The following is a 1,153,433-nucleotide window of genomic DNA, read 5'->3' on the forward strand; positions in this document are numbered from 1 at the left end:
CTCCCCACAACTTTGACCATAGAGTCTATTAATGAAATTGGCCTGTAACAAAAAGGACTGCCCCTATCCCCCTTCTTGAAGACAGGGACAATTGTTGAAACTCCCCATGAAGGGGGACAGCCAATTTCAGCAGCAGCGTTAAAAACAGACTCTAAAATGGGAGCCCAAAAACTAGGTTCAGACTTATATAAGTCTGGTGGGATCCCGTCAGGGCCGGGAGCTTTCCTGGCTGTGAGTCCCTCTATGCCCTCCATAACCTCGCCTCTAGCAAACGTAATGATTCCACCACTGTTGCCAGGGAGCAAGTTGACATTTTCAGTCACCACACAACTATACAACTGTTTAAAGTGTGATTCCCATTCTTCCTTTTTTATGCAGCATTCTAGGCCATCACCCGGGTCCTGTACCAAAAATGTTTTTTTTTACTACCGCCCAGAATCTAGAGCTACATTTTAAAGTAGAGGGGTCAAGAATATCATCCCAGGCCTCCACTCTTAAAAACTCCTTGCGTGAAGCAATGGCAGACTTATATTCTTTGCGACACAACTTTACATTCATTTTTATTCTAGGGATGGCTGACAAGGCTATCCTTAGATTACGTGCTGCCATGGAACAAAGTTGATTGAACCATCTCGGTCCCTCATTCTCTGTGTTCTTTACTGGGACCATCATCAACTCTGACACCTTCTCCGTCAAGCTTTGAAAAGCACTAAGAACCTGATTCGGGTCTGCCCCTTCTTGAATGCAGTTCTTAATATCCTGCGTGCAGTTCTCCCTAATATTTTTATATAATAGGTCAGGAGTAATCATTGACCATCTAAGGCGCCGTCCCCCGTCGATTGTGCTCAACCTGCCATTGATGCATTTCCGATCTTCTTTAATTATCCAGAGACCCTTCAGATGAACAGTGAGTGGGTTATGATTGCTGAATTCACTTTGTTCGATAGTAAAAGAGTCCACAAATGACTGCATAGGCAAAGAGAGTAACACATAGTCAATTAAAGTACCCCTCCCATGACCTTTAAAAGTTGGGGTATCAAAACACTTTGTGGGATCCCTCAGTGCCATAGCCAAAGAAAGATCTAAACAGCTCAATAAGTCATTAAAAAGTTCCCCTTCCATCGTATGTTCCATATGCAAACCGCCGAGGCGGTCACACTGCAGATCCATTAAACATTTCGACAGGGGGTCACCGCAAGGGTGAACATTAAAATCTCCCATAATCATAAGGTTATGGAGGCATTCCCTCAGTGAAGAATTAATAAATTCATTTAGAGCAGATATTTGGTTAGAACCTGTGTTAACATTGACAGCATTATAAAAGTTAACCAAACCAGCCAGACAATTTTCTCCATTCAATACTAAGCCCATAAATCCAGAGTTTGCTGTTAAAATTCTACGAATTTTACAAGAGAGTGTAACGGAAATAAAAGTCACCAGTCCCCCCTTAGGCCTGCCTCTACTTGATGCTATTGCAGGCACATAAAAGGCCTTATACCCTTCGAGGAAAAAGTCACATTCCACTGACCATGTCTCCTGCAGGCAGATGATCATAAATTGCTTAATGTACATAATCCAATTGTCATCCGCCATCTTTGATGCCAGGCCTGCAATGTTCCAGGAAATAACATTATTACAACTAGCTTTAGCCTGTGTGATCTTGATGGGTGATATCTCAGCTGGTATTACATTACCCAGACCCACAGACGCCTCACGTCAGTCGCACGCCTCCAAGCCAGACAGAGCATCATATCTATTCTGTATATCCACGTTAAACCCATTATTGCAATGGCCAACAAAATTAAATCTATTCTGTGTTTCTACAGAGAGCCCACACCCACCTTGATTAACATTGTACACATATGGTGCATCCAAGGCAGGGGTCTGAGTTGGATTTGCTGGCCTAATTCTCTTTTGAGGACGCGGATCTTTATTCAAGTGTGCATAAAAATAGCCCAGTGGGCGAACACATATACTATTCATATTACACATTAATGAGGATGCCCTTAGTAAAATTGTTGCCACGTGTTGGGGATGCTTAAAATTAACAACAATACAGTCCCCACTGCTTGTTTTTCTAGACGGACCAACCCAGTTCACCCTTCTTACTGCTATTATTTGGTCCAAATATGCAACAGGAAAACCACAGTTTTTGCTAACCCATGCGACTGTTTTATTTTTTAATGAGGCGTGGGATTCCCCATATGGTAAAGCTAAGTGGTCATCACCGCCACATATGGTGCGCAATCAGGTGGGAGATTAAGATAGCGGCTTTTCCTCATATGCCTGGGATCATGTCTACCCTCCAGGGCCATTGTGGGATATGTGGACAGGGGAGGTATGGCTAGTGTCACAGGAGGAACAGGTACTGCTACAGCGACTTGCTGAGGAATCTGCTGTATATTCCCTATTGTAATTTCCTGCCCCTTTTCCACAACCTTAGCTCCAGCCGTAATAGCTGATGCCAAGTGTGTAGTTAACAGACCAATGAGTCTATCTACTTCCAATGCCAAAGTGTCAAGCTTAGCAGTCAAAGGTCTTAACATCTACTCTAGTTGAGCCTCTATCTTCACTTCCAAAGTGTTAATCAATAGAGTAAATTGCTCTAGATTTAAATTAACATCACCCTCACTATTTCTACTGAGTGGAGAGGATCTTGAGCCATTACAAACTTGCTGAATTAGGTCTAGTCTTTTTTTATTATGCTTACCAGCCCGTTTTATTTGTGCTTTCCTACAGGATCGCACCGGCCTTGGGGCTGATGGTACCTTCACTATTTCCTCAGTCGAGGTATCCATCGGGTCATCCTGTGGTTCTGCATGCACCTGGGCAACAACCGGTATCTCAGCCCTATCTCTAATGTCCAGGTTAGTGCCCCCATCTATGTCAGCCACTAGCAGGGGCATATCTTCCTGTACCACTAAAGTGCTCCCCAGTCCCAAGGAGGCCCTACGGTCGTTATTTATACGGTTTACTTTTTCACCAAGTAGTTATCCAAAGTCCCCAGCACAGGAGCAGTTTTATCAAATTTCGATTTAGACATTATAACAAATATGAATAGGTTAATAAACAAAACACTATACACTAATAGCAGATAAAACAAATAAAGTCTCACTTTGCGAATGAATTCCGGCACTAAAAAACCCAAATCTCAGGCCCAGTCCAGTCTCTTCAGGCCTCTGAGGGCCACAGAGGGCCCGCCCTTTGCCCGGGCTTAGCCCGCGCACGGTCCCGCGACGCGGGGATTGGCCTTCAGTTAAATGCGCCTCCGGGCGCGGAAACAACGTTCGCGGCTTTCATGCCACAGAGGAGCCTGGGATCTGTGGTCCCCACCTCCACTCCGCGGCCGCGCTTGCTGGACCTGCGGCGGCGGGAGGCGGGAACAGGCAGGCAAACAGGTGGCAGAAATGAGGAGGTCAGTGTCTCTGGAGCTTCGTATTCCCCCAAAGTGTTTTGCAAAGCGCCCGCTCTGCCGGGACTGGCCTTCAGTTAAATGCGCCTCGGGGCGCGGAAACAACGTTCGCGGCTTTCCTGCCACAGAGGAGCCTGGGATCTGTGGTGCCCACCTCCACTCCGCAGCCGCGCTTGCTGGAACTGCAGCGGTGGGAGGCGGGAACAGGCAGGCAAATGGGTGGCAGAAATGAGGAGGTCAGTGTCTCTGGAGCTTCGTATTCCCCCAAAGTGTTTTGCACTACTCTTCCCCAGACAGAGGGAAGGAACGCCTTGAGTGCAAGATGAATCGCCTGAAGCTCTAGATTTGGATGTGGAGCCCGGACTCGGCCGGAGACCAGAGGCCTCCGATCTCAGCCTCCCCATGTGGCCGCCCCATCCCAGGAGTGAACTCTGGTCGAGGATGGGAGAGGGATCTGCCTTCGACCCAATCCCGGTTCGTAAGCCACCACTGCAATTGGTGTTCAGTGCCCTCTGAGATCTGGACGCAATCGGACAGATTCCCTTGATGTTGGGCCCACTGGAACTTCAGGTCCCACTGCAAAGCCCGCATATGCCATCTGGCATGATCCACCAGCAGGATGCAGGAGGCCATCAGACCCAACAGACTGAGGGTCATGCTGACCGAAACCCGGGATAGGGGGTGAAAGATCGGAATCATAGCCAGAATATCGTGGACTCGCCGTTTGGGAGGATAAACACAAAACTGCGTTGTGTGCAGAACCGCTCCGCTGAAAAGGAGCTTCTGAGAGGGGTTCCGGTGTGACTTCGGCAAGTTGATGGAGAACCCCAGCGAATGCAGGAGGTCGGCCATAGTCTGGAGGTGGGAGACTACAGCCTGGGGGGAGCCCGCCTTCAACAGCAAGTCGTCGAGATAGGGGAAAACTGAAACCTCTGATCTGCGCAGATGAGCTGCGACCACCGCCATCACTTTCATGAACACCCAAGGGGTGCTGGTAAGGCCAAAGGGGAGTACGGTAAACTGAAAATGCTCGTGGCCTACCGTGAACCGTAGGTAACGCCTGAGGGCCGGCAGGACGGCGATGTGGACATAGGCGTCCTGCAAGTCCAACGCTACCATCCAGTCTCCTGGGTCTAGGGCAGACAAGACCTGAGCGGGGGTCAACATTTTGAACTTCTCCTTCCGGAGGAAGTGGTTGACGTTCCTGAGATCCAAGATAGGGCGCAGGTGTAGGAGAGTAGGATCTGCTTCACCTGGGTACCCCCACTTTTTGCTGGTGTTTCACTGTTTTTCGACCTTAGTCTGGCTGTGGCCCTGCTAATCAGGACCCCAGCCTAGCTGCTTCCTCTCTAAAATGGTTTCCATGTACATTAGGTACATCTCTAATTGGATTCTGGAGTGCCTTATCAGTCCCTAGTATATGGTATACTATGTACCCAAGGCATAGGTACCTCAGAGGCCAACCAGGGGATGCAGCATGTATTATGCCACCCCTGGGAAGCCACCCAAAGTGACACCACAGGTCTGCTAGTTCTGGCGGCGGGGGTAGCATTCCACCCTTCTAGAGGGAGAGACATGTTCACACTGGTTTACCCGGTAAAGACTTTCTAAAGCCCTGGCATCACAAAATGCATGCCACTGCCACAGACACGGGTCTGGCCTCCTGCTGCTGACCGAAACTCCGGCAGGGGAGGCCTGGACAATAGGTTTCCTGTCACAGGGAGGTGAAACCACCTCCCCCAGACAGGCAGATGTGTATTGGGGCTGGGCGGGAGGACTCTCTGGTGCTTTGAAGTCCCGCACTGGGGGTACACTTGGTGTCCCTGTGCATAGTCCAGTTCAAACCGGTTGCAGGGGCTACCTGCCCCTGCTCTGGTGTGAAACTGGACAAAGGAAATGGGTGTAACCACCCCTCTTTCCAAACCCTCCCATAGGTGGGTCCCCAGAGTATGTCCAACCCCCTATCTTAGTATAAGTATAGCAATACAGTCTTTGAGACTTTAGATTACCCTGGACGAAACTCTGCAACATATATCCTGGACCTTCGACTTTCTATTTCAACTAGAAGACGGAAGAAATCTCCCTTGGGGTCAAGGAGTGACTCCCCTGCTTGGCAGGCACCAAAGAAGCAACTGTCCGGTCTGCAACTCTGAAGCTCTCCCCGGACACCGAAGTCTTTGCATCACCGGAGGTGGATTTCCAGACTTCCCCGAGGCTACCCTGAGTCCACAGCAAAGCTGAGGCCCGTGGCTATCGTGGGTGACGTGGAACCGTGACGCCTGGACAGCGTGAACTTTTGTCGGGACATCATCTTCCTGGTCTTCCTCGAAGTTGTGCTTTGGGCTCCGAGTAGCCCCAGCCTTGAGCACCTACTGCACCGAAGATCTCTGATCTCCACTCCACGAGTGACCCGTGGGCCCGTTTCCAGTGCGACTGTTCGAGGCTACTTCGCGATCGCTAGCCCGTTGGCTAGTGGGTCCCCACGAAGGCAACTCCTCTTCTGATTGGACTTTCCTGGTTGCTCCAGACGTACCCTGACTTACCCTCACTGGGTGAGTCCCCCAGACCTTGCAGGTCTGCACCTACATCCTTCTTCTATTTCCACTTTACTTGCCGTTGCCAAGGCGTGTTGGGTCCATTCTGGTCGCCAACACCGCAGCACTCGACAGACTTCGTGGGACAGCTCGAATCCAGCTCCTGGTCATCGTCGACGCCTCCTGGACCTCGTGGCTGAAGAGTCAAGTCACCTGAAGCACCCCACATCTGTGGACATGGGACTATCGTGCCCCAGGTCACTGGTAGTGACCCAGACTCTGTCCCCTCTGCTTTCAGGTTCCTTCCAACCTCTATCCAGGCTTGGATCTCTTCGGACACTTCTCCTTTTCATGGCAGCAGCACTTCTTTGCCAGCTTCCATTGAAAACGATGCCGCGACCCGACACCAAAAGACACCTATGCACCCGGCTTCCCTGGGTGAGGTAACTCGAGTACTCCGGTGCTCCCGTGGGTGTTGGCCCTAGACACCTCTAAGTCCAAAAGGGTTTGCTTGTAGTCATCCTCTAAGTGTCCTTAACTTGTAATTTTCCAACCGCGACTTTCCCCATAGAAGTTAATGGCGATTCACGCCTGTGTTCTAACACTGCATGTGTCCCCCGTGGGTCCCCTACATCACTACCTTGGGTGGTTCCTTGGGGCCCAAGCACTTGTAAGGGCTCTGGGCATTGTGTCTAGTTCAGTCGTGGTTCTTATACCACTTTATTGGTATATGGTTTGGTACGCCCCTAGGGCCCAAACGTGTATTTGTGCTTTTCCTGTGGAATACTGACTTGTAACACAAGTACGTCGAACTCCAGCTTCATAAAGAGACTAGAGGGGTGTGTTTTATCTTAAATATATATATTTTGAATATATACCCGTGTGGTTGTCCTTTCCTTTGGTTATTCAAGAGATTATAGACTGGTAAAACAAGCTGCTTTACATTCCTTCAAGTCTTAGCCTGAAGGCTGCTCTCCATAGCTACCACTAGGATAGCTTTCAATAAAGGTTGTCTTTAACCTATCACTATAAGGGGTTGTTTGGACTGGTACAAGGTGCCACTTTAATTAGTGGACAGCATATACCAGGCAAACATCTCACAGCAGGCCTTTGTCCTTCTTGGGCACCAGAAAGTAGTGGGAATAGCAACCACGACCTACTTCTGGGGCATGAACGCGCTCAATGGCTCCCTTGGCCAAGAGTGCTGAAACTTCCTGTTAGAGAAGGGTCAGGTGATCCTCTGACTTGCGATGGTACTGAGGTGGCATGGATGGAGGGGTAGTCTCAAAGGGGAGGGAGAAGCCCCTTCAGACTATTTGCAAAACCCACCTGTCCGACATGATGGTGCACCAGTGGGGAAGGTGATGGCAGATCCTGCCACCCACTGGCGTTTGGTGGCCCTGAAAGATCGGACTAGGAGGGTTTGGAGGCTGCTGCAGAGGGGGCTGTGGTGGCCTTGCCCGCACGCTGGCCCCCAGAACCACGGTGGTGGGTCCCACATCCCCGACCGCGCTGGTGCTGAACAGCTTGCACCGGCCTGTGGCTCTGGGCGGGACGTAGCGGGGCACACCTTCCGTAGCCACAAAAGGGACGAAAGGCAGACTGTGCAGGGTGGGCCGTGGAGAGGCCCAAGGACCTGGGCATAGAGTTCTTAAAGCGCTCTAGCGCGTTGTCTGCCTTGTCGTTGAAAAGGCGATGGCCATCAAAGGGCATGTCCATAAGTGTGGATTAGACATCCCGGAAAAACTGTGGAACGCAACCAGGCGTAGCGTCGAAGGGCTACTGACGTGGAAATCTTCCTGCCAAGTGTGTCAGCGGTATCCAGCCCACAGCAGATGGTAAACTTCGCTGCTCTCTCCCTTCAGCAACTGCTCGAGAGAGCACGGCCCAGGCCACCTCCAGTCACTGCGCCAGCACCTTCTCAACTGTGTCCCACATGGAGTGGGTGTAACGACCCAATAGACATGCGGTGTTTACCGACCGCAGTCCCAAGCTGGAGGAAGAAAACATCTTCTTCCCAAGATGATCCAGCTTCTTGGATTCCCGGTCCGGGGGAGCAGTAGGGAATGCGCACTTAATGTAGAGGTTTGGACTACCAAGCTCTCAAGAGTGGGGTGTTGGGAGAGGAAAGTGGGGTCGCCTGGGGCCGGGCGGTGGCGTTGGGCAAACATCCTGTCCACAGGAGCCCCTAAGTTGGGCTTGGACCAGGTGCCCAAAAGGATGTCGGTCAGGGCTTCATTAAACGGCAGCAGGGGCTCCGAAGAGCTCGCTGCTGGTTGAAGCACCTCTCAGGTTAGTCCTGATTGCCACCGTAGGTAGCCTGAGGTGGAGAGCCTCGGCCGCCCTACGCAACACCACTGCTTATGATGCTCCCTCCTCGGTAGCCATGGTAGGAGACGGCAACATGCCAAGGTCTGGTGAGGTATCCAAACCACTGGCTTCCCCCAGTTCCTCTCTCCAGTCCTGCTCATACACTAGCTGGTCTGTTAAAGGGTCTCCAGACCCCTCCCAGTCCTCCTCACCCTCCCCTGGCTGCCAATCTGGTCTCAGAGAGCCAAGGAAGAACAGGGGCACAAAAGTACCCGTCGGTGTCGGATCCGGTGTCGGTCGACGCCGGCCCGACTGTGTCTACCTCGAGGTGGAGTCCGGAGTCTACATTGGTTGGGGACACGGCCGACGCCAGTGGCGGACGTGGTGCCGGTGGAATCAGTGCTAGAAGAGGCGTAACTAGGTCGACCAGCGCAGTTCTGGATCTTGGGGGACCCTGCGTTTCCGATGCCGCCAGCTCAGGGCCCCCAGCTGAGTCCGTGGGGCCCGAATGTGCGCCGGCAGAGTCGGGCTGCCCAAAGATGGCATGCATCTCTAAGTAGAAACTCCGACACTGGGCAGGGGTCGCACCAGGTCCCGGAAAGGGAGGGAAACCCGAAGTCGACCCAGCAAGCTACGCACGCGGAGCCGCACTACCCGCATCGGCCGACGGACGGGGAGAAGTCGAAGAGGGGCGATGATTTTTCGACTTCTTTTTGAAGGCATTGAAGCTGCATGGTGCTCCGGTACAATCTATCCTAACCCAATGGCGGGAAAAAAAATGAATCTAACAAAGGAGCTGTTGGACATTTGCATTCCCTCAAGGAGGTGGAGACTCGACGTCATGCTAGCAGTAAAAAGATTTCCTCCAGGAAATAAACTTGCAAAGTTCGAGCCCAACACTAGATGGCAAGAGTGTGCATAGAAAACATATACATATCTGCAGCCAACACATGCTACATATATACTGATTCCGCCCACATTTTTAATACTGTTGGCTGTAACTCAATGTTTTGAAAACGTGCAGAAAATGCTGTCAATACTAAACTTTGGTGCATGTTTTGAGGAAGATTGTTCTGGGGAGATCAAAATAATATTTTCTCAGTTCAGAGTTCTCATCCACCTGTCTAGGCTCATTGAAAATCTCCGGATGGTAAGAGCAAGACATTTTGGAGCTGTCAAACTTATTGAAAAGGGAACACGCAGGAATGGAGCTGATTGACATGCAGCACAACTCAGCTCTTTCAGCCTCTTTTTTGTGGTGGGAACCGGAATAATTCCAGGAAATTGTGCCCTCGGATACATTTCCCATTTTTACACTTGCCCATTTGCGTTTGGGTCAACATATGTATGTGAAAGATCTTTTTTCACAGTGGTGTGTTGAAAAAGAAACTCATAAATAAACTTACTCTTGCATCTTGTGATCCGCTCGCCCTCAATAGTTCTGCATTCATAGGATCTTGCACGTCACTTATATACCTGTCAAACCTCTGCTTCATTGGGCCCACATTTTGAATATCAAGATCTGCCTCGCGATACCTATTGAGACTGCTATTATGTTTCACAAAACTGTATTCTCAAAATATAAACAGAATTTGCTTTTACAGTGTACATATTTCTGGAATTTCCACCAATTATATTCACTTCTACTTCAGGATTTGTTTGAAAAGCTCTCCCTTGTAGTTAGGATTCCATTTAAATCTGATTTTGAAGAACAGCATTTTTCTACTAATGCTTTGGAAAGGCATGTTTTTTCCCCTCTTCATATAAATTGCCTCCACCCTATGGCACAATCTGGGCATCGACGCAGCCCTCGGTCACAAACCAGACAGTATTTTTGACACCAGATAAAATGTTTGCGAGTGCCCATGATTAGAGGTTGAGGCTCTCGATGTCAATGGTGGCAGTCCGGATAACTTCACATGACGTCTAGAGTGAGGAGTCAAAGGTGAACATGCTCACCTCCCCTCTTCTCAGAGGTTCTCCCTCTTGGGGACTTCTTACCAGAATGTGACTTTTTAGCAAGAGATGAGCAGTGGTCTTCTCCAGCCGTTTTCTCTTTTTCTTCTCCTGCTCAGCGTTCTGAAGTCTCCATCAAAGTCTCATGCCCGCTCTGCCCTTAAGTGTCCTGTAGGATATTTTCCAGCATATTCTACAGTTGTCAATAGTATAAGATGGAGGAAGGCATATCAGATACACCTTGTAAAGGTCTGAGGCGGCTTTCTTTCTACCAGAAGAAAAAGAGAAGGCATTTAGAGAAAATCCAAAATGTGTTAAAAATGTATCCCAATAGACAAAAGGTTTTAAAAAAAATGTGTGAAAATCAAAACCTTTCCAAAAAGACAAACGTATGAAGCACAAACAAGTTTAAAAAAAAAACATCTCAAATTCTTCTCATTGGAGCCAGAAAAAAGAACTGGGTGATGCAAACACAATGCAATATGGGTAGAGGAATCTCCTGGTATTCTTAAAGGGACAGGATTATGCACTCTGCTTCCCTTTCCACCTAAGAAGTTACCATGTCGATAGGAGAACCTGTTACCCCACAAAAAAAATCCACTTCTGATAGGACTGTTTGTAGGAAAGTGCCCCTTTTTGCATGGTTACCCGACCACTTTTTGCATGACATCTGATGCCATTTGACTTGATGTGCCCTGGGTCCCTACCAAACAGGTATCCAGGGCCTATGGTCTTTCCCAAAACTGTACCTCTGTACCCACAATTGGCACGTCTCTGGCCACATGTCAGTCCCTTGTAAAAGGTACCATGGGTTCCAAGGGCACTGTGGACAGAGAAGGCCTCTAAGGGCTGCAGCACTTATTGTGCCAACCTTAGAGGTCCTGTACCTTACACACACACTGCCACTGCGTGTTTTGATGCAGAGCAAAGTGAAAAGTCAACATGGTGCACATTCCTGTGTGCCATGCCTACAAACCACTGTCTGGAGCCTAGGTAAGTCATCCTTCTAGCAGGGTGCACTAACCCCCTAGTGAGGGTACAGTAGCATGAGCCTTGTACCCCTGCAGTGTCTAAGTCCATTCTTAGACATTGTAAGGTTAGTAAAGAGTATATGGTCTGGGAGTTGGTTATTATGAACTCCACAGCTCCATATTGGCTTTACTAAAAACTGGGAAGTTTGGTATCAAACTTCTCAACACGTTAAACCAACACTGATGCCAGTGTGGGATTTAATGTAAAATGCACTCAAAGGGCATCTTAGAGATGCCCCCCTGAAAAACGACCAGCCCTGGTGTGGTTCCTGAATATCTACCCGCCATTTGCCACCACCAGACAGGTCTCTGTATCCCTGGGTAGAGGGCCTCCGCTCTCTGGGTCCAAAAACACAGCCCATCCTGGGCAGGTGTCATTCCTCCTCCCCCAGGATGGGCTGGGTGCATAAAGGGGAGGCTTCAAAGGCCTGCCACCTTTGTAAGCTGTCCCTGGCTTTTGCTGCCCCCAGCAACTGGCTCCCATGGGTTCTGCCCCCACTTTAGGTGAGTGAATCTGTGGGAAAACCAAGCTCGGAGGAGAGGGTGCCCACCTTTGCAACCACACCTGTCAAGTGGGGGAGGCAAGGTGAAGCACACATTTCAGTCCCCTCCATCTTGAACATGAGGGGACCCAGCCAATTAGGAAGAGGCTCATGCCCCCGCCCCACTGGAGGGTGGATTAATAATAGGGGGTGTACCCACCGCAAGGAAGGGACCCGCTGGTCCCGACCTGCACATGCTCTTAATTTCCCTGGTTTTGGTATTAGAGGCGACCCTTACCTTTGCTGCCTCAGATTCGAGGAAGAAAGAAGGACCGAAGATCCGTGCTGATCCAGGAAGAAGAGAATGCCAACTGCTTTGGCCCCTACCGGCCTGTCCCAACTCCGACCTACCTACAGCAAAACCCCAGTGTGTCCAGCAGCCCCCCCAGAGCCTGGCGGACCTGGCCTGCAACCATCTTTAAGACCGGATTTGCTCACCAAGGACTCACACACAGGTAGCTCTGCGATTTTGCACCACTCTGCACCAGACGCCCACGGCCTGAGTTCGAGTGGCCCAACACCACGAGGAGGTTTCCCCGGCGATCCTGACTTGGGATCTGGTGAACCCCAACCTCCCTCAAGCTTCAAGCAGACGCCTGCAGCCTCAACCTGAAGGATCCCCCCCGACTGAAGCTGGTAGGAAGAACGCCACACCAAAAGACACCCATGCACCCGACGCCCCACGGCCTTTGGGGGCCCAACCAACGGTGTCCAGGCATCCCCCAAGAACCCAACACACCTCTCCTGCTGGTGGTCGCCTTCAGGAAGTCTCCCTGCCCGAGCCTGCAGCATCTTTTCCGAAGGTCTCCATTGGAATCCACAGGGTCCCCGACATCTGCTTGGCACCCTGCCACCACTGTGCTGCTGGTTGTGCAGCTCCTGTAGTGCAGAGCTTAACCCCAGGAGCTTTGCTCCCACACCCGGGGGGCCTGCTCATAAGCAGCCCCTGACTGAAGGCCCTCTCAGCCCCATTGGCTAATATTAGGCTCCTACACTCTGCAAACCTTAAATAGTCTTACTTAACTTGTACTGTGAGATCCCCGGTGTGGTATCTAGGCATACCACCCCCAGTACTCAAAGTATTCCAAAAGTAATTACTGTGTAATTTATCCTGCATTGAAACCCAATACAAACCTGTAACGAATGCAAATTCAACCACAACTGCATTTCCTTGTGAAGTCTTGCATTTGAGAGTACGTTTCACTTGCCAAGTCCTGCTTGATTCTAGATATAAAACATACGTATACCGTTTTTACCCCATTGGTCTAGATTCAGTCTCTGTGTGCGTGTGCATTCAGTCTTGATTGAGTGAATACAATAAATGCTTAACACACCCTCCGGATAAGCCTAACTGCTCGCCCACACTACCACAAAGAGAGCTGTTTGTACTTACCTAATTTAGCCTCTGCTATACCTCTGGGGACTCCCTGGACTCTGTACACACTATACCTCACTTTGGTATAGTATATACAGAGCCAGCTTCCTACACTGTTACAGAGTACTATTTATTCTAGAGACAAATGAACTTTGGCACCTGGTGCTAAATTTTATGTACAATACATGTATGGTAAAGTGCACCAGGTGCATGCAGACTGTGGGAAATAATTCATGCGTTTATGACGATAATTTAAGTTCATATGGCGCAGAACACAATTTTCTATAAACTAGATTTGAACACCTAAAGGTAAAGAGGCTCTGGCCCACAATACATGCCACGCCTACTTTCAGCTGGGATCATTGGATTCTGCAGATTCATCCTCCCCAGTGTTCCACGCTTTCTGAAGCAACGGTCTGGCGACTGAAGCTTGACTGCACGGGCCCGCGTTCGATCAATGGCTGCAGGGTGAAGGGTCTCCCGAGCGGCCGCAAAACGCAGTTTATCCATCTTCTGAACCCATGGTCCCTGTGTTTCAGTCACATACACGTTTCTCTTACTTTCCCACTTTGTTCCCTCTATCCTTTACACTTCACACCTTAAGAACATACAAAGTTAGCTAAGGATTGTTCTAGGTGCACTCTAAAGCAGTCTGCTTCTTCAGTATTAATAACTTGTTTTTATGAATGTGCGTCATAGCGCACTCCAGCCATTTCAAAGCACTGTGAATAATAAGTACGAACCAATCAAATGGCTGGGATTGACTGCCTTTGAGGGGGTTGGACCGAGTGACCTGCATTCCATATCAGATGCCAGAGACCCAATCAAAGGATAAACGAATACATGCTTGGCGCTCCTGTGAGGCCTGTCATAGATTCAAATAAAGCAGTGAATTTGTGTTGAGGCAGATCTATAGGATGTGGCGCTGATGGCAATATCGGAAGGTACAGAAATACCCTGTCACATAGCATTGAAGCAAGCCCCCCAGCACTGCCTGGCACGGCGGTGACAGGTACACGTATGGCAGCACTGCATGCACTGCACAGATGGCGGGCGGTCTCTTTGACATTCACTTTACAACTTTGTGGGATGGGAATATCCTGAGACGAAAGAGAATGTTGTGTGGGATGGAGGTCTCAAGGTTCCATGGTGAGACTTTGCAGCCAATAACGAATGGCACCACTGGAAATGTAATCTAAAGGCTCTTTAAATGGCGAACGGCACAGAGCGGGAACCCTGCACGCATAAATCCCTCACATCAAGGAAACGAGGGAGACAGCCAGCCCCTGCTCTTCTCAGCACCAGCGGTGTCCAGGACAGTGTTCAAAGGCGGCGGGCACTGCTGACCACAGGCGCTTCGCATGGACGTTTCCGCGGCAGATGCTAGACTTTAGGATTCGTTTTTGTCGCCGAGTGAATGGAGACAGTTTATGCGGTCCACAGCCGCACAGAGGTGCCGGGAAACGCCCGCGGGGCGCTGCCAGCGTCCCAGGGCTGGCATTGAGGGGTCTGTCTCTTAGATGTGCAGGCGAGGGAGGCCGATGACTGCGTCCTAAGGAGACCCCTTCAACAATACGGGGTTGAACCGTCGATAACCCACCCCCTCTCCCCCAATGGGTGGCGCTTCGCTGGCTCCCCCGAGGGGGTTGAAGGGAGACGGCGGAACTCTTAGGACAATGGACCAAAGACGCTCTCCCCGCGGCCGCACTGTCTTGCCTTGGGAGATTAAGGGGGGAGAGGGGGGCAAGCCGACACAAACTCCTTTATTGTGTGTGAAAAAGGCCGCTTTATTGAAACAGGTGCATATCACAATTTTAACTCCTTGGCCACTGCCTTACAAAACTACCGCCTCGCTATACAATAACCTCCTGACCCCTTGTGTTTTCCCCCACCCCTACGATCCCCACATCATTTCCCCCATCCCCCCAAAATACAACATAACCTTCCATAACCAACATATAACCCAATCCTACACCATGTAACCTTTCCCAACTCCCAAACTCCCCTGACCGTAACCCCTACCTGCCTTTAGTGCAACTGTAACTAACCAACCTCTAATCTAAACTTATCCAACCTGTCTATCCTTTACCTGTCCCTGGACCCACATTACCAAACCTTTAACAACAAACTCTAGCCAATCCCGGCCAACTGTCAACCACCCCGCCACCCAGGAAAAGGGGGGAAGTGTCGGCGACTGCGCCTCTTCCTCCGCTTTTTCTGCCCCCCCCACGCGCCGCGACCCCGCATGACCTAACGCCTATAAACTCCCAACAGACGCGCCAACACTTCTCTCAACTCCAAAAGATACAGATCCATTCCCATCCTGGACAAGTGCACCCCGTCATCCCTGAACATCTCCCGCGCATCGTATCGAATGTCCCCGTGAGCCACGCGGTCAATCCCCAAATGCCGACAAAACCTCACCATCTCCGTATTAAGTTTTCGCCGCGCCTTATCTACCGCACCTGGGTTCACCGCCCCCCTCCAACTCCTCCGGGGAACAAACTCCGTCCACACAATTGAACAACCCGCCCATCTCTCTTTAATCAAAGCCAGGTCCTTCTTCATCGCCCGCATTAGTGCCAAACCTGTCTCCCTTACCATATCGTTCTCCCCCAAGTGAAGAACCAATACATCTGGGCACCGACCTGCCCTTAAGATCCCGTTCAACACCGGCACCAGTTCCTTCCAACGCATCCCCCCCCTCCCCCTCCACCCCACAGAGAACACATCTTTATTGAAACCCAACTGTTCCCCAAAATAGCTCTCCTGCGCCTGCAATTGGGCCCTCCGCACGAACGAGTGCCCCACAATCCAGATAGACATTTCTCGGGCCAGGGGTCCCATAACCGAACCTGAAAAGAAAAACAAGAATGAAAACCTATCCACAACCTCTGACAAGCTCCGCTGTACTGTGTAAAGTCCCTCTTTTGACTGGTTTTTTTTTTTTTTTTTGTAACATAACGCTGGTATCAATTCGAAGACCACCTTCCCAACTTCATGATTTCTTCCCTGTCCCAACCCCTCGCATGCGCCTCCGACGCTGCCCCAATGCGAAACGAGTGCGTGCCAAAACCCTTTTCTTCGACCCCCAGAGTCCTAAGTGCCTTCCTCAGTACTGCCAGCAATTGTGAAGCTTTAACGCCTCGCCCATGCTGATGGGAGAAGACCAGTCCCCCCAGACCCCCAGCGCACGCCTTCCACCGCATACCCCAGCGGAACGGACAAACCCTCGGGGATCGCCCTTTCCTCAACGTAACCCACTTCCCCCGACTCTTCTGGTCTGTCTTTGCCTTTCGCAGCCAAATGCTCACTACCCGGTCCCCAAATGATACCTCCTCCCAGGTCAAACCCCGTTCCCCTTTCGACCCCAGTAACTCTGATACCCGAAACGCCCCAAAAAACATCCAAGACATGAGTGTGGCGAACAGCAAGGCCTCCCCACCGTCCCAGCACACCGCTGGCAGAACCCCCATCACTCGACCTAAGAGCTCCCAGGACAGAGGCCTCCGCACCCTGGCCACTCTCCCACATTCCCGCGCCCAGCCTTCCAAAATCCGCGCCCCCAGCTCCCCCGCGGATGGCGCATAACCCCACAACAGTTTGCCGATGAACGCAACCCCCGCCAACTTGCCCACTATAGTCACCCTTGTCAAACCCCTCTCCACCAAATCCAGAATAAATTGCACCACGTCTTCCCGTCTCTCTGCCTCGGAAGCCCGCCATCTCGCCCCTGCGCGAACAAACTCCTCCCATGCCGCCCTGTACGCTAGTTTCGTTGACCGCGCCAATGAACCTAGAACCAATTGTAGCATCCGGTATTGCCTACTTCCCAGAGTTGGTTCGGCATCCTGGTCGGGTTCACGTCCGCGTCCTTGGCGAGCCCACGGAATCTCCCCCACTGTGAACGAGACAAGGCATCCGCAATGTCATTGTCCACTCCTGGCACATGCACCGCGCGAAACGCAATATCATGCCTCAAACACCCCAGCACAAAAACCCTCAACAGCTTAAGCACCTGCGCATCCCGCGCCGACTGCCTGTTCACCACCTGGACCACTGCCATGTTGTCGATCCTGAACGTGACTTTTTTGTGGGCCAGCAAAACCCCCCACAGTGTGACTGCCACCACTAAGGGAAAGAATTCCAAAAACGCGATGCTCCTGCCTCCCTCTAACCAGTCCTCTGGCCAGGGCTCCGCACACCATCTCCCCTGCCAATACAGACCAAATCCCTTGCTCCCCGCTGCATCCGAGAAAATCTGTACGTCCCATACCATGTCCACTTCCCTCATCAAAGGCACCCCATTGAACTGGTGCAGGAAAAACTGCCACATGCGCAAGTCCTCTCTCACCCCTGCTGACAACCTCACATGATGGTGCGGAGGCCTCTGCCCCTCCAGTGCGCGCCCCAGTCGCCTACAGAAAGTCCGCCCTACTCTGACCACCCTACAAGCAAAATTGAGATGTCCCAGCAACACCTGTATGTCCCTGACCGTCACCTTCTGTCGTGCCAACACCCCTGTCAGCAAACTCAACATGTTTCGTTTCTTTTCCTCCGGGAGGCGCGCCTCCATGCGTACCGAATCCAATTCAATACCAAGGAAGGCCAGTGCCGTACTGGGGCCCTGCGTTTTTTCCGGGGCCAGCGGCACGCCCATGTCCCCCATGATCTCATGGAATCTGTCCAGACCCTGCTGGCAGTCCGCGGAGTCTGAGGTGCCGACAAAGAAAAAGTCATCCAAGTAATGTGTCACACCTTGGTGACCCGTTCGTTCCGTAAACAACCATTGTAGGAACGTGCTGAAACATTCGAAAAGTGCGCAGGACATGGAGCAGCCCATCGGCAATGCCTTGTCCACATACCAGTGACCGCCGAATTGTATGCCTAACAGATCCCAGTCATCTGGATGCACTGGCAGCAACCGGAAAGCTGACTTGATGTCGCACTTTGCCATCTGTGCCGTTGCGCCCGCGGACACCACCAGTGCCATGGCCACGTCAACCGATGAATAGGACACAGTGGCCGCGCTGTCCGCAATAAAATCATTGACCGACCCACCTTCTGGCCATGACAAATGCTGAATGAGGCGAAACTGGCCCACCTCCTTTTTAGGTACCACACCAATGGGTGACACAATCAGATAAGGCAAAGGCCACTCGCAAAATGGTCCCGCCATGCGGCCTTCCTGTACCTCCTTGTCTAGTTTTGCCTGTACCACTTGTGGGTGCTCCCTCGCTGATCGCAAATTGTCTGCCCATCTCCGGACCCTCGGCCCCTCGTACCCCAATCTGAACCCCTCTTGAAACCCCAATCTCAATGTTTCCGCCGCCGCCCTGTCCGGATAGGCCCCCAGCGCCCCCACCAGCTGCTCTACCCTAACCGGAGTACGAGCCCTTTGCCCCAGCACCCCTCGCCCCCCTCCCTCCTCCTCCCTGCTGTGACTGCTGTTGGGCTCCAGCCTTAGGGGCTCCCGACTGCCAATGCTGCCCGCTCTGGCCCGGACCTTGAGTCCCCCAACACTTGACCAGCGGATGTCGCTTGCCGCAGCTCGAGTATTCGTGCCGAAACTTACAATACTCCCTCGTGCATAGGCCTTTGTTAAAGTCCCAGCAAGCCCCTTTGTCTCCTGTTGTCCCTCTGCCGGCTCCCCCCACCCCCCCGCGGGTGGGACCCCCTCGAAAGGGCTGGTACACAAGCGGCAGCCCGCTGGCCGTAAATATCGTCTTCCCCGATCCCGCCAGGCCCATGGTATGCTGCCATAAATCCGTATCCAACTCTCCCCATTTTGCCTCCGCATCCCATGCCATGCGCGCCCGGAATTCCTCATCATACTGAGCCCAGGCATATCCACCTCCTGTAATCTGTGCCTTCCTAATGACGTCCATGTATTTAAACATGGCCACTGACCTCTCCGGAAACTTCTCGCAATACACGCTGGCAAATATCAGAAAAGCCGCTGTCCAGTTTTCTATCGTCAGCTGCACCTTAGGCCTTTTTGCGAGCTCAAATTCCTCTTCCTTAGAACCCTCTTTCGCCCTGACCTCTCTGTGCAGGAGTTTTAGTATCTCCACATACTCCCCCTTCCAGATCCGTTCCTTTGTTGCCAACATCAAGTGCGCCCCCAAGGGCTTTGTCACTCCCATATATGGTAACCGCTTTACTTTCAATTCCTTGCTTTCCAGTTTAGTCTCCTCTGCCTTTGCGTCCCCTGTCCCTTTCTCACTTGTCCCCTCCTTCTTGGTCTGCCCGCTGTCACCCTGCCCTACTCCGTCCGTGCCCACAGCCACATCAACCACATACGTACCTTTGCGCAATCTTTCCCCTACCCCTCCCTCCACCCCCGCCCCCCCCCACCCCTCTCGACACCATCCTTGGCCGCCCGAGCGAATGTGCATTACCTGGCGCCAGTGTCTCCATCCGTCGCTCCTCCCGACGTCCAGTCCTGGGAGCCGAGCTGCTTTCCCACCTTGATGTCCGACCCGTGGGCTGCGCCTGGCGTCGTGACACCTGTAAGAAACTAGCCACAACATTACTCGGCCCCCCGTCCCTACCGTCTCCCACCTCACGCAACTCTCCTTCCTCCATACTCTCCTCCTCATAGTCCAATTCCTCCTGTCCTGCACCCCCAGCGTTCCCCGCTGGACCTGCCACCTGCTGCTTAGGAAAACCAACAACATTCCTATCGGTGTTCCTCCGTCGCTGACCCCCGGGGCGCTGTAACCCCGTGGGTGTTGGGGCCGGCGAGCCCGTCTCGGGCCTACTTGTGCCAGCCGCGTCGGGATCCCTCGCAGGTACTGGGCACGCCGCCCGAGGCTCCACACTCCCTTCTCCTTGGCGTCGCCAGGCCGCTCCCAGCCCTGCCAAGTCCGGTACCCCGCGCTGTTCCCGCTGCCGCTCCGCTACCTGCAAAGGAAAGGAATGGTCTGGTGTGCTGGGCCTACCTAATTTCCTCCTGCCATCCCATCCCCGCCCGCCCGCCCCCGACGACTCCGCGACCCACGCCTTACCCACCGCGCTCAAATCCGCCCCTTCGTCGTCCTCCCCCTCGCCGTCGTCCCCGTCGCTCCACTCCCCCTGCCCGCTCCATCCTACCCCATGCCCGCTCGACCCCACTCCAACCGCGCCACCCCCCCCACACCCCTCCCCCCTCCCTTCCGTCTCCCCCGCCCGTACGCCCCCGACCCCCGACGCCCCCCCCAACCCCTCCGCCCAGGACTCGAATATATCCAGGCCTCCCCAGTCCCTCTCACTGCCCTCCGACTCAAATAGCACTGGGGATTCTCCCCCTGCTGCTTCCCCCCCCAGGGCCCCCCCTACCTGCCCCCACCCGTCGTCGTCGCGCCCCGCCACAACCCTGTCCCCTCCCCTCCTCTCCCAGGTGCCCGCGTCAAACCCCCCCCGCCCCTCCCCGGCTCCCCCCCAGCCGCCTGATGGCCCGACGCGATCGCCACCCCACTGAAGGCCGCGCTCCCCCCCCTCCCCTGACCCCCCATCGTCTGGCTAACCAGCCGATCCATGACTCCCATCTCCAGGCCCGAGCCGCCTGCCCCCCCCCCGCCCCCCCCCCACTCGCCACTGCTGAACCCTCTGACCATGGGGCCGCGCGCCTCCGCGCTGATCCGGCCCCCGATATCCCCTCAAACCGGGCGCTCCCCCCGGGCCCTTCCCCCTGCCCTTCGACCTCCTTCACATGCTCTCCCCGCCCCCGCGCGCTCCGCGATCCTCCCCGCGTCAGCGCCTGGCCCTCCGCCGAGCATCCCCTCGCCGTTGCCGTGGAGACGGACGCTCCCCGGCTTACGGAGCGGCCCGCGTAAGATTTAGGCCTCGCCTGGGAGGCGCCCGGAGCCTTCCCTCGTCGCGTCGCTCGTCCCCGCCCCCTCCCCGCCTCCATTCCCGTCTCGCTCCCCTCCGCTACGCACTCTGCTCCCGGGGCAGCGCTCCTGACATATGCGCTGCCCCTGTCACTCACCGCTCTCCCTGACGGACTCCCGGGTGGCGAACAAGCCGCGACGGCGGCCGCCACCCCCGCGGACGCGCGCCTCGCCGGGCGCTTCGTCCAATTGGCCTCCTGGACCAGCAAGTCCATCCTCCCCGCCTCGCTCAACAACCGGATAGCCTCCAGGACACGATAATCGCCGCAAGACATGCCTCCAGGTACTTTTAACCCTCCTACACTCACCTACTAATACACCCAAAAACTTTAATCTAGCGCACCCAGCCACCAGGTCACCAAGCCTAAAATGGTGGCTGGGATATCGCGCGTTTTGCTTATATATCCCTTGGGCTACTACCCCTGGATTTGGGCTACATTTGGGCTATCCCTCGAATGTAGCCCAATTATTTACAAAATGGCCGTTCGGCCACGCCCCCCTCTCCCCCCTCCCAACCTGCCCGGGCGGCAGACCTCGCGGTGCTCGGCTGCCCCCCAGGCTCCCATTTCGTGAGCGCGCGCACCGAGCTTCTCTCTGCGCCGCCGCGTGCTCCGCCCAGGGCTCTCGTTCCAAGAGCCCACATTTCAGGGATCGGGACCGTATTCTCAGGGCGGCTAGACGAGACGGAACCAGAAGATTCGTATATTTACGAACTGCACCCATCTGCATCAGCAACAGAGCGCATCTTTCCTCGGGGTTACACAAAAGTTGTGCGACATGAATCTCCAATACATGCTCCATGCAGACCGTACACGTGTTTTGACGACACCAGAGGCAGCTTAGGGCTGGTTAGAGATCTACGGCAACAGGAGGGTACTGCAAAGGCGACGAGTGACGGGCAGGCCCTCCATTAACCCACGGGAAACAGCCTTTACCACGAAGCATTTTCTACGCGTTACGTTTACAACGGTACACTTACCTCGTAAACGTCTTCACGACGCGTATTGCGTCAACGACCGTCTTTACCACGCAAGCAACGTCATCGCGGAACAACATCTTCCTCATCAGAAAAAAATGCGTCAGTCCTTTTTTAGTGTATGCGAAGACCTAAGAAAAAGGCAAAAAAAAGAAGAATGGGGATTTGGGGGGGTCTCCCCCCCAAAAAAGAAAAAGCAGGGTAAACGAAAAATCGAGGTAAAGGCAATGCGTAGAAAAAACATTCCGTTGTAACGCATGCGTGGTAAAGGCATGCGTTGCAACGGAATGCGTAGTAACGACATATATTCTTAACCCACAGAGTGGAAAAACTGTGTTCGGAAATCCAGTAAAGGCTCTAGATCAACAGTGGAGCCACGTGATGGGTCCTTGGCACTGGAGGGAGCCGATTCAGGTGGCGAAAGCAGGAGACCCCCTAGGATAGACAGGAAGACCAAGCGGGCTGAGCAGGACGCAGCCAGGGCACCGGTGGAGGTGGCAATGGCCACAGGATCAGACACTAGCATGGGTGACGTCACTGAAGATACCCCGCAGCTAACGGAGCCTGCATGAGTTTATACAAAGATGCTATAGCGGCGGACGGATGGACCTGGCAGAGGTATTCAAGACACACTGCGTATCTTACCCTTTTGTGGTACATTACTCTGGAACATGATGGTGCAGCCTTCTCTCACCTCTCCAGCGAGGAACCCGAATGGACACTGACGGAGCGGGTGGCCAACGCCTTTCACCCTCCCTACCTTCTTTCTTTTCCCTCTATATCTGTCTTTTTTTATGCTTTTTATCCCTTCCCTTGTTCTCACTTTTCCTCAATTTTCATCCTTTTCTCATTGTATTGAAATCACTGGGAAGTGGTATTATCTGATTGGCAGCAAGTTTGTTGATGTGAATGGGTGTGGATGGCAGTGGTATGCATGGGAGCGTGTGACGATTAGGCTAGCGTGGGCTCGGCTGATGGACACATCGGTAGTCCGAGCATAGTACAACCCCTGACCCGAAAATCGGATGCATCAATGGGTAGAGTTTGTGGTAGTATGAGTGATATGGTGTGCAAGAGGAGCGAGTGTGCATGATTGTTTTTGTTATTGATTCTTTTTGAACAGGTAGAAATTGTACTATTGTTAACATTGGTCAGGATAGGGGTGGGGGTTCTGAGTTTGGGGGCTCTATGGGGATGCACGATTGATTATTACAGTGTCTACCTGGGGGTTGGGCATTTTGAATGTTCAAGGTATGGGGTTGTTTGGCGGCAAAAGGCAGGTTGATAACATCAGTGTTAGGGCTGGTAATTACTGGTGATTATGGGACAGTATAAAATTATAACACGGAATGTGAGAGGGCTAAATTTGTTTGTGAGGCGTTATAGAATACAAACATCTGTGACAACAAGGTACTCATGTGGCCATATTGCAGGAGACAGACACAAAAACTCCAGAAAAAATGGAGAGGACAATTGTTCGCATCTACCTCTTCATTCTGGTGAATGTCTACGCCCCAAATACGGATGATGTTGATTTTTTTAATGATAAGGAGAACTTGCTTCTCCCAAACATTGGGATACCATTAGTATGGGCGGGTGATATTAACTGTATGTTAGACAGTGCATTGGATAGACATCCTCCGAAACACCACACTAAGCCGAATATGTCGGCGGCCCTGAGGGGAGTGATGGATAGGCTCCATCTGGGGTGAAATGCAGTCGGAAGAGCGGCTATAAACTTCCTACACACCAGCCCACGAGGTCTACAGAAGGCTTGATCGTTTTTTGCGCTCTCAAGAAGTTTGCCGCACCGTGGGGCGGGGGGGCGGAGGAGGGACTACTGTGCTGGGCATTTTTTTGTATCCGGTCATGTTCCTGTATTACTAGAATGGGGACCTAGGAGTAGGTCGAGAGACCCGATTTGGCTATTGCAACCGTCCGCACTGAGGAGCCAACAGATGTACTTTTACAGGCGAAACGTAAGGTTGGGGAGACTTGGGATACATTGGATTGCCTGACTCGCAAGGAATACCGGCAATTATTATATGAAGAGGGTGACAGGTTGGGGAGATTGCTGGCCTAGTTGCTAAAACGTGAGCGCCCACCCATGATGTTATGTTATGTTAAAATGAATTTGTAAAGCGCACATACACCGGGGATGTTTCATGGCGCTAATTTGATTGAGACCCAAGTCCTAGAGATTAGTTCAGAAGGCCTGTCGGAATAGCCAAGTTTTTAAGAGACTTCTGAAGCCAAGGAGATTGGTGCAGAAGCGAATTTCGGAAGGAAGGGAATTCCAGAACATAGGGGCCACAGTAGAAAACCTGGCACCCCCGGTGCGCTTTAGTCTAAAATGAGGGATAGATAATAGCTGTTTGTGAGCTGAACGAAGATTACGTGTGGGAGCATATTTGTTGATCCCGTTATTTACAAATTTCGGTCTCCTTCCAGTGAGTGACTTAAAAATGAGACATCCAATCTTAAAGGCACACCGCTGAACAACCGGAAGCCAGTGAAATTGCTTTAAGAGGGGAGTAATGTGGTGATGCCTTGGCTGGTGAACAATCGGACGCGCAGCCTGGTTTTGTACCATCTGTAAATGTCTGGATAAATAGAGGGGGATGCCAAAGTATTGTGAATTGGCATAATCAACATGGGACATGACCATGGCGATTATCACCTGAATCTGAGCTTCGTGGGTAAGAAATCTACAGATCTTTTTTATTTTCCGGAGTGGAAATCACCGACCCGATCTGAGGCTTCAAGGTGAGATCGTGACTAATAACAACCCCAAGGCTCTTGGCCGAGCTAGATGGGGATTGGCCCAGCTCCCTAGGCCAAAAATGGGGTCCCCATGAAATTTTAGCGATGCCACCTGTTAAGACCAACTCCGTCTTATCCGGATTAAGTTTTAGATGGTTCCTGTTCATCCACTGACTGATGAACAGCATGGTAGATTGAAAGGCATGAACCGACTCCGAGGAGTTACTGATGGAGAAGATGAGTTGGAAGTCATCTGCATAATTAAATGTACAGACTTTACGCTCCTTCAGGGCTCGAACAAGAGTGAGAAGGTAAAGATTAAACAGGGGAGAGAGGGATGAGCCTTGAGGGACTCCACAAGAAATTTAGACTCTAGGGGCAGTAAACTGGGCAGTACAGGCTGCCTGGGAGCGGTTTTCCAGAAAGGAGCTGATCCAGCTCAGGGCAGGTCCCGAGATTCCCGCATCCCTCACATGGTCGACCAAAAGGGTATGGTCGACCGTGTTGAAGGCCGCGGAAAGATCAAGCAGGACAAGGGCCTGCGAAGAGCCACTATCGAGCTCACTACGAAGAGAATCCAACACTGTGAGGATTACCGCCTCGGTAGAATGAGCTGGGCGGAAACCCGCTTGGTGGGGATCAAGAAATTCAGATTCCTCCAAGAAGTCTGTAAGGCAACGCGTGACACAAGCTTCCAAGATCTTAGCCAGGTAAGGAAGAAGGGAAATTGGACGATAGTTTGTCAAATTTAGCTGATCCAATCCCACCTTCTTTAAGAGAGGAACAACGATTGCCTCCTTAAAAGTTGCAGGGACAATGCCTTGGGACAAAGACTCATTTAAGAGATTAAGAGCAGGACTGGGAAGGGCAGTGAAGATTTTCTTCAAGATACTGGGAGGGCAACATTCAGTGGGAGAACCCGATTTGACTTTCGAAAGAAGATTTATGAAGGTGTGCTCACATATTGTGGTGAAATGCGTAAAATAACTGTGGTTTTGAATAGGATGAGGACTGGAATCCAGATTTTGACAGACCGGGATATTGGACTTGATTTTTTTGATTTGGTCAATAAAGAAAACATTGTGCATTACAAAAGGTTTGGGAAGGGGAGGGCTTGACTAAAATTCTGTCGGGGTTGGATAACTCATTCACAATATGAAAGATATCCTTCGAGCGGTTTGTTGCAGACAGGATTTTAGATGAAAAGTGCGCCGCTCTAGCAGTTAAAATAGATTTTTTATATGTTTTCAAGGAGTTCAAATAAGACTGTTTGTCTTCAGGTAGGTAGTTACATCACCACTTTATTTCCAATTGCCTTAAGGCTAATTTTTGATGTTTCAGCTCAGTGGAAAACCGTTTCTGGGCATCATGGTGGCGGGGGGCATGAATCTTCCTGGGGGGAGCAAACTTGTCGCTGGCAGCCAGTAACCAACTGGTTAACTGTGCATCAGCCAAGTTAATTGAAGAGTTGCCCAGGGGAGTCGAATTGGCGAGTGAGTCATGAAATAAGGGTTTCTCGATCTTGTTCCAATTTCTACGACCTAGACTTGGGTTTTTATTCATGAAATTGTCATGAACGGTGAATTTGATTATATGGTGCTCAGACCATTTACACGGTGAAACTGAGACGGGAGACAAAGTGATGTTGACAGTCCAGACCTGGTCAAGGATGTGCCCCTTAATATGTGTGGCCATGGATACCTGTTGTGTTAAATTTAATCCTGAAAGTAGCACGGCCAGTTCTGCTGATTGGGAGCTGCCAGAAATATCATTGGCCCAGTAATTGAGGTCACCAGTCAGCAGAACCTTCCCGTAGTTAGTTACCAGGTGAGCTATCTGTTCACCCAAAGAGTGAGAAAAGAGAGGCATCCTCTGAGGAGGTCTATAAAGCAGGACGCATACTAAAATGGCAGTGTCAGATTCAAATTTTATTACCAGGTTATCCACTGAAGGTAAGTCTAGCGGGGTTAAGGCCGTGTAACTACAATCATGACGTGTTATGACAGCTACTCCTCTGTTGAAAACTAAAACGGCGATATGATTAAGCATTTACTAAAGACATGAATTCTCTCTAGTTAAAGCATTGTTTCTTGTCTTATGTTGACTAATGTCTGGACTCCATCTTGTAATGTCATGCCTCCACGTGTTTTGCACGAGAAGAGTCCTTCCTTCTTGTTAGTTGCTCTTGTGATCTGCCTAGTAACAGTCTATAAATAGCTCCTTTGTTCGTCTGGCGCATGCCCAGACTTGACCACATCTGTTATCAGTTAGTCCTTGCTTGACCATGTTTTCGCGGGCTCAGGACATTGTCGTCTCCGCCCACATATTGATTCTGCATCGAAAATGTCCATAAAAGGTAAAGAACTTTGCCTCATGTTGTATCCACCCACTTATGAGCCCCTCTGGTGTGTATAAAAGGGGACCGCGTACGCAAGTTCTTTGTGCTACTCTGTGCAATACTGAAGAGTGTTGTATGGGTTGTAGGACCACCCTCAAGGGTTAATAAACTCTGTTTTTGTATTTGCAGTTTCCGTGCCAACTTCCTTCTAACTTTTGTTACAGGAGAGCGAACCCTTGTATTCTGCGGGCCTAGCTGGGGCCTGTATTCTTCAATTGGCGCCCGTCACGTGGGGCTCATCGGCGACTTGGATGCTCGAAGGACTGGTCGTGACGAAGGTGAGGAATTTGGCCGGGGATGTGATCACTGCCAGTGGCGTTTTTAGTCATGGCATCCCGAGGTTTCTTCCTTCCCTTCCGAACTGACCTTCTGGGTGGCGCCGGTCCTCGACTGAGACCTCTTCTGTCGGTTTTGCCGCGACAGCCGTTTGGGCGAATTTTGGAACTTGGCAGTTGGAATCTGGACACTCTTGATTGGTAAGAACCGTTGTACGGTACTTACTCCGAGTTTTGAAGCCTGGGTTGGCTATTTGAGTTTGATTTGTGATGACCGGTCATATTTTGTATTGATTACTGTGAGAATATATGCGTTGCAACACATATAGGCAAGTAATGTGGAGATATTTCTCCGGAGTTGTGTAAATTTGAACGGCACAAAGTTTAAGTGCCATTTTTGATAATACTGCATATTTTGCATTATTTTTGAGCATGCCTGCTTTCAGCGCACTCCGTAAGTGGTGCTGCTGTTTTGGAAACCGGTTAAATCTCGAGGAATCTGCTCCAGCCCGCCCAGAGGGGACTCCCAATAGGGATATGTATGTGAAGCATGGTCTTTCCTCTATAATGTACAGCACTGTGTGGAGGAAATACACCAAAAAGGATCCTGAGTTACGATGGCCTTTGTATGGATCGTTTGATATGCGTAAGATTGAGTATGTGGAACAGTGTATGTGTAAACGGCGTGCTCGGCAAGACATGTTTGAATGTGTACGGTTATGGGTAAAGGAAGTGCGTGAGCGAGAGAAACGTGAGAAAGCGCTGTTTGATAAAGAGCAACGGAAAAATGATCATGCGAGAGCGCAGGAAGCGAAGCGTCGGGAAGAAAGAGAACTGACGGAGAGACAAGAGAAAGAGCGTAGGTTGCAAGTCTCGGGTCAATATGCTGTCCGCCAGCCACTTTATCCTGTCCTTACTAATCTTGAAGATGATTTTTATTTATTAGATCGCTCTCCGCCCCCTTATGTTGGCGCGTCCGCCCCGAGATCACAGGATTCTGGATCGGTTTCGGATAAGGTAGACACGCGGTCCATGATATCAGTTGAGCGTATGGGTGAGCTTCGGAAAATTTCTTTGCGTGCGCTTAAAGGCAAGCTACCCCTTGCTGAATTGTTGGAATCTTTGGACAGTTGGCGGGATAGAGAGAAGCTGTATTTTGCGGCAACTTTTTCTGATGAAGTGATAAATGCCTTTCGGAAATATTCAGATGTTTTCGAGCCTGATGATGTAGTATCAGATTCTAAAGCATTACGTAACGGTGTTTTTTCTCCCTCTAAGGTACCCGATGCGGTCCGACGGCTGTTTGCATTGCGGGACGCGGCGTTTGAACTTAAAGAGAAAGCGCGTCTAAAGGCAGGGGAGAAGGAGCAATCGGATTCACGTACCGGCGGCGACCAGTCATCTACCTCCCAATCAGATAAGAACGAACTAGTGCATGCTAAACCAATGCGAGAGGCGGCACCTTTGTATGTTCCTCCTAAAGGAGCAGGAAATAGTTCAGATATATCTTCCCCCGATGCTAGGGGATATTTTGTGTATAATTGGGTTTATACTCCCTGGCATAGGGCTGATGTTATGGCATTAAAGAATGCATTGCCTGACCCCTGCAAGAATCCGGCGGCCTTTTACGAAGAGGTTGAAGGGGCCTTGAATTCCTGTACTATGACCTTAGCAGATATAGATTTGTTCTTTGGGCTTATTTTACCACCGGATATGTGGCGATCTGTGCGGAAGGTGGATGATCAAGCCGCTTTTAAGGCCAAATGGTCTGAGATTGAGGATGTGGATAGGGAGAGAAAACCCGCGCAAAAACCACCCCAGCTTATTTTAGATCTTCCCACTGCTATTTTGACTAAATTGAAAACAATTATCCCCCCTAAAAAGATTGATTGGAATATGTTAGCCTCGTGTAAACAGAAGGTTGATGAATCGGTTTCAGACTTCTTTACGCGCTTTGAGGAGACATTTCATGATTTCAGTGGTCAGTCACTTACGGATGATACGGGTCGACATCTTTTTGTTGATAAATACGTGGCGAATTTATTGCCAGGAATAGCAGCTCGTTTAAAAGCGAGTGAAAGTTCCTGGTCCACTTCGTCTCCGGCATCCCTCCTGACTATGGCTCAGTATTATGAGCGTCAGGAACAAGAAGCGAAGGGGCATGAGGAGAAGAAATCGAAAGATTTGAAAACTAAGGTGATGTTAGCACAAGTGTATGGTCTGCCTCGTCGGGGTGTCGACAGAGGTAGAGGAGGATCCTATGGTCCCCCTTCTGTTCGGTCAGATGTTAATAGAAATCAATGTGCATATTGTAAACAGTCGGGTCATTGGGCTAGAGATTGTCCGGTATTATATGCATCTCGTCAGGGACGTGGTCAGGGACCACCGAGAGGTAGAGGGGGCTTTTCGAATTTCAGAGGGAATTCCAATGATCGTGCTCGATTTGACTCTAACGTGCAGCAACGAGATAGACCTAATGTATTTGATCGGCAAAATCAGTATCAAATGTCTGGGAATGACCGCCCTGGGTACCATGATTCGCAGCATGCATAGGATTGCGTTGGATGGGGGTTGGAATCAGTTGAAGTACCGGTTGATCAGAAGGGTCCTTATGTTTCAGCAAGTGTTTTGGGTTCTACTGATCGGTTCCTAGTTGATACCGGAGCTACTCGCAGTGCACTGTCCAAACAATTGGTTCCGAGGGCTCCCCCATCTGGCTTAATGGTTACATCGGTAGGGTTTGATGGTACACTCTCTCGAAGCCCTCTTTCCCGACCCCTTGCCTTCCATGTTGACCACTTTTCTGCACCCTGTCCGTTTTTGCTCGCTCCGAACACACCCGACAACATTATGGGTCTTGATATGCTTAAGTACTTTAGAGCTACGATCCGCTGCTCCCCTACTGGAGTACGTGTGATATTAAACGATAATCACCCACTGACAGACCGGATGTGTGTGGTTGCGGAGGATACTGCATTGGCTTCCCTCCCTCATTCTTTGTGGGCCACTTCAGATACTGATGTGGGACAGATGGTGATTCCGCCTGTCCACATTAGTGTCCAGGAGGGTGCGGTGTTACCTCGCCTCCCTCAGCATCGTATTTCTCAGGAGGGGGAGGAGGCACTCACACAGATTGTGCAGGATTTGATTAAGGTGGGAGTGGTGGAGGAAGTTCCCTACAATGTCTGCAACAGCCCTATTTCACCCATTTTGAAGAAAGATACCGATACCAGGGTTTATCGTTTTATCATTGACTTAAGGGAAGTGAATAAGATAGTGATACCTCAGTATCCAGTGGTGTCTGATATCACGACGTTACTCACTTTGGTTCCGCCAACGGCGACCACGTTTTCAGTTATTGATTTAAAAAATGCTTTCTTTTCGATTCCTATTCATCCTGATAGCCGATAACTTTTCGGTTTTACTTTGAATAATAGGTCTTACAGATTTTGTAGAGTCCCTCAGGGTTATACAGAAAGCCCTAGTATTTATAGTCAAGCATTGAAAAGGCAATTGGATTCCTTTGTTCTGCCTGATGGTGTCGCCCTTATACAATATGTCGATGACATCTTGTTGGCGGCTGACACTCCTGAGCTGTGTGAGAAGACTACGTTATCTTTGCTTTCCTTTTTGGCATCTCACAATCACAAAGTGTCGAGGAAGAAATTGCAATTCTGTAGACCAAAGGTGACTTATTTGGGTCACCTTTTGTCTAAGGAGGGGCGTGCACTCACACCAGATCGTATTCAAGCAATTTTGGATACGCCAGTACCTTCCACACAGAAGGATGTGCGTGCATTCTTGGGCCTTGCTTCTTTCTGAAGGCAATGGATATTGGGGTTCTCACACATAGCTAAGCCATTGTTAGCACTTTTGACCAAAGACACTCCGATTCCTCTTCACTGGTCCAATGAGTGTGAAATTGCTTTCCAGCAATTACGACAAGCCCTTTGTTCAGCACCAGTGTTAGGCACCCCTGATTATACGAAGCCCTTTTCACTGTATGTACATGAGAAAGATGGATGTGCATTATCAGTTTTAGTGCAGATGCACGGTGACAAGCAGCGCCCTTGTGCATATTTTTCGGCTGTACTTGATCCTGTTGCCCGAGCATTACCAGGGTGTTTTCGCTCGGTCGCGGCGACAGCTGTGTCAATACGCCAAAGCGAGGGAATTGTGTTATCTCACAAGCTGTTGGTATTAGTTCCCCATGTTGTGGATGCCCTGCTTAATCAGACAAAGACGCAGCATTTGACCAGTGCTCGTTTAACGGGATATGAGTTGACGCTTTTGGCTCCTCATATTACGTTAAAGAGGTGTGCAACGTTAAATCCAGCCACATTGTTGCCGTTTCCGGAAACTCAGTCTGAACCATGAAAAACACATGACTGCATTCTTGTGACTGAGGAACAGACAAAGGGTCGTATTGATCTCCAGGATACGCCCTTTACAGACGTAGATGGAGAACTGTGGGTGGACGGATCATGCCTGAAGCTACCAGATGGTACGACTTCAGCAGCGTATGCAATTACCACATTACAAACAATAGTGGAGACAGCACGCATACCGCAGAAATCAGCTCAGGCAGCGGAACTGATAGCATTAACACGAGCATGTGAGCTCAGTACAGGATTGTGTGTGAATGTTTATACAGATAGCCGCTATGCCTTCAGAGTAGCGCACGATTTCGGCCTACTCTGGAAGGAGAGAGGGTTTCTAACGTCACATGGAACCCAGATAATGTATGGGCAGTTAGTTCACAACCTTTTGACTGCATTAACATATCCAAAGAAGATTGCTATAGTTAAATGTAGTGCCCATAAGAAGGTGGTTGATAAAGTTGGAGAAGGGAATGCTTTAGCAGACCGGGTGGCGCGAGAGACTGCGATGCAGCTTGGTGCTACTGCAATGTATGTTGTGAAATCACAGACAGAAAAATGGCACGATGCCAGGAGAGAAGTGTTGGAGATACAGAGGACCGCTTCCGATAAGGAACGGGAGCAATGGTCCAATGATGGAGAATTAGATGATGAAGGGTGTTGGAGAAGTAAGCAGATGGATGAATGGAAGTTACCCACAGCCTTTGTACAACCTGTGGTTCAGATGGCACATGGACTAGCGCATGTCGGAGCTTCCGCAATTGTCATATTACTCACACGAGTTTGGGAGCATCCGGAGATCGCTAGTACGGCAAAGAGGGTAGTGCAGACCTGCATGATTTGCCTGAGGTACAACCCAGGAAAGGGTACACGAACTCCAGCAGGAGGATTTGCAATACCTACTGCACTCTTTGAGGTTTTGCAGATGGATTACATTCAGCTTGAGCGCTGTAACAATCTGAAGTATGTTCTAGTAGTGGTTTGTGCCTTCAGTAAATGGGTTGAGGCATACCCTACGAAAGACAATACTGCAATGACTACAGCGAAGATGCTATTGAAGGAGTTTTTCCCTCGATATGGTGTTTGCAGATTGCTGTGGAGTGATAACGGACCTCATTTTATAGCAGATGTTATCAAGTATGTCCTGAAAGGCCTAGGCATTACACAGAAGTTCCATGCAGTGTTTCACCCTCAGTCTGCGGGATTGGTTGAGAAATATAACGGCACTCTGAAGCTTAAGATCGCTAAGATCCAAGCTTCAACTTCCTTGACTTGGCCAGATGCTTTACCGCTGGCATTATTGTCAATCAGATCGATACCGCATTCTCGGACCGGTCTCACACCCTACGAGATCGTGTTTGGACGCCCAATGAATATTTGGGGTCCACCAAAACCGCAGTTAGTGTATGATGTACCTTGTGTAATGATGAGTGATTATCTGGCACAGTTAACGGATAATTTGGTTTCTATTCATCAACAGGTTCGAGAAGCGCTCCCTGATCGGTCCACAGGTGAAGGTCATAACCTCCGACCTGGCGATCAGGTTATGATTAAGGTGTTCGAACGGACGAACAGTCTGGAACCGAGATGGGTTGGTCCTGAGCAAGTCTTGCTCGCAACGAGGACAGCTGTGCGAGTTTCCAATCGGAAGAACTGGATCCACTCTTTGCACTGTCGTAAAGTGCCGCCTGGATTGGTGGACCCTGCTGTGCTGACCGACCATCGAGAAATCCTGACTGCGGAGAAAGGCCGTGCTGTGGAACCGAACGACACTGAGGAGCTCTTCCCGGACCAAGCGATCCCTGGAGGAGGGAGATATCATCTTCGACCGAGGAAGTGATTTTTCTTTTTCTGTACCCAGATACGTTGTCAGAACGGCCCTTAGGTTAGTGAAACGGAGAGCCAATGAGGCAAGGGGGGGGGATCAGCCCTGCATTAGTGTAGTGACACCCGTCTTGGCCCGCTGGTGAAGAAATCAACGGCTGCCTAAGGGGAAGAGTTCCGACAACCTTTTAGTTTCAGGAAGATACTGACTCTTTACTACAACATGGAAAAGAAGAAGATTCTTTGTGCGACAAGCTTTATTATCATTGTAGCTATTGTTGGTATAACCACATGGTTTGTTGAGGATGTGACTCCTGCCCGTGAGTTGCTTGTTTTGACCACTCCAGTGCCTGAGGAGCACTACTTCTCTACCCTTCCGTATCAAGAATTGAAGCATCGTCAGTCTTATTTGAATAACACTTTTATCCAGATGTTACATCATACCCATGTTGCTACGAATGCTACGAACTGTTGGATATGTGTTATGATGCCAGCTCATCAGAAGAAAGGAGGGACACCATTCATACCTCTTCCTTTCTCTCATAATGGCTCTTGTAGAGCATGGTATACTTTGCTTTTTGCCACACGGAAACCTACAGTGGGACGATTACTTTTCAGACTTAATAGGGAATGTCATCAAGATAAAGATGGCTATCCACAAGCGAATGGGACAAAATGGGAGTGGGAAGAATATCGACCAGACAATGAATCGATCCCCTACATTTTCACGAACACCAGAGACACTGCAGGGAAAGAACGCTTTGTGATTCAAGTGGCACAAGCTCAAGCGGACCTGTGTGTCCAGAGTGTGAGTTATATTCCTGTTGGTGTTAGTGATTGTATTATTGTTCTGAATATAGATGGACAAAATAATATTACTTTCTTAGCCTCCCATAATACATACTTTGTATGTGGGAATAAGGGTTATTATCGCTTACCAGCCGGCTGGTCCGGAGTATGTTATGTAGCGTTTTTATTACCTCCTGTATTCTTAGCACCTGCATCCTATCATAAAGATTTGAAGTTGCTGAACAGTGTAACTGTAAATAGGTATAAACTTACTCTATCCATTGATGATGTTGATCAAACTGATACTAGCTTACAGCAGTATATTGATTTTAACTTAGGATTGTTTTTCTTTGTTGGAGCTGCCCTAAATAGTAGGAAGGTCCGTAGATTGACAAGAGTTGTAGAGGCTGTGACGAATCAAACCGCTGCTGCTCTTGGGAATCTTACGGAAGAACTACAAATTACTAGAATTGTTGCATTACAGAATCGTATGGTGTTAGATGTTATGTTAGCTGATAGAGGTGGAGAATGTAAAATTATCGGAAGTAGTTGCTGTGTGTTCATTCCTGATCATACGCCATCAGTTTACAACGCTATCAATAAATTGCATAAAATCGCAGCTGAGATTCATACAGAAAATAGCACTTGGACCTTTTCTGGATGGTTTTGGGCATTGATCACTACATGGGGATGGAAAGTTTTAACTGGTCTCTGCATTATTGTAGCAGTTCTGTTTTCCTGTTGCATCTGTGTCCAGTGTGGTCCTCTACTCTGTTCTTTATGTGTGTCATTTTGTATTCCTGATAAGAAAGCTATTGCCAATGTCACCCACCAGAAATATTTAACCAAAGAGGTGGAAGAGATGATGAAAATTGACATATATGATGATTATCCTAATAAGCCGAATGTCTTCAGTAAATGCTGAAAGGGTCGTCTGTTGAAAACTAAAACGGCGATATGATTAAGCATTTACTAAAGACATGAATTCTCTCTAGTTAAAGCATTGTTTCTTGTCTTATGTTGACTAATGTCTGGACTCCATCTTGTAATGTCATGCCTCCACGTGTTTTGCACGAGAAGAGTCCTTCCTTCTTGTTAGTTGCTCTTGTGATCTGCCTAGTAACAGTCTATAAATAGCTCCTTTGTTCGTCTGGCGCATGCCCAGACTTGACCACATCTGTTATCAGTTAGTCCTTGCTTGACCATGTTTTCGCGGGCTCAGGACATTGTCGTCTCCGCCCACATATTGATTCTGCATCGAAAATGTCCATAAAAGGTAAAGAACTTTGCCTCATGTTGTATCCACCCACTTATGAGCCCCTCTGTTGTGTATAAAAGGGGACCGCATACGCAAGTTCTTTGTACTACTCTGTGCAATACTGAAGAGTGTTGTATGGGTTGTAGGACCACCCTTAAGGGTTAATAAACTCTGTTTTTGTATTTGCAGTTTCCGTGCCAACTTCCTTCTAACTTTTGTTACAGGAGAGCGAACCCTTGTATTCTGCGGGCCTAGCTGGGGCCTGTATTCTTCACCTCCGCCCACTTTCCCCTGGGGACGGTTAGCCTGGATGATGTGATAATCTGAGGGTAATGCCGCAAGGATGTCTGGGGATGACTCCTGGGATAGCCAGGTTTCAGTAAGCAGGAGAAGATCTGGCTGCTCAAATGTGAGCAACAAAACACATATCCATCTGGTGTTTAACCAACGAACGGGTGTTCAGATATACAACAGAGAGCTTCCGTGCATTGTAAACGTGGCCATGTTGGGGCTGAGGTGGACCTACAGTATGAGCACCACAGATTTCAGGAAAAGCTGTTCTAGGTGCCAAAATCCCCTGTTCCACTAAGCTGGAGTAAGTAAGGGGATTGAGTTTGGCGGGGACTATATGAAGTGCTGTCAGCTCAAAGGCGGTGTAACTAATTTTCTGTGCATAAAAACAGGCCCCAGGTCCCGGAAGGGTGCGGAAGGGCACGGACGGGCGCAGACTGGCTTGCCTTCGGCGCGCCCACTGCGCACCCACACTGCGACCACCATAAAATAGCCGGCGGCAGCCTTAGCTCCACCACCCTTCGCGCTGATTGGCTACCGAGTGGGTGTGACAGCCAGCAGCAGCTGGGCTGGGAAGATGCGTGCGGGTGAGCGAGCGAATAACAGTTTTAAAATACACAGCAATTCTAAAAAATATAGCAGCAATGTTTTAAAAGCAGCAGGTTTCAAAAGCAAGCTCCGCGAGCATGGGTGTCAGGCCAAATTCACGCTCCCGCGCTGCAACCGGCGTGAAATAGCCGGTGGCAGCCTTAGCTCCACCCCTTCATGCTGAATGGCTACTGAGTGGGCATGACAGACAGCAGCAGCTGGGCGGGGAAGATGCGCGTGGGTGTGCGAATAACAGTTTTAAAATACACAGCAATTCTAAAAAATATAGCAGCAATGTTTTAAAAGCAGCAGGTTTCAAAAGCAAGCTCCGCGAGCTTGGATGTCAGGCCAAATTGTTGATGATATTAGCATTACGTTGCCTTGTGGGAGGTATGGACAACACGCAGGTCAGCGTTAACACAGTGCTATTTGCTCACTTGGCCAATATCTACCATGGGACTATTGGGAATAATGAGTTTGGTGGGGGTGACTTCTTTGGGGATGTCCCGCTCCTGCGACTTACGAATGAGCAGAGTGACGATCTGGAGACATCACTCCAACTGGAGGAACTGCAGGAAGCGTTAAAGGGTATGACCCGTTGCAAAACACCAGGCCTGGACGGAATTCCCGTTGAATTTTACCAGACGTACGCTGATATTCTCCTCCTGCGTTTATTAGACACCCTGCAGGGAGCCAAACAAACTGGATATCTTCTTCCATCCATGCGAGAGGCACAGATTGTCACGCTCTTTAAGCCAGATAGAGACCCTGAGGATTCGGCTGCATATAGACCCCTGTCCATGCTGGGAGTAGACGCTAAACTATTGGCCAAAGTCCTGGCCATAAGACTAAGTACTCAGTGAACTCGGAGAACCAGTGCGGTTTTATACCAGGGAGGGGAACGCACATGAACCTACTATTATCACATGTCCTACACTCTGGCAGACAGCGACCTCAGGGCGGCAGTTGTTGCCTTGGATATTGAAAAAGCCTTTGATACACTGCGGTGGGACTACCTTTGGGAAGTGCTGGGGAGAATGGGGTTTGGCAGTGAATACATAGCCTGGTTCAAATGACTATACTACCAACCGAGGGCTGAGTACGGGACGGAAGACAGGTATCGGAAGGTATAAAGATATAAAGGGGCCTAGACGGGGGTGCCCATTATCCCCATTGCTTTTCGCTCTCTGGCCATGGAACCCCTGGCAGGGCGATGGCGAAGAGATATGAAACCAAGGGATATAGTGGTGGATAGTCGTACACATGTGGTCTCCATGTATGCAGATGATGCACTTTTCTAAGTCAAGGAACCAGAAGGAGCGTTCCCGGCGAATTGGGAATTATTACTCATTTGGGTCGTGCTCCGGCCTGCGAATCAACTGCCAGCATTCAATACTGTTCCTGCTTGCGGCTTTGGTGCAGGGGACATCTCGAGATCTTCCTGCAGTTGGTATGGACTGGAGGTGTGATCGCTTTCATTACTTTGGTATACAGATTGCCCATCAACCGGAGTCTGTTTGAACTTAATATGAGGATAGTCCTCATAGGACTGCGGGCATCGATAACTTTCTGGAACAGGTTACCACTGTCGGTTATGGGGAGAGTGGCAATATCAAAAATCGTGCTCTTGTCCCACTGTCTCTATGTACTGCAGAACTCCTTTTGTAAAATCCCCAAGTCTATGTTAGACAACCCTGAATGGTCTCCAAGTCTCACTAGTATGGGCTGGTTGACTGAGCAAGGCCAAGTTGGAAACACTCAAATTGGACATGGATATGGGTGGCCTAGGATTGCCGGACCTCAGACTAGATTACATAGCAGGATTATTGCAATATACAGCACAATGGTGCATGGGGTAACGTACGGTCGAGATGGACTTGCTTGGGAGATTGAATGAGGTGACGCAACTACAGCGGTTCCTAATGATGGGTTCAAGGGTTCCTAGAGATTGCCCGCACATAATTCGACAGGTTACGGAGGTTTGGAAACAGACAGTGGTACTGGTTCCCCAAAGGGCTCAGTATGCTAGCACACTACCCCTCCAGTGGTTGAGGGGATTTCAAAATATTCAGGAGATGGACATTTCGAGGTGGTACAAGGGGGGGATGTGAGTCGGCTGGAGATCTATACCAGAATGGAACGTTTCTGACCTTTAACGAGGCACAGGACTGGTTCTAGGTGCCATATGGGCACTTTATGCAATATGCTAAAACATCACGTACAGTGCTCGAGATGTGGACTACATTCCCGGACGAGCCGAGGGAGTCCTGTACATTGATGATGATGCTGGACCGAGGCTCCAGCAGGGGTCTCATCTTGCGTATATACAAACCATTAAAGGAAGACCGTGGGTCCAACATTACCGTAATTAGAGCAAAGTGAGAGGAGGACCTACCTATCCCGCTGACTGATGGCAAGTGGTAGAGAGCTGGCACAGGTAGGCGATGCAACAAGTAACGGGTGGTTTAAACTTACTCAGTTTTATTATGTACACTGTACGTATCTGACCCCACAACGCCATGCACGGTTCACCCAGGGATTGTCCTCCTCCTGCCTGCTATGCGGCATGGACCCTGCCACATTCCTACATATGACCTGGAGCTGCTCGTGCCTATAGCAGTACTGGAATCAGGTGGTGCAATCTCTTCGCACAGCCACAGCGGTGCGAATTGAAACCTCCATAAAACAATGCATCCTGGGCGTACTCCTAACGTCAAAGCAGGGGACAAAGATAAGATACAAGTTTGCGTTGCTGGGGCCGGTCCTAGCGAAAAGACGAATAGCGATCCACTGGATCCGCCCTGCCCCCACTGGGTGGGATAGATGGAGGCATGACCTGCGTGAGTGGCCTGTACCGCTTTGTTCACCATAAGTTGGCAGGGTATGCTCAGACGTGAGTCCCTTGCTCACTTTGCCACTGGATTCAAGCAAGCCTGGCTGAAGACGGCTGAAATGCCAGAAACCGGTCCTAGGAAGCTTGTTTCCGGTCCAGGGAAGGCATGGCTTGGCAGTTCGGGCTGGACTGTTCCCATGAGGCACAGGGTCAGACTGATTTGCATATGGCCATGTCTAAACTGGGGTGGCAGAGTGGGCTAAAGAACGGTGATGGATCAAACCCAGATCTGTTGACTGGGTGTGAGTGTTTGATTGGTTCTGATGCTCCGTCCATCACCACCACCTTTTGTACCGCTTTGTTCGCCATAAGTTGGCAGGGTATACTCAGACGTGAGTCCCTTGCTCACTTTGCCACTGGATTCAAGCAAGCCTGGCTGAAGACGGCTGAAATGCCAGAAACCGGTCCTAGGAAGCTTGTTTCCGGTCCAGGGAAGGCATGGCTTGGCAGTTCAGGCTGGACTGTTCCCATGAGGCACAGGGTCAGACTGATTTGCATATGGCCATGTCTGAACTGGGGTGGCAGAGTGGGCTAAAGATGGATCAAACCCAGATCTGTTGACTGAATGTGAGTGTTTGATTGGTTCTGATGCTCCGTCCATCACCACCCCCTTTTGTACCGCTTATTAGGAATAGTGACAATTGCCGGTCGCTGCCGGGAAAGGGGGTACGAAAGGGGGTAATTACTTTTTTCGATTGTCGTTCTTTTGCTATCATCAGGTCTCGCCTAGGCAGCGCATGCGCGGTCTCGCCGAGAGATGAGGTATACGGTATAGCGGGGAAGCTCCGCCCACTTTCCAGCCTTATTTTTGATTGGCTTGAATCATAATTTCTGCATTCTGATTGGTGCTTGGCTTGTTAATCCCACCTCCTGACATCCATGTCGCCATTTTTATCCTCACGAAGATATCGGCCCCTTTACTAGAAAAACAGTTTTGTTCCCCTGCCTCTCCCCGTTCCCTCCTGCAGTCTGTATTTTTTTTTACCACAAACACCCCCCACCCCCTCCCATTCATGCCTTCTTTAATGCCCGCAATTCCATTTAAAATGCAATAGGGCTCGTGTAAATACGATTCCTATTGAATTTTCAATGCTTGTTTAGTTTGTGATAGGTGGTTGTATTTGCACTCTTTGTCTCGCATGCGTATGATGCCTTACATCGTAAGCATGTGTGAGAAAACAGTGGCATTTTTACAAATCACTGTGGGAGGCAGAGACAGCACAAGCACCAGTCGGCACTCCTTGTTTTTCTGCTTCTGATCTGCTGCTACTGGAAACCCGGCGAGTGCCGGGCCTCTGACGACAAAGCGGCCCCTCTTTCCCAGCTCCGGGCTTAGGTGTCCGGCGTAGAGGAGCTATTGAAGGAGTTCCGACAAAAGCTGCGGCAGGCGACAGCATCAGCTCAAATATGAAGCCTCACAGGGAGCCATTAAATAATCACAAAAGCAGTCAGTTGGTAATATGCAAATTTTCTGGGCGGAAGTTGTTTCTCATTTCTGCGGCGGATCTGAGGTGAGCTCCGAGGATGAAGGTGAGCAGCACACCCTGGCAGCTGAGACAAACACAGAATCAGGAAATGTGGTGCTCAGAGGGTTGTGTTGGTCTTCAGGGTGATATCAGAGGGCCTCTGGGGACTTACAGCGCAGTCCAAGGCACAGGCTGCAGACCGATCTTATGGCAGAAGCAGACGGTTCAACAGAAGGCCTCAGCATGGGACAGTAGAGCTAGGGGGCTTCCGATCGTGCGCTTACACATGAACATGAACACACAACAGGGCGCTTTTGTTTGCCACAACCTAAATATTGTCAACAATGGACTGATTGTGTCTGTCATCATGGCTGCAATGTGGGCAAGTGGCAGTTGAATGCCATGTGTTTTTAAGCTTCGGACCAGTATGCCGCCTTCATTTATTGCGATCCTCGTCAAAACGCAAGCTTTCTGCCTAGTGAGACATCTATTTTTCTGTGACAATTGTGACTGCAAGGTTTTGCGTTGGATTGAGCTGAAGCTGCATGGGATGGATTGGTGTGGACTGCGGGTAAGTGAGCATAATCAGTGCGTCTTTATTAATCTCTTTTGTGTGCATTAGCTCAGCATCTCCTTCCCAGCCACTGGCTGCCAGAAGCTCTTCGCAGTTCACGATGAGCGCAAACTCCGAACTTTCTATGAGAAGCGCATGGCCACCGAAGTTCCCGCTGATCCCTTGGGTGATGAGTGGAAGGTGAGGCGAAACTGTGTTTATGCGCTTTGTGACGTGTAGCAAATGACCATCAGAATGCATGGAAAAGTAACTTGGGGGGGTTGCAGTGGAATATGTGTAACTTAATTGTTTTGGAAATGCAAGTGTTAATCATTTTCATTTTAGTATCACACCTATTTCCTATACAGCATAAAAAGTAGTGAAGTGAAAACTTTGTATTAAGGTTCTCATCACTGCCTCGTGTGTTTGTAAAATTTGCTTGTGTTGTGCCTATTACACGTCACACATTTTGTTGCCTGCTTATTTAACTGCGTTGGTTTTGTATTTCACAAGTCTGCATTGTAATATGCTTAACTTGCTATTGTTAGCTGATATTTTTGGGACCACTCGCATAAATCACGTAGGTTACAAGTTAATTGCTGTTGCTTTTAAAATACACGTCCTTTGGGGTTAGTCATTATTTTACTACCGTCGAGGGTAAATAAAGCAGTAGATGACAGTACATTTTGAAGCGAGCTGTTATATGGGAATACTGCTGGGCCCTTCGCTCCTCTGACAGTTTTCAGAACGGTATGGAAATGCTAATGTTATGTTAATGTGTTACTAACACGTGCCTAAGCCCTATATTTTACGTGTCTAGGGTTATGTTGTCTGCATCAGCAGTGCAATATTTCTCTCCATGTGTTCCAATTCCTGGCATGTCACGCACTTTAATGGTTACTTTCCCTCCATGTTCAAGAACATTAGATGTTTCAGCACCCAGGCTAATGTGCTGCATAGCTCAATACATATAAGGTCCCAAAGGCGAGACCGACTGCATTGCAAATGCTTGTTTTTATGATTAAGATCACTATTCAATCCAAAATGCACTGTTCCATAAAGTAATTCGGCTCGCAGTCAGTGGGGGAGAAGCAAAAGTGGAGTAATGTAATTAACCCATTGCAACAAAAACAACTGTTGAGTAGTAAATGTATGAGCATGACGAATGTTACTGATATCCTTTGATGCTGTGGTTAATAAAATCAAGTTACAAAAAAAAAAAATTACTTTCAGGCGTCAGACTGGATCAGAAGAAATGTTTTCGTAGCAGTACCCCTACGTATGTCGTGGTCACCGTGATGACATTGCGGTGTCCATTTAGCGACGCCGGCAGTTCTGACGCTTTTCACGCCAGAAGCGCAGAGCCATGCAAGACACTGGTGCACAAAACTAGGGCCCTGTAAGGGAGTCCCTATCCATAGTAGTCAGTTCGCAGAATAGGGAGGATGGGTGGGACGGTAAGGAAACTTACAGATACATGGTTACCGAAGGTAAGTAACTTGTTCATCTGAAAGAGACCATTAGTTATAGATTCCATTCTTTAGAATGGATACCCCAGAAATACTAACCCCGGAGGTGGGTCTGCGTCTGCGAACTAAGGTCACACCAGAAAGTCCTGGAGAACTGAACGGCCAAAGAAGCGCTTAGTGAACGTGTGCAGAGATGCCCACGTAGCTGCCTGGCAGATGTCACTGAGGGGAACTCAACTTCCCAAAGCAATAGTGGCTGCCATCACCCTGGTGGAATGGGTGTGCAGCCCTACCGGAGGTTCCTTTTTCGGCAAGGAGTAGCAGATCTTAGTACAAAGGATGACCTGAGAGATGGTTCGTTTTTGCACAGCCCGGCCTTTCTTGGCGCACACATAGCCAACAAAGAGTTGATCGTCTGCCCAGAATTGTCTTGTGCAATCGAAATAAAAGGATAATGCAGATTTTGAATCCAGACGGTGGAGTGTCTCCTCCTCCTTGGAAGGGTGTGGGGGCAGGAGGAAAGTGGGCAAAGTGATGGTCTGTCCTAAGTTAAGACCAGATTAAAGTCCCATTGGGGCATTACGAAAGGAATAGGAGGAAAGAAGTGAGTAATGCCCTTAAGAAATCCATTTACAATAGGGACTTGAAAAGAGAAGGCTAATCAGGAAGGCGAAGAAAGGCTGAAATGGCCGAAAGATATCCTTTAATGGTGCCCAGAGAAGAGCCCTGCTGGCCCAAAGAAAGAATGAAGAGGAAAACCTCTGAAAGAGGGGCAAAAAGGGAGCCCAGAGCCTTTGCTGTGCACCATGCCACAAATTTGTTCCATCTACAGGCATATACAGTTTTAGTGAAAGGACACCTGGCTGACAAGATGACAGTAGAAGCTTCGTAAGGAAGGTCAAAAGCTGTCAACAGTTGCTGCTCAATCTCCACGCAAGAAGGTGGAGGCTGGACAGGTTCGGGTGGAGGACCATCCCCTGTTGCTGCGACAGAAGATCCTCCCGAAGTGGCGGTCTGATCGGAGGATCGATGGCCATGTTCAAGAGCTCAGGATACCCAATCCGGAGCCACAAGAATGACTTGGGCCTGGTCGTGCTTGATCTTCTTCTGCCCTCTGGGCAGAAGTGATATAGGCGGAAAGGCGTATAGAAGACCGCAATTCCACTAGCGCCGTAAAGCGTAGCCGAGCGAGTGCTGCCTTGGAAATTCCAATGCGCAGAACTGCTGACATTGTGCGTTCGACGGTGGCGAACAGATCTAACCAAGGCTCTCCCCACTGCTGAAAGTGACCTTGCACCACCTCCGATTGAAGATGCCATTAGTGATCCATCATGCATCGGTGGCTGACTTAGTCCGCCCTGGCGTTCAGGGAACCTGCCACTTGTTGAACAACCAGGGACATGCCCTGATGTGACAGCTACGTCCAGAGGCGGAGAGCCACTGACATGGGGTCCACAACTCCACCCCGCCCTGTTTTTTGCAGTATCACATGGAGGTGGTGTTGTCCGTGAACACCCGCACTACTCTTCCTTTGACAGAAGGAAGGAATGCTTTCAGTGCAAGACGGATCGCCCGGAGCTCCAGCAGATTGATGTGGAGCCCGGACTCTGCCGGAGACCAGAGGCCTCCGATCTCCGCCTCTCCCATGAGGCCGCCCCATCCCAGAAGTGGCGCATCTGTCACCAATGTCAAGTCTGGTGGGAGAAGGATCTGCCGCTGACGTAATCCTGTTCGTAAGCCACTACTGCAATTGGTGTGCAGTGCCCTCCAAGATCTGGATGACATTGGAAAGATTCCCCTGATGCTGCGCCCACTGAAACTTCAGGTCCTACTGCAGAGCCCGCATATGCCATCTGGCATGATCCACCAGCAGGAGGCCATGAGGGCCAGCAGCCTCAAGGTCATTCTCACCGAACCCCGGGATAAAGGCTGAAACATCTGTATCATAGCCCGAATATCCCGGACTCGCTGCTTGGGAGGATAAGCCCAAAACTGCGCTGTATCCAGAACTGCTCCGATGAAAAGGAGCTTCTGAGAGGGAATCAGGTGCGTCTTCAGCACGTTGATAGTGTACTCCAGCAAATGCAGGAGGTCTGCCGTAGTCTGGATGTGGGGGACAACAGCCTGGGGCGAGCCCGCCTTCAACAGCCAGTCATCTAGATAGGGGAAGACTGGAACCCCTGATCTGTGCAGATGAGCTGCAACCACTGCCATCACAGTGGCACTGGTAAGGCCAAAGGGGAGCACGGTAAACTGAAAATGCTAGTGACGTACCGTGAACCTTAGGTAACGCCTGTGGGCTGGCTGGAAAGGAATGTGGAAGTAAGCATCCTGCAAGTCCAATGCTACCATGCAGTCTCCATGGTCAAGGGCAGACAGGACTTGAGTCAATGTCAACATCTTGAACTTCTCCTTCTGGAGGAAGCGGTTGACGTCCCTGAGATACAAGATGGGACGCAGGCCTTTGTCCTTGGGCACCAGGAAGTAGTAGGAACAAGCACCATGCCCTACTTCTGGGACAGGGACTCGCTCAATATCTCCCTTAGCCAAGAGAGCTGTAACTTTCTGACGGAGAAGGGCCAAGTGATCCTCCGACAAGCGATGGAGTGTTGGTGGCATGGAGGGAGGGGTAGTCTCGAAGGGGAGGGAGTAGCCCCTTCAGACTATCTGCAAAACCCATCTGTCTGATGTGATGTGCCAAAGAAGGAGGTGATGGCGGATCCTGCCTCCCACTGGCAACTGCTGGCCCTGAAAGGTCGGACTAGGAAGGTTTGGAGGCTGCTGCAAAGGGGGCACTGGTGAACTGGCCTGCCCGCTGGCCCCCAGACCCACGTTGTTGGGTCCCACGTCCCCGGCCGCTCAGAGGCTGGGTAGCTTGAATGGGCCTGTGGCACTGGATGGAACGCGGTGGGGCACCCCTTCCGTAGACACGAAAGGGGTGAAAGGCAGACTGCACAGGACGAGAGGTGGCAGCGAGGCTCAAGGATCTGGCTGTAGCTCTAGAATCCTTGAGGTGCTCGAGCACACTGTCTGCCTTGTCGCCAAACAGGCGACGTCCATCGAAGGGCATGTCCAAAGGAGTCAATTGGACAACCCCAGAAAAGCCAGTGGATCTCAGCCAGGTGTAGCACCATAGGGCTACTGACTTAGAAATCGTTCTATCCAGCGAGTCGGCGGTATCCATCCCACATCGGATGGCGAACTTTGCTGCGTCCCTCCCATCCGCGACCGCAAGGTAGAGTGTGGCCCGGGCCTCTTCCGGGCCCTGTGGCAGCACTTACACAAACATGTCCCACACAGAGTGGGTGTAACGGCCCAAGAGACATACAGTGTTTACCGACCGCAGTCCTAAGTTGATGGAAGAATACATCCTCTTCCCAAGATGGTCCAGCTTCTTGGATTCCCTATCTGGGGGAGCAGAAGGGAACGCGCCTTTGAAAGTTGAGGCTTGGACCACCAAGCTCTCGGGGAAAGGGTGTTGGGAGAGAAAAATTGGGTCGCCTGGGGCTGGGTGGTGGCATCGGGCAATCATCCTATCCACAGGAGCCCTTGTGCTGGGCTTGGACCAAGTGCCCAGAAGGATGTCTCTGAGGGCCTGTTTGAACAGTAGGTGGGCTCCGAAGAGGCCGCTGCTGGCTGAAGCACATCGGTCAAGAGATTTGTCCTGACTGCCGCCTAGGAAGCTCAAGGCCCAAGCCTCAGCCACCCTACGAAACACCACAGCGTAGGAGGCTCATCCTTCCGTAGCCACGGTAGGGGGAGAATGCATGACAAGGTCTGGGGGTATCTAGACCACAGGCCTCACCTAACTCCTCTCCCCAGTCCAGCTCTACAAGCTGAAGCTGGTCTGCCAAAGGGTCAGCAGCCCCTCCCAGTCCTCCTCACCTTCCTCTGGCTGTCACTCAGAGCGATGGGACACGCCAGGGTAGAACAGTGGTACAAAGGTACTGGTCGGTGCCGGTCCGACTCCGTGTCAAAGTCGAGGGGGAGGCCGGAGTAGATGCCGGCCGGGGACACAACCAGCATCGGAAGTGGCAGAGGCGTCGTCAAAGGTATCAGTGCAAGAGGGGGCGTTGTGAGGTCGATCGGCATCGATCTGGATTCCTGGGGGACCTGCGGCACCAAGGCCAGAGCCGCCGGCATCTAAGGCCTAGCGCCCCTAGCCGAGTCTGCGGGCCCGAAGGCACGCTTGCAGAGTCGGGCTGCCCAAAGATGGAGCTGAGAGCTTCGTAAAATGCACGATGCTTGGCAAAGGACGCTCCGACTCCCAGGAAGAGAGGGAAGCATGGAGCTGTCCCAGCAGGCTCTGCGGGTGGAGCTGAAGGACGACTACCTTCTGAGTCCCGCCGGCTGATGGACAGGGAGAACGCGAAGAGGGACAGTGCTTTTGCGCCTTCTTCTTGTGCTTACCCGAAGAAGACTTCGATGAGGAGTGATGGTCGCGACTCTGCGACTGGTCCCGCGTCCTTCCTCTCGATCGGGAACTCGAGTGGCACAGAGGTGACTGCCGGGCCTCTAGAAGCTTTCGGGATAGCTCCCTTAAAGACTTTGGGTTCATGGCCCGACAGTCCGAGCAGGAATTTGGGTTGTGGTCGCGCTCCAGGCACCAAAGGCACACGAGGTGCGGGTCCGTGATTGACAACTTGTAACCAGAGTCACAAGGCTTGAAGCCAGTTTGACAATGAGACATCTCTATGTGCACCAGGAGTCGATCGACTCAGAAAAGACGTTGACAAAAGTTGAAAAATCATTAGTCATAAAATGACTAAGGGTACCGCTCTCTCCAGATCTGCGCTTTCTGGCACGGAAAAAGAAAAAACTGACATCAGCGTGCAGGGGCTTTTATTGGTTTCATTTGATTTAGCATGTAAGACAAGCCGATAAGAGTGCCAGTCCTCCCCAATTTGTTAGCAGTAGAGTTGTCGTTTAAGAATAATTTGCCGTTGCTAGTGGGCAATTTCTACAACTCCTTCATTAGATGTTCTGAGATAGAACACTTAGCGGCCCTAGAGGGTTTTCTTGAACATTATAGGGAGGAAACACTCCTATTATGAGACTATAATTCTAGGTGACTAACATTCACCAGTGCCACCTTAACTGTATTCCAACTAAGGATCGCGGGGATTTTTTTACCACGACCACACACTTTGAACATACAGAGTCAGGTATTCATACAGAAGGGTTTCTCTCAGCCAACAACTTGTGCTGTCAAGAGCAAACGGGAGAGAACACCCCTATTCCTACTTAAATAGGTAAGGGATGCTCTTGTAAAATCTATTTCATAATGCTCTCTGCACAATTAGTCCAGGCAGTTTATAAATTGAGCATTCTCTGGAGCTGTCACAGCGATCATAATCCCCTCATGCTCGAACTATTGTATTCTTCTGCTTTTCATGAAAAAGAGACGCAAAAACAACAGTTGATGGACAGAATGCAGAACAATGTCATACATTCACCCCAGTACAGAGATCTGGGCATAAATCCATCGTTTTTTTGCTCACCATGCCATTCCAGTTTGAACCCAGTCATATGCAAATCAGTCTTGACCCTGTGCCCAATGGGAACAGTCCAGACCAAACTGCCAATCCAAGTCCTCCCTGGACTGGAAACGAGCATCGTAAGACCGGTTTCAGGGTCTCACCCCTCTTCAGCCCGGATAGCTTGATTCCAGTGGCATGGAGAGCACGGGACCCACGTCTGGGCATACCCGTCCAGAATGCAGAACAATGTCATACATTCACCCCAGTACAGAGATCTGGGCCTCATTCCATCATGAAAAAGAGTAGGAGTATCCCTAGGAGTATCCCTTACTCTTATCAGTATTGAAGATCAATCACGTAGGCTGAAGTGGGAGAAGGTGATACCAGAAAGGTTTCTGGATAACCTGTATGCGGAGTGTGCAGTAGAGGTTTCAGCATGTATGGACATCAGCGTGCAGGACAGAGTTGTTCTAGATGCTTTTGGAAAGTTAACTAAACAGATAGCCACCAGCTGAACCGTCCTCCCGTGCAGGGGTAAGGGCCTCAAGGTCAAGAGGTGGTTTGACGGTACCTGCTCCATTGCTCATAAGAAGCTACCGTTGGCACTTAAACAAACCCCGAGAGATAAGAGCGAGGTTAGGACCTGTAGAAGGGCTTATAATTGCGCAATTCATGAGAAGAAGAAATCCATTAGGGAAAAGGCTTGGGAGGATCTTTGACAAGCAAGTAAACTCTCAGATAGTAATACGTTTTGGGCGGTGGTTAACAGCCTCTTTTTTTCCTGACATTGCAAATGCCAGCACAGATTGTACTATAGCCCCAGAATGATGGGTTCAGCACTTTGGGGCAATATACAGTGGTGATGATTTGGACGGGACTGAGATACAATGGGCACTAGTTTACTTATTGCACTACTTCATTTTAATGTAGATATGAAAGGTAGAAATGCCTTTTAGTAGAAATTTAGGGTTGGTCCAAAGAACCACTTTGTTTGGATGTATTTGTAAGAATGGTTCTTGTATGGTTAGTGCCTGAAGCTCGCCCACTCACCTCAGAGATGAGCTAGCTATGAGGAAAGCTACCTTCCAAGTGAGAAATTGTATTTCACATTTATGCAATGGTTCAAAGGGTGGGCCCATTAGCCTGGTGAGGATAATGTGGAGATTCCACACTGGAGCAGGTGGAAGTCTTGGAGGAATGATTCTTTTAAGTCCCTCCATAAATGCGTTGATGACAGGCACTCTAAAAAGAGACAGATGTTGTCTGTTCTGTAGGTGTGCAGCTATTGCAGCAAGATGTAAGCATATGGAAGAGTATGTTAAATCAGTGGCGGCTGGTGGATTTTGAAAGTGGTGAAGCAAAAAATTGTAAGCTAGTATAATGAGCGAGCGAAGTGAGCGAGTCCGAACTGCAAAAGGAGGGTGCGGGAGGGGCGGCAGAACTGCCCCTTATGTTGCTGCATTAAATATGTTGAACACTAACTGGAGCATTGTAGAAGCTAACAGGTTTTTTTTTTTAAACAATTCTGTATACTGCGCAGTGTGATGCTTTTGTGTCCTGGTTTTGTCTTTAAGGAGATTTGAGGAATAAAACAGACCCAGGAGGAATCAGTACGTAATGCAAATAAGTGAGGGAGCGCCATTGTGAAACATAAGGTAGAAGGTAAAGCAGCGCCTCGGTGGTGCCCCTTCCCCGTTCTCTTCCGGACTGGTTGAGTATCTAAAATTGTGTGGCTGAAGTCCGAAGGAGACAGCAGACGTTGAGATTATGGTTTTGCATTTTTATAGCGCGCAAACTTGGCCCAAGGGCGTTGTAGCATTTTACATGAGCACCAGATACATACATTACACAAGCCTGGCACTGACACATGGGCAGTCCCTTGAGGTGGCAGGTATGAGCACAGGTGCACAGGCTTCACGCGCAAGAACAGCAGCTGTCTTAGCTTATCAGCTCATTATTAGGGCTCAGATTTACACTCATATGAATGCGCGGCTGATTTGTAGACTGCTCCCTCAGATTTTAGAGACGGTGAACAGAATCTGATATTTGGTCTTCGGGGTCTAGAAGCCGAATGGCTGTGGGAAGGAAGGGCTTCCTGACTCAGTTTGGGGGCCTGATCCGATGACCCTGAAGGCAGGGTAAGGCCAGTAAGGCCAGTTGAAGGAGCCATTCATTTCTAACTATTATGTGATGAAGGTGGCAGTGTTCAACCGGCGTGCATTATTCACTTCGCTCTGGAAGCTGAAGGAAGAAATGAACCTGCACCACAACAGAACACAGTAAGACACATTGAAAACTGCTAATATTATTCATCACTCAGGCCCCACTGAAATGTATGGATGCTGTGAAATGGCCGCAACTCTGCGTGCCAAGTCCTAAGGTACAGGCGGCCTGGAACTGAGCCATCAGCACATAGTCACACATCCCTTCCTTTAATGAAACCATGGGAGAAGCAGTGCCGTGGCGCCCAAGCACCACTCTCTCGCGGCGCCCAAGCACCGCTCTCTCGCGGCGCCCAAGCACCACTCTCTCGCGGCGCCCAAGCACCACTCTCTCGCGGCGCCCAAGCACCTCTCTCTCGCGGCGCCCAAGCACCACTCTCTCGCGGCGCCCATGCACCACTCTCTCGCGGCACCCATGCACCACTCTCTCGCGGCGCCCATGCACCACTCTCTCGCGGCGCCCAAGCACCACTCTCTCGCGGCACCCAAGCACCACTCTCTCGCGGTGCCCAAGCACCACTCTCTCGCGGCGCCCAAGCACCACTCTCTCGCGGCGCCCAAGCACCTCTCTCTCGCGGCGCCCAAGCACCACTCTCTCGCGGCGCCCATGCACCACTCTCTCGCGGCACCCATGCACCACTCTCTCGTGGCGCCCATGCACCACTCTCTCGCGGCGCCCAAGCACCACTCTCTCGCGGCACCCAAGCACCACTCTCTCGCGGTGCCCAAGCACCACTCTCTCGCGGCGCCCAAGCACCACTCTCTCGCGGCCAGGTTAAGCATCGAAAAGAATGCATGGCAAAGGTGTTCAAAGAGGTGGCAGAATTTCAGATTCCCGTTTGCAGGTTTATATGGAGTGAACTCGGCTCAAGTTCATTGGAGCACTTTATATAAGCACCAGTTATGTATTAGGGCCAAAGATTCCAAGAACTTAATCTCTGACGTGCTAACAGGAACACAAACACGATCTCACAAAAAACACAGCGGAGCAGAACCACATGATGGCGGCTATGGCCTCAGCAGTGCAGTGCACTATACAAGTGTATTTACTCACTCGTGCTCACAACCACTGTGCTCTTTGTTGCACAGATTAATGCTTACACTATTTACATCTTACTCAAACAAACTTATCAACACTTTAAGGTAAGAAAAGGGCGAATTTTCACGACTTTAAGTGTAAATTAACAGGAGGAAGTCACCTGATTTACATGGTCGGCAAAGACAAGCTTGGAGACTCACACATGTAGACACGTCACACACACACACACACATCAATCTCCAGCCCCTACACACACATTCACACACTAGAAGCGCACACATCTCACGCTGGGATGTTTACCAATCACAGACGGAGTAGGCAAGAGCTAGGGATGTATGCACTTTCCTTGTGTGCCATACACTATTAGTGTCCCATTTGTTCTTTGCTTGTGTCCATTTCTTTCAATGAATACGGGCCTTCAACAACCAAAAGCAAATCTCGCACTTGTCGTTCACACCCCTCTTTCGCTTCTCAGCAGACTTCTCCTGCGCTTAGCCGCCACCACAGACATTACAGGCAGGGAGAGAAGTGGCAGCGATCCACAACTTCAGGGGAGTTTGTGTGGATAACCTGCGACAAGACCAAAGCCCGCGGCTGACCTCCTCGTTTATGGTCCAGTCGCCTATTCGCGCAGGTCATTGCCCCTGTAGTCATGTACAGCGGCGCGCTCCAGGCACCAATGACACGGAAGAATTAGACGAGGAATTTCATTCTGTGTGGACCTTGCGAAAATGTATGTACAATAAAAACTTTATTTACATCGCACATGCTACTCTGCGAGGCGGCATTCGCTTTCAGGGTCTGTCGGGTGTTGAAAATACTACTTTTCTCTGAAGATGTGGTTGGTGTCTCTAAGAGGAGGTCTGAACTGAATCCTCTACAGTAGCTATTTGGCTCCCTGGGACTCTCGCGCCGGCAGTCAGCCACGCCCTCAGCAGCTTCACAGAATGAAAACAACGGTGGTATGTAAACAGACCTAAAACCAAAGGAAATGATGGACGGAGTGTTGAACATTGCAAGCACTCACACCCAGCCAACTGATCTGGGTTTAATCCATCATCGTTCTTTAGCCCACTCTGCCACCCCAGTTCAGACATGGCCATATGCAAATCTTTCTTTCTATAATCTTTATTTCGACTACAATGAGTCATAAAAGATAACACAAAATAACATAAATTCCACAATTGTAACACAGAGTAACATAGAATTTCATACTTATTACAATCAAGAAAAAAGGGGTATATCCATCTTACACTTTATAGCTGGAAAAACTACTATTCAAGTTAGCAGACACAATTAGTATCATTTGTCAAGGATTCAACATAGCAGAAAAATGTAAAACTAGATAGTATCATGTTTACAGTACTTTCTCCTAGTTTTCCACATTGCGTCTAAAAATTTGCTGACAGCAAAAACGGTTAGTGGTGATAGATCCGTTTTTAGTATTCGATATGCCTCCATGTGTTTTCTAAAACCCCATTTTTTGCATAGGGGAATAATCCATTTTCTTCTAGATTCTGTATATAGCGGACAAAAGAAAATTACATGGAGATCATTTTCAGGCTGAGCAGTGCAAGAGGGACAATTAAGATCAGTGGAGGGGTGCCATCTATTCGTAAGAGCGCGGATGGGAAGGGAATTATATCTCCATTGGAGATAAATTTTTCTTAAAATTATGGGATAAATATCATCCAGGACCATCTCAAACCTATAATAATCTTTCATTAAAATAAATGATCTTGTCATGGAGCCCAGGTTATCAGAGGTCAACCAAACCGAGCGATTTCTTTCATAATACATTGTTACCAGAGCTTTACGTGATATGGCCTTGGATGCAGTTTCTGGAGAACTCCATAGGGAAGGGCAACCCAACCTATCACACTCTGTCTTGATATACCTTATCCAGGGAAGATTTTGTATAATTTGGAACTTCAGTACATCCAAAAGTTCTTGTCTGTAGGTGTTAAGTTCGGCGGTTGCCCATAAACGTCGCCAAAAGGTTAGAGGCTTTAAGGCTAATTCCTCCTTAATGGATCTAATTCCTAAGTCCAGCCTAAGGGGAAGAAGTGGAGTACTAGCTAGTAAAGATGATAATTGTCGAAGAAAATTATTTTCGACGACCATAAATGATTGGAGGCAATTATTGCCCCATAGTTCCGCCCCATAAATTGCTGCCGCTCTGGCCTGTACCTTGTAAATTTCTAAAGGCGGACCAATAGGTTTTATGTAGGAGTTTTTCCAAAGTTTGCCAATCGCCCCAATTTTCTGCGTTAGTTTTAATTGGGATTTGGTTTGGTGTTGAGTCCATATGAAGTTTTCATTTATAGTCACTCCCAGGTACTCAAACACCCGAACTCTCTCCAAACTAACTCCCTCAATGGTTGGATTTGGACGGGATTTTCTTGGGGGATTCAGAATCATAAATTTTGTTTTTGAAGTATTGATTTCCAAACCCCTGTCCTGGCAGAAAGAGACAAACCCATCCAATACCCGCTGGATACCCATAGGGGATTTGGCAAGTAGCAAGGTGTCATCAGCAAACATAATTGCCGAAATCCCCACTCCAGCGAGCTTTGGGGCGTCTCTATTAGGGACCATATTTAGATAGGGGTTAACTCCGTTTACATATAAGCAGAAAAGGGTGGGAGCCAGGACACAGCCCTGGCGCACACCCCTATTGACAGGGAAACTAGATGATAATTTTCCCTCTCTCCCACATCTAACCTTAGCGAAGTTTTCAGTATGTAATCGAATTATGATGTCAAGAAGGGAGGGTGGAATTTCTAATTCACGAAGAACAGCCCATAACTTGGTACGTGGGACCAAGTCAAAGGCTGATCGTAGGTCTACAAAGACTGTGTATAGGGATCCACCCTCAACCATGACAGTTTTCCAGTAAAGCATATTAAACCTAAAGATCTGGTCAATAGTAGATACAGATTTCCTGAAGCCAGCCTGATAATGGCTCAGGATCTCCTCCTCATCAATCCAGTCCAATAGGCGATTGATGATCAGTCTGGCAAACAGTTTTTGGGCTACATCAATGAGGCTGATAGGCCGATAATTGACTGGGAGGAGAGGCGATCCCTTCTTATAGATAGGGACCACCTCCGCACCCAGCCAAGTAAAAGGGATCTTCATGCCCCTTGCAATTCCGTTGTATACGATTAAAAGATAAGGAGCCCAGACTTCTGGTTCGTGTTTATAAAGGTCACCAGGGACCTTGTCAAGGCCAGGAGCCTTCCCCGCTGGGAGTGCAGCGATAGCAGTCAGGACTTCAGATATAGTAAAAGTGATTGGGTTAAAAGTAGAATCATCACTCAACGGTGATTCCGATAAAAGAGGAGCTGTGCTGGGGGCTGGATTGTTGTACAAAAGGGTAAAATGATCCTCCCAGACTTGCGGGGCAATATTCGGGCTAATAGCGGACACCATATCAGTGGAACCGGTAGTGACAATTTTCCAAAATCTAAAAGAGTCTCGTTCCGCCAAAGCAGATGTTAGATCGGCCCAATTCTGACTAGCCCACTCAAGTTTGGCATGGTGGGTCAAATAACGATACGTACGTCGTTTGTATTTGATAAGATCTCGCTCAGCATTTTCCTTTAATGCAATCATTAGTTCAGCTTTTGCAAGTCTACAAGCTCGATTATACCATGAGTGTTTCCTGGGTTGGTATTTCTTTGGGGGAGCTACAGGATTCAAGATATCTCCTAAACTTGCATAGAGTGCATCATTATGTACAGCAATCTCACTATTAATATCCGGAACTAGTTCAGACTCAATAAGGTCAGCAATTCGGTCCAAAGTTAAACTGACCTTCCCATAAACTTTGGACATGTCCTCCGGGTTGCTGACCAATTTCGACCATTTCACCCTCCGTCTATTGTTAGAAAGGGCAAGATTATCAGTTCTGTCTGGAGTCAACAAGGATTCAATGGGACCCAAACCTAACAAGGCATAATCCAGGATTAAAGGGTTGTGGTCACTTTCTCTCCTTGGAAGCACCAGAAAGTCCAAGACTCGATTCCATTCCTTGCACTTAACAAAGATGTAATCGAGATGGGCCTCTCTGCCCGATATATTAAAGGTCGGCTTTGGGGGATTATCGGATTTGGAGCGTCCGTTACAAGCTCTAATGGAGTGGGCCAATGATAGAGAGGTAATTTGGAGAGCCAATGGGGTCCATGATCTTACTGTAGGACCAGCTACTTGTGGAATATCCCAAGAGTCATCCTCTTCTTGGTTTATGGCATCTAATAATCCCTCTAAGGGTTCAAAGTGAGAGTTGCAATCCCCGCCCACCACAAGAGGAATACCCTCTGGTAGCTCCGCCAATACCGTTGATAAAACATCCACAGCCCTTGATTCTGCCGAAAAACTAGTCGGTCTGGAATAGATATTAACTAGGGCCATCTGTATCCTAGCCTGCCATTTCAATATTATAGTTTGAACATCATCAGATCCAGTACTAAGGGCGGTAACGGTACAACCCAAATGAGATGCCACCCAAATGGTGAGGCCACCAGACGGTCGGCCTCTACCTCCCCAAGTTGCCGGGAGAAAAAAGGAGGCAAATCCCGCTCGATGATAGTTAATCCTAGCCCATGTTTCCTGAAAACAACATATATCATGTTGATCTATAAAAAGGCCCCATTCGGGGCAATCAAGCTTATTGTGCAGACCCGCTATGTTCCAGGAAAGGATCTTAAATGATGAACGAGCACATGGAGGGTCAGCAGATATACCGACGTTATCTGAGATGGTCGTTGTTGATGATGTCAATTGGTGAAATCACCACAGTCTGTGATAATACTAAATCACACTCATCTACGATGGGAGTAGATCCAACCTGCAGTCAATCCACCTCTTCGAGTGGGCTAAACCTATTGTGACATGGAACATTATAAGCAATGGGCTGGTATAGCCAGGAATTATCACATTTACGAGAAACAGAGGAAAGAGGACTCACCCTTGTCCATCCTTCTACATTCTCAGCATATACACTTATTTGAAGGGGGATAAAAATAGGAGAGTGGTAAGGGTTGAATACAGGTCTCTCGCTGTTTTCCCCTCCAATTAAGGATATATGATACTATATTAGGGTCTCTGAAGTTCACCAGGACACAATCGCCCTTATAACGTTTAAGTGAATTACCCAACCAATTAATCCTCCTGACCATCAAAACAGCCGCGGTTACAGTAGGCGGGAGTGGCCTATGGGTATTTAACCAACTTGTGACTTTGTTTTTAAGAGAGTCGTAGGTTTCTGCCTCAGAATTGGTATACTTAGGAATTCCAGCCAGCACTAGTACATAGGGGGCCGCCTCGGGGGGTAAATTAACCACATCCTTCCTGCTTAGCTTGCCCTGAGCATTAGTGTTGGTTTCGATTGTGGCACTATGGGCATTTAATTCTTCAGCATTATCCATAGGCCTAGGTAGAGCAGATGAACAGTTCTGAATAGGGTGGGGGGGAACGACAGAAGTCTGTTGGAGATTCAAAGATTGGGCCAAAACCTGTGGGTCGGTAACCACCCCCACTCCTACCTGTTTGGGGGGAGCACCTAGACTATCCCCACTAAGGGACAAGGGCTCTGGGAATTGTTTTTGGGAGACATTATTCGTTTTAGAAATAGAACTGCCTTTATTTATCAAACAGTTAGTAATAATTCCTGTTGCTTTTTTTATTTCTATAAGCGTGTCATTAATAGAATCACATCTAGCCAAAAGAGGGTGAATTAAGACTTTTAGCGCATTCACTAGGGAGCTAGCAAGCAAATCAGTCTCACGCCCTGGTCCAGCAGCTCTACTGGGAGGGGAGGGGTGTTGAGAAGTTTGATTACAACTTGATGTGGGTGCTAGAGTGCCTGATAGATCAATAGGTGAAACATCAGTATCTAGCCTGGCCTTTTTCCCACCCTTTAGCTTCCTCACACTTTTCCTTTTAGGTATCGCCCCCTCCCGTGAACCATGAGCTACGATTAGAGGTATATCCTTCCCCAGGTCCGTAGGAACATCCGGTACCACAGTTAAGCTAGATCTTAGATCCTGAAGTACCGAATCAATCGTTTGGTCAATGCTATTCATTAGGGCAGTATGGGAGTTATCCAATCTCTCCGGGGTTCTTGCAGCTGCAAGTAAGCCAAGAGAGGATCTCCTGGCACTTTCGATACCTTCCGAGAGTCGTTGCTCTAACATTACCAATTCATTATTGACCACCGAATTAGCCCTAATAAGGAAATTGTCTAGTGTACCTGAAAGCATTGAGGTTGATGCCTGTGTTTTCGACCGTGTGGCCATGTTTTCTCTACGAAGGCGGGACAGGAAAGAGAAGGGGCCCGGTCCGGTCTTGACCGTGCTTGAACGGGCTTAAACGGGCCTGCCCTTTGCCCGGGCTTCGCCCCGGACTACGCCCCGCACGCGTCCTGCTCACGCGTGGACTGAAGACAATTAAGTAGCGGAAGGAGGTGTGTCCGGGAAGAGGATCAGGTGCGTTCAATGATTGTAGCCCAAGGCACCCTGGTCCTCGCAGTCCCTGCACAGTAGCAGCCTCCCGTGATGACCGCGCCTGTCAGTCTCGCCCCGCAGTTCCGACCAGCTCCTCGGTGATGGTGAAGGTAAAATGGTTTATTTAAAACAAAGTCCGCGCCTACGGACGGAGTGTTGAACATTGCAAGCACTCACCCCCAGTCAACTGATCTGGGTTTAATCCATCACCGCCCACTCTGCCACCCCAGTTCAGACATGGCCATATGCAAATCAGTCTGACCCTGTGCCTCATGGGAACAGTCCAGACCGAACTGCCAAGCCATGTCTTCCCTGGACCGGAAACAAGCTTCCTAGGACCGGTTTTCAACACTCCGTCCATCATTTCCTTTGGTTTTTGCTTTGTTCGCCGTAAGTTGGCAGGGTATGCTCAGACGGGAGTCCCTTGCTCACTTTGCCACTGGATTCAAGCAAGCCTGGCTGAAGACGGCTGAAATGCCAGCAACCGGTCCTAGGAAGCTTGTTTCCGGTCCAGGGAAGGCATGGCTTTGCAGTTCGGGCTGGACTGTTCCAATGAGGCACATGGTCAGACTGATTTGCATATGGCCATGTCTGAACTGGGGTGGCAGAGTTGCGGTGATGGATTAAACCCAGATCAGTTGACTGGGGGTGAGTGCTTGCAATGTTCAACACTCCGTCCATCATTTCCTTTGGTTTTTGCTTTGTTCGCCGTAAGTTGGCAGGGTATGCTCAGACGTGAGTCCCTTGCAGACGGCTGAAATGCCAGAAACCGGTCCAGAAACCGGTCCTAGGAAGCTTGTTTCCGGTCCAGGGAAGACATGGCTTGGCAGTTCGGGCTGGACTGTTCCAATGAGGCACAGGGTCAGACTGATTTGCATATGGCCATGTCTGAACTGGGGTGGCAGAGTGGGCTAAAGAACGGTGATGGATTAAACCCAGATCAGTTGACTGGGGGTGAGTGCTTGCAATGTTCAACACTCCGTCCATCATTTTCTTTGGTTTTTGCTTTGTTCGCCGTAAGTTGGCAGGGTATGCTCAGACGTGAGTCCCTTGCTCACTTTGCCACTGGATTCAAGCAAGCCTGGCTGAAGACGGCTGAAATGCCAGAAACCGGTCCTAGGAAGCTTGTTTCCGGTCCAGGGAAGACATGGCTTGGCAGTTGGGGCTGGACTGTTCCAATGAGGCATAGGGTCAGACTGATTTGCATATGGCCATGTCTGAACTGGGGTGGCAGGGTGGGCTAAAGAACGGTGATGGATTAAACCCAGATCAGTTGACTGGGGGTGAGTGCTTGCAATGTTCAACACTCCGTCCATCATTTCCTTTGGTTTTTGCTTTGTTCGCCGTAAGTTGGCAGGGTATGCTCAGACGTGAGTCCCTTGCTCACTTTGCCACTGGATTCAAGCAAGCCTGGCTGAAGACGGCTGAAATGCCAGAAACCGGTCCTAGGAAGCTTGTTTCCGGTCCAGGGAAGACATGGCTTGGCAGTTCGGGCTGGACTGTTCCAATGAGGCACAGGGTCAGACTGATGTGCATATGGCCATGTCTGAACTGGGGTGGCAGAGTGGGCTAAAGAACGGTGATGGATTAAACCCAGATCAGTTGACTGGGGGTGAGTGCTTGCAATGTTCAACACTCCATCCATCATTTCCTTTGGTTTTTGCTATGTAAACAGAGCTGTCATCTCCTCCAACCACTGGAAACACACAAACCCAGTTTCTTTAGATTTACACATTCATGCAATTTCCATCACCCACCTCCCATCCATCACCCCATCCACTCACATTTCCCCCCACCCGCTCTGCTTCCTCCTTCAGACTTGCCCATCCATGCAACCTCTTCGAACACACATGTAAAAGTGCACATCAATTAAAAAAACTCTTTCAATAATGGAAAGTCATACCTGTGGGCTTTGCTAAAGCTCGTTCTGTTCCTAATGTTGGTTGCACTGCGTGCCTGATGATACACTTCGATGGGAACCACAGAGTGCTGGTGTCTCCACTGCATCTGTGCAGGGTCCCCCCTGTGACCTGAAAAATCTAACCCGGACTTTGGAACTTAAACCTTTTGCTGCAGCAACAAAAAAAAAAAAAAACAAGAGCAGCCATCCCACAATCAATGTACAGGATTTGGGAAGCCCGGTTTCGGATGATTGAAGAGAGTAGCATACAGCAGCCTGCCCTTGAACAAAGGTTGGAAAGGCGAAACGCATTTCAAAGAGGGACTGCGTGCCACTGGAATATCAAAGTCTAATGCTCATGTGCCATACTGTTGCACTTCATTTCGGTATACATGATTAAGGTTAGCTTTGATATTTTAGTAACATGCATTTCAACTTACCGTCTTCTTTTTGAAAGGCCTGCCTGGAATTCGGCCCTCTCTACTTCACTGTGCATGATGTCTGTGTGTCCACTCGACTCGGAGTTAGGATTCTGACGTCAGGTCACATGCTCACTCCCATTCCCTTCAAGGGCTGCAAGCAACTCCCATTTCCAGCTCGTCACAAGGGGTGTTGCTTGCCGCCTTTGAAGTGATTGACAAACAGCCCTAGGAATACAGGGCTTAAACCCTGGACGCCCCGGACTGCCTGAAAATCTGACGCTGCTGCGCATCATAAATGGGAGGTCTCTTTAGGCCTCCGAAAATTGCAAGCCAGGGCAGGCACTAGGTGAGCCCTTAGCCTGTTTAGAAATCGAAAAAAGAAAAGAAATCCTCGCTGTGTGGTGCCCCTCTTGAGTGTGCCTGGCTTCCTGACTCATCTCCGCAAGGATGACAAGAGGCCTCCAGGCATTGAGGGCAACACCCAGCAAGGGCTTAAAGCCCTTATAGAATTAAAAAGCAATTTAACCATCCACATAGTTTGGAAATATAGGTGGGCGGCGCCCTGGCGCCCTCTACTGGCAGCCGCCACTGCGCTAAATTGAAACGCTGCAGATGTAGTACATAGCAAATGATGTTTTGAACTGAAGCGTTACGCGGATCTATTTGATTGTTATTGCAGTATATAACAAATCGCTTCCACTTTGCTGCATAGCATGCACTTGTGGTAGGACATCTAGCCTCTTTGATAATATCTATACAGTCTGGCGGAAGATTAAGGTAGCCAAACTCGAAGATTTCAGGTGCCAGATCGCAAGGTTGAGATGGCTGGGATCTGGAATCTCAATTCTCCATTGCTCTGAGCTAGCATAGTGGGAGTGAGGTGTAGTTTTTGGTGAGGAACTACTGAGAGCTCCCACAGGGCTGTGAACTATGGTTGTCGAGCCCATGTGGGAGAAACTAGGATTAATGTCAGGGACGCCTGTCTGAGCTTCCAAACAATTGATGGAATGAGTGGGAGAGGCGGAAAAGCGTAGGCAAATATCCCTGACCAATTCATCCATAGTGCATTACACTTGGACAATGGGTGTGGATGTCTGGATGTGCAGTTTGGGCATTTTGTGTTTAGGTTTGTGGCGAACCGATCTATGTCTGGAAAGCCCCACATTTGAAAGAATAGGAGGAGAACTTAAGGGTGGAGTTCCCATTCGTGGATCTGTTGTCTTTGACGACAGATCAGATCTGCAATCTGATTGTTTACTCCTGGAAGGTGTTCTGCCAGGAGAAACATTCTGTGATGTATGGCCCATCTCCAGGTGGTCTGTGCTAGTTGTGACAGCTGGAGAGTGTGCCCCCCCCCCCTTTTTTGTATGTAGTACATTGCTGTCATGTCGTCTGTACGGATCAGGACAGCTTTGCCTACTAGATTAACTTGAAACGCTTTCAGCGCTAGAAAAATTGCTAGCAGCTCTAGATGGTTTATGTGGAGCTGTTTTTGCTGCCCTGAATTGTATGTGTTTGGAGATGAGCTCGCCAACCAGTGAGTGATGCACCACCTGTTAGCACTATCTGAGGAACCGGGTCGATGAAGGGCCGCCCTTTTGAAAGGTTTTGTGTATTCCACCACTGCAGAGAGCGATTGGTGCGGCCGTCCAACAACACTAGATCCGATAACTGACCCTGAGCCTAGTTCCACTGATGTGCTAAGCACTCTTGAAGGGGACGCATGTGAAGTCTTGCATAAGGGACTATTAGTATGCACTATGCCACCATCCCTAGTAACTGCATGAACACTTGAGCTAGTAAGGAGTGATGAGGTAGAAACTGGGAGAGCAGAGCCTGCATGTTGAGGATTATAGCCGGATTGGGGTAGGCCAAAGCCTTTTGTGTATCTATCGTGGCTCCCAGATAGACCTGTGTGTTGGATGGCTGTAGATAAGACTTGGACAGATTTACTGTGTATTCAAGACAGTGGAACAACTGCACTGTTTTGTGAGTGTGACTTAGACAGCTTTTTTGTGAGCTGGCTTTTATAAGCCAGTCGTCCAGATATGGGAAGACGTGAATGTGTTGCCTTCGAAGGTGAGCTGCGACAACTGCTAAGCACTTGGTGGAAACACTGGGTACATTGGTTACGCCAAATGGGAGCACCTTGAACTGATAATGCTGTCCTGCTACCACAAACCTTAGGTATTTGCGATGAGCGGGATGTATTGGGATTTGGAAATAGGCGTCCTTCAAGTCCAGAGTGGACAGGAAGTCGCCTTCTTGAAGGAGTGGAAGTACTTGTTGTAGAGTGTCCATGTGAAAGTGGTCTGATTGAATGTATAGATTGAGTTCTCTGAGGTCCAGTATAGGCCTGAGAGATCCGTCCTTCTTGGGAATTAAGAAGTATAGGGAGTATACTCCGGTTCCTTGATGCTCCAATGGGACTGGCTCTATTGCTCCCTTTTCTAACCGAGATTGAACCTCTTTATTTAGAAGGATGAGATGTTCCTCTGACATTGCTTGTGATCTTCGAAGAATGTTTGAGGGAGTGTCTAAGTTCCAGGAAGTACCCATATTGGATAATTTGTAGAACCAATTTGTCTGAGGTGATGGTGTTCCAGAACGGGAGAAATTGAAGGAGACGTCCCCCGACAGGAGTGGAATGATCGGAGGGTAGTGGAAACAAGTCACTGTTTGTTATTAGCGGAGGAATTGCGTGTGGAGTTGCCTCTGCCTCTTCCCTTACCATTGTTTCCTCTAACACTGCCTCTAAAATATACTCTCGATGAGAACGATTGATCGTTTCCCTTGTAAGAGAAGGAAGGATTTTCTGTGGTAACAGTTTTGGACCCACCCCAGTAAAAGCAGCGGGGAAAGGAACCTCTACTAGCAGGTAATTGTAAAGCCCCCATGGACTTTGCGACCTCAGTGTCCTTTTTCATTTTCTCCAGCGAGGTGTCAACTGCTGGGCCAAATAGGTGTTCCTTGTAAAAAGGTTGATTAAGAATAGAGGCCTGTACCTCAGGTTTGAAACCGGATATTCTTAACCATGCGTGTCTGCGTAGCAACACGCTTGTGTTTACTGCACGTGCTGCTGTGTCTGCTACATCTAATGCACATTTGATGGAAGTAATGTGTGAGAAAGTGCCATCTTTCTTGCATGGTATGCCCCCACTTTTTGCTGAATTGCTGATGTACTTTGACTGAGTGTGGCCTGGGCTCCTGCCAATCAGGTGCCCAGGGCCTGTGTTCCTTCCCTAAAACTGTGTTGAAGCCTAAACCCAATTGGCATCACTGGCCACATATCAGCCCCTGGTAAATGGTACCCTAGGTACCCAGGGCCTTGTGACCAGAGAAGGCCCCTAAGGGCCGCAGCACTTAATGTGCCACCCTTAGAGGCCCTGTACCCTGACACACACACACTGCCTTTGCAGGCTGAGTGTCTTGGTGCAGAACTAAATAGAGTCAACATGGCACACATCCCTGTGTGCCATGCCCACAACACACACTGCCCTGGCATACATCAGTCACCCCTCTAGCTGGGTGCCCTATGCCAGTGGTGTGGGTACAGGTGCATGAGCCCTGTGCCCCTACAGTACCCAGGTCCATTCCTGGGCACTGTAAGTGCAGTGCTGCCATTTAAGAGTATATGGCGCTGGGAGATCGTCAACACGAACTCCACAGCACCATGTTGGCTCCACTGAAGACTGAGAAGTTTGGTATCAAACTTCTCAGCACATTAAACCCACACTGATGCCAGTGTGGGATTTAATGTAAGATGCACGACAGAGGGCAACTTAGAGTTGACCCCTAAACCTAACTTACAATCCACGTACTGTCTGAGGGGCTGCCTAGGCTGCCACACAGAAGACATGTTGCTGTACCCCTGGGTAGAGAGCCATCCGCTCTCCTGGGCCTGCAACAATGCACATCCTGGGCTAGATCTTCTCCCCCAGGATGGGCAGGGGAAGCTTCAAAGGCATGCCGCCTTCGTGAGCTTCTCCAGGCCACTTGCTGTACTCAGCAACTGGCCCCTACCGGTTCTGAACCCCACCCTTGCGGGAAGGCTGGCGGGAAACCCCAAGGAAGGAAAGGGAGTGTGCCAGCCTCTGCCAACCCCACCTCCCAGGTGGGGGAGGCGAGGTGAAGCACATCTCCGGGCTCTCGCCATCTTGAGAATGGGGAGCCCTGCCCAATCAGGACTAGGCTACTGCACCCCCCCCACATGAGAGTGGCAGGATAGGGGGTGTACCCACCCAATGGAATGGACCCATTGGTCCCTGCCCTTTACCTGGACAAAGACCACGAGGACATCCCCCCGGCGACTGTGACCCTGAATCCAGCACCCAAGGACCCACCTCGACGCTCCTGACGATGCCTGCAGCCTCAGAACCAGGGACCCCTCCAAGCGCGACCAGCTGAGGGTAAGATTTCCCGACGCGAAAAGACACCCCTGCACCCGGCGCCCTGCGGCCCCCTGTGCCCAGCTCCAGGGTGCCTACCTATCCTACAACTTCCCAACTTACCTCTCAAAGTGATGGTCGCACCTGAAGAATCTTCGTCCCCGAGCTTGCAGCCTTTGTCACTGAGCTTCTCCATTGAAATCCATTGAGCGCCCGACGGCTCAAAAACACCCTGCACCCAGCCGCCCGAGTGCCCCTGGCAGTGCAACCTCTACCCTAATCCACTTCCCCACTTGCCCTGAGTAAGTGACCAGGAGCCCAGCTCCCACAGCCGCGTGGCCTGCTTGCCAGCAGCCACCAAAGGTCCCCTGCCTCCCATAGGATAACATTGGGTCTAACCCTCTCTGCACCCAGCTGCCCCTGTGACGTTGAGGGTGTAACAACTGTACCTACCTGACCCTGGGAGATCCCTGAGTCAATGACCAGAACCTTAACTCTGCCAGTTGAGTACTTACCCAAAAGCCGATAACTCACTTTCCTTCCATAGGGTAACATTGACTGGTTTCACTTGGAAATTCTTCTAAGTGTCAAGTTTTGAAACTTTAAAATATTCACTAAAAATCAGCTGATCAACGAAAACGGATTTACTCACCTGCTATCAGGAGAGATCCCAGTGCTGGATCTTGGTGCCCAGCACTGACCTTGCAAAGTAATTACAACCGTACTTACCGCAAACTTGATTTTCCTCCATAGGATAACATTGCCTGGTTTTTGCCAGAAATTCTTCGGTCTTTTTTTTTTTTTATTAACATTGCTCAAACCATCAAACAATACAGGACATTTAGCACAATGCATGCGGTGAATTACCCGTCTGTAGGACAATGAAAGACCTTCAATGGCACAAGTGAGACAAATGACAGTAGATGTTAAAGTCCTAATCCTCTCCCCCGTCTGCCTGTACTTCCGCCATGGCCCCCATATCTTTCGCCATTTTTTGGTGCAACCTCTGCTTTTATAGATAGTTTCTTCGGCCCTTTGGCTCCAGTCTATGTCTCGTACTCATTGGGGTGGAGTCCGCGAGCCTCAGTCCCATGCGATATTCCTCTTTGCCACCCCCGCCGCCAGTGCCAGCCAGTGCCAGCCATATCTCCTTGTGTCTAGTCCAGTCAGAGTCACTCCTAATCATTAATAGTAGTCATCGGGGCTCCAGCGGGACCGCTGAGCCCCCCACAGTCGTCATTACGTTGACTACCTTAGTCCAGAAAGGGACTATCCGTGGGCACTCCCATAGGGTGTGATAGAAGGTGCCCTCCTCCCCACATCCCCGTGCACAAAGGGCCGATTGGCTCCTCCCCCAGGCGTACAGATGGGCGCGGGGATAATATACTTGGTGCAAATTCTTAAGCTGTACTAACCGGAACCTGCAACGGATTGCAATCTCCCGTGGGCTCTGTAGGGCGTCCTGCCAGTCTTCATCTTCCAGTTCTCCTATGTCCCCAAACCCATCACTCCCGCAATGTCACCAGGGGGTCCGTCATGTTTTTTATGAGTTTGCGGTACATTGTGGAGGGGGGCTTTTCCGCCATCGGGTCCAGGAGTGACCTATCCTCCATAGGGGAGTACTCTGGGACAGTTGTGCCGCGCATTATGCGAGTCCGCAAGGCGTGGGTGAGGCGTAGGTAGTGGTAATATTGGGAGTCATGTAAATCATACTCTTTTTTGAGGTAGGCAAAAGACAGCGGTGCATCTCCCTTCCAAACGTCCCCCAGGTATTCAATGCGTACGAGTTTCCAGCCCCGAAACCCTGTCAAACGAGTCACATCCGTCAGCTGGTCCCCGGGCCATAAGGGGGTTCTTCCCGTCAGGGAGCCCGACCACCCCAAAAATGTATTGGCCTCCCTCCAACATTGAATCACCACCCCGGTGTTTGACGGCCAATCCCTACCCTGTTTACGGGCATACAACAGGGGCTCGCAATTACCGCTCGGCATTACCCATCGATCTACTCTACAGGCCAGTTCCGACCGATCAGCGTAAAACCCAGTCGTTTACCACCTGCAACTGGGAGGCCCAGTAATACAGCTTGATGTCCAGAAGGGCCAGCCCCCCATCAAAGACCCCCCTAGTCAGCTTGGGCAACTATATCCTGGGGTTGCCACCATCCCAGAGCAAGACACGTAGATCTTGCGCTATCTTCTTGAACACCCCCGTTGGTATCGGGTATGGCGTGTTTTGCAGGATGTAGAGCAAGCGCGGCAATGCGAGCATTTTGAACATTGCCGCCCGACCCATAAGGGAGAGAGGCAACGACAGTGGTTCACATCAGTTTTATGACCCAATAGTTGGGGTTCCAGGTTCCTAGCGAAGAACTCCGCCCTGTCCCTTGTAATGTATAGTCCCAGATATTTAAATCCGTCTACAGCAATAGAAGCGGGACACCTCGTCGGGATTCTCGGTGGAGGGCCTGAGAGCGGGAAAATCACTGACTTTCCCCAATTGATCATATAGCCCGAATAGCTACCGAACAATTCAAAGAGGTGTGGAGCCTGTGCGATCGAATGGTAAGGCCTGGCCATGTATAACACAATGTCATTTGCGTGTAAAGAAATACGCTCCTCCCACTCATCGTTCTGTTGCTTTTTGAAACTTACAAATATTCCTTAAAATTCGCCTGTATAACAAAAACGCTTTCTTCCAACTGTTTACAGGAGATGCACCAGTGCTGGATCCAGGATCCAACACTGATTTAGAAAAAGTTACGATAACCCTACTTACCTGCTATGTGAATTTCCTCCTATAGGATAACACTGGTGATTCTATGTGAAAACTTTTTTTAAGTGTCAACTTTTAAAATACAATAATATTCCTTAAAAATCATTCCTGTAACCAAAACGTATTTACTTACCCGTTTCCAGGAACTGTCCCAGGACTGAATCTAGGTTCCAGTCCTGAGGTTAGAAAAGTAATCCTAAAAGTAGTCAATTGCATTTACTTAGAAATTCCCATTGAGCTCAATGTTATAATTGTGTTTGAATTGTGTTGCCCATTACAACTAACTATTGCATTCAAAAGTCTATTGCCTATTGAAAAGTTTTTAACTAAAGCCTCTCATTCTGAGAAAGTATATTTTGATACCTATTGTTGGTTCTAAAATAAAACAACTATATATTTTTATACAAAACCATTGGCCTAGAGTTCAGTTATTGAGTGTGTGAGACAATTTGCTGGCCGAGTGTGTGCAACAAATGCTTTACACTGTCCTCTGATACTGCCTTACTGCTCGACCAAGCTACCACTTTAGAGAGTAAGGTTATATCTAACTTTAGCCTCTGCCAAACCTCTGGGGACTGTGTACTCTGTGCACACTGTACCTATTTGGGAACACTATATACAGAGCCACTTTCTTACATATTGGTAATGAGTTTTCCTTCTTGTATGAGATCATATGCCTTAGCTTTATGCTCATCAGGCAGATTTTGGATAAGTTTTTCCAACTCATCATAATGAGCTCTATCATATCTGGCTAGCAAAGCCTGAGCATTGGCAACGCGCCAGTGATAAGCTGCCTGAGAAGCGACCCTTTTGCCAGAGGAATCAATTAATTTCGACTATTTATCAGGAAGAGGGGCCTCACCCGTTTGTGAATATGCTCTTTTACAAGCATTAGAGACCACCAAAGAGTCTAAGGGCAGTTGGCATTTGATGTAAGCAGGGTCAGTAGGTGCTAGTTTATATTTTTTCTCAACCCTGGGCATGATTATTTGACTGGAGCTTAATGTCTCGAATAAGTCTTCCTCCTCTAAAGCTTCTTTATGTAATTCCACCCCATGATAATGAACAGCCCTATTAAGAAGCTCAATATAATCTATATTCTCATTAGGAGGTGATGGCCTAGATGGATAGAAATCAGGGTCAGTGTCTGTATGTGGATCAGTATTATAATCCTCCCATAGATCAGCATCTTGTGGCCTGTTGTCATCCCCATCCCCCTCATCCTGTGGGTCAGATGATGGTGTTGGTGAATTAGTGGGGGTAATAAGTAGGTGAGGATTAGTAGGTGAAGGAGGTGAAATCTAAGGTTGTGATGGGTTTGTACCCATATTCCTTTTCTTTAGAGGTATATGATATTCATTCTGATGTGCCAATTTCCTTTTTTTCAGGTAATTTGGCATGAATATATCCAGTATCTGAGTTGATAACCAGTTATTTCTGTTTCGAATTCGGAGGTGGAATATCTGACCGAAAATCTTTTGTTAGAGTCTTTCTCTTTAGATGTAGTTTCTGATGTCGAGCGTTTCGGCTATGAACTCTTCGGCACCGGAGATTTAGGCTTGGACAAAGGTGGAGGATGGACATGCTTGGTTTTCGGCGCCGAGGATTTTGGTTCGGTGCCGCTAGGGGGCCGACTCGATCCCAAGCCGGAAGTCTTTTCTTTGTGTTTGGGCACCGGGCCCGCGGGCGGGGTGCTCAAAACATTCTTAATGACGACATACAGGACCAGAGCCTTCTTAGGATTGGGTTGTTGTACTCACGGAATGCTGACCCGGTGTAACTTGCTCCTCGTCCATGTCGGAGTCGGCTTCAGACAAGGAGACATGTTCTTCTTCCTCGGCTCCTTGAGCGTGTTCTTGGTCGGCCTATTCTCAGAAGATGTCCAGTACGGAGCCGCCTTGTTGTTGCATTTCGTGACATCGAGGCCGACGGTCACGGAGCATCTTCTTCCATCGAAATGCGTCGCAGTCTTTCTCGTAGTGTTCCGGGGACAAACAGATTGCACACTGCGTGCAGATCGGCGTGCGGATACCTGGTGCAACACCCGGGACAGAGCTTGAATGGAGTAGGTTACATAGACTTCAAGCTAGCCCGGCGCAGGGAGGCCCAATGGCCCCCCACGAGTTTTCCTATCGAAGATTCTTGGTTCGAAGCGGTACGCGGAGAATAGGAAACGCGATCAAGAAACAATACCGTCGAGGGTAGTTGATTGAGCATCGAAGGTAACCCGAGAAACGGTGCCGAACCGGAGCGCAGCAAGTCACATCCGAACCCGATAGCGGAAAAAATAATCTAATAATGAAGTCGATGCCCATGCGCACTATCACCGAAAGGAGGAGTCACCTACATCGTGACTGGAAAAGACTTCTTCTATCAAAAACATCCGGACCCAACACTAGATGGCGGGCTATGCACAGCAAGTGATCTACAGCTCACACGCCCCGAACAAGTTTCTTGGAAATCTGCTCTCGGTCGCGCAATCAACTTCCTCTTATACTGTCCATCAAGAACTAGGCATAGGCTTCGTTTCTGATTTGATAGGTTTGGCACCACTCATGAGCTGGTTATCGATCTGGATTAATCCAGAATTGGTGGTGAACCGTGAGATTGCCCGAGATTGTTTATCCCTGGACAGAGCTAGCAGTATCCCGTGGTTAGGGTTTGTAAAGAATTTAACAAAGAAACTTGGGCGCCCCGATATCTTTGAGTCTTCAGATAACCTTAGGAAAAGGATTTACCTTGGGTCAAAAAATTTTTTTTTAAACATGATGCATATCGAAAGAGAGGCAAAGGAGCTAGTGAAACTCAAGGTACGAGCCTAACTTCTGCTGAATATAGCCCCAACGACAGAACCTTATCTAAGTGTAGTTACAAAGCCCTTTTACTGCTTTCTTCTAATCGGATTCAGATTAAATCTTTTGCACTGCATATTGGCTAAACCGCAGGGATGGAGAAAAGTGAAAGATTTGGGCCCCTGTTCATGTGATAATTTTTCTACCCAAGACACTTTGCACTTTATTATGTTTTGCGACCACTTTCATGATATGCATACATGTTTTTTAGTGCCTAAGGAAAAAGGTTTTATTCAGGTAAGGTCTGCCCTAGTCTACTTTCAGATGCTGAACAATACTTGGGAGTTTTAATATTGCCAGTTTTTTTGTTGCGGCTGTTAGGGAAAGGAAAAGAAGGGCCACTGTGTCATGAAATGCTGTAGCTCTTTTACTACAACGATGGCTTGCGTTTTAAACTTGGTCTTTTTTTTATAGATTTGTATCTTTTTTACAACTGCTGTGATGAAATGTTTTTAGAACGACTGTCTTCTGTACCTTAGAATAGTTTTTCTCAATTAATTTTTGTATATGTTTATTCGAAAACAACAAAAAGGCAGAAGTATGTTCTCTTGTTAAAACTATTACGGTGTCTGACTATCTCGATATGTCTTTTGTATAGGATTTAATGTTGTTGTATAAGGTGTTGTAGTATATTTTTATGGTGTTTATTAACCGAATAAGGTGGATAGGACTGGCTGACTGGGTTCAAACTGGAATGGCATGTGGAACAAAAAAAAAAAAAACTATGAATTTAGGCCCAGATCTCTAAACTGGGTGAATGCATGCCATTGTTCTGCATTCTGTCCATCAATTGTTCTTTTTCCATTTTGCAGCATAACATTTTCCTGTGGTAGCTTTCCTTGCCTGCAAGTATTTCTTTTGTCCAAGGCAGAAGTTGTGGATGCCCAAATAAAGGTATTCAGGAGACAAGACGGTAGGCTGACTGTTGCTAGATCCGGAAGGTACAGTCTACCCTCCTGCATTGTCAGCAGATCCTGTTCTGCTTTGATTGAAACCATTTGCCCCCTGGACATCTCTAGTAGGTCTGAGTACCAGGTCTGTCTGGCCCAATGTGGGGCTACGAGGATCTATGTCCCTTGTTGTCCTGCTTTCTCCAGCACCTTCCGTATCAGTGGAATTGGAGAAAAAGCATATGCAAATCTCCCTTACCAGTTTGACAGGGCATTCCCTTCTGACTGGTGGTGTTGAAACCTGGAAGCAAAGTATTGGCATTTTGAGTTTTTTGCTGTTGCAAACAAGTCTATTGTTGGTCTCCCCCAGGCTTTGAAAATTTGATGGACTGTTTGCATTGTGATCTTCCTTGGTACTGTCAAATTCCCTATCTCTTGGGCTAGTTTGCACAGGATCTACAATTTTGTGCCTCCCTGTTTGTGGAAGTAATACATGGTTGTTGTATTGTCTGTTTGTAATTAGTATGGTTTGGCCTGTTAGGTGAGAAGGGCTAGGAAAACTGCCTTCATTTCCAGGTAATTGACGTGCTTCAGTGCATCTGTGCTGTTGCGCTGTCCCCGCACTTTGGGTTTGCCTGCGTGCGCTCCCCAACCATTCTGGGATGCATCTATTGTATGGTCACAATTGGAATTGATGTCTTGAATGGTCTCCCCAAGGTCCAGTTTTTTCATTTCCACCATTGTATCTCCTTTTGTACTTTTGCTTTGACAACCACTAGATCTTCCCAACTCACTGTGCGGCCATTTTTTGCAGATCCATTGCTGGAAAGGTCATATATGCAGTCTTTTATGCGTTATGAGTGATATGCATGAGGCCGTCATGCCCATAGGTTTCATGAAAGGGCTGCCCCACAGGGAACTGCCACTGTTAAGTGGTTTGGTGTGCTGTTTGACGAGAGCTGCTCTGTGGCTGCCGTTGCTGTTGACCCAACATGAAGGGTGCTCTGCCAGTGGTCCTTTGTGCATCCATTGCCTTTGCTGTCACGTTGTCTTTTTTAAGTTGTTGCAGGGACTCACCCACCGCCTGTCCGAACAGCGTGTCTCCTGTGAACAGCAGGCTAATTATAGATTTACTTGAAACTGGACAATCTGAGTCTGTCGTTACCTTGCACATCTGCCTGCTGGCAGGGTCTGTTGCATCTAAGAATGACTTCAGGCAGCTGTTTGCAATGTTTCTCTTCTCTTGCACACTGCCTTGCCCCTCTTCTTGTACTCCTCTGGGAGGTGTTGCATGAGAGAGCCCATCTTGTCCCATTGATGGTGTTCGCAACTGTTCAAAAGGGTGTTGGCAATCTGACACTAGGTTGCAGCCTCCCTCTTAATTTTCCTTCCCACCAGGTCCAGCTTCTTACTTTCCTTTTCAGGTGGTAGATCTGTGGATGTATGTGCATTGTTTTTCTTTCTGGCAGTTCCAACAATTACTAAAGCCGCAGGACCGTTTACCTGGATGTATTTAGGGTCTTGAGTAGATGGCTGATATTTTTACTCTATTCTGGGTGTCACAGCACTTGCAGTGGCTGGTTCACGGAATGCCTTCTACCCTTTGCCCAATATGTTGGGGAGCATGGGTGAATATAGGTTCCCCTTGTATGAGGGCATTATGGTCTCCAGGAGAATGCATGAGCCTCAAAATGGACCCCATAAGTCTCTACAGCCCTCTTTATGAGACTGTTGTAGCGGGATAGGCCATCTGGTGGAGATGGGCTCAAACAGTAGCTGTCCATGCCTTCTTCTGGGAATTCAGTGCTGAGATCCACGATTCTTCCCCGAACCCTGTTGAATCTTCGGCTTCCTCAAGTTCATCAAACTCTTCCTGCTCCACTTCGTGAGGTTTCGGAGATGCAGGGGCCTCCAAAGCAGACTGGTCATCTTTGGTCTCTGTTGAAGGCTTGATAGGTGTACAAAATTCCTTCAAGGAGTCATCAAACTCTTTATTCCTTAGCTGGAGTGTGGCCATTTTGGCCTCAAGCCTTCTCTTCTTGGGATCTATCTCAAGTGCTTTCTATTCAACGTAGATCGTCCCCCTCAACAGGTCTATCGTCTCTGATGCCTTGGTCTCGTCTCTCGCTGGTATCGTCTACGGTTTTGATGGTACCTTGGACTCAATCAGAATCCCTTGTTGAGCTCCGTGTGGCTCCTTGTGTTTTGGCTAACATTCGGTCGACGAGACCTTTGAAGCCGAGGCTGCCTTGTGGGACTTATTGTCCTGGGGCAGAGGATCAGAGCGTTTTGGCAGTTTCGTTACCTTAAGCTTCTTCTTTTCTGTGTCCTTCACCGCTTGTTTTTGCTCAGTGTTGTCTGCATAGGTCTTGACGTGCGACTCTTCTCCATGAGTAGTCTCGGCTTCCTCAATGTGGTCGTTGTCATCGTTGGATAGGTCGAGGTCCTTCAATGATACCTGTGTTCTCTGAGTGCTGGCCACGGTGGTGTAGTTCTCCAACCTCTGTCTTTGACGTACCTTTAGGGTCTTGGGTACAAATGCAGTGCAGGCCTGGTCTTGGTGATCTTTCAGGAGACAGATTGTAGACCTAATAGGGATCTCTCTGGGAAAACTTGTGGTGGCAGTTGGGGTAGAATTGAAAAGGGGTGTTTTCCATGACCCCCTACCTGCCTTCATTCTCGGACCACATGGCTGGTACCAAAGGGACTCCCTCTCCCTGTCAGAAGAAAAAGAGAAGGGTCCCATTCTCTAGTTCGTCCCTCTCGGGGTCTTCGGCGAATCAATCAATTTCTTCTAAAACTTAGATTTATAGAAAAACTTTCAAAGCTCTGCCCTTGCTCCCAGACCAGACAGCGGAAAAAAGAATCTGAAGATGGCGACTATGCACAACTTCCAGGGTGCCGTCTGACATACAGGGGATGGACATAACAAATAATGGTCGACGACTTCTACGGTAAGAAGGGGTGGGGGGGCATAGGGGGAATGAGTTACTGAAGCTAACGAAAAGGGGGTGATTAATTCACAGCATGTGAATCCATGCTGCTAAAGGAATATGCTACTTACCAGTATGCATCTGTTCTTGGCATGTAGAGCTGCAGATCTACACACTTGTGCATAGATCGCCATCTGGTGTTGGGCCCGGATGTTTGCAGTTGTTTTTCCTTTTGGAAAGTCTTTAGAAGTCACGAGGTCGGTGACTCCTCCTTTGGATCGTATTGCGCATGGGCTTCGGCTCCATCCTCAGATTGTTTTTCGCCAGCAGGGAAAGATGGCGCGTAGTAACAGTGAAGAGGCCCATGTGTGTAGTATCTAAATAAGATAAACTGGAACAGATAAAGGTAGCCGGGTGGGCGTGTGTAGATCTGCAGCTCTACATGCCAAGAACAGATGCATACTAGTAAGTAGCATATTCCGTTCGAGGCATATGAGCTGCAGATTACACACTTGTGCATAGATTATATAGCAGTACCCATCCTTAGCGGCGGCCACCCATATCTGTTGCAGTGGTTTGAAATAATGTTTTGAGTACAGCCTGGCCCACACTAGCCTGTTGCATAGTTTGCACAAATACACAATAGTGTTTAGTGAAAGTGTGCGGTGTTGACCATGTAGCTGCTTTGCAGATATCATCTAATGGGATGTTTCCTAGAAAAGTCATTGAAGCCCCTATTTTACGTGTAGAATGAGCTTTACGGGGAACGGATAGTGTTCGTTTTGCTTTGTGATAGCAAATCTGAATGCATTTGACAATCCACCTAGCTATTCCCGACTTGGAGATGGGGTTGTCCTTGTGTGGTGGAGAGAAAGAGACAAACAGTTGTTTGGTCTTACGGAAAGGTTGTGTTCTCTCGATGTAGTAGAGTAAAGCTCGTTTGACATCTAGTGTGTGGAGAGCTCTTTCTTCAACGGTCTGTGGTTGCGAGAAGAAGACTGGTAGTTCTACAGATTGGTTTAGGTGGAAGGGAGAAATGACTTTAGTGAGGAATTTTGGGTTGGTACGAAGAACAACTTTGTTATGGTGCATTTGTAGAAAAGGTTCATGAATGGTAAGTGCTTGTATCGCACTGACCCTTGTGAAGGAAGTGATGGCTACAAGAAAAGCGATTTTCCACGTTAAAAATTGGAGTTCACATTTGTGTAGTGGTTCGAAGGGAGGCACCATTAGTCTGGTGAGAACGATATTTAGGTTCCACACAGGTGAGGGTGGCAGTCTGGGGGGAATTATTCTTTAAAGGCCTTCCATGAAGGCTTTAATGGCAGGTAAAAAGTGAGAGATGTTGCCTGTTTTGTAGGCAAGCTGCTATGGCTGCGAGGTGCAGGCGAATGGACGTATAGGCTAGATTGCACCTTTGCAGGTGGAGTAAGTAGCCTATGATGTGTTGAATGGAGACATCTAAGGGATTGATGGTGTTGTTGTGACAATAGATAACAAAACGTTTCCACTTTGCGGCGTAGCACGCCCTAGTGGTGGGTCGCCTAGCTTCTTTGATGACGTTCATATAGTCAGGGGGAAGATTTAAATAACCGAATTCTAGGATTTCAGGAGCCAGATCGCAAGGTTGAGCTGCGCTGGGTCCGGGTGTCTGATCTCTCCATGGCTCTGGGTTAAGAGGTGTGGAGAGACGCGTAATTTTTGGTGCGGTACTACAGATAGTTCCAGCAGTGTGGTGTACCACGGTTGTCTGGCCCAAGTTGGAGCTACTAGGATTAGCGTGAGGGAGTGTTGCTGCAGTTTGCGCACCACTAGTGGAATGAGTGGGAGGCGGAAAAGCGTATGCAAATCTGCCTGACCAGTTCATCCATATCGCATTTCCTTTGGACAATGGGTGTGGATATCTGGCGGCGAAGCTTGGGCATTTGGTGTTTTCGTGGGTGGTGAAGAGGTCCATCTGTGGGTGCCCCCACATTTGAAAGTACGGGTGTAGAACTTGTGGGTGGAGTTCCCACTCGTGGATTTGTTGTGTTTGTCTGCTGAGCAGATCTACCATAGTGTTTTGGACTCCTGGGACATGCTGAGCTAGGAGAAAGATTTTGTGGGGTATGGCCCATCTCCATATGCTCTGTGCTAGCTGAGAGAGCTGTGGAGAGTGTGTGCCGCCTTGTTTTTGAATATAGTACATGGCTGTCATGTTGTCTGTGCGGATTAGGACTGCCTTGCCCGAAATCTGTATCTGAAAAGATTTTAGGGCTAAGAAGATCGCTAGTAACTCCAGATGGTTGATATGGAGTAACTTCTGTTGAGGTGTCCATGTGCCCTGCATGGTGAGATGTAATAGATGAGCTCCCCAGCCGGAGAGCGATGCGTCTGTTGTTAGTACTATCTGGGTAACCGGGTCCAGGAACAGTCGACCTTTGGGAAGGTTTGTGGTGGTCCACCACTGCAGGCATGTAGAGCTGCAGATCTACACACTTGTGCATAGATCGCCATCTGGTGTTGGGCCCGGATGTTTGCAGTTGTTTTTCCTTTTGGAAAGTCTTTAGAAGTCACGAGGTCGGTGACTCCTCCTTTGGATCGTATTGCGCATGGGCTTCGGCTCCATCCTCAGATTGTTTTTCGCCAGCAGGGAAAGATGGCGCGTAGTAACAGTGAAGAGGCCCATGTGTGTAGTATCTAAATAAGATAAACTGGAACAGATAAAGGTAGCCGGGTGGGCGTGTGTAGATCTGCAGCTCTACATGCCAAGAACAGATGCATACTAGTAAGTAGCATATTCCGTTCGAGGCATATGAGCTGCAGATTACACACTTGTGCATAGATTATATAGCAGTACCCATCCTTAGCGGCGGCCACCCATATCTGTTGCAGTGGTTTGAAATAATGTTTTGAGTACAGCCTGGCCCACACTAGCCTGTTGCTTAGTTTGCACAAATACACAATAGTGTTTAGTGAAAGTGTGCGGTGTTGACCATGTAGCTGCTTTGCAGATATCATCTAATGGGATGTTTCCTAGAAAAGTCATTGAAGCCCCTATTTTACGTGTAGAATGAGCTTTACGGGGAACGGATAGTGTTCGTTTTGCTTTGTGATAGCAAATCTGAATGCATTTGACAATCCACCTAGCTATTCCCGACTTGGAGATGGGGTTGTCCTTGTGTGGTGGAGAGAAAGAGACAAACAGTTGTTTGGTCTTACGGAAAGGTTGTGTTCTCTCGATGTAGTAGAGTAAAGCTCGTTTGACATCTAGTGTGTGGAGAGCTCTTTCTTCAACGGTCTGTGGTTGCGAGAAGAAGACTGGTAGTTCTACAGATTGGTTTAGGTGGAAGGGAGAAATGACTTTAGTGAGGAATTTTGGGTTGGTACGAAGAACAACTTTGTTATGGTGCATTTGTAGAAAAGGTTCATGAATGGTAAGTGCTTGTATCGCACTGACCCTTGTGAAGGAAGTGATGGCTACAAGAAAAGCGATTTTCCACGTTAAAAATTGGAGTTCACATTTGTGTAGTGGTTCGAAGGGAGGCACCATTAGTCTGGTGAGAACGATATTTAGGTTCCACACAGGTGAGGGTGGCAGTCTGGGGGGAATTATTCTTTAAAGGCCTTCCATGAAGGCTTTAATGGCAGGTAAAAAGTGAGAGATGTTGCCTGTTTTGTAGGCAAGCTGCTATGGCTGCGAGGTGCAGGCGAATGGACGTATAGGCTAGATTGCACCTTTGCAGGTGGAGTAAGTAGCCTATGATGTGTTGAATGGAGACATCTAAGGGATTGATGGTGTTGTTGTGACAATAGATAACAAAACGTTTCCACTTTGCGGCGTAGCACGCCCTAGTGGTGGGTCGCCTAGCTTCTTTGATGACGTTCATATAGTCAGGGGGAAGATTTAAATAACCGAATTCTAGGATTTCAGGAGCCAGATCGCAAGGTTGAGCTGCGCTGGGTCCGGGTGTCTGATCTCTCCATGGCTCTGGGTTAAGAGGTGTGGAGAGACGCGTAATTTTTGGTGCGGTACTACAGATAGTTCCAGCAGTGTGGTGTACCACGGTTGTCTGGCCCAAGTTGGAGCTACTAGGATTAGCGTGAGGGAGTGTTGCTGCAGTTTGCGCACCACTAGTGGAATGAGTGGGAGGCGGAAAAGCGTATGCAAATCTGCCTGACCAGTTCATCCATATCGCATTTCCTTTGGACAATGGGTGTGGATATCTGGCGGCGAAGCTTGGGCATTTGGTGTTTTCGTGGGTGGTGAAGAGGTCCATCTGTGGGTGCCCCCACATTTGAAAGTACGGGTGTAGAACTTGTGGGTGGAGTTCCCACTCGTGGATTTGTTGTGTTTGTCTGCTGAGCAGATCTACCATAGTGTTTTGGACTCCTGGGACATGCTGAGCTAGGAGAAAGATTTTGTGGGGTATGGCCCATCTCCATATGCTCTGTGCTAGCTGAGAGAGCTGTGGAGAGTGTGTGCCGCCTTGTTTTTGAATATAGTACATGGCTGTCATGTTGTCTGTGCGGATTAGGACTGCCTTGCCCGAAATCTGTATCTGAAAAGATTTTAGGGCTAAGAAGATCGCTAGTAACTCCAGATGGTTGATATGGAGTAACTTCTGTTGAGGTGTCCATGTGCCCTGCATGGTGAGATGTAATAGATGAGCTCCCCAGCCGGAGAGCGATGCGTCTGTTGTTAGTACTATCTGGGTAACCGGGTCCAGGAACAGTCGACCTTTGGGAAGGTTTGTGGTGGTCCACCACTGCAGAGAGCAATGGGTACGACCGTCTACCAACACCAGATCTGTTGACCCTGGGCCTGGTTCCATTGGCACGCTAAGCACTCTTGGAGAGGACGTATCTGGAGTCTTGCGTGAGGTACTATGAAGATGCAAGAGGCAATCATCCCTATTAGTTGCATAAACACTCAAGCTGGAAGGGAATGTTGTGCCATGAATTTTGCGCGTAGAGCCTGAATGCTTGTAATCCTGGCAGGATTGGGGTAGGCTAGCGCTTTTGAGGTGTCTATGGTGGCACCGAGGTATTGTTTGATGTAGGATGGTTGTAGATGGGACTTTGCATGGTTTACTGTGAAGCCCAGTTGGTGAAGTAGCTGGATAGTGGCATGCGTGTGTTGTACACACTGGCTGTATGAACTGGCTTTTATTAGGCAGTCGTCTAGATATGGGAAGACATGGATGTGTTGTCTCCTGAGGTGTGCTGCCACTACTGCTAGGCACTTTGTGAATACTCGAGGTGCCGTTGTGATTCCGAACGGGAGTACTTTGAATTGGTAGTGTTGGCCGTCCACTACAAATCTGAGGAACTTCCTGTGAGCGTTGTGCACTGGAATGTGGAAATAAGCGTCTTTTAGGTCTAAAGTGGTCAGGAAGTTGTTTTGGGAAAGCAGTGGAAGTACCTGCTGAAGCGTTACCATGTGAAAATGGTCTGAGTGTATGTATCTGTTGAAGGGCCGGAGGTCTAGGATGGGCCGCATAGTTTCGTCCCTTTTTGGTATGAGAAAATATAGGGAATAGACCCCCATATTTTGTTGGTTGGTAGGAACGTGTTCTATCGCCCTTTTATGTAGGAGGGATATTACCTCCTGCTTTAGTAGTGTTAGATGTTCTTGTGACATTGGGCGTTGTCTGGGTGGAATGTTTGGGGGGGGTAGATATTAGTTCTAGACAGTAGCCTGATCGAATTATTTGTGTTACCAATTTGTCTGAGATGATGGTAGCCCAGACAGGGAGGAAATTTTGGAGTCTGCCCCCGACCGGAGTGGGATGGTCTGGGGGGAGTGGAGGGAAGTCATTGGGTAGGTGCGGTGGCAGAGCGGGCGGTGTTTGTCTTGCCTCTGCCTTTGTTATTGTTGCCCCCGTAGGCGCCTCTTTGGTAGCCCCTTGTAAAGGTGGACTGGGTAAGGGCCTTATATGGGGTGGAAGCGGTGTCGGAGGAGTAGCCTCTGGATGTGCTCCGAAAGGAAGAGCGGCTAAAGGAGCGCCTGGGAGGGTGTGATTGTAAGGCTCCCATGGATTTTGCCATGCCTGTCCTTTTTCATCTTTTCTAGGGTCTCATCCACTTTTGGGCCAAACAGATGTTCCTGGTCAAAGAGATGGTTGAGGATGGAGGCTTGTACCGCCGGTTTAAAACCTGAGATCCTTAGCCAGGCATGGCGACGGAGGCCGACACTAGTTTGATGCTGCATCTAGGGCACAACGTATGGAGGAATTAGTAATGGTTTTGCCCTCCTGAATTAGCTCGTTGGCCCTAGGTTTGTATTTATCAGGGAGATGTTGCATTATGGCTTCTAATTCGTCATAATGGGCCCTGTCATACCTGGCTAGTAGCACTTGTGTATTAGCGATACGCCATATGTTGGCAGCTTGGGATGCAGTACGCTTGCCTGATGCGTCCAAGAGTTTATACTCTTTGTCAGGTGGTGGTGCTTCGCCTGAGGCTTGGGAGTTGACCCTTTAACGTGCTGTAGACACTACCAGAGAATCTAGTGGTGCTGGCCCTCTGATGTAGGAGGGATCTGTAGGGGTAGATTTATATTTCTTTTCAAAGCGCGGGTTAATGACCCTGGCTCGGACTGGGTCCTTAAAGACCTCTTGCTCATGTTTTATAACTCCCTTGAGCATAGGCAATATGGAGGTAGTCCTATGTGTGGTGTCAAACGTATCGAGGAGGAAATCCTCCTCCACGGGGTCTGTATGGAGGTGTACCCCGTGATAGTGTGCCATCCTTTGTAGTAGATGGCTGAACCCCAGTGAGTCTTCTGGTGGGGAAGGTCTGGAAGGGTAGAAATCATCCTGTGGGACGTTAGGGATATTATATTCGTCCCATGGGTCTGGAGAGCCTGTGGGAGTGGGGTCCCCTGTAGGTAAATCTTGGGGCACGTCTCCTATGTCATCATATGGATCCCCCTGATGATCATCATCCGGAGAGGTTGTTGGGGAATGATGAGGTGGGGGCGGAGAAGGTGAAGGCGGAGAAGGGGGAGGAGGGGAAGGTGGAGGGGGCGGTGGAGGTGGGGAAGGTATTCTGAAAGGGGAGGTAGCACAGTCCTCTTCCTCTTTGGAGGTGGAGCAGGGTTTTCCAGTTGTCTTTTTGATGAAGAGCATCAAATGTCTGGTCTTAGGATCCTTGGTTAGTGTTTTTTGTAATGGATCCGGTGTAAAGAGTTCTGGTGAGGTTGGTTGGTCCGTCGGCACCGAAGGCGTCAGGGCCGTTGGTTTTTTGGCTTTATCCGTGCTGGTTCGTTGTTTGGAACTATGCTTAGAAAGGTCTGATTGTTTGGTAGGCGCCGAGATGGATTTCGGCGTCGAAGTGTCGGTGGCCTTGTGTGCTTTTGTCGGTGCCGAAGATGGTGTCGGTACCGAGGAGCTGGCGCTGAGTTTCGACACAGAGTGTTTCGGTGTGGGGCTCGGTGTCGAAGCGGAGGCCATTTTCTTTTTCGGTGCCGAAGTGTGTTTATCGGCACAGTCGGTGGGCTGGCTTGAGCCAGAGCTGCCGGAAGGCTTAATCTGCTTCTTTATCGGTCCCGAAGGTGCGGTGTGGGAAGCAGTGTCTTTGGTCTTGCTTAGGCCCGGAGGCGAAGGTGTGACCGAAGCCTTTTCCGTTGCCGGTGAGGTAGTGGGAGTGGGGGGGGGGGGGGTGGAGGGGAGGGGGGTAGATTAGTACTCACGACCCTCTGTGCTGGAGTGATGTCCGCCACATCTGAATCGTCGGCTTCGGAGGTGCTGACGAGTCCCTCGTCGGTGTGGTGTTCTTCTGGAGCGTCGACGACTTCCCCGAAGATGTCGTCTGGAATAGTCGACGTGTGCCATGGTTCTTCTGGCCCTTCGGTCTCAAATGGTTTTCTTGGACCTGAAGGACTTACACGCCGGACAGTCTCGAGCCTCGTGTTCAGGGGAGAGGCAGAGATTACATACTTCGTGGAGATCGGTGTGGGGGAATTTGGACCCACATCAAGGGCACTTCTTGAAGGGAGTCCTTTCCATTAGTCAGGACCGGAGCTTGGTTAGGCCCGAAGGCCGTCGTCGACGACTGGAATCGAAGGTTCTTGCCTATGAGAGCCGCGTCGAGTGGGGAGATCGCGATCGAAAACAATACCGCGAATTGGGGTGAGGATTGCGCGTCGATCTGGAAGCTGTTCGGAACCGGAGCGCGAAGATCACATCCGAGCCCGATGACGAAAAAAACAATCTGAGGATGGAACCGAAGCCCATGTACAATACGATCCAAAGGAGGAGTCACCGACCTCGTGACTTCCAAAGACTTTCCAAAAGGAAAAACAACTGCAAACATCCGGGCCCAACACCAGATGGCGATCTATGCACAAGTGTGTAATCTGCAGCTCATATGCCTCGAACATCATATTTGGTTTTATTTTCTACTTTGCTAGAGTTCTAGAACAGCAGACTAGTACTTGTCTCAGATAGAGGGAAGAATTGCTAAGTATTATTAAGAGCAATCATGTTTGTTGCTTTCTGTTATTCACATTTATGGCAATTATTGCTGCTGCCATATCACCTTGTTGAGGTGGTGTTTTTTCATTTGTAACAACGTGGAATTAATCCAGTCTAAAGAGCAAACGCAAGCGGTTTTCTTTCCCCAGGACTCTTGAGATGATACAACTACCACCAAGTCGATTTAACTCTGTACCTACGTTCCCTTTAAGGCGCGTGCGCGCACCTTCCCCGACGTCACCGCGTACTCCCGGATGTGGAGCGCGCACGATTCCAGGACGTCCTGGCGGAGAGGCGCCGGCCGCGCCGCCGCTTTAAGAAGCGAGCGGCGCGAAAACCAGGCACTTTTTTTCTGTGGTGCCGGTGAGGAGACGTGGAGAGTGCAGGTAAGGGGGCTTGAGGGCTTCTGGCGGCTTGGGGGGGGGGGGCTTCTGGCGGCTAGTCGCGGCTTGGGGGGGGGGACGTGTGGCTGCAGAGCGCGGGGCTGATTGTGGCCTTTTGTTTATGTATTGATGGTAATCACAGCCCGTGAAGGGGCTCTGATTACCATCAATACTTAAACAAAAGGCCACAATCGTCCCCGCGCTTTACTAACAAAACAGTTGAGTCGGTTTAAAATCACAGCGTGTACCAAAGTACACGCTGTGTTTTTAAACTGGCTCTACTCTTTTGTTAGTAAAGCGTGGTGCGGGGACGATTGTGGCCTCTTGTTTAAGTATTGATGGTAATCGGAGCCCCTTCACGGGCAATTTACTAACAAAAGAGTAGAGCCAGTGGGAGCAACATAGAACTGGAGCGGATATTAATTATCCCTTTAGAACTCAAAACATCCGAGTACAGCCTCCTCCGTCCATTCTCGGCTATTAGTTGTTTCAATTTGGTAATTGATGATTCTATAGCCCCTTGTTTTGCTAACAAACCCTTCATGATGTTAGAGATTGACTTTATGACATTATCGTGCAAGGCTTTAAACGGGGTTCTAAAACCGATTTCAACTGAGTATCAGAAAAATTAGATCCTTCATGATTCGTGATGAGAGGAGCAGTCGTCAGGTCACTAATTAGGTCGCAGTCCTTACGTGAGACCCCTGGAGCCAAATTAAAAGTACTTCTAGTCTTTGGGCCTACTTTTTCTTTTTATATCCAAGCGGAGACTGACCAGATGTATGGGGTTTGGAACTACCTCCAGCCCGTAGTTGGTCTTGCTGGCTTTGTACCACCATCTATCGATATTCTTCGCTCCTCACTCCATGGTGGTGGATTCCAAATTAGGCTCCAGATGTCCATCCTTCCCCATACAACCAAAACTAAGGTTCACCCCTAGCACATTTTATTTCCTCCATTAGCACCCCGACTGCTGAGGTGTGATATGACATGATAGAGGCGCATTTACATAGTGCCTCACAACTATCCAGGTCAGGGTCAGTATTAGGGGAGAGTTTTACTTACCCACAGTTGGTTACGGAAGAGTAAATGAAGGAGGGGTGGCCCAGCCTCCTCCACTCTCTGACAGGCTTGGGACGGGCCTGCCCTTTACCCAGGCTTTGCCTGGGCAATGCCTGCACCATTGGATTCCTCTAAGCGCTTTTAACGTGCAGCATCGGAAAGCAGCTGTGGCAAGCTCCTTCTTGCTTTCGGGGACAGCAGGCTGGGTAATGTAGTCCTGCCCGAGACCCCAGCAAAGCAGTTCACAGAGTCCCACGCCGCAAGAGTACTCTAAGCGCTTTTAAAGCACTGCAGCAAGAGATGGCTGATGGCAAGTCCCTCCTTTCCTTCAGGGCACAGCACGCTGGGTGATGTAGTCCTTCGTGGGCCCCCAGCATAGCAGCTCACAGCATCATATGCATTACTCCAGCCCCTGACCGCATTTTGGAAAGTATTGAATTTCGGAGTGTTACAATTTACTATTTCAACTCCAAGTTTAACCACATTGGGGTTTGGGGTGCCAGATATAGCATTTCCACTCCAAATGTACCCACATTAGGAAAAGTGTTGATCTTTGGGTGGTCAAAATTGAGGAAAGTGATGGACTTTGAGGGGGGGCAGATTGACTATTCCCATTCCACCCTGAACTGAATTGTGGAAAGTGTTGAACTTTGGAGGATTCAACATTACTATTCCCATTCCTAACTTTACCACATAGGGGAAAGTGTTGGACTTTGATAAGGGTAGAGCCAGTTTAAAAACACAGCGTTTACTTTCAGAAAGTACACGCTGTATTTTGAAACTGGCTCTACTCTTTTTGTTAGTAAAGCGCGGTGTGAGGACTATTTCAGGCAGCAACTTTGGGGCCAGAGGCCAGAGTTCGAGCCTCGAGGTCGCGCCCACATCCTGTGATTGTGGGCGAATCACGTAATCTCCCTGTGCCTGAATATGTAATGTAATGTAAAGATGGTGTTTATTTAAAGCGCTCCAATACCTGCAAGATGTCGCACACAGGTACTCCTACCATGTACCAGTGTTTGCGTGTTGCTTTTTTACAGCTAGTTAGATGTTGCCTCCCGTGGCAGATTTCTTGGTAGACTCTGCTGTCTACCAATAAAACTGTTTGTTTGTTTTCCTGGCAGCTCTTGCCTGGTGTTAACTTGCATGTCCGGTGACTTTGTCTGTACACAGACCCATTTTCAGGTCACGCTCTGTGGCTGAAAAGCACTTTTTGCCATCTTTTGGGAGAGTGTGCCAGCCTGCTGCCAGCGCCATGTCTGTTCTAAAAAATGTACGTCTCATTGACGTGTCATGTTTTATACATGGGAGTCAACGAAGGGACAGCAGTGATGCAGCAGGAAAAAAAAAAGCAGTGGGACAGTAGTAAGTGGGGGCGGAGGGGTAGACGGACAAATGGGGAGGTATAGGGCAGGTTTCAATTATCTCATGTAGCACAGTGTTAATATACCTGCTGCAAAGAACGCATACCATGTATTTTATGTGCATAGTTCAGTTGGTTACTGCTTTTGTCACATAGATTCTTTTGTTTCTCTGCAGCTCATAAGAGACAACCATAATCTAGCACAGTGACCTAAAAACTGTCAAAGATCTGCATACACACTGCATGGTACAAATTAGTAATTTATGGTTTTCCCTGTCTTTCATTATCCTGATGCTGCTAAAGGGGGTGGTTTGGGTGGAAATACATATTTATTGTGAAAGTCAATGCTAACCACTGTGTTATGTTCCGAATCCTGAATTTGTGCTTTTCCAGACAATCAATCTTTAAAAATGCCTACCAGTATGAATGACATTTGTCAGTGGCAGCTTTGAGTCATCTCAGGAAGCCCAGATTGTTAATATGCCTGCTGCAAAAAAAATGTGTACCACGCATTTTGAAAAAAAAAACAGTATATTGTTTTGTGCATAGCTCAGTCAGTTCATACTTTTGCAACAGAGACTCTTTTGTTATTTTGCAGTTCACAAGTTCCAATCGCATAGCACAGTGAGCTATGAACTGAAATCAAAGAGCAGCAAGCAAACGTGTGGTGCAAGTTAGTAAGTTATGCTTTTTCACAGTCTTTCATTAACCCGATGCTGCTAAAAAGGTTTGTTTGGTTAGAAATAAATCCTTATTAGTAAACTCACTGCGAACCCCTGTGTTATGTTCTGAATCCTGAGTTTGTGCTCTCCAGACCAAGCACTCTTACAAAATGCCTACCAGTATGGATGACTTGTGAATCCTACACCTTGTAGTTCCCTTTGCCTCATGTAACATTTTCTAGTCACTGATTTACAGACGTATGATTCTGTCTCTCTGTATGTGTGTGATGTAAAGTCCAGCCTTGGCAGGAGCAGGAGCCCCAGGCTGTGAACTAAAACCAAACAATGGAAAGTTAGTCGCGAGATGCAGCACCAACCTTCCCATTAGGATTTTTCTATTTTTGAAAATATTTTAATATAAAAGTACTAAAATCTTTAGTAATTTAAGTCTAGTCTATGTTTGATGCACACACGTGTGGTTTTTTTTCTTCTTCGAATTAGTTTTAATGTTTGACATTTAAATCTTACAAATTGCCTGGGGGGCCCCGGCTGCCAGTAGTGACTCAATGGGGGTCCTCAGGAGTGAAAAGTTTGGGAACCACTGGTATGGGAGATGCTATAAAACAAATGAAATACATGTGACAGAGGAATGAGAGGCACCGTTGAAGGGTGACATTAAGGGAATCTTTGAGGAATACCAACAAAGATTCTTGTAGGCTGGTGCATTGTAAGATTGTCATTTACTATTCCTTAAAAGCTAATAAAAGTCAATGTTGGAAGGCGGACCTCGGGGGAGTCGGAGAGACCACCCAGAGGGGCCCCCACACTGCACGAAGTAGCCGAGCGCTGCTGTGAAGCCTCCTAGGAGAGGTCCTTCTCCTATAACGTACCAGCACAGTAACACCACCACACAGGACTCGAGGATGTTTATCAAGACGAGCAGTTCTTTATCAGCATCTAAGAAGTTACGGTTATCGATATGTACAAGGGGGATCGAGGGATCCACAAGAGTCTCAAAGTCTCGGGTAGGGACGGGGTAGCGGGACAGTCTTTAGTAGCAGCTTGGTACGAGAGTACCCTGGGCCCAGTTCTTGATCCTCAAGCTGGAGGGACTCCGGGTCTCGGAGTGGTCGAGCCGCGACGGCGTCAGCAGGGCTCTGGCGATCAGTTCGTGGAGTTCGAGCCGCGACCAGGTCAGCAGGGCTCTTAAGGTGTTTCAGTTCAGCTCGAGCCGCGACGACGTCAGCAGGGCTCCGAGGGAGGTTTCAGCGAGGTTGGGCCGCGACAGCATCAGCAGGGCCCCGATGTTCCTTGTCTCAATAAGGTGGAGCCGTGACGCAGTCAGCAGGGCTCGTGGTATAGTCTCAAGCAAGAGTTCTTCTCCGTAGGGTCAGCCGCGATTCCATCAGCAGGGCTCTTGACTCCGGGATAAAACTACTGTCCCATTGCGGGGTTGCCCCAGATATAAGTCTGGAGCCCTTTGATGTCCGGACCCTTGCGCTTGGGGGGGCGGAGAGGCCGGGCTGGGAGAGGCCAGACGCCCAGCGGGAGAGGCGCCAGGCCCGGGGAGGCCGGAGGACGATCGCACCTAGGTGTTGAGGGACGGTGGGGGGTCCCATCGAAACTCTCCTCCTCCGGGAGTGGTGAAGTGGCCATGCGGTGCCCTCTGGCCAGATCTTGGTGCCTCGATGTCTAGGCTTCGCTGGGGCCGAGGCCGGAGGGAGACGGGCTGCGTGGGCTGGTGCGTGGAGCAAGCATGAGGGGGGACCCCGAAGGGATGAGGGGTCCCTGTGCGGCCTGGAAAAGGGGGCCGCTGAGGCGGGTGTAGGAAAACGGGTACAATCCAAAGGGGGCCTCGAAGGGAGGAGGGGTCCCTGGCGGCCTGAAAGGGCGGCCCGTGTAGGCCGGTGCGGGGGACGAGCACAATCCAAGAGGGTTAAGACCACGCCACGAGGCCGGGTCCAACAGGCGTCCCCCCCAGCCGAAGGCAGGGAGAGTCACCCATTTCCTTGGGGGTTCTCCTCGTCGAGGCGGAAGAAGCGGGACAGGCCGTCGGCGTTGGCGTGGTCATTGCCGGGCCGGTGTTCAACAGAGAAGCCCATCCCTTGCAGCGAGATGGACCATCGCAGCAGCTTGGGGTTCTCGCCCCTCATTTGCATTAACCACCGCAAGGGCCGGTGGTCGGTCTGGACCCGGAAGTGGGTGCCGAAGAGATAGGGCCGGAGCTTTTTGAGGGCTCACACTACAGCGAAGGCCTCCCGCTCGATAGTGCTCCACCGCTGCTCCCGGGGCAGCAGCCATCGGCTGATGAAGGCCACGGGTCTGTCGAGTCCCTCCGAATCTACCTGGGACAGGACGGCCCCAATTCCATATTCGGAGGCGTCCGTCTGCACCACGAACTCCTTGCTGTAGTCAGGGGCTTGTAGCACGGTGGCAGTGCACATTGCCGTTTTGAGAGTCTCGAAGGCCGTCTGGCAGCGGGGGGTCCAGTGTACCTTCTTGGGCTGCTTTTTTGACAGGAGCTCTGTGAGGGGGCCGACAATGCTCTCATAGTCTCTGATGAATCGCCGGTAGTACCCGGTTAGGCCCAGGAAGGCCCGGACAGCTGTCTGGGTGGTGGGGGGTTCCCACGCCTGGATGGCATCAACTTTAGGTTGGAGGGGAGCCACCTGACCGCTCCCTACTTGATGGCCCAGATAGGTCACCGATCCTTGGCCTATCTGGCATTTGCTGGCCTTGATCGTGAGCCCGGCCCTTTGGAGGGTGGCCAGGAGTGCTTTGAGGTGCCCCAGGTGCTCAGCCCAGTGGCTGCTGTATACGGCAATGTCATCTAAATAAGTCGCGCTGAAGGCCTCTAGCCCGGCCAGGACCTTGTTCACTAGTCTCTGGAAGGTGGCCGGGGCGTTCTTCATGCCGAAGGGCATCACCCGAAAGTGGTAGTGCCCATCAGGGGTGGAGAAAGCGGATCTCTCTTGGGCACCGGGGGTGAGCTGGATCTGCCAGTACCCGGCGGTGAGGTCAAAAGTGCTTAGGTAGCGGGCAGCTCCTAAGCGGTCGATGAGCTCGTCGGCCCGGGGAAGAGGATGGGTATCGGTCTTGGTAACAGCGTTCAGGGCCCGGTAGTCCACACAAAATCGTAGCTCCGGGGGGGGTGCCTGGGGCGGCGGCCTTTGGCACCAGGACGACTGGACTGGCCCACGGGCTGTCGGAGGGCTCGATGACCCCGAGGGCCAGCATCTTCGCCACCTCAGCCTGGATGCAGGCCCGCACCCGGTCCGGTACTCGGTAGGCTCTGTGTCGCACGGGGGGACTGTTCCCAGTGTCGACGTCGTGGACACACCATGGAGTCACCCCCGGAGTGAGGGAGAAGAGGGCCGCAAAGGGCCGCAACAGTTGCTGACAGTCGTGGTGCTGTTCCGGGGTCAGGGAGGAGGCGAGTCGGACGGCTTCGATGGTCCCGTCGTGGTCGCTGGTCCGCAGGAGGTCGGGTAGGGGCTCGGAGTCGCCTTCGCCCCCGTCGTCGGTCGCTAGCAGTAGGCTTAGTTCGGTCCGGGCAAAGTGGGGTTTGAGCCGGTTAGCGTGTAGAACCCGGAGGGGGTTCCGGGGAGACTCCATGTCGATCAGGTAGGGGACAGGGCTCTTCTTCCCCACCACCTTGAAGGGCCCGGTCCATTTGTCCTGGAGGGCGCAGGGGTCCAGGGGCCCTACGATGTCTATTCCGACCCGTTCGAACGGGGTGTTGACTGCTGGGAAGGGCTGGAGAGGGGCTTTGACCCGTCCCCCCCGTCTGGCCGCTGGCTTGGCAGGTCTGGCAGGACCGGCAGTGGTTGTCCACGTCCCTCCGCATCCGGGGCCAGTAGAAGTGGGTCACCAGGCGGCTGTAGGTTTTGTCCTGCCCCAGGTGCCCGGCGAGGGGCACATCATGTGCCAGGTTGAGGAGGAACTCCCGGAATCGGAGGGGGACCATCAGCACGCGACTGGCCCCCAGTTCTGCAATCTTCTACAGTAGTCCTTCGGCCCAATAGACCCAGTGTGTTCCGGTCTGGTCACCGTTGGCCTGCGAGGCCGCTTGCTGCCGGACTCCTTCAAGGGAGGGGCAGGTCTTCTGTTCCTGCTGGAACTGTTCTCTGGTGGGGCCCCCGTCGTGGCGCCATTGGGCAAGCTCCGGGAGGGCGCTGAGAGAGGCGATCTCGCCCAAGGAGGGTTCCGTGGGCCTGGCATCGGTGCCCGCTTCTTCCTCGCTGGAGGCAGGTGGTGGCACGGGCCCCTCGGGCTTGACGGTGTCGGCTGTCATGGACGAGCGGGGAGCCTGGGCGGCCATGGACCGGGTGGTGGCGCAGGCCCATTCGGGTAGTCCCAACATTCGGAGATGCTCTCGCCGCTCCACTTGAGCCCAGGGGGAACTCTCTAGGGCGTTCCCCAGGAGGCAGTCCACTTGAGCGTCGTCGCGGACAGTCACCTTCAGCATGCCCGTCACCCCTCCCCATTCGAAGGGGATCTGGGCCATCTGGCACATGCTTTCGCAGTTGTCGGCCGTCCGGACGGGGCATAGCACATTTGGCAGGATCTGTTCGGGGGTCACCAGGTGGCAGCGGACAGCAGTGACACTGGCTCCGGTGTCACGGAGGGCTTCGGCCCGTCGTCCATTGATAGTGACCCACTGTTGGTACTTCTGGGTGTTGCTCGGGATGGGTGTTCGGGGCACCATTTCTCGGCTGCCCAGGCAGACCAGGGACATGGCCGCCGGCTCCCACTCAGTGGACCCCCCGTCGAGGGGTTCTTCCTCCCCTTCTCCCAGGGCGGCAGCCGCCAGTTGTCGGGGCGGGGGCCCGCTGGTCCCACCTCGTCGGTTCATGGGGCAGGCAGGGTCGCTGGCATAGTGTCCTGTTTGTTGGCAGCCGTAGCAGGTTATCGGGGGCCGGGGTCCGGTTTTGGCTGGCGTCGTCCCTCTTCGGGCTAGGCTCGGGGAGGGGTGTTGCTGAGGCGGCCCCCGAGGCGGACTCCGGGGCGGCCCGGCTGGGATGTCCAGATTCCGGTTCGACCCTCCTCCTCCGCGCTGGCGGGGGGGGGGCGTCCGGTGTGGTTTCGCTGGTACTCCCCCATCGGGTTCCGGGGGACTCGGGTGTTGACCCATCGATCGGCCTCGGCGGCGAGCTTCCGCGGCTCGGTCAGCTTGCTGTCGAGGAGGTGTTGTCTTAGCTCCACGAAGCAGTTGTTGGAGAGGTGTTCCCAAATAATGAGGTTGACCAGCTGCCCGTAGGTGGTGACCTTGCTACCCTTGATCCATCCTTCTAGGGCCCTGCTGAAGAAGTCAACATACTCTACCCACGTGGTACCGGGGATTTTCTTGCAGTCTCTGAAACGCTGGCGGTACATTTCCGCGGTACATTTCCGCGGTTAGTCCGTAGCGGGTGAGCAGGGCCTCCTTCTTATGGTCGTACGAGGTCATCACCTCTTCCGGGAGCTGGAGCAGGGTGTCTCGGCCCTCGCTAAGGAACCGACCCCATAGGCCGGCACCCCAATGCTTCCGGGGTACCCGATGGGAGGTCATGGCCACCTCGTACGCCTTGAATCACTGCTGGATGTCGTCGTTTTTATAGTACTCCTTGACGACATCCTTGGGAATATGGACCTTGGCTTCGGTGGGCGGCAGAGCGTCTCTATTGCTGGGGGTGCCGGTCTCCCCCTTCTGGGCCTTGAGTTCGAGTTCTTTGAGGCCCCGCTCGTATTCGAGGGTCAGCCTTTTCTCTTCTAGTTCTCGATGCCGTTTCTTTTCTTCGATTTCCTCCTGCAGCCGTTTCTCTTCTAGTTCTCGATGCCGTTTCTTCTCCTCTATCTCCTCTTGTAGCTGTAGCTGCTCCATGGCCCATTTCTTTTCGGCCAGCCGGAGTTCGCCGTCCAGCCGAAGTCGTGCGAGCTCTAGCTCATGGGTCCGGACCTTCTCCCGCTCTCGTATTTCTTCCGCGGAGAGGCGGTTTCCAGGCGGTTTCTCCCTTCGTTCACTGGGGTCGGTGCTGGTGGCGTGGCTGCATTCAGGGGCAGGGGACCTTCACCCTGGGAGGGACCCGCCTCGGACTCTATCCAGGTTCTCAGGGCTTTCTGCATCTCTTCCTTGGTACCTAGGCCGGTGGTCGTAATGCCCTTGCAGAACTGTTTTAACTCTTTGTGCGTGTACTCTTCCAATCGTTCTGGTTGGAACTCCATGGTCTCGGTTTGTCTGGATGGATAGCGAGTGGGTTACTTGCTTGTACGATCTGCATTCGGCTCGGATCCCGTCGCTGGCCACCAAATGTTGGAAGGCGGACCTCGGGGGAGTCGGAGAGACCACCCAGAGGGGCCCCCACACTGCACGAAGTAGCCGAGCGCTGCTGAGAAGCCTCCTAGTAGAGGTCCTTCTCCTATAACGTACCAGCACAGTAACACCACCACACAGGACTCGAGGATGTTTATCAAGTCGAGCAGTTCTTTATCAGCATCTAAGAAGTTACGGTTATCGATATGTACAAGGGGGATCGAGGGATCCACAAGAGTCTCAAAGTCTCGGGTAGGGACGGGATAGCGGGACAGTCTTTAGTAGCAGCTTGGTACGAGAGTACCCTGGGCCCAGTTCTTGATCCTCAAGCTGGAGGGACTCTGGGTCTCGGAGTGGTTGAGCCGCGACAGCGTCAGCAGGGCTCTGGCGATCAGTTCGTGGAGTTCGAGCCGCGACCAGGTCAGCAGGGCTCTTAAGGTGTTTCAGTTCAGCTCGAGCCGCGACGACGTCAGCAGGGCTCCGAGGGAGGTTTCAGCGAGGTTGGGCCGCGACAGCGTCAGCAGGGCCCCGATGTTCCGTGAGGTTCCTTGTCTCAATAAGGTGGAGCCGTGACGCAGTCAGCAGGGCTCGTGGTATAGTCTCAAGCAAGAGTTCTTCTCCGTAGGGTCAGCCGCGATTCCATCAGCAGGGCTCTTGACTCCGGGATACAACTACTGTCCCATTGCGGGGTTGCCCCAGATATAAGTCTGGAGCCCTTTGATGTCCGGACCCTTGCGCTTGGGGGGGCGGAGAGGCCGGGCTGGGAGAGGCCAGACGCCCAGCGGGAGAGGCGCCAGGCCCGGGGAGGCCGGAGGACGATCGCACCTAGGTGTTGAGGGACGGTGGGGGGTCCCATCGAAACTCTCCTCCTCCGGGAGTGGTGAAGTGGCCATGCGGTGCCCTCTGGCCAGATCTTGGTGCCTCGATGTCTAGGCTTCGCTGGGGCCGAGGCCGGAGGGAGACGGGCTGCGTGGGCTGGTGCGTGGAGCAAGCATGAGGGGGGACCCCGAAGGGATGAGGGGTCCCTGTGCGGCCTGGAAAAGGGGGCCGCTGAGGCGGGTGTAGGAAAACGGGTACAATCCAAAGGGGGCCTCGAAGGGAGGAGGGGTCCCTGGCGGCCTGAAAGGGCGGCCCGTGTAGGCCGGTGCGGGGGACGAGCACAATCCAAGAGGGTTAAGACCACGCCACGAGGCCGGGTCCAACAGTCAATATATAATGATACATGTGTTGTAGAAAGCACCATTGATTCCTAATTTTCTTGGGGGGGGAGAGGCCACTCACTGCACTTAGTGTGCACTGTATGGGGACTGGTCTGAAACCACTCTGGCCCTGGCAGGAGCCTTGTACTGTGAAAGAAAACTAACTATTTAAAAGTTAATCACCGAGATGCAGCACCAACCTTCCCATTACATGTTCCCGTTTTTGGCAAACTCTTCCAATATAAAATACTAAAATCATTAGTAATTAGAGTATTTGTTTTTGTGTGCCCATGTGTGTTTATTTTTTTTGAATTACTCTTTTAATGTTTGAAATTTACATCATGCTAATAATGAAACACATTGGCACACGCCTGTTTGTCCTAGACTGGAATCCTACGTAATTATTTGGTCATTTTTCCTATTGGGGTCTCTAGACCGGTCCTATTCATAGTTTGTGATTCTTCAAGCGTTTGCTGACTATCTTGTCTTCAGTTGCATGTTTCCAGTCTGTAAGGTATTTGGATAGGAGTGGTCAGGTGCGAGTAACCACAAAGACAAGGTAATTCTGTGTACGTTCCTCGTTGGGTTGGGGGTTGCTGGGTAAATAGAATCACAATCTGCACCCCTTTTCCTTTGCAGGTTTGGGAGACCGTACTACGAATACAATTGCAAAGGCAGACGGGAGTACAGGCAGAAGAAACAGGTAATTGTTTGCTAGAGTTAAAGTAGTGCATCTTCTGTTGCCGGTTTCACTGCCTGATCCCCACATATTTAAACTGGCGTACGTGAGTTCAAGCAGAAGAGGTAGTTGTTTGGTAGAGTTAAACTGTGGTGCATCTTGATCATTGTAGTATAATATACTTACCCATGTTTTCTTCTGTTGCAGGCTTCGCAGCCACAACCCCATTCATTCACACAGGTGTACGTGAGTTCAAGTAGAAGAGGCAATTGTTTGGTAGAGTTAAACTGTGGTGCATCTTGATCATTGTAGTATAAAGGATTGCATTCATGAGCTAGGCGTCAACGTAAGCCATGTTCCCTCATCTTGCAGGCTTTGTGGCACAGCAGGTTCAAACCGGCGGGCATGGAAATGTTCAAGCGCAAAGCTGTCACTTTGGGAGAGTGCAGTGCTTCACCACAAAGGAAGAAATGTTGCCTTGTATTCAAGAAAGAGTGGATGAAGGAAATTGTGGAGGCTGAGATGCAGAAATCACGAAGCAAGGTTCACGTGCAACTCGGGGAACTTTTCCAATACAGTCCAGACGTGGGCTTGATTTGCAAAGCATGTGCTGAAGCCAAAATTGTTGGGGACTTTTCCACAGGGAAGAAATGGAGTGATGGCTGGAACCTGGATTACATGAAACGCCATCTACTTAGCAAAGTACACGAGTCTGCCATGGTGATCTTGAGAAACAGAAGTGCTGCTGCCAGGTTTGGTTATGGAGTGCGGGCAATGCTGAGAGAAACTGCCACTGACAAAGCAAATAGAATGGAAGTAGTTGAACGCCAAAGATCTGTGCCTGAAGAGATAAAGATTCTCATCAACAACGTGTTGCTGGCAGTCAAGATGAATACTTCAACGTTATCTGTACAAGACATCCATGACCACCTAGCTTTGTATGTCAAGATACCAGACAGCTGGAGGAGCAAGAACTATGCCTTTGAGTTCCTTGAGGCCATCAATAGCGTGATACACTGTGAATCAATGGCAGAACTTCGTAACGCTTTGTATCACACATTGATAATTGATGAGAGCACTGATATTTCTGTTTCAAAAATGCTCATCCTGTACTTCAAGTTCCGACCAGTAACATCAACAGAGCACAAAACACAGTTTGGGGGCATAGTGAAGCTGACTAGTTGTAATGCTGAGGCTATCACTACTGCTGTGAAAGATTTCTACACTGCCAATGAACTGGACCTTATGAAAATGGTCATGTTCACATCTGATGGTGCGTCCGTGATGCTGGTTAAGAATAATGGTGTTGCTACTCGCCTTAAACAAACCATACCTCATCTAGTTGAGCAGCATTGTGTCGCCCATCGAGAAGATTTGGGAGTTGATGATGCCTGGAAAAGGGTTCCAATGGTTAAAGAGATGGAGACATTATTGAGGACTGTCTACACTGTGTTCTCCAGATCTCCTGCAAGGAAGTCCAAGCTGTATGAAACTGCATCGGTCACTGAATGTGAAGTGGTCTCTTTTCGACCACTGAATGAAGTCCGGTGGCTTTCAAGGCATTTTGCTGTTGGTGCACTAATTCGTAATTACGAGGCTGTTCTTAAGTACTTTGAGCATGAGAAAGTTGAGAAGAATGATCCAGTTGCTAAATATTGTTATAAAAAGCTATCAAACTCCAACTACCATATTTCACTTGCAGTACTTAATGACATTCTGGGTGAATTTGCATCTTTGTGCAAACTATTCCAAAAAAGTTCTCTGACTACTGTTGAAGCTGCACAGTATGCAAGAGCAAAGACTGACCAAGTTAAGCAACAGTATTTGGGGGACACTGTCTTTTGGAGCAGCAATGTAAGAGATCTGATGGTGTTGGACAAGGAAAGGCAAGAGTTTGACAGTGGGCCTATTTTGTCTTTTGTTTCCCTTCTTTGTGAGCACATGCAAAAAAGGTTCCCTGAAGATGAGCTGAAAGAATGGGCAAGTTTTGAAATCCAGGCAATGGCCGCACAATCACATTTTGATTTTGGGACTGAGAATATACAAAGACTTGTAGAAAAGTATGAAAATGTCTCGGTCCTGGGTGATTGCGAAACACCAGAAGATGTTGTTCGACAATACAGAGACTATAAATATGTGGTGGCAGAACATGTAAAGGGTGGGTTATTTACCACCTTTCAAGACATGGTGAATTTCACTGTACGCAATGCTGCTCAGTATAGTGTGGTGTCTCAGCTTGTTGATGTCTGCGCAACGTTTCAAGCATCTAGTGCAGATTGTGAACGAGGATTCAGCCTCATGAATACTATCAAGAGTAAATTGAGGAATAGACTAGAGCAGAAGCATTTGGATATGCTGATGAGGAGAAAGGCCTACCTCCTGAACGGGAAAGTTGACCTAGATCTAGTTTATTACCACTGGAAAAATGCCAAAGATCGCTGTGAGAAGCAACCCTGTCACCCCTCTAGTGATGCCACTTGACATGTCTCCCTTATTGTTTATGTGATATTGTATAGGCTCCCAACATTTCCCCACCCAATTAACAGTGCTCAAGTTAAGAATATTTATTAAAATCTTATGATGGTACCAACGTTTAAGTCTTGTGCTTTTCTAAACTTGAAGTGTACTTGCCTGTGTAACCAATTCATGTCATGGCGTGTTTATCCAATTTGGAAACTGCCTTTAAGACACTTATTGTGGCACTGTATGTGTGAAAATGCACCATCTTTTCACTTATTAAAGTAAACGTTCTGAGTGACATTTGGCGCCGCGCACACGCGCGGTGTGGTTCCTGGCGCACATAGCCATGGTTGCAGCGCACAGAGACCCTCCACTGCCGCACACAGAGGAAAGAAATTAGAGGGATCATTGCTCTGTACCCATTTAATAATCACCCAAAAGAAGGGGATGGACATTGTCTTACTTACCCCTGTAGGGAAATCACAATTATATTGTTCTTTGTTTTATGGTGTCTGATTTAATGTAATTGTTTTTTCCCCCTATTTTTGCTTTCAGAGATCAATTCAAAAGGGCTTGGGTAGGAATGTTTGCAGCTACAGAGGCAGGCTGAATATAATGAACACAAACAAATTGTAGGAGTGATTACAATTACTATGTCGAGTGAAAATTAACAGTTTTAGCATGCTCAATAGGTACTTCAATCCCTACAGTACTCCGTTTTTTAGTGTGGTATTGCCATATCTGTCCCCATTGTTACAATTTATGGCAGATACATTAGACTAGGGTTTCAGTTTTAAAATAAATATTTTAAATGCATCCCTTGTGTTCAAGTGTTTATAAGTGGTATTTCTTAATAAAAGTCCGGTTGGGGTTTCACTGGTTGTACCTGTAACTTCTCACACGATTGATCGCACCCTAAAACGTATCTCGTTCAGATACTGCTCAGTGGGTTGTGTAACAGTTGTAGCACAACTGGTTTTCTGCTTCGGGTATGTATCAGGAGAGATCTCAAGGGGTTAAAACGTCGTCCTGCTATTGTACCATTAGACCAGAGTTTCCCAAACTGTGGGTTGCGACACACTGTTTTTTGTGGGTTGCAAAAGTCTAAGCAATACAAAAAAATGCTTTTAAATTCTGTATTTATCTTGTAACATGCTGCGCTTCAAAGACAGAGGTCAAATGTCTGACAAATGACTGCTTATTTGTTTACTATGGAGACTGGTGTTTAGAAACTCCTCGCATTCTGCAGTCCGATAAAGGAAAGGGAATTATGTGACAGAGAGAGTGAAAGGAAAGGCTGAAGGAAGCCATTTTTAAATGAACTGTACACATTCAGGACTTAGGAAAGCAAAATGTTTTGCTTTCCTAATGTGTGATGGAGACAGATTTCAATAGGATCAAAACAAATCAAGGCACTTTACTAAGTGATGCACAAATGATAAATATTCACAGAAACCCAATTTCCAAACATTTTCATTTGTGTGCTATATAGTTTCATCATTAAACTATGTCTGAGCACATTTAGTGACCATTTCAATGTAAAAACTGCTGCCTGTAAATGATAGCGCTACCACATGATGCTTTATTACATTAAAAAAATTGCCTCCCTCATGTCTAGTAATGCTAGGTAGGTCGCAAAAGTTTGCCGTTCTAACCATTGGGTCGTGGTTCTAAAAAGTTGGGGAAACACTGCGCTGTATCACCGACGTAGCTGATACCCAGCTTGTTATAGGACTGGATGGTCCACTAAGCCCCACTAAGAATGTTTTGTGGCCTATTTGTGAACAAGAATGCATTTGAAACAAAACTCAGATACGACGTAGGCCCTTGTCTAAGGAAGATCTAACCAAGGATCAGATGTGTTGTTCGACGAGCAGAAAGTGAACCGCTTCACACTGCCACTTGTTAAAAGCACCAAATCCATGCGCTTCTACATTTGAAACCAACCTTAGCTTTAGGACTCACATTCTACACAAGAAAAAGTTTGCCTGGCATTAACTGCACCTGATCTGCCAGAGGATGACTGCAAAGCAGCCGCACAGGCACTGGACCCATATCATCTCGATAGGTGCAGCAGTGTACTGGTCGGTGTCCCATAGAACTATCTTCATAACAAGTTCTGCGGCAATTCAACAGGAAAATGAAACTCATGAAATTCTACTGGCTGCCTCAAGCCATCTGCAACACAGTCAAACATGATCTACTAGGCAGTACACAGGAGCAACCACCATGATTAACAACCACAATCAAGACATCTGGGACTGTTCACACTGCATGTGCTAGCCCAAGAGCCGGTCTGAAATGCAGTAAGTGCTGGAAGGAAAAAAAAGAAAGATGTGAGGTGGCGTTTCTGCTACTTTGCAATGGTGAAGCACTCCATCCAGCTGAGCCATGCCAGACACAAAACCCTTCTGACAAGTGCTGTATGACTTCTATTAAACATTTCAGCAAGGTGTCATTTGTCAGCTACTGAGGAGCCTCAAACACCACCCTCAAATCGCTTGCTTCTGCTTTACATCCTCCCTGGCCCGGCCCACCCACCTCTGTGCAACTAGCCCACCATGTGGCTTATCCACCTTAACTGGAGACGGCCTACCTATGTACTCCCCATGATGTGTGCCTACTCTCCAGTGCTTTCTCTATCCTCCATTATGAAGGGCATCACTCATCCTATGATACTCTGTAATGCGCGATGAGTACACACTACGTCTAAAGAGAATGCTGATCTCTACTTGGGCACAAGCGGATGACCAGGGCTGAAGATGCTGGGCACTTTACTAGGATAAGACATTAAGTGGGATTTGTTTTCGTCAGTCGTTCGGCTTTCAATAAACAACAACACACACTTGTCGCTGATCATCTCCCGCACATTTGCTCACTAGAAAATCAATACAGCAACAGAATAGTCTCTTTTTATACATATATATTTTTTCATTTTAATTTCTTTTGTTGGTTTAAAATGGATACTTATAATAAAAAATAACTCCCGTCCCATTTGCTGGAGATCGTTCACCTATACCACCACCTCTTAACTGTTATCTCTTCCTGGCGTTCTGTTATTTTTGGCATCTGGCAAGAAGCGTATTGCTGTTTGTTCCAGTTTAATACATACATTTACAGTCTGTTTTCATCGCTTTAAGCTTACATCAAGGGAGTGAAATATAGACTGGTCAGGGGACTTTTCTTATGGCCTTTTAAAGTTTTACGTGTCTGTGCATGGGGATAGCTCAGGCTGCTGCACGCACCTCATGCCCCTCTTTCAGAGTATCGTTTCCCCAGAGACAATGCTCACAGTACCTATGAGCAGATGTGGAAGGGAAGTTATTTCTGCCACAAAATGACAAACTGGTAGGAGGATTGTGCTCTTCATGAACAGCTTCCTACCAGACTCTACTTTCTGGACCCAGAACGGGGGTTAAGCTGGTGGAAACCAATACCCCCAAATGACCAGAAAGAGGTGACAAGACCCGACCAAAGGTTAAGTCTCATGCTGGGAACACTGGGCAAGGGAGTGTGTGATGTCCACTGACAGCAGTGCTATCCCACCATAAATACCCGAACAGGTAGAAGTGGCGATTATGGCAGGATGTACCCTCCCACCACATACTGGTAATTTTAGAGATAAAATAGATATGTACACACCTGAAATTAAGGAAAATGATGGGAAGGGGAGGGGAAGTCCGAACTCACAAAATATTAATAAAAATAATTAAAAAAATTGGTGGTGAGCAATGCTGCACAAAGTGGTTTGCTGTTTTTTCGTTCCCGTGGGAAAGCTTTTGTAGCCGGTAGAACCTAGCTGCTTAATAAGTCTGACTAGTCTCACTGTGACCAGAGAGCAGCTTTCCACTCCCTCCCTTGCAGACAAGTGCGCCCCACCGAAGGATTGTCTGCTTTGCTTAGCGACTGGTTACAAATGTACATGCAGGTGACCAATCTCCTGGCTTCTGACTGGTGGAGCGTGCTTCTCTTCCAATGCAGCCTGGGTCTCTGCACTGCTGTCACTTGAAGAAAGGTGGATCTCATACAGAAATCTCATATGTTGTTCCACCCACTCCGGAGACCTTCTTCACTCCGCCGCTGTTTCCACTGCTGCCACGAGTGGGGCTCAGGGGAGCCTGTCCAGGAGGAGGTGATGGGGAGGCAGCACGGCCAAGGTTCTTAGGCTGCCCGTTGGATTTGCTGTACGAGGCCTTCATCTGAATCTCATCCCTGAAGAGAGAGAAGGTACATGTCAGTAGTGGGACCAGCAAAGTCATTTGAGAAAGAATACTAAGCACTTTATGGGATATAAGGATAAGTTACTTACCTGTAATCCTAGTTCTCTTCCAGGGGTATCCTCTTCAAAGTCAGAAGCACTGAATATTCCCGCCCATGTGCGGGGACCCCGGAAATAATAATTATATATGGAAATCGTATGTATACAGCTCTATATATATATATCATTTTCTTCTCATACAATGCAGCTCCCAATAGGAGGCTAAACGATGTAATTACACACAGACTATATTTGCAAATATATAAAAACACAAGAGGGCAAGTAGCACTTGAACTCTGTTTTTTAATGAGTAAAGCACGCATAAAGAGCAAACTGCAAATAAAGTACACATTGTTAGCCTACAGACTGCATTGGAGACCAATAGCATAGAAAATTAAAGCATTTTCAACAAAAACTGGCACCGTGCCTTTAAGGCAGCCATGATCCCTAGCTTCCCATCATGCCTCAGGGGTGACAGTTAGGTCAGTTGTTCTTTGCATAACCCTGAAGGTCATGGCACAAAGATATCCTTTATACCTTCAGAAAAAAAATCTAATTTGCCTGGGGAGGTGGGTGGGTTGCTTATGACTTTGATGAGGATACCCCTGGAAGAGAACTAGGATTACAGGTAAGCAACTTATCCTTCTCTTCCAGGGGATACTCATCAATAGTCATAAGCACTGAATAGAATAGCAAGCCCACCTTCCACCTGCAGGCAAATGAGAAACAAAGTGACCCAAATAACAACCGAAAAATCAGCTGTTGGAACAGATTCCTCAAGGAGGTCTGACCTACTTGAGTGTCCGCTCTAATATCGGAGTCAAGACAGTAGTGTCTTGTAAATGTATGCACTGATCTCCAAGTGGCTGATGTACAGATCTCAGAGAGCGGTACATTATTGAGAAAAACAGTTGTAGCTGCTTTTCCTCTCGTGGAATGAGCTTTGGGAGCTGACAAAAGAGGCTTCTGTGCTAACTGGTAAGCCAATTTGATGCATGAGACTATCCATCTAGAGATGGACCGCTTTGATGCTGAGAAACCTGTCCTGACCGAACCATAATTAATAAAGAGACGGTCAGACTTTCTCAATGGCTTCGACCTGTCCAGATAAAACTTCAAGACCCTTTTAAGTTCCAAAGAATGTAGAGGCCTCTCAGCTGGAGTGAAGGGATTGGGGAAAAAGGTCGGAAGAGAAATGGTTTAATTTACATGAAAATCGGATACCACCTTCAGAAGGAAGGATGTGTTCTGAGGACTACCCTATTGAGATGGAAGACCAAGTAGGGCTCTTTTGAACAGAGAGCCTGTATCTCACTCACCCTACGAGCTGAGGTGATAGCCATCAAGAAAGCTACCTGCCACGTAAGGTGTTGCAAGGTTGCTTTGTGGATAGGCTCAAAGGGTGGACCCATCAATTTTGACAGTACCAAGTTCAGCTCCCAAGGAGGTGAAGGAGGTCGGACCGGAGGGTAGACCTTCTTAAGACCCTGCAGAAAATCCTTAACCACCTGCAACTGAAAGAACGAGGGTTGAGAAGGAGAACGCCTGTACGCCGTAATGGCAGCCAGGTGCACCTTAGTGGATGAGAATTTTAAACCTGCTCTGGCTAGGTAAAGCAAATAGGGCAAGACTACTTTCTCCTGCCCCTTGGTGAGACTACAATTATTTTGCACACACCATATGTAAAAACGCTTCCATTTACAAGCATAAGATGCAAGAAAAAAAGAGTTGATGCACACGCTATTGAAATAAATGCATAGTTCAAAACAATCAAATACAGCACAAAGCTTCCATTCTTCTTAATTTATTAGCGAAGTTCTTCCACTCCCCAACGCGTTTCGTCGTTTCGAGGGAATTATCCCATACGACTTCCTCAGGGCTCAATTATTTGATGAACTGCCAATCTGGTATAACTGGAAAATGATCCTATTTTCTAATACCAATTGTAAAAAAGCTGCTCAATCATAAGCTGGCCGTCCAAATAACCAGGTTTAAGTTGAATATACCCAAGGTGATATGCTAATATAGATATAACTGATATCCGATCGCCCAAAACGTGTAATCCAAAACCGTCTGCTTAACGTAATTAGTCACCAACTCATTCGGCTTCCAACATCCCGAGTACAGGAGAGAGGCCTCAACTCTTTTTTTCTTGCATCTTTATCAATCTTGTATTGAGCCTTGTGGGTTTTGGGTGTTGTTCCCACTGTTGTTTGCACCGCTGTCAATTTGACTTTCATATATTGGATTCTGTGCAATTTTTGTTGATAGCGCCATTTGCCTTTCACACCCTGCGAATTGTCTGTACAAGCATAAGAGTGCCTTGTCGAAGGTCTCCTTGCTTCTTTCAATATGAACATGCAGTCTTGAGGTAGGCCTAGATGTCCATACTGGAGGACCTCAGGAGCCATACTGCCAAGTTCAGTGATGGAAGGTTGGGGTGATGAATCCTCCCGTTCATCTTGGACAGCAGGTCCGGTCTGCACGGCTTCACGGACATATGTAGAAGGTCCGGGTACCACCACTGCCTCGGCCAGTCTGGAGCAATCAGTATCATCGTGGTGTCCGAGTGTGACAGCTTGTTCACCACATTCGGGATGAGAGGCAGGGGTGGAAAGGCGTACACAAATGCCCCTGACCAGCTGATCAAAAGGAGATTCCCTGTCGATCCTGGTTGGTAGTACCTTGTGGCTCAGACTCGCCATTTTGTGTTTTCTTCGTCCGCGAACAGGTCTATGCATGGACAGCCTCAAGCCTGGAAGACGTCGACCACTTCATCGTTGAGAACCCAGTCCTGCTGTTCTTCGAAGTGGCGACTGAGGGCATCCGCTTGAGAATTCTGCAGGTGAACTGCTGTGATGGATAGCTTCATCGCTAGTAGCCAGTGCCAAAGGGACTGCGCCTCCAATGACAGGGTCCTCGAGCGAGTTCCCCCCGCTTGTTCAGGTAGTACATTGTGGTGGTATTGTCTGTACTAGGATGGAACTCGTCTGAATCGAAGGGAGGAAAGCCTTGAGAGCAAGATGAACAGCCCTGAGCTCCAGCATGTTTATATGGTATAATTGTTCTTTTGAGGACCATAGACCTTGCGTCTGGAGAGAGCCCATGTGGGCTCCCCATCCTTGTAGTGAAGCGTCTGTGATCAGAGACTGAGAGGGAGGAGTTTGATGGAACGGAACTCCTACTTCCAGATTGTCCCTCTTCATCCACCACGGAATGGATGCTTTGGCTGCGTGTGATAGACAGATTTTGTCTTCCCAGCGAGAAGACCGTTGATCCTATTTGTCCTCCAGATCCTGCTGCAGGGGACGCATTTTTAATCTGGCATTGGGCACCAGAAAAATGCAGGACGTCATCGATCCTAGCAAAGAGGCGATCTGACGTACCGACGACAGGTATCTTTTTTAAATCTGTCTGCCTTTGTGAATGAGGGATAATTGTCTCTCCTCCGAAGGAAACCCTTTTCCTCACTCGGAGTCTATCAGCGTCCCCCAGGTAGTGGATTGTTCGAGTGGGTTGCTGTGTCGACTTCTGGTAGTTCACGTGTAGGCCCAGTTTTTGACAGAGCCCTAGACACTGCTGGAAATGTTCCTCACAGTCTGGGGAGAGGAGCCCTTCAGCAACCAATCGTCCAAATAAGAGTAGACGAAGATGCTTCTGAGCCGCAGAGCAGCTGCCACCACTGCCATGCACTTCGTGAATACCCGCGGAGCTGATTTCAGTCCTAAGTGCAGCACTTTGAATTGATAGTGGGATGTTCCTACCATGAATCGTAGATATTGCCGGTGATGCTGATTTATCGGTATATGAAAATAGGCATCTTGCAGATCCAGCGAACAAATCCAATCCCCTTTGCGGAGGTGAGGATATATTTCATGGATAGCCAGCATGTGAAATTTTTCTCGTTTGATGGACTTGCGTGCTCGCAGATCCAAAATGGGTCTGTATTCCGACTTCTGACCTTTTTTCTTTACCAGGAAGTATCTGGAATACACTCCCCGACCTCTTTGCAACTGTGGGACCTTCTCTATGACTGACTTTTGGAGAAGGATGCCTACTTCCCTCTGTAGCATGTTGATCTGGTAGCTTGATGTTACTGGAGGGATCGAGGCAGGACGACGTCGGAAACGTAGAGCGTACCCATTTTGCAGTGTAGCCAGCACCCACTGATATTTTGTGATGGCTCGCCACTCTTGAAGATGATTTGCAACACTTCCTCCTACTGGAGCGTTGCAAGGTACTGGAGGAAGCAGAAACTCATTGCTTGGATGGAGGTTTCATCGAGGTAGAGGACTGACGGTTCCTCCTCTTCCCCTGTTGGATCGCCGGATTTGGTACTGCGATTTCTGCTGGCCCAGCTGGTTTTGATTCTTTTGCCAATGAGGGGTTTGTAGCCTCTGTTGGAAAGATCGGCGATCAGTATTGCGGTAAAAACGACGAAATTCTTTTTTCTCCAGCCCTACCGTCTTCAGGGTATCTAGCTCGGTCTTCATCTGTGCCATCTCGTCATCGGTGTGCGAGCCAAACAACGATGTCCCGGAAAATGGCAGGTTGAGAATCCGGGACTGCGCCTCTGGCTTCAGAGTTGTAAGGCGAAGCCATGAAGATCTTCTGGCACAGATTCCGTGGGCGTAGGAGCGTGCTGAGAGTGTAGCTCTATCCGCTGCAGCACTAATGACTTGGTTCGCCACAAAGCTGCACTCCTGTAAAACTTCTTCGAAGTCCTTACGGTCTTCCTTGGGTAGCTTACCTGAAAAACGCTGTCGCGAGTTCCATAACGCTCTATCATAACGCTCCAATAGAGCTGAAGCACTGGAGACTTTAAGCATGGATGCGGAAGTGCCACATACTTTTCCCCCACATGAGTCTTGTGTTTTGCTGTCCTTGTCTGGTTCTACTGTAGACGAGGAGGCCAGTAAGTGGGTCTTTTTGGCGGCAGCCACAAAGAGTCCGATTTTGGATCCGAGTTCAAAAAGGAGGGATCCTCGTCCGACAGACGATACTTTTTTAGAATTCTCGCCGGTGCGATCTTGAGAGTGGCAGGCATAAGAAAATATGTCCATAACTGGCTTGAGTAGACCCGGTACCAGAGGCAGTAATGGACGAGAGGACACCTTCTGATTCAAAGTCTCAAAAATGACCGAAGAGGTAGTCTTCTGAACAGGCATGGGAATCTTGAAGGTATGTGTCTTGACGTTGACTGCTTCGACGGAGACCCGCATCTCGACATCGATCTGGATCTTCTGCTCTTCGACGGAGGGCTGTGCCTTGACGTCGAGTGCCGCCTCGACGGATATTCCTGTCTCGACGTCGATCGTGCTCGCTTCGACGGAGGGATGTGGCTCGACGTCGAGTGGCGCCTCGACGTCGATAGTCTTCTATTCGATGGAGGGCTGTGCCTCGACGTCGACAGTCTTCGCTGTGATGGAGGGCTGTGCCTCGATGTCGAGCACCTTTCCTTCAATGGAGGACTGTGTTTCGACGTCGGCTGTGAAACCGACGGAGACTGCTGTCTCGATGTCGAGTGTCTTGCTGACGCTGACGGGGAGCCCCTGCCTCAACGTAGACGATAGGACATCCGACGATCTCTGCTTCGACGGCGATCTGCGCTGAGACGTCGACTTTGGCCTCAACATCTCAGATGATGACTTACGTCTCGGCGTTGATATCTGTGTCTTGACGTCGATCGTCGCTGTAGAGTCGAAGGCGGAGGATCTTCTCTCGATGCCGGACGCTGTTCCAACACCGATAGAGACTTGGCTTTAGAAGTTGAAGAGCGGCGCTCCTGCGCCAAATCCCTCGCCGACGATCCCGCCACCAGTACCTTTGACGTTGAGCCCGACGCCGAAGGGGAACATATCGGGACCTTGCTCCTCAACGTCGAACGCGCCCTTTTCTTTGTCTTTACAGGAGATCTACCTCTTTCTAAGAGGTCATAAAGAGTGATTCTCTCCCTGTCCTCGATGGTCCTTTTATACAACTTCCTGCAGTGTTGACAGGCCGCTGGAGAGTGTGATTCACAATTGTGTGTGTCCGGCTTGGCCTTTTTGTCACAGGCAGGGCAAGGATCGAACAAAGAAGGCATTTTTGACAGAAAAAAAGGTCTTTCTGTAACAAAAAAATGGTTCAAATCTCACTCAATTATCAAAAGACGTTGAGTGAAGTCAAGAAAACCACAATAAAACAAGATAATTTAGACAGAAAAGTAAAAAAAGTAGAGAGCTGTGAATCCAGGGTCCTGAAAGAAGGAGCCAGAAAGAACAACTGACCTAACTGCCACCCCTGAGGCATGATGTGAAGCTAGGGGTCATGGCTGCCTTAAAGGCACGGTGCCAGTTTTTGTTGAAAATGCTTTAATTTTCTATGCTATTGGTTTACAATGCAGCCTGTAGGCTAACAATGTGTACTTTATTTGCAGTTTGCTCTTTATGAGTGCTTTACTCATTAAAAAACAGAGTTCAAGTGCTACTTGCCCTCTTGTGTTTTCATATATTGGCAAATATAGTCTTTATGTGTGTAATTACATTGTTTAGCCTCCTATTGGGAGCTGCATTGGTATGAGGAAAAAATTATATATATATATATATATATATATATATATATATATATATATATATATATATATATATATATATATGCCTTTGAGTCTTCCGTTAATGAAGTGCCTCCACCTAATCGAGAGTTGCTTCGTTGCAAGGAACCGCACGGAAGCCGGTTTCTGTCAATCAAACCAATTTTTCTCCTCTGAATACGGAAGAAAAACGAAGCCGTGTGTGGTCGAAAATTGCTTTTATTCCTCAGTCAGCCATCCGTCAAACGCGTTTCGAGTGCGCAGCACCCTTGTTCACTGACGCGAAGTAAAGTTTTTACAGCCATTTTAAACTTTGTGTTCTCCACGTGACCAAACAACTACAATGCAAGTGTATTGGAAGACAGACTCGTAGTTTTCAATATGAATTGCATACTATTACACGTGAATAGAAAATCAGCAAGATTTGGTACTGAAAAACAAATAAATACTCTGTCATCCGTAATAATAATGAATAAATAGTACATTTGCAATGTGCGTATTGCCCAAGTGGGCTTTTTGAGTAGTTGTTACATATATTTGTCACGAAGCCGATCATTTCATCACAATATAATTTCATTATAAACTAAAATAGTATCAACAGTGATGATATCTTCTCCAAAATCCATTTCATTAGTCCGTCAACCAAACCAATGAGTCAAATGAATCAAATCAATTGCACTACGTCACTAGTGCCCAAGTGGGCCTATGACCATATCCATATTGGATAACATTTTAAGGCTTTCTCTCAAACGAGCCATTATGCCTGTGTGATGCCTTGATACAGCTTTCGTGAATACTCCACGTGGAAAACTTTATATAACCGAAGTTTTTGGCTAGGAACATTAGTTCAAATTTCATTAACCTAGATGAGTGTACAAATCCTCTTCGACATTCAAACCATCTGGCTGCTTCGAATTCAATTTGATAATGTATCGTGACTCCAACCTCCTTAACTGTTTTTCCCTGTTACCTCCCCTGGGATTCTTCTCTACTGCGTCTATCACAAAATATGTGAGACCATCTGGTCGCTTATTGTGGAATTTCTCAAAATGTCGTGCGACAGGATATGATCTGTCGTCATTTTTGATTGCTCTTAGGTGTTATAACACTCTCTTGTGTACTTCCAGAATAGTGCTGCCAACGTACCTCAAGCCACAAGGGCATTGGAGCACGTAGACAGCATACTCGGTTTTGCATGAGAATTTTCCTCTTATTGTTTGCATTTGTTTGTTTAAGCCTGGTGCATACTTTTCAGTATTCACACCGTGCTTACATGCTTTGCACTTTGAACATTTTATAAATCCCTGCTTTTTTGTTAACCAAGTCGTTTTCGGTTTGGGTTTTCTTAAGGTACTTCTAACCAGGGTCTGTTTAAACGATTTCGCTCTGCGAAATGTAATCTGTGGTCTGTTTGGGAGAACTTTTCCTAGGATTGGGTCATTCTTAATTACATGCCAGTGTTTGCAAAAAATGCCTCTTAGTTTGGTATGCTGTGTGTTGTATGTTGTAATGAATCTACCTGGTGTGGTTAAAGACAGTTTCTTACTCTTCCCCTGTTCCTCCTCTTTTTTATCAAATAGGATATTTTCTCTTTTCCTTTTCTGCACTTTGTGGATTGCACTTTCTATCCACTCATCTGGGTATCCTCTATCCAGAAATCTTCCTTTTAGAACCGATAGTTCTTGTGCAATAATCTGTTCTGTGCTACAGTTCCGTTTGGTTCGTATACATTCACCATAAGGTATGCTCTTTTTAAGATTAGTGGGGTGAAAACTTTTTGCGTGTAAAATAGTATTACTGGAAGTAGGTTTTCGATACAACTTTGTCTCAATTTTTCCATCTTCAATATATACTGTCAGATCCAAAAAATTAATTTCAGTCTTGCTAATTTGACTAGTAAATTTTAAATTGAGATCATTAATTTGTAGGTTATTAATAAATGTCTCAGCCTCCTCTTCAGTCCCTTTCCATATGACGAACAAGTCGTCAATAAACCTACTCCAGTGCAAAATATTATTCTCCCACTGTTGTTGATACTGCGACCTGACCACCTGCTCCTCCCACCAGCCCATATGCAAATTAGCATAGCTGGGGGCGAAGCAGGTGCCCATCGCAGTACCGCATACTTGGTGGAACAGTTCATTGTGGAACAAAAAATAATTACTTGTGAGACACCTCTCAATCATTGACAGAAGCATTTGGGTGTGGGCCCACATAGATATCGGTCTTGAACCTAAAAAGTATTTAACAGCTTTTATCCCATCAGTGTGTCGTATACTCGTATAGAGTGTTGTTACATCTATCGTGATCAAAAGGTAATCATCTTCCCATGGTAGGTCATATATACCCCTCAGAAAGTCCCCTGTGTCCTGGATATAGGAAGGTAGAGTTTTTACTAAGGGGTTTATGAAAGAATCTACATATTTTGAAGTATTCTCCAGGGCACTACCAATAGCAGAAATGATTGGGCGCCCTGGAGGTACCTCAATGTCCTTGTGGACCTTGGGGATTAGATAAAAGACTGCTGTTACTGGATGGTCTATTTTTAGGAACTTGTATTCATCTTGTTTGAGTAATCCCTGGTCAAACCAAAATTTTAACTGTACATTGTACTCATCATTACTTGTCAACATGACTTTCTCATCGACTCTTACATAACATTTTTTGTTATTGAGTTGTTTATATGCTTCACTCAAGTATTTTTGTTTATCCCATAGGACAATGTTGCCCCCTTTGTCCGCATTCCGAACAATACAGTTCTCATTTTCAGTTAACTTCTTTATCAGGGCTTGGTATTCTGATTGCTTCCTGTTTTTTTCTCTAGTATTGATTTGACAACTCAATTTTTTAAGTTCATTGGTAACAAGTTCACAAAAAATGTCTATTCCATCTCTTGCTGACACCGGAATGAATCTTGAAGCGGGTTTGAAGCTTGTTGGTATCCCTTCTCCAATCGATATGCCCTCTTCTTCTGCAATTGTTTCCACATCCTCAAATGCGCTTGTTGTGTCCATTGATTTTAATTCCATCATTAAGTCAAAATCAGTGACTTGTAGCCCGCTTACTGTAGTTGTGGAGCTTACCACGGTAGATGTTTCCCCCATTGTGGGTATACTCTTCAACATGGGGTTAATAAGAAAATGTTTCTTTAATTTGAGTGTTCTTATGAATTTGAAGAGATCTATTCTCGTTTGTACATAATCCAGGTTAGATTCAGGGCAAAATGTAAGGCCTAACTGTAGGATTTCTTTTTCACGTTCAGTGAGGATTATGTTCGTTAGATTGATTATCGCCGCATTGTTCGTTACCCTCATTTGTTCATTTTCTTCTCTTGCTTTTGCTGCCCTCTTCCGACAGGCTGCCCCCTTCCTCCTCGCTGTCCTCTGCCTCTTCCTCTTGGAGGTCTTTGTGATCGTGTTTGTACCTGTTGTCTTGGTCGCAGGTTGAACCTGCGTTCTTCGCATAAAAAATCAAATTCTTCAATTACTGTTGGTACTGAGGTTTGTGGGGTTGCTGCCTCTTCTAAGTCGGTGTCAACTTCTGAACTCTGTATACTACTGTGTTCAGAGTGTTCTTCTGTGCTGGGTTTATTCATCTGGGCGAATTTGTTCCTTCTGATTGTATCGAACTTTTTTGCGAAGGTGTAGATCTGACCCCTGTCATAATCTTGTTTATCCCTGATGAATTTTTGCGCTTTCCTCTCTCTAATGGTGGTTTCATATTTTTTCATCCTTTCTTTCAATGATGATTTAAACTCTGAAATCAAGTTTTGATTTTCTTCTTTGCTCAAGTCACTGAGTAAACATTCCATTTCTGATAAAATTTTGTTTCTGTCAATATCGGCATACTTTATTAGAATCACCAACATCCTTCTTGAGGCGTCATTGTTATTTGCTGCCCACTCACGTAACATGTCTGGATTGGGTTCTTCATAGGTTGGAGTAACCATTATTCGTAGACCCCTAGGCACTCTTTCTACTTCCAGATACCTTTGTAACGATTTTGATTCCCACCATTTTGAGAGTTCCAAGCGCTGGAGCTTTTCTAAACGCTTTAATCGTGAATTTAGATCACTCACTGTTTTATCAGTTACCATTGTTCCCACAGTTCTCGGACTTGTATATTCATCATTGAAAATCTGCGAAGCTGCTTCTTCGCGTTCCTGCATCTCTGAGGCTGACATAACGAGGAAAACAATTATTTACTCGAGATGATCCCGTCATATATATTTATATATATATATAGAGCTAGAGCTGTATATATATGATTTCCATATATAATTTTTTTTAAATTTCCGGGGTCCCCGCACATGGGCAGGAATATTCAGTGCTTATGACTATTGATGAGGATCCCCTGGAAGAGAACTGAAAAAATCATTTATCTCATGATGGATGCTAGAAGTATGAAGTCATCTCATCTTAGGTCATGAGTGCTGTAAAGATGGTGTAATTGATATTTAGTACAATTATGACATCATGGCCACATCTGGATGAACTTTTAATTCAGTTAGAAATAGCCCAGTGAACACCCTGGTGCACAACTAACTGGAGTGACACAAACAACTGATCGGACTCATTAAAGCACGGTGATGGTGTTCAAAAACCACGTGAGCAGAGTGGAGTCTCCCTCTCCCCCAAACATTTCATTCGCGCACAATTTTGTTAAATCAAAGCACTGATCAATCAAACCTAGGCCTCCACAGGCTTTACTAGTAGCTCTCACTGGAAGCATCTCCATTCACAACACCCTCCCAATCCAAAATAAGACAAAAGAACACCTAAATTGGACAGGTCTTCGCTTGAGAAAAGCTGACCCACAAAATGTTGACAATGAATAAGACCCAAAATCAACAAGAGAAAAATCGTTCTATGTCAATGTTTAAAGATGCAGTAAAATTATTCTAGATTCAAACTATTTTGCCTGATTTTCTGATCATATTTTCCAGTATGAAAACGTTTCCTCCAAATCCAGAAGATGCCTCCTGACATTTAACTGAAGCACTTTGTATTCTCTCAAGTGTCAAACATATCTTACTGTGGATTACAAGAAACATGAAGAATGTGTTCTGTCACCTGCATACATTGCGCCCACTGACGGATTTACCCAAGGAATGTAAGTTAGAGGGGTAGCCCAGGGCAGCAGCGCTGGTTGTGCCAGCCTGGAGGTCCCCCACGTTAAACAAGTCCGCCGCTGCAGACTGGCAGAGAAGTCGTGGACTGCTAGCCTCACTTTGCCATTGCAAGCAGTGGCAAAGCCCCTACTTCCCCAGTACATCTGTGTAAGTCACCCCTCTGGCAGGCCTACTGAGTACCAAGGCAGGGTGCCACATATGATATGGCAGGACATGTATTTTACATGTTGTGACAGCTAACACGCACAACTACCATTTTTACTGTGGAAAGACTTGGTGGTCCAATTGGTGAGTACAGGATTACGCGTTGATCCATCAGCTGTGCTAACTCCTGAATGGTGCTACCAAAGTGGATACTTCAAGGTATCAAACAACTTGTTACCTTAAGCCCGACTTGTATCTCAGTCACAATTAATGTAACTTACTGCAGTGTGCAGCTATTACAAAGCTGCCACCTTGCTGCATTTAAACCTCCGGTGTCTTTCCAGTCACACATGGTACGAGACAGATTTATTCCCTCCTGGAGAGACATGCCTACAACTTTAAGAAGGGAAACCATGAGGGATTGCAGGCCAGGGATGTATTACCTCCCTCCTGCAAGAAGCCACTTGGGTGTTAGCCCCAAATGGCAGGCTTCAAATGAGAAGCTGTTTAAGGGCAGATGGGTCACACTAGGAAGGAGGGCTGTCCCATTGTTTAGGCAGACAGGCTGGCACGGGGAGCAGAGAGGGGCATCCAGTTGCCAAACCAGTTTCCATAGGGGCATGTAGCAATGAGGTAGCCACACCCCAGGGGTGGGCTAGTGAAGTCTGAACACCAAGAGCCAAGAGAGGGGTCTCACCATCTTGGAAGTGGCAGTATTGTGATTCCTGGGCTAGCCAGATGCCACAGGAAGTGGTCACCAGGTGGGTGGGAACCTGGTTGCCTATTGGCTACCAGCCACATCCTGCACAAGCATAAGAGGGGCACCCCCAGACCTCAGATACCTACCGACGGGAAGGAGGACCAAAGGAAGAGTGACCTGCTGCACCAAGTGACCAGCAAAGAGAAGCTGCACCAAAGAGGACTGTCCTGCAGCACCGAAGGATCAGCAAAGACAGCCTGCACCGAAGAGGACTACACCTGCTGGTTGGCGCAGGAAGGGACTGTGCTTTCCGTGTCCTGCTCAATTAGGAGCTTTGTCCAGAGCACGGCAAAGCCAAGAGACTCCATGGGCCATTCTACTGACTTCTGTTTGCAGCACAGGGAGACAACAGCTGAAGAAGCCTGCTGGAGCAATTTGGTAGCCCAGAGTCTTCAAGCCACTACCAACACCACCGGGCAGCACCAGGAACAAAGACTCGACGTACAGAGTTACACCCGAGTTTGCTGAGCCCGGGAGTGGCCGGAAGGCGAGTTATCAACCCAGGAAAGATCAGCCAGTGACAGCGACGCCGGGCGACTGGACTTTGGCCGGACCGGAGAGGACCTTGTGCGTCAATCCTGTAACCAGGCTCATCGCACCATCTTTGTGGACTGAGGAATGCTTGCAGGTAAGACCACCGTCGACCACATAGCATATACAGCATCTTTCATCCCTTGCATCAGGACCACTCCTCAGGAATCCACCGCAACAAGGATAAAGTACCTAGAACAGCTGGAGGATTGCTTCATCTGTGAAGGTAACTGTTTCTAAGGACTTTGCTGGTCCCCCTGACGGGCTCCCTGCCGGAGTTGTTCGCCCCAAGTACTTCTACCCGACCTCATTGAGACTTTTCCAAGTTATAAAAGTTTCTAAGTGTCAAATTAGAAAGATTTGCCACGGCTTGTTCGCGGTTGAATGAAAATGCTTTGATTTATTATTACTTGTAATATTCATATCTCTGGAACCCCCTTGTGGATCTTTTTCGTTTTAGTCTCTAAATTCGAATAAAAATACAGTCCATTTTTATAAACTGGTTTCAGATTTGAGTGTCGTGATTTCTCCTTCAATTGTTTTGGTACTTTTTTTTTTACAACAAATGTTATTGATTTTCAAGGTACCATATGGGCAAGGCCCAGCGAGCATCGCAGCATGTAAAGATACAAAATACACTAGCAAGGCACGGTATAACATCCCTAATGATATCTGCAGAACTGCAGACCCAAACCCCACGCACCATGTGTAACTTATACAACATTATACAAAAGTAGTGTGATCTTGCTTCTTCATCTCTGCACAACCCCATTAACCTATATTGGTGAATTGCTCACAACCAGCTTATCAATTGGATCTCAGGGAGCCACTGACTCCAGAAGTGACAAGTCTATGCCACGGTATGTGGCCCATCTGGCCCAAATCTTTGTGTTTTTGCGGACATCCCCGAGCCTGAAATACTGCCACTTCAGCAAACAGGCACCTATCCATGGCTTTCTTCCAGGGGCCTATACTGGGTGGGAGTGTCGCCTTCCAATGTCGAGCTTAGCTAGTGCAAGCCCTAGAAACAATAAATGACTTTTAGATCTGTCCCCCCCCCAATGCCCTCGGTACTGTATAGGAATATCTATTGAGGGTCTGCAGGAATGCGCCATGCCAGCACTTGCCCCAAGCAGGACCTTATGCCCGACCAGAAATGTTGCAGTGCCGCACAATTCCACACAGTGTGGAGGAACGACCCCTCATCCGAATCACATCGGAGACACATAGGGGACTGAATAGCCCCCATCCTGCATAGGCTCAGACGTGTAAAGTAAAATATCCTATGGAGATATTTGAACTGGATCAGTCGATATCGGGTGGAGACCACAGAGTACCGAGGGCTAGCCAGTGCCTCCGCCCAGTCATCATCTGTCAGTGTGGGCACATCTGCTTCCCACGCCACCCGGGTCCAGTGTATAGTGGTTGTGGAATGTGTGATCAGTGTTTGACGAATCTTGTGGGCACCCAGGTCCCCCATGAGCAACCAGCCCTCCAACGGGTGGGACACTGGGAGACCTGTGACGCCCCGTATCAGAGGGGATATATATAGCGTGTGAGCTGCAACTATCTGTGGAATTGCGTTTTATGGACGCTGAAATCAGCCTGTAGCTGCTGAAAGGATTTGAATGTAGACCCCTGCATTACGTCTCCCAACACAGAAATCCCAATGTCATCCCACCTACGGAAGCCCGTCAGAGCCGCGACTGGCCGAAGGTGTGTGCCGCGCCAAAGGGGAGTAGCACCGGTGAGTTTACCCTACCAACCCATCTGTCGGACCGCTCGCCTCCAGATCTGAATGGCCGTCCTACATGCCGGGGGGTAGTTCCGTCAAAAACAAGGAGGTATACAAAAAGTCGAGTAATGGGGTTTTGGCCATGAAGAGTCGTTTCACAGCGTAAGCTAGGTCCGATTGTGAGCAATACCACCAGTCATTTATCACCAAAAGATGCGATGCACAGTAATACGCCTGTACATCCGCCGCCGCTATCCCACAGCAATAGGTAGATTGGATACCGGTCGCAAGCGCCACCCGAACCGCTCTGCCCCCCAGAGAAATCTATGGAGTACTGCATTAATTTGACGAAACCAGGACGGGGGGGGGGGGGATTGGAAAGGGGCAATTTTGCAGCCTATAGAGCAAGCAATGCAAAGACACCATTTTAAAGATGGCTGATGTACCATATAACGAAAGAGGGAGCTGGGACCATACCGTCTCATCTCGAACTGTAGGCAGTAACGGCGCAATATTCCATGACCATGCTTCAGTTGGGCACCGTGTAATAACCACCCCAAGGTATCGGAAGCCTGACTCAGCAATCACCAACTGCGAGGCCCAAGCTTTGGACCGCTGGTCACCGTAGATCGGAAATAATATGGATTTGAATGGGTTAGCACAGAGACCAGAGGTCTCCCCGAAGACCCTCAGAATCTGCAGCACCGAGGGCCCAGAGACCCACAAATCCGACATAAAAAACAGGGCGTCATCAGCCTAAAGCGCAATCCTATCTGAGCATTCCAGAGACCAATCTAAACCCCGTAGGCGAGAGTCCAGACGGACCCACGCCGCCAGGGGCTCAATAGTCAGTGCGAACAGCAGTGGGGAGAGCGGACAACCCTGCCGTGTGTCCCTTCGAATGGGGAAGGGAGCCAAGCACCGGCCAGCCACTCAGACTGATGCGGTGAGGTTCGTATAAAGCAATTTCACGTAGGCCCGAAATTGGGGGCCCAAATTATACTGCCTCCAACAACTTAAAAAGGTACATCCAGCTTAATGAATCGAACGCCTTGTCGATATCAGCCAACAGGACTGCTGTGGGACGTCCCAGCCGGTGAGCCTCCGCCACCGCGTTGTGAGCTCATCTAATATGTCTGGTAGAAAGCTGTGGCATGAAGTCCAGATGTATCAGCTCGTCTATACAGGTATGGAGGCGGTCCGCCAGGATCTTTCCTAGTAGTTTGGGCTCGAAATTTAGTAATGAGATGGGGCGATAGGACCCCGGGTCGTCTGGTGGGCGGCCCGGTTTTAGAAACACCACGACCTCTGTGTGTCTCCAATCCAGAGGGAGAATATGCCGAGCAAATGAGGTCCCAGAGTCTCCAGATGAGGCCTCAGGAAGTCAGATGGGAACCCGTTCGGGCCCGGCGCAAAGCCAGGGTGGATGTTGGAGAGGGCCAACCTCAATTCCTCCAACAAAATAGACTCCTCCAGGGCATCACACCGCTCGTCCGATAGGCGGCGGGGAGGGATATCCACTAAAAAGGCATCTATGAGGGATTCGGAAATGACCACACGTATTTCATACACCGCCGTGTAAAATTCCGCGAAGGCCTGAACAACCGCCTCAGGGGGATGTACAGGCAACCCCCGCGGGGGACCGCAGAAGAGGTACCTGCTTCGGGGCTACCCTAGCCTGGCAGAGTCTATGTAGCATTTGACTAGACTTATCGCCCCACTGGTAAATCCTATGCTGGGTGGCCAGCCAGGCATCTTTGGCGCAGTCTATGTGTGCTTGATGGAGCATTTGTTGCACGTGCAGCAGATTCCGGCGGGCCGCGGGGTCTGAGCCTCCCACCATGAGGGATTGGAGTTCTTCCTGTCTGATCTCCAGGTCATGTACCTGAGCCAGGCGGCGACGCTTTTTCCTTGTGCGATAGCTTATATCTGCACCACGAAGTGTGGGCTTAAACGCTTCCCATAATATAACTGGGGACTGGCATGTGCCGGCATTGTATCTGAAGTAATCGGTGATTGCCTGACTAAGCATCTCCCTGTATGCCTCATCACGGAGCAGCCAGGGGGACATGCGCCACCTATAGGGGGCCCTGTTAGTTAGCAGTCGCAATTTAAGTTGGATTGGCGAGTGGTCCGATAGGCAACGGGGCAGAATGGATGCATGTGGCACCCTGTGCATATAGCTATGTGGAAGGAATAAATAATCAAGACGTGAGAGTGGGGTGAACCGATGATTCGTATGAGAATCCAGCGTTCGCTGGGTGTAAGGCCCGCCACGTGTCCATCCATCACAGAGTATGTGCGAGTAGATTCAATTTGGATGTAGTGAGGGGTGCATCTGGTTGACGGTCTCGCCACCTATCTAATGGACCCATAATATCATTCCATTCGCCCCACCCCCCCACACCATAAGGCCATCCGGAAGGCCCCCCCATAGCTGCGTTATTTTATCTATCTGTCTGACCAAGAGGCGGAGGGCATATACGCTACCCAGTGTGATGTGTTTACCGGCCAAGGTACCCGCGACCACCGTGTATCGACCATCTGGATCCAACCAATGCTGTGTAACCTGGAGGGGCACCCTACAGTGAACGAGTATGGCTGTACCTCGGGCCCCCCGTGAGAAGCCAGAGTGATATACTGTGGAGTAACCGTCACGGACAAGGCATGGGGCCTTCGTGCCCAAGAGATAGGTTTCCTGGAGCAATAGGACATCTGCTGCATACTGCAAGCCTCGCACATTCCAGGCAAGAACATTAAGCTCCCCCGGTGCGTTACCTGTAGTGTGAGCCATCCCTAGGTGTCCAACAAGGTAACTGCAACTGAGGCGTGCAAGGTGAAGCAATGTGACTTGTGCATGGTGCAGAAACATTCAATGAAGAAAAAAACAACTGAGAATCTGTCCCTCGTTCCCCCCCCTGCCCCCAACACCCATACTTCCTGCAACACGGAGTATCAGTCGCGGTAGAAACCCACCCCAGGCCCCCAACAGGATGACCCAAGCGGTCCCTCCAATGGATCCCCCCCAACATCACCCAAAACGTCCAGGGCGAGCTATGTTCAGATGCCTCCGGGCCTGTAGAAAGACCCCCATCGTTATGGCCCAATCAAATTAGTGTGTGGCCACCACCTGTAGGCAAAACCTGCCCCAGGAAGGGAGCATAGGGAAAACAAGCCAATGTGTCCCAATGCAGTTCAGTCTCCAGAGCCCGTCGGCTCTGGGGCACACCAATTGGAGCGGGATCGATGATGTCGCTCCTCCACCCTGTCGACCACTCCGATGCGAACCCTGAGAGGAATCGGAGTCCACCGGAGGCGGTGTGTGAGGTTTAAGAATACGTCTCTCGTCAGTCCACGCAAAGACTTCCTCCGGGGTATCGAAGAAAAAATTGTATGCATTGAACATCACCTTCATCCGGGTCAGAAACAGCAAGGCATAGGATAGATTTAGTTCATGTAGCCTTCTCTTGGCAGCCACAAAAGACTGATGCTGTTGCTGCACCAACTTGGTGTAATCAGGGAAAACCATGATGGGGTGCGAGTCGAAGACCATGTATTTCTTTATGGAGCCTGGCATATCGAAGTACTGCGTCCCGATCCGCATAATTAAGGAGTCAGGCAATCACTGGCCTCGGGTGTTCCCCGGGTGACGGTTTCTTAGCCAGAGCACGGTAGGCCCTCTCAACCACGAAACAGGAGGACATGGCTTCCTGGGGCAACAGTGTCTTTAGCTAGTCTGATATGAACTTGTCGATGGAAGCCCCCTCGCAGCCCTCCGGAAAGCCCACCAGGCGCAGATTGCTGCAGCGGTCCCACCCCTCCGCATCTTCGACCCGCGCTGCCAGATCCTGCGATTGCTTGGTCAATTTGTCCACTTTTTGCTGTAGTCCTGTGAAGGAGTCCTCGACAGTGGAAACCCTGGCCTCCGCTTCCATGATGCGGTCGACCGCTTTTCGCAGATCTTGGCGAAGGAAAGACACCTCTGCACCCACGGCCCCGATCTGGGTCTCGAGGGCTGTCCGCGATTGTGTGATAGCTTCCAGCAACTTCTCCGCATCTGATGATAATCCTTCCGCGGACTCCCCTTCGGAAGGGATAGCAGAGGTGGTAAAGCGGTCCATAGTATGCTGCTTGGGGGCCGCTGCACCTTGTTTATCCCTGCCCATGGCGACCGAGAACAGCCCGGCAGTCGATGTAGTAGGCAACTGCGAGAGGCAGCTGACACAAACAAGAGGCAGCCCGGGTCAGACTCCAACACAGGGCGGCGGCGCAGCTCAAAATGCCCACTGTAGACGGTCTCATAGGGGCTCACCAGCCGCAGCGCTTTCTATGTGGGGGATCCTTCGCAGGAGCAGCCAAGCACTATGTGGTAGTTCCAGATAAGGACGGAGACCTCCCCAATGTCACAGCCCAGTGCCACACCAGATCGCCAGGACCGGGCAGTTAAGTGAGCCGGTGCCACTCCTCAGATCAAAGCCGTGAAGAAGAAGAAAAGAAAAAAAATTGCCGGTTCCCGGGCACCCCTCACCTGAGTCAAGAGGGCACCGGGCTCCCCGTAGTGCCAGTGATGGGTTCTCCGGTGGTGCCGTACCGTCTTATCCACGCCTCCAATCGGGTAATCCCAGCAGATCTCTCCGGATGGGGTGTCACCAAGCTGGAGGTCTGCCACACTCCCGCGGACCCACGACAGCAGGACCCACTCGCACCCCATCCCGGGGTCGCAGGAGCCGCGCAAGGCCACACCAGACCGCAATGCAGGAAATGGGGGCTCCGGCGCCGCTGCGGGAACTCCTGGCTCTTCGAATCCTGCTGATCGTCCCGTGGGGCTGCACTGCCGCAATGACACCGCTCCGCTGCAGACTCCGATGGAGGCATGATTGGCAGCCGTCTCTCCGACCACAGGGCCCTGCAGAGCCACGGGTGTCACGCCTTCCACCTCAGGCACGGCGGCCGCCAGTCGGGAAGCCGCTCACAGTGAACAGGACCCACCGCTGCCGTCAAAACATTACTGCCGGGTCACGACAGGCACTGCAAACAGGGACCCTTCCATGTCAGGCTCGGGGTCGAGGATCTTGTCGGATTAAGGCTCTTAGAGGGAACGAACTGCGGAGCTCTACGGAGACTCGTCCGCCATGTTCGGCTCCTGTTTTGGTGCTTTTTAAATGCTTTACCCTTGTTTCTCTGTGTAAGCCTTGCTGCTCAGTGGCACAGTGTTAGACCTGTCAGCCCTTTGGCAGTTCCCTCCTCATATTTTTTTTTCCCTTTCCCTTCTCATTTTTTTTCTGTCCACTAATTACTTTTTAGATGTTGATGTAGAGGTTCTGGGCACCTTTTCCTTATTACTTGAGGGAGAGGCGCAAGGTGCTTCACTGTAGAAACGGGGAGAGGGAGGTTAGACTCACAAAATGGTGGTTCCAACTATCACCTCTGCACCTGGGCCATAGGCTGCCATGAGAGGCTCCGGAACCTTATGGGCCACTCTGGCCAGTCAGGCCCCAGGTGATAAATAGAGGTGGGGGCAGGGCGGCCATTTTAGGAGTGAGAGGTGCTGGGAGGCAGTCAGGAGTAAGGCACCTGTGTGAGGAGGTGGCTGCGCTGGATAGGGGAGTGACAGGTCTTTGGGTCTGCGCGTCTTCCAAAATCAGCTGATACCACCCCCAACCTTCTGACCGGTCCCTGAACACAGCCAAAGACTTTGGGGGTCATCGGTTCCCCGAGAGCCTCCAAGTAGTCAGATTGCCTGAAGGTCTGGACCCAGGGGAGAATCGCCATCTGGACCTACCTTTCTCTCACCCCTGTCGTGGCCTGGGATTTCCTAGTCGAATTGGCCCTAGCGACTGTCCACTGTCCCTGACTACAGGGGAGGGGCCCGGGCCCTATCGTGTAGAGGTTGGCTGGCTTAATCATCGGTCGCGAGGTGAGCCTTGCGGCCTTAATTTGTGCCCCCCCCGTCATGATTCCTTGCCTGGGGTACTCACCGCCGCAACCCCGAGGTTGAGAGACTGCCTGGGATTGCCGGGGTGTGGCCGGTGGTCATTGGGAGATCTGGAGAAGTGAAGGAATCTCTTAAGGAAGCGCTGACTGGCATCGCGTCAGCCAGCTGAGGAGAAAAACTCGCATCCAGGAAGTGCGGGGCGGATCTGGCCTTGAAGTCACTGCCCAGGGTCACGTGAGCGGGGCCGACGCCGAAGCGCCGCCCCGCTGTTGCCAGTGGAGAAGGTAGGCCGCGCCTCCGCAAGCCGCACTGCTACTGGCGGCTGCGGGAGCCCGAGACGGAGGACGCGGAAGTATTGGGTCATCCCCCTGGCCTGTGGAGATTGCTGAGGAGTGTCCAGGGGGCTGTGGAGAGTGAAGGAGCGAGGCTTCCACCAGCGGAGGAGCTCACCCGCAGGGCAGTCCTTGGGGGGGGGAGGCGGTTGGTGGTTGTGCCCTGTCCCCCGAGAAAGATAGTCCTGTCAGCGCGACGAACTCCGGGTGCCCCGTGGGGGTGAGCACTCGACTCCCGGTTCTGAGGAACGTCGTAGGAAGGACACTACGGAAACAGTAAGCGGGGCATAAACAGAGTGGGGGGAAGAGCCCAAGGGAGCCCGCATTCACACACAGAGGCGGTCCATTTAGCCCAGAGTGAACCCAGGTCCAGGTTGTGAATAACAATACACAGTCCCAATTCCACACGGGACAGAAGTCAAAGCGGTAGTAAGGATCCACATAATGCTGAAGGCAGCAGACCAAGTCCTAATACCAACGAGAGTTGATGTGTAAGGTCTTTCCAGAAGGGATTAAGCTTGGTAATAAAGAGCCTACGAATAAACTGCCTAGATAGCATTAAGTAACTGCCAGCAGCACGGTCCTTGACCAGTTAGTCTTTGAGTGTAATGAGTATATATCCGTGACCGTCTAAGAGTCCAAAAGTATAGCGGATAGAGAAACCAGCTATCAGGGGAACATCGTTCAGATTAGGGGAAAGCCATATATTGTGTCTAAATATTTGCTGTGCTGGGGTTATATCAAAAGAACTGTGTTGACAAGTGAAATGTTTACTCTGAAATTAAATGAAATGTTTATCCTGTAAGGTAATGAAATGTTGAACCTGAAATGTAAGGAAATGTTTTGTCCTGAAAGGGGAAATTGAGTATCCACGTTTGAGAAGACAAGATAAAGAGTTCAAGTAATCTTTAAATTTAATCGGTGTAGTGTCCTTTTTAAGTGGTGTTGCGTTAAATTGTGAGCTGGGTGTGATGCAAGCACGAGGCGCTATGAGGGGATAAAAGCCTGTTGGCCTGAGCCAAGCTACCTTTAGGACGTTAGGTCCAACACACAGTTACCCAGGGTTGAGCTGAGGGTTTGACAGACGAAACCTACTGGGCTTAAAGGGGTTGGTTAAGTGTGTTACATGGTCAAGTCGTACAACCATACTACATAATACACCCACTTTCCTCACATTCACTCCCACTGAGGCCACCATACATCAAATTTCCCACAGCACAAGTGTGTAAAGAGGAAACAAATTCCTCTGACTGGGGAGGAGGTAGGGTCGCATGTGAACCTAAGAAAGATACCAAGAATTGTAGTTACAGGGAAGCAACTTTTCTCCAGCCGTGGATCTTTCATAGATTCACATGCCTAATCAGAATGGCGAGCAATACCAATGACTAGTAGCATGTCATGGACCTATCCAAATGTCATGTGGTGATAACGAAACAACTGCAATTACTGCAGAGAAGCAGCTTCACTTGAACTAAAAACACATACTGGAGGACTGCATGGCTTACTGGCCGGTCTATAGAGGGTTCTGTAGCCAGGTAGTAATGTTTTACAAACTTGGCAGCTCTTCATTATCACTGTTGTGCAGGTGTCGGTTAAAGGAACTTCAGCATATAACGCTGCCGTAGCTGCCTCATTATTTCTGCAATGATCTAACACTAAGATGTGTAAGGGATGACTAGCTTTGAAATGTCAAAGTTATGGCAGACACAAACAAGTTACTCACTTTCAGGATCCCGCTTTCTTGGGCAAGCTCTACCTAAACAAATATTGCCTGCGTTTTCTATGGTGACGAATAGATTGAGCCAGGGCTCTCTCAATCTGTGGAAGATACCCCGTACCACCACAGTTTTTTTCATTCCAATCTGCAAAGTATTGCCAGCTAAGTTAGTCTGCTCTGACGTTTAAAGATCCTGCCAAATGTTGGGCGATTGGAGATATTCCCTGATCGCTCAGCCACTTCCAAAGATGAAGAGCTTCTAAGCAGCGATACCACTATCCTACTCCACCCTTGTCACAATACCACATAGCGGTCGTATTGTCTGTGAGTACCTGGACTCTATCCCGCTTGATCCTAGAAAGGAAAGCCGTCAAAAACCACATGGATCTCTCAAATCTCCAACAAATTTATATTAAGTTGATCTTCCGCTGAAAACCAGAGTTCTCTGAAATTCACCTCTCCCAGATGTCCTCACCAGACCAGTAACAACGGATCCGTTACGACGGTCAGTTGTGGGTGGGGTAGGAAGACAGGTCTGATGTTGGTCCAGTTGCTTTCGAGTATCCACCACAGCAGATCTTTTGCAGTCTCATCTGACAGCTGAATGAAATCTGATCGGTTTCCTAGGAACTGAGCCCACGAGACTTCAAATTCCACTGCAGAGCCAACATGTGCCACCCAGCATAGTCCAGGATGCAGTAGACCAAGAGAAATAGAAGTCTCACAGTCGCTCTCACTCAGGCCCAGGCAGAAACATCAGTATTATAGCCCAAATGTCCTGGACTTTGTGAGCCAGAGGAATAGCTCAAAACAACATGTCTAGGATAGCTCTAATGAAAGGGAGCATTTACGACTGAGTCAGATGCAACTTCAGCACATTGATGGCAAAACCAACAGGTCAGCTGGTCGTCTGGAGATGGTTGGCAACTACCCGAGGAGAATGCGCCTTATACAGCGAGTCCTTGATGAATGGGAAGACTGGTATTCCCAACCTCCGAAGGTGTACTGCAATCACCCCCATCAACTTTGTGAATACCTAAGTGCACTGGTCAGTTCAGTTCAAAGGGAAGGACTGAGAACTGAATATGTTCCTGTGACACTTCAAAATGCAGGGAACGTCTGTGAGATTGCAGGATGGGAATATGGAAATATGGATCCTGCAGATATAGCACTACTATCTAACCTACTAGATCTAGAGTAGAAAGAACTTGGGACAAATAAAGCACTGTGAACTTTTCTTTCCTCGAAAAGAAATTCAGGGGAAGAAGATCTAAATTTGTGCAAAGACCCTTTCCTTTTTCGGTATTAGAAAATAGGGGGGAGTAACAACCAGTCCCTATTCTAAAACTGGAAATCTCTCCATTGCCAAGAGAGCTTGAAATTCATATTGAAGAATGGACAGATGGTCCACCGACAGATATTGTGGTGGTGGATGAATGTGTGAAGGGAACTACTGAAAAGATGGGGAATATGCTTGTGTCACGATCTGGAGCACCCATTGATCTGAAGGTACGCTCCTCCAAGCCAAGAGGTAATAGGATATGTGTCTTCCAACTGACGATCGTGAGGTACCAAGATCAAGTTAGAGAGGCTTTGAGGTTCCTTCAAAAGGGGGATGAGGGGGGCGGATGGACTTTGTGCAGAACTTGGCACTTGGGTGGCTGCCCTTTGTCTGCCTGCTCCACGAACATGTCCTGGGTGGTCTGGTATACTAAAGGCATGTATCACTTCTACCTTTGAACTGACGAGCCACAGGTGCCAAGCCTAAAGAGCTGTCAGTAGCCCAACTCTCCTTAAATCTCCCAAATAACCGAGAACCATCTAATGGCATGTCTATTAAAGAATTTTGCACATCTGTGGAAAACCCAGTTGAGTAGGCCCAAGCATGCCGTCATATCACCGCACTGGTCCCCAAAACTCTACCATAAACAATATGTGGTATCCTGACCAGATTTCATTGCACATTTTGTAGCATTCTGTCCATCTGCAACCAAACTCTGAGAAACACAGAGATATACCTTCGGGTATGAGTTGTGTGCTATATCAAGTGGAAATAAACTATGCAAGATTTTAAGAGTATACTCAGGGACCACTGGTAAAACATCAGCCATTATCCCACAAAGCATGGGAATATCTCCCTAAAAGACTGACCCTAAAGCCAAACTGGCAGAAGAAAGGAAAATGCTACTTACCAGTATGCATCTGTTCTTGGCATGTAGAGCTGCAGATCTACACTTTTGCATAGATCGCCATCTGGTGTTGGGTCCGGATGTTTGCACTTGTTTTTGTCCTGGAAAGTCTTTGGAAGTCACGAGGTATGTGACTCTCCTTAGGATCATAGTGCGCATGGTCATCGGCTCCATCCTCAGATTGTTTTTCGCAAGAAGGGAAATGATGGAGCTTTGTAAGAAACAGGAAGATGCCTTTGTATAGTGTATCTAATTAAGATAATACTGGAACAGATAAAGGAAGCTGGGTGGGTGGGTGTAGATCTGCAGCTCTACATGCCAAGAACAGATGCATACTGGTAAGTAGCATACTCCGTTCGAGGCATATGTGCTGCAGATTACACACTTTTGCATAGATTGTATAGCAGTCCCACGTCTAGCGGCGGCCACCATTATCTGTTGCAGCAGTCTGAAATAGGGTTTTGAGTATAGCTTGGCCCACACTGGCTTGTTGTTTCGTTTAGACATCTACACAGTAGTGTTTAGTGAACGTATGTGGTGTAGACCATGTAGCTGCTTTGCAGATATCATCTAATGGAATGTTGCCTAAGAATGCCATAGAAGCCCCTATTTTTCTTGTAGAGTGGGCTCTAGGAGGAACAGTTAAAGTGCGTTTTGCTTTGTGGTAGCAAAGAACAAGTTACTTACCTTCGGTAACGATGTATCTGTAAGAAACATTAGTTAGTTAGATTCCTCACCTTAGAATATCCCCAGGCGTCAGACTGGATCCGGAAGATTTTTCGTCAGCAATACCCCTTGCGCGTCGCTAGGCGTCGTCTGCGGCTCCGCGTCCGTCGTCGGCGTCGTGATGACGTCGGAGTACTTAGACGCCGCCCTCGCGCGCTGACGTCAGTTCTTGTACATAGCCTTCCGCGCCAGGAACGCAGAGCCATGCAAAGACCGACACTGGTGCCAAAAATAAAATCTAGGGGCCTGAAAGGACAACCTTAATCCTAGATGTCAGTTCGCAGAACGGGGAGGATGGGTGGGTCGGTGAGGAATCTAACTAATGTTTCTTACAGATACATCGTTACCGAAGGTAAGTAACTTGTTCATCTGAAAGAAACACGTTAGATTCCTCACCTTAGAATAGATACCCAAGCAATACCATCCCCGGTGGTGGGTCTGCGAACCAAGATCACACCAGAAAGTCCTGGATGACAGAACGGCCAAAGAAGCCATCCCTCCGGACTTGGCTGTCAAGGCAATAATGCCTGGCAAACGTGTGTAGCGAAGCCCACGTCGCCGCCTGACAGATGTCCTGCAAAGGGACACCCCGTCCCAAAGCAGTAGTAGCCGCTGTGGCCCGAGTGGAGTGGGCGCGCAGCCCAACAGGAGGGTCCTTTTTAGCCAAAGAGTAACAAATTTTGATACACAAAACGACCCACCGAGAGATGGTCCGTTTGTGCACAGCTTTCCCCTTCTTAGCACCCACGTATCCAACGAAAAGTTGGTCGTCCACCCGGAACTGCTTAGTGCGGTCCAAATAAAAGGAGAGCGCACGTTTTGGGTCCAGACGGTGGAGCCTCTCTTACTCTTTGGAAGGATGCGGAGGCGGAAAGAAGGTGGGCAAGGTGACAGACTGCCCAAGATGAAATGGAGTCACCACTTTTGGAAGAAAGGAGGGACGAGGCCAAAGGACAACCTTGTCCGGATGAACAGACAGAAAAGGAGGCTTTGAAGATAAAGCCTGGAGCTCACTCACCCGTCTAGCCGAGGTGATGGCTACCAGAAAAGCAGTCTTAAGAGTCAGAAGACGAAGAGGACAATTGTGAAGAGGCTCGAAGGGAGCGCACATCAGGAATGTCAAGACAAGATTCAAGTCCCACTGAGGCATGACAAAAGGGACAGGAGGGAACGTGTGAGTAATGCCTTTTAGAAAGCGTGTAACTACAGGGGACTTGAAAAGAGAAGGCTGATCAGGAAGCCGTAAGAAGGCAGAGATGGCAGCAAGATAACCTTTCAGGGTGCCCAGGGCAGAGCCCTGCCGGGCCAAAGAAAGAAGAAAGAGGAGAACCTCAGAAAGAGGGGCGGAAAGGGGATCCACAGCCTTTGCTGTGCACCATGCCACAAATTTGTTCCACCGGCAGGCGTATACCGTCTTTGTGGAGGGACGCCTGGCTGCCAGAATGATATCACAGACTTCAGGAGGCAAGTCAAATGGCATCAACTGCCGCCGCACAATCTCCACGCATGGAGGTGGAGGCTGGACAGGTTCGGGTGGAGGACCGTCCCCTGCTGCTGCGACAGAAGATCCTCCCGAAGGGGCAGACGTATCGGAGGATTGGTCAACATACTGAGTAGCTCGGGATACCAGTACCTTCGTGCCCAATCCGGAGCCACCAAGATGACTTGGGCCCGGTCGTGCCTGATCTTCTTCAGCACTCTGGGCAGAAGTGGTATAGGCGGAAAGGCGTACAACAGACCGCAACTCCACTCGTGACGAAAAGCGTCGCCGAGCGAGTGCCGCCTTGGAAATTCCAACGCGCAGAACTGCTGACATTGCGCGTTCTCTTCGGTGGCGAATAGATCTAACCAAGGCTCTCCCCACTGCTGAAAGAGACCTTGCGCCACTTCGGAGTTCAGACGCCATTCGTGATCCATCATGCACCGGCGGCTGAGTTCGTCTGCTCTGGCGTTCAGAGAGCCCGCCAGATGTTGAACCACTAGGGTGACGCCCTGGTGTTCCAGCCACGTCCAGAGGCGCAGGGCCTCCTGACAAAGGGTCCACGACCCCACCCCGCCCTGTTTGTTGCAATACCACATGGCGGTGGTGTTGTCCGTGAACACCTGCACGACACTTCCCCTGACAGAGGGAAGGAAGGCTTTCAGTGCAAGCCGGATCGCTCTCAACTCCAACAGGTTGATGTGGAGGCGAGACTCCGCCGGAGACCAGAGGCCTCTGATCTCCGCCTCTCCCATATGGCCACCCCATCCCAGGAGGGACGCATCCGTCACTACGACATGCTCCGGTTGGGGAAGGGAGAGGCTTCTGCCCATGACCCAATCGCGGTCCGTGAGCCACCACTGCAACTGCTGTGCAGTGCCCTCCGAGATCAAGACATGGTCGGACAGGTTGCCGTGATGCTGGGCCCACTGAAACTTCAGGTCCCACTGCAGAGCCCGCATGCGCCGCCTGGCGTGATGCACTAGTAGGATGCAGGAGGCCATCAGCCCCAGAAGCCGCAACACTAGCCTGACCGAAACCCAGGATAGAGGCCGAAAGATGGGAATCAGGGCCTGTATATCCCGGACCCGCTGTTCCGGTGGATAGACCCGGAACTGCGCCGAATCGAGAACCGCTCAGATGAAAAGGAGCTTCTGAGAGGGACTCAGGTGTGACTTCGGCACGTTGATGGAAAACCCCAGCAAATGCAGGAGATCCGCCGTAGTCTGGAGGTGGGAGACGACTGCCTGGGGCGAGCCCGCCTTCAACAACCAGTCGTCGAGATAGGGGAAGACTGGAACCCCTGATCTGCGCAGATGAGCTGCGACCACCGCCATCACTTTCGTGAACACCCGAGGGGCACTGGTGAGGCCGAAGAGGAGCACGGTAAACTGAAAGTGCTCTTGGCCCACCGTGAACCACAGGTAACGCCGGTGGGCCGGCAGGACGGGGATGTGGAAATATGCGTCCTGCAAGTCCAACGCTACCATCCAGTCTCCGGGGTCTAGGGCAGCTAGAACCTGAGCCAAAGTCAACATCTTGAACCTTTCCTTCCGGAGGAAGGCATTGCCGTTCCGAAGGTCCAAGATAGGGCGTAGGCCCCCTTTGCCCTTCTTGGGAACCAGAAAGTAGGGGGAATAACAACCACGACCCACTTCTGGACTCGGAACGCGCTCGACAGCCCCCTTGGCCAAGAGGGCCGAAACTTCCTCGTGGAGAAGATTCAAATGATCCCCCGAGATACGGTGGTGCTGCGGTGGCATGGCTGGAGGGGTCGTCTCGAAGGGGAGGGAGTAGCCCCTTCGGACGATTTGCAGCACCCACCTGTCCGATGTGATGGACCGCCAGTGGAGCAGGTGATGGCAAACTCTGCCGCCCACTGGCGTGGAATGGGCCTGAAAGCTCGGACTAGGAAGGCTTTGAGGCGGATGCTGCCGGGGTGGATGTGGGCTGACCTCGTCGACCTCCAGAACCGCCTCGGCGGAAACCACGTCCGCGACCGCGCGCAGGTTGGTTCTGCGGCTGGTGGCTAGGCGCACGTGAGGAGTCACCCCTTCCTTGGCCACGAAAGGGGCGAAAAGCGGAAGATTGCGACCGCGGGCCGAGAGGCCCAAGGACTTGGCCGTAGCCCGGGAGTCCTTAAAGCGGTTCAGCGCACTGTCTGCTTTCTCGCCAAACAGGCGAGTGCCATCAAACGGCATGTCCATGAGAGTGCTCTGGACATCGCCCGAAAAGGACGTGGACCGCAGCCAGGCGTGACGTCTAAGCGCCACTGTGGTAGAAATGGCCCTACCCAGCGAGTCCGTGGTGTCAAGCCCACAACGTATAGCATGTCGCGCTGCATCCCTCCCATCGGCCAGAGCCTGGGTAAGTCGTGTCCGGACCTCCTCCAGACACAGGGGCAGCGCGTCCTCCACCGCATCCCACAGAGAGTGGGAATAACGGTCCAAGAGACAAGCGGTGTTCAAAGACCGCAGGCCCAAACTAAGGGAAGAGAACAGCTTCTTGCCAAACTGTTCTAGTCTCTTGGAATCCCGGTCCGGCGGGGCAGTCGGGAAAGAGGATTGGGAGGTGGAGGCCTGGATAACCAGGCTCTCAGGGGTAGGGTGTTGGGACAGGAAACCGGGGTCGCCTGGAGCAGGGCGGTGGCGCCTGGCGACGTTCCGGTCCACAGGAGGAACTGTGGAGGGCTTGGACCAGGTGCCCTGCAGAACGTCAATGAGGGCCTCATTGAATTGCAGCAGAGGCTCAGTGGAGCTTGCTGCAGACTGAAGCACCTCAGTAAGGACGTTAGTCCTCACAGCCACGGCAGGCAGCTCGAGCCCAAGGGCTGCGGCCGCCTTGCGCAGCACCACAGAGAAAGCAGCGCCCTCCTCCGAAGCCACAGTCGGAGGAGAGACAAATCCAGTGTCTGGAGAGGTATCCAGGCCACTGGCCTCCCCCAGTTCATCTGCCCAGTCCTGGGACAGTTGAGGTTGAACGGCCATAGGATCCTCAGATCCCTCCCAGTTGTCCCCATCATCCGACTCCTGGTATAGAGGAGAAAGTAACGGAGCCAGGCGGTAGACATAATGTGTCTCTAGCGGCGTCGATCTCGGCATCCATCGACGCCGGCCCGGCGCCGGGCCCGGAGTGGGACTGAACCGGGGCTCGACGTCGAGCGGAGTCGACGTCGGGGGTGGTACCGGTGTCGACGCCGGCGGAGGAGGCGTGACTAGGTCGACCGGCGTCGACGGGGACTCGAGAACGGGTCCCTCGGGCGCTTGCGGCGTCTAGGCCGGAGCCGTCAACGGCGCCGGGGCCGGAGCCACCGGCAGGCAAGGCAGCCCAGTCGGGTCCGCGGGGCCCGAAGGCGCACCAGCGGGCGCCGACGGCGGAGCCAGGTTCCTCATGGCCGAGAGGAAGGCACTGACTTCCGCCGGCGTCGCGTTCGTCCCAGGGACCGGAGGGTATGGGGACGGACGTGGCGCCGCCGGAGCCGCGGGGGTGGAACCACCCTGACCCTCGGCCGAGTCGCGCGACCGGCGTGGGGAGTCCGAAGAGCGATGACGCCTCTTGGACTTCTTGGAATGCTTCGACTTACCCGAAGACTTGGATCCTGACGACCGATGGTGACGTCGGCTGCGGCTCCGCGACCGATCCTTGGTCCTCCTCCTGGACCGGGATCGAGAGGCGAGCGGAGCCGAGTGGCGAATCTCGAGAAGCTTACGGGACCGCTCCCGTCTAGCCTTCGAGGTCAGGGCCTTACAGTCCGAGCACGACTCCGCGTCCTGGTCGAGGCCCAAGCAGTACAGGCACCGGCGGTGATGGTCCGTAACCGACATCAATCGGTTACAGTCCGTACAGGCTTTAAACCCAGGCATCCTACCGGCACCGGTGTCGATTGACAGGATCAAAAAGTTAGTCAAAAATTGACTAAAGGGGTAGCTCTCCCGGATCTGCGCTTACTGGCGCGGAAAAAAGAAGAACTGACGTCAGCGCGCGAGGGCGGCGTCTAAGTACTCCGACGACGTCATCCCGGCGCACGACGCCGACGCGGAGCCGCAGACGACGCCTAGCGACGCGCAAGGTGTATTGCTGACGAAAAATCTTCCGGATCCAGTCTGACGCCTGGGGATATTCTAAGGTGAGGAATCTAACTAACGTGTTTCTTTCAGATTTTGTATGCATTTAACAATCCATCTGGTTATCCCGGACTTAGATATGGGATTGCCTTTGTGTGGTGGTGAGAAAAACAAAAAGTTGTTTTCCGAAAAGGTTGTGTTCTTTCAGTGTAATGCTCTTTTAACGTCCAAAGTATGGAGAGTTCTTTCTGCGACTGTGTGGGGTTGCGAGAAGAAAACGGGCAACTCCACAAATTGATTAAGGTGGAAGGGGGAAATGACTTTAGGGAGGAATTTAGGATTAGTGCGGAGAACCACCTTATTATGATGCATTTGTAAGAATGGTTCCTGAATAGTTAGGGCTTGTAGTTCACTAACTCTTCTTAGAGAAGTTATGGCCACTAGGAAAGCAACTTTCCATGTTAAGAATTGTAGCTCACATTTATGTAGAGGTTTAAACGGAGTCCCCATTAGTCGTGTGAGCACGATATTTAAATTCCACACAGGTGAGGGTGGAACTCTGGGAGGAATTCTCCTTTTGTGGCCTTCCATAAAGGCTTTGATGGCGGGCACTCTAAATAGCGATAAATGTTGTCTATTTTGTAGGTATGCAGCTATAGCAGCAAGGTCTAGCCAAATAGACGTGTAGGCTAAGTTGCACCTTTGTAGGTGTAGTGGGTAGGTTTATGATGTGTTGGATAGACACATCTAGGGGATTGATGGTATTGTTGTGGCAATATATCACAAATCGTTTCCACTTGGCTGCATAGCAGGCTCTAGTGGTAGGGCGTCTAGCCTCCTTAATGACGTTCATACAGTCAGGAGGAAGGTTAAGGTAACCGAATTCTAAGATTTGAGGAGCAAGATCGCAAGGTTCACATGAGCTGGGTCTGGGTGTCTGATCTCTCCATGGTTCTGTGTTAAGAGGCGTGGTGAGAGGTGTAATCTTTGGTGCGGGACTATTGACAGTTCCAGCAATGTGGTGTACCACGGTTGTTTGGCCCAAGTTGGAGCAACTAGAATTAGAGTCAGTGAGTGTTGCTGTAGTTTGTGCACCACCAGTGGTATGAGTGGGAGAGGCGGAAGGGCGTACGCAAATCTGCCTGACCAATTCATCCATATCGCATTGCCTTTGGATAATGGGCGTGGGTATCTAGCGGCCCACTCGTGAATCTGTTGTGTTTGATGACTTAACAGATCTGCTATGGCGTTTTGGACTCCTGGGACGTGTTGGGCTAGGAGAAATATATTCTGAGGTATAGCCCACCTCCATATGTTTTGTGCTAGCTGGGAGAGCTGCAGAGAGTGTGTCCCGCCTTGTTTTTGGATGTAGTACATGGCTGTCATGTTGTCCGTGCGGACAACGACAGCCTTGCCCGATATTTGTTTTGGAATGCTTTTAAGGCTAGGAATATGGCCAGTAATTCCAGGTAACTGATGTGGAATAACTTTTGTTGAGGTGTCCACTTGCCTTGTATGGTGTGATGTAATAGGTGTGCTCCCCAGCCGGAGAGTGATGCGTCGGTTGTCATGACAATCTGAGGAACTGGCTCTAGGAACGGTCGCCCTTTGGAAAGGTTTTTGGTGTTCCACCACTGCAGAGAGCGGTGAGTGCGACCGTCTACCAACACCAGCTCTGTTAGCTGACCTTGAGCCTGGTGTCATTGTCGTGCTAAGCACTGGAGTCTTGCGTGAGGCACTATGAAAATGCAAGAGGCCATCATCCCTATGAGCTGCATGAACACTCGAGCTGGGAGAGAGTGATGCGGCTGAAATTTGGGTAGGAGAGCGAGAATGCTTGCTATCCTTGGTGGACTGGGATAGGCTAACGCTTCTGAGGCGTTTATTGTGGTGCCGACGTATTGTTCTGTGGGAGAGGGTTGCAGATGAGACTTGGTGTGGTTTACTGCGAACCCCAGGTCGTGGAGTAATTGGATAGTCGCTTGAGTGTGACGAACACACTGGTTGTACGAGCTGGCTTTTATGAGCCAGTCGTCGAGGTATGGGAAGATGTGAATGTATTGTCTTCTTAGATGGGCTGCGACTACTGCTAGGCACTTGGTGAATACCCTTGGTGCTGTTGTGATTCCAAAAAGGAGGACTTTGAATTGATAGTGCTGCCCATCCACTACAAACCTGAGATATTTTCTGTGAGCAGCGTGTATGGGGATATGGAAATAGGTGTCCTTGAGATCTAAGGTGGCCAGGAAGTCGCCTTGTGAAAGTAGAGGGAGGACTTGCTGAAGTGTGACCATGTGGAAGTGGTCTGATTGTATGTACCGGTTTAGTGGTCTGAGGTCTAGAATAGATCTCAGAGAGCCATCCTTTTTTGGCATGAGAAAATATAGGGAGTAAACTGCCGTGTTTTGTTGGTGCAGGGGAACTGGTTCTATTGCACTTTTTTGTAGTAAGGAAATCACCTCCTGTTTGAGGAGTGACAAATGGTCTGGTGACATTGGACACTATTTGGGTGGAATGTTGGGGGGTGGTAGAGGTAAGTTTGAGACAGTAACCTGATTGCACTATTTGTCGCACCCACCTGTCTGTGGTGATGTTGGTCCAGACATGAAGGAACTGCTGTAGTCTTCCCCCGACAGGCGTAGAATGGTCCGGGGGAAGCGGAGGGAAGTCATTGGGCAGGGGTAGAGGCAGAGCGGGTGTTGTTCGTCTTGCCTCTGCCTTTGTTATGGTTACCTCGGTATCCTCCTCTGTGGTAACCTCTGGTGAAGGTGGATTGGGTGGGAAACTTGTAGGAGGTGGATGGGGTGTCAGACGAATATCCCCTGGAGTTGCCCCTGTAGGATGAGCGACGAAAAGAACGTCTGGGAGCTTGCGATTGCAAGGCTCCCATTGATTTGGCTGTATCTGTGTCCTTTTTCATCTTCTCAAGGGACGCATCAACATTAGGGCCAAAGAGGTGTTGCTGGTCGAATGGTTGATTTAGTATAGAGCTTTGCACCTCAGGTTTAAACCTGGAAATGCGTAGCCATGCGTGCCTGCGAAGGACGCTTGTGTTCACTGCTCTGGATGCGGTATCTGCTACATCAAGAGCACACCAGAAAGAGGAGTTAGTGATAACTTTACCCTCTTGTATTAGGTTGTTGGCCTTATGTTTGTATTTGTCCGGGAGGTATTGGAGCAGGGACTCTAACTCATCATAGTGAGCCCTATTGTATCTGGCTAATAGGGCTTGAGTATTTGCAATGCGCCAAATATTGGCTGCCTGGGATGCTGTTCTTTTGCCAGAGGCGTCCAGGAGTTTAGACTCTGTCGGTGGAGGTGCATCACCTGTTGTCTGCAAATTAGCCAGTTTCCTAGCATTTTAGACGACCATGGAGTCCAATGCGACAGGGCCCCTAATGTAAGCTGGGTCTGTAGGGGCAGCTTTGTATTTCTTCTCAATTCTAGGATTGATGATTCTAGTCCTGACAGGGTCTTTAAATACTTCTGTAGCGTGTTTAATCACCCCTTTGAGCATGGGCAAAGCGGATGTGGACCTTTGGGTGGTATCGAAAGTGTCCATTAAAAAAAAATCATCTTCGACTGGATCTGTATGGAGGTCGACCCCATGGTACTGGGCAGCCTGGTGTATTAGTTGATTAAACCCAAAAGGTATCTTCTGGTGATGAAGGCCTAGAGGGATAGATGTCCTCTTGTGGTACATTAGGGACATCAGGTGTATTATAGTCATCCCATGGGTCAGGGGAGCCTGGAGGACTGGGGTCATCTATTGGCATGTTGTTGTCACCGTCCCCTGTGTCATCATATGTGTCATCGTCATCTACTGGTGGAGGGGATGGCGTAGGAGACCTAGGTGGGAGGGGTGGAGGAGGAGGAGATGGAGGCGGTGGTGGAGTTGGAGAGGGTACCCTAAGAAGTGATGTGGCTATATCCCTCTTTTTAGGTGGTGGAGCTGGTGCAGGCATGTCTAGTGCTCTTTTCCTGGAACTGAGAGTCAATTGACTGGTTTTAGGATCTTTAGTTAAAGTTTTTTGTTGAGGGTCTGGTTGAAAAAGCTCCACCAAAGAAGTTTGGGTGTTCGGTGTCGGCATCGAGGGCTTTTTGGGCGCTGGCTGTGGAGCTGTTTTGGGCTTGGAGCCATGCGATTTGTCGGATTCTGTGTGTTTTTTCGGTGTCGATGCCTTTTTCGGCTCTGAAGAGCGCGAGTCCGAACCTTTGGGGAGTGGCTTCTTCGCCGGCTCTGAGTGTTTTTTCGGTGCCGGGGAGTCACTAGTTGGAATCTTCGGTCCCGAAGGCTTAGGGGTTGAAATAGCAGTCGGCCCGAGGATGGGTGCGGCTTCTTTTTCAGTGCCGACGACTGGGTTTGGGCACCGGTAGCAGGCAGACTCGAGCCCGAGTCGCCGGAAGGCTTGGTAGGCTTCTGTGCCGGGCCCGAGGGCGGGGCATGGGAAGCAGTGTGTCTGTGTGCACCTGAGCTCGAAGGCGTGACCGAAGCCTTTGTTGTTGTAGGGAGTGGGTCGGGGTCGACGTCTGTATGTACGACCCGTTGAGCTGGAGTCACTTCTTTGACGGAGTCATCAGCTTCGGAGGCGCTGATGAGCTCTTCTTCGACCCGCTCCTCTGGCACAGACCCTCGTGGAAAATGTCGTCTGGGATCGAACTCGATGAGCGAGCCATGGTCCTTCGAGCTCGTCGATCCCGGATGGTTTTCGAGCGGAAGGAGGCACAAGCAGGACAGTCTCTGGCCTAGTGCTCGGGAGAGAGGCAGAGGTTACACACCTCATGCAGGTCGGTGTGGGGAAACTTCGACCCACATCGAGGACACTTTTTAAATGGCGTTCTTTCCATGAGCCAGATGCCAAGGTACGGGTCGGCCCGAAGGCCTGCTTTGGCGACCGGAATGGAAGATTGGTAGAGATGCGCACCGATTAGGGGTTGCGTTCGAGACAATACCGTCAAAAAGGTGAAGGATTGTGCGTCGAAACTGGAATCGGTAACGGTTCCGAACTGGAGCGCGAGAAACACATCCGAACCCGATGGCAGAAAAACACAATCTGAGGATGGAGCCGATGCCCATGCGCATTATGATCCTAAGGGGGAGTCACATACCTCCTGACTTCCAAAGACTTTCCAGGACAAAAACAAGTGCAAACATCCGGACGCAACATCAGATGGCGATCTATGCACAAGTGTGTAATCTGCAGCTCATATGCCTCGAACATACATTTTTGGTATGCCTCTATCTTTTTAGACTGCATATCAGGAGGAGTGGTAGGAAATGCATTATGATTAGTAAGACTAGTAGAAGCATGTAGTATTAGATTTTATGGGGTTGGATGTTGAATAAGAAAGGAAAATGCTATTTACCATTATGCATCTGTTCTTGGCATGTAGAGCTGTAGATTCGTATACTTGTGCATAGATCGCCAGCCATCTGGTGTTGGGCTCGAATGTTTGCACTTTGTTTTTGTTTAGGAAGAAGTCTTTTGTTGTCATGAGCTAAGTGGCTCCTCCTTAGGGCGAAAGTGCGCATGGGCATCAACTCCATCTCCAGATTGTTTGGCCATGGAGGGTCATGATAGAATTAGTAATAGAAAAGGATGTCAATTTGTAATGTATCCAAGTAAGATAGTACTGGAACAGATAGAGGTATCCAGGGAGACAGGTGGGCGTATACAAATCTACAGCTCTACATGCCAAGAACAAATGCATACTGGTAAGTAACATTTTCCGTTCGAGGCATCTGAGCTCTAGATCGTATACTTGTGAACAGACTATACAGCAGTTACCTGTATCTGTTGCAGTGGTTTGAAAAAGTGTTCTTAATACAGCCTGGCCCACACTAGCTTGTTGTTTTGCTTGCACGTCTACACAATAGTGTTTTGTGAACGTTTATGGTGTAGACCAAGTTGCTGCTTTGCAGATGTCATCTAGGGGAATGTCCCCTAAGAATGCCACAGATGCCCCTCGTTTACATGTGGAGTGAGCCCTAGGGGGAATGGTTGAGGTGCGTTTGGCTTTAGCATAGCATATTTGGATGCATTTAACAATCCACCTTGCAATCTCTGTTTTTGAGATAGGATTGCCTTTATGAGGTGAGGAGAAAGCCACAAAAAAAGTTGTTTAGTCTTTGTAAAGGATTTTGTTCTTTCAATGTAGTAAAGTATCGCTCTTTTTAGGTCTAGCGTGTGAAGAGCCCGTTCTGCTACTGAGTCTGGTAGAGGGAAAAACACTGGGAGTTCTACAGACTGGGTAAAGGTGGAAAGCAGAGACGACTTTAGGTAGAAATTTTGGGTTAATCCTCCGAACCACTTTGTTATGATGGATTTGTAGAAAGGGTGATCACAACCAGGAAAGCTACTTTCCAGGTGAGAAACTGTAATTCGCATTTAGGCATAGGTCCAAATAGGGGACCCATGAGCCTGGTAAGTACCACATTTAGGTTCCATGCTGGAAAGGGTGGAACTCTGGGTGGAATTATTCTTTTAAGTCCTTCCATACATGCCTTGGTAGCTGGTACCCTAAACAAAGACAAGTGTCTGTTTTAGAGATAGGATGCTATTGCCACTAGATGTAGTCTAATGGATGTATATGCTAGGTTACATTGTTATAGATGCAAAAGGTAACAGATGATGTGTTGAATAGAAGCATCTATTGGGTTGATTTTTTTATTTGTACAGTGAATTACAAATCTTTTCCACTTTGCGGCATAGCAAGCTCTAGTGGTAGGACGTCTTGCCTCTTTAATGATGTTCATGCAGTCTGGCGGGAGATTAAGGTAGCCAAACTCCAAGACTTCAGGTGCCAGATCGCAAGGTTGAGTTGACTGGGATCTGGATGCCTTATCGCTCCATGGTTCTGAGTGAGAAGCTTGGGAGAGAGGAGTAACTTTTGATGAGGAACTACTGATAGTTCCAAGAGTGTTGTGAAACATGGCTGTCGGGCCCATGTCAGAGCAACCAGGATCATGTGAGGGAATGCTGTTTGAGTTTCCGAACCACTAGCGGAATGAGTGGGAGAGGCGGAAAAGTGTAAGCAAATTTGCCTGACCAGTTCATCCATAGCGCATTGCCTTTGGACAATGGGTGTGGATACCTGGATGCGAAGCTTGGGCATTTTACGTTTTGGTGTGTGGCGAAGAGGACTATTTCTGGGTAGCACCACATTTAAAAGAATGGAAACAGAACTTGAGGATGAAGTTCCCATTCGTGGATCTGCTGTGTTTGAGAAGATCCGCAATTTGATTGTGTACTCCTGGGAGGGGTTCTGCAAGAAGATATATATTTTGAGGAATGGCCCATCTCCATATGCTTTGAGCTAGGTGTGAAAGCTGCAGCGAGTGTGTTCCCATTTTTTCAAGCAATACATTGCTGTCATGTTGTCTGTACGGACCAGGACAGCTTTGTTTACAAGATGGAGTTGAAAAGATTCCAACACTAGGAAGATAGCCAACAATTCCAGGTAATTTATGTGGAATTTTTTTTGTTGAGGGGTCCATATGCCCTGAATGGTATGGGTTTGAAGATGAGCTCCCCAGCCTGTGAGCGATGCGTCTGCTGTTAGCACTGGGGAACTGGGTCGAGGAACGGCCGCCCTTTGGAAAGGTTTTGTGTGTTCCACCACTGCAGAGAGTGAAGGGTGCGGTCGTCTACCAACATCAGATCTGTTAGCTGACCTTGAGCCTGCTTCCACTGACGTGCCAAACACTCCTGTAAGGGACGCATTTGGAGTCGTGCATACGGGACGATGAGAATGCAAGAGGCCATCATCCCGATTAGCTGCATGAACACTCGCGCTGGAAGGGAGTGTTGAGACTGAAATTTTGCTATTAGAGCTTGTATGGTGCTTATCTTGACTGGGTTGGGGTATGCTAGAGCTTTTAAAGTATCTATTGTAGCCCCTAGATACTGTTGGATGGTTGGAGATGGGTATTGGTGAGGTTTACCGTGAATCCCAAGTCGTGAAGCAGTTGGATTGTTTTGAGAGCGTGTTGCACACAGCTGCTTTGTGACTTAGCTTTTATGAGCCAGTCGTCCAGATAAGGGAAGACATGAAGTGCCGCTACTGCGAGGCACTTGGTGAAGACTCTGGGTGTTGTAGTCACCCCGAATGGGAGGACCTTGAATTGGTAGTGTTGACCATCTACCACAAGATTTTTCCCGTGAGCGGGGTGAATGGGACTATGAAAGTAGGCGTCCTTTAAATCCAGAGTGGAGAGAAAGTCGCCCTGTTGAAGTAGTGGGAGCACCTGTTGAAGAGTGACCATGTGGAAGTAGTCCGACTGAACGTAGCGGTTTAGCGGTCTGAGGTCCAGTATGGGCCTGAGAGAGCCGTCCTTCTTTGGTATTAGAAAATAGAGGGAGTAAACCCCTGTGCCTTGGTGAGGCAAGGGGACTGAGTCTATTGCATGTTTTTGTAATAGAGAGAGAACCTCTTGTTTGAGAAGTGTTAGATGTTCTGTGGACATTGGACGTTGTCTGGGAGGAATGTTTGGGAGGGGAGGGGGTAGAGGTGAGTTCCAGGCAGTAACCATACTGGATAATTTGTCTTACACACTGTTATGAGTGAATTCCAGACCGGTAGGATCTGTGATTGACGTGCCCAGACAAGAGTGGAATGATTGGGGGTAGTCGAGGGAAGTCACTGTTTGGTGGTAAGGGAAGTGTGGGTGGAGTGTACCCTGCCTCTTCCTCTATTGTTATTTCCTCTGTATCCTACCCAAAAATATCCTTTAGATGAGGAGGATTGATTAGGGCTTTTATAAGACGAGGCGGTGTTTTCTGATGCAGCCGTCTTTAAGCCACCCCTATAAAAGGGGCAACAAAAAGAACCTCTGTTAAAGGGTAGTTGTAATGCCCCCCTGGCTTTAGCAGTCTGTGTCTTTCTTCATTTTTTCCTAGGAAGAATCGATTGTGGGGCCAAAAAGGCGTTCTTCATCAAATGGCTGATTAAGAAGTGCTGACTGTACCTCTTGTTTGAATCCTGAGATTCGAAGCCAAGCGTGTCGGCGTAGCAAAACGCTGATATTAATGGCAGGCGAGGCTGTATCAGCTGCATCAAGGGCACATTTGATGGAAGTGTTTGGGATAAGTTTACCCTCTTGAATGAGGTCGTGAGCTTTAGCCTTGTAGTAGTCTGGTAAGTGTTGCATCAGTTTTTCTAGCTCGTCATAATGAGCTCTAGCATACCGCACCAGGAGAGCTTGTGCATTGGCAATGCGCCGATGCTTGGCAGTTTGAGATGCAATTCTTTTGCCTGATGCCTCTAAGTTTTCATTCTTTGTCAGGTGGAGGGGTGTCACCTGTTGTCTGAGAATTTGCCCTTTTTCGTGCATTTGAAACAACAAGCGAATCTAAAGGTACCTGACCCCTGATGTAAATTGGGTCTGTAGGAGCGGCTTTATATTTTTTGTCCACCCTTGGCATAAGTATTCTAGCTCTAACACGGTCTTTGAATACTTCATTGGCGTGTTTTATCATACCTTTGAGCATGGGCAGAGTGTTTGTGGTATTTTGTGAGGGAGCGAAAGTTTCCACTAAAAAATCCTCTTCCAAGGGGTCAGTGTGTAATTCCACCCCATGGTATTGAGCAGCTCTATTAATGAGCTGAGCGAAACCAATATGGTCATCAGGTGGTGATGGTCTGGAAGGATATAGATCGGGGTCATTAGTATAATCTGGGTCCTTATCATAATCATCCCAGGGGTCTGGGTCTTGTAGAATGTTGTCCTGATCATCATCCCCATCTCCATCCCCATCATTATCATTATCATCCTGTTGCCCAGGTGAAAAATATGGTGGTGGTGAGTTTGCTGGTGAAATTAGCAGATGTGGGATAAAAGATGGAGGAGAGGGAGGTATGTAAGGGTGAGAGGGGTTAGTACCCATGTCTTTTTTCTTAAGAGGTATGTGGTAGTCTGCAGGGAGGTCCAGCTTCCGTTTTTGGGAAGTGTTGCTCAAAGTTCCCCAGTGTCTGGGTCAATATGCACCTGTTTTTGCTTCAGATCCAGAGACTCTTGTGCAGGAAGTTCTTTGGATGGAGTTTGTTTAGGAGGGCTTCCATGTTTAGGGTCGATGCCCTTTGGTGCGGACTGTTTCGGCTCCGAAGACTTGGTTTTTCCCTGTTTCAGATCCGAAGGCCTTTCTTTTGGTTTCGGTTCTGAAATTTTTTTCTTTAAGTGGTTTCAGCTCTGAGGTTTTCTGTTTGTTCTGAAGCTTTCGGTCTCGGTGGTATCGGCTCAGAAGTCTTTGGTTTCTGTGAATCTTTCGGTGCCGACAGCGGAGCGTCAGACTTAGCCTCGTGTTTCGGTGCCGAAGATGTGGGTTCGACGCCTGCACGGGGTTGGCCCGATCCAGAGCCTGAGGGCTTGTCTTTATGTTTCATGTTCTTTATGCTTGAAGGCGGGGCGTCTGAAACAATATCACGGTGTCGACCTGAGCCCAAAGACAAAGGTGTAACCGGAGTCTTCGGTGTTTTTGTGGGCAGTTGGGGCTCGTTACTCACGGTTCGTTGAGCCGGAGTGATGTTCGAATCCTCTTCCATGTTGGAGTTGTCAGATCCAGACACGGAAATGTGTCCTTCGGCGCCGGGTTGGAATTCCGATTCTTCTCTGATGATATCTGGAACCGCACTAGTGCCCTGTCTCATCTCGTGAAGCCGAGCCCAGCGGTCACGAATCGTTTTCTTCCACCGGAATGATCGACAGGCTTCGCAGCTGGTTTCGTCGTGCTCCGGGAAGAGGCAGAGGTTACAGACCTCGTGCAAGTCCTTGTGTGGGAACTTAGCAATAAAAAAATTAAAAAAAAGGAAAAACCAAGAGTAATTGAGTGCACTGAGAAACTTTGATAACTTAGCACTACACCCAGGGTATTTCTTAAATGGAGTCCGTTCCATGGACTGCTGGCGTGGTCGGCGCAGGTAGGCCTCACGGTCCGCGTCAAGCGTTGATCGAAGTAGTTGGATTTTTACGATACGCGTCGAAAGGAAAACTACATTTGAAAACAATACCGTTGAGTGGTAAGGATTGTGCGTCAAAAAGGTTCGAAGACTATCCCGAACCGGAGCGGCGCAATACATATCCAAACCCGATGGCGAAAAAAAAATATCTGGAAATGGAGGTAATGCCCATGCGCACGATCGTCCGAAGGAAAGTCACCTAGCTGGTGACTACAAAAGACTTCTTCCAAGACAAAAACAAAGTGCAAACATCCGAGCCCAACACCAGGTGACGTTCTATGCACAAGTATACGATACACAGCTCATATGCCTCGAACATGCAGTTCTCTTGGGGCTGGACTTCTAGCGATCTTGAGATTTATAGAGGACAAGTACCTGGCTTAGCCGAGGTGCCCATTAAACCTTCACTCAAAGCCTCATTAAAAGACAAAGGCTCTTGAGAAGCATGAGCTGTGTCCCATATATCAGTCAATAAGGTAGTTTTAACCTCTTGCGTTGGTAAAGTGAAAAGTCACAGCTGCTCGACAAATAACTGACAAATGAAGCTGCCTCCTCAGTTGCTATATTCGGTGAAAGGGATGATAAACCTACATATGGTGAAGTGTCTAGTCCACGAGCATCTTGCAGGGGTGGGGGAATCATATCGCCCGAACCAAGTTGTTTATATTGACGGGCAAGAAGATTTATTGTCTATTTATGTCCGACGGACATGTAGACATTAATCACGTTTTAATCACGTTAATACAACAGGCTGTGGGCACTCTGGGGCTCACAGCCAATCCGAAGCTTGCAGTTAGCCTTTGGCGATATCTGATTGGCTAGCAGCCCATGACTGGGCTCTAGCCAGTGATTGGCTGGGGGAGTGAAACGTCACTCAGCCTCTGCAAGAAGTAGTCCGTGGCCGCCACGAGGCTTGCAATAAGCATTCAGGTAAAATAAGCAGTTTTGCCCGCTTGAATTGTGTGATATTGTGACGGAGGTGCTGCGATTTTCTTTTATTTATATTTTTAGCAACCGTGCGTGGGTAGATTAATTAGTACAAAAGCCTAGGCCTAGCCCGCCTCGGCGCCTCAGATGAGGACGTCAAAAAAGCGTATCGCAAGCAGGCGCGCTGCGCTACCACCGCTTCATGGGGGAAACACCCATTACAACGAATTCAGATTCACGCGCTGCCATCGCAACGCGGGTTTAACATCGCGGGTCCGGAGCCTTCATACCGCAGATGGAAACAGATCTGCAGATTAATGCTTTCAAAAGAGACATCCGTTGGTGACTTGCAATTTATAACTTAAAGTCCTAATATAGAATAGTGAGCTATTAACTTTCAGCCCAGAACTGCATAAACACACCAACAAATATACATTACACAATTGATTAATGTTGCAATGAATGATTAATGAAGCTTTCGGTCTCGGTGGTATCGGCTCAGAAGTCTTTGGTTTCTGTGAATCTTTCGGTGCCGACAGCGGAGCGTCAGACTTAGCCTCGTGTTTCGGTGCCGAAGATGTGGGTTCGACGCCTGCACGGGGTTGGCCCGATCCAGAGCCTGAGGGCTTGTCTTTATGTTTCATGTTCTTTATGCTTGAAGGCGGGGCGTCTGAAACAATATCACGGTGTCGACCTGAGCCCAAAGACAAAGGTGTAACCGGAGTCTTCGGTGTTTTTGTGGGCAGTTGGGGCTCGTTACTCACGGTTCGTTGAGCCGGAGTGATGTTCGAGTCCTCTTCCATGTTGGAGTTGTCAGATCCAGACACGGAAATGTGTCCTTCGGCGCCGGGTTGGAATTCCGATTCTTCTCAGATGATATCTGGAACCGCACTAGTGCCCTGTCTCATCTCGTGAAGCCGAGCCCAGCGGTCACGAATCGTTTTCTTCCACCGGAATGATCGACAGGCTTCGCAGCTGGTTTCGTCGTGCTCCGGGAAGAGGCAGAGGTTACAGACCTCGTGCAAGTCCTTGTGTGGGAACTTAGCAATAAAAAAATTTAAAAAAAGGAAAAACCAAGAGTAATTGAGTGCACTGAGAAACTTTGATAACTTAGCACTACACCCAGGGTATTTCTTAAATGGAGTCCGTTCCATGGACTGCTGGCGTGGTCGGCGCAGGTAGGCCTCACGGTCCGCGTCAAGCGTTGATCGAAGTAGTTGGATTTTTACGATACGCGTCGAAAGGAAAACTACATTTGAAAACAATACCGTTGAGTGGTAAGGATTGTGCGTCAAAAAGGTTCGAAGACTATCCCGAACCGGAGCGGCGCAATACATATCCAAACCCGATGGCGAAAAAAAAATATCTGGAAATGGAGGTAATGCCCATGCGCACGATCGTCCGAAGGAAAGTCACCTAGCTGGTGACTACAAAAGACTTCTTCCAAGACAAAAACAAAGTGCAAACATCCGAGCCCAACACCAGGTGACGTTCTATGCACAAGTATACGATACACAGCTCATATGCCTCGAACATTCAGTTCTCTTGGGGCTGGACTTCTAGCGATCTTGAGATTTATAGAGGACAAGTACCTGGCTTAGCCGAGGTGCCCATTAAACCTTCACTCAAAGCCTCATTAAAAGACAAAGGCTCTTGAGAAGCATGAGCTGTGTCCCATATATCAGTCAATAAGGTAGTTTTAACCTCTTGCGTTGGTAAAGTGAAAAGTCACAGCTGCTCGACAAATAACTGACAAATGAAGCTGCCTCCTCAGTTGCTATATTCGGTGAAAGGGATGATAAACCTACATATGGTGAAGTGTCTAGTCCACGAGCATCTTGCAGGGGTGGGGGAATCATATCGCCCGAACCAAGTTGTTTATATTGACGGGCAAGAAGATTTATTGTCTATTTATGTCCGACGGACATGTAGACATTAATCACGTTTTAATCACGTTAATACAACAGGCTGTGGGCACTCTGGGGCTCACAGCCAATCCGAAGCTTGCAGTTAGCCTTTGGCGATATCTGATTGGCTAGCAGCCCATGACTGGGCTCTAGCCAGTGATTGGCTGGGGGAGTGAAACGTCACTCAGCCTCTGCAAGAAGTAGTCCGTGGCCGCCACGAGGCTTGCAATAAGCATTCAGGTAAAATAAGCAGTTTTGCCCGCTTGAATTGTGTGATATTGTGACGGAGGTGCTGCGATTTTCTTTTATTTATATTTTTAGCAACCGTGCGTGGGTAGATTAATTAGTACAAAAGCCTAGGCCTAGCCCGCCTCGGCGCCTCAGATGAGGACGTCAAAAAAGCGTATCGCAAGCAGGCGCGCTGCGCTACCACCGCTTCATGGGGGAAACACCCATTACAACGAATTCAGATTCACGCGCTGCCATCGCAACGCGGGTTTAACATCGCGGGTCCGGAGCCTTCATACCGCAGATGGAAACAGATCTGCAGATTAATGCTTTCAAAAGAGACATCCGTTGGTGACTTGCAATTTATAACTTAAAGTCCTAATATAGAATAGTGAGCTATTAACTTTCAGCCCAGAACTGCATAAACACACCAACAAATATACATTACACAATTGATTAATGTTGCAATGAATGATTAATGAAGCTTTCGGTCTCGGTGGTATCGGCTCAGAAGTCTTTGGTTTCTGTGAATCTTTCGGTGCCGACAGCGGAGCGTCAGACTTAGCCTCGTGTTTCGGTGCCGAAGATGTGGGTTCGACGCCTGCACGGGGTTGGCCCGATCCAGAGCCTGAGGGCTTGTCTTTATGTTTCATGTTCTTTATGCTTGAAGGCGGGGCGTCTGAAACAATATCACGGTGTCGACCTGAGCCCAAAGACAAAGGTGTAACCGGAGTCTTCGGTGTTTTTGTGGGCAGTTGGGGCTCGTTACTCACGGTTCGTTGAGCCGGAGTGATGTTCGAGTCCTCTTCCATGTTGGAGTTGTCAGATCCAGACACGGAAATGTGTCCTTCGGCGCCGGGTTGGAATTCCGATTCTTCTCTGATGATATCTGGAACCGCACTAGTGCCCTGTCTCATCTCGTGAAGCCGAGCCCAGCGGTCACGAATCGTTTTCTTCCACCGGAATGATCGACAGGCTTCGCAGCTGGTTTCGTCGTGCTCCGGGAAGAGGCAGAGGTTACAGACCTCGTGCAAGTCCTTGTGTGGGAACTTAGCAATAAAAAAATTTAAAAAAAGGAAAAACCAAGAGTAATTGAGTGCACTGAGAAACTTTGATAACTTAGCACTACACCCAGGGTATTTCTTAAATGGAGTCCGTTCCATGGACTGCTGGCGTGGTCGGCGCAGGTAGGCCTCACGGTCCGCGTCAAGTGTTGATCGAAGTAGTTGGATTTTTACGATACGCGTCGAAAGGAAAACTACATTTGAAAACAATACCGTTGAGTGGTAAGGATTGTGCGTCAAAAAGGTTCGAAGACTATCCCGAACCGGAGCGGCGCAATACATATCCAAACCCGATGGCGAAAAAAAAATATCTGGAAATGGAGGTAATGCCCATGCGCACGATCGTCCGAAGGAAAGTCACCTAGCTGGTGACTACAAAAGACTTCTTCCAAGACAAAAACAAAGTGCAAACATCCGAGCCCAACACCAGGTGACGTTCTATGCACAAGTATACGATACACAGCTCATATGCCTCGAACATGCAGTTCTCTTGGGGCTGGACTTCTAGCGATCTTGAGATTTATAGAGGACAAGTACCTGGCTTAGCCGAGGTGCCCATTAAACCTTCACTCAAAGCCTCATTAAAAGACAAAGGCTCTTGAGAAGCATGAGCTGTGTCCCATATATCAGTCAATAAGGTAGTTTTAACCTCTTGCGTTGGTAAAGTGAAAAGTCACAGCTGCTCGACAAATAACTGACAAATGAAGCTGCCTCCTCAGTTGCTATATTCGGTGAAAGGGATGATAAACCTACATATGGTGAAGTGTCTAGTCCACGAGCATCTTGCAGGGGTGGGGGAATCATATCGCCCGAACCAAGTTGTTTATATTGACGGGCAAGAAGATTTATTGTCTATTTATGTCCGACGGACATGTAGACATTAATCACGTTTTAATCACGTTAATACAACAGGCTGTGGGCACTCTGGGGCTCACAGCCAATCCGAAGCTTGCAGTTAGCCTTTGGCGACATCTGATTGGCTAGCAGCCCATGACTGGGCTCTAGCCAGTGATTGGCTGGGGGAGTGAAACGTCACTCAGCCTCTGCAAGAAGTAGTCCGTGGCCGCCACGAGGCTTGCAATAAGCATTCAGGTAAAATAAGCAGTTTTGCCCGCTTGAATTGTGTGATATTGTGACGGAGGTGCTGCGATTTTCTTTTATTTATATTTTTAGCAACCGTGCGTGGGTAGATTAATTAGTACAAAAGCCTAGGCCTAGCCCGCCTCGGCGCCTCAGATGAGGACGTCAAAAAAGCGTATCGCAAGCAGGCGCGCTGCGCTACCACCGCTTCATGGGGGAAACACCCATTACAACGAATTCAGATTCACGCGCTGCCATCGCAACGCGGGTTTAACATCGCGGGTCCGGAGCCTTCATACCGCAGATGGAAACAGATCTGCAGATTAATGCTTTCAAAAGAGACATCCGTTGGTGACTTGCAATTTATAACTTAAAGTCCTAATATAGAATAGTGAGCTATTAACTTTCAGCCCAGAACTGCATAAACACACCGACAAATATACATTACACAATTGATTAATGTTGCAAAGAGGGTACATTTGGCGAAAAAACGATTATTAAAGGAAGCTCCCATCTTTGCCGTTTCTTTTTCGATACAACTTACCGATTCGCAAGGAACGTAGGGCTCACATCTGGCCCGCTGCAAAAGTGAGGGGGAAATGGCAGGAGGCACACTGGCTGACACCTTTTATATCCCACCCATACGTTTTTACAAGGGTGACGGGTAAATTAGTACATTACGTATGGTTTGAAATGTACGTATTTTGTGGGAATAAATACACAGCCAAAAAAAATGGAAAAAAAGGGGAATAGAAATAAAAGAATTGCCGTCAGGGTTAAGGGGAGGGGGCGCAGGGGGGCAGGGACGCGATAATATCGCTTGACAAGTTTTCCTTTAGCATTATTATTGCACAGCATTCAATGGTTTACTGATTTTAATAAAGCAAAAATATATTAATGTTTCTCTGTCAGCCGGAGCCCTTAGGTTTGATGTGGAACGGGGGTAGGTGTGACAAGTGGATTTTACAGGACATGTAGATCTCAGTGGCATTTTGTCCCTTGGACAACTAGATTATTTGGAAAATTCCACACCCCTGATCTTGTGAGTGTTGTAAAATATCACCTTGAGGATAATAAACATACCTAGTTAAATCTGTTTCAGTCGGACCATACACTAAATTAGATGGCATATTATAGCTTCAAAATCTGAAAGAACGATTGGATTTGAATCCGGCATAGTCTGTGGCCTCGTGGGAAACCGAAAAAAGATGTCAAGTCTCACACTTGACGGGTTTGTTGTTGTTGGCTTCCGAACCATATTAAGAGACACGGTGGGGTGGAAGATAGATCTGACAATGTCTGAGCTGCCGGATCCTTGGAACCCGAAGGCAAGCCGCGGGGATCCATCCGGTCCATCACCAAAGAGGGAGTCCATAACCTTCCCCTAGCTGTTGGAGTTGATCTGCCGTTGCTACCTTATCTGCTGGGAGCCGAAAAGGAAAAGATTTCGACAGAGGTTCCACCAGGGGGAAACAACTCTGTCTACAGTTTGCTAGAACCTCATGCGATGCCAAAAAATGGGAATTGTGCAAAGCAAGAGAGCAGTGCTTGGATTTCTCATGCTTTTATAGCTCTTCCAAGACTCACTTGACTTTGACGAAGTTCTGTCGTATGAATGACATTGGGAAGAAGAACGATACTGTCCTCAGGACCTCAACTGAGTCTTCGACTTTCTCCGCTCCTCAGGTTTTGTTTCCTGATTCCAAAACTGACTTTGAATTTTGGCCTGAACAAAGGAAGCATAAACTGACATGGTGTAGGTTTGTAACTGATGTCGGTTACAAGTCATACACTGCTTAAAACCTGATGGTTTCGGTGATATTCTGCACACAAAAAGCCAATTTCTATATATAAATATCTCCCCCAAAAACATTGAATGACAATTGAAGCTCCGGATTTACGACTGTTGAAGTGGGAAACGAAGCAGCACAAGAAACCCTGACACCGCACAACACCACTGGTCAATGCAGGAGGATATTGCCATACAAAAGTTTGCGGAACTCAGCCTGGCACCTCGAGGTATTCAAAAGGTGATGAACCTGTGGTTAGAAGTCTCTATCAAAGTTATCACAGTGGGGCTCCTGTGCGCTGCTACGTGGAGGTGTGCAGCTCTGGATTGGCCTTGTCCCGCCACAAAAGTGAAAGAGTGGAGCCGCATATAGGCGCAACCCCTGCACATTGTCAGTTTGTTGCTAGACTCTTTTTGCACCCTAGGATGCAGAGCACAAAACAATTGAAGGTACCACTGTGCACATCTCTAATTTAGGACTTTTTAGATAGTAAAATGGGACCATTCTAAAGAACGGGAAGGTGGGAGGAATCTGCAGTTATTACCATGTAAGCATATGTTTGTGGCATGTAGTGTTGTAAGTTCACATGCTGTGCATGCTCTCCTGCTATCTAGTGTTGGGTTCAGACTTGTACAACTTGTTTTTCTTCAAAGTCTTTCAAGTCAGGAGGTATAGTGACCACTACTTTTGAGTGGTAATGTGCATGGGCATAGCCTCCATTGTTAAGACTGTTTCCCCACATGGCAGGCGAGGATGGAAATGAAGCATAAAAGTGAAAGAAGATAGCCATGCTAGTATTTGTAGAAAGGAAAGGTTGTAGCAGTAAAGCATCTGCTTCAACCGAAAGCTTGCGGGGAGGAGGGTGGGTGCATGTGAATTTACAACACTACATGCCGCTAACATGTTTACAGTGTAAGTAACATTTTCCGTTTGTGGCATGTGTAGCTGTAGTTACACATGCTGTGTATAGACTGTAAAGCAGTTCTCTAAGTGGTGGTTAGCCCAAAAATGTTGCAGAATATTGAAAAAGTGCACGTAGTACAGTTTGGCCCACTTAAGCATGATGACATGCTAGCACACCATCACAGTACTGTTTGGTGAAGGTGTGTCGGGCGGACCAGATGGCTGCCTTACAGACGTCATCAACTGGGATGTTACCCAAAAAGACCAAGAAGGCTGCCTTCTTGCATGTAGAATGTGCCCTAGGTCGAGCTGAGATTTTTTTTGGAGTAGGTTTGAATGCACTTGACTAGCCACCGAGCTATCCCTGCCTTTGAAATTGCACTGCCTTTGTGTGGTTTGGAATAGGCGATAAACAGTTGTTGCATTTTACCAAAGAACTTTGTCCTATCAATGTAGAACATAATGGCCCTTTTTACATCTGTTGTGTGAAGAGCTCTCCCTGCCACTGAGTCCGGGAGTGAAAAGAACACTGGGAGCTCAACTGCCTGGTTGAGGTGGAAAGAAGATCAGCTGCCTGGTTGAGGTGGAAAGAAGACTACTTTTGGTAGAAACTTTAGGTAAGGTTTAAGGACTACTCTGCCAGCGTGAACCTAGAAAATAGGGAGCTCAAAGGGGGGGTCTCCATGAGTCTGGTGTGGACAACATTGATTCCAGACAAGGGTTGGGGGATAACCTGGTTGGGCGCGGGAGAATCCTCTTAAGCCACTCCATAAAGGCTTTAATCACTCAAATTCTGAATAACGAAGAGTGTGCTCTGTTCTGTAGGTTATGTTAAGTGATAATGATTTATGCAGTGCAAGGCTGCCCCTGTAGGAGCTCCCCAGTGCTACCTGCTTCTACTATGACCACCTTCACCACAAAACCCAGCTAGTCTGCAAACAGACAAGTCTTCAACTGTTTCCAAAACAAGCATTTGCAATGCAATAGGTCTAGCATTTGCGAGAGTTTAAGCTGTTGGCTTTGTAAATGACAATGCCTTTTATTTATCTGTTTTGCTAATTAACACAAATTAAAGGCATTGTCATTTACAATGCCAATAACTCAAACTCTTGTAATTTCGAGACCCATTCAAAGAAGCGGCCGCCATTGTCCCGGCAGCCCGGAAAGTGAAAGTTTTCATGGCGCGGTGAATGCTGCAGGAAAGTATGTCATGCCTGCAGTAGAAGAAACTCAGTAAAGAAAATAGTGCTTATAGACTAAAAAAAGACGTACCGTGTAATAACCGAAGTGAAAGGGCAGCCCCTCATGGGAGGTTACAAATGAAGACAAGGCGGTACAAAGGAGGGACTAACAAGCCTATTAAGGAATCACAAGCCAGCATTTACGAAGGACAATGACACAAGCCAATGACAAAAATGGGCGGAGTGGGCGGGGCTTCTATTCCATACTCCAAAACAGCATGCTGCAGAGCAGCGCGTGTGCTGCCAAGGCTCGACCTAACAAGGAAAGTGTGCCCAGAACAGACAATTCAATCCTAAAAGGATTTGAAGTTATATTTTTATTTGGGTGATCCATCTACTACTTTGAAATATAATGCAGGAATTATGGTGCGGTCACCATGAAAAAAGATATCTGAAGAACAGTTGAGTGCAAGTACAGCCTAGAAAGAACAAATTGGCCCATATAAATCTGAAGTCATAAAAAGCTACAGGGTGTGCATTCATAACTTTGTACAACGAAAACACTTAAGGGCAGTACAATAAACACAGAACTCAAAGTAAAACGCACATTAGCAACCTGCATCCAAAGTTCCTGAGCGCAAGACTCGCCTAGCCCGAATCACATAGATATGCACTGTATGAAAAGAATGTACAAATATAAGTAACACCAAAATTTGTATTTCGACGCAGCAACTGACCCCCCCCCCCCCCCCCAATTCCACTAAACATACATTCATGTATACAAGAATATATTCCTCGTAAATAAAGTGGAACCTAAATGACTAGTTTGAACGAAGTTTTAGATGATGGGCTGACCTTCTCTGTAAACAAAAACCGTGAAAATCACAACACATCAGCCTCAAAAAGAGACAAAGAAGAAATCAGTCAATTTAGATTATTTGCAGAGGTTATGCATTTAAAAAGATATGATATCGTATGCTTACAAACAAATCTGAAGCCCAAACACCTTCAACGACAGCTACTAAAACAGAGTGCTGTAATATGAATAGGTGGCAACAAATAATTGAGAAGACAGATTTGACAGTCCTCAAAAATCATTGTGCAATTTTTGACAGGGCCATTCTCGAAGTCAAAACCATCTGCAGGCAAAAACAATACATACTGGCTCACAACACTTCAAAGGAACTTTTTTCAACTCTTTTTAAGATTCAGTCAAACATCTCATCTGTATCCTCCTCAAACAAGCTGTGTAACCCGTTTTTAGCAAGAACGTCCATATTTTTAAGGAGTAGCACAATGGTAATCTCACTGCTATTTCAAACGTGTTATGATGAAAACGTACCACACTATTTTGAAGAATACTTGCCCGGTTAAGATAATCAGTAAAATCATGGAGAAGGCGATACTATACATGCTTGCACTCGGACCTCTATGGTATCCTGGACGGCAACTTGGCTTACCCCCACATTTTACCACTGAGAGCACCATTTTGACATACTGGATGACTTGCATGCTTCACAGATGGGGGTGGGGGGGGGGCACTATACTTGCTTGCAGAACCTTTCATCACATTCACCATGGACGGCTATGCTACTCTGTACAGTCAACTCAAACACACAGCCACAGAGTGGGTGAGAAGGCCTTCACTTGGGATTCATTCAATTATCAATCATACAACTTATTACATTAGGATTTGTAACAGCTCATAACATCACCACTGGCAAACAGAGCTTTTGAAAGTTCATGTTTTTCTGCTTTACTTGCTGCATACTTTTCTTTTTATAAACTGGTAATTATGTCAATGCTTTCAATGTCTGTGTACCCAATTGACTTCCATATTTCACAGCTAAAAAGAAAGCAAACATACGATTCGGAAGTATCCATGTCATCTTGTCATGGGCTCTATTATAAACCTAGGCTGGATTACACCAAAATGTTGTACTTAGTAAGCGCAAGGATATTCATCAGTATGGGTCAAATGTATGTAGGTTTTTTCCAGCCGCAAATGGGCCGATTCATTTTGGTAAGCTATTACCGAATCGCAAAATGGGTTAGAGATTCGGTATTAGGAAGGAGCGTGTTAAGAGTGTCCCATCCTAATAGCGACTCGCAATGCTATGTACGAATGTTTTGCGACCAAAATGTGGTCACAAAACATTCGCATTTTACTGCCTACTTCAAGTAGTTAGTAACCCATTTGCAAATGGGAAGGGATCCTCAGGGCACCACTTCCCCTATGTGAATGCATGCAAAAATGTTTTTTTCAGAGCAGGCAGCAGTACCACAGACCACTGTCTACGCTTAAAAAAATGAAACTGAATGTTTCAATCTTTTTGAAACGCATCACGTTTGAGAAAAACACTGCTTTATTTAAAAGCAAACACAGGCATGGTGGTCTGCTGTACACAGCAGGCCACCGTCTCTGTATTTATAGCGTTTTCCAATGGGCTTAAAAATTGCGACCGAACTCATGAATGTTAATGGAGGAAGGCCAATTGCTACTCCATTAGGAATCGTAAAATGTGTCAAAGACTCATTAGTACATAGCATTAGTACATTAGCAAATTCCTCCACAAAACCAGTCCACGACCTCGAACTAGTTTCCTCACGCCCCTTAATGACACCCGGCCTCTATGACTGACGTGTACACGAACGTGCTCCTACTGTTATATGCTTATTGCTGCTACCTACCTAACTTTGTAAGAACTGTGATACTAGATCTGTTCTGTTGGTTGTGTAAAATGTTGTATACCTGCGCTGCTTTCCTTGTAAAGCGCTCTGATACCCTACCCTGGGTCTTGTTTGCGCTATAGAAACCTCTATAAAATAAATAAACAAACATCGGGATGTGTGATTTCCTAATAGCTAATCGAAAAAATGTGCTATTACGAAATTGCAAAATGAAGCCTACAGACATGTGGCCCTAAATTCCCAGCGACTGGCATTTTGGGTCAAAGGGTCCAAGACTATGGAATACCCTGCTAGGTGCCCTTTGTCTAAAGTCAATCCATGATGGGTTCTGCTCAGAGCAAAAATCCATCTCATTGTTTAACACACACTGCTCGAATTTGTTGACTTCTTAGTCTAAATTGTTGTCATAATAGTACCTTCTGAGCAACAAGAAATAGACCTTACGAAACCTGGCGACATTTTTCATTAAGCAGGCTATATATTAAACAGTCTTTCAACTAAACTGCTGGTGAGGATAGAACTTGCCCATGGCCACAGCATACAGGAGCAACATGCAATGAATAGAAGCTTCACATAATGATTAGCATCAGCGATAAAATGCTTGCCCGACCTGTGGAAATGTGGATTTTCCTGATCAGTTATGTCCCCTATCTTGGACCCCAACGGTTCTATATACATGTTACAAGTACATGTATGTTCCCTCCAGTTCCAGTTTCTAAGACGCAAACATATGTGTGTCTACCGTCAACATGTTCTCTGTCAGATCCGCCATCAATGGGCTGGATATTCGGTTCCTAGGTATGAAAGGCCACCGACTTTATATGGCTAAGTTACTTCATTTTTACAGTTCAGGCAAGTAGGCCCGATTCTGTCCTCAAGCCTTTCCCTGCTTTCTGTCTTTGACAGCTTCAGCTTGAGCTCGCATCTGTATCCATGAACTTTGTCCTACTCCCTGTGCAGCTAACGGTGCCTGCCTCGGCCAGTTTTCGCCTGTCTGCCAAGAAGTTGTATTTCACCTTCGAATTATCTATTTTGCTCTCCAGCCGATGCATTCCTGTCCAGTGATTTAGGTAAACATTTCCTTTAGCTCACAAGCAGAGGACTCAGCCTTTCCGTCCTCCTGCAAGTGATTCATAGCCCTGTTGCCATGGAAAGTTTTCTGCCCCTCGCATCTCATATAGACACTTAGACGCTTGTACACGCACACAGTCAGTATAGAATAGATTCTGTCCGAGAGTCTCTTCCTTGTGGATAACATAGTTCTTTAAACATAGGATGTTAGATATGATTTGGGATTAGGTTGACTTGACCCCAGACTTCTCGTCTCCACATGTAGAGCTAAATGTCAAGTCCCCTTCACCCCCTAGTTGCACGTCAATTACACGTCATGCTGCCGCGCGCGCATCTATGCCAAGTATTATCTTATAGATCCACCTATGTCTGATAATTCTAACCAATCATGTTTCTTTTATTCCTTATTACGCCTAGTTTCGATTATGTCACTGTTTTGTCACTTTTCTTATCAAATGTTACGCCTTCTACATTCGTTTCATTGTAATGTACTTATTATAAAAATACATGTCTGTTAATAAATTATTGTACTTCACTTCCTGAACCTTCGTGGTGACGGAACCTGAGGGCCGCGACTCGAGTCGGCCATTTTGAATGGAATAAAGCCCATTAGAAAACCTCTTATACCACGGATTCTGCCTCTTGTTATTTTGAGCTATTTACTTTATTTTAAGATTCCGTATGAAATTCAGTCCGGTAATATTTATTTTATTTACCACATAATGGCGCCCGAACAGGGACACTTTCTCATCTCACGCGCCGGCGGTGCGTTGCAGGCCCGGTCTCCTGCCACAGCTGGACGGACCATAAACGCGTACCAGCAGGATTTCCTGTAAGCTCCCTCCGGTCAAGCGGGGGCGACTGAGGCTGCGATCAACCCAGACGAGGCGGTGAGAAGTGCGAAGTATCCCGACCAGAGCCTAGCTGAGAGAGCAAGATCCGAGGTATACAGAGGCCCACCAGGTTTTCCGAAATCCCGACGTCCAGAGGGTCCGATGTCCGCAGTTATCGAGTCCTGTCCATTCTCTGAGGCCTTCCGTTTCAAGGAGCTACTCGGTGAGTACCATCGCCGGGGAGGCGTGTTGACGCGCACATAGGTTGTGCCGGTCAAGACGGATTTGGGTACACAAATCCGGTCTGCACTGTTTAGCAGTGTATATGTACTGTTTAGCAGTATATCAAGTATTCCGAAGTATTCAGTTATTGTCAAGAATTCAGCATGGTGATTAGTTAGGCAGACTGTCATCATTGTCGATCATTATAATGTTTAATGTTTAATGTTTAAAGTATTCAGAAAATGTCTTGCATATTGTGGTATGAATGACTGTTCATTGTTCACTGTTCATTATTGTGTTTCTCGTATTAAGTAAGTTCAAGAGTAAGTATCAGGTCAGTTGTCAATATGCCGCTCTTCTCGAAGTTAAGACAGATTACTACCAGAAAAGGGGTGCTTGAAGAAGCAGTTCCTATTCCTCCTAGAGACACTCCAGGACATTTCATGTACCATAAACATGGCTTAGACGCCATATTGTTTCTTGATCTATGGGTAGATTATACCAAAGGATTACCGGAAAGTCAGAGGTGGCCCATAGCGGGAACCTGGGATGCAGAGTGCATCATGAAAGTGGAGGAAGAGTTATGGAAAAGAAAGGTCAGACAGTCACAGAAAGACGCTGTTGAGTTATGGCGTAAAGAATCTCATAGACGAACAGAAAAAGCACGTAGACAAGAAGAGAGGAGTAAAGAAAGTTCAAATAAAGTTCAAGAAAATCTATTAATTGAGGAAGGTATCCGAGTGAAATCAGAACAAGTGAATAGGCAAAGGAATGCTCTTATGAATGGTATGTATCCCCTTCTAGCCGAAGGACTACCTAAGGCTGTTACGGAGGTGCCAAAAGACTTGCCACCCCCGTTATTTCCAATTAAGGTACATCCAAAGGGGCATCCCAGAACCGCAGAAGATGTTTTTCTTTCCTCATATCTAGACGATGCAGCCCCCGAGTATGCTAACGCCACACCACATAGACCGTCTGGCGGAGGGGTTCAACGTCAGGATCAGGTATCTGTCCCCGTGCAACAGCAAGTCCCGATACAAGTTTCGGCAAGCACATCTGTTTCCGCATCTGTCTCCGCAGTCGACTCTACAGAGGTATCGACACCCATAGTTGCTGTGTCACGTTCAACGAATCCATTCACACCCGACGCCCCAGATGGGGCCACGGGAGGTGCTAGCAGTACTTTCACACCACCTAGAATAAATAAACTTGTTTTTCAAGAGTCAGCACATTCACGTACACCTAAGTTCGTAAATGAACGTACGCTCAAGGAACTCCTTGTAAATTGTAGATATGACCCCGTGGTTGGTAAAGCGGACGAAATGGTCCTGGCATCATTACGTATCAGACGAGCCGCAGAGTATTTAGCAAGGTTACCAGGAATGACTACGCATCTGGATAACATATATCATTTTGTTCAAACAGGACGAGATCCAGGATGTATTAACAGAGCTATGGAATTCCAGAAAGTAGAGATACAGGGGGAACTGTTACGTTTCCTCATAAACTGTGTAATCAGAAATCAAGATCGTCCGGGGGTAGACCCGGATGCAATGCTTATTCTTACAAGATGGAGTCAGAATATATCAGAAGGGAGACACGATAAGCAAAATTGTATAATAGCCATGTGCCGAAAAATCCGTAAAGAAATAGAGCGTATTCATGAAGAAAGATTGGGAACAGACGAGTTTGAGCAAGATGAAGTGTCCGAATCAGGGAATTCCGCAAGACAGTCAGAGACAATAGCCTATGTAGGCAGAGGAAGATCTTGTGAAAATACTAGATGTTTTTCTGATCCAATACACTCTGTATGTCCAAATAATAGCAGAACGTATCCGACGCCTGTAATAAATCTGAAATCTCCTGAACATTCGTTTCAAGCCGCAGATAAAATACTACGAGAACGAAGAGGTTACCACCTCCTCGATTCCATGGATGAGCAAGAATTAGCCAGATCAGCTGTTCACTGGATTGACAGTCCTGAAAAATACGGTGATGAGACCGTAGCACACACGTTTCTCAACCTCAGTACAGATGAACAACGTTTAGCTGGAATCTATATGATTCAGCAACTCCTCATATTATATAAGAGCCAACATACTGACCCTGGTCCTTTACCTGATATATTAACGGAACTACTCACGTACAGATGGAGAGGTTCTAGTAACAAGCTAATTAAAGAGATATTAGTGTCACGTAAGCAGTACGTCCTTTTTGTAAATCCAGATTCTCTCTCCTTGCCCCCCAGAGAAAGAGCACCATACTACATGGATAGACAAAATCCTTTACGGGAAGTGCACCCAATAAAAGGCGAAGACAATGAGTTTCACCGTGTATTTGTTTACACACCCATATCAAAAATGGAATTATTAGAAATGAAAAAAGTAGTACCTAGTCATGACAAAGACCCAGCGGGTTTCCACCGAGAAATTAAAGACATGTTACTGATGGGAGAGTACACCTTTCCTGATATTATGACGATATTAAAGGTGCTTTTGCCTGCTGGCATATATGAAAAACTGAAAGAAAAAGAGTGGGAAGTGGGAGACCAAAAGATAGACTGGACAGCATTAGCAGAGGAAGAAAGGGGCCGAGCTGCAGGTTCAGGGCTCGGGGATAAAGTTAAACTATTACCAGGTTTACTAGTACAGGTACTGCCACGTTTATTAACTACAAAAAAGGAAGATTGGGGTGCAATCACAGCCTGTAAACAAAAGCAAGATGAAGACACAAGCGATTATTATGCTCGATTTGAAAAATGTTTTGGTATAAATAGTGGTATAAAAGCAAGTAGTGACTCATATCCACATTTATTTGTGACAAAATTAGTGGAAAATGCATTGCCTCCAGTGAAGAATAGAATATTGAAATTCGAGAGTACCTGGCAAAGTAACACTCCGTCGCAAATGCTACAAATGTTACAGTATCATCACAATAGAATTAGGGATGAACAAGAACACGAGCATAGACGCATGAAGGATACAAAAATGAAAATGCTAGTTTCTCAGACAGTACCAGCAGATGGTCACAAAAAGGGTGTGACACATTCTGGTGATTCTGCAGTTCCTGTAAAAGGAACCTGCAATTACTGTAAACAACTAGGCCATTATGTACATGATTGTCAAGTCCTGAAACGTAATATAGCTACAGGTATTACAAAAGAGAGACCACGATTAGTTAGACAAGATCAGAATGAACAAGGAGCTATGCAGCATGGACAGTCCATGCCAGTTCAGCAACAGCCTATGCCAGCCTCACAGCAACCCATACAGTTTGTGCCAGCTGCACCACCGTTGCCTGCTACTGCCACACAAACCACAACACAACAAATGTATCAGACTGCACAGTATGAATACCCTGAGTATCAGCGTTACGCATGAACCAGCCTAGAGAGGGAAGTTGACTTACCGCTTATCGAGATTCCGGTAGATCAAGAAGGACCTTATGTACATAGTGAATTATTAGGTCAAGATAGAAAATTCTTACTCGATACAGGGGCAAGTCGAACAACCATAAAACGTAGTGAAGTTCCAGGGGCACCCCTCTCAGGCTCTCAAAATGTTTCCCTTGGTTTTTCAGGAAAACCTATTGTTAATGAAGTATCACAGCCTCTACCACTTACGATAGGACCTTTGACACGAACTACAGATTTATTGCTTACTAAATCATGCCCAGAAAATCTGTTAGGAATTAAAACTCTGAAAGCACTAGGAGCCATAATATGTTGTTCTCCGGAAGGAGTAAGGTTGTTTTTACGTGATTTTAAAGGTCACTATGTGTCTAGAGACATGGATCCCCGACTACAGACTTTACCAGTACATCTATGGGCACAAGGCCCTACGGATGTTGGCTGCATGAACATTACACCCTATCGAGTTACATTGAAAGCAGGAGTGGTACTACCACGAATGCGACAATACAAGTTACCGCATGATGCTGTAGTGGTTTTGTTGAAAATCATTGATGAGCTAATTGCCCAGGGAGTAGTTGTAGAAACAGACTCCAATGTATGTAATTCACCGATAATTCCGATTCTTAAACGAACTGATCCTACTGCTCCGCCAGTATACCGATTGGTTATTGATTTGCGTGAACTAAACAAGTGTATTGTACCACAATTCCCTGTGGTCCCTGATATATCATCATTGTTGACAGCAATTGATTCCGAAGCAACATTCTTTACTGTAATTGATCTCAAGAATGCCTTTTTTAGCGTCCCAATAGATCCGGAAAGCCAATACTTGTTCGGATTCAGTTTAAATGGGCGTAGCTTTAAATTCTCACGCGCTCCCCAAGGATTTACAGAAAGCCCCAGCATCTACAGCCAAGCATTGAAACGAGAACTTGACAGTATCCACATGCCAGTCAATACTGCACTGCTTCAATATGTCGATGATCTGCTGATCACCGCGAGAAGCGAGCCAGAATGTGAAAAAGCTTCTCTGACAGTTTTACATTTCCTAGCCAACAAGGGGCACAAGGTGTCCCCTTCTAAGCTGCAATTCTGTGTTCAGCGAGTTATTTATCTTGGTCACTCGCTGTCCAAGGAGGGAAGGCAGCTTACACCAGATCGCATCCAGTTAATTGCTAACATGTCAATACCCCAGACACAAAAGGAGGTGCGGGCTTTCATAGGCCTCACTTCATATTGTAGGCAGTGGATCCCTCAGTACGCATTTCTAGCAAAACCACTCATTCAGTTAACCACACAGGAGGCAGCCACATCGACTGTTCTCCCTTGGACTCAGGAACATACACAAGCTTTTGAAAGCCTAAAGGAAGCTTTATGTCAAGCACCTGTTTTAGCAACACCATGTTATAGCAAACCTTTTACACTCTTTGTTACAGAACGCGAAGGTACTGCCTTGTCAGTACTCACTCAGGATCAAGCAGGATCACGCAAGCCATGTGCTTATTTCTCCAGTACATTAGATCCCGTAGCTCAGGCTTTGCCTGCATGCCTGAAATCAGTGGCAGCGACAGCTTTAGCAATCAGACAAAGCGATGCCATAGTATTAGGACACCCATTGACAGTTCAAGTACCACATGCAGTAGAGGTTCTTGTGAACCGAACACAAACACAACACTTGACCATAGCAAGACTTACCGGTTATGAACTGACATTGTTTCAACCACACATAGAGATCCGACGGTGTAATACATTGAATCCTGCTACACTATTACCTGTAATTGGAATAGACCCACTAGCTCATGATTGTGTTGAAATCATTGAAATAAAGACGAAACCTAGACAAGACTTGACAGACGTTCCATTGTTAGATCCAGACCTGACGTTGTATGTAGACGGATCATGCATGAGAGCAAGTACAGGAGATTTAGTGGCCGCGTATGCAGTCACAACAGACACTGAAGTTATTGAGACACATTGTATAGATACTCTGTCAGCCCAAGCAGCAGAACTTATTGCTCTAACGCAAGCCTGTATTCAAGCCACAAATAAGAAAGTTAATGTATACACTGACTCACGTTATGCATTCGGAGTTGTACACGACTTCGGCGTGCTGTGGCGAGAGAGAGGTTATCTAACGTCCCATGGTGCCCACATTCAGCACGGGCCCCTCATTCATGCTTTGTTAGACGCAATACATCTACCCACTGCTATATCGATTATGAAATGTAAAGCACACACGAAGGTTACTGATACCATTTCTCAAGGCAATGATTTAGCTGACAGAACAGCTAAACAGACTGCTCAGAATCGCACATTAGACATGACAAAGCCAATAGTTCAGACACCAACACAGTGTATGACAATTAAGGATCCCGCACTTGACGTAATTGACATACAGACACATGCCACAGCAGAAGAAATAAAGAAGTGGACTGAACTAGGAGGGATCCAGACAGATCAAGGGTGGATGACGAAGGAGAAATCTGTATGGTTTCTCCCTGATTCCATGGTTCAAGCCATTATAGCTACAGTTCACAGTCCAGCACATTTAGGAGAGAAGGCTATGCTAGACAGCATTCAGCACATTTGGTTCAACAAACATTTACGAGCAGCAGCTAAACAAAAAGTTCGTACCTGTATGATATGTTGTCAGTTTAATCCAGGAAAGAGTGTTCCCGTAGAGCAGGGTGGATTTCAGCCTCCTGACCATCCTTTTGAAGTCCTCCAGATGGATTATATTCAGATGGAACGTTGTCGAGGATTCAAATATGTCCTCGTAGTTGTCTGCGCTCTCTCCCGTTGGACAGAGGCGTATCCCGTATCAGATTACACTGCCCCGACTACTGCCAAGCAGCTAGTTCGAGAATTCTTCCCACGGTACGGTTTACCACGTGTTGTATATTCAGATAATGGTCAGCCTTTCTCATCCGAATTAATGAAACATGTCTCACTCTTGTTGGGATATCAGTGGAAATTCCACTGTGTCCGACACCCTGAGGCAGCAGGTCTCGTAGAAAGACATAACCAGACACTGAAAATCAGACTGTCCAAAATATGTAGAGAGAAAGGTGTCGACTGGATAGTAGCATTACCAGTTGCACTCTTTTACATGAGAATGGTAGCACACTCTAGAACAGGGCTATCCCCGTATGAGGTGATCTTCGGTAGACCGCCGAATATGTGGGGGACGCCTATACCACGTAAAATAACTGATGTCGACTGTAATATGCTGACAGATTACTTGGCTTCCTTGATGTCTGCACTACAATCTTCTCGTTCACAGGTAGCTGCAGCCTTTCCCGACAACACTGAGGCGAAACCCCATGACGTTGTTCCGGGTAATCTTGTCTTTGTGAGAAACTTCGACAGGAAAAGTCAATTGGAGCCCAGGTGGAAAGCACCCAAGTTGGTCCTGTTGACCACAAGAACAGCCGTGAAGATCGAGGGACGAAAAGGGTGGATTCATTCGAGTCACGTCAAAAAATTTCATGGACTTCCTCCTGACACAGACAGTACTGCCCGTGTGTCTTCCCCCATTGACTCAAAGCTACCTTTGGCTGAGGCCAGTAGCACCGAACTCTATAAACAGAAACTCAGGTCCAGATCTAAACTGTCGGACGATTTGATTGTTTAAGTCCTCTCCAAGGTGAAGCGGTTGAATCTGTCCCGACATGTACCCCTTAGGTCTGAATCACGTAGAGTCCAGAATCATAATGAAACGACATGCTTATTGTAAATTACTGCGTAACCACTGTATTGTGACTTTATTAATTTTGTCTTCCTTGAGTTTTTTAATAGTTACTGCAAGTATATTGTTGCATATGTATTATCCTGTTTCTAAACGTGTTTTCAATATAACTGATGAACATTCTTTTAGTGACCTACCGCCACATGAATTATCTTATAGACTTGCGCTGCGCAATAACACATTCATTAGTATGTTACATCATTCCCATCAGACTAGTAATGCGACCAATTGTTGGGTGTGTGGCCGACTTCCTCCCTATCAGAATAACAAAGGAGTTCTGCCTTTCTTTCCACATCCGTTCACACACAATGGCTCCTGTGGAGCATGGTTTAGTTTATTAAATTCCATAGACCCAGACACAGCAGTTTATCAACAACATTGGATATGGGGAAATCTGAATCTAGTTTTATTCAAAGTCTGTTACCCTAATAAGGAGGGTCACCCCAGTAGAACAGGAACTGATTTAGAAAATGAAGTGTATAAATTAGGTAATTTTACGCCTAATCTTATGATTCTGAATGTCAAATCCGAAGTTGAACTAATTCTGCCCACTATGTCAGTATTTCCAGTAAAGGGTGAATTATGTGTAAGAAAAGTTGGTTCCATACATATGGGCCATAGCCAATGCGTTACTACAGTAGAATATAGTGATCAAGGTAAATCTTCATTTAGAGCTTCTCGCCATTCTTACTTCATATGTGGTCAGACGGCATATATGCGTCTGCCTCTAGATTGGGATGGTACCTGTTACATAGCATTCCTTTTGCCACCTGTTTTCCTAGCTCCCCCTGATTATTATCGAGATGTTCATTTAGTACACAATAGAGAGCGGAGAGATCTCCCAGTTGTCGATTATACTGAGACGGCATGGGACAAGTATGTAGATTTCAATAAAGGTATCTTTCCCTATATAGGTACAATATCAAATAGTAAGCTGATACGCAGACTCATCAAGACTCTTGAAGCTGTAGTAAACGAGACTATAGCCGCCCTAGGCAATCTGACAGAGGAACAATCAGTGATGAGAATTGTTGTTCTCCAGAATCGTCTTGTTCTTGACGTCATCCTGGCCGATAGGGGCGGAGCTTGCAGGGTCATCGGATCCAGCTGCTGTATATTCATACCAGAAAATTCGCCATCTGTATATAAAGCTATAACACGCCTTCATAAGATTGTAAGCCAGATACACGAGAATCCAGGCACTTGGACGTGGTCCGGGTGGTTTTGGAGTGTGATATCAGCCTGGGGATGGAGAGTTCTATCCTTCCTAGGTATTGGCCTTCTTATGCTCTTCAGTTGTTGTTTATGCCTGCAAGGTGGACCAGCGATTTGTGGTCTGTGTGCCACATCATGCATTCCACATCACAGGTCCCGTTCAAAATGCCGGAAGGAAGAAGAAATGATGCTCCATGAGCAAATCAATGGAATGATGAAGATTGATGTCTCGTGAAGGGCAAGAAGGGGACAAGGAGGGAATGTGGAAATGTGGATTTTCCTGATCAGTTATGTCCCCTATCTTGGACCCCAACGGTTCTATATACATGTTACAAGTACATGTATGTTCCCTCCAGTTCCAGTTTCTAAGACGCAAACATATGTGTGTCTACCGTCAACATGTTCTCTGTCAGATCCGCCATCAATGGGCTGGATATTCGGTTCCTAGGTATGAAAGGCCACCGACTTTATATGGCTAAGTTACTTCATTTTTACAGTTCAGGCAAGTAGGCCCGATTCTGTCCTCAAGCCTTTCCCTGCTTTCTGTCTTTGACAGCTTCAGCTTGAGCTCGCATCTGTATCCATGAACTTTGTCCTACTCCCTGTGCAGCTAACGGTGCCTGCCTCGGCCAGTTTTCGCCTGTCTGCCAAGAAGTTGTATTTCACCTTCGAATTATCTATTTTGCTCTCCAGCCGATGCATTCCTGTCCAGTGATTTAGGTAAACATTTCCTTTAGCTCACAAGCAGAGGACTCAGCCTTTCCGTCCTCCTGCAAGTGATTCATAGCCCTGTTGCCATGGAAAGTTTTCTGCCCCTCGCATCTCATATAGACACTTAGACGCTTGTACACGCACACAGTCAGTATAGAATAGATTCTGTCCGAGAGTCTCTTCCTTGTGGATAACATAGTTCTTTAAACATAGGATGTTAGATATGATTTGGGATTAGGTTGACTTGACCCCAGACTTCTCGTCTCCACATGTAGAGCTAAATGTCAAGTCCCCTTCACCCCCTAGTTGCACGTCAATTACACGTCATGCTGCCGCGCGCGCATCTATGCCAAGTATTATCTTATAGATCCACCTATGTCTGATAATTCTAACCAATCATGTTTCTTTTATTCCTTATTACGCCTAGTTTCGATTATGTCACTGTTTTGTCACTTTTCTTATCAAATGTTACGCCTTCTACATTCGTTTCATTGTAATGTACTTATTATAAAAATACATGTCTGTTAATAAATTATTGTACTTCACTTCCTGAACCTTCGTGGTGACGGAACCTGAGGGCCGCGACTCGAGTCGGCCATTTTGAATGGAATAAAGCCCATTAGAAAACCTCTTATACCACGGATTCTGCCTCTTGTTATTTTGAGCTATTTACTTTATTTTAAGATTCCGTATGAAATTCAGTCCGGTAATATTTATTTTATTTACCACAGACCCTCTAGAAAAAACACAACAGGTTACACGTGAACGGCTATCATAATTTTCATCAGCGTTGATGATGTAGTTGTTGAAGAGGCTTGAGAGAAATCATCTGCTACTGGTAAGACTGTGTCCAGGATGAATCTCAGATTCTTAACCACAGCCAACCCCTCTTCCCCCCGCCAAAAAATCAACAAAATAGTTTTTTCATAATGAGGACCAAAAAGACTCCAGTAGAGAGAAGGAATCTGTGTCTAACTAGAAGCACTAACTCCGATGAAAGAGGGAGCACGTCCAGACATAGCAAAGGAGAAACTGGCATGTTGTAGATTAATGGCTGCAGACAGCCTCCACCACTATTCCCCTCCCAAACTTCTGCTACACGAGGTACATCCTCCCAAAGGCAAATGCAGCAAATCACACTCCGAGGAAGCAAGGGACTGCCACTTATTACCCAAATGCCAAACCCGATCGGCCTTATTTACAGCATGACCAGAGCAACCATGCTTTTAAACGTCCATGTTTTACGATGCATTTAATTTCTGAGATGTGTAAAAGGCATGGGCTGAAAGCTTTAATAAACAAGCATTTGCAATGCAATAGGTCTCGCATTTACGCGAGTTTGAGCTTTTGCCATTGTAAATGGCAATCATGCAGCTCTATTGGCCTCTTTAGAAAGAGACATTGCTAATTTGCAGAAAGTATGCTCGAAATACTATGATATAATCTGGCTTGGGGATTTCAATGCTCACCCTTGTGACAAGATTAATACTTCAGAGTGTGGGTTGGTAGATGATGGGGAGTGCGTCCCTCATTTTAGACACAATGAATATGGTAGTGGCTTAAATAGACTTCTAACTATAAATAATCTTGTGTTTTTAGAAAACTGCTGAAATGGAAACTGGTCAGTTAGGATTCACTTATTGTAGTCGTTCCTCCTTTTCCACTCTTGATTATGTTTTGGTTTCTGATTCTATAGGTAAACGTTTCTCACAGTTTGAGATTAATTTTTATGCTTTTGGTAACCATGCTGCAAACACTTTCTCTATCCGCTCTTTAGTGAAAAGGGAATGTTCACTTAAATTGCATATAAATCCAGTAATAGCAAGAGAGAATGGAATTGTTCAATGGGAGCGAGTTGATGCAGTGAAGTTTTTGGATAATTTAGTCTCTAATTGAGTAGCAGAAATAATGGTATGCTTAGACCCTCTATCTGATGATGACATGGTCACAGCTTTCGAGCAGATTTTACTGGAAGTTAAGAAAAATTTAACTCGATCCATATGCAATGGCCACCATAAAAATCACTCAAAAATCTTCATGTGGCTTTAAAATCTAAACCTCGCAACTCATCCTTGGTTAAATTATTCCGACAGGCTTATAAAAAAGCAAGGGTATCAAGGCTGAAAGCCCTAGAGGAAGACCGGTGGGAAAATCTGCAAAAGGCTGCACTATTAAAGAGTTTGCAGGCTTTTTGGTCTGTGATTAATGCACCGTTCCTAAAAGATGAACGGTGTATGTCTATAGATAACCATGTTGAGCAGGAGGAATGGATCACGCATTTCGAAGGGCTATTTGGAACTGTTGAAAAGGCAACTATTCAATCTACCGCCATAAGCTTAGCTGGTTTAGGAGGCGGTGCCCAGTTGACGCTGGAAGAAATAAAAGATGCTCTAAATCAGTGCAAACGTGCAAAGGCACCAGGACCTGATGGCGTCCCAATCAAACTTTTTTTTTTTTTAGATAATCAGGAACTTTGGGCCCCGCTTTTAACTAATGTTTTTAATAAAATTGCCCAAATTGGTGTTGCTCCCTCATAGAGAACTACAGTAATTGTCCCTATCTACAAAAAGGGAGATAGCTCAATCTCTAAAAACTATAGGCCTATATCTCTGATAGACACAACTGCAAAATTAATAGGCCGGCTGCTTTTAAATAGGCTTCAGGAATGGGATCTGGAGAATAATATAATAATCCCATATCAGTTTGGGTTCAGAAAAGGAAAGGGCACTGTGGATCAGTGTCTGAACCTGAACTTGATAATTGCAAAGTATACGGCAGCAAAAAAAGGCCATTTATACCTTGCCTTCATGGATCTGTCCACAGCCTTTGGCTGCGTGGCGCAGCCTCGGCTGTGGCATTTCATGGAGGCAATGTGGGTGGATATACAGATCATTAATATCATTTGTGATTTGTATTCAGGTGCCTCAAGTCGTGTTCGCTATGGAAAAGGAGGTGAGTGTAGTAGGCACTTCAAAATTGCTAGAGGTGTGAGACAGGGGTGCGTTTTAGCGCCCTTTTTATTTGCACTTTAGACTAAAGTTGAATCAACTTTGTAGGGATCTACCAGAGATGTTCCTTACATGAATTCACTACAAATACTGATACTCAGATGCGGACGACGCAGTGATTTTAGCTCGTACTAGTAATGCGCTCTGCCGATTAGTGATGGATTATACTAACTTTATGAACCAGTTTGAAATTTATTATTCAAAGTCCTTTGTCTTAGTGACAGGGCCAAAGCAGCGGAATCAACCACAAATCTGTACTGAATGGGGCAAGTTGGGAGTTTTGGTTTCTTTTACTTATTTAGGGATTATGTTTGGTCGCCAAAACATCTGGCAAAGCATGGTCATAAATAGGGGGTTACAGATGGAGAAAAATATTAGGGCGCTTTTTAAATTTATGAAAAAAGTAGGGTCTAAACCTATTGAAGCAATTAAAAAAGTTTACGAAGCCAAAACAGTATCTGCTGCCACTTATGGAGCAGCTGCCTGGGGCATTAGAGACTGCCCAAAATTACAACTTATAGAAGATACCTTTTTGAAAAATCTGGTTTCACTGCCAAAATCATGCTCTAATCTTAATTGTCACATGGAATTGCGAGTACCTTATATATCGGATAGAATTTCTGTGGCGCCCATCTTAATGTGGTACTCGGTCTGGCGGAAGAAGATATTATAAATGATGTCTTGAAGCTTGATGGTGCAAATAATATCAGTTGGTTATGTTATGTTGAATCTACCCTTCAAGCAGTTGGGCTACATCATCTGTACACAGATTCCACAACTTGCTGGTCTATTTCTAAGAAATATTTAAAAAATCATTTGTTATCTAGATTAAAGGCAAGGAGGTAGGTCTCCAAATTTAAGATGCAACTGTTAGAGCATTCTTGGAGGTTCCAAGCCTAACGCAAATGGATATGAATGCAATCTATCTATCATTCGTCACTAATATACAACATAGATATATTTTGGTTCGATTTCGACTGAATTATATCCCCTTGAGGTTAGGTCTACCTCGTAATACCTATGTAACATCTGAATTGCCATGTTGCACATGTGATGATCGATCTACTCAGAATGATCTGCATTTCATGTTTTTTTGTAAATGTTATTGCGAGGAAAGGAAAAGGTTTATTGTCCCCATTATCCGTTAAATGAATTTTAGGCAGTGCCATGTGGCCCTATATTATCTGCATTTATTACCTGATCCTTTTACATGTTTTTCGTTGGCGTCATTTTTATCGGCTTTAAAAAAGAGGCGATCAATTCATCAATCTGATAATTAACTGAAGTATTAACTGAATTGTGTTAATTGTATGTATATATGAATTTTTTATTCTTTTTCTTTAATCTTTGTAATAAGAATAATGCTGTTTTTAATTTGGTTTTTTTGGTAAGATTGGAAATTCTTTTTTCTGTAGAATACTTTTTATGTCAACATTTTGTTGGCGAAATAAAGTTCTCTGTCTGACAATGCCTTTTATTTATGTTTTGGTTTTTAAAACATAAATAAAGGCATTGTCATTTACAATGCCAAAAGCTTAAACTCGGGTAAATGCAAGACCTATTGCATTGCAAATGCTTGTTCTATCTTGGGACCAATTAAAAGATTAGCATGTCAATTAAAAAATTGGCATGTCCACACCTCGTGTATTATGTGAGAAATGGCATAACATTCGTCTGTCTAAAACTGCAAAGTGCAACAATCCTACCCGATTTCCCTGGGTAATGATGACACAATAGAGAGAAGTAAGACAAATTAGGAACCAGTTTCGCAGATGAAGAGGGGGTGAAACGGGATTTTATTTTATTTAAAAAGTTTTATATAGCGTGGTGTTTTGAATGCTGTGGCTATGGTGCGGGGCTCCGGGGGTGGACAGGATTGCGGGAGATGTGGTGATTGTCATATAATGAGTCGGACCACTCAGACTCTTCCACTGAAACTATTCTGGCTCCTCCTTCATCCGATATACACACAACGATTTCCCTTCAGTGCTGATGGGGCCAAAAACACTCCAATAGTACGAGAACTTATTTGTCATGCAATGGTTAGGACGTGGCTTAAATAACGGAAGCTAAAAGTAGGTGCTTTGCATAGTGTGCCGCCCGATTTGGAATTTACTGTTTGTCATTGCATCAAGATATATGATGTTGCAAGGAACATTATACTTACAACGGGTTAGGTCTAGTAGCTTTGTCAATGGTTGTTAGTGGCATAAGAGATAGGAGAGGCAACTAGAGCTTGGACAAAGTAGAGGTGCTACAGAGGTTTCAGCGAGCGAGGTCAGCGGGTGGAGTGTAGGGAATTTGTGCGCAAATTTAGTTAAGTGGGTAATGTTTGGGGAGTCGCATGGGAGTATATGCGGGAACGTTGGGTGCAGGGGTGGTGCTTGAGCAGGGAGACTGTTGCCCGGACTGCTGAAGGCTTACTTTGGAGGTTGCGGATTGCAAAAAGGGGGATCAGGAGCACGGTGTCGGAAAGGCGGGCAATGGTGGGGAGCCTCAGTGTGGATATACAGCCAGTGGTCCTGGGGGGAGTCTTTAATCTCCTCCGCCTCTCATCGTTTTGTGGACTTTTGTGCCGTCGAACACGCATGCACCCACGTCAAACTTTTGGTGCATGCGTATGATCATCATGTAAGGTAGTGCGCGCATGTTGATGCGCACTATTTTAAACGAGAACGTAACAAGACTGTAGTTAGGCGGTGCTGCTTCCGGAATAACCGGAAGTTACGTGTCGGCACAAGAACCAATAATAAGCCCGCTAACAAAAAAAAATTCAAAAGTTAACTAATGGCATGCGTCAAGAAATTACTAAGTAATAGGAGGAGTTTCCCCACCCATATAGATCACTAGATGTCTCGGAGAGACAACGCATGCGCGCTGCCTAGGCGAGACCTAAAAATGGGACAAACATACTCCCTTCGAACTCGATAGTATCTGCACCATAACTCAATTGACAATTGGCCTGATGAAATTCCCTCAATGCCAACCTCCTTCTAAAACCACGTGTAATAGCCAAGCTGAAAGCATGAACGCAAACTACACCAGCATAAGAACAGCTCCCCTAACTCCCAGTCCACGTCTGGATAAACTTCAAAGTCTATTGCATTATGTTAATACTTAAATATCTATTTGGCATTGAACTAGCCGGCTTAGCTTTGCTAATAAACTCATTAACTCAGTGACGTGACCTGGTCTTACTTCCTTTAGTAGGTGTACAAAATACGCATCGGCTCCACAATGTAGCAGGACATTCTCTTTCATCTGAGCAAATTATGGAATTTACTCCCAATATCCATGCAATCAGGCAACAACCTCCTGTTTTTTAGAAACCGTATTTATGTTTGCAAGCGTTATGGCATTGGTTCCATTGCAGTGCCACAAAAACCGAGCAGGGATTTAATTGAGTGCAGCGCTATAAGTATGCAGTTCAAACAAATAATGGCAGATAATCACTAGGTTCTTTGTGGGTAGAGTGATGACATATGGATTGCCATGGCACCAAACTAGAGATCAGAAATGAATGATCGCATAAAAGTTAAAGGGTTTTTAAATACTCAATCACCCATATTGTTTAGCGTCTACTATAACACTGTTTACTAATAGGCCTTCAAGACAAAATTTTGTGGGGGAAAAAAATTACAGCACGTGAACTATTGAGGAGGATATGCTGCCATAGCAAATACCTAATAGGATAGTTTAGGATACAATGTTCATATTTTTCAAAGGGTGCGCATTCTTTCTACGTCAGGCAGTCCTCTGAGCGGAAGGACACACGCTCGCTAAACAAGCAGCCTCAGTTAAGGGTTAAAAATTAAATGGTGCTGGGACACGTAGTGTTCTCATTACAATGCTTCCATATGAAAAACACGACTTAGATAGCCAAGGCACAAAATGTCACGATAAGTCAGAAGGAAGTTTAGAAGAATGGTTTGTGAATGAATACACAAGTCATCGACTCAGTATGGCACTCTTACTATCGAAGCCTCGGTAGTCTTTCACTTGTTGAACCTGCGCCTTTGCCAAAGTCTCTCTTTCAAGAGATTAACACTGGTTGGGCTAATCCCGTCCGTCAATCGCTGCAGCTGATTAGAGGTCGCCGGAGGCAGAAAGGACAGTGCAAGTGGTTTGACAGCAGCGTGTGTGCTCAAGGGGCACGGACACAGGCTGCAAATCGTAAAATATGTCACTGAGATTTTAGAGAACCTTGTTATGTGAACATGATGTTAAACGCCGCTTCTACAATAGCTGAGCAGCACTCGATCCGATGTTGTCTGAGGAATGCAGTTAAGGGAGTGGTGCCAAGTCAGGACCCTTCTCCGACATGATCAGATAAAAAGTCAAGTCCTGGGTTTCATGTTAAGGAGAACAAGCATTTACAATGCAATAGGTTTCGCATTTACATGAGACCTATTGCATTGTAAATGGTAGGCATCATGACAACAGGGGAGAAGGCACAGACAACGGGCGGGGGAAGAATGCACGGGCAACAGGAGAGAGGGCGGGGGATAAAGAAGACATCAAAGCATGTCGTGCCTGAGGAGGAAACCCTCATTAAAGAAAATAGTGCTCAGTGCAAAATATCTTGTACCGTTTAACAACCGAAGTAAAGGGGCCAGTAGCCATGGGAGGTTACAAATGACATGGCCATACTAAGTAGGGACTAACAAGCCTCATAATGAATAAGAAGACAGAATTTACAAAGGACAAACACACGAGCCAATAAAAAATAAGGGCGGGGGAGTGGCCGTGGCTTCTCCCCGTACTGTACTACCACAGCTCTTCGCAGAGCAGCACTTGCGCGCTGGCTTACGCTCGACCTAAACAGGTGATTAGAAATTATCAGCAGATGTTTAGCCAAATTATTCCATAACGCTCAAAAGGAATGCCATTGTCTCCTCGCCAGCCTAAAGTGAGGGTACCACCGCCAGATTAGAGTCAGCTGATCCTAATGCCCTGGTCGACTTGTAGGGCAGCAGACTGGGCGACCCCTGCTGGTTGAAAATCCGATGCACCACACACACAGAGCTTTGAACTGGAAGTGCTTCTCTACGGAAAGCTGATGCAGTGTATAGAGTTGCTGATAGACTGAGCGAAATGTAGGCAGGTGATATAGAGCTACATTCTGGAGAATCTAAAGTTTGTTTTTTACCTGCCTGGTGGTAACTAATTACAGGATGTTCCAATAATCAAGGCGTGAGAGGATTGAAGACCGAATGGTCATCTACCAATAATATTGTTAAGGCTACTAAGGGAGCCAAAACAAGCAGAAGTCAGAGCTTTAACTTGTGGCTCAAAGGAAAAAGAGTCTTCTAACCAGACACCCAGATTTTAACAACAGATTTCAGCTTGGGTGGAGACCCTAGCACACTGTGCCCCAATAATCAACCCACATATGCAGGTGTTTCTATAGCAGGAAAATCTATGTGGAGAGATCACCTGGAAAGACCGATCTTTAAGAAAAGAGGGAAGCCAGGACCATGCATAGCCCTGGATTCTAATCTCATACAGTCGGTCTGGGAGCACCTCATGAGACACGGCGTCAAATGCAGAACTTAACTCTTAACAGAATAGGAGCTGCAGACCCTCCCTCATAGATGATTTGTCGAAGGGCCCTCTCACTTTACGAAGAAAGATTTGATGCTGTAAGCATGTCTAAAGCTGCTCTGCGAAGGATCTAGCAGCTGATGCTTTTCCAAGTAATCCACCAAAAGACAGTTGATGTATTTCTCTACCACTTTCCCCTGTTTAGGGAAGGAGAGAAATGGGTCGATAATTTTCAGGCAGGGAGCAGTCTAGAGTAGATTAAGTTATTAATTTTTTTAAGAAAAAGCGAGATGACGTTAACATGTTTCCATGCAGCAGGCACCACCGCAGTGGACAAAGAGGTTGGCTAAGCTTACAAACATGGAAATAAGACTCTCCTCAGCTTTATGCATCTGATCTGGTTTAATCAGATCATAAGGTGAGCCTGAATTACTTTAGACATAAGGGCTTTAAAAGACATTTGAAGCTCCACGGTTGGGTGGTATAGTAAGGTATTGGCCCTCCTAGGCACTACGCATAAAGTGTTAAAAAGTGCTAGAATATATAAGCAGTGCAAAAGGGGTAGGGATAACGACCCTTCTCCCTTAACTGTTGAAATCACTGACAAAACACCACAACAATCCCTTGTACATGCTATGAAGTATACACAAGTTAATAATGGTGTAAGAACAATATTGGTCCGTTGCTTGATCATGTAACACAAATCTTTATTCTTCTTGTGGTCAAACGTAAAAAAAGCATACGCCAACACGTGTTTCGTCGCGTTCTGCTGCTGTGAGCCGCAACTTCTTCAGGGCTAACATTTTCTTAGTGCAGTTCCTTAGTTTCGGTTGTAATTCCGTCCCGAAACGGGTTTAAAATAATAGGCGTCCCAATGTGCAGGGACCCTTCATGACGTTCCTAGTGCTTGTTATATGTCACTACTAGTTAACGTGTCTGTTTTATAGTAACCTATTCACCTTACTGGAAAAGGCTGAAGTGCAGTCAATGAGGCGAGAGTGGACAGAGTTCCAGTCCTTCAGAGTTAAACATTCCTGGCATTTTCTAATGCATGTCATGAGGAAGGGAGACTCTTTCCGAGCTTCTCTCAGAAACCCTTTTTTACACTCCAAAGAAGTTTTTCAACAGCTTCCAGTGCTTCCTTACATATTCTGGCGCACTTTCCCTTCTTATGGTTTCTGTTTCCTGAGATGGGTCCAATAGATGTCTAGTGTTGTCTTCATTATGGCAGAATCTAAGAAGGTCTTTGACCTTGCGGGTCGAGGGGTAAAAAGAGGCTTTACATAGATCCTCATTTTGACTGTATTTGCTATCTGTATTTTAGACAAAACTAAAGACTGCCACATTTTCTACACTTTCTACACAAACTGATCAACTTTGTAATCTGATCAAGGAGAGCATTTATTTTGAAGTTTGACTCCAGCATTGAGACAGCTGTCACAAAGCTGAACTCCTGGCTAGCATCTGCTTTGAGCCCCATGCATATGAAAAAGAAGCCTTCTGATGTGTCGTTTTATGTGCGGTAAGGTGTTTGAAAACACATGGCGAAAACCGGAAGGAGCCAGAATAAGCGGCTGCAGCATGGCCTCCTTGAGGAACTGATGTCAGCACGCAGGCATGATGCCCTTAGGCGAGTCTGTCACCTTGTCTCTAGGAACCACAACGGAGGTCAATGGCATCACGTGCTGGCACTCAGAAGCGAATAAAAGTTTAGAGATCAAGTTTGGTACCTGGTAAGATTTACAAGTTCAGAAATCTCTGGTAAGAAAGGTCCATCAGAATGCAGATTTTTTCTTCTTCCGCTAACATGTTGGCAGTTTTAAGGTTTAAATTAGACTAACAATTTTCTGGGACCTGCTTGTACACAGTGATGTATCTTGAGTAGATGCCGTCGCCTTTTCGATGTAGAACTATTTGGACCTTGTGCATGGGATTTTCACAGGTAGTGATTTCAAGTACAGAGTGTGGTTCCCCTCACATTACTCAACGCCATTTGTCTTTGGTTATTTCTTGTTACTTTTCTAGCTGGCAAGAGACACGTCCCTACCAGAGTGGCCGGTAGTGGAGATGCTATTTATCGGTCGAAGATGGTGGCTCCCCTGCCTGGAACGACAGTTTCTGGCATCACACTGTCCTCTGCTGTGGTATCTGATGTTGTATACAGTGCTCCCAGGAGGGCTCCAGACTGTGCCAGTGGTGATTTACTTAGAGATACTGAGTATGGATGCTCTACGCCATGGGATGATTACAGGTCAGCCTCAATAGCGCTCACACTGGAGTCCACCAAATCTTCCAAGGAGTACAGTGGAACTTGAAGCTTCCATAGTTGTGTCCTTTTAGTATGCATAGGTATTTGTATAGACCAAACCTGGATTGGAAGCAAAGCAGCGCTGTGCCTCGTTTACAGGTGTCATGGTCAAGAGTAATTTAGGATGATGTTTGTATGAGGTGCTGCTTTCACTCCACAGTCACAATGTACACAATGTATAATTACAAGTAACATTACACCTGGCCTAGTTGAAGGCAAGGCACTCTTAACTAGTGTACTAGCTTATGTAACAAATAGGCTTTTAACCCTCTTAAAAAACGTTACCTTACCCTGTACTAGTTAGCTCAGAGCTGCAATGGCAGATCTGAAGCTATGTTTTTAAAATCACTCAAGGGGATGCAGCCCACGTGACATGCACCTTTATGCCATTGGTGCATTTTCCTGCACCATAGTACTGTGGGACCATTAAAATGTCATGTGCCAATCTGAATTAACCACTGTTACCATGCTCAAGGACAGAGCACAAGAAATTGGATCTTGTTTCAGAGTCAAAAAACACCAGCAAATTCAGAAGTTAAAATCTACTGGGTGTGCTGGAGTGGGCACTCGCGAGATGCACTGTCCTACAACCTGGATGAAGCAAATCTTTTGGGATGACAGTCCCTTGCACACCTTAATAAAGCTGTGGCCCTGCCTTGTGACTGTGCTAAAGCACAGTGTTTCCTTCAGTGAGAGCAACAAGCAGGAAAACCCAATGGAGGTACTCCAGGTCATATTTGGTTGTGTCTACATTAGCTGTGCCACCTTCTTCTATCAAGACCTTTTCTAAACAACCTCTGCCAGTCAGATGCATGTCTAGCATAGAATACTGTACTTCCAACTTAAAGGATGTGCTACACAGACAGCCGTACCTTCGACACCATTCTGCTGGCTAACTGCATGAAGCTGATATTGACAAGTTACCCCAAGTTATGATGAGTTCGTCCTCTAAAAACAGACTGATTGGGCTCAGAGTTCCTCTGGGAAGTATTGATATGCTGTAACACAGTCAAACCTGGAAAGGACAGGCACAGCACTGGCCATCTCTGCTGAAATACCTGTGACTTCACTTACCTTTTAACACAAGACGTGTTTGTTTGGTCAAAATCAGGGGGAGTTTTGCACAGGAAAAGGGATTTAGAGTTAGCGGCTAAGCTGACAAATTTGGAACCTGGGTTTGTATCTTGGATCCAGCACTTTTACGGAGGTCTTCAGCATAATATGTAACCTTGTTATATATTCTGAGGGGGAATCCCTTTCTGGAGGGTCCCATTGGCCGCAAACAGAGGCTACATGTATGTCCCCTTTCATGAGGATTTTCTTTCTGATCTTTTCCTTCATGTATCTTCAGTTTCCCCTCTCTCCCTCCCTCTTCTTCCTGTTTTGAAGCAGACAGTTTTTACTGGACACATTTGGAGAAATTGCTTGATATAGAGCCGTCCCAGGCTTGAAAAAAAACAAAATAAAAATCAATCTCTGCCTATCTCTGTGGGCACAGAATCGCAAGAAGAAGAAAAAAAGCCCATCAGTAGGTTAATTAAAGAAACAAATAAAGTAATATAAAACATCAAAAAGAACAAGTTACTTACCTTAGGTAACGCTTTATCTGGTAGAGACAATATCTAGCCGCAGATTCCTTACCTTTAAATTTTCAATTACAAGAGTTGGGATGCACACCGTTTGTGTGTTTATCCATACATTATCCTTTGATCCAAGAGTGCGTGCAATCTGGCATGAGTGTCTTTGCCCAAACGACACCAGGTAAATGCAAACAGAGATGGGGCATCATCTACGCCCCTGCCAGTTGCACTGCTAAATATGCCATTGTGGCAATTTTGTTCACAATACTTTTTTCTCACTTAATCTTTATAAACCATTTTTTCAATATTTCTTTTTCAATTGCACGTTAAATTCAGCCGCACGCGGAATTATTTGCCATTTTCCAGACTTCTTATGCTCCAATCGTGACCATCCGGACCTCAAAAAGGAACACGACCAATGCAACAATTCATGCAAGGCAGTGCTTTTATTAACCGTAACCGGTCCCACAGTGTGTGGGAGTAGTGGCCCATAAGCATGCGGTATTCACCGACCGCAAAGCAAGACTGGTGGAAGAAAACACCTTCTTACCCAAGTTATCCAGCCTCTTGGATTTCCTGTCCAGGGATGCAGGAGGGAATGTAGAGGCTTGACCACCAAGCTCTCAGAGATGGGGTGTTGGGGAAGAAGGTCAGGTGCCCAAGTGTGAGGAAATGGCATCAGGCAATTTTCCTGTTTACAGGAGCCCCTGTACTGGACGATCTGATTCCCAGTAGGACATCTGTCAGTGCTTCATTACAAGAGAGCAAAGGTTCAGAAGCATAAGCGCCCGGCTGTACTACTTCAGTCAAGATGTTAGTCTTGACTGCCAATAAGGGCAACTCAAGATCCAGGATCTCAGCTGCCCTCTTAACCACCATAGAATATGATGCTCCCTCCTCCGTAGCCACGGTAGTTGGAAGAAAGCATACCAGTATATGGGGATGTGTCAAGACCACTGGCATCACCAAGATCCTCACACCAGTCCATACCTTCCTGGCTTTCTAACTGGTATTCTAAAGGGTTGAGCAACCACTCCCGTTATTACCCTAGGCCTAGCCCTTCATAATAAGGCTCAGGCATTGACCTATGACAAATGGGTAATGTTGGGGCTGGAATCGGCATCACTTGACTTTGGTCCGGCTCGGTTTTGGATTAGTGGATAGAAATGGGGCGGACGCCGCGGGGAGCCTGGGGAGGTCGCTGCGGCACAACCGACACAGGTACGGATACGTGAATGTATCCACAGGGCCAACTGGAGCTGAGGCCGAAGCAGAACCAGATGGAGTCCCCTCTGATCCCACAGGGCCCAAAGGCTCGCTGGAGAGGTCGGACCTCTCTAATGCACAGCGCATGGCCTAGTAAAATTCCTTTACCTGACCGGGGGGAGCTCTGGCTTCTGGAAAAGCTGGGAGGCTTGGAGTCGACCCTGGCAACGATTTTGTAGAACCGTGTCTCGAGCGTCTATACTCCTTTGTCCCGTCAGCCGAAGAAAGAGGAGAAGTCAAAGCAAGCTACGACATCTTCTGCTTCTTTCCCAAATGTATCGTGACCTGGAATGAGAGGAAGACGACTTGGGGTTCCTGGAGCGATTCCGCGACCTTCCTCTTGATCAGGAACGAGAACGTCGTGGCATGGCTTGTTGGGCTGCTAGCCGCTTGACGGACTCCTCCTTCGGGGCCATGGCCCGGCAGTCCGAGCAGGACATGAAGTCGGGGTCATGCTTGAGACACCACAGACACACTAAGTGTGGATCTGTAACCGGCATGGTACGATGACAGGCGCCACACGGTTTAAACGCTATCTTTCTCGAAGACATCCTCGACAACGCTAGGAGGAAGAATTTCTCAAAAAAGAACTCAACAAAACGTTTAAAGACTTTTGTCAAAAACAGACAGAGGGACAGCTCTTTCTCTGGATCAGAGCTAACTGGTGCGGGAAAGAAATGAACAGACGTCAGCGCGCCGAGGTGGCGTATATATTAGTGATACGGATGTCACTTCTGGCATGGACTACGCCGACGACGCCACACGGAGCCGAACGACGTCACCTACCGCCACCCAGGGGTACTTTTCAGGCAAAAAATCTTCTGGATCCAGTCTGGCACCTGGGAAATTTAAAGGTAAATAATCTGCGGCTAGATGTCTCTACCAGATACTGGTTGCAATGGACCTTGTATTCTGGGATCTGTCTCACAGAGGCGCAAAAACTGTGCTGCATACTGGAATTGTGGTGGTCCCAGGAATAATCTTAATGAGCCAGTGCAGTTTTCCTCTGTATAGCAGCATGGCTATAAGAACACTTTACTTTCATTTTCTCCATTGGGACTAAGACTTTAAGACCAGTATTTAATGTTAGAATGCATTTTTTTATACTGCATGGTTTAAAACAAATAATTGATGTTGAGTTTAGAAATTCCATACATATTTGTTTTCACTTTATTATGTATATTTTTTTTCCTAGATTTTTAGAGGTGTTGCTGGTTCTAACTATTGAGTGTCACTATATGCTTATGAATATTAATGAATAGGTCATTAAAGAGAATACAAAATTCAGGCTTTGCATCTGTGAGGAACAAAGTAATACTTACTTGGGGGTAAGCAGTGGCTGCAGGCTGAGCTCCTCGGTTTCTGGGGCACCAGACAAATGCGCTGGCCTCTGAGCACTGTATGAGAGGGACTTGCCCACGCTGGGATGGTACGGTGATGGCTGATGGTCTGGAGACCCTAGAGATCGCCCCCGCAAACTCTGGAAGGATGAGTCCATTGGTTTTCCATACCTAGGAGGAACTGGACGTGTTAATGGGTTCTTCACCAGTGGCGATCTTTTGGAATCGTCCGAGGAGGAACTGGTTCGAGGGGCATTGCTGGAGCCTGGGGTGGACTGAATGCCTGAGTCTACCATCCCCTGCTCCTCCTCTCTTGTGGGAGACTGCTGGAGAAGGCGTTCCCGTTCCTGTCGGGACGTCAAGATCTGCCGGGAGAGATTGTCATAGTGCACAGGTGAGTCCTCCCGGCATGCCTTGGGAGAACCAGAAAGTACAGGAATACGGTGCAAGTCAGCCTCCCGCTGCTGTGCAATCTTAGCAGAGAGGAAGGCTGAGGTGTAGCCCACTGGCTCAGGCCCAGTCTGGACAGACTCAAAGTCTGGGCTGTCGGAGGGTGTGAGGAGGCTATCATAGGAAAGGCTTCCATTTCTTGTCTGATTCACCAAACTCTTGTAGGACGTGGATGTAGTGCCCTCGGATCGGATGGATGGCAGCTGGCCCATCTCAAAGCTGGTTCCTTGTGCGGACTTCAGGCTAGAGGAGCGGGAGCCACTGGAAAGAGGATCGAAGTGAAAACTCTTCCCAAAAGTTGGAGAACGGAAGTTTTCAGGTTCCAGGCTTGGCTCTGAGCAGTAATTGTTTTGGCGGTTGCAATCTGCCATGGAATGGGCCTCCTTCAGGCTGTCTCCACGACTCAGCTATGGAAGGAAGATGGAGAAACCAGAGTAAGCTAACTTTCTTTTATTGGGGGCAGTTTGGGCAGGTCTAAAAACAGAGGGAGGCAAAGGCTGAGCAACAGAGATCCAGCACCCAGAAGGAGAATACGTTTAACAGAGACAGTACAGACAAATCCACAGAGAGAAATATCAATACAAAACAAAGGCAGCTCAAGCCTGTACATTGGCAGAGAATGGGAAAGGCAGGGACTGAAAGACTCAGACAGAGGTAGAGATGGGGGAAAGACCTTGACAGAGGTAGAGATAGGCAGAGCCAGACCAACAGGTTTAGGAGGTACAGTAATAGCAACACAATCAGACTAGATGATTTCTTAGCCAGACATCGAAATAGGTAGAGAGAAAAAACATTAACCGAGAAGGGGGCCACTGGTGCAAAACCAGAAGAACAAAGATTTACAGATCCAGATGTCAGCGTGCAGTAAAAATGCAGTGGTAATAAAGTTATGACACATAAAAATGATGTAAAAACAAAGCATGCTTCTCAATACGTTTACAAAAGATTGTTTAAAAAATAAAAAATAAAACTCATGCCTATTTTGATTTTTTTTTTTTACCACCATTGTTTTATTGAGTTTTAACACCAGCAAATATAATAAAGGATCGCTCAGTGAGGCAGATCATGTATCAGTGTTACCACTTCACAGTGAATCATTCTGTCAATAAGACCAAATTGAGAACATTCATAAACCAACATCCTGCATCGTCCCTTACCTTTCCCAACCCACTGCCCTCAGCTCCCTTCAAAATGGCGCAGGGCAGGAAAATGAAAACAAGAAATTCTAAGATCATCCACTCTCCTAAGAAATCCCACAGCGAAGATTAGGGCACTGTGTTCAGGCACTCAAAATCAACACGCACCTGCTCTACATCTCAAACCAGATCTAATGCTCTGAGCCGAGGTGTCAAAGCCAGGGCTCCATATGCGACCAGCATTCAATCTGCCAGGGGCTCTCTTCACATTACCTAAGAGCCTCTCCATAGCTACAACCTACCAAACTCTCACATACCATAGTGAAATAAGTGAACATCTTTCTTCCACCACAGAGCTTTTGTGTTTCACTGTCCCCAGACACTGTCAAATCACAGTGCAGTCCATCCTAAGGCCATTTCAGTCAACTTCTGTTTCTGCTGGTAGGAGTTAACGCAATATCTCATTCCAAAAGCGCATAAGTACGGGACATGCTCACATGATGCAGTTTCTGTTCTCTAGTCCATAGACGTGACTGTTAACAGTGTCTATGTACACTTATTAAACCGCTTACTTCAAATGATCTCGAAACAACTTTTCCGTGGTGACGAGGATCATCAAAAGCAGCCATGGTTGTTGTGCGGCAGAAGCGTGGCACCTCATTCAACATTCCCCATCATTTTCTTTATTACTCCACTGTTTTACCGTGCTTTTGTATTGTTCCTTCCTCTGTATTGCATTGCCCTATTTTACCTATGCAATACTCAAACGTTAAAAAAAAACTTTTATCCGCACTGCCTCCTTCCTTGCTTAGTCCTGAGTACTCTTCCAATTAACTGACATCAATGGTGTGAGGCATCGGAAGCGTTTCTGAACGCCACCAATTATGTGTTTACAGCTATAAAAAGAAAGCTCTTCTTGTGCACAATTTAACCCGGAAGCATATTAAAACCGTGCCCCGTAGTGGAAGTCCAAGGTTGCAGTGTGGAGGAAGATGAATATGCAAGCACTCTCGAGATTCTGGGAGAGAGCTATAATCCAAAAAAGAAAAAGTGAATTACCTCCGCTACCACTCTTCCTGGTGGCCCTCAGGCACCAGACTGTATCTGAAGTTTTCACAGCAGTGCTTTTAACAGGTAGACACTGTGTGGCTCAGAGGTGGTCTTGTGCCATCCCAGAAGTGACATAGAGAGGCCGCATATCAGCAGTACCCCTGCACACAGGCGTCAGTTTCTTGTTTGACTCTGTCCGTGCCACCTGATGAAAAGCACAAAACATTTTGGAGGTACCAATGAGAATATCTCTAATTTTGGACCTTTTTAGATGGTAAAAAGGGACCACTCCACAGAACAGGGAGGTAAGAGGCCAATAAGAAATCAGCAATTAGAGTAGCCACCAGAAAGAGTGTTCCCAAAGGTAAATAACGTATTCCTTATCTTAGGAATAAATACCAAAACAGTACCTCCCGAGGTGGAGAGGACTCTGACAAAAAGTTCAGCAGGACTGAACAGGTGAAACGCTCTACACCTGGCTCTCAAGGCAATGGTGCTTTCTGAACGTAACAGCCTGGCAGATGTCAAGAACAGGTACGCCCGACCAGTGGTGACAAATGCAAAAAGAACAGTTGATAGACAGAATGCATAACAATGTCATACATTCACCCCAGTAAACACATCTGGGCCTAATTTTATAGTTTTTTTGCTCACCATGCAATTCCAGTTTGGACCCAGCTATATGCAAATCAGTTGTGGCCCTTCCCTGCACCCAATGGGAACAGTCCAGACTGAACTGCCAGGCCAGGTCCTCCCTGGACTGGAAACAACCATCCTAGGACCGGTTTTGGGACTTCACCCCTCACCCGCAGGATAGCTTGACTCCAGTGGCATGGAGAGCAAGGGACCCACGTCTAGGCATACCCATCCCACTCAGTTACAAATGCAAAAAGAACAATTTATTTATTTATTTGAAGGTTTTATATAGAGCGAACAAGACCCTGGCGGGAATCAGAACGCTTTACATGGCAGATGTTGGAAACGGGTACAAGCATGTAAAAATAAAAATATAGGTGATTCCAATACAAGGTGATCACTAATACAGACTAGTAATTATATTACAGTAATCAGTAATTCAAGTGAATTTAGCCATGATAATCGCTTTCACTTCTTTTTTGAAGGAGGCAGAAGAAGGGTTCAGTCTTGTTTTTGAGGGCAAAGCATTCCAGATCCTGGGAGCCATTCCAGAGAAGGTCCGGTAGTAAGTTTCAGTAGAAGATTCCTGGAGCTCCTGGAGGCTCTATTACCAGAAGAGAGTACCAGTTTCTGAGCTAGATAGCTCGGAGTGTTGCGATGTAAGGCCTTGTGCGTCATACATGCGATTTTCAGATGAATTCTAGCTTCGAGCGGTAGCCAGTTGAGGGCTCTAAGGCCTGGAGAGATGATAGAGGCTCCTAGCGGGACTGTCGTCGATCTGGGGAGGCTGCATATTCCACTCTTGGGATTACTAGGGCTTGAACAGCTTGTTTGAAGTTGTTTGCTGGCAGGAAGGGTTTCAGTCTTCTCAGAGTGTTCATGTGGAAGTTTGCTCCTTTTGTAGAGGTGCTGATATGTTTTCGCATATTTAGGTTTCTGTCCAGCATCAATCCCAGCGATTTAACTGATTAGACAATGAGAGGTTGCCCTTTGAGTGCTGTTAGGTGCTTCAACCAGTCGAGGATGATGGATTTGTGGGAGTGGGGGCGATTAAGAGGAATTCCGTTTTGAGGAAGTTTAGTTTCAAATGGTTTTCTGCCAACCATGTTTGAGTTTTTTGTTGAGTTGAGAGATTTGAGGACCTCAAGTGAGTGGATCTTGATGTAGAGTTGGGTGTTGTCTGTGTACATGTAAAAATGGACATCGGTGAGTGGTTCCATGAAGCGGTTGAAGAGTGTGGGTGAAAGGGAAGATCCCTGCGGTACTCCTAGAGTGACTGGGATGGGTTTGGATAAGGATTGCTTAGCCTTAAATGTTTGTGATGTATTTTGGAGGAAAGAGGTAAACCAGGTAAGCACAGATCCAGATAATCCCATTCTGTGTTTCAGGAGCTCTAGCAGGTTGTCGTGTCGGACGGCGTCAAATTACGATGAAAGGTCGAGTAAGATTAAAAAGCAGGCTTCGTTTTGGTCAAGGATTTTTAGTGCGTTATCTATTATGTGGGTCATGGCTCATTCCGTACTGTGACCTACATGGAAGCCTGATCGGTATTGGTTGAGCAGGTTGAATAGTTCAATGAGGTTACTAAGCTGCATGTGAACACATTTTTCTAAGAGCTGGACTAGAGTGGGGATGTTGGATATCAGGCAATAGTTATTTAAGTCCAATGGGTCGGCTGTTGGTTCCTTTAGGATAGGGGATACCTGACCTGTTTTCAGGATTTCTGGGATGGTTCCTTGATGGACGGAGGTATTTATAATCTTGGTCCAGAGAGGTAGTAACAGTGGAATGAAGTCTTTTAAGTAGTTAGCAGGAAGCAGGTCTGTGAAGTGACGGAGTTAGCAGGAAGCAGGTCTGTGAAGTGACGGGAGGGATTCAAGGCTGTTAGCGTTTTTAGTATAGTATCTTCACTGATAGTGTTGCGTTGTTTTTAAGGTTTAATTTTGTGGAGCATTTGACTGGGGCAGGTCGATTTTTATGGTTTCTGACTTCATAATGAAAAAGGAGGCAAATTCCTCACAGTTGGGTAGGGTGTCGGGGGTAGCCTTAGGGTGGGTGGGTGGGTAAACTCTTGGTTTGGGCTTTGATTAGTTCAAATAGTTTTTTGGGACTGTTCTTGGCTTGGTCTAGAGTTGATTACTGAAGAAGTCGGTTTTAGATCGTCTGATCTTTCTAAAGTAGGAGTTTCTGGTGGTTCTTAGTAGCTTGAGGTGGTGAGAGGAAGGTGCAGATCTCCATCGCCGTTCAATTGATCTTACTGATCGCCTGTCATTTAGCCTATCATCATACCAGGGTTTTGAGTCTTTTGTGGTGATTCTTTTCCATTGTAAAGGAGCTATTTTGTCTAAAACTGTTCATGGAGTGGAAGTAGTGGTTGGTCAGACCTTGTACATCGGCTAGGTCTTCTGGGGGACGTAGGATGTTAGGATTTGAGGTTACGAGTGGGTCGGAACCAACGTTCTTTTAGATTCCTCTTCCAGATCTTTCTGCTCGGGGTTTGTGTGGGAAGTCGTTGTAGTTGTGTGGGAAGTGATTCCATGACTGTAAGAAAGTGGCTCTGTATGGAATATGCTACTTACCAGTATGCATCTGTTCTTGGCATGTAGAGCTGCAGATCTACACACTTGTGCATAGATCGCCATCTGGTGTTGGGCCCGGATGTTTGCAGTTTATTTTTCCTCTTGAAAAGTCTTTGGAAGTCACGAGGTCGGTGACTCCTCCTTTGGATCGTATTGAGCACGGGCTTTGGCTCCATCCTCAGATTGTTTTTCGCCAGCAGGGAAAGATGGAGCGTAGTAATAACAGTGAAGATGCCCATGTGTGTGCTATCTAAATAAGATAAACTGGGACAGATACAGGTAGCCGGGGAGGCGGGTGGGCGTGTGTAGATCTGCAGCTCTATATGCCAAGAACAGATGCATACTGGTAAGTAGCATATTCCGTTCGAGGCATATGAGCTGCAGATTACACACTTGTGCATAGATTATATAGCAGTACCCACCGTTAGCGGCGACCACCCGTATCTGTTGCAGTGGTTTGAAATAATGTTTTGAGTACCGCCTGGCCCACACTAGCCTGTTGCTTAGTTTGCACATCTACACAATAGTGTTTGGTGAAAGTGTGCGGTGTTGACCATGTAGCTGCTTTGCAGATATCATCTAATGGGATGTTCCCTAAGAATGCCATGGAAGCCCCTATTTTTCGTGTAGAATGGGCTTTAGGGGGAATGGATAGCATTCGCTTTGCTTTATGGTAACAGATTTGAATGCATTTTACAATCCACCTAGCTATCCCTGATTTTGAGATGGGGTTGCCTTTGTGTGGTGGAGAGGAAGAAAGAAACAGTTGTTTGGTCTTACGGAAAGGTTGTGTCCTTTGAATGAAGTAGAGTAAGGCTTGTTTGACATCCAGTGTGTGAAGAGCCCTTTCTGTAACGGTCTGTAGTTGTGAGAAAAATACTGGTAGTTCTACTGTTTGGTTTAGGTGAAAAGGAGAAATGACTTAAGGGAGGAACTTTGGGTTGGTATGGAGAACAACCTTGTTGTGGTGCATTTGGAGAAAAGGTTCTTGAATGGTAAGTGCTTGTATCTCACTGACCCTTCTAAGGGAAGTGATGGCTACAAGAAAAGCGGTTTTCCATGTTAGGAATTGTAGTTGGCATTTGTGCAGAGGTTCGAAGGGAGGCCCCATTAGCCTTGTGAGAACGATATTTAAGTCCCACACAGGTGAGGGTGGCAGTCTGGGGGGAATTATTCTTTAAAGGCCTTCCATGAAGGCTTTAATGGCAGGTAAAAAGTGTGAGATGTTGCCTGTTTTGTAGGTAAGCTGCAATAGCTGCGAGGTGTAGTCGAATGGACGTATCGGCTAGATTGCACCTTTGTAGGTGGAGTAAGTAGCCTATGATGTGTTGAATGGACACATCCAGTGGATTGATGGTGTTGTTATGGCAATAAACAACAAAACGTTTCCACTTGGCGGCGTACAACGCTCTAGTGGTAGGTCTTCTAGCTTCTCTGATGACGTTCATAGAGTCAGGGGGAAGATTTAGGTACCCGAATTCTAGGATTTCAGGAGCCAGATCGCAAGGTTGAGCTGCGCTGGGTCCGGGTGTTTGAACTCTCCATGGTTCTGGGTTAAGAGGTGTGGAGAGAGGTGTAGTTTTTGGTGCGGTACTACAGATAGTTCTAGCAGTGTGGTATACCACGGTTGTCTGGCCCACGTTGGAGCTACTAGGATTAGTGTGAGGGAGTGTTGTTGTAGTTTGCGCACCAATAGTGGAATGAGTGGGAGAGGCGGAAAAGCGTACGCAAATCTGCCTGACCAGTTCATCCATATCGCATTTCCTTTGGACAATGGGTGTGGGTATCTGGCGGCGAAGCTTGGGCATTTGGCGTTTGTGGGTGGCGAAGAGGTCTATCTGTGGATGCCCCCACATTTGAAAGTACGGGTGAAGAACTTGCAGGTGAAGCTCCCACTCGTGGATCTGTTGTGTCTGCCTGCTGAGCAGATCTGCCACTGTGCTTTGCACTCCTGGGACATGCTGAGCTAGGAGAAAGATTTTTGGGGGGTATTGCCCATCTCCATATGCTCTGTGCTAGATGAGAGCTGTGGAGAGTGTGTGCCGCCTTGTTTTTGAATATAATACATGGTTGTCATGTTGTCTGTGCGGATCAGGACTGCCTTGCCTGAAATTTGGGTTTGAAAAGATTTTAGGGCTAAGAAGTTTGCTAGTAACTCCAGATGGTTGATATGGAGTAACTTTTGTTGAGGTGTCCACTTGCCGTGTGTGGTGAGATGTAGTAGATGAGCTCCCCAGCCGGAGAGCGATGCGTCCGTTGTCAGTACTATTTGAGGAACCGGGTCCAGGAACGGTCGGAACGGTCGACCTTTGGAAAGGTTTGCGGTGTTCCACCACTGCAGAGAGCGATGGGTGCGACCGTCTACCAACACCAGATCTGTTAATTGACCCTGGGCCTGGTTCCATTGTTGCGCTAAGCACTCTTGGAGAAGACGCATCTGGAGTCTTGCGTGAGGTACTATGAAGATGCAAGAGGCCATCATCCCTATTAGTTGCATAAACACTCGAGCTGGAAGGGAGTGTTGTGCTATGAATTTTTTGCGTAGAGCTTGAATGCTTGCAATCCTGGCAGGATTGGGATAGGCTAGTGCTCTTGAGGTGTCTATGGTGGCACCGAGGTATTGTTTTATGTGGGATGGTTGTAGATGGGACTTCTGGTGGTTTACTGTGAAGCCCAGTTGGTGGAGTAGTTGAATCGTGGTGGACGTGTGTTGTACACACTGATTGTATGACCTGGCTTTTATCAGCCAGTCGTACAAGTATGGGAAGCCATGGATGTGTTGTCTTCGCAAATGTGCTGCCACCACTGCTAGCCACTTGGTGAATACCCTTGGTGCTGTTGTGACTCCGAAAGGGAGCACTTTGAATTGGTAGTGTTGTCCATCCACTACAAATCTGAGGTACTTCCGGTGAGCTTCGTGCACTGGAATGTGGAAATAAGCGTCTTTTAGGTCTAAAGTGGTCAAAAAGTTGTTTTTGTGTTTAGGGGCCGGAGATCTAGGATGGGTCGCAGAGTCTCTTCCCCCTTTTTTTTTATTTAAGTTTTTTATTGTTTTTTAAAACAGTTAAAACAATAGGACACTGAAACAGACCTTGCGTATAGATCCCTTGACAGATCCCTACCCAATTACATAATCCCTCAACCAACCCTAGCTCTACTGCATTGAGAAGGACTGTGGCTCCCCACCTCCCCACCAACCCGCAGGCCATCTTAACCATCCGAATCAGAGGAGTCCTCATCTGACAGAGGCGGCGGATCGCATATTCCTCCCCTGTACTTGTTCCATGCCCCCCAAACCTTGGCCCACTTGCGAGGACATCCCCGCCTAATAAATACAGACCGCTCTGCAAACATGGCTGCATCCATCTCTCTACGCCAAATGAACAGCAACGGTGCCCCACCCGCTCCCCATTTTTGGGCTATATTCCTTTTGGCCGTCATGATCCCCAGCGTCACCCAGCCCTGCGCCTGACGATCGAGATCATTGGGCTCCCACACATTTACCAGACAGCGCCTGGGCTCCGGCACCAACGATATCCCACACGCCTGTGACATTGTTCGCAGCACTCGCTTCCAAAAGTCTTGAATGATGGGGCATTCCCAGATAGTGTGGTAAAAGGTTCCCTCCTCCCCACAACCCCGCAAGCAGAAGGGGTGTGGCGCTCTGCCCATCCTATGTAGTAAGCACCTGGTGTAGTATGAGCGAGGCAAAATACGAAGCTGCACCAGTCGCAGCCTCGAAGGTATACCCGCCTCGCGAGGCCAGTGCCTCACGCCACTCTGGGTCATCAAAGTCGCCGACCTCGGCAGCCCACCTCTCCCGCAAGAGCCCCATAGGGTCTGGCAGATTGTTGATCAGCTTGAGGTACGTGAAGGACGTAGCCTTCTTTGGCATGTATTCAGTCAGCAGCCTGTCCTCCAACGGGGACGCCTCCGGAACCTGCGTGCCAGGAGCCAGTTGTGCCACCAGGGCATGTTTCATCTGGAGGTACCTGAACCATTCCGAAGGAGCCAGCTCATATTGCTGTTGCAAGCGCGCAAACCGGACGACCTCCCCCTTTTGCCACACATCGCCTATCACCGATATTCCGATGTTGTCCCAAGCGTCGAAGCCCTTGCTGTCCCTCAAACGTCCCAGCTTCTTGGCATCCCAGAGAGGTGTAAGCTGAGTCAAGACCCCTCGCCATCCCAACCTGGCCTGCGCCGCATGCCAGATAGATATAGTCTGCCTCAGAGGGCCGATCAGGTTCGAGGCCAGTCGGGCATCATACAGCGGGGACAACATACCCCTCTCACCCAGCACGTCCCTGTCCGCCTTAAATGCAGGGTCAGACTGAGGCGCGTGAAGCCACTGATTAATCACCTTCAGCTGCGCCGCCCAGTAATAAAGCTGGATATCCGGGAGCGCAATTCCTCCATCATACCACCCGCGAACCAGTTTAGATTGCGCAATGTACGCTGGCTTGTTGCCCCAGAGTAGGCTGGACATCTGCGCCGCTATCGCGCGGAAGTAGGCCGGAGGCACCTGGTACGGAGTATTCTCCAGCACGTATAGAAACCGCGGCAGAGCCATCATTTTGAAGAGCGCCGCTCTGATCCATTGTAATGTGCACCCCCAGATACTTGAACGACCCCTCCGCCACCTGAAGCGGGCAACCCGCCGGTAGCCACGGAGGGGGGCCCCGCAGCACCAGGAGGAACGACTTCGACCAGTTTATCGTATAGCCAGATGCCCGGCCGAAAATCTCGCAGATGTTAAGTAGTGTCAAGATGGAACGCCTCGGGGAGGACAAATAAAGCAGTATGTCATCCGCGTAGAGGGAGATGCGGTCCTCCCAGTCGGCAGACCACCGAAGGCCCCGCATCGTGGGCTCCCATCGTATCCAAGCCGCGAGCGGCTCGAGCACTAGGGCAAAAAGCAGAGGCGACAGAGGGCAGCCCTGCCGCGTGCCACGCGTCAGGGGGAAATCCTCCGACATGTGCCCGTTGGCCGCGACATGGGCTAGTGGTTTAGCATAGAGGAGTTGGATCCAGGCACAAAATTTCGGTCCGAACCCCAGATGTAGGAGCACCGCAAAGAGAAAGGGCCATTCCACCATGTCGAACGCCATTCGTGCGTCAAGGGAGAGAATGACTGCCGGCTCCCGCAACCGCTCCACTCGTGCCAGCACACCATGCAGTCGCCTCAGATTGTGAGACGTACCTCTGCCAGGCATAAAGCCCGACTGATCCGGGTGCACAATGTCGGATAAATGAGGTGTGAGCCGGGCGGCCAACAATTTCGCGAGGATCTTGGCCTCTGCGTTGATCAGCGAAATGGGACGATAGGAGGTACATTGATCCGCCGGCTTACCCGGCTTCGGTATTACCACAATGGTGGCCGTTCGTTGGTCCACAGGGAGTTCTCCCGCCTCCAGGCTGTGTGTAAACATATTTAGTAGGTGCGGGGCTAGCGTCTCGGAAAGCCGCTGATAAAGCTCGATTGGGATGCCGTTCGGTCCAAGCGCCTTACCAGGCTGCAGCGCGCCGATAGCCGCCTGGAGCTCCTCCACCGTGAGCTCGGCCTCAAGTGTCTCTCGAGCCTCAGGGGAAAGCTTGGGCATCCGCAGGTCTCGGATGCATGTCAGTGCCATCTCCACCGTCATGGACGAATTGGAGGAGTACACTCCTGGAAAGTGCTCTGCCAGAGTGCGCACTATTACTCGTGGGTCTGTCGCTGCCAACCCCTCGTCGGTGCCCCGCTGCGCAATCCACCTGGCGCCACTGTCGCGCCTGTCAAGCCACGCCAGCAGCCTACCGGTTTTATCGCCCACATCATAAACTGTGTGCCTCGAGGCCTCTAGGCGCTGTCTGATGCGCTCTGCGAGGTGCTCTTTATATTTCGTCTGAATCACATGCAGGTCGTGCGAGGCCGCACGGGAGGGAGCCTCGGCCTGGCGAGCCTCCGCCGCCCGGAGCTCAAGCGACTGTAACTCAGATACCTGTTCACGCTTGTATTCCGAAACGGCGGCCATCGCCTGGCCCCGCACCACCGTTTAGTACGCCTCCCAAAGAACCGTAGGGTAGTCGACCGAGGAGGCGTTTTCCTGGAAGTACAGTTTAGTCGCCTGCACTATAGATTTATTAATCTTCGGTAGGCGCATGTAGCTAGGGCGTAGCGGATAAATGCGGCGACGCATCAGGTGATAACTAGTGTACTGCAAGAGGATCGGGGAATGATCAGAGATGCCTCTGGGTCTAATGTCTATACTTTCAATATTGCGGCGACAACCGGGGGAACCCAGAAAGTAATCAATGCGGGTTAGACTATCGTGTACCCCGGAGTGATACGTGTATTGCTGCGCCGTCGGATGATGCAGCCGCCATAAATCTGTTAACCCGATCGCCGTCGTTAAGCTCGCAAGGCGGGACACCCCCCCACCCCTTCACTCGAGGCAGGGACCGGTCAGTGAGGTCGTTCATTACAGCATTAAAGTCGCCACCCAATAACACCTCCCCCTCCGGTAGTGTGAGCAGAAATTCACTGAGTGCCGGGAGCGCCGCAGCATGCAACCCCGGTGGGATATAGAAGTCTCGTCCCTTTTTGGTATGAGGAAATATAGGGAGTAGACGCCCATATTTTGTTGGTTGGTAGGAACGGGTTCTATTGCCTGTTTCTGTAGGAGGGAGATTACCTCCTTCTTTAGGAGTATTAGATGTTCTTGTGACATTGGGCGCTGCCTGGGTGGAATGTTTGGGGGGTAGATATTAGTTCTAGGCAGTAGCCTGACCGAATTATCTGTGTTACCCATTTGTCTGAGGTGATGGTAGCCCAGACAGGAAGGAAATGTTGGAGTCTGCCCCCGACCGGAGTGGAATGGTCTGGAGGGAGCGGGGGGAAGTCATTGTGTAGGCGGTGTGGCAGAGCGGGCGTTGTTTGTTTTGCCTCTGCCTTTATTATTGTTACCCCTATAGCCGCCTCTTTGATAACCCCCTCTTTGATAACCCCTTGTGAAGGTTGACTGAGTAGGGGATTTGTATGAAGTGGACGCGGTGTCTGAGGAGTGGCCTCTAGACGTACTTCGAAGGGTGTGACTGTAAGGTTCCCATGGATTTTGCCGTATCCGTATCCTTCATTTTTTCTAGGGCATCATCCACTTTTGGGCCAAATAGATGTTCCTGGTCAAAGGGATGGAGGCTTGTACCTCCGGTTTAAACCCGGATATTCTTAGCCAAGCATGGCGACGGAGGACGACGCTGGTATTGATGGCCCTGGAAGCTGTGTCTGCTGCATCTAGGGCACAACGTATAGAGGTGTTAGTAATAGTATTACCCTCCTGAATTAGTTTGTTGGCCCTCGCTTAATATTTTTCAGGGAGGTGGTGCATTATGCTTTCTAACTTGTCATAATGTGCCCTGTCATATCTGGCCAATAGCGCTCGAGTATTGGCGATACGCCACATATTGGCTGCTTGTGACGCAGTACGCTTTCCTGATGCGTCCAGTAGTTTTGACTCTTTGTCAGGTGGTGGTGCTTCGCCTGATGCCTGGGACTTTGCCCTTTTATGTGCAGTGGATACCACTAGAGAATCTAGTGGCTCTGGCCCTCTGATGTAGGAGGGATCTGTGGGGGCAGCTTTGTATTTTTTCTCTATGCACGGGTTAATGACCCTGGCCCTAAATGGGTCGTTAAAAACTTCTGGCGCATTCTTTACCACCCCTTTGAGCATAGGTAATATGGAGGTAGACCTATGTGTGGTGTCGAATGTGTCGAGGAGAAAATCTTCCTCCACGGGGTCGGTATGCAAGTCTACCCCGTCAGAGTGTGCTGCCCTTTGCAGTAGATGGTGGAACCCCAATGAGTATTTCTGTGGAGATGGTCTGGAGGGGTAAAGATCATCTTGTGGGACCTTGGGGATATCAGGGATATTGTAATCGTCCCATGGGTCTAGGCATCCTGTAGGGGTGGGTTCCCAAGTGGGTAGGTCCTGGGGCACATCCCCTATGTCATCATATGGGTCCCCGTGATCATCATCGTGTGGAGGAGGGGTGGGAGAAGGATGAGGTTGGGGTGGAGAAGGCGGAGGGGGTGGAGGTGGGGAAGGTATTCTGAACGGAGAGGTAGCAGAGTCCTTCCTCTTTGGAGGTGGAGGTGGAGCAGGCTTCTCCAAATGTCTCTTTTCGGTAGAGAGTGTCAAATGTCCAGTTTTTGGATCCTTGGTGAGTGTTTTTTGCAAAGGATCCGGTATAAATAGGTCTGGTGAGGCTGGTCGGTCCGTTGGCGCCGGAGGAGTCGGTCCTTTGGCGCCGGAGGCGTCGGGCCGTTGGCTTTTTAGGCTTTTCTGTGCCGGTTCGTTGTTTGGAACCCAGTTTGGGAACCTCCGGACGCTTGGTTGGCGTTGAGATGGGTTTCGGCCTCGAAGTGTCAGTGGCCTTGTGTGCTTTGGTTGGCACCGAAGGTGGTGTCGGTGCCGAAGAGCTGGCTTTCGACCCAGAGTGCTTCGGTGCGGGGATCGGTGTCGATATGGAGGTCGGCTTCTTTTTCGGTGCCGAAGAGTGTTTATCGGCACCGACGGTAGGCTGGCTCGAGCCCGAGCCGCCGGAAGGCTTGCTTGGCTTCTTTACCGGGCCCGAAGGTGCGGTCTTGGAAGCAGTGCCCTTGGTCTTGCCTAGGCCTGGAGGCGAAGGTGTGACCGGAGCCTTTTTCGGTGCCGGCAGGGGTGTGTGTGTGTGTGTGTGTATCAGTACTCACCACCCTCTGCGCCGGGGTGATGTCCTCCACATCTGAGTCGTCTGCTTCGGAAGCGCTGACGAGGCCCTCGTCGGTGTAACGCTCTGGAGCGTCGATGCCTTCACCGAAGATGTCGTCCGGAATAGTCAGAGGAGTGCGCCATAGATCTTCTGGCTCTTCGGTCCCGAATAGTCTTTTTGGACCGGAAGGACTTATACGCCAGACAGTCTCGAGCCTCGTATTCAGGGGAGAGGCAGAGATTGCATACCTCGTGGAGATTGGTGTGGGGAAATTTGGACCCACATCGAGGGCACTTTTTAAATGGAGTCCTTTCCATTAGCCAGGACCGGAGCTTGGAGGGGCTCGAAGGCCGCCGTCGACGACCGGAACCGAAGGTCTGTGCCGATGAGAAGGCGCGTCGAGTGGGGGAGATCGCGATCGAAACAATACCGCGGTTTGGGGTGAGGATTGCGCGTCAATCGTCGAACTGGAAGTTGTTCGGAACCGGAGCGCGAAGATTACATCAGAGCCCAATGGCGGAAAAGACAATCTGAGGATGGAGCCGAAGCCCATGTGCAATACGATCCAAAGGAGGAGTCACAGACCTTGTGACTTCCAAAGACTTTCCAAGAGGAAAAACAAACTGCAAACATCCGGGCCCAACACCAGATGGCGATCTATGCACAAGTGTGTAATCTGCAGCTCATATGCCTCGAACGGAATATGCTACTTACCAGTATGCATCTGTTCTTGGCATGTAGAGCTGCAGAGCCACACACTTAGGATAGATCGCCATCTGGTGTTGGGCTTGGATGCTTGCAGGTTGTTGTTGTCTTCGGAAGAAGTCTTTGGTCACGAGATAGGTGACTCCTCCCTTGGACTATAGTGCGCATGGGCATCCACTCCATCCTCAGATTGTTTTTCGCCATGATGGGAAATGATGGAGCTTGTAAAAATAAAGAAAGGATGTCCATGTGTAATGTCTAAGTAAGACGATGCTGGAACAGATACAGGTCCCGGGGAGGTGTGTGGCTCTGCAGCTCTACATGCCAAGAACAGATGCATACTGGTATGTAGCATATTCCGTTCGAGGCATATGAGCTGCAGATCACACACTTAGGATAGACTATATAGCAGTGTCTCCCCTAGCGGTGGTCACCTGTATCAGTTGCAGCAGTTTGGAATAAAGTTTTAAGGACAGCCTTGTAGGAAGGTGGATATCTGACTATGGTTACCCCCAACTTTTTGCCTAGTGTCTAGCTGGTTTTTCGACTTAGTTGGCCTGAGATCCTGCCATTCAGGGTCTCAGGCTGTCTGCTCTCTCCTTAAAATGGACTCCATGTACCCTAGGTACATACACAATTGGTAAGGATCACCTTATTGGACCCTGTACAGTGTACCCTAGGTACCCAGGGCATAGGTGTACCCTAGGCCTCCCAGGGGCTGCAGCATGTATTATGCCACCCCTGGTCTGGCCTTCCAATCAGACACAACTGGCTGATCACTCAGCTGGGGCAAGGTCGTGTAATCACCCCTTGCTTAGATATAGTATATCTATGTCTACCTTATATATAGACACATGTGTACCTATCAGCCACTCCTATGGCAGGCCTTAACAATCCTGGAGGCAGAGTGCTTGGTAACATGTGAGATGGTGCTCTAGCATGAGCTGAGCCTGTCTGCAGCTTTCGGAACCATGTCCTTATAGCTGTTCTATGATATAGCCTACCATAAACTCTTAAAGTGCCTTATAATCTTAAACGGTTATGGTAACTATGGTTTGGCTTTATCAAAACATGTCGTGTAAGGTGTCTAACACTTTGGAATAATACCCCCATACCATTTCTGGTGATGAGGATATTATTCCTCCCTTCTAGAGGGAGAGACATGTTAAAATCCTACTTTGCTGTTTAACTCTAACCAAAGCCTCAGCATCACAAAATGGATGCTGCTGCCACAGACACAAGTCTGACCTCCTGCTGCTGGGAGTGATCCCAGACAGGGAGGCCTGGACAATAGGTTTCCTGCTTGGGGAGGTGCTAGCACCTCCCCAGACAGCCTTTAGTGTATTGGGGCAGGGTGGGCTGAAAGGAATGAGACATGCCTGGGGCACACAAGGTGTTCCTTGCATAGTCCAGTTCAAACCGGCACTGGGGCACTCCAGCCCCAGCTCTGGCGCGAAACTGGACAAAGGGAAGTGGGTGTAACCACCCCCTCCCAGGTCCCACCCATAGGGCGTGACCTAGCAGGTATCCCAGCCCCCCAGATTAGTATAAGAGTGGGAGTTGGGCCTCAGGACATTAGATTATCCTGAACCTGCAATCTTGAACAGAAACTCTGGACCTTCGACGAAAGAAGAAGACTGAAGAATCTCCCTTGTGGCCAAGGAGTGGCTACCCTGTGCAAACGGGCACCATCAAGAGACTACCCTTTGCTTTGCCCAAGTTCTACGAGGAACCGACTGCAGAGCCCGACCAGAGCCTTGACTTCCAGACTTCTCCGACCCTGATCCACATCCACAGCAGAGCTGAGATCCGTGGGGGCGACGAGCGACGTGGGACCGGCTACCTGGGAAAAGTGGCTAGTATCTTCAAGCGCAGCTTCTGAGGCACCCTCGAAGTTGTGCACCGGGGATTGAGAAGCCCCACCCCCAAGCACCATCTGCACCGAAGATCAGCCCCCCACACTCCACGAGTCCTGCGTGGGGCCCTTCAGCATTTTCCTGCTTGCCGCGTCTGTCCGGTTGCTTGCCCGCTGGCTAGTGGCCTTTGTGACGACGCATCCTGTAATCTTCACCGCTGGTTTGGCTCCTCCAGACTGGCTCCTGCTTCTTTGAAAAAGAGAAGCACCGCAGACCTTCCTGGTCTGCACCAGAAGCAAGTCCTTCATTCTGCGTGGGTTCCGCTTGCCAAGGCTTGGTGAGTCCTAGTCCGACTTCGACGCCGCCGACAGCAAGAGCCTTCGTGGGACAGCTCGCCTCCTGGTCCTGGTCGTCCTCGACGCTTCCTGGTCCTCGTGGCTGCAGCGACAAGCTTCACCTTCACCTGCAATCTTCACGACATCGCCTGGTTCCTTCCTGGTTCCACGTGGTCACTGGCTAGTGACCTTGACTCTGTCCCTTCTGCTTGCAGGTCTCCTCTCTTCTTGATCCCAGCCTTGGGATCCACCGGACACTCTTCACTGACTGCCTGTCAGCATCTTTCTTCAGGCATCCATAGGAGTCGACGACGAAACCCGACGCAACTTCACCCCTATGCAACCGCAGCCTGTGGGCTAGGTAACTTGGGTACTCCGGTGCTCATCAGGATAGTGACTATCCTAGTGTCTAGTTTTCAAGTCTCGACTTCCTAGCTACTCCGGAAGTGTCCTAAATCTATTTAATTCTAAACTGTACTATTGCTATTGACTTTTACGCATTACGCGTGAGTGTTTCCACTCTGCACCTGAATCCCGTGGGCCTCCCACTTCCTAACCTTTGGTAGTATAGTGTAGCCCCAGCGATTCCCTAGGCCCAGGCCTATCCTATTTCCGTGACAGTGGTCCTTATACCACTTACTTAGTATATGGTTTGCATGGCCCCTAGGGCCTAACTGTATTACTTACCTGTGTGACTTAATGTATGCTTAAATAAGACTGTGTTGTACTTACCTCGAATCTCATAAAGAGTGCTGAGGGCTTGACTAGAATAAATACACTTTATGTTATATATATATCTGTTGTGGTGTCCTTTCATTTGGTATTCAAGGGATTATATATGGTATCACAGCTGGCTTCACATGCCATTCAGAGTTTAGCCTAAGACTGCTCTTGTCCATGCTACCACTAGGATAGCTGGTCTATAAGGTTGACTTTACAACCAATCACCATAAGGGTATTTGGACTGATATAAGGTGTACACTAGAACTAGTGACATCATACATCAGGCCAACTTCTCACAAGCCTGACCCACAGAAGCTTTTTGTTTGGCTTGCACGTCAACACAGTAGTGTTTAGTGAAGGTGTGTGTTGTAGACCACGTGGCTGCCTTACAAATATCTTCTAAGGGGATGTTTCCTAGGAATGCCATGGAAGCCCCTATTTTGCGTGTGGAATGCGCTCTAGGGGGAACTGTTAGAGTGCTTTTAGCTTTGTGGTAGCATATTTGGATACATTTAACTATCCACCTGGCTATTCCGGATTTGGGGTTGCCTTTATGTGGTGGAGAGAAAGCAACAAACAATTGTTTGGTTTTGCGGAATGGTTTGGTTCTGTCAATGTAGTAAAGTAGGGCTCTTTTAACGTCTAAGGTATGAAGAGCTCTTTCAGCTACAGAGTCTGGATTTGGGAGGAACACTGGCAGCTCGACTGATTGGTTAAGATGGAACGGGGAAATTACTTTGGGTAGGAATTTAGGATTTGTTCTAAGAACCACTTTGTTACGGTGTAGCTGTAGGAATGGTTCTTGTATGGTTAAAGCCTGGATCTCACTTACCCTTCTAAGGGATGTGATGGCAATAAGGAACGCTATTTTCCATGTAAGGAACTGTAGTTCGCATTTATGCAGAGGTTCAAATGGGGCACCCATGAGCCTTGTGAGAACAATATTTAGGTTCCACACTGGAGAGGGTGGTAATCTGGGAGGAATAATCCTTTTAAGACCTTCCATGAAGGCTTTGATCGCTGGTACTCTAAATAATGACAAGTGTTGTCGATTTTGTAAGTAGGCAGCTAATGCTGCTAGGTGAAGACGTATGGATGAATACGCTAAATTACATCTTTGCAAGTGTAGTAAGTAGCAAATGATGTTCTGGATGGATGCATTCAGTGGACGTATATCATTGTTAGTGCAGTAAATGGCAAATATTTTCCATTTTGCAGCGTAGCAGGCCCTAGTAGTAGGTCGTCTGGCCTCTTTTATAATATTCATGCAGTCTGGTGGTAGGTTGAGGTAACCGAACTCTAGGACTTCAGTAGCCAGATCGCTAGGTTCAGTTGATGTGGATCTGGGTGTCTGATTTCTCCATGGTTCTGGGTTAATAAGGACGGGGAGAGGCGCAGTTTGTGGTGTGGAACTAGAGAGTTCCAGCAGTGTTGTGAAGCAGGGTTGACGCGCCCATGTGGGAGCTATTAGTATCAGCTTGAGAGACTGTTGCCTGAGTTTGCGTACCACAAATGGAATGAGTGGGAGAGGCGGAAAAGCGTACGCAAATCTGCCTGACCAGTTCATCCATATTGCATTGCCCTTCGACTGTGGGTGGGGAAACCTGGCGGCGATGGTTGGGCATTTTGCGTTTGTGTGTGGCGAACAGGTCTATGTCTGGTTGGCCCCATTTTTGGAAGAATGGGAGTAGGACTTGTGGGTGTAGTTCCCATTCGTGGATCTGTTGGGTTTGTCGACTCAACAGGTCAGCAATCTGATTGTGAACTCCTGAAAGGTGTTCTGCTAGCAGGTATATGTTCTGGGGAATGGCCCATCTCCAAATGTTCTGTGCGGGCTGGGACAGCTGGAGAGAATGTGTGCCTCCTTGTTTTTGTATGTAATACACGGCTGTCGTGTTGTCCGTCCGGACGAGGACAGTTTTGTTCTGGAGATGTAATTGGAATGATTTCAGTGCCAGTGGCTCCAGGTAATAGCTATGGAGCCCTTTCTGTTGAATGGTCCATGTGCCCTGAGTGGTGTGTGTTAGGAGGTGGGCTCCCCATCCTGAGAGATGAGTCGGTTGTCAGCACTATTTGTGGAAGAGGCTCTAAGAACGTCCGGCCTTTGGACAGGTTTATGGTGTTCCACCATTTTAGCGAGCGATGTGAGCGGCTGTCCACTAACACCAGATCTGCCAGTTGTCCGTGAGCCTGATTCCACTGACGTGCTAGACATTCATGTAGGGGACGCATTTGAAGTCTTGCATAAAGCACAATGAAGATGCATGACCCAATCATGCCTATGAGTTGCATAAACACTCTTGCTGGAAGAGAGTGTTGGGTTTGAAATTTTACGATGAGAGCTTGTATTTTGGCTATCCTGGCTGGGCTGGGATATGCTAGTGCTTTTTAGTGCTAGAGGTATTTATGGTGGCTCCCAGATATTGATGGATGTGGGAGGTTTGGAGATGAGATTTGGGATAGTTTATTGTGAATCCCAAGTTGTGTAACATTTGAATAGTTTGGTGAGTGTGTAGGATGCACTTGTTGAATTAATTGGCTTTTATGAGCCAATCGTCTAGATATGGGAAGACCTGAATTTGTTGTCTCCTGAGATGCGCTGCTACCAATGCTAGGCTTTTGGTGAATACTCTGGGCGCAGTTGTTACCCCGAATGGAAGGACTGTAAACTGATAGTGTTGTCCGTCCACAATGAATCTTAGATACTTCCTGTGAGCAGGATGCATGGGGATGTGAAAATAGGCGTCCTTGAGGTCTAATGTGGCAAGGAAATCGCCTTGTTGTAGTACTGGGAGTACTTGTTGAAGAGTGATCATATGGAAATGATCTGAGTTTATGTGTACTGATTTAGGAGTCTGAGGTCCAGGATTGGTCTGAGCGTTTCGTCCTTGTTGGGGATTAGGAAGTACAGTGAGTATACCCCTGTACCCTGATGTTGTAAGGGAACTCGTTCTATAGCGTGTTTTTGCAGCAATGAAAGCACCTCTTGTTTGAGGAGCGTAAGATGGTCTGGTGACATATAGCGTTGCTTGGGTAGAATGTGTGGAGGGGTAGTGGTTAGTTCCAGGCAGTAACCATACTGGATAATTTGTCTTACCCACTTGTCTGTTGTGATGGAGTTCCAGACAGGTAGGAACTGTTTGAGTCTTCCCCCGACTGGAGTGGAATTGTCTGGGGGGAGTGGAGGAAAGTCACTGTTTTGTGGCGGGAGAGATGAGAGTGTTGGTACTGCCTCGACCTCGTCCCTTGGTGTTGTTTCCTCTATATCCTCCTCTAAAATATCCTCTACTGGGGGATGTTTGTGTAGAGGATTTGAATGTGGAGGAGGTGTCTGCTCCAGTGTTTTTGGAGGCTGCCCTGTAGAAGGAGCGTCAAAAGGAGCCACGTGGTTGTGGAGACTGCAATGCTCCCATGGATTTGGCAGTCTCGGTGTCTTTTTTCATTTTTTCAAGTGCAGTGTCTACTGCTGGTCCAAACAGTTGTTCCTGATTAAATGGTTGGCTAAGTATGGTTGTTTGTACCTCTGGCTTGAAGCCTGAAATGCGTAGCCATGCAGGGCGTCTAAGGAGTACACTTGTATTTATTGCCCTAGAGGCAGTGTCTGCGGCGTCAAGTGCACATTTAATTGAGGCATTTGAGATGAGTTTTCCCTCTTGTATAAGGTCATTTGCCTGGGCCTTGTATTGGTCTGGTAGGTGTTGTATCAGGTCTTCTAACTGATCATAGTGAGCCCTATCGTAGCGTGCCAATAGGGCTTGAGTGTTGGCGATACGCCAATGATTAGCGGCTTGTGCTGCTACTCTTTTGCCTGATGCCTCTAATAGTTTGGATTCCTTGTCGGGGGGCGGTGTATCTCCTGTAGTTTGGGAGTTGCCACGTTTCCTTGCATTGGAAACGACCAGGGAATCCAGAGGGAGCTGCCCTTTGATGTAACAAGGGTCTTCTGGGGGCAGGTCTATATTTTTTCTCAATTCTTGGGTTGAGTACCCTGGCCCGTACGGGGTCTTTAAACACCTCTGTGGCGTGTTTTATTACCCCTTTAATCATGGGTAAAATTTGAACTGACTTTTGAGACTGTTCAAAGGTGTCTAAGAGGAAGTCTTCCTCGGGTGCACTAGTTGTCCAAACCCCAGGTGGTCATCTGGAGGTGATGCTTTGGAGGGATATGGTGTAGGGTCAGGCATATCTGGGAGAGGGTATGCCCAGTCGTCCAATGGTACAGTATCTGGGTTTGTGAACGGATTATTAAGATAATCGGGATCACCTGGATCACCCCCGCCCCCTAGGTCATCATCATCATCATCCTGTGGGGGTGGTGTATGTAATGGAGATGGTAGAGGTAGTGGTGGTGTAGGCAGAGGGGGTGGGGTAGGAGGTGGAACAGGAGAGGAAGGAGGAATTGGGGATGTTGCAGAGTCCTTCTTCTTTATAGGACCTGGGGCAGGTGTTGTATCCGGTTTCAGTTTCCTACAAAGAACAGCAGTGACATGTCCAGTTTTTGGATTAATATATATCCTTTTTTGTGTTGGATCTGGGTGGAAAAGTTCTTGGTCTTGAGGAACAGACTTTGGCGCAGATTTTTTCGGTTCCGATCGAGGTTTTGGGTGATCGGTAGAGTCTTTGGCTTTAGGAGGTGTATTATAGTTCTTAGCAAATTGTTTCGGCGCCGATGAAGGTTTTGGTGCCGAAGTTGAGTCTTTGGGCTTGGGAGCTTTCGGTGCCAGCTTGTCTATGGGCCTCGGTGTTTTTGGTGCCGAAGGTGCCGGAGCCGGTTTCGGTGCCGAGAGGTCTTGTGTCTTCTGGTTTGCTCTGGCCCGAGCCAGTGGAAGGCTTGTGTTTCTTTGGAGCCGAGCCCGAAGGCGGGGCTTCTGAAGGGTGTTTTTGTTCACGACTGAGGCCAGCTGGCGAAGTCTTGACCAATGCCTTTGGTTTTGGAGCGGTTGGGGTAGGGGCAGTATTACTCACGCGTTGCCCGGAGTAATGGGGTCGTCTGCTACTGAGATGATTTGAAGTTCCTCGGAATCTGCTTCGGGGACATCAGGACCCTCATCGAAGATGTTCTCTGGTTCCGGGGCTTGTCTGTGTGCCATGATATGGCGTCGAGCACTTCGATCCCGAATGGTCTTTTTGGATCGAAATGCGGCGCAGGCTGGACAGCTGGACTCGTTGTGATCCGGCGAGAGGCACAGGTTGCAGACCTTATGATGGTCACTGTGTGGGAATTTTGCTCCACACTGGGGGCATTTTTTAAACTGCGTCCTTTCCATGAGCCGTAGGCCTTACGGCGCGGATAGGTCCAATCGCCCGCGTCGACGTCCGGTACCAGTCCGATGAATTAGATGTCGAGTGAAGGTGCCTCGATGTAGTTTTAGAAATGTTTTTCGCTTCGAAAGCTTGTTTAAGTTTTCTACTGGAGTGGAAAAGTTACATCCGAACCCGATGGCGGAAAAAAACAATCTGAGGATGCAGTGGATGCCCATGCGCACTGTAGTCCAAGGGAGGAGTCACCTATCTCGTGACCAACCAAGCAAGCATCCGAGCCCAACACCAGATGGCGATCTATCCTAAATGTGTGATCTGCAGCTCATATGTCTCGAACATACTGTTCCCAAATAGGTACAGTGTTCACAGAGTCCACAGTCCCCAGAGGTTTGGCAGAGGCTAAAGTTAGATATAACCTTACTCTCGAAAGTGGTAGCTTGGTCGAGCAGTAAGGCAGTATCAGAGGACAGTGTAAAGCATTTGTTGTACCCACTCAGTCAGCAAATGGTCTCACACACTCAAGAACTGAACTCTAGGCCAATGGTTTTGTATAAAAATATATGGTTGTTTTATTTTAGAACCAACAATAGGTATCAAAATATACTTTCTCAGAATGAGATGCTTTAGTTAAATACTTTAAATAAGCAATAGACTTTTGAATGTAATAGTTACAGTTGTTGCAATTGGCAACACAATTACAACATTGAGCTCAATGGGAATCTCTAAGTACATGCAATTAATTACTTTTAGGATTACTTTTAGAACCACAGGACTGGATCCGAGATTCAGTCCTGGGACATTTCCTGGAAACAGGCGAGTAAATACGTTTTGGTTACAGGTATGATTTTTAAGGAATATTATTGTATTTTAAAAGTTGACACTTAGAAACTTTTTCACATAGAATCAACAATGTTATCCTATGGGAGGAAATTCACTTAGCAGGTAAGTAGGGTTATTGTTACTTTCTCTTACTCAATGCTGGATCCTGGATTCAGCCCTGGTGCATCTTCTGTAAACAGTTGAAAGAAATCGTTTTTGTTACACGGGCGATTTTTAAGGAATATTTGTAAATTTAAAAAAATTGACACTTAGAAGAATTTCTGGCAAAAAACAGGCAATGTTATCCTATGGAGGAAAATCAAGTTATCGGTAAGCACGGTTGCAATTACTTTTCAGGGTCAGTGCTGGGCACCAGGATCCAGCACTGGGATCTCTCCTGATAGGCGAGTAATTTCGTTTTCGTTGATCGCCTGATTTTTTGTGAATATTATCAAGTTTCAAATCTCGACACTTAGAAGAATTTCCAAGTGAAACCAGTCAATGTTACCCTATGGAAGAAAAGTGAGTCATCAGCTTTTGGGTAAGTACTCGACTGGCAGAGTTAAGGTTCTGGGCATAGACTCAGAGGTCTCCCAGGGTCAGGTAGGTACAGTTGTTGCACCCACAGGGGCAGCCGGGTGCAGAGAGAGTTAGGCCCAATGTTATCCTGTGGCGGGCAGGGGGCCTTTGGTTGGTGGCTGCTGGCAAGCAGGCCATGTGGCTGTGGGAGCTGGGCTCCTGGTCACTTACACAGGGCAAGTGGGGAAGTAAAATAGAACAGATGCTGCACTTCCAGGGGCACTAGGGCGGCTGGGTGCAGGGTGCTTTTGAGCCGTTGGGCGCTCAATGTATTTCAATGGGAAAGCTGTAAGACGAACAAAGGCTGCAAGCTTGGGGGTACGGAGATTCTTCAGGTGCGACCACCACTTCGAGAGGTAAGTTGGGGAGCTGTAGGTTAGGTAGGCACCCACGAGTTGGGCACAGAGGGCCGCAGTGCGCTGGGTGCAGGAGTGTCTTTTGGTGTCGGGAAATCTTACCCTCTGCTGGTCGCGGTTGGAGGGTCCCCGGAGTTGAGGCTGGAGGCGTCGTCAGGAGCGTCGAGGAGGGTCCTTGGGTGCTGGATTCTTGGTCACAGTCGCCGGGGGGACGTCCTCGTGGTCTTTGTTCACTCAGGCACAGGCCGAACTCGGCGAGTGCAGTGTGTGCTGGATTTGCGGTTCCTGGCTTGGCACCAGGGGTTGTTGCTTGTTTGAGCAGAACCACTGCTTGTGGGAGTCCCAGTCTTTTAGAGGAGCAAGGCAGTCAGGTCCTCCGGGGTTTTTGAGGTTGCTGACCACTGGAGATGCCGGGGTTTAGCAGGCGCAGGTTCGAGGGTCGACAGGCCTGTAGGGCTGGGGCCAAGTCGGTTGGTGTTGTCCTCTTGTTAGCAGCTGCACGGCAGGTCTTCTTTCTCAAAGTCAGTTCGCAGAACGGGGAGGATGGGTGGGGCGGTGAGGAATCCATAACTAATCTAGGTCTCTTACAGACATATCATTACCAAAGGTAAGTAACTTGTTCATCTGAAAGAGACAATTAGTTATGGATTCATCACCTTAGAATAGATACCCAGCAATACCAACCCAGGTGGTGGGTCTGCGAACCAAGTTCACACTAGAAAGTCCTGGAGAACCGAACGGCCAAAGAAGCAGTCCATCCGGAATTGGCTGTCCAGGCAGTGTTTGGTAAACTTGTGCAGTGAAGCCCATGTAGCTGCCTGGCTGATGTCAAGAGGGGGGGGGGGGGGGGGGGGGGGGGGCGGGGGGATGGATTTGGGGACTCCACGTCCCAAAACAGTAGTGGCTGCCGTCGCACTGGTGGAATGGGCACACAAGCCAACAGGAGGTTCCTTTTTCGCTAAGGAATACCAGATTTTGATGTAAATTGGGAGATGGTCTGTTTTTGCACTCCCCGACGTTTCTTGGTGCCCACATAACCGACAAAGAGCTGGTTGGACAACCGGAATTGCTTTGTGCGATCCAGTTACAACGAAAGAGCACGTTTTGAATCCAGACGGTGGAGCCTCTATTCCTTTTTAGAAGGATGCGGAAAGAAGGTGGGCAAAGTGATGGTCCGTCCTGTATGGAAAGATGTAACCCAGAGGTCTTCAAACTTTTGGATGCCGAGACCCCCCTGTCAACATTTTGAGGCGTAAGGACCCCCTCCTGACAAAAATGTCTTGCTGTCCTCTCTCATTTTGGGTGCGGATGCAAGTTCAGAATGGGATGAATGAATGTATGATTACTGATGGGCTTGTTTGAGTGAGTTGCATATTGAGTAGTGAGGGGGACAGGTGAGTGAAGTGTCACATGAGTGCAGGATGAGTAGTGTACTCGTGTGACTGCAGGTTGAGGTATAGTGTGAGCAGGACAAGTGCATTTTGAGAGCAGAGTGATCACTGTGAGTGCAAGGTGAGCGGGTGAATGGTGCAAGTGCATGGTGATCAGTGTGAGTGCATTGTGATCGTTGTGAGTGCAGGGTGAGCGGGTGAATGGTGCAAGTGCATGGTGATCAGTGGGAGTGCATTGTGATCACTGAGTGCAAGGTGAGCGGGTGAATGGTGCAAGTGCATGGTGATCAGTGTGAGTGCATTGTGATCACTGTGAGTGCAAGGTGAGCGTGACAATAAAGGGCGAGAATGAGGAATGAGTTGTCTGAATGCAGGGTGCATTCCCAGACCCATGAAGTAACTCAGCATGTTATTGCCGGGGCGTAGACTTTAAGCTCTAAGTTAAACTATTGCGGCATTAATCGGGGATCGAGGGTGAAGGAAATAAATAATGTGCTGATCCTGCACCAAAACTTCCAGTCCTATGGTTAGGGTTACCAGCAGATTATTTTGATGGCCCAGTCGGTACAAAAAAAAGCAGTCACCTAAAGCGGTATTTTCAGCGCTTATCTGTGCATACTTCCCTGGGCCGGCTTTAGTGCTGGTGGTGCCCTGTGCGACAATGTTTGTTGGTGCCCCCCCAATAACCACCCCACCACGGATTCTCTCACTAGCACCCTTTAACAGTGACCAAGTCTCCATAACCCCACACTCTCAGATGCATTGAATTAGTTATATAGTGCCACTCATACCAGTGTAGGGTGTCCGAGCACTTTGCATCACACACACATTACACAGAGACAATCAATCATAAGTGTGTAAATCAGTGTATAGGAAATGTTACATAAGCCAAAGGACTAAAAGTATAGGAGTCACATGTCATCCATACTGGTAGGCAGCATAGTTCAAGGGTGCTTGGTGTGGAGAAGCACAAACTCAGAGTCGAAAAAGAAACAGCATAGTTGGGAGTTTCCTTTAATAATAAGAATTGATTTCTAGCCAAATTAACCCTTTTTGCAACATTAATCAATGGTCTAATAATGTACTCTTTGTAGTGTGCATGCTGTTCTAGGATGAAAGTTAATAGCTCACTATCCTATATTAGGACTTTAAGTTATAAATTGCAAGTAACAAAAGGATGTCTCTTTTGAAAGCAGTAACCTGCTGATCTGCACTCTGTAATCTACTTGGTACATGTTCTTTGCAGCAGGCACATTAACCCTCTGCACTAACTTCACCTAAGTCAAAACCTCAACTATACAAAACACTGATCTCTCTCCAGGAAGATAATTAATCACACGAGTTATCTTGACATTTATGTGAGGCCTGGTGATTGCCGGCGGAAAGAAACGCTGCAACAGGTGCCTCAAAAGCACAATAAACTTTCACACACGGCGCCCCCAGGAAGCCAACTTTGTATTCCTTTCCATGAAATGCATTCTCACACTACGGCAGTGAATGTAAAATCCAAATGTAAGGAATAGGCACAGTGGGGACCCAGGGGGTACTGGAACCAGCAAAACAACCTAAGCCTCTGTACCCAGTTTACAAAAGCACGTAAAAATGCAAATGGTCTTTAAAGACCTGTGAAAAAACACGGGGTGCCGGAGATAGGAATCCAGACACTGCCCAGCTGAGCCCCCAGCAGCTCAAGTTTCACTGCAGCAGCCCAGGCTGAGACACAGGAGGGGGGGGGGAAGTGTGGGGGGATGCTGAAGCCCTTGGGCCTGGGCAGAAGTGTGACTGGGAAGGCGCGACCCCCTTTGCATCACTCCACGGCCCCCCTGGGGGTCGCGCCCCACAGTTTGAAGACACCTGATGTAACCACTTTGGGAAGGAAAGAAGGCTTAGTGCGGAGGACAACTTTGTCCGGATGAACAGCCAGGAAAGGAGGCTTAGAAGAAAGGGCTTGTAGCTCACTCACCCTGCGAGCAGAGGTGAGGGCAACCAGAAAGGCAGTTTTAAGGGTTAAAAGTCTGAGAGGACAGTTGTGTAGTAGCTCGAAAGGAACAAACATCAGGTGTAAAAAAAAAAGAAAAAACATGTTCAAGTCCCACTGGGGCATCACGAAAGGAGTAGGTGGAAACAAATGAGTAATGCCCCCATGGAAGCGATTTACAATAGGGGTCTTGAAAAGAGAAGGCTGATCAGGCAGCCGAATGAAGGCCGAAATAGCCGAAAAATAGCCTTTGAGAGGGCCCAGAGCAGAGCCCTGCTTGGCCAAAGAAAGAATGAAAAGGAGAACTTCTGAAAGGGGGGCAGAAAGGGTATCCACAGACTAGCTGCACACTATGCCACAAATTTGTTCCGTCTACAGGCATATACCGTTTTAGTGGAGGGTCGCCTGGCTGCGAAGATAACATTACAGACTTCGGGGGGGAAAGGTCGAAAGCGGTCAACTGTCGCCGCTCAATCCCTATGCAAGGAGGTGGAGGCTGGACCGGTTTAGGTGTTGGACTGTCCCCTGCTGCTGCGACAGATGATACTCCCGAAGAGGCAGTCTGATCGGAGGATCGATGTCCATGTACAAGAGCTCGGGATACCATACTCTTCGTGCCCAGTCCGGAGCCACAAGAATGACTTGGGCCCAGTCGCGCTTGATCTTCTTCAGTACTCTGGGCTGAAGTAGTGGTATAGGCGGAAAGGCGTATATAAGACGGCACTCTGCTTGCGTCGAAAAGCTTCTCCGAGCAGGTGCCGCCTTGGAAATTCCAACATGCAGAACTGCTAACATTGCGCGTTCTCTTCGGTGGCAAATAGATCTAACCAAGTCTCTCCCCACTGATGAAAGAGACCTTGCACCACCTCCGAGTGAAGACACCATTCGTGATCCATCATGCATCTGTGCCTCAATTTGTCCGACCTGGTGTTCAGAGAACCTGCCAGGTGTTGAACCACCAGGGATATACCCAAAGGCGGAGCGCCTCTTGACAGTGTCCAGGACCCCACCCTGCCCTGTTGCAGTACCATATGGCAGTGGTGTTGTCCGTGAACACCTGCACTGCTCTTCCTCGGACAGAGGGAAGGAAGGCCTTCAGGGCAAGACGAATCTCCTGAAGCTCCAGAAGGTTGATGTAGAGCCCGGACTCTGCCAGAGGCCTCTGATCTCCGCCTCTCACATGTGGCTGCCCCACCCCAGCAGTGATGCATCCGTCACCACTGTGAACTCTGGTTGGGGAATGGAGAGGCATCTGCTGTCGACCCCAATCCTGGTTCGTTAGCCCCTACTGCAATTGGCGTACAGTGCCGGTCTGGACACAATCGGAAATATTCCCCTGATGCTGTGCCCACTGGAACTTCAGGTCCCACTGCAGAGCCCACATATGTCACCTGGCATAGTCCACCAGCCGGATACAGGAGGCCATGAGGCCTAGTAGCCTCAGGGTCACTCTGACCAAAACCCGGTATAGATTGAAAGATCGGAATCATAGCCCAAATATCCTGGACTCGCTGCTCAAGAGGATAAGCCCAAAACTGCACTGTGTTCAGAATCGCTCAGATGAAAAGGAGCTTCTGAGAGGGAATCAGGTGCGACTTCGGCACATTGATGGTGAACCCCAGCGAATGGAGGTCAGCCGTACACTGGAGGTGGGAGACAACAGCCTGGAGCGAACCCCCTTCAACAGCCAGTCGTTGAGATAGGGGAAGACTGGAACCGCTGATCTGCGCAGATGAGCTGCGACCACCGCCATCACTTTCGTGAACACCCGAGGGGCGCTGGTAAGGCCAAAGGGGAGCACGGTAAACTGAAAGTGCTCGTGGCCTACCGTGAACCGCAGGTAACGCCGGTGGGCCGGCAGGACGTAGATATGAAAATAAGCGCCCTGCAAGTCCAACGCTACCATCCAGTCTCCAGGGTCGAGAGCAGACAGGACGTGAGCCAGCGTCAACATCTTCAACTTCTCCTTCCGGAGGAAGCGGTTGACATTCCTGAGATTCAAGATAGGACGCAAGCCCTTGTCCTTCTTGGGAACCAGAAAGTAGTGGGAATAACAACCACTACCTAATTCTGGGGTATGAATGCGCTCGATGGCGCCCTAGGCCAAGAGAGCCGTAACTTTCTATTGGAGAAGGGCCAGTCTCAAAGGGAAGGGAGTAGTCCCTTCGGACTATTTGCAAAACACACCTGTCCGACGTGATGTTGAGCCAGTGGGGGAGGTGATGGCAAACCCTGGGCTCACTGGCGAATGATGGGCCTGAAAGGTCAGACTAGGAGGGTTTGGAGGCTGCTGCAGAGGGGGCACTGGTGGACTTGGATCCACGTCCCTGCCCAAGCAGAGGCTGGACAGCTTGCACAGGCCTGTGGCTCTGGGCGGAACGTGGCGGGGCACCCCTTCCATAGCCAGGAAAGGGGTGAAAAGCAGACTGGGTGGGAGGTGGAAGCGGGCCTAAGGATCTGGCTGTAGCCCTAGAACCCTTAAAGCGCTTGAGCGCATTGTCTGCCTTGTTTCTAAACAGGTGACAGCCATCAAATGGCATGTACAAAAGCATAGATTGGACATCCCCCGAAAAGCCAGTGGACCTCAACCAGGCGTAGTGTCTCAGTGCTACCGACGTGGAAATCGTTCTGCCCAGTGAGTCGGCGGTGTCCAGCCCACACTGGATGGTGAACTTCGCTGTCTCTCCCTTCCGCAACAGGACGGTAGAGCACGGCCCGGGCCTCCTTCCGACACTGTGGCAGCACCTGCGCAACCGTGTCCCACACCAAGTGGGAGTAACGGCTCAATAGACATGCAGTGTTCACTGACCGCAGTGCCAAGCTGGAGGAAGAAAACATCTTTCCAAGGTGGTCCAGCTGTTTGGATTCCCTATCAGGTCAGGGCTCGACAAATCTAAAAAAACTTACTTGACCTGCAGGTCGAGTGAGTAGACTTTTGTACTCGACCTAACATCAATACACTCGACCCACAAATTGATCGCATATGAATTTTTTTCAAAACATTTGCAGCGCCAACAACCCAAGAAAACATTGGCCAACCAAATTAACAGCAAATTTTATTAATTTATCACCCAGTACCTCCCTAAGATGTGTGTATCAAAGTGCCGTGGTGAACGTTTCTGCGAACATACATGGCAAAAAATACTCCATAAACATGTCACTGAAATAACATCCATGACAACATATCAGGCACTTACTTGTTAGAATGGAATCTTCTCCCCCTAAATTTTTTATCATGCAGGCTTATTCCATTTGACTCTTGAATAAATTCAGCACAGAATGCTGTACGCTTTTAACGCACTTCGGGTTTTGGGTTGAATAATATGAACACATGTATGTTTGAAGAAGTGAGATACAGGATGACCATATATATATCGTTCAAGGATTACGGTCATCGGATAATCAAAAGTGTTGATCTACTTTGTTATAAGGCACGAGGTCACAATTATGGCTGTTGAGACGCAGGAGCTGTTGGACCTCAGGTGAGGTAAGAGTCAGCTCATGTCCCACTTTTTTCTGGGAAACAACAAATAAAGGTGATACATTTTATTACCCTTTCTCGAATTTTATCTACATACTAAGTATGAGAGCATTTGTGCACCCGGGGAGGGAAAAGAGGGAGGGGGGGCGAATACGAGGTTCCCGGCGCAAGCGATATCTGAAATGTGTGGTTATAACTACACCTATTGTGATGCATGAGTTATGTGACTGCGGATGTGGTGGAGCCTAGCCATGGCCTGTTCTCATCGGGTATGGCACAAAATATGGGGGTAGTTATACACTTACTAATGCTCTTTAACCTGGTCAACATATGGATGATGGGGTAAAAGTCTGGCACGTGAAAATATGACAAATGAAGCTCAGACGAAATGGTGCACCCAAGAAATGGTCAATCCTTAATTACTTATATTTTCAAATTATTCATTGTTACGTTTCAATTTTTTTTTCATAAAAGCAGCCAAGACAACTGCCAATGTGTTTTGTTCAAGAACATTGAACTTCCCCACAGCTGTAAATAATAGACCACACAGACCAGTGACCGTTCCGGGGTGGGGTGGTGTGTGTTTTCCAGCTCTCAGGAATGCATGCAATCCACAAACCTGTATGGGATGGTTCTTCCACCTCTATTTGCTCTTCCGAGGTGCTGGGTTTCCAACATAGAATACACAAGCCTACATGTACTTTACCACAGCCAGGCACACATACATTACCGCAAACAGTACACAGAGCTAAACACAAACATGATGTAGGCCAAGGGTGAGTTAAGTACACAGCAGGAGAACTCGCCATTACTGGGCCTGTAGGTCCTACCCCAGTGAGACACGCAAGATAACAAAACAGCTTTTGATACACAAAATTGGAAGAATCTACATATAGAGACGAAAGATATACGAAAAGGAAATGAGTTTTGAAGCTGGACTGCACTGCTGTATGCCAACTCCACATCAATTACGGGGACTGGGAGAGCAATCTCAGTACCATACACAGAGGAACGAGGCAAGGACGACCCTTCCACGCTCCTCTTCGGAACAGCAATGGATCCATTTGCAATCAGACTACGGGCAAAGTAAACCAGATTAGAAAATAAATTCTTTGTATAACATAGCTAACAGGAAAAAGCAGCCTTATTTTGTTCAAAGAACCTTTACCAACATATAGTAGTATACTAAATGCTCGATGTGGGTGAGGATTCTAAGCTCAAAATAAGGATACTCTTTTCACTTTACACAATTTCTTTTCTAACATGTTTCACCTGCTTTGTGGTGATTTTGCATGTAATTTTGGGAGCTAGTATGGGTGAACCCTTATCCCTCTCACTCCCCCTTCTTGTGGTTTGATGTAAACCCAACTAAACATGAAAGAACATTCAAAGGGATCAGGGTGGGTAACACAAGCCACCATATGTCTATCCGCAGATGACAGTGATAGTTCTAGAAGCCCTACATGTCAAAGAAGAGAAGGCAATCTAAGTATTAGAGAGATTCGGCACCATGTCTGGTCTTAAAGTAAACAGGAGTAAGTCCTACATTTACTCAATACAAAACATGGATGCACAGTCCCTTCCTGAAATCGCAGCGATTGAAATGGAATATATTGCAATGAGAAAGCTGGTGGTACAAATAGGCTTTGCACAAAGTGATCTACTAAATGGCAATACAACGCCTGCACTGCAGTGAAAAGAAGTGGAAATAGCTTCCGGAATACGCTGCCACTCTCAACAAGAGGGAAACTATCCATTTCTAAGATGGAGGTGCTACGACACCTATTCTATTACTTTGCAACACCGTTGATATGCATTCCCAAATGAATGTTCAGGAAATTCGAAAAAACTCTTACAATTAATATGCTGGGAAATGAGACCGAGTAGCACTAGCCAAATTGAAATTGTCAGCAAAGTTATATTATATATATTATATTACGCAGCTGGGCAAATGTGTTGGCAACTAGATCTATAATTATTTAAACCAAGAAGAAGGTAGGACACAACTCAAGGCTATTAGAAACCCTCAACTACAGATGGAATCGTTGCAAAGGACAAAAACAAAACCCTCCTAAGCTTGTGCCATCCAACACAGGGATTGCAGTCACTCCAGCAGAGGAGACTAGAGCTGTGAGAAGAGAACAGGATCATTTAGATAGGTTGCTTTTATAAAGGAGGAATGCATAAAACTTTCAGCGCCCTAAGATCACCATAATCGTACATAATGGAAAAAACTGCGACTCACCTCTCCTAGACGGCAAGCCAAATCGCCCTGTACTCCAGACTCCACTGAAGAGAGCGCGTGGTGGTGTGCTGCGTCACTGCTGCACTTTAAGCAGCACAGCGCGGGGGCAGGCCAAAATGATGTCTTGGGCAGTCATTGGTAGCGCTTTTCGCACGCTACACGATTGATGGCATGGGACCCACAAAACGATAGGCAGCGCACCACACCACCACCACTATGTTAGGTGGTGCGTGCATCCTGCTGCCGCCTAGAGCCTTCACCGCACACCGCACCACCACTTGATTGGCGTCAAACCCTGCTGCCCCCTAGAGCCTTCACCGCACACCGCACCACCACCACTATGCTAGGTGGTGCGTGCTGCCCCCTAGAGCCTTTCACCTGCTACTGCAGTGGCGGCAGATAGCACTCACCAGGCCGGTCAAGTAGGCCTGAAAACTGGCTCGCCCTTCACAAAAATCACTTGCATTTGCGAGCGGTCGAGTACATTTTTCGAGCCCTGCAGGTGGTGCATTAGGGAATGTGCCTTTGGACGTTGAGACTTGGACTACCAAGCTCTCAGGGGTAGGATGGGAAAAGAGGGTTGGCTGGGGCCGGACGGTGGCGTTGGGCAATCATCCTGTCCACAGGGGCCCCTGTGTTGGGTTTGGCCCAAGTGCCCAAAAGGATGTCCGTAAGGGCCTCATTAAATGTCAGCAAGGGCTCCAAAGAGGCCGCTGCCGGTTGAAGCACCTCTGTCAGGAGGTTAGCCCTGACCGCCACCGTAGGAAGCTCGAGGTTTAGGGCCTTGGCTGCCCTACGCAACACCACTGCATAAGATGCATCCTCCTCCGTAGCCAAGGTAGGGGGAGATAGCATGTCAAGGTGACCACTGGCGTCACCAAACTCCTCTTTCCAGTCCGGTTACTCCAACTGGTCTGCAAGAGGGTCCACAGACCCCTCCCAGTCCTCCTCACCCTCTCCTGTGAGCCACTCCGAGAGGTAGGAGACATCAGGAGAGAACAGGGGTACAAAAATACCTGTCGGCGCAGGTCCTGACGTCGGAGGAAGTTGGTCCGGCTCCGTATCCTCATCAAGGGAGAGGCCGGCGTCGGGGGCGGCGGGGGTTTCGTCACTGGATTCGGCACTGGAGGTCGACTGGCGCAGATACGGATCCAGGCCTGGAACCTTGGGGGCCCTGCGGCGCCGGAGCCAAAGCCGCCATCGAAGGCCTAGAGCCCCCAACAGGGCCAAAGGACACGCCGGCAGAGTCGGGCTGCCCGAAGATGGAATGTAAAGCTTCGTAAAAGCTTTGAAGCTGGGCAGGGGTCGCTCTGGGTCCCGGAAAGGGAGGGAAGGCCCAACAGGTTTCGCAGGCAGAGCGGGACGACTACCTCCCATGTCACGTCGGCCGACGGACGGGGAGAACGCGAAGAGCAACGATGCTTCTACGCCTTCTTGTGCTCTGACTTACCCGAAGACAAAGACTTCGATGACAAGTGGTGGCTCCGTGACCGGTCCCGCAACCTCCTTCACGACCGGGACCTCGAATGGCGCGGAGCGGACTGCCGGGCAGTCGGAGCACAACTTCAGGTCGTGGTCATGCTCCAGGCAGCAAAGGTACACAAGGTGCGGATCCGTAACCAACATCAATTTGTGACAGGCGTCACAAACCTTGAAGCCAGCCTGACGTGACATCCATCTGTGCACTAGGAGTCAACCGACTCAAAAGGTGTCGACAAAAGTCGCAAAAAACAGACAAAAAGTGGCTCAAAGTACCGCTTGATGGACGGAATGCAGAACAACTCAAAACTTCACTCAAGTCAAGAGATCTGGGTTGAATCCATAATTCTTTTGCTCACCATGCCACCCCAGTTTAGACCTAGCCATATGCAAATCAGTCTTGACCCTGTGCCTCATGGGAACAGTCCAGCTCGAACTGCCAAGCCAGGTCCTCCCTGGACCAGAAACAAGCATCCCAAGACCGGTTTCGGGGTTTTACCCCTCATCAGTCAGGATAGCTTGAATCCAGGGGCACAGTGAGCCCAGGAACCACGTCTGGGCATACCCGGCGCACTTAGAGCGAGAAAGCAAAAGAGACACAGTTGATGGACGGAATGCAGAACAAATCAAAACATTCAGAAAAAGAAAGAACTGACGTCAGCGCGCGAGGGCGGCGTCTAAGCGGATACCACGACGTCATTCCGCCGACCACAACGCCAACGACGAACGCAGAGTCGACCGACACCAGCCATCGACGGGCAGAGGCACTGCTGACGAAAACATTTTCAGGATCCAGTCTGACGTTTGGGGGTAATTCTAAGGTGAGGAATCCAGAACTATCTTTCAGATATAGATTTATTAAGACAAGGTGTTTGATACTGAACACCATAGGTTTCAGTATCAGTAAAGCCATTATGTAGCTGGGGAACTCGTAATGAACAGTACCTAGTATATATACTTAAGATGGCTTCCCTGTTCACATCTAGTAATTGAACCAGACAGCACAGGGGCATATCTGCTCATGCAGATATGCCTTAACATGTAGAACAATGCACCCTGCCTTAGGTCTACAAGGTCTGCTGTAGGGGTAACTTACATGTATTACATGACTTTGGCATGGCACATAGTGAGTGTGCCATGTCATGTTTTTACTCATGGTTGTCACCATGACACGCAATCTGCAATGGTAGGCTGCATACAATTTGTGCGCGGGTCCCTTAGAGTTAAAAACCAGTATCTAGTAGTACAAAAAAAAAAAAGGGTGGGTTTGGGGGGGGTGCACAAAGCGGGGATACAACTGCAATAAAATTCCTGTTTCCTACAGTCTTCAAGGAGCCCGTCAAGTAGGTTTTGGTTCGCGAATTCCCGAGAGAGGGCTATTGATCTTTTGATATTTGCATCTTTCCACCACTAGAGCCAGACGTTATATTAAGTTAGACATATTAAAGCACATGTTCACCAAAAGGTTTCTTGGTAATAAGTAACTGAAGATATTAACGAGGTGAAATTGAAAAGACCAAACCTAACAGCAATATGCCTGTCTGAACAGCTATGTTTAATGTTTTTTCCGCAAATAACCAAAGGGTCAGTGCATGAACAGAAAAAGCTTCTATCACATATACATTTCTTCAGGTATCTTGAGGTCTCTAGGAGATTGGCACTGGATGATCTTAGCATACGAGAAGAGGTATATTTCCTAATTCTGTGTGACAGGAACGGAGGAGCCTGTCCTTTTGTGGCTATAAAGGACGTGCAACAGATGCTAAATTATATCCATTGCTTACCAGGAAGCCAATGCAGCTGTTTTAATGGAAGCCTTCTAGGCAGACTCAGAGGGCTTTCTAGCAGGGGCCATTTGCAGCTCTGCAAAACAACAAGCTTCAGTGTCTCTATCCATTTCGAGTTTCTTTGCCTTCACTGATGTGGCAGAAGTATCTCATTCAATTGACGCTTTGCCAGGGTATTTGACATTTGGTGACTATCATTGGAATTCTTGGTACTAAATGTCCAAAGAGTCAATTCATTTAGTGTAGCTTTATTGTGCCACACATGAACAAGGACCTTGAGAATACACACTTGATCACAATTATGAAGGAAAGAAATGAAGGGATCAGCCAGCAGTTACCTGAGGAAAGGAGCAAAGAAATGAAGGGATTAGCCAGCCGTCACCCGAAGAAAGCAGCAAACAATTGCTTCCCTTTGTGGAATCCCAATCAAAGCAGTTAGAGGTTTGTGCGGAAGAAAGAGCTGATCTCGCTAGATTCCCTATTTGCAGGAAACTGGCTCTGTATATTCTATACCAAAGTGAGGTATAGGGTGTACAGAGTCCAGTGGAACCCCAAAGGTAGGTAGAGGTAAAATTAGATAGACGGTTACTCTCAATTTGTGATAGTATGGTCGAGCAGTAAGGCAGTATCAGAGGATAGTGTTAAGCATTTGTTGTACACACAGCACAGCAAATGAATTCACACACTCAAGAACTGAACTCTAGGCCAATTGTTTTTGTATAAAAATATTGTTTAAGTTATTTTATTACCTTGAACCAAGAAAGCCTGGCACAGGTAAGCAATAAATACTTTGCAGTAGTAATGCATATTGTAAACAGTTTGAATTGAAATTGTATATGTACTTTGATTTGACTAACAGTGTTGTTTCAGAGAAATGCAATACTTTGTAAATACAGTACATAGACGTTAATGGGCTTTGCAGTAAAATTACAGGTAAGTTACTTTTGAGATTACTTTTCTTACTCAGAGTGGTATACCTGGATAATACTCTTGGACATTTCCTGCAAACAAGAAAGTAAAATAGTTTTTGTTAGTGCAATTTTAAAGAATTTATTTAGGTTTTCAAACCCCACACTTGGAACCTTTTCCAAGAAAAACAGTCAATGTTATCCTATGGAGGAAACTAGTGTTAGCAGTTTTGAGGTAAGTATTTGGTAGTGGGAGTTGAGGTTCTAGGGGTAGACTCAGGGGTCCCCAAGGGTCAAGGATGCACTCTTGTTACACCCTCAGTGGCACTAAAGAGGCCGGCTGCAGAGTGCCTGGGGCCCAATGGTATCCAATGGGGGACAGGGGGCCTCCAGTTGATGGCTGCTGACGAGCAGGCCACAAGGTTGTGGGAGCCAAGCTCCTGGTGTTAGGCTCAGGGCAAAAGGGGTATCCTGTTGAGCACAAAATGTGCACCCGCGGCAGCGGCGGCTGGGAGCAGGGTGCTGTTTTGGTGTCGGATGCCCTGTTTTAAATTGGGATTTTTGGTTTTGGTTATCAGCTGCAGGCTCGGACCAGGAAGACTTCCGGGAGGAACCAACAGCTGGGCAGGTAAGTTGGAGGGCTAAGGGACGTAGGTGCACCTCTAGTTATCTTCTCCAGGACGCAGGGCGCCTGGATGCAGGGGTGTATTTTGAGGTCAGATTTCCCCTTACCCGGCCAATGGAGGGTGTCCGTGTAGAGGATGCAGGCGACGTCAGGGAGTCCTGGAGGGGTCAAACAACGGTGGACTCGGGCTGTGGAGGGCTGAGGGACCTCACTGGGATCGGTGGGCCACTCGAACTCGGGCCGTAGGTGACTGGTGCTTTGGTGGTTCCAAGCGGCGGGTTACTTTTTCCTAAGCAGACTCAGAATCTTTCTTTGGTTTTTCTTTTGAACAGAGCTGCTGTTCACAGGAGATCCGGTCTTTGTTGAAGGCAATCAGTCCTCCCAGGGGCTTTTGAGGTTGCTGGCTGCAGGACAAGACGATAATTGGCACAGGATCTCTGGAAACTGCAGACGGGCCAGTAGGGATGGGGCCAAGTCAGTTGTTCTCTGCAGTCTCCTCTGCTGGCCGTCTTCTTTCGTCCTTTTTCTTCTTAGGTTGTTGTTTCAGGGCTGCCCCCTAAATACTGTATTTAGGGGTCTCAGGTCAGTAGTCAATGGGTTACTGACCTTAGGGTGACTACACCCTTGGTGTGCTCACCCAACGTGGGTGAGTGAGCACAATCCCTAATCCTGATTGGGGAGTGCCAGCCATCTGCAAGATGGCGAGCACTGAAGAGTGAGCTTCACCTCGCCGCCCCCACCTGAGGAGTGGAGTTGGCAGAGGCGGGTACACCTCCTGGGCTGGCTAGTTTTTTCCGACTGTCTTCCCCCCCGAAAAGGAGGGGAGACAGGAAGGGGGCTTGCTCCTGATAGCAGGAGAGGCTGGGGGTCGCATTCCAAAGGCTGCTAGGCCTTAGAAGCTCCCCTGCCACAGATGGCTCTTTCTGGCCTGGGGGAGGTGTAAACAACGTTGATTGTCTATATTTGAAATAATGCTCTGTTGTATAATGTCATCAACATGCTCATATTGTCAGTATGTGTAACATGCCATGTAAAGATGATGCATCGACTGTGTTTGGCGGTTTGCTGTGATTGAGTTATATGAGGCATTAGATTATGATAATTTTTTACTAACATCACTTTTTCTTTAAATGCACATTTTTATCATTTTTTCCAGACCACTTATTCTATGTTTAGCGGATTTTTTATTCATCAGGTTACGTCGGCCGCAAGTTTTTTTGGAGAGGCGAGTAACCACCAGGATTTTTGTCCGGTTGTCAGCTTTTGGTGTTAAGAACTTCACAGATCTAGAAAGTATTCACTTTTACTGGTACAGGATTGTTTCTAGTGTCGCATCAGTGTTTGATTAGATTGAAACTCTGCTCATTCTACACATACTATTCCGTTGTATATCACGTTAAGATGGCATCTGTAAACTAAGCGGCGTTTTTGTTTGGATTGAGTCAGTCGTCAATTTCATTGCTGGGTTGGTAGTTCTAAAATGTCACGTGCACGTTATGGTGTCAGCGCTCAAATCAGGCTGGAATACCGAACGGGGTGTCCACGTCGTAACTTTCGTCGGTAAGAGACAGATTTTGTTTTCTGGCAAGAGTTGTTATGGGGGAGGTTTGGATCTGAGAGGAAGTTAGTTTATTTGTTTTATTTTTGCAGAGGCTCCAGTTACTTCGCCATCAGTTACTATTGGCGGTTTATGGCACATGAAGATTAAAGCACACAGTTTTCCCAGTGGAGGTGGTGTCTTCTCCGGACGGCACGTTTACGTCTTCAGAAACGGTAAGGGATGAGCTTCAGCCTTCTCAATAGAGCAGTTATGTGCCAGCATGTTTGGCTATTTAAAGGTTAGTGACAACTTACTTTCTGTTTAGAAAACGCACGCTATAACAGTAACCGATGCTTGCCGGCATGGATCAACACTGCACCCTTACTTTGAGAGTTTGAGCGGCGGGAGCGTGCTTTTCAACTGTTTCCTTCCAGCTACCTTGAATAAGGGTAGGTAGCTTCATGTGTATTGCACAGGAATCACTCATGTTTTCACACCATTAGACCGCATACAGATGGTTCTATAATGTCGTAATTATATTTTTATGGTGTCCGTACTACTGCGTGGATCTGGTGTCTGAAGTAGTGTAGGAGAGTAGGGTCTGCTTTCTATGTTCACCCCCACTTTTGGCTTTTACTTCACTGGTTTTCGACTTAGATGTGGCTGTGGGCCTGCTAATCACACACACAGCCCAGCTGTTCTCTCTCTAAATTCACACTATGTACTTTAGGTACATAACCCAATTGGTAAGGATCACCTTCTAGGGCCCTGTACAGTGTACCTTAGGTACCCAGGGCACAGGTGTACCCTAGACCTACCAGGGGCTTCAGGATGTATTATGCCACCCCTGGCTGGCCTTCCATTATGACACAACTGGCTGATCACTCAGCTGGGGCAAGGTCGTGTAATCACTCCTTGCTTAGGTGTAGTATTCCTATACCTACCTTATATATAGAACCATGGGTAACCTATGGCAGGCCTTAACAATCCTGGAGGCAGAGTGCTTGGTAACATGTGAGATAGTGCTCTAGCATGAGCTGAGCCTGTCTGCAGCTTTCGGAACCATGTCCTTATAGCTGTTCTATGATATAGCCTACCATATACTCTTAAAGTACCTTATAATCTTAAACGGTTATGGTAACTATGGTTTGGCTTTATCGAAACATGTCGTGTAAGTTGTCTAACACTGTGGAATAATACCCCCATACCATTTCTGGACATGAGGATATTATTCCCCCCTTCTAGAGGGAGAAGACATGTTGAAACCGACTTACCCGGTTAAAGTTAACCAGAGCCCCAGCATCACAAAATGGATGCTGCTGCCACAGACACGAGTCTGACCCCATGCTGCTGGGAGTCCTTCCAGCGAGGGAGGCTTGGACAATAGGTTTCCTGCCTTGGGAGATGCTAGCACCACCCTAGACAGGCCTTAGTGTATTGGGGCAGGGAGGGATGAATGAAACGAGACACTGGCTGGGGCACACAAGGTGTCCCATGCATAGTCCAGTTCAAACCGGTGCTGGGGCACTCCAGCCCCAGTCCTGGCGCGAAACTGGACAAAGGGAAGGGGGTGTAACCACCCCCCTCCCTGGTCCCATCCATAGGAGGGACCTAGCAGGTAACCCAGCCCCCCAGATTAGTATAAGAGTGGGAGCTGAGTCCCTAGGACTTTGCATTATCCTGAAAACTGAAACTTGAACAGAAACTCTGGACCTTCGACATTCGACTACGGAAGAAGACTGAAGAATCTCCCTTGTGGCCAAGGAGTGGCCACCCTGTGCAAACAGGCACCATCAAGCGACCTGCTGTTTGCTTTGCCCGAAGTTCTACGAGGAACCGACTGCGGAGCCCGACCAGCGCCTTGAGTTCCAGACTTCTCCGACCCTGATCCACATCCACAGCAAAACTGAGATCCGTAAAGGCGACGAGAGACGTGGGACCGGCTACCTGGGAAAATTGGCTACTTGCTTCCAGCGCAGCTTCTGAGGCATCCTCGAAGTTGTGCTCTGGGGATTGAGAAGCCCCAACCCCGAGCACCATCTGCACCGAAGATCAGCCCTCCACGAGTTCTGCGTGGGGCCCTTCTGCATTTTCCTGCTCGACGCGTCTGTCCGGTTGCTTGCCCGTTGGCTAGTGACCTCTGCGACGACGAACCTTTGACTTTCCACCGCTGGTTTGGCTCCTTCAGACTGGCCCTTGCTGCCCTGTGAAAGAGAAGCACCTCAGGCCTTCCTGGTCTGCAACAGAAGCGAATCCTTCATTCTGCGTGGGTTGCGCTTGCCAAGGCTTGTTGTGTCCCAACTCGACATCGACGCCGCCGACAGCAAGAGCCCTCGTGGGACAGCTCGCCTCCTGGTTCAGGTCGTCCGACGCCTCCTGGTACCCGTGGCTGCTGCGACAAGCTTCACCTCTTCACCTGCATCTTTATGACATCACCTGGTTCCTTCCCGGCTCCTGGCTGGTGACCTAGACTCTGTCCCCTCTGCTTGCAGGTATCCTTCTTGATTCCATCCTTGGAATCCACCGGACACTCTTCACTGACTGCCTGTCAGCATCTTTTCTTCAGGCATCCATAGGAGTCCACGACGAAACCAGACGCAAGTTCACACCTATGCACCCGCAGCCCGTGGGCTAGGTAACTTGAGTACTCCGGTGCTCACAAGGGTATTGACTATCCAAGTGTCTAGTTTCCAAGTCTCTAACTCCTAGTTCCTTCCGAAGTGTCCTAAAACTCTTTAATTCTAAACATTACTATTTCTATCGACTTTAACGCATTACGCGCGAGTGTTTCCACTCTGCACCTGAATCCCGTGGGCCTAGCAACTGATAGGATAGTGTAGCCACAGCGATTCCCTAGGCCTAGGCCTAACCTGTGTTCGTGACTGTGGTTCTTATACCACTTACTTAGTATATGGTTTGCGTGGCCCTAGGGCCTTACTGTATTACTTACCTGTGTGACTTATGTATGCTTAAATAAGACTGTGTTGTACTTACCTCGAATCTCAAAGAGTGCTGAGGGTATTTTGACTAGAATAAATACATTCTATTTTTAGAATATATCTGTTGTGGTGTCCTTTCATTTGGTATTCAAGGGATTGCAAATGGTATAACAGCTGGCTTCACATGCTATACAGAGTTTAGCCTAAGCCTGCTCTTGTCCATGCTACCACTAGGATAGCTGGTCTAGAAGGTTGACTTTACAACCAATCACCATAAGGGTTGTTTGGACTGATACAAGGTGTACACTAGAACTAGTGACATCATATATCAGGGCAACTTCTCACAAGTAGAATCAATAAAAAGCGGTTTAAACGCTGGCGATGAGTGCTGACCTAGGTAACTAGCATAATAGGGGTGATTCTATGATTACCACCAAACAGGTTGCAGATCATTGCGTGCTGACAAGGAATATGCTACTTACCAGTATGCATCTGTTCTTGGCATGTAGAGCTGCAGAGTTGTACACTTTGCATAGATCGCCATCTGGTGTTGGGCCCGGATGTTTGCAGTTTGTTTTTGTTCTTTGGAAGTCACGAGTTCGGTGACTCCTCCTTCGGTCCGTACTGTGCATGGGCTTCGGCTCCATCCTCAGATTGTTTTTCGCCAGCAGGGAAATGATGGAGCATAGTGATAACAGTGAGAAACCCATGTGTGTTGTATCTAAAGAAGATGGACTGGAACGGATACAGGTAGCCGGGGAGGCGGGTGGGCGTGTACAACTCTGCAGCTCTACATGCCAAGAACAGATGCATACTGGTAAGTAGCATATTCCGTTCAAGGCATATGAGCTGCAGATTGTACACTTTGCATAGATTATATAGCAGTACCCAACCTTAGCGGCGACCACCGGTATCCGTTGCAGCGTTTGAAATAGTGTTTTTAGTACAGCCTGGCCCACACTAGCTTGTTGCTTGGAATGCACGTCTACACAGTAATGTTTTGTGAAGGTGTGCGGTGTTGACCATGTGGCTGCTTTGCAGATGTCATCTAAGGGTATGTTCCCTAGAAAAGCCATAGAAGCCCCTAACTTTCTAGTAGAGTGGGCTTTAGGTGGAACAGATAATGTTCTTTTTGCCTTTTGATAGCAAATTTGTATGCACTTTACAATCCACCTAGCTATCCCTGATTTAGAGATGGGGTTGCCTTTATGCAGTGGAGAGAAGGAGACAAACAATTGTTTAGTCTTCCTGAAAGGTTGAGTCCTCTGTATGTAGTACAGTAAAGCCCTCTGAACATCAAGTGTATGTAGAGCCCTTTCCGCAACAGATTGAGGTTGCGAGAAAAAAACGGGTAATTCCACCGATTGATTGAGATGGAAGGGGGAAATGACCTTGGGCAGAAACTTTGGATTTGTACGAAGTATCTCTTTGCTGTGATGTATTTGTAAGAAGGGTTCCTGTATAGTGAACGCTTGTATTTCACTAACCCTTCTAAGGGAAGTGATAGCCACTAGAAAAGCTGTTTTCCAGGTGAGGAACTGTAGCTCACATTTATGCAGTGGTTCGAAGGGCGGACCCATTAGCCTTGTAAGAACTACATTTAGATTCCATACAGGAGAAGGCGGTGCCCTGGGTGGAATTATGCGTTTAAGGCCTTCCATAAAGGCTTTAATAGCGGGCACCCTGAACAGTGATAAATGCTGTCTGTTCTGCAGGTAAGCAGCAATCGCTGCTAGGTGTAGGCGTATGGTTGAATATGCCAGGTTACACCTGTGAAGATGGAGCAGATAGCATATGATGTGCTGTATGGATGCATCTAAAGGGTTGATTGTATTGTTACGGCAGTAAACAACAAATCTCTTCCACTTTGCGGCATAGCATGCTCGAGTGGTAGGACGTCTGGCTTCCTTGATAATATTCATGCAGTCAGGGGGAAGGTTAAGGTATCCAAATTCTAAGATTTCAGGAGCCAGATCGCAAGGTTGAGCTGCGCTGGGTCCGGGTGTCTGATTTCTCCATGGTTCTGAGTTAGGAGGCATAGGGAGAGGTGCAGTTTTTTATGTGGTACCACTGATAGTTGTAATAGTGTGGTGTACCACGGCTGCCTGGACCATGTTGGGGCTACCAGAATGAGCGTGAGGGAGTGCTGTTGCAGTTTCCTGACCACTAATGGAATTAGTGGGAGAGGTGGAAAGGCGTATGCAAATCTGCCTGACCAGTTCATCCATATCGCATTGCCTTTGGACAATGGGTGTGGGTATCTGGCGGCGAAGCTTGGGCATTTTTTGTTTTCGTGGGTTGGCGAAGAGGTCTATTTGAGGATGCCCCCACTTGTGGAAGAATGGGTGAAGAACTTGTGGATGCAGTTCCCATTCGTGTATTTGTTGCGTTTGTCTGCTGAGCAGATCTGCCATGGTGTTTTGTATGCCTGGGACGTGCTGTGCCAGGAGAAAGATGTTTTGTGGAATTGCCCATCTCCATATGCTCTGGGCTAAGCGGGAGAGCTGGGGAGAGTGTGTCCCCCCCTGTTTTTGAATATAATACATTGCAGTCATATTGTCTGTGCGAATGAGGACTGCTTTGGCTGAAATCTGTTTTTGAAAGGATTTTAGGGCTAGAAAGATCGCCAAGAGCTCCAGATGGTTGATGTGGAGCGATTTTTGCTGTGGCGTCCATAGACCTTGCATTGTGAGGTGTAGGAGGTGCGCTCCCCAGCCGGAGAGCGATGCGTCTGCTGTTAGAATCACCTGAGGAACCGGGTCCAGGAACGGCCGCCCTTTGGAAAGGTTTGTGGTGTTCCACCACTGCAGAGAGTGATGGGTGCGGCCGTCCACCAACACCAGATCCGTCAGCTGTCCCTGGGCCTGGTTCCACTGTCGTGCTAGGCACTCTTGGAGTGGACGCATGTGGAGTCTTGCATGGGGCACTATGAAAATGCAAGATGCCATCATCCCTATTAGCTTCATGAACACTCTCGCTGGGAGAGAGTGCTGAGCAATGAACGTTTGGCGCAAGGCTTGTATGCTTGCGATCCTGGCTGAGTTGGGATAGGCTATACCTTTGGAGGTGTCTATAGTGGCCCCGAGATATTGCTTTGTGTGAGATGGTACGAGGTGGGACTTTTGGTAGTTCACCGTGAAGCCTAGCTGGTGGAGCAGTTGGATGGTGCTGTTTGTATGTTGCACACATTGGTCGTAGGACGCGGCTTTTTATCAGCCAGTCGTCTAAGTAAGGGAAGACGTGAATAGGTTTACGTCTGAGGTGTGCTGCTACTACAGCTAGGCATTTGGTAAACACCCGTGGTGCAGTGGTGACCCCGAAGGGGAGAACCGTGAATTGGTAATGCTGACCGTCCACCACAAACCTGAGGTACTTCCTGTGAGAAGGGTGTATTGGAATATGAAAGTATGCGTCTTTCAGATCCAAGGTAGTGAGAAAGTCTCCCTGACAGAGGAGTGGGAGGACTTGTTGTAGGGTGACCATGTGGAAATGGTCTGAATGTATGTATGCATTTAGAGGCCGGAGGTCAAGAATGGGCCTTAGGGTCCCGTCTTTCTTCGGTATTAGGAAATACAGAGAGTAGACCCCTAAATTTTGCTGATTGACGGGGACCTACTCTATAGCGTGTTTTTGGAGGAGGGAGATCACCTCCTGTTTGAGCAGTGTGGAATGTTCCTGTGACATTGGACGGTGCCTTGGTGGGATATTGGGTGGGTTAGATGTTAGCTCGAGACAGTACCCTGACCGAATAATTTGGGTCACCCATTTGTCCGATGTTATGGACTCCCAGGCGTGGATAAAGTGTCGCAGTCTGCCCCCGACCGGAGTGGGATGGTCTGGGGGGAGCGAGGGGAAGTCATTGTGCGGGCGGTGTGGCAGAACGGGTGGTGTTGGTTTTGCCCCTGCCCTTATTGTTGTTGCCCCTGTATCCACCCCTTTGGTAGCCCTTTGAGAAGGTATTTTGAGGAGGGGACTTGTAGGAGGTAGAGGCGCTATCGGTGGAGTAGCCTCTGCCTGTGCTACGAAAGGACGAACGCCGAAAGGAGCGTTTAGGGGTCTGGGATTGTAATGCCCCCATAGACTTTGCTGTGTCCGTGTCCTTTTTCATTTTTTCTAATGCTTCGTCCACCTTTGACCCAAAGAGGTGTTGTTGGTCAAAGGGGTGATTTAGTATGGATGCCTGGACTTCTGGCTTGAACCCTGAGATCCTGAGCCAGGCATGACGACGAAGCAGGACACTAGTATTTATGGCTCTAGAAGCAGTGTCCGCTGCATCGAGGGCACATTTAATGGAAGTGTTAGTAATGAGCTTTCCCTCCTGTATTAGGTCATGAGCTTTACGTTTGTGTTTCTCCGGGAGGTGCTGCATAAGAGCCTCAAGCTCATCGTAGTGTGCTCTGTCATAACGCGCAAGCAGCGCTTGTGTATTCGCAATGCGCCAGATGTTTGCGGCTTGCGAGGCAGTGCGTTTACCAGACGCATCTAAGAGTTTTGATTCCTTATCTGGCGGTGGAGCCTCACCAGAGGACTGTGAGTTAGACCGCTTTCTAGCCGTGGACACAACTAGGGAATCTAAAGGAGAAGGGCCCTTAATGTATGTAGGGTCTGTGGGTGCTGCTTTGTACTTCTTTTCTATTCTGGGGTTTAAGACCCTGGCCCTGACAGGGTCTTTGAATACCTCTGCAGCATGTTTGGTAACACCCTTAAGCATGGGCAAGATGGCTGTGGACTTATCCTGAATATCAAACGTATCCAGTAAGAAGTCGTCTTCCACTGGTTCGCTATGTAGTTCCACCCCATGATAGTGTGCTGCTCTCTGCACTAAGTGGTGAAACCCTAGTGAGTCCTCTGGGGGAGATGGCCTGGATGGGTAGAGGTCATCTTGAGGCACATCTGGTATGTCAGGGTTTTGGTAATCCTCCCATTGGTCTGGGGTCCCCGGTGGTGTGGGGTCCATTGGGGCGTCCGCTGGATCATAATCTGGATCCCCGTAATCCGGTTCTGGGGACGGGGTTGGGGAGTGATGAGGCAAGGGTGGCGGAGACCTGGGAGGGAGAGGAGGTGGAAGAGGAGGAGGTGGTGGGGAGGGCACTCTGAGAGGAGATGTGGCAGAGTCCTTCCGTTTGGGCGGTGGAGGAGGAGCTGGTGTGTCAAGACGTCGTTTCTTGACAGACAAAGTCAATAGCCCAGTCTTTGGATCCTTTGATAAGGTTTTTTGAGAAGGATCAGGTGTAAACAGGTCCATTGGCGCCGAATCGTCCGCTGGCGCCGATGTTTTCGTAGCCGAGGATTTGGGTGGTTTCTCGCAATGCCTTTTTGGAGCCTCCGGTTTTTTCGGCATCGAGGTAGGATTCGACGCCGGAGCGTCGGTGCCGAGGGATTTAGGTTTGTGTTTCGTCGGCACCAAGAGTCCAGGCCTCGGCACCGGTGGCTTCAGAGTCGAGCTGGGCGTCACTTTCTTCGGTGCCGAATGGTGTTTGTCGGCACCAGGAGTAGGCTGGATCGAGCCCGAGCTGCCGTGAGACTTGTGAGGCTTCGACACCGGGCCCGAAGGTGGGGTGATAGAAGCTGCGTGTTTGGTTTTCCCTAGGCCCGAAGGCGAAGGTGTAACCTGAGTCTCTTTGGATATGGGCGCGGGGGTGGGAGGGGGTAGAGTACTCACGACCCTCTGCGCCGGTGTGATGTCCTCCAGGTTGGAGTCGTCGGCCTCAGAAGCGCTGACGATGTCTTCCTCCTGCTCGGAGTGTTGTTGCCCCGAAGCTCCGGTGTCGTCTCCGAAGATGTCCGGTGGAGCCGCGGTCGATGAGTGTGCCATGGTGCGTCGAGCTCTTCGATCCCGGATGGTCTTTTCTGATCGAAAAGACTTGCAGGCGGGGCAGTCTCTAGCCTCGTGTTCTGGAGAGAGGCAAAGGTTACACACCTGATGGAGGTCGGTGTGGGGAAATTTAGACCCACATTTTGGGCACTTTTTGAACGGAGTCCTTTCCATCGGCCGGGACCGGAGTCGAGGAGGGCCCGAAGGCCGGTGCCGATGTGTGGAATCGAGAAAAGTGCCTCTACGAGAGATGAAGAAGATGAAGAAACTCGATGAACGAGGATTTTCCGTCGAGGCTGGAACCGTAAAAGTTCGAAGCCGGAGCACGAAGTATCACATCCGAGCCCGATGGCGGAAAAAAACAATCTGAGGATGGAGCCGAAGCCCATGCGCAGTACGGACCGAAGGAGGAGTCACCGAACTCGGGACTTCCAAAGACTGTCCAAAGAACAAAAACAAACTGCAAACATCCGGGCCCAACACCAGATGGCGATCTATGCAAAGTGTACAATCGGCAGCTCATATGCCTCGAACATACTTTTTGGTTCATGTTGCAGTAGTCATTTGGTATTTCTTTTGAGTTGGCTTCTAGCTGAGTTGACATTTTTTGCGAGTACTTTTGTCTACATTAACATAGAGAGATGCTGAGCTATTAGCATGTACATTTTTGAGGTTTTGTCTCACTGGTGAAGGTGTGTTTTCACTTTTTTGGTTATGATTCAATCACGACACAGTCAAATTGAGGGGTCATTTATTTTTACATGGCTTTTATCAAGAGGTATGTTCCTCCATCTGTGTACTTAATATTGTTAATTCCATTTCTTTACCCACAGTTCCCCTGACGATGGGATAGTTTATCCCGAAATGCATTGGGAAAGTCAACAGGAAGACTGTTGTCAAATGTTTAGTTTGTATTCATTTAATGTACATTTATTTTGAATTGCTGATTGTATATTGTGAGAAAGTGCCATCTTTCTTGCATGGTATGCTCCCACTTTTTGCTGAATTGCTGAATGTACTTTGACTGAGTGTGCCCTGGACTCCTGCCAATCAGGTGCCCCGGGCCTATGTTCCTTCCCTAAAACAAAACAAACCCAAATTGGCAAACCCTGGCCACATGTCAGCCCCTGGTAAATGGTACCCTAGGTACCCAGGGCCTTGTGACCAGGGAAGGCCTCTAAAGGCTGCAGCACTCCTTGTGCCACCCTTAGAGGCCCTGTACCCTTACACACACACACTGCCTTGGCAGGCTGAGTGTTTGGGTGCAATACAAAAACAAAGTCGACATGACACACATCCCTGTGTGCCATGCCCATCACCTACACTGCCATGGCATACATCAGCCACCCCTCTAGCTGAGTGCCTTATGACAATGGTGTGGGCACAGGAGCAGGAGCCCAGTGCCCAGGTCCATTCCTGAGCACTGTAAGTGCAGTGCTGCCATGTAAGAGTACATGGTGCTCAGAGCTCGTCAAACACGAGCTCCACAGCACCATAATGGCAACACTAAAGACTGAGAAGTTTGGTATCAAACTTCTCAGCACATTAAACCCATACTAATGCCAGTGTGGGATTTAATGTACCAAGCACCCCAGAGGGCATCTTAGAGGTGCCCCCTTAAACCTAACCTACAATCCACGTCCGCTCTGAGGCTGCCACCCAGCAGACATGTTGCTGGACCCCTGGGTAGGAGAGTCCCTGCTCTCCTGGGCCTGCAACAATGCACATCCTGGGCGAGGTGCTAAATCTCCTCCCCCAGGATGGGCAGGGGGAAGCTTCAAAGGCATGCCGCCTATGTGAGCTTCCCCAGGCTGCTGCAACCCCCCACTCTGGCGGGAAGCTTTGGCCGGAAACCCCAAATAAGGACAAGTGATGTGCCAGCCTGCCAACCCCACCCCTCAGGTGGGGGAGGCGAGGTGAAGCACATCTCCGGGCTCTCGCCATCTTGAAGATGGGGAGCCCTACCCTATCAGGACTAGGCTACTGCCCCCCTCCCACAGGAGAGGGGCAGGATAGGGGGTGTACCCACCCCAGGACAGGGACCCATTGGTCCCTGCCCTTCACCTACCTGTAACGCCCCTAAATCTAGTATTTAGGGGAACCCTGAACCTTCCTTCCCCAGATTCCAGATTCAAAAACTACAAAGAAGAGCAAGAAGAAAGAAGACCTGCCCTGCAGCTGCTAAAAAGAGGAAGACACCAACTGCTTTGGCCCCAGCCCTACCGGCCTGTCGACCCTCGAACCTGCTCTTGCTCCAACCCGGCATCTCTTGTGGCCAGCAACCTCACCAACCCCGGAGGACCTGGCTACCTTTTGGCTCTAAGCCCCTGGGACTCCCATGAGTAGAGGCTCTACTCAAAACCTACCTCTAATCCCTGGCAGCAGCCCGGAACCGCGAACCCAGCACACTCTGCACCAGCCAAGCCTGGCCAGTGGCAGAGCGAACAAAGACCACGAGGACGACCCCACGGCGACTGTGACCCCGAGTCCGGCACCCAAGGACCTCCCGCGACACTCCTAAAGAAGCCTGCAGCCTCAGAACAAGGTGCCCCCCCTACCGCGATCAACAGAGGGTAAGATTTCCCGACACCAAAAGGCACCACTGCACGCGGTGCCCCGCGGCCCCGTGTGCCCAATCCCGGGGTACCTACCTATCCTCCAACTACCCAACTTACATCTCGAAGTGGTGGTGGCACCTGAAGAGTCCTCGTCCCCGAGCTTGCAGTCTTTTTCTAAAGCGGAGATTTCCCATTGAAATCAATTGAGCGCCCGAAGGCTCAAAAGTACCCTGCACCCTGCCGCCCGAGTGGCCCCGGCAGTGAAAACTCTACATCTACCTACTTCCCCACTTGCCCTGAGTAAGTGACCAGGAGCCCAGCTCCCAAAGCCACGTGGCTTGCCAGTCAGCAGCCACCAACCAAGGCCCCCCCTATCCCTCATAGGATAACATTGGGCCTAACTCTCTCTGCACCCGGCCGCCCTAGAGTCGCTGGGGGTGAACCAACTGTACCTACCTGACACTGGGGGACCTCCGAGTCTATGCCTAGAACCTCAACTCTGCCAGTCGAGTACTTACCCTTAAACCGATAACTCTATTTTCCTCATAGGGTAACATTGACTGGCTTTTTCCTGAAATTTCTTCTAAGTGTGGACGTTTCAAATCTTAAAATATTCACCAAAAATCAGCCGAGTAACGAAAACGAAATTACTCACCTGCTCTTAGGTGAGCTTCCAGTGCTGGATCTTGGTGCCCAGCAATGACTCTGAAAAATACTTACAACTGTACCCCAATTTTCTTCCATAGGGAATAATTGACTGTTTTTCCGTGAAATTTCTTTTAAGTGTCAATTTCTGCAATCTTTAAATATTCTTAAAAAATCATCTAATATCTGAAAACGTAATTACTTACCTGTTTTGGATAAAGGTCCCAGTACTGAGCCTAGGCACCCAGTACTGGATTACAAAAGTAACGAGAACATACTGTACCTGCAACTTGAATTTTCTTCCATAGGAAATCCTTGACTGTTTTCTTTGAAATATTTTCTGTCAACTTTTAAAATAGCTAAATATTGTTTAAAAATCATTACAGTAATTAAGTCGACTTTCATCACTTGATTCGGAGTACTGACCCAGGACTGGATCTGGGATCCAGTCCTGGAATTCCAAAAGTAATCTAAAAAGTAATCTGTTGCAAATAACTTGAATTTTCCATTGAGCTCAATGCATTGTTGTGTTTAAAATAGAGTTGTCTATTGCAACCACTTTTAACTGTTTACAAAAGTCAATTGCATATTGCAAAAGTATTTATATGAAACATCTCATTCTGAGAAGGTATATTTTAAATCCAAGTGTTGGTTCTAAAATAAAACAAGCATATATTTTTTATATATAAACCATTGGCCTAGAGTTCAGTTATTGAGTGTGTGAGACCATTTGCTGACTGAGTGTGTACAACAAATGCTTTACACTGTTCTCTGATACTGCCTTACTGCTCGACCAAGCTACCACTTTAGAGAGTAAGGTTAGATCTAACTTTAGCCTCTGTCAAACCCTGGGGGACTGTGGACTCTGTACACCCTGTACCTATTAAGGATCAGTATATACAGAGCCACTTTCTCACATATATGCAAAATACATTCTAGTAACTGTTGAAATGAATATGTAACGGTTACAAGGTCTCATTTTTTATAAAGATTCCTGTTCTTGACTTAAAAGATCTGCCATGTGATTTTGAATTCCTGGGAGATGTTGGGCTAACAGGAAAATGTTCTGAGGAATGGCCCATCTCCATATGGTCTGCGCTAATTGAGAGAGCTGGAGAGAGTGTCCCCCACTGTTTTTGTAAATAGTACATTGCTGTCATATTGTCCATGTGGACTAAGACAGCTTTGCCTATTATGTGTTTCTGAAATGATTTTAGTGCTAGAAAAATTGCTAGCAACTCCAAGTGGTTGATGTGAAGTAGCTTTTGCTGAGGTGTCCATGTGCCCAGTATGGTGTGATGAAGTAGATGAGCTCCCCAGCCGGTGAGCGATGCGTCTGCTATTAGCACAATCTGTGGAACTGGCTCTATGAACAGTCGCCCTTTGGAAAGGTTTTTGGTGTTCCACCACTGCAGAGAGCGATGCGTGCGGCCGTCCACCAACACCAGATCTGTCAGCTGACCTTGAGCATGGTTCCTCTGACGTGCTAAGCATTCTTGTAAAGGGCGCATCTGGAGTCTTGTATGAGGTACTATGAATATGCAAGAGGCCATCATCCCTATTAGTTGCATGAACACTTGAGCTGGAAGTAAGTGTTGCAGTTGGAATCTTGCTATAAGAGCTTGCATGCTTGCTATCCTGGCTGGACGGGGATATGCAAGGCTTTTTGAGGTGTCTATTGTGGCACCCAGATATTGTTGGATGTGGGATGGTTGGAGGTGAGACTTTGCGAATTTTAAGGTAGACCGCAAGTCGTGAAGTAGTTGTATTGTGGCGTGTGTGTGATTTACACACTGGATATGTGACTTTGCTTTTATGAGCCAGTCGTCCAAATATGGGAAGACGTGAATCTGTCGTATTCTTAAGTGGGCTGCCACCACTGCCAAACATTTTGTGAAGACCCTGGATGCTGTGGTGACTCCGAACGGGAGGACCTTGAACTGGTAATGCTGGCCGTCTACCACAAGACAAAGGTATTTCCTGTGAGCAGGGTGAATGGGAATGTGGAAGTAGGCGTCCTTGAGATCTAATGTGGCAAGGAAGTCGCCCTGTTTGAGTAACGGGAGGACCTGCTGAAGAGTGACCATATGTTAATAGTCTGATTGTATGTAGAAGTTTAATGGTCTGAGGTCCAAGATGGGTCTCAGGGTTCCGTCCTTCTTTGGAATAAGGAAATACAGGGAGTAAACCCCTGTGTTTTGGTGATGAAGGGTAACTGGTTCTATGGCATGTTTTTGTAGGAGGGAAAGTACCTCCTGTTTTAGAAGCGTTAAGTGTTCTGCTGACATTGGACGCTGTCTGGGTGGAATGTGTGGGGGAGTTGAAGTGAGCTCCAGGGAATTACCAGATTGGATGATTTGTCTCACCCACCTGTCTGTGGTAATGTTGTTCCAGACAGGTAGGAAATGTAGCAATCTTCCCCCGACCAGAGTAGAGTGTTCCGGGGGGAGTGGAGGGAAGTCATTGTTTAGGGGTGGAGGCGGTACAAGTTTTGGTAGTTTTGCCTCTACCCTTATTGTTATTGCCCCTATATCCTCCTCTGTAATAGCCTCTTTTAGACGAGGTCTGTGTTGGACTCTTGTACGAAGTGGAGGGGTTTTCGGTGGAAAAACCTCTAGAGGCGCCTCTGTAAGAGGAGCGACGAAAAGAACTTCTGGGAGCTTGCAATTGCAAGGTTCCCATTAATTTGGCAGTCTCGGTGTCCTTTTTCATCTTTTCTAAAGATGAATTTACACTGGGTCCAAACAGGTGATCTTGAGGAAATGGTTGGTTTAATATAGTGGTTTGGACCTCTGGCTTGAAGCCGGAAATGCGTAGCCATGCATGTCTGGTCCCTGGTGTTAATAGCCCGGGATGCTGTGTCTGCATCATCGAGAGCACCACGAATGGAGGTATTTGTTATGACCTTGCCTTCCTGGGTGAGATCATTAGCTAGTGTCTTGTATTGGTCTGGAAGGTGTTGTATTAACGTCTCTAGCTCGTCGTAGTGTGTCCTATCATATCTTGCGAGCAAAGCCTGTGTGTTGGCAATCCTCCACATGTTAGCTGCTTGGGACGCTGTTCTTTTACCAGACGCGTCCAGCAGTTTTGATTCTTTATCAGGAGGTGGGGCATCTCCTGTGGTTTGCGAATTGGCCCTTTTCCTGGTGTTGGAGACCACTAAGGAATCTAAGGGTATTTGCCCTTTAATATAAACAGGGTCAGATGGGGCAGCTTTGTACTTTTTTTCTACTCTGGGGTTAATGACTCTGGCCCTTACAGGATCCTTAAACACTTCAGGAGCGTGTTTGATTACCCCTTTTAACATGGGGAGAATGGCACTGGACCTTTGGGACGGTTCGAAAGTGTCCATGGGGAAATCTTCGTCTATAGGGTCTGTATGTAGGTTTACCCCATGATATTCTGCTGCCCTGTGTATAAGTTGAGTGAACCCTATAGTGTTCTCTGGAGGGGATGGCCTAGATGGGTAGATGTCATCCTGAGGTGTGTCTGGGACATCTGGTGTGTCATAATCCTCCCATGGATCTTTTGGGGCATCAGGAGGACTGGGTTCCCCTAAAGGGTGATCATCCCCCATGTCGTCAGAGGTGTCATCATCTGGAGAAGATGGTGAGGGAGGTGAATATGGGATAGGAGAGTGGTGTGGAGGGGGAGGAGGAGAAGGAATCCTTAAGGGAGAAATAGCAATGTCTCTCGTTTTCAAAAGAAGTGGAGCTGGTACAGGTTTGTCCATTTTCCGTTTCTTTGAAGGGCTCAGTATGAGTTGACCTGTTTTAGGGTCTTTTTGAAGTGTTTTTTGGGTCAGATCCGGTCGAAAAAGCTCCTCCACTGACGTGTGTTCTTTCGGTGCTGACTTTTTGGGGTCCGATTGTGTGTGTGTCAGGGGATTTGGAGCAGTTTTGTGCTCCTTTGACCTGGAATCGGGGTTTTTCTTCAATTCAGATACTGGTTTTGATACCGACTGTTTCTTTGGTTCTGGTGGTCTTTACGGATCCATAGGTCTGTGCTCCGAAGGCTGAGAACCCGAGGTTTTTGAAGACAGGTGTTTGCTCGATCCCGAGTGGCCTGAAGGCTTTTGTATTGGCTTCTTTGCCGAGCCCGAAGGCGGGGTGAGAGAAGTTTTGTCCTGGTGTGCACCTAGGCCGGAAGGTGAAGGTGTGACCGAAGCCTTTTTGGGAAGGAGGGTGGGGAGGAGTCGACGTCCGTAATTACGACCCGCTGCCCCGAAGTGATGTCTTCGACGTTGGAGTCGTCGGCTTCGGAGGAGCTGATGGTGCTGTGTTGGATCTGCTCCGGTACATGGATACCTTCCTGGAAGATGTTGTCGGGAATGGATGTCGATGATCGAGCCATTGTTCTTCGAGCTCGACGGTCCCGGATCATCTTCTTGGAGCAGAAAGAGGCACAAGCTGGACAGTCTTTGGCCTCATGCTCGGGTGAAAGGCAGAGGTTACATACCTCATGAAGATCTGCGTGTGGAAACTTGGTTCTGTAGTAGGGGATCTCTGTGTATAGTCATAATCTAGTGAATAGTCCCGCCCATGTGCGCGGACCCCGGAGCAATAAAAATAATCTCTTAAATTGTCAAGTCATGCAGACCTGCATCCACACTTGAGAGAATTTCAAAGACAGATAATGCAGCCTATATCCACAGGCTACACTGTCCAGTACTTCAACTATTATTATTATTATTACCGAGTTTTATATAGCGCCTGGTTACCAATCGGCATCCCAGCGCTTGCCAGCACATGCGCTACCGCAGAAGAGAGGGGATTACAGAGCAAACAAAAAAGTTTTTAAAAGTTTACAGGACCGAAGGAGGCTGGTTTCCGAGCGCAACTATAGGGGCAATGAGTTCCATAAAGAGGCCACATTTATAGAAAATCTTCTGCCACCGGTTCTTGCCCTTTTCACTCTGCCAACCTGGAGGAGATGCTGATGATCAGAGCGGAGAGAACGAGGGGCCTTATAGGGCTGGACCAATTCCTCCAGAATCGGTGGGCCTACCCCATGCAGAACTTTGTGGGCGATACAAAGTGACTTAAATTTTACCCTGTCCCTCACTGGGAGCCAATGCAATGCCCTCAACGCCGGGCGGGCAGATTGACGTCTGGGGAGACCCGTCAAGAGCCTAGCAGCCGCGTTCTGCACTTGCTGGAGTTTGTTAAGAGTAGCCTCGGGAGCACCCAGGAAGAGCGCGTTACTGAAATCCAGTCGCGAGATGATAAGTCCCTGGATGAGAAGCCTACGAGTGGCTACTGGGAGCAAAGGCAGAATCTTCTGGGCTGAGCGGAGCAGGGCGAAGCACACGCCAGCAGTTTTTTTGGCATGGGTTTTAAACGACAAGTCCTGCTCCAGCCATACCCCCAGGCTCTTGATCTCCTGCTTGGGGGGGGGGTACCGGTCCGAGACAGTCAGGCCAGCTGCTGGGGGACAAAGATGGAGAAGAGTTCCCGAGCAGCATCAGTTCCGTCTTGGAACCATTTAACTTTAGGGCTGAGCTGCACATCCATGTATAGATATTGCCAAGACACGTGTGCAGCCGGTCGGGATGGTGCGCCGACTGGGAAAGGCCGACCACCAGCTGGGTATCATCAGCATAACTGATGATTTTAATACCCAGCGGCAGTACCACACTCTCCAGGGGGGCCATATAGACGTTAAATAAGGTGGGGCTCAATGAAGAGCCCTGTGGCACACCACACTGGAGAGGTGATGGAGATGATTTTTCCTGGCCTTCCCAGACCTCAAATGAGCGACCTTCCAAAAAGGAGGCGAACCACTTGAGGGCCAAGCCCGTAATCCCTACCCCCGAAAGCCGTTGGAGAAGCACCTGATGGTCCACGGTATCAAAAGCAGCGCTGAGATCCAGGAGGATCACTGCCACTGAGCCTCCTGAATCCAGCATGCTCCTAGCCTTCTCCACAACGGCCAGCAGGGCGGTGTCAGTCCCCTGGCCAGGGCGAAAACCCGTTTGGGAGTCGCCCAGAAGGGAGTTGGTTTCCAAGAAGTCCGAAAGGCGGCGGTTCACCAGCTTCTCAGCCACCTTACTGATACCCGGTAGTAAGGAGATAGGCCGGAAGTTGGCGAGGTCGGCGGGGTCAAGGTTAGGTTTTTTCAAAAGGGCCTTAACCACCGCCCCTTTCCAACTAGGGGGAACTACCCCCTGAACAAGGGACAAATTTATCAGGTCCGTCACAGGGCCACCTATTACAGATGACACCAGCTTAAGATATTTAATAGGTACCGGGTCTTTCGGAGAGCCACTCTTCATAGACCCCAAGGCCCTCAAGACTTCCTCCTCAGTGACCGGACCCAAGGAGGCCAACTCTGCCGTTTGCAGCCTAAGTTGGGAGGTAGAATTAGAATTATCCCCCGAGGATGCCACCTCATCTAGCCGGGGAAGAGAGGCCAGTATACTGTCAATTTTGCTTTTGAAAAACAAGGCCAGTTCTGTACATTTTTTACGAGGGTCCTCGTGAATGACCTGAGGGTCGGGGGCATTCAATAGCTCCTTAATGACCCTGAATGACTCTTTAGACGAGTTAGCCGCCGAGCCTATGCGCTCTTCAAAGAATCTTGATTTAGCCGCCCGAATAGCGGCTTTATAACTGCTCAGGGCCATACGGTATTCTGTACGACTTGCTTCACTCCAGTCTCTCCTCCAGGACCGCTCTAGCCTCTTGCATCCCTTCCTCAGGGTTCTGAGTTCTGGCGAATACCAGGGTGCAGAGCCCATTCGCTTCCCCTTCATAAGTTGTTTCTTTCTGGGTAGGAGAGTATCCAAAGATTCCATGAGCCAGGTATGAAAAATAGCATCAGCAGCTATTGGATCAACTCCCAATGGGGGCTGCGTGGCCTCCAAGTAAGCGGCCCAGGTATCGACTGGGAGCCTCGACCACGCTCTCTCTAGAGTGTACACCCGTGAGGTCACTGCGGTTGGGCTATTGAATTGCCATGACGCGGACACCAAAAAGTGGTCTGTCCAAGGCAAGGCAAGAGCCGGAGACGAAGTAAGGTGATCCAGATTGGAAAGTATGGGATCAAGCAAGTGGCCCTTCTCATGTGTAATGCCCAAATTGGCCAAATTAATTCCAAAGGATTTAAAATCATCGAGCAGATCCACTCCCGCGGCATAGGTGTGGTCCTCAAGATGCATATTGAAGTCCCCGAGGACAACAAAATTAGTAGTTGAGGAGGCAAGGAGTGCAGTCGTTTCGAGGAGAGAGTTGGAAAAGCTAGCCAGGGGTCCAGGAGGACGGTAAATCAGCAAACCCACCAGGGACACTGTCGGTGACAACTGAAGGGAGAACTGTAAGCTCTCACAATCAGCCACCCCTCCATTCTGAATCTTACAGGTAAAGGTGTCTCTGTAGAGAACTGCAATTCCTCCTCCCCTCCCCTTAGGTCTATCAAGATGCACGATATGAAAGCCCGGGGGGAGTGCTCTGACCATGTCTGGACCTGAGCTGGGGGAGAGCCAGGTCTCAGTAAGAAACAACACGTCCAACTCGTGGTCTAAGATCAGTGAATTAATTTCAATGGCGTGACTCGGCAGGGACCGGCAGTTTAGCAAAGCATAGGATAGGACAGATTTAACAGCCACTGGGATATGGCCGGAAGGGCAGGCTCTGCAAGGTAAGAACGGAATGATTCCCATCTGTGCAAAGCCGCACCTATTGGGGTGTGGTGGACGCAGCGACAGTAGCGTTTCTCTCCCGTAACGCAGCCTGAACATGGATAACGGCACAGAGTCGGACATGGTGACAGGCCCTAGGCCCGTCTGGGCCCGGACGGGCACAGACGGGCTTGACTCTGGCGAAACTCCGGCGATATTCCGGTGATGACGCTGCGTGATGACGCTGCGCGTCAGCATGGTTGGCTTTATGCTCGCCGAGCGCGGGCAGCTCGGAAGACTAGAGCGCTACCTGCGCCTCACGCAATGTCCCCCCTCCCAAGATGGCCACCGAACGAGACAGTGGGCAGGGACCCGCTAAAACGCGGTGTTTAACCAAGTTAGAATGCGAGTGAGGTGGCAGCGATGCAGGTATGCGGGTGGCTGACAATTAAAAACAGGGGAAAAGCGCAAACTAAACTAAATAATGAGTGACAAAACGGGGCGATTTAAAAATAGCAAGCGCAACAGCCAACAGCGGAGTAGCGAAGAGTGCGAGGCAATCCCTACACAAGTGGTCAGATGTTACAGAAAGCTCACCTGTGGTTTGCCTGGCTTTATGCTCGCCGAGCGCGGGCAGCTCGGAAGACTAGAGCGCTACCTGCGCCTCACGCAATGTCCCCCCTCCCAAGATGGCCACCGAACGAGACAGTGGGCAGGGACCCGCTAAAACGCGGTGTTTAACCAAGTTAGAATGCGAGTGAGGTGGCAGCGATGCAGGTATGCGGGTGGCTGACAATTAAAAACAGGGGAAAAGCGCAAACTAAACTAAATAATGAGTGACAAAACGGGGCGATTTAAAAATAGCAAGCGCAACAGCCAACAGCGGAGTAGCGAAGAGTGCGAGGCAATCCCTACACAAGTGGTCAGATGTTAGAAAGAAATCCACCAACAACCACTAACAGCACTGCCTGTCCAGCTTTTCCCATAGAGAAAGAAACCTGCCTCTTCCAGCAAAAGCCTCTGGAATGATAGAAAGGAAAGAATGGACAGACAAGCCCCATACGCTGCCATTATATGGCTCAGAACAGGATACTGTGCCTTTAAGAAAACTTTCCAGAACTTTACCAGTATCCCAGAATGCACAGCAGGTCCCTTTTACTTTCAGTTCTTTTTTCCGGCTCCTGCTAGCAGGACCCTGGAGCATTGAGCTCTCCCTTTTCAAGGGTTTATTGGTGTTATTGTTCTACAAGTGCCCAGAGTGCGACAGAAAGAAGGCTAAGTCAGATCCACACAAGGTGTGTATAGGCTGCCTTCCCCAGTCCCATGTGCCTGAATAGTGTGATATCTGCCACTCGTTCTCAGCCAGGACCCTGAGGGAAAGAATGAAGATCAGGCTCCAAGTCCTGGAGGACAGACGGCTGAAGGCACAAGGTGGGTCAGGAGGGGCTGATTCTGCCCATGCGGAGGCCTCTGGGGGGCTCCCCAGGGGCAGGAAGACCGGCAAACGCCCCCACTCGCCACCGGCGTCGATGACGTCGACTAAGGCGTCGAGAGGGATGACCACGGTGTGTTCACCGTCCCCCCAGGGCTCTGGGGAGAAGCGACGTCGAGGGAACTGATCGGACCGCCGTCGACGACTTCGGCATCATCGGCGTCGATGCAGTCAACGTCTCCGTCGAGGCTTCGACGTCGAGATCAGGCCCGATGTCGGCGCTCACCGTCGAGGGGAGGTCGCCGTTCGCCGTCGAGGCGTTCGCCGTCGACGTCACGGAGGCGATCGACGTCACGGAGGCGATCGACGTCACGGAGACGGTCGATGTCGAAGAAGGATTCATCGACGTCGAGGAGGCGCAGGGAGCGCCCGGACACCAGGAGTCCCTCGGGGTACTCAGTGGTATATACGCCGCCTCCTCCTCCGCCACCACCACCACCACCGCCACCGCCAACTCCTCCTCCTCCTCCTGCGATTCTGCCTCGCAGGCCTTCGGGCCCACCACCGGTTCCAACGCGATCGGTCTCATTGCCCAGGTATCCGCCGCCGCAGGGCACGCCTCAGCCGCGGCGCCAGGGTAGGCCACGGTCGCCGGGCCCGGCGGACAGACCGAAGCCAAGAAGATCGCGCTCCCGCTCCGGACGGAGAGCAAGATCGCGGAGCCGTGGGTGTTCGTCCTCCACATCGAGACGGCGCCACAGGAGGCGCAGATCCAGATAGCGCACTCGATCATCGGCCAGGGACTTCTCGCCGACACTGTCGGACTCACCCGGGACGAGGGTGTCGCCGGTTGACGATCTGGTCTCCTTCCAGGAGGTGCTGCTGAGGGGTGCAGCCAAGTTGGGAATCACGGTGACGGTACCGACACCTACGACGTCCGTGATATTCCGAGACGCTGCACAAGAAGCACCTGTCTCGCCCCCTGCTGCCGCTCGTGCCGGGACTGGTGGAGCCAGCTATGGAGTTGTTGCTCACTCCGGCAGTGACGAAATCCGCCCCCTCCCGGCTTATGAAGAAGTATCGGGCTCCGGACTCGGACCCGACCTTTTTGAGGACGGACCCTAAGCCGGATTCAGTCATTGTGACGGCGGCGAGGAAGCAGCATGCTACCACCCCCTCATCGACAGTTCCGCCCGACAAGGAAAGCCGCTGGCTGGATTCGGCGGGCAGGAAGGTCTGTGGTACGGCTGCCATCACCATGAAGGCGGCAAGTGCCGGGGCCCTGTTGGGGCGTTACGACCGGGCCCTGTGGGAGTCTCTCCAGCAGTATGCGGAGCTGCTGCCTCGTGACAAGAGGGAAGACTTCTTGGAGACTTTGCGCGAGGGGATGCTAGTCTCCAACCAGGTGATCAGTGCGGCAGCGGATGTGTCCCTGCTGGCGGCGCATGGGTACTGTCATGGAGTCCACCAACGGCGACACGCGTGGCTTCGCCTTACCTCGCTCAAGCCGGAGGCTCAGCAGAGAGTGGCCAATCTGCCCTTCTCGGGGGAAACCCTGTTCGGGCAGCATGCGGACGACGAGATGGCCCGCATGAAGACGGAGGCGGAGACCCTGATGGCTGTCGGCTTGGAGAAGCCAGAAAAGAAGAAACGCCCCTTCCAGAGACGGTTCGGGTCTGCGGGCAGAGGGCGTGGGCAGGCCTCGGCACAGCAGCAGCACCAGTTCCGTAAACCCTTCCAGAAGCGCCAGAAGGGTAGAGGGGGCCAGCAGTCCGCTTCGGCTACCAAGGGCCCGGCCGGGTCGCGGCCCTGAGCATTTACTTCCCCTGCAACCGTTACCCACTCCAGTGGGGGGAAGCATTCAATTTTTTCCGGCAGAGTGGAGAAAAATTACTCAGGACAAGTGGGTGCTGAATATTGTTTGCAATGGATACAGTCTTCGATTCATCAGGCCGCCTCCAGCGATTCCGCCGGTAAGCTCGCGGTATCAACTGCGAGAGCTCCAGGCGGAGGCAGACATCCTGTTAAGGAAAAAGGCGGTGGAAGACGTACCTCTGTCTCAAAGGGGAAGAGGTCTCTACTCTCGTTTCATCCTGGTTCGCAAGAAGGACAAGAACGAGTTCAGGCCCATTCTGGATTTGCGGCAAGCAAACAAATGGATTCGCAGAGAAAAGTTTTGCATGCTGTCGTTGCATCAGATTTACCCTCAGCTGCAACAGGGAGACTGGCTCTGTGCCATAGACCTACAAGATGCGTACTTCCATGTGCCCATTGCACGGAAACACAGGAAGTTACTGCGGTTCCAAGTCGGCGCCAATCATTATCAATACACAGTACTGCCATTCGGGCTAAAGTCTGCCCCAAGGACCTTCTCGAAGTGTATGGCAGTGGTAGCGGCACACCTACGAAGGAACAAGGCGTTTGTCTACCCGTACCTGGACGACTGGTTGATTAAGGCCTCATCTTTTTCGGAAACGCAGGCGCACTTCCGGAGGACGTGCGTTCTCTTGAACAAGCTGGGGTTACACGTCAACATGTCCAAATCTGTCCCGACTCCGGTCCAGTGCATACAGTACTTGGGGGCCTCCATCGATACACGGTCAGCAAGCGTGTCTCCTTCGGAGGAGAGACGGTTATCGCTCCTTCGGAAGGCTCAGGACCTCATGGGCGCTCCATCGGCGACACTGAGGAAGGTGTCTTCGCTGCTGGGGTCGATGGCCTCCTGTATCTTCCTCACGCCGCATGCACGGCTGCACATGCGACCACTGCAGGAGTGCTTGGAGGATCAATGGGATCAGAGAACAGGTTCTTGGGACGACAAGATCCGGCTGTCTCTACATGCTCTTCTGTCTCTGAAATGGTGGTGTTCGGCGGAGAATCTCCTCAGGGGGTTCCCTTCCACAAGGACATTCCCGAGACGACTATCGTGACGGATGCGTCTCTCCAAGGTTGGGGGGCGCACTCCGGAGACTTATAGATACAAGGAAAGTGGTCCCCGTTGGAGTCGACGTACCACATCAATTTCCTGGAACTCAGAGCCGTGTACCTGGCGTTGAAGGCCTTTCATCCGTCCTTCCAGACCACCTCGTTGCTGATACAGACGGACAATACAACCACGATGTATTACCTCAACAAGCAAGGGGGGTCGCGATCGCGCACTCTGTCGCAGGAGGCGCAGGCGATCTGGCGCTGGCTTCTGGCCCGCAGATTGATTATCACGGCCACGCATCTGCCAGGTGTGCAGAATGTTCAGGCGGACGCGCTGAGCAGGCTGCTTCAGGAGAACCACGAATGGGTCATAAACGACGAGGTACTAGGAGAAGTATTCGCAAGGTGGGGGACTCCAGACGTAGATCTGTTCGCCACCGCCAAAAACAGCAAATGCCGAGACTTCGCATCCAGGTACTACTAGAAGGGGACGCTGGGGAATGCGCTATGGATCGACTGGTCGAACAGCTTTCTGTACGCTTTTCCACCCATTCCCCTGATTCCGGCAGTGCTCATCAAGCTGTCCAAGTCCAGGGCGCGGATGATCCTGATTGACCCGGAATGGCCCAGGCAGTGGTGGTTCACGGATCTGCTTCACCGGTCTCTCCTTCCTCACATGCGGCTGCCGTGCAGGCCAGACCTCACGAAGTTCAGGGGACGGATGGTGCATCCCAACCTCTCATCTTTGAGTTTGGCGGCATGGCTCCTGAGATAGTGCGATATGGCCATTTGAATCTACCAGAAGATTGTATGGGCATACTGAAGGAGGCTAAACGTCCTTCCACTAGGACTTCCTATGCTTACAAGTGGAAGAGATTCTGCATCTGGTGCAAATCCAAAAACTTTGACCCGACAACATGTAATGAAGATGTCATCCTTCCATATCTTTTACATTTGGCACAGTCTGGCCTTAATTTCCACTCCATTAAGGTTCATCTCACTGCTTTGACTGCTTATAGGAAATGCCCTTCGCAGACTTCCTTCTTTCAGATCCCTGTGGTCAAGGATTTTTTGGAAGGCTTGAAGAAGGTGTTCCCTCCGGTCAGACTTCCCTCGCCTTCCTGGGAATTGAATGTGGTGCTGTCCAGATTGATGAAGGAGCCATTTGAACCTATTCACAAGGCTTCGTTGCAGCACCTGTCCTGGAAGGCAGCGTTCCTAGTGGCCATTACATCGGCCCGCAGGGTGAGTGAACTTCAGGCGTTGTGTTGCCGAGAACCTTATACTGCATTTCATGCTGCTAAGGTTGTTATGCGTACTCACCCTAAATTTCTTCCTAAGGTTATATCTGATTTTCATGTCAACCAGACCATAACTTTACCTACGTTTTTTCAGAATCCTTCTTCTCCAGCGGAAAGGTCTCTACATTCCCTGGACGTGAGGAGGGTGTTGAAGTTTTATCTTGATAAGACCAAAGATATTCGTAGGTCAGACCAATTGTTTATCAATTATGGATCAGTCAGGACCGGTCTTGCTACCTCCAAACAGTCCATCTCTCGGTGGATTGTGTCCTGTATACATTTGTGTTACCAAAAGGCTAATAAGACCTTAGGGGGTAAACCTAAGGCTCATTCCACCAGGGGCAAAGCTGCCACGACTGCTTTGCTGCGAAATGTTCCGATTGCAGAAATCTGCAAGGCGGCCACTTGGAAGTCGGTCCATACCTTTGCTGCGCATTACTGTCTGGACGCGGATGCCAGGGCAGATGCCCAGGTTGGGCAGGCTTCGCTGCGAAATTTGTTCGCACAGTAGTGGTATTATTGTGTAATCTTCTCCACCGCCGTTTGTGTGGGGATGGGCTTGCCATTCTATTCACTAGATTATGACTATACACAGAGATCCCCTACTACAGAAGGAGTAGTTTCTTTTCTGTAACTCCAGTTCTGTAGTAGGGGTATCTCTGTTATAGTCATAAGCGCCCGCCCTCCTCCCCGGTGGAGAGATGAATGTTAATATAAGGAATGCTACAGGTCTGGCGTGCTACGCCTTCAAAAAGAACTGAAAGTAAAAGGGACCTGCTGGGCATTCTGGGATACTGGAAAAGTTCTGGAAAGTTTTCTTAAAGGCACAGTATCCTGTTCTAAGCCACATAATGGCAGCCTATGGGGCTTGTCTGTCCATTCCTTCCTCTCTATCATTCCAGAGGCTTTTGCTGGAAGAGGCAGGTTTCTTTCTCTATGGGAAAAGCTGGACAGGCAGTGCTGTTAGTGGTTGTTGGTGGAATTCTTTCTAGTTGATGTACTGGACAGTGTAGCCTGTGGATATAGGCTGCATTATCTGTCTTTGAAATTCTCTCTTAAGTGTGGATGCAGGTCTGCATGACTTGACAACTTAAGAGATTATTTTTATTGCTCCGGGGTCCGCGCACATGGGCGGGACTATTCACTAGATTATGACTATAACAGAGATACCCCTACTACAGAACTGGAGTTACAGAAAAGAAACTACTCCATCCACATTTAGGACACTTTTTAAAGGGAGGCCTTTCCATGAGCCGAAGGCCCAATGGCGCAGGTAGGCCCGAAGGCCTGCGTCGAAGATTTGAAGGTCTGGAGAGATGTCGTCGAAGGGGAACGCGATCGAAACAATACCGAAATATGGGTGAGGATTTCGAGTCGAAAAGATGATCGGTAACTACACCGAACTGGAGCGCGATGAACACATCCGAGCCCAATGGCGGAAAAAAATAATCTGACGATGGAGTCGATGCTCATGCACACTATTGTCCAAAGGAGGAGCCTCCTATCCTGTGACTTCCAAAGACTTTCCAGGACAACAACAAAGTGCAAACATCCGGGCCCAACACTAGATGGCGATCTATGCACAGTGTGTGATCTACAGCTCATATGCCTCAAACACCCAGCTTCTCACAGTCCTTTGTTTTCTTTCACAAGTCACAATCCTTCAAAGAATGATAGAAATACAGACAAGCTACATACACACACACACACACACACGCACACACGCACACACGCGCACACAGTGAGTCTGAGGAAGCTTTCCTTCTGCCCCAAGAAGAGCACTTAAGAAAAAGGGAGGGCATTCTGATAGGGAAAAAAAAACAGAAGCAAGGAATGAAAAAGGGTTTGTGTTGTGAAAGCCGATAAAAGAACATTCTAAGAGAATTTCTCTGGAAAACAAGGTGTGAAAACAGCCAGAGTATTCCAGGATTCCTACTCATGTGAGCTTAAAAAGAAGAGCTGTGAGGGAACTGCCAGTATAAGGCACCATTGATAGTGGAAACTCTGGGGGTCTTAAAGGGACAGATGAACAAGTTAATTATCTTCGGTAACGATACATCTGTAAGAGACATATGTAGTTATAGATTCCCTACCTTTAGAAATGCCCCCAGGCGTTAGACTGAATCCGGAGATTTTTTCTTTAGCAGTACCCCTGCGTGTCGGTAGGTGGCGTTGGATGACTACGTGTCCGTCGTTGGCGTCCTGGTCGCCGGAATTATGTGGCGTCTAGTTAGACGTTGCCCCAGCATGCTGATGTCAGTTCTGACATGACTTTCCATACCAGAAGCGCAGAGCCATGCAAGACACTGACCACTGGTGCACATAAATAGGGCCCTGGAAGGGAGCCCCTATCCCTAGAAGTCAGTTTGCAGAACGGGAACGATGGGTCGGGCAGTAAGGAATCTATACCTACATATGTCTCTTACAGATACATGGTTACCGAAGGTAAGTAACTTGTTTATCTGAAAGAGACTGTAGTTCTAGATCCCTTACCTTTAGAATAGATACCCCAGCAATGCCAGCCCCGGAGGTGGGTCTGCACACCAAGTTCACACCAGAAAGTCCTGGAGAACAGGACGGGTTAAGTAGCCGTCTCTCCGGATTTAACTGTCCAGGCAATAATGTTTGGTGAACGTGTGCAGAGAAGCTCATGTGGCCACCTAAAAGATGTCAAGGAGTGGGACTCCATGCCCCAAGGCAGTGGAAGCTGCTGTCGCCCTAGTGGAGTGGGCACACAGTCCTACTGGGGCTTCCTTCTTTGCCAAGAGGTAGCAGATTTTAATGCATAGGACAACCCATCAAGAGATGGAGCGTTTTTGCACAGCCTGACCATTCTTGGCCCCCACATATCCAACAAAGAATCAATTGCCCACTGGGAAATCTTCTGTGCGGTCGAGATAGAAAGACAGCGCACGTTTTGGGTCCAGACGGTGGAGTCTCTCCTCCTCGGAAGGGTGTGGAGGTGTGAAGGTGGACAAATTGATGGTCTGTCCTATATAGAAAGAGGTAACCACTTTGGGAAGAAAAGAGGGCCTTGTGCAAATGACTACTTTGTCCGGATGAACAGCATGAAAAGGAGGTTTGGAAGCTCACTCACTCTGCGAGCAGAGGTGATGGCAACAAGGAAAGCTAGAGTGAGGAGCCTGAGAGGACAGTTGTGAAGAGGCTCGAAGGGAGCGCAAATAAGATAGGTAAAGACCAGGTTCAAGTCCCACTGGGGCATTATGAATGGAGGAGGAAAGAGGTGAGTAATGCCCTTTAGAAATCTATTTACAATAGGGGACTTGAAAAGAAAAGGCTGATCAGGAAGGCAAAGAAAGGCAGATATGGCCGAAAGATAGCCTTTAAGAGAGCCCAGAGCAGAGCCCTGCTAGGCCAAAGAAAGTATCTACAAGAGAACCTCCGAAGGAGGGGGAGAAAGGGGATCCACAGCCGTTACTGTGCACCATGCCACAAACTTGTTCCGGCTGCAGGCATATGCTGTCTTAGTGGAGGGACGCCTGGCTGCCAAGATGACATTACAGATTTCAGGAGGAAGGTCAAAAGCTGTCAACTGTCGCCATTCACACTCCACGCAAGGGGGTGGACAGGTTCGGGCGGAGGACCCTCCAACTGCAGCGACAGAAGATTCTCCCAAAGACGCAGTCTGATTAGAGGATCGATGGCCATGCTCAAGAGCTCTGGGTACAAGACTCTTCGTGCTCAGTCCGGAGCCACAAGAATGACTTGGGCCTGGTCGCGCTTGATCTTCTTTAGTACTCTGGGCAGAATTAGTACAGGCTGAAAGGCGTACAGGAGGCCGCAGTTCCACTTGCGGCGAAAAGCGTCGCCAAGCGAGTGCCGCCATGGAAATTCCAACACGCAGAATTGTTGACATTACGCTTTCTCTTCGGTGGTGCATAGATCTAACCAAGGCTCTACCCACTGTCAAAAGAGACCTTGCACCCACTCCGAGTGAAGACGCCATTAGTGATCCATCATGCACCTGCAGCTGAGTTAGTCCGCCCTGGTGTTCAGACAACCTGCCATGTGTTGAACCACCAGGGGCATGCTCTGCTGTTCCAGCCATGTCCAGAGATCAAGAACCTCTTAACATATGGTCCACGACCCCACCCCGCCCTACTTGTTTCAGTACCACATGGCGGTGGTGTAACACCTGCACCACCTTCCCTTTGAGAGAGGGAAGGAATGCCTTCATTGCCAGACGTATAGCCCGGAGCTCCAGCAGATTGATATGGAGCCCTCTCCCAGATGGCCGCCCCATCGCAGGAGTGACACATCTATCACCACTGTGAAGTCTGGTTGGGGAAGGGATCTGCCTCTGACCAAAGCTTGGTGCATTAGCCACCACTGCAGTTGACGCACAGTCCCCTATGAGATCTGGACGTAGTTGGAAAGTTCACCCTGATGCTGCGCCCACTGGAAATTAATGTCACACTGCAGAGCCCGCATATGCCATCTGGCATGATCCACCAGCAGGATGCAGGAGGCCATTCTCACCGAAATCCGGGATAGAGGCCGAAACATCGGTATCATAGCCCGAATATCCTGGACTCGCTGCTTGGGAGGATAAGCCCGAAACTGTGCTGCATCCGGAACTGCTCCGCTTAAAAGGAGCTTCTGAGAGAAGGTCAGGTGTGACTTTGGCATGTGGATAGTGAACCCCAGCGAGTTCAGGAGGCCTGGCTTAGTCTGGAGGTGGGAGACCACATCCTGGGGCGACTGCCTTCAACAGCCAGTCATCGGGATAGGGGAAGACTAGAACCCCTGATCTGCGCAGATGAGCTGCGACCACTTTTGTGAACACCCGAGGGGTGCTGATAAGGCCAAAGGGGAGCACGGTAAACTGAAAATGCTTGTGGCCTACAGTGAACCTTAGGTAACGCCTGTGGGCTGGCAGGACGGGGATATGGAAGTAAGCGTCCTGCAAGCCCAACGCTACCATCCAGTCTCCGGGGTCGATGGCAGACTGTACCTGAACCAACGTGAGCATCTTGAACTTCTCTTTCCTGAAAAAGCGTTTGGGGGGCCCCGAGGTCTAAGATAGGACGCAGACCTTTGATCTTCTTGGATACAAGTATGTAGTTGGAGAAGCAACAATGACCTACTTCTGGCACAGGGACTCTTGATAGCTCCCTTGGCCAACAGAGCTGCAACTTCTCGGTGGAGAAGGGCCAAGTGATACTCCAACATTCAATGGAAGGATGGGGGCATGAGGGAGGGTTAGCCTCGAAGGGGAGGGAGTAGCCACTTTGGATTATCTGCAAAACCCACCTGTCCGACATGATGTTTTGCCAGTGAGGGAGGTGATGGCGAATCCTGCCGCCGACTGCCCTTGGTGGCCCTGAAAGGTCAGACTAGGAGGGCTTAGAGGCTGCTGCAGGGGGGGTATGAGTGGACTGGCCCGCCCGTTGGTCCCCAGACGTACGCGGCCACGCACAAGCTGGGCAGCTGGCATGACCCAGTTGCTAGACTAGGTCGAACGTGGTGGGCAGCCCTCCCGTAGCCACTAAAGGGATGAAAAGCAGACTGCATAGGACGAGAGGTTATTGTGAGGCCCAAGGATCTTGCCTTATTACTAGAATCCTTGAAGTGCTCGAGTGCAGAGTCCGCCTTGTCACTGAAAATGTGACAGCCTTCAAAGAGCATGTCAAGTAAGGTGGATTGGACATCCCCAGAGAAACCAGACATCCTCAAACAGGTGTAGCGCCTCAAGGCTACTGATGTGGAAACTTCTGCCCAGAGAGTCAGCGGTATGCAGCCCACATCTGATGGTGAGCTTAGCTGTCTCTCTACCCTATGTTACTGCACGGGTGACAACCGCCCTGGTCTCCCCTGGGCACTGTGGCAGCGCTTGCGCAACCGTATGGGTATAACGGCCCAAGAGCCATGCGGTGTTCTTCGACCGCAGCGCTAAGCTGGCAGAAGAAAACATCTTCCCAGGGTTGTCTAGATTCTTGGATTCTTTATCTGGTGGATCAGTAGGGAATGCGCCCTTAGAGGATGAGGCTTGGACCACCAAGTTCTGGGGGGGTCGGGTGTTGGGAGAGGAAAGGTGGGTCCCCGGGGCAGGGCAGTGGTGTTAGGCAATCATCCTGTCCACAGGAGCCCCTGTGCTGGGCTTGGACCAAGTGCCCAGAAGGACGTCGGTGAGGGCTTCATTAAAGGCAGAAGGGGCTCCAAAGAGGCTGCTGCTAGTTGAAGCACCTCTGTCAGGAGGTTAGTCCTGACTGCCACCGTAGGAAGCTCCAGGCCCAAGGCCTCAGTCGCCCTTCGCAACACCACTGCGTATGACGCTCCCTCCTCCGTAGCCATGATAGGGAGGAGAGCATGTCAAGGTCTGGGGAGGTATCCAAACCACTGGCATCAAACAGTTTCTCTCTTCAAGCTGGTCAGCCAAAGGGTCCACAGACCCCTCCCAGTCCTCAACCTCCTCTGGTAGCCACTCAGGTCTGAAAGGAACACTAGGAATGAACAGAGGCACTAACGTACCTTTCGGCGCAAGTACAGATGTCGGTCTGGCGCCGTGATCAAGTCGGGGGTGAGGCTAGAGTCGAGGGCACAACCGACGCAGAGGTGTCGTCACTGGAATCCGCGCCAGTGAAGGTACAGCAAGGTCGACCGGTGTCTATCTGGATCCAGGACGAGTCGGCGGGGCCCGGAGGTGCGCCAGCAGAGTCAGGCTGCCCAAAGATGCCGTGAAGAGCTTCGTAGAAAGCTTGAAGTTGGACAGGGGAGGCTCTGGGAAAAGGAGGGAAGCGTGGAGACGTCCTAGGAGCAGGCTCCGAAGACAGAGCTGGAGACCAAAGACGCTCCAGGTCCTGCGTCACGTCAGCCGACTGAAGGTGCTTCTTCGCCTTCTTGTGCTTCGACTTACCCGAGGAGTGCGAAAACTTGGATAACAAATGGTGATGGTGGCTCGGCGACCGGTCCTCAGACCTTCCTCTCAACTTGGTCCTAGATCGACCTGGATCCAACTGCTCGGCCTCCAAGAGCTTTCGGGACTGCTCCTGCAAAGATTCATGGCTTGGAAGTCGGAGCATGACTTCGGGTCGTGGTCGCGCTCCAGGAACCAAAGGCACACGAGGTGGAGGTCCGTAACGGAAATCAGGCAGTTACAGGCCTAGCACAGTTTAATCCCGGACCAACGATGGGACATCCCTCAGACCAGGAGTCGACAGACTCAACAAAAAACAAGTCGACAAAAGTTGAGAAAAAGTCCAAAAGCGACTAAGGGGTAGCTCTGTCCAGATCTGCACTAGACTGGAGTGGAAAAAGAAAGAAGTGACGTCAGTGCGCAGGGGCGGCATCTAAGTAGACACCGTGACGTCACTCCGGGTACCACGACGCCAACGTCAGATGTGGAGTCGAACGACGCCCCCTACCGACGTGCAGGGGTCCTGCTAAAGAAAAGATCTCCTGCTCCAGTCTGACGCATGGTGGTGATTCTAAAAGGTAAGGAATATATAACTACAGTCTCATTCAGATTAATTTTTTTTCTTAATTCTTATAATGTATGCGTATCAGGCTGCACTGTTTCTTTTACTAAGATGTGTGAGGAGCGTTTTGGATATAGGTTCAGCAATTTACTGTTCAGAAGTGTTGTTTTGCAGTATTACTGGACTCTTCAATCTTTCTACTGATACATGAACATATATTTTGATATGCAGTATTCCAGGGTCCCTACGTGAAGCAGGGAACTATCGTAACATTTATGACTTCAATGACAATCCTACGGCGCAGTAACTGTGAGCTTCCTGTTATCAGTTTTTAGTGAAATAGAGTTTGTATCTTCCAGTGTTTTCATAAGTTCTAAAAATCAGTGTTTATATCTGTGTTTAAACAGTCCAGAGACTATTATACAGTGTCTTAAAAACGCATTCACAGGTGGTATTTATATTCTAGCAGATGAATCTGTTACACAAGGTGATTTACATAGGTCTACAGTTTGACAATACTTCAGTCAAGCAGGTTAACATTTTCCATACAAATGCATCTTAAAAAAGGCAATGCCCCAAGTGCGTTTCTCTGTCTCAATGCACAAGCCTGTGTGTTATCTACACTGTCCCCCTACTGCTCTTGCCACCTGTGCTTCCTTCAGTGAGTAGTGTGTGCTAAGTGGCCAGACATGTCCTCCACTTTGTGTGTATGGTGTGTTGTTTTCAGGTCATGGTGTGGCTGTGTATCTTTATTCGCCAAAGGTGCGTGTCCGGTTGTTTCTCTATGCCATACATGCGCAACAAACTGCCCTCAGAGTAGGACCTGTGGCATGGCATGCACCTTATTCATGCTAGAGTGCCAAACGTGACCAATGGGATTTGTTTGCGATGCAGCATGTGCCACATGTCCTTCACCCCTTTTTATTTCACTTCTGGGCTACAGATGGACAATGGGCATGATTCTGTGGCCCTGGCTGTATACCCCAGGTATTTGATAGAGACACGGATTATGCCTGTGAGTGGGCAGCAAGTCTGTGGATAAGTCAAGAGGATGCTGCTGAGCAGCAGGGAACGTTTGCATGCTCCTCCAGAATACAGAGATCTTGTAGCAGAGATGAACAAGTTACTTACCTTCGGTAACGCTTTTTCTGGTGGATACAGTATCTGCCTGTGGATTCCTCACTTTGTGAATATCCCCTGCGCCTGCAACATTCGGAAACTTTTGTAGATCTCCACGCCGACGAGGACGAGGTCACAGAAGCGCGGCTCCGCTGACGTCACTGGATCCATAAGAGGACCTTGTTGGCGTGATGACGTTAGTTCTGCCCTTTTTTCGGTGCCTTCGAGGCACACGGACGGACTGACTGCGATATATACACAGTACATAATACACAAAACACAGTGTGAAGATAATACAGGAAGGCAAAAGAAATACGCTTCCTTTGACAATAATACATTTTGAAACATCATCACTATTGTAGGTATACAAGGGTGGACAACGGGGAGGTGGGTGGGTCAGTGAGGAATCCACAGGCAGATACTGTATCAACCAGAAAAAGCGTTACCGAAGGAAAGTAACTTGTTCTTCGGATGGATACATCTGCCAGTGGATTCCTCACCTTGTGCAAAACATTCCCACAGCAGTCCCACTCCCGGAGGAGGGTGTCCACCCTTCTATACCAAAAAGTCCTGAAGGACAGAACGAGCAAAGTGTCCGTCCCTCCTCACCTCGGAATCCAAGCAGTAATGCTTCGCGAAAGTGTGGAGGGAGGCCCAAGTTGCCGCTCTACAAATGTCCTCCACAGGAACACCTCTAGACAAGGCAGATGTAGAAGACTTTGCCCTGGTAGAATGAGCCCTTATACCCTCTGGAGGTTCCTTACAGGCCAAAGAGTAACAAATCTTGATGCACAATATAATCCATCTGGAAAGGGTGCGCTTGTGCACCGCTCTGCCTTTCCTGCAGCCAATGAAGCCCACGAAGAGCTGGTCATCCACTCGAAAGTCTTTAGTCCTAGCGAGGTAAAAGCTCACCGTCCTCTTAGGGTCCAATCGGTGAAGCCGTTACTCCTCCTTGGAAGTGTGAGGGGGAGGATAGAAGGTAGGAAGGGTAATGGACTGCCCCAGATGGCAGAAAAGCAGCCCTGGTCCTGAGTACCATTCTTTCAGCATGAATGGTCAAGAAAGGGGGTTTTGAACTCAGAGCTTGAAGCTCACTTTCCCTCCTTGCCGAGGTAATAGCAATGAAAAAAAACGTTTTGAAAGACAACAGCCTTAAGGGACACCCACTTGTGCAAGAGCTCGAAAGGAGAACCCATCAGGTAAGTTAAGACAAGATTTAAGTCCCATTGAGGCACAATAAAAGGAGTAGGTGGAAACTTATTGGTAAGCCCTTAAGGAATCGTAATACAATAGGTGACTTAAACAAGGACGGCTGATCCGGCAAGCAAAGGAAAGCCGACAAAGCCGATAAATATCCCTTTACAGTAGCTACAGCAAATCCTTCCTGAGCAAGAGAAAGAGCAAACTGAAGGATGTTGGATAAACGAGCCCTCAAAGAGTCAATAGACTTCTCCCCCACAGCAATGGACAAATTTGGACCATCTATAGGAATAGATAGCCTTGGTGGAGTGACGCCTGGCAGACAGAGAAAAAGAATTCAGGTTGCCCCGTTCAATCTCCAGGCATGAAGGTGTAAGCTCTGGAGGTGGGGGTGTAGAACCTGCCCCTCTGACCGCGAGAGGAGGTCTTCCCTGAGAGGGAGATGGAGCGGAGGGCACGAGGAGAGGTGGAGAAGATCTGTATACCACACCCTTCTTGGCCAATCCGGGGCGATCAATATGACTTGGGCCCGGTCTTGGCGAATCTTCCTCAAAACCCGAGGAATCGAGGGTATGGGGGAAAACACATAAAGGAGATGTGAGTCCAATCAACTGAAACGCGTCCCCCCCCAAAGCTCCCTGCATCGGATATTGGAGACTGCAGAATGACGGGCAGTGAGCGTTCGTGAGTGGCAAACGGGTCCACCCGAGGAGTTCCCCACATCCGAAAGACGTGACAAACCACATCCGGATGGAGCCTCCACTCGTGGTCGGCAGAGAACTCTCGACAGACTGCACGCACGTTCAGAACTCCGGCCAGATGATTTGCCATCAGACAAATCTGATGATCCTGAACCTAGGACCAGAGACGCAGAGCCTCTCTGCAGAGACAAAGCGATCCCACTCCTCCCTGTTCGTTGACATACCACACCGCGGTAGTGTTGTCTGTCAGGACTTGAACCGACTGACCGCGAAGGGAAGGGAGGAAGGCCTTGAGTGCCAAACGTATCGCCTGCAACTCCAAAAGGTTGATGTGAAGCAACCTTTCCTCTGGAGACCAAATTCCCTTGATCTCCAGATTCTCCAGATGCGCACCCCACCCTAAAGTGGATGAATCCGTTATCACTGTGGCCACCGATGGAGGAAGATGGAAGGGCTTTCCTTGAGACCGATTGCCCTCCACTCTCCACCAAGACAGATCCTCTGCAGCTTCTCTGGAGATCCTCACAGACTCCGAGATCTCCGTTGTGCTGATACCACTGCCTGCGGAAGCACCACTGGAGCGCCCCACATGTGCCAGCGTGCATGGTTGACCAACAGAATGCAGGAAGCAAACAGACCGAGCAGACGAAGGACCTTCAGGACTGGAACGACCGCTCCATTGTAGAACAAGGGAATCATTTCCTGTATTTCGAGAACCCTTTGTGGAGGTGGGAATGCTCGACACACAGTAGTGTCCAGTGCTGCCCCATGAACAGGTTGTGCTGAGAGGGCACCAGGTGAGATTTGGGCACGTTTATTGAAAAACCCAATTTGTACAACAGCTGGGTTGTAACCTGCAGATGATGAAGCACCTTCTCTGGCGACTCCGCTTTGATCAGCCAGTCGTCCAGATAGGGAAAAACTGGAATCCCCGACCTTCTGAGATGGGCTGCCACCACTGCCATCACCTTGGTGAAGACTTGAGGTGCAGTACTAAGACCAAACGGAAGGACCGCAAATTGATAACGTTGCGACCCTACCGTAAAACGGAGATACTTCCTGTGCGACTTCAGGATGTGGAAATATGCATCCTGCAAGTCTATCGACACCATCTAGTCCTCCTGTTGCAGCGCTTGAAGAACCTGCGCAAGGGTGAGCATCTTGAACTTCTCTTGCTTCAGAAAAAGGTTCAAGATCCTGAGGTCCAGAATTGGACGTAGCCTGCCATCCTTTTTCGGAATCAAGAAATACCGGGAGTAGCATCCCTGACCCCTCTCCTGCTCTGGAACCACCTCTATCGCACCTTTTTTTAGTAACGTAATGACTTCCTCTTGCAGGAGAAGAAGGTGGTCCCCCGAGCAAGCACCTTGACAAGGAGGGAAATTCGGAGGGAATTCCAGAAAGGGAAGGGCGTACCCATTTTCTACAAGATCTAGAACCCAAAGGTCTGTAGTGACCGATTCCCAATCTTGTAGAAAATGGGCAAGCCGACCCCCCACAGGACCAACATAATCCAGAATGGTGGATCTAGGGCTGTTTTGCAGTGGTGGGAGGGAGGGAGGAGGAGGAGGAGGAGAGCTGCCAACCTCGAGCACGACCTCTGATCCTGCCCCTATAGCTCTTATACAGGGTGGTCTGTTGCTGCTGTTGCTGCTGCTGGGGCTGCTTGTAGGTCCGAAATGACTACCAAAGTCTTTGTATCTCCTAAAAGAACCTGTGTCTTCTGACCCCGAATTTTGGCCGTGGCTTTGCTTTCCTTAAATCTCTCTAATGCCGCATCAGCCTTTTTACCAAAAAGCTCAGAACCGTCAAAAGGCAGGTCCAGAAGCGTTGCCTGCACATCAGGGGAGAACTCAGATGATTTCAGCCACGCACTTCTTGTGGCGACCGAAGAGCCCATAATTCTGGCGACAGAGTCTGCAGTGTCCAGGCAACTCTGGATAACCTGACGCGCAGCCGCCTGAATGTCTGACAGCACCTCATTAACGTTCTGCCTGTCCTCCTCAGATAACTTAAGAGCCAGCTGTTTAGCAGAATCCATGAGAGTGTGGATATAACGGCCCAAGAGGCAGGTGGCATTTGTTGACTTTAAGGCCATACTAGCCTAGGAAAAAACTTTCTTGGCCGATCGGTCGAGCTTTTTAGCGTCCCTGTCACTAGGGACCTGTGGAAAGGCACCGGGAAGACCTCTTAGAGCAAGCAGCCTGAACCACCAGACTTTCCGGAGAAGGATGGTAAGTAAGAAAGTCTGGATCACCTGGAGCCGCCCTGTACCTTCTAGCCACAGTTTTAGAAACCGCAGGAGCTGAAAAGGGCTTTCGCCATACCTCCATGACTGGTTCAGTGATGGCCTCATTAAATGGTAGTAAAAGCTCTGTCACAGTGGAGGGAGAATGTAAAACCTCAGGAAGTATGTTAAGTTTGAATTCAGTAGTTGGCAGCTGTAAATCCAAAAGCTCCGCTGCTTTCCTAATGACCGTGTGGTAGAGAGCCACATCTTTAGATGGCATATCGGCTGGAGGAGTAATCTCCCACTATGGTGACAAATCCAGGCCACTAGCCTCCTTCAATTCTTCAAACATGTCATCAGACTCCATGAGCTCACCCTCTTCCATCTCTTCAACCTGGTACCTTTGCTCTTCCAGGACTCTGAGCGTCTCGCCTGGACCTAATCCTCAGGACCGGCGTCGGCGGAGCCGCTACAGACTACGACGGCGCCGGAGTAGAACACGGATCCGGAGGAGCTGCCGGAGTCGAACGAGGTCGAGCTGGAGCCAGTGAAGATGGAAGCGGCGTCGATGTCCTTGGCGCCGGGAAATGCCAAGACGGCATCGCCGGCAAATAAGGCATAAATGGAGCCTGAGTGTAGGCTTGAGGAACCCCGAGATTAAAAGCCATTGGACCCATGGGACCAGAAAGTGCTCCAGAGGGGTACATAGCTCTCGTGAAGACTCCATACAATGCATTCAAATAATGCGATGGGTCTTGTCCCGGGCCTGGAAAGAGGGGATATGGCTCAGATTGAGGCATAACCAGACTCGGGCCAATCGGCACCGACGGTGGAGCCAGCGGAGTCGAAGACTCATCAGGAGCAGGAGCTTCTTCAACTGCAGCCGGAGAATGTGTAGGCGTCTGAGATGGAGCCACAGAGTGTTCCAGTGAAGCCGCAGGCGAGGTCAGGCAAACAGGAGAAGCAGGATTTGAGACAGGAGAGGGAGAAATATAGTCCTTACGACGTCGAGTAGGCAAAGTCTATCTCGGAGCCGCTTCCTTATCCGAACGGTGTCAAGAACCATGCCTCTTCTTTTTATGCTTCCTGGACTTAGAAGCATGTCCAGACATCGACACCAACCTTGACCTCGATCATCCTTGATATAATCAACTTAGCTTCTCTTTCTTTTAAGGCCTTAGTACTCATCTTTCGGCAGCAAGAGCATCCCTAGACGTCGTGATCCGACGACAGGCACCAGACACAGTCCTCGTGCGAATCCGTGATGGACATGTGCTTACCGCACTCTCTACACGGCTTAAATCTGGACTTCTTAGTCGACATCTTTGAACCAGAAGCAAGAAGAAAGAGAAACACCCGCAGAAACGCAAAGTAACTAGCCAAAGCTACGGAGAACCGTTAGCGTCGACGGCACAGAAAAAAGGAAACTGACGTCATCACGCCGACGAGGTCTTCCTATGGATCCAATGATGTCAGCGGAGCCGCGAGCGAGGCCGTGCTTCTGTGAGGTTGTCCTTGTCGGAGTGGAGAGCTACAAAAGTTTCCGAATGTTGCTGGCACAGGGGATATTCACAAGGTGAGGAATCCACTGGCAGATGTATCCATCAGAAGTTGCAGGCACGCAAGTGCAGATTTAGATGAACACTACTCCTTCCACACTACAAGCCAGCCATATTTCTGTGTGCTGATTATGACAACAGTCTCTTCAACCCACCACCTTGCCTTAAGTACGGCACCAGTCTGGCTTCTTGCTGAAGCCTGCTGCTTTCAGAGTCTGAACTTCTGTATTTCAGCTCCTTCGATCTCCTGCACCTTCCAAATCCACCAATTTACCACACAGGTGATTAAGGAAGGTATAACTTTCAGCAAGTCTTTTCGACATGGTGTCGACGCAGCTGTTCACTGCCGTCACTGAGCAGTCCCTTCCAGGACAGTGCCTCTGGTGGTCCTTTTTCACAGTGAGCATGTGGAACAGTCAGAGGCTCAGGAGGAGTAAAGTGGTTTTCAACTGAATCAACTGAATCTTAAACACCAATTTCTAAATAAGTGGGTAAGAATCAAAACCAAAAAACTGAATTATAGACTAGTTTACAGGGAAGGCACTCCTTTAAAAAGCGAAGCCAACCAATAATGAAAAACACAAATATTTATCACTTGCTTTAACCCCTTCAGTGCCCATGACGAGCTGGACTCGTCATGGGCCGCGGTGGCGCTGTGCCCATGACGAGTCCAGCTCGTCATAGACCCCGCCCGCTAATGCAACGGCCGGCACTGGGCGGGGAAAGGGGCGGGCACTGAAGGGGTTAAAAGACATTGAGTAAAATCAGAAAAGACAACATATACAAATAATTTCTTATCAAAACGTATACAAATAGGCAACGCCTAGTGCTTAGAGATCCATTTTACAGGTTTAACAACTAGAACACAGCATGATGGGACAGTAGTGCTTTCCTAATAAGAGCATTGTCAGATTTAAATCTGTTGCTCCTAATTACTTTCATTTTTACTAAAGAATGGCACACAAAAGCATGGTGGTGATCCTTTAACATTCCACTTTCTTTAATTGGCTTCTTTTCAAATGAAGAAAACAATTCTGTCAGTGTAGCCTACAAACAGGCTTAAAGAATGTGTTTATAAAATGTTAATCAGGATCCCAGGAAGGTGGTTTACTATTACGGTAACATAATTAAAATCATAAACAATCCTCACAAGTAGCTTCAGGACAAAGGAAAGAAAAAGTGTTAAAGGCCATTTCTCTATCTGAACTAAAAAAACGAAATGATTTTAACTTAACTGGCGTGGACTTGTGTTCTAGGAACTAAGGACACCTGTCTGCCTTCAAGGGACAATGGTAAACCTCTCTCGTAAGGCTGCTACAGAACACGGCCAGCATTTACCCTCTAATCCTCTAAAGGGAAGAATTAAAACTGGGCTTGTCGCTCCAGTTACTTATTTATGGTTAGTTCTCAATCTAATATGAAACACTGAAAAGAACATCCAGAAAATGTTGCTTTTAGATAGGTATCGATTCAAACATACTTTTTGGTGAGACAAATATAGAATTTGTGAATATTAATAAAAAACTGTGGAATTAATTGCAGTCCAGTCCTGGGAGGTAGACAGACAAGAGGTTGGAGGATGTCCATAGCACTAGTGAACACGGCTAGGGTTCAGTGATAGACTGTGTTGCACTGTCACTGAGTGGCAGATGTCGCCGTTGGATGTAGACATGCAAACACACACAGTGAGTAAAAGGAGCTACGAACGACTCACCTTGGCACTGGCAGAATGTGGCATAGCTCCCGAAGCGCTGCTGTAGCCAGGTCTATACTTGTACATGCTAGGAGTTGGTGGGCTGTCCTTTGCAAGGACAACAGACTCTGAAAACAAGGAAATGGCGTAAACAAAGACGCATACTGTGTACCACCTTTGAGGCCCATCAACTTCCAATCATCGTGTGCGCTTCCACTGCATCAATCGCTCTGAACTTCACCATCTCCCAGTCAGCCATCACTCTCAGTGCACAATCTCCAAAAAAATTCTCTGGGCTTTACATATCCATCAATTATCACTGTGTGCACACCATCGCCTCCCCATCAGTCAAGGCGTTTCACCATTGTCCCATCAATTCCTGAGCTGCACAGCCTTCAAGAAAAAACTGTGCTGCATTCTATCCGCATCAACCACCCTGCACTTTACCACCTTTAAATCAACCCGACTTCGCTCCACCAGTTCCCACAACTACTCTGCAGCCTCAACTCCTCACATGTAATCACTGTGTAAATCTACAACTTCCATAATTGCTCTGCCTTTCACCATCACCATTCATCCTGCTGTGCTCCACCGCATCCCGACAACTACCTCTCTAACTCCACCATCTACCCATCGATCACTCAGCACTCAACCTCCCCACTAACTATTCTATTCTCCAACTCTCCACTGGCAGGCTCCGACATCTACAACTTGCAGGCTAATTAACAAGCTCCACTTACTCCATCACTGCACTTCACCCTTCCTAGCAATCAATCAGTCCGCGCTTCACCACGTCACCATCAACTACCGATTACCATCACCTCACTGTTAATATAATACTGCCACTCAAGTCAATGAAAAATCACAAACTGCCCAGCCGTCAATCACTGACCACTTCCACCAACCCATGGCTCATTACACCCATGACCACTGTATGTGATGATATCCTTACCATCTTTGGTAGCCAGGTGTAATTGATTTCGTAGGCCTACATAACGATTTAGGTCTGGCTTGGGTGGGGGTGGCGCCTCAGCATCTGCAGACTGGCTTTCCGTGATATCAAGGCTGCTCTTTGACTGTATGGGAGGTAGGCAGAGAAAAGATTGAATACAGGACTTAGCAGGTAGAAAGATACATAAAACAGTGAGAATTCTGCCAGACCTCAGTGGAGAGTCAAAACTCCCATTTGACCACTCTGAAGAGAAAGAGGAAGAAAGAAACAAAATAGGAGTCATTCTGCAACTTGAAGATTTTTCTGGATTCACATACTTCACATTATTTCACCATCTAGTGGTTGGGCCCAGAATTCTCCAGTATCGTAGTAGCCCTTCTCTTTTATTGTCTTTGGGAGTTGACGATCTCACAGTGCATGTTTGCCATCTTCAGACTCTCTCCCCCCCCGGACCCCCCCTTGTTTTTTTGATCTCCCATCTTCTAGGGGAGATGGGCGGGTCGCCTGTGGATCCAGAAAATTCTTCAGGTTGCAAAACAACTCCAACGAACAAGAAACTACTTTGTTTTGCAGCATGAATCTTTTCTGAATTCACACGCTGTGCATTGATTTTGTAGTGGTGTGCTAAACTTGTGGTGTCTGGGGTGAAGAGGAGCTTGGATTTGAAAATAGATGTTTTAATACTTTTTATTCCATTGGAGCTTCCTTATTCATTTGAATGTCTATGCAATAATGTTTCGTAAAAGTGTGCATTGATGACCAAGTAGCTGCCATGCAAATGTTTTGCAAAGGTATATTTGCTAGAGGCTATCGTTGCTCCTTTTTTGCATGTAGAGTGTGCCTTTCGTTTGGAATCAAACTGTATCCCTGCACTTGAGTGACACAATTAGATAGTTTGTGAAATCCATTTAGAGGCTGTACCCTTTGTCACTGGTTTGCCCATGTTGGTGTCTGCAAACGACACAAGTAACTGCGTTGTCTTCCTACTTGCCTTTGTCTTTTCCAAATAGCACATGATTGGCCTTCTTGCTTCTAGTGTGTGTAACGCATTTCCAGCTTCAGTTTTAGGCTCCTAGAAAAAGCTCGCTATTTGAATTTGACTGATTTATGTGGAAATGTTAAATGATTTTGGGTAGGAGTTGTGGATCTGACCTGATGACAATTCTGTCCTTAGGGATCTGCAGGTATGGCTCTTGGATTGTAAGTAAGGCTCCCTGTTTTCCATTTCTACTGATTTTTACAGATAAAATAGAGACAGAACACAATCTGTTTTGTGTCTGTGCTTATTTTTAAACGCGGAAAAATACAGAAAATTGTGCTTCTTGGGGGTGACTCTCCATGCTGTCTTTCGTGCTTTCCAGGACAACAGTTGAGTAGACAGACAGCAAGGGAAGTTCATAAACCGGTTCAGATTCCCCTAAATACAGGCATATGTTAACATGTGTGTATAATGATGATATTTACCTGTGGGTGTAGTATTTCACTGTATTTTGCTACTTAATTTGCTGAAATGCAACAAATAAAGTATATGTGCATGTTTATCAGTTAAATAAATGTGGAAATATACCATTTTACGACTCCATTTATCCTCAGAACACAAAATAAATAGGAATAACTACCAATAAGATGGTCAAAAAATAAATATAGATAAATACAGACAAATGCTCAAAAAGAAATACCATAAAAGCGGGAGCCTTCATTGTAAGTGCCTGTAGTTCACTCACCGAAGAGATATCACTGCAATAAGAAATGCTGTTTTCTGAGGGAGCAGCTTTCGGGAGGAAGTGTGTAAAATCTCAAAAGATTTCATTGCTAGTTGCATTAGTACCAGGTTTAAGTTCCATATAGGGGCAGGCACATGGCTAGGTGGTACTATCCTTTTTGCTCCCTCCAGGAATATTTTTTATTACAGGTGTTCTGAAGAAGCTCCTGTGAAAAAGTGCCATCTTTCTTGCATGGTTTGCCCCCACTTTTTGCTGAATTGCTGAATGTACTTTGAGTGTGCCCTGGACTCCTGCCAATCAGGTGCCCAGGGCCTATGTTCCTTCCCTAAAACAAACAAACAAACAAACAAACAAACAAACAAAAAAATAGGCAAACCCTGGCCACATGTCAGCCCCTGGTAAATGGTACCCTAGGTACCCAGGGCTTTGTGACCAGGGAAGGCCTCTAAGGGCTGCAGCACTCATTGTGCCACCCTTAGAGGCCCTGTACCCTCACACACACACTGCCCTTGCAGGCTGAGTGTTTGGGTGCAAGACAAAAACAAAAGTCGACATGACACATCCCTGTGTGCCATGCCCATCACCTACACTGCCATGGCATACATCAGCCACCCCTCTAGCTGGGTGCCTTATGCCAATGGTGTGGGCACAGGAGCAGGAGCCCTGTGCCCCTACAGTACTCAGGTCCATTCCTGAGCACTGTAAATGCAGTGCTGCCATTTAAGAGTACATGGTGCTGAGAGCTCGTCAAGCACCATAATGGCAACACTAAAGCCTGGGAAGTTTGGTATCAAACTTCTCAGCACATTAAACCCATACAGATTCCAGTGTAGGATTTAATGTACTAAGCACCCCAGAGGGCATCTTAGAGATGCCCCCTTACAGCTAACTTACAATCCACGTCTGCTCTGAGGCTGCCCAGGCTGCCACACAGCAGACACGTTGCTGGACCCCTGGGTGGGAGAGCCCCTGCTCTCCCGGGCCTTTAACAATGCACATCCTGGGTGGGAAGCTTGGCCGGAAACCCCATACAAGGACAGGGGATGTGCCAGCCTGCCCACCCTCAGGTGGGGGAGGCGAGGTGAAGCACATCTTCGGGCTCTCGCCATCTTGAAGATGGGAAGCCCTACCCTATCAGGACTAGGCTTCTGCCCCCCTCCCACAGGAGAGAGGCAGGATAGGGGGTGTACCCACCCCAGGACAGGGACCCATTGGTCCCTGCCCTTCACCTACCTGTAACGCCCCTAAATCTAGTATTTAGGGGCACCCTGAACCTTCCTTCCCCAGATTCCAGACTACAAAGAAGAGCAAGAAGAAAGAAGACCTGCCCTGAAGCTGCTAAGAAGAGGAAGACACCAACTGCTTTGGCCCCAGCCCTACCGGCCTCTAGACCCTCGAACCTGCTCCTGCTCCAACCCGGCATCTCTTGTGGCCAGCAACCTCACAAACCCCGGAGGACCTGGCTTCCTTTTGGCTCTAAGCCCCTGGGACTCCCATGAGTAGAGGCTCTACTCAAAACCTACCTCTAATCCCTGGCAGCAGCCCGGAACCGCGAACCCAGCACACACTGCACCAGCCAAGCCTGGCCATTGCCGGAGTGAACAAAGACCACGAGGACGACGCCACGGCGACTGTGACCCAGAGTCCGGCACCCAAGGACCTCCCTCGACACTCCTGAAGAAGCCTGCAGCCTCAGAACAAGGTGCCCCCCCTACCGCGATCAACAGAGGGTAAGATTTCCCGACACCAAAAGGCACCCCTGCACGCGGTGCCCCGCGGCCCCCTGTGCCCAATCCCGGGGTACCTACCTATCCTCCAACTACCCAACTTACCCCTCGTAGTGGTGGTGGTGGCACCTGAAGAATCCTCGTCCCCGAGCTTGCAGTCTTTTTCTAAACCGGAGATTTCCCATTGAAATCAATTGAGCGCCCGAAGGCTCAAAAGCACCCTGCACCCAGCCGCCAGAGTGGCCCTGGCAGTGAAACATCTACCTACTTCCCCACTTGCCCTGAGTAAGTGACCAGGAGCCCAGCTCCCACAGCCGCGTGGCTTGCCAGTCAGCAGCCACCAACCAAGGCCCCCCAATCCCTCATAGGATAACATTGGGCCTAACTCTCTCTGCACCCGGTCGCCCTAGAGTCGCTGAGGGTGAACCAACTGTACCTACCTGACCCTGGGGGACCCCTGAGTCTATGCCCAGAACCTCAACTCTGCCAGTCGAGTACTTACCCTTAAACCGATAACTCTATTTTCCTCATAGGGTAACATTGACTGGCTTTTTCCTGAAATTTCTTCTAAGTGTGGACTTTTCAAATCTTAAAATATTCACCAAAAATCAGCCGAGTAACGAAAACGAAATTACTCACCTGCTCTTAGGTGAGCTCCCAGTGCTGGATCTTGGTGCCCTGCACTGACTCTGAAAAATACTTACAACTGTACTTACCCGTAACCCAATTTTCTTCCATAGGAAATCATCGACTGTTTTTCTGTGAAATTTCTTCTAAGTGTCAATTTCTGTAAATATTCTTTAAAAATCGTATAATATCTGAAAACGTAATTACTTACCTGTTTTGGATAAAGGTCCCAGTACTGAGTCTAGGCACCCAGCACTGGATTACAAAAGTAACGAGAACATACTGTACCTGCAACTTGAATTTTCTTCCATAGGGAATCAGACTGTTTTCTCTGAAATATTTTTTAAGTGTCAACTTTTCAAATAGCTAAATTTTGTTTAAAAATCATCACAGTCATTAAGTCGACTTTCATCACTTGATTCTAAGTTCTGACCCAGGACCGAATCTAGGATCCAGTCCTGGAATTCCAAAAGTAATCCTAAAAGTAATCTGTTGCAAATAACTTGAAATATCCATTGAGCTTAATGCATTGTTGTGTTTAAAATAGAGGTGCCTATTGCAACCACTTGTAACTGTTTACAAAAGTCAATTGCATATTGCAAAAGTATTTATATAAAACATCTCATTCTGAGAAAGTATATTTTAAATCCAATTGTTGGTTCTAAAATAAAACAAGCATATATTTTTTATTATATAAATCATTGGCCTAGAGTTCAGTTATTGAGAGTGTGAGACCATTTGCTGACTGAGTATGTACAACAAATGCTTTACACTGTCGTCCGATACTGCCTTACTGCTCGACCAAGCTACCACTTGAGTGTAACGAATAGTTTCTTACCTGTCGGTGTAGTTTTGCAGCTTGAAGATCTTTCTGGATTCACTATGCTGTGCATTATTCCACGATCTGGTGGTTGGGTCCGGATTCGCAGTCTTTGTTTTTTGTGTAACCCAGGTGGGCGTCGACGTCCCACCATTTGGTGTACCTCTCGTGACGTCGGCGTGCTTCCTGCGGAAGTCCCACCTTTGGGGCGCCATCTTCGGGTTCTTTTTTAGCTTCCTTTCTCTCTTTTTTTTTTTAACCCTAGGCGTTAAGTAACTTCCTTATATATCCTTTCAGTTTTATCTTGTTATTTCAGTCTTTGTCCTTCCACCCTTTTTCCTCCTGCCTCATCTTCCTGGCGGAGGTGGGTGGGTTTGCTAGTGAATCCAGAAAGATCTTCAAGCTGCAAAACTACACCGACAGGTAAGAAACTATTCGTTTTGCAGCGTGAATCTTTCTGGATTCACTATGCTGTGCATAGATTTTGTAGCGGTTTGTTATCTCTGTGGCGGCTGGGTGGAAGATGAGCGTTGGTCGTTGAATATATGTTGAAGCACCTTCTGTCCTACTTGTGCTTCCCTGTTCATCTGTATATCCATGCAGTAGTGCTTGGTGAACGTGTGCACCGAAGCCCATGTTGCCGCCAGGCATATGTCTTGAATGGGTGTATTTGCCAGAAAGGCAATTGTTGCTCCCTTCTTCCTTGTGGAGTGGGCCCGTGGCCCCTCGGATAGTTCTTGCCCCACCTGTTTGTGGCAGAATTGTATTGTTAGTGCAATCCATCGTGCGATGGTGCTTTTTGTCACTGGTCTACCCAGGAAGCTCCTTGCGAAGGACACAAAAAACTGTTTGGTTTTCCTGTGTTCTTTTGTCCTCTCGATGTAGTGCATCACCGCCCTTCTAGCGTCTAGAGTGTACAGTGCCCTTTCTGCGCTTGTTGCTAGGTTCTGAAAGAAACCTGGTATTTGAATTGTTTGATTTAAATGGAATGCTGACACCACCTTTGGCATTAAGTGTGGGTCCGTTCTCATTATGACTCTGTCCTTGTGTATCTGGATGTAGGGCTCTTGCAGCGTTAGCGCTTGCAGCTCGCTTACTCTGCGCAGTGAGGTTATTGCCACCAGAAAGGCTGTCTTCATTGTTAGCATTTGGAGGGAGGCCTTGTGAATGGGCTCAAAGGGCGCCTTCATAAGTTCTGTCAGGACTATGTTGAGGTTCCATGCCGGAGGCGGCATCCTCTTTGGTGGCGCTATTCTTTTTGCCCCTTGCAGGAATCTCTTTACTACCCGTGACGTAAAGAAGCTTCCTCCTGTCTCACCTCGTGTGTAAGCTACGATCGCCGCTAGGTGGACCCTCAGCGACGATGAGCAAAGTTTCGCCTTTAGAAGGTGTGTGAGGTATCTAAGCACCGTTGATTCCTTTGTCATTTTATCTTGCAGTTTATTTTTGCTGCACCACATTGTGAACCTTTTCCACTTTTCCCCATAACATTTCCGTGTTGTTGGTCTCCTTGCCTCCCGCAGCACTCGCATAGTGCTTGGAGGTAGTTTAAGGTGTGCGAACTCCATGTCTTCAGGAGCAAAGCTGCCAGTCCGAGGCTCTCTGGCTCTGGGTGTAGAACCTCTCCGTTCTGCATGGAGAGCAAGTCCTTTCTTTTTGCGAATTTGTGTGGAGGTCCCTGTGCCATTTCCACTATTTGTGAGTACCATGTCTGTCTTGCCCACTGTGGTGCCACCAGGATCGTTGTCATGTTGCTGGTCTTGCACTTGTAGAGTACCCTGTGTTTCAGTGGTATTGGTAGAAAAGCGTATGCAAATGTCCTTGACCAACTTATCCATAGGGCATTCCCCTGGGATTGTTTTTCTGGTTGTCTGGATGCGAAGTTTCGGCATTTTGCATTCAGGCGTGTTGCAAACAGGTCTATTGTCGGTGTACCCCACCTTTTGAATAGCCTTTGCGTTTCCTGTCCATTGAGCTCCCACTCGTGGGATGCCGAGCTCTGCCTGCTGAGCCAATCGGCTTCCACATTGTCCTTCCCTGGTAGGTGTATGGCCAGCAGGTCTATTTTGAGTGGGATGGCCCATCTCCAAATCTCTTGTGCCAGAGTTGAAAGGGGGAACGATTGTGTTCCTCCCTGCTTGTTGATGTAGAACATTGTGGTAGTATTGCCCGTCTGTATCAACACTTTTTGGTTATATAGCTGCCTCTGGAAGGCCATTCCTGGAACGGTCTCATGTGAAGCCGTACATTGGGGACTAGGTGAATGCATGACGCCATCATGCCCATGATCTTGCTCGCTGTTCTCACTGTCAGAGCTCGCCCCTTCTGGTAGAGACGCGTCTCCTTCAGCAGGGCTATCGTTCTCCTGTCGCTGGGCATGACTGTTTTGTCTAAGGTGTTGATCTGCGCTCCCAGGAAGATCTTCACCTGTTCTGGTTCCATTGATGACTTCCCCCAGTGTATCGAGAACCCCAGGCTTGTTAGTGTTCTTGTCACCCGCTCTGCGTGCTCCTCGCACTTGTCGCGAGTACTTGCTTTGATTAGCCAGTCGTCTAGGTAAGGATACACATGAATCCCTTCCCTCCTTAGGTACGCTGCTACTGCTGCAAGGCATTTTGTGAAAACCCTTGGTGCGGACTTTAGACCGAATGCCAGGGTTGTGAATTGGTAATGATCCTGGTTGATGTTGAACCGTAACAGGTTTTTGTGGCGCCTGTTCATCATGATGTGCAGGTAGGCATCTTTGAGATCCACGGTGGACATGAAGTCTCCGCCTTGTATTTGAGGTAGCACTTCTTGTAGCAATGTCATTTAGATTTTTTGCGTCTTTATGAATTTGTTTAGGAATCGTAGATCCAGGATGGGTCTTAGTGTTTCGTCCACCTTTGGGACCAGGAAGTAGTTTGAGTACACTCCCTTGTTCCTTTCTCTGCATGGCACTGGTTCTATGGCCTCCTTTTGGAGTAGTTGTTGTCCCCGAGTTGAGCAAGCTCTTGACCAGAGCGTTGTCTTCTCTTTGGTTTCCTGTTTGGAGGCCTTTTCTCCAACTCTATGCAGTATCCGTGCTGTATGACGTTGAGTATCATTTGTCTGAGGTTATTTTTTGCCATTGTTGAAGGTAAAGCCCCAGTCTTCCGCCTACCGGTGTTTTATGCTCGTAGGCGCTTGTTTTGTGTACCCCCCTCACTGTGCTTATTTTGCGCTTCACCCCTTGGGGGTATGCTGGGGGTGAGCGTCTCCTTGCGTGCAAAGTCACTTAGATGAGGGTTGGTTTCCCCTCCCGCGAAAGGACTGGCCTCGAGGCGGGTACTGCCATTTCTGCTTCTGCTGTCCTTGTTGGCTGTGACTGTCACCCTGCTGTCCTTGCTGGAATGCTTGGTGTGACGTTCCCTGCTGGTTACCTCCCCTTCCGTAGGGTCTCCGAGCTGGGCTGCCTCTTCTCATCCCTCTGAATTGCAGGGCCTCCATGGACCTTGCCGTCTCATTTGCCTTCTTCAGTTGGGAGAGCTTCTCGTCCACCGGTGCCCCGAACAGCGTTTCACCGTTGAAAGGGGTGTTCAGTATGTTGTTCTGGACCTCTTGTTTGAATCCAGAAATTCTGAGCCAGGCCTGCCTCCTTTCAGTGATCCCTATGGCCATTAGTCTGCTCGAAGTCTCAGCCCCGTCCAATGCAGTCTTAATGCACGAGTTGGCGAAATTCTTCCCCTCCTCCACTAGATGGGAAGCCCTTTGTCGGTACTCTTCTGGGAGATGCTTGATTAGTTCCCCCATCTCATCCCAATGCTGGTACTGGTGCCTGTTCAGTAGCGCATTAGAGTTTGCCATGCGCCAGTGCATTGCGGCGTTTCTTTCTACCTTCCTTCCAGTGTGGTCCATCCTTCTGCTCTCCTCATCAGGAGGTGGTCCCGAGGTCGCCGGCACATTGGCTCTTTTCCTGGCCGTGGAAGCAATGATGGAGTCGGCAGTGACCGATCCCTTGATGTAAGGAGGATCCTGCGTGGAATGCTTGTACTTCTTTTCCGTTCTGGGCGTGATGGACCGGCATGTTGCTGGGTCCTTAAACGCCTCCTTCCCTTGGTTCATCACGCTTTGGAGCATGGGGAGGAACTGGCTCCTCGTCTGGATGGGGAGCAGAGTCTCAAGTAGGAAATCTGCTTTCGGCTTCTCCTCGTCCAATTTCACCCCAAAAGCTGCTGCAGCGCTCTTGACGACCATGTTGTATGCCCCGATGTCGTCTGGCAGCGAAGGCCTCGAAGCATAAGTCTCCACGGGCTCTTCGGGATTTTCGGTGTCGATGTCCTGCCATTCCAGCTCATGAGTCGTCGACGGCGCAGAGCCGTAGATCGACTGCTGATCCTCTTCTTCACATTCTCCCTCATAGTAGGGGCCTTCTTCCTCCTCTTCCGGATCCTTCGACAGCTCTTCGGCGTCGAATTCTTCCTGTTCCTCCGTCGACGGGATCGTTGGGATCTTGAATTTCTTCATTTTTTCGTCGAACTACTTCTTCCTCTGAAGGATGCTCTCCATCTCCGCCTCGAGCCTCCTCTTTTTCTTCTCCATTTCGGAGACGTGTTCGGCGTCGACCGCAGGTCTCTTCGACGGAGCACGCGTCGACGCGGCCTTGTCTTTCGTCGCCGAGCGCCCCACCTCATGGGCCTGCTTCGACGAACTCTGTCTTTCGGCGGCCTTCGGCACCGGCGCTCCTTTTGAGGACTTTGACTGTTTTTCGAGAGTCACTTTCAGATTTTCGGGGCCCTTTCGGGGGTTTCGTACTCGACGTGTCTCTTACCTAGTCAGGAGTTTTCTTATCGGTCTCTGCGACCGTGAAGACATCAGGTACTTTGGCGATGTTGTCCTCATCGTCGGTGGAGAGGCCCAGATCGTACAGCGACTGGGCCTTAACCTTGCCTTCCATGTTGAAGTTGGCTCTCCTCGGTCTTTCTCTCACCCGGAGTGTCTTCGGCATGAATGCGGAACAGGCGTTGCAGTCCTTGCTCTCGTGGTCGATCGGCAGGCAAAGGTTGCAGACCGGATATTGGTCCTTCTGCGCGTACTTGTGGTGGCAGTTAGGGCAGAATTTAAATGGTGTCTTGTCCATTGCGCTCAGAGTCCCTGAATGTGCATTTTCCTATGGGCGTCGAAGAATTTCGAGGATCCCCTCCTTCTTCGCCGTCCCGACTGCAATTCCTTCCTCTCTGTAGTCTTCTGTAAATTCTCCTTCGATGAAACTCGCATATTTTCCTTCTTTCTTCGTTTAAAACTCTGGAGCTTCTCAATGACGATCCAGAACCAACGGCGGAAAAAAGAATCTGAAGATGGCGCCCCAAAGGTGGGACTTCCGCAGGAAGCACGCCGACGTCATGAGAGGTACACCAAATGGTGGGAAGTCGACGCCCACCTGGGCTACACAAAAAATAAAAAAAGAAAAAAAGAAAGACTACGAATCCGGACCCAACCACCAGATCACGGAATAATGCACAGCATAGTGAATCCAGAAAGATTCACGCTGCAAAAAGGTTATATCTAACTTTAGCCTCTGTCAAACCCTGGGGGACTGTGGACTCTGTACACCATGTACCTATTAAGGAACAGTATATACAGAGCCACTTTCTCACAGCTCCTTCCTGTAGGACCTCTTGTGAAGGCCACAATTGCTGCTAAATGTACTTTTATTGAAGCATATGCTAGTTTGCAGTCTAGTTGGTGCGTGAGATAATTAAATGACCGTTGTGTCAGTGTTGTCCTGTAATACCCACTTGTCTTGGTAATCTCCGTATGTTTCCCTGCGCCATATTTATTAGGTCGGATTTACGAGTTTTTCTGGCCCATTGAGGGGCAATAAGTATTAGCGTCATATTAGAATGTTTGTATTTGTTGATTACCCTGTATATCAGTGTATCGGGGGAAAAGCATAAGCAACTATCCCTTAATTTATTGACCGAGGGATGGGTGGCGTGGTAGTCTGGACGGAAATGTATTAGCATTTTGTGTTTGCTGGTGTTGCAAATAGATCAATTCCCCCACTGTTTGAATATCTGTTTGAGTACTGCTTGATTGAGTTCCCACTCATAGGTGGATGATGCTTGCCTGCTTAGCGTGCCCGCTTCAACATTGTTTTTCCCTGGAAGATGAATTGCCGCTAAATCCATTTGTCTTGGATTGGCCCGCTTCCAGATTTCCTGAGCTAGTCTTGATAGAACAAGAGACTGATTTCCTCACTGCTTGTTGAAATAAAACATTATTGTTGTGTTGTCTGTGTGAACTAACAAAGATTGTACCCACATCTCATTCTGAAAGGTTTTTAAGACTAGGAACACTATCCTTAGCTCCAGAACATTGATATGCAGTACCACTTCCTCTTTCTACTCTGACTTAGAGTGTGCCCATATTCAAGGCGTCTCTAGTAATGGTTACTGGTGGAGTTGTTTGTTTAGATGGTCTTCCCGCTGTTAAATGTTAATCTATTCCACCACGCAATCTCCTCCTGTACTTTGTGTGACAACCACTAGATCTTCCCAGCTCCCCGTGATCTGTAATAGTTGGCTTTGTACCCTTTCTTGAATCAGTCTCATATGGTATGGGAGGGAAGCAGTAGGCTATCTTTCCCACTGTTCTCGCTGTCAAAGACTGGTGAGTTTCTTTAAGTATTGATGCGATCCTTTACTCGCAAGGACAAGCTTTTGCCTCTGTTGAGTTGATTTGTGCTCCTTGAAAGATTTTTTAATGTTCTGGTTTTTGGGATAACTTTTCTGTTCATAAATAAAACCCAGAGTGAAAAGTGGTGCTATTACCTTCTTTATGTCTGGCATTTGCTTAAAGAGTTTGCTCTTATTAGCCAGTTGTCTTATGTAAGGATATACATGTATCCCTTGTCTTCTTACATGCACTGCCACTGCTGCTAGGCACTTTGTAAACATCTTTGGTGCAGACTTTATCCAAAAGGACAGTACCTTTAATTGGCTTGTTTACTACAAAGCACAAATATCTCTTGTGTCTGTGAATCACTGGGATGTGCAAGTAAGCATCTTTTAGATCTATAGTTGCTATGTACTTTCCTTTTTGGGACTGTTTGATGACTTCTGGCTGTGTCGTCATCTTGGACTTTTGGGTCTTAATGAACTTTTTTATAAAAATGGAGGTCCAGTAACAGATGTAGAGTTCCGTCCTGTTTAGTGATAAGGAAATATGTTGAGTAATTTCCCCAATTGATCCCTTTCTTGGGCACCTCTTCTATTGCACTCTTTCCCAGCAATCCTTCTACGTCTTTGAGTAGACAGGATGTTTTCTCTTGTGAGTGGATCACTTTCTTTGGTTCCTTTACTGGCTGTGTCTTTATAATGTTCTATGCAGTGTCCAAACTTCACGATATTTATTATCCAACTGTCTGATGTCACCTTCGTCCACTCCTGTAGGAAGCTGTTTTTTCTGGCTCCCACCGGTGTGATGTGTGTTTCAATGTTTAGCCACAGAGTTTCCACACACTCCGACCCTTCAGAGCCCTGAACCATGCTCTTCATACCCATGGTACCAGGATTATCTTCATCGAGGAATAACTCTTATTCTTCTATTTCCTGTGGCCCTGGTATTATTGGAGGGGGGGGAGAGACGACAGTTCAACGTCTTTCTCCATTTGTTCTTTCGGCGTGGAAGTCATTTGAGGGATTCTGAAATCCCGAATGGATGAATCAAAATCCTTTTTCTTCTGAAGAACTGCAGCCATTTCTGGCTCAAGACGTTTTTTTATTTCGCTCGATTTCAGTGGATTGATCTTCGGGGTTGAGCATCGTCAAAGATTTTCTTTTAGACGTCAAGGTTTCCTTGACGGTGTATTGCTCATCACCTTTTTCAACGACTCCTGACTTCTTTCAACGTCAAAACCTCTCGACTTCGATTGTCTTTCGAAGTCCTTGTCATTTTGGGGGTTTGGCTGCCTGCAATGTTCTTGCTGTGAGACCTGAAGGGTTCTTTTTGTGTTTGCCTACCTTTGGTAAGCAATTTGTTTGGCCCAGAGGCAGCATTTAGTGTTTGAGTCTGGTGTTCTAGACTCTCCCCTGAATATTTTCTCGGTGTTACCTGGTTTCTGTTATCTTTTAGCATGCGATGTTCCCTCTCATCGAGTCTCATCTCAATGTCCAAGTCTTACTTCTGTCCCTTTGGTGATGTTACCCTAGCCGTCGTTCAACAAACCGAGGTCTTAAAGTGATGAAGTCTGCTTCTGGCCCATCATGGCATAGTGTGCCTGCCTAGGTTTGTCCCTTGCCATCAGCGTCTTCGGCTTGAAATCCGCACAGGCCTTGCAGTCAACGCTCTTGTGTTCGAGGGGTAGGCAAAGGTAACCCACCTGATGGTTTTCTCTCTGGGTGAATTTGTGGTGGCATTTCGGGCACAATTGGAAAGGTGTCCTCTCCATATCACACGGAACAGAGAATTTCTGTCCAGGCATTCTCCAGTATGGCAGTGACATATACGATCAAATTGATCTTCTCCGGTATCTTTCTACGTTGGACTTCTTCAGTGTTTTGTTGATGAATCTTTGTCCAAACATTTTTCTGCAGATTGGAGAGCCTGCAGCTATACTTCCAGACCCAGCAGTGGAAAAACAATTTGAAGATGGCGACCACACGTGGGAGCTTTCAGGGAGGGCGTATGACGTCAGGAGAAACTGGATAAAACACCAAATGGTGGGATTGTGGATGCCCAGGAAAAAAAAAAAAAAAAAAGATAAGGGCTACTTGTATACTGGAGAATTCCGGACCCAACCACTAGATGGCTGAATAATACACAGCATGTGAATACAGAAAAGGTTTACTTTGCAAAGTGGGCTTTGCTTGACGAAGAAACGAATGACCATGGCATGTTAATAAGGAATCTAATATTCAGACAAATGTCTGAGGTGACTTTGGTTCAGCCTCAGAAAGAACAATATTCACACAAAGACAAAATGAGAGAGATTTGGCAGTTAGAGATCCCTTAGTGAGGGGGGCAATATTCTAAGGAGACAGGAGTTCTGTCAAACAGTGGAGAGGCCTAGGCTTGGTATTCTAATAGGATAAGTATTCAGACATGCAGAACAGACTAAGAGAACCTTCTCCGACCAAGAAGCAAGTTCTTTGGATTCAGAGGAGAGTTGCAGAGGGACAGTAAACACACAAGTAAGAGACTGACGGCTCTATCAGAAAGAAAACAGAAGACGGTCTCTGCATTTCGGATTAGCAGAATTCACTAAAAGAGAAGAGACAAAGGGAGCTCAGGCAGGAGACTGACGCCTCAGCAGTTGTTAAAGGAGCTGTATTCACAAAAGATGAAATTGAGAGGGGTCAGGCAGACCTAGAAAAGGCAACTCAAAATTCGCTTTGATGTATTATTTTATATTTTAATTAATTTTCAACTAATCCTCCCCGTTTTCAAAGTCTCTTACTTACCCATTGAACGTATGCAGGGATTATATATACAAAAGGATGGGTGCTTCTCACTCACACAGAGTGATTGGCACTCTCCAATCTATGGGGTCAGACAGGTTTGCTGGTACTTTGACAGTACATGTCCTCTTAAATGCTGAAACAATATATGATTTAATGATTTTTCTTGAATTTTCCAGATACTGAAAAAATTATCTACACATAGGTCTCACAGGACCAAGAAATAAACTTGTGTCATTTTAGAACATGTAGGCTGTCTCATCTACATAGCACCCCAAAAGAATAAAATTTGAAATATATTAGGACTAGGGCAGGAAAGATTTAATAAATGAAAGGAACAGAAGAGACAGGTAAGCGGACAAAGTAGAACACAAGAGGGAAATGCAAAGAGTGGGGGAGGATACTCAAACACTGCTATTCCATACAAAACAGGCTTTGCAAATCTTCCCTACTAATATCCACATAATAAAAGCTAAGACAACCAAAGATCCTCGATAGCCAAGGCCTTGTGAAGTGCTTGCAATTTTAATCACTGGCATTTGCTAAAGGTGCTAAAATCAGGAAACAGTAGTGTACAGCTATCAGGTATTATAAAGGATGACTTATCACAGCTTCATTCTGCAGGATAGGGATCCAGAAATTAAGATCACCCAATAGCACTAGCACTCTACTAAACCCTCTGTCCTGCACTCTATTAACCAAGACACCTGCCTCACAATCTAGCGGCTTCCAAAGGGTGCAGAAAAATGACCTCTTCACGCCAGCCAGGAATCTCAAAACTTGGACCAGAGCTGATCTTCTCATGTTCTCCAGCACCTCTAGTTTCTACTTAAGAGTTAGTAATGCTCATGCACATTACTCCTGCATTGCAACCCGATAGTTGAAATCCATGGACATTTGTTTGTCTCTAGTTTCTACTCCCACCAAACTGTTCACCAGGGCTTCACCTGTCCTTCACAGGTCCCCATCCCCTCCAAATGGGCTTCTACCGCAAGCGATGACTCCCCCCCCCCCCCCCCCCCGACCCCCCAGTCTCCAGTTTCTTCCTAATTGTGTCTCGTGATTCCACCATCTCGTTCAGATCCCTTTACCAAAGGAACTCTTTATGAGCACCTGGGGTTTGAAGAGCGCCCCTCCCCCCAAAACAGAGATACCAAGGTTTGGGCAAAAGTTGTCTTACTATAACTCACAACCCAATAAATGTTTCATTGGCATAGACAAACTGTATTTGGGGCTGGTAATCACGCCCCTTCAGTCCCTACCTCTGCTCATTCTCGCCATCTTCGCCCGGTTTGGAATTCAGTCATGGGAAGGTAAGACAAGCAGATTCAGTGTTTCCTCCCTCTATGGAGTTTGGCCACCTAATTATTCCTATTTATATTTAGTGGTCCTTAGCTAACCACTGTGAAGTTTCGTCTGCTCTTCAGTTGTGGCAAGGAGCTGCAGTACGTGTTTGGCTCACTCTTTCCCTTCCCAAGAAACAGACTGGCTGTGTATGCTCTGGCATTCCAGTCAAGTCCACAGAATGCATCAGCAGAGGCCACCCCGGAGACTGTGCTAGCTCCAGCTGGCCGACAGCCCACTTACGGGCTCCAGGTGAGTTGGTGTGGTGGGTAAGGGGCGAATGGTAACGGAGCTGCCTTCAGGCACCCTTTTCTCCCAGCATGACCCCGTCTTTCTGCGGTGATGACAGTCCTCTCAGATGCAGTTCAAAGTCACACAGGTTGATAGGGCACTGCTCCTTATTGTCACGGGTGCAGTCCTTCCTCAACAAGATCAATGACATTAAGTCTGATGTGGAACTGGAACTCTGAAGAAGGCTGAAGAGGTTGTGAATACTCTTTCTGGAGGAGACTAACTGCAGATTGCACACATTTTGAATATTCCCCTAAGTGTCAGACTGGATCCAAACATTTTCAGCAGTACCTCTGTGAGCTGGTAGCTCTGTGTCAACGCCCGATGTGATTTGCAACAAAGCCCTCTGACATAAGCTGCTTTCAGACCATTATGCGCCCAGAGGCATGGCGCCAAAATCGGATCAATCGTGACCAGTGTGCAGATCTACAAGTTTAAATTGTAGTTGTATTTATATATCACTTACTACCAATGCTGAGGAGTCCAAGCCATTTTCAGCATGTACCACGATACTCCGGAACCCAAAAAAGGAATAGTGGTGGGTTAGTACGGGAAAACATATGTTAATTTGAGCAGTGGATATGCTATCTGTTAGTTGGATTGAGTAGGATAATGGACGGACAGAAGAGGGAAGTCTAGAAGGTGTTATTTGGGAGATCATAGATAAATGATCTCAGTGCAGAGAATGGCGAGGCAGGAGAGTTAGTGAGGAATCTATCAGAAAGAATGTTACCAAAGGTAAGTAACTTGATAGAGACTTCTAACCGCAAATTCCTCACCTTTTGAATAGATACCATAGAAGTATCTTCTAGGAGGTGACTCTGCAAACTGGCTCATACCAAAAGGCCCTTTAGCACAGGGAGGGCAAAGTGCCCTTCCTGGCAGACCTCGCTGTCTAGACAATAGTGCCTCACGAACACTTGGAGTGACATTCACATAGCAGCCTCACAAATATCTAGAACAGGTATACCATGCACCAAACCAGTGTTAACAGCCTGGGCTCTGGCAGAATTAGCTTGCAAACCTTCAGAGGTCTGCTTTTGGTCAAGAGAGTATACAACCTTCCTGCAGCACATGATCAAGGGCGAGAAGGCCATTTTATTCACAGCCTTACCTCTCTTTGTTCCAGAGAAGATGATAAAAAGCTGATCTTCCATCCGGCATTCTTTGGCACCGTTGTGGTTGAAGTTATGAGCCTTTTTCGAATCCTGTTGGTAAAGTCTCTCTGCCTCCTTAGAGGGGTGAGGCAGAGCAGATAACGCCGGAATAGTGATGCCTTGACGGACATGAAAGTGTCACGACCTTCCGTGGGCGTTTGCAGAACCAGCTTGTCTCGGTAGAAAGTGGTGTAGGGCGGGTTAACAGACAAGGCCTGTAACTCACCAGCCGCACCAAACTTTTGCTGACAACAAAGATCGTCTTGATGGTATGGAGCTGGAGAGAACAAGTGTGGAGAGGCTCAAAGGGTGCACACATGAGGAATGTGAGGACCAAATTTAAATCAAATTGGGCCATAACAAACAGAGAAGGGGAGAACATATATTGTAATCCCTTGAGGAAATGCATCACAACTGGTGATTTGAATAATAAGGGTTGATCTTGCAATCGTAAAAAGTCAGAAAGAACTGATAGGTATCCTTAACAGCATCAAAAGCAAGGACCTGCTGGGCTAGGACAACACAAAACTTCTGACAGCTTGGCATGGAGTGGGTTGATCTTTTCAAAGCGCACCATGCCAAAAAGGTATCTGAATGGCAGGGCTTATACAGATTTTGTTGAGGGACGCTTGACTGCCAAGATTACAACAACTTTGGAAGGAAGGGCGAAAGCACTCAACTGTCGCTGTTCAATGTCCAAGCATAAAGGTGTATGTTGAGCAAGTTTGGAAACAGAACCTTGCAGCGCCGCTTAGAAAAGAGAGACTTCTGTAGAGGCTACCTGATCGGAGGACAAATGCTCATGCCCAGGAGTTCGGGTGATCATACTTTTCATGCACATTCCGGTGCCACTAGCACGACTTGAGCCTGGTTATTACTGATCTTCTTTGAATCTCCATGCATTAGTCACCACTTCAAGCTCTGGGGGAGTAAGGAGGGGGGGCTGCTGCGGACTCAAACAGGGCCTGCAGCCACCACTTCAGATTTTATGCAGTTGACTCAGAAATTTGGACCAGATTAGAAAGATCCATCTGGTTCTGTATCCACTGACTGTAGATCCCAGTACGGAGCCCTCATGTGTCATCTGGAGCTCTTGACCAGCAGAATGCAGGAGGCCATCAGTCCCAGTATCATCCTCATTGAGATCCAGGACAGACTTCTGAAACATCGGGATCATAGCCCAAGTGTTCTGGACTCTACTCTGGGAGGTAGGCACGAAATTTTACTGTGTCCAGGAATGACTTTGGCACATTGACAGTGAACCCAAAGGTTGACTGAAGGTTGGTCGAGGTGGGTAATGACTGCTTGCCACATGGCAGCACCAAACATACACCACCACCGGACAGAGACAGCTGTGTGCTAAGACCGCGTCAGGCGCCCAATGCTTTTCAATCGAGAAACTCGTCAGGCACGCAGGCTGCAGGTATCGAACCCGAGACTGCTCGGAGGTCACCACCGACAGCAGAGGTAAGTGGAGATGCTGTGGTTCGTAGGGACACCATTGGTGTGAGAAAGTGCCCTCTTTCTGCATGGTTGCCCCCACTTTTTGCTGTATTGCTGATGTGCTTTGACTGAGCGAACCCTGGGCTTCTGCTAATCAGGTACCCAGGGCCTATGTTCTTTCCCTAAAACTGCACCCTTAGAGGTCCTTTACCCTTACACTCACACACTGCCTTTGCAGTCTGCATGTCTTTGTGCAGAACAAAGTGAAGAGACGACATGGCACAGTGTGCCATGCCTACAACAAACTGCCCTGGCATAGATCTATCACCCCTCTAGCTGGGTGCTGTTTACCAGTGGTGAGGGTACAGGTGCATGAGCCCTGTACCCCTACTGTGTAAGTCCATTCTTAGACATTGTAAGTGCAGTGCTGCCATTAAGAGTATCTGGCAACCACGACCAACTTCTGGCACTGATACCCTGTCACTGCAAGAAAGACCGTGTGATGGTCCTCGTCAGCCCGCTGGTGGAGCGCGGGAGGTGCGGTGGGGTTTCGAGCAATGGTAACACTACTGAACAATTTGCGGGATTCACTTGTCCAAAGTCATCTCATGACACTCTGAAAAGGTCAGATTAATCTTCTGACAGGGAGGCTATGTGCTGGCAAAAAGCATGCTAAAGAGGATTTGGGGTGCTGCGGGTGGAGTCTAGAAGACTGAGCTGTGCACTGTCCTTGATGCCCTCTGGTGTGGGCACCGCAGCAATGAAAAGACTGGGACAACTGCTCCACTGGTTGGCTCTGCTAAGGATACTGGAAGTCCCCAACATAGCCACTGCGGCAGGCATTATTGCTGATGCCGCTGGTTGGTAAGAGCAGAGAGGCCCAGGGTGCTCACTGTGGCCCAGCAATCTGAAGCGCTCCAGGGTAGATTCCACTTTATCCTCCCAAAGTCTGGAACTGGCAAACGCCAGGTCCATAGGACTGGCCTGGACTTCTTTTGAACAGCCAGTGAACAGCATCCAGGTGTGCCTAACAAGGGCCACACTGGTGCCATAGCCCTACCAAGCGAGTCAGTGTTATCCAGCACACAGTCGCATCATGGCTGTTACGTATGGCCTGAGAAAGGATGGCACTGGCTTCTTCCAGTACTATGAGCAATACCTAGGCCACTGCCTCCCTCTAGGCGTGAGAGTGCAGGGCTCGAAAAATCCGAAAAATGATACTAGTCCTGCAGGTCTAGTCCCTTGGAAAATCCCCTCAACCTCACTGCAACCTACTTGACCTCCGTCTCTGAAAACGGAGCAAAAGTGACAAGATAACAAGATTTAAAAGGCATCTTTATTGCTCATTGTGAGCAATAAAAATGCCTTTAAATCTTGTCACTTTTGCTCCGTTTTTAAAGACAGAGGACAAAAGTTAGTTTGTCTTCCTACTCGCCAGAAAGGGCGAGTAGGACCTAACAATAGCTCGTCCTCATCAATTCTCCCTCGCAAATGCGAGCGGGCGAGTGGATTTGTCGAGCCCTGGAGTGTGACCTATAGTGAGAGGCAGGTGGCATTCACACAGCGAAGGGCTAGACTCGTAGAGAAGACGATTCACTTAAAGATTTATCGCCCTGTGCGTAAGCTAATGCAGAGCTGGTATGACGGTGGCATTGCGCTGCCAAACATCAATCTATATTACTGGGCCTCCCAACTGATGGTGATCAATCAATGGCTGCACGCCCCCCAGGACGAACCGGCTTTACGTATGGATAGACACATGATGGCCACGGACGGAATAATGGGCACCCTATATGATAAATCAAAAACAAGCAAATTGATCGCCCTACGGCCCATACAGTGCAGGTTTGGTTTAGAGCACAGCGAGCACTGGGGTGGGAGGGGTGATAACCCACCATACACCACTGTGGGACTCCCCCCGCTTTGGTAAGCTACGTAAGAGCAAAGGTTTTAAACAGTGGGATCTGATAGGCATCTCCAGGGTGGGCGACTTGTGGAAAAAGGGGGAGGTGGTCGCGTTTGCGCAACTCCAATCAACGTATCAGAGGGCAGAGACAGAGCAATATAGGTACTTACAAATAAAGCATGCCCTTACAAGGGCCATACCTCCGGGAAGTGATCTGCCCGCGTCCTCACCTCTGGAGGACCATTTGCTAACTGATTCTCTGACTAAAAAAGCGATCTCATTAACATATCGCAAGCTGATTAACAATCAGAAAGACCCTACAGAGACCCTTAGGGAGAGATGGCAGGCGGAGATAGGCGAGATGGACGAGCAAGGTTGGCAGGAGGCACTTGCGTCCCCGCGAGAGGTTGCGACCCCCTCCAGACAAACTCGTGCAGTTGAAAATACTGCACAGAACGTACTTCACCAGATCGACACTTCACAAAATAGGGAAGGCAGACACGCCACTTTGCCTTAGAGGATGTGGATCTATAGGCACATTTTATCACACCATCTGGGACTGTCCCAGCATTCAACACTATTGGAGGGCAGTGGTGGCCACGGTGACCCAGGTCTGCGGAGTTGATGTCCCCCCTGAGCCGCGTAGATGTATACTTAATGTGTGGGAGCCAACAGATCTCTGCTGTGCGGTGCGGGAATGGGTGACACTGACCTTCGCATCGCACAACACTGGGGGGCGCAGGTGGCCCCCACCCATCAGCAATGGTGCCTAGACCTTGATAGCTCCATAGTGGCGGAAAAGGCAGTTTTTATTAATAGGGGATGCCCACGAAAATGGAAACGTGTATGGGGTAACTGGAATACCTTTCGGTGAAACATATGTGCCCCACCACCTGAAGACTCAGAACCAGACTTCAGTGACTAAATGTTGACGCTGTGCTACCCATGGGGGGTCTCTGTGAGGGGAGAATAGGTGGCGATATACGAATGGCATTGTAAGATTTGATTTAAATATATTTCAATGTATAATTTGGAATGTAAATGGATAGCGCACGGTATGTGCTGTTAACCAATAACTGTATTACTCATGATGATGTATGGCTCAATTTTGTTGTACTTATTAATGGCAATAAAGAAAAATGAATATTAAAAAAAAAAATTAAAAAAGATTTCTATCGCCTTTGATTCCCTGTCAGGAGGAGTAGTGGGGAACGAGTTTGGGACTACCTTCCTGGCTGAAGCCTGCACCGCAAGGCTCTGGGGCAGAGAGTGGTGGGTAAGAAAGTCTGGTTCGCCCGGAGCAGAGAGATGGCGCCTGGCGATCTGTTGATTAACAGGTGGGCCTGAGCAGGGCTTGGCCCAGGTCCCCAACCACATGTCGGCAACAGCCTCGTTAAATGGAGAGAGGGGCTGATAACTCGTTTGACCAGGCTGAAGCCCCTCAGTTAAGACGTTGTTCGTAACTTCCTGAGAAGACAAAGATCGAGAACCTCCTGCGCCCTACGCACAACCACAGCAAAGGAGGCGCAGTCTTCTGTGGGCATGCTAGAGGTGAAAACTGTAGAGTCTGGGGAGGAAACCAGACCACTGGCATCCAGAAGTTCCTCATACCAGATATTCTCCTAGTATGGTTGGGCAAATTCATCCCCAGCCTCATTGCCACCACTGTCAGATTTGTGCCAAACAATTTGTGGAGGATATGAGCTCTTCCGGTGAGCAAAGGCATTGTGCCAGTCAGAAGGGGTGCCGAATGGCTCGGTGTAAGGAACTGCCTATTTTCATATGGTCACCCCCAAGTTTTTGGACTGACACTGTTGGTGTTTTAACTCAGAGTGCATTGAGGCCATCAAACTAGACCTCAGTGCATGCGCTCTTACCCTTAAACTGATTTGTCGAATTGGCTCTACCTAACTGGCTGAGCAAGCTTACCTGTAAGTCTCTAGTAAATGGTAAGCAGGATAACCCAGGACATGCAAGCGAGAGGGTACCCCTAAGGATTGCAGCACTGGTTGTGCCAGCCTGGGTGAGAGAAAAATAAAATGAGACTCCCACCCGTCATTTGTAGGCTGGAAGAGCAGTGTAACTGTTGGCCCAACTTTGCCAATTAAAGCCATGCCAAAGCCAGACTTCATCCTTTTTGTGTAGTGTACCAAAATTAGATACACTACGTAGAAAGTCAAGACAATCCTTACTGGCTTACAGGGCTTAGATTAATAATTCCAAATGCTCTCCTTGGTGTTAGTGTGGGCGAACAGTTTAGACTTATCAGGGGGTAGTGTTAAGCATTTGTTGTAAACAGTCAATAAATAAGAGACACCCAAAAAAACTCTAGGCCAATGTAGAAAATGTAATTGTTATAGAATTTTACACACCAAGAACTTTGTAATCGAGTAAATACTTTAGATGTTATCAAATTTTACAGTAGAAATGATAGCTGTCATTTGAGGCATGAGCCTCAAATGCAGTTATGTTATCCTATGGGAGAGATATTCACTGTACAAGGCCACATGCAAATGACTTACAGGACTGTTCTTCTGAACTTGAGGTGAGCAGAGGCCAAGAAACCACCAGCAGTTCAATTTCTTTTGCCCTGGGGCTTTCAGGTGAAGAGGTGCTGGTTGCGGTGGTAGCCTCGAATGCTACACGTGTACGTCAATGGGAGAAAGTACCTGTAAGAGGCTGCAAGAGGCGATTGGGGGACCTGTCTGGCAGAACACAAAGAGGGGCTCGGCTCTTGAGGGTCTCTGGGGTAAGAGGGTACGTTCAGTTGGCTTAAACTTGGGCTGTAGGGCTCGTGTGCAGAGGTGTTTTGTCTGGCGAGTCACTTGCGTTTGGGAGGCTCTAACTTCTTGGGGTCGACCTGGTGAGGTGCTGGAAACAGGGCCACTCTCTATGAAGCCCTCGTGGATCCTGAAGTCTCTCGTCGGTAGGTTGGTGTCAGCCTTGGTGATGTCCGGACTGGACAAAACAAGCCTTGGTTCCTGCAAGGTGTCCTGCATCCCGGGTATTGGTGCAGGGTGGCTCTTGGGGATCCCGGCACCTCCAAACTTGGTAAGGAGACAAAGTTACCTTCCTAAAGCATGAACCTCCTCCTGGGCAGCTGCTGCATTGGTGGACCCAGTGGTCACCAGATTGGTGAACCGAACATTACGATCGGTGCCTGCAGACAGCAGGGAAGTGGCTCCTCCACCCCAAGGGAGATGCTAACTGGTTGTCAAAGTGCTGGGCAGTCCTCCAAGCGTTGGAGAGGATGCACAGCTTTTGGACTAGCCGGGTCTTTGCAACTGTCGAGGTTCCATTAGTTAGGCAGGGTTTTGCGCTAAGTTTGTGGTCAGTCCTCGGTTCGTATGGTGAACGCTCTTTTTTTGTCCTTTTCAGTTCCCAAAATGTCTAATCTGAATTCCTAGTGTGATAGGGCGACCTAAATACTCAATTTAGGGGTGTTAAGGGGAGTGTATGCTAGTAGCTAATGGGCTACCTACACCTGGGGTGACTACACCCCCTATATGACCACTTCCTGTGGGGAGTGGGCATAACCCTGACCCAGAGTTCCTAATTGTGAGAAAGTGGCTCTGTATATACTGTTCCCAACTAGGTACAGTGTGCAGAGAGTCCACAGTCCCCAGAGGTTTGGCAGAGGCTAAAGTTAGATATAACCTTACTCTCTAAAGTGGTAGCTTGGTCGAGCAGTAAGGAAGTATCAGAGGACAGTGTAAAGCATTTGTTGTACACACTCAGTCAGCAAATGGTCTCACACACTCAAGAACTGAACTCTAGACCAATGGTTTGTATATAAAAATATATGGTTTTATTTTGGAACCAACAAGAGATATCAAAATGTACTTTCTCAGAATGAGATGCTTTAGTTAAATACTTTGCAAGAGGCAATTGACTTGAAATGCAATGCTTACAGTTTGTTGCAATAGGCAACACAATTTCAAACAATAATATATTGAGCTCAATGGGAATTTTAAGTTATATGCAATTGATTACTTTAAGGATTACTTTTCTAACTCCAGGACTGGATCCTAGATTCAGTCCTGGGACAGTTCTTGGAAACAAGTAAACAAATACGTTTTAGTTACTGTTGTGATTTTTAAGCAATATTTTGATATTTTAAAAGTTGACACTTAGAAACTTTTTCTGATCAAATTACCAATGTTATCCTATGGAAGGAAATTCACTTAGCAGGTGTGAGAAGTTGGCCTGATATATGCTATCCACTAGTTAAGGTGGGCATCTGGTATCAGTCCAAACAACCCCTTATGGTGATAGGTTAAAGACAACCTTTATTGAAGGCTATCCTAGTGGTAGCTATGGAGAGCAGCCTTCACGCTAAGTCTTGAAGGAATGTAAAGTAGCTTGTTTTACCAATCTATAATCTCTTGAATGATCAAATGAAAGGACAACCACATCAGATATATATTTAAAATATATGTATTTAAGATAAAACACACCCCTATAGTTTCTTTATGAGACTGGAGTTCGAAGTACTTAATTTACAAGTTAGCAATCAACAGTAATAGCACAAATACACATTTGGGCTCTGGGGGCGTACCAAACCATATACCAAAAAAGTGGTACAAGAACCACAACTGAACTAGACACAAGGCCTAGAGCCTGTAGAATCGCTGGGACCCCAAGGAACCACCCAAGGTAGTGACACAGGGGACTCACGGGGCCGTGTGCAGTGTGTAAACTCAACAGCGGGTTCCCGTTAGCTTCTATGGGCAATGTCGCGGTTGGAAATTTAAACATTAGGGAGACTTAGAATCGAGTCAGGACCAAACCCTTTTGGACTTAGTAAGTTCTAGGGCTAGCACCCACTGGAGCACCGGAGTACTCGTGTCACCTCACCCAGGGAAGCCGGGTGCATAGGTGTCTTTTGGTGTTGGGTTGCATTGTCGATTTCAATGGCAGCTGGCGAAGAAGTGCTGCTGCCGTGAAGAGGAGAAGTGTCCGAAGAGATCCAAGCCTGGATCTAGGATGGAAGGAACCTGAAAGCAGAGGGGACAGAGTCTGGGTCACTTACCAGTGACCAAGAGCAGGATGGACCAATGCCCACAGATGTCGGGTGCTGCAGGTGAGTTGATAGGTGTCTTGACTCTTCAGCCACGAGGTCCAGGAGGCGTTGACGAAGTCCACTAGCCAGATTCGAGCTGTCCCACGAAGTCTGTCGAGTGCTGCAGTGTCGGCAACCAGAATGGATCCAACAAGCCTTGGCAATGGCAAGTCTCGTGGAAAGAGAAGGTGGTCAGTGCAGACCAGCAAGGTCAAGTCAAGTCAAGTCAGAGAATTTATATAGCGCACTACATACCCAGAGGGTCTCAAGGCGCTTAGGGAGGGGTGGGGGATTACTTGTCAAATATCCACGTTTTAAGTTGCTTTCTGAATGCTAGGTGGTTCTGGGTAAGGCGAAGGTAAGTGGGAAGTGAGTTCCAGGTTTTAGCTGCTAGGTAGGAGAAGGATCTACCTCCCATGGTGGTTTTGTTGATGCGAGGTAAAGTGGCGAGGGCTTGGTTGGAAGATCGTAGTTGCCGGGGGGGGTGTAGAAGGACAGTCGTGTGTTGAGGCATTCTGGTCCGATTTCGTAGAGTGCTTTGTGTGCGTGGGTTAGGAGCCGGAAAGTGATCCTCTTATTGACGGGAAGCCAGTGGAGGTTTTTCAGGTGACCAGAGATGTGTTCTTTACGCGGGATGTCTAATATGATCCTGGCTGAGGCGTTTTGGATTCGTTGGAGTTTTTTCTGGAGTTTAGCGGTAGTACCGGCGTAGAGGGTGTTTCCATAGTCCAGTCGGCTCGTGACCAGAGCGTGGGTGACCGTTTTCCTAGTTTCGATGGGGATCCAACGAAATGTTTTTTTGAGCATGCGCAGAATGTTGAAGCAGAATGAGGAGACGGCGTTGACTTGTCTGTTCATTGAAAGTGAGGAATCCAGGATGACGCCTAGGTTCCGTGCGTGGTCTGTCGGGATGGGAGCTTTTCCAAGGGCTTCTGGCCACCAAGAGTCGTCCCATGCGGAGGGGGATGTACCTAAAATGAGGACTTCTGTTTTATCTGAGTTCTGAGGGACTCACCCAGCGAGGGAAAGTCGGGGCACGTCTGGAGCAACCAGGAAAGCCCAAGCAGAAGAGGAGTTGCCTTTGTGGGGACCCACTAGTCAACGGGCTAGCGATTGCGAAGGAGCATCAAGCGGTCGCACTGGAACCCGGTCCACGGGTCACTGGGGGAGTGGAGGCCGGAGATCTTCGGTGCAGTCAGTAATCAAGGCTGGGGCTACTCGAACCCCCAAAGCAGAACTTCAAGGATAAACAGGAAGTCGATGTACCAGCAATAGTACACGATGCCCAGGGGTCACGGTTCCTCGTCACTCACGACAGCCACGGGCCTCAGCTTTGCTCTGGACTCAGGTTAGCCTCGGGGAAGTCAGGAAATCCACATCTGGTGATGCAGAGACTTCGGAGTCCAACGGGAGCTCCGGAATTGCAGACCGGACAGTTGCTTCTTTGGTGCCTGCCAAGCAGGGAAGTCACTCCTTGACTCCAAGGGAGATTTCTTTAGTCTTCTAGTCAGGATAGAACGTCGAAGGTCCAGAATATATGTTGCAGAGTTTCGTCCAGGGTAATCTAAAGTTGCAAGGACTGGGTTCCCATACTTGTACTAAGTTTGGGGGTTGGACATACTCTAGGGACCCACCTATCGGAGGGTTTGGAAAGAGGGGTGGTTACACCCATTTCCTTTGTCCAGTTTCGTGCCAGAGAAGGGGCAGGTAGCCCCTGCAACCGGTTTGAAGTGGACCCAGTGCAGGACTTCAAAGCACCAGAGAGTGCTCCCACCCAGCTCCAATACACATCTGCCTTTCTGGGGAGGTGGTTACACCTCTCTGCGACAGGAAACCTATTGTCCTGGCCTCCCCTGCCGGAGCTTCGGTCAGCAGCAGGAGGCCAGACCCATGTCTGTGGCAGAGGCATCCATTTTGTGATCCCATGGCTGTAGAAAGTCCTACCGGGTTAGACCAGTGTGAACATGTCTCTCCCTCTAGAAGGGTGGAATGCTACCCCCGCCGCCAGGACTGGTGGGGGGAGGAGGGGGGGGGGGGGGGGGTAGTATTCCAAAGCGTTGGACACCAAACACAACATGCTTCCGTGCAGCCATCCCAAAGTTAGCATTTACCACGAGATTATAATGCACTTAACAGTATATGGTCAGGCTGCACCACAAACAGCATCAGAGGAGGTACTCCGAACGCTGCAGAGGGGCTCTGCTCATGCAGGGGCACCCTCTCACATAAAAACCAAGCACTCTGCCTTCAGGATTGTTGAGGCCTGCCATAGGAGTGACTCAGGTTTTATATGTGTGTGCAAAGGTAGTGATATAGGTAGCCTATACCACTGAAAGGGGTGCAAACACACACTTACCCAGGCTGCAGTAGCTGACCTGTGGTGCCATTTTGGAGTGCGTCCAGGAGGTGGCATAATACATGCATCAGCCCCTGGTAGGCCTCTGAGGTACCTATTCCGTAGGTGCATAGTATACCATATACTAGGGGCTTACAAGGCACTCCAGAATCCAATTAGATATGTACCTAATGTACATGGAAACCATTTTAGAGAGGAAGCAGCTAGGCTGTGGTCCTGATTAGCAGGGCCACAGCCAGACTAAGGTGGAAAAACAGTGAAACACCAGCAAACAGTGGGGGTACCCATGTGAAGCAGATCCTACTCTCCTACAGCAGGTAAGTGGGGTTATGGTTACTTTTTCTAGGTCAATGTTGGAGACTGGATCCAGCACTAGTGTACCACCTGTAAGCAGTTGAGAAACTGCGTTTAAGTTATACAGGCGATTTTTAAGGAATATTTATAAGTTTGAAAAATCGTCACAAATTTCACAGAAAAACAGTCAATGGTTTCCTATGGAAGAAAATTTGAGTTACGGGTAAAGTATGTTAATGTTACTTTTTTAATCCAGTGCTGGTCTAAAACGGGCAAGTATTTTTAAAGAATATTTGTAAGTTTCAAAAATCGACACAGAAACTTTTTCAGCAAAAAGCAGGCAATGATATCCTATGGAAGGAAATTCAAGTTACTGGTAAGTACGGTTAAAATCACTTTTCAGGGTCAGTACTGAGCTACAAGATGCAGCACTGAGGTCTCTCCTGATAACAGGTGAGTAAATCGGAATTAGTTGTTCGGCTGATTTTAGATGAATATTTTAAATTTCCAAAACTCCACACTTAGAAGAATTTCCAAGTGAAACCAGTCAATGTTAGCCTATGGAAGAAAGGAATATGCTACTTACCAGTATGCATCTGTTCTTGGCATGTAGAGCTGCAGATCTACACACTTGTGCATAGATCGCCATCTGGTGTTGGGCACGGATGTTTGCAGTTTGTTTTTCCTCTTGGAAAGTCTTTGGAAGTTAGGAGTTCGGTGACTCCTCCCTTGGATCGTATTGCGCATGGGCTTTGGCTCCATCCTCAGATTGTTTTTCGCCAGCACGGAAAGATGGAGCGTAGTAATAACAGTGAAGATGCCCATGTGTGTGTTATCTAAATAAGATAAACTGGAACAGATAGAGGTAGCCGGGAAGGCGGGTGGGCGTGTGTAGATCTGCAGCTCTACATGCCAAGAACAGATGCATACTGGTAAGTAGCATATTCCGTTCAAGGCATATGAGCTGCAGATTACACACTTGTGCATAGATTATATAGCAGTACCCACCGTTAGCTGCGAACACCCGTATCTGTTGCAGTGGTTTGAAATAATGTTTTGAGTACAGCCTGGCCCACACTAGCCTGTTGCTTAGTTTGCACATCTACACAGTAGTGTTTAGTGAAAGTGTGCGGTGTTGACCATGTAGCTGCTCTGCAGATATCTAATGGGATGTTCCCTAAAAATGCCATTGAAGCCCCCATTTTACATGTAGAATGGGCTTTAGGGGGAACGGATAGCGTTCGTTTTGCTTTATGGTAGCAAATCTGAATGCATTTAACAATCCACCTAGCTATCCCCGACTTGGAGATGGGGTTGCCCCTGTGTGGTGGAGACAAAGAAACAAACAGTTGTTTGGTCTTACGGAAAGGTTGTGTTCTCTCGATGTAGTATAGTAAGGCTCGTTTGACATCTAGTGTGTGAAGAGCTCTTTCTGCAACAGTTTGTGGTTGCGAGAAGAATACTGGTAGTTCTACAGATTGGTTTAGGTAAAAAGGAGAAATGACTTTGGGGCGGAATTTTGGGTTGGTAAGGAGAACCACCTTATTATGGTGCATTTGTAGAAAAGGTTCTTGAATAGTAAATGCTTGTATCTCACTGACCCTTCTGAGGGAAGTGATGGCTACAAGAAAAGCGGTTTTCCATGTTAAGAATTGAAGTTCACATTTGTGTAGGGGTTCAAAAGGAGGTACCATTAGTCTGGTGAGAACGATATTTAGGTTCCACACAGGTGAGGGTGGTACTCTGGGGGGAATTATTCTTTTAAGGCCTTCCATGAAGGCTTTAATGGCAGGTACTCTAAAGAGTGTGAGATGTTGCCTGTTTTGTAGGTAAGCTGCTATGGCTGCGAGGTGTAGTCGAATGGACGTATAGGCTAGATTGCACCTTTGTAGGTGGAGTAAGTAGCCTATGATGTGTTGAATGGACACATCTAGGGGATCGATGGTGTTATGACAATAGATAACAAAACGTTTCCACTTGGTGGCGTAGCACGCTCTAGTGGTAGGGCGCCTAGCTTCTTTGATGACTTTCATACAGTCAGGGGGAAGATTTAGGTACCCGAATTCTAGGATTTCAGGAGCCAGATCGCCAGGTTGAGCTGAGCTGGGTCCGGGTGTCTGATCTCTCCTTGGTTCTGGGTTAAGAGGTGTGGAGAGAGGCGTACTTTTTGATGCGGTCCTACCGATAGTTCCAGCAGTGTGGTGTACCACGGTTGTCTGGCCCAAGTTGGCGCTACTAATATTAGTATGAGGGAGTGCTGTTGTAGTTTGCGCACTACTAGTGGAATGAGTGGGAGAGGCGGAAAAGCGTACGCAAATCTGCCTGACCAGTTCATCCACATCGCATTGCCTTTGGACAATGGGTGTGGGTACCTGGCGGCGAAGCTTGGGCATTTTTTGTTTTCGTGGGTGTCGAAAAGGTCTATCTGTGGATGCCCCCACATTTGAAAGTATGGGTGAAGAACTTGCGGGTGAAGTTCCCACTCGTGGAGTTGTTGTGTTTGTCTGCTGAGTAGATCTGCTATAGTGTTTTGTACTCCTGGGACATGTTGGGCTAGGAGAAAGATTTTCCGGGGTATGGCCCATCTCCATATGCTCTGTGCTAATTGAGAGAGTTGTGGAGAGTGTGTGTCGCCTTGTTTTTGAATATAATACATGGCTGTCATGTTGTCTATGCGGATTAGGACTGCTTTGCCCGAAATTTGTGTCTGAAAGGATTTTAGGGCTAGGAAGATTGCTAGTAACTCCAGATGGTTGATATGGAGTAGCTTCTGTTGAGGTGTCCATTTGCCTTGCATGGTGAGATGTAATAGATGAGCTCCCCAGCCGGAGAGTGATGCGTCTGTTAGTACTATCTGGGGAACCGGGTTCAGGAACGGTCGACCTTTGGAAAGGTTTGTGGTGGTCCACCACTGCAGAGAGCGATGGGTACGACCGTCTACCAACACCAGATCTGTTAATTGACCCTGGGCCTGGTTCCATTGGTGCGCTAAGCACTCTTGGAGAGGACGCATCTGGAGTCTTGCGTGAGGGTACTATGAAGATGCAAGAGGCCATCATCCCTATTAGTTGCATGAACACCCGAGCTGGAAGGGAGTGTTGTGCTATGAATTTTGCACGTAGAGCCTGAATGCTTGCAATCCTGGCAGGATTGGGGTAGGCGAGCGCTTTTTAGGTGTCTATAGTGGCACCTAGGCATTGTTTTATGTGGGATGGTTGGAGATGGGACTTTTCGTGGTTTACCGTGAAGCACAGCTGATGAAGTAGCTGGATGGTGGTGTGTGTGTGTGTTGTACACACTGATTGTATGAACTGGCTTTTATCAACCAGTCGTCTAGGTATGGGAAGACATGAATGTGTTGTCTTTGCAGATGTGATGCCACCACTGCTAGGCACTTGGTGAATACTCGTGGTGCGGTTGTGACTCCGTACGGAAGCACTTTGAATTGGTAGTGTTGGCCGTCCACTACAAATCTGAGGTACTTCCTGTGAGCATTGTGCACTGGAATGTGGAAGTAAGCGTCTTTTAGGTCCAAAGTCGTGATGAAGTCGTTTTGGGAAAGTAGCGGAAGTACCTGCTGAAGCGTCACCATATGAAAGTGGCCTGAGTGTATGTATTTGTTTAGGGGCCGAAGGTCTAGGATGGGCCGTAGAGTCTCGTACCTTTTTGGTGTGAGAAAATACAGGGAGTAGACCCCCATATTTTGTTGGTTGGTAGAAACGTGTTCTATTGCCTCTTTGTCTAGGAGGGAGATTACCTCCTGCTTGAGTAGCCACAGATGTTCTGGTGACATCGGGCGTTGCCTGGGTGGAATGTTTGGGGGGTAGATGTTAGTTCTAGGCAGTAGCCTGACCGAATTATTTGTGTTACCCATTTGTCTGAGGTGATGGTAGTCCAGACCGGAATGAAATGTTGGAGTCTGCCCTCGACCGGAGTGTGATGGTCTGGGGGAAGTGGAGGGAAGTCATTGGGTAGGCGCGGTGGGGAAGGTGAGATTGTAAGGCTCCCATGGATTTTGCCATGTCAGTGACCTTTTTCATTTTCTCTAGGGCGTCATCCACTTTGGGGCCAAACAGATGTTCCTGGCCAAAGGAATGGTTGAGGCTGGAGGCTTGTACCTCCGGTTTAAAACCTGATATCCTTAGTCAGGCATGGCGACAGAGGAGGACACTAGTATTGATAGCCCTAGAGGCTGTGTCTGCTGCATCTAAGGCACAACGTATGGAGGTATTGGTAATTGTTTTACCCTCCTGAATTAGCTCATTGGCCCTAGCTTTGTATTTATCAGGGAGATGGTGCATTATGGCTTCTAGCTCGTCATAATGGGCCCTGTCATACCTCGCTAGTAGTGCTTGTGTATTGGCGATACGCCATATATTGGCCGCTTGAGATGCAGTACGCTTGCCTGATGCGTCCAAGAGTTTAGACTCTTTGTCAGGTGGTGGTCACCTGAAGCCTGGGAGTTGGCCCTTTTCTGTGCTGTGGATACCACCAAGGAATCTAGTGGCGCTGGCCCTCCGATGTAGGAGGGATCTGTTGGGGCGGCTTTATATTTCTTCTCAATGCGCGGGTTAATGACCCTGGCCCTGACTGGGTCCTTAAAGACCTCCGGCGCATGTTTTATAACACCCTTTAGCATGGGCAATATGGAGGTGGTCCTATGTGGGGTGTCAAATGTATCTAGGAGGAAATCCTCCTCCACTGGGTCGGTATGTAAATCTACCCCGTGGTAGTGGGCCGCCCTTTGCAATAAATGGTTGAACCCCAAGGAGTCTTCTGGTGGAGAAGGTCTGGAAGGGTAAAGATCGTCTTGTGGGACGTTAGGGACATCAGGGATATTATAATCGTCCCATGGGTCTGGGGATCCTGTGGGAGTGGGGTCCCTTGTAGGTATATCTTGGGGTACATCCCCTATGTCGTCGTATGGATCCCCTTGATCATCATGATCCGGGGATGGGGTGGGGGAATGATGAGGTGGGGGTGGTGGAGGAGGTGGAGGTGGGGGTGGTGGAGGAGGTGGTGGGGAAGGTAGTCTGAAAGGGGAGGTAGCAGAGTCCTTCCTTTTTGGAGGTGGAGGCGGAGCAGGTTTGTCTGTCTCTTTTTGATAGAGAGCATTAAATGTCCAGTTTTGGGATCCTTAGCTAATGTTTTTTGTAAGGGATCCGGTGTGAATAGTTCTGGAGAGGTTGGTTGGTCCGTCAGGCGCTGAAGGCATTGGGGCCTTTGATTTTTTAGGCTTGTCGGTGCTGGTTCGTTGTTTGGAACCATGCTTGGAAAGCTCTGATTGTTTAGTAGGCGCCGAGATGGATTTCGGCTTCGAAGTGTCTGTGGTCTTGTGGACTTTTGTCGGTACCGAAGATGGGGTCGGTGCCGAGGAGCTTGTTCTCGACCCCGAGTGTTTCGGTGTGGGGCTCGGTGTCGAGATGGAGGCCGGTTTCTTTTTCGGTGCCGAAGAGTGTTTATCGGCTCCGACGGTGGGCTGGCTCGAGCCCGAGCCACCTGAAGGTTTAATTGGCTTCTTTACCGGTCCCGAAGGTGCGGTGTGGGAAGAAGTGTCTTTGGTCTTGCTTAGGTCCGAAGGCGTGACCGAAGCCTTTTTCGGTGCCGGCGAGGGGGGGGAGGGAATAGAGTAGTACTCACGACCCTCTGTGCCAGAGTGATGTCCTCCACATCTGAATCATCGGCTTCGGATGCGCTGACGAATCCCTCGTCCATGTGTTGTTCTGGAGCGTCGACGCCTTCTCCGAAGATGTCGTCCGGGATCGCCGAAGAGTGTGCCATGGTTCTTCTGGCTCTTCGGTCTCAAATCGTTTCCTTGGACCGGAAGGATTTACACGCCGGACAGTCTCGAGCCTCGTGTTCAGGGGAGAGGCAGAGGTTACATACTTCATGGAGAGCGGTGTGGGGGAATTTGGACCCACATCGAGGGCACTTCTTGAAGGGAGTCCTTTCCATTAGCCAGGACAGGAGCTTGGGTAGGCCCGAAGGCCGTCGTTGACGACCGGAACCGAAGGTCTGTGCCGATGAGAAGGCGCGTCGAGTGGGGGAGATCGCTATCGAAACAATACCGCGGTTTGGGGTGAGGATTGCGCGTCGATCGTCGAACTGGAAGCTGTTCGGAACCGGAGCGCGAAGATTACATCCGAGCCCGTAGGCGGAAAAAAACAATCTAAGGATGGAGCCGAAGCCCATGCGCAATACGATCCAAAGGAGGAGTCACCGACCTCGTGACTTACAAAGACTTGCCAAACGGAAAAACAAACTGTAAACATCCGGGCCCAACACCAGATGGCGATCTATGCACAAGTGTGTAATCTGCAGCTCATATGCCTCGAACATATATTTATAAGGCCCTTAATGAACCGCATAACTACAGGAGATTTGCATAAAGACGGCTGATCCGGCAAACAAATAAAAGCCGACAAATAACCTTTAACTGTAGCCACAGCACAACCCTGCTGGGTCAAGGAAAGGGAAAAACTTAACACATCCGACTAACGGGCCTTCAAAGGTTCAATGGACCTCTCTCCACACCATTTGACAAATTTGGACCACCTGAAAGAATACACAGATTTGGTGGAGTGCCTCCTGGATGATAAAATAAACACCACATCCGGAGGGAGAAAAAACTAACTCAGGTTGCCCTGTTCAACCTCCAGGTATGAAGGTGCAGACTCGGGGTGGGGGTGTAGAACCTGCCCCAGCGAGAGGAGGTCTGTCCTGAAAGGGAGACGGAGCGGAGGGTACGATGAGAGGTGAAGTAGATCTGTTTACCACACCCTTCTTGGCCAATCCGGAGCGATAAATATAACCTGGGCCCAGTCTTGGCAAATTTTCCTCAGAACTCGAGGAATCAAGGGTATGGGAGGAAACTCGTAAAGGAGTTGCGAACTCCAATCCAATTGAAACGTGTCCCCCAGCGCTCCCTACATTGGATACTGGAGACTTCAGAACAACGGGCAGTGTGCGTTCTTGTGAGTGGCAAACCGGTCCAACGAGGAGACCCCCACATCTTGAAGATGTCATGGACCACTTCCGGATGAAGCCGCCACTCATGATCGGCCGAATAATGCCGACTGAGACTGTCCGAACAAACATTCAACACACCGGCTAGATGATTTGCAAACACACAAATATGATGTCCCTGAGCCCAGGACCAGAGTCACAGAGCCTCCCGACAGACGATACGACCCTACACCTCCCTGTTTTTTGATGTACCACATCGCAGTAGTGTTGTTATCAGGACCTGAACTGACTGACCGCGAAGGGAAGGGAGGAAAGCCTTCAGTGCCAAATGTATTGCCAGCAATTCTAGAAGGTTGATGTGACGCAACCTTTCCTCAGGAGACCAAAGACCTCCAGATCCCCCAGATGAGCTCCCCACCCTAGAGTGGAGGCATCCGTGATCACTGTGGCCACTGGCGGAGGAGGCTGAAAGGGCTTTCCTTGAGATCGGTTGCCCTGCACACTCCACCAAGTCAGCTCCGCTGCAGCGTCTCTGGAGATTCTGACCTTCTCTCCGAGATCTCCGTTGTGTTGATACCACTGCCTGCGGAAGCACCACTGGAGTGCCCTCAAGTGCCAGTGCGCATGACTGACCAACAGTATGCAGGAAGTGAACAGACCGAGCAGATGTAGAACCTTCAGGACTGGAGCAACCGCTCCATCGTGAAACAAAAGAATCATCTCCTGAATATCGAAAATCCTCTGTGGAGGCAGGAATCCCCGACATACAGTAGTGTCCAGTATTGCCCCTATGAACAAGCTGCGATGAGAAGGCACCAGGTAAGATTTCGGGACATGTATCGAGAAACCCAAGTTAAACAACAGTTGCATTGTTGCTTGCAAGTGGCGCAACACCAACTCCGGAGACACTGCTTTCAACAGTAGGTCGTCCAGATAGGGGAAAACAGGAACCCCTGACCTTCTGAGCTGTGCCGCTACCACCGCCATCACCTTTATAAAGACTCGAGGTGCGGAAGTAAGACCGAACGGGAGGACTGCAAACTGGTAGTGTTGCGATCCTACCGTGAACCGGAGATACTTCTGATGCGACTTCAGGATGGGAAGATGAAAGTATGCATCCTGCAAATCGATGGACACCATTCAGTCTTTCTGTTGCAGCGCTTCAAGAACCTGAACCAAGGTCAACATTTTAAACTTTTCCTGTCTGAAGTAACGATTCAAAGTCCTGAGGTTCAGGATCGGTCTCAACCGACCGTCCTTTTTGAGTATCAGGAAATACCGGGAATAGCACCCCTGACCCCTTTTCTGCTCTGGAACCACCTCTATCGCACCATTCTGTTTCAAGGCAAGAACCTCCAGCTGCAAAAGCAGCAAGTGGTCCTCTGAACTCCAACATTGGCGAGGAGGGTAAGGAGGTGGAAACTCTAAAAAGGGAGGGTGTACCCATTCTCTACAAGATTTAAAATCCAACGGTCTGAAGTAATCGATTTCCAATCTTTTAGAAAGTGGGACACCCGACCACCTACAATACCAACATGCTCTAAGATTAGGGATCTAGAGCTGCTTTCCTGTGGCACCAACGGTGGAGGGAGGAGAAGAGGAGGAGGACTGCTGCAGAGCGGCTCCTTGAAGACTACCTCTATTTTTACCCGTGTACGATTTGAACAAAGGGTCTGCTGCTGTTGACTCTGCTGATGATGTTGGCGGCCATGAAAGGAAGCTGAGCTTCCAAATCCTCGATACCGCTTGTAGCCGTAACCTCTAGACTGAGTTTGAAGGCCCAGAGATCTTGCAGTCGCTCTGCTATCTTTAACGCGTTGTAAAGCAGAGTCCGCCTTAGTGCCAAACAGCCTCGTACCATCAAAGGGCAAATTCAACAGGGTTGCCCGAACATCAGGAGAAAATCCAGATCTTAGCCAAGCTTGTCTCCTTGTTGCCAAAGAAGATCCCAATACTCGGGCCACTGAGTCAGCCGCATCCAAACCGGACTGTATAACTTGACGGGCAGCAGCCTGAGAGTCAGAAAGTGCCTCAAGGAAATTAACCCGATCGTCCTCAGGTAGCTTTGGGGCTAGCTGTTTAACAGAGTCCATAAGAGCATGGATATAACTTCCAAGTAAGCAGGTAGCATTAGTAGATTTCAATGCCACTTTTTTAGCTGCCTGCACCATCTTTTTAGAACTAGATGACTGTTTAGAACAAGAAGCTTGGACCACCAATCTTTCAGGTGATGGGTGAGTAGACAGAAAAGCCGGATCCCCAGGAGCTGGCTTGCACCTCCTCACAATAGACCTGGAAACTGCCGGAGCAGTCAAGGGCCTTTGCCAAACTTCCAAAATAGGTTCTGTTAAAGCCTCATTGAAGGGTAGAAGAGGCTCAGTTACTGAAGAAGATGTATTGAGAACTCAGTCAAAATATTAGATTTAATTTCAGTTGAAGGTAATTTCAGGTCAAGCAACTCAGCGGCTTTCCTGAAGATTACATGATAAGGAGCAACATCCTGTGAAATCCCAGCCTTAGGTGAGGAGAGTTCCCATTCTGGGGAAGTATCCAACTCACTGGCCTCTTGTAGGCCTTCAAATTCGTCAACAGAGTTGACAATCTCTCCCTCCGCCTGTTCTTGCCTATATTCTTCCTCTTCAAGCAGTCTCTGCGCATCCCTCCTACAGCGCTGCTTCAGGATCGCCGTTGGGAGCGCCAGACGCAGCGCCAATGGCACCGGCGTCGAAGGAGGACCTTCAGGATCAAGCATCGGCGCTGATCGGACCCGAGGCGGCGCAGACTCAACAACAGATGGAGTCCGAGGATTTGGAGTGGAATACTTCGGCCAAGCCGGAGCTGTAGGCATGAAAGGCACGAAAAGCGCCTGGGCGTATTGATGTGGAACACCCAAATTAAAGGCCAATGGACCCATGGGGCCCGAAGGCGCATAGGTACGATGGGAGGCCCTGGCAAACATGCCAAACATCGCATTCAAAAAATGCGCCTATCCGTTCCAGGGCTTGGAAAAGGAGGATAAGAATCCGTACCTTTCTGAACAGGATCCACCCGAGGCTGAACTGGAGACAGCGGAGCCGATGGAGACGGTGCCCGCACAGGCGAAGCCACAGGAACAGGAGAAGAGTCCTTGGGCGTCGGAGACCTCCTGGGTGTCTCAGCATCTTTAGGCACCAAAGAACCCCTCAACGCCGGCGACCTCTGAGCCGGTGAGTTAATCGGAGTCACTTGAGGAGAAGAAGGTGGTGATGGAGAAACAAGGTCTTTACTCGGACGCCGCTGAGGTGGCGATCTTGAAGCCTTGCCCTTCGAAGACCAACGCAGAGAGCCATGCCTCTTCTTTGACTTCTTGGATTTTGAAGTGTACTAAGTCGCCAACTTCGAACGTCTTCGACCCTTCTTCTCCTTTTTAGCTTTTGCCATGAAGAGCTTCGCCTCACGTTCTTTTAGAGTCTTCGGATTCATTTTCCTATAGCACAAACACCCTTCGACGTCATGGTCGTAAGACAAACACCAAAGGCAATCATCGTGGGGATCAGTCATCGACATATTACCGCCACACTGAATCCAGACTTCTTGGAAGTAGCCATTTCTCCAAATACTCGAAGAAACAAAGTAATCACTAAGAAAATGGAGAGTCAAAGAAAAAAAACTTTACGAGTCGACAGCGCGGAAAAAAGGAACCGAACATCAGCACGCCGACGAGGTCTTCTTATGGCTCCGATGATGTCATACGGAGTCGCGAGCGAAGCCGCGCTATTATGACGTCCTCGTCGATGTGGGAGAGCTAGGAAAATAATTTCCGTGGAATGCTGGCGCAGGGGGTATTCAAAAGATGTGGAATCCATCAGAAATGCTAAATAACTGATTTGCAGATCGCTGGATCCAAACTGGAAAGGTGTGGTGAGCAAAATAACGATGGATTAAACACAGATCTGTAACTGGTTGTGAATGTTTGACTATGTTCAGCATTCCATCCATCATCATTTTGTGTAGCAATTTCACCCTAAGTGGGAAGAGTATGCCCAGACGTGGGTCTCGTGCTCGCAACGCCACCCATTTCAAGCTCGCCTGGCTGATAAGGGGTGATGCCCGAACACCGGTCCCAGGTTGCTTGCTTACCGGTCAAGGGAGGACTTGACCTGGCAGTTCAGGGAACAGGGTCATGGCTGATTTGCATATGGCTGGGTCCAAACTGGAAAGGTGTAGTGAGCAAAATAACAATGGATTTAACCTAGATCTGTAACTGGGGGTGAATGTTAGACAAATTTCAACTTTCCGTCCATCATCTTTTTATGTTGCATATGCTAAATCACTAGCTATCCTGCTGAAGGACGTGTGAAAATCCTACTCCGGCGCAGGCATTGATCCTGTCCTCAGAGCGAGGGATCTCTCCTCCAGGGGGTCAGAAACGCGTCTGTGGTGGCCGGCTGGACAATACCAGACAGCCAGCAAACTAGAAGACTGGTAGGTTTTCAGGGGACTTCTCTAAAGTGCCCTCTGGATGCATGTCATAATAAATCCAACACTGGCATCAGTGTGGATTTACTAAGACAAGGTGCTTGATACTAAACACCATAGTTTTCAATGATGCCATTATATAGCTGAGAAAATCGTAATAGGAGTGCCCAGTACATGCCTGAAGATAGGTTTTCTGTTCACTTGCAATATCAAGTAATAGAACTAGATATCTCAGGGGCATAACTGCTCATGAAGATATGTTCTCACCTGCAATATAATGCACTCTGCATTAGGGCTATAAGGCCTGCTGTAGGGGTGACCGAATATGCTACTTACCCGTATGCATCTGTTCTTGGCATGTAGGGCTGCTGACATTCATATCTGTGCATAGATCGCCTCCTAGTGTTGGGTCCGGATGATTGCACATTGTTGTCCTGGAAGAGTCTTCGAAGCATCACGAGATTGGTGGCTCGTCCCTTGGACTACAGTGCGCATGGGCATCCCCTCCATCCTTAGATTGTTTTTCGCCATTGTGGCATAGATGGAGTGTAATACAGTGAATGATGACCATGCTAACTAGTAATTACTGAATGCTACAGCTGCTACAGGCGCCGGGGAGGAGGGTGGGCGATATGAATGTCAGCAGCCCTACATGCCAAGAACAGATGCATACTGGTAAGTAGCATATTCGGTTCGAGGCATGTGGGCTGCTGAATTCATATCTGTGCATAGATTATATAGCAGTCCCTCCATTAGCGGCGGCTTCCCGTGCCAGCTGCAGCAGTCTGAAAAGGAGTTTTGAGAACAGCCTGTCCTACAGCTGCCTGCTGTCTTGAGTGTACATCTACACAGTAGTGCTTGGTAAATGTATGTATAGTGGACCATGTGGCTGCTCTACATATCTCCTGTAAAGGAATATTCCCTAGGAAAGCCATGGAGGCCCCTAACTTTCGTGTAGAGTGGGCTCTTGGAGGAATTGTTAGTGTGCGCTTAGCTTTTTCATAGCAAATCTGTATACACTTAACTATCCACCTAGCTATTCCTGCTTTGGAAATGGGGTTGCCTTTGTGCTGTGGAGAAAAGGCAACAAACAGTTGTTTTGTCTTCCTGAAAGTGTGTGTTCTGTCAATATAGTACAGGAGAGCCCTTTTGATATCAAGTGTGTGGAGCATTCTCTCTGCTACATTCTCAGGATTAGGATAAAACACGGGCAGTTCTATGGATTGGTTCATATGGAACTGCGAGATTACCTTGGGCATGAAAGTAGGGTTGGTGCGTAGCACTACCCTGTTTGCATGAACCTGTATAAATGGCTCTTGAATGGTTAGTGCCTGAAGTTCACTAACTCGTCTTAGGGAAGTAATGGCAACTAGGAAAGCTACTTTCCATGTTAGAAATTGAATCTCACAAGAGTGTAGAGGTTCAAAAGGTGGTCCCATCAGTCTGGTGAGGACCACATTTAGGTTCCAGACTGGTGAAGGAGGGTGTCGTGGAGGAATCACACGTCTGAGTCCCTCCAAGAAAGCTCTGATGGCAGGCACTTTGAACAGTGAGAGGTACTGCCTATTCTGAAGGTAAGCTGCCAGTGCGGTTAAATGTATACGGATGGAATTGTATGCCAGATTGCATCGGTATAAGTGTAATAGATAATAGATAATGTTTTGCGTTGATGCATCCAGCGGATTGATGTCATTTTTACAATAAATGACAAATCTTTTCCACTTAGCCGCGTAGCAGGCTCTGGTAGTGGGTCTCCGTACCTCCTTGATGATATTCATACATTCTGGAGGCAAGTTTAAGTAGCCAAATTCTAAGATCTCAGGAGCCAGATCGCCAGGTTCAGCTGTTGCGGATCTGGGTGCTGAATCTCGCCATGGCTCTGTGTTAAAAGTGTGGGTGTGAGCCGTAGCCTTTGATGCGGTACCACGGAGAGTTCCAGAAACATGGTGTACCATGGCTGACGTGCCCACGTTGGAGCAACCAGGATGAGCGTCATCGAGTGTTGCTTGAGTTTGCGTGCCACCAGCGGTATTAATGGTGCTGGGGGAAAAGCGTACGCAAATCTGCCGGACCAGTTCATCCATATTGCATTGCCCTGCGACTGTGGATGTGGGAACCTGGCGGCAAAGTTTTGGCACTTTGCGTTTTCCCTTGAGGCGAATAGGTCTATCTCTGGATGACCCCACTGCTGGAAGTACGGTTGGAGGACTGATGGATGTATCTCCCACTCGTGCATCTGGTGGCTGTGTCTGCTGAGCAGGTCTGCCATCTGGTTGTCTTTGCCCGGGAGGTGTTCCGCCATGAGGAAGATGTTCCTCTGAATGGCCCACTTCCACATGCTCTGAGCCAGATGAGACAACTGTGGCGAGTGTGTTCCTCCCTGCTTCTGTATGTAGTACATGGCAGTCATGTTGTCTGTTCGGATCAACACGACTTTGTTGCACAGGTGCATTTTGAATGCTTTCATGGCTAGGAAGATTGCCATCAGTTCCAGAAGGTTGATGTGCATCTTCTTTTGCTGTGTCGTCCATAGTCCCTGCACTGTGTGATTGAGTACATGAGCTCCCCATCCATGGAGAGACGCGTCCGCCGTCAGTATGATTTGTGGAACAGGCTCCTGGAACGGTCGGCCCTTGCAAAGGTTTTGTGGATTCCACCAATGCAGAGAGTTGTATGCCCGACCGCTCACCAACACTAGGTCTTTTAATTGTCCGTGGGCCTGATTCCACTGACGTGCCAAGCACTCCTGAAGCGGGCGCATATGTAATCTTGCGTGCGGGACTATGAAGATGCAGGAGGCCATCATGCCTATCAACTGCATAAACACTCTTGCTGGGAGTGAGTGTTGAGGTCTGAATTTCTTTATGAGCAACTGAATGCTGTTGATCCTGACTGAATTTGGTTGTGCCGTGGCCGTCAGAGTGTCTATGGTTGCGCCTAGGTACTGCTGTACGTGGTTGTGTTGAAGGTGGGACTTTGGATAATTCAGTGAGAAGCCCAGGCTGTGAAGAAGGTGAATGGTGTGGGACATGTGGCTGGGCCGACTTTCCCTGGACAAGCCAGTCGTCCAGATAAGGATAGACGTGTATGTGTCGTCTCCTTAAGTGTGCCGCCACTGTAGCCAGGCACTTGGTGAAAACTCTGGGTGCCGTAGTAACCCCGAAAGGGAGGACTTTGAACTGGTAATGCTGATTGAGAACAGTGAACCTGAGATACTTTCTGTATGAGGGGTGTATGGGTATATGGAAATACGCATCTTTGAGGTCTAATGTTGCGAGAAAGTCTCCCTGACTGAGCAACGGTAGCACTTGTTGCAGAGTGAGCATGTGAAAATGCTCTAACGGTTTAGAGGTCTTAGATCTAGTATGGGTCTGAGAGATCCATCCTTTTTGGGGATCAGAAAATACAGTGAGTACACCCCTGATCCTCATTCCTTTGCAGGCACGAGTTCTATGGCTCCTTTTTGGAGCATACTGAGAACTTCCTGTTGGAATAAGGGCAAGTGCTCTGCGGACATATGATGGTGTCTTGGTGGTATGTTGGGTGGAGTGGACGTGAACTCTAGACAATAACCGTACTGGATAATTTCTCTCACCCACCTGTCTGTAGTAATGGATTCCTAGACTGGCAGGAACTGTTGGAGTCTCCCCCCCGACAGGTGTTACGTGGTCGGGGGGCAGTGACAAGGCGTCACTGTTTGTTCGTGGTGGAGGACCTGGAGCTGTTGTTTCCACGGCCTCTGCCTTTGACGTTGTTTCCACGGTATCCACCTCTATTTTTATTATAGGTGGTCTGTGTACCTCCTTTAGTGTACTGCGACTGTTGGGAGTTTTGGCTTTTAGACGGTCCTCTGTTGCTGGAGCGACGAAAGGACCCACTCCGAAACTGCTGTGATTGCAGAGCCCCCATAGACTTTGCAGTCTCCGTATCCTTATTGAGTTTTTCTAGAGTGGTGTCAAATTCGGGGCCAAAGAGGGAGTTAGGGTTGACAGGTTGATTAAGTATAGTTGTTTGTATCTCTGGTTTGAATCCAGAGATTCTTAACCAAGCATGCCGTCTTAACATGACTCTGGTGTTAATAGCCCTAGCTGCCGTGTCAGCTGCGTCAAGAGCGCACTTAATGGAAGCGTTGCTGATAAGCTTCCCTTCTGTAATTAGGGATTCTGCTCCTTCTTTATACTGATCTGGGAGGTGCTGTAGCAGTGTCTCTGGGGTATCATAATGTGCCCTATCGTATCTACCCAGAAGTGCCTGAGCGTTGGCAATTCTCCAGATGTTAGCTGCCTGTGCAGCAACCCTCTTTCCTGATGTTTCCAAGACCTTAGACTCTTTGTCTGGGGGAGGAGCATCACCCGTTGTCTGTGAGTTGGCTCTCTTCCGAGCATTGGAAACCACCAATGAGTCTAAAGGCAACTGTCCTCTTATGTAGGCAGGGTCCACAGGAGCTGGCCTATATTTCTTTTCAATTCTAGGGTTAAGGACTCTCGCCCTTGTGGTCTCCTTAAAAATGTCAGTAGCCTGTTTGAGGACCCCCTTCAGCATGGGCAGAGTTTGAACAGATTCTGAGGTAGAGAAGGTATCCATTAGAAAGTCGTCCTCAATAGGATCAGTGTGGAGCTGTACGTCATGATTGTTGGTGGCTCTTTCAATTAAAGCATTGAAAGCAGCCGTATCCTCTGTAGGAGACGTTTTCACCACATATGCTTGTGTGTCTGGAGCAGTATGTGGGCCCCTGCATCAGTATTGTCCACCCAAGGCTGGTTTTGGTCTTCAGGGTCAGTGTCCATAGGATAAACGCCCTCCATATCATCAACATCTCCAGCATCCACATTAGAGTGTGTGGGTGAGAATGACTGAGGTTCTGTGGCACAATATTGAAGTTGTTCTACTAGAACTGGTGATGTGGGTCTTTTTTTCTTCAATGGAATTTTGTAGGGCTCCATTGGTGTCTCTGTTACGATTTTCCGTTTGTATATGGAAAGTCTACCAGAATTGGCGTCGATAAATTGCCTGGGATCCTCATCGTCGCGAGGTATTGCAACAGCTCTCTTTTCTGTGTGAATTCCTGTCGGCGCCTCGACATTTTTCTTCGGGTCGATAGGTTCTTGGGGGTCGAGACCCTTCTTGGCGTCGAACATCTTTGGTCGCACCGCTGGTGGGAGGCCAAACTTGATGTGCGTCGACGCGATGTGAACCGCGCTGACCGCTTTAAGCTGCGGGGCCGTGTTTGCGCCAATCATGGAAGCCTTGGTTTGGATGCGTAATAACGACTCCGACACCTTCTGCTTGACAAAGGGAGACGGTGCCGCGGATTGGACACGGTCCGTCGACGCCTTTTTGGTTGTGGCATCAAGCCCTGTACCAGACGTCGTTTTCGGGACACGAAGACTGGAATGGGGTGGCTCTTGAGGGCCGCTCTCCATATGTGTGTCGACGGTCCTTGGCGTCGATATTTTCGGGTCGGAAACCTTGACCTTGATTGTAGGTGCCCCCTTCGGCTCGACGTTCGTAAGACTCCTCTCGGCGTCGACAGCCTTCTTTTGTGTCTTCGGCTCCGAAGGCTTCGAGGCCTTGTTGCCGTGGAGAGACTCTTTCACTTTCGGTTTCGATTTCGGTGCTGTCGCCTTCAGTTTTGATTCTCGTCGATCGAGTGATGGCGCTTTCGATACCGACGGGTCTTTAGGATAGTTCGACGCCGGGCATTTAAGCGGGGCAGAAGAACAAGAAGAATGATCTTGGGTAAGGCCTTGTGGCGATCCCGCGACCTGAGCCTTATCGAGTGTGTCTTTGGGCCCTGAGTGGACCTGTGGGCGTAGCTCTTCTTCCGAGCTATCCTCCTCGGCCCCAAGGTCCTCTCCGTTGTCTCCTACCTGTTCGACGACTTCATCTTCCTCTTCATCTAAAATATGTTCGTCCTCGGCATCATAGTCGGATTCACGCTCCGACGCCGGATCCGATATCTCTCCTTGAACCTCAAGGTCCACGACCTCCTCATCTTCGGTCCCGAAGATGTTGTCCGGGTTTGGCGCTACCTTCTGCGCCTCGAGCCGAGCTGCTCGACGAATGCGAAGTGTTTTCTTCGATCGAAACCTGGAGCACGCCATACAGGTGGCTTCGTCGTGGTTTGGAGAGAGGCACTTGTTGCACACCGGCTGCACGTCGAAGTGAGCATATTTAGCGTTGCAAAGAGGGCAACGCTTGAAGGGGCTATTCGATGTCTTTGGTTCCATCGTCGATCCTGATCGGCGCTGACGTCGAAGGGCAAATGGCTAACTTCGATGAAGATACTCGGCGCCGAACGAAAACAATACCGACGAGTAATAGGCCTAAATACTCTAAGAGCTAAGATTAGGACATCCGAACCCAATGGCGGAAAAAACATTCTAAGGATGGAGGGGATGCCCATGCGCACTGTAGTCCAAGGGAGGAGCCACCTATCTCGTGATACTTCTTAGACTTCCAGGACAACAATGTGCAATCAACACTAGGCGGCGATCTATGCACAGATATGAATTCAGCAGCCCACATGCCTCGAACATACATATAGTACAAGCAGTGTTCTTCGGCATTGCTCACAGGGATTGGGCAATGCTGTGTTTTCAGAAGGACGTGCACCATTTCATGCATCCTGCAATGGCATTACGCATGTAGTTTTTGTGTGGGTCCCTTGGTGTGGCATAAGGCATGCTGCAACCCTTGGGTACTATCTTTAGGACCCATGCTCTAGGTACCAGGGGTACCATTTACTAGGGACTTGCAAGGGTGCCAAAGTTGTTGCTAACTGGGTTACTGCAGGAAGCTGGGTCTTTATACGATATACCAAAAAGAGGTATATCGTGCAAAGAGTCCAGGTATTCCCTTATAGTCAACAGGGGCTTGCTCTAGCAATCCCAAGGTGCTCTTCTAGGGTAAGTGTAGTCGAGAAGCCTTAGGCTTATCAGAGAGGAGTGTTAGACATCTACAAATAAACACACTAGTCAATAAAATCATACACACGACTCAATAAGGATATCCACGCCAATTTATAAAAATAACAAACAAGTTACTTACCTTCGGTAACGATATAGCTGTAAGAGACATACACTAGTTATGGATTCCTTACCTTAGAATTACCCCAGGCGTCGGACTGGATCCGGAGAATTTTTCCTCAGCAGTACACCTGCATGTTGGTAGGTGTCGTTGGTCGACTGAGTCAGTCGCCGGTGTTGTGATTGCCGGGATGATGTCACAGTACCTACTTAGACGCTGCCCCTGTGCGCTGACGTCAGTTTGGTTACACGACATTCCATGCCAGAACTGCAGAGCCATGCAAGACACTGACCACTGGTGCACAAAACTAGGGCCCTGAAAGGGAGTCCCTTACTCTAAAAGTCAGTTTGCAGAACGGGGAGGATGGGTGGGGTGGTAAGGAATCTATAACTAATATATGTCTCTTACAAATATATCGTTATCGAAGGTAAATAACTTGTTCATCTGAAAGAGACTAATAGTTATAGATTCCTTACCTTAGAATAGCTACCCCAGCAATACCAACGCCGGAGGTGGGTCTACGAACTAAGTTCACACCAGAAAGTCCTGGAAAACTGAACGGCCAAAAAAGCCAGCTCTCCGGACTTTACTATCCAGGCAGTAATGTTTAGTGAACGTGTGCAGAGATGCCCACGTAGCTGCCTGGCAGATGTCACTGAGGGGAACTCCACATCCCAAAGCAGTAGTGGGTGCCGTTCCCCTGGTGGAATGGGTACGCAGTCCTACTGGAGGCTCCTTCTTTGTCAAGGAATAATAAATCTTAATGCAAAGGACAACCCATCGAGAGAAGGTTAGTTTTTGCATGGCCTGACCTTTCCTGGTGCCCACATTGCCAACAAAGAGTTGATCGTGCACCCGGAATAGTTTTGTGCGATCCATATATAATGATAACGCACATTTTGGATCCAGACGGTTAAGTCTTTCCTCCTCAAAAGGGTACAGGGGCAGGAAGAAGGTGGGCAAAGTGATGGTCTGTCCTATGTGGAAAGAGGTAACCACTTTGGGTAGAAAAGAAGGCCTAGTTCGAAGGACAACCTTGTCCTGATGGACAGCAAGGAAAGGAGGTTTTGAAGATAGAACCTGAAGCTCACTCGCCCTGCGAACAGAGGTAATGGCAACCAGAAAAAAAGTTTTTAAAGTAAAAAGTCTGAGGGGACAATTATGTAGTGGCTCGAAAGGAACGCACATAAGATAAGTTAAGCCCAGATTCAAGTCCCAGTGGGGCACTACGAAAGGAATAGGAGGAAAGAGGTCAGTAAATCCCTTAAGAAACCTATTTACAATAGGGGACTTGATAAGAGAAGGCAGATCAGGAAGGCGAAGAAAGGGTGAAATGGCCGAAGGATAGCCTTTAAGGATACCTAGAGCAGAGCCCTGCTGGGCCAAATTATGAAGAAGAGAACCTCAGAAAGAGGGGCAGAAAGGGGATCCACAGCCTTTCCTGAGCACCATGCCACAAATTTGTTCCATCTACAGGCATATACTGTTTTAGTAGAGGGACGCCTGGCTGCTAAAGAGACATTACAGACTTCGGGAGAGATGTCGAAAGCGGTCAACTGTCGCTGCTCAATGCAAGGAGATGGAGGCTGGACAGGTTCAGGTGGAGGACCATCCCCTGCTGCTGCGACAGAAAATCCTCGCGAAGAGGCAGTCTGATCGGAGGATCAATGGCCATGTTCAAGAGCTTGGGATACCAGACTCTTCGTGCCCAGTCCAGATCCACAAGAATGACTTGGGCCCGGTCGCGCATGATCTTCTTCAGCACTCTGGGCAGCAGTGGTATAGGTGGAAAGGCGTATAGAAGACTGCAATTCCACTCGTGACGAAAAGCGTCGCCGAGCGAGTGCCGCCTTGGAAATTCCAACATACAGAACTGCTGACATAGCGCGTTCTCTTCGGTGGCAAACAGATCTAAATAAGGCCCTCCCCACTGCTGAAAGACCTTGCACCACCTCCGAGTGAAGGCGCCATTCGTGATCCATCATGCACTTGCGGCTGAGCTTGTCCGCCCTGGCGTTCAAGGAACCATCCAGGTGCTGAACCACCAGGGACATGCCCTGATGTTCCACCCACGTCCAAAGGCAAAGAGCCTCTTGACATAGGGTCCACGACCCCACTCTGTCGCAGTACCACATGGCGGTGGTGTTGTCCGTGAACACCTACACTACCCTTTCTCTGACAGAAAGAAGAAATGCCTTCAGTGCAAGCCTAACCACTCGGAGCTCCAGAAGGTTGATGCGGAGGCTGGACTCCGCCAGAGACCCGAGGCCTCTGATCTCTGCCTCTCCTGTGTGGCTACCCCATCCCAGGAGGAGTGACGCATCTGTCACCACTGTGAACCCTAGTTGGGGAAGGGAGAGGGATCTGCCGGTAGCCCAATCCTGGTCCGTTAGCTACCACTGCAATTGGTGTGCAGTGCCCTCCGAGATTTGGATGCAATCGGAAACAGTCCCCTGATGCTGCGCCCACTGGAGCTTCAGGTCCCACTGCACAGCCTGCATATGCCACCTGGCATGATCCACCAGCATGATACAGGAGGCCATGAGGCTCAGGAGCCTCAGGGTAATTCTCACCAAAATCCGAGACAGAGGCCGAAACAACATTATCGTAGCCTGAATATCCCGGATTCGCTGCTCGGGAGGATAAGCCTGAAACTGCACTGTAACCAGAACTGCTCTGATGAAAAGGAGCTTCTGAGAGGGAATCAAGTGTGACTTCGGCACGTTGATAGTGAACCCCAGCGAGTGGAGGAGGTCAGCCATAGTCTGGAGATGGGAGACAACAGCCTGGGGCGATCTTGCCTTCCAACAGCCAGTCGTCGAGATGGGGGAAGACTGGAACCCCTGATCTGCGCGGATGAGCTGAGACCACCGCCATAACTTGTGAACTCCCGAGGGGCGCTGGTAAGGCCAAAGGGGAGCACGGTAAACAGAAAATGCTCGTGGCCTACCGCAACGCCTGTGGGATGGCAGGACTGGGATGTGGAATTAAGCGTCCTGCAAGTCCAACGCTACCATCCAGAGTCGAGGGCAGACAGGACCTGAGCCAATGTCAACATTTTGAACTTCTCCTTCTGGAGGAAGCGGTTGACGTCCCAGAGATCGGAAGCAGGCCTTCGTTCTTCTTGGGTACCAGGAAGTAGTGGGAATAACAACCACGCCCTACTTCTGGCACACGGACTCGCTCGATCGCTCCCTTAGACAAGAGAGATGTAACTTCCTGGCAGGGAAGGGCCAAGTGATCCTCCGACATGCGATTGAGGGTTGGTGGCATGGAGGGAGGGGTAGTCTCGAAGGGGAGGGAGTAGCCCCTTCGAACTATCTGCAAAGCCCATCTGTCCGAAGCAATGTTGTGCCAGTGGGGGGAGGGGGGGAGGGGGGGGTTTTGGCGGATCCTGCTGCCCACTGGCAACTGGTATCCCTGAAAAGATAGACCAGGAAGGTTTGGAGGCAGCTGCAGAGGGGGCATTCGTGGACTGAACCGCCCTCTAGACCCTGGACCCACGACACTGGGTCCTACGTCCCCGGCGCACAGAGGCTGGGTGGATTGTGCGGCCCTGTGTCTCTGGGTGGAATGTTGTGGGGCACCCCTTCAGTGGCCACGAAAGTGGTGAAAGGCAGACTGCATGGGGCGAGAAGTTGCTGCAAGGCCCAAAGACCTGGCAGTAGCCCTAGGGTCCTTGAAGCGCTCGAGCGCGTTGTCTGTCTTAGCACCAAACAGGCGACGGCCATCAATCAAAAGACATGTTCAGAAGGGTAGATTGGACATCTCCAGAGAAGCCAGAGGTCCTCAGTCATGTGTAGCGCCTCAGGCCTACCGACGTGGAAATCTTCCTACCCAGCTGCGTCTCGACCCTCAGCTACAGCGGGGGTGAGCAAAGCCCGGGTCTTCTCTGAGAACTGTGGCAGCACATGTGCAACCGTGTCCAACATCGAATGCGTTTACCGACCGCAGTCCTAAGCTGGCAGACGAAAACATCTTCCCAATTATCCTATCCACAGGAGTAACTGTGTTGGGCTTGGACCAAGAGCCCAGAAGGGCGTCAGTGAGAGCCTCATTGAAAGGCAGCAAGGGCTCCGAAGAGGCTGCTGCCGGCTGTAGCACCTCAGCCAGGCGGTTAGTCCTAACCACCACCGTAGGAAGCTCAAGGCCCAAGGCCTCAGCCGCCCTACGCAACACCACAGCGTAGGAAGCTCTCTCCTCCGTAGCCACGATAGGGGGATAAAGCATACCAGGGTCTGGGGATGTATCCAGACCACTGGCATCACCTAGCTCCTCTCTCCAGTTGGCTGGTCTGCCAGAGGGTCAACAGACCCCTCCCAGTCCTCCTCATGCTCCTCTGGCTGCCACTCAGGGCAATAAGGAACACCAGGGAAGAACAGTGGTAAAAAAGTACCATGTGTGAGAAAGTGCCCTCTTTCTGCATGGTAGCCCCCACTTTTTGCTGAATTGCTGATGTACTTTGACTGAGTGTACCCTGGGCTCCTGCTAATCAGGTACCCAGGGCCTATGTTATTTCCCTGAAACTGCATTGAAGCCTAAACCCAATCGGCATCCCTGGCCACAGGTAGGCCCCTGGTAAATGGTACCACAGGTACCCAGGGCACTGTGACCAGAGAAGTCCTCTAACGGCTGCAGCACTTATTGTGCCACCCTTAGAGGTCTTGTACCCTGATACTCACACACTGCCTTTGTAGGCTACATGTCCTGGTGCAGAACAAAGTGAGGAGTCGACATGGCACACATCCCTGTGTGCCATGCCTACAACCCGCTGCTCTGGCATAGATCAGTCACCCCTCTAGCTGGGTGCACTATACCAGTGGTGAGGGTACAGGTGCATGAGCCCTGTACGCCCACAGTGTCTAAGTACACTCTTAGACATTGTAAGTGCAGTTCTGCCATTAAGTATATGGTGCTGGGAGTTTCTCATTATGAACTCCACAGCACCATAATGGCTACGCTAAAGTTTGGTATCAAACTTCTCAGCACAATAAACCCACACTGATGCCAGTGTGGGATTTAATGACAAATGCACACAGATGCCCCTTGAAAACCAACCTACCACTAGTGTCCAGGCTGAATGGCTGCTTTCAGCTGCCACCACCAGTCATGTTTCTGGACCCCGGGTCAAGAGCCTGCTGCTCTCTGGGGCCTGAAACAACGCACATCCTGGGACGAGGTGCAAAACCTCCTACCCCAGGATGGGCAGGGTTAACGAAGGGAAAGCTTCCAAGGCCTGCCGCCTTTGTGAGCTTCCCCAGGTCAATTGCTGCTTTCAGCAACTGGTCCCTACTGGTTCTGACCCACACTTTGGGCAGGAGAACCGGCGGGAAAAACAGTGAGGGAGAGGTGTACGCAACTCTGCCATCTCCACCCCTCAGGTGGGGGAGGCGAGGTGAAGCACAACTCTGTCTACGCCATCTTAAAGATGGGAGACTCAGCCAACCAGGGACAGGCACATGCCCCCCTCCCACTGGAGGTTGGCGTAATAGGGGTGTACCCACCCCAGGAAAGGGACCCATTGGTCCCTGCCTTTTACCTACTTTTAACGCCCATAAATCTAGTATTTAGGGGCACCCCTGAACCTTGCTACCCGAGATCCAGACAATTAACAAGAAGAAAAGAACGACAGAAGAACAAGTTACTTACCTTTGGTAACACTTTTTCTAGTGGATACAGTATCTGAATTCCTCACTTTGTGAATATCCCCTGCGCCAGCAACATTCGGAAATGTTTCATAGCTCTCCACGCCGATGACGTCACAATAGCATGGCTCCGCACGCAGCTCCGCTGATGTCACTGGAGCCATAAGAGAGCCTCGCCGGCGTGATGACGTCAGTTCCGCCCTTTTTTTCCGTGCCTTCGAGGCACACGGACGGACCGACAATATATATACAGTATACACAGTACATACTATTCAAACCAACACACACAGTGTGATGTCAATGCAGGAAAGCAAGATAAATAACACTTCCTTTGACAGTAACAGATAGATTTTATCACATTATCACTATTGTAGGTATACAAGGGTGGACAACGGGGAGGCGGGTGGGTCAGTGAGGAATCCACAGGCAGATACTGTATCCACCAGAAAAAGAGTTACCGAAGGTAGGTAACTTGTTCTTCTCATGGATACATCTGCCAGTGGATTCCTCACCTTGTGAATAGAGTCCCACAGCACTCCCCACTCCCGGAGGAGTGGGGACTGAAGGACGGAAAGTGCAAAGTGTCCGTCCCTACTCACCTCGGAATCTAAGCAGTAATGATACGCGGAAGTGTGGAGGGAGGCCCAAGTTGCCACTCTACAAATGTCCTCCACAGGAACACCTCTACATAAGGCAGATGTAGAAGACTTTGCCCTGGTAGAGTGAGCCCTTATACCCTCTGGAGGTTCCTTACCGGCCAAAGAGTAACAGATCTTGATGCACAAGATAATCCATCTGGAAAGGGTGCGCTTGTGCACCGCTCTGCCTTTCCTGCAGCCAATGAAGCCCACGAAGAGCTGGTCATCCATTCGAAAGTCTTTAGTTCTGTCGAGGTAAAAACTCACTGCCCTTTTAGGGTCCAAGCGGATAAGCCGCTCCTACTCCTTGGAAGGGTGAGGGGGAGGATAGAAGGTAGGAAGGGTAATGGACTGCCCCAGATGGAAAGGAGTTACCACCTTAGGCAGAAAAGCAGCTCTGGTCCTGAGTACCATTCTTTCAGCATGAATGGTCAAGAACGGGGGCTTCGAACTCAGAGCTTGAAGCTCACTTACCCTCCTTGCCGAGGTAATGGCAATGAGAAAAACTGTTTTAAAAGACAATAGCCTTAAGGGACACTTGTGCAAGTGTTCAAAGGGAGAACCCATCAAGTAAGTTAAGACAAGATTTAAGTCCCATTGAGGCACAATAAAAGGAGTGGGCGGAAATTTGTTGGTAAGGCCCTTAATGAAACGCAACACAATAGGTGATTTAAACAAGGACGGCTGATCCGGCAAGCAAAGGAATGTCGACAAAGCCGATAAATAAGCCTTCACAGTAGCTACAGCAAAACCTTGCTGAGCTAGAGAGAGAGCAAACTGAAGGATGTTGGATAAACGAGCCCTCAAACGGTCAATAGACTTCTCCCCACAACAATGGACAAATTTGGACCACCTATAGGAATAGATAGCCTTGGTGGAGTGACGCCTGGCAGACAAAATCACGTCCACCACATCAGGCGGGAGAGAAAAAGAATTCAGGTTGCCCTGTTCAATCTCCAGGCATGAAGGTGCAAGCTCTGGAGGTGGGGGTGTAGAACCTGCCCCTGCAACTGCGAGAGGAGGTCTGCCCTGAGAGGGAGACAGAGCGGAGGGCACGAGGAGAGGTGGAGAAGATCTGTAAACCATACCCTTCTTGGCCAATCCGGGGCGATCAATATGACTTGGGCCCGGTCTTGGCGAATCTTACTCAGAACGCGAGGAATCAAGGGTATGGGAGGAAACGCGTAAAGGAGATGCGAGTCCCATCTCAACTGAAACGCATCCCCCAAAGCTCCCTGCATCGGATACTGGAGACTGCAGAATGACGGGCAGTGAGCGTTCTCGTGAGTGGCAAACAGGTCCATCTGAGAAGTTCCCTACGTCCGAAAGACGTGCCAAACCACCTCCGGATGGAGCCTCCACTCGTGGTCTGCAGAGAACTGCCGACAGACTGTGCACGCACGTTCAGAACTCCGGCCAGATGATTTGCCATCAGACAAATCTGATTATCCTGAACCCAGGACCAGAGACGCAGAGCTTCTCTGCAGAGACAATGCAACCCCACTCCTCCCTGCTTGTTGACATACCACATCGCGGTAGTGTTGGCCGTCAGTACTTGAACCGACTGACCGCGAAGGGAAGGGAGGAAGGCCTTGAGTGCCAAATGTATCGCCCTTAACTCCAAAAGGTTGATGTGAAGCAATCTTTCCTCTGGAGACCAAAGACCGTTGATCTCCAGATCCCCCAGATGCGCACCCCACTCTAAAGTGGATGCATCCGCTTTCACTGTGGCCACCGATGGAGGTAGATGGAAGGGCTTTCCTTGAGACAGATTGCCCTCCGCGCTCCACCAAGACAGATCTGCTGCAACTTCTCTGGAGATCCTCACAGACTCCCTGAGATCTCCGTTGTGCTGATACCACTGCCTGCAGAGGCACCACTGGAGCGCCCTCATTTGCCAGCGTGCATGGATGACCAACAGAATGCAGGAAGCAAACAGACCGAGCAGACAAAGGACCTTCAGGACTGGAACGACCGCTCCTTTGTAAAACAAGGGAATCATTTCCTGTATGTCGAGAATCCTTTGTGGAGGTGGGAATGCTCGACACACAGTAGTGTCCAGTACCGCCCTTATGAACAGGTTGCGCTGAGAGGGCACCAGGTGAGATTTGGGCACGTTTATCGAGAAACCCAATTTGCACAAAGGCGGAGTGGTAACCTGCAGATGATGAAGGACCTTCTCTGGCGACTCCGCTTTTATCAGCCAGTCGTCCAGATATGGGAAAACTGGAATCCACGACCTTCTGAGATGGGCTGCCACCACTGCCATCACCTTGGTGAAGACTCGAGGTGCAGTAGTAAGACCAAACAGGAGAACCGCAAACTGATAATGTTGCGACCCAACCGTAAAACGGAAATACTTCCTGTGCGATTCCAGGATCGGAATATGAAAATGCGCGTCCTGCAAGTCGATCAACACCATCAAGTCCTCCTGTTGCAGCGCTTCAAGAACCTGTGCAAGGGTGAGCATCTTGAACTTCTCCTGCTTCAAATAAAGGTTCAAGTTCCTGAGATCCAGGATTGGACGTAGCCTGCCATCCTTCTTGGGTATCTGGAAATACCAGGAGTAGCATCCCTGACCCCTTTCCCGCTCTGGAACTACCTTTATCGCACCTTTTTTCAGTAATGTTAGGACTTCCTCCTGCAGGAGAAGAAGGTGGTCCTCCGAGCAAGCATCTTGGCAAGGAGGATAATTTGGAGGGAATTCCCAAAAGGGAAGGGCATACCCATTTTCCACAAGATTTAGAACCCAAAGGTCTGTAGTGACCGATTCCCAATCTTGCAGAAAATGGGTAAGCCCACCCCCCCACAGGACCAACATGATCCAGAATGGTGGATCTAGGGCTGCTTTGCTGTGGCAAGAGGGAGGGAAGTAGAGGAAGAGGAGGAGGAGGGCTGACGACCTCTGTTCTTGCCCCTGTTGGTCTTATACAGGGTATTTTTCTGCTGCTGAGGCTGCCTGTAGGTCCGAAAGGACGACCTCCAAATCCTCTGTACTGAATATGCTACTTACCAGTATGCATCTGTTCTTGGCATGTAGGGCTGCTGACATTCATATCTGTGCATAGATCGCCGCCTAGTGTTGGGTCCGGATGTTTGCACGTTGTTGTCCTGGAAGAGTCTTCGAAGTATCCTTGGATAGGTGACTCCTCCCCTGGACTACAGTGCGCATGGGCATCCTCTCCATCCTCAGATTGTTTTTCGCCATTGTGGCAGTGATGGAGTAGATACAGAAAGTGATGACCATGCTTGCAATAATTCTGAGAGCTGCAGCTGCGACAGGCGCCGGGGAGGAGGGAGGGCGATATGAATGTCAGAAGCCCTACATGCCAAGAACAGATGCATACTGGTAAGTAGCATATTCAGTTCGAGGCATGTGGGCTGCTGAATTCATATCTGTGCATAGAATTCATAGCAGTGCCCTCTATTGGCGGCGGCTACCCGTGCCAGCTGCAGCGGTCTGAAAAAGTGTTTTGAGAACAGCCTGTCCTACAGCTGCCTGCTGTTTTGACTGCACATCTACGCAATAGTGTTTTGTAAATGTGTGTGTAGTGGACCATGTGGCTGCTCTGCATATATCATGCAGGGGAATATTTCCTAGGAAGGCCATGGAAGCCCCCAACTTGCGTGTTGAGTGGGCTCGTGGTGGAATAGTTAATGTGCGTTTTGCCTTTTGATAACAGATTTGAATACACTTAACTATCCATCTGGCTATCCCTGCTTTGGAGATGGCGTTACCTTTGTGGTGTGGGGCAAAGGCAACGAACAGTTGTTTTGTCTTCCTGAAGGGTTTAGTCCTGTCGATGTAGTACATGAGGGCCCTCCGTACATCTAGTGTATGTAATGCCCTCTCTGCAACAGTTTGTGGGTTTTGGAAGAAAACGGGCAGTTCAATAGTCTGGTTCATGTGGAACTGCGATATTACCTTGGGCATGAATTTGGGGTTGGTACGTAGTACGACCCTGTTGGCGTGAACCTGAATAAATGGCTCTTGAACGGTTAGTGCCTGGAGTTCACTAACTCTTCTTAGGGAAGTGATCGCTACCAGGAAGGCTACTTTCCAGGTAAGGAATTGAATCTCGCATGAGTGTAGAGGTTCAAAGGGTGGACCCATCAGGCGTGTGAGGACCAAGTTGAGGTTCCACATTGGAGCCGGTGGGTGACTAGGTGGAATGACTCGTTTGAGTCCTTCCAAGAATGCTTTGATGGCAGGCACTCTGAAGAGAGAGAGGTGCTGCCTGGTTTGCAGATAGGCTGATATTGCGGTCAAATGGACACGTATAGAGGTGTACGCCAGATTGCATCGGTATAGGTGTAAGAGGTAACATATGATGTTGTGGATGGATGCGTCCAGCGGGTTAATGTCATTATTACCGCAATAAATGACGAACCGTTTCCATTTGGCTGCATAGCAAGCTCTTGTAGTGGGTCTCCTGGCCTCCTTGATGATGTCCATACAGTCAGGTGGCAGATTGAGATAGCCAAACTCTAGGACTTCAGGAGCCAGATCGCCAGGTTCAGCTGTTGCGGATCTGGGTGCTGAACCTCTCCATGGTTCTGCGTCAAATGCGCGGGTTTGATCCGCAGCCTTTGATGCGGTACCACGGAAAGTTCGAGGAAGGTGGTGTACCACGGCTGGCGTGCCCACGTGGGAGCAACTAGGACGAGTGTCAGGGAGTGTTGTCGGAGTTTGCGAGCCACCAGCGGTATCAACGGTGCTGGGGGAAAAGCGTACGCAAATCTGCCGGACCAGTTCATCCATATCGCATTGCCCTGCGACTGCGGGTGTGGGAATCTGGCGGCGAAGCTTTGGCATTTTGCGTTTTCGCTTGTCGCGAATAGGTCTATTTCTGGGTGACCCCACTGCTGGAAGTACGGTTGGAGTACCGATGGGTGTAACTCCCACTCGTGCATCTGGTGGCTGTGTCTGCTGAGCAGATCCGCCATCTGGTTGTCCTTGCCGGGGAGGTGTTCCGCCATGAGGAACATGTTCCTCTGAATGGCCCACTTCCACATGCTCTGAGCCAGATGAGACAACTGTGGAGAGTGTGTCCCTCCCTGCTTCTGTATGTAGTACATTGCGGTCATGTTGTCCGTCCGGATCAACACGACCTTGTTGCACAGATGTACTTTGAAAGCCTTCATGGCCAGGAAGATTGCCATCAGTTCCAGAAGGTTGATGTGCATCTTCTTCTGTTGTGTCGTCCATAGTCCCTGCACTGTGTAGTGGAGTACATGAGCTCCCCATCCCTGGAGAGACGCGTCCGCTGTCAGTACTATTTGTGGAACAGGCTCTTGGAACGGTCGGCCCTTGCAAAGGTTTTGTGGATTCCACCAATGCAGAGAGTTGTATGCCCGACCGCTCACCAACACTAGGTCTTTCAACTGTCCTTGAGCCTGATTCCACTGACGTGCTAGGCACTCCTGAAGTGGGCGCATATGTAATCTCGCGTGCGGGACTATGAAGATGCAGGAGGCCATCATGCCTATCAACTGCATAAACACTCGCGCTGGAAGCGAGTGGTTGGGTCTGAACTTGGAGATCAGCGCTTGTATGCCGTTGATCCTCACTAAATTTGGCTGAGCTGTGGCCGCCAGAGTGTCTATAGTCGCACCTAGGTACTGTTGTACGTGTGCGGGCTGGAGATGAGACTTTGGGTAATTTAGTGAGAATCCCAGACTGTGAAGAAGGTGAATGGTACGGGACACGTGGCTTGCACATTGCTGGGCTGATCTCGCTTGAACGAGCCAGTCGTCTAGGTAGGGGTAGACGTGTATGTGCTGTCTCCGTAAATGTGCCGCCACCGTAGCTAGGCACTTTGTGAAAACCCTGGGCGCTGTTGTCACGCCGAAGGGAAGGACTTTGAACTGATAGTGCTGCCCCTGAACAGTGAACCTGAGGTATTTTTTGTGTGAGGGGTGGATGGGTATGTGAAAATACGCATCCTTGAGGTCCAGTGATGCTAGGAAGTCTCCCTGCTGGAGAAGCGGATGGACTTGCTGTAGAGTGAGCATGTGAAAGTGCTCCGAAAGAATGTACTGGTTCAGGGGTCTCAGGTCTAATATAGGCCTGAGCGACCCGTCCTTTTTTGGAATTAAGAAGTAGAGGGAGTAAACTCCCGTGCCCCGCTCGTGGACGGGTACGACCTCGATAGCGCCTTTTAGAAGCATACTTTCTACCTCTTGCTGTAAGAGCGTCAAGTGCTCTGAGGACATAGGACGGTTTCTTGGTGGTATTGTGGGTGGAGTGGAGGTTAACTCCAGACAGTAACCGTATTTTATAATATCTTTGACCCACCTGTCCGTGGTGATGGAGTTCCACGTGGACAGGAACCGTTGTAGCCTTCCCCCGACAGGTGTTATGTGGTCGGGAGGAAGGGAGAGGGCGTCACTGCTTGTTCTTGGGGGAGGACCTGGTGTTGCCGTAGCCACGTCCTCTGCCCTTGGTACTGGAGCCACGATAGCCACCTCGGGTGTTCTTATCGTAGGTGGTCTGCGTATTACCCTTGTTATATGTTTGTTGTGACCCCTGTCCTCTGCCTGCTCCCTTGTTTCCGGGGCGACGAAAGGAGCCGCTCCGAAAGGACTGAGTTTGTAGGGCGCCCATGGACTTTGCAGTGTCCGTGTCCTTTTTTATCTTCTCGAGGGTGGCGTCAACCTCAGGCCCGAACAAAAAGTCGGGGTTGACGGGCTGATTAAGTATATTGTTTTGTACCTCAGGCTTGAATCCTGAGATACGTAGCCAGGCGTGACGTCGTAGGATGACGCTAGTGTTGATGGCCCTGGCAGCCGTGTCAGCAGCGTCTAGTGCACATTTGATGGCAGCATTTGTGAGTAGCTGTCCCTCTCTGATAAGGATTTCTGCACCTTCTTTGTAGGGGTCAGGGAGGTGTTGAAGGAGTTGCTCCATTGTGTCATAGTGCGCCCTATCGTAGCGAGCTAGGAGCGCTTGAGTGTTAGCTATGCGCCATATGCTTGCAGCTTGTGCGGCAACTCGCTTGCCGGAGGTCTCCAGCACCTTGGACTCCTTGTCCGGGGGAGGAGCGTCACCCGTTGTCTGCGAGTGTGCCCTCTTGCGGGCATTCGCCACAACGATGGAGTCGAGTGGTAATTGTCCTCTGATGTAAGTAGGATCCCCAGGTGCTGATCTGTATTTCTTATCGATCCTGGGGTTTATCACTCGTGCCCTGGTGGGTTCCCTGAAAATGTCAGTGGCTGGCTTAAGGACCCCCTTCAACATTGGCAGAGTCTTTACATGTCTTTCTGAGGATGCAAAGGTGTCCATTAGAAAGTCATCTTCGATGATATCAGAGTGAAGCTGTACATCATGGTTGTTCGCCGCCCGTTCAATCAGAGCGTTGAACGCCGCAGTATCCTCTGTGGGTGACGTTTTTGCCCCATATAGTTGTGGGTCCTGTGCATCAAGAGGTGCACTGGGGTCTGCAGGGTCGCCCCAAGTTTGGTCAGGGTCCTGCTGGTCATCAGGGTCCGTGTCCACATGGTAGGGGACTTGTTCACCCATGTAGTCCTCCAATGCATCCGTGTCGGAGCGTGTGGGGGAGGCCCGGTGTGGATCCTGGTAGGGTGTGTAGGAAGGTGGATATCTGACTATGGTTACCCCCAACTTTTTGCCTAGTGTCTAGCTGGTTTTTCGACTTAGTTGGCCTGAGATCCTGCCATTCAGGGTCTCAGGCTGTCTGCTCTCTCTGTAAAATGGACTCCATGTACCCTAGGTACATAACCAATTGGTAAGGGTCACCTTATTGGACCCTGTACAGTGTACCCTAGGTACCCAGGGCATAGGTGTACCCTAGGCCTCCCAGGGGCTGCAGCATGTATTATGCCACCCCTGGTCTGGCCTTCCAATCAGACACAACTGGCTGATCACTCAGCTGGGGCAAGGTCGTGTAATCACCCCTTGCTTAGATATAGTATGCCTATATCTACCCTTATATATAGACACATGTGTACCTATCAGTCACTCCTATGGCAGGCCTTAACAATCCTGGAGGCAGAGTGCTTGGTAACATGTGAGATGGTGCTCTAGCATGAGCTGAGCCTGTCTGCAGCTTTCGGAACCAAGTCCTTATAGCTGTTCTATGATATAGCCTACCATATACTCTTAAAGTGCCTTATAATCTTAAACGGTTATGGTAACTATGGTTGGGCTGTATCAAAACATGTCGTGTAAGGTGTCTAACACTTTGGAATAATACCCCCATACCATTTCTGGTGATGAGGATATTATTCCTCCCTTCTAGAGGGAGAGACATGTTAAAATCCTACTTTGCTGTTTATCTCTAACCAAAGCCTCAGCATCACAAAATGGATGCTGCTGCCACAGACACAAGTCTGACCTCCTGCTGCTGGGAGTGATCCCAGCCAGGGAGGCCTGGACAATAGGTTTCCTGCTTGGGGAGGTGCCAGCACCTCCCCAGACAGCCTTTAGTGTATTGGGGCAGGGTGGGCTGAAAGGAATGAGACATGCCTGGGGCACACAAGGTGTTCCTTGCATAGTCCAGTTCAAACCGGCGCTGGGGCACTCCAGCCCCAGCTCTGGCGCGAAACTGGACAAAGGGAAGTGGGTGTAACCACCCCCTCCCAGGTCCCACCCATAAGGCGTGACCTAGCAGGTATCCCAGCCCCCCAGATTAGTATAAGAGTGGGAGTTGGGCCTCAAGACGTTAGATTATCCTGAACCTGCAAAACTGAACAGAAACTCTGGACCTTCGACATTCGACGAAAGAAGAAGACTGAAGAATCTCCCTTGTAGCCAAGGAGTGGCTACCCTGTGCAAACAGGCACCATCAAGTGACTACCCTTTGCTTTGTGAAACGTTCGACGAGGAACCGACTGCAGAGCCCGACCAGAGCCTTGATTTCCAGACTTCTCCGACCCTCATCCACATCTGCAGCAGAGCTGAGATCCGTGGAGGCGACGAGCGACGTGGGACCGGCTACCTGGGAAAAGTGGCTAGTAACTTACAGCGCAGCTTCTGAGGTACCCTCGAAGTTGTGCACCGGGGATTGAGAAGCCCCAACCCCAAGCACCATCTGCACCGAAGACCAGCCCCCCACACTCCACGAGTCCTGCGTGGGGCCCTTCAGCATTTTCCTGCTTGCCGCGTCTGTCCGGTTGCTTGCCCGCTGGCTAGTGGCCTTTGTGACGACGCTCCCTAAAATCTTCTGCGCTGGTTTGGCTCCTCCAGACTGGCTCCCGCTTCTCTGCAAAGAAGAAGCACCCCAGACCTTCCTGGTCTGCACCAGAAGCAAGTCCCTTGTTCTTCGTGGGTTCCGCTTGCCAAGGCTTGGTGAGTCCTAGTCCAACTTCGACGCCGCCGACAGCAAGAGCCTTCGTGGGACAGCTCGCCTCCTGGTCCTGGTCGTCCTCGACGCTTCCTGGTCCTCCTGGCTCCAGCGACAAGCTTCACCTTCCCCTGCAACTCTTCACGACATCGCCTGGTTCCTTCCTGGTTCCACGTGGTCACTGGCTAGTGACCTTGACTCTGTCCCCTCTGCTTGCAGGTTTCTTCTCTTCTTGATCCCAGGCTTGGGATCCACCGGACACTCTCCCCTGACTGCCTGTCAGCATCTTTCTTCAGGCATCCATAGGAGTCGACGACGAAAACGACGCATCTTCACCCCTATGCACCCGCAGCCTGTGGGCTAGGTAACTTGGGTACTCCGGTGCTCATCAGGATAGTGACTATCCTAGTGTCTAGTTTTCAAGTCTCAACTTCCTAGCTACTCCGGAAGTGTCCTAAATCTATCTATTTCTAAACTGTAACATTGCTATTGACTTTTACGCATTACGCGTGAGTGTTTCCACTCTGCACACGAATCCCGTGGGCCTCCCACTCCCTAACTAACGCTAGTGTAGTGTAGCCCCAGCGATTCCCTAGGCCTAGGCCTATTCTATTTCCGTGACAGTGGTTCTTATACCACTTATTTAGTATATGGTTTGCGTGGCCCCTAGGGCCTAACTGTATTACTTACCTGTGTGACTTACTGTATGCATTAATAAGACTGTGTTGTACTTACCTCTAAACTCATAAAGAGTGCTGAGGGTTTGCTTAGAATAAATACACTTTATTTTATATATATATATCTGTTGTGGTGTCCTTTCATTTGGTATTCAAGGGATTATATATGGTATCACAGCTGGCTTCACATGCCATTCAGAGTTTAGCCTAAGACTGCTCTTGTCCATGCTACCACTAGGATAGCTGGTCTATAAGGTTGACTTTACAACCAATCACCATAAGGGTATTTGGACTGATATAAGGTGTACACTATAACTAGTGACATCATACATCAGGCCAACTTCTCACATTGGTGAGCAGCGGTGGGATCTGAGCTTGCTGTTGTAATACCATTGTAATCTTGAGATACTAAATTGAAAGATCACACAGATATTGTCTAGGTACATAGTACATAGTTTATAATACTTAAGTCCTACTGGACTTAGTGGTTGTAGGTTGAAGGGAGTAACACACCCTGACTACAACTACTAGAGAGGTTTAGTAGATACAACTAGTGTAGGTAGGTGCACACACCACACCCTCACTAGAATCATGCCCCTGGATGGAGATCACACTGATGCTCCCTCAGGAGAGGAGAATCCTAGACAGGTTCCCTCTAGGTATGATGCATTCACATTCCAGGAGATGAGACAATTGTGTACCTCCAGAGGAATAAAACAGGGTGCAAACCCTACCCTTAGACAGCTAGTGGAGCTTCTGGAGGCCTATGATGCTGAAAGAGCTGCCAGGGATGGTGCCATAGCTGTAGATAAGGGTCTACCCACCACAGATGAGTCAGATGGGACTTCAGAGGAAGAGGTAGACAGCCAGGGCCAAGTAGGAAGACTTAGCCAGGCTAACTTAAGTTTACATGGGAGTTTGCATGGGGTCCCCCCATACAGACCCACAAGTAGGCATTCACAGAGAAGCAGGAGGGACAGATCCCCTTCAAGGGAATCCATCCACTCCCATGTTTCTAGCATCTCTAATGCTTCCTCTCACAGAGGAATGACTTCACCTGAGAGAAAGGAGCATAAAGCCAGAATGAGGGAAGCTAATCTGAGGATTCAGAGGGAAGAAATTGCCCTTGCCAAAGAGAAGCTTGCTCTGGCTAGAGAGCAAAAATTGTGTGGGTCAGAACCCACTGGTGGCAGCAACATTCCTAGAGATAGGGATAGGTCTTATGACCATAGAAACCTAAGCAAGATAGTCCCCCCATATCAGAATGGGGATGACATCCACAAATGGATGACTGCTTTGGAGAGGGCCTGCAAAGTACAGCAGGTACCCCAAAGTCAGTGGGCAGCTATCTTGTGGCTCTCCTTTTCTGACAAAGGTAGAGACAAGCTCCTCACAGTCAGTGATGAGGATGCAAACAATTACAAAGTCCTGAAGAGTGCTCTGATAGATGGGTTTGGCTTAACCACTGAGCAATATAGGTTGTTGTTCAGAGACACCCAGAAGACACAGACACAGGACTGGTCTGATTTTGTGGATTGTGCCACTAAGGCTTTGGAAGGTTGGTTAAATGGCAGCAAGGTGCGGGACTATACAGGATTGTACAACTTGATTATGAGGGAGCAGATCCTTAGTAATTGTCAGAACCAGCTTCTCCATCAACACCTGGTAGACTCAGATTTGACCTCTCCCCAAGAATTGGGAAAGAGGGCAGATAAATGGGTCAGGACCAGGATTAGGCCTAAAAATCAGGGTGGTGACCAAAAGAAAGATACCACCAAGCCTCAAGAGAAGGGTGGGGATAAAGCAAAAGAGAAATCTTCCTCAGGGCCCCAAAACTCCACACAGGGTGGTGGGTCCCAAGCTCCCTCCTCTACCACAGTTAAAAAGCCTTACTGCCATGTGTGTAAAACACCTGGGCATTGGAAAACTGACAGCAGTTGTCCACAGGCTAAAAACAAAACTGTTCCTCCAACTACTCCTGTCACACCACCTATTACTGTCAGCAGTAATCCCCCAGGTGGTGGGAGTGCCCCCAAAAATTTGGTTGGGTTTTCTTGGGGAACACAGGGGGATCCTGGCTTAGCCAATTCCCCTACAGCAGCTACTCTTGTCTGTGATGGTGGCATGGGGTTTGCCAACTTCACTGCCTGTCCCAACACTTTGGGTAGGTACAGACAGGAACCCTACATCAATGGTAGAAAAGCTGAGGCCTACAGAGACACTGGAGCTAGCATCACTATGGTGGCCCATAGGCTAGTTCCCTCTGAGCAGCTTTTGCCTGGTTTCTCATACCAGGTAACTAACATTGATGGCAAACAGAACAGTCATCCCATGGCAGAGGTATGTCTCAGCTGGGGAGGTGTCACTGGCCCTAAAAGGGTGGCAGTGTCTCCAACCTTGCCTGTGGACTGCTTGCTGGGGAATGACTTAGAACTCTCAGCTTGGGCTGGAGTTGAACAAGACACCCATTCTAAAATGGTAGGCCTTTCCAAAAAGGGTAGTGGGGTTGTGCCAGTCACAACCCCTGTCCAAGTAGCTTTCCTCCCTGAAAAGGTTGGAAGGGCAGTGGTAGCCACAGCCCAGGCACAGACAGACTTCCCTGTAGAAATTGGCAGAGCTGTGACAGTCACAGCTCAAACACAAACTGAGTGCCTTCCTGAAAAGGTTGGCAAGGCTGTAATGGTCTCAGCCCACACTCAGACTGATATAGGTGTAGTGAAGCCTGAAACTATGGATCACTCCACACAAACAGAGAGTAGTGGGGAGGAAGAAAAGTCTCCCTCTCCCCAGACATTAGGAAGAGGTCAGCCTCCTCAGGGATCTGACCTCACCCCTTGTGAAGGAACTGCCCCAGAGGTAGCCAGGCCTGGCCTGGCAGAGCCTCTGATGTCAGTGGCCCCTTCCAAGGTGGGACCCAGTCTGGTGCAGGTAGCCTGCCTCTCTCTACCCTGCCTCAGTCAGCCCAGGGCTGCAGAGGTCAGGGAGGCCAGTGGACCCCAAGAGGGCCCCTGTCCACAAGAACCCCCCCTTCAAAAGAATGAGGATTGCCTGGTTAGTTGCCCTAGCCAGGTGATGGGTAAAAACATTCCTGAGGGATCCCCTTCACAGGTAGTTAGGGACCTCCCCCAGAGGGATTCTGTTGGGCACAGGCAAACATGGGACCTTAGGGCCCCAAACCTGACCTGTCCCTCCAGTAAGCCCACAAAAGGGACCCAGCCTCCAGCTTTAGGTAGCCAGAGGCTGACCCTGAGAGCACAGTGCAACTCAGTTAGAGAAAGAAAGGCATCCATGGTGGAGGATGATTGGAGGAAGCTGAGGCCTCACTTTGAGGACACTCACTTCAGTACTCCATCTCGACACCAGCCTTTTTCTTTGCAAAGACACACCAAAGGTAGGGATTCCCTATGGTGGAGACCCTATGATATCTTTAGGATGAGGGATTGCTTAGTGGACCATGAGACAGGGGGTAACCATGCCAGTGCTGGTTCTTCCTTATATGGCCACTCAGGCAATAGAGGCTTACCTTGTCAAGGCCAGCCTTATCTCCTTTCGTTTGGGGGGGGGTTGTGTAGGAAGGTGGATATCTGACTATGGTTACCCCCAACTTTTTGCCTAGTGTCTAGCTGGTTTTTCGACTTAGTTGGCCTGAGATCCTGCCATTCAGGGTCTCAGGCTGTCTGCTCTCTCTGTAAAATGGACTCCATGTACCCTAGGTACATAACCAATTGGTAAGGGTCACCTTATTGGACCCTGTACAGTGTACCCTAGGTACCCAGGGCATAGGTGTACCCTAGGCCTCCCAGGGGCTGCAGCATGTATTATGCCACCCCTGGTCTGGCCTTCCAATCAGACACAACTGGCTGATCACTCAGCTGGGGCAAGGTCGTGTAATCACCCCTTGCTTAGATATAGTATGCCTATATCTACCCTTATATATAGACACATGTGTACCTATCAGTCACTCCTATGGCAGGCCTTAACAATCCTGGAGGCAGAGTGCTTGGTAACATGTGAGATGGTGCTCTAGCATGAGCTGAGCCTGTCTGCAGCTTTCGGAACCAAGTCCTTATAGCTGTTCTATGATATAGCCTACCATATACTCTTAAAGTGCCTTATAATCTTAAACGGTTATGGTAACTATGGTTGGGCTGTATCAAAACATGTCGTGTAAGGTGTCTAACACTTTGGAATAATACCCCCATACCATTTCTGGTGATGAGGATATTATTCCTCCCTTCTAGAGGGAGAGACATGTTAAAATCCTACTTTGCTGTTTATCTCTAACCAAAGCCTCAGCATCACAAAATGGATGCTGCTGCCACAGACACAAGTCTGACCTCCTGCTGCTGGGAGTGATCCCAGCCAGGGAGGCCTGGACAATAGGTTTCCTGCTTGGGGAGGTGCCAGCACCTCCCCAGACAGCCTTTAGTGTATTGGGGCAGGGTGGGCTGAAAGGAATGAGACATGCCTGGGGCACACAAGGTGTTCCTTGCATAGTCCAGTTCAAACCGGCGCTGGGGCACTCCAGCCCCAGCTCTGGCGCGAAACTGGACAAAGGGAAGTGGGTGTAACCACCCCCTCCCAGGTCCCACCCATAAGGCGTGACCTAGCAGGTATCCCAGCCCCCCAGATTAGTATAAGAGTGGGAGTTGGGCCTCAAGACGTTAGATTATCCTGAACCTGCAAAACTGAACAGAAACTCTGGACCTTCGACATTCGACGAAAGAAGAAGACTGAAGAATCTCCCTTGTAGCCAAGGAGTGGCTACCCTGTGCAAACAGGCACCATCAAGTGACTACCCTTTGCTTTGTGAAACGTTCGACGAGGAACCGACTGCAGAGCCCGACCAGAGCCTTGATTTCCAGACTTCTCCGACCCTCATCCACATCTGCAGCAGAGCTGAGATCCGTGGAGGCGACGAGCGACGTGGGACCGGCTACCTGGGAAAAGTGGCTAGTAACTTACAGCGCAGCTTCTGAGGTACCCTCGAAGTTGTGCACCGGGGATTGAGAAGCCCCAACCCCAAGCACCATCTGCACCGAAGACCAGCCCCCCACACTCCACGAGTCCTGCGTGGGGCCCTTCAGCATTTTCCTGCTTGCCGCGTCTGTCCGGTTGCTTGCCCGCTGGCTAGTGGCCTTTGTGACGACGCTCCCTAAAATCTTCTGCGCTGGTTTGGCTCCTCCAGACTGGCTCCCGCTTCTCTGCAAAGAAGAAGCACCCCAGACCTTCCTGGTCTGCACCAGAAGCAAGTCCCTTGTTCTTCGTGGGTTCCGCTTGCCAAGGCTTGGTGAGTCCTAGTCCAACTTCGACGCCGCCGACAGCAAGAGCCTTCGTGGGACAGCTCGCCTCCTGGTCCTGGTCGTCCTCGACGCTTCCTGGTCCTCCTGGCTCCAGCGACAAGCTTCACCTTCCCCTGCAACTCTTCACGACATCGCCTGGTTCCTTCCTGGTTCCACGTGGTCACTGGCTAGTGACCTTGACTCTGTCCCCTCTGCTTGCAGGTTTCTTCTCTTCTTGATCCCAGGCTTGGGATCCACCGGACACTCTCCCCTGACTGCCTGTCAGCATCTTTCTTCAGGCATCCATAGGAGTCGACGACGAAAACGACGCATCTTCACCCCTATGCACCCGCAGCCTGTGGGCTAGGTAACTTGGGTACTCCGGTGCTCATCAGGATAGTGACTATCCTAGTGTCTAGTTTTCAAGTCTCAACTTCCTAGCTACTCCGGAAGTGTCCTAAATCTATCTATTTCTAAACTGTAACATTGCTATTGACTTTTACGCATTACGCGTGAGTGTTTCCACTCTGCACACGAATCCCGTGGGCCTCCCACTCCCTAACTAACGCTAGTGTAGTGTAGCCCCAGCGATTCCCTAGGCCTAGGCCTATTCTATTTCCGTGACAGTGGTTCTTATACCACTTATTTAGTATATGGTTTGCGTGGCCCCTAGGGCCTAACTGTATTACTTACCTGTGTGACTTACTGTATGCATTAATAAGACTGTGTTGTACTTACCTCTAAACTCATAAAGAGTGCTGAGGGTTTGCTTAGAATAAATACACTTTATTTTATATATATATATCTGTTGTGGTGTCCTTTCATTTGGTATTCAAGGGATTATATATGGTATCACAGCTGGCTTCACATGCCATTCAGAGTTTAGCCTAAGACTGCTCTTGTCCATGCTACCACTAGGATAGCTGGTCTATAAGGTTGACTTTACAACCAATCACCATAAGGGTATTTGGACTGATATAAGGTGTACACTATAACTAGTGACATCATACATCAGGCCAACTTCTCACAGGGTGAATGAAAGGGTTCATACAGGAGAGGTTCTGTGTCCACAGGCAGCTTCCTCTTTAGCGGGATCCTGAAAGGTTCCAATGGCGGTTCCGAAGTTATCCTTCGGTCGTGGAGAATCATCCTGCCAGTGTCGGCGTCGATGACGCGTGACGGAGACGGCTCGACAGGCGTAACCGCAGTTTTGGTGGCCTGTGTCCTGAGTTGAAACGCCTTCGGGATTGTGGATGGAGGCAAGCCGAAGGTAATGCTGGTCGGCACCGACGAAACCGCTGGATCGATCGAACCCGACTGGTCCTGGAGGGCAGCCTTGGTTTTGCAGCCTGGCATTGCGCCAGGCCGTACTCGGGGCGCCTTAGAGGTCGTGGCCCCCGCCAGGGTCGTCGAGGCGGCTGCAGATATCTTCTGCGCCCGTGGTGCATCGAGCCGAGGTGCGGAGATCACCGTCGACGTCTTCGACACGTGAGGTTTCGGTGTCGTCGAGGGAGTGCTGCGAGGCGTAGCAGGCGGGACGGCCCTCGGTGTCGGTGGCGTCGACGCCGGTAACCGAGCAGGTTTGTCGGCGCCGATGGCCTTCTTCCGTTTGTCGACTCCCATGTCGCCCGTCTCGAGTTCGGCACCGAAGTCCCCCTTGGTGCGGTCGGTGCCGACACGGTGCGCCGGCGTCGAAGGTGTTGAAGGCCTCGATCCGACTAGCGCCACTTTCAGTTTCGGTTTCGTAGGAACCTGAGCAGCTTTCGGTTTCGGTTTCGTGGAAGGGAAACCAGCTGGCTTAAGCGGTAATGGCTGCCGCTGAACGTCCGAGGCCGGGCCCGAGGGCGGGGCCGAAGGACTGCGTGATAGGTCTCGGGTAAGGCCCGAAGGCGATCCCTCGACCGGAGCCATAGTCTGTGGCACTGGGGAATTCTCGGTTTGAACAGGTAGGCCTTGTTCATCATCGGAGCTACTCTCTTCGGCCCCTAAGGCCTCCTCGTCGTCTCCTACCTCGGTGTCGTCTTCACCTCTGTGGAAGAGTGACTCGTCGGCCTCGTCCGATCCGGGTTCTTGGTCGGAAACGGGACTGGAGGGTAAGACTTCTACTTCTTCGACGTCGTCCGCGTCGTCGAAGATGTCAGCTGGGGCCGGTGCCGCGTGCTGCGCTTCGAGCCTCGCCGCTCGACGATTCCGCAGAGTCTTCTTTGAACGGAACCGGGCACAGGCCATACATGTCGACTCGTCGTGGTCCGGCGAAAGGCATTTGTTGCACACCGGATGGACGTCGATGTGTGGGTACTTCGCATTACATACCGGACACCTTTTGAATGGCGTCCTCGATTCCATCGTCGAAGTAGTTGATGGACAGGTAAATGCGAACAAAGTCGGTGCTGAAAGTTAGTAAACTAACAGAGAGTATCGAAAACCGATCGATAAACAGTACCGACGCGAACTAAAGGCCTTGTGGCCTCGACAAAATATTTTCCTAACTTGAGCTAAGATAGCACATCCGAACCCAATGGCGGAAAAAAACAATCTGAGGATGGAGAGGATGCCCATGCGCACTGTAGTCCAGGGGAGGAGTCACCTATCCAAGGATACTTCGAAGACTCTTCCAGGACAACAACGTGCAAACATCCGGACCCAACACTAGGCGGCGATCTATGCACAGATATGAATTCAGCAGCCCACATGCCTCGAACCTTCTGTAAGAGGAACCTCTGGCTGCACCTGCAGGCCCAGAGACTTAGCTGTGGCTTTGCTGTCCTTGAACCTTTCCAAGGCTGCATCTGCTTTTTTTCCAAACAGTCCAGAACCATCAAAGGGTAGGTCTAGAAGTGTTGCCTGCACATCCGGAGAGAATCCGACGACTTAAGCCAAGCACTTCTTGTGGCAACTGAGGAGCCCATGATCCTGGCAACAGAGTCCGCAGTGTCCAAACCACTCTGAATAACTTGACGTGCAGCTGCTTGAGTGTCCGACAAGACCTCATTAAAATTCTGCCTGTCCTCCTCAGACAATTTAGGAGTCAGGTGTTTTGCAGAGTCCATTAGGGCGTGGATGTAACGGCCCAAAAGACAGGTGGCATTTGTGGACTTCAAGGCCATACTTGCCGAGGAGAACACCTTCTTGGCTGACTGGTCAAGCTTTTTTTACTCTTTCACCAGGATACTGAGGAAATGCTCCAGAAGACTTCTTCGAACAGGCAGCTTGAACCACCAGGCTCTCTGGAGAAAGATGGGATGTTAGGAAGTCCGGATCTCCTGGAGCCGCCCTGTACCTCCTAGCAACAGATTTTGACACCGCTGGAGCCGAAAAGGGCTTACGCCAAACCTCCATAACTGGCTCAGTGATGGCATCATTGAAAGGAAGCAAAGGTTGGAGGGAGAAAAAAGAACCTCCGTCAAGATATTGGACTTGAATTCAGCCGTTGGGAGCTGCAAGTCTAAGAGCTCCGCTGCCTTCCTTATAACTGTGTGGTAAGGAACCACATCCTTAGAGGGAGCATCTAAAGGAGGAGAAATCTCCCATTCTGGGGACATATCAAGGCCACTTGCCTCCCTTAAGTCTTCAAATAAGTCATCTGACTCTTAAAGTTCACCTTCCTCCATTTCTTCTGCCCGATACCTCTGCTCTTCCAAAATCCTCTGCACCTCCCACCTGGATCTTATCCTCGGAACCGGCGTTGGCGGTGCCACACACGACTCCGACGGAGCCGGCGTCGAGCATGAACCCGGAGGCACAGCCTGAGCCGAACAGGGTCGAGCTGACTGAACCGGAGATGAAGTGAACGGCGTCGACGTCCTCTGCAACGGGAAATGCCAGGACGGCGCCGCTGGAAGGAATGGCATAAAGGGAGCCTGAGCATAGGCCTGAGGAACCCCCAAATTAAAGGCCATTGGACCCATGGGACCCGAAGGTGCTCCAGAGGGGTACATTGCTCTTGTAAAGACACCATACATGGCATTCAAGTAATGCTATGGGTCTTGACCCAGGCCAGGGAAAGGTGGGTAAGGGCCCGATAAAGGCTCAGGCTGAGGCATTACCAGACTCGGGCCAATCAGCGCCGACGGTGGAGCCAATGGAGTCAACTACTCATCAGGTACCGGAGCCTCTTCCACCGGAGCCGGAGAATGCGTCAGCGTCTGAGATGGAGCCGGAGAACGCTCCGGAGAAGCTGCAGGCGAAGCCTGGCGAACAGGTGAAGCCGGATTCGAAACCAAAGGAGAAGGAGAAACAGAGTCCTTTACGATACCAAGGAACTGGAGAAGTCTATTTCGGAGCCGTCTCCTTATCTGAACGGCGTCGAGAGCCGTGCCTCATCTTCTCATGCTTCTTTGATTTTAATGCATGACCAGACGTCGACTTCGAACCCGACCTTGACCTTGATCGCCTTCGACCTCTCTTCTCCTTCCTCATCTTCGCCATGAACAGCTTGGCCTCTCTCTCCTTTAAAGCCTTCGGGTTCATCTTATGGCAGCAAGGGCACCCCTCGACGTCGTGATCCGACGACAGGCACCAGACACAATCTTCGTGAGGATCCGTGATGGACATATGTCCTCCGTAATCTCTACAGGGCTTGAACCCTGACTTCCTCGACGACATCTTCAGGAAAGAAGCAAGATAAGACCAGAAACACAATCCAGAAATACTAAGTAACGAGACAAGTCCCAGAAAACAGTTAGCGTCGACGGCGCTGAAAAAAGGGAACGGACGTCATCACGCCGACGAGGCTCTCTTATGGCTCCAGTGACGTCAGCAGAGCTGCATGCGGAGCCATGCTATTGTGACGTCGTGTTAGTCAGCATGGAGACCTACGAAAAATTTCAAAATGTTGCTGGCGCAGGGGATATTCACAAGACGAGGAATCCACTGGCAAATGTATCCATCAGAACAGCCGTTCAGCAGCTAACAAGATGAAGACGCCCACTGACTTGGCCCCAGCCTTACTGGCCTGTCTCCCCTTCGAATCTACTCCTGCGGAATCCCGGTGTGTCCTGCAGCCAGCAACCTCAAAAACCCTGGAGAACCAACCTGCCTTCACTTCCAAAGACTGTTTCTAAAGACAATGGTCCCTAGCAGAAAATAAGTTATAACAAATAAATATAGTCTCAATTTAGTACTATATTATAGAAATCTGTCCAGCCGGACAGATATTGAATATGAAATCAATTCAATATTTACAGGAAGTAAACACGGAGCAGTTTAAATGGGACACAAGCCTGCATCCAACTTAGGCAAGAAAGACGTACAACAAAGTAAGGGGTTCAGGCAAGGGGAATGGTTTGTTTTCAACACATTTCTTATAGAAGAAACAGAATATACAAGAGACCATTACACAAAAATTAGAACATTTTCAAAAAGCGTATAGGGTGTACAAGGTGTCGACGGCGTATCGATGCCTTCTGAAAATGCTGGGATAATCTTCAGGACATTATAATAAGAATGCCTGTTCATTTAGAACTTTAATTGCCTGGGCCATTAGCCAGACTATTTAACTAATCAGCTGAGAAGACCTCCGGCGTGGGACCTTGAGTAATGATTGTCTCTGATGTGAGGGAGTTTGTGCCGGGCAGAAAACCGGTTAGGCAAGTATTCCAATGCGAGTTGACCCGGTTGTGCAGTCGTAGGCAGAGTTCTGGAGTCAATGCGTTGTAGGGAAGTTCCAAATTGAACGTATTCCAATGTTAAACGAGCCGCTTTTGCGGTCTCGAGACGAGATCCCAGTAAATGCATATCTGGTCTTCAGTCTGTTGCGACAGGTATGTTGTCGGGTGACCGCATTGAATCCAGAACTCTGCCTACGACTCCACAACCGGTTCAACTCGCACTGGTGCGGAACAATGTTGATGCAGTGCCGCTGGTGCCACCTGCTGGCACACGAGGATACTGCTGAAGAATTTCAGGGTCCAATCTGGCAGAACATTCAAAAGGTGAGGAAACTGCTGTTAGAAGTCTCTAGCAGATAAAATCCTCTGAGGGGAGCTTAGAGCAGCAGGGCGAGATGGGTCTTCATCCAAAGAAAAAGAGAAGGCAGGTGACTGACGATGGATCAGTACTCTTTTGCCTGAAGGGCATAAGGCATCCCAATTTCCACCCAGAATGGATTGGGAGTTTGAATTGGGGAGCCTGGGAGTCGAAATAGCCCCCCATGTTGATACAGAGATCTCCAAACCTTTTGGCATCAAATGTTTTGATATCTGTTCCTTGACATTGAGAGCCTCGACGATGAGTTTCTTTCCACGCACCTACAGATGTGGCACCATGAGAGGAAGAGAGGGTGGAATGGGGACTACTCCCATTTGAGGCAGAAGTGAACACAGCAGGTGACGTCCTGTGTCCCACTTCCTGTTTCTTAGACATAAGGCGAAACGCTTCCCTCTCCCTGAGCCTTCTGTATGACATTTTCTGACAAATTCCATGTATCTTGATGGAGTGGGAGTCAAGAAGACAAACCATAGACAGAGGTCATCATTTTCCCTTCATAATCTAGCCTTTTATCCAAAAGCATTGCTATAGTGGCTAAAAGCAACTGGTAGGTGAAACAACCAGGACATTTCAAGGGTTAAATAACTTTTCTGACAAAAAAGTTATAAAAATAAAGTTTTTAGATGCTTACGACAAGCTAAACCACCAAAAGAATTGATGCTAGTACCCAAAAGCTGCTTTTGGTAAAGTAGGATTTGGGGTCAGGATCTTTCTCACCCACTGAAAAATATAAACAAAACTGCCCGACACCCAGCTTGGCATGAGGGTTGCAGTGTCCTCCTCTTAGTTGCTTAAAAGAGCAAGGCCACACATTTTACTATGTGCAATGTCTTACATTGGAGCACCATTTCCTACCTTTATTTTACGAAAAGTATTAAGGTTTTCAGCCAAATATACTGTTCTCTTTGTATTTTGGACTATTGGTTAAAATATGTTAAATGCTGCCCTTTGGGGATATTTCCTACTTAATAGACTGAAAAACATGAACATTCTAACCCATCGTGTTCAGGTACCTCGTACACGTGCAGTATTCTACTTGTGCTGACTAGCAGAAAGAATATACGGGTAAACAATCCGAGCTGCCAAGAGTGGAGCACTGAAAAGCCAATCACCCGTACAGCAGGCTTGGTCAAGGAGCTCATAGGCACGGTGTCTTTCAGTGAAGGGGATGGTACATATACCCACTTTCGTACATTATTTCAGATGTAAAAAGGAGGACTGTAAAGTGCGAGTTACAAAGGCATAAATACAAAAACTATTTTTTCCTACACTGTTTAGTTTCAACCTCTCTAAAATTCAATTCTCCTCTAAACAACCTTACCACATACTGGGCTGCTACTCTGTCTCACCTTTGATCTTTTCAGCTCTGCTTGGATTCCATTGTCCATCAACTTGACAGTGATTTGACTATCAGAAATGTCTGGTCGTAGGAAAGGGGGCTGAACAACAACTGTCATTTCCTTCTTCCGCCTTCCCAGGTAGCTGCATAAAGAATAGTAGAAAACCAGTCAAATGCTACTGCAGACTCAGTCGGACCAGTTTCCACGACTGGGTGAGGCACACAGATTTCAGAATGCATGCATAAATAACCAGTAAAGAAGAAGTTACTTGTATATAACTAGAGCTCTCCAGAGGTGGCATCTTTACTAGATTTACATGCTTGAATCATTCCATGTCATTGAGCTAGGCAGTCCGGCAATAGCTTCAAAGCGGTCTAAGGGGTGTACACAGGGCACATTTAGTATTTACAAGCACCTCAGCTGAAAACTATCCAAATGCCAGAGTGTATTTCCTCTACGCACATTACTTCAAAACAAGGAATCTCCCAAAAATTACTGAACCAATGTTGTGATTCTTTAAACATGAAAGAAAACAAATCGCTGCTCATATTATAAAGTATCTCTTATACATTCTACCCCAATGGGTTTTCTAGCTCTGACTAGTCATGGCAATGACCAAAACCAAAAAATAAAGCCTAGCGCGGAGGTCTACCATGCAAATTCAGTAACATCCCAGAGGGCAAATGATAGTGTGTTGAAGTACATGTATCCTTGACCGATAAGGACAACACAAAGTTCATTCACGTCTAAATATTCTAATATCTGGCCATAAACAGCATCTACCGAAGAACACATTCATTAGACACGAATTGAACATTGTGCTTTCAAAATTAATGGGTCCTCACTTTAAACTATATGCAAGTCGATTCTGCAGTATTTATGATGGAACACATGTTTTCTGATAGCTGTTATTGCTAAGTGCAGTCAGTGAAACCCAGGCCTTATGTTCACACAAGCATAACACAGCTTTTTCATTAGAACAAAGTTGTAATGAGAACGCACCCTTCCTTTCTTTCAAAGGTAGTATCAAATTTTCATGTCAACTACACAATTTAGTTGCCAACCTTCTTACCAAAGCGTTCGACCCCAGCTGAAAGGGCTCTGCACCTGCTGGATGACAGAAGGGTGCTGAAATTCTATTTACACAAAACAAGAGAGATCAGACAAACGGACCCTCTATTCGTAAACTAAGGCCCGCTAAGGACTGCTCTTTTCACTTAAAAGTAGTTAATTTCTAAATGGATCATATGGTGAATGTCCTGGATGCTTCACTCCAGAGAAAATGCATGAAACCGTACTGCATCCAGAAGGGCTCAGACAGGAGCGTTTGAGAAGGAGTCAGGTCTGACTTCTGCACGTTTACAGTAAATTCCTATGAGGTCCACTGTCATCTGGAGGTGGATGACAACTCTCTAGGGTTAGCCTACCTTTAGCAGCCAGACGACGTACAAGAAGACTGGTAGGCCAAACTCCAAAGGTGTGCTGCAACCACCGCAATGACTGTTCAGAGAACCAGAGGAGCACTGACGAGGTCGAGGAAGCAGTGCGAAGTGAAAATGCAGCTTACTGTAAAGCACACGTAGAGCGTGTGGGACTGCATGACAGATGTGGAGATAAGTGTTCTGTGGTCCAGTCCACCATGCAGTCTCAAGGGCCACGGGCAAATGGAACATGGAATATCGTAAGCATCTTGAATTTGTCCTTTTCGGTTGCTGAGAGGGCAAAGATCTAAAACAGGACAAATGTTTCCGTCCTCCTTCAGCAAAAGCAAATAGCGAAATTAACACCCAGTTCCTAAGGGATCCTCGCAATAGCCCCTTCGGTCAAAAAGGCCAGCACTCCCGGACATACGATGGACAGATGACCCTCCATCAACCACTCAAAGCTGTGGAATATGTGGCTGCATAGCCCTGATAAACAAGGCCAGTATTAGGTGAAGTATCCAGGCCACTGGCATCCTGAAGCTCTTCATACCAGTTTTCATTGTCATACTGGAGAACATCTCAGTCATCATAGAAATTGTCGTTTGAATTGCTTGAATTTTTTTGCTGTTGTGGCTCTCCAGTGTGTGGGCTTCTGTATATAGTCAGGAATCTAAAATTCAGGATCTGGGGGTGCTACATAAATACTAGATTTAGGGGCGTTACAGGGGAGTGACAAGTGGGGATCAATGGGCCCCTTACCTGGGGTTTCTACACCCTCTATTATGCCACCCTCCTGTGGGAAGGATGGATAGGCCTAGCCCAGATTAGATAAGTCCACTTGAAGGTCTTGAAGGACGCGGAGGGTGTTGATCTGGAGGGTCATGGTGAGGGAGTCGTCTAGTATGATGCCGAGGTCAGTAGGGGCGGGGGGTTGCCGAGGGCAGTGGGCTACCAGGTGTTGTCCCAAACTGAGGGCGTGTGTCCAAGGACGAGGACTTCTGTCTTCTCCGTGCTTCACTTCACCTCCAGCACCTGAGAGGTGGAATTCGCCAAGGGGGCACACCTCCTATTTTCACTTTTCTCGTCGGTACTCCTGCCAAAAGTGGGGGTTTGAGACGGGGGTGCTATCTACTGCTAGCAGCAGAGGCTTGGATTGCATTACAAAGGTGGCAAGGCCTTTAAAGCTTCCCTCTCGCGCACTGAGCCTGCCTGGGGGAGGTGTGACATCTCCGCCAAGGATGGGCTTTGTTTCTGGCCTCAGAGAGTAAGGGCTCTCACCCCATGGGTCCACAAACATGTCTTGTGGTATCAGGCTGCCTAAAGCTAGTCAGAGACCACCACACCAGGGTTGGTAGGTTTTCAGGGGGCACCTTTGAGGAGTGGTTTGGTACCAAACACTCCTGGGTTTAGTGAAGTCAGCATGGTGGTGGGGAAGGAATATGCTATTTACCAGTATGCATCTGTTCTTGGCATGTAGAGCTGCAGAGTTGTACACTTAGCATAGATCGCCATCTGGTGTTGGGCCCGGATGTTTGCAGTTTGTTTTTGTTCTTTGGACAGTCTTTGGAAGTCACGAGTTCGGTGACTCCTCCTTCGGTCCGTACTGCGCATGGGCTTCGGCTCCATCCTCAGATTGTTTTTCGCCAACAGGGAAATGATGGAGCGTAGTAATAATAGTGAGAAACCCATGTGTGTTGTATCTAAATAAGATGGACTGGAACGGATACAGGTAGCCGGGGAGGCGGGTGGGCGTGTACAACTCTGCAGTTCTACATGCCAAGAACAGATGCATACTGGTAAGTAGCATATTCCGTTCAAAGCATATGAGCTGCAGATTGTACACTTAGCATAGATTATATAGCAGTACCCAACCTTAGCGGCGACCACCGATATCCGTTGCAGTGGTTTGAAAAAGTGTCTTTAGTACAGCCTGGCCCACACTAGCTTGTTGCTTGGAATGCACGTCTACACAGTAATGTTTTGTGAAGGTGTGCGGTGTTGACCATGTGGCTGCTTTGCAGATGTCATCCAAGGGTATGTTCCCTAGAAAAGCCATAGAAGCCCCTAACTTTCTAGTAGAGTGGGCTTTAGGTGGAACAGATAATGTTCTTTTTGCCTTTTGATAGCAAATTTGTATGCACTTTACAATCCACCTAGCTATCCCTGATTTAGAGATGGGGTTGCCTTTATGTGGTGGAGAGAAGGAAACAAACAATTGTTTAGTTTTCCTGAAAGGTTGTGTTCTCTGTATGTAGTACAGTAAAGCCCTCTTAACATCAAGTGTGTGTAGGGCCCTTTCCGCAACAGATTGAGGTTGCGAGACAAAGACAGGTAATTCCACCGATTGATTGAGATGGAAGGGGGAAATGACCTTGGGCAGAAACTTTGGATTTGTACGAAGTATCACTTTGCTGTGATGTATTTGTAAGAAGGGTTCCTGTATAGTGATCGCTTGTATTTCACCAACCCTTCTAAGGGAAGTGATAGCTACGAGGAAAGCTGTTTTCCAGGTGAGGAACTGTAGCTCACATTTATGCATTGGTTCGAAGGGCGGACCCATTAGCCTTGTAAGAACTACATTTAGATTCCATACAGGGGAAGGTGGTGCCCTGGGAGGAATTACTCGTTTTAAGGCCTTCCATAAAGGCTTTAATAGTGGGCACTCTGAACAGTGATAAATGCTGTCTGTTTTGTAGATAAGCAGCAATCGCTGCTAGGTGTAGGCGTATGGATGAATATGCCAGGTTACACCTGTGAAGATAGAGCAGATAGCATATGATGTGCTGTATGGATGCATCTAAAGGGTTGATTGTATTGTTACGGCAGTAAACCACAAATCTCTTCCACTTTGCGGCATAGCATGCTCGAGTGGTAGGACGTCTGGCTTCCTTGATAATGTTCATGCAATCAGGGGGAAGGTTAAGGTACCCAAATTCTAAGATTTCAGGAGCCAGATCGCAAGGTTGAGCTGAGCTGGGTCCGGGTGCCTGATTTCTCCATGGTTCTGAGTTAGGAGGCATGGGGACAGGTGCAGTTTTTGATGTGGTACCACCGAGAGCTCTAGTAGTGTGGTGTACCACGGCTGCCTGGCCCATGTTGGAGCTACCAGAATGAGTGTGAGGGAGTGCTGTTGTAGCTTCCTTACCACTAATTGAATTAGCGGGAGAGGTGGAAAGGCGTATGCAAATTTGCCTGACCAGTTCATCCATATCGCATTGCCTTTGGACAATGGGTGTGGGTATCTGGCGGCGAAGCTTGGGCATTTTTTGTTTTCGTGGGTGGCGAAGAGGTCTATCTGAGGATGCCCCCACTTTTGAAAGAATGGGCGAAGAACCTGTGGATGCAGTTCCCATTCGTGTAGTTGTTGCGTTTGTCTGCTGAGCAGATCTGCCATGGTGTTTTGTACGCCTGGAACATGCTGTGCCAGGAGAAAGATGTTTTGAGGAATTGCCCATCTCCATATGCTCTGGGCTAAGCGGGAGAGCTGGGGAGAGCGTGTCCCCCCCTGTTTTTGGATATAATACATTGCAGTCATATTGTCTGTGCGAATGAGGACTGCTTTGGCTGAAATCTGTTTTTGAAAGGATTTTAGGGCTAGAAAGATCGCCAAGAGCTCCAGATGGTTGATGTGGAGCGACTTTTGCTGTGGCGTCCATAGATCTTGCATTGTGAGGTGTAGGAGGTGCGCTCCCCAGCCGGAGAGCGATGCGTCCGCTGTTAGAATCACCTGAGGAACCGGGTCCAGGAACGGCCGCCCTTTGGAAAGGTTTGTGGTGTTCCACCATTGCAGAGAGTGTTGTGTGTATGGCCGTCCACCAACACCAGATCCGTCAGCTGTCCCTGGGCCTGGTTCCACTGTCGTGCTAGGCACTCTTGGAGTGGACGCATGTGGAGTCTTGCATGGGGCACTATGAAAATGCAAGATGCCATCATCCCTATGAGCTTCATAAACACTCTTGCTGGAAGAGAGTGTTGAGGAAGGAACGTTTGGCGCAAAGCTTGTATGCTTGCGATTCTGGCTGAGTTTGGATAGGCAATACCTTTGGAGGTGTTTATAGGAGGTGGGACTTTCGGTAGTTCACCGTGAAGCCTAGCTGGTGGAGCAGTTGAATGGTGCTGTTGGTATGTTGCACACATTGGTTGTAGGACGCGGCTTTTAAGAGCCAGTCGTCTCAGTAAGGGAAGACGTGAATATGTTGACGTCTGAGGTGTGCTGCTACAACTGCTAGGCATTTGGTAAACACCCGTGGTGCGGTGGTGACCCCGAAGGGGAGAACTGTGAACTGGTAATGTTGACCGTCCACCACAAACCTGAGGTACTTCCTGTGAGAAGGGTGTATTGGAATGTGAAGGTATGCGTCTTTCAGATCCAAGGTAGTGAAAAAGTCTCCCTGACAGAGGAGCGGGAGGACTTGTTGTAGGGTGACCATGTGGAAATGGTCTGAATGTATGTATGCATTTAGAGGCCGGAGGTCCAGAATGGGCCTTAGGGTCCCGTCTTTCTTCGGTATTAGGAAATACAGAGAGTAGACCCCTAGATTTTGCTGATTGACGGGGACCTGCTCTATAGCGTGTTTTTGGAGGAGGGAGAGCACCTCCTGTTTGAGCAGTGTGGAATGTTCTTGAGACATTGGACGGTGCCTTGGTGGGATATTGGGTGGGGTAGATGTTAGCTCGAGACAGTACACTGACCGAATAATTTGGGTCACCCATTTGTCCGATGTTATGGATTCCCATGCGTGGATAAAGTTTTGTAGTCTGCCCCCGACCGGAGTGGGATGGTCTGGGGGGAGCGGAGGGAAGTCATTGTGCGGGCGGGGTGGCAGAACGGGTGGTGTTAGTTTTGCCCCTGCCCTTATTGTTGTTGCCTCTGTAACCACCCCTTTGGTAGCCCTTTGAAAAGGTATTTTGAGGAGGGGACTTGTAGGAGGTAGAGGCGCTATCGGTGGAGTAGCCTCTGCCTGTGCTACGAAAGGATGAGCGTCGAAAGGAGCGTTTAGGGGTTTGTGATTGTAATGCCCCCATAGACTTTGCTGTGTCTGTGTCCTTTTTCATTTTTTCTAATGCTTCGTCTACCTTTGGCCCGAAGAGATTTTGTTGGTCAAAGGGGTGATTTAGTATGGATGCCTGGACTTCAGGCTTGAACCCTGAGATCCTGAGCCAGGCATGACGACGAAGCAGGACACTAGTATTTATGGCTCTAGAAGCAGTGTCGGCTGCATCGAGGGCACATTTAATGGAGGTGTTAGTAATTAGCTTACCCTCCTGTATCAGGTCATGAGCTTTGCGTTTGTGTTTTTCTGGGAGGTGCTGTATAAGAGCCTCAAGCTCATCGTAGTGTGCTCTGTCATAGCGCGCAAGCAGTGCTTGTGTATTTGCAATGCGCCAGATGTTTGCGGCTTGTGAGGCGGTGCGTTTGCCAGACGCGTCTAGAAGTTTGGATTCCTTATCTGGCGGTGGGGCCTCTCCTGAGGACTGGGAGTTAGACCGCTTTCTAGCTGTGGACACAACTAGGGAATCTAAGGGAGCAGGGCCCTTAATGTATGTAGGGTCTGTGGGTGCCGCCTTATACTTTTTTTCTATTCTAGGGTTTAAGACCCTGGCCCTGACAGGGTCTTTGAACACCTCTGCAGCATGCTTGGTGACACCCTTAAGCATGGGCAAGATAGCTGTGGACTTATCCTGAATATCAAATGTATCCAGTAAGAAGTCGTCTTCCACTGGTTCACTAAGCATTTCCACCCCATGGTAGTGTGCTGCTCTCTGCACTAAGTGGTGAAACCCTAATGAGTCCTCTGGGGGAGACGGCCTGGATGGGTATAGGTCGTCCTGAGGCACATCCGGTATGTCAGGGATTTGGTAATCTTCCCATGGGTCTGGGGTCCCCGGTGGAGTGGGGTCCATTGGGGCATCCGCCGGGTCATAATCTGGATCCCCGTAATCCGGATCTGGGGACGGGGTCGGGGAATGCTGAGGCAAGGGTGGCAGAGACCTGGGAGGGGGTGGAAGAGGTGGAGGAGGGGGAGGGGGAGGTAATGGGGAGGGCACTCTGAGAGGAGAAGTAGCAGAGTCCTTCCGCTTGGGCGGTGGAGGAGGAGCCGGTGTGTCAAGACGTCTTTTCTTGACAACTAAAGTCAATAGCCCAGTCTTTGGATCCTTAAATAAGGTCTTTTGTAAAGGATCTGGTGTAAAGAGGTCCAGTGGCACCGAATCGTCCGCTGGCGCCGATGTTTTCGGAGCCGAGGATTTTGATGGTTTCTCTGCGCCATGCCTTTTTGGAACCTCCGTTTTTTTCGGCGTCGAAGTAGTTTTCGGCGCCGGAGCGTCGGTGCCGAGGGATTTGTGTTTGTGTTTTGTCGGCACCGAGAGTCCAGGCTTCGGCACCGGTGGCTTCGGAGTCGAGCTGGGCGTTACTTTCTTCGGTGCCGGACGGTGTTTATCGGCACCAGGCGTCGGCTGGCTCGAGCCCGAGCTGCCGTGAGACTTGTGAGGCTTCGACACCGGGCCCGAAGGTGGGGTGATCGAAGCTGTGTGCTTGGTTTTACCCAGGCCTGCAGGCAAGGGTGTAACCTGAGTCTCTTTGGTTTTGGGCGCGGGGGTGGGAGGGGGTAGAGTACTCACGACCCTCTGCGCCGGTGTGATGTCCTCCACGTCGGAGTCGTCGGCCTCGGAAGCGCTGACGACGTCTTCCTCCTGCTCGGTGTGTTGTAGCCCCGAAGCTCCGGTGTCGTCTCCGAAGATGTCCGGTGGAGCCGCGGTCGATGAGTGCGCCATGGTGCGTCGAGCTCTTCGATCCCGGATGGTCTTTTTTGAGCGAAAAGACTTACAGGCGGGGCAGTCTCTAGCCTCGTGTTCTGGAGAGAGGCAAAGGTTACACACCTGATGGAGGTCGGTGTGGGGAAATTTAGACCCACATTTTGGGCACTTTTTGAACGGAGTCCTTTCCATCGGCCGGGACCGGAGTCGAGGAGGGCCCGAAGGCCGGTGCCGATGTGCGGAATGGAGAAAAGTGCCGCTTCGAGAGATGAAGATAGATGAAGAAACTCGAAGCACGAGGATTTTCCGTCGAGGCTGGAACCGTAGAAGTTCGAAGCCGGAGCACGAAGTATCACATCCGAGCCCGATGGCGGAAAAAAACAATCTGAGGATGGAGCCGAAGCCCATGCGCAGTACGGACCGAAGGAGGAGTCACCGAACTCGTGACTTCCAAAGACTGTCCAAAGAACAAAAACAAACTGCAAACATCCGGGCCCAACACCAGATGGCGATCTATGCTAAGTGTACTATCTGCAGCTCATATGCCTCGAACCTCAAGTTGTCGAGTTTGCAGTCCGTGTACTCTCGATGGCTTCCCTGGCATAAGATTAGACTTTAAAAAAGTGTAGAGATATATCTGCTCATGCAGATATGCCCACACCGGAGATATTGTGCACCCTGCCTTAGGGCTTCTAAGACCTGCGAGAGTGGTGACTTATCTATGCCTTAGGCAGTGCTGCTTGACATGGCACACAGGCAGCATGACAGGTCTACTTTGTCGTTTTTCTCTGCACCGAGGCATGCAGGCTGCAGTGGCAGTCTGCATGGCCTTGGTGTGGGGTCCCTAGGGGACCCTCTTAAGTACCAATTCCCTAGGTAACAGGGGTACCATTTACTAGGGACCTACGGGGTGGTTTGAAGTTCTGCCAATCGTGGTACAGTTTTAGGGAATGAGCATTTGGACGGGAGGTCTGGTTGGCAGGGACCCTGTGCACTTTCAATCAAAATGACATAATTTTCCAGGCAAATAGTGGGAAGGTAACCGTGTCAGAAGAGGCACTTTCTCAGAGTGACAGTGGAGGTAAAGCCTCCCCTCCACACCCCTAACCACTGAGTGGAGACAGCCCGCTGAAATAGAGCCAAGACTGTTTGCTAGAAACCAAGAGAAGTAATTAGAACTCTTCGAAGAGGGCCTAGGTTTTTTGCCTGAAACAACTTCTCTTGGGGTGGGGAACTGAGCTCAAAGAAGAGAAAGAAGCTGTAAGAGGATTCAAGTCAAATAAGTCACTTGCCAGGAAAAACGAAAGGCCATGGCTAGGTGGAAAAGACTGGAGTCTAGCAGTCAGAGAATTGCCCCTCAACTTGCCAGCTTTGCAGTGCTGAAGAAACTCTCCATTGAAAAGTTTTTCGATTTGCTCAGGAAAGTGTCGTTTTCCTAGGCCTCCGGTTTCAGGTGCAAAGCCTTAACCCATGCTCACCTGCACATAAAGCTCATGTTCTTGGCAATGGTTTAAATAAATTCTCGGGCCCAGCATAGCCTTGAAGTAGGAGGTACTATGGTCTATTGTGTGCTACAGACACTGCCTATAGCTCACCATGAAGACTTTGGCATTACCCTGTCTGAGACCTTCTTTCAGGTGACAAATTCTCTGCTCAGCCTATGAGTCCATTTAAACTGGACACTACCAGGAAACCGGGGTGCCCTGATAATTTTGCTTAGAAAGTACGGTTGGCTAAACAACAACAAAAAGTCTCTTTACTTCAACGCACCCATAACCATCTCGTTTTTTATTAGTCGGAAATGCCATTCATTTAATGCCCGATGCTTTTACATAGAGATGCACAATCAGCAAGTGTTTGCAGCGTTGGCCAAAACCAGAAATTCAGATTAGGAGCAATTCCTGTTTTTGATGCCTGTCACTATCCGAACTCTTCTCTGCATTGTATGAGCCCCTTATGCAGTTACTTAAAGCCAAGTGTCTGCTCATCGTAAGGGAAGAAGGCACCCAGGTTATTGGGTTGCATCACTAAACGTGATCAATTCTTGGCAATGGAGAAGCTGAGATGGTGAAGGATAGGACTCATTCATTCCCCTCCTGCTGTGCAAGGGTGGTAGTCTGCTCAAGTCCTCCCATTGGCAAATATAACAAGTGAGCATATTTAGTGCCATTAGTCCTGTTCCAGTGTCATTGTTACCAGTCAGTCTTTGTGTATGTTGGCGACACGAAAGCCTGAATGATTACAGAGAACACTTTGCATGCAAACAGAAGGCTATAGGAGACAACTGATGTAAAGTGATGAATAAAGTGACCTTTCATGTATGCTCACAAAAATAAAGAGTACATGTGCATAGAATCTGGAAAACTGAAGTGAAAAATTGGGTGAAAGTAAACACGAACCGCGGAGCAGGTGAACTGCAGATGACATGGCTAATGTTTCTCCAGCAGCCGTTGGTAAATGGATTCACACCACCTCTGAATTTACCGGTAACCTGTGTGGACAAGAAAAGAGAAAACCAAACAGTTATTAGTAAACCAAGGCAAGCTCCAAAGGCGTGAGACTAAACAATAAATATCGAGAGAGATGTGCACTAACTATGGGAATGCTTTTCTCTTGGACGTTATGCATGTCCATAACTATCCTGGGCAGTGGATTCCATTCCCTGTCGGAAACTAATCAGGGTTTAACTTATTCAAGAACTAGCCAACCCTAGTGACATTGACTAACTGTCCCAAACTGCATGGTCTATGCAGCCACGGTTTGTTAGTGCTCTTTGAGGCAATGTATCCTGGTCACTGCAGCATATATATGAACACAGAGAGCTTTCCTCAAGTTCCCATTCACTGCTTCACCAACCACATTAAGAGTGGGGTGATGGTGAGGATTCACAGGATTGCGCATTTGTCAATAAACATTTACATATGCTAGGCAAGCGGCTATACCAGAGGGATGGAGCACAGCGCTAACCATATGCAGATTCAACCAAGGTCTACTTGTCATCTGATGCAAAGCCGACTTGCACAGATGGTGTAGTAAAAGTGGCTCAAGTTAGAGAGGCAATTATTAAGGGATGGTTGTAGGAACTTATTTATAGGCAACAATGGGCAATACTCACTGCATATATAACATGAAAAGGTTTGGAACTGATTATAATATCTACTTGTCCGTAGGATAGGTTTTTTGTGTTTTTTTAAGCTTATAGTAGAAATGTTTATTCTACATGTCCTTGCGTTTATATGCATATAGTTATTCACCAGCGCTTTCACAGAACATTCCCTACTGTGAATACATTTTGATATGCTATTGGTACTATCCACCATCCACTACGGGTGGTTGTTTTAGATTACTGCTTGTTACTCTGTTTCAAGCTGCTCCCCGATGCTCCTCTTGATATTCTCTTTCTGACTGAAACTTGGCTAACTGAATCCTCCGGGCCAGCTATTGAATTAGCCATTCCCGCCGGTTTTAAAATCGCTCGTGCAGATAGGACAAAGGGGCGAGGAGGAGGTGTGGCAGTTGTTGTCAGAGAAGAATGGGAGTGCCGTTTCTCTGAACTTGTTGACTCCCCTGAAATTGAAGCCCTCGATTTCTGCATAAAAGTCTCCCCCCATTATTGTTTAGGTGGGATTGTATTCTATCGCCCTCCTGGCCCTTTAGGCTCTTTTCCCACGCTGCTGGACACATGGATTCTACCTCGAGCTGTGCGCTATTCTCACTTTCTGCTCCTTGGAGATTGTAATATCCATATGGATAACCCTGAGGGGAATGATACGCGTAACTTTCTTTCTCTATTGCATTCTGCCAAATTGGTCCAATATGTTTCCTCTCCCATCCATAGTGCTGGCCATACGCTTGATGTAGTCTGCTCTAGTTTGCCGGTGGTAGTGAATCCTCCGCTGCCTGTTACGTGGTCTGATCATTATTTGGTTCCATTTGCGTGGAATATCACCAAGGGTCTTCCTTCGTCTAGGCTTCGTGGTGCGACTCCCTACAGGGTTTCCCAGAACATTGACTCTGTATCTCTGTGCACCGCGTTAGCCGACAGTTTGCCACACCTTTCGGAAGATCTGAACCTGGCTTTGGGGCAGTTTAACGAGTGGATTGATAGGGCGGTTTGTGATCTCTCGCCTATGGTCAGACCTCGTCGCCCTAACATTCCATTGTCCAGCCCCTGGTTCACGCCTGTGCTTAAATCGCAGAAACAACAGTGCAAAAGGCTTGAAAGAAGATGGCGACAACATTACCATGTCACGGATAAGATGGAATTACAAAAAACCTCAAAAACTTTATTATGCGGCTATTACCGCGGCTAAAAGATGTTACTATTCGGACCGTATTGCTTTGTCTGGCAATAATGCCAAGGCATTGTTTAATATTGTAAAAAGTTTTGTCTCCCCTAAAGCTCTGACTAACGTGCACACACCCTCGTCTAGTTGTGAAGAGCTTTCGGATTTTTTTATGTCCAAAGTTAGATCTCTTCAACTGCTTTTTGACCTTCCAGCAGTTCAGACCTTGCATCCGTCTGTTGACTCCTAATCTCCCTCTTCATCTGAAATTTCTTTCGCCTTCTTTTCTGCTATATCTTGTGAGGAGTCTTTGGCTGCCTTGGCTACTCTAAAATCTGGTTCCCCGTTAGACCCTTGCCCTGCAAAAACTTTGGCTTGCACGGCCCATATCATTAATCCCCTGGTGAACCAGCTGATCAACACCTCTTTAGGGTCGGCCACGGTTCCTTCTTCATGGAAGCAGGCCATGCTGGTCCCTCTTATGAAAAAACCTACGCTTGATCCTCATACCCTTTCTAGCTACCGTCCCATTTCATTATTGCCTGGTGTTGCTAAAGTTTGTGAAAAACTTCTGAACAAACAACTCACGGCCTATATCGAACAACACGGCCTATTACACTCATCGCAATCGGGTTTTCGTGCCTCTTATAGCACTGAGTCTGCCTTAGTTGAAATCTCTGAGGCCATCCGGGAGTCATTAGATGCTGGGGGCAGGGCAATGTTGGTCCTTTTGGACCTCTCTGCCGCTTTGGATACCGTCCCCCATGCTCTCCTTCTGGCCCGACTTCACAAGCTCGGCATCATCGGCACCGCATGGAAGTGGTTTAAGTCCTTTCTCACCGGTAGAACTCAGCAAGTGTGTATCCCCCCTTTTACTTCTACTATCCAAGATGTTCTCACGGGGTCCCTCAGGGTTCCACACTAAGTCCGCTGTTGTTTAATCTTTACATGACCCCGCTTATTCAGCTTGCAGAGGACTTTGGTGCTAAAGTGGTAGCGTACGCTGATGACACCCAGCTTTTGTTTACTTTGAAAAAGCATGAGTCCTGTACTGACCACGTTAGATCTTGTTTGTCTGCGGTGCTCAACTGGTTCAATTCGGCCCAGTTGAAATGTAATGAAAATAAAACAGAGATATTGTTTTTCGGGGACTTCCCTCCTGGGTTCCTCCATACCTGTTGGCCAGTCGACGTTTCACCTCCTTTTCCATCAGGTCTCCCTGTGAAGAATCTGGGGATCTGGTTTGAAGAAAAACTTAGTTTTCATAATCAAATCAGTAAACTGACTGGTACTTGCTTTGGCATTTTAAAGATGCTCAAGAAATCTTTGCCCTTGCTGCCCCTTGCCACTAAAGAAACGGTAATCCGGGCCTTGGTCACCTCCCGCCTTGACTACGCCAATGCCTTATATGTTGGTCTCCCTGGTTATCTTATTGATAAATTGCAGGTGGTGCAGAATGCCGCAGCGCGGTTGCTGTTGGATTTACCCAAGCACACCAGCGTCAGACATCATCTTCGTAGGTTACATTGGCTGCCACTAAAAGCTAGAGTTCTTTTCAAGGCCTTGGTGACAGCCCATGCAGCACTCTACGAACACGGCCCTCAGTACCTGAGGAAACGTTTTTCGTTTTACGTTCCGGGCAGACACCTTCGATACTCGAATGTGTGTTTGATGTCTGTGCCCAAAATCCGTTTGACAAGAAAAGGTGGTAGCTCCTCATCTTATCTGGCGGCTAGGTCTTGGAACTCCCTTCCTTTGGAACTCTGCAGCCTTCAAAATCCCATCCTATTCAGTAAACAACTCAAAACCTTCTTATTCTATTAGTTTTTCTTTTTCCCCTCTTCATTTCTCTTGCTGGTACCGCGCCGGGACACTCCTCCGAGTAGCTGTGCGCGTTATAAATCCCTAATACAATACAATACAAGGGGGGTGGGGGGAGGAAGGCAAGGGGGGGGTGGGGGGAGGAAGGCAAGGGGGGGGAGGAAGGCATGGGGGGAGGGAGGGGGAGGAAGGCAAGGGGGAGGAGGAAGGCAAGGGGGGAGGAGGAGGAGGGGGAGGAAGGCACGGGAGGAGGAGGAGGGGGAGGAAGGCACGGGAGGAGGAGGGGGAGGAAGGCACGGGAGGAGGAGGGGGAGGAAGGCAAGGGAGGAGGAGGGGGAGGAAGGCAAGGGAGGAGGAGGGGGAGGAAGGCAAGGGAGGGGGAGGAAGGCAAGGGAGGAGGAGGGGGAGGAAGGCAAGGGAGGAGGAGGGGGAGGAAGGCAAGGGAGGAGGAGGGGGAGGAAGGCAAGGGAGGAGGAGGAAGGCAAGGGAGGAGGAGGAAGGCAAGGGAGGAGGAGGAAGGCAAGGGAGGAGGAGGAAGGCAAGGGAGGAGGAGGAAGGCAAGGGAGGAGGAGGAAGGCAAGGGAGGAGGAGGAGGAGGAAGGCAAGGGAGGAGGAGGAGGAGGAAGGCAAGGGAGGAGGAGGAAGAAGGGAGGAGGAGGAAGGCAAGGGAGGAGGAGGAGGAAGGGAGGAGGAGGAGGAAGGGAGGAGGAGGAGGAAGGCAAGGAAGGAGGAAGGGGAGGAAGAGGAGGAAGGAGAAGAGGAAGAGGAGAAAGGGAAAGGGAAGGGGGACTGCCGACTTCGAGCATGACCTCTGATTCTGCCCCTGTAGCTCTTATACAGGGTGTTCTGTTGCTGCTGTTGGGGCTGCCTGTAGTCCCGAAAGGACGACCTGCCAAATCCCCTGTACCTCATAAAAGAACCCCTAGGTTGTGACTGCAGACCCAGAGATTTGGCCGTGGCTTACTTTCTTTAAATCTCTCTAATGCAGCATCAGCCTTTTTACCAAAAAGCCCAGAACCGTCAAAAGGCAGGTCCAGAACAGTTGCCTGCACATCAGGGGAGAACTCAGATGATTTTAGCCACGCACTCCTCCTTGTGGCAACTGAAGAGCCCATAATTCTGGCGACAGAGTCCGCAGTATCCAGGCCACTATGTATAACCTGATGTGCAACCGCCCGAGTGTCTGATAGCACCTCATTAAAGTTCTGTCTGTCCTCCTCTGATAACTTAGGGGCCAGTTGTTTAGCGGAATCCATGAGAGCATGGATATAACGGCCCAAAAGACAGGTGGCATTCGTCGATTTTAAGGCCATACTGGCCGAGGAGAAGACTTTCTTGGCTGATTGGTCAAGTTTTTTAGCATCCCTGTCACTAGGGACCTGAGTAAAGGCACCTGAAGACCTCTTAGAACAAGCAGCCTGAAACACCAGACTTTCCGGAGAAGGATGGGAAGTAAGAGTCTGGATCTCCTGGAACCGCCCTGTACCTTCTAGCCACAGTTTTAGAGACCACAGGAGCTGAAAAGGGCTTTCGCCATACCTCTATGACTGGTTCAGTGATGGCCTCATTAAATGGGAGTAAGGGCTCTGACACAGTGGAGAGAGAATGTAAAACCTCAGTGAGGATGTTTGGCTTAAATTCAGCAGTTGGTAGCTGTAGATCCAAAAGCTCAGCTGCTTTTCTGATAACCGTGTGGTAAGGGGCCACATCTTTAGAGGGAGTATCTGCTGGAGGAGTAATCTCCCACTCTGATGATAAATCCAGGCCACTAGCCTCTTTCAACTCTTCAAACAAATCATCAGACTCCATAAGCTCACCCTCTTCCATCTCCTCAAACCGGTACCTTCCAGGACTCTTTGAGCATCTCTCCTGGACCTAATCCTCACAACCGGCGCCGGCGCCCGGAGCCGGCGTCGAACACGGATCCAGAGGAGCAACCGGAGTCAAACAAGGTCGAGCTGGAGCCAGTGAAGATGGACATCGACGCCGCTTCCTCGGCGCCAGGAAATGCCAAGACGGCGTCGCCGGGAAAAAAGGCATAAATGGAACCTGAGCGTAGGCTTGAGGAACCCCCAAATTGAAAGCCATTGGACCCATGGGACCCAAAGGTGCTCCAGAGGGGTACATCGCTCTAGTGAAGACTCCATACATCACATTCAAATAATGCGATGGATCTTGGCCTGGAAAGGGGGGATATGGCTCAGACTGAGGCATACGTAGAAATGGGTGGTGAGCGCACTCGTTTTTGAATAGTAGAGCTAAGTTTTAGCGATAAGCGTGCAACATTGCCATATGCTTGCGTGGCACGTGGTATGAATGAGGGGGGTGGCCTAGTGTGGAATTAACTAGGACTGCAATGTGCACTGCTGTGAGGTTGTTTCAATCATTTAATACATTTCACATCCAATTTACAGTGATCATATTCAATTTTTTCATATAAGTTTCTATGATTCCACAATATACATCATCCAATGTGTATACACTTGTACATAAATGTTAAACAAAAATAGCAAATCAAATAACATTACAAGCACCCAATGCATTTCGGGACATTTGTGGTCCCTTCGTCAGGGGTGAACTGTTGAAAAAGAAAGGAGAAGATATCAAAATCTGCACGTTGCGTGATCATTAAATGGTAATTTAAACTTAAGGTGAGGTATACGATACCTTTTAGAATTTGATTCGAAATTCGCTAGTATTACGTGTTCATTCTCTGAAGAAAAAAGTTGGAAATAAAAGTTGAGGAGAACTAATCTCTCTTATGATTTGTTATTCAGATCAAAATGCAAAAAAAAACAAATTCGTACCTGGTCTTTGTGTATGGTTCTATGTGTTTCATGTTGCGACCAAATTAGAGTCTGCGGAAATAAGAACTGAGTTTTAGCTGTGCTGTGTGGAAAGTAACAATGGTGAACGCTGTTGTTTAGAGCGAAGCTCACCTTGATTAAAAAAAGTTCAGATGGCGATGAAGCCGTTTGACGTAAGGAGAACCAGGACCGGAGTTAATGCGAACCAAGGATCGAGAAGAATCTGAAAATAAAAGGATGAGACCTTGTACTTCAGTTGAGTGTGAAGGTTGAAGCCCGTAATAAAAAGATAGAGACAGGTGGGGAGATTTGCTTACCGAATCGGGAAAGATTAGTAATGATGTAAGCTTCCACGAGCGCACTCGACCGCGGTTTGCTGCTCGTCAGTTTCAAAGAAGTTTATCGTCACGCCGTAGGCGTAAACACTAAAAAAAGACTGAAAGAAACTTTTTTTGAAGAAAGACTCGATTTCTGCCTGCAGTGGGGCGGAAATACGAAATCCTGATTGGTGTTTTTCAAAGTATGCACCATAAATAATTTCCGATTATGAGACTGGGTAAAATATTCGAAACGTGTGAATATTCCAGATGATTCCCGAAAATAAAAAAATAAAAAATATATAGGACACACCGAGCTAATCTAATGTGAGGAGGACCTTCTCAATAAAGTTATGGAAAAAACGAAGACAAAAACCCGAGGACATTTATGTACAAGTGTATACACATTGAATGATGTATATTGTGGAATCATAGAAACTTACATGAAAAAATTGAATATGATCACTGTAAATTGGATGTGAAATGTATTAAATGATTGAAACAACCTCACAGCAGTGCACATTGCAGTCCTAGTTAATTCCACACTAGGCCACCCCCCTCAGACTGAGGCATAACCAGACTCTGGCCAATCGGCGCAGACGGTGGAGCCAGCGGAGTCGAAGACTCATCAGGAGCCGGATCTTCTTCAACTGGAGCAGGAGAATGAGCCGGCGTCGGAGATGGAGCCGGAGCCGGAGAATGCTCCGGTGAAGCCGCAGGCGAGGTCAGCCCAACAGGAGAGGCAGGAATAAAGACAGGAGAAGGAGACACAAAGTCCTTACGACGTTGAGTAGGCGAAGTCGATTCTTTATCTGAACGGTGTCGAGAACCATGCCTCTTCTTTTTGTGCTTCTTGGACTTTGAAGCATGCCCCGACGTCGACTTCGACTCCGACCTTTACCTCGATCTGGATCGTCTTCGACCTCTCTTCTTTTTTCATTCAAGCAATAAACAACTTGGCTTCTTTTTCTTTTAAAGCTTTACTACTCATCTTTCGACAGCAAGAGCATCCCTCGACGTCGACGTCGTAATACGACGACAGGCACCAGACAGTCCTCGTGCGGATCCGTGACGCACTCCCTGCACGGCTTGAATCCGGACTTCTTTGTCAACATCTTTAACAGGAAGCAAGAAGAGAGACACCAGCAGCAAAAGAAAGTAACTAGCCAAGGTTACAGAGAGTCGCAGAAAACCGTTAGCGTCGACGGCACGGAAAAAAGGGAACCGACGTTATCACGCTGACGAGGTCTTCTTATGGATCCAGTGACGTCAGCGGAGCCGCACTTCTGTGACATCGTCCTCGTGGAGAGCTACAAAAGTTTCCGAATGTTGCTGGCGCAGGGGATATTCACAAGGTGAGGAATCCACTGGCAGATGTATCAATCAGAAAAGGCCCCCAAGGGCTGCAGTACTTATTGTGCCACCCTAGGAGGTCCTGTACCACTACACTCCCACACTGCATTTGCAGGCTGCGTGTTCTGGTGCAGAACAAAGTGAAGATTGGTTATGGCACACATCCCTGTGTGCCATGCCTACAACCCATTGCCCTGGCATAGATCAGTCACCCCTCTAGCTGGGTGCACTAGACCAGTGGTGAGGGTATAGGTGCATGAGCCCTGTATCCCTACAGTGCCCAAGTCCATTCCTGAGCCCTGTAAGTCCACTATTGCCATTAAGAGTATATGGTGCTGGGAGTTTGTCATTACGAACTCCACAGCACCATAATGGCTACACTGAAAACTGAGAAGTTTGGTATCAAACTTCTCAGCACATTAAACCCACACTGTGTGCATTTTAAATTAAATTCCATACTGGCATCAGAGGGCATCTTAGAGAGGCCCCCTGAAAACTAACCCACCTCTAGTGTCCTGGCTGAGTGGCTGCTGTGAGCTGCCACCACCAGGAATGTGTCTGGACCCCTGAGTCGAGAGCGTGCTGCTCTCTGGGGCCTGAAACAATTCACATCCTGGGACGAGGTGCCAAGCCTCCTCCCCAGGATGGGCAGGGTTCACAAAGGGGAAGCTTCAAAGGCTTGACGCCTTTGTGAGCTTCCCCAGGCCAATTGCTGCTTTCAGCAACTGGTCCCCACTGGTTCTGACCCCACTTTGGGCGGGAGAACCGGCGAGAAAAAGGAAGAGGCCCACCTCTGTCAACTCCACCCCTCAGGTGGGAGTGGTGAAGCACACCTCTCAGTCCGCGCCATCTTGACGATGGGGGGAACTCAGCCAACCACGGACAGGCACATGACCCCCCTCCCACTGAAGGGTGGCATAATAGGGGGTGTACCCACCCCAGGGAAGGGACCCATTGGTCCCTGCATTTTACCCACCTGTAACGCCCCTAAATCTGGTATTTAGGGGCACCCCTGAACATCGCTTTCTCAGATCCAGACAAGAAAACAAGAAAACGGACGGAACAGCCGTGCAGCAGCTAACAAGAGGAAGACGCCCACTGACTTGGTCCGAGCCCTACCAGCCTGTCTCCCCCTCATACCTGCTCCTACGAAATCCCGGTGTATCCTGCAGCCAGCAACCTCAAAAACCCCGGAGGACCTGCCTGCTTCATTTATTTATGTTATAGTTTTATAGAGTGCGAACCAGACCCGTGAGGGTATCAGAGCGCTTGACAGGATTGGGGGGGGGAGGGGGGGGGAGAAGGAGGAATAAGTATGGGAGGGATCAGATTGGGAGAGCTAGGGATACAGGAGGAGCATGCAGTTTAAAGTCCAAGCTACATGAGGGAGAAAATTAAAGCAAGCAGATAAAAAAACTACAAAAAAGTTTCCATATACACTAGGTGCTCCACATCCGAGGTCGAAGCTACATGTGGGATAAAAAATTAGAGCGGGTAGTTATAATATACAAGAGGACTGCTTCTCCTGTGAAAATAGGATTTGTTCAACTGCAACCTCTGGCAGCAGCCGGAAACCGCGAATCCGCCCCACTCTGCACCAGTCGTCCACGGCCTGAGCGGGCAAACACCACGAGGTGGTCACCCCGGCGATCCTGAACTGAGATCCGGCGACCCCTGACCTGCCTCAAGCCTCCAGCCAACACCTGCAGCCTAAATCCAGAAGGCCCCCCTAACCGTGACCAGGAACCGGTAAGAAGATCCGACCCCAAAAGGCACCCCTGCACCCGACACCCCACGGCCTTGTGTGCCCAAACCGATGGTGCCTAACCAACCCCTAACTTCCCAACTTACCTCTCGAAGTGGTGGTCGCACCCAGAAGAACAAGTTACTTACCTTCGGTAATAATATATCTGTAAGAAACATTAGTTAGTTAGATTCATTACCTTAAGAATATCCCCAGGCGTCAGCTTGGATCCGGAAAGATTTGTCAGCAATACCCTTGCGCGTCGCTAGGCGTCATCTGCGGGTTCGTCGTCGGCATCGTGAGTACTTCGAAGCCGTCCTCGCGCGCTGACGTCAGTTCTTGTACATAGCTTTCCGCGCCAGGAACGCAGAGCCATGCAAGAGACCGACACTGGTGCCATGAATCTAGGACCCTGAAAGGGATGACCTTAACCCTAGATGTCAGTTCGCAGATGTTTCTTACAGATCTATCGTTATCGAATGCAAGTAACTTGTTCATCTGAAAGAAACACGTTAGCTAGATTCCTTACCTTAGAATAGATACCCCAGCAATACCAACACCGGTGGAGGGTCTGCGAACCAAGATCACACCAGGAAGTCCTGGAAAACGCAACGGCCAAAGAAGCCCTCTCTCCGGACTTGGCTGTCCAGGCAATAATGCTTGGCAAACGTGTGCAGCGAGGCCCACGTTGCTGCCTGACAAATGTCCTGCAGAGGGATTCCCCGTCCCAGGGCAGTAGTAGCCGCTGTGGCCCGAGTGGAATGGGTCCTCAGCCCCACAGGAGGCTCCTTCTTAGCCAAGGAATAACAGGCCTTAATGCACAAAACGACCCACCGAGAGATGGTCAGAGAGATGGTCCGCTTGTGCACCGCCCGCCCTTTCTTAGCGCCCACGTAGGCCAACGAAGAGTTGGTCGTCCACCCGGAACGGTTTCGTATGGTCCAGATAGAAAGAAAGCATACATTTTAGGTCCAGACGGTGGAGCCTTTCTTTCTCCTTCGAAGGATGCGGAGGCGGAAAGAAGGTGGGCAAAGAAACAGACTGGCCGATGTGAAAGGCAGATATCACTTTAGGGAGAAAGGAAGGACGAGTCATGAGAACAACCTTGTCCGGATGGACAGAGAGGAAAGGAGGCTTAGAAGAAAGAGCCTGGAGCTCACTCACCCGTCTGGCCGAAATGATGGCAACCAGGAAAGCAGTCTTAAGAGTGAGAGGCCGCCAAGACCTGGAACTCCCTCCCGACCGACCTTCGCCTGACCCAAGACCACCTCTCCTTCAGGAAGAAGCTGAAGACCTGGCTGTTCGAGCAGTAGCGGCACCCCCCCCCCCCCCCCCCCCCCCCCCAGCGCCTTGAGACCCTACGGGTATGTAGCGCGCTTTATAAGTGTCAATGATTGATTGATAGAAGACTAAGGGGACAATTATGAAGTGGCTCAAACGGAGCACACATCAGAAAGGTCAATACTAGATTCAAATCCCACTGAGGCATTACGAAAGGGACAGGAGGAAACATGTGAGTAATGCCCTTAAAGAATCGAGAAACAACCGGGGATTTGAAAAGAGAAGGCTGATCAGGAAGCCGTAAGAAAGCAGAACCAGCTGAAAGATATCCCTTGAGGGTGCCCAGAGAAGAGCCCTGCTGGGCCAGGGAAAGAAGAAAAGGGAGAACTTCTGAAAGAGGGGCGGAGAGGGGATCCACAGCCTTTGCTGTGCACCATGCCACAAATTTGTTCCACCTGCAGGCGTACACAGTTTTAGTGGAGGGACGCCTGGCTGCCAGAATGACATCACAGACTTCAGGAGGCAAGTCAAATGGCATCAACTGTCACCGCTCAATCTCCACGCATGGAGGTGGAGGCTGGACAGGTTCGGGTGGAGGGCCGTCCCCTGCTGCTGCGACAGAAGGTCCTCCTGAAGAGGCAGTCGAATCGGGGGGGGAATCGATTGACAGACTGAGTAGCTTGGGATACCAGTATCTTCGTGCCTAATCTGGAGACACAAGGATGACTTGGGCCCGGTCGCGCCTGATCTTCAGCACTCTGGGCAGAAGTGGTATAGGCGTACAACAGACCGCAAACCCACTCGCGACAAAAAGCGTCGCCGAGCGAGTGCCGCCTTGGAAATTCCAACGCGCAGAACTGATGACATTGCGTGTTCTCTTCAGTGGCGAATAGATCTAACCAAGGCTCTCCCCACTGCCGAAAGAGGCGTTGCACCACGTCCGAGTTCAGACGCCATTCGTGATCCATCATGCACCGGCGGCTGAGTTCGTCCGCCCTGGCGTTCAGAGAACCTGCTAGGTGTTGAACCACCAGGGTGATGCCCCGATGTTCCAGCCATGTCCAGAGGCGCAGAGCCTCCTGACAAAGAGTCCATGACCCCACCCCACCCTGTTTGTTGCAATACCACATGGCGGTGGTGTTGTCCGTGAACACCTGCACTACACTTCCCCGAACAGAGGGAAGGAATGCCTTCAGTGCAAGCCGGATCGCCCGCAGCTCCAATAGGTTGATATGGAGCCGGGACTCCGCCAGAGACCAGAGGCCTCTGCTCTCCCATGTGGCCCCCCCATCCCAGGAGGTACGCATCCGTTACTACCACATGCTCCGGTTGGGGTAGGGAGAGGGATCTGCCACTGACCCAATCGCGGTCCGTGAGCCACCACTGCAACTGTCTTGCAGTGCCCTCCGAGATCCGGACGTGGTCGGACAGGTTGCCCTGATGTTGGGCCCACTGGAACTTCAGGTCCCACTGCAAAGCCAGCATCTGCCACCTGGCGTGATGAACCAGCAGGATGCAGGAGGCCATCAGCCCCAGCAACCGCAGCACCAACCTGACCAATACTCGGGATAAAGGCTGAAAAATCGGAATCAGAGCCTGAATATCCCGAACTCACTGTTCCGGAGGAAAGACCCGAAACTGCGCCGAGTCTGAACCTCTCCGATGAATAGGAGCTTCTGCGAGGGACTCAGATGCGACTTCGGCACGTTGATGGAGAATCCCAGTGTGAGAAATTGCCATCTTTCTTGCATGGTATGCCCCCACTTATTGCTGAATGTACTTTGACTGAGTGTGCCCTGGACTCCTGCCAACCAGGTGCCCAGGGCCTATGTTCCTTCCCTAAAACACAAAACGGCCAACCCTGGCCACATGTCAGCCCCTGGTAAATTGTACCCTAGGTACCCATGGCCTTGTGACCAGGGAAGGCCTCTAAGGGCTGCAGCACTCATTGTGCCACCCTTAGAGGAGATGTGTGTGTGTATGTATGTATGTATGTATGTATGTATGTATGTATGTATGTATGTATGTATGTATGTATGTATGTATGTATGTATGTATGTATGTATATATATGTATATATATGTATATATATGTATATATATGTATGTATATATATGTATATATATGTATATATATGTATATATATATATATATATATATATATATATATATATATATATATATATATATATATATATATATATATATATATATATATATATATATATATATATATATATACATATATATATACATATATATATACATATATATACACACACACACACAGCTCTTGCAGGCCGGGTGTCTGGGTACAAGACAAAACAAAGTCGACATGGCACACATCCCTGTGTGCCATGCCCACCACCTACACTGCCCTGGCATACATCAGCCACCCCTCTAGCTGGGTGCCCTATGCCAGTGGTGTGGGCAAAGGAGCCGGAGCCCTGTGCCCCTACAGTACCCAGGTCCATTCCTGGGCACTGTAAGTGCAGTACTGCCATTTAAGAGTACATGGTGCTGAGAGCTCGTCAAACACGAACTCCACAGCACCATAATGGCAACACTGAAGACTGAGAAGTTTGGTATCATACTTCTAAGCACATTAAACCCACACTGATGCCAGTGTGGGATTTAATGTACCAAGCACCCCAGAGGGCATCTTAGAGATGCCCCCAAAACCTAACCTACAATCAACGTCTGATCTGAGGCTGCCTAGGCTGCCACACAGCAGACATGTTGCTGGACCCCTGGGTAGGAGAGCCCCTGCTCTCCTGGGTCTGCAACAATGCACATCCTGGGCAAGGTGCTAAATCTCCTCCCCCAGGATGGGCAGGGGGAAGCTTCAAAGGCATGCTGCCTCTGTGAGATTCCCCAGGCCACTGCAACCACCCACTCTGGCGGGAAGCTTGGCCGGAAACCCCAAATAAGGACAGGGCATGTGCCAGCCTGCCAACCCCACCCCTCAGGTGGGGGAGGCGAGGTGAAGCACATCTCCGGGCTCTCGCCATCTTGAAGATGGGAAGCCCTGCCTAATCAGGACTAGGCTACTGCCCCCCTCCCACAGGAGAGAGGCAGGATAGGGGGTTTACCCACCCCAGGACAGGGACCCATTGGTCCCTGCCCTTCACCTACCTGTAACGCCCCTAAATCTAGTATTTAGGGGCACCCTGAACCTTCCTTCCCCAGATTTTAGATTCCGAAATCCGAAGAAGAGCTAGAAGAAAGAAGAGCTGCCCTGCAGCTGCTAAGAAGAGGAAGACACCAACTGCTTTGGCCCCAGCCCTACCGGCCTGTCGACCCTCGAACCTGCTCCAACCCGGCATCTCTTGTGGCCAGCAACCTCACAAACCCCGGAGGACCGGGCAACCGTTTGACTCTAAACCCCTGGGACTCCCATGAGTAGAGGCTCTACTCAAAATCGACTTCTAATCCCTGGCAGCAGCCCGGAACCGCAAACCCTTCACACTCTGCACCCGCCAAGCCTGGCCTGTGCCGGAGTGAACAAAGACGACAAGGACGACCACACGGCGACTGTGACCCAGAGTACGGCACCCAAGGACCTCCCTCGACACTCCTGAAGAAGCCTGCAGCCTCAGAACCAGGTGCCCCCCCCAACCGCGATCAACATAGGGTAAGATTTCCCGACACCAAAATGCACCCCTTCACCCGGCGCATCGCGGCCCCCTGTGCCCAATCCCAGGGTACCTACCTATCCTCCAACTACCCAACTTACCTCTCGAAGTGGTGGTGGCACCTGAAGAATCTTCGTCCCCGAGCTTGCAGTCTTTCTAAACCGGAGCTTGCCCATTGAAATCAATTGAGCGCCCGAAGGCTCAAAAGCGCCCTGCACCCAGCTGCCAGAGTGGCCCTGGCAGTGCAACCTCTACACCTATCTACTTCCGCACTTGCCCTGAGTAAGTGACCAGGAGCCCAGCTCCCACAGCCGAGTGGCCTGCTAGACAGCAGCCACCAACCAAGGCCCCCCTACCTCTCATAGGATAACATTGGGCCTAACTCGCTCTGCATCCGGCCGCCCCTGTGCCGCTGAGGGTGAACCAACTGTACCTACCTGACCCTGGGAAACCCCTGAGTCTATGCCCAGAACCTTAACTCTGCCAGTCGAGTACTTACCTTTAAACCGATAACTCAATTTTCTCCATAGGGTAACATTGACTGGCTTTTCCTGAAATTTCTTCTAAGTGTGGACTTTTTCAAATCTTAAAATATTCACCAAAAATCAGCCGAGTAACGAAAACGAAATTACACACCTGCTCTTAGGTGAGCTCCCAGTGCTGGATCTTGGTGCCCAGCACTGACTCTGAAAAATACTTACAACTGTACTTACCCGTAACCCAATTTTCTTCCATAGGTAATCATCGACTGTTTTTCTGTGAGATTTCTTCTAAGTGTCAATTTCTGCAATCTTTAAATATTCTTTAAAAATCATATAATATCTGAAAACGTAATTACTTACCTGTTTTGGATAAAGGTCCCAGTACTGAGTCTAGGCACCTAGCACTGGATTACAAAAGTAACGAGAACATACTGTACCTGCAACTTGAATTTTCTTCCATAGGGAATCACTGTTTTCTCTGAAATATTTTCTAAGTGTCAACTTTTCAAATAGCTAAGGAATATGCTACTTACCAGTATGCATCTGTTCTTGGCATGTAGAGCTGCAGAGTTGTACACTTAGCATAGATCGCCATCTGGTGTTGGGCCCGGATGTTTGCAGTTTGTTTTTGTTCTTTGGACAGTCTTTGGAAGTCACGAGTTCGGTGACTCCTCCTTCGGTCCGTACTGCGCATGGGCTTCGGCTCCATCGTCAGATTGTTTTTCGCCGACAGGGAAATGATGGAGCGTAGTAATAATAGTGAGAAACCCATGTGTGTTGTATCTAAATAAGATGGACTGGAACGGATACAGGTAGCCGGGGAGGCGGGTGGGCGTGTACAATTCTGCAGCTCTACATGCCAAGAACAGATGCATACTGGTAAGTAGCTTATTCCGTTCGAGGCATATGAGCTGCAGATTGTACACTTAGCATAGATTATATAGCAGTACCCAACCTTAGCGGCGACCACCGGTATCCGTTGCAGTGGTATGAAAAAGTGTCTTTAGTACAGCCTGGCCCACACTAGCTTGTTGCTTGGAATGCACGTCTACACAGTAATGTTTTGTGAAGGTGTGCAGTGTTGACCATGTGGCTGCTTTGCAGATGTCATCTAAGGGTATGTTCCCTTGAAAAGCCATAGAAGCCCCTAACTTTCTAGTAGAGTGGGCTTTAGGTGGAACAGATAATGTTCTTTTTGCCTTTTGATAGCAAATTTGTATGCACTTTACAATCCACCTAGCTATCCCTGATTTAGAGATGGGGTTGCCTTTATGTGGTGGAGAGAAGGAAACAAACAATTGTTTAGTTTTCCTGAAAGGTTGTGTTCTCTGTATGTAGTACAGTAAAGCCCTCTTAACATCAAGTGTGTGTAGGGCCCTTTCCGCAACAGATTGAGGTTGCGAGAAAAAGACAGGTAATTCCACCGATTGATTGAGATGGAAGGGGGAAATGACCTTGGGCAGAAACTTTGGATTTGTACGAAGTATCACTTTGCTGTGATGTATTTGTAAGAAGGGTTCCTGTATAGTGATCGCTTGTATTTCACCAACCCTTCTAAGGGAAGTGATAGCTACGAGGAAAGCTGTTTTCCAGGTGAGGAACTGTAGCTCACATTTATGCATTGGTTCGAAGGGCGGACCCATTAGCCTTGTAAGAACTACATTTAGATTCCATACAGGGGAAGGTGGTGCCCTGGGAGGAATTACTCGTTTAAGGCCTTCCATAAAGGCTTTAATAGCGGGCACTCTGAACAGTGATAAATGCTGTCTGTTTTGTAGATAAGCAGCAATCGCTGCTAGGTGTAGGCGTATGGATGAATATGCCAAGTTACACCTGTGAAGATGGAGCAGATAGCATATGATGTGCTGTATGGATGCATCTAAAGGGTTGATTGTATTGTTACGGTAGTAAACCACAAATCTCTTCCACTTTGCGGCATAGCATGCTCGAGTGGTAGGACGTCTGGCTTCCTTGATAATGTTCATGCAATCAGGGGGAAGGTTAAGGTACCCAAATTCTAAGATTTCAGGAGCCAGATCGCAAGGTTGAGCTGAGCTGGGTCCGGGTGCCTGATTTCTCCATGGTTCTGAGTTAGGTGGCATGGGGACAGGTGCAGTTTTTGATGTGGTACCACCGAGAGCTCTAGTAGTGTGGTGTACCACGGCTGCCTGGCCCATGTTGGAGCTACCAGAATGAGTGTGAGGGAGTGCTGTTGTAGCTTCCTTACCACTAATGGAATTAGCGGGCGAGGTGGAAAGGCGTATGCAAATTTGCATGACCAGTTCATCCATAACGCATTGCCTTTGGACAATGGGTGTGGGTATCTGGCGGCGAAGCTTGGGCATTTATTGTTTTCGTGGGTGGCGAAGAGGTCTATCTGAGGATGCCCCCACTTTTGAAAGAATGGGCGAAGAACCTGTGGATGCAGTTCCCATTCGTGTAGTTGTTGCGTTTGTCTGCTGAGCAGATCTGCCATGGTGTTTTGTACGCCTGGAACATGCTGTGCCAGGAGAAAGATGTTTTGAGGAATTGCCCACCTCCATATGCTCTGGGCTAAGCGGGAGAGCTGGGGAGAGTGTGTCCCCCCCCCCTATTTTTGGATATAATACATTGCAGTCATTGTCTGTGCGAATGAGGACTGCTTTGGCTGAAATCTGTTTTTGAAAGGATTTTAGGGCTAGAAAGATCGCCAAGAGCTCCAGATGGTTGATGTGGAGCGACTTTTGCTGTGGCGTCCATAGACCTTGCATTGTGAGGTGTAGGAGGTGCGCTCCCCAGCCGGAGAGCGATGCGTCCGCTGTTAGAATCACCTGAGGAACCGGGTCCAGGAACGGCCGCCCTTTGGAAAGGTTTGTGGTGTTCCACCATTGCAGAGTGATTTGTGCGGCCGTCCACCAACACCAGATCCATCAGCTGTCCCTGGGCCTGGTTCCACTGTCGTGCTAGGCACTCTTGGAGTGGACGCATGTGGAGTCTTGCATGGAGCACTATGAAAATGCAAGATGCCATCATCCCTATGAGCTTCATAAACACTCTTGCTGGAAGAGAGTGTTGAGGAAAGAACGTTTGGCGCAAAGCTTGTATGCTTGCGATTCTGGCTGAGTTTGGATAGGCAATACCTTTGGAGGTGTCTATAGGAGGTGGGACTTTCGGTAGTTCACCGTGAAGCCTAGCTGGTGGAGCAGTTGAATGGTGCTGTTGGTATGTTGCACACATTGGTTGTAGGACGCGGCTTTTATGAGCCAGTCGTCTAAGTAAGGGAAGACGTGAATATGTGGACGTCTGAGGTGTGCTGCTACAACTGCTAGGCATTTGGTAAACACCCGTGGTGTGGTGGTGACCCCGAAGGGGAGAACTGTGAACTGGTAATGGTGACCGTCCACCACAAACCTGAGGTACTTCCTGTGAAAAGGGTGTATTGGAATGTGAAAGTATGCGTCTTTCAGATCCAAGGTAGTGAGAAAGTCTCCCTGACAGAGGAGCGGGAGGACTTGTTGTAGGGTGACCATGTGGAAATGGTCTGAATGTATGTATGCATTTAGAGGCCGGAGGTCCAGAATGGGCCTTAGGGTCCCGTCTTTCTTCGGTATTAGGAAATACAGAGAGTAGACCCCTAGATTTTGCCGATTGACGGGGACCAGCTCTATAGCGTGTTTTTGGAGGAGGGAGAGCACCTCCTGTTTGAGCAGTGTGGAATGTTCTTGAGACATTGGACGGTGCCTTGGTGGGATATTGGGTGGGGTAGATGTTCGCTCGAGACAGTACCCTGACCGAATAATTTGGGTCACCCATTTGTCCGATGTTATGGACTCCCAGGCGTGGATAAAGTTTTGGAGTCTGCCCCCGACCGGAGTGGGATCGTCTGGGGGAGCGGAGGGAAGTCATTGTGCGGGCGGGGTGGCAGAACGGGTGGTGTTAGTTTTGCCCCTGCCCTTATTGTTGTTGCCTCTGTAACCACCCCTTTGGTAGCCCTTTGAAAAGGTATTTTGAGGAGGGGACTTGTAGGAGGTAGAGGCGCTATCGGTGGAGTAGCCTCTGCCTGTGCTACGAAAGGATGAGCGTCGAAAGGAGCGTTTAGGGGTTTGTGATTGTAATTCCCCCATAGACTTTGCTGTGTGTGTCCTTTTTCATTTTTTCTAATGCTTCGTCTACCTTAGGCCCGAAGAGATTTTGTTGGTCAAAGGGGTGATTTAGTATGGATGCCTGGACTTCAGGCTTGAACCCTGAGATCCTGAGCCAGGCATGACGACGAAGCAGGACACTAGTATTTATGGCTCTAGAAGCAGTGTCGGCTGCATCGAGGGCACATTTAATGGAGGTGTTAGTAATTAGCTTACCCTCCTGTATCAGGTCATGAGCTTTGAGTTTGTGTTTTTCTGGGAGGTGCTGTATAAGAGCCTCAAGCTCATCGTAGTGTGCTCTGTCATAGCGCGCAAGCAGTGCTTGTGTATTTGCAATGCGCCAGATGTTTGCGGCTTGTGAGGCGGTGCGTTTGCCAGACGCGTCTAGAAGTTTGGATTCCTTATCTGGCGGTGGGGCCTCTCCTGAGGACTGGGAGTTAGACCGCTTTCTAGCTGTGGACACAACTAGGGAATCTAAGGGAGCAGGGCCCTTAATGTATGTAGGGTCTGTGGGTGCCGCCTTATACTTTTTTTCTATTCTAGGGTTTAAGACCCTGGCCCTGACAGGGTCTTTGAACACCTCTGCAGCATGCTTGGTGACACCCTTAAGCATGGGCAAGATAGCTGTGGACTTATCCTGAATATCAAATGTATCCAGTAAGAAGTCGTCTTCCACTGGTTCACTATGCATTTCCACCCCATGGTAGTGTGCTGCTCTCTGCACTAAGTGGTGAAACCCTAATGAGTCCTCTGGGGGAGACGGCCTGGATGGGTATAGGTCGTCCTGAGGCACATCCGGTATGTCAGGGTTTTGGTAATCTTCCCATGGGTCTGGGGTCCCCGGTGGAGTGGGGTCCATTGGGGCGTCCGCCGGGTCATAATCTGGATCCCCGTAATCCGGATCTGGGGACGGGGTCGGGGAATGCTGAGGCAAGGGTGGCGGAGACCTGGGAGGGGGAGGGGGTGGAAGAGGTGGGGGAGGTAATGGGGAGGGCACTCTGAGAGGAGAAGTAGCAGAGTCCTTCCGCTTGGGCGGTGGAGGAGGAGCCGGTGTGTCAAGACGTCTTTTCTTGACAACTAAAGTCAATAGCCCAGTCTTTGGATCCTTAAATAAGGTCTTTTGTAAAGGATCTGGTGTAAAGAGGTCCAGTGGCACCGAATCGTCCGCTGGCGCCGATGTTTTCGGAGCCGAGGATTTTGATGGTTTCTCTGCGCCATGCCTTTTTGGAACCTCCGTTTTTTTCGGCGAAGTAGTTTCCGGCGCCGGAGCGTCGGTGCTGAGGGATATGTGTTTGTGTTTTGTCGGCACCGAGAGTCCAGGCTTCGGCACCGGTGGCTTCGGAGTCGAGCTGGGCGTTACTTTCTTCGGTGCCGGACGGTGTTTATCGGCACCAGGCGTCGGCTGGCTCGAGCCCGAGCTGCCGTGAGACTTGTGAGGCTTCGACACCGGGCCCGAAGGTGGGGTGATCGAAGCTGTGTGCTTGGTTTTACCCAGGCCTGCAGGCGAGGGTGTAACCTGAGTCTCTTTGGTTTTGGACGCGGGGGTGGGAGGGGGTAGAGTACTCACGACCCTCTGCGCCGGTGTGATGTCCTCCACGTCGGAGTCGTCGGCCTCGGAAGCGCTGACGACGTCTTCCTCCTGCTCGGTGTGTTGTAGCCCCGAAGCTCCGGTGTCGTCTCCGAAGATGTCCGGTGGAGCCGCGGTCGATGAGTGCGCCATGGTGCGTCGAGCTCTTCGGTCCCGGATGGTCTTTTTTGAGCGAAAAGACTTACAGGCGGGGCAGTCTCTAGCCTCGTGTTCTGGAGAGAGGCAAAGGTTACACACCTGATGGAGGTCGGTGTGGGGAAATTTAGACCCACATTTTGGGCACTTTTTGAACGGAGTCCTTTCCATCGGCCGGGACCGGAGTCGAGGAGGGCCCGAAGGCCGGTGCCGATGTGCGGAATGGAGAAAAGTGCCGCTTCGAGAGATGAAGATAGATGAAGAAACTCGAAGCACGAGGATTTTCCGTCGAGGCTGGAACCGTAGAAGTTCGAAGCCGGAGCACGAAGTATCACATCCGAGCCCGATGGCGGAAAAAAACAATCTGAGGATGGAGCCGAAGCCCATGCGCACTACGGACCGAAGGAGGTGTCACCGAACTCGTGACTTCCAAAGACTGTCCAAAGAACAAAAACAAACTGCAAACATCCGGGCCCAACACCAGATGGCGATCTATGCTAAGTGTACAATCTGCAGCTCATATGCCTCGAACATATTGTTTAAAAATCATCACAGTAATTAAGTCGACTTTCATCACTTGATTCTAAGTACTGACCCAGGACTGAATCTAGGATCCAGTCCTGGAATTCCAAAAGTAATCATAAAAGTAATCTGTTGCAAATATCCATTGAGCTCAATGCATTGTTGTGTTTAAAATAGAGTTGCCTATTGCAACCACTTGTAACGGTTTACAAAAGTCAATTGCATGTTGCAAAAGTGTTTATATGAAACATCTCATTCTGAGAAAGTATATTTTAAATCCAAGTGTTGGTTCTAAAATAAAACAAGCATATATTTTTTATATACAATCCATTGGCCTAGAGTTCAGTTATTGAGTGTGTGAGACCCTTTGCTGACTGAGTGTGTGCAACAAATGCTTTACACTGTCCTCTGATAATGCCTTACTGCTCGACCAAGTGACCACTTTATAGAGTAAGGTTATATCTAACTTTAGCCTCCGCCAAACCTCTGGGGACGGTGGACTCTGTACACCCTGTACCTATTTGGGAACAGTATATACAGAGCCTCTTTCTCACACCCAGCAAATGCAGGAGGTCGGCCGTAGTCTGGAGGTGAGAGACTGCCTGGGGCGAGCCAGCCTTCAACAACCAGTCGTCGAGATAGGGGAAGACTGGAACCCCTAATCTGCGCAGATGAGCTGCAACCACCGCCATCACTTTCGTGAACACCCGAGGGGCACTGGTGAGGCCGAAGGGGAGCACGGTAAACTGAAAGTGCTCGTGGCCAACCGTGAACCGCAGGTAGCGCCGGTGGGCCGGCAGGACGGGGATGTGAAAATATGCGACCTGCAAGTCCAACACTACCATCCAGTCTCCAGGGTCTAGGGCAGCCAGAACCTGAGCTAAGGTGAGCATCTTGAACTTCTCCTTCCGGAGGAAGGCGTTGACGCTCCTGAGGTCCAAGATAGGGCATAGGCCCCCTTTGCCCTTCTTGGGAACCAGAAAGTAGTGGGAATATCAACCCCGACCTACTTCTGGGCCAGGAATGCGTTCGATGGCCCCCTTGGCCAAGAGGGCCGTAACTTCCTCCTGCAGAAGTTACAAGTGATCCCCCGACATGCGGTGGTACTGCGGTGGCATGGCTAGAGGGGTCACCTCGAAGGGGAGTGAGTAGCCACTTCGGACGATTTGCAACACCCACCTGTCCGACGTGATGGTATGCCAGTGGAGCAGGTGATGGCGAACCCTGCCTCCCCCACTGGCGTGGAATGGGCCTGAAAGGGCGGACTAGGAAGGCTGAGGCAGATGCTGCTGGGGCAAATGTGGGCTGACCGGCTCTCTGTCCCTCTGCTCCGCTGGAATCCACGTCCACTACCGCGTTGAGATTGGGTCTGCGGCCTGTGGCTAGACGGACGTGTGGTGGCGCCCCTTCGTTGGTCACGAAAGGGGCGAAAAGCGGAAGTTTGCGGGCGCGGGCCGAGAGGCCCAAGGACTTGGCCGTAGCCCGGGAGTCCTTAAAGCGCTCCAGCGCACTATCCGCTTTGTCGCCAAAAAAGGCGACGGCCATCGAAGGGCATGTCCATGAGGGTGCTATGGACATCACCGGAGAAATTTGTGGATCTCAGCCAGGCGTGGCGACGAATCGCCACAGTCGTCGCATTCGCCCTACCTAGCGAGTCCGTGGTGTGAAGCCCACATCGAATTTAGTACCGTGCCGGATCCCGCCCCTCGGGAAGAGCCTGGGCAAGCCGTGTCCTGGCCTCCTCCAGACACTGGGGCAGCACGTCCGCCACCATATCCCACAAGGAGTGGGTGTAACGGTCCAAAAGGCACGCGGTGTTGATAGACCGCAACCCCAAACTGAGGGTGGAAAACAGTTTCTTTCCAAACTGTTCCAACCTTTTGGATTCCCGATCCGGAGGAGCGGTCGGGAAGGCGGTCTGGGACGTAGAGGCCTGGATACCCAGGCTCTCAGGGACGGGGTGCACCGACAGAAAGCTGGGGTCGCCCGGGGCTGTGGCGCCGGGCCACGTTCCGGTCCACAGGAGTGACTGTGGAGGGCTTGGACCAGGTGCCCATCAGAACGTCGGTCAGTGCTTCATTGAACTGCAGTAGAGGCTCCGAGGAGCTTACTGGCGGTTGAAGCACTTCAGTGAGGAGGTTAGTCCTCAGGGCCACTGCAGCGAGCTCCAGATGAAGGGCTTCGCCAGTCCTGCGCAGCACCACAGAATAAGTAGCACCCTCCTCCGTAGCCACGGAGGAAGGAGAGATGAAGCCAGTGTCAGGGGAGGTGTCGAGACCACTGGCATCCACAGCTCTTCTGCCCAGTCCAGGTCAAACTGGCACTGCTGTGCCAGAGGATCCTCAGACCCCTCCCAGTCGTCCTCGTCATCCGACTCCTGGTAGACAGGATGAAAGGTCGGAGCCGGGCGGTGGATGAATTGCTCATCCATTGGTGCCGGGGACGGCGCCGGGCCCGAACCGGGACTGAACCTGGGGACGACGTCATCTGAAGACGGCGCCGAAGGGGTCGGCGGAGGCGTCGTAAGGTCGACCGGCATCGAGCAGGATCCAGGCCTGGATCCCACGGGGGCCTGCGGCGTCGGGACCGGAGTCGACGATGGCGCCGGGTCCGCCGGCTCGCTAGGCCTCCCAGTCGGACCTGCGGAGCCCCAAGGCGCGCCGGCAGGCCTCGACGGCGAAGCGGGACTCCTCATGGCCACGAGGAAGTCTCGGATCTCCGCTGGAGTCGCATTAGGCCCAGGGACCGGAGGGTATGGGGCCTGATGCGACTCCCTCGGCTCCGATGGAGCCGCGCGGGTGGTGAGACCCGAACCCTCAGCAAAGTCGCGCGACCAACGAGGGGAGTCAGAAGAGCGATGTCGCCTCTTTGACTTCTTCTTACTGTGCCTCGACTTACCGGAATGCGAGGAGTTCGATCCCGACGAGCGGTGATGGGAGCGGCTCCACGACCGGTCCTTCGACCTCCTCCTCGGCCGGGACCTTGAGCGGCGCGGAGCAGACTGCCGGATCTCGAGCAGATTGCGGGACCACTCCTGCCGAGCCTTCGAGGTCAAGGCCCGGCAGTCGAGGCACGATTCGGGATGATGGTCGGCCCCAAGGAAGTAGAGACACAGACGGTGGTGATCCGTGACCGACATCAGGCGATGACAGGCGTCGCACGGCTTGAAACCGGTTATCCCTACCGGCACCAAGAGGACGAAGTCGACTCGGAAGAGGAAACAAAAAAGTTCAAAAAGTTTAGTCAAAAAGTGACTAAAGGGTATGCTCTTTCCAGATCTGCGCTTACTGGCGCGGAAAAAATAAGAACTGACGTCAGCGGGCGAGGGCGGTGTCTAAATACTCCGACAACGTCATCCTGGCGATCACAACGCAGACAACGGACGCGGAGCCGCAGACGACGCCTAGCGACGCGCAAGGGTATTGCTGACGAAAATCTTTCCGGATCCAGCCTGACGGCTGGGGATATTCCAAGTTAAGGAATCTAACTAACGTGTTTCTTTCAGATGTCCTTCGTCTCTCTGCCTGCAGTGCTTTTGCAAACTGGAGGTTCTCCATTGGAAACAGGGCATCCGACCTCGAAACAGCACCCGGCCGCCCTAGTGCCACTGAGGGTGCATCTTTGGTGCTAATTTGTTTCCCCGTTTGCCCTGAGCTAAAGTCCAGGAGCTTTGCTCCCACAACCCAGTGGCTTGCTTGCCAGCAGCCACCAACCGGAGGCCCCCTAGCCCCCATTGGATAACAACGGGCCTCAACACTCTGCACTCGGCCGCCCCACTTACCTAAAAACCGATAAACATATTTTCCTTCATAGGATAACATTGACACTTTTTCCTGAAAAAGTTTACAAGTGTGGCGTTTTGAAATCTAAAGAAATTCTTTAAAATTGTACAATTTAACAAAAATGCTTTTACTCACCTGTTTACAGGAAGTGTCCGAGTGCTGCATCCAGGCATACAGCACTCAGTAAGAAAAGTAATCCAAAAGTAACTTACCCGCTATTTTACTGAAAATCCCATTCAAGTCTATGTACTGTATTTACAAGTGATTGCATTTCTCTGAAACAATACTATAGGTCAAACCATAGTACATTTACAATTGCAATTGAACTGTTTTACAATCAGCATTTAGTACTGTAAAGTATTTATTGCTTACCTGTACCAGGCTTGCTTGGTTCTAGAAATAAAATACCTAAAAGAATATTTTTATACAAAAACAATTGGTCTGAAGTTCAGTCTTTGAGTGTGTGAATTCATTTGCTGACTGAGTGTGCACGACAAATGCTTAACACTGTACTCTGATACTGCCTTGCTGCTCGACCACACTACCACAAATAGAGAGTAAGGTTCTGTCTAATTTTACCTCGGCCTACCTTTGGGGATCCACTGGACTCTGCGCACACTGTACCCCATTCTGGTATAGTACAGACAGAGCCAGCTTCCTACATTCCTCATCTTATGAATATCCTCCATGAGCATGACGGGATATGGATTTTATTTTTCTACAGCAATAGTTATCCAGTTCCACCAAGAAGCCCCATGTGGCATGAGCCACGGCTTCGCCCAGCCAAGATACAGCAGAAGGAGTAGTTTCTTTTCTGTAACTCCAGTTCTGTAGTAGGGGTATCTCTGTTATAGTCATAATCTAGTGAATAGTCCCGCCCATGTGCGTGGACCCCGGAGCAATAAAAAATAATCTCTAAAAGGTGACAAATCATGCAGACCTGCATACACCTTTAAGAGAGAATTTAATTTAAAGGCAGATAATGCAGCCTATACCCACAGGCTACACTGTCCAGTACTTCAACTAGAATTCCACCAATATCCACAAACAGCACTGCCTGTCTAGTTTTTCTCCACATAGGAAAAAAACCCTGCCTCTACCAGCAAAAGCCTCTGGAATGATAGAGAGGAAGGAGTGGACAGACAAGCCCCATAGGCTGCCATTATGTGGCTTGGAACAGGATACTGTGCCTTTAAGAAAACTTTCCAGTTTTCCAGAACTTTCCCCAGTATCCCAGAATGCCCAGCAGGTCCCATTTACTTTCAGTTCTTTTTGAAGGCGTAGCACGCCAGACCTGTAGCATTCTACATATGAATAAGTATCTCTCCACCGGGGAGGAGGGCGGGCGCTTATGACTATAACAGAGATACCCCTACTACAGAACTGGAGTTACAGAAAAGAAACTACTCCTTCTGTAGTAGGGGATCTCTGTGTATAGTCATAATCTAGTGAATAGAATGGCAAGCCCATCCCCACACAACAAAAGCGGTGGAGAACACACAAGACACTACCACTACTGTGCGAACAAATTTCGCAGCGAAGCCTGCCCAACCTGAGCATCTGCCCTGGCATCCGTGTCCAGACAGTAATGCGCAGCAAAGGTATGGACCGACTTCCAAGTGGCCGCCTTACAGATTTCCGCAATCGGAACATTACGCAGCAAAGCCGTCGTGGCAGCTTTGCCCCTGGTGGAATGAGCCTTAGGTTTACCCCCTAAGGTCTTATTAGCCTTTTGATAACACAACTGTATGCAGGACACAATCCACCGAGAGATGGACTGCTTAGAGGTCGCAAGACCAGTCCTGACTGAGCCATAATTAACAAACGATTGGTCAGACCTACGAATATCCTTGGTCATATCCAGATAAAATTTCAACACCCTTCGGACATCCAGGGAATGGAGAGCCCTTTCCGCTGGTGAAGAGGGATTCTGAAAGAACGTAGGTAAAGTTATGGTCTGATTGACATGAAAGTCAGAGATAACCTTAGGAAGGAACTTAGGGTGAGTACGCATCACAACCTTAGCAGCATGAAACACAGTATAAGGTTCTTGACAACATAATGCCTGAAGTTCACTCACCCTGCGGGCCGATGTAAAGGCCACTAGGAACGCCGCCTTCCAGGATAGGTGCTGCAATGAAGCCTTGTGAATAGGTTCAAAAGGCTCTCTCATCAGTCTGGACAGCACCACATTCAAGTCCCAAGAAGGCGAGGGAAGTCTGACAGGAGGGAACACCTTCTTCAAGCCTCCCAAAAAATCCTTGACCACAGGAATCTGAAAGAAGGACGTCTGTGAAGGGCACTTCCTGTAAGCAGTCAAAGCAGCCAGATGAACCTTAATGGAATGGAAATTAAGGCCAGACTGCGCCAGATGCAAAAGGTATGGAAGGATGACATCTTCCTTACATGTTGTCGGATCAAAGTTCTTGGACTTACACCAGATACAGAACCTCTTCCACTTGTAAGCATAGGATGTCCTAGTGGAAGGTCGTTTAGACTCCTTCAGAATGTCCATACAATCGTCTGGTAGATTCAGATGACCATATTGTACTATTTTAGGAGCCATGCCGCCAAACTCAAAGACGAGAGGTTGGGGTGCACCATCCGCCCCCCGAACTTCGTGAGAAGGTCCGGCCTGCACGGCAATCGCATGTGAGGAAGGAGAGACCGGTGAAGAAGGTCCGTGAACCACCACTGCCTGGGCCACTCCGGGGCGATCAGGATCATCTGCGCCCTGGACTGGGACAGCTTGATGAGCACCGCCGGAATCAGGGGAATGGGTGGAAAAGCGTACAGAAAGCTGTTCGACCAATCGATCCATAGCGCATTCCCCAGCGTCCCCCGCTGGTAGTACCTGGATGCGAAGTCTCGGCATTTGCTGTTTTCGGCGGTGGCGAACAGATCTACGTCTGGAGTCCCCCACCTTGCGAAGACTTCTCCCAGTACTTCGTCGTTTATGACCCATTCGTGGTTTTCCTGAATCAGCCTGCTCAAGGCGTCCGCCTGAGCATTCTGCACCCCTGGCAGATGCGTGGCTGTAATCGTCAGTCCTCGGGTCAGCAGCCAGCGCCAGATCGCCTGCGCCTCCTGCGACAGAGTGCGCGATCTCGACCCCCCCTGCTTGTTGAGGTAATACATCGTGGTTGTATTGTCCGTCTGTATCAGCAGCGAGTTGGTCTGGAAGGACGGAAGGAAAGCCTTCAGTGCCAGGAAGACAGCTCTGAGTTCCAGGAAATTGATGTGGTACGTCGATTCCAAAGGAGACAACTTCCCTTGAATCTGCAGGTCCCCGGAATGCGCACCCCAGCCCTGGAGAGAAGCATCCGTCACCACATTCGTCGTGGGAATGTCCTTGTGGAAGGGAACCCCCTTGAGGAGGTTTTCCGCCGAACACCACCACTTCAGAGACTGACGAGCATGTAGAGACAGTCGGATCTTGTCGTCCCAAGAGCCTGTCCTCTGATCCCACTGATCCTCCAAGCACTCCTGCAGTGGTCGCATGTGTAGACGTGCGTGCGGAGTGAGGAAGATACAGGAGGCCATCGATCCCAGTAGAGACGACACCTTCCTCACAGTCGTCGATGGAGCGGTCCTGAGCCTTCCGAAGGAGTGATAACCGTCTCTCCTCCGAAGGAGACACGCTTGCTGACCGCGTATCTATGGAGGCCCCCAGGTACTGTATGCACTGTACCGGAGACAGGACCGATTTGGACATGTTGACGTGTAACCCCAGCTTGTTCAAGAGCTCGCACGTCCATCGGAAGTGTTCTTGCGCTTCCTCGAAGGATGACGCCTTGATCAGCCAATCGTCCAGATACGGGTAGACAAACACCTTGTTCCTCCGCAGGTGTGCCGCCACCACCGCCATGCACTTCGAAAAAGTCCTGGGAGCAGACTTTAGCCCGAATGGCAGTACTGTGTATTGATAGTGATTGGCGCCGACTTGGAATCGCAGGAACTTCCTGTGCTTCCGTGCTATGGGCACATGGAAGTACGCATCCTGTAGATCTATGGCACAGAGCCAGTCTCCCCGTTACAGCTGAGGGTAAATCTGGTGCAACGATAGCATGCGAAACTTCTCTCTGCGAATCCACTTGTTTGCTTGTCGCAAATCCACTCTGCCGGAAAAAATTGAATGCTTCCCCCCCCACTGGAGTGGGTAACGGTTGAGGGGGAAGTAACAGCTCAGGGCCGAGACCCGGCCGGGCCCTTGTTTGTGGTAGTAGCCTGCTGGCCTCCTCTACCCCTCTGGCGCTTCTGGAAGGGCTTGCGGAACTGCTGCTGTTGTGGCTGCTGCTGTCCCGAGCCCTGCCCACGCCCTCGGCCCGACGACCCGAACCTCCTCTGGAACGGTCGTTTTTTTCTCGGCCTTCTCTAACCCGACGGCCGCCAGGGTTTCCGCCTCAGCCTTCATGCGGGCCATTTCATCGTCCGCATGCTTCCCGAACAGGGTTTCCCCCGAGAAGGGCAGGTTGGCCACTCTTTGCTGCGCCTCCGGCTTGAGGGACGTCAGGCGCAACCAGGAATGGCGCCGCTGGTGGACGCCATGACAGTAGGCGTGGGCGGCCAATAGCGATACATCCGCCGCTGCGCTGATCGTTTGGTTAGAAACCAGCATGCCTTCGCGCACCGTCTCCAAGTCGTCCTCCTTCTTGTCTCGTGGCAGGAGGTCCGCATATTGCTGCAGGGATTCCCACAGGGCCCAGTCGTAACGGCCCAACAACGCCCCTGCACTCGCCGCCTTCATCGTGGTGGCGGCGGTACCACACACCTTCCTGCCCGCAGAGTCCAGCCAGCGGCTTTCCTTGTCCGGTGGAACCGTGGAGGCCGGGGCGGTCGCATGTTGTTTTCTCGCCGCCGTCACAATAACCGAATCCGGCTTCGGGTCCCCTCTCAAAAAGGACGGATCCGACTCCGGGGGCCTATACTTCTTCATGAGCCTGGACGGAGCGGCCTTCGCCGTTGCGGGAGTGAGGAACAGTTCCAAGGCTGGTTCCACCAGTCCAGGCACGAGAGGCAGGAGGGGGCGAGACAAGTGTCTTTTATGAAGCGTCTCAAATATCACGGACGTCGTGGGTGTTGGAACCGTCACCGTGATATTCAGCTTCGCAGCCCCTCGCAACAGCACCTCCTGGAACGAGACCAAGTCGTCCACCGGCGACACCCTAGTCCCCGGGGAGTCCGACAACGTCGGGGAAAGGGCCCTGTCCGAGGAGCGCGACCTGGACCTATACCTCCTGCGGCGTCGTCTTGAGTCTGACGAGGATCGCCCTCGGCTCCGCGATCGTCGCCTCCTGTGAGAGCGGGAGCGCGACCTCTTCGGCTTAGGCCTGTCCGCCGGTCTCGCTGGTCCAGGCGACCTTGGGCGTCGTGGCTTCGGGGTCCCCTGCGGCGGAGTCGGGTACCGTGGAAGGGAAACCGACCTCGGGGGGACCGGCGGCGGTCCCGCAGGAGTGCGTGGCAGCAACAGAGGCTGGGGTGGCGGAGACAGCGCCCGCGGCCGCGGAGGAGGCGGTGGCGGAGGTGGAGATGGTGGTGGAGGAGGTGGCGGCGGTGGAGGAGGCGGTGGCAGAGGTGGGAGAGGAGGAGGCGACGGAGGCATCCGAGGCGGGGTATACACCACCGAGTACACCGATCCCGGCGACTCTCTCTTCCTCGACGTCGACCTGTGCCTCGACGTCGACCTGTGCCTCGACGTCGACCTGTGCCTCGACGGCAATCTTCGACGGCGACCTCCGCCTCGACGGCGACCTCCGCCTCGACGGCGACCTCCGCCTCGACGGCGACCTTCGCCTCGACGGCGATCTCCTTCTCTTCATCGACGGCGAGCTGCGATCCCTCGACGCCGAACGCCGACGCCGGGTCTTCACTCGACGTCGACCGCTGGACGAAGACGGCGTCGTCGCCGACGACGCCGATGTAGTCGACGGCGGCCTATTCAGGTCCCTCGACGGCGATCGTCGACGCCGCTTCTCCCCAGAGCCCTGGGGAGACGGCGAACAGACGGTGGTCATCCTCCTCGACGTCGCCGTCGACGCCCTAGACGTCGACGGGGAGCGGGAGCGCTTACTGGTCTTCCTGCCCCTGGGGAGCCCCCCAGAGGCCTCAGTATGGGCCAAATCAGCCCCTCCAGACCCACCTGGTGCCTTCAGTCTTCGCTCCTCCAGAGCTTGAAGCCTGCTCTTCATCCTGTCCCTCAGGGTCCTGGCTGAAAACGAGTGGCAGATGGTACAGCTTTCAGGCACGTGGGACTGGGGAAGGCAAGCTATGCACTCCTCGTGTGGGTCAGTTTTAGCCTTCTTTCGACCACATTCCGGGCACTTGTCGAACAAGCCAGGCATGTTGACAGTACCAGCTACTAAACACAAGAAAAAGTGACAAAAATTGCCAAAATCTCAATGAAAACCTTGAAAAAGGGAGAGCTCAATGCTCCAGGGTCCTGCTAGCAGGAGCCGGAAAAAAGAACTGAAAGTAAATGGGACCTGCTGGGCATTCTGGGATACTTGGGAAAGTTCTGGAAAACTGGAAAGTTTTCTTAAAGGCACAGTATCCTGTTCCAAGCCACATAATGGCAGCCTATGGGGCTTGTCTGTCCACTCCTTCCTCTCTATCATTCCAGAGGCTTTTGCTGGTAGAGGCAGGGTTTTTTCCTATGTGGAGAAAAACTAGACAGGCAGTGCTGTTTGTGGATATTGGTGGAATTCTAGTTGAAGTACTGGACAGTGTAGCCTGTGGGTATAGGCTGCATTATCTGTCTTTAAATTAAATTCTCTCTTAAAGGTGTATGCAGGTCTGCATGATTTGTCACCTTTTAGAGATTATTTTTTATTGCTCCGGGGTCCACGCACATGGGCGGGACTATTCACTAGATTATGACTATACACAGAGATCCCCTACTACAGAACCAGATCATAGGTGGCGTCAAATGGCGCGCTTGCACCAGTTCCTGATGGAGGCATGCAGAGAGGAACCATGAAAGCATGAATGACAGCAGCAATATTAACAGATAACATCTTCCATACCTAGGGATCTTATTAATAGCAGCAATAACTCAGATGTGTGAGGGAATTGAGCAATCTGCAGGAAGACAGTAGCCACTAGATATAGCGCCAAAGGGAAGTACATTTGTCTTCTGATAGGAACTTCTTCCTACACATTTCTCACAATGTGAATGATTCCATTAGCAATACACTGCAGGATGTGGGATTAGGAAGTGGCTTTAACCCAAGGAAGTTGGGAAACATAGACCTAGCAAAGAAACAATCACTGTGTGCTGTGCCGTGAAGCAATACTGTTTAAGGGACGTCCACTGAGAAGCTTGGAAAATGTCAGCCAGTGGGATGCAACTGGTGAGGGAGCAGGAACCTTTCATCACCGTTGTGGAGTGGGCACAAATGCCAGTCAAAGGGACCTTCTTGGCCAAGGGAAAGCAGATTTTAATTTCCTGATTCAAAAGGTAACGTGTTATGACAACATCTACTTGGTTACTGCTTGACCCTTCTTGGCTACAGAGAAACCCAAAAAGAGCGGTTTACCCACTCTGTCCTGTCAAGTGCAGTCTTTATAAAAAGATATTGCAACCCTAGAGTCTAATCAAAGCAGGTGTGTGTGTGATGGATGGCCCATGAGAAAGGCCAACGTTATTTTGGCAAATATGCAGAGTAGATGTTTGTAAATCGCGCACACTTTACACGTCACTTGAGAGCGTGTTGGCAGCTGCTTCTTTTCTTTGAAAATGTGAGCAGTGCAAAAAAATAGTCACTTGTACAAGGAGAGAGCGCAGTGGCTGCGATCTTATGTGGAGAAATACAAAAAGAACAATTAAGGGACAGAATGTTGAACAATGTCAAACATTCACCCCAGCACAGAGATAAGGGCTTAAATCCAGCGATTTGTTGCTCCCCATGCCATTCCAGTTTAAACCTAGCCATATGCAAATCAGTCTTGACCCTGGTCCCCAAAGTAACAGTCCAGCCCAAACTGCAAGGCCAGGTCCTCCCCAGATACCAATACTGGATAACTGTAGTTACAGGTGAGTAACTTATTTTCTTATCCAGTATTGGGGTATCTTTCATAGATTCACATGCCTGAATCAGAATAGCAAGCAGTATCCCAACTGTACTGTCGTTTTGCGGATGGTGGGAGACATGTAAATCGTAACCCCCCCCCAAGCTACAGAAATATAACAGTGACATCTGTAATCATGTAAATATTCTTTCAATTTCAGGAAAGCTGTAAAAAGATGCTAGAAACTAAACATGTAACCTTAACATACTATACTGCTTAAGATGTATCCAATGGCATGTTTAGTAGAATAGCATAATAGAACAATTAAGACTGTTGAACTTCCAGCGTTATACAAAAATGTACATTAGCGACCAATAGCAAGCAATGTTATGTATGTTAAGTAGGACATATAGAAGTTCCCTGTCTGAAAAAACAGAGGCCTACCTTAATTGAAGAGGTGACGCCGTACCGCTTGGCCCACGGCTGCATCCTCGTGTTGCATACATTGGAGACAGTAATGCTGTATGAAAGTGTGCACACTTTCCCATGTCGCAGCATGGCAAAAGAGCTGCCGATGTAGATACTGCCCTGGTGGAGTGCGCTTTAGTTCTTCTTGTTAAAGGCTTGTTAGACTTCTCATGGCAGAATTGGATTGCAGACTAGACCAATCAGGCAACCGTGGCTTTAGTTATTGCTGTTCCTTCTCCGCTTTGTCCGTAGGCCACCAGCAGCTGATCCGTGTTTAAGTCTTTTGTTTTATGCAGGTAGAATTTAAACACCTCTTAACATCCAACGTGTGTAAAGCCCATCCTGCTGTACTAGATGGGTTTGGAAAGAACGATTAAAGTAAAGAGTAGGGACTTGAAGAGACTTCCTATAACGGGAAATTGCAGCCAGGTGAACCTTCACTGAAGAGAAAGTGAGACCTGATTTAGCCAAAGAGACGAGATATGGCAAAATCTGCTCCAGAGGAGCTTGAAGTGAGTGATGGTTGTTTTGCTCACACCAGAAACAGAATCGCTTCCATTTTAGGCGGTATGTCTTGTTAGTGCTGGGTTTGGCAATAACTTCCCTGCACTCCTGCGGGATATCAAAGTCCATGAATTCTAGTAACACATGAGCCATGCATGCAAATGAAGAGATTGTGGGTCTGGATGATACACTTGACTTTTCTCTCTGGTCAGCAGAGATGGGGATGGCTGTAGGTGCATGGGAGTCGACTCAGACAGCAAGAGAAGCTCTGGGAACCAGTAGTGCCTGGGTCATCGTGGTGCTATCAGGATCAAACTGCAGCCCTGCGTGTTCACCTTGGTCAATATCCTGGGTATTAACGGGATGTGGGGAAAAGCGTAATAATATATACCGGACCATTACATTAAAAGGGCATTCCCCCTCGGCCCTGATAGAGGGAATCTGCTGGCATAATACTGTCATTTGGCGTTCTCTGTCATTGCGAAGAGGCATTACGCTGGTTTTCCCTTACATTCAAAACACCTTGACCAGCTGGGACTGCTCCAGCTTCCATTTGAGACAACGGGACTGCGTTCTGCTTAGCGTATCCACCAGAGTATTGTGCAGACCTCTGAGATGCTAGGCCTTGAGTCAGATCCCATGTTGCGTTGTCCATTACCATAGCTCCGGCGCTTCTTGAGATAGCATAATGGATTTGGTTCCCCCTTGTTTGTTGAGGTAATACATGCTGGTCGTATTGTCTGTACAAACCAGCACAGAGGAGCCGGTTGTCCTTGGTAAGAAAGGCTGAAGAGATAGGTAAATTGGTTTGAGCTCTAGCCTGTAGATGTGCTGATGTTTCTGCGCAGAGGATCATTTGCCCTGAATCTGTAACTCTTGCAGGTGGCCTCCCCCGCCATCCATGGAGGCGTCCGTTGTCAGTATGAAGTCTGGGATAGTCTGGAGGAAGAGGCCCTTTACAAGATTTGGTGCATGAAACCACCATCACAGTGCTTCTCCCATTCATGTTGCGATCTCTACTACATTCTCGAAGGATCCCGAGGCTTTTTGCCATTGTTTTTGTAGCTCTTCCTGAAGAGGCCTCACTCTCAGTCTGGGTAGTGGCACCAGATCTATTGCTGAAGGACACACCACTAGGAGCGACTTGTACATTTGCACAGAAACTGATTTTTTTTCTTGATCTGCTTGTCGCAAGTCTTTGCAAACGTATCTGTCTTTCGTGAGCAGGAAGGCTTTCCATTGGATGGTATCCAAGGACGCTCCAAGGAAGGATATGACTTGACTTGGATGCAACAAAGATTTCTCTTTGTTTGCGCTGAGTCCCAAAGTTCTGAACATTTGAAGGCAGGTACTTGGAGCTCAACTGGCCTTTTCAGCTGTTGGTGCTTTGAGCAGCCAGTCATCGAGATATGGGAATACTTGGAGCCCTTGAGATCATAGGGCTGCTGCCACAGGTGCCAGGCACTTGGTAAAGATCCTTGGCGCCGATTTGAGACCAAACTGAAGCACTTTGTATTGGTAGTGGGTACCAGCCACCGTGAATCTTAAGAATTTCCGATGTTTCGGATGGATGGGGATATGAAAATATGCTTCTTCGATGTCAAGCTAAGTCATGAAGTCTCCTTCGTTTAAATGGTGTCGGATCTTGGAAAGTGTTACCATCCTGAAAGTCTGTTTATTGAGAAACTTCCTCAGGTCCAATATGGGTCTCCATTCTTGTGATTTCTTTATTAGGTAAAAACTAGAATAAAAACCTGTTCCCTTTTGCTACATCGGGACTTCCTCTACTACTCCTTTGGCGAGAATGACCAAAGCCTCTTTGCATAGTAAGTAAAGACAAGGGGAGATTGTCGCCCATGGGTGGAGTAGTCGGCGCGGGCGCCGAGTGAATTCTAGAGTGTGACCAAAGGTGACAAGGCAAAACCGAAGGAAATGATGGACGGAGTGTTGAACATTGCAAGCACTCACCCCCAATCAACTGATCTGGGTTTAATCCATCACCGTTCTTTAGCCCACTCTGCCACCCCAGTTCAGACATGGCCATATGCAAATCAGTCTGACCCTGTGCCTCATGGGAACAGTCCAGCCCGAACTGCCAAGCCATGTCTTCCCTGGACCGGTTTGGTTTTGCTTTGTGAGGCTGCAGGCGTCCTCAGGAGCGTCGAGGTGGGTCATTGGGTGCTTGATTCTTGGTCACAGTCGCTGGGGGGACGTCCTCGTGGTCTTTGTTCACTCAGGCACAGGCCGGGCTCGGCGGGTGCAGAGTGTGCTGGATTCGTAGGTCATGGCTTGGCACCAGGGGTTGTTGCTTGTTTGATCAGTACCACTGCTCGTGGGAGTCCCAGTCTTTTAGAGGAGCAAGGCAGTCCGGTCCTCCAGGGTTTTCAAGGTTGCTGACCACTGGAGACACCGGGATTTAGCAGGAGCAGGTTCAATGGTCGACAGGCCTGTAGGGCTGGGGCCAAGTCAGTTTGGGTCGTCCTCTTGTTAGCAGGTGCACGGCAGGTCTTCTTCCTTCTTGTTCTTCTTGGTAGTTTCGGAACTGGGATCTGAGGAAGGAAGGTTCAGGGTGCCCCTAAATACTAATTTTAGGGGCGTTACAGGTAGGTGAAGGTCAGGGACCAATGGGTCCCTTCCCTGCGGTGGGTACACCCCCTATCCTGCCACTCTCCAGTGGGAGGGGGCAGGAGCCTAGTCCTGATTGGGTAGGGCTCCCCATCCTCAAGATGGCGAGAGCCTGGAGTTGTGCTTCACCTCGCCTCCCCCACCTGAGGGGTGGGGTTGGCAGAGGTTGGCACTCCCCCTTTCCTCACTTAGGTTTTCCCGCCGATCTTCCAGCCAGAGTGGGGGTCAGAACCGGTAGGGCCAGTTGCTGAGTACAGCAAATGGCCTGGAGAAGCTCACAAAGGCGGTATGGCATGCCTCTGAAGCTTCCCCTGCCCATCCTAGGGGAGGAGTCCTAGCACCTCGCCCAGGACATGCATTGTTGCAGACCCACGAGAGCGGATAGCTCTCTACCCAGGGGTCCAGCAACATGTCTGCTGGATGGCAGCTTCTCAGGACGCTGGTTGTTGGTTAGGTTCAGGGGGCATCTCGAAGATACCCTCTGTCGTGCATTTTACATTAAATCTCACACTGGCATCAGTGTGGGTTTAATGTGCTGAGAAGTTTGATATCAAACTTCAGTCTTCAGTGCAGCCATCATGGTGCTGTAGAGTTCGTGATGACTATCTCCCAGCACCATATACTCTTAATGGCAGCACTGCACTTACAGTGCCCAGGAATGGACCTGGGTTCTGTAGGGGTACAGGGCTCATGCACCTGTACCCACATCACTGGCATAGGGCACCCAGCTAGAGGGGTGACTGAGGTATGCCAGGGCAGTGTGTGTTGTGGGCATGGCACACACGGATGTGGGCCATGTCGACTTTGTTTTGTCTTGTACCCAGACACCCAGCCTGCAAGAGCTGTGTGTGTGTGTCAGGGTACAGGGCCTCTAAGGGTGGCACAATAAGTGCTGCAGCCCTTAGGGGCGTTCTCTGGTCACAGGGCCCTGGGTACCTAGGGTACCATTTACCAGGGGCTGACATGTGGCCAGAGATGCCAATTGGGTTTAGCCTTCAATGCAGTATTAGGAAAGTAACACAGGCCCTGGGTAGCCAACCGTGGCTCATGACGGAGTGGCTCCGTCATGAGCACCGCGCCACCGCGCTGCCCCCCCGCACCCCGCAGCGCTGCGGCGGAATTTCCGCCGCAGCGAAGGGGTTAAGGCAGGCGGTGATGCAAGCACTGTATGCAAACAAACAATTATACTTGTGCACCTAGATTTGCGCTACAATAAAGACCTCGCACACGAGTATAATAGGCGAGGAAAACCAGGGGCATTTGTAAACCAACAAACGTTAGAGCTTCGTGTCTGGTCCTGCGGTAAGGTGTGAAATTCAACGCAATCTCTCGAGATTTTTACAAGTGAAATTTTATCCAGATAGTACTTGCAGGAAATTGTCTAAAGTTGACAGTGTGCAAAACCGACAAATGTGTCCTTGTGTAACGTAACTGGTGCTCATGTAAAGCGCTCCAATACCTTTGGGTCGAGTTTGCGCTATATAAATCTGCAAAAACAAAAAAAAAAAAAATATATAATCTGCAGAGGGCCACATAATTCCCCATTGCATGATGCAAAAGTTGGAGCCAGATACAAAAACCGACCATAATATGAATTGACGCAACAATTTTTGTACTTGAAAATACCTGTGCATGTGAAACAATAGTCTAAACATGTAAATGTGGAAGCGGAAGTTGAGTGCAGGAGTGGCGAAACCTTGGCCAAGGGGCACAGAGTCTGACCATGACCAGAAGAGCTCGTTTGCCAGAAAGGTGAGAAGTAAAACCTGGAGTTAGAACAGTTTGAGTGAGGTGCATGGACGGAGCTAAAAAACAAATCAAATAAAAAAAGTAAGAGGTGATGGGGAGCTTGTCTGGCTACATTTAAAAGTGGAGTTTGTGGGAAAGAGCAACGCGACTGGTGAAAGGGCTGAGAGGGTTAATGGGAAGGTCACTGAGGTGGAAAAGGGGAGGTGGGGCAAAGGGTAAAGAGAATGTGGGGGGAAGGAGCGCTGGGGGAGTCCTGCAAGGAAGGACGGAGATGGGGGTAAAGGGAAGGTGGAGGAAGTGGTAAATAATATTAACTTTTTTTTACACTGGGCTTCAAACAGTACCTGCGCAGTTTTGAAGCTCTAAACAGAGGATATAAACGTTCCCCAAAGTAAGGTACCTCATTTACCGCCACTGGAGGCTAGAAGAGATTCGAACTTGTGACATGACGTTCATCAGAGGAAGGGATGAGGTGGCAAATGAAAACAGCAGGTTTAAGGTCGGGAGTGGCATAGAGTTAACGCGAAAAAACACATCCGTGTTTTGCGCATGTGCAGTGCAGAGCAGCGCTACGCACAAGCCTAACGTGAGTTTATAAATCTTCAAAAAGTTGTTTAATTCATTTTCCGTCTCTATATTGTATCAGTTGTATCACTTGCCTCTGCAAAATGCCACATTGAAGCGTGATGAAAAGAAGGGCCCGTGCGCGGCCGTGAAAGCGAAAGTGATGGTAGGGGTGCGCTCTATGGTGGGGTGGGGGCAGAGCGAGGTGCTTGGGAGAGCAAGGCTTAATGAGCCCTGAAAGCCACATGGCGGCTGCGGGCGTGCACGCGCTCGTGAACGCAAGCTTGCGGCCAGGAAAAGCCTCTGGTAGTACTTTAAAAATCCAATAACTAAATGTCTCGCAGAGACCTAAAAATCACTTTACAGTTACTTTTGGGAATATTTTGTAGATTACTTTTTTAAGTACTTGGTTGAGGGAGTTGGGTTTCTGGGGTTAGAACCAAGGTTCCCCAGGGTTGCACTAGGGCGGCCGGTTGCTGAGGCCCAATGTTATCCAACGGGGCCTCCGGTTGGTGGCTGCTCACGAGGAGGCTAGAAGGTTGCGGGAGCAAAGCTCCTGGAATCAAGCTCAGAGCAAAGGGGGATCCGAGTAAGCACACAAGGTGCACACAGAGGTACAGGGACGGCCGGGTGCTGTTGTGGCATCGGGTGCCCTACCGTTTTCAATAGGGATTGTCGGATTTGGCTTTTGGCTGCAGGCTTGGTCCAGGAAGGCTTATGGGAGGGAACAACAGCTGGGCAGGTAAGTTGGAGTGCTCGAAGACGTAGGTGCACCTCTGGCTCTCTTCTCCAGGACGCAGGGCAGCTGGATGGAGGGGTGTCCTTTGAGGTCGGATTTCACCTTACCGGGCCACTCGGGGTGGGGGGGGGGGGGGGGTCTCTGTGCAGAGGCCACAGGCGACGCTGGGGAGTCCTGGAGGGGCCAACCCACGGTTGGCTCGGACTCTGTAGCACTGGGGAACCTCGCTGGGACCGGTGGGCCACTCAAACTCAGGCCGTAGGCATCAGGTGCAGTGGTGGTTCTAGGCATCGGGTTTCTTTGTCCTCAGCAGGCTCGGAGTCTTTCTTGGCTGTTTCTTTTAAACAGATCTGCTGTTCACAGGAGATTCAGTCTTTGTGGAAGGCAGTCAGTCCTTCCAGAGGTCCTGGAGGTCACTGACTACAGGACAAGGGTACTTTTGGATCTCTGGAAACTGCAGACTGGCCAGTAGGGCTGGGGCCAAGTCCGTTTTTCTCTGCAGTCTCATCTTCTGGGCGTCTTTTTTCATCCTCCTTCGTAGGTTGCAGGAATCGGTCTTCTTGGGCCAGGGCTTCCCCCTAAATACTGTATTTAGGTGGTGTTTTAGAGGTCTTGAGGTCTGTAGCCAATAGGCTACGGACCTTAGGGTGACTACACCCTTGGAGCGCTCAACCCACGTGGGGGAGTGCGCAAAATCCCTAACCCTGATTGGAGAGTGCCTGCCATCTGCAAGCTTCACTCTGCTTCCCCCAACTGAGGGGTGGGGTTGGCAGAGGTGGGCACACCTTCCGGGCTGTGCTAATTTTTCCTGCCGACATGGAGGGAGACAGGCAGGGGGCCTGCTCCTGATAGCAGCAGAGGCTGGGGGGGTCGCATTACAAAGGCAGCAAGGCCTTTGAAACTCCCCAGCCCTGGATGTCTCTTCCTGACCAGGGGGAGGTGTAACACCCCCCCCAGGAAAGACTTTGTTTTTGGACTCCGGGAGCGAAGGCTCCCACCCCAGGAGTCCATAAACATGTCTGGTGGTAACAGGCTAGTGTGTATCAGTCAGACAGAAACCCAGCTTCCTACTCCCATCCTTTCTCAAATATACGGCCACAGGAATGAAACATTAATGGCGGCCACCAATTTTGTACCTCAAATATTTGCAATATTTGGGATGTATGGGGATATATGCATCATGGCGATCCAATGTTGTCACATAGTCTCCGTGATTCAGAAGGTGAGGGTCGCCTTGAAATGTGACCATGCAAAATGGCCCATTTCTAGAGGTATTTGATTAGTTTCTGAAGATCTAATATTGGCCTCCATTCTCCAGATGTTTTTCTTCATCAGGAAGAAGTGGGAGTAGAAATCAGTATTGTGCTGGGAGAAGGGCATTTGCTCTGTAGCTCCCTTGGCAACCATGGTTAGAAGTTACATTTGTAACCAGCGGAGGTGGAGATGGGACCTCATTTGAGGTGGAATATGTGATTGTTTATGGATACATTTTAAAGTAGTCCTGTATGTTATCAGGCCAGAAACCAACGATCATTGGTGACACAATACCATCATCTTTAATAATTAGCTATTTGTCCTCCAACTGAATTCAGGGTGAAATCCTTGTTTATCGCTGTCTCTGGGCAGATTCCTTAGATTGAATTCTTTGCTATCTTTGAGGGGCTTGCTTTGTCTAAGTGGCTAGTGGTGAGGCCCTATTCTGCTGAAGAACTGTTGGGAAGATTGATGGCTATGCTCCTCTAAACGAAAACTGACCTCGACCTCTGCCTTCACAAAAAGGTTGGGTCCGTCTCTGTTGGAAGTCACAAAAGTGATCTTGTGGAGTTCTTGGAAAATTTGCTAAACTGTACGGCATTTACACATACTTACCAAAAACTGCTTCTCCGTCATAGGCGATGTCCAAGACTTGACTCCGGGCTTCTGGCCCGAAAGAGGTCTACTTCAGCCTGCACTACATTCGTGAAATCGCAGCACTTGCAAGATGTCTGAATTCTGTAGATGTAATATCCATTGCACAGTCCATCATGGATGGTGCAATGGCCGACCTTGGACCTGGTGAACCAGGTTCGGGTCTCGTCTCAACACCCTGTGATTCGGGGCAAATTACTTAATCACCCCTTGCCTAAAAACCAAAAATGAACGCGTCCTCGTTTAATGTAACAGGTCCTCATGTAAAGCGCTCCATTAACTTTGGATCGAGTTTGTGCTATATAAAGACTGCAAAACTACACACAATAAAAAAAAGATAATTCTCCACATCCTCCCATGAAGAATACTTTTGTCTGCAGTTCTCTTGTCTTCCGGTAGAAGGCAGAGGTACGCCCTGATGTCCAACCACATCTGACTGTCATACAGACCCAGAATAGGCAGCCCCCACTCTAGTTGCTGTCATGGCAAAGAACTTTCTATCTACAATATCTAATCGTCTTCCTTCCCAGTCTGGTGGTGTAAAACAGAGTGGCAGTGTTCCAACATCTTCTTTGGGAAGCTGGCATCATTATGGAATAGGACTGCGGACGGCCTATTAGACAGGCAGATGAATTATCTTGTGCCTTATATTTGTCTCCAGACGAGGCACAACTTCTGCTACGGTTGCAAGATCCTTCATGACCTGTTCGCCTGCATTTCACACAAAACCCATAATCTGGTTGGCTTTCCACTCTTTGCAGTCATACAAGACACAATCAGATTGGTTAATTAGAACTGGCATGTCAAATCTTTTAGATATTTGTTCCAAAACAGCATGAAAACCTCCAATGTCAACCCGTCGAGGAATCTGCGGAGTAGTTGGTGGAGAAATAGGCGCTAAGTAATCATATCATTTAGAGCTCATGTCTTGAGATGCAATCATCATTAACTTCTCTTTCTTCCCAGTTGACATCTGAATAGATGTCCTCACTCACTGCAGGTAATACTGGTCTTGAGGGATTCGTTTGGCTTGTCTAGTGTAACTTTGGACTTGGAAGGGATTACAAATTACATGATGTAAGAGAAGGTGATTGTGTCTGTAAAATTGGCAACTGTGGCAAAGATGTTTGTTTTGGCAATTTTGTTTTTAATGGCTCTAGAAACGTTTTATAGCAATGAGCCAACATAAGATGTTGGTCTTTTACTACGGCTCACAGGACTTGCATCATTTACTGTTGGTACTGCATTACTTGCTCCATACGGTTCCTATTACTCCAGGTATTCAATAGGCCTTATTTTCAGACCTGTTAGTTGTGTATCTGGCTGAGGTGGAAACTTATATTCACCTTCCATATACTATTGTTCACCATTGTGAAATGTTAACATTAAGGTCTGTTCATCTAGAAGAAAGACCAATTGACCCTTCATCGTCCAAGTCCTCAATGTCCACTAGGAAACTTGGTGTTGGAGGCGACGCCTTACTTAGTGATGTATTCATGCAGTAATGGCAACTTTTCTGTGATGAATGCAATCTTGGGAGATTTCACAGACTGTTTCTTCGTCAGTGGTACTACCATCAACGTAGTACAGCAGGGATCGTTGACAGAACGATCCTCGACAGTGAGGTTGCAGTCATCTCTCTGGTGGTCATCATCAATGATATTGTAGTTGATGTGATGCAGGTAGTTGTTACCATTGTCAGAGGTAACAGTGACTTTGTCGATGGTAGCTATATTGACAGATGCTCCGATGATGGGACCATCAACGGTGCAGACCATGTTTTAATAATTTCCAAAAGCACTATTTTGGATTGTGTTGGAGGGTATCATCTTAGGCTGTGCACTGAATTACATCAGCTCTCTGAATCTGTTGACTAGAGACCTCTGAAGATGGACTTTGATCTCTTGAATGCTTTCCCTCATTTCTTTAATATCCTTTTGGAGGCTATTTGGCAGACGTTGGTTCACAGTGATGTTTCGATGAATGGACTTCTGTAAGCTCTCTTTTATGAGCTTTAATAGCCATCAAAGGTACTTTCACCATCATCACCTGAGACATGGGTTTCCTTCGTTTTGGGCAGATCAGAAATATCCCCTTTCCGTCTGTCAAAAGCATTCAAGAAAAGGTTCTGCGGGTCTTTAAGCTCTTTGTTTAATGAGAGAGGTACAGACAGTAAACATTCTTTGTGGGTTTCTCAGAATATAGCAATAGTTTCCCCAAGTACCAGCAGCCCTGAAGAGACTTCTTTTAGAAGTATCTGACGTAATGTCCGGTCATAATTCAGAACAGATGATGGTAGAATGTGTTCTGAAGTAATCCAATCTGGTTGCAAAATGAAATAGTTGAAGGTTTTACCTGAAGTTGACTGAGCACAGCTCAGGGGGACTACCTTCACACGACATCTGGTAGATAATCTGAATGAAGGAGAGTGGTTATCAGGGTGCTGGAATCTGATTGGTTGAAGTGTAGCTCTCTTTTTGGAGCATTTGCAAGTTATATTTAGTATAGTACTGCTTTCTGGATTTACCGTGAGATTCCTAGTTCGATGACTGGGAAGGAGTAGTTTCTTTTCTGTAACTCCAGTTCTGTAGTAGGGGTATCTCTGTTATAGTCATAATCTAGTGAATAGTCCCGCCCATGTGCGTGGACCCCGGAGCAATAAAAAATAATCTCTAAAGGTGACAAATCATGCAGACCTGCATACACCTTTAAGAGAGAATTTAATTTAAAGACAGATAATGCAGCCTATACCCACAGGCTACACTGTCCAGTACTTCAACTAGAATTCCACCAACATCCACAAACAGCACTGCCTGTCTAGCTTTTCTCCACATAGGAAAAAACCCTGCCTATACCAGCAAAAGCCTCTGGAATGATAGAGAGGAAGGAGTGGACAGACAAGCCCCATAGGCTGCCATTATGTGGCTTAGAACAGGATACTGTGCCTTTAAGAAAACTTTCCAGATTTCCAGAACTTTCCCCAGTATCCCAGAATGCCCAACAGGTCCCATTTACTTTCAGTTCTTTTTGAAGGCGTAGCACGCCAGACCTGTAGCATTCTTCATATGAATAAATATCTCTCCACCGGGGAGGAGGGCGGGCGCTTATGACTATAACAGAGATACCCCTACTACAGAACTGGAGTTACAGAAAATAAACTACTCCTTCTGTAGTAGGGGATCTCTGTGTATAGTCATAATCTAGTGAATAGAATGGCAAGCCCATCCCCACACAACAACAGCGGTGGAGAACAACAAGACAAAACCACTACTGTGCGAACAAATTTCGCAGCGAAGCCTGCCCAACCTGAGCATCTGCCCTGGCATCCGAGTCCAGACAGTAATGCGCAGCAAAGGTATGGACCGACTTCCAAGTGGCCGCCTTGCAGATTTCCGCAATAGGAACATTACGCAGCAAAGCCGTCGTGGCAGCTTTGCCCCTGGTGGAATGAGCCTCAGGCTTACCCCCTAAGGTCTTATTAGCCTTTTGATAACACAATTGTATGCAGGACACAATCCACCGAGAAATGGACTGCTTAGAGGTCGCAAGACCAGTCCTGACTGATCCATAATTAACAATTGGTCAGACCTACGAATATCCTTGGTCTTATCCAGATAAAATTTCAACACCCTCCGAACATCCAGGGAATGGAGAGACCTTTCCGCTGGCGAAGAAGGATTCTGAAAGAACGTAGGTAAAGTTATGGTCTGGTTGACATGAAAGTCAGAGATAACCTTAGGAAGAAATTTAGGGTGAGTACGCATCACAACCTTAGCAGCATGAAATACAGTATAAGGTTCTTGACAACATAATGCCTGAAGTTCACTCACCCTGCGGGCCGATGTAATGGCCACTAGGAACGCCGCCTTCCAGGATAGGTGCTGCAATGAAGCCTTGTGAATGGGTTCAAAAGGCTCCTTCATCAGTCTGGACAGCACCACATTCAAGTCCCAGGAAGGCAAGGGAAGTCTGACGGGAGGAAACACTTTCTTCAAGCCTTCCAAAAAAACCTTGACCACAGGGATCTGAAAGAAGGAAGTCTGTGAAGGGCATTTCCTGTAAGCAGTCAAAGCAGCCAGATGAACCTTAATGGAATGGAAATTAAGGCCAGACTGCGCCAGATGTAAAAGGTATGGAAGGATAACATCTTCCTTACATGTCGTCGGATCAACGTTCTTGGACTTACACCAGATACAGAACCTCTTCCACTTGTAAGCATAGGATGTCCTAGTGGAAGGTCGTTTAGACTCCTTCAGTATGTCCATACAATCGTCTGGTAGATTCAGATGGCCATTTTGCACTATTTCAGGAGCCATGCCGCCAAACTCAAAGACGAGAGGTTGGGGTGCACCATCCGCCCCCCGAACTTCGTGAGAAGGTCCGGCCTGCACGGCAACCGCATGTGAGGAAGGAGAGACCGGTGAAGTAGGTCCGTGAACCACCACTGCCTGGGCCACTCCGGGGCGATCAGGATCATCCGCGCCCTGGACTGGGACAGCTTGATGAGCACTGCCGGAATCAGGGGAATGGGTGGAAAAGCGTACAGAAAGCTGTTCGACTAATCGATCCATAGCGCATTCCCCAGAGTCCCCGCTGGTAGTACCTGGATGCGAAGTGTCGGCATTTGCTGTTTTCGGCGGTGGCAAACAGATCTACGTCTGGAGTCCCCCACCTTGCGAAGACTTCTCCCAGTACTTCGTCGTTTATGACCCATTCGTGGTTTTCCTGAATCAGCCTGCTCAAGGCGTCCGCCTGAGCATTCTGCACCCCTGGCAGATGCGTGGCCGTAATAGTCAGTCCTCGGGCCAGCAGCCAGCGCCAGATCGCCTGCGCCTCCTGCGACAGAGTGCGCGATCTCGACCCCCCCGCTTGTTGAGGTAATACATCGTGGTTGTATTGTCCGTCTGTATCAGCAGCGAGTTGGTCTGGAAGGACGGAAGGAAGGCCTTCGGTGCCAGGAAGACAGATCTGAGTTCCAGGAAATTGATGCGGTACGTAGATTCCAAAGGAGACCACTTTCCTTGAATCTGCAAGTCCCCGGAATGCGCTCCCCAGCCCTGGAGAGAAGCATCCGTCACGACACTCGTCGTGGGAATGTCCTTGTGGAAGGGAACCCCCTTGAGGAGGTTTTCCGCCGAACACCACCACTTCAGAGACTGAAGAGCATGCAGCGACAGTCGTATCTCGTCGTCCCAAGAGCCTGTCCTCTGATCCCACTGATCCTCCAAGCACTCCTGCAGTGGTCTCATGTGTAGCCGGGCGTGAGGAAGATACAGGAGGCCATCGATCCCAGTAGAGAAGACACCTTCCTCACTGTCGTCGATGGAGCAGTCCTGAGCCTTCTGAAGGAGTGATAACAGTCTCTCCTCCGAAGGAGACACGCTTGCTGACCGCGTATCGATGGAGGCTCCCAGGTACTGCATGCACTGGACCGGAGTCGGGACCGATTTGGACAGGTTGACGTGTAACCCCAGCTTGTGCAAGAGAGCGCACGTCCATCGGAAGTGATGTTGCGCTTCCGAGAAGGATGAAGCCTTGATCAGCCAATCGTCCAGATACGGGTAGACAAACACCTTGTTCCTTCGCAGATGTGCCGCCACCACCGCCATGCACTTCGAGAAGGTCCTGGGCGCAGACTTTAGCCCGAATGGCAGTACTGTGTATTGATAGTGATTGGCGCCGACTTGGAATCGCAGGAACTTCCTGTGCTTCAGTGCTATGGGCACATGGAAGTACGCATCCTGTAGATCTATGGCACAGAGCCAGTCTCCCCGTTGCAGCTGAGGGTAAATCTGGTGCAACGATAGCATGCGAAACTTCTCTCTGCGAATCCATTTGTTTGCCTGTCGCAAATCCAGAATGGGCCTGAACTCGTTCTTGTCCTTCTTGCGAACGAGGAAGAACCGAGAGTACAGACCTCTTCCCCTTTGAGACAGAGGTACCTCTTCTACCGCCTTTTTTCTCAACAAGATGTCTGCCTCCGCCTGGAGCTCTCTCAGCTGGAACCGAGAGCTGACAGGCGGAATCGCTAGAGGCGGGCTGATAAACCGAAGACTGTATCCATTGCAAACAATATTCAGCACCCACTTGTCCTGAGTAATTTTTCTCCACTCTGCCGGAAAAAGTTGAATGCTTCCCCCCACTGGAGTGGGTAACGGTTGAGGGGGAAGTAGCCGCTCAGGGCCGAGACCCGGCCGGGCCCTTGGTAGTGGTAGTAGCCTGCTGGCCTCCTCTACCCCTCTGGCGCTTCTGGAAGGGCTTCTGGAACTGCTGCTGTTGGTGCTGCTGCTGTCCCGAACCCTGCCCACGCCCTCTGCCCGAAGACCCGAACCGCCTCTGGAACGGGCGCTTCTTCTCGGCCTTCTCCAACCCGACGGCCGTCAGGGTTTCCGCCTCCGCCTCCATGCGGGCCATCTCATCATCCGCATGTTTCCCGAACAGGGTTTCCCCCGAGAAGGGTAGGTTGGCCACTCTGTGCTGCGCCTCTGGTTTGAGGGACGTCAGGCGCAGCCACGAATGTCGCCTCTGGTGGACGCCATGACAGTAGGCGTGGGCAGCCAACAAGGATACATCCGCCGCCGCGCCGATCACCTGATTAGAAACCAGCATGCCTTCGCGCACTGTTTCCAAGAAGTCCCCCTTCCTGTCCCGGGGCAGCAGGTCCGCATACTGCTGCAGGGACTCCCACAGGGCCCGGTCGTAACGGCCCAACAAAGCCCCTGCACTCGCCGCCTTCATGGTGGTGGCGGCGGTCCCACACACCTTCCTGCCCGCAGAATCCAGCCAGCGGCTTTCTTTGTCAGACGGGACCGTCGATGGAGGGGCGGTCGCATGTTTCCTCGCCGCCGTCACGATGACCGAATCCGGCTTCGGGTCCACCCTAAAAAAGGTAGGGTCCGACTCCGGGGCCCTATACTTTTTTATGAGCCTGGAGGGGGCGGCCTTCGTCACCGCGGGAGTGAGGAACAGCTCCAACGCGGGTTTCACCAGTCCAGGTACAAGGGGCAGTAGTGGGCGAGACAGATGTTTCTTACGAAGTGTCTCGAATATCACGGACGTCGTGGGTGTTGGAACCGTCACGTGATACCCAACTTTGCTGCCCCTCTCAACAGCACCTCTTGGAAAGAGACCAAATCGTCCACCGGAGACACCCTAGTCCCCGGCGAGTCCGACAACGTCGGGGAAAAATCTCTGGTCGAGGATCGCGTGTGCGACATGGACCTGTGCCTCCTACGGCGTCGTCCTGAGTCCGACGATGACCGTCCGTGGCTCCGTGATCTTCTCCTCCTGAGAGAGCGGGAGCGCGACCTTTTCGGCTTCGGTCTGCCCGCCGGTCTAGCCGGTCCCGGCGACCGCAGGCGGCGTGGCTTCGGAGTCCCCTGCGGCGGAGTCGGGTACCTCGGAAGGGAAACGGACCGCGGGGGAACCGCCGGCAGCCCCAATGGAGTGCGTGGTAACGACCGAGGTGGGGGCGGCGGAGGCAGTGGCCGCGGAGGCTGTGGTGGCGGTGGAGGTGGCGGCGGTGGTGGTGTTGGCGGCGGTGGTGGAGGCGGAGTCGGAGGTGGTGGGGGAGGAGGTGGTGGGGAGGAGGCGGTGACGCAGGCATCCGAGGAGGCGTATACACCAGAGTACACCGATCCCGATGACTCTCTCTTCCTCGACGTCGACCTTCGCCTCGACGGCGATCTGCGCCTCGACGGCGATCTGCGCCTCGACGGCGATCTGCGCCTCGACGGCGATCTGCGCCTCGACGGCGATCTGCGCCTCGACGGCGATCTGCGCCTCGACGGCGATCTTCTTGACCTCGAGCGTCTCGACGTCGATCTCTTCGACGGCGACGTCGACCGTCTCCTCTTCACCGATGGCGACCGGCGATCTCCCCTCGACGGCGAGCGCCGACGCCGGGTCCGATCTCGACGCCGACTGCTGGACGGCGCCGTCGCCGAAGATGCCGACGAAGTAGACGGCGGCCTATTCAGGTCCCTCGACGTCGACCGTCGGCGCCGCTTCTCCCCAGAGCCCTGGGGAGACGGCGAACAGATGGTAGTCATCCTCCTCGACGTCGACGCCCTCGACGTCGACAGGGAGTGGGAACGCTTACTGGTCTTCCTGCCCCTGGGGAGCCCCCCAGAGGCCTCAGTATGGGCCAAATCAGCCCCTCCAGACCCACCTGGTGCCTTCAGCCTTCTCTCCTCCAGGACTTGAAGCCTGATTTTCATTCTGTCCCTCAGGGTCCTGGCTGAGAACGAGTGGCAGATATCACAGTCTTCAGGCACGTGGGACTGGGGAAGGCAACCTATACACACCTCGTGTGGATCAGTTTTAGCCTTCTTTCTACCACATTCCGGGCACTTGTCGAACAAGCCAGGCATGTTGACAGTACCAGCCACTAAGCACTTGAAAAAGTGACAAAAATAGACAAAAACTACAATAAACCCTTGAAAAGGGGAGAGCTCAATGCTCCAGGGTCCTGCTAGCAGGAGCCGGAAAAAAGAACTGAAAGTAAATGGGACCTGCTGGGCATTCTGGGATACTGGGGAAAGTTCTGGAAATCTGGAAAGTTTTCTTAAAGGCACAGTATCCTGTTCTAAGCCACATAATGGCAGCCTATGGGGCTTGTCTGTCCACTCCTTCCTCTCTATCATTCCAGAGGCTTTTGCTGGTAGAGGCAGGGTTTTTTCCTATATGGAGAAAAGCTAGACAGGCAGTGCTGTTTGTGGATGTTGGTGGAATTCTAGTTGAAGTACTGGACAGTGTAGCCTGTGGGTATAGGCTGCATTATCTGTCTTTAAATTAAATTCTCTCTTAAAGGTGTATGCAGGTCTGCATGATTTGTCACCTTTAGAGATTATTTTTAATTGCTCCGGGGTCCACGCACATGGGCGGGACTATTCACTAGATTATGACTATACACAGAGATCCCCTACTACAGAATGATTCTAGCATGTCTATCTATGAAAGATCCACTACTGTAAACATGAAGTCGGATAAAAAAAAATATATATAATATATATATATTTTACCATAGAACTACAAATACATGGCAACGAAATATAGGATCACTTTCGATAAATTACTTTTCAGGCTTTATAAACCATGGTATTTAGAAACCGCAGGAGGCATAAGAGGCAGCAATAAGGAATATGCTACTTAACAGTATGCATCTCTTCTTGGCATGTAGAGCTGCAGATCTACACACTTGTGCATAGATCGCCATCTGGTGTAGGGCCCAGATGTTTGCAGTTGTTTTTCCTCTTGGAAAGTCTTTGGAAGTCACAAGGTCGGTGACTCCTCCTTTGGATCGTATTGCGCATGGGCTTCGGCTCCATCCTCAGATTGTTTTTCGCCAGCAGGGAAAGATGGAGCGTAGTAATAATAGTGAAGATGCCCATGTGTGTGTATCTAAATAAGATAAACTGTAACAGATAAAGGTAGCCGGGGAGGCGGGTGGGCGTGTGTAGATCTGCAGCTCTACATGCCGAGAACAGATGCATACAGGTAAGTAGCATATTCCGTTCAAGGCATATGAGCTGCAGATTACACACTTGTGCATAGATTATATAGCAGTACCCACCGTTAGCGGCGACCACCTGTACCTGTTGCAGTGGTTTGAAATAATGTTTTGAGTACAACCTGGCCCACACTAGCCTGTTGCTTAGTTTGCACATCTACACAATAGTGTTTGGTGAAAGTGTGCGGTGTTGACCATGTAGCTGCTTTGCAGATATCATTTAATAGGATGTTTCCTAGAAAAGCCATTGAAGTCCCTATTTTACGTGTAGAATGGGCTTTAGGGAGAACGGATAGCGTACGTTTTGCTTTGAGGTAGCAAATCTGAATGCATTTGACAATCCACCTAGCTATCCCCGACTTGGAGATGGGGTTGCCCTTGTGTGGTGGAGAGAAAGAGACAAACAGTTGTTTGGTCTTACGGAAAGGTTGTGTTCTCTCGATGTAGTAGAGTAAGGCTCGTTTGACATCTAGTGTGTGTAGAGCTCTTTCTGCAACAGTTTGTGGTTGCGAGAAAAATACTGGTGGTTCTACAGGTTGGTTTAGGTGAAAAGGAGAAATGACTTTAGGGAGGAATTTTGGGATGGTACGGAGAACAACTTTGTTATGGTGCATTTGTAGAAAAGGTTCTTGAAAGGTAAATGCTTGTATCTCACTGACCCTTCTGAGGGAAGTGATGGCTACGAGAAAAGCGGTTTTCCAGGTTAAAAATTGGAGTTCACATTTGTGCAATGGTTCGAAGGGAGGCCCCATTAGCCTTGTGAGTACGATATTTAGGTTCCACACAGGTGAGGGTGGCACTCTGGGGGGAATTATTCTTTTAAGGCCTTCCATGAAGGCTTTAATGGCAGGTACTCTAAAGAGTGTGAGATGTTGCCTGTTTTGTAGGTAAGCTGCTATAGCTGCGAGGTGCAGGCGAATCGACTTATAGGCTAGATTACACCTTTGTAGGTGGAATAAGTAGCCTATGATGTGTTGAATAGAGATGTCTAGGGGATTGATGGTGTTGTAGTGACAATAGACAACAAAACGTTTCCACTTGGCGGCGTAGCACGCTCTAGTGGTGAGTCGTCTAGCTTCCTATATGACGTTCATACAGTCAGCGGGAAGATTTAGATAACCGAATTCTAGGACTTCAGGAGCCAGATCGCAGGGTTGAGCTGAGCTGGGTCCGGGTGTCTGATCTCTCCATGGTTCTGGGTTAAGAGGTGTGGAGAGAGGCGTAATTTTTGGTGCGGTACTACAGATAGTTCCAGCAGTGTGGTGTACCACGGTTGTCTGGCCCAAGTTGGAGCTACTAGGATTAGTGTGAGGGAGTGTTGCTGTAGTTTGCGCACCACTAGTGGAATGAGTGGGAGAGGCGGAAAAGCATATGCAAATCTGCCTGACCAGTTCATCCATATTGCATTTCCTTTGGACAATGGGTGTGGATATCTGGCGGCGAAGCTTGGGCATTTTCGTGTTTTCGTGGGTGGCGACGAGGTCTATCTGTGGGTGCCCCCACATCTGAAAGTACGGGTGTAGAACTTGTGGGTGGAGTTCCCACTCGTGGATTTGTTGTGTTTGTCTGCTGAGCAGATCTGCCATAGTGTTTTGGACTCCTGGAACATGCTGAGCTCGGGGGAAAGATTTTCTGGGATATGGCCCATCTCCATATGCTCTGTGCTAGCTGAGAGAGCTGTGGAGTGTGTGTGCCGCCTCTTTTTTTAATATAGTACATGGCTGTCCTGTTGTCTGTGCGGATTAGGACTGCCTTGCCTGAAATCTTTGTTTGAAAAGATTTTAGGGCTAAGAAGATTGCTAGTAACTCCAGATGGTTGATGTGGAGTAACTTTTGTTGAGGTGTCCATGTGCCCTGCACGGTGAGATGTAATAGATGAGCTCCCCAGCCGGAGAGCGATGCGTCTGTGGTTAGTACTATCTGGGGAACCGGGTCCAGGAACGGTCGACCTGTGGAAAGGTTTGTGGTGGTCCACCACTGCAGAGAGCGATGGGTGCGACCGTCTACCAACACCAGATCTGTTAATTGACCCGGGGCCTGGTTCCATTGGCGCGCTAAGCACTCTTGGAGAGGACGCATCTGGAGTCTTGCGTGAGGTACTATGAAGATGCAAGAGGCCATCATCCCTATTAGTTGCATAAACACTCGTGCTGGAAGGGAGTGTTGTGCTATGAGTTTTGCGCGTAGAGCCTGAATGCTTGTAATCCTGGCAGGATTGGGGTAGGCTAGCACTTTTGAGGTGTCTATGGTGGCACCGAGGTATTGTTTTATGTGGGATGGTTGTAGATGGGACTTTGCGTGGTTTACTGTGAAGCCCAGTTGGTGAAGAAGCTGGATGGTGCATGCGTGTGTTGTACACACTGGCTGTATGAACTGGCTTTTATTAGCCAGTCGTCTAGGTATGGGAAGACATGGATGTGTTGTCTCCTTAGGTGTGCTGCCACTACTGCTAGGCACTTGGTGAATACACGTGGTGCTGTTGTGACTCCGAACGGGAGTACTTTGAATTGGTAGTGTTGGCCGTCCACTACGAATCTGAGGAACTTCCTATGAGCGTTGTGCACTGGAATGTGGAAATAAGCGTCTTTTAGGTCTAAAGTGGTCAGGAAGTCGTTTTGGGAAAGCAGTGGAAGTACCTGCTGAAGCGTTACCATGTGAAAATGGTCTGAGTGTATTTGTTTAGGGGCCTGAGGTCTAGGATGGGCCGCAGAGTCTCGTCCCCTTTTGGTATGAGAAAATATAGGGAGTAGACCCCCCATATTTCGTTGGTTGGTAGGAACGTGTTCTATCGCCCTTTTCTGTAGGAGGGAGATAACCTCCTGCTTTAGTAGTGTTAGATGTTCTTGTGACATTGGGCGTTGTCTGGGTGGGATGTTTGGGGGGGTAGATATTAGTTCTAGGCAGTAGCCTGACCGAATTATTTGTGTTACCCATATGTCTGAGGTGATGGTGGCCCAGACAGGGAGGAAATTTTGGAGTCTGCCCCCGACCGGAGTGGGATGGTCTGGGGGGAGTGGAGGGAAGTCATTGGGTGGGTGCAGTGGCAGACCGGGTGGTGTTTCTTTTGCCTCTGCCTTTTTTATTGTTGCCCCTGTAGCAGTCTCTTTGGTAGCCCCTTGTAAAGGTGGACTGGGTAGGGGCCTTATATGAAGTGGAAGCGGTGTCGGAGGAGTAGCCTCTGGATGTGCTCCGAAAGGAAGAGCGCCTGGGAAGGTGTGTTTGTAAAGCTCCCATGGGTTTTGCCGTATCAGTGTCTTTTTTCATCTTTTCTAGGGCCTCATCCACTTTTGGGCCAAACAGGTGTTCCTGGTCAAAGGGATGGTTGAGGATGGAGGCTTGTACCTCCGGTTTAAAACCTGAGATCCTTAGCCAGGCATGGTGACTGAGGAGGACACTAGTATTGATGGCCCTGGAGGCTGCATCTAGGGCACAACGTATGGTTTTGCCCTCCTGAATTAGCTCGTTGGCCCTAGGTTGTAATTATAAGGGAGATGTTGCATTATGGCTTCTAATTCGTCATAATGGGCCCTGTCATACCTGGCTAGTAGCGCTTGTGTATTAGCGATACGCCATATGTTGGCAGCTTGGGATGCAGTACGCTTGCCTGATGCGTCCAAGAGTTTAGACTCTTTGTCAGGTGGTGGTGCTTCGCCTGACGCTTGGGAGTTGGCCCTTTTACGTGCTGTGGACACTACCAGAGAATCTAGTGGTGCTGGCCCTCTGATGTAGGAGGGATCTGTAGGGGCGGATTTATATTTCTTTTCAATGCGAGGGTTAATGACCCTGGCTCTGACTGGGTCTTTAAAGACCTCTGGCGCATGTTTTACAACTCCCTTGAACATAGGCAATATGGAGGTGGTCCTATGTGTGGTGTCAAACGTATCGAGGAGGAAATCCTCCTCCACGGGGTCGGTATAGAGATCTACCCCGTGATAGTGTGCCGCCCTTCGTAGTAGATGGTTGAACCCCAGTGAGTCTTCTGGTGGGGTAGGTCTGGAAGGGTAGAGATCATCCTGCGGGACGTTAGGGATGTCAGGGATATTATAATCGTTCCATGGGTCTGGGGAGCCTGTGGGAGTGGGGTCGCATGTAGGTAAATCTTGGGGCACGTCTCCTATGTCATCAATATGGATCCCCCTGAACATCATCATCATCCGGAGAGGGTGTTGGGGAATGATGAGGTGGGGGCGGAGATGGTGGAGGAGGGGAAGGTGGAGGAGGTGGGGGAGGTATTCTGAAAGGAGAGGTAGCAGAGTCCTTCCTCTTTGGAGGTGGAGGAGGTTTATCCAGCTGTCTCTTTTTGATGGAGAGCATCAAATGTCCAGTTTTAGGATCCTTGGTTAGTTTTTTTTGTAATGGATCCGGTGTAAAAAGTTCTGGTGATGTTGGCTGGTCCGTCGGCGCCGAAGGCGTCGGGCCGTTGGTTTTTTGGCTTTTTCCGCGCTGGTTCGTTGTTTGGAACTATGCTTGGAAAAGTCTGATTGTTTGGTCGGCGCCGAGGTGGATTTCGGCTTTGAAGTGTCGGTGCCGGTGGCCTTGTGTGCTTTTGTTGGTGCCAAAGATAGTGTCGGCAGGAGCTGGTTCTCGACACCGAGTGTTTCAGTGCGGGGCACGGTGTCGAAGCGGAGGCCATTTTCTTTTTCGGTGTCAAAGAGTGTTTATCGGTACCGACGGTGGGCTGGCTCGAGCCTGAGCCGCCGGAAGGCTTAATCGGCTTCTTTACCAGGCCCGAGGTGCGGTGTGGGAAGCAATGTCCTTGGTCTTGCTTAGGCCCGGAGGCGAAGGCGTGACCGAAGCCTTTTTCGGTGCCGGCGAGGTTGGGGGGGGAGGGAGATTAGTACTCACGACCCTTTGTGCCGGAGTGATGTCCTCCACGTCTGAATCGTCAGCGTCGGAGGCGCTGACGAGTCCCTCGTCGGTGTGGTGTTCTTCTGGAGCGTCGACGCCTTCCCCGAAGATTTCGTCCGGAATAGTCGTCGACGAGTGTGCCATGGTTCTTCTAGCCCTTCGGTCTCGAGTGGTTTTCTTGGACCGGAAGGACTTACACACCGGACAATCTCGAGCCTCGTGTTCAGGGGAGAGGCAGAGATTGCATACTTCGTGGAGATCTGTGTGTGGGAACTTGGACCCACAACGAGGGCACTTCTTGAAGGGAGTCCTTTCCATTAGCCAGGACCAGAGCTTGGGTAGGCCTGAAGGCCGTCGTCGACGACCGGAATCGAAGGTTTTCCGATGAGGCACGTCGAGTGGGGAGATCGCGATCGAAAACAATACCGCGAGTTGGGGTGAGGATTGCGCGTCGATCGTCGAACTGGAAGCTGTTCGGAACCTGAGAGCGAAGATCACATCCGAGCCCGATGGCGGAAAAAAAACTATCTGAGGATGGAGCCGAAGCCCATGCGCAATACGATCCAAAGGAGGAGTCACCGACCTCGTGACTTCCAAAGACTTTCCATGAGGAAAAACAACTGCAAACATCCAGGCCCAACACCAGATTGCGATCTATGCCCAAGTGTGTAATCTGCAGCTCATATGCCTCGAACACAATATTAGTGCTCTTAATTTAGCTCCATAAGGTTATAAAATGTGTAACAGATTGACACACAGATTGAGGCATTAATGCCTACCCTTGTGCCCTAAATTTTGATTACTAAGGCTAAAAGAACCAAGGTTGGATATGCATAAGTCATTATTGTCTAAGTTCAGCATCCTCAGCCGTAAAGAGATGTAGAGGGATGTGCAGACGAGGCGTGAAAGTTCACCAATAGTGTGGAGTGTGGAATTCCTATTGCTCAATGCCAAGGACATATTGGTTGAGGGCAAGAAGCGGTCATGTTTATTCTGCCCACCAGGAAAGCAGAGACTCCTTGGCTGCTAGTTTACAGCACTACAGTACAGATCTGCCAAAGGCACTGAGGCAAAGGTTGGATTCATAGCTTGAAGTTGTTCAAACGAGTCATTGATGCAAGGCCTTTAACAACAGAGCAAACACTCTAAGGGAATGCACTGAACTGTCAGTCGAGCGGACTGATAGTAGTTCCAGCTTAAAAGTGTGTACAAATGTGTGCTAAACGAACAATTTGAGGCCATCTACAATGCTCTCAGAATATTTACAAGTATAAGCATGAAAGCAAGTCCGTTGATTTTTAGAACAAAAAAAACATTGTCTAACTACTGTGCAACTTTAAATATAATTTCTGTAAGACACAATTTAGTATAAAGTGCAGGTTTATTTTTAAAAAAAAAAAGAAAGAAAAAGAAAAAAAAAAAAACTCAGAGAGTCAGAATATACCCATTGTGGGAACCCAAAAACATAAATTAGGCACTACTGTTCTAGGTTTAAAACTGAAAACATTTATGATCAGGTTCATTTAGACTGACGGATGTGAAAATGATCCCAAACAAAGTAAAATGCTTTTACTTACTCTGAAAGAAAACCAGAAATAGCAACCCAGAGGCAGAGATTGTCAAAGAGCAATAGAAACCTGAATAGAGACTGGTTCCTTCCAAAGGGCAAAATGAATCCTGGCACTCTCCTACAAAGCACTTACCTGCTCATTGGTTGTGCGACCACGAGCGACGAGCACCATGTGGAATCCAGTAAGTCCTGCAACGGGGATAAAAAACAAGCCGGCCACACTCATCACAGCCATACTGGGGATACACAGTCAAGGAAAAACAAAACATTCAGCAAAGGAAATAACAGGTGGTAAAAGTAGCAAGGGGTGTGCACAAAAATAAAGTGTGCAGAATCGAACAGCAAAAAGGAAAAGCGCAAGAAAAGTATGTGGGCATAGAAAACAACAAGACATGGTAGAACCAGGGGAGAGGAAATGTCATAATATAAGCAGAAACCAGTTGCAAAACTGGTTTTAATGCAAGCTGCAGACCCTAATGCAAATCAAACATTCAGGCCTAGGATTCGCTAGAGAGCAAATCTTCACTTCCAGAACTAACACCTTCGATAAGGGAATTTATGGACACATAGCATACACACTCAGCATAAACTGAGCAGGTGCTCAATGCCACAGCACATGTCCTCAAGATACAAGGGAGTTATTCAAATGTTTATTTTGATTATTGGTCAACAATGACTGCTACTTCAATGGAGTACCTATCAACTTAAACGGCATATGTGTACAACTGGAACTGAAGTGTGATGTACAAAGACTGTATGGTTCTATACAGACAAACACAGTAGCTGTATTATTCTGTAATGTGTAAGCAGTCAAGCATGTTGAAATGGCAATAAAAATGTAAATAAAGATGCAGGGGAGTCTATACTAGTTTTTATGGCATACACCCGCACACAAAACCGGTTCCCAAGGCAATTAGAGAACAAATGCTGCTACCCGTGGAAACACCTCCGGTAGTTAGCAGATGCTCAATGCCACAGTACAATTTCTCAAGATACAAGGGAGTCGATACTAGTTTCTATGGCATACACCCTCCCACAGAACCGGTTCCCTAATACTACAAGGCAATTAGAGAGAACAAATGCTCGCTACCTGTGGAAACACCCTCCTGTAGTGAGCAGATGCGTAGCACATACTTCCGAAAGTACTTTCTTCAGATACGTCAGAGAATGGAAGCGCTTCCGAGCCTGCACAATTGGTCAGCAGATGCTTGGCTCTCTACAACAGTTCTTCAACTAGAGGATGGAATACTCACTTCCATGAGACCAGTCATTAGGTCAGCAGCACTATCATTTCAGCTCAGAAGACTCGTCCACTCCAAGCCCTTTCGGCAGCAGAGTCCCATACAAGGTATAAGGACACAGCTACCTCTCCTTCTGAAAGTAGTTTCAGAATTTAGGATCTACCAGTTAATTTAGCAATCAAACTACCGCAGCTGAACGATTTTACCTTTCACTGAAGATGAACAGAGTTCTAAGGTTTTGCACAGACCAGGCTAAAGACTTCCATAAACCTAAGCAGCTGTTTTTCTACTACAGACCAGCTGTGCTGCAGCCTTGCCTTTTATAAACAATCCATCTCTCATTGAATTGTCTCTTCTATTTAAACGTGGTCCCAGTTTCAGGGCCAGAAAGAAATATGATCACCTCAGTCCCACCCTGATGGAACTCCATTGGCTTCAAAGGCCAGCCCGCACCATCTTAAAAAAAAAAGCTGCATTATTTTCAAAGCCATGGCATCTAGTACCCCCTTATCCTGCATCTCTGGTGTTTCTCTGCATATGCGCAACCAGGACACCCTCAGACTGCAAACTAAGAAGGGTAAAAAGGAAAGAAAAAAAAATAAAAAAAAAAATCAAGAAAACAGGCATTTTCCATCTATGCGCTCAGGATCTGGAACAATATCACAGTTTCCATCAGGACCACTTCCAAAGCTGCTACGGTTTAGGAAGGAGTTGGTTCTTTAAGGACACTACAACTAAGCTTCCGCTTCCATTCATTTCAGACCGTAAGGCTGCTTTTTACCACAGACAGCACTGCACTGCCTTTTGGAGAGGTTTATGCTATAGAAATACCACATACATACATATAGACCTTTCTTTTTCATAGGTGAAGCTGCTAAGGCAGCTTTTTTGGATAACTATGGCGCAGCAGCCAGGGTGCCCGACTCCGGACAACAGGGTTCACGGTTCAATCCCCGGCGCCAGGTTAGCCCAGCACAATGCGACTCTGGGCAATAGCTAGCTTAATCTTCCAGACGGCCTCCAGCGCCGGGACACCTCTCCGGAGGTAGCTGTGCGCTTTACAAATGCTGGCATTTACATTTTTAACCTACATACTAGAAATAAAAACTGCTGCATGTTCTTTATTTTCTGGTGTCATCAAGAGTCGCTAGAGAAGATTTTTGAAGTTTCCTTCTCTTTTCTTATGTTCATAACTATCAGTGAAGATTCCACGACACAAACATGATTACTACTTACAGTCCTTGTTCTGCAGGCATCTTCATTGAAGTTATAAACGACCCACTCTTGTTCATGAAGCATAAAACTGTAGAGTTTGCACTGGATTCATACCCACATACTCGTACATGAGAACCAACTCTGAAGAACAGCTAGCACACAGTCTCATGGGATATGGAAATGTCTGGACTCCTGAAGTGACAGAGTACTCGCTAAATCTTTTTCTTTCTATTTACACCTGCGAGTCAGCAGCAGGTGTTTACAGGATCTGCAGGGCAGCTTTGAGATGGTCCTTCTTAGCGTACTATATATCAACAGCTTAAATATTCAGACATTTTTCCCTGGATAGGCTTTTCATAAGCGATTTGCTGCATTTTGTCAAGCTCAACTCTTTACTCTCTCACAATCTGATAGAATGGATATTAGTGTTTCGGGGTCCCCTCATGCAGCGGACAATTATTCGGAGATGTATGGCCATCAATGAATATCGTATAGTACAGGACCAATTTTTATTAGGTGAACTCTCCAATCTCCTAGAAACTGGGTTTTAGCAGTCCTAAGAGATCCAGGCACATCACTGCTTACCTACCCGGAAGAGATCTATACATAAAGGAAGCCGTTTTAAAGTTTGAATATATGCTAATTTACTTGCAGTCATACCGAAGGCAGTATTAGACTGAGCAGATACTTGATTTGTGAGCACACTCTCAAAAAGAACAAAAAACATATTGTAAACAAATGCTCCTTTGCACTCAACTTCCACCTGGAGAACAACAACGACCGCAACACCAGCACCCTGCTCGACAACCTCGCCAATCTTGGACTCAAGCAGCTGGTGTCCGCCCCCACCCACCTCGCCGGACACACACTCGACGCAGTCTTCTCATCCAGCACAGACATCGACTTCAGCCACGCCACAGAGCTTCAATGGACGGACCACAGCTGCGTCCACTTCACCTTCAAAAGAACGACGACCCACCACCACCAGCAACAGGCTGCCCGCAGAAGCTGGAACAAGATCACAGCCGACCAGCTCGCCACCTCCCTGAGCCAGCACCCTCCTGCCAGCTCAGCGAACCCCAGCCAGGCCGCCGACAACCTCACGAAGTGGATCAGCAACTGCGCGGACGAGCTCGCCCCGCTGAGGACCCCGCCCAGCAGACCCGGCAGCAAGAAAGCCCCATGGTTCACCGACGAACTCAAGAGCTCCAAGAAGAACTGCCGAGCCCTCGAGAAAGTCTGGAGAAGGGAACCAACACCGGACAACAGGACCACCTTCAAGCTTGCCACCCGGAAGCACCACCAGCTGATCCGCGCCGCCAAGAAAACTGCATTCAAGGACCGGCTGGACAACAACGCACACAACTGCAAGGAACTCTTCAACATCGTGAAAGAGCTATCCAACCCCAGCGCAGGAAACAACGACATCACCCCATCGCAAGACCTCTGCAACTCCCTCGCCTCATACTTCCACAACAAGATCGCGGACATACACAACAGCTTCAACAACCAACCAACGCACACCACGACCGAACAACCACCCCCCACCACCACCCTCCACGCCTGGACTCCGATCAGCACCGAAGACACCATCCGCACGATGAACTCCATCCACTCCGCATCGCCGACCGACCCCTGCCCTCACCACGTCTTCAACAAGGCCGACGCTGTCATCGCACCCCACCTGCGAGACATCATCAACACATCCTTCGACACCGCCACCTTCCCTGAGAGCTGGAAGCACGCCGAACTCAGCGCTCTACTCAAGAAACCCACAGCGGACCCCACCGAACTCAAGAATTACCGCCCCATCTCGCTCCTCCCGTTTCCAGCCAAAGTCATCGAGAAGACCGTCAACAAGCAGCTGGCCGCCTTCCTTGAGACGAACGGATCCCTCGACCCCTCACAGTCTGGCTTCCGAGCCAACCACAGCACCGAGACCGCCCTCATCGCCGCCACCGATGACATCCGAGCCCTGATGGACAATGGAGAAACAGCGGCCCTCATCCTCCTAGACCTCTCCGCGGCATTCGACACTGTCTGCCACCGCACCCTAGTACAGCGCCTCAGCAACGTCGGAATCCAGGAGAAGGCTCTGGAATGGATCATCTCCTTCCTCGACGGAAGAACACAGAGTCCGCCTACCACCGTACAAGTCAGAGGCCACCGAAGTCATCTGCGGCGTCCCTCAAGGATCCTCGCTGAGCCCCACCCTCTTCAACGTCTACATGAGCCCCCTCGCGGCCATCGCATGCCAACACAACCTCAGCATAATCTCCTACGCCGACGACACCCAGCTGATCCTCTCCCTGACCGACGACCCCGCCGCCGCCAGAGCCAACCTGCACGAAGGGATGAAAGAGGTAGCCGAGTGGATGATGACCAGCCGCCTGAAACTGAACTCAGACAAGACGGAGGTCCTCATCCTGGGCTCTTCACCCTCCGCCTGGGACGACTCCTGGTGGCCTCCCACCCTGGGCACCGCACCCAAACCGACAGACCACGCACGCAACCTGGGCTTCATCCTGGACTCCTCCCTCTCCATGACCAGGCAAGTCAACAACGTCTCCTCGGCGTGCTTCAACATCCTACGCATGCTACGGAAGATCTTCTGGTAGATCCCCACCGAGACCAGGAAGACCGTCACCCAGGCCCTCGTCACTAGCCGACTGGACTACGGCAACGCCCTCTACGCCGGTACCACCGCCAAGCTCCAGAAGAGACTCCAGCAGATCCAGAACGCCTCAGCCAGACTCATCCTCGACATCCCACGAACCAGCCACATCTCCGGACATCTGAGAGACCTACACTGGCTCCCCGTCAACAAAAGAATCACCTTCCGCCTCCTCACCCACGCACACAAAGCCCTACACGACCAAGGCCCGAGCTACCTCAACAACCGAATCAACTTCTACGCTCCCAAACGCCACCTCCGATCAGCCAACCACGCCCTCGCCGCCGTCCCCCGCATCCGAAGAGCGACTACAGGAGGAAGGTCCTTCTCCTACCTGGCCGCCAAGACCTGGAACTCCCTCCCGACCGACCTGCGCCTGACCCAAGACCACCTCTCCTTCAGGAAGAAGCTGAAGACCTGGCTGTTCGAGCAGTAGCGGCACCCCCCTCCCCCCAGCGCCTTGAGACCCTACGGGTGAGTAGTGCGCTCTATAAATGCCTTTGATTGATTGATTGACTTCTCTAGGAGAACCTCTTACAAACACTTAACTAGGATAAACATGCAGACAGCGTGTGTTCTCTTGTGCCTGCTACACAAAACGTAACCTCATCTCAAAAATACCCTCACAGAATCATGGATGGGACAGTCTCCTTCAGTCACATGTCTTGTCTTAGGCCCGACTCCCTCCTAGACCGAAGTAAAAACTGGCCTGCCTTTGCCACTCCCCAGAAGCCAGGAAAGAAGAGAAAAGTGCCACCATTTATAAAGAAGAGGGATGGCATACGGTTACTTACCTAAAACGAGCATAATCACAAATATAAATAAATAATAATAATAAACCTGTGCTACTGTAGTACACCCCAACAGAAGGATACGTGACAGCAGTGTGGACTCTGGACAGGTCCTTCACGTGGTGCAGGACATACACAAGCCCAAAGCCAAAAACTCCCATGATGTGGATGGTGAGGGAGAGAAGAAACAGGAAGAAGTAGCGGTAGTTCCTACGGCCGATGCAGTTGTTCACCCACGGGCAATGATGGTCAAACTCCTACCAGAGAGATAAAACAAAAGGAATATGACTGTTGTGTATGTTGATCCCACCTATCAATGTCAAAGTGCCACTGAACTGCTTTACCTCGACACAATTGTCACAGACGCTACAGTGTGAGCAGCGTGGTGGGCGGTAAAAGCGGCAGGTGGAGCACCATTTCATACGAACTTGAATGCCTTTGATCTCCACGGTCTTGTACAGTGGGGCGCGGAAATCATCCTCCTTGTCCTCGTCTTCCTCAGCTAAGAGAGAATTTGAGTTAAGAGTCATGAAACGAAGACACATCCCATCCCGCCTATCTTCACTATCCATAAGTATATCTGGATGATACTGAGCTCTGTCTCCATAGAGGTTCACCACAGGCAGACGGTACTCACCTCGTGGAAAGATGCCCGGGTCCATGAACGTAGCCATGCTGAAGTTGGCCAAAACAAAGAGAAAGACCAAGGCATTGTAAATTGGGATCACAACCGACAAGGAGTAACTGAGCCATGGACACCTGTAAAGAGAAAAGCATTACAAATTAATAGAGTCAAGAAGACCACATCTTCATTTGCCCAATTTCCTACTCAAACAATAATACCATCTCCATGCTACTATCAGATTTAACCACAGAAAGAACACTACTTTTGCTGCTAGTCTTGGTACCTTGCATTTGCTAAATCAGCTCCCTGTACCAATCACAGCAATTCACAATGACATCGCCATTGAAGAATCAGTAGGGGACAAGCTTTTTGTTTCACAGTTTTCTCAGGTGGGGCAACAAAATACACTATTAATTCATATGTAAAGCTAAATACACAAGAGCTGAGGGTAGAGGCTGTTAATTCCGCACCTAACCAATGAAAAAGTGTCTTGTGTTGTCGTGCAGTGCAGAGAACCAAGGAACACTCCCCTCTATGCTCGTTATTTAGGAAAACCCTATATCAACATTCAACACAAGCGGTTCAGCACTATTCGAACAATAGTAATAATCCAACAACAATATTTCAGAAACAGTGAGCACACGGAAAGATGTCCAAGTCCAAGATATCTTAAAACGATTTCTCTTCATTTCACGTTTTCATAAAAATAGAGTATGATAGCCGACGCGTTTCGTCTCAAAGAGACTTCTTCAGGGCTTCACAAAGTAACAAGTGTATTCACATGGGCGTTTGTACAGTTCAACCAAATGTCCGAGATTCCAAATTTTCAGAAAAACTTCTACGTAGTAGGTATTATCAAAAAGGCCTGGTAGCCCGTCGCTTCTGTATTTCTCGTTTCTTGATACGAAAAAGTGTTTCGTAAGGAAAGCTGAATGTATTCATTTGATGTGCTGTCATACTGCTCATCAGTTTTTTCATAGATAAAATGTCAATATCTTAAGTGATAAATTATAAAGCTGCAGCATTAAAGGTGGCGTGGTGGGTTCACATCAAAACACATCCTTTTGTAAAATTCCCGGCAGTTAGGGACTCTGAGTGAAACAATACATTTCTCTTCTATTTCGGACAACATCCATGTGCTGGATAGTTTTGCTCTATTCACAGTAGATACTGTTGAGTCTATGTTAAAAGTAACTAAATATGGGTCTCCCATGGATGTAACTCCAGCCAGAATCACTTGCCTGCTGCACAAACAACTGGCCCCAGTCATCTGCCTGATACTCAATCTCTCCATGAGGGAAGGCCTACTTCCTCTAGAATAGAAGTGGCACGGATAATTCCCATCCAGAAGAAGGCAAATGCCCCAGTAGCGGATTTATCTAACTACCGCCCTATCTCCTTTCTGCCTCTGCTGAGCAAAGTCCTGGAAAAACATTTCAATAAATTACTCTTGGGACATCTTGAGTCCTCTGCATGTCTTAATTCATCTCAATCAGGTTTCAGACTGATGTACAGCACTTATTGCTGTTACAGACAATATTAGACACTCCCTTGATCATGGAAAGGCAGTACTTTTGGTGCTGTTAGATTTATCAGTAGCTTTTGACACGGTATCCCATCTCATCTTGCGCCGGAGACTAAAAGATTGGGATCTGTGGACAGGCTTTGGTATGGTTCTCCAACTTCCTATCCCATTGTACACAGACTAGTAATCTTGGACCTTTTCGTTCTTGGACTATGGAGCTTAACCAGGTAGTGTCACAGGAATCCTGCCTTAGTCCCACTTTAACATTTATGTGGCTTCCCATGCTAAAATAATTAGAGAATTTGGCTTTACTCACATCTCATATTTTGATGATACTTAGCTTCTTCTTTCATTTGACAAGTATACTCCGAATATCCAAGCTTGTTTCTCATAAGGTATGACAGCAATTGACTCTTGAATCACGGAAAATTTTCTCCAGCAAAATGCTGGGAAAACAGAGAGCATGCTCTTTGGTGATGCCTTCTCGCTTTGGTCGCCAGATTGGTGGACTGCTGAGAAGGGCATTGCCCCCACCCCCATGACAATAGTTAAGAACTTGAGCATCCGTTTAGACCAGAAACTTACCATGAAGGACCAAGTGGTGGCCACCGCTGGTTCAGTTTCCATTTGCTGAACCTTTTATGCAGAATCTTTCCTCTCCTTCCTCTCTCTGTGAGTAAGAAACTCGTCCAGGCACTAGTGTTGAGCCATCTGGACTACTGCAAAGCCCTTAGGACAGCGCCTTGCGACTCTTCTTTGAATAGGCTCCAGGTAGCACAAAATACGCTGCCCGTCTTGTTAGGAATTTACCATCTAGAACTGCCTCCGTTCCGCTCCTGCGGCAACTTTTTTGTATTTTTTTTTATAAACTTTATATTCCAATATGTCGTACATACAAATGTTGCAAATAAGTCACCACGTCGAACATATAAACAATCTCTGTGCAAGCTCTACATGTCCATCACAACAGTACAACTCCAAGTGTAAATTGGCTCAGCTAGAGCAACAACATAGCAGGACTACTATAGATATCTGCCCAAACGGCCCCACCTCTAGCCCTCTCCCAGTTCATGTCCCCGATTTACGGGATTTCCATCTTTCCATTTACCACCAGTGGTGGCACACAGCAGCACAACAGCCCCCATTGTCCCCCTCCACGCAGGCATTGGTAGTTCAGGAATAGTCACCACACTCCCTCAGACACAATACCATTTTCTGATTGAGAATTTGAGGCCTGTTTGGTTGCTTCCACATATCTTCTAAATGGGCCCCATATATTCTTGGGGTGGGACGTAAGGGGTGTGATACTGGCATAGTTCTCCACGTTAACATTGCAATAGGCTAGACTGCGCAGGCAATCCTAGAGTCCTGTTTTCCTGCCCCAGTGTATAGCAATCTCCCTTTTTGCCAGCAGGAGCCCCAGTGATGCAAAACATCTAATCCGCTTGGGGATGTTCACTGTCTACCCCAGTAGCGCAATCTCTGGAATGGACTCGAGAGGCAAGCCGATCATCTTCAAAAAGCGTAGTGTGAATGTCCACCCAGTAACTCTGCAGACAGGGACAAGTCCATGCCTTGTGTATGAAGTCAGGGTGGGGTGCTGCGCATTTCAAACAGGTATGTGGCCTGGAGGCGTCTATCCTGTGTGCTTTGGCAGGCGTAAAATAGGCACGGCGTAGAAATTTAAAATGAAGCAGCTTGTGTTTGCTGTTAAGAGATTTCTTTGGTGCCATGCAGCATTTGGACCATTGTTCGTCAGTTATCGGACCGCCGATATCTGCCTCCCAGTCGTGCCGGAGCTTGTCATCACTCACAGGTCTCATATTAGCACTTGCTTTGTACATTTTAGAAATGAGACGCACACCATCGAGAATCTCTGACTTGTGTGAGTGGGGGAAAAGAGTCTGGCTCAATTGGGAAAGTGAGGAGTGTCGCCCGCAAGGCCGCCCTCATTCGGGTCATGACAAAACTAGTCATGAAAACGCTACCAATGTACCGTGCATCGTCGGCCAGTAAAAACACATGCCCCTCCGGATATAAATCCCCTATTTTGGCTACGTCTAATGAAGCCAGTGTGCGCTGCACCAGGCCTTCCTCAGTAATTGGGAACCATTTAGCGTTGGGTAGTGGAAGTGCGGATGAGTATAGAGTTGCAGCGCCGGTAAGCTTCCTTAATTTCCCCCATGCCCAGCTGGTGGTGGATACCCTTTTGTATGTCATGTGGGTCGCAGGAGAAGCCTTTAGGAAGGACCGTGGACAGCCTGTCAGGAAGGACAAAATCCGCCTCCGGCCGCAGAAACGGTATTCTTGCATCTGGGTGAAACCATGCGTGTGCAGAGCGACATTGCGCCACTAAATATTATAATTGTAAGTCTGGTACGCCAAACCCGCCCCGCGCATATTGTAGTGTGAGGATCGACCAGCGAATACGTGGCTGCTTTTACCCCCCCCGCAAACCAGGCGTTTGAGGTGGGATCGTAATGTTCGAAAGAAGCCATCGGTGAGAGGTATGGAGATGTTATTGAAGAGATATAAAAATTTAGGGTGTACGACCATCTTTAGTATTGCTACCTGTCACGCTAGTGATAATGGTAATCTCAGCCAGCGTTTCACCTGTGTTTCCAAAGTGTGCACTGCCTGCCCGTAGTTTAAGCATACAATTTGTGTGGTGTCCAAGTGGATGTGTATCCCGAGATATTTTACCGAGTCGGAACACCACTCAAGAGGATACTGGCATTCCCACGGGGAAGTGCTCGTGGTCAATGGAAAAATAATGGACTTGTGACCGTTTACGCCCAGCCCGGAGAATCTGCAGAATCAGAGGGTTTCTCTGAGGGGCGCTAGGTTGGTTTGGGGTTCCCGGACGTATAGGATGGTATAGTCTGCATACAGGGAGAGAAGAAAGGGGGCGGTTTTAAACTGTAATCCTCGGTACAGGTGACGTTCTTGGAAATGCCTAATCAACGGGTCTATTGCTAATATGCAAAAACAATAGTTGATGGACAGAATGCAGAACAATGTCATACATTCATCCCAGTACAGATATCTGGGCCTAAATCCATCGTTTTTTTGCTCACCATGTGTTAGACCTGTCAGCCCTTTGGGTGGTCCCTCCTCATCATTATTTATTTTGTCCCACTTTTGCCTCAAACCCTGTTATAATTTTTCCTTTTTGGGAACCACCAGACTTTTTAGTGTTGATGCAGGATCAGGGAGCCATTTTCCCTACCCCTGGAACTTCTGTCTGAGGGCCTGAGACACAAAATGGTGGCCACCTATTGTCACCTGTGACATCACCAGAACACACTAGAGGTTTCTGGAACCTTCTGCAACATTCTAGAACCCTGGGACAGAGGGAGGCAGTTTAGAATGTTGGGAAGCCATCTCAGGTTGGCAGTTGGCACTTGACTGGAGAGGAGAGAGGACAGAGATTCAGAAGGAGGAAGGAGTGAGGCAGCAGGGGTGGAAACCAGTGCTTGGACTGGGGTCCAGAAACCCACCCTTGATGCTAGTCCCTACTGACCAAGCCCAGCCCAGAGCCCTCTGTGGGACTAAGTCCAGAAAAACCATCTAAAGGACCTGAACATTTGGAACAGGCCTTACAAAGGAAGAACAGCAAGTTCCTGACCTGTACAGCAGTGTTCTCCTGGAGTCCTGACGTCGAGAAGCCTGGAGACCTGGAGCCCGAGGTGGAGAAGCGGCGCTGACAGAAAGCAGACGTCGTACCCGGAGCCGCCAGAGGTCGATAGAGGGCGCCGACGGAGGTCGTGGAGAGTCACCGGAGGTCGAGTAGGAAGTCACCTGAGGTCGAGGTGAGGCGTCGACGGGGGAGTGAAGTCCTCCCTCCGGAGTCTCCGGAACCCGAGGTGGAGCCGACGGAGGTCGGGAGTGGAGGTCGCACTCCGGAGACACCCGGAAGCGGGGAGACCGTGACCCTGTGACGCCGGAACACGACATCGAGCCAAGGCCGCCCAGCGACATCGAACCGGAACCGCCAGACGGCATCGACACGGCGTCAAGTGGAACAGAGCGACGCGACATCGAACCGGAGCCGTCCAGCGACGTCGACCCGGCGCCGAGCAGAGCCGATCATCGTGAAAAGGGCAGTAAGTGGTAGAAAGGGCATCTGAGGCCCTGTGGAGCCCTAAAAGACCATTCTAGGGGCTAGAGGGGTGTTAGAACCAGCCTGGGAGTGCCAGGGGTGAACTAAGACTGGTGTAGTGACCTCTGTGAGGGGTTGTGTATTGTGGGGGAGCCAGATCCATAGGTTACCCTTATTCTACCTCAGTTCAGGCCCAGCCTTGACCAATCTAGGTGGGACACCCCCCATGTCATCCAAATGACCACAAGCTGTACTTGGGCATAGTAAAACCAGACTACCTCATAAATGTGATCTGATTTGCAATTGTTATTGATTGCTTATATTATTTATTGAAGGCGTTTGATTTATGGTCTGACTGTATTTATTCCTGCATAGTATTTATTGTCTGACAGTATTAAATTGCCCTCTGTATTTATTGCACCTATATTTATTCCGTGTTTATTTATGACCTGATCCTATTTATTGAAACCCCACTGTGGTATTATTTATTTGACCTGCTCTTTTGAGGAAAATCTTATTGTATTGTATTTATTTTCATGAAACCTGCAACTAAGAGAAAAAGATAAAGACAAGCTACTTCTTTCATAATTTTTACGGTGTAGTGTCGTTTTTGGAACGGATGAACGCATGGTTATTGTGAAGGTGTGACGTACGCTTAGCACGGTGCCTGACCCCGACCGCTCGAGCCAAGCTACCACCGTGTTGGGAACCTGGTGACTGCTAACCCGGTTGCCCGGTTTCCAACATAAAATTGGTGTTCAGTGGTGGGATTGAGCTGTGCTTGCGTCCACTCGACAATAACTGTGGGTAGTCCATAGGCCTACACCGGGAGTTTTCTCCAAGCGGACTTCCTAATTTTGAGTTTTGTTTTTTCCAAATTTACTTCTGGTGGTGGGAGGAGGTATTATAAAAGGTACCCACCTGCATAGATTCTGTAAGCAACTGTCTTCTATTCTGAGTGGGCAAAATGGAGTTTGTACTAGAGGATGTGGAAACTTATACTGTGGCCCAACTCAGAGAGTTTTGTGAGCGAGAGGGGGTGTTTTGCCCCCAAGGTGCAAAGAAGGGTGAACTCCAGACCAGCTTGAGGGCTTGGGGGGAGGCACGGCGAGAAAGTAAGGTTGAGAAGGAGGACAGGGATGGAGAGCCTGACAGCGAGGGGGCTGGTTTGTACCAACCTGAGGTGGGGAACCTAGTAGCGGGGACCAGAACACCTTCAAGGAAGGGCAGCAGTGTCTCTAGCCACGGCTTATTAGAAGCAGAATTCACTGACCGGAGGGAGAAAAGACAGCTCACATGGGATTTGGCGAAGCTGGAGAATGAAAAAGAGGAACACGGATGGCTCACGAGTTGAGGCTCAGGGAGATAGATCTCCAGATCCTACGGGTCGGGGCACACCCTGTTCCTAGTGGTGGCAGCGAAGAAAGAGGAATCACCAGGGAATCCAAACCCTATTTGCCAAAGGACATAGTAGCTAGTTATAGTGCAGGTGATGATATCGCCAAGTGGCTAGCGGCCTATGAGATCTCATTAAGAGTCCATGGGGTTCCAGAGAAGTATTGGGGAGGGGATTGTACAAATACATGCCTCCAGCTGGTAGGGATACATTATTGGCCCTGGAGCAGGATGAGCAGACCCACTACCCCACCATGAAAGTGGCACTCGTAAGGAAGTTTGGACTATTACCCGAGAAGTATAGACAGAAGTTCCGGGGTAGCCACAAACTGGGCACACAGAATTGGGTGGATTTCCTGGACTATGCAAAGAAGGCATTAGAGGGTTGGATACAAGGCAGTGAGGTGAGGGACTACGAGGGGTTGTTTGATTTGATGTTGAAGGAACACCTGCTCGAAAAATGTTTCCCTGAACTGCGTCAACACCTGGTGGATAGCAAGCTGACCAATCCCCGGAAGCTTGCTGAGGAGGCGGACATTTGGGCTAGTACCCGGGTGTCCACAAGGGGAACTGGAGGGGACTCTCAAAAGACCGGACAGGGCGCCCCCCAGAAGAAAGAGGGAGGGGAAAAGAAAACGGAGTTCTCTAAAGGCCCCCAAAATAGTTCCCAAGGGAAGGGAACAGGATTCACCCCTAGGGCTAACCCACCCAGAAACCCTAATCCTGGCCAGAGTCAGCAGCCAAGGGTTGTCCATTGCTACGAGTGCGGTGGTGTCGGACACTATAAGGGAGATGTGAAGTGCCCGAAAAGACCACCCCCTCCCATCGGAGGAAAGGCCCCCGGAGTAGCTAGTGTAGTGCTCGGGGAGGAGATGCCCTTAGGTAAGGGAAGGGAGTGGGCGGGTGTCACTTTAGTGTCCCTGGGAGAACGGGAGATGGTTCCTAAGATCCAGGTGCCCGCAAATACCACAAAGTATGGGCAGTGGGTCACCATCAACGGCCAAAGAGGGGAGGCTCTGAGAGACACAGGAGCCAGTATGACTATGGTACGTAGCCAACTGGTGTCTCCAGAGCAGGTGATTCCCCATGTACTCCACCCCGCCGCGATGGCTGATGGCAGAATGGGCCACTATCCGGTGGCCGAGGTTCCATTTGAATGGGAAGGGGTTGCAGGGTTACTTCGAGTTGCCGTAAGCCCTGCCGTGCCAGTCGATTGTCTGCTGGGGAATGACATGGAGCATAATGCTTGGAAGGAGGTGGAATACCGGACTCATGCTGAGATGCTGGGTACACCTGACTGGGCCTGTGTCAGCACAAGGTCTGCGACTACCTGGAGGGGGAGTTCGTTTAGGCGGGAGCCTGGAACAAAGGCACCGCCGGCTGCCAATCAAGGGAAGAACAGAGGACAGGAGGAGCCTGCCTCGGCATCCGCGCCCCGTGTGACGGATAGGTCACCGGAGGTGGTGGACCAGGAGTCCGCGGAGGGGGATGTTACCAAACTGGAGAACCTACCCATCCCGGCCGAGTGGCACGTGGAGGGAGGGCCGACCAGGGAGGAATTCTGCAAGGGCCAGAAGGAGTGTACTAACCTTGAGGGGCTGAGGCGACAGGCCGAAGCCCAGGCAGCAGGGAACGTTGAGGGGAACTATAATATTTACTGGGAGGATGGCCTCCTCTACAGTGAACCAAAGGCGCCCATGCACGGATCGTCACGGGCCTTGGTTGTCCCTCAACGTTACCGAGCCTTCCTTCTGGAGTTGGCTCATGAAATCCCCTTGGCAGGACACCTGGGGCAAGACAAGACCTTCGCCCGTCTTGTCCCACACTTTTATTGGCCTCAGATGAAAGTGTCGTCCGACACCTACTGCCGGACGTGTGTGTCTTGTCAAGCTAGTGGGAAAACAGGGGTGAAGCTGAAAGCTCCCCTGGAACCATTTCCTGTCGTTAGCACCCCCTTTGAAAGGGTGGGCATCGATATTGTGGGTCCGTTAGATCCGCCTACTACAGCTGGTCACCGGTTTATCCTGGTTTTGGTGGATCATGCCACACGGTACCCAGAGGCTATACCTCTGAGGACCATTACTGCACCTGTTGTGGCTAGGGCCCTGATGGGAATCTTTACCCGAGTGGGTTTCCCCAAGGAAGTTGTGTCCGACAGGGGGACCAACTTCATGTCAGCATACATGCGGGCGATGTGGAAGGAGTGTGGAGTGACCTACCGGTTCACCACTCCTTATCACCCCCAGACCAATGGTCTGGTGGAGAGGTTCAATAAGACCTTGAAAGGCATGATCAGAAGTCTGCCTGAAAGCCTGCGGAGGAAATGGGACGTCCTCCTACCCTGTCTATTGTTTTCCTACAGGGAAGTGCCACAGAAGGGAGTGGGCTTCAGCCCCTTCGAGCTTTTGTATGGGCACCCTGTGCGTGGACCTCTCAGCCTGGTGAGAGACGGATGGGAAAGAACTCCCAGAAAGCTTCCCCAGGACGTGGTGAGCTACATGCTGGCCTTCCGGAGCCAAATGGCTAAGTTGTGGAAGCAAGCTTCTGACAACTTGGAAGCCAGCCAAGCAGTAATGAAGGCGTGGTATGACCACAATGCTCACCCGGTGGAGTTGGAGCCTGGCCAGAAGGTGTGGGTGATCGAACCAGGAGAGCTTAGCGCCCTCCAGGATCGCTGGTCAGGACTCTTTGAGGTGTTGGAGAAGAAGGGTAAGGCTACCTATTTGGTGGACCTGAAGACCCCTCGTCAGCCCCTATGGGTGCTGCATGCCAACCGCCTCAAACCCCACCATGAGAGGCCCGAAGTCCTATTGTTAATGGTGACTGACGGAGCAGAGGACGTGGAAAGCGAGCCTCTCCCCGACTTATTTGCGTCTCAAGAAAAGGATGGGTTGGTGGAGGGAGTGATTCTCTCCCCGTCCCTAACTCCTGAACAGCAGGAGGACTGCCGCCAGGTCCTGGGGCAGTACTCTTCGTTGTTCTCCCTTGTTCCGGGTAGGACTCACCTGTGCGTCCATGACGTGGACACAGGAGACAGCCCACCTGTGAAGTCAAAGATCTACCGGATGACAGACAAGGTGAAGGCCAGCATTCACAGTGAAGTCACTAAGATGCTGGAGCTAGGAGTGATTGAACCTTCCAGCAGCCCCTGGTCCAGTCCGGTGGTACTAGTACCAAAAGCTGCACCACCGGGGGCCCAACCGGAACTGAGGTTCTGTGTGGACTACCGGGGACTGAACTCAGTAACCAAGACTGATGCTCATCCGATCCCGAGGGCGGATGAGCTGATTGACCGGCTGGGAGCTGCCCAATATCTGAGTACCTTTGACCTTACTTCTGGGTACTGGCAGATCTCTCTGACTGATGGAGCGAAGGAAAGGTCAGCCTTCTCCATGCCCAAGGGCCACTACCAGTTCTGCGTGATGCCCTTTGGGCTCAAGAACGCACCTGCCACGTTTCAGCGTCTGGTGAACCAGATCCTCACTGGAATGGAGAGTTTCTCTGCTGCTTATCTGGACGACATTGCCGTCTTCAGTAGCAGCTGGGAGGATCACTTGCGTCACCTGCAAACTGTTCTCCAGGCCCTGAAGCAAGCTGGATTAACGATCAAGGCCAGTAAATGCCAGATCGGGCAGGGGTCGGTAGTGTACCTTGGGACACTTGGTGGGTAGGGGAGCGGTGCAACCCCTCCAGGCGAAAATCGAGGCAATCATGGCCTGGGAACCCCCCAAGACTCAGACTGAGGTCCGAGCTTTTCTGGGCCTCACAGGATATTACCGCCGCTTCGTGAAGGGGTACGGTACCATTGTGGCCCCCCTCACGGAGCTTACGTCCAAGAAACAACCTCGACGGGTAGTCTGGACGGAGGCTTGCCAGCAGGCCTTTGTGAGACTGAAGCAAGCCATGTGCGAGGCCCCGGTCTTAAGGGCCCCAGATTTTTCCAAGGAGTTCATTGTTCAGACGGATGCATCGGAACATGGCATTGGGGCAGTGTTATCGCAACTCAATGAAGAAGGTCTGGATCAACCCGTGGTCTTCCTATCCCGGAGACTACTTCCCAGGGAACAGAAGTGGAGTGCAATAGAGCGTGAAGCCTTTGCAGTGGTATGGGCTCTGAAGAAGTTGCGGCCATACCTGTTTGGCTCGCACTTCCTGGTTCAGACCGACCACAGACCCTTTCGTTGGCTGATGCAGATGAAGGGGGAGAATTCCAAGTTGCTAAGGTGGTCTATTTCCCTACAGGGAATGGACTTTCAGGTGGAACATCGGCCTGGAGTGGACCACGCCAATGCAGACGGTCTCTCAAGGTATTTCCGCCTTAGTGATGAGAACTCCCAAGGGGTTGGGTAGCTCTCCCCACTTTCAGCTGGGGGGGGACGCGTGTTAGACCTGTCAGCCCTTTGGGTGGTCCCTCCTCATCATTATTTATTTTGTCCCACTTTTGCCTCAAACCCTGTTATAATTTTTCTTTTTTGGGAACCACCAGACTTTTTAGTGTTGATGCAGGATCAGGGAGCCATTTTCCCTACCCCTGGAACTTCTGTCGGAGGGCCTGAGACACAAAATGGTGGCCACCTATTGTCACCTGTGACATCACCAGAACACACTAGAGGTTTCTGGAACCTTCTGCAACATTCTAGAACCCTGGGACAGAGGGAGGCAGTTTAGAATGTTGGGAAGCCATCTCAGGTTGGCAGTTGGCAGTTGGCACTTGACTGGAGAGGAGAGAGGACAGAGATTCAGAAGGAGGAAGGAGTGAGGCAGCAGGGGTGGAAACCAGTGCTTGGACTGGGGTCCAGAAACCCACCCTTGATGCTAGTCCCTACTGACCAAGCCCAGTCCAGAGCCCTGTGTGGGACTAAGTCCAGAAAAACCATCTAAAGGACCTGAACATTTGGAACAGGCCTTACAAAGGAAGAACAGCAAGTTCCTGACCTGTACAGCAGTGTTCTCCTGGAGTCCTGACGTCGAGAAGCCTGGAGACCTGGAGCCCGAGGTGGAGAAGCGGCGCTGACAGAAAGCAGACGTCGTACCCGGAGCCGCCAGAGGTCGATAGAGGGCGCCGACGGAGGTCGTGGAGAGTCACCGGAGGTCGAGTAGGAAGTCACCTGAGGTCGAGGTGAGGCGTCGACGGGGGAGTGAAGTCCTCCCTCCGGAGTCGCCGGAAACCAAGGTGAAGCGCGCAGGAGGTCGGGAGTGGAGGTCGCACTCCGGAGTCGCCGGAACCCGAGGTGGAGCCGACGGAGGTCGGGAGTGGAGGTCGCACTCCGGAGACACCCGGAAGCGGGGAGACCGTGACCCTGTGACGCCGGAACACGACATCGAGCCAAGGCCGCCCAGCGACATCGATCCGGAGCCGCCTCACGGCACCGACCCGGCGTCAAGTAAAGCAGATCGACGCGACATCGAACCGAGGCCGCCCAGCGACATCGAACCGGAACCGCCAGACGGCATCGACACGCCGTCAAGTGGAACAGAGCGACGCGACATCGAACCGGAGCCGTCCAGCGACGTCGACCCGGCGCCGAGCGGAGCCGATCATCGTGAAAAGGGCAGTAAGTGGTAGAAAGGGCATCTGAGGCCCTGTGGAGCCCTAAAAGACCATTCTAGGGGCTAGAGGGGTGTTAGAACCAGCCTGGGAGTGCCAGGGGTGAACTGAGACTGGTGTAGTGACCTCTGTGAGGGGTTGTGTATTGTGGGGGAGCCAGATCCATAGGTTACCCTTATTCTACCTCAGTTCAGGCCCAGCCTTGACCAATCTAGGTGGGACACCCCCCATGTCATCCAAATGACCACAAGCTGTACTTGGGCATAGTAAAACCAGACTACCTCATAAATGTGATCTGATTTGCAATTGTTATTGATTGCTTATATTATTTATTGAAGGCGTTTTATTTATGGTCTGACTGTATTTATTCCTGCATAGTATTTATTGTCTGACAGTATTTAATTGCCCTCTGTATTTATTGCACCTATATTTATTCCGTGTTTATTTATGACCTGATCCTATTTATTGAAACCCCACTGTGGTATTATTTATTTGACCTGCTCTTTTGAGGAAAATCTTATTGTATTGTATTTATTTTCATGAAACCTGCAACTAAGAGAAAAAGATAAAGACAAGCTACTTTCTTTCATAATTTTTACAGTGTAGTGTCGTTTTTGGAACGGATGAACGCATGGTTATTGTGAGGGTGTGACGTACGCTTAGCACGGTGCCTGACCCCGACCGCTCGAGCCAAGCTACCACAGTGTTGGGAACCTGGTGACTGCTAACCCGGTTGCCCGGTTTCCAACACCATGCCATTCCAGTTTGAACCTAGCTATATGCAAATCAGTCTTGACCCTGTGCCTCATGGGAACAGTCCAGCCCGAACTGCCAAGCCAGGTCCTCCCTGGACTGAAACCAAGCATCCTGGGACCGGTTTCGGGGTTTAACCCCTCTTCAGCCAGGATAGCTTGATTCCAGTGGCATGGAGAGCACGGGACTCATGTCTGAGCTTTGTTCGCCCTAAGTTGGCAGGGTATGCCCAGACGTGGGTCCCTTGCTCACTTTGCCACTGGATTCAAGATAGCCTGGCTGATAAGGGTTGTGAACCCAAAACCGGTCCCAGGATGCTTGTTTCCGGTCAAGGGAAGACATGGCTTGGCAGTTCGGGCTGGACTATTCCCATGAGGCACAGGGTCAGACTGATTTGCACATGGCCATGTCTGAACTGGGGCGGTGGAGTGAGCTAAAGAATGATGATGGATTAAACCCAGATCAGTTGACTGGGGGTGAGTGTTAGATTTGCTCAAACGCTCCGTCCATCATTCCCTTTGGTATCGCCCTATTGCTAATATGAACAGAAGTGGTGATAAGGGACAGCCCTGCCTCGTCCCCACGGGATTGATAAAATGGTCTGGAAAGCGTGCCGTTCAGCCGTAGTGTTGCTGTGGGTTTGCCATAGAGTAGTGCCATAGTGGTAATAAATCCCATCGGCATACCCATACGTCTCATTACTGCAGGTATAAATGGCCATTCCAGAGAATCGAAGGCTTTCTCCGCATCTAATAATATCACGGCCACGGGGGTGTCCGGGTTAATTCTGTGAAGGACGGCGAACAGTGTCCGAAGGTTCAGGGAGGTGGACCGGTGAGGTACAAAGCCAGATTGCACCGGGGGAGATAATATACTCCATTAATTGAGACAACCGCTTCACGAGGATTTTGGCTAATATTTTGTAATCTAAATTTAATAGGGAGAGTGGGCGATATGATCCACAGAGCGTGGTATCTTTGCCCGGTTTGGGGAGTAGTATGATGAAGGCCTCGCGTAGTGTGGGAGGGAAAAATCCCCCGTGAAGCCATCCAACCACGGGGCTGTGGAGCCTCGGATTGTGTCGATGGCAAGTGAGACGCCAGCCACCGAGATGGGCTCCACTAACAAGTCCTGCATGTACCTTTCCAGGTAGACCAGTGCGATCTCGGACAAATAGTCGTTTCGGGCTGTGCTGTCTGAACCCACCCTTGAAGTGTACAGTGTGGTATAATAATCCAGAAACACGTCTTGAATATCGAAGGCATTAAGTGTGTGCTCAGTAGCGGCGTGAAGTTCAGTGATGTATGATTTTCTGTAGGGCTGTCTCAGCATTTGTGCTAACACTCTCCCCGGTCTCTCCACCTCCCCATAGCGCCTGACCGTGTGGTATTTCCCCGGGTACAGTATCTCCCGGTCCGCGGTATCTCTGTATTCTGTCAGAAGGGCCAAACGCTTAGTCTGATCTACAGGGTCCAGGGTCACCACGGAATTGGTGTCAAGTGTAGTGATGTCTCATTCAATGTTGTCATTGTGTTGCGAATGTCTGAGTACCCCCGCATGTTTAGAGATACAAACACCCCTAATAACCGCCTTGAAGCCCTCCCATAGCGTCGCCCAGGAGCTCACGGAACCTGCGTTTATCTCGGAATAGTCTTCGATGGCTTCTCGTACTACGGCTTTAAAGAGTTAGTCATGCAGAGCTCACCCAGGGAACCGCCACTGATGTTAGTATCCCTCAGGTCGTGGGAGTTTCAAGTGTAATACTATCGGAGAGTGGTCAGAGTATGTCCTAGGGAGTGTCGCCAGTGAGGGAAATCAGTCTGTGAATTCAGGGGTGAGCAACCAATAATCTATCCTTGTCCAGGTATTATGTTGGCCTGAGTAGTGAGTGTAGGGTTTCGCTTCCGCCATATTTATCTATGAGTGTGTGCCGCTCACAGAGTTACTTCAGTGCTCGTCGCACCCGCAGCTTTGTGTCAGGTTCCCGTGAAGTGCTGTCAAGTCCGGGGTCAAATAGTAAGTTAAGGTCCCCCCCAATAATATCTTGTGTGGCTCTAGTTTTGACAGTTGGGTATTCAGCATGTGGAAGAACTCAGGGGAGTTCTTTATTCGGGGCATAGATGTTTACCAGTGAGACCCTGTGGCCGCCGAGGGAGCCAGTGACAATGTATCTGCCCTCCGGGTCGAGAATCACACCACTGAGACTAAAGGGGACTCTTTTGTGTTTTAAATGGCGGTGCCCCTAGCATAGCTGCTGTAGTTGGCAAAAAACCTGTGCGCGCCCCAGCTGGCACCGAATTGCGCTGCATCAGTGGGGGGGGGAATGTGTTTCCTGCAAATAGGCTATTATGTCTGCCTTGTTTCGAAGCAGGTAGTGAATCACCTGTCGTCTTTTGCGGTTATCTTTAAGACCTCTGACATTCCACGAGATCAAGGAGAGGGCCGAGGGGCCGTCAACGTTGCCCAAGCGTTTCATCAAAAATGGGTGTACCATCTAACTGGACAGACATGCAATACATGTCTAATATTGCTAGCGATAGTGGACAGTGGTGCAAACTACTAAAATTGAATCATACATTCCGAACAACCCCTCCTCCCCCACCAAGCCACCTTTCAACCTAAAGGTGGCAAACCCTCTGAAAATATGCGGAAAAAAAGTACAAATCTACCTCAAATATGACTGATGTGGCCCATACATAGTACCCCAGTGTGAAGAAGAACAAACTTAACAGATACACCATGGGGGGGTGGCAACGCCGGGGTGTGTACCGGCCAAATGACTTAATGTAGCATGAATAACATTTTCCCAATTGAATACACTAGTATGAGGAAACTAAGCAAATGTGTCAACCAGTTCCTGAGTTGGAAAAGAGTTCTGCGGTAGCATCCGAGCCGCTGTGTGGTGGGGAGGGAAGACTTGCTTCTCTGGACGGCGGGTTGTTTCGTTGTTTATATGTCGGACAAAATTCTTGAGCTTCAGCTGGAGTGTCAAATATGTGGGCCCTGCCCCCTACATCCACTCTCAGTCGTGCTGGGTATAGCATGCCAAAATTAAGGCCTAGGTTGCGCAATGTGGCCTTCACTCGATTGAACTTACGACGGGCTTCCTGCACCATTAATGTAAAGTCTGGGTAGAAGGACAATTTTGATCCCTGCCAGTCTAAGTCTCCACGTTCTCTTGCCAACCTCAGCGCCGTGTCACGGTCTCTGAAGTTCATGAGGCGAGCTATTATGGGTCTGAGAGGAAGACCAGGATTAGGTCTGGGGCCCAGCGACCTATGAGCCCTTTCCACTACGAATCCCGCAGTGAATGACTCCTTGCCAAAGAGGTCGGTAAGTAGATTGTCCACAAAAAGGTCCATGCGGCCGGTGGCTGTCGTCTCGGTAACTCCCAGAATGCAAACATTGTTGCGGCGGCTGCGGGCCTCTAAATCTTCGTTTTTGATGGCGACTTACTTGAGTATCCAGGGTGCTTTCATGCCAGGCTTCAGCTCCGCTCACACTATGCTCTTTCCACCGGTCAGCACTGCGGTTTTTGTGTAGCTTGCTTCACGCTTCTGCGAGGGAAATGCAGATATGCTGGTACTCCCTCCGGAGCTTCACTACCAAGCGGCCATTATAGCCCCCCCCGCCCCCTCCTGCGACAACTTCACTGGTTACCAATTCGCAAGAGTCAAATTTAAGATATCTTATGTTGTACAGAGGCACGAGCTATTTAACTGATAAACTTATCTCTTATCGGTCAAACAGATTCCTTCGCTCAGGAGAGAAATGGCTACTTGTTACTCCCAGGTTCAGGAAAGTCAGAAAAGGTGGTAAAGTTTTTTCCTATTTGGCTGACTTTTAACGGAATCAATTACTGACATCTTCGAAAACGTTCAGAATATTTTTCTTTTACAAGACTTCTTGAAACGTAACTCTTCTGAGTTGTGGTTTTCTGGTCTGTGTTGTCTGCTTTGCTTCCTATAGCATGGAGATACTCCTTCGGGGGCGAGTCATGCGCTTTATCAATTTAAAAAATAAATAAATAAATGAAACAATAAATCCAGAGATGCTGAAACAGCTAATGCTCCAGGTTCAACACTTACATGTAGTGTTCAGTAATGTCCACATGCTATGCCTTTTGAGACAGTTTTGCAGTGTGCATTTATAACTCAAATTATCTTTCATCTGATGAATGTTGCTTTTCCGTCATCAAATGAAGATCAGAATGGCAACCCAGGATTTTTGTTTTTGTACGGACCATGTCCAAATGATTCTGAAATTGAATAATTTACTAAGAAAACCTATAAAAGTAAAAAAAAAAAAAAAAAAAGAAATCACAGCTTTATATTTTTGGTAAATGCTGATATGCTGATACCTCAAAGAGTCAGAACAAAATAAGGGACCCACTTCTAAAAATAAAACCACGTCAGTGAAGTTAAGTGGACACAGAATTGTGAAGTTAGGGAACACTGATAACCTTGGTGATCATAGGGACATCCCCTCAACCCGCCAATATAAACAACTTTCGCACATTACCAGCTAGGGGTGGGTGAAATATTTTGTTCTGCCAACAGAATTTTGGCAACCAATCGCCGCACGGCAGAATCTTTCCTCACACGCACACCAAAACGGTAAGTTGTCGAGTGGGATTTGGTGTCCCCTTGCGTGATTTTTGGTTGCTAGCAGGACATTCAGCAGCATTTTTCCAACACAGTCGGTCACGATCGTTTGCGGTCAACGACTGCTGCTCGAGTTAAAAATCTACTCGAGTGGCAGCAAGTCACCTCACGTGGCTCTGCCTTCTGCCATGCCCGGCGGTGCGTTTCACGCTGATGTTTCAGCCTTGGAACGTGCTCCCGGCTCTAAATCAAGTACCGTGACGTGCCTATTCCTGCCCGTGGGTGGAACGCCACGGAATCTCGCAGGTTTTTTTTTGTAATCCCGCAGAGTTGCGTGGAGACAAATTCCACAAGTTCCACACGTCCCTATGACGGACCTGCCACTATTAGAAGTACCAAGTCACCAGCTCCTGCAAGTATTCTAGAACAACCTCCTCAATGACAGTCCGCTTTTGCTATCGAAGTCAAGTCATCTCAAAGACTATTTATTTGGCTAAAGCACAAAATATTAAAATACATATAAAAATATTACAAGTTATGTAACCATGCAGTAAAATATTAACCATATGATATAAAATCATCAACAACAAAAAAAAGTATAAAAAGCTTCCGTATAAAAATATGAAAAGACATTTAAGCTTTGGGCAGAAGTCCAATATCTCTTCCTAGTAACCAAAGCATATTGGATGTAAATCAGAACTGCTATTCAGGCTTTGTCATTGCCAGCTGAGGCAAAAAGTTATGGACAACACACATTTCCTCATAATAGGAAGACGCAAAATCGGGGCTGAAAACAGTTTGAGATGGCTAGGGCAAAGGACAAAGAAGAAAAGTGCTTTGATCAGATCCATTATCACACGGCAGAGAGGGAGCCCCGTCGTGGAAATGCAACTAAAAAGTGATTATTAAAAAGTAAGTCGGTAAGATAAAATCTCTAGTCAGTACCAAAAACATATCTAAATAATACTCCAGTCAGGGAGTATGCTTAATTAGACTATAGGAGATTCCAGACTATAGCTTAGATGGACTGGATTGGGTGGAATGTAGTAGAGTGGGCATGGATTGGACTGAACAGGGGTGGGGTGGAATATAATAGAGTGGGGTGGATTAGATTGGGGCCGGGTGAACTGGAGTTGGGTGGATTGCAGAGGGGTGGGCTGGAGAGGGATGGGGTGGACTGGATTTGAGTAGGCGGAGCGGGGCAAGGTGGTTTTGGGCCAGAGCGGGGCAAGGTGGTTTTGGGCCAGAGCGGGGCAAGGTGGTTTTGGGCCAGAGCGGGGCAAGGTGGTTTTGGGCCAGAGCGGGGCAAGGTGGTTTTGGGCCAGAGCGGGGCAAGGTGGTTTTGGGCCAGAGCGGGGCAAGGTGGTTTTGGGCCAGAGCGGGGCAAGGTGGTTTTGGGCCAGAGCGGGGCAAGGTGGTTTTGGGCCAGAGCGGGGCAAGGTGGTTTTGGGCCAGAGCGGGGCAAGGTGGTTTTGGGCCAGAGCGGGGCAAGGTGGTTTTGGGCCAGAGCGGGGCAAGGTGGTTTTGGGCCAGAGCGGGGCAAGGTGGTTTTGGGCCAGAGCGGGGCAAGGTGGTTTTGGGCCAGAGCGGGGCAAGGTGGTTTTGGGCCAGAGCGGGGCAAGGTGGTTTTGGGCCAGAGCGGGGCAAGATGGTTTTGGGCCAGAGCGGGGCAAGATGGTTTTGGGCCAGAGCGGGGCAAGATGGTTTTGGGCCAGAGCGGGGCAAGATGGTTTTGGGCCAGAGCGGGGCAAGATGGTTTTGGGCCAGAGCGGGGCAAGATGGTTTTGGGCCAGAGCGGGGCAAGGTGGTTTTGGGCCAGAGCGGGGCAAGGTGGTTTTGGGCCAGAGCGGGGCAAGGTGGTTTTGGGCCAGAGCGGGGCAAGGTGGTTTTGGGCCAGAGCGGGGCAAGGTGGTTTTGGGCCAGAGCGGGGCAAGGTGGTTTTGGGCCAGAGCGGGGCAAGGTGGTTTTGGGCCAGAGCGGGGCAAGGTGGTTTTGGGCCAGAGCGGGGCAAGGTGGTTTTGGGCCAGAGCGGGGCAAGGTGGTTTTGGGCCAGAGCGGGGCAAGGTGGTTTTGGGCCAGAGCGGGGCAAGGTGGTTTTGGGCCAGAGCGGGGCAAGGTGGTTTTGGGCCAGAGCGGGGCAAGGTGGTTTTGGGCCAGAGCGGGGCAAGGTGGTTTTGGGCCAGAGCGGGGCAAGGTGGTTTTGGGCCAGAGCGGGGCAAGGTGGTTTTGGGCCAGAGCGGGGCAAGGTGGTTTTGGGCCAGAGCGGGGCAAGGTGGTTTTGGGCCAGAGCGGGGCAAGGTGGTTTTGGGCCAGAGCGGGGCAAGGTGGTTTTGGGCCAGAGCGGGGCAAGGTGGTTTTGGGCCAGAGCGGGGCAAGGTGGTTTTGGGCCAGAGCGGGGCAAGGTGGTTTTGGGCCAGAGCGGGGCAAGGTGGTTTTGGGCCAGAGCGGGGCAAGGTGGTTTTGGGCCAGAGCGGGGCAAGGTGGTTTTGGGCCAGAGCGGGGCAAGGTGGTTTTGGGCCAGAGCGGGGCAAGGTGGTTTTGGGCCAGAGCGGGGCAAGGTGGTTTTGGGCCAGAGCGGGGCAAGGTGGTTTTGGGCCAGAGCGGGGCAAGGTGGTTTTGGGCCAGAGCGGGGCAAGGTGGTTTTGGGCCAGAGCGGGGCAAGGTGGTTTTGGGCCAGAGCGGGGCAAGGTGGTTTTGGGCCAGAGCGGGGCAAGGTGGTTTTGGGCCAGAGCGGGGCAAGGTGGTTTTGGGCCAGAGCGGGGCAAGGTGGTTTTGGGCCAGAGCGGGGCAAGGTGGTTTTGGGCCAGAGCGGGGCAAGGTGGTTTTGGGCCAGAGCGGGGCAAGGTGGTTTTGGGCCAGAGCGGGGCAAGGTGGTTTTGGGCCAGAGCGGGGCAAGGTGGTTTTGGGCCAGAGCGGGGCAAGGTGGTTTTGGGCCAGAGCGGGGCAAGATGGTTTTGGGCCAGAGCGGGGCAAGATGGTTTTGGGCCAGAGCGGGGCAAGATGGTTTTGGGCCAGAGCGGGGCAAGATGGTTTTGGGCCAGAGCGGGGCAAGATGGTTTTGGGCCAGAGCGGGGCAAGATGGTTTTGGGCCAGAGCGGGGCAAGATGGTTTTGGGCCAGAGCGGGGCAAGATGGTTTTGGGCCAGAGCGGGGCAAGATGGTTTTGGGCCAGAGCGGGGCAAGATGGTTTTGGGCCAGAGCGGGGCAAGATGGTTTTGGGCCAGAGCGGGGCAAGATGGTTTTGGGCCAGAGCGGGGCAAGATGGTTTTGGGCCAGAGCGGGGCAAGATGGTTTTGGGCCAGAGCGGGGCAAGATGGTTTTGGGCCAGAGCGGGGCAAGATGGTTTTGGGCCAGAGCGGGGCAAGATGGTTTTGGGCCAGAGCGGGGCAAGATGGTTTTGGGCCAGAGCGGGGCAAGATGGTTTTGGGCCAGAGCGGGGCAAGATGGTTTTGGGCCAGAGCGGGGCAAGATGGTTTTGGGCCAGAGCGGGGCAAGATGGTTTTGGGCCAGAGCGGGGCAAGATGGTTTTGGGCCAGAGCGGGGCAAGATGGTTTTGGGCCAGAGCGGGGCAAGATGGTTTTGGGCCAGAGCGGGGCAAGATGGTTTTGGGCCAGAGCGGGGCAAGATGGTTTTGGATTGAAGTGGGTTGGAGTGGAGTGGAGTGGTTGGAGTGGACTGGATTGGGGAGAGTGGTATGAATTGGAGTGGGGTGAAATGGACTGGTCTGTGGTGGATTGGATTGAGTGGGGTTGTCAGAGTAGGTGGACTGGATTAGATTGGAGTGGGGTAAACTGAAATGGGGTGAGGTGGAATGGATTGGGTGGATTGGACCAGATTGGTTTGGGGTGGGGTCTACTGTATTAGAGTAAGGTGGTTTGGAGTGGGGTCAAAGTAGAGTGGAGTACGTGGACTGGACTGAAGGGGGTGGTTTGGATTGGAGGGGGTGGATTGGAGTGGGTGATTAGATTGGGGTGGGGTGGAGTAAGGTAGATTGGATGAGTGTGGGATGGATAGGACTGGAATGGCATAAACTGGATTGATTGTATTGAGTTGGTTGACTGGAGTGGGGTGGAGTGGAATAGAATGGGTTGGACTGCAGTGGGGTGGATTAGTTTGGTGTGGGGTGAATGGGGGTCGGGTGGATGGGAGTTGGGTGGATTGGCGTGGACTAGATTGAAGTGGGGTGTACTGGAGATGGATGGGGTGGACTGGATTGGATTGGGGTGGACTGGAATGGGGTGAGGTGGATTGGATTTGAGTGGGTTAGAATGGATTTGGCAAAATCGTGGTGGATTGGTGCGAGGTGGATTAGAGTGGGATGAACTGGATTAGGGTGGGGCATATTGTTTTGGATTAGAGTGGGGCAGACTATTTTGGATTAGAGTGGGGCAGATTGTTTTGGATTGGGTGGGGCAGATTGTTTTGGATTGAGTGGGGCATATTGTTTTGGATTGAGTGGGGCATATTGTTTTGGATTGAGTGGGGCATATTGGAGTGGCGCCGACTGCTTTGGAATGGAGTGGCACATAATGGAGTGGTGCAGACTGGAGTGGTTATTATTAATTGGTGCAGACTGGAGTGGTGCAAATTGTTTTGGATTGGAGCAGATTGTTTTGGATTAAGAGGGGCAGATTGTTTTGGATTGATGTGGAGAGGGGCAGATTGTTCAGGAATGAGTGGGCATATTGGAGTGGGGAAGACGGTTTTGTATTGGAGTGGGACAGATTGTTTTAGATTGGAGTGGAGTAGATGATTTTAGATTGCAGTGGGGCAGGTGGCTTTGGACTGAAGTGGGGGAGATTGGTTTGGATTGGAGTGGTGCAGACTGTTTTGGACTGGAGCAGATTGGATTGGAATGGTCTTGGGCAGATTGGATTGAGTTGGACCTATTGGGGTGGGGTGGGGTGGGTTGGTGTGGACTGGAATGGGGAGGAACGAAGTGGGGCAGATTGTTTTGGATTGGATTGGAGTGAGGTGGATTGGAGAGTGGTAGATTGGGTTTGGATCCATTGGTATGGAATGGATACAAGAGGGTGGATTGGTGTGGGGCGAATTGGGATGGAGTGGTTGGACTGGGCTGAGGTGGACTGGATTGTAGTGGGGCAGATTGCTTTGGATTGGAGTGGTGCAGACTGTTTTGGATTGGGGAAGATTGTTTTGGATTAAGAGGGGCAGATTGTTTTGGATTGAAGTGGAGGGGCAGATTATTTTGGAATGAGTGGGCATAGTGGAGCGGGCAGATTGTTTTGGACTGGAGCAGATTGTTTTAGATTGTGGTCCTAAGGAAAAGTTACTTACCTGTAATCCTAGTTCTCTTCCAGGGGTATACTCAAAGTCATAAGCACTGAATAGTCCCGCCCACGTGCGGGGATCCCGGAGCAATAGCCAATAATATGCATACATCTACATAAATACATATATATATATATATATATACATAAATACATAAATACATAATATATATATATATATATATATATATATATATATATATATATATATATATATATATATATATATATATATATATTCACTGAAAAAACCATAGGTTTCACACACGTTATAGTTAGGAATTAGCATTTAAAAAACCTTGCAAATTCACTGAAAAAACCATAGGTTTCACACATGTTATAGTTAGCGGAAATTTTACTGATAAAAAAACCAATGAAATTCCCCCGTTCTAGTTAGTGCAGGAAACTATAACTCACGCGACCGCAATCCTCTGCTGATGCTAATACTGTATTTAGACACTTATTTGCCCATGTCTTCTTCCATAAATTTTTAGCTATACATATATTACAAATATTTTTTTTTCATAAAGACACATATGTCATCAGCAGAAGATTGCGGTCGCGTGAGTTATAGTTTCCTGCTGTTACGCTAGATGGGCCATGTACGCACGATGCGCTTCGCGCACCGTGCGCACATGGAGGACATATTATGCGCTTCCTTGTGATAGGTAATCTGTTGAAATTTTTTGGGGAAATGCTGTAAACTAATATGCCATGCACAAATGGTGGCCTTCGGCCACCATTTGCTCACGGGGTGGAGAGAGTGGGTTTTTTTTTTTTTAATAATTTTTTACTGTATGCGTACGGTAAGCGTAATCGGCGAAATTTTCGAAAAATAAAAAATTACCGTTTTTTGCCTTGGGGGATCTTTGAAGACTCAACTAACATGGTTATGCGCATGGGCGCTTTCTAAACAGCCCCTTTATATGTTTTTGGCATTTGTTTATCAGCTCCCCCCTCAGAGTGCGAGAGAGAAAATGGCGGCCGCCGCTTCCTGGTTTCGACCGATTCGAATGTTTACTAAGATCTAAGGGCCAATCAGAATCGCGCTCGCGCACGCCACCGTACGCGTACGGTAAGCGTACCGTAAGCTGGCTCAGATATATATATTGATTTAAAGGCTATTTTCTCAGAATCTACTGAACAGATTTACACCAAACCTACAAAAGGCACTTCCTTGACCTGAGGACTACCTCTCTGCCAAATTTCAAGTAATTCTGTTCAGCCGTTCGGGCTGTAGCTGTGTCTAAAGGTCCTATGGAAAAATGCATGGGAAAAACGCGTTTTGGGACCCCCCTTTTATCTCAGCCCCCGCTTGATGAATCCCCCCGAGACTTTCAGGGTAGGAGCGGAGCGGAGCGCCCCACCTATTTTGAAAAATTCGCGAGGATTCGTCAACCGGCGCCAAAGTTATTCAAAATAGAATGTTGCGGATTTCCTATGGAAACGTGGTCCTAACTATAACTACCTACTGGCGACTACCAGTAGGTAATATATATATATATATATATATATATATATATATATATATATATATATATATATATATATTCACTGAAAAAACCATAGGTTTCACACACGTTATAGTTAGCTGGACATTTTACTGATAAAAAACCAATGAAATTCCCCCGTTATAGTTACTGTAGGCAACTATAACTCACGCGACCGCAATCCTCTGCTGATGCGAATACTGTATTTAGACACTTATTTGCCCATGTCTTCTTCCATTAAATTTTAGCTATACATATATTACAAATATTTTTTTTTCATAAAGACACATATGTCATCAGCAGAGGATTACGGTCGCGTGAGTTATAGTTGCCTACAGTAACTATAACGGGGGAATTTCATTGGTTTTTTATCAGTAAAATGTCCAGCTAACTATAACGTGTGTGAAACCTATGGTTTTTTCAGTGAATTTGTACGGTTTTTTAAATGCTAAGTTACTTTACGCCATTTGTGGCGTGCGCGCCCACTTAACGCAGTTCGTTCCGTGCGCGCACGTTGCGCTTCGCGCACCGTGCGCGCACAGTGAGCACGCGGTGCGCTTCGCGCACCGCGTGCCCACGTTACGCTAGATGGGCCATGAACGCACGATGCGCTTCGCGCACCGTGCGCACATGGAGGACATATGATGAGCATCGTTGTGACAGGTAAAATATATGTTTTGTTCAGCTGTCATAAGCCATGCACAAATGGAGCCCGTCGGGCACCATTTGCACACGGGGTGGTGAGAATGTGGATTTTTTTATTTATTTTTTTATTATTTATTACCGTACGCGTACGGTAACCGTAATCGGCGAAATTTTCGAAAAAATTAAAATACCCTTTTTTCACTTGGGGGATCGTTGGGGACTCCCTCGACATGGCTAGGTGCTTGGGATCTGTCTAAACAGCCCCTTTACATGGTTTTGCACTTTGTTTTTCAACCCCCTGTCAGAGTGCGAGAGAGAAAATGGCGGCCGCCGCTTCCTGGTTTCGACCGATACGAATGTTTACTAAGATCTAACGGCCAATCAGAATCGCGCTCGCGCACGTCACCGTACGCGTACGGTAAGCGCACCGTAAGCGCACCGTAAGCTGGCTCAGATATATATATTGATTTAAAGGCTATTTTCTCAGAATCTACTGAACAGATTTACACCAAACCTACAAAAGGCACTTCCTTGACCTGAGGACTACCTCTCTGCCAAATTTCATTAAATTCTGTTCAGCCGTTCGGGCTGTAGCTCTGTCTAAAGGTCCTATGGAAAAATGCATGGGAAAAACGCGTTTTGGGACCCCCCTTTTATCTCAGCCCCCGCTTGACGAATCCCCCCCCCGAGACTTTCAGGGTAGGAGCGGAGGGTAGCGCCCCACCTATTTTGAAAAATTCGCGAGGATTCGTCGACCGGCGCCAAAGTTATTCAAAATAGAATGTTGCGGATTTCCTATGGAAACAGGGTCCTAACTATAACTATCTACTGGCGACCGCCAGTAGATAATATATATGCATAAACATATACATTTGCAGCCTGAAAACATTACTTGGCTAAAAAAACTGCCATCATTGCATGTAAAACTTTTACATTTGAAAAAATAAAGACATGCAAGTCATAATATAAATATGATTTATATAAAGAAAACTGCACCGAGTCTCCTTTGAAACACACAACCTTTATTTTCAAAGGTAAAAAGGCAAGATCATAGAGGCAGATTAGCCTAGAAAGGCTGCATAGAAAAAAAAATTGGAAAATTGGTGCCGTGCCTTTAAGACCTCCAGGAACCCCCCAGGCTCCCATCATGCACCACAGGTGACAGTTAGGTCAGTTGTTTTGGACGGCATATAACCGTGTAATCACAGTATGGTTAACAGGTACATCTATATATGGACATGGTATTCGTCTGGGGAGGAGGGAGGGTTGCTTATGACTTTGAGGAGTATACCCCTGGAAGAGAACTAGGATTACAGGTAAGTGACTTATCCTTCTCTTCCAGGGGATACTGATCAATAGTCATAAGCACCGAATTGAGTAACAAGCCCATCCCCGTACCCTGCGGACGAATACCAGCATATCCAAAAACCATTTTATCAACATATATTACCCAAACAAATTTCTCAAGGATGCTTGACCGAAATGAGCATCCGCTTGAGTGTCAGAATCAAGGCAGTAATGGCGTGCAAAGTATGAACCGAACGCCATGTGGCTGCTTTACAAATCTCTTGGATAGGTACATTCCTAAGCATTGCTATCGTAGCAGCTTTGCCTCTGGTAGAATGCGCTCTCGGCTTGCCCAGGAGCTGCTATGTGCCAGTTGATAAGATAACATGATACATGACACATGACACTATCCACCTAGAAATGGACCTTTTAGAGGCAGGGAATCCAGTGTTTAACGGACCATAATTCACAAACAGTTGGTCAGACTTTCATACACTTTGTTTTATCAAGATAGAATTTTAACACTTTTCAGATCTAAAGAGTGCAGAGCTCTCTCAGCAGGAGTGACAGGGTTTGCAAAGAAAGTAGGATGAGTAACTGACTGGTTGAGGTGAAAATCAGCGATCACCTTAGGAAGGAACCTCGGGTGACAACGTAACACCACTCTGTTCGAGTGAAAAACGAGAGAAGGATCTGTAGAGCTTAAGGCTTGTATCTCGCTTACCCTGCGAGCAGATGTGATTGCCACGAGAAAAGCAGTCTTCCACGAAAGATGCTGAAGGGAAGATTTGTGGATGGGTTGGATTGGGAGACCCATTAGTTTAGAGAGGACTACATTCAGCTCCCAGGGAGGAGATGGAGCCCTAACGGGAGGATAGACCTTCTTAAGCCCCTCCAGGAAATCCTTAACTGGCATTTGAAAGAATGAAGCCTGAGTGGTAGACTTTCTATATGCTGTTATCGCTGGTGGGTGAACCTTTATGGAGGAGTATTGCAAACCTGCTTTGGCCAAATACAGCAAGTATGGTAACAGTACCTATTCCTGACCTCTAATAGGGTCATGACCTTCAGCAGTACACCACATGTAAAAACGCTTCCACTTAAAAGCATAAGACTTACTCGTAGAAGGTCTCCTAGCCTCCTTCAAGATTTGCATGCAGTCTTGAGAGAGACCTAAATGTCCATATTGGATGAACTCAGGAGCCATGCTGCTAACTTCAGGGGCGGCAGGTTGGGATGGAACACCTTGCTGGCCCGCCCGGGTCAGCAGATCCGGATGACATGGCAACCTCCTGTGTGGTACCTTGGACAGGTGAAGAAGGTCCTTGTACCACCACTGGCGAGGTCACTCTGGAGCAACCAGGATCATCTCTGTCTTGGAATAGTACAGTTTCCTGATCACCATGGGAATGAGGGAATTAGTGGAAAGGCGTAGAGTAATGTCTCTGACCAGTCTATCAACAGAGCATTCCCCTTGGAACCTGGTTGCGGGTACCTGGAGGTGAAGGCGCGGCATTTTGCGTTTTCTGCGTCCGCGAAGAGATCGATGTCTGGTGTTCCCCAGTTGTGGAAGATGTTTGGCGCCGCTTCTTGTTTTAGCACCCGGTCGTGTGCTTCTGCGAAATGCCTGCTTAGGCCGCCCGCTTGGACGTTGAGGACGCCTGGTAAATGAATCGCAGAGATTTTCATGTCTCGTGCCAGAAGCCACTTGCAAATCGCCTGTGCTTCCAGCGACAGTGGTCTGGACCTGGTGCCCCCCTGCTTGTTCAGGTAGTACATCGTTGTTGTATTGTCCGTCTGAACAAGCAGAGTAGTCTATTTGATGGAAGGAAAAAACACCTTGAGAGCTAGATGCACCGCTCAGAGTTCCAGCATGTTTATGTGGTATAGTTGTTCTTTCTCTTACCACATTCCTTGGATCTGTAGTGGTCTCATATGAGCGTCCCATCCCTGCAGGGACGCATCCGTCACCAGAGTCTGCTTGGACAGCTCCTGTTGAAAAGGGACTCCTATGATGAGAAGAGACCGTCGCATCCACCATTGGATGGAGAGCCGGACAGACAGAGGTAGAGTTAAAGTGTCCTCCCAACGATTGGATATCTGGGACCACTGATCCTTCAGAGTCTGCTGTAGAGGTCTCATGTGAAGTCTGGCGTTTGGAACTAGAAAAATGCATGAGGCCATCGAACCCAGCAGAGATGAGGTCTGCCTGGCCGTGGGCTGAGGTATCTTCAGGAGAGTTTGATACTTGTGGAGAATGGATGATAGTCTCTCCTCCGAAGGATACGCTCTTGCGTTAACTGTGTCCAAAGTTGCGCCTAGGTACTGTATCCTCTGTGTTGGATTGCGGGTGGATTTTTTAAAATTTACGTGTAGACCGAGTCGATGTAGTTGTTGAATGCAGTACGCGAGGTGCTGCTGTAGAAGAGTTGGAGACGCACTCTTGAGAATCCAGTCATCTAGGTAAAGGTAGACGAAAATTCGCTTTTTCCTCAAGAAAGCAGCTACTACTGCCATGCCCTTTGAGAATGTGTGAGGAGCAGACTTCAGACCGAAGGGCAGGACAGTAAACTGGAAGTGGTCTGATTGGATGCGAAACCTTAGAAACTTCCGATGCTTTGGAGAGATTGGGATGTGGAAATAGGCATCTTTAAGATCTATGGAACACATCCAGTCCCCTTGATGTAGATGCAGGATTATTTGGTGTAATGTCAGCATTCTGAACCTCTCTCTCGCTCAGAATGAACTCCTTGTTTGGACCTTTCTTTGGGACCAAAAAAATATCGGGAGTAGATCCCCTGCCGACGTTGATGCCATGGGACCTCCTTGATGGCCTCTTTTAGGAGTAGAGCGGAGACCTCTTCTCTCAAAAGATTTATGCGATGGATGAGTCTTTGAGGAGGAATAGAAGGTAGCGGGGACTTGAACCTGATGGAATAACCATTCTTTACAATATTCAGCACCCACTTGTCTAGTGTGATTTTGGTCCACTCTTCCAGGTAGAAACAGACACTTCCCCTCCCCACTGGAGTGGGTAACGGAGTTAGGGGAAGCAAGTACTCACTGCTTCTGTTGTTGCTTGGCAGCAGGTGTGGACTGTCTGGAGTTCCCTCCTCGTCCTCTACCAGGACGACACTGGAGGGATTGCGATCTTCCTTGATTTTGCTGGGAGGACCACTGAGGGGTTTGAACCCCCTGTTGGTATTGTCGTCGGTCATAAGGGCGGTAGCGTCGCATGAAGTCCTTTCTCTTCTGGAGCCCAAACGCCTTTACCGTATCCAGTTCAGTCTTCATCCTGGACATTTCGTCATCATCATATGAGCCGAAGAGCGATGTGCCATTGAAGGGAAGATTGAGAATGCAATGTTGCGCCTCTGGCTTCAAACCAGTCAGTCTCAGCCAGGCAGAGCGGCGGGTCAAATCCCATGCGCATAACCATGGGCAGCGAGATCAGAGGCATCAGTCGCTGCACTGATGACTTGACTGGCTACCAAGCCACCTTCATGCAGAATCTCCAGGAAATCTTGCTTGTCTTCTTTTGCGAGCTTCTTAGTGAAGCGTGAAAGAGTCCCACAAAGAACGGTCATACCGAACCAGTAAGGCCGAGGCGCTGGCTACCTTCATGTAAGAGGCTGAGGTAATACACTTCGGAATACACAGAATACACTTCGGTGTAACGCAGACAGGGATGTCCACCAGGCACTGGTGCTTCTTGACCTGTCTGCTGCATTCGACACGGTCGACCATACTATTTTGGTCGGCCGTGTCGAGCAGGCAGGCCTCAGAGGTGCTGCCCTGAGCTGGGTGGAATCATTCTTGTCCGACCGGACTCAAGCAGTGAGACTGGGCACTTTCACAGCCCCTAGAATTAAGAACGATTGCGGGGTCCCTCAAGGCTCATCCCTGTCCCCCCTTTTATTTAATTTATACTTGCGTCCCCTTTTGTACTCCTTGAGGAAATTCAAAGTGTGGATCTTTAATTACGCAGATGATCTGCAATTGGTTTTCCCCCTGGGGTCGCCGGATGCTGTCACTGAGTTTAGGGAGGTCATGGCTCATATCCAGAGTTGGATGGGCCTTAACCACCTAAAACTTAACCCAGGCAAGACTGAATTGATCTTGCCTGGGAAGAGCGAACTCAGCTGGGGACTTCAATTTTGGCCTCTGGAGATGGGAAACCCCCCCTCCAATTCCCGCACAGTTAAGAGCCTTGGAGTCACCTTTAGTGAAGACCTCTCCCTGAAAAGTCAGGTAGGGTCAGTTGTTTCCGCTTGCTTCTTTCAGCTGCGCAAGATTAGAAAGATTGCCCATTTCCTAACCCATTCTGCCCTGATACAGGTGACCATCGCCCTTGTGCTGTCTAGGCTGGACTACTCAAATAGTTTATATTTGGGCCTTCCAGCCGGGCAGCACAAGAGGCTGCAGCTGGTTCAAAATCAGGCGGCCAGACTGATCTGTGGGCTTCCTAAATGGCAGTCCATCGGGCCAGGCCTGGCAGACCTGCACTGGCTGCCGGTAGCCCAGAGGGCGGCTTTTAAAACCGGCTGCATTATCTTTAGGGCATTACAAAGTAAAGGCCCCAAATTTATCATCAATCTGCTTGCCAGATACACCCCCTCCCGCAACCTCCGCTCTGGTCACAAAAACTTGCTCATGGTGCCGGTTGTTAGGAAACAACGTCAGGGCGGCAGCTCTTTTCATTTTCTTGCTGCCTCCCTCTGGAACTCCTTACCAGCTTCTTTAAGGTCACACGAGGATATTCTAGCCTTTAGACTAGCCTTTAAGACCTGGCTTTTTAGAGAAGCTTATCCTTAGACGTTCTAAGTTGTCCTCCTGTTGTTGTGTTATGCTCTGAAAACCTCCTACAGCGCCATGAAGCCTACGGGCGTACGTGCGCTTTATAAGCTAAATTTAACATAACATAACATAACAAATACATATTCTCTTGCCGACAGAATCCATGGCCTTACTGTCTCTATCTGGGGGTACTGCAGACGATGCTGCCCCAGTCTGATTCTTCAGTGCCGCTGAAACAATAACAGAGTCCGGTGGAGGGTCAGAAAGAAAGGGTCGGTCTCAGGAGCTTTATACTTTAGTGATCAGACATGGAGCCACCCCCATCGATGCTGGAGTAAGGAATTTTTGCAGAGCAGGCTCCAGCAAGCCAGGCACTAGGGGAAGCAATGGTCTAGAGGAAGACCTTTGGTGCAGTGTTTCAAAGATGACTGAGGTCTTAGTGGTGGAGACAGGCATTTCAATGTGAGGTTTCGCAGCCCCTCGCCAGAGAACCTCATTGAAAGTCAGGATATCATCAATGGGCAATATTCGGAGGAGAGGAAGAAAGAGTAGGAGAATAATCAGCCTTGGAGTCTGAAGACCATGAAGAAGAGCTATGGCTTCGTCTTCTAGGAGAGCGGTGTCGAGATCTGGATGCCCGACTCCTAGGGGAACGTGATGAGCGCCTTCTTAAAGATGGGGATCATATTGGAGTGGTATGTCGCTCGTGTCTTTCAGAAGAGTGTACTGACTGAATTATAGGCGATCTGAATCTTATACGAGAACGTGGTAGTCTTGTAATCCTGCGGATCTTCCACTCTTTTATGTCCCCTAGCCATCTCTGTGATTTATTAGTTGGCGGGGTAAAGACGGTACTGGTGAAGTCCTGGACCACCTGGGCGTCCTGCATCGAACGGTCTCTTGACGTCCCCCGAGGTCTCTTTGCAGACGGAAACCCATGATTAGAGTGTGACGACCTCGACCTCCTCAACATCGAACTAGATCGCGATCTTCGTCTAGATACAGAGGGCTCTTCTCGAGATCTCAACGTCGATCTCCTCGACAGCGACCTCTTCGATATCGACCTCCTTGGCGACGGATGCGTCGACATCATGCGTCTCTCCGGCATCGAAGCCCTAGGTGTTCGGCTTATCGATGTAATTGGACATCTCGACATGGGCGGCGATCTCGACGTCGCCATGGTCCCTCTCGGCGGTGGGCTTCAACGATGTGTCGACGTCGAGCCCCGGTCTCTTGACGTCATAGGCGAGCCAGACTTGGACCACCTACGCGTTGGTGTCTTATGGGTCTTCTTACCTTGTCTCGACAGCAAAGGACGTCTCGACGCTGACTTGGAGCACAAAGGTATTTTTTATGTCGATTTGTCCCTCGCCGGCGTATGAGACCGATTTCTCTTTTTCTCACCTTTTTCTTTGCGCTCCAACCTTGTTTGAGGAGGGCTTCCTTGACGGATGTTCTTCTCGCCCACTTACTGTTTCTTTTCCTCTCTCCTGCATGGAGTGCAGCTTAATCTTCTTCCTTTCCCTAAGGGTTCTTTTTGAAAACTTGCTGCAGTGGTAATACTGGTCTGGCTTATGAGATGAAGGTAGACAAGCAATATAGACCGAGTGAGGGTCTGAATTAGCCATCTTTTTTCCACAGGCCGGGCACTTATTAAATAAGGCCGGCATTTTGACAGGAAAAAATAGAAAAAAGTCAGAAAAAATAGTAGTATTAGTAAGCCAAGTACTATAGACGTTGAGTGAAACCAAAAAAGTTCACTTTAAACCAGAAAAAAGTGATTTAAAAAAAAAAATCACTAACTGGCGAGCTCAATGCTCCAGGATCCTCACAGAAGGAGCCGGAAAAAGAATTGACCTAACTGTCACCTGTGGTGCATGATGGGAGCCTGGGGGTTCCTGGAGGTCTTAAAGGCACGGCGCCAATTTTCCAGTTATTTTTCTATGCAGCCTTTCTAGGCTAATATGCCTCTATGATCTTGCCTTTTTACCTTTGAAAATAAAGGTTGTGTGTTTCACAGCAAACTCAGGGCAGTTTTCTTTATATATATATCTCATATGTATATTATGACTTATAGGTCTTTACTTTTTCAAACGTAAAAGATTTACATGCAATGATGGCAGTTTTTTTAGCGTGTGTGTATATATATATATATATATATATATATATATATATATATATATATATATATATATATATATATATATATATATATATATATATATATATATAAACTACTGGCGGTCGCCAGTAGATAGTTATAGTTAGGGCCGTGTTTCCATAGGAAATCCGCAACATTCTATTTGGAATAACTTTGGCGCCGATTGACGAATCCTCGCGAAATTCTCAAAATAGGTGGGGCGCTCCGCTCCTTCCCTGAAAGTCTCCGGGGGGATTCGTCAAGCGGGGGCTGAGAAAAAGGGGGGGTCCCAAAACGCGTTTTCCCCATGCATTTTTCCATAGGACCTTTAGTCCGAGCTACAGCCCGAACGGCTGAACAGAATTACTTGAAATTTGGCAGAGAGGTAGCCCTCAGGTCAGGGATGTGCCTTTTGAAGGTCTCGTGTAAATCTGTTCAGTATTTCCTGAGAAAATAGCATTTAAATCAATATATATATTTATAGGCGCGCTCCGAGCGCGTACCGTAAGCTTACCGTAGGCGCACGCCGCCGTGCGCGATTCTGATAGGTTGTTAGATCTTAGTAAACATTCGAATCGGTCGAAACCAGGAAGTGTCGGCCGCCATTTTGTCTCTCGCAGTCTGAGGGGGTGAAAAACAAAGGTGGAGAACGTGAAAAGGGGGCAGGGTGGACAGTTCCTGAACCCCTAGCCTTTGTCAGGGGGTCCCAGAAGGAACCCCAAGGGCAAAAACTAATTTTAATTTTTTTTCGAAAAATCGCGGAATGCGCACGGCGTAAACGGAAAAATTCCGTGAGAAAAATTCTGCGAGAAAAATTCCGCAAACTTAGTGTAACTATTCCGCGATTACGCGTACCGTACGCGCACGGCAAAAAAAATTTCTTCAAAAAGGAAAGCTTAAAAAAAAAATACAAAAAATTGTGAGGTAAGGTTGGCTCTTAAAAGAGCCGTTGTGTTAATACAGGGATAGAGGAAAGAAAGAATGGGAATATTATGAACGTCTACAAACGTGCTGGTCTATCTTATTGTTAATAAGGGAAACACTGGTCTCCCCAAAAACAATAAGACCACAACACGTTGTACACCTCATTGAAACCCTCCGAAATCAAGGGTTAATGTCCAGAGGAGCTGAAGAAGGTGATGCTCCCACCTCAGAGGAAGGGCTCAGCTGAGCTGCCGATGATGTACTCGGCTGAGCTTCTGAGGTTGGGCTCCGGTGACTTACTGAAGAGTTTTTCAGTATGTCGAGCAAAGGTCCTGGGATGTTTATCCCTAAAGTGTCTCATCATAGAGGGATTTCCAAAGGAATACTTCTTCCTTGGATCTCCTCTAGATAAAACACGGTCACAAAGTCTGCAAGTGACCAATGGAGCATTGACCTTTTTCTGCCCCTCTGGAAAAGTAAAATACTCCCACACAAAAGAAACCTTTTGTTTCCTCCTTCTCTGTCTGATGATGGTGCTGCTAGGCTCACTCTCAGAAGAGGACTGCTGCTCTGCCATTGTATCTCAATGTCAATTCAGCTCCTTCTCCTAGGGGATCTCAAGCAGTAATGAGGGGAATGGGTGTGGTGTGTTCTTTGGGGGTCACATGACCTACCGTGCGCGCTCCGTAAGCTTACGGTACGCGCTCGTAAACAAGTACGCATGCGCAAACGTGACGTAAATATGCGCTTACGGAGCGCATTACACGCACCCGCGACGTTGGTTCCGCGCAACGAGCATGCGTGTACGCGTACGTCACGTATCACGTATCACGTAAGCACACCGTACTTATGACGTATGGAGCGCGTAGCGTCAGCTTACCGTACGCGCATCGTATCACATAAGCGCACCGCAAAAAATGCATAAAAAAAATACAAGTTTCAAGAGTTGTAGAAGATAACTGTGATGTACAACTGTATGTAAACATTAATTTTAAAAAAATTAACCATTCCATAATGCAGGATATAGTACATATATTATTTTATACATAGGTTGGATATTATTTTTTACCAAAAATCTCCCCAAAAAATTTTGCATTTAAAAAACCGTACAAATTCACTGAAAAAACCATAGGTTTCACACACGTTCTAGTTAGGAATTAGCATTTAAAAAACCTTGCAAATTCACTGAAAAAACCATAGGTTTCACACATGTTATAGTTAGCTGGACATTTCACTCGTAAAAAACCAATGAAATTCCCCCGTTATAGTTAGTGCAGGCAACTATAACTCACGCGACCGCAATCCTCTGCTGATGACGTCAAATATTACATCACTGATGACATATGTGTCTTTCTGAAAAAAAAATATTTGTAATATATGTATAGCTAAAAATTAATGGAAGAAGACATGGGTAAATAAGTGTCTAAATACAGTGATGTAATATTTGACGTCATCAGCAGAGGATTGCGGTCGCGTGAGTTATAGTTGCCTGCACTAACTATAACGGGGGAATTTCATTGGTTTTTCACGAGTGAAATGTCCTGCTAACTGTAACATGTGTGAAAACTATGGTTTTTTCAGTATATATATATATATATATTCACTGAAAAAACCATAGGTTTCACACATGTTATAGTTAGTGGAAATTTTACTGATAAAAAACCAATGAAATTGCCCCGTTATAGTTAGCGCAGGCAACTATAACTCACGCGACCACAATCCTCTGCTGATGCTAATACTGTATTTAGACACTTATTTGCCCATGTCTTCTTCCATACATTTTTAGCTATACATATATTACAAATATTTTTTTTTCCTAAAGACACATATGTCATCAGCAGAGGATTGCGGTCGCGTGAGTTATAGTTGCCTGCGCTAACTATAACGGGGCAATTTCATTGGTTTTTTATCAGTAAAATTTCCACTAACTATAACATGTGTGAAACCTATGGTTTTTTCAGTGAATTTGCAAGGTTTTTTAAATGCTAATTCCTAACTATAACGTGTGTGAAACCTATGGTTTTTTCAGTGAATTAGTACGGTTTTTTAAATGCTAAGTTTTTTTCCCTTATAATAAGCCCTGTACATTTGGTGGCCTACGGCCACCAAAAGCACAGGGGGTGGGGTAAGTGTGGATAGTGTTTTTTTCCATTGTAATAAGCCCAGCACATTTGGTGGCCTTCGGCCACCAAAAGCACAGGGGGTGGGGTAAGTGTGGATAGTGTTTTTTTTATTTTTATTTTTTTACCGTACGCTTACCGTAAGCGTACGGTAAGCGTACCCCGCGAAATTGCCGAAAAAAAAATAAAACCGTTTTTGCACTTGAGGGATGTTTGGGGACTCCCTCCACATGACTATGTGGGAGGGAGTTGTCAAAACAGCCCCTTTACATGTTTTTGGGCTTCCGATTTTAAAAATCTCTCTCAGTGCGAGAGACAAAATGGCGGCCGCCGCTTCCTGGTTTCGGCCGATTCGAATGTTTACTAAGATCTAAGAGCCAATCAGAATCGCGCTCGCGCACGCCACCGTACGCTTACCGTAAGCGTACGGTAAGCGTACCGTAAGCTGGCTCAGATATATATATTGATTTAAAGGCTATTTTCTCAGAATCTACTGAACAGATTTACACCAAACCTACAAAAGGCACTTCCTTGACCTAGGGACTACCTCTCTGCCAAATTTTGAGTAATTCTGTTCAGCCATTCGGGCTGTAGCTCGTTCTAAAGGTCCTATGGAAAAATGCATGGGAAAAACGCGTTTTGGGACCCCCCTTTTATCTCAGCCCCCGCTTGACGAATCCCCCCGAGACTTTCAGGGTAGGAGCGGAGCGTAGCGCCCCACCTATTTTGAGAAATTCGCGAGGATTCGTCGACCGGCGCCAAAGTTATTCAAAATAGAATGTTGAGGTTTTCCTATGGAAACGTGGTCCTAACTATAACTACCTACTGGCTATCGCCAGTAGGTAATATATATATATATATATATATATATATATATATATATATATATATATATATATATATATATATATATATATATATATATATATATATATATATATATATATATATATATATATATATATATATATATATATATAGATATATAGTCGTGCTTATGACTATTGATAAGTATCCCCTGGAAGAGAACCATAACTTGTAAATGTTTTGTTTTAAATACACTTTTAGCGTGAATGTAATCAAAGTCAATAACTTCAATTGAACCGTAGCTTCTTCAGTGAATTTCTAGGTTTTTTGATCATGCACTGCATCTAATTTTAGCAGCAGGTAGGCCTTCAACCAGCCCGGCACTCAAACCACCACAGGGTGTGGCCTTCAACCAGCCCTGCACGCAAACCCCCACAGATTGGGGTCTTCAACCTGCCCTGCACCCAAACCCCCACAGGGTGTGGCTTTCAGCCCGGACTGCACCCAAACCCCCACTGGTATAGCCTTCAGCCCGGACTACGCCCAAACCCCCACTGCGTGTGGCCTTCAGCCCAGACTGCACCCAACCCCCCACTGGGTGTAGCCCTCAGCCCGGACCGCGCCCAAACACCACAGGGTGAGGTCTTTAACCAGCCCTGCACGCAAACCCACACAGGTTGGGGTCTTCAACCTGCCCTGCACCCAAACCACCACTGGGTGTGGCTTTCAGCCCAGACTACGCCCAAACCCCCAATGCGTGTGACCTTCAGCCCAGACTGCAACCAAACCCCCACTGGGTGTAGCCTTCAGCACAGACTGCGCGCAAACCCCACTGGGTGTAGCCTTCAGCCCGGACTGCGTCCAAACCCCCACTGGGTGTGGCCTTCAGCCCGGACTACGCCCAAGCCTGTAACCTTCAGCCCAGACTACGCCCAAACCCCCTCTGGGTGTGGCCTTCAGCCAGGAATGCGTCCAAACCTCTGCAGGAAACTGCCTTCAACTAGGCCCTGTGTCCAAAACTCCCTCTCCCCCCCACCCTATGCCTCCTTCAATGTTTTCTCCAGAGCAGATAGGCTCTCAGCGTATTGTAATAGCTGCTGAAACTTTTTTTCTCCAATTTGTGTCTAGCAAATTAGGAAGCTCGGACCCCAAAGATCCAACTTTGGTATTGGGATTTAAAAAATTAACGATGGGTGAAAAAGCTCACTCATCCAATCGGATGTTTTGAAACTTTCAATTCACGGACCATCTGTGGATTAACCACCAACATCGATTTATCTTGAATGACAGGTTGGGTCAATCTGAGGCCTAAAAAACAAAACCATCCTCCAACATGAATTTCTTAAAAACTACTGCAAACATTTACACCAGACCTAAAATCCCCGCACCACTGCATGACGCAACCCATTGGAGAACTCTAAAACCCCTTTATTACCCCTAGACGGTGCCCGTCTGTGAACTCTAGAAACCTTTTACCCTTTGACGCTACACTTCGCTGATCCTTACCAACATCTTGGCACACCTTAACACTACCCCTCCCTGCACCAGAAAACGCGTTACTACCCAATAGTGCAACCATTCCCTAAAGTCTAGGAACTCTTACTACACCTTAACACCACCCTTCCCTAAACCTTAAAAAATCCCGTAAAGTCACCATTCGATAAGCACTAAAAACTGCTTCCTACCCATTCATACTACTCATCCCTGAACCCTAAAATGACTTACTAACACTAGGCAGTGTGGGATGTATGCTGAGGACAGCCAGAGTCTGTTTGAGAGCTAGTGGTGTGCTGAAGGCATCTAGGGGAGGGGGTTTAAATTCAAGAAAAGTGGCCAAGTGCAGATCCAGTGTGTATGGACACCCAAGGTAAACATGGGAATGTCTGGATCCTGAAAGATATTGCAGTGGTTTCCAGGGAAACCGAGGCATGAGAATAGGCCCTGGATGGTACGGGTGAGTATGGAAGGAAAACAGAAGAGACAGGAATGTTAGAGTATCCATAGGCAGGTGAGTTTGTTGATAGGGGCAAGTGTGTGTAGGAAGCAAAATTGGAGAAGTAGGTGTGTGGATGGAGGGGAGACTGAGAATGGGTGCAAGAAAAGAGACAGGTTTACCGCTGATCAGAGGTGAGGAGATGTAACCAGGAGCAATGGGTCAGTGACAAGCAGTCACTACAGCAAATTTGTGTTTATTCATGCATTTGTTTTTTTATTTCCATTTGTGAAGTACATGGCTCAAAACAATGTGAGTAGGACCCTGCAATTTTAAGCCACGAATAGTTTATAATAAAGGTAGTTTTGAACCCTGTAATATATTTCAGAGATGAACTGATAGACCTATGAGGGTGACTTCCGTCCAAAAGCTTTCGTATCACAGCGCACTGAGAGGTGCACTAACACAGTTTGACAAATCACTATAGCAGAACAGCAGGACCCCCAAAGTCCACTCGAAGGGGTGCAGCGCTGCAGACGGATTCAGGCTCATGCGCTGGTGTAATCCCATAATCTGCTTGGCCCAGGGAAGCTGCAGGCAGCAGTGGATCTGGGCCAGCAGCTGTTCCTCTTCTCGGATGCAGCCTCTCAGAGCTGGGGGTTGGCGGATGAAGCGCCAGATCGCAGCGACATATGGTGGGAGCTTTGCACAGAGACCCGAAGAAAGCTCACCACACACACACGGAAGCACTATGGCTTGGACCAGGCACTAGAAACTGCTTCTGAGTTCGACTTGCTGACTATATACAAGGATACTGACATTTCCTCCTCAAAGGCACAGAACCCTGGACCACAGACTAAGAGCTCTTGGGCCTCCACAGACAGGCAATGAGAGAGCAAGAAGATGGAAAGGCCACTCAAGCACAGACCATCAGAAAGTATCCGTGTGGTTACAAAGGAAAAGTTATTCACTTGTAAACTGAATTCTCCATCGTGCTAAAAGTCTCACAATTTACTATAGATAGAATATACCTGCATGTTTCTGTCAAATGTACTATGTTATAATTAATTTGGCTGATTAAGAATATATATTTTTTTTTAAAGTCTCCTGCAAAGTCATGCTTCCAGTTGCGTGTATTTGACAATAAAATGTTATTTTGAAAAAGAAGCTCTGATTTCCAATAGATGTGTGGGCAACTTTCATTAATAGCAGTGATAACCCCTTGTCGAAGAAGTCCAAAGCTGTCCAAAGGCTTTTTCAATGATTTGGCTTGACCTTGTAATTAGGTCTCGCCTAGGCAGCTCTGGGGCAGTCTCTTCGAGAAATGCTGTATTCAGGATATGGGCTTTAAGCTCCGCCTATGTTCCACCCATGTATTTTATTGGCTCCTTTCAGTGTCTTTTAGAATTGTTTTTATTTTATTGTTTTATTTGTTTAATACTTCCCCCTCCTTCCTCTTTAGTACCTCCTCTTCGGCTGTAACCTCTGACAAGGTCAGCCCTTCTTACGTGACTTTACTCAGTACCTTTTATTTACACTTTCTCAGCACTCTTTTTGTAATAACTTCAAAGTAGCTGGAGTTGAAGGCACATCAGCCCCTTCCCCGACTGCAGTACCACGGCATGCCCGGTCTTTGGACTGCAGCTGCCTTCTCCTCCTCCCTCCTGCTTGCTATTATTTATATACAAGGCCACCAGTCTTTTTCTATTTACTTTATTCAGGATATAGGCTTTAAGCGTTCTTTCTATTGATTCACTCTATTAGCATTCATGTTCGACCGCGCTTTAGCTTCACATGTTTAAAACTAAATCGTGGTATGCAGCAATTGCTACGAAAGTAAATAGCAGAGAAAGATGGCTGGCCGCCGCCTTTCTTTTCTATTGATTTACTTTTGTAGAGTTCGGGGCACGACGCACTATCGATTCACATGTTTAAAGCTAAAGCGCGCCGTGCCGCAAATGCCACAAAAGTAAATAGGGGAAAAGAAACCAGGCGGACGCCTTTACGTCATTGCTGTTTTTTTCCGTTCAACATGGCTGCCGCCCGCCTTTATTTACTTTTCAAGCATTCATGCACGGCGCACTTTAGCATTAAACATATAAAGTTAAAGCGCAGCATAACGCAAAGACTACAAAAGCTTAAAAGCGATTGCTACTCTCGTTCATGCTCCCCGTAATTATATTCACTTTGAACATGGTGGCCGCACGCCATTCATTTATATGTATTTACTTTAATAGCATTCGCAGAACACTTTAGCTTAAAATATACTAAGTTAAAGTGCGCCATGCTGCAAATGCTACACAAGCAAAAATAAAATGCTTGCCGTCGTTCCTTACAGCACTGTATAATTCTATTCACATAACAGGTCTTGAGGAAAGGCTGCGGTAACACAGGCTGTTAGGTGCCCTCGTGAAGTAGTAAAGTACTGCATCCTTAATGCAAATGAAAACAGATAAAATTATAGCTGCGCATACGTTTCCATTTGTTTTTATTGGTAATAAAAATGTTCTTTGCTAGTTTTACAAATGCACCATTATTGAATATTTAGCTTTATTTCACAAACAAATATAAATAAACAACAATGCTACATTTTTAAAACTCAACCTAATAAAAATCTCACTTCCAATAAAAACAAATGGAAATATATGCTTGGCATCAATCTTTCTCTTTATAACTGCACTAAAGGTGCAGTACCTATGTGGCTAATAGAAGTCCATTTACAACTCCACAGGGACACATAGTAACAGTACTGCACCTTTTCCTTCATTTTGGAATTTCTGTTCTTACTTATGCTAGGACATTTTTAGACCAAAACAAATTAGCATTTGCAACACAAATAGCTCATAGCTTCACTAATGCGAGAAATATTGTATTGCAAATGCTTGTTCCATCCAGTGGAGAGGACATCCTTGAGCCCACAGGAGATGCTCCAAAGAAGGGTGGTGTGAACTAGGTAGTATCATCATGCGAGAAGGTAGAGACCGCTCCTCTTCAGGCTGCGGATAGGAGGCTCGACAGACAGGGGCAGAGGACTGACCCGCTACCTCGAGGAGAACATCATCGTTGACCCGTCCTAGTCCGGGTTGCACAGCAACCACAGTACCGAGACTGCCCTCATCGCCGCCACTGATGACATCAGGGCCCTGCTGGACAACGGCGAAACCGCGGCCCTCATCCTCCTAGACCTATCAGCTGTCTTCAACACTGTCTGCCACCGCACCCTACGCACATGCCTCCAAAACGCAGGGATCCAAGACCAGGCTCTGTAATGTACCACCTCCTTCCTCTCCGGCAGAACCCAGAGCATCCGCCTCCCCCCTTTCCGTTCCGAAGCCACAGAGATCTGCAGCGTACCCCAAGGATCATCCCTCAGCCCAACATTGTTCAACGTCTACATGGCACCGCTCACCCACGTCACCCGACTACACGACCTCAACATCATATCCTACTCCGACGACACCCAGCTGATCCTCTCCCTCACCAAGGACCCCCTCACCGCCAAAACCAACCTCCACAAAGGAATGAAAGCCGTCGCAGAGTGGATGAAGAACAGCCGTCTGAAGCAGAACTCGGACAAGACAGAGGTCCTCATCCTCGGCTTCACCCCCTCAGCCTGGGACGACTCTGTAGTAATTAGGTACACCAACGTTGATAGTGCTGAATGTAGTTTATTCAGTACAACTACACAGAAGACAGGAGCCCAGTGAAGAGGTGGCTTCTCCACCAACCGCTCCACAAACGGTTTCAAACATCACTGAACAAATGGGTTACCTAGCAACACTAAAATTCTAAAACACAGTGAACCAAGCTAAAGAGGTGAGATAACATATCCTCTCTCCTCTCAACCAAAAAAAAAAAAAAAAAAAAAAAACAATCAAATCACCCAAAACAACAACAAGACTAACATTTTGTAAAGAAAAGAAAACTAAATAATCACATTTCAATCCCAGTGACTATAAAAGACATATGTCAACATTATCAATAACAATAACTGCAAGATACACATATGTCAACATTAATACACATGTCAACATTATCAATTACGATATCTGTAAGGTACACTTCTCGTTCTGTTGCTTCTTCTTAGAAATCCCTCGACATTTTTATTACATTGAGCAACATGCGAGGTTGAAGGCGACAATGGTAAACCCACAACCTCCTTAACCTTAACAATTTTGTTAGCATTCCACTATTTCCCACCAACGACCTGTACCACATTCCTTCCCACCTTAATGATCTGTACAGGACAACCAAACTTACTCACCTTTGTTTACATGCAAAGGAGATCTAATGCGGACAAAATCACCTACAACAACATGTACAGATTTGACCCCACGTTTGTTATCAAACCACACTTTTTGTTTACTTTGGGAATTTGAAACATTTTCACGCACCAATGACATAAGACTGTCAACATCAGGAACAGAACTAAGTAATCTATTCATCCATGCAGGTTTGAAACTTGTATTGGCTCTTCTACCTCTCAAAAGTTGAAAGGGAGAAACTTTGGTAGTGGAGTGTGGGGTAGTTCTATAGAACCACAACATGCTATCAATTGAACTAAGAACATCAACATTCCGAGACCTAGCCCATCTAATGCAATCGCCATCCACCCTGTTCATGCGCTCAACCAGACCATTAGATTGAGGGTGATAAAGCGAACTTTTTACATGCTTGATATGACAAGAGCGCAAAAAACATTCAAATTCTGAACTAATAAATTGTGTTCCATTGTCTGTAACAACTGTGCCAGGAAACCCTTCTCTCATGAAAACCTCTTTAAGAAAAGAGATCACAGAACGAGAGGAAGAATCCTTCACAACTTTGATTTCAGGCCATTTTGAAGAATAATCAATCAAGACAAAAATAAAATAGACACCCCCCAGGTAATATTTCCATTGGTCCCATTATGTCCAAACCAACCTTAGACCAAGGTTCTGAAGGACATTCTATGGGAAGAAGAGGAGGAGTCGTCACCTTCAAACCCTTATCAGCTGAACGACAAATCACACAGTCATCAATAAGTTGATGGATATCACCATCCATAGCAGGCCACCAAAAAGACTGGCGAACCCTTCGCTTAGTAAGTGTAGCACCAAGATGACCCTCATGTGCTTTAGAGATAATACACCTTCTGAGACTATGAGGAGCAACAAGCTTGTCACCACGCAAGAGTACACCATCCTCCACAGAAATTTCAGACGCTACTTTCCAAAATGGTTGTAAAGACTGCGGGAGCACACGTTCATTTGTCCACCCAGATTTAACTAATTCACACACACGTTGCAAGACTTGATCCTCACTTTGTGCCTTTACCCATTCATCAACTGAGTCGAAACCATGCTCATGAAGATCCACTGAAGCTACAAAACAATCTTCAGAGTCATCATCCCCAATCTCACAATCCTCCAACTTCGAATTGTCAAATGGAAAACGCGATAAATAATCCGCTCTAAGATTTCTACCTCCTGAGATATGCTGTACATCAAACTGATACTGCATAAGGCGAGAAACCATACGAAGTATACGTGGAGAACATGATTTGCCAGAACACGAACTCAATATACTAACCAGGGGTTTATGGTCAGTCTTAAGCGTGAAACGTTTCCCCAAATGTATCGTCGGAACTTTTCAACAGCCCACAAGCATGAAAGTAGTTCCTTCTCAATCACAGAATAATGTGACTCAGCATCTCTCAATACTCTGGATGCAAACTCACAGTATTTTCCCCACAGGAAGAATCTTGGGTTAAAACAGCTCCCAACCCAACTTGGCTTGCATCCACTATGATACAAGTGGCAAGAGTAGGATCATAAGGTTTAAGAGCTCCACTCTTAACAAGTGACGATTTCACATATTGTAAGGCCAATTCACACTCATCAGTCCAAGCAAACATCATTCCTTTGCATAAAAGTGAACTGATCGGACGAACTATAGAAGCATAGTTCGGGACAAACTTGGAATAGTATTCCAGCAAACCAAGAAGTGATTTCACTCCGGCCTTGTCAGAAGGTGATGGTGCATTAGTGATTGCATCGAGTAAACCTTGTCTAGGCCTGATACCATCGCTGGAAATCAAATGACCAAGATATTCAATTTCATCACAGAGAAATTTGCATTTCTCTGATTTAACAACCACACCTTGATTCTTTAACACATCAAAAACTTTCTTGAGCAGTACATCGTGTGAGGAGATATCTTTTGAGTGGATCAAAATATCATCCTGAAAAACAAGGACTCCACTAATCCCACCTAAAATGTTTTGCATCACCCTCTGAAATACTGATGCCGCAGAGGCAAGTCCAAATGGCATCCTTTTATACTGAAATGTGCCAAGGGGTGAAATAAATGCAGTAAGATGACGAGAGGAAGGGTCTAGTTTAATCTGGTGATAGGCGCTTGCAAGATCTAGTTTTGAAAAATACCTCGACCCCTTTACACTACATAAAAGATCAGAGATCTTAGGTAACGGGTGGGAATCGACCCAGATCTCCTTATTAAGAGACCTCAAGTCCACACAGACACGAAGCTTACCACACCTTTTCCGGGCAACTACCAAGGGAGAAAGCCAAAGTGAGGACTCCGTTGGCTCAATTATTCCCTGCTTGCATAAAATTTTAAGCTCTTTGTCCAAATCATCCCTCACACTAAAAGGAACACCTCTCAATTTGTGTTTTACTGGAAGGGCACCTTTTTTTACTATAATTTTATGTTGAAAACCCTTAATCGTGCCCAAACTTTCCCCAAAAACAGAAGGGTAACGTTCTTTCCAACTGCCCAATTGTTGATCTTCAGTAATCACCAAAACCTGTTCACTTGTACCTGGTCTGAGTACCATTCTGAATAATCCTTGATGGTACCAACCAAGAATGTTAAGACCCTTGACAGCAACGTAAATCTTACCACAGATTTTCCTGTCTTTGAAAACAAGTTCGTCTTCAAAAAAACCTAAAAGGTAAATTTTCCGTCCCTCATACGAGACTGGGGAGCGATCAGGGGGTTGAAGATGTCTATCACCCCATGTATCATTAAACAATTTTTGAGTAATCATTGTAATTCTAGCCCCCGAGTCAATCAAAAGCTGTAGAGATTTGCCACCTACTACAATCTCTTCAACAGGATCTACACATTCAGAAGAATCATTAACATTAGCCACCATATCATGAAGGTCAGTAACCACAGAAATGATTTCGGGATCAGAATCCGGATCCGATTCAACAATACAGGCAACAGATTTAAGTGGTTTTTTCCTCTTCATGCAGACTTTAGCGAAATGTCCATATTTCTTGCAATAATTGCACATGACATTTGCTCCTGGACACTTTGATCCTTTTTGATGAGGTGGATTTCCACATCGGTAACACATGTTCTTTGCAAATTGTGCTTGGTAAACGCTGTTTCCTCCACTAATGTCTTTTCGTGAACTGATCTTTGTCGATTAAGATTTTGACGAACTTTGTTTATCTTTACTTTGAGACGTAATGACATTAACAGATTCTGTAAAATTCTCCTCTAGTTCTTTCAAAGAGGTCACCGAAGTCTCAATGCTTTTGGCTATTTTTATAGTTTCGTCAAGAGTGGGATTGGCTAGAGACAGGAGTTTCTGACGAATCTGTTTATCTTTGCAGTGGCAAACAAACTGATCACGGATCAATTGATCAGTAAAATTTTCAAACTGACAGAGAAACAAAATTACGTAGTACTGATATATATGAATCCACATCTTCAGCATCACTCTGAGTTTGAAAAATTTGTGTCGTAACACCATTAGACTGGGTTTCTTGTCAAATCTTAACTTCAGCTCTGCAACAGTATCTTGGAAAGCATCAACAATTTCATCAGGAGCATAACTAATTTCAGGGAGATGCTTGAAAATGGAACGTCCTTCGAAACCAAGAGCATGTAGAAGAAGATATTTTCTTCTTTCACTCGGAAACCTAGATGCTCCAATGGCACCCAGGTAGGTTTGAAACGCATCAAACCACACCTCCCACCTAACCGGAGGCTCTCCTGGAGACTCTAAAAATGAAGGAGGCGGAGCTACAGATTGCATGCTGTGGACCAAAAAAAATTATGTCTAACCACAGAACAGTATAGCATTCACAATCTTAAAATACGCAAATTAACTCAAGGATTAATATAAATTGACATGAAAACAGCAGAATGTAGCAATATATGGACTGCAACAAAAATTATGATGAGGTGTAAACATTTTTAAAACTGTCCTTATTATGCTAAATATTCCATAAAAGAAAATGTGAATCTAACTTAAATACACACTTTTGTATAAGTGCACATACTCCTTTAATACACTAAATCTGTTTTTTTTTATTTTCAGAAAAAAAAAAACGTGCCGATTTTCGTGTAGACAACACAGCTGATGTCTTTAAAACCCAAAACTGCATTTATTTTCCAACATAGACCAAAAGACGTGCTGATCGTCGTATGAAAACAGCACTTAAGATTCCTTAAAAACGTAGAACAGCTGAGATGGCCTTGTGTAAGTTAACCAAAGGTTTAGACGTGCCAATCGTCGTGATTGGCTGAACGGTAACTGACGAGGCTAGAAAACACCGTTGCGCGTCATCCACGTTGAGGACGCGATGTCCCACAAGCTTAGATAGTAATCCTGCGGCCTAGGTCAGGCAGATCAGGCAAAACCAAGCCAACAACAGTTGTTGCGCAAGTGCAGAGTTCAGCCAGCGCTCACCCGACTGCGCAAGACCGGACAAAAAGCGAAGCGATCCTCAAGATATACGGGAACAAACGTCGTGCAAAGGTAAGAGAATTACTCTCTACACATCTTTATGCACGTAATAGCTTCTTGTAGCAAGGATATGATCAGTCATCCTCTCTGCGCATATTCTATAGAAGACTTTGCGGTAGCGGTCAAACGAAGAGATGCTTTTAAAATAAATGAACAGTCTTACCGCAATACGTCTTCTTCTGTAAATAAAGCTTGTAGTTCAGCTTTGCGCGCGTAGTCCGGAACGTTTCTGTGTAGCACTCGATCGTCGCCACAATAATTGTAGTAATTAGGTACACCAACGTTGATAGTGCTGAATGTAGTTTATTCAGTACAACTACACAGAAGACAGGAGCCCAGTGAAGAGGTGGCTTCTCCACCAACCGCTCCACAAACTGTTTCAAACATCACTGAACAAATGGGTTACCTAGCAAAACTAAGATTCTAAAACACAGTGAACCAAGCTAAAGAGGTGAGATATAACAGACTCCTGGTGGCCTTCCGCACTTGGAGCAGCACCGACACCCACCGACCACGCACGCAACCTGGGGTTTATCCTCAACTCAACACTCTCCATGACCAAGCAAGTCAACGCTGTCTCGTCCTCCTGCTTCAACACCCTTCGCATGCTCCACAAGATCTACAGGTGGATCCCCACCGAAACAAGAAGAACGGTCACCTAGGCCCTCGTCAGCAGCAGGCTGGACTACGGAAACGCCCTCTACGCAGGAGTCTCGGCCAAACTCCTGAAACGACTACAATGCATACAGAGTGCCTCTGCATGCCTGATCCTCGACATCCCTCGCCACAGCCACATCACACCACACCTGAGAAACCTTCACTGGCTTCCAGTCAACAAGAGGATCACCTTCAAGCTCCTCACCCACGCATACCTCAAAAGACGACTCACTTTCTACACCCCGAACCGACAGCTCCACTCCGCCGACCTCACCCTCGCCACCGTCCCCCCAATCCGAAGAGCGACCACCGGCGGAAATTGTTCTCCCACCTCCCCGCCAAGAACTGGAACACCCTCCCCATCCTCCTATGGCAGACCCAGGAACTACTAACCTTCAGGAGGCTTCTCAAGACCTTGCTATTCGAGCAGTAGCAGCATCCCTCCCCCCCAGCGCCTTGAGACCCTCACGAGTGAGTAGTGCGCTCTACAAATGTTTGATTGATTGATTGACTTTTTACCTTTACTCCGGGAGCAAGTGTATCAAACCTCCCAGTAAACTCAAGTTCAGTCCCCTAGGCTGGACTATAAAGGTGTCAAACGTAAAAAACAATGTGTCTGTGTGTTGCATAGCCTAAAGCAGTAAACACTTTTAAAAAAATATATATACATAACCGTGCAAAATAAAGTAACATTGCACAACAATGAATGGCTGTACTGCACTTTTTCGGACACTGGGTGAGTTATGTTTTTTTTGCCCACCGTGCCTCTTCAGATTTGACCTAGCCGTATGTAAATCCGCTTCTGATGGATACATCTGCCAGTGGATTCCTCACCTTGTGAATATCTCCTGCGCCAGCATTCCACGGAACTTTTCTTTCCCAGCACTCCACGTCGACGAAGTCATAATGCATCGGCTTCGCTCGCGACTCCATTCGACGTCACCGGAGCCATAAGAAGCCCACGTCGGCGTGATGACGTCCGTTCCCTTTTTTCCGCGCCGTCGACGCGCAACGTTTTTTTTCCAGTGCTCTCTAGCTACTTTGTAGTTTAGCGGTGTAACTGTGTTTAAATCGGTATGCCTTCGACTAGGAAGTCGGGCTTTAAGCCCTGTAGGGAATGTGGAGGTCTGATGTCAATGACGGATCCACACCAGAACTGTTTATGGTGCCTCTCTTCGGACCACGATATGGAGGAGTGCAGATGCTGTAGGAGCATGAATCCGAAAGCGCTCAAAGAAAGGAAGACTAAGCTCTTCATGAAGAAGATCGGTGAGGAGAAGAGAGGGAGGAAAAAGGAGAAGTCGAAGAGGGAGTCATCCACTTCGAGGTCTTCGAGGTCGAAGAAGCACCACAAAAAGAGGAAGCATTCCTCGACGTCGGTCCTCGAAGTCCAGGAAGTCGAGGTCGGCTTCGCCCCGTCGACGTCGGAGCAAAGCTTTGTCTCCTTCTCCTTCACCTTTGAAGTCACCAAGGCATTCTCCTTCGAAGGAGCGGACTCCGGCTCAGTCCCCGACGCAGTCATCGGCTCCGTCTAAGGCTTCGACTCCGGTTCGAGTGGAGTCGGATGCTTCTATGGATGGGCAGGAACAAGAAGAGTCTGTTCCGGTGCCTGAAAAATCGGCGGCTCCGGTGGAAGATACTGCGGAGCAGACGCCGTAGACCCCACAAGGGGATACAGGGTCTGTTCCTTTTCCTCGATTCCCGGCTCCAGGTACAGATTCTACAAATTTTTTGAATGCTATGTATGGCATATTTATTAGGGCGGCCTACCCATCCGGAGCACCAACTGGTCCCGTGGGTCCGATGGCATTTACGCTAGGGGTGCCGCAGCAATATGCTCAGGCCCCCTTTATGCCCTTTATGCCGATGGCGCCTTCTTGGCAGTTTCCGGCGCCGTCTGGGGATCCGATTCGACCTCGGAGGGACCAGCAGACTTCGGAGCCTTCCTAGACGCCGAGGCCGACTCCATCGGCGCCGCGTCCGGCGCCGCCGACTCCACCTATTGCGCCGCCGACTCCGGTACCTCTGGCTCCACCAACGCAGCGTACGACGTAGTCGACGCCGGCTCCCCGGATCCGGTCGAGAAGGGAGGCCCAGAGGGTGTTGGAGGAGGGGAGATATCGAGCAGAGGTGGAAGAAGGTGAAGTTGACTCTTCTTCTGATGAATTTGAAGGTATTGAAGAAGCAAGTGGGTTGGATACAACCCCGGAGTGGGAGCATACGTCTGCCAGGTCTTCTCCGCCTCAGGAATTGGCTTCCTATCATGTGGTGATCAAGAAGGCAGCAGAGCTTTTGGATTTGCAGCTGCCCTCTGTGGAGTACAAATCCAACTTGCTAACAGAGGTGTTGCATTCTCCGTCTTCGACTTCAGAGCCTTTGTTGCCTTTCAATGAGGCCATTTTGGAGCCGGTCTTGGAGGTGTGGAAGAAACCTCTTTCATCTCCAGCAGTGTGCAGACAGGTGGCAAGACGGTACAGGGTTGCACCAGGGGATCCTGACTTTTTGTCTACACATCCTTCTCCGGACAGCCTGGTTGTGCAGGCTTCATGTTCTAAACATGCTTCGGGGGCCTTCCCTCAGTCTCCAGCTGACAGGGAATCCAAAAAAGTTGATCAGGCAGCCAAAAAGACCTTTTCCTCAGGAAGTATGGCGTTGAAATCCTCTAATGCTATATGCCTTCTGGGGCGTTATGTGCATGCCTTGATGGACTCCATTAAATCTTTGGCCCCTAAGTTGCCTGAGGGGGATAAGTCGTCCTTTTTGGAGGTTGTTGCGGACACTCAGGCAGCTGCCAGACAAGTGATCCAGTCAGGGCTGGATACGGCGGACTCGGTGGCAAGAATTATGGGGTCGTCTGTGGCAGCACAGACGAACCTCGGGGTTCTCGGCTGATGTTCAAGCTACGCTGGTTGATCTGCCATTCGACGGACAGAAGCTGTTTGGGGAGAAAGCAGACTCTGCCCTTCAGCGATTTAAGGACAGTAGACTGACGGCGAAGTCCTTGGGTCTGCAGGCTCCTGCTAGGGGTTCATCTTTTCGTAAGTTTAGGGGTTTCGGAAGATCATCTTTTTGCTCCTTCAGACAGCCCCAACAGCAGCAGCAGAATCCCCTCTATAGGTCCTATAGAGGGAAGCAAAGGAGTCGAAGAGGTTCTGGACGCAACCCCTCTTCTTCCTCATCCTCCTCTGCTCCAAATGAGGCTTCGGGGAAGCAGCCCTAGTTCCCCCATCCCGGATCATGTAAGACCTGTGGGGGGTCGGGTGTCCTGCTTTCTGCGGGGTTGGAAATCTGTTACAACCGACCTTTGGGTTTTGAACCTCGTAGAGACTGGGTACGCCCTTCCCTTTAGGGAGTTTCCTCCCACTTATCCTCCTTGCCAAGGTTATTGCTCGGAAGACCATCTGCTTCTCTTGTAGAAAGAAGTTCTAGCCTTGCTTCAGAAGGGTGCAATAGAGGTGGTTCCAGAGCAGGAAAGGGGTCAGGGATGCTACTCCCGGTATTTCCTGATTCCCAAGAAGGACGGCAGATTGCGTCCGATACTGGACCTCAGAATTTTGAACTTTTACCTGAGACAGGAGAAATTCAAGATGCTGACCCTTGCGCAGGTTCTTCAAGCGTTGCAGCAAGGAGACTGGATGGTGTCGCTCGACTTGCAGGACGCATACTTCCATGTCCCAATCCTGAAGTCGCACAGGAAGTATCTCCGTTTTACGGTTGGGTCGCAGCATTACCAGTTTGCGGTCCTCCCGTTTGGTCTTACTACCGCACCTCGAGTCTTCACAAAGGTGATGGCAGTGGTGGCTGCTCATCTCAGGAGGTCGTGGATTCCGGTTTTTCCCTACCTGGACGACTGGCTTCAGAAAGCAGAGTCCCCAGAGATGGTGCAGCGTCATCTGCAGGTGACAACTCAGCTGTTGTTCGACTTGGGTTTTTCAATCAATGTGCCCAAATCTCACCTGGTGCCCTCTCAACGCAACCTGTTTATAGGGGCAGTACTGGACACTACTGTGTGTCGAGCATTCCCTCCTCCTCAAAGGATTCTCGACATTCAGGAGATGGTCCCTTTATTCCACAGTGGGGCGGTTGTTCCAGTTCTGAAGGTCCTTCGTCTGCTCGGTCTGTTCGCTTCCTGCATTCTGTTGGTCAACCATGCACGCTGGCACATGAGGGCGCTCCAGTGGTGCCTCCGCAAGCAGTGGTATCAGCACAACGGGGATCTCAGGGAGTCAGTCAAGATCTCCAGAGAAGCTGCAGCGGATCTGTCTTGGTGGAGTGTAGAGGGCAATCTGTCGCAGGGAAAGCCCTTCCATCTATCTCCATCAGTGGCCACAGTGATAACGGATGCATCCACCTTAGGGTGGGGTGCGCATCTGGGGGACCTGGAGATCAAAGGACTTTGGTCTCCAGAGGAAAGATTGCTTCACATCAACCTTCTGGAATTGCGGGCGATTCGTTTGGCGCTCAAGGCCTTCCTCCCTTCCCTTCGCGGTCAGTCGATTCAAGTCCTGACAGACAACACGACCGCGATGTGGTATGTCAACAAGCAGGAAGGTGTGGGGTCTCTTTGTCTATGCAGAGAGGCCTTACGTCTATGGTCCTGGGTTCAGGACCATCAGATTTGTCTGATGGCAAATCATCTGGCCGGGGTGCTGAACGTGCGTGCGGACAGTCTCAGTCGGCAGTTCTCCGCCGACCACGAGTGGAGGCTCCATCCGAAGGTAGTTCGTCACGTCTTTCGGACGTGGGGAACTCCTCGGGTGGATCTGTTTGCCACTTTCGAGAACGCGCACTGCCCGTCATCATTCTGCAGTCTCCAGTATCCGATGCAGGGGGTGATGGGGGACGCGTTTAAGTTGAGTTGGGGCTCACAACTCCTTTACGCGTTTCCTCCCATACCCTTGATTCCTCGGGTTCTGAGGAAGATTCGCCAAGACCGGGCCCAAGTCATATTGGTCGCCCCGGATTGGCCAAGAAGGGTGTGGTATACAGATCTTCTCCACCTCTCCTCGTGCCCTCCGCTCCGTCTCCCTCTGAGGGCAGACCTCCTCTCGCAGTCGGAGGGGCAGGTTCTACACCCCCACCTCCAGAGCCTACACCTTCATGCCTGGAGATTGAACGGGGCAACCTGAGTTCCTTCTCTCTCCCACCTGATGTGGTGGATGTTATTTTATCGGCCAGGCGACACTCCACCAAGTCCGTTTACTCCTACAGGTGGTCTAAATTTGTAAAATGGTGTGGAGAGAGGTCCGTTGACCCTTTAAAAGCCCATCTTTCTGATGTTCTCCAGCTTGCTCTTTCCTTGGCTCAGCAGGGCTGTGCTGTGGCCACGGTCAAGGGCTATCTTTCGGCCTTATCGGCTTTTCTGTGCCTTCCAGATCAACCATCACTTTTTAAGTCTCCGGTTGTTCTGAGGTTCATCAAGGGCCTTACAAACATGTTTCCTCCCACTCCATTTGTAATGCCTCAGTGGGACCTTAATCTTGTTTTAACCTTTTTAATGGGGTCCCCATTTGAGCCTCTTCATAGTTGTCCTTTGAGGCTGTTGTCCTTTAAGGTGGTTTTTCTTGTAGCCATAACCTCGGCAAGGAGGGTGAGTGAGCTTCAAGCTCTTAGTTCCAAACCCCCGTTTTTAACCTTGCATGCTGGACGGATGGTTTTGAGGACCAGGGCTGCTTTCCTGCCAAAGGTGGTCACTCCGTTTCATTTGGGGCAGTCCATTACTCTCCCTGTTTTCTATCCTCCTCCTCATCCCTCCAAAGAGGAGGAAAGGTTTCATCGCCTGGACCCAAAGAGAGCTGTAAGCTTTTACTTGGACAGAACGAAGGACTTTCGTCTGGACGATCAGCTCTTCGTGGGTTATGTTGGACATTCCAAGGGGAGAGCGGTGCACAAGTGCACTTTATCGAGGTGGATTATCCTTGCCATCAAGATCTGCCACGCCCTGGCTGCTAAGACCCCTCCTGAGGGCATTAGAGCTCATTCAACTAGAGCCAAGTCATCTACATCTGCTTTGGCCCGGGGTGTTCCTGTGGCAGACATTTGTAAAGCCGCGACTTGGGCCTCCCTCCATACTTTCGCAAAGCATTATTGCTTGGACTCAGAGATGAGGAGGGGGGGGGGGGGGGGCCCTTCGCGCGCTCTGTCTTGCAAGACTTTCTGGTATAGGAAGGTGGACATCCTCCTCCGGGAGTGGGGACTGCTGTGGGAATCTATTCACAAAGTGAGGAATCCACTGGCAGATGGATCCATCAGAAGAACAAGTTACTTACCTTCGGTAACGCTTTTTCTGGTGGATACAGTATCTGCCTGTGGATTCCTCACTGACCCACCCGCCTCCCCGTTGTCCACCTTTGTATACCATGAAAGAGGTCTTGTGGTTGTGTTTTTATGCTGTATGGTACAGTTGTAGGAAATGCTTGGTTTACTTTGCATTCCTTTCATTTGCATATTATGTATGTGTATTAGTATATTGTATACTGTGTATTTTTTTGAGTCTGTCGTTAGTCCACCTGTTCGCCTCGAAGGCACGGAAAAATGGGTGGAACTGACGTCATCACGCCGACGTGGGCTTCTTATGGCTCCGGTGACGTCGAATGATATTCGCGAGCGGAGCCGATGCATTATGACGTCGTCGACGTGGAGTGCTGGGAAAGAAAAGTTCTGTGGAATGCTGGCGCAGGGGATATTCACAAGGTGAGGAATCCACAGGCAGATACTGTATCCACCAGAAAAAGCGTTACCGAAGGTAAGTAACTTGTTCATTGGTCCTACTCCAACTGGAACAGTGTACCTCCAACGGACAAGCCCGGTCCTCTATGAATCATAACACAATCAATTCAAGACTCATTTCAGACAGGTGCACCTTGGCTCTAGTGGAACAGTGGGCATGGGACCCATCTTTGGACAGACCCGGTTCCTGAGGGTGGGCTAGGCCCACCCTAGGATTACCCTGGCCCACCCTAGGCCATTGTGAACTGAACAATGAGTATTTCATCATAATGTCTCACAGTGGTTTGAAGCCCCATTGTGCTCGGCCTCCTTGTTTTATTTAATTAGTAACCATTGACAAGCGCTAGTTTCAGGCCTGGGGAAAGGTGTGAAATCAGCAGGGATAGTATCTGTTATGATGTGCAAATGCACAGCACAGACATCCTGAACACTTTCACTCCCTCAAACTGAAGTGGGTGCAGGCTTCCATCACTAGGTACCTAGGATTTGCAAAAAGTGAAATGACAAACGCTTTGCAAAGGATTTCCTTTCCCCCAAAAAGTTAGTGAAAATGTGTTTATAATTAGCATATAGATTACTCAGGGTTTGTTTTAATTTCTTCCTACTCTGAGGCCATTACTAACTTGTAGCATTATATAAAAAATAAATGAATGGAAAAAGTTAATTTTTTTTAATCTTTCCATTGGCTAAATGAAAAAACATTCTACCCTTCATTAATTCACACCACGTTCATTTGTATGTCGATTGTTACAAGTGATTGAATGATTCCTTGTGCAGGGACCTATGGGCAGGGCCGCTGGAATTATGGGATTGTCCAGGCGTGGAATTTTTCGCATGGCTATGGATTTGCCGCATTTGCCACATAATCCATTATTTTATGCATAATCTGAAGATTTTTAAAAAGGTTGTTTTTTTCTCAAATTGTTCAAAAGTTACTAAAAGCCCATTGACATGTGGTGATGGGGAGTGGAAGGTTCTTTCCTAAGGTTGACTGGTCACCTTCTGGTTGCTTATTGCTATATTTAGGTGTTAAACTGGTACCAATGAGGTGCAATCTATGTCTAGAGTCTAGTGTTAGCAAGCATAAATACTAATACGATCACCTAATTTGCTGCATTATGCATTAATGGTGTGGTAGGAATGCTAGAAGTGTCACCACTAGAGCCAAGGCTACCAGAGGCTTGAATGGCCAAAAACGCAATATCGAAGCCAAAAAGACTAGGAGAGCCTGTCTCAAAGCCAGATGGGAAAAAGACAGGCCCTTTAAAAATGGGTTAGGAGAGGAAACATTTACCTACCCCCAAAGAGTTATCAGCGAGATCTGCTTTCCCTAGGTCCAAATGAACATTTTCCAGAGTGCACTACACAAGGGCTCAGCTGTGCAAATTTGGGTGTAATAATAGTGAAATGTGTCTATGAAGCTGTGGCTGAGAGGGCATTTTTATCCACTTACTGAGTAGTTGCTTGATTATAGAGAATTAATGGGAGTAGGTTGATAAGAAGCTTGGGTTCCACTAGCAAATAGAGTTACAGCACAATGATGGAGCAGTCCATCACCACCAGACATTGAGGAATGGACCCCACAGTATGGACTGGAGTATGGTAGTGGACAGAGTGGTGTATATATAGGTAGGGGATGTTCCAAGAAATTTGAAAAAAATCTTGGGAGATATGGACAGAACATAATGCACTTTACTAAGTAAGAAGAGCAAGTCAAGCGAAGTGGGTAGTTATGCACCATGGCGCTGTCATCTAAATGTGAAGTCATTACGAGAACTCAAAAATGTCTCCTGGGGTGAATATTTCATAGCTGAAACTGCTAACTGTACATGTGGATTATTGTGAGACTAAAGACAAAAGCAGCTGAGTATGCACTCAATGTACTCAAACTCAAACTGTAACGTTACTGAGTACTCCAAAGTAATCAAATTTCAAACAATTTTAATGTGCACCTGAAAGATGGCACTGCCCGCCACCTATATACAATAATGTCGAGGAAAAATCTAAACAAATGTTTAGAAGAACAAGTGCACTACGCAGTGCCCAGGTGGGGCATGTTAATGTTTAGACATAAACAAATTGCATGAGTATAACAAATATTATCAAGGCGAGAGACACAATTATTCAAAAGATAATCCCACTACATTTCATTAATAACATCATCATGGTTAATTCTCCACACTTGAAGCCCAAATAAATGTAGAAGCTGAATCCATGTGTCCATATGATTTTTACTCAATGGTAAAAAAGGTAAACAAAACGATGCTTCTTCTCAGCAAGAATTCACAATTTTGGAAAACAAGTCCCAATGCATTTCGGGCTTAAAACATAGCCCTTCGTCAGGGGAATCTCTAGAAACAAACCATATACGTATCAATTAGAGATGTCACAAATGGTCAAGTTATGCTGTACAAGGAGAGCGCAAGGGAATAACATTGTGGTCGTAGCATCAGAAGTAAAGTACCACCACCAAGAAAACCGAAACAACATGGTGTTAAATACTAATTAAATGAGTGTGTGGGAAAGGTGCTCAAAACAACTACACCAACCATTACCCGTGTGGCAACATTGCAACACTAGCAACTCAAGAAACCATTTAGTAATGTCGAAATAGTCCTCTTAACGTAAACACAATGCATACCTGAAAAACTACGATGAGTGTGCCAAAAAAGACGTATCAGAAGCACAACGGTAAATGTTAGTATAACAATCCTGGAGTCCCACTGTAAAAAATACGTAAATTACAAATCTTCATGACGTATCGTTCACGTGAATGTATAGTTAATTCAAGAAGCCAAGCTTACCACTGGTTCTCACCAAAGTGAGATTTCTCCAAATAATCAACCAACAGGAGGTATTCAAATGCAGCCAACGTGTAAACGCTAGAAGATAGCAAAACACGATTTTCAGCACGCTAGTGAAAATCCAAATCTGCTTCGAGTAAAATTTAAGGACAACGTTGTCACTTACCCAATCTAACCGTAATACGCCCCAAGTCTCCAACAACGCTGGCAGTTCAAAAAAGCCGCCCGCGTCGGCGTGTTTTCATACGAGCATAGAAATGGAAACAGGACTACCGTTTCCACTATGTCTATGCCGTATTAAACGGCCGCCATATTTAAAAGATTACACAATGTAGACATAACGAAAATGTGAATACCAAACTAACTGGGTAAAGGAGTAACTAAATAAAAAGTAAATAGAATCCAATACAATACGAAGTGAAGGACATAGAAAAAAGAAAAGAAAAGAAGCAACTGGTGCACAACCAATAATGCTTTACATCAAATGGGGGTACAAATGCAACAGGCTAAAAGGCATGATACATGAATCATACAACAATGAATTACATCAATGAATTACATGAGCCTAGATGGTGAACTTTTATAAAAAACAGGACAATTCGAACTTATCATTAAGCCCCTTAGGCAAGAGACTTTGCATGAACCAAATCCAATACGCTTCGCGCTGCAGCAGGAACTTTGTCATATCTCTGTCAGGACGTGGTGTCACTTTCTCTAAGATGCCAAATCGCAATTGTGCGATAGAATGCTTTTTCTCAAGCCAGTGTGCTGCAAGAGGTGAGCTAGTTGTTTTAGTACGAATTCTATGCTCGTATGAAAACACGCCGACGCGGGCGGCTTTTTTGAACTGCCAGCGTTGTTGGAGACTTGGGGCGTATTACGGTTAGATTGGGTAAGTGACAACGTTGTCTTTAAATTTTACTCGAAGCAGATTTGGATTTTCACTAGCGTGCTGAAAATCGTGTTTTGCTATCTTCTAGCGTTTACACGTTGGCTGCATTTGAATACCTCCTGTTGGTTGATTATTTGGAGAAATCTCACTTTGGTGAGAACCAGTGGTAAGCTTGGCTTCTTGAATTAACTATACATTCACGTGAACGATACGTCATGAAGATTTGTAATTTACGTATTTTTTACAGTGGGACTCCAGGATTGTTATACTAACATTTACCGTTGTGCTTCTGATACGTCTTTTTTGGCACACTCATCGTAGTTTTTCAGGTATGCATTGTGTTTACGTTAAGAGGACTATTTCGACATTACTAAATGGTTTCTTGAGTTGCTAGTGTTGCAATGTTGCCACACGGGTAATGGTTGGTGTAGTTGTTTTGAGCACCTTTCCCCACACACTCATTTAATTAGTATTTAACACCATGTTGTTTCGGTTTTCTTGGTGGTGGTACTTTACTTCTGATGCTACGACCATAATGTTATTCCCTTGCGCTCTCCTTGTACAGCATAACTTGACCATTTGTGACATCTCTAATTGATACGTATATGGTTTGTTTCTAGAGATTCCCCTGACGAAGGGCTATGTTTTAAGCCCGAAATGCATTGGGACTTGTTTTCCAAAATTGTGAATTCTTGCTGAGAAGAAGCATCGTTTTGTTTACCTTTTTTACCATTGAGTAAAAATCATATGGACACATGGATTCAGCTTCTACATTTATTTGGGCTTCAAGTGTGGAGAATTAACCATGATGATGTTATTAATGAAATGTAGTGGGATTATCTTTTGAATAATTGTGTCTCTCGCCTTGATAATATTTGTTATACTCATGCAATTTGTTTATGTCTAAACATTAACATGCCCCACCTGGGCACTGCGTAGTGCACTTGTTCTTCTAAACATTTGTTTAGATTTTTCCTCGACATGTGGATTATTGTGCCATTTTGCAGGTGTTATTTCTGTATTTGATCATTACTGCAATATGTACCTTTTGCAGGGAGTCCACATTTTCCTTTTGTGATATCATGAAAAGTTAACCAATTGTTTGTATGGACATAAAAATGAAGAACTCAGTACAATACATGTATTTTTAAAAATTGTATTCATACTATAAACCATAAAGTCCTTGATTAAGGTTTGCCTACCTTTGTTTATGTAACTAAATGTACATCCCTGGATGGTAGCCAACATTTGGTAAACTTTATTAAAAACAAATAGCCCTGATTAGATACATAGGATACACATCAGGTAACTCTGTAATATGGTTCAACATTGCCATGGAGTTGTTGACATCATACACCATAAGGCCAAAGACTGAGCGATTTGTAAATGTCATTAGAGCCATTGGATGGCACAGCAGGACCATATTACACCTGGTACTGTTATGTTTTGTTTATATCGCAGATTTATTTTTGTATAGTAAGCTTGAAAAGGGTGTTTACTTGTAAGTACTTCTAAGTGCAGCTAACAATGGCAGAGAGGGGAATTAAAATGGTTAGGTCTTGTTTACATTTTATTTGACTAAATGGTTAAAATAAAAAAACAAGAGTAACATCAATGGTGATGGTCTGTAGATTGAGGTGATCCTTTGGTTGCAGCGTTTATAGTTATGGATTTATTGCATTTGTCACGATTTGCAGTTTGCCAGAAATGTTGCTCCTCAGATGGATGAAAATAATGCTTGGCAAAGTGCCTCATAACTAGCATTTTTGCCGCATAATTATATGTGTATAATTTGGTCCTGAATGCCACTTAACCCTAGTCATGCTGTTGAAGCGCTGCCGAATGGTTTGGGGAAGGCCATGATGTTGATCAAATCTATATTGTACTGGTAACTATGAAATATATTCCATATTTCCCAGTTCCTTGTGAATTATGGGTTTTTATACTATTGCATTTTGTGCAATAAAAGCACCAGTACTTGATATTGCTATTTATCAAAACGGAGTTATGATTCTGAGGTTTTTGTATCGTATTTTTAAACTTCAATGCTTTTCAAAGTAAAAAGCTGCTAACGTTGTTTAAAACCATACACAGCTGTAAAGGGCCCTGCGTGGCAGCAGAGAGGGTTCTGGTGATGCACAGAAGGAGCACGCTTCAGCCTGAACCTTCTGCATCTACAGTTTAAAGCTCTGACAAGCAAAGTCCGTCTCTTTCCCAAAGCCAGGAGGGCATAGGAGGAAGCGAAGTCTGGAGCTCTCCGGGTGGTAGATATGGTCAACAAAATGTCTAAAGAGGGCAGATGCCAACACCTAAACTATCGAATCTCTGAAATACTTACCGGCACTTACTTGGCCAACCCAAGCTTCTTTATAGCCCACCCAGAGAAAAAAATCCTAGAGCCGGGCCTGTGTCTGGATATACCTTTTGCACATAAGGCATCAAAATGTAAAATACATAAAGTTGATGCAGCGCACTGAAGAGGCCTTCGGCTGCGCGTGCTCCAGTTCAGTGCGGACCTGGCCTGTCCCGTGGACAGGCCAAGGCTGCTTTGCATATGACTGGACTAATCCGCGGTACAGTACAAGTGATCTGTGCTCCGAGAAACCAGCACGTGGGTGGAGAATTGGCCCTCTCTCGATAGTAAAACCTTCTGTGGATAGTATAAGGCTGGCGACAGCAGTGCCGTCAAAGCACACCTAAAAACGATAACCCTTTCAACACTGGTATGTCTAAATGAATCGATATCAAACCACAAGTAAAGTTCTATTTTCCTACCATGTTAAGTCTAAATTCACTCAGCAGTTTTTAATGTAGCTGCAAGCAAAATGGTCTATGGAAGAAAAAATGGGAAAAACAACCTTTGTGACCCCATGGTGCCTTAACCTTTTCACCATGCATGGAACTGCATGCAAATCTGCATGGCAGAGATTAGACGCATAAACTGACCAAGGTGTAGATCAGTTTATGGGGAGTTATAGGCACTTTATTTTAAAGTGCAGCTGAACTATAACCACAGTGCCGACTGCCATTACAGTGAAAGTGTGGGTAGTGGGAAGGCTGGACATGTGTGGATCTCCGGAGATTCTTAAAGTTTCCATCACATAAGTGATGAATGTGTGATTTGGCAAGGTTTTGAGGGTGCAATAGATAACAAAAGTATTGGGATATACGCAAGGCGCACACTCACTGGACTCCAGTTTGAGTCTAGTTTTCAATAAAGCCTGGTTTGGTTTTCTTAGGGTTCCCTGGGTAGTGACTGAGCCTAGGCCGAAATACCACAGCTAGGCCATTGCCGATGAATTCACGTTGCGTTTTGGTGGTGCAGGTGCTAGGCCAAGCCACAGAAGTGGGGTAGTGTTTTATCCGGACAAAAGGTGGGTAAGATTGGGGGGTGGGGGGGGGGATTTGTTGGATCCCCGCACATTTTGGAAGTTTAAGTCCCCTAAGTGTGAGGAAAATGTATGTTATTAGGCAAGGTGTAGGTTTGGATGACATTGTGGGAAAATAAATGTGCTGGGATTCACACTAGGCAGACCAACCACCCAAGACAGTCCATGTCTAGTTTTCAAAAACGTTGGGGATTAACAGGTTTCCCCAGGTGGCGGTTGAGCCAGAGCATGAATAGTCCAGCTATTCAGCGCCCTAACTAAAAGGAAATCTGGATTCACCTCCACATTGCTAGTCAATGTAAAAATTACATCCAAAAAATACAAATGTTCTCTTGCTTGACAATGGGGAAGGGGTTTGTGTGAGGGAGTAAAAAGACTGTTGAGCCATTCTGGGGTGAGGGCTAGAGGCAACCCTTGGTAAGTCATTCCCACCCGTGCATCCCAGACCAGACCCCCCTCTCTCCCCCAAAATAAAACCATGATTCCATGGTATCTACTGGCCTTGCTGCCACCCCTAATTCCACCCATAATCCCCCCCCCAGGCAAATTGTGGGTAAACACCCATTTACTATCCCCAGTTTGGGGCACAGACACGTTCATGGGGAGGAGCTCAGGCACATGCCCATGGGGAAAATCACCAGGGAAAAAAGTCTAAACAGGCCTGAGAAGGTGTCACCATTGTCTACAAAGACACCTTCATATGGGCTGCCTCAACAAATTTCACCCTGGTGGAACCCTAGTCTACTGCCCCCATGCCCCTGAGCCAGCCTCGCAAGCAACATCATGGACTTCATTGCACCCCTAGTCCTCTACTTCAGCACTTTCATCCTCGCAGAAGCCCTAAATTTTAATTTTGAAGATCAGACCGATTCCAACTCAACCGCCCTTCTCGACAACCTCAGAATCCTTGGACCAATCCAGAGTATGGAGCCTGATCTCGCTGCCAGATATACCCTACACCTCATCTTTACATCTTTCAACATCATCACGATCCACACACCAAGACCCAACACTTGGAAAGATAATGCCATAGTTCGTTTTACAATCAATATCCAACAACCCAGAAGAATCCCCAGAGCAGGGCCAGCACACCAACAGTGGAACAACCTAACAATGGTGGACTGGACGACCGCCCTCCCAAAGAACAAAACCTAAGGGATTCCTAGGACGCTTAATTCTGAACTTTAAAAAGTGTCTCACCAACTGTGATGACAATATGGCTCCCATGAAAAGAAGCAAAAACTATAACACAAGTCACCTGGTAAAATAGAAGACCTCAGAAAGATCAATCGACACTGCAAACAACTGGAACAGAAATAAAGAACCAGCAAAGGGGGAAGTGGAAAAAGACGCTTTCAAAGCCACCCAGAGAAGGTACCACCAGCTAATCCGAGAAACCATGAGAAAGGCCCTAGTTGAACGAATAAATGACAGCTCAAATAGCAGCAAAGACGTCTTTCCAATCGTCAGACTCCACCACACCCACAGCTGCCACCAGCAACATGAACCTATCATGAGATCTGTATAACAACCTCTCGAACTTCTTTTGCAGCAAAATCACAACCATATACAGCAACCTCACCCCACAACCGTACTCCCGGACCCTATCCAGAAGTTTCCCAGTGATGAACAAAGATACCATAATCGCCACATGGGACACCATTAGCACAGAGAAAACCATAACCATCACGAAGACCACTCAGTTTGTGCTCCCGTGGACTCCTGCCCCCACCAAGTCTTTGACAAAGGAGCCATCCCTATCCCAGCCATCTTCCTGGAACCATGGAAAGATGCAGCAGTTAACCCCCCGTCATTCACACACAGACACCCTCAGCTCACCCGACCAAACCTGCCAATATCCCTTCTTCCCTACCCAGTCAAAGTCTTGAAAAAACCATCAACATCATTTCTCCATCCACCCACCAGCTTTGTGAAGCCACACAATCGGGATTTAGACTCAACCAGAGCATGGAAACCACTCTTATAGCAGCAACGGATGGCATCCAACAGATGATCCTAGACAAAGAGGCAACCCTACCCCTCATCCTTTCAGGCCTATCGGCAGCCTTCAACAAGTTCACCACATGCATGATGAAGTGACCACCTGGATGTAACCCAATTGCCTTAAACTGAATAACTGCCATGCCTATGGTTGGGAAGGAGCATAGGCCCATGCCCATGGAGGCTGCTTCTACACCAAAGAAAGTCGAAACACTACTCCTTGTCTGTTATATTTTTATTGTAAGCTTTATATATCGCGAACATGACCCGTTAGGGTATCAGAGCACTTTACAAGGAAAAGTACGTTACATACATGAAGGCATGGGCAAAGTACAGGGATGGGGGATAGGGAAAAGTCAATAGAGGGACAAAGCCGTAGCTATATACAAGAGTCAATACAGTTCCAAATTCAGCGATGACTTGAGTACAATAGGGCACAAGGAGAAGAACCATATATAATAAATGGTACAGATCCAAGTACAGGATGGCGTGGGCAGAATACAGGGATGAGGGTTGGGGAAATGACAAAAGTAGGGCAAAGCCGTGGATATATACACAAGTGTCAATACAGTTCCAAGATCGGCAGGCGATTTGATAACAATAGAACGCAAAGGATATGTACAAAAACTGGTACAGGGAACATTGGAAGGAGTGAGAGTTGATACAAATAGGAGGTCATATGAATGTGCACCAAGGGAGCGTTATTGGAGGAATTTGCTCATTAAGAAGGTTTTAGCTTCTCTTTTGAAGAGCGCCAGAGAAGGTATTCTTCTGATGGAGGAAGTAATGATCTTCGGCAAGAACACCTCACAGTGGGACTCCAACTGTTTGCAGTCTGAACTCGGATCCACATCCAGCACATCTCCATGAACCTCTGAATCATCATTGATAGTAAACTGGATATGAATGCACTAGTCAACGCTGTCACTGTATCCTGCATCCACACCCTGAAAATGATGAGGAAAATCTTCAAATGGTTCTCGAGCAACACCGAAAATCTGTCACACTTGCCCTAATCACCAGGAAGTTGGATTACAGGAACATCCTCTTTGCTGGATCACCAAGCAACTTGCTAGAAGACTAAAAATCACCCAGAAAACGTCAGCCAGACTCATCCTCAACATTCCACTGAACTCCCATTAAACCTCACCTCCTGGAGTGCCACTGCCTCCTGATAATCAGATAAGCTTATTTCAAACTCCTCACACACACAAGACACTATGCAACTTAGGCCCCACCTTCCTGAGCAATCTTGTCTCTTTCCTCCAACTTCCCAGACACCTCTGGACTCCTGCCCGCACACATCCCACGCATATACAGAACCTTATCAGGAGAATGGGTGTTCTCTTACACCGCTCCTAAAACGTTGGACAACCTCACACTCCACATGAGAGCCTCTTCTCTTCTTGAATTCTGCAAGAAGCTGAAGACATGGCTTTTCGATCCAACCTACCCCAGGCAGGGCTAGGCACAAACACCTGCTGAGCGCAAGAATATCCTCGTTGGTGATAATGTGCTTTACAAATTCACATAACTTCTTCTACCACCCCCCAGGCAGGAACGACACTTTCTCAAACCTCCTCATGGAAATCATCACTGCTAAGGTCTCGCCTCACTCCAATGACATTTTCCTCGGTGACTTTAATTTGCACTGGAATGACCCCAATAACTCCCAGGTCAACGCTGTCAAAGTTTTCCTTGCCGAGCAATCACTCACCCAGGCCTGCACCTTGCCTACCCACACAAAAGGTGCTACTTTGGACTGGATTATCGCTAAGGCTTCGGCGGTCAAGCTGAACTCAATAGAGCCATGTGATTGGTCAGACCACCACATCATCACCTTCACTATAACTGACCACCGCCTGAAAAAACTTGGGCAACTAGTGAAACCAAAACACTGGCTCAGAGACTCCAAGAGCCTGGACCTCAAGAAACTGACTGCCCGCTGCGAGAAAGAGCTTCACGCCCCCACCCCCTGAATCTATCTAAGGTCAACGACCTCACAGGTCACTACAACTCGACTAGGACTAACATTTTGGACGATCTGGCCCCACTTAAGTTCAAAAGGTCCCAAATCAAAGACAAAAACCCTTGGTTCATCAGACCCCTCCATGACAAAAGGAGAGCTCTCCGTCTGAAAGAAAGGAACTGGAGACAGCACCCCTCAGCCTCCCACCTTGAACTCCTCTGTCAGGCCAGAAATACGTACAAGAACATCCTTTTGTCCAAAAAAAAGAGTTCTTCAATTCAGAGCTGGAAAATGCCAAGAACAGACCAAGCAAACGTTTTGAAATAGTCAAACTTCAATCAAACAAACTAGCGGAATCAAAAGAAATCACTAAATCCCCAATCACTGCTGGGTAACTAACTCAAGGCCTCCTCGAACTCCCCTCCTCTGTCTGGGACCCTTCTATCCTCTCGTCCCCACCAAGCAACACCCAAAAACAAGGCTAACTGGTCCAAATTCGAACTTTACGATGACCATTCCATCTTGAAAATTCTATCCTCCTTAAAACCGAATACCCACTTTAATGACCCCCTCCTTGCCAACTGCTTGGCAGCGACCGCCTCACTCATCGCTTCCATCTGGACTACCATTATCAATGCTTCCCTTCTCCAAGGGACCATACCCGACTCACTGAAAACCGGGCAAGTCATCCCTATCCTAAAAAAAAAAACCACTCTGAATCCAGAAATTCCAGATAACTTCAGACCCATCTCGAATATCCCTCTTGTCGCGAAAGTATTGGAGAAATGTGTGCAGCTACAACTAAGCCAACACATTGCCAATTTCAATCTACTCCACGAATTCCAATCTGGGTTCAGACCTGGGCACAGCACTGAAACTACTATTCTTCACATTGTTGACGTTGCTCTCCTAGCCTTTGACCAAGGCAAAACATATCTTCTGATCCTTCTGGATCCCTCCTCGGCATTCAACATGGTCAACCACAAGAAACTCTTTGAATGCCACGAGCAAAGGCTGGGCTTAGGAGGTACCGTCATCAAATGGTTTGATTCCTTCCTCCATAACCGCACACAGAGATTCCTTGTCAACAATAACCTATCTGCCCCCTCCCCGATCTCCATCGGTGTCCCGCAAGGCTCCACTCTGTTCCCTACCCTCTTCAATCTCTACCTCAAACCTTTAGCTGAAATTCTCCACTCGGCCAACATCTACTTCCACATGTATGCCGATTATACCCAGATCTACATTAAAATCTCCTCTCTTGAGGAGATCACCCATCTAAATGATGCCCTGAAACTGACTGTCCATTGGCTTGCCAAGAACCAGCTCAAACGGAGTGCCCAAAAAACAGAGTTACTTCTCCTCTACCCTCCAAACAAATCTGCTGACATCCTTGAACGGACTAACTCCATCACAGCACTAAACTGCACCCCTTCCATTGTGGATTTCGCCAAATCTCTTGGGATTATTTTGGACCACAACCTGAATAGGATTGAAAACATCAACACGATCGCCAAAATTGCCAGATTCCATCTGAGCTACTTGAGAAAACTAAAACCCTTCCTTGGAACAGCGGACCTAAAAACCGCTGTGCAGGTGTCGTTATCTCCAGAATCAAATATGGCTGCTCCACACTATCGGGCCTGCCTAAGACTTCAACTGCCCCCCTAAAAGCTTGCCTCAATGCAGCAGCCAGACTCTTATCCGGTTCAAACAAATTTGACCAGCTCTCTCCACACCTGAAGGCCTTGAACTGGCTTCCCCTTGAAGGAAGAATTCATCTCAAGCTGGCCTGCATCACTCACAAACCCTTGTACACGAACACCCCGGCATATCTCGCCCAGAAACTCGTGTTATCTGGGAGATCCAGAAACTCCAGATCTGCCAGAGACCGTGTGCCCCAGCCACCCTGCTTCCGCAAGGCAAAAACATACAATCGAGCATTCTCCGGCGCTGCACCAAGAATCTGCAACTCGCTTCCTTATGTCCTGTCAGTGTTGAGCTCGAGACCGTTGGATTTCAACCAGTTAGCGACTTGTTCATGCAGTCGGTGAACTTGTTTCTTGTGTTGGCAGTCTTAAGCGCGAAGGGGAGTAGGAGTTGCGGGTCATGGGCGTAGGAGAGGATGTTAATGTTGTGCCTGCAGAAGACGCTGAGCAGAAGGATCATGCATGTGTTGAAGGTGGGGCTGAGTGATAAACTATGTGGCACTCCACAGATGAGTTTGCGGGCTTCTAAGGAGCCAGACTAACGGTTTGTGTTTTATCTGTTAAGGAGCAGATCCAATAGAGAACTGGTCACTGAATGCCAATCTTGAACAGGCACCAGATGAGGATGGGATGAGAGACCATGTCAAATGCTGCAGAAGGTCCAGAAGAATGAGGGCTGCACGCCTCCTCTACCAAAGATAATGTGGATGTAGTCAGCAGCGGTAATGAGTGCTGTTTGTACACAGTGGATGGGCCAGGATCCGGACTGTGTGGTGTGAACTTGGTGAAATGATCAGTGAGGGGTTGGTGTATTCGTTTCTCTAGGACCTTTGAAAGGTATGGCTGAAGGGAGCTAGGTCTGAAGTTTTAAAGTGTGGCTGGGTAAGAGCAGGGGCATGACAGTTGCATGTTTACAGGTGTTCAGGAACGTGACTGAGTCAATGGAGGCATTAAGGATAGGTGTTCGGGCTTAGGTGATAGGTAGGAGTCCTTTGATGAAGGTGAGGTGGGGGACAAGGGTAAGATGGCTCCTTCGAGTGGATGGTGTCCATGGTGGTAGCAGTTTCAACAGTGGTGACAGTGGGCCACAAGGTCAGGGTTCACTTTTCGGTTGTGATGGGAAGTTCAGTTGCGAGGGTGATGGGGTCCAGTTGAGGGTCAAAGTTGCCGTACATGGCGGTGACTGTTACAGAAGAATTCAGAGAGCTTGTTGCAAAGGTCTTGTGTAGGGGTAATTTTGCTGAAGATGGTATGAGGTACGGCAAAGTGTCTGACGATATCATTAGTGCCAGCGTTGATGCGGTCTGCGAGAGCTGTGCACTCGGTGTTATGTATCTGCTGGTGGTAGCATCTTGGAACAGATTGAAGATGTTCTTATCTGTGGTGTCTTGACTTGTTGAATATCAAATAGGAGGAGGGACTAGGAGCAGTTAGAAAAAGGTCCTGAACCAATGCTCCTAAAAGACATACATTGTTCCAATGGATGGTTACAGTTCCTATAATGTAAGAGAGAAGTGACAGCCAGCAGGTAAGCTGTAGATAGAAGGGAATGTCTCCAAGGGTAGGGTGAGTGTGCAAAGTGAGGAGAGAGTTCTTCTGTGGTGGTACTGTGTGCCCTCACACACCCTCGCGGATGTATAGCATCATCATTGGGCACGGTTGCTCCTCGTGTGGGTGGCGCTGCAGTCCCTCACGGGCCCTTGGTTAGGGGCTCTCTGGTGGAGTTCTTTTAAGGAGTTGCCACATTTGTGAGTGAGGGTGTGTGGGTAGAGATGTGCTAGTGAGTGCAGGATTAAAAATGAAACAGGGACCTAAAATATTTTAATCAGGAAGTCCCAGGTCCAAGCTAAAAAATACTCTGGGATGGAGATGCACAATAGTGCTGTTTAGAGAGGGGAATCAAGACCAAATAAAAGTCCCACTTCTCTCAACCCGTGTGGTGTATTAACAAAAAGGTGATTTAAAGAAAGGTCAACATGTTTCGCGCTATAGGATGGTCCCTAATGGATCCCGGAGCGCTTCATCAGGACCGGAAAAAGAATGCTAGAAGATGGGTTTTGGGTAAAGACTGCCCGTAATCCCATTCGTTACCTAGGTCTGGTATGCTTGACAGTTAGTGTCCAGAATCAGTTTTTATACGTCAAACCGGTAAGTTGTTTCTTAGAGATTTTGGATGGTGACTTTGGAATAGGAGAAGACTGTTCCTATCTGTGTGCTTCTTGTAGTTGGTGGTCATCAGGCACCCTTCTTTTAGAGATATCAACAGGTCAAGGAATGGAATTGATTCAGATGACAATGTGCCCACAAATTGTAGGTATGGATTTAAAGTATTGATCCACATGAAGAATGCCGGACAACTACAAGAAGCCCACAGATAGGAACAGTCTTCTCCTATTCCAAAGTCACCATCCAAAATATCTAAGAAACAACTTACCGGTTGGCCAATTCCTCCGCCTACGCCGCAATTGCAATACCATGAAAGAATTTGAAAAAGAGGCGGACACCTTAACAGAGAATCTGATAAGGAGAGAATATCCAAAAAGAATTGTGAAGCAGGCTCGCAAAAGAGCAAGAAATAATCACAGAGGAGCTCTACTTCAAATTAAAAAAAAAAAGCACCTCAGACATTAACGTGTGACATCTTTCACCCCAAACTCGAACAAAGTCCAAATGATAATCAAGAAACACTGGAAGATCCTTGAGATGGGGGATTTCCAACCAGGACCTAAACCTCTCTTCGCCTTTAAGAGAACACAAAATCTGAGGGACATGTTAGTGCACACACGTCCCAAGAACACCACAAAAACGCAACCAACACTATGGAACCTTCCCCCGGTAATTGGTCATTACCCATGCGGGTCGTGTACAGTATGCCCACTGACAAGCAGTACCAAGGAACTGGATCTAGGACTATCAAGACCATGGAAACAGTTACGTCACACCAACTGCAACACAAAAAATTGTGTGTACATGATCACCTGCCCCTGCGGATCACGATACATTGGGATGACCATAAGAACAGTCAAAACTCGAATTGGGGAACATAAAAGTACGATCCGGTGCAAGCGCACAGCGACAAGACAAAGCCATTTCTTGGAAATGAATCACTCCCCCGATAGCCTACGATGGACCATCATTGAATCCAATCCACATTGGTCACCATCCACACTGTTCAGACAGGAACAACGATGGGTGTTCAAATTGAAAAGCAATAAAGGGGGACTTAATGAAGATATTCCCTGGGTTGAACTATCCAGATAACCACATACCATGAGATATTTTGATAGTAATATTCCCTATCGAAAGCAGAGACTTCTGAATCTGGGACACGAGTTACATCAACTACTCATACCACCACATGTGTGTCAGAGATACCAGTCACCGGAACCATCTCCAGACCTTAGTAACGAAGTTTATGATCTGTCAGTTGAGGTCAAGGTTGCTAAGTACCCCCAGTTATACTAACTATGAATTCTCTCTGCAGCCTCTGCACAATCATCTTTATGTTTTACTCCATCCTTACCCCCGTCTTCGGCATTAAATCCGGTTTACCACAAATCCACCTCTTCCACCCTTGGGTAGGAGACATTACTACATTTTTGTATATCTTGATTGCAATGCTGTGATCTGAGCACTGATTATACAGCAGAAAACAGAGGGGCAGTATTTACCACACTGCCACTGTGACATCACGCTACTGGTGACGCATACCCGGTGACATAGTAGACAGATCCCCTGCGAGGATTTTCCTGTATTTTAGATGTTGGTACTGTGTTCGTGCCTCCACCCCGGACCTATCCTCATGTACCATGTTGGCCCTTGCGTTCAATACGGTGTACCTTTGCAAAAGAGAGTACACACTAACTATGACCATTATTGATGGTGTCTTTTTCTTTATTTTATTTATTCATTATTTATCTTTTATTCACAATCAACATAGTCCTTCTGCCCATGGTTGCAATAGGTTACGGGCTTACTGCCCAGATTACTCCCGCAGACCTCCGGCTTATTCCCGTTCTTTCCACTGTACACGGCCCGCACTCCACTCCAAGATGGCCGCGACAGCCACACATCTATCCGGCTTCTTCTCGTCCCAAGCCTCCGGTTGCTCCGACACCACGTCATTGCACAGGGCCCGCTGCGTCACTGTTTACACTACTTAACCAGTCCGTAGTCGCATTAACCATGTAACCGGCAGTGCAACCGCACGGGTAGGTTTCCCCGCGACGTAAGGCGTCCAGTGACGTAAGTACCCTCCCTTTGGTTCGGGACCCTTGAGCCCCATCCTCGTTACTAGTATCTTTTATCGTAGCCCTATTTTCTCATTTCTTTCCAGCCTTACTCCGCGGCATTGCCGACGGAGCCCATCATCTAGGAGGAGAGGGTAGGCTCGCGATCTGTTAATGTAGTTTTGTATTTGTATTGATGTTTAATCGTCAGACCACCCCTGTCTGCCTGCTCTTTAACACCTAAATTATGCACGCTCAGTATACCGTGCTATCCATGCCTCACCGATTCACTCAGGTTTTTACGAGGCATGATTACAACAACACACCGTGCCACCTGTGTTTCACAGAGTCACTTACCCTTGTATCTTCATGTCGACACGAGGAATGACTACCACAGCACACCACCGGTCCTCACGATGATACCGCACATGGACGCCCATTCACGCCTTCTCCCTTAGCGGGCACCATCGAGGAAGCGTCTTCTGACCTTACGTCCTCCACCATACCTCCACCTGTACTATGGACAGTTTGGTTCCCAGTGAGTTCACGACCATTATTATGTTAACCCAGCCACGCTGGGCATTATCCCAGCACCATGGTTAAACAACCCTGCATGATCCCTTTAGACACTACTTCGGTTGGTGTCCTTTTTCATGCATGAGGCACCATAGCACATGCCGTGCACTAGTGTCTCCCTACAAATGATATATGTACCATATATCTTTAATAAGGTATTACTTCCTTTCCCCCCCTCCTTTCTTCTTGTCTCTCCCTCTTGTCTCCTTTTTAGGCTGTGAACAGGATTGACGTATAAAAACGGATTCTGGACACTAACTGTCAAGCATACCAGACCTAGGTAACGAATGGGATTACGGGGAGTCTTTACCCGAAACCCATCTTCTAGCATTCTTTTTCCGGTCCTGACGAAGCGCTCCGGGATCCATTAGGGACCATCCTATAGCGCGAAACATGTTGACCTTTCTTTAAATCACCTTTTTGTTAATACACCACACGGGTTGAGAGAAGTGGGACTTTTATTTGGTCTTGATTCCCCTCTCTAAACAGCACTATTGTGCATCTCCATCCCAGAGTATTTTTTAGCTTGGACCAGGGACCTCCTGATTAAAATATTTTAGGTTCCCGTTTCATTTTTAATCCTGCACTCACTAGCACATCTCTACCCACACACCCTCACTCACAAATGCGGCAACTCCTTAAAAGAACTCCACCAGAGCCCCTAACCAAGGGCCCGTGAGGGACTGCAGCGCCACCCCCACGAGGAGCAACCGTGCCCAATGATGATGCTATACATCCGCGAGGGTGTGTGAGGGCACACAGTACCACCACAGGAGTACTCTCTCCTCACTTTGCACACTCACCCTACCCTTGGAGACATTCCCTTCTATCTACAGCTTACCTGCTGGCTGACACTTCTCTCTTACATTATAGGAACTGTAACCATCCATTGGAACAATGTCTTGACTTGTTCTCCATTTGCACCCCAGGTGCTTGCAGTGACATTTGTCAGACTGAGTTCCTATGTGTACCAGCTGAGCTTGTGGTTGGGCTCTTGCTTTTGGGGTACGCTTGAGGGAAGCATGTGGTGATCCAGCAATTTAGGTTCTTGATGGCTTTCGGCAAGTTGCTGGCGTGCTCACGGGAGTGCGTGGTAGAGAGGGCAGAAACCCACCCCTCAGCTGTGATGCTTTTCCAGCTGCAGCAGGCCAGTTCAGCGGTGATAGGTCTGTGGTGGTGACGAAGTGCATGCTGAAACGGACTAGGGCACAGTCTGGCCAGGTCCCAGCTGCTGGTTTGTCGACTGTGATTTTGCTGATTGAGAACAAATTTGGGTCTAATAGGTGCCTAGTGGCGTGGGTGGGTTCAGCAACGTGATGTGTGAGGCTGAGGTTTCTGAGTTGCGAGGCTGAAGTTTCCGAGAAGTATTATAGGGTTTGAGTCAGTGCGGTCTTCTAAATGAAAGTTAAGGTCTCCGAGGAGGATAAAGGTGATGGTGTTGATAAGGAGCGGTGCAATGATGTTGCTGCCGAAATTGGTGCTAGTGGTCTGTATACAAGAGTTTCACCAAGCGAAACGCTGGCTGTGATGCGGTTGTTGAACATCAGGAGTCACATGTAGCTAGCGGGAATGTCCGTGCGGGTGGTGCAGCTGATAGTATCTTTGAACATGATGGCAACTCAATTTCTGGGCTTATGTGGACAGTCTTACCTGCTGATCTTGTAGCCAGCGGGGGAAGGCTATAGTGAGGTCATGTGCAGAGATTGTGTTTAGCCATGTTTCAGTGAGGAAGAGCAGGCACAGAGCGTGGTCGTGCAGTAGGTCTCGTATCTCCATGACATGTTTGGTCAGCGAGCGGGTGTCGAGAAGCATGTATGGCATGTTGCCGATGCCGGGTCTGGTGGCTTAGTAGACTAATGCCTCCACTGTAGTGGCCTGTGTTTGACCTCAGTCACTGGTTCAAATGGTGGAGGGTACACTCAGCCTTTCATCCTTTGGAGGTCGATAAAATGAGTTCCATTGAGTTGGGTAACAAACATCAGTTATTCAGCGCCAAGAAGCCCACCTGTGAATGTGCACTTTACAAATACACATTTTGTTGTGCGGGTGGTGGTTGGTCTGCGTGAGGGGGTGACCAGGGCTTGCTTTGTTAAGCAGCTGTGCTTCACGCTTTCGCGGGTGGTGGTTGGTCTGCTTGAGCGGGTGCCCAGAGGCAGACTGGCCGTAGCGGGCATCGGGCATTAGCCAAGGAGGCTGGAAGGGTGGGTGATTGTTTTGCAGCAATGCTGCAATATCGGCTCCCAGTAATAAAAGCAACAGTGCTGGAGGGCGGCTTTGTTGCGCAGCAGTGCTGGGGGCCGGCTTTGTTGCGCAGCAGTGCTGGAGGGCCGGCTTTGTTGCGCAGCAGTGCTGGAGGGCCGGCTTTGTTGCGCAGCAGTGCTGGAGGGCCGGCTTTGTTGCGCAGCAGTGCTGGAGGGCCGGCTTTGTTGCGCAGCAGTGCTGGAGGGCCGGCTTTGTTGCGCAGCAGTGCTGGAGGGCCGGCTTTGTTGCGCAGCAGTGCTGGAGGGCCGGCTTTGTTGCGCAGCAGTGCTGGAGGGCCGGCTTTGTTGCGCAGCAGTGCTGGGGGGCCGGCTTTGTTGCGCAGCAGTGCTGGGGGGCCGGCTTTGTTGCGCAGCAGTGCTGGGGGGCCGGCTTTGTTGCGCAGCAGTGCTGGGGGGCCGGCTTTGTTGCGCAGCAGTGCTGGGGGGCCGGCTTTGTTGCGCAGCAGTGCTGGGGGGCCGGCTTTGTTGCGCAGCAGTGCTGGGGGGCCGGCTTTGTTGCGCAGCAGTGCTGGGGGGCCGGCTTTGTTGCGCAGCAGTGCTGGGGGGCCGGCTTTGTTGCGCAGCAGTGCTGGGGGGCCGGCTTTGTTGCGCAGCAGTGCTGGGGGGCCGGCTTTGTTGCGCAGCAGTGCTGGGGGCCGGCTTTGTTGCGCAGCAGTGCTGGGGGCCGGCTTTGTTGCGCAGCAGTGCTGGGGGCCGGCTTTGTTGCGCAGCAGTGCTGGGGGCCGGCTTTGTTGCGCAGCAGTGCTGGGGGCCGGCTTTGTTGCGCAGCAGTGCTGGGGGCCGGCTTTGTTGCGCAGCAGTGCTGGGGGCCGGCTTTGTTGCGCAGCAGTGCTGGGGGCCGGCTTTGTTGCGCAGCAGTGCTGGGGGCCGGCTTTGTTGCGCAGCAGTGCTGGGGGCCGGCTTTGTTGCGCAGCAGTGCTGGGGGCCGGCTTTGTTGCGCAGCAGTGCTGGGGGCCGGCTTTGTTGCGCAGCAGTGCTGGGGGCCGGCTTTGTTGCGCAGCAGTGCTGGGGGCCGGCTTTGTTGCGCAGCAGTGCTGGGGGCCGGCTTTGTTGCGCAGCAGTGCTGGGGGCCGGCTTTGTTGCGCAGCAGTGCTGGGGGCCGGCTTTGTTGCGCAGCAGTGCTGGGGGCCGGCTTTGTTGCGCAGCAGTGCTGGGGGCCGGCTTTGTTGCGCAGCAGTGCTGGGGGCCGGCTTTGTTGCGCAGCAGTGCTGGGGGCCGGCTTTGTTGCGCAGCAGTGCTGGGGGCCGGCTTTGTTGCGCAGCAGTGCTGGGGGCCGGCTTTGTTGCGCAGCAGTGCTGGGGGCCGGCTTTGTTGCGCAGCAGTGCTGGGGGCCGGCTTTGTTGCGCAGCAGTGCTGGGGGCCGGCTTTGTTGCGCAGCAGTGCTGGGGGCCGGCTTTGTTGCGCAGCAGTGCTGGGGGCCGGCTTTGTTGCGCAGCAGTGCTGGGGGCCGGCTTTGTTGCGCAGCAGTGCTGGGGGCCGGCTTTGTTGCGCAGCAGTGCTGGGGGCCGGCTTTGTTGCGCAGCAGTGCTGGGGGCCGGCTTTGTTGCGCAGCAGTGCTGGGGGCCGGCTTTGTTGCGCAGCAGTGCTGGGGGCCGGCTTTGTTGCGCAGCAGTGCTGGGGGCCGGCTTTGTTGCGCAGCAGTGCTGGGGGCCGGCTTTGTTGCGCAGCAGTGCTGGGGGCCGGCTTTGTTGCGCAGCAGTGCTGGGGGCCGGCTTTGTTGCGCAGCAGTGCTGGGGGCCGGCTTTGTTGCGCAGCAGTGCTGGGGGCCGGCTTTGTTGCGCAGCAGTGCTGGGGGCCGGCTTTGTTGCGCAGCAGTGCTGGGGGCCGGCTTTGTTGCGCAGCAGTGCTGGGGGCCGGCTTTGTTGCGCAGCAGTGCTGGGGGCCGGCTTTGTTGCGCAGCAGTGCTGGGGGCCGGCTTTGTTGCGCAGCAGTGCTGGGGGCCGGCTTTGTTGCGCAGCAGTGCTGGGGGCCGGCTTTGTTGCGCAGCAGTGCTTTAAGCTTGCACCCCACCCAAATTGCCAGTGCTGCTTTGGTTTGACAGTCTGGCCCTGCGGGTGTCTGCTTTGTGTCAGCGAGTGGGGTAATGGGTGCTGTTGAAGTCAACAAGTCAACCTTCGCACTAAAGAGGTTAAACCATTTTACTACCACAAAGTATAAAATACATTTTACCAAAACTACCTTTACACTATAGTTATCAAAAATGCCCTTTCAATGCTGAATTAGGTTTCTATGTGTAAGTGGAAATAACTGACTTATTCCCATGTCTAGATAGAATAGATTTTATTTGTCACTGCCCCCATTTGTGGAAAACTCAGATTTATGCACAAAGCTAAAACAGCTTTTTGTAACTGTTCGCATGAACGTACTTTTTACAATTTGTTGTAAGCCAACAAACTAAGCATTGACCCCTGTGGGTTACAAGGCATACTTTAGGAATGAGTGACTATAGCTAGAAGTCGTTTTTGCTGCATGGCAAAGGCACTTTTCCTTGCATTTGGTAATGCAGCAGTTTTGAGCACAATGGTGCTCTCTGGAGCTCTACGTTTTTGTCATACATTGGGTGGTATAAATAGCCCCTGCATACATAAATGACATTTAACTGCCCTGCCATTGGTGCTGCCTTACTGGAATGTTAACTAAGACCAATTTTACAGTAGTTTTATGGGCAAAGTGTACTCACTGTGGCAGTGAATGCAAAGTCACAACGAGCAGTCATAACCGCAAATCAGGATTTATACAAATTGTGAAAACATTGCCTCGGGCCACCAAGCAGGAAAGGTGTATTTCCGACATACACGCCCCCAGATGACCTGCCAGGCCTGGGCAGTGCGAGTCCACACCCCGGATGGCACGCTTATGAAAGAACTCCCCTTAGATGGCCTGCGTTATGTCCCTCAATGGCGCCTCTCATACACAGCGGGTGAGCCCACAGCATCAGCCCGTGAAGGGGGAGACGCAGCCGGGCGCCCAAGTCTGGGATCTCAAAGACGTCCGGCGCAGCGAAGGGGCCAAGACACGGATTCAAGGCGAACCCAAGAATGTCACGGGGCCATTTCATTCATATGTGGTAGCGATCTGGAACGTTCCTACGTGCTTCTAATAAAAAAAGACAGACAACTGTACAGCTCACTGCTTAGTACTCACTCAATAACCAGGGCTCAAGTCCTAAAAAAAGAAGTGGGGGGACGCTGTCACCGGAAGTGACGTCACAACAGGAATCTCATGAAAAGAAGTGGGGGGGGACGCTGTCACCGGAAGTGACGTCACAACAGGAATCTCATGAAAAGAAGTGGGGGGACGCTGTCACCGGAAGTGACGTCACAGCAGGAATCTCATGAGTATTCATATGCCTTTAGATGACGGGGCATTTCACAGCACTGCTACCCCTGGTCTGTTCCTCGATGTCCTTTGCAACCCCCCCTCCCCCCCCCCGAGGGGGTGCCCCAGTTGCACAACGAAGTGCTCAAAAGTGCACAAGATACAGAAGGACACACATTCCAAGCGTTAACCGCCAACGCCTGCTCGCTCCGCCTCCCAATCACTCCAGCCTGCACACACCACCGGTGCCTCTTAAAGTCTCCAATTACAAATATTAGCATATCTTTGGTAATTTACGGGAAACTTCCCTCCCACCCGGGCTCTCTGCTCACACAATGCTGTCCAGCTTTTGGGCAGGGGGGACGGCGTCCACCCGGAAAAACCTGGTAAAATAAGTGGGGGGACGCCGTCCACCCGCGTGGTACCCCGACTCGAGCCCTGTCAATAACACCAACCACAAGTGCCGAAGTCAGCTCCTGGGTGCCGGAGTCGGGTCTCAAGCAGACCCCACACACTCCTGCTCTAGGCGCTGTATCTCAAGGCCTCTATGCTGCTGCAAGAAATCTCTCTAAAGTGCTCTGCTGCCCTTGGGAGATAACTATTTAATTTAACAAACGCCTTACAATAAATTAATTTAAAAAAAACATCTCAACTTGAAACTCCCACTCTCTCTGCAAGCCATGGAGCAAAGACACGACCTAGACCTAACCACTGGACAGGCCAGTTTGGAGCCGGGAGATCCAGTCCCACTGAAGTTCTGAACATGGGATTCCCGTGTGCGCAGTGAGGAGGGGGAGGCACGGTCCCCATCAATGTCATGCCATGGAAGCAAGTCTTCTGAGAAGGGAGGCCGGAAGCACAGGTGCTGTGCGCTCTTCAGAGCATTGCACAACAGGAAATGGCTCCAGTAGCCGCACCCTGAACAACCTTCCAACACTGAGCTTGTGTCTGCTCCAAGCACTGGCACCGACCCAAAGCCAACACATGCAGAGCCATGGAGGTAGACTGGGTCTGACCACAAGCCCTTGGAGATCAAAGACCCCAGGATACTGCAGCCAACGAGGAGGCAAGTTTGGGGAACCCAGCATCTTATGAACTAGAGCCAGAGGTCTGATCATAAACACAGAGTGAAGACAGACCTAGAAGGTAGACAGGGTAGTGATCCCAGGTTCTGACCACAAGCCTTTGGAGATCAAAGACCCCAGGATACTGCAGCCAACGCGGAGGCAGGGTTTGGGGAGCCCAGGATCCAACGCTTATCAATAATTTCAGGTAATGAGCTAGAGCCAGAGGTCTGATCATAAACACTGAGTGATGACAGACCTTTAAAGGTAGATAGGGAGAGAATGTGTCCCAACGGCTAGGGCGGTCGACCTCAGAGCCGGGGAATTGGGTTCGAGCCTCGGCAGGGGCGTTCAACATTCTGTGATTCTGGGCAAATCACTTAATCTCCCTGTACCTAACAAAAAAGAATACATCCGTCTGTAACATAACTGAGGCTCATGTAAAGCGCTCCGATACCTTCGGAACTAGTTAGCGCTATATAAAACTCCACCAAAAAACAAAACAGGGTAGAGCGCCCAGGGTCTGACCACAAGCACTGACTATTCAATAGCCAAGCCTTTTGAGGCATCTGGGGGTAATGGAATGGAGTCCGAGGTCTGACCCCCAGGCTGCAGCACCTACTGCAGCCCAAGGTGCCAGAAAGACGTAGACAGAGGAGGTCTGACCACAATTATTGTGTGATCACAGACCCCAGACTGCTGCAAGCACTGCAGGTTGCACAGGCTGAGGTCTGATAACAAGCCCTGGATGATCACAGACCCCATCCAACCGGAGGCACCTACTGCAGGCCAAAGAGACAGAAGGATGTAGAGGCCTGATCACAGACCACAGGCTGCTGCAACCACTGTAGGCTACGGAGGGTGCAGAGGCCGAAGTCTGACCACAAGCCCTCATCATTGAAGACCTCACCCACCCTAGACCAAGGAAGCCCGAAGTGTGTTGAAAAGCAGATATATACTGTAGGAAATGATCAATAAAAGCATTGGTGCGTCAAACTCTGCGGGAAGGCAGACCCGAGATAATCAACAGCACTTCCATCCATGAGCTTTAAGTGAGGGTCTGTGCCCACGTGAAGGAGCCTTGCCTGGCCTTGTGCTGCCAGGGGCCACACCCCGCACAGGCACTGACAGCACCTCCATACCTGGGCCTCAGGTGAGGGTCTGTGCCTGCGTGGATGAGCCTCGAACGTCCCTGTGCTGCCAGGGGCTATACCCCACCTAGGGCACCGACAGCACCTCCATCACTGGGCCCCAGGTGAGGGTCTGTGGCTGGGCCTCGCACATCCTTGTGCTGCCAGGGGCAACACCACGCCCAGGCACCGACAGCACCTCCATATCTGGGCCTCAGGTTAGAGTTTGTGACCGGGTGGATGAGCCTTGCATGGTCTTATGCGGCCAGGGGCCACACCCCGCCCAGGCATCAACACCTCTATACCTGGACTTCAGGTGAGGGTCTGACCTCACACGGCCTTGTTCTGCCAGGGGCCACACCCTGCCCAGGCACCGAAAGATATTCCATCCTTCCGCTGACTCACATTTATGTAGACAGTGCCAAGTGCCTCCTCCCTGCCCAGGGCAGCCAGGTGAAATGTAAATGTAGTGCATTTATACAGTGCTCCGCACACCCCCGAAAGGGTCTCTCAAGCGCTGTGCACATACCGCTGTGGAACCCTTCCTGGCCTTTCCCTGTGAAGTGCCCACTCCTGGGCACCCCCAAGGTGAAGCCAGGCATCCTAGCGCTTTTGGGGCCGTTGTGGAGATTAAGCAAGCTATTGCCCAAAGTTGCAGAGTGGGACCCATGATTAGAATAGGCACCGAGGCGAGAATTATCGGGTCCGGGGAAATTGAGCCCAAGACCCGCCGAGGCGGGAATTGAACCCTGGTCCGGGCCAGACCTCTGCATCAGGGTCTGGCGCTCTAACCATTGAGCCACACTTCTCCACATGGTGGAAGCCATCCTCCTTCATTCACCAACTGTCCCTTGCACTGAGGAGCTGCACTGGATGTAACCCGAAGGCACTGTGTATGCCAGCCACCGGGCATCACACCATCCGACCACAGACACAGATCAAATGGCAGCAATGTTCATGCAATGTCCACAGACAATTGTGCAACTGCATCCCTGCACATCTGGCAAATCCGAGTGCGGCCCTGCACGTCTGGCAAATCCGAGTGCGGCCCTGCACGTCTGGCAAATCCGAGTGCGGCCCTGCACGTCTGGCAAATCCGAGTGCAGCCCTGCATGTCTCAGACCCGACTGCTGCCCTGCATGTCTCAAATCCAACTGCAGCCTTGCATGCCTCAAATGTAAATGCAGCCCAGCATGCCCCAAACCTAACAGCAATCCAGCATGTCTCAAATTTAACTGCAGTCCAGCATGTCCGAAAGCTAACTGCAGTCCAGCATGTCCGAAAGCTAACTGCAGTCCAGCATGTCCGAAAGCTAACTGCAGTCCAGCATGTCCGAAAGCTAACTGCAGTCCAGCATGTCCGAAAGCTAACTGCAGTCCAGCATGTCCACAAGTCAACTGCAGCCCTGCATGTCTCAAATCTAACCACAGCCCTGCTTGTCAGAATTGCAGCCGCACGTCAGAAATCTAGCTGTAGCCCTTAACTTTCCAACTCTAACTGCAGCCCTGCTGGTTTCAGATCTAGCTGCAGCCTACATACCTGAAATCTAGCTGCAGTCCTACATGCCTCAAATCAGTTAACCCCACATTTGTTAACTGCCCCGGATACATGCATCCAGAGAATACATGGTGTCCAGTTAAACACACAATAGATCACCGAGGCCACTTAATACATTCCCTGTGGGTGGCTATTTACACCCACAGGATATACACAAGCATTCCTCCTAATATTTACACCCACAGAAGGCATTCACTGTAGCTGGATAGTTACGCCCACAAACTATTGTATACCCAATTACACAAACACACTCACTGCGGCTGAATAGGTTTATCAACAGAATTCACAGGGTGAGCAGTTAAACACACCACCACTTATTGGATATTGGCAATCACAAAATACACAGCATACCAATTACACACTGTTGGATATTTACATACACAGAAAAGACGGTAAGCTACGTTAAAGGTGTGCCAAGTTAAACATAAATTCACTCACTGTGGCTAGATATTTATGTCTACAAAATACACTGTGTCCCCATAGACGGTATTCCCAGTTGAACACACCCATTCTCTGCAGCTGGGCATTTACACCAACAGAATACAAGGTTAAACACACATATCCACTCAATTACAACATGTACTGCTATGGATAAGTAGCCATCACTGCAATGCTGAGGTCAAGGCATAGCTAGCAGTAAGGAATCTAGGCCTAATCTAGAATGAACTCAGCACCTAGTTACTTTCAGAACCTGGTGCTAACTAGAAGGAATTAAAGCTTACGTTAAATGCATCCTCAGTGAGGATTGTAGTACTAAGTTACATGTGCCATAAGAGAGGAATGCAATACTAAGTTATACGTGCCATCAGTGAGGAAAAAAGTACTAAGTTACATGTGCTATCAGTGAGGAATGTGGTAGTAACATGTGCCATCAGGAGAAATGTAGTACTAGGTTATATGTGCCATCACTAAGTTACACATGCCATCAGTAAGGAATGTAGTACTAAGTTATATGTGCCATTAGTGAGGAATGTGGTACTAAGTTACATTCACCATCAGTGAGGAATGTGGCACAAAGTTACATGTACAATCCTGTGGGGAGCGCGTAGTCCGCGTTCCACTCCCAGTCGCACCGCGATAGGGGATACCCGATCCAGCCAACATTTCTCCATTTAACCATGTTCACTGTTCATCTGATTTTTAACCACAAAATTTACAGAATTTTTAATCTCGCTTTTCTGATCCACATATGTAACATCATGTATTTTGGAAGCTTCTCATATTAACATGTGTCCATCTGGACCTCTTCGTGAATACGATCCAAAGTACAAAGGATCGTTCAGAGCAGCAAATCTTTATTCAGAACCCAATGCATTTCGGGCTTATTTCCAGCCCTTCGTCAGGGGTAATTGTAAATCAACAATTGCAAAAATTCATCATTACTACTTTTTGCCATTATCTGCTGTAATCACAAATCTGTATTTAATCTTGCGCATATAACATTTTGTACTAAAACAGGCAGTTCACATTAAATTCAATGAAAAAACCAGGTGTCAGATCCCCTTAACCCTCTCGACCTTATTCCTCACTCCCCCAACACAAATAAAAATCGGCATGGTCCATTTGTCATCCCGCGTTACGAGTAGTATCAAACTTTCATACTTTCCCCCAAAAGACCTTCCCTTAAACAGGCAGTTCACATTCAATTAAATAAAGAGACTAAAGGTTCAATCCCCGTGACCCTTTTAACCTTATTCCTCGTTCCCCAAACAAAAGTTGAACATCGGCATAAAACATGTGATCACATTTGCATACTAGCGATTTCGCTCCTTCCTTCTTTTACGTCATTGCCACTTTTATCTCTCTCACAACGAGTGTAAAAACTCATTCTTGCTAAACCAAACCTTTACATTTTTCACATGCCCCTTCAATCCAGCAACTAAACCCACGCATACCTGCTCATTCCATAGTCTCCTTCACGCTCGGCATGCGCCTCGGGCTGTTTTTTATCTCCTATATAACAGACCCTGTATTGCCACTCTTTTTAACCTCACATGCTCCGCCCCCCTTCCCTTATCGACAAATAAACCACCTTACTTCCGTAAACTGACTGTGCACTGCAGTACCCATAATGCATCAAATTACGCCAAAAGTAATCCGTGCTGACAATAAACTAGATGCTTATATGTAAGATGTCACACATTTTTAACGTTATGTGTTTCGGGATGGACACATGTTAATATCAGAAGCTTCCAAAATACATGATGTTAGATATGTGGATCAGAAAAGCGAGATTAAAAATTCGGTAAATTTTGTGGTTAAAAATCAGATGAACAGTGAACATGGTTAAATGGAGAAATATTGGCTGGATCGGGTAGCCACTATCGCAGTGCGACTGGGAGTGGAACGCGGACTACGCGCTCCCCACAGGATTGTCCTAATGATGGTGCATTCAGGGCAAGGCATGGCCCAGTACCGCACGCAAATCGTATAGTTTTATAAAACTATGGATCAAAGAAAATGGATTACATTGTGAGAAATACAGTGTGCATACCACCACTTTAGATGTTACAGAGTTACATGTGCCATTACTAAGTTACATGTGCCACCAGTGAGGAATGCAGTACTAATGTGCCATCACTGAGGAATGTAGTTCTAAGTTATATGTGCCATCAATAAGTTATATGTGCCATCAGGAGAAATGTAGTACTAAGTTACATGTGCCACCTTTGAGGGATGTGGTACTAAGTTACATGTGCCATCACTAAGTTACACGTGCCATCAGTGAGGAATGTAGTACTAAGTTATATGTACCATCAGTGAGGAATGTGGTACTAAGTTACATGTGCCATCAGTGAGGAATGTTTTACTAAGTTATATGTGCCATTAGTGAGGAATGTGGTACTAAGTTACATTTAACTCCTACCTCCTACCGGAGGACGACGGCGGCGGCGGGACAACAGGTACAAGGCAGGCACTGACCAGAAAGACTGGTCATCCCCTTACCGCTTCCCTCCAGGAAGCCTTGGCTAATAACCCAAAGCGTATGCATGAGAAAGAAATCCCCCTCTCACATATAGAAAAACCCCTTAGTGTGTGTATCACATAGTCTGTACCACAACACTAAGTCTGTTTTATTTCACCACACCTTTTTAAAAAAAACGGTCCTGAGGAAAGCCAGAATACTCTAAGGCACTGGCTGAAACATGTCGACCATCTGAAGGACGCAGGGGGGCAGTAACTCGCCACCCTCACGCGTCCTGTAGCCTTACTTTTAACCGCTGGTGACGGCTCAGTTATTAAAATTTAATTTACCCTCGGGTACTGGGACCACCACCAAGCCGTTTTAAATCACAACTCACCCAACCTCACTGCACTCTCAGCAATATACCAGCTCCGCTGTAATCAGGCGTCGTAGCACACCTGGGACATACTAGGTGTCACTGGGTGGGCCCGATGATGAAGCATGCCACCAACTAGGTTGGTGGGTGAGGGCTTCATGAATACACCAACAAGGTGCCCGTGACAGAACTAATTTGAGTACTGTAACACTTTGGTCAACTTAAGCTAGTCCTCTTTGTTTAATCACATATAAACCCTCGGGGACTCGGACTAGCTAACTAGTTCTCTCTCTCCCTCTTGTTACACGCACTAAGTTACATTCGCCATCAGTGAGGAATGTGGTACCAAGTTGCATGTGCCATCACTGAGGAATGTAGTACTAAGCTACATGTGCCGTCAATAAGTTATATGTATCATCAGTGGGGAGACGATGTAGCCTTACGGCTAGAGCGGTCAACCTCGAAGCTGGGGAACCGGGTTCGAGTCTCGGCAACGATGCTCAACATCCTGTGATGCTGGGCAAATCACTTAATCTCCCCGTGCGTAACAAAAATGAATGTGTCCATCTGTAACGAAACCGGTGCTCATGTAAAGCGCTCTGATCCCCAATGTCTCTGGTCTAGTTCGCGCTACAGAAAACAAAAAAATAAAAAAATAAAAGTTACGTGTCGTCGGTGAGAAATGTAATACAAAGTTATATGTGCCATCACTGAAGAATGTGGTACTAAGTTAAATATTAAAATCAAGACGAACTGAGTGCTGAAACTTTTTAACCACTCACCAAATCAAGAGATCTGAGTTTAATCCATTGTTCTTTTGCTCACTATGCTACCTAAGTTTGGACACAGCCATTTGCAAATCAGTCTTGAACCTGTTCCTCATAAGAGCAGTCCAGCTTGAACTGCAAGGCCAGGTCGTCCCTGGACAAGAAACTAGCATCCTGAGACCGGTTTCGGGGTATTACTCCTCATCAGCCAGGCTAGGTTGAATGCAATGACAAAGCGAGCAAGGCACCCACACCTGGGCATACCTTTGGCCATTTAGGGTGAACGTAGCAAACACAGCAAGATGATGGACAGGGTTCAGAAACCTTTCAACCACTCACCCCCAGTCAAGAGATCTGGGATTAATCCAGAGGTGAGTGTAGAACTAAGTTACAAGTGCCAATAAGTGAGGAATTGAAGACTAAGTTACATGTACCTTCAGTGAGGAATGTGGTACCAAGTTCCACGTGCCATCATTAAGTTACATGTACCTCAGTGAGGAATGTAGTACAAACTTACATGTGCAATCAGTGAGGAATGTAGTACAACGTTACATGTGCCATCACTGAGAAATGTGGCACTAAGTTACATCAGCGCTCGAAAAATCCACTCGTCTTCACTATGGTGAGCAGGATTTAATCAGGACAAGCTATTTTTAGGGCCTACTCGCCCTTTCTGGCAATTAGGAAGACAAACTGACTTTTGACCTCTGTCTCTGAAAACGGAGCAAATGTGACAAGATTTAAAGGCATCTTTAATGCTCACAAAGTGAACGTGCAATAAAAATGCCTTTAAATCTTGTTAACTTGGCACATTTGCTCAGCTTTTCAGAGACAGAGGTCAAGTACATTAGTTAGGTTGAGTAGATTTTTCAAGTTAATACACCTGCAGGTCTAGTAAAAAAAAGAAAATGCATGATTTTTCAAGCCCTGTTACATGTGCCATCAGTGAGGAATGTGGTACTAAGTTACATGTGCCATCAGTGAGGAATGTGGTTCCAAGTTACATGGGCCACCAACACCATACATGTGCCATTGAGGACTGTACCATCAAGTTAAATGTGCCATCAGTGAGGAATGTACTACTAAGTTAACTGTAGCATCAGGAATGTAGATCTAAGTTACATATGCCATCAGTGAGGAACATAGTACTAAGTTACATATGCCATCAGTGAGGAATGTAGAACTAAGTTACATATGCCAGTGAGGAACGTAGTACTAAGTTACATATGCCATCAGTGAGGAATGTAGACCCAAGTTACATATGCCATCAGTGAGGAACGTAGTACTAAGTTACATATGCCATCAGTGAGGAATGTAGTACTAAATTACCTGTGGCATCACTGCGGAATGTGGTACTAAGTTACATGTGCCAAGAATGGAGTGCCAAGTTGTATGGGCCACCAACACCATACATGTGCCATTAATGAGTTATATGGTTCGTCAGCGAGGAATGTACATGGGCCATTAACACCTTATACATGCCATTAATGAGGACTGTATGATCGATTTAAAAGTGCCATCAATAAGGAATGTGGTATCATGTGATATGGGCCATCAGTGCGGTGGACCAATGATCCCATCTTAGAATTTGTGAGCCAGATCAGAGGACTACGAAGTACAGGTCTGAGCCAATTGGTCCGAGTTTAGGCCTAGATTGGTGAAAAGGACCATTATGAGCTGCACCGAACAGGCAAGGACTAGATATAACCTTCCATGACAGACAAACAGGATTAGAGTCAGGGTTGAGGGGACCACTCCATCCAGACGAATGCCTCAGACAGTTATGGCCGATGAAGACAGGGCAGAAGTATGCTGACAAAAACTGGGTTCGGCATTACACAGTGCAGTAATCATGTGATAGGCAATGATCAATAAAGTATTTTCGAAAACCCATTCCTATTCGCTTTTAATCATGAATTCATTGACTCCAAGGGGTCTGACTGGGAAGTAGGCACAATTGTATAGAGTTCAAGCGGAGCCCACCATGTGTAAGCTGGTTGTTTCCACATTGACAAGGGGCTCAAAGATGAGGCATGTCATCTTGGTGAGTGAGAACCTTTGTCCTTTTTAGGAACAAAATATGTCCCTCTGATCAAGAGTATCTTTCTTCATATGAAGGATCTCAGCATTTCTCAATGATGTCAGCCACCATAGTGTAACACGTGACGGAGAGTGAAACATTACGCACAAAACCAGATTTTTCCTCTGCCTCCGAGTAGGTACCAAGTTACAGGTGCCATCAACAAGGAATGTGACATGTTACATATACCATAAATAAGAAATGTAGGGACACATTCCATCTACCAATAACGAAGAACATCCCGTCAAGCTGAAAATGTCATCAAGAGGCAACGTAGTACCAACTTAGATGGCCCAACAATGAGGAATGTAGTGTGGCATTACATGCAACATTAATAAGGAATGTAGGGGTACATTAAATGGGCCATCAATGAGGAATGTACTGTTCTGCAGCACGTGCCATCAATAAGGATTGTGAAACCAAGGTATAAGTGGCGTCAATGACGAATCCGGTGACGAGCTCCAGCTCACAGCGGTCCATAGCTCTCCAGCTTATTGGTGGCAGTAGCACAACAGCCCTAAGCAGCAGGTGTCTCTGCAGCACCAGCCATTTGCAGTCATTACAATGGAATGTTCGGCAAAAATAGCTGTCTGAACTACGACTGACCATTACTTAAACCCATAAATTTACAACAACCCCTTTAAATGCTGAAATAAGAACTTTAGCTGACCCAAACCTTGACAGGAATTACATTTATAAAATATTATGAAAATAACTTTTCAAAACTACTTGACAAACACTATAATAATGTAATAAAGCAAGTGAAAACGCAATATTATGAAAAAAGCTCTCTCAATTTAATAACATGTCGTTTGTGTAAAAGTATACGTTAATTGTGATTTTACATGTATTCAAATTCAAGAACAGAAGCCAAAAAGCCTCAGACGACTAGGGGAAAAAAAAGTCAGAATAATTTCCTTAACCCCTTCAGTGCCCATGACGAGCTGGACTCGTCATGGGCCGCGGTGGCGCTGTGCCCATGACGAGTCCAGCTCGTCATAGACCCCGCCCGCTAATTCAACGGCCGGCACAGGGCGGGGAAAGGGGCGGGCACAGAAGGGGTTAAAGAGTACATGATGTACGAAGGGGGCGTGGCTTGGCCGAGGATAATGGCGGACGCATGAGCCGCGAGCTCCGCATCAGCCCGCTATTTCTCCTCTGAAATCGTACAGCCGGGACCAATCTGCACACTCTCGGAGCCCTCGTGGGGGCCCGTGTGCTGAGCGGCGTGACCAGGCGAAGATTGAAGGCTGCTGGTGGCGAAGGCCGGGAGCTGTGGCCTGCAGTGCAGAGAGAGTAGCAGAGGTCGCAAAAATGGCTGCAAGGACGGTCCTTGAGGAGCCCGAGAGCCGCCCGAACGTGGAGCTGAATCCTAGGCGGGAGACTGCTGCCACCCCTGGGGTCTGCGGAGCACTGTGCGGCGAGGAGGTGTGAGAAGCAGTGGGGGCCCCCGTAGATAGCGCCTGTAACACTGAAGACGTGACTGGGGGCGAGCCCCGGGCGCAGCTGGAGCACACCAGGTGGGCCCCCTCTCCACATCAATGGGCGAAGCCAGGAGAGCGACGCAAGTAGAGCGTGACCGACGCCTGGTCGGGCAGCCATACTGGTGTGCTCTCCTGCTTATGCCTGGTTCGTGCTGCCCCCCCTCCCGGAGGACCCCGTACAACAACAGCGTAGCAAAATATTGGAGGCTATAGCGGACACGAAGGCCACCCTCTATCAGGATATTAGCACTGTTGTGTTGGGGCTTAGCCTGCTGCGGGAGGAGCATAAGAAGTTGTTGGAGAGGGTCAGAGAGACTGAATCTAACGTCGCGGAACTGGCGCTGGGCCACAAGGCGTTTGAGCAACAGATGGGGGCCCTCACGGACAGGGTGTGTTGGCTAGAACGCAAATCGAAACAACGTCCGAATCCTGGGCCTCCCGGAAGGGACGGAGGGTTTCGACATCGTGTCCTTGGAGGGCTGGCTCAGGAGTACAGTAGCACCGGAGGGTCAGTCCTCCTTCTACACACTGGAGAGGACCCATAGGGTGCCAGCCAAGCCATTGGCTCCTGGGAGGCCTCCGTGCCCGGTAGTGGCTTGTCTGCTCCACTCCCGAGAGAGAGACCTCCTCCTGCAAGAGGCGCGAGCGGATGGCCCCTTCACTGACGACAACAGTAGGGTCTCTCTCTTTCCGGACTACACGTTGGAGGTACAGAGGAAGCGGGCCTCCTACCTAGAGGTCAAGAAGGCATTAAGAGAAGAAGGTCTCCAATACTCTCTGATGTTCCCGGTCCAGCAGCGTATCATGTTGGAGGGGAACACCCACTACTTCGACTGCCCTAAAGATGCATGGGATTGGCTGGAAACTCATAAGGGCAACACTTCAGGGGATAGGGGTGCTGGGATCCTAAGGCGGAAGGCAGCAGAACTTGGGAAGCGCCCGTGATGTCTACCTCGTAGGGGGACATCAAAGACACCATCCTCATCACAGACAGAGAAGGAGAGAGCTGAGGCGCTGGAGGCCGTGGCGGAGCTAATTCGGAGTCAGAGTCCTTCTCTGGTGGGGGCGACCGGCTCTTCTAGAGAGACGTATGGCAATGAAATGGACACTTCACACAGTGACAGTGTGAAGCTGCAGGTGGTGAAGACCAATACTGCGGACGGTATTATTTGATGTATTTGGTAAGCTAAGACGGCTGTGTCATTTAGGTAGGGCACTGACCGATGGTTGCCTGTTCTAGGCCCTGTGCTGCTTTCCTACCCATGGGGCTGGTGCACTCTTACTGGTAGGGACGTCCCTCTCTAATTTTGTTAGGCTAGCCCCAGTTGAGAGCCGTACTAGGTTAAGGCCTCACTTAGTACTAACTGTTTCACATGATGTTTGGGCGGCTGACCGTTATCGGACTGCCCTGGGGTTGGGAGTTGACCACCTTAAGGGTCATTTTATATATATTTTTTTTTGTTGGTCTTTTATGCTTGCAGAGGGGCGGGATGTTACAAGTTAAGGGAGGGTGCTGGGGGGGGGGGGGGGGGCTCCCCTTCATAGTGTTGCTTGACGAATTCTAGCAAGAATGGCAGGGACTCAAAGTGTTATACGGTTCCTAACGTGGAACATCAGGGGGACGGGGTCTATTGCAAAGCGCCATTATATGTATTCGTACCCGAGACACAGGGACATTCATATAGCGTTCCTACAGGAAACCCACTTGAGTAGAAAGGAAGCAGGGGGACTGCAGCGGAGATGGAGGGTCCAGGTCTCTGAGACTACCTACTCTGCCTTTGCCAGGGGGGTGCTGATCTGGGTCAAGCCGGGGCTCTCTTTTGCAGTTGAGCGGTCGTGGCTGGAAGCGGGAGGCCAATATGCACTGGCTGTAGTGAGGCTGGCGGGACAAGAGGTCACCCTAGGGAACGTTTATGCACCTAACCAAGATCAGGTTGGCTTTCTAGATTCCTTTTCTGCTGTGCTGGCGGATAATTTGAGGGGCAATCTGGTTCGTGGGGGGGGGGCTGGACTTTAACTGTGTGGCGGACGTCGTCGCGGACTGGTAACATCCTCCTTTAATGGGGTCTCAGCCACGCCGCACAGCTTTGGGGTTTAGTGCCTGGATCACACACTGGGGGTCTCGAAGACACTTAGAGGCTGCAACATAATAGCAATAGGGAGTTCTCTTTCTTTTCACCGGTACACCAAGTGCATATTTGTCTAGATCTGTTCTTGTGTTTCCCCGCCTTTAATAGCACTGATATCCATACTGAATACTTAGGACGTACCCTGTCGGACCGCAGTCTGCTGGTAATGACTCACTAACCCTTGGGTAGGTGCCCTCCGATTCCCAGCTGGAGGCTTAACCCGTCACTACTCCAGGACGACCCTTTTCGCACGTCACTGCACACTCTCATAGATACATATTTCCCCATTAACGTAAACACAGCCTCCTCCGTTCAGGAGGAATGGGAGGCATTCAAGATGGTAGTGCGTGGTCACTGTATGGGGCAGGTGACGGGAGCCTATCGAGAGCTCCGTCAGGAGCTACTGGACCTGGAAGGGACAATAGGCAGTTTAGATAACGGTACTGGGGACGCCTCCAGAGTGGCACTGCAGAAAACAAGAGCAAAATATAATGACGCAATAGTGCGGCTACACGGTTATAATCACAAGGATTACTTAGACAGTGCAGAGGGAGGAAGGGAAGGCGGGCCGCTTGTTATCACGGTTAATTAGACCGGAATTAGGGGTATCCCCCATCACACAAGTTGGCCTGGACACCGGGGAGGTGGTGTACAGCCCAGATGCGATCAATGACTTTTCTAACATTTTACGAACGACTATATGCGGCCCCGATCGGTAGTGAGGGAATTCCTGGAGTCTCTGCCCCTGCGTATGTTGGAAGAGGAGGATCACGACGAACCGGGGGAACCCATAACCCTGCAGGAGATTGAAGCCGCCATCCACGCGTTGGCGCCTGGCAAGACACCGGGGTCGGATGGCCTTCCGGCCGAATTTAATCAACGTTTCGCTGATCTGCTTGCACCTCACATGGTTGGCTGTATGTAGATTCGTACCAAGCTGGGGATTTGCCTGGTTCCACACAGGCAGCCCTGGTGGTCCCCCTCCCGAAATCCAAGAAGCCCGGGGCAGGGGTTAAAGAATACAGGCCCCTCTCGATGCTCACCATGGATTTTAAGATTCTAAGCGAGGAGTTGGCCGGTAGGTTGATACAGCACATGAAAACGTTAATACACTCTGATCAGAATGGGTTTATCCCTTCCCGTAACACCTCTTTTAATCTTCATAGGCTCTACTCTGTTCTTTACCATGCCGAGACCCCGTCCAGATTTTAGGCCGTAGTGCTGTCTGTCAACCTGGATAAAGCTTTTGACACGGTGGGGCTACCTATTCGAAGTGATGATACGCATGGTCCTGGAAGAGGCTTGGGTGCAGCTCCTATACGTGGCGCCTACTGTAAGGGTCAGAACGGGCAGAACAATCTCCAGAGAGTATAAGGTGTCTCAGGGAACTAGGCAGGGGTGCCCCCTTTCTCCCCTCCTATTCGCCTTGGCAAATGAACGCCTTGCTGAGAGACTTCGCCTGGGAGGTGATGGAATTGGGCTGGATATCGGAGGGCAGACTCACCATGTTTCCTTTTATGCGAATGACCTTTTGTTATACCTGTCAGATGCCGTTGAGGGCACCTCAACGGCTATACGCATCTTAGACGACTTCGCAGGCCTATCGAGACTACAAGTCAACAAAGCAAAGACGTACCTGTTCCTGGTTGCGGGCCCTATCACTAGGCCGGACATGTTGATGGTACACATATTATGGGCTCCAAAATACGTTTAAGTACCTGGGCATAAATATATTAATTTGCTTGATGACTTGAAGGAAGGCAACCTGGGTAGAGCGTTGCACACGTTACATGCATGCATTTTTGGCGTACGCTGCAATTGCCTGTGATGTCCCGGGTTTCTTTAACTAAAAAGGTCATGCTTCTGCGCTTATTGTATTTCTTTGTTAATCTGCCGGTTCTCATGCCTAGCGGCTGGTTTCATACCCTAAATACCCTACTGCAAGACATGGTGTGGGGTGACGGGTGCCCTAGGGTGTCTCTCACAACGTTGCAACGCCCCGTCTTTGAAGGTAGACTGGGAGTACCGAACTTTGAACATTATATGTTCGCTGGTCAGTTGCAATGGCTGGCACAATGGATAGAGGGTGTGAATAAGGATGGGGCGCTCCTGTCGCATCCGGCCTCCCACCCTAGCTTAATAGTGGCAAATTTACTGATACCCAAGACGCCCACCCCGTACTGCTACTTACTTCAGCGCACTGCCTTTCAAGCCAGGAGGCGAGGCCAGGGCAGAGAACGGCAACTTATCAAGTACACTCCTATGTTGCCCTTCATGGGTTTGCAGATGGCGATCCACCGTCTGTTTTCACAAATGAGCAATTGGCCCTCTGGACGGAGGCTCGACTCGATAATGCTGGGAATTGTTTTCTGGATAAATCCCTGCTCCCATTTGACGGGACTGTGGTCTACCACTGGGCCAGTTCCTACGCTACAAGGCCCTGGCTTGTACGTTTGTTCAGCTGTGGAATAAAGGGAGAGATAAGCCGGAGACGCATCCAGGGTTGCACACCTTGTTCATGCTTGGGACGGCAGGGCACCTAGTGAAATGGTTTTACGTGGCCCTGCAATCGGCGTCAGTAAGTCCCTTAGATAGGATACGGGCAAAATGGGATAGGATTGGAGACAGAGTCCTTACAGATGGAGAGTGGCAGAGGGATCTGCACTGCCCAAAGAAGATTTCTCGCAATACACGCCTCAAATGCATGCAGTTCAATTACACACACATGGCTTACATGACACCGCACCGCCTGAATGAGACTTATGGGGGTGGGGGGGGGGGGGGAGGAGGTCTGTGGCTGTCCTCTGTGCTTATATCCAGATGCGGACTTCGGCCACATGACCTGGGACTGTCCGGGCCTGCGGCCTTTCTGAGGGGCCGTGCTCGGTAAGCTCACTGCAGTATTTGGCAGAGTACTGCCCTCCACCGTGCAGAAGTGCCGCTTGGGTCTCTTTCCCAGGCTGCCGAAGCGTAAAGTTTGTAATAGGCTAGTGGATCTCGCGCTAGGCCTGGCGAAATGTCGCATTGCGATGGAATGGAAATCCCAGAGGGGACCTGCATTTGAAACATGGAACAGGGACATCATCATGTGGGCTGGACCGCAAGGTAGAGCACTCAGCTGGGAGGAATCTAAGGGCATAAGAAAGCACCCAATCGCCGGTCAATGGAGGAGGGTGATGGCGACTTGGGAGAACCCGGAGGGGCCAGCGACTAGAGGGTCTGGATCAGATTCTGGTTAGGGGCTTCGTTCCGAAGGGACTTAAACTTAATGTCCACTGTGCCTCTTAGACAGCACTGGCAGCCGGTTCTAATAATATGGAGTACTCTATCAGGGTATGTACCCTGAACACTCACTGCCCTGGTGGGTCGGGTTTGACCACAGTTAGAGGTCCCTTCCCCCCCCCCCCCTATGCTCCTAGCTTTTCTCTGGGTACTTCATTATTCTGTGCCTCCCCCTCACGCAAGTTATGTTTGTTACGATATGCTTCCCCCCTCTACATTAGGCCCTTTTGCGTCTTTGTTTACGTTGGGATGGTTACTTTCACTATTTTTTTTATTATGACTGTTCTTAAACAAATGAAGTAGCATTTTGATAATCAAGAATGTTACCTAGGCACCTCGATCCTCTGACTCTAGTAGGTCAATTATTGGGAACAAACGCTGGTGAAACCAGTACTAGGGTTTATGGACAACATCTGTAAGTGGCAGTTAGATGTCAGATATTGGTTGGAACGCGACCCTCTGGGTCCATGGTCTGTGTGATGTACGCTGGACTCATTCTCTGGTTTTGCTTATGGACACTTAAGGGTGTATCTCACCGCTGCCCTAATATAAACATTGAGTAACTTTGTTTCAATACTGATGTGGTGCCATTATTGTTCCGTATGTAGAACATTTAAATATGCCAATAAAAATACTTCTAAATGTTTGTTTTTTTTTTTTTTTTTAAAGAGTACATGATGCACAATTGAACCATCAAGATGGCTCAGCAAATCAAGAGCTTGGTTTTAAGTCTCGGGTGATAATTGGTCACAAGCTGAAACCACAGCAAGCTCAGCCCAAGTCTTTTAGCTTCTGTAGTTGTATAAAGGAGGCCTGCTGCAATGAGCAACAGAAACACTAGCGGTTAGCAGAGCTGAAAAACTGCGCTAAAGCGATCTAGAAAAACAAATTCTAAACAAGTAATGGGGATCATCATCTTGCCAACAGTGGGAGTTTTAAGATTAATAAGAAAGAAAAAATGTGATTGACATCGCATGAATTTCAACGTTTAGCATGGTCAACGTTTTGGTAAGTTAAAGTATATTAGTAGCAAATGTTTTAAGTCTGACCTATGAGGTGTCTCAATTTTGAAAAATGTATTCTGAGAAATTTGAGGGTCGCAACACAGAACTGCACAAGCTAAACATAACGGCACAGCAAGAGGTTTCCAACACACATATATTACTAAGTAAAGGATATCTACCCTGGGATCACCGTTTCATTCTATATCCACACCGTGGGAGCAGCGTGACTCTCATTGTGCACAGACTAAGAGGTAAAGGATAGCCTGGAGTTACCTCTGCAGTCTATATCCACAGCACGAGGCTCTCATCGCGCAGAGGACTAAGAGGTAAAGGATATCCTGGAGTCACCTCTGCACTCTATATCCACAGCGTGAGGCTCTCATCGCGCAGAGGACTAAGAGGTAAAGGATATCCTGGAGCCACCCCTGCACTCTATATCCACACCATGAGAGCAGCGTGTGGCTCTCATCGCGCAGAGGACTAAGAGGTAAAGGATATCCTGGAGCCACCCCTGCACTCTATATCCACACCATGAGAGCAGCATGAGCCTCTCATCACGCAGAGGACTAAGAGGTAAAGGATATCCCGGAGTCACCTCTGCACTCTATATCCACAGCGTGTGGCTCTCATCGCGCAGAGGACTAAGAGGTAAAGGATATCCTGGAGTCACCTCTGCACTCTATATCCACACCATGAGAGCAGCATGAGCCTCTCATCACGCAGAGGACTAAGAGGTAAAGGATATCCCGGAGTCACCTCTGCACTCTATATCCACAGCGTGTGGCTCTCATCGCGCAGAGGACTAAGAGGTAAAGGATATTCTGGAGTCACCTATTGATTCTATAGCCACCTCGTGGGAGCAGCATACAGAAACTAAACTGTCAGTGGGTAGAAAATACCACCATGTCCGGGTGGTGGTAAGTGGGCATGAATGCATCTAAAGGCTATCTTCTTTACATAGTCAAATATTTGGGGGCCCAGGAGACATCAGTGGCTTGGAGGCTTCATACTCATGCCCCTCCGGCAAAGGTCTCAAGCATGAAGGTTGAAAGTAGGCAAATAAGTCACAGAGTTGATTACGGAGATCATCATTACACAGCGAGCAGGTAAAGTTTGGAATGTCTATTTTACGAAGAGAATAATTTGGCAGGAAGAGACTTAGAGACTGCTAACTGAATTTGCTGTTGGTATCAACGAGTAGGTGTGACACTGCAGTATTCACCAGGCAACCAAAAGGTTAAAAGTTGGGCTTGAAAACCTCTTTTGGCCTCTTTTTTTCACTTTTCCTGAAATCTCAAATGAAGAAAAGGCGCTGGTAGTGTGAAATGTATCACCAAATACAAACATAAAAATGTTACTGCAGAACTTCCAGAAAAAAACACAAGGATTTAACCTCTGATACAAAAAGTAGTGGCAAAGCCAACAGACCTAGTCCTAGCAAGCTTGTGCAAATCTTTTATTTTTCTTTTGCTAGCCTATGCTACCCAATTAAAAAGTAAACAAAAAATGAAAACTAAATAGACAAATTTGCCCATACCGGGCTACCCCACAGCCTTTACAACCACCAAGAGGCCAGGATGGCTCAGTGGCCTACTCTAGCCTTAGTAACACCGACAGTTCAAGCCAAACCAAACCCCTTCAGAGCTGGAAAAAAATAATATCCCAGGTGAAAGTGCAATATCTGAACAGACCACACTTCTTAAAACTGCTACCACGTCAGAGTACACAAAATACACTGCGGGCGCCTTGGAAATGTATCGGGTTATTCAATAGCAATAGAATACTATCATTCTGTGTATGAATTTTGTGGAGCACCATGGTTCAGATGGTTTATAACATTGTTTATAACAGGTGCAACCTCATCCCGTGTAATTCTACTCATATCATCGAAGCTGCAAGAAAGAGTCCGCTCTAACTGTGTTCAATCAGTGACTGCAGCTGTAAGCACCCACAGCAAAGTTGGCTTACCAGCTTATTAACTAGTCCACTAATAGAGATTCTAATTATACCTTGTCAGTGTGGAGACCTGTTTACCGTCTGTGTGTGGATTTATTGGACCCTTCCGTCTCACTGCTCCTTTGAATGATTGATTTCCTACAAAATGGGGCGTCACTTCAGAAAGTACTTGGCACCTCCTAAAATGCAAATCAAAAGCTCTATAAAGTCCTACTGTCTGTCAAAAAAATATTTTGACAAAATGTGCAGCTGTTAACGCTATGTAGTCCTTCCATGCACGAAACTGAGTGCAAGCATAAGATGAGCACAATGAAGCACAAACTTAACTGAGAGCCAACTCAGCATCAATTTTACAAGGTCACTCAGTGAACTAATGTGCACTGCTACAGAGAACTCAGCAGAACCCAAAGGACAACTACGTCCCAGAGAGTTCACTACAGAGATTACAGCAGAACACAGAGGACACCTACATCCCAGAGTTCACTACACAAATTACAGCAGAACACAGAGGACACCTACGTCCCAGAGAGTTCACTACACAAATTACAGCAGAACACAGAGGACACCTACGTCCCAGAGAGTTCACTACACAAATTACAGCAGAACACAGAGGACACCTACGTCCCAGAGAGTTCACTAGAGATTACAGCAGAACACAGAGGACACCTACATCCCAGAGAGTTCACTACAGAAATTACAGCAGAACACAAAGGGCACCTACATCCCAGAGGGAACTACTATAGAGATCAAAGCAGAACCCAAAGGACAGACATACATCCCAGAGGGTTCACTACAGAGATCACAGCAGAACCCAAATGACACCTACGTCCCAGAGGGTTCAGTACAGAGATCCCAGCAGAACACAAGGGACACGGACCTACAACCCAGAGGGTTCACTAGAGAGATTACAGCAGAACACAAAGGATACAGACATACGTCCCAGAGGGTTCAGTACAGAGATCCCAGCAGAACACAAAGGACACGGACCTACAACCCAGAGGGTTCACTAGAGAGATTACAGCAGAACACAAAGGATACAGACATACGTCCCAGAGGGTTCAGTACAGAGATCCCAGCAGAACACAAAGGACACGGACCTACAGCCCAGAGGGTTCACTAGAGAGATTACAGCAGAACACAAAGGCTACAGACATACGTCCCAGAGGGTTCAGTACAGAGATCCCAGCAGAACACAAAGGACACGGACCTACAGCCCAGAGGGTTCACTAGAGAGATTACAGCAGAACACAAAGGATACAGACATACGTCCCAGAGGGTTCAGTACAGAGATCCCAGCAGAACACAAAGGACACGGACCTACAACCCAGAGGGTTCACTAGAGAGATTACAGCAGAACACAAAGGCTACAGACATACGTCCCAGAGGGTTCAGTACAGAGATCCCAGCAGAACACAAGGGACACGGACCTACAACCCAGAGGGTTCACTAGAGAGATTACAGCAGAACACAAAGGATACAGACATACGTCCCAGAGGGTTCAGTGCAGAGAACGCAGCAGAACACAAAGGACACGGACCTACAACCCAGAGGGTTCACTAGAGAGATTACAGCAGAACACAAAGGATACAGACATACGTCCCAGAGGGTTCAGTGCAGAGAACGCAGCAGAACACAAAGGACACAGAACGACATCCCAGAGAGATCACTACAGAGATTATAGCAGAACACAAAGGGCACCTACATCCCAGAGGGAACTACTATAGAGATCAAAGCAGAACCCAAAGGTCAGACATACATCCCAGAGGGTTCAGTGCAAAGAACGCAGCAGAACACAAAGGACACAGACCTACGTCCCAGAGGGTCTCCAACAGAGATCTCAGCAGAACATGAAGGACACAGTCCTTTCCTCTCAGTGGTTCAAGGCACTTCTTTAACGGCTCCGGTAGATTAGTTGTTATATTAGCAATTGAAACAGACAGAAATGCTCCATTTGTGCAGTGTACACGATAAGTGTACTACTAATGCTTTAATCAATATTAGAACATTGGAATGCTGGAAGCTCCATTGAAAACAATGGAGCGCTCCGGGCTTATAATGGCTGGTGTAAGCCCGGAGCACCAACACTCCCATGTGTCTTTGTTCACAGCTCTGGCTGTTAACAAAGGCTTCAGGGAGCCTGAGGGGATTTCAATCCCCTCGCGCTCCCTGAAGGCTTTGTTTTATTTGTTAGAACATTCTGCCCTCAAGTGGCAGAATGTTCTAATAGCCTTATAGCCCTTCGTTGCAGGGCTATACTGGCTATTAAAGGCCCGCTGCTTTGTAAAAGTCCCTCGCCTTCGGCTCGGGCCTTTAACGGTGCAGCGGGCCTTTAATAGCCGGTATAGCCCGCTACGGCGGGCTATAAGGCTATATTCAAAACTATACAGAAGAAAGTGGAAAAACAATATATAGTTTGGGACTTTTGACAAGAGAATAAAAAACTGGATGATAAAGCCTTAGAAGGTACAGTGTCACTAAACATGTACAGAGCCCTGAAATATATGAGACAAACTAGAATCAAGCTCATCGATACTTCTGCAGAACAGAAGGAGAGCAGCAAACAGAAGCCGCCTTAGAATTGCAGCTTGGAGGGGCTCTGTGAGGGTTCTTCTTCTCCAGTGACAGAGTAGTCATTGCCAAGAGGGGTCAGAGAATCCAGAATAGAAATTGTTTTCAGCCTGGAACCGTGACATGGGAAGGGGGATTAGAGCTGTTTCTAATGCAGGACAAAGATTTCACCAGGTTTTAACAGCCGAGAGATGTCAAATATCTCCAGTTTCCATGCGACTCGATAGGGCTCACAAAATGTAGTTACCAGCAAGTTTGTGCAGGAAACCAAGCCCTGCCTGCGAGTCCCTGGTCTGCTCTGCCCAAACTTGCCCAAGAGTCAGTGCTTGTACAATACACCTTCAGGCACAACAGATACCAAACCTATTATCACCTCTAGACTCCAAAAATCTTTTACATATGCTTGTGTGCTAAGACATATGTATAGCTTTTTCGGTTTCATAATTTGTAGAGACCAGCTGTCTCACTTTTGCGACACAGGCCTATTTATTGGCATCTCCTTCTCAAAATCTGAATTACTCCCTACAATCGGAGATGTTTTCTGACAGACTTGAAGACGCCAGTCAAGTCTCTGAATTTAGGGAGGGGAACAAGCTGAAATCAGAGCTCCGCCTCACTGTGCCCACACCCTGTTCTCAGCAGGATTGCATCTTTGTTCACCACACTGCGGACACTTCCTACTGAGTCACTGGAAAGGATCGCACTTAATTTCTGCAAAGAGCATGCAGGTAATTCCTGTATTGTGTCAATCTAAATTAAGAGTATATCAATAAGACGGACACATTCTGTCATGTAGTAGTTACCAAAAGAAACAATAGATATTATACAAAGCAGTCTTATTTCATATTCAATTCAGCCGGATTGTATTTATTTCCAACAGCAGCATATAAATGCACCGGCAGCAAAGTGGATGGCGATTTTTTTTCTAAAATAGAACCGCAAGTGAAAAAACCTTAACCAAAGCAGAAATGACAAATTGTGCGACTTCAAAACGGTATATTGGTATACGTATGAAGGCAGCCAGCGATGGTAAAAGACATTCGTGGTACTGGGGTCAATACCCGCTGTATAGTTAGATCGGAGGTCTGTCTTTTCAATGGTGTCAACAGCATTTCCACCCTGTGGAGGATAGGAGGGTCTCATCATGACTGAAGTAACCTGGGAAATGTTGGAGTGGTCTCAAGGCCTGCGTGCAGAAGGGAGGCTGGCCAAACATGAGCGTGGTCGCATCAACGCAGGTCTAACGGGCAGAGAGTGGGTGGATCCTGCGCTAGTTTGGATCCATTCGAGGGAATGTGGGGTAGAGATGCAGCTCTCCGAGCGATTCGGAGCAGTATCTTAACCTCAATGGTCAGCAGGTTGCAGAAGGGGCGCGGACTGCTGGATATCACCAGGCTACTTCCCTTATTAGATAAATAAATAGCTGCAACTTTGAAAACGGCTGCGGGAATAATTAAATGCGGGACCTCGGGGGGGGGTGGGGGGGGGGGCGCTCTAGCAGTGCAATGCGCTTGATAAGCAGTGCCAACGGACAAGGATTAGTGGTGAATTAGTATGGTGAAATATGAAAGTAATTTCAGTGGTGGATATTAGTCAGTTATTTGGAGGGAGAAGGATAGCGGAGGGATAGAATGGGGAGAAAGGTTTGCATTCATATAGCGCTTGTTACCCCAGAAGGGGTGTTGAAGCATTTTTCTGGCGAGTAGCACGCTACTCCGGATCCCATAAAAGGATTAGTGTTGAAAATGAGTATAGTGAAATATGAAGTACTTTGAGTGGTGGATATGTTATTCAGTTATTTGAATAGAGAAGGCTAGCAGCAGGATAGAAGAGGGAAAGAGGTTTGTATTTATATAGCGCTTGCTACCCCTGATGGGGTTTGAAGCGTTTTTTTTTTTTTTTTTTCGGTGAGTAGCACGCTACTCTGGAACCCATAAGGATTAGTGTTGAATTAGTATAGTAAAATATTAAAGTAATTTGAGTGGTGGATAGGTTAGTTATTTGGATTCTCTTATTTGGATTGAGAAGGGTTGGGGAGGGGTAGAAAAGGGAAAAAGTTTGCATTTCTATAGCGCTTGTAACCTTGTTGAAGCGCTTTATTGGCGAGTAGCATGCTACTCCGGAACCCATAAAGGATTAGTGCTGAAAATTTGTATAGTGAATTATGAAAGTAGTTTGAGTGGTGGATGTGTTATTCAGTTGGATAGAGAAAGGTAGCTGAGGGATAGAAGAGGAAAAAAGGTTTGCATTTATAAAATTCTCGCTTACTTCTGATGAGGTGTTGATGCGCTTTTTTGGCGAGTAGCACGCTACTCTAGGACCCATACAGGATTAGTGGTGAATTAGTAAAGTGGAATATGAAATCTGAGAAGTGAATATGTTAGTCTGTTAGTTTGATTGAAAAGGATAGCGGAGGGATAGGAGAGTGAAGGATTTTGATTTTTTTTTTTTTTTGGGAGCTCAGCAGTAGGAGGAGGCTTTTGGATGAGTAACAAGCATTGGCATAGCCAATAGGTCTCGCCTTTAGGACCATAGAAGTATTTAGCCATTCAGCACATTATCCTGGGGCTGCAACATCTACTCTTCTTTAATGTTGAAGCTTTGACACTACTAGGCACATTATAGTATCGAACTGAGAAGTACTTATTTTAAGTGTTATAGGTGTTTGCTGCATTTATATCGACAGCGAAACGCATTTCCTTTAAAAAAACAACTGAATAGTTGAATTGCCAGACTTGAGATGCTTGTTGCGCCTTTAAATACAAAAAGCTTTATAGTGCAGAGCAAATAGCACTTTAAACAAGGTTTAATTAATTAGAAAGAACTGTGATTAAAACAGTTAATGTATGGAGCGGTCTTTCATCTTTGCCACTTTATTACTAAGGGGAGAAAGAAGAAAAGCACCAGCAAGCGGGAGGGGGCTGGGTCATGAACAAGCGCCCGCAGAAAGCATCTGACATTTGATCTTGGTCTTTGCCTGTACAGCAAATATGACGAGATAGGGAAAAGACAAATCAGATTCCGTCTGCGGGTAAACTATAAATGCCGACAGCTAGGTGTGTTTTGTTAGAAAAGCCCCACACAAAAAAAAACAATTCTCCAACACAGAAGGTGAGGGAATCGAGATAAGCTGTGAGTTTGTAAACTAAATATGCCATTGGCTGAGCGTGTTGTATTTGGAAAGCTAAAAAACACAACATTCTTAACTGAGGAGCTGAGGCAATAGTAAAGAAATATTGTGCCGAAAGTAACAAATGGCGAGCAGAAAAAGACTAAGTGGAAGGGGGTGTGGGAAGACGGTTGGTGCGCTGCTTGGGGTGAATCTGCAGCAGTGGTTAGGCGCTATACATAGGAGTGTTTATATAAAGAGGAGTACAAGTAGGGTCCGCTTGGAGGGGGGAGAAGCTCCAGTAGATCATGCTGCGCTGCACGGGCTCAGGGATGGGGCAGATGCACTCCTACACCCACTTGAAGGCCCAGCTCTCGGCCAATTGCCTTCCAAAAACAATTAAATATATGAATTGCCAGACTTCACATGCTTGTTGCGCATTTAAATCCAAAACATTTTACAGTGTAGAGCAAATAGCGCTTTGAAAAGGATTTAATTGATTGGAAAGAACTGTGATTAAAACAGTTAATGTATGGAGCAGTCTTTCATCTTTGCCACTTTATTGCCAAGGGCTAAAAGAAGAAAATAAGCAGCAAGCGGGAGGGGGTTGGGGCACGAACAGGCGCGCTTGGAAAGCATCTGACTTTTGAACTAGGTCTTTGCCTGCACTGCAAATGAGACGAGATTATATTAAGAGACAAGCCCTCGCCCCGGACCTCTCCCAGAAGCAAATATAATCATAAACAGCCTTGTTAAAGGCACCCGCTGTGGAATCCAGCACGCCGCTGCTCGCTCCAGAGAGCAAAACGCCGTGAGAGTGACACATTGGCAAGGAGTTGGTACACGCACCCGCCTTTGCCCATTTGCGCGCTTGCAAGTGCTCACAAGAAAAAGGGGTTGTGGAGGGGAAGAGTCAGAGGGAAGAGTTTAGAAAGGTTTGTTGTGGGGATCGGTATAGTAAAAGAGGTGTCAGATGATGCAAGGAGGGGTAACGTAAGGGAGAGTTTAGAAAGGGTTATTTTGGGGATCATAGTGGTGGTTTGGGATTTGGGATAAATAAGTGGGTTTAGAGGATATATTGATAGATGTATAGGGTGAGAAATAGGGTAGTGCATTGGAAAGAGTAGTAGAAAGAAGTTTGAGATGAGTCAGAAAGTTGAGTTAGAAGGTATATTGAGAGAAGTATAGGGTGAGAAATAGGGCAGTACATTGGATATGCTGAATTAGAAGAAAGTGATAAATATATAGATTCCTAAGTACATTGAAAGTATATAGATGCATAAAGGGGGTAGGTATATGTAGATTAAAATTATTCATAGAGGTACAGGATGAGAAATAGGGTAGTGCACTGGATATGCTTTTCAGGAGGAAAGTAACAAACACACAGATCCACGTACATGTAAGGTACATAGATGCACAATGGAAGCAGTACATGTAGACAAACACGCACCAGATAAACTCCGGTTTTCGTGTTTTATTATACTTTAGAAAAAGTTTAACAATTATTCTACTGGTTTACACACCGCAATACACAAAGATAGGTACATATTTATAGTAAAAATAAATTATATACAGAGGGAAATGCTGTGAATTTCTGTTTGCGTATAGTGCTTATGTGGGGAAGAGCCAATTCTTTAGCAGTTTTCTGAAGATAAGGTGGCTTTTCATGGATCTTATGTTGGGGGGGGGGGGGGGGGGTAAAGAGTTCCATAGTTTGGCTGCTTGAACAGAGAAGGATGTGCCACCCATGGTGTTTTCTTGTATCTTGGGATTTTGAGGCGAGGTGCTATTTTAGAGCAGAGGTTCCTTTGTTGAATATGTTTGGTTCGGATTAAGAGCGGTCCCATTCCATGTATTGATTTGTGGGAGATACAAAGCAACTTGAAGGTGGATCTTGTGGCAACCAGTAACCAATGCAGGGCTCTCAAGGCAGGTGGGATGTGGCCTCGCGGTTTGATATGCAAGAGTAGTCTGGCAGCCGAGTTCTGAATCTGTTGTAGTCTTTTCATGGTCGTTAAAGGTGATCCGTGGTAGAGGCTATTGGCGTAATATAGTTAGGACAGAACAAGGGCGATGGTAACTTGGACCGTGTGTGGAAATCCCAAATGAGGTAAAATCCGTTGCAGCGTTTTTATAGTAACAAAGCTTGATCTTGCTAGTTTGTCCACTTGGGCATTCATCGACAGCTTGGAGTCCATGGTCATTACGAGGTTTCTTACTTCCTTTGATACTTTTGGAGGTGATCCCTGTCAGGTCAGGCCAGGGAACAAGCGGGTTCATAGTGTTTTCAACGCCATACGCGAGTATTTCCATTTTGGAAGCATTCAATTTGAGGTGGCTCCAAGTCATCCACTGATCCACGGCTCTGAGACAACTGAAAATTGGTAGTTTCCAATATCTTTGAGGCATTCCAGTTGAAGGAGTATTTGTGTGTCATCTGCATAGTTATAGCACGTGAGGTGAAACTGATTGATCAGTACCGGTAATGACTTCATGTAGATGTTGAAAAGCATGGGCAAGATAATAGAGCCTTGAGGGACCCCTGCTTTTGTGGCGTATTGTTTGGATGAGAAAGGTGGGGTATGGATGACCGTTCTGTTTCGAAGGTAGGACGCGATCCAGTCTAGAGCAGTCCTCTCTATGCTGGCTTCATAGAGCCTTTGTTTCAGAGTGTCATGGTCAACCGTGTCAAAGGCAGCCGAGAGGTCCAAGAGGAGAAGCGCAGCAACCCCATTGCACTCTACTGTGTTCTTCAGGTCATCCCAGACGGCAAGGAGGGCAGTTTCTGTGCCTCTTCCCGGACTGAAACCTGTTTGGAAGTCTGAAAGTGTCATTAACCTCAATGAATTGTGACATCTGGGGGCGAACGCTGCTCTTTCTATCAGTTTGCCCAGGAAAGGTCCATTTGTAATGGGTCTGTAGTTGTCAGGGTTCAGCGGTTCCAAGTTTGTTTTCTTCTGGAAATATTCAGGTAGTTAAGGAATCGTTGATGATTCTTCTAACTGGAGTGGCAGCAGAGGTTGTTAAAAGAATTGTCTTGAAAATTTGTGGTGGACACGGGTCACAAGGGCTGCCGGCAGGCCTGCTTGCTTTGACAAGGGCATAATTTCATTGTGTGAGATGTGTTGGAAGGAACGGAGAGGCTGAGTTAGAGTATTATTTATTTCATTTTTTAAACAATTTTTATTAGAAATAATGAGCAGCAATTATGACATTACATTGACATCTTAAGCAAAAATGTTCATAAATACAGCATTACCATTTTAGCTGATGATCCAGTAGGAGCCCAGAGGAACACACTTCAACAACATCGCAACAGTCAGTAGGTGGGCCACTTTATGTCCCCGGGTCAGGAAACTTCATCAATCCATATCTATTCCCGATTGCCCCCATTATGTGCCACAATCTCGTCGTCTCCCTCATCGAACTCCAAGAGTCTCTCCCTCCTCAATTCCACCGTCTGAGAAACACATAGATCTCCCCTATATTTATTCCAGCGCCCCCACTTATGATCCCATTTGCGTGGACATCCCCTCCCCTTATAGATTGTTTTTTCTGCAATCATGGCATGGTCCACATCTTTTGCCCAATCTCTCAGCTGTGGTATGGTGTCTACGCCCCACGTCTGAGCAATATTCAGTTACGCTATACTCCACCCCATCGTGGCCCGGGATTGTTCAGCTTGTGAGGTCAGTTGCCTCCCAGATATTTAGCAGACATAGTGTGGGAGTCACGTGGATGGGTTTGTCACAAGTCCTAGTCAATTGTCTGGTGACGTCCGTCCAGAACTGTTGTACGTGCGGGCAGTCCCATAGAATATGTAAGAATGTACCCGTCTGATTGCAGTGTCGGAGGCTGAGTGGATGAAGTCTCTTTCCCAGTCGGTAAAGCAGTGTATTATCAAAATATACCCGGTGAAGAAATTTAAGTTGGACCAGGCGGAGTCGCATAGGGATGGCTACATCTCGGGGTGAGGACAATGCCTCCGTCCAGTCCTCATCGGCTAATTCTCCCACATCAGCTTCCCAGCTCGCCCTTAGCTTTACCATCGGATCGGTCCGATTATTGATCAACTTCTTGTATGAGAGAGAGATGGCCTTGCGGTTCATAGGATCCAGCAAGAGCCTGTCTTCCGGATGAGAGGAGTCAGAAAGGGGAGTATCTTTAGGGAGGGCGGAGTCAATGGTGTGGCTGATCTGGAGATACCGAAAACCCTCCGATGATGCTAGCTGATACTTAGATTGGAGTACAATGAACAACGCCTTCTTGCTCTTAATCCACATATCGCCCACCGTGGAGATCCCTATCGTATCCCATTTATCAAACCCTGCATAGGCACTAAGCCGGCCCAGAATGTCCGGTTCCCATAGAGAGGTAGCCTTTGTAAGGCGCCCCTGCCACCACGGTTAGAGTATTCTTGGATTGTTGTTTTGTAAAAGGGTTAGTGCTGGTGCTTTGGACTTGTGCTAAGTTTTGTATTTTGTCACCACGGCTGCGTGCTAGATATACGTTCTACTTTATATCCTGTTAGCATTAAGATCTCCCTGTTTTTAGGATTATTTTGTTTCTGTTCCATTAGCAAGATAATCCCCTATGAACAAAACATCGACATAGTGAATTACAATCTATCATTGCGAGTTAACTTTGTGTTAGTCAATGTTTTTGTGTATGTATATATATATATATATATATATATATATATATATATATATATTATATTGAAGCTAAATACTAAAGTAAATATAATAAGTAATATATGTTTTGTATGTATTTTTATAGCCTTGAAGAAGACCCGTTTGGACGAAAGGCGCCGCGTCGGCTATGACTTTTGTATTGTGTTTTTAAAACGAACGAAGTCTGATGAAGAAATACCATATAAAGGTATAAAAGAAGGATATTTTTTCAAATAATCTGAAGACTCATTCTATTCTTTTGGGAGATTATTTCTTGCTTGTTAATTCAGGCATTGTACTGTATTTCCTGTTATTATATTTTGACTTTTAGGTGCGTCCTGTACAATGTAGGATAGTATCTGGTGGGAAGAGCCTCACAATTCTTTATGGTGATGGCTTCAACTTTAGTGATATGTAATGTTTGCCTGAACTCAACAGCTAGACCACCTCCTTTTTTGCCTATACGATTTTGGGTGATCGTTTGATAGCCTAGAGGGACGGCTTCATGCAGGACTGGAGCCATATCATCTCCCAACCATGATTCAGTTACGAATAGTATGTCTGGTTTTGCATCGGTTAGAAGGTCGTGGATGTGATATTTGTTTTTAGAGAGGGATCGAGCATTTATTAGTAGACAGTTCAGAGAATGGGCTTTAGTGATAATAGTGAGACTTTGTTTTGTAGAAGAGTGATTAGTATTGTGTGGGTTTGTAGCAGGTGTGTTTCTAGTGCTGGTATTAGCTGTGTTAGGATAGCAATCGTGTAGCTGTTCTGTATCATGTTCCTCATCCAGCATGCTAAGAAGGCATTTTGATTGGTTGGCGTGTATAGGAGGTGGAGACAGTGTTTAAGATTGTTGGTGTGCTGTGTTGTTTTCGTGGTGTAACATTGTTGTGCAGTAGACATGGGGAAGCGAAGTTGTGAGGTGTGGCACGTGCTTATATTGTTTGCGTGTGTTTAGGGCAGAAGGGGTATGAGTCAGGGGTGGTGGTGCAGCATGTGGGGCATGTAGTAAGGTTCTAAATTGTCAAGTGGTTGAGAGGCGTTTGGAAGTGAGTTGCTGTATGTGTGTTAGGTGTGGTGGAAGAGAGAAAGCTTGGCATTGGTGTTTGTTGCTTTGTGTGGTTTAAAAGGTGGGTGTATGTATTTTGTGATGCTAAGTATTATGAGGTGTTGCGCTTGGAAGATCTTTTTGTGTTGGTGTGCACAATAGGTTTTGTTTTTGAGGAGTGGTGAAAAGAGATGCTGGTGTATTTGTTTCATGCGATACATTTGTTTGTATAGTATTGTTTGTGAGAGGAGGTTGTAAGGTAGAGGGGGTGGCGATATGTTTATGAGTAGAGTATGTTTTGTGTAGGAGGGAATGAAGTAGAGGTAAGAGTGTTTGTCTTAGACTGGTTTGTTGCAAGAGTTAAAAAACATGGTGTCGTGCAGTGTATGTGTTTTGCGTTTGTGTTATTATGGTAGAAGGAAGAGGAGGGTGTTGGATGAACAAATGATAGATGGCTGATTATATGTTTGTTTGTGATAAAAAGTGGTGTGTTGAGAGTAATTAGAGCAGGGAGTGTGTCTGAATGGGATGGAGTTAAGTATGGTGTGGAATGGGGTTGTGTTACTGATGAGTGGATTGGTTAGTGGTATAGGATATGGTTGTGTACTGTTTGTAGGTGATGGCGGAAATGTGTGGTAGCTGGGATAGAAGGGTGTATAGGTGTGTGGTTTTGTAGTGGGTGCTGAGACATGGTTTTTTGCATAGTGTTGGTTCGTGGTAAGTGTGTGGTGTACATTTGGTGTGGTGAGTGTGTTGCTCAGTTTCTGGATGTATATGGTGTGAACTGGGTATTACTGAATGGGAAAATGGGCAGCATTTCTGGCCCTAGTCCCGACCAGACCTGAACAGGCTCAAACAGGCAACTGCCCTTATCCCCTCCGCCGTTAGCCTCGACGCCCGGTCTGAGACGCCCTAAGCCTTGGCCTTTTATAGCCCTATTAATCAGGTGACCCCTTCAGCCAACGGGAACCTTAGCCCTAACACTATCTAATCACAACACTAGCCCTAAAATCTAGAACCATTAGGAGACCAGGAACTTACAGCCAATCTTAGCCCTAGTCCAAGCACCCAATCAGCTTCAAAAACCCTGATCTCTACGTCCAATAGAGGCCCCAGCCCTACTTGTGGTAAACAATGTCTCTCACAAGCGACAGCACATGCGCTCTGTTTCAGGCAGGACCTAATATTTTATGCAATGGTTGTGGTCACTTCTTAAACCGGTTTGCTCGCTAAAATAGAAATTAAGGTGTTGTGTCTGCTATAAAGATGTGCACAGATCAGCTGACAATGAATTAATAAAACTTGTAATCCAATCTAGCCCTCCCCACTTGTCACCCTTGGCATGTCTAACCTACCTATTTCTGAAATACTTTTTCTGCCAAAACAATTAAGGCTTAGAAGCAGGTTAAATGCTTGGTGGCCATATACTTCAGAGCATTGCATATCCGATTTGGTAAATTAGTTCCATTTTTTAAACGACCTGTTACTTGACAGAGCAAGATCAGTGCTGTTTAAGGGAAATGGAAACTTTTCAGCAATTCTGCAAAGTTGCTCAGTCTGTGAATCCTGCCCATCACCTGCAACTTGAACACATATTTAACAATCAGTTTATTAGCTCCTGCTTTGTGAGCTGCCCACAGCCAACAACTTATATGTGCCGAAATGGCAAAACTTTATAAAAGCAGCCAAGTGGAGATCCCAATGTAAAAATAAACTAAGGATTTGCAATGCAATGCATTTACGAGAGTTTTGTAAATCCAACACCTATTGAATTACAATTGCTAGTTTGTAAAAACGCCCATGCTGCGCTTTAACTTTAATATCGCCTGCACACCTTTTTTTAGGCGAGCCAGGTCTAAAGAAAGGGGCGTGTCCGCAATTAAAGTAAAAGGAAGGTATGGGGCGCTTTCGCAAACATTTTGACAAACAAATTCTTTTGTTTTGTAAAAGAGGCCCATGCCGCGCTTTCACTTTAATGGTGGCCATGCCCCTTTCCTTAGTCTCATCTCGTTTAAGGAAAGGGGCACAGCTGACAAAGTGTAAGTGCAACATGGGTCAATTTAAATTTCTTTTTTTTTTTTTTTAACTATTTAAAAAAATAACACATGAGAACACAGTTGGCGCGGCAAGTAAAACAAAGGCATGTCCACCACTATCAGCGTGGCGCGCTTTGCTATGTAAAATAAATAATAAAGCAGTTGAGAGAGAGCTTGTCCTGCCCGCAACAGCAGGCATGCGAAAACCATTAAACAAGATAGTGCTCGGAGGCTGCAATTAAAGGCTACCGAGCAACAACAAATGTAAAAGGGGGTGTCCTCATGGGAGGTTACAAATGAAGCCAAGGCAGTACTGAGGAGGGACTAACAAGCCTATTTACATATTAGAAGCCAGCATTTACGAAGGACATGACACAAGCCAATGACAAATACGGGCGGGGCTTCAAGTGCATACTCCAATACATCATGCCTTGCAGAGCATAAGCTGCCAAGGCTCGACCTACAAAAAACCCACACACAGATGTAGGGGTGGGCACGCCCTAGCAGAGCATGGGGAAAGGGGCAATGTCCCAGAGCTCTAATCCTAGCTCCCATAAAGCTTACTAAAATCAGGTCCCCAGGCCCATGAGGGAAGTGCAAGCTAAGCGTAAAACATAGGGGAACTTATGTGAAGTGCAGAGTTTGATGTGGAAGATCAGCCCCCACAAGAAAATAAGAGCATGAGAAGAGGTGCTGGGCGTCAATTTAGATCTCCAGAATGAAATTGGAAACTGCCGGTGCTGAGGGACCTACAGGTCTAGCACAGAGGGAAACCCTTTCCTTTTATGTGGCACACATAACACACAAGAAGCAACCCATTTCCCACCTCACGAGGACCATGGGGGCTAAAGGGAAGTGGGACATATGGGGTTAGCCCCTCCCCTCTCCGAGACAGTCCTGACCGGCAGAGGAAAAAGGTGGATAGGGGGGCAGGCTACTGGCTGAAGTGTGGGCCGGCAGGGAGGCCACAGAAGAGCAGGGCGAGTGCCTGCATAAAGATAGTCAGCCACCTAAAACAAAGGAGTGGGCACACCACTGTAGGCAGGGGCTCATATTAATTAGTGAAGCAACCCAACTACATTCCAAACCATGAGCACAATAATGCAGGAAAGAGGTGTTACTGCACCAGCCCATGGACACATCACCACAGACCGGACTCTAATCTGTTCTTGCTGTAAGTTTGGTATATGGGAGACCATGCACACAGGAAGCCTGACAGTCCACTACGAATTTAGTCCATGAGCCCAAAGCGGGGCATAAAAGTAGGCCCAACACCAAGATGGTGGATGCACGACAAAGCATGCGCTTAATTCCCAATTCTCTGCCCTGCATTCTAAACTTGTGCCAAGGATGTGATGTAGGCCTCACTCCGAATTTTATACTAATTACATGGGTGCAAGATGGAGTCGCACAGTAGGTCTGACACAGATTTATATTCAGATTTTGTGCTCACACCAAAGTGCACGTTGTAGTCCCAACATACGGCTTTCCATTTCATTTACTACTCGGGCTACCACTTCATGCTTAGTTGGCTTAAAGCTCGGCTTTAAGATCAGACTATGGCTTCAGAGTAGATCATGCGCCTTTGGACTTACCCACATCCCTACATTTTATGAAAATTCCAAAGGCAGAAAATGCTCTATTTGACACTACAGTCTTGGCCCAGATTCTGAACATAGAGCACCGTCCGAAGAAAGCGTGCCCCACACTGGGCCCTGTGTATGAACATGTAGCCAAGCATGTGCTGAAGGAAACGGATTCTTTGCCAAAGAACATGAACACAAACAACAATTCATTTTACTTTCAGATTCTGGACTAGGACGACATGTTAATAATCTGGGTCTAAATTGGAGTAATAGAGTACAGGTTGTTGTGAGACCTGAAGCTGGTTATCGCCCCAGAAAAAATAACGAGAGAGAGAGAGTGTAACGAGAGAGAGAGAGTGTAACGAGAGAGAGAGAGTGTAACGAGAGAGAGAGAGTGTAACGAGAGAGAGAGAGTGTAACGAGAGAGAGAGAGTGTAACGAGAGAGAGAGAGTGTAACGAGAGAGAGAGAGAGAGAGAGTTTAACGAGAGAGAGAGAGAGTGTTTAACGAGAGAGAGAGAGTTTAACGAGAGAGAGATTAACGAGAGAGAGAGAAACACGAGATTAACGAGAGAGAGAGAGAAACACGAGATTAACGAGAGAGAGAGAGAAACACGAGAGAGAGAGAGAGAGAAACACGAGAGAGAGAGAGAGAGAAACACGAGAGAGAGAGAGAGAGAAACACGAGAGAGAGAGAGAGAAACACGAGAGAGAGAGAGAGAAACACGAGAGAGAGAGAGAGAAACACGAGAGAGAGAGAGAGAAACACGAGAGAGAGAGAGAGAAACACGAGAGAGAGAGAGAGAAACACGAGAGAGAGAGAAACACGAGAGAGAGAAACACGAGAGAGAGAGAGAGAAACACGAGAGAGAGAGAGAGAAACACGAGAGAGAGAGAGAGAAACACGAGAGAGAGAGAGAGAAACACGAGAGAGAGAGAGAGAAACACGAGAGAGAGAGAGAGAAACACGAGAGAGAAAGAGAGGGTAACGAGAGAGAGTAACGAGAGAGAGGGTAACGAGAGAGAGAGAGTAACGAGAGAGAGAGTAACGAGAGAGAGAGAGTAACGAGAGAGAGAGAGTAACGAGAGAGAGAGAGTAGCGAGAGAGAGAGTAGCGAGAGAGAGAGTAGCGAGAGAGAGAGTAGCGAGAGAGAGAGTAGCGAGAGAGAGAGTAGCGAGAGAGAGAGTAGCGAGAGAGAGAGTAGCGAGAGAGAGAGTAGCGAGAGAGAGAGTAGCGAGAGAGAGAGTAGCGAGAGAGAGAGTGAGTAGCGAGAGAGAGAGTGAGTAGCGAGAGAGAGAGTGAGTAGCGAGAGAGAGAGTGAGTAGCGAGAGAGAGAGTAGCGAGAGAGAGAGTAGCGAGAGAGAGAGTAGCGAGAGAGAGAGTAGCGAGAGAGAGAGTAGCGAGAGAGAGTAGCGAGAGAGAGTAGCGAGAGAGAGAGTAGCGAGAGAGAGAGTAGCGAGAGAGAGAGTAGCGAGAGAGAGAGAGTAGCGAGAGAGAGAGAGTAGCGAGAGAGAGAGAGTAGCGAGAGAGAGAGAGTAGCGAGAGAGAGAGTAGCGAGAGAGAGAGTAGCGAGAGAGAGAGTAGCGAGAGAGAGAGTAGCGAGAGAGAGAGTAGCGAGAGAGAGAGTAGCGAGAGAGAGAGTAGCGAGAGAGTAACAAGCGAGAGAGTAACAAGCGAGAGAGTAACAAGCGAGAGAGTAACAAGCGAGAGAGTAACAAGCGAGAGAGTAACAAGCGAGAGAGTAACAAGCGAGAGAGTAACAAGCGAGAGAGTAACAAGCGAGAGAGTAACAAGCGAGAGAGTAACAAGCGAGAGAGTAACAAGCGAGAGAGTAACAAGCGAGAGAGTAACAAGCGAGAGAGTAACAAGCGAGAGAGTAACAAGCGAGAGAGTAACAAGCGAGAGAGTAACAAGCGAGAGAGTAACAAGCGAGAGAGTAACAAGCGAGAGAGTAACAAGCGAGAGAGTAACAAGCGAGAGAGTAACAAGCGAGAGAGTAACAAGCGAGAGAGTAACAAGCGAGAGAGTAACAAGCGAGAGAGTAACAAGCGAGAGAGTAACAAGCGAGAGAGTAACAAGCGAGAGAGTAACAAGCGAGAGAGTAACAAGCGAGAGAGTAACAAGCGAGAGAGTAACAAGCGAGAGAGTAACAAGCGAGAGAGTAACAAGCGAGAGAGTAACAAGCGAGAGAGTAACAAGCGAGAGGGTAACAAGCGAGAGGGTAACAAGCGAGAGGGTAACAAGCGAGAGGGTAACAAGCGAGAGAGTAACAAGAGAGTAACAAGAGAGTAACAAGAGAGTAACAAGAGAGTAACAAGAGTGTAACAAGAGTGTAACAAGAGTGTAACAAGAGTGTAACAAGAGTGTAACAAGAGTGTGTTTAACGAGAGAGAGAGCTTAACGAGAGAGAGCTTAACGAGAGAGAGCTTAACGAGAGAGAGAGAGCTTAACGAGAGAGAGAGCTTAACGAGAGAGAGAGCTTAACGAGAGAGAGAGCTTAACGAGAGAGAGAGCTTAACGAGAGAGAGAGCTTAACGAGAGAGAGCTTAACGAGAGAGAGAGCTTAACGAGAGAGAGAGTTTAACGAGAGAGAGAGAGTTTAACGAGAGAGAGAGAGTTTAACGAGAGAGAGAGAGTTTAACGAGAGAGAGAGTTTAACGAGAGAGAAACAAGACAGAAAAAGAGTAACGAGAGAGAGACAGAGAGAACACTCCTGCAAACCCAGCACTCCAAACAGTGGAAGTTGTATGAAAACACTCACGTGAAGGCAAAGAAGAGGGTCGTGGAGCCGACAAGGAAGATGATGGCCGCAGAAACCGGGATGTACTTGCTGGGTTTGAACCTCTTTGTGGAACCTGCGGGCATCTTGGAGCTGAGAGCGATGATCTCCCGTGACTCATAGCCCAAGCCCAATAAGGGACAGAGGGCAAGGGAGTGAGGAGGGAGGGGTAAGGAAAGGAGGGCTGGGGATGGTGGATTTATAATCAGCTAACAAAACAGCATCAGCTAAGAGCAGGTAGTTGAAGAAAAGTTGCAGCTTGTGTCTATATAAGGAAAGATGTCTGACATTCACATGACTCCACAGGAAACTCATACAAGGTGACCATGCACAGCAAGAGGACAAGTGACAAAGAAACTTCAGCAAGTACACTCAGATGCAAGGAATGCCAAGGTCCGCACTGGGAAGACGAAGGCACCACGTAACCTTCAACGCCACCTAGTTCCAGATTTGAGAGGCGCTCATCATCTCCAAAGAGATACCAGAGGCACAGACTTTTTAACCACACATGCCCAAATTACTGGGGTAGCAGTAGGAGAACAGGACCAGTGGCAGGGGCTTCTGCTAGTGTTCTATAGGGGCCAAAGGAAACTAAACAAGGCATTTCAAATCTGCTGTGTGAGACTCCGCATTTTGTCAAATAGTAAGAAAGCAGCACTGGGGATAGGGCTCAACAGAAGAGCAGCATCTGAGGTGATGAGTGGAGTTCAGGCCGTTTCCTTTGTTTTCCAACGGTTAAACCAAGCAACAGCTGGTAAGAGGCTGATCCTAAAATCCTTTTCTGCAGGAGGAGAGGGGGGGGGGGGATTGTGGGGACAGCAGAGCCACTGGCTGAGTGCTTGTTCCTTTCGATCTGCCGCTGCGTGCTCTGTAACCCAGCTGCAGCTGGTCAAACTGCTTGCAACATCGCTTTTCTACACTCCTTTCAATCCCCAATGTTCAAAGCAATCAACGAGAAGCTTCCGGCCGATGCACTTAAAAGTCGCATTCACTTAAAAATAACCAAGCACATGAAGTGACGCTCTGAGTGACAGGTGTTGTAAAGTTGCTTTAGTAGATTCCAACTGGTCACTATTCCGAAGCAGGATTCTCCTCAGCCATTCATTATTGGAGGAAGCTGTCTGGACGCCATCCTGAGAGGTTTGCTCTTGAGACAGCAAGGCCAAGTCACGCGTTCTCCAACTTCTAGTAAAGAAAAACAAAAAGATTAATAAACACTGAAAGAATGAAATGCGTCATATGCAAATCATGCAGACGGGCAAGGTTCATAGACGAGATGTGTCTCTTGAGCGATGAAACATTTTCAGACTATCAAGCTTAAGTACTCCGGCCCAACCAAAATAAGAAACAGCAATGAAGACATAGCTGTTTCCCCAATTCAGGTAGATCATATTGCGTCAATATTAACCAGCAAAGCGGTCACCCGAAAGAGGAGACCATCCTAAGGGTCACCGCTCGAATGAAGCACCAGTACAATAAGTATGAAGAGTTTGCAGAAGAAAGTACTAGCCACAAGGACTAACATGGTCAAGTTATATAATAAAGTAGAAGTGGGCGAGTCAACAACTAACTAAAGGGAACAGAGGCAAGGGTTTGGCTTGGCTTTAAGAGCCCATGAACAAGCATGTGGACTCAGATTGACACTCGATACGCAAAATGACTAGCAATGTAGGGGGATGTTAAACGCGACTCACAGTACCTAAGGCGGAAAAACAAGGGTACTCTCTGCTATAAGCTTAACATAAGCACATAGAGGCATCTGGAACTATACATAGGACAAATGGGTGGTGGGGAATGTAGGAAGGTGGATATCTGACTATGGTTACCCCCAACTTTTTGCCTAGTGTCTAGCTGGTTTTTCGACTTAGTTGGCCTGAGATCCTGCCATTCAGGGTCTCAGGCTGTCTGCTCTCTCTGTAAAATGGACTCCATGTACCCTAGGTACATAACCAATTGGTAAGGATCACCTTATTGGACCCTGTACAGTGTACCCTAGGTACCCAGGGCATAGGTGTACCCTAGGCCTCCCAGGGGCTGCAGCACGTATTATGCCACCCCTGGTCTGGCCTTCCAATCAGACACAACTGGCTGATCACTCAGCTGGGGCAAGGTCGTGTAATCACCCCTTGCTTAGGTGTAGTATTCCTATACCTACCTTATATATAGACACATGTGTACCTATCAGTCACTCCTATGGCAGGCCTTAACAATCCTGGAGGCAGAGTGCTTGGTAACATGTGAGATGGTGCTCTAGCATGAGCTGAGCCTGTCTGCAGCTTTCGGAACCATGTCCTTATAGCTGTTCTATGATATAGCCTACCATATACTCTTAAAGTGCCTTATAATCTTAAACGGTTATGGTAACTATGGTTGGGCTGTATCAAAACATGTCGTGTAAGGTGTCTAACACTTTGGAATAATACCCCCATGCCATTTCTGGTGATGAGGATATTATTCCCCCCTTCTAGAGGGAGAGACATGTTAAAATCCTACTTTGCTGTTTATCTCTAACCAAAGCCTCAGCATCACAAAATGGATGCTGCTGCCACAGACACAAGTCTGACCTCCTGCTGCTGGGAGTGATCCCAGCCAGGGAGGCCTGGACAATAGGTTTCCTGCTTGGGGAGGTGCTAGCACCTCCCCAGACAGCCTTTAGTGTATTGGGGCAGGGTGGGCTGAAAGGAATGAGACATGCCTGGGGCACACAAGGTGTTCCTTGCATAGTCCAGTTCAAACCGGCGCTGGGGCACTCCAGCCCCAGCTCTGGCGCGAAACTGGACAAAGGGAAGTGGGTGTAACCACCCCCTCCCAGGTCCCACCCATAAGGCGTGACCTAGCAGGTATCCCAGCCCCCCAGATTAGTATAAGAGTGGGAGTTGGGCCTCAAGACTTTGGATTATCCTGAACCTGCAAAACTGAACAGAAACTCTGGACCTTCGACATTCGACGAAAGAAGAAGACTGAAGAATCTCCCTTGTAGCCAAGGAGTGGCTACCCTGTGCAAACAGGCACCATCAAGTGACTACCCTTTGCTTTGTGAAACGTTCGACGAGGAACCGACTGCAGAGCCCGACCAGAGCCTTGATTTCCAGACTTCTCCGACCCTCATCCACATCTGCAGCAGAGCTGAGATCCGTGGAGGCGACGAGCGACGTGGGACCGGCTACCTGGGAAAAGTGGCTAGTAACTTACAGCGCAGCTTCTGAGGTACCCTCGAAGTTGTGCACCGGGGATTGAGAAGCCCCAACCCCAAGCACCATCTGCACCGAAGACCAGCCCCCCACACTCCACGAGTCCTGCGTGGGGCCCTTCAGCATTTTCCTGCTTGCCGCGTCTGTCCGGTTGCTTGCCCGCTGGCTAGTGGCCTTTGTGACGACGCTCCCTAAAATCTTCTGCGCTGGTTTGGCTCCTCCAGACTGGCTCCCGCTTCTCTGCAAAGAAGAAGCACCCCAGACCTTCCTGGTCTGCACCAGAAGCAAGTCCCTTGTTCTTCGTGGGTTCCGCTTGCCAAGGCTTGGTGAGTCCTAGTCCAACTTCGACGCCGCCGACAGCAAGAGCCTTCGTGGGACAGCTCGCCTCCTGGTCCTGGTCGTCCTCGACGCTTCCTGGTCCTCCTGGCTCCAGCGACAAGCTTCACCTTCCCCTGCAACTCTTCACGACATCGCCTGGTTCCTTCCTGGTTCCACGTGGTCACTGGCTAGTGACCTTGACTCTGTCCCCTCTGCTTGCAGGTTTCTTCTCTTCTTGATCCCAGGCTTGGGATCCACCGGACACTCTCCCCTGACTGCCTGTCAGCATCTTTCTTCAGGCATCCATAGGAGTCGACGACGAAAACGACGCATCTTCACCCCTATGCACCCGCAGCCTGTGGGCTAGGTAACTTGGGTACTCCGGTGCTCATCAGGATAGTGACTATCCTAGTGTCTAGTTTTCAAGTCTCAACTTCCTAGCTACTCCGGAAGTGTCCTAAATCTATCTATTTCTAAACTGTAACATTGCTATTGACTTTTACGCATTACGCGTGAGTGTTTCCACTCTGCACACGAATCCCGTGGGCCTCCCACTCCCTAACTAACGCTAGTGTAGTGTAGCCCCAGCGATTCCCTAGGCCTAGGCCTATTCTATTTCCGTGACAGTGGTTCTTATACCACTTATTTAGTATATGGTTTGCGTGGCCCCTAGGGCCTAACTGTATTACTTACCTGTGTGACTTACTGTATGCATTAATAAGACTGTGTTGTACTTACCTCTAAACTCATAAAGAGTGCTGAGGGTTTGCTTAGAATAAATACACTTTATTTTATATATATATCTGTTGTGGTGTCCTTTCATTTGGTATTCAAGGGATTATATATGGTATCACAGCTGGCTTCACATGCCATTCAGAGTTTAGCCTAAGACTGCTCTTGTCCATGCTACCACTAGGATAGCTGGTCTATAAGGTTGACTTTACAACCAATCACCATAAGGGTATTTGGACTGATATAAGGTGTACACTATAACTAGTTACATCATACATCAGGCCAACTTCTCACATTGGTGAGCAGCGGTTGGGATCTGAGCTTGCTGTTGTAATACCATTGTAATCTTGAGATACTAAATTGAAAGATCACACAGATATTGTCTAGGTACATATAACATAGTTTATAATACTTAAGTCCTACTGGACTTAGTGGTTGTAGGTTGAAGGGAGTAACACACCCTGACTACAACTACTAGAGAGGTTTAGTAGATACAACTAGTGTAGGTAGGTGCACACACCACACCCTCACTAGAATCATGCCCCTGGATGGAGATCACACTGATGCTCCCTCAGGAGAGGAGAATCCTAGACAGGTTCCCTCTAGGTATGATGCATTCACATTCCAGGAGATGAGACAATTGTGTACCTCCAGAGGAATAAAACAGGGTGCAAACCCTACCCTTAGACAGCTAGTGGAGCTTCTGGAGGCCTATGATGCTGAAAGAGCTGCCAGGGATGGTGCCATAGCTGTAGATAAGGGTCTACCCACCACAGATGAGTCAGATGGGACTTCAGAGGAAGAGGTAGACAGCCAGGGCCAAGTAGGAAGACTTAGCCAGGCTAACTTAAGTTTACATGGGAGTTTGCATGGGGTCCCCCCATACAGACCCACAAGTAGGCATTCACAGAGAAGCAGGAGGGACAGATCCCCTTCAAGGGAATCCATCCACTCCCATGTTTCTAGCATCTCTAATGCTTCCTCTCACAGAGGAATGACTTCACCTGAGAGAAAGGAGCATAAAGCCAGAATGAGGGAAGCTAATCTGAGGATTCAGAGGGAAGAAATTGCCCTTGCCAAGGAGAAGCTTGCTCTGGCTAGAGAGCAAAAATTGTGTGGGTCAGAACCCACTGGTGGCAGCAACATCCCTAGAGATAGGGATAGGTCTTATGACCATAGAAACCTAAGCAAGATAGTCCCCCCATATCAGAATGGGGATGACATCCACAAATGGATGACTGCTTTGGAGAGGGCCTGCAAAGTGCAGCAGGTACCCCAAAGTCAGTGGGCAGCTATCTTGTGGCTCTCCTTTTCTGACAAAGGTAGAGACAAGCTCCTCACAGTCAGTGATGAGGATGCAAACAATTACAAAGTCCTGAAGAGTGCTCTGATAGATGGGTTTGGCTTAACCACTGAGCAATATAGGTTGTTGTTCAGAGACACCCAGAAGACACAGACACAGGACTGGTCTGATTTTGTGGATTGTGCCACTAAGGCTTTGGAAGGTTGGTTAAATGGCAGCAAGGTGCAGGACTATACAGGATTGTACAACTTGATTATGAGGGAGCAGATCCTTAGTAATTGTCAGAACCAGCTTCTCCATCAACACCTGGTAGACTCAGATTTGACCTCTCCCCAAGAATTGGGAAAGAGGGCAGGTAAATGGGTCAGGACCAGGATTAGGCCTAAAAATCAGGGTGGTGACCAAAAGAAAGATACCACCAAGCCTCAAGAGAAGGGTGGGGATAAAGCAAAAGAGAAATCTTCCTCAGGGCCCCAAAACTCCACACAGGGTGGTGGGTCCCAAGCTCCCTCCTCTACCACAGTTAAAAAGCCTTACTGCCATGTGTGTAAAACACCTGGGCATTGGAAAACTGACAGCAGTTGTCCACAGGCTAAAAACAAAACTGTTCCTCCAACTACTCCTGTCACACCACCTATTACTGTCAGCAGTAATCCCCCAGGTGGTGGGAGTGCCCCCAAAAATTTGGTTGGGTTTTCTTGGGGAACACAGGGGGATCCTGGCTTAGCCAATTCCCCTACAGCAGCTACTCTTGTCTGTGATGGTGGCATGGGGTTTGCCAACTTCACTGCCTGTCCCAACACTTTGGGTAGGTACAGACAGGAACCCTACATCAATGGTAGAAAAGCTGAGGCCTACAGAGACACTGGAGCTAGCATCACTATGGTGGCCCATAGGCTAGTTCCCTCTGAGCAGCTTTTGCCTGGTTTCTCATACCAGGTAACTAACATTGATGGCAAACAAAACAGTCATCCCATGGCAGAAGTATGTCTCAGCTGGGGAGGGGTCACTGGCCCTAAAAGGGTGGCAGTGTCTCCAACCTTGCCTGTGGACTGCTTGCTGGGGAATGACTTAGAACTCTCAGCTTGGGCTGGAGTTGAACAAGACACCCATTCCAAAATGGTAGGCCTTTCCAAAAAGGGTAGTGGGGTTGTGCCAGTCACAACCCCTGTCCAAGTAGCTTTCCTCCCTGAAAAGGTTGGAAGGGCAGTGGTAGCCACAGCCCAGGCACAGACAGACTTCCCTGTAGGGACTGGCAGAGCTGTGACAGTCACAGCTCAAACACAAACTGAGTGCCTTCCTGAAAAGGTTGGCAAGGCTGTAATGGTCTCAGCCCACACTCAGACTGATATAGGTGTAGTGAAGCCTGAAACTATGGATCACTCCACACAGACAGAGAGTAGTGGGGAGGAAGAAAAGTCTCCCTCTCCCCAGACATTAGGAAAAGGTCAGCCTCCTCAGGGATCTGACCTCACCCCTTGTGAAGGAACTGCCCCAGAGGTAGCCAGGCCTGGCCTGGCAGAGCCTCTGATGTCAGTGGCCCCTTCCAAGGTGGGACCCAGTCTGGTGCAGGTAGCCTGCCTCTCTCTACCCTGCCTCAGTCAGCCCAGGGCTGCAGAGGTCAGGGAGGCCAGTGGACCCCAAGAGGGCCCCTGTCCACAAGAACCCCCCCTTCAAAAGAATGAGGATTGCCTGGTTAGTTGCCCTAGCCAGGTGATGGGTAAAAACATTCCTGAGGGATCCCCTTCACAGGTAGTTAGGGACCTCCCCCAGAGGGATTCTGTTGGGCACAGGCAAACATGGGACCTTAGGGCCCCAAACCTGACCTGTCCCTCCAGTAAGCCCACAAAAGGGACCCAGCCTCCAGCTTTAGGTAGCCAGAGGCTGACCCTGAGAGCACAGTGCAACTCAGTTAGAGAAAGAAAGGCATCCATGGTGGAGGATGATTGGAGGAAGCTGAGGCCTCACTTTGAGGACACTCACTTCAGTACTCCATCTCAACACCAGCCTTTTACTTTGCAAAGACACACCAAAGGTAGAGATTCCCTATGGTGGAGACCCTATGATATCTTTAGGATGAGGGATTGCTTAGTGGACCATGAGACAGGGGGTAACCATGCCAGTGCTGGTTCTTCCTTATATGGCCACTCAGGCAATAGAGGCTTACCTTGTCAAGGCCAGCCTTATCTCCTTTCGTTTGGGGGGGGGTTGTGTAGGAAGGTGGATATCTGACTATGGTTACCCCCAACTTTTTGCCTAGTGTCTAGCTGGTTTTTCGACTTAGTTGGCCTGAGATCCTGCCATTCAGGGTCTCAGGCTGTCTGCTCTCTCTGTAAAATGGACTCCATGTACCCTAGGTACATAACCAATTGGTAAGGATCACCTTATTGGACCCTGTACAGTGTACCCTAGGTACCCAGGGCATAGGTGTACCCTAGGCCTCCCAGGGGCTGCAGCACGTATTATGCCACCCCTGGTCTGGCCTTCCAATCAGACACAACTGGCTGATCACTCAGCTGGGGCAAGGTCGTGTAATCACCCCTTGCTTAGGTGTAGTATTCCTATACCTACCTTATATATAGACACATGTGTACCTATCAGTCACTCCTATGGCAGGCCTTAACAATCCTGGAGGCAGAGTGCTTGGTAACATGTGAGATGGTGCTCTAGCATGAGCTGAGCCTGTCTGCAGCTTTCGGAACCATGTCCTTATAGCTGTTCTATGATATAGCCTACCATATACTCTTAAAGTGCCTTATAATCTTAAACGGTTATGGTAACTATGGTTGGGCTGTATCAAAACATGTCGTGTAAGGTGTCTAACACTTTGGAATAATACCCCCATGCCATTTCTGGTGATGAGGATATTATTCCCCCCTTCTAGAGGGAGAGACATGTTAAAATCCTACTTTGCTGTTTATCTCTAACCAAAGCCTCAGCATCACAAAATGGATGCTGCTGCCACAGACACAAGTCTGACCTCCTGCTGCTGGGAGTGATCCCAGCCAGGGAGGCCTGGACAATAGGTTTCCTGCTTGGGGAGGTGCTAGCACCTCCCCAGACAGCCTTTAGTGTATTGGGGCAGGGTGGGCTGAAAGGAATGAGACATGCCTGGGGCACACAAGGTGTTCCTTGCATAGTCCAGTTCAAACCGGCGCTGGGGCACTCCAGCCCCAGCTCTGGCGCGAAACTGGACAAAGGGAAGTGGGTGTAACCACCCCCTCCCAGGTCCCACCCATAAGGCGTGACCTAGCAGGTATCCCAGCCCCCCAGATTAGTATAAGAGTGGGAGTTGGGCCTCAAGACTTTGGATTATCCTGAACCTGCAAAACTGAACAGAAACTCTGGACCTTCGACATTCGACGAAAGAAGAAGACTGAAGAATCTCCCTTGTAGCCAAGGAGTGGCTACCCTGTGCAAACAGGCACCATCAAGTGACTACCCTTTGCTTTGTGAAACGTTCGACGAGGAACCGACTGCAGAGCCCGACCAGAGCCTTGATTTCCAGACTTCTCCGACCCTCATCCACATCTGCAGCAGAGCTGAGATCCGTGGAGGCGACGAGCGACGTGGGACCGGCTACCTGGGAAAAGTGGCTAGTAACTTACAGCGCAGCTTCTGAGGTACCCTCGAAGTTGTGCACCGGGGATTGAGAAGCCCCAACCCCAAGCACCATCTGCACCGAAGACCAGCCCCCCACACTCCACGAGTCCTGCGTGGGGCCCTTCAGCATTTTCCTGCTTGCCGCGTCTGTCCGGTTGCTTGCCCGCTGGCTAGTGGCCTTTGTGACGACGCTCCCTAAAATCTTCTGCGCTGGTTTGGCTCCTCCAGACTGGCTCCCGCTTCTCTGCAAAGAAGAAGCACCCCAGACCTTCCTGGTCTGCACCAGAAGCAAGTCCCTTGTTCTTCGTGGGTTCCGCTTGCCAAGGCTTGGTGAGTCCTAGTCCAACTTCGACGCCGCCGACAGCAAGAGCCTTCGTGGGACAGCTCGCCTCCTGGTCCTGGTCGTCCTCGACGCTTCCTGGTCCTCCTGGCTCCAGCGACAAGCTTCACCTTCCCCTGCAACTCTTCACGACATCGCCTGGTTCCTTCCTGGTTCCACGTGGTCACTGGCTAGTGACCTTGACTCTGTCCCCTCTGCTTGCAGGTTTCTTCTCTTCTTGATCCCAGGCTTGGGATCCACCGGACACTCTCCCCTGACTGCCTGTCAGCATCTTTCTTCAGGCATCCATAGGAGTCGACGACGAAAACGACGCATCTTCACCCCTATGCACCCGCAGCCTGTGGGCTAGGTAACTTGGGTACTCCGGTGCTCATCAGGATAGTGACTATCCTAGTGTCTAGTTTTCAAGTCTCAACTTCCTAGCTACTCCGGAAGTGTCCTAAATCTATCTATTTCTAAACTGTAACATTGCTATTGACTTTTACGCATTACGCGTGAGTGTTTCCACTCTGCACACGAATCCCGTGGGCCTCCCACTCCCTAACTAACGCTAGTGTAGTGTAGCCCCAGCGATTCCCTAGGCCTAGGCCTATTCTATTTCCGTGACAGTGGTTCTTATACCACTTATTTAGTATATGGTTTGCGTGGCCCCTAGGGCCTAACTGTATTACTTACCTGTGTGACTTACTGTATGCATTAATAAGACTGTGTTGTACTTACCTCTAAACTCATAAAGAGTGCTGAGGGTTTGCTTAGAATAAATACACTTTATTTTATATATATATCTGTTGTGGTGTCCTTTCATTTGGTATTCAAGGGATTATATATGGTATCACAGCTGGCTTCACATGCCATTCAGAGTTTAGCCTAAGACTGCTCTTGTCCATGCTACCACTAGGATAGCTGGTCTATAAGGTTGACTTTACAACCAATCACCATAAGGGTATTTGGACTGATATAAGGTGTACACTATAACTAGTTACATCATACATCAGGCCAACTTCTCACAGGGAAGGTCAGGGAGCGGGAGAGCTGGCAACATCTGCCCAAAAGTGTGTTCCACCTACAGATATGTTTGAAATGATGCGACTGGGTTTGGGGATGTTTTTAGAGGGTGGGAGGGTTATACTACAGCTATGAAAGTTGGGGATGTGCATAGCATGGGTGGGATAACAAGAGTGGGGTTTATTCTTGTATTTGTCTTTTATGGGGAAATGTGGCCAACTTCAATACCAGGTGCTTCATCAGTACAACAGCATACTGACAATTACAGACAGACCCAGAAGGGATAGCATGGCCAGTGCTACGCTGCGGGCTACAAATCACATGCGGTGGGGGGTGCTCCTCTGGGTGGGCAGACACCCAGGGGCAATATTGAGAGGGCGCTACAAAGATGCAGGAGGTAGATATTTAATAGCTAAGTGCCGAAAGAGCCATTTGACATTTTTAATCACAGGCATGCATCAAGCTTTATGTAACAGCAACGTGTGATTCAAAAAACTGTTTATAACTATCGGCTTCAATTCATCTTTTAACGTCTTGTTTACTATTCAGCTGATTTATCATTTATGTCTCTTCACTTTTTTCTAATCACACACGATCGTAAAGCATGATCAACAGTCACCTTCAAACTGACAATTATTTTCGCTTCGATTTACTCCTATTTCATAACATTTTTTAGGATTCCTCCTGACGAAGGGTATCCCATACCCGAAATGCATTGGGGCTAATCCTTCAGTTGTGATTTTTGAACACTTTGAACCATTGGAATGTTTACACTATTGAGATCCTCATGACTACAATGAAGATCATCTTCTAGTGGATAAAATAAAAAATAAAAAACACAAGTTCTACTCTTTTGAAATACATTGAATTATTCGCGACGTACTCGCGGCTTATAGGCTGTGCTATAGGAGGGACACCACACTTGGTCGAGTGGTGCAACTAGCTTAAGGTGCTTTGTAGAACAGGTGTGGGCGAACTCTTCATCCGGCTTATCTCGATATTATATACAATGCCAGCAGTGCGTGTGCCGGTAGGAAGTGAAGTCTCAGAAGCCTCCAGCATCTCAGGGGAACCAGACAAGGATGCTAGTTATCACCGGTACTATATGCCATAGTGTCTTAACTACTGGCATGTGCAATCCCTGAACACCATAGCCATAGAGGACTGCGATTCCCCAGCTACTATCTGATCAAATCAACGTACGCCGAAAACACGCTATTGTATGTCCGTAATCCTGATACTAATCTTTTGTCCATACTCAGAGGTGGTACGGTTTGGGGTTCACTCTGGTATACGAATCAACTGGGAAAAATCAATAATACTCCCTCTCACTCCTGCCACAACCCTCTCACGCCTGGAGTATCCTTTACCGTGGACCACACACTTTGTGAGGTACCTAGGCATCAGTGTCCACATGGACCCTTCGGTAGTACTCCTTGAAAATTGTGGGGTGGCCCAGCAAAAACTTGCGGATGATGTAGATAGATGGATTAGATTTCCATTTTCACTGGCAGGTAGAGTAGCTTTGATGAAGATGGTGGTCCTAGCTAAATTCATCTTGCTATTTCAGAACGTACCATTATTACTGTCGCGCACAATGTTTCAACAATTGTGCACATTATTGATCAGACTGGCGGTGGGACACCCTCACCTTGCCTTATGAGTTGGGTGGGATGAATGCTCCGGACCTACAGATGTACTACATGGCAGCTCAAAGTATATTATATATAATGAATTCAAAACACCTGGGCAGTCTAAATGTAAGCAACTCAATTGTACAATAAGAGAACACTAATATTGAAGAAGGAAACACAATGTACATGATATTAATAAAACCAAATACAAAATTTATTATATATAATTTGCACAAAAATGATAACAAATTGATAATGGACAATTCAATATTTAGGGATACAGTTCAAGAGATGTTAAACGATATACACAATACACAGCAAATAATGAGCTGAATCAAACATACAATACAAGGAATCACAAAATACGAATATAGACAGACAGAAGTGGCTGAGGCCGAGATGTTCTCAACGCGCGTTTCGACGCTTGCAAAGCGTCTTCATCAGGAGAGCCACAATATCTTTGATCTTAGTAGTACTGCAATGCGATAGATAGATGAGTAAGGTCCAAACAGGTCTTACAAGCATTAGACGTACTTCATGTTAAATAAGTCGTGGTAATCAGAGAAGTACAGAGAAGAATACGGATACGCTAGGACGGCAAATGTGTCCCTCGCCTGTGGTCCACATTTGCCGTCCTAGCGTATCCGTATCTCGCTCAAAGGTTAACGCTCCTTTATCAAGATATCCTTCTACATGCCTCTGAACTCGTGAGCTGTGCCTTGCTTCGATTGTGTTGCTTTTGGAAAAAAAATCCTTTTTTCCTTTCTGCTTGAATTCCTATTCCATCATACATATCCTTTGGAATAGCATTAACCCATTGTGAATTTTATTGCCGGCATTGGACTATTTGGTGTTCTTCTCTGTACTTCTCGGATTACCACGACTTATTTAACATGAAGTACGTCTAATGCTTGTAAGACCTGTTTGGACCTTACTCATCTATCTATCGCATTGCAGTACTACTAAGATCAAAGATATTGTGGCTCTCCTGATGAAGACGCTTTGCAAGCGTCGAAACGCGCGTTGAGAACATCTCGGCCTCAGCCACTTCTGTCTGTCTATATTCGTATTTTGTGATTCCTTGTATTGTATGTTTGATTCAGCTCATTATTTGCTGTGTATTGTGTATATCGTTTAACATCTCTTGAACTGTATCCCTAAATATTGAATTGTCCATTATCAATTTGTTATCATTTTTGTGCAAATTATATATAATAAATTTTGTATTTGGTTTTATTAATATCATGTACATTGTGTTTCCTTCAATATTAGTGTTCTCTTATTGTACAATTGAGTTGCTTACATTTAGACTGCCTAGGTGTTTTGAATTCATTATGTTATTTGCCCTGCCCTAGGAGTCTTTTGTTAGTCCCTGCAGGGGGTCCCTTTTTCTAGCATTAGCTCAAAGTATATTTGCATACTATTGGATCCATGGCGCACACACCACGCCTCATTTATATCTGGAGAGGGAACGAAGCCGACAGTGAAGCTTCCGCAGATTGTTTTGTGCCCCCTCAAGGCGGCATGGGATTTTCGAGTCTCTGGCAGTAACGGCACAGGCATGTCACGGGCTGCTAAATAAACAAGATAGGGCTCTGTGATATGCCCTGGATGCCCGCTATACTGGTGTTGGTGGTTTCAAATGGGTTGGGAGGGAGGGGCAAGGCAGGCACTCCGGACCCTTGGAATCAACAAGATTGGTGACCTATTCACAGACTGAGTAGTAAGCAGTTGGGACACAATTCAGGACAGGACACCAAACATGCCAGGAATGGCCAGGAACCACTTCCACTGCGTAAAACACACGCAGCAAGAACAATTAGGGGAAGATATGTTTGAACCGCAAACTATGGATTTACTCTTGTCCCTGATACAGTCAGATGTTCCATATAAATTGATCACACAATTTTACACCAGTACGTAGGAAGCACGCAGTCCTGAAATGCTAAAAGTTAGATTAGACTGGCAGCGAGATTTGGGGAGCTTACTAAGAAGTGGCAATATTGCTGCGCCAAGACCATCTCTATGAATGGACGGCATAGATTAATACATTTTAAGTTCCTCAAAGGGCATATACTACACACCCGAGAGAAAATACAAGTAGGGGCTACGAGAGGATTCAAAGTTTCAGAGATGTGGCGAGGAAGATGCTGGGTTTATGCACACAGCTTGGCACTGCCCAGGGATCTCTGATTTCTGGTGTAAAACTTTCCAAGAAATGGGGGGAGGATGTGGTCTTACATCTAGAGCGGTCCACCTTGACGCTGGGGAACCGGGTTTAAGTCTCGGCAGGGGCGCTCAACATCCTATGATTCTGGGCAATTCACTTGATCTCCCTAAGCCTAACAAAAAACAAGCTTTTGCAATGCAATAGGTCTCGCATTTCGAGAATTTGAGCTATTGCCATTGTAAATGATAATGTCTTTTATTTATGTGTTTTGAAAACCTGCAAGCGGTACCTAAACACGCACCTTGTGATTATAGTCCTTGCTTATGAACAGCAAGGCTGGCAGTAAAAGAGGTGCAGTTACTGCCAGCCTGGCTTCTCATAAGCAACGACTATAAGTACAAAGTACAAATACAATTAGTTGCTTTGAAATGTGACAAAATAATTATATTCATTCCAGATTAGGTTGAACACTATGTGGAGCTTATGAAGGGAAATTTATAGAAGGTGTAATATAAATCAGATGTGGTAGGTGCAGTACAGCAAGCTGCGTCTAGAGGTCCCTAGTGAGCAAGGCACCAGCACTGCTTGTCTAGGTGCAGTTCCACAAGCTGCGCCTAGAGGTCCCTAGTGAGCATCATAAACTTTGAATATATGGTAAAACCATCTTGCCCATATTGCATTGCACGCAAGACAGTACCATAAGTACATTCAAATAGGTATGTCCATGTATACAATTAATAGCTTTGAAATGTGACAAAATTATTATTACATTAATTCCAGATTAGGTTGTACTCTATGTGGAGCCGATGAAGGGAAATTTATAGAAGGTCTAATATAAATGTGAGTTGTGCTGGCGAGTAAAGTAACCATTGCCAACCTAGTTTATGACTAAGTGACTGTCCTACCTGAAGGCCTTTAAGAAAATAGTTCCCTGAGGTTGTAATTAAAACCTAGGGCGTAACAACACATGTAACAGGGGGTGTCCTCATTGGAGGTTACAAGAAGAGACAAGGTGGTACTAAAGAGGGACTACAAAGCCTAATGACCAATGAAAAGAACCCATTTACAAAGGACAGGGATAGGAGCCATTTAAAAAGATGGGTGGGATGTAGGCGGAGCTTTATCCACATATCCCGAATACAGCATGCCTCGAAGAGACAGCGCAAGCACTACGTAGGAGAGATCTAAAATGTAATGTATCCGCCTGGAACACAACTGGTGCTCATGTAAAGCGCTCAAATACCTTCGGGTCAAGTTGGCGCTATAAAAAACTCAGGGGGAAAACAGAAAAACAAGCATTGGCATAGCCAATAGGTCTTGCCTTTGGGACCTTATGTGTTTAGCCAGAACTTTTGGCTATGTTGTAGAGCATTGTGGCTGCTGTGCATCATGTTCAAAAGTTATAATAAAAAGTCTTAAGCATTTTTATTACCTTTATACAAACCAAGACGACATTATATATAACTGAAAAACCGGATTAAAAAAAAGTTTTTACATACAAAATGTCTTCTAGTTTTTTTGTATTTGCACTGCTGGCACTTCTTCCTGCCCGTTTTTATGTTTGTTATAATTTTTTTCTTATGGTGGAGCAGGACATAAATAACGGGGTATTGGAGGTTGGAAAACAGTAATTTGATTAGAACACAAGCAGCGGACGGACACTAGGGGAGAATCAACAGATAGCAGATTCCAAGGGCAGACTGACGTGATGCTTAGGTGGTGCGCTGATGCAAAATGGTGGTGGTGAATGAGGTTTGGTGATTAGGTGGTGATACTATATGGTGTGTATTGAGGTACATTGTGGATCGGATATATGTTGTTTGGTGTGTAATTATGCAGTGTGTATTGGAAATGTGTGGAGTTGAATTGTGTGGCCTTGAACTGTGGTGTTGAGTGAAATTTCCAGAACTGCATGCACATATCTCTTTGCAGAACTTCATGCTTGTGATTACTGAGTGCACAGCGCTCGCTGGCTCAATGCAGAATTACGCACATTTGATCTGAATGCACACAGTGCTTCCTAGTCAGGGAACTGCATGCACCTGATTGCCGAGGGATTAATGTGCAGAACTGCATGCGAGTAAGAAACTGGTGCTTGGGGGTTACTGAGCAGATCTCTATGCTTTGATCCGAGGTGACACTGCAACGGATGTGCAGCACTGCATGCGTGGGATGGGATGGCCGTGCATTGAGCACACACAGGGCGCAAATGAATGGCCCTCGGGACCACTCTGGGCCTCCCTGCTTTGCGACTACTCTGTCGATCATTGGTATGTCGCCCTGAAAAGAGATGAGCCGTTCTAGAAACCAAGCAGATAAGCAGAGGCTCCCCGCTGACACGTGACTGACTCTAGCCTGGCCCTACAGGCATTTCAGCAAATGCCCCAAGAGGCCAGTCGAGAGCCAGTGTTGGTCCGTGTAGAGTCACAAACTAGAAACTACAAAGCTGGGGCATGCTTCTACTTTCGTATAGGCGTGAGGACAGCTGTGCTCGTTATATTGCATCAGCCGCCATCCGATTGGAGATGTATCTTTTCACTCTTCAATCTCTAAGCACATGGGCCGTAGTTCGGTGCAGAAACAAACACCCCACCAACCAAGCAGCACGCCGGAGAAGCTCGACGTTAAGAACATACCCTTTCAACCGCCAATGACAGTCTAAATAGAACAATTCCAGCCGTCGCCGGATACCGACCAATCATTGATCAGCCGCTGTCCTTTCTCCAGCCAATCGGGTCCATGGAGCAAAGAGGATAAACGAAAACCTGCTCACGTCATGTATGGGAAGTAGTCGATCATTACTGAGAAGGACCGTATAAATCTCCGGTCTCTCGTTCCAAGCACACTGGGTACCATTCCAGAAAATCTGTATGAGTAGCAAAATCTGACTCCAAATACCAATAAGAAGAGCCAACAAATTATTGTACTGGCTTTGAAATAGCCTCCGATGCTTGCAGCTTTTTATAGCGCTATCCTGACCGAGGCGGGGCTTTTGAGCACTTTACAACAGGTCCCGACTGTCCTACAGTGTTTAGTTTTGCTCGTGGCGATGCAGTAGTTTGCCCAGAATCAGAGGATGTTGAGCCGAGCACAGGATTTGAACCTTTTTCCCTATGTCAGCAGCAAAAGCAACAACTACTGATTCAGTGGTGTTTGGAAGGTTTACTGGGTGGTTGGTTGTAGTGACCGGCTGGTCACTGTCCTAGTGTTTCTTTAGGGATGTATTTACCTGCCACTACCAGTGGCCTGGCTCACACCATCACCCCACAGCCATCAATCACAGATGTTACAAGACATGTGACCCTGTCAATAAACGGGAGGGGCGCACGTGTCCTAGGCTAGTTCCAGATACCCTAACACAGTGTTTGTGTCATTACTATATGTGTATGGGGGCCTAGGGAACTGATCCTTTACATTGGTGAAAAGCGGGTAGATCCGCCTGTGCAGCAGACTTGCTCTGGGGAAAGGGTGTAGCACGTGGTAAGGCCACCCCCTGTCAGCAGTCATAAGCAGCGCCTGGTTGCCTGCAGGGCATGTGGTGAGCCCGAAGGGGAAGGAGGTGCTGCAGAGCTGTGGCAGTTCCCCCGGACAAGTAAGAGGTAGAGTGCCTGTTCAGTCATCGGGCGTGAGGTGAGCCCCCAGCAATGGCAGCCTGAGACTATGAGCAAGGCCAGTGGAGGAACGGACTGCATATGCAGAGTCCGGAATGTGGGAGAAGTGCGGACAATGGTGCCCGCAAAGCGATGTCCACAGCAGAGACTCTAATTGACCTTACAGGGAGGGGCCGTCAACGGAGAAGAACATTGACACTGGCGATTAGGAAGGCCATCTGAGAATGCTGGCACGAGGCGTTCAGAGACAAAGGAAGAATGCCCCCTGGAACGGTGCAGTAGCACAAGACGGCTGCTGGTCGAGAGCCTTCAAACTGCACCGATGGAAAGTACAGAGGAACAAGCAGCAGTGTATAAGGAGCGGCCTTAACTCGCAAGGAGGATCGCCACACTACCACAGTAATGCAGAGAGTGCAAATTACAGACATGGGCAAGAAACAATGACCAGGTGTGCCACCCTGCAGTGTCCACAGCGGCGAACACTGGTGCACAGCCCCAACCCCCATTCGGGAAAGAATAGAGACTTGTGCCGGAAGCCAGACTGACCATCAGCATTGACACTGAGGACCGTTGCAGCAGCGCAAGTGAAGGGTGCCTAAGGACAGTACTACCCGCTCCGCACTTACTTGGAAAGCAGGAGAGTCCAAGAGCCAGAGGGGGCTGAAGAGAGCCAGAGAAAGCCGGGCAGAAGAGGGCGAAAAAAAGGCGAAAACAAACTAGGTGCACGCGCACTTCAGGAATGCGAGGTATGCAGCTGGCACCCGAGCTCCCTAGGCCAGGGGAGAGAGAAGGCGGGGCATGCACCCGCCAATTGCGTGCCGTCTTTCTTAGAAAGACGCACGTAAAAGCCATTAGCGGTGAGCCAAACGAAAGCACACGCACGAGCGTGTGGTCTTGAGGTGAAAGTCCTTACTAAAGCCTCGCAGAGCCGCGCTGGCGCAGGAGAGACCAAAAAATGGGGAGCATAGTAGGTGTAGAAATAGTACCAGACCCGAAAATGGCTTTATTGGGCCATGACCTGGGAATAGATAAAAACACATTACCGTTGACAGCCATTGGCATCCTGTTGGCCAAACGACGAGTCGCTATGAAATAGGCAAGAGGCCCGATACCAAAAATAGAAGACTGGCACACAGACATGCTTTAATGCAACACAAAACCAATGTTTATAAAAGGGCTCGAAGAATCCACTCGCCCGCTCGCATTTGCGAGCCAGATTTAATTAGGACGAGCTATTTTAGGTCCTACTCGCCCTTTCTAGCGAGTAGGAAGGCAAACTGACTTTTGACCTCTGTCTCTGAAAGCAGAGCAAACGTGACAAGATAGCAATTGTACCCTTCTCTCATTAACACACTCAAACACTCCATTTTGCTTGCAAAACGTTTTCAAATTTTGTGAGTATTCATTGAGTCCAAGCAAGGACCGCAACGGATCCTTGTCTTAAGGCAACAGTGCTATCTTTATAGCACTCGCCAGATAATTTTTCGATTGGACTCTTTCAGCAGATATCATGTGACCCAAGGTTTCTATTACTTTCACCAAGAATCTGCACTCTTCTGAGAGTCCAACCTGATTCTTCAAGTCTGTCCAAACTCTATTTCAGAGATAAGTTAAGACTTTCCACGCAATCTTCCAATAGCAAGATGTCATCTTGGAAATATATGAATTAGTTATCACTTTTTATTGGAAACGAGTAGCCAGTACAGTGGCCAAAAAAGCGACCCAGGTGTGGTACAAACGACCCCAATAGACTCTTGGCAAAAGTATTTGTATCAATTGATGGAACATTAGGTAAGCGCAGCTGCACACGTTTCTCATTAAGTGACAAATTTATTTAAGAACAGGACCCAAGGGTCGCCTTCCCTTTGCCAGTCAGATGGCTGCGCTCTCAAAATGAAATTCCACTGCTGGAGCCATAACACACTTAGAAACAGAAGATTTCCATAGCTTCAGTTGACAAAAGTAAAAGGATGACCACAAAATACTACATTTATATGAAACAGCAGCACTCACCAAGGCAACAGCCCTGGCTTGCTTTAGGCATAGGTTTTTTTTTTTTATGCACGACAGGCTGGGATGCAAGGGGCTCCGCCTGCTGTCAGGCAGCCTGCTGTAGGAAGCAAAGGACTGGTTGTAGATCACATTTCAAGCCATGCTGTTGAAGTTACATTCAAATACAACACTGAAACAGGAGCACTCAAAAACGATTTTCAGCAATTACTACACAAAGAAACTCCAGCCACCTGAACACCAGATATCTTGCTCCCAACTGATGCAGCATCATCAGGCATTAAAACCAATCCTTTAGAAAAAATTGAACATTTATTTGGAAATTGATGTGCTTAACATTGGTCAGCCGTATTGTCTTTTGTTTACACATTAAAACCAAACCTTTCCAGGAGAGAATGGACTGGAGAATATATGTACTACTACAGCACCAACACCATTAAATCTAAATGCCACACGCCTCCTCCCAAAGAAAGAATACTATAAAACATTTAAGTTCCAGCAAACAATTCTTAACAGTAAGAAAAGACATCTGAGATTATGAAGTAAAAGCAGCAATAAACAAATAAAAAGCATGAATATTACTGTCAATTATTATTTTCAAACAACAATTCTGCTAAAGTTTCAAATCCGCCAGGTTAACTGCTCTTTAATACAACTTCACCACTGGGTGCATTACTAAATGTGTAAGAAACAGCAACAATCTTGGGCAATCTCACCCTCGCGACCTCATCCACGCCAACAATATCCTTGACTGCATTTGTTTCTTTTCTGGAGTTTTACACTTGACCCGAAGTTATCAGAGCACTTTACATGAGCACCAGTTGCATTACAGATGGAAACATTCATTTCTGGTAAGCACTGGGAGATTAAGTGATTTGCCCAGAATCACAGGATGTTGAGCGCCCCTTCGGAGACTTGAACCCAATTCCCAAGCTTCGAGGGCGACCGCTCTAGCCATCAGGCTACATCCTCTCTCCTGCATACCTCTTATCAAAATTACATATCCTGCTTTTATCTGCTAACTCATTTCTTTCAACCACAAACCTTTCACATCACCTTCAGAGTTGTACATGTGATGATGAGGATGATGATGATGAGCCCGAAACCGGTCCCAGGATGCTCGTTCCCGGTCCAGGAATGACATGGCGTGGCAGTTTGGGCTGGACTGTACCCGTGAGGCACAGGGTCAAGACTGCTTTGCTGTGTCACAATTGAGGTGGCAAAGTGAGCTAAAGAACGACGATGGATTCAACCCAGACCTGTGACGAGGGGGGGGGGGGGGGGGGGGGGGGGGGTGGGGAGTGTCTGAAACGCTCCGTCCATCATCTCCTTGTGTTTGCTTCATGTGATGATGAACCCAAAGAGTACAGATTATGGTACAGGGTTTATGTTTGCGAAACAAATGGAATGCAGTCACTTCATTGCAGAGGGTGGCGTAAATCTATATTGCTCTACTCTTAATGACCACATCCTTCCAGTTCTACCTACATTTTTGGGCAAATGGATACTTTTTTTTTTTTTTTTAGAAGTCCCATTGTCTGGGGCTGATACAACACACACCGCTTATGCACAATTCTGCTTTCCTTCAGAAAAGCAGACATTAATCTGGATGTTCACTACACGCCATTAGGAGTAGACAGTTAGGACTACTTTCACAAGCTAAGATTCCAGAGAGAAATCCAACTACAATGAAGACCAAATCTCATGCACGAAAGCAAAGGACCCACAACATAAAAAGCTACTGCTTCCCACTAACCCTTTGAGAAGCCTCTAAATACCATTGGTGAAGTTCTAGATTTCTTAATCGACTTATAATTGTGCCCGCGCTTAGTTTTTAGTTTACTGTTGCCTGCTTATTGTTTCTATTGTGCCTGCCTGTTTTCCCTGTTAGTGTGCCCTGCCAGTTTCCTCCATACTGCTGCTGCACCTGCGGCCCCTCCCCCCTGCCGGTTCCCGCTCCCAGCTGCACATTCCTCCCCTCTCCCCTATTTAATGGTGGCCGCTGCGGGGGGAGCGCAAGCAAGACATCTGACCTCTGGTCTGAGACCTTTTCCCAGCCCAGCAGCTCCGCCGGCTGTGTCTCCGCCGCTGACCTCCAGGACCCCCAGGAGGAGGTGTTCGAGGCTGCCCAGGTCCTGCTGTTCTGGTCTGTGATTGAGCCCCTTCTCAGTTCTGTGCTCCTCTTCAGTTGATTCTACCCGCTCTTTAGCCTGCCTGTTTTTCAGTTATTGTTGCCTGCCTATGTTATTACTGTTGCCTGCTTATTGTTTCTATTGTGCCCGCCTGTCTTCCCTGTTGATGTGCCCTGCCCGTTGCCTCCCCGCTGCCCCTGCGACCCCTCTCCCTGCCGGTTCCCGCTCCCGCCTCCCAGCTGCACGTCCCTACCCCCTCCCTCTCTAATGGCGGCCTCACTCAGCAGGCGTGCTGCTGGCTTGCCAACGGCAAGCAAGTCTGCGCCCGTCCGCGACCCGACCAGTGGCAAGGACCCTGGATCTCGACCCTTCCACTGCTACGCCGCAGTCCCACTCCTCGTACTCAACCCCGGAAGAAACAATGACTGCCAGCAGCCTAGGCCAAACTCGACCCACGGCCAGTTCTCCTGCCGCCAGACCTTCACCGCTACCCCGGCTGCCAACACCGCCGACCCCCTAAAATGCATCCTCCTCAACGTACTCTCCTTGCACAGACACGCTGTGGAGATCTGGAACATCCTGGACTCACGCTCAACCGACGTAGCCTTCTTCACGGAAACCTGGACAAATGCCTCCTCTGCCCTGACATCGCAATTTCCATCATAGCCAAATATAAGATCCAGAGTAAGGTCCGCCCCAACCACCCGGAAGGAGGCCTCTCCATCGCACACAAAAGCTCCCTCCACCTCACCACCTCCAGCGAAACCTTCCCCACCACTGAACACCTCCACTTCCAAATCTAGACAAGCCGTAACTCCGCACTCTGCGGCACCCTCGCCTACAGACCCCTTAGGCCCCTCTTCGCTGGCTGACACCATCACCGACCTCGTCGCACCCCACGCCATCGCCACCATGGACTACATACTCAGACACCTGAACTTACACCTAGACAACCCCAGCGACACCAAACTTCACCACCCTCGTGACAACCTGGCCAGCATGGGACTGAAACAACTCGTCAAAACACAACCAACAAAGCAGGACACACCCTCGACCTGATCTTCGCAGGAGGAAACAGCATCCACTTCAGTCACACCACGCAACCCCCATGGACCGACCACCAATGCATACACTACCGCGTCGACAAACCCAAGCCACCAAAACCCGCCCCATGCCGGATCTCGAGCAGAGTCACCGAGGAGCAACTCAACTCCACCTACAACCGCACGACCCCCACCACTGCAACCGATGCCAACCTCGCAGCCATGGAATTCCACACATGGATCTCCAACTACGCAGACAAGCTCGCCCCACTACGCAAACACGACAAACAGCGACCCAGGAAAGCCGCCTGGTTCGCCACCGACCTCCAAGAAGCCACACGCAAACACCTGTAGAAACAGCAAGACACCGGAAAACTACATCACCTACAAGGACGCCATGACGGAATACCAACGCATCAGAACACCCAAAAGGACCTTCATCCACAACAACATCCTAGCCAACTCCAGAGAACTCTTCAGCGTTAGCCAGGATTTCACCAAGCCCCGCAGCGTAGCCACGGACATCACCACCTCCCAGGACCTCTGTGACAAGCTTGGATCCTACTTCCACCTGAAGATCAAAAACCTCTATGACAATTTTAACCAACATACGCCTGACTCTGCAGCCACCCCGCCCGCCGGCAACATCAGCCAGCCCACCATCTCCTTCTGGACACCGATCACCACCGAATAGACCTCAACCATGAAAGGCATCCACTCAGGAGCCCCCACAGACCCCTGCACCACCACAGAGCCACCACCATCGCACCCAAACTACAAGCATCATGAACACCACCTTCGAGACCGGCACCTTCCCCGACGACTGGAAACGTGAAGAAGTCAGGCCCCTGCTCAAGAAGCCCTCAGCAGACCCAATGGACCCTAAGAACTACCAGCCCATCTCGCTCCTCCACTTTGCGGCAATAGTCGCGGAGAAGATAGTCAACGTAGAACTAACAAGGTTCATCGAAGACAACGCCATCCTCGACCCTTCCCAGCCCGGATTCCGCAGCAACCACAGCACCGATACCGCCTTACTCGCCACCACAGACTACATCGGCACCCTCCTAGACCAAGGCCACGCCGCAGCCCTGTATTCAACACCGTCCCCACGGCACACTCGCAGCCAGACCACACAATGCTGGCATACAAGGAACCGCCCTCAACTAGATCCGATCGTTCGGCAGAAGCCAAAGAATCAGACTGCCACACGTCCTGTCCGAACCCACAGAAATCAACTGCAGAGTCCCACAGGGATCATCGCTCAGCCCAGCCCTCTTCAACATCTACATGGCCCCCTCGCCATGGTTGTCTGTCAGCACGGCCTTAACATAGTATCCTACGCGGATGACACCCAGCTCAGCCACTCCCTCACCAAGGACGCCGCCATCACCAGACTCAACATCCAGGAAGGAATGCATGATGTCGCAGCCTGGATGAGCAACAGCAGCCTAAAGCTCAACTTTGAGAATACAGAAGTACTCGTCCTCTGAACCACCCCATTGGCATGGAACAACACCTGGTGGCCCACCGCCCTCAGCAACTCCCAACCCCCACAGACCACGTCAGAAACCTTGGCATCGTACTCTATTCCTTCCTCTCTATAAACCCACAGGTCAACGCCGTCGCCTCCGGCTGTTTCAGCACCCTCTGTAACACCTTCAAATGGATCCCCCTCGAGTCAAGGAAGACAGTCACTCACGCACTCATCAGCAGCAGGTTGGACTATGGAAACGCCCTCTACGCCAGCATAAACAAATCTCTACTCCGCAAGCTCCAGACGATACAGAACACTGCCGGCAGACTAGTCCTCGCCACAAACACGTTATGTTATTAAAATTTCTAAAGCGCGGCTGTTACCCTAAGGTGTTCTGGCGCTGAGTGCTGCCTAAAAGGTTCCCGCGAAGTGAGGCATCTATACTGTGAAAAGCCAAGTTTTCAGATCCCGTCTGAAGGAGAGAAGCCCGGTTGCATTTCTGAGGTGAAACGGTAGGTTATTCCAGGCCTTCGAGGCGGAGGTAATGAAACTCCTGCTATTCCATGAGGTTCTTTTAACTAAAGGAAAGATCACTTGTTTTGCTGTCAGAGAGCGCAAGGTTCTACTTGGGACAAACCATTGAAACCGTTGTTTCAGAAAGTCAGGAACATTACCATTTAGTGCCTTGAAAACTGTACAAAGGGCTTTGAACTGAGCTCGCTGTTTCTCAGGGAGCCAATGAAGCGGTCTTAGTTCCCTCTTGATTGAGACAAACCTAGGTGTGCCCATCAATAGCCTGGGTGCTGCGTTCTGCACTACTTGGAGTTTGCTCATGAGTCTTTTGGATGTTGGAGGCCATTACAATAGTCCAAGTGTGCCATAATAAGTGCTGTAACTGCCGTCCTCAGGCTATCAGAAAGAAGAAACTATTTTCCTCAGAATTCTAAGGAGAAAAAAACATGCGGCGACAACCCCATTGGTCTGGTCTTCAAAAGTGAGTTTCTTGTCAACGATCACCCCCAAGTTCTTCACCTTTTCAGCTGGTTTTGGAAGCGTTCCGGTGGCCAGATATTAATGTTATTCCCGAAAATGATGACTTCAGTTTTTCCGGAATTCAATCTCAGGCAGTTGGACGCCATCCAACCCGAGATAACTTTCATACAGTTGTGTCATTTCCTACCAGTTTCCAATTCCTGGCCACGCTGAAGAGACAGTACTATTTGTGGGTCATCCACATAAGACGTCAGTTGGAACCCGAATCTTCTCATCAGAGCTCCCAGCGGTGACATGTATACATTGAAAAGTGTGGGACTCAGGGAGGACCCCGGAGGTATCCCCACACAGCAAGGAGAAGGGCTTGGACCTAGCCTTGTCCAGATCCACTGATTGTAATCGGTCAGTAAGGAATTATTTAAGGAGGTTCGAGGCCATGCCTTGAACTCCATTTTCTGATAACCGGTCCATCAAAACTTTATGATGGAACGTGTCGAAGGCCGCCGAGAGATCTAACATGATCAGAATCGCAGCGCCTCCTTGGTCCAATGCCTTTCTAACATCCTCGGTGGACTTGATCAAAGCCAGTTAGGTGCTGTGTTCCTCTCTGAATTCAAACTGCGTTGGGTCTAGGATGTTATTGGTCTGCAAGAACGGACTGAGTTGCACGTTCAAGGCTTTCTCAATCATTTTCGCAGGCAGTGGGAGGCAGGAGATAGGTCTGTAGTTGTTCGGGTCTTTGGGGTCGAGAATCTGTATTTTAAGCAAGGGCAGGATGGATGCCATTTTCCATTTTATTGGGAATTGTCGGACCTTAAAAATGTGGTTGAAAAAGGGAGTAAGAGCTGCCGCAAGGGTTTCTGGAATTAGCTTCATCACGTCGGCCGGGCAAGGATCCAGCGGAGAACCCGATTGAGTCTACATCAGAAGTTTAATCAAATCTTGTGTCTCTAGGGGAGAGAAGCTGTCTAGGGTTAATGGTGCCTTTGACCCATTGGGCACCATCACGGCGGAGTCTCCATTATCATTAGGTGGTGTGAGGGCAAAAGATGAAACTATAGCTTGCACCTTTACCTGAAAAGCGGAAGCAAGATTTTCGCACAGTTCAGAGCTGCTCTGAATTTTAGGCGTTTGGGGGACTGCGAGTTTAACAATAGTTTTAAAGAGTTCTTTGGAGGAGGATTTAGCAAAATCTATCTGCTCCTAAAAACTTCTTTTTGGTGTCCTTGTAAAGAGACTTTCTTTATAGGCCTCTTTATCGGTCTTGCGGTAGCCACTTCTCCAGAGTCGCTCTAGCCGTTTACAGGCTTGTTTTTGTACTTTTAATTCTTCCGAGTACCAGGGAGCTGATGAAAGGATAAGTTTGGGAGTCCACCATTTTACCAGGGAAAGTTTATTGCAAGCTGCCTCTACCCATTCCGTGTAGGCCGCAGTTACATCATCAATTCCTCTTCGAATATAATTGCAGAGTGATCTGTCCACGGGAGCGGCAACACTGCTGTACAGATCAAATTAGGATGGTTAGATTAGATCCCATCAAGAGTATGTCCTGCAGCATGGGTAGGACCTTCTACCTGTTGCTTGACATCCCCCCCACTAATCACTTGGCACAGCTTTTCAGTGCCTGGGTCTCAAGATAAAAATTGAAGTCCCCCATTACAGTGAAAAAATTTGAACATAGCCCATCTTCTAGTAGCGTCTCAATAGATTCCAGAAATTCAACTCTGGGACCAGGGGGGCGATACAGAAGAATTCCCTTAAATGCGTCATAGCTAGAAGTGCGTACACTGAGCGCCAGAGCTTCACAAGTAGCGTTTGAGGCTGGGAGGAAGGAGGGTTCCAATGAGTTATGATAAATAACCACCAGCCCACCACCTCTCCTGATGGGTCTATCATGTGAATAGCAGAGAAAACCCGGCGGTATTACTTTAACTAGATCAGGTCCTGAAGTATTGTCAAACCAGGTCTACGTTATAAGTGAGAGCTTGAGGTTATGTTCAACAAGCAAGAGTGCACATTCCGTGCTGTGTTTGACCAGTGACCTCGCATTTAAAAGTAGACATTTGAGGGGGGGAAAGTTTACCGTCCTTTTTGACGCTACCACTTTTATAACATGGCCACCCACAGACCGATTCAGGAGGATAGGATAGGTCTGACAGCACATGGGACACGTACCTGCTCGGTCTGTGGTCATTGCTTCAGGATAAATCCCGGGGCAGTGAGCTTTCCCACGACATGGATTTAGTCTCATGAGGAAGTCTCTAGGATAGGTAGTAAAATCTGACCCCGATGAACATCAGCAAACACCTACGGAAACTCCACTGGCTCCCCGTCGAGAAGACTCACTTTCAAGATACTCATCCACGCCTACACAACACCGGACCCCAACACCTCAACAACAGAATCACCCTCCACAAACCCAAAAGAAACCTCCGATCCGCCTGCCTTATCCTCGCCGAAACCCCACGCTTCCACAGAGCCAGAGCAGGGGGAAGATCCCACATCGCGGCCAACCCCTGGAACGAGCTCCTGATCGACATCAGACACGCCCATACGTGAACACCTTCAGGAAGAATCTCAAAACCTGGCTCTTCGGCTGAACGGAACTGCTGATCCCGCCTCCCCTCTCCCCCCAGCACCTTGAGACCCTCGCGGGTGAGTAGCGCGCTTACAATTCCCCAATTGCTTAACTGGTTTCAACTCCTGTCAGGAGATCTCCTGCGGACCCACGCCAGTCCCAGAAACGAACAAATGTTGAAGAGCTTACCCCCAAATACTGCTGTTTCGAGTAAAACACAAGCTGTCAGCAATAATATTACCTGACAATACCAGGTAGCAGCTAGTGAACGGAAAATTAATACTGTTCCCCCTCATAGGACTAAAGACTCAAACACTATTATGTGCATCATCCATAAGTAAGACAGACCAGTCCACAATTCTGATGAGACCCCCATAGCTGACCGGGACCGCAACGCAGTCTTGCACCACAAAATGGCTTGTAAATCTCTTGAAATTAAATATTTTGATGTGCCTTGTGCAGGTATAACCCGCACATAGTCCATTAAAACTCTAGTGGACTTTCAGTTGCAAACATCACATGGTGCGGGATTAGCATTGGCAGATTTTTACAAAGCATTAAAGCCCAATTACTAAGAGGAACGGCTTGACTTTAGCGGGAGCTGTGCCACGAGTACTCCACACACTGCACTGACAACCAGCTCACCTCTATCTCTTGCACATGGTGCAAACACTTCTGGACATAGAGTGAAGACATTTAAAAGTAAGCAATGCTAACCACGTGTGAGGTGGTGCAAACATTTGTCCATGGACGATGCTGTCAGTGTGTGCATCACTGCTTTGTATTCAATAAGCGCTGGGAGGCAAGAGTAAAGTGAACTGTGGAATGACCAAATTAATAATTTCGGAGGATGAATGGATTAGTTGCTTTGATCATTCTTGAACTGAATAACATTCATGATAATCACATGAGGATCTTCCTTATGTTTACATACATTAAGTGGTCTAAAATGCCAAGCCCCAGGAAATTCTGAGACGTTTTGATCATCTCGATTTTCCACTTAGGCCAATTAAGATTTGGTTCCCAAGCATATGCAACAAGAAAGGGAGGTGGGGCAATATTTTGTATGCCTAAGCTCCTTTGAACACCTAGAAAAAAATGCAATGAATATAGAGAAATACTAAACTTACAAAGAGAAAAAAAACAAGAGAAGAAACAGAAAAATAAGAAGTCAAACAAAGAAAATGAATGCATGAATCTTTGATATGTATAAATCCTTGACACCAGTATCTGATGAGCTACCCGAATCTCATCCTAGAAAAAATAGTGCATTTTCTTTTTACATTTATTTGTTAAAGTATGTTGAATAAACTCTTGCATGTGGTCATTTCATCTATTTAAGCATATTGTACTGCTGTGTGCTTTGGTAGAGTATATTAGGGAGGGAGGGCTTTTGTTTTATTCATAGGAACCATATTACTGTAATAAGCTTGTGTAGGAAGCTGGCTCTGTATATACTATACCAAAATGAGGGTTAGTGTGCACAGAGTCCAGTGGAACCCCAAAGGTAGGCAGAGGTAAAAGTAGATGGCACCTCACTCTCCATTTGTGATAGTATGGGCAAGTAGTAAGGCTTTATCAGAGGGTAGTGTTAAGCATGTGTTGTATACACTCAATCAGCAAAGATTTAGGGGCGTTACAGGCAAGTAAAGGTTGGGACCAATGGGTCCCGCCCCAAGGAACCCTCTAGTGGGTGGGGCATGAAAACTCACTGTGGTTGGCTGGGTTCCCCATCTGCAAGATGGCGGGCACTGACATTTGTGCTTCACCTCGCCTCCCCTACCTGTGGGGTGGGGTTGGCAAAGGTGGGCATACCTCCCTTCCTCATTTGGATTTCCAGCCGGGTCTCCTGCTTAAAGTGGGGGTCAGAACCGGAGGGGACCAGTTGCTGGAAGCAGCAAAAGGCCTGGGGAAGCTCACAAAAGCGGCAAGCCTTTGAAGCTTCCCTTTCACAGACCCTGCCCATCCTGGGCGAGGAGGCTTGGCACTTCGTCCCAGGATGTTCATTGTTTCAGATCCCAAAGAGCACCAGGCTCTTGACCCAGATGTCCAGAAACGTGTCTGGTGGTGGCAGGTGGTGAATACCCACTCAGCCTGGACACTAGTGTTAGGTCATTTTTCAGAGAGCATCTCCAAGATGCCCTCTGTGTGCATTTTTCATTAAATCCCACGCTAGCATCAGTGTGGGTTTAACGTGATACCAAACTTCCCAGTTTTCAGTAAAGCGATTATGGTACTGTGGAGTTTGTAATGACAAACTCCATATACTTTTAATGGAATTACTGCACTTACAATGTCTAAGAATTGACTTAAACACTGTAGGAGTACAGGGCTCATGCACCTGTGTTAGACTAGAAATGTCCACGTTTGCGCATTGCCTTATGTAAGTTAGCATTCGCTGCGCCATTTTCTTTGCAAGCGTCATTTTAGGCTGTTCGAAACTGGTTTAGTCTGATTCCTTCCGAGAAATGCCCCACTAGAAGTTTCGTAACTGCCATGCTCAACTTGTTCCCATAATGAGTACACTGTTCCTATTAGCGCATACCTTGCTCACTAGATAGAGGCCCTCTCCCACTTGTCTGGTGGCGGGCTCCGGATGGTACGACTTTGGACTATGTAACTTTGTGTAAGATATGAGCGCTGAAACAGTTTTTTCTGTATTCCACTGTTTAGCTGCACTGGTCTGGAAAATTCCACTGTGGGTGTGTTTTAGCCCAGTTACGAAATGTATATAATGTATCTTTATGCTTGTCGATTTCAGTCCTCTGTGCATCACTCCTAGCGACTGGGCAGACCGGGCACCGCATGGAGTGTAGAAGAATAAACAGTTATTGGTTTGTATTCTCTGCTGTCTGACAGACTCTTCATTTGGTATGGAAGGCTGAGAGGTGGTCATTAGTGACCCGGGTGACCCTAATCGGGCAACTTCCTTCAGTTGGCACCCGAACAGGGACTCCTTTGTGTGATTGATCCATCCCCTTTCCGCATATGGGGGATGGGGGCGGCGAGGACATCCTTGGGTCAGACTGACAGCTCAAGGATCCCTGCACGAAGAGTATTATTTGCTCGCAGCCACCCCTTCTGTCCTGCCAGACAGTGCCTCGCCCAGTGGTCATCCCGACTGGAGTCCTGAATGGCAAAACCCTTGGATCTGTCTGTTTGGTCTGAAGAGTCGGCAGTGGAGAACTGGTTAGTTTGTGCTTCTGATATCAGGTGAGTTTGTTTTGGTTCTTTGTGGATATGGTACCATTGTGGTTTGAGTTTGGTAAGGTATGAGGACTGTTTTGATTAAAGTACTTGCAACTATTTCGCCAGGTAAAAATAACCAACTCATTTTCCTTTCAAAATGCCTGGTCTCAGAAACATTTTGTATTTGTGTTTTTGTTCTGCAGATGCTCAACTGGAAGAAGCTCAGCCGGCGCCTCCTGAAGGCAGCCCTAATTTTTATATGTATGTGAAGCATGGTCTTGGCCCCGTTATGTTTAGTACATTATGGCACAAATATACGAGGGACAATGAAGAGTTGCAGTGGCCGTTGACGGGCACTTTTGATGAACAAAAAATTGGATTTTTACAGGCGCAATTATTTAAGAAACGAAGGAGACAGTCGGTATTTGACTCCCTCAGAACTTGCCAGAAGGGGGCTAGACTGAGACGGTTAAAGATGAAAAGAGATGCATGGAAGGAGAAAATGCAAACATTGACACGGACAGCTGTAGCATATAATAAAGAAAAAAGAGAGTCTGGAATTGAATGTGAAGATAGGACATTTCGATTGCATATTGAGGAGTCTTTTTTGGTTCAAGAAAATGATACTTTTGAAGAGGAGTTGTTGGATACTCGACCCCCACCTCCTTATGGTTTGCAAAGGATGTATCCTGCAGTTCCCTTACAGTCCCAGCAGCCTGTTTCGTCTGCTCCAACTGTTCCCATATCTGTGGCTGTTTCGACGGCTTTGGCTACGACACCTCCTGCTCCTTCTTTGTCCTCGTCATCTTTATCTACTGTGACCCCTAGTACATCTGTTTTAACTCCTGTATCTTCTATTCTTTCTCCTCCGTTGCAAGCGACAGCAACGATTGTACCCATCGCTTCTGTTGCTTCTCCTTCCATGGTTTTTCATCCACCGATACCTTTGAATGCTGAGATGCCAGTACGTGGGTTTGAGGATAGAGATTGGACGAAATTCAGTGAGTGAATAGGCCCGTTAGTGCGATCTGGGTAGGGGATGAAGAGAAACAAGTAATATTTATGATTTTGTGGATGTTTGAGAAGTTATGCGGGATTTTGAACCCTTTATACAGCAGCGTGCCCTTAAGCACGTCTGCTACATTGATTAATCTTTAGCAAAAAACATATTGGTACAGAAGCGCCTCAAATTGTATTTGATATTAGAGATCGTGTATATGCTACTGACTTGGGAATGTTACAACTCTAGTTGCCTACAGGGGTAGACTACATGAGGGGAACCCAACTCCGATAACTCAGTTTCCGATGCGGGAGGTCCATCCCACATATCACTCAGAAATACCGGAGTTAACGGATCAGCGTGTCAATGTCACTAGACAGGCTGTAGCAGCCCGTTTCTACAAGCAATGGGTCTATACTCTGTAGAAAAGGAGTGAGGTTTTAGCCCTTAAGACTCATTTGCCTGACCCTAGGAAAGAAATTCTACAGCTTATTATAAGGAATTGACAGATGCTGCCTCTTCTACTGTAATGACTCTTGCTGATATTGAAATGTTTTATGGTCTCCTCGTTTCGGTTGATGTTTGGAGACAGGTTCATACTCAAAACCATGTCACGTGGGATGTGATTAAAGGATGGGCTCAGGAAAGGAAGCCAGGTGATAAACCCAAGCCGAGATACTTGCTTTGCCAGGTTGTATTATTACATATATGCATTCCCTTATTCCGCCTAAGAAGTTCAGCTCAAACAAATTGACGGCTTGTCGACAGAAGAATAATGAACGTATGTCTGATTTCTTTACCCGGTTTGAAGATACGTTTTTGGACTATAGTGGGCAGGATATATCTATCGAGTGAGGATATATCTATCGAGGGAGGAGTTAGATTGTTCATTGACAGATTGGTTTCTAATCTTGTTCCTGAAATTAAGACTCGTTTACAGGCGTCAAGAGTACTTGGTCCACCTCTTCCCCTTCGGTTATTTTGAATATGGCTCAGTATTACGAACACAGAGATCAGGAGGAAAAATATAGGACTGATAAGAAACACAAGGATTTAAGGTGTTGTTGCAGCAAGCGTTTAGGGGAAAAAGTAGGGGATGGGGTGATCCTTACAGACAGCTTCCACGTACCAGCAGACAGCATTCAACTACACCTTTAGGACCAAATCAGTGTGTGTATTGTAAGGAGGAAGGTCACTGGCGTAGCCAGTGTCCTGTGCTTTTACAGGAGGTTGCAGCACCTAGAGGGTGAGGTTTTGGTGGAAGAGGTCATGGGATCAGAGAGCTCAGACTACTACGGTTTCACAGGGTTGCTCTGATAATAATTACTTTGATGACCCTTGTGATGGATAATATTTCGGTAGGTTTTTCAGGTGTAAGCCCATTTCACGCCCCCCTTTCATGGACTGTTGGTCTTTTCATTGTGGAATCTGTTTTTATTGACATCCAACTGTAGTGAGAATTTGATGGGTTTGGATTTGTTGAAGAAGTTGCAAGCTACTATATACTGCTCTCCTGCAGGTGTCTGTATTACTATGGGTCCGGGTGTTAGTACTAAAGAGTGTGCATCTCAGGATGCACCCCTTCCAGCTGAATTTGCTGATGCCCCACCCACTCTATGGGCTCCAGGTGACACAGATGTAGGGCTGTTGCAAATACCACCAGTTTCTATACAAGTTAAAGAGAATACTGTGTTGCCTTGCATTCCCCTCAGTATAAGATACCACAGGCGGGAGAACGGGCTCTTCTTCAGATTATTTAGGATTTGATACAAAAGGGAGTACTTGAAGCAACATCTGCCAATATTTGTAATAGTCCTATTCATTCCTAAAAGGACACCCTCAGGCTCCTCTGAAGACACGGATCAGGTTTATCGTTTTGTGATTGATCAGTGCGAGGTTAATAAGATAGTGATTCCGTAGTTTCTTGTGGTTCTTGATATTACTATGCTTTTGACGAGGATTCCTTCTGCTGTTCTTTTCTGTTACTGATTTGAAAAATGCTTTCTTTAGTATTCCTATCCATCCAGACAGTAGATATTTGTTTGGGTTCACACTGGTTGGTAGGAGTTTTAGAATCTGTTGCGCTCCTCAGGGCAATGCAGAGTCCTAGTATTTATAGTCAAGCATTAAAAGGTCAATTGGATTTCTTATCGCTTCCTCCAGGTAATGTATTAGTGCAGTAGGTTGATGACCTCCTTATTGCTTCTCATACGGAACAGGGTTGCAAAGATAGTACAGTTAAATTGTTGTTGCATTTGGCCCATCATTGACATAAGGTTTCCCTTTCTAAATTTCAGTATTGTCGACAAGAGGTCACCCATTTAGGTGATCTTCTGTTGGAGGGTAGGAGGTTGACCCCTGAGAGCACTAGTACCATTGTTAAAATGCCCATTCCACAGACTAAAAAAAGATGTATGCGCTTTTATAGGTATCACTTCCTATCGTCATCAATGGATACCTAACTATTTCCTACTAATTAAACCTTCGCTTGCATTAACGACGAAATAAGTGCATGAGCCTTTGCCTTGGACGTCTCAATGTCAGCAGTCTTTAGAGCAACTGAAAACTGCGCTTTGTTTGGCTCCGGTACTTGGCAAACGTAAATATGGCAAACCGTTTGTGCTCTATGTCCACAAGATGGCTGTCTGCGCGCTTTCTGTCTTAACAAAAGTTTGGGGATAAGCAGAGACAATGTGCTTATTTCTCTGCTGTGCTTGATCCTGTCGCAAGGCCACTCCCGAGTTGCCGGAGAGCGGTCGCAGCTGTGGCCACTTCAATTAGACAATCGGCTGGACTCGTGTTTGATACTGACCTCACAGTTATAGTACCCCATACTGTGGATACACTTTTGAATAAGACAAAGAGACAGCACCTCACCAGTGAACATCTCACCGGCTATGAATTGACCCGATTTGCTAAGCATATTACAATTAAAAGATGTGCCACTCTGAATCCAGCCACGTTACTACCACTCCCTTCTGAGAACGATGCTGTTGATAAACCAGATTGTATCTTTCGGACGAAGAAGAGACGAAGGGACTGGTAGACCTGACTGATGTTCCCTAATCTGACCCCCGGGGAGAACTATATGTTGATAGCTTTTGTTTTAAGTTACCAGATGGCACCATGACGGCAGCTAATGCGGTCACTCTGTTGCGCACGGAGGGAGAGACATCACGGGTCCCCTATCAGTCAGCTCAAGCTGCTGAGCTCACTGCTCTTATTCCACATTGCAAATTGAGCGAAGGACTAGTTGTCAACATCTATACTGACAGCCAGTATTCCTATGGGGTCACGCATAATTTTGGGTGACTCTGGGCAGAGAGAGGGTTCCTTACTTACAGTGGCACCAAGATTCCGCATGAGCACCTCATATTGAGGCTTTTATCCGCTTTAACGCTTCCCAAGAAATTGGCTATAATTAAATGTAGTGCCCACAGGAAGGTTACTGATGATGTGGGTAGAGGAAATGCTTTTGCAGATCAGACAGCTAAGGAAGCGGCCCGAACAAAGATGAAACGTATGTTTGTAGCGGGTACAGCTAGGTGGGTCCCTGAAGTTGTCATGTTTAAGAATACCCTTGAAAGTGTAAAGGAGATACAAAGTGAAGCCACAATGGAAGAATAGGCGTAATGGCAGGAAAGTACAGCACAGTTGAATAAGGAGGGATGTTGGATCGATAAATCAGGGAAAAGTTCTTCCACTAAAGAGAATACAGCCATTACGACTGCAAAGGTACTCCTGAAGGAGTTCTTTCCTCGTTTCGGCTTGCCCCGAGTTATCTGGAGTGAAGACGGAAGTCATTTTAATGCGAAAGTGATTCAACTGATTTGCGAGGGTCTCCATGTAAAACAGAAATTCCGTGCTGCCAATCATTCACAGTCAGTGGGTCCGGTTGAGAAGTACAATAGTACTCTGAAATTGGCAAAAAATACAGGAGACCACAGGGTTAAAGTGGCCAGATGCTTTACAGTTAGCTTTTTTTGTCAAGAAGAACGACAGCACATTCTAGGATAGGATTGTCTCCTTACGGGGTGGTGTTTGGACGCCCGGCAAATGTCTGGGGTGCCCAGCGTCCTTGTAGGTTCTCTGATATGGAGTACCCTGGGTTGCTCGATACCATGGCAAGTTAACAGAAAGTTTACGTTCTATTCACCAACAGGTGCGAGAGTCCCTACCTTCTACACCAGAGGGACTCGGCCACGATATCCAGCCCGGTGACTTTGTTATGCAACGTCTGGAGAAAGAAAGGTTTGGAGCCACGATGGAAAGGTTCTGAGCAGGTTTTGTTGGTGACACGTACTGCTGTGAAGGTCGCTGGCCTTAAGAACTGGGTCCATCCAACCTACTGTTGAAAGATTCCCTTGCCGTTACACTATGAGCAGTGGGTCAAAGATGGAATTGGGGACACGGAGTGCAAACAGGTGCCTTGGTTTGTCCCTTTCAGCGATGCCCAGCTAACGTGGATGCAAGCGGATAAAGAGAATGAGGATGTGTTGAATTAGGTTGCTCCCCCAGAAATAGGAGCTATCCAAGAGCCTTTGTTCACAGATCACACAGTGCCTGGGGCTACCAGGTACAATTTGCACCCTCAGTTGAGGGATACAGAGTCTAAGAAGAAAAGAGATTGAAGATGGGCTGCGTAAGACAGGTTGTACTGGGTTATAGGACCAACGGAATTATTTGAAATTAGTGAAGTATATTTGCTTACTTTATTCTAGTTGTTTGAACATTAGTTAGGGAAGACCGAAGTCTACCCTAAAGGCATACCATCTTGATCGACGTGAGATATATTATAAGAGCTTAGGACAGAGCAAGCTCCACCACCGGTGCTTAAGAGCGCCAACATATTGATGGACAATAGGAGCCTGTACCAGTGAGGCTCTGACGAACACTGGGACCTTGTATATTTTCTTTGCATTTTGCCCCCCCTTTTTACCATCCGTTATGCATCCCTTTGGTAGACAGGTTACTGAGGAAGAGCAGCCAGTGATTCTTGTTGCCCAGCATAATATATAGTGTGGCCACGCAAACAGAAAATAAGGTGTTGCTCTTGTGGTTTTGTTGCTAATAATATTTTGTGGGGCGTCATGGGTTTTGGAAAATTATCAGGAAGTGCCTTTACATAACAAGAGTAAGGTTATTTCTCCGACAAGAAATAAAAGGACAGCCCGAGTAATGTATTTCTAGACACAAACAAGAGATTCTTTGGGTAAGGGACAGCTTGCTACCCCACTGAATCCGTCAATAGTTTATGGACTGCATATCCATGGTCACGTGTAAATTATACGTATACTCATCCACCGCAATTTACAGAAGTGAAGGGAGTTTTTGGTTTCGGCTCTCCAGGACCTTGTTCATATTATAGAAAGCTACTGGGAATGGGTTATCCAGGTTGTGATAATACACATTGCGACAATTTTTATATGTAAGAACAGAATGTAACATTAATGGGTTGGCATTATAAGGAATTGGTAGTCATGTGGGAGGCTGGTTATTATCCTGCTTGTTGCCCTATTGTAAATATCACAGATACTTCTTTGTATATTAATTGTTCTGGAATAGCGTTGTAAAAAATACGATCCCTTTAGCGAATGACTAAGATCTGAGTACTTTCGGAATGAACAATAGATATGCTGCAGTAGATTATGAAAGACCGATCAATGCACACCCGGGTTTCACATTTTGTCTAACGGTACATATTCCAATGTCCATGATGGGACAGACAATGTAGCTCTTAGGATGTGTGAGAAAGTGGCTCTGTATATACTGTTCCTTAATAGGTACAGGGTGTACAGAGTCCACAGACCAAGGGTTTAACAGAGGTTAAAGTTAGATATAACCTTACTCTCCAAAGTGGTAGCCTGGTCGAGCAGTAAGGCAGTATCAGAGGACGTGTAAAGCATTTATTGTACACACTCAGTGAGCAAATAGTCCCACACGCTCAATAACTGAACTCTAGGCCAATGGTTTGTATAGAAAAAAATATATGCTTGTTTTATTTTAGAACCAACACTTGGAATTAAAATATACTTTCTCGACAGGAGATGTTTAATAAAATTCCTTTTGTATATGCAATAGACTTTTTAGTAAACAGTTACAAATAGTTGCAGTAGGCAACTCTATTTCTAAACACAATACATTGAGCTCAATGATAAATTCAAATTATATGCAACAGATTACTTTTTAGATTACTTTTGTAATTCCAAGCTTGAATCCTAGATCCAGTCCTGGGTCAGTTCTCTGAATCAGCTGTTGAAAGTCGACTTTGGTACTGTAGTGATTTTTACCTAATATTTAGCTATTTCAAAAGTGAGCACTTATATTTCAGAGCAAACAATCAATGATTCCCTATGGAAGGAAATGTAGGTTACAGGTACAGTAGGTTATCGTTACTTTTGTAATCCAGTACTGGGTGCCTAGACTCAGTACAGGGGCATTTATCCAAAACAGGTAAGTAATTACGTTTTCAGATGTTATACGATTTTTGATGAATATTTAGAAATTGCAGAAATCAAAACTTAGAAGAAATTTCACAGAAAAACAGTCAATGGTTTCCTATGGAAGAAAAATGAGTTAAAGGTAAGTATAGTTGTGGGTACTTTTCAGAGTCAGTGCTGGGCACCAAGATCCAGCACTGGGAGCTCACCTAAGAGCAGGTGAGTAAATTTGTTTTTGTCACTCGGCTGATTTTTGGTGATTTGAAGATTTGAAAAGAATTTTCAAGCAAAAGCCAGTCAATGTTACCCTATGAGGAAAATGAAGTTAGCGGTTTAAGGGTAAGTACTCGACTGGCAGAGTTGAAGTTCTGGGCATAGACTCAGGGGTCCCCCAGTGTCAGGTAGGTACAGTTAGTTCACCCTCAGCGGTTTCAGGACGGCCCGGTGCAGAGAGAGTTAGGCCCAATGTTATCCTATGAGGGATAGGGGGGCCTTGGTTGGTGGCTGCTGTCTGGCAAGCCACGCGGCTGTGGGAGCTGGGCTCCTGGTCACGTACTCAGGGCAAGTGGGGAAGTAGGTTAGAGTAGAGTTTTGACTGCCAGGGCCACTCGGGCGGCTGGGTGCAGGGTGCTTTTGAGCCGTCGGGCGCTCAATTGATTTCTATGGGAAATCTCCGGTTTGGAAAAAGACTGCAGGCTCGGGGACGAGGACTCTTCAGGTGCCACCACCACTTCGAGGGGTAAGTTGGGTAGTTGGAGTATAGGTAGGTACCCCGGGATTGGGCACAGAGGGCCGTGGGGCGCCGGGTGCAGGGGTTTTTTTTGGTGTCGGGAAATCTTACCCTCTGTTGATCGCGGTTGGGGTGGCACTCTGTTCTGAGGCTGCAGGCTTCTCCAGGTTTGTCGAGGGGGGTCCTTGGGTGCCGGACTCGGGGTCACAGTCGTCGTGGGGTCGTCCTCGTGGGTTTAGTTCACTCCGGCACCGGCCAGGCTTGGCGGGTGCAGAGTGGGCTGGGATCACGGTTCCGGGCTGCTGCCAGGGGTGAAAGGTAGGTTCTGAGTAGAGCCTCTACTCATGGGAGTCCCAGGGAATCAGAGTTCAAAGGTAGCCAGGTCCTCCGGGGTTTCTGAGGTTGCTGGCCACAAGAGATGCCGCGCTGGAGCAGGTTCGAGGGTTGACAGGCCGGTAGGGCTGGGGCCAAAGCAGTTGGTGTCTTCCTCTTTTTAGCAGCTGCAGGGCAGGTCTTTGTTCTGCTTGCTCTTCTTGTAGTTTCGAATCTGGGATCTGGGGAAGGAAGGTTCAGGGTGCCCCTAAATACTAGATTTAGGAGTGTTACAGGTAGGTGAAGATCAGGGACCAATGGGTCCTTGTCCTGGGGTGGGTACACCCCCTATCCTGCCCCTCTCCTGTGGGAGGGGGGCAGTAGCCTAATCCTGATAGGGTAGGGCCTCCCATCTTCAAGATAGCGAGAGCCCGGAGATGTGCTTCACCTCGCCTCCCCCACCTGAGGGGTGGGGTTGGCAGGCTGGCACATCCCCTGTCCTTGTATGGGGTTTCCGGCCAAGCTTCCCGCCAGAGTGGGGGGTTGTAGTGGCCTGGGGAAACTCCTAGAGGCGGCAGGCCTTTGAAGCTTCCCTTTGCTCATCCTGGGGGAGGAGATTTATCACCTCACCCAGGATGTGCATTGCTGCAGGCCCGGGAGAGCAGGGGCTCTCCCACCCAGGGGTCCAGCAACGTGTCTGCTGTGTGGCAGCCTGGGCAGCCTCAGAGCAGACGTGGATTGTAGGTTAGTTGTAAGGGGGCATCTCTAAGATGCCCTCTGGGGTGCTTGGTACATTAAATCTCACACTGGCATCAGTGTGGGTTTAATGTGCTGAGAAGTTTGATACCAAACTTCCCAGTCCTTAGTGTTGCCATTATGGTGCTGTGGAGCTCGTGTTTGACGAGCTCTCAGCACCATGTACTCTTAAATGGCAGCACTGCACTTACAGTGCCCGGGAATGGACCTGGGTACTGTAGGGGCACAGGGCTCCTGCTCCTGTGCCCATACCATGGGCATAAGGCACCCAGCCAGAGGGGTGACTGACATATGCCTTGGCAGTGTGGGTGTTGGGCATGGCACACAGAGATGTGTGCCATGTTTGACTTCATTTTGTCCTGCACCCAGACACTCAGCCTGCAAAGGCAGTGTGTGTGTGTGTAAGGGTACAGGGCCCCTAAGGGTGGCACAATGAGTGCTGCAGCCCTTAGGGGCCTTCCCTGGTCACAAGGCCCTGGGTACCTAGGGTACCATTTCCTAGGGGCTGACATGTGGCCAGGGTTTGCCAATTTGGAGTTTGTGTGTTTTAAGGAAGGAACATAGGCCCTGGGCACCTGATTGGCAGGAGTCCAGGGTACACTCAGTCAAAGTACATTCAGCAATTTAGCAAAAAGTGGGGGCATACCATGCAAGAAAGATGGCACTTTCTCACAGGATGGTGTTGCCTTTAGGTGTGCCCTGTATATATGCTAAAAACAATTTTGAGGGTGAGCTGCACACCAGCGTACTCCCAATGTATAAAAACTGGACTTCTTCAGAACCATGATGGCGTGCATGCTTGACGCGCTCCGCCCAATGCACACAATGCAACAGAACACATGGGGACCTCATTTGGTACCCCAACTCAAGCTGCACAGCCGTGTGACTGAATAAATCCAATAAACTAAATGCTAAACCTTTTATCCTTCTGTCAGGGCATAATTTACTCTTTCCTTTTTCTCCAGTTTTTTTCAAATTTCTTCAATTCATTTGACTCATTCCAGTCCAATGCATAGTTGTTCATGCAAACACAGGAGGCATAATATTACACATCCTGTGTTTGCATGAACTATGTATTGGACTGGAATGAGTAAAATGAATTGAAAAAATTTGAAAAAATTGGAGAAAAAGGAAAGAGTAAATTATACCCTGACAGAAGGATAAAAGGTTTAGCATTTAATTGATTGGATTTATTCAGTCACACGGCTGTGCGGCTTGAGTTGGGGTACCAAATGAGGTCCTGTTAGAAATGGGATTTCTGGTTGGCTAGGGCTTGCGCCAAAGCCAGGCAGAAACCACCACTCTAGTCAGGGCTGGGGAGTTACACGCCAAAGATAACCCCTGGCTCACCCCCTTCGTAGCTTGGCACGAGCAGTCAGGCTTATCCCGGAGGCAATGTGTAAAGCGTTTGCGCGCGCACCCAGCAACAACACCCAAGGCCCACCACAAAGGAAACTCCACACAAGGTTATATATAAAAATAGCCTTTGTATTATACCAAAACACATTAGATAATATTCACACAATTTACACCGTGCCAACTGGCACTGGGCAGAATTTTACAAGGGACTATTTACACGGGACAGGGCCACATGGGCCACTGTCAGAATTAGCACAAATCACCAAGTGTACATGTAGAACATAACACAAATTAGCACTGTAGAACACAACCAGTAACCACTGGCGCAATAATGACCTCACCGTCATCACACTAGCATCAGGTATAAAACCTATCCTGCATCCATCACAGGGGCATAAACACATTATGCAATTTCTCATAGGTCTAACGCATTAGACCTAACCACCTACGTATACCTACACTAGGGGCGTATATCGCACAGGGAAGTACAATCTCCCTAACACCAACCTAAACAGGTAAAACAACCTCCTAGGCAGAAATGACCACATTTAGAGGTATAAAACACAGGGCACGCAAAACATGCTATACACAGTACATTTCCTAGCACCATAAGCATGAACACAGGGTGCGCAAAACATACTACACAGTACATTTCCTAGCACCAAAATCACATTAGAGTCCAGGTTGCGCCAGAACCTAAACGAAGCAGCTGCCCCCTACTTGCTGGGCAGCTGGGGACAAGGCAGGGCCTAAACGCTGCAGCTGGCACTAAGTGCTGCGCAGCTGAGGGAGGCAGTATCCAAAAACGTTGGAGCCACCTAGGGTCTAAAACGACCTGTCCCCCAGTGGTTTTAAATAAATGAAATGTGCCCCCAAAACGTGGAGTGCCCTGGCCATCGGGGCCGCAGACAACAAAGAATAGGGGACTGGCACCTCGGTGCCCTCTGGCCCCTACAGGGCGTGGAACTAACTTGCTCCCAACGTTGGAGCCATCTAGGGCTCTAGGAACAATGTTGCCCGTCGTTGGAGTGGCCCGCTGCAATCCGGGGCCACTCTGGAAAATGTGCCTGGACAGGTAAGGGGGCACGGGCCCTCACTGATCCCGCACGGAGTCTCCATAGAAATTCTACACACTGGCTGAGGCAGCCCTCTACGAGACGGGCCGCCCAGCACCGTCAACGTGCCTGGAACAGGCACCAGCACCCTAGAGACCCCAGCGTCACTCACCGGCTCTGATGCGGGGCTCATCTCTTCACCCGCGGTGGGGGCAGGCACCGGCAATGTGCCTCGAGCCCCCTCCGCCTTCAATCTGCACTCGGGGCTGCCTGCGGGGCTCTCCCTAAGCCATGGGAGCCCCGCACAGGCAGGCGCCATCTTCCGGTCTCCTGGGCAGCTTCTCTGGCGGCGGCGGCGTGCGCGGGACTTCCTTCCCAAAACCGGAAGTCCCGCCCGCCGTCAGGCACCTCCTTGCCTGACTTCCGCCCTGTCCGAGTCCTGGGCCGCCGTGGTGATTTTCGCAGCGGCAAATGAGGGGTAGGCTCCCTCGAGAGCAGAAATAAACCTAGTATGCGGGGTGGGCACCCGCTAGGGCTCAAATAAACGGGGTGGGCACCCAAATTAATATAAAACATAAGCGGGGTGGCACCCGCAATTAAGGCATCATGGGGGGAATCCCTACGATCGGGATTCCCTCACCCAGGTTGGCAGCACAGCGCTGCGCAGCCCCCAGGCTCTCCTCCTTTGGGGGTAAAGTAAGTTAAAGCGCTCCTAGTGCGCAGAAAAGGCTGCATGAAGTCTTTGTAAAGTCCTGGAGGCACAAAGAAATGGAGCAAAAAGCTCCCAACAAAGAGGTCTTTAGAATGGCAATGGCAAAAAAATATGGTCCAAGAAGTCCTCCAGGTAGCCAGGGGCTGGGCAGGGCCCAGGGAGGCAAGCCTTCCCCTGGCCCCCAGCAGCAGCACGCCCCTGGTAGATTCGAGTCAGAGCAAGAACATTTTGTAAGGAGACACAGCCCCTTTTTATACACAGGTTCCTTTGTTTCCAAAGGTGCAGGGGAGGGGCGAACCAGATGCAACTGGTTCTTGAGCACTTTGTTTTGCTCAGCCCCTCTCCCTGTTCAAAGGACAGGCCAGGGTCATCAGTCGCACCACAGGGGGCGGAGCCAGCATTGTGTGGGGAAAGCCCAGCCCTATTCAGGTCCTAGGTGTACTCCTCCCACTCATCCGCATGCAGCTCTCTCCATTCACCACCGGGGCAGACCCATCCTGACCTCAGCCAGCCAATCACCAGACAAGGCACTCATTTCACATTGCGCACAGAAATGCCCACTTCTAGAAGTGGCACTTCCATACTAGGTACATTGACGCCGCACACATCATCGCGTCCGCACATACCAAACTCGGCCCTGCACTCCCCACGCATCAGGAACTAACATGGTCACTCAGATCCCCCATGCATTCCTATGGGAGGGCAGGTCAGCCTCACTCAATGTAACACAGAGCGCACGCACTTTACACTGGGACACAGTGTTAAAGCGCCTAGAGGCCTAAATCCACTAATACACCATAGGGAAAAGGCTAGGATACTGCAAAAAGTTCTGGGGGTGAACTTGCCAGACGGGCCAAGTCCAACAGGTCCCCATGTGTTCTGCTGTATATATGCGAAGTCTAATGTCCGCTGGGTTAAAATGACTTTGACCAAAGAATTCTGAGGGAGTGAACGATATAGAGGTCAATAATTACAGTAATGGGATCAATTTTGGATACATTCTTTCTTCTATTTTCAATTTGGGCTGCACCTCTATGGCTAGGAGTGAGAAAGCTAGAGAATATTTTGGGTGTAAGTTCCAAATTTGATCTAATACTGCCGTGGCTGCTTTATGCAACATCATCACTCAGTTGGAAAGTATGCGAATATATTCAGAGCAAACTAGATTCGCAGTTGATTTGATCTTGGCTAAGAGTGGTGGTGTATGCGTGCTAGTGGGAGACCAGTGTGTGGTCGGGATCAGAATATGGAAAGGAATATTACCAAGCACATTCTAGACATCCTGGAGAATGTCAAAGGAATGGAAAGTGGAAATTAGAGTTGGTCTCTTTTTGGGGGCTGGGGCTGCATTCTTGAAAAGGTGATTTACCCGATGGTGATATTGGTGTTTCGCTGTGCTCTTATTCAGTGCCTCTCCTTCTGTTGCTCCCATTACACCACTATTATCATCCCTAAACGGAAAATATCGATTCATGATACTAATGCTGCAATTATGGTACAGAAAGAAATAGAGGAGCTCATAAATATTGATGAGGGCATTTAAGACTTCTTCCTTCCTTACAGTTTCCCTTCCCGATGTTGAAAGCATGGAGTGCTTATAAGGATTATTGTTCTCAATTTGTATTACTGCTTATGATTTCTTGTTTTCCCTGCTGCTGTTAAAAAATGTTTTAGGTCATGCAAAAAGGAGGGTCTGAGAGTAGAAATGTCCACGTTTGCGCATTGCCCTAGGCAAGTTAGCATTCACTGCACCATTATCTTTGCAGGCGCCATTTTAGGGTGTTCGAAACTAGTTTAGTTTGATTCCGAGAAATGCTTCACTATAAAAGTTTTGTTTCTGCCATGTTCGACTTGTTCCCGTAATGAGTACACTGTTCCTATTAGCTCATACCTTTCACACTAGATAGAGGCCCTCTACCACTTGTCTGGTGGCGGGCTCCGGATGGTACGACCTTGGACTATGTAACTTTGTTAAGATATGAGCACTGAAACCGTTTTTTCTATATTCCACTGTTTAGCTACACCTGCCAGGAAAATTCCACTGTGGGCATGTTCTAGCCCAGTTAGGAAATGTATATAATGTATCTTTATGCTTGTCGATTTCAGCCCTCTCTGCAGCACTCCTAGCGACTGGGCAGACTGGGCTCCGCTCTGAGTGTATATGAATATACAGTTATTGGTTTGTATTCTCTGTCTGACCGACTCTTCATTTGGCATGGAACTGAGAGGTGGTCATTAGTGACCTGGGTGACCCTAATCGGGCCAATCCTTCACCTGTACCCTCACCATTGGTATAGTGCACCCAGCTAGAGGGGTGGCTGATCTATGCCAGGGCAGTGAGTTGTAGGCATGGCACACAAGGATGTGTGCCATGGCGACTCTTCACTTTGTTCTGCACCAAAAGATACAGCCCGCAAAGGCAGTGTGTGTGTGTTTATAGGTACAGAGCCTCTAAGGGTGGCACAATAAGTGCTGCAGCCCTTGGAGGCCTTCTCTGGTCACACTGCCCTTGGTACCTGTGGTACCATTTACAAGGGGCTGACCTGTGGCCAGAGAGTGCCAATCAGGATTTGTTTTTAAATGCAGTTTTAGGGAAAGAACGTAGGTCCTGGGAACCTGTTTGGCACACTCGAAGTACATCAGCAGTTCAGCAAAATGTGGGAGGCAACCATGCAAAAAGAGGACACTTTCCTACACCACCACCCACCCCTAAATGAAAGAGGAGACTCTTTTCCTAGAGTCTTCATTGTCTAAGTGGAAGAACCTGGAAAGTCCATCTGCATTGGCATGTGCAGTCCCTGGTCTGTGTTCCACTATAATGTACATTCCCTGGAGGGAGATGGACCACCTCAACAGTTTAGTATTGTCACCTTTTATCTGCATTAGCCATTTGAGAGGTATGTGGTCAGTTTGAACTAGGGAGTACCAAACAAGTATGGTCTCAACTTCTTCAGGAACCAAACCACAGCAAAGGCCTCCCTCTCAATGGCACTTCAACGGTGCTCCCTGGGTAAAAGCCTTCTGCCTATAAAAGCAACAGGTTCGCCTTGGCCTTCATCATTGGTCTGGGATAGGACCTCTCCTATCCCTAGATCAGAGGCATCAGTCTGCACTATGAACTGCTTGGTATAGTCTGGAGCTTTGAGAATTGGTGCTGAGCACATTGCCTCTTTCAGGGTGTCAAAAGCCTTTTGACAGCTAAACCTTTTTGGGTATTTTCTTGGAGGTAAGTTCTGTGATGGAAGTCACAATTGACCCATATCCCTTCACAAACCTCCTGTAGTACCCAGTCAATCCAAGGAATGCACGGACTTGGGTCTGGGTTGTTGGAGCTGCCCAGTCCAATATAGCCTGGATCTTGGGCTGTAAGGGTTGCACTTGGCCTCCACCAACAAGGTGGCCCAAGTATACCGCAGTTTCCTGCCCTATCTGGCATTTGGATGCCTTGATAGTTAGGCCTTCAGTTTGCATGGCTTTTAAAACCTTCCCCAGGTGGATCAGGTGATCCTAACAGGTGGAGCTAAAGACAGCAATATTATCTAGATGTGCTGCACTAAAGGACTCCAATCCAGCAAGGACTTAATTCACCAACCTTTGGAAGGTGGCAGGGGCAGTCTTTAAACCAAAAGGCATAACAGTGAACTGGTAATTCCCATCAGGTGTGGAGAATGCTGTATTTTCTTTTGTTCCTGGTGCCATGCCAATATTCCAGTACCCTGCAGTTAAGTCAAAGGTACTTAGAAATTTGGCTGCACCTAACTTATCTATCAATTTATCAGCTCTTGGGATAGGGTGAACATCAGTCTTGGTGACAGAGTTGAGCCCTCTATAGTCCACACAGACCTCACTTCTCTCTTTCCACCCTGGGGATGAGGTTTGGGGACTAGAACCACTGGGCTGGCCCAGGGGATCTCAGAGGGTTCAATAACCCCTAACTCCAGCTTCTTGCCAACTTCAGATCTGATGCTCTCCTTAACTTGATTAGACTGACGATAGATTTTGTTTCCGACAAGTAAACTGTCCCCAGTGTCCACATCATGGGTACACCAGTTTGTCTGACCAGGGGTTAAGGAAAAGAGCTTAGCATACTGTTGCAAGACTTGCTTGCAGTCAGTCTGCTGTTGGGCAGTAAGGGTGTCTGAAAAGACAACTATCCACTGACCCATCTTTGGGGCTGTATGAGAGGAGGCCAGGGAGTGGTTCACTCTGTCTCCTGATCTTCATAAATCGCCATCAGTGTTGTGATGTCAGCCCGGTCATGGAAAAGCTTAAAGTGGTTCACATGGATCACACATTTTGGTGTCCTGCTTGTGCCCAGGTCAACCAAGTAGGTGACCTCACTTTTCTTTTCTAAGATGGGGTAAGGGCCACTCCATTTGTCCTGGAGAGCCCTTGGTGCCACTGGCTCCAAAACCCACACCTTTGGCCCAGGTTGAAATTCTACCAGTGCAGCTTTTTGGTCATACCAGTGTTTTTGGAGCTCCTGGCTGGCCTCAAGAGTTTTGGAAGATTTTTCTATGTACTTTGCCATTCTGGACCTTAGGCCTAGTACATAGTCCACAATGTCTTGTTTGGGCTCTTGGAGAGGCTGCTCCCAACCCTCTTTTACAAGAGAGAGTGGTCCCCTAACAGGATGGCCAAACAGAAGTCCAAAGGGGAAAACCCCTACTCCCTTCTGAGACACCTCTCTGTAGGCGAAAAGTAAGCATGGTAAGAGGACATCCCATCTCCTTTTGAGTTTTTCAGGAAGCCCCATAATCATGCCTTTCATGGTCTTCTTAAACCTCTCAACAAGACCATTGGTTTGTAGGTGATAGAGTGTAGTAAGCTTGTACTGCACTCCACACTCTTTCCATATGTGTTTTAGGTAAGCAGACATGAAGTTTGACCCTCTGTCTGAAACCACCTCCTTAGGAAACCCTACCCTGGTGAAGATACCAATAAGGGCTTTGGCTACTGCAGGAGATGTAGTAGTCCTAAGGGGAATTGCCTCAGGATACCTAGTGGCATGATCCACTAGTATGAATTTGTTTCCTGATGCTGTGGGAGGTTCAAGTAGGCCCACTATACCCACACCTACCCTTTCAAAAGGGAACCCCAACTACTGGTAGTAGAATCAAGGGGGCCTTTGGGTGTCCATCCGTTCTGCCACTGGCTTGACAGGTGACACAGGAGCTGAATCTTCTTTACTTTCTGAGACATCTGGGGCCGGTAAAAGTGGCTAACTAGCCTTTCTCAGGTTTTTGTTTAGCCCAGATGTCCAGCCAGGGCATTGTCATGGGCTAAAGTTAGTAGGAACTCTATTGCATCTTACCAGACGTAGCCGAGTTGTATTTTAAGTGTTTCTTTATTAAGTTCAGGTTGCAGGATGGCATTAAAGTACAATTAGTAGGTTTCCATGTCCATCTGCCCTTTAGCCTGGTAATCCTTATACCACAGCCCCACCAGGAGTAGCCTGCCTGCTGCTCAGCCCATCTCCCAACTGTCACCACTCATCCACACACGCACCCAAGCATTCCAAGGTTCACAGTCACACCAACATTCCACTCACACTGGCCGAGCAGCTGGGAGATAGGTAAACTTGGATACATATACTTAAATAAGCAGGATATAACATATCCCCCTCCTTTTAAATGAAAAGAACGATACAACATGAGCGAAACTTACACAAGAATGTACACATGTAAAAAGTAGTTCAAAACTCAGGGATGCAAATTAAAATACATCACAAGAGTCTGAACAGACAAATAACCAGAATGGAAGGGTAAATCAACTTACAAGCAAAATCAAATAAGTTGTCAAGCAATATAACCCATCCTCCCCAATAAAACAATTGAGAATAATATGCAACACGTAGCAAAGGGTGAAACGTACCCCGAAACTATGATCCCAACTATAAGGGAACAAAAAGTGTAAACAGAATTTTACATCCCTCTTATAAGGCTTTCTGACTTGAATCGTGTAAATGGGATATGACCCCTAAAGACATACCCCGAGTAAGGGAATCGATGTAACACGTGTAAATGAGACTGACACCCATTCAACGAGACGTGCAGCACAAAGTGACTTATGCACATTGTACAACAAACGTGCAGCACAAGGTGACTTACACACTCTTCAACAAATGAATGTATACATGCAGCAACAGGTGACTTACACACCGTATAGACAAGACATGTAGCGCATGGCGACTTACACACCATCAACAGATCCCACATGTAAAGTTGTGTAACTACAATACAGAAAGGTGGGAAACCACCCACCAAGAGACTAGAACCTCCCTCATGTAAGGGAGTGTAAATATGGAACCAAACTTCATACCCGTCCCTCATGTAAGGGAGTGAGATAAACAAAAAACAGTAAAAACCAGCTAAGCTATAGGAACTGCCTCTCATAAAGGTATCTAGACTTCCAGAAATGGGCAACTAATCCCATAACGCAATCCATGCGTAAGGGATATAACATTCATTGTAACAGTGTAATGTAGCAAAGTTGCAAAATATGTACAGTAAAATCTCAACATACCTGTAGAATAGAATGTGAAAATGCAGACATTCAAATATATAAAAACCACTAACATACATAGCGTAGCATATAAAAATGTGGAATATTTATCGATGTACGGTTTCTCCATAAAAGTGGACATAAGACCCATGTATTACCTTGGCATCACTAAAAACAACATGCAAATGAAGAACATTACTCCAATATGAACTCTAAACATGCAAATTCTTTTTCTTTGTCTCGTGTTTTTTTTTTTTAAACTGCACCCAGACCAAAACCAGCAAAACCTCCTGTGAGCGGTATCTAACACGACTTGACCCACACTGTCTCTATGGTTCCAAGAAAAGGAATAATGGATACATGACAATCTGAAATCTGGACATCCGTAGTCAGGGAATAGTACCAGGGATAGGAAACAGCTAACCTTGTCATGTATCACCTACGAGCACTGGCAGCTCATAGATGAAGACCAACATGCGCATGTAGTGGGCCCCAAATACGACAGCATCACAAAATGTTCTCACATAGTTCTCCGACACCTGCACCGTGTGTGTGCTTATAAAAAGTGTTCCTACCCCTCGAATGTGCCAGCGTTATATAGTAAACATGCGCATAAACTTGGGGTGAACATCTGTAGATTCCTTGACCGCCACCACACAGAAGAAGAAAGATTGCATCACGTACATGGCGCTGCACTGGATGGCCAGTACGGGATAAACCTAGACCCGCTGCTGCATGTGCGCTGTCACCAATCCCAAGATGTCGGCACACTGTTACGACAGCGCCAGTTGGATGGCGGTTGTTATACCATATTTTCTCCATGCTTCAGAAGTAGAAGCCCTTGATGAACCCACTCAATCAGCAAATGATTTCACACACTCAAAGACTGAACTTCAGACCAATTGGTTTTATATAAAAATATTCTTTTAGTTATTTTATTTTCTAGAACCAAGCAAGCCTGGCACAGGTAAGTTGATACTGTGAAGAAAATACAGTTTGAAATGCAATTGTAAATGTACTTTGAAATGGTTACAGTTTGAATTACTGGTAATGCAATACTGTGAAATGCTGTACATATACTGTGTATCGAATTTGCAATGAAAATTACAGGTAAGTTACTTTTATGTTACTTTTGAGATTACTTTTTCTAAAGCCTAGATATCACACAGGGACATTTCCTAGAGAAAATGTAAGTAAAATCAGCTTTGCACAGTTATTTTTCTGGTTTCCATACAAGTAAACTCCACACTTAGAACATTTTTCAAAGAAAACAGTCAATGGCTTCCTATGGAGAGAAATGAAGTTAACGGTTACCAGGTAAGTAATCGGTCTTTGGAGTTGAGCTTCTGGGGTTAGAACAAGGGTTCTCCCAGGGTCAAGGATGCGCTCTCGTTGCACCCTTAGCGGCACTAGGGCGGCCAGTTGCTGAGGCCCAATGTTATCCAAAGGGGTATAGGGGGCCCCCGATTGGTGGCTGCAGGCAAGCAGGCCATAGGGTTGTGGGAGCAAACCACCTGGACTTTAGCTTAGGGCAAATGGGGAAACAAATTAGCAGCAAAGGTGCACCGTCAGCGGCACTAGGGCGGCCGGGTGCAAGGTGCTGTTTCGACATCGGGCGCCCTGTTGGTTTCAATGGAGAACCTCCGGTGTGCAAAAGCTATGCAGGCAGGGAGATGAAGGTCTTCTGGGTGGAGTTGGCAGAGGTGGGCACACCGCTCTTACTCACTTGTTTTTCCCACTGGTTCTCCCGTCCAAAGTGGGGGTCAGTTGCTGAGAGCAGCAAGTGGCCTGGGGAAGCTCACAAAGGCAGCAAGCCTTTGAAGCTTACCCTTCGTTAACCCTACCCATCCTGGGGAAGGAGGCTTGACACCTCATCCCAGGATGTGCATTGTACAAAAACGTGTCTGGGGGTGGCAGCTGAAAGCAGCCACTCAGCCTGGACACTAGAGGTGGGTTAGTTTTCAGGGGGCATCTCCAAGATGCCCTCTGTGTGCATTTTTCATTAAATCCCACACTGGCATCAGTGTGGGTTTAATGTGCTGAGAAGTTTGATACCAAACTTCCCCGTTTTCAGTTTAGCCATTATGGTGCTGTGGAGTTCATAATGACAAACTCCCAGTACCATATACTCTTAATGGCAGAACTGCACTTACAATGTCTAAGAATGGACTACCTACGAGCTAACGTCTGGATGGGGCAGGTTTCTAGAGCCGACACCAGAGTAAACCCCCAAGAATGTGTGGGCACCCAACGCCGCTAAACTCATGGAGTAACTTTTGCTCCTCTTTTAGGTCGCGATCAAAGGGGGAATAACTTATTTAAGAGCCACTCACAATTAGTGTAGGAGGCAACTTCACTTACCCCCTGTTGGATCTGTGAGAGGGCTAATGGTACCCCACTCACACTAATACGTTTGTGCACCCACCTCACATCACCATCACCCCCGGTCCTGATGAAACGCCAAGGATCCTCCTGACCTCTCCAGGCGTGAAACAGGTCGACCATAGCTTAGTTACCCGGACACATTGCGTCTCGATTCTCAACTGTTAACCTACGGGTTTTTTAGTCTACCAAGGGTACCTCTTTATTAAAAATTACCACTTTTTTGGGAAACCCTTAGGTAATTTTAACTTGCACTGCACGCACCACCCTCACCTCTCACATGATACTTAGATCCACACACCCACATGCACCCACATGCACCCTTTGGCAGTTCTCTAAAAGATCACCGCTAAAGAGACCCTTCGGGGGACCCATAGGGCATTGCACCGCCGGCCAGACGAGGAGCAACCGCCCGATGATGAAGCATGATATCCTTCAGGATGTGTGAGGGCTACAAGAGACAATTTGTGCCTCTTCCCACCCCAATCACCAAGTCCCTGACCTAGTATCTCCCTCTGTTTCACCTCTTACCTTTGTGTAAGTGTAGGTTGCCTTTCGACAACACTCACTACCAAACAGTGCCTCATTTGGATTACCTCATTGACTTTGCGGAGCATAGGCACTGGACCATTAACTGGCTCCTGGTCCCCCCCTCTCCCTGATTTTAAGAATGGACTTAGACACTGTAGGGGTACACAGCTCATGCACCTGTACCCTCACCACTGACATACGGCACCCAGCTAGAGGGGTGACTGATCTATGCCAGGGCCGCGGTTTGTATGCATGGCACACAGAGATGTGTGCCGTGTCGACTCTTCACTTTGTTCTGCACCAAAACACGCAGCCCGCAAAGGCAGTTTGTGTGTGTAAGGGTACAGGACCTCTAAGGGCGGCACAATCAGTGCTGCAGCCCTCAGAGGCTTTTTCTCCATTTACCAGGGGTTAACCTGTGGTCAGAGATTGCAATTGGGTTTAGGCTTCAATGCAGTTTTAGGTAAAGAAGATAGGCCCTGGGTACCTGATTAGCTGGAGCCCAGGGAACACTCAGTCAAAGTACATCAGCAATTCAGCAAAAAGTGGGGGTAACCGTGCAGAAAGAGGGCACTTTCTCACAATATCCCACCACTGATCCATCAATATAGGAAGCTGGCTCTGTATATACTACACCAAAATGAGGTATAGTGTGCACAGAGTCCGGTGGAACCCCAAAGGTAGGCGGAGGTAAAAGTAGATAGCACCTTTCTCTCTATTTGCGGTAGTGTGGGGGAGCAGTAAGGCTTTATCAGAGGGTAGTGTTAGGCATTTTTTTGTACACACTCAATCAGCAACTCACGTCACACACTCAAAGACTGAACTCTGACCAATTTTGTTTGTATAAAAATATTATGAAGTTATTTTATTTCTAGAACCAAGCCAAGCCTGGCACATGCAAGTGAAATAAATGCCTTGCAAAATATTATCCAGAGAAAAGGTAAGTAAAAATCAGTTTTGAACAGGTGTAGTTATTCAGGTTTTCATACAAATGAACTCCACACTTTTTTTCAGAGAAAATCAGTCAATGTATTCCTATGAAGAGAAATTAAGTTATCGGTTACCATGAAAGTACTTGGTCTTTGGGGTTAAGGTGCAAGGGGTAGACTCAGGGGACCCCAGGGAAAAGGATGCACTCTCAAAACACCCTAAGCAGCACTAGTGCGGACGGGTGCAGAATGCTGAGGCCCAATGTTATCCAATAGGGGATAGGAGACCTCTGGTTGGTGGCTGCTTACAAAGCTCCTGGTGGTAGGCTCAGGGCAAAGGGGGATCTGAGTTAGCGCCCAAAGTACACCCGCAGCGGCGCAGTGGTGGCTGAGTGCAGGGTGCTGGTTTGGTGTCGGTGCCCTATTGATTTCAATGGGGATTCTTCGGTTTCAACAAAGACTGCAGTCTCGGGGACAAAGATCTTCTGGAGGTGACCACCAGTTGGAGAGGTAAGTTGGGATGCCTGGGGATTGTTGGGACACCGTCGGTTGGGCCACCCAAGGCCGTGGGACTTGGGGAGAGGGGTGTCTTTAGGGGTCGGGTTTCTCTTACCAAATCCGGCCGCGGGATCCTCCAGAAAGAGGCTGCAGGTTTTGCTGGAAGATTTGAGGCAGGTCGGTGATCACCAGATCTCGGGTCAGGATCGCCGGGGAGACCTCCTCATGGTGTTGGGCCACTCGAACTCAGGCCGTGGGCAGCAGGTGCAGTGTGGTGCAGACTCGCGGATTTGGCCGGAGCCAGAGTCTGCGGGCGAACAAATCCGGTGTTCACAGGAGAAAAAGTATTTTCTGTGGAAGGGCCCCAAAACATTTTACATGGTGCACAGAATCTCCGGGGGAGGGGGGGGGGGGGCAGGGCATGGGTGCCCTCCAGGTCTCGTCCCCACTTCACGCCATGCATGGCTGACCACTGGGTATGGGGGACAGTGTAGTAAAGTAGGATTAAAACAAAATGCCTTTACGTTAAAAACAATATGCAGAAATTCACTGAAAAAAGAAAGACTAAAATGGCGTTATAGTTCGGTGAAGAGGTCAGTTATAACATAACATTTTAAACAAAAACTGAAATTCACCAGTTATAGGTACTATGTGGAACAGAACAGAGTAGAATTGATGCTGTTTCTGGCATCTGCCCACCCCAATCCTGGGCGCTGTACATGAGGGTTCACTGACTGAATGGACAGAGCTCCACTTCCTTTCGGTGGAGTCCATGCTATACACATAAGACAAATACATCAAGCATGTGCCTTGGGATGGTGGCAGCAGCAGAACTTCAAACATCGGTAGCCTGACAGGCCAATTTGGAGCATAAACAATGCAGAAATGAACAGCCACCACAAAACAATTTGTGGTCACAAGATATGTTATTGTACCCCTCTGTCCCTCTCTGCCGAAACTGACAAGACCGATATTACCACAACTCTTATCAGGTCGGTTTTATATTCACAATGTAAGTGATTCATTAATTCAAATGTATTCAAGGTTCAGCCCTCAGTTTTCTATATTTTGTTTTAGCAATTATGTTCAATGTAAGAGATACGCGCCTTCAACAAGAAAATCTTTACATTAACTTGTGTAAAAAAAAAAAGAAAATAAAGAAGGTGACAGCTCAACATAGCAAAATGTACTTTAAGAAATGCATTCTACACTTTATGTTCGCAAAAGTCACACTCGTCCACTGTTCTCTCTCATACGCCTACTTCGGGCTCATGTCCATTTATTTTGTACACATTCTAACTTCTCTCTTACTTGAAAAACGCAGCAACCTCACTGCTCACTTGAGTACACATTTCTCAATCTTTCAGGAACACACAACAGCTTTGAATTACGTGCTATAACTTCCAAATGATCTGTCATGACAGACCTTATTTCAACGCTGGGCTGAGCTCAAAGCAGAAGCAACAGTCACCTCTTTTTTACTCACTTCACCCAGGTAAACACAGCAGTAACCCAGGAACCTTCATATGTGGGGCTTATATGCAACTTCCTGGCATTGCAAATAAGGTCTATTAATAAAACTTGTTAAGAGATAGCTTTAGACATGCAAGCATAACTGAAAATGCGCAAATTGTAATCTGCATTCAGAATCGAGACCCAACATATTTGGGTCACCATGATAAACTCACCATGGTGGGCTGTGGCCACAGGACTAGGAGAAAAAGAGGAATGTTCCTCCAAGCAGGAGTGAACGACTACAAAATCCAAAGTTTGTAGGAATTCACAAAGAGTATGAATGTTGTTTCATTTAGTCTTTGGACATACACTTGGCTGTCCTCAGGGCGACATGCTGCAACAACTATACTGGTAGCATTACGAAAAACCTCAAACACCAGCATCTGAAACAAGCATTGGCATAGCCAATAGGATGCGCCTTTGGGACCTTATAGCCATGCAGCACATTATACTGTCAATAATCCGGCCACACAATTTTACACCCCAGTAGTTTTTAAGCTTGGAATGCGGTTTGCATTTTTCTTTTTTTTTATTGCAAATAACGGATGCTTTAACATTGATTAGTAAACTATGGAGCAAGGTAAAAATTAAAGTTTGCGCTACCAGGTATCCACACTTTTAAATAACACTTTAAAACATGCCACAGCTATTTATTTTCCACTCTGTTGTAGTACAGCCTAGGGCTGGTGGTACAGTGTCACCACAGAATTCGTTCTGTAGCCTCCTGCCTCCGTAAAAGTAGAAGTTCTGTATTACTGTCAGTACTCAGAAGCCCTGAAAACAAGCACTTCTCCTCCACTCTCCAGACGTCACAAACAAGATATAATGCCAACGTCTGGGAGTTTATCGACATTTGTGGTTTGAAATCTGTTAAGTTATAAAAAAACACAAAAGCAACTCACCACATCCGATTTGAAACACTTAAAATTGCACCACTGTTTCTGGGGTATATCTACTTAGAAGAGATTGGGAATATCGCCTTGCTTGTACACCCATGAGACCAAATGACATTACAGAGAATGCTGCTTTAAGAGCGCCTGTTAGTACCTAGTTGATGAATGTTTTGCATGTGCTGTGCAGAAATGAATAAAAATACACGATGTCCGGGAATTGGACGGGATGTATTTGGGAGTAGCACACCAACATTCCATCAATTTATACAGCTGCGGGACATTAGATGAAGGACTGAAGATATTCCAAACACGCTTGGTGGGTGCTTGCAGGTATAAATAAAAATGCACGATGTCCAGGACTTCGATGGCGGGGGGAGGGGGGATTGGGAAAGGGTTGTATGCAGTAGTAAGACGCTAACATTCTACCAAGTTCGACAGCTGCAGGAAGATTACATACATGGCCAAAACATTTTGTTGCTGTTGTGCTGGTCAGTTAACCAAGGGTGTTTTTGCACCATACAGAGACAGCTAGCGTAAGAGTGCCTGTGAGTGCCTCGCTGATGAATGTCCTAGTTACAAAGAACAGACAGACTGCTGCTTTAAGAGCGCCTGTTAGTGCCTCGGAAACATAGCTTATTTTATGCAGCTTACCTCACCTGCTGGGGAGGCTTCCGCTTCCTCTCCTACGGACACTGAAGTGGCTGTTAAATGTGCACGGCTCCCTGGAATTCAAGTTATGTAAATGGCGACCATGAAGACACACCATAGTGATTAAATAAAAAAAATTTAAAACATGCAACCAGGTGCCACGGTAGGCCGCACAAACATAAAAGTTAAGAACGGGTCTGAGGAGGTGATAAAAGAGGGAGCCGCTGGTATGAAAGTTAAGGCAGTGGTGATGGAGTGATAAAACAAGGAGCTGCGACTGCCCCATGAAAGGGTATGAAACCTAAGGTATGTGGTGATGAAGGGATAAAAGAATGAGTGGCGGCTTTCCCATGCGAGTGATAAAAGGAGAAGTCACGCCTGCCCATAAGAGTACACAGGGAGGTTTGCGCCATGGAAAAGCTCTCTGACCGGGTAAGACTTACTGAGAGAGAGGAGAGATGGCGCGAGTGTCGGTCGGGCATGTCCCGTCCTAAGGAAGGAAGGCACCAAACCGCATAATCCTCAGCGCTCCTCCAGTGCGGGAAGTATCTGTCAGAGGTCAGAGTGTGACTCAAGAAAGTACTGGTGATGGGTTCAGAAAATGTAACTGCCAGCACCAGTAGAAAACAGGGCGCAAATGCGTTGAAGGCAGACGGCGCTATGTATCAATCCAGGGTGCTACATCATGCCACAGCATTGCTGTTAGTCCGTGCTTGTAGCAGACCTGAAAAGTGGGGACCGCAGGCGCCTTGGGGGGCTAGAAGTCCAGGGACTCTGGTGCGCCGTCTGTCGGGAAGCCGTAGAGTTAAAGTAGCGCACTGCAGGCAATGAGACAAGGTCTCAGTCAGAGCAGCAGGGAGAAAGTGAAAGCAAACGCACTATAAACAGCACCCGCGACGTAGTCGAAGAGGTGAGCCCGCGAGTGGCACGCGCGTCCTTGGAAGAGCAGTCTCATTTTCAAGCACTACACTTGTGGCGCGCCGCTGCTCGCTCTCCAGTAAGGTGGATGCCGCCACAAGCACGAGTGTGTGCTTGAAAATGAGCAGAGCAACGGCTAAAGGCCCTCCTATGCAGCGCATGCGTGCTACATAGGCGAGACCTAAAAAGCAGGCCTCATGAGAAATAAAACACCCCTTCAAGCTTGATTCAGGGTGTCAAACTTGTTGATTTTAACATACACTGAGGCTTTCAAAAGCACTGGATAAAGGTCAGATTTGCCAAAGTGTGCAATCAACTTAATTATATTCAGAAAAGATAATAAGCCCGAAACCAAATTCCCATATACACTAATTTTGTCAATTAATTGTTAAACGCAGTCACCATCATTTTTCTAACTATGCTTTGTTGGTCAACTCCCTCACACATTTCAAATTATTTTCAGCCTGTCAGTAAACTTAATTCAAATCTGGCTAGCCCTTCACCAACAGACCCTTCTCGCTGATGGCGTTGTACCTTCACAGGAATTGCCTCCTTACTCAATCCTATAATCGGCCTGAAAAAATACAGGATAAGCCAATTAATTTGTAAAAAAATAAAAATACAAAAAAATGCTAGCACCTGTACAGTAGGAGTTGATTTCCTGATATCAGTCCTTGATTCCTCACTGGTTAATCAGCATGTTTCTCTTCCTTATGTGCTCAAGACGGGTTCTGTGTGAAAACGTCACAATAAAAATAACCCCTGTAATAGTTCAAGCTACGTTAACTTAACAGCTTTCCTGTGTAATAGAGACAGGTGACATTTCTATTAAAAGAGGCCAAAGGCATAAGTGCAGAGCTCTGAAGAATTCAACCACGATACAGAAGATATTAATGCGATTACCGTTTTCTGCTTCATCCAGAATGCCCCTCTCTACAATGGTACTTATCACAGCCGTCTGGACCAAATGGTTCAGCAGGAACACCCAAGAAGGAGCTAAACATTCCATATTCAAAACCTTTTAGGAAATACACAATCTAAACACAAGCATCTAACAGGGCGACACAGTTGTGTATTTGTTTCATTACTGAAACTGGCAATGCTGCCAAAAGATGTGTTAAATGAGAAACGTATTGACCTGTGTTTTGCATTGTAATTGTATTTATATAGCGCTTACTACCCCTGACAAGGCACCAAAGCGCTTTTCGGCGAGTAGCACGCTACTCTGGAACCCAAACAGGATTAGTGGTGGGTTAGTATTGTGAAAATTTGAGTTCATTTGAGCAGCGGACATACGAGTCTGTAGGTTGGATTGAATAGGATAATGGGGGGATAGGGAAGGGTCTAATAAGTGTTTATTGGGAGATCCTAGTAGTAAGATGAGGTTTGGGATATATTTAAGAGAAGACAGAGGAGGGAAGAATCTCTAGAAATGGATTTGGGAGATCATACTAGTAAAATGAGTTTTGGGATGAGTCAAAGGAAGGATAGGTGAGGAGGGTTGTTTGGGAGATCATGGTATTAAAATTAGGTTTCGGTGTTCCAAGGGTATTTCTAATGCGCATTCCTAGCTGTAGCAAAAGACCAAGTTACAGTGGGGCCCGGTTTAAGGAGGTAGTGCCAGTGGAACGGAGTGAGATGTGTGCTTATCTAAAGTAATGTTCCTTGAAGGTATGAGTTTTTATTTCCTCCCGAATTGAATTAGGTTAGTGCTATTTTGATGTCAGAAAACATGCTGTACCAAATCCGAAAGGATTGTGCTCTAATCAGGAGGTGTGGGAGCTCCTCTAATATTATTAGTTTCTGAGATATGCAGACAGGAGTCTTAGAGTAGATGGCCTTAAAAAGATGCAGAGGACCATAAAGATGGACGGGAAGCAGTGTAGAGTGGTCAGATTGTGGTGTGGTTGTATTTTTTCTGCTCTGCTGCTGGGGAGGGGGGGGGGGTCTTTCAGAGGAGCGAGTGTGGTTTCTGGGGTGCCTCTAAGCATGACGTTCCCTCCATCTACTTGGGAGAGGACTTGATTTGCTGTTCTGAAGTATTTACCTGGGAGAAAAAGTTCCACTTTTTTTCACAAGACAGAGTAGGGGGCACGCTTGTCTGGTCCTCTCTACAATGGGTTCTTGGAGTGTCGAATCAAAGGTGAATCGGAGGGGCCGGGCCCGGTCTGTCCATTGGGATGTGCAGCTTGTCCATTAGGTTTAAGGTCAACAGCCATGACTGGAGTGCAGTGTAACTGCTAACATGAATTTCCTCTATTATCCAGACACTTTATCGGTGGTCTAAAGACACGGGATTGAGAGGGTCGTTTTCGATACACCTGGCCCTTCTGCCCTGGGAGGCTGCGGGCTTCCCTGCCTGGGCTGTGGCTTATATAGCCCTTGGGGGGGGTGGAGGGTTCGAGCAGAGACCAGTGTTGTGTCACCCACCTCTTGTTCCTGGAGGGGAGGGCCAGTGTTGTGTCACCCACCTCTTGTTCCTGGAGGGGAGGGCCAGTGTTGTGTCACCCACCTCTTGTTCCTGGGTCCCCTGAGATTAGTGAGCCTGCCTGGAGTGGGGCTGAGACCCTGTGCCCCAGAGAAGGGAGTTCAGCGCCTCGTCTGCTCTCTGGGGGCCTCTTGACAATTGGAGCCAGCTGGGTGCCTGGCACCTGTCTGACCCCATCACCTCCCTCTTCTGCCCCTGGCCTCGCCGGTCACGGTGGCCGGGAGAGGTCATGACAGCCCCCAGGTCTGCAGGAGGGTGGGTGACACACCAGCCCTGCTCCCAACGAGCCCTGTGCTCCCGGAGGTGACAGAGGGGTAGAGACTGCCTCCCCGCTGCCCTCCGAGCGCTCCCAGGCCTGCCCCCGCCCCCTCCACACTGACCCCACCCAGAGTGGTCTCTCACCTCCAGCCAGCGTCTCCCCGGGGCCTCCGCCTCCTCCTCAGGCCTCCACCGGTGTCTGCGCGCGCACCCTGCGTCGACCCACGCACGTGACGTCACGACGCGCATGCGCCGCCAACCGTCGTGCCGCGGAAGGCGCACGGCGCTCCGACCCGGAGGTCCCGCCCCGCAGGTGTGTTAGCGCAGGCCGGCGCGAGCCTCGCCCACCGGGCCCTCCAGGAGGAGCCACAGCTGAAACCCCGCCCCTACTACTAACACCACGCCTACAAGGCGTGTAGTGTTTAGGCCACGCCCTTAAAGTCACTTCAAGCTGTGCTTAGACCGCGCTCTCAGAAAAGGGCAAAACTCGTATTTAGGCCCCGCCCACACGGGTGCAACAGACCTTTTAATTCTCTAGAAAGCCTTTTCTCTCTTATTATTTTGTTTTAATATGACATTGTTCAATATAACCTGGTGCTGCTACTGTACGTGGTCGGTTTTCGTCCAGAGTCACGTCCACAATACAGGTCACGTAGAATCTCCGCCCCTAGAGGTTAGATACCCGCCCCCACGGATGTTCAGAGCTGCGTGCAGCATTTAACCACGCCCTTTGGAAGCTGCTGCCCTTCTATACGTCATTCAACAAACAAACCACGCCCCTTGAGCCCCCAACTGCCCCGCCCCTCGACCCGACCCCGGACGCCATCTTCCGTTCGTGTTAGCAAATGAGGTCGAGCGCGTGACGCACTTACCTGCGCGGTGACCTCAGGGGGCGGGCACGCTGCCGCAGATTGACAGGTCTGCTCTCCGAGCCTCTAGTGGTGTACCAGCCACCAGCCTGCCTTCAATCACAGAAGGCCAACTCAAAAAATTTCGGTTTCAGACTGGAATGAAAGATTTCCTAGGTAACCAGAAAAAAAGTTTCAATTTTATTAAGGACAAGGAGGCCAGGATTATGCATTTCTTTCTTCACTTTATTTTCACAGCAGTATTAAAAAAAACTTTAAACCAAAACAGTAAAACATTACAGACTACACATCCCATCAACCATTGTGGAGCAGTCTCCATGGTAACCATAGTCCAATCACATATCAGTCTTGCAGATAATGAAAAATATCCTAGCTTACGAGAAGGAAAGTTTCAATTCTATTAAGGACTAGGAGGCGAGGATTATGCATATCTTTCTTCAATTTATTTTGCATAGCAGGTTAAAAGACCATAGTATAAAAAACACAATAAACACAATAGACTACACATCCCATGAACCATAGGGGGGGTAGTCTCCATGGTAACAACAGTCCAATCCTGTGACAGTCCACAATACATATTCCAATGACATCCCTTCCGCTTCCTCTTCTTCACTGGAGGATGTTAAACTGGGATTACTGCCTCATTCGAACTTTTGATCATTCCCTGAAATAGAGAAATAATCTTGTTACCCAGTTCCGGTATATACCCAGACCTTCACAATGTCCATGAGAAGCATAACCAAAACAGAAAATAACATAGCAAATGCACTAAACGCAATGACATATGCCATGAATCAACAACAATACATGTAAGTACTTGATCAACAGTAATCCATGGAAGAACTTACTTACTAATAACGAAAAGTCTCCCGGGTGGGAAGGTAATGAACTTAATCTCAGGGAGGGATAATCCTTGCCTCCTAGTCCTTAATAGAATTGAAACTTTCCTTCTCGTAAGCTAGGAAATTTTTCCTTCTATGGCAGGACGGAGGCGAGGATTATGCAAGTTCAAAGCTTACTTTACAACCAGAGACGCCGCCTCCGAGATGGGTTTAAAGTAAAACCTCTTTAAGGTAGAATCAGATGACCAATCGGCCGCATTCATAATATCTTCCAATCTACCACCTACCTGGATAGCCTTCAATGCCATGGCCCCCCTAGTGGAATGTGCACCAAACCTACTCACATCCACTCCTCCCTCAGACATAACCCATCGTACCCACCTGTCGATGGAGGGGGAAGAAACCGCTTTGAAAGGTTTCTGCATGGAAATAAGCAACTGCCTCTCTCCGGGTGGCCGAAGTTCCGAGGTCATTTCCTCGTATTCCTTAATGCATCTCACCACACACAACTTAGGATGGTCCGGAGAGGAGGGATACGATACTGACCCGGTATTGGTTTTCGTCCTCCGTGCAATGGTAAAGGTAACTCCTTCCGGAGTAAAAACTCTAGCCGTAATTTTTAGAGCCCTGACATCTGACACTCTTTTACATGAGATGAGACATAAGAGAATAGCTAACTTAGCGGACAGCTCCTTGCGGGACAGATATTGATTGTCCTGCCAACCCAACAGGAGTCTCAGAACCTGGTTGACATCCCACGTGCCTGAATATCTAGGCTCAGGAGGATTAGCCAACCGGATGCCCAGCATCAGTTTACAGACCCAGGGGTGTTCCCCCGCTGGTCTGCCCTCGATCTCAAAGTGTCCTGCGGAAATGGCCGAACGAAAAGAGTTAACCGTCCATTATGCCAAGCCTTCTTGAGACAATTCTGCCCAAAAATTTAAAATATGAGTAACTTGTGCCCCCATGGAATCCACTTGTCTCTCCAGACATCAACTATGCCATTGTCGCCAAGCCGAGCGATACCTCTTGATCGTTCCTGATGCCCATGCCTGCTGGATGAGGTTTGTGGTAAATAATTTAATTACCGGAACTTAATTTGATGCGGAAAATCTATAATAATAGCTCAGTAAAATAAGAGGCAGAATCCGTGGTATTAGAGGTTCGGAACGGGCTTTATTCCAAAATCAATTCGAATTGAGGACTCCATATTCCATCACCACGAAGGTTCAGGAAGTGAAGGACCACACTTTATTGACAAGTAATCATTTTTATACAATAGGCATTACAGTGAAACAGATGCAGGAGGCGTAACAATTGATAACTAAGATAAAATATCCATGCGTAACTAAAGTGGGTGTAACTGGGCGTAACTAAAGAACGTCACCAGATATGATGTCATAAATGGGTGGTTCCATGAAAGAATTTCGCAATGTCAGCAGAAATACTTGGCAGAGATGCGCGCGCAGCAGCATGACGTGTGATTGACGTGCAACTAGGGGGTGAAGGGGACTTGACATTTAGCTCTACATGTGGAGACAGAAGTCTGGGGTTATGTCAACCTAATCCCAAATCATATCTAATATCCTATGTTTAAAGAACTGTGTTATCCAAAAAGAAAGGTCTCTTAGGATAGAATCTTATTCTATACTGACTATACTGTCCGTTAGTGCGTGTACAAGCGTCTAAGTGTCTATACTAGATGCGAGGGCAGAAATCTTCCATAGTAATAGGGCTATGAATTACTTGCATGAAGACAGAGAAGCCGGGCCCTTTGCTCGGTAGCTGGGAGAATGTTTACTTAAACTACTAGACAGGAATGTATTGGATAGGGAGCGGAGCAAAGCAGATAATCTTGAAGGTGAAATACAGTTTTTGGCAGGCAACAGGCTGGAGTCAGGCACCGTTAGCCGCGCAGGGAGTAGGACAAAGTTCATGGGTACAGATGCGAGCTCAGACTGGAGCTTTCAGAGGCAGAAGGCAGAAAAGGCTTGATGGCAGAATCAGGGCCTACTCGCCTGAACTGTAAAATGGGATAAGTGAACCATATAAAGCCGGTGGCCTTTCATACTTAGGAATAGAATATCCGACCCATTCATGGCGGATCTGAAAGAGGACATGTTGACGGTGGACGCACATGTGTTTGCGTCTTCATAACTGGAACTGGAGGAAACATACATGTACTTATGGTTTATACATGAAACCGTTGGGGTCCAAGATAGGGGACATAACTGACCATAAAAATCCATATTTCCACATTCCCTCCTTGTCCCCTACTTGCCCTTAAGAGATATCAATCTTCATCAATCCGTTGATCTGTTCATATAGCATCATTTGCTCTTCTTTCTTCTTCCGGGATGAATGAAATCTTGGTGGTGGAATACACGATGTGGCACACAGACCACAGATCGCTGGTCCACATTGTAGGCATAAACAGCAACTGAATAGTATGAGAAAGCCAATACCTAGGAAGGATAGGACCCTCCATCCAAAGGTAGATAATACACTCCAAAACCAACCGGACCAAGTCCAGGTGCCTGGATTCTGGTGTATCTGGCTTACAATCTTATGAAGGCGAGTTATGGCTTTATATACAGATGGCGAATTTTCTGGTATGAAAATGCAACAGCTTGATCCGATGACCCTACAAGCTCCGCCCCTATCGGCCAGGATGACGTCAAGGACAAGACGATTTTGAAGCACAACAATCCGCATAGCAGACTGCTCTTCTGTTAAATTGCCTAAGGCGGAAATAGTTTCGTTCACTACTGCTTCAAGGGTTCTGGTTAATCTACGTATCAGCTTACTATTGGTAACTGTACCTATATAGGGAAAGAGACCTTTATTGAAATCTGTGTATTTTTCCCATGCTGTCTCAGTGTAATCGACTATTGGGAGATCTCTCCGTTCTCTATTGTGTACTAAATGAGTATTTCTATGATAATCAGGAGGAGTTAGGAAAACAGGTGGCAAAAGGAATCCGATGTAGCAGGTACCATCCCAATCTAGAGGCAGACGTATATATGCAGTCTGACCACATATGAAGTAGGAATGGCGAGAAGCTCTAAATGTAGACTTGCCTTGATCACTGAATTCTATTACAGTGGTGCATTTACTGTGGCCCATGTGTATGGAGCCATTCTTTCTTATACACAATTCACCTTTAACTGGAAACACTGACATGGCGGGCAAAATTGGTGCAGCTTCAGATTCAACATTCAGGATCATGAGATTAAGCGTGAAATTACCTAATCCATATACTTCATTTTCTAGATCAGTTCCTGTCCCTTTGGGAAGTCCCTTCTTGTCAGGGTAGCAGACTTTGAGTAAAACTAAGTTCAGGTTTCCCCATACCCAGTTGTCTTGATAAACTGCGGAATTCGAATCTTGGGAATTAATTAGACTAAACCATGCTCCACAGGAGCCATTGTGTGTGAACGGGTATGGGAAGAGAGGCAGAATTCCTTTATAGTTCTGATAGGGAGGGAGTCGGCCACATATCCAACAATTTGTAGCATTGCTAACCTGATGGGAATGATGTAACATACTAATAAAAGTGTTATTGCGCAGCGCAAATCTATATGACAACTCATGCGGGGGAAATTCACTAAAAGAATGTTCAGCAGTAACATTATAAACATGTTTAGAAATAGGATAATATATGTGCAACAATATACTTGCAGCTATTATTAAAAGACATAAGAAAAACAAAATTAATAACGTCACTGTGCAATGACTACGCAGTGATTTATAGTACGCATGTTGTTTCATTCGCTTCCTTCGGTGTCTCTCTCTATTCAGGTCTAGGGGATTCATGTCAGGGACAAATTCGACCGATTCACCTTGGAGAGGACTTAAACAATCAAATTGTCTGACTTGTTAGACCTTAGTTTTAGTCTGTATTGTTCTTTGTCATTCAGTTCAACCAAAGGAAGCTTTGAGTCAATCGGTGAAGACACGCAAGGTGTGTCATTTACATCGGACGGTAGTCCATGAAATTTCTTGATATGACTTGAATGTATCCAGCCTTTTCGACCTTCGATCTTCACGGCTGTCCTCGTGGTTAACAGTACGAGTTGAGGCGATTTCCACCTAGGATCCAGCTGAGACTTCCGGTCAAAGTTCCTCACTAACACCAAGTCCCCTGGAATTACGTCATGGGGTTTCACCTCGGTGTTGTCGGGAAAGGCTGCAGCTACCTGTGAACGACAAGATTGTAGTGCAGACATCAAGGAAGCCAAGTAATCTGTCAGCATGTTACAGTCAACATCAGTTATTTTTCGTGGTATAGGCGTCCCCCACATATTTGGTGGTCTACCAAAGACCACCTCATAAGGGGATAGCCCTGTTCGAGAGTGCGCTACCATTCTCATGTAAAAGAGTGCAACTGGTAAGGCTACTACCCAGTCGACACCTTTTTCTCTACATATTTTGGACAATCTAATTTTCAGAGTTTGATTATGTCGTTCCACGAGACCTGCTGCCTCGGGGTGTCGGACACAGTGAAATCTCCACTGATAGCCTAACAAAAGTGAAACGTGTTTCATTAGTTCGGAGGAGAACGGCTGGCCGTTATCTGAGTAGACAACACGTGGTAAACCGTATCGTGGGAAGAATTCTCGAACCAATTGTTTGGCAGTAGTCGGGGCAGTGTAATCTGAAACCGGGTATGCCTCTGTCCAACGGGAAAGAGCACAGACAACTACGAGAACATATTTGAATCCTCGACATCGTTCCATCTGGATATAATCCATCTGGAGGACTTCAAAAGAGTGATCAGGAGGCTGAAATCCACCCTGTTCTACGGGAATGCTTTTACCTGGGTTAAACTGACAACAGATCATACAGGTACGGACTTTTTGTTTAGCTGCTGCTCGTAAATGTTTGTTGAACCAAATGTGTTGAATGCTGTCTAGCATAGCTTTTTCTCCTAGGTGCGCTGGACTATGTACAGTGTTAATGATAACTTGGACCATTGAATCAGGAAGGAACCACACAGATTTTTCCTTCGTCATCCATCCTTGATCCGTTTGGGTCCCTCCTAATTCAGTCCATTTCTTTATTTCATCTGGTGTAGCATGTGTCTGTATGTCACTTACGTCAAGAGCGGGATCCTTAACCGTCATGCAATGTGTTGGTGTCGGAACTATTGTCTTTGTCATGTCAGATGTGTGGGTTTGAGCAGTCTGTTTAGCTGTTCTGTCAGCTAAATCATTGCCTTGGGAAATGATATCAGTAACTTTCGTATGAGCTTTACATTTCATAATTGATATTGCAGTGGGTAGATGTATTGCATCTAGTAAGGCATGAATGAGGGGTCCGTGCTGAATGTGGGTACCGTGAGAAGTTAAATAACCTCTCTCTCGCCACAGCACGCCGAAGTCATGTACAACTCCGAATGCATAACGTGAATCAGTATATATGTTGACTTTTTTATTCGTAGCTTGAATACAGGCTTGTGTCAGAGCGACGAGCTCTGCTGCTTGAGCGGACAAGGTATTTATGCGATTTGTTTCAATGACTTCAGTATCTGTTGTGACTGCATACGCGGCCACTAACTCTCCTGTACTTGTTCTCATACATGACCCATCTACATACAACGTCAGGTCTGGATCTGACAATGGGACGTCTGTCAAGTCTTGTCTAGGTTTCGTCGTGATAGTGATAACTTCAATACAATCATGTGCAAGTGGGTCTGTTCCGTTTACTGGTAACAGTGTGGCAGGATTCAATGTACTACAACGTCTGATTTCTATATGTGGCTGAAACAATGTTAATTCGTAACCAGTGAGTCGTGCTATAGTCAAGTGTTGTGTCTGTGTGCGGTTCAAGAGAACCTCTACTGCATGTGGTACTTGTACTGTCAATTGGTGTCCTAACACTATGGCATCGCTTTGTCTGATTGCTAAAGCTGTTGCTGCCACTGATTTCAGGCACGCAGGCAGAGCCTGAGCTACGGGATCTAATGTACTAGAAAAATAAGCACACGGTTTGTGTGATCCTGCTTGTTCCTGTGTGAGTACTGATAAAGCAGTACCTTCGCGTTCTGTAACAAAGAGTGTAAAATGTTTATAGTAACATGGTGTTGCTAAAACGGGTGCTTGACATAAAGCTTTCTTTAGGCTTTCAAAAGCTTGTGTATGTTCCTGAGTCCAAGGGAGGACAGTCGATGTGGCTGCCTCCTGTGTTGTCAACTGAATGAGTGGTTTTGCTAGAAATGCATACTGAGGGATCCACTGCCTACAATATGAAGTGAGGCCTATAAAAGCCCGCACCTCCTTTTGTGTCTTGGGTATTGGCATGTTAGCAATTAACTGGATGCGATCTGGTGTAAGCTGCCTTCCCTCCTTGGACAGCGAGTGACCAAGGTAAACAACTCGCTGGACACAGAATTGCAGCTTAGAAGGGGACACCTTGTGCCCCTTTTCGGCCAAAAATTGTAAAACCGTCAGTGAGGCTTTTTCACATTCAGGTTCGCTTCTAGCGGTGATCAGCAGATCATCGACATATTGAAGCAGGGCAGTGTTGACTGGCATGTGTATACTGTCAAGTTCTCGTTTCAGTGCTTGGCTATAGATGCTGGGGCTTTCTGTGAATCCTTGGGGTGCGCGTGTGAATTTAAAGCTTCGTCCATTTAAACTAAATCCGAACAAGTATTGGCTTTCCGGATCTATTGGGACGCTGAAAAAGGCATTCTTGAGATCAATTACAGTAAAGAATGTTGCTTCCGAATCAATAGCTGTCAGTAATGAAGAAATGTCTGGAACTACGGGGTATTGTGGTACAATACATTTATTTAATTCGCACAGATCAATAACCAATCGATATACTGGCGGGGCCTTTGGATCAGTTCGTTTAAGAATCGGGATTATCGGTGAATTACATACATTGGAGTCTGTTTCCACAACCACTCCTTGGGTAATAAGTTCGTCAATGATTTGCAGTAAAGCCACTACAGCATCTGGTGGTAACTTGTATTGTCGCATTCGTGGTAGTACCACTCCTGCCTTTAGTGTGACTCGATATGGTGTAATGTTCATGCAACCAACATCTGTAGGGCCTTGTGCCCATAAATGTGTGGGTAAAGTCTGCAGTCGGTGATCCATGTCTCGGGACACATAGTGCCCTTTGAAATCACGTAAAAACAATCTTACTCCTTCCGGAGAACAACATATTATAGCTCCTAGAGCTTTCAAAGTTTTTATACCTAACAGGTTTTCTGGGCATGATTTAGTAAGCAATAAATCTGTAGTTCGTGTCAAGGGACCAATCGTAAGGGGAAGAGGCTGTGATACTTCGTTAACGATAGGTTTTCCTAAAAAGCCAAGGGAAATATTCTGTGAGCCTGAGAGGGGTGCCCCTGGAACTTCACTACGTTTTATTGTTGTTCGGCTTGCCCCTGTATCAAGTAAAAATGTTCTATCTTGGCCTAATAGTTCACTGTGTACATAAGGTCCTTCTTGATCTACAGGGACCTCAATAAGGGGTAAGCCAACTTCCCTCTCTAGGCTGTTTCATGAGTATCGTTGATAATCAGGATAGTCATACTGTGCGGTCTGGTACATCTGTCGTGTCGTTGTTTGTGTGGCAGCAATAGGCTGTGGTGGTGGAGCTGGCATAGACTGTTGCGGAGCTGGCATGGACTGTGCATGCTGCGGAGCTCCTTGTTGGTTCTGATCCTGTCTAAGTGGTCGTGGTCTTTCTTTTGTATTACCTGTGGCGATATTATGTTTTAAAACTGGACAATCGTGTACATAATGGCCTGGCTGTTTACAATAGTTGCATGTCCCTTTTACAGGACCTGTTGAAACACTGGACTGTGTCATACCCTTTTTATGACCGTCAGCTGGAACTGTCTGGGAAACTAGCATTTTCATTTTCGTGTCTTTCATGCGTCTTTGTTCATGTTCTTGTTCCTCTCTAATTCTATTGTGATGGTACTGTAACATTTGTAACATTTGTGACGGAGTGTTACCTTGCCAGGTACTCTCGAATTTCAATACTCTATTCTTAACTTGGGGCAAAGAATTTTCAACTAACTTTGTCACAAACAGATGTGGATACGATTCGCTGCTTGCTTTTATTCCACTATTTATACCAAAACATTTTTCGAATCGGGCGTAGAAATCACTAGTGTCCTCGTCTGGTTTTTGTTTACAGGCTGAGATTGCACCCCAGTCTTCCTTTTTCGTAGTTAATAAACGTGGTAGTACCTGTACTAGTAAACCTGGTAGTGTTTTGGTCTTGTCCCCAAGCCCTGCACCTGGACCTCGAGCTTTTTCTTCGTTTTCTAATGCTGTCCAATCTATCTTTTGGTCTCCCACCTCCCAATCCTTTTCCTTGAGTTTTTCATAAATGCCCGCAGGCATTAATACCTTCAATATTGTCATAATGTCGGGGTAGGTATATTCTCCCATGAGTAACATGTCTTTAATTTCTCGGTGGAAACCCGCTGGGTCTTTGTCATGACTGGGTACCACCTTCTTCATTTCCAATAGTTCTATTTTAGATATTGGTGTGTATACAAACACACGTTTAAACTGATTGTCCTCTCCTTTTATCGGGTGGACTTCGCGTAAGGGATTCTGTCTATCCATATAATACGTCGTTCTTTCCTTGATGGGCAGTGAGACATGTTCGGGACATACAAAAAGAATGTACTGCTTTCTGGATTCTAGTATTTCTCTAATTAGCTCAGTACCTGAACCTCTCCATTTATTCGTGAGTAATTTAGTCAATATATCAGGTAAGGGACCAGGGTCGGAGTGTTGGCTTTTATATAATATAAGGAGTTGTTGAATCATATAGATACCAGCTAAACGCTGTTCATCTGGGGCGAGGTTCAAAAACGTGTGTGCTAATGTATCATCACTATATTTTCCGGGACTATCAACCCAATGAACGGCTGACCTGGCTAATTCTTGTTCGTCCATAGAATCGAGTATATGATAACCCCTTCGTTCTCGGAGTAATTTGTCAGCGGCTTGGAACGAATGTTCGGGGGACCTTATATTTATTATAGGAGTTTGGAAATTTCTGCTATTATCTGGACGTACCGGACGTATCGGATCAGTGAAGCATCTAGTATTATTGCAAGATCTTCCTCTACCTACATAGGCCATGGTTTCTAACTGTCCTGTGGGCAGTTCTAATTCTTCCTCCTCCTCGGTTTGTTCAGGTTCGTCTACTGTTAATCTTTCTTCGTGTATTCGTTCTATTTCTTTGCGGATCTTTCGGCACATAGCTACTATACATGATCGTTTATCATGTCTCCCCTCTGATATATTCTGACTCCATGTGGTAAGAATTTGCATTTCTTTCGGATTTACCCCTGGTTGGTCTTGATTTCTGATCACACAATTTATGAGGAAACGTAACAGTTCCCCCTGTATTTCCACTTTTTGGTACTCCATGGCTCTGTTAATACTCTCAGAATCTCGCCTTGACTGAACAAAGTGATATATATTTTCTAAGTGTGTAGTCATTCCTGGTAGCTTCCCTAAATATATTGCAGCTCGTCGGATACGTAATGATGCTAGCATCATTTCGTCCCCTTTTCCGGGCACAGGGTCATATCTACAATCTATTAGAAGTTCCTTGAGCGTGTTGGGAGTTACTAGTTTGGGCGTACGTTGGTGGGCTAATTCTTGAAAGGAAAGTTTATTTACTCTGGGTGGCGTGGAAAAAATGTTAGATGTACCTCCGGTAGCCCCACCTGGGGTGCTGGATGTGAAAGGATTCGTTGAACGTGATATAGCAACTATAGGTGTGGATACAGATGTCGAAGCAGATGTGCTTGCCGGAACTTGTGTCGGAGTTTGCTGTTGCGGAGGTACAGACGGAAGAGGGTCTTGGCGTTGAACCCCCTCTGCAGGCGGTCTATGTGGCGCAGCATTAGCATACTCGGGAGCTGCGTCGTCTAAATAAGAGGAAAGAAAAACATCTTCTGCGGTTCTGGGATGCCCTTTGGGATGTACTTTTAACGGAAACAATGGGGGTGGCAAGTCTTTTGGTATCTCCGGAGTAGCCTTAGGTAATCCTTTGGCCAGAAGAGGATACATACCATTCATAAGGGCATTTCGTTGTCTGTCTACTTGTTCTGATTTTACTCGAGTACCTTCTTCAATTAATATATTTTCTCGAACTTTATTTGAATTCTCCTTACTCTTCTCTTCCTGTCTACGTGCTTTTTCTGTACGTCTATACGATTCTTTACGCCATAATTCAATGGCGTCTTTCTGTGATTGTCTAGCTTTCTTTTTCCATAATTCTTCCTCTACTTTCACGATGCAATCTGCATCCCAGGTCCCAGCTGCGGGCCACCTCTGACTTTCTGGTAATTCCTTGGTGTAGTCTACCCATAAATCAAGAAATAATATGGCGTCTAGGCCATGTTTATGATACATGAAGTACCCTGGAGTGTCCCTAGGGGGAATGGGAACAGCTTCTTCGAGTCCCCCTTTTCTGGTTTTTATCTGTCTTAATTTCGAAAAGAGCGGCATATTGAAAACTGATCTGATACCTAATTTTGAACACGTTTAATACAACGAAACACAATAATGAACAGTCATTCACACCACAATATGCAGAACGTGTTTAAAACATTTTTAACATTTAACATTTAATGAACAACAATGATGGCCATCTAGGGAACTAGTTACTAAGCATAATACTCGGCACTAACTAGGTAATTCTGAATTATACTACAAATACTTGATATACTGCTAAACAGTACAGATGCACTGCTGAAACAGTGCAGACCGGATTTGTGTACCCAAACCCGTCTTGACCGGCACAACCTATGTGCACGTCAGAACGCCTCCCCGACAATGGTACTCACCGGGTAGCTCGGAACGGAAGGCCTCGGAACTGAACTGAACTGGACTCGGACCGGACTGGACTCGACTCGATACTTCGGAACTTCGGAACTGGTGGGCCTCTGTATACCTCGGATCTTGCTCTCTCAGCTAGGCTCTGGTCGGGATACTTCGCACTTCTCACCGCCTCGTCTGGGTGTTGATCGCAGCCTCAGTTACCCCCGCTCGGCAGGAGGGAGATACAGGAAATCCTGTGGGTACGCGTTGTTGTCCGTCCAGCTGTGACAGGAGACCGGGCCTGCAACGCACCTCCGGCGCGTGAGATGAGAAAGTGTCCCTGTTCGGGCGCCATATATGTGGTAAATAATTTAATTACCGGAACTTAATTTGATGCGGAAAATCTATAATAATAGCTCAGTAAAATAAGAGGCAGAATCCGTGGTATTAGAGGTTCGGAACGGGCTTTATTCCAAAATCAATTCGAATTGAGGACTCCATATTCCATCACCACGAAGGTTCAGGAAGTGAAGGACCACACTTTATTGACAAGTAATCATTTTTATACAATAGGCATTACAGTGAAACAGATGCAGGAGGCGTAACAATTGATAACTAAGATAAAATATCCATGCGTAACTAAAGTGGGTGTAACTGGGCGTAACTAAAGAACGTCACCAGATATGATGTCATAAATGGGTGGTTCCATGAAAGAATTTCGCAATGTCAGCAGAAATACTTGGCAGAGATGCGCGCGCAGCAGCATGACGTGTGATTGACGTGCAACTAGGGGGTGAAGGGGACTTGACATTTAGCTCTACATGTGGAGACAGAAGTCTGGGGTTATGTCAACCTAATCCCAAATCATATCTAATATCCTATGTTTAAAGAACTGTGTTATCCAAAAAGAAAGGTCTCTTAGGATAGAATCTTATTCTATACTGACTATACTGTCCGTTAGTGCGTGTACAAGCGTCTAAGTGTCTATACTAGATGCGAGGGCAGAAATCTTCCATAGTAATAGGGCTATGAATTACTTGCATGAAGACAGAGAAGCCGGGCCCTTTGCTCGGTAGCTGGGAGAATGTTTACTTAAACTACTAGACAGGAATGTATTGGATAGGGAGCGGAGCAAAGCAGATAATCTTGAAGGTGAAATACAGTTTTTGGCAGGCAACAGGCTGGAGTCAGGCACCGTTAGCCGCGCAGGGAGTAGGACAAAGTTCATGGGTACAGATGCGAGCTCAGACTGGAGCTTTCAGAGGCAGAAGGCAGAAAAGGCTTGATGGCAGAATCAGGGCCTACTCGCTTGAACTGTAAAATGGGATAAGTGAACCATATAAAGCCGGTGGCCTTTCATACTTAGGAATAGAATATCCGACCCATTCATGGCGGATCTGAAAGAGGACATGTTGACGGTGGACGCACATGTGTTTGCGTCTTCATAACTGGAACTGGAGGAAACATACATGTACTTATGGTTTATACATGAAACCGTTGGGGTCCAAGATAGGGGACATAACTGACCATAAAAATCCATATTTCCACAGGTTTGCAGCGTCTGAAGAAAGTTGGTCGTCTTTCCAACGTCCCCTGAAATCTTCCACGCCATGGGTTGCAAATGGCCCTGAAGCACCAGAGGATGAAGGCCCCCCTGGGGATCCTGGAGAATTGAAGGGAATGAGGAAAGCTGAATCGGACAATCCCACGACAACTCCATTAGTGTCGGAAACCAGACCTGCGCTCTCCAGACTGGTGTAATCAACACCATGGACGCTACCTGATGACGAACTTGGGCCGCCACTCTGGGTATCATCATGAAAGGTGGGAAAGCGTAAGGGTACTCCTTCGACCAGTCCTGCAGAAAAGCATCCACCGCTGTGGCCTCCGGATCCGGTCTCCAGCTAACAAAGCGCAGAAGTTGGTGGTTCAGCCGTAAGGCAAAAAGATCCAGACTGCATGGGCCCCATCTGGCCATCAAAGCCAGGAAGACTGCACGATCGAGACGCCAATCACTGGAAGCCAAGAAATTCCCGGAGTTCCAATCCGCCACCGTGTTCTGCAAGCCGGAAAGATACTCCGCCGTCACTGAGATTTGCTTCTGGAGGCAGTAGTGCCAGAAGTCCCTCGCCAGGTTGGATAAGGCCCAAGATCGAGGACCGCCCAGGCGATTGATCTACTGCACCACTGACATGTTGTCCATTTTCAAGAGGATGCAACAAGAGATCCTGTCCTTGGCCAGGGACTTCACCGCAAAGGATCCCGCCAGCAGTTCCAGACAATTGATGTGCAAATGGAGTTCCTCCACCGACCATCTGCCTCCCATCGATATGTCGCCACATCGGGCTCCCCAGCCTGCTCTGCTGGCATCCGACTCGATCACCAAGTCCGGGGACGACCCGAAGATCGCCCGACCCTTCCAGGCCGACATGTGGTCGATCCACCACAGAAGTTTGGTCCTGGCCACCTCCGATAATGAGATGATCTCCAAATAGGTCAGACCTCGCCGTAGATGCTGAGCCTTCAATCTCTGAAGAGCCCTGTAATGCAATGGGCCGGGAAATATGGCTTGGATCGAAGAGGAGAGCAGCTCCACTAATTTGGTGAGCCTGCGCAGCAAAACCTGGTCTCTCCGTAGAACCTGTGACAGTTCTTTCCATATCTTGTTCACCTTTGGCTCCGGTAGACTCAAGGAAGCCGAGACGGAGTCTATGAGAAAACCCAAGAAGACCATCTGCTGTGCTGGAAGCAGTTCCGACTTTTGAGCGTTGATTACAAAACCCAGATCTTGAAGTAATGCAAAAGTCATGGTCACGTTCTGGGTGAGATGCACCAGAGACTGATCCAAAATCAGGATATCGTCCAGATAGATAATCATTCTCACCCCCCTTTGGCGGAGCGTCTCCACCACTGGGCGCAACAGCTTCGTGAAGCACCACAGAGCTGAAGAAAGGCCGAAGGGCAACGCTCGAAACTCGAAAACCTGTCCTTTCCAGGCTAACTGGACAAAACGCCTGTGAGGGGGAACATGGGAACCGTCAGATAAGCATCCTTCAGGTCGATTCGGACCATCCAATCCCCCTGAAGGAGGATATCCTGAAGTAAATGTATCCCCTCCATCTTGAAGTGGCGGTAAACCAGCCACTTGTTGAACTCTTTTAAATTGATAACCGGTCTGAAGCCCTTGTCCATTTTCTCTACCAGGAAAAGGTTGCTGAGAAAACCATTCGGATGAAGTACTGACCTGCAAACAGCTCCTTTCCTTAGAAGATCCGAAATCTCAGTCTCTATCAAACTCTCCTCTTCTGCTGAGAAATGTAAAGGTCTGGAGCGCATCGTCTGAACAGGGGTGCCGTAGAACTCTATGTGGAAACCCCTTACTGTCTGCAATATCCACGGGTCTGATGTGATCTTTCCCCAATTGTGAGAGAAGAGTAGGAGCCTCCCCCCTAGATCTTGAGGGGAAGAAAGGGTAATCCTTACCAGAGGGACCTCCAGGGGCGTTCGCACCACCTCTGTTGTTCCGACCTTTCCCTCTTCCGGAACCTCTACTGGGATAGAAGGTTCCCTGGCGACCTTCGTTCCAGCCATTATTCCGTCGTTGTTGACCTCTACCAGAGGAGCCTTGCTGCTGGGAACGGCCGGAGGAGCAACCCCTGCCTCTTCATGCCCGGCAAAAATACGCCCTGGAAAAATCTTTTTTATAGAGGCCTGAGCCTTGTCCAGGGCCGAAAAAGTGGTTACAAATTTGTTCAACGCCTTAAAAAACGGTTCACCAAAAACCTTACCCTGAGCCACGGGGCCTGCCTCAGAGGTAGCTAAGTCCCCTAGCTTTGGATCAATCTTTATAAGGAGGGATCTTCTCCTCTCTGCTGCTAAAGCCACATTATCACCCCATAGGTCAAATCATATCTATTTCTGCTGGACTAAGAAGCCCAACGCACGCGCAGTGATTCTTGACCTTCTGCGCAGGGTAAGCACTACTACCACATAGAACATCAATTTATTTACTGCTCTTATAAACACACACCCTTAAATTAGCCTTTCAATTTTACTCCATAGGCTACATACCTACCCCACTGTCCCGAGGAAGACCCGCCGTGACGCTTATTAAATATTGCGCTTTACACAGGGTCGAAACGTCGACGCATACTATGAGTCTACACAACGTCTCAGTTCACAAATTAACTTATACAGGATCATGAAGTGTATGTGAACAATCATATGGACATAATCAAAAATTGTATCCTCCCAAAAAATCTTTTTTGATTTCTCTATTTGTCATATACTAAGTTTACCGTCTGTATTTACCACTACATGTCACTCCTTCTTCACAAGTCTTTCAATTGTATCACTGTAGCCTAGCTTATTCGTTATTCCTTCTTAAAAAAATACCGATTAAAATTTCGCTTGGGTGTGTTTTATTTTATTTTCCTTCCCTTTTTTCCTAATTTATGGATATGTGTTACATGTAATGTATATATACTGTGAACACTCTAAAGCAATTGAAAAATTCCAGACAGAACCATTGTATCTATATAATACTCTCTGCTGCCAGGGCACAGTTTGCGTTGCCAAGAAGACAAATTGCTCGCTGCGCCCAACCCGCGACTATATCCGTAGACAAAGGGTCTCCAGATTCTTTCGAGCGTTCCGCCAGCTGGATGATCTGGGTCAAGGGCCCCACCACATCTAGGAGTTTATCGTGACAATTTCTCCAGGATCTATTTGTACCCTTTTTGGGGTCTCGCATATACTTGGCAAAAAAGGTACAAAGCTTTTCATTAATCTCTGGAGTGTGCACCACCTTCCCTTTGAGCGAAGATCGGGGACATTCTCCCCTCATCCAAGCTCTAACGTCCCTCTCCAGAGGCTGGCGAATCTTAGCCGCCACGAACTCCGCCACCTTGGTGTCAGGGAACCATTCAGACGACCTAGGATGGTAAATCTGCGTGGGTTCAAACATGTCCGAATGTCCCCCGTCCCCGTCCTGGGACTCTGAGGAACGGGAACCTGAGCGCCATGGACGACCCAAGTCCTTATCCTCGTCGGAGGAGATGCCCCCCTCTGACACACCCTCCCCTTCAAGGGAAAGCCCGCCATCAGGGTCCGAATTTGGGGCGAACGAGTCGCAAGCTTCTCCGGGCTCCTCTTCCTCCCGGCAGGGTGCGTGTTTGAGCGTTCGCGCACTCTTCAGGAAGGTTTCTCTCAACCTGTCAAACCCTTCCAAGTGCCCCGCATGATGCTTCATGGCCTTCCTACTCTCCCCTTGAGAGCCACTGGGACCTGCCCCCGCCAAATTAGGGTCGCCAAACATCCCCTGGATACTTCTGGCTAACTGATCCACCCTATCCTGCAGGGGGGCCAGCACCCTAGAGATGGCTTGTGAGAGGGCATGTTTCACTGCAGGAGGGAGGTGTTGAGGCCATTCCTCTTCTGCCTCCTGAATGGAGGAGTAAACATGGTCTTCAGAAGAAGACATAGTCAAGAGGGTGAGAGCACAAACAACGCATTAAAGATAATCTAGGCAGCCCCCTCTCCAGTGCTCAGCACAGCTAGGGAAAAACTCAAGCTGTCAAAATCACTCTTGAACAAGAGAAAATCCAACCAGCAGGTGGCGCTGTTAAAGCGTGTGGGGAAGAAATCACTGCAAGCGGTGTCAAGGAGAAAGTTGGTCGGGAAGCAGGCCAGCCACAAGCTCAGCGCCCGCGCTCCCGATCGCACCTCACAGCCGGCTTAGCGCTCGACAGAGCTGCCTCCAACGGCAATGACGCGCCCTACAGAATCCCCTCAGCGCACGAAGCACACACCGCGAGGTCCGAATATGAAGGGGGATAAAGCGCTCGGGCAAGAGCCTACCGCGCTAAACAAATAAGTAAAGAAACAAGCAATAATGATTCAAAACGCCAGTAACCGCTATACAACAAGACTAATAACCGTCAGATAAGCGAGTAATGAAAATAATGCCACTTAACTAACGAGCAGTGAAGAAAGAGGAAGCGGAAGGGACGTCATTGGAATATGTATTGTGGACTGTCACGGGATTAGACTGTTGTTACCATGGAGACTACCCCCCCTATGGTTCATGGGATGTGTAGTCTATTGTGTTTATTGTGTTTTTTATACGATGTTCTTATAACCTGCTATGCAAAATAAAGTGAAGGAAGATATGCATCCCTTGACCCGGTCACTCCACTCCGCACGGCCCCCGTGTGCCCAGATTCTGCTGCTGCTGCCTTCTTGGCCTCTCTTGCTGCCGCCTCTTCTTAAGGCCCCTGCTCTCCAGGCTTGCCCAGGCTTGCCCTCGCTCTCCCGCTCCGTCTTCCCGCTCTTTCCACCCCCCCTCCGCTCCCCGCCGCTGCTCTCCGAGGCCCCGCCCCCTTCTCTTGGCACCCGTTCCCCATTCGCCGCCCCGCTCCCGCCTCCCAGCTGCTCCTCCCTCCCACTTCGCCATATATGGCGGGGACCGTGCGCAGCGGGTGCGCCGATTGTGCGCCGAAGGCGCGCCAAAGGCAAGCCCGTCGACACCCGTCCACGCCTGGACCGCGGCCAGCGCCAGAACCCCTGGACCCCGCCGAAGCCAGCCAACCCGTCAGAGATACGACGCCGCTACCCTCCACGCACTCAACACCGGCCGACAGTTAGCCTGCTACCAAGCCAACCCGAAACGCACCCACGGAGCATTCACCTGCCACGCCTGCAACTTCACCTGCACCTGATCCTGCACTGCACCCACCAAGCCAGGCTCCAGCAACGACCACCTCAAGTTCATCTTGCTCAACACCCGCTCCATCCACAGGCACGCCGTCGAACTCTGGAACCTTCTCGACACAACATCACCAGACGTCGCCTTCCTCACAGAAACATGGATGAACGCCTCCTCAGCTCCCGACATCGCCATAGCCATCCCGGATGGCTACAAGATCGCCCGGAAGGACCGCGTCAACCAAGCCGGAGGAGGCATCGCCATCGTCCACAGAAACACCATCCGAATCACGACCAACTCCGACGACACCCTCACCGCCGCCGAACACCTTCACTTCCAGATACACTCCGACCCCAAGACCACCCTCAGAGGCACCCTCGTCTACAGACCCCCTGTTGAAGATTGCATTAATCTCTTTGCATGAGCTGAAAGCCATTTTGTACTTGGCAGCCATTTTAGTTAGCTATGTGCTGGACATTTGCTGTTTCCCTCTCCCAGAGTCCTGCACATGCGTAGATGTGCTTAGCTAGTAGAGTGCACCTGTTCCTAGTATAGAACTGTCAGGCTGTTCTAACTGATGTCAGCAACTTATTACTCCTCCTACTTGTTGACTGTGCAGTTTCTGTATGACCATCTATGTGCATAACTCTTCTCATGTGTACTTGTACCGCCTTTTTCAGCCCCTGTGTGGGTATAAAAGGACCATGCTTCTTCTGTTCAGTGTGCTACTTCACTCAACACCGAAGGGTGCTGTGTGAATGTAGTTCCACCTCATGAGGTTTATTAAACTTTGTATTTTCTATTCCAGTTTCTGTGCCAACTTCTTCCTATTGGTCTGAGGACTCTGTGCAGAGAAGGGCGATCCCCTTGCACTGGTAGGCCTAGCTGAGGTCACCATCAACACCCCGGGACCACGCACACAATTCAGCGAAGCCATCGCAGACTTCGTCAGCCCGCACGCCCTTACCTCCTCAGACTACATCCTCCTAGGAGACCTCAACTTCCACCTGGAGAACAACAATGACAGCAACACCGCCACCCTGCTGGACAACCTCGCCAACCTCGGACTCAAGCAACTGGTGAACACCCCCACCCACATCACCGGCCACACGCTTGACCCCATCTTCTCCTCCAGCAAGCACATCTCCTTCAGTCACTCCACCGGACTGCACTGGACAGACCACAGCTGCGTCCACTTCAACTTCAGGAGAACCACGACCCACAACCACCCTCAACAGGTTCCCCGTAGAAGCTGGAGCAAGATCACCGCCGACCAGCTCACCACCTTCCTCAGCCAGAACCCCCCCACCAACACGACGGACCCCAACGAAGCAGCCCGCAACCTCACACAGTGGCTCACCAACTGCGCCGATGACCTCGCACCACTTAAGAACCCCCCCAGCAGACACGGCAGCAAGAAAGCCTCCTGGTTCACCAACAACCTCAAAAACTCCAAGAAAACCTGCCGTACCCTCGAGAAAGGCTGGCGCCACGACCAGACTACAGAAAACATGACAGCCCTCAAGAACGCCACCCGCAAACACCACCAACTGATCCGCACCACCAAAAGGACCACATTCAAAGAACGACTGGACAACAACTCCCACAACAGCAAGGAACTCTTCAGCATCGTCAAAGACTCTCCAGCCCCAGCGCCTGCAACAACAACATCACACCCTCGCAGGACCTCTGCGACTCACTCGCCTCGTTCTTTCACCGCAAGATTGCCGACATACACAACAGTTTTGGCGCACAGACCGCGCACCCTACCACCGATCCGGCGCCCCCCACCACCACCCTCCGCACCTGGAAGACGGTCAGCACCGAAGATACCACCCACACGATGAACACCATCCACTCTGGCTCCCCAACCGACCCCTGCCCACACCACATCTTCAACAAAGCCGACTCCATCATCGCACCCCAACTCCGGAACATCATCAACAGCTCCTTCGCATCCACCACCTTCCCAGAGAGCTGGAAACACGCCGAGCTCAGCGCCCTCCTGAAGAAACCCACCGCGGACCCCACGGACCTCAAGAACTTCCGCCCCATCTCGCTCCTCCCCTTACCGGCCAAAGTCATCAAGAAGATCGTCAACAAACAACTCTCGGCCTTCCTCGAGACCAACGGATCCCTCGACTCCTCGCAGTCCGGCTTCCGAGCAAACCACAGCACCGAGACCGGCCTCATCGCAGCCACCGACGACATCAGGTCCCTGCTCGACAACGGGGAAACAGCTGCCCTAATTCTCCTGGACCTCTCGGCAGCCTTCGACACCGTATGCCACCGCACCCTGATACAGCGCCTCAGCAACATCGGAATCCAAGGAAAGGCCTTGGAATGGATCATCTCGCTCCTCGCCGGCAGAACCCAGACAGTCCGCCTTCCCCCATTCCGGTCCGTGGCCACCGAAGTCATCTGCGGCGTCCCGCAAGGATCCTCGCTCAGCCCCACCCTCTTTAACGTCTACATGAGCCCCCTCGCAGCCATCGCATGCCAACACAACCTCAACATCATCTCCTACGCCGACGACACCCAGCTGATCCTCTCCCTCACCAACAACCCCGCCACAGCCAGAGCCAACCTCCAGGAAGGAATGAAAGACGTCGCGGAATGGATGAAGCTCAGCCGGCTGAAACTGAACTCAGATAAGACGGAAGTCCTCATCCTGGGAACATCCCCCTCCGCCTGGGACGACTCCTGGTGGCCCCCTGCCCTGGGCTCCGCTCCAAAGCCAACGGACCATGCTCGCAACCTGGGCTTCATCCTGGACTCCTCCCTCACGATGACCAAGCAAGTCAACACCGTCTCGTCATCCTGCTTCAACACCCTGCGCATGCTCCGAAAGATCTTCCGGTGGATCCCCACCGACACCAGGAAGACGGTCACCCAGGCCCTCGTCACCAGCCGACTGGACTACGGAAACACCCTCTACGCTGGAACCACAGCCAAACTACAGAAAACACTCCAGCGCATACAGAACGCCTCTGCACGACTTATCCTGGACACCCCCCGCTTCAGCCACATCTCTCCCCAGCTGAGAGACCTGCACTGGCTCCCCATCAGCAAGAGGATCACGTTCAGACTCCTCACCCACACACACAAGGCTCTCCACGACATGGGACCCACATACCTCAACAACCGCCTCACATTCTACACACCCACCCGCCACCTCCGCTCCGCCAGCCTCGCCCTCGCCACCGTCCCGCGCATTCGCAAGACCACCGCCGGAGGAGGTTCCTTCTCCTACCTGGCGGCCAAGACATGGAACTCCCTCCCCACCCACCTACGACTGACCCAGAACCATCTCTCCATCTGGAAACAGCTCAAGACCTGGCTCTTCGAGCAGTAGTGGATCCCCCTCCCCCCAGCGCCTTGAGACCCTTCGGGTGAGTAGCGCGCTTTACAAATTCATTGATTGATTGATTGATAATCCTCGCCTCCGTCCTGCCATAGATCAAGTGACGGCCCTTCCGCTTCATCTACTTCAGTGCAGGAACTTAAGCTGGGATCACCGACCTATTCAAACTTTGGATCATTACCTACAAAACAGAGAGCGTCCCGTAACTGTATTCTTCAGAATATCGATATGTCAACACTAATCAATGAATCCACTCAGAGTGCAATAGCCCAACTGCCTACAATTCATTGCAAGTAATACAGCCAAAGGCCATTAACATGGAAGCTTAGTACTTACTGGTAACAAATGATCCTGGGAGGGACTGGGATCGAAGGGATTCTTAGGGCAGGATAATCCCAGCCTCCTTGTCCATAATAGAATCGAAACTTTCCTTCTACTTAGCTAGGACATTTTTTAATCTGTCAGGACGGAGGCGAGGATTATGCATGTTCAAAGCTTATGAACAGTGATGTCGCCTCCGAATTGGGTTTGAAATAGAACTTCTTAAAGGTAGAATCAGAAGACCAGTCAACCGCATTCCTAATATCTTCCAGCCTACCACCTACCTGAATGGCTTTTGATGCCATAGCTCCTCTCGTGGAAAGTGCACCAAATTTAAGCACATCCACACCTGCCTCTGTACCCACCGCTTTGAAAGGTTTCTGCATGGCAATAAGGAGTTGCCTTTTCCCAGGGGGTCAGAGCTCTGAAGTTATATCCTCATATGCCTTAATGCACCTAACCACACACAACTTAGGATGTTCCGGAAGGGAAGGATAAGATACCGACTTGGTATTGCTTTTTGTCATCTTGGATATAGTAAAGGTGACCCCATCCGGGATAAAAACTCTTGCAGAGCTATCGGGTGCTCTCACATCTGAAACCCGCACACAGGAAATGAGACACAGCAGAATTGCTAGTTTAGCAGACAGCTCCTTGCAAGATAAATATTGGTTATCCTGGCAGCCAAGAAGAAGTCTCAGCACTGCATTAATGTCCCACAGGCCAGAATACCTAGTCTCTGGATGTTTAGACAGGTGGATGCCTTTCATTAACTTACAAACCCAGGGATGCTCCCCTGTAGGTTTGCCATCAATCTGGCTGTGTCCAGCTGAGATGGTAGAGTGAAAAAAATGAACTGTTTGATAAGCCAGTTCAGCCTGAGCCAGTTGCGCCAGGAAGTTTAGAATGTGAGTTACCTTTGTCCCCATGGGGTCCACTTGTCTCTCCAGATACCAATGGTGCCATCATCTCCAAGCTGAGCGATACCTCTTTGACCTGCTGCTCATTCCTGTTAGATGAGGTTTGCAGCGTCTGATGACAGTTGTTCGTCTTTCCAGCGTCCCTTGAAATCCTCCATGCCATGAGGGACAAAGGACCTCGGAGGACTGGTGGATGAGAGCAGCCCTGAGGGTCCATGAGAATCAAAGGGAATGAGGGCAGCTGTATCAGGCAGTCCCACAACAGTTCCATCAGCATCGGGAACCAGTCTTGGGCCCACCAGATCAGCATGATCCTCACTAAAGAAGCTGCTTGCTGCAGAGCTTGAGCCGCTAATATGGTGTGAGAAGTTGGCCTGGCATATGCTGGTCACTAGTTATAGTGGCCACCTTGCACCAGTCCAATTCGACTCTTGGTAGATAGGTTTAAAAACAACCTTTTAAAGAAAGCTATCCTAGTGGTAGCTGTGGAGAGCAGCCTTCAGGCTAAGTCTCTGAGGAATGTAAAGCAGCTTGTTTTACCTTATAATCTCTTGAATTACCAAATGAAAGACACCACACAGGTATATATATCAAATATATATGTATTTATTACTAGACACACTCTACTAATCTCCTTATGAGATTAGAAGCCAGGAACACATTCAAATATCAACGTTTCACAATAAGTTAAGCACAAATATGGCTGGGGCCCTAGGGGTGTACCAGACCATATACTAAAAAAATGGGTTAAGAATGTCGACTTGCGGACTTCCGGTCTGAGGGGTCAAGATGGCGATCGCACTCTAAGAGTGCTCCGGTCCCCTCCGTCATCCGTCTCGAATCCGGTACCCCTCGGTGCACATCAGTGCCACTTACCTGCGTCTAGCGGTGTTTCCCTCCCGCGGGCCCTTTTCCTGCTGTTCCGGTCGCAGTCCGCGGCGCCTGTGGCCTCCTAGGACCTGCGGCCTGTCGCGGCCTACACGGCGGGCGGCGCGGCCTTGAGAAGTGGAGCCGGGCCTCGTGTGAGCTGCGAGGCTGCTGAGGGTTGGGCGGCGGCCCGCACGGGGCCGGCTCTGCATCGGCGGCCCTGAGTGGCGGGGCCGCCGCCCATCAGGAAGTTGTCAGTGGTGCTTCGCGACCCCGATCGGCCACTGCATCGGCCGGCGCGGGGGCAATGGGGGCAAGGTGGACGGCTTTGGAGCTGGGGAAGTACTTTTGGTGGGGTGAGGAGGGTCAGGGGCCCGGCTGGCAGCAAGATGGTGGTGGCGGCGTGAATTGCGGCCCCCGCCCCTCCCCGCATCATCCTGCCTCTCGCTGTTCTGGCTGCATAGGGCCTCGTGGCCCCCCCATCTCTGTGACCCGGCAGCGGTGATTGAGGTCCCGGTGAGGAGTGGCGCTAGACGACCGGCGGCCCGGGGAAGTGGCGGTCTTTTGGCTGGAGGGGCCCCTGGTGGGAATTCAGCCGGCTCGTCGGCCGGCACCGCTCCTGAGGAGGCCATTGGCGAGCGGCGGTCTGCTGCATGCTGCGGAATGTGGCGGAGGAGTCAGCTGGTGGACTTGTGTGGTGAGTGGGGGGGATCGGATGCCGGTGCAGGCAGCGGCACGGGGGTGGTGTGTGCCCCCCCACCCCATAGCTGTCCCTGTGTCTGGCCGGGACGGCTGTCTTCCCGCCCCTCCCTTTTTGTCTGACGGCGGTGGGGAGAGATCGGCTGCCTTACCGGGCAGTGACTGGCTGCGCAATAGACCCCCTTCTGGACTGGCATGTTGGTTCAGCGCCGGTGCATCAGCCAGTGCGGGGGCAGCAGCGGCAAGGTGAACGGCTTCTGAGCTGGGTGAAGTACTTCTGGCGGGGTGAGGCTGGCAGCGAGATGGTGGTGGCGGCGTGAATTGCGCCCCCCGCATCATCCTGCCTCCTGCGGGTTCTGGCTGCCCAGGGCCTCGCAGCCCCCCGTCTCCGTGACCAGGCAGCGGTGATTGAGGTGCCAGTGAGGAGTGGCGTTAGACGACCGGCAGCCCAGGGGAGTGGCGGTCTTTCGGCGGGAGGGGCCCCTGGTGGGAACTCGGCCGGCTCCTCGGCCGGCGCCGCTCCTGAGGAGGCCATTTGCGAGCAACGGTCTGCTGCCTGCTGCGGAGTGTGGCGTAGGAGTCGGCAGGTGGCCTTGTGTGGGAATGGTGGATCGGCTGCCGGTTCGGGCAGCGGCGCAGGGGTTCGTGCGTGCACCCCCCACCCCATAGCTCCTCCCTGTGTCTGGCCGGGACGGCCGTCTTCGCGCCCCCCTCCCTTGTCTGACGGCGGTGGGGAGAGATCGGCTGCCTTATCGGGCAGGGAATGGCCGAGGCATAGACCCCCTTTGGTACTGGCATGGTTGGTCCTGTGCCGGCAATCGGAGCTGCGGTGATGGCTGGGCCTGTCGTGGACTGGGCACCATCCGCCATCATACCTGGTGGCGGCGCATACTCCCTGGCGGGCGGGCCTTGACGGAGTGGGCCACCCTACCCGCCCGATCGTAGGGCATCGTTGGGCCTCCGCTCGCCGGCGCTCCCAGGCGGTGGTCAACGGACCTTGGCTGTCATGGGGGGTCGGTCCGGGCCTGCCCGCCGAGCAGGGGTTCAGGCCCCAGGAGGGGGGATTTCTCGGCCACCACATCGGGGGTCATTGGGTGTCTCTCTATCTGTTGGCTGTCTGGGGAGTGGGTGACATCCAGTTCGACTGGACGCCCGAGGGACCCCGGGGACGGTTGCAGAGGTACTGGGGTCCGGACGTGGGTCTGGGGTGGCACCTCTGGGCTCTGCCACGCCACAGGCCACCTAGGGATCCGGGATACACATTGTTGCTGCCGCGCCCCTACCTTGGTGGTATCCACGGACTACTTCTTCAAGTGCGGTTCCCGCGGGGCTCGAGGACAATCCACACGCCTGCAGGTTTCTGGATCCCCTCCCCCCATTGATCACTCATCCTATCTGGGTCTCTTGCGGCCACAGTGACAGTGGGTCCGGTCCCCGGCCATGGGAAGGGACAAGGGACCCAGGCCAGCGCCGGCGGCCACACAGACCAAAATGGATCGGTTTACTACTTCAGAATTGGACCCTCCTGGGGGAGCAGCGGGGGGATCTCACCCCCCTCAAGACAAGGACGTGGCTAACATCCTTCAGGCCATCAGTGCCTCTCAGGCGTCCGTAGAGGGGAAGATAGGGGAAATTAAGGTGGACTTGTCCCTCCTCAGACAGGACCTTCGCAACACCACCGCCCGACTGACAGAGGCTGAATCCCGCATCTCCACAACGGAGGACGACATCTCCCAACTGAAGGATCAGGTGGTCCAACTTCGAGCTCGTACCGGGGAGCTCCACAGGCGTGCCGAGGATGCTGAGACCCGTGCACGTTGCAACAACCTTCGCCTGGTGGGGTTTCCCGAGGGGGTGGAAGCGGGGCAAGTGGCCACCTTCGTGGAACAATGGTTTCGGTCCTGGATGCCGGGGGAGGCTTTGTCAACTTGGTTTGATGTAGAAAGGGCCCACAGGTCCTTGGTGCCTAGGCCTCCTCCTGGTGCCCCACCCCGCCCCATCATCCTTAAAATTCTCAACTTCAAGGACCGTGATGCCATCTTACGGGCGGCCAGAGCGAAGGGTCCCCTTAAGTTCCAAAATCACGTTATTATGGTATTCCCAGGCTACACCAGGGAAGTTCAGGACCTCCGGCGCTCCTACACGGAGGTTAAGAAGGAGCTGCGCACTCTGGGCATGCAATACCAGCTCCAATTCCCGGCACGCCTTCGAGTAATTTTTCAGGGCAAAACACAATTCTTTGAAACTCCCCAGGCGGCGTGGGCATGGCTGGCGGAAGAGCGTCCCCTCCGCCTTCGGCAAGTGGACTCCTCAGAACATACGTGTACATGCCCTCTCTGTAGAGATAGTCCTAGCCTTTAATGTGCGCACCCACCCACACACGCACCGGCCCCAGCTTGCGCTCACATTGCTCCAGGCGTTGGCGCGGCCTAACCCCAGATTCCACCCGCCGTGATAGACGACATCGTGACCGGGGCCTCCTTACACGTCCTATCCTGGAATGTTAACGGTCTCCTGGACAAGCTGAAGCGTACCGCAGTCCTGCGTTATGCACAACGCCTCCACATCGATATCCTTCTCCTCCAGGAGACACACTTACTGGGTAACCACTGCCCCTTTATGGCCCGTTACGGGCATGACAGAGTGTGGCACTCCGGCTTCTCCAGGGGTTCCCGGGGGGTGGCTATCCTCATGAGACGCAACTTACCCTTCGTTCTCTCCCGGGTGATCCACGACCCTCAAGGTACATATGTGTGTGGTATGCGGCTCTCTGGCCGGCTCCCCGCTCAACCTTATGTCCCTATACTCGCCCCCCTCGCAGCTTACCTCTACCCTGACACAGACCTCCACCCTCCTAGCCTCGCTCCCCCTGGGCGTTATGGTGGTGGGGGAGATTTTAATGCGGTCTCCAATCCGGCCATAGACTCATCGGGCCCTCCTTTTGCTGTCCGCACTGCACAAGCCAAACAATTGAGATCTTGGTCCGGGTCCCTGGGCCTCTGTGATGCTTGGTGCGCGTGGCACCCACGTGCCGCCCATTTTACTCACACCTCCGCAGCGCATCACACGCAGGCACGCATAGATATGATCTTTCTCCCCGCGACTGACTGCTCGACGGTTGTGGATGCTCGTATCCTACCCAGGGGTATTTCAGACCACTCGCTGGTACTCCTCAGTACGGGATCCCCCCCTCCCTCGGCCCGTCAAACGTGGAGGATGAATGCGTGGTTCCTCCAAGGTAAAGACTTCCGGAAGGCGGTAGGGAAGGAGCTCGAGCAATACTCCCTCACCAACGAGGGATCCGTACCCTCCCCCGGGACCCTATGGGAGGCTGGGAAAGCCACAATTCGGGGTATCGCGAAAGGGCAACTTAAAAAGCAGAGGCAGGAGTAACACCGGGAAATCACTGCAAAGGAAGCGCAGGCGCTTCGCTTGGAGCAGTCCCTTTCCCAGCTTGACGACGCGGTCCAAAGCCGACAACTAGCCCTTCTTCGGTCCGAGATTAGGCAACTATCTCTGGATGCGGCCAAGCTACTATGGAGGTCATCGGTGGCGCGAGTCTATGGTTGGGGGGATAAAAACGGCGCGACTTTGCACAGCCTGTCTACCTTCCCCTGGGCAAGCCGAATAATTCCGGAAGTGGTCAATGATCGAGGTTCGGTCTTCAGCGCCCCCTCAGCGATGGCAAGCACGTTTGCCAGCTACTATCGGCGGTTGTATGCCGCACAACCACCCGAATCGTCGCTCCGTGATCTCCTTGGACGGAGTCATGTCCGTCTTCCCCAGTTAGAGACGGCAGCTCGGGAGGATCTTGACCGCCCCCTCTCCACGAAAGAAATCGAGGAAGCAATTTCTCTTACGTCCCCGGGCAAGATTCCGGGACCGGATGGTCTTCCCCACGAATATTATGCGGCCTATCGCGATATACTGGTAACCCACTTGGCTGGCCTTTTTTACAAAGCCATTGAGCGGGGTTCCTTCCTGCCAGAAACGGACATAGCCACAATCGTGGTCCTTCCGAAGTCCCAGCCCCCCTCCCGTCGTTGCGCGGACTTTCGCCCCACATCCCTCCTCAATACTGAAATCAAACTCTACGCCACCATCTTGGCCCAACGGCTAAAGCCATACCTGCCTAATTTGGTACATCCCGATCAGTGTGGCTTCATGCCCGCCCGCGCGACAAGGCACTGCCTTCAGAGGGTGCAGCTGGATTTGGCGCACCGACACCTCCTGACTCCCTACTTGGCCATCCTCCTTATCGATTTCGAAAAAGCCTTTGACTCGGTGGACTGGGTGTATCTCCAAGATGTGTTGGCTGAGATGGGATTTGGGTCCCGGTTCCGAGAACTGGTTTGTGTGCTGTATGCACAGCCGCAGGCACGGGTGCTGGTGAATGGTGTCCTGTCCGAGGCCTTTCACATAGCGAGGGGTATGCGGCAGGGCTGCCCCCTTTCGCCCCTGTTGTTTGCCCTGGACATGGAACCCTTAGCGGTCCTGGTGCGGGCTGACACCCGTGTTAGGGGATGGGAGTGGCCCGGCACCGAAACAGACAAGATCACGCTCTACGCAGACGATGTTCTGCTTTTCCTGGGGGAGCCCGCCTCCTCTGGGCCGCGTTGCCTCCAGTTGTTGCGAGCGTTTGGGCAGGCGTCGGGTCTTCGGCTGAACCCTGGGAAATCGGTATTGGTCCCGCTTCACCTGTCAAGGGACTGTTATGATTGGCAGTCTAATATTCCGATCCGACGCAACTCCTTTAAGTACCTGGGAATATGGGTTACCACGCTTCCGGAGCTGGGCTGGTCCCTCAATGTAACCCCTCTGGTCCAAAAGGCTAAAGCAGACCTCCATAAATGGAGGGCGCTGCCCCTGAAACCTCTGGGTGGCCTTGTTTAAAATGTTGATTCTCCCCAGCTTCCTCTATGTCCTCCAGAACACCCCGTTCTGTTTTCCCAGACCCTGGTTTAAGGAGTTGGATGGGCTTGTTACCAAATTTTTATGGGGCGGTGGGAGGTCGTGCCTGGCTCTCTCCACGTGTCGGATCCCTTCCTTTGATGGGGGCATGGCCATGACGCATTTGTACCTCTACATTTTAGCCACACGTTTGCTGGTGGTCCACGATTGGTTTAACGGGGGATGGTCCGACCCGGCCTGCCGGCTGGAGCTGTGCGAACTGGGGTTTTCTAAGGTACAGGCCATGTTGTACGGAGGACCTGTCCCTCTACAGCTGCCTGAGGTGACACGTTCGGTATACCTGGCTTGGCGGGCTTCGCTACGGCGCCACACCGGCTGTACCGGAAAATTGACCCAATGCACCCCCCTCTGGCAAGGAGCTTGGCTGCGGGAGGTGAGTGGTCTGCGGGGGTTCAAAGCCTGGGACCTCATAGGTATAACCCAGCTCGGGACGTATGGGTGAGGGGCCACATGCTTTCCTTCCAAGAGATGCGCAATCGATATTCCCTGCACCCCTCCCAGTTTTATAAGTACTTGCAATTAAGACACGCCCTTCAAGTACACATCGTGGACAATACTCGACTCCCGGAGTACAGCCTCACGGAGGCCCAGACGCCGCTTGGGGACTTGGGAAGGGGGGGTTGTGAGAAGTTGGCCTGATATATGATGTCACTAATTCTAGTGTACAACTTGTATCAGGCCAAACAACCCTTATGGTGATTGGATGTAAGTCAACCTTATAGACCAGCTATCCTAGGGGTAGCATGGACAAGAGCAGTCTTAGGCTAAACTCTGAATGGCATGTGAAGCCAGCTGTTATACCATATGTAACCCCTTGAATACCAAATGAAAGGACACCACAACAGATATATATAAAAATAGAATGTATTTATTCTAGTCAAACCCTCAGCATTCTTTATGAGATTCGAGGTAAGTACAACACAGTCTTATTTATAGGCCTGGGCGAAAATTTCGTTCCGTTCGCGGAAATTGCGATAATTTGACATTTTCGCGTTCCGCGGAAAGCGCGAAAATGTCAAAATTTCTGCTTTCCGCAGCTTGGCGATAATTTGTTTCTTGCTCGCACTGTAAAATAATACATTCTCGCGCGCGATCGCCTTACCTGAATCCCTGTTTTCGCCGACAAGTTTTCTTGATCCGGTCGCGTTCTCCAAGAGATGTTGTATTGTTTTTAGCCATTTGCGCTGTCTCGCGACAGTTCGCGCCCGCAGTGACGTCATGCGTCGCGCGATCACGTCTTTCTTCTCGCGATCATGCAACGCGAGACAACTCAAAACAAGATGGCCGCGCCCTCGAGCAACCACATGGGTAAGTTGGCGACCCGCAACCATGCAGAAAATCTCGCGAACATGCGGGAAAAAAACTTCCGCATCTTCGCGATATTTCCGCTTGTTTGCGATCATTTTAAACATTTTCGCGATAATTTGCGAAAGTGGATTTCGCAAATTCCGCCCACCCCTACTTATTTATGCATACATTAAATCACACAGGTAAGTAATACAGTTAGGCCCTAGGGGCCACGCAAACCATATACTAAGTAAGTGGTATAAGGACCACTGTCACGAACACAGGATAGGCCTAGGCCTAGGGAATCGCTGGGGCTACACTACACTACCAAAGGTTAGGAAGTGGGAGGCCCACGGGATTCAGGTGCAGAGTGGAAACACTCATGCGTAATGCGTAAAAGTCGATAGAATTACTAGTAGTTAGAATTTAACAGTTTTAGGACACTTCTGGTATAGCTAGAAAGTCGAGACTCGGAAACTAGACCCTAGGATAGTCACTACCCTTGTGAGCACCGGAGTACTCAAGTTACCTAGCCCACGGGCTGCGGGTGCATAGGTGTGAACTTGCGTCGGGTTTTGTCGTGGACTTGTATGGATGCCTGAAGGAAAGTTGCTGACAGGCAGTCAGTGAAGAGTGTCCGGTGGATCCCAAGGTGGGGATCAAGAAGGAAGGAACCTGCAAGCAGAAGGGACAGAGTCTAGGTCACCAGCCAGGAGCCGGGAAGGAACCAGGCAATGTCGTAAAGATGCAGGTGAAGAGGTGAAGCTTGTCGCAGCAGCCACGGGTGCCAGGAGACGTCGAGGACGACCAGGACCAGGAGGTGAGCTGTCCCACGAAGGCTCTTGCAGTCAGCGGTGTCGAAGTCGAGTCAGGACCCAACAAGCCTTGGCAAGCGGAACCCACGCAGGATGGAGGACTTGCTTCTGTGCAGACCAGGAAGGTCTGGGGTGCTTCTCTTTCACAGAGGAGCGGGTGCCAGTCTGGAGGAGCCGGACCAGCAAGGTGAAATTAAAGGTTCATCGTCGCAGAGGTTACTAGCCAACGGGCCAGCAACCGGACAACACGTCGAGCAACACAGGTGCAGAAGGGCCCCACGCAGAACACGTGAAGTGTGGGGAGCTGGTCTTCTTTGCAGATGGTGCTTCTCAATTCCCCCAAGCACAGCCTCGAGGGAGCCTCGAAAGTCGCGCTAGTCAGTTACTAGCCACTTTTCCCAAGTCGCCGGTCCCACGTCCCTCGTCGCCTCCACGGGTCTCAGCTTCGCTGGAGATGTGGATCTGGTTCAGAGGTGTCTGGAAGTCTCGGCGCTGGTCAGTCTCTGCAGTCGTCCCTCGTAGGATTCAGTCGCAAAGCAAGCAGCGGTCGCTGGATGGTGCCTGGTTGCCCAGGGTGGTCACTCCTTGGCCACAAGGGAGATTTCTTCAGTCTTCTTCCTGAGGTCGAATGTCGAAGGTCCAGAGTTTCTGTTCAAGCTGCAGATTCAGGTTAAACGAATTTTAGCAGGGCCCAACTAGCTTCTAATATACTGGGCTAGTGGGCTAGGCTACCTGCAATGTCCCTCCTATGGGTGGGACCAGGAAGGGGAGTGGCTACACCCCCTTTCCTTTGTCCAGTTTCGTGCCAGAGCTGGGGCTGGAGTGCCCCAGCACCGGTTTGAACTGGACTATGCATGGGACACCATGTGTGCCCCAGGCATGTCTCATTCCTTTCAGCCCTCCCTGCCCCAATATACTAAAGTCTGTCTGGGGAGGTGCTAGCACCTCCCCAAGCAGGAAACCTATTGTCCAGGCCTCCCTGGCTGGGAGGACTCCCAGCTGCAGGAGGTCAGACTCGTGTCTGTGGCAGCAGCATCCATTTTGTGATGCTGAGGCTTTGGTGAGAGTTAAACAGCAAAGTAGGATTTTAACATGTCTCTCCCTCTAGAAGGGAGGAATAATATCCTCATCCCCAGAAATGGTATGGGGGTATTATTCCAAAGTGTTAGACACCTTATACGACATGTTTTGATAAAGCCAAACCATAGTTACCATAACCGTTTAAGATTATAAGGTACTTTAAGAGTATATGGTAGGCTATATCATAGAACAGCTATAAGGACATGGTTCCGAAAGCTGCAGACAGGCTCAGCTCATGCTAGAGCACCATCTCACAGGTTACCAAGAACTCTGCCTCCAGGATTGTTAAGGCCTGCCATAGGAGTGGCTGATAGGTACACATGTGTCTATATATAAGGTAGGTATAGGAATACTACACCTAAGCAAGGGGTGATTAAACGACCTTGCCCCAGCTGAGTGATCAGCCAGTTGTGTCATAATGGAAGGCCAGGCCAGGGGTGGCATAATACATGCTGCAGCCCCTGGTAGGCCTAGGGTACACCTATGCCCTGGGTACCTAGGGTACACTGTACAGGTCCAATAAGGTGATCCTTACCAATTGGGTATGTACCTAGGGTACATGGAGTCCATTTTAAAGAGAGAGCAGACAGCCTGAGACCCTGAATGGCAGGATCTCAGGCCAACTAAGTCGAAAAACCAGCTAGACACTAGGCAAAAAGTTGGGGGTAACCATAGTCAGATGTTGACCTTCCTACAGGGGTATCTCACGGATATACCGTACTTTAATTAACAACACTCCCACCTCGTTGGACAGACTGAAAGAACAGTGGGTAGACTGGGTGGGGCCGTTGGACGAGGTGGATTGGCGAGACGCGCTCATGGCGCCTAAGACCATTACCGCCTCCGCCAAACTTAGACTTATCCAATTACACTACTTGCACGTTGTTTACCTTACTCCGGTACGTCTTCATCGAGCGGGCCTTCGCTCTGATGCGTCCTGCGCTAGGTGTGGCCAGGCCCCAGCCAATTTTTTTCACGTGGTTTGGACTTGTCCCCGGCTGGCAGCTTTCTGGGGAGCCATTGAGGGGGAACTTACGGAGGTTTTGGGGTGGAAAGTGCCCCACGATCCGCGACATTCATTACTGGGGATAACAGATGGGCTGGACGGGTCCTGGAGTGACGAGACCTTTTTTAACACAGTAATGATAGTTGCCAATCACGATATACCGGCAGCATGGATTTGTCCCGATCCACCAGCTCTGGGAAAGTGGTGTAAAGGTGTGGACTGGTGTGCGACACAGGAGAAGGCTTTATACACGGCACGCGGGTGCCCCAAGAAATACCGAAGTGTGTGGGGCAAATGGCTGGGCGCAGTTGGGGGAAATTAATGAAGCTTATAGTTTCCGGTGGTTGCATTCCCTGCGGGGTTCCGTGGTGGGGCTGCGGGGGGGGGGGGGGAGGGTTCTTTTCCTGGTGGATGTGCATGTATATCTGCTATCCGTGATTAAGCTGAACTGTTTGTAAATGTTGAAATCAATAAAAATGTGATTATCAAAAAAAAAAAGAATGTCGACTTGCAAAATGACAAGGCCTAGGGCCTGGGGAATCGCTGGGGCTTCACTATTGCAGTGATAGCAGGTAACTAACAGCCCACGGGAGACGCGTGCAGTGTGTGAACACAGCCGCGGGTTCCCTATTGATTATAATGGAGCAAGTCGCGGTTTGATTTTTTAAGTTTAAGGGTACTTCAAGGAAGTCTACAAGCAAGCCACTTACAAGGTAAGTATTTCGAGGGCCAACACGCACTAGGGCACCGGAGTGCACGAGTTACCTCACCCAGGGAAGCCGGGTGCATAGGTGTCTTTTGGTGTGGGTCGCGTCGCTGTTTTCTATGGAGACCAAAGAAGACTGGCTGCTTGCGTCGAATGAAGAAGTGTCCGGTGGAATCCAAGGGTGGATTCAAGATGGAGATGACCTGAAAATTGAAGGGACAGTGTTCAAAGTCACTTGCCAGTGACCGGTGGCCAGGAAGATGGCTGACTACGGATGTCGGGTGATTTCAGGTCGTCGATGGTGTTTTGACTCTTCGCTCAGGAGAGATCGATGATGACGAGCAGCTGGATTTGGAGTGTCCCACGACGTCTGCAGCTGACTGCGGTGTCGGCAACCGGATTGGAGCCAACAAGCCTTGGCAACTGCAAGTCTCGTGGAAATCAAAGAAGGTCAGCATTGCAGACCAGCAAGGTCTGAGGGACTCACCCAGCGAGGGTGAGTGAGGGCAGGCCTGGAGCAACCAGGGGAGCCCTTTTAGTTGATAAGAAAGTCTTCGGGGGACCCACAAGCCAACGGGCAAGTGATCACGAAGACGCCTCTTGAGGAAATGCTTTGCAGGAGCTCACGGTCACTCGGGACGGGGTAGGCCTCGGATTTTCGCTGCAAAACCTGCTGGAGACTTGGGCCACAAATGGTCCAATGCACAAGTTTGTAGAACGTCATGAAGGGGTTGCACTCAACAATAGTGCACAGTACCCGGGTATTGCTGTTCCTCGTCACTCGTGGGGTCCACTCGCCACAGCTTTGCTGGGGACTCACAATGGCCGTTGAGAAGTCAGAAAATCCACTTCTGGGGCTGCAGGGACTTTGAACTCCGGCGGGAGCGGGAAAGTTTGCGACCGTTGATTGAGGTTTTTGGTGCCTGCCAAGCAGGGGAGTCACTCCTTGACTCCATGGGAGATTCTTCTGTCTTCCAAAGGTAGTGGAACGTCAAAGGGCCAGGATTCTTGTAGAGCGTCGTCCAGGGTTATCTGCTTTGCAATGGCAAAGATTGCTATCTGATACTGAAGATAGGGGAGGGACTAGCTCTATGACCACTCCTCTGGGAGGGTCAGGGTAGGGGGTGGTTACACCCACTTACCTTTGTCCAGTTTCGCACCAGAGCAGGGACAGGTAGCCCCTGAACCGGTTTGAGCTGGCATATGCACAGAGGAGCCTACTTCTCCCCCAGTGCAGGACTTCAAAGCACTCTAGAAGTGCACCCACCCAGCTCCAATACACTAAATCCTGTCAGGAAGGTGGTGACACCTCCCTGTGACAGGATGCCTATTGTTGGGCTTCCTCCACTGCGAGTTTCAGTCAGCAGCAGGAGGGCAGCCCAGTGTCTGTGCTGGTGGCATCCATTTTGTGATGCCAAGGCTCTTTCAGATTTCTACCGTGTAACCACAGTAGGTACATGTCGTCCCCTCTAGAAGGGTGGGATCATACTCCCACACCAGTTACTGGTGTGGGGGTATGATTCCAAGTTGTTTGACACCAAACATGACATGTTTTGATGCAGTCATTCCAAAGTTAGCATTTACCGTTGGGTTATAATGCACTTAACCGCATTCACAAACAGCCGCAGAGAATAGACTCTGCCAGCTGCAGAGGGTTCCTGCTCATGCAGAGGCACCCCCTCACATAGTAAACCAAGCACCCTTACCTCAGGATTGATAGGGCCTGCCATGGGGTGGCTAATAGGTTTATATGTGTGTGTATGGTGAGATATAGAAACCTATACCTCTGTGAGGAGTGCTAACACTACCTCACCCAGGCTGCAGTAGCAGGCCTGTGGTGTCAGATTGAGTCTGCTTCCCAGGGGTGGCATAATACATGCTTCAGCCCCTGGTAGGCCTGTGAAGTACCAGTGCCCTAGGTACCTAAGGTACCATATACTAGGGGCTCATAAGGTACCACAGTATCCAATCACTAGTGCATCTAATATGCACACCAAGTCGTTTAGAGAGAACAGAGAGACTGGGGCCCTGATTAGCAGGGACCTAGCCAGACTATAGCCAGAAACCAATGTATACATCACAAAAACAATGGGGGCAACATAAGTGCAGATCCTACTCTCCTACATATGGGGATAATCATGAATGGGGGAAATGCATAAGGGCACTCCTTTGACCAATCTTGGAGAAAGGCCTCCACTGCCGTGGCTTCGGGGTCTGGACTCCAGCTCACATTTTATGGAAGTTGGTGGTTCAATCGTGAGGCAAAAAGGTCCGGATTGAAGGGCCCCATCTGTCCATCAAAAGAAAGACTACATGATCTAGCTGTCAGTCGTTGTAATCAGGGAAGTTCCTGTTGATCCAATCCGCTATCGTATACTGCATGCCGGGAAGGTACTCCACTGTCACTGAGATGTGCCTCTGAAGGCAGTAGTGGCAGAAGTCCTTTGCCAGGTTCGATAAGGCCTTCGATCGAGGGATGCCCAGACTGTTGATGTAGTGGACTGCCAAGATCCCTGTGTCTGGTGAGGGATTTTACCACAAAAGATTCCACCAACAGTTCCAGGCAGTTGATGTGCAACTGTAACTCCTCCTCTGACCCCCTGCCTCCCATCGAGACCTCCACAAGTCGGGCTCCCCAGCCCCATCTGCTGGCATCCGACTCTTTGACCATATTTGGAGTCGATCCGAAGATCGCTCTCCCATTCTAGGTAGTCATGTGGTCAATCCACCACTGGTGTTTCGTCCTGGCTTCCTCCATCAGGGACATGATCTCTGAGTAGGTTAAGCCTCTCCTTGAATGTTAATCTTTCAGTCTCTGGAGGGTCCTGTAGCGTAATCGGCCCAGGAAAATGGCCTGAATTGATGAGGAGAGAAGACCCATTATCCTGGTCAGCTATCGCAGCAAGATCCTGTCTCTCTGAGGGACCTGCTTTAGTTTCTTCCATATCTTGGCCACCTTCGAAGGTGGTAGGCTCAGGGAGGCCAAGGCCGAATCTTGATAAATCCTAGAAAAATCATCTGCTGCGCCAATTTCAGTTCCGACTTTTGCTCATTGATGACGAACCCCAGGTCTTGGAGCAAAGCAATAGTCATGTTCACGTTGCGGGTAAGCTGCACCAAAGCCTGATCCATAATTAGGATGTCGTCCAGGTAGATAATGATTCTCACTCCCCTCTCGCAGAGCATCTCCACTACCGGGGAAAGCACCTTGGTGAAGCACCATGGGGCCGAAGAGACGGTAAAGGGAAGTGCTCGAAATTCGAAGATCTGGCCTTTCTTTATTAACTGGAGAAATCTCAGTGTGAGAAGGAAAGATGGGGACTGCTAGTTAAGCGTCCTTCAAGTCTAGCCTGACGATCCAATCCCCTGACAGCAGGATGTCCCTGAGGAGATGTATCCTCTCCATCTTGAAGTGGCTATAGAGCAGCCACTCATTGAATTCTTTGAGATTGATGACAGGTCGGAAGCCTTTGTCCTGCATTTCGACCAGAAAAAGTTTGCTTCGAAACTCGTTAGGGTGGAGTACTGACCTGCAAATAGCTCCGTTTTTAGGAGTTCCGGGACCTCAGAATCTATGAGACACTCTTCTTCTGCCAAAAATTCCAAGGGTCTGGGGTGCAACTCCTGAATAGGGGCGCCGTAGAACTCTATTTGGAAGTCCCTTACAGTCTGAAGCACTCAAGGGTCTGTTGTGATCCTTCCCCAGATGTGTGCAAAGTGTAGAAGCTTCCTCCCTAGCTTTTGCGGGGAAGAAAGGTAAGCCATACTAGAGGGTCCTCCTGGAGAGTTAGCACCTCCTCTGTTGGTTTGGTTGCCTTACTCTCTGCCGGAACCTCCGCTGGGGTAGAAGGTCCCTTAACGGCCATCATGCCAGCCATTGTTTCATTGTTGCTGGCCTCTGGAAGGACCTTGCTGACAAAGGCGGCCGGAAAAGTGCCCCCCTCCTCTTCAGGCCCCATCAAAATCCCATCCTGGAAAAATCTTTTTGAAGAGACCTTGGCCTTATCCAGGGCAGAAAAGATGGTGGCGAACTTGTTAAGCTCACCAAAGAGTTTACCCTGCACTATAGGCTCTGCCTCAGAGGTAGCTAGGTCTCCTAGTTTGGGATGAATATTTAGGAGAAAAAACCTTCTCCTCTCCGCCGCCTGGGCACAGTTTGCGTTGCCTAGAAGGCATATAGCTCTCTGCGCTCAGCCAGTGACTATGTCCATAGACATAGGGATTCCAGAAGCCTTAGCTCATTCGCCATTTGAATAATCTGGGTCGAGGGGCCTACTACATCCAGGAGTTGGTCCTAGCAATTTCTCCAGGACCGATAGATTTCCTTTTTGGGATCTCATAAATTGTGAGAAAAAGGTACATCACTTTTCTTTGATCTCTGGCGTGTTCGCCACTTTTCCCTTAAGTGAAGACCTGGGGATTTCCCCCCAAAGTCTAGTTCCAACTTCTTTGTCCAAGGCCTGGCGGCTCTTCCCCACCCCATACTCTGACACTTTGGCATCAGCGGTCCACTCTGCCGACCTGGGATGATATATCTGTGTAGGGTCGAACATATCCGAGTGGCCCCGCCCCCCTCAGGGACCTCAGAGGCATGGGATCCCAGGCGCCAGGGACGGCCTGAGTCCTTGTCCTCGTCAGAGGAGAAATCTCCCTCCGACACACCCTCCCCCTCAAAGGCAAAGCCACCATTCGGGTCTAAATTTGGAAAAGTGTCGCAGTTTTCTCCAGGCTCATCTTCCTCCCGGCAGGGCACATGTTTCAGCATTCACGCACTTTTTTGGAAGGCTTACCTGAGCCAGTGTTAGAAGTGGGGGGGAACGGAAGGGCACGGCGTGCCCCTACTTTTAAAAATTATGCTAGTCCGTTCCCCTACTTCTTGATTTAAAAAAAGCGTCCTGGTGCTGCCCTAATTCAGGCCTGGTTCTACCGGGTGGGCCGGGCCCACCCAAACATTAGCCTGGCCCACCCAAACTGGAGCCTTGGCCCTTGCAGTAAGGGCATGAAGGCAGGCGCGAAACGCCCCGGGGCTCAAAGTGCTTCAAAGACCCCCCCTACCTCCCCCGTCGTGTGTGTGCGCCCGGGCGCGCACACACAGACAGTTTTTGAGATGATCACAGCCGTACCTGAGTACTTCACAGGTCTTTAAAAGACCATTTACATGTTAACAAGGCTTTGTTTATTTTTTCACCCCTTCATCTCCAACAGGGGCATGGCGAAAGGCGACAAATCCTTTCTTTGGCCGCGGTAACCTTTGCCTACTCTCCTGCTGCGTGGATATTCTTTTTCTATGCAGCACAGGAGAAAAGAAGTTTGTTTATTTTGATTCACCTTTCCCAACCCCTGTAGCTGCTTATCACTTCAGGCTGCGACACTAAGTTTGACTAATGGAGTAGGTAGGAGAATGTGTCACTATTTGTTTTTCTTTTTAAAATCTGCACAGGCCCAGCAGGACATGTACTTTGTGTGTGCTTCATTTAATCCGTTTTTATCATTATCATGGCTGATGCAGGACAACAATAGGACAATAAAAAAATGCCCAGATACCGCTGGCTATTAATGATCCTGCTGGAGAGCAATCATTTCTCTGTTAGTAGTTAAGTGCAGATGAACTGTATTTTATGTGGAAGCTCAGTGGGTTACTGTCATTGTGACAGAGATCCTTGTGTTACTTGCAGTTCAGAAGTTACAATCCTAACATAGGACAGTGACCAATGAACTGTCATCAAAGAGCTGTATGCAAACCTGAATGGTATAGTTAGAACTTCACGTTTTTTGTTTTGTGATATAGTTAGAACTTCCCCAGTCTTTCATTATTCTAATGTTGCTAAAATGAGTATCTTTGGGCAGATATACATTTTTATCAGTAAAGCCAACCCCTAACCACTGGAGTACTCTTTAAATCCTGAGTTTGTGCTTCTCCAGACCAAACCCTCTTAAAATATACTGCCCACCAGTATGGATGACATGTGATTCATACACCTTGTAATCCTCATTGGCTTATGTGACATTCCCTGTAGGCTGATTTACATACTTGTATGATTCGTTGTCTCTGTATAATGTGTGCGTGGTGTAAAGTATTGACACACACTACACTGATATGAGTAGCGCTACACAACAAATGAAATGCATATGAGAGAGTGGCTACGAAAAGCTGAGGGGCACTGTTGGAGGGTGGCAGTGAGGGAATCTGAGGAGGAGGTAGTGGGAGGGGCTATGAAGCGATGAGGGGCACTGTTGGAGGGTGGCAGTGAGGGAATCCGAGGAGGAGGTAGTGGGAGTGGCTATGGAGCGATGAGGGGCACTGTTGGAGGGTGGCAGTGAGGGAATCTGAGGAGGAGGTAGTGGGAGTGGCTACGGAGCGATGAGTGGCACTGTTGGAGGGTGGCAGTGAGGGAATCCGAGGAAGAGGTCATGGGGTGGAGGGGGGAGGGGGGAGCTAGAATTTGATGTCCGTTGTCCTACCTGTTTTCATCATTATATTTCCTGTTATAGCACCCAACACAAACTTTCTGCTCTGTAATGAGGGCGGTCTGCACTTAAAGCACAGAAGAGATTAGCACACACCCTTTCTATTCATCACGTCTCAAATGGGAAGGCAACATGTGATTATTTAAGGTTTAATATGAATTATTCACATTAAAATACATTTCCAAAGTCCAATATGTTTCCAATCACAGAATGTCCCCAATACGCTTAAAAGTGGAAGCACAAGCCATTTGTCTCCGAGCCATGGAGTTTCTGTCATCAGCACTTCTCCTATTTTCCACAGGACCAGTTCAAACATGAATAGCAAAATATCCTAGTTTGCAAATGTTTTCTGAATAATTATGATCCTGGCATATTTGACATATAACACATCTGCTACATAATCTGTCAATTTTAACTTACAAATTGTTTGTAGCTCAAACGGATCAAAAGTTACAAAAAATGTGACTTGTGTTGCTGCGAAGTGGACAGCCCTTCGTAAATGTTGCACCCTAAGTGTGCCGGGTATGCGCAGACATGGGTCCTGGGCTCACTGTCCCAAAAGCAGCTAAAGTCAGAAAGCCGGCAGCGAGAGCTCAAAACATATATTATCAATAGTCCGGTAAGGAGAGATTAGTAGTTTCTCGGATCTACTTTAAAGTGAAGGATCAATAAAGAACTGCAACAGGTTTTCTTTTCCTGAGTCTTATGCCAATGGAACAGTAAAATGTATAAACTATTTAACTGTGTCGGTTGTGCACAATACCCTTTCTCACCATGGCTGGTGATGCTTGAGAGTAGTGTAGCGTAATGCTAGAGCTGAACTAGAGCGTACAAAGCGAGTAAGGGTGCCTTTTTTTTTTTTGGGGAGGATTTGCAGTCTGGGTGTTGCTACTCCCAAGATAATTTTGAAAAAAAAACTATAGGATCAAATACTGCAGTTTATTTTCAACACCCCATTTTTACACAAATTCTCTCAAAAGCCATTACTGTGCCAAGACAACATCCCCAGGAGTTGACCACATTTTTTTTCAAGATGCACAATATGTTCCTCCCATAAGTAAAAATTTACCTCCACTTTGCCAAGGCCTGTGTTTTGTCCTGCTTGCTCACATGTTATCTCACTAAGGCTCACTACCCCCATTATTCATTCTCATTCACTTTGCCTTTTACTCAAAATTGCTCACTTGCACTCACTCTTCAACATTCGGTATCACATTCTCACTCTCACTCAGTCTCACCACTTTTTCCTACTCTGATTACCTCATTCTAACTTACAGTTTCACTTACTCTACGTGACTCCTTCCCACTCACTTTCTCTCACTTTCATCGACATACACTCTTTCACTCATGCTCAGTTACATTCAGGCACTCAATCATTCACACCCACATTTACTTACTCGCACTCATTCTTCTTTGCAGGACACTTGAATACATATGTGCTATACTATGTTTGAGCAGCTAGCTGGCTGACAGGAATACGAATTATTTATTTATTTATCTCACTTGTAAAGCGCACTCTCACCTAACAGGCATCCTGGCGCTGACAATCAAGAGTGCACAATTTGTGGATAAGAAGGTGCCCTTGTGGGTTTCCGTGAGTCAGGTCAGATTCTCTTGAAGAGTTCCTTTGTCTCTGAGCCCTGCTTAACACATGTGTACAGGAGGAGCCCTATAATCATGTCCTCAATGTTTGAGACATTGGCACTGTGCTAACCACAAGCTGGAGCTTGCTGTGGGTGATGTTTGTAAAGAAGTCGCAGGCATTAATCAGCTAAAACATTTTGGGGATAAACTATATACCACCTACCATGCCTCTCCGATAAATCAGAGAGAGCTTGGGGAATGTGCTCTGGAGGTAGAAGTAAGACTTCTGGCAATTGGAAAGGTGCTAGATGTACGTTGGGTGTCCTCAAGTGAAAGATCTGTGAGAGCTGTTTGGAATAACTACAAATCACTTATTAAACATTTCATGGAATCTTCCGAAGACTAAACGAGGAGTGACATTGAGCAGAGGAAATATGCTGGTTTAAACCGTTTATGAAAATATGGGCATTTTATATGATGCTCTCACAGAATTGGGTTACCTATCCAGAAGGCTGCAGCGGCGTGATATGACCATATATGAGGCCGATCGTTCAATACAGATGCAGATTTTAGTGTTTGAATCAATGGCTGATGCACCTGGGCCCTTCGTTTGCTACAACTGCATTAGATGCTGCTGAACAGATGCAGTTTGCTGGTGTAGGACTGCAACAGAACAAAGGATGTGTTAGCATCAATAGGGCACAGTTCTTTAGGAGCTTAGCAAATAACCTGCGAAAAAGGATGACAATGTCTAATGCATCAAATGTTTCTAGATGCACAACCACAATGATGAAATAGAATACAAAGAGTTAGTACATAGAATGAAACTCCTACAACCAGTTTATTGGCCAGATCAAGTAGACATCTTATACGGTGAGGGAGAATTACAAAACCTTTGTAGCAGGTTGCATGTATTTGATACCAGGCAGTACATCCTTGGTTTCAGAGAGTACAAACAAAATAAAAATTGCATCTCTGAAAGCCTGAAACCATTAATGCACATTATAAACACCTTTTGTACCTCAACTGCTGAATGTGAACGGGGCTTTAGTGTAATGAATGATGTGCTCACACCACTGCGGAACAGAATATCAATCAATCGTCTGTGTTCTACAATGTTCATAAATATCGTGGGGCCACCTGTCATAGGGCCCGATTCACAGAACAAACTTAAGACAAAATCCTAAACTTATTATTATTATTATTATTATTTATTTTTGTAGAGCGCGTAGTCACCCGGAGGTATCCCAGCGCTAAACGATCCTATCTCCTGAGTTCAGTGGGAAAAGGGAAAGAGGAGGGAAAGGGAAGAGGAAGGGGAGGGGGACACGAGGGATCAAGGTTAAGGACAGACAAAGTTCACTGAGGGAAAAGGTGAGTTTTGAGCCGTTTCCTGAAGCGGAGATAATGCTTAGTACCATTTTGGTATTCACAGGATGCACTTACTACTTCTGGTATTCACAGAATGAACTTACTATTTTTGCGATTCACAGAATAAACTTACTACTTTTGCTATTCACAGAATGGATTTACGACTCCTAACTTTACGTCCGCACTCGGGCCGGAAATTCCGGCCCGGAGGCGGGTCTTCCGGGCCGGAGGCGGAGCTTCCGGCCCGGAGGTGGGGATTCCGGCCAGTGGTGGAGATCCGCCACTGGCTGGAATCCCCACCTCCGGGCCGGAAGCTCCGCCTCCGGCCCTGAAGCCCCGCCTCCGGCCCTGAAGCCCCGCCTCCGGCCCTGAAGCCCCGCCTCCGGGCCGGAAGCTCCGCCTCCGGGCCGGAATTTCCGGCCCGAGTGCGGACGTAAAGTTAGGAGTCGTAAATCCATTCTGTGAATACCAGAAGTAGTAAGTGCATTCTGTGAATACCAAAATGGTACTAAGTTTAGGATTTTGTCTTAAGTTTGTTCTGTGAATCGGGCCCATAGAATTTAAACCTGAATTTTATGTTCAGAAATGGTTAGAAAAAGGGAGGAGAAGTGCAGATGAAAGAAACTGCATGGCTCGGAGACAAATGGCTTATGTTTCCACTTATAAGCGTATTTGGAAAATTCTGAGATTGGAAACGTGTCCCACATTGTAAATGAATTAAATATAAACAACTTATATATTAAACCTCAAATAAACATGTTTATTGATTCTTTGAATTAAATAACGTTATAAGCTGTAACTGGTCAGTGAAATGCCAAACGTTCAAAAATTGGTGTGTTTTGCTATTTCTAGCCAAACCTCCGACTCCGCCCACTAATCCAATCCTTGGATTATTCCCGCCCCCTGAGTCTCCGCCCACAGTTCCCCTACTTTTTTTTCCCCACTTCGACCACTGACCTGAGCTTATCAAATCCTTCCAAGTGCCTCCCATCCCTCTTCCACCTGATTCGGGTCGTTGAACACTCCCAGGGTGCTTTTGGTCAACCTATCCACCTGATTCCTAAGAGGGGCCAGTGGCCTAGAAATAGCTTGGATAAGAGCCTGTTCTACCGCAGGTGGGATGCCCTGGGGGGGTCATTCTTCCTCTACCTCCTGGAATGAGGAGTAAGCATGGTCCCCAGATGAGGACATATTAGCCTAAAGGTGTGAGCACACAAAAAAAAATATATATATATTAAAACGCCCTTTAGATTTTAATATGGGCGGCCCCCTCGCCGGTGTTCCAACAGCTGAAAGCTGTTTGTTACAAGAGATGGCAATACTGAAAACCGCCACATGGTGGCGGTGCAATTCCCCAATGTAAGGGGAAGTTCACCGCGTTGTGGTGTCAGTGTGGTGAGGCTTATTTGGGGAGAGGACCGGCCCACAGGCTCACAAGTCCTAATCCCGAATCGCATGCAGAGAACCAGCGAGAGTGCTCGGCGGAGCTACCCCGTTCGGGCTCTGCACGCCTCACAAACCACACAGCGCACAGACGCGCAACTGAGCGGTCCGCAATGGCGGGAAGGAAAAGCGCCCGGGTGAAAGCCTACTGGGCTGGACAAGGATACATATATATCAGCAAATAAGCAGTGAAAGCACCAATAAAAGTACACTATAAACACACCAGATAAGACAGAAATGATGGGAATGCACTTAACTGACAAGCAGTGAAGAAAGAGGAACAGAAGGGGAAGGGACGTCACTTGATCATATGCAATGGGCTGTTATGTGATTGGACTATGGTTACCATGGAGACTGCTCCCCTGTGGCTGATGGGATGTGTAGCCTGTAATGTTTTACTGTTTTTGTTTAAAGTTCTTTAACACCTCTGTGAAAAGAAAGTGAAGAAAGAAATGCATAATCTTTGCATCCGTCATGACATAGAATTCCTAAAATGAGGAGAGAGGGCGTGGCTTCATGGCTAGGGCAGCCGACTTTGAAGCAGGGGAACTAGGTTTGATTCTGGCGGGAGGCCCAAACATCCCGTGATTCTGGGCAAATCACTTAATCTCCCCATGCCCATAAAATATAATTTGTCTGTAATACAAATGGTGCTCATGTAAAACACTTTGATACCTTCGGGTCAAGTTTGTGCTATATAACCCCCCCCCCCCCCCCAAAGAAAGTTGTGTTCTACTTATAAGGAGGGGTTAAGACATTCTGGGGTCTGCGGACCCCAGTGATCTGCTTCAAAGCCTCCCGTGTCTCAAAGCTCATGGCTGAATCAGCTACACCTCGGTTAACATAGGTAGTTCAATGAGTTGTCAGCACCCCTGGTAAATAGGACCCATTCCCACCAAGTGTGGGAAGAAAGATTGGAGAGGTCCTTCTATTCAGAAAGGATGGCTTTAAGGCCACTTGATATTAGTATGTCCCATAGGCATTTGGAGAGTTCTGAGGGAAGACCACCAATGCTATAGAGGCTAAGTTAAGGGGTACAGTCTATCTGACGGATCTTTGAAATGATGGATCTTAAGTTCGGACCAACATATTTTGGTGTCAGTACAACCGAGTAACATGTGGGTTAGGTCGCCCATTGCCTCCTTGCTGCTCCAACATTTGTTTGAATCTGAGAGGCCTAGCTTATGTAGGTTACTGGAAGGCCAAGTGGCCCATAGTCTACACTGAGTCAGTGCTGGTGTGCTTTTATTAGATGTGTTCAGTTTGTATATGTAAGGTTCCCTCTTGGTTTGTAATGGATTGACAAGGGAGGAAGTTGTGGGGGAAAGTAAGGTGTACATTTTAGTTTGTGCTACACAAAGCTCTATAAATAAATAAATCAATGTGTCCTCCCTTGGCGATATTCTTCAGTTTTGTGGGAAGATGTTATCGGGGGGGTTGTGTTTGGCGCCAATAGCTTTTATCTTTAAAAAAAAAGTATAGAAATCAATGTCATCTAGTTCGAATTTGGATTTAAGCTGAGAGAAAGGTATGGAGTCTGATGCGGAACCCAGATTCTCTCTCCAAAGGATTCCTTTGTGTGCTCATTTTTCTACAAAGAGGGGTTTGCTCTCTAATTTGAGGTTATCGTTGTGCCATAATGACCCAAGTGTGGAGTAGAGCATTTTGTTGTGAAGTTTACTTTCAGTTTTCTGTAAAGCTTGTGCTGTGGGAGAGGTAATGTTTGTGGAGTGTTCTGCCTTTATTGTCTTGGTGGTAATAAGGGCTGTAAGGGATAGCGATGAGGCCAGGGAGTTTTTATATTGAGCCAAGCTGGGGCAATATAAGGTTGGTGAAACCAGTATAAATCATGTCTCGCTTCGTAAGCAGTTTGCAATCTGCAATAGTCAGGCAGGTAGGCCTTCGAGTTTCTTTGGGAGGCATAGTTGTTTGAGAGCTAGTCTCAGTCTTTTGGAATTCAACATTAAGACATTGAGTATGTGGTCTAATTTGCTGAAAAAGCTGTCCGAAAGATGGATTGGTGACATACTAATTAGGAAGTTGATGAGAGGGAGATGATCCTTTTGATTGTTTCAGTACGATCCCACCAGAATATGAATATGGCTGATCATTTATCAAGGAGGTCCTTTATTTTGGTCAAGGTAGTTTTGTCATTGTACTCAAATGATTCTCTGAGATTTTAATGGAACCAGATGCCAAGGTATTTTATTTTGTCTGGGGCCTATTTGAGGCCAGTGTGCCCTATAGTTACACTGTTGCAATGGATGTTCAGAGGTAAGATTACCATTTTGTCTGTACTATGGGTGTATCCTTGTCGTATCCCAAAGGGGGGGCTAGCTTTCGCCCGAAATAAGCGTTTGTACTCTCTGTGATATAGAAAAACTCTGTTTATTTGTCAAGTCTATTGTGATAACAAAAATAAAGAAAAGAGTCCGGTTTGCGGGAGCTGCTCCTGTTTTTCACCGGTTCCAGGAAGGCCGGGAGGGATGTGGAGTCCCAGTTGGTAGTCCGGAGACGTCCAGGAAGATGTGGACAGGATAAAACTCACGGAAAGAAAAAAAAAAGTCACTGGTCAGTAGACAACATCTGATACTCTGAGCAGAGGGAGGGGAATGTGAGGGATCACCGAGCATAGCCAATACGTGGAAACCAGAGAAGAAAGTGATGAGCGGTGTCCACCCCACAGTACTACCCGTTCCTTCCCTGTGACTGTGTGAGCCCCTGTATATGATAACGTACCTGCCTCCAGCCACCCTCCTCCTGGAGTGTGGCAGTGCGTAGCATGGTGCTATTGTCCTCTGGACATATATCCACGATCAGGGACCTCCGGTGGGACGTCTTCAGAGACCTCCTTCCGCGTCTTCTTCTCTTCCTTGTTCACTCCTGTTGGTTCCTCTGCGTGCGCTCCAGTGCTATCAGTCACTTCCTTTTTCTTCTGGCCGCCTTCTTCCGATAGGAAACTTGAGGCCGACGTCACGCTCCCAGACTCCTCCGCTCGTTGCCTCCAGGGAAAATTAAAGGGACCGTACTCATCCTGTACCTGTAGCAGCAGGATATTGGCGTCAGCGAGAGTCCCAGCATCTTGTTCCCCGGGAACCTCCGGACACACCCTTTTCCCAGGATTTCCCCGATCAGGGGAAAGACGAAAACGGGACAGAAAGTCAGAATTGCCTTGTTCTGAGCCCTTACGGTGACGGACCTCAAATTGAAACGGCTGCAGAGCTAGAAATCACCGGAGTACCCGGTTGTTACAGCCTTTGTTTCTTTGGAGCCAAGTTAGAGGAGCATGGTCGGTGTATAACACAAAGGGTCTGCCCTCAAGGTAATACCTCAGCTTCTCTATACCCCATTTCACGGCCAGGCACCCTTTCTCAATAGTAGGGTAGACCTGTTCTCTAGGGAAGAGTTTTCTACTGATGTAGAGGACCGGTCTTTCCAAGCCCTCGCAGTTGTGCTGGGACAGAACAGCGCCTATACCCACCCCGGACGCATCTGTCTGGAGAATGAAAGGCTTCCGGAAATCAGGTGCCAGTAACACAGGTGAGGTGGTTAGGGCAGTTTTTAGGGTTTGGAAGGCTACAAGCTCAGGGGCTGAAGGGGAAATGGAACAGACCGTCAGGTGTGGAGAACGCTGTTTTCTCCTGGTCCTTTGGATTCAGAGGGATCTGCCAATAGCCTTTTGTGAGGTCGATAGTGGAGCTATATTGAGCCTTCACCAAGGCACTCTATCAGTTCTTCTACCCTGGGAAGGGGATAGCCATCCTGTTTGGATATGCGGTTCACTGTTCTGAAATCGATACAGAACCGGATACTGCCATCCGGTTTCAGTACCAGCACAATAGGGGAGCACCAGTTGCTGTGATCCCAGACTCTGGCATCTGTTTCACCTCCTTATGGAGGGCCAGACGTCATGCTTCTGGAACCCTGTAGGGTCGCTGTTTCACTGTGACGCCCTCTTGGGTGGGGAGGGAGTGCATGGCCAGATGCGTTCTTCCGGGTTGGTCAGAGAAAATATCCCGAAAGGAATGAAGCAAGGCATAAACCCCCTTCTTGTGGTCCCCGTCAACTCATCATTGATTATGGTGGAATCGATGGTCGGGTTTCCACCGTGGAAACCATATGGGCTTTCTTTGGTGGAGGACCGTGCCACTTCTTAAGGAGATTTATGTGATACATCTGGGTTGTTAGACGTGGCACCATTGGCGTGAGTCTCCCTTCCATTTTTTCGCTGTGCCTCCTCTGTGTTTTTTGGTGATAGATGCTCTAGGCGCTGCGTCACTGCCATCCAGTGCCGCAGCGCGGATGCTCCCTGTGTAAAGATGACATATGAATTGATGTATCCCTGATTGGCTTATTTGGTCTACCTGTTAGTACCTAGTAATGTGGCCTGTGTGTGCCCAGGGCTGCTAAACCAAATGCTGCTGGTGGGCCTGCAGCGCTGGTTTGCACCACCCACAAAAGCAGCTTGTAAAATGTGTCTCAGACCTGCCACTGCAGTGTCTGTGTGCAGTCTAGAACTGCCATCTTGGCTGTGAAGTGCACCCACTTCCCAGCCCCTGAACCTTCCCTCTGCATCATGTAAGCCACCTCTATGGTAGGGTGCATTGTATGCGTAAGGTAGGACATGCTCTGATGTGTGTAGCATTTCCTGGTAGTGAATTACACCCAATTTCGTTTTTCACAACTGTAAGGCTACCTGTTCTCCATAGGCCAGAATGGGAGGTTTGGCTATTACATTCTATAGTCCTAACTGACCCATAGAACATGGTAGAAAAATGCATTTAATATGCCTGAGCTCAGAATATTAAAATACATATTTTAGTGAAGTTTATTTTTCTATTCTGTTTTTGAAAATACCACTTTTAGAAAGTAGGTATTTTCTTGCCTAAGCCGTCCAGTGTGCTCTGCTGTTATGTGTATTGGCTGCCTGGTTTTGGAGGGACAGGGCAGGCTGAGTCAGACCTGGGTTGAATAGAGAGATCTGCATTTGGAGTGTGGGGAGTGGTAGCTCCTTGACCTGAATAGGGCTGTGCCTGGCAAGGTGAATGCTGGCTCCACCTCCCACTGTGCGTCTGATGGTTGACCCCCTCTTTCTGAAAGGAAGGATGCAGCCTGGTAAGCAAAGTGCTCCAGGGCTGGGCAGAACTGGTTCTGGCTGGGTTCAGTGACTTGTAGCTTCTGAGAACAAAGACTTTTGGGGTATAAATATCTGTGCTGAAACCCCTACAATTTGTATTGCCCCTGGATCTCAAGACCAACCTCTGTCCGTGGAACTGAAGGAAGCTGCAGGAGAGGACTGTCCTTGTGCTGTGTGCTGTTCCCTGGATTGGCCTGCAGTAGTTGTCATTGGACTGGAAATAAGAGGGAAAAGGAGCTGTAAGAGAACTTTTTAATCTTGAACCTGCAATCACCCAAGGGCTAGAGAGAGAACTAGCCTCCTGACTGAAGTCTCAGGCCCAGTAGACTTCATTTTGTCGCTAAGGCCTGTTAGCGAGCCGCCGCAGCCGAGGAGCGGCAAGAAATTCATTGCGTCGCTGCCTCTGAGTGCTCGCTGGCCTGATCATCGCCCCGCATGTTTGCGGGCCCAAAAATTGTCGCTAACACCCGTTAGCGAGCTGCTGTGACCAAGAGCGTGAGGAAAAACATCGCTATCCCGCCGTAGCGGCATTTTTGTGGATTATTGACAACAACATCCAGGAACCGTGAGTAAAAGGGTCGCAGAGACCATTGCCCTGAACTGAACTTTGCATTCCCCATTTGAACTATTTTTGCAGCATCCAGAGAGAATTATTTTTGTACATTGTGGCTTCCTCGTTATTTGGTCTTGTGATAAGCCTATAGATAAAGATAACTATATTGAAACCTACCTGTGTTGTGTCCCTTTATAGTGTACCTCACTGTATTACTGTGTACGGTCATAGACGCTTAACACACTGCCTCTGAGATTAGCCTAACTGCTCGTGCTACGTTACCACAGGGTGGAGCAGGGATTGTCAAAGGGGTGCAGCCCTCCACTCTGACTTAGAAAGAAGGGTCCCTGCTTGGACAGTGGCCATCCACTGCCAACCAGAGACCCCCATTTCTAACATGGGTCTTGTTAGATGAAAGGCCTAGAATATAGGTGGTTTTGCCTACTTTCCTTATCACTGGAAAAGGGCCTTGCCACTCCTTTCTTAGATTGTGGGAGGACGAGGGAAGCAGTACCAATGCCAAATCGCCTATTTTCATCTCTCAAACGTGTGCCTTTGTCATAGGTTTGTTGTTGTTTCCCTTGAGCCTTCTTGAGGGATTCATGGGCTAGGGTTCTTAATTTATGAAGACGGGCTTTGACTTGGGTGGCATAGTCCAACAAGGCCTGTGCCTCATGGGCACCGTCCTTCTCCCAGCTTTCTTTGGTGATTTCTAGAAGCGTACGGGGCTTCCTCCCAAAGAGGAGTTCAAAGGGGGACACCCCCAGGCTGCTCTGGACCTGACTTCTGATAACGAACAGGGCCAAGGGGAGGAGTTGGTCCCAGTTTTTCCCATCACCTGTAAGGAGCTTCTTAAGGGAACTTGGGGAGGGGGTCCTATAAGGTCCATACCCACCCGGTCAAAAGGTTTGCCAATGATAAGGAGAGGGTTCAGGGGGGCTTTTGGAGGGATGTAGGGGTTCTTTCTTTGACAAATCGTACACTCCTGGCAGTACTTTCGTATCTGTGTGTGGACCCCTGGCCAGAAGAAACTAGGGAGTTTTTTCTGTCCTGCAATGCCCTGCAGGGAGGTAAGAATGCGCAAAGAACAGAATCTGGTCCCTAAAACTCGTGGGTACTAGTAGCTGGGGTTCTCCACCCTCCTTGCTATTTCTGTACAGAAGGCCATTCTTCTCAACAAAGCAAGGATATACCCTTTTTGGGGACTTAAGAGGGTCTTTGGTGCTTTGCCAGGCGTTACTGAAACTACTGTCGTTGAGCTGGGCAGTTCTAAAGTGGGTATCTATGGCCCACGGTTCGGAGGCCAAAAGGCTGTTGTGGGGGTTTTGTGTGGCTGAGCTGTTTTTAAGGTTCTCAAACAACAGACCAGAAAACCAGGGGTTGTCTATACCTATGATAAGAGGCTCAGGGAGGTATGGTAGGGCCCCTACGTCCGCTGTGATTTCTAGACCCTGCTTGGTTTGTAGTATTATTCTTGCTACGGGGTAATTCTTAATCTCACCGTGTACACATCTAATACTGACATACTTCTCAGGTAAGAAAGAAGATAGGGGAACAAGCTCACGTCGTACAACGGAGTGTCTACAGCCAGAGTCCAGGAGGGCGGTCATGGGGTGATAGTTTAATGTCAAACTCACGTAGTACACCGTACCAGTCTCCTGGGCGTACATTATGGACTGGGGCAAGTAGCTGACGTCCCTGGGTTCCTCTTCTGCTTTTTCTTTCCTCCCCTGGCAGAACTTTTATTTTTTATTTATTAGCATTTTATCAGGTCTTACAATGACCAGAACAATATAACAACATACAGATTGCAGCACAACCACATCCACCATCCAGTATATTGCAAATTAAACAATGTCACCCTTTAAATAACACATGTCGTTTTTACAAGTCGATGCACAATTAAGCAGCTTGATCGTCTGCAGATATACAACCAGGTATTTCCAATAGTCTCTGGGTATGGATCCAATGGGCAGCTCCTCCTCATACGTTTGCAGGGTATCTTTACAATAGGCCATGTCCTTAAGCCATTGCTCAGTCTTTGGGGCTTCTCTACTGCCCCAGCATAGTGAGACTCTGCGTTTGGCTAAAAGTAAGGCTATTATGCAAAATTTACGCTTAGTAGCTCGCACCACACATATGAGTCCAAGTAGACATGTACGTATCGTGCACTCATTATTAATACCAACAATGTCACTCAGCGTCTTGACCACTTGCACCCAATATACATTTATTGCATCACAATACCAGGCAAGATGTATGAAATTGGCCTCTTCTGCACCACATCGTTGACACCGAGCCTCTGAACGGAGCCCATATTTGCACAGTCTGTCAGGAGTGTAATACGTTTGATGAAGGTATTTATAGTGCAACAGGCGCAAATTGCCATTTGGTGTGAGCATGCCAGTGAGGGTGCGGCAAGTTTTCCATTCAGCTTCTGTGAGAGGGTTGTCAAGTATAGTATTCCAACGCATTAAAGCCTTGTGCGCAGTGCTATATATGTCCTCCTGTAGTGTAGAGTAAAATTTCGATACCAAGCGTGTGCTACGAGGTTCGGTGATAATCCTCTGTAGTGCGGTTAATTGTGGCGGCTCAGCAGGATAGGAGGGATACAATTTCTTGATGGCTCCTTGTAGTCTATAATACGTGAATTTAAAGAGTAAGGTCTGATTACTAATATATGTTAGGTCTTAAGGTTCTATAAAGGAGCCATTTTTTAACAGATCTCCCATTGCATCGATACCTACGTGTTTTAGTAGACCCATTCCCACATCCTCACAAGATACTGATAGTTCCGGATGATGATGCAGGGGCAGCGCTGGTGCATAAAGCGGCAGTTTACGAGCCAATCTACCCATCCTGCGCCATGCTGCATTAGTGGCGTCAATGGTATTGATGTCTCGGGAGTGCAGCGGGGGTCGGTTGTGTGTTATAATAGCATTCAGCGGAGTTGGATGTGCATCTCCTTCTTCTATTGCCACATGCGTTAGATGTGGGACATGGTGATACCAGTAATGCGCATATTGCGATTGCGCTCAATAGAGGAGTAAATCTGGGACCCCGAACCCCCCTCTGGAGTAGGGCAGTACAAGAGAGCGCAAATCAATTCGGGCTTGCTTGCCCGCCCAAATCCCACGTGTTACCATGGCATTCAGACTCTTAAACACAGCTGCTGGAGGTGTGATAGGGATGTTTTTGAAGAGGTATAGAAACTTAGGAAGAATGACTTTTTTAATGATGGCCAGCCGATCCGCCAATGTTAAGGGAAGTTGTATCCAGCGTTCTATTTTACCTTCCATGGCACTTATCGCTCTCCCATAATTTGTACGAATCACTATTTCTGGATCACGGTGGTACCAAATGCCTAGATATTTGACGGGCTCCGTCTGCCATTCGAGGGGGAACTCCGTGGGACGTGGCTTTGTAGTGCCTGTTAAGGGTAAAATTAGAGATTTAGACCAGTTAATTTGGAGCCCATAATGACGGACAAACTTAATATATTCTCTCGGCAATGGGGCCAAGTGTGTATCCGGGTCCCGGACAAATAGCACCATATCATCCGCGTATAAGGAGATTTGTAACGGCCTTTGGGGGAACTGAAGCGCAGAATAATGATGTCTTTGCCGTATTTTGCATGCCAATGGTTCAAGGGCTATTGCAAAAAGCAAAGGGGATAATGGGCATCCCTGCCTTGTACCTCTTGCAATTGGAATGATATCGGATACATACTTATTTTACTTTGACCCGTGCTGTAGGCGCTGTATAAAGTATTTGGACACATTGTAGGAAAATTGGTGGAAACCCCATTCTTTGTAAAACCATGTGGAGATAGGGCCATTCAATTGAATCAAAAGCTTTTGCTGCATCCAATAGGCCTGCAGCAGCCTTCGTATTCGGGGTCAGGTAGTGTGACAGTGCGATTAGCGTTCTAGTGTTGTGGGTTGTTGATCTACCAGGAAAAAATCCCGACTGGTCCGGGAGTATAAGATTGATCATGAGTGGCTGTAGACGTTTTACAAGGAGTTTGGCCAATATCTTAGTATCTACATTAATTAAAGACAGCAGCCTATAAGAGTCACATTGTTCTGGGTCCTTATTAGGTTTTAAAAGAGCGATACGCATGGCTTCTCTCAATGTAGGAGGTAATAGCTGTTTGTCATGGGCGTCCCCGTACATTTCTACCAGGTGAGGCGCCAGTTGGTCAACAAATGCCTTATAAAATTCGGAGGTGACGCTGTCAGGGCCTGGCTCTTTCCCATTCGGAAGCGATGTAATAACGTCAGTTACCTCCTCCACCGTTACTGGCAGGGAAAGATATTCTCTCTGCGTGTCCGATAGCCACGCTATCGCCATATCCTCCAGATAATTCATGATTTCAGAGGGTGGAGCAGTGTTTTGTGATGCATATAGTTCACCATACGTTCCCATGAACTCGCTCAATATAGACTGCGTATCATATTGAAGCACACCCTTATTATCCCTTACTGCCCGGACTGTTTGTGGCATGTAGCCAGAACAGATTTTGTTCGCTAGGACACACCCTGGTCTGCCCCCTTCACCGTAGGAGCATGCATTTTGGCGTTTCGTGAGGTATTTTAGTTCATCGTCTGCAAATGTCTGATATTCCGACATGACGTTTCTGATCTCGCCTACCGTCTTTGCACTGTGCGTGCGTTCGTATTCGCGCTCTAGTGCACCCAGTGTAGCCTCCCGCTTACTAAGTTGACGGCGTATATCTTTCAATATACCCGCACTCGGGCTTTAAAGGCTTCCCAGAGTAAGCTAGGATCCTCAGTGGATGGCTTGTTTAATGTGAAATAGTCAGTAATGGTCTGGCTGATGGTTTCAGTGTAAACAGAATCTAGTAGTGCATTTGCATTGAACCTCCAAGCATACGGTGGGGGTATCTAATACGGCAAATCTATAGTCAAAAGTACCGGGTTATGGTCAGAGAGGGTTTTGGGCAGATGGCCTATACCACGGGTCCATGCTACTATTTCCTCCGTTCCTAGCCAATAGTCAATACGAGACCAACTATTATGGATCACACATGCATGAGTGGCCTCCATAATCCCAGGGTATCGTACTCTCCAGAGGTCGATCAGTCGAACTTCAGACATCATGTCCCGTGGTACCCCCACCGCCCGTTTATGTGGCTCCCGTGATATGCCCGACCTATACAGATCATCATCTAATGCGAGGTTCAGGTCCCCTCCCCAGAGCAGAGCCATTTCAGGTAACTCATTAAGTTTATTCCATAGTAATTTATAAAAATCAGGATCATCCACATTCAGACCATACGTATTTATCAAAGCCAGTCTTTGCCCCCTGATGCGTCCCGTCACAATTACATATCGACCCAAGTCATCTGAGATGGTACTATCCACATGAAACTGCGTCCCTTTTCGTACCAAGGTCAATACGCCCCTAGAGTATGTAGAGTATGAAGAGCTATGTACCGTCTCTGCCCATTTGTTCCCAATATTACTTTTATGCATAGGGGCTAAATGAGTTTCTTGGAGGAGAGCGATATCAATATGGAGCCGGTCAAAATAAGCAAATATTTGTCGTATCTTTTTCGGGTTGTTAAGCCCTCTAACATTCCATGTTACCAAATTAAGTTGCGTTGGTTGCATTCTATCTATAGTTGAGGGTATAAATTATCCCATAACGTATCGCTGTACACTGCTCAAATTATGTGCATCTAATGTTGCTATTAGAAATATGGCGACAATATGTGAATTAGCATTCATCTGGATATCCGCAATGTATCTCAAGCACCGCAATCTGCATAACATTCCCCAAACCCAACCCACCCAACCCCCTCCCACTTTGACATCCCAACCATGCCAAAGACATACCTGAAACAAAATTGCCAACATAACGAAACCTGAGATGGGGAACACCCGCCTGGGGGGGTCCGCCAAGAGCACACAACTCCATCCATCGCAGTGGACGTGGTTGGGTGTGACGTTAATAGTGCAGATGTAAAAATTACTCTATTACCCGTCATCTTTGCAGAATGTACAATTACCATGTAGTTTACAGACCAAAGAGCACACTATTCTAGAGTGTCCTTCCGGGCGCATCTGCTAATTTAGCTCCATGCATTAGTAAACCAAGAAATGTGGCATAGCAATCCGCAACCTACAGTCTCAGCCATAGCAACCGTGTCCCTCTGCTGAGCTCGCACATAGGAATTTCTGTACATATCTATCCCTGCCCAGTGCCACATGAAATACAGTGTTACGGTCTAGCAAAGCGTCGACCAGTACAGCCACACAGCAGCAGTCATAATGAACAGACAAGACTGGTTGCACGCCTAGCGTCAACGTCTGCTTCTCAGGATAGGACAATATATGCCCAGCCCATACATTACCACCAGTCGAGATTAGCGTAGTTAGTTTTCACAACAGCTTGGCCGCATTACCCATATCCTCCAGCAGCCGAATGTGGTATACAGGGGAGACACCCATAATCCTGCGACAGCAACACCTACATAGAATCCTTCGAGTGCTACAGCAGTTATGTGACACAGAGACCGTGAGAACAGACCTCCCATGTCATATTACATCTCTCCAGGCTTATTCCAGTCTCTTCAGCCAGCCATGATGAATGTAGTCCGGGGAAAATACCAAAAGTGTTTGTGGGTCATTCAGAATCCTGAGCCTGTTCATTGCGTTTCTGCTCCTTACGCTTATTGAGGACTGCTTTTATAAAGTCTTGCACCGCTTTTTGTGTCTGAAGAACCGTGGTACGCCCATTGTGTGTCACCCTTAGCCTAGCTGGGTATAACATGGCATATTCGATACCCAGTTCTCGAAGTTTCTTTTTTGCAGGATTAAAGCCTGTACCGTTAACGTAAAGTCTGGAAAAAGGCTAGGGTGTTGCCCTGGTAGGTGATATGTTGCTTTTCCCTTGCCATCCGCAGTATTGCGTCACGGTCCCTGTATTTGAGGACCCGTGCAATAATGGGTCATGGCGGGGCACCTGGCAGCGGCTTCGGGCCAATGATCTGTGCGCACGTTCAATAAGTAGTACCGTCGACAAGTTGTTAGTACCAAAGATATCGCGCAACATGTCTTTCACATATGCTTCCAGCTTCCCTGTGTTCGTAGTTTCAGGGACACACGCGATTTTAATGTTGTTGCGGGGCGATCTCGCTTCTAAATCCTCAGCCTTGTTCTTAATGACCTCCAGGATCTTCTCCATATCTGCGCATTTGCAGGATTTAGTGTGGGATTCATCTTCGACCGCGGTTATGCGATCTTCGGCCGCGTCTAGTCTTTCCCCTTATTTATCCAGTTTCGCAGATATGTTATCCACCCGTTGGGTGAGCAAGTCCAATTTACCATTTATGTCTTGCAGACTATGCTGTATGGCCTGTAACACGTTTTCCATAGCTCGACGTGCTCTCCGCGTCCAGTTCTGTATCGGAGTGTGCAGTTGCACCTTTAGTGCTGCGCTTAGTTTCAAATTTAAATTTCGGTTGCTGTTTATCTGGCTTACCCATTGCGGCGATGAAACGAGACAGCAAATGAGTACAGTAGGTGACGTTTATTTAGCTCCTCAGCTATGGTCGTGAGTTGGCCCTGCGCAGCCGCGCCTCAGCGAACGATAATTGTAAGAGGCGTAAGCAGATTTTACAGCAACAGCTAATCCTGAGGAGATAGCACATCAGGATGTCCCACAAAACAGCGCAGTCGATGTAATCATAGGTCCCCCAGTGGCACTCCACCCCCGGACATTGGCGACTCCGCTGCTAACACATAGAGTGCGTAGTACACCAAGGTGTGATGGAGACTTCACGAAGCTCAATAGAACAGTTTTCCCTTGGGCAGCACCGTGGGCACCATATAATTTATTGCTACACTTGTCCGGCAGTAAGATGCATTATGTATTATGCGCGCTAATCACCAGGAATGCCTTCCATTGGTGGTGGCATCAACTGCAAACACCATACATCCCATAGTATGCAGACACAAGCGCCAGTCTCGCCTCTTCTCAATGCATCACCGGGACAGTCAGCCACAGCGTCGACATGCGAGGGAACTGCCTTTAACGTTACTCCATGGACAGGTATCTCTGCAGGAGCATAGTCGCTCTGTGAGTCAGCATATGTGCAGCAAGTCACATGTAATACGTTCAGCAACAGGGAAGCAAATCATCATATCAACATAATATAAGAGTCTATGCGAGGAGCGGTGCCAGTAAGTGCATGTTGTCGTCCCTTACCAACACCGTACATGGCTATAGCTCGTTGATGTGAGCAAGCAGATCTCCGATGACAACACCGCTGCGATGGTCTGCCATTTTGCGCCGCCACATAGTATGCCGCCGTTGGTGTGAAGACTGGAGCCTACACAGTTTATGGCCTCCAAGGTGCCCCAGCAAGATTCTTAGTCAATTTTACAGCTCCAGCCCCGAAGCGGTAGGAAAGCTGTTCAGTGCCAGCCGCCCCAGCAGGTCTCACCGCAAGTCCCAGCTGCTCCGTTCAGTCTCCGCATAGGGCGCCGCTATTTCGGGATTGTGGGGCCGTCCCAGCGCGCCAATAGTTTGCCCACAACTCTCTCCCACCACTGCCGGGTGGTTCCTACGCCCGGAGGATCGTTCTGCTAATAGTTGGACATCCGCTGCGCGGTCTTTATGTCAGATTAATCTCCCGACCGGCGGAGCCTTCTTAGACGGCAGCCATTCCGCAGTGCACCCTCTAGCGCCTCCCCTCCCCTGGCAGAACTTGGCAATATGCCCCCACTCCCCGCACTCGAAACACTGGGGACCAGTGGAAGGAAGAACTCCTGGTCGTCCTGACTGCGATTTTGGGGCCTCGAAGGAAGTTCTGGTTGTTTTCTTTTCGTTTCTCCCGGCTTGTAGGGGTCTCATGTTTCTCTCAGGTTCTTTTAGAAGGCTTCGGTTCTGTGCCCTAGTGTAGGACGTGGCCATCTCCACTGCATGCTCAAGAGTCAGTCCTGCATGTTGGCGCAGCCACCTCTGTGTCCCGTATTGTAGTGCCTCTAAATATTGCTCGAGGTAGATTTTATCCATGATCTCTTCACAAGTGGAGTCCAGAGGTTTAAGCCAACGGTCTGCTGCATCCTTTATTTTGTAAAAAAGGGACTTTGGGGTGTCTACTGTCGCACCCCTTTCTTGTCTGAATCGAAGGAGGTGTGCCTCGTCATCGACCCCCAGTTGGTCGAGAGTATGAATTGTTTCACGTGCCCGTAAGCGGCAGTACCATCCCAATTGGCTATTTGATAGGCCACCTGTATTTCACCAGTGAGTAAGGGTGCCAGGTAAAAAGGCCAACGGTCTGCAGGCCAAGCGCTGGCTCTTGCAGCCCGTTCAAAATTCAGGAAGAAAGAGACCGGGTCATCCCCCGGAACATATTTCTGGAGCGGTATTACCGTTCCAGGAAGTGCAGGAGCTCTCTCTTGTCCCAAGACCTGCAGAAGCTGTGTCTGTCCCTCCGCCAGCTTCGTGACGTTTTCCGCCGGTGTTTGTATCGCGGAGGTAAACACTGCCCGATCCATTTCGTCCTGGTTGGCATTCTTTCCATTGGCCCATTCGAGTTTACTCTGGGCTTCTCTCATCTGAGCAATAACTTGTTCCATCTTGTTTCAGATGGAGACTGCCCGCATTCTCCACTACTTTGTCGTATTCCAAAGGGGGGGCTAGTTTTCCCCTAAGTAAGCGTTCGTACTCTCTGTGGTATAGACAAACTATGTTTATTTGTCAAGTCTATTGTGATAACAAAAATAAAGAAAAGAGTCCGGTTTGCGCGAGCTGCTCCTGTTTTTCACCGGTTCCAGGAAGGTCGGGAGGGGCGGGTAGTCCCAATTGGTAGTCCGGAGACGTCCAGGAAGATGTGGACAAGATAAAACTCAAGGAAAGAAAAAAAGAAAAACCCACGGGTCAGTGGATGACATCCGATACTCTGAGCAGAGGGAGGGGAACGTGAGGGATCACCAAGCGTAGCCGATACGAGGAAACCAGAGAAGAAAGTGATGAGTGGTGTCCACCCGTTCCCTCCCAGTGACTGTGTGAGCCGCTGTATACGAAAATGTACCTGCTCCAGCCACCCTCCTCCTGGAGTGTGGCCAGGCATAGCTCGGTGCCAGGCGCGCAACACCCATTGGACTCACAGGGCTTCAGCCCCCCCCCCCCCCCCCCAGTCGTGTGCGGCAGCCAGGGATGAGACACCTTCCCGGGCAAAAAAGCAGCCGCACCCGAGCACTTCACAGGTCTTTAAAAGACCATTTGCATGTTAATGAGGCCTTGCTGTTGTTTCACCCCTTCTAAGAGCCCCTGCAGCTCCACTCTGCCTATTGTTTAAAGTTCAGCCCCCCCCGAAATTTTTGCTCAGCCCCCCCCGAAATTTGGCTCTAGTTGCGCCTCTGCTCGGTGCTGTTGCCCTCTGGGCGTATATCCCCGATCAGAGACCTCCAGTGGGTCGTCTGGATCACTGGCAAGCAGGCCGCCTTCAGAGACCTCCTTCCGCGTCTTCTTCTTCTCTTCCTTGTTCACTCCTGTTGGTTCCTCGGCGTGCACGCCACTGCTATTGGTCACTTCCTTTTTCTCCTGGCCGCCTTCTTCCGATACGAAACTCGAGGCTCCCAGACTCCTCCTCTCACCGCCTCCAGGGAAAATTAAAGGGACCGTCCTCGTCCCGTACCTGTAGCAGCAGGATATCGGTGTCAGTGAGAGTCCCCGCGTTTTGTTCCCCGGGAACCTCCCAACAATCCTGCATCTGATTGTTGACATAATGTTGGGAATGGCAGAATCAGTCTTGGTTGTCATGAGGAGAATGTCATCTGCGTAGGCTTCCGGTTTTTTTGCAGTCCATCTGGGAAGGAGATACCAGGGATTTGTGGGTTCTCTCTAGTTTTGATGAGAAGTGGTTCCAGAGTATGTAGAATGAGGAGAGTGGAGAGGGGGCAGCCTTGTCTAGTGCCTTGTTGCAAACTGAAGTTCTTTGACAGGTTACCATTGATGTTAATTCTGGCTGTGGGATTCTTGGATAGTGCTAGAAATGTTTTTAGTTAGGCTGTGGCCAATACTAAATGCAACAAGGGTGGCTTAGAGAAAAGACCATGAGATCTTGTCTGTGAGAAGTTGGCCTGATATATGATGTCACTAGTTCTAGTGTACACCTTGTATCAGTCCAAACAACCCTTATGGTGATTGGTTGTAAAGTCAACCTTATAGACCAGCTATCCTAGTGGTAGCATGGACAAGAGCAGTCTTAGGCTAAACTCTGTATGGCATGTGAAGCCAGCTGTTATACCATTTGCAATCCCTTGAATACCAAATGAAAGGACACCACAACAGATATATTATAAAAATAGAATGTATTTATTCTAGTCAAAATACCCTCAGCACTCTTTATGAGATTCGAGGTAAGTACAACACAGTCTTATTTAAGCATACATAAGTCACACAGGTAAGTAATACAGTTAGGCCCTAGGGGCCACGCAAACCATATACTAAGTAAGTGGTATAAGAACCACTGTCACGAACACAGGTTAGGCCTAGGCCTAGGGAATCGCTGGGGCTACACTATCCTACCAGTTGCTAGGCAGTGGGAGGCCCACGGGATTCAGGTGCAGAGTGGAAACACTCACGCGTAATGCGTTAAAGTCGATAGAAATAGTGGTGTTTAGAAATAAAGAGGTTTAGGACACTTCGGAAAGAGCTAGGAGTTAGAGACTTGGAAACTAGACACTAGGATAGTCAATACCCTTGTGAGCACCGGAGTACTCAAGTTACCTAGCTCACGGGCTGCGGGTGCATAGGTGTGAACTTGCGTCGGGTTTCGTCGTCGACTCCTATGGATGCCTGAAGAAAAGATGCTGACAGGCAGTCAGTGAAGAGTGTCCGGTGGATTCCAAGAATGGAATCAAGAAGGAGGATACCTGCAAGCAGAGGGGACAGAGTCTAGGTCACCAGCCAGGAGCCGGGAAGGAACCAGGAAGGAACCAGGCGATGTTGTGAAGATGCAGGTGAAGAGGTGAAGCTTGTCGCAGCAGCCACGGGTACCAGGAGACGTCGAGGACGACCAGAACCAGGAGGCGAGCTGTCCCACGAGGGCTCTTGCTGTCGGCGGCGTCGATGTCGAGTTTGAACACACCAAGCCTTGGCAAGCGCAACCCACGCAGAATGAAGGATTCGCTTCTGTTGCAGACCAGGAAAGCCTGAGGTGCTTCTCTTTCACAGGAAAGCAAGGGCAAGTCTGGAGGAGCCAAACCAGCGGTGGAAAGTCAAAGGTTCGTCGTCGCAGAGGTACTAGCCAACGGGCACTATATCCAGTTTGGGTTGTCTGAGAGGTCTCTCCCATCCTTCCGTTACTAGACACAGGGGTCCCCTTACAGGATGCCCAAACAAAAGCTCAAAAGGGCTGTAGCCAACCCCCTTTTGTGGGACCTCTCTGTAAGCAAACAGAAGGCAGGGTAAAAGGATGTCCCATCTTCACCTAAGCTTGTCTGGTAAACCTTTTACCATCCCTTTTAGGGTCTTGTTGAATCTTTCCACAAGCCCATTGCATTGTGGGTGATAGGGTGTAGTGAATTTGTAGTTTACACCACACTCCTTCCACATTGCAGTTAAATATCCTGACATGAAGTTGGCACCTCTGTCAGAGACAACCTCCTTTGGAAAACCCACTCTGGAGAATACTCCAAGTAGGGCCCTTGCCACAACAGGAGCTGTTGTGGTCCTTAGGGGTTTAGCTTCTGGATACCTGGTGGCATGGTCCACTATCACCAGTATGAATCTGTGCCCAGATGCTGTTTGGGGGTCCATTGGTCCTACAGTGTCTATCCCCACTCTCTCAAAGGGAACCCCCACCACAGGTAGTGGTATGAGGGGGGCCTTTGTGGTGCCACCTGATTTGTCACTGGCTTGGCCGGTGACACAGGAGCGACAAAACTCCTTGGTATCTTCTGACATGTGAGGCCAGTGAAAGTGAACAAGTCTGTCCCAGGTCTTATTCTGGCCTAAGTGTCCTGCAAGGGGAATATCATGGGCCAAGGTAAGAAGGAAGCCTCTGAAACTCAATGGTATGACCAACCTCCTGGACGCACCAGGCTTGGGGTCTCTAGCCTCTGAGTACAGCAGCCCTTCATCCAAATACACTCTATGGGTACCTTGAGCATTCCCTGCAGCCTCAGCAGCAGCCTGCTGTCTGAAGGGTTCAAGAGAAGGACAGTCTAATTGTGCCTGCCTCAGATCTGCCCTTGAAGGTCCCCCTGTCCCAAGAAACTCAACCTGGTCAGGTACCAGTTCTTCTAGGACAGTTCCTTCAGGGCTCTCAGAATCATCCTCCTGTGAGGGCTGACTCTCTACCTGAGGCAGGGGGGAAGGCACAGCCTTAACCCTACTGCTCTTTCTCTTGGGTTGTGTCTGGTCCATTGTTCCAGGACCCAACACTTGTTCAGTGTCGCACTTTTTGGCCTGTGACCTAGTCACAGCAAGGACATGTGCATCTATTCCCAGCATTTCTGCATGGGTCCTATACTCCCCTTCAGCCCACACTGAAGTTTCAAGGTCATTTCCCAACAGACACTCTACAGGAAGATCTGAACTCACCACAACTTTCTTGAAGCCAGTTACCCCTCCCCAGGAGAAGTTAACAATTGCCACACTATGGGAGGTAGTGGCATTGCGGTCACTAGGTAATTCTCACCTAGCATGATCTGTCCACAAAGGCAGGAGTCACCATTGTGACACTAGCACCTGTGTCCCTGTAGGCCTGAGCCATTCTTTGGTTGATCAAAGGAGTCTGTCTGTACTTGCCCAGGTTACTGGGACCCACAGTAGAGGACAAAGATATGTCCCCATCACAGATCAGAACAGCCTGAGTGGGTATTCTGACTAGACCAGAATCCACTTCAGTTCCCAGGGTTAACCCTATTACACCCTTTTGCTGGGAACCACCACTTACAGCTGGACTAGGGGGTACAGTTGCCTTAGGGGCAATGGTGGTTGGGGGCTTGTCCTTTTTGGTGCACTCACTAAACCAATGGGAATTGGACTTACAATAGTTACACCAAGGTTTCTTTTGGCCATCTTTCTTTATATCCTTTTTGGGACCACCCTCCCCCTGAGCCTTTTGGGGGCCTGGTGAAGACTTCTGGTCTTTTGATTTCTGCTCATTACCCTTCTGGTCTGCCTTTTTCTGATCACCGCCCTGGTTCTGGTTTTTCTGCTTAACTCTAGTCCTGACCCACCTATCTGCCTTCTTTCCCAATTCCTGGGGAGAAGTTAGGTCAGAGTCAATCAAGTGTTGATGCAGCAGCTGGTTTTGACAGTTGTTAAGGATTTGTTCTCTCATGATCAAATTATACAATCCTGTATAGTCCTTAACCTTACTACCCAATAACCAGCCTTCCAAAGCCTTAGTGGCACAATCTACAACCTCAGTCCAGTCCTGAGTCTGTGTCTTCTGGGTATCCCTGAACACCAACCTGTATTGTTCAGTGGTTAGGCCAAACCCATCAATCAGAGCACTCTTCAGGATAGTGTAATTGTCAGCATCCTCATCACTAACTGTGAGGAGCTTGTCTCTACCTTTCTCAGAGAAGGAGAGCCACGAGATAGCTGCCCACTGACTTTGAGGTACCTGCTGTACTTTGCAAGCCCTCTCCAAAGCAGTTATCCATTTGTGGATGTCATCCCCACACTTGTAGGGAGGGACAATCTTGCTCAGGTTTCTATTATCATAGGCCCTGTCTCTATCCTTAGGGATATTGCTGCCACCAGTGGGTCCTAACCCACTTAACATTTGCTCTCATGCCAGAGCAAGTCTCTCTTTGGCAAGGGCAAGTTCTTCCCTTTCAATCCTCAGATTGACTTCCCTCATTCTGGCCTGATGCTCTTTTCTCTGTGGAGAAGTCATTCCCCTGTGAGAAGAGGCATTGGAGCTATTAGAGACATGGGAGTGGATAGATTCCCTAGAAGGGGATCTTCCTCTCCTGCTTCTCTGGTTAAGTCCACTTGAGGGTCTGAATGGGGGACCCCATTCAGACTCCCATGTAGGCTTAAGTTAGCCTGGCTAAGTCTCCTAACTTGGACCTGGCTGTCTACCTCATCTTCTGAAGTCCCTGCTGACTCATCTTGATCAGTATTGTGAGGGGAGTCTTCTGTGGAGGGTAGACCCTCATTGGTACCTAAGGCACCATCCTGAGAGGCTCTCTGAGCATCATACTCTTCTAAGATCTCCACTAGATAAATGAGGGTAGGGTTTGAACCCTGTTTTAACTTTCTGGAGGTACACAATTGTCTCATCTCCTGAAAAGTTAGGGTATCATATCTAGAGGGTATCTTTCTAGGATATCCCCCTCCTGAGAGAGAATCAACTTGATCTCCTCTCAGAGACATGATCTAGTGAGGGTGTGGTGTGTGCACCTACCTACACTAGTTGTACCTACTAAAACCTCTCTAGTAGTTGTAGTCAGGGTGTGCTAGGCCCTTCAACCTACAACAACTAAGTTCAGTAGAACTTAAGTATTTATAAGCTATGTTATATGTACCTTACAAATATCCTTGTGATCTTTCAATTTGATATCTCAAGATTACAATGGTATTACAACAGCAAGCTCAGATCCCAACCGCTGCTCACCAATGTGAGAAGTTGGCCTGATATATGATGTCACTAGTTCTAGTGTACACCTTGTATCAGTCCAAACAACCCTTTTGGTGATTGGTTGTAAAGTCAACCTTATAGACCAGCTATCCTAGTGGTAGCATGGACAAGAGCAGTCTTAGGCTAAACTCTGTATGGCATGTGAAGCCAGCTGTTATACTATTTGCAATCCCTTGAATACCAAATGAAAGGACACAACAACAGATATATTATAAAAATAGAATGTATTTATTCTAGTCAAAATACCCTCAGCACTCTTTATGAGATTCGAGGTAAGTACAACACAGTCTTATTTAAGCATACATAAGTCACACAGGTAAGTAATACAGTTAGGCCCTAGGGGCCACGCAAACCATATACTAAGTAAGTGGTATAAGAACCACTGTCACGAACACAGGTTAGGCCTAGGCCTAGGGAATCGCTGGGCTACACTATCCTACCAGTTGCTAGGCAGTGGGAGGCCCATGGGATTCAGGTGCAGAGTGGAAACACTCACGCGTAATGCGTTAAAGTCGATAGAAATAGTAATGTTTACAATTAAAGAGTTTTAGAACACTTCGGAAAGAGCTAGGAGTTGGAGACTTGGAAACTAGACACTAGGATTGTCAATACCCTTGTGAGCACCGGAGTACTCAAGTTACCTAGCCCACGGGCTGCGGGTGCAAAGGTGTGAACTTGCGTCGGGGTTCGTCGTCGACTCCTATGGATGCCTGAAGAAAAGATGCTGACAGGCAGTCAGTGAAGAGTGTCCGGTGGATTCCAAGGATGGAATCAAGAAGGAGGATACCTGCAAGCAGAGGGGACAGAGTCTAGGTCACCAGCCAGGAGCCGGGAAGGAACCAGGAAGGAACCAGGCGATGTTGTGAAGATGCAGGTGAAGAGGTGAAGCTTGTCGCAGCAGCCACGGGTACCAGGAGACTTCGAGGATGACCAGAACCAGGAGGCGAGCTGTCCCACGAGGGCTCTTGCTGTCGGCGGCGTCGATGTCGAGTTTGGACACAACAAGACTTGGCAAGCGCAACCCACGCAGAATGAAGGATTCGCTTCTGTTGCAGACCAGGAAGGCCTGAGGTGCTTCTCTTTCACAGGGAAGCAAGGGCCAGTCTGGAGGAGCCAAACCAGTGGTGGAAAGTCAAAGGTTCGTCGTCGCAGAGGTTAATAGCCAACGGGCAAGCAACCGGACAGACGCGTCGAGCAGGGAAATGCAGAAGGGCCCCACGCAGAACTCGTGGAGTGTGGAGGGCTGATCTTCGGTGCAGACGGTGCTCGGGGTAGGGACTTCTCAATCCCCAGAGCACAACTTCGAGGATGCCTCAGAAGCTGCGCTGGAAGCAAGTAGCCAATTTTCCCAGGTAGCCGGTCCCACGTCTCTCGTCGCCTCCACGGATCTCAGCTTTGCTGTGGATGTGGATCAGGGTCGGAGAAGTCTGGAAGTCAAGGCGCTGGTCGGGCTCTGCATTCGGTTCCTCATAGAACGTTGAGCAAAGCAAACGGCAGGTCGCTTGATGGTGCCTGTTTGCACAGGTTGGCCACTCCTTGGACACAAGGGAGATTCGTCAGTCTACTTCCGTAGTCGAATGTCGAAGGTCCAGAGTCTGTTCAAGTTTCAGTTATCAGGATAATCCAAAGTGCTAGGGACTCAGCTCCCACTCTTATACTAATCTGGGGGGCTGGGTTACCTGCTAGGTCCCTCCTATGGGTGGGACCAGGGAGGGGGTAGTTACACCCCCTTCCCTTTGTCCAGTTCGCGCCAGGACTGGGGCTGGAGTGCCCCAGCACCGGTTTGAACCGGACTATGCATGGGACACCTTGTGTGCCCCAGGCAGTGTCTCGTTTCTTTCATCCCTCGCTGCCCCAATACACTAAGTCCTGTCTAGGGTGGTGCTAGCACCTCCCAAGGCAGGAAACCTATCGTCCAAGCCTCCCTCACTGGAAGGACTCCCAGCAGCAGGAGGTCAGACTTGTGTCTGTGGCAGCAGCATCCATTTTGTGATGCCGGGCTCTGGTTAACTTTAACCGGGTAGTAGGTCTTCAACATGTCTTCTCCCTCCAGAAGGGAGGAATACTATCCTCACCGCCAGAAACGGTGTGGGGGTAGTATTCCAAAGTGTTAGACACCTTACACGACATGTTTTGATAAAGCCAAACCATAGTTACCATACCCGCGAGGATTATAAGGTACTTTAAGAGTATATGGTAGGCGATATCATAGAACAGCTATAAGGACATTGTTCCGAAAGCTGCAGACAGGCTCAGCTCATGCTGGAGCACCATTGTGAGAAGTTGGCCTGATATATGATGTCACTAATTCTAGTGTACACCTTGTATCAGTCCAAACAACCCTTATGGTGATTGGTTGTAAAGTCAACCTTATAGACCAGCTATCCTAGTGGTAGCATGGACAAGAGCAGTCTTAGGCTAAACTCTGTATGGCATGTGAAGCCAGCTGTTATACCATATGTAATCCCTTGAATACCAAATGAAAGGACACCACAACAGATATATATATAAATAGAATGTATTTATTCTAGTCAAACCCTCAGCACTCTTTATGAGATTCGAGGTAAGTACAACACAGTCTTATTTAAGCATACATTAAGTCACACAGGTAAGTAATACAGTTAGGCCCTAGGGGCCACGCTAACCATATACTAAGTAAGTGGTATAAGAACCACTGTCACGAACACAGGATAGGCCTAGGCCTAGGGAATCGCTGGGGCTACACTATACTACCAAAGGTTAGGAAGTGGGAGGCCCACGGGATTCAGGTGCAGAGTGGAAACACTCACGCGTAATGCGTAAAAGTCGATAGAAATGGAAGTTATTAGAAATTAACAGTTTTAGGACACTTCTGGTATAGCTAGGAAGTCGAGACTCGGAAACTAGACCCTTGGATAGTCAATACCCTTGTGAGCACCGAAGTACTCAAGTTACCTAGCCCACGGGCTGCGGGTGCATAGGTGTGAACTTGCGTCGGGTTTCGTCGTTGACTCCTATGGATGCCTGAAGGAAAGTTGCTGACAGGCTGTCAGTGAAGAGTGTCCGGTGGATCCCAAGGATGGAATCAAGAAGGAAGGATACCTGCAAGCAGAAGGGACAGAGTCTAGGTCACCAGCCAGGAGCCGGGAAGGAACCAGGCGATGTCGTGCAGATGCAGGTGAAGAGGTGAAGCTTGTCGCAGCAGTCACTGGTACCAGGAGGCGTCGAGGACGACCAGGACCAGGAGGTGAGCTGTCCCACGAAGGCTCTTGCTGTCGGCGGCGTCAAAGTCGAGTCAGGACCCAACAAGCCTTGGCAAGCGGAACCCACGCAGGATGGAGGACTTGCTTCTGGTGCAGACCAGGAAGGTCTGGGGTGCTTCTCTTTCACAGAGGAGTGGGTGCCCGTCTGGAGGAGCTGGACCAGCAAGATGAAAACAAAGGTTCGTCGTCGCAGAGGTCACTAGCCAATGGGCCAGCAACCGGACAACACGTCGAGCAACTCAGGTGCAGAAGGGCCCCACGCAGAACACGTGAAGTGTGGGGAGCTGATCTTCTTTTCAGATGGTGCTCGGGATGGAGGCTTCTCAATTCCCCAAGCACAGCCTCGAGGAAGCCTCAGAAGTCGCGCTAGTCAGTTACTAGCCACTTGTCCCAAGTCGCCGGTCCCACGTCCCTCATGGCCTCCACGGGTCTCAGCTTCGCTGTAGATGTGGATCTGGGTCAGAGGTGTCTGGAAGTCTCGGCGCTGGTCAGTCTCTGCAGTCGTCCCTCGTAGGATCAGTCGCAAAGCAAAGCAGCGGTCGCTGGATGGTGCCTGGTTGCCCAGGGTGGTCACTCCTTGGCCACAAGGGAGATTTCTTCAGTCTTCTTCCTGAGGTCGAATGTCGAAGGTCCAGAGTTTCTGTACAAGTTGCAGATTCAGGTTAATCTAATTTAGCAGGGCTCAGCTACCTACTGATATACTGGGCTAGTGGGCTGGGCTACCTGCAAGGTCCCTCCTATGGTTGGGACCAGGAAGGGGAGTGGTTACACCCCCTTTCCTTTGTCCAGTTTCGCGCCAGAGCTGGGGCTGGAGTGCCCCAGTGCCGGTTTGAACTGGACTATGCATGGGACACCTTGTGTGTCCCAGGCAGTGTCTAGTTTCTTTCATCCCTCCCTGCCCCAATACACTAACTCCTGTCTGGGGTGGTGCTCGCACCTCCCAAGGCAGGAAATCTATTATCCAAGCCTCCCTCACTGGAAGGACTCCCAGCAGCAGGAGGTCAGACTTGTGTCTGTGGCAGCAGCATCCATTTTGTGATGCTGGGGCTCTGGTTAACTTTAACCGGGTAAGTCGGTTTCAACATGTCTTCTCCCTCTAGAAGGGAGGAATAATATACTCATTGCCAGAAATGGTATGGGGGTATTATTCCAAAGTGTTAGACACCTTACACGACATGTTTTGATAAAGCCAAACCATAGTTACCATAACCGTTTAAGATTATAAGGTACTTTAAGAGTATATGGTAGGCTATATCATAGAACAGCTATAAGGACATGGTTCCGATAGCTGCAGACAGGCTCAGCTCATGCTAGAGCACCATCTCACATGTTACCAAGCACTCTGCCTCCAGGATTGTTAAGGCCTGCCATAGGATTGGCTGATAGATACACATGTGTCTATATATAAGGTAGGTATAGGAATACTACACCTAAGCAAGGAGTGATTACACAACCTTGCCCCAGCTGAGTGATCAGCCAGTTGTGTCATAATGGAAGGCCAGGCCAGGGGTGGCATAATACATGCTGCAGCCCTTGGTAGGCCTAGGGTACACCTATGCCCTGAGTACCTAAGGTACACTGTACAGGGGCCAGTAAGGTGATCCTAACCAATTGGGTTATGCACCTAAAGTACATAGCATAAATTTAGAGAGAGAACAGCTGGGCTGTGGGTCTGATTGGCAGGCCCACAGCCACATCTAATTCGAAAACCAGTGAAGCAAAAGCAAAAACTGGGGGTGAACATAGAAAGCAGACCCTACTCTCCTACATTGTCAAAGGCCTTTTCTGCATCTAGTGCAATTACCCATGCAGGTTGGTTGAGAGAGTGTGCTTTCTCAGTGACATGACTGAAGAGTCTTGTGTTGTATGCATTACATCTGCCCTTCATGAATCCCGTTTGTGAGGGGTTTATTACTGTTTGTAAGATGGGTTCCAGTCGGAGGGCCAATATTTTTTCATACATTTTGCAGTCTATGTTTATGGGGGATATTGGGCGGTAGTTTTGGGGAATAGAGGGATCTTTACATTATTTGTGCATTACAGTAATTGTTGCTTCTGCAGAAATCCCTGAGACCGTTCCTGTTTTGGAGAATTGAGAGAAGCCATCTTCCGGATGTGTAGTAACGGATGCTCCCCAGGTTTAATAGAAGGATGTGGGGAGGTCATCAGGCCCTGGTGCTTTCTCAGTTTGAGTAGTTTGATTGCTCTTGTTATCTCATGTTTAGTAATGGTGTTCTCAAGTTGAGCTTTGGTTTTCATGTCTATTTTTGTAATGGGGATAGTATTTAGATAATGTAACCAAGTTTCGTAGGGATTGTGGTTACTTTTAGAGTAAAGGTTACAGTACAACGATTCGAAAGCGGCAAGAATATCCTCCTCTATGGTGGATGGTGAGCCGTCTTCCTTAATGATAGAGGATATCTTGGATTGTTGATAGGTTTGTTTAAGGTACAAGGCTAGAATTCTTCCTTCTTAAAAAGAAATACCTATGTTCTTTCGCACAATGATGTGCACTTTGTTGTTTAAAATTGTATTGAATTCGTATTTCAGCTTTGTTAGTTGATTTAGTCTTGATTTATCTGGAATTAGTTTAAGGTCATTTTCAAGTGATTTTATTTCTTGTTCAAGTGATTTTATTTCTTGTTCTAATTTATGCAAGTTGGAGTTGTCCTGTTTGTTCTTCCAGGATGTTAGTTTGATCATATGACCACGTATGCTGGCTTTCAGGGCATCCCAGACAATTTTGGAGCTAGGGCCTGACTTTCTATTTATTTCCAAAAACTGTGTAATCTCGTGTTAATCTTCTCCCTAAAGACGGGATCCTCCATGAGTAGAATATTCATTCTCCATGTTTTTGGTTTGTTTGAAGGTAGGGCGATGTTGTAGAGGAGGGAAATGCATGCATGATCTGAATCCAGGATTCGTCCGATTGTAGGAGTCGATGTATTGGGGATGTGGGCCTCATCTATTAAGAGCTGGTCGGTAGGAGGCTGGCTCAGTATATAGTGTCCACCTATAGTGAGGCACTGGATTGTGTTTAGGTCCCCGATAACCAGAGCTCTCAAGGGGTAGCTGTGGAGAGCAGCTAAGGCTTATTCAGGAGGGTGTAAAGCAAGTGCATTTACAACTACAATACGTCAGTAAGCTTTTCACACAAGAAAGCACCACACTATGTGAGTATAAAAATACTTTGTATTTATTAGTACACACTAGACACTAGCTTGGTATGGCTCCTGCCTGCAGATATCAATTATACACAAGAAATACTTTAGAAAGAGATAAGTAGCATAGGAAAACACATAGGACCCAACCGGGGGGGGGGGGGCAAACAATATACTAAAATGGTGTATTGTGAGGTAAGAACGAAAACGGGACTAGAACCCAAGGATGGAGGACACCAGGGGAAACATGGAACCAACCAAGGTGAATAGCCAAGGGCCCCAAGGCGCCCGGTTGCAGAGTGGTTACACCGGGTCAAACATCCATAGAATAACGTAGGGTCCTTCGCAGTTGGATTTTTTTTAGATCCAAGACCCTTCCCAAATGATCCCTAAGGTAGCGCTTGGATCAGGAGAGGTTGGAGACCCACTCTACCCATGAATACTCCGGGAACCAGGATACCTACACCAGGGAGCCCAGTGCATAGGGGTCAATCAATCAATCAATCATAGCATTTGTAAAGCGTACTACATACCCGTGAGGGTCTCAAGGCACTAGGGGGGGGGAGGTGCTGCTACTGTTCGAAGAGCCATGTCTTGAGGAGTCTCCTGAAGGATAAAAGGTCTTCGGTCTACCGTAGAAGGATGGGGAGGGTGTTCCACGTCTTGGAGGCGAGGTGGGAGAATGATCTGCCGCCGCCGGCCACTCTTCGGATGCGGGGGATGGTGGCGAGGGCATGGTCTGCGGAGCGGAGCTGGCGGGCGGGGGTGTAGAGACTGAGTCTTCTGTTGAGGTACGCTGGTCCGGTGTCGTGGAGTGCCTTGTGTGCGTGGGTGAGGAGCTTGAAGGTTATCCTCTTGTTGATGGGGAGCCAGTGCAGGTCTTTCAGGTGGAGTGTGATGTGGCTGCGGCAGGGGATGTCCAGGATCAGGCGAGCGGAGGCGTTCTGGACACGTTGGAGTCTTTTCAGGAGTTTGGCCGGGGCTCCTGCATAGAGTGCATTGCCGTAGTCCAGTTTACTGCTGACGAGGGCCTGGGTGACCGTCCTTCTAGTTTTGGTGGGGATCCTCTTGAAGATCCTGCGAAGCATGCGGAGGGTGTTGAAGCAGGAGGAGGAGACGGCGTTGACCTGCTTTGTCATGGAGAGTGTGGAGTCGAGGATGACCCCTAGGTTTCGTGTGTGGTTGGTGAGTGTAGGGGGTGCTCCTAGTGCCGTCGGCCACCAGGAGTCGTCCCAGGCCAAGGGGGTAGAGCCAAGGATGAGGACCTCCGTCTTGTCCGAGTTCAGCTTCAGTCGGCTGTTGTGAGAAAGTGGCTCTGTATATACTGTTCCCTAATAGGTACAGGGTGTACAGAGTCCACAGTCCCCCAGGGTTTGACAGAGGCTAAAGTTAGATATAACCTTACTCTCTGAAGTGGTAGCTTGGTCGAGCAGTAAGGCAGTACCAGAGGACAGTGTAAAGCATTTGTTGTACACACTCAGTCAGCAAATGGTTTCACACACTCAATAACTGAACTCTAGGCCAATGGTTTATATATAAAAAATATATGCTTGTTTTATTTTAGAACCAACACTTGGAGTTAAAATATACTTTCTCAACAGTAGATGTTTCATATAAATACTTTTGCAATATGCAATAGATTTTAGTAAACAGTTACAAGTGGTTGCAGTAGGCAACTCTATTTTTAAACACAACAATACATTGAGCTCAATGGTAAATTCAAGTTATTTGCAACAGATTACTTTTTAGATTACTTTTGGAATTCCAGGACTGGATCCTAGATTCAGTCCTGGGTCAGTTCTCAGAATCAAGTGATGAAAGTCGACTTAAGTACTGTAATGATTTTTAACTAATATTTAGCTATTTTAAAAGTTGACACTTAGAAAATATTTCAGAGAAAACAATCAATGATTCCCTATGGAAGAAAATGCAGGTTACAGGTACAGTATGTTCTCGTTACTTTTGTAATCCAGTTACTGGGTGCCTAGACTCAGTACTGGGACCTTTATCCAAAACAGGTAAGCAATTACGTTTTCAGATATTATACGGTTTTTGAAGAATATTTAAAGATTGCAGAAATCGACACTTAGAAGAAATTTCACAGAAAAACAGTCAATGGTTTCCTATTGAAGAAAATTGAGTTAAGGGTAAGTACAGTTGTAGAGATTTTTCAGAGTCAGTGCTGGGCACCAAGATCCAGCACTGGGAGTTCACCTAGGAACAGGTGAGTAAATTCGTTTTTGTCACTCGGCTGATTTTTGGTGAATATTTGAAGATTTGAAAAGTCCACACTTAGAAGAAATTTCAGGAAAAAGCCGGTCAATGTTACCCTATGAGGAAAATAGAGTTTGCGGTTTAAGGGTAAGTACTCGACTGGCAGAGTTGAGGTTCTGGGCACAGACTCAGGGGTCTCCCAGGGTCAGGTAGGTACAGTTGGTTCACCCTCAGCGACTCTAGGGCGGCCGGGTGCAGAGAGAGTTAGGCCCAATGTTATCCTATGAGGGATAGGGGGGCCTTGTTTGGTGGCTACTGACTGGTAAGCCACGCGGTTGTGGGAGCTGGGCTCCTGGTCACTTACTCAGGGCAAGTGGGGAAGTAGGAAGGAGTAGAGTTTTCACTGCCAGGGCCACTCGGGCGGCTGGGTGCAGAGTGCTTTTGAGCCTTCGGGCGCTCAATGGATGTCAATGGGAAATCTCCGGTTAGGAAAAAGACTGCAAGCTTGGGGACGAGGACTCTTCAGGTGCCACCACCACTTCGAGAGGTAAGTTGGGTAGTTGGAGGATAGGTAGGTACCCCGGGGTTGGACACAGGGGGCCGTGGGGCGCCGCGTGCAGGGGTGCCTTTAGGTGTCGGGAAATTTTACCCTCTGTTGATCGCGGTTGGGGTGGCACCTTGTTCTGAGGCTGCAGGCTTCTTCAGGAGTGTCGAGGGAGGTCCTTGGGTGCTGGACTCGGGGTCACAGTCGCCGTGGGGTCGTCCTCAGGGTCTTTGTTCACTCCGGCACTGGCCAGGCTCGGCTGGTGCAGAGTGTGCTGGGTTCGCGGTTCCGGGCTGCTGCCAGGGGTTAGAGGTAGGTTTCGAGTAGAGCCTCTACTCCTGGGAGTCCCAGGGGCTTAGAGCCAAAAGGTAGGCAGGTCCTCCGGGGTTGGTGAGGTTGCTGGCCACGAGAGATGCAGCGCTGGAGCAGGAGCAGGTTCGAGGGTCGACAGGCTGGTAGGGCTGGAGCCAAAGCAGTTGGTGTCTTCCTCTTTTTAGCAGCTGCAGGGTAGGTCTTTGTTCTTGTTGCTCTTCTTGTAGTTTCGAATCTGGAATCTGGGGAAGGAAGGTTCAGGGTGCCCCTAAATACTAGATTTAGGGGCGTTACAGGTAGGTGAAGGCTAGGGACCAATGAGTCCCCGTCCTGGGGTGGGTACACCCCCTATCCTGCCTCTCTCCTGTGGGAGGGGGGCAGTAGCCTAGTCCTGATAGGGTAGGGCAACCCATCTTCAAGATGGCGAGAGCCCGGAGATGTGCTTCACCTCGCCTCCCCCACCTGAGGGGTGGGGTTGGCAGGCTGGCACATCCCCTGTCCTTATTTGGGGTTTCCGACCAAAGCTTCCCGCCAGAGTGGGGGGTTGCAGGGGCCTGGGGAAACTCACAGAGGCGGCATGCCTTTGAAGCTTCCCCCTGCCCATCCTGGGGGAGGAGATTTAGCACCTCGCCCAGGATGTGCATTGTTGCAGGACCAGGAGAGCAGGGGCTCTCCTACCCAGGGGTCCAGCAACATGTCTGCTGGGTGGCAGCCTAGGCAGCCTCAGAGCAGACGTGGATTTGTAGGTTAGGTTCGAGGGGGCACCTCTAAGATGCTCTCTGGGGTGCTGGGTACATTAAATCCCACACTGGCATCAGTGTGGGTTTAATGTGCTGAGAAGTTTGATACCAAACTTCCGAGTCTTTAGTGTTGCCATTATGGTGCTGTGGAGCTCGTGTTTGACGAGCTCCCAGCACCATGTACTCTTTAAATGGCAGCACTGCACTTACAGGGCTCAAGGATGGACCTGGGCACTGTAGGGGCACAGGGCTCTTGTTCCTGTGCCCACACCATTGGCATAAGGCACCCAGCTAGAGGGGTGACTGATGTATGCCATGGCAGTGTATGTGATGGGCATGGCACACAGGGATGTGTGCCATGTCGACTTTGTTTTTGTCTTGCACCCAAACACTCAGCCTGCAAAGGCAGTGTGTGTGTGTAAGGGCACAGGGCCCCTAAGAGTGGCACAAGGAGTGCTGCAGCACTTAGATGCCTTCCTGGGTCACAAAGCCCTGGGTACTTAGGGTACCATTTACCAGGGGCTGACATGTGGCCAAGGTTTGCCAATTTGGGTTTGGTTTGTTTTAGGGAAGGAACATAGGCCCTGGGCACCTGATTGGCAGGAGTCCAGGGCACACTCAGTCAAAGTACATTCAGCAATTCAGCAAAAAGTGGGGGCATACCAGGCAAGAAAGATGGCACTTTCTCACAACTGTTCCTCATCCAGTCGGCGACAGCGTTTATTCCTTCGTGGAGGATGGTTTTGGCGGTGTGGGGGTCCTTGGTGAGCGAGAGGATCAGCTGGGTGTCGTCGGCATAGGACAGTGGTTCCCAAACGTTTTCGACCCGTGGCTCCCTTTATCTATTGGCAGTTTTCCGCAGCTCCCCATTATGTCATTTTATTTTTCGGGTGGCGTGGATGTAAGCCCGGCCTCTGGAGTACTTCCATTTTTCTCCACTTTTGTCCGGTGGTTGGTCACTTGCTTACCAGACATCCAATGGTTGTTCAAAAAACACAGGGGGTTCTGCATCACAGACAGATTGTGCTAAAGTGGCGTGTACACAAAAACCCTAACAGTAAATAAACGAGCCAGTTACGGTTGCCACCTGACTAGTTTTCTACCAGCACCACCGGTATATTTAAGTCCCAGCTGGTCCAAAAAAAAAACACCACCACCAAAATTGGTATTTTTATAACCTTTATGATCTGTTCATGCTTCAAACAGAAAATATCATTTGAGATCACATTTAAATGTATTCTCGAGCTGTGTTGATGATAAGTGACTAATAAGTAAAGTAAGCACCTTCATGCAAAGTGCTGCGGTCTGTTGAGTCCTGTAGCTGACACTAGAGCAGGCTTTGGTCACCAACATTCCCAGTGTGAACAGTGGAACCATCAGTGCTGTGAACTCACCTCCAAGTGGACTCGTGCTGATTCGTGAGTCACACGTGTAAGCGTATTTTACTATAGATGAGTAGGTGTTTATGAGCACACGTGTGCTACCACGTTCCAAAAGATTTACATAGTGGTCAGTATTTGAAAGAGTGGGGAGGGAGCATAAGAAGGTTGTTGTCTTAAAGTTTGAAGATAAGCAAACTGACCACGTGGTATTTTGTTTTTATTGGCAGGAAAGATAACAGCGCACACAACATAGTCATCTCAAACACCCCCATACCTTCACAAACACTCACAGCTGAGCGTGATAAAACCCCAATAGTTTTGATTAGGAAAATATCTCTAATTTCTCAGCCATGCCAGCTCAAGGCTTCTCGAAGCGCTCTTAGCTTTCAAGTGCAACAGAGAAGCAGCTGTAAGGACTTGGAAATGTTACCCAAATATCTTGAATTGTAATGGTTTTCGTGCGCAAGTAAAAAAGAATATACAGTACACATGTGATGTACTTCCCTATCTGCTAAGCACCAGCATCATTTTTGTTTAGTTTATTTTATTGTTGAGCTGATTACTGGATACAGACGATAGAAAATGGGCGTTATTCTCTGGCTATCAGAGCAGGGAGTTAATTAACATGTGTGTGTTGTTTCTTTCTTGGCAGAAAGTGGCAGGTCCGGTGCTCGATTGCAAGGGGGGGGCTGCATGCCTTGAACCTGAATTAACAGCACTGCGTTCAGTGATCTGCATGTCAGCAGCACACATGAATAGGATATTATTATCTTGTATTCAGACAAATGTTTCCTAAGAATTTGCAACGGCATTCTTTGCACACGAGTCACCTTCCCTCACTGGATGTTTTCGGATACACATGGACACGTTGTGGTAGTGGAGGGGCGATGAAGACATTAGCTAAGCTGTTAAATATACAACAAGCATTTACAATGCAATGGTCTCGGCATTGGTAAAGTTAGAGCTATTGGCATTGCTCATGACATTATTTTTGTTTATGTTTTTGTTTTTAAAACATTTAAAGAAACTGCATTGTTACGAGCAATAGCTCTAACTTTAACAATGCCGAGACCGTTGCATTGTAAATGCTTGTTATTAAATCATCTGTTTTCATTTTTCACATGCTCTTTCTGTCTTTGTTTACTTTAATTGTCAGTCAGAGGTTATTATGGCACCTGTAGAACACATTTTATTGTAGGCACAAGATTTTAGCAGGTTCGCTATGAATGGATCATCAGTATTGGAGGAAGAGTTTGTAGAAGCTATGGCCTGAACGAACCAGCATTGACAAAGCCAATAGGTCTTGCCTGTGGGAGAGTTACTGGCTTTCCCAATCGGGTGGCGATGGACAATAGGTAACAGGATGGTTTAAAAAAAAAAAGCGGAATGAAGTGGCCTGTGCTGGCTGCACCATAGTACTTTTTTTCTGTATGGCAGCTGGGGGGAGGGGGTGGGGTTAATAAACAACAGACACAACCAGGGTGTGGGAGAGGAATAAGCAACACAGCTGGGGTTGGGGGGTGAAATAGGAATAAGAAAGGCTGCCAGGAGAATGGGAGGTGAATAAGCAACACAAACATGAGGGAATGGGAATAGGCCATATGAATGGGGGTGGGAGAGGAATAAGAAACAGGCATGGGAGGAGATGAATTAACACAGAAGGGGGAATAGGAGGCGGCAAAGAAAAGTGGATGGGGTGGAAGGTGAAGAAGCAACACAGACTTAAGAAGCAACACAGATGGGAGTGGGAGGGCAATACAGAGAGGTGAGAAATCAGCAATACAGAGAGGCAAATAAGAACAAGAGAGACAGACGCCTGAGCTTCGGGGGCTTGAGGGCAACACACACGAGTTTAAAACAGCTAACCTTGGCGGTGGGACTAACGCTGCTGGCTAGGTACGCAGCGCCTAAGGATAGCAACAGGGACGGGAGAAGAGGGTCACCATTCGTGAGGGGCCACATTCCTTTGCCAGAGTACGGGAGGGGCTTTTGAGGCAGCACACCTAGGTGGGGCGGCTGCACACTTCTGGGAAGAGGGGCGCGGCCTAGAGGCAGCGCTGCTGGGCAGGGAGGGGAAAATCAGTGCAGCGAGGCAAAGTCCTGTCTGTGGTGAGGGGCGGGCGCTGCCGCGGAGTAAGAGAATGAGGTAAAGGTAGGACTGAACACCCAATGGTGGGGACCCTGACTCACAAGGAGTGACTCCACCATCGATCTAGAAATCCTGTTCATGCTCCCATTACTGGGGGTCAGACCCTCTGAAAGAAATTCTCCTGCCTACAGCCCTGACCCTCACCCGGCTGTGACCCGGAAGTCCATAACTACTATATGCTTGAAGACGTTACTGGCACAGAACATTCCCAGAGGAGAAACAAAGTATGTGCTCCCCGTTGCGCTTTTATGACACGCCAATTTGGCTGATCTGGGGGTGGTGGTGGTGTTGTTAGGAAAACCTTATTAACCCGGGACCCTTTTGCTTTTTAGGGGGAGGAGGCCAAAGGTCGGTGGCCATGTGTCGTCATGAATCTCAAAGTCTCTTGCAAAAAACACCTAGAACGTGTACATCCATATTGTAAACTATGGCACAGAGAGAAGTTAGTCGCCCCTTTGGAATGTCAGCATGCCACGCATACGATGACGTCTTCACGCATGGTTCATTGGTCAACCTGTCTCGAGTGAAAGATTGGCTAGGTATTTTATACTACGTAGTCTTCTAGCGTCATCCACCCTATCACATCAACTCCCACACAGCATTTTATAATTCGGTTTGGTGGATTCATTTAGTGCGCGTTTTTTTTCCCAGATGTCCATCCTGTTTGAGTGGCCCTCACCGTGATGAGTGGAATGCGATCGAGAGTTATAATAACCATATAGCCAGCTCCTACTACCAGAGCCCATCGGATTCGCAGCACTATGAACACGCCGGCTGCGCTCTTTTCACGGATATTGGATAGATGAAAGGCTGAGCAGCTCTGCCACAAGGCGAACCTATGACTAAGGCACTTAGACGACTGCAGCAGGCTCCTTGACCCACTGAGCCATCCCATGCCCTCTCTCGATGTCTTATTTCCCTGGATGTGTCCTAGCTGCACCGGGGTGTGAGTCCGACTGGCACGGCCGGTGTTCCTCTGATACGCATCTTATCACCGGAAGGCAGGACGCGGCGCTTTCTCTCGGCGCGCTCTGTGCTAATGGGTTTTGTGCCCTGCACTTCAACCCACATTACTAACCTTAGGCGTCACTTCATAGGAATGCTGCTTCGGTGCATTCGTGAAAAACTCACAAAAAGATTAAATCCAGGACAATCAAACCACTTCCGTCTTGGGGGGTGAGATTACCTATTTAATGGGCTGGCTAGGATGAAGCTCAATAGCAGGCGGAGGATCAAATGCTGCAGTAATTCAGTCAGCATATCTGCACTGTGCAGGAAACATTTTTTTTTTGTTTTCACTCAACTGCAATTGAGGATTTTACACGTTTGATGGTAAATTGTTCACAGGGCGAACCTTCTACAGGGCCAAACGAAATATCGGCTAGGTTCTTCGAAAAAGCTGCATTCTCCTGGCACTCTCGCGAGCTGCGCAAGAACAGCAGCATTTCCACCATGTTGTTGAGTTCATGGAAAGCACAATGGCATTTGTTATACCAAGAAGGTAAATAAGTACTTTAAGTGCCTGCACTTTACAATGCCACGGCGCCACGTAAAAATACAGAATTATCGCCCTGCTCCGCTCCTGCCACGAAACATCTGCGCTCTATGGTAACAGCCCGCAGTTCTTTTAGCAGCCGAGCCGAACGCGCTCGTGGCGATGTGAGAAATGTGGCGAGCTCTTTAAAATAGGTACCTGCTTCTGAAGGTCCTTTCAAAGCCTGCGGGGAGAAATGTAGAGCACAGCTGGCTGCTTCTGATACTGTGGTCTCAGATTTAAAGGGCAGGAGCCGAGAGCAGGGGGAGAGGACAAGCACACCACTGCTTTTCTCTGAGGCGAAGCAGAAATACCTCGGAGAAACGCAGTGGCGTTTTCGGATTCGGGGGCGTGTTTTGCTTTTCTCTCCTCTTGCCATTGGCTGGAGGAGATAATTAGAAAAGTAACGAAAAAACACGCCCCCGAATCCGAAAAGGACGGGGCCTGTTCGGAGTGACAAAGCCTCTTCTCCAATGGCTGGCCAGCATTCAAGAGGACAGCCAATGGAGAACAGGGGAGAAGAGGGGCGGGTTCAAGCCCCTCTTCTCCAAAACATTAAATCTCCGACTTCCGGTTCTGCCTTCGGCAGACCGGACGGTCCTCGACCTAAAAAGTTGTAATCAAACAAGACACCTTGAAAGTGAGGTTGCACTGCCCTCTTATGGCCCAGGGCAACCACTGCAGGCCTTATTACACGGAGCAGTGTTCGAATTCAGATGCACAGAAGTAAAACATACTATTTATTACTGACAGGCCCGGCTTTAGTGCTGGTGGCGCCCTGTGCGACAATGTTTGTTGGCGCACCCCCAATGACCACCTCCACCACGGATTCTCTCACTAGCACCCTTTAACAGTGATGAAGTCTCCATAACCACACTCTCTCAGACGCATTGAATTAGTTATATAGCGCCACTCACACCAGTGTAGTGAGGAAATATGAATTTTGTGATCAGTTATGTCCCCTATCGTAGACCCCAACGGCTCCATGTGCATGCTATACGTACATGTATGTTCCCTCCAGTTCCAGTTTTGAAGACGCAAATATATGTGCGTCCACCGTCAACATGTCCTCTTTCAGATCCGCCATGAATGGGTCAGATATTTCATTCCTAAGTATGAAAGGCCACCGACTTTATGTGGTTCACTTTCCACATTTTACAGATTCAGGCGAGTAGGCCCTGAATTCTGTCATCAAGCCTTTTCTTGTCTTCTGCCTCTGAAAGCTCCAGTCTGAGCCTGCATCTGTATCCATGAACTTTGTCCTACTCCCTGCGCGGCTAACGGTGCCTGATCCAGCATATTGGCTGCCAAAAACTGTATTTCACCTTCAAGATTATCTACTCCGCTCCTCATCCGATGCATTCCTGTCTAGTAGTTTAGGTAAACATTCCTCCAGCTACCGTGCAAAGGGCCAGGCCTCGCTGTCCACATGCAAGTAATTCATAGCCCCGTTACCATGGAATATTCCTACCCCCTCGCATTTCATGTAGACATTTAGACGCTTGTACACGTACTAACAGTCAGTATAAAATAGATTCTATCCTAGAGACCTTTCCTTTTGGATAACACAGTTCTTTAAACATAGGATATTAGATATGATTTGGGATTAGGTTGACATGACCCCCCAGACTTCTGTCTCCACATGTAGAGCTAAATGTCAAGTCCCCTTCACCCTCTAGTTGCACGTCAATCACACGTCATGCGGCTGCGCGCGCATCTCTGCCAAATATGTGTCCGAGCACTTTACATCACACAGAGACAATCAATCATACGTGTGTAAATCAGTGTATAGGAAATGTTACATAAGCCAAAGGACTGAAAGTGTAGGAGTCACATGTAATCCATACCGGTAGGCAGTATAGTTTAAGAGTGCTTGGTGTGGAGAAGCACAAACTCAGAGTTGAAAAAGAAACAGCATAGTTGGGAGTTTTATTTAATAATAAGAATCGATTTCTAGCCAAATTAATCCTTTTTTCAACATTAATCAATGTTCTAATAATGTATACTTTGCAGTGTGTTTGCAGTTCTAGGATGAAAGTTAATAGTTCACTATTCTATATTAGGACTTTACGTTATAAATTGCAAGTAACAAAAGGATGCCTCTTTTGAAAGCAGTAACCTGCTGATCTGTTTACATCATACGCACTCTGTAATCTACTTGGTACACGTTCTTTGCAGCAGGCATATTAACCCTCAGCACTAACTTCACATAAGTCAAATCATCAACTATGCAAAATGCTGATCTCTCTCCAGGACGTTAATAAATCACAGGAGTTATTTTGACATTTATGTGAGGCCTGGTAATTGCTGGGGGAAAGAAACGCTGCAGCAGGTGCTTCAAAAGCATAATAAACTTTCAAGCACAGCGCCCCCAGGAAGCCAGCACCCGGTGCGGTGGCACCGGTCGCACCGCCCTAAAGCCGGCCCTGATTACTGATTCCCAAACTGTGTGCTCATCTGTTCGTGGTGCCCCTGACTAGTTTTCACGGCGCACCAGGGAGCCGCGGCGCACAGTTTGGGAACCGCTGGCATAGGAGATGATGTTTAGGTCGTGCAGTCGGGCGACGTGGGCGAGTGGTGCCATGTAGACGTTGAATAACATTGGGCTGAGAGATGAACCTTGGGGTACGCCGCAGATGATCTCGGTGGGATGAAGTGGTGTCGGAACCGCCTGTAGACGCCATGGAGGTTTGTGGAAGATCAGCATCTACTGAGCCTCGTGGACCAGGCTGGTGGAACCAGGGTGTGGAATCCAAATAAGAAGAACCCGACAGTAGAGGGGACAAAGTCCAAACCACCCGGAGTTGACCAGGAGGCACAGGAGTACAATACCAGCTCTTGTCCGACGTTCGTGCTGTAGCACGTGAGGTTGAAGTAGTAGTTGTGGAGCCAGGCGACAATGCAGGAGCCTTCCACAAGTGGTTTCATGACGATTGACGAATGCAGGAAGGTCAGTTGTCGGCAGGGCCACCACCCAGCCTTGGCAAACGCAAACAATGGTTTGTGGGAGAAGATGCTGTGTTGCAGCCCACAGGAGATAAAGGTCAAAGATGCAGACAGGACGCTGTTCTTAGAGCTGTGCAGTGCTGGAGGCTGGCGATTCTTGGAGCTTGAAGATGTTTTGTGAAGAGAGCCAACAAACCTTGGTAACAACAAACAGACGCAGTGCAAAGGGAGGCGGTTAATGCCGGCTGAAGAGGGATCACAGTCGCCCAAGTTGCAGGGAAGACTGGTCAGGTCTCTGGAGAACCAACAAACCACCACCTGTGTTCCAGAGCCAGGCGATGTCCGTGGGATAACAGGATCAGCAAAACTGTTGTCGAGGTAGAGGTGCCTACAGATGCAGGGATGTGACTCCTTCACTCCAAGGGATATTGCTTCTGGCTGGGTTGCAGGCTGAGTTCTTGGTGACTCGGAGGATGCACGGTCATGGAGTTGCAGAACTTGGAAAAGCACAAGGATGAAGATGCAGCAGGAATCTTCCCACTGGAGCAATCTTGTTGTAAGTCCTGGCTTGAAGAACAGAAGAGTTCCAGGGTCCACTAATAGAAGAGTCTTTGGAGAGTCTTCAGACAACAGGCAGTTAGATCTAGAAGTTGTTGTCGGGGCAAATCTAGGGACCCACCCTCAGAGGAGCCCTTAAGTAACCATAAAAAGAGAAAGGGCCTCTTCGCTGGTGACTCACCTATGAAAGGGGGTCAGGGATGCTACTCAGCTGTCCTAGCCAGTCAGATGCTTCCAGGGGCCAAGATTCAACATGGCAGAATCAAGTGGCCACCTGGAGGAGCTCTGGGTACCTCACTAGGTAGGAGCTAGACGGGGTCTGGACACTCATCTGTCCTTCATGTGGTTTTGCGCCAGAGCGGGAGCCAAGGGCTCCTGAACTGGGCAAAACTGGTTTATGCATGGAGGGGACCAAATGCGCCCTTCAATGCAGTCTGGTGGCGCTCGAAAGCGCTCCACCTTACCTAATTCTAAAGGAGAGTTGGTCACACCTCTCCTTCGCAGGAAATTCTTTATTCAGCTTCCCATGTCAGAGTGAAGCTCATTAGCAGGGGGAATGAACATTGTCTAGAGTTGGCAGCAACCCAGCCTGGCAGGCAGAGCCTGTACACATACTATCAAAGAGATCTTTTATTCCAGGGGGTGTCAATATTATTTTATATACATTTTTGGTCAGGACAGGACATTTCCTCAGTATGGATATATATATGAAGCAAAGCAGAATTGCTTTTCTACAAGGGGAGCTGCATGTCAGCAGCTCCCCTTGTGAAAAAGCAATGCCGGCTCCCGGCGGGACCGTGAGGGAATTGGGGCTCCCCCCACGGTCCCCAACGGAGCGGCCAGGCCGCAGGGGATGGGGTCCCCGGGGCCAGAAGTTGCCTGGGACAGGGCCACACAGGCCCCCTACCCAAGTAAAATATATTTTTTTAAATTTAAAAACGGCAGGCCGGCCACGGGGGATGGGGTCCCCGGGGTCAGAAGTGGCCTGGGAGGGGGGCCACGCAGCCCCCCCCCTAAGTAAAAAAAATTAAAAAACGGCAGGCCGGCCCCGGGGGATGGGGTTCCCGGGGCCATAACTGGCCTGAGGAGGGGGGCCAAGCTTGGCCCCCTTCCCAAAACTAAAAATAAAAATGATGGCCAGGCCCCGGGGATGGGGTCCCCGGGGCCATAATTGGCCTTTGGAAAAGGGCCACGTGGTCCCTCTCCGCATAATTTAAAAAAAAAACAAGGCTGCCAGGGCCCGAGGGATGGGGTCCCCGGGGCCAAAGGTGGCCCAGGGAAGAGGGGCCACGCAGCCCCCCTCCCAAAATGTATTTTTTAAAAAGCCAAAAAAAGGAACCGGCAAATCGCGGGAGGCCCTGCCCTCTCCCTGCACCACTGTGCAAACGTGCCCCGTGGTGCATTTTAAGGTGGGGGAATTAGTTCCCCTTGAATCCTGAGAGACACTGAGGTCTTTGTACACAACAATCAAATAGAAACTAGGCTTTACGAGAAAGAAACCTCAGGTAACTCTACCCTACACGCAAGCAGTGCACATCCAGCACATCTCATCAACAGTATTCCATATGGTGAGATGTTGCGCCTCAGAAGAATTTGTAGTAAGGAACAAGACCTTAGGGTGGCACAAGAATGTAGTAAACAGAGATTCCGTGAGAGGGGATACTCAGACAACTTCATTAACAAAGCTATTATGAAATCAATGATAGATAGTAGAGAAGACCTTATCAAAGACAAAGGAGAGGAAAAACAGTTAACATCCCAAGACAATGTGGTCAACATAGGAGTAGGGGATACCAATCAGTTCAGAGTTATCATGAGATACAGTCGACAACACAGTAGCCTTCACAAAATCATTAACAAGAATTGGACTTTGGTTTTAAGTGACCCCGTGATTGGACCCATGTGACCATGTAGGGTGTCCATCACGCACAGTAGAGCCCCATCAATGAGGGACTCACTGGTAAACACCAGTCCAGAAACATTAGATAGGACTAACTGGCTACAGATGAACAAAGGGTTTTTTAAATGTAAAACCTGTAAAGCCTGCCTCCATGGGGTCAACACAAAAACGTACAAAACCCCTTTTGGTGACAAAGTATATAAGTTCCAAAAATTCCTTACGTGCAAAACAGAATATGCAATATACGTACTGAAGTGTCAATGTGATCTCCAGTACATGGGGAGCACGAAGTTAACAGTACATAAACGTATTTTACAACATCTTCGAGCTATATCTAACCAAGACAAGACATATGCGGTTGCACGGCATTTTAGGGAGCTACACAACAGCAACAATGCAGGTCTCAAATATTTAGTTGTAGATGCAATTCCACCTAGCAGAAGGGGGGGATAGAGAATCTAAACTGCGCAGATTAGAGACAAGATACATTTTACAGTTTGATTCTAAAACCCCTGGAGGATTAAATGCAACGGAAGATCTACACACATGTTTAGGCTAAATGATCATACTATCTTTCACAACACGCAGTTTTAGGGCTCCTTTTAATCCTCAATCTTCAACCTCATAATCATTCTCTATATTGGCATTTATCCAATTTTATTGAGCAGATATAATGTGCTTTTATATGCCTATTTATATATTTTCTATATATTTATATATTTATGGTTGTAAGCATATATTCGTATGTATTTATTTATTTAATTATGTACATAGTAGGATCCCATAGTATACAAGAAAGAGAGAGAGGGGTGATAGATTAGAGGAAAACGCTATGGGGCTCGATACGGCGTACCCAAAGGTTGGTCATAATCTTATCCTAAACACATAGACAGCTGAGGATATAACATCACAACACCTAGCAGAATTACATTGAATGGAGAATATGAAACTCAACCGCCCTGGGACCCTGTGACGCTTTAGCATGATAATATTTACATGGAACTAGCATAATGAGAATAGTAGTTTTTTGGTTTTTTTAACAGATTTACTCATTAGGTCAAACCTATCACACATCATTGTCACTACACTCACAGGCAGTCATACAATAGACATTTAGGAAGGGCATGACCAGATACAGCATGGGATAAGGGGAGTTAACCATGATATAAACATACTATAGCACAATATGGATATTGAATACACAAGTGGAATTCAATGAACAGAATTGATTATCAGGGAATGAATATTGGTTTAGTGTCTGGAATTTTCTGGATTAAGAAAATCTGGTGATGGGCAAATACCGGTTAGATATATGTTGTTTAACATACAGAAATAGGGTATGTAATCAATATCAGCAAACTTAACTACAGCATTATGCCACTATTGATTTTCACTCACATTATTATGTATTTGAGTGCGAACCTTTTTTTTTTTTATTTGCCTGTGGTTTTACCAGTGTATTAACCTACATTTTTATCATGGATTTTTACCAGTATTCAAACAGTCATTATTTATTTATTTATTGCGAAATGCAGAAAACAAATGTTGATGGTTTAAAACTCTTCCATGTCTATTGTTGCTACACCCACGTGATTTAATTGAATTAGCACTTGTCACTTTAAATTCTGAAGCCTAATGCCTGTACATTGTCATTAAGGCTCGGACGAGCCGAAACGTTATGGCGACATTGCGACAATAAAGAAATAAATCGCACCAACTTGGTGGTCCTTGTCCGTTGTTTGAGTAGAGATTCTCGCGAAGAAACACGGAGAGCAGATATATATATATATATATTTATATTTCTTATAGATCCTGATGAGACTTCCATCGTGTTTTTTCGGACCGCTTTGAACATTGTCCATACTACAGGACACATAGGTATCTTTTACTTCTATCCAATTCCCTGTACTTACTACCGCCTTTCCGCTGCTTCCGCATACACACCAACTAATAAATATTCTGGGTCCATCTTACACAGCACAATGTATGTGACACACTATTTTTACTATAATCTACTACTGGTACTCTTTTAGTAATTTTTCGTTGGCTTACATCGTTCGGCCAAAATCACTGAATATGGGTACTGTTTTGACTTTGGGGTGAGGTCACATTACAACATGTTAATACACAATTATCACAGTGGTTTGAATCTGCACATATATTTCTCTGTCAGCACTCTTCTCCTTGCCATTGCTACATGAGGTTGCCACTTATCTAAATTCTCTCCTTTTATTTTTGAGATAAGATGTTATGCACTGATAGGTATACATATTCCCTGCAGCTTCGAAAAAGTAGAATGGAGGAAACACACGTCAACTGCTCCTGCTTGTACATACAAGATATTGTGGAAAGCATAAATGGAAACTCACACAAAAAAGAAAAAAGACCATCATGGACTTTGTGATTTTGATTACTTTTAGATGATGTTTTTCAAAAACCTTTACCTGAACGGACGTCTTGTGTGTGGTTCGGTACTTATAATTTTGCTTAAGACCCTGTAAGGCTGCACAGGTAGGTATTGGGGGTTCCTCTAAGGAGCCCCCCGAACAAAGTATCATGCAACTAACACTGGAATCGGTGTAGTTGCATGATTGATTCCAACATGTTTAATACCAAACATGACCAGGTTTGTGGCAAACCATTATATAGCTGGACATCTCGACTTGCCAGTGCCCACTACATACCTTAAAATGGCTGTCCCGCAATTAAAAAGCCCGGAAAATGGAGTCCAGGGTTTGCAGGGGTACCTCTGCTTGCGCAGGGGCTCCCACACACTTAAAACCATGCACCTTGCCCTTGGACTGAAGGGCCTGAATAAAGAGTGACTTATAGGTTAAAAGTGCAGTGACCGGGATATAGGGGAAACCTTATAACCAAACTGAAAGGTGCACCAATGCTACGGACTTATAATGGTACCCCAGCATGCCAATTGTGGGGTATACAAAGTACTTACCAGAGAATTTAGAGGAGAGAGCATTGCCACTGGGGTCCGGATTAGTAGGATCCCGGTGGACTACCGTCAAAACACACTGACGCCAGACAAAAGGTAGGGGTAACTATTCCAGAAAGATCCTACTTTCCTACAAACCGCCTCCAAAACGAAACAAGATGAGACTAACCTTGCCCAGTGGAGTCTTCATTTTCTAAGTGGAAATAACTGGAGAGTCCATCTGCATTGGCATGGTTACTCCCAGGTCTAGGTTCCACTAAAAGTCCATCCTCAGTAGGGAAATGGACCACCTCAAAAGTTTGTGATTTTCAACCTTTGTCTGTTTTAGCCATGAGGGCCTTATGGTCTGTCTGAACAATGAAGTGAGTGTCAAGGAGGTATGGCCTCAACTTCTTCAAGGCTCAGACCACAGCAAAGGCCTCCCTCTCAGTAGCTGTCCAACATGTCTCTCTTGGGGTCAACCTTCTGCTGATAAAAGCTACTGGTTGATCCTGACCCTCTGCATTAAGTTGTGACTACACTGCTCCTATTACTATCTCAGAGGCATCTGTCTGGACAATAAATTGCTTGGAATTGTCAGGACTCTGCAGAGTGGAAGCTGAGCACAAGGCCTTCAGGGCATCAAAGGCCTCTTGACAGCTAACCGTACAATTTCCCTTCTTAGGCATCTTCTTAGAGGTGAGGTCATTAAGGGGACCAGTCAGGCCCAGAAAAGCTCTGACCCGAGTCTGGGTAGTGGGAGCAACCCAGTCCACAATGGTTTGGATTGTGCTCCCTAATGGCTAAACTTGTCCTGCACCTACCAGGTGGCCCAAGTATACAACCGTACTCTGTCCTTTCTGTCACTTACTGGCCTTGATAGTGAGCCATGCCTTCGGCAGACCCTCAAGTACATTCCCGAGGAGGAAAAGGTGATCCTGCCAGGTGGAGTTAAGACCGCTCTAAAATCTACCAAACCTGACAGAACTTGGTTCACCAGCCTCTGAAATGTGGCAGGTGCATTTTTCAAACCAAAGGCCATTACAGTAAATTGGAAGTGCCCTCTGTGAGAAAGTGGCTCTGTATATACTGTTCCCAAATAGGTACAGTGTGTACAGAGTCCACAGTCCGCAGAGGTTTGGCAGAGATTAAAGCTAAATATAACCTTACTCTCTACAGTGGTAGCTTGGTCGAGCAGTAAGGCAGTTGTGACGGAGTGTCAGGGACAGGCGGGACACAACGTTGTTTTAAACGGGGTTTTATTGCCAAGTAATGCTTTCTAGATACACGGTCAGCCAGTGTTCGAGATGATTTTACAGTTCTTTAGGCTCTCGATGTTGTTACTCTCTCTTCTCTCCTCTTCTTTCCTATTCCGTCCAGACACCAGGCGGTACGTGCGCAGGATCTCCCCGGAGCAAGGCGATCTCCCAGCCGGAAGGAAACAAAGAGACAAAAGGCTATGTCAGGGGACCGTGTTGCTAGGTTCGTTCCCTAACTCCGGGACCGGGTGTGAGGAAAGACTACCACCAGTGCTTTGACCCCTTTTCCCCTCACGCTGTGCCTATTCAAGTGCTGACTAAGGGAAGGGAACACGGGAAACACCTCTCCTACACCGGCGGTCTGCCTTCTTTACCTAACCAGCCTGCTACTCGGTCACGTACCTGACCGAGCCACGCTCCTCCCCTGGGAACGTGGCTGGGCGAAGCGCGGTGTCCTGGGCCTCCTGGCCGTCCGAAGTTCGTCTCGCTTCCTCTTTCTTCTCTCCGCTCCTCTCCTGGTCCTTGTTCGCTCCGCTCCTCTCCTCGTCCTCGTTCACTCCGCTCCGCTCCAACACTCCTCCTGGAAACGCCGTCCGACTCACTGTGCGGTTCTTCCTGTTTTGGCTGCTCCCACTCGGTGACGTCATAGGAGGGCGGGTACAGCGTCTCGTAGCCTTCGCTCCACTTAAAGGGACCTGCACCTTCTGGTCTCGATCCTTGCTGTTGGTCCATGAAGGGGAACCAGTCCTCCTGCTGTGGGGTTACAAGAGGAGGTGAGACCTGTCTGGGAGTCCCCCACTCCTTATCGTTATAGTCCTCCTCATGTCCCGCACTGTCACATACCTCCCCCCCTGGATTCTCCCGTTCGGGGAGATACACAGAGCGCGACAGAAAGTCCGCATTCCCATTGTCTCTGCCCTTCCGGTGGCACACCGTAAAGGAGAATGGTTGGAGGGACAGAAACCAACGTAGAATCCTGGGATTCTGGCTCTTATTCCTGTACATCCACCGGAGGGGGGCGTGGTCCGTGTACAGGAGGAAGGGTTTGCCTTCCAGGTAATAATGTAGCTTCTCAATCGCCCACTTAATAGCCAAACATTCACGCTCTATTGTGGGGTATTTACGCTCCCTGGGGAACAATTTCCTACTCACATACAATAAGGGATGTTCCGCCCCGTCCTCCCCTAGCTGAGACAAAACCGCCCCAATCCCTGTGTCTGAGGCGTCAGTGGCTACAATAAATGGTTTGGTGAAATCAGGGGAAACCAATACCGGGGAGGTGGTTATGGAGGTTTTTAGCTGCTGAAAGGCCTGTAACGCCTCTTCGCTGGGGTGACTTAACCATTTGCTGGGGCTCGCCTTTTTTAGGAGGTCCGTTAAGGGGGAGGCCGTTTCGGCGAATCGGGGTAGGAACCTTCTGTAATACCCTATTAGGCCCAAGAAGCCTCTTAGTTGTTTCTTTGTAGAGGGAAACGGGGTTTCAGTTATAGCCTTGATTTTCTCGACCTGGGGGGCTATGACTCCGTCGCCGAGGACATACCCCAGATACCTGACCCGTTGGAAACCTACCCGGGACTTTTTGGCGTTCACATGGAGGCCGGCCTGTTGTAAGGTTTTCAGGATGATGGACACGTGGTGTAAATGCTCGGTCCAGGAAGAGCTGAAAACGACAATGTCATCCAGATAAGCCGAACTAAAGGTGGGATACGGCTTAAGGAGGGTGTTCATCAATCGCTAAAAAGTCGCGGGAGCCCCATGTAAACCGAAGGGTAAGACCGTGAATTCAAACAATCCTTGCTCCGTAGAGAAAGCGGTCTTCTTCCGGTCGGCTTCTCTCAAAGGTACCTGCCAGTAGCCTTTGGTCAAGTCAAAGGTCGTGATATATCGGGCATCTCCTATCCTCTCTATGAGTTCGTCCACCCTCGGAATGGGATATGCATCGAAGGTGGATATCTCGTTCAAGGCGCGGAAATCCATACAAAATCGTGTGGATCCATCGGGTTTGGGAATCATCACGATAGGTGACATCCAGTCGCTGGAGGAGGGTCTTATCACCCCTAGCCGTAACATCTCGTGGACTTCTTTTTGGATGGCCTGTCTTCTAGCCGCCGGAATCCTATATGGTTTCTGTCGGATGATTCGGCCTGGTAGGGTCTCGATCCCATGCTCTATCGCGTCAGTCCGTCCCGGGGCATTGGAGAACATGGCCGCAAATGGCGCCAAGGTGTCCGTCAAGTCTTTCTTCTGCTCTTGGGTGAGCTCGGGATTTACCACTAATTCGTCTAGGGTTGTTTGAGACTTGTTGTTGGTGGGTACTAAAAAATGGGCAGCCCGGGGAGGCGGGCCGATCCACTTTTTTAACAGGTTTATATGGTAGCTTTGAATTTTCTTTGGAGAAACTTGTATGCCGTAAGTGGTGTCCCCGATTTTATGTCTTACCGGAAAGGGACCCTGCCACTCCTTTCTGAATTTACTGCTAGAGGTGGGTAGGAGGATTAACGCCCAGTCTCCCGGCTGTAGCCTCCGTAGTTTTGTCCCCTTGTCATAATACTTCTTCTGTTTTTCTTGACTTCTTTCCAAGTTCAGGAAAGCCAGATCCCGTAGCTTGCCTATTTTGGACTTTAGCTGACTGGTATATTCCAATAGGGTTTGATGATCTTGTTTATCTTCGGTCTCCCATGCGTCTTTGGTCATTTCCAAGAGGGATCTTGGTTGACGGCCGTACAGTAGTTTGAACGCCGAACAACCGAGGCTGCTTTGCACTTGGGACCGGATGACGTACAACGCTAATGGAAGCATTTTGTCCCACTCCTTCCCCTCCACGGTTAACATTTTCTTCAGTGTGTTTTTCAATGTTCGGTTATATCGCTCCACGAGTCCGTCGGTCTGTGGGTGATAGACTGAGGTGCGCAGTTGACCGATCTCGAGGGTGCGACAGACTTCCTTCATCAATCTTGACGTAAAGGGCGTTCCCTGATCGGTAACCACCTCTTTTGGGAATCCAACTCTGGCGAACAGTTCCACCAGTTTGTCCGCAATGGCTTTCATATTCGGTGTTTGCAGCGGGAAGGCCTCCACGAATCTCGTGGCATAGTCCACTATTACGAGGGCGTGGATGTGTCCCTTACGGGTACGCGGAAGGGGGCCTATCAGGTCTATACCAACTCTTTCGAACGGAGTCCCTATTATGGGCATGGGTTTCAGGGGTGCCGGGGGCGGGTGGTAGTCGCTTCTCTTCTGGCAGGTTTCGCAGGTGTTGCAATATCTCTCTATAAATCCCTGGCCAATAGAAGTGCCGTAGAACAGTAGAGGTGGCCTTTTCCTTTCCTACGTGGCCGGCGGTCAGGTGGCTATGTGAAAAGAACAGGACTTGGTCCCTGAAGGGCTGGGGCACCAATAGCTGGGGCGGTTCCCCTTCTTTTCCTTCCCTATATAATAAGTCATTGCGGATGATAAACCGGGGAAACCGGTCTTCTTCCTGGGTTTGGTTCTGGTGGGCCTGTTCCCATGCATTAAAAAGGGTTCGATCGTTGGACTGCGCAAACCGAAAACTCCGGTCCGTAATCCATGGATCGGGACTAATCATAGCCGAAGCTGGGGGGTTGACCTCTTTCTTTCCCCGGATTTCTTCTCTAAAGAGGGCCAAGAACCCCGGGTTGTCTACCCCTAGTATAACCTCCTCAGGTAATGTTTCTACTACCCCCACCTTTACCTTTTGAGTGGGATGTCTCAGGGGCGTTATCGGGACCAAAGCCAGGGGGTATGGTTTCACGTCCCCATGGATACATCGGATGTGGACGGTCTTATGTGCTAGATATTGGTGGGGACGTACTAGAGTTTTCCTTACCACTGACTGTCTACAGCCTGAATCTAACAGGGCTCGTACCCAGGTCCCATTTATTGTTACCCGTACATGAAAGGAGGTCCCCAACTCCGCCGAGTACATCACGGCCTTAGGCAAGTACCCAACCTCCATGGGTTCCTCTGTGCGTCTCTTGGGGCATAGACGTGCTATGTGGCCCCATTCTCCACAGTCATAACATTGCGGTCCCTGGAACACAGGCGGGTCCAGGCGAGCGGGTTTGGGTCGCCCCCCCTCAATCGCACGTTGGTTTTTTCGCTCTGCCCGAGGCAGAGGACCTCCTTTGGGGGGTTTTTCAGTGTCCCCAGGAAAGTATCTGGATTGGGCTCGCCCGAACTGTGTGGCCATCTCGATGGTCTGGGCCACGGACAGGTTCGAATGTTGTCTGAGCCACCTCTGTGTCCCGTAAGGCAAAGTGTCCAAGAACTGTTCTAAGTAGATTCGGTTCATAATATCTTCCTTGGAACTGGATTCGGGTTTTAGCCACTTATCCGCAGCCATCTTTAATCTAAAGTATGGTGTCTTTGGATTTTCTCCTACTCGGCCCTTTTCTCTTCTGAACCGCAGACGATAGGCCTCGGCGTCAAGCCCTAGATGCTCCAGAATGATGTCTTTGATAACCGCATAGGGAGTCACTCCTGTGGGATTGGCGACTTGATATGCCGCTTGTGCTTCTGCGGATAACAGGGGAGCGAGAAAGAACGGCCATTTGTCTTCGGTCCAGCCACAGGCCCTGGCTACCCTTTCGAAATTTGTTAAGAAGGCATCCGGATCTTCCCCTGGCACGTACTTTTGTAAGGAGATACCGGTTGGATGGGGCCCATGTGGTCGTAGTTCCGAGGTCATTGCTCTCCCGGGCTCGGGAGAGGGTTTCTTTAAGGCTTCTAGCTGTGCCGCCACGGTGTTCTGAAACACTTCCCTGTCCGCCTGGGCCGACGTCATCTGGCGCTCCACGGCCCATCCAAGCTTTTCTTGTCCCTGCACCAAGTGCTGTATGAGGGCCTCCATCGTGTTGCTGACGGTGTATGATGGAAAATCCCACTTCTGACACCAGTGTGACGGAGTGTCAGGGACAGGCGGGACACAACGTTGTTTTAAACGGGGTTTTATTGCCAAGTAATGCTTTCTAGATACACGGTCAGCCAGTGTTCGAGATGATTTTACAGTTCTTTAGGCTCTCGATGTTGTTACTCTCTCTTCTCTCCTCTTCTTTCCTATTCCGTCCAGACACCAGGCGGTACGTGCGCAGGATCTCCCCGGAGCAAGGCGATCTCCCAGCCGGAAGGAAACAAAGAGACAAAAGGCTATGTCAGGGGACCGTGTTGCTAGGTTCGTTCCCTAACTCCGGGACCGGGTGTGAGGAAAGACTACCACCAGTGCTTTGACCCCTTTTCCCCTCACGCTGTGCCTATTCAAGTGCTGACTAAGGGAAGGGAACACGGGAAACACCTCTCCTACACCGGCGGTCTGCCTTCTTTACCTAACCAGCCCGCTACTCGGTCACGTACCTGACCGAGCCACGCTCCTCCCCTGGGAACGTGGCTGGGCGAAGCGCGGTGTCCTGGGCCTCCTGGCCGTCCGAAGTTCGTCTCGCTTCCTCTTTCTTCGCTCCGCTCCTCTCCTGGTCCTTGTTCGCTCCGCTCCTCTCCTCGTCCTCGTTCACTCCGCTCCGCTCCAACACTCCTCCTGGAAACGCCGTCCGACTCACTGTGCTGTTCTTCCTGTTTTGGCTGCTCCCACTCGGTGACGTCATAGGAGGGCGGGTACAGCGTCTCGTAGCCTTCGCTCCACTTAAAGGGACCTGCACCTTCTGGTCTCGATCCTTGCTGTTGGTCCATGAAGGGGAACCAGTCCTCCTGCTGTGGGGTTACAAGAGGAGGTGAGACCGGTCTGGGAGTCCCCCACTCCTTATCGTTATAGTCCTCCTCATGTCCCGCACTGTCACAGCAGTATCAGAGGATAGTGTAAATAATTTGTTGTACACACTCAGTCAGCAAATGGTCTCACGCATTCAAGAACGGAACTCTAGGCCAATGGTTTATATAAAAAATATATGGTTGTTTTATTTTAGAACCAACAATAGGTATCAAAATATACTTTCTCAGAATGAGATGCTTTAGTTAAATACTTTGCAATAGGCAATTGACTTTTGAAGATAATAGTTGTAGTTTTCTTGCAAAAGGCAACACAATTTCAAACACAATAATACATTCAGCTCAATGTGAGTTTTAAGTTATTTGCAATTGATTACTTTCAGGATTACTTTTCTAACTCTAGGACTGGATCCTAGATTCAGTCCTGGGACAGTTCTTGGAAACCAGTGAGTAAATTCGTTTTAGTTACTGTTGTGATTTTTAAGCAATATTTTGCTATTTTAAAAGTTGACACTTAGAAACTTTTGCTAATCAAATTACCAATGTTATCCTATGGAAGGAAATTCACATAACAGGTAAGTGGGGTTATGGTTACGTTTTCTAGGTCAGTGTGGGATCCTAGATCCAGCACTAGTGTATCACCTGTAAGCAGTTGAGAAACTGCGTTTAAGTTGCACAGGCTATTTTTAAGGAATATTTATAAGTTTGCAAAATCGACACTTAGAAGAAATTTCATAGAAAAACAGTCAATGGTTCCCTATGGTAGAAAATTCAAGTTACGGGTAAAGTATGTTCTCGTTACTTTTATAATCCAGGGCTGAGCTCCTAGACTCATTAGTGGGACCTCTATCTAAAACAGATAAGTAATTACGTTTTCTCAGTTGGTACGATTTTTAAAGAATATTTGTAGTTTGCAAAAATCGACACAGAAGAAATTTCACAGGAAAACAGTCAATGATTTCCAAAGGAAGAAAATTAGGTTAGTGGTAAGTACGGTTGTGAGTACTTTTCAGGGTCAGTGCTGGGTTGTGAGTACTTTTCAGGGTCAGTGCTGGGCCCCAAGATCCAGCACTGGGATCTCTCCTAATAGCAAGTGAGTATTTCCGTTTTCGTTACTCGGTTGATTTTAGGTGAATATTTTAAGTTTTAGAAACTCCACACTTAAAAGAAATTTCAGAAGAAACCAGTCAATGTTACCCTATGGAAGAAAAGTGAGTTATCGGCTTTTGGGTAAGTACTCGACTGGCAGAGTTAACTTTCTGGGCACAGACTCAGGGGTCTTCCAGGGTCAGGTTGGTACAGTTGTTACACCCTCAGCGACACTGGGGCGGCCGGGTGCAGAGTGAGTTAGGCCCAATGTTATCCTACGGGAGGCAGGGGGGCCTTGGTTGGTGGCTGCTGACTAGCAGGCCACGCGGCTGTGGGAGCTGGGCTCCTGGTCACTTGCACAGGGCAAATGGGGAAGTAGATAGGTGCAAAGGTTACACTGCCAGGGCCACTCGGGCGGCTGGGTGCAGGGTGCTTTTGAGCCTTCGGGCGCTCAATTGGTTTCAATGGGAAAGCTACGGTTTAGAAAAAGACTGCAAGCTTGGGGACGCAGATTCTTCAGGTGACACCACCACTTCAAGAGGTAAGTTGGGTAGTTGGATGATAGGTAGGTACCCAGGAGTCGGGCACAGGGGGCCGCAGGGCGCCGGGTGCCGGGGTGCCTTTTGATGTGAGGAAATCTTACCCTCTGTTGATCGCGGTTGCGGGGGGTCCCTGGTTCTGAGGCTGCAGGTGTCGTCAGGAGCGTCGAGGTGGGTCCTTGGGTGCTGGATTCGGGGTCACAGTCACCGGGGGGACATCCTCGGGGTCTTTGTCCACTCCGGCACAGGCCAGGCTTGGCGGGTGCAGAGTGTGCAGGGTTCGCGGTTCCGGGCTGATGCCAGGGGTTAGAAACTTGCTTTGAGCAGAGCCACAGATGCTCAGAGTCACAAGGTAGCCAGGTCCTCCGGGGTTTGTGAAGTTGCTGGCCGCAGGAGGTGCCGGGATTTAGCAGGATCAGGTTCGAGGGTTGACAGGCCGGTAGGGCTGGGGCCAAAGCAGTTGGTGTCTTCCTCTTCTTAGCAGCTGCACGGCAGGTCTTCTTTCTTCTTGTTCTTCTTTGCTTTTTTGGAATCTGGAATCTGAGGAAGGAAGGTTCAGGGTACCCCTAAATACTAGATTTAGGGGCGTTACAGGTATGTAAAGGGCAGGGACCAATAGGTCCCTGCCCTGGGGTGGGTACACCCCCCTATCCTGCCACTCTCCTGTGGGAGGGGGACAGTAGCCTAGTCCTGATTGGGCAGGGCTTCCCATCTTCAAGAAGGCGAGAGCCCGGAGATGTGCTTCACCTCGCCTCCCCCACCTGAGGGGTGGGGTTGGCAGAGGCTGGCACATCCCCTGTCCTTACTTGGGGTTCCCGGCCAGTCTGCCCGCCAGAGTGGGGGTTAGAACCGGTGGGGGCCAGTTGCTGGGTACAGCAAGTGGCCTGGAGAAGCTCACAAAGGTGGCATGCCTTTGAAGCTTCTCCCTAGCCATCCTGGGGGAGGAGACCTAGTACCTCGCCCAGGATGTACATTGTTGCAGGCCCAGGAGAGCGGGGCTCTTCACCCAGGGGTTCAGCAACATGTCTGCTGTATGGCAGCCTAGGCAGCCTCTCAGACAAGACGTGGATTGTAGGTTAGGTTTCAGGGGGCATCTCTAAGATGCCCTCTGTAGTGCTTTGTACATTAAATCCCACACTGGCATCAGTGCGGGTTTAATGTGCTGAGAAGTTTGATACCAAACTTCTCAGTCTTCAGTGTTGCCATTATGGTGCTGTGGAGTTCGTGTTTGACGAGCTCTGAGTACCATATACTCTTAAATGGCAGCACTGCACTTACAGTGCCCAGGAATGGACCTGGGTACTGTAAGGGCACAGGGCTCATGCTCCTGTGCCCACACCACTGGCATAGGGCACCCAGCTAGAGGGGTGGCTGATGCATGCCAGGGCAGTGTATGTTGTGGGCATGACACACAGTGATGTGGGCCATGTCGACTCTTTGTTTTGTCTTGTACCCAGACACTCAGCCTGTAAGGGCAGTGTGTTTGTGTTAGGATACAGGGCCTCTAAGGGTGGCACAATAAGTGCTGCAGCCCTTAGAGGCCTTCCCTGGTCACAAGGCCCTGGGTACCTAGGGTACCATTTACCAGGGTCTGACATGTGGCCAGGGTTTGCCAATTTGGATTTTAGGGAAGGAACATAGGCCCTGGGCCCCTGATTGGCAGGAGTCCAGGGCACACTCAGTCAAAGTACATTCAGCAATTCAGCAAAAAGTGGGGGCATACCATGCAAGAAAGATGGCACTTTCTCTCACCCTCCAGGTGTTGAAAATGCTGTCTCGGTTTTGTAGCATCTGTGCATCTGATCTGCCAATAGCATACAGTCAGGTCAAAGATGCAGAGATATTTGGCGAAAGCCTGAGTATCTACCAATTCATCTGCCCTGGGGATAGGAGGGGCATCAGTCTTAGTGACTGCATTGAGGCTTCTGTAGTCAACACAGAACCTCATTTCTCTCTTTCCACCTTCGGAGTGAGGTTTTGGCACAACAATTACTTGACTAGCCCAGGGGCTATCTGAAGGCTCAATGACCCCTAACGCCAGCATCTTCTGGACCTCTGTCCTGATGCAATCCCTGACATGGTAAGGCTGTCTGTAGATTTTACTCTTGACAGGCAGACTGTCACCTGTGTCCACCTCATGGGAACACCAGGTAGTCTGACTGGGTCTCAGGGAAAAGAGCTCAGGGAACTGACTCAGAACCTGTCTGCAGTCAGCTTGTTGAAGGTCAGTCAGGCCGTCTGCAAAGACAACTCCATCAACTGAACTATCAACAGGATTGTGTGAGAGGAGATCAGGGAGAAAGTCACTCTCTTCCTCCTGTCCCTCATCAGCAGCTATGAGCAATCTCATGTCAGGCCTCTCATAGCAAGGCGTTAGGTGGTTCACATGAAGCACCCTGTGGAGGCTTCTAGAAGTACCCAGGTCCACCAAAAAGGTAACCTCACCACCCTTCTTCTCCATGATGGTATTGGGGCCACTCTACTTGTCTTGGAGTGCTCATGTGGCCACAGGCTCCAATACCCATACTTTCCACCCTGGCATGTAAAAAGTCAGCACAGCCTTTTGGTCATGCCACAACTTAAGACGTTCTTGGCTAGTCTCCAGGTTTTTGCTGGCATTCTTCATGTACTCAGCCATGCATGAAAGCAGGCCTAGCACATAGTCCAAAATGTCTTGCTTAGGAGGTTTGGAAGGCTATTCCCATCCCTCCTTCACTAGAGCAAGAGGCCCCCTAATTGGATATCCAAACAGCAGTTCAAATGGGCTGTCGCGCACTCCCTTCTGTGGAGTCTCTCTGAAGACAAAAATGAGGCAAGGTAGTAGGACATCCCATTTCCTCTTGAGCTTGTCAGATAGTCCCTTTATCATATCCTAGAGGGTTTTGTTGAATCTTTCAACCAACTCGTTACCTTGTGGATGGTAGGGTGTAGTGAACTTATAGTTGACATCACACTCTTTCCACATAGCTCGGTTCGACACCACCAACTTAGGAAAGCCTACTCTGGAATAGTTTCCTAAGTTGGCTGTGAATGGGCAATGAGGAGCGGAGAGGTATTAGATGCAAAACAAGAGTTTTTATTGATTATATTTTTACACAGGCAGCAGGAATATCCCCCGTATCTTCCGTCTTGATGCCAGAGGCAGGGGCGTGGACTATCTTCGTCCTCTCTCCCGGGATAAGGCCGCCCTGGAGCATGTAATGGGGAAAGAAAAGAAAGGAACATGGGTTTCAGGGAACGTCTATACGTCTCGTGAGTCTGGCTAATTAGGGGAGGGAAGTGAGGGAAGATCACCCGTACTCCGCACCACCACCAAGTGTTGCACACCTTGAGCCAGGTAGTCTAAGCGTGTTACGCGGGGATATGTTTAGCCTTCCCACTACTTGTCTATGGTGCCCCTCCCACTGGGTCTCCCCCTTCCGAACCACCCCCGGATACGATCACGTACCTCGGGTAGCCACGCTCGTTCAGGAGTGTGGCTGGCTTGGTGGCGATGCCAGATAGGGTCCGGCTCCCTCCTCTTTGGTTCTGGACCCCAGAATCCGGTTGCTCACGGCGCTGTCTTCTCCCTGCCCTCTGCCGTGGACTCGTCCAGCTGCACAAAGGATTCGCTGCTCCTCTCATCCGGATACCATCGGGTTCCCCTCAGCTCCGTCCTGCAGGTCTGGCTATTCTCTTCAGCTAGAGAAACTCCTGTTAAAAAAGGGAACATCCTCGTCAGTCACGAAGCTCATTAGAGCATGTGATGAGGCCACGTGACACGGAGCAGGTTCCAGGAAGTCCGGCAATTTAAAGGGACCCTCCTCGTCCTCGGCCAATGGAGACTGTAAACAAAACACAGGGGAGATATAAGGAGGTAACAGGTTGTCGCACCTCTCGTCCAGGTCCCGGGACGGGATATCATGACAAGGGCCATGGCCACTGCAAGGGCTGTAGTGGGCCTAAGGGGAATAGCTACTGGGTGTCTGGTGGCATGGTCCACCACTATCAGGATGCAACTGTTCCCAGATGCTGTAGGAGGGTCTAGGGGGCCAACAATTGTGACCCCTCTCTTTCAAAGGGAACCCCAACCACTGGTAAAGGGAGCCTCTGTAGTGCCACCTGGCTTACCACTGGGTTGGCAAGTGACACAGGAGCAAAACTCCTTGGCATCTTCAGACATGTGGGGCCAGTAAAAGTCTGGGACAAGCCTGTCTCAATCATTCAAGCAATACGGGAAATTGTAAGCGCACTACTCATCCGTGAGGGTCTCAAGGCACTGCAGGGGCGGGGGTAGCAGCTCCGTTCAGTCGAAGATCCAGGACTTGAGTGTCTTCTTGAAGATGTTCTGGGAGGAGGCGCGTCTGATGTCAATCGGGAGCTCGTTCCAGGTCTTGGCCGCGACATAGGAGAAGGCTCTTCTGTCTGTTCTGGCTCTACAGATGCGTGGGGTTTCGGCGAGAGAGAGGTCGGCCAATTGGAGGTTTCTTTTGGGTAGGTGGAAAGAGATTCTTTCATTGATGTATTGGGGTCCGGTGTTGTGGAGGCATTTGTAGGTGTGGGTGAGTATCTTGAAAGTGACTCTCTTCTCAACGGGGAGCCAGTGGAGGTTTCATAGGTGTTGGGTGATGTGTTAGTGTCAAGGGATGGCGAGTACGAGTCTGGCTGCAGCGTTCTGTATGGTCTCGAGCATACGAAGCAGACTTTTTGACCCAGCGTAGATGGCATTGCCGTAGTTGAGTCTGCTGGTTATGAGTGCGTGGGTGACGGTCTTTCTTGATTCGGGGGGATCCATTTGAAGGTCTTTCGGAGGATGCGGAGAGTGTTGAAACAGTTGGAGACAACGGTGTTGACCTGTCAGGTCATGGAGAGGGAGGAGTCGAGAATGATGCCGAGGTTCCGGGCGTGGTCGGTGGGAGTGACGAGGGTGGTGAGCCACCATGGGGTTTCCCATGCAGAGGAGAGGGTCCTCTGTCTTCTCTGAGTTGAGCTTCAGGCAGCTGTTGCTCATCCAGTATGCAACTTCCTTCATTCCTTCATGGAAGTTGAGTCTAGTAGTGGTGGGGTCTTTGGTGAGGGAGAGGATTAGCTGAGTGTCATCGGCGTAGGAGTCTGTGCTGTCTGACGATGGCAGCGAGGGGGGCCATGTAGATGTTGAAGAGCGTGCGGCTGAGCGATGATCCTTGTGGTACTCCGCAGTTGATTTACGTGGGTTTGGAGAGGAAGAGAAGTAGTCTGATTCTCTGGGTTCTTCCAGTGAGGAATGAGCAGATCCTGTCGAGGGCTATTCCTTGTATGCCAGCGTCATGGAGTCTGGCAATGAGTGAGTGGTGGGAGACGGTGTCAAATGCTGCAGAGAGGTCAAGTAGGGTCAGGGCTGCGGTGTGTCCTTGGTCGAGCAGGGTGCAGATGTTGTCTGTGGCGATGAGTAGAGTGGTCTTGGTGCTGTGGTTGCTGCGGAATCCTGACTGGGAGGGGTCTAGGATGGAGTTTTCTCCGATTAATTTGGTTAGTTGTGCGTTGATGGTCTTTTCGGTGACTTTGGCAGCAAATGGGAGGAGGGAGGTGGGTCGGTAGTTCTTGAGGTCCTTGGGGTCAGCTGAGGGCTTCTTGAGCAGAGGTCTGACTTCTGCGCGTTTCCAGTCGTCGGCAAAGATGCCTGTCTTGAAGGTGGCGTTGATGGTACGTCGTAGTTCTGGAGCGATGGCGGTGATGGCTCTGTGTGGTAGGCAGGTGGCTGTGGGGGCCCCTGAGTGGATGACTTTCATGGTTGAATCGGTGTCTTTGGTGGTGACTAGGGTCCAGGAGAAGATGGTGGGCTGGCTGGCATTGCTGGAGAGGGTAGTGGTTTCGGAGTCAAGTGTCTGGTCATTGAAATCGTCGTAGAAGCTCTTGATTTTCAGATTGAAGTAGGATTCAAGTTTGTTCCAGAGGTCCTTGGGGGGTGATGTCTTTGTTTTCGCTGGCGGGCTTGGTCAATTCCTGGATGACACTGAAAAGTTCCTTGGAGTTGCTGGAGTTGGTAAGGATCTTGTTTTGCATGAAGGTCCTTTTGTTGGATTTTATGTGTTGGTGGTATTCTGTCATGGCGTTCTTGTGGGTGGTGCGGTCTTCAGGTGTTTTGCTGTTTCTCCAGTTTTTCTCGAGGCGTCTGCAGGTGCATCTGGACTCTTGGAGGTCGACACTGAACCAGGTTGCTTTCCTGGGGCGCTGTCTGTCGGGATTGCATAGGGGAGCGAGCTTGTCTGCGCAGTTGGAGATCCATCTGTGGAGTTCTTTGGCTGCATGGTTTGCTTCGGTCGAGGTGGTGGGGGCGTCGTTGTTGAGAGTGGAGTTGAGCTGCTCTTCATTGACTTTGCTCCAGTTCCTTTGTGGGGGCATGGTGCGGGTGTCGCTTCACACCGCGGCAGCACCCGAGGAACACTGTAGAGACTTACGGCACGACGTATGTCGGCCGGAACCTGAAGGAACTACAAGTCCCATGATTCCATGGATAATTGACATCGATGAAGTCGTTCACAGAAGCTGTGAACATCAGCGCTTCCAGGGCACCGGTTGGGTACCGTCGATTCCGTGACTCGGAGCTGACTGTGTGGTGAGAGAGAGGTCCAGTAAGGGTGCTCCCAGCACCACTAATTCCATGTTATTTCCGCTATACAAGTTGAGTTCCATTCCGTTGTGGCAGTCTAAGTGGAAACTGCTACTAGTAACAAGATTGGGGAGTGTAGAGGGATGGCCCTTCATGGGCTTCAGAGATGGATGCGTCCTCCACTTCAAATTATTTACTTAACAAAAATATCCATCTCTTAAGGGGAGAAAAGAAGGAAATTCAAAACCTGGGTTATATGGGTGTAAATGTCCCACAATGGTTGGACATACACAAAGGTGTTTAAATACCCCTCACACACCAAGAATGACCAGTGGTGTCATGCTTCATGATAGGGGTCTTCCCGCCCCGCTGCGGGACGGGGCATGCTACGACCTACGAATACGTGGGAGCACTGATAATAAAGTGCTATGTGTAGTGCAGTGGGAGGGTCTGGGATAGGTGTGAATGTGAGTTAAAAAGGACCTGGCCCCTAGGACAAAAGAACTTTAATAAGTCGGAGGGGACTGGTACTAGTAAAAGGGTGGTGCGGAGACTTCCTACTCAATGTGTGGTGTTCTCCTAGTATGTTGTCGACATGTTTTGATGCTAGGCATCTTCTTCAGGACAGGGTTAAGATCCCTCCTATGTGCGCATATTGGTACTCATGATAAGTTTATCAATATAAGAGAAAACATGCGTGAGTATACAGTACCTAATGGTATTCGTATTTAATTCTGTAAGAAAAATAATAAAGCAAATTACTAGTTCAGATTCCCAGGAATTGTGAACATCGTACCTGCAAACAAAAGAAGTGTGCCACGAAGGTGACAAAAAACGTGATAGTTTTAGCCATAACTCTAAATGGTTGCAGAAGAAGGTGCAGTGACCTGTAAGAAAAGTAGAGACATACATGACACTACAAACAAAAAACAGAAAACACACACTCTAAAAATAATGGACGTTACTCTTATTCGGATATGGAACCAATGGTATATTGAAAACATACTTAAGTGTATGTGAGGTATTGCCTCATGGACCTTAGGGTTGATGGAAAAACAATAAGGAGCCTCAATGCTGAAAAAGATAATAAAAAGGAGAGATGCCTGTTATCTACTGACTACTCCTAGAGAAACGCCGTTATCGGTGTCCTCCAGCGGCTAAGCCGTACTCACGTATCCTTTAGCAGCCAATCGCTACATGTGCATCCATCCCGATGTCCGGTCGTACTGTGGGGAAATCCCTACTGTGCCCAGTTTAAATACAGCCAGCTGTCACCAATTTGCGGGGAAACTAGTTGCACCTGGTGAGTTTCAGAAGACTTCCGGTTCAAAGGGTGCCGGTAGACTAGACCGGATCGAGTAAAAGATCTATGTCAACCGGAAGTGAGGACCCAATACGGGTATTTGAAGCGGTGCGATCACATGCGCCCACTGGTAAATGTAAAAAATATATCAAAAAATAAGGATAGAGGTCTCCCAAGTATATCGCCTCAAAGCCTGTTTGACGGATCAAAGAGGTACGGGCTGGACTTAGTGAGAGCAAAAAGCGTCTCTCGTGTGTCGAGAGGTGTGATAGCTGAATTGGCTCTCGTGTGTCGAGAGGTGTGATAGCTGAATTACAACGGGGAGAGAAAGAAAAGGAAGAAAAGGGCCAATGCTGAGAGGAGGTGGGACTAATCCGAGGGAGGGGGTCAAAGGGTGTCAAAAATAGAGGATTGACACATGGTTAGTAATCCATCCGAGTCCATCGTGTCATTTAACAAAGACAGAAGAAGTTCTTCTGACGGCAGAAAGGATGCTTGGATGGTTTGTTGTGAATACAAGTACAAGCATCCAAATAGTGCCAGGAAAGGAGTGTCATAATTGATCTCGTTGGTCATAACTGACAGTGAAAGGGGTGAGGCAAGTCACTATGACAGCTGTGACCATGGTATGTCATCGTTCAGACCAAACACGTGAGTGCCCAGACGGAACACCCAACGTTGTTCTTTCTCGAAGAGTCCATGCTCATTCTGTAGTTGCTCTATGACCGTCCATCTGAGATCGTCGACCCCATGATTCTCAGTCAGGAAATGCGTCGCCATCTTGGTCGTGCTTTTTTTGCATCGAATGTTACTCTTATGTTCGCCCATTCGCACCTTTACTGGTCTGGTGGTCATATCCACATATTCCATTTTACAGGGGCAAGTAATAAGATACACAACGTTTTTGCTGTTGCAATTGGTGAATTTTCTCTGTTCCCAGACTGTGCCGTTGGCAAAAGTGATGCTGGTAGTCTTCTTAGTGAGTGTGCAAGTGCTGCACATCCCGCAAGGATGGTGCCCTTTGACAGGTGGTTGAATACCTCTTACGATCTGTTGGGCAGGTGGTTTTCGTGGTCTGGTGTGAACCAAAATGTCCTTTAAATTTCTACCCCTTTTGTGAGAGAACATGGGTTTCGGTAGATTGAGGCCTCCACAATTTAGAATTTTCCAATTCTTATTTATGATCTTGGAAACCTGGTTTGAATGTGTATTATAGGTTGTGACACAGATAGGCCTGGTTTCCTCTTCCTGTGATGGTCGATTTTCTAAAAGAGAATCCCTATTGTTGTTCCTTGCTCTCTTGAAACCCTTTTTGACAACTGCCTCTGGGTAGTGTCGATCTAATAATTTCTTCTGCAGGTCTTTTGCCTGGGCCTTGAAGTCTGTCAATTCTGAGCAGTTCCTGCGTAGACGTAGGAACTGGCCATAGGGGAGATTATCACGAAGGTGTCTGGGGTGGAAACTATCATATAGCAACAGGCAGTTCTTGGCCGTTGGTTTAAAGTGTGTGCTGGATTTCAATCTGCCTTCATCTGCATAGATGTTAAGGTCTAGGAAAACTAGGTTGCTGTTGGATGATGTATGCGTGAACTTTAGAAAGGTATTTTGTTCATTCAACCAATTCATGAAGGTGACGACTGAATCAGAGTCTCCTTTCCAAATCGCTAGCACGTCATCAATATAACGTTTCCACAAGATGATGTTCTGTTGAAACGGGATGTGAGGGTTCAGTATCTTTTGGGACTCCAGATGGTGAACATATAATCCCGCTAAGCTCGGCGCAAAGGTACTACCCATGCTGGTACCGTGTTTTTGGAGGTAGTGCACATCATGGTACAGAAAATAATTCTTCTTGAGGGCCAGGGTAATACATTCCATCACTAGGTTGCGAGGGGTATGATAGTTCCAAGGGGTGGAAAAAAGAACCTCCTCAATGATATCCAAGGTATCGTTGTGCGGTAGACTAGTATATAGGCTTTCCACATCCAATCCTATTAATAGGTGTTGGGTAGGATCAAAAACCAGATTTTCAAGAAGTTGTAATACTGCTTTTGTATCTTTTAGATAGGTATCCGTACCTTGGACTAGTGGTCGAAGAAATGCATCCGCAAATTTCGACAAAGGCTCTAATATTGAGCCAATCCCAGATACAATGGGGCGTCCAGGGGGATGTTCCAGGTTTTTGTGGATTTTTGGGATTGTATAGAAGTAGGGAGTTCTAGGTGCCTTCTGTACTAGGAAGTCCGCCTCCTTTCGAGTGATCCAATCATGTGCAGTGGCCTCTTCCACCATCCCCATTATGTGAACCCGAATGCTCTCTGTAGGGTCATCATTGAGGACCTCATAGTTCCTCTGGTCACTCAATAGTCTCTTACACTCATTGTCATAGTCAGTAGTTGTTTGTATAACCGTTGCTCCGCCTTTGTCGGCCGGCTTAATGGTGATGTTAGTGTTGCTGGCTAGTTGTTGTAGTGCTTCCTTTTCTGCTCTAGTCACATTCTGGAATGCCTTGTGATCCTTCTGGAGTACATTGTTAATATCCTCCATTACTGCTTTCTCGAAAGTTAATAGTTCGATGGGTAGAGTGGAGTCCGCCGGGGTAAATGTGGATTTGGGTCTTAATCCCGTGTCAGATACCTGGGTGGGGACTGTAATTTGGTCAGAGAAAAAGACTTTGAGTTTGAGTTTACGCATGAACTCCTTTATTTCCAAACAAAGTTTGAATTTATCAACTTTGTTGGTGGGGACAAACCCCAATCCTTTCTCCAAAGCTGTCATTTGTTGATGAGTTAGGGAAATAGTTGAAAGGTTGACCACTAGTTGTCCTTGCGGCTGGTCGATGGCTGGTTCGATGCTGCTGTCATACTCCGTGTTGATACCCTCGTTGGGTCCTCTTGGTCGCTGCTCCAATGGACCTGGTTGCCTCTCCGGTTTTTTCCCCTTTGTGGTCCTGGACGCATCCCTAAAAAAGGAGGTGGACCATAATAGTTGTAGTCTTGTGGAGGGGGATTCCAATGTTGAAAAGGTACTCCCATAGGTGGAGGTCCAAAGGGATATTGGGCATATAGTGGTGGGCCCTGATAGCCACCCCAACCTCTGCCTCTTGGTCTGTAAGGTCTCTGTTGATAGCCTCTTCCCCTCTGACTTCTTGGACCACTGTTTTTACTGGAATAGGAATCGTTGGACGCCGTGTCGGAGAGATCACTGTCCGTATCCTGGTCGCTGCCTGTTTTGCGTTGTATGTAATCATCCCTGATGTATGGGTATACGCGTTCATGGCTGAAGGCTGCAGTGTCTTTCTTCAGCTTCTTATACTTGCTCTGTTTCAATGAGATTTCATACTCACTCATTTCTTGGTTTAGTTCCTCAAGTCGTTTTTTTAAGACAGAGGTTGATTGATAGCTCTTCAGTTGCACCTCTATCTTCTGTATATCAATCTTCAATTCCTGAGTGAGGCGCGTGGCTGTCTTGATAATCAGGACTAACCAGTCCCTTGTGCAGTGCCATGATATAAGGGACCAATCTTTTTTAAAGGTTTTGTCGTGCTGGAAGATAAATGGTTCATTACGAACTATCAATCCTCTAGGCGCTGTATTGGCCCTGAGGTATTCCGTCATCAGGAGACCGTGTAACGCTGTCTTGATCTGTGTTCTCCGTAGGTTTACCAATTCATCCCAATCGGAACTATTAAGTCCGGGGTCTGTATTGCTCAAGCCCTCGAAAGGGTTGAGGGCTGCCAGGATCCTGTCGACCTCCTCATCATCAAATGTAAGGCCCGCAGACTCAGCCATTGTTGTGAATTGCTGGGGTTGTGAGTGTGAAAATAAAACTAAAGGTAGAGAGTGTGTGTTTTGCAATGTAATCTGTGTGAGAGTGATTGCTAGAACAAAACATTTTTAATTAAAGAAAGCACACTGGCTTTTTATCCCACAAGGGGCAGGAAAACTCCCACAGCTGTACGCTGTCGAAATAGCTACTAGTAACAAGATTGGGGAGTGTAGAGGGATGGCCCTTCATGGGCTTCAGAGATGGATGCGTCCTCCACTTCAAATTATTTACTTAACAAAAAGATCCATCTCTTAAGGGGAGAAAAGAAGGAAATTCAAAACCTGGGTTATATGGGTGTAAATGTCCCACAATGGTTGGACATACACAAAGGTGTTTAAATACCCCTCACACACCAAGAATGACCAGTGGTGTCATGCTTCATCATAGGGGTCTTCCCGCCCCGCTGCGGGACGGTGCGTGCTACGACCTACGAATACGTGGGAGCACTGATAATAAAGTGCTATGTGTAGTGCAGTGGGAGGGTCTGGGATAGGTGTGAATGTGAGTTAAAAAGGACCTGGCCCCTAGGACAAAAGAACTTTAATAAGTCGGAGGGGACTGGTACTAGTAAAAGGGTGGTGCGTAGACTTCCTACTCAATGTGTGGTGTTCTCCTAGTATGTTGTCGACATGTTTGAAAATCTGGTTTTTGATCCTACCCAACACCTATTAATAGGATTGGATGTGGAAAGCCTATATACTAGTCTACCGCACAACGATACCTTGGATATCATTGAGGAGGTTCTTTTTTCCACCCCTTGGAACTATCATACCCCTCGCAACCTAGTGATGGAATGTATTACCCTGGCCCTCAAGAAGAATTATTTTCTGTACCATGATGTGCACTACCTCCAAAAACACGGTACCAGCATGGGTAGTACCTTTGCGCCGAGCATAGCGGGATTATATGTTCACCATCTGGAGTCCCAAAAGATACTGAACCCTCACAACCCGTTTCAACAGAACATCATCTTGTGGAAACGTTATATTGATGACGTGCTAGTGATTTGGAAAGGAGACTCTGATTCAGTCGTCACCTTCATGAATTGGTTGAATGAACAAAATACCTTTCTAAAGTTCACGCATACATCATCCAACAGCAACCTAGTTTTCCTAGACCTTAACATCTATGCAGATGAAGGCAGATTGAAATCCAGCACACACTTTAAACCAACGGCCAAGAACTGCCTGTTGCTATATGATAGTTTCCACCCCAGACACCTTCGTGATAATCTCCCCTATGGCCAGTTCCTACGTCTACGCAGGAACTGCTCAGAATTGACAGACTTCAAGGCCCAGGCAAAAGACCTGCAGAAGAAATTATTAGATCGACACTACCCAGAGGCAGTTGTCAAAAAGGGTTTCAAGAGAGCAAGGAACAACAATAGGGATTCTCTTTTAGAAAATCGACCATCACAGGAAGAGGAAACCAGGCCTATCTGTGTCACAACCTATAATACACATTCAAACCAGGTTTCCAAGATCATAAATAAGAATTGGAAATTTCTAAATTTTGGAGGCCTCAATCTACCGAAACCCATGTTCTCTCACAAAAGGGGTAGAAATTTAAAGGACATTTTGGTTCACACCAGACCACGAAAACCACCTGCCCAACAGATCGTAAGAGGTATTCAACCACCTGTCAAAGGGCACCATCCTTGCGGGATGTGCAGCACTTTCACACTCACTAAGAAGAGTACCAGCATCACTTTTGCCAACGGCACAGTCTGGGAACAGAGAAAATTCACCAATTGCAACAGCAAAAACGTTGTGTATCTTATTACTTGCCCCTGTAAAATGGAATATGTGGGTATGACCACCAGACCAGTAAAGGTGCGAATGGGCGAACATAAGAGTAACATTCGATGCAAAAAAAGCACGACCAAGATGGCGACGCATTTCCTGACTGAGAATCATGGGGTCGACGATCTCAGATGGGCGGTCATAGAGCAACTACAGAATGAGCATGGACTCTTCGAGAAAGAACAACGTTGGGTGTTCCGTCTGGGCACTCACGTGTTTGGTCTGAACGATGACATACCATGGTCACAGCTGTCATAGTGACTTGCCTCACCCCTTTCACTGTCAGTTATGACCAACGAGATCAATTATGACACTCCTTTCCTGGCACTATTTGGATGCTTGTACTTGTATTCACAACAAACCATCCAAGCATCCTTTCTGCCGTCAGAAGAACTTCTTCTGTCTTTGTTAAATGACACGATGGGCTCGGATGGATTACTAACCATGTGTCAATCCTCTATTTTTGACACCCTTTGACCCCCTCCCTCGGATTAGTCCCACCTCCTCTCAGCATTGGCCCTTTTCTTCCTTTTCTTTCTCTCCCCGTTGTAATTCAGCTATCACACCTCTCGACACACGAGAGCCAATTCAGCTATCACACCTCTCGACTCACTAAGTCCAGCCCGTACCTCTTTGATCCGTCAAACAGGCTTTGAGGCGATATACTTGGGAGACCTCTATCCTTATTTTTTGATATATTTTTTACATTTACCAGTGGGCGCATGTGATCACACCGCTTCAAATACCCGTATTGGGTTCTCACTTCCGGTTGACATAGATCTTTTACTCGATCCGGTCTAGTCTACCGGCACCCTTTGAACCGGAAGTCTTCTGAAACTCACCAGGTGCAACTAGTTTCCCCGCAAATTGGTGACAGCTGGCTGTATTTAAACTGGGCACAGTAGGGATTTCCCCACAGTACGACCGGACATCGGGATGGATGCACATGTAGCGATTGGCTGCTAAAGGATACGTGAGTACGGCTTAGCCGCTGGAGGACACCGATAACGGCGTTTCTCTAGGAGTAGTCAGTAGATAACAGGCATCTCTCCTTTTTATTATCTTTTTCAGCATTGAGGCTCCTTATTGTTTTTCCATCAACCCTAAGGTCCATGAGGCAATACCTCACATACACTTAAGTATGTTTTCAATATACCATTGGTTCCATATCCGAATAAGAGTAACGTCCATTATTTTTAGAGTGTGTGTTTTCTGTTTTTTGTTTGTAGTGTCATGTATGTCTCTACTTTTCTTACAGGTCACTGCACCTTCTTCTGCAACCATTTAGAGTTATGGCTAAAACTATCACGTTTTTTGTCACCTTCGTGGCACACTTCTTTTGTTTGCAGGTACGATGTTCACAATTCCTGGGAATCTGAACGAGTAATTTGCTTTATTATTTTTCTTACAGAATTAAATACGAATACCATTAGGTCCTGTATACTCATGCATGTTTTCTCTTATATTGATAAACTTATCATGAGTACCAATATGCGCACATAGGAGGGATCTTAACCCTGTCCTGAAGAAGATGCCTAGCATCGAAACATGTCGACAACATACTAGGAGAACACCACACATTGAGTAGGAAGTCTCCGCACCACCCTTTTACTAGTACCAGCCCCCTCCGACTTATTAAAGTTCTTTTGTCCTAGGGGCCAGGTCCTTTTTAACTCACATTCACACCTATCCCAGACCCTCCCACTGCACTACACATAGCACTTTATTATCAGTGCTCCCACGTATTCGTAGGTCGTAGCACGCCCCGTCCCGCAGCGGGGCGGGAAGACCCCTATGATGAAGCATGACACCACTGGTCATTCTTGGTGTGTGAGGGGTATTTAAACACCTTTGTGTATGTCCAACCATTGTGGGACATTTACACCCATATAACCCAGGTTTTGAATTTCCTTCTTTTCTCCCCTTAAGAGATGGATCTTTTTGTTAAGTAAATAAGTGGAAACTGCTCCCGTCTGCTATTTAACCCCGTTGGACTAGCCATGACACGCGCTCTTGCGGGAGTAAACGAGCAGCATTCTTCCTTAGGAATTTGTCCCAACAGTGAGCCTTATGTGATGATAACATTGTGCATCAAAGCTGACAATTCCAAAGAGTAAAGGCAACGTGCATCAGGTACACGGCTGCCATTGTTGTCTATGCATTCCAGCCTCACAATTCTCTCGAGTTGGGGAGTTGGGAGGCCAACTCATGCCGGGAGAGAAATAACAATACTTTGATTGAATCTTCCATTGGGTGGTCCAACCCGAATAAATCCATTTAACCTTACTGTTGCCTTGGTTTGTCTATTTGTGTCCCCCACAGCAGGGGTTGTTCGAGCATATCCAGGAGAAGAGCTCTGCACCCCTGTTATCGCCACTATATGATTCAAGTGGTATGTAACTCCTATAACATAGGCTACCTCTAACGTATTGTCATTAATGAGAACAGTGATTGATTATATTGTTCTGTTCGTAGATCATAGTGGATTCATGCTTCAAGGACTGTCCGTCTAGGCTGTCCGTCTATGAATCTGAATTGTTTTACTTTACAGGTATTATTACCTTGAGGAATGTTAAAGAGGTGTTCTTGAGCCTATCGTTTGGTGTACTGTGTTCTCAACGTTATTGTTCTCGTTACAGGTCTTCCTTCCCGCTGTTCCCATCCTTCCCTTCCCCCACTTGATCACTCCATTAAGTCTGTTACATGAATCAGACCATGGGGCTATCAGGAGGTGGACCATACATAGCAACATGCGATCCAGAGGATTCACGGCTGTGACAGAGGGTTTAGGTGGTCTCAAGTCTTGCTTTCCCCAAGATGCCCAGCAAGGGGTATATCATGTGCTAGGGTCAATAGAAACTCCCTAAACTTCTTTGGTATGACCAACCTTCTGAGGGCACGAGGTTTGAGGTCCTTAGCCTTGGAATAGGGGATTTCATCCTCCCAGTAGACCTTGTTGGTCTCGCTGACATCCCATGTCTCTGCAGCAGCTTGCTGACTGAGGCTCTCAAGAGAGTGGCAGGCCTTTTGCTCCAGACTCAATTCCTACCTGGAGGGTCCCCATGCTCCCAGCAACCCTGCCGTGTCAGGCCGAAGCTCCTATGGGGCAGTTCTCTCACAAGGAGCAAAATCATCTCCCTTAGAAGACTGAGCCTCACCTGAATTTTGGGGGAAGGATACATTTTTACCCTTCCTAGCTCACTTGTTAGAAGCAGTCTGGGCCATTATTTCAGGCTCCACCTCTCCTTGATCTCCCTGCTTCCTGGCTTGTGCTCTAGTCACCACAAACACATTCTCAGAAATCCCAAGTACAGCTGCATGAGTTCTCAACTCCACTTCAGCCCATGCTGACATCTCTAAATCATTGCTCATAAGATACTCTACAGGAATGTTAGAGGATACCACAACCTTTTTAGGGCCAGTAACGCCCTTCCCAGCTGAGATTGATCACTGCCATGGGGTGGTGTAAAAACGCCATAAATCCAATATATTTGTCAGATGCTTTATTGGGAGCACGGCTTACATCCTTCCTGGTTGCTCTCCAACAACAACTGAGGCACCCAGTGGAATGCAAGCTAAGACACTCCAAATAGAACATGGAATGTCTAATAAAAAATGCACATTTCTAATTTCATTATAACAATATGAATACATGTATATGTTTACTTATCTAAGCAGAATGTAACACATCTCTCTTATCAACAAAATAATGCAGATACAACCAATTGCATAAATATGATTAACACCAATAGAATGTACAACATAAATTAATCAAAATCATAAAATCTTTTGGGAACATGTCTTATGCGACGATTAATTTTAACCCTTGACGCTACTGTGTCTTTACTTTGTACTGAGGGTGGGATTAAATCATTTTGATTATTATTCTTAACACCAAATAGTTGACACGAACTAAGACCAACATTTTTGACTGGACATTTGGCTAATCTCCTAACGTTCCACACTTTCCCATCTTGTGTAATAACATTGTTGCAAAAGATTTTTTTTATTTGTATGGCTTTGCCAAATTTTCCAGTACCTTTGCTAAGTATACCTGGTTTAAGAATTCTAACCCAATCTCCAATTTTGAAACTATGCGCTTTTGCCTTCCATTTGTTGTCATACCAATCTTTGGTCTTAATTTGTTTACGCCCTACTCTCTCAGCAGTAACATGTACACACTCTTTGTCATTAGCAAATGACTTATATTTATCCTTGACCCACCATGGACATATGCTAGACGCAGGGTCCCTTCCTTTCAGTAACTTGAATGGACTGATGTCAGTAGTGCTATGTGGGGTTATTCTATAAACCCTAAGACGCTCTCTTAAAGCACTCAACCAATTCTTACTGTCTTTTAACGAGTCTCAAACGAAAGTTTTGAGTACTCTGTTGAACCTCTCTACCTGCCCATTTTCATGTGGTTCATAAAGAGATGTCAACATGTGTTTGATACCACAATTATTCAGGAATACCTTCATTTCATGTGAGGTAAGCTGCACACCATTATCAGAAACCAAAATGGCCGGGCATCCTTCACGAGCAAACATTTCTTGAAAGAAACTAATTACAGCACTGGTAGTAGCTTTCGACATAAATTTTACCTCAGGCCATTTGGAATGATAGTCAACAATGACCAATGCAAATCTAAAATTCTCAGGCAAATTACTAAATGGTCCTTAAATATCAGACGCTATTTTCTGCCATGGCTCCTTGGGCCATGGAACAATTTTCATTGGTGGAACATTCAACTTCAACATCTTTTCGCTGGAAGTACATTCATCGCACTCTCTGACAACCCGATCAATAAATCTATCCATACCTGGCCACCAAAAATAGCTTCTAACCAACCTTTTCATAGCTGAAATACCTGGATGAGTTCTGGGAGCTAATTTAAGTATCATTTCCTGAACTCTTTTAGGTGGAACACACTTACCCGCTTTTAAAATTATATCACCTTCAAGTTCTATTTGATCAGAAATATTTAAAAATGGTTTTAATTCTGACCTTACTTGGCGTTTATTGGGCCATCTGTATAAGATGACATTTTTTAAGCTACTCCATACATCATCTTCTTTTTCACATTCGGCCCAAAAAGTTTCTGTGATTTCTTGGAAATCTGGGGAACACACCTCATTGATGCTTACCATAAACTCTGTTCCACTAATGACATTAACATCCCCCTGATCACATGGTAATCGTGATAAAAAATCCGCAGTGATATTTGTTTTTCCTGGTACTTACTCGGTTTTAAAATTGTACTCTTGAAGTCTTGATACTAACCTAGAAATTCTGGCAGTGGAATTCCACCCTCCACCTGTAGATAAAATAGTAACTAAGGGATTATGATCTGTTCTGAGCGTAAATTTACTCCCCCAAACATAAATCCTATAATGTTCTACTGCCCATACACAAGCAAGTAATTCTTTTTCATGCATTCCTTCCTTCTGAGATAATACACTACCCAGACCATATAGACTAGCATCTACTGTAACAATTCATTATTTTTTCATTCTAAATGGTTTCAATGTGGGTGCACTCACTATATCCTTTTTTATACTTTCAAAAGCATTTTGTTGATCATTCTCCCAAGAAAATGTAACATTTTGTCTCAACAACCTTCGTAGTGGTTCCATTTTTGTTGCAAAGTTCTCAATGAACTTACTATAGTATTCACACAGGCCTGAAAAAGATAACAGCTGATCTTTGTTCTTAGGAGTAGGAGCATTAATTATGGCATCGACATTAGATTTTTTCGGTACCACACCATCTCCAGATAGAGTGTACTCCACAGAATGTTTAAATAGTTTGCACTTATGAGCCTTCAATGTAAGCCCATGGCTATCCAGTCTTTTACACACCTCATTCAAATGCAACTCATGTTCCTCAACATTCTTCGAAAAGATTAAAATGTCATCTTGAAAACATTTAACATACCCATCTATGTCTCTGAAGATTTGGAACATAACTCTTTGGAACACTGAAGCTGCAGATGCCAAACCAAACGGCATCCTAGTGTATTGAAATAAACCTTGAGGTGTGATGAATGCAGTTAATTTCTTTGATTCCTCCGTGAGCTCTATTTGATGGTATGCAGATCTTAAATCTAACGTGGAATTTTTTTTGCACCATCTAACATCGACACTACTTCGTTGAAGTTCGGGAGTGGATGAAAATCTATAATTATATTAGTATTTAAAACCCTCAAGTCCACACATATTCTGAGTTTTTGATCAGGTTTGCGCACCAAAACAATGGGCGAAACCCACTCAGAGGACTCAATTGGTTCTATGATACCTCCATCCGCCTAATCTTTCAGCATCTCTTCCAATTCTTCTCTTATGTTTATGGGTACGCCTCTTAATTTTTGTTTAACAGGAATTGCATTTCTCTTTAAAATAATTTTATGAGTAAAATTGTTCAACTTCCCCAGTTTGTCACAGAACACTTTGTCATAACTATCAATTCGTTTTGTTTCTTTGTAAATCAAACTATCATTTTGATTGACTATAGCTATATTTTTACTATATTCTTCACTTAAAGAAACAGGTTCTTTTTGCTCGTGGATTTAAAATAATACCTAATCTCCATTGGTCACGCCACCCTAACACATTCACTCCCCTGATGGCAATGTACAGTTTAATCTGAACAAACCTTCCTTTGAAACTTAACGTTACATGTAGAAAACCTTCTATATCAATTTTTGAACCATCAAAACTTTCTGCACAAATATCAGATGTTTGTAGATTATTAAAATGGCACACATTACTTAGCTTCTCATTAAAATATTCCATGGTAACGATTGTCCAAGGTGATCCAGAATCCACCATAAGATCTATGTCAGTTTCCATGACACTGAAAGTACATTTTGGTAATTTAATGTTAACCTCAGGATCTTTATTTAGAATTGAAACTACAAATCCTTTGTCTTGTTCTGGAACTTCTTTAATACTGGTGACTTTGTAAGTTTCTAGATTACTTGAGGCATTGCGTGTACGGTTGGGATAACGTTTTACATCCCTACAAACATTACTGAAATGACCTACCCGCCCACAAACTCTGCATTCCTTATTGATAGCTGGGCAACTTGAAAATGATGCAACATGAAATTTACTTCCACATCTATAGCAAAAGGTGTGACTATTAGTGTCAAATTTTCGATTAGCGTGGCTAAAAGTTGTTTCCTATGTGCCTCCATGTGAGTTATCATTTTTTGGTTCAGTTTTTGGTTAATAACACAAATTTCCTCTTCTTTAGATGTTGTATTGGACTTTTTGTTGTCTATGTCCATCCATTTTTCAGATTGTTCAGTAGATTTTGCTGTAGCGATTGCCTCTTCTAAATTTGGGTCTCCCATCACCCATAGTTTTTCTTGAGTTTTTGTATTTTTGACGTGAACAATTATTTGATCACGGATCATTTCATCCATAATGCCACCAAAATTGCAGTGTAAGCTCAAGGATCTAAGAGCAGTTAAAAAATCGTCAAAGGATTCTTCTTCCTTTTGTTCTCTGGTATGAAATTTAAATCTGTTCAAGGCAATATTTGTGACTTTTTTTTAATCTTTTTTCCATTCTAAATAAAGCTTCAGCGTACACATTCATATTATCTCCACTACCATTTACTATTGTAACTTGAGGTAGTGCTCTAAATATGTCTTGTCCCTCTGACCCTAAACAATGTAATAAGATGCTCTTTTTCCTCTCCGCACCCATACATTCACCATCGATTGCCTTCATATAATTTATAAATTCTTCTTTCCATCTTGACCATGGAATGGGTGGGTCTCCTTTATTTTGTAAGAATTTTGCTGGTGGGTCAAATTGCATTATGTTCCAACTGATAGAATTTTTGTTATGTTGAAATATATTAAAATATGTTCAAGTATATAGCGATTCTATTGCCTTAATATATTTAAGAAATTCAACTTTAACTTAATACTGTGAGCAGTATCAATATTAATCACATGCACTGTGTCTTTGGATAACCATCAAATATAAATTTTTATCTCAGCCACTTAAAAGTATTCTTATGAGAATTATCTAAGTTAATTTCATGGACAGAAAGAAATTGTTAGCCATAAATAGCACTTGGACGTTGAATATCGATTCAAAATACCTCTTATAGACTTGATGTGCCAGGAATGTTACACCAAATTTAAGCCCCCGTATTGATATACACAAGTTGTAGATCTGTGCTTCTCCGTAGTTTCGATGCATTGCTCTGGTAACGAGTGAAGCGTTGTGACGAATGAACGTTGCACGCACGTTGCGTGTGATTACGTGACGTTTGGTAGAGTATGCATCATACGCACGTTGCCGTTGTATGCTGCACCCTCTCGCTGCCAGCGGCGAAACAGAGCCTTGATGGCGCGATGACAGCGGGGTCTCGAGCAGGCGGTAGGCGGTTGCAATATTCTTTTAAATAGCCGTATTGAATCTATATTAATTTCGGCTAGAAAATTGTAGAAAATCGCTCCCCGTTATTTATCCAAGCATTTTACGTAATCCGCAGAATTAATTTCCAATAATGTTACGTCGAATAGTTACCGCATCAAGAATAAAGTTCTTTGTAGTTGCTGCACACACTCCATTCCCGTGCTGCAGTTAAGACAGGAGTGTAGATTTGTTTTCCCATCCTCGTCGCCAATGTAAAAACGACATAAATCCAATATATTTGTCAGATGCTTTATTGGCAGCACGGCTTACATCCTTCCTGGTTGCTCTCCAACAACAACTGAAGAACCCAGTGGAAGGCAAGCTAAGACACTCCAAATAGAACATGGAATGTCTAATAAAAAATGCACATTGCTAATTTCATTATAACAATATGAATACATGTATATGTTTAAATATCTAAGCAGAATGTAACAGGTGGCTATTAGTAATATTATCTGCGTTGGTGGCTTGGTAATGGGTGCCCAAGCAAGTATTGCTCAGGTAACACCAGTTTTTCAGCCACCATAGTGACACTGGCACCTGTGTCCCTGTAAGCTTTTGCTTCAGTACCATTGATGAGGAGATGCTGCCTGTATTTCCTCATATTAGGAGGCCAAGCAGCCAAAGTGGCAAGGTCAATGCCACCCTCTGATTTCAGGACAGCTGAGGTGACTTCTCTGACTAGACCAGAGCTCACTGGTGTACCCAAGGGGATCCCAGTTCCACCCTGTGTAGATTTACTGCTACTAGTGCTACTGCTTGGGGCATTAGAGGGAGTAGTAGCACTCTTGGTGCCTTTCTTAGGACACATCAGGTCATTTGTCCTATGGGCTTTTTGTTTACAAAGCACCAAGGAGGTTTGTTGCTATTAGCAGGGGAGGATTATGACCCACAATGGCAGCAACAAACCTGGTTATGTTTGATATCAAACATGTTGGAATCATGCACCTACACCGATTCCAGTGTTGGTTGAATAAAACCATGCACTGGGGGGATCCTTAGAAGATCCCCCAATACCTACCTGTGTTGCCTTACAGGGTCTCGCTGCCAGCCCGCGCTGCTGCTGAGCCTAGACAGTGTTCTTTCCCCCTGCTGATGAGCTTCACTTAGGCAGGGGAAGCTGACAAAGGTTTTTTCTGAAAAGGTGAGGTGTGACCATCTCTCCTTGAGAATTAGGTAGGGTGGGGGTGCTTCCGAGTGCCACCAGACTGCATTGAAGGACACATTTGGTGCCCTCCATGCATAGACCAGTTTTGCCCAGTTCAGGAGCCATTGACTCTCGCTCAGGTGCAAAACTAAACAAACGACAGGGGAGTGACAACCTCCCCATCCAGCTCCTTCCTAGGGAGGTGCCCCAGAGCTCCTCCAGGTAGCCAGGTAGCCACTTGATTCTATAACTATAGCAATAATTTCCCTCCTGCACACCTAATTTTATAACTGATATACCAATTGTTTAGAAGAATAGTGTGTATTTAAACAGTGCGTGCAGCTGCGAGCTTAAGGACCAGCCTAACGGTCCTGTGACCTGAACGACACAAGAACAAGGAAATGGAAACCTCCATTCCTAACACACAGTGCACTGCAGTAGTCCCTAAGCTTTCTGTTTAAGGTTTGTCAGCAGTTCTGAATAGTATACAACAACATGTAAAAGACTTTCAATGCAAAAGTAATTGCTAAATACATTTTTGTTTAGCAATAATCTATGTATTTTAGTTTACATGAGTGAAAACAACGATTATGACTTGTCTGCCTAAGGTCCCGTGAGCAAGGATATGCGTGCGTAAACAAAGAAAGAACCAGAACCTCCAGACGAGGCTAGTTCGCAGATGAACTTCCTGTGTCTCAATGCGATCTGTATCTAAAATTAACAAATGAACATTAACTCAACGCGGTGTGTAACACCGGTCTGTGTCAACAAAAAATTCCATTGCCGCCTCTTACTGGTATCCAATATCCTTAAAATGACAAAATCTTGATAGTGAAACCAGGTAATCATGTGATGTCGTGTTCTATGATGAAAAAACCACACGTTAAACAAGTCCAAATGGTATGGTACACCATTTGAGTTCAACCGTGCAACCACTACAAACACACGAAGACTCAGCAGCATTTTCAGAGTGCCGGATATAATGATCACCTGACTCCGTAGGGGCGTGTGATCTCAAGCTACACAAGAGCGTCTTAAGTACGGAAACAGTATCCGCGGGGGATACAAAGGTATTCTAACTTTATTGAAAACCAGGGAACGGCAACACTACAGCCGGAATCTAGTTATCCTGAGTTGAGAATACGCAGTATAGGGATAAACATAACATCGATTGAGTTCCAAAGAGGCGTCAAACAGGCAAACAAGGAAGTATGCGTGTCCTGCTATTACCCAGTGTCCATTAACCTTAGGGACTACTGCAGTTAGGAACGGAAGTTTCCGTTTCATTTTTCTTGTGTTAGCCGCTTGATTCTGCCATGTTGAATCTTGGCCCCTGGAAGCTTTTGACTGGCTAGGACATCTGACAAGCGTTCCTAACCCTCCGATAAGGTGAGTTGCCACAGAAGAGGTTCTTCCCCATTTTGGGGTTACTTAAGGGCTCCCCTGAGGGTAGGCCCTTGGATTCGTCCTGACAACAACTTCTGGAACTGACTGCTTGTCTTCTGAAGCTTGTTCAAAGACTCTTCTGCTGGTGGACACTGGAACACTGCTGTTCTTCAAGCCAGGAGCCACGACAAGACTGCTCCCAGTAGGAAGATTTCTACTGCATTTTTGTCCCTATGTTTCTTCAAGATCTGCAACCCTGTGACCGTGCATCCACCAAGTCATCAAGGACTCAGCCTGAATCCCATCTTGAAGAAATCTCCCCTGAAGGGAAGGAGTAACTTCCCTGCATCCGCAGGCACCTCGACTATGATGAACGGTTTGCTGATCCTCTTGTCCCACAGGCATCTTCTGACTCTGCAACACAAGTGGGGGTTTGTTGATTCTCCAGAGGCCTGACCAGGCTTCCCTGCAAGTTGGTAGACTGCAATCCCTCTCAAGCCAACGGTGACCGCCTCCCTGTGCACGGGGTCTGTTTGTCATTGCCAAGGCTTGTTGGCTCTCTTCATGGAAGATCTTTAAGTTCCAAGCAGCCCCTGCCTCCAGCACTTCTCAGCTCCATGCACGTAGTGCTGCTGGCATCCCTTGCCCCGTGGGGCCTCTTCTGTGTGCTGCTGGGGCTTCCTTGTGGCCTCCTATGCCTACTGCCAGAGGCTTCTCGAGGGGGCTTCACCAATTCCTTCTGGTTCTCCATCGTGCTGAGGGCTGGTCTTAACTCACCCTTGCTCGGTTAGTCCATCAAACCTTGCTTGTCTGCATCCCCCCCATAAACTGTTTTTTTGCATTTACCAAGTATTGTTGGTGGTCCTGCTGGCCACTGACCTTCCTGCACTCATCGACCGGCGTGGGAGAGCTCGTGAGAGGCTCCTGGTCTTCTATAACATTGCCTGGTCTTCACAGCTGCTGTTTTCTTCTCCCTGCATCTCAGGAAGCACCTTCAACGAGGGTTGGTATTGTGCTCCTGTGCCTCCTGGTCGCCTCCGGGTGGTTTGGACTTTTTGGTAGGACTGTGCATGCAAGAAATCTAGGAAAGAAGATATGCTTGGTTCTTTGCAAACAAATGATTCCGAATCACACTAGCAAAAAAGTAAATTTGATCACCTTCTAGTAAAGTAGAAACATCAGATGATTCAAGACAGACATTTGACTCAACTTAAAGTGTCCTTTTTGACTTGGATGCGGAAAGAGATGTCAGACTTCCTCTCAATTAATATACGCGCAGTGACTAAACATCATTGTGCTACGATGTCATTGTTGATTTATGGCCACAGTTTCACACTCGCATTATGATCGTAGTTCAAATCTGCTCCCAATGGTTGACTAGTAGAAACCCAAACATATGCTAAAATGACACAGATATTTGGAAGAAGCTAACAGTGGCGCCTGGTAAAAGATTACATTATTATACATATATAAATGTATGGACATATCTGCCGGAAACTAGGTACAATAAATCATTGTATAACATGTTCAAACAGAGGTGTGTTCCACCACCAACTTCACCTGATTAATTCAATCAATGAAATGGCTTAAAATGTGACAGTACCACTGAACTAGATTCCTTGGGTGTACATTAAACATAAACACAGTGCAAAACATTGGAAAATTAAATCAATAAAATGGCTAATCGTATTACAGAACCACTGAACTTGATTCCTTAGAAGTACACTATACATAAACACAGTACGAAACATTGTGTGCTATCTAAAAAGGTGATATATGTGTTGTGTGCAAACCAAATCCTGTCCTAACATGTCGTGATGTTAAAGTGCGCTGTGTTGTATACTATTTCACAGGAAAGACGAAAGTTCCAATTTATCATTGAGACCCTTAGGGCTCATCGTGTCTAGATACCTTATCCAGAACGTCCCACGCTGGGTAATGAATTTAGACATGTCTCTGTCTAAGTGACTCTTGACAATCTCCAATACTGTAAATCTGAGTTGGGCAATTGTGTGGCGGAACTCAACCCAATGACTCGCTAAAGGAGAAGACATCACCCGGGTTCTGATCCTACTTTTATGTTCAGTTATTCGTGTGCGCAATGACCTCTCCGTCTTGCCTACATAGTACAAGCCACACGGGCACTGTATGGCATAAATAACGTTTTGAGAATTACAGTTGGCAGTGACGCCAGTTTAACAGATTTACCCGACCAGGGGTGTGAAATTGTTGTCCCTTGCAATACATTATTGCAATGCGAACAATTATGACACCTTTGCATGCCTCTTGCTTCTCCCATGTTAGTGTCCTTTCTCTTTTTCAATATTTCTCTGATATTCTTTGATCTTTTGTTTGCTAAAATGGGAGGGTCCTGAAAGAGATCGCCAAAGTCTGGTTCCGTCTGTAAAAGCTCCCATCTTTTGACAATGACTTTTTTGATGGCTGTTGCCTGTGTCGAGTAAACAGATACAAGCACTTCTCGTCTGCTCTTGGTCTTCTCTTTTTTAGTAAGTAAATCTAACCTTGAGATATCTTCCGTGCGTCTAGCTGCTGCTTCCACCACCTCCTCTGGATAACCCCTCTCTGAAAAACTTTTCTTGAATGATTTCATGGTGGTTTGAAACTGACTGTGATCAGAGGTGATGCGTTTAATACGCATGAATTGTGAGAGCGGAAGATGTTTTTTAAGAGACTCGGGGTAGAAACTAGTATCCAATAGTGTGTTATTATGATCTGTTGATTTCGTAAACACCTTAGTAACTATCTCAAGATTATTCAACTCAACCTGCACATCTAAATATGAGATCGATCGTCTGTCTATATTGTGTGTGAACTGTATCCTGGGGTTCTTCTCATTCAACTGACTGAAGGCATATTGTGGCATATGCACGTGGGAGTTTGTCCCAAACAGAACGTGCTTACTCACAACCTGAAAAAGAAAGATTAACAGTAGTATGGGCTTGTGAACATTTCAATGTATTCCTGTAAGGAAAGTCTTTTACCCTAGTAAGTGATCATCAAGCTTTACTAACTATATTTGGCAATCCAAAGGCCAAGCTGCCTCCTCGCATTTAACGATGGAGACTGCGATTACAAGAGTACAATTATAACAGTGTGTATTGTCCAGGGAGGGCTCAGAACCCCACTGACTACTTTTCCAGAGTGCCTACACAAGGTCATGGTACTCCATCCAAGACGGCTGAAGCCTATATCAATTTCATTGTAAAATCAAACTCACCAACTGCCGTTTTAGTTAGCCTAGATTATCACAGCTATGAGCTAGGATTGTGATCTGCTAAAGGTGAAAGATATAATTACAACCCTCTCACCAGTGATGGTAAATATAAAAAATGTCAAAGATAAACTGTCCATAACTCAGGAAGGAATTTGTGGTCGAGTACGCTGGTTGGGTCTCCCCACACAAATCCTTATTCAAGAGATGGACAAGTTTTGGTATAGTTCCTCTTTTTATTTTGGCATGTTTTCGTCACATACTCATGGGAGTCTTTCCCATATACTGGGTCCTTTTTGTATAGATGAACTAAACTAGTCCCAAACTATATATCCTCTTCTTCCGGTCTCGGTATCCCCAGGTCTTCTTCCTTTTCCACTGCGTGGCACTCAGCAGAGACGGGCAAACCCAAAAGAAAACAAACAGAGAGGGTTCAGGCTACTGTCTTCCTGTTTCAGCAAAATGGGGGAAGGGGAATTAGCGCTCTCTCACCAGTGCCCTAGTGTGAAGTGGCTAGTGTAGGGAACAAACGTGCTGACAGTGGTGTGGTCCCCAACCTTGCACACCAACCCTTCACCGAAAAGGAACGTGCAGCAGGTACTTGCCTGACCCCACTACCCTCCTGGGCAGTGGTGTTGTAAATTAGAACAGCAATGTGATTAAGCATTTACTGACGACATTAATGCTTTCCCTTTAGATCATGTTTTCTCCGTTATGTTGACCGAAGTTTGGACTCCATTTTGTATTGACATGCTGCCATGTGTTCACCACGAGGAGAGTCCGACCTCTGTGTTAGTTGCTCTTGTAATCTGCCTAGTAACAGTCTATAAATAGCTCTCCCTTGTCCATTTGGCGCATGCCCAGACTTGACCACATCTGTTATAATTAGTCTTGCTTGACCATGTGTTTCGCGGGCTCAAGGAGTGTGTTGGCTCCGCCCATGTATTGATTCAGTATTGAGAATGACCATAAATGGTAATGTTCTTCGGCCTCATGTTGTATCCACCCACTTATGAGCCCCTCTGTTGTGTATAAAAGGGGACTGTGTACGAATGTTCTTTGTGCTACTCCATGCAATACTGAAGAGTGTTGTGTGGATTGTAGGACCACCCTTAAGGGTTAATAAATGCTGTGTTTGTACTTTGCAGTTTCCGTGCCAACTTCCTTATAGATTCCGTTACAGGAGAGCGAACCCTTGTGTCCTGCGGGCCTAGCTGGGGCCTGTATTCATCAATTGGCGCCCGGCACGTGGGGCTCATCGGCGACTCGGATGCTCGAAGGACTGGTCGCGACGAAGGTGAGGAGTTTGGCCGGGGACGTGATCACTGCCAGCGGCGTCTTAGCCCTGGCATCCCGAGGTTTTTCTTCCTTCCCTTCCGAGCTGACCGTCTGGGTGGCGCCGGTCATCGACTGAGACCTCTTCTGTCGGTCCTGCCGTGAGAGCCGTTTGGGCGATTGTGGAGCTTGGCAGTTGGAACCTGGACTCTTGATTGGTAAGAACCGTTGTACGGTACTTGCTCCGAGTTTTTGAAGCCTGGGTTGGCTATTTGAGTTTGATTGATGATGACTAGTCATATTTTGAATTTGTCTTTGTGAAAATATATGCGTTGCAACACATATAGGCAGGTAATGTGGAGAGATTTCTCCGGAGCTGTGTAAACTTTGAACGGCGCAACAATTAAGTGCCATTTTTTCTTATAATATTGCATATTTTGCATTATTCCTAGCATGCCTGCTTTTAGCTCACTCCGTAAGTGGTGCTGCTGTTTTGGACACCGGTTGAACCTCGAGGAATCTGCTCCGGCTCCCCCAGAGGGGACGCCTAATAGGGATATGTATGTGAAGCATGGTCTTTCCTCCATAATGTACAGCACAGTATGGAGGAAATATACGAAGAAGGATCCTGAGTTGCGATGGCCTTTGTATGGATCGTTTGATATACGTAAGATTGAGTATGTGGAACAGTGTATGTGTAAGCGACGTTCTCGTCAGGATATGTTTGAATGTGTGCGATTATGGGTGAAGGAAGTGCGTGAGCGAGAGAAACGTGAGAAAGCGCTGTTTGATAAAGAGCAACGGAAGAATGATCATGTGCGAGCGCAGGAAGCGAAGCATCGGGAGGACAGAGAGCAGACGGACAGACAAGAGAAAGAGCGTAGGCTACAAGTTTCGGGGCAATATGCTGTTCGCCAGCCACTTTATCCTGTCCTTAATAATCCTGATGATGATTTTTATTTACTAGATCGCTCTCCGCCCCCTTATGTTGGCGCATCCGCTCCGCGGCCGCAAGATTCTGGCCCGGCTTCGGGTAAGGTAGACACACGGTCCATGTTATCGGCCGAGCATATGGCTGAGCTTCGGAAACTTTCCCTCCGTGCACTTAAGGGCAAGATGTCTAAGGAGGAGTTGTTCCATACTTGGGGGTCGTGGCAAGATAGAGAGAGGGTGTATTTTCTGTCTCATTTCGCGGATGAAGTAATTGCTGCTTTCCGAAAATATTCTAGTGTCCTTGAGCCTGACGAAGTGTCTTCGGATGCCGGAGCATTACGTAATGGTGTTTTTTCTCCCCCTAAGGCTCCTGAGGCGGCTCGGCGGCTGTTCGCTTTGCGGGACGAGGTGCTGGCCCTTAGAGAGAAAGCACGCCAACAAACGGAGGAGGAGAAACAGTCGGATTCGTTTGCAGCAGGGGGCCACCCATCCGCCTCCCAGTCAGATAAGGATGACATAGTGCATGCTAAACCAATGCGAGAGGCGGCGCCTTTGTATGTTCCTCCTAAGGGAGCAGGGACTAGCTCGGATATTAACTCCGCCGATGCAAGGGGATATTTTGTATATAATTGGGTTTACACTCCATGGCATAGGGCCGATGTTATGGCATTAAAGAATGCGCTGCCTGACCCCCGCAAGAATCCAGCGGCCTTCTATGAAGAAGTCGAGGGGGCCTTGAATTCTTGCATTATGACCTTAGCGGATATAGACCTGTTCTTTGGCCTTATCCTACCGCCGGATACGTGGCGCTCTGTCCGAAAGGTAGATGATGCGGTTGCCTTCAAGGCCCGGTGGTCTGACCTTGAGGATGAGGATAGGGAACGGAAGCCTGCACAGAAACCACCCCAGAATATTTTAGATCTCCCTGCGGCTATTGTGGCTAAGTTGAAGACGATTATCCCCCCTAAAAAGATTGACTGGAATATGTTAGCTGCATGTAAACAGAAAGTTGACGAGTCAGTTGCGGACTTCTTTACGCGCTTTGAGGAGACGTTTCATGATTTTAGTGGCCAGTCGCTTACTGACGACACGGGCCGCCACCTTTTTGCGGACAAATATGTGGCTAATCTGCTACCGGCAGTTGTGGCCCGGTTAAAAGCGAGCGAGAGTTCCTGGTCCTCCGCGACGCCGACGGCCCTTCTGACTATCGCTCAGTATTATGAGCGTCAGGAGCATGAGGCGAAGGGCCAGGAGGAAAAGAAATCGAAAGATCTTAAGACTAAGGTAATGTTGGCACAAGTATATGGCCCGCCCCGACGGGGTAATAATAGAGGAAGGGGAGGATCTTATGGTCCCCCTTCGGGCCGATCTGATCTGAATAGGAACCAGTGTGCGTATTGTAAGCAATTGGGCCATTGGGCCAGGGATTGCCCAGTGTTGCGTGCTTCGCGTCAGGGGCATACTCCGGGTGGCCCGAAAGGTAGAGGGGGTTCCTCGAACTTTAGAGGGAATTCTAACGATCATGTTCATTTCGATACTGCTGGGCAGCACCGAGATAGCTCGAATGTTTTCGATCGCCAGCACCAGTATCATGTGTCGGACATCGATCGATCGGGATATCGCGATTCGCAGCATGCATAGGAATGCGTTGGATGGGGGTCTGAATCAGTTGAGGTGCCGGTCGATCAGACGGGTCCTTATGTATCGGCTGAGGTTTTAGGTTCTACTGATCAGTTCCTAGTAGATACAGGAGCGACACGTAGTGCATTGTCTAGGTACTTGGTTCCGGGGGCTCCCCCATCCGGCTCAGTGGTTACATCGGTAGGGTTTGACGGTACACTCTCCCGAAGCCCTCTTTCACAGCCCCTTACATTTAAGGTTGATTCTTTTTCTGCGCCCTGTCCGTTTCTGCTTGCTCCGTATACACCGGATAACATCATGGGCCTTGATATGTTAAAGCACTTTAGGGCTACAATCCGCTGCTCCCCTGAGGGTGTGAGGGTGATCTTAAATGACAACTACCCCCGGTCAGGGCGGATGTGTACGATATCAGAGGATGCGTTGTTGGCTACCCTCCCTCGTGCTTTATGGGCGACTTCGGACACAGATGTGGGACAAATGGTGATTCCTCCGGTCCACATTAGTGTCCAGGAGGGGGCGGTGTTACCACGCCTCCCGCAGTATCGTATTTCCCAGGAGGGCGAGGAGGCTCTCATACAGATTGTGCGAGACTTGATCGCAGTAGGAGTAGTGGAAGAAGTTCCCTATAATATCTGTAACAGTCCGATTCTCCCTATTCTGAAAAAGGACACGGATGCAAAGGTCTATCGGTTCATAATTGATTTGAGGGAGGTGAACAAGATCGTGATACCTCAGTACCCGGTGGTTTCCGATATCACGACGTTGCTTACCTTGGTCCCGCCTACGGCGACCATGTTTTCAGTGATTGATTTGAAGAATGCCTTCTTTTCCATTCCCATTCATCCTGATAGCCGATTTCTTTTTGGGTTCACATTAAACAATAGATCTTATCGTTTTTGTAGAATTCCCCAAGGCTATACAGAAAGCCCTAGTATTTATAGTCAGGCTTTGAAGCGACAGTTGGATTCCTTTGTTTTACTCGAGGGGGTCGCCCTCATTCAATATGTCGATGACATCTTGTTGGCGGCTGACACTCCTGAGTTGTGTGAGAAAAGCACGTTATCCTTACTTTCCTTTTTAGCATCCCACAATCATAAAGTATCTAGGAAGAAATTGCAATTCTGTAGACCAAAGGTGACTTATTTAGGTCACCTTTTGTCTAAGGAGGGGCGTGCACTCACACCAGATCGTATCCAAGTAATTTTGGACACACCGAGACCATCCACGCAGAAGGATGTGCGTGCATTTTTGGGCCTTGTTTCTTTTTGTAGACAGTGGATATTGGGGTTTTCACATATAGCTAAGCCATTACTAGCGCTTTTGACAAAAGACACGCCTATCCCAATCCCTTGGTCAGATGAGTGTGATGCTGCTTTTCAGCAACTGCGACAGGCCCTTTGTTCAGCACCAGTGTTAGGGACCCCTGATTATGCAAAACCCTTTTCGTTGTATGTGCATGAGAAAGATGGATGTGCATTGTCAGTTTTAGTGCAGATGCACGGCGACAAGCAGCGCCCTTGTGCATACTTTTCGGCTGTGCTTGATCCTGTCGCCCGAGCATTACCAGGGTGTTTTCGCTCGGTAGCGGCGACAGCTGTGTCAATACGCCAAAGTGAAGGAATTGTGTTGTCCCATAAATTGTTGGTGTTAGTTCCTCATGCTGTGGATGCCCTGCTTAATCAAACAAAGACGCAGCATTTGACCAGTGCCCGCTTAACGGGATATGAGTTGACGCTTTTGGCTCCTCATATTACATTGAAAAGGTGCGTGACATTAAACCCGGCCACATTGTTGCCATACCCCGAGACCCAGCCTGAGGCGCAGAAAGCGCATGATTGTATTCTTGTGACTGAGGAACAAACAAAGGGTCGTATTGATCTCCAGGATACGCCCTTTCTAGATGTAGATGGAGAACTGTGGGTGGATGGATCCTGTCTGAAGCTACCAGACGGTACGACTTCAGCAGCGTATGCAATTACCACATTACAAACGATAGTGGAGACTGCACGCATACCACAGAAATCAGCTCAAGCAGCGGAACTGATAGCATTAACACGAGCATGTGAGCTCAGTACAGGATTATGTGTGAATGTTTATACAGATAGCCGCTATGCCTTCGGAGTAGCGCATGACTTCGGCCTACTCTGGAAGGAGAGAGGGTTTTTAACGTCACATGGAGTACAGATAATGCATGGAGAGTTAGTTCATAATCTTTTAACTGCATTGACATACCCAAAGAAAATTGCTATCGTTAAGTGTAGCGCCCATAGGAAAGTGGTTGATAAAGTTGGAGAAGGGAATGCGTTAGCGGATCGAGTAGCACGGGAGACTGCAATGCAGCCCGGTACTACTGCCATGTATGTAGTAAAATCACAGGTGGAGAGATGGCGTGATGCGAAGGAGGAAGTGCGAGAAATGCAAAGGACCGCTTCTGATAAAGAGCGGGAGAAATGGGCTAGCGAGGGAGAGTTGGATGATGAGGGTTGTTGGAGAAATAAACAGATGGATAGATGGAAATTACCCACGGCCTTTGTACAACCTATGGTTCAGATGGCACATGGGCTAGCACATGTTGGAGCTTCCGCAATTGTGAAATTGCTTACCCAAGTCTGGGAGCATCCAGAGATTGCTAGCACAGCAAAGAGGGTGGTGCAGACCTGTATGATCTGTCTGAAGTATAACCCAGGGAAAGGCACTCGAACTCCAGCAGGAGGATTTGCGACACCTACTGCACCCTTTGAGGTTCTGCAGATGGATTACATCCAGCTTGAGCGCTGTAACAATTTGAAGTATGTTCTAGTAGTGGTTTGCGCTTTCAGCAAATGGGTTGAGGCGTACCCTACGAAAGACAATACTGCAATGACCACGGCGAAGCTACTGCTAAAAGAGTTTTTCCCTCGATACGGCGTCTGTAGACTTCTGTGGAGTGATAATGGCCCTCACTTTGTAGCGGATGTTATAAAGTATGTCTTGAAGGGCCTAGGCATCACTCAGAAGTTTCATGCCGTGTTTCACCCCCAGTCTGCCGGACTAGTCGAGAAGTATAATGGTACACTGAAGCTTAAGATAGCCAAAATCCAAGCTTCAACGTCTTTGACTTGGCCAGACGCCCTGCCACTGGCGTTATTGTCGATTAGGTCAGTGCCACACTCTCGAACCGGCCTTACGCCGTACGAAATAGTATTTGGACGCCCAATGAATATTTGGGGTCCACCAAGACCTAAGGCTGTGTATGATGTACCTTGTGTAATGATGAGCGATTATCTGGCACAGTTAACGGATAACTTGGTTTCTATTCATCAACAGGTCCGAGAGGCGCTCCCTGATCGGTCTACCGGCGAAGGACATGGTCTCCGGCCTGGAGATCATGTTATGGTGAAAGTCTTCGACAGAACGAACAGTTTGGAGCCGAGATGGGTAGGACCTGAACAAGTCCTCCTTGCAACGAGGACGGCTGTGCGAGTCTCGAACCGAAAGAATTGGATCCATTCCTTGCACTGTCGAAAGGTACCGCCCGGATTGGTGGAGTCTGCCGTGCTGACCGATCAACGAGAAATCCTAGCAGCAGAGACAGAACGTGCTGCTGAGCCACGAGACACTGAGGAGCTCTTTCCGGACCACGCGACTTCTGGAAGAAGGCGATATCATCTTCGACCCAGGAAGTGAGGTTTCCAGTACCGGGACATACTGTCAGAATGGCCCTTGGGTTAGTGAAACGGAGAGCCGATGAGGCAAGGGGGGGGGATCAGCCCTGCATTAGTGTAGTGACACCCGTCTTGGCCCGCTGGTGAAGAAATCAACCACTGCCCAAGGGGAAGAGTTCTGACAGACTTTTTAGTTTCAGGAAGATATCAGGGTATCGTTTCCTTTGACATGGAGAAGAAGAAAATCCTTTGTGCGTTGGGGTTCATGCTAACAGTAGCTATTGTTGGGATAACCACATGGTTTGTGGAGGAGGTAACTCCTGCTCGGAAAACACTTGTGTTGACAACTCCGGTGCCTGAGGAGCACTACTTTTATACATTACCGTATCAAGAGTTGAAGCATCGACAATCTTACTTGAACAACACTTTCATCCAGATGCTGCATCATACCCACGTTGCTACGAACGCTACGAACTGTTGGATATGTGGGATGATGCCGGCTCATCAGAAGAAAGGAGGTACGCCATTCATACCACTCCCTTTCTCTCATAATGGCTCTTGTAGAGCATGGTACACTTTGCTTTTTGCCACTCGGAAACCGACAGTGGGTCGATTGCTTTTTAGACTTAATAGAGAATGCCATCAAGACAAGAATGGGTATCCACAAGCGAATGGGACAATTTGGGAATGGGAAGAGTACCGACCGGACAATGAATCCATTCCCTATATCTTCACGAACACCAGAGACACTGTGGGGAAGGACAAATTCGTGATCCAAGTGGCACAAGCTCAAGCGGACCTGTGTGTCCAGAGTGTGGGTTTTATCCCTGTTGGTGTCAGTGATTGCATAACTGTACTGAATATTGACGGGTTGAACAACAGTACCTTCCTAGCGTCCCATAATACTTACTTTGTATGTGGAAATAAGGGTTATTACCGTTTGCCGGCTGGGTGGTCTGGGGTATGCTATGTATCATTCCTATTACCTCCTGTATTTCTAGCACCCGCGTCATATCATAAGGATTTGAAATTGTTGAATAATGTGACTGTAAATAGGTATAAACGTACTCTATCAATTGATGATGTGGATCAAACTGATACCAGCTTGCAACAGTATATTGATTTTAACTTAGGACTTTTTTTCTTTGTTGGAGCCGCTTTGAATAGTAGGAAGATCCGAAGATTAACAAGAGTGGTAGAAGCTGTGACCAATCAGACTGCTGCTGCTCTTGGGAATCTTACGGAAGAGTTACAAATAACTAGGATTGTTGCATTACAGAATCGTATGGTATTAGATGTAATGCTAGCTGATCGAGGTGGAGCCTGTAAAATTATTGGAAGTAGCTGCTGTGTGTTCATCCCTGATCATACGCCATCCGTTTATAACGCCATTAACAAGCTGCATAAAATAGCAGCTGAAATCCACACAGAAAACGGCACTTGGTCCTTTTCTGGATGGTTTTGGGCGTTGGTTACTGCCTGGGGGTGGAAGGTCTTAACTGGTCTCTGTATTATTATAGCAATTCTGTTCTTTCTCTGTATGTGTGTTCAATGTGGACCATTGTTCTGTTCTGTATGCATTTCATTCTGCATTCCGGATAAGAAAGCTATTGCCGATGTTGCTCATCAGAATCATCTAGCCAAAGAGGTTAAAGGAATGATGATAATTGACATATATGATGATTTTTGGAAACCGGATGTCTTCAGTAAATGCTGAAAGGGTCGTCTGTTGTAAATTAGAACAGCAATGTGATTAAGCATTTACTGACGACATTAATGCTTTCCCTTTAGATCATGTTTTCTCCGTTATGTTGACCGAAGTTTGGACTCCATTTTGTATTGACATGCTGCCATGTGTTCACCACGAGGAGAGTCCGACCTCTGTGTTAGTTGCTCTTGTAATCTGCCTAGTAACAGTCTATAAATAGCTCTCCCTTGTCCATTTGGCGCATGCCCAGACTTGACCACATCTGTTATAATTAGTCTTGCTTGACCATGTGTTTCGCGGGCTCAAGGAGTGTGTTGGCTCCGCCCATGTATTGATTCAGTATTGAGAATGACCATAAATGGTAATGTTCTTCGGCCTCATGTTGTATCCACCCACTTATGAGCCCCTCTGTTGTGTATAAAAGGGGACTGTGTACGAATGTTCTTTGTGCTACTCCATGCAATACTGAAGAGTGTTGTGTGGATTGTAGGACCACCCTTAAGGGTTAATAAATGCTGTGTTTGTACTTTGCAGTTTCCGTGCCAACTTCCTTATAGATTCCGTTACAGGAGAGCGAACCCTTGTGTCCTGCGGGCCTAGCTGGGGCCTGTATTCATCAGTGGTGATGGGAGACCCAGCCTCCTCATCCCATAGGGGAGCACCAGGGCCGTTTCTAGGTGTTTTGCCGCCCTAGGCGAGAATTGAAAAATGCTGCCTCCTTCCTTTTTTCTCCTAATTTGCTCAATTTTTTCTCAGTTTGATTTCAAATTAATTTCCCCCCCCCCTTTTGCTGCCCTAGGCGGCCGCCTAGTCTTGCCTAATGGTAGAAATGGCCCTGGGGAGCACCGGTCTCTGGCGCTGTGCTCTCTGAGCTTCTCCTGGCTTAGAGGTCTACCTCCTTCACCACGGCATCAGCGACTCCTCTTGTCTCCTCCCGGACTCCGGTCCTTGCACTGTCCTCCTTCTCCATGGCATTGGAGGCTTCTCCTGTCTCCTCCCGGTTTCCGGACCTCCTCCTGATCAGGTGTCTGTTGGCAATCCTCCTATTCTGGTCTTGCTTTCCACCATTCGGACCACCCCGTCCTTCTCCCGTCTTCCTTTTGACTGGGCACGCTCCCGTGATGCACACCATCAACTAGACCGAGACCCTTACTTCCGGGTTGGTCGAGGACGGCAGCCATGTTGGAAATGTCGCTATCATATGTACTGGAATCGGGCTCATCACAGAATTATACGGTGAGGGTTGAGAATTCTGATTCCGGAGAGTCTGCGACAAAAAATGATTGAAGTGGCCCACGAAGGACATCATGGAATCGTTGCCAAAAAACAAGCTCTCCGAGACCAAGTCTGGTTTCCGTATCTAGATGAGTGGGTTGAGAAACAATTAAAGGCCTTTCATCTCTGCACTTTCTTTCTACAAAAGTTACTCAACACACCTTAAATATGTTAGAACTCCTAAGGCATGCCTGGGATAGAGTAGCCATTGACTTTTTTGGTCCACTTGACAGTGGACATCAGCTGATGGTGATTGTGCAAGACTACTCACGATTTCCATTAAATGAGGATCTCTCATCTACCACTCAAGACAGAATCATTGAGAGACTAGATGGCAACTTTGCAACAGGGGGTGTTCCAGCCATATTGAAATCTGACAATAGCCCAATGTCTAACATTCAAGAGTTTGAACATTTCTAAAAGCATTTGAATATAAATCATCAGAAGGGCACACCGCTGTGGCCGAAGGCCAACTGAATTGTTGAGCGCTTTATGAGTATGCTAAAGAAAGCAGTGCAGTGTGCAACTCTTGAGAAGCTCTGTTTGAAGCTCTCGTTGATGTTACCTTAAGTGCTCATCCTTCAACACCTCACTCAACCACAGGCGGAAGTCCTATGACACTGATGTTCGGGAGAACAATGACAACCAAGATACCTTAGCTGACCAATCAGAGAGAAAAAAACGAGAACGCAACTCATGAGAGGGACTTGGTTCATAAACAAAAGATGAAAGCGTATGCTGACAAAACACAACATGCGAAGATCGTTGTTGTAGGAAAGTAGGATCTACTTCTATGGTTACCCCCACTTCTTTCCTGGTGCTAAGCTGTATTATGACTAGTCTGACTGGGATCCTGCTAATCAGGACCCCAGTCTATCTGCTTTCTCCCAATTGTTGTGTTGCGTGCTTAGGTACACTTCAGATTGGACATTGGGGTACCCTTATTAGTCCCTACTGTATGGTACTAAGGTACCCAGGGCATAGGTACCCAGCGGTCTCCCATGGGCTGAAGCATGCATTATGCTGTGAGAAATTGGCCTGATATGTAGTGCTCACTATTCTAGTGATCACTGTGTATCATTCCAAACGACCCTTATTAATGATTGGTTGTAAGTCAACCTTATAGACCAGCTATCCTAGTAGTGTGGACAAGAGCAGTCTTCAGGCTAAACTCTAGAGGGCGTGTTAAGCCGGCTGTTTACCATCACATATACCCCTTGAACGCCAAGTGAAAGGACACCACACAAGTTGTTATGAAAATAAAGGATATTTATTTATAACAAGACGACCCTGGCTCTTTATGAGTCAGGGAGCTAAGCACAATACAAAACTCTTAGGAAAATACTTCTGGTTGCACAATTTACACAAATGCCCGAAGGGCACGAAACCATTTACACTGCAAGTGGAATGGGAGAGTGGATGACGTCGGACTCGGCTGTTCCTCGGACCAGGAGGCGCGGCGGCGACCAGGATGGAGGGCGAGCTGTCCCACGAAGGTGTCTGCTGTCGATGATGCTGGGCCCAGGAGTGGGGCAGCAGGTCTTGGCAGTGGCAAACCCACGCGGTGGAGTCAAGATGGCATCTGGAGTGGACCAGGAGGGTCCGAGGTACTCCTCTGTTGAAGGGGAGCAAGAGCCAGTCTGGAGCAACCAGACCAGTGATGAAAGACTGTCGTGGTGCGTCGTGAAGAGGGCCACAAGCCGGTCGGCGAGTGGTCAGACAACGCGGTGAGCAGCAAGGAGCAGAAGGGCCCCCACGCAGATCTCGTGGATGCTGGGGAGGCAGACTTCGGTACTGGAGCCGCTCAGGGTTAGGGCTTCTCAAACCCTAGGTGCACTCACTCGAGGGTCCCTCGGTGGGCGTGCTAGATAAGCGTCGTGCAGGTTCTGAAGATGGCCGGTCCCGCAGGTCTCGTCACACCTACGAATCTCAGCTGGGCTGACGATGTAGGTAGAGGTCAGAGATGGCAGGGAACCCGGGTCTCGTCGAGCTGGGCAGTATTGATCCGTGGGAGAGACGTACAGCAAACCGCAAGCGCTTTGGTGGTGCCTGCTGGTGCAGGGTGGCTACTCCTTAGCCACAAGGGAGAGTCTTCAGAAATAGTCAAGAGTTCCTTTCGTGGAAAGTAGTTCAAGATTCAGAATTATCCAATTTGGGAAGGGGACTCGCTCCTACCTTTATTCTAGGAAAAGGGGCTGGCCCGTGACTAGGTCCTACCTATGGGTGGGGCCAGGAGGGGGGTGGTTACACCCCTATCCTTTGTCCGGCTTCGCCCCAGCTCAGGGGCAGGGTTGCCCCCGAAACTGGTTTGAGCCGGGCTATGCACAGTGAGCACCGGGGTGCCACTTGCAATCACCTTCCTTTCAGCCCTGCCTACCTGGGATACACAAACCCTGTCTGGGATGGTGCTAACACCGCCCTCGACAGGAAACCCTTTGTCCAAGCTCCCCTCGCTGGAAGGTCTCCCAGCAGCAGGAGGTCAGACTTGTGTCTGGTGGCAGCATCCATTTTGTGATGCTGAGGCTTGAGTCAACTTTAACCGGGGTTCAAGGTTACTTCCATGTCGTGCCCCTCTAAAAGGGGGGAATGCTAACCCCGTCGCCAGAATTGGCGAGGGGTTCGTATTCCAATTCGTATGACACCTTACTCGACATGTGTGGGTGATGCGATGCCAGAGTTAGCAAGTAACCGCGAGGATTATAATGCATTTTAAGGTAGTTGGCACGCGTCACCATGGAACGGCTATTAGGACTTGGTTCCGCAAGCCGTCGACGGGCTCAGCTCGCGCCAGAGCACCATCCCACATGATTCCCCGCACTCTGCCTTCAGGATTGATAAGGCCTGCCATAGGAGTGACTGATAGGAATCCATGTGTCCATTTTAGGGTTAGGTATAGGAATACTACACCTACAGCAACGGGTGATTACACCACCTTGCCCCAGCTGTCGTGCAGCCAGTTGTGTCAGATTTGGGCGGCCATCCAGGGGTGGCATAATACATGCTGCAGCCCCTGGTAGGCCCTGGGTACACCCATGCCCTGGATACCTGTGGTATGCTGATACAGGGACTGATAAGGCGGCCCAGTTCCAATTAGTGGATGCACCTAATGTACATGTGTGTTAATTTCGAGAGAGAACAGCTAGGCTGTGGGTCTGATTGGCAGGCCCACAGCCAGGGAAAGTCGTAAACCAATGAAGCAAAAATCAAAAAATCTGGGTGATCATAGGATTGCAGACCCTACTCTCCTACATATGCCATCTATGAAAGACCATGCAAAATGGAACTACAGGCCTGCGATTGCAGCCTGTATTAGTTGGTGCATGCACCACTTACTAAAGATACAGGTGTACTATATCTAAGGGCCACTGCACTTAAAACCTATAAGTCACCCCTACAGCAGGCCTTTGCAATCCTGAAGGAAGGGTGATTGGTTATAAGTGAGAGGGTGTCCCTTCATGAGCAGGACACCCCTGCAGCGTATGGAGTCCATTCTCCCGGGTTGTCAGTGAAGCAGTCATATACTATATAAAGGGGCACTGTGTAATTAAGTGATGACCATCTCGAAACCGGCTGCAACAAATCCTATCATGTTTGGTATTAAACATGTTGGAATCATATCCCCACACCGTAAACAGTGTCGGAGGTATGATTCCAAGCACTGGAAGAACCCTCCATTAGGCTTTAAGTGTTCCCGGTACCAGTCTTCCAGACACAGACAGCACAAAATGGTTGCTGCCGACCAGAGACACATTTTTTTCCTCCTGTTGCTGAGCCAAGCTCGAGCAGAGGAAGATGGAACAAAAGGCATTCTGTCACAGGGAGGTATGACCACCTCTCAGACAGGATTTAGTGTGTTGGGACTGCGGGGTACACTTGCCAGCACCTGAAAGTCTGCATGAGGGGCACATTTGGTGTCCCTGTGCATAGTCCAGTTCAAAACAGTTCTGGAAGCCGTTGGCTCCTGCTATGGTGCGGAATTGGTCACTGGGAGTAACCTCCCCCCTGTCCAGACCATCCACCATCCCCTGGGATGGTCCCCTGCATCTTCCCAACCTGGTGGCTAGCAAAGGAGAGGGACTGTGCCTGATGTGTCATGCTCAAGGAGAATTCATCTCTAGAGTCCAGCCAAATCCAAAAGACTTTAAGAGCCAGCTGACTGGCCTCCTGTTCGCAGCACAGGGGCACAACAATTGAAGAAGCCTGCTGAGAGAAGTTGGTAGCCCAAAGGCTTCAACCCGCTACCAACCACCGCCGTGCAACACCAGGGACTTGGACCTACTGCACAAAGTTGCACCCGAGTTCGCTGAGCCCCCGAGTGCCATCAGAATACAGCTGTGACCCCCAGAGGACAAGTTATTGACTCAGGAAGGATTGATCGTTGACCACAATAATGAGCCGCTGGTAGTCCATTGGCGACTGAATTTGCCAGCACTGAGAGGACTTTGAAGGACGTTGACCCTGTGACCAGGATCAACTCACCCCCTTCGTGGACCGAGGAGTAGTCACAACAAGACCCCAGTCAACGCATTGCACTCACAGCATCCTTGAGCATCTTCAGCATCCTTCATCTCTTGCATCAGGACCACCTCTATAGGAGAGCCCTGCAAAGGATAACAGCGCCTGGAGCTGACTGAAGACTGTTTCGCCTGCTGCCGCAACTGTTTCTGAGGACCTTGCTGGTCTCCTGACAGGCTTCCTATTGGAGTTGGTTGCCTAAAGTGACTAGTCCAAACTTTTTAGTGTAAAAGTTTCTAAGAGTCAAATTATTCGTTGAAATTGCCAATGCTTTTTCATGGTTGAAAAAACATGCTTTGATTTACAATACCTTGAAAATTCAATATCTCAGGAATCGGTGGATCTTTTTCGTTGTGGTGTCTAAAAATTCCAAAAAAGACAGTCTATTTTTATAAATTGGTGTTGGATTTCTTCTTCAATTGTTTTGGTGCGGTCTAAACGCTTTACACTTGTAACTTTGTTTAAGCCTTGCTGCTCGGAGCCACAGCTACCCAGGGTTGAGCTGAAGGTTTGACAAAAGAAACTTAAGGGTCGTAAAGGGGATGGTAAGTATAATAAATGGTGAGGTCGCACAACCACACCATAAAATACATCCCATTTCCTCACCCAGACCTATTACTTGTGAAAGATGTTCATCCTTAACAACTAATAGCCGCATTTCTTACCAGCAGTAACTGCAATGAATGCGGATGGAAGTAATAAGGCTCTCTGAAGGGAGGTAGGCGGGTTCTCTGGGTTCGTTCTGTGAAAAAGGATGAAATCCAGTTGAGGGCATCTTCCTGGATCCAGATGTGGCGGAGTCTCTTGATGAGGGTGTGGCGGGAGAGTGTTGAATGCTGCTGAGAGATCGAGGAGGATCAGGGCCGCTGTGGCTCCTTGATAGAAGAGGGTTTTTATGTCACCAATGGCAGGGATCAGGGCAGTCTAAGTGTCATCTAGAGGCCAAGCTTTATCAAGGCAAGAGTTGGCACGTTGGTTGGTAGTTTGCAAACCGCAGCCTAAATACGAGGCTTGGTTCCCACAATGGTGCTTTGTGCATGTGTTCCACTAATGGAAAAAGGTAAAGCAGCTACTGGATTCAAGAATAAAAGCAGACTGTTCAGTTGGGTAGGCAGTTCTGCTGAACCTTTTAATTCTGCCAGTAAGCATATTTAATATCGGGCATCTTGGAGGAAAGATGTTGGGTTTTCCCAGGTTGTCCTATTTACTTAAGGAGAACCTTATTCTAAACAAATAAAATAAAGATGGGTCAAAAATCCTTCAGGAGATCTTCTCTATTGTTGAAGCATTATTATCGCTGGATCGAGTGTCTGCAGTAACATTATTACGTAAGGAGAACTGCGACACACTGGCAGAGTTTTTCTCGAACTAAGTCGCCACCATTTAGTCCTCCTTCCCAGAGGCTGCTAGAAATGTTCGCTACTGTGACACTTGGTTTGAGCCTTCTAATAAAGGTCTGCTCCAGTTCAAACCTATTGATGAGGCTGAGCTAAAGGGGTGCGTATCTTCCAGGTTCTCCTTTTGACCCGGCACCCCTAGTATCCTGGAGCGGGGTATTATGGAACTTCTTCCTGTATTCAAGGAATTGTTTAACAGTTCCTTCGAGGCAGCCAAGGTACCTCTTTACTAGAAACATGCCTCTGTTGTTCCTATGCAAAAAAAATCCCTCTCTTGATCCTGCTAAGTTAGAGAATTATAGGCCCACCACCCTCCTTCCCTTCGAATCTAAAATAGCTGAAAAACATATTAACAAGCAAGGAAAGGGATTTTCTACATAGTACACAATCTGGTTTCTGCCCCCGATACAGCACAGAGTCGGCCCTTCAATTAGCCTGAGTCCATGCGCCAGGCAATGGACAAGGGAGACACTGCAGCTTTACTGCTACTGGACCTAAGTGCCGCATTTGACACCGTGTCCCATGGCGGTCTTATGGAGCGGTTATGGAGTTACAGTGTCGACCATAAAGCACTAAAGTGGTTGGCATCTTTCTTGGAAAACCGCACTTTCCAGGTCCTCCAGAAGCTCCAAGGTGGTTCCTTTGCCTGAGGGACTTCCAAAGGGCTCCTCGCTGAGCCCAAACCTTTTTAGGGCGAGCTTAGGCAGCGCGCATGTGCTGTCTGCAAGACCTGCTGTAAGCCCTACACGGGGTGAAAACCTGCCTGCCTTACCAATGGACCACTCCTACGTCGCTCTTCTTTGCTACCTCATAAGTTGCTCACGCATCCCATACCTCACTTCCTGGCAAAGCTAAGGAGCACCGGCCAAGCAGAGTCTCCTCATGCTTACTTTCGTCATCTGTTCTTTAGAGAACTTTTTTTTAAACGTTGCTTACACTGCGGCTTTATGTCATCATAAATCAGGTACCAAACTTGGTGCATCCCCATACAAGTGGGGTATGTCCCCCGGGCACTGGTTATGAAGACCTTGTTCAAAAGGTTTCTCAGATAAACAAGAGCGTTGTAAACTACACAACCACGCTTAGCTTTGGTAAAGCGCACACTTAACCCTTATCATAAATCAGGCATCCTGATATGGGCACAAAGACAACTTTGCATCCGAATCAAGTTGCAAGTTTTTCTAACTTACCACACTCCACACATGCTTTCGCGATGTGCATTTCACAAGTAAGAATCTTTTAAGTTTATGATGAAAAAAGGTTATAAAAACTAAAACGTCATTAGGTTGCATTATGCGGCACTGACGCATAATTTTTTCTGTGGCCACTTTAATGACAGTTTGTATGTCTTCAATGTATGGCGCAGAGGATATATTCTAAATAAAGTTGTGCTTTTACCTGTCTATTGGGCTTTTACATGGCGAAATTCCACGACTCCAATGGTCAGTGTATAACAGTGCGATGTGTTATTTCAAAGCTCCTCCATGACATGCTTGCCACAGGCCACTTTCGACCAAGCTGTACATGACTTCACCACCCGTCCTTCATTGTCTCCGCCTTTTCCAAAGACCTCACCTTCTCCTGAGGGGTTCTTGGGTACGCGATCGGCGCTGGGTCGGTCAATTCTGGGCCTGACTCGTCTCATGGGGAGGTGCTTGCCAGCTCTTACACTTCAGTGTGTCTCGGACTGATCCTGGGCGGGGCTCCCTGCCATCGCTTAGGAACAGAAGATTAGTTTGTCTTGTGGCTTGACTTTCGAGCTCGTTAACCCTTGGGACTCCATTTTTAATTTGAGCCTAGGCAGCTCTAAGGGGTTCTGCAGCCAAACATAGTTCCTCGTCAGCCCCCCCCAGCCACTGTATCTCCTCCTCCCAAGTCCACAAAACAGAGTTCTGAGGACATTTATTTATTTATTAAATGCATTTTTATAAAGCGCCGACTTTACGCGAAGGTGTCTGAACGCTGTACAATAGAACCAGTTACGTTACATGAGAGAAATGTTACAAAATAGAACGTGGAATTTAGAAACAGAGGCAGGTTTACAGCAAAATGCACACTCTTGGTGATTAACTGTTTTGTGGCCTTCCTCTTTTTGGTAGAAAGCAGGTGGTGACCTTGAAGTGCAAGGGGTTGTGGCTTAACGGGCGACTTTGAAGCTGGTGAACTGGAGAAGGCGTGGGGCTGACTAGGATGCGCCGCCATTATGGCGGTCGCGCCAGTCCCCGGCCTCTCGAAAGGGGGGGGGGGAGGCCGCGTCAGCGAGTGATGCGGCACTCCTCCCCCTCGCAGTAGCCAATCAATAGTGAGGCTATTTCTGCGCCGGAAGCACTCCAGTGCTTCCGGCGCAGAACGTCCCGTTAACGTCCAGGCTGACCGGTCTCAGCCGGTCGGCCTGGGCATCCGCTTTAAAAGGAGGTGGTGGGGAGCAGAACAGTCTCTTGTTCTTGCTCCCCACACATAGGGTCCCCAGGCCGGCTGCGGGTCCATAACGTTCTTTCGTTCTTTCAGCAACTTTACGCAGAATGTACAGATACATTTTCACAGTCAGATATTCCACGGCTAACCTTAACACAGTCTAAAACACAAAACACTCCTGGGCCTGGGGCCACCCCCGCACGCGCATGCGCATTAAGGCGCCGCTATGCAGATGTCTGCAGCCCCCACGTAATGGAGTGTAAGGCACAGGGCGTAGGGGGGGCCCGGGGGAAACTATCAATCTGATAAGCTGTAACCCCCTGCGCAACCTTATTAGTATACGGGGACCAGGGGAGCTGCCAGTCATTGACTTTGCCGTAGGCTCTAGAGGGGATACGCAGAAAGTAAATAACAGGTATTGATAGATTTACGGCAGGAGTGTTTTGTGTATTAGACTGTGTTAAGGTTAGCCGTGGAATATCTGACTGTCAAAATGTATCTGTACTTTCTGCGTAAAGTTGCTGTATATGATGTTTTAATTGGTTTTTGTAAAATGTTAATAAATACGTCCGGGGGGGGGGGGGTTACTCCCCCCCCCCCCCCTAATCCAAAAAGTAAAACTAGCTGTGTGGTCTCACAAGTGTTACACTGAAGGGGAGGGAAATGGCATCCATAACCACAGGGTCAGTCGTTAGAGTAGGGGACATGGGTTAGTACCAGACCATACAGGTTCGAGTCTCGCCGTCTGCTCAAACATCCTGTGATTAAGGGCACATCACTTACACCGTTCCCTGCTATATAAAACTGCAACCTACACACCCTTTGGCAGCCAGGAGAAGCATAACCGCACTCTTTTATTTATTTTGTTGTTTTTTTTAACAGTGAAACCTAGCAAATTCGAAGGCACATTGGTTACTTAGAACAGTACTTTGTTTTGGCTATAAAACCAGGACTTTTACGGGATTTTGTTTGTGTCACGTTACTTATAGCACTTTTAATGTGAGAGTGCACTTTTGAGTAAAGAAGCGATGCGCTCAGCAGCACCCACTGAGTGACTAGAGCTGCTGAGCTGATCTGCGAGGGGCCGAACGGAAAAGTGATTGGCCTGACACTTTATGATCGAACGTAATTTCGGCAGCACTCTTTCCTTCTCACTGTAACCTGTGCCCAATAATTGCCCGTCTCGCTTTCTTGTACTCTCTTGTAGGCGGACTCTCCACTCATACCATGTCTCTGCGGCTGCCCGCGCCCACGCAGGGGGTCACCCTAAAAGGACGGCCCTTTAGTGCCATTTGGGCACTAACCCACCCCCCTCCAATGCCGGGACTCAGGGAGGAGTCCCCCCTCCTTGCCTGTGGCGCGCTAGGCGCATCACTTCCGGCGCGCCGAGGAATGGGGGGGTATATATGCTTACCCCGCCATCCGGGTGTCCTCTGTTGCGCCGGACACGCTGTCTGGACACCATGTCCAGGCATGCCGGGGGTCGTTGTTGTGCCGCCTTTATCTGTCTGGGTTGTTGAGTGACTCAGGGTTGAGTGTGGCGTCCCTGCCTCTTGCTCAGTGTCTCCAGCGGTTGTGGCTTTGGGCTGTGCCATGTGTTGGCCGTTGGTGGCGTGGCACGAGGGACCCCGGTGGTGACCCCAGGGTTGTGGTGTGTCTGGGAGCCGTTCTGGCGTGGCAGAGGATGAGCAGAGGCAGCGTCGGGGTTTCGACAGAGTAGGAGGTGAGCGGGTGGGTAGTTTGCTTCTGGTCCGCATCACCTGGGGGTAGTTCAGTCCGGACGGGTGCGATTCCAGCCTATGCTTGTGTCCTGCTGCGATTTGTGTGGTTTTGATGTTTAAAGGGCCGTGTATTGTTGCGCTGTCCTCGAGGTTCCGCGCCGCACTCTGGTGGTGCAGGCAGCGTCGGCGTGTTGCAAAAGAATGCTGGCCATTTGCGCGCCGGGACTTCGCGCTGTTTGTTGTGCCTTTGGTCGGCCCCGGGAGCTTGTGGTGGGTCGTTGTACCCCCCCCCCTCACCTCCCCCATCACCAGCCGGTCATTGCTTGGGGGGGCTTATGTGGGGGAGAGGGCAAGGTTCCCTTCGTGTGGACTCCCTCTGGCCGGCGGGACATGTGTTGCGGTCGTGGGGGGGGGCGTGGGTGTGGCCTTCCGGCCTGGTCGAGGCCCAGGTTTGGGGGGAATGTTGGCCCATCCACGGGTGAGGTTTGGAACGGATTAAAGCTCAGTCTTGAGCGATTTCCTGCAGCGCATCGGAAAATGCCCCCTGTTATGTTGTGGGGGTTTATTCACATGGGGTCACCAGTGAAGGAGTGTTCCCCACGCTCCCCTCTGTATGTTGATCAGTGGTACCGCCCAGGGTGGAAGCGGTGGAGAGGAATAAGAGAGGTCACGACTGGACATCCGGGTCAGACCGAGAGTACAACTAAGAGAGTGTGGGTGTGTGTTTCTATTATCCAGCTCCATGTGAATTTGTCTATCAGGTCTAAGTGCCAAGCTAGAGAGCCCTCCCCGGGCACGCAACAACTGGCGACAAGGGGTGGTCTGTTCTTTCAACGGACCTATGAGTGCTGTGCCTGCCCTTGCGTGCCCGCTCTGGTTTTGGAGCACCTCTACGTTTGAAGCGGCTGCCATGTGGTGCAACATCATCGGGCGCTGGACCCGCCTGACCGACAGTGAGCACCCTTACCCTGGTGTCCTGTACGTTGCTCTGCGCGCTTTGTCCACCGGAATCCCAGCCATACCCCGGCACGGCTGCCTGGCATGTCGGTGCAATTGCTCTGCGCGCCCCCCGCACACGTGGTCTGTGTGCGTGCGCACGCCGTGTTTCAGCGCGGAGGCCAAGGAAGGTGCCGGCAGTGTCTCACGCTACGCTGCATGTGTCCATGGTGGACAGGATCCTATGTGGGACAGTATACAGAGCCCTATTGAGCCAAGCAGATAAAAGAAGGAAAAAACATGCAGTGTTTGAACCATCACACAACTACTCTGATACACGGCCAAAGTCTATAACAATAAGGAGGGGTGACGGTCTCAAGCCTTCAGCTAATTTGGCATATTCCAAGTGCTGCACCTCTGCCAGAACACTGTGGGGGCACTCCAGTGTGCATGTGAGTTTTTTTTCCCAACCAGCCACCAAGGGACAGTTCAAAAGTGTACAGAGATAAGGCGTACTATGGCATGGTGCTGAACAAAGTCTAGTTAACCACAGGTGTCGTCCTCCGGCATTAGGTTGGGCCGTTTCGAGGGTGTGTCTGTGATTGGACTGGAGTGCGCAGCATGGCGACTGTTCCCCCTGTTGAGGCTTTTGTAGTCGATGGCGCACCTTCTGGGCAGGTGGCCAAATGGAAAGCCTGGCTGGAGCGCCTCAAGAACTACTTTGCTGCGGTGGGCCTGAAGCCGGAGCGCCAACGACACATGTTGTTGCACCTGGGCGGTCCTGCGATCCACAAGTTGGGTAAATTAGTAGTGAAGGCTAGTCCACCCCACACCTACGCTACACTCAAAGCTGCGCTCACTGCGCACTTCAAACCTGTGGCCAATCCAGATTATGAAAGTTTTCTATTGCGCCAGGCACGGTAGCTCCCAGAGGAATCGGTGGACACATTCTACTCCCGCTTAAAGGAACTGGCTAGCACATTCACGTTGCCGGATGTGAAAGATGAAACAAGAGCACAAATCATTCAGGGGTGCTCATCCATCAAGCTGTGAGAAAATATACTTCAAACCCCAGGAATCTCAATGGGCGACATTTTGTCGATGGGCCGATCCAAAGAACTGTCAAAGGTGCATGCTACGCACATGGAAGCTGCCCTCCAACGACAAGTAAAGACTGAACCTGTCAATGTGGTGACAGCCGCGTCCCCTACAAAGCACTCCCCGAAGCAGACGGAATGCAGCAAGTCACCGAAGACGACATGGATGACGATGATGTGGAGGGTGCAGTCCACGTCACTCACGCCCAGCAACCAAACGAATGCCCCAATCGGCAAATCCCGAAATGCAGCATACATGTTGCCGGACACCCGATACAGGCGATGATCGACACAGGTGCCTCCATAAATATCATGGCACAGTCCATGCTGAGGGCGCTTCCAATACAGCCGACCCTGCGACCAACTTCTACACAGGTTTTTGCGTATGCTTCCACGACGCCTCTTTCTTTGGCCGGTGTATTCACAACGAACATCTCACACGAGTCAAAATCCACCAGAGCCAAGGTCTATGTCACCCAGGAAGGGTCTGGGATGCTACTGAGCTGCCGCACGGCAGAGCACTTACAGCTGGTAGCCTTTGCATTCGCAGTGCACCAGGAAGATGTGGAATCTTTAGTGGAAGAATTCAAATCCCCCTTCAAAGGCATAGGATGCCTCAAGGACCATATGGTGCGGCTCCACGTGGATCAGTCCATTCAGCCGGTTGCCCTCAAGCACCGATGAGTGGCTTTTCATCTGCGGCCAAAAGTCGAGGAGGAGCTGAGGAAACTAGAGGCAGCTGACATCATTGACCATGTGGAGGGTCCGACTCCATGGGTGTCTCCCATACTGATAGCCCGAAAGCCTAAGCAACCAGGTGAGGTCAGAATCTGCGTCGACATGCGCCTGCCAAACCATGCAAAAAAGAGGGAACGCCCTCTCACCTCTACGCTAGACGACATAGTTGTTGAAGTCAGCGGTTTGCAGTGGTTTTCAAAGATGGACCTACGGGCGGGCTATCACCAGCTGCTGTTAGACCCCGAATCGAGAGTCATCACCACTTTCTCCACACATGTGGGACTACGCAGATACAAGCATCTTAGTTTTGGAGTCTCCAGTGCAGCGGAGGTTTTTCAAGACACCATTAGAGGGGTGCTCTCTGGCCTCAGAGGAGTCATAAATGTCAGTGACGACATTTTGATACATGCACCAACCCTAGAGGAACACATGGACCGCCTCCACGACGTCTTCCAGAGACTACAAGTAAGCGACCTCACCCTACATCGCGAGAACTGTGCGTTCCTCCAGAAAGAAATAGCTTTCTTCGGATACCACTTCTCCCAGCAAGGAGTGTCACCTAATCCTGCAAAAGTCTGTGACATCCAGACCGCACCAGCCCCTACCACCGTGACTGGTGTGAGAAGCTTCCTGGGCATGGTCACATACTGAGGCCGATTCATCCGGAACCTGACAGAACTAACTGCACCATTACGAGACCTCACGAAGAACATCACCACTTGGGAGAGGGGTCCTGTGCAAGAAAAAGCGTTTCTGGACACCAAATGCGCCCTCTCGGCGGAGACCATGTTAGTATATTTCAACCCAGCGCACGAGTCGGAGCTGTCAGTCGATGCAAACCCCATCGGACTCGGGCAGTACTAACCCAGAAGCAGCCAGACGGGGAGTGGGCCCCGGTAGCATATGCCAGCCGTGCCTTAACAGACACTGAACAGAGATATTTGCATATCGAAAAAGAAGCAATTGCGATTCACTGGGGGTGCCGCCACTTCCATTGGACCTGTATGATCAACTGTTTACCGTCCACACAGCCCAAAAACCGCTGATTCTACTCTTCATGGTTCAATACCAGTTCAATGTGGTCTATCGCGCAGGAACACACAATCCAGACGATTTTCTGTCCAGGCATGCGAGGCCAGTGACCAAGGAGAAGGAAAGTGAAGCGGACGAGATTGAGGAATATGTCAGACTGGTGGTTGAGCATTCTTGCCCCTTTCCCATCTCGCTGGAAGACATCGAAGAAGCAATCAAAGCAGATGAATGCTGCGAGATGGCGACCTCAGCGGTGTTATCAGGAGAATGGCACCTCCTACTAGACAGTCTGTCATGCAGGACTGAAGAAGCACAAACGGCCCTCAAGGCTCTACATAATGTCCGCACAGAATTGGCCATTTCCCCGGAAGGATATTTAATGAGAGGTACCCACCTGGTCATTCCCGGAATTCTGCAACGAGTGGTGGACCTAGCTCACATCGCCCACCAAGCAATAGTCAAAATCAAATCAAGGCTGCACAGCAAGGTGTGGTTCCCTGATTTGGGCAACATTGTGGAGCAGACCGTCCGATCTTGCTCACTATGTCAAGCTGTTGGCCCGGCTGAACCACCTGCACCAATTGTGACGGAAGACATACCACCTCATCCCTGGCACAGACCGAGTGCCGACTTTGGGAGTCTACCTGACGGGAGGCACATGCTTGCAGTCATCAACGATTTTTCGCAATATCCGGAGGTCGTGATCTTAGAATCAATCACCATGAGCAACACGATACCGCAGATCGAGAAGATCATGGCCCCCCATGGACTTATTCGAGAGCTACGCACGGACAATAGCCCACTGTTCTCTAGTCACAAATTCACTGACTACCTCCAATCCCGAGGTGTTTGACATCACAAAATCACACCCCGGTGGCCCCAAGCAAATGGAGAGGCCAAGCGTTTTATGCGCACCCTCAACAAGGTCCTGAGGATAGCTGTTGCCCGAGAACAGAACATGGAATGTGCCATGAACACTTTCCTGAAAGAATACCGTTTGACACCTCCCTCCACAACCATGGTCTGCCCCGGGTCGCTGTGTATTCACCAGATGGTGGAGGATGTCATACCTCAGGTGGCTTCATCCTCTAATATTCGTGATCAGGTTGCCAAACGGCTCCAACAACGGCGAGCCAAGAACGATCAAATGTCCAGGCAACGGCATGCAAAGAGATGGACTCTGGCAGTCGGCGATTTGGTGTTGGTGAGGAATCGGCATCCACGAGGATTATTCTCACTCCCTTTTAAACTGGACTCCTGGGTCATCCAGGCAATAAAAGGCACGATGATAACTGCCTGGAGAGATGGTGAAACAATTACGGGGAACATCTCATATTTCAAGACGTATCAGCATCCTGTGCAACATCCTATGGTTCCCAGCGCAGGGATGCCTGATCCAGGTGATGTCGAATCCACGGTCAAGCTTGACCCTGCAGACATTTTGCTGCCCGACCGACCAGAACTGTCTCTACCCAGGGTTTCCAGTGGCAGTTCCTTGAGGACGTCCTGCGCAGAAGACTGACGAGGAAGGAGTGTACGTTGCGGAGGTCAGAGTTATCACCTCCAAGCCAAGCCTGTGGTGTCGTCCCGACTAAGAGGTTTCGTATTGGACTAAGTGTCCTTACATGGACAATGTTTATTTTCCCATGTTATGCATCGATCATTTTCTCTTTTGTTTCTCTCTCTCTCTCTCTCTCCATCCTGTTTTTTGTTCATTGCGCCAAATGAGTTTTTTTTGTTTGCCATATAGTATTGTCAGCCAATTTATGGTAAAAGAGGAATGTTATGTTGTGAGGGTTTACTCACGTGGGGTCACCAGTGAAGGGGTGTTCCCCACGCTCCCCTCTGTATGTTGATCAGTGGTACCGCCCGGGGGAAGCGTGGAGAGGAATAAAAGAGATCACGATCGGACATCCAGGTCAGACCGAGAGTACAACTAAGAAAGTGTGGGTGTGTGTTTCTATTATCCAGCTCCATGTGAATTTGTCTACGAGGTCTAAGTGCCAAGCTGGAGAGCCTTCCCCGGGCACGCAACACCCCCGTACTCTCGGTGGGAGGGCCTCGAGTGCGACTCCTCGGGAGGGGTCGGCGCAGAACGGATGCATGGGCGGAGGTGAGGGAGTCCCGGGGGTCCTTTGTTGGATAGTGGTACCTCCTTTGGTGTGCCAGCTTGGAGTGCAGCGCCTCGCGATCTTGATCTTTGCCAATCACATGCATCTTGGGAATTGCGATGTGTTGATTGGGTGTGGAGTTCACTCTGAGGTTCCCTTGCAGTGAAGTTGAGTGTCGCGGGTGTGTCGGGGAGACGTTTGAACTTTGAGGTTCGTGCAATTTCTGCTCTGTGCAGTTGTCGCGTGAGGGGCTGTAGCGCGGCGGGGCCTGTGTTGCAGTTAACAGCAGCAGCGGTAAAGAACGGACACAGGACCACCATTCACTCCTCGTGGCCGGAAGACCCCGAGTGGTCATCGACCTCATTTATTTATACCCTCGGTACGAGCCCGCCCCGAGGGGTGTAGGTATGCGTGTTTAATGCAACATTGTAAGAGAGAGCCCGGATGGCTCTCTACATCCCTCCTTTCTTTCAGTTCAGGACTATCAAGTTCTCCCCGTACATGGAGATGTATATACAAAATCCTTCAGCCTCTGACTCGGGACTGGATTCAGCCGGAGACCATACTTCTGGCTCCGGACACAGGGCTCCGAGGATGTGCCCAACGGGACACTCCCGGACACCTCGGTGGCGGTGTCCTGGCTGGTTGGCCGGACATTGTCAGCATGGTCCTGACTGACTTGCTGAGGGGTGATCGGTGGGGTGATCCTCTAGCTGGGCGACACAGGGGTAGAGAGGTTCAGAGGTGATTCTTGATATCCGGACACATCTCGATTCGTATCCGCCTCCGAGATCTTCTTGAAGCTAGATACGTTCCTCGTGATGGATTGTTGTCCCCTTTTAGCCGTGACCATGGTCCCTTGAACACCGACCATGCTCCACACCTCAGGCTCATAGGGGGTCCGGAACTTCCACCCAGGGTGTCGGTCTTTGATCACCACGCGGTCTCCCACCATCAGCTGCAGTTCTTGGGCCCTTCGGGCCTCGCTGGCCTTCCGATTGGTTGTTTCCCTCCTCGCTTGGATGGCTGCGTCATCCCGCTCAACGGGTACCCACATCGGATCTGACGGAATGCTGTCCAGTGGGGCTCTCTTGAATAGAAGGTGAGCCGGAGCACCCTTGGTGGTGCTGTGAGGAGTCTGGCGGTACGCACCTAGGAACTGGTCAAGAGCGGCTTCAGGGTCTTCTCCGTTCTCCGCAGCGCTCAGTAAATCATTCTCATTAGTCGTTCCACTTCCCCGTTTGCTTGGGGCCATAGTGGGGTGATCTTCCTGTGGCGTACTGCTAGATTTTCGAGGTATTCCTGGAACTCTCGTCCCTGGAAGGGGGGTCCATTGTCCGACTTGACCTCTTCCGGCAACCCCATCACTGCGAAAACTCGGTCCAGGACTCTCTTCACATGCGTGAACGCTGTTGACGCTACCACTTCAACGATAGAGAACGAGTCGACCATGACCAGCACGTGACGGCCGTCTGGAAAACTCCCAAAATCCACGCTGAGATGCTCCCACGGAGTCCTACTGGGTTCTTCGGTGATCACTGGGGCCGGCGTTGGGTCCCCTCTGGTGATTGTACAGGCATGGCATTGCCTTACCATCTCCTCTACCTTGGAGTCCATTGCCGGGAACCTGACTTTGTCGCGCAGCCTGACTTTGGTCTTTGCCATTCCTTGATGGCCCACATGTGCCAGCACAAGGATTCTTTTCTGTAGACTTTCTGGAACCACTAAAAGGTGCCCCCTCAAGACGACTCCTTCCTCCCCCACACTGAGTTAGCGTCGGACGTGCCACAATTGTTGGCGAGCATGGCTGACCTCCTGCCGTAGGGCGCGGGCACCATCCATGAAATGGGCCCATCCATTATTCTCCAGTGCTCTTCGAACTCGAGAGAGAGTGGGGTCCTCTCGAGTTGCTCGACCAATCTCTTCCAGCGTCATGGCCTTGGGACATGCCCCTTGCGACACCAAGTTGACGAATGCTTTGGTGCTGCAAGTATCCCCCGATGGGTCGGATAGAACCGTGGACTCCGGGTGGCGGGACAGATAATCCGCTGGGTTGTGGGCCCCGGGACGGTAGATTACTTTGAAATTGTAGGCTTGTAACTGCACCACCCATCCTTCGATCCTCGGGGGTGCTAGCCTAGATGAGCCAGCAAACAGTGGGAGCAACGGTTTGTGGTCAGTCTTGACATGGAATTCTTGTCCACACAGATACAGGTGGAAATGTTGGCATGCCCATTTGAAGGCCAACGCCTCCCTCTCGATTTGGGCGTACCTGGTCTCAGTATCCGTGAGAGCTTTGCTGGCATATGCAACGGGCTTCCATACTTCCGGGCCGTTTTCTTGCAGGAGGACTGCTCCTAGGCCCACCGGGCTGCCGTCAACGACTAGTTCGGTTCACCGTCTGGGGTGGAAGTAGGCCATGACCGTCTTGTCTAGCAGCCCTGCTTTGATGTCTTGGAACGCCTTGTTGGCAGCTGGCGTCCACTCCCACTTGTGATCGTGGCGCATGAGGGCGCGCAACGGCTCAGACATGGCTGCAAGATTGGGGATGAACAGTCCACAGTATGTGGCCATGCCGAGGAAACTCCTCACTTCGGTGGGGCTTTGAGGTGTGCTTGCCGCCCTGATAGCTTCGACCTTCTTCGGGTCTACTAGGAGTCCTTCACGGGTGAACGTGTACCCAAAGAAATCTATGCTTTCTTGATAAAATGAGCACTTGGACTTGTGTAGAGTCAGCCTACAATCTACCAGCCTCTTGAGCGTGGCCCGGAGGTGAGAGTGATGTTCCTCGAGCGTGGTGGAGAACACAAGGATATCGTCACTGAGGTTGATCACCCCTTGCAATCCTGACAGTGCTTCCCGGATAGCATTTTGGAAGACTTCAGCGGCTGATGATACTCTGAAGCTGAGCCTTTTGTACCTCCGGAGGCCAACATGCGTTGAAAAGGTGGTAATATACTGGTTTTCTGGTTCCAGTTCCAGCTGGTGGTAGCCGGCGTTCAGGTCCAACTTAGAGAACCACTTTGGCCCGTTAAGGTCCACCACAATGTCGTCCATCATGGGGGTGATGTGACGTTCCCTCTTTACTGCGGTATTGGGCAGTCGCATGTCGACACAGAGTCGGATGGCCCCCGGTGGTTTGGGCTTGGGTGCCACGACCAGCGGGGACACCCAGGGAGTAGGGCCCGAGACCTTCTCGATAACGTCTAGTTCTTCGAGCTTTCGCAGCTCCTCCTCCACTTGCGGGCGTAAGTTGAAGGGTACCCGCCGGTGCCTGAGAGCCACTGGCCGTACCGAGGGGTCTATGTGGAGCTTGAACCTCTTGCCCTTGAGCTTCCCAAGGCCGGTGAAGAGCGCTGGGAATTCCTTCAGCATTGCTTCCGCATGGGAGTCATGGATCTGATTGGCGAAGAAGACAAGTCCTAGGTCCTCTGCTGTATGGCAGTAAAGTTCCTTTCTTGCCCTCTGTGACGTGGAACTGTGCCTCGGTGGAGTAGCTCCCGCTAGCGATGGTGGCCTGAATGACGCCACGGAGAGGGAGAAGATCAGTGCCTCCATACGTGCAAGGGGGGGTCGCGGTGACAGACAGTCGTGCTGGTCGGAATCCATCACATTGACCGATGCACCGGTGTCAATGAGGGCTTGTACCTCCGTGCCTTCGACTGAGACTGAGCACATGGGTGGTGGTCTTCGCTGAGAACCTGTCCGGCTGATATACAACACTACGAACACGTCATCGTCTTCGTCCTCGTATATCGGGCGTCGTGCCTGTGGCTGGTCATCCGGCACTGGCGGTGGGTTGTCGAGGGAGATCTGGCAAACCCGCTGCTACACGCTTCTGGGTCCAGACAATGGTTGCCAGAAGCGTCCGCCGCGGCACACTCTGGAATAGTGGTTTAGCCTTCCGCAGCGGGAGCACGTTTTCCCTTTCGCCCCGCAGACGGCTGTTGCCAGGTGGTCTTCGCCACAGTATCCACACGACCCACCTGGTGGCGGTTTGGGCGCCTGGCGAGGTACTGTGGGCGTCTCTGAAAGGCCTCCACCTTTTCTTCTTTGATGTGCGGGGTCCTAGGCACCGACGCCATGGCAACCGGTGTGTGTAAGGCAGCTTCTATCTCTTCTGCCCGGGCGTCAGATAGTTCATGAGAACGAGCTAGGACCAGGATCTCGTCCAGCGAGATTCCAGGTTGTCGGAGGATTAGCTTTCGCAGGAGCTTTGAGCGACAGCCTAAGATGATCTGATCCCGGATTTCCTCCCGCTGGTCTGTGAAGGGGCACGTGCTAGCCAGCCGGTGCGGTTTCGGTCTGCCACGCCCTCCGGAACTTGAATTTCTCGAAGTCAGGGTTGAGCTGTGGGTCGAAGTGTCTATTGAGCGCGGCGACCGCTGCCTCATAGTCGTCATCATTCCCTGTGTTGCAGAGCGTCTCGAACAGGTCATAGATCTCTGCTCCTCCATAGTAGATAAGGAGTGATCGTTTTACGGTTCCATCAGTTTCCCGTGTCCTCTTAAAATAATGATTTAGCCGTCCGACCCAGGCCTTCCATCTTGGCGGGATCCGAAACCTCGCTGAACGGGGGTAGCGGTGCGACTGCGGTGTGGGTGAACATTGGTGGTGGTGGGTTGGCACCAACGACTGGATTTTGCCTTCCATCTTGCTGGGTGGCCGTGCCTGCGGCTGGTGCGTTGCTCATTGCGGCCAGGCAGTGGCGCATAGGCGCAAGGGCGCAGCTTGCGCCTCAACGTGCAGCTCTGGGGCGTGTGCTTTAGCCCGTGTCCTTGTTGTGCTGACTGTGCCGGGGTCCGTGTGACTGCGGGTAGGGGCACAGCTGACTTTGCGGCGCAGTTCTGCGCGTGGGGAAAAGCGTGCACCAGCAGGGCCTAAATACCACAGTGTTTAAGTGGGCTTTCAAAAGTGCTACCCACATGATTTGGCAGGCCTAAAGCTTGAGTGCACGATGGCGTGCACGTGCACAGCTGCTGCTCGCACTCCCTCCTCCCTTCTCCCCCTCCCTTTTCGTCAGCTTCAGGCTCCTTTGATGCTGGCATGACCCCTCCCTTCTCGCCCAGCCCTTGTCACCTCGGCTTTTTTATTCGCGCGGTCGTGTCACTTTCACGGCCAATGCTTGTTTTCATTTGCTCCCTACCCCATGCATGCAGAGTCATCGGGTAGTTCACTGACGAAGTGTGTGAGAAGTTGGCCTGATGTATGATGTCACTAGTTCTAGTGTACACCTTATATCAGTCCAAATACCCTTATGGTGATTGGTTGTAAAGTCAACCTTATAGACCAGCTATCCTAGTGGTAGCATGGACAAGAGCAGTCTTAGGCTAAACTCTGAATGGCATGTGAAGCCAGCTGTGATACCATATATAATCCCTTGAATACCAAATGAAAGGACACCACAACAGATATATATATATAAAATAAAGTGTATTTATTCTAGCCAAACCCTCAGCACTCTTTATGAGATTAGAGGTAAGTACAACACAGTCTTATTTAAGCATACATTAAGTCACACAGGTAAGTAATACAGTTAGGCCCTAGGGGCCACGAAAACCATATACTAAGTAAGTGGTATAAGGACCACTGTCACGGAAATAGGATAGGCCTAGGCCTAGGGAATCGCTGGGGCTACACTACACTAGCAACAGTTAGGAAGTGGGAGGCCCACGGGATTCAGGTGCAGAGTGGAAACACTCACGCGTAATGCGTATAGTCGATAGAAATAGTACAGTTTAGAAATAAGCAGTTTAAGGACACTTCTGGTATAGCTAGAAAGTCGAGACTCGGAAACTAGACCCTAGGATAGTCACTACCCTTGTGAGCACCGAAGTACCCAAGTTACCTAGCCCACGGGCTGCGGGTGCATAGGTGTGAACTTGCGTCGGGTTTCGTCGTGGACTTCTATGGATGCCTGAAGGAAAGTTGCTGACAGGCAGTCAGTGAAGAGTGTCCGGTGGATCCCAAGGCTGGGATCAAGAAGAGAGGAGACCTGCAAGCAGAAGGGACAGAGTCAAGGTCACTAGCCAGTGACCACGTGGAACCAGGAAGGAACCAGGCGATGTCGTGAAGATTGCAGGTGAAGGTGAAGCTTGTCGCTGCAGCCACGAGGACCAGGGAACGTCGAGGACGACCAGGACCAGGAGGCGAGCTGTCCCACGAAGGCTCTTGCTGTCGGCGGCGTCGAAGTTGGACTAGGACTCACCAAGCCTTGGCAAGCGGAACCCACGAAGAACGGAGGACTTGCTTCTGGTGCAGACCAGGAAGGTCTGGGGTGCTTCTCTTTTTCAACGAAGCAGGAGCCAGTCTGGAGGAGCCAAACCAGCTATGAAGATTTCGGGATGCATCGTCACAAAGGCCACTAGCCAACGGGCAAGCAACCGGACAGACGCGGCAAGCAGAAAAATGCAGAAGGGCCCCACGCAGGACTCGTGGAGTGTGGGGGGCTGATCTTCGGTGCAGATGGTGCTTGGGGTTGGGGCTTCTCAATCCCCGGTGCACAACTTCGAGGGTGCCTCAGAAGCTGCGCTTGAAGATACTAGCCACTTTTCCCAGGTAGCCGGTTCCACGTCTCTCGTCGCCTCCACGGATCTCAGCTCTGCTGTGGATGTGGATCAGGGTCGGAGAAGTCTGGAAGTCAAGGCTCTGGTCGGGCTCTGCAGTCGGTCCCTCGTAGAACTTTAGCAAAGCAAAGGGTAGTCTCTTGATGGTGCCTGTTTGCACAGGGTAGCCACTCCTTGGCCACAAGGGAGATTCTTCAGTCTTCTTCTTTCGTCGAATGTCGAAGGTCCAGAGTTTCTGTTCAAGTTGCAGGTTCAGGATAATCTAAAGTCCTGGGGCCCAACTCCCACTCTTATACTAATCTGGGGGGCTGGGATACCTGCTAGGTCACGCCTTATGGGTGGGACCTGGGAGGGGGTGGTTACACCCACGTCCATTTGTCCAGTTTTGCGCCAGAGCTGGGGCTGGAGTGCCCCAGCGCCGGTTTGAACTGGACTATGCAAGGAACACCTTGTGTGCCCCAGGCATGTCTCATTCCTTTCAGCCCACCCTGCCCCAATACACTAAAGGCTGTCTGGGGAGGTGCTAGCACCTCCCCAAGCAGGAAACCTATTGTCCAGGCCTCCCTGGCTGGGATCACTCCCAGCAGCAGGAGGTCAGACTTGTGTCGTGGCAGCAGCATCCATTTTGTGATGCTGAGGCTTTGGTCAGAGGCTAACAGTAAAGTATGATTTTAACATGTCTTTCCCTCTAGAAGGGGGGAATAATATCCTCATGTCCAGAAATGGTATGGGGGTATTATTCCACAGTGTTAGACACCTTACACGACATGTTTCGATAAAGCCAAACCATAGTTACCATAACCGTTTAAGATTATAAGGCACTTTAAGAGTATATGGTAGGCTATATCATAGAACAGCTGTAAGGACATGGTTCCAAAAGCTGCAGACAGGCTCAGCTCATGCTAGAGCACCATCTCACATGTTACCAAGCACTCTGCCTCCAGGATTGTTAAGGCCTGCCATAGGAGTGGCTGATAGGTACACATGTGTCTATATGTAAGTTAGGTATAGGAATACTACACCTAAGCAAGGGGTGATTACACGACCTTGCCCCAGCTGAGTGATCAGCCAGTTGTGTCATAATGGAAGGCCAGGCCAGGGGTGGCATAATACATGCTGCAGCCCCTGGTAGGCCTAGGGTACACCTATGCCCTGGGTACCTAGGGTACACTGTACAGGGGCCAATAAGGTGATCCTATCCAAATGGGTTATGCACCTAAAGTACATAGTATCAATTCAGAGAGAGAACAGCAGGGCTGTGGGTCTGATTAGCAGGCCCACAGCCACATCTAAGTCGAAAACCAGTAAAGCAAAAGCAAAAAGTGGGGGTGAACATAGAAAGCAGACCCTACTCTCCTACACAACCCCCCCCCCCCCCAAACTTAGGGACATTAAACTAACCTTGACCAGTTGAGTCTTCATGTTCTAAGTGGAAATATCTGGAGAGTCCATCTGCATTGGCATGGTCAGTCCCAGGTCTATGTTCCACTGTGAAGTCCATCCCCTGTAGGGAAATGGACCACCTAAGAAGTTTGAGAATTTTCACCCTTCATCTGATTTAGCCACAAGAGGGGCTTATGGTCTGTCTGAATCTTGAAGTGAGTGCCAAACAAGTATGGCCTCAGCTTCTTCAGGGCCCAAATGTCGAGAATTCCTGTCATGCGTGGGGAGGAAAACGGTAACCAGCAACAACGGACTACATCTCCCAGGATGCTTAGCGGTTGAGAGGTTATGAAACCAGGAGAGCTGTTACAGAACTCAAGGAAAACACGCCCTTATGTAAACAGGAGAGCTGTTACATAACTCAAGGAAAACACGCCCTTATGTAAACAGGAGAGCTGTTACATAACTCAAGGAAACACGCCCTTATGTAAACAGGAGAGCTGTTACATAACTCAAGGAAACACGCCCTTATGTAAACAGGAGAGCTGTTACATAACTCAAGGAAAACACGCCCTATAAAGGGAGGAACCGGGAGGTACAACGCTGTCGGATATTGTGTTTACACCGACGTACCTGCTTCGTGAAGAGCAGTGTTCCGGAGTGGTGCTCCAGTAAGGCAAGAACGGAGGTAGGTCGAGTCGTTACTCCCTGGGCCGTGTCTTGCCCCATCGTCACCTGTGAAGGACCCGGAAGCTCTACCGGTCAACCATTGAGCTTCGCTTTTTGACTCGGCTGAGTCAAAGCGCAGTGGCGCTTTTGCTGGTTGGAGTCGTAACTCCCAGCCCGACCAGAGATACAGGGACTGCCAGCTGTCACGCACACCAGGAGGTGTTTGCCGCGTTACAGACTCGGAAGTCCACAGGATCGATCGAGCGGCTGCTCTCGGTTCAGTCTTCTTACTATTTGATTGGGGTATCGGTGACGCATCACCAGGAGGTGACTCCGCGTCCCGGTGCAGTCTGAGGAAGAGGTTGAGCGGCTGCTCCCTTCAGGTAGAGACCCCGGCTGGGTGTTTCCCTGACTCCTCGATTCTCCCCAACACTCTTCGTGCCCCTCACAGCCTACCGATTGGCATTGTCGGCCATTTCATTTCTGCCCTCTGTTGGCATACGCCGGGACCGGCGTATATGCAGAGGACGGTTAGGACCATCCGTGCGGTGGACTGGTAACGTACATAGCCTGGAGGATTCCAGTGACTATAACTTTGTTTATTTTTTGTGTTATTTGTGCCTTCATTAAAATAACTTACCCTTCACAAGTGGTTGCGTCCTCATTATCGTGCCTGTTAAACGATCCTGAGACGTTCAGGGCGTTACACCAAACCACAGCTAAGGCCTCCCTCTCAATAGCTGACCAACGTTTCTCTCTAGGGGTCAGCCTTCTACTTATAAAAGCAATGGGCTGGTCTTGACCATCTATATTCAGTTGTGAAAGAACAGCTCCCACACCTAACTCAGAAGCATCTGTCTGGACAATGAACTCCTTGGAGTAGTCTGGACTTTTCAGAATAGGTGCACTGCACATGGCCTGCTTCAGGTCATCAAATGCTTTTTGACAGCTTACTGTCCACTGAACTTTCTTTGGCATCTTCTTGGAGGTCAAGTCATTAAGTGGTGTCACAATGGACCCATAGTTCTTAACAAACTTTCTGTAGTACCCAGTCAGGCCCAAGAAAGCTCTGACCTGAGTCTGGGTAGTTGGAGGAGTCCAGTCCTTTATGGTCTGGATCTTGCTCTCCAGTGGTTGAACCTGACCCCCACCAACTAGGTGGCCCAGGTATACAACCTTGCTCTGCCCTATCTGGCACTTAGTGGCCTTGATAGTGAGGCCTGCCTTTTGCAGGGCCTCTAAAACATTCCTCAGGTGGACCAGGTGATCCTCCCAGGTGGAGCTAAAGACAGCAATATCATCAAGATAAGCTGCACAATAATCATCCAACCCAGTAAGGACTTGATTCACCAACCTTTGGAAAGTGGCAGGTGCATTCTTCAAACCAAAGGGCATTACCACAAATTGATAATGTCCTCCTGGGGTCGAGAAAGCAGTTTTGGCGTTTGCACTCTCAGCTAGTCTGATTTGCCAGTAGCCTGCTGTCAGGTCAAATGTGCTCAAAAACTTAGCAGCTGCCAGTCTGTCAATGAACTCATCTGCCCTAGGTATTGGGTGGGCATCTGTCCTAGTGACAGCATTGAGACCTCTGTAATCCACGCAAAACCTCATCTCTCTCTTACCATCTTGGGTGTGAGGCTTTGGCACAAGGACTACAGGACTAGCCCAAGGGCTCTCTGAAGGTTCAATGACTCCCAGCTCCAACATCTTTTGTACCTCAACTTTTATGCAGTCCCTGACATGGTCAGGTTGCCTGTAGATTTTACTCTTCACAGGCAGACTGTCACCAGTGTCCACCTCATGGGTGCACCAGTTTGTCTGACTTGGGGTCAGAGAGAACATATGTCTGTAGGATTGCAGAACCTGCCTGCAGTCCTGTTGCTGATGGACAGTGAAGCTGTCAGAAAAGACCACGCCATCAACTGAGCCATCATCAGGGTTCTGAGTCAACAGGTCTGGGAGAGGGTCACTCTCTTCCTCCTGCCCCTCATCTGTAGCCATGAGTAGCCCCATGTCTGCCCTGTCAACATATGCCTTCAATCTGTTGACATGAAGCACCCTGTGGGGGCTTCTGGGAGTCCCAAGGTCCACCAAGTAGGCGACTTCTCCCTTTTTCTCAACAATAGTGTGGGGTCCAGACCATTTGTCTTGGAGTGCTGCTGGGGCCACTGGCTCCAACACCCACACTTTCTGTCCTGGCTGGTAAACAGTCAGTACAGCCTTTTGGTCGTGCCAAGCTTTTTGGAGTTCTTGGCTTGCCTCAAGGTTTTTAGAAACCTTCTTCATATACTCTGCCATCCTGGAGCGGAGACCAAGTACATAATCCACTATGTCAAGTTTGGGTTGTCTGAGAGGTCTCTCCCATCCTTCCCTTGCCAAACACAGGGGTCCTCTTACAGGATGCCCAAACAAAAGCTCAAAAGGGCTGTAGCCAACCCCCTTTTGTGGGACCTCTCTGTAAGCAAACAGAAGGCAGGGTAAAAGGATGTCCCATCTTCGCCTAAGCTTGTCTGGTAACCCTTTTATCATTCCCTTTAGGGTCTTGTTGAATCTCTCAACAAGCCCATTGCACTGTGGGTGATAGGGTGTGGTGAACTTGTAGTTCACACCACACTCCTTCCACATTGCAGTCAAGTATCCTGACATGAAGTTGGCACCTCTGTCAGAAATGACCTCCTTTGGAAAGCCCACTCTGGAGAATACTCCAAGCAGGGCCCTTGCCACAACAGGAGCTGTTGTGGTCCTCAGGGGAATAGCTTCTGGATACCTGGTGGCATGGTCCACTATCACCAGTATGAATCTGTGCCCAGATGCTGTTTGTGGGTCCATTGGTCCTACAATATCTATGCCCACTCTTTCAAAGGGGACCCCCACCACAGGTAGTGGTATGAGGGGGGCCTTTGTGGTGCCACCTGATTTGCCACTGGCTTGGCAGGTGACACAGGAGCGACTAAACTCCTTGGTATCTTCTGACATATGGGGCCAGTGAAAGTGAGGGACAAGCCTGTCCCAAGTCTTGTTCTGGCCTAGATGTCACTAGTTCTAGTGTACACCTTATATCAGTCCAGATACCCTTATGGTGATTGGTTGTAAAGTCAACCTTATAGACCAGCTATCCTAGTGGTAGCATGGACAAGAGCAGTCTTAGGCTAAACTCTGAATGGCATGTGAAGCCAGCTGTGATACCATATATAATCCCTTGAATACCAAATGAAAGGACACCACAACAGATATATATATATAAAATAAAGTGCATTTATTCTAGCCAAACCCTCAGCACTCTTTATGAGATTAGAGGTAAGTACAACACAGTCTTATTTAAGCATACATTAAGTCACACAGGTAAGTAATACAGTTAGGCCCTAGGGGCCACGAAAACCATATACTAAGTAAGTGGTATAAGGACCACTGTCACGGAAATAGGATAGGCCTAGGCCTAGGGAATCGCTGGGGCTACACTACACTAGCAACAGTTAGGAAGTGGGAGGCCCACGGGATTCAGGTGCAGAGTGGAAACACTCACGCGTAATGCGTATAGTCGATAGAAATAGTACAGTTTAGAAATAAGCAGTTTAAGGACACTTCTGGTATAGCTAGAAAGTCGAGACTCGGAAACTAGACCCTAGGATAGTCACTACCCTTGTGAGCACCGAAGTACCCAAGTTACCTAGCCCACGGGCTGCGGGTGCATAGGTGTGAACTTGCGTCGGGTTTCGTCGTGGGCTTCTATGGATGCCTGAAGGAAAGTTGCTGACAGGCAGTCAGTGAAGAGTGTCCGGTGGATCCCAAGGCTGGGATCAAGAAGAGAGGAGACCTGCAAGCAGAAGGGACAGAGTCAAGGTCACTAGCCAGTGACCACGTGGAACCAGGAAGGAACCAGGCAATGTCGTGAAGATTGCAGGTGAAGGTGAAGCTTGTCGCTGCAGCCACGAGGACCAGGGAACGTCGAGGACGACCAGGACCAGGAGGCGAGCTGTCCCACGAAGGCTCTTGCTGTCGGCGGCGTCGAAGTTGGACTAGGACTCACCAAGCCTTGGCAAGCGGAACCCACGAAGAACGGAGGACTTGCTTCTGGTGCAGACCAGGAAGGTCTGGGGTGCTTCTCTTTTTCAACGAAGCAGGAGCGAGTCTGGAAGAGCCAAACCAGCGATGAAGATTTCGGGATGCGTCGTCACAAAGGCCACTAGCCAACGGGCAAGCAACCGGACAGACGCGGCAAGCAGAAAAATGCAGAAGGGCCCCACGCAGGACTCGTGGAGTGTGGGGGGCTGATCTTCGGTGCAGATGGTGCTTGGGGTTGGGGCTTCTCAATCCCCGGTGCACAACTTCGAGGGTGCCTCAGAAGCTGCGCTTGAAGATACTAGCCACTTTTCCCAGGTAGCCGGTCCCACGTCTCTCGTCGCCTCCACGGATCTCAGCTCTGCTGTGGATGTGGATCAGGGTCGGAGAAGTCTGGAAGTCAAGGCTCTGGTCGGGCTCTGCAGTCGGTCCCTCGTAGAACTTTAGCAAAGCAAAGGGTAGTCTCTTGATGGTGCCTGTTTGCACAGGGTAGCCACTCCTTGGCCACAAGGGAGATTCTTCAGTCTTCTTCTTTTGTCGAATGTCGAAGGTCCAGAGTTTCTGTTCAAGTTGCAGGTTCAGGATAATCTAAAGTCCTGGGGCTCAACTCCCACTCTTATACTAATCTGGGGGGCTGGGATACCTGCTAGGTCACGCCTTATGGGTGGGACCTGGGAGGGGGTGGTTACACCCATGTCCCTTTGTCCAGTTTCGCGCCAGAGCTGGGGCTGGAGTGCCCCAGCGCCGGTTTGAACTGGGCTATGCAAGGAACACCTTGTGTGCCCCAGGCATGTCTCATTCCTTTCAGCCCACCCTGCCCCAATGCACTAAAGGCTGTCTGGGGAGGTGCTAGCACCTCCCCAAGCAGGAAACCTATTGTCCAGGCCTCCCTGGCTGGGATCACTCCCAGCAGCAGGAGGTCAGACTTGTGTCGTGGCAGCAGCATCCATTTTGTGATGCTGAGGCTTTGGTCAGAGGCTAACAGTAAAGTATGATTTTAACATGTCTTTCCCTCTAGAAGGGGGGAATAATATCCTCATGTCCAGAAATGGTATGGGGGTATTATTCCACAGTGTTAGACAACTTACACGACATGTTTCGATAAAGCCAAACCATAGTTACCATAACCGTTTAAGATTATAAGGCACTTTAAGAGTATATGGTAGGCTATATCATAGAACAGCTGTAAGGACATGGTTCCGAAAGCTGCAGACAGGCTCAGCTCATGCTAGAGCACCATCTCACATGTTACCAAGCACTCTGCCTCCAGGATTGTTAAGGCCTGCCATAGGAGTGGCTGATAGGTACACATGTGTCTATATGTAAGTTAGGTATAGGAATACTACACCTAAGCAAGGGGTGATTACACGAACTTGCCCCAGCTGAGTGATCAGCCAGTTGTGTCATAATGGAAGGCCAGGACAGGGGTGGCATAATACATGCTGCAGCCCCTGGTAGGCCTAGGGTACACCTATGCCCTGGGTACCTAGGGTACACTGTGCAGGGGCCAATAAGGTGATCCTATCCAAATGGGTTATGCACCTAAAGTACATAGTATCAATTCAGAGAGAGAACAGCAGGGCTGTGGGTCTGATTAGCAGGCCCACAGCCACATCTAAGTCGAAAACCAGTAAAGCAAAAGCAAAAAGTGGGGGTGAACATAGAAAGCAGACCCTACTCTCCTACACAGTGCGCTTTCATGACACTAAGCAGATGGCTTCAGAGGATTCTTTTCAAAGGGGCCGTCCGGGCTTTTAGGAGACAATTGCTTCCAACTTTGCAAAGCATGTCAAGAGCATTAATCTACCAGTAACTTCCCCATTCTACAGTCATTCATCTGTTATTTGATGTATTTTACCTACTTAGTTAATTGGTTCAGGAGGAAAAATATGAAAACGTCACCAGGAAAGGAAAAATAGGCACAGAGAATTATATTAATAAGTAATTCTCTCTGTCTATTTTTCCTTCCCTGGTGACGTTTTCATATTTTTTGCCTGAGCCAATTAACTGACAAAGTAAAACATATTCATGACCGAAAACCCTGTCACGTTGAATGAATCATGTCTCCCTCATCTCCCCTCTCTATGGTCCTTCTGTCTCCCTCGACCCCTCCCTTTCTACCGTTCTCGGTCCTCTCCTGTTTCTCCATCAACGTTTCTTTAATCTCTTAACATTCCTGCCCCTCATCTTCCCTCCCTCCCAGATGTGTATCCCCTTCCCATATCTCTTACTGTTGCACCCACGTCTCACTCAGCCCTTCTCTTTGTCCTCATCCTTCCTGTCTCGCACACCCTGCATTTTGTTATGCCCACTCTCTCCTTTATCCCACCCATCATTTCCCATTACCACCTGGCGCACCTCTCCCCCTCTCTGTCTTCATCTCCTTCTATTCCTCCATCATATCTCCCTCACTGTCTCACCCTGTTACTTTCCTTTGCACTGCTTCTCTGCAGTTACTACCCTGTGTGACAGACTCCGCAGTAGTAGGGTACTTCGTGCTCTTTCTCTCCCTGACACAGGTGTAAGAGGGCCCATGCCACCACCTGTGCAGGGTTGAAATAAGGGCCAAAAGTAAAGAGTACCAAGTCACGGCATCAGTTTACAGAGAAAGCAAAAAAAACGAGAAAATTCCAAAACAAGCATTTGCAATGCAAAAGGTCTTGCATTTGCTTGGACCTGCAGGGCATGTCTCTCTGCATTACCAGCCTGCTTAGGGCACAAGCATTTGCAATGAAATAGGTCTCAAATTTACGCGAGTTTGAGCTATTGGCAATGTAAATGACAATGCCTTTTATTTATATTTAGTTTTTTAAAACATAAACAAAAGGCATTGTCATTTACAATGCCAATAGCTTAAACTCGCGTAAATGCGAGACCTATTGCATTGCAAATGCTTGTTTTTAATTCGAGCCTAGGCAGCTCTAAGGGGTTCTGCAGCCAAACATAGTTCCTCGTCAGCCTCCCCCCCCCTTCCTCCCCTCCCCCCGCCACCATATCTCCTCCTCCCAAGTCCACAAAACAGAGTTCGGTCTCTGAAGACATTTATTTATTTATTTAATGCATTTTTATAAAGCGCCAACTTTACCCGAAGGTGTCTGAGTGCTGTACAATAGAACCAGTTACGTTACATGAGAGAAATGTTACAAAATAGAACGTGGAATTTAGAAACAGAGGCAGGTTTACAGCAAAATGCACACTCTTGGTGATTAACTGTTTTGTGGCCTTCCTCTTTTTGGTAGAAAGCAGGTGGTGACCTTGAAGTGCAAGGGGTTGTGGCTTAACGGGCGACTTTGAAGCTGGTGAACTGGAGAAGGCGTGGGGCTGACTAGGATGCGCCTCCATTATGGCGGTCGCGCCAGTCCCCGGCCTCTCGAAAGGGGGGGGGGGGAGGCCGCGTCAGCGAGTGATGCGGCACTCCTCCCCCTCGCAGTAGCCAATCAATAGTGAGGCTATTTCTGCGCCGGAAGCACTCCAGTGCTTCCGGCGCAGAATGTCCCGTTAACGTCCAGGCTGACTGGTCTCAGCCGGTCGGCCTGGGCATCCGCTTTAAAAGGAGGTGGTGGTGAGCAGAATAGTCTCTTGTTCTTGCTCCCCACACATAGGGTCCCCAGGCCGGCTGCGGGTCCATAACGTTCTTTCGTTCTTTCAGCAACTTTACGCAGAAAGTACAGATACATTTTGACAGTCAGATATTCCACGGCTAACCTTAACACAGTCTAAAACACAAAACACTCCTGGGCCTGGGGCCACCCCCGCACGCGCATGCGCATTAAGGCGCCGCTATGCAGATGTCTGCAGCCCCCATGTAATGGAGTGTAAGGCACAGGGCGTAGGGGGGGCCCGGGGGAAAGTATCCATCCGATAAGCTGTAACCCCCTGCGCAACCTTATTAGTATACGGGGACCAGGGGAGCTGCCAGTCATTGACTTTGCCGTAGGCTCTAGAGGGGATACGCAGAAAGTAAATAACAGGTATTGATAGATTTACGGCAGGAGTGTTTTGTGTATTAGACTGTGTTAAGGTTAGCCGTGGAATATCTGACTGTCAAAATGTATCTGTACTTTCTGCGTAAAGTTGCTGTATATGATGTTTTAATTGGTTTTTGTAAAATGTTAATAAATACGTCCGGGGGGGGTTACTCTCCCCCCCTAATCCAAAAAGTAAAACTAGCTGTGTGGTCTCACAAGTGTTACACTGAAGGGGAGGGAAATGGCATCCATAACCACAGGGTCAGTCGTTAGAGTAGGGGACATGGGTTAGTACCAGACCATACAGGTTCGAGTCTCGCCGTCTGCTCAAACATCCTGTGATTAAGGGCACATCACTTACACCGTTCCCTGCTATATAAAACTGCAACCTACACACCCTTTGGCAGCCAGGAGAAGCATAACCGCACTCTTTTATTTATTTTGTTGTTTTTTTTAACAGTGAAACCTAGCAAATTCGAAGGCACATTGGTTACTTAGAACGGTAGTTTGTTTTGGCTATAAAACCAGGACTTTTACGGGATTTTGTTTGTGTCACGTTACTTATAGCACTTTTAATGTGAGAGTGCACTTTTGAGTAAAGAAGCGATGCGCTCAGCAGCACCCACTGAGTGACTAGAGCTGCTGAGCTGATCTGCGAGGGCCCGAACGGAAAAGTGATTGGCCTGACACTTTATGATCGAACGTAATTTCGGCAGCACTCTTTCCTTCTCACTGTAACCTGTGCCCAATAATGGCCCGTCTCGCTTTCTTGTACTCTCTTGCAGGCGGACTCTCCACTCATACCATGTCTCTGCGGCTGCCCGCGCCACGCAGGGGGTCACCCTAAAAGGACGGCCCTTTAGTGCCATTTGGGCACTAACCCACCCCCCTCCAATGCCGGGACTCAGGGAGGAGTCCCCCCTCCTTGCCTGTGGCACGCTAGGCGCATCACTTCCGGCGCGCTGAGGAATGGGGGGGTATATATGCTTACCCCGCCATCCGGGTGTCCTCTGTTGCGCCGGACACGCCATCTGGACACGATGTCCAGGCATGCCGGGGGTCGTTGTTGTGCCGCCTTTATCTGTCTGGGTTGTTGAGTGACTCAGGGTTGAGTGTGGCGTCCCTGCCTCTTGCTCAGTGTCTCCAGCGGTTGTGGCTTTGGGCTGTGCCATGTGTTGGCCGTTGGTGGCGTGGCACGAGGGACCCCGGTGGTGACCCCAGGGTTGTGGTGTGTCTGGGAGCCGTTCTGGCGTGGCAGAGGATGAGCAGAGGCAGCGTCGGGGTTTCGACAGAGTAGGAGGTGAGCGGGTGGGTAGTTTGCTTCTGGTCTGCATCACCTGGGAGTAGTTCAGTCCGGACGGGTGCGATTCCAGCCTATGCTCGTGTCCTGCTGCGATTTGTGTGGTTTTGATGTTTAAAGGGCCGTGTATTGTTGCGCTGTCCTCGAGGTTCCGCGCCGCACTCTGGTGGTGCAGGCTGCGTCGGCGTGTTGCAAAAGAATGCTGGCCGTTTGCGCGCCGGTACTTCGCGCTGTTTGTCGTGCCTTTGGTCGGCCCCGGGAGCTTGTGGTGGGTCGTTGTACCCCCCCCTCACCTCCCCCGTCACCAGCTGGTCATTGCTTGGGGGGGCTTATGTGGGGGAGAGGGCAAGGTTCCCTTCGTGTGGACTCCCTCTGGCCGGCAGGACATGTGTTGCGGTCGTGGTGGGGGGGCGTGGGTGTGGGCTTCCGGCCTGGTCGAGGCCCAGGTTTGGGGGGAATGTTGGCCCATCCACGGGTGAGGTTTGGGACGGAGTAGAGCTCAGTCTTGAGCGATTTCCTGCAGCGCATCGGAAAATGCCCCCTGTTATGTTGTGGGGGTTTACTCACATGGGGTCACCAGTGAAGGAGTGTTCCCCACGCTCCCCTCTGTATGTTGATCAGTGGTACCGCCCAGGGCGGAAGCGGTGGAGAGGAATAAAAGAGAGGTCACGACTGGACATCCGGGTCAGACCGAGAGTACAACTAAGAGAGTGTGGGCGTGTGTTTCTATTATCCAGCTCCATGTGAATTTGTCTATCAGGTCTAAGTGCCAAGCTAGAGAGCCCTCCCCGGGCACGCAACTACTGGCGACAAGGGGTGGTCTGTTCTTTCGACGGACCTATGAGTGCTGTGCCTGCCCTTGCGTGCCCGCTCTGGTTTTGGAGCACCTCTACGTTTGAAGCGGCCGCCGTGTGGTGCAACATCATCGGGCACTGGACCCGCCTGACCGACAGTGAGCACCCTTACCCTGGTGTCCTGTACGTTTCTCTGCGCGCTTTGTCCACGGGAATCCCCGCCATACCCCGGCACGGCTGCCTGGCATGTCGGTGCGATTGCTCTGCGCGTCCCCCGCACACGTGGTCTGTGTGCGTGCGCACGCCGTGTTTCAGCGCGGAGGCCAAGGAAGGTGCCGGCAGTGTCTCACGCTACGCTGCATGTGTCCATGGTGGACAGGATCCTATGTGGGACAGTATACAGATCCCTATTGAGCCAAGCAGATAAAAGAAGGAAAAAACATGCAGTGTTTGAACCATCACACAACTACTCTGATACACGGCCAAAGTCTATAACAATAAGGAGGGGTGACGGTCTCAAGCCTTCAGCTAATTTGGCATATTCCAAGTGCTGCACCTCTGCCAGAACACTGTGGGGGCACTCCAGTGTGCATGTGAGTTTTTTTTCCCAACCAGCCACCAAGGGACAGTTCAAAAGTGTGCAGAGATAAGGTGTACTATGGCATGGTGCTGAACAAAGTCTAGTTAACCACAGGTGTCGTCCTCCGGCATTAGGTTGGGCCGTTTCGAGGGTGTGTCTGTGATTGGACTGGAGTGCGCAGCATGGCGACTGTTCCCCCTGTTGAGGCTTTCGTAGTCGATGGCGCACCTTCTGGGCAGGTGGCCAAATGGAAAGCCTGGCTGGAGCGCCTCAAGAACTACTTTGCTGCGGTGGGCCTGAAGCCGGAGCGCCAACGACACATGTTGTTGCACCTGGGCGGTCCTGCGATCCACAAGTTGGGTAAATTAGTAGTGGAGGCTGGTCCACCCCACACCTACGCTACACTCAAAGCTGTGCTCACTGCGCACTTCAAACCTCTGGCCAATCCAGATTATGAAAGTTTTCTATTGTGCCAGGCACGGTAGCTCCCAGAGGAATCGGTGGACACATTCTACTCCCGCTAAAAGGAACTGGCTAGCACATTCACGTTGCCGGATGTGAACGATGAAATAAGAGCACAAATCATTCAGGGGTGCTCATCCATCAAGCTGTGAGAAAATATAATTCAAACCCCAGGAATCTCAATGGGCGACATTTTGATGATGGGCCGATCCAAAGAACTGTCGAAGGTGCATGCTACGCACATGGAAGCTGCCCTCCAACGACAAGTAAAGACTGAACCTGTCAATGTGGTGACAGCCGCGTCCCCTACAAAGCACTCCCCGAAGCAGACGGAATGCAGCAAGTCACCGAAGACGACATGGATGACGATGATGTGGAGGGTGCAGTCCACGTCACTCACGCCCAGCAACCAAACGAATGCCCCAATCGGCAAATCCCGAAATGCAGCATACGTGTTGCCGGACACCCGATACAGGCGATGATCGACACAGGTGCCTCCATAAATATCATGGCACAGTCCATGCTGAGGGCGCTTCCAATACAGCCGACCCTGCAACCAACTTCTACACAGGTTTTTGCGTATGCTTCCACGACGCCTCTTTCTTTGGCCAGTGTATTCACAACGAACATCTCACACGAGTCAAAATCCACCAGAGCCAAGGTCTATGTCACCCAGGAAGGGTCTGGGATGCTACTGAGCTGCCGCACGGCAGAGCACTTACAGCTGGTAGCCTTTGCATTCGCAGTGCACCAGGAAGATGTGGAATCTTTAGTGGAAGAATTCAAATCCCCCTTCAAAGGCATAGGATGCCTCAAGGACCATATGGTGCGGCTCCACGTGGATCAGTCCATCCAGCCGGTTGCCCTCAATCACCGATGAGTGGCTTTTCATCCGCGGCCAAAAGTCGAGGAGGAGCTGAGGAAACTAGAGGCAGCTGACATCATTGAGCATGTGGAGGGTCCGACTCCATGGGTGTCTCCCATACTGATAGCCCGAAAGCCTAATCAACCAGGTGAGGTCAGAATCTGCGTCGACATGCGCCTGCCAAACCACGCAAAAAAGAGGGAACGCCCTCTCACCTCTACGCTAGACGACATAGTTGTTGAAGTCAGCGGTTTGCAGTGGTTTTCAAAGATGGACCTACGGGCGGGCTATCACCAGCTGCTGTTAGACCCCGAATCGAGAGCCATCACCACTTTCTCCACACATGTGGGACTACGCAGATACAAGCATCTTAGTTTTGGAGTCTCCAGTGCAGCGGAGGTTTTTTAAGACACCATTAGAGGGGTGCTCTCTGGCCTCAGAGGAGTCATAAATGTCAGTGACGACATTTTGATACATGCACCAACCCTAGAGGAACACATGGACCGCCTCCACGACGTCTTCCAGAGACTACAAGTAAGCGACCTCACCCTACATCGCGAGAACTGTGCGTTCCTCCAGAAGGAAATAGCTTTCTTCGGATACCACTTCTCCCAGCAAGGAGTGTCACCTGGTCCTGCAAAAGTCTGTGACATCCAGACCGCACCAGCCCCTACCACCGTGACTGGTGTGAGAAGCTTCCTGGGCATGGTCACATACTAAGGCCGATTCATCCGGAACCTGACAGAACTAACTGCACCATTACGAGACCTCACGAAGAACATCAACACTTGGGAGAGGGGTCCTGTGCAAAAAAAGGCGTTTCTGGACACCAAACGCGCTCTCTCGGCGGAGACCACGTTAGTATATTTCAACCCAGCGCACGAGTCGGAGCTGTCAGTCGATGCGAGCCCCATCGGACTCGGGCAGTACTAACCCAGAAGCAGCCAGACGGGGAGTGGGCCCCGGTAGCATATGCCAGCCGTGCCTTAACAGACAGTGAACAGAGATATTCGCATATCGAAAAAGAAGCAATTGCGATTCACTGGGGGTGCCGCCACTTCCATTGGACCTGTATGATCAACTGTTTACCGTCCACACAGCCCAAAATCCGCTGATTCTACTCTTCATGGTTCAATACCAGTTCAATGTGGTCTATCGCCCAGGAACACACAATCCAGACGATTTTCTGTCCAGGCATGCGAGGCCAGTGACCAAGGAGAAGGAAAGTGAAGCGGACGAGATTGAGGAATATGTCAGACTGGTGGTTGAGCATTCTTGCCCCTTTCCCATCTCGCTGGAAGACATCGAAGAAGCAACCAAAGCAGATGAATGCTGCGAGATGGCGACCTCGGCGGTGGTATTAGGAGAATGGCACCTCTTACTTGACAGTCTGTCATGCAGGACTGAGGAAGCACAAACGGCCCTCAAGGCTCTACATAATGTCCGCACAGAATTGGCCATTTCCCCGGAAGGATATTTAATGAGAGGTACCCGCCTGGTCATTCCCGGAATTCTGCAACAACGAGTGGTGGACCTGGCTCACATCGCCCACCAAGGAATAGTCAAAATCAAATCAAGGCTGCGCAGCAAGGTGTGGTTCCCTGATTTGGGCAACATTGTGGAGCAGACCGTCCGATCTTGCTCACTATGTCAAGCTGTTGGCCCGGCTGAACCACCTGCACCAATTGTGACGGAAGACATACCACCTCATCCCTGGCACAGACCGAGTGCCGACTTTGGGAGTCTACCTGACGGGAGGCACATGCTTGTAGTCATCAACGATTTTTCGCAATATCCGGAGGTCGTGATCTTAGAATCAATCACCGTGAGCAACACGATACCGCAGATCGAGAAGATCATGGCCACCCATGGACTTATTCGAGAGCTACGCACGGACAATAGCCCACTGTTCTCTAGTCACAAATTCACTGACTACCTCCAATCCCGAGGTGTTTGACATCACAAAATCACACCCCGGTGGCCCCAAGCAAATGGAGAGGCCAAGCGTTTTATGCGCACCCTCAACAAGGTCCTGAGGATAGCTGTTGCCCGAGAACAGAACATGGAATGTGCCATGAACACTTTCCTGAAAGAATACCGTTTGACACCTCCCTCCACAACCATGGTCTGCCCCGGGTCGCTGTGTATTCACCGGATGGTGGAGGATGTCATACCTCAGGTGGCTTCATCCTCTAATATTCGTGATCAGGTTGCCAAACGGCTCCAACAACGACGAGCCAAGAACGATCAAATGTCCAGGCAACGGCATGCAAAGAGATGGACTCTGGCAGTCAGCGATTTGGTGTTGGTGAGGAATCCACATCCACGAGGATAATTCTCACTCCCTTTGAACTGGACTCCTGGGTCATCCAGGCAATAAAAGGCACGATGATAACTGCCTGGAGAGATGGTGAAACAATTACGGGGAACATCTCATATTTCAAGACGTATCAGCATCCTGTGCAACATCCTATGGTTCCCAGCGCAGGGATGCCTGATCCAGGTGATGTCGAATCCACGGTCAAGCTTGACCCTGCAGACATTTTGCTGCCCGACCGACCAGAACTGTCTCTACCCAGGGTTTCCAGTGGCAGTTCCTCGAGGACGTCCTGCGCAGAAGACTGACGAGGAAGGAGTGTAGGTTGCGGAGGTCAGAGGTATCACCTCCAAGCCAACCCTGTGGTGTCGTCCCGACTGAGAGGTTTCGTATTGGACTAAGTGTCCTTACATGGACAATGTTTATTTTCCCATGTTATGCATCGATCATTTTCTCTTTTGTTTCTCTCTCTCTCTCTCTCCATCCTGTTTTTTGTTCATTGCGCCTAATGAGTTTTTTTTGTTTGCCATATTGTGTTGTCAGCCAATTTATGGTAAAGGAGGAATGTTATGTTGTGAGGGTTTACTCATGTGGGGTCACCAGTGAAGGGGTGTTCCCCACGCTCCCCTCTGTATGTTGATCAGTGGTACCGCCCGGGGGAAGCGGTGGAGAGGAATAAAAGAGGTCACGATCGGACATCCAGGTCAGACCGAGAGTACAACTAAGAAAGTGTGGGTGTGAGTTTCTATTATCCAGCTCCATGTGAATTTGTCTATGAGGTCTAAGTGCCAAGCTGGAGAGCCTTCCCCGGGCACGCAACACCCCCGTACTCTCGGTGGGAGGGCCTCGAGTGCGACTCCTCGGGAGGGGTCAGCGCAGAACGGATGCATGGGCAGAGGTGAGGGAGTCCCGGGGGTCCTTTGTTGGATAGTGGTACCTCCTTTGGTGTGCCAGCTTGGAGTGCAGCGCCTCGCGATCTTGATCTTTGCCAATCACATGCATCTTGGGAATTGCGATGTGTTGATTGGGTGTGGAGTTCACTCTGAGGTTTCCTTGCAGTGAAGTTGAGTGTCGCGGGTGTGTGGGGGGAGACGTTTGAACTTTGAGGTTCGTGCAATTTCTGCTCTGTGCAGTTGTCGCGTGAGGGGCTGTAGCGCGGCGGGGCCTGTGTTGCAGTTAACAGCAGCAGCGGTAAAGAACGGACACAGGACCACCATTCACTCCTCGTGGCCGGAAGACCCCGAGCGGTCTTCGACCTCATTTATTTATACCCTCGGGACGAGCCCGCCCCGAGGGGTGTAGGTATGCGTGTTTAATGCAACATTGTAAGAGAGAGCCCGGATGGCTCTCTACATCCCTCCTTTCTTTCAGTTCAGGACTATCAAGTTCTCCCCGTTCATAGAGATGTATATACAAAATCCTTCAGCCTCTGACTCGGGACTGGATTCAGCCGGAGACCATACTTCTGGCTCCGGACACAGGGCTCCGAGGATGTGCCCAACGGGACACTCCCGGACACCTCGGTGGCGGTGTCCTGGATGGTTGGCCGGACATTGTCAGCATGGTCCTAACTGACTTGCTGAGGGGTGGTCGGTGGGGTGATCCTCTCGCTGGGCGACACAGGGGTAGAGAGGTTCAGAGGTGATTCTTGATAGCCGGAAACATCTCGATTCGTATCCGCCTCCGAGATCTTCTTGAAGCTAGATACGTTCCTCGTGATGGATTGTTATCCCCTTTTAGCCGTGACCATGGTCCCTTGAACACCGACCATGGTCCACACCTCAGGCTCATAGGGGGTCCGGAACTTTCACCCAGGGTGTCGGTCTTTGATCACCACGTGGTCTCCCACTCTCAGCTGCAGTTCTTGGGCCCTTCGGGCCTCGCTGGCCTTCCGATTGGTTGTTTCCCTCCTCGCTTGGATGGCTGCGTCATCCCGCTCAACGGGTACCCACATCGGATCTGACGGAATGCTGTTCCGTGGGGCTCTCTTGAATAGAAGGTGAGCCGGAGCACACTTGGTGGTGCTGTGAGGAGTCTGGCGGTACGCACCTAGGAACTGGTCAAGAGCGGCTTCAGGGTCTTCTCCGTTCTCCACAGCGATGCGCAGCGCTCAGTAAATCATTCTCATTAGTCGTTCCACTTCCCCGTTTGCGTGGGGCCATAGTGGGGTGATCTTCCTGTGGCGTACTGCTAGATTTTCGAGGTATTCCTGGAACTCTCGCCCCTGGAAGGGGGGTCCATTGTCCGACTTGACCTCTTCCGGCAACCCCATCATTGCGAAAACTCGGTCCAGGACTCTCTTCACATGCGTGAACACTGTTGACGCTACCACTTCAACGATAGAGAACAAGTCGACCATGACCAGCACGTGACGGCCGCCTGGAAAACTCCCAAAATCCACGCTGAGATGCGCCCACGGAGTCCTACTGGGTTCTTCGGTGATCACTGGGGCCGGCGTTGGGTCCCCTCTGGTGATTGTACAGGCATGGCATTGCCTTACCATCTCCTCTACCTTGGAGTCCATTGCCGGGAACCAGACTTTGTCGCGCAGCCTGGCTTTGGTCTTTGCCATTCCTTGATGGCCCACATGTGCCAGCACAAGGATTCTTTTCTGTAGACTTTCTGGAACCACTAAAAGGTGTCCTCTCAAGACGACTCCTTCCTCCCCCACACTGAGTTAGCTTTGGACGTGCCACAATTGTTGGTGAGCATGGCTGACCTTCTGCCGTAGGGCGCGGGCACCATCCATGAAATGGGCCCATCCATTATTCTCCAGTGCTCTTCGAACTCGAAAGAGAGTGGGGTCCTCTCGAGTTGCTCGACCAATCTCTTCCAGCGTCATGGCCTTGGGACACGCCCCTTGCGACACCAAGTTGACGAATGCTTCGGTGCTGCAAGTATCCCCCGATGGGTCGGATAGCACCGTGGACTCCGGGTGGCGGGACAGATAATCCGCTGGGTTGTGGGCCCCGGGACGGTAGATTACTTTGAAATTGTAGGCTTGTAACTGCACCACCCATCGTTCGATCCTCGGGGGTGCTAGCCTAGATGAGCCAGCAAACAGTGGGAGCAACGGTTTGTGGTAAGTCACGACATGGAATTCTTGTCCACACAGATACAGGTGGAAATGTTGGCATGCCCATTTGATGGCCAACGCCTCCCTCTCGATTTGGGCGTACCTGGTCTCGGTATCCGTGAGAGCTTTGCTGGCATATGCAACGGGCTTCCATACTTCCGGGCCGTTTTCTTGCAGGAGTTCTGCTCCTAGGCCCACGGGGCTGGCGTCAACGACTAGTTCGGTTCACCGTCTGGGGTGGAACTAGGCCATGACCGTCTTGTCTAGCAGCCCTGCTTTGATGTCTTGGAACGCCTTGTTGGCAGCTGGCGTCCACTCCCACTTGTGATCGTGGCGCGTGAGGGCGCGCAACGTCTCAGACATGGCTGCAAGATTGGGGATGAACCGTCCACAGTATGTGGCCATGCCGAGGAAACTCCTCACTTCGGTGGGGCTTTGAGGTGTGCTTGCCGCCCTGATAGCTTCGACCTTCTTCGGGTCTACTAGGAGTCCTTCACGGGTGAACGTGTACCCAAAGAAATCTACGCTTTCTTGATAAGATGAGCACTTGGATTTGTGTAGAGTCAGCCCACAATCTACCAGCCTCTTGAGCGTGGCCCGGAGGTGAGAGTGATGTTCCTCGAGCGTGGTGGAGAACACAAGGATATCGTCACTGAGGTTGATCACCCCTTGCAATCCTGACAGTGCTTCCCGGATAGCATTTTGGAAGACTTCAGCGGCTGATGATACTCCGAAGCTGAGCCTTTTGTACCTCCGGAGGCCAACATGCGTTGAAAAGGTGGTAATATACTGGTTTTCTGGTTCCAGTTCCAGCTGGTGGTAGCCGGCGTTCAGGTCCAGCTTAGAGAACCACTTCGTCCCGTTAAGGTCCACCACAATGTCGTCCATCGTGGGGGTGATGTGACGTTCCCTCTTTACTGCGGTATTGGGCAGTCGCATGTCGACATAGAGTCGGATGGCCCCTGGTTGTTTGGGCTTGGGTGCCACGACCAGCGGGGACACCCAGGGAGTAGGGCCCGAGACCTTCTCGATAACGTCTAGTTCTTCGAGCTTTCGCAGCTCCTCCTCCACTTGCGCGGCGTAAGTTGAAGGGTACCCGCCGGTGCCTGAGAGCCACTGGCCGTACCAAGGGGTCTATGTGGAGCTTGAACCTCTTGCCCTTGAGCTTCCCAAGGCAGGTGAAGAGCGCTGGGAATTCCTTCAGCATTGCTTCCGCCTGGGAGTCATGGATCTGATTGGCGAAGAAGACAAGTCCTAGGTCCTCTGCTGTATGGCAGTAAAGTTCCTTTCTTGCCCTCTGTGACGTGGAACTGTGCCTCGGTGGAGTAGCTCCCGCTAGCGATGGTGGCCTGAATGACGCCACGGAGAGGGACAGGATCAGTGCCTCCATACGTGTATATTTGCGCCGTGGACAGTGCAAGGGGGGGTCGCGGTGACAGACAGTCGTGCTGGTCGGAATCCATCACATTGACAGATGCACCGGTGTCAATGAGGGCTTGTACCTCCGTGCCTTCGACTGATACTGAGCACATGGGTGGTGGTCTTCGCCGGGAACCTGTCCGGCTGATATACAACACTACGAACACGTCATCGTCTTCGTCCTCGTATATCGGGCGTCGTGCCTGTGACTGGTCATCTGGTACTGGCGGTGGGTTGTCGAGGGAGATCTGGCAAACCCGCTGCTACACGCTTCTGGGTCCAGACGATGGTTGCCAGAAGCGTCCGCCGCGGCACACTCTGGCATAGTGGTTTAGCCTTCCGCAGCGGGAGCACATTTTCCCTTTCGCCCCGCAGACGGCTGTTGCCAGGTGGTCTTCGCCGCAGTATCCACACGACCCACCTGGTGGCGGTTTGGGCGCCTGGCGAGGTACTGTGGGCGTCTCTGAAAGGCCTCCACCTTTTCTTCTTTGATGTGCGTGGTCCTAGGCACCGACGCCATGGCAACCGGTGTGTGTAAGGCAGCTTCTATCTCTAATGCCCGGGCGTCAGATAGTTCATGAGAACGAGCTATGACCAGGATCTCGTCCAGCGAGATTCCGGGTTGTCGGAGGATTAGCTTTCGCAGGAGCTTTGAGCGACAGCCTAAGATGATTTGATCCCGGCTTTCCTCCTGCTTGTCTGTGAAGGGGCACGTGCTAGCCAGCCGGCGTAGCTGCGCGTAGAACATGTCGACCGATTCGGTTTCGGTCTGCCATGCCCTCCGGAACTTGAATTTCTCGAAGTCAGGGTTGAGCTGTGGGTCGAAGTGTCTATTGAGCTTGGCGACCGCTGCCTCATAGTCGTCATCATTCCCTGTGTTGGAGAGCATCTCGAACAGGTCATAGATCTCTACTCCTCCATAGTAGATAAGGAGTGATCGTTTTACGGTTCCATCAGTTTCCCGGGTCCTCTTAAAATAATGATGGCGGGATCCGAAACCTCGCTGAACGGGGGTAGCGGTGCGACTGCGGTGTGGGTGAACATTGGTGGTGGTGGGTTGGCACCAACGACTGGATTTTGCCTTCCATCTTGCTGGGTGGCCGTGCCTGCGGCTGGTGCGTTGCTCATTGCGGCCAGGCAGGGGCGCGTAGGCGCAAGGGCGCGGCTTGCGCCTCAACGTGCAGCTGTGGGGCGTGTGCTTTAGCCCGTGTCCTTGTTGTGCTGACTGTGCCGGGGTCCTTGTGACTGCAGGTAGGGGCGCGGCTGACTTTGCGGCGCAGTTCTGCGCGTGGGGGAAAGCGTGCGCCAGCAGGGCCTAAATACCACAGCCCCCTTCGATTGGTGCACTGTCCTTCCTCCTGGTCAGAGACGCCCTCGTGGCGTAATCCTGCAGGTGATGCCTGCTGCCCTCGAATAGGTCACACTGCCCCTTGGATTGGGGCTACCAATGCGTGTTTGCATGAAGTGTCTCTTTGATGCTGCCAATGCTTGTTTAAGTGGGCCAATGCTTGTTTGCGTAGAGTGTCCTTCCCCCTTTCTGTTTTTTTTTTCTTTTGAGTTTATTTCACTCAGGCAGCAGAGGGAGCAGCCCTTCCGAGGCCCCACAGCACACCGGCCGATGCAGGTGGGGGAGCCAGCGCCAGGCAGAGCAGGAGCGGGGACTTCAAAAGCAGAGCCACTGCAGCGCCGGTGAGGTCACTCCACTTACCCCACACAGCGCGAGCGTATGCGCCGCCAGCTGAATGCGCTCCCATAGGCGAGGGAGATGCGTGGGCGGGCGCAGCGCGATCGGGGCCAGAAGCACCGGAGACAGAAAGCGGGTCCGATGCACAGCACAGGCGGCGAGGCTGGAGCGGTGCGGGTGGGCTCCGCGCGCTCCTGTGATGAAAGCAGGTAAGCAGCGGGGGAGCAGGCAATGCGGGTGGGCTCCGCACGCTCTCCAGAGGGTGCCACAGGAACCAGAAGGCACGCGTGGGGTGCGACCGGCCTCGTCGCCAATGTAGCGCGGCGGGGCCTGTGTCGCAGTTAACAGCAGCAGCGCTAAAGAACGGACACAGGAACACCATTCACTCCTCATGGCCGGAAGACCCCGAGCGGTCTTCGACCTCATTTATTTATACCCTCGGGACGAGCCCGCCCCGAGGGGTGTAGGTATGCGTGTTTAATGCAACATTGTAAGAGAGAGCCCGGATGGCTCTCTACATCGGCGAGTTGGGCGCTCTGCCACATTAGGAAGTGCGCGTTGCTGGCTGGTTGGTTCTTGTGTGCTGCCTGCTCGGGTTGCCGGTGGGGGTGGGGGGCCTTTTGCTGTGGGGATTTCGGAGGCTCCGGCGCTGCTGGCTGCTGTTGGGCTGCCTTCCCTTCTGACATCATTTTGGGTGTTCTGAGGATGCAATGCATGTGGGTTCGAAATGGGGAGGAAACTGGAGGTTGCCACACACTGTCACTTCCTGTTCTGGCTACTGCAGGGGCAGTGCCATGTGGAGTGAAGGCTCGCTGCTTTGGTTGGTGTGACTGAGCCATCGGATGCAGATCCCAGGTGTTCTCTTGGGGAGCATGAACCTCGGGTGTGCCACTCCCTCACCTGGGCTGAACCACCAGCAGATGTTCAAGCTTCGGGCAATCCCCACTGGTGGTCCACATTACTTGGTGGACATGCTGTCCTTGCGGCACCGCTTGGTGGCCTGTGCAGGCGGCGTCAGTGTTTTGTGTTTCACTAAACGGCGTGCCTTCTATAACACCAATTTTCACAAATACTTGTGCACTGAGGCCTAAAAGTGAGACGTCTCGAGGGCCCCGCTGGCAGCTGACAGATCTCTGGCCAGGATTGTCATGCTTCCTCGCGGAGACCGTCTCCCAGCATGTTCACTTGTCTGAACTTCTAACTTGTGTTATTTATTTTTATTTTTTGTTTTTATTTATCATTGCCAAGAACAACAATTAATAATACATTTCGACTTATAATTTCATCAAATCAATTGTACAGCCATTAGGGTCAGAAGTAGTGAGAAAGTAAAGTATACACAAATGAATCAGGTTAGTCCCCCAAAGAAGAAGTTTCCATTCTCATTCAGTTTGTAAGCTATCTTTCCAGTTTATGATGGGGGCCCATACCCGTTTCCCAATTTGTTTTGCCTTCCACCCTTTTTTTTCATACAGCGCTTTTTCCAATGTATATACAGCTAACAATCTTGACAGCCATTGTTGGACGGTTGGGGGATTGGGGTCTTTCCACATTACTGCAACACATAATCGAAACAAAGTTATAGCGATATATATGAACTCGTGTTGAGGCATTTCTACATCATCCCTCGATATCCCCAAAACCATCACTTCGTCAGTTAAGCTGACTTTCATCCCAAGTCCTGTATCCAGAAATTGCTCTATTGAGTTTTTAAATACAGCCAAGGCGGGACATGCCGCGAACATATGTATCGTATCCGCCTGTGCTGTCTGACATCGAGGACATGTCACTCCCGTTGTTCCCCCCCATTGAGCAATTCTGTGTGGAGTGTAATAGAGCTCATACATAGTCTTATATTGTTGTGTTTGTAGAGTAGCTACTCTTAACACTGACATTGATAACTTAATTACTTTTTTGACCTCGTTTTCGGATAAATTCAGTTTGTTATTCCATCTATTAATAACTTTTCCACAATCATCTTCTTTATATCTTGTCAATTCTCCATAAATCTGGGATATTGAACATCCTTCCTTATCCCGTACTAATTCCATTATTTCAAGTCTCTTATAGTTAATATCCCCCCCCTTCTTTTTTAACAAGGCTGATCTTATTTGCAGATACTTAAAAAAGTATTTTCTATCTAAACTATACAGCTGTTGTGCTTGATCAAAAGTTATAAAGCCCGTTATACCCACAAGATCACCTATTATTCTTACACCCCTCATATCCCATCTCTTCATAACATGGTCATGAAATACCGATGATAATGATTGATTATTAAATAAAGGGGTGTAGTAGCTCATCCTCCCCATTTTTATTTTCTTTCTAACGGCTGACCATACTGCCATTGCTGCCCCCAAGGTCTTAAACTTAGTCTTTTTATAATAGCTACCTTCATTAAATGAAAGAAGCCATTTATTGGAGTCCTTTATCAGTAGCTCATATATATCTGGGACACACTCTCCCGCTCTCCATCGATCCCCTGTATTTCCACCCACTAATCCTCTGATATATTGCATAACTGTTGCCCAATAATACATCCTAAAGTCCGGTGCCGCGAGTCCCCCTCGTTCTCTCGGTAGTGACAGATATTTCAAAGCTCGCCGCGTTTTGCCTTTAGCCCATATGAATCGATTCGTAAGTCCCTCTATTTCATTGAACCAAATGTTATTGAATTTCAATGGAATAGTGCGGAATAAATATAGCAATTTTGGCAAAAACATCATTTTTATTAAATTGCATCTGCCAATTGTTGTTAAATGCAGGCTATTTAATCTATCCAGATCAGACTTAGCTTTCTTGATTACCGGCCCCAGGTTCAATTCCACTATCTTTGAGAGGTCTGAAGTTACTATTATCCCCAGGTAGGTCGCTGAATCTATTATTCTTTGATCTACCATCGTTATCTTATTATTGATTACTATTTGGGTTTTGCCCTGATTTAATTTATACCCCGATAGTGCTCCATAAGTTGTTGCCTCTTTTTCTATTTCTAATAGTGCTAATGCCGGGTCTATAGTTGTTATAGCTAGGTCGTCCGCATATCCTAAGATTTTTGTTTCAAATCCATTTAGGACTATGGGCCGTATGTTTTCATTTGCCTCTATTTTTCTTATAAAAGCATCTATATAGAAAGCAAAGAGTAGCGGAGAGCAAGGACATCCTTGCCTTGTACCCCGTCCGATCCTAATTATCCCACTTTGCTCTCCCATGATCCTTAGTCTTATCGTGGGATTTTTATATAGGGCTCTCAGGGCCCCAATACAGCCTTCCCCTATATTTGCCTTCTCAAGAGTTGCCCAAAGAAAGCCCCACGAGACCCTATCGAACGCTTTTTCTGCGTCTAATAAAATTAGAGCCATAGGGTCTCGTGACGCTGTTGTCCCGTCAAACATTGTACACACTCGGCGGATATTGTCCGCTGTTCCCCTGCCGGGGATAAACCCATGTTGACGAGGAGATATAATCTTGCCAATAACGGTGCTTAAACGGCTAGCTAACATTTTAGAGTAGATCTTAGTATCACTATTCATCAGACTTATAGGTCTATAAGTCCCTGGATCAGTTGGATTTTTATTTTTTTAAAGAAATACCACCATGGTCACCTCCCCCCAGGAGTCAGGAGGTGTCGCCCCTCTTTGCGTGTCTATCATCAACTGGTAAAGATCCTCTTCAATACTCTCCCAAATTTTTTTGTAGAATTCGAGTGGTATAGAGTCGGAGCCCGCCGTTTTCCCCGATGGCAAGCCTTTGATTGCTTCCCGCAGCTCTTCCAGCGAGAAATTGGATTCCAACCCCTCTCTATCACCTAATGTTAGTTTCTCAAGTTGTACACTCTCTAGATAACTCTCTATTTCTTCACCTATTACCCCTCTCTCAGGGTTATATAGGTTCTGATAAAACTCATGAAAGATAGAGCATATCCCCCTTGGCGTTGTTGCTGTGACCCCTGCCACTGATTTGATCTGTGAGATCTCGCCTTTCATTGCCGCCTGTCGAGTCCGGATAGCTAGGGTACGCCCTATCTGCTCACTGAACTCATACTGGTCCTGTTTCCACACCATGTATTTGCCTGCCGCTTTATCCGCTAAAAGCTCCCCTACCGCTGCTTTTGCTGCGGCCAACTTTTGTGATATTCCCGTGGTATCTTGCTTGGCCTCAATTATTTTGATAAATTCCTCTTCGATAGTAGCAACTTTTTTCTGCTTATCCTCCATTTCCTTTTTCTTCAATTTATTTCGATTTAGCGAATAGCTGATGGTTTCCCCTCTTATGCCAGCCTTCATTGCGTCCCGAACTATTCTAGGGGAGGCAGAGCCTCTATTTACCTTTAGATATTCTCTTAGCCAGCTATTCATCCGAATAATATACTTAGAATCATGAAGTAGAGCTCTCTCAAAAGTCCAGCTTGGTTTCTCTCTTTGTTGGTTTGCAACATTGATATCAAGTATCAGAGGGTTATGGTCAGACATCACCCGTGGTAGCTTTTTAATTTTTGATGTTGATAGCAATGCTGACGAGACCAAAAAATAATCCAGTCTAGCTAATGTTTTATGTGGAGCTGAGTAATAGGTGCTCCCCCCACCTCTACCATTTTGCTGCTCCCATATATCGATCAATCCATTATCCTCCATCATATATATTAATGCCCTATGGCTTTTTTTCTTTCAACCCGTAAATCTAGCTGGGTCGTTTTTCCATAGGCCATATAGGCCATTGATATTTAGATCTCCACAGACTATGATAGGCGTAGGCCAGTTTGCCATTTGTGTATTTATATGCTCCAAAATCTCTGGGTCATCAGCCGTTGAAGCATAAATAGAGCAGAGTGTGAAAGAGAAATCTCGCATCTTACATTCTATTATGACCCACCGACCATAGGGATCAGCCTTCTGTTTTTTTACTATCGTTGTCCCACCTCGTGCAAAAATGGCGACCCCGCGTCCTAGTCCCTTGTGTTGTACATATTAGGAGCTGATAACCTATTTGTTCCAACAGATGCTTACGAGTTATTTCAATATGGGTCTCTTGTATGCAAATAATATCAGCATACAATGTCTTTAGGTATTCCTTTAATTCTCTCCGTTTTTTAGCATCATTTAACCCACATATATTGATCGTGATTACCCGCATAGAAATTTGTTTTCTTTTCCCTTTTTTTTCTGTTCCTTCTTTCCCTTCCTTCTTTCTTCCTTCCCCCTCCTATATACTTTCTTGGCAATGAAGTTATTTTCTCTTTACTCCCTCTGAGTCCTCCCCCTCTCCCATCTTCCCAACCCCCTCCCCTCCCTCTGAGTCCTCCCCCCTCCCTCCTTCCCGAACCCCCTCCCCCCTAGTGAGGCAAGTAGACCTAAGGTCTCTATGATGGCTCTGACTGTCAACCACCCTTTGCCATGGATCCTTTTCTCCTTTTTTTTTTTTTTTTTTTTTTTTTTATTGGTGCGCATTACCTCTGCGTTATCCGTATCTTCTGTTGTTATGGCCCATATATCTGAGCGTTATTGGCCCTCCCCCTTTTTTTTTTTTTAGCCATCCTTTAACAGTGGATGTCCCAAAACATTACCAAAGCAGTGGAGATCCAAGTAATCATACTCTCATGCTTTCATATTTTCTTATTTTCTTAATCAACATGTTTTTCATGCAGTCGTATTGTTTGTTTTTAAAGTATCCAGATACATTTTTGCCTGTACTTCGGACGTAAATACTCTAACCGTATTTTTATAAATAATTTTTAATCTGGCAGGATTCATCAGGTATGCCTGTAATCCCATCTGATGGCACGGGTCTATCAGCTCTCTTAATCTCCATCTCCTTTCCACTGTAATGTGGCAATAGTCTGGAGTCGTAAAGAAAGACTGGCCATCATATGATCGTTTAGAGTTGGGACGAGCTTTAGAGTAAATTTCCTCTCTTAACAAAAAATTTCCAAGATAGATCAATATGGCTCTAGGTCTCTGCTTCTCTTTCTTCTTTATTGTTATTGGAAATCGATGTGCTCTTTGCACTTCTCTCTCCCAATCCCATTGACTTAGCTCTGGAAGAGCTCCTTTTAGCAGTTTTATGACATAAGCCTTCACATCATTTCCTTCTGCTCCTTCTTCAATACCCAGAATTCTCAGGTTATTCCGTCGCTGACGGTTCTCTAAGTCTTCTAGTTTCCATTGGATGTCAGAGAGCTGTTGTTCTTGTCCTTTCACTTTGGCTATCTCTTTTGCCTGTTGGTCCTCCAGATTGCCTGTACGGTCCTCTAATTGAGACACCCTCATCTTTGTGTCCGTGCAAACTTTAGCAATCTTTTTTATTGACCTTTCAAGATTCCTAGTTACGAGTCGGTTCTTTCTTCCCTCCGTCTTAGTTGCATCTTGAAGTTCTTTTATCGAGCTTAATATCTGCTGCAGGGGAGGGGTTTCCGCCTCTATCTCCCGGGTCCCCCCTTGCATCGCCGGTTCTGGGTAAGTCCCCCGGGTAGCTGAATAATCCCATTTTAGATTTATTACATTATCAGCTCCACTATCCCGCCTTTGGGTGCCCATTGTTTTTTCCTGAGATTGTGTGTCTCTTGCCCGTCTAGAGAGCCTCTTCCTCCTAATAGCGGTTTCCTTCTCTTTATACGATGCTTTGCTACTCCCTGTACTGGCATCTGTAGATATCTCTTCCTCCGTTCCCTCGGACTCAGAGAGAACGACCCATCCGTAACTGAGAAGAAGTGATCCGCTGTCTATAAATTATCTTCAGTTCCACTAGGGCCGCTGCTCACGGCGATTTCCTGAATCAAAGCCTCAGTTAACAATGAGGTTGAATCTGTTATGCCTGGTATACTCTTCAGACTGGTTGTCGCCAGTCCTGTTATATTCGTCTCTGAGGGGATTTCTTGATGCTCCGCCTATTCTCCCCTGTCCTTTTCATGGGGCTCTATGCTTTCTTCGTTTTCCTGGGCATCCATCTGCGCTCCCCATTGCACCTCGTTATTGAAATTCTCCACGTTAATGTCCTGTATCTCATGAGTCCTTCGTGAGCTCTCCTGTGCATTTACTTTCTCCTTACGAATCACCACTTTTTTCTCCTTTCTTTTTTCAAGGGCTCGGTCCGCTTTATCCGCTACCTTTGATATGTTTGAGGTATTATCTATCTTACTTGTTCTGTCTTGACCGGCTGGGCTAAAATATCCCGTTATCGGTTTGGTACCCCCTGTATTCACTGCTAAATTCGCCGTGTTAGCCTTACTAGCTGTATTAGTCATACATGCAGTGGCTTCCAATATTGGCTCCTTTAATTTCTTCCCTCTAGTTTTGCTCCAAGCCCCCGCGATGTTTGTTGCCTCCTCGTTCTCATCGGGGTTAGCCTGGGCTTCCTCAGTGATATCGCTTCTTTCTGAGTTCTTCAATGGTACTAATTGTTTGGCATTCAATTCCAGGGGCCTCCCTTTTCCCCCCCCCGAATTGACTTTGGAGCCATTCTGAGGTCGCTACTTAGATCGTTGTAGACCAATTTAATGAAAGAGGCAGCCTCGTAAAGGCAGCCCTGGTGATTAAATATGTCAAGTTCTCTCCCAGGTATCAATCCCTTTATGCTGTCATGACAGCCTTCCAGTGATCCGCTTACCCCCCTGGCTTCTCTGGCTGTATCGGCTGTAGCGGTGCTGCTTTCGGCGTTCCAGTCGTCCTGTGCCTCGGTTCTGCCTCCAATGCAGGCTCCGCTGCTCGCTCCTTCCTCCTGGCTCCGCCTAGCTCTCCGACCGGATTCCCAGTCTCGGAGCTCCACTAACACTGCCGCTGCTGCCGCCAAGAGTTTGCAGATCAGCTCCTCGATAGCAAACACATCGTTTTTACTGAAACCTGCTTCCATGGGGTATGTAGATTTACGATACGCTGCTTACATAAAGAAGTTTTACAACTTAGCGCACCGCTGCTGTCTCGTTGCGGATTCCGGCATCGGGAGATTGTTTCTTAGCTGCTGCGGTCAGCCGCCATCTTGCCTCCCCATGATGCACTTCTAACTTGTGTTAAAGGGGCTTTGTTACACAGTGCGCTCTTTTTCCAGCGGGTAACGTCCGGTCTTTTTGGCCAGCAGCTAGTTTTAGTGGCCCAGGGTGCTGCGTGGTTATCATGCACATTGACATGTTTATCTGTAAGGATTATTGGGAACATCTCGATTTCCAGCTCGTCCGATAAGGGGCCTAGTGGCATGGCGATAGTGATGTTTGAAAACTGCCGCATTCTGGATCGTGTTAGATCATATTAGATGACCTAATAATGTTTATGGGTAGCCCTTTTAAAAAGATTAACAATCCGCATTCAAGACTACGTATGTTTTAAAGCTTGTGGACTACGGAAATCGAATTCACGCACGTTCACATGTTTACATCCAGAAGTTTTTGTGTAGCAGTGCGGAACAAAGTTAGAGGCGATCTCTGTGGGACGACAGATGCCAGTGCAGGAGTGGTTTTGTGCTCTCTGGCTGCTCACAGGCGCCATTTGGCCTGGTTCTTAGAGTTTACTGAACAGGAGGTTTACAATGTCACCTACCAGCATTCCGCTGACAGGGAAGCCATTTTGCGATTCTTCCCCTCGTCGTGAGCTGATGCCCAGACTAGATCCTAGCACTGGAATTATGTCTTATTCATTTTGAAATGTATTTCTTTACCCTGGACTCTGTCTAAAGGGTTTTGCACGTACCCTCTTCAGTGCCCGAATAGCCATGGCAACTGATGTTTGTGCATTTGTCACCCCGAGTGGGACGGGTATGCCCAGACGTGGGTCCCATGCTCTGCATGCCACTAGAATCAAGCTGTCCTGACTGAAGAGGGATGAAACCCCAAAACCGGTCCCAGGATACTTGTTTCCAGTCCAGGGAGGACCTGGCTTAGCGGTTCGGGCTGGACTGTTCCCATGAGGCACAGGGTTAGACTGATTTGCATATGGCTGGGTTCAAATTGGAACGGCATGGGGAGCAAAAAAACGATGGATTTAGTCCCACATCTCTGTACTGGGGTGAATGTATGACATTGTTCTGCATTCTGTCCATCAACTGTTTTTTTTTTTTTTTTTGCAATGGTCGGTATTAAAGTACACTAAATTCCCTGGAATTCGCATTAGCGTATTGCTTGCTGTTTTAACTGTGGGGGCTGCTTCCTTTCCCATACGGGGCTGGTGTGTTTAGCCGGGCATTCAGGTCTTTCCAGCGCACTTCACCCCTGGGGAGCTTACTGGGCACATTCCGCGACGTTCCTTCTCTCGCACTAGCATACCCTTGTTGGAGGGGAGGATAGCAGATAACATCTTCCCCCTTCGTGTCCTGGTGTTCCCTGAACTGCACATTTTCAATTGTACCCTCATTCGCCGGAGTTCTACCTTTTCACTCTCACAGTAAGGGCTCGAGTTTTGGAGCCAGTGGTGCTGCTATTGCGGGGAGACCTCCAGGAAGGTTTGTTGCATTCGTTTCACGTAGGTCCACGCGGTGTCTGAGTCTTGCTCCCAGATGCCAGCTCGGGTGGGTAACCTAAGCCATAATGCAATTTGGTTGTCGTTAACTGTGTGGGTAGCCAATAAAGTTTCACTTTGCAGGGGTAAGACTCCTCTCTACTTTCCCTCCCTTTACCCCTCAGCTGGATAAGAATTTTCCAACCTGTCTGCATGTGTGATTGTTCGGCGGGCGAACTCCTGCCCAAGTGCCCGAGTTGACGCTTTTCTCGCGGGGAGTGCTGGTAGCCAAATGAGGGAACTGGTGTGTCTCACAACCTCGGCTGAATACCCTAGGGTTGAGCTTGTGGAATAACAGCCAGCGCTGCCGAATTTTGAGTTGGTAGGAAAAACAAGTTGAGTGTTTCACTGGAGCTCCAAGGCTAAGGGAGGGGCACTTGGCGTGATGCGGCCAGGGTGTCGTCCTTAATGGTGGTTTGAGCAGAATATGGGGCCAGTAAGTCCTCAAGCAGATGCTCTCAGTATCAGCAAAGGGGTTTTGGCCTCTGGGTGGTACTGCCATATTGGGTTTTACATTCTGCCAATGCTCTCAATTCAGTTATACAGTCTTTATCATAATTTTATAGGGTGCTTTTTGCACAGTGGTGACAAAAGTAAGATCTGCAGAAATAGTTTTAATCTCAGCGGGAATATAGACCAATGACAGAGCATTGGCAGCTGCAAATCCTATAAGTTTAGCACTAGCAAACAACCTTTTGACTTCTACTTAGCTTGTTGTTTCTTAGCTTATGCAAATGTTTTGGGGGTGAACTGCGGGATCCTCATCAATATTATTAGTGTGATTTGTTTTAAAAGCTTGGTTCTCAAGCAAAACTTAATTTTAGTCTGAAGGGGCACACATCGTCTTGGTACACTGTGGCACTTCAGGGAACAGCCTTGGCTAGGATGAATTAGGGTGTAAGAATGCTGTCTCTACAGTGGAATCAGCCCAAGGCTATGCGCAGTGACCAAGCGCAAGTACTTCATTGGTATTAGGAAAAGGCTGGCAACTGTCTGCCATCTTTCTTGGTAGGGGATTGGCATGTCGACTGCACATGGGGAATTCCTTTAACCCCTTCGACGCTCATGACGGAACGGTTCCGTCATGAGCGTCGGTTGAGCTGTGCTCATGACGGAACCGTTCCGTCATGAGCCCGCCCGCGCAAGCAGCAGTCAGCACCGCGGGGGAATCCGCCCCGCATGGAAGGGGTTAAGGAATAATGGTCAGATTATTAAGCGAATAAACCCTCCTGTCGGAAGGCCAAGTGTTCTAACCTCTCCGGAAGCGGGGCACTCACAGTGAGGTAGCCCCCAATTCATAGTCACGGCTAGGTCCTACTGGGCTTTCAGTCAAATGAACAGTTTTAAGTGGTGCAACTTATATGGCCTGGGAAGAGTGTGCGCAGAACAGCACAGTAGTTGACAGAACATGGGAAACGCTCTCCCAAATCTGGCACCAGAACACAAGGTTAGCCAGGGCCAACTTGTTTGTTGGGGGACTGGTGCTGGCGAAGGCTCATTACAGTTCTTGCACAGTCCCATCATTTCAGAATGGAAACGTTGCCTTTGGTATCCCTGGGCATAATGGAAGGCCAGACAAGCAGCCAGGGGATCACAGACAAAGTGCACTCTGTTCTAAGCGTAGTATATGCAGGCTGCATCACCTACACCAAGAAAGCAAGCATTTCCTTAAGTGTTGGGTTGGACCCGTACAGGACATCAAGGAATAATTTAGCTATGCTAACAGGCCAGTGAAGATAATTTTATTCGGGAGCGATGGAGCGCTGCGGGTGGCCATTCCTTGCTTGAGATAGATGAAAGCTTTAGGTCCCTGATAGTACCCACATATTGGTCAAGTGGCTAGCGGGCCATTGCAACCCAGGTTGGGGGGTCAACTCTGTTGAATACTAGGGGGGACTAGGAGGGTACGGGACTGGCGCTTAGGAAACCCTGACGGAGCATGGGAGATGTTGGCAGTAGGTTAACAGCGCAGAGATTACAGGAACCAGCACAACCCCAGAGATACATTTGTACACGACAGAATCAATACTGGAGAACATAACCAAGATCCCCTATCATCCCATCAAATGGATGATCCCACTGAAACACTTCTGACCAAAGGGCTTTCGTTTGTACCATCAATCAATCTAAATAAATTCGAACTTATGAAGGACCTACACGCGTTCTTCCGTACAGTTAGACTCAAAAAATTATTTTATAACATCTCTGAAACAGACTCTAACGATAACATGTCTGGACTTAAACCACCATCTAACTTTACACCCAGTATTGAACAGGTGGGCAAAGAAGTAGAACTATTTGAAAAGGCAGTTCTCAATAAAGTTCAACAAATTCTTAAATTTGTTCCTTATCCCCCTCACAACATATCCAGGGAAGAAAAGATCGCCCTGACTGTACTTAAGGAGAACACAGATGTGATAGTAAAACCATGTGATAAAGGCGGTGGAATCGTCATTTTTAACACCAATGATTACAAACACAGGATGGATACCTTGCTGGGGTCCCCTAAACACTACACCAAAATCACCAACAACCCAGAACCGAAACTTAAACTCAGAATTGTTCGTATTGTGGAGACAGCTATTGAGAGTGGAGAAATTTGCCATCAGGAGGCAGAGTATCTCACACCAACTTTTACTAGGTTCCCCATCATTTATGGGGTCCCTAAGACTCACAAAAATCAAAAGAATCCTCCTATGAGGCCTATCGTCTCGACAATAGGATCAGCCACTGAACCCCTCTCAAAATACATTGACAGATTTTTACAACCATTGGTCACTACTCTTCAGTCATATGTTAAGGATACTGGACATTTTATATAAAAAATTGAAGGTCTTCAATACAATCACAACCAGGAAATCCTGGTCTCGATGGATATTGAGTCTCTGTACTCAAATATCTCACAGAAAGAGGCCCTCAAGGTAGTTAAGGAGATCATTGAAACAGAGACGACCCTTTGCAACAGATTCCTGATTGAGTGTCTAGAGATTGTATTAGAAGAGAACTTCTTTGAATTTGATGGAAATTTCTACCATCAAATTCAGGGAGTCAGCATGGGGGCGGCTTGTGCCCCAAGTGTTGCCTGTTTATATATGGGACACTTTGAAAAACAGAACATCTATAACGAATTCGCCCCCTTCTATGAGAACATCTGCCACTGGGCACGTTTTATTGACAATATTTTTTTTGTATGGCAGGGTGACCAGGAGACTCTCAACGAATTCATATTGTGGATTAATTTAGCGGACCCCAATCTAAGGTTTACGGCTCAGATGAGTTATCAAAGCCTGGAATTCCTGGATGTTATTGTTGAACATCAGGATGCTCAATTGAAAGAATCACTTTTTACGAAACCTACGTCCAGAAACACGCTCCTCCACTTTGATAGTTTCCATCCTCACAGCCAGAAAGAGAGCATTCCATTTGGCCAGTTTCTACGACTCCATAGAAACTGTACCTCTATCAAAGACTATCTTTACCATTCTGTGCTGATGAAACAGAAGTTTATCCAGAGAGGATATCCCAGGAAGCTAGTCCGAAATGCTCTTAAAAGAGCTCGGTTTTACAACTGAGATACTTTATTTACCCCTACAGAGAAAAAACACACAGAACAGCTTGTGTGTGTTACGAAACATTCCTCGATTAACCACAAAATACGCCATATTGTTAACTCCCAGTGGCATCTACTTAACCTTGACAACCAAACACCCAGGATTCCTAAACTGGTTTTTGCATTCAGGCGGAACAAGAACCTCAGGAACCTACTAGTCAAGGCCAAATTTTCGAAACAAACAACACTTTTGTACAGAAATCCATCCGTGGTCATCACAGGTGTGGAACATGCCAAGCCTGCCCCAATGCCATCGTAAGTGAAAGCATTAAAATCCATGACCGCTCTGTTGAGTTGCGCAAAATGACCAACTGTTGAAGCTCCAATTGTGTTTTTGTCATTTTGTGTCCCTGTGAGTTCCCCTATGTTGGAGAAACCGCTAGGGAATGTAGAGTCCGCATAGGGGAACACAAGTCTAACGCGGTAACCTCTCAGCCCCACTGGTATCTCACCGGAAAGAGGCAAATCACAATGAAAGTGACTTACGCTATACCATTTTGGAAAAAATACACAGCCATAAGGGCGTTAACAACAACAATATTCGGAAAAAACGGGAGGTATTCTGGATTTTCCTTTTGGATGCTAAAAATAATGGCCTGAATGAATCCCTCCCATGGGAAGATGCTGTTATATAAATAGCACTACTTCATCTTCTCTCTTCAGGCACTTTCTGTGTTCTATCTCGAATTTTTGAATGAAGCATTGATTTTTGACTGCATTACTATTTGAGCCTATCTGTTGCTCATTCACCTATATTCCCCTCGATTAATTTAATTTGGGTTTTGTTATGGTATTTTTTTTTAAAACCGTGTGTCGATCAGTCTATTATAACATTTGTTTTCCTTTAGCCCTGTCTTCTTTATTTATTCAGAATTCAGATTCCCATTATTATTATTAGCCCTTCGGAACATTATTATTATTTTTATTTGCTGAATTTTACATTACATTTCACTGACCGTGTTATCTACTTTATGTATTCCTAATCCTTTACGTGGATTTTGAACCCTGTTTATATCGACATCATCCTGACATTGGCTGCAGCAGCGCCTCTTTTTCTTGGGCCTGTGTTCGTTTAAATGTTGGCCCCCCTCACATGGCTCCAGATCCTATTTCCGGGTTCCTTTGAGGTAGCCCGCCCCTTCGGCGCATTCTGCATCGGCCTCCAGCTAGCGCGGTAGGGCGGCTCTATCGAGCGCCAATCCATCGGACTTCCAGGCGTGTTTTTAGTCGAGTAAGAGTCCCGAGACCGAGCATTCTCACAAGCTTCTTCTGTATAGCGCTTGCCAAGCTGTATTGTATTTATATCCCGCTGATCTTTTAGGCGCTATGGAACCTTGAGCTCGTCCTCCTTGGGAAGGCTCCCGTTTACGGAAACCCTCAGCCTGCCATGACCTGCACGAGGCTGCCTCTCATTTCAAGGGTGATATGGGCGGGGCGCCGCGATTCAGTGGAAGTTCAGTCTTTGCCGCATGTAGTTCACAGCAGCTTCAGGCCGTTGCCGCCCAGTGTGTGATTCTAGCGACCGCTGTCTCACAAACCGCTATCTATTTGAGACACAAACTCTTTTACCCGCAAACGCGCGAGACCTGTATCTGGCCCATGATTGCAGGGTCACTGCATGCCAGCGCTGTCGCATGCATTCTAAATGTATCCTTCTTTTCAGAATATCGCATTCCTCGTTGATTGCTCATTGCCCGATTTACTTCATCCCTTGTGGCTTACTGTGTTTTTAGACTGTAATTTGCCTCGCATTTCAAAGGCAACTTAACCCTCTCAGTATTCAGTTGACATCCGCCATAGATCTTTGCCGCTGACCGCGGCCCCCGCAGGGGGCCACTCGGCGGTCGGCGCCTTAGTGGCCCCGGGGTCCCGGTCACCCCTCCCCACTCCCTCCTTCGGGGGGGGCGGGGGCAGGGAACCTGATTGTGCCCCCCTCCGTGTCGGGGGCCGGAAGTGACGCGAAAGGCGCGTCACTTACGGGCCCAGGTGTGAGGGGAAGGCTATTTAGCCTTCCCCCACCCTCACTGGCGACCTCTTTGTCGCCCACCTCGCCTGACCTTACCTCGTCAGCATCGGTCCGCCGTTCGCGCCTCCTCGTGCTCCGCGGGCCCCCACGGCTTTGCGTTCGTCGCCTCCACGCTTTCTGGTGAGTCTTGCAGCACCCGCTCCGCCCCGGCCCTGTCCCTGGGCAGTACCAGGTCGACGGGGCCCTGTGGCGAGGATTGCCACGGGCGGAGGGGAGGCAAGATTGGGGGCTGGGGAGGCGGGGGTTTTGGGCAAAAGAGCGCGATGATTCATCTTTCCTGGACCGTTGCGGGGTTTGGGGAGCGCGGCCCGCGCAGGGGCCAATTTTCCGTGCCACGAGTGGCGAGCTCGGCATTGGGTGCCGATTAGAGAGCTCCACGGCCTGCCTACTCCTGGGCGTCGGGCATCGCTGTTGCAGAGAACTCGGGAGCAGCAGTGCAGGACCCGGGGCGGGTTAGCGCACTTTTAGAGCATGGTGCTACTAGCGCATGGTTAAGGGGAGAGAATGTGGTCCGTCGGCCGCGCCGCCGCCCCTAGTGCGCAGTGCAGGATCGGGGGCGGGTTGGCGCACTTTGCGAGAGCATGGTGCCACTAACGCAAAGGTGAAGGGGAGAGAATGTGGTCCGTCGGCTGCGCCGGCGCCTCTGGTGCAGGAAACCAGGGTTCGAGCTCGAGGTCACACATCTTGTGTTTCTGGGCAAATCACTTATCTCCCCGTGCCTGTAGGTGTAATGTAAAGCGCTACAATATCTTTCGAGTGCGCGGTATATAAATACGCAGCAAATAATAATTTGGCAAGTACGTTTCCCGTGTTTGGCCGCATCTTTGGGGCATGCCATGTGTAGCGCTCTTGGACCGTCGGGACATCGGGCTCCACATCCGGGTTTTCCTGGGCAAATCACTTATCTCCTGATCTCCCCGTGCCTGAATGTGTAATGTAAAGCGCTCCAATATCTTTCGAGTGCGCGCTATATAAATACGCAGCAAATAAAGAATTTGGCAAGTTTGCTTCCCGTGGGGCCGCATCTTTGGGGCATGCTATGTGTAGCGCTCTCGGAGCGTCGGGACATCGTGTTCCACATCCGGTTTTTCCTTCATGCTATGTTTAGCGCTCTCGGAGCGTCGGGACATCGTGCTCAACATCCGGGCTTTCCTGGGTGAATCATTTATCCTGGGCAAGTCACTTATCTCCTGATCTCCCCGTGCCTGAATGTGTAATGTAAAGCGCTCCAATATCTTTCAAGCCGCGCTATACAAATACGCAGCAAATAAATGATTGTGCAATTTCAATTGCCGTTGGGCCACATCTTTGGGGCGTGCACTGTGTAGCGTCTCGGAGGGTCGGGACATCGTGCTCCACATCCGGGTTTTGCCTGGGTGGATCACTTAATCTCCCCGTGCGCAAATGCAACCGGTGCTCATTAAAGCGCCGTCATTTATGTCGCGCGGTGCTAACCTGCATGGGAAGCGTTAGGTAAATGTTTAAAGTCCGTCGCGCAGTACGCAACGTTAATGCAGGCAAGGGCTAAGTGGACGTGTAAAGCGCAACTATACATTCGCGCTGTACGCTCCGACAACAATAATTAGGTATCGCGACGGGCGCTCGATTTTAGCGCCGTCACACCTTCGCGCCAGTCAAACCTAATTTTAATTAGCCAAAACTATTGCGCAATGGTAAGTCTGGTGCCTACGGTCATAAATGGTCTCACATGACAGGGTTTCGAGTCCTGGGAGCGCTGTCAAAGTGTCATAAAGTGGCGAAATTTCAGGTTTGAGGGGGCACCGTTGCATCTGGCCGGGGGGGCGATGGCTAAATGTGTAACGTAAAATCAGGGTGTGGCGCAGGCGCGCACCAGTCGCCGTGGTTGGGGTGGGGGTAGAGGCGAGCGAGGTGGGCATTGTCAGAAGTGTTATGTATGACCACCCGTTAGGCTCTCGTCTCTGTGCTCCAGATCTCCCCCCCCCCCCCCCCATGGGCGCGGGTCGCGTCGTCATCCTGGGCAAAGCATTTATTCCCCGTGCCTCGAGTGTAGGGACTGTAGCTCCAATGGCAGAACATCTGCTTAGCAGGCGGCAGGTAGCGGGATCGGTGCCCGCATGCCCCCAATATTAAAAATGGATCCCCTTGGTTTCAGTCACTAACTAACCACAACGCCGATTGCGGACTGGTGGCGGCGCGGCCGCCCAGGGGGCGCGAACGCAGGTGGGAGCATCGTGGCTGCGTCCACATCCTGTGATAAGGGGCAAATCACTTATTTTCCCCGGGTAAGGTGTCCCATACACTCGGGCGACCTCGCGTGATGATTACCAAAGCAAATAATTACTAGTTGAGCATAGTGGCGCGTCTGATTAATGTGCAGACGGTGATAATGCAGACAATTGTGTGACACGATAGGGAGCTCCAGCTCCATCTGCATACGTGGTGCTAGGGGAAGCGCTCCAAATCGGTCGCGCTGGATAGATGGTGCCATTATAGAGCCCTCTCTTTAAGGAGAGGCTGCGTGCTCTGCTGCCACTGCATAGGGCATGGCTCCCTCCCTGGTTAGGATGGGTCGGCATTACGTCTATTAGGCTTGCCAATTCCTCGCTGTTTGAGCGTTTTTAGTTTAAAAACTAAAGGTGCAAAGTGTTGTGTGGTGCCAAGTTAAGGCGCTCCAAAAATTGAAATTCCGTAATCTCCTTGACGGTGGTGTGGTCCGTCGGCTGCGCTACCGCCATTGGTGCGGGAATAGTTCTGCAGATAGCTCAGTTGGTAGAGCGGGAAACACTTAATTGCAACGTCGTGGGTTTCCATTCACCGTCGTGGGTTTGATCCCCGCAGTAGGCGCGAGGACTCATTGGCAGGTTTCGAGCCTCGTAGTCGCGTCCATTCCTGTGATTTTGGGCAAATCACTTATCCTCCCGTGCCTGAATCGGAAATGTACAGACGGTGCTATTTAAGGCGGGAGTTATAGCGCGGTGTAAAGGATCAATTACCGTCCGGCAGGGCACACATTTTAGTGATCGCGGGTCCGTCGGCCTTTCGCCCGCGGGGCATACTTTGCAATGGCGGTCGCCCTCGCGAGCGAAGTAAATTAACGGGGGTGCGGCCGGCTTGAAGCCGCATACCCTGTGCCGTGGGAGCCGGTAGGAGGCTAGTGTGGGTTCACAGCCCCAATGCACCAGCACTGCAAGGCTGGGAGCTGCCTGGGTCCCCGCTGATCGCGGTAAGTGCAACCCCTGTGGCTCTCCCTGGTTAAGGTTAAGGTTATCGCCCCCCCTCCAGTCGGTTACGCTGCCGTCGAGGGTGGGGGGGGGGGCATGCAGTGGGCTGCGTGCGGCAGGCGTAATGGACCTGGCTCGGGGATCGTTTAGTATGACACGAATCTGGTAAGCCCCCCGCGCTTGAATGTGTAATGTAATTAAGGTGCTCAGGTAAAGCGCTCCAACACCTTCAGGTCGAGTTCGCGCTATATAATTCTGCAACATGTATTGCTGATTTCCTATAGGGCAGTTAAATGACACAAGTGCGTGCATTGTTCACATACGCGATTATGGGCATTACTAAACCCCCGGCACCTCAATGAAAATCTGGTGCGGTGCTCGCGTGATCCGGTTGGGGAGCGGGTAATATGGTACGAATTTCTTAAGCACCCCTTGCGTAAAGATGTATTGTAAATACGGTGCGCATGTAAAGTGCTCCAAATGCCTTCCGGTCGAGTTCGCACTATATAAATATGCACCATGTAATTGCAGGCTTCCGATAAGGCAGATACATGATACCAGTACATGCACTGTTCACAGCATGCGATTACGGGTTTACTAATCCCTCCACGCACCGCAAGGGTTAATCGGGTGCGGTGTTCGCGTGACCTGGAATGGGTTTCGTGTTCTGTGGTACGAATTTCTCACGCCCCCCGTGCCTGTACGTGTAACGTAAATACAGTGCTCATGTGAAGCGGTGCAATGCCTTTGGCGGCGAGTTCGCGCTATACAATATGCAACAGGTATGTGCTGGCTTGCTATAAGGCAGATACTTGATAAAAGTGCAGGCATCGTTCACAAGTCTTTGCTCTGATACCTTCGGGTCGAGTTCACGCTAGATAAATATGCAGCATGTATTGCTGATTTCCTATAATGCAGACACATATTCCACTGCAACCAAAGACAGAGTTCGGGTTGCTTATGTGGGCCGCCTTCAACGGTCACTGATATGGGGAACTCACACATATCTAACTGTAACCTAGACACCCGGGTGGGTGCCTAGTCGGGCAGGGCAACGCAACCGAGATAGAATGGTAGTTATTATCTAATGCTAAAGGAAGTCTGGATTGAGCCACTAGATGGTGTAGATATGGGTGCAGCTCAGCGCCCCAATCCCATTGAATTCGGGGACGCACTGGCATAGCGGCAAAAGAATAAGTGGTCACCACATAGCGCATCACTAGGGCCTAAATCACGGCAAGGTTACCGGCGTGATTGTCCAAGTGGTTGCGGGTGCGCCGCTCGCGAGCGGATTGCATCCCGTGGTTTACCTCTGTCTCAAATCGACCGATAGTTCATGGTTAAGCCGTTTGGCCTGCAGAACACTGAGCTGGGCACCATAACCAAGAGTTGGGCCTGCAGGAGGTGTAGCTGAAGGAACCATATAGGAATAGGTCCAGATGTACTTTGGGGGGCATTCCCCTGCAACCAAAGACAGATTTCGGGTTGCTTCAATGAAGACCTTCCACCCGGCTGGCGGGTGGTATGGTTGTTATATAGCAAGTGTGCGGTCGTTCAAAGTTTGGTGAAGACCACGTAGAGCCCCAGGGCATCAGGGCATTATTGACCGTGCAGCACTCGCTACGTTCAGAATAGGGCCGGTATTTGCACCAAAGTCTCCGGTTGGTTCCCACAGACTTGTCTGCTCCCAAGGTTATCCTCTAGGGGTAGAACTTGAGACTAAGGGGGTATTGCCTGCTTCGGCGGCACAAATAAGCGATAGCTACGCCGGGATGGAGTTACCATGCAGGTCCTGCCACCACTGGGTTCCCCCCAGGTGATGGGATCAAGTTAGGTGGGACCGCGAAGTCTACGGTCCTTGGGAAACTTCCTGCAGTAGGGCATTTAGCAACAGATAAGATACCAGCGTGTGAGTATCAGATATCTGCTTTCCAGCAGCACCGTGCCCTGGGGGCAAACGCGTTGCCCTAACTCTGTGGCCCTCCCACAAGGGAGCCGGGTAGCAAAACAAGTGAATAGGCTCCTTAGGCGGGCCTCTGGCCTTCAGCTGGGTGTAGTCACCATCAATTGAAGAGAGGCCCAGGTAAAATGGGCTTTCCGTAATGCTTGGAGGACCATTGCGGTTGGTGGCACCCCCCACCGGAATCACTGGTCGCGTACGGCAGCTGCAGGAGACTGGTGCTGCTGTCCCAATATCTGGGGTGTCAGCGGGGCAAATACAAGGGGACATTATGACAGCGCGCAACGCTTAAGCCAAACAGATTCCCGAAGCTGGTATGCCTAAGGGATCATCACTGAGGGATCCATAGGGGCATAATTCCTATAAGGTATAAGGGATGGTGGGCAGGGGCAAGAGTCGCCCCTTGCCCATGGTCACGCGCTGGCAGTGAGGTGCACTCCTGTGCCCCGGGTTAACTATCTGAGGGGACTGTACAAATGTTAAGTAACCCTTCTCGTCATAATAGTCAAAGCGGGCAGGCCCAGGATTGTGAATAGGTGTAACCTTCCCGCTGGGGGGCGAATATTTATCGCACATCTTCACAGGCCCCTCTATTTCAACAGACCCCATCCGATTGGGATAGCGTCTAGGGATTGGGGACATAGATGGGGCCATCTACAATCCAGGAGCTACAGCTCACTGGTATGTCTTGGGCCTGCGGTTATAAGGGATCTCACAGGGTTTGAGTCCCGCCCAAAGGGGTTTGGGCTTTATTCGCCATGAGATGATCCGGGGGAATGTAAAGGGGTACTTCGACTTGGATGGAGTACACCTCTCCCAAAGAGGCATGGACCTGTTTTATTGGATTTAAGCGAAGCATTGGTGAATAGAGGGTGCAAGTAAAGAGCTAGGTTGGTGGGGGGCCCTGGCTGCGACGGTTAGCCGCCTCCAGGGCTGTGGCGGAGTTACAGGGCGATCTGGAAGCAGGCCGGTACAAAGGGTACCTCTGCGCGGCACCACGTGGTGCCTGAGCCAAAACGAGGAGCCTCCAGAGAGGTCCCGGAAGCCGGTCGGCGCCCCGCTAGGCCTGCGGGCGGTTGTGGGCCTGAACAACCGGGGGCTTGCTATGCGACGCTCCGCCCCGAGAGGGGGGGTGTGAGTAGAATTTCAACGGCACGTGATCGAAAAAAGAATCACTTGGGGGGCAGCACTTGCGGGTCGTTCCCGTGCTGCCCGGCTCATCAGGCGGGGCAGGTGAAGTAGATGGCCGCCTGCCCTTGGATCGCCCGTAAGATAACCCACCTATTACATATCCTGGAATTATGTAATAAATCCTGCAGCATTTGTTACCCATTTACAACTGTTTCTTGTGTCTTCTTTGGGTAACCTAATTTGGGGGAGGGGGGTAAGCGGGGTGCCCCTGGGGGTACTATGCCGCTGACCGCGGCCCCCGCAGGGGGCCACTCGGCGGTCGGCGCCTTAGTGGCCCCGGGGTCCCGGTCACCCCTCCCCACTCCCTCCTTCGGGGGGGGCGGGGGCAGGGAACCTGATTGTGCCCCCCTCCGTGTCGGGGGCCGGAAGTGACGCAAAAGGCGCGTCACTTCCGGGCCCAGGTGTGAGGGGAAGGCTATTTAGCCTTCCCCCACCCTCACTGGCGACCTCTTTGTCGCCCACCTCGCCTTTTTACCCTCCCTACCGCTTACCCGGCGTGGTGTGGTGGGGTGGGGTTTTTTGCTGAACGTTTTAATGTTTTTCTTTTCGTTGCAGGCGGAGTTACAGGGCGATCTGGAAGCAGGCCGGTACAAAGGGTACCTCTGCGCGGCACCACGTGGTGCCTGAGCCAAAACGAGGAGCCTCCAGAGAGGTCCCGGAAGCCGGTCGGCGCCCCGCTAGGCCTGCGGGCGGTTGTGGGCCTGAACAACCGGGGGCTTGCTATGCGACGCTCCGCCCCGAGAGGGGGGGTGTGAGTAGAATTTCAACGGCACGTGATCGAAAAAAGAATCACTTGGGGGGCAGCACTTGCGGGTCGTTCCCGTGCTGCCCGGCTCATCAGGCGGGGCAGGTGAAGTAGATGGCCGCCTGCCCTTGGATCGCCCATAAGATAACCCACCTATTACATATCCTGGAATTATGTAATAAATCCTGCAGCATTTGTTACCCATTTACAACTGTTTCTTGTGTCTTCTTTGGGTAACCTAATTTGGGGGAGGGGGGTAAGCGGGGTGCCCCTGGGGGTACTATGCTGTTTAGCGTATTATTCGAACGCGATTTCTATTTTACAAACTTTTATCTTTTCAGTATTTAAACCATTCTACCCGCTAATCCGCTAGACACATTTATGGATCATTGACGCAGGCTATTTCATGTCAGCACTGTCTCATTTAATCCTAATTCACTTTCTTTAGAATATTGTATTATTCGTGGATTGTTCTGTGAAGCAATAGTCATTGCCTGACCTTTTCCATCTCTCGCTACCAGCTGTGTTCTTTAGACTGTTATTTGAAGACATTAGTATTTTCACCAAGTGCCCGATATTACTGTATGTCGTTTTAATTTTTATTGTAGTCTTGTCCTGTTTATTTGTAGATAGACGATACCTTAGAGCTCATTAACGCACTGAGTGGACTTCTTTCCATTTCCAGTCTGCGTTCACGAACATCTGCAACCTTCAACCTTGCCCTTTACATTATTCATCTTCAGGCAAGTTTTTGTCGTTATCAGTCTTGTTTTATTCATTTCGGACTGGTATGTTATTATTCATCGTCACATTTTGATCCCTGGGACATTTTATTTGTATTGTGTTTATTTTATAGACACATCGGATTCATCATTTATAGCCTATACGTTATCCTGTACATTTTCATCATTTCAAGACTTCCTTAATGTCCAGATAAGTCCAGGATATAGCAAAAAAAAATGTTTATTTATTTTTTCAGCACGTCCATCTCTACTCCGAAGGGTTTATAATAAGGAGTTATTTCTAACCTTTAATTATATTCTATATACTATGATTTTTTTGTATTTATTATATATCTTTTCTTCAATTTCACTGTGTTCTCTCTTGATTTTCTGTCTGAACCCTTTTCATTTGGCCTCTCTTTATTTATTTATTTATTTATTTATTTATTTATTTATTCAATTTCCTATTTCTCTCATTCTTCTGTCCTTCTCAGATCTACTTTCTGAGTCTTCACTGCACTTATATCTTGTGGATTACTTCATTTTGTGTTTTTGTCCTTGATCCTCGTTCAGTCTTATTGTTAACAAAATTGTTTGTTGTGAAGTCAGTTGATAATGTGCAGATTTATTAATTCTTAGATTTTCCATTATATATTGAATTTTGTTATCCTCGGGCTACACCATTCAGTTGTTGTAAGGTGATCAATGAACACCATCTCGATCTATGTATTTGCAATGGATCCCTTGTTATATTTCAACAAACAAATCAAATATATGAACGGATATATATATTTTTTTATCATTCTACAGGCCCCATGGACTCCTGAAACATAGGTGTTTTACGCCCTGAAGAAGGTGACACCCCAACTAAGAGGTGATAGCACCGAAACGCGCGTGGGCGTGTCCTCTTGTTTTCCTGTTTTTCAAATCGATCCAAATTACGTGTACCAACCTTTGGTTGGGACGATCTTTTTGATATAGATTGAATGCTTTGGTGATTAATGTGTTGTATAGAATTTAGGCTGTGAATGGACCTATTGTGTGTGTGTTTTGTATGAATGAGGTATGTCCGGCTGTCCATTCAAAGTATTATTTTGATGGGGCTATTATTGATATTGCATATATTTTATTATATAATACTAATGAATTCTGATATTTAATTACTTTTTTGTGAACATCAACAAAGACAAAAATAAATGTTGTCATTATAATTTATTTGTCTATCTTTCTCTTGTCTCCCATATGGTCTAGCCTGAGTGACCTTTTGATGTAACGACTTATTAGCGTTTATATTCTTCAGATAGGTGGAGCAAACTCTTTGCATTATTGGTTTCTTCCCCCATTGCTCTACCTGTATCATTTTAGGGGTACCCCTTTTACTTAATGGTTAGTACCCACATATTGGTCAAGTGGCTAGCGGGCCATCGCAACCCATGTTGGGGGGTCAACTCTGTTGAATCCTAGGGGGGGCTAGGAGGGTACGGGACTGGCGCTTAGGAAGCCCTGGCGGAGCATGGGAGATGGTTCACAGCGCTCCACCAGTTCTCCCCCAGCAGTGGTATTAAAGTAGTAACAATTTTCACCATGTGAACAACACATTAGAAAGCTTGAGATACAATATCACCTGTCTGTTGAACAACAGCGGGTTGTTCCGTTGGGGGGCTCCAGAACGGGGTGTATCACATTGGCCTTCAATGCAAAAGCTCGTAGGGGCGTAGTTTAGGCACAGGGGTCCTCCAGTTGCGGATCTTCTGTGTCCCCGTAATGAAATGAAATGAAAATGAAATGAAATGAAAAATTATATTTATATAGCGCATAGACTACCCGGAGGCCTCGCAGCGCTTTAATTGATCACTGTGGCGGGCCGAGGGTGAGACTAGCACGTTTTTGCGAACAGGTGGGTTTTCAAAGCTTTCCTAAAAGCCAGCCGGTTATTATTTTCTCTGAGGGCTAAGGGGAGGGAGTTCCAAAGTCTCGCAGCAGTATGGGAGAAGGAACGGCCGCCCCAACGGGCTTTGTTGATTTTAGAATTGGTAACTAGGTGCAGTGATCCGGAGCGAAGGGCTCTGGATGGAGCCTAGGGCACAATTAAGGGGGACAGGATGGCAGGGCCTGTTCGATGGAAAGATTTGTGCACAATGCACATAGCCTTAAACTGTGCTCTAGCAGCCATAGGGAGCCAGTGCAATTCTTTTAGAGCTTTCTTGGCTGACTGCCAGCGGGGGATGTTGAATAATAATCGGGCGGCGCAGTTTTGCGTGACTTGGAGCCTGTTGGTCACTGAAGCCGGGGCACCTAGGTATAGTGCGTTTCCATAGTCCAGGCGGGAGAGTATCAGGGCCTGAACCATGATTCTCCTCGCCTGGAAAGGAAGCAGAGGGAGGACTTTGCGGAGCATTTTCATTAGGCCGACACACGTGGAGGCAGTTTTGGTAGCCTGGACCGAGAAGTCCAGCGATTTATCGAGCCAGATTCCTTATCTGCGGTTTGGGAGGGGGAGGAGCACCGAGGCAGGTGGGCCAAATTGATGTCAAAATGGTCGGAGGAGGGTTGCCCAATAGCATAATCTCTGTCTTCTCCCCGTTAAGTTTGAGACAGTAAGATTGCATCCACTTAGCAACGGCCTCTAGACAGAGGCCCAGGGTATTGGACGACTCCTCAGTGTGGTCCAGAGAGACCACCAACTGGGTGTCGTCCGCGTAGGTGACAATACGCACGCCAAAGGGCTGGACTATCTCCGCTAGAGGTCGCATATAGACATTAAAAAGTGTGGGGCTCACGGAGGAGCCCTGGGGAACCCCACATCTAAGTGGTTGCTTAGGGGAGACTGCTTTGCCCTCAAACACCTGGAAGAAGCGCTCGTCCAGGAAGGAGGTCAGCCATTCCAGGGCCGCGCCCGACACGCCCATGCCTTTCAGGCGATGTAGTAGTGTGGCATGGTTGACAGTGTCGAACGCGGCACTGAGGTCGAGTAATATGATGGCTGCTTTTCCTCCCCGGTCCAGCACCAATCTAGTTTCTTCCGTCACTGCTAGGAGAGCAGTTTCAGTTCCATGCTGCGGGCGGAAACCCGTCTGAGAGGCACATAGCAGACTATTTGATTCTAAGTAGTCCACTAAGATATTATTGATGTGCCTTTCGAGCAGTTTGCTCATCCAGGGAAGTAGGGAAATGGGGCGGAAATTGGCCAAGTTGTTCTGGTCCAAGGTGGGCTTTTTCAAAAGGGCCCTAACCATCGCACATTTCCATGGTACTGGGACGGAGTTAGAGGAGATGGAAGCATTAAGGACATCCAGGATGGCAGGGCGGATGATATCCATCACCTTATTGAGAGTTTGCGGGGGTGCTGGGTCATTGGGGGATCCCGAGGTGACTTTAAGAAGCATTCTGTCTAGAGTGTCGGAATCTAGGAGGGGGAATTTATCCAGTGAGCTGGGGGCTAAGAAGTCGGAATCTGTGGTGGTGGTGTGGTCCATGTCACCACTGCCAGTGGAAAATGAAGAGTAAATGGCCTGGATCTTCTGGGAGAAGAAAGTGGCTAAGTTATTACAACGGGTTTGCGCGCCGTCAGGTGACAGACGCTCGGGGGGAGGGGGAGAAATTAAAGATTTGGCTATTTTAAAGATTTCTTTGGGGGAGTTTGCAGCTAGGTTGATTTTGGCTTAATAGAAATGGGCTTGTGCAGATTTTATTTGGTTTTTATAGAGTTTTATTGCGGCTCTATACTCAACTTGCTTTGATTGTGAGTAATCTTGTCTCCAGGCTCTCTCTAGTTTGCGACAAGATTGCTTCATAGTCCTGAGAGCCGGGGAGTACCAGGGGGCAACTTTGGCTCTGTTTATTAAGTGCAAAGATTGCTCTGGTAGGACTAGGTCAAGGGAACTGGAGATCCAGTTATCAAAATTGACAGTGGCTGTATTGGGGTTGGTCACATTTGGGGGTAGGTGTTCTGTAAGAGCCAGTTTCCACTTAGAAAGTGGGAGGGAGGCCCATTTTCTTCCCCGCTGCTTATTGTGATTTTGTGAAATGGGGGGGGGAGCATGTGGACCATGAAAAGGGTACTAAAAAGTGATCAGTCCAGGGTAGTGGTACTGGAGCCTCGACGGTTAGGCTATCTAGATTGCTGTAGATGTGATCTAGGAGATGTCCCTTGACATGTGTTGATTGAAAGCCTTTCTGGAACAGGTCAATGGACTGAAGGTTGGTTCGAAGACTGTTGGCTATTGAATCAAGCGGATCATCTAGATGTAAATTAAGATCGCCCAGCAAGGTGAAATTTGCCGAGATGAGCACTAGGTTGGCAGCTAAATCCGTCATGTTAGTGATAAAGTTGTAAAGCGCCATATGGCTTCAAGCTTTACATCTTGAGGTTCCATAGGAACATTTCAACCTACTCCACAACCTACAGCAGAGACTGGTAGGGGGGAGGTCTCCCAAAACATCTCGCCATCCACCTGTTCACAGCAACTGCTCATGTGGGAGTTTCAATTACCAGTGCATAGTTCATTCAGATGCACAGTATCATTTTAATTTAAATAATCGCTATAGTTGCAAGTTGCAAGCGTGCGATTCCCTCACTCTTGCAACACTCGCAATACTCCAGTATCAACGAAAGGAGCACTTGCCCCCTCAGCATCCGCAGCAGCACAGAGTGGCAAGAGCTGCAAGTGATACGACTTGGAGCAATTGGGCAGCAGGAGGAGCACCTTCAGTGAATCACCGAGCAAATGGGTCCCAAAGGAAAGGCCAATTGTACACGACCCCGGAGGAAACCCTCAAAAGTCACTCCTTCAACAAAAGGATTACAATGAGCAAATCACTCACAGACAGCCCCAACACCGCAAGACGCACACTCGATTAGACACTTTTTTAGGAAAAATGACACCCCCCAGCATCGATCATGGGACAATACAGGGCGTACTACCTTACGCCCCGCGCTTGGCTCAAGACAGCAGTCCCAAAGGGCTGGGCAGACCGCCCTCCGAGCATTCCCACATATGCATGGAAGGCCTACCCCCTTGTGAGGAGTCCAGGAACGAGAAGGAAATGGCGGGCGTAGTCTGTGGGCAACCCGATTCAACGCAGTCTAAATGGCAAACCCCTCTTCAACTTTTAGACACGGGGCGCGACGCCACAATTAGCAAGACCCATGAAACAGCTTCGACTAAAGATGTTTCTACTGCAGTGACGACAGCGCAAATTCCCAAACTTAAAGCTCACGGCCCAGACATTCAGAGCACGGAGATCGAAGAAAAATCTATGAGCCCATGGTCCCACTCAGCTACAGAGGATCTAGAGTCCCCTGTGGGAAGGGACCTCACAGCTTTATTCCTCCATAATCTTGGCCAAAAGATTGAAAGAACCTTAGAATTAACCCCAAATCTGTTGCTGCCATCAGCGCCCCCATGGGGCTCCAATTTAAAAGTAGACTACAACCTCTGTAATGTCAGTGCAGATGCGGATTTGGAGAAAACTCCCCCGACCGAGATAAACTGCACCACTAATAAAGTTTTTTTGTGGCAATCATCTAAAATGGAAGTTCAAATAGACCTCCTACAAGCCATTGAAGCCCGCCTAGTCAACATAAGTTCCAGGGAGGAGGAACTAGACAACAGGATCTCCCAGTACCTGGTCTACAACTTGGGGGACTGTTCTTGTTGCTGGTCAATCCTCATGGAGAAATGGGCCTCTCTCCCGAGGTCTTAGCGGACATAGTAGAGATAGCCAAAGGACGCAGGGAGGCACAACAACACAGATGACAGGGCGTCATTTAACTGCCATCTCCAGGAGCCAAGACAGCCAGCAGGGCCTCGACCGGGACTGGAACCGAAGACAGCAGCCGAACAGGGCAAAAGAGCATCATACACGATTGAGAACTCCGTCAGTAGAACTAAAACAGCCCAAAGCACACCAAGCACAAACCGGGGGGGTAGCGGAGGCAGCGATGTCCCGGCATCAGACTTGCAGGAACATACCCTCAGCACAATGGCCGCACAAGAACCTACTCTATCAAGGAGAGCAAAAAAGAAGCTGAAGAAACAACTGAAAAAAACAAAGTCAAGAGGGAGACAACTGCAGCTGTTGAAGAGTGACCACCCACCCCTGCAAGGGGACACCAATGCAATTCAGCCCTACCCAATTTTCATTGCTAAAAACTGGGGCAAAAAGGTCTCCCCGGTTGCCCTGCCTCCGGATGACCAGCAAATACAAACAATATCACCGAGCGCCCTAACCGCGAAGGGCCAAAAGCCATCAGCAAGGCCGGACCAGCCTATAGGCAACGATTCAACAGCCGGAATAAGTTCGGCGCATCTTGAAGCAAGCCCCCAGTTAGCGACGGTTACAATAGCGCTGCAACCGATGGATCCAGACCCATTTCAGCTAAAACCTGGACACCAGTCTGGTGCTAGGGGCACCCAAGGCTACAGTAAGCGGTCCCAAGTAGGATACTCTACAACCAAACAAGGAATCCAAAGCACAGGATCAATTTCGGCAGAGCCCGCCCCACGAAGGTGCAAAGCAGCCCAAACTCTGGGCTCAACAATAGTTGTCCAAGAGGTAGTCCTCACTCCGCGGTATCTTAGCACGGGACAGCACGACATCTTGAACAGTTGCAACATCCTATGCCTTTTAAAACATCTGGCCACCCTAGAACACATACAAACGGGTGACTTAAAATGGGTGAAATTCCTGAGCATGAAGGGCGACACATATGTGACTCAACAGTGGTGGACCTGAAGCATACAAAAATACAACAAGCCATTGTGAACAGCTCTACACAACTTGCCGAGAGGGGCATTGATGTCCAGATGCTGCCACACCCAAAATGCCCACATGTCTTGGCACTGGATAACAGGGGAAAGGCCCCTTGGGTGATCCTGCATGGAACAAACAGTTCGGGTTCCCCGGGCAGAACTCGGACAGGCCCCAGGGACCCAATGGGCATCAGGATCTCATGCCAAAATAACCATCGGGACATTTGCGCAGCCCAATCTGCTCCATACTTACCCAGAATCTTAAGTGGAGGGCATCAGTATTCCTAACTGCGGCGAAACCCAGCCGGCAGGGGAGCGGCCAGGCGAGGAGCATTCCACAAGCAGCAATTAACCTTAATTTCCTGGAATTTAGCAGGGATCAGTAAAATCAGTGAAAATGAAAACTTGAAGCAGTTCCAGGAAATTGGCGATATACTTTGTCTCCAAGAGACTTGGGCTTTGTCCAGCACTCTACTGGCAGGGTATTACGAACACTTTATCCCAGCCATAAAAAATAATCTATTTGGCCGACCGGCTAGCGGTCTATCGGTTTTTATAATGAACTAATGCTCTCTCAAAGCTACAGACATGAATTTAAACTCACCCGGACTGCAAACTCTACACAGAGACCTGAACCTCAATTCACATCCAATGCACCTTCGAATAATAAACTGCTACATCAATCCGGCACAGATCAACATGAAAGATCAGTTGGAGGTATTGTCAGAGAAACTAGATGACCTCTTATTCAACAGGTTATTCTAGCCAGGGATTTTAACCTTAAGGATCTTGATAAAACTGAACCCCCTCCCCAGGGACCAGGTAGGGTAGCACCCTTTTTCAACTTCCATAACAATCATAAACTGATCTCATCTCACGCACTGAAAAAAGCCTGCTCTAACTCCTGGGACCCTCTCCCTACCTTTAGGGACATCTCAAGAATCGACTACATCATGGCCAGAGAAGTGATGGTGGCCAGATTGGATGACTTTGAAGTCGAAGACAGGACGGAAAGCGATCTCAGGCCATTAAGAGCGGTCTTCCAGCTGAAAGTTCCCTCAGCCATTATACAGCAAACCATTGGTGTGTCAAGAGGGGACGAAAACATAGTGGATTGAGGAGGATCAAATGGTCAGACAAGATAGGCAACACGCGCCAAACGTGGCTAGATCAGAAACAGGAAGGCAGTCTGTCTTCGTCGCTCTCAGCCATAAAGGACTGGGAGAATATTGTTGAGGGCCTACAAGCAAAGCTTGGGAATTCCCAGCCACAACCACCCAGGTCCAAAGGGCAACCAAGATTTGGTAGTACTTGGCCAAACAGAGAGGGGCGGACCATCGGAAGGACCGTCGGTTGCATCGTTGAGGGCAGCCCTAAGGAAGAAACTATGGGAACATAAAAATGCCACCATGGAAAGGGAATGGCTCAAAGTCTTCTCCCTGCTTAAGCAGAATAACCCAGCGCAACTTTGGAGACATATAAACCAGCTGTGCAGCAGAGGACTCTCAAGAGAAAACGGAGTAGCAGAAAAAGACTGGTTGATCCATGTCAAGAAGCTATATACAATTGCCCCCACAAAGACAGCGCAGAAGGGGCCAGCTGTGGGGCGTACCGAGTGTGGCAATCTAGTACAAAGCCAGGAGACATGACCGCTAGCCCAGGTAACCCGCCCATGGGTGAAAGGACTCTAGCTGAAGCACACTGTACACCACCAGCCCAGAGAAACCCCCAAATGGTCATCAAGACCTTTAAGAACATGACGAACGATTGGGCCCCTGGCCCCAATGGGATTCCAGCACCGGTCTTCAAAAAGGCCCGACTTCTGGGCAGCAATGCCAACTCCAATTTACAACCACACTTTCTTGACAACCATAACCCCTGATTCTTGGTCCCTATTTTCAAAAAAGGAGATTGCTCAAAGCCATCAAATTATAGGCTCATCGTCCTACTTAATCTCGAAGCTAAGGCTTACGCCCGCCTACTATTGAAGGACTTGGAGACGTAGGCTGAAGAGAATAGTATTATACCTTTCTACCAAACTGGCTTTAGGTCACATTCATCGACCATGGATAATGTTCTGGCGCTAGCCCACTTATCAGCCCAGGCAACCCTGAAGAACCATCCTCCAATTTTCTGCTGCTTCGTGGATTATAGCACAGCCTTCGACAAAGTTGTTCGTAGAAGATTATGATGGAAGTTAGAAAACTGGCATCCCACCAAACCTACTGAAGGCAATTAGATCGCTATATGAAGACACCTGAGTGCGGGTTGAAACCAGCGCCTGCACAGTGTCCTCTAAAATAACCACGGAGAACGGGCTGAAGCAAGGCTGCGTGTTGGCCCCCATCCTTTTTAATTTATACACGGCGGATCTGGGGGATGCCCTAAAAGAAGCCTGTCTAGTAGCACCAAGACTAGGAAACATGAGGCTGCCGGTGCTACAATACGCTGATGACACAGCTATAATGGACCACACGAAGGTGGGCCTACAAAGAGCCCTAAATGCACTAAATCGCTTCAATAACATCAATAACTTGACAGTAAATCAAGGAAAGACCAAGGTCGTCATTTTTGGGACTTACCATCTGAAAAAAAAAGCACAATGGCAAATGGGAAACCTGCAAATTAACACGATGGCTTCATACAATCACCTAGGGGTTTGGCTGACGGAACAGGCTAAGGCGAACGCCCACTTGAAACAGCAGAGCTTCAAGGCTAACAAGGTCACACACCTACTTTTAGGCCCACTGCAGGTCGCACCACTCTAATAAGTCCAAACAAAAGTGTCCATCCAGTGATGTATATATTTTCAAATCTTCCTCTTTATTCTTCTTTACAGTTTGATAGTTCATAAGCAGCCAACGCGTTTCGTTCTTTGAAAAAGAACTTCGTCAGGGCTGTAAAAACATTTAAAATACATATGTAATACATATGTAATACAAAAGTGATACAAATTGTACAGCTAACTTGATACATTATATTATATGTGAATCACAAAGACCATTCGACAGAAGTTACGATTAGCACCATACTGAAAACTTTGCATGTCCAATGATTATACTTAACAGTTTATATAAATATTGAATTAATAAACAAATTGTATTTCATATCTATATTCCTGATAGGGCAAGTCATATAGAAAACACTATAATATATGTTGTCAATACATCATTGAAAATGCACTCATTAAAGGTGCATCCTCCATTAGCTCAACATGGCTTCTACTGAATGTATACATCCGATATCATTTATAGAACATTGGTTTGGTCTAATCAATAGTTGTGCTCTGTTCAAATATGCAGTTCAAAAAAGATTAGATGCACCTACCAATGTTTTCTTGACTTTTGAACAGCGTTAATTATACACTGTGCGAAGCACAGCCATTTGTTTTTCTGGACATTCCATATTGTTGGGTATTATAATCCTTCAATATTGCATTCTTCTAGAATCAGGCGTTATGAGTCACAAGTCTAATTCCCATCGATTGTTTAAGGGCTAGTGTGCCTGTAATGTAATAACACCATATAGATAATAACCAATGTTGTGTCCTCCAATATTTTACCAAACACTTAATATTACCATGTTGTGCATATCAGATGAAAAAGCCTCAATTTAACAAGCCCTCCACATTTTATAACTAGAACGTACAACGTCCCTATATAAGAAAGACTCTATTTTAAACAATGCATCACCATATTTGAAAGCGTTTGTTAAGCCTCTCTCTCCTCCAATATAATATAACGAATTTGCCGATCAACCAACAGTTCAATTATATTTCACACACAAACGCGCGAAGAACTTTCCGTTTTATTGTATTCGGAAAGCCACGTGTGTCTCATAACCCTAAGTTTGTTTGTAATTACCTAGGGCCAGTATCTAAACGCCAACTATTGAAAAATACGCACAATAGAAATACAAAGCAACGGAAACTTCATGCTTTATAACTAAAATTTACACCGTCCCTACACAACAGAATCTCAGATTTAAGCATATGACGTTGTTTTGAGATGCATTTGTTGAACCTCTCTCACCTCAAGAGCCATGTACGCTGCCGGTCGACTAGATGTTCCTGTCGGGTCTCCAACAAAAACGCGCGAATATCTTTCCTTTTTTTATGTTCAGAACCACGTAAGTCACATGACCATACGTGTGTTTGCAATTTGCTAGGGGCAGTCTCTAAATACCGGATACTAGAAAAAACGTTCAGTAAAAGCCATGCTCAAGAAGAATACCGCTATTTTAACATACATTATTATGCCACACTCACATCCAAAATACCATATTTCACCTATCCTGTAAGGTTACAAAAGTGCATCCCGAAGTCTCACGGGCATCTTTTTAGTTTTATAATCATTAAGCCACGTGAATCACATGCCTTTATTTATGTTAACAGTTTACTAGGGACAATCTCACAAATGCCAGGTGCCGAAATCCGGTTGCCTAACGCATTTTGAATAACAGTTCTTTATAAACAATATAAATGTAGAAACACTTTGTAATAAATTCCAGAGGCCCTACACACAAGCCCCTAAAGCACTTGCCTCCTGGTATTTGTGAGATACGACCAGCCAGCAGCCAATGATCAAATACTGTTATATTCACAATATCTAGATATCATAATAATTATATCCAGGTTTCATATCTGATGTCCCTGGTCTTGCGGGAAGATTCCAAACTTAAGGGGGGACTCCCACCTCAAATACCTTATTACCACAATATCTTCCAGCTTGTTATTTCCATGGGGTCCCAGATTGTTTTCATAAGAAATAGTATAGTTCCTAATCTTCCAAGGAAACTCCAAACCTACGGAGGACTCCCACAACAGAATGATATATTACCACAATAGCATCCTGCTTATTAATTCAATAGGGTCCCTGATTGCTTTCATAAGAAATAGTGTAATTCATCATCACTATTGTGTCCCTTGTCATTGCTCCGCAATCTACAGATCCAACCCGCTTCATTACGTCTTAGTGCAGTCTCTCTGTCACCCCCCGTGGTCTCATTGGGACATGATCTATACCATGAAACCAGATTTCAGGTCTCCCTCCATGTTGTTCGTTCATATGTGATGTCATAGGGTATCTTGTGTCCCTATTGCGAATGGCCCGTACATGTTCCTGGATTCTACTTTTAAGGGGTCTAATGGTGCTCCCCACATAAATCATATCACAACTGCAACCTATTACATATGTCACATGTGTTGTTCTACAAGTAATAGTATGTCTAATGGTAAAGGTCCGTTGTGTGTTATAACTAAACTCCTTTAGTTTGTTCTTTCCGAATTGACAGACATTGCAATTTGTACAAGTGAAATACCTGGGGTTAAGGAGGTGATCTCCCCAAAACCAAACATCATATATAGACGTGGTAGAACTTTGAGGGAAGTGATATGTCCCAGTTATGTATCCTACAAGGAAAATACAGGAGCAACTTGGCTGGGTTAAGGTCACACACCTACTAAAGCAATTAAGCCACCACCTGATCAGTCGACTGCTGGTCCAAAACTGAAAGTTTTAAAAGCTAAACTTCTACCAGCAATGAGCTATGGTCACCTGGCCTTCCCCTGGTTACAGCACGCCTTCCTTAACTCAGTCTGAGCCAAAGCATTCAAAACAGTGCTCCACATTCCGAGGTCAGCAAGGAAAGCAATGCTAAGGCTGGAGCTAGGCGTGGTGACGCCAGATTTGACATGCCAGGGGGAGATCATAAAGCTTTATCTAAGGATATTAAGGGCCCAGCTAATTCACTAAAACACCAACTGAGATCCATTTTCGAAGGGCCATGTACGGCCTGGCACACTTCAAAACACTGATGATCGTGGAAGAGAGTGTACCGCGGCCGGATATCCCCATGAATGATTGGAAAAGAGCCATAAACAAACAAGTGCGTGAAATCTCATTTGATTTCGACCTCAAATCTCTCCGTTCAAGTTCCCACATAGATCCGCTGAACAGCTCTTATACGGCAGGTAAAGCTCAGCCCTACTTAAGTGAAGCTCTTACTCCACTGGCCCGAAGTAAAATTATTTTTATGAGATTAACCACTCTAGGAATTGCGGATTTCAACCCTGCATGGGCCCGAAGGGGGGAATACATAAACTGCAGACTGTGTACCTGCACAAGGGAATAGTGGCTACATCTTCTGTGCTGTTGCCCCAATCTCATCAACGAACGTCAGCAACTACTGCGCCCGATCTGCATAATCAACGGAATAAAGTCCAGCAGTGAAGCGTCAGCCATGTGCTTTTCTACCTCTAACACGACGACCCTAGCAAGACTGGGGAAATTCATCCATCACATCAGGACCGCTCTAAAAGTTGCTAATGAATGCAATAAACCCCCGGTGAAGAGCACTGTAAACTCAGCGGAAGAAAGCTGAGGGGGGTCTCCATCGAGCACTGAAGCCTTCCGCACTTCCAGCAAGTTCTCTAGGATAGCGCCTTATAGGATGACTAACTAGAGTGTCAAGGGGACTGGTTTACAACTTTGTAATGCAGCTTATTTTAATGGACCAATGGGGGTTTCTTGATCATGGGCAAGGCCACATAACCAAGATTACAAACTCTGGTGAAGCCCGATCGTGTTGGTACTGGGGAGGGTCAGCAAATTTTACTTATCACAAATTGAAGTTTTTATCATTGTTTTAGCTTTAATATGCTGATTGTTTTTACTGTAATGATTTTAATTAAATTGTACAGTTAATACATTCATTCATTCAGTTGAAATATGGAGCCTTTTGGATATCCAAAGACCTGATATATGTTTCATCACAGAAACCTGGCTCCACGAACACGCTTCTCCTGACGTGGCAGTCGCTTTCCCCCTACAATACCATCGAACGAGATTGGAGGAGAAACATTAGGAGAGGAGGTGGTCTAGCAATAGCCACTACGACCGAACTGGAAATCACCATACTGGATTCTATTATCTCAGACCAGCTAGAATTATGTATTTTCAGAATGGAAAGTCAAGCTAAGAGAACCTGGCGAGGTGCAATAGTATATCGACCTCCGGTTTCGAAAACTAATTTTATAAATAATCTGCTTGAAACCATTGCCCCCCATGTACTAACAGCCGAGAATTTGCTCCCGATTGGGGCCTTCAATTCCCATGCGGAATTATTATCAGATCCCGACACCAGTCAGTTGATCACCAATTTGAACACACTAGGTTTGGTCCAAATGGTGATGGGACCGACCCATTCGGCTGGTCACACCCTTGACCTTCTGTTCACCAATAGAACCAGTATTAGAGTGGAGCCGCCCCTCCCACTGTTGTGGACAGATCATGATATGCTGAAATTCTCTATATCAGTAGTTACTGAAAAAAAGGATCTCAGTCATGAATGTACATGAGAAGACCCTGGCGAAAAGTTACTTCCACCGCCTTATCTGCTCATTTTAGCCCTCCTCTTTTTTCCCACACTGAGCGTATTGACCAGGCAGCCACCTCCTTTGAGGCTGCAATAACATCTACATTGAACATTGTGGCTCCTCTTACAAGGATTAAATTTAAACCCAGGGCAGCACCCTGGTTTACAGAGCAACTACAAATAGAAAAACTCTCATGTAGGACAGCCGAACGAAGTACTGTAGACAGGGAAACGTATAAACTCACTCATCGTAGCTACTTGGCTAGCATTAAACAGGCAAAAAAATCCTTTCTTCTAAATAGGATTGAAAAGGCTACTAACTCCAATAAGGAACGCTATAAAATATTATAGGAACTTACCGCCCCCTCCACTCAACCATGCGCTGTAGTGACACAAGACTAGGTAGATTCTCTTTCCACATATTTTGAGGAAATGGTTATTGCAATTCATAATTCCTTCCCGTATCATGACTCTAACAAGGCAAAAAATCCTCAAAACGATACTGAGGACAATCTCCCTTTGTTAGAAGAGTTCTCCATGTTTACCTCAGAGGAAGTGACAACCGCCCTGGCTAAAATCAAATCAGGTTCTAAAGTAGACCCGGTCCCACCACGTTTCTTTCCAACCATTGCCCCATTACTTGTTAGAAATCTTACTGACCTATTTAACATGTCACTTGCACAATCAGCAGTTCCTGTCGCATGGAAAGCAGCTAGGGTCAGGAATATTTAAAAAAAAAAAAAACGACTGCTGATCCCAAGAGGCCAAGTAATTACCGGCCTATATCGTTGCGCCCTTATTTTGGAAAAGTGCTTGAGTCACTGATTAAGCAGCAACTTACTGTACATCTAGAGAATCATGGACTACTGGATCCCCCACAGTCCGGCTTTAGGGCTGCACATAGCACAAAACAGCATTGGTGGAAGTCATGGGTAACATCAGACTAGCCATGGACAACGGACAGTCAGCCATGCTCATCTTGCTGGATTTTTTTCAGCCCCCTTTGACACCATCTCCCACAGCATTTTAAAACAACGGCTCTGGGAGGTGGGTGTCAGAGGTAGGGCTCTAAATTAGCTTCGTAATTACCTGACGTACCGGACCACTACTGTTCAGATCGGAAATATGGTCTCTCACAGCCAACCAGTAAAGATGGGAGTCCCGCAGGGCTCTATTTTGAGCCCTCTGTGCTTTAATCTTTATGAGGCAATGTTGGCTAAGGTGGTCAGATCCTATGGTTTTGATGTAGTGTCTTACGTTGATGACACTCAGCTTCTGATCACCCTAGGGCCTGATCCCATCAATACAAAATTCTGCTACAAAAACTGTATGATCCATATAGATGACTGGATGAGCGCCAATCATCTACAACTGAATGGTAGCAAGATCAAGGTCATCCTTTTTGGCAGGGCACAGGAAGTTTGGTCAGAAGACTGGTGGCCTCTCAATCTAGGTCCCTATCCATTGACAAAAACAGAGGTACGAAATCTGGGTGTGTTGATTGATAACCAACTATCAACGAAAAATCACGTAGACCACATAATCGGTACTTGCTATGGAATTATGCGTAGGCTAAGAAAAATCTTCCAGTGGATTCCAATTGAATCAAGGAAGCCACTGATTCAAGGCTTGATCATAGGCCATATTGACTTCGCTAATGCCTTGCTGGCCTCGATCAATGAAGAACTCTTTTCCAGACTACAGGTCCTGCAGAACACATCGGCCAGACTGGTACTGAACCTCTCTTCCAGATCTCCATCAGCCCCTAGCCTGAAACACCTCCACTGGCTTCCCATAAGAAAAGTTACTAGTTTCAAAATCCTCTGTCTAGTACATGAAACTATGCACGGAAGAGGACCCAGCTATTTGGCTAAAAACTTAGCTGGTACAAGCTAACGAGGTCGCTTAGATCTAGCACTAAATCCTTTCTTACTTCATTTAGAGTGCATACCGCTAAAAATGGCGGGATATCTTTTTCCTTTCTTGCCCCCACTTTCTGGAACAAACTTCCATCTCATCTGCTCTCTATCACAGAGCATAATCAATTTCGCAGAAAATTAAAAACATGGTTGTTTGATCACTAGTAACATCCCATCTTTCTTTCAGCATGTTTTGGAGTCGTACGCTAGCACCATGAGACCCTCGGGTGATATGTGCGCTCAATAAATATACCTGACTTCACTTCACTTCCTTACCCTAAGCTCCCTTAATTCACCACAAGACTTCTTGCTTCCCTTCCCTACTCCATCCCTCCTTTCATCTTATGCTTTCATTCTCTCCAGCCGTCTCACACTCTCCCAACTGGCTGCCTTTTGGTCATTTTGTCTTTCCTTTCACCAACGGCTCTTTGCTTCTCAAGCGATTAATTTGTAATGCAATATGTCTCCCATTACTGAAAATTAGAGCTATTGGTGTTTTAAATAATAATGCAACGTCATAAGCTCTAACTTTCAGTAATGCGAGACCTATTGCATTGTACGTGCTTGTAAATGTGTACATCCGCCCCCGTCAGACATCATTGTGCAACATGGCTTTGAAATAATATCCTACACGGACGACACTCAGCTGATTGTCACCTTGTCACAGAACTCAGCTGCTGCTGCCATGGCTTGAGGGCCTGCTTGTCTGCGGTATCCCACTGGATTGACCTTAATTGCCTGAAGTTAAATGCACGTAAGACTGAGGTCCTGATGCTTGGCAAGCAGCCCTCGATCTGGCCCTCAGCCTGGTGGCCAGAATCCCTAGGTTGCTTTCCTCAGTCTAACCCCAAGGTTAAAAAGGTGGGTGTTTGGTTTGACGATAAACTCTCTTCTGAGAGTCAAATCACAGCCTTAGCAGGCAAGTGTTCTGGCATTATTAGATCTCTCAAACGTTTTATCCATCTCCTATCACTTTCGGCCCAGAAAACTGTGATCCAGGCTTTAGTGGTCTCTCGGATGGGCTACTGTAACGTCTTATACCTGGAAGTCTCTCAGGCTAGGACGAAGAAACTCCAGCGAGGACAGAATTCGGCGGCCCACCTGGTGCGAAAACTCCCCAGGCGTGCATCTGAGTAGGGCACTTCAGAAACTGTACTGGCTCCCGGTGGGAAAGCACCTTTCTTGTAAGGCCCTTTGCTACTGGTATAGGAAGCATAGGAAGGGGGGCCGACAAATCTTCACTGTCTTCTATCTCCATATTCACCTGGAATGTGACTAACGTCCTCAGAGGCACTACTTCTGCAAGTGCCCAAGATCAAGAAAGCTCATGTTGGTGTTAGATCGTTGTGCTTTCTTGCTTCTAAACTCTGGAATTCCCTTCCGCTGCAGCTGAGGCAAACCCTGTCAGAACCTCAGTTTCGCAAAAACCTCAAGACTTGGCTTTTTTTCGGCCCCCTCTTCCGTTTGCCTTCTCAGCTTGATTCCAACTGCTCAGCGCTGGGACATCCCTTACAAGATTAACTATGCGCTCTATAAAATGTGTGTTATTATTATTATTATTATTTTTTTTTTAGTTTAATGTAGCGTTATTACAATATATGAAAAACAAGGGTACATCTTACAGCATGAATTAAAAAGTAACCAAAGAAACGTAGTACAAGATATATGAAAGTCTTAACATGAAGATTAGAGGATACAATATTAGAAAATGTACCTTATTGACACAGCATTTTTGTTATATATATATTAAAAAGAAAAAAAAGGAGGGGAAAGAACATAAAGAAAAAAAAGATAATCAAAATTAACTACAATAATAACACAGTGAATGTTCAAATAATGCAAAAGTGACAGTAAATATCCTAATATGTACAGTATGAGAAACATAAAACTGTAGGGCTCATGGTGGTTAAAAAACAGAAGTACTATCCTGGATCTGTGTTGAACGAGGAGATAAGTATTTAGTAAGTGGAAACCAGAAGACCTCTTATCAAAAAAGTTGGTGAGAGGAGATGATAAATCCTCTGTCCAATCTGTGGTGATGACAGAGAGGGTTCCACCCGGCGGAAAAGGTGACCTAAGCATCTTTCCTGTTGGAAGTCATAATTTGGAAGGCAATAGCCAATAACAAATCCACAAATAGGCCAAGTTTACGTGCACCAATCCAGACTGGGGAGGGACACGCTTGACGAGTGGCAGTTCTGCTAGTCCTTGGTAATAGGCAAGCGCCTGGTAAAGGGCTCTGTCTTTTGCTGCCATTATTTCTGAATCTCTGAATGTTGCTTCCGTTACATTTTTAAAACTGTACTTACACTTGTTGATAGGAGCGCCTGGTAAAGGGCTCCGTTTCTCGCTGCTATTACTTTCTAATTTTGCTTCTGCCTATATTTTAACTGCTGTATTTGCACTAATCACTTGTTGAAGAGGAGCGCCTGGTAAAGGGCTCCGGTTTCCTTCTTCCTCGCGCCGTGCTTTTAAAAACCTTTATCTTGTACTGTATTATTCTAACAAATTATCACTGTGTCCCCGGTCCACCGCCAATTGGTTGGATTGTGTGGAGGGACGGTTAGTGCAACAGGAAGTGATTTACGACTTCCGGGTCGCCCACCAATTAGAAGCTCCACAGCTGAATACTCAGCTTAAATTCAGATGCCTCCCCGCGACTAAGGAAAGCCCGTCTGAGCCCGTCTGAGCCCGTCTGCGCCCGTCCGCGGCCGTCCGGGGCCTGGGGCCAGAACCCCTGCCCAAAATTCTGCTGCTCACATTCCTAATAATCTCCTCACCCTACGACCTGCCCCCAACCCCCTCTGCTCACTCCTTATCCCTGACACAGCCCCATACAGCTGCTCTTGCTGTAGCTTTACCCTCCCACCACCCCTTCATTTGAGCTCCCTCTGCTATGAGCCTAGCCGAATTCCTCCTCTGTCCAATAAGAATAACATATCTCTCACTCCCTTCACTTTTCTCAGCCTAAATTGCCGCTCACTCTCTAAACACAAGGGTGATATTTTGAATATTCTTATGGACCTCCAACCTGATGCCCTCTTTCTAACTGAAACCTGGCTCAATGAGAGTTCCGGACCTGATATGGCGTATGCGCTTCCCCCCAACTATACCTACCATGGAAAAAATCGCATTGATCGAACTGGTGGGGGCATAGCTATAATTTTTAAAACTGACTACACATGTAAATGGGTAGACCTGAATTTCAAAAACTGTGAAGCCGGGTTATTCAAACTCCTGCTATCACCCAATTTTACTCTCTCCAGGGCCCTTATCTACCGCCCTCCTGGCCCCGCGGGACTTTGGTCATCGACCCTCCCTGACCTTATTGCTCCCCTTCTATTAGAAACTACCAACTTTCTGATCTTAGGTGACCTGAATTTACATTTCAATGATACATCCTGCACTACGAGCGCTACTCTTTTAGCTAATTTAGCGGCACTAAATGTTCTTTTACATAACTCAGGCCCCACGCATAAGGCAGGATACTTATTAGACCCTATTTTTTCCAACCTTGCTACCATTTCATGTAAACAAGCCACTCCCATCCCATGGTCTGATCATTTTCTGGTTGAATTTATGATTGCACAAAAACAAGGTCCGACTCCCCCCGCACCCCTCGCCAAATCCAGTACTTATAGAAACTGGAAAAATTTAGATATTAATACTCTGAACTCAACGCTGAAAAATCCTTACCATCGATCACGAGTATAAGAGATGACGGGGTCATCCATGATTGGCTTACCTTTGCCATTGATGAATGTCTTCCTCTATCAAATAAAAAGAATAAACAGGGCTACCAGGACCCCCCTGCCCCCTGATTATCAGAAACACTTAAAACAGAAAAAACTAAATGCAAGAATTTGGAAAGAAAATGGCGAAAAAACTATGATCCAGACAGGAAATCTACTTACAAACTAGCCCTTCTTAACTATCACCGATTGTGTAACACCGCGCGAGCCAAATATGCCACCGAGATTATTTTACAATCTCAGAACTGCCCTAAAGTGCTGTTTGAAGTAGTAAAGGAACTCTCTGGTGACTCCTGCTTACCCAAGCCCCCTGACCTTGATTCTAAAAAATGCAACGATCTGGCAATTTTCTTTGTGGATAAAATAGACAAAATTTACTCTGAATTCCACAATCACTCTAATCATCCCAACGTCAGTACTAAACCCCAATCCATCCACTTCTCACCTCCTCCTACCACTCAAGAAATGACCCAAGCTAATAGCACTAACCTACTTAATGAATGGCTCCCCATGGATACTGCCTCTTTTCTTAACATCCTCACAAGCATTAAGTCTGGTTCCCCGCAAGATCCTATCCCTACTACTGTACTCCAAAAACTAGACCCCCCCCATACTTCTCTCCATCTTGCAGCTCCTTAACATGTCACTCACGGCAGCCTATGTTCCTGCAACATGGAAGCATGCAATGGTCCTTCCTTTATTAAAAAAGTTAACTCTGACCCTGCAATTTTCTCAAACTTCCGCCCAATTTCTCTCCTTCCAAAATTTTGGAAAAAATGGGAAAAACACGTTAATCTTCAATTGACCCAGTTTGTGGAAACCAGTAACATCCTCCACCCCTCTCAATCTGGCTTTCGTGCCGGCTATTCAACTGAGTCGACCTTACTGGGTGTGACCGAAAATATCCGCCAACAAATTGACAAAGGAGAAACAGTAGCTCTTATCCTATTGGACATAAGTGCAGCTTTTGATACCGTATCTCACTCCTCTCTCCTAAAAATTCTTAACATTAAGGGCATTGGCGGCAAAGCCCTCTCGTGGTTGTCCAGCTTTTTATCCAATAGGACTTTCCAGGTCTTCTCCCACACAGCCTCTTCCCTGACTCACGCATCCCCTTATGGAGTCCCTCAGGGCTCCATTCTCAGTCCACTACTTTTCAATATATATGTTAGTCCTTTGGCTAGTATAGCAGAACAAGCTGGTCTAACTATCTATTCCTACGCTGATGACACTCAACTTATTTTCTCACTCTCTCCCAAAGAAACCTCCAACCCACCCTCCTTGCAAACAGGATTATCTAAGATAGCCGATTGGATGCACATTAACAAACTCAAATTAAATGGAGGTAAGACAGAACTCCTCATTTTCGGAAACAAAAAATCACTCTGGGGCCCCCAACATTGGCCCTCTGAGATGGGTGACCCCCCCATCCCATCTCTTTCAGCACGTAACCTGGGCATCATCATTGATGACCAGCTGACTATGAAACAACAGGTGATCAAAGTAGCTTCTACCTGCTTTGCTATCCTGAAGCGGCTTCGTAAAATCCTTTGGATGCTTCCAGCAGCTACCCAAAGAACCGTTGTCCAGGCGCTGGTTATTTCCAGACTAGACTACGGAAACGTGCTCTATCTGGGTGCGAAAAAAGAAGTGCTTCATAGACTTCAAGTAGTCCAGAATTCTGCGGCCAGGCTTCTCTGCCAACTTCCCAGAATCGCTCCTACCTCTGGTGCACTTCGTGAACTTCATTGGCTGAGAATTGAGAACCGCACCAAATTCAAAGCCCTATGCTACATGCATAGAATTAATACGGGCCTAGCTCCCAACTACCTTAGAATCTTGGTCCAACACTATCGGCCCTCTCGATCACTACGCTCCTCCAATCAATTAAAATTCCAGGTGCCCAAAATCAGACGTGCCAGAATGGGGGGACGTTCTTTTGCCTTCCTAGCTCCTTCTCTCTGGAATTCTCTTCCTTCTTACCTACGTCACGAAAGGGTGTTCATTAGATTTCGTAAGGAGCTTAAGACATGGCTCTTTAATCAGTAATCTTCCAGGTTGATCTCCTGATCCTGCCTTGTCTTGCATTGTCCTAGGCGCCGGGAAACCTTCGGGTAGCTGTGCGCTATATAAATCCAATAAATAAATAAATAAATAATAAATACTTCCCAAAAATAGAGTTGATTTTAAACGGAAAACTGGTAGAACATATAGAGGAAATTGTTTTACAAATCTTCAACCAAAAAGAGGTAACGTGCGGACATAGAAAAAATAAATGTAGGTATGTGCCAGGAGTAGTTGAGCAGGTCCAACTGGCAAGTGATGAACTCTGGGTATATATAGAAATAATGATCGGGTTAGATACAACCTACTGTAAAAATAACAATATCAGTCGGGTGTGTGAGGGTCCTAAATTCCAATAAAATGGATTTCCACCTAAGAACCATTCACGGTCGAGTAATCTTTAATTCCCTTTAACTGACTCCGTTTTAACCAACCAGGAACAGCATGTCACTTATTCCTCTATCGACTCAGGGTATTTATGCTGGACCTTGTCAAAATCCCACTGTCCCCCCATTTGTATATTTTGATTCCATTTAAAACGCCTGTCTGCGAAAATCTCCTTTAAGCAGAATTTGTTCAGGGGAAGAGCTTCAGATTTAGTAAAGTTTAACTTATAGCCCGTTACAGAAGCATAAGAGGACAGGAGATTGTTAAAAGCAGGTATGGAAACCTGAGGATTTGATACATATAACAGAATGTCATCAGCGTAAGCAGTGAACTTGGTTTCGGAGGTTTTGTGCCGAAACCCTCGAAATAAGGAAGAATGTCGTAGGGAGTGAAGAAAAGGTTCAAGAGATAATATAATCAATAAAGGAGAAAGAGAGCATCCCTGACGAGTGCCCCTTTGAAGGGTAAAGTAAGATGATTGGGATCAGTTGACAAAAACCGAGGTAGTTGGCAAGGAATAAAGCAAGCTAATGAGGGACAAAATAACAGGGCCAAAACCATGCCTTTTAAGAGCACGCATCATAAAACGCCAATGGAGACGATCAAAGGCTTTTTCAGCGTCTACGGTAATAGCCACGAAAGGAGTTGAGCTCTTGGACGCAAGATGTATTATGTTTAAAAAAGCTCTATAATTTTCGGCTGAATTCCTACCCTTAACAAATCCTGTTTGCAAAATAGCAATCAGATCCGAAACATTTCATTTAATCGGAGAGCCACCACATAAGCAAAAATCTTGCAGTCTACATTTATTAGAGAAATGGGTCGATAATTGGCCCAGGATGATGGATCTTTATCCTTCTTGGGAATCAGGCAAATCATTGCCTCCAAAAATGTGCCACAAGCTTCCTTATGAGAAATAAAGTATTGAGAAAAAGAGAGGAGACGAGGAAGAAGAATTTGTGAGAAACAAGAATAGAATTCAGCAGTAAAGCCATCAGGGCCAGGAGCTTTGTCTTTGGGTAATAGAGCTAAGGCAGCCTTAATCTCAGAAAGAGATAGATGTTTGTCAAGAGAGGAACAGTCAGGAGAAGTACGTGGAGGAAGAGAGTCAAAAAACGAATCTATTGCAAGGTCCGAAGGGGAAGATTCAGGGGTATATAACGTTCAAAAAAAAATCTGTGACACATTGTAAAACTTCTTCATCCTTAAGATGATTAATGCCTTTGTCATCAATAATATTATTTACTCTAGATTTTTAGGATTCAACTTTTAAATAGTTGGCTAACAATTTCCTGCTCTGTTGCGACCCCCATTGAATTTTGAATTAATCTTTAATAGAGCTCCGGAGGCCTCCTCCGTCAATTTCCTATTAAAGTGAAATTCAGCATGAATAAGTTGTTTGAGCGTATCATTAGTGTTGGAAGTGTAGTATGCATGTTTGAGATGTTTAACCCCTTCGATGCTCATGACGGAACGGTTCCGTCATGAGCATCGGTTGAGCTGTGCTCATGACGGAACGGTTCCGTCATGGCCCCGCCCGCGCTAGAACCCTTCAGCACCGCGGGGGAATCCGCGCAGCGCTGAAGGGGTTAATGGAGGCCAATATGTATTATTATTATTATTACACTCACTAGAACCACAAAGCTATCACTCCTTCCAACAATTTCATTCACCACAGACACTTCCTCCCAAACTGGCCCTGTCATTTCCACTTAGAACCAAGCTGCATGGTAATCTTAACACAAGTAACTACAATAATTCATCATACAGTAACGCCTCTCTCTATTCTTCCTCCAGAATTGCTCCTTTACAGGTCTCCTTCACTTTAGCCACTATCCACCCATCATCATCATCGAATGAATAATTGCTTAACTGTCGACGTGAGAAGCAGTCTGCATTTACATTCTGGATTTCTGGTAATACTTTATCACAAATGTGAATTCTTGCAATCTAAACATCCACTTAGCTGTGTGTGCTATAGCCCTTCCTACACCTTTTGCTGTGAATATGTCTCATAGTAGATCTGTGATCGGTACGGAATTAAAGCATTTTTCCCCCACGCAAAATTTCTAAACACCCCACCAACACTTTAATGCCTCCTTCTCAATGGTGAAAGGGTTGCTTTCAACACCCCTCAATGTTTGTGAAGCAAAAGCCACAACTCTTTCATATCCATCACACACTTACATACATACCATACCAAGACCACACCCTCTAGCGTCAGTCACCCAAAAAGTCTTATCATTCGGATCGAACAGTTTAAAAACAGCAGGTTTCGTTATCGATTCCTTGATAATATCAAATGCATGTTGACACTTCATCGTCCATTGAAATTGTACACCCGTCTTCATCAGTGCACGCAATGTATGCACCTTTTCCGATAAATGCTCCAAAAATTTAGAATACTCCACCAGACCAAGAAACAAACATAATTGTTCCTTGTCCTTAGGAGTAGGTGCCTTCTCAACAGCTTCTGTAAGTTTTAATTTGGGTTTTACCTCCTTCCATGACAGAGTGTGCCCCAAATACTCAACCTCGTTGACACCCAATTTGCATTTTTCTATTCCTACTGTGAGACCAGTTTGCTCTAATTTACACACACCTTATACACAATAGCATCATGTTGCTTTTTATCTGAACCCCTAAGAATGTTGTTAGGCCTGTCAGCCTTAGGTTGGTCTTCCCTCTAACTTTTTGCCTTCTCCCCTCTTGATTTCCTAAATTTGTTTTAGTTGGCTTTAGAACTCTGTTAACCAGTGATAAAGGGCTTGTGCTCACTCACTAAAACATGGTAAAGTTGGCTTATGCTGGATAGGCACATTTAATTTACGTATAAGTCCCTAGTAAAATGGTATACCATATAACCAAGTCTGGTAAATTAAATGCTACTAGTGGGCCAACAGCAATTATTGTGTCACCCATTTAAATAACGCAGGTTCCGCATGGGAGACGCTCCACGATCCTAATGCGCAGCTCACCCTTACGTAGGGACCCCAGTTTCAATCTACCTATGCTTTGTCTTTTTAGCAAATAGGGCACAGGCAGCCACGGCAACAACTAGGAAGCCCTCGCTTACACATACGAGGGTAAGGAGCGTGGTATGCGTGTTTGTCAGTCCCGTATGAATTTTTGAATTTTCGAACGCTAACTTTATACTCACTACTTTGAGACGGACAGGGTCTCCACGTATGCTCTGAGCCATCTGTTTTATCACTGCTCGTCACCCACGAGCATAGTGGGACCTTATCCTTTCTTTGTTTTGTGGACTGCATACGCTGGTTGACCTCTGTGCCATCATTAACATTATTACTTTTAATATTTTTATTGTCTGTGTTCACAAACTGTCCCCGCACAATGTCTTTCTTTGTTTGGCATTGATGTCACCCCTTCACAACGTCTTTCTTAGATTGGCATTGATGTTGACCCACTTTCACGTGCCTTGTTAATCTCTCACACCGCCCCTCCACCAATGGGCGATACTTTACCCTCCATTTAGACGTGTGTGTCTGACACCGATGTTGTACGGCTGACATGGCATCTGTGTATGTTTCTTTGCATACTACTATTGGAGTGACTGCACTATTACAACGTGGATGGCAATCGGGGGCACGGATAGTCCTATGCTGTGTTCGCTCGATAAACTGCTGTTGATATTTGTACCAGCTCTATCTTAACCATCCATGTGTGTCTGTTACCCCTCCCCTCCCCCTCTTCTCTCCTTTCTTTTTTCCCCCCATCCCCGTTTTTTTCCCCTTCTAGGTTACACTAGCTCGGTACGCTTTTTTTGTTTCTGCTGATTAGGTCACTGTACCCCGCAGCCCCGTACCTCTCTGTACCTTTCACAGACGCAGGTTACCCTTCCAACCACTGGAACCCCCGTCTTCACCGTGCACATCCTCTCACTAAGTTTGGTCCTGAAGAAACGCCACTGACCCTCCCGGGCATACTAGGCGTGAAACATGTCGACCTTTTTATAAGTCACACTAGCACCTTGCGCTTATTAGTGACCCCGTGACCTATCGGTCTTTTTTATTTTGCCAGGGGCCCAACAACATTAATTGGACACCCCTAGACATTTTTTATTCACACACTCTGCACGCACGCAATCACTTACCTCTCGGATCCACCACTATTTTTTAAAGCCCACACACCCGCACTCACCTAACGGCTTTTCTCTTTAAAAGACCTCCGATAAAGAGACCCTTCGGGGGCCCGTCGGGCATTGCAGCGCCGGCCCGACGAGGAGCAACAACAAGCCCAATGATGAAGCAAGACATCCTTCGGGGTGTGTGAGGGCAAACAAGAGGCTACATTGAGTCCTCCCCTTCGGGATTGGATCCTTGAGACTGGGGAAATTTCTCTCTGCCTCTTTTCACCTCCCCTCTACCTCCCTTCCCCCTCTACACTCTTTTTTTCCTTTCTTTTGTTGAGCAGGTGATCGCTACTTTTGTTTCACCGCCAACATGGAACAATGTCCTCATTGATTTAAACACCCATTTAAATAACCCTTTAAAACATGTCACAGGCCAGCCATTGCAGCCTTTGTGCAGTTTTAAACAAATAATTCAACTTAGTAGAATAAACCCTTTGTCAAGTCTAAAACTCCCTTCTTTTTTTTCCAATCATAATTTTTTATTGAAGGAAGTTACACAACACAGGTACATCACATCAGAGAATAGAACAATTGGTGTCATACTATGTGACAATGGATGATGGGTGGAGGAGAGATAAAAGGGGGGGTGGGGTTAAAGAGGAGAGCACTGCCAAAGGGACACATGTCGCATGCAAAGTCGAAGAGGCTGAGCAGGCAGTTTGGCGGCGGGTGCGGGGCGACCACCCCGGGCAGCGGCAGGCATTAGGCCTGCAGGCCATGGCTCCAGGCAGATAAGGGGGTGAGAGGATAACAGTCCAGATGTTCCGTCGCATGGCAGGGGAGCAAGAAAAAAGGGGTGGGGGCAAGTCGTGTGGTGAGATCCAGGTCTCTGTACTCCCATTTTAGTCTGTAGAGAGGAAGGTGTGTAGAGTTGGAGTATTAGAGACCTGCATGGTCGGACGGGGGAGGAGGTGCAGCTATCCTATGGTAAGAGGGATCCCTGGGGGGGCTGCGTGGGGTCAGGGCAATGGGTGACTGTGTAGAAGAAGGCAGGGTACCCACGTGCCTGCGTGACCGGGCGGGAAGGGAGGGGTTCATGATCTAGATAGGAAGGAGGCAGAAGGGGCAAGGAGAGAGCAAGAAAGGAAAGGGCGGTGGGATGTAGGAGGGGAGGTGGCAGTGATAGGAAAGGGGACAGGGGTTGTGGCTAGTGGTAGGACGCAGCGGTGCATGGGTGTTGTGTCCGGAGTGCAAGTCTACTGAGAGAATAACCAGTGTCCGCTCACCCTGGTTGAGTTCTCCGGACGAAAAGCTGGAGGAGGGAGGGAGGGAGGACAGAAGTGACATTTTCCGCTTCAGGGGGATATCCTGTAGGAAGGGTGCCCATATCTGTATAAACACCTCTGTTTGGTCTTGCATGCTGTAAATAACACGCTCATGCGAGGCTGTCTGTATCATACCCACTACCCAGACCTCTTGCGAGAGGGGCACGGGCAATCTCCACTGGCAAAGGATACAGATTTTAGCTGTGGCCAGGGAAATATGACGAAGGCGGCTTTGTGGGCGGGAGATATCTGGGAAGTCTCTGGTCTCGTGAAGGAGCATGGCGGGGGAGTGAGGGGGTAAAACTCTCTTCTTAATACATATTTACCACCCTTAAGCTAGGCACTAAAAATCTCCTAGGGCAGGTTGCATTGTATTTTTAAAAAGTTGGAGATGTACTTTTAAGTTTTACATGTCCTGGTAGTGAAAAATGTACAAATGCGTTTTTCACTACTGTGAGGCCTAACACTCCCATAGAATAACCCTGCGTTACCTTATTACATTTATTAATTGATAACTTTTGTTTGGGAGCAGGTAGAAGCATCATGTTTGGTGTCTAAGGAATTGTAATTCAAAAAACACTATTTAAAGGTAAAGGAAGTTTTCAATTTACAATTCTGAAATTGTCACGTTTCAGCATAGAAAGTGTGGGAGACACACTGACTACACACTATAGGCGTGGAACGGGGGAGAATGGAGTGTGCATGCTTAGGGACCACAACCACCATAATGCCATGGGTGAGGAGTAAGTCCTACCTCTAGGACTCTATTTAAGCACCTCCTTCTGGCAGGTGGGTGCTTGTCAATCAAGATCCGTTCTACGTGCTACGAGTCAAACGAGAGGAGATCTCGTATCCACGATACCGCCGAGTTCAATCCTCAACCTTTCTGCAGACACTGGGTAGAAACCTTCAGCCGCGCTGGTTCATGAGAGGAGCCCATTGACCGAAGGAGTCTGTGTCAGAACACATTGCCTCTGCGCTGGTGCACGACAACTTCCAGGTCTACCGCGCTGAAGCGCGGTTCCAAGCCTTAATGAGCTTCGGGCATTCTCCTATAGAGTCTGTACCGGGACACTTCGCCCCAGCACAGGTGCGTGAAACGAGTTCCTGGTGCACTGCAGCTCTGCGCCCTGGGGTAAATAGAAGCTCGCATTTTGTTACCTGTGCGGTCAGTGGGTCGTATTTCCATTTATCAGGGAGCCGGTGAGAGGCTCGGGATTCTAGCAGGAGTATCAAGACAGTAAGAACCATAACGGAACACACAGTATCGGCATGTTTGCTCAGGAATAATCCTACATAGTTCCAGGGCGTTCATCCCTGCAGGAGTAGAGGGATTCTTCGCAGTGGCTTAGGACAGACTATTCCAAGCTAAGTACCGTTACGCTCATGACTTTATTTTTGCTGTTGCCTTTTTAGTTCATAGGATGAATGCGGCATGAGCAGCTGTAAGTGCCTTCATATACTTTTACAATTCTTGGTGGTGTATGCTTATGGTGTTCTGATATGCATGTTGTGCTTGTGTCTCAACACAGGAAACAAGGGGCTAGTCAGCAGGAGTGACGTTTACAACTCCGGGGCCATGTTCCATTGAGTGTTTACACAGCCGCATGTTTTTTGTTTCCTTTGTCCCATTTTTCACTTTCCCCTAACGTGGTGTTTCCTGTTGGAGTGGTTGCTACATACTCGCATGATATTCCATTAAGGGGATGGAGTTACTTGCCATCTTTCATTGCTCCCGCTGTATCTGGCTTCTAAGGTCAGTGGTTACCTAGGCTGTTTCTGACAGATTGACAAGCCCACAGTTCTTACAGCCTGAGTGATGGATACTAACATTGTCCTTACGTCAGTGTTGGAAACTTTGACCGCACTACGGATGTAAGTGGATGCCTTTCGGGGGAAAACCTAGAATTAAGGAATGAGATGGGCACGATGAGGCGAGAAGTAGCGGGGCTGTCTCGCTCAAGCCCTACGGGTGCACGGGGAGGTTCGTACATCAAAGACTGGACCTTACTGCCCCAACTTACATTTCATGACTCCGGTATGGGGCGCGGGACCCACACGCAGGGTGGGGTAGTAGGGCCATTTCCTACCTCTTTTTCTAATCCTTCTCAGGAAGGCCCTTCATCTATACAAGCGATACAGCCTATACAGCTACCCCTTGCCCCTCCTGAGAGATTCTTTGGGGTCCCAAAAAGTTTGGAATATTTCTAGGTCAATGTAGACTGCACTTTGTGGGCAAACCTGCTGTGTTCTCTAACGACCAGTCAGAGACGGCCTTTGTTATGTCCTACCTTGGAGGCAATGCAGCCAGTTGCTCCTTTCCCTTGATAGAGAGGGACGATCCCGTTTTGCGCAATTTTTCTGACTTTTGTGTAGAGATGCGCAAGCTGTTTAACAGAAAGGCACTTCAGCTTTCCTTAGACATGGAGCTTATTGCGCTTAAGCAGGGCACGCAAGATCTACTCACATACATTACCACCTTCAACAGACCCTTAATGGAAACCAATTGGCCGATGGAAAAAAGAACTTCCTTGTTCTAACAGGGCCTGAGAGGGGAATTGAATGACGTATTGGCTCAAGTCGTACATATGCCCACCTCTTGCGATGAACTCATAGATCTCACGGTTCAACTGGATCATCGGCTTCAGGAAGGAAAGGGGATAAGCAGCGATCAGACACGAGGTACCTTCTGTCACGACCTAGGCCCATAACGGAAGAACACCCTGTTACCCCTGATGGAACAGAGCCAATGCAAATCAGTGGAATACGAGGGCCAATAAGCCAAGATGAAAGAGAAAAGAGAAGAAAACAGAGATTATGCATGTACTGTGGGAAGCCCGGTCACTTCATCAGAGACTGTAAATCCAGGTCCAAGCTAGTGAACAAAGGAAGTCAGGGAACCAGGAACTTGCCCGTGGTAGAGAATACCTCTGAGAACCAGGGAAACTAATGCACTCAAACAAGATTGAGACCCCTTGTTTGAGCCTTAGGAACGCAGAGGTCTCTTCGGCCGTGGCCAACACAGTTCAAACATCAGTGGCCCATATGAATGTGTATGTTACGCTGGAATTACCGGGTGGTGAGCCCGTTCTCGTGCATGCAGTGCTGGATTCTGGGGCTACTGGTAATTTCATCGACCAGCAGTACGCACAGGAACTCGGTGTACCCTGTATACGTAAAAATATTCTGGAACCCGTCAAGGCAGTGGATGGAACGGCTTTGACTTCATGCCCTGTGCGTTTTCATACACAGTTGATTCTAATGCATGTTGGGGCGGATCATTCCGAATACATCCAGTTTGATCTCATAGACGCCCCCCACTTCAAACTCACTTTGGGCATGCCTTGGCTAACACAGCATGATCCTTTAGGGCAATGGGCTGCACGCACGGTCACCATGAACTCCTTGTTTTGTAAAGAACATTGCTCAAGAGAGAAGAAACGGACGCCCGACGCCATGGAGAATCCTGCCGGACTGCTCGCGAGCGGTTGCAATGCACAGCTCTTAAGCTATACCTCCACGTTACCGGAAGAATACAAGCAGTTCCATGCAGTATTCAGTGAACAGGAAGCAGGGAAGCTGCCCCGACACAGGGACTACGATTGTGTGATTAATTTGGAGCCTGGAGCCAGCATTCCATGCAGCCGTATCTATGCCCTTACAGAATCAGAAACCGCTGATCTGCAGCAGTATCTCACCAAGCTGTTGTCCTCCGGACTTATCTGTCTTTCTTCTTCCCCCGCTTCCTCGCCGATATTCTTCATTCCGAAGAAAGAAGGTGGCTTACAGGCTTGTGTGGATTACCGGGCGATCAACAGAGTGACCAGAAAAAAAACAGGTATCCTCTGCCCTTAATACCCGTTCTGCTGGATCAGTTAAAAGGAGAGAAGGTGTTCACCATAGTAGACCTCCGGGGAGCCTAACATTTAGTGCGGGTGCGGCAAGGAGAAGAGTGGAAAACAGCCTTTTGAACGAAATTTGAGCTGTATGAATTCCGGGTGATGCCCTTCGGACTCTGCAACGCTCCCGCCGCGTTCCAGTTTTTTATGGATGAAGTTCTGAGAGGCCTGTTGGATGTATCATGCATCGTGTATATTGATAACATCCTGATTTACTCGGCATCCCTAGAGGAACACAACCTTCATGAGTCCGATGTATTGGAACGTCTACAGCGGTTCACGCTCTATGCCAAATTGGAGAAGTGCCTTTTCCACGTCACGGAAGTGGAGTTCTTGGGATACGTCATCGGGCCAAACTTTGTATGGACGACAAATAAATACAGGCCATTCTACAATGGGAATCACCCTCCAGTGTGAAGGCCTTGCAGAGCTTCTTGGGCACTGCAAACTTTTATTGGAGGTTTATTAAGGAGCTTTCTAGAATCATAAGGCATTGACACACCAGTTACGGAAAGAAGCGGCGTTTCTCTGGACTAACACGCAGAAAAGGCTTTTCAAATGCTAAAGAGCCAATTTACCAGTGCTCCTGTATTGAGATATCCCGATGCCACTCGACAATTTGTGGCAGAGACGGATGCATCCTATTAAGCGATAGGGGGAATCCTATCCCAAAGGCATCCTGAGACAGGTCAACTCTATCCAGTTGCCTTCTTCTCCAGGAAACTGCCATCTTGTGAAAGCAACTACAGTATCACTGACAAGGAGCTTCTGGCAATAAAGAGAGCGTGCGAAGAATGGAGGCACCTTCTGCTGGGGGCTAAACACACGGTGGAGATATACACCGATAACCGGAACCTGTTATTTCTTAAGAGTGCAAGAGTTTTAAGCCCTAGGCAACTCCGTTGGTCACTATTTTTCTCTGATTTTGACTTTCTGATTCGGTACAGACCAGGACCACAAAACGGCCAACGCACTGTCACGACCCGCTCGTGACCCTGGACTCAGCCTAGTACCAGCAGAAGAACCCCGTTATACTACAGAACGCTTCCTTTCCTGCAGAGATAATGGCCTTGGCAACTACACATGACTTCCTGGGAAAGGAGAGGACACAGATCGAAAGGCTAGAGGAGCACGCCTGGGTTACCGAAGAGCCTCAGCACCGTTCCTCTTTGAACAAGTTGCTGTATTACGACAAGTGGCTATACGTACCGAAGGGTTCTTTTCAACAGCAAGCCCTGCGTTGGATTCATGAATCAACACTGGGTGGACACTTGGGAACCCAAAAAACCCTATAGGCTATGAAGAGACACTTCTGGTGGAGCACATTACGGAGAGACACTGCGAAACACGTCTCACAATGCGCTATCTGTGCGCTAGGGAAGGCACAGCACTCCAGGCCAAGTGGATTGCTTCCCCCTATACCTCCAGGCCCTTGGCACACCTTGTCGATGGACTTAATGGTAGAAATGCCTTCCAGCTCAGGCAATAACACCATACTAGTTGTCATTGATCACCTGACCAAGATGGGTCACTTCATTGACGAAATTACCGACATCGGTGGAACTGGCTACGGCATTTCTGCAACACATTGCGCGCCTGCACGGTATACCAGCAGTCATCATTACGGACAGGGGAACCCAATTCCCCTTTAGGTTCTGGAAGGCGCTGTGTGTGGTTATGAAAGTCAATGCCCGTCTCTCCACTAGCTACCACCCGCCGACAGATGGTAAAACAGAGACTGAAACAGATGTTAGAACAGTACCTCCAATGTTTTACTCTACATGAGGAAGAATGGAGCACGCTTCTGCGGATGGCAGAGTTCGCTTACAATAACTCGGACCATTCCTCTTTGGGGTGTTCACCTTTCTATTGCACCTTGGGTTACCATCCTAATATGTTACCCTTTGACTGGCCTGTGGTGGCTAGACATCCCTCAATCCAAGAACACCATACACACCTGAGAAAGGTACTACAGACTGCAAAAACACAGCAGCAGCACAAGCGCATGACAAACAGTATGCCGATAGGAAGAGAACCCCAGAGCCTTCCTATAACGTGGGGGATAGGGTGTGGCTCGACACAAAACATCTGCCATTTAAGGGTAATACCCGGTTGAAACCTACGTTTGTGGCCCCCTATCCCATTGAAAGAATAGTCAACCCTGTAGTGATGAGGCGGTCTCTCCCTTCCTCTTGGCACATCCACCCGGTGTTTCATGTTTCTCTCTTACGGCCCTGTCTCCCTCAAACCAGACTACCTGTGAGCCACTGACTGTAGACGGGGAGGAAGAGTACGAGGTCAAGGGTATACTGGACTCCAAACGTGCCAGGTGGAGGGTGCATTACCTCATTGACTGGAAAGGGTATGGTCCCGAGGATCGCTCATGGGAGCCTGGTACCAATCTCCACTGCCCTGTGCTTCCGTTTTCACTTGCGATATCCCACTAACCCAGGTGGACCGCTGAGACGTCGGTCCTTATGGGGGGTTCTGTCACGTTTCAGCGTAGCTAGCGTGGGAGACACACTGTAGACGGGGAACGGGGGAGAATGGAGTGTGCATGCTTAGGGACCACAACCACCATAATGCCAAGGGTGATGAGTAAGTCCTACCTCTATGCCTCTATTTAAGCACCTCCTTATGGCAGGCTGGTGCTTGTCAATTAAGATCCGGTCTATGTCAAACGAGAGGAGAGCTCGTATCCACGATACCGCCGTGTTCAATCCTCCACCTTTCTGCAGACACTGGGCAGAAACCGTCAGCCGCGCTGGTGCACGAGAGGAGCCCATAGACGACGGAGTCTGTGTCGGAACACATTGTCTCTGCGTTGGTGCGCGACAACTTCCAGGTTTACCGTGCAGAAGCGCGGTTCCAAGCCTCAACGAGCTCCAGGCATTCTCCTATGGAGTCTGTACCGGGACACTTTTACTCAGCGCTGGTGCACGAAATGAGTTCCTGGTGCACCGCAGCTCCGCCTGTTACCCCGCGCTGGAGCGCCTTGGTGATCTGCCCTGGGGCAAATAGAAGCTCGCATTTTGTTACCTGAGCGGCCAGTGGATCGTATTTCCATTTATCAGGGAGCCGGTGAGAGGCTCGGGTATTCTAGCAGGAGTATCAAGACAGTAAGAACCATACCGGAACACGCAGTATCGGCGTGTTTGCCCAGGAAGAATCCTACATAGTTCCAGGGTGTTTATCCCTGCATGAGTAGGGGGACTCTTCGCAGTGGCTTAGGACAGACTATTCCAAGCTAAGTACTGTTACGCTCATGACTTTACTTTTGGTGTTGCCTTTTTAGTTCATAGGATGAATGCGGCATGAGCAGCTGTAAGTGCCTTCATATACTTTTACAATTCTTGGTGGTGTATGCTTATGGTGTTCTTATATGCATGTTGTGCTTGTGTCTCAACACAGGAAACAAGGGGCTAGTCAGCAGGAGTGACTTCTACAACTCCGGGGCCTGGTTCCACCGAGTGTTTACACAGCCACTTCTTTTTTTGTTTAATTTGTCCCTTTTTTCCTTTCCCTTAACGGGGCATTTCCTGTTGGAGTGGTTGCTACATACTCGCAGGTGATTCCATTAAGGGGATAGGGTTACTTGGAATCTTTCATCGCTCCCCTGTTAATGTAAATACCTTATTTTGTTTATCACAAATTTGTTTTTGCACGTTATAAGATGGCCGCCATGAATTAAGGCCAAAGAAACAGTCTTCTATTTTCATTTCATCTTATTTTTATTTGCGATCACATGCACCAATGGGCTTGTATTTAAATCAATGCCTAGTCTAGGGACACCGACAATGAAAAAGGCTTTCACACCGAAACGCGTCTGTCGGTGCGGGGGAGAGGGTGCGAGTCCGCACAATAAAGAAATCACGAAGAACTAACACATGAGTGCGCCTATTTGTGGCTTTAATTTTACCGCTGTGGAGGAATATATATATATAAAAGTTCACTTGGCTGCAAACCAATACCGGTTTTTTCAGGTGTAAGACTTGCAAATCTTGTACACATGGGGTAAATAGAATACCAAAACATATCAGGATGGGTTCAGCACTACCGAACATCAGATCAAAAAATTACTAACATGCAAAACAGAGTTTGCTATGTACGTGCTTGAATGTCCATGTCCCTTTAGATATGTGGGTAGCACGAAGTTGGCCGTGCATAAACGGATTCTACAACATCTGAGAGCCATATCAAACCAGGATAACACCTATCCTGTTGCTAGACATTTCAGAGATATACATCAGAGTGATAACCGTCTCCTCAAACACTATGTGATTGACGCTGTAAATGCTAGCAGACGAGGTGGGAATAGAGAAATCAAACTTCGCAAATTAGAAACCCGTTATATCTTACAGCTTGATACTAAGTACCCCATGGGACTGAATATGACAGAAGATCTATATACATGTTTACCGTAACCTTTTAGCTTCTAGCTTATACAATATGATCATGTATTTCTAGACAGTTGCGAAATGAATCAATTTAAACTTTTCAGTATGTCTAGATGTTTTGATACTTTTATTTGGAATGGCGGCTGGTATTCTTCATGTTGTATTTTATTTACAGTGGGATTCTTTTAGTTACCTTGCCCTGCCTGGTAGAAACACAATTTGATAACTTTTTGAGTGTCTATATGCAGTTTCCTTTAACATAATGCCAGACAGGTCAATGGAATTGATGCAATTTTAGTAACCAGACTTTATCCTCAAGTTTGGTTATGCTTTTGTCATGACAATATGAAACTTTACTGTTATTTTGTTGGTTTGTATATTATTGTATATAGGATGTTATGAATATTGGCAAGCTCGCTTAGATTTTACATCATGAATCTGAAATTGGAATTTTTTCATAGTATTAATATTTATAATCACATATAGACACATTTTTATCACTTTTTTAATTCTTTGGACACATGGTGCTAGTCATTTTTTCTTTTATCACACGTCAAAAATATCTTTTTGCCATTTTTGGGTATTCTTCCTTTGTGACGGTATTTTTCAGATGATCATTTCTTCTTAAATAGCTTTATACTTTCAAGATTTATACCCATGTACCATATGTGATCTAAATCAGCAAGTAGTTTAAACTACAGGTCATGTACATGGTTTTATGGAATTTTATCTACTTTTGCTATTTTTTGCTTATTTGTGTATTTGCTGGTTTATGTGTCTGTATTTTAAATAACACAATTGGACGATATTAGTCATAGGCATTCATGCCGATATTTTAGCCATTATGAGTGCTAGAATGCAGCAGGTAATTAAGTAAACACGTTTTTGAGCCTTTGCTCCCTGGAGGAAAAATAGAATAATAATAACACAATTATAATTATTTTCTCCAGGTCTGCGCGATCCATAATTGTTATGGCATTTATGCCACCAATTTTATACATACCTTTATGATCAAATTGTAAATATGGATTTTTATTGACTTATTTATATTGTCAAGTGTATAAACAGCATTTTTTGCACATTTTCATGCATTACAGCAATTCAGATGTTTAATTCATTTGTATACTGTTAAAGATCGGTATTTGCTCATTTACACATTCAGCTATAGCGACACATTGGTGTGGCTTTTCTATGTCTATGAGTAGGGTGATCACATGATCCCAGTCTGAACTCTGAATTTTGCACCGTCACTATTTATTGGGTCACTGCCATTTCTCACGTTGTCATGTGAACAAGGCTCGTTGGAGCCGAAACGTCAAGACGACACTGCATATGAAATAAAACAGCTCTTTACTGGAGGTCCGTGTCCGCCTGCTATTTGGAGCCGTGGTGTTAACCGTCATCTTCATTTCTCTCAAGCGGAACTTGGATATATATATATATATATATATCTATACACACACAAAATTGCTTGCATGCACGTCCAGGATCGGAAAAAGACACAGACCGCCCTGGATGCTTTACAAATTTATTGCGGTTGCTTTGGTCACTGTAATACGGCGGTGCCATTAATGGAGACTTTAAATATAAGATAAGCACAATGAAAATACTTTTTTCTTTTCTCTTATTTTCACATGAATTTTGTTATAATTCATTGTATATATGTACAAATATGTATTTTTCGTGTCATTGTGAAAAATATATATTGCATCTATATTCATGCATCACTGTTGATTTACATACTTCAAATATCTTTCTATATATCAAATGGCCACAATCATGTTTATATATCTTGTACAGAATAATCTCCTAGTGTGCCTATATCATCAGATCAACTCTACATTGCAGATAGCTGCTTTTATAACAAAATATCTGATCCCACGATATATGTCACAGTAAATATGGCATTGAACTACTCTCTCGCTGCTAGTAAAATGTCTCTCAGATGGAAACGGGCCAAAATTCTTCCACTTTAGAAAAAACCTTTGACCAACCAGAACGATCCAGCCAACTATAGGCCGATATCTCACCTTCCAGCTCTTTCAAAAGTTTTGGAAAAACCAGTCAACAAAGTTATATCCAACCATGCAGAAAGGTACAATTTGTTGCAACCTTTCCAATCCGGCTTCCGGGCTAATTTTAGCACCAAGACTGCCCTATTGGAGGTAACCAAATATATTAGAGGAACACTGGACTAGGGCGGAAGGGCTGTGCTGATTTTACTCGATCTGTCGGCAGCAGTCGATGGTGTCACACACAAGAGACTTATTGACAGACTGAGGAATCTGAGAATTGGCAGGACAGTATTGACTTGGTTGGACTCTTTCCTTCAGGACAGAGCCCAGGAGATACGGCACCCCCGTTTTTCAGCCCCTATGCCAGGAATAAAGTTTGGAGTTCCTCAGGGATCCATTCTCAGCCCTACGCTTTTTTATCTGTACTTGTCCCCCCTGGCACATATAGCAGAAGCATATGGTGCAAAGATAGTATCCTATGCAGACGATATGCAGTCAATTTTCACCTGCGAAAAAGGAGCAGATTTCGACGGTGCAAGTATCAGGACCTGCCTTCCTAAGGTTTTCCAGTGGCTGAAGGTGAACCAGCTCAAATGCAACTCGGATAAATCAGAGATTGTCTTCTTAGGCCAACCTGCTGTCAGTAACTGGAACGCTTGGTGGCCTAAGGAATATTCGCCGCCGCACATCGAGCAATCAGTCGTAAGAAACCTTGGAGTTTTGCTGGATAACACCTTGTTCATGAAGTCTCAGGTCCAAGCTCTGGTTGGGACCTGCTTTAGCATTCTGCGCACATTGAGAACATTTCTCCCTCTCTTGACGCTTGAGTCCAGGAGAATGGTAGTCCAGGCCTTATTGACATCAAGACTGGACTACGCAAACGCCTTGTATTTGGGTCTTCCATGCTATCTTGTACAACACCTACAAGTGGTACAGAACGCCGCAGCCAGCGCAATTATTCAACCAAAACCAAGGTCTTCATTCATACAGAATAATCTCCTAGAGTATGCCTATATCATAAGATCAATCCTACATTGCAGAGAACAAAATATCTTATCCTTAGTTTTTCAAATGGATCCTCTCTCAATAATGTTGCCTCATATTTATTTCGAGCAGGCCTTGTATCAGTTTCTATAGGGATAGGCCATGTTGTAAAAACAGAAAAATCATATTGGGCTGTGCGTCATATTATGTGCAGTACCTACTTATAGAAAGTTGTGTAATTTCATATTTAATCCATTAGGGAATTTCGAATTGAGGCTGAGGATATACATACTTTCCAGTTGTCGTAGGGCTTTCACCCTGTCCCCGCTCTTACTGAGCTGGGTATTGTAATCAATCAAGGAATTTGTAGAGCACGCAACTCACCCTTGAGGGTCTCAAGGCGCTGGGCGGGGGTGCTGCTACTGCGCGAACAGCCAGGTCTTGAGTAGCCTCCTGAAGGTTAGTAGGTCTTGGGTCTGTCGTAGGAGGATTGGGAGGGTGTTCCAGGTCTTGGCGGCAAGGTAGGAGAACGATCTGCCACCGGAGGTCGCTCTTCGGATGCGGGGGATGGTGGCGAGGGCGCGGTCGGTGGAGCTGGTGGTTCTCGGTCTAGAAGGTGAGGCGTCTGTTGAGGTATGCCGGTCAGGTGTCGTGGAGTGCCTTGTGTGCGTGGGTGAGGAGCTTGAAGGTGATCCTCTTGTTGACGGGCAGCCAGTGCAGGTCTCTCAGCTGGGGTGTGATGTGGCTGCGTCGAGGGATGTCGAGGATCAGGCGGGCCGAGGCGTTCGGTATGCGTTGTAGTCGTTTCAGCAGCTTGGCTGGGGCTCCCGCGTAGAGGGCGTTTCCGTAGTCCAGCCTGCTGCTGACGAGGGCCTGGGTGACCGTTTTTCTTGTGTCGGTGGGGATCCACCTGTAGATCTTGCGGAGCATGCGGAGGGTGTTGAAGCAGGACGATGAGACGGCGTTGACTTGCTTTGTCATGGAGAGTGTTGAGTAGAGGACGAAACCCAGGTTGCGAGCGTGGTTGGTGGGCGTTGGTTATGCTCCCAGGGCAGCCAGCCACCAGGAGTCGCCCCAGACTGAGGGGGTGGAGCCGAGGATGAGGACATCCGTCTTGTCCGAGTTCAGCTTCAGACGGCTGTTCTTCATCCATTCAGCGACGGCTTTCATTTCTTCATGGAGGTTGGTCTTGGTGGTGAGGGGTTCCTTGGTGAGGGAGAGGATCAGCTGTGTGTCGTCGGCATAGGAGATTATGTTGAGGTCGTGTGGTCTGGCAACGTGGGGGAGTGGGGCCATGTAGATGTTGAACAATGTCGGGCTGAGGGATGATCCCTGGGGTACGCCGCAGATGATCTTGGAGGCTTCGGAAAGGGGGAGTCGGACGCTCTGGGTTCTGCCGGAGAGGAAGGAGGTGGTCCATCCCAGAGCCTTGTCTCGGATCCCTGCATTGTGGAGTCGTGTGCGTAGGGCGCGGTAGCAGATGGTGTTGAAAGTGGCTGATCAGCGATGAGGGCGGTCTTGGTGCTGTGGTTGCTGCGAAACCCAGACTGGGACGGGTCCAGGATGTCGTTCTCCTCGAGGTAGCAGGTCAGCTGCTTGTTGACGGTTTTCTCAATGACCTTTGCCGGGAACGGGAGCAGGGAGATGGGCCGGAAGTTCTTAAGGTCCCTCGGATCTGCCTTGGGTTTCTTGAGCAAGGAGTGGATCTCGGCGTGCTTCCAGCTCTCCGGGAAGGTCGCAGTCTCAAGAGATGTTGATGGCCTTGCGGAGGTGGGGTGCGATGGTGGCGCTGGCTTTGTTGAAGATGTGGTGTGGGCATGGGTCTGACGGGGAGCCGGAGTGGATGGTGTTCATGACTTTGATGGTGTCGTCGTCATTGATGTTGGTCCAGGTGAGCAGGTGGTTGTTGTGGGTGGTGGTCGTGGGGTCTGAGGTGTCGTTGGCTGTCGTGGTGGTCTGGTTGTTGAAGCTGTTGTGGATATCTGCGATCTTGCGATGGAAGAAGGTGGCCAGGGAGTCGCACAGGTCTTGCGATGGTGGGATGTCATAGGTGTTGGAGCTGGGGTTGGAGAGGTCCTTCACGATGTTGAAGAGCTCATTGCTGTTGTGTGCGTTGTTGTCGAGGCGGACCTTGAAGGAGGTCCTTTTGGCGGATCTGATGAGAAGATGGTGTTGGCGCATGGCGTTCTTGAGGGCTGCGTGGTTCTCCGGTGTCTGTTCGCGGCGCCAGTTCTTCTCAAGTCTTTGGCAGGTTTGTTTGGAGGTCAGGAGGTCCGCGGACAAACCAGCTGGCATTCTTGTTGGTGTGTCTGTTGGAGGGTTTCTTGATCAGGGTGAGGGTGCTGGCACAGTCGACCAATGCCTGAGGTTGCTGGCGGCAGGGTCGGCGGGTGGGCTTCAGGCGAGGGCTGCGTTTAGCTCCTCGGTGATTTTGCTCCAGCAGCGGCAGGGGATCTGTTGGGTGTGGTGGGTTTCTGGAAGGTGAAGTGGATGCAGCGATGGTCGGTCCAGTGGAGTTTGGTGGTGTGGCTGAAGGAGACGTGGGAGCTTGCGGAGAAGATGGGATCAAGCATGTGGCCAGCGGAGTGGGTGGGCGTAGTGACGAGCTGTCGGAGTCCGAGGTTGGCGATCAGGGTGGTGGAGTTGGTGTCGTTGTTGTTCTCGAGGTGGAAGTTCAGGTCTCCGAGGAGGATGTAGTCTGTGGAGGTCATGGCATGTGTGCTGATGAAGTCGGCGATGGAGTCGCTGAACTGATGCCGGGGCCCGAGGGGTCTGTAGATCAGAGTTCCTCTGAGGGTTATGTTGGGATCGGTGTGGATCTGGAAGTGCAGGTGTTTGGCGGTGCGGAGGATGTCGTCGGAGTTGGTCGCGACCTTGAGGGTAGACATGTGGATGATGGCGATTCCCCCTCCTGTTCAGTTGGTGCGGTGTCTGCGGGTGATCTTGTAGCCGTCCAGGATAGCTATGGCGATATCCGGTGCCGAGGAGTCGTTCATCCAGGTCTGTCAGGAAGGCGACGTCCGAGGAGGATGTGTCGAGCAGGTCCCAGAGTTTGACGGCGTGTTTGCGTGCGGAGCGGGTGTTCAGTAGAATGCATCTGAGGTGGTTGCGTCCTGTACTGGTGGGTGGGTTGGCGGCTTGGAGACTGGTGAAGCTGCAGCTCCGGCAGGAGAAGTGTCCTTTGGTGCGCTTCAGGGCGGCCAGGAAGCAGGTGTGCACTCATCCGGTGTTGAGTGCACGGAGGGTGTTGGCGTCATAGTGGAGACGGGTGTCGTGGCGTTCGCGGGGGGGGCCAGGGGTTCTGGCGCTGGGCGCGGTACAGGTGCGCACGGGCACAGGCGTGCCTTCGGTGCGCCCGCTGAGCGGCCGCCATAAGAAGGGGAGGTGGAGGGAGGAGCAACTTGGAGGTGGAAGCGAATGAATGGGAGAGCGGGGCCGCAGCAGCGGGAAAACCACGGGAGGAACGGCGAGAGGGCAAACTGGCACAGAAATAGCACAAGAGGGAAAAGGAGGAATGAAACGAAAACAGAATAAATACAACACAACAGAATGCAATACAATGACACTAAGCAACCTGCGGCCTACCACTGGCCACCAGGGATGAGGCGCAGGTGGTAGCCTGCGGGTGGAGGAGAGCCTCGAACTTCCTTCAGCAGCAGCAGCAGGTGGGCTAAGGGCACGGGCACACAGGTGGAGCTGTGCGGCGTGGGGAGTAACCTGCCTAAAAGGGTCAAGGGTCGCTATTGTATCAATGACATAATAAGACATTTGAGTTACATCCTTCTGATGGCTTTCGGCACAGTGCCTGACCACTGGGTAAGCCAAATCCTTTTTTTTATGGCACACGTGTTGCAAAATGTGTTTATGCACCTGTAACACTGTACTGCCGATATAGCTCATATTACAGCTACATGTTAGAACATATATAGCAAAATCATTTTTGCAGTTATAATTTCCTTTGATAGGTATTGTGGCACGAATAAACATAGAATATTAATCCTTAGCATCAATTCATATTTTGTAAGCTTTGCATCTAGGACATCTGTGAAAACTGTTCGTACCTCTTAGCCAGCTTTTCGATCTTATTGTTTCTGGGCAAGATCTTACAAGGCTCTCATGGTGCTGGCCCTACGCTATGTAATACAGAGTTTAACCGATACCTTTGTGCCTATAATGGGATCAGCACAAACTATATGCCAATTCTTTCTAACTGCCTTTTCAAGCTGTTTATGTAGATTACTCTATCTAGTAATTAACCCTGCTGTGTTGTCTAGCTTCACTTTTCTGGTTGTGCCAAACAAAATACGTTCCCTTGGTATTTTGCTGATCTTTTTCATTGCTGTGCTGATAGTCTGTGTTTGTACCCTCTTTCTGTAAATCTTTTTATCATCTCTTGCTGACTGGATTGAATGTGTTGCAGTAAACTGCAGTTTCTCTTGGGGGGCAATAACTCGTCATAAGTAATACTCGCTATTACATGCCTGGGATGAAAAGTAGATGCCTGTAAGATTGAATTGCCAGCCGTGCTTTTCCTATAAAGCTTAGTTTCCAATTTATCGCGAGTATCGCGTGCCATTGTGAATATTGGTGAAAAGTATCTATATACACACCCTCGGTGGGAAGTCTCATGTACCTACTCACATATCCACTCAGACACTCATACACCCATTACCATACCCACTCACACACTTATACATCCAGTCACATACCCACTCAGATACTCACGCACCCACTCAGTATACCCATTCACCTACTTACAGACTCACTCAGAGTGACACACCATATGTACAGACCCACTCAGAGACTCACGCACGTACAAACCCACTCAGACTCATGCACACAGTTTCATTCCCACTTAGAGACTCTTACACTCACTCATAGTCCTACCTGGGTAGTCATGTAGCCACTCACAGACCCCCTCAGATACTCATGCACCCACTTACAGATTCACTCTGAGAGTAACGCACCCACTTGTGGAGAGGATGTGGCCTAACGGCTAGGGTGGTCAACTTCAAATCTGGGGAACCAGGTTCGAGTCTCAGCAACGATGCTCAACATCCAGTGATTCTGGGCAAATCACGTAATGTCCTTATGTAACGTAAACAGTGCTCATGTAAAGCGCTGATACCCCGATACCGTCGGGTCAAGTTTGTGCTACATAAAACTCTGGGGGAAAAAAGTTGCAGACCCTCTCAGAGACTCACGCACCCATTTACAGACAGACTCATTTGCATATATGTACTCACAGATCTACTGACACCCACCCACTGATAGACCCACTGAGACACTCTTACATCCACTCTTATATCCAATCAGACACTCACACACCCATGGTCACTCATACTGTAAGTAATACACTCAGTCACACACTCATAGTCAGAGACTCACACAACCACTGAGACTCACTCAGATGGTCATGCACCCACTCACTCACCCACTCATAGGCTTACACATCCACTCACAGACCCCCCCCACACTTGCCCTCCCAGTCACAGACCTGTACAGTTCACTCACCCACTCAGAGACTTAAGCTCTCACTCACAGACCCATTGAGACACTTGTACACCCACTCACAGATACACTCGCTCATACACCCACTCAGACACTGACACACCCATACCATCACTCAAACACCCACTCGCAGACCTAGAGACTTCTGCACCCAGTCACTCATACACTCAAGAGACTCATGCACCCACTCCCAGTTGCACTCAGAGACCCACGGACCCATTCTCAGAAACTTACACACCCAGTCATACACCCATTGAGACTTAGGTACTCAGTCACAGACCCACTCAGACACTCACTCACTGAGACAAGCATTTAGACTCTTATGTATCCACTCTCAGATCCAGTCAGTCATATACTTACTTACTTTCAAATGCACTCATTCACCTACCCACAGATCGACTGAGAGACTCATGGAAGCAAATCAGAGATCCATTGAGACACTGATGCACCCAGTGATATAGGCACCGAGAGAGTCACGCAGTTTGTTACAGAACCATTGATAGACTGATGCACAATCGCACAGGTCCACTGAAATATTAAAAATATTTACACAGTGATTGAGAGACTATGCATGCAGTTGCAGATTCCACTGAAAGAGTTATACACCGTGTATGGAGATATTAAGGGAGTTATACATGCTATTACAGATTGTTTTAGATAGTAAAATGTTTAGTGTGTCGATTATAATCTACTTTGCAGGTATAAGATTTGTATGTGGTGGCGGCTATTGAATGTCTGCTTTTGTTTGGTCTTTTGGCACCTATATTCAGGGTGATCACTGCTACCAATATCATCGCTGCACCCGGCAGCATCGAGAAAATGGAAAATCGGTTTAAAAGATTGTTTTTATACAAACTCCCTACAAAAATATGACTTAAAACAGTGCAGTAATACATCCCTAGTGTCTGAAATACTATAAAACGTGTGCATATATGTGTTTTACACCTCCCAAAAGAGGTGTGATCGTTGCGGTTACTGAGGTCATTGCGATCATCAGTGTCATCAGGAAGACGGAAAGTAGGGTTCAAACACTTTTTATAAAAAATTGCTGGAAAATATGTGGAGAAAGATGTTTTTAAGCAGTGATTAAGTTAGTAATGTGTGTATTGTAATACTTAGAAGGATTTTTTTAAGTTGAACGTGGTGGTGGTTGTTGAATGTCTGCTTTTGTTTTGTGAGTTCGTGAGGTGATCACGATCGCTGCAACGTCAGTGCAAATATAAAAATTCAACAAAAAAAATATTTAAAAGAAAATGAAAAACAATTTTGGGCTCTTGGGTGATCAAGTTATGAAATAGAATTTTAAAAAACCTTAGAAAAATCACTGAAGAAAACAAAGGTTGCACAGAGTATCTCCACAAGCATCCTCCTTTTGGGTAGTGAAAGGCTGTGGTCCTCTGAATGACCTAGTGATAGGCTGTGATGTCATCAGGGGGTCCTGACCAGGTAATGTTCTAGATTGGGGTCACAATGGGGAATCAATAGTGTAGTCATCCCAGGGAAAGTCAGTGGGCACGACGGCTGACTGTAAGGCCACTTAGGTCCTACACACTGCGTGGGTCTGAGTAGGAAAGAAGGGAGCCTTCTGGTGGAGGCAGTGAGGGCGTTGTGCAAGGACAGTGTGGAGTGGATGATGGTGGTAAATGTAGAGGTGGGCCGAGTGGCAGAGAAAGAGTACTGGTTGCTCTGTCCTTGTATTTCTTTGGTCCCAGCTTGAGGGAGGTAAGCCTAAAAGAACATTCCCCCTCAAATGAGTTTCCCACTTTTGAGGAGAAATTCCAAAGGCAGCAGTGGTGGCGGTTTCGCAGTGATTTTGCCCGTACCCAGGTGAATGAGCAGGCACTCTCGCGTGTGTTCATTTCACTGGAGCCTCTCCAGGATCGGGGCCTCGACATACTCCTCCCCTGGCATTGGCTTTGTGGTTGACTTTGATTTCATATTTAGAGTCAAGAAGGGTTTCTCCATTGATGGGGTCTTGAGCACCGGAGCCTTTGGTGGTGGCTTTGCTCAGTGCTCTTGGAACGGCTTGGGCGAGAGAGCTTAAGGGCGTTGATGCCCTTGGCTGGAGGCTTGCATGGCTCGGGAGCCTTTTACTGGTGCCGTCCAACGCACAAAGGAGTTGGGAACACTTGACTTGCTTTTTTTTGGTGTCTGTGTTCGGGCTTGACATCTGATTCTCTCTGGAGCGGTACTCTACTTCGCCTTATTCTGGGGCCCTGGCTTAGTGATGTGGGTTTTGGGGGACCCAAGGCATACTTGGTCTTTATGAGAGGGTTGGTTTTTTGCACCAGGTCAACATCCTCCATATAATCAGACTCACTCATCAGAAGGTGAGACACAACGGATAGGATCCACCGTATTGGTGCCGAGGACAGGGAAAATTTGCACGCATCGTGATGATCTGCCCAGGGATATTTGAAGTAGCAGAGAAAGTAGTTCCGATAGTGTGTCCGTTCCTTCATCCACGCAACATTCTCTGGTGAGGAAGGACTAAAGACGGTCCTGCACACATCAGGGAGATGAAGTTACTGGAACTCTAATCGCACATCGGTGAAATGAAGGTAATGGAACTCTGTTGAATTTGATGCGATCGATAGGTAATCAAATGGGGCCAACAAAAACACATGTCCATGACTCGACAAACACTGAGCTCTCTCATTTCAGGTAGTAACACAGTGGCGGGAAAAAAAAACCCCTCAAAAAATACCTTGCAAACGTTCAGTCCCACAAAACTATATGGAAGAAGTATGCATACCTACGGCCACACATTCTACGCATGTATATATATGGACAAATAAATACACACACAGTGATGGTCACAGAGGAAAGAATTGGAAAATGTATTTAAAATGTACAAAAACATACTATTCTCATGGCTCAGCTGCTTGCGGAGATCAAAAGCAGAAGGGAGGACAGAGGCATTATGGGGCAGATGTTCTAAGCTTTTTTTGTAGTTGTAAACCCTGAGATACAAAAAAAAAAAAATCACAAGGGTTGTGACCACAAAAGGGTCATTTCTAATGTAAAAAACACATTTTGAGTTGTACAAGATTTTCAGATTCGTAAAATGCGTTCTGCAACCCAAAGCAAATCGCAAATCTGAAAGGACGTAAAAGGGGCATTTCTTCAAAATTGCTATTCAGTATTGAATGTATTTATAGCTTGAAACTACCAATTCTGTCACAAATTACTGACCAGTAACCACCGCCTCAAACGAGGTGGTAACTGATTCACAAAAGGGGTAGAAGACTCACTGGAGCCACTTCTTTTGGAATTTGGTGGTAGACTTGGGGAAGTAAGCAGTGTCTGTCCCTCTGAAGTTTTACAAAAACAGTTTTTAGCAGTGCCGGTTCATTTAAGAATCATGGACTGCTTTCACTTTATAATGAATTTTCGGGATGGTGGTCTGCTGATCCTTGAAGGCCACCATCATCTTTGATTGGAGCCAAATACGGGCGATTTACGTTTTGCAAATTACCAAATGAATATTTATTAGGCAGGTTGTTTTGCTGCCTCTTGTGATGTGTTCATTTGTGAACAGACCTACTAATGCATAGGGCGGTTCACAAAACACGATTCCATTCCCAAAAACTTATTGCACAATTTCAGCCACTTTTTACGAATGGAATAATAGTGCATCTGGCCTTTCTTCCTCAGACATTGCTCTGCAGCACACGGCTGATTCTACACACTTGTGGCCGTATGGTTTCCAGCTTTGGAGCCAGGCTAACAAGAAGAGAAGTGGGCAGGTGAAAGTCAAGGGTCACCACCATTGCGATTTAGAAGAGGAATAATGAATCGAGAGCCTCATAATAGAAGAGAACATTTGAGTTCAAGGTTATTACTCTAATGAGCAAAAAGGAAACATCTTCCTTTCACAAATTTAAGTCTAAAAATACTTTATCAAACTATTTAAAAAAATGCAATTTAGCCTTAATAGTTAACCCAAAACTGACTAGAATGCTGCAAAAATACTTTTAGGTCAATGAAAACCATGAAATTATGCTGTGGCAATAGCTTGGTAGAAAGTCCCTTAGGCAGTATTTTACTCAAGAGACTGAGCATGCATCCATTTGCCATTCTGTTCTCAAGCTGCTGAGACCTATTTCAGATCCATAAAACGGATGTCCATGATGAGGAGGATACCCTTTGGCAGCGGGCGAGGGGCTGGCGACAGCACGGTGAAGACTTGCCGCTCAGGGTCCACGCTACTCACCACAATGAAACCAGCCACACTAGTCTCGGCTATGTTCTCATCTGTGCTGTCAGCAGTACTGACACTCAGTAAATGGTGCACCATGTCTCGACCTGGGGTGACAGGAACCAGTTTCAGTTGATTATCCTCCTGCGACATGCCCAGCGGCAAGCACGAGTCTGGGATGGTAGGAGCTCCCACCTTATATATCTTGACATCTGAAAAGCGTACATCATAAGCATGGGGATAGAAGCTGCCACGATAACCATAGAAATATTCACGGATGCGCTCATCCCTGCACTCCCGACGGAAGTCTTTGGAACGTTCCACCACTCCACCTGATTTAGGGAGGAGCACAGTACGCACAAAGTGGGGCAGGTCCCTCTTGAGCTCATTGTAGATGCGTTCCTGATCCAGAACTACAACAACATCCACCTCAAAGGCAGAAGCAGCATGTACCAGGGCATGATATCCAGAGCCCTTCACCCACCCACAGGTGTTCATAATACAGCCGCTAATGGAGGCCCGATGGTTCACCTCGCAGCGTTGATTGAAGACTTCTGCCAGCCGCGACGTGAGCTAGGGAGCAAGAACACAAAAAGCAGTTTGAGGTATAGATACAGAAAAACAGGTGAAACCAATAAGAGAAACAGAAACTGTGCAAAAGAGTGAAACAGAGTAAGAAGGAACCATAACTGGAGGCGGCAACAAAAATGGAGAAAACCTGAACTGCAAAAGACAAATAGTAATATAATGACAGTCAAAGACGGGAAAAACCAGAAGACCAATCGAAAATATGATTAAGAAAATCTAAGAAGGTAAGGAATGGGGAAAACAGGAATAGAGTAGATAAAGAAAAAAGAGAAATGGGAGAAATTAAGAATGTGCAAGAGAAGTGAGAAAGTTGGGAAAAGCTAGCGGGGGGAGCATAATGTTGAAATATGACGAAGTTTAGAACCAGATAAAGATGCACCATAACTGGCAAGCACCACAAACTTGAAGGTCAGAGGTTATAATCCCAACAGGGTCAACTCTGCCTTTCATCCTTCCACGCTCAAATAAAGAAGTACAGAATATGAAATAACATTGTGTGCTATGGAGTAAAACATTTTGATGCATCTTGATATGGGTTTTTTCCAACAGCTTTTTCCTTCCTGTTGTCCGTGTATCCTAGGCGGAGCTGGTCTTCAGCCCCTAAGTCCGAGCAGTCTGCATACCACACCCCTCCCGACTAATCAAGCCAAATGAAGATCATTTCAGCCGAGTCTATGCGAATCTTGCTCAGAACCTGAAGAATAAAGGGTATGAAAGGAAACAGCTAGTGATGATAAATGTTCCACCTCAACCAAAACATGTTCCTCAGGACTCCTTGCAACGGATATTGGAAGGAACGTTCAACAATGTGTGTTACTGTGTGAGCTCAAAAAAGTCCACCAGAGGATGCCCACTGGTCAAAGATGATCTGAACTAACTGAGTGGAGAAGGAACTTGTGATCAGAAAGATGACGACAACTGTGGCACCAGGTCTGGTGTACAGAAAGGGTGCCAGATGTTTGCAACCAGCCTCTCTGCACTGGTGAGCCCAAGATCAGAGTTGTGGGCTACTTGACAGGGAGCCTGTGACACGAAGCCTCCCTGTTTGTTGATATACTACATTGCAATCATATTGTCCGTTTAGATCAGGACTGAATGGTTGTGAAGGGAGGGAAAGAAGGCCTTGTGGACAATCGAATTGCACACAGGTGCGCAGGAACTGCTCTCCGGAGCCCACACTCCTCGGACCTCCACGTGAGAGCCACACCCTAGGGTTTACGGCATCAGTACCCACCGTGGCAACAACTAGAAGGAGCTGGAAGGACATCCCTGCCAGCAGGTGCTCCTCCGCACGTCACCAGGCTAGAAATGCTGCATTGTTACAGGGGAACAGGATGTGGTTCGACAGATTTCCACTCAAGCTGGAACCCCTATGTGTGGAGACACCACTGGAGAACCTTAATGTTCAAGCGTGCATGCAAGAATAGGAGTTTGCAAGAAACCAGCCGATGTACGGCCTTCAGGACTGGAAAAGGAGCCATTCCCTGATCTGATTGAATTAAGGTTTGAATGTCTCAAATCCCTTCTGTAAGTGGAGGGCTCGAAGGGATGCTGTATCTTGGAGGTGCAGAGAGGGCTCCAGGTGAGATTTGGGAATATCTATTCAAATACACTGATTGAACAGCATGAATGCATTGAGGAAGTGCAGAGTTGCCATGCTTGTTTTGATCCACTCTACCACAGAATCAGCCTTTTCCCCACATATGTCAGAGCCACCGAACAGCAACTCCTCTTATTCTGATTTCTGTAGCCAGAGTTATAAGAATTGTCCAGCCAAGATGGTGCCCACTACGGTAAGTGCTGCTAAACTACTAGCCAGTGCCAGCTCCTGTGAGACACAGCATGAAATAAATTGCATGCGCAAGCCACATGTATTGGGCTTTCCATCTGGCAGCAGCACATTCTCTTTTCACCGCTGTGCCAAATAAAGGAAGCTCAAATCACAGTACTTACTGGCGCTTCTTCTTTCTGGGGTGGGGCAGGTTCAAAGTGATTGCCTTTGTGGTTAAGGACATTTTTTATTTATTTTATAGTTTTATAGCGCGCGAACCAGACCCGTGAGGGTATCAACTCGCTTTACAGGATTAAGGGTGGTATACAAAGCATTAGAAAGGGAGGGACCAATTGGGTAAAATATGGGATACATTATGCAAGAAAAGCACGCAGTCTAAGTTCCCGGCTACATGTGGGATAAAAATTAAAACGGTTAGATACATTAAAAGAGGGCACGCAGTCTCCACTCTTGGGGGGATGCCAAGGAGTGTAGGAATAGGTATCATCCGTAGAAGCCGTGGATAATGCCGAGGTGGAAGGTGGAACATGTCACTGAGGCGATTGTAGTTTAATCATTAGACGAGGTATTTGCCCATTAAGAAGGTTTTGGTCTCCTTTTTAGGGCTCGCGCAGCGAGAGCCCTTTTGTGTGGGGTTTCAAAATGGAGCCTGGAATCACACACGCTTGTGCGTGTGCTTTTCCTTTTGGCTTCTGCGATTGGCCTGTGCGTGCGTGTTTTACACAAAGAAGTCACGCAATAGGCCAAAGGCGGGTGCATTGCTCCGCCCATGGCCTATTGGTGTCTATTACGCGCACCAAAGGCCATGTGGTTTCAATTATCGTGCCCAGACACGGGCGCGATAATTGAAAGCACATGTCTCGCTGTGGCTCACGCACCACTCGCGAGCTTCTTTTCGTTTTTGGATCCATTTCGCAGCGAAGCAACTAAATGAAAGAACGGTTGACGTTGTTTTGTTTATTGGTTTCGTTTTCCGCTGATTTGTGTACTTGGGTACCATCGGCTGTCCGGCCCGTTGGGTACTGATGGTAACCTTAACCATTACGTTTGCGCCCGCAGGTGTGTTCCGCGTACAACACATGTTCCGTTGTTATTGACTGGGATATCGCATGCGATGTGAATTCCATAGATGGGATGATCAGTGTAGGCATACTAATAAAAAAAACAATAAGCACGTGGGTGTTTGTCAAACTGAAAATAATGGAATCCTCGGTTACCAGACGCTGTAATTGTGGCTGCCATGAAAGCACCCATGTCAGTCTGGTGGCCAGCATCAGAAGGGGCTGTGGGTCGAGAGGCCCTCTCTGCGTCTTTGGGTTCGGGAGGTCCATGTTTGACGAGCCTCGAAGCACTCACTGCAGCCCATAGCGGGAAGCGCTCCGACCTGGTTCGATGAAGAATTCTCCACTGGCGAGCACAGGCCAGGGCAAAGTGCAGGCGGGTACTCCCACGCCTCTGACTGGTTTATCTACAGATCGTGAAGCTCCCAAACCAAAGGCTGCGTGTGTGGTGGTTTCTGTCACAGTGATGCGTGTTTCTACATATTTACTGAGAAGAAATTCGTTCTGAGGTAAACGTGGAGAATCCTTCACTACCCATTTTATATGACGGGACAGTCTGCCCATGGTACAGCGTAGAGGGCGCTCTTACTCACTTAATCCAAAGGGGGCATGCTCGGTGGGTTGGGCGCGTGCAGCCGAGATCTTTTGCATATCGACCACGTCGCAGACTGAATCCCTTTGGTGCAACTCAGGATTGAATTCTTGGATTAAAGTAGCATAATTGATTGAGGTAAAACCGTGTATTATTTCAGTGCCAGTTTACACCTGTGTTGGTAAAGTCCCCTACATCGATGGCAGGGACATTATGCTACCATTTTGAGGTCTTGTTTGCAGGCCAAGCCGAGCGCATAAGTGCATAGTGATATTTCCTTTATAGAAACAGGGACAGCCTCCTCTCATTCTCCCCCACCTGCATGCCTGATTTAGGGGCACTGCATCCCCTCTCCTTGACGTCTCCTTTGCGATTGTTGATAGCACTGATCCAAGCAAGAAGCATTTGATGGCTTTGTGCGCTTTACTTTGCCTTCTTTCGGTCTGCCCCGGCTGCTTGCTGACCGATTAAATAATATGCGTTTGGGACTGCTGCACCCCTTTCACTTCAGCTTTTCGGCACACATCGAGGGGGTTGTTTACATGTCTTAATTTCTAGATATTTTATATCAAGTCTTCACAATCCACCTACCATTACACAGTTGGATGTAGAAGAGTAAGGCTACAAGTTCAGTTTTACACATCTCGCAAATTCATTAAATCCATCTTCCATTTTCAGAAAAACCAAGCATGTGCAATGCAATAGGTCTGGCATTACTGAATGTTTGAGCTATTAGTCTATTATTATTATTAGCAATGCCAATAGCTCAAACTTTTATAATGCGAGACCTATTGCATTGCAAATGCTTGTTAAAGTGTGCCAAGGACGGAAGTCTTCTGATGGCGGGAGGGAGAGAGTTCCAAATTCTTGGAGCGGCTCCAGAGAAGACCCGATTGTAGGTTTTTTTCTTCCGGAAGTGTGCTGGTTGCAGCAACAGGTCTTTGGCAGATCGGGAGTTTCTGGATCCTCCGGATATCACGAGTTTTTGGGCGAGAAACGCAGGGGAATTGGAGTAAAGAGCTTTGTGACTAATGCAGGCCAGTTTAAGTTGGATTCTGGCCTCTAGGGGAAGCCAGTTCAGAGCTTTGCGGTGGGGAGAGATGTGGTTGAATTTCTTTGAGCCAGTTAGGAGTCTGGCGGCAGAGTTGAGGCAGGCTTTCAGTGGGACCAGAGTGTTCTTGGGTAGCCCTGTGAGAGTAGAGCATCCATATTCTAGTCTGGAAATGACTAGCGCCTAGATTGCCGTTTTCAGGTCTGAACCATCGAGGAAGGGTTTTAGGTTTCTTGGGTAACTCAGGTGGAATCTGGCCGTTTTGGCCATCGAGTTTATATGGCCACGCATGTTCAGGCTGCCGTCAAGGGTTATTCCAAGGGATTTTGCAGAGTCAACAATGGTAGGAGGGCAGTTTAGTGCTGTGATGGGCTTGATCCATTCCTGGATATCTGGATTGGTTGTGGGTGGGGAGATTAGAAGAAATGCAGTTTTATTTGCGTGGAGTTTAAGCTGGTTGGCGGTGAGCCAATGGACTGTCAGCTTCAGGGCCTCGTTCAGGGAGAAAATGTCCTCAGGGGAAGAGATTTTTATGTAGATCTGTGTATCGTCGGCGTACATAAGGTAGGAGATATTGGCGGCACATAGCACCTCAGTGAGAGGTTCAAGGTAAAGATTGAAGAGCGTAGGGGAGAGGGTTGATCCTTGGGGGACTCCATCCGTAACCGGAGAGGGGGTGGATAGATTACCATTGATGAGGACTCTCGGTTAGCGGTTTTGGAGGAAGGATCTAAGCCATTCAAGGCAGGTGCCATCCAACCCCATCCTGAGTTGGAGGCGTTCCAGGAGAATTTCGTGGTTAACCGTGTCAAAGGCAGAAGAAAGGTCTAGGAGGATTAGGAGACAGGTTTTGCCTTGGTCGAGGGCTTGGAGTGCGTCATCCACGATGTGGAGGAGGGTGGTTTCCATGCTGTGTCCAGGTCTGAACCCGGATTAGAAGTCATCTAGCAGGTGAAAATTGTTGATGTGTAGGCTCAGCTGCTGTTGCACACATTTTTCCAGAACTTCGGCTAGGAGTGGGATATGGGTCTATAGTTCTCAGTGGAAGCAGGGTCCAGCCTAGGTTTTTTTAGGATGGGGACAACTTGGCCAGCCTTGAGCAAATCAGGAATTGAGCCCTGTAGGAGGGAGGTGTTGATTATTGAGGTCCAGGTAGGGATGATAGCCTGAGAGGCGGCAGCTAGAAGGAAGAGGATCATTGAAGTGATTGTTTGGGTTTAGGGAGGCAACAATTCTCGAGATAGAGTGTTCGTCATAGATTTTAAAGTTGGACCAGTGTGCTAGGTTTTTGGGTGAGGTTTGGGAAGACAGCGCGGAGAGAAGAGGTAGAGCTGGAAGATTTTGTTTTAGGTGGCGAGTTGCGGATTTAAGTTCATTTCCTAGGGCAGAGATTTTGTCACAGAAGAAGGATGAAAATTGCTCGCTTGATATTAGGGGTTTAGGTGTTTCTTTGAAGGTTTTCGCTAGTTTGTTGGATTGGTGTTTGACCAAGTCAAACAGCTTGAGAGGTCGATTTTTGGCATTCTCAAGTTCGGTTTTGAAAAAACTCTTTTTTAGAGTTGAGGATTTTCTTATTGTAAGCATTTCTGGCCTGGTGAAGAAGTTTTAGATGGGCTGCTGATGGGTGTTGTTTCTAGTTTCGTTCAGTCTATCGAAGGGATCTCCTCTCCTTGTTGAGGGATCCGCTGAACCAGGGATTCCTGTCTTTGATCTGGGTTCTTTTTAATTTTAGTGGTGCCAGGTCATTGAGAATGTCGGATATGGTTGAGGAATAATGATCCGCTAGGTTGTCGACCGAGGTGCACTGAGGGGGATGGGAGGTGGGGAGGGGGGGTTGGAAGGTCGGTCTCACAACGCGCTGTCAGTTTCTCGTGATCAAGGTTCTTGGTGTCTCTAACCCTTCGTTTGGGAATCACGGGTTGAGGTGTCCATGTCTTGTGGGTGCTGGGCAGGAGGAAGGTGATGGCGTGGTGGTCAGACCAATCACAAGGGTCAATAGAGATAAGTTTGACCGCTGACTTCTTACCAATGATCCAGTCTATGGTGGCGCCTTTCTGATGGGTAGGGAGGGAGCAGGCTTGGGTAAGGGCTTGATCGGAAGTCTCTGATGGCATTGACCTGAGGGTCCTTAAGATCGTTCCAATGCAAGTTGAAGTCGCCAAGGAAAATGTCATTAGAGTTTGGAGAAACCTTGGCTGTGATGATTTCCATGAGGAGGTCCGTGAAGGTGTCATTCTTATCTGGGGGGTGGTAAAAGATGTGTAGTGTGCACTGTTGGGAGGTGTTGCTGGAAATGGAGAGTGCGAGGTATTCGCAGGAATCTGTAGGGTTCACCGGCAGTTCCGTAACACGGAGGTTAGAGCGGTATATGCAGGCAATGCCACCCCCCCTTTTTTTTTTTTTAAATGCCTGTCCATCCTTACGATGTTGTAATTTGGCAGGAGTGAGTGTCAAGTGTAGAAGCAGAGATGGGAACTCTAGCTGGGTTGCTATTGACCACCACTCTGACACGGGGGGTAGCAGATCTTTTAGGGTTGGTTGCAACCGTGTATGTAGGGTGCTCTTCCCTCAGGTCTGAGAGGTATGGGTTGTCAAGGTAGAATCGTAGCTACTGAAGAGGTCAGCCACTTCTTCCCCCGTGAGTTCTGACGGGTTAAGCGTGCCAGGGGTGGGTTTGTAGGTATGGAGGAGAGCAAGAATTTCCTCCTCCGAGAGGTGGCAGGGTTGCTTGCGGGGGGCGCAAGAGTCTCAGGAATAGTGGTAGTGGGTGATGGAGGAGCTCAGTGAAGGGGATGTGGGTCGCATTCTGCGAGAGCCAGAGATTTGAGAAGGAGAGTTCAGTGATGTGAAGGAGGTGCTTTAGGTCCAGAACGGACTTGTGGATGCTCAGTGTTAATTCGGTGGCTCTTCGGTGTAGATTATCAATATCTCTAAGAGAGGTGGGTTCTGGCAGGCAGGGGGCCAGTTGCATGGGAGCGGTTCTGATAGGATGTGCTGGTAGCCTAGAGGTGGGTTCAGGCGGGCCGAGAGCCGGTATCAGGCGAGCGATTCGGATGGGGTGAGGGGGGCAAGGTCGATCAGCGTCCCTATGAGAGGGAAGATCTTGCGGGCAGGGGGCCGAGAGGGTAGGAGCGATTTTGTCGGACTGAGTTGGCAGCCTAGTGGTGGGGCTAAATCGACCAGAGTTCTGGGCCCTATTAGATGTTTCAGTACCAGTGCTGTGGGCCCTAGTAGAAGTGTCAGAAATAAGGAACAGAGTAAACACGATGGAAGAAACGTTCTTTGGTGTAAAGGAGACAATACACATTTATTAAGCAAGATATTGGAGTTATAAAGAATTAGGTCAAAGAGAATTTTCTGGCATTATAGTTCTCAATTTTGAACAATAGCAAGAGGATCTCGACATTTGAACGAAGCAGCGCATTTTCATTCTGATGAAAATAAATCCTCTTGTTATTAAACTATACTATGACGCACTATCTTGACAACAAGTCCCCCATCCCATTAGAGAAGTTTCTGTGACTATAGTTTGGATGGGAATGTACAATGGGAGGGGAACACCACACTACAGGTGGGTTAATGAGGAATGGATCGCCGCGGGGAGTGTCATGTTTTTCTCTCCATTTGCCCAGTTACTGGTACCACTGGTCTTCTAAGCACTGTTTAAGCGATCTCATTTGGAGTTGAGCATTCAGAACAAGATGCAAAAAATGCATTAAAATGCAGGAGGCTCAGTAGACAGGCAATCTGTATGGCTGCCAGGTGTGTTGCCCTCTGAGGTTTGTGACAAACGAGGACAGACGGTAAACTCTCCTCTGAAAAATATATTCTAAAATATGTACCTAAAATGAATACAGAGTAAAACTGTGAAAGATGAAGAATAATGATGAGAGCGTGAGCTCAAGACAGAATGAACAAGCATTTGCAATGCAATAGGTCTCGCATTAATAAAGTTTGAGCTATTGGCATTGCTAATAGGAATGCAACACCAATAGCTCTAACATTCAGTAATGCGAGACCTACTGCATTGCAAATGCTTGTCATAAACTAGTCCTTAGCAAGTTGTGCATAGTGAGTAGACCGAACCCTCCTTTTAAACGAGTATAAGCTATTGGCATTGTAAATAACAATCCCTTTTATTTATTTGTTTTAAAAACCAAAACATAAATAAAAGGCATTGTCATTTACAATGCCAATAGCTCAAACTCCAGTAAATGTGAGACCTATTGCATTGCAAATGCTTGTTTTTATTGCTGATGGAGTGCGGGGCAGGAGGCAGCTACACCTTTGGCACTGCATGCCCTCCCTCATCCAAGATGCCTAATATTCTGTCAGCAATGAGGCCAGTGCTGGCTACGTCATCGCTCTTTTTTTAGGCACTTTTGTTTTCTTTTTAATAACTTTCTGCCTTGCTGCACAGTAGCCGGGCTAAAAACATTGACAAAGGCAATAGCTCACATAGGTGAGACCGATTTGCTTTGCTAGTGCTTGTTTAGTTAATCCTAGTAAAGTCTGCACTGTTGGATGGTCAATGAATTTCTACACCACCATTTAAAAAAGAAAATAAATGTTCATTACCTTTTTTCATTTATATAACGCCTATTAACCCTTGCGTGGGTAGTAAACACTACATGAAAGCAATTACAAATCCAGACAATTTGTGATTTCTGCCACCTTGTGTACTTTAAAGCATCCAGAACTTTCAAGGTCAGAGGCCTCTGTTTCATATCAGTGCGAGTTGGCAAACATGGTTTCTCCTTTAAAACAATAATAACGGTAAAGCACATGGAATGTCACAATTTGAACCGAACCCCCACCGTGGGGTTTTTGTCTTGGGATGTTGTGAATAGCCTGTGGGGGGGGGGGGGGGCATCCTCCAGCCTGGTGGGAGCTCTGATCTCTCACGTTCCTCTGAATGCACGTGAAGATTGACACATGTGGAGGGTCTGGGGCGTGTTATGTAATAAGGAACAGGCTGTTGTCGCACAGAATGGAGAATTTTATGTTTCTGCACTTGCTGTATCTGCAGTTATTATAACTCAAACTAGCGAATATGCTTTATGTTATATAACCACAAAATGCAGTTTTATAACAATGTGAAGCACCATGCCAATCCGGCCGCCTGAATTCTATTAGCTGGAGACTTCAATGCCGCACATAAAGAAGCCAACACTAGTGTGGTGTCCTGGGTGAGATTTCTATGTGAAATGCAACAGAAGCGGAATCCGTTTTTTTAGGCTTAGCCTATAATCCTGCCAAATTCCTCTTCGCAAGTGGAGAGGAAATAATCCTGCCAAATTCCTCTTCGCAAGTGGAGAGGAAAAAAGTGAAGTCCGCCTTTATTTTGCCGAAACTTTTTTTGGGTTAGATTAGCAACCCAATATAATCAGGACGCATGCCATGTTTCGCTGCACGATACCGCCTGCCCTTTGCCTTTATTTTTATCTATGGCAGGCAGCATATCATCAGAATACACGCCAAGAACCGCTTCGTTTTACCGAGGACTGAAACAAACGAGGGTAAAGAGAATGTCTCTGTGAGCCTTGTGCTCAGCTGGCGCCTCGGGCATGTTTACTACGGGAACACATGGGAATGCAAAGCCATTAATCAAGCAGGATGGCTCTGTCTCCCTTCACGCCCAGGGAGGAGGGAGATGGGAGCAGAGCATCAAAGGGTGAGAAGGGAGGGGGGAATGCAAGGGTCAAAGTGGCGAAAGTGATAGTAATGGAGCAGAGCATCAAAGGGCTGGGTGAGAAGGGAGGGGGGAATGCAATGAGCAGAGGAGCAGCTGTGCACGTGCATGTGATCTCGTGCACTCAAGGTTTAGGACAGCCAAAAGTGTGGGTAGCACTTTGAAAATCCCACATATAAAATGTCTCTTCGAGCCTTTGGCTCGCGAGACCTAAAAATGACAAACCAAAAGAGATAAAAAAGGAAAAGGATTCTGATAGCAAGATAGAACAGAGAAAGGAAGACTTGGCCCACAATATACAAGAAGCGAACAATCTGGAAACCAAGAAGCATCAATCTTCGCACCAAGTGCTGCTTTAAGAGGTAAAATAGAAAACCGAAGCAAAGAAGGAAACTGAAAATATGGATCAGAAAAAGCATTGTTCTAAGGAGACCTACCTCTCCATGTATCTGGATTAGCGGTATTCAGAGCAGAACTTTGACAAGAAAATTGGAAACTTACTAGACACAGGGAGAGTTTTTTGATGACAGCTCTGAAAAAGGCTTCACTAGCCATTCGGGGCAAGGAGGTTAACAGCTGGGAAACATTCATAACCGACAACTTCTAATACAGACACATGCAACAAGAAGCCCACCACTACACTAGAGTCAAGAAGCCCACACCCCAAGAAAGGACTATCTTTGCTCACCTTGTTGTACAGCTTGATGTTAGTACCAGGAGTGGTTGAGCCAAAGTGGTAGACCAAAGGAGCCTGCACAGAGAAACTTTCCTCTACATCAGCAGGGCGCTCAATGTACAATGCCCCCATGGTGCCTGGGATAGATACATTGCCCTGCCCCACGTCCAGCTCTACAAATGTTGGCCTGCGTCCCACACGTACTGCATAGTTAAGAAGCAACCGGCAGATAGTAGACTTGCCCACATCAGTGGGGCCCACCACCATCACGCGGGGTCCACGCTCTTCCTCCTTCTCAGCCTGCCTACGCATCTGCTCCAGGGCTGTGTGTATATTGAGGTAGAGGAGCATGGGCGTGTCCTTGGAGACATAAGCCACTTCGGGTTCCCCAGTCAGCATGACAGTACAGCCGTGCCAGGTAAAAACTGCCACTTTGCAGCCAGCATCAAAGATAAACCGTTTGTTTCGGGTGAGTTCAGTTCCATAGATCTCCGCCATTCCAGAGAGCAATTCCAGCTGCACAGACTGAGCTGAATCCACTTCAAAACGCAGTTCTGTTTCTTTCTCCAGCTCGAACTTCAAAGCTGGTGGTCCTTTCTCCTCACTTGGCTCCTCCGCCATGATGCTTCCCTATAGAGATAAGAGGACATTAAATAAAAAATGGAAAAGCTTCCTGGGAATTCAAATACAAACATGTGTCTCAATCTAAAGATTTGTGTGAATGTTGTCCTCTCTGCACACAAAATCAGTGCTAATCTGAGATTCTGTGCCTCAACCATTGGACTGGTCGTTGCAACTTATTGCCCAGAAGAACTAATTTGGGGGATTCTGTGCCCCTATGATGTAGTCTAGATTGTGTGGGGAAGTTCTTGTAGGCATTTAGACAAGGCTCAAAGTAATGGTGCTAGTAGGTGTTAAACTGATCTCCCGAACCACCCACAGCCTCACACATGTATTAGATTTGAGGAACAGTTACTCTGGGGAGACACAGACAGGGCGGATACAAATAAAATGTTGTCAGATGCTCAACGTGGTTCAATGACGAAGTAGGACAAATGAAGCAGTACGTTTATATGTAGCTAAGTTGGAAAAATTATACAGAGGAACTTAAGGTCAGGTTTTCTTTTTCTTAAGATCTGACCAATGACAGGAGAAGATCTGCACTTCACAGATGTAGAACAGTCTGTTGCTGACCATCTCTGCTCTTAAGTAAACAATCTTTTTTTTATGGCTGGGGTGAGCAGCTGTCAGAGCCATGCGAAATCTCACATGGAGCGCATCAGGGATGCAATCCTGCGCACAACAATATGCAGGAGAGAGTAATGAGCAGGTGAAAGGTGTGGCTGTGGGAGGACCTTTCCCTCCCAATATAGCCTACCTTTGTGTGGCTGATTTTGAGGAACATTCCATATGCAATACAAACAAATCATATCACTTCAAGATATGAAAAAGGCTCAGATACATCACTGACGTTTTATTGACCTGACGAGGGCCCATATCCACCGTTCAACATTTTTATGTTTGGCTCAATGCACAAAACTGCAATCTACATTTGACACTTGAATCATCTACATTCGAGCTCTCAGTATTCAAGAGGAATCATGCCTTCTCAACACAAGTCTAAACACAAACCCTGAAGCTTATTAAAATATGACCACCACCATCCAAGCAACTTGAGGGATTATTTGCCATTCAGACACTGTTTACGGACCAGTCGTAACTGCACCACACAATGACTACTTTAAAGAATCTAAAACTCTTAAGAACAAATTGGGAGTGAGTAGCTGCCCTAATCGGCTGCTTGAACTTTATTTGGAAAAAGCTAGGTACTATAATCAGAACTATCGTATAGAAACAAAGGGCAAACCAGAGAACCCAGGCTCAGCAGGAGTTACCTCATTTGGGACAGAATCCCCAAAAATCAAAAAGGATAAATCTTAAAAAGTTGGCATTTACTACAGAATGAGACCAAATAAAGAAACCTCTCTTTTCATACAAAGAGGCCACAATATAAGAGATCGACTTGTCAAAGCTTTTAAAGAACCTATCAAACCTACTATTACCACCACGTGAGGTTTTAACCCCTAGTTGGCTGGGATAAATGCAGTAATTGCTCAGCCTGCAATTCAACACAAAATCATATTGGGGAAAAAACACCAGGAAAGTCTTATATTGTAAATGCTTGTTAATGGTTAATGCAAGTAGGAAAAAAAAATATTTTGCAAAACTTTTGTAAAATATTAAGTACCATTTCTTTGGAGCAACATTTAGTAAAATGTGTTGATGTATGCCAGTATTTCCCCAAAAATATTCATAATGAAAAATCAGTGTAAACAGTTTCAATAAGATTACGGGGAACATAAAAATAATCAAGCACTGGCAAAGCCAATAGGTCTGAAATTGGTGGTTAGCCTTTTGGTTGTATCAATGAGTTAATAGTTTTGGCATGGTTTTTGTAAAACCTTCTTGGTGTGGGAGCTACCAGACCCTCACCATTATAACAAACATTGGCAAAAGCAAAAATAGGTTTTGGTCTCACAAAGAACACATTGCCACAGTAGTACCCAGCACTGAACAAAACTACTTAGTGAGCCAATATGCTTTTTGTGAAAGAGCAGAATGCTGTCACTCACAGTGAAGCCAGCCGATAGACAGAGAGAGAGAGAGAATTTTAATAAACACAAAAGGTCATGGTTAAAGCCAGACCGAATTAGGGGCGTAATTATTAAAGTCTCAAAGGTGGTATATGTCCTAGCATTAAGTGCAGATATATGGCTTTCGTGAATTCACAAACATTTACAAATTTAGGCCAAGAAATAGTACTCCTAGAAAATATTTATGAACTGCATTTTAGCATGAGCAAATATGCATGTGTAGATTTGCTTTTGCAAAAATCTGAGTATTTGCAAGTTTACTTTCCCTCTAACCACTTTTCTCCCAACCCTGGAAGAAGTTTTAAGTCTGCCATTGTAAGGAGTAACTTTCCAACCTTTCTCAGCGTGGGACAAGATTGGAGAAGAGCTGGTGAAAACCCTTAAAATATGAAAGTTAGTAGGTTTGCACAGACTCAAAAGGGTATTCCAACCCTTGGAACTATTGCCTTCACCGCCTTTAGCCCCAGTATGTCGATCTGCAGAAATGTAGCAACATAAGGGAATTGCTAGTATTCAAACCCTACTGTGGTAAGAGCTCTGACATAATCAGAGGCTATATCAGAGTTGTTAAATAACGAGATTGCTGCCATAATTTGTCGCTGCATTACATTGCACAAAAGGGACAAGTGGATTTTGTTACAGGACAACTAGATTTAGGAAGCAACCTGTCCCATGGACAAGTAGATATTTTATTAAATTCATCACGCCTGGTAGGTGCCCAGTACTTTCTGGATATCTTAAGGTTTTAAAGCATATTAGACTCTACTTTGAGCAGTTCTCCTGGTAAGATTTGTTCTACAGAGATACCTTTACATACATTCATATAATACATAGACACATCCTGAACAGAATTATGTTCGGTGTATGCCTTTGTACGGTGTCCACTGCCTGCATGGAATAGTTATGCAAGTGCTCCATAGCAGTCACTGTTGCTTTACTGACATACGATACAGTGCATGAGATATCATGAGTGCGCCTGGTGGCTGCTGCATATCACTTTTTTTAAAGTCTTTTTTTATTGTTTTTCCAACAACTGTAGCTTAGTGAAATGTATATCAATCATGATTGCCTAGCATAAGTTCAGGGTACCTGGTGCTATACAATATCATAGTATTCACAGAAACTGCACTTGTGTGTTGTGGGCTTAAGCGGTCATGTTAGCATTAATTAAGCGATATTAAGAAGAAAAAGTAAAATACGAACAATATAAATTCCAAAGTATGCAGTTGTTACCCTTCGCCCATCTCCCTTCTGGTATCTCAAAAGGGCCACCCCATTTCTCCAATTTTGTGTGCAGTACAACTTTCTTGTAAGGTACCCGCATTCATAGTCTCTTGGACTTCAAAGCTATCTATGAGTAGTGTTTGAATTTCGGTAGTCTGTGTCAATGGGGCCTTATAGCTATCACAGTGGTCGAATATCAGATTTCTGTTCCAGTTTTTCTAGGTATGTATCCCAGAGGTCCAGTGGACGACACGTGGGATCTTCAGCTCTTTTAGCTGCGTGTGTTGCTATCTCGGCTCTGGTCCACTTGGCTAGTGCATATCACTTTATCAAGAAAAATATGAAATAAATGGGACAGATGTAGTAAGCTTTCTGTTATTACTGAGGTTTGTGATCCAAGTGTCTTCACACTGACATTCTTCTTAAAATTAAAAGACAACACTATGGGAAGGGTTTATATTCTACTGAAGGATGCCTAAGCAGGCCAATGACTTGAGTGTTTCTCTTCTGTAGCTCCCTCTGATAGAAAGGTTTAAACAAGTCTAAGTACAAAGTGTCCAGATGCACCTATTCATGTGTCTAGCTTGCACTTTTAATCCAGGTACTGCATTACTGGCAGGGCTGTGTAGAGCAAATAGTATATTTTAAAGAGTACATAAATCTCCATGTACTTCTCAGGATTACAGGAGTACGTAGCTATGGGCCTAGTGCAAGTTTGAAGAGATACATACATTATAAAAGTTGTTGTCAGTGCTTTGCGGAAGACATATTAACTTTGTGTTTTATCATTCAAGCGTGTGCCCATCAGATGACACAGATATCGATAGTAAACGCATTGACAGCTTTATCGGCCTAGTGACAGTGCCGTCCCCACGCCGAGGTCACAGGGTCAAACTGTGCCTTTTATCCTTGCAGGCCCGCGAGCTCGATAGTGTTAAGGACAAGCAGGGGGCTACATTTGCATGAGTGGCATTAGGCGCACCCCCCGAGACCTCGGGTGGGGGTTGTCACTCATCTGCTTCCTATGCAGAGCAGGGTCACTTACATCCCCACCAGGCTGCACCCACCTTGGTGACTAAATGAGCTTTTGTTACAGAACGTATTTCGGGTCCTAGTTACTTGGCAGAAAGTGCATTCTGGGAGTTGTAGTCATAGTGTATGCCTCGCGGGACTCGTTACATGGATTAAAACACTGATTTGTAAAACGAAAACCCGGGACCGGAAGAGCAGGTGAGAGTGAGTGCAACAGCCCCACACCCAGGGGCACACGTGCTTCCGGTGCACAGGCATCCACCACCCGCTCCGGAAGGTGTTTCACGTGACGTAGGTGTGTGGGGGTTTCCCTCACACACCCACAGTCCGGGGGGCTCTCACCTTCAGTCCAAGGCTCCCCTGAACCCGTCCGTCGCCTCCGTTCCTTTACCGGTCCTAGCGCCCGACCCCTTCCGCACCAGGCGGCCCCTGAACCTGCCCGTCGCCTCCGCTCCTTTACCGGTCCTAGCGCCCGACCCTTCCGCACCAGGCGGCCGTGACGTCAGAGCCGCGCGACACCGACGGCGGGAGGACGCCTAATCAGAACAACGAGTTTCCTTCCTGGATTGAAGAGGCATGATCTGATTCGCCCGCTCTTTCACTGCTCGTATTGGACAAAGCTTAGGCAGGCTGTGATTGGCCCACTTTTTGACCTCCTGTTTAACGTAGTTCCAGCAGGCGCTGGGCCAGGAGGCAAACTCTGATTCTATGTCCGGACAGGAGGCTCCGATTATGCTTTCTCATTTCTTTATTAGAAATGCTCAGCAGCCAATTAGAAACACAGTAGATAAAAGAAAAAACTACAGTACCCATGACCACCAGGGTATCACGTGACCAACCATAGAGAGCACTAGTATAAAAGGTTGTGTAGAAAGTCTTACATCCCCTTTCTTTGCTGCTCCGCAGCCAGTTAAGTGCTTTTGTCTTCTTACTTTTGACTTATTTATTGCTTTTATGCTGCATGCTGTGTAGCGCTCACGCTTACATTGTATTTCGCGCGCTCTGTATGCCTGTTCTCGGCGTTTCGCCGTCTCCGTGTGCGTGTGTGGGGGCGTGTGTCTCACCCCCGGTACTCGGGCGCTATGCGCCCGCGTTAGAATTTCATTTGTGGAGTGGGAGACGGGGGCTAGAGGACTCGCACGCTGTGCGCAAGCTCCTCTTTATGATTACGGAGGCGGCCGTTACCGCGCATGCGCGGCGGCCATATATAGTGAATTTCTTCCGTTTTACACGTGAATTTCAAACACAAAGGTTGTTTTCCTCAGACAACTGCCCACAGCCTCGCGTTTTTCAGCCCCATTGACGCCTTTGGCAAAGGAAATTGCTTTGGGCTGTATTTTTACACAAAGGAAGGTGCACTCAAATGACAAAGTCCAAATTGATATATATTCCAAAGAATGTTTCTTGATCTTCTTATTTATTAAAGGGAATAGACAGCCAACGCGTTTCGTTCCCCAAAAAAAGCTGTATTGCTCTTTTTCCGGTTACCATGCCGTCGGATATCTTCTGAATACTAAGATTATTTGGTCCAACAATGGATTTCTTATCACTATGAGGGAACAGTGTTTGCAATACGCGACTTAATATTATCAAGTGATATTGCCTTCATTTTTAGTTTGAAGACGTGTTATTATACACCAAATGTACGATACGTCATTATGATCTGGGTACTCCCTGACTCAACGAATATGGAATGAGTTTATTTTCGTGTAATCTACTCCATGCCTTGAAGAAGTTCCTGTGTTATAGGAACGAAACACGTTGGCTGTCTATTCCCTTTAATAAATAAGAAGATCAAGAAACATTCTTTGGAATATATATCAATTTGGACTTTGTCATTTGAGTGCACCTTCCTTTGTGTAAAAATTCTGGTTTTGCTTAGCATCCAACAACGACGGATGTTGGAAGTTGTTGCACCACGTACACAAACACAGTGTACTCTAGTAAGAAGGAAAACAGTTGGAATTCAAGTGCTTGACCTTGGTCCGTCGTTGGGTTTGCTTTGTTTATGTATGCTTTGGGCTGTATAACAACGCATAGGCTCTGCCTAGAGTGCATTTCTTTTCAGCAAGCCCTCCCTCCACATTTAATTTAATACCAGTGTGCAGGTTTTAAGTGTACTTTGGCTTGCTGAGGGGTTGGTCACTCCCCCTGCATTGTGCATTTGGCATTCCAGAATTTTTGTCATCTTGTGGGCTTTATTGTCACACTTGTGTCCCCATGACTGATTATTTGGATGACGATGAATATTACTATGAAGACGACGCCTCGGGCTTTTCGGAGCATGATTTGGTCGAGGCTTTGGATCAGGGTGTGCAGCACTCAGTCAAAAAGGCACTTGTTTGTGCTATCAATCCCTTGAAGCGTCATCTGACTCATTATGCCAAAAAATAGGGCTGGTTGCCTTCTTCACGTACGTCTTCTAAGTCTCCAGTTAATCCTCATAGGTCAGACTTTATGAAGTTGGCTAAAACTTTTACCTCTGGTACCTCTTCTAAATTAACATCTGGGGGCGCTTCGGCATCCACCAGCGTTGTCACAGACACTGATGGTACACATTCCTCAGCTTCCACAGATCAGGATGTTCCTCCGCCACGTAAGAAGTCGCGTAAGGAGCATTATGTGGATGCTCCTTCACATCCTCCCGTCTTAACTTTTGAGCCTTCGGACATTATTCATCCACATTTATCTTCATGGCTTCCATCCCCGGCAGTTGCAGAGTATGTTCAGGCGCATATTCGTCAACCCTTTGAGAAGGATGTCGGGGCCCGTCTTCGGTCCGAATGTCCGCGTCCGGATCTTGCAGATCATCTAGCGGATACTCCGGAGATGGATCCCTCGATGGTTTCCTATCTTAAGAAATATGCCAAGGACCCCAAAAAGGGTCTCGACAGATCCTGGCGCTCCTGCCAGGACAAAATGCTAGATTTACTAGGGCCTCTCACGAAGATTTTGGACCTCGGATCTTTAGCCAAAGAATCTTCAAATCTTGTCGACCCTGATGACCTCATTGAGTGGGCTCAGAGGGCTATTTGCCAGTTGGGTAATGCCAACTGTGCAATCTCTAGAGAGCGTCGCCGTTGTATTCTTCTTAAATTGGACCCCAAACTGGCGGAGCTCTCCTCTTCGGAATCTGGCCCTTTAGCTCAATGGTTGTTATTCGGTCATCCCTTTTTAAAAGAATTGACGAAGTTTGTGGCCACCTTCAGCGGCCTTGATAAGGCTCAGGCTTCGCTGCGGCGAGCGTTTCGCCCGGTTTTTGCCAGGGCCGGACGACATCGGGGATGCTCGTTCGGCCGTGGCTCTCACAACTCCCAGAGGGGATTCCAGTCCCAAAGAGGCGGTGGTCAAGATTCAGGCTACAACATCCGTTCCCAGTTTTATCCCTCCCGCAAAGGGAGAGGTCAATATCGGAAGGGACGTTCCCGCGGACCCCAAGGTGGCTACCAGGATTCCAACACTTCAGGTGAGCTTGATTCCGGCCTCCACTGTGGTTCTGGGGGGCCGTATTCAATTTTTTCTAAACAATTAGCATTTAATCTCAAAAGATGCTTGGGTTCTGCAAACCGTTCTGGGTTACAAAATAGAGTTCTATCAACCCCTGCATCAAACCCTCCCTCCCTCTCCTCTGTTTTTCTCTCTTCACGACCAGGAGTTTATTTCTGCAGAGATCGCTTCCCTCCTGGCAAAAGGGGCAATCGTTCAGACGGTTCGCCATCCTCAGGGGTTCGTCAGCACGGTTTTTCTGGTGCAGTAGAAAGGGGGCGGCTTTCGCCTGGTTCTCAATTTGAAGGAATTCAACGGAGGTGTTGTGTACAGACACTTCAAGATGGAGGGAATTCATCTGTTACGCGACTTGCTTCGCAAGGGAGATTGGATGGTTCGCCTAGATCTCAAGGATGCGTATTAGTCGATTCCCATCTTCGCGCCTCATCGGCGGTTCCTACAATTCCATTGGAAGGGAAATTGGTACGAGTACAAGGTTCTCCCGTTCGGCCTTTCGTCGGCACCATGGTGCTGCACGAAACTTCTGAGGCCCGTCGTAGAATGATTGCGCGCTCGGGGTGTTCGCTTAATAATATATCTGGACGACATTCTCATCATGGCAGACTGTCCCCTCAAAGTCTTGACACATCTGGAGTGGTCTATCGACCTCTTGCAATCTCTCGGTTTTCTGGTAAACCCTCAGAAGTCAGTCTTGATTCCATCGCAGGTGATAGATTTTCTGGGCTTCCAGGTCAACTCACTCTCACGTCAACTTCTCTTACCCAATCAAAAGATTCGGTACATCAAGAGGGAGTTGAATTCGGTTCTTTCCAGACAGAATGTGTCACTGAGGTCGTTAGCACAAGTTGTTGGTCTGTTGGCATCCTCCATTCAGGCGATTTTCCCGGGTCCATTGCACTACAGGGCTCTTCAACGTTTGAAGATCCGTCATCTCCAGAATGGCCTTCGCTATTCAGATCTAATTCCTCTTTCAGAGGAAGCAAGGACGGAGATGCATTGGTGGTTGGACCACATGGAGGCTTGGAATGGGCGAGCCCTGTTCGGTTCATCTCCGGATCTCGTGATAGAGTCCGATGCCAGCCTGTGGGGTTGGGGAGCCCGGTGCGGTCCCGTCTCGACGGGGGGGTCGCTGGTCCTCCCAGGAGTTGTCCCTCCATATCAATTGCCTGGAGCTCCAGGCGGGATCATTTGCGATCCGGTGTTTCTCTCCTCTTCAAGCCAATTGTTGCATTCTTCTCCGCATGGACAATATTTCGGCGGTCTGGTATGTCAACAAGTTGGGGGGAACAAGGTCCAAGCTCTTGGCGGAGATCGCCAAAGATTTTTGGCACTTTTGTCTGCAACAGAAGATCACTGTTATTGCAGAATACCTTCCCGGTCGCAACAATCTGATTGCAGACTGGAATTCACGCCACCTTCAGGACTTCAGCGATTGGCGGCTTCATCCCCGTGTTTTCCGCTCTCTTCTCCGGATTTGGGGTCAGTGCCACCTGGACCTGTTCGCCTCTCGCCTGAATTCTCAACTTCCTCTGTTTTTCAGCTGGAGGCCGGATCCGAAGGCCCTGGCCACGGATGCGTTTCTACAGACTTGGCCATCGGTTCTGTGCTATGCCTTTCCCCTGTTCATGATGATTCCCAGGGTCTTGGCTTGCACGAAACGTTATCAGGCAGACTTAATTCTGATTGCTCCTCTGTGGAGGGCTCAGGCGTGGTTCCCGGTTCTCCTGGAGATGTGTTGTGCAGTGCCGCTCCTTCTTCCCCAGAGGTGGAATCTGTTGCTGGACCCTCTCGGCAATCCGCATCCCCTGATTCTATCAGGCAATCTCCTTCTGTTAGCGTGCCGAATCTCGGGGGTCGCTGGTCGATCCCAGGCCTTTCACTTGACGCTTCCAAATTTATCAGTGACGCCTGGTCTCCCAATACTCATAAACGATACAGAGGGTCCTGGAAGCGATGGTGTGACTGGTGTATTCAACGGGAGGCTGATCCCTCTTCAGCGAATGTCTCTTTGATCATTAATTTTTTAGCCTCTCTTGCTTCTTCTGGTTTGGCTTATCGCACTGTCAACAACTTTCGTTCTGCCATTTCGGCGGCTCACATTCCTATTGATGGTAAACCTGTGGGTGAGCATCCTTTGATTGCCAAATTGCTTAAGGGTATTCGTCTGGCGAAACCCCCTGGTCCTAAGTATGGGTCTTTATGGGATGTATCCATCGTTTTAAAGTTTTTGGACGCTTGGCCTTCCAATTCTTTGCTTTCCCGTAAGCAATTGTCAGCCAAACTAACCATGTTGTTATGCCTTGTCTCTTGCAAGCGGGTGTCTGATGTTCGCGCTCTGGACTTGCAGGGTCGCAGTTTTACTCCTGAGGGTGTCACTCTTCGTCTGTCCAAACGTACCAAAACGAATACTTCCACGATTACCTATCCTTCTTTTCCTACTCATCCCAATCTTTGCGTTGTTCAGTGTGTCAAGGATTACGAGGTATGTACTGCTCCTTTACGATCAGATATGCATGGTCAGCTGTTGATTGCTTTGCAGAAGCCTTTTCGCCCTGTTACCCCTGCTACATTGGCTCGCTGGGTTAGATGGCTCATGTCTGAAGCGGGCATTGATGTTTCCATTTTTGGTGCTCATTCGGCACGTGGGGCTATGGCTTCTAAAGCATTCTCCATGGGTGTTACTTTGGTTGACATCATGAAGGCCGCAGACTGGTCTTCTGATTCAGTGTTCATAACTTTTTATTACAAACCTATTGCTCATATTACTTCTGTAGTGGTGGATCAGCTTTGAACAAGCATAATCGGAGCCTCCTGTCCTGACATAGAATTCAAAATTTGCGAACATACGTGACAAGAATTTTCAATTCTATTAAGGACAAGGAGGCGAGGATTATCCCACCCGTGATGCTTTGTTCTTTGCACATGTTATGCAGTTATATTGTTGTTTTTTGCATATGACTTATGTTTAATGCAATTCATTTTCTCTCTAACCCCCCCCTATTTATGACTTCATTCAGTATATTGGGTGTGTATTACGGCTGTATGTCTCTTTTCAGGTTCTGATCCGAAGTAGAGGTGTTGCCGTTCCTTCCAGTTTATCCTTCCGTCGTTGCTCTTCTGTTCCAATGAGCTACTGCTGCCGAGTCCTGTGTTCGTTGAAGTGGACTTCTACTGCTGGATTTTTCTATCCCTGATGTTCAACGTGTTTTATTGGACTTCCTGGTTATCTTGAACAGTTTTCCTCACCAAAGAAAGAGGATGTAAGACTTTCTACACAACCTTTTATACTAGTGCTCTCTATGGTTGGTCACGTGATACCCTGGTGGTCATGGGTACTGTAGCTTTTTCTTTTATCTACTGTGTTTCTAATTGGCTGCTGAGCATTTCTAATAAAGAAATGAGAAAGCATAATCCTCGCCTCCTTGTCCTTAATAGAATTGAAAATTCTTGTCACGTATGTTCGCAAATTTTGAATTGGCCCACACTTTCACCGATTATGTTAAAATCATAGTGAAGGCACCCCCCCCACCTGGTCGCCCCACCCGGATCCCACAAACTTAGACCACACCAATTTCACGTTATGGCAGAATTGAGGCCGCAGTTTTTTAAGTAGTTTGAACTTACAAGCGATCCTTCCACATGCATTACTTCAATTTATTTGAAAGCCTGTGACCTCTGTACCATAGCCAGAAGCACTGTGCCCTACATTCAGTGCTGGGCATCATTCACTTACCCACCGGGTGACCTTTCACTTCCGGTGCAACCACACGTTTCGTTGCAGGTAAGCGTCTGCTTCCAACCTGACCGGGTGACCTTTCACTTCCGGTGCCACCACACATTCTATTCCGGGTAAGATTCTGCTTCCAACCCGACCGGGTCACCTTTCACTTCCGGTAGGTACCACCATGCCTTTCCTTTCGGGTAAGCGCCTGCTTCCAACCTAACCGGGTGTCTTACACTTCCGGTGCCATCACACCTCCCAACTTTTTCCGGACCACAGGCTCCGGCCTTGACTATTTTCTTCCAGTTTAACCCCCAAGGCCATTGTGGTAGCTTGCCAGTACCCCTTGGGTCCTGACTGTTACCTGTTTGTGGCCTGTTCTTATTCGGCAGATGCTAAGTTTAAGTAGGATCGCTTTGTAAGTACCGCCAAGCCTTTCTGGGAGCCTTCGCTGCCAGGAAGGCCCCGCCCTGCCATAATTCCACCTCAATTCTTCTAATACACCTACAACAGTCTGTATCTTAAATATTGCCCATATGTTCCGTAGAACATTTGGCATGAGGTTGTTTTATCGTTGTATCTGACCACTGTATAGTTCCTTCCTTGGGATGGAGCCCCTGCCAGGGACCTCCAGGGAATAATCTCAGAGTAACCCACTTTGTGTAATACATGTTCCTTCCAAGTTAGGCTGTATTTCTTTATAATGAGAAAGAAGTTGCCCCTTTCTATAGTTAGGAAGTTGTTTCCTACCGAAGTCAATGATCACAACATTAGCATTTGTTGACCAGGTGCGGCACGTTTGAATCTTTAAAGCAGTGCACCCAGGAGAAAGAGGGTGTTGCGACCCGCGCTTGTGCTTAAATACCCCACCACCTCCAGCAAAATTCCTTGCCTAAATTTATGGCTGGGCTAAACCCAGTGTCCTAATCTGCTGCCCAGCCAGTTCCCTGCCTACGCTCCCCTTAACCCCGCCCTTTCCAGCCCGGGTTCTGCTCCCAACCCATCCCCCCCTTTGGGGTGGGGGTGCCGAACCAAGGGGTAGTGCTTTAAATGGGAAAAAATAAATGTAGGTACTCATTAAATTGAGCTAGGGGTGTGGCTAGTGGGCGGGGTTAGATGCGGGGCGAGACATGATGATACTAAGACATTTCTATAGAGTATTCATTTTGCCCTTGCATTTCCTTTGATAATAGTTTCAAGCTTCCCATATATGCGGATTAACAGCTGCATATGTTGATAAAGAGTGGTGTGAATACCTGCTGGGAGCAGGCCCTAAATCATAATAAAAGGACATAGCTGCCAAGGTTTCAGATTGCTATGTGTGACATCTTCATAATTTCAGTGTAATTATGAGTGACATTTCAACGATGAGTGACACTTTCTTGCAAGCAAAAACAAGCAATGAAAACGAGGGAAATATAAAAATATCAGAAATTGTGGTGTGTCTGTTAAGCTGCCGCGTGCTAGACCGCGGTTTGAGGCTGGGAAGTGCGCACAATAATGGCTGTCTAGGGCATGCAGTCCATGAATAAAGTGGACAATGTGCATGATTTTTTTTTACAGGTAATATAATCTTTATTGACTGGAAATCAATTAATCATAGCATTTGTAAAGCGCACTACATACCCGCGAGGGTCTCAAGGTGCTGGGGGGGAGGCTGCTACTGTTCGAAGAGCCAGGTCTTGAGAAGTCTTCTGAAGGTCAGAAGGTCTTCGGTCTGCCGTAGGCGGATGGGGAGGGTGTTCCATGTCTTGGCGGCGATGTGGGTGAATGATCTGCTGCCGGCGGTCATTCTTCGGATGCGGGGGATGGTGGCGAGGGCGCAGTCTGCGGAGCGGAGCTGGCGGGTGGGGGGTGTAGAGGCTGAGTCGGCTGTTGAGGTACGTTGGTCTGGTGCTGTGGAGTGCCTTGTGTGCGTGAGTGAGGAGTTTGAAGGTTATCCTCTTGTTGACAGGGAGCCAGTGCAGGTCTCTCAGGTGGGGTGTGATGTGGCTGCAGCGAGGGATGCCGAGGATCAGGCGTGCGGAGGCATTCTGGATGCGTTGAAGCTGTTTCAGGAGTTTGGCCGGGGCTCCTGCATAGAGTGCGTTTCCGTAGTCCAGTCTACTGCTGACGAGGGCCTGGATGACCGTCCTCGTTTCGGTGGGGATCCACTTGAAGATCCTGCGAAGCATGCGGAGGGTGTTGAAGCAGGAGGAGGAGACGGCGTTGACCTGCTTCGTCATGGAGAGGGTAGATTCGAAGATGACCCCTAGGTTGCGTGCGTGATCGGTGGGTGTTGGGGGTGGTCCTAGTGCAGTCGGCCACCAGGAGTCGTCTCAGGCTGAGGGGGTGGATCCGAGGATGAGGACATCTGTCTTGTCCGAGTTCAGCTTCAGAAAGGAGACAAAGTCTGAAGCTCCTGTAAAAGTAAGAAGTTAGTCTGTGCCTGATGATCGTGCTCTGTTGCTCATCGTATGCTCCTAACAGTCAGTGTGTTAACCACAATGACCATCTCCGATCAACTGCGTTTTCTAATTTTCGTTTGACGCCTGAAGTAAAACTGGTGTGTTAACTCCTACTTCACGTATACAATTAATAGATTACATATGAAGCCTGTAGCAGAAAAGCGGGTTTTAAATATTGTTTCTTCACAGCTCTGTTATCACGTCAGTGAAACTACGAGCCTCAAAGTCCTTGGTTAGGATGAGAGTTGTCTGCTACCTTTCCTTGACCCTAGATACCTGAGGGAGGTGAACGTGGATGTTACTCCTGTGCCATCAACTACCATCTCGCCAGCCGAACAAGTGAACTCTGCAGACCTGTTACCAAATGCGGGCTGCACTGCAGGCGGCCCTCGCAATGAAGGTGCCCAGGGAAAGCTTAAGGCCTGAGCCGGTTTCACCCTGGGCAGCTTCGTGAATGGAGCAGGCCAGAACAGGCGATAGGTTAGGTTTTGGAGAGGGGATGCAGAGGGGTTAGGAAAAGTATGTAGGCAAGGGGGAGGTGAAGGGTCAGTCTCTCGACTCTTACACCTTTTGGCATAAGAGAAGTTGTTTTGTTAGAGCAAACCTTTCACAGACATGATGGTAGAGAGCAGGTGAGGACGATAAGGACCGCCCTGTGCACTGCATGATATGCAGCGGCGATCTCTTAATGCCCAGGGTGTTTGATCATTTGTGGGGCGCCTTCAGCTGTGATTACTAGGGCCGTGTGGAGACGGCTTATTCTGCCGGCGGCCGCCGAGCACTCACTCCGGGTTGACCTCGAGGGATGTTAGGCAAATTGATGGGGGCGGCTGGGTGGGGTCTGTAATGTCAGCAACAGTGCCGGAAGGCGCGCATAAGGATTCTGGCATTATGGTAGGGGTCGCGGGGGACACGTGGACAATGTGCGTGATGTTGCTGTGCACAATTGAATTTAATGTAGATCATGTATGGCGATGGGCCTGGGGCATTAGTATAAGTGTCAGTCGGCTGAGCACAGTTTGGAAGCAGTCTGTACTCCTCCGGCAACTGATATTTTAATTAACTCGCTGAGGGCGCTTACTAAGTTAGGCACACTTACTTCATTTTGCAGCGAGGATGGCCAGTGAGAGCAACTGCCATTCCTGGTGGCCGGTCAGCGCTGCTGAGGCTCGGTTGACTTAGCTACTAGCTGATGTCCTGAGCCACGAGGAATTAACTATCTCTATGCTGGCCGCCGCAGGGAGCAGTGTGTTTCAGCCGCTGCAATGTACTGCAACACAGCCTGGGCCCGGCTGTTTCGGTCACGGATTTCATCATTACGGCGGCCACGTGAGGTCACATCTGGGATTTAATGGACACGCCCGTTGCCCTGGTGTAATCGCTCTCTCTCTCTCCATGTCCCTCCCTTTCCCTCTCCCTCTCCAAAAAAGGTTCACTTGGGATTATTACAGCAAGCACAGTGTGAATGTGATTGACAGAGAAGGGCCTTAATGGGCCTTTCTCTATCAAACACAGCAGGGCGTGAAGATTCCAGACAGGGACACCCCTTGCATAACGCACATGAGCCACTGCTGAATGGTTCTGCAGTTACCTACGAGCTAGAGAGGCGCTTTGGCTGTCAGAGTGCCATACAGATCTGCTGCACTCTGACTGCTTTGAGCTCTGCAGCACTAGCACCAATTAGCTTACCTTCACTGAGTACCATGCTCTCCTTAGCAGTGGAGAAGTGCCGGTAGTCTGATCGGTAAAAATAAGAAGTGCCCGTACTCAGTACCGGTGAGTACCGGCCCATTTAAAGCACTGGTTTAAATTCAGTGAGGGCAGGCATTGGAACAGGAGACGGGCTCTGATTGGCCCACACTTTCACCGATCATGTTTAAATCAGCTCGGGCAGGCTTTGGAACGGGAGGTAGGCTCTGATTGGCCCACACTTTTACCGATCATGTTTAAGTCAGCAAGGGCAGGCGTTGGAATAGGAGGCAGGGTCTGATTGGCCCACACTTTCACCAATCATGTTTGTCTGATTGCAGGGTTGGATTGGGATCAAAAATCGGCCTGGGCACAACAAAAAAAGTGGCCCACATTTGCGTATTGCCTTTCTGCAAAACACTGCTTCAGCCAAGTTTCATGAAAAGAAATGGGGTGGGGGCATGTTTTATTAACTTCACTTAGATCAAAAAAATGCACAGATTAGTTCACATTGCTGAGCCACACATGAATGCAAGTGAGACCACTTCAGCTCAGGTACCCTGCCCAATCACTATAATTTAGTGGGCCGGCCCAGTGAGAGCGAGAAAGTGATACCTCCGCCTATCTGCCTCTAGAAAGGCTTCTCAGGCACCCACTGGTCCGCTGGAGAGAATCTAGCAGCACAGACAGCCCCCAGGCTGCCCAAAAAATCAGCCCCCAGCTAGAACTCGGCTTCCAGCCCTTCGGCCATTTCCTGAGTGCCCGCATTACCAATCCGACCCTGTCTGATTGGCCCACTCTTTCACCGTTCATGTTTAGAGGGCAGGCGTTGGAACAGGAAGCAGGCTCTAATTGGCCCAAGCTTTCTCTACTCCCGTTGGACGTAGCTCAATGGACTTTAGTTTGAGTAAAAAATTTGCAAACATTCATGACACGAATTTTCAATTCTATGTCAGGACGGAGACGAGGATTATGCATATCTTTCTTCACTTTATTTGCATAGCAGTATTTAAAGAACATTCAATAAAAAAACAGTAAAACATTACAGACTACACATCCCATGAACCACAGGGGAGCAGTCTCCACGGGAACTATAGTCCAATCATATAACAGTCCATAGCATGTAATCATGTGACGTTCCTATCGCTACCTCTTTCTTCACTGCTCGTCAGTTAAGGGACATTCCTAGCATTCTTCTCTTATCTGACATATGTTATTCTAATTCTGTATAGCGGTTTTTCTTTGTGATTAGATCCGCTAGTGTATTCTTTGCACAGCAGGCTTTCGCCCAAGCACTTTCTCCCCGCTGTTCGCGGACCTCCTGGTGTACGAACGTGCACTGTGGAGATTGTGTGAGGCGCGCAAAGCCTGAATGAAGCCGGTCTGTTGAGCGCTCTCGCCTACACTCTGCGCGCGCTTCAGGATTAGGGCTCTGAGCTTGTGGCCGGTCCTACCCCTAACCAATCCTCCCCGCACTGACATCGCAACGCGGTGATTCCTTCCCACACAGTCATGATCGAGTGACTGCAGCACCGCCTGGTGGTGACTGCTATATCAGCAGCTAGTGCTATTTTTAAATCTGTTGGAAAGTGGGTTATTGGTAGGGGCAAATGTAGGTCTGTCACTGGCAATAAGGCCACTAACACATTGTAGGACCCAGCATAGGTCTTAGAAAATTATTCCTATGCTCAACCCTTGGTAACGTGGCTGCGAGCAGACAGGCTTAACTTCAAAGACAGGTATGTAAAGCATTTAAAAACCCCATTTCAGTAAATAATCAAGACACAACACAAAATAAAAATCCAACTCCAATTTATAGAAATAGGTAATATTTTTATCTTTTAAATGACACCAAAACGAAAAAAATCCACTGTATAGAACCAGAGATACGAATTTTTAAAGATTAGTCACTTTGTAGTGCTTAGAAACCAACAGTGCCCCTTTTAGTCATTTTGTTTTCTCTGACAGGGACACCTTTAAGAAATTGTTCTGGAGAATCTCACCAAATGTGTTGCCTTCTCCAGCAGGCGGGGTCCAGTTAGAACTCCTTCCTGAAGTTCTGCTTGCGGGTCCCAAAGTATCCAACACACAGTCCAAGGTTCTGGAATCTCCAAGAGGGTCCTTGAAAGTGTGAAACTTCAATTCCGCAAACCACTTGAACAAAACCCTTACAAATCCACTGGTACTCCAGGCTGGGAATTCTTTGTGGTGATGTCCAGGTGAGCTCTGTTAACCTGTAGCTTGCAGGGAGTCCACTCTTTAGTCCTTTTGCAGCAAGGTAATCCACAGGGCTGCAGTTTCTGTTGGTGCAGTCTTCAGAGATCAAGCCTTAGAAAATCTTTGCACAGCAAAACTTCTCAGCCGGGCACTTCCTGCGTCATTAAGTTTCAAGCAGCAGATCTGGAGGGCTCTGCCCCTCTCAAATACTTATTCAAAATTCTCTGGGTCAAGCAACAGGTCACTTCTGACCAATGAGAGCAGGATAACTCGTTATGACCACATCCTGTAGAGTCTGGCATTATTTTGTCCCAGAGTGCATCACATCTTCCAAATCCATAATGGCTGATTTTCCAGCAAGGTAAGAGCTGGCTAAACACACCCCCTGGGATGGCTTATTTCCATGGAATCTCCCCCAACCATCTGCACATACCTTCCTTAAGCCTAGCCCTGACTCTGGGTCAAGAGTGTAAAAGTGTAACTGACACCCAGGCCTCCCCTCTGCCTTTGAAGAGCATGGTTTACGACTCCACCCCATGGCCTGGCATTCCTATGGACCAGCACACTGCCCTCCCAGCAGTGTTGGTAACCCCAGGGGCTCTTTATCACCTCTTAACTCTGACCAATCAGGGCAGACCACTGGAAGGCTGAATTTGGACTTACAAACAAGAATGTCTTATAACTTCTTGTATGTACACTTTAGGATAAATTCAACAATATAATATTGTTGGATTTACGACTACCATTCTGTGAAGTCTTTGAATGGTCAGGCTAGTCCTCTCCTATCAATATTTATTAATCATTAACTTCCTACCATGTTAACCTATGGGCCATGGGATTTGCAATGGGAAAAATGACTTGGGCCAGCTCTCTAGCACCAGGGCTTATAAAAACATATTTTATAAGTATTTCCCTAATTTCTACAGGACCCCCACCCTATGTGCAACTAGGGGAGACTTTAGGGGTTCTGAATCAGCAGAAATATGGCAGATCCTCTGTTATATGCTGATTTCTACTTGCTGCCACATGAGTTGTCATTTGTTATGCATTCTAGTTCCATTTGGAACCATGGACTAGAATCTGTACTGAGACTGGCCAGTTGTACTGGAGCTGTCTTGGTGTGAGTTGTTCCTGTTGCTGTGCTGCTTAACTATACAATAAATCTACTAATAAATTCTGGATTAATGGTTTTCTTCAATGGCGACGAGCGGAGGAACATCCTTCTCAACATAAAGAAGCAGCACAGAAGAAGATTGATGTTAAAATGGGAGCTGAACTGAAGAAAAGTATTCTGTTACACTGTTTAGGCTCTGAGGGACAGATGGTTTTTAGAGCTTTACCACAAATTACCGTTGCGGAAAATGCTGAAGCAACTAATGTGTACAATGAAGCGTTGATTAGAATAGAAAAAATATTTAAACCCAGAAGCAATATAGCACTAAACAGATTTAAGTTTTATACGAGGGTACAGGAAGAAAGTGAGTCATTTGATGATTTTTTAACAGCGTTGCGCAATTTAAGTTTACATTGCAGTTTTGGTAACATTACAGATGAAATGATAAGAGATCAAATCATTGTACATGTGAGATGTAAAGAAACACAAAAACAGTTGTGGGTGATGGGGGATCCCAAGTTATCAGAAGCGATTTCGACAGCAAAAGCTTTTGAACAAACTGAGAAATGGATGCATGTGGTTAAGAATAATAGCAAGGTAGATAAAGCGGAAGAGAATGCGTCTGTGAAACGCCAAGATGAGGTTAAAAATGAGGTACATAATCCACTGTCAGGGAGTAATTCTAACTTGAAAAGGTGGGGAAAGAGTGTAGCCTGTTACAGATGTGGGAACAGGAACCACGTGGCATCATTTCCTGGATGTCCAGCCTTAAAGAGAGAGTGTAAGAATTGTGGTAGGGTTGGTCATTTTGTTAACATGTGCAGGGAACAAAGGAAATTGCAGGTCAATTTCGCCCCAGAATTTCATGTACGGTACAAGGCCCTGTACAAGATTTGGTTGAGGGAGATAGGCTATACAGGCCACAGAATACAGGGTTTGTGGTGTCGGTTTTGGGTGGCATGGTTGACTTGGAAGAAAATGAGAACATTCCGGCCAAAAATCCTCCCATGTGTGTGGTTCGCGTTTCACTGGTAGATTTAGATCTTATGGCTGATTCAGGATCACCATGGACCATTATTGGTAAACAGTATTTTGAAGAGAAGCTTGCAAGGGTTTTCGATGTTAATGAGATGTTGCCACCAGACATAAACCCGCTGAGTTATGATGGTTCACGCATAGACATGGTGGGGTATTTCAAAACATCAGTGACCTTTAAAAACAGGTCGGCAAATATTAAGTTATACATTGCAGTCAAGGGTATAAATGTATTGGGCTGGAAGGATCAGTGGAAACTTGGAATAATGTTGAATCCAAGACTTAAGGATCCGGTGGTGTTGGATGAGTCTCTTAATGATAGTTACATCTCCTTTACAGGATGTGACAGTATGGAGAACTTCATAAAAGACTCGTACAAGGAAGTTTTTTCAGAATCGTTGGGAAGACTTAAGGATTATTCCCACCAGATTAAATTTAAAAATAATGCCACACCAGATAGACAAAGGATTAGACCAGTACCCATAAATGTAAGGGACGAGTTGAAAACTATGTTAAAAGATTTGGTATCAGAAGGCATCATAGAGCCCATTCATTCTTCTGAGTGGGTTTCGCCAATTGTTTTAGTCCGGAAACCAGATAAATCTTTGAGGTTGTGTGTAGATTTGAGAGCTTTGAATTCAGAAATAATTGTTGATTGTCACCCATTACCCAATATAAATGAAGTGGTGTCATTGTTGGAAGGGGCAAAAGTATTTTTGACTTTTGACTTAAGGTCAGCTTATCACCAAGTCGCGCTAACTGAGGAATCGAAAATGCTAACAGCGTTTATAACTCCATAAGGGTTATTTCAGTATAACAGAATACCGTTTGGTTTGGCCTCAGCGGCATCGTTATTCCAAAGAATAATGTTCAACATCTTCAAGGACATTGATAACTTCGTGAAGTGCTTTCAGGATGATATCCTAATATTTTCACACAATAATGAAGAGCACTTAAAACACTTGGAGGAGGTTTGTCTTAGGCTAAAAAGGAATGGTTTAACCCTTAAATCTCATAAGTGTAAAATGTTTAAAGAAAGTGTGGAGTATTTGGGGCATACACTAACGGGTGATGGCGTGATTCCAAAAAAATCCAACGTAGATGGAATTCTAAATGCTCCATCGCCCAAGACTAAGGAACAATTATTGTCTTTCGCAGGAATGTGTGAGTATTATTCGAAATTTGTGTCAAATTTTGCGAATAAAATGGAGCCTTTGAGGAAGTTATTGCGCCAAAAGGCAAGTTTTGAATGGTCAGATGAACAACAACAAGCCTTTACGGTGATCAAGAAAGATATTGTCAATGCTCCCATTTTAAGACCTTTTTGTATTAACAAACATTGTGTAATTACAGTAGATGCCAGCTTATGTGGTATAGGTGGTGTTTTATCACAGAAATCAGGCAATGAAGAATGGAATGTGTGTTTTGCGTCTAGAACATTAAATGAACCTGAAAGACGTTATGCTGTCATAGAAAAGGAGTTGTTGGCATGTGTGTGGGCGATTGAACATTATAGGAACTACATTTGGGGTGGAAGGTTTACATTGAGGACAGATCATAAACCATTGGTTAACATACTTTCTCCAGGAGGAGGTTGGAATTCCACTGCCAGGATTGCTAGGCTAACTTCGAGATTGCAAGACTATTGTTTCAAAACGGAATTTGTACCAGGGAAGAAAAATGTAACTGCTGATTTTATGTCACGTCATCCCTGTGTTTCTTTTCCTAGTAAAAAAGATGATGAAGCAGATATTGTCACAACCATTCAGGATGTGGTAGTTGGTGCGTTTGCGGACATATCAGAGGTATCATGGAAATCTAGTGAGGAGAATGATTCTCTATGGGAGTCAGTGAAGAAATTTATTGTGGAAGGATGGCCAAACAGGAAAGATGTGTCAGAAGAGCTTATGCCTTTGTTTAATGTGGCGGATGATTTGGAGTTAGAAGGGGATTTTGTGTATAAAGCTGGTAAATGTGTACCACCCTTTGGAGTCCGAGAAATGATTCTCAATTTGGCTCACAAATCACATCCAGGAATGTCTGCCATGAAGCGGTTAATGAGAACTTATTTTTGGTGGCCAGGGATGGATCGCATGGCTGACAGGGTAGTTAGAGAGTGTGATGTTTGCATATCTAATGATAAAATGCTTAGGGTCAATGTCCCTCCTCTTAGTCCCACAGTTTGGCCAGAGGAACCATGGAAGAAACTGGCTTTTGATATTTCTGGCCCCTTTTTGAATTTGCCGTTGGATTCACGGTATGCTCTTGTGTTGGTAGATTATCATTCTAAATGGCCAGAAGTAAAGTTTGTTTCAATGGCCACCACTTCTAGAGTTTTGGATTTCTTTAAAGAAATTTTTGCAAGGGAAGGTTGTCCTTCGGTCATTGTGACTGATAATGGGGTGCAGTTGATTTCGAAAGATATGGAGGAATATCTTAAGTGTCACCAGATCAAACATGTTACCACGGCGTTGTATGCGCCACATGAAAATGGGCAGGTTGAGCGTTTCAATCGTGTGTTAAAGGGTTATGTCTCGGAGGTTCTTAAGTATTCTCAGGATTGGAAAGGAGAATTAAGGGAAAGGTTGTGGACGTATAGAATTACGCCACATTCAATTACGGAGGTCAGTCCCTTTTATTTGTTAAGGGGCAGGAATCCTGCTTCTTATATTTGTCCATGGTTTAAAGAGAAGTGTGACAATAAAATAAGGAATGACCAGGATATAAATGATACCAGCACTAGAGTTAAGGAAAAACAAATTAAGAACAAGGAGTGGTATGACCGTAAGTGGAATGTTAAGGAACACAATTTTAAAGTAGGAGAATGGGTGAGAGTAAAAAAACCTGGTTTCTTAGGGAAATGCATGAGTAAGTTCTATAAACCCATTAAGATTAGCAAAGTCTTTAAGAATTCTCTTATAACCCAGGATGGTAAGCTTTGGAATGTCAGGCGGGTTTCTAGATGTCCAACGAATTTTAGATCTCGGACAGAATGTGATTATAATGATTTACATTCTTCATCTGCAAAATTACGTTTGGATGGTTGCTCCCAACAGGTAACTTCCAATGGTCTGGATACCACTAGATCACATAGTGATTCAGTTGCTCATAGAGTAAAAGATTCCACTCGTGCAAGATCTTTTCCTGTGAAGTTCTCAGATTTTGTTTGATAGTTCTGTTATATATAATTGCAGTATATTCATATCTTGTTTTTTTTTTTTGTATAGAAGGGGGATATGTTATTTGCTGATTTCTACTTGCTGCCACATGAGTTGTCATTTGTTATGCATTCTAGTTCCATTTGGAACCATGGACTAGAATCTGTACTGAGACTGGCCAGTTGTACTGGAGCTGTCTTGGTGTGAGTTGTTCCTGTTGCTGTGCTGCTTAACTATACAATAAATCTACTAATGAATTCTGGATTAATGTTTTTCTTCATCCTCCTTACCCAGTGCTCCTTGCATCAAAGTCGAATTTGAGCAGCACTTTAACACAATGTGGGGAGTGAAATGTGAAATTTCACTTTACCCAGGCATATAAAAACTCATTTTATAAGGGTGTACCTTATAGATAACTGACCCCCCACCCCTGAGATACCTAGGGGAGACCCTGGGGGTCCCTAATATGCCAAAACATTGTAGGTTATTCATTTTTAAGTGCCCCAAACCCCAAAGTCGAGTTTGGGCACAATTTACTTTTTAAAAGCAGTCCTGGCACCCAGTGCTGCTTTTAAACTGACCTCAGGCTTCAGCAGTGCACACATGCAAATGCAGAAAAAGGCTGCTGGCCTCTAAACTGCCATGCCCCAGGGTACTGGGAACTTCTAGGCAATTTCAATCCCCTGCCCTATTATATACCAGGGGCTTATTGGGTAGGTCATGGCAATTATAGGGGTACCCCACCATACCATAGTGTACCCTAGTGTATGTTAGGTGTTTTAACTGTATTCTAATGTGTTCCTTTCAGATCAGCACTGGTCCTGGGTCTGGTTAGACAGAGCCCAGGGTCAGTCAGAGTCAGTTACCACCAGTATCAGTCAGCAAAAAGTTGGTGGGTTCCCAGGGCACAGGATGACTTTGCAACAGAATCCTTTCCAAGCAATTTCAGCTCAGCTGTTAAAACACCTACGAGGGGTGAGTCTGAAGCGTTTTTTCTTTGTGCTCACACCCTCAAAGTTGAAATGTCCTCATCTGAGGCCCATGTTTATTCCTCATTCCAGGAGGTTGAAGAGGAATGGCCCCCTCAATGCCTTCCACTTGCCGTAGACCAGTCTCTGCCACAGGCAATTTCCAGGGCACTGGCTCCCCTTAGGGATCAGCTGGATAGGCTGGCAAGAAGCATCCTGGGGTTGTTTAGCCACCCTGACCAGGCGGAGGTAGGACCCAGTGACTGCCAGGTGGGAATAAAAGGGCCACGAAGCGTAACGTAGGGCACTTGGAAGGATTCAACAAACTCGGGGGAAAGTGTGCAAATGCTAAAGCCTGTACCCTGCCGTAAGGGAGATGAACCCGGAGAAAACTGTGACACAGTAGTTCCAAATTCTGACCCTGATGGTGGTTTTCCCTTGGAGGGGGAGGATGTGTTGGAGGGAGATTTCTCCGAGGAGGATAAGGACTCAGGTAGCCCCTGGCGTCCGGGTTCCCACTCCTCTGAGTTCCCAGATGGGGACAGGGACCACTCAGATATGTTCGACCCTACTCATATATACCATCCTAGGTCAGCAGAGTGGATCCCCAACGCCAAAGTGATGGATTATGTGGCAGGGAAAACCCCTGTCAACCCCTAGAAAAGGAAGTCAGGACTAGGCTGAGGGGAGAATGCCCCAGGCCCTCGCTTAAGGGGAGGGTGGCAAACACGCCCTAGATAGATAAAAAGCTATGCACATTCTTTTCGAAATACATGAGGGATCCCAAAAAAGAAATAGATAGGTCTGGAAGAAATTGCCAGGCCAAACTCCTGGATGTAGTGGGCCCCTTGACCCAAATTATACAACAGGCGAAACGTTCAAAAGCTTCTGGATCTCCTTTGTCTACGGACATAGTTGCTGGTTGGGCACAAAGAGCGATATGCCTCCTCCGCAATGCTAGCTGAGCCCTGGCAGCTGAGAGAAGGAGTTCTCTCCTTATAAAGATTGAACCCAAATTAGAGCTACCTCTGAGGCGGGGCCCACAGCAGAGGGTAAGCTCTTTAGCGAGCCTTTTGTTAAGGAGCTTAACAAGTTTGTTAACACTTTTGAAGCTCTGGATAAGGCCCAGGCCTCCATAAAAAAGATTTTTCCAGTGCAGGTTTTTGCCAGTGCTGGAAGAGGCAGGGGTCGCTTTTCCGGCTGCATCTGTCAGCAAGGCCCCTCCAGCAGAAGTCAACAACAAAGGAATAAAGGCTGGAACAATGGTCGCCAAGGAACCTTCTATCCCAGTAGATGTTCTGGCAGAGACAAAAGGACAAAACAACAGAGGGGGTGACAACACTCCAGGGGGACCCTCTGGTAAGGATTACACTTTCTTCCCCACAAGATCTGGGGGGGGGAGGCTCCTGCACTTTGCACACAATTGGGGAAGGATCACAACAGATCTTGGTGCTGCAGACTGTAAGGGGCTTCCACATAGAGTTCGACAGTGCCCCTATTCAGGAGGTACACCCCAGACCCTTAGTTTTTTCAGCAGAGGAAGAGTGTCTGATAGAATCCACGATTTCGGAACTCCTGAAGAAAGGAGCTATTTGCAGGTCAGTACTCCACCTAAACGGAATTCTAAGCAACTCTTCCTAGTCCAGAAGAAGGACCAGGGCTTCCGACCTGTTATCAATTTAAAAGAATTCAACGAGTGGCTGGTCTATCGTCATTTCAAGATGGAGGGGATACACTTGGTCCGGGACATCCTCCTGTCAGGGGATTGGATGGACCGACTAGGACTCTAGGACGCCTACCTAGCAGTCTCCATTTTCCCTCCTCACTGGAAATTTCTCCAGTTCGCCTAGGGCTCTGCCCTTCGGCCTCTCTTCAGCCCCGTGGTGCTTCACAAAGCTGTTGTGCCCAGTGGTGGAGATGCTCTGTTAGAGGGGGGTGAGAATGATCATCTACCTGGATGATATCCTAATTATGGATCAGTCTTTGGTGCATCTTACCCGCAACGTGAACATAACTATTGCATGTCTCCAGGATCTGGGCTTTGTCATGAACGAACAAAAGTCGGAACTACGCCCAGCGCAGCAGTTGATCTTCCTAGGATTTCTCATAGATTCAGTCTCAGCTGCCCAAGATACGGAAGGAACTGTTGCAAGTCCTCCAGAGGGACAGAATCTCGCTACGTCAGCTGGCAAGGATAGTGGGCATTCTCTCCTCTTCGATTCACGCCATATTACCGGGTCCATTACACTACAGGGCCCTCCAGAGACTGAAAGCTCAGCATCTAAGAAGGGGTCTTACCTACTCAGAAATCATCTCCCTGACTGAGGTTGCAAGGACAGAACTCCAGTGGTGGATCGACCACATGGCAGCCTGGAATGGAAGGGCTATCTTCGGATTGACCCCGGGTATGGTGATAGAGTCGGATGCCAGCAGATTGGGCTGAGGAGCCTGATGCTGGGAAGTCTCGATGGGAGGCAAATGGTCAGAGGAGGAGTTACAATTGCACATCACATGTCTGGAGATGATGGTGGGATCCTTTGCAGTGAAATCTGTCACCAGGGACAGAGACTCTTCTTGCATCCTGTTGAGGATGGACAACATCTCAGAGGTCCAGTACATCAACCGCTTGGGTGGCCCTCGATCGAAGGCCTTATCCAACATGGCAAAGAACTTTTGGCACTATTGCCTCCAGAGTAAGATCTCAGTAATAGCGTAGTAAATTCCCGGCCTGCAAAATACAGTAGCAGATTGGAACCCCAGGAACTTCTCCGACTACAGCGACTGGCAACTGGATCGTGCGGTCTTCCTGGCTTTGATGGACAGATGGGGCCCCTGCCATCTGGATCTTTTTGCCTCACAATTGAACCAACAACTCCCACGATTTGTGAGCTGGAGACCAGACCCGAAATCCACTGCAGTGGACACCTTTCTCCAAGACTGGCAGAAGGAGTACCCTTATGCATTTCCCCCATTTATGATGATACCCAGAGTAGCGGCCCAAGTTCAGCGGAAGGCAGCTTCCTTAGTATTGATCACACCAATCTGGAGAGTCCAAGTCTGGTTCTTAATGTTGATGGAGCTGTCGTGGGATTGCCCTATACAGGTACCCACATTCCCTTCAATTCTCAAGGACCCCCTAGGCGGAATGAATTCATTGGTCCTTCAGGGTCATTTGCAACTCATGGCATTGAGGATTTCAGGAGACGCTGGAAGGACGAACAGCTTTCGTCAGACCCTGCAAACCTCATCCAGCAGGCATGGGCAACAGGTAGTCAAGAGGTATCACTCCGCTTGGAGACGATGGCACCGTTGTTGCCTGGAGAGACACGTGGATCCCATGGGGGCAAAGGATACTCATATTCTAAACTTCCTAGCGGAATTGATCCAAATTGGTATGACCTATCGAATAGTTGAGTCTTTTGGCTCGGCCAGCTCAGAGGGGCACTGCGAGATTGATGGCAAGCAGGCAGGGGAACATCCCTGGATTTGTAAGTTAATGCGAGGCATCCAGCTGTCTTGGCCCCCAGAGCCTAGATATTCGGGCCTGTGGAACGCTAATACAGTGCTGAAACCTCTTCTTGGCTGGCAGTATAACCAATTTCTGTCTCGCAAGGAACTGTCGGCTAAACTAGCCATCCTGCTATGTCTCATTTCATGTAAGCGGGTTTCAGATGTGAGAGCCCTGGGCATCTCAGCGAGAGTTTTTACCCCGGAGGGGGTCACCTTTACCATATCAAGGAGGACAAAGACCAATATCACGTCGGTATCTTATCTTTCCTTTCCAGAGCATACTAAGTTGTGTGTGGTGAGGTGCATTAAGGCATTATCGGAAATGACCTCAGAGCTTAGGCCCCCTGGGGAAAGGCAATTACTTATCACCACGCAGAAACCTTTCAAAGTGGTTTCCTCGCCTTCGATTGCCAGGTGGGTACGATGGATCATGTCAGAAGCAGGTGTGGATGTGTGTAAATGTGGTGCACATTCCACCAAAGGGGCTATGGCATCAAAAGCCATTCGGGTAGGTGGTAGGCTGGAAGATATTATGAATGCGGCTGATTGGTCTTTTGATTCTCCCTTTAAGAGGTCCTATTTCAAGCCCATTTCGGAGGCAACATCTCTGGTCATAAGTAAGCTTTGAACCTGCATAATCCTTGCCTCTGTCCTGACATAGAATGAAAAATTTCCTAGCTAGCAAGAAGGAAAGTTTCAATTCTATTAAGGACTAGGAGGCGAGGATTATCCCACCCTAGGATTCCTTTAGATCTCAACCCGCCCAGGATGATTCATATCAGTAAGTACTATGCTTCTATGCTCATGTCTTTGCTGAAATGTTAATTTCACAGAAATGTTATACTGTCGAACTTTTGCACTCAGAATGGATTTTTATGAATAATGTTGACATTCCAGTATACAGAAGAATTTGATAATGGGACTCTCTCTGTATTGTAGGGAATGACCAAAAGTTCTAATAAGTCTGCACTTACAGCTTAACATCCTCCAGTGAAGAAGAGGAAGCGATAGGGTCGTCACATGATTATATGATATGGACTATATGATTGAACTATGGTTACCATGGAGACTGCTCTCCTATGGTTCATGAGATGTGTAGTCTATAATGTTTTACTGTCTTTTTTTATTGTATGTTCTTTAAGTACTGCTATGCAAATAAAGTGAAGAAAGATATGCATAATCCCAGCCTCCTTGTCCTTAATAGAATTGAAATTTTCCTTCTCGTTAGCTAGGATATATTTTATTCTATTATGGACACGGAAGCGAGGATTATGCTTTCTATTTCTTTACTACTTTTCAGCAGCCAATAACCATAATGTTTAAATTTCACTACATTTCCCATGATACCCAACAATATCACGTATCCAACCATAGAGCTACCGCCCTATATAAACCCTTCAGGATGACATGGTGTCCTCTTTCTTTGTTAAAAAACAATTAAGTCAATTTGAAATCATCCAACTTGCAGAAAATACTTATAGGAAATCTTCATGACAGCTTATTCTTCACCCAGGAACCATAATACAAGACCCAACATGGGTCCAACACGGAGCTCCGACTAGCAGGGGGCAAGAAGCCTTGCAAGAACATTATTTACTGTCGCCGTCGACAATCCGAACTTCGACAAAGCAATCTATGTAGAATCCAGAAAATCCACTCCATAAGGATCTCACTTGTCCTCCGAACCTGAGAAAGAAGGAAGATACCGTAATACTGGTCTCACCACCCATGTCATAAATCAATGACACTAACAACAAAACAAAAGGGGGGGAATAACAATCAGCATTAGATTCATTACATCAATACATTATACAATATCTTAAATCTGGGTGGGATAATCCTCACCTCCGTGTCCTTAATAGAATTGAAAATTCTTGTCACAAATGTTTTCAAATTTTTAATTCAATGTCAGGACCGGTGTCTCCGATTATGCTTGGTTAAAGCTTAGCCACCACCACAGAAGCCACATCAACAATAGGTTTACAATGGAAAGTCTTGAACGTAGATTCTAACGACCAGTCCACTGATTTCATGATACCAGCAAGGCTAGCGCCCGAGGCAAAGGACTTAGAAGCCATGGCACCCGAGCCAAATTGGCTCCAAACATGAAAAACATCAATCCCTGCTTCGCTCATGAGTCAACGCATTCATCTTGCCAAGGTGGCTGGGGTCACTGGGCGAAAAGGTTTCTGTAATTCTATCAACAATTGTCCATTCATGTCTGTAAAAAATTCCACTGTACTTACCTCATATGCCCTCAGATTTTGAACCATACATAGTTTGGGATGCTCTGGAAAAGACGGATAAGGCACTGAAGATATGTTGCATTTAGTGCGACTAGAAATAGAGAATGTTACTCCTTCCGAGGAAAATCTGCATCCTGCCAAATCTAAGGCACGAACATCTGAAACCCTTTTACAAGATACTAAGCAAAGTAACATGGTTAGTTTGGTGGATAACTGCTTTCTTGAGAGATATTTATTGGCAGGCCATGCCTCCAGAAATATTAGCACAATGGATATGTCCACCGTCCACCGTGCATGGCCTGCTGAAATGGCAGATCTAAAATTATTGACCATCATATACGCCATACCCAAAGAGGAAAGAGAAGACAGAAAATGAAATATTAAAGTGTAATGTACTCCAACAGGATTAATGTCCCATTCATGGCACCAGCCACACCATTTTTCTAACAAGATGCATAACATCTGTGTGTTTTGGTACACCAGACCTCACTAAGGAAGTCGTTAGCTTCCTTTGAAAGTTCTGGGATAGCCCATCTGTCCCAGAAACTCGCCACGCCAGCAGGGAGAGTTAACCCGACAAGATCAGTGGATGTGGTAGACCCCATGGATCCAGAAGGAGATTTCGCCGAAATGGAAGAAGAACTGGGGAGGCACATGACAGTTCCAGAAATACTGGAAACCATGCTTGCGCTCTCCAGACAGGTGTTATCAATACCAATTCTGCTTGTTTTCGACGTACCTGTGCCAGAACTCTGGTAATAATTAAGAATGGGGAAAATGCATATCCCAGTTTGGAGCTACAGTCCTGGAGAAAACCATCTGTGTCCAAGGCTTACGGATCCGGACGCCAATTGGAAATAAATGGGATTTGACGGTTGAGACAAGAGGCAAATAGGTCTATCTGGCAGGGGCCCCAGAGATGGTTCAGCGTTTGGAAGACTAGTGGGTGAAGTCTCCAATCACTGAAGTCCTGAAAGTGTCTGGACTACCAATCCGTCACAGAGTTGTTACGGCCTGGGAGATACTCTGCCACCGCTGAAATTACATGTTTCAGACAAAAATGCCAGAACTCTTTGGCGATTTCTGCCAACACCTAGGACATTGTCCCTCCCAGCTTGTTCACATACCGAACCGCTGAGATGTTGTCCATGCGAAAAAAAATACAGCAGTCTGACTTCAACGCGGACAGGCTGTGAATCGCAAACGAGCCCGCAAGAAGCTCCAGACAATTGATGTGCATGGCCAGTTCGTCCTGCGACCACCAGCCCCCCGTGGAGATTGGTCTGCACCTTGCTCCCCAGCAGCTGGTATGCGATTCGATCACTATCTCTGGGGTGGAGACAAAGATGGCCTTGCCGTTCCAGGCTTCCATGTGGTCCAACCACCATGCCATCTCCAACCTCGCATCCTCTGAGAGGAGAATCTGCTTGGAATAACTGAGGCCTTTACGGAGATGCTGAATTTTCAGTCTCTGAAGAGCGCGATAATGCAAAGGCCCAAAGAATATCGCCTGGATCGAGGAAGCCAGGAGACCCACTACTTGGGCTATTGACCGCAAGGATACAGTCTGCCAGCTCAGAATCAATCTCAATTCTCTCTTGATATTCCTGACCTTCTGCGTTGGTAGTGCAAGCTGGCATGAGAGAGAGTTGATCTGGAAGCCCAGAAATTCTATTGTTTGAGTTGGAACCAGGCACGATTTTCGAGGGTTCACAACAAAACCTAAGCTCTGAAGGAGCGAAATCGACCACTTCAGATGAGTAACCACCAGCCGGGGACACTGCGCCATGATGATGATATCGTCCAGATAGATGATCAGACGCACTCCCCGAGCCCTCATGGACTCTACCACTGGGTGCAGGAGTTTTGTGAAACACCATGGTGCAGAGGAAAAACCAAAGGGAAGAACTTTGTATTCGTAGTAAATTCCCTGCCACCGGAATTGAAGGAAGCGCCGATGGGGTGCAAATATGGGAACCGATAGGTAAGCGTCTTTCAAATCCAGACGTACCATTCAGTCTCTTTTCTGGCGGAGATCGCGGAGCAGATGGATGCCTTCCATCTTGAAGTGACGGTAAAGGACCCAAGTTAAAGACAAGCTGTGATTCTCCCCCTTTCTCCTCCACCAAGAAGACGCTGCTGAGGAAACCCAGAGTGTAGTGTTCCATGATTATAGTTGCCAATTTTTGTAAAAGAGTCTGAATTTCTGAGGAAATAAAACTCTGATCTTGAAGGGAAAAAGACATCATTAAGGGAGGGAAAACCTGTCTGGGGGAACTGTACATTTCTATTATGTACCCCTGCACTGTCTCTTTTATCCACGCGTCCTGTGAAATCGACTGCCATAAAGGAAAGAAGGACTGGATCCTGCCCCCCCAAGACCACCTCTGAACATAGAATGATTCTCACCTGTGGTCCCCGAATCCTGGATGATTCCTTGGTTTCCTCCGTATCTACTATTTCTGAAGCAGTTTTTATTTGAGCGTTAGGAAGAAAGAAGGTGGGGTTGGTTGAGTCCTGGTAACCCACATGCTACTGCTGATAAGCTCTTTGGGGGCCTTGTTGATATCCTCAGCTGAACAAACGACCCCTAAACTGTCCGGCCTTGCCAAAAACTGGTCTGAAGGCTCTCCTTAGCGACCCTTGCGCCTTGTCTAATCCGCTAAAGGTAGCGACGAACTTTGTCAATTCCTTAAGAAAAGGTTGTCCAAAGCGCAGGCCGTGGGCCAGAGGGCCGGCTTCAGAAGTGGATAGTTCACAGCGTTTTGGGTCCACTTTCAAAAGGATAGAACACCTCCTTTCACTGGACATGGCGCAATTAGCGTTCCCTAACTGGCATATGGCCCGTTGCGCCCATCCGATTAAATTATCTGGATCAATAGCCACAGTGAAGTCTTTTGCTCGGTGACCAAGCTCCAGAATTTTTGTCAGGGGGCCGGACATGTCAAAAAGCTTGTTCTGGTAGGAGCGCCAGGCCCTATCAATTCCTTTCTTCGCGTCTTTCTTGAGATAGGTCACCATGGTGGGAGTCTACATCCGGGGTGTCAGCTACCTTGCCTTGGAGGTCTGGTCTGGGACATTCTGAACGCAACCTAGCGCGAACCTCTTTATCAAAGGCTTGGCGCAAGCGATCCTGTACATAATCAGTCACTTCTTGGAGGGCAGCCAGGCTATAGATTTAGGGTGAACGATTTCCGATGGCTCAAAGGTGAGCAGTTTTGGTTGTGTGGGCATGTCCAGGTGATGCTCCTTCCGCAAGCATTTGCTCTGTCTGGGGGCCTTGTCCTGGTCCGAGCTCTGGTGAGAGGAGGATTCATCATCCTCTTGAAATGGGTCAGAAACAGCAGCCTCTGAGGGAGCGCTATAGTCATGCTAAGTGGACATGCTGGTAGCTAATTTGGCGAAGTCTGCAGCGTGGGCCCCTTGGGGGACTTCCTCTTGGGTTTGGCCCGCAATGGGGGAGCAGGTAACCAGCCCTGCTGTGCTGCATAACCACATAGGTGGTACTTTAGGGGTTCAATCGCCCGAACCATGGACCTATTAACCAAACTGTGTACTCCAATATCCAAAGCATTGACGAGTTCTTGCTCCAGGGACCCTGTGGGCTCCTCGTAGTAAGACTCTTCCTCATAGGAATCTTCCATTTTAAAGAAATACAGTACAACTGATAGGAATGGGCCAAGGTCGCAAGTTATAGTGTGAGTATACCAAATTCTGGAGCAATACAGTGGAAGTAGCACATACCCCAGGCAAGCCAAGCACAGTCAACAGTCTTGAGACCAATATAAGGTGGAGGGAGGGCTTGCTAAACACTCTAGGCAAAGCCTTTGCAATGTTGTCCAACCCTGAGCAGTAGAATCTGTCGGGTGTCAGAAGGGTGCATCCTCAAAGTCAAGGGATAATAGGAGCAGTTATACGCGGCTCCCCATGCTATTCAAAGCTTTCCGGGCACTGTAAAGCCACCAAAATGGCTGCCGCGCATGCGCAGTGCCACGCAGTGAGTCAATCTAAAAAGAGGACTGCGCGTCACAGAGCCGCACATCCTCGTTCCCGATTTCCTGCTCCAGACAGAAAATAACTGCTTAACATACAGTCATTAACAGGAAGATAATAAACGTGTACTCAACTGGCTGTGAATCAGCAAAGAAAGAGGACACAGTGTCGTCATGAAGGGTTTATATAGGGCGGTGGCTCTATGGTTGGACACTTGATATAGTTGGGTATCTTGGGAAATGTAGTGATGTTTTAACTTTATGGTTATTGGCTGCTGAAAAGTAGTAAAGAAATGAGAAAGCAAAATCGGAGCCTCCGGTCCTGACATAGAGTTTTCACTTCTATTAAGGACACTGAGGCGAGGGTCATGCTTCTCTTTTCTTTACTACTTTTTAACAGCAGCCAATCACAATGAAGTTTTAATAATACTACATTTCCCATGATACCACATTATCACATGACCAACCACAGAGCCACTGCCCTATAACATCCCGTCACAACGTCTCAATGTGCTTTATCTTTGCTCAGAATCCAGTAAAAAAACAGTAAATGCAGTGTTTAACTATATAACTCTTGTAAAACATTTGAAACATAATCCTGTCATGACAGAGAGTCTTTCTTCCGATACACAACTTGAGACCCAACTGGGGTCCATCTCGAAACTCCGACCAACGGGATGCAATGAATCCTCCAACGACTCTCTGGCCGCCCTAAGGAGAGTCTTTTCCTCACCAAACCAAGGTTTCCATAGACCAGGAACGTCCGCTCCACTGGTGAATATTTGCCATCCGAACCTGGGATACCGTAAAACCAATCTCACCCCACATGTCACAAAGCAAGAACATTCAAAAGGGGAGGGAACATTAGGAATCAGATCTTTACATCAATAAACTGTAGAACATCTAACCTGAGTGGGATAATCTTCGCCTCCGTGTCCTTAATAGAATAAAAAATTCTTGTCACAAATGTTTTCACATTTTTAAATCTATGTCAGGACCGGAGGCTCCAATTATGCTTGTTTAAAGCTGAGCCACCACAACAGAAGCCACATCAACAATAGGTTTACAATAGAATGTCTTGAAAGTAGACTCTGCCGACCAGTCTGCTGTTTTCATAATGTCAGGCAGGTTAACGCGCAAGGTAAAATATTTGGAAGCCATCGCCCCATGTGCTGAGTGGGCCCCAAACATGCACACATCAATGCCTGCTTCACCCATAAGCATTCATATCGCCTACGTGGCCGGAGTCACTGGGGGAAAGGGTTTCTGTAAGGCGATCAACAGTTGCCCCTTCATATCTGTATGAAACTCAGCAGTACTCACCTCATATGCCTTCAAACATTGTACCACACATAGTTTAGGATTATCCGGGAAAGCCGGATAAGAGACTGAAGAAGTTTTAGATTTGGTGCGTTTAGAAATGGAGAAGGTAACCGTTCAGGGGAGAAATTGTGTCCTGACAAATCTAAAGCACAGACATCCGACAGTCTTTTACAAGACACAAGACAGAGCAGCATAGAAAGCTTGGCGGACAGCTGCTTCCTTGACAGGTATTTATTGTCTGGCCATGTTTCCAAAAATGGTAGGACAATGGACACATCCCACAATCTGTGTATCTCGGACAAGGAGGACAGACCATACAAATGCCCCTCAAAAGCTTACATACTATGGGACGGTCCCCAACCGGTTTACCATCTACCAGATCATGGCCTGCCGAAATGGCTGATCAGAAATTATTAATAGTTCTGTAAGCCATACCTGCAGAGGCAAGTGAAGACAGAAAATGAATTACCAAAGTGTAAGGTGCTCCAACAGGATTGACGTCCCGTTCACGGCACCAGCCACACCATCGTTTCCAAGCAGAGGAATAGTGCTTATGGGTATTGGTAGACCAGGCCTCACAACACCAATTCCGCCCGTTGACGGCGCACTTGTGCTAGCACCATGGGAATCATTAGGATTAGGGAAACACAGAGCACAGACTGGGATTCCGGTACTGAAGAAAGGCATCTGTGGATAAGGCTTCCAGATCCGGGCACCAACTGAAGAAGGTTGGGACTTGCCAGTTGAGGCGTGAGGCACACAAGTCTATCCTGCAGGGGCCCCAGAGACGATTAAGCTCATGGAAAACTCTGTGATGAAGTTTCCAATCACTGTAATCCCGTAGATGACAGGACTGCCAATCTGCCACTGTGTTGCTGTGGGCCGGTAGATAATCTGTTACCACAGATATTCGGTGTTGAAGGCAAACATGCCAAAAGTCCTTGGAGATCTTCACCAGCACACAAGATTTCGTCCCACACAGCTTGTTCACATAGCGAACCACTGAGACATTATCCATGCGAAGTGTGATGCAGCAGTCCATATTCACATTGTCCAGGCCACTCAAGGTTGCCACGAACTTGGACAGCTCCTTGAGGAACTGTTGGCCAAACAAAAGACCTTGGACCATAGGGCTGGCCTCCGTGGTTGAAAGCTCAGTGAGCTTGGGCTCTAGCTTCAAGAAGATGGATCAACACCTCTCACTAGACAGGATGCAGTTCGCATTCCCCAGTTGGCAGATGGCCCCTTTTGCCCAACCGATTAGTTCATTCTGGTCGATTGACATGGCTGGCTCCTTTTCCCCGAAGCATAATTCCAGTATTTTTATTAAGGGGCTGGTCATGTCAAGAAGCTTGTCCTGGCAGGAATGGCCAGGACCTATCAATCCCCTTCTTGGAGTCCTTAGAATATTTTTTGAGGCAGATACCCATCGGGGGATCCATTTCCGGATTGTCTGTCACCTTATCCTGGAGGTCTGGTAGCGGGCATTTGGAGCATAATCAAGCACTTACCTCCTTATCGAATGCCTGATGCACGTGAACCTGCACATACTCAGCCACTTCCTGGGGGCAGTCAGGCTGTGGATTTAGGGTAAACAATCTCTGAGGTCTCAAAAGTGAGTAGCTTTGGGCGCGGGCGTGGTCAACATGGTGTTATTTTCATGAACGCTTACTTTGTACCAGAACGTCTTCCTGATCAGGGCTCTGGCGGGAGGAGGAACCTTCTTTGTCCTCCTGGGAAAAAGTCGGGAGCCGCGGCCTCCAAAGAGGCGCTATAATCATGATGCGTGGTCAGGTTGCTGGCTATCCTGGCAAAATCCGCCACGTGGGGACCCTTAGGGGGCTTCCCACTGGTCCTGGTACACAATGGAGGAGTAGGCAGTCAGCCCTGCTGTTCCCCGTAGCCACAGAGGTGGAAATTTAAAGGCTCAAAGGCCCATACCAGGGACCATTTAACAGAATGTTGCACCCCCACATCCAATGCATTTACCAGGTCTTGCTCCAGGGACCCAGAGGGTTCCTCATAAAAATAATCGTCCCCATAAAAGTCTGCCATAATGAGAGGTCTGCCTTGCAGAAGTAATGTCCAAGAAGGATAAGACAAAGGACCAACAATGACAGACAGGGCTTTCAAACCCCCAATCAGGAGTAAAAGAGGGGGAGTAAAACCTACCCCAAGCCAGCCAGGTCACAATAGTGGGATTTATGACATCACAACGCGTGCCATTACAACATGTGCAGTTACATCGCATGCGTTACAACGCATGCGATGTTACAACGCTATGCCATTACAACGCAAGTCCTTACATTGACTTGCGCTAGATGGCGTGCTAACATTAGAAAAGTGTAATTTACTATTCCAACTCCAGTCCACTTAACAGTAGGGAAGGTGTTGGGATAGTAAACTACACTATTTGTAATGTTAGCACGCCATCTAGCGCAAGTCGATGTAAAGACTTGCGTTGTAATGGCATTGCGTTGTAACATCGCATGCGTTGTAAAAGCTGTGCGTGGTAAAAACCGCATTGTAATGGCTGTTCCCCCAATAGTGTCACTGTAATTATATATATATATAATGGAGGGATGGCCTGCCAGCTACTCTAGACAATTCCTGTGCTGATTTTCCAACCCTGCTTAATCTCATGCACAGGGCGTCACTTGGGAGCAGTTACGAGGGTCTGGGACGATGAAGACAGTTATACGTGGCTTCGCACATTCAATTCAAGCCCTCCGTTGACCGGGAGGCATCAAAATGGCTGCTGCACATGCGCAGGGCCGACCACTCGTAATCAAAAGAGGATCGCGCGTCAGGCAGAAGTGTGTCCTCGCTCCAGTCTCCCTCTCCACACAATTTGACAAAAGGGCGGTGGGTGCCCCGTCGGTAGGAAGAGCACTTTTCGCACTGTAACCCAAACAGCAATAACTAACGCGTTAACCACACGTAGCGTGCACAGATATGCAACTCTCAGGGCAGCGGCTTTCACACGCACGCACGTCGCACTCGCAAATACCCAATACACCAAGTAAAGGTTATCAATAATCACTATACAAATATATCCAATAAAATATACATATGAATGAAGTGGACTTAACTGACTGCGAAGCAACAAAGAAAGAGGACACTGAGACGTTGTGGAGGGATTATATAACGCAGTGGCTCTACGGTTGGTCACGTGATAATGTGGTATTATGGGATATGTAGTATTTATTTTTTATTATTGATTTTCATGAAGTCTCATACAGTCTACAGGTGAATCAGGAAAGAATACAGCTATATGAAAAACTAACCATAAACCAACTGGTGGCTGCAATGTACACATAGAAGGGATCGATGCCAACCATAGCTTACAGTACATGTGATTATACCGATTATTATTCACACAGAAGTGTTTGCAGGGGCATCGGGCTGCGCAACAGACCGTAGGTAAATCAATAGGGGTTCCCGTATGTCATTTGGCCTGGAGGACGACGGCAGCTCTTCCGCATATAGCACTAAATTCTCTCTACAGTATGTTAAATCCCTGAGCCACTGCTCTGCTGTAGGACTCAGCGTGCTATCCCACACCATCGCCACTCGCCGTTTTTACAATAAGCAGTGCCATCCTTGCCAGTCTGCCCTTGACACCTTTCAGGGAAGGAAGTAGGCCCAATAAGCACATCTGCGGAGAACATTGTCATTCGACCCCAATTATCTTAGATAATTTGGCAACCACTTCAGCCCAGTATGTCCACATCCGCCCGCAGGCCCAGGCCAGGTGCCAAAAAGCTGCCCCCAGGACACCACACCGTGTACAAGCATCAGTGTCCCTAAGCCCATATTTAAAGAGTTTGTGGGGTGTGTAATAAACCTGATGAAGGTATTTGAAATGTATGATACGTAAGTTCCCATTAGAGGTGAGGGCGCTAGTCAGGAGGCAGCAGTGCTCCCATTCTTTCTGCGTGAGCTGTGGGTCTAGACATTCATTCCATTTGTCCAAGCCCTTATTATGTGAAGAGGTCCTATCCTCTCCAGTAGCTTGGTAAAGTCTGGTAACAAGCTTGTGTCGGGTGGGACTTATAAGCAGTGTGTGCAATGCCAGTGACGTCGGTGGTTCCACAGGAAACGTTGGCTAATGGGCTTGCAATTCTTGTTTCAGTCTGTGAAGCAAAAAAATGAAGAGCGGCGTCTTAGTCTGAATATAGTCAATGTCGTCAGTTGTCAAAAAAGTGGCATTGGGATACAGGTCCTGCAATTTGTCAATTCCCACCTGTGCCATTGTGCGCATAGCTCCCGCCTCATGAGTCACCGATATGTCCGAGTGGTAAGCTAGAGGCAGCAGCGGGGAGCTTTCCGGCCTCTCGGCCCAAAGCCTGCGAGGCTGCAATTGTCGAGTTGGTAGTGTTAATTGCATCTCGGGGCGTGGTCCTATGCCTGTGTGACAAGATGGACCTCAACGGAATGGGATGCGCGTCCCAGTGTTCCACCTCTAAACGCGAGATAAAATGATGAGACGCAAAGCAAAAGTGTGTGTACTGTGCATGCGCGCAGAGATAATACAGGTAGATATTGGGTACACTGAAGCCCCCGCGCTTATAATCGAGAGTGACAGTCCTCCAGCCCCCCGAGCCTGCTTGCCACCCCAAATCAGGCAGAGAAGCAGGGAGCGCACCGTTTAAAAAAATGTTGGATGAGAGGGGTCGGTATGTTGAAAAGGTACAGAAACTTAGGAAGAACCACCATTTTTATTAGGGCGATACGATCCGCGAGAGAAAGCGGGAGATGCATCCATCTGTCAACTTGCTGCTCCAACACCGTTGTAGCAGTTCTCTTGGAGGACTCTATCAGGATCTCAATTAACCCATGTCCCTAAGTACTTAACTGACTCTTCTGCACATACGAGAGGGAATTCAGGTTCATGCGGAGTGTGCACGAAGTTAGTGGCATCACCACCGATTTATTCCAATTAATATGTAACCCGGAAAACCGAGCGAACCAAATATATTCCCGCAGTACCGGTGTCAGGTAATTGCGGAGTTCATGTATTAAAAGCAGCATATCATGCGCATATAGCGAGATGATAATCGGTCGATGGATAAAGTTGAGAGCCGCATGTTTGTGACATTGCCTGATGAGGCAAGCCAGCGGTTCCAGCGTCAGCGCAAACAAAAGCGGCGAGAGGGGGCACCCCTGTCTGTTTCCTCTTGTGATTGATATCGGGTCCGAAGTGTGGCCACCCACCCGAATCCGCACTGTGGGGTTTGTGTACAGTAGTCGTACCCAGTTAACAAAGAAAGGAGAGAAACCCATCCGTTGTAGGACGAAAAACAGATAGCCCAATTCTATTGAATCAAACGCCTTAGCAGCGTCAAGCATGAAACAGAGCAAACAGTGTGCGCAAGTTATGGAAGGTCGATCGCGTGGGAATGAAGCCAGACTAGTCTGGCAGCACCAGATTCAGCATGAGCGGTTTTAGACGAGTGGCCAAAATCTTCGCTAAAATTTTCACATCTGTGTTAATGAGCGACAGTGGCCGATATGAATCACAGCTAGAGGGCGGCTTGTCCTTCTTGAGAAATGTAATGATTAGCGCCTCACAGAGGGATGGTGGGACCACACCCAAATCGTAAGCCTCCGCATACATCTCTAACAAGTAGGGGGTGAGCTCCTCAGCGTAGGCCTTATAAAATTTGCAAGGAAACTCGTCAGGACCTGGCGCTTTTCAGTTAGGGAGAGAGCTGATCGCCATGGGAATGTCTTCAACTGTGATGGGCTAGCCAAGATAGTCTCTCTGACCATCCGGCAGCCATGTGATGGCCACCTGTGATAGGTAAGCATCTAGTTCAGTAGTGTCCGTCACACCATGCTAGGTGTACAGTTTCGCATATGACTGTCGGAACTGATCCGTGATGTCTAGGTCACTGTAATGGTCTCGTCCTGTGTCGTCTGTGATCTTAGTGATTATGTCCTGGCTCATGCGGTTTTTGATCTTAGTAGCTAAGTGATGTCCCGGCCTCCCACCACTCCATATGAGCGAGCCACATGACGTTTAGAGATGTATCGTATCTCCTCCTTCGCCAGTTTCGCGTGCTCGAGTATAGCGTCTTTAATGGATGCCAGGGTCGACTCACAGGGCGCAGCCTCATAGTCCTGCTCAAGTTTAGTCAGAGTAGCCTTCACCTTAGTCAGTTGTATTGTATTGTATTGTATTGTATTTATTGCTTATTGAGCGCAGCTGTCACCCAAAGGGTATCCTGGCGCTGAGACCTAACCGTGCATCTATTAAACAGCTACATTACTCTGGGGAACAAGTAAGTTTTAAGGCTCTTTTTAAAAGTGAGCAGATCAGGACAGCTCCTTAATGCTAAGGGGAGAGTGTTCCACAGCGTGGCAGCCGCAAAACTAAAAGCGCGACCACCCATTCTCGTTCTATTAATTTTAGGGACTTTTACCAAGAACGCCGAAGATGATCTTAAAGGTCTGGCTGCCTGATACCAGAGGAAGAGAGTCTGAAGAGGTATTGGTCCCAGTCCATGCAGGGCCCTAAAAACAAGGCAGAGAGCCTTAAACGCAATTCTCTGCTGGACTGGGAGCCAGTGTAAATCGGCCAAAGCTGCCGATGAAGAGGCGGACCGTGGTCGAGACAAGGCCAGTTTAGCGGCCATATTCTGTATCCTTTGTAGCTTTAGGACCAGAGTCTTCGGGGCACCCAGAAGTAGTGTGTTGCAGTAGTCAATCCTGCTAAGAATGGAACTACGCACTACCTCAGCTCTGGAGCCCCGTGGAAGAAGTGGCAAGATTTTCCGTAGAGCACGGAGCAAACCCATACATGTTGCTGCCGTTTTGTTTACGGAGGCATCCAGCTGCAAATTGGGTTCGAATAGAACTCCCAGGTTGCGAGCTGAATCTTCCGCCTCCACCGAGCCCGGGATGGACACTGGCCAAAAATCGGCCGGTAGTGTACGGGGAGTTCGGTCCAAGGAGCAGTAGAGTACCTCCGTTTTTGACCCGTTGAATTGCAACGCATTGGCTCGCAGCCATGCTGCTGTGGCTGCCATACAACGGTGAAAGGCATCCCTTGAAATGGACTCAGAACCCTCAAATGAAAAGATCAACTGAGTGTCATCGGCATAGTTGACAACAGATATGCCGAATGACTTTATCAGTGCTATCAAGGGACGGAGATATATATTAAATAGGATCGGGCTAATTGCCGATCCTTGAGGGACTCCCTGTTTCACCCGCCTAGTGGCTGATCGAAAAGGTGGTAGTGCCACGGCTTGTTGTCGGTTGTCCAAATAGGACGTGAGCCAGTCTAGGGCCAGACCGCACACTCCCGCACTCCGAAGACGGCCAAGTAGTACTTCATGGTCCACCGTGTCGAACGCGGCCGACATGTCAAGTAGCACCAAAAATGCAGACTTGCCCTTGTCGACTCGCGTTCGCAGATCGTCCAACACGGTGACCAAGGCCGTCTCGGTGCCGTGCGCTGGCCTGAAGCCAAATTGTGCAGCATCCAGACACAGAATTGTTTCTAGGAAGTTGGATAAGGCTCTTGTGACCCATCTCTCGAGGATTTTTATCGCAAATGGTAATAGCGAAATTGGCCTGTAATTAGCCGCGCAGAGAGGGTCCAGAGAAGCCTTTTTCAACAGAGGTGTTACAATAGCCAACTTCCAGCTGTCTGGGACTGACGCTGTGGTCAATGATTGACAGCAGATGGAGTGCAACGGCGGGAAAAGCTCCTCTTGAAAAGCCTTCCAGATCTTATGAGGCATTGGATCCAGCGGTGATCCTGACGATACACTGCTTGCCAGGATAACAAATTCCTCTAACGAGGGAACGGGAAAGCTGGACAACTGAGGCATACCTTCCTTGTTAGGTGCCCAATTGGAGTCCAGGTTGTCAGACGGGTCCAAAGGAGAGACTGCGGGTGTTGCAGATTGTTCAGAATTTTTGAGTCCAGTCAGAATAGTCCTGATTTTCTCCTCAAATGCAAGGGCCAGCGAGTCGCACAGTGCCTGCGAGGCCGGGATAGTAGACGCCATGCAAGGCGGGTCAGACAGAGTCTTGACCAATCTAAACAGGGTCTGAGATTTGTTAGAGGCCTTCGCCAAAGTGTCTTCCAAAAACTTGGCTTTTGCGGTTCTTAACTGGGCCTTGTATTCGTGCAAGGCCGCTTTATAAGCCGCCTTATCCTGCTCCCTGTATCCTCTCCTCCATGTACGCTCCGCCTGTTTACAGCGAAGTTTGGAGTGCCCCAATTCTTCGCTGAACCAGGCATTTAGGCCCCTGGGCCTGTCTCTTACCTTACGTAAGGGGGCCAGGTCATCAAGAGATGATACAATATGCCGGCAGAGAGAAGCATAGCTCTTATCCACATTCTCCTCCACCTGAAAGATTCCCGGTAGGAGTGTGGGTCGAATCGGTTCCCTAAGGAGACGACTCCATTGCCGATTCAACTTCCTACTGGTCGGTTTATTGGGTCTCCATGGGGCAGGCATAAGAAGGGACAAAACAATCAAGGAATGATCGGTCCAACCCTGGGCCTCGACCTTATCTACCACAACCAAGTTTTTATCTGCAAATACCAAGTCTAGTATATGTCCCCTATCATGGGTGGGTACCTGTACCAGTTGAGCAAGTTGGATATTGCTACAGGCTTGACACAGTTCTCGGAAGGCCAAGTCATGGGGGCCAGAAGGCCAGAGGTTAAAATCACCCAGTACTAGAAAATTGGTATGCGAGTTCGAAAGGTCGTAGATCAGATCAATCAGAGATTGAAGGGCTGTCGTGGGCAGAGAGGGCGGTCTATAGCATAAAAGACCTGCTACTAAAGTACCTCCTTGAGCCACGATGGAAAAGCCCATAAGCTCAAACCCTGCTATCTTGGTAGTCATCGATTCGGTCAAGGAGATAAAATCTCTGAAGATATAGCCTACCCCACCACCCCTGCCTGAGGTGCGGGGGGTGTGTCTTATCAAGTAGCCTGGCGGGCAAGCCCAGCCCAATTCCATGCCACAGTCCTTCGTGGCCCACGTTTCAGTCACGAACAGTATATCTAGCTGTGACGATTCAATTAATAAAGCAGTCTCAGCGTGGTGCTTTATCAAAGAGCGTGCGTTCAACAAGCCGCAAGACAATGTCTTATGCGGGGTGATGATGGGCTCGGGCTCTAAGTCCTCAGTGGCAGCAGGGTTTGGAGGGGCAGGAGCGCCAGAGGCGCCTGGGACGCGAACGGGCGCAAACGGGCTTACCTCTGGCGCACCTCCGGCGCATCTACGGCGCCTCCGCTGCACGCATCCGCTGCGCGTCTGCTTACACATCCTAGTTATAGTATTACGCCGAGCGGGCTTCCGGCTGCTCGAGCCTCTAACCCCAACCAATATGGCGCCTGAGAATCTCCCAGAGCGTCACTACCTACCCAAGATGGCGGACGAAACACCAGGACCAGGGACCCCACTAACTCAGTCTCGCAAACGCGGCTTGTGGGGGCACAATTTAAATGCAGGTAAGCCTATCTAATCCCCAGGTGACAGCAGTAACAGCGCTCAGAAATAAAACAGCAAAATACAGCTGCGCAATTACAGTGACGCAAATTTTTAAAATATCGAGCTGTGCAAGTTAAAAGCAAGAATCCGAGGTAATGCGCGTGATGGCAGGAAAAGGTCTGAAAAACGAGAGCTAGGAGCAGCTTTTATAAGCTCTCCAAGTGCGGGCTTCCGGCTGCTCGAGCCTCTAACCCCAACCAATATGGCGCCTGAGAATCTCCCAGAGCGTCACTACCTACCCAAGATGGCGGACGAAACACCAGGACCAGGGACCCCACTAACTCAGTCTCGCAAACGCGGCTTGTGGGGGCACAATTTAAATGCAGGTAAGCCTATCTAATCCCCAGGTGACAGCAGTAACAGCGCTCAGAAATAAAACAGCAAAATACAGCTGCGCAATTACAGTGACGCAAATTTTTAAAATATCGAGCTGTGCAAGTTAAAAGCAAGAATCCGAGGTAATGCGCGTGATGGCAGGAAAAGGTCCTTGCAGGTCTTTTAAAATGCCAGCTGATGTACCTATACAGGTGCCCCGAATAGTAGCCTTGAACCCTTCCCAGAGCACCTCTGTGCTGTCTACAGAGCACAGGGGTGTGTTCAAAGTATTGCATAATGGCCTCACGAATTGTCTCCAGATAGAGAGGGTCCAGCAACGCCTCGGGCCAGAAGCGCCAGGTGAAAGACCTAGGAACTGTTTGTGGTATACAGAGAGTGAGACGGACAGGACAGTGATTGAAGAGTGTGCGTGGTAGGCTCTCCACATCTGACACCCAGCCCGCTGCCCCCTCACTCAGCCAATAATCGAGGCGTGACCTACTGCCATGGACTGTGGAGATATGCGTGCCTTCCAGTGTCTCTTCATGTCTGTGTCGCCATATATCCAGGAGTCCTAACTCAGCCATCCCACTGTTAATTACGCTAGCCGCCCCAGGAGAATGCCCCTCTCTGCCACTGGATTTATCCTTACTGGGGTCCAGATGCATGTTGAGATCTCACCCTCAGAGGACCACTACGTCAGGCAAGCCTCGCAGTACAGCGATAAGGCTCTTATATAGAACAGGGTCATCTACGTTGGGACCAAACGTGTTGACAATGGTGACTAGCCTGCCCGCCAGTGTCCCGTGTACAACAGCATAGCGACCTGCAGTATCGACACAAGTCTGGATTGCGTTGAAGGGGAGACCTTTCTTGACAAGTGTGAGAACCCCCCGGCTATTGAATGAGTAGGAAGAAGCCAGGCGGTAACCAGCCCAGTGAAACCCAGCTAGTTTGTCGTCGCCTGTGTCAGATGCGTTTCTTGTAGAAGGGTGATACTGATCCCATGGCGATCTAAATGCGCTATCACCTGTCGTATCTTTTTTAATGTGCTAAGCCCCCGCACGTGCCATGTTAAACAAGAAATTGTCATTAAATTATTATTTACAGCTAAAGCAAAGTATACATGAAGCGGAATCTATCCTAAGTCTATCAGCCATGTAGAATGTATGTGCATTGTCTGATACATTGATGAAATAGCCAGCCACATAAATAGTCCCTGTAATACCCTCCAACCCACCAGCACCCCCCACCCACTTCAGCAACTCCAACATGCTAAAGCCATCCCGAACACCCAATAACAATTCCAAAGTGCAGCGCCGAGGGAATAGGGAATACCATTGGGGGGGCGCAGGAGCACAAAATTCCTCCGAGTGAGATAGGAGGTGGCCGAGCCAGTGTGCGTTTTCCTCCCCCGATCACTGCAATGGTACATCACATAATAACACAGGGCTGTCCCCATTAAAAAATGGATGCATATGGTAGCAGTGAAGAACATAGGCACAAGTAGTCTGGAGCGGGTCTAGTGTCCGCGGCACTCATTCCAGAGTCTAGAGCGGCAACCCAGTTGGGTGACATCATCTCAGCTGCAGGTATGTCTCAGCTACAGCATATGTGGCTCGTAGGTGTCACTATTCATCTGTCATTTCGCCAGTTCCTCTATCCTCATCTCCCGCCACAGTTCTGGGCGACCGGTTGCGACAGGTGACAGATTTGGCGAAGTCCATCGCCGATTTAGGGCAGGTGAAGATCCTGTGCTTTCCATTGTCCTCTACGCTCAGCCGTGCAGGATATAGCATGGCATATGGTACCTGTGCTGCTATGAGAAGTTTTTTGACAGGCTGGTATTCTCTGCGGGCCTCCTGCACGCCACTGTAAAGTCAGGATAGAAGGCGAGGGCATTCCCCTTGTAGGTGATAGTCTCAATCTCTATAATTCAAAAGGCGGGCGATGATGGGACGAGTCGGGACGCTCAGGGGGGGATGTGCAGCCAGAGAGCGATAAGCCCGCTCTACAATCAGGACCTGAGACAACTGCTCTGCCCAAAGATCTCACAGAGAAGTGTTTCCACATATGTCTCAAGGTCGGCCCGTGTTCGTGGACTCTGGCAGGCCCGTAATGCGCACGTTGCTGCCAGGCGATCTAGCTTCCAAGTCTTCATTACGGGCCTGTATGATAGCTAGCACCTTCTCTATAGACGCCGCTTGGGTGGTTACCTGTTGCAAGCTATCCTCGGCATCAGAAAAACGCGTCTCAGCTTCCCCCAGGCGCAGCACGTGCTTGTCCAGTTTCGTGGACATATGATCCATGTGTAGATTCAGGTGGTCAACCTTGCCATCTGTTGACTGCAAACTGCCCTGAACCGTGAGAAGGGTCTTGTCGATGTTAGTTAGGTGGTCGTTTGGAGCATCAGCCTCGGAGTCTGAGGCAGCGTGCTGGGAGACCTGCTGGTTTTTCGAGGTTCAAATGTGATGCGCGTTTGGCCGTGCTCGTTTTTTCCCATGATGCTGGCACAGTACAGCGGGCGGTGATATTCAGTTCTGACAAAAAAGAGCGAGCCCCACCTGGTATCACCATGTTGTAGTATGACGAGAAGCTGGAGAACGGGATGAAGTTGTGCCCATGCAGGAAAGGCGTAGCGCAGCCGAGGACAGTTGCTATGGGGCAGATAGTTATCCCTCCCAGGCGCAGCGTCCCTGAGGCTCACCACCAGTGCCACCAGCCTAGTGTAGGCCCAGAGCTAGGGTTTGTGACACAGCAAGATCCGATCAGAAGTTAGGCCTGAAGGAGAGAGCATGAATTTCTCGTGCCCCTAATGCCGTATCCCGTCATGTAGGGGGAGAGTGTTGCAGGCCAGATGCTCTGCCAGGTCACAATCCGCCGCGTCACCCACAAAGAGAAGCCAAGGCAGGGGTGGCATCAGGCATAGCCACCATCAGCAGGTATGCAGCAACGTGAGGCACAGTCGGGAATGTCGGGTACCAGAGTAGCAAGTTGTGTGAAAACTAGGCAGGTACCGCAATGTCGCTTTTGGAGTTGAGGATGAGATAGCAAGGACACACGCCGCTGCACCTCCCCACGAGGTTGGAAGGGAGCAAATATTGCGGTTCCTCCAGGCACCGCTGCAGGAGAAGTCGTGCCGCTATCTGAGGCCCCCGCAGGCTGTAGAGGATTCGGGTCTGCCAACAGAGCGCTGGTCCGCAGCATTCTCCCTTCTCACACAGAGGAGCAGGGGCGACACCAGGTCCTCACCAGCTGTGGCGAGCGCTCCGATCCAGCCATGATGGAGACGACAGCAGAGGGGCTAAGGACAGCAGCACGCCGCAACAGCAATAGGCTCGGCGGGCAGATGGGCACGCCGGGCACTCACACATGGGCCCGCAGCCCAGTCCCCAGCAATAGCCGAAGCAGCTCCGCAGTGGGCCCGACAGTTGGCCTCGAGTCGAGGGTACGCAACCCCACCTCCCGTAAGCTCGCAGCCGGTAGTCCGCACAGGCAAGGAACCGAGGGCGGCCCGCCCCCTAGGCTCTACAATAACGTGCAGTAGGGAGACCGCCAACCCCCCAGTCCACATTGCACAGGCCTCCGGGTATCAGGCGAGAGGCGCAGCTTGCCCCCACAGCACCTGCAGACTGCAGCCGGCGCAAACCGCAGCTTACCTCGGCCTCGTGGTCAGAGCGCGTCCCAATCCGACATGTTGTCGGCGTAGGCCCAGAGCTTCCCAAGCAGTCAATCGTAGTGAGGATGCCTCTGTGGTCCGCAACACTCAGCCAGGGCAGTCTGCAGCTCTCCACAATGCTGGGCCTGTGGGCTGGGCAGCAATCAGGACAGGATGGCGAGGATGATGGGTGGATTATGAGCTCGGCCGACGGAGCTGCTCTACAGAGCGGCCATCTTGCCGTGCGCCCTCTAGCACCCCTCCCCCCCCCCCCCCGGGACATATAGTATTATTAGAACTTTATTGTGATTGGCTGATGTTAAAAAGTAGTAAAGAAAAGAGAAGCATAATCGGAGCCTTCAGGCCTGACATAGAATTGATTTATTTATGCATTTTTACCCAAAGGTGTTAAAGTACCTTAGAATAAAACAGCTCCCTTTACAATAAAGTAAACATTACTTTCAAACTGACTTGCTTGTTACATTCACATACATGGCAACATTTTAGGAGAAAAAAAGAGGGAGATAAAAAAAATAATAATTGGGAGAATGTATTTCCCACATTGACTTATATTGAAGAAGAGGCAATTTCAGACAGGAGACTGCCAAAATAAAGCCATTTTTTGCTTTAGGAATTGACAGTCTACTGCCTCAATAGGATCTATTGGCATGTGTGCATTCATTACAAAGCCATGTAATATATACAGATTATAGGTAATATGTAAGAAATAAGGCACCCCTGTAGCAGAATATAAAGATATTGCAAGTCACTGAGGAGTTCCTTAGCCATAAAGCAGAATGAGGCAATAACCAACTTGCTTCAAAAAGGAGGAGGAACCAAGAGCTTTTTAGTGAGGTCCTGCACCGTGCTCCGAGGAGTATAGAACAAAACCAAGGGGTGCAGTTCCTCTGGGAGGGAGGGGGGAGAGCGATTAGTCTCTATATAATGCCCTCACACACCTAGCAAGGTGTCATGCTTCATCATAGGGCTGTGCTCCTCGTCGGGCCGGCGCTGCAATGCCCGACGGGCTCCCGCGAAGGGGCTCTTTATCGGAGTTCTTTTTAAGAGACAGCCGTATGGGTGCGTGGGGGTCAGTGCAACAAGTGTAGTGAGTGGTGGTGTAGTGAGTTAAAATAGGTATGGTATTACCAGGCAATGTGTCAATTTATTCTGATGGTATACCAGCCTAAGTAAAAAATATATATAAGTGATCCCAAAGGGATTATGATGATCCCTAGGGAACTCAAACGGTCAACATGTTTCTTGCTCTATGCCCAAAAGGGTCGGTGGCAATTCATCAGGACCATTGTGAGAAAGTGCTCAAAGAAAAATGTGGAAACTCTACTACATAATTCGTGATGCAGAAATTGTCAATACATCACCATGCAATCCAATGGGGTCCCTAAAGGAAGTGGACCCGTTGTTGCACTACTGCCTACTGCGGCTCAGGCTTCCGTGTGTCGGAAGCCTGAGCCGCAGTAGGTATCCGGCAGCGAACGCGCCGACACTTTGACAGGCGCTCCCTGGCCGCCAGGCGAACCCGTACGGAAAGTTATTTCCCAAATAGGGGTACTGCAACAACGGGTCCACTTCCTTTAGGGACCCCATTGGATTGCATGGTGATGTATTGACAATTTCTGCATCACGAATTATGTAGTAGAGTTTCCACATTTTTCTTTGAGCACTTTCTCACAATGGTCCTGATGAATTGCCACCGACCCTTTTGGGCATAGAGCAAGAAACATGTTGACCGTTTGAGTTCCCTAGGGATCATCATAATCCCTTTGGGATCACTTATATATATTTTTTACTTAGGCTGGTATACCATCAGAATAAATTGACACATTGCCTGGTAATACCATACCTATTTTAACTCACTACACCACCACTCACTACACTTGTTGCACTGACCCCCACGCACCCATACGGCTGTCTCTTAAAAAGAACTCCGATAAAGAGCCCCTTCGCGGGAGCCCGTCGGGCATTGCAGCGCCGGCCCGACGAGGAGCACAGCCCTATGATGAAGCATGACACCTTGCTAGGTGTGTGAGGGCATTATATAGAGACTAATCGCTCTCCCCCCCTCCCTCCCAGAGGAACTGCACCCCTTGGTTTTGTTCTAATAACCAACTTGCTTCATAAGATTAAGGAACTCCGAGGTGACTCGCAATATCCTTATCATGTATGGCCGGGAGTACTTCATCCCATACAATCCACGGTCACACCCTCACCTTTCTCACAAACAACTTCAATACTTGGCGCCTGGCTCTTTTATATGGAAGAGAGCACGTTTGCATTTATGAAGAATAAAAATAGAACCTCTAGTGCAAAATGAAACACATCAAACACCTATTAGATATTTGTCGCAAACAGATATTAGAAACAGTTCAATGCAAGTACATTTAAAAAAAAAAGCTGCTGTAGCTCAGAATGTGTAGAAACATGCAGGAAGATACGAACTTTTATATGATTATATATGGAGTGTACAAAATAAACGTGCTCTTCCTGCTTTTCATTGTAAGCTAGAAAAATAGAGCAGATGAAAGAAAAGCAATATTTAATTTTTGTTGCTTTAAACAGCTGCTCTGTGACGTTACCTCACCTGACCTGCCTTTCACCTCGCTACTGGCTCTGGCAGCAGGCATTGTGATGTCAGAACTCAACTGTAATACCTTAATATACTTGAATTCTGACATTTGTTTTTACAATTGGTGACTAGGTGCATCACAAGTCGCTGATTATAAAGTAATTAGAACAGGTGTTTATACAGGGATTGCAGAATCCCATGTATGATATACAGATTACAGTAGGAGGTAGGTGACTTCAATGGGGAGCCAGTGAAGGGTGACAAGCATTGACGAGATGTCTTTTTTTTTCTTTTCGCCCTATGTACGAAGCGTGCTGCTAAATGTAAAACTGATTTCAGAGGGGCGAGGTGGGACTTGGGGAGACCTGTCAAAAGAGAATTGCAATAGTCGATTCTGGAGAGAACCAGTGATTGAGCTAGAGTTTTCAGGTCTTGCTCAGGAATGAAGTGGCAAAGTCCCCAAATAAAGCATAGATACTATCGCACATTCCTTTAGTTTGCAGAGACAGGCTCTGAGTGACCCATTCTTTCTCTGCTCAAATATAACGTTTTATACCTTATGCCTCAAGAATTTCCAATCCCATTAAACACATGGCGGCAAGGATTATGCGTCTTTCATTTCTTTACTGCAATCACAGCAGCCAAAAAACAAACAGTAAACAAAAAACCTTTCCCATAAGCATGGGATTGAATCCCCACCGTGTGCACCAATCACGAGGCAATGCTCCATACAAATAGGACTGACACCATCTTCCACCTCATTCTGTGCACCAATTCTTCACTTCAGTATAATCCACTCTTTGATCAAAAATCCAGCAGTTTCAACCCAACAAGATTACTGTCCTTGAGGGCAATTTCCGACTAGAAGTAGTGGCTCCTCAGATCACAATCTGCCTATTTCTGCATGCAGAAGGTTCCTGTTCTTATTACGGTTGAGTTTCCGTCTCCCTCCTGTTCGCTTCTGTGCCTAGGAAAAATAAAGGAGAGATGTAACTATGCCCTTGTATCCTAAACCTTAAACATCAGGTGGGTATGAGTAAAACATCGTAATAAAGCATGAACAGAAATCAATTTCTTGGGTGGGATAATCCTTGCCTCCTTGTCCTTAATAGAATTAAACATTCTTGACATGTAAGTTGAAATTGTTATATTCCATAGTTTCAAGCTGTCCCACTACCACAGAAACTACATTATCAATTAGTTCATAGTAGAAACTCACTCTTAAAAGAAGACCCAGAAGACCAATCAGCTGCTCTCATTATGTCTTCCAACCTGGAACACAACGCAGAAGCATTCGAAACCACTGTGACCATTGCAGAATGAGCCCCAAACTGACAACTATTTATACCAGCTTCCTCCACCAACCATCTGACTCACCTGGCAAAGGTGGCACGAGTGACTGGCAGAAAAGGTTTCTGCAACAAAATCAATACCTGCCCTCTACCATCCGGTCACAATAGTCTTGTTTCATTTTCATACACTTTGAGACAACGAACCACACACAGTTTTCTTATGTCTGGAAAGGAGGGATATTAAACTGTCCTACAATTGCATTTAGTATGTTTACATATGTGAAAAATCACACCTTCCGGTGAAAACACTCTACCTGTTTAATCCAAGTGTTTGACGTCAGATACACGACTACAGGAATCCAAGCACAACAACTTTGCTGTTAATTGTTTCCTTCATTATCAGGCCAGAGTGCTAGGAAATGTAAAACTATAATCCCATAGATTGGAATAACAAGGCAACAGAGGACTAGAGAAACAAACCCCCCTCAAGAGTTTGGAAATCACGGGATGTCCCCCTTGAGGTCTACCCTCTACTAGGCTATGTCCTGCTGAGATACTCGAACAGAAGTTATTAATTGTCCATTAATCTAGCACACTGGCAGTCAATTCTGACAGAAAATTCAAGGTGAAAATTAGTTTAGCTTCCACGGGAGTCACACCATGTGTATTACACCAACAAACCCTGCGGTGCTCCCCCCACCGCCTTGAGGCCCTCACGGGTGAGTAGCGCGCTTATTGATTGATTGACTAACCCCAGACTGAAGCATATAGCTTATGTGTGCTGTCCGACCAAGCTTGTCTTATGTAGAGAGAAGCGTTTTGAGAAAGTCCTCACATTTGCCAGTAACTCCTGAAATCCTCCATGCCATGAGAAGAAGGTTCCTTGCTAGCACCAAAGGTTCTGGAAGGGATAGTGGATCTGACAGGCTATTGGACCAAGATGGTAGCACCAGAGGAGAGTCTCACAACATCTCTAGGAGAACCAGGACTGCACTCTCTGAACTGGAGTAACCAGAATCAGATCTGCCTGTTGCCTTGTCACCTGTGCTGTAACCTGGGAACCATCCTGAACAGGAGAAACACATAGTTCGTATCTTTAGGAAAGTAGGATCTGCTTTCAAGGTTACCCCCACTTTTTGCTTTGTTTCAGTGTATTTTTGACCTATTCCGCTGGGATCCTGCTAATCAGGACCCCAGCAACTGTGCTTTCTCCCCTAAATTGACATGTACTTTGGTACCTTCACAATTGATGACTACTGGTGTACCCTTGTAAGTCCCTAGTATATGATACTAAGGTACCCAGGGCATAGGTACACCAGGGGTCTCCCATGGGCTGCAGCATGTATTATACCACCCGTGGGAGTCCACTTAAATTGTGACTGCAGGCCTGCCATTGCAGCCTGTGTGAGTTGGGGCCGTGCACCTCTCACAACAGATAAGTTTACTTATATCTGAGGTCACTGCACTTAAAACCTATTAGTCACCCCTATGACAGGCTCTTCAGTCCTGAGGGCAGGGTGCTTGGTTACAGTCGATTCTCCAGGCTTTGTAAGTGGGGTCAGCCATTTTTAGACATATAGTGGACCTCAGTCATCACAAGATGTCTAACCAGGGCTGGACAAGCCTTAGCTGGCACCAGGCGTGGTCGGGTCCGTTTTTGTTACCGGGTGGGCGGTTTTGTAGCAGTGCTACAATATTGTCCCCCTGTAACAAAAGTAGCAGTAGTGCTTCTCACTAGCACTCCCCCCTCAGCCTCCGGGGCTGATCCAACTGAATCGCCAGGGCTGGTTTGTGTTCCAAGTTCGACCCTGTGTCTAACTATATAGTGACTGCACTAACCCCGGTCATGTTTGGCATCAAACATGGTGGAATCATACCCCAACACTGATTCCAGTGTTGGACGTATGATCCCATGTACTGGGGGGGCCCTTAAGGGCTTAAGAGAACCCCTTATACTCCCGGTTACAGCCTTTCAGGGTCTGCCAGCAAGCTAGTGCTGCTGCTAACCGCAGACACTGTTCTGCTCTCCTGCTGCTGAGCTGAGCTTGAGCAGGGGAAGGTAGAACAATAGGTTTCCTAGCAAAGGGAGGTGTGACCACCTCCCAGGAAGGACTTAGTGTATTGGACTCGGTGGGGACTCTTGCCAGCTCCACCAAACTGCTTTGAAGGGATCATTTGGTGCTCTCCTTACAGACTCCAATTTGAACCAGTTCAGGAACCCTTGGTTCCCGCTCTGGCGCGAAACAGGACAAAGGACATGGGAGTATCTTTCCCTCTGTCCAGCCCCTCCTCTAGAAATGACCCTCGAGTTGTTGCAACCTTTTCCTTGGGGAACTTAAGGGGTCCTCTGTGGGTGGGTCCTTTGATTCACCGTGAGACAAAATTCAATCTTGAAACTACGTCGCTCTTCAATTGTCTGGACATTTGGACTTTGTTGGACTTCAACTGGAACCGAGGCGGAACCAAGGAAGACTGTTGCTGCTACTGGTCTCGCTGTTCAAGTCTTCTTCATCGTCTGTGTCTGTGCTTCATCCATTGGAGTGAAGAAGTCATTCCCCTGCATCTGCAGGAACCGCAACAAAGCTGACCAGTCTGCTGCTCCTGTCATTCTACAGACTTCGCAAGGCTCAGTAACACAGGTGGTAGTTCTACAACTCCCTTGAGGCCTGACCTGTCCTCTCTGCAATTTAGAGGCCAGTATCCCCCGTCGGAACCGCTGGGATTGAACCCCTGTGCACCGTGTTGACTTGCTGTTGCCAAGGCCTGTTGGCACTGCACTCCAGAGATCTTCAGGCTACAAGAAGCTCCAGCCTCCACCACCTCTTGCCTCTAAGATCAGCATCCTCACTGCATCCTCTGCACCGTGGGTGAGCTGGTCGAGGTCCTCTTGCGACTCCTGTGGTTTCGGCCTGTGCGTCTTCCTGAGGGTCTTCACTTGCTTCAGTGGGCTCCCTGTTTGCTCGAGACCTGCTCTGACTCTTCTGCTCTTGGTGAGTCCCTTTGACTTTGCTGGTTCCAAAGTTGCTCCTTTTTCATCTTCCACGCCAAGTGCGGCTACCAAGGCTTGTTGGTGCTCCCGCCAGACACCGACCACCTGGTCACCGACATACGAAGTGGAACAGCTCATGCACAGCTCCTGGTCTTACTCAGCATTGCTTGGTCTTCACAGTTGCAGTGACAATGTCACAGTCGACTCTTCAGAACCTACCGACTTCAGTGGGCATTGTCTCTCCGTGCCTCCTGGTCACCTCCGAGTGGCATAGACTCTATCACCTCTGGTTGCAGGTTCTTCACTTCCAGAATCCACTATTGGATTCCATCGGACTCCTTTAGTCTTCTCCAGAGGCATCTTCTTTGAAATTTTCCATTGTTGTCTATGACAGGTTCCAATGCCACTTCACCCCTATGCACCCGGCATTCCTGGTGCAGGTAACCTGGTTCACAGGGAATCTACAGGTGGGTGGCTTTCCAACCTTCTGTCTTCCAAAGGGTTTCTACGGGGTTCTCTGGGAAGGGTCCGTCTTCTTCAAACCTGCAGCCGCAGTTTCTCCATTGACTTCCATTGGGCCAGCGGCTGTGTTTCACTCTGCACACAGTCTTCATGAGGTTCCTGGGTACTTGCCTTGGGTGGCTCCTTGTGTCCCCAGCTCATCTGGGTCTCTGATTCAAGTTCCATTCTCCTTTGCTGTTCGCAATCTACTTTCTTACTATATAGTTTGGCCTCCCCCTGGAGACCACTGTACTTTGTGCTACTTACCTGATTGCTTTTGAAGAATTCTTGTGTATTGTGTTGATATCTCCAGGTAGGAGATATACTAAAGTGATAGTGATATTGTGTTGAAATAAATAGACTTATTTTTGCTAAACACTGTGTGGTTTCCTTTCAGCTAACGTACACTGGCAAAACAAGCTGCTTAACACTCCTTCAAGATAAGCCTGAAGGCTGCGCTCCACCGCTACCACTTTGGGAGCTTTCTATGGTTATCAAAGACCACTAATATCACCATAAGGTTAGCCTGGATTAGTACAAGGTGCACCACTTGAATACGTGTGCACAATATACCAAGACAGCCTCTCTCAGAAACTCCTTGCCAATTCTGTAGAAACGCATCTGTAGCAAGAGCCCACGGATACGGTCTCCAACTGAAGAAACTCTCCAGTTGTGCATTTAGCCTGGAGACAAAAATATCCACCCTTGCAAAAAAGGCAATTGAGCCACTCAAACATCCAAGGGTGAAATTTCCAATCACTGTTGTCCAGAAGGTATCATATTCCGTTGTCCCAGAATGTACTCCACCACCACCGATATATGCTGTTGAAGGCAATACTGACAGAACTCCTCCGCTATCCCAGCCAACATCCGAGATCTCATACCTCAGAGGTTGTTAATATACCATACAGAAGAAACAGTCCATCCTCAACAATATAGAACAACTCACCCTCTGTGGGAATAAAGGCCAAATGGCAGATGCCCACGCTAATAGCTCCAGACAATTGATGTGTAATGTCTCTCCTGATTCTACCACCGGCCTCCCTTGGAGGTCTGACCGCACTGAGCCCCCCAGTACCAATTGCTGGTGTCAGATTCTATGTTCTCATCCAACTGTGAACCTCTGATGACTGCCATTCCATGTCTCCATTTGCTGTAGGCACTAGTTCAACTCTATCCGAGCTTTCTCAGTCAGAGGTATGTGGTCGAAGTAAACCAATCCCTTGCGAAGATGTTGGATTTTGAGGAGTTGGAGAGCCATGTACTGCAGAAGGTCTGGAAAAATGGCCTGAATTGAAGAGGCTAGGAGACCCACAATCCTGGCTAATCGCCATAAAAAAATAGTCGGAAAGATCAATGCTGACCTCGACTTTCTCTGGGTACTCAAGATTTTTTTGCATAGGGAGTGCACTGAGTTAACCTTTAGGGCAAGACCTCTATCCTTTTGCTCAGTACAAAGATCGTTTTTGTGGCGCTCACTATGAAGTTCTGGCCCTGAAGCAGCTGAATTGTCCAGGACAAGTGAAGAGTGACCACTTGAGGACCCAGCCCCAGAATGATGAAATCATCGAGGTACACTATCATGCTTACTCCCCTCCCCCAGAGGCATTACACTTCCAGCGTCATCATCTTTATGCTGCACAATGGAGCTGATGATAGGCCAAAGGGAAACACTTGGAACTCATACCAACGATTGTCCCAGCATCCCTGAAGAAAACGTTTGTGCAGAGAAAATATTGGAACCAATAGATAGGCATCTTTGAGGTCCAGTTGGGCCATCCAGTTGCCTGGTCATAGAAGATCATACATAAGATGGATACCCTCCATCTTGAATTGTCTGTTCAGAATCCAAGGACTGAACTCCTTCACATTCAGTATTAGTCTGCAGGCCCCATCTTTTTCTGTACCAAAAATATATTGCTTATGAATTCCCCTGGGATGGGGTTTTGTGATACAAATTGTGTCTTTGGCGAGAAAGTGCCCTCTTTCTGCATGGTTGCCCACACTTTTTGCTGAATTGCTGATGTAGTTTGACTGAGTGTGCCCTGGACTCCTGCTAATCAGGTATCCAGGGCCTATGTTCTTTCCCTAAAACTGCATTGAAGCCTAAACCCAATTGGCATCACTGGCCACAGGTCAGCCCCTGGTAAATGGTACCACAGGTAACCAGGGCACTGTGACCAGAGAAGGCCTCTAAGGGCTGCAGCACTTATTGTACCACCCTTAGAGGCCCTGTACCCTTACACACACACTACCTTTGCAGGCTGCATGTTCTGTTGCAGAAAAAGTGAACAGTCGACATGGCCCACATCCCTGTGTGCCATGCCCACAAACCACTGCCCTGGCATACATCAGTCACCCCTCTAGCAGGGTGCACTATACCAGTGGTGAGGGTACAGGTGCATGAGCCATGTACCCCTACAGTGTCTAAGTCCATTCCTGGGCCCTGTAAGTGCAGTGCTGCCATTAAGAGTATATGGTGCTGGGAGTTTGTCATTTCGAACTCCACAGCACCATAATGGCTACACTGAAAACTGAGAAGTTTGGTATCAAACTTCTCAGCACATTAAACCCACACTGATGCCAGTGTGGGATTCAATGAAAAATGCACACATAGGGCATCTTAGAGATGCCCCCTGAAAACTAACCCACCACAAGTGTCCAGGCTGAGTGGCTGCTTTCAGCTGTCACCACCAGACATGTTTCTAGACCCTGGGTCGAGAGCCTCCTGCTCTCTGGGGCCTGAAACAATGCACATCCTGGGACGAGGTGCCAAGCCTTCTCCCCCAGGATGGGCAGGGTTCACGAAGGGGAAGCTTCAAAGGCTTGCCGCCTTTGTGAGCTTCTACAGGCCACTTGCGGCTTTCAGCAACTGGTCCCCACTGGTTCTGACCCCCACTTGAGGCGGGAGAACCGGCGGCAAAAAAAAGTGAGGAAGAGAGGTTTGCCTACCTCTGCCCACTCCACCCCTCAGGTGGGGGAGGCGGGGTGAAGTACAACTCCCAGTCCCCGCCATCTTGCAGATGGGGGGACTCAGCCAACCAGGGACAGGCTCCTGCCCCCCTCCCACTGGAGGGTGGCATAATAGGTGTTGTACCCACCCCAGGGAAGGGACACATTGGTCCCTGCCTTTTACCTACCTGTAATGCCCCTAAATCTAGTATTTAGGGGCAGACCCTGAACCTTACTTCCTCAGACACGAAGAAACTACAAGAAGAAGAAGGACCGAACAGCTGTGCAGCAGCTAACAAGAGGAAGACGCCCACTGACTTGGCCCCAGCCCTACTGGCCTGTCTCCACCTTGAGCCTGCTCCTGCGAAATCCCGGTGTGTGCTGCAGTCAGCAACCTTGAAAACCCCGGAGGACCTGCCTGCCTTCAACCCCAAAGACTTCGTCTCCCGAAAACACCGGATTTGTTCATCTGCAACCTCTGGCTCTGGCCGGACACTGCAAATCCCCCCCACTCTGCACCCGCCGTCCAGAGCCCGAGCTCAAGTGGGCAAACACCACGAGGAGGTCACACTGGCAATCCTGACCCAAGATCTGGCCACCCCTAACCTGCCTCAAGCCTCCAGCTGACGCCTGCAGCCTAAATCCAGAAGGTCCCCCCAACTGCGACCAGGAGCTGGTAAGAAGATCCGACCCCAAAAGGCACCCCTGCACCCGACGCCCCCGGCCTTGGGTGCCCAAACCGATGGTGCCTAACCAACCCTTAACCTCCCAACTTACCTCTCGAAGTGGTGGTCTCACCCAGAAGACCTTCGTCCCCAAGCCTGCTGTGCCTTTGCAAACTGGAGGTTCCCCATTGAAAACAACAGGGCTCCTGACGTCGAAACAGCACCCTGCACCCAGCCACCCTAGTGCCGCTGTGGTGCTACTTTGTTTCTCCATTTGCCCTAAGCTTTGCTCCCATGACCAAGTGGCCTGCTTGCCAGCAGCTACCAACCAGAGGCCCCCTATTCCCTATTGGACAACATTGGGCCTCAACACTCTGCATCCGGCCGCCCTAGTGCTGCTGAGGGCGTAACTAGAGTGCATCCTTGACCCTGGGGGACCGCTGAGTCTACCCCCAGAACCTCAACTCCCACTACCAAATACTTACCTCAAAACCGATAACACTATTTTCCTCCATAGGATAACAATGACTGTTTTTCTTGGAAAAGTTTCTCAGTGTGGAGTTTGAAAACCTTAAGAAATTCATTAAAATTGCACTTAATAAAAAAAACGATTTTACTTTCCTGTTTGCAGGAAATGTCCCAGAGTTGTATCCAGGTATACTACTCTGAGTAAGAAAAGTAATCTCAAAAGTAACTTACCTGTAATTTTACTGAAAAGCCCATTCAAGTCTATGTACTGTATTTACAAAGTATTGCATTTCTCTGAAACCATACTGTAAGTCAAAACAAAATGCATATACAATTTCAATTCAAACTGTTTACAAACTGCGTTACTACTGTAAAGTATTTATTGCTTACCTGTGCCAGGCTTGCTTGATTCTAGAGAATAAAATAACTAAAAGAAAATTTTTATACAAAAACAATTGGTCTGAAGTTCAGTCTTTGAATGTGTGAAATCCTTTGCTGACTGAGTGTGTACAACAAATGCTTAACACTGTCCTGTGATACTGCCTTACTGCTCGACCACACTACCACAAATTGAGAGTAACGTTCTATCTAAAATTACCTCTGCCTAACTTTGGGGTTCCACTGGACTCTCTGCACACTATACCTCACTTTGGTATAGTATATACAGAGCCAGCTTCCTACAGGTCTGTAATTTCTTAGTCATCGAATGTATGTTCTTGTAGGGAAATAAAGCTGTTGTCTGGGAATGGAGACCGGACAAGGCATGCTGTAAAAGTTTAGTTTGAAACATCCCACTATCTTGAACACCCATGCATCTCATGATGGCCTACCAATTGTGCACAAAATTACAAATGTGTCACCCCAGCACAACCTGAGATATGGAAATCAGCATTACCTGAATATCCTGGGGTGGATCCGCCTCCTCCTGATGCTCCTCTGTAACCACCTCTCTTATAGCAACTGGATGAGGAGGTGGAAAAATTGTAGCCTCGTGCATCCCATGCCAACCACCTCATCAGCTGTGAGAGTCCCCTCTATAAGGGCCTTGATGATAGAAGCGGCCTGACATTCGGCCCTGGTATCATCCGGCCATCTCAAAAAGGCTGGCGTGAAATGACGAGTCGTCAATGACGACTGAGTCTTATCTAGGAAAGTGAAGGTTGAAACAAATTTGCCCAAATCCTTGACAAATGGATCCCTGAGGAGTAAACCATTTGCTATGGGACCTGCCTCCACGGAAGCAAAATCTGCCAATTTTGGGTCACTCCGTAGGAGAATAGATTCGCGCCTTTCTGCTGACATGGTACAATTTGCGTTGCTGAATTGGAACACGGACCTCTAACAAGGCTAACATGTTCACTTCTGGCATTTTTGCTATCTTCCCTAGAAGGGCCGGTTGAGGACACTCCGTCCTGAGGCAGTTTCTGACCTCCTTGTCAAAATGCTCTTGGAGCCTGGTTTGGACATCCTCCTCTACGTCTGGGATATGGAAGCATCTAGGAGAGCGGGGATAGGTATAATGTCCTCAGGGTCAAAGGATAAGCATCTCAACTGAGATAGGGAGGACAGCTCTGAATGCGTGCCAACGGACTTACGTGTCATTTTCGACCATGTCAAGGGGCCTAGCGAAGGGTCAGATGGCGTGGCACTTTTGGAGTCGGTGTCTGTACCCAATTTGCTGTGCCCTGTCTGAGGATCAGACATCCGTGTCAGTTGCATGGTCCCATGATCATGCCTATAGGCTTGCAAGAGTTTGTTTAATGCTGCAGAGTGTGCCATGGCTGTTTCGCCTAAGCATCAGGCGGCCAAGCTCCTGAGGTGTTTTCAGAGGGTCTGAAGAGCTCACAGGGCCATCCATCCTATGGCTTATGGAAAAGGGCATTCATTGTGGTGTAATGGGCCGCAAGGCCTCTGTGAGAGCTCTCTTCATGGAGTGCCAGACCAAATTGTCGAGAGCCTCCACAGTGGTTACTTCAGGTCACTCAGCGGTAGACTCCTCATCTCAGGAGTCACAGTATTGTAGTGGAGACGGAGTTCCATGTATACACATTGCTATGTCAGCATAAGCGCCTTAGATGTAAAACGCCATCTTGCCACTTTTGCTGCTTTGGCACACGACACTGCAGGTAGATGTTACTACAAGCTTGCTTGCTTTTTCTACACATGAGAATGGTCTGTTGTTCACATCCCTAGACGTGCACCGCGACCTTAGTCTGAACTCTGTGTGCAGAAGCCGTCAAGGTCAAATAACAATGTATGCTTTTGAATTCATGTTGATCGGCCCACGCTCTAGCCATAACACGCACACAGCTGCAAATATCTGAAACTCGGGTGCCTTTAATATTGCATTCTGCATGCATGATTAGGACACTTGGAGAAAACCTTTTCCAGACACAGAGCAGAGCTGATCCTGTAATGTGATTCACCTAAGCTGATATTTACGGTATGGGGTTCCCCATTCAAGTCTAGAGACCTTCTATTAGTTTCATAATACTAGCTTACTTGTGAAGGGAGGGTGGTTGTTTTCCACTATCATTTGTAATATGATTTCTCGCTTCATTTTCTATGGTATTGTAACAATGCTGATGGTTTTGTTTTTAATCATTTGCCTGCTTATGTTAGCCAAAGTACTGCACCTTAGGGCACGTAGTTAAAAAAAAACATTTTAAACTTTACCGTGTCTCTGATTACTCTTGTTGTGGACTGATATGAGAATAATAACGAAAAGGTGTTTCTGATTCCCACCATTCCTGAGAGTACTCTAAGTCGCTTGTTCTGGGTTTTCTAATCATTGGTAGCTTCGAGATGACACTGATGCTAGTCGGATAGGGGTTCTGGGTACTGAGGTGAGTTTTTGGTACACCGCAATTCACTGAGGTCCTGGTTTCCTGCGCATAGTTCTGTGCATGAGCAGAATCCCTGCAACATGGCGCACCTAACGTTTTGGTCTTATGATTGAGATGCCTTAGTAGTGCTTATATTAGTCCACAATTCCCTTACTCTTGTTTCCGGACGACGAGGGTGACGGTTTAAACCTACCTGAATAGTTAATATATAGGTTCTGTCAAGCTTGACAATTAAAAAGATTTTATTTTATCTTATACCCTTTTTGTGCTACTGTACATATAGATTGTTTTTCCTCTGTGTCCTCTTGGCTGAAGTCACTATTGCTGTGCATAGTCACGCACCTCTCCGGCGTCATTTGACGCAGTTCGGGGTGCCTGATGATGGGATGGCTATTATCTTTGTAGCAAGTGCCGATGCATCACATCCCTATGAGCTGTTTTACTTTTGGGTTACTTTGCCGGCGGTGAATGCGGACGATGGTACGTTTCACTCTTACACTCCTACAGTAGTCCCGGCAAATTATACACCATATAGGACGCAGGAAATTCCAATTTCCGCTTGGCAGCATCATATTTGGTTCAATGGCGCCCTCCCCCACATGGTTACACTGGTTCGTTTGGGCCCCTTGTCCATTCCAGGGGCCACTTGGCCAGTATTGGCCGGGTTTACACCACATCCACGTTATTTGCAAGCCACGGTGGATGAGTTACGTCAACTCCATACCGCCCTGATTACGGTACATCGGGCTTTAGTGCAATATGTTTCACGCAATATCCAGGTAGGGGCACCTGTAGTTGGGGGGCAACCAGCTGGCCCGGCCGGGATTACTATTAGTCTCGTCATGGTTACTATTAGTCAGCGCCCCCAAAATAAGGACGATATGCCTTATTGGCTCGCTGAGAAATTTGACCAGCTGGAGGCAGTTTATCTGAATTCCAATCCTGTGGAAAAACACAGGCTTCTCACCATTAGTTTGCAGAAAGACTTGGTCCCGGAGGTAGCTAATTGTGATAACTGGGGTAAAGTATTTGCAGCAGTCTACTCAAAGTGCTTCGGCACCCCGTCTATGGCTGTACTGCCCTCCGTGATCAAACGTGTTCAGGATCAACATGCTCCGGAGGCGGCGGTCGAGTTAGGAATGAGGCTTGTCGGCGTGTTCGACGTAGTTGCCACGCTCATCCTTGGTAACGTGAAGGGAGATGCGGTTAACTTTCAAGTGTTGAATGCACTGCGCCTCGTCGACGACGTCGATAAACCCCGGGAGTTACCAAAGATTATTGCGGTGGTGTATAGGACCATTGGCCGCAATAGTTTAGGGGTTAAGTCTTCTGTTCAGACAACAACTACACAACCGCAAACTAAGTCAGGGACGTCTTCTAAGGACGAATGTCTAGCATTTCCGAAACAAAATTGGAAAGCTAAGAAACAGGGAACGCAGCAACAGAAACAGGGGTCTCATCCCGCGTCGCTGGTCCAGGCGACTACTGAGCGCACTTAGGATTTGCGCGATCGCACTAGAATTAGGTCTCCTGATAGAGTTCAGGTTTCTGAACAACGATCTCCTCGTTCTTCACAGGAAACATCGGTCTCACAGTCCGGTGGAGGAGAACGTGGCAAAGGTCGGGGTGCCCAACAAGGACGTGAGCCGCCCCGCCAGCCTGACGGTAAAGGCAAGCAGGACGACTTTGCACGCCAACGACCCCCGTTTCAAAAGAAGAAAGTTGCTGTACTAACAGCGAGGTATGCCACAGATAGTGAGAACGCAGCTTCGGAACCTAACATGAGCACTTACACTGCTCAACAGCGCAGTGCAGGTTACAGTAGTGCGGCAAGCACTGTGTCCATATCTGAAGGCGACAGCAACTGACACATTTATTACTGTAGAAACTGCTGATACTAGAGTGGCTCCCCCTGACAGACTATATGACATAGTCCTTTTAATAGAAGGTGACATACAACGTACCATAAAAGGGATTTTTTGGGAAAATCTGACCTCTACATATGACATTCTGTTAGCAGAGGCAGACTGGCCCCCAGCTTTCGTTTTGGCCGCTCCTAGAGGGGAGGAGGTAATCCTCCCATCTTTCGCACACACTGTGCCGAAGGATCAGGATCAGAACTTTGCAGAAGAGTGGGCTCAGGGACTTGCTCCGGCGTTGTACTGTACTCAGGTTGGGTGGGATAAGTTGTCACCTAGCCATGAGATTCCATTATTGTCCATGCCTCAGCCGCAACCCCAATATCCCATGCGCTGCGAAGCTAGATCTCACGTCGCAGAAATCCTTGAACAATTGGAATATCAAGGTGTTATTGAAACATGTGTGTCACCGATGAATAATCCTCTATTCACTGTAACTAAACCTGATGGGTCGTACCGCCTAGTTTTGGATTACCGGCATTTGAACTCTCATTGTCGGACCTGTGCTGTACAGAATACCCACAGTTCTGCCCTAGTTGATAGTCTCGTGAGAAAAAGGTTTAAGACCACACTTGACATCTCCAACGGCTTTTATAGCCATAATCTGTCCTCGATTAGAAGTCAATGGACAGCCTTTACTTCTGGCGGCAAACAAAAGCAGTTTAAAAGATTAGCAATAGGCTATAAAAATTGTCCAGGCATCTTTGCTGCACGTGTAGTCTCTCTGTTAGAGAGCATTGACCCTGATGCGTACTCGTATGTTGATGATATCTATCTCACAGACGACGAATTATGGCCTCATCTGTGACGCGGTGAGCGCATCATTGTCATGTTTGCGGACTTCGGTTACAAAAATTCAACTTTGCGAAGTCACACATTGCAGAGTATAGAGTGTTGTTCTTGGGCTATGAACTCAACAACGAAGGCCGAGGATTAGCACCTCACTTCTTGGAGAAGTGCACATGTTTGCGTGCTCCGACAACACTGAAAAAACTACAATCTTTCATGGGTTTTTTAAATTTCAGGCGTACTTACATTCCCGATTATGCCCAGCGTATCAAGCCGCTATATTCCTTGGTACAACCTAATTTTTCCAAATCAAGCTGGCTGCCAGAACATTCAGCTATCTTGCAATCTTTGCAGGCTTATCTTCTTGCTTCGAAATACTTACTGACGCGTGATAACCACACTAACCTGGTAATAAGAATTGTGTCTGGTGCAGTGGGTTTCACGTACTTAACGTTCAATGAGGGCGATACAGTCCCCATTGCTTACAAATCACACTTGTACACATCGGCTGGAATGCGCTTTTCCACTGTCGAGAAAGTTTTAACTGCAGTGCAGACGGCGATTCTGAAAGAGAGAGCGCTATCGCAAGGGAAACGCATGTTGGTTGTCACACCGTATCCTGCCCTAGAGGCAATGCCAAAAGCCAGTGTACCTAGTTCTGAAGCTTTGCATCCACGTTGGATACAATGGGCCACTTCCTTGATATCGCCAGATGTCACTTACATCTTTGATGCCTCATTGCAGACTCAGGAGTATTTGCAGTATGAATTTGTTCATCCAGCTCCTCTGTCTTTGCGCCCGCTTGAGGATTACCATTGTGTCATTTACACTGACGGTTCGGCGCAACCGGCGACGGAATCTAAGCATGCATATTCAGCTGCCTGCGCAATAGTGGCTGGTACTTTCGTGAATGGTGAATTCAAGTCTGATGTTGTGCACACGCAGTCATTGGGTGATTGTACCGCCCAGTTGGCAGAGCTACGTGCTCTGGTGCTTGCACTGGAGTTTGCTGATCCTCGAGTTGCTACTCTTATAGTGAGTGACTATTTTTACTGTGTTCTGTCTTTTAACGACAATTTGTTCTTTTGGTCTCAAAATGAATATTGTGATTCCAAGGGTAGCACAATCAAGCATAAAATGCTTTGGGTTCGAGTAGCAGAACTTAAACAGAATCTGCAAGAGACCAGAGACAGTCTTGCAAAGGAACACTTGCCCTCCACGACTGATGCTGCACTCCAGATTCCGGTAGTTGGATGGCTACCTCGAGTTGGTGACCTGGTTCGTAAGAAGGTGGAGAACAAGAAGGAGTTTGGCCCCTCTTATCGTGCTCCAGTACCAGTGCTTGGAGTGCAGGGTTCAGAACAGTCATTTTACCTCCATTTCCTGGTCGCAAAGATAACAGGTACATCTCCATTGACAATGTCAAACTACAGCGAGTGGCCGATTCTTCTTAGTATGAGTCCAGCGGTCTCTTGTCCAGCGATGCTGAGAAATTCTGTCTTGACTCCGGCTCCTACCAACAGGCCTGCCATTGAGATGCATACAGTTACTAATCCTTTGTTGCCTCCACCGGCTGGTGGTCCAGTTGAAGATACTGAGTATATTTATCCCACAGAAGTGTTGTTGCCTGGTTTACAGTCAAGTGCAGTTGACCGGTCTTGTTCATTTGACACTGACTCTATGACTTCCAATGCCCCATCGAAAATTTCTGTTTTTGCTGCTTGGTTCAAAAGACATTTTTTAATTGCCCCTTGGACTTACATTTGGCTGGTGCTCATAACTGTTTTTTGTTTATGTCCATTGGATTTGTGGTGGTATTTTTCCGTCTAGTAAACGGACACTATCTTACCGAAAGATCTACAATTAGATTAATTGATGGAACTTTGGCCCCCCACTCCTCATCGCACATCATGTAGAGGGACCAGACTTTTGTGAATATTACTGCCTGGCCTGTGTTTGATGGGATTGTTTGGGATGCTGTTAAATTTCAAATTCATGGTCCCACGGAAGTGATTAATGTCCCCAATGTACTTCGTGTTTCTGTGGGGGATGTGGTTAAACAAAACATCTGCTCTGATGATTGGGATGTCCAAGCCGTAGAGGCTATTTTTTCTGATTTGAAATATGATGCTGCTTTTGATGCTGAAGATTTGTATTTAGACACAGCAAATTATGGGGAGTTGTTTTGCTACCAACACTATGGTAATCATTTCCTGCATAAAGCGAATACATTTAGAAATGTTGTCAATTATACGCAATGGGAGCATTGCCCAGTGCCCATTGAAGGCAGCCGCAAGACTCTAGTAGACAAATTTACATATTTTACTGACTTCAGCCTGTCTACACACTAAATTATTGTATTCCAAGTCCTTTATGGATGCATTGGCTATAGGGGGCTATGAGCTGTGGAAAGATAACATTGATCTTAAATCTGTTTGGGGTTGTAAACCATGGCACGTACAAGGGGCGGGAGCTCTGCATCGTGCTTGCCTTATCCCGAACCACATTTTGTTTTTGAATTCTACCATTTTTCAAATCACCTGCTTGGGATTGGCTACTTCTAAAAGGATGAATTCCCCCTCCATTCCTAATCTGGGCGCTTATCCAAAATGGAATAATCACACAGATCTGTCCCTTGATGCGTTGCAGTCCTATATTACTAATACATCCTTCAACATTTCCACATTAGATCCTGAAGGGTGGTTGATATGGCAGAAGAGCTCAGATTCCTGTCAACATCGTTTTCTGGGTCTATACCCTGGCTATACACAGGTTAGAGTGGACCCCCGATTTGAATCTTCCCATTCTGATACTACATATTCTGTTGGGAAGTTATGTCAAACCTGGCTGCAACTTTCCACCTTGGCATCTGTTAAACTTCATTTATCAAAATTAAATGACAAAGTAGATTTAAATGATTTTGTTAAGGGTCCTGTGGGTGGCAAGTCCAGGAGATGGGTGTATGCTGTTTACAACGAAGTTTGGAAATTGTCTCAAGTTGAAGCTGCTTCCAGGTTAAGAGCTATTGATCAAGCTAATTTGGAAAAAGTGCTTGCTGTCATTGATAACCGCATTAATACCCTTTCTTCCAGAAATTATACATTAGATAATATTGTTTCATCTGTTGTAGATATAGTACAGGATGATTTGTCTGTTTTATACCATGGCCAAAATCAGTTGCGTTCTATTATGCAGTTTGAATGGACTTTGCAAACATTGAAGGCTAGGAAAGTTCCCTGGGACTACATGAATACACCATCTTTATTCCTGCATTTAATCTGACTGCTAAACAACAATTCATGTCCATGAAGGATGCTACATACTCATTACTGCATACTGAAAAGTTAGAACCTTTACCTTTCTCTGTGGCCGAATCGAACTCAGCTGTGTGGCTTATCCACGGTTTAATCACCTTGCCCTTTCCATTGTTTAAGTTCGGTTCGTGTATGAAATATTATGCCCTAGGCAGATATGAACCACTAGGTACCGCTTTCTTGCATGAAGTCTGGTCACTCCCATTTACATACAGGTGCATAAGAGAGGGTAAAAAAATTTATTTGAAAGGAGAGGAATGCACTTCCACACCTGATCACTCAGTAGTCTGTAGGCACACACAGTTGCATGGAGCCTGCAACGTTCAGGCACTGAATTTAGCTTGCATTCTGAAGGGAAATCCTGTGCCAGCAATTATGCCCACTTTTACATTATTAGCTAACGGTAGTTATTTGCTTTTAAATAATGAGGCATGCTGCGGGATGCTAGTGGGAATCCCGTACATTGTAACCGTCTCACAACACATAGTCTGCTGCAAAAATGTCATTTTACCGCCCCGGCATGGTAGACTGGATGTATCCATCTGGCCTTCCATCCCAACCTTGAAAGCAGAGTTCAACAAGATGAGCAGAATAAGGGCTCTATTGTCTCAAAAAGAAGTCGCACTGACTTCCTCCCGTGAAACATTTGTCCTTCACGTGGCAAACACCCGCACCGAGGTGCATGCGCTTCGAAATACTGATCTCCCCCTTCATTTCGGTGCTCTGATTCATACTATATTCAATGCCTTGTCAACAACTGGCTTGGTGCATTTTTTCAAAGTTGTGGGCATCCGGCCTCGTGACCTCCTTCCAAACAATTTTTGGTGTGATACCGGCATTTTTTCATTCTATTTTTTCCAGCGTCTTTGGCGGGCTGCCGTTGATTCTCGCCCTCACGGCTGGTGTGCTCCTGTTGGTTTGCTTGCTGCATAATGGCTGCATGATATGTGTCACACGACAGCCTGCCCAGACTGCTTCAAGTGCGTAACCGGATGCTAGAATACTATGGAACTTTACCTCTGGCCACTTTAAGCGTGGCCTATGGATTATCCTTCTGGTTCTCCTACTTTACTTGCGTGCAACCTGTTTTCCATTGCCTAGATTGTCCATTCGAATGGGCTCTGGATTTGTGCCTGTCGAACTCGGTGTCTTCTGCCCCGGATTATGATCAACTAATGAGTCACTTAGTGGCTCATGAGTTGGACTGTTCTGGCATCGGGATTATGGCCTATGGAGCGGCACATGGAGTCCTAGGGAATTGGGATACATATGCGGCAGCATATGACTTCTTGGCAAGAAGTTATCTTGAAGTACACGCAAGTTGTCCTCTGATTGTACTAGAGGCTCCAATTATTGAAGAACATGTATGTTTATTTACTTTGCTAGACTGGATGGCGGAATCTTTTACTGAACATTATAATGACTTCCTCTTGGAGGCAGTTGCTACTTATTGTGCCTACACGTTGATGGATTAGATTGTTAGTAGTCCTTCTTCTGCAAGTCCAGACCGAAATTTTTAAGATTTTTTCTTTTTTACTCTACATTTAAGCTCTGGTAAGCCTCTCCGAGATGTTTTAATTTTTTTTGCTTTTTCGAACTCGTTTTCGAACTGTCACTACCAATTATATGGATTGGCAATACATGAACTTGGTTCTGTCTCAATTGAACTTGAACTCTGCGTTCCTACTTTGCTTCCTTATTTTGATCGTGGTCCGATCAAGGGAGGGTGTAGTGGAGACGGAGTTCCATGTACACACATTGCTATGTTAGCATAAGCGCCTTAGATGTAAAACGCCATCTTGCCACTTTTGCTGCTTTTGCACACGACACTGCAGGTAGATGTTATTACAAGCTTGCTTGCTTTTTCTTCACATGAGAACGGTCTGTTGTTCACATCCCTAAAAGTGCACCGCGACCTTAGTCTGAACACTGTGTGCAGAAGCCGTCACGGTCAAATAGCAATGTATGCTTTTGAATTCATGTTGATCGGCCCACGCTCTAGCTATAACATGCACACAGCTGCAAATATCTGAAACTTGGGTGCCTTTAATATTGCATTCTGCATGCATGATTAGGACACTTGGAGAAAACCTTTTCCAGACACAGAGCAGAGCTGATCCTGTGATGTGATTCACCTAAGCTGATATTTACGGTATGAGGTTCCCCATTCAAGCCTAGAGACCTACTATTAGTTTCGTAATACTAGCTTACTTGTGAAGGGAGGGTGGTTGTTTTCCACTATCATTTGTAATATGATTTCTCCCTTCATTTTCTATAGTATTGTAACAATGCTGATGGTTTTGTTTTTAATCATTTGCCTGTTTATGTTAGCCAAGTACTGCACCTTAGGGCACGTAGTTAAAAATAAACATTTTAAACTTTACTGTGTCTCTGATTACTCTTGTTGTGGACTGATATGAGAATAATAATGAAAGGTGTTTCTGATTCCCACCATTCCCGAGAGTACTCTAAGTCGCTTGTTCTGGGTTGTCTAATCATTGGTAGCTTCGAGATGATACGGAGAACAAATGAGACACTGATGTTAGTCAGATAGGGGTTCTGGGTACTGAGGTGAGTTTTTGGTACACCGCAATTCACTGAGGTCCTGGTTTCCTGAGCATAGTTCTGTGCATGAGCAGAATCCCTGCAACAGTATCCATAGGACTCGAAAGATTGAACTCTGACCTCCGAACGCCAAAGGTAAATAGAGGGGCATTTCGCAAATGAGCAGCGCAAAGAAGCGCTATAGTCAGGTGGTCTTAGGAGATGGGAGTACCCCTGCCCCTGGGAGCATGCTCCTTCTTAACAATTATTGCAGCCAGACCACCGATCGAAGGGTGTAGGGTGTTCGTGGGTGTTGTGTCCTGCGAGACACCTTCTAGTGTCTCAACGGGCACTGATTTAGTAGCCACTCCCCTATGGGAGTGAGCACACACACACCCCACACCCATTCACCACCGGTGTCATGAGTGGCGTGACCCGGCTAATAAAAGGGCCCGAGTGCACATGCTCCTGGCCAGTTAAGTAACGATAGCCATGGTGTCTATGTCAGTCATTGATCGTCATGTGGGTCTAGGGCCCACAACATAACATTTGGCGACGAGCGGGTCTATCCCGCGTGTGCAGCCGCCGTGTTCCCGTGGGAGAAGGGGGAATGTGCATCGCCCTTGGAGAGGGCAGACCCTGAAGCAGGTGATTACATTATCAAAGCGTCCGAGGGGCGTGTGAAGGGCTCCACGGTGAAGTTGAGGTGGCGGGAGCCCACCCCGCGCATGACGAGCCTGCTCCCCCACTGCATATGACGAGCATGCAGCTCCTACCGCTGGCGTGAGGTAAAGCCCCGTGAACGCAGAATGAGCACAGGCGAGGCCGGGCTGCTGAGACTTGCCCCGAGGAAGAAGTTAGGCTGTCCGGCGATCGGGCCAAGGTGAGCCTGGGATGGCGACACGTGCCGGGCTATCATGGAGCCCCGCAAAGTAAGCGGAAGCGGCCCGTTGCTGACCGGAGAAACACCGGTGCCACAACAGCATCCAGTGAGGACTGCAGGGAGTGAAGGCTGGCCGCAGTGCAGAAAGAGACAATCGAGCAGAGCGGGAGCCCATCCCGCGTTTGATCAGCCTGCAATGCCCGCGGGCGCAAGGTGAGCCCTGGCAGCGGGACATTGGGGGCAGTGAAGACAGCGTAATGATCGGAGATTAGGAAGTGATGCTGTAGCCCGCTATGTCACCCCGCGAAGGAGACAAACAATGGCCCATACCGGCAGCAGCGCCAAACCCCCACACCCCCTGCTCAGCGTGTGAACTGCGAGGCTGCGGCGGCGGGGTGGAGTAAGGAAGAGACCGCGTCCGCCAGCGGGCGATCGGAGCACCGCCAGTGCCTTCAGCCCAGGCGGCCTTCAATGACAAGTGTCGAAGCACATGAGGGCTGCCGGGAGTGTGAATAACCTAGGCTGAAATGCCCATTCAAATGTGTGAAGAAAAAAAAGAAACTGAGAGAAAACTTACCGCAGTATACAGAGTGGCCGTGGAGCCACGAGGACCGCTGGTGCCGTGCACCGAGGCCCAGGAACGTCCAGGTGTGTCTGCAGCTGGGTGGGCATCGGGCTGTAAAGAAGAAGGCAGCACCCACCACGAGTTGCCTGCCCTCCATTCCTCTGCCCCATCGAAGCCCGCGAGTACAGGACAAAGGGCAGCACCACGGAACCGAGCGTGGTTCCAGGACGAAGGGAACGCCCGCAGACAGCCAGAGTTTGCCCTGCAGTGCCATCTAGTGGCCGTTTTGCGCTACCGCGGCTCAGGAAAAGAATCATATGGACAAGCATACAAGAAGAGGGACCCCAATTGCTGCAGCATGCACTGAGTGCCAGGGAAGAATGTTATCCATGAGTTTAAAAAAATAAATACAAATAATAATAATACGTTAGAGGACTCAACCAGTGCCAGCAGCAGCACAGAACTGGTTGTTGCAGCACAACACAAGTGAGGGACAACATTGCACTAGAAGAAAGAAATAGGCAACGCTGGACAGGGACACAGTGAGGTCTGAGAAGAGCATAAAGTGAGTGCGCAGGAAAGCCGCCATGCTAGAGTGTTGCCAAGCCACTACACAGCTTTAAGGATGAAGAGATAAGGCGCAGCTAGGCGCCAGGAGTTCAGGAACGCAGTGCCAAGCATGTGCGCAGCAACACAGTGAGTGCATGAAGTAACACAATACTGCACCTAAAACGACAAGCGCCCACACCCACTGTACTGGTCACCCCAGCCAAACATAAGGAGAGGACAGAGTGGGAGACACTAAGCAATGCTGAAGACGTCACAGCAATAGATGGATCAGAATGGTGCCACCTGCCGCATGGACTGCATGTCAGGTTGACAAAGAGAGACTGCTCACTCTACGGAAAGCCTGCACAGGCGCCGCCACGCAACGTCCAGGCAAAGAACGGGGGTTACAAGTCCACAGCAGCCACGTCAACAAGAATCAGGCTCAGCAAGGTGATCACTGATCGAGCAAATGCCCAAGGGAGGCTATCCCCTGCAAAGAGCAATAAAAGACGGGGGCAGAGAGTGCGCCATCAGCAGCGGTCCAACGCCACCACACATGAGAAGAGCGTCCTATGCCCCTGGCGGTGAACGACCACCACCACAAGAAGGACGGGCAGGCACGTCAGATGCCGGAAGAAGGGGCCCAAGAAAAAGGCAAAGCGCACGCAGTCCGAGGTGCGTGACGGGTGCACCTGGAAACACAGCACAGTGTCAACACGGGAAAACACCCAGGAGGAAAAGAGACATCTCTGAAGAAAAGAAGCACTGATGGAATCAGCAGGGAGATCCCTTACATCTCCACAGCAACGAAGCCCAGAAGAGGCCAAATGCAGCACAGTGTCCTCCCTCACAGTGCCTCAAGCAGGAGTCGTCAGTGACCCAATGCTGACGAGACAAGTGGCTGGCCGCCACCACAGCTCACTACTGCCCGTAGAAGCCATTCCCTGGAGAGGGAACACCCGCAGTAAGAGCATCAAGAAGCGACAGCTCACCACTGCCCGCGGAAGCCATTCCCTGGAGAGGGAACACCCGGAGCAGGAGCTTCAAGAAGCAGCCTGAAGAAGGAGCATCCAAGATGAGTGGCTGCTCGCCATGCAGCTGAGAAGAGTGACTGAAGGTTCGCCTGAATGGTCCGGAGACCATTGAAGTTAAGGGGCCCATTGGCTTTGTTAGAGCATGGTGCATGTCACTGCATCCGAAGAAGAAAAAGTGTGGAAATCGTGTCACCTAGTAGAGCTGGACACACGCAGGTGCGTCAGAGACAATGAGAGGAGAAGCACAAGGACTCGTAGCACCACAAGCCAAGAACACCTCTAAAGACACCAGACAGCCACCAAGGCGGACCGACGGCTCTGGCAACAGCACCAAGGGAGAACCACACGTAAGCCGCAGCAAGCGCAAACTGCGTTGCTCCCATCGCTTCACAGTGAGACCGTCCAGCCCCGAGGGTCAGCAGTTGGAGTCGAACGGCATCCCTGCCCCTGGCTACAAATGCCAGTGGTGCAAGAGAAGACTCAGAAGAGGCAGTCACGTGGCTACGATGTCCATCCAGAAACCTCCTCTCCTCGTTAATCATCGCCACCTGTCGTCCAGGCCCAATGGCAGCTACATCATCAGTGCCACGTGCATGACACCGCACTCAGCAAGAAACGTGGAAGTGTGACCGGAGGGTCCGCACTAAGAATCGGACAACCAATTGAGGCCAGAAGGGGTAGTCATGATTGGCAGGACCGGACGATGAAGAGAACCCAAGCTACAACAGGATTGAGTCCTGACACAGCGACAGCAAGGAAAGAGGATGATAACCCGAGAAGGAACTGGCAGCCGCACAGCAGGAGTCCGAGAGTAAGCCGCACAGCCTGCGCAAACTGAGTCTCAAGCCTTACGCTCCTCAGCGTGTTCATCACTCCTCCATCATCAAAGTCCCAACAGCCCAAGAAGCACAAGTACATGAATGCAAGTGCCTCCCCAGAGAACATGGAAGTAACTGGCCACTCCCAGCCTCAGGTGATCGACTCCAGACTCGACGCCTGCATCCATCAAGGCAAGCCGTCACCCTCCATCGTCCCGATTCACCACACGGCTGGCAATGCTACCACGCCAGTCCTCAATCATGTGCGTCTATCCACACCATCTCGAAGACACATGGAATGGAGTCCTACAATATGGCCAAATCAGCCAACAAGAAAACTCAGAGACTACTGGCTAACCTGAACTGTGGTAGCGAGAGCATGTCCTGACCAAGACCCACACACCCTTGAGGTTTGTGTGAGAGACTGGCTACTGGCTACTCGGCGGTTCGCAGCTGCCCCCAGCCGGCACACACGCAGCCCCATCGCAGCCTACCAGCAGTCCTGTGGCAAGCCCGACGAAGGGCCTCCCCAGGCGGGAGAGCTGGAAGAGACATTGCCCCACCGACAGGTCACAGGATACAGCAAGACAGCCTAATTGAGACTTCAGGTGATCCAGTGAACTCTCACCATGGACTCCCACCATGATCTTGACGCACCCAGTCAATGAACTATTGTTACCCACCACATACCATCATCCATGTCAAGCGGACGGAAGTTACTGGGGACTAAAGGACATGCTTACACTGGCACGTTCCTAATGCGCAGATGACATCTTCAAGCAAGCATTCGTATCCTGAACCAATCAGGTTTAATGATGAATACCTGCGGAGAGTGTCCTGCCACAGTCGAACACACCAGCCTTTGTCAACCATCTTCCTGATGCCAGACCCGAGAAACTGATGGACCCTGTGGTGTATATTTCATTACTGTTTATCCCTACAGGTTGAACTATAGAGCTTTTGTTTTATTAAAAATTTTGGAGGAATGTTGTGTCCTGCAAGACACGTTCTAGTGTCTCGACAGGCACTGATTTAGTAGCCACTCCCCTATGGGAGTGAGCACACACCCACCCCACACCCATTCACCACCGGTGTCACGAGTAACGTGACCCGGCTAATAAAAGGGCCCGAGTGCACGTGCTTGTGGCCAGTTAACTAACGATAGCCACGGTGCCTGTGTCAGTCATTGATCATCATGTGGGCCTAGGGCCCACGACATAACACGTGGGCTCAATGCTCTCTTTGTTTGGGATATCCCGAGCTGGCATCTCTTTACCCGCAGGCTTTGCGGGTTTCCATGAGTGCATGCGTTATCCTGTGCATAGAAAGGGCACTAGAGGTCGAGTACTGCGCCCACGCATCCCTGTGTCCAGTCTCCTGCTCTACAAAAGAAAAGCAGACCGACAGGCACAAAGCTTCCATCAGGTGTAGCGACATTTACCCACCTACATCAGCCAGAGCGGTGGTCCGCTCTCCCTCACTTACACAGGGAATGTTTCATCCCCCAAAGCGAGGCAAATCAAGAGAATGCTGTGGAAATCACCCTACAAACACCTCAAACACTAATAATAAGTGATTACCGAAAATTCACGAGTCATATTCGGAATACATATAACTGACTGTGGCAATAGCTTAAGAGCGATGCTGGAAGATGGCGTCAGCCCTATTTCTAGGGGGCTTTGCCTCATGATTGATGGACACTGTGAGGACTCTCATGCTTATGGGACATGTAGTTTTTTATTTACTGTTTGTTTATTGACTGCTGTAGTTGCAGTAAAGAAATGAGATAAGGATCATCGGAGCCTCAAGTCCTGCCACAGAATAAAGAAAATTCTAGCATTGCGATAAGAATTTTCAATTCTATTAGGGACAAGGAGGCGATAATTATGTGTCTCTTTCTATGCTTTATTTTTTCAGCAGCCAACCAGAGGCTAAAACTCAAAACACTACATTTCCCATGAATGACCATCGTCACATGCACTCGTCATACAGCCCATGGCCCTATCTCACTCCAGAAATGCCATTGTGTCCACTTTCTTTCCCACATATGAGAAACAACTGCTCATCACTCCAGGATCCCACAATGAAGGATCCCCCGATCTTTGGAGAAGCAAACCAGGGCTCAACAGGAGACCCACTCAAAGACCCCTGCTCCAGGGTATCGTCGACTCCTATAGAAGATGAAACAGCCGTCGGGGTCGAAAAACCAAAGAGGAGAAACCCCCCATACTGCCACACTTCGATCCAAGAAATGATCCCTTCACATAGTTTCCTGTGGAAGAAAGAAACACAGAAGCTGTAACCTCTGGTTAACACTCAAACAAATCCACAACCAGAGAATAATAACAGGGTCAGCATTAAATACAGGAATAAACATCAAATGCAAACATTAGAAGTGCATATACAACAGAGCCTAGGGCGAGATAATCCTCGCTGCTGTGACCTTAATAGAATTGAAAATTCTTATTGCGAATGCTAGATTTATTTATTTATTTATTTAATCTATTTATTTATTCGGTGTTTTGTATAGCGCAAACTTGACCCCGTAGGGTATCAGAGCGCTTCACAATTCAGAACATGATAACTTTTCCAGTACAGAGTTCTGTATAGCATTTAATATATTCCAGCCCAGTTCAAAGTTGACACATCTATTACTTTTGATAACTGTTATAGTACGTTCGCAGGCTGTAAGACTAGAGGGACCATGTCCTCAAGGGAAGCAAGACCCTGTAATAAATGTATTATTATATGTTAGGACCGAGGCTCTGATTACGCTTGTTCAAAGCTGATTCACCACCACTGAGGCAACATCCGCAATAGTCTTATAATAAAAGGATTTGAATGTGGGCTCGGACAACCAGTCTGCCGCTTTAAGGATGTCATTCAGTCTGGACCCTAAAGAAAAGGATTTGGAGGCCATAGTCCCACTGACTGAATGAGCACCAAATACAGAAGTATCAATGCCAGCCTGAGACAACAACCAACGTATCTACCTGGCCAAGGTGGCAGGTGCCGCAGGTCTGTTGTTTTTGGAGGGCAATCAGCAAAGGACCACCCATATCAGAATGGAATTCACTTGTACTTATCTCATAAGCCTTTAAACATCGTACTACATAAAGTTTACTATTATCAGGGAACGCAGGATAAGAAATAAACCTGCAATAAGTTTTTGTCCTCCGGGTAATAGTAAAGGAGACACCTTCTGGAGAAAACACTCTGGCGGAAAGATCCGGAGCTCTAACACCAGACACTCGTTGACAAGAAATCAAACATAAAAGCATTGTCAATTTTGCAGACAGTTGCTTGTGTGATAGATACTTGTTGCCTGGCCAGTTCTCTAAAAACCATAGCACAATACTGATGTTCCATAGAATCGAATATTTTAGTTGAGGAAGTCTGGACATTTGGATACCCTGTAGAAGTTTGCCCACATTCGGGTATTCACCAATGGACTCACCATCGAAAGAGAGGTGATCCACTGAAATTATGGATCTAAATTTGTTAACTGACTAATAGGCCATACCATCAGACCCAAAGAAGATATTACGTTCACCACTAAAAATCGATCTACTGCAAAGGGATCTGCACTCCATTCACAGAACCAACTACACCAACGTCGCTATGCCGAGGCGTACCGTTTATTGGTGCTTGAGGACCATGACTGTTCGAAGAAGGCCGCAGCATCCTGCGAAATGCCTGGAAGACTCCAACTCTCCCGGAAACCCTCCATGCCAACAGTGAGAGTTGTCCAGAGAGCATCAGAAGATGTGGCTATCCTACTGGGTCCAGCAAAAGGCTCCAACAGAATGGAAGCAAAATCAGGCAAGCACACAGTGGAGGAGTACTGGAAACTACAACTGGGATTTCCAAAATGGAGTCACAAGAACCATCTCCGCTCTCTGATGCCTCACCCGGGAAAGAATCCTGGGAATCATCATAAAAGCGGGAAACGGTAAGTCAGGGAGGGAGACCAGTTCTAAAGGAAGGCATCTGAAGCGTGCACTTTCGGATCCAGACGCCAACTGAAAAAGTCGGTAGTTGCCGATTGAGGCGAGAACCGAACAATGAAGTGCATGAAAGATCTTAGGATAAAGTCTCCAGTAATTGAAATCCCAAAGGTGACAAGAGTGCAAATCCGCTACCACATTGCACTGGCCAGGGATATATTCCACCACCACTGACAAGCGATGTTGAAGGCAATAGTGTAAAAAATCCCTGGCTATCTCTGCAAGCAGGCGAGACCTGGTCCTCTCCAATTTGTTCACAATCCAAACCACAGGGACGCTGGCCATCCGCAGAAGGATGCAACAATCTGTTATGTCCGGGGAGAGGCTCCGGACTGCAAAGGACCCTGGTAGGCATTCCAAGCAACTGATTTTACAGGGACAGTTCTGACTTGGACCAATGGCCCTCAGTGGATATCATGCCACATCCAGCACCTCAGTTCCACCGGCCAGTGTCCGATTCTATAATCATCTCTGAGGTCGAGCCAAAGATCACTATATCATTTCAGGCTTCTATGTGATCGAGCCACCAATACATTTCCGTCCTGGCTTCCCCTGACACTGATACGTGCTCCGAGAAATGGAGGCCCTTGTGGAGGTGTTGGATCTTGAGATACTTGAGGGCTTGGTAGTGGAAAGGACCAGGGAAGATGGCTTGAATTGATAAAGCCAGAAGTGCCACAATTCGAGCTATCGACCTCGCGGATATTGTCTGTTTGCACAATGCAGACCTGAATTCCGTCTTTATATTCCTGACTTTCCAAGGGGGAAGGACTAGTTGCATTAAGATCGCATCTAACTGAAAACGCAGAAATTCCTGGCAATGAGATGGGACAAGGATCGACTTCTGAACATTGATAATGAAATCCAGATCTTGAAGAAGAAGAATTGTCCACCCTAAGTGAGACCACACTGTTTGAGGGCTCTGGGCCATAATAACTATGTTTTCTAGAGAGACAATCAAGGGCAACCCCCCCCTCGCTGGAAGGGATTCTACCACAGGCCTCGTGAGTTTTGTGAAGCACCATGGAGTGGAAGAGAGGCCAAAGGGAAGGACCTTAAACCAGTAACCACGGCGCAGCCAAGGAAACTGAAGAAAATGCTGAAGCGGGGCAAAAATTGGGCTGGTGAAATAAGTGTCTTTTAAATCTAAACAAACCATACAATCCCCTCCATTTAGGATGTCTCATAAAAGATTAATGCTTTCCATCTTGAAATGCCAGTAAATTAACCAAGCATTGAAGCCGTTCTGATTGAGCCCCAGGCGCGATCCATCTCCTTTCTTTTTCATGAGAAATATAGAACTAAGAAAACCCGACAGGTGAGGAGAAGTCAACACTAAAGCTCCCTTCTCCAGGACAGTCTGAGTCTCAGAGAAAATGAAATCTCGTTCTTGTTGGGAAAAATACATCACTTTGGGTTGTGATTCTTGGAAGGCGGTGTTGTAAAACTCCAACCTGAACCCTTGCACTGACTCAGAACCCAAGCATTTCAGGGGAGCATTTGCCAATTGTGCAGGAATAGCCCAATTCTGCCCCCCAAAATGACCTCTGAGAGAGGAATAATTCTCAACTGCATCTCCAGAGTCCTGGGAGGTCGCTTGCGCTCCTCTGTAGCGCCCACTCCTGTAGCAATTCCTGCTTCCCCAATTTCGGGAAGAGCAGAAAGTGGGGGACTGACCACCTCCCCTGCCGCTTTGGTAATAGCCTCTCTGAGGGCCTTGGTGGTAACCCTGCCAAAAAGAGATCGGTGAAACACTTTCTTAAGTGACCCCTGGGCCACATCACGGGAGTTGTTGGTGGCAAATTTGTATAGTTGCTTAAGGAGACCCGGCGCCACAGGCCCCGCCTCGGAAGAAGCCAGCTCGTTCAGTTTAGGGTCAATTTTGAACAGCATGGAGCGCCTGCGCTCGGTGGAGATCGCACAGTTCGTGTTGTCAAGCTGGCGCACAGCTCTTTGGGCCCAACCCACCAAAACATACAGGCCAGCAGGGGTTGGTGAATCTTGTGCCTGGAAGGCCAACTCAAGGATCTTCGTGAGTGGGCCTGAGATGTTCAGCAGCTTGTACTGGCAGGTGTGCCAGGCCCTATTAAGCCACCAATTCTTGTGGGGGAAGCCAGGAGATGGCGTAAGGATGAATAATCTCTGTTGGCTCGACATCCAGTGTTCTTGGATGTTGCAGGGACTCTTAGTGGCGCTTTTGCAGTGCATGTTTGAAAACTTCCCTTTAATAAACACCTCCCAATGTGGCAATATAATCTGGTGTGTAACGCTTCCACGGGTTAAGGAAGTACACTTTTTTTAATTTAAAAGACAGCTTAGCCTCTTCTAACGTGATGTGCTTTTTATGATTTGCATGCCACATAATTTCAAACTACAGCTTGTGCATGAGCTTCTAGGTCCAGAGCTGACCCTTGGCTGGCTCTGGCTGAGCTCTCAGCACTGAATTTGTTGGCTTACCCATCTCTAGATACAAATATTTAAGGCCACCAGCAGACTGGGCTGATGAGGGTGCCCATGGTAAGGATATGAGAAAAGAAGGATAAGGGGGAAGAGATAAGGCAGAGGAATGTCTGACAGAATATCGACGGACAGAAAATCGACCTACAAAAATACAGACACAAAAATATCGATGTAAAAAATATCGATGTCAAAAATATCGAACTCCTATAAAATCGACCTACAAAAATACAGACACAAAGATATCGATGTCAAAAATATCGAAGTCCTATCTACATAATGGTAAGTACAAAAATATCGTTGTCAAAAATATCGTTGTCAAAAGTATCGATGTTAAAAATATCGTTTTTTAAAAATGTTTTAATAATAATGTAAAATTAAGTAAATAATACATATAAATAAAAGAAACATGGTTAAAAATATTAAAATATGTTTAAAAAATAATAACTAATACATAAAATGTTAATATAAATTAGATATATACACATACATTAATATATATACTTACTCCACATAGTACAACAGTAGGGAAAGCATTGGATAGCGTAGGAGTAAAATTTACTATTCCCACTCCAGAGAGTGCAACAGTAGGGAAAGCGTTGGATAGCATAGGGGTAAAATTTACTATTCCCACTCCAGAGAGTGCAACAGTAGGGAAAGCGCTGGATAGCGTAGGGGTAAAAATTACAATTCCCACTCCAGCGAGTGCAACAGTAGGGAAAGCGTTGGATAGCGGTGGGAAAAATCACTATTCCCACTTCAGTGAGTGCAACAGTAGGGAAAGCGTTGGATAACGTAGGGGTAATAATGACTATTCCCACTCCAGAGAGTGCAATAGTAGGGAAAGTCTTGGATAGCGGGGGGAAAAAAAATCACTTTTCCCACTTCAGCGAGTGCAACAGTAGGGAAAGCGTTGGATAGCGTAGGGGTAAGAATGACTATTCCCACTCCAGTGAATGCAACAGTAGGGAAAGCGTTGGATAGCCTAGGGGTAAAAATTACTATTCCCACTCCAGTGAGTGCAACAGTAGGGAAAGTGTTGCATAGCGTAGGGGTTAAATTAACATACTTATTAATTAAATGAATTTTGTAAAATAAAGAACATATTAAAAATTAATAAAAACATTAATAATAAATATCAATAAAATAAAATTAATATTTACTTAAATAACATTAAATTATTTCCCACCCTATTACCCCATAACCACACAACCCACTACACATAAAGAAAAACACAATTAATTTATTTTTCAATTAATCAATTAATAAAAAATCATTAACAATTAATAAACAAATACTTAAGTAACAATAACAATAAATAAAAAATAATATTAAATTACTTGTAATAATATAATTATAAATTAATCAATTAATACAAATTAATTACCAATTAATGATTATTTAACAATAAATTAATAATCAATAACAATAAATAAAACATATTATTAATTAATTATAATTAAATTACTTCCCACCCTATTCCCCTATAAACCCACAGCCCACTCTGATACAAAAACGCAAAAATGACTAATTCCTAAACATTCATTACATATATTTAAAAATAATAGAACATACATTACAAAAAATCTTTAACATACATATAAATTACATACTAAAATACATAACACTACTATAAATATCGATATTATTAACAATTATATTTTTGCTAACGATATTACTTACTTCGATATTACTTACTTCGATATTTTTAAAAAACGATATTACGTACCTTAGGGTCGATATTCTGGTCACCGATATTCTTGGCATCGATATTATGTCCCTACGATGTTAAAAACTCAATATTGGCGTAGGTCAATATACAAAAATCGATATTTTGACTACACACCAAGGCAGAGCAGATGGCAACTGTTTTATATTTGGTTATCCTCATCAAAATCAATGTAAATGAAATATTTCTTTGAAGGATGAGTGTAAACAAGAGTATTTCTTTATTATATGAATTCATTTCACCTTAGTACATCAGATTATATCACTGTATTGATAGGCATTTCTTAAAAGTGCCTTAGAAACATTCATGCCATGCCGTCATCACTGAGGTTACCTCCTCGCCTGTCTCGCCAGACCCATTGACCTGCCTACTTGGTTTGGTTAAGCACTGTCCGGATGCCTCCCGCCGGCTCACGGCTATGTTGCTTGTTCTCGCGCGTCGCAGAGTTGCTATACAGTGGGGCTGGCATCCTGCACCCAAGGTTGGTGTCTGGCTCGAGGACGCTTTGCGTTGTCAGATGCTTCTGGCAGAATTTTGGGAACTAACGCCTGGGGCCCTCTTGTTTCATATCTCCTTTCTCGGAATGCCTCCCCATCTGCGACCTTTCCCGGGCTCCATGCCGCCACTCCGCACGCGGCAGCCGGCGGTGCTGGTCTGTAGTACTCCACTCTCCTCTCCTTGCTCTTTGCCGCTTCCTCGCGATCGAACTGCTGGCATACCGCCCCGTCTAATGGCCCTCTCTACCCCCCCAGGCTCCGTCTCCTGCCAATCCTCTCTCTGATTAATGGTGTGCTGCTATTATATAACGGCTTCTCTGTGATTGATAACTGTTGTGGCTTATCCGCTTCTTCTTGTTATTGCGGAAGTGTTGTTTGAACTCCCTGTAACTCGCTGTGCATAACTTTCAATAAAAGTTTTTGAAAAAAAATAAAATAATAATAATAATAACAAAATGAAACATTCATACCAAGCGCTCTGACAACAGTGCCATTCGTGAACTCGGAGGCAGGTATATAGTCATGAGCCCCCTTTATGTGGCCAAGATTTTGTTCTATGCAGGGAGCAATATTATAACTTATTCAATGCAACGTAAGAGCTTTTTGTGCAGCGCACATCTTGAACTCAGGTTTTTCCAAGCACTCTCATATGCAATAACGTAAAACAGGAAGCACATTGAAATAAAATAGATGTCTAGGATCAAGCAGTTTGGTCAAGCCGGGAAGCCCGGGCCAGGACCAGTTTGATAACTTGCACAACGAGCAGGAGTAGAGCCAGTAAATTATCTTATGAGTATTTGCCAAGCTCTTTATCACCTGGGAGATTATCCCGGTGCTTGGCAGGTGTAAGTATAGCCTTGCCTAAGGCAGATGATTCGAAGAGCCAAGCTTCCAGCTTCTTGCAGAATTCAAGAATTCAAGAACAGGCTTTGATTGTCGTGTAGTTCCTATATGACCTATACAGGATCTGTGCGTTTGGATAATATAAACTGTGGGATTGGTGGCGGACTGATTCTGTGTGTATCAGCTAGCTCACAGTGCCACTATAATCTCCTCTTACCAAGTAGAGAATAGATTCTGGCAACCTCAGAACATGACAACCCTGATCCCTCAGAATCTTGGAAACAATGTACTACTTTTCACTCAGTCACTCGTGCTCATTTAGTTTGCCTCAGAGAGATGCACAGAATAAACAGGCTGGGCGTTTTCAATAAGGATTTATTGAACAGTTGTTATTCTAGTGTAGAATAGATGAGCTGCAACAACCATTAGACAGTAGCAGAGATATATGATTAGAAGCACTAAGAAAGTAAAGGGATGGTATAGCCCTACCATCTTGCAATAACCATGAATACATACAAGTATATAGAACACATGATAAAAAGTGCATATTCCTACAATGCCTCCCTAACTAGATGTACCTAAATGTACCTAGCATCTGTGTACGTGTTATGCCAAGACTCCCTCGAGGATTTAGTCAACCCCATTACCTGAGAAATGAGAGAATATGGGACACTGTCCTGGTCTCGAGTTGGACACCCCCCGAGGGATGTTATACCAGTGCGAGCTGGAGTGTTTGCCTGCAGGAACCTCAGCATCTCTGGTCAGTGTGTCAGCCTGGAAGTCTTGGTCTCCTCTCTCCTTCTAAGCAAGATGTGATGTATATATACCCATAGGTCTCCCCAGGGGTCCTACCTTGCTGTGTTTCTGTGTCGGCCTAAAGGACGACATCAGGCCTGAACTTTATACAGAGATATTATACAGGAGATGCTAGTCCTGCTGTGCTTCCATGAAACCTCATGCATAATGTATGAGATTTGAACTAGGGAAAAACCTGCGTTCTGAATGCAGTGTCGTATCTAGGTAAAAGGTCAGTCCCTAAGAACCGTTATGTATGTAATGTAGAGAGAATATAGGAGAAAGGTTGCAATGTTAACTGCGCCTATATAGGGTACCTATGTGGAATATAACATGATGTGTAACAGCAGGACGCTCCAGGTTTAAGGAGCAAAGTACCATAAGGCCGAACTTCCAGTCCTGGTTCTTCATAAGTATGGGAGTCTGACCGAGCTGAGGTGTCGGATGGTTTGTGAAAAGGATACGGCTCTTGAGGTAGGCTGGCCGGTGTTGTGAAGTGCTTTGAAGGTGTGTGTGAGGAATTTCAATCAATCAATCAATCAATCATTTGTAAAGCGCACTACATACTCGCAAGGGTCTCAAGGTGCTGGGGGGGCCGCTACTGATCGAACAGCTAGGTCTTGAGCATCCTCCTGAAGGTCAGCAGGTCTTGGGTCTGTCGTAGGCTCAGTGGGATGGTGTTCCATGTCTTGGCGACGAGGTGGGAGAAGGATCTCACACTGGTGGTTGTTCTTCGGATGCGCGGGACAGTGGAGAGTGAGAGGTCGGCGGAGCGTAGCTGGTGGTTGGGGATGTAGAAGGAGAGCCGTCTGTTGAGGTAGGCTGGGCCGGTCTTGTGGAGTGCCTTGTGTGCATGGATGTAGAGCTTGAAGGATATCCTCTTGCTGACGGGGAGCCAGTGCAGGTCCCTCAGGTGGGGGGTGGTGTGGCCGTGGCGTGGTACGTCGAGGATCAGTCATGCCGAGGCGTTTTGGATGCGTTGTAGTCGTTTGATGAGCTTGGTCGGGGCTGCCGCGTAGAGGGCAATTCCGTAGTCGAGTCTGCTGCTGACAAGGGCCTGGGTGACTGTCTTTGTTGTATCTGTCGGGATCCATCTGTAGATCTTGCGGAGCATGCGGAGGGTGCTGAAGCAGGTGGAGGAGACAGCGTTGACCTGCTTGGTATTTGAGAGCGTTGAGTCGAGGATGATTCCCAGGTTGCGTGCGTGGTCGGTGGGTGTCGGGGCTGCTCCAAATGCCGTCGGCCACCAGGAGTCATCCTAGGCTGAGGGGTTGTAGCCGAGGATGAGGACTTCCGTCTTGTCCGAGTTCAGCTTCAGACAGCTGGTCTTCATCCAGTCGGCGACGGCCTTCATTCCTTCGTGGAGGTTGGCTTTGGCGGTGATGGGGTCCTTGGTGAGGGAGAGGATCAGTTGAGTGTCATCGGCGTAGGAGATTATGTTGAGGTCACGCTGTCGGGCGACGTGTGCGAGCGAGGCCATGTAAATGTTGAACAGTGTCGGGCTGAGGTAGGATCCCTGTGGTACGCTGCAGATGATTTCGGAGGCTTCGGGCTGGAATGGGGGAGGCGGAAGCTCTGGGTACTGCCGGAGAGGAAGGTGGTGGTCCATTCCAGCGCCTTGTCTCAGATCCCTGCGGCATGGAGGCGTGCGCGTAGTGTGCTGTGGCATACGGTGTCGAAGGCGGCGGAGATGTCTAGGAGGATTAGTGCTGCGGTCTCGCCGTTATCCAGCAGGGTCCTGAGGGCGGTCTCGGTGACGTGGTTGCTGCGGAACCCTGACTGGGAAGGGTCCAGGATTCTGTTTTCTTCGAGGTATCGGGTTAGCCATCTGTTGACGATTTTCTCGATGACCTTGGCCGGGAAAGGGAGCAGAGAGATGGGCCGGAAGTTCTTGAGGTCTCTTGGGTCGACCTTGGGTTTTTCCAGTAGGGCGTTGATCTCGGCGTGTTTCTAGCTCTCTGGGAAGGTCGCGGTCTCGAGGGAGAGATTGATGACGTTGCGCAGGTGGGGTGCGATGGAGTTGCTTGCTTTGTTGAAGACGTGGTGCGTGAAGGGATAATTTGAATTGGGGTTGTTTGTTTGAATATTGGTTTGTTTGAATATTGGAAGACAGTGGAGCTCCTTAAGGTGCGGTGTGTTGTGTGTGTGGAGTGTGAGGTTGAGTCTGATTATGGCTGCTGAATTCTTAATAATTTCAAATTGTCTGGTGAGTTGTTTGCTGACTCCTACCTAGAGGGTGCTCCAGTAGTACAATTTGCTTGTAACAAGGGTGTGTGTCATGGTTTTGTGGGCACTGATTGTAAACCACTTGAAGATTTTCCTGAGCAACTCCAGTGTGTGAAAGCAGGGCGCCATGACTGCCTTGACTTAGGCGGTCATGTTGAGTTTGCTGTTTATCAAAATTCAACAGTTCTTGGCATGAGTGGTGGGACTAGGTATGGGTCCTAGTTCAGCTGGTCACCACGTGGAGTCCCACAGCAATAGGTTCTTCCTGAGGATCAGAATTTCTGTCTGATCGGTGTTAACTTTAGACAGTTGATCCTTGTCCAGTTGGCAACTTTGGTCATGCAAGCTGTGAACTTGTTCCAGGTATTTGAAGTCTTGTTTGAGAGCTGAGAGAGAGAGTATAAGGTGAGTGTCACAGATGAGGTTGCGAGTGTCTGAAGAGTAGGGGGACAGGCTGACTGACTGCGTCCTTCCAGTCAGGATGGAGCATATCCAGCGGAAAGCACGCTATTAGATTCCTATCTCATAAAGGCGGTGGATGGTGATGGGGTGGTATACCATGTTGAATGCTGCGGAAACTTCCAGGAGGATGAGTGCAGCTGTGTCTCCTCTGCTCAGGATCACACAGATGTTGTCTATAGCAGTGATGCATGCTGTTGCTGTGCTGTAGTCCAGTCTGAAGCTGGTTTGTGTGACGTTGAGGAGTTGGTAGTCACAAAGATGATTGGTGGCCGTTGATATGGTTGGTGGTTGTTCAGATAGTTGGTAAGTCATTTATGAGTTTTTCTAGGAATTTGGCTGGATATGGCAGAAGGGAGATAAGTCTGTAGTTGTCACACGTCGTTGAGTCCACAGAAAGCGTTTAGAGCAGGGTGGATTCTATGTTGTGTTTCCATGTGTCCAGAAAGGTGGCTGAGGAGATGGAGGTGTTCAGAATTGGGGTGAGTGCCATGCTGTACGTTGAAGCTCTTTGGTGAAGGTGTGGTGGGAGCAAGAGTGAGATGGGGCCCCAAAGTGGAGGCAGAGTCATTTCCTTGGACGAAATGGGGAGTTGTGTTGCAAGTTCTGTCTTGTCCAGTTCAGGGTCGAAGTTGTTGTATATGGAGGTTATCTTACTGCGGAAGAACTGTGAGAGCTTGTTGCAGAGGTCCTCTGAATGGGTGATGCCGCTGGAAGTGGTTGCTGACAAGGTGAAACCTTTCACGATGGTGAAGAACTCTTTGCTGCTGTTGGTAGGGGTGTCACTGGGGTCTGCCCGGTGGAATACATATTACAATACATAAACAGTAGGAACACAAGAATGGCTATGAAGATAGTATTATGAGGCTAGCCAGGAAGTGTACTAGGAAGTGGTGGAGAAGGATGAGACCAGGAGGAGGACCACTAGGATGCGAACCATTGGGAGGACTAGCATTAATATAATGTGGATGGTAAAAGGTTGCAGATATTGGAGCCCTCTGGCCAATGACAGACGATGATCCCCTGTACTTCTGCTGAGTAGCATGTAGCAGTAGTGCCAGCAGCACTCTGCATGACCTACCATCTCACATCATTCAGTCATCTTTATTGATGGGTCAGTTGGTCCAGTTAGGCAGCCTAGCTGCTGGGTACTAAAACTTTCCAAGTCGAACGTGGGATTTGGTTGTTGTGGACCTACATCTGACATGTTTTTCCTGTGAAGCCTTATACCTTGTGGTGGGTCCAGAGGCCCAACATGAGTGTCGGGGTGGGTCCAGAGGGGTAACAGGTGGGAGCTGAAGATCTGCAGCAGAGGCCCAACTGGCAGGTACCAAGGTTTGGCTGGTGATCTCTAAATGGGTGGCAAGAACAAGCTGGTGCGATGGGTTCTGACACAATAGTGGTAGGTTCTGACATCAGGCTGAAGGGGCTTGAGGTTTGACTGGGGGTCCTGAGGTTTAGCTGGTGGGTCCTGAGGTCTGACTGGTGGGTTCATAGCTTTGGCTTGTGCGTACTCAAGCCTGGGTCATGTTTTCTGTGCCTGATGCATGGTTGATGGGCTGTTGTGAGTCCTGTTTGATTGGGGCACTGATTGTTTAGTGTGGGGAAGGTGCTTCTTGTGATGTGTGACTGGTCAAAGATGTTTTGTGTCCTGGGGAATGGCTGATAGTGGGTGATGAGGTTTGGATGATGTGTCCTGAGGCCTTGCTGGTTTGTCCTGTTGTAATGCTGGAGACCCTCAAATGCTAGCTGGCAGTTGGTGAGGTCTGACTGGGGGTGGGGAGGGTGGGTGGGCAGGATAACGTCTTGCTGGTGAGAACTGAGGTCTGCCAGATGAATCTTGACATTCAGTTCATGAGAGCAGAGCTTTTTCTGAAGAGAGCAGAAGTTTGGTGTGTGACTCTCAAGTTTTGACGTCTGGCTTCTGAGGTATGACTGGGTTCAGGCTGTGGATTGTGAGGTCCTGCCAGTGGACCAAGAGGTCGATGAGTGGTTATAGGATCTAGCTGGTGAACTATGACAACCGAATAGTGGGTGCCAAAATCCAACTTGTGGCTTCTGACGTCTGGTTGGTGTGTCCTGATGTCTGGTTGGTATAAGCTAGTTCGGTTCAGGCCTGTCATTGCATGTCTTCCTGTTCAGAGGTAACAGGCCTATCCTATCGGACTGGACTGTTTCTACTGAAGCTGGGACGGGTCTGACTGGCATAAGGCTAGCCTCAGTCTGTATTGGCAATCTGTAGGTACAAATCTGTAGGTAAAAACAAGCACTGGCAAAGTCAATAGTTCTCGACATTGGCTTTGTCGGTGTTTTTAGCCATGATGTGCAGCAGTGTGGCTGGCTGCGTCTTAGCACTTTTTAGTATTGGTGGAGGTGGAAGATAATATGTAGGGTGTGTGGGCAGGGGTGGGTGCAGTTGGAGGGTGTGAGGAGAAAAGCCTGCTTTTTTGTTTTATTGCGGGGTGATGGCGGGAGGCAACATGGAGTGAAGAGGGGGAGAAACAACGCAGACAGCAGGTTGGGAGGGAGAGCAACAACAGTGACTGGGTGAGGGGTGGCAGTAAGAGCAACAACAAGGACAATGAGTGGGGGCAAGCAACAACATATGCAGTGGGATGGGGCAAGCAACAACACGGACAGCGGGAGGAAGAAAGCAACAACATGAACAGTAGATGGGGTGGGAGGAGGTGAGAGGGAGAGCAACAACATAATGGGTCAGGACAAGCAATAGCATGGACAGAGGGTGGCTGCAACTGCAAGCAAAAACACTTACAGTGGGTTGGGGCAAATAACAACACCAACAGTGGGTGGGGGCAGGCAACAGAACAGACAGAACAAGGACATCAGAAAGGGCTTAGCAACAGCGGAAGGGGGTAAGCAACACAGACAAGAAAGGGCAAGAGGGACACACAGAGGGGGGAGAAGTGCACGAGGGAGACAGGCAAAAAAGATGCACTGTTTGCTTAGATGCAAAGAAAATAGCAGCACTGTAGGAAAGTTGGATCTGCTTTCATGGTTACCCCAACTTTTTGTTCTGTCTAATTTTGTTTTTTACTAGTCTGCTGGGATCCTGCTAATCAGGACTCCTGTCACTGTGTGTAATGGTCGCTTCCATGGGTGACATGGGTGGCGCCGCAGAGGGCTCATGTGTTGTACCTGCTTTGTGTTGTGTGCACACATGTGGTCCATTTGGGTGTTGTGGCAGAGGGTGTATACCTTGGAACATTCGTGGGTGGGCAGGTGTCCATCTTGCGCTGATGTTGTTGTGTTTTGTGTTGTTTGTTTGTGCCTTTTCTTTTATTTTGTTATATGCTTTGTGTTGTGGTGTATTGGAGCGGGTCGGGTGGGATGCTCCACGGAGTGTCGGGGAGCATGGGGGAGTCGCGATGGTCACCTTGGGCATGTCTGAAACTGTGGGTAGCTGTCACATCTCCAAGTCTGTTGAAGATCCTGTCTTGTGTGCGGTGCGGTTCTGAGTTCCTCCCTGCCTTCTTGCTGTGGGTGCATTCTTTGGCAACAGCTCTGGAATTCTCACCCTTAAGGTTCTCTCCGAGTCCTGGATCACAGACACAGGTAGGGGACGTCTCTGTTGCATTTTTGGAGTGTTGTGAATGCTGGCTTGTCGGTTTTAGCACAGAGCAGCATTTTGAAGTCAATTACCATTTCATTTTGGAAAGAGAAAATCACAACATTAGGTTCCCCTCCTAAATCAGACACTGGAAAGCACTGTTACCCAACGAAAGTTATTTATTTTATTTCTGTAACTGTATCATCACAATATTATTATTTATTTATGGACACTATTCTGGAACATACCTACGTCCTATGTCAGAACAATATGTAAGATACAGACAAAACAATATATTAAGATTAATGCAAAACAAGAACTGATGAAAGGTGAGTTATAACCGGTGCTGTGAGTCCCTAGAATTTCATAGGAGTATAATCAAACCACTGGATGAAAGCACAGTCATTTCATCATTTCATCAGTCACAAAATAGAAGCTCATACATTGTTACTAGAAATCAAAGTTTAACGTTTTTTTCCCTATAGGTAAGAACAGGTTTTTATTGAAGGATATTTACCACCTTATGCAACAGTGACTTTTAATATCAAACAGTTAATTGCATGCTATCGTGTTTCAGGTCTCCCTCCCCGCAGTACCCTCCCTATAACCCTTCTCCCGATCTGGCCACTCTGACAACCTGTTTCAAGGTACAGAATCGGTGCTGCCGGAAGGTGGGCATATTGCGGGTACTGCTCTCGAGGAATCAGACCGTGATATGATAACGAGCCTTTACTATACTATTCTTCCTGGGCAGTACTTACAATATATCTTCGTTAGAGGATTGTGCAAAATTTTATCAGCCATGAAAAAAGAAATGTTGGCAACAAGGCAGGAAACAGCAGCCTTGGCTAATCAGGTGGCTCAGCTGCAGACTCAATTAACGAGAGGACAACCACAAAGTACACCACTATTAGCTCCTCCATCCGCAAGTAGTTCTCCCACTCCAGCGGTAATGGTTACGATACCAAACCCCGGTCCCATTACCTGCACCAGAGCATTTTTCAGGAGATCCATCCAAGGTTCAGACATTTCTCAAGCAGATACAATTGAATTTTATGATACGTGTAGGAGAGTAGGGTCTGCAATCCTATGATCACCCAGATTTTTTGCTTTTGCTTCATTGGTTTACGACTTTCCCTGGCTGTGGGCCTGCCAATCAGACCCACAGCCTAGCTGTTCTCTCTCCAGATTAAAACACATGTACATTAGGTGCATCCACTAATTGGAACTGGGCCGCCTTATCAGTCCCTGTATCAGCATACCACAGGTATCCAGGGCATCGGCGTACCCAGGGCCTACCAGGGGCTGCAGCATGTATTATGCCACCCCTGGATGGCCACTCAAATCTGACACAACTGGCTGCACGACAGCTGGGGCAAGGTGGTGTAATCACCCGTTGCTGTAGGTGTAGTATTCCTATACCTAACCCTAAAATGGACGCATGGATTCCTATCAGTCACTCCTATGGCAGACCTTATCAATCCTGAAGGCAGAGTGCTGGGAATCATGTGAGATGGTGCTCTGGCGCGAGCTGAGCCCGTCGACGGCTTGCGGAACCAAGTCCTAATAGCTGTTCCATGGTGACGCGTGCCATCTACCTTAAAATGCATCATAATCCTTGCGGTTATTTGCTAACTATGGCATCGCATCACCCACACATGTCGAGTAAGGTGTCATACGAATTGGAATACGAACCCCTCGCCAATTCTGGCGACGGGGTTAGCATTCCACCCTTCTAGAGGGACACGACATGGAAGTAACCTTGCACCCCGGTTAAAGTTGACTCAAGCCTCAGCATCACAAAATGGATGCTGCCACCAGACACAAGTCTGACCTCCTGCTGCTGGGAGACCTTCCAGCGAGGGGAGCTTGGACAAAGGGTTTCCTGTCGAGGGTGGTGTTAGCACCATCCCAGACAGGGTTTGTGTATCCCAGGTAGGCAGGGCTGAAAGGAAGGTGATTGCAAGTGGCACCCCGGTGCTCACTGTGCATAGCCCGGCTCAAACCAGTTTCGGGGGCACCCCAGCCCCTGAGCTGGGGCGAAGCCGGACAAAGGATAGGGGTGTAACTACCCCCCTCCTGGTCCCACCCATAGGTAGGACCTAGCCACGGGCCAGCCCCTTTTCCTAGTATAAAGGTAGGAGCGAGTCCCCTTCCCAAATTGGATAATTCGGAATCTTGAACTACTTTCCACGAAAGGAACTCTTGACTTTTTCTGAAGACTCTCCCTTGTGGCTAAGGAGTAGCCACCCTGCACCAGCAGGCACCACCTAAGCGCTTGTGGTTTGCTGCACGTCTCTCCCACGGATCAAGACTGCCCAGCTCGACGAGACCCAGATTCCCCGCCATCTCTGACCTCTACCTACATCGTCAGCCCAGCTGAGATTCGTAGGTGTGACGAGACCTGCGGGACCGGCCATCTTCAGAACCTGCACGACGCTTATCTAGCACAACCACCGAGGGACCCTCGAGTGAGTGCACCTAGGGTTTGAGAAGCCCTAACCCTGAGTAGCTCCAGCACCGAAGCCTGCCTCCCCAGCATCCCCGAGATCTGCGTGGGGGCCCTTCTGCTCCTTGCTGCTCACCGCGTTGTCCGGCCACTCGCCGTCGGCTAGTGGCCCTCTTCACGACGCACCACGACAGTTTTTCACCACTGGTCTGGTTGCTCCAGACTGGCCCTTGCTCCCCTTCAACAGAGGAGTACCTCGGACCCTCCTGGTCCACTCCAGACGCCATCTTGACTCCCCCGCGTGGGCTTGCCTCTGCCAAGACCTGCTGCCCCACTCCTGGGCCCAGCATCATCGACAGCAGACACCTTCGTGGGACAGCTCGCCCGCCATCCTGGTCGCCGCCGCGCATCCTGGTCCGAGGAACAGCCGAGTCTGACGTCACCCACTCACCTGGTCGAGGTGACTTCAGCCGGTACCTTCCTGGTGCCCACACGATCGCTGGCTAGCGGTTGAGAACTGAGTCCCCTCTGCTTTCAGGTTTCCTTCATCACCGATCCAGGCTTGGATCTCGCTGAACATCGACACTGGTCGCCTGCCAGCAACTTCTTCTTTCAGGCTCCCGAGACTACAACGAGGACTCCCGACATCTTGCTGAACCCCACGCAGCCGCAGCCTCTGGGCTAGGTAACTCGAGCATTTCGGTGCTCCATCGTAGGTTCACTCTACAAGTGTCCAGCTCCTTTTCCGTTTAGTCCAACTGATCGGATTCCTCCGGAATCAGTAACTTTAGACTCTCTAACCTCTCCCATTCCACTTGCAGTGTAAATGGTTTCGTGCCCTTCGGGCATTTGTGTACATTGTGCAACTAGAAGTATTTTCCCAAGAGTTTTGTATTGTGCTTAGCTCCCTGACTCATAAAGAGCCAGGGTAGTCTTGTTATAAATAAATATCCTTTATTTTCATAACAACTTGTGTGGTGTCCTTTCACTTGGTGTTCAAGGGGTATATGTGATGGTAAACAGCTGGCTTAACACGCCCTCTAGAGTTTAGCCTGAAGACTGCTCTTGTCCACGCTCCTAGGATAGCTGGTCTACAAGGTTGACTTACAACCAATCATCAATAAGGGTCGTTTGGAATGATACACAGTGATCACTAGAATAGTGAGCACTACATATCAGGCCAACTTCTCACATTGGTGAGCAGCGGTTGGGATTTGAGCTTGCTGTTGTTTTACCACACACGTATCCTAAGAATATCAAGTTGAAAGATCACATAAGTACCCAGGTACATATAACTTAACTTAGAATACTCGGAGTTCTACTGAACCAGCTGTTATAGTGAAACAGGGACTAGCACACCCTGACTATAACTCTTAGCAAGGGATCAGTAGGGAAACACATAGTGTAGGTAGGTGCATCACTTACACCTCACTAGAAAGCATGTCGGTCCGCGGAGAGTCTGCAGAGACTCCCTTAGTGGTCATTGACCCTCCACAGGTCATGTCACGATATGCAGCTCTTAGCTTCACGGAGATGAGACAACTGTGTGCCTCCAGGAAGTTAAAACAGGGTTCTAACCCTACCGTCCCATTCCTGATAGGTCTCTTAGAGACTTATGATGCTAGAAGGGCTCTTAACGTAGGCCCCTCTAACCCAGATGGGAGCATGCCCCCCTTAGAGGGAACCCTTGGTGACCCAGACCTCGGCCTCCATACAGAGGAGGAAGAGGAGGAATTATCAGGAGACGAGGCAGACAAAGGTCCAGTAGTAGTCGGCAGGCTCACGAGGACCAACTTAAGCAGGCATGAGAATGGAACTGGGGGAGCCCCGGGCCCACGCTCAAGCAGGCTTAACCTTGGGAACGGACGAGCTAGGTCTCTCTCTCTCGAGAGGCTCTAACAGATCTGTTCGAACACATGTCTCTCAGGCATCTTCTCAGAGAGGAATGACGTCCCCTCAGAGAAGGGAGCACGAAGCGAAGATGAGGGAAGTCAATCTGAGGATCGAGCGGGAAGAACTTGCCCTCGCCAAAGAAAGACTTGCCTTGGCCCGAGAGCAGAAATTGAGTGGGTTAGACCCCACTGGTGGCAGCATTCTCATTAGAGAGAAAGACAGGGGTATAGACACTAGACACCTGAGTAAAATAGTGCCCCCCTTTAAACAAGGGGACGACATCCACAAGTGGATAACTGCTTTGGAGAGGGCCTGCACTGTCCAGTGCGTCCCCCCAAGTCAGTGGGCAGCTATACTGTGGCTCTCCTTTGAAGGTAAAGGACGGGACAAGCTCCTCACTACAAGAGCTGAGGATGCTAACAACTACCAAGTCCTGAAAAATACACTGATTGATGGGTTCGGCTTAACCACTGAGCAGTACAGGTTGCTGTTCAGAGACACCCAGAAAATTCAGTCTCAGGATTGGACTGACTTTGTCGATTGTGCCACTAAGGCTTTGGAAGGCTGGTTGCTGGGTAGCAAGGTTACTGATTACACAGGATTGTACAATCTTATCATGAGAGAACAGATTTTAAACAACTGTCAGAACCAATTGTTGCATCAGCACCTTGTCGACTCGGAGCTGACCTCTCCCCAAGAATTGGGAAAGAAGGCAGACAGATGGGTCAGAACAAGGGTCAAGCAGAACCAGACTCAGAACCAGGGTGGTCAGAAGAAAGCAGACCAAAAGGGTAGTAACAAGAACGAACAAAATGACCAGAAGTCTTCGACAGGTCCCCAACAAACCAAAGAGGGTGGGGGTCAGGCTTCACAGAAGAAGAAGACTCAAGAAGGCCAGTCAAAAAGGTGGTGCCAATACTGTAAAAGTAAGACTCACTGGTTTAGTGAGTGCACCAAGAAAGGAGGGCAAACTCCTGCCACTGCAGCCCCTAAGGCACCTGCACCCCCTAGTACAGTCAGCAGTGGTAGTGCGCCTCCCAAGGCATTAGTTGGGTTAACCTTGGGAACTGAGGGGTGTGACGACTTAGTTGGCACGCTCACTCAGGCCGTCCTTGTCTGTACAGGGGATATGGATATGTCCCCTGATGCCAGTCCCAATACTTTGGGCAAATACAGGCAGACGCCTTTGATCAATGGAAAAGTGGCTCAGGTCTACAGGGACACTTGTGCCAGTGTCACAATGGTGACACCTAACTTTGTGGACCCTGGACAGATCATGCTAGGTACCGATTACCTAGTGACCAATGCCAGCAATGTCACTACCAATCACAGTATGGCAGTTGTTGATTTCTCCTGGGGAGGGGTAAGTGGCCCAAAGAAAGTTGTGGTTAGTTCAGACCTCCCCGTAGAATGTCTGTTGGGCAATGATTTGGAAATGTCACAATGGTCAGAAGTGGAGCAGAGGACTCACATGGAAATGTTAGGCTTGCCAGCACATGTCCTTGCTGTGACCAGGTCACAGGCCAAAAGATGCCCCACTGAACAGGTGCTGGATCCTGGAAGAACGGACCAGACACCATCCAAGAAAAGGAGCAGTAAGGGTAAGGCCTCGCCTTCCCCCTTGCCCCAGGTCGTGGATCAAGTCTCTGAGGAGGCTGACCTTAAAGAACTGAGGGAAACTGAGCCAAAAGAGCTTGAACCTGGTCAGGTTGAGTTTCTGGGCTCAGGGGGACCCTCTAGGGAAGACCTGGGGGAGGCACAGTTAGACTGCCCCTCACTTGAACCCCTCAGACAGCAAGCTGCTGCAGAGGCTGCAGGGAACGCCACAGGTACCCACAAAGTGTACTGGGACGATGGACTCCTGTACTCCGAGGCAAGAGACCCCAAGCCTGGCGCGACCAGGAGGCTGGTCGTCCCCTTGTCTCTGAGAGGTTTCCTTCTTACCTTGGCCCACGAGATTCCCCTTGCAGGTCACTTAGGCCAGAATAAGACTTGGGACAGAATTGTTCCACACTTTCACTGGCCCCACATGTCTGAAGATACGAAGGAGTTTTGTCGCTCCTGTGTCACTTGCCAAGCCAGTGGTAAGTCAGGTGGCACGACAAAGGCCCCCCTCATACCACTGCCGGTGGTGGGGGTACCCTTTGAACGAGTGGGGATCGACATTGTCGGACCAATGGAACCCCAGACAGCATCAGGGCACAAGTTTATACTGATGGTGGTGGACCACGCCACCAGGTATCCTGAAGCTATTCCCCTTAGGACCACTACAGCACCTGTTGTGGCACGAGCCCTAGTTGGAGTGTTCTCCAGAGTGGGCTTCCCTAAGGAGGTTGTCTCTGACAGAGGTGCAAACTTCATGTCGGGATATCTGACTGCCATGTGGAAGGAGTGTGGTGTCAACTACAAGTTCACCACCCCCTATCACCCACAATGCAATGGGCTTGTTGAGAGATTCAACAGGACCCTGAAAGGGATGATTCATGGACTACCTGAAAAGCTTCGGCGGAGATGGGATGTCCTGATACCCTGCCTCTTGTTCGCCTACAGAGAGGTCCCGCAGAAGGGGGTTGGCTACAGCCCTTTTGAGCTTCTGTTCGGACATCCTGTAAGGGGACCCCTTTGTTTGGTAAAGGAAGGATAGGAGAGACCTCTCAAAAAGCCGGCATCAAACATTGTGGACTATGTGCTCGGTCTCCGCTCGCGGATGGCTGAGTACATGGAAAAGGCATCTAAAAACCTTGAGGCGAGCCAAGAATTACAAAAAGCTTGGCACGACCAAAAGGTTGTCCTGACTGTGTATCAGCCTGGACAGAAGGTGTGGGTGCTGGAGCCAGTGGCCCCAGCAGCACTCAAAGACAAATGGTCTGGGCCCCACACGATCATTGAGCAAAAGGGAGAGGTCACCTACTTGGTAGACCTGGGAACTCCCCGGATCCCCCACAGGGTGCTCCATGTAAACAGGCTCAAAGCATATGTCGACAGGGAGGGCATGGGCTTGCTCATGGCCACAGATGAGGGACAGGAGGAGGAGAGTGACCCTCTCCCGGACCTGCTCTCTCAGAACCCTGACGATGGGTCAGTAGATGGTGTTGTCTTTTGTGGCAGCCTCTCTGGACATCAACAAAAGGATTGTAAACAGGTTCTTCAATCCTTCCGACATATGTTCTCTCTGACACCCAGTCAGACCAATTGGTGTACCCATGAGGTCGACACTGGGGACAGTCTGCCCGTAAAGAGTAAAATCTATCGACAGCCTGATCATGTCAGAGACTGCATCAAGACAGAGGTGCAGAAAATGTTGGAGCTGGGAGTCATTGAGCCCTCGGACAGCCCCTGGGCTAGTCCAGTAGTTCTCGTGCCAAAACCTCACACCCAGGGCGGTAAGAAAGAAATGAGGTTTTGCGTAGACTACAGAGGCCTCAATGCAGTCACTAAGACTGACGCCCACCCAATCCCAAGAGCAGATGAACTTATAGACCGGTTGGCTTCGGCCAACTACTTAAGTACATTTGACCTGACAGCTGGGTATTGGCAAATCAGGTTAGCTGAGGAGGCCAAGCCCAAAACCGCATTTTCTACCCCGGGTGGGCATTATCAGTTCGTGGTAATGCCCTTTGGTTTGAAAAATGCACCTGCCACCTTCCAAAGGCTGGTGAATCAAGTTCTCACTGGGTTGGACGACTTCTGTGCGGCGTATCTGGACGATATCGCTGTCTTTAGCTCCACCTGGGAGGATCACCTGGTCCACCTGAGGAAAGTGTTAGAGGCTCTGCAAAAGGCAGGCCTCACTATCAAGGCCACTAAGTGCCAGATAGGGCAGACACAGGTTGTATACCTGGGCCACCTTGTAGGTGGAGGCCAGGTTCAGCCATTGGAGAGCAAGATACAGGCCATCCAGGACTGGGCTCCTCCAACCACCCAGACTCAGGTTCGAGCTTTCTTGGGCCTGACTGGTTATTACCGGAAATTTGTCAGAAATTATGGATCCATTGTGACCCCGCTAAACGACCTGACAAGTAAAAAGATGCCAAAAAAAGTTCAGTGGACAGCAAGCTGTCAAAAGGCATTCGATGACCTAAAGCAGGCCATGTGCACAGCACCTATCCTAAAGAGTCCAGACTACTCCAAAACATTCATTGTCCAAACAGACGCTTCGGAGTTGGGTGTGGGAGCTGTTCTATCTCAGCTGAATTTTGATGGTCATGACCAGCCCATAGCTTTTATTAGCAGGAGGCTGACCCCCAGAGAGAAGAATTGGTCAGCTATTGAGAGGGAGGCCTTTGCTGTGGTTTGGGCCCTGAAGAAGTTGAGGCCATACTTGTTTGGCACTCACTTCAAGATTCAGACCGACCATAAGCCTCTCTTGTGGCTAAATCAAATGAAGGGTGAAAACCCCAAACTACTTAGGTGGTCCATTTCCCTACAGGGGATGGACTTCACAGTGGAGCATAGACCTGGCACTGATCATGGCAATGCAGATGGGCTCTCCAGGTATTTCCACTTAGAGCAAGAAGACTCACCTGGTCAAGGTTAGCTTATTGTCCCAAAGTTTGGGGGGGGTCATGTAGGAGAGTAGGGTCTGCAATCCTATGATCACCCAGATTTTTTGCTTTTGCTTCATTGGTTTACGACTTTCCCTGGCTGTGGGCCTGCCAATCAGACCCACAGCCTAGCTGTTCTCTCTCCAGATTAAAACACATGTACATTAGGTGCATCCACTAATTGGAACTGGGCCGCCTTATCAGTCCCTGTATCAGCATACCACAGGTATCCAGAGCATCGGCGTACCCAGGGCCTACCAGGGGCTGCAGCATTTATTATGCCACCCCTGGATGGCCACTCAAATCTGACACAACTGGCTGCACGACAGCTGGGGCAAGGTGGTGTAATCACCCGTTGCTGTACCTAATCCTAAAATGGACGCATGGATTCCTATCAGTCACTCCTATGGCAGGCCTTATCAATCCTGAAGGCAGAGTGCTGGGAATCATGTGAGATGGTGCTCTGGCGCGAGCTGAGCCCGTCGACGGCTTGCGGAACCAAGTCCTAATATCTGTTCCATGGTGACGCGTGCCATCTACCTTAAAATGCATTATAATCCTCGCGGTTATTTGCTAACTATGGCATCGCATCACCCACACATGTCGAGTAAGGTGTCATACGAATTGGAATACGAACCCCTCGCCAATTCTGGCGACGGGGTTAGCATTCCACCCTTCTAGAGGGACACGACATGGAAGTAACCTTGAACCCCGGTTAAAGTTGACTCAAGCCTCAGCATCACAAAATGGATGCTGCCACCAGACACAAGTCTGACCTCCTGCTGCTGGGAGACCTTCCAGCGAGGGGAGCTTGGACAAAGGGTTTCCTGTCGAGGGCGGTGTTAGCACCATCCCAGACAGGGTTTGTGTATCCCAGGTAGGCAGGGCTGAAAGGAAGGTGATTGCAAGTGGCACCCCGGTGCTCACTGTGCATAGCCCGGCTCAAACCAGTTTCGGGGGCACCCCAGCCCCTGAGCTGGGGCGAAGCCGGACAAAGGATAGGGGTGTAACTACCCCCCTCCTGGTCCCACCCATAGGTAGGACCTAGCCACGGGCCAGCCCCTTTTCCTAGTATAAAGGTAGGAGCGAGTCCCCTTCCCAAATTGGATAATTCGGAATCTTGAACTACTTTCCACGAAAGGAACTCTTGACTTTTTCTGAAGACTCTCCCTTGTGGCTAAGGAGTAGCCACCCTGCACCAGCAGGCACCACCTAAGCGCTTGCGGTTTGCTGCACGTCTCTCCCACGGATCAAGACTGCCCAGCTCGACGAGACCCAGATTCCCCGCCATCTCTGACCTCTACCTACATCGTCAGCCCAGCTGAGATTCGTAGGTGTGACGAGACCTGCGGGACCGGCCATCTTCAGAACCTGCACGACGCTTATCTAGCACAACCACCGAGGGACCCTCGAGTGAGTGCACCTAGGGTTTGAGAAGCCCTAACCCTGAGTAGCTCCAGCACCGAAGCCTGCCTCCCCAGCATCCCCGAGATCTGCGTGGGGGCCCTTCTGCTCCTTGCTGCTCACCGCGTTGTCCGGCCACTCGCCGTCGGCTAGTGGCCCTCTTCATGACGCACCACAACAGTTTTTCACCACTGGTCTGGTTGCTCCAGACTGGCCCTTGCTTCCCTTCAACAGAGGAGTACCTCGGACCCTCCTGGTCCACTCCAGACGCCATCTTGACTCCCCCGCGTGGGCTTGCCTCTGCCAAGACCTGCTGCCCCACTCCTGGGCCCAGCATCATCAACAGCAGACACCTTCGTGGGACAGCTCGCCCGCCATCCTGGTCGCCGCCGCGCATCCTGGTCCGAGGAACAGCCGAGTCTGACGTCACCCACTCACCTGGTCGAGGTGACTTCAGCCGGTACCTTCCTGGTGCCCACACGATCGCTGGCTAGCGGTTGAGAACTGAGTCCCCTCTGCTTTCAGGTTTCCTTCATCACCGATCCAGGCTTGGATCTCGCTGAACATCGACACTGGTCGCCTGCCAGCAACTTCTTCTTTCAGGCTCCCGAGACTACAACGAGGACTCCCGACATCTTGCTGAACCCCACGCAGCCGCAGCCTCTGGGCTAGGTAACTCGAGCATTTCGGTGCTCCATCGTAGGTTCACTCTACAAGTGTCCAGCTCCTTTTCCGTTTAGTCCAACTGATCGGATTCCTCCGGAATCAGTAACTTTAGACTCTCTAACCTCTCCCATTCCACTTGCAGTGTAAATGGTTTCGTGCCCTTCGGGCATTTGTGTGCATTGTGCGACTAGAAGTATTTTCCCAAGAGTTTTGTATTGTGCTTAGCTCCCTGACTCATAAAGAGCCAGGGTAGTCTTGTTATAAATAAATATCCTTTATTTTCATAACAACTTGTGTGGTGTCCTTTCACTTGGTGTTCAAGGGGTATATGTGATGGTAAACAGCTGGCTTAACACGCCCTCTAGAGTTTAGCCTGAAGACTGCTCTTGTCCACGCTCCTAGGATAGCTGGTCTACAAGGTTGACTTACAACCAATCATCAATAAGGGTCGTTTGGAATGATACACAGTGATCACTAGAATAGTGAGCACTACATATCAGGCCAACTTCTCACATTGGTGAGCAGCGGTTGGGATTTGAGCTTGCTGTTGTTTTACCACACACGTATCCTAAGAATGTCAAGTTGAAAGATCACATAAGTACCCAGGTACATATAACTTAACTTAGAATACTCAGAGTTCTACTGAACCAGCTGTTATAGTGAAACAGGGACTAGCACACCCTGACTATAACTCTTAGCAAGGGATCAGTAGGGAAACACATAGTGTAGGTAGGTGCATCACTTACACCTCACTAGAAAGCATGTCGGTCCGCGGAGAGTCTGCAGAGACTCCCTTAGTGGTCATTGACCCTCCACAGGTCATGTCACGATATGCAGCTCTTAGCTTCACGGAGATGAGACAACTGTGTGCCTCCAGGAAGTTAAAACAGGGTTCTAACCCTACCGTCCCATTCCTGATAGGTCTCTTAGAGACTTATGATGCTAGAAGGGCTCTTAACGTAGGCCCCTCTTACCCAGATGGGAGCATGCCCCCCTTAGAGGGAACCCTTGGTGACCCAGACCTCGGCCTCCATACAGAGGAGGAAGAGGAGGAATTATCAGGAGACGAGGCAGACAAAGGTCCAGTAGTAGTCGGCAGGCTCACGAGGACCAACTTAAGCAGGCATGAGAATGGAACTGGGGGAGCCCCGGGCCCACGCTCAAGCAGGCTTAACCTTGGGAACGGACGAGCTAGGTCTCTCTCTCGAGAGGCTCTAACAGATCTGTTCGAACACATGTCTCTCAGGCATCTTCTCAGAGAGGAATGACGTCCCCTCAGAGAAGGGAGCACGAAGCGAAGATGAGGGAAGTCAATCTGAGGATCGAGCGGGAAGAACTTGCCCTCGCCAAAGAAAGACTTGCCTTGGCCCGAGAGCAGAAATTGAGTGGGTTAGACCCCACTGGTGGCAGCATTCTCATTAGAGAGAAAGACAGGGGTATAGACACTAGACACCTGAGTAAAATAGTGCCCCCCTTTAAACAAGGGGACGACATCCACAAGTGGATAACTGCTTTGGAGAGGGCCTGCACTGTCCAGTGCGTCCCCCCAAGTCAGTGGGCAGCTATACTGTGGCTCTCCTTTGAAGGTAAAGGACGGGACAAGCTCCTCACTACAAGAGCTCATTCATTTAAATCTTTATTTCGACGCATTTGTGTCATAAAAGAGCAATAAAAACATTTGTTATCTTACATTTTAACATTTGCTAGCACACAAAAAAAAAATAATAAAAAAAAGCAGTAAATAAAAAGTCAAATAAGCTAACCTATTCGTATATATCCATAGGATCCGTGTATACAATATCTAATTTCATAATCTTTGTCAAACACATTTTACCCGGGCGGAAAGTTTACAAGGTTAAAAATACAATTTAACAATAAATATAATTTAAAAACTATTAAAATAGTATTAAATCAGTAACCGCTAGGACATTTTTAATATAAAAAGAATTCTTAAAAATTCGTATGAAATTCATAAAAAGCAACAACCACATATACCTAGTTGGATAATAAAGCAACAATTACATGTTTTAATATCATGGTCTTTTTGAAAATATCAAATAATGTATCTCCTCGATTTATCTTTTTCTTTAAAAATGTAGACCCAACTTTATTCTAATAAAATTAGCAGCGAGAAGAAACCTACTAACTCCAAAAACTATCACCTGGCTGGTGTCAGTTTTTAAAATTCTGCCAGCCTCCTTGTAGGATCTAGAACCTATTTTATGGCAGAGTGGTGCTATCCACTTTTTCCTTGGTATTACATAGCTGGAGCAGAATAGAAGTATGTGTAAATCATCTTCCTTAGTACCATGAGTACATGAAATACAGAGATCACTTCCTGATTTCGCCCAGCTTTTTTCAAAGGCCTTAGTTCTAAGGGTACCATATCTAAATTTTAGGTACAAGGTTTTTGATAAGGGCGGATGGATCTCGTCTAAAAAAGGTTCAAAAGATGCGACATCCTTAGACAATAGGAAGTTTTCAGTTAGCGGTCCATGAATTCTTGCATATACTAATTCGTTGCTCACATATGACCAGAAAGATGATTTAACAATTTTCTTGGAGCACAAATTCATAGCCTCAGGATCATTCCAAAAATGGGCTAATCCAATTGTGCCTAACCAAATTCTTACATGCTTGAACCAATAAACTTTGTTACAATTATCAAGATCCATAACTTCTTTCAGGCCGTTCTTGTAATTGAGTAGTTCTGGGGTCGTCCACAATCTAACCCACAGCAATAATGGTCTCAATATTGCGTGTTGATCTGTTCGTTTCAGGTTTAGATCCAAAAGAAGTGGTGTTAAAGGGGTATTTGTAGGTATTTTTATCAACCCCCTAAGAAACTTGTTCTCAAGGTTTTCAAATGTATGTCTACATACAGGACCCCATAATTCCGCCCCATATAATACTGCTGATTGGACTTTGTACTTGAAAATCTCTAACGCAGGGGTCACTGCCTTATTCAAGCATTCTTTGTGTCTCTTAAGAATTGGTAGACAGTTTTGTTTGAAGATGATCTTATTCTTTTCTAGCTGCGGTCTCCAAGCTAAGGAAGAGTCTATAGAGACACCTAAATATATAAAATTCTGCACATAATCAAGCTTCTGGTCATTTAACATTAAATTTTTCTTGAAGTTCCTATGTGGGCTCAGTGCCATGTATTTCGTTTTTTTAGTATTGATTTCTAGGCCCTTCAAGGAACAGTACGACTGGAATCTATTTAACAAATTTTGAAGGCCCCGTGGTGTTTGGGAAATGAGAATGGTGTCATCTGCAAACAAAAGGGAAGAAACCCGTTCACCCCCTAGTCTTGGAGCGTCGTTATCACTACACTCCATGTAAGATGGTATATCGTTAACAAACAGGGAGAATAGGGTTGGCGCCAGTACACACCCCTGGCGTACTCCTCTTTTTATGGGGATAGCTTTTGTGAGTTCCCCAGTAGGACCCCACCTCACCTTTGCATAGTTGTCCATATGTAGTCCAATAACCAATTTTAGTAGACCTAGCGGGATCCCCTGGGATTTCAATGATTCCCATAAAAGGTCTCGCGGTATAAGGTCAAATGCGGCCCGTAAGTCCACGAATGCCACATACAAATGACCTTTACGAATAACGACGTATTTCCAATACAGACAACAGAGCCTTAGGACTTGGTCAATGGTTCCTGTTTTTACTCTGAAACCTGCCTGATATTTCGTTAAAATTTGTTCTTCTTCCAACCAGGTATTTATGCTGTTTAGTATATGCCTAGCATAAATTTTTTGGGTAATATCTAAAAGACTTATGGGACGATAGTTAGCAGGATTGCTTCTATCGCCCTTTTTAAAAATAGTAATAATTTCCGCCCCGTTCCATGTGTCCGGAATTGTCTCCCCAGCAGCAACAATGTTGCACAGATGATTAAGGTAAGGAACCCAGACATCTAGTTCATGCTTGAACAGATCACCTGGTACTTTGTCCAGCCCAGGAGCTTTCCCATATTTGACAGAGTTGATAGCTATTTTTGTTTCCACCAAATCAAAAACTATATGTGTAGATTCAGCCTCTGTAAGCAACACAGCATGATCTTCCTGCACTGCATTAGCAGTCCCTTGGGCGGCGTACAGGTTCGTAAAATGGTCTATCCAGGTTGCTTCATTAAGATAAACTTCTCTCGAACCTTTCTCTCTTTGGTTGCCCTTAGCCACTGTTTCCCAAAATAGCTTTTGGTCCTTCATTTTAGCTGCCATCAGCATACCGGACCATAATTCCTCATCCCATGAACACTTTGCATTGGTCAGCACCTTATTATATAATTTCCTATTTTCTTTAATTACCATAGCATTTTTACTTTTGACCGAATCTATCAAAGCTGATTTTGCTGTTCGGCATTCTTTGTTGAACCATGGTTTACCTGTAGGCTGCAGCTTTACAGCACCCATTCCTTTTTTTGGTCTTCTAGTCATGAGTTCTAATAGTTCATTAAAGAACTCTTTATGTAATTTAAGAAATAAACCGGGTTCGCTTTCGGAGGGATTATAGATGTCAAATACATTAGTAAGGCAATTATAAATATTTGCCACTAGATCTTCTTGTCCCAGTATGTATGCCCATTTAACGGACCGACGATTATTACTTAATATAACATTATCTGGGACAGGTTGGTGTCCTCCCTCATCTACTTCCAGACCCAGCATTAAGCTCTTTGCAAAGCTGACTTCCAAGGAATGGTGATCACTATCAAATCTATCTTTGACCATCAAGTCTTTTGTATATGGCCACAAGTCCATGGAAATAATAACATAATCAATTAAACTTTGGCAATTACGTCTCGTGAAAGTAGGTACCTTGGGACTGTCAGAAGGAAAACGCCCATTACATGCCCTCAGTCCATGACTTACCAGTACCCTTGTAATTTGGAAAGCTAGGGTAGAACCTGCAACTGTCCCATTACTAGATAAGGATGGTATGCCATTAGCATTATCTTCATCCTCATACAATTTATTCATTCCGACAATGGGTTCAAAGTTGCAGTTCATATCCCCACATATTATCGTGCTTGCTTCCGGGTCCAGCGTATCCAGTATTGATTCTAATTTGTCAATACATGGTGACTCCTTATATGATGGGCATGGTCGATTATATATATTAAAGAGATGGATCATCCGATTATCAATGGTAACCATTTTTAAACCGAGTATATCTAAGGAATCGGTTCTTAATTGCTGTATGGCTATATTAATGGACACACTAACCCATATTATTAGCCCTCCTGATGGACGACCTCTTACTGATGGAACTGCTTCCAACTGATACGTTCTATATCCAACCCTATGCCTAGCTGTCGTAGCCCATGTTTCTTGTAGAACACATATTTCAAAGGAGTTTATATAAAGGTTCCATTCGGGGTCACTTGTTTTTGAACCCACTCCTGCAACGTTCCATGAAACAATCCTGGCCATAGAAGGGCCTTGATTTGAGCTGCAGCTAGCAACCGATGAAGATTTAACTAATCTTCTCGGTATTTCTGATCTATTGCTATTAGGATCGTTTGCCTCTTGATGCTTTGTTTGTTCCACTTTGGGTGTGGGTTCAGGAGCTTCCAAGGGTTTTTTTTTAGATATAGTATTTCCCCCCTGTATACCAGTTGATAGTAATTGAAGTGAACCATTTGAATGATCAGGTGTCCTAAGGGGACTTATTAAAGCCACGGGTGAATTTACGGGTGAAACAAATGGACAGGGTGTGGATTTGTGTCCTTCCCCATGTATTGGGAGTCAATCAATGCCCTCCAGTCCACTAAACCTATTGTAACAAGAAATTAAAGGCTGAGTGTACTGTGGGCCCATCCATTCTCTGTGATACTGAGAGTTGGCATGTTGGGGCCTCCCTGCCCTACGTTGTATTAAAGTCCAGCCATCATCCCCCTCCCTTTCCCATCTTTTAGGATATGTGTTCCCGAAAAATTCACACCCAATTCCACCCCTATCTGGATTTGAGTCCCTTAACCAGCTCCATGCATTATCTTGGTGTTCCGTTGGTGGATAAAAATAAGCCAGGGGTCTTGCTACAATCAATGAACCATTGTTCCTTGGGACTCCCGAACAGATATGTCCTACTGACCGAGGGTCCTCAAATGATACAATCACACAGTCCCCTTGTATTTTTTTCCTATTATGGCCTACCCAGGGGACCCTCTCTACCATTAAGATATTACTTCTTATTGTTGGTGGTAATGGATGATTGTTATTCAGCCAATGTGACACTTTGTTTTTAAGCGCCACATAAGGTTCTAAGACTGATGAGCCTAATTCCGGAACCCCAGTTAGAATAACTACATAATCACATGCTTCAGGAGGTAAATTAATATTCCTGCGCTTTTCTGTGTGCGTGATGTCGTTATTGTTTGTAGGGATACTACAAGGAGCCAACTTTTTAGCTGTTTCACGTGTCGTTATGGACTTTGCACTATTTTCATCTACGTCAATAATGATAGGATTGTTGGTAGAGACCTTTAGGGCTGTATTCCTTTCCTTTTCTATGTCATTGTCAAGTATTTTTGATACCTGTACATTACTAATAGGGGCTGGAACCTGAGTTACCTTTTTTTGATTGCTAGTATATTCATCTTTTTTCTCTTTCCTCAGTTCTATAAGTTGTTTTTCTATCCCGATTAGTCTTTCTTCTATAGGAATGAGCAAGGTCTTAAATATTTTTGACAAGGTCAATATAAGGGAATCTTCGTTCCCTATATTTGTGCCTATACTTTCAGCTGATAGATTAACAGATAAAATGTCAGCTAAGGAGTTATCTAAAAAGCTGTCATCTACAATGTTCATGGGTAGTGTCTTAGGGGCAACTCCTCCTTTCCCCGGTTCTTGGCCCTTGCCTTCCCTTGACCCTCTTGCATTAGATATATTATTTTCTTTGCACTTTCCTGACTTAGAAGCCTTAATAGATTTAGTAGCGGGATATTTTTTATTTAATCGTCTACTTGTTATTTTTTTGGGAATTGCTCCCTCCCTTATCCCTTTTCTTGAGATATTATTGTTTGCTGTCTGGTTTTCTGACGGAGGGGCTAGCGAGATGCTTTCTATAATAGCCAAACCCTGTGGATCAGGAGTATTACAATCTTGAGTATCAGAGAGTGCCATTGTAATACCGTGAACCTCTGCATTAATATGCCGTGTGTTAGAATTGGTAGAAATATTCTCAAGGGTTCGCGTTGGGGTGCGAGCTGTAGCAATATGGCCCATTGAGGACCTTTTTGCTTGGGCAAGATCTTGGGAGACCCTCCTTTCCATAAGGACAATACCCTGATCTATCAGTGTATTTGTACGAACTATAAAATCATCTAAGGTTCCAGTTAATTTGGAACTACCTGACATAGCTTTACTACTTCTGGTTTCACGTGACATTATATCAATATGGTCTAGGTAGCTAAACACGAATGGATAATGACAAATTTTTTTATACTTATTTAACTAATTACCATAGCATTTGTAATGGTTAGTCAATAAAATTCCTATTACGGCAATGGATGGGGGATAATAATATCTGTTGTGTATGTAAAATTAACCCACATCTACATATAACACTATTGCCTAACTGTCCGAATAATAATAGGTATTAACAATGGTGTGCTTACAATGTCCGAAGTTTATCCGACGAAACGACCAACGTCCCTGGCCCAGTCCAGTCTCCTCGGGCCTCTGAGGGCCTAAGAGGGCCCGCCCTTTGCCCGGGCTTAGCCCGGCTGCGCCCGCGCGCGTCCCGCGTCGCGGGGGTGGTCCGAGAATATATGTGCCTCCAGGCGCTGGCGTGGATGGTGCTGACGGGCTTCCGGCGCGAAGGAGCTTGGGGAATGTAGTTGTCTCCTCCTCCCCTCCCCTCTGCACACTGCGGCCGCTCGTGAGATCAGCTGTGGCGGCGGCGGCAGGGAGGATTCGCGTTCCCTCGATAAGGTAGGCAGCCTGGAAGTGTGTTTCTGGCTTTGAACGGACACCCGCTCTGCCGGGGTGGTCCGAGAATATATGCGCCTCCAGGCGCTGGCGTGGATGGTGCTGACGGGCTTCCGGCGCGAAGGAGCGTGGGGAATGTAGTTGTCTCCTCCTCCCCTCCCCTCTGCACACTGCGGCCGCTCGTGAGATCAGCTGTGGCGGCGGCGGCAGGGAGGATTCGCGTTCCCTCGATAAGGTAGGCAGCCTGGAAGTGTGTTTCTGGCTTTGAACGGACACCCAAGAGCTGAGGATGCTAACAACTACCAAGTCCTGAAAAATACACTGATTGATGGGTTCGGCTTAACCACTGAGCAGTACAGGTTGCTGTTCAGAGACACCCAGAAAATTCAGTCTCAGGATTGGACTGACTTTGTCGATTGTGCCACTAAGGCTTTGGAAGGCTGGTTGCTGGGTAGCAAGGTTACTGATTACACAGGATTGTACAATCTTATCATGAGAGAACAGATTTTAAACAACTGTCAGAACCAATTGTTGCATCAGCACCTTGTCGACTCGGAGCTGACCTCTCCCCAAGAATTGGGAAAGAAGGCAGACAGATGGGTCAGAACAAGGGTCAAGCAGAACCAGACTCAGAACCAGGGTGGTCAGAAGAAAGCAGACCAAAAGGGTAGTAACAAGAACGAACAAAATGACCAGAAGTCTTCGACAGGTCCCCAACAAACCAAAGAAGGTGGGGGTCAGGCTTCACAGAAGAAGAAGACTCAAGAAGGCCAGTCAAAAAGGTGGTGCCAATACTGTAAAAGTAAGACTCACTGGTTTAGTGAGTGCACCAAGAAAGGAGGGCAAACTCCTGCCACTGCAGCCCCTAAGGCACCTGCACCCCCTAGTACAGTCAGCAGTGGTAGTGCGCCTCCCAAGGCATTAGTTGGGTTAACCTTGGGAACTGAGGGGTGTGACGACTTAGTTGGCACGCTCACTCAGGCCGTCCTTGTCTGTACAGGGGATATGGATATGTCCCCTGATGCCAGTCCCAATACTTTGGGCAAATACAGGCAGACGCCTTTGATCAATGGAAAAGTGGCTCAGGTCTACAGGGACACTTGTGCCAGTGTCACAATGGTGACACCTAACTTTGTGGACCCTGGACAGATCATGCTAGGTACCGATTACCTAGTGACCAATGCCAGCAATGTCACTACCAATCACAGTATGGCAGTTGTTGATTTCTCCTGGGGAGGGGTAAGTGGCCCAAAGAAAGTTGTGGTTAGTTCAGACCTCCCCGTAGAATGTCTGTTGGGCAATGATTTGGAAACGTCACAATGGTCAGAAGTGGAGCAGAGGACTCACATGGAAATGTTAGGCTTGCCAGCACATGTCCTTGCTGTGACCAGGTCACAGGCCAAAAGATGCCCCACTGAACAGGTGCTGGATCCTGGAAGAACGGACCAGACACCATCCAAGAAAAGGAGCAGTAAGGGTAAGGCCTCGCCTTCCCCCTTGCCCCAGGTCGTGGATCAAGTCTCTGAGGAGGCTGACCTTAAAGAACTGAGGGAAACTGAGCCAAAAGAGCTTGAACCTGGTCAGGTTGAGTTTCTGGGCTCAGGGGGACCCTCTAGGGAAGACCTGGGGAAGGCACAGTTAGACTGCCCCTCACTTGAACCCCTCAGACAGCAAGCTGCTGCTGAGGCTGCAGGGAACGCCACAGGTACCCACAAAGTGTACTGGGACGATGGACTCCTGTACTCCGAGGCAAGAGACCCCAAGCCTGGCGCGACCAGGAGGCTGGTCGTCCCCTTGTCTCTGAGAGGTTTCCTTCTTACCTTGGCCCACGAGATTCCCCTTGCAGGTCACTTAGGCCAGAATAAGACTTGGGACAGAATTGTTCCACACTTTCACTGGCCCCACATGTCTGAAGATACGAAGGAGTTTTGTCGCTCCTGTGTCACTTGCCAAGCCAGTGGTAAGTCAGGTGGCACGACAAAGGCCCCCCTCATACCACTGCCGGTGGTGGGGGTACCCTTTGAACGAGTGGGGATCGACATTGTCGGACCAATGGAACCCCAGACAGCATCAGGGCACAAGTTTATACTGGTGGTGGTGGACCACGCCACCAGGTATCCTGAAGCTATTCCCCTTAGGACCACTACAGCACCTGTTGTGGCACGAGCCCTAGTTGGAGTGTTCTCCAGAGTGGGCTTCCCTAAGGAGGTTGTCTCTGACAGAGGTGCGAACTTCATGTCAGGATATCTGACTGCCATGTGGAAGGAGTGTGGTGTCAACTACAAGTTCACCACCCCCTATCACCCACAATGCAATGGGCTTGTTGAGAGATTCAACAGGACCCTGAAAGGGATGATTCATGGACTACCTGAAAAGCTTCGGCGGAGATGGGATGTCCTGATACCCTGCCTCTTGTTCGCCTACAGAGAGGTCCCGCAGAAGGGGGTTGGCTACAGCCCTTTTGAGCTTCTGTTCGGACATCCTGTAAGGGGACCCCTTTGTTTGGTAAAGGAAGGATGGGAGAGACCTCTCAAAAAGCCGGCATCAAACATTGTGGACTATGTGCTCGGTCTCCGCTCGCGGATGGCTGAGTACATGGAAAAGGCATCTAAAAACCTTGAGGCGAGCCAAGAATTACAAAAAGCTTGGCACGACCAAAAGGTTGTCCTGACTGTGTATCAGCCTGGACAGAAGGTGTGGGTGCTGGAGCCAGTGGCCCCAGCAGCACTCAAAGACAAATGGTCTGGGCCCCACACGATCATTGAGCAAAAGGGAGAGGTCACCTACTTGGTAGACCTGGGAACTCCCCGGAGCCCCCACAGGGTGCTCCATGTAAACAGGCTCAAAGCATATGTCGACAGGGAGGGCATGGGCTTGCTCATGGCCACAGATGAGGGACAGGAGGAGGAGAGTGACCCTCTCCCGGACCTGCTCTCTCAGAACCCTGACGATGGGTCAGTAGATGGTGTTGTCTTTTGTGGCAGCCTCTCTGGACATCAACAAAAGGATTGTAAACAGGTTCTTCAATCCTTCCGACATATGTTCTCTCTGACACCCAGTCAGACCAATTGGTGTACCCATGAGGTCGACACTGGGGACAGTCTGCCCGTAAAGAGTAAAATCTATCGACAGCCTGATCATGTCAGAGACTGCATCAAGACAGAGGTGCAGAAAATGTTGGAGCTGGGAGTCATTGAGCCCTCGGACAGCCCCTGGGCTAGTCCAGTAGTTCTCGTGCCAAAACCTCACACCCAGGGCGGTAAGAAAGAAATGAGGTTTTGCGTAGACTACAGAGGCCTCAATGCAGTCACTAAGACTGACGCCCACCCAATCCCAAGAGCAGATGAACTTATAGACCGGTTGGCTTCGGCCAACTACTTAAGTACATTTGACCTGACAGCTGGGTATTGGCAAATCAGGTTAGCTGAGGAGGCCAAGCCCAAAACCGCATTTTCTACCCCGGGTGGGCATTATCAGTTCGTGGTAATGCCCTTTGGTTTGAAAAATGCACCTGCCACCTTCCAAAGGCTGGTGAATCAAGTTCTCACTGGGTTGGACGACTTCTGTGCAGCGTATCTGGACGATATCGCTGTCTTTAGCTCCACCTGGGAGGATCACCTGGTCCACCTGAGGAAAGTGTTAGAGGCTCTGCAAAAGGCAGGCCTCACTATCAAGGCCACTAAGTGCCAGATAGGGCAGACACAGGTTGTATACCTGGGCCACCTTGTAGGTGGAGGCCAGGTTCAGCCATTGGAGAGCAAGATACAGGCCATCCAGGACTGGGCTCCTCCAACCACCCAGACTCAGGTTCGAGCTTTCTTGGGCCTGACTGGTTATTACCGGAAATTTGTCAGAAATTATGGATCCATTGTGACCCCGCTAAACGACCTGACAAGTAAAAAGATGCCAAAAAAAGTTCAGTAGACAGCAAGCTGTCAAAAGGCATTCGATGACCTAAAGCAGGCCATGTGCACAGCACCTATCCTAAAGAGTCCAGACTACTCCAAAACATTCATTTTCCAAACAGACGCTTCGGAGTTGGGTGTGGGAGCTGTTCTATCTCAGCTGAATTTTGATGGTCATGACCAGCCCATAGCTTTTATTAGCAGGAGGCTGACCCCCAGAGAGAAGAATTGGTCAGCTATTGAGAGGGAGGCCTTTGCTGTGGTTTGGGCCCTGAAGAAGTTGAGGCCATACTTGTTTGGCACTCACTTCAAGATTCAGACCGACCATAAGCCCCTCTTGTGGCTAAATCAAATGAAGGGTGAAAACCCCAAACTACTTAGGTGGTCCATTTCCCTACAGGGGATGGACTTCACAGTGGAGCATAGACCTGGCACTGATCATGGCAATGCAGATGGGCTCTCCAGGTATTTCCACTTAGAGCAAGAAGACTCACCTGGTCAAGGTTAGCTTATTGTCCCAAAGTTTGGGGGGGGTCATGTAGGAGAGTAGGGTCTGCAATCCTATGATCACCCAGATTTTTTGCTTTTGCTTCATTGGTTTACGACTTTCCCTGGCTGTGGGCCTGCCAATCAGACCCACAGCCTAGCTGTTCTCTCTCCAGATTAAAACACATGTACATTAGGTGCATCCACTAATTGGAACTGGGCCGCCTTATCAGTCCCTGTATCAGCATACCACAGGTATCCAGGGCATCGGCGTACCCAGGGCCTACCAGGGGCTGCAGCATTTATTATGCCACCCCTGGATGGCCACTCAAATCTGACACAACTGGCTGCACGACAGCTGGGGCAAGGTGGTGTAATCACCCGTTGCTGTAGGTGTAGTATTCCTATACCTAACCCTAAAATGGACGCATGGATTCCTATCAGTCACTCCTATGGCAGGCCTTATCAATCCTGAAGGCAGAGTGCTGGGAATCATGTGAGATGGTGCTCTGGCGCGAGCTGAGCCCGTCGACGGCTTGCGGAACCAAGTCCTAATATCTGTTCCATGGTGACGCGTGCCATCTACCTTAAAATGCATTATAATCCTCGCGGTTATTTGCTAACTATGGCATCGCATCACCCACACATGTCGAGTAAGGTGTCATACGAATTGGAATACGAACCCCTCGCCAATTCTGGCGACGGGGTTAGCATTCCACCCTTCTAGAGGGACACGACATGGAAGTAACCTTGAACCCCGGTTAAAGTTGACTCAAGCCTCAGCATCACAAAATGGATGCTGCCACCAGACACAAGTCTGACCTCCTGCTGCTGGGAGACCTTCCAGCGAGGGGAGCTTGGACAAAGGGTTTCCTGTCGAGGGCGGTGTTAGCACCATCCCAGACAGGGTTTGTGTATCCCAGGTAGGCAGGGCTGAAAGGAAGGTGATTGCAAGTGGCACCCCGGTGCTCACTGTGCATAGCCCGGCTCAAACCAGTTTCGGGGGCACCCCAGCCCCTGAGCTGGGGCGAAGCCGGACAAAGGATAGGGGTGTAACTACCCCCCTCCTGGTCCCACCCATAGGTAGGACCTAGCCACGGGCCAGCCCCTTGTCCTAGTATAAAGGTAGGAGGATTGTATGACATAATTTCGAAAGACAAAAATTCGACCTACAAAAATATCGCAACAAAAATATCGTGGTCAAGAATATCGACATCCTATCTACAACATGGTAAGTACAAAAATATCGATAATTTAATATCGATGTCAAAAATATCGTAATTCAAAAATATCGTTTTATTTTAGTTTAAAAATATATGTAAAATAAACCAAATAATACTTATAAATCAAAGAAACATAATTAAATACATTGTATAATATGCAAAATGTATAATAAATATATATAATTAAATGAAACTTTAATGAAACATATATATATAATATATAATATATACACTTACTTAATAATTACTTTTAATAATAATTTCTGTAACATATAAATTATTAAATATTTATTTAAATTACCAATACATCTATACACATAAAACAATAACATTAATAAATATTAAATAATTACATACAGCAAATAATAATCAATAATTTTAATTTGAATAATTTTTATTATTAATTATATATTACAATAGCTAAAATATTACAAAACATATTTAATATCAGACACAATAAAACTACTAGTCCAACTTCAACAAAAACAACAGTAAGGAAAATGTTGGATAGCGTAGGGGTAAAAATAACTATTCCAACTCCCGAGAGTGCAACAGTAGGGAAAACATTGGATAGCGTAGGGGTAAAAATTACTATTCCAACTCCAAAGAGTGCAACAGTAGGGAAAGCGTTGGATAGCGTAGGGGTAAAAATTACTATTCCAACTCCAGAGAGTGCAATAGTAGGGAAAGTGTTGGATAGCGTAATGGTAAAAATTACTATTCCCACTCCAGAGAGTGCAATAGTAGGGAAAGTGTTGGATAGCGTAAGGGTAAAAATTACTATTCCCACTCCAGACAGAGCAACAGTAGGGAAAACGTTGGATAGCGTAGGGGTACAAATAACTATTCCAACTCCAAAGAGTGCAACAGTAGGAAAAACGTTGGATAGCGTAGGGGTAAAAATTACTATTCCAACTCCAGAGAGTGCAATAGTAGGGAAAGTGTTGGATAGCGTAAGGGTAAAATCTACTATTCCCACTCCAGAGAGTGCAATAGTAGGGAAAGTGTTGGATAGCGTAAGGGTAAAATTTACTATTCCCACTCCAGAGAGTGCAACAGTATAGAAAACGTTGGATAGCGTAGTGGTAAAAATAACTATTCCAACTCCAAAGAGTGCAACAGTAGGGAAAACGTTGGATAGCGTAGGGGTAAAAATTACTATTCCAACTCCAGAGAGCGCAATAGTAGGGAAAGTGTTGGATAGCGTAAGGGTAAAATTTACTATTCCCACTCCAGAGAATGCAATAGTAGGGAAAGTGTTGGATAGCGTAAGGGTAAAAATTACTATTCCAACTCCAGAGAGTGCAATAGTAGGGAAAGTGTTGGATAGCGTAAGGGTAAAATTCACTATTCCCACTCCAGACAGTGCAACAGTTGAGAAAAGGTTGGATAGCGTAGGGGTAAAAATTACTATTCCAACTCCAAAGAGTGCAACAGTAGGGAAAGCGCTGGATAGCGTAGGGGTAAAAATTACTATTCCCACTCCAGATAGTAAAACAGTTGGGAAAGCACTAGATAGCATAGTGATTCTATGAACATTATAACCAATTCAATAATTTGTTATAAAAAAATTGCATGTTAACAATGTTTTAAAAAAATAATTATTATTAAATACCAATTATGTAAAATAAATATTTAAATAAATAAATTTAAATTACATCCCACACTATTCCCCCTTTAACACACAACACACTACACATACAAAATACACAATAGATTTAAATATCAATTTATCTCTTATTTACAATTAATAATACATTCTTTATAATTAATATAGTTATTAATTCACTAATTAATACATATTAACTACGAAATTACAAATATTCACCTATTAATTATTAATTAACAATACATTAATTAGCAATAACAACAAATAAAATACAATAATCAATTATTTATATTTACTATATTTAACTAACTAATAACAATTAATTAATAATAATTACAAATAAATAAAATATATCATTATTTATTTTATTTTAATTACATCCAACCCTATTCCCCTATAAACCCACAACCCACTACACATAAAAATTCACATTATTCATTTTAATTATCAATTAATCACTTAATAAATTAAATCACCAATTAATTACTAATTAACAATTAATTAATTAACTATAACAATAAATAAATAATATTAATAAACTAATTATAATTTATATAATTAACCAAATAATAAATTATTTTTACACTTAATAATTAATTAAAAAATATTTAATCTATTAATCAAATTAATTAACAATTAATAATTGATTACCAATTAATTAATCATAAATACCAATTAAACAATACATATTAATTCATTAATTATAATTACATTACTTCCCACCCTATTCCCCTATAAACCCACAACCCACTACACATAAAAATTCACATAATTAATTTAATTATCAATTAATCACTTAATAAACTTAAATCACCAATTAATTACTAATTAACAATTAATTAATTAACAATAACAAGAAATAAATATTAATAATAAAGTAATTATAATGTATATAATTAACCAATTAATAAAATAATTTTACAATTAATAATTAATTAACAATTAATTAATCAATTAATTACCAATTATTAATTAATTACCAATTAATTAATCATAAATACCAATTAAACAATACATATTAATTCATTAATTATAATTAAATTACTTCCCACCCTATTCCCCTATAAACCCACAACCCGCTCTGATACTAAAGCGCTAAATTAAATGTAAAATAATTATAAATCTCTAAACATTTATTTTTAAATGTATTAAAATACATTACAATAATCTTTAACATACAAATAAAATACATATTAAATGACATTACACTAAATAAATATCGATATTATTGACATCGAAATTATTACTTACGATATTACTTACATCGATATTAAGTACTTCGATATTATTAACTTCGATATTACTTACCTTGGGATCGATATTCTGTCCATCGATATTCTTGACTTCGATATTCTGTACCTACGATATTAAAAACACGATATTATTGTAGGTCGAAATTTAAAACTCGATATTTTGGCTAAACACCGTTGAGAGCGAGTCCCCTTCCCAAATTGGATAATTCGGAATCTTGAACTACTTTCCACGAAAGGAACTCTTGACTTTTTCTGAAGACTCTCCCTTGTGGCTAAGGAGTAGCCACCCTGCACCAGCAGGCACCACCTAAGCGCTTGCGGTTTGCTGCACGTCTCTCCCACGGATCAAGACTGCCCAGCTCGACGAGACCCGGATTCCCCGCCATCTCTGACCTCTACCTACATCGTCAGCCCAGCTGAGATTCGTAGGTGTGACGAGACCTGCGGGACCAGCTATCTTCAGAACCTGCACGACGCTTATCTAGCACAACCACCGAGGGACCCTCGAGTGAGTGCACCTAGGGTTTGAGAAGCCCTAACCCTGAGTAGCTCCAGCACCGAAGCCTGCCTCCCCAGCATCCCCGAGATCTGCGTGGGGGCCCTTCTGCTCCTTGCTGCTCACCGCGTTGTCCGGCCACTCGCCGTCGGCTAGTGGCCCTCTTCACGACGCACCACAACAGTTTTTCACCACTGGTCTGGTTGCTCCAGACTGGCCCTTGCTCCCCTTCAACAGAGGAGTACCTCGGACCCTCCTGGTCCACTCCAGACGCCATCTTGACTACCCCGCGTGGGCTTGCCTCTGCCAAGACCTGCTGCCCCACTCCTGGGCCCAGCATCATCGACAGCAGACACCTTCGTGGGACAGCTCGCCCTCCATCCTGGTCGCCGCCGTGCCTCCTGGTCCGAGGAACAGCCGAGTCCAACGTCACCCACTCACCTGGTCGAGGTGACTTCAGCCGGTACCTTCCTGGTGCCCACACGATCGCTGGCTAGCGGTTGAGAACTGAGTCCCCTCTGCTTTCAGGTTTCCTTCATTACCGATCCAGGCTTGGATCTCGCTGAACATCGACACTGGTCGCCTGCCAGCAACTTCTTCTTTCAGGCTCCCGAGACTACAACGAGGACTCCCGACATCTTGCTGAACCCACGCAGCCGCAGCCTCTGGGCTAGGTAACTCGAGCATTTCGGTGCTCCATCGTAGGTTCACTCTACAAGTGTCCAGCTCCTTTTCCGTTTAGTCCAACTGATCGGATTCCTCCGGAATCAGTAACTTTAGACTCTCTAACCTCTCCCATTCCACTTGCAGTGTAAATGGTTTCGTGCCCTTCGGGCATTTGTGTACATTGTGCGACTAGAAGTATTTTCCCAAGAGTTTTGTATTGTGCTTAGCTCCCTGACTCATAAAGAGCCAGGGTAGTCTTGTTATAAATAAATATCCTTTATTTTCATAACAACTTGTGTGGTGTCCTTTCACTTGGTGTTCAAAGGGTATATGTGATGGTAAACAGCTGGCTTAACACGCCCTCTAGAGTTTAGCCTGAAGACTGCTCTTGTCCACGCTACTAGGATAGCTGGTCTACAAGGTTGACTTACAACCAATCATCAATAAGGGTCGTTTGGAATGATACACAGTGATCACTAGAATAGTGAGCACTACATATCAGGCCAACTTCTCACAATACGCACCACTGTGTTTCCAGATGCTCAATTTTGAATTGCATTTTTGATTTCATACATTAGTGGAGATGCTGCTATGTGGGCAGTTCCTTTGTAAATTCAGACAGTAGATTGTTATATAATTGGCGACAATTCAAAGAGGAATTTGAGAAAAAGTTTGATCAGCGCAGCATCAAGGGCTCTGTGGATAGTGAGTTATTAGAACTCAAACAAGGCGACAAAGACTTGGTTCATTACCTCACACAATTTAATAGGGTGATATCTGAAACGCATTGGCCCGAAGAGAAGCGTGCCGCATTAAATTATCAAGAACTAAAAGATGATCTCAAAGATCTGTTAGCGCAAATTGATCCTCAACCATGGACATGTGAAGATCTCATAGCTCTTAAACAATGATTAGAACACACACTCACAGACTGAAAAAGTGACAGAAAGAAGAGGAAACTCTGCTCCTTTACTCGTTCAAAGGGGACATCTATGTCAATACTAGTGAACACTAGCGAACCAATGGAAATTGGTGGCATTTGTAGACCACTTAAACAAGAAGAAAAAGATCAAAGGAGAAAAAATGGTCAATGTCTGTATTGTGGCAGAAAAGGACATTTCGTACGAGAATGTCCAACTTGACCTAAGACTCTAACCTCAAACTCACTACCCAATTCTTCTTTACAGTGGAACTAAAGAGCTCAAGAGTTAAACAGGAGAACCTTTTGAGAAAACAACAAGTGGCTCCTGATCAGTCCACTGCTAACACGCTATAGATTTCATCATCACATTTAACTCTTCATGCTACCATTGTAGTGGATGTTATGCCACTTAATGCAGTATTCATGATAGATTCTAGGGAAACCAGAAATGTTATTGATACTAAACAATGTACTAGTTTAAACATCCCCATCATAAGAAAATGTATCCCAGAAGCTGTACGAGCAGTTGACTGAATAATGTTGAGCTCCGGACCAATTACACACCATACAGTGCCAGTTGTGTTAACGGTACATCAAGAATCAGGAACACACCAGAAAATTATTAAAGTTGACATCATCGATGCTTCACAATTTGGTATTATTTTGGGAATGCCCTGGCTGATGGACATAACCCTAGCATTGACTGGGTTCAAAAAATCATCCATTTTGAAACAGAATGGTGTACTTAAGTTTGTTTGACGAAAGCCCATGTACACTCTAGCAAAACACCTGGCATAATAACACACCTACTTCCACCAGTAACAACTCACATAATCATATATCAAGTTTAATTGGCCGCACACTGCTCGTCACACCAGCAAGTTGCCCCAAGGAACTGTGGACGATGTAGTAGCGACGGCGAGTACGCCTATGCTACGAAGTGTATGAAAAAGTGTGTGTCGCATTAGCCATCCCTGGACATGTGTTTCGAGGTAGTTGCCTCTCGTCAGCAGGGAGCAGGTAAGTGTAAAGGGGTGCCGCGTGGACTGCCAATAATTAAAAACAGGTAGAGTACCTTTCACGGCGCGCAGGTGCTGGTCCAAGACTCGTCAGTCTGCTGGCTCAGGGGAGCCGTAATATATCAAGTTTAATTGGCCGCACACTGCTCGTCACACCAGCAAGTTGCCCCAAGGAACTGTGGACGATGTAGTAGCGACGGCGAGTACGCCTATGCTACGAAGTGTATGAAAAAGTGTGTGTCGCATTAGCCATCCCTGGACATGTGTTTCGAGGTAGTTGCCTCTCGTCAGCAGGGAGCAGGTAAGTGTAAAGGGGTGCCGCGTGGACTGCCAATAATTAAAAACAGGTAGAGTACCTTTCACGGCGCGCAGGTGCTGGTCCAAGACTCGTCAGTCCGCTGGCTCATGGGAGCCGTAATATATCAAGTTTAATTGGCCGCACACTGCTCGTCACACCAGCAAGTTGCCCCAAGGAACTGTGGACGATGTAGTAGCGACGGCGAGTACGCCTATGCTACGAAGTGTATGAAAAAGTATGTGTCGCATTAGCCATCCCTGGACACGTGTTTCGAGGTAGTTGCCTCTCGTCAGCAGGGAGCAGGTAAGTGTAAAGGGGTGCCGTGTGGACTGACAATAATTAAAAACAGGTAGAGTACCTTTCACGGCGCGCAGGTGCTGGTCCAAGACTCGTCAGTCCGCTGGCTCAGGGAAGCCGTAATATATCAAGTTTAATTGGCCGCACACTGCTCGTCACACCAGCAAGTTGCCCCAAGGAACTGTGGACGATGTAGTAGCGACGGCGAGTACGCCTATGCTACGAAGTGTATGAAAAAGTATGTGTCGCATTAGCCATCCCTGGACACGTGTTTTTCGAGGTAGTTGCCTCTCGTCAGCAGGGAGCAGGTAAGTGTAAAGGGGTGCCGCGTGGACTGACAATAATTAAAAACAGGTAGAGTACCTTTCACGGCGCGCAGGTGCTGGTCCAAGACTCGTCAGTCCGCTGGCTCAGGGAAGCCGTAATATATCAAGTTTAATTGGCCGCACACTGCTCGTCACACCAGCAAGTTGCCCCAAGGAACTGTGGACGATGTAGTAGCGACGGCGAGTACGCCTATGCTACGAAGTGTATGAAAAAGTATGTGTCGCATTAGCCATCCCTGGACACGTGTTTCGAGGTAGTTGCCTCTCGTCAGCAGGGAGCAGGTAAGTGTAAAGGGGTGCCGCGTGGACTGCCAATAATTAAAAACAGGTAGAGTACCTTTCACGGCGCGCAGGTGCTGGTCCAAGACTCGTCAGTCCGCTGGCTCAGGGGAGCCGTAATATATCAAGTTTAATTGGCCGCACACTGCTCGTCACACCAGCAAGTTGCCCCAAGGAACTGTGGACGATGTAGTAGCGACGGCGAGTACGCCTATGCTACGAAGTGTATGAAAAAGTATGTGTCGCATTAGCCATCCCTGGACACGTGTTTCGAGGTAGTTGCCTCTCGTCAGCAGGGAGCAGGTAAGTGTAAAGGGGTGCCGCGTGGAGTGCCAATAATTAAAAACAGGTAGAGTACCTTTCACGGCGCGCAGGTGCTGGTCCAAGACTCGTCAGTCCGCTGGCTCAGGGGAGCCGTAATATATCAAATTTAATTGGCCGCACACTGCTCGTCACACCAGCAAGTTGCCCCAAGGAACTGTGGACGATGTAGTAGCGACGGCGAGTACGCCTATGCTACGAAGTGTATGAAAAAGTATGTGTCGCATTAGCCATCCCTGGACACGTGTTTCGAGGTAGTTGCCTCTCGTCAGCAGGGAGCAGGTAAGTGTAAAGGGGTGCCGCGTGGACTGCCAATAATTAAAAACAGGTAGAGTACTTTTCACGGCGCGCAGGTGCTGGTCCAAGACTCGTCAGTCCGCTGGCTCAGGGGAGCCGTAATATATCAAGTTTAATTGGCCGCACACTGCTCGTCACACCAGCAAGTTGCCCCAAGGAACTGTGGACGATGTAGTAGCGACGGCGAGTACGCCTATGCTATGAAGTGTATGAAAAAGTATGTGTCGCATTAGCCATCCCTGGACACGTGTTTCGAGGTAGTTGCCTCTCGTCAGCAGGGAGCAGGTAAGTGTAAAGGGGTGCCGCGTGGACTGCCAATAATTAAAAACAGGTAGAGTACCTTTCACGGCGCGCAGGTGCTGGTCCAAGACTCGTCAGTCCGCTGGCTCAGGGGAGCCGTAATATATCAAGTTTAATTGGCCGCACACTGCTCGTCACACCAGCAAGTTGCCCCAAGGAACTGTGGACGATGTAGTAGCGACGGCGAGTACGCCTATGCTACGAAGTGTATGAAAAAGTATGTGTCGCATTAGCCATCCCTGGACACGTGTTTCGAGGTAGTTGCCTCTCGTCAGCAGGGAGCAGGTAAGTGTAAAGGGGTGCCGCGTGGACTGCCAATAATTAAAAACAGGTAGAGTACCTTTCACGGCGCGCAGGTGCTGGTCCAAGACTCGTCAGTCCGCTGGCTCAGGGGAGCCGTAATATATCAAGTTTAATTGGCCGACACTGCTCGTCACACCAGCAAGTTGCCCCAAGGAACTGTGGACGATGTAGTAGCGACGGCGAGTACGCCTATGCTACGAAGTGTATGAAAAAGTATGTGTCGCATTAGCCATCCCTGGACACGTGTTTCGAGGTAGTTGCCTCTCGTCAGCAGGGAGCAGGTAAGTGTAAAGGGGTGCCGCGTGGACTGCCAATAATTAAAAACAGGTAGAGTACCTTTCACGGCGCGCAGGTGCTGGTCCAAGACTCGTCAGTCCGCTGGCTCAGGGGAGCCGTAATATATCAAGTTTAATTGGCCGCACACTGCTCGTCACACCAGCAAGTTGCCCCAAGGAACTGTGGACGATGTAGTAGCGACGGCGAGTACGCCTATGCTACGAAGTGTATGAAAAAGTATGTGTCGCATTAGCCATCCCTGGACACGTGTTTCGAGGTAGTTGCCTCTCGTCAGCAGGGAGCAGGTAAGTGTAAAGGGGTGCCGCGTGGACTGCCAATAATTAAAAACAGGTAGAGTACCTTTCACGGCGCGCAGGTGCTGGTCCAAGACTCGTCAGTCCGCTGGCTCAGGGGAGCCGTAATATACCAAGTTTAATTGGCCGCACACTGCTTGTCACACCAGCAAGTTGCCCCAAGGAACTGTGGACGATGTAGTAGCGACGGCGAGTACGCCTATGCTACGAAGTGTATGAAAAAGTATGTGTCGCATTAGCCATCCCTGGACACGTGTTTCGAGGTAGTTGCCTCTCGTCAGCAGGGAGCAGGTAAGTGTAAAGGGGTGCCGCGTGGACTGCCAATAATTAAAAACAGGTAGAGTACCTTTCACGGCGCGCAGGTGCTGGTCCAAGACTCGTCAGTCCGCTGGCTCAGGGGAGCCGTAATATATCAAGTTTAATTGGCTGCACACTGCTCGTCACACCAGCAAGTTGCCCCAAGGAACTGCGGACGATGTAGTAGCGACGGCGAGTACGCCTATGCTACGAAGTGTATGAAAAAGTATGTGTCGCATTAGCCATCCCTGGACACGTGTTTCGAGGTAGTTGCCTCTCGTCAGCAGGGAGCAGGTAAGTGTAAAGGGGTGCAGTGTGGACTGCCAATAATTAAAAACAGGTAGAGTATCTTTCACGGCGCGCAGGTGCTGGTCCAAGACTCGTCAGTCCGCTGGCTCAGGGGAGCCGTAATATATCAAGTTTAATTGGCCGCACACTGCTCGTCACACCAGCAAGTTGCCCCAAGGAACTGTGGACGATGTAGTAGCGACGGGGCAACTTGCTGGTGTGACGAGCAGTGTGCGACCAACTTGTGTTCAATTTATTACGGCTTCCGTGAGCTAACGGGCTGACGAGCCCTGGTTCTGCACCTGCGCGCCATGAGAGGTATTTGACCTGTTTTAATTACATTTTGGCAGTCCACTCGGCACCCTGTTACACTGTCCTGCTCCCTGCTGACGAGAGGCAACTACCTCGAAACACGTGTCCAGGGATGGCTAAATGCAACACATACTGTTTTCTTTTTACACATCGTGGCATAGGCGTACCCGCCGTCGCCACTACATTCACCACAGTCCTTTGGGGCAACTTGCTGGTGTGACGAGCAGTGTGCGACCAACTTGTGTTCAACTCACATAATCATAACTGCTGCAGAATAAGACACTGTGCCTTCGGAACAATGCAAATCATTTTGTGACATCTTTAAAACCACATAGGGCCTCTGCCAATCTCTGCACAGAGTTTACGACTGTCAAATAGATCTCATACCTGGAGCAAAAATCCCATGCAGTCGAATCTATGCCTTAACGGAACAAGAAAACCAACACTTGCGAACTTACTTAGATCAATATCTAAAAAATGGGTTCATTCAGCCATCCATGCCCTCTGCGGCCTTACAATAGTTTTTTATACTGAAAAGTAATGGTGAATTAAGCTGTTGTATCGATTACCAAGCTCTCAACAAAATATCACCATCAAAAATCAATACCCTTCGTCTCTCATCCCTGTTTTACTTGATCAGGTACGAGGTGCAAACATGCATTCTAAATTAGACCTCAAAGGCCCTTACCATCTTGTACGCATGTGTGCTGGCGATGAGTGGAAAACTGCGTTTCGCACGAGATATGAATTGTTTGAATATAACGTTATGCCCTTTGGGCTTTGCATTGCCCTTGCGGCGTTTCAGTTTTTTGTAAATGGTGTCCTTCAGGAATATTTAGACAAATTTGTCGTAGTCTATATCGATAATATCTTAATATTTTCTACCACCATGGAGGAACACATAAAACATGTCAGAGCAATATTAACAGCTTTGCGCAACAATGGTCTATATTGTAAATTATCTAAATGTACTTTTCATACCTCAGAAGTGGAATTCTTAGGATTCATCCTGACACCTCATGGAATTACCATGGCTGAATGCAAAATTCTCAGCTACAGTTATTCCACTAACAACTTTTCTCCATAAAGGAGTTTCCTTTCAATGGACTCAAGAAGCTGAAACTGCTTTTCAGTAGTTGAAAACAGGTTTAACAATTGCTCCTATATCGAGACACCCAAACACAGAACAACCATTTATTGTTGATCAGATGCTTCCAATACTGCTATCGGGGCTATCTCTCTCAAAAATACAGTAGTACTAACCATTTGCATCCTGTAGTATTCCTTCAAAAACCTTAATGCCAGCCGAGTGCAACTATACAATTGCAGAAAAAGAACTGTTGGCAATTGTTCTGGCCTTTAAAGAACGGCGACATTACAAATTAGGTGCCAAACACCCAGTATTGGTTTACACGGATCATAGAAATGTACCTGTCTTTGCGTTGTGCTAAGGCTTTAACACCCAGACAGTTACGATGAACACTTTTTTTTGTTGCAGAACTTGATTTTCAAATAACATTCCGTCCAGGTAATAATACTAATGCAGATGCTCTCTCGTACAGATATCACAACAACAGAGTCTACTAAACCTCCTTCTATGGTTCCACAAGAAAAAATCATAGGAACTGTTGAAGTTTTAACCACTGATGTCTTCCATCAAATACAAAAGGCCTTGCCTATAGAGCAAATAATACAATGGTATAAACTAGAGCAAACCCACCAAATAATAGATACCTTACCATTCCATTGAAAATGTCTATATATTCCCACAAGAAATCTTCAAAAACATATATTACAACGGTGTCATGATCATCCATTGGCTGGTCATCCTGAACGTACCAAAACTGAAGAATTAATTATCTGTAATTTCTGGTGGCCCACATGGAGACGAGATATAAAGCATATGTACAACAATGTGAAGTTTGTAGCAGGACCAAGTCTGATAAATCTAGAAAAACTAGCTTATTGCATCCCCTTCCAACACCACAAAGGGTATGGGAAGATCTATTGATGGATTTTATAACAACATTACCAAAAGATCAAGGAACAGACACAATCATGGTGGTGGTCGACCGTCTCTCCAAAATGACTCATTTCATTGCTTGTGCAGGCCTCCCAACAGCTGCAGAGGTGGTTAATATGTTGTTAACTCAAGTCGTACGACTACATGGTTTATCAAAAACCATTATCTCAGATCGTGTCCCACAATTCACATCCCTATTTTGGAAGGCTTGGTGTGCTGTTCTTAATATTAAAAGTCATACAGCCAATCCGGCTTTATCCCGCACCGTAACACTGCGTTGAACCTTCGGCGCCTCCATGGAGTGATTGCCAGGGCGGGCACGATTCAAGAACCAGCTATTGTGGCATCTCTCGATGCCACGATGGCTTTTGATACGGTGGAATGGGCATATCTGTGGGCAGTGCTTGCCAAGTTCGGTTTTGGCCCTGGTTTTTTGAGCTGGGTGAGGTTGCTGTATGAGGGTCCCCTTGCGAGTGTTGTGGTAAACGGGCGGGCGTCGACTCCGTTCCAGCTTGGGAGGGGAACTCGGCAGGGATGCCCCTTGTCGCCTTTGTTGTTCGCCCTTGCCCTCGAGCCGCTGGCGGCGTGGATACGCTGGCATCCGGATATACGTGGACTTAGGTGGTCGCCCGAGCACGAGGACCATATATCGCTCTATGCCGATGACATCCTGTTATATCTCGCCTCGCCCAAGAACTCGCTTATAGTGGTTTGTGACGTTCTGACGTCCTTTGGCAGGAACTCGGGTCTCGTCATCAATTGGAGTAAATCGTATTTGTATGTTCTGAGCGGCGAGGTTCCGCCTGTCCCGCGAACGTGTTCGATCCAGATTGCCCAGCAGGGCTTTGTGTACCTGGGGATCTTTATCTCCACTGACTCCACCCTGCGGTATGAGAGAAACTTGCTCCCCCCACTGGCGCGCTTGCGGCGGGATGTTGCGGGCTGGCGGAAGCTGCCGCTCTCCCTCGTTGGGCGTGCCGCTTTGTTTAAAATGATGTCTCTCCCCCGGTTCCTCTATGCTTTGCAGAATACCCTTGATTGGGTACCGGCCAGTTACTTTCGGGAGGTTGAAAGCCTCCAACGATCATTGTTGTGGGATGGTAGGCCGCGCATAGCGATTGCTAAGTTGACGCTTCCGTGGTACGACGGGGGTATTGCGCTTCCAGACATTCGACGCTATTATTGGGCCACCCAGTTGAGCGCGATTAATCATGGTTTCTATGGTCCGGCTCTAAGCCCCGGTTATGCCATGGACCGATGGTTGCTGCGCGGCGGTAATTATCATAGAGCGCTGTACTCTCGGGCGCTGGACTCGTCCCTCACGGGGCCCACAGGGGTGGCGGTGCGTGTGTGGAGGTTGGCGACTGACTCGTTGGGCTGGAAGGATAGGCTCACCCTAGCTACCCCGTTGTTTGAATCTGACAAATTGTGGAGGCTCTGGCATACGAAAGGTTTTGATAAATGGGACTTGATTGGAATCTCCAGGGTTGGAGATTTGCTGATTAAGGGGAGGGTGAAGTCCTTTGAAGAGCTGCAGCAGGAGTATGAGTTGGGGAAATCCGAGTTCTTCCGCTATGTTCAAGTGCGTCATGCCCTGCGATCAGTTCTCGTAGACGGAGAGAAGGTGCCTGAGTCCTCTCCATTGGAGGATCGGATCCTCGACGGCCATATGCCGGAGAGTACGATTTCTCTCATATATAAGAAATTGATAAACGTTCGGGCGGACCTGCTGTTGGGGCTGAGGGACCAGTGGACTAGGGACGGGCTCGAACTGGATGACGAGGATTGGCAGTCTGCGGTCTCCTCTCCTAAGGAGGTCGCGATCCCATCACGACTGAGGCTGGTGCAGCTCAAAATACTCCACAGAACCTATGTCACGGGGCCTAGGCTGGTTCGTATGGGATTCTCGGAGGAGGGTTTATGTAGGAGGGGATGCGGTATGGTGGGTACCTTTATGCATATCATTTGGGAATGTGGCGTTATCAGGGAATTCTGGAGGAGAGTCCATACGGTGATGGGGGAGGTGACGGGCATTGTTATGCAGCCGGAGGCATGGTGCTGTCTCCTGAATGTTTGGGGGCCTACCGATCACGATGTGGGACAGACCCAGTGGGTGACCCTGGGTAATATGGTGGCTAAGCGAGACATCGCGCGCCTGTGGGGCTCAGCGGGTCCCCCCACATTGACTGCGTGGAAAGAAAACATGGACTGGAGTATGCTGAGGGAAAAGACAGTATATTGTGCTAGAGGGCGCCCCGGAAGTGGCATGCCATTTGGGGGAGGTGGAACCAGTATAGGGGTGGCATATGTCTTGCCCCTGATTTGGATCCCCCCGATGAACAGCTCTCTCCTTAACATTCTTTCCAGCATTTGTATATGTATCTGATTGATAATTGACTTTTTGGGCCTCTGCTTTTCCCCCCTTTTTCCTCTTAACACAGAGTTGTGACTGTTAGACGACGGGGGTCTGCTCTCCCCTGAGGGGCAATCACCAGTGGTATTCAGTGTCATTCGCCTTGCTGGGGTTTTGTGTGAGTTTGTGTTTATTTAAAATAGAACCTTTTTTGCTTCTCCTCTATGCACTGTGGATGTTTCCTGTTTGCTTTCTCAAAGCTGCCGAACCTCCGGGATGTCGGCTAAATAGCTGTGTCCATGTTTTCAAGAATAAAGGTTTTTCAAAAAAAAAAAAAAAAAAAAAAGTCATACAGCAACAAGTTATCACCCAGAGACTGACGGCTAAACTGAACGGGTGACTCAAGTACTGAAACACTATCTCCGAAGTTATTTAGCAGCTACACCTAGTTCATGGGTAGAACTACTTTTTGGAAGCAGAATTTGCGTATAACAATTTACAACATTCTGCAACACAATTATCCCCATTTTATGCTAATTATGGACAAAATCGGCACTTTTTACCGCTAGTTCATCCCTTACGAAGTCCTCAAGTATCTAGTGTGACACACAAAATAATTAAGCTATCCACCATGGCCCTGCGTCTTCGTAGCAATGTTCGAAAATCCAAAGCCTTACATAAATGATTTGCTGACCATAAACGAAAAGCAGGGACATTATATCAACCAGGAGATCAAGTTTGATTGTCCGCAAAAAATCTTTGGTTTAACCATAACCAAAGGTTCCGACCAAGAGACATGGGACCATTCTCGGTGCAAGAAATGATTAATCCTGTTGCATTTAAATTGGAGTTATCTTCAACAATGAAAGTGCATCCAGTCTTTCACACTTCTTGTTAAAACCTGCTGGTGCTCATTTTTGTTCGCAGCCACGACCCAGGCGCGTAGCTAGGGGGGTGCGGTGGGGGCGGTCCGCCCCAGGCGGCACTATTTTTGAGGCGGCAGCCGCGCGGCATTGGTGGCCCGTGGTGGGGGCCTTATCATTTGTTTGGACACTCAGTCCACAGTAGTGTCCTGTCCCCAAATAAATGATAAAGGCAGCCGCCACGGGCCGCGCGGCCCCGTCTAAACAGCAAGCGCGCGCACCTGGTTTTTAAGCAGCGACGTGCCCAGGATGTGGTTCCTGTCCCAGGGCCGTCAATCTTGTAGCGCGCGAAAGCGCTACCAATGACGGCCCTGGGCATAATGTTTGGCCAGCCCTCGCGCTGAAACGTAGCGCAGCACGGCAGCAATGACGCGTCACACGCTCGCCTCTCCTGAGCGGCCGCCAGCACGAACATAGTAGGTGGTGTTATTATAAAATGATAATCAGTCTATTTTTATTTGTATTCTCCGTTTCACAGGGTTATTATAGAATGCATAATCAGTCCAGGGTTATTATATAATGCATAATCAGTCCATTTTTATTTGTATTCTCCGTTTCACAGGGTACTCGGTTAGAGTCTTGCATTTCTATAAATCGTGAAGGTCCCTTGTCCGCCTTCAAAACTCTGACCTATTCTTATTGGGAGCGGAAAGGCGTGCAGATTATAGTCCCGCTCACGTTACCATCAAAATAATATTGCAGACGCCTCCGATTACTTTCAGTGGACGGCCTGTCCAAACTCCCCTGAAGATGCAGCTCTTTGTCACACTGGGGCATCCCTGGACAGACTGCGTTTTCGTTCTAGAACAACGGGTGATTAAATCGCCATCTGAAATAACGCCCTTATGTACAGCTGACTGACTGTATGCGAGACTGTGTGTTTGGGGGTACGATCTGGTAGGAAAGAAAACGTGACTGCAGTTCTCTTTGTTCAATGACATATTCTTTGGTTTTGCTTCATAGCTGTTGAAAGTAGTTGGCAGACTCTACTGCTCCCTGCGGTGTACTATGTGCCATTTCTATGTACTGCTACATGCTTCGTGAATGCATACTTTTGATATAGCCGTTACTGATTCTCTCCCCTTGTTTAGCACAGCCTCTTTGAATCTTTGCCCAAGATTGGTTTGGGGAAACTGACTCAAAGTTGCTTAATAAGGGCACTTACCTCAGGGTTTTCTCATCAGCGCGGAGTCAGGCTTATACTTTTCCCTGTCAGAATTTGGTAATATATGTAATTGGGATTGTCCTGTATTATGAATTGCCTATTCAGCTGCGGGACTAATTCTTTTTGGGTAAGCCTATTAATTGGCTTGGTAAACTGCTCCGAGTTATTTTTTTTCTGGAGTTAATTTAGTAATCATATATTCAGTTAATTAAAACCTTTACATGATGAGAGAAAATGCAAGTAACAAATATTTTTAAAAAGCATGTACTCTATCAAAGAGCTTTTTTAAAAACATGTTTTAAAAAGGCTGTATGTATGCTCTGCCACCCTTCCGAGCGTACACACGAGTGCCAATGATCATTTAAACTTTGTCCTTAATGGAACACGAACCAGCAAGTTAAAGTTATCATTTTTTCTTGTGTTTTTTCAAATTTATTAATTGTTTCAAAAACAACTAACTACCCACCATTGTGCTGCAGTTGGGTTCCAGATACTATCGACCAAGGGTTGTTAAACAAATGAATCCTCTTCGTTCTTCTCATATGGTCCAGCTGGCCACTGTGGCTTGCCACACGGACCCCGAAATGGGAGGGCTCGGGTCACTCGCTCAGGTCACTGATGTAGCAGCAGCTGAGCTTGCATTGTTTTTTTGGGGGTGACCTAGTGGTTAATGCTCTGGGTTTTTGGGGGGGGGGGGTGAAGTCAGCCTGTTCCGTTCATCGCCAATAGCTCTGTTAATCACCGAGTGCTCCGATCTGTGAGTTGTGAATTGTAAGGTCTTGGAAGCTACCGAAGTGTGGCTTCATGCCGCACCTCTGGTATTAATTTCTGCCCAGATACTTCCTGTTGGTGAGCCTGCAAGGCCAGAAGGCGTCCAGCCTTCATCCCCCAATCATAATAGCATTGTTTAGAGTGTAAAAGTGTTTTTTCTGCTCTGGTGGTGTACAGAGTGGGTGTAGAGTGTGACCTATGTGGGAGTCGTTTTGGTGTTCTTGATGTCTAGCGGGTGGTTTTACTGCTGTGGTCTTGTAGCAGCAGTTAAGTATGGAGTGGTGTAAAGAGGAGGAAGGGATACATTTACTTATGCGTTTAGCTACCATTTTAGTGCTGGTGGGCCTTCATCAACTGAGACTTGACCTTCGAGGTTTGCTCTATGCTTACGCCGCAGTTTCACACCCTTTCTTGTGCAGTGGAGTAGAAAGTGGCGTCGTAACTTAAACCCTGTCAATCCACCCCTGCTGCTCTCCGTCATTTTTCCCCAGGTCCCCCCCTGAGCCCCTGCCGCTACCTGCCATGGGCGGCGATCTGGGGGATAGCCCCGGGCGCCATGAGCTCTAGCCACGCCACTGCCACGACCTCCTCTTTTACTTAATGACAAGATAGAATGTGAGGTACAAGCCATTAAAGGTGTGAAATTACGTAAACAAATACTCTGGTATTTGGTTTCCTGGAAAGGTTACAGACCTGAAGAAGACTCCTGGGAGCCTCATCATGCCATTCGGGCACCACGAATGCTTCGCCACTTACATGCTAGACATCCTATACCTCCTTAAGATACTGCAAGATGGCCTTTGGGGAGAGTACTGTCATGGTCACTCCCATGGGTGACAAGGATGGTGCTGTGCAGAGTTCATGCATTATACCTGCTTTGTGTTGTGTGTCCACATGTGCTCTATATGGGTCTTGTGGCTGGAGGGTGTATACCTTGGAACATTCGTGGGTGGGTGGGTGGCCATCTTGCGCTGACATTGTATTTTGTGTTGTTTGTTTGTGCCTTTTCTTTTCTTTTGTTTTATGGTTTGTGTTTTGGTGTATTGGAGCGGGTCGGGTGGGACACTCCATGGAGTGTCGGGGAGCATGGGGGAGTCGCGGGGGTCGTCTTGAGCGTGGCTGACACTGTGGGTGGCTGTCACATCTCCGAGCCGGTGCTCATTGTTGAAGATCCTGTCTTGTGTGCGGTTTGATTCAGAGTTCCTCCCTGCCTTCTTGCTGTGGGTGCATTCTTTGGGAGCAGCTCTGGAATTCTCATCCTCGAGGTTCTGTCTGAGGCCTGGATCACAGACACAGGTAGGGGACGTCTCTGTTGCATTTTTGGATTGTTGTGAATACTGGCTCATCCATTTCAGCACAGAGCAGCATTTTGAAGTCAATTAGCATTTGATTCTGGAAAGAGAAAATCACAACATTGGGTGCACTTCCTAAACCGGACACTCGAGAGCACTGTTACCTAACGAAAGTTATTTATTTTATTTCTGTAACTGTATCATCACAATATTATTGTTTATTTATGGGCACTATTCTAGAACACTCCTATGTCCTATGTCATAACAATATGTAAGTTACAGACAAAACAATATATTAAGATAAATGCAAAACAAGAACTAATGAAAAGTGAATTATCACTGGCGCGGAATTTCATAGGAGTATATCAAACCACTGGATGAAAGCACCGTAATGTCATCATTTCATCTGTCACAAAATAGAAGCTCATACATTGTTACTAGAAATCAAAGTTTAACTTTTTTTTCCTACAGGTAAGAACGGGTTTTTATTGAAGGATATTTACCACCTTATGCAACAGTGACTTTTAACATCAAACAGTTAATTGCATGCTATCTTGTTTCAGGTCTCCCTCCCCGCAGTGTCCTCCCTATAACCTTTGCCCCGATCTGGCCACTCTGAACACCTGTTGCAAGGTACAGAATCGGTGCTGCTGGAAGGTGGGCATATTGTGGGTACTGCTCCCGAGAAATCAGACCGTGACACTGTGCTTTCTCCCTAACTTGACCATGGCAAGTACTTCTGTACCTCCACAATTGGCTAGTGGTATACCCTACTTTATAGTACTAAGGTACACAGGGCATAGGTACCCCAGGGGTTTCCCATGGGCTCCAGTTTGTATAGAGGCACCCATGGGAGTCCACTTAAACTGTGACTATAGGCTTTTCATTTCAGCCTGTGTGAGTTGGTGCTTGCACCTCTCAAAACAGATATAAGATTCCTTATATCTGTGGTTCCTGATACTTAAAACCTATAAGTCACCCCTCTAGCAGGCTCTTCAGTCCTGAGGGCAGGGTGCTTGGTTACAAGTGTGAGGGTTCCCCTGCATGAGCAAGACCCCCCTACAAACCCAGAGTCGATTTTTCTGATTTTGTGAGTGAGGTCAGGCTTTTTAGTACATATAGTGGACATCAGTCATTATGAGATGTCTAACTACATTGTGGCTGCACCGAACCCCGTCATGTTTGGTATCAAACATGTTGGAAACATACCCCAACACAGATTCCAGTGCTGAAAGTATGATCCCATGTACTGGGGAGCTCCCCTAGAGTGCCCCCTGTATTCCTGGTACCAACCTTTCAGGGTCCGACAGCAAGCTTGTGCTGCTGCAGACCACAGACATGATTCTACCCTCCTTCTGCTGAGCCAAGCTCAAGCAGGGGAGGTAAAACAATAGGTTTCTTATCACAGGGAGGTGTGACCACCTCCCAGACAGGACGTAGTGTATTGGGCTGGGGTGGGGCGCGTGCCAGTGCCACCAAACTGCTGTGAAGGGCACATTTGGTGCCCTCCTTGCATACTCTAGTTTGAGCCAGTTCAGGGAACCCTTGGATCCTGCTCTGACATAAAACTGGACAGATGACATGTAGTATCCTCCCCTCTGTCCAGCCCCTCCTCTGGGACGGAACCCTGAGTCATTCCAACCCTTTCCCTGCGGTACTTAAAGGCTTACCTGAAGGGGGTTCCTTAGATTCATTGTGGGACAAGACTCAGGCCCGAAACCACGTAACTCTCTGACTGTCTGGACACTTGGACATCGCCTGGAACTGAGACTGCATCACGAAAGATTCCTGCTACTCCTGGTCTTGCTGTTCTGCAAGTCTTCTTCATTATCTGAGTCTGTGCTTCTTCCAGGATCTTTATCAGACCTGTGGGCATGAAGGACACCCAAAATAATCTCCCTTGGAGGGAAAGAGTCACTCCCCTGCATATGCAGGCACCACAGCAAAGCTGACCGTTCTGCTGCTCCTGACGTCCCACAGACTTCGAAAGGCTCAGCAACACAGGTAGTGATTCTGCAACTTCCTTGAGGCCTGAGCTGTCCTCTCTGCAATTTTGAAGCCAGTATCCCTCGTCGGAACTGCTGGGACCGAACCCCTGTTCACTGCATAGACTTGCAGTTGCCAAGGTTTGTTGGCTCTGCACTCCAGAGATCTTTGGGTACAAGAAGCTCCAGCCTCCAACATTTATTCCTGCCAAGTACAGTGTCCTCACCACATCCTCTGCACCGTGGGTCTTACTCCTTGGTGAGCTGCTCGAGGTCCTTTGCAACTCCTGTGCTTTTGCCTGTGGGTCCTCCTGAGGATCTTCTCCTGCTTGAGTGGGTTCCCTGCTTGCTCAGGGCCTGCTCTGACTCTCCTGCTGTTGATGAGTCCCTGGGACTTTGCTGGTCCCAATGTTGCTCCTACTTCGTGCTCCATGCCAGTTGCGGCAACAGAGGCTTGTTGATGCTCCAGCCGGACACCGACCCCCTGGTCACTGACATCCGACGTGGGACAGCTCGTGAATGGCTTCTGGTCTTCCTCAGCATCGCCTAGTACACATAGCTGCAACGACAAGGTCATTGTCAACTTATCTGAGCCATCCGACATCGGTGGGCATAGCTCTTCCATGTCTTCTGGTCACTCCTGCGTGGCATAGACTCTGTCCCCTCTGCTTCTAGGTCCTCCATTTGCAGAATCCACCCTTAGATTCCACCGGACTTCTTCACCTTCTCCTCCAGAGCCACTTTTCTCCAAGTCTTCCATTGTCGTCTACAGAGGTTTCCAACTTCCTTTCACCCCGTATCACCTGGCCTCCGGGGCATCCACAGGTGGGTTGGCTCTCCAATCTTCTGTTCTCCAAGGAAATTCTTTGGGGTCCCCAGGGAAGGGTCCTTCTTCTACAAAACTGCAAACACGACTTCTCCATTGACTTTTTTGGGGCATGCGGCTGTGTTCTCACTCTGCACACAGCCTCTGTGAGGTTCCTGGGTGCTTACCGTAGGGAGTTCCTTGTGTCCCCGGCTCCTCTGGGTCTTCTGGTCTAAGTCCCATCCTTTCCTGCAGTTTGCATTTCACTTTCTTAATATACGGTTTGTTCTCCCCCTGGAGAACACAGTATTTTGTGCTACTTACCTTATTGGGATTGAAGTATTGTGTATTTGTTTTGCTATCTCTGAGTAGGAGATATACCAATGTGCTAATAAGTGTTGTGTAATAAATAGACATAGTTTTATGGTTCTTTTTAATGTATCCTACACTATATGATTAGATCTGGTAAAACAAGCTGCTTAACACTCCTTCTGGACTTAGCCTGAAGGCTGCTATAAACAGCCACCACTTAGAGAGCTTTCTATGGTTCTCTAAGGACCCTAAAATCACCATAAGGGCTGTTTGAATTAGTGCAAGGTGCTTTACTTAAATAAGTGTGCACTTTATACTAAGCAGCCTCCTCCAAGCACCTAAAGAAATGAGCAGTCGAAGGACAGAAATAATGCATCCATACTCCAGGACAGAGACAAACACCAGAAGAGAAAGCAAGCCTATGGGCGGCTGACCAATAGAAGTTAGCAAATAAAAGTGACAATGGAGCCAACTAAAGGCCAGCAATAGGCAGACTCATGCACTGTCTTATGTTAGACACAAAAATGGACTTGGATACGATTCGAGCCGTTGCCATTGGCTGACTCTTTTGCAAGTAATCCACCCATCACATTTTTTTTACTGAGTGCAGCTCCAGTATCGTGATAGGAATGCCCAGATCTGTGACCCTTGTTTGCTATGCGACAGCGCTCAAGAAATATTTAAGCTATATGGCCTACCTCGACCACATCATTCTGAGGTTGTTCTTGTTCAGAGGAGACTTGTTTCGAGAGTTTGGCTAGACTATTCCCACTGGAGTAGGACTATGTAGAGAGTACGCAGCTCCTCAAGGGAGAAGGGTCAGTAGTATGCTGAAGTATCCGATCGGGGATCAGACTGCTCAGGAGCAAGAGGCCCCACACATCCAAATGGGTGTCATGCTTTATCATCAGGCAGTGCCCAACGGGGCCCGAAGGGGCTCTTTGCCGGAGGTCTTTAGTTTTTTTCAGTATGTCTGCATGGCTCTCATCCATGCAACTGAAGGAGTAACTGGGGAAAACAAAAGGACAGGTGTTGGGACTGAAATGTGCCCTGCATGATGTACAGTTGAGACTCCTGCTCTACGTGTCCAAACTGCGAGAATGTGCGAACTGGTTTTGAAATTTTGGCCTTACCGCACACTTATCTAGTATGTGTATGGGGGCCTAGGCCAGCCCTTGACTATGGTATGTTGAATGAATGAGACATTTGTAGAGTACTCAGCTATGACTAGTCCGGAATCTGGAGGGACCCACAAAGTGAGCACTCATAGTGACAAAGGAGCATAGGTACCCCATAGTCATAGGTTTCACATATGTAGCGCGGTGAAAGCAGCGTTTTGTAAATTATTATAATGACCAGGCCTATTTACCGCTGTTGTGTGCATGTAAGCCTACTGGCCCATGCCTCTGAAAGCTGTGATGTTCAGAGTAAGCCCAGAACTCTAGCAGTGCGATCCCAAGTGCTGTCTGAGTACATGTGTGTCTGAGTACATGTGTGTCTGAGTTTCTGTGTCTGAGTGAGCCAGAGTGCGGCTACAGGTCTGTGGGTGCAATTTTGGAAGAGCCCTGGCCTGGGCATGTGACCGCGATGGAGATGAGGTTGATTCCTCTAAATGACACAAGTATATTGTGGAGATGGGAGGAGGAAAAACCAGACACTGATGTGAGGAATGATAAGACAGGCTTTCCCCTAGCAGTTATGTACTTTCTGTGTCAGAGGTCTATTATTTAGTCTTACTGTGACTGCCAGGGTGGTGGATGTCAGGGCGGTGAAGGGTGAGGACTGCGGTATCGGTGTTTGAAGGGCATCTGACCTTTTTCCCTTCCTGATCTCTTTCAGAAGGGATCATACATGGACAGAGTGAACCTGTTCACGCCTCTTCTATGCCTCTGTGGTGGGTGCTCCACCTGGACACTGCCCTTCTGTGCAGAACATCACTCAAGATAAAGGCTAGGTCTGGAAGAGGGGGTTCTCCGCAGAGAACTCAGAGGGCTACTACGCAGCCAAGGTTTGGTGTCCGCCTGATAGCCAACTCCTCAGTGGTGAGGGGTGCATCACCTGGAGTGAGCAGGAATTGCTGCACGTGTCCTAGGAATCATGGAATTTTTCATGTTTGAGAGGGAAGGGAGCTCCCCCATGCATAGGTGCTGAACAAGGATGGGACTGTAGTAACTGACCCCAGCATAGAAGAAGGTGGATTTTTCTTTTAAAAGGCTTACCTTTGTAGCCCTGGGGCACTGTACATAAGGATACATGGCATCCACACCTCTGCCTGATTTCTGATTTTAAGGAGCTCCTAAAGGCTGTGGAAGTGGGATCCAGATGTTCTGCTCGACTGGAAACGATGGTCGTCCAGTGGAGTTCCTATCTAATATTTCCTTCATGATGCTACAGTAACCTCTACCAACCACCAGTAGCCCAGTTCTTTCAGTCTGATGGATGTTTTATTACAGACATGGACAGAATGTCGTTTTTGTCTCAGTCCACATCGTGGGGACCGGACAGTGTTCAAGCAGACAGGCTGAACGGGTTGATTCACACTCCCAGGATCTGTGTCTCTGCCTTTATATCTTCAGGGCCATATGCAGGAGGCTTTGAAGGCTGTTTTAGATAAATTTCCCTCTCCAAAGAATACCCATCTCTCCAGGTGTTACTCCTGCTTTCCTGGCTTGGAGGGTGGATACTCCACTCCTACCTCGGCCCTAAATCTTTCCTTTACTTTCTTTCCATTTTTTAGGTGGCTGTTGCGGATCTAGTAGAAAGTAGCCAATATGGTTGGGTGGTTTCATTTTTACTTCTTCACGCTTGGTGTCCCTGGCTTCAGTGTCGTACTTTAATATTCGGGACCGCGTAGGGAACAGGGCCCTACCTCTGTCTATCTTGGTATTAGCGAACCGCAAATGGTAAATGCGGCACGTACGAGTGCTTTATATATCGTTCTAGCTATGAATGCACTGCGTACACGTTATTTTGCTTCGCTACGCGGGTTCCATTTTGGAAGCAGTGGCCATCTTGTCATTGCCCTCACATAGGCTATAATGGAGCAAATACGGGCCTCACAGTACATGGGCTTCCTCTCTGACTTCTCTGTGACCTGGGCAGCTGGCTCTGCTGCCCCGGGTCAAACTGGTCTCACGAGCTCCCCTTCCTCTCTCCACCTGTGATTCGTATCAGGGCTTGGCCCGTCATAAAACCCTTTTCATCCTACACAAGCCCCTGGCTAATCTCTTTCGCACCTGGCTGTTCCTGCTTTATGACTTGCTTCCCAAAACAGGAGATGCTCATGTTTATTGGGGGGATCTGTAAATCTAATGTGGGATCTGAACCTTGTTGTGTAAATCATTGTGGGCTGGCCGAACTGGAATGTGGGATGGTCATCATGACTCTGCCTTTTCTTTGTAACATATCCTTGTATATTGCCGTTTCATAAAACTCAGGAATGTATGCTTGGGGCCAGAAAAGGCCTATTTAAGATGTAGCCTGTTCCTATGATTTTCAGCAGTCTCCTGAGAACATACACGCTGGTGTACTTCTAGGATACCTGTAATTGGTCTGCAGCCAATAAACGATTCTTTGACTTCACCCAGAAGACTCTGTGTTTCTGTAGGTCCGGAACAGGGTGAAACCCAGAAGTCATAGGGTGTGTGCCCCTGCACCGCTGGGACTAAAATACCCAGTACTTCAGTTTGGCGCCCAACTCGGGACGATTTCAGCGGTACCAGTCCAAGCCAGAGGTTCGTGAGGAGCTTCGTGTGGAAATTCCGGAGGAAGGCCGCCACTTCATCGACCCCTGCATGTCGACGTGGTCCGAAAGTCTTTTCTGCGAGGTTCTCCGCTTCCCGACGGCTACGAAGGACTGCTGCCCTGATTAATCGACCTGTTTTGGACCCTTGACGAGTTTGAGAGAGCGAAACAATCGAGAGAGTCTTCTGGTGACGTCATCGATCAGCAATATTCAGTTAAGTATAAGTGGAGCGTCTCCCATTTGTTTTGGTATCCTTCGGGATCGTTTGGTTTGATTTGGTAATTTGGTGATTTGGTGTTTGCAAACCCCAAAGCCAGAGGACTCGTGTATTCACGAGAATATCGTAATCGATAATCCTCTGACGTTTGGATCTAGACTAGTGAGCGAAGATGCCTGGTTCTGGACTATTTGGTAGATTATTCTGTTTGGGTTGTGGAAAAGGTTTCCAGCTGGAAGAATCATGTCCGGTTCCTCCGGTTGGAACTCCAACTTATGAGCTCTATGTAAAACATGGCGTAGGCCCAATTGCATATAATGAAGTGTGGATCCACTACACCAGGAAAGACGGTGTTTTAAAATGGCCCCAAAATGGTAGTTTTGATACCGATATTTTAGATAATTTGGAAATTAAATTGTTTAAGAAGAAAGCCCGGCCGGCGATGTTTGACTCTTTCCGCTTATGGCGAAAGGAAGCCAAACAGAAGGAAATTAAGCTAGCGAAGAAGAATAAAAGAGAGAGAGGTATGTCAGTAATGCAAGCAGCTGTACAATTTAAAGACAATGAGGAGGAGCAGATGAGCGAGCAAATGCACAGGCAGCGTAAGTTAGGGATTGACAAATGTTACCCAGCTTTACCACATTCTAAGCAGAATGAGTTAGAAGAAAAGGAAAAAGATCCCCTGATGTCACATTTGTTGAGTTCACCACCTCCGTATGCTCAAAATGCCACAGCACCTCCCCAGCTTGTGAATATGCCACCTCCAGTTGATATAATACAAGCCTTGCCGTTACCGCCAGCTGCTGTGCAGCCGGCTCCTATCCATGTAACGCAACCCTCTCAAGGGCTGCCAGTTGTGCTTCCAACTGCCCCCGCACTTCCTGCGACTTTGCCTAATCCAGCAGCTGCCTCCCCTAACACTCTTCCTTGCACCACTCCAGTACCCGTTTCTACATCCTCTTTTCTTCCCTCTGTTTTTCCCCCTGTTTCCGCTTCAGCTTCTCCTTCAGCGCGACAGCGTTTAGCTAATGTGGTTACTACGTTAATGTCGCCTCTCTTTGAGTCATCTGGTGCGACTCCTGGTTTACGGCGTAAGCAATTGCGTAGTCAGTTGCCTAACCCTGATGAGAAAAGGGTAATAGATAGCATGGCGCGTAGATGGATTGTTTTCCCTTCATTGTATGATGTGGAATCAGTTGTCAATGTCTTCCATCAGTGGGATGCCCCAAAACAGAGATATGTGTTTGAGAAAATGTGCGAATTTCTCTGTGAGGAATTGGAGGATAGTGGTAAAAATCCGAGCCCGCAGGAATTGTGTAGAGTGAGGTTTGATTTCGGAACTGGTGTAATTGTGGACCGCGATATAGATAAAGCAGTTGCGGTCGTATTTTCCTTTAGGAATGATGATTGTCATCAGTCATTGTTTGAGCAAGATGTCCTTGCGGGGAAAAAGGTAAAAGCGCGACAATATCCCATGAGAGAAGTTCCCCCGGTATGGAAGGAAGCAGTTGCAGCTGTCGGCAATAACCCCGCTGTGCCAGCGCATTTCCAACGTGTTTGGGTGCATGTTCCATGGAAGCGCTCTGAGGTGTTAGCACTTAAACAGACATTGCCTGATCCCCGTAAAAACCCAGCAGGTTATTATAAAGAGTTGTCACAGACGGCAGGGTCATGCGTTATGAACCTGGCCGATATAGACATGTTGTTTGGTAATGTCGTTCCACAGCCTCTATGGGGGTCAATTCGTAATGCAGATCACGATGCAGAACTAGGGGATACATGGGCTAACATTATTGCTGCTGATGCAAGACAAACTGGTGGCGCGAAACCTGAGCCTTTAGTAGCTGAATTGCCTGGTAGAATAATCACGTATATGAAGACACTAATGCCTGCGATGCGCGTAAATTGGGACAAGTTATCTGCATGTAAGCAGAAGAAAGATGAGACAGTGTCAGACTTCTTTACTAGGTTTGAGGAAACGTTTATTGACCACAGTGGGCAGGATATGAGTACTGAGGGTGGCCAACGGCTGTTTGTGGATAAGTTCGTGCAGAATTTACTTCCTGACCTGTGTAAAAAGTTGAAAGACTCAGAGAGTTCTTGGGCTGTTTCTTCTTCAGCGCAAATACTGGCTACTGCACAGTATTATGAAAACAGAGATAAAGACGAGAAAGATAGGACAGAAAAGAAAACGAAGGAATTAAAGACAAAGGTCCTTTTACAGCAGGCCTATCCACCACGTGGAGGTCAGAATAATTATAGGCAACCCCAAGGTGTTTATCACCAACCCCAACAGTTTCAGACTAATCAGCAAATGAATGGGTATTATCAACCACGTGTCCCTGTAGGTCCCAACCAATGTTCATACTGCAAAGAGGAAGGTCATTTTAAATATAGTTGCCCTAAATTAATGCAACGGAACGGTAATGCGTATGGCGCCAGAGGTAGAGGTGGTCAGCAAGCTCCTAGAGGCAGAGGGCGTGGAAGTGTTCCCCAAAACGCGCGTCCTCTTCCGCCCCAAAGCGCCATTAATAGTTTTGATCAGCAAGCTAACGCGACTAGTAATACGGCCCAGTATTACAATAATGATTATTATGTGGAGGATGGCGATGCAGAAAATAATGATTACTAGGACAGCCATAGACAGAGAGAGGGAGTTGTTTCAGTGCCAGTGGATCAGAGTGGACCGTATGTTGATGTGACTACAGCAAATGTAACGGAGCCTTTCCTGCTAGACACTGGTGCTGCAAAGAGTTCAATAATGCATTCCAAACTCCCTGGCGCACCTTTGTCTGGCGATATAAATGTTTCAGTAGGTTTTTCTGGCGCCCCAGTTAGGAACCCGATTTCTAGTCCCATGTCACTTTCTGTTGGACCTTGCGAACTGAAAGCACCCCTGATCCTAACAACAGGTTGTGGTGAGAATTTGCTGGGATTAGATTTGTTGAAAAGATTGCACGCTACACTGTATTGTTCTCCTTCAGGAGTACAACTTACATTAGGCAAGAAAGTGATTTCCCCAATGTACTTGTCTAAAAACACAATGCCGCCTGAATTGTCATCCCTTCCGGATGCCCTTTGGGCTACTGGTCCCAATGATGTGGGCCTCTTGGAGATACCGCCATATGTGGTGACTTTAAAGGCTAATGTCAGACTGCCACGTATTCCCCAGTACAAAATCTCTAATGAAGGCCAGAAAGCATTGTTAGACATTGTCAGCGACTTGATTAATAAGGGTGTGATTGAAGAGACAAGAGGCAACATTTGCAATAGTCCGATTTTACCTGTCTTAAAACGAACGGACCCTTCACAGCCACCTGTTTACAGATTTGTGATTGATCTTAGAGAGGTTAATAAGATTGTTGTGCCACAGTTTCCGGTTGTCCCTGATATAACTGCCTTGTTAACGATGATTCCAGCTTCTGCTGCATGGTTCTCAGTGATAGATTTAAAGAATGCTTTCTTTAGCATCCCAATTGCAGAAGAGAGCAGAGACATTTTTGGTTTTAGTCTGGGAGGCCGAAGCTTCCGCTTCAAACGCGCTCCCCAGGGCTACTGCGAGAGTCCATCCATATACAGTCAAGCTTTGAAAGCGCAGCTTGATGTACTTGTTTTACCTAGTGGAGCTATCCTGATTCAGTACGTGGATGATTTACTAATCGCCGCGGATACTGAGAAGATCTGTAAAGAAGCCACATTGTCATTGTTGCGCCATTTATCCGCTTACCATCACAAAGTGTCTCTCTCTAAGCTGCAATATTGTCGACAAGAAGTGACCTACTTAGGTCATCTCTTATCGAAGGAGGGAAGGAGACTGACCCCAGAAAGAATTCAAGCCATCGCACAGTTGAGTGTGCCAAGAACACAGAGAGAAGTGCGTGCTTTCTTGGGCATTACTTCATACTGTAGGCATTGGATCCCAAGTTTTTCTTTGTTGGCAAAACCTTTATTAGCATTAACATGCAAAGACACACCGAATCCTATCCCATGGTCTGAAGAGTGCCAGAAAAGTTTTGTGGAATTGCGCAATGCGTTGTGTTCAGCACCTGTGTTGGGCACTCCTGACTATAGCAAGCCTTTTACATTGTATGTTCACGAGAAAGATGGATGTGCGTTGTCAGTGTTAACACAGCCTTTTGGCGACAGACCGCGCCCATGCGCATATTTTTCATCCACCTTGGACCCTGTAGCGAGGGCATTGCCAAGCTGTCTGAGAGCGACAGCTGCTGCAGCAATGTCTATCCGACAATCTGCTGGTCTGGTAATGGACAACACATTGATCGTTATGGTTCCACATGCTGTAGACACATTATTAAATAGGACCAAGACTAGGCCTGGGCGGTAAATTCCGTTCCGTTCGCGGAATTTGCGGAATTTGGGTAAGTTCGCGTTCCGCGGAGAACGCGAAATTGCCCAAAAATCTGCGTTCCGCGACTTCGCGAAATTTTTTGCTTGTTCGGGTTCTCAATATGCGTGTTCGCGAGATATTTCACCTCGAGCACGCAAACAGCGATCGCGAACAGAAAAAAAGTATCGCGAACAAGCAATTCCGCGTGTTCGCGGAATTCTGCGTGTTCGCGGAGATTTTTTACCGTTTTGCGGAGATTTGCGTAACGCGATTACGCAAATTCCGCCCACCCCTAACCAAGACACAACACTTGACTAGTGCGCGATTATCAGGGTATGAACTCACACTGTTAGCGAATCATATACACATAAAAAGATGCAATACGCTGAATCCAGCCACGTTATTGCCGATTCCAGCAGACTCAGATGAGATTGAGCAGCATGACTGCCTGTTCAGAACGGAAGAAGAAACGAAAGGGAGAGTGGATCTGAAAGATACTCCCCTGACTGAGTGTGATGGTACTTTATGGGTGGATGGTTCATGCTTCAAACTCCCTAATGGTGACACGACTGCTGCATATGCTATCACGACTTTACACACGGTCGTGGAAACTGCACGAGTGCCACATAATTCGGCCCAAGCAGCAGAATTAATTGCCCTCACGAGAGCATGCGTGTTGTCTGAAGGAATGAGAGTGAATATATACACAGATAGCCAGTACGCCTTTGGCGTGGCTCATAATTTCGGGCGACTGTGGAAAGAGCGTGGGTTCCTGACGTCACATGGAGCTAAAATCCAGAATGGCAAGTTGGTGAATGATCTCCTTGAGTCACTGACCCTACCGTTGCAAGTTGCGATCATGAAATGCAGTGCGCACAGGAAAGTCACAGATGATGTTGGACGTGGGAATGCGTTTGCTGATGAGACCGCGAAAGAGACAGCACAGAATGTGAAGACTAGAATGTATGTTGCAGGCCCCGCAAGATGGGTTAATGATGTGGGAATGTGCGAGAACACAATAGAGAGTGTGAAGTCGCTTCAGGCTGAAGCTACAGAAGAAGAGTTAAGCAAGTGGAGAGAGAGTATGGGTAAGTTGGATGAGAATGGTTGTTGGATTGATCTGACAGAACATAAGCGATGGTTGTTGCCTGATGCATATGTGCTTCCAGTGGTTACTATGGCACATGGAATGGCACATATCAGTACGAAAGGTATCTGTAAGTTGTTGGCTCCAGTATGGCAGAATGCTGGGATTCCCAAGTGTGCAGAGAATGTGGTCAAGAACTGTATGGTATGCTTGAAGTACAACCCTGGTAGGGGAACCCCAACTCCAGCCGGTCACTTTGCACCCCCATCATGTCCATTCGAAGTTTTGCAGCTGGACTTTATTCACATGGACAGATGCAACAACCTAAAATATGTACTGGTGGTTGTTTGTGCTTTCTCCAAATGGGTAGAGGCTTATCCTCTGAAAGATAACACTGCCCTATCCACAGCCAAAGCCCTTGTGAAGGAATTTTTCCCCAGGTTTGGAATGCCGAGAATGGTATGGTGTGATAATGGAAGTGAGTTTGTGGGTAAAGTGATGAAGAATGTATGTGAAGGTTTAGGCATAAGGCAGAAATTCCACGCTGCAAATCACCCCCAATCAGCTGGACTAGTTGAACGCTACAATGGAGCCTTAAAGCTCAAGCTGGCCAAAATCCAGGCGAGCACCGGTCTTAAATGGCCTGACGCTCTGCCTTTAGCACTCCTGTCCACCAGAATGACGATACACTCACGAGTGGGACTTAGTCCTTATGAAGTAGTCTTTGGCCGCCCGGCCAACGTATGGGGTGTGCCAAGGCCTACGAAGTTCAGTGAAATAGAGCATCCAGTACTGCTCGATTACCTGTATGATTTGACTGTTAAACTGCGTGTTTTGCACCAACAGGTACATGATACTCTTCCCCAAGCTTCTGAACCTCCTGGACACCCTATCAACCCTGGCTCGTGGGTCCTGGTCCGGAATTTCCAGCGTAAGGGCAACGACGAACCTCGCTGGATCGGCCCTCATCTTGTGCTTCTGTCAACGAGATCAGCGGTGCGAGTAAAAGGGAGGAAGCACTGGATTCATGGTGCCCACTGCAAAATAGTCCCTTTGCCTCTGCCATATGACCAGTGGGTCAAAGAGGGTATCGCCGACACTGAGACAGACACTGTGCTTCGTTTTGTACCATTCAGTGACGCACGCCTAAAAGACACAGCTTCAGTCCAAGAGAGTGACAATATTCTGCAGGAAGCTGTGCCGCCATCGAATCGACTGGACACCACTGAGCCTGAACTTTTGTTTCAAGACCAAACGGCACCTGGCCGTCTCCGTTATAATTTGAGACCAAGGCCCATGGACAAATAAAGATTTTTCCTTACTCTTTCCTTTTTGACATTTTTTGCTCTCCCATCTGAAGGACTTTCTTGATTTTTGTTTTTCGAACCACCATCCGGGTTCTGCCGCAGGGTCGCGGTGCCAAGACTTTGGGGTACAGGCCGAAGACGTTAGGTCAACGGTTCTGGTTGGTCTAGGGCGTTTCCCTGGACTGACAGGCGTACTCCTTAGCAGAAGAAACTCATCCGCCGCGAGCGGCCCGAGTAGAGGATGGAGTTGTTTAAGATGGAGAGACCGATTGAGGAAATGAACTTTCAAACAAGGATGTGTAGAATTGTAAAAAGTAAATGTTTTGTCTTTTTGTGCCTTTTTGCACTGTGTAGTATAATGATGTTTATTGTAGGATGTGTGTTTTTCTCTGCTCAAAAGCCCATTGCACCCACTGAACAGCGTATACCCCTTTCTACTGCCTCCTCTCACTCTTTTCACCCTTTGCCTGAACACGAACAGACCAGACGATCAGAGTTCGTAAATAACTCGTTCATCCAGCTCTTGCACCAGCACCAACTAGTAGTGAACACGACCAATTGCTGGGTGTGTGGGTTAATGCCACATACCATTAACAAGGGTATTCCCTACCTGGTGCTGCCATATAGTTACAATGGATCGTCATGGGCATTCCAGACCATGTTTCTCTATGCTCTAGATACGTACTCCCCTCGCCAACCGCGTTCCATCAGACCTGGTACAAATAATAAAGCCTTAGTGAGAGGAATTGCCGATATGAGTAGGGATATTGATGCATACTCATCCATTCCCAAAGAAGAGCTGAGACCTTATGTAGGATGGAACGCGACGGGGTATAGTATTAGTCTGGGTGAAAGACAGCGAAAAATCTCATCTCCAATCTGGGTCGTACCCCACATGGGTCGGTTCTGCTTACAGGGTAATGGTCAGAATCCTAGAGCTCAACTGGGAAGAAGTGACTGTACTGAAACGTACACTTTTCCGTCACAGTTTTCCCCTGCGTTTTTGACTGCCAAGGGTACATATTTCATCTGTAATGATCGAGCATATACATGGTTGCCCCCTGATTTCTCGGGCACATGTTATATTGCGAATCTGCTACCGCCTACATTTACTGCTGCCTCCGACTATCACAAGACCAGAGTTGTGAGAGGCGTGATTAGTAAGGAGGACACTGCCGGTCAGGAAGCAGGAGATTTCTTCTTGGGTTTCCTGCCGTTTTGGGGACCTATGGTCAATAGTAGGAACCTGAGACAGCTGACTCGTGTGGTTGAATCCACCGTCAATGTAACGGCTGGTGCCCTTGGTAATCTGACAGCTGAGCTCCAAGCGGATCGCCTTATGACTTTGCAGAACCGCATGGTCCTAGACGTTATTCTTGCAGACCGCGGTGGGGTATGCAGGGTTATCCAATCCAGTTGCTGCATTTTCATACCAGATAATGCTCCAACAGTGTATCAAGCCATCTCCAAACTCCATAAAATATCTGAATCCATACACGTGGATAAGGGAGATTGGTCACTGGTGGGGTGGTTCTGGGAATTGATATCTGCCTGGGGTTGGAAAGTTCTAATGGTCATTGGAATGATCTTAGCCATTCTTTTCCTGTTCTGTCTATGCATACAGTGTGCTCCTGCGATATGTGGCCTCTGTGCTACCTTATGTGTAAGGAAACCTGTATCGAGGGACGAGCTAAGTAATAGGATGATGCTACAGCAACATCTCCATGACTTTGTGAACATTGACCTAGACTCGGATTAAGATGAGTATAGTGATTGCCTATGTAAGGGCAAAAGGAGGGTCTGTCGTACTTTAATATTCGGGACCGCGTAGGGAACAGGGCCCTACCTCTGTCTATCTTGGTATTAGCGAACCGCAAATGGTAAATGCGGCACGTACGAGTGCTTTATATATCGTTCTAGCTATGAATGCACTGCGTACACGTTATTTTGCTTCGCTACGCGGGTTCCATTTTGGAAGCAGTGGCCATCTTGTCATTGCCCTCACATAGGCTATAATGGAGCAAATACGGGCCTCACAGTACATGGGCTTCCTCTCTGACTTCTCTGTGACCTGGGCAGCTGGCTCTGCTGCCCCGGGTCAAACTGGTCTCACGAGCTCCCCTTCCTCTCTCCACCTGTGATTCGTATCAGGGCTTGGCCCGTCATAAAACCCTTTTCATCCTACACAAGCCCCTGGCTAATCTCTTTCGCACCTGGCTGTTCCTGCTTTATGACTTGCTTCCCAAAACAGGAGATGCTCATGTTTATTGGGGGGATCTGTAAATCTAATGTGGGATCTGAACCTTGTTGTGTAAATCATTGTGGGCTGGCCGAACTGGAATGTGGGATGGTCATCATGACTCTGCCTTTTCTTTGTAACATATCCTTGTATATTGCCGTTTCATAAAACTCAGGAATGTATGCTTGGGGCCAGAAAAGGCCTATTTAAGATGTAGCCTGTTCCTATGATTTTCAGCAGTCTCCTGAGAACATACACGCTGGTGTACTTCTAGGATACCTGTAATTGGTCTGCAGCCAATAAACGATTCTTTGACTTCACCCAGAAGACTCTGTGTTTCTGTAGGTCCGGAACAGGGTGAAACCCAGAAGTCATAGGGTGTGTGCCCCTGCACCGCTGGGACTAAAATACCCAGTACTTCAGTTGTCTATGGCACTACAGGTGGTCGAGCCCTGTGGTTCCTCCTCTTCAGTCGTTGGAGTGATTGCTGCTTTGTCATCTTTGATCGAGCCCTGTGGTTTCTCCTCTTCAGTCGTTGGAGTGTTTGCTGCTTGGCCATCTTTGATCGATCCCTGTGGTTCCTCCTCTTCAGTCGTTGGAGTGTTTGCTGCTTGGCCATCTTTGATCGATCCCTGTGGTTCCTCCTCTTCAGTCGTTGGAGTGTTTGCTGCTTGGCCATCTTTGATCGAGCCCTGTGGTTCCTTCTCTTCAGTCGTTGGAGTGTTTGCTGCTTGGACATCTTTGATCGAGCCCTGTGGTTCCTCTTCTTCAGTCGTTGGAGTGTTTGTTGCTTGGCCATCTTTGATCGAGCCCTGTGGTTCCTCTTCTTCAGTCGTTGGAGTGTTTGCTGCTTGGCCATTTTTGATCGAGCCCTGTGGTTCCTGTTCTTCAGTCGTTGGAGTGTTTGGTGCTTGGCCATCTTTGATCGAGCCCTGTGGTTCCTCTTCTTCAGTCGTTGGAGTGTTTGCTGCTTGGCCATCTTTGATCGAGCCCTGTGGTTCCTCCTCTTCAGTCGTTGGAGTGTTTGCTGCTCGGCCATCTTTGATCGAGCCCTGTGGTTCCTCTTCTTCAGTCGTTGGAGTGTTTGCTGCTTGGCCGTCTTTGATCGAGCTCTGTGGTTCCTCTTCTTCAGTCGTTGGAGTGTTTGCTGCTTGGCCATCTTTGCCTGCCGCTATAGATGCTTTTTAGAGGTGGTACTTGGCATATTCCCTTTCTCTTCCTAATTGTGTGTTTCAAGATGTTCTCTGGAAGGAGTGTGACTTGAATGTATGTTTCCACTCCACTGGTGTCACTGAAATGCTAATCCTGAGATAGTCTAAGGAGGGTGAGTCACTTGTAGCTTGTCTTCTGCAGAGGTTTTCTGTATCCTGTCCTGTGGTTCATCTCCTTGCTTCACACTGATATTTGCATTTAGTCCTGTAAGCGCTACAGTAGTTTTTTTACCCCCTTGACACTGTGGGCCAAATGTTCCTGACTCTCAAGGTCGCCTTATTGGTGGCTTTTATGTTTCCCTGGTCCCTGTCTTGCTTCATCAGTTTGTGTTGATGAATGCAGACTTCTCCATTATGAATATCCATTAATGTGCATTCATATTAGAACGTCTCTGCATGTGCAGAAGCTGGAACACTTCTTCCTCAGAAAGAATTAAATCTCTCCAATGATAAACAAGCAAGGGCAATGTAGAGGCAACATTTTATTTTCATTTCTCAGAAATATATACAATTTGTATTAAAATGCCATTATAAAATAAAAATGGACATACAACCGCATGGAACTGAACTCATGCTCCAATCTTTTCTATGCCCTCCCTCACCACCTCAAATAGAGAAACAGCGGCACGGTCACTTTAAGGCAGCCAGGGGCAAACACAATCCTAGCACATTACAGGGGCTTTTCAATGCCTTGGTTCAATATGAACGTCTAATGAGCCAAATAGGATTACTTCAAACCCATGTTAATCTGTATCCGGAAGAGAATGGTTTGTTTATAAATAATCAAAATAGCCATGGTGGCGACCCAGTTTTTCAAGTTAGTTTCTCTTCCTTCTCCATCCCGGGTGCTTCATTGGAATTCATATAGATATTTCCCTGTGGCCCAAAGTTCAAGATTTTAGAGTGATCCCGAGGACAGACAGCGACCACAATTCCCTTCTGTTGGAGATCCAGCACCCAGCCCCTGATATAGGGCCGCTAACTACCGATTCTGGAGTCGACCAGGGAGACATACTACTCACTACAAGCAGGCGCCGAGTGAAATGGGGGAAGCTAGTTGATAAAGAAGAAGCTCTAAAAAACCTCTATGGCATAGCACTCCCCAGGTTCCAGGAGGTGGATGCTCTCATTAGTCAATCTAGACCCTCAGACTACAATGAGAGACTATTTGGCATTCACCAGGCCTTAGTGAGGGACCTTGCAGATGTCTTCAATCCGGCCCTACCCACTAGAAGGAAAAAGACTCGCGCTCCGACTTGGTACACCTCCACTTGCAGGAAAACTAAGTCTGAGCTTCTTTCCGCAATTAAAGAGGGTAGCGATAAGGTGAAGATTGCAGCCCTTAGGAGGGGGTACAAGTTAGTACTGGCCAACGCAAGGGCAGAGTGGGATTGGAATCACTGGCATGAACTATCTGAAGCCCTCAAATCCAAAGACTCTAGAAAATTTTGGGCTCTGGTAAACAATGGAACAGGGGATCTGCTATCTGCAGTAGAACCCAATATTGCCCCCTCTATTTGGGAGGCCCACTTTGGGACAGTATATCAAGAAACCACTCTCTGGTCGGAAGGGATGGTGGTGGAGTCCCCCTGCCTCCCAGATGTGGCCTTGGAATTTTCCTTGGGGGAGGTGAAGCTAGCACTGGAGCGCTTAGCTCTGGGGAAGGCACCGGGGTTGGACAAGCTACCCGGTGATTTGTTCAGATACCACCCTGACATTTGGGCCCCGTACTTTCTTGTTCTTTTTAATGCTATTTTGGGAGGTATGGCGGTCCCTTCCTCTTGGTTAGGGGCTGAAATAGTTCCAATTTACAAGAAAGGGTCCCCTTTGAGTCCGGCAAATTACAGGCCTATTAGCCTGATAGATGTTCCCCAAAAGCTTTTTGCGCGCCTTATTTTGAACCATCTATTAGACTGGGTGGAGGAAAATGACATCATGAGTCCCCTGCAGGCAGGCTTCAGGAAAAACACGTCGACCATGGACCAGATCTTCCGCCTCGTTCTCCTCTACTGGAAGACGGTGAGGATCGAGGGCGGGAGATTGTACATGGTCTTCGTGGATCTGAGGTCAGCCTTTGACCTAGTCCCGCGCAGGAAACTTTGGGAGGTGGTGGAAAAGTTAGGAATTCCCCCCAGCTACTAAACATCCTGGTTAGGCTGCATGAGAACAACTATGCGCAAGTCAGGTGTGGGAAAGATGGCAAACTTTCATCCAGGTTTCCTGTTCGTCGAGGTGTGAGGCAGGGTTGTGTCTTGGCACCGACCCTGTTTTGCTTATTTATTAACAACGTCATCTCACACCTGGAAAACGTCAAGGACAACGACGCCCCCTGTTTGGCAGGTAGGAAGGTACCGGCAATCATGTTTGCCGACGATACCCTCCTCCTTTCAAAATCCCCCATGGGGATCCAGAGGATCCTGGATGGATTTGGTCTTTTTTGTCATCAGCATGGGTTGGAGGTGAACACAGAAAAGACCAAGTTCATGATCTTCAACCCACCAACCAAAACTAGGCCCAATCCCACCCTGGGGACCGCCAGCCTTGAGAGGGTGTCCACCTTCATATATCTGGGGGTAACACTGCAGGAAAACTTAGCATGGGACCGACAGATAGCACGATCTAAGGCTAAATTATCCCAACTGTCGGGTGCAATCCTGCAAGTGGCTAATTCTTCTTCCTTCAAGCCCATAAGCCCGGCCCTTGAAACTTATAAGACCCAGGCCAAGGCTGCGGCCATGTATGGCAGTGAGCTATGGGGATACAAAGCGGTGAAGGGCTTATCAACAGTGGAAAATAGTTTTCTAAGGCGCCTTCTAGCCCTCCCAAGTGCCACGCCACTTCAGCCTCTGAGAATGGACATGGGTCTCCCCCCTATTGCAGAGGAGCTTGTGTCAAAGCCAGTGAAATTCTGGCACAGGCTCTGGTCTACGGACGAACTTCATCATTATAGGGAGGATCTGACCCATGTCATGAGTTTAAACTGCAGCGGCAAAATCCCCTGGCTCACCTTTGTGGAAAATGAACTGTCTGCCATTAATCTCCGTGTCCTGTGGGAGGACCCCGCGCGAGGCTGCCAAACAATCTCGCGCAAAGCCCTGGCACAAATCTACAAAGCCAGGTCCCTTGCTCACTTGATGGACGCTCAAAATAGCGGCACCCTAACTTTGCGATTTTTAGAATCCAAAAATTCTTATGCTTTTGAACCTTTTATGGATTTTATCTTTCCTATCCTGGCGAGGAAACTGTATGTTCAATGGAGGCTTAGCACACTACCCATTAATTCATACACCTCTAAGTGGACAAATGGGGGCGATAAAACATGTCCCTGCTGTAACAACCATGTGGAAGATGACCCCCACATCTTGTTTGTGTGCCCTGCATACCAAAGGCCCAGAAAATACTGGATAGCACCGCTCTGTAAGAACCTGGGGTTCAGAGAGTATGCACAGGCATACAGGATTTTGAAAACTAGCACCCTGGGCCACATTGTGTTCGCTGTTTCCAAATTCCTTATGGCCATATGGTTGATCAGAAAGAAAAAATCGTCTGAAGCCCCTTGAACTTTCTAATGAACTTTCTAAATGCGATTTTAAACCACTCCTCGCTGGGAGAGCTGACTCTATTTAAATGTGTGTTAAAATAATGTTTTAATGTTTGTAATGTTTGCATTGCATCTTTTATGGTCTATATGGCCGAAATAAAGAATTTTTGGAATTGGAATTGGAATTGGAATTCATAAACACTGCGCTAGAATGGTCCAATCAGTCACTGTTTTTCTTCATTACCATTAGTTCTACTTGTCCTTGTCTCTGTCATTGCCCAATAAGTGATTCCCACCTCGAGACGGGAAAACTATGGAGTGCACTGAAAAAAATGCGCCTCCCACTCTGCGAGGCTGGCATCGGCTGCATTCCCTTCATTCCTCTTGATGTATCAAAGTCAACCTGAAAGCTGCACAGCTAAGGGAGGGCAGGCAGAATGCAATGACCAGGACAAGTAGGAATAAGACTCCCAAAGATTCACTGGTATTTAATTGGGACATTACGGGGGCGTGGCTTGACGCCCAAGGAAGATGGGACATCCGAGTGACTCTCCTCAGAACCGCGCGGAGAAGATGCGCTGCGGCGCCAATATTACCCTATATAGGTTTGCTTCCTTGGTGCACACCCTTCCGGTTTGGCTGCAGGCTCACTTTGACACCATTTGTGGCATTGGGAATGGCTTGCAACATGGTCTACTGGTGGTGGCATGGCTATCCTCATTACATCATCCGCCATTTTGAGAGGACAGAATGCTGAGGAAGGTGGAATGAATGTATTCACATTTGCGCTTTGCATTTCTTGTTTGTTGTGGCACCTATACTTTGCAGGCACATACTGGAATACTAGTGTTAGTTTCTTTTGATCATTTTTTGCAACGCCAAGGAAAAGTGTACAATGCGTTTTAATGGCGGCGACGTGACTCCCCTTACTACGGCAACTGCCATTTTGAAACGACAAGCAGCTGAGGGGAAAGAACTGAGCATCTTCAGGTTTGCACTCTCCCATTCCCTGTTTGCTGTGGCACATTCTCTTTAAAGGCACATGTTGGGCCATCAATTTTGCCTTTTTACAGTTTACAGGCTCATGTTGATATGCTGCCTGAGGCCTTAAATGGGAGTGCAATTGTGTATGAGACCTTTTTCTTCTCATACTTTCACCCCTTGTAAAGCCTACAGTTTCAACAAAGGAAAATGTCAACATTTTTAAAAGAGAGCATCGTAGCCTAAAGATTCCATCTTTCCTGGCCTCCTAGGATTCCTTTTCTGTTTCATGTTTAAGACTATGTACATTGTCACTGAGGTAAATTCATCTTAGTCCTCTTGACATAATTAGCGTTTCTCATTGCTCTTCTGCTCAACTTGTCTATGGAAAGATGTGAGAAAACCAAATTAGCGCTGTTGTGTTCCTAACAAATTTGCCAAAAATTAATTAATCTTCTCAGAGATTTCAGAAATGGAGGTATCTATGCAGAGAAGCAATGCTTCCACCTAAAACTCCGCTGCAGCTTCCCTTGCACTGGTGGCTGGGAAAGTATCCACCAAACGTTTTAACAAGGACACACCTTCTCCCACCAAATCTTTTCCCACTATATCTATGGATCTTTTAATGGAGGAGATTTACACCTTATGCCCATACATGCAAAATTACATCTCAGTGACAGATGGTCTTAAATGGCAGAAAGACTATACACAGCTGAACAGCACATCACGTCTTTTGAGACCACCAGACTTCAAGTGAGCGCCCTTCAGACACAAGTTTCCTCTCTTCAGAAACAAGTTGAAGACCTTGAAAATAGAAACAGATGCAATAACTTATACATTTATGACTTGCCCGAAGGTACTGAGCCTATCACGTTTTTAAGTCCTTTCTTCCTAAGTTGAACATGCAAGAAGCAACCACACTTAGGGGCATAAGAAAAGAAAATGGTGCAGCGATGTGATGGGGTAAATTGTACAGCGCTGCCCCATTTAAAAAACGCAGGGATGCGCTGTATTTAAAAGAATACGGCTCACCCGTGTTTTTACTTGCACTGGTGCCATAGTGCTAGGGTGCCTGCATTGCAGGGATGATTGTTTATGTGCAGGAAGGTGTCCCTTCCTGCACATAAACAATCAATAATGATGATTTGCTATTTCTATTTGTGCTGCATTTTGCAGCACAAATAGAAGTAACAAATCGCCATTATTTAATGATTGTTTTTGTGCAGGAAGGGACACCTTCGCAAGAAGGGACACCTTCCTGCACAAAAACGATCATTTGCATTTTGCTCTCTTATGTGTGCTGCAGAATGGAACAGACATAGAAAAATCAAAAACAAGGAGAAATAAAAGTATTTCTTCTCTTGCATGGCATTAGTGTTTGGTGCTGCCTCAGATTTACACATCCTTGTAAATCGGGGAAAGCGTAAAAAAACAATGGGTGTTGCGGTGCAACAACCATTGTACCCCCTTTTCATGCAGATACCTGTGTGAGAGGGTACCTTATTTACATAGCAGCGTTAAGCCATGCAAAGTGGCTTAATGCTGCTTTGTAAATATGGGCAGGGCATTGCACCACCAGAACGTCAAAAAAAGTGACGTTCCGGTGGAGCAATTCCTTTATACAAATGCCCCTTAGCATCCAATGTGTGCAGAGACTAGGTAATCAACCTGCTGTTGCCTCCATTTCAAGGCAACCAAGAGTAATTATTCTTTGCTTCCTAGAATATACTGACTTACTTAAAGTTCTTTCAAGGGCATTGATCAATCAAACGCATTTCGTGATCAGACAATGCGTTATATTACGCCAAGAGTACTGCGGACAGACGTAGAGATTTTCTCAGTATGAGGCCAGCACTTAATTCACTCGACGCTCAATTTGGCCTGTTTCATCCTTGCTTATTTAAAGTAACCCATAAGAATAAGACAATTACCCATTTAGATCCATCCAGCAAGATCGTAGACTTTTATCAAGAGCTGAAAGACAAAGACTATGGATACATCTGGATAATCTAAATCCTATTTTTTTTCAACTTCAAGTTCTCCCATTGATGATCTTAGACATTCAATTATGAAGTCCTTCTTGTTAAACATGTTGTTACTCCGTTATAATATTACTTGGCTTTAGAATTATTAGTATAGATACTGCTTTACAAATTATTATTTTTTTCTCTCCCACAGTGTGAGAAGTTGGCCTGGTATATGATGCTCACTAGTTAAAGTGATCACCTTGTACCATGCCAAGCAACCCTTATGGTGTGGTTGTAAGTCAACCTTTTCGGACTAGCTGCCCTAGTGGTAGCGTAGGCTAAGCAGTCTTTGAGGCTAAACTCTTGAAACGTGTTAAGCCAGCTGTTTTACCAAATGTAACCCCCTTTTATACCAATGAAAGGACACCACACAGATATATATTCAAAATATATATGTATTTATTTCTCAAAGTAACCCCTAGTCTCTTTATGAGCACAGGAGCACAAATCGTCAAGCAAGATTACAGTAGAATACACAGAAGTTGCACTTTATATGGATAGGCCCTGGTGGCCACTCGAACCATATACTAAAATAGTGGTATAAGTACCACGAACAGAAAAGGGAAAAGGCCTAGGGCCTCTAGAATCGCTGGGCCTACAAGGAGCTAACGTCAGTTAGTGACCAGGAGGTCCACGGGTGGCGTGTGCAGAGCAAATAGTCACACGCGTGCTCCCATAGGTTTCAATGGGTGCGTAAAAAGTACAAAGTTACTGCAAAGAGGATCTTCCGGATGGACTAGGAACTCAAGATTTGGAACACAGGCACTAGAGATGTAATACTACACTTGGGCACAGGTGTGCCAGCTTTACCTCACCCACAGGAAGCGGGTGCATAGGCCTCGAAGTGCGTCGGGTTTCTTCTATCTGTTCCGTGGAGCCTGAAGACAAAGATGCTGCAGGCGGTCGGTCCGGGAGAGATGCAGTGGATCCAAGAGTGGATCGGAGATGTTGAAGACCTGTAAGCAGAGGGGACAGTGTTCACAGTCACTAGCCAGTGACCAGCGTGGCACCAGGTGGGTACCAGGCAATGTCGGGTGCAAACAGGAAGAAAGGTGTAGCTTGTCTCTGCAGCCACGTGGTCCCTGGAGATCGACGACGTCCAGGAGTCGGTTCACGAGCTGTCCCACGCAGGCTCTCGCTGTCGGCGGTGTCGGCGACTTGATCGAAGCAAACAAGCCTTGGCAAAAGCAATTGTTGTGGAGAACAAGATAAGCTGATGGTTCTGACCAGCAAGGTCAGAAGGACTGCTCCTTTGGAGGGGAGCAAGGGCCAGTCTGGAGCAACCAGACCAGTGGTGTATTTCGTAGAGTTCGTCGCCAAGATGGCTACTAGCCAGCGGGCCAGCAACCGGTTAGGCGCGTCGAGTGGCAAAATGCAGAAGGGCCCCACGCAGATCGTGGAGATGCTGGAGGGCTCACCTTTGGTGCAGATGCTGCTCGGGTGTTGGGCTTCTCAGATCCCAAAGCACAACTTGGAGGGAGCCTCGGTTGTTGCACGTGTCAGCTTGTCGTAGTCGTTCCAAGATGGCTGGCTCCACGTGTCTCGGTGCCTCCACGGGTCTCCTCTTTTCAGGGACTGTGGATCGGGCGGTGAGAGGTCTGGAGGTCCAGGTCTTGTCAGTCTCTGGGCTCGGGCTCCGGCGGGAGGCGGCGGCAAAGCAGACGTTGATTCGCTGGATGGTGCTTGCGTTAGCAAGGTGGTCACTCCCTGACCACAGGGGAGATTGGCTTCAGTCCTCTGTGCAGCAGAGCGTCGAAGTTCCCGTCTTCTTCTTAGTGTTAAGTTGATTCCAGGATGTCTGAAGTCTTAGGACACAGCTCCTACCTTTAAGCGGATTCTAGGGGCCGGACTACCTGCTAGGTCCCTCCCTATGGGTGGGACCAGGAAGGGGGGTGGTTACACCCCCAATCCTTTGTCCAGCTCGCCCCAGGCCCGGGACTGGTGTGCCCCAGGACCGGTTTGAACTGGCATATGCACCGAGGCTCCTTGTGAGCCACAGGCATGTCTGGTTTCTTTCAAGCCCTACCTGACCAATACACAAAATCCTGTCTGGGGTGGTGCACGCACCTCCCCTGGCAGGAAACCCTTTGTCCACACCTCCCAAGCTGGAAGGACTCCCAGCAGCAGGAGGGCAGACTTGTGTCTGTGGTGGCAGCATCCATTTTGTGGAGCTGAGGCTATGTCTGATTTTACCCGGGTTTCAGGTACTGTACATGTCGTGTCCCTCTAGAAGGGTGGAATGCTAACCCCGTCGCCAGAATTGGCGAGGGGTTAGTATTCCAATTCGTATGACACCTTACTCGACATGTTTTGATAAAGCCAAACCAAAGATAGCATTTAACCGCGAGGTTCATAATGCACTTAAGAGTATATGGTATGACGATATCTGGAAACAGTAGAAGGAAGTTGTTCCGACCACTGCAGACAGGCTCAGCTCATGCCAGAGCACCATCTCACATGGAACCAAGCACTCTGCCTTCAGGATTGTTAAGGCCTGCCATAGGAGTGACTTATAGGTTACCAGGTGTCCCATTTAAGGTTAGGTATAGGTATACTACACCTAAGTAAGAGGTGATTACACCAACTTACCCCAGCTGAGTGATCAGCCAGTTGTGTCAAATTGTTAGGCCAAGCCTGGGGTGGCATAATACATGCTGCAGCCCTTGGCAGGCCTTGGGTACACCAATGCCCTGGGTACCTAGTGTACACTGGTACAGGGGCTGACAGGGTGATCCACTTCCAATTGGTTATGCACCTAGGGTGCATAGTTTTAATTTAGTAGAGAGAACAGCAGGCTGGGGGTCTGATTGGCAGGCCCACAGCCTCAATATGTCAAAAACCAGTGAAGCAAAAAGCAAAAATTTGGGGTGACCATAGGATAGCAGACCCTACTCTCCTACACAACCCCCCCCCCAAACGCTGGGACATTAAACTAGCCTTGACCAGTCTCGTCTTCATGTCCTAAGTGGAAGTACCTGGAGAGACCATCTGCATTCCCATGGTCAGTACCTGGCCGGTGCTCCACTGTAAAGTCCATCCCCTGTAGGGAAATGGACCACCTAAGCAGTTTGGGATTTTCACCCTTCATCTGATTTAGCCACAAGAGGGGCTTATGGTCGGTCTGAATCTTGAAGTGAGTGCCAAACAAGTATGGCCTCAGCTTCTTCAGGGCCCACACCACAGCAAAGGCCTCCCTCTCAATAGCGGACCAATTCTTCTCTCTGGGGGTCAACCTTCTGCTAATAAAAGCAATGGGTTGGTCTTGACCATCTACATTAAGTTGTGACAGCACAGCTCCCACACCCAACTCAGAAGCATCTGTTTGGACAATAAACTCTTTGGAGTAGTCAGGACTTTTCAGGATAGGTGCAGAGCACATGGCCTCCTTCAGGTCATCAAATGCCTTTTGACAGCTTACTGTCCACTGAACCTTTTTGGGCATCTTCTTGGATGTCAGATCATTAAGAGGAGTCACAATGGACCCATAGTTCTTAACAAACTTCCTGTAGTACCCAGTCAAGCCCAAGAAAGCTCGAACTTGAGTCTGGGTGGTTGGAGGGGACCAGTCCTTGATGGATTGTATCTTACTCTCCAGTGGTTGAACTTGGCCTCCACCTACAAGGTGGCCCAAATATACAACCTTACTCTGCCCTATCTGGCACTTAGTAGCCTTGATAGTGAGGCCTGCCCTTTGCAGAGCCTCAAGAGCCTTCTTCAGGTGGATCAGGTGATCCTCCCAGGTGGAGCTAAAGACAGCAATGTCATCCAGATATGCTGCGCAAAAGTCATCCAACCCAGTAAGGACTTGGTTCACCAGCCTTTGGAAGGTGGCAGGTGCATTCTTCAGACCAAAGGGCATCACCACAAACTGGTAGTGCCCACCTGGGGTTGAGAATGCTGTTTTGGCCTTGGACTCCTCAGCTAATCTGATTTGCCAATAGCCAGCTGTTAAGTCAAATGTGCTCAAAAACTTTGCAGAAGCTAGTTTGTCTATGAGCTCATCTGCCCTTGGAATAGGGTGTGCATCTGTCCTGGTGACAGCATTGAGTCCTCTGTAATCCACACAGAACCTCATCTCTCTCTTGCCATCTTTGGTGTGAGGTTTGGGGACCAGAACCACTGGGCTAGCCCAGGGGCTCTCTGAGGGTTCAATGACACCTAATTCCAGCATTTTATGTACCTCAGCCTTTATACAGTCCCTGACGTGGTCAGGTTGTCTGTAAAGCTTGTTCTTTACAGGCAGACTGTCACCAGTGTCCACCACATGTGTACACCAGTCAGTTTGACTAGGTATCAAGGAAAACATATGTGAAAATGATTGTAGAACCTGTCTACATTCAGTTTGCTGATGGGCAGTGAGGTTGCCTCCAAGGGTCACTCCTTCAACTGAGCCATCTTCAGGGTTCTGAGACAACAGGTCTGGGAGAGGGTCACTCTCTTCCTCCTGTCCCTCATCTGTAGCCATGAGCAAGCCCATGTCTGCCCTGTCAACATATGCTTTAAGCCTGTTAACATGGAGTACCCTGTGGGGACTCCTGGGAGTTCCTAGGTCGACCAAGTAGGTGACCTCTCCCTTCTTTTCCAGGATTGTATGGGGTCCAGACCATTTGTCTTGGAGTGCTGCTGGGGCCACTGGCTCCAACACCCATACCTTCTGTCCTGGCTGAAACTCAACCAAGACAGCCTTTTGGTCATGCCAAGCTTTCTGTAAGGCCTGGCTTGCCTCAAGGTTTTTGGATGCCTTCTCCATATACTCAGCCATCCTGGAGCGTAGACCAAGTACATAGTCCACTATGTCTAGCTTAGGCTTTTTGAGAGGTAACTCCCATCCTTCCTTCACCAAACACAGTGGGCCTCTCACAGGGTGCCCAAACAACAATTCAAAGGGGCTGTAGCCAACTCCTTTTTGTGGGACCTCTCTGTAAGCAAACAGAAGGCAGGGTAGAAGGATGTCCCATCTTCGCCTGAGCTTTTCAGGTAATCCTTTGATCATACCCTTTAGGGTCTTGTTGAATCTGTCAACAAGCCCATTGCATTGTGGGTGATAAGGGGTGGTGAACTTGTAGTTGACACCACATTCCTTCCACATAGCTGTCAAGTATCCTGACATAAAGTTGGTACCTCTGTCAGATACTACCTCCTTAGGAAACCCCACTCTGGAGAATACTCCCAGCAGGGCCCTGGCCACAACAGGAGCTGTAGTGGTCCTAAGGGGAATTGCCTCTGGATACCTGGTGGCATGATCCACTACCACCAGTATAAATCTGTGCCCAGATGCAGTGGGAGGATCCATGGGACCCACTATGTCTATTCCCACTCTTTCAAAGGGGACCCCCACCACAGTTAGTGGTATTAGGGGGGCCTTTGTTGTGCCACCTGATTTGCCACTGGCTTGGCAGGTAACACAGGAGCGACAAAACTCCTTTGTATCTTCATTCATGTGAGGCCAGTGAAAGTGAGGGACAAGCCTGTCCCAAGTCTTGTTCTGGCCTAAGTGTCCTGCTAAAGGAATGTCATGGGCCAAGGTAAGAAGGAAGCCCCTAAATTGCAGAGGTATAACCAACCTCCTGGTAGCACCAGGCTTGGGGTCTCTAGCCTCTGAATAAAGGAGCCCTTCATCCCAATACACTTTATGGGTACCTTGAGCATTCCCAGCAGCCTCAGCAGCAGCCAGCTGTCTGAGGGGTTCAAGAGAGGGACAGGATAACTGAGCCTGCCTCAAGTCAGCCCTTGAAGGTCCCCCTGTCCCCAGAAACTCAACCTGATCAGGTTCAAGCTCTTCAGGGACAGTTCCTTCAGGGTCCTCTAGATCAGCTTCCTGGGAAGGCTGATCATCACTCTGAGGCAGGGGGGAAGGCACAGTCTTGACCCTCCTGTTCTTCTTCTTGGTAGGTGCTTGGTCCATTGTTCCAGGATCCAAGACCTGAGGTTCAGTGAGGCACTTTTTGGCCTGTGACCTGGTCACAGCAAGGACATGTGATGATATACCTAACATCTCTGCATGAGTCCTGTACTCCACTTCTGACCATAGAGAACTCTCTAGGTCATTGCCCAACAAACATTCTACTGGGAGGTCTGCACTAACCACAACCCTTTTGAGGCCAGTTACCCCTCCCCATGAGAAGTTAACAACTGCCACACTATGTGAAGTAGTGGCATTGCTGGCATTGGTCACCAGGTAGTTCTCACCTGGTATGTACTGTCCAGGGTCCACAAAGCCTGGTGTCACCATAGTGACACTGGCACATGTGTCCCTGTAGGCTTGAGCCACTTTTTCATTTATTAGAGGAGTCTGTCTGTACTTGCCCAGGTTACTGGGGCTCACAGTCAGGGACAAATCAATGTCCCCATCACAGATCAAGACTGCCTGTGTCAGGGTTCTGTCTAAGTCAGAATCTCCTTCAGTTCCCATAGTGATTCCCACTACACCCTTTGTCTGGGGACCAACACTGCTAACAGTAGTACTGGGAGCAGGTGCCTTAGGGGCAACAGTGTTGGGGGCTCCACCCTTTTTGCAATCACTAGTCCAGTGAGTTGTATTTTTGCAATGATTGCACCAGGGTTTCTTTTGACCTTCTTTCTTCTTTTTGGACTGTTGGGACCCACCCTCCTTAGCAGTAGTTTGGGGCCCTGTTGAAGACTTCTGGTCTTTAGGTTTCTGATCTCCACCCTTTTGGTCTGTTTTCTTCTGATCACCCCCTTGGCCCTGGTTCTGGTTCTTTTGCTTAACCCTGGTTCTGACCCATTTGTCTGCCTTCTTTCCCAATTCTTGGGGAGAGGTCAGATCAGAGTCAACCAAGTGTTGATGCAGTTGCTGGTTTTGACAGTTATTTAAAATCTGTTCTCTCATCATCAAATTATACAATCCTGTAAAATCAGATACCTTACTTCCCAGCAACCAACCCTCCAAAGCCTTAGTGGCACATTCAACATATTCAGACCAGTCCTGAGTCTGTGTCTTTTGGGTGTCTCTGAACATTAACCTGTACTGTTCAGTGGTTAAGCCTAACCCATCTACCAGAACACTCTTCAGGACTCTGTAGTTTCTGACATCCTCTTCTCTAACAGTGAGGAGTCTGTCTCTGCCTCTTCCTTCAAAGGAGAGCCAGAGGATTGCTGCCCACTGGTCTTCAGGAACCTGCTGTACTTTGCAGGCTCTCTCAAGAGCAGTTATCCATTTGTGGATGTCATCCCCACTTTTGTAGGGGGGCACAACCTTAGACAGGTTCCTATTGTCAAAGACCCTATCTTTGTCCTTAGGGACAATGCTGCCACCAGTGGGTATAGACCCACTCTCTCTAGGTTGCCTAGCCTTGTTCAGTTTTTCTTCCATCAGGGCTACTTCTAGCTCCTGCTTCCTGATCCTCAGCTGGGCTTCCTGCATTCTGGCCTCATGTTCCCTCCTCTGAGGGGTGGTCATCCTTTTCCTGGAGTGACCTTGAGAGCCTCTAGAGCCATGAGAAGCATTGGAGTCACCTGAGCGATTCCTTTGCCTCCCAAGCCCTGTGTTAAGTCCACTGGGGAGATCCAATGGGGTAAACCCATTGTCAGTCCCCAATAGCCTTAGTTTAGCTGGGCCAAGTATAATACTTGGCACTGGGCTAGTTCTCCCTTCATCATCACTACTTTCTGTATCCTCACCACTTTCCTCCCCTGTAGTATGATTCTCATCTAAGGGATGGCTATTGGAACTGGGTACCTCTGTAGCATCTTCAGAAGGGGGGCCTCCTGTTCCTGACCCTAAGGGGGCTAACTGGGAAGCTTTCCTGAGTTCTCTCTGATTTTCATCATTCTGTAAGAGTTCTCTGAGCTCAGCAGAGGTAGGGTTCTTGGGCTGTTTAAGGCCTCTAAGAGTTGCCAAATGCCTGAGCTCATTCTGATTAAGGGTAGCAAAGCTGGATGGTGCCCTCTGGGGGTCACTCTCAACAGAGATGGGTACAGTGGACCCCTCTGCCCCGGCCATTGCTCTTAAGTGTGGGTGGATGTGTTGCAATCTACCTACACTTGGGTTTACCTACTAAACCTATCTAGTAGTTGTAGTCAGGGTGTGCTACTCCCTTTGCTCTACAACAACTAAGTTCAGTAGAACTTAAGTATATCTAATCTTGTTTTATATGTACCTACAGGTACCTATGTGATCTTTCAATTGGTAACCACGAGATTACAATAGTAAAACACAGCAAGCTCAAATCCAACCGCTGCTCACCAATGTGAGAAGTTGGCCTGGTATATGATGCTCACTAGTTAAAGTGATCACCTTGTACCATGCCAAGCAACCCTTATGGTGTGGTTGTAAGTCAACCTTTTCGGACTAGCTGCCCTAGTGGTAGCGTAGGCTAAGCAGTCTTTGAGGCTAAACTCTTGAAACGTGTTAAGCCAGCTGTTTTACCAAATGTAACCCCCTTTTATACCAATGAAAGGACACCACACAGATATATATTCAAAATATATATGTATTTATTTCTCAAAGTAACCCCTAGTCTCTTTATGAGCACAGGAGCACAAATCGTCAAACAAGATTATCACAGAATACACAGAAGTTGCACTTTATATGGATAGGCCCTGGTGGCCACTCGAACCATATACTAAAATAGTGGTATAAGTACCACGAACAGAAAAGGGAAAAGGCCTAGGGCCTCTAGAATCGCTGGGCCTACAAGGAGCTAACGTCAGTTAGTGACCAGGAGGTCCACGGGTGGCGTGTGCAGAGCAAATAGTCACACGCGTGCTCCCATAGGTTTCAATGGGTGCGTAAAAAGTACAAAGTTACTGCAAAGAGGATCTTCCGGATGGACTAGGAACTCAAGATTTGGAACACAGGCACTAGAGATGTAATACTACACTTGGGCACAGGTGTGCCAGCTTTACCTCACCCACAGGAAGCGGGTGCATAGGCCTCGAAGTGCGTCGGGTTTCTTCTATCTGTTCCGTGGAGCCTGAAGACAAAGATGCTGCAGGCGGTCGGTCCGGGAGAGATGCAGTGGATCCAAGAGTGGATCGGAGATGTTGAAGACCTGTAAGCAGAGGGGACAGTGTTCACAGTCACTAGCCAGTGACCAGCGTGGCACCAGGTGGGTACCAGGCAATGTCGGGTGCAAACAGGAAGAAAGGTGTAGCTTGTCTCTGCAGCCACGTGGTCCCTGGAGATCGACGACGTCCAGGAGTCGGTTCACGAGCTGTCCCACGCAGGCTCTCGCTGTCGGCGGTGTCGGCGACTTGATCGAAGCAAACAAGCCTTGGCAAAAGCAATTGTTGTGGAGAACAAGATAAGCTGATGGTTCTGACCAGCAAGGTCAGAAGGACTGCTCCTTTGGAGGGGAGCAAGGGCCAGTCTGGAGCAACCAGACCAGCGGTGTATTTTGTAGAGTTCTTCGCCAAGATGGCTACTAGCCAGCGGGCCAGCAACCGGTTAGGCGCGTCGAGTGGCAAAATGCAGAAGGGCCCCACGCAGATCGTGGAGATGCTGGAGGGCTCACCTTTGGTGCAGATGCTGCTCGGGTGTTGGGCTTCTCAGATCCCAAAGCACAACTTGGAGGGAGCCTCGGTTGTTGCACTTGTCAGCTTGTCGTAGTCGTTCCAAGATGGCTGGCTCCACATGTCTCGGTGCCTCCACGGGTCTCCTCTTTTCAGGGACTGTGGATCGGGCGGTGAGAGGTCTGGAGGTCCAGGTCTTGTCAGTCTCTGGGCTCGGGCTCCGGCGGGAGGCGGCAGCAAAGCAGACGTTGATTCGCTGGATGGTGCTTGCGTTAGCAAGGTGGTCACTCCCTGACCACAGGGGAGATTGGCTTCAGTCCTCTGTGCAGCAGAGCGTCGAAGGTCCCGTCTTCTTCTTAGTGTTAAGTTGATTCCAGGATGTCTGAAGTCTTAGGACACAGCTCCTACCTTTAAGCGGATTCTAGGGGCCGGACTACCTGCTAGGTCCCTCCCTATGGGTGGGACCAGGAAGGGGGGTGGTTACACCCCCAATCCTTTGTCCAGCTCGCCCCAGGCCCGGGACTGGTGTGCCCCAGGACCGGTTTGAACTGGCATATGCACCAAGGCTCCTTGTGAGCCACAGGCATGTCTGGTTTCTTTCAAGCCCTACCTGACCAATACACAAAATCCTGTCTGGGGTGGTGCACGCACCTCCCCTGGCAGGAAACCCTTTGTCCACACCTCCCAAGCTGGAAGGACTCCCAGCAGCAGGAGGGCAGACTTGTGTCTGTGGTGGCAGCATCCATTTTGTGGAGCTGAGGCTATGTCTGATTTTACCCGGGTTTCAGGTACTGTACATGTCGTGTCCCTCTAGAAGGGTGGAATGCTAACCCCGTCGCCAGAATTGGCGAGGGGTTAGTATTCCAATTCGTATGACACCTTACTCGACATGTTTTGATAAAGCCAAACCAAAGATAGCATTTAACCGCGAGGTTCATAATGCACTTAAGAGTATATGGTATGACGATATCTGGAAACAGTAGAAGGAAGTTGTTCCGACCACTGCAGACAGGCTCAGCTCATGCCAGAGCACCATCTCACATGGAACCAAGCACTCTGCCTTCAGGATTGTTAAGGCCTGCCATAGGAGTGACTTATAGGTTACCAGGTGTCCCATTTAAGGTTAGGTATAGGTATACTACACCTAAGTAAGAGGTGATTACACCAACTTACCCCAGCTGAGTGATCAGCCAGTTGTGTCAAATTGTTAGGCCAAGCCTGGGGTGGCATAATACATGCTGCAGCCCTTGGCAGGCCTTGGGTACACCAATGCCCTGGGTACCTAGTGTACACTGGTACAGGGGCTGACAGGGTGATCCACTTCCAATTGGTTATGCACCTAGGGTGCATAGTTTTAATTTAGTAGAGAGAACAGCAGGCTGGGGGTCTGATTGGCAGGCCCACAGCATCAATATGTCAAAAACCAGTGAAGCAAAAAGCAAAAATTTGGGGTGTGTAACGGGGAAGAGATCTCACACAAGGAGGACGTCAGTACTTGTGTATCCCGCTTACACGGCGAACATATTCCACCTTCTCTCCCCCTACAGCAACCAACAGTGCCACACACAACAGACTGGTGGTACCCGTATCCCTCGCAAGACTGGACCACAAAGACGGAACGAGGTTCCTTTAATTCGGCCTTCCAGTGGGACGAAGTCCCGCCCCCTGATGACGTCGCAGAGATAGGCGGGATAAAGAACGCGGAAACCCGGAAGAGGAGGGACGGCGTTTCCCTGGAGGTAGACGGAGAGCTGGAGCAGAGGAGTGCGAGGAGTTGGGAGGACGAAAGGAGAGAACAAGAGAGCAGCGCAGCAGGTCCTGAGCCAAGGAGAGACGACTGCTACACGCCAGGAGGCCAACGACTCCACGAGCCGCCCCGCCACGTTCCCACGGGAGGAGCGTGGCTCGAACAGGTACGGGGGAAGGTAGCGGGCTGGGTGGGAAGAAAGACACCGCCTACCCCCTGAGCACCCCGACTCACCGAATTTAGCGGTGTATCAAGTACTGAACCAATCCCCGTACCCTCACCTTGCACCAAACCCCTGTGCACTGCCCAGTGAACTACGAGCACCAGAGCACTCGGTTTCCTTCACACCCGGTCCTTGACAACAGCCAACCAGGACGATTGTCCTAATCCTTGTTTTGTTTGTTGTTTTCATTTCTCTCCCCTTTCGCCTACCAACCCCTGAGATCCTTCCTGCGGACTGGACCCTTAAGGAGAGAAACCAGCAGAGACACCGCCTTCCTTCAATCTGGAGTCACCCAGAGAGAGCAAGTCGGGGTCCCCTTCTTCCGCAGCGACAAGATGGGCCGAAAGACACAAGAGAACTTTGTCTAAAATAAAACCTTCATTACGCCATCCCAGTCTGGTTGTCGACTCTGTCCCTGCGACCCCGCCACAACTGGTGTCAGAAGTGGGATTTCCATCACAGTCCGTCTGCAGCACCGAGATGGACGCGCTCATCCAACATCTCGTTAAAGGACAGGAGAAGTTGGAATGGGCGGTACAGAGGCAGATGACGTCAGCCCAAGCGGACCGAGATCAGTTCCAGAATACAATAACGGCCCACATTGAGAGTCTCAAGAAAATCGGACCCGTCGCTACTGTCCCTATACCCACACCCTTGGAGTCCCGACCACTAACGGTTCCAAACCCGTCGGGAATCGCTCTCCAGAAGTATGTGCAAGGGGAGGATCCTGATGTTTTCCTAATGAACTTTGAGAGGGCCGCTAGAGCATTGGGTTGGCCGGAGGAAAAGTGGCCCTTCTTTCTGGCCCCACTGTTATCAGGAGAGGCACAGTTCGCCTACCAGGTGGCCAATCCTACGGGAAACGCACCCTACCTAACCATCAAAGAGGTCATTTTGGACCACCTAGGTCTTGACGGCGAAGCCTATCGGCTAAAGTTCAGGAGGGAACGGGGCACCCCCGGTGAGAATCCTAAGACTCTGTTTTTTCGGCTTAAGATGGCCGCTGATAAATGGCTACGCCCGGCCTCCAGCACAAAGGAAGAGGTCATGACCAAGATCTACTTGGAACAGTTTATAGAAGCCCTGCCATATGCCACCCAGCGATGGCTAAAACAGCATCCGGGTCTCCCCTTGGAGCAAGCCATCGAGATGGCAGCTAATTATGCACGAGCACAACCCAAGACGCTAGGGTGGGACGTAGAGAAGACTGTAAAAGGGCAGACCTCCCTCAAACCAGATCGAAAACAGAAGACAGTCCCTGAACCACTCCGCCCCAGACCTATGAGGGTAGATGGTCCTCCGAGCCGGAGTCCCCAGTGTTTTGATTGTGGTGAATGGGGCCACACTGCGAGACTTTGTCCCCGGAAAAGACCCTCCGAAGAACCAATGGAGGTTGGATACCTCCCAAGGACTGTCCTGTACTCAGCGGAAATGGGCACATCATTTTATGTGAGTCTTAGAATGAACGGTTTGACGGTACAGGCCCTCTTAGACTCAGGCTGCAGACAATCCGTAGTACGAAGACGGCTAGTCCTCCCCACCCAGTACGTTCCAGGAACAAGGGTCTATATAAGATGTGTGCATGGGGATGTTAGGCCCTATCCTCTCGCTCAGGTGACCCTAACCCCCCTGGGTAAAGAACCCTGTACAGTGAAGGTGGGGGTGGTGGATTCCTTACCTGAGGATGTGATATTGGGGGTGGATAACCCAGAATTTTTGTCACTGTTTCAACGTTCTCTGTCCCGTCCCCCTTCTTCCAACCCCAAGTCCGTAGCTGCTCTTCTGTCCCCAGAGCCTTGGGTCCTAGACCGCAGCTTCCGTTTTGCTCAGGCTAGCGACCCCACACTGCTCAATGCTTGGGAGAGCGCCCATGCCACCCAGGACCAGTTGCCAAAACGGTACCCCAGTTTTTCGATTACCAAAGATCTCCTATACAGGGTAGGAATTGAGGGAGGGGAACCCCAGTTGTTAGTACCAGTGTCCTTCCGTGAGCAAGTGCTCTTCTTTGCTCATACTCACCTTACCGGAGGGCACAGCGGGAAAGAGAAGACCACGGATAGCATCCTTCGACATTTTTACTGGCCTGGGATCTACAAAGATGTACAAGAGTACTGTGCGAAATGTGAGATATGCCAGAGACAAAATATACACAGACCCCCAGTAGCACCACTTCACCCCATGCCCACCATCGGGCGACCGTTCGAACGGATTGGCATGGATTTGATAGGACCGATGACCAAATCATCCAGAGGCCACGTATATGCACTAGTTATCGTGGACTACGCAACGCGGTTCATTGAAGCATTTCCACTCCGAACCCCGACAACGGCACACATCGCCGAAAAGTTTGTCGAACTTTGTTCCAGGGTGGGCTTCCCGAAAGAAGTCCTCACCGATCAAGGTACCCCCTTCACATCTAGACTGATGAAGGAGGTCTGCAAATCGCTAGGTATACGTCAACTGCGGACGTCGGTATACCATCCCCAGACCGACGGCCTCGTCGAGAGGTACAACCGGACGTTGAAGATTACCCTGAAAAAGATGCTCACCGCTGAAGGAACTGACTGGGATCGACTGTTGCCGCTAGCCTTGTACGTGTTGCGGGCCCAGAAACAGAGCAGCTTAGGGTATTCGGCATTCGAACTCCTATATGGGCGACAACCGAGGTCGTTACTTGAGATCACGAAAGACGCCTGGGAGAAGGAGGAGGAACAAGAACAGAGGTCCCCGCTGGATTATACTCAACAACTCCGGTGCAAGCTGGGAAAGCTGCGAGCCTTAGCTTCTGCCAACCTGGAACAGAGCAGGGAAAAACAAAAGAAATACTACGATCAAGGGACGAAACTGAGAAGGTTAAACATAGGGGACTGGGCTCTACTCCTGCTTCCTCCCAGCGCCAGTAAGGGAAAGAATGAGTGGAAGGGACCCTATGAGGTGGTGGACACGATAGGAGATACAACGTATCGCCTGAAAATAACCGCAAACAAGATACAATCCTACCACATCAATTTATTGAAGAAGTGGATCGGACCTCCCCCCAAAAGCTTGAACTTGCTTATCCCCACCGTCTGCAAAGAGAGGTCGACACTGAATGACCTGGTTGTCAATGACATGCTCACACCGCAGCAGAAAGAGGACCTGAATGAGACGCTTCTGCCATTCAGGAACATCTTCTCGGACCTCCCCGGAAAAACGACGTTGGTGGAACACACCATTGATACCCTCCCGGGGAAACGGGTGAAGCAAAAACCCTACCGCATCCCAGCGTCTCGAAGAGAAGCCATTAAAAAGGAAGTGGAGGACATGCTTCGCCTGGGAGTAATCCGACCCTCAAGGAGTGACTGGGCCTCGCCCATTGTAATGGTGCATAAACCGGACGGCTCAAGACGATTTTGCATGGATTTTCGAGCATTGAACGCCATCTCCTCGTTCGACGCCTACCCTATTCCAAGGGTAGACGAACTAATCGAGAAATTAGGGGAAGCGGCATTTATCACCACACTGGACCTCACCAAGGGGTACTGGCAGGTGCCCCTCCGAGAGGCGGATAGAAAGAAAACAGCTTTCATAACGGACGAAGGGCTGTTCGAATTCACAGTGCTGCCCTTCGGCCTCCACGGGGCACCTGCTACATTCCAGCGCCTTATGAATACCATCCTACAACCCTACCATATGTTCAGCTCGGCATACTTGGACGATATCGTCATTTATAGTAAAACCTGGGCCGAGCACCTGACACACATACAGACCATCCTCACCGCCTTACAGCGAGCTGGTCTGCATATCAATGCAAAGAAATCTCGAGCAGCCTTTCCCAGAGTGAATTACTTGGGGTTTGTATTAGGGGACGGCACCATAACCCCACAAAACAAAAAAGTGAGAGCCATTGAAGAGACCCCTTTTCCACAGTCCAAGAGAGACTTAAGAGCGTTCCTTGGTCTCATAGGGTATTACCGCCGGTTTATCCCTAGATTCGCAGACATAGCGGCCCCCCTCACTGACCTCCTGCGCAAAGGCGCAAAACCCAGCGCGATACACCACCCCACGCCCGAGGCCCTTAAAGCATTTGTAGACCTCAAAACCATTATTACCACGCACCCGGTATTGGTGTCCCCCAATTTTTCCAAACCCTTCGTGCTAGCCACAGACGCCTCTAATCTGGGTATAGGAGCGGTTTTGTCCCAGGTCGGGGAGGACAGGTTTGAACACCCAGTGTTATACATCAGTCGCAAACTGTTCCCGAGGGAGGCTAAGTATCCCACAATTGAGAGGGAGTGTTTGGCCATAAAATGGGCCATGGACAAGTTGCAGTATTATCTCGAGGGCAAACCGTTCATTCTGTACACTGATCACGCACCCCTTCGGTGGATGTATCGGAATAGGAGTCAGAATCCCAGGGTTCTCCGTTGGTTCCTCTCCCTCCAACCGTATGCCTTTTCGGTGCACCACCGGAAGGGGAAAGACAACGGGAACGCGGACTATCTGTCCCGGGTATTTCCTCTCCCCGATCGGGAGAGTCAAGGGGGGGAGGTGTGTAACGGGGAAGAGATCTCACACAAGGAGGACGTCAGTACTTGTGTATCCCGCTTACACGGCGAACACATTCCACCTTCTCTCCCCCTACAGCAACCAACAGTGCCACACACAACAGACTGGTGGTACCCGTATCCCTCGCAAGACTGGACCACAAAGACGGAACGAGGTTCCTTTAATTCGGCCTTCCAGTGGGACGAAGTCCCGCCCCCTGATGACGTCGCAGAGATAGGCGGGATAAAGAACGCGGAAACCCGGAAGAGGAGGGACGGCGTTTCCCTGGAGGTAGACGGAGAGCTGGAGCAGAGGAGTGCGAGGAGTTGGGAGGACGAAAGGAGAGAACAAGAGAGCAGCGCAGCAGGTCCTGAGCCAAGGAGAGACGACTGCTACACGCCAGGAGGCCAACGACTCCACGAGCCGCCCCGCCACGTTCCCACGGGAGGAGCGTGGCTCGAACAGGTACGGGGGAAGGTAGCGGGCTGGGTGGGAAGAAAGACACCGCCTACCCCCTGAGCACCCCGACTCACCGAATTTAGCGGTGTATCAAGTACTGAACCAATCCCCGTACCCTCACCTTGCACCAAACCCCTGTGCACTGCCCAGTGAACTACGAGCACCAGAGCACTCGGTTTCCTTCACACCCGGTCCTTGACAACAGCCAACCAGGACGATTGTCCTAATCCTTGTTTTGTTTGTTGTTTTCATTTCTCTCCCCTTTCGCCTACCAACCCCTGAGATCCTTCCTGCGGACTGGACCCTTAAGGAGAGAAACTAGCAGAGACACCGCCTTCCTTCAATCTGGAGTCACCCAGAGAGAGCAAGTCGGGGTCCCCTTCTTCCGCAGCGACAAGACGGGCCGAAAGACACAAGAGAACTTTGTCTAAAATAAAACCTTCATTACGCCATCCCAGTCTGGTTGTCGACTCTGTCCCTGCGACCCCGCCACAGGGTGACCATAGGATAGCAGACCCTACTCTCCTACACACAGGTATTACCCTAATTTTTTGTGCCTGTTCACGTCCCTGTCTTATGTGCTACACCCTTCCTTGCATCCTATTCCCTGGAGTTCAGATGTGCCATCTGTTCCATGTGGTCTCACCCCCCCCTGTCTTTTTTGGAATTTTAGGTATGTTTCACTTTCTGTTTATTCTCTTAATAGTGTTCTTTTTCCTCTTTGCTGTTCAATTTCGCTACTATCCTATTCTCCCCTTTCTTTCTTTTTTCCTGTCCCTTTTGAATTCCTTTTCTTTTTACCCCTTACAATTGACTTTTCACTGTTCTTTCTAATTTCCTTGAATACATTTGTAGTTACATCGTTTGTTTTTCAGTTCTCTACATAATATATATGGTTTGACCTTTTTCTTCATACTCCTCTCAGGGACATCTTAAAGATTTTAGGGGCCCTGTGCCAAACGTATTTTGGGGCCCCCTGTTTGGAACGATTTCAAATTTATGATCCAATTTTAGCTCTTTCATGCCCTCTTTATCCAGGTAACTGAGAGTCCCCAGGCAGACTAGTCCAGATTCCAAGAGTGTTTACATATAATATTCAGGTGTAGCAACCTGTGTTTTCAATATTGTAACTCAGCACCAATTCACGTATATTACTGCAAAAACTCTCTGTGACACTTATATGTGACGTCCCGTTTTGATCTGAAAGAAACATTTTGATGGATGTCGCATTGCACGCAAACACAAGATTTCTCTGCAAAATGTCTGTAATAGACTGTCACACATCACCCACATTAAAATGAAAAGAAAACGGTATTGAAAACAATCTGTTTAAGAATTATTCAAGGTCATCAGGGCAAGACTCTCTGTAGAGCAGAGCAGTCTGTATCAGGGGCCCCCTGAAAGGATGCGCCCTGGGCCAGAGATCCCTTTTTCCATCCCTTAAAACACCACTGACTCCTCTTATGCCTTTAAACATTGTTTCTTGGAATGTCAGGGTTCTAGATTCTCCAATTAAACAGTAACAGGTTTTGACCTATTTATCAAAACTTGGGGCCACTTTAGCACTCTTTTCAGGGATCGCATCTAACAGAAAGTGAGTCTTTGAAATTGAAAAGGAGGTGGGTGGATGAAGTTTTCGTTTTTCCAGGAAATAGCGTGAAAAATGAATTTATAACTTTTTGTCATAAATCATTTCATATTCAATTGCTATCCCAAGAGTCTGATGATAATGGTCGAGCGTTATTGACAAAGTTATTATTTGATAAAGTTCCAGTTTCTCTTTAAAACGTTTATGGACCCATCACTAAGGATTGTCAATTTTAGTCCCACCTTGCCCAACAACTCATGCAATATCCTGATGATAATTTGATTTTTGCTGAGGACTGCAACTAAATTGTTGATTCATTTGTTGATTGAAACACTGCTACCACATACATCCCAGATAAATCACAAAAAATGTTTGTACACGCCATTAAACAGAGGAATCTAATAGATGCCTGCATTCCCACTTTGCGAAAATACACATATTTCTCTCCTGTTCACCACATGAAATCATGAGTAGATTACATGTTTATTTCACCTAATATTTCCCAAATTTTACCTTTGGCAGACATAGGTGTATCTCAATATCCTATCAGGACCCTGTTATCATACATTTAGATATCCTCCCTAAATTTAATTTTCCAAAATGTTGGCGTTTTAACAATTCTCACCTTTTGGATGGTAGCTTCACTTCATCTTTTACTTCCTTTTTTCATGAATACTTTCAGTTTAATCAAATAAATAATTTGCCTTTACATACCATTTGGGATGCTTTCAAAGGCTCCGCTCGCAATTTCATCATTAGTTATGTCACTAAGAAAAGAAAACAATCTTGTACTCATACCGTAGAAATTTTAGCAAAAGTAAAAACAAATTGTGCACTCTTATTACACATCCAAATTCAAAGAGTGTTTATCTGAACTTATTAATACTGAACTTCAATTAAAAAATGTCTACGAATCAAGCTTCCACTTTTTATTGAAATCTAGTGTACATTTTTATGGGGGGCAAAACACATCTGGCAAACCGTTGGAGAACTATCTTAAAGTTAAAACCAACAAATTCAAAACGGAATCAATCATAGATGCACAACACACACCAGAGCACAAAGATGGTGTCATTCTACATGAATTTTTTTCCTTTTATAAGACCCCGTGTATGCGAGAAGAGTCCCCTTCTGACTCTGATATCATTCAACAACCTGTCCTCTAATCAAAAAACTCCTGACACTCAACTAGATCTTGCGATACTAGAATCCGATATGACACAAACAGAACTCCACACTGCACTGAATGTACTAAAAAAAGATAAAGCTCCAAGGCTGATGGGTTCGCAGTTTAATTTTTCACACACTTTCCTAAATTGCATACTCTCATAACCTCTTTCTCAAATTCGCACAAATCTGCTGTTTCCTTTTTAGATGCTCTTATTTGTCTAATTCCAAAAGATGGGAAAGACCATCATTGCCGAAAACACTACAGGCCCATCTCTCAGTTGATAACATCGTTTATAACATTTTCTCAAAAGCTTTATCCTTGCAGCTAGAATCTTTTATCCCTCAACTTCTCTGCAAAGAACACCCGGGCGTTGTTAAGGAAAGATATTTATTCTGATAATACTCGTCTATTTTTTGACATTCTATCAAAGTCCTCCCACCTGTCTGAACCTTTAGCAGCAATTACCTTAGATGCTGAAAAAGATTTTGACTGAGTTTACTGGTCTTTTATCTTTCATATCCTCAAATGGTTTGGATTTGGCCCAAAAATTATCTCTTTGATTTTTCTTCAGTACACGTCCCCTCGAGCAGTCGTTTTTGCAAATGACCTAACCTCTTCATACTTCACCTTGGGCAGGGGAGCTAGACAGGGATGCGCTCTTTCTTCTTTTCTTTTTAATTCAGCGTTGGAGCCTTTTTTATCCAAAATAAAGCAGAACCATGACATCCAGGGGTATACCTGCAACAGTAAACAATTTAAACTAGCGGCATATGTTGATGATGCCTTATTATTCATCTCACAAACTCAATACTCAATTCCAACTTTTTTACACGTTTCTTCATATGCTTTGGTATTTGGTTACAAATTTAATAACGATAAATGGAAATATTCTCCCTTACTAAATTTACTTTTAAACATGACTTTTTAGCATTCAGTTTTGTGGGGAATCCTCAACATATTAAATATCTTGGCTCGTGGTTTACTCAATCTATTAAAACTTCCATATCACTGAACACAGAAATATGTGTTTATAAGTTAAGTACACTAACTAGTATTTGGCACCCTTTATACCTCTCTTGGTGGGGCCACCTTGACAGTATTAAAATGATGTGGGTACCCGTTATTTTATATAATATTTCTATAATGCTGATAACTATACCTCTTAGAACTTTTAGGAACATTCTATACTTCTTTTCTTTGGAGCAAAAAAAAAAGTCTCCTAAGTCCCTGATTTTCTCATATACCATAAGGCCTTTTTACTATGACAATTTGCTTATTTGATGTCTGATTCCTCAACTAATTGTCCACTATGGGTGGATATTGACAGAGATTTTCTTTCACCCTTCTCTTTTCAAGAATATTTGTCATTCACTCACAAACCATAAGCCCTTTCTACTCCTATTCTTTAAAAATTCATGTAAGTTATTAGAACATATATTATCCTCTACGCCTACTGATCTTCATACTTTCTTGAAGTTCATCCACATTAATAACAAACCCATTTATTGGAAATCCTGGAGAAATAAAGGCCTAATTTGGGTTAATCTATCTTTCCACCATAACACTCATATTATTTATGCAAGCTCAAAATTATTTTTGGCCTCCCCTTTTCTTTTGAGTGTAAGTTTCTCATTCTGCAAAACACTGCTTACAACCATTTCCAATCTTGCCCTTGTACTGTTTTATCCTCTGCTAACCATCTGCCCACTCTGCTATCCATGACTCCCAAAGCTTCTGCAATCTACATGGTCTCACTACTGATAGGGAAAAAACTAATACAGAGATATCATGGGAACATAATTTGGACCTCACATGGCCTGTCCTCTTCTGGAATAGAATGTGGGCCAAAATCAGAAAATCCACTAGAGCGGCAAGTACCACACAAACATTGTTCTTTATATACAACAGAATGTTCCTTTCTCCTGGGATCCTATGCAAGCTTTACACAGAACTCCCTCACACATGTTGGACATGTTCTTCAGAACGTGCGGACTTAACACATTTACTCTACACATGCCCCATTGTTCATGATTTTTGGACACAAATCTGGGCCCAGATTAACATGATTTTTCATTCTTCAGTACCTTTCGCGATTATCAATAGGAAGTTTGAAATCTGTTTATTGAATATAATCAAAAACACAGCCAAAAAAAAAAGGGGGGGGGACAGGGAATGTTGACACATGTCGCAGAATCAGAAGGACCAGGGTGGGGAAGGAGCCGAATGCAGGGAAAAGGAGCAACAAACAGATCTAGCCCTCCACAACAGGGCTGAGTAAGTGAGGCGGAAATACAAACACAAATGCAAATGAAGTTGAACTCTGTCCCAGAGTATAGGGGCACTATAAAAAGAAAAAGGGCTTTCATCCTACCCGTGGGGGAAGCCATGAAAAGGATTAGCGAAGGTGGACCTAGCCAAAGTCACATAGTCCGGTATTAAAGTCCAATAACCACCTATCCGATGCACAAAGAACCCCCCCCCCCGCCCCCAGGAGGGCAAGATTAACAAGATCTAATCAAGGCTAGGGTCCCCATTTTCTCGGGAACTATAACACATTCTGCAACAATAATAACACATTACATCATGTATAAAACCAAAAACAATAGAAAACAGGAAGAGAATAGAGGGAGGAACCAGAACTAGAGGAAAGACAGAAACCTACCACCCGCATCCGCTTCAACGGAACTACCACTGCTCCTAGATGAGAAGAAAAGAAGAAAGGACAGATATGGATGCACCCAAGAGGTGGGGGGGAAGGGGAGAGACGAGCGAGAGGCTAAGGTAGTGCCTAGAGGACGGAATGCCCATGGGGTCAGCCCAGTGAGACACACAAACTACTCCGGAATAGCCGGCCTCTCAGCCCGCCAGAAGGGTTCTAAGGGGTCATCAAATAGCTTAAGGGCCCACAGTTGAGGGGGCATCAGGCGAGAGTGTTCAATGCTAGTGAGAAATTGTAGGAGTGGACGCCAGATGCGGGCAAAGCAGGTATCCGTGTGGGTGAGACGGGCCGTGAGGAGCTCTAAAGACAGGACATCCCACAGTCTGAGAAACCATACTGCAATGGAAGGGGGGTGAGGCCGCTTTCAGCAGGAGGCGATAGTCTGTCGCGCAGCTCCCAATAAGTGAAGGATTAGATACCAAAGGGACGTAGACATGGTCTTCAATGTACCAGGACGAATGCCCAAGATCACCAGAGACGGATCAGAAGGGATCGGGAAACCCACCACCTCCCTAATATGGCTGAGGACCTCCTTCCAGAACATGAGAAGGCTCGGGCAGGACCACCAGATATAAAGTAAGTCCCCCCTTTCTGTCTGACAGCGCCAGCACGTTGGGGAAGAGTCCGGGAACATCTGGTGTAGGTGGGTGGGGGGTAGTACCATTGGGTCATTAATTTATAAGCGGATTCGCGCTGAGTGATGCTACGGTACACTTTAGGGATGCCCGTCCATAGGCAGTCCCAGGCCTTCGGGGGGATGTCAGCTGCCAAATCGGAAGCCCAGCGCACCTGGTAGCCGTGAGGAGAGAGCTGTTGAGAGTTTTGAAGGACAGAATAGGTTTTAGAAATTAAGCCACAAGAACCCTCAAATCTACGCACCAGGGCCTCGAAGGGAGACCCAGATAACAGATGGACTCATCTGTCTATTGCACCGGGAGCAAATCCCGCAATCCCTGGACTTCCGAGGGCGAAAGTGTGAGATTGAGGGCATGAGATTTGGCAAGGTTAATCCGATAGCCCGAGGCAGACTCAAAGGACTTTAAAAGCTCAGCCACTGACGGGAGAGATGTCGAGGGGGAAGACAGAGATAAGAGCAGGTCGTCAGCAAAAAGAGAGTCTTTGTGCTCAGCACCACCCATATGGATACCCCATATAGTCTGGTGGTGACGAATAGCGATGGCTAAGGGCTCAACGACAAGCACGAAAAGGAGAGGGGAGAGCAGACACCCTTGGCGATAGGAGCAGTGGTAGTTCCGTTGAAGCGGATGCGGGTGGTAGGTTTCGCGTAAGGGGCCATCAATTTAGAGATGAGACCCGGCCCCAAGCCAACCTTCTGGAGGACAGCCCGGAGGAATCCGCAATCTACGCGATTGAACGCCTTTTCGGCGTCGAGAGAAACCAGGCATGCAGGAATATCTCTAATCCGTGATTTTTCGACCAAATGAGTGATCCGTCGTATATTATCCACTCCCTGACGGTGTCAAATAAACCCCACCTGATCCGGGTCTATGAGGCCCGGAAGATGAGGCTCCAAACGATTAGCCAAGATTTTGGTGAATAACTTGGCATCAGTGTTTAAGAGAGCAATGGGGAGAAAGGAAGCCGCCAGGGTCGGTTCCTTGCTTGGTTTAGGAACAAGCGCAATTTCTGCTTCATTCAGTGTAGGGGAGAGGCCGGTGCGATCAGTAAAGTTATTAAAAAGATGGAGAAGAGGGTCCCGCAGCTGTGGGTAGAATATACGATAAAAAGTGACCGGAAGGCCGTCGGGGCCCGGTGTTTTGCCCGCCAGCAACTGCTTCAATGATTTCGCAATTTCCTCGTGGGTGATAGGCTCATCAAGTACCTCCTTGAAGTAGAGATCAATAGGGTCCCAAGGGCAGGAGTCAAGAAACAATGTAACCTCAACCGGAGGACATCGTTCCTTGGCATACAGCTCAGAATAGAAAGTCGTCAAGGTATGAGCCTTATCTTCTTTATGTTTAAAACGTTTTTATTGAGACAAAACAAACCATGGGGGAGGGGGATAGGAGGGCTGGATACATGGAATACAGTCAAAGAAAAAGGGGTGCAACTCCAGAGGGTTGGCAATAGGTAGCGCGGTGGGTCAGGGGGAAAAACACAGTAAATGAAAGCTAGAAATACAAGCTGTGAAGTCCCCGCACGCGTATCCGACACCCCAAATCTAAGCAATAAACCCCCCCCCCCTCAACACCTCAATAGAACACAATCCCCCATCCCCCAGCCTCCCAGTAACGAAACAACAACCCTCCCCCCCCCCCCCCCCCGTCCTATGGTCCCGCATCAGAGTAATCCTAACCAGGAAGCCCCGCACCCCCCCCCCCTCCCCGGGGGGTCCCCGTCTCACATGTAAGCTAGTCCGCCGGGGTCACCGGCGGCGTCAGCCTGAGAAGTCTAAGATACCTCGGGCAGGTGAGCTCCCGGAATTCAGTGGACAGCAGCGCTAGAAAGGGTTGCCATAGCTCTTCAAATTGGTCTATCTCCCCCGCAACCGTAAGCGACAGCTTCTCCATCCCCAGCACATGCCAGAGCCTATGCAACCAACCGGTGATGGAGGGGACGGTGGTTGTGCGCCAGTGGATTAGAATGTTCTGAACCGCAGACCCCAGCGCGATTGCGATCTGCCTACCCCTACGGGACTTCAGTGGGTACATTAGGTCATTGGGGAGGCCCAACAGGACATACGCCGGGAGTCGCGGCAGCTCTATCCCAAAGTGCTTATCCACCTCGTCCAAGACTTCCTTCCAGTAGGCGGTCAGCACTGGGCAATCCCAAAGAATGTGTGTAAGGGTACCGTCCTGCCCGCAGCTCCGCCAGCACCCCCTGTCAGTGTGTTTATGCATTTCATACAGTCTCTCCGGGGTGTAGTACCAGTATGTGGACACCTTAGTAAAGGTCTCCGTAAGGCCCGTGTGATATGCAGAGTGCCGCGCCCGATACGCAATTTTGTCCCATTCCTTGTGGCTGAGTGTCCTACCCAATTCCCTGTGCCAACGCTCCCTCCCCGGGTTGTAATAGTGAAACGGCGGGGGTTGTAGGTATTTGTACAGATCGGTGATCAGTTTAGCGTCGGAGGTCCGAGTAGCCAACCACCTCTCATACGGTGTAATTGGACGGGCGGCGGTGGCACGCACCTGGGGCTGGAGGGCCCAATGCCGAACTTGCATGTAGCGCAATCTGTCCAGCTCCGTCAGGCCGAACTCCTGGCGGAGTTGCTGAAAAGGAACCACTCCTTCCGGGCCATAGATCTGGAAGAGTGCCCTGCAGCCCGCCTGCACCCAGTGGGAGAAAACCCCCGGCTCCATCCCTGGGGAGAAGTCCGGGTAGCCCGCAATGGGCGTGAGCGGCGAAGGGAAGGTGGTAAGGCCCCGGGCCTCACAGACCGCGTCCCACACACGCAGGGGGACCCGCGTTACAAAGGAAGCGTAAAGATTAGGGGGGCGATGCGCGCGGCGCAGGAATGGAACCTCTTGTAAGGTGCGGCCCGCCACTGCCTGGTCTTGGAAGAGCCAATGTTTGTCGGACTCCCACCTGCTCCACTCCACCAGATAGCGGAGCTGTGCCGCCTGAAAGTACTTACGGAGGTCCGGAATGCCGAGACCCCCCGCTTCCGGAGCAAGCGTGGAGAGGACCCTCTTCATGCGTGGCCTGCGGCCCTGCCAGACAAAGCGGGAGATGTCAGCCTGCATTTGTCGTATCCAGCCCACCGGGGGTTGGAGCGGAAGGGCCCGGAAAAGATATAGTATCTGGGGCAACACCGTCATCTTGACCGCCGCGATTCGCCCCAGCCAGGACAGCAGGCCTTTGTTCCAGCGGCCAAGCTCGTCCTTGATCTTCCTGCTGAGGGAGGCATAATTGGCCGTAACCATCTCCGGTAATGTAGGCGCCAGCAGAATCCCCAGATACGGCACCGTGGACGAGGACCACTGCATGGGGAAGAGCCGCTGAAGATCCCTCCTGGTTTCCGCAGCCAGGGACACGTCTAATGCCATCGACTTGCTCATATTCATTTTGAAGCCGGCCACCCCCGCAAAGGCGTCCAGCTCTCGAAGGCAAGCAGGCAGCGACCTCCTAGGGTCGTCCAAAGTCAGCAGGACATCGTCCGCGTAGAGACTGACGGTGTGGACGTACTGGCCCATCCGGACCCCGACAGCATCCGGATTATTACGAACCCTCTGAGCAAACGGCTCCATGTAGAGGGCAAACAAGAGCGGCGAAAGAGGGCAGCCCTGCCGCGTGCCGCGCTCGATGGCAAAGCCACCGGAGCTACACCCGTTGACCCGCACCGACGCTGAAGGATGCTTATAGCAGTTAAAGACCATGGTGCGGAACTTATCGCCGATTCCCAGTTTCTTGAGGACCAGCTCAAGATACGGCCAGTGAACTCTGTCGAAGGCCTTCTCCGCATCAACGGACAGCAACATCCGCTCCCCCGAGATCCTTGAGGCCTTCTCCAGAACATGCGTCACCCTCTTGGTGTTGTCAACCGTCTGTCTGCCGGGCACAAAACCAGCCTGGTCCGCCTCCACCAGGTCGGGGAGGTGTGGACTCAGCCTGGACGCGAGAATCCCCGTGTACAACTTGAGGTCGACATTTAAAAGCGAGATGGGTCGGTACGAGCCGCAGAGGGCCCGGTCCTTCCCAGGTTTCGGGATTACCGCGACCGTCGCCCTCAGGAGATCCGGAGGGATGGCTCCCGGTTCGAAGAAAGAGTTAAAGAGCCGAGTAAGGACAGGGGCCACGGCTGTGCAAAAAGTCTTGTAAAATAGCGACGTGTACCCGTCCGGGCCCGGGGCCTTGCCATGTTTCAGCCGCGCGATAGCTGAAATCACTTCCTCAACATGGATGTCCCGCTCCAGATGGTCAGCCTGAGCCGGATCCAGTACCGGGAGGGTCACCGACTCCAAATAGCTGTCGGCATCCCGTGGCGGGGAGGGCTCCTCAGCATACAGCGCCTCATAGAAGCCGCGGAAAGACTCCGCTACCTCTGCGTCCCCGGAGACAGCCCCCCCGTCCGCGCCCACCAATTCTTTCACAACGCTGCGCTGTTGCGCGACCCGGAGCCGGTGTGCTAGGAGCTTGCCACATCTGTCCCCCCCAGTGTAGTAGGCATGTTTCAAGCGTAGGGCGGCGTACTCCGCCCTGTCAAGATCCAGAGCCGACAGGAGCTTCCTCGCTGCCTTCAACTGCCTCCACACCCTCGGCGCCCCCGTACGGCGGTGGACCTGCTCAAGCTCCCGGACTTGAGCTGTCAGCTCATCCCTCTTCAGTTGCCGCTCCTTATTCTCAGCTGCAGAGATAGAGATGAATTCCCCCCGTAGGACGGCCTTCAATGCCGCCCACTGTGTCGCCTGCGAGGTGTCAGTGTTGCCATTGTGGGTGAGATAGTCCTGTATGACCTCCCCGATGCGTTGCACCACCGACCTTTTGTGTAGAAGTGTATCCCGGAGGCGCCACACCCCCCGAGAGGGGGAGGCCGCCGGCCACTGGAAAACGCCGGTGACCGGGGAGTGATCAGACAGGGTCAGGACCCCGATGTCCGCCGCCGTGGCAGCGGCACGCATCGGTCCACTCACCAGGAGGTAGTCCAGCCGTGAATAGGTTCGGTGTGCGTGCGAGAAGTAAGAGTAGTCCCTATCCGTGGGGTGCATGGAGCGCCAGAGGTCGTGCAGATCCATTTCCGCAATCCGGGCCCTCCCAGCCTGGGACAGTTCCCCCGTCTGCGGGAAGCGCTGCGCCGATCTGTCCATCACAGAGTCAAAGACAATGTTGAGATCTCCCCCCAAGATAATGTGGCGGTCGGGGGAAGCAGTGACATCCACCAGCGCGGAATCTAGGAAGCGCTCTTGGTGATCGTTTGGGCTATAAACGGAGCCGACCGTAAATGCTATGCCTCCCAGGCGCATGCGATACGCAAGGAGCCTCCCCTTCTGTTCAGCACACTTATGCAACACCTCCCCCCGAAAGGAACTCGCTAGGAGAATGGCTACCCCCGCCGTCTTGTTCGCTGCCGAGGAAAAGAACTGGGTAGGGAACTTAGCAGAGCGCATCCTATGGCAATCTCGGGGCAATAAGTGTGTCTCCTGCAAAAGGCAAATGTCCGCCTGCGTCCCCTCCAGCAACGACAGGATCGCTCTGCGCTTCACCGGGTTGTTCAGACCCTGAACATTAAGGGTCACTACCTTTAGGCCCGGCATTCCTCGCGGGGGTCAGGAGCGCCATGCAATGGGCAGGGAATTAGCGGGTGGGGCGCGCGGAGCCGCAGCGCAGGACAAGCCAAAACAAAGCGGGCATAGACAACATCGGACGGGACCTTCCCAACCCCAAAACAACCCCCTACCCCACCCAAAACACAACCCTGGCAACTAGCCACCCACAAACTCAAACACCCCATACTCTCAGTCAAGCCCCAAAACGGGCAAGTCCGTAGAAAAGAGCGAAGTGGACGTCCAGCCACTCACCTCCAACCGCTCCCCCCAACCCCCCCGCCCCGTACCAAGCATGTAAAGAAGCTAAAGACATCTCCCCCCGGAGTGTGTGTTAGGCCGTCAAGGCCACGCTAGAGGAGCCGGTCGAGTCCCCTGCCGCCGCCCTCAGGGCGTCGGCCATGTCCGCTCTGATGGTAGGGGAGTCCGGGCGCCCCACACTGGTCGCTGAGCGCCGCCTCGTTGACCTCCGCCGGTTCCGTCTCTCCGAGGACCTCCACGACGGCGTAGCTCCCTCCTCCTCCGCCGCCGTGAGCCCCAGGACACCACAGATGTCTTGCAAGGAGCGTAGCTGGTGTAACACTCCGTTCCACCGAAAAATCAGGCGGAAGGGATGACTCCAGGAGTACGGCGTCTCATGCTCGCGCAAAAAGTCAGTGGCAATCCTAAAGGACCTGCGTTTCTGCAGAGTGATGGCGGAGAGGTCCTGGTAAAGCGCCACCGGCCGATCCCGGAAAGTCAGGGGCTGTTTCCTGCGGGCTTCAGCCATGATGCGTTCCTTTAGTGGAAAGTCGGGCAGGAAGGCCAGAATGTCCGGTGGAGGTGCCGATGACTGGCGCTGCCGGCCAACCCTATGCGCCCTGTCAATGCTGATGGGAAAGTCCGCAGCTTCCCCCAGGATCTCTCGGAACAGGGCCCGCAGGTAGCTCCCCAGATCGGACCCCTCGTCCGCAGTCGGCACGCCACGCACTCGGATGTTGTTCCTCCGAGATCTGTTCTCAAGGTCCTCGGAGTGGGCCTGGAGCTCCACACACTGTTCACGGAGGCGAAGAACATCCTGCTGGAGGTGGACTATCTCCTCCGCTCGCTGTTGGCCCTCCGTCTCCACCGCTTCCACACGCTCGCCAAGGCCCTCCACCTCCCTGCGTACTTCTCGGACCTCGCTGGCCACCTCCCGCTTCAGTGTCTGGAAGTCCTCCCTGAGGGAGCTGAACAGTTCCTCCATAAAGGCCCTCGTGACGGGTGGCTCCCCTCCAGTCACATCCGCCGGAGCCCGGGAGGGCCCCGGTGAGGGCTGCGTCCTGTCCCGCAAGTGCTGGGCCCTGCCAAGCATGTCCGGCAGGGTACGGTCCCCTTTCTTCGGGCCTCCTCTTCCAGACATCGCTAGCTCCGCAGTCGGGCACCGATCCAGGCGCTCCAGGGATGCTCAGCCGGCGGCTAGCACTCGACCTGGGTATCCCCCACGAGCGAAGTCGCTGCGTCACAGGTGACAAAATGGCGGCCCAGTCCGGTCACCGTCAGCCGCAAGAGCTTGTGTGAGACAACCAAGGGGGCCGCAGCAGAGGGGTCTCATCAGCACATCCCTCCGGTAATCAGCCCAGCAGCAGCGGGAGTCACTTGCATCCAGCAGCCAGGACTCCGGCGAAGGCTGCCACCACTGCTCCTTCGGGGACAAAATGGCGGCCGGGCGGAGCAGGCCAAAACGACCAGGCCCAACGACACCACCGGAGCCCCCGAGGCACCCCACAGTAAAATAAGTTCCACCACCGGCCCCCGTCTGTCACGCACAGGGGCCCAGATGGTCCAACCCCATCAGGGGGTCCGCTGTACCTCGGCTAGTGGTTAGGGCCTCCGCAGTGCGAGGTGTCGCCGTCACCAGTCTGAGTGCCAGGGCACCCGTCCCAAGCCTTCCACGCCGTCGGGTCCCTTCCCGCAAGGCTCCTTCAGTCACCGTCGAACGGCGGGCCAGATCCCCTCCTGATCGCAACTTTCAGCACCAGGCCCAGCCGAGGCGCCCGGACAGCTCTCCAATGCGCTCCGCCCCTCGGGCTCGCCGTCGTCGTTCCTTGGTCTCGATCGAACTTTTTGGGGGGTTCCCCCGAGGCGATCCGAACCAAAACAGCACCAATGTGCACCCCTGATGCTCCGCCACGCTCCTCTCCCGCGCTGAGCCTCAGCGGGGGGAGAAAAGCATAAGAAAAGGGCTCTAGCTTGGCCGGGCCGGAGGAGCTACGGGAGGAAGCGTCTGCTCACCCCGCCATCTTGGCCACGCCCCCCGCCTTATCTTCTTTAGAGGTTGCCCATGCCCGTAGACAGCGAGCTAAGCAGGCCCCAACGTTATCACCACCCACATAGTATTTTATTTGAGGTTAATAAGGAGACGTTCAGCCTTATTAGTGCACTGTAAGCACAACTGGCCGCGCAGGGAAGCCAGGCGCCGCTTATTGGCAAGGGAGGGATCAATATGATCTGCACGCTCCAAATCGCTGATATCCCGGGAGAGAGTGGTTTCAATCAGCCGTGCCTCTCTAGTCCAGGCAATGGAGAGTGAGGTGATAACCCCCCGGATAGTAGCCTTAAAGGCATACCAACGGATGTCCTCAGGAGTATCTGACAGAGAATTCGTAGCAAAGAAAGATTCAATCTCTTTGCGAATATCTGCTACGTCAATTGGGTCACGGAGGACGGGGGGGGGGGGTCAAACGCCAGCGCAGAAGAGGTGCGCTGTGGGCATCGGGTACATGGAGTGTAAGTAGGACATGCACGTGATCAGAGATAGAAATTTCTGAGATATCCGCAGAGCACAGCAAATGGGCCAAGGGAAGAGAGAGAAAAAAATAGTCAATACGCGAATAAGAGCACTGGGCGTGGGAGTAAAAGGAATAGTCCCGAGAATCTGGGTGGAGATATCTCCAGGCATCAACCAGTCCCAAGTCAGTAATGGCAATCCTCAATGGCGCCGACATCTCCCCAGCAACATGGTACCCCTGCGCAGTGCGATCCAGGTCAGGATTCCAGACCAGATTAAAGTCCCCCCAAGCACAATAGGGGTCGAGAGGGAAAGTTCCAGAGACCCAAGGTGATGTTGCAGGAACATATCCTGTTTCTGATTAGGCATGTAGACATTAAGAAAGGTGCAGGAATCCCGACCCCATACCTTGTCCACCTTAAGGTACCTCCCACCAGTGTCAGCTACAGTCTGGGTCATCGTCGCGCGCCAGCCAGGTTTAAACAAAATGGCCACCCCACAAGTCTTAGTCGGGGAGCATGCCCAGAATTGAGTAGGGTACTTGTGGTGTGACATGAGGTGGATGTCCGAAGAAAGCAAGTGGGTCTCCTGTAGGAAGATCACGTCAGGGTCTTGGTGAAGAAGGTATCGCCACATCTGCTGCCACTTGTTAGGAGAGTTGAGGCCCTTCACGTTAAGGGAGAGGAAGGTAACAATGCGGGTCATGGTGGATGAGAGGAGGGGCAGCACGTCGCAGCCACTTCAGTGGGGTCTAGAAACCCCTAAAACATACACCCCAGCAGGCACTCTCCCACAACGCAGCAGTGGAGACACCCACAGACCAAAAAAGAGATAGTCCCCCAAGGTCGGACAAGGGAGGGAGAGGGGCACGCTGACAAGAACAATGACAGAGGGAAGGGACTGGGCACGAAAGGACAGGGCCAGCCAGCCCCAAGCAAAAGACATCTCCCCATTACCCCCCCCCCCCCCCCCCCCCCAGGGCAAAAACACACGGCAGGCTCTAGCAGGGACACATCCAAAGGAAGCCCATAGAGGGGAGAAAGAAAAGGAGACCAGAGAAAGAAGCAAGGGAAAAAAGAATGAACAGGCCAACTGGGCCATGGCAATAAAGAGTCAGTTGTGAACAACCCGGACTCCCGAAGGTGGGGCATTCCAGAGAAGTCACTCTCCTATAGGACTCTGGAGACGGTGGGGGTGCGGCAGACACGCAGAAGGCGAGGAGCACCCACTCCCAGCTTCCCACAGAGCAATGGAAACTGCACAGCATAGGTCGGTCCCCAGGCCCGGACAGAGGGCCCCAAAGACCGGACCCTCGGTAGAAGCACCAACAAGCACTGCTCTGCATAGAAGGCATCTAGTTCGTAAGAGACGGGGAGGTGCTCAAGGAGTGAACATGGTTGATGGCATCCTGTTTGGCTTGTGTGGAGTCAAGGACCCTCGAGAGGCATCTGGAGTGAGGGGGAAGAACAGTGGACCACTCTGGCCGAAGCGAGCCCGCGGGGCGAGCACGAGAGGAAGGAGGATCTTCAGTGTCCGAGTCCACAGGAAGACGGAGGAGACGCAGCGCCTCTTGTCGAGACCAAATAACTTGTCGTCGACCCTCCCAGGTGAACATCAGGGCAAAGGGATGACCCCACTGGTATTTAATGTCCATGTCCCGCAATTTGTCAGTTACAGGTTTGAAGGCCTTCCTCCGGCGAAGCGTAGAAGGTGAAAGGTCCTGAAAATTTGAATAGAGAGCCCATTATAGGAAACTGTCCGGATCCCCTGCACCTTACGAAGGATAGCTTCTTTGTCCGCAAAAAAATGAACCCTTGTGATAATGTCTGGGACAAAATTAGGATGGTTGCGGGGGCCAGGGATGCGATGTGCTCTATCCAGCATAGGTGGCGAGGTACCCTCCCCTTCGCGGATGGCGTGCAGGAGGTCTGTCGTGTACGCCAAGATATCAGTCCCCTCCGTGCCCAATGGTACACCTCGGATGCGGAGGTTGTTCCGCCGACTGCGGTTCTCCAAATCCTCTTGCTTCAACTGAAGGGAGATATTCTGATCCTCCAACTCGGATATTTTCTTCCAGAGGCCATCAATGTCTTCCGTCCTAGCATCCAGTGTCCTTTCAAGGCCATCAACCCTGTCGCAAATCTCCACGACATCTTTGAGGACATCCTGCAACCCGACTTTGAAGTCCTGTCAAAGAGAACAGATTTCGGATTTGATTTCCTGCAGGAAGGACGACATATAGGCCTGGGTGATTGGTACTGCATCGGTGGACGAGCCTGTGGGCCCCGAGGAGGCAAGGGAATCTTCCTGCGTAGATGGGGGCGCCTTGGCCCACAAGGAGGTCACTGGAATGTCGATGGTGGCTGTTGAGTCGGCGTCTTTATTGCCTCTGTGCTTAGGGGGCATGGAGATGGGGTCCCAAAGCGCTAAGGGTCCAACAGGAGAAGATTCAGAGCGCAGCAGGCGGGGTAATGCCAAGGAGGGGAGCCAGTGAAAGAGCCAAGAAGAAGAGGCCACACAGCGTGCAGAAGGCCTGCTCAGCCAAACTCAGAACGCAGGAAGGTCTCTCAAGCATGGAGGGGAGAAGGAGGAAGACCAACATACATGGCTGCCTACGAAGGAGTTGCACAGATCGGTTCCCCGGCTCCTTAGGACCAGTAAGGCCCCCAACCAAAGGGCAAGGTAAGTAGGACCAGCAGGGTGGGTGCACAACCCAGGGGGGCAGAGACAGGCACCAGACGCACAGTGAAGGCCCCACCAGGTAAGGAGCAGCACAGGCAGGTAAGGGTCCACCAGAGATGAAAAAGCCCCAAAAGTGTCCCAGGAGGCAGGAAATGCAGGTCAAGATCCGGCGGAGGGCCACTGGGAGTGTATGGACCCCTCCGCTCTGTGCCACAGAGAGAGCGCTCCAGGAGGAGGACTGAGGCAAGGCCGGAGCCGAGGGGAGCCAGGTGTAGGCAGGGACAAGATGGTGGGCAGGACGTCAAGAGGCCCGCAAAGGTCCCACAAGCATTTGGAGAGGGCCCCCCGTGCCGCTACCTGTACTGGACTAGCAGCTGTCCGATGCTTCCACAAGGTGTCTCTCCAGCCGGGATCGGCTAACCAGGGGGGGCCACCGTCGGTCTCCGCAGTCACCGGGTGCCTCACGGCAGGACCGGCAGCGGCCAAGGGCACCAGGAGATCGGTGGATGCCCGGATAACAGGGACTACACCGCCGATATCAGCGCCGTTCACCCACTTCCATGAAGAATCTCAGGCACCAGCTGGGGCGAGCGAACAACCGGGGCTCGAAATGGCGGGCGATGGAAGGCAGGTCGGCTCCAGCTGAGAAAGAGCAGTCACGGACGTCTTGGCGGCAGCACAGGATCCCAGCAGGGCAGCGAGGGTCAGGCCACCAAAGACCCCGTCGCCGTCATCAGCTCCACTGCCCGATCTCGAAGCGAAGCATCCAGCGCCAGCAGAGACGTGGCGGCAGCCGGGGCACAAGATGGCAGCTGCAGCAAGTCGGGCCGGGACCGGCCAGAAAAGTCCAAAGATGCTGGGCTCCCAAAGGCCCGTAGCCTAGAACACCGCCTAGGAGGTCCCAACAGGACTCGGAGCTCGCCCTAGCAGCAAGCAGGGCTCGGACACCAAGAGAAAGGTAAAGGCTCGGTGGAACACGTCTCACTCCATGCGTGCTCAGGCCACACCCCCATAGGAAGTTTATCTGATGATTGGGCACAAATTCATTTATCGTACACTTAATAGATTTGCTACTAGCAGTTGCATTTCAGCAGAAAACGAAAAATTGGAGAGATATCACCAAATTATCTTTGCAGGCATAATGGTATGCAGTTTGTCATAATCGTAGGCTAGACACTGCCTACAGGCGGCCTATTTTGCTTGTTTGAAAATGCTGAAGTCTGTAATCGCCGTTACTAATTGTTTAGACAAACATGCACAGCGGGCTTTTGCACGCACTCCTGATCAACAAGAGGTTTTTCAACCTCCTTGACTTTCTTATTATTGATAACAACAATGCCTTAAATTGCTTAATATTGTTTTACTACAAGTTATTACATTTTCTATATAACCACCAGACTGCTGATATTCTAAACCTTGTATATCCCTTTCCCTTCTTTCCCGAATATTGTATCATGTTTAATAGTTTCAATTGTACACTTACTTTGAACTGCAATGCATTGTTTACTTGTATTGTAACTAATCACTAATAAATGTGCTTTTTAAACTTAATTGGAACATTACCCCTTTGTGCATCCAATCATTATTGCAGAGGAAAACCAAAGCTGTGTAGCTGCCTTAAGAATCCAAAAAAGACACTCCAAGCCACCAGTTCTGCGGAAATCACAGTGAACAACAAGCTCAAGTCAGGATGTAACCAGCACCCCCTACCCTCCCCCCCTCCACCACCACCACCCAAAAAGGCCCTTCAGCCTCCAAACCCTGTAAATGGTAATGCTGAACAAAAGTGAGAGAAGAAGCTCAAGTAACCGTACAACACAGATCAGCTAGAGGGACCCCCTGCACCTCAGTCCAAGAGATAGTCAGACGTCGAGTGGACGGCCCTGAATCACCTCAGAATGAGTAACACCAGCGTAAGAATACATCAGGGCAAACGTGTATTAAATTCAATAGCAAAAGAATACCCTCTGCGGACCTGGCCACTTTCCCAAAACCCTGTTCAGATGTATAGTCAGTGCCCTACATAAACCTTAAGACTGCAATATGTCCTTATTAGAAGACGAAGGAGAAGGCACGAAACCCAGAATAATATCCTGTTCAAGATGAGGCAAAGGTGCAACTTTTGGCAAAAACTCCAGGTCAGGATGAAGCTTCACCCATCCTCAAAACCCCCAAGAACTATGGTTAAGAGGAAGTATCTTAGGCTTGAGGAGATACTCACTGGAACCATGGATACAGGTTTGGTAGCCCGTGGAGAGGGCATGGAGTACCCGCTTGCCAGGGTTGACATTGAGCTGAATGGCAAATCGGCCATGATCGGTGTAAGAGAAAAACAAGGAGCTGGATGTCTCTTGGGAAATGAATTCATTGCTCCTGGTTTGATGCCAGGACCAGAAGTCTTCAATGCTTGGACAACGTAAGCTGTGGTGACCAGAGCACAAGCTGCACATCAGTCTCAGAGTGGGACTAGGATCCTCCTGGAAATGCAACACTAGGATAAGGTAGTTTGCAGGAAAGGGCAGACTTCGGGAAGGCAAGGCAGTGGCCTTGGAGGTCATCACTTCTGCTCCAGACAGAACAGAGGCAGATCGGTTGCTGGAGTTAGTGTCACTTCCAGAGCTGCAGAGTTTGCTAGCTGCTGGGGAGGGATAATATTTCCACAAGATTTCCTTAGGGCACAGGAGGAGTGCCCTACACTTGTGGTGGTTTGGAAGGAAGCCCAGGAACAGGTCAGCAAAGGAGTGTTTGGAAAACACTATGTTAGCTCAAGGATGGCCAACTGTATAATGAACCACAAAATCCTGAGCTGGGACTAGCAAGAGGCTAGTGCTTCCATGAGTGCATGGGAACTTCTTGTTGATACTGGCCGATGAAGGGTCCTTAGCAGGACACTTGGGGATTAGAAAAACCCAGGATAGGTTGGACTCTCTGTTCTATTGGCCACGGATGTGCAGAGACACAAAGAGGTTCTGCAGAACAGGAGGGAGGACCAAAGCACCATTAGTGCCTCTACCAGTTGTAGGGTTTCCATTTGTGCAGGTAGGAATAGGCATAATCGATCCATTTGAACCCCACTCACAGTCAGGCAACAAGTATATCCGGGTTGTGGCTTACCATGCCACCAGGGACCCAGAAGCTGTACCTCTGATGAGCATGACTGCACATGTGGTAGCAAGAGCACCCCTGGAGATTTTTTCTAGGGCCAGGTTTCTAAGGGCGGCAATTTCCGACCAGGTTATCCACTTCTTCTCCTCTTATATGAGAGAAATCAGGAGCAAGCTGGTGTGACATACCACTTCTTCACAGCATAGGAGAAAATGTGAGGCAGAGAGAGAGCGTTAGACACATGTTACTTTAAGAATGACAGTCTGCGTCTGATCCCGGATCTAATGGAATTTAACTTCTTCCTCAAAAAGGAAATGTTCAAGGTGCTGACCCTAGCTCAAGTATTGCTGATGTTAGAGCTTGGAGACTGGATATTGTCATTCAATAACTCAGCTGTGTCCAATCCTGATTTTGTAAAATTGTGAGAAGCATTCTGTTTATCCTGGATCACCTCTTGGAAATGGCCTCTCATGTCTTCGGGCACTTGAGGCACCACCATCTGGGCCATAACCCAAAGGGCATGGGTGTAGTGTGCAAGCAGTCTGTTGGTGTTGATGGATTCAAGAGCCATACTTCCTGCCAAGAACATCTTCTTTCCCCAGGCCTCCAGGAATTTCTATTCTCTTATTCTCAATCTGAGGGACCATTGGGAAGGTCTGCGCTTGTCCTGATGGTTAGGATGCTGCAAAGCCTAGACTCTCATGTGAAGGGTGGTTTGATAGGAAGGGTGAGTCGCCTGTAGCAGATCGATAGTGGCAGTGGCATGCTACAAGCCTGTTAACAGCAGGGGCGGAAGTTGGCTTGTCCCAGGCTGCCAGGATAGGGTCTAAGAGGGCATTATTGAAGGGCAGAAGGGGCAATGCAGTCAGCACTGATGGTAAGAGGACTTCCATGAGGACATTAGTCGTGATCTCCTCCATTGATAGTAGTAGATCCATGACCTCAGCATCCTTTCTCATTACTGTGTGGAATTACACCTCTTCTGGCTTTGGTTGGCCAATGGGGAGTTTCATATTCAATTCTGGGGTAGAATCCAGGTCACTAGCTCAGAAAGGCCCTGGAGGTCATGCGCTTGATCTCCACCATCACCCTCCTATGGGTAAAGATCTAAAGAAGCTGAGTTGATTGTGTTTCCTGTTCTTATAGTCCTCCACTTGTGTAAGGCGGTGAGCCTCTCTGTGTGATCTGCTCTGGAAAGCTTGTTCAGGGACTTGTACCTCAGGTGCCAGAGGTGGAGGTGGTACTGGTGGTAGCTCACCGTCCACAGTAAAGGTGGCTGTGTGTGGCATTGCGTTAGGCTGTGCCAGATCAAAAGAGCATGGAGTTGGCTCTAGAACTGAGGGGACGGCTTTGAGTGACATTGAAGTCATTGGAATGAACATCAGGGGGCCATATGGAGTATGTGAACTTGGTGTCATTAATGCCTGAGCAAACAGGGAGTACATTGGTGTAGGAAAGTAGGATCAGCTTTTATGGTTACATCCACTTTTTGCCTGGTGTCAATATGTTTTTGACTTAGTTTGCTGGTTTTCTGCTAATCAGGACCCCAGCATCTGTGCTCTCTCCCCTACATTGGCTATAGTAAGTACTTCGGTACCTCCAGAATTGGGTACTGGTGTACCCTTGTAAGTTCCTAGTATGTGGTACTTAGGTACCCAGGGCATAGGTATACCAAGGTTTCCCATGAGCTGAAGCATGTATTGTACCACCTATGGGAGTCCACTCAAACTTTGACTACAGGCATGAATTTGCAGCCTGTGTGAGTTGGTGCTTGCACCCCTCACAGCAGATATACGCTTCCTTATATCTGAGGTCACTGCACTTAAAACCTCTAAATCACCCCTATGGCAGGCTCTTCAGTCCTGAGGGCAGGGTGCTTGGTTCTAAGTGAGAGGGAGTCCCTGCATTAGCAGGACACCCCTTCAAACTCGGGAGTCGATTCTCCAGGCTTTAGAAGTGCATTTTAAAGTATATAGTGGACATTAGTCATTATGAGAAAACTAACTATATAATATATACCTGGTCATTTTGGTACCATACATGTTGGAATCATACCCTAACACCGATTCCGGAAGTATGAGCTCTAGCACGAAACTGGACAAAGGACAGGGGAGTATCCTCCTCTTAGCCAGCCCCTCCTCTGGGAGGAACCTAGAGTTGTTCCAACCCTTTCCCTAAGGTACTTAAAGGATGAGTCCTTAGATTTGTTGTGGAACAAGACTCACTGCTGAAACCAAGACACTCTTCGACTGTCTGGACACGTTGACTTTGTTGAAGTTCGACTGGAATGGAGACTGCATCAAGGAAGACTCCTGCTGCTCCTGGTCTCGCTGTTCTTCAAGTCTTCTGCATCATCTGTGCCTGTGCTTCATCCAGGTTCTCCAGAAGGCCTGTGGGCATTAAGGACATCCAAAGTAATCTCCCTTGGAGTGAAGGAGTCATTCTCCTGCATCTGCAGGCACTGCATCGAAGCTGACCCGTCTGCTGCTCCTGTTATCCTACGGACTTCCCGAGGCCCAGCAACACAGGTGATGGTTCTGCAACTCCCTAGAGGCCAGACCTGTCTTCTCTGCAATTTTGAGGACAATATCTCTTGTCGGAGCCGCTGGGACCAAACCTCTGTGCCCAGCGTCAATTTGCTGTTGCCAAGGCTTTTTGGCTCTGCACTCCAGACCTCTTTGGGCTACAAGAATCTTCAGCCTCCAGCACCTCATCGCTTTAAGATCAGTGTCCTCACTGCATCCTGTGCTCCGTGGGCCTCCATCTTTGGTGAGCTACCTGAGGTCCTCTTCTGACTCCTGTGCCTTCGGCCTGTGGGTCCTCTTGAGGGCCTTCCTTTGCTTTATTGGGCTCCCCTGCTTGCTCGGGCCTGCTCTGACTCTTCTGCAGTTGGTGACCCCCTTGGACAACTACTGAACCACTACTGAACCTCCCGACATCGGTGGGCCCTGTGCTTCTGTGCCTCCTGACCACCTTCAAGTGGTATGGAGTCTGTCCACTCTGCTTGCAGGTTCTCCTGCAAAGAATCCGCCCTAGGACAACACCGGACTCTTTCATAGGCTTCTCCAGAGGCATCTTCTTCAAAGTCTTCCATTGTCATCTGAGGCAGGTCCCAACGTCACTTCACCCCTATGCACCCGACTTTCGTGGTGCAGGTGAACTGGTTCCTAGGGCATCCATGGGTGGGGTGGCTCTCCAACCTTCTGTCCTCCAAAGAGTTTCTTCGGGGGTCCTCTGGAAAGAGTCCTTCTTCTTTAAAACTGCAACCGCAACTTCTCCATTGACTTTTCTTGTGCACATAGCTGTGTTTCCACTCTGCACACAGCCTTCGTTGGGTTCCTGGGTCCTTACCTTGGGTGGTTCTTTGATCTCTCAGCTCCTCTGAGTTTATGTTTATGTTTTGGCAATTTTTAGAGCGCGCAACTACCCAGATTTTTAATGTGGGAACAGCCAAGTTTTTAATCTCTTTCTAAAGCTAAGGAGAGTTGGGGCCGTTTTGATGGTAAGAGGGAGTGAATTCCATAGTCTGGCTGTGGAAATCACAAAACATCTGTCACCCCAGTTGGCTTTCCTTGTGCGTTGGACATAGAGCAATTTTGCTGAAGATGAACGAAGAGTTCTAAGGTTTTCAGGAGGATGGAAGGCGTCTTTGAGAAACTGCGGTCCTGAATTGTTAATAGATTTGTATGCAATGCACAGTGCCTTAAATTTTGTGCGGCTTTTAACAGGAAGCCAATGAAGCTGTCGAAGATACGGGGTGATGGAAGTGAACTTAGGGATGCCCAGTAAAATTCTGGCTGAGGCGTTTTGTACCAAATGGAGCTTTTTAAGGACGTTTTCTTGTGCATTGAGAAGAAGGGCATTACAATAGTCAGTTCTAGCAAAGACGAGGGTGCTTATAAAAGTTTTACCAGATGAGGTAGGAAGATATGGGAGGAGCTTCTTGATCTTCTTCAAGGTGAAGAAGGAGGTAGAGTCTACCGAGTTGACGTGGTGGTGGAAAAGCAGTCTATCGTCAAAGATCACTCCAAGGTTACGAACCTTGGTGACAGGTTCTGGTGGTGGTCCCATCTCATCAGGCCACCATAGGGGAGACCAAACAGGTTCCAGTTTCCTGAATGTCATCACCTCCGTCTTTTCAGAGTTCTGTTTAAGACAGTTTGATGACATCCAGGAACTGATGGCGAGCATTCCCTCCTGAAAATTTGCTGCAACTGTAGGTCCATCGTTGTAAACTGATAGGACCAGTTGAGTATCATCGGCATAGGTAGTAAGATTGATGCCGTAGGATTTGATTACCCTCGCCAAGTCCGAGACATAGATATTAAATAAGGTCGGACTTAGCGAGGAACCCTGTGGTACTCCGCATGGAAGGGAGAATGTATGAGATAGGAAAGAGCCTAGTTTTACGGCCTGAGATCGATTTGCCAAAAAGGAGGCAAGAAGATCTTTGGCCTTGTTCTGAATGCCGATTGTTGAGACATGGTCGATCAATGTAGCATGATCGACCGTGTCGAAAGCTGCAGATAGATCGAGCAATATTAATATTGCCGCACCGCCTTTGTCTAATGTCATCCTGATTTCATCAGCTGCTTTTATTAAGGCTGTGTCAGTTCCATGTCCCTGCCTAAATCCGAATTGGGTATCGTCCAATAGATTGTTTTCGTCAATGAATTTTGAAAGTTGTATATTCATGACCTTTTCGAATATTTTTGCAGGGAAGGGAAGACATGCAATAGGTCTATAGCTGGATGGGGAGGAGGGGTCGAGAGTGGTTTTTTTTAAAAGTGGCTTAATGATAGCCTTTTTCCAAACAGTGGGATATGAGCTAGTAGTGAACATAGTATTGCAAATGTTGGTTAAAGCGGGGGAAATGGCATCCGGGATTAGATTGAGAATGGAAGGTGGAAATGGGTCCAAGGGTGATCCTGATTTAGTACTAGAGATTAGGTGGGAGACTTGTTCCTCCGAAACGGAGTTAAAATTACAGAAGGAAGGAACATTAGTGGCTGGCGATTGTTTAGGTATACTGGTCGAGGAGGCCTTGTGAAGAAAGGCTGAGAAGATAGTCGTAACTTTATCCATAAAAAAGTCTGCAAGGGAGTTGCAAAGGACCTGAGACGTGTCAGGAGGGGGAACAGATGGGTTAGAGAGATGATTGACCACTTGAAATAATTTTCTTGCGGAGTTTTGAGCTTGACAGATTTGAGAAGTATAGTAAAGACGTCTTTTCCAAAGTAATGAGATCTTTGTATATAGATAAGGTGCTTTTATATGAGATCTTATCTATAGGGTTGTAGTGCCTGCGCCAATGCCTCTCCAAATTCCTACAGTGTTGTCTTTGTAGACGTAGGGATTCGGAGAACCAATGGGCAGAAGGGGATTTTCAGTTGCGTTGAGAGGTTTTGGGAGGTGCCAGTTTGGAACATGCTGTGTCCAAAATGTCAAGGTAATTGCTAGAGGCCAATGATGGATCCTGTTCCATAATATTAATGCCCTCTGTCAGCATAGATGTAAGCTGATCAGTATCAATGTTTTTCCAGTCTCGTGTTGTAATAGGAGGAGATGGTCCACTTTGAAGTGGCAAGGATTTGGTTTTAATGGAAAAACAGACTGCTAAATGATCTGTCCAAATGAGGGGAATGGGAGGGGAAATTAAAATGTCAGGATTGTTGGTAAATATTCCATCAAGGGTGTGACCTGCTGTATGGGTAGGATGGTTGACAATGTGATGAAGTCCTACTGACGAAAGATCACTAATAAGGGCATTCGTGTTATTGTCGCTTAGGGATTCTAAATGAAAATTAAAGTCTCCTAAAATGGTATAATGAGGAGCTCCAGCTGTAACTTCAATTATATTATTGAGACAGTTAAAAAAGATAGGTCGAGGACCTGGAGGGCGGTAGAGTAAAGTGCCTGTAAAAGACTGGTTGCCTGAAAGGCTAATAGAGAAGGAAAATACTTCACAATCTCTGTCGTTGAGGTCTGTAATTTTTACTGTGTAGAGGTTTCTGTAGATGATGGCTATACCACCACACTTCTTTTTGGTTCTATCCAATCTGTGAACGCAATAGTTTTCAGGTAGGGCTGCTTTAAAGTCAGGGCCAGACGAGTTATCACCCCAAGTTTCAGTAATAAACAATAAGTCAAGGTTATATCACACAGTAAACTCTAGAATATCGAGTTTGTGTTTTGGGAGTGAACAAACGTTTATTAAAGCAACTAGAACCTGCTTATTGGTATTGGTAGGGAGGGTCTGATTAGTACAGGCGGGACATTTAAATGGACCTATTAGCGGATTCGTATAGGTAAGTTGAGGTAAAGAGTGCGGTGAGTTAGCTAAAGGATTAAGTGCTAGTAGTTGAGAGGAGGTATATTTGATTGAGGTAGGGGGAAATGGGCCGGGGGGGTGGCCCTGGGCCCGGTCTCGGCGCGGACGGGCGCAGACGGGCTCGCCTTAGGCGCGCCTTCGGCGCACAAACGGCGCGCCCGCTGCGCGTCCGGTAAATACACATGATTTATAGAGGAAGTGACAATGAGGGGAGGCGTGGCCAACAGTAGTGGGCGTGGCCTGGGGAATCCCAAAGTAATGGCATCAAGGAGATAGATTGTATACCGCGGCAGCGATAAATCCGCTGCGCGGGAAGATGACGGTGAGTGCAAAATACAAATATAAGTGCCCAGGGAGAACGATTCAAGGTTTAAAAACACAATTTAGGATGCAATTCTTAAAATCTGCCATCGATCGGTCTCCCGGCTTCCGCCTCAGGAGATGACTGTGTCAAGGTCACGCTCGTAGTCAGCGCTTTATGTAGTGATGGCGGTGGGTGGGCGTGGCCAACAGTAGTGGGCGTGGCCTGGGGAATCCCAAGGTAATGGCGTCAAGGAGATAGATTGTATACCGCGGCAGTGATAAATCCGCTGCGTGGGAAGATGACGGTGAGTGCAAAATACAAATATAAGTGCCCAGGGAGAACGATTCAAGGTTTTAAAACACAATTTAGGATGCAATTCTTAAAATCTGCCAGCGATCGGTCCCCAGGCTTCCGCCTCAGGAGATGACTGTGTCAAGGTCGCGCTCGTAGTCAGCGCTTTACGTAGTGATGGCGGTGGGTGGGCGTGGCCAACAGTAGTGGGCGTGGCCTGGGGAATCCCAAGGTAATGGCGTCAAGGAGATAGATTGTATGCCGCGGCAGCGATAAATCCGCTGCGCGGGAAGATGACGGTGAGTGCAAAATACAAATATAAGTGCCCAGGGAGAACGATTCAAGGTTTAAAAACACAATTTAGGATGCAATTCTTAAAATCTGCCAGCGATCGGTCTCCCGGCTTCCGCCTCAGGAGATGACTGTGTCTTTTGGCCCAAGTCCCACACGCCTTTGCAGCTTGCATTCCACTTCCTTAGTATATGGTTTGGTTTCCACCTGGAGACCAGCGTATATTTGGGTTACTTACCTGATTATTGTGAAGTATTTTTGTGTGTACTGTTGATATCTCCAGGTAGGAAATATACAGATGTGTTAGTGATAGTGTTGTGTAATGAATATACTTATTTTTTATAAAACACTGTGTTGTTCTTTTACATCTAATCTACACTGTTGATTAAATGTGGCAAAACAAGATGCTTTACACTCCTTCAAGGTAAGCCTGAAGGTTGCTCTCCACAGCTGCCACTTTGAGAGAGTTCTATGGTTACCAAAGACCACTAAAATCACCATAAGGGTTGCCTGGATTAGTGCAAGGTGCATCACTCCTTAGAGTGTGCACCATATACTAAGCCAACCTCCTACAATTGGGTTGAAAAATGCTGCTGGACTCAAGTCTAGATTCAGAACCTCTGAAAAGGATGAAGCCGGTGTCAGGAGCTCAAAATAAAAATGCCCTGGTGCTGAAGGAACTGGGAAGGATGGTAACAGACTGACAGGGATTTATGGTTCAGTGGAATCACTGGAGCAGAAACACTCAGAGGGGGAACTAAGGGCTCCAAGGCAAACAACTCCGAATCTGATGATTAAGACCCTGTGAGAGTCGGAGGGCATAGAGGTGTCTTACCTTTTATGTGCTTCTTATGTTTCTTGTGCCACTTTTTCTTCTCTCCACCCACCCCCGAAGAATGTGAGAAAAACAATCATGAGAGAGGCCTTCAGTATCGCTGAATCCCCCAGAGATACTGTGGAACTGTTCTGTCAATAGTCATGTGTCAGTAAATTGCAAGCGTACATATAAATGAATGGTCGCAATAGCAATTACTTCTATGCAGATAATAAATAGTACCATAAACCAATGTCCTTGTTATGGCATACGTCCAATTTATTCACTATAGAACAGAAGCATGTAATGCAATTATATTCAAAGCATTAGCAGAGGAAGGCAACGCAGTTGCTCATTCATATCACAGTGCAATACATTTTATATGCGTTGTCAACGTTTCAACTCCTAAAGTGCAGGATTATTTGCTATCCTCACGGTGGAGTCTTCATCAGGACTGAGTAATTACTCTTGAGGAAACCGGTCGACTGACAGATTAACTTGGATTGGCTCCAATCGATATTCGAACCATTGAGACACCGTTACAGAGTCTTATTACATTTACATTTGAGAGCTTGCTCAAGCCCACCCTTTTGAAACACACGGCGGAGATGCCCCACTGTTTTACCCTAGTGCAGTTCAGTAATGATGAAGAATCCACCGTGAGGATAGCAAATAATCCTGCACTTTAGGAGTCGAAACGTCGACAACACATATACAACACAAACTCTGGCGACAATTGTACAAATTAGTGTTTGTCCATTAGAGTGATGTGTACCTACAGGAACATTTGATCTATCACGGACCGGAAAAGTTCAGACCATGTATAACTGATGTATATATGTCACTCACACCTTTTCCCTGTCCTTCACTCATACATCACCACCCAACTCCCATTCCTTCCCCTTTTTTCCTACTCACACCAAGAGCACTGTAATGTATTGCACTGTGATGTGAATGAGCAACTGCGTTGCCTTCCTCTGCTAATGCTTTGAATATAATTGCATTACATGCTTCTGTTCTATAGTGAATAAATTGGACGTATGCCATAACAAGGACATTGGTTTATGCTACTATTTATTATCTGGATAGAAGCGATTGCTACCGCGACCATTCGTTTATATGTACTGTATTATTGACCCAAGGCCGGGTAGTATTGTTGGGTTACCCCATAATACTTAAATATTCAGTAAATTGCAAGGTCTGTTTCAGCTGGATCGCAGAGCCATGAATATCAGCTTTTTTTACAACCTGTTTTGGAACAAACTTGCTTCCAGTTTTAACCAGCTCACAGACCTGAAGAAGATGCTCTAGAATAGGAGAGAAATAACAGAGACTCTTTTACTTCCGGTTTTCCAGGCGCCCTGTGAGCAGCATTTATTATGGAACTTAGAGACGTTCATAAGTGGAAGTGCTATTTCTCTTCGAGGATTCTTAATGCTGATAACAAACATAAAGACATATTCTACATGAGCCAGAAACTCCCTAATCTTATTTGTTTCTGTCTCAGGGTCCTTTAGTTGTAGTCTTTTCCAGTAGGGTACTTTATCCCGGCCATAATATCCACGTGGCGGGAAGTGACCTGGGGCCACATGTACGACCGCTACATTTTGTGAGCCCCTAATTGTGACTTTTTGCGATTTGCTATTTGAAAATCGCAAACAGCTATGTACTACTGTGCGTTTAACACTGTGTCCGATTTCCAGTGGGTTACAATTGACCTACCTCATTAATATTCATGTGGTAGGTCGCAATTTGCGACTCATTGGGAATCGCTAAAAAACACAGGTATGGTAGCCTGCTGAGGACAGCAAACCACTATGTCTGTGTTTGTTTTTAAATAAAGAAACTTTTTTTTTGCAATGCAGCCTGTTTCCTAAAGGGAAAACAGGATGCGTTTCAAAAATTAAAAATGTAAGTTTTCTTTTAATTTTTTAAGAATAGGCAGTGATCCCTGAGACAACTGCCTAATCTTAAAAAACATTTTGGCATACATTGGCAAAGGGGACGGGTTTCCTTGGGACCCCTTCTCATTTGCAAATGGGTTACACACCTACTTGTAGTTGGTGGTAAAATGTGAATGTTTTGCATTCCGGTCGCAAAACATTAATAATACCCTTGCAAGTCGCTATTAGGAAGGAACGCCCATAACACCTCCTTTCTAATACCGAATCGCTAACCCCTTTTGCGATTCGGTAACAGGTTACGGAAACGCAAAATAGGGTTTGGTACATTTGAAAAGGCTTTTTTGCGGTCGGAATGTGGCCGTTTGGGGCAGGTAAAGTTTTTTGTACATACATGGTTAACTTTCTCCAATTAGTGGATCTGAAAAATGACCGCAAGGTGGCAATGTTGACCTACAGGTGCTCACTTCGTCTCACAGCAGCACAAGCAGATGGTGAAGCGAGTGCTGTATATAAACCATAATTCCTGGGGGCACGGCTGCCTTCTTGGCGCTTGGCTTTGCGCCATGCAGATGCTCGGTCAGTGGTGAGCCACCTGACGTGCCTATACATCCAGGCGCTGCATCCGGGCTCTGGCGCGCTCGGGGCAGTGGCCATGTCCAGCCTGCGCCTCACCTCACTACAGTGGCGACGAGGGCTCCATCCTGCAGGGCAGCCTCCAGGCTCCGGATGCCTCAAAGCAGCTTTCTATGGATAAAGAGAAGTGCCGGTACTCACCCAATTGATGGGGTGCGTCTTGAGTTCTGGTCGGGGCGAGCCTGGAGGCGCGGCTTCTAGGCAAGCATCTTAAAATAGCTGCTTTTTCTTCTTTAATATGTAAAGCGCCCAAGTGCTCTTCGGCCAAGCTCGGTGAATACATGCAGGGCGTCATTGGCGTTTTTGCAGTATTAAATAGCAGGGAATTCAAGCATTTTACACGAGGAGCACATGTTTTACATGAAAGCATTACTTTTTTGTTTTATGGCACAGGGAGATTAAGCATAGCTGCCAAGGTTTCACATTGCTATGTGTGACATGTCCATAATTTCAGTATAATTATGAGTGACATTTTGAAGGACTATGAGTAACACTTTCTGATGGAGCCATGGTTACTGTTGCTTAATGCACACAGATTGTATAACTAAGGGATACGGTGCAGACTCAGGAGTTACATCCTGTTAGAAAACAAACTTCTGTCGTCAGCCAATGCTTTTCCGTAAGGTAGTCCTAATATGGACTCTGGATCTCCGCTGACCCCATGATGTCACTACCACCGAGTACCACAGAGGTCAATGGTGGTCGCTACTTAACAGGGGTGGCGAGGCAGGTGGGGGGGGGGTAAATAAAAAAAAGCACAATAAAAACACTTACCTGCAGGCCAGCTGCTGCCTCTCGGTCTTCTTCAGCTCTTCGGTCGACTCCAGCAGCAGGAACCGGGAAGCCAATAGGCTCCCAGACTCCCCTAGCCAATCACGGCGCTGCGGTACAGCAGCGTTGTGATTGGTCTGAGCGCCGTGGTTTGGCGCTCAGAGAGGGACTGGGAGGCTGTGCATGTTCTCCACACAATCTGTGCAATACAGCTGGTGGAGAACATGCAAAGTGCGCATGACTGTTTGGCCGGCCCAAGACGGCCAGACAAACTGCCTTGTGCACTTAAGAGAATGCCCTCCACTCCTCCCGCTGTTCCTGTCACAGCCCAGCCCGCCCACCCCTAACCAGCTGAGCCACGACAGAAAAATAAAAGAATTAATATTTTTGCATTATTATCATTTTATTTTTCCGTTTTGAACTGCTCACGGAGCAGCGGGGTGATGTTCCTCTGCCTTAGCGGAGGAGCCGCTGCTGGCCGAGGCCCTTGTCATCCTGTTCTGCTTCCACCTGCAAAGGTAACAATCCCCGACTTATGGGTTCCTTCATGACTCTGCCTTTCCCCAATAGGTTTAAGGGTTTCAGACTCCCAAATACCCTCATGGCCCTGTCTCTCTCTTGTTGAGGAAGACGATACTGATCGTAGGTGGTTGCGGGAGTCATTCGTCTCCCATCATCTCCCTGACCTCAGGTTCTGCTTCACACCTGCAAAATCAATGGCCCCAATATTCATGCCACTGGACTCAAGCTATCCTGGCTGAAGAGGGGTGAAACCCCGAAACCGGTCCTAGGATGCTTGTTTCCAGTCCTGGGAAGACCTGGCCTGGTAGTTCGGGCTGGACTGTTCCCATAGGGCACAGGGTCAAGACTGATTTGCATATGGCTGGGTCCAAACTGGAATGGCATGGTGAGCAAAGAAATGATGGATTTAGGCTCAGATCTCTGTACTGGGGTGAATGTATGACATTGTTCTGCATTCTGTCCATCAACTGTTCTTTTTGCCAATATTCTGCGTGGCTGAGACATCTTCATTTTTAGGTCTCGCATAGGAAGCGCGCATGCGCTGCCTCTACGAGGCATCAAGTAATTAGTATTAAGGGTGAAACTCCACCCAGTGCGTTTTTTTTGTTTTGTCCCTTGCCATTGGTTTAAATGTGGTATTGCTCTTTTAAACTCGCTCACTATTGGCTGGTGGGCCGATGCGTCACTTCCGTTTTCTTCCGATTTCGGAGGAAGCAGCATCGACCAACTACAGTTACCTTACCCTGCAGGGCAGTAACTTTCAACGTAGGGACTACTTTGTTGTTGCCTGGTGTCTCCTCTCATGCCCAGACAGGACCAGGACGCACTTGGGCCCGCAGGACTTCTCTCTGTACAGTACACAGCACTCAGGACCCTTTCTCTGCATTCCATCCACTTGTGGAGTCAGGAGTGTTTTTCGCTCCACCGAGCCGGTGTCCGTGGGAGGGACGAGCTGGCCTCAGTCAGAGTGTCTCAGTCCTCCTGCAAGCAGCGCACAGGCCCGCCTCTGCTCTTTCCTGGGTGTTTGAGTGCTTCCAGCTCAGAATCGCTCCCTTTCAAGCCAACTTTGGGGCAGTTTGCGGGACGGCGCCTAGAGGCCGAAGCAGGAGCTAGCTGCCGTTCTGGCGCTTCTGTTATGATGTGTTGCGTTGTACTCGCCACCCACTTTATAAGTTACATTAAACTTGGAGAACTAGAACCTGTCCTGACTACTCGCTGACAGTTTGTACAATCAACTGCATTTCCCGTGCTTTAGAAGGAAGGAGGCGGAGGGAGGGGGGCGCCGGGGCGAGTAGATTGTAGACGAAGGGAGCTTAGACACCGGATATGGATGGTGATTTATCCAATTTAAGGATCTGCAACATGGTTTTAATAGAGGTGGGCGAGCCACTGGAACTCGAGCCCGGGTCCACCCTGAAGCCCGGCCCTGGCTCAGCTCGAGGTCCTGTTGGAACCCCGAGCCCATTACGAGCCGAGCCTTCATGTGGTTTCTGCCTCCCTCTGCCAAGGATGTGACGTTACAGCCAGAGCTCTTGACGTTCGATCTGGTAAGCCAGAGTCCCGGCGCCGCTCAACACTCTGTGATACTAGGCAAACCACTTAATTTCCTTATCTCTATAAACAATGAAGGGTGACCTTGTATAATGTAACGCGTGCCTATGCAAACGCTCAATACTCCCGGGTGGAGTTGGTGCCTTAATACAAAACTGTTGAAAGATGCATTAAGAGGTAACAACAACGCCTTAACATAAGGAATATTACTCTATAGCAACCCGGGACAGTACAGGGTTTACAATACGTGGCCATTGTCTTGCCTTTTAGTTCACTGATGGTTCATATTTAAAAATTCTCACTTTTAATAAAGTACTTCGCAGTACAGTGCTATGATGTGACGTGTTAATAATGTCTAAGCTTCCACATGCTAAATACATTTTAAAAAAATTACTTTGAAGAGATTTGACCGTAATTTACATGGTGTTTGGTCTATGATTTTCATAGCAAACATTTTCAGGGCTCGGCCAATTCACGGGCTCAAGATCTGCGCCAGACCATTGGCTCGGCTTTCTGCGCTAATTTGTGGCTCGCCCCCCTCTATTTTTAAAATCTTCCAAAGCTGTGGTGCATTGACCTGTGGCGCGACAGGAAGCTGGCCCGGCCAACCACGGAATACCGCCTTAGTCCTGATGTTTAAACCTAGAGTAACCAATAATATTGTACCTCTTTAATGGAGCACTACCTAACCCCCTACTGCTCTGCTTCTAGTCAACTCTTGTGTATGTGTGCGTAGGTATGTGTAAAGTAGTGTCACAGAAGGGCTAACCATTGTACAGGACACAAGTCACACCCATGGTCCACAGTAGACAGGAGGTTTACAGCTACTCCCAAGAGCCAGACAAGCAGGGTGGGTCCATTCCTGGCACCCCAGGGGTGCTGGACAGAGTCACGGAAGCCTCCGCCCTCAGGAGTAGGAACACTGCGGCCGTACATCGAGTTGGATTCCGATAAAGAGTAGTGTCAATCTCCAGACAAAGGGGCAGATTTACAAGCCCCTTGAGCCACTTTTGCGTCACTTTTAACATGGGAAAAGTGACGCAAAAGTGGCGCAAGGGGCTTGTAAATTGCTAAAGGAAAAAATGCCAGAATCTGCAGAATCTACAGGAATAAATGTCCATTCAAACTCGTCAGTTTTGTTTACCGAAACAACTGAAAAGAACAATTCACACTGCGTTCACTATTTATTTTCCACAATTTCAGTTATTTGAAAAATGAAGTGATTTCCCAAGAGCAAGTTTTTTGTTTTATTAATAAAATTAATTAATATTAATAAACGTCAGAGATGTATTGCAGTGACGGGCGATGAAGGGGGCTCAGGAGACCTGGTCCAGTGAAGACCTCTCGCTGTATCCTCCCTCGCCACTTGCGCCTCTCCGTCAAAATAGTGCTGCTGTTGCATTCCAGCGGATGAATTCCAGAACCACACACAATTGCCCTTGACAACTATTACAGCTGCAGATTGTTTTTTAAATGTACTCCTCGAGGGCTGGTATCTGGTTCCGTCACACAAATCCATGCTTTGTGAAAGGAGCGCTTCCGGTTAGGACACTCACTGTGTTCAGGTAACAGGGGTACGGCGAAGAGCTAAGCACAGCTGCCCATTGCATCTCACTCCTCACTTAAGAGCAGGTGGAACACTCAGAGCCACTGTCCTGAGTAACAGCGGTGAGTAGGGATACCTGTCCCTCCAGAGGCGCAACTAGAGCCAAATTTCGGGGGGGGGGGGGGGCTGAGCAAAAATTTCGGGGGGGGCTGAGCAAAAATTTCGGAGGGGCTGAACTTTAAGCAATAGGCAGAGTGGAGCTGCAGGGGCTCTTAGAGGGGGTGAAACAACAGCAAGGCCTCATTAACATGCAAATGGTCTTTTAAAGACCTGTGAAGTGCTCGGGTGCGGCTGCTTTTTGGCCCGGGAAGGTGTCTCAGCCCGGGCTGCAACACACGACGGGGGGGGGCTGAAGCCCTGTGAGTCCAATGGGTGTTGCGCGCCTGTGTCCCTCCCCCATCCCGCTCTGTCGCTGGCACAGCATCACAGAAGCAGTAGACACTCAGAAACAGGTGCACTCACCTCACTCCAACACCCGGATGGTAAGATACTACCATCATGCCTTGCGAGTCCAACAGGTTTGCCGTACACGCTGCTTAGCCAAGGAGTAGCAACATCTTTGATATAATCAAACTACAGAGGGCTGCGTCCCTCTAACTCAATAGACCCCCATCTGGATTTACCCAAATTCACTTCCAATAGAGAATCGGACAAAGCTTTGCCGTAAATTTAGGCGTTGGGGGTGGCAATGACAACAAGCATTAAAAATGCATTAGGTCTCGCCTTTTATTAAGTTTAAGCCATTTGCTTCACTATGCAATACCATTAGCAAAGCAAATAGATTTAACTTAATCAAAGGCGCTTTTTTCCTCATTCGCGCAATGGCAACAGCTTGTTTTCTTAATCCATGTTGTGCAGCAGCAAGGCTGAAAGTTTTTTATTTTTAAATGTGCTATTACGCGGTCAACGATGGCGTGTCACAGCTTAAATATAATGAAAAACAAAATATAAAGTTAGAAAAAAATGCTATGCCACGGATAGTGCTGTCCGCATTACAGCGCTTTTTAAAACTATGTTTTTAATTTTCATTACGCTGTGACGCCCTGCCCCGTTGTTGTTGGTCCATGTAATCTCCTTCCCCGACCTGCTTGCTCCTCCCGTCACACCACAAAAGAAATTAAGAAAGCCAATAGATTTCGAATAGCCAAGACCTATCAGCTTTACCAAAGCTTGTTGGTGAAGTGATTTGTGAGTGGTGGAGTTATTTTAAATCGGGCGAAGTTTTGGTTGTAGTACTCGTGCCAGTTGTTTTATTTAAATAATTAGTTGGATGACTGAACTGGGGCTGCTGGGCACTCGCACCTTTGCACTACGTGAACCTCTGAAAGCGGCAGATTTGAAGCTGTGTCTGCTTGTGTGCTGCAAAGGTCCAGCCCGCACGGCACATCTAACGTATGTCCTCATGGTTTTGTTTGGAAGTGGCCACTTCATGAAACGTCGTATTTTGGTACCGAGGCTCTGGTGATCTCCGCAGTTTCAGCTTTGGTCGTCCAAACTGGCTGCAAGTATACAAACAAATGAAGTGCCCCTATCCTTTCTCATGGTTGCCAAGTGCTCCCACATCAGGTCAGAACATGAGTATGCTTTGACACTGTAGCACATCACACATTTGATGTTTTCTTTTTTTGTGCCTAAACTTACAGTTAAAGGCGTAACTACCAGCCCCAGAATGCAACATTTTCAGGCTTGTTTCGCTTTTAAGAGGATGGGATTTCTTTAATACATGTTTACAATTTTGGAAGGAAATCCCAGAATGCAACCGTCTGGACTGCTGCATTGTAGGACTTGAAGTTTGTCCAACATTATAATAGCCCCGCAGCCCCTGTTTAATGGTATTGTTTTAACATTTCGTCTGTATCCATATTTGTTTTTTGTCATCTTATTGATATTTATACATATTTGTTTTGTGTTCTGAGAATGAATACAATGATATATTTCCACATGTATTTAACTGTATGTAACTGTATGTATTTAACTCTTAGAGGTGCACTCATACATGGATCCATCCACCTGCAGACAACAAATTTGAAAACAGGATAGGCGATTCGCACAAAGTAACCAAAATTCTCAGCTTACGTTATCGTCTTTAGTGGAGCACACCTCATGCTACTGGTGTTACTTAATACAACTGAGAAGTTTCGTCAGTCTGAGCACTTTACACAGACATGAGTCTGAATCAGATTTTGGTTATGTTGTATGGTATTGTCCTTCAGTTACTTTCCCGGTCTGGCGGTGCGGTCTTATTCCTTGAGCCATGGGTATATGATTTTAGTGTGTAGTGGCTGAGGTCAACGGGTTAACCCTTTGATTACTTATGAGATAGATTGGAGGCAGGGTCGGACTGGGACAGAAACTAGGCCTGGGCACCAAAATAAAAGTGGCTCCAGTAGCAAATAAAATACCTAACAGGCATTTGCAATGCAACAGGTCTACCATTTGGGAGAGTTTGAGCTATTGACATTGCAGTCATTGCTTACGAGAAGCAAGGCTGGCAGTAATGGCGCCTCTTTTACTGCCAGCCTTGCTTCTCGTAAGCAAGGACTACAAGTACAAGTACAAAGTACAAGTGCGTGTTTACGCACCACGTGCAGGTTTTCAATACACATAAATAAAAGGCATAGTCATTTACAATGCCAGTAGCTCAAACTCTCGCAAATGCGAGACCTATTGCATTGCAAATGCTTGTTTGAGTATGAGACCTGCACATGTTCCCTCTGCAGCACTCTCACTGGCTGCCGGTCTTGCACAGCTCCACCTTTCCAGAGGCTACCCCAACAGTGCCACGGGCATGCCCCCCATGAGCATAGCCATCTTGCTACTATGACACCACCGTACTGGCGAGGAGCCAGATCTAGGCAACGTTCTGAGGAAAACCCTGCCTGTAGATATGACGGCCATCTTAGAAGGGAACATTCTGGTTATCTTGGGACTTTCTGCAGCCATCTCACCTTGGTATAGATCCTGGGTCCATTAGGCTACTGCAACTGTATTTGACTGTATCCTTCACAGTAGCCGATAGTGACATGCTTGCAATTGGCATATTGATAATTCCCAGACAATAGACTTCAAGTGTGCGTAACTTGGAGCGTGCACAGAAATTATTAAAGCGTTATCTCCCCCAGTTTTGCATGCGTTATTTGGGTACTTCTATTCCTATACTTCGGTGCACACCCCAATGTTAAAAGATTTTTGGCTTTGAGCAGGTGCCTGGTCCATTCCATGGTTTTTGGGACTTTGAAGAAATGACTTGTGGCACGTCAGCATTTTAACAGTGTTACATTGCAGCATTCTAGCACTGTGCAGGCTGAGCTGTAGCAGCTGAGCCAGAGCCCCTAAGCCTTCCGGGAGCAGCGCGCACCGAGCTGCCACTGCAGCTGTATAGTGCATTATTATAGCAGCCTCCGGCGCTTGACAGCTGAGCCGCTGTAATGCGTGACTTTGCATTTCAGCTCTGTGAAGCGGACCACTACACTGAAATGCATTAGTCTAACCCTGATGCGTGGTACTTGGCAGAGCTGATTGAGTTGAGCTGATGCTGGGATTTCACCTCCCCATGCCATAAAAACCAAAAAGTATGCGTGAATATAAAACTTGTGCTTCTCATGTAAAGCGCTTTGATGCCCTGCCAATTATGAGATATATAAAGGCAAAAAAGTACCAATTGAACCCTGCACTCATGCTCATCTCGGCTGAAGGGCGTTAGGCGCTCTGACAGTCAATGGCGACTGTATTCCAGCGCTGCAGCCTTACACTCTAACTGACTGTAGACTAATTCCAATATTGGGAGCTCTAGCCATTAGGCCACATCTCCTTATACCTGTCATGCTGTCAGTTAAAGTGTAAGGCTGCCGTAGCAACCTAGTGCTGGAATGCACTGGCCATTGATGGTAAGAGCGCCTCGTAGACACCCTCCATTTGAAAGCTTCCTATTCAGCAACTCCAGTACTGAACGTACCCCAGAGCCAGACCCTAACTTGCCACTAGGAGTACCAAGACTCTCTTGACACAAGGAGAAGTTTTGGTACTCAAGAGGAGAACACTGAGAAGTGCCAGTACCAGGGTTGGATTGGGGTTAAAAATCGGCCCGGGCACGCTAAATAAAAAGTGGCCTATATTGCATGTTGCCTTTCCGCAAAGCACTGCTTCAGTGAAATTTTATAATTTCTCGCAATGCGAGACGCAGAAACATAAAATGGTAATACCTTCCAGATATTACCATTTTGTGTTTGGTTGAGGGCAGGCGGGTGGGTGGGCTGCTGATCGGGCAGGGGAGGAGTGATTTCTCCACTCCTGAGTGTGCAAAGACTGTTTGGTCGGCCCTCTGGGGCCGCCCACACCAGTCATGCGCACTCTGCCCGTCTCCATGACGGCTGAATGCAGCCTGCATGGAGGACAGGGCCTTCCCAAAAGCCCCTGGCCGGGCGGCGTCCCTACCAATCACAACGCTGCTTGCAGCGTTGTGATTGGCTTAGGGGAGGGAGCATGGCTGCCTGTTTCCTGTTCCTGCCGGAGGCAGGAGAGCAGGAGCAGAGCAGACGCTGGACCCGACCGGTGGAAAGGTAAGTTTAATTTAAAAAAATAATATATTATTATTAAATTACCTCCCCGCCGCGAGCAACCCCCGTGCGCGTGAGCCATGCACACCGCGACTGCAGTTAGAAGAAACTAAGAGGACTCGAAAAACATCTTTCACAAGGAGGTTTTGGAAAATTAGTAGCAAATTACACACCATAAGCACATTTTTCGGTTCTTTACAGAATAGGTGGCCACTGGAAATACGCCGCAGTGGAGGGCCGAAGTGGGGGCAGGGTTGACAAAATTATGCTGCAAGAAAATGCAAATTACGCAGCGTAATAGGGCACATTTTCTGATAGTATTATCACACAGCTTGACCTGGCTTGCATTTGTTTCCCTGAGTGCCCTTGCTACCCCTTGTCTCAGGGGTCTTGTTAGCAGGATCAAAATCCCTCCAGCGACCCAGTGATCAGCAAATAGCTGGCTGCTGAAGAGACTAGCGCGGACAAGGAGTCAACTGGTGATGCCAAAGGTGGACACAGGCGTGTGGTATCGCTTTGACTGCCTCTGGTGTGTAGTGATTGAATGCATGTTGCAGTACAGTACAACCATACCAACTTGCACCAGCCGCATGAGCATTAGTAGACACAGATTAATTAACATTAATACCCTACTGTAAAATACTTTCTAGCAATGTATGGAAAATATTATTACGCAAGCCTGGGGAATGTTTCACAGATAGCACAGTGAGCAGATTTCTGAGAAGTGCTTGGGTGAGGCATGAAATAAGTTCTTGGAGGAATGTTCAATGGACGCATGGCACAATACTTCCTGAAAGGATGGTGAATACATGAGCCTGGCTGTTTCCAGGAGGGATGGGGCCAAGCAAGAACAACTGCAGGAGCGTTTGGACAAATGGGAGTGGTCATACTGTAAGAACAAAACTGGGTGGCAGGCAACCCAGCGTGCACTGTGCAGCAGCAAGCAGGAAATAGGGCACAATAGACACGCCTTGAAAACCCCATCCCACCCCACTTTCAAGAGATGAGTTCTGACACTTCTGGGCAGGAAGCAATAACTGCAAGAAAGGATTACCTGAGTCTGATATTATAAGTCTAGCGCCTCCTGCTAACCTAGCGTCTCAATCCCACCCCTAAAGACATGACATCTCTGTCCCTGCTAGCCTGTGTCCCCCCAGGACATCTCTCCCTTCTCCTATCCCTTCTGGTCCACCTCGAGCTGAATGCAAGCTTTAGAGAGAGGCTTGTGAGAGCCCTGCCTTTACACTCTGTGTGACAGGACAGCAGTCTCCTGCCTCCTAGGGGCTTAGCTTGGCTTGCCCTTCTATCTTTTGAACACTGTACTCACACTGTTCCTCTCAATGACATCCACAACCCTGAAATCCCCCTCCTTTCCACTTATGATCTTATCTTTCTTCATTAGTTCTGAGTTTCCTTTGCTGCCCACCCCTGCCAGGGTGCCACAGACGACCACATATAAAACACTGTCGCTCTGCCCGGTGAGATACCAATGTCTCGCAGAAGACCCGCTTCATCCTTAGGACCCCTTCCCTCATTCTTGTGTCTTCCCTTCTACTTGTCTCTCTTTCTATGTCTCCCCCTTCGTCAGTGCTTTTGGGCGGCATTATTGTGCTGCAAATAGGTATACCTCTGAGTACTATACTAACTAAATCCCACCCAACTATGAATATAATTCAACATTTCCTTTCTTTAAAGCACCATGGGAGTGGTGTCTCTCCCTTTCTCCGTGAGTCTCTCGGTCTGTCTATACTCACCTCTCTTTGTCTCTCCCATCTGCCCTGTGTTGGTTTGTGCACAGCGACAGACTAGAGCAGTAAGGACTCAGTCATAGGAGATATTACGCAGCAGTATGTAGTCGCTACTGCACTTTTCTCACTCATTCTCCAACAAACCCTCTTTCCTCTCTCTTTATCCTCTATCACACCGCAAGGATCTCAAAGGCTGAAGGGTGAGTTTTCGCAGTCTGTATTTAAATCCCTGACGCAAACTCAACTTTGACCAAACTTTACTCAAACATATAATCTAGATGGCCTACCAATGCATGGATCAAATAAATGTTAAGAATAGATCCAGCCCTTTCAGGAAAAACACTTTAAATGTACCCGACTGACCTAGTGTGTGGATGCGCAATGAAAGAACGGGGGCCTGATTATGAGTTTGGTGGACAGGATTACCTCGTCACAAATGTAATGGACATCCCTTCCATCACATTACGATTCCATGTTATCCTATGGGACTTGTGGTATGGTGATGGGATATTCATCCCCTTTGCGACGGAGTAGCCCATCCGCCAAGATCCAAATCAGACCCAGAGTCATCTTCAGTGTCTGGAAGCGTGATGTGTGCAGCTCTCCGGCGAGCCATCACTCGTGCAAGCTCTGTACCTTTGGTTACCATCCTCTCAACATGAAATGTTGTGTTATTTGTGTAGTGCGCCACTGTAGAGCTTCTTTCCGGGTGCATCCAGGCCCGGACTGGCAATGCCGGGCACCAGGCAATCCCCCGGTAGGCTGCCAGGGGTGGGGGCCGGTTTTTTGGCAGGGGGGCCGGTTTCATTGCTGGGGCCGATTTTTTGGTCCGACGCGAGTGCGACGCCGCCGACGGCGTTAGTAAGATAGAAATCACATTCACTACTCTCTCTCACAGTGTCTCTTCTCACTCCGCGTGGGTGCGGGACAGAAAAAAGCACAATTTTATCTATCAAAAATGAGATTCATTCATCAGAGTTCACTGACATCATCACTCGCCTTCGCCTGCTGCAATAATTTATTATTTATCACCTGCATTACGGGTGGGTCATTACTCGGGCGCGCTCGCGCACAGCGCGCAGTCGCAGAAATCTCCGCCGGCGCCAGCCCGCGCGTGTGCGCGGACCGCGGTCTCAGTTCACCCACCTCAGGGTGGGGCAGCCGTGTGGTGACATGCGCATTGGGGTTACAACAATAAAAAGTGCGCTGACCCCGACCAAGGAGCATTCCAGACCAACAACAGCCAGCCACTAAGAAGACAGAGACTACTGAGGGAACGAGGCACGGGCACCCCATAATTTATTTCTAATTCAGAATTCTAGCCTCTGCCTGCTGCCTGTGACACCTGTCCCTCCCTCACTAGTACCGACTGTCCGCCGTCGACTCGTCGCCCGCCGCCCGCCGAGGTGAGTCAGTGACAGTGTCTTTAGCAAATTATTTATTATCACTGATAAATTCAACATGGCATTGGTTGGCAATGGCATTTGTTTGGCACTACTGTGGGCCGGGCCGGGAATCGGGATTAAACAAAGGGTATAGCGTATAGGCCTTTCCCCCGGTGGCCCGGCCCAGGGCCTTGGGCTATCGCTTATACCTTTTTATTGATCCCCGGCCCGGCCGGTTCAGTCTGCGCAGCGCACTAGCACCCTGGGGGCTCCTGAGTCTGGATTGTGGATTTACTTAGACTAGAGTCAGCCAGGCATTTAGATCACTGAGCAGGCAGGCCTCCTTGCTGTTCGTGAGCAGGGGCGGACAACACAGCGGCGATGCCATTGCCGACTGGTGCCGGAGCGAGGTGGTGGCTGGCTCAGGCTGCCAGGTCTGCCTGTGCCTGCGAGCAAGACTCCGGCTATGCTAGCGCTGCAGCACCACTACCTACCAGGCCCGGGTCTAGAGGGGGGGCCAGGCCCCCCCAAACATGAGCCTCCTTAGCCCTCGCAGTGAATCTGCCACCGATGTACAACAACAATAAAAACTGTTAACTTGTGAATTACGATCCTGCTGCAGAGCAACCATTTGTCGGTTTGTAGTTCGTAAATGCAGATAAACTGAATTTTATGGGAATAGCTCAGTGGGTTACTACCTCTGTCACAGATATCCTTGTGTTACTTGCAGTTCAGAAGTTATTATCTTAACATAAGACAGTGACCAATGAACTGTCATAAAAAAACTGCATACAAACTTCGCTTTTTTGTGTTGTGATGTAGTTAGAACTTCTCCATTCTTTCATTATTCTAATGTTACTAAAAAGAGTTTGTTTGGGCAGTTATACATTTTTATCAGTAAAGCCAACCCTGACCACTGGAGTACTCTTTAAATCCTGACTTTGTGCTTCTCCCAACCAAACCCCCGTAAAATATACTGCCCACCAGAATGGATGAAGTGATTTCTACAACTTGTAATCCTCATTAGCTTATGTGACATTTCGCGTAAACTGATTTATTGTCTCTGTATAATGTGTGCTGTTATGTAAAGTACTGTGACACCTTACACTGATATGAGTAGTGCTATACAACAAATGGAATGGGTATGAGAGGGGCAACGGAGACATGAGGGGCACTAGTGGAGGGTGGCAGTGAGGGAATACCAGAAAGAGGTCATGGGGTGGGGGGAGCTACGGTGAGATGAAGGGTGTGGGTGGCAGTGAGGGTGGGTGGCAGTGAGGGAGTCAGAGGAGGAGGTCACGGGGTGGGGGGGGAACTACAGAGAGCTGAGGGGCACTAGTGGAGAGTGGCAGTGAGGGAAACCGAGGAGGAGGTCATGAGGTGGGGGAACTACAGGAGAGATGAGGGGTACTAATGGAGGGTGGCAGTGAGGGAAGCCAAGGAGGATGTCATGGGGCAGGGGGAACTACAGAGAGATGAGGGGCACTGGTGGGGGTGGCAGTGAGGGAATCCGAGGAGGAGGTCACGGGGTTGGGGGGGGAACTACAGAGAGATGAGGGGCGCTAGTGAAGGGAGCAGTGAGGGAATCCGAGGAGGTGGTCACGGGGTGGAGGGGAAACTACAGACAGATGAGGGGCGCTGGTGGAGGGGGCAGTGAGGGAATCTGAGTAGGAGGTCATGGGGTGGGGGGCTACAGAGAAATGAGGGGCACTAGTGGAGGATGGCAGTGAGGGAATCTGAGGAGGAGGTCATGGGGTGGGGGGGGCTACAGAGAAATGAGGGGCACTAGTGGAGGGTGGCAGTGAGGGAATCCGATGAGGGGGTCATGGGGTGGGGGGGAACTACGGAGTGATGAGGGGTGCTGGTGAAGGTTGGCAGTGAGGGAATCTGAGGAGGAGGTCATGGGGTGTGGGAGCTACGGAGAGATGAGGGGCACTGGTGGAGGGTGGTAGTTAGGGAGTCTGAGGAGGAGGCCATGAGGGGGAGTGGCTACGGAGAGATGAAGAGCACTGTTGGAGGGTGGTTGGTAAGTTATCTACAGAGAAAGAGGTCAAAAAGACTTTTGTACCAGCACTAAAGCCGGCCCTGTCAGGGCCTTTCTGTTTTTGTTTATTTAATTAACAGTCATGTGATTAGGACAACTGTAGAGCATACTTTAACATGCATGCTGATTACATTTACTGCTATATTCAATGTTTCAAGTTTGAAGGTGATTTTACTTTTGTTTTTTACTGGGAATAATGAAAGTGGAACTGAATGGTGGCTGATATGGGGCTGGGTCCCAAGGTCAGCTGTGAGATAAGGTGTAATGTAGAGGGGTGGTAGAAAAGTGGATCATCAAGTCTGTAAGGGAGTGCGCTGCACAGTCAGGGGTCAGGTGGAGGTAGTAATGAAGAGGGTTTCTCCCTGAAGGCTCGCACAGAGGGAGCCCGAGTAGAGTCACTTGCTAGATACTCCCACCTTAGAAACCTCCTCTTCCCATCAAAGGGACATTACATGGAAGAAAAGCACTTTTTTAGAGTGATAACATTTAGAAAGAGTGTGTTTTACTGTACCTTGTAAGACTAAGAAGAGATAAAAGTAGGGCCCAGAAGCAGGCCTGGCTAGATATATAAGCGATAAATTGGGCCAGCAGTGGCCCCCCCGAATGTGTCGTTTGGCCCACCCAAACAAAAATTCCTGGAGCCGGGCCTGCTACCTACACCCCCCTTTTGCAGGCAACCCTTTGGTTCCTCCTTCCACCGGCGGAGTCCACTGCTGCCGGAGCGAGGTGGTGGTGGGTGGGTGGCTGCCTGCCTGTGCCTGCGAGAGTCTGGCTATGCTAGTGCAGCACTGTGGATGTGTGTGACTGTGCTCCCATTGGTGGCGCTGTTGTGCTGCTTGACTCTTGGGGGGCTGTAACTGGGGCGAAGGTTGGGGTCAGCAAGTCTGCTTAAAATATATTTTTCAGCACAAGCCCCAACTTGGGGCTTGTGCTGAAAAATATATTTGAAGCAGACAACAGGGCTTTCTAGAGTTTATTTTTTTTTTTTTTTTTTTTAACACGACGAGTCCTTTTGTTTTGTTTTCCACTGGCCACTGCCTGGTGTTGCCACTGGGCTCTGGCACTTGCGCCGCTTAGGCTAACGTGGGGGGCCTTTTTTAGCTCATGTTCAGGACAAAGGCTTTGTCCTGAACATGAAAGTGAAGTCTGTTTTTTGGGAAGGAGTCCGAGCCATGTGGATTACCGAGTTTAACAGAACATACTGCCAACACGTGGCAGTCAGCCTGGTCAGCGCCGCGTTCAATCCTTACGTCAGGGTGGTTGTTTTAGTGTAGTCCGCATTGTTTCCTGAATTAGGTTAGATGTTTCAATTCGGTGTCAAATTATTGTGTGGTGCACATGGATTTTTCTTGTATCTAGATGTCATTGTGATTGTGCAGTCAGTATTCACGCTAAATAAGCGATGTAGTGTGCTGAGAGACAGCGCATCTTATCCGGCTGCTAACACGGTGCCTGATTTTGTATTCGCTGTAGGAAGTGTGCTTCGTATTCAAGGCACACAGCGACAAGATGATGAGCTGCGCACAATATTTACATGCCTTTACTTATCTCAGTAATTTCAGCATCGCATCGACAATATCGGCGAGTGACCTCAACATAGAAGAGGGCATTGCATTGAAACACAGACATAGGCAAGTCAAAGGCGGCAGCTGTTTTTCTTTAAAGATGGTGTTTATTTTAGGGCCACACCCTTGCAGCAACATTCTCCTCTCGCTACCATTATGGGGATACATTAAATAAAAACAGTACTAGACAAATCACATTTCTCGGGAGAGCAGCATTTTTATTAAAGCACTCCAAAGTGTGCCCCTCATGCACGTTCTTATTAATAAAGTTTTCACCAACTAATGCGAACAGAATTTGAAGCTAGCCTACAAGAAGTGTCTTATGGGCTCCAGGATCATTCGCGATTCTGATATAGGATTGTAATTTAACATCTTATGGTGCAGGTTATAGAGTAAAGGGCTTAGCGCTACTACCATCTTCTTCAATGTAACTTTTGACCTCTAATGGGCCTTTGTACCCTTGTATCAGTTCCATCTGTTGAAGGTCGCCCTCGGTGCGTTCCCTATGCGCTGGCTCAGTTGCTTCATGAATCGTGACCTATATTTTGTTTAATTTTCCAGATTTCAGGCCAGATTTCACAAGAAAGGAGTTTGCGCTGGTAAAATGCGCACTTGCGTGTTCAGTGCTAGTGTCTCTTTTGAAACTCGCCTCCTGCTGCTAGGGCCTGCTCTTTTGCTGTGTGAGGAAACCCGAAACGTCCCCAATCAGTTCTGCTTGGCTAGCGAGTTAGCACTTGGCAGCCATGTGCCAAACAACACTGACCCTGGCGCACATAAACAGACACACATTCAGGGAGGCCGTGACGTGCTGGTGGGTGCAGTGAGGGAGGTTTGGGGGGGCAGGGCGTGACTATACCAGCAAGTTAAAGCCGAAATTGGTCGCTTCAGTGTTGAAGGGGAGGAAAGAAGTAATACCTTTCCAGGAAAGGTATTACTTCTTTGTCATGATGAAACCAATTGCTATTGGACACTTCTCCAAGTAGCCGGGATCGAGCACTTCTATACGGTGCAGCTTTTTATGCGGTTGTTCATTTTGAAGCAGCGCATTGATTCAACAAGATAATCTGCGACCTCCCCCAAAACAGTGGCTTCTATTTCCGCGCTGTGTTCTTTATCTCGCAAGTACTGCTACCTCACTGAGGCCGGCAATCAAATATGTAATCACACAAATATGCGAAATCTATAGCAATTTTACACTGACTCACTTCATGTGGCCTGCCACTACAAAATGATATAAATAGAACATCATGCTGCAGTAAGGAGGAGAGCCTGAGGCCAGATCACTTAAGAGGCATTGATTGGCACAGGTACCGTACAGTAGCAGAAATCACGCATTCTCGTAGAAATAACACCGGCCTTCCGCATTGAAGTTTCTACCTAACTTTTCAAAACATTCCCATTACAGTTTGCATTGCATTGCCTGCTCAACAATCTCGTTGCTATCTCTGAATAATTGTAATACTGATCTGTTGAGAATGGGACCAGATTTACCATACCACACTAAATGTCCACCACTGTGACCCCCACCCCCCCATGACACAAGATCACTAAATTGTACTGATAAAGGAGATAATTGTATGTTATGGTTACAAGGCCAGTGTCATATGTTGAAATCCCCCAGTGACGCAATTAAAGCCAGGAAATGCTGGAGAGGAGGGAAAGGAAAGGGGAGAATAATGGAAATTTGGGGGAAGAAACTTGGAGGAGATAACGAGAAAGACGTCCTGTTCACTCATAAGCTTGATAAATGATCCATTTTGCCCTTTAGCAGCAGGTCCATGTACACCATAGTACCCCCTAGTAGTGGTTGCTCACTGCGCTTGCTCGATACACACCATGTGGGGGCTGGTCTCACTTTTACTTCTCTCTGATTTACTACTTGTGCCTATTTTTGGTGCTCTCTGAAAGAATGTCTATGGCTACATATGACTGGGTGGGTAACCTGGTGCTCTTGAAGGTCATCATCTACTATTTACTATGGTTTGAAAGTTGATACAATTGAATATGTAATGAAAAATGTGCTGTAAAATTCACAATTTTGGTCGGTTGTTTTCCAAAATTTTCTTGGGGGGAGAACCCCCACAAACCCCCCTAATAGCGGTCAGGCTCGCTTGTTGCGCTCGCTCGCTACACGCTGGACGGGGGCTGGTCTGCCAAATTTGACGGGGCTGGTCTGCCAAATTTTGCCAGGGCTGATTTCAGTTCCCAGTCCGGCCCTGGGTGCATCTTCTTTCATGGTCTCGACGAGGGTGCTGCTACTGAATGCAGATCACTTCCCATCCACTGCATACCCAGCTAGACTTCACCTGCTCGTTCTTACTGAAGTACAGACCTCGACCAAACAACTCTGTATTCACAGGCTCCTTCCGCAATGTGACGGAAACACACAACAAGCTCTGCATCTTGGGAGACTAGAACATCGGATCTGACGAACCAAACCTCACTCAAAATCCAGATCCCGCCTGTCGAACTTAGCGAGTCTCTTGTTCTTTGAAGTTGTCTCTGGACTGGCACACAGAGCTGGACAAACTCTGGCCACAGGCTCTTCTCCACTGGAATCTGCATCAAGAGACTGGAAATCTTCCAGTGATCTGGAGAGAGCAAAACCTCTTATCACTCACTGTGTACCTGCCAAGCAGGACAATATAAACGAGCAACACTACCTTCTACAGGTCCTGCAAGAAGCTCAACTAACTTACATTCACCTCTCACATCACTGCATCCTTGGATCCCAGTCACATCACAGAAGGGAGGACTCTCCGAAGGCTTCCGCCGATTCATACACGCTTCATGCCGAAACCACCAACCAGCACCATCAAACAAAGGCTCGGGTCCTGTCACTACCTGGCCTGAAACCACCAACCAGCACCATCAAACAAAGGCTTGGGTCCTGTCACTACCTGGCCCGAAACCACCAACCAGCACCATCAAACAAATGCTTGGGTCCTGTCACTACCTGGCCTGAAACCACCAACCAGCACCATCAAACAAATGCTTGGGTCCTGTCACTACCTGGCCTGAAACCACCAACCAGCACCATCAAACAAAGGCTTGGGTCCTGTCACTACCTGGCCTGAAACCACCAACCAGCACCATCAAACAAAGGCTTGGGTCCTGTCACTACCTGGCCTGAAACCACCAACCACACACTCCCTGGCTCCATGAAATGTAAGGATACGAAGACTAAAACAGAACCTTCGATCATCATTCTGGTCCACTCCCCCTGCTTGGACACTCATCCACCTCCAGTGCTCAAGGATTCCAACTCTCCTCTAACACCGCCATCTAAGCCCGAAGCATCCTCAACAACTCTGTAAACTCAGACCTCTTCCCCAGTGATCCCAAGACTCTTACGAGTCAAGCATAAGAAAGAACCTTGATTCAGTGGATTCGGTCACCTAATGACCCATCTCCAATGCGACAGCATAAACGGATTGAAACAGCTGCTTTAACTCAGATCCCCAGCTCCCTGGCTGGAAGTATGCGACTCTAACTTTCAAATCGGCTTCTGTCCGTCACAGAAATAAAAAACGCATTCATCTCCACAACTAGCATGAATGTAGTTGACACACACTGCTTCTGGGCATTGTCACCTATGATACAGAAAAGTTATAAAGGAAACAAGAGAGGACCCCTATGATGGGGAGAGACAATAACCTATAGAAATTAAGATATTCAATTAGTATTTGCTTCTTTGAACCAATGAAAAACCAAGATACATAAAAGGGAGAGAGGTATTGGTAGAAAAGAATGGAGAGGGCAACCAATGGAAAGCCATATAAGAAACAAGAGAGGATGACTCTGACTGGTCAAGACAATACCCAGTAGGAATATCTATACAAGTTTAAAAATGTCAGGAAACCACAAGCACAGCCTTTTCTGATTCTACAAATTGGAAGAAAACACACACCGGTCCAGAGACCTTGAAGTACAAATATTTAAGGTGAGTAGGCAACAAAGAGAGAAAGAGTATAAAAAATCAACTGATAATGGTAACACTGATTGGGGAGTTTTAACTCTGCAGCTGCTGCTCACAGAGGTTTGTCTAAAACACTGAAGAAAAAGAAGGGGTTTATAGATACAGCCTAAACGTATGTATATAACTGAGGTGAGTCTGCTTATGGTTTCATTGTATATGTGAGAGCGTTTAACGCTAAACAAACATCAATAAACTGAAGGGGATTCTTAGACTCCACAGCTCCAGCCGAGGTTATGAAACTACAGAACAGAGTGAAGAACGTAAAGATGAGCAATTTATAGACACATACAAAAGAGCAAAGAAGGTTTATAAGACTCAGGGTCTACAGTACTACGAATAGGATAAGCCTACTGGGCACATTTAATCATTTATAAAACTCTTCAAACCCCATAGAACTCCACGTGAATACTCCACTAGAAATGAAAGAATAAAGTGCGTAACTCCATGGAGATTATATGCTGAGAACGTGTGTGATGTGCGGATAAAGAACACCAATATTTTTAATACTTTCACCCTTAGGGAAATAAAACACAAAGTACCCGAATAGTGAATGTGGGATATACTTTACTAATAGGTTTAACAATGGTTATGGAGACTTCTCGTCCCTAGAGAAAAGACTGAGGGGCAGATCTACGAGGAAGTGCCGCAGCGCGGCACCGCAAGCCCTTTGGCTGCGCCACGCTGCGGCACTGCCGAAGCACAAGGATGCGACATATTTACAAGAATATGCTGCATCTCTGTGCTTCTCCCTGCGCTGGCGCACAAACTGCAGCCATGCGCTGGCGCAGGCACCCTTGCACCTGCGTCCTGGGGAGATTGTTTTTGTGCAGGAAGGGGACCCTTCCTGCACAAAAACAATCACTACAGGCATTTTCCTCTTTCAATGTGTGCTATAGAATGCAGCACACATTTAAAGAGGAAAAAACGAGGAGAAATGAAAACCTTTCACCTCATTGTGCCTCGCTACGCCACCTCTAGGGTGGCGTAGCATTCACACAAATCTCTAGATTTCCAACTTCTCATAAATCTGGAGATGTGTCTTGTTCCATGGGTGTTGCGTGGGAACACCCACAGCAACACCCATGGAACGCCCCTTCAACGCAAAGTGCTGCGTGTGAAGCGGCGGTATTTACAAGGAGAGGAAAAGTCACGCAGGGTGGCTGTTCCTCTCCTTGTAAATATGGAGAAGCCCCCTGCGCCACCAGTACGTCATGAAAAGTGATGTACTGGTGGTGCAGGGGGCTTGTAAACCTGCCCCTGAATGTTAAGAAAGCTGATGGTTTATATGGGAGGAAATAGGCTATGTTGAGTTCAATCACATAGTAAAATGAGTGATATGTAGTGACCTACATCTAGTGGAATGACAAAAATCTCCTTATGATATTCAATATGTTAACTTCATCCACCAACTGTACTCTCACTCAACGCTAGTGCTCGTTATGGCAAAAATGGGGAGTGTACCCATCCGTTTCAGATTGCCTGAGGAGTCAGACAAGGGTTTGTCCTCGCCCCGTTCTTATTTTTCATCTATACAAATGGGCTGAGGCAGACCTTTTTGGAACAACACCAGACGTCCCTGTGTTTGACTCCTCTCTGTGAGAAGTTGGTCTGGGGTATGCTGTCCACTAGTTCTAGTGGGCACCTTGTATCAGCCCAAACAACGCCTTCTTGGTTATAGGTTAAAGACAACCTTTATTAAAAGCTATCCTAGTGGTAGCTATGGAGAGCAGCCTTCAGGCTAAGTCTGGAAGGAATGTAAAGCAGCTTGTTTTACCAGTCTATAATCTATTAAGTCACTAAATGAAAGATATCCACACCAGGAATATATATAAAATATATGTATTTATTACTAAACACACCCTCCTTGTCTCTTTATGAGACTAGAGGTCAAAACAAATAAGTTACACTTCAATAATCACAGTAAAATAGCACAAATACACGTCAGGCCCTAGGGGCGAGCCAAACCATATACTAAAATAGTGGTATAAAAAACACGACTTAACTAGACACAAGGCCTAGAGCCTGTAGAATTGCTGGGACCCCAAGGAACCACCCAAGGTAGTGATACAGGGGACCCACGGGGGCTGTGTGCAGTGTGTGAACACCGCCGCGAGATCCCAGGAGGCATCGAGGACAACCAGGAGCTGGATTTGAGCTGTCCCACGAAGGATGTCGAGTGCTGAAGTGTTGGTGCCCAGATTGGACACAACAAGCCTTGGCAACAGCAACCCACGCAGAAACGAGAAAGATGCTTCGGTTTAGACCAGCTGGGTCTGTGGGACTCACCACTTGGTAGGGAGTCGGGGCACGTCTGGAGCAACCAGGAAAGCCCAAGGAAATTTAAAGTTACACCCTCAGGGACCCACCAGTCAACGGACCAGGGATCATGAAGGGACCTCGAGACGAAACACAAAATGGCGGCCCACGTGTCACTCGGAATGACCAGGCCGACAATCTTTGGTGGATTCAGTGCTCGAGGTGGGGGCTGCAAGTCAGTCCAAGCACGACTTCAAGAGATGTCGAGAAGTCAATGCACTTGCAGAAATGCAGTGACCAGGAGTTCCGGTTCCACGCTTCTCACGAGGGCTGAGGGTCTCAGCTTTGCTGGGGACTCAGGTCGGCCTCTGAGATGTCTGGAAATCCTCTTCATGGGCTGCAAATAATTTGGAGTCCGGCGGGAGCTTCGATAATGCAGACCAGAAAATTGCTTTGTTGGTGCCTGCCAAGCAGGGGAGTCACTCCTTGACCCCAAGGGAGATTTCTTCAGTCCTTTGGTCTTTAGCAGAGTGTCAAAAGTCCAGGATTTGGCTTCAGAGTTTCGTCCAGGGTAATCTAAAGTTCTGGTTACAGAGGTTCCTTACTTATACCTATGGAAGGGGTTGGAATAGCTAGCTCTGGGGACCCACCTATGGGAGGGTTTGGAAAGAGGGGTGGCTACACCCATTTCCTTTGTCCAGTTTCGCGCCAGAGCAGGGTCTGGAAGCCCCTGAACCGGTTTGAGCTGGACTCTGCACAGGGACGCCAAATGTGACCCCAGTGCAGGACTTCAAAGCACTCCGAGTGCACCCACCCAGCCCCAATACACCAAAGCCTGTATGGGAGGTGGTGACACCTCCTTGTGACAGGAAACCTATCGTCCAGGCCTCCCCTGCCGGAGTTTCGATCAGCAGTAGGAGGCCAGACTCGTGTCTGTGGCTGCAGCATCCATTTTGAGATGCCAGGGCTCTTTTAAGTTGGTACCGGGTATACCAGTGCTGTCATGTCTCTCCCTCTAGAAGGGTGGGATCATACACCCACACCAGTACAAAGTTAGCATTTACCGTTGGGTTATTATGCACTTAAGAGTATATGGTCAGGCTGCATCACAGACAACCCCGTAGAAGAGATTCCGAAGGCTGCAGAGGGGCTCAGTTCATGCCTGGGCACCCTCTCACACAAAACCAAGCACCCTGTCTTCAGGATTGATAAGGCCTACCATAGGGGTGACTGATAGGTTTCTATGTGCAGGGATAGGTGAGATATAGTGAACGTATACCTCAGTAAGGGGTGCATGCACCACCCTACCCAGGCTGCAGTAGCAGACCTGTGGTGTCATTTTGGAGGGCTTTCCAGGGGTGGCCTAATACATGCTTCAGCCCCTGGTAGGCCTCTGGGGTACCTATGCCCTGGGTACATAGTATACCATATACTAGGGACTTATAAGGGCACCTCAGAATCCCATCTGTTATGTACCTAGGGTACATGGCATCAATTTGTAAGAGAGAGCAGATAGGCTTGAGACCTGATTACCAGGTTCTCAGCCAAATTAAGTAAAAAAACATCAAAACACCAGGATAAAAGTGGAGGCAACCATCTAGTCAGATTCCACCTTCCTACATAACCCCCCCCCCGCCCCAAACGAAAGGAGATAAGGCTAACCTTGGCCAGTTGAGCCTTTATTGACTAAGTGGCCATATAAGGAAGTACCTGCACTAGCATGGTTACCCCCTGTCTTATGGTCCACTAAGCTATCCCTCACCCCAAGGGTAAGAGAGGGTCTCCACCATGTGGAATTACTAGTTGTGGTGTGTTTTGGTAAAGACAAAGGCTGGTGAGTTGTCTGAGTAGGGAAGTGAGGCCCTAATAAAGTTGGTCTCAGCTTCCTCAGATCACTGGTCACCATGTATGCCTCTCTTTCGATGACTGAGTTGCACTTTGCTCTAAGGGTCAACCTTTACAGTGGGGGTTGGGTCCCTTTCGGTGGAACACTGGAGGGACAGGACAGGGCAGGACAGGGCAGGTTTGGAACCTTTTGGTCCCATGTTTGCCTTTGCCCAGAAGAATCCTTCTGGGGGAGGTCCCTACACAAAGGTATGGGAGATCCCTCAGTGTGTTGAGGAATTTTCACCTGGCTAGGGCTACTAGACTGGGTGCCCCTAATCTGCTGATGGGGGGGTCCCTCTGGACAGGGGGCTCTGTGGGGTCCACTGACCTCCCTGACCTCTGAAGCCCTGGGCTGACTGAGGCAGGGTAGAGAGGGGCTGGTTACCTGCTCCAGACTGGGTACCACCTTAGAAGGGTCCCCTGCCATCAGAGGTGTTGTTAGGACAGGCCTGACCACCTCTGGGGCAGTTCCTTCACCAGGGGTAGGATCAGTTCCCTGAGGAAGCTAACCCCTACCTATAGTCTGGGTGGAAGAAGACTTTTCTTCAACCCTTCTGCTCTCTGGTGGAGTAGAGTGGGCTATTCATTCAGGCTCCACCACTCCAAAGTTTCCCTGGGGTTGGGTTGAGGCCGTAAGGGTCCCACCAACTTTCTCAGGGAGGCCTAACATTCTTAAATGGGCCTGGTATTCAACTTCAGCCCAGGCTGAAATTTCTAGATCATTACACAACAGGCAATCTACAGGCAAGTTTGGGGCCACTGCCACTCTCTTTGGGCCAGTGACCCATCTCCAGCTGAGATTGACTATGGACATGGGATGATCTGTCCCGATACCATCAAAGTTGGTCACCTGGTACTTAAATTCAGGTAAACGCTGTTGAGGGGGTACTAGTTTCCCTGTCACCATGGTGACGCTAGCCCGTCTCAAAGAATGCCACAGCTTTCTGACCATTTATTAGTGGCTCCTGTCTGTACTTGCCAAAAGAATCAGGACTGAGAGTAAAACTGGCAAACCCCATGCCACCATCACAGACTGAGGAGGCCTGTGAGGGGGATCTTTCTAAACCATGGTCCACCTCTGTTCCCCATGAGAACCCACTTAACTTTTTGGGGGATTACTACTTGTAGTACCAGGAAGCGTGCTGATATTTCTGGGTGGAACATTTTCCTTATTGCTGACCCTTGGACAATTGGGATCATTTTTCCAGTGGCCAGGCTTTTTACAGACAAAGCAATAAGGTTTCTTTGCAGGGGAGGAAGGAGTTTGGGACCCACCCCCAGAAGAGGACTTTTGGGGCCCTGTAGTGGATTTAACTTTTGATTTATCTCCACCTTTCTCTTGGTTCTTGGAAGAATCTTTCTTCTGATCACCACCCAGATTCTCTGGCTTTACCCTGGTTCTGTCCCATTTATCTGCCTTCTTGCCCAATTCTTGGGGAGAGGTCAGATCAGAGTCCTCCAGGTACTGGTGTAATAGCTGGTTTGACAATTATTAAGGATCTGCTCCCTCATAATCAAATTGTACAATCCTTAAAAGTCATGCACCTTGCTGCCGTGTATCCAACCTTCCAGAGCCTTAGTAGCATAATCTACAAAGTCAACCCAGTCTTGAGTCTGAGCCTTTTGGTTATCTCTGAACTTCAACCTGTACTGTTCAGTGGTTAGGCCAAACCCATCAATGAGAGAATTCTTCAAGACTGTGTAATTATCAGCATCCTCCTCTCTTACAGTGAGGAGTTTATCTCTACCTTTGTCAGCAAAGGAGAGCCTCAAGATAGCTGCCCACTGCTCTTGAGGAACCCTCTGTACTTTACAGGCCCTCTCTAGTGCAGTTATCCATTTGTGGATGTCATCCCCACTCTGGTAGGGAGGGACAATCTTGTTCAGATTCCTATGGTCATGAGTATGATCTCTACTTCTAGAGACACTGTTCCTGCCACCATGGGGCTCCAGCCCCAACCTTTTTTCAGCTCTCTGGAGCTCTAGGGATTCCCTGTGTAAGGGAAATTGTTCCCTCTTGATTCAAGTTTGGTCCTCTCATACTCAAGTAACTGACACTTCTTCTCATAAGAGGAGTCCCTTTTATGAGAAGCAGAGGTCCCTACAGAAGTACCAGAATGATTAGATTCCTGAGAAGGAGATTTTGATCTTCTTGGTAAACTGTTAACCCTTCCAGGTGGAGTAAAGAGAGGGCCACTGGGACCTTCTCCCCCACCTGATGGAAGAGTTGGATTTTCCAGGTTAGAATCATCTTGATCCTCCTGGTCAGCATTTGAGTCTATCTCATAGAAGTGTTCACTTCCTGGTCTGTTCTCATCTGCTGCCCCACCCAACTTGCCTGCCTCATCAGACCCTGGGGTCTTTCTGAGGGCATCTAAAAGCGAAGTTTCTATGAGACGTTGAGTGCTTGCATTTCTCCCTGTCCTCAGCTTTCTAGATGCACACATATTTCTCAATTCCTGAAATGAGAGATGGTCATACTTAGCTAGCAAGGAGCCACTGGCTTCTGGCCTAGAAGACATACTAGTGTTATGTGGTGTAAGTAAGTAAGTAAGTAAGTAATTTTATTAGCATAGTTACTTAAAACCATTGCTGTACAAAGTTGATTAAGAACAGGTATGGTAAAAATACAAAAATGACAATTCTAGGTAAAAACAGAATAAAATTTGCACGCTTCATGTTAGTAGGGTTATTTCTTCTTTCTTTGTTTTCCTCATGAGTTCGTATGGTCAATAATGTCAGTCGACAAGCAGTGTTGAGTCAGTGATACAGGGACCGTTATAAGTTAATTTTTGGCATCTTTTTGTCCACTGCCTTCATAAATTTTACAAAGCTGCAATTCATGCGAGGATCGTGGGAAGAAAAGCAAACCAGAACTGCCTTTCTACGTGTGCGAATCCCTTGCTGGTTGAAGTGATGTTTCAACAAGTGTTTTCGTTCGTCACGTAGTTTCTCGCAGGAGCAGATCAGGTGCAGCAAATCCTCTTGCCCCGATCCACATAGCCGACAGAGAGGATCGGCTTTTGTTTTGATCCAGGTTGGAAGATTTTGGATGCAGGGGAGCAGGCCCAGTCTGTACTTTAAAAAGCACATTTTGGTGGATTTAGAAAATCCCTCGCCAAAATAGTGCTGTGGTGCCTTCTTTAAATACGAATTTAGGATCATCCATCCATGCGTTCTTTTGGAAAGGGCTGCCTTGTCTTGAATCCATGATAGCTGTTTGATCGATTTTTTGACCAGTTTTTTGAAAGTTGTAGGATTTGATGGGGTATCCCAAAGCTGCTCTAGACCAGTGTTCTTCAGGCTGTCCCGTAGGAACTTGGCTGCTGCCGAGGACGGGTGTTGGGCTAACTCCATCCACAAATATTCATTTAATGATCCTTGTATCGATTTCCTCACTTTATCCCAGGCTATCATGTAGGCTCCCTGCCTTGCCAGGATCTGTTGGTCAATGCCAAATTCAAGCCTAATTTGAGCTGGTGAGGTTTGCTTGGGCAAGCTGAAGATGATCCTGTAGGCAGCTGTTATTGTATTATCAAGGGTCTTGGCGTCTCTTCCTCTAAGCACCTTGCTCCCGTAGGTAATTGTTGGGAGAAGTTTAGCGCGGATTACTTGCGTCAAGGGCAGGAGAGACGGGCCAGAAAGTTTGTTATTTAAAGATTTTAGAGAAATTGCCAAAGATATCCCTTTCCCTCGAATACTTGTTCTTTGGGCGGAAAACTGCCCTCCGTTGTCAATCTTCACTCCTAGATATTTGTATGTTGGCGTGTCTCCGATTCTTATTTTATCCCAGTACCATGATGTTGATTTGTTTCTTTTCTTGCTGATGGTCATTGACTGGGTTTTCTCCAGGTTTATTGTGAGATCGTTTTTGCTTGAATAGCATTGTGTTGCGTTCAGGAGGTGCTGAAGTCCCACCTTGGTGTAGCTTATAAGGACGATATCGTCAGCATAAAGTAGGCAAGGTAGTTGCAGTCCTCCTAGTTTGGGGGCGTGGGAGTTGCAACCATTTAAAATGGGGACAAGGTCGCTTAGGAACAGATTGAATAGGGTGGGGGCCAGGATGCAGCCTTGTTTCAGGCCCTTGTTGGTCGGTATGCGCCTGGACAGGACGGATCCATCCCCCACCTTTATCTGTACCCAGGTCTCTGTGTGGAGATTAATTAGCAGGTTCAAAAGGGGTCTAGGTATCCCCCAATCATTTAGTTTAGACCATAAAAGGTTCCGGTTTATGTGATGAAAAGCAGCCTTGTAGTCAATGAAGCAGAAGTGTATGGGCATTTTGTTGGATTCTGCCTTATCTATTAGCATGCCCATGCTCAAGATGTTCGTCATTGTCCCTACTGCTTTGGCAAAACCAGTCTGGTTTGCTGGGATTAAGGATCTCTCTGTTGCCCAGGCCGTCAGCTCTTCTAGTAGGATGCCTGCAAAATATTTTGCCTCAATGTCAATTAGAGCCACCAGTCGATAGTTTTGAGGGAAAGCCTTGTCTCCTGCCTTGTGAATTGGGGAGATAATAGAGCCCTTCCAGGAGCTTGGCAGGATGTTATGGTGTCTTATCTCCAGAAAAAGCGGTTCGAGGGCTGCTGCCCAGCCTGCCACATCTTGTTTGTAGAGGATTGGCGGGATACCATTCGGCCCTGGTGCTCCCTCTCTTCTTCCCTTCTTAATTAAACGTTGAATGGTGTTTTGTAAGTTCGGCAGATTCTCTCTATCATTTTGAGACTGCCCTTCTGTATAATTTGTGTTGTCGCTCATTAGTGACTTTTGAGTGTCGAACTCATGGTCCTGGTTGTGTCCCGCAGCCTGGTGAAAGTGGTTGCCAAGATAGTTTGCCCATTTGTCCTCTGAGATGTTAGATGAGACCCCATTGTGCATAGGTCTTGTGAATGTGTTTATTGATTTCCAGAACCTTGCCCCATCGTTCCGTTTGATGTCAGAGTGTAGTCTCGCCCATAGGTTGTCCTCAGCGGATTTGTTTGCTTCCCATTTTAATTTTTTCAGTGTTAATTTTAATTTCCGTAGTTGATCACGCTTTACTAGGTTCGTAGGATACTGTTGGAGTTCTCTCATTGTACGATAGATTGAGGTTTTTATGCCTCTGATTTTTCCTTTGTGTTCTCGGGAGAGTTTGCACGATCTTTCATTGCTTAATTGTGGTTGTATTTTAGGTCTTGTGGCGTACATGGACATTTTATTTGTAAAATGTTCCCAGTTTGTGATTTTACTGTATCCAGTACAACTACCAAAATGCTGTTTTGCTCTTTCCACTAAGGCTCCGTCTATTACTGCTGAATACTTAATTTTTTTGAAGTTGACGGTATGGGTTAACTCTTTTGGTTCTTTCGAAAATTCGAAGTTGGGTTTTGCAATCTTAAAGATGGTTTCTTGGGGGCAGTGATCGCTGTCTCCGCTGCGACCTATCTGATATGATTTTAAAAACTGAAATAAAGGAAGTGAAATGAAGGTATAGTCTAAAATGCTGCTTACTCTTGTTGAATGAAAAGTTGCAGCTGGGGGATTGTCTCCAGGTGTCCTTCCATTTAAGGCCCTGATGTTGAAATGAACCAGATCTTCCAAAATCTTATTACCTAGCTTTGTTTGCTTGGAGATCTGTGAAATCGCTTGTGGAGGAATGTCCCAGATTGCATTTTGAATTTGTGGGTCAACTTCTTGCGTGGCACCCATGAGGTTGAGATTGAAGTCCCCAGTGAGAATAACATTTGTTGTGGGTCTTTCCCTAATGCAAGACTCCATGAAGCTGCAAAGATTTTTAGCTTCTTTTCTTTTCTTTCTCGGGTGAATGTAAACATTGATTAGAGTAATATCATTTTCGGTGGAGCCTATTGTGAGTTGTGGCAAGTGAATGTTTACCGCCAGCAAGGCTGTGAGAGTTGGGCCAACTTCTTTTGCTGTCAAAATGCTTGTGGCTGCTATGTAAATTGCTAGACCACCTTGAAGGTGCCCATATTTGGCTGTCCTTTTTGCAGCGGAGAAAAAGCGTAAGTAGCCGTGTAGATGCGGAGGGTCTGCAAGCCATGTTTCTTGGAATGCCACGACGTCGAAGTTCCTGATATATGTCATAAACTCTGAGTCTGATATTTTGGAGGCCAAGCCATTGATATTCCATGAACATGTTCTTAATGAGTCGTGTGCGGCATCCCCTGGCTTGGGGCCGGTTTGTCATTCGTTGTTATTTAAAGTTCTGGCTATCCATCTTGGGTCAGGCAGTCCCGGTGATTGTGTGTGTTCGTCTACTATGCGTCGGGCGCTGTCGTTATATTGATCAACCTTGTCGCCTTCTGGCCCTGCCGCGCCTCTCAGGACCGAATTTCTGAGGCTATTAGTAGTAGTTAATTCTGCCTCTTTTTCCACCGGGGCAAGAATTTCAGGGTATCTAGGCTTTACGTATGGTTCTATTGTGATTCCCCAGTTTTTGAAGGTTTCTGCCTCAGCGTATGTTTTTTGTGAGGTTGCCAAGGTTGTCCAAGTTGCTTTTGTTTTTTCTCTTCCTGTGTGCTCATCGACTACAAATTCAATGGATACCAGGTCTGAGCTTTTTACTTCTGCCAGAGAGGTGACATGAGATAGCAGTCGTAGGATGTTGCCCCTATTCAGTATGTCATGTCTTCCTTGCGAGTAGTAGTTCGGATTGAACCAAACGACGCCTGTTGTGTGTCCTTGTTCGCTTGTCTGCTCGCTCTCCGTTTTTGATCGGCTGGATCGCATATCCTCTACTAGTCTTTTTGCAGTTGTTTTCATTTGGCAAGGGTTAGGTGCAGTGATTCTTAGCTCTCGACCAGGTGTTTGGCTTCGTACCAGAGACTGAGCGATTCTTTGTTCATTTGACTGTCCTCCCTCTTTTTTGCGGGGGCTGAGACGCATGTCCTCTACTAAGCGTTTTGCGTTTGTTTTCGCCTGAATTGCGTTGGGTGCGGTTACTCTTAGGTCACGACTGATTGTATACTTGGTCAGTGCTGGTTGCCCGGCCGGGTGGCGCATTTCGCCGGGCCTGAAGATGTTACGTACAGAATCCACTGACCCTATAGTAGATGTTGTTTCTTCTTCTCTCTTTGTGGGCGGTGCTTCTTGGGTTGTTTTCAGTGAATTACTTGCTGATTGCATTATATCTGTCTCTGCCTTTTCTGATCCTTGATTATTCCCAGGCTTCGCGCCCCAAGTATGTTCTTGGTTTTTTGTTTGCTGTAAGTTGGGACCGTGCTGTCCGCCACTTTTTTGTGCCTGATTCACACTAGATTCAAGGAGAATATTGCGAGCTACACCGGATTGGAGATGTAAATTTTGTGTGCCTATTTCGAGCTCTTTTTGTATGCGAGTCCCAGGTGGTTCCATGGTTTTTATTTTGGGCTTAATATGACTCCCCGTCTTAATAGGGGTTTTTGCCTTAGTGGGAGTCTCAGATGTACTGAAGGCTTCCTCAATTTCCGGTGGGCACAAGGCATGCTCAGATTGAGCTGCACCTTGTACCATAGTTGGAACATTCCCAAAGAGGTGCATAAAGCCTTTACGTTGAGAAGCAATTTTGTGTTTCCTGCCTTTGCGTTTTTTTGCTCGTCTTCGTTTGGCGTTCGTTATTGGGCTTGCTTTTTCTTCCTCGGGGTTTGGAGAGAGTGGAATTTCTGTTGTTCCGGGTGCACAGATCCCTGTACTTATTGCTCTTAGATTGCAAATACCTTGTCTGTTGCTCACCGGCGTTTCATTAATCCTTGAGTTGTTTGTGTCAGCCACAAAGGAGCTGTTACGAGGGTTGCATTGTTTGTACTTAGATGGCTTTCTAAGCTGTGTGCACAGATTGCTCAAAATCGTCGGTAAGGTTGCCAATTTGTCGATAATTGGGCTGCATCCGCACCCTTCTTTTGTATTCCCAGATCCTTGATTCGGCTGAGCCAAATTGTTTTGAAGAAGCGTGTTTAGCGTGCCCAACTTCCCGTCAATGGCAACCACAAATACAGCCAGTGTGTCAAGTAGCGTCAATTGAGTGTCCATTTTGTCCGATTGATAATTGAGGGCTTCTACTAAGAGTTGTATAGTTTTAAGCAGACTGCACCAGGCATTTTCGTGCTTTGGGATTTCATCATGAATGTCAGAAGTTGTGGGGCTTTTTTGACCCCTCTTTGGTGCCTCCTCGTCCGTCACTGGATGTTCGTATGATGTGTCGCTTATTGTGATAGGCGTATTCAGCGTTTTGATGATTGACTTGCTTTTGCCTTTGTCTTGAGTATATGCAGCTAGAAGGTCTTCCCATTCTTCCTTTCCCAGGAATGAGGATATTTCTGTTGGCGAGGTTGATGACCTATCTGTGCGGGCCATGTTCTTACCAGGCCTTAACATGCTTTCATGGTCCATTACTTGTTCAATTTGAGTTAGGTTTTGGTTTCTCAGATTTGGATAATTTATTTCCCAGCACTCTTTTTTTGTATTTTCATTTGCGTAGTTGTAGTTTCTGGGATGCTTAATTTGTTCTTTGTTTTTTGCTATACAGTTCATATAACCGTTGGCTTCGTCTCCTGTACCAACTGTATTGCCCTCGCAAAAGGTTTCATTGAGATAGGTGCAAGGGGCTGTACAGCTTTTGTAAAGTATATTTGTTGGCTGATCTTTTTTATTGTTGTTCTCTGCCCTATGCACTTGGATCAGATTTGCTTCTAAGAGAATTTTTGTTCCTGGCAGAAGCCCTTTGGTTATCGGGCCCCTTGTAATGCAGCTTTCATCACGCTGAGGGGTTGATGTCACTTGTAATGGCCCCCTGGCCGTATGGCAGGGGCTTCCGTTGCTGTTATTGGCTGATTGTACGCCAGAGTGCTGCGCAGGCTGAGTAGGCTGAGTAGGCTGAGATGGTTCGATGGGTTGCTGTAAACCTAAAGATTCATTGGTGTTTAAGAGTAGTGTGTCCGCCGCATTTTTAAAAAAATGAGGGGAGGAGCCAAGATGGCGACCGGAGCAGACGCTTGAGCGCCCGGCTCCGTCGGTCCGTGGCCTCGGACTACTATCCTGATGCCCATCCTCGCCGATTTTCGAGGTGAAACGTGTGCGAAGACGCGCTGACCGTGCTGCCGCTTTCCCGGAGTCTCAGCCCGCCCGGATGCCCGAGTTCTGGGTGCTTTTGTCTTCGGCACTGAAATCCTGCGCCATTACGGCCTTTGCTGGCCCCCTGGAAGCTCCGCAGTTACCGGACCAGCGAGCGCTAACTTGAGCCCCGCGGTCCCGATCTCCCCTCGCACCACGGATCGCTGCCGGATGAGCCCGGAGAGGGACGGCCGGACACCTTCTGCACCCTGTGCCGGCTGGGCTGGAGCTGTGGGGTGGGCCCCGGTGCGGCGTGTCTCCTGTCCCGCTCTGATGACCGCGCTGTGGGATGCTGCTGCCCCCTTCGCCTATTGCCTAGCCATCGGCGAAGGGAACCTGCGAGAAGAGAAGCGACTGTCGGCCGTTCCCGTTGCGGCGTAGACCTGAGGGGAATTGACTCCTTGCCACGACTCCCCCCCCCCCTCGGCCATTGCAACGTATAGCGGCAAAACATGGCGCTGAGTGCCTGCTCGAGGCTGGGGGGTGCTACTCCGGTCTCGCCCGCTGCCCACTTCGCCCGCCCTCTTACGGACACCAGCTCCACGGTGCCGTCCCGGATTGCTGCCGCTGTGGGGGCCCAGCCTCCGCCGACATGCGGCTCCGTTCTGGCTGCCCTGCGGGACTTCCAACTACAGATGTGCGCTGGCCTGCAAGCGCTGAGTGAGCGGCTTGACCCCATACTGTCGGCTGCGGGTCGTGAGCGCACTGTTTGTCATCTACAGGGCGTGGATCTCCCGGTGCTTTTGTCCACTTGCGGGGACGCAACGGCGATGTATGACTGTACTACACTGATGCCTTCACCTGGCGCTCCCGGCGCTCAGGGTACACCGCTCTACACCTCAACTGCGGACACTTTGTCCCCCTGGTCATTGCTGCCTGCCTCATTGTTGCCTGCCTCGCCGCGTCCGCTGGACTATCCTGTTGAGCGATACCTAACGGCGTCGTGGAACCGTCCGCGGTGGTCCACGGCTTACTTTTTGTGGAACTCCTGTACCTTAATTGCCAGGTTTGGATTTTATGTGGTGCAAAGAGGGACCTCAACCGATGGTTGGCGGCCATTTCGTGATCCTACTTCACCATCCTTTCACGAGCGGCCATCTTGTCTTTGTCTGCTCGGGACACGGGGCCTTCATGCAGGGGCTGGTTTAATCCCACGCCCGCGATCGGGCCAGGGCTAGACTGACTTCTATTGCCAGGGTTTATGGACGGGCTGGCCTGGGACTGGAACTGTATGTCTGTTTTGCGCGCACTCATCGCGACTTGTATCCATTCGCTTACACTGTGGTGCCATGGTATCTTCGCATGCCGTTTTTTGGAGTAGTGGGCTCTCAGTGTGTGGGGGCCATGACTGGCTGATGGTTCGGGGCGCTCTGGTGTCCCGTGGGCTCCTCCTCACCTTCTTTTCTGTTTTCTTATTTTCTTTACTCTATTCCCACTTTCTCTCTTCTCTATATTTCGGGTTCATTGGGCGACAGGCACTATGTCGGGGGGGGGGGTAGGCCGTAGCCTCCGCATTGGTGTAGGGTGGGGGGATAATACTCTGTTCTCAATTAGTTCTATGGGCCTTTTTTTCTTCTATGTCTCTGCGCTCTACTTTCTTCGATTCGGGGTCCGGGTGTGGGGTGGATCAAGTGGGGGCGGCTCCGGAGGGGTGCGTATCTGCTCATGTGACTATCCTGTTATATTTCGGCACCGCCTCACTGTTTGAGTTTTTTACTTCCATTGTTGTTCTTACTGATGTGGCTGCTCTCCCGTGTGATGAGGCTATCTTGCGGACTCGAATCTCCTTTGTTCTTATCCTTCATTGACTTTTTTCTTTGATAAAATAATCTAAAAACTTAAAATTAACCTTCACTTCTCCTTCCCCGGGTGTCAAAGATATCTCCAGTATGTGACTCATAACTCGTTGTTAATCCTGACCATTGACGCACGGGGGATGTAATGTGGGTATCAGTGCTTCATTGTATCGTGGCCGGCCTGACGGTTGTAGGCCCGTATTTGTTCTTTTAAGATGCACAAATAAAGGTTTTAAAAAAAAAAAAAAAAAAAAAAAAAAAAAATGAAACTTTGTGTAGATTTTCGGTTGAAGCAATGCAAGACTGGTTTTTGTTCTGCTGCCCTTTTTTTCCTGTGTCAATTGCTCGCTGCACAGGCTATTAGAATTGATGTTTGTTAAGTCAATTAATGAGCCTTCCTTCTGGATTGATTGCCTAGATTTAGGCAGTGGCTTTTCACTTATGCCGTCAAGCTCATTCTGCGATGTTTTGCCTTTCTTCGTGCCTTTCTTTGTGCGTTTATTTGCCCCCCCTTTATTCATGGGGCAACCGCGGATACGCCCTGATCTCATATCGCCAGGGCTGTCCGGCCGTCTGAAGCGTGTCAAAAGATGCCCAATGACAAGCAGTCAGGGGAATGTCCGAGCAGGTTAAATAGTGCTTAGCAGTTAGCTTGACAAATGCCCCTCAGTGGTTTTAGTGGTATCAGACCACCTATCTATAACCAGGGCTGCTAATGCCTTAATTCGCTGCTCCTCTCTGCACTGCTCCTCCTGCTCTAGTTTGCCCCCTCTGCCGATTTTTTACATGCTCCTCAGCGCGCTTCCAATAGCTAAGCGCGAGGGTAGAGCGCAAGGGTAGAGGCAAGGGCCCGCTCCTCAAATGAGAAAGTTTCGCTGCGCTGCGCACCCCCCTTTGTGCTCACCGTGAGTACAGATTCACTGCTGTGCCTCCTCCAGCTCCATCTCCAGACTCTAGTGCTTAATCACAGGTGGCAGCGCAGGGGGAAGGGGCCGATATCTGAAGTTTTTCCAAGGCTTGGGGAGCCTGAAGGGGGGTTCGTGGGTTGCTTGCAGCGAAAACGGCAGGATCAGGTTTTGCCTGCGGCTCCGCTGTGGTTTTTCTGGCAATCACGGGAGGCAGCTCTGGTAAAAAGATCGAGTGCCGGCTAGGCCCCCACTCCCCTTTTTTCGGCTGATATATGGCTGTCGAGGCTGTAGAGGCGGTTTAGTGGTTAAGTGGCTGCTTGATACAAGTGCCGTTGCTAGCTCTACGGGGCTCTACGGGGCAATGGTGCTGCAGCAGTGATTGACAGCAGCTAGTGGTAGCGATGTCTGGTGGCGATGTCTGTACCGGTAAAAATAGCGGTAGCGGCGATGGTAACGACAGTGCCAGCGCCGCTTCAACTCTGCTCTGCACCGTTCTTTCTCTCTCGCAAAAACGCTAGTGGTAGCGATATCTGTATCAGAAGTGGTAGCGGTAACGGCGGCGGTAACGGCGGTGATGGCGCCACTTCAGCTCCGCTCTGCGCCGCTCTCTCTCTCTCTCTCGCTCCTCCGGCGTGTTGCAAAGCGTGGACTGGATTCAAGCACTACTTTGCTTGTTATGTGGTGTAAGCACCTACCTAACCTAGTGGGAACTAAACTCTCTTGAGTTGGAGAAAGGGTGTGCTAGACCCTTGGCTACCCAACTCCAAGTTCAGTAGAACTTACTTATCCTAGTCTTGATTTATATGTACCTATAACCTTTAGTTGTTTTCAGTTAATCACTCAGTGAGATGTACCTGGTAAAACAATAGCAAGCTTGAATCCCAACCGCTGCACACCAATGTGAGAAGTTGCCCTGGTATATGCTGTCCACTAACTAAAGTGGGCACCTTGTACCAGTCCAAACAACCCTTATTGATGATTAGGTTAAAGACAACCTTTATTGAAAGCTATCCTAGTGGTAGCTATGGAGAGCAGCCTTCAGGCTAAGTCTCGAAGGAATGCAAAGCAGCTTGTTTTACCAGATCAGAACCTCCTGAATGACCAAATGAAAGGAGAACCACACAGGAGATATATAAATTATATGTATTTATTACTAAACACTCTCTACTAACCTCTTTAAGAGATTAGAGCACAAAGCACACAATATTAAATCACTAGACCAACAGTAAATAGCACAATACACAGCGGGCTCCAGGGGGAGACAGGACCATATACTAAGAAAGTGGTATAACAACCACGACTTAACTAGACACAGTGCCTAGAGCACATAGAATCGCTGGGACCCCAAGGAACCACCCAAAGTAGTGACACAGGGGACCCACGGAGGACAGGTGCAGTGTGTGAACACAGGCGCATGCTCCGTACAATCCTATGGGAAAGTCGCGGTTGGAATTTTAAAGATTAAGGACACTTTGGAGAGGACTTTGAGCAAACCCTTTCAAACTTAGAAGGTTCTAAGGCCAGCACCCATGTGAGCACCGAGATACTCATGGTACCTATCCCAGAGGAGCCGGGGGCATAGGGGTCAAATGGTGTCAGAAACCATCGCCGTTTTCAATGGCGTGATGCGAAAAAGTGCTGCTGCCGGAAGATGAAAAGTGTCCAGTGGGATCCAAACCTGGATCCGAGGTGAGAAGAACATGAAAGCAGAGGGGACAGAGTCTGGATCACTTCAGGGTGACCAGGGGCCCGATAGACGAATGCCCACCGATGTCGGGTGCTTCTGGTGAGATGATGCGATGCTTGACTCTGCAGCCACGGGTACAAGGAGACGTCGATGACAACCAAAGTCCGAGCTGAGCTGTACCACGAAGGATGTCGAGTGCTGGGGGGGTCAGTGGCCGGACTGAACACCAACAAGCCTTGGCAACTGCAACCCATGCCGGCAGAGTAAATAAGCTTTGGTGAGGACGAGCAAGGTCCTGGGGACTCTCCAAGCAATGGAGAGTCAGGGCACGTATGGAGCAACCAGGAAAGCCCACTGAAAGTCAAAGTTACCTTCACAGGGACCCAGAGGCCAACGGACCAGGGATCGCAAAGGGACTTCGAGCTGAATCACAAAATACCTGTCCATGGAATACTCGTGGAGTGTAGGCTGGAAATCTTGAGTGGAAATACTCCTCAGGGTCAGGACTACACGTAGCCCAAAGCACAGCCTCAGGGATCGCTAAAAAGCATATGCTGCAAAAGTACGCGGTGCACAGGAGTTCGAGTTGCACGGTCCCCACGAGGGATACGGGTCTCAGGATTGCTGAGAGAACTGATCGACCTCAGGGATGCTTGGGAACCCACCTCCTGTGTTGCAGAAGTCTTCAGAGTCCTCAGGAGCTCGGGAAATGTAAAACGGTCAGATGTGTTCCAGATGTCTGCCTTGCAGGGGAGTAACTCCTTTACTCCAAGGGAGATTCTTCAGTCATCCAGCGCAGTGTAGATCGTCAAAGTACTTGGTTTCTGTAGCAGAGTTTAGTTCAGGTAAAATCTAAAGTCCTGTAGTCATGGTTCCTACTTTATAACCAAAGAAGGTGTGGGACAAACTCTGGGAACCCATCTATGGGAGGGTCAGGACAGAGGGGTGGCTACACCCATGTCCTTTGTCCAGTTTTGAGCCAGAGCAGGAGCAAATGGCTCCTGCAACCGGTTTGAATTGGACTATGCACAGGGACGCCAAATGTGCTCCCAGTGCAGACTTCAAACACTCTCAGAGTGCACCCACCCAGCCCCAATACACTAAAGCCCATCTGGGAGGTGGTGACACCTCCTTGTGACAGGAAACCTTTTGTCAGGCCTTCCCCTGCTCGAGCTTGGCTCAGCAGCAGGAGAGCAGACTTGTGTCTGTGGCTGGCAGCATCCATTATGTGATGCCCAGGTCGAGAAAGCTGGTACCGAGCGTCGTGGTGTTTCATTTAAGTCCCTCTAGAAGGGTGGAATCATACCTCCCCTGCCAGTTACGGGTGGGGAGGTATGATTCCAAGGTGTTTGACACCAAACACGACATGTTTCTAAGCAGCCGTTTTAAAGTTAGCATTTACCGTGAGGTATATATGGTTGGCTGCATCACAAACAACCCCGGAAAATAGGTTCAAAAGGCTACAGAGGGGTTTTGCTCATGCAGGGCCACCCTCTCACATAAAACCCAGCACCCTGCCTTCAGGATTGATAAGGCCTGCCATAGGAGTGACTGATAGGTTTATATGTGCAGTGATTTAGAATAGATATAGTGAACCTATTTCTAAGTAAGGGGTGCATGCACCACCTTACACAGGCTACAGTAGCAGACCTGTGGTGTCAGTTTGAATGGTCTCCCAATCATGCTGCAGACCCTGGGAGGGCTCTGGGGTATCTATGGCCTGGGTACATGGTGCGCCATATACCAGGGACTGATAAGGGTACCCCAGTATCCAATCTGGAGTGTACCTAAAATACATGCACAACCAATTTAGGGAGAAAGCAGATAAACTGGGGTACTGATTAGCAGGATCCCAGTCAGACTAGTCAAAAACCAGCAAAACACCAGGACAAAAGTGGGGGTAACCATGCAGTCAGATTCCACCGTCCTACAGTCCTGATGGATACGGGGATGTTGTTCCAGATCCTGGGTGCACAGATGCTGCGGTAGTCCTGATGGATATGGGGATGTTGTTTCTGATCCTGGTGCACAGATGCTGCAGTGGTCCTGATTGATACAGGGATGTTGTTTCTGATCCTGGTGCACAGATGCTGCGGTGGTCCTGATTGATACAGGAATGTTTTTTCTGATCCTGGTGCACAGATGCTGTGGTGGTCCTGATGGATATGGGGATGTTGGTCCTGATCCTGGTGCACAGATGCTGCGGTGGTACTGATGGATATGGGGTTGTTGATCCTGATCCTGGTGCAGAGATGCTGCGGTGGTCCTGATGGATACGGGGAAGTTGGTCCTGATCCTGGGTGAATAGATGCTGCGGTAGTCCTGATGGATACGGGGATGTTGTTCCGGATCCTGGGTGCACAGACGCTGTGGTGGTCCTGATGGATATGGGGATGTTGTTCCAGATCCTGGGTGCACAGATGCTGCGGTAGTCCTGATGGATATGGGGATGTTGTTTCTGATCCTGGTGCACAGATGCTGCAGTGGTCCTGATTGATACAGGAATGTTGTTTCTGATCCTGGTGCACAGATGCTGCGGTGGTCCTGATTGATACAGGAATGTTGTTTCTGATCCTGGTGCACAGATGCTGCGGAGGTCCTGATGGATATGGGGATGTTGGTCCTGATCCTGGTGCACAGATGCTGCGGTGGTACTGATGGATATGGGGATGTTGATCCTGATCCTGGTGCACAGATGCTGCGGTGGTCCTGATGGATACGGGGAAGTTGGTCCTGATCCTTGGTGAATAGATGCTGCGGTAGTCCTGATGGATACGGGGATGTTGTTCCGGATCCTGGGTGCACAGACGCTGTGGTGGTCCTGATGGATACGGGGATGTTGTTTCTGATCCTGGTGCACAGATGCTGCAGTGGTCCTGATGGATACGAGGATGTTGTTTCTGATCCTGGTGCACAGATGCTGCATTGGGCCTGATGGCTATGGGGATGTTGGTCCTGGTGCACAGATGCTGCGGTAGTCCTGATGGATACGGGGATGTTGTTCCAGATCCTAGGTGCACAGATGCTGTGGTGGTCCTGATGGATACAGGGATGTTGTTCCAGATCCTGGGTGCACAGATGCTGCGGCGGTCCTGATGGATACCAAGATGTTGTTCCAAATCCTGGGGGCACAAATGCTGTGGTGGTCCTGATGGATACGGGGATGTTGTTCCAGATCCTGGGTGCACGGATGCTGCGGTGGTCCTGATGGATACAGGGATGTTGTTCCAGATCCTGGGTGCACAGATGCTGCGGTGGCCCTGATGAACACAGGGATGTACTCCAGATCCTGGGTGCACAGATGCTGCGGTGGCCCTGATGAACACAGGGATGTACTCCAGATCCTGGGTGCACAGATGCTGCGGTAGTCCTGATGGATACGGGGATGTTATTCCAGATCCTGAGTGCACAGATGCTGCGGTGTTCTTGATGGACACGGGATGTTGTTCCAGATCTTGGGTGTGCAGATGGTGAAGAACTGTTTGATTGTTTTTAAATTTTTACACTTCTTGGTTTCCAGTCTGTTGTCCTGTCAGCGGGTGTGCTGAGAAGCACCTGAATGGATGAGCTTGTATGGGAGATATGCAGGGGCGTTGGATGGCATGGCTTTATAGCTGATGCAGCTGGGTTTGAAGATGATGTGGCTGGGAAGGAAAGCCGGTACCGACAGAGGGTAAAAGATTACTGCAGCGATTACAAGTGTTGTACATCGAAAGAGTAGAGCACAGATAAAAAACCCAAGCAGCATGGCTATATTATCAGGTTCTGTTTCTAGGAGTGGAAAGAGAAAGTGAACTCGCAGCACACAGCCCCCTGCTGGAACAGAGCAGACGCTCTTCAGCACCTGTCAGGAGTCTGAAACAACTATCATATATATATATAAGCAATCACCTGAGGTGCAACAAGCTTGGAAACACCCAGCTTCAAAATCTGATTTAGGTGCAAACTCAACAAGATTATTGTAAGAAAATGCCTCTTTCTGTAAGGTCACCCCCAAGTTTGTGCACTGATGCTGATAATCTTTCAACCCTGACAGTGTACGGAGGCCCGCTAGCCAGACCTCAGAGCCCGGACCCTAAAACGTGTATGTCGCATTGGTCTATACCCAATTGGCCTAAGCTAACTTACTTATCAGTCCCTATTATATGGTACCCAGGGCATGTAAGTGAGAGGGTCCCGGGGCATGTAAGTTAGAGGGCCCCAGGGCATGTAAGTTAGAGGGCCCCAGGGCATGAAAGTTAGAGGGCCCCAGGGCATGTAAGTGAGAGGGCCCCGGGGCATGTTAGTGAGAGGACCCCAGGGCATGTAAGTTAGAGGACCCCGGGGCATGTAAGTTAGAGGGCCCCAGGGCATGTACGTTAGAGGGCCCCAGGGCATGTACATTAGAGGGCCCCAGGGCATGTACATTGGAGGGCCCCAGGGCATGTACGTTAGAGGGCCCCATGGCATGTACGTTAGAGGGCCCCAGGGCATGTAAGTTAGAGGGCCCCAGGGCATGTATGTTAGAGGGCCCTAGGGCATGTACATTAGAGGGCACCGGGGCATGTACGTTAGAGGGCCCCAGGGCATGTACGTTAGAGGGCCCCAGGGCATGTACGTTAGAGGGCCCCAGGACATGTACGTTAGAGGGCCCCAGGGCATGTACGTTAGAGGGCCCCAGGGCATGTAAGTTAGAGGGCCCCAGAGCATGTAAGTTGGAGGGCCCCGGGGCATGTAAGTTACAGGGCCCCAGGGCATGTAAGTTAGAGGGCCACCTCAGTGATTACAGCACTGATTTTTATACCAAATGTGACACAGGTAAACCGTGTCTCCCAGTCTGCCACTGCTGACTGGAAGAGCAATTTTATACTGCTGGACCAACTTTAAAGCTATGGCAAAGTCAAAACTACCTCTGCAATATCTGTAGGTCACCTCTATGGCAGGACTACCGAGCCCTAAGGCAGGGTTCAACGTATTTCATGGGCAGAGCATATATTTTACATGTTCTGACAGTAAAAAGACAAAACTGTCATTTTTACTTTTGAAAGACGTGGTCGCCCAATTGTCGAGTACAGGGTTACATGCTGTCCCCTTAGCTGTGCGAACCCCTGAATGGTGCAACCAAAGATGATACTCCAAGGTATCTAACAACTTGTTCATTAAGCCTGACTTGTTACCCAAGTTGAAATTAATGTAACTTGTTAAAGTGTGCATCTTTTATAGAGTTGCCTCTTTGTTGCCCTTAGTCTCTTGTGCACTTAACAGGTACACATGGGGTTTGTTCCTGAAACAGCTTTTTGATCTCCTGGGAACACGTGCAATGACTCCCAGGAAAGAAGACAATAGAAGCCTGCACTGGAGAAAGGTGTCACCTCCCTCCTGCAGGAAGTCACACAAGTGTTGGGCCAAAGCCGAGTTTCAAGGAGAAGCCGCATTTGAAGAGCAAATGGGGAACACTCGAGAGAGAGGTTGCTCTACTGTTTAGGCAGACTAGCTGTCACTCTTGCATGAGAGGGGAAACCAGTTGTCAAACCTGTTTTCCAGGGCTGTGTAGCCCTACTAGTAGCCACACCTCTTAGTTGAGCTAGGGATCTCTGTACACCAAGAGAGGGGTCCTGCCATCTTGGAAGTGGACAGAATGGTGCATCCTGGGATAGTTAGATGTAACACTTTACAGGAAGTGGTCATTAGGAGAGAGGGAACCTGGGAGTTGTTATCACTACTGGAAAGCGAGAGAAAGTGAAATCAGCTGCACTCTCCCACTACCGAACATTTCAATCACACAGGCGAATGATTAAACAGCGGTTTCCTGGAATTATATCCAGTTCCCTCTTCGTAACAGGATGTCAGGTGTACTCTCTGCTTGTTTTTTACTTCTGATGGCGTATCCAAAGATTTTGGAGTAGACGCCTCACTCACTTATCGTGACATGCTTCATTATTGGCGTCTTTCCACACCCTGGTAAGATGATACAACCAGAGTGGACTCAACCATAGTTGGAAATGGGAGTTCTTAGATAAAGCAAAACTGGATATGCAGGGACCCAGAGAAGTGATGTGTTAAAAATACCTCGAGGTATACCCAACGTTTCATTTTATTAAATGGGTACCTGGGTACACACTCAAGACTGATCTAAAATGCATGCACCACTGAGGTCAGACACACTCCTCAAGTCTAATCTAAAAGGGATGCGCCACTGAGGTCTGACACACTCCTCAAGTCTAATCTAAAAGGGATGCGCCACTGAGGTCTGACACACTCCTCAAATCTAATCTAAAAGGCATGTGCCACCGAGGTCAGTCACACTCAAGACTGATCTAAAAGGCATACTTCACAGAGGTCTGACACACTCCTCAAGTCTAATCTAAAAGGCGTGCGCCACTGAGATCTGACACACTCCTCAAGTCTAATCTAAAAGGCGTGCGCCACTGAGGTCTGACACACTCCTCCAGTCTAATCTAAAAGGTGCGCGTCGCTGAGGTCTGACACACTCCTGAAGTCTAGTGGGAGTCTGTTGCCTCCAGTCAGATGCTCTCTTGGTAACTATTTTCCACAATAATCAGTAATCATCGCTGGCCCTGGCATCTTGGATCAAATTCGAGAAGTGATGCAAGTGAGCCTTCCTACTTACAGGAAGAGGTTTTGCATCATAAGCCTTGTTTCCAGCACGCTTTCTCCTCCTGCCCTGTACAATGTGTCTTCTTTCACCAGGGTCCTTGTTTTATGAGGCCAACCACACCCTACATCTTCCTTTGTTCCTGTGATATAATAATTCAGCTCCTTCCTGGATACGTCAGTCAGAGCCCATCTCAAGTAGCTGCTTGTGGCCTGCTTAACACTCACTTTTGCATTTATTCAGCTATAGAGTTTTCTCTGGGTCTCTAGAGTCACTTTCATATTTATTTCGTTTCAGAGTTGTCTGTAGAGACACTTCTGTATTTATTAGTTTCAGAATTGTCTGTAGTGTCACTTTTTCAGAGTTGTATGTAGAGTCACTTTTTCAAGGTTGTCTGTCGTGTCACTTTTTCAGGGTTGTCTGTAGTGTCACTTTTTCAGGGTTGTCTGTAGTGTCACTTTTTTAGGGTTGTCTGTCGTGTCAGGGTTGTCTGTAGTGTCACTTTTTCAGGGTTGTCTGTCGTGTCAGGGTTGTCTGTAGTGTCACTTTTGCAGGGTTGTCTGTCGTGTCAGGGTTGTCTGTAGTGTCACTTTTTCAGGGTTGTCTGTCGTGTCAGGGTTGTCTGTTCACCGCACTCCGATGCGAACTGTGTTCTCCACGTGAGTGGGGGGGTTGGTGGGTGTTGGGGGGGGGGGTGGGGGTGGGGGTGTTGAGGGAGTAGTGTCTCTGCTTCAGCTGAGAAGCCGCAGGGGCCCGAGGACGGGGTTCAGCCACAGCCTCGACTACGAAACAATATAGTCTGCACGCGAACCCTCTCCAGGATATATTCGCGGTGAGCCTACGTGGGTGGGGGGAGGCGAGGGGGGGGGGGGGGTACATTTACTATTTACACCCCACGCCCCCTCACTTTGACAGTTCGAAGTCTGGGGTCGGTGCTGTGTTCTTCATTATGGACACAGTTTAGTGAGGTTAATATAGGATTAAACCTCAGCCGGGGGCTTTAACGATTGTTAAGGGCTCTGAAACCGAGTTATAGTCCAAAGCAGGGAGTCCTGTCACACCCGGACTTCCGTCCTGGATAGAGGACCCGGGAGCAGTGGAGTCGGGAGGAAGGGTCAGGCAGGGCTTTAAGTGGAATTACAAAACTGGGGGGTCTCTCAAAGGGGCGTGGCCAATGTAATTAATGGCGTGGCTTAAACACATAAGCTAACAAGCATTGGCATAGCCAATAGGTCTCGCTTTTGGGGCCTTATAAGTATTTAGTTATGCAGCACAATATCCTTGGTGCAACAACATAAACTGTTGCATGGCTGAACACTTATAAGGCCCCAAAGACAAGACCTATTGGCTATGCCAATGCTTGTTCATTTTGCTAGAGATAAAGTAAAGGCCATTTAGACACAAGACATGCACTTGGAGATCAGGTGTGAGGATGGCATGTGAACACATGAAGAGGGTTCATCTACACAGATCCTTTATTACACTGAGAATTATTTCGAAAATTAAGGCAATCGTTACAGTCTCCTACATGTCAACAGTTCAGTAAGTGTTTTACCACATGGTTTGGCACGGGACCCACACCTGGGCATCCCCTTCCCACTTAGAGGGACAGATGCAAAAAGAACAGATGATGGACGTAATTTAGAACAAATGAAACACACACTAAGGGCATCACAATATAAACTTCAAAAAAGTGACGCATTGAGTTCGTGAATCAATCTCAGCCACTAGCAATTTACTAGAGCCTCATTCCAATACACGGTTTGTGGCACACCATGGCATATCAAATTAAACCAAGCTATATGCAAATAAGCTAACTTATTTTGCATGTTTCCTTTTTACATAATTTTTAAAAAATCGCTTCAAAAGCCAAAGTTTTGCATTTCAAACGTGGAGAATGTACAATGCTTCAACTTATAAATATGTAAACAGCAAAAAATGGTATGATGTAAATTTTCTCCACAAGGGACAAAATCTTACCAATGACTTATCCTGTTTTTGCAGCAGGGCAAAGTTTCCTTAATATGGCCCCCAGAGATCAAACATTTGCCTTTCTAGTAGTTGGTCAAGCTTCTTCTAAGGCTGATCACTCCCAAAAACCTTACATTTTTTGATGTGAGGAACAAAGTAATGGCATTTTAAAATTCTTCTGCCTCATGTTTGCTGAGCGCTGGTACAAAGCCGAGGCTTGTTGTGTGTGTCTGCATGGACTGCAGCGGGTGGTCGCTTTCTGTCCTCAAGCTGTTTGTACCCATGTCACGGAGGTTCTGTCGACTGGGTTTGCTTTCGGTCTCTTCAACACATCAATGATATTTTTTCACAAAGCCCTGACAGCGATTGGCCGCAGTGCTTCATATACAAATAAACCAGTGCGATCGCCCAATGTATGGCTCAGGTCGCTGCAGCTTGCACTAGTTAATGGAACTACGATCACTGCCACATGCCAGTATGAACGCTTCCTACTGAACATCATCACATTTAGACAGTTTAAACCATTCAAAGCTACACAAAGCAGTGTGAATGGCTTCGGCCGGCTAGAATTATGTTTTAAATGTGTATTTAAATATGAGGACTGTCAAGTGAAACTAAATGCTGGTGTCTCGCATCAGCAAAGACCGGCACAATTTAAGCACTGAAATTTGTGCATTTGGTTTTTCCTTCTGTTTACAGATTAGTGTTTTTCACAATCGTTCCCCATTTTAACTTACTTACAAAGACACTGTTTTTTTGCATGGTGTTGCTGCGCCTTTACTTAAAATAACTGGCAAATGATTATGGTTTCGGACAAATGAATAAGGAAAATGCTTTCTTGCCTGCTTCTGAAGACGCTGTCCACACCCCGAAGGCAGAAGGAGTTTGAGGTAAGTGATTTACGTGGTACCAATGCCAGATGAAGTGCCGAGAACTGGAAAGTGAGGTCACAAGGAACCTAAGGCGCAACCAAACAATAATAATGCCAGCACGATAATAAATTGTCTCCGTAGTGCACAGTAAGTGCATCAAGTTGGCTAAGCTGCAGTACTCAAGAGTATATAACGGGTGAGGTTTGGCTGCAGCACATAGGGGTATCAAGTAGTTTATGCCACGTGTGCATGAGCAACACAAGGGGCAGCAGAACCTCTGTACCAAGGGAGGAGTGGCAAACACCAGAGTAAGGGTGTAAATCTCCAATACATGGGTGGATGGGCTGCAAACTGACGAGTGAGTGACTGCAATATGGACAGAGGGGCAAAGCAGGCAGCACTACGGGGCTAGCAATGGGTGAGGGGGGATTTAAACACAATTGGGGTACATTAACTGGGGGAGACTTGCTGCACATGATGGATGTTTAGGGAAAAATTAAGGTCATGTCCACTGGTGAGATGCATCGCATTCGACCCAGCGAGTTCAGTGCACTTGTAAACAGAGAAACACTGTGATACACAGCGACCTACTGCAAAACCTCCATCTGGAATGACGCAAGAGCCAGATTGATAGGGACCAGGACTCCAGTATAATCCTATGAGAAAGTGCATATCTTTAAACCGAAAGGAGTAAGCAAGGCAACTCACCTCTACAGTCTGCTCCACACAGGCTCCCGCATCCTCATCCTCCAGGGTGGGGGCAGTATGGCGGGTTGCTGGGGGCGTGAACGGACAAAGAGTAGGCCCGAATTAGGGGGTTGGGGGGTGGGAGTGCGGCAAGTACTGTGCGATGCTAATGGAACACAACCAAGAGTGGGCGCGTATCCCCAAGAAATGTGGCGGGTGCGTATTACCTGGTGGGCTCCCCACGGACTTCAGAAAGTTACGGAATGAAAACAGCCTTTCGCGTGTGAAGGAAGGGAGAAAGAAAGTGAAACTGTATTAAGGGCACGGACATTTTACTTTCAGCTGAAGGATAAGCTCATGAAATGGAACGGGGGAGGTACCTACTTTTTTCCTGCAGAACAGTAAAGCTTTCTTCCCTCGCTGAAAGATGTTATCTATTGAAATACTTTTATATCCCAATGAAACCTAAAAAGCCGCGCCGCATTGATAACACGTTGCGATTGCTGTCCAGGAGAAACATGCGGCATTGGCGCATCCCGGTCTGGGGAGGAGAGGGAAAGGAAGGGAGTCAGGAGCGGAAATAAGATCCCGCACGCACCTCAAGTTAAAAACAAGCCAGTCAGACTCACCGGGTCAGCGCTGCAGCTGCCCAATGCGTGTATCTCTTGCTCTGTAGGCAAGCATTACCGAGGCTGTATTAAATAATAAATAAATGGCCACAGGGATCGCCGCTAGTTGCTGTTTGGGAGGTGTGTTCATTACTTAGTATGTAAATGTAAAAAACAAGAAAAAGGCATGTTTGAAAGGGAAAAAAACGTTCTACTTAACGATGGCTCCTCGTAGCATACCGCTTCTTCTGAGCCTTTGGAAGCTGTGAAACAAGGGCTGGGCGAGAAGGGAGGGGGGAATGTCAGCAACAGAGGAGCCCGCGAAAGTGAAAGTGATCGTGATTACTATCGCTACGGAGGAAAGACACATGGCGCTGCGCGCGTGCACGTTCACGTGCACTGTAGCTTTAGGCCACGGCAGCACTTTGAGAAGCCCACATATAAAATGTCTCTTCGAGCCTTTGGCTCGCGAGACCTAAAAATCTATGCCTAGCATAGGGTAACTACAACAAGTCAGGACTATTGGCTTTGTCAATGGTTGTTAGTTGCATAAGATAAATTAGCAACAACTACGGTTTGTATATAATGAAAAAGCTTCCACATAAAGCCCTGGTGACACCACAGCAATGTTGCTGCTCCTGCGTTTCAAAAAGAGAAGGGAAATCCAGAGAGAAAATGACTCTCTTTAAAGGATTTCCCTTCCCTTAGAACGCTCACCTGGCATGACGTCATACCATAACTTCACCACTATGAGTAGTGACCAGCGCACATCCATGTGCCTGCTGTCACTGGAGTCCGGGAAAAAAAAGGACCGCCTGTGCCAGGGCACAAAACAGAGCCCGATAGAGACCCGTTTCGAAGCCTCCTTTAAAAAACTGCCGGTGCTCAGACCCGGTGAGACCCGGCCCACTTAAAGCCCTGGGGTCAGGGATGCATGCACTGATGCCATCTTCATCACAGAAGCTTGTCTCACCCTCAACGCCAACACCTTTCATCTGTTGCTCCTGCAAAGATGCAGCATTCAACACATTGACAGGTGGAACTTCCATGCAGTGTCCTCTGGTCCGCTGCCCTCCTTCCCCGGGGCCCTTACACAACCTGCCCTCTCGACCACTGCCCTCTCGCCCACTGACCTCCATGCCACTGGTCCCTTCCACAACCTGCCCTCTCGACCACTGCCCTCTCGCCCACTGACCTCCATGCCACTAGTCCCTTCCACAACCTGCCCTCTCGACCACTGCCCTCCGTGCCACTGGTCCCTTCCACAACCTGCCCTCTCGACCACTGCCCTCTCGCCCACTGACCTCCATGCCACTGGTCCCTTCCACAACCTGCTCTCTCGGCCACTGCCCTCCGTGCCACTGGTCCCTTCCACAACCTGCCCTCTCGGCCACTGCCCTCCTTTCCTCTGGTTCTTCCCTTCCACAACCTGCCCTTTCGTCCACTGCCGTCTGTGCCCCTGGTCCATTCCACAACCTGCCCTCTCGGCCACTGCCTTTCTTGCATCTGGTCCCTTTCTCAACATGCCCTCAGGTCCACTGCCCTCCGTGGCCCTGGTCCCTTGCACAACCTGCCCTCTCGGCCACTGCTTTCCTACCCCTGGTCCCTTCCACAACCTCCCCTCTCGGCCACTGCCCTCCGTCCCCCTGGTCCCTTTCACAACCTGTCCTCTCGGCCACTGCCTTCCGTGCCCCTGGACCCTTCCACAACCTGCCCTCTCGTCCACTGCCCTTCTTGTCTCGGTCCCTTCCACAATCTGCCCTCTAGTCCACTGCCCTCCTTGTCCCGCTCTCTTCTACAATCTACCCTCTCGCCACTGCCCTCCTTGCCCCATGTCCCTTTCACAATCTGTCCTCTCGGCCACTGCCCTCCTTGACCCGGTCCCTTCCACAATCTGCCCTCTAGTCCACTGCCCTTCTTGTCCCGGTCTCTTCCACAATGTGCCCTCTCGGCCACTGCCCTCTTTGCCTCTGGCCCCTTCCACAACCTGCCCTCTTGGCCACTGCCCTCCTTGCCTCTGGTCCCTTCTACAACCTGCCCTCTCGTCCACTCTCCTCCTTGCCTCAGGTCCCTTCCACAACCCCCCCTCTCGTCCACTGCCCTCCATGCCACTGGTCCCTTCCACAACCTGCCCTCTCATCCGCTGCCGTCCTTGCCCTGTCCCTTCTACAACGCGCCCTCACTGCCACTGCCCTCTGTGCCCCTGGTCCCTTCTGTAGGAAGGTGGAATCTGACTGCATGGTTATCCCCAATTTTTTCCTGGTGTTAGCTGGTTCTTGACTGCTACTCCTGAGGCGGAAGCCGGGAGATTGTTTGTTTGTCTGTGTTCATTTTAAAAACTTGCAACTTGTGCTTTGTGCATATTTTACTCACCTGCCGCCCCCCTGATCACTCCCACGCAGCGGACCTAGCGCTGACGGAGGGAAATTGACGACGCCTTCGGCGAGCACTGAGGCCACGCCCACTCCTCAGGCCACGCCCCTCCTCTCTACTTAAAATGTGTCAACACAGGAAGCGCAGCGGACGGGCGCAGCGGGCGCAGCGGGCGCGCCGTCAGCGCGCCGAAGGCGCGCCAAAGGCAAGCCCGTCTGGGCCCGTCCGGGCCCAGCCGGTCCCAGGCCCAGCCACTCTGCCCATTTTAGCCAGGAACCACCGGACCTACTCCCGTGAGGAGCTTCTAGCCTTAAATACCCAAAAACATCCCTCCTGCACGCGCATCCTGAAGGGTGATAACCAATTCACAAGATGCACTACCTGTAACCCCGCAGATCAAGACCCGGCACACAATGGCCTGCACCTAGGCCTACTCAACTGCAGGTCGCTTGTGAAGCACTCGCACGAAATTAACCTTTTAATCACAAACCAAGCCTTAGACATCTTGTTTCTCACGGAAACCTGGCTCACCCCTAGCAGTGGCCCCGATATCGTCCTCGCACTCCCCCCCGGGTACCTTATGTGCTCGCTGAATAGACCAGAGGGTAGAGGAGGTGGATTAGCAATAATCCTCAAGGACGACTTTACCTGCAGAATATCTGACGGCAACATCAAGGGACACGAAAGCTGTCACTTCGCTATTCAAATTTCCCCAGTTACCTCGCTGTCTGGAACGCTGGTATATCGCCCCCCGGGCAATCTAGCAGACTTTCCGAACAAAATCATCGAGCAGACCTCCATTAAATGTACGTCTTCCACCAACTACCTACTACTGGGAGACTTCAATGTACACTTCTTGGACCCGGTCGACAAGCAGGCCTGTGAACTGCTACAGGACATCACCTCCATCGGCCTCGACCTAAAAAACCCACAGGCCACTCATGAAAGAGGGCAACTGCTCGATCCCATCTTCTCAAACATCCCAGACCTGAAAACCCTTGATCACATCCCCCTCCCCTGGACTGACCACTTCCTGGTCCCCTTCGTATGGGACATCAACATTCCGCCCCCTCAACCTCCCAAAACCAGAACTCATACCAGACGATGGCAGAAATTGGAACCAGACGTATGGGCAGCCAAACTAAGGGAACACGTTCCCTACCCCTCTCAAGACACCATAGCAGCGGACAAGGAATTTAACACCTGGGTCACCCAATCGCTTGACGCAACCCTGCCTAAAATCAACTCTCTGAAACACACCAAGAGAGTTAACCCTTCACCCTGGTATACCCCTGAACTCAACCTTTTGCGTAAGGTTTGCAAAAGGAATGAACGCCTCTGGAGGAAGGAAAAAACAGAGGAGAAAAAAGAAACATTTCGTACCTCCGTAAAATCTTACAAAAAGGAGCTACGCAACACCAAAATCGGTTTCTACGAAAGCAGAATCATAAATGCTGCCTGCTCGGCCCACGAAACCTACTCCGTTCTTAAAGAACTCCTCCACGCCCCTGATCCCCCACTCAAACCTCTCGATCCTAAAGAAGCAGAAAGCAAATGCTCCAATCTCGCCACCTTCTTTGACGAGAAGATCCAAAAAATTCTCCTGGCTATACCCCCCCCTGAACCGGCTCACACGGATCGGGATCTTACCATCTCTACCACTAACCCCCCCCATCCGTCTGACATCCCTCGACCCTCCCTGGATGTCTTTGGCCCAGTGACAACGGAAGAGGTAGGGGCAACTTTGGCCTCAATTAAAAGTGGTTCCCCCCTCGACCCCGCACCCCTCCGCTCCCTGAAAAAAGTGTCTAGCACCATAATCCCCCCCCTCACGGCTCTGATTAACTCCTCCCTTTCGGAGGGCACAGTTCCCCCTAGCTGGAAAGCGGCAGCAGTTAAAGGTCTACTAAAAAAACCCTCTCTAGACCCTCAGGACCTCTCCAATTACAGGCCCATCTCCCTTCTCCCAGGAAACAGTAAGATCGCTGAGAAGTTAGTGAACAAACAACTGTCACTTTTCCTGGAGAGCAATAACCTATTAGGGGTCTCCCAGACAGGGTTCCGTCCAGGTCAGGGCACTGACATCGCCCTCCTGGCAGCAGTGGACAAGGCCAGAAGCATTTTGGACACGGGAGGATCAGTGGCAGTGATCCTCCTGGACCTCAGTGCGGCCTTCGACACTGTAGACCATCCCACCCTAATCCAACGACTGGGAGAAATTGGATTAAGGGGTATGGCCCTGAAGTGGCTAAAATCTTTCTTATCAGGCCGTTCCTTCCAGGTTTGGGAGAACGACAGCCACTCACCTATCATCCCCCTCCGCTGTGGAGTGCCGCAGGGCTCATCTTTGAGCCCTACGTTATTCAACGTGTACATGGCCCCACTGGAGAAGAGAGTTAGTTCGTTCGGCGTTTCAATTATCAACTACGCCGACGACACCCAGTTGGTGGTAACTCTCTCACATCCCCATCACGCCCCCTCTGATCTCCACAGCTGCCTCTCCAAAGTCCACCGATGGATGAATCTCTCATCGTTAAAGCTGAACGGGTCAAAGACCGAGATACTCATGCTGGGTCATAAGGGGCCCTCCCTGCCACCTCACCTCTGGCCCAATTGCTTGGGTGACCCTCCCGCTCCCAAGGACGAGGTCAAAAGCCTAGGCGTGTGGATCGAGAAGGACCTGAGCTTCAAAACCCAGGCAAAAAAGACGGCAGAGACATGCTTCGGTCTCCTCAGAGCCTGTAGGAAGATCTTCCCCCTGCTCCCCGCTAACGCAAGGAAGCTCCTCATTCAGGGCCTCATCCTGGCGAGATTGGACTACTGCAACGCCATCTATCTGGGAGCTCCTGAAGCCACCCTTAACACGTTGCAGAAAGTCCAAAACGTCGCTGCCCGCCTACTTACGGGCACACCGGCTAGATCCTCTGCCAAGCCAGCTCTCAAATCTCTACACTGGCTTCCAGTCAGAGAAAGGGTCGCCTTCAAAGCCCTCTGTCTGGCCCACAAAACCCTCAACAATAACGGCCCCCCCCTTCTCAAGGAACTCTTAATCCCCTACAAGGTGGAAAGGGATCTCCGGTCCAGCGGAGAAAATCTCATCTCAGTCCCCAGAGTAAAAAAAGCCAAGACCGGTGGCCGTCGTTTCTCGGTCCACACGGCCAAATACTGGAATCACCTCCCACGAAGACTGAGGACAGAATCGAATCACCTCCAGTTCAGGAGATCATTAAAGACTCTCCTCTTCCCTCAAACATAATTCTTTAGACGGCTGAAACCCCTGGAGATGCAGGTTAGCGCTGGGATGCTCATTGGGTTACTACGCGCTTTACAAAACCTTTTAAATAAATAAAATTAAATTAAAAAAGTTTGACTGGGATCCTGCTAATCAGGACCCCAGTCTACCTGCTTTCTCACTAAATTGGTTGTTCATGTACTTTGAGTACACTCCAGATTGGATTCTGGGGTACCCTTTTAAGTCTCTAGTATATGGTATACAATATACCCAGGGCATAGGTACCCCAGAGGCCTTTCAGGGGCCCCAGCATGCATTATGCCACCCCTGAGAGACCATTCAAAATGACACAACAGGTGTGCTACAGCAGCCTGTGTAAGGTGGTGCATACACCCCTACTTAGATATAGTTTCACTATATCTATCCTATATCACTGCAGATATAAACCTATCAGTCACCCCATGGCAGGCCTTATCAATCCTGAAGGCAGGGTGGTGGGATTTATGTGAGAGGGTGCACTGCATGAGCAGAGCACCTCGGCAGCCTTCGGAACCTCTATTCCGGGGTTGTTTGTGATGCAGCCAACCATATACTCTTAAGTGCATTATAACCTCGCGGTAAATGCTAACTTAAAAACGGCTGCATGAAATCATGTCGTATTTGGTGTCAAACACCTTGGAATCATACCTCCACACTAGTAACTGATGAGGGAGGTATGATTCCACCCTACTAGAGGGAGAAATATGACCACACCGGTACACCCGGTACCAGCTTTCTCGACCCTGGCATCACCAGGTGGATTTTGCCAGCCACAGACATGAGTCTGCCCTCCTGCTGCTGGACAAACCTCTGGCAGGGGATGGCTGGACAATAGGTTTCCTGTCACAGGGATGTGTGACCACCTCCCAGACAGGCTTTAGTGTATTGGGGCTGGGTGGGTACACTCTGAGAGTGCTTTGATGTCTGCACTGGGGGCACATTTGGTGTCTCTGTGCATAGTCCAACTCAAACCGGTTGCAGGAGCCATTTGCTTCTGCTCTGGTGCAAATCTGGACAAAGGAAATGGGTGTAGCCACCCCTCTGTCCTGACCCTCCCATAGGTGGGTCCCCAGAGTTTGTCCCATCCCTTCCTTGGGTATAAAGTAGTAACCCTGACTACAGGATTTTAGATTTTACCTGGACTAAACTCTGCTACAGAAACCAAGTACTTGAACGATCTGCACGACGCTGAATGACTGAAAAATCTCCCTTGGAGTAATGGAGTTACACCCCTGCAAGGCAGGCACCTAAACGCATCTGACCGGTTTGCATCTACCGAGTTCCTGAGGACTCCTAAGATTTCTGCAACACAGAAGGTGGGTTCCCGAGGTCTCTGAGGTCGATCTGCGCTCTCAGCAATTTTTAGCCCAGTATCCCTCGTGGGGACCATGCAACCTGAACCCCTGTGCACCGCGTACTTTTGCGGCAGCATATGCATTTTGGCGATACCTGAGGCTTTTGGCTACTTGCTGTCCTGATCCCGAGCAGTAACTCCACTGAAGATTTCCGGCCTACACTCCATGAGTGTTTTGTGGGCTGGTATTTCGTGATTCAGGTCGAGGTCCCTTCGAGACCCCTGGTCCGTTGGCCTGTTGGTCCCTGTGAAGGTAACTTTGACTTTCCCTGGGCTTTCCTGGTTGCTCTAGACGTGCCCTGATTCTCCATAGCTTGGGGAGTCCCCAGGACCTTGCTGGTCCTCACCGCAGCATCTTTCCTCTGTCCCGGTGGGTTGCAGTTGTCAAAACTTGTTGGTGTTCAATCCGGACACTGACCCCCCAGCACTTGCTGGAGCGGGTAATTTAAAAAGAACATTTTTGTATACCCTCTCCATTTTGCATGTTTATATTAATTGATTAATTAACTAAGAGTAATCTTATTAATTGATTTGCCGTGGATACTTACCAACCTTACTAATATATAAATTGCACATGGGATTTGTATTTGCATGGTCTAATTAATACGTTAATTAAAATATGTAAGCATACTAATGATAGACAATTAGAATATTGCATGTTATATGTTGCTTTTGTGGTGTATTTGTGATTTGTGCTATTTAAAGTGAGTATAATTCGCATTGAGTGTTGCTTTTTGCTAGATAAATACACACACATATGGGTATTAGCAAGGGAATAACATTTTATTAGTCATTTCTATGTATTAATTACGTTTTTGTGTTTCTTTGCTTAAGTTGTCCATTCGGGCCTATCGAAAAAATGGCCGACCTCTGTCGTGACATGAGCTGCTTCATGAGGTTCTGAGTGAAGTGCGCCTGCGCTAACGCCAGCAACAGTGGCCTCCTCATGACCCTAACCAGACTGTACCCACCAAGGACGCCCTGGGAAACAAGCCAATTCTCCAAAAGAACAATAAGGCGACTTTTTAAACCGGAACAATCAAGACCGATGAGCTAAGAGACATTACTTTTGTTTGAACCTGTCATACGATCTTGGACTGTCCAATCAGGAGATGTGAAAACTTATATTGGATACAATATTATGTTGATTTTCCTTATAAAAACACGTAGAATAGAGAGGATGTAGAGTGGCTTGTTTGTTTTCCTGACGTTATGCTGACGGAGAAGACGGTGACACTGCAGGACAGATGTTTCCCTGAATCTTTGACGGACTGATCGGATGCCCAATTTCCTAATGAACTGAACTCTTGCATTTAATGGGCATAGAGTGACAGAACGACTAAATTTGACTTAGAGGACGACAATTAGCTAGAATAGGTAAATATGATGGCCAACTGCTTGAACAATCAATGATTTACGTGCATTATTTAGATAAAGATTGATTTGATTCATTACAGAAATGAGTTGGATTGTTTATTTATGAAACTGTATTAATGCAAAGGGAATAGAGGATTAGAAAATCACTTAAACCAGCAACTAGCTGATCCACCACCAACCTATGAAAGGAATACCAAAGGTGGAATTTAGGGCCAAATGAGTCAAAGAAGGTTAGGTGGATTTATTGCTCATTAGGGTGAAAAGGGTATTTCCTTTCATTTCAGCGGACGGAACAATCACCTCCCTAGAAAAGTAGACTGATAGAGAATGAAAGTTGGTGTTATGGGCCCCACCAGCGAATGTAGTGATTGAGTGTGTTTGTGAAATCTGTGGTTTGTGACGGAGGGAGGGATTTTGTATTCCACGCTGCATCAGTTTTTCTCGTAGCAGTATGATGGTTAGTTATTGTTTTGGTTTAGTGATTATTGCTTGTACATTGCTTATTGATTATTGATTATTGATTGGTATTGATTTATGTACTAACACATTATGTTGAGTTGCGTTGAGTTTTATGTTGTTTGCACGGCTTCTGGGATGTAGGAAGTCGGAAGTTTGTAACGGTTCCGTAGTAGAGCAGAGGTAAGCGCTGCTCTCGGGAAAGACGGAATTGTTGTTACCCTGTAGGTGCATAGGGGAAAACGTGTAACGATTGAAGTTGCACAGCGCATTGTCTGGGTTCGGTTCGGTAGCATCGTCGTGTGTTGCCATTAGTGACACTTCCTGTATGAGAGAAGAGTGTATGATAGCAAAGGTTACCTGTGAAGTTTTGGTCTTAGGTCCAAATGGCGTTCCAATAACGCTTATCACTAAGAAGGTAGCAGGTGTTCTCTGAGCTTGCTAGAAGGACAAAGTAGAGGGAAGCGCTGCTTTGTTAACGAGTGTTATAATTCTGTAGTAGGGCAGAGGTAAGCGCTGCTCTCGAGAAAGACAGAAGTCTGTGTAAATGTTCTACATTTTTCTGTATGACAGTGTGTGTATGAAAAGGCATTCCGATTAATTGCGAAACTCTAGTATTATTTCTTAATTCTAGAGAAGCGCTTAGTTGATGCTTGGTAGAAGGGTAAGGTAGAGGGATGTGCTACTTTAGCAACGGAAGTAACGATTCCGTAGTAGGGCAGAGGTAAGCGCTGCTCTCGGGAAAGACGGAATTCTCGTGAGAAAGGTCTATTGCTGTTCTTTGGTTAGCGAAGCGGACAATGGAGATGTTTTTATGTTGTTACTAACAGAATTGTAGAAATTGAAACAAAACTTACTGAGCGGATTTTGTAAAGGAGGGGTCAGCAGGAGCAGGAGCAGGAGCTGCCGCAGCGGCTGCTGACGTCAGAACGACCGCGCTGGGATTGGATAGTTGGTCAGAGACGTAAAACGCTCCGGATTGGTGCGTTAGTGTGAAACCGCGCTAGGAGTGGAGAAATACAGGGTGACGTAAACGCTCCCTATTGGTGCGTTAGTGTAAGTCGCACTGGGATTTGAGGACTGTAACAGTGACGTAGACACCTCTGATTGGTGCGTTAGTGTAAATCGCACTGCAATTGGACAGAATAACGGTACAGTTGTAAAGAGAGACTGGTGATAGAGGGAAAAACGGGAAAATGTATTACGATCCACCAGAAAAGGAGAAAAATACATGGTTTGGTAGGATTAAGAAGTGGTTTAAGAAGGACAAACCGGTCAAAACTAGGGAAGGACAGTTACTTCCTCCACCGAAACCCCCCGCATCTTTTATGATTGCGAAATATGGATATCATACCTGTATTTGGTTAGACAATTGGGTAAAATATACCAAGGACGATGGAGTCCTGGCATTTCCAGAACATGGTTCCTTTAATTTGGCTGTCCTGAGAAATTTGAGAGAGAAAATTATGTATTTAGAACCAAGACCTAGACCGCCACAATTTGATACATTGACGGAGTGGGAAGACGAAATGCACGAACGAGAGAGACAAAGAAATGGTAGAGGATATAGGTACCTGTATGGGAGATCATACGGACATGAGGCGCATGATGATCGAATGAGAAGGTGGCAGAATGCGAGTATGACTGAGGGTGTGTTTCCCGTAAGAACTGTAGGAGAGAATGAAGGAAGAAAATGTGTAGAAAAAAGGCATAACGTGGAATCAAGTGGGTATGGAGTGAGTGAATCGGAAGATGATGTTCTTGATGATGTGTTTTATAAAAATCCACCACCGTATCGACCAGAACCAGAAATGTTGACACCAAGCGCCCCAATGAAAGAAACATTGCGAATTATCAAGACCGAGACTATGTCACCAGATTTGGAAAAGAGTAATTCCATTAGAGAAGTCGAAAAAAAGTCGGAAAATAGAGTAAATGGTGAAAATTCAGCAGAATTGGGCAAAACCACTCTAGAATTAACAGAGAAAATAAGAGAATTGACAAAATATCTAGAAGCTGTAACAGTTCCCGTGACCATAGGTCCAGTGATGCCCATTTTCGATAAACAAAAGGATAGCGAACATTGTTTAACAGTTCCTTATACAAGCCATAAACAGGTTGAACAACTAGGTCAAAATGAGAATCCATGGAGACAGACAATAAGTATGATTGAACCAAGTGTTTCAAATAACCCATTCATAAGCCAGAATTATAATGAAAAGAGTAGAATGACAGTAGAATCATTATTAGAACCACAAAGTAATTCGGAACAAGGTAGTATAGAGAAACCAGTAGGACCATCGACAGATGAACTAAGTGAATGGTTAAGAAGAAAAGATAGGGAATCCCAGTCAATTGATGTGGACAAATTACGATTGGTAATAGAAGAATTAATAGTAGGAACTATCCCTACAGAAAAATTGAAAACTTATCAGGATGAGGAATTATTGTTTTTGTGTAAAAGTGTGACATGGAGAGCGAAAAACCTACATGAAAGATTAGAAGAAGTAGCCAATGAAATGGGAATAGATATTGAAACGGTAAAAGCTTTGCAAAAGCCCTATCGAATTGATTTCACTGAAAAAGATATTGAAAATTTGAACACCATAGGACGAATAGGTCAGATTAAGGACATAATCGTTTTATTAAGAAAATTTGGTGACGTGGATAAATGGAGAAGCAGGTGGTATAGAAAGCGTGATGATGCCTCAGAAAAGACATTTTCAGCATTCCCAGTAAGAGAAAAAGAAAGGGTAGTAACAGAATGCCCAATGAGAGAAATTCCAGGAGGGGGATATGCACATGTCCCATGGACAAGACAGGACATTTTGTCTCTTACAAATGATTTCCCTCGACTGTGCGAGAAGCCCGTCGAGTGGTACCTGCAGGTAGACAGATTTGTAAAATTTTCCAAAGTATTATGGATTGATCTGAATAGTCTATTTGACATAATAGTGCCAGCGGATTTATGGACAGAGTGCAAGTTGATGATCAACTGGCCAACTCAGGAATACCCTAGGGATCCTAAGACAGGAGCTCCCGACCCAGAGGTAATGAAGAAATACGAACAGGTTATGGCATTTTTGAAAAATAAGGTACCTCCTAAAGAGACAGACTGGGTAAAAATTGACCGAACACATCAAGAAAGTAAGGAGTCAGTACATGCATACTATGAAACACTGATTCTAGCTTTTAAACAGTTCAGTGGAGACGAGAACCTGAGTGAGAAGGATTTGAGCCATTTCATATACAGATTTGTGTATGGTTTACGTCCAGAAATTGGTGAAATGATAAAACAACATACTGTTGATTGGCAAAATAAGAAAACAGATGAAGTATTGAGACATGCTAAATATTTCAGTGATGAGATTGAGGCAAAACAGCGAAAATTGAAAGAAAAGGCTATGTGGGCACAGGTAAAGGTAGCGGAAAGGCAGGAAGCTCAATTAGTAGAACAAGCGAACAACACAGGAACTAAACCAAGATTTGGTCCTGGAAAAGGGAAAGGTAACATAGAAGAAGCTAAAAAGAAATTCCCATGCCATAATTGCGGTAGGATAGGGCATTGGAAATCCGAGTGTAAATTTCCCCCGAGTACTAATAATGAAAATCCGTCATTAAATCCACAGGTGCAGAATGAGGTGAGTGGTCAACTGCAGCAACAGCAGCAGGTTGTTACCCCACAGAATCAGGTGCCAAATCCGCCTTTCCCGCAGAGCAGAAACTCACAGAAGTATAGTAATGAATCGGGAATCTACAATGAAGAACAGGTAAATAAATTGCCACGCGATTGCGCTGTTTCGCAATATTGGCTGCAACGCGATGAAAGTGACTCAGAAGAAAGCTATTGACGGTGCCGAAGGGAGGAAGAAGAGTGCGTACTTGGCGCAACTCTAGAAGTAGACCAGACAGGACCATTTGTAGATGGGAAGGTTAATGATGAAAATATTACTTTCCTAGTGGACACTGGCGCTACTCGATCAACTGTTAGATCAGCTGATGTTAAGAATCTTCCTCTCAGATGAAACAATCCAAGTAGTTGGTGTATCCAACAGACAGATAAAAACATACCTTACAAAACCAGTAAAAGTTAGTATAGGGAAATTTTCTGAAATGCACCGCTTTGTCGTGTGCGACACAAGTCCTGTGAATTTGTTAGGTAGGGACCTGTTGTGCAAAATGAATTGCACTATATTTTGTACTCCGGATGGAATAGCATTTGAAACACCAGATGATGATGTATTGTATAAGATGACCCTAGCAAATAGAGAAAGTGAGGTTATTGGAACCTATGCTGTATTCAACCCTGATTAATTACCTAAAGAATTGAAGCAGTCTATGAAAGCAGAAGTTTGGGATTTCACTGGAGAAGATGTAGGATTGATGAGAAATGTAGATCCAATAAAAATAACTGTAAAGGAAGGAGTAACCTATCCAAATTTCCCTCAATATAAATTGACACCTGAGACAATTGAAGGAGTAACTCCCATAATAGAGAAGATGATCAGGCAAGGAATTTTGAGAGAAATAATGAGTAGTCCATGCAATTCGCCAATAATGGGACTGAAAAAGCCTAATGGAAAATTCAGAATAGTGCAAGACCTGAGAAAAGTGAATAAGATTGTTGTGTCATGTTGTCCCATTGTGCCAAATCCATCAGTGATTTTATATCAGATTCCCCATGATGCAGAATGGTATACAGTAATTGATCTATGCCATGCTTTCTTTTCTATCCCATTGCACCATGACAGTCAGCAAATTTTTGCATTTCGTTTTGGCGAGCGTATTTTGGCATGGTGCCGAATCCCACAAGGGTATACAGAAAGCCCCTCAATATTTAATCAGCTATTGAAAAAGTCTCTGGAAAGTCTAGAAATGCCAGAAAATTCAGTGTTAGTTCAGTATATCGACGACCTTTTGGTGGCGTAGAAAACACGTGAAATAGACACTATAGCGTTGCTGAATCATTTGGCAGATGGAGGACTGAAGGTGTCACCATCAAAGCTGCAATTCTGTAAGAAGGAAGTACAGTATTTAGGACATAACATTGAGAAAGGACTGAGAAAAATAACAATAGACAGAATCAGGATCATAAAAGGAATGATGACCCAAAGAGAAGTGAGAATATTTCTGGGGATGGTAGGATACTGTCGTCAATGGATTAGCAATTTTTCTTTAATTGCAAAGCCTTTGGTACGACTGACAAGAAGTGATGTGAGAGATCCCATTGAGTTAAACAAGGAAGAATTGGCAGCATTCAAGAAATTGAGAGACGGGTTGTGCGAAGCACCTGCATTAGGTATGCCTGATTATGAAAAAGAGTTTGAGTTGTATTGCAGTGAGAGAAACGGATGTGCAATTTGTGTTGATACAGAAGCATGGAAAGATAAGGAGACCAATTGCATATTTTTCATCAATGCGTGACCCAGTAGCTGTAGCTTTACCGGGGTGTCTGAAGGCAGTGGCTGCAACATGCCGAAGTTTGGAGCAGAGTGAAGGAATTGTGATGGTATATCCGTTGAAAGTGTTTGTACCTCATGATGTGGCAATCCTTTTAACAAGGAGTCGTACTCAGTATATGAAACATAGTCGGCTGACTAAGTATGAAAAGGTCATATTAGGTGCAACTAATGTAAGCCTTGCGCGGTGTTTGAATGTGAATCCTGCAACATTGTTGCCTGATGCTGAGAATGTGGAAGTAAGAGACGAAGCAGATCATGATTGTTTGGATGTGCTTGATTTCTGCACAAAACCACGACCAGATATAAAAGATGTACCCTTGCCAGAAAGTGACTTTGTGATGTTCGTTGATGGGTCATGTTTGAGAACAGAAGAAGGAGTGTTAAGTGCAGCATTTGCAGTATGCACAGTCGCAGCAGTACTAGAAGCATCCTATCTGAAAGGAGTAAAATCAGCTCAAGTAGCAGAACTAGTGGCCCTAACTAGAGCATGCAAGATCGGGAAAAGTGTGAGAGTGACTGTGATAACTGACAGCCAGTATGGCTTCGGAGTGGTCCATGATTTCGGCCAACTATGGCTACAAAGAGGTTTCCTGACCTCAAGTGGAACTCCTATTAAGAATGCTGAAGTGGTTGGAAAGTTGCTTGAGGCTATACAGCTGCCTAGACAATTGGCTGTTGTGAAATGTGCTGCTCATAGTCAAGGTGGTGATTACATCACCACAGGAAATAGATACGCCAATGATATGGCACAATATTGCGCACGCAATCAGAATTCTGTCAATCGGGCTAAGGAAAGAGAAATGTTTTCTTGCTCCTTGATGTTCACTAACATTGTGGGAACTTGGGAACAAGTGAGACAGTTGCAAGAAGAGGCAGGAGATGAGGAAATGAAACAGTGGGTAAAAGCAGGATGTGCACCAAGAGAAAAAGATCATGTGTGGGTCTATCAAGATTGCCTGATAGCATGATGTCTACCATGGCACGGATGTATCATGGCCAGGGACACATTGAATCAGACAGAGGAGGACATTTTCATAACAAAATTGTAAAATTAATTTGTGAAGCATTGAATGTATAACAAAAACTACATTGTGCCTACCGACCAGAGGCTTCTGGTGTGGTTGAACAGATGAATGGCACTATCAAAAATAGAATTGGGAAAATGTGTTTAGCCACAGGTATGAAATGGCCTGATGTCTTGCCTCTAGTACTCATGACTATTAGATCAATTCCAGACAGAACTACAGGGTTAAGTCCTCATGAAATAATCATGGGATGCGCTATGAGGCACGTTTTTATACCAGTCAACAAGCTGATGACTATAACTGATGACATGGTATTGGAATACTGTAAAAACCTGGCTGACGCAGTTCATTCTGTGTTTCATCAGGTTGGAGCGGATGCCACCACCCTTGAAAAGAAGCCAGCCCATGATCTGAGCCCAGGAGACTGGGTAAGGATAAAAGTCCACAGAAGAAGAAACTGTTTGGTTCCAAGGTGGGGAAAACCAAGACAAGTCATTCTGACCACAACCACAGCTGTGAAGTGTGCTGGACTGAAAAACTGGATCCATGCCAGTCATACTTTGAGGATACCAAATCCAGTGGACAGCACAGAAAAGGAATATTATGATGAATCAGAGTCAAGTACTGAATCAGATAACGAAGAGCCAAAAACACATGAAAACTCTGAAAGGGGGGAAACAGAAGCAAATCTAAAATTGGTCCCCAGAAATAGCTCTCTGAGAAGAAGATTGCAGATTTCTGATACCAGTTCAGATTCTGAAAACGAACGAGGGACACAAGGCCCCTGAAAAGAACATAGAAAGAAGAAAGGAAAAGATAATGAAGAAGCAGTGAAAGAAATTCGGGAGAAAGAAGTTCCAGATGAAAGACTGAGAGAAATTCAATCTGAAATAACAGATTTAAGTCAACAAGGGACAGGTACAGAGAGAGAGGGACAGATTATTGTGGAAGACCCCCGAGGAGGTGTAGGGAACTGCAACACCCAGTTAGGTGAAGGGACAAGTAGTCAGCAGGAAGATTGCGTGTCAGAGACCCGAGGAGGGACAGAAGTAGGGAAAACAAAACAAGTGGTGGAAAGAGAAATTGTTGAAAAGGAAAAGCAAGTTGAGACAGAGTCTGATGAAAGTAAAAACGAAATACCTGAAGGTCGAGTTCTAAGAAAAAGAGCTTGGAGAGATGAAAAGAACAATAAAGGAGGTAAACTGAAAAAAGTTGCAAAGGATGATGTGTGGCCAAATAAAATAAAGAAATTGAGATATCGGTTGACACAAGTGAATTCACCAAGGGCTGAACAAGTGAATGAAGTGACCAGTCAAGGTAAATCAAAAGAAGAAGAAACGATTCTGAGTAAAGAAGGTAAAAGAACAAGGAAACCTAACCAGAAGTATAAGTCACCAGAATGGACGTATGTGGCTCTGCCTGAAAAGGGAGAAGAGGCAGATAGTCAAGGAAATCCAGAGGAGACTGTACTGAAAGTGGTTGAAGAAGAGGGAGAATCAGAAATCCTGAGAGTTCTCTTGTCCGACATTGGAGAAGAAGAAGCGGAAGTTCAGGAAATTCTGTATCCGGATTACGAGAAGGAAGCAAAAGATGATGAGATGCCGAACTGAATAGATCAAAGAAGCTGTTGATGTAGAAACAATAAACTAAGTAAAAGTAGAAACTGGTAGAACCACGTAGGTGCTTAGAAGCCTTGGGTTAGAAACTAGTTGTGAAGTAGAAGAGGCTAAGTCAAAAGACACAGTCCGTTTTAAGTAAAGATGGCTAACATAGATAGTAGTAAAGGTAGATGTACATTCATGAAAAGATGGTGTAAAATGTGTTGTTGTTGTACAGGATTACTAATGCTTCTATGGAGCATACTTGCTCTTCTAATTTCTTTTAAGGTTACTATTGACACACTAGAAGGACATAGTGAAAACATCACTAATACAGGGAAAATTCAAAAGGTAGTTCCGACTAGAATAGATAATAATTATTTACATAAAGACAGATCTATAAATGATTTTTCTAATAATGTATTTTCAAAGTTATTGTATGAATATGTAAAGACAATGGACGTAAGGGACTACTGCGTTTGCATGCAGTTACCTGCATCTGTGTCAGAAGGAGTGACTTATCATCACCTTCCGGCGACATATGGAATAACATGTAGTGTAATAGCTAGTTTATTTTATCAGATGGGAAAATTAGAATATTATTTTTCAGATGTAGATAACATTTTTGCGCAAGTACCTGCTAATAACAAACTAAACAAGGTAAAACCTGCCAAGGTATTAGGTGAATTTTTCTTAGAAACTAAAGAATTAACATTAGAGTACATATTCAAAAATAATTTGACTTGCAGTTTGAAGAAAGAGGAAAAGACATTCTTAGACATGGTCGAGGAAAGGAGACTGAAAAAGCAAAGAAATGCTTCTGAAGGAAAAGCAGAGAAAACTGTCTGGGATGTAGAAATGGAGAAACATTTGAAGGGTGAAACTAATCCAACTTTGGACTTAGATTGGCCTCAGAAAGGGAAATTGTGTATTAGAAGAAATCAAACTGCATATGAGCTATTAAAAAGTTCTTAGTTAAGTTAGGTAGCACCTCTTTGGTAAAATATTGTTTCCATTAACATGTGTGATTTTCATAATATTAGTGATTAGATTAGGTTGTATGTGTTGTAAAAACAGGAACACTAAAAATAGAATAAAAAGAGAAAAATTAAAAAGAAAAGACAAGGATCAGGAAAGAGATTTGGAAGAGATAGAATTAGAAGAGTGGAAGGAGAGTATGTATAAAACAACAAAAAGAGAAGAATTAGGGGAAACTGAATTATGAATAAGAGCAAGAACACATTTTTGTAAATTCCATAAAAGAGAACAAAAATGTTATATTGTTGTGGTGATAAAATCACCAAAGGGGGGATTGCTGGAGCGGGTAATTTAAAAGAAAATTTTTGTATACCCTCTCCATTTTGCATGTTTATATTAATTGATTAATTAACTAATAGTAATCTTATTAATTGATTTGCCGTGGATACTTACCAACCTTACTAATATATAAATTACACGTGGGATTTGCATTTGCATGGTCTAATTAATACATTAATTAAAATATGTGCGCATACTAATGATAGACAATTAGAATATTGCATGTTATATGTTGCTTTTGTGGTTTATTTGTGATTTGTGCTATTTAAAGTGAGTATAACCCGCATTGAGTGTTGCTTTTTGCTAGATAAATACACACACATATGGGTATTAGCGAGGGAATAACATTTTATTAGGCATTTCTATGTATTAATTACATTTTTGTGTTTCTTTGCTTAAGTTGTCCATTCGGGCCTATCGAAAAATGTCCGCCCTCTGTATTTGACGTGACATGAGCTGCTTCATGAGGTTCTGGGTGAAGTGCGCCTGCGTTAACGCCAGCAACAGTGGCCTCCTCAAGACCCTAAACAGACTGTACCCACCAAGGATGCCCTGGGAAACACGCCAATTCTCCAAAAGAACAATAAGGCGACTTTTTAAACCGGAACAATCAAGACCGATGAGCTAAGAGACATTACTTTTGTGGGAACCTGTCATACGATCTTGGACTGTCCAATCAGGAGATGTGAAAACTTATATTGGATACAATATTATGTCGATTTTCCTTATAAAAACACGTAGAATAGAGAGGATGTAGAGTGGCTTTTTCGTTTTCCTGATGTTATGCTGACTGAGAGGACGGTGACACTGCAGGACAGCTGTTTCCCTGAATCTTTGACGGACTGATCGGATGCCCAATTTCCTAATGAACTGAACTCTTGCATTTAATGGGCATAGAGTGACAGAACGACTGAATTTGACTTAGAGGACGACAATTAGCCAGAATAGGTAAATATGATGGTCAACTGCTTGAATAATCAATGATTTACGTGCATTAATTAGATAAAGATTGATTTGATTCATTACAGAAATGAGTTGGATTGTTTATTTATGAAACTGTATTAATGCAAAGGGAATAGAGGATTAGAAAATCACTTAAACCAGCAACTAGCTGATCCACGACCAACCCATGAAAGGAATACCAAAGGTGGAATTTAGGGCCAAATGAGTCATAGAAGGTTAGGTGGATTTATTGCTCATTAGGGTGAAAAGGGTATTTCCTTTAATTTCAGCGGACAGAACAATCACCTCCCTAGAAAAGTAGACTGATAGAGAATGAAAGTTGGTGTTATGGGCCCCACCAGCGAATGTAGTGATTGAGTGTGTTTGTGAAATCTGTGGTTTGTGACGGAGGGAGGGATTTTGTATTCCACGTTGCATCACACTCCACATCCTTCGTGGGATAGCTCACCTCCAGACTTTGGTCATCGTGGATGTCTCCTGGTCCCCGTGGCTGCAGAGACAAGCTTCACATCTTCTCACCTGAAACACCCGACATCGGTGGGCATTCGTCTATCGTGCCCTGGTCTGTCCCCTCTGCTTTCAGGTTCTTCTCACCTCAGATCCAGGCTTGGATCCCACCAGACACTTTTCATCTTCCCAGCAGCAGCACTTTTCCGCATCACGACATTGAAAATGACAAAGGTTCCTGACATCACTTGACCCCTATGCACCCGGCTCCTCTGGGATTGGTAACACGGGCATCTCGGTGCTCACATGGGTGCTGGCCTTAGAACCTTCTAAGTTTGACTGAGTTTGCTTAAAGTCCTCCCTTAAGTGTGCTTAATCTTTAAAATTCCAACCGCAACTTTCTCATAGGATTGTACGGAGCTCGCACCTACCCACTCATCCACTGCCCTCCTTGTCCCAGTCCCTTCCACAATCTGCCCTCTAGTCCACTGCCCTCCTTGCCTCTGGTCCCTTCCACAACCTGCTCTCTCGCCCACTGCCCTCCCTGCTTCTGGTCCCTTCTACAACCTGCCCTCTCGCCCACTGCCCTCCGTGCCCCATGTCCCTTCCAGAACCTGTCCTCTTGCCCACTGCCCTCCTTCCTCTGGTCCCTTACAGAACCTGCTCTCTCGCCCACTGCCCTCCTTGCCTCTGGTTCCTTCCACACCCTGCCCTCTCGCTCACTGCCCTCTCACCCACTGCCCTCCTTGACTATGGTCCCTTCCACACCCTGCCCTCTCGCTCACTGCCCTCTCACCCACTGCCCTCCTTGACTCTGGTCCCTTCCACACCCTGCCCTCCAATCCACTGCCGCCCTTGCTCTGTCCCTTCTACAACCTGCCCTATCAGCCACTGCCCTCTGTGCCTCTGGTCCCTTCCACAACCTGCCCTCTCATCCACCGCCCTCCTTGCCCCTGGTCCCTCCCTTCCACATCCTGCCCTCTCGTCCCCTGCCCTCCGTGCCCTGTCCCTTCTACAACCTGCCCTCTCGGTCACTGCCCTCATTGCCCTGTCCGATCCACAACCTGCCCTCTCATCCACTGTCTTTCTTCCCCTGGTCCCTTGCACAACCTGCCATCTCATCCACTGCCCTCCTTGTCCTGGTCCCTTCCACAACCTACCCTCTCGGCCACTGCCCTCCTTGTCCCGTTCCCTTCCACAACCTACCCTCTCGACCGCTGCCCTCTGTTCCCCTGGTCCCTTCCGCAACCTGCCCTCTCTTCCACTATCCTCCTTGCCTCAGGTCCCTTCCACAACCAGCCCTCTGGCCCACTGCCCTCCACGCTCTGTCCCTTCTACAACCTGCCCTCTCGGCCACTGCCCTCCGTGCCCGTGGTCCCTTCCACAACCTACCCTCCTGGCCACTGCCCTCCATGCCCTGGCCTCTCCCGTCCACATCCTGCACTCTCGGCCACTGCCCTCCTTGCCTCTGGTCCCTTCCACAAGCTGCCCTCTGGTATACTGCCCTCCTTCCCATGGTCCCTTCCACAACCTACCGTCTCATCCTCTGCTCTCCGTGCCACTAGTCCCTTCCACAACCTGCCCTCTCATCGGCTGCCCTCCATGCCCTGTCCCTTCTACAATCTGCGCTCTCGGCCACTGCCCTCCGTGCCCCTGGTCCATTCCACAACCTGCCCTCCCATCCGCTGCCCTCCGTGCCCCTGGTCCATTCCACAACCTGCCCTCCCATCCGCTGCCCTCCTTGGCCCTGGTCCTTACCTTCCACAACCTGCCCTCTCATCCACCGCCCTCCTAGCCTCTGGTCCCTCCCTTCCACAACCTGCACTCTCGTCCCCTGCCCTCTGTGCCACTGGTCCCTTCCACAACTTTCCCTCTCGGCCACTGCCCTCCTTCCCCTGGTCCCTTCCAAAACCTGCCCTCTAGACCACTGCCCTCTGTGCCCCTGGTCCCTTCCACAACCCGCCCTCTCGGCCACTGCCCTCCTTGCCCTATCCCTTTTACAACCTTCCTTCTCGGTCACTGCCCTCCTTGCCCTGGTCCCTTGCACAACCTTCCTTCTCGGTCACTGCCCTCCGTGCCACTGGTCCCTTCCACAACCTGCCCTCTTGGCCACTGCCCTCCTTGCCCTGGTCCCTTGCACAACCTTCCTTCTCGGTCACTGCCCTCCGTGCCACTGGTCCCTTCCACAACCTGCCCTCTCGTCCACTGCCCTCCTTCCCCATGTCCATTGCACAACCTGCCCTCTCAGCCACTGCCCTTCTTGCCCCTGGTCCCTTCCACAACCTGCCCTCTCGTCCACTGCCCTTCGTGCCCCTGGTCCCTTCCACAACCTGCCCTCTCGTCCACTGCCCTCCTTGTCCCGGTCCCTTCCACAACCTGCCCTCTCGTCCACTGCCCTTTATGCACCTGGTCTGTTCCACAACCTGCCCTCTCCTCCACTGTCCTCCTTGCCTCAGGTCCCTTCCACAACCTGCCCTCTCCTCCACTGTCCTCCTTGCCTCAGGTCCCTTCCACAACCTGCCCTCTCCTCCACTGTCCTCCTTGCCTCAGGTCCCTTCCACAACCTGCCCTCTCATCCACTGCCCTCCTTGCCCTGTCCCTTCTACAACCTGCCCTCTCGGCCACTTCCCTGCGTGCCCTGGTCCCTTTCACAACCTACCCTCTCGGCCACTGCCCTCCGTGCCCTGGTCCCTCCCGTCCATGGGGCATATTATCAAGCGGCAGCGATAATTATCGCTGGCCGCTGTTAGCAAGAACCTATTTATGGCCAGCTATAGCTGGCAATTATCGCCATGCTATCGCTGTATGAACAACGCATAGCGCAATGGCGATCATTTTCCAGGGATAGCTGTGTTTTCCATGGAACATTGCTGGTTTTCCAGCGATGTTCCATGGAAAACGGCGATAACCTTGCTGATACGACCCTGTGATCATATCAGCATATTCCACCCCCCCATTGTTAGGTATAGGTAAGTCCGCATTTTAACAGTCGTTAGTTTTTGGCGAAAACAGCGGTTTTCGCCAAAAACTAACGTCTGCTAAAATGCGAGGGCCTCCTTGTAAATATCGTGATGTACATTTAGCAATATTTTACAAGGTAGTCCGTCAGGGGTAAGCCCAGTGACGCCCACTTTGCATCTCATTGCAGATGCAAAGCGAGTCGTCGGGAAAACGGGTGCTAACATGCGCTAATGCATGTTAGCACCACCTTGTAAATAGGGCAATTAAAATATTGCCGCTTTAGCAGCAAAAAGTGCCGCTAAAGCTGCAATACTGCCCTTGTTAATGTGCCCCCACATCCTGCACTCTCGACCATTGTCCTCCTTGCCTCTGGTCCCTTCCACAGTCTGCCCTCCTTGCCCCTGGTCCCTCAATTCCACAACCTGCCCTCTCGTCCACTGTCCTCCGTGCCACCAGTCCCGTCCACAACCTGCCCTCTCGGCCACTGCCCTCCTTCCCCTGATCCCTTCCACAACCTGCCCTCTCATCCACTGCCCTCCTTGCCCCTGGTCCCTCAATTCCACAACCTGCCCTCTCGTCCACTGTCCTCCTTGCCTCTGGTCCCTTCCACAGCCTGCCCTCTGGGCCACTGCCCTCCGTGCCCCTGGTCTCTTCCACAATCTGCCCTCTAATCCACTGCCCTCCTTGCCCAGTCCCTTCTACAACCTCCCCACGCCACTGTCCCATTCACAACCTGCCCTCTCGCCCACTGCCGTCCTTCCCCTGGTACCTTGCACAACCTGCTCTCTTGTCCACTGCCCTCCTTGTCCCAATCTCTTCTACAACCTGCCCTCTCGCCCACTGCCATCTCAGCCACTGCCCTGCATGCCTTTTGTCCCTTCCACAACGTGCTCTCTCATCCACTGCCCTCGTTCCCCTGGTCCCGTCCACAACCTGCCCCCTTATCCACTGCCTTCCTTGTCCTGTCCCTTCTACAACCTCCCCTCTCAGCCAATGCCCTACTTGCCCCTGGTCCATCCCTTCCACAACCTACCCTCTCGGCCACTGCCCTCCTTGTCCCGGTCCCTTCCACAACCTGCCCTCTGTTCCCCTTGTCCCTTCCACAACCTGCCCTCTCGTCCACTACCCCCCATGCCAATGGTCCCTTTCGCAACCTGCCCACTTTTTCCACCACCTTCCTTGTCCCGATCCCTTCCACAACCTGCCCTCTCGTCTACTCCCCTCTGTGCCCCTTGTCCCTTCCAATACCTGCCCCCTCGTCCACTGCCCTCTGTGCCCCTTGTCCCTTCCACAACCTGCCCTCTCGTCCACTGTCCTCCTTGCCTCAGGTCCCTTCCACAACCTGCCCTCTCTTCCACTGCCCACCATGCCAATGGTCCCTTCCACAACCTGCCCTCTCGTCCACTGCCCTCTGCCCCCCTGGTCCCTTCCACAGCCTGCCCTCTCGGCCACTGCCCTTCTTGCCTCTGGTCCCTTCCACAACCTGCTCTCTCGTCCACTGCCCTCCTTCCCCTGGTCCCTTCCACAACCTGCCCTCTCATCCACCACCCTCTGTGCCACTGGTCCCTTCCACAACCTGCCCTCTCGTCCACTGCCCTCTGTGCCAGTGGTCCCTTCCACAACCTGCCCTCTCATCAGCTGCCCTCCTTGCCCTGTCCCTTCTACAACCTGCCTGCTCAGCCACTGCCCTCTATGCCCCTGGTCCGTTCCACAATCTACCCTCTCGGCCACTGCCCTTCCTGCCCTAGTCCCTACCGTCCACATCCTGCACTGTTGGCCACAGCCCTCCTTGCCTCTGGTCCCTTCCACAACCTGCCCTCTCGGCCACTGCCCTCCTTCCCCTGGTCTCATCCACAACCTGCCCTTTCGGCCACTGCCCTCAGTTCCCCATGTCCTTTCCAGAACCTGCCCTCTCGGCCACTGCCCTCCTTGCCCTGTCACTTCTACAACCTGCCCTCTCGGCCACTGCCCTCCTTGCCCTGTCCCTTCCACAACCTGCCCTCTCATTTATTGCCCTCCTTCCCCTGGTCCCTTGTACAATCTTCTATATCAGCCACTGCCCTCCATGCCCCTGGTGCCTTCCACAACCTGCAATCTCGTCGACTGCCATCCTTGTGCCGGTCCCTTCCATAACCTACCCTCTCGGCCACTCCTCTCCTTGTCCTGGTCCCTTCCACAACCTGCCCTTTCGTCCACTGCCATCTGTGCCCCTGGTCTGTTCCACAACCTGCCCTTTCGTCCACTGCCGTCTGTGCCCCTGGTCTGTTCCACAACCTGCCCTCTCATCCGCTGCACTCCTTGCCCTTTCCCTTCTACAACCTGCCCTCTCTGCCACTGCCCTTCGTGCCCCTGGTTCTTTCCACAACCTACCCTCTCGACTACTCCTCTCGTGACCTGGTCCCACCCATCCACATCCTGCACTCTCGGCCACTGCCCTCCTTGCATCTGGTCCCTTCCACAACATGCCCTCAGATCCACTGCCCTCCTTGCCTCTGGACCCTTTCACAACCTGCCCTCTCGGCCACTGCTTTCCTACCCCTGGTCCCTTCCACAACCTCCCCTCTCGGCCACTGCCCTCCATCCCCCTGGTCCCTTTCACAACCTGTCCTCTCGGCCACTGCCCCCCTTGCCTCTGGTCCCTTCCACAACCTGCCCTCTCGCCCACTGCCCTTCTTCCCCATGTCCCTTGCACAACGTGCCCTCTCGTCCACTGCCCTCCTTGACCCGGTCCCTTCCACAATCTGGCCTCTAGTCCACTGCCCTCCTTGTCCCGGTCTCTTCCACAATGTGCCCTCTCAGCCACTGACCTCTGGGCCCCTGGTCCGTTCCACAACCTGCCCTCTCGCCCACTGCCCTCCTTGCCTCTGGTCCCTTCCACAACCTGCCCTCTCGCCCACTGCCCTCCTTGCCTCTGGTCCCTTCCACAACCTGCCCTCTAATCCACTGCCGTCCTTGCTCTGTTGCTTCCACAACCTGCCCTCTCATCCACTGCCCTCCTTGGCCCTGGTACTTTTCTTCCACAACCTGCCCCCTCATCCACCGCCTCATTGCCACTGGTCCCACCCTTCCGCATCCTGCCCTCTCGTCCCCTACCCTCCGTGCCACTGGTCCCTTCCACAACCTTCCCTCTCGGACACTGCCCTCCTTCCTCTGGTCCCTTCCACAACCTGCCCTCTCGGCCACTGCCCTCTGTGCCCCTGGTCCCTTCCACAACCTGCCCTACCGGCCACTGCCCTCCTTGCCCTGTCCCTTCTGTGAGAAGGTGGCCTGATATATGCTGTCCACTAGTTCTAGTGGGCACCTTGTATCAGTCCAAACAACCCCTTATGGTGACAGGTTAAAGACACCTTTATTGAAAGCTATCCTAGTTGTAGCTATGGAGAGCAGCCTTCAGGCTAAATCTGGAAGGAATGTAAAGCAGCTTGTTTTACCAGTCTATAATCACTTGAATGATCAAATGAAAGGACAACCACACCAGGTATACATTTAAAATATATGTATTTAGGATAAAACACACCCCTCTAGTCTCTTTATGAGACTGGAGTTCGAAGTACTGTGTTTACAAGTTAGCAATTATCAGTAATAGCACAAATACACGTTTGGGCCCTAGAGGCGTACCAAACCATATACCAAAAAAGTGGTATAAGAACCACGACTGGGATAGACACAAGGCCTAGAGCCTGTAGAATCGCTGGGACCCCAAGGAACCACCCAAGGTAGTGACACAGGGGACCCACGGGGACTGTATGCAGTGTGTAAACACAACCGCGGGTTCCCGTTATCCTCTATGGGCAATGTCGCGGTTGGAATTTTAAAGCTTAGGGACACTTAGAATCGAGTCAGGACCAAACCCTTTTGGACTTAAGAAGTTCTAGGGCTAGCACCCACGGGAGCACTGGAGTACTCGAGTTACCTCACCCAGGGAAGCCGGGTGCATAGGTGTCTTTTGGTGTTGGGTCGCGTCGTCGATTGCAATGGAAGCCTGCAAAGGACTGCTGCTGCCGTGGAGAGGAAAAGTGTCCGAAGAGATCCAAGCCTGGATCTAGGATGGAAGGAACCTGAAAGCAGAGGGGACAGAGTCTGGGTCACTAGCCAGTAATCGAGGGCAGGATGGACCAATGCCCACAGATGTCAGGTGCTTCAGGTGAGTTGATGTGTGTCTTGACTCTTCAGGCACAAGGTCCAGGAGGCGTCGATGAAGTACACAAGCTGGATTCGAGCTGTCCCACAAAGTCTGTCGAGTGCTGCGGTGTTGGCGACCAGAATGGACCCAACAAGCCTTGGCAACGGTAAGTCACTGGAATTCAGAGATAGGACTGCAGTGCAGACCAGCAATGTCTGAGGGACTCACCCAGCAAGGGTAAGTCAGGGCACGTCTGGAGCAACCAGGAAAGTCCAAGTTGAAGAGGAGTTGCCTTCGTGGGGACCTGCTAGCCAATGGGCTAGTGATAGAGGAGCCTCGAGCGGTCGCACTTGAAACTGGTCCACGGGTCACTTGTGGAGTGGAGGCCAGCAATCTTCAGTGCAGGAGGTGCTCAAGGCTGGGGCTACTCGGAGCCCAAAGCACAACTTCGAGGAAGCCCAGGAAGATGCTGTTGCTGCAAAAGATCACGGTGTCCCGGGGTCATGGTTCAACGTCACCCACGATAGCCATGGGCCTCAGCTTTGCTTGGGGAAGTCCGGAAATCCACCTCTGGTGATGCAAAGACTTCAGTGTCCGGCGAGAGCTTCAGCGATGCAGACCGGTCAGTTGCTTCTTTGGTGCCTGCCAAGCAGGGGAGTCAGTCCTTGACCCCAAGGGAGATTTCTTCCGTCTTCTAGTCGTGATAGAAAGTCGGAGGTCCAGGATATATGTTGCAGAGTTTCGTCCAGGGTAATCTAAAGTCCTAGGGACTGGATTCCTATACTTATACTAAGTTTAGGGGATGGACTAACTCTAAGGCCCCACCTATGGGTGGGTTTGGAAAGAGGGGTGGTAACACCCATTTCCTTTGTCCAGTTTCGCGCCAGAGCAGGGGCAGGTAGCCCCTGCAACCAGTTTGAACTGGACTATGCACATGGACACCAAGTGTGCCCCCAGTGCAGGGCTTCAAAGCACAAGAGAGTGTTCCCGCCCAGCCCCAATACACATCTACCTGTCTGGGGAGGTGGTTACACTCCCCTTCGACAGGAAACTTATTGTCCAGGCCTCCCCTGCCGGAGTTTCGGTCAGCAGTAGGAGGCCAGACCCGTGTCTGTGGCAGAGGCATCCATTTTGTGATGCAGGGGCTCAGGAAAGTCCTACCGGGTTTGACCAGTGGGAACATGTTTCTGCGTTTCTGCTACCTCTAGAAGGGTGGAGTGCTATCTCCCCCGCCAGGACTGGCGGGGGGGGGGGGGGGGGGGTAGTATTCCAAAGCGTTTGACACCAAACACGACATGTTTTGATGAATCCATTCCAAAGTTAGCATTTACCGCGAGGTTATAATGCACTTAAGAGTATATGGTATGGCTGTATCACAGAACAGCCATCAGGAAGGATTTCCGAAAGCTGCAGAGGGGCTCAGCTCATGCTTGGGCACCCTCTCACACAAAACCAAGCAATCGGCCTTCAGGATTGTCAAGGCCTGCCATTGGAGTGACTTATAGGTTTAAATGTGTCTGTATATATGTGTGGATATAGGTAGCCTATACCACGGTAAGGGGTGCAAGCACACCCTTACCCAGGCTGCAGTAGCAGACCTGTGGGCCATTTTGGAGTGCTTCCCAGGGGTGGCATAATACATGCTTCAGCCCCTGGTAGGCCTCTGAGGTACCTATGCCCTAGATACATAGGGGCAGATTTATGAGGCCCGTTGCGCCATCGGAACGTCACTTTTTGTGACGTTCCGTGGCGCAGAAGCCTGCGTGATATTTATCAGGCAGCACTGAGCCACTTTTTTTGGCTTAATGCTGCCTCATAAATATCAGTCCCTTTAACGCAGTGTTCTGCGTTAAAGGGGCGTGCAATGGGTGTTGCTGGGGGCGTTCCCAGCAACATCCATGGCCTTTTGACACTGCCCCAGATTTACGAGAAATCGTAAATCTGAGGCAGCGCCAAAAGCTTCCGCCTCCCCAGGGGAGGCGTAAGGGAGGCGCAACGGGGAGAAATATCTTTATTTCTCCTCGTTTTTCCTTTTTCTATGTGTGCTGCATTCTGCAGCACCCATACAAAGAGGAAAAACCTTGTGTGATTATTTTTGTACAGAAAGGTTTCACTTCCTGTACAAAAATATTCATCTCCGCAACGCAGGCACCCTTGCACCATGGTGCAGAGGTGCCTGCGTTGACGCTGGCAGCCCATTGTGCGCCGGCGCAGGGGAAAAGGACAGGAATGCGCCGCATTTTATAGATACGGCGCATCCCTGCCCTTTTCTTTTGCCGTAGGGAAGCGCAGCAGGAAGGCCTGCTGCGCTTCCCTACGGCAAAACCTCATAAATCTGCCCCATAGTATACCATATACTAGGGGCTTATAAGGCACTCCAGAATCCAATTAGATATGTACCTAATGTACATGGAAAGCATTTTAGAGAGGAAGCAGCTAGGCTGTGGTCCTGATTAGCAGGGCCACAGCCAGGCTAAGGTAAAAAAACAATGAAACACCAGCAAAAAGTGGGGGTACCCATGTGAAGCAGATCCTACTCTCCTACACCCTCCTGCCCCTGGTCCCTTCCACAACCTGCCCTCTCGGCCACTGCCCTCCGTCCCCTGGTCCCTTCCACAACCTGTCCTCTCGGCCACTGCCCTCCGTCCCCTGGTCCCTTCCACAACCTGCCCTCTCATCCACTGCCCTCCTTGTCCTGGTCCCTTCCACAACCTGCCCTCTCGTCCACTGTCCTCCTTTCCTCAGGTCGCTTCCACATCCTGTCCTCTCATCGGCTGCCCTCCTTACCCTGTCCCTTCTACAACCTACCCTCTCGGCCACTGGCCTCCGTGCCCTGGTCCCTTACACAACCTGCCCTCTGGTCCACTGCCCTCCGTCCCCTGGTACCTTCCACAACTTCCCTCTCGGCCACTGCTCTCCTTCCCCTGGTCCCTTCCACAACCTACCCTCTCGGCTACTGCCCTCCGTCCCCCTCGTCACTTCTACAACTTCCCCTCTCTGCCACTGCCCTCCTTGCCTCTGGTCCCTTCTGCAACCTGCCCTCTCATCCACTGCCCTCCTTGCCCCTGGTCCCTTCCATAACCTGCCCTCTCGGCCACTGCCCTCTGTGCCCCTGGCCCCCTCCACAACCTGCCATCTTGGCCACTGCCCTCCTTGCCCTGTCCCTTCTACAACCTGTCCTCTCGGCCACTGCCCTCCTTGCCCTGTCCCTTCCACAACCTGCCCTCTCGTCCACTGCCCTCCTTCCTCTGGTCCCTTGCACAACCTGCCCTCTCAGCCACTGCCCTCTGTGTCCCAGGTCCCTTCCACAACCTGCCCTCTCATCCACTGCCCTCCTTGTCCCAGTCCCTTCCACAACCTACCCTCTCGTCCACTGCCCTCCTTTACCCGGTCTCTTCCACAACCTGCCCTCTTGTCCACTGCCGTCTGTGCCCCTGGTCCCTTCCACAACCTGCCCTCTCGTCCACTGCCCTCCATGCCACTGGTCCCTTCCACAACCTGCCCTCTGATCCACTGCACTTCTGGCCTCTGGTCCCTTCCACAACCTGCCCTCTCGGCCACTGCCCTCCGTGCCCCTGGTCCCTTCCACAACCTACCGTCTCGTCCACTGCCCTCCGTGCCACTGTTACCTTCCACAACCTGCCCTCTCGCCCACTGTCCTCCTTGCCACTGGTCCCTTCCACAACCTACCCTCTCGGCCATTGCCCTCCTTGCCACTGGTCCGTTCCACTACCTGCCCTCTCGGCCACTGCCCTCCGTGCCCTGGTCCCTCCGGTCCACATCCTACACTCTTGGCCACTGCCCTCCGTGCCCCTGGTCCCTTCCACAACCTGTCCTCTCGTCCACTGCCCTCCTTGCCCCTGGTCCCTTCCACAACCTGCCCTCTCGGCCACTGCTCTCCTTGCCTCTGGTCCTTTCCACAACCTGCCCTCTCTTCCACTGCCCTCCTTGCCCCTGGTCCCTTCCACAACCTGCCCTCTCAGCCTCTGCTCTCCTTGCCTCTGGTCCTTTCCACAACCTGCCCTCTCTTCCACTGCCCTCCTTGCCCCTGGTCCCTTCCACAACCTGCCCTCTCAGCCTCTGCCCTCCGTGCCCTGGTCAATTCCACAACCTGCCCTCTCGTTCACTGCCCCATTTGCCCCTGGTCCCTTCCACACCTGCCCTCTCAGCCACTGCCCTCCTTGCTCTGTCCCTTCTGTGAGAAGTTGGCCTGGTATATGCTGTCCACTAGTTAAAGTGGGCACCTTGCACCAGTCCAAATGACCCTTATTGATGATTAGGTTAAAGACAACCTTTATTGAAAGCTATCCTAGTGGTAGCTATGGAGAGCAGCCTTCAGGCTAAGTCTCAAAGGAATGTAAAGCAGCTTGGTTTACCAGATTATAACCTCCTGAATGACCAAATGAAAGGAGAACCACACAATGTATGTATAAAATATATGTATTTATTACTAAACACTCTCTACTAACCTCTTTATGAGATTAGAGAACAAAGCACACAATATTAAAGCACAAGAACGACAGTAAATAGCACAATACACAGTGGGAGACCAAACCATATACTAAGAAAGTGGTATAACAACCCCGACTTGACTAGGCACTGTGCCTAGAGCATGTAGAATCACTGGAACCCCAAAGAACCACCCAAGGTAGTGACACAGGGGACCCACGGAGGATGTGTGCAGTATGAGAACATAGGCGCGAGCTCCATACACCTCTATGGGAAAGTCGCGGTTGGAATTTTAAAGATTAAGGACACTTAGGATAGGACTTCAAGCAAACCCTTTGGAACATAGAAGGTTCTAAGGCCAGCACCCTTGAGAGTATCGAGGTACCCCTATTACCTGTCCCGGGTGCATAAATGAGAAGTGTCCGGTGTGATCCAAGCCTGTATCGGAGCTGAGAAGAACCTGAAAGCAGAGGGGACTGAGTCTGGGCATTTCACAGTGACCAGGGGCACGATAGACGAATGCCCACCGATGTTGGGTGTTTCAGGTGACTAGAGGTGAAGCTTGACTCTGCAGCCACGGGGACCAGGAGACGTCGACGACGACCAAAGTCCGGAGGTGAGCTGTCCCACGAAGGATGTAGAGTGCTGGGGGTTCAGTGTCCAGATTGAACACCAACAAGCCTTGGCAACTGCAACCCACACGAGCAGTGGAAAGATGCTTCGGTGAGGACCAGCAAGGTCCTGGGGACTCTCCAAGCTATGGAGAGACAGGACACATCTGGAGCAACCAGGAAAGCCCACAGAAAGTTAAAGTTACCTTCACAGGGACCCACAGGTTGACCGACCAGGGGTCGCAAAGGGACCTCAAGCTGAATCACAAAATACCAGCCCACGGAACACTCGTGGAGTGTAGGCTGGAAATCTTCAGTGGAAATAATGCTCGGGGTCAAGACTAGAAGTAGCCCAAAGCACAGCCTCAGGGGTCACTAAAAAGCATTTGCTGCTGCAAATGTACGCTGTGCACAGGAGTTCGGGTTGCACGGTCCCCACGAGGGATACAGGCCTCAGAATTGCTGAGAGCACAGATCAATCTGTGTTGCAGGAGCTTTGGAGATGCAGACCGGTCAGATGTGTTTCAGGTGCCTGCCTTGCAGGAGAGTAACTCCATTACTCCAAGGGAGATTCTTCAGTCATCTAGCGTAGTGCAGATAGTCGATTTGGTTTCTGTAGCAGAGTTTCATCCAGGTAAATCTAAAGTCCTGTAGTCAGTGGTTCCTACTTTATACCCAAGGAAGGGGTGGGACAAACTCTGGGGACCCACCTATGGGAGGGTCAGGACAGAGGGGTGGCTACACCCATGTCCTTTGTCCAGTTTCGCGTCAGAGCAGGAGCAAATGGGTCCTGCAACCGGTTTGAGCTGGACTATGCACAGGGACACCAAATGTGCCCCCAGTGCAGACATCAAAGCACTCTCAGAGTGCACCCACCCAGTCCCAATACACTAAAGCCTGTTTGGGAGGTGGTGACACCTCCCTGTGACAGGAAACCTATTGTCCAGCCTTCCCCTGCCGGAGTTTCGTCCAGCAGCAGGAGGGCAGACTCGTGTGTGTGGCTGGCAGCATCCATTATATGATGCCAGGGTCAAGAAAGCTGGCACCGGGTGTACCGGTGTTGTCATATTTCTGCCCCCACGAGGGTGGAATCATACCTCCCACACCAGTTACTGGTGTGGAGGTATGATTCCAAGGTGTTTGACACCAAACACAACGTGTTTCCATGCAGCCGTTTTAAAAGTTAGCATTCACTGCGAGGTTATAGTGCACTTAAGTATATATGGTTGGCTGCATACCAAACAACCCCGGAATATAGGTTCCGAAGGCTGCAGAGGGGCTCTGCATATGCAGGTGCACCCTCTCACATAAAACCCAGCACCCTGCCTTCAGGATTGATAAGGCATGCCATAGGGGTGACTAATAGGTTTATATGTGCAGTGATATGGAGAAGATATAGTGAACCTATATCTAAGTAAGGGGTGCATGCACCACCGTACACAAGCTGCTGTAGCAGACCTGTTGTGTCATTTTGAATGGTCTCCCAGGGGTGGCATAATACATGCTGCAGCCCCTGAGAGGCCTCTGGGGTACCTTTGCCCTGGGTACATAGTATACAATATACTAGGGACTGATAAGGGTACTCCAGAATCCAATCCGGAGTGTACTTAAGGTACTTGCAATCAATTTAGGGATAAAGCAGATAGACTGGGGTCCTGATTAGAAAGGATCCCAGTCGAAAGCCAGCAAAACAGCAGGAAAAAAGTGGGGGTAACTATGCAGTCAGATTCCACCTTCCTACAAGGCCTTCTTTTTAAGCAGCAACTCACCCATGTACAGCTCCAGGCCACATTCCACCCACAAATGGCATCCACCTATCCCTGCTGCCACCACTTAATCCACTCCCGTCCATTCCTGTGGCAGTCAGCCTGGCAGGCTGCCTCCTCAGAGCTCACCCTGCCGTCCCCCCCTGTCACTGGTGGATACCCTCTGATTGACCCGCACTCTCTTGCTTTGTCCCTAGGCTTCCAATATTTAGGTCCACGTGATGTATATTTACATGGAACAATATCAATTTGACGACTCTGGACAGCTCACTAGCCACAAATCCTCCTAAATTCAATAACGACCCCAATATAGCGGCAGTTGCATTTGAGAACTGACTCCTCAACGCTATCAACCAGGTCTATCGCAAACCAAGGAGCTACACGCTCAGAACCTTGGTTTTCGGAACAGCTCAGACTCCAAAAACAGAACTGTCGCCGATTGGAAAAGAAGTGGAGATTCAACTATGACTCAAATGACAAATCCTTGTATAAACAAGCTTTACTAGAATATAAACGACTGATACAGGAGGAGAAAACTCGTTATTTCGCCACAGCTATTAGTGCAGCCAAGAATTCTTCTAAAGAACTATTTGCGACAGTGAAAAAATTAGCTAAACCTCCTGATATAGCCAATACCCCAGAAAGCCAGATCTTCTGTGACTCTTTGGCTACTTTTTTCCAGGAAAATGTGAAATCAGTCTACAGTGGCTTTTCTGCTCTCCCATCTCTTTGTATAACCACCCAAATAGCAGTGCCGGTCACTTCTGACTCAACTAAAGAAACCAAGGCAATAACCCCAAAATGCACAAAGCCTCCAGAATTAGTATACTTTCCTTCACTAACAGTTGAGCAGGTCATTAAACTCCTACTATCTACGAAATCGGGATCTCCTCTGGACCCCTGCCCCCCAAAGTTCTTTCACCTCCTATCAGGAACAATTTCTCCTTAGCTTGCCCTCATTTTTAACCAAATGTTCGCTTCAGGAATTTTTCCCATTAAATGGAAACTAGCATCAGTCCTACCCCTTCTAAAAAAAAGCCAACATGGATGGGACGAATCTTAACAATTATCGGCCAATTTCCAGACTACCACTACCAGCTAAAATAGTGGTGGCGGCCATGAACACAGCACTATCTGAATATATTGAGACAAATGCCTTCCTAGATGCCACCCAATTTGGTTTCCAGAAACACCACAGCACGGAACTGGCACTAATATCTGCTTCGGAACAGATCGGGCAGACAGTCGACGCAGGGGGTAGTGCAGCACTGGTGCTGTTTGATGTTTCCGCTGCATTTGACACCGTGAATCATATTGAATTACTGGAATGCCTTGAGAGGATAGGCATCAAAGGGAAAGCCCTATCTCTGCTCAGATCCTTTCTGTCTGACCGAAAACAATTTGTTGCGCTTTTGGAACTTAAGTCACAGAACTTTGCACTTCCTTGCGGGATCCCTCAGGGCTTGTTGTTGAGTCCCACCCTTTTCAATGTCTATGTGGAGCCATAGGCACAGCTGATTAGATCACTGGGCTTCTCAGCAATATTCTATGCTGACGACAGCCAAATTGTGGTGTCAGTGACAGGGACACCATCAGAAACGGCAGCTCAGTTCTACACTTGCCTCCAGCAAGTCAGAGACTGGATGGCAACCAGCTGCTTGAAGTTGAACTCCAATAAAACCGAGGTGCTGGTCTTCGGCAGCAACACTTCCTTTTGGTTCCCTACCCTCTGGCCATCGGAGTTGGGCCCTCTGCCCACCCCCTCAAATAAAGTAAAAAACCTAGGCATCACCTTCGACTCAAAGCTCACATTTGAAGGTCATGTGAACCAGGTTACCTCAGCATCCTTCTATATGTTAAAATGACTGAGGAAGATTCTTCTATTCATTACTGCTGAGTTACGCAAGCTGGTGATCACAGCCTTGGTCCTATACAGAGCAGACTATTGTAATGGCCTGTTTATCAATCTCAGGTCTAAATGCCTGGCGAAACTTCAGATTGTTCAAAATGCTGCCACCAGGCTTCTGTTGAATATCCCTAAGCATAAATCAGCCTCCGCTGCCTTAAAGGAATTGCACTGGCTACCAGTGAAGCGACGCATTGAGCTTAAAGCCTTGTGCATAGCATTTAAAGCAACTCATGATATAGGGCCAGTCTTTTTTAAGCAAAATTATCGCCTGTATGTCCCTGCACACCAGCTACGCTCAGCTCAATCTCACAATCTGATTATCCCTAGGTTCAAGAAAAGTGCTTGGGGAGGCTGAAGTTTTTTGGTTGGGACAACTAGACTCATGAACTCTCTCCCCCAGAAATTGAAGGATGCGACTCACCTGTTGGCATTCAGGAAGGCGCTGAAGACATGGTTGTTTAACCTCTAACCATGTGTCAAGATCTAACCATGTCTGTTTGTTCTGAGGAGCTAGTGCCTCGACACCTTCGGGTAACTGGTTTGCGCTTTATAAATCTCTTTTTCATTTCATTTCATTCATTGTCCCGCACTCTCTTGCTTTGTCCCTAGGCTTCCAATACATATTTAGGTCCACGTGATGTGTATTTACATGTCGCGAGGGCAGCCAGGAGGCACTCACGGTGAGTTCCTGCAGACAGATGAGTGCCCCCTACCCCTGAGCAAGGGCAGTGATAGGAGTGAACTTTCAAGTATGAAGCTGCCCCTCCCCCCACCATACTCCATCTTGCGAGAATGTTTTTAACACCTCGGGACCATCTATGTAGTTCTTATTGCCCTCTGGCGGTTACCACTGGGTAGTTATAATTAGGACCGCATTAACACCCAGGGACCATCTGTGTAGTCCTCATTGCCCACTGGCGGTATTTCCCACTGGCGGTCACCACTGGGTAGTTATAATTAGGACCGCGCTTCTAAAGGAAATGCTTTTTTTGGTTTGCTAATAAATATGGTGCCGTTTTACAAATCCTCATGAAACTTTCCAAACAAACAGTTCACCCACCTTAGCTCCTTCCGGGAAAGCTATGGGGTGATCCATCATGCAGGGGGCCATCATGGGGTGTCTTCCCATTCATTATCTCATAGGCAAATTAGACACAGCCACAGCCAGAACGGCTGAACAGATTTACACCAAATTTAGCAGGAAGCAAGATCTTGGTCCAGAAAGTGCGCTTGAGTAGTTGTTGAGAAATTAAGGTTTAAAATGTATGTATATATCACGATGTAGAGGATCTGTGGAGCCAACAGATCTCTAGATAAGATCTGATTGGCTGACATCACATCAGGAAAGATGTGGCGGCCGTCTTAGGACTCGGGGACTTAGTCCCCTCTCATGAAGAAAAGTTTGAAAACCATATAAAGGGGAAGGGTAGGGATACCCTGCTCCCATAGACCTGGTTTAGGGCCCCCACGGGGCCAGAAACAATTAAACAAATGTTACTGCAAATTTGCAGTGGATCCATGTAGACGCAGTAAAATTAAAACAAAAGAGTGGGCTCCTGTGCTTTAATATAAACTCTCTCTGGCTCGACCAGGGCCCGGAAGTCACCTATTAAATTATTTTTGCAGAGGAGAGCATGCAGCCCACCCCTAAAACCATTTTCTTGCCCTATGGATCCCAATCCCCAGCGCTGTATTTTATTAAAAGGGGAGAGGGGAGCCTGGCCCTCTCCGAAGCCATTTTCTGGCCCTAGGGATTCCAACCCCAAGGGCCGTATTTTAATAAAAGGGGAAGGGGCACATGGCCCCCCTTCAGGAACCTTTATCAAGCCTCCGGGCACCCATGCCCCGGAGCCAGCTCCATGATGGTGCCCCAGGGACCCTGACCCTCTTATGTCTTATGTGTTTCCGCTTGGTAGGTGCACAAAGGGTTCTCCCTGCGCACATTCTTGCGGGCATGGAAACACAGAATTGACCACACCTATGAAAAAGCAAACAAACCAAAGATTCCCATGCTGCCGGCTCCTGCGCATGCAATGAGTCAGCGGGGCCTCGGGTCCCTAGGGCTCCCCATGTAGCCCCCCAACAAAAACTAAGGAGGTGGGTATCTGAGGTGGGCACTGGGACACCCAAACAATAAAAAAAAGAATAAAAAATGAGCAGCAAAAGCCATTCATTTCTTATTCACTGCTCCAGCACAGAGTGGCCCATACTGCCCTGCAAGAGCTTTTTTCTGATTTTTTGGGATACCGGTGGTGCCACGAGAAAAGGGCAGGGACAGCACCCACCGGCACCAATCCTCTGCGGGATCATTATATCCATGATCCCAGGAGAGCTTACCATATCTTTTTAAAGTGCTCCGGGGTGAAGCTCTGGACTCTTCAGCTGGAGTACAAAGCGATCTTGTGGATGTTTTCATGGCTGCATTTAGTGGCCTGAAAAATGTTAAAAAGAAGACACAAACACAAGTTGATTTTTTTTTTTTACAAAAGTTTATTAATTTTTTTTTATTACAATCACTGGTATTAAACATTGCAGGGTGTGAATTAATGAAATATACATTTAATTATAATTATTGGTGATTTTTTGACAAGGACAAATGGCCTGCTTTATATATGTTGATATGCTGACCCCTTGATGAAGCCAATATGCCCGCTTTTTAGATTTCGGTGTTCTTACGATTGGTAAAAGTCAGGAATCTGCTTTATTTAACATAACACAATAATACCTCGCTTAAAATAACACTGTTTATATTGTAACATCACATAGTCAGCCTGCTGGGGTTGGGCACAGGCCTGGCCACAGAAAGCCTGTTTTACCTAAAATAACACCTTTCTTAAAATAACCCCCTTTATATTGTCACATCTCAGTCAGACTAAAATTAAGCAGTTATAGTTATTTCAAGTAACTCATACTCTAAAGTAAGTAACTCACGTCCTATCCACGCACTCCTAATTACCTTGCATATTGTTCAACTCATTACATGTTTTATGACATCACTGATAGTATCACTGCAATACCTGGAATTACGTTATTGATGACAACAATATGCATGGCGGGGACGCGACTTATAGTTACGTTAGAGAACGGACGCTGGCGGGAGCCAGCTCCATTCATTTGCTCCCGCCTGGGCTGGAGTAGCTTATTTCTCTGCTCTCACTGAGTAGGAGTAAAGTTGTGTTCCCTAACCGGGAGAGTGCAGAGAATTAAATTTGTATTTTCTGCACACACTCTCCTGGGTAGGGACCAACAGTGTCCTGGGGGATGAGGGTCCCTGGGACACTGCTTTGACTGGGCCCTGGGAGATGGGGTCCATGGTTCAGGGAGGGGGGCCCGACACCCCATCCCCCATAAAAAATAGCCCCAGGGGATGGGGTCCTTGGGGCCTCTCTGAGGATCATGGGGGGGGGGGAGCCGGCAGCCCCAGTCCCCAAATTCTTAGTTTGGTCCCAGAGGTTGGGGTCCGCGAGACCTTAAATAGTCTCGGGGAGGGGGCAGCCCTCCCTTTCTTACTAATTGACCACGGGCGATAGGAACCCTAGGACCTTACAAGGGCTCAGGCAGAGGGGCTGAATGTCCCCTCCCATAATAAAACAATCAATCCTGGAGGATGGGGTCGCAGGGATCCCCTAAACGCTCAGGGAGGATCACAACACAGCATGTCTTCAAAACTGACCCAGTGCTGAAATGTTGGCTACTTTTTAGATCTTGCATTAGCCATGACCTTTGATTTTGCTGAATATATATATATATATATATATATATATATATATATATATATCCACATACATACATATATATGTGTGAGCTAGTGGCTGCTCTGACTGTCCTGCCCCTCCCGTTAGCAGTCAAAATGCTCTGGAGACTTGCATAGGGGGTCTTCAGTTTTTCTTTATTTTATTCAGTCAGGTTCGCCTATCCCAATGAGTCTTGGGTAGAAACACCTGGTCTCAAGCTTGGTGGTGTCAAAATTAAAGCCAGGAAATGGGGGAAAACATAGGTAAACAGGAAAACAAAGTCCACCTCCACCCGGTGGTTGCTCTCTTCTTCTCTTTCTGGCTTTTGCCTCGGCCTTGCTTCTATTACTCTTGAAGGAGGAGGGGGAAGGGGTATGCCGGCAATGGAACTCACGGGAACAACAAAAGAAAAAGAAAAGAAAGGACACAATCAGGTCACAATCTTGGACTGGTACGGATATCAGGGAAGAGTGCTCCCATCACCTGTGCTCCCTAACTTGCTGTGCCTAGGTGCCAGGAGAATTTAGGGCTTTGGGGTGGTGTGGCCCTTAAACTCCCCCCCCCCCACCAACCCCTAAAAGAAAAGAACCCCATGGGAGTGGAAGTCACAGCCTCCCCTTCAACTGTTGGAGTGCTGGACTCGATGGCGTTGCTCCTAGAGTCTGTCTGCTGCGCCTCCTCGCTGGCTGGAAACGTCTCTCCGGTCACCTCCTTCTCGTCAGCTTCACTCTTTTCCTCCTCTCTCTCGGGTGGGTGCGATGCATGGCGTGGCGTCCTCTTGTCCTCCATGGTCCCGCCTGGCTGTTCTCTGATTGGTGGAGGTCCGTCGAAATCCGGTTGGACTGCTAAAAAGTTTACCCTGTTTCCTGTTTGCCACATGGCGGCCGCCATGTTGGAAATGTCAGGTGAATCCGGAGTTGTGGGAGGGGAACCCTCACACTATGTTATATATATAAATATGTATATAAATCTCTGTTTGCATGCTTTGAAGGCCAGAGCGAAGGGTGCATCGCCACTACACAGACTCAGCAATGTCCATAATCCTTCCTCTGTTCCCTAGTATACACAAGGAAGGTGATGCTTACAAGAAAGACAGTGAGACTATGTGTATATTTATATATGTCTTTCATCATTACTTTGGGATATTATTTTGGGGTGAAGATTATTCACCAATGCACTGATTTTAAAATGTGCATATAATGATATTTCTGTTCCAC

General features: G+C 48.4%; 2 protein-coding genes and 1 pseudogene across 10 annotated transcripts; all 3 read right to left on the minus strand.

The window, feature by feature from the left end:
* Positions 1-99,825: 99,825 nt before the first annotated feature.
* Positions 99,826-592,916, minus strand: ZDHHC5 (zDHHC palmitoyltransferase 5). Of its 9 annotated transcripts, none has more exons than XM_085651402.1 (13): positions 592,896-592,916; positions 531,030-532,232; positions 414,863-414,984; positions 414,570-414,727; positions 414,310-414,482; positions 408,438-408,540; positions 350,337-350,428; positions 339,767-339,899; positions 264,260-264,383; positions 263,329-263,435; positions 220,032-220,055; positions 181,460-182,334; positions 99,826-101,131 (listed from the first exon to the last, which is right to left on the minus strand). In XM_085651402.1, the coding sequence occupies exons 2-13, from the start codon at positions 531,131-531,133 to the stop codon at positions 100,942-100,944; spliced, it is 2,205 nt and encodes a 734-aa protein (XP_085507528.1). In that variant the 5' UTR covers positions 531,134-532,232; positions 592,896-592,916; the 3' UTR covers positions 99,826-100,941. The 9 variants fall into 9 exon arrangements, with proteins under 9 accessions (XP_085507528.1, XP_085507523.1, XP_085507526.1 ...); XM_085651397.1 differs by lacking the exon at positions 592,896-592,916 and adding an exon at positions 592,449-592,605; XM_085651400.1 differs by lacking the exon at positions 592,896-592,916 and adding an exon at positions 592,449-592,588 and having other exon boundaries at positions 531,030-532,229.
* Positions 202,869-216,858, minus strand: LOC146839378 (uncharacterized; annotated as a pseudogene).
* Positions 592,917-845,512: 252,596 nt separating the features above from the next.
* CLP1 (cleavage factor polyribonucleotide kinase subunit 1) lies at positions 845,513-863,835 on the minus strand. The gene is made up of 3 exons (XM_085651406.1): positions 863,602-863,835; positions 858,362-858,979; positions 845,513-847,470 (listed from the first exon to the last, which is right to left on the minus strand). The coding sequence occupies exons 2-3, from the start codon at positions 858,968-858,970 to the stop codon at positions 846,799-846,801; spliced, it is 1,281 nt and encodes a 426-aa protein (XP_085507532.1). The 5' UTR covers positions 858,971-858,979; positions 863,602-863,835; the 3' UTR covers positions 845,513-846,798.
* Between the last annotated feature and the right edge of the window lie 289,598 nt (positions 863,836-1,153,433).

This window comes from Triturus cristatus, chromosome 4_1 (genome assembly GCF_964204655.1).
Source record: "Triturus cristatus chromosome 4_1, aTriCri1.1, whole genome shotgun sequence".
Lineage (NCBI taxonomy): Eukaryota > Metazoa > Chordata > Amphibia > Caudata > Salamandridae > Triturus > Triturus cristatus.

Coding starts and splice junctions, on each gene's coding strand:
- ZDHHC5 (XM_085651402.1), bottom strand. CDS start 531,133: ATGCCCGCAGGTTCCACAAAGAGGTTCAAACCCAGCAAGTACATCCCG. Junction 414,483..414,569: donor TCTGTGACAATTGTGTCGAG/GTAAAGCAGTTC, acceptor TCTCTCTGGTAG/GAGTTTGACCATCATTGCCC. Junction 264,384..339,766: donor CAGAGCTGAAAAGATCAAAG/GTGAGACAGAGT, acceptor CCTCCCATACAG/TCAAAGAGCAGCCTTGATAT.
- CLP1 (XM_085651406.1), bottom strand. CDS start 858,970: ATGGCGGAGGAGCCAAGTGAGGAGAAAGGACCACCAGCTTTGAAGTTC. Junction 847,471..858,361: donor ACATCAAGCTGTACAACAAG/GTGAGCAAAGAT, acceptor CTTGCTCCCTAG/CTCACGTCGCGGCTGGCAGA.